We start from the raw sequence: 1,152,862 nt of genomic DNA, 5'->3' as shown, positions 1-1,152,862 counted from the left end.
CAATAGAAATCAGTTTTTTTAATCTGGGTCACCCTTCGGAAGTGATTTGGCAAACACTCCAAGTGTATTTCTGCCATAAAAAACTTGTGAATTAAAATTCATTTTCCTTGCAGATGCCGTTCGGAGTTGGCATAAAACAAGAATCTGTCATTTTAACAGAATATTGTTCAGTTGAGGACAACAGTTTATCTTCTGCTATAATAACAGTTTCTCTTCTGCCAATAATATTTAATCTCTTGACAAAAAACTGTGTTGACTTAACCATAATGCGATTATTTCACCGAATATCGGTTAATTCAAGAATAAAAGGCCCTGATATGCTGATTTGACTGGCCTCATTTCTCTCGGTTTATGAATCGAAGAAATTTTTACCTGAGGAATTGAAACCAAAAATTTTGGTTATTAATTGAGACAAACAGTATTCAGTAATATAAACTGTGATCTTTGCACCATCAAGGGTATCTTTGAGTCCCAATTCCAGTCTCTTACCGCAACATTTTCTGATTATTGTTTCAAATACTAACAGTTAGGACCTCACCTTTTGTTTTACGAGCCATCAGCAAACGGGAAGCACTCTCACACATAATTCATTTAAAACCCATTTAAATTAAGTCTTATATGGAAGTTGTAATAGTTAGTGATTTGCAAGTTTAGTTTTAGTTTTAAAAGATCTCTACAGCTTATTCAAACACGTTCGCGTTGTTGTTGTTGCAGTCGTACTTTTGACTTTGGCCACGGTTGCTTAGGAAACTTACTGTGGCAATATGAGGTTTTCCAAAAGTTTATAATAAATGTATTACAGAAAAGTACAGCGTTTCTCATTTTTATCTACAAAAATAAAAATTACAAATAAGGAAGGCTAAGTTCGGGTGTAACTGAACATTAAATACTCAGCTGAGAGCTTTGGAGGCAAAATAAGGGAGAATTACCATGTAGGAAAATGAACCTAGGGTAACCCTGGAATGTGTTTGTATGACATGGGTATCAAATGGAATGTATTAAAGAGTATTTTAAAAAGGAGTGGGCCATAGTTCTTTAGGTGGACACCTTTTCGAGATATCACCATAAAGGTGGACCAGGGGTGACTCTAGAATTTGTTTGAACGATATGGGTATCAAATGAAAGGTGTTACTGAGCATTTTAAAAGGGAGTGGGCCTTAGCTCTATAGGTGCACGCCTTTTCGAGATGTCGCCGTAAAGGTGGTCAGTGGTGGCTCTAGAATTTGTTTGTACGATATGGGTATCATATGAAAGGTGTTAATGATTGTGATCATCTGTCGGGTACCGATAATTAATTTGTATATGTAATACCTGCCAAGATTCCAAGGGCTTTTGATTTCGCCCTGCAGAACTTTTTCAATTTCTTCTACTTAATATTGTACGTGTGACACCCATTTTAAAAAGTTGTTTCCAAATTTATGTTTTGCGTCAATAAACCAATCCAATTACCATGTTTCATAATTTTTTTCATATTTGGTATAGAATTATTTAAATTTTTCGTAATTTTTGAAATCGAAAAAGTGGGAGTGGTCATAGTCGGATTTCGGCCGTATTTTATACCAAGATAAGGTGAGTTCAGATAAGTATGTGAACTAAGTTTAGTAAAGATATATCGATTTTTGCTCAAGTTATCATCTTATCGGCCGAGCGGAATGACAGACGGTCGACTGTGTATAAAAACTGGGCGTGGCTGCAACCGGTGTCGCCCTTTTTCACAGAAAACAGTTATCGTCCTAGAGTCTAAGGCCCTACCAAATTTCATATGGATTGGTAAATTTTTATTCGACTTATGGCACTAAAACTTTTCTAGACAAATTAAATGAAAAAGGGCGGCGCCACGCCCATTTTCAAATTTTCTTTTATTTTTGTATTTTGTTGCACCATACCATTACTAGAGTTGATTGTTGACATAATTTACTTATATACTGTAAAGTTATTAAATTTTTTGTTAAAATTTGAATTAAAAAAATTTTTTTTAAAAAGTGGGCTTGTTCGTGATCCGATTTTGCTAATTTTTATTTAGCACACATATAGTAATAGGGGTAACGTTCCTGCCAAATTTCATCATAATATCTTCAACGACTGCCAAATTACAGCTAGCAAAACTTTGAAATTACCTTCTTTTAAAAGTGGGCAGTGCCACCCCCATTGTCCAAAAATTTACTAATTTTCTATTTTGCTTCATAAGATCAACCTACCTACCAAGTTTCGTCGCTTTAGCAGTCTTTGGTAATGAATTATCGTACTTTTTCCGTTTTTCGAAATTTTCGATATCGAAAAAGTGGGCGTGGTTATAGTCCGATTTCGTTCATTTTAAATAGCGATCTGGGATGAGTGCCCAGGAACGCATATACCAAATTTCATCAAGATACCTCAAAATTTACTCAAGTTGTCGTGTTTACGGGCGGACGGACGGACGGACATGGCTAAATGAATTTCTTTTTTCGCCCAGATCATTTTGATATATAGAAGTCTATATCTATGTCGATTAGTTTATGCCATTACGTATTACCGTCTGCTCAGCTGAGTATAAAAATTAAATACCTACAAACAAAAAGTTACAGCTCTAAACAATTTGGACAAGTTGGTCCAACTTATTGTGGCAGAGTGACAGCAAATGCAACAGAAATGTTTGTTAATGCTAAGAAATTCAAAAAAGGGGTCATGTCACAACGGAATCACCAATATGTGAAACGACTAACTAATAATATGTATGTATGTAACCTAAATTTGAGTGCACGCATACATTTGTACATAGATGTACACTGAAGTAAAATTCATAATAGACATTTTGAAGCTACTAACAATATCTTGCGCTACATACATACATAACTAAGGACCTACATACATACGCACAAACAAAATGAATGAATTTTTAGCATGTTCACAACCTCAGGCGACTGTCATCGTCAATATGCAAATTTATACAAATTGTCATCCTCTCAACGGTAGCAGATATTGACGCAATGCAACCAATTCACAGCGACATATTGAAGATGAGTAGATGAACATATTTGTGTGTGTGTGTGTGTGTTAGTGTGACTCAATGAAGTAGGTAAGTCGAAATATGCCAATATACTAAATCACATTCTCTCTTTAGAGTAGGGGGTGTACATGAGTCTATTTTATAGTGACACACTCACGTATTGGGTTAAAAGTCATCAGTAGAACATGCATGCAATAACGCCTTGGGTTTGATCGAACTTAATTTGCTATTTTGTTTCTTATTTATTCGAATCCATATCGATATTTGGTCTACACCTCCAATCGCCTCTCACATCCATCGCAATATCTAAAAGTATCTACGTTTTACTCTCACTTCATTGTTCGACCCACTCTTTGGCTGGATAAACAAAACAAATAAACGAATACAGGATGTAACCTGATGATACACGTATTAGGATTTACATTTTTAGGTATTTTTTTGACGTAACATACCAGCAAAAGTATTGTTGAATTGAACTTTTAATTGAGAGTATTGAGCTTTACTCTGGTTTGGCAAGAAATAAAACTAGTTTTTCGGAAGAGTAGTTAAACAAAAAGATGGAGAGGGGGAGGAAAAAAGAGAGGGGGGAGTAGAGGGGATGGTGGGAGAGGAAGATTATGTAAGGAGGGAGGGAAAGAAGATAAAGAGGGAGACCGGTAGAAGGAGAGGGATAGAGCGAGTCCCCTCCCGTATGGTGGGGGCGGAGGGGGAGAAGATTAAAAAGAGAGGAATAGTGGTGGGAAAGGAAGAGGGGAGGGAGGGAGGAGGAGGGTGGCAGAAGAAGAGGTAGAATGAGAGAAAGAGTGTGAATGGGAGTGAGAGTAAAAGTAAGATGGAGTAGAAGTAGGAAGAGGGAGAATGGGACGGATAGGAAAATGAGATAAAGAAAATGGGAGATAAAGAAAAGGAAGGGACGGAGAGAAGTAAATCTTTCTCGCGAAGAGCTTTTTATGAACCAAGATGTTATTTGTATCGAAACCATACTGAATCAAAGGAAGCAAGCAGATCCCATCCAGGTGGAAAACAATTTAAAGAGAGAATAAAATATGAGATATTACAGCAGGAGCAGTACGATGAAGAAAAAGAAGGAGGGAGAAGGAAGATATTTCTATCGATACAACTTTTTATGGACTAATGACGACATTTTGCCAAGAGGACAATGTGGAAAACTATTTAAAAGAACGTAAGAGATCAGGAATATCAGAGAGCAATCATTGATGACATTCCGCCAAGAAGTTAGTCATATCTTAGCTCTCCTAAGGAAGCAGAAGAAGAGGACGAACCCTACCCCACTTGAAGGTCCAGATGAAAAACGATTTGAATTGTCTTGATGCTAGCCTGGCGCAGATCCGACAAGCGCGGCTTTTGAGGGGGCTGCTTAAACGGTTAAGAGCAAATTAAGTAAGTAAATAAGATGATGGAGAGTTCTAGAGCCAAGATTCAGCATCGGTTTCTCCGATGCATTCAAGTTACTCAACTTTAACTAATCGTTAAACGCACAGGGCAAATATCTGAAAGTGATGGTGTCTTAACGGATCAGAAAGGAATTTTAGTGTCTGTAACACTTCGAACCAATCAGGGTGTAAAGAGAGATTTGTCGATTAATGGGGTAATATTTAGTCAGTAAAGGGTGTAGTGGAGGTCTCAGGTCTCAAGAGAGCAGCAGGAGGGTCAAGGCACCACAGCTGCCTGAACAATCAGTGAACGGCGAATCGACAAAAGGAGAGCTGATGTCATATCTAATCAGTGAAATGTGTTAATGATGAACTGGTGCACGTTTACCCAGAATTAGCGCTGAAACGTGCGAGTTACGAACGACCACGATCACACTGTGGATACGAAAATGGTGAGTATGGGAGAAGTTGGCCGGAGTTTATAACTACAAGCGGTGTAAGATGATGGTGGGTATTGGGATGGTGGGTATTGAAATGATTACTCGGTGACTGGTAGGTGATTAAAGGTGAATGGTAGATGGTAGCTATTCACCTATTAATAGTGAAACGATGAGTGTTGTATCGGTTTTATGAGTCACCTGTTGATGTAGAATGGCATAGTTGGTCTTATTGTTCTTTTTTTTTAAGCGAAAAGTAGACTGCCGGAAAGTTTTGAAGAGTTCTGTCCACTTGCGCTGGCAATATCTAGGAAGCTGATGAACGTAGCCGAGGCTTGACTGGAGTTAACAATGATTGAATATGAATATTTCATTTGAAGTGCCCTTCCGGTGCCAGTGTATGGTGCAACTTCAAGTGGTTGATTAAGCCAAACGTTACCCGTTAAGGAAGATCGTTGCAGAAGAACTGGATGCGTAACACATTGGACGATGTCCAACAACTGGTGTTGGAGCGGGGGATGGTGAACAAAAGAAAGAATATTTCGATAGCCTGACTTCGTAATAAAAGCTGCAATAGAAGGAAGAAAGCTATGCGGAAGATCTACTTGTGATTTTCAGCCAAACGGAAGACGCGTGCATAAGGGCTGGGCTGGGCCGATCCAACATCAGTGAAGACATATACATATTAGGTCCTCCGTATCAACATTGATAACAGCAAACTGAATGACTTTGCAGGGAAATCCCATCTGCTCGGAGAAGCTCTGTTTCACCCTTAGTGTTCATTTATTAGGCCATCGCTCATACTTCCTCGAATAGGAAGGTGGTTTTATAAAATAAACCATGTCTAGCTGAACTTTCCCTATAAATATGAGTGAAGAAAATTATTAAGTTTTAAAAAAAAATTGCTTATATTAGGCACTCGATGATAAGTGGTCAAGAAATTTGAGACTCATGCGACTACAATGAGGATGATAAATAAAAGACTTACTTATCCTTCCAAAGGCAAAAAGGGGATTTAATTAGTTGTTAGGCTTCACTAAAAGGATTGACCACGTGAACAGACAAAGTTGTGGCGTCTTTGAGCTCCTTGCCGACGAAGGTATAGGTCCTAGAAAGTTCGAGGTGTTCATATGCAATCATTCCTGATATAGTCGGGCCATTATATTAAGGCGCTAGAGACAACAAATTCCTGGTTTAAATGGGATAAAAAGCTACCCACAAAAATAAGCCTCCTCCAATCTCTCGTGGAGAAGTTTTATCGGCACTTTGCAACAACAACAACTAAAGAAAGTATACCTTCACCTCCCTTCATTAGGCTCGTGGACGGAGATGTGTCTATTGTTAACAGCAGCTACCTACCTTAAACAAGCCATATCAAATCAAGTCTCAGCGAATAAATAAAGCCAAGAAAAACACTTCGCCAACAAAGAAGATCAAAATAAATTAATGAAAACTTCAAATTGGGTGCGTAACGTTTGCCTGTTTTAGAAAATTCTACCTCGCAACATCCTGCAAAATGTTAAAAAATCCTGCATAGGTAAAATCCTGGTTTTCTAAAATTTTGCTTTTCCGAAATCCTGGGTTTCCAAAATTCTGCTTTTGCCAAATCCGGCTTGACAAATTCTGCTTTTAGTGTACTTACCCTTTAGATAAACTTTCTGAACAACGAAATGAACCGACATAAGCAGCGAAAGTATTCAAACTCATACACAGCGATTTTAGAAATCAAATAAACAACTTTATTCGCAATATGTTTTTATATATGTATGTGTGTATTAGGGTGGGTTGATTTAAAAATCGCTCATTGCTCTGTGAAAATCGTATTCTAGGGATCAAAATAAGAAACTTTGCCGAAGGAGCCATACCTCTAAAACCAATTCTGATATCCCTCCCCCCCCCACCCCCCAAGGTAGTGGTAAATTTTGAAAAATCCCACTTTGACCCATTTAGTGCTCCAATCGAGTCCAAATATATGACCGACCCGCACTAACTTTGGAGGCCCGACCCACCGATGCCAGTGACACACTCCCTGGAACCCCCTGGGGGTAAAGTGCATGTAAAGTGCAAAACCGGCGATTTTTTTAAATGTTTGTGTGGTGAACCCCCAGGGAGGGTTCCAGGGGGTGTGTCACTGGCATCGGTGGGTTGGGCCTCCAAAGTTAGTGGCGGTCGGTCATTCATTTGGACTCGATTGGAGCACTCTAAATGGGTCAAAGTGGGATTTTTCAAAATTTACCCCTACCTGGGGGGGAGGGGCATCAGAATTCGTTTTAGAGGTATGGTTCCTTCGGCAAAGTTTCTTATTTTGATCCCCAGAATATGATTTTCACAGAGCAATGGGCGATTTTTTTGCCTCCCCACAAATCGACCCGCCCTGGTGTGTATGTATGTAAATATTTTAGTCTAGTAAATTGAAATATTGTTTGCAACTCTTTTCAAATAACTTGGTTGATTTAATTCATTCCTTTTTTAAAAACTCTTCGTAGTTGCTTGTTTTTTTTTTTTAATTATGTTTCTTTTCTTTCTTATTATTTCTCCATTTTTATTTGAGTTTTCGCATAAATAAGCTCCTTTTGTAAATTTTATACGAGTTTATAAAATTGAGAGGTACTTTCACCTACAATGACTTTTAGTCTACGATTTATAACGGTATTTCTAGTTCCAGCAATCATTGTGAATGATGACTAAGTGTGATATCTTATCTGTCAACTGTCTGACAGGATGTTCAATATGGCTACTTTTTAGCGTTTTGACAGGGTGTTCAATATGGCGGCGCCTATCTTCAGCGGGTAATAGAAAGAGATACAGAATGAGACAGCGATAATCAATTACAAATCAGGTGATCCAATCACTTTGGAATTTTGGCGTCTATGCAGAAGAAATCACACTTAGTTATCATTCACAATGCCAGCAATTGAACATGTGTACATACATAAGGTGTATTTTTTTTCAAGCGAGCTTAAAGAAAACGCTTCAACTAGCTAAACAGTTTGATTATGCCAAAACCATACAGATGGTGGAGGTTTATCAGATAATTGTTACTTTTTTTCGCTGCTATGACATTTCTACTTCTAGCGCAGTATGTTTTTGACACTCAACGAGAGAATTACAAAAACAAAATACATGAAATGCGTGTGTTTATTTGTATGTATGTCACCCTGCCGCCACGCTGTTATTTTGCTATTTTTGTTTATCTGCTCATTCGTAAGTTCATTTCATTCGCTCGTTCACAATAGTGCCCTATTTTTGAATACGCAACACTATACAACATTGTGAATGATAACTAAGTGTGACATCTTCTGCATAGACCTCAAAATTCCAAAGTGATTGGATCACCTGATTTGTAATTGACTATCGATGTCTCATTCTGTATCTCTTTCTATCACCCGCCGAAGATAGGCGCCGCCATATTGAACACCCTGTCAAAACGCTAAAAAGTAGCTATATTTAACATCCTGTCAGACAGTTGACAGATAAGATATCACACTTAGTCATCATTCACAATGCTATACAACAATATCAGTCAGGTCGACAATTACCTAAGCGGTTTCAACTGAAAGCGCTTAGCCAACTCAACTCTAGCTAGCTAGTGTTTTAATTGTACTAGTTAGCAACGAAATACAGCTATACATATGTATGTTCATATCGGTGGAATAATAAAATAAAAAATAATGTGTACACAGTGTTGTATTTAAATGTAATATAAAAAATGTTAAAGTGGACATGTCATTACACTTTTCAAAGTAATGACATGTCCACTTTAACATTTTTTATATTACATTTAAATACAGAATTTTCTAAGTCGGGATTCTGAGAAGCAGGATTTTAAAAAAGCAGGATTTTAAAAGGTCAGGATTTTAAAAAGCAGGATTTTGCTTTCGGGATTTTGCAAAAACAGGATTTCGTTACCAACCCCTTCAAATTTTATTCACTAAAACAACTGTCGTTAAAATGCTAATAGGAGCCACACCACAATACTTGGAACTTTCACCCCATGCAATTAATAGACGTTGCAAAAAAGAAAAAAACAGAATTTTACTGAATAGTTAAAAACCGTCATTTGGCAGGTGGTTGCCATATGCTAAGCTACTTTTTGGTCCCTCTTTTACTGAGTGGTACTCTCTTATTTAGTATGTTATAAAAGAAAATAAGCTTGAAATGTGCTTAGCTGGAATTAATAAAAATGGAATTACAGCGAGCTTCAACATCTTCAAAGTTCACAAATCTGAAATGAAAAGAGTGTCATTAAGTAAATTGTCAACTATTAGTTTATTTTCATTTTCATTTCCATTCTTCTGTGCTTTTTTTCGACTACTCGCAATGCCCTGTCGGTTATATTATACCAGCAGCATGAGAAAAAGTGGAAGTACTAGCATACAACTAGATTTTGTTTGACTGAAACAAACTAGTGAAAAAAATAAATAGTTAAGCAATCACAAATTCAATGTTCTCTAAGCACTTTGACAGGAGAAACGTCTGCTTGATGCATCTATCGCCCTCACTTCTATGCTATGGTCAGTAGAGCCGGTAGAAATCAATTGCTATGTTTGGTGACCTTATCTGGAAACGAAGAAAAGAACTTTATGCAGCAATGGCTCTTTGTTGAATAATTAACCCCAAACTACTTTAAATTTGGTTAGCTAGCAAACGGCGGTACCATAAAGCTAAAAATGATCAGGTCTTAAATCGTATCTTAACTCTACGGACTCAGTCTATGCAGGCTCTCACGGATCGGCCACCTCAAACTTAATCATATCTTCTGGGAGGAAGAAGTAACCAAACCTTCTTCTTGAACATTGAATAGACCGAGTAGAATAACAAGCTTATTCGCTTATCGCGTGTCAGGCAGACATAACTCAGGTTTCTATATTCAAATTAGTAGAACTATAACAAAGAATGTGTTAAGACATTTCAAGTCAACTTTCCATATGTTAATAATCACTCCAAAATATCAACAACGTCATCATACAAATATAAAACTGGCTCACTTTACTCACACGAAACCGCATACAAAAATTACTGACTCTTCAATCTTAGTCCTTACTATACCCATTAAGACGAGATGTGATATGAGGGGAAGTCATAGGAAGATTGCGAAATTTTTTTATATTACTTTTATAGGGACAAGAACCCAGTACTTTCGACAAGCGTTTAACGGCCGCGGATAGACATTTAATGGTAATCGGGCAATATATTAAATGTACAACAAACTTGCAATTGGGATAATTTCGAAGTCTCAATATCATTTCTGCTCAAACTGCACAAATATGCCATGAGGGTAAAAACGGGTTGTCAATATAGTTCGCAGACATTTCAGCCTTGGCGTATAATCACAAAAAACCTCTGAAGAAGCTGGGAGGATGTTGAAAAATAGAAGTGAACTTATTCCTTTCTTTGCCGATGAACAGGACTGTATACAAAACAACTCCGACTGCGATGCGTAGGGATTTTCTACGGAAGCTCCACTTTACTACTTTAATAAAAACTAAAAAAGGATTGTCGGGTTGGTACAATGGCGCCATGCGGGCACTTACCATCGGGCATTCACAATGCGCGAAAATGTCTCCAGGTGGAAGTGTGAGAACTCGCCATGCATGCCTCTACAACCATACCATACTTAACCTTATCTAACTGAAATTGTCCCTCATGAGTTTACAGACACCATGGGAAGCCAAATCCTATCACAGCCATGTAGCACTTATTTCCCTAAAGTTTCACACCACATCTTTCAAGTCTGGCTGTAGTGACCAAAGATACTTTGTACTGCTATCACCTTCTCACCTACCAACCTGTTTTTGAAATCCTGAGCAAACACATTTTTTGGCACATTTATTTAACCTAACCGCTAGACCACATTGCGGCAAGAGTATGGATCGCGCTAAAGAACAAATGCAGTAACATAGCATCTCACCATTTCTAAAGCCCCAATGGATTAAGATGTTTGGAATATTCCCGCGGAAGGAATGCCTGTTGCTACAGGCGAAAAATACACACAGACTTAGAAGGTTCGACTTGGTTATACCAAATCGTTCCTGAGATGATCCGGCTAGTATCTTAATGATGCTTGATTCCGGAATTTACCACACTAATGTCCAACAATGAAACATCGTCATCGACAATACTCTCTAAAACCTTCGGACAGCGTCGGCATCGCTATAAGAAGCAGGAAAAGGGTAGTGCTCACCTGAAGCGTGACTCGCAATTTTTGGTATTCGTGTTTCCGGTCTCATGACAACCCTTGCATGCCAGCCTCTAATATTTAAAGGTGTCCTTAATGTCAATTGCCAAGTCAATAGAAAGTCTTCCAAAAGAAACATTAAAAGCGGTAAGTAAGCGGTAAGCTGATCATGGTGAGATGTTCATACTATACAAAATACCATCAAAGGCTTTGCAGTACTCAGAGCTCAAACTTTACAATCTTAAGCACTGGGCGAGATATGGGGACCCATCTTATATGATGGGTAACACTTTGGTTGTGGCATCACTGTTCATTTTCTTCCTTGACCCATTTTAGATTTATACTTAAAGGCACTCAATTCTTTTCAGCATCATTTCTGTACAATTAAGGAATTCTTTCGAGTTTTTTTAGGACAATTTGATCTTCGGAACATATTGGTGATCCATTCAAAACCAATTCAGGTATATTATTAGGAATGATTTTCGGGATAACTACGGAATACTTTAAGGATAATCACGGTGTGAGAGCTTTCTAAATTTTTATGTAGACTAGTTCAGAGAAATTACTGTATTGATCTAGGGATCAATTCGGGCTATTTTAGGATAATTTTGCTACCATTGTAGGAACAATTCAAAGTTAGTATAGGATTATTACGGTATCACTTCAGATTTATTCTAAAACTTTTTCAGAATCATTTTGGGACGATATCAAGACAATTTTTTTATAACTTCGGATACATTTTTTGCCGCTGTCGTGGTAAGTTTTGTTAAATTTCGGGATTATTCATGATAATTTCGGGATCGCAAGTGGGCTTATTAGGATGGTATATAAGCGAACTTTTTACGACTATTGAACTGTTTTGGGACTGTGAATAATTTTTTGCCTATTTTGAGCTAGCATGAGACTAGATTGGTTATTACTGGTCATATCAAAGGCACCATAATGGTTCAATAAAAATACAGGTTCTTCTATATGGTTTGGATATTTACTAATTGTTGTGTAATTTTCAACTGGTCCATTTTTTTGCGGGGTATTTATACTGCTCACAATCATACAAACATTTCAGCGCCCGCGACTTCATTTATGTTGAGCTGCTTAAGCGTTTACACGAATGTATATGGGGTATTCCATCCCATTTCGACCAATTTTGAACCCGACCCCTTTAGAATTGGCTGAAAGTTTTTCTTCTTTTTCTAGCTTAGGAAAGACGTTTTTCAGAATTTTTTTAAATTTTTTCATCCAACTCAAAAAAAGTTATGAATTTTTAAAAAAACACCGTTATTGTTTTCAAAATGCTATAACTTTTTCAAAAATTGACCGTTTGGGATCTTTTTTTTTTAATTTGTTTTTAAATGTACTTCTCGGAAAAAATACAAAAAAATTTTTAAAGTTTTTTTTTGTATTTTTTCAGTTATTCGAAATTTTTCGAATTTCGCCATTTTTTTTTTCTCATAAAAAACTTCAATCAATTCTGCAATCATCCCCACTAATCCCGGAGTGGGCCGATATTTTTTTTTATTTAATTGAAAAAAAAAAAAAACTTTAAAAATTTGTTTGTATTTTTTCCGAAAAGTACATTTGAAAACAAATTTAAAAAAAAAAAAAAGATCCCAAACGGTCAATTTTTGAAAAAGTTATAGCATTTTGAAAAAAATACCGTTTTTTTTTTTTAAATTCATAACTTATTTTGTGTTGGACACTCCGGGATTAGTGGGGAGATTGCAGAATTGATTGAAGTTTTTTATGAGAAAAAAAAATGGCGAAATTCGAAAAATCTCGAAAAACTGAAAAATTACAAAAAAAAAAAAACTTTAAAAATTTTTTTGTATTTTTTCCGAAAAGTACATTTAAAAACAAATGTAAAAAAAAAAAAGATCCCAAACGGTCAATTTTTGAAAAAGTTATAGCATTTTGAAAAAAAACGGTGTTTTTTTTAAAATTCATAACTTTTTTTGGATGAAAAAATTCTGAAAAACGTCTTTCGTAAGCTAGAAAAAGAAGAAAAACTTTCAGCCATTTTAAAGGGGTCGGGTTCAAAATTGGTCGAAATGGGATGGAATACCCCATATATATGTGCATTGTAGGGTGATTCTTACAAATCAAATATACGATTTTTTCCGTCACCTCTTTTTAACGGTAGTACGTAAGTCAAAAATTAGCCTAAGACCCTTGCTGCTATGGCCTTATAGCTATATTATAATTTTAGATTTTGAATAAATTAGTAAATAAATAAAAAGTCTAAAATAGCACATACAAGTTATGGTCCCGTTTGTAGACGGTTAAGATGTGTCGCACAGGGTTCAAAGTAAAGATTGCTCAATGGAATCTCAAAAAATTTAAATTTACTCAAATCCTGAAATTGATTTTTTGATTTTCAACACCCAGTGTAAATTTCACTATAGAAAGCGATATCGCATATAAATGTTGGTTCCAATTGGAGGCGGTTAAGGCGGGCGTACGGGCATCCGAGCTAAGATTTCACTATGAAGACTTCATGTATTAAAATCTGAAATTCTGATGAGAAAGGGTGAGACTGGCAAAGGTCGTTTATCTCATTTATAAGGACCACCCCAATGTTTATGTATGTATATGCATAGCTAAATTGTAGCTTTGTGACTGCCAGTAAGAACAAATTTGTATGTATGTGCAGATATATTTTGAATGAAATGCAACAAAAAAGACAAGATGATTCGCTTTATGCACAAGGCGAAGGACCAATGCATTTAGGAAGCGGCCGAGGACAGGTGGCGCTTGAGGGGGACTTCCAAATGAAACGAAATATGTCATGTCGTCGTAGTTAACCCCACAGCATAGTGCACCCCTACGACGTCATTAGCTCACCTCAATCTACATTGCAAGTGTCTTCCACCCCCCTTAGCCAAATTAAACTGCTACTGCTTGCGCTCATCAAGCTTTACAAGCTACTCGTATAAATTGTACAGTTTTATGTACATATGTATGTTTGTAGATGTGCATGTAGTTGTATGTTTGCATGCTGAGTACTTTACGTTCAACTCCCAGGTGGATATGGATGCAATTTGCTATCAGTCGTTTTTGAGGCTGGCATTGCAGTAAGAATTGGGCAACAACAAAACACATACCATACATACATAGGAATATGTGCGAATATAAAAGAACCGGCGGAGGCATTTGCTCCAACTGAGGCGTTGGACTGCAAGTAGCAAGCGAATATGAATTTATATTAGTGATGTATTTTTGTATGCATGGGTATAGGCTGTAGGGGTGAGAGAGAAGTGGGGTTGTTGTTTTGTTTGCGCTTTAAATTAATCATGATAATATTGTTATTATAGTTACGCTTAAGTTCTGAATAGTGCTGCTCAAATCACACAACCATCATGGGAACTTGGTAACAACCAGATGGTCAGTGCAGCAAGAAAACCGACTATTCGTGCATGTCCTGCATCCGTTGGCATTATATCTTGATTTTGAAACATCTAAGACCCAAGTTGTCAGCCTCCCCAATAATGATAAGTTATAAGGAGCCGCCGGAAAAGGAATATTGAGAAGCGATCAAAGCAAGCTCTAAACACATTTACACCTACAGCAGGACCTTAGGCAAAAAGGGTAATCAATTCAAAGTTATAAAGCCTCCCGCATCTAGACTCATAGTCGCACTCATCTCAAAGATAATTAATACCCAGACAATTCATCCCAAGGATAGTTCATACAACCTTGAAAAATACCAATAAAAGCGAGTATTGGCGCTGGTTAAGCGTTGTTTTGACCCATGTGCATTGCATTGCCGCATCGAGAGGTTATTATGGAAGTAAGCTGCTAGGAGCACGAAACCATATTATATAAGAAGGGGAGTACTAAATTATATCATAATTTTCCTAGCGTCCGTGGCATTAAATTGAAAATTATGCACCTGGTGGCAATACATCCCACTGACGATTCATAGTCGCACTCATCTCAAAGATAATTAATACCCAGACAATTCATCCCAAGGATAGTTCATACAACCTTGAAAAATACCAATAAAAGCGAGTATTGGCGCTGGTTAAGCGTTGTTTTGACCCATGTGCATTGCATTGCCGCATCGAGAGGTTAACCCGACTATGGCAGATACTTATGTACGTAAACTTGAACACTTTCATTGTCAGAGAACTCATTTCCGCTGGATGAATTGTCTAGGTATGAACTGTCGCGGGACGATTTGTCCGGAAATAAATTTTCCTTTGAGAACTGCCCATTGCCTTGGTAGAAATAGTCCGCGGGTATGAATTGTTTGTGGGTATGAATTGTCTGTGGGACGAGTTGTCTGTGGCATGAATTGTCCGGTTATGACTTGTCTGAATATACATTGTCCGTGAATTGAAATGTCCATGAATAAACACTCCATGAAAAGAATTTTCCGTGGAATCAATTGTCAATAAAATGAATTGTCAAAGATGCCACATTTCCTCGCGTCGGAATATGCTGTAAGAAATCCAGATCACGTTGATTTTCTGATTTTTGTCAGTCTCTTACAAACAGGGTGCTATGCCCGAGCAAGAGTAGCTATATTAATTCAAGTGTAGAAAAGGCCCCTGTTTGAGTAAGCACTTTCGGTGAAAAAACGAGGATGATTTTAAGGTCTGAAAGTCCCGTTGGCAATGTCAGGATATTAAAGGAACGAGCTTAGATAAGGTTGAACTGGATGGTCGGTGAGAACCTTACAAAGCCTGAATGAATCCCTAGTGTAACCAGAAGTTTCTTCAACTAGCAAACTGAAACAACGACCAAACTGTTATAAAATCACTGCGTCCTCTTGGCAAATACTAAAAGCTTTCTTGAATCTATGCTACTTACTCTTTACATATCTGATAACTGTTCCACTTCTAATACCTAGAGTCTAAGTCTTGAGAGCGCAGAACCCACACACAAAATGTGCTCGATCGTTTCATGTTCTACACCGCACATCGTTCATCGACTATAACAAGGGCTAATTTAAAAGCATGTGATGCCAAAGGTCATGTCCAGTCAATGATAATCTTAGGTTGTAAGACCTGCACATGATCTTCGATATTTCTCGCGATTGATTACATGCCTTTCCTGCTTGATCTTTTATGTGCCTAATTTAAACTCGCCCAATCTGAGTGTAACGTCTACGATACAAGCGTGGAGCGATGCGCTCTGTATAGCTAGCTTTTTTCGTTCTATTCCCATATGCTCAGGGACCAAATATTGATGTATTTTTCTCTATCTACTGATTCTCTCCAGCAATTGCTTACCCTCTAATACACTTTTGGGTGTTATGTTATGTGAGATTATTGTCTTAACTGCTGCTTGGCTGTCAACGTAAATATGGTCGCGGCGGTAGTTTATGCCATTTCCCTCCAGGCTCTCTACTGCCTTAGTCACTGCTACTACTACCGCCTGAAAAACACAACAGTGTTATGGCAGCTTTAAGGAATTGTTTATTTCCTAAACTGCGCAATATACCGCAGATCCTACTGCTTCTATTATTTTTGTACCATCGGTATACTCGTGTATCACCTCGTCTGTCATTTTAGCGCCCTTGTATCAACCTGCAACCTCTAGTGTGGCTGTAAGAGACCCATCGCAGCGCAGATAGGGATCTAGAAATTTTGCTAAAGTAAAAGAGGAATATATTCGGCCCTACTTAAAACCTTACAATTTCGACAAGGGTCAAGTAGGAAATATATGCTCACTGGGATGTCCAAAATGTTACAGCAGTCTGTCATGGCAGGCTTCCTTAAAACCTCCAAGGAGCAGAAATCTCCTGCAGTCAAAGTCTGCACAGAAAGGTCGCATCGTCTTCATAAACACCCTCTATCGCCGCTTCTCGTTGCATGTAATTTTCGCACATACATACATACACACCTACATATAAAACTATCATTTGAAACTCTTTAGCCACAAGCAGGTGAAAGAAAACATGAAAGGGTCTTTGAGTACATGGAAATGGTAAGTAAATATGCGCACAAGTGGGATGGCGTTCTGCTCTAGAAGCACCATCAGCAGTAGCAGCAGCAGCGGTAGCAGCAGCGGCAGCATTAAATGTTACGCCAGCGTTCCATTTGGTGTTCACGTCGGAACAATTTAAAAGGCGAAACGTGGAAAATTGACACTTCAATGGTAGCACTGCGTTTTCGTTTGTGAAAAGCGAGAGAATTATAGCTGCATTATGCGCACAAATTGTCTGAACGTAAATTTATATCACGTAAATATTTTATTCATTGCACTTGGATTTTTTTTATTGTTTAGCTTTTTATTATTTGGTCTTTCGTTATTACCTTTTGCTGTCAACTCGCCAAAGCTCAGCCGTGTATGTATGTATGTTCATGCGCATGTATTGGTAAATATGCATATATTTTATACCTCGCACTTAACAAATAAAGCTTTGTATTAGTTCATTTGCACTTTACAAGTTTAGATATTCGCATAGCAAAAGATTTTTCATTTGTCAAGTTGGAGTATGTGCGCTCCAAAGGATTCCTTTATTATTACAGCCTAGTGCAAAAAGAATGCCAACCAACCAACTCGGTCAGAATAAGCATAATAGTCAATCAATTTGTATTACTAAAACTATCTTAATATAGCTTTTTTTCAGTAGAGCAATTTAGATCCCCATTAAAATGCAATATTTATGATAAAAAATTCTACTACATGGGCCAGAAACTGAGATAATTATCCAATTTTTGAGAATTCACGCAGAACAGAAAAATCTTATAGAAGAATCTTATAGAAATATGAAACCTTACACTTAGTTCAGAGCACCGATTCAATGCAACAATTAAGGCAGGCTAAGTTCGGGTGTAACCGAACATAACATACTCAGCTGAGAGCTTTGGTGACAAAATAAGGGAAATCACCATGTAGGAAAATGAAACTAGGGAAACCCTGGAATATGTTTGTGTAACATGGATATCAAATGGAAGGTACTAAAGAGTATTTTAAAAGGGAGTGGGCCATGGTTCTATAGGTGAACGCCATTTCGGGATATCGGCATAAAGGTGGACCAGGGGTGACTCTAGAATGTGTTTTTTTACTATATGGGAATCAAATGAAAAGTGTTAATGAGGATTTAAAAAGGGAGTGGACCTAAGTTGTATATGTGAAAGCGTTTTGGAGATATCGACCAAAATGTGATCCAGGGTGACCCAGAACATCATCTTTCGGGTACCGCTGATTTATTTATATATGTAATACGACGAATAGTATTCCTGTTAATATTCCAAGTGCTTTTGATTTCGCCCTGCAGAAAGTTTTCATTTTCTTCTACTTAAAATGTAGGTGTCACACCCATTTTACAAAGTTTTTTTTTTTAAGTTATATTTTGCGTCAATAAACCAATCCCATTACCATGTTTCATCCCTTTTTTCATATTTGGCATAGAATTATGGCATTTTTTTCATTTTTCGTAATTTTCGATAATGAAATAGTGGGCGTGGTCATAGCCGGATTTCGGCCATTTTTTATACCAAGATAAAGAGAGTTCAGATAAGTACGTGAGCTAAGTTTAGTAAGGATATATCAATTCGATCGAGCGGAGCCACGCCTATTTTGAAATTTTCTTTTATTTTTGTATTTTGTTGCACGATACCATTACTGGAGTTGAATGTTGACATAATTTACTTATATACTGTAAAGATATCAAATTTTTTGTTAAAATTTTACTTAAAATTTTTTTTTTTATAAGTGGGCTTGTGTGTCATCCGATTTTGCAAATTTTGATATAGCTCACATATAGGAATAGGAGTAACGCTCTGCCAAATTTCATCATGATATCTTCAACGACTGCCAAATTACAGCTTGCAAAACTTTCAAATTACCTTCTTTCAAAAGTGGGCGGTGTCACGCCCATTGTCCAAAATTTCTGTAATTTTCTATTCTACATCATAAAGTCAACCCACCTACCAAATTTCATCGCTTTATCCGTCTTTGGTGATGAATTATCGCACTTTTTCGGTTTTTAGAAATTTTCGATATCGAAAAAGTGGGCGTGATTATAGTCCGATTTCGTTCATTTTAAATAGCGATCTGAGACGAGTGCCCAGGAACCCACGTACCAAATTTCATCAAGATACCTCAAAAATTACCTAAGTTATCGTGTTTACGGACGGACGGACGCACGGACGGACGGACAAACGGACATGGCTAAATAAATTTCTTTTTTTCGCCCAGATCATTCTGATATACAGAAGCCTATATCTATGTCGATTAGCTTATGCCGTTACTGATTACCGAACAAAGTTAATATACTCTGTGAGCTCTGCTCAGCTGAGTATAAAAAAGTGGGCGCAAGAGTAGAGATAATAAAAAAAGTAAGGAAGTCTAAGTTCGGGTGAAACTGTACATTACATACCCAGCTGTCCACTTGAAATGCTGTTGATATTTGTTTTGTGTGCTTAATAGTGTTACAAGGCTGCGCAATAATACATATACGTATGGTTCTATTCTGAACTAATTCTTCTACGAGTTATGGCTCCCGAAACATAGAAAACTGCTCAATCATAAAAAGGGCGATGCCACGCCCATTTTTTTAAATTGAAAATTTTCCTATTTATTGTTATAAATCCACTTGGGAAATGAAATACCATTGATATAAAGCTCTTTTTTGCAAAGATAAAGCTTATTTTTTTCGTCCACGGTCTTTTATATAAAAGTGGGTGTGGTCCTTAACCGATTTCGTTAATTTTTCTGCAAAGCCTTCCCTATAGTAAAAGCAACGCCTCTGCCGAATTTTGTTACGATATATTTAACGATTTTTGATTAAAGATTAATAATATTTGTAAAATTGATTTTATCACAAGTGGGCGGCCCATTTTAAAATTGTTTTTTAATTTTTATCAAGTCTCGATATCAGTCCACGCGTCAAATTTCAATATTCTAGGAGTATTATTCACTAAATAATCAGTTTTTTTGTTTGTTTTCCAAAATGTTATATATATAACAAGTGGGCATGGTTATCAGCCGATTTCGCTCATTTTAATTGCATTTCATTTAGGTGAAGATATCTCAATATTTGCTCAAGTTATCGTGTTAACGGACAGACGGATGGACGGACATGGCTCAGTCAAATTTTTTTTTCGATACTGATGATTTTGATTATGGAAGTCTATATATATCTCGATTCCTTTATTCCTGTACAAACAACAGTTATCTAATCAAAGTTATAACACCCTGTGTACAGCTGGGTATAAAAACTACACTACATTGACGAATGTGAGATCTTTTTTATGTAGTTTCCAATTAACCTAAGGACCTGCAATTTCACAGATAGCTTAGAACTCAAAAAGAATGCAATGTTTAGGATTAATTATACTTCTAGAAGGGACAGGCGTGAAAAAATGTAGAGGTTCTTTGAATATCCATATAGATCAAGTAGAAGTTTACCATTGAGCTACAAACTTCCACTCTCCCTGAAGGAGACATCGAAAACGCAAACGATGCTCCTCACAACCACTCGATGTCTCGCTTTATAAAAGTAGACTATAATGCCTTGTGATTGTATAGCCCTGGAGCAGAAAAAGCATCTATTGTAGTCATCTGCATGAAAAACACTTTAAGGGTATAGCTGATTGACCCGCACGTACTTTGAGTACAACTCGGCTCTCTAAGCCCTCCTTTCATTACGCACTGGAAAGAAATTGAAGACTTTGTTCCTGGAAGCCAACAACTAAACTTCATCTTCGTAGTTTTGTTAGTTCGAATGAGACGTTAAGTCGGTTTAAGCACCATTTAAGCGACCTATTTCCATATAATTTAATGTAGTGGCGTGTCGCCGTCATCATCATGTAGCGGGTTAATGCATTACCGTCTAAGCTATTTGACTTCCTCATGAATACGAAAAGGCTTTCGACGTGTACCAAACTGCCCAAATGAGAAGATATGCAATATTTTGGTTGTGTGTTGAGAAAGAGACTTCGCCGCCGATTAAGCTGTGCAGCTAATAAACTTTATGGATTGACTTAGGGAAAGTGTGCCGTCCAAAAGCTACTCACAAAATAGGTGGCTGGTAACAGAAGGTTTTAAGAGCGGGTCACCCTTTAAATTATGATAATAGCAACCTGACATCTGATTTACAGAGCGTACTTTATGAAGCTAGCGTCGAAATTGACGAGCCTGATATTCCAATCCCCTGATAGGTTTCGCCATGCTATTGTGATGAAGTGAGAATGAGTGAGGATTGCAACGCACTGGCAAAGTATAACAAGGCCTCGTGAAACGAACGTTTACCTGCAATTGCGACTTTGAAATACTTGGTGGAGATAAAATGAAATGGAGATGGAATGGCCCTTGGGGTAGACGAGAAAAGAATGTGTGCAAGATTTATGGCTTTGTACGTGATGCCTGCGTTTTGTATCTAGGAAGGTTTAACGATGGGTTGCATGAACTCTACTGAGTTTCAAGCATGATGCAATGAATGTATGATCAGTGCTCCACTTGTTATCTTATGTAATTAACGTGCTATGGAGCAGACAAATTTTTTTTTTTTCAAAATCCGTCTTTGAGAGGAGAGGTTGCGCTCCTAGATGGCTTCAGCTATCACGAAACAGGAATAGATAGCATGATGGTGACAGTAGATGAGAGCTAAACTACTGCCCAAATTAATTTTTTAATAGACCAGCCAGTCTCACCGCGTATTCAGATGTCATAACTGACAAATGTCCAATTATAAATAGACCAAATATAAGTTTGAATAATGTTTGCTAGCAAGACTTCAAAATCTAAATTTTACGCATTTAATGCTAATATTTCTCACACTACTGTATATATATATTTGTTCACCTGAATTATGCATACTTTGTAGGAAGCTGTGATACGTAGCTTAGTGTTTTAAATTTTGGGATGTACTTATTGGATGCTAATGAGGTCCATTGAGAATTCGTGAAATATGCATTTTATAAAGTGTTAGACCAGCACTGTAACAAATTTTTTCGGTTGGTGTTGGGCTTTGAAAGGATGTACTTAATCACTGATTGGTTTATATTAAATTTTATACATTTTGTTGCTGGAAGCATAAATTAATATGAAATTAAGTGTGCAAGGCAATCAAGTTGGGTAATTCGGATTGAAATTGATTTATCTACACTTGGGAGAATATATTTTAATGGAAGTTTTAGTTAATTCCAGAGGAGTAGATTGAAAGGAAGAAAGAAGCCAAGAGGAACAGGAACAAAAACAGTTACAGAAAGAAGAATAGTTACAGGAAAGGGGAGTAACAGTAGCAGTAACAGTAACAGTAACAGTAACAGTAACCGTAACAGTAACAGTAACAGTAACCGTAACAGTAACAGTGACAGTAACAGTAACAGTAACAGTAACGGTAACAGAAACAGTAACAGTAAAAGTAACAGTAGCATAGTTTCAATAGTTTATTAATAAATCTGTACAGGTGAGACTATTGTCTTTTAACGTACATCAACATTCGGATCTTATACAATATTTCGCATTTCTAAATTTATTTTTAATATATATTATGTTAAATAAATAGTTTATTAAAAGTAATCGTAGAATTAAAACTTAACACTATCAACTATTATATGTGTGTATATTTGTATGAATGCACAAAAATAAAACAAAATAAGAAACAAAAATAAAAGAATGAATCTGATTGAGAAAAATTAAAAAAAAAGATATTATGCATGCATATTTTGCAAAAATTCTGATAAAGCCAATTTAAAGCTCCTGTTATTGCGTTCATTTTTAATGTCATTCGGTAGTGAGTTCCATAATTTTATAGCACTGACAAAGAATATTCTGGAAGATGTAAGATACTTACAGCGTGGAACAATAAGGTTGCCAGTTCTGTCGGATCTTGAAAAACGTAAATTTCTAAAGAGGTATTCCGGTTTCCTTTTATGGATTCAGAAAGTATCTTGGAGGAAAGCTGTGATATATGATCAAATTTCCGCCTAGAAAATATATATCGAGCGCAGCTGTTTAAAGTTAGCTGCAGCTTTTTCAGTGACTCACGATTGCCGAAAATGATCCCCCCCAAAGAATATCAGTGGAACTATAAGAGTTCTCACCAATTTCAATTTCACATTAATTGGAATTAGATCTGCTGAATGCCACAACTTTCTTAGGACGTAGTATATTTTGCTTAAGGTATAGTTTACATAGTCCTTGCATTCAAGGTATGAGTTCAACTTAAATCCAAGGCTCGTAACCACAGACTCATAATTAATATCAAGGCCTTGCAAGGATAAAGTAGGCAATGTCGTAACGAGCTTCAGGGAATACGCCAAACACATAGCCTTGGTCTTAGAAGCATTTAGATTTAATTTTTTGTCATTTGCCCATGAAGATATGTGCTGAAGGTCTTCATTCATTCTGTACACCAGATCATCAGATAGGCCAACTGTAACAGTAACAGTAACAGTAACAGTAACAGTAAGAGTAACAGTAACAGTACCAGTACCAGTACCAGTACCAGTACCAGTAACAGTAACAGTAACAGTAGCAGTAACAGTAACAGTAACAGTAACAGTAACAGTAACAGTAACCGTAACCGTAACAGCTAAAGTGAAAACAGTGATACGGCTCAAGAGAAAAAGCGTGAATTTATCCTTCGATCTTTTAAAGTCGTTTAAGAGTCAATTACAGTACGTACAAATACCATTTGAAAAACCCTTTCACAATAAACACATCATATACAATTCAAGCCATAAAACGTACAACATAAAATACAAAGTATCACCCCCCCCCCCCCCCATAATTAATGGAATTCATAATTTTTTAAATTTATATTTTAAGAATGAGCTATAAACTACATAATACAATAAAAACAAATGCGGGGTTGAACAAATGACTTTGACTCCTTTTAAAACGTCAATTTTGTACATTTTTATTGTTGTGTGTATGTTTGTGGTAGAGTTGTTTCATTAGATATTTTACTGAATGCATTAAGAATAATGAAGTTCTTGTAATTCATTAATCATTAAAACCTCAATTTCTTCACGTGCTACAAATAAACGTAATAAATCATTAATTACAAGAACTAATGGTTTAGATTGTTTCACTCTCCCTGTGCACCAACAAAATACAAACAAAAATTGTGGTAAAACGAAATAAAATCTTGTGCTTGCTTCACATTTTATATTTTCTGATAATAAAGTGACTTTTAAAGGCACTGTTAGAAATATTGTACAAGTATACTTCCGTTTATACATGTGTATGTATGTAGAATAACTACTAATTGTATATGGTTACAATTAATGTTACTGTAATATATACAGGCAGTTTAAGATAACGGTTGGGGTAATGGGTAAAATTAGGGTTATTGCTATGGTTGCAATTGCAGTTACAGTTACGGTTATTAAAAAAAAAAAATAAATGTAAGGCGCGATAACCTCCGAAGAGATCTAAGCCGAGCTTCTCTTCCAATTTGCGTCGTGCTACTCTTGTTTTTATACTCAGTTGAGCAGAGCTCACAGAGTATATTAAGTTTGATTGGATAACGGTTGGTTGTACATATATAAAGGAATCGAGATAGATATAGACTTCCATATATCAAAATAATCAGGATCGAAAAAAAATTTGATTGAGCCATGTCCGTCCGTCCGTCCGTCCGCCCGTCCGTTAACACGATAACTTGAGTAAATTTTGAGCTATCTTGATGAAATTTGGTATGTAGGTTCCTGAGAACTCATCTCAGATCGCTATTTAAAATGAACGATATCGGACTATAACCACGCCCACTTTTTCGATATCGAAAATTTCGAAAAACCGAAAAAGTGCGATAACTCATTACAAAAGACAGATAAAGCGACGAAACTTGGTAGATGGGTTGACGTTATGACGCATAATAGAAAATTAGTAAGATTTTGGACAATGGGCGTGGCACCGCCCACTTTTACAAGAAGGTAATTTAAAAGTTTTGCAAGCTGTAATTTGGCAGTCGTTGAAGATATCATGATGAAATTTGGCAGGAACGTTACTACTATTACTCTATATGTGCTAAACAAAAATTAGCAAAATTGGATGTAGAACAGGCCCACTTTTTAAAAAAAATTTTTTTAAAATTCAAATTTTAACAAAAAATTTAATATCTTTACTGTATATAAGTAAATTAAGTCAAAATTCAACTCCAGTAATGATATGATGCAACAAAATACAAAAATAAAAGAAAATTTCAAAATGGGCGTGGCTCCGCCCATTTTCATTTAGTTTGTCTAGAATACTTTTATTGCCATAAGTCGAACAAAAATTTACCAATCCTTCTCAAATTTGGTGGGAGCATAGATTCTATGACGGTAACTGTTCTCTGTGAAAATGGGCGAAATCGGTGGAAGCCACGCCCAGTTTTTATACACAGTACACCGTCTGTCTTTCCGCTCGGCCATTAACACAATAACTTGAGCAAAATCCGATATATCTTTACTAAACTTAGCCCACGTACTTACCTGAGTCCACTTTTTCTTGGTATAAAAAATGGGCGAAATCTGACCATAACCACGCCCACTTTATCGATATCGAAAATTACGAAAAATGAAAAAAATGCCATAATTCTATACCAAATACGAAAAAAGGGATGAAACATGGTAACTGAATTGGGTTATTGACGCAAAATATAACTTTGGAAAAAACTTTGTAAAATGGGTGTGACACCTACCATATTACGTAGAAGAAAATGAAAAATTTCTACAAGGCGAAATCAACAGCCCTTGGAATCTTGGCAGGAATACTGTTAGTGGTATTGCATATATAAATAAATTAGCAGTACCCGACAGATTATTTTCTGGATCACCTGGTCCACATTTTGGTCGATATCGCGAGAACGCCTTCACATATACATCTAAGGGCCACTCGCTTTTAAAACCCTCATTAATACCTTTAATTTGATATCCATATCGTACAAAAACATACCAGAGTCACCCCTGTCCCACCCTAATGGCGATATCTCGAAAAGGCGTCCACCTATAGACCTAATGCCCCCTCCCTCTTAAAATGCTCAGTAACACCTTTCGTTTGATACCCATATCGTACAAACATTCTAGAGTCACCCCTGGCCCACCCTAATGGCGATATGTCGAAAAGGCGTCCACCTATAGACCTAGTGTCCACTCCCTCTTAAAATGCTCAGTAACACCTTTCGTTTGATACCCATATCGTACAAACATTCTAGAGTCACCCCTGGCCCACCCTAATGGCGATATCTCGAAAAGGCGTCCACCTATAGACCTAATGCCCACTCCCTCTTAAAATGCTCAGCAACAGCTTTCGTTTGATACCCATATCGTACAAACATTCTAGAGTCACACCTGGCCCACCCTAATGGCGAAATTTCGAAAAGGCGTCCACCTATAGAACTAAGGATTACTCCCTTTTAAAATACTCATTACCACCTTTCATTTGATACCCATATCGTACAAACACATTCTAGAGTCACCCTGGCCCACCCTAGTGGCGATATCTCGAAAAGGCGTCCACCTATAGACCTAATGCCCACTCCCTCTTAAAATGCTCAGTAACACCTTTCGTTTGATACCCATACCGTACAAACATTCTAGAGTCACCCTTGGTCCAGCTTTATGGCGATATCTCGAAAAGGCGTCCACCTATAGAACTAAGGATTACTCCCTTTTAAAATACTCATTACCACCTTTCGTTTGATACCCATATCGTACAAACACATTCTAGAGTCACCCTGGCCCACCCTAATGGCGATATCTCGAAAAGGCGTCCACCTATAGACCTAATGTCCACTCCCTCTTAAAATGCTCAGTAACACCTTTCGTTTGATACCCATATCGTACAAACATTCTAGAGTCACCCCTGTCCCACCCTAATGGCGATATCTCGAAAAGGCGTCCACCTATAGACCTAATGCCCACTCCCTCTTAAAATGCTCAGTAAAACCCACCCTACTGGCGATATCTCGAAAAGGCGTCCACCTATAGAACTAAGGATTACTCCCTTTTAAAATACTCATTACCACCTTTCATTTGATACCCATATCGTACAAACACATTCTAGAGTCACCCTGGCCCACCCTAGTGGCGATATCTCGAAAAGGCGTCCACCTATAGACCTAATGCCCACTCCCTCTTAAAATGCTCAGTAACACCTTTCGTTTGATACCCATACCGTACAAACATTCTAGAGTCACCCTTGGTCCAGCTTTATGGCGATATCTCGAAAAGGCGTCCACCTATAGAACTAAGGATTACTCCCTTTTAAAATACTCATTACCACCTTTCGTTTGATACCCATATCGTACAAACACATTCTAGAGTCACCCTGGCCCACCCTAATGGCGATATCTCGAAAAGGCGTCCACCTATAGACCTAATGCCCACTCCCTCTTAAAATGCTCAGTAACACCTTTCGTTTGATACCCATATCGTACAAACATTCTAGAGTCACCCTTGTTCCACCTTTATGGCGATATCTCGAAAAGGCGTCCACCTATAGAACTAAGGATTACTCCCTTTTAAAATACTCCTTACCACCTTTCATTTGATACCCATATCGTACAAACACATTCTAGAGTCACCCCTGGCCCACCCTAATGGCGATATCTCGAAAAAGCGTCCACCTATAGACCTAATGCCCACTCCCTCTTAAAATGCTCAGTAACACCTTTCGTTTGATACCCATATCGTACAAACATTCTAGAGTCCCCCTGGCCCACCCTAATGGCGATATCTCGAAAGGGCGTCCACCTATAGAGCTAATGCCCACTCCCTGTTAAAATGCTCAGTAACACCTTTCGTTTGATGCACATATCGTACAAACACATTCTAGAGTCACCCCTGGCCCACCCTAATGACGATATCTCGAAAAGGCGTCCACCTATAGACCTCATGCCCACTCCCTCTTAAAATGCTCAGTAACACCTTTCGTTTGATACCCATACCGTACAAACATTCTAGAGTCACCCCTGGCCCACCCTAATGGCGATATCTCGAAAAGGCGTCCACCTATAGACCTAATGCCCACTCCCTCTTAAAATGCTCAGTAGCACCTTTCATTTGATTCCCATATCGTACAAACACATTCTAGAGACACCCCTGGTCCACATTTATGGCGATATCTCGAAACGGCGTCCACCTATGGAACTAAGGATCACTCCTTTTCAAAATACTCATTAACAGCTTTCATTTGATACCCATATCGTACAAACACATTATAGAATCACCCCTGGTCCACCTTAATGGGGACGTCTCGAAAAGGCGTCCACCGATAGACCTAAGGCCCACTCCCTCTTAAAATGCTCAGTAACACCTTTCATTTGATCCCCATATCGTACAAGCAAATTCTAGAGTCAGCCCTGGTCTACCTTTATGGCGATATCCCTAATGGCGTTCATCCATAGAACTATGGCCTACTCTCTCTTAAAATACTCTTTAATACCTTTCATTTGATACACATGTTATACAACCACATTCCAGGGTTACCCCAGATTGATTTTCCTTATTTTGTCTCCATAGCTCTCAACTGAGTATGTTATGTTCGGTTACACCCGAACTTAGCCTTCCTTACTTGTTTCCCCATAAATTGGCCGGACGGGACCTACATGTTTTATGCCGACTCCGAACGGCATCTGCAAGGCATATGAGTTTTCACTGAGAGCTTTTCATGGCAGAAATACAATCGGAGCGCTTGCCAGATACTGCCGAGGGGCGACCCCGCTTAGAAAAATTTTCTTCTAATTGAAAAATCTTATTTCTAAAATTTTGATGTTGCTTTGCCCGGGAGTTGAACCCAGGGCATACGGTGTGATAGGCGGAGCACGCTACCATCACACCACGGTGGCCGGTGGTTATTACTGCTGTTGTTTCTACGGTCAAGGTTTGGGTTAGGATATCAGTAATTTTCTCGGCTACAGTTATTGCTACTGTTAATTTTATAGTTAGTGCGATGGTTAAGGTTGTGGTTAGGGTTTCGGGTAAAGGATGATGGTTACGGTTTCGTTCAGTATTGCGAATTTTGCTACGTTTCTATTTACGATTAGTATTGCGGATTGTGTAATAATTAGGACTAGAGTTCAGGTTACGGTCATTGGCTAAGATTGAGATCAATAGTTAAGTTACAGTTACGGCTTGATTATTACAGCAGGTTAGGTCAATGACGGGCTTGCCAAAATATTGTACTCAAAACTGATGCAAAAGAGCTCAACATAAAAGAGCATAATGAAATGCTGAAGAGGCAGTATTTTTGGAATTTTCACCTGCAAGAGGGACGAACAACTCAGTTAGCATTATGCTGGTATCTGGCACCTACCCAGTCAGCCGTTCTATCCAGATAATCATAAGGAGTGATTTTGGTCCAACTTTGCCCTGGATACTGTAACAGCTTAAAGTCTTACTTTTCCAGAATAAACCCCTGCAAAAAATCCGTTATTTTTCTAGCGGGAAGTCTTTTTCAGTATATTAGTATATAAGACGTAGAATTTTGACTCAAAACTCCAATCAGCACTGAATCATAAGTCTAGTGGGGCAAAACTTTCCGGAAGACAGCCTACTGAACTCTTCACTTAGCATAAGCTAAGCTAATTCCGGAGCAGACCACAGGTTACCTACCTACAAATAGCTACATCCGGACCCGACTTTCAATTCGAGTAAATGCCCTAACCTGAGATAGTTCCCCGATGGGGATCCGACAAGAGACAATCTTTTGTCTATACTGAACTTTGGCATAAATAATAAGGCGAGCCTTCCCGGGAGAGCAGATTGGACAGACGACATATTTTGGGAGGAGGCGGTCATCTCACACAACAATGGACATGTTTTTTCGAACAGCTAAATGGCGTAATCTCTTTCCGTCTTCCAAACTCAGCCAGAGGCGTTTTAGCAGAGCTACACCTTTGAAATTAGCAAAAAAAAGTTGGCCAGACTACAACCAGAAAGAAATCAAGAATTCAATAAAAAGGTCTAGAAAAGAAATATCTACGATATCAGCCCCAATTACAGGATATTGGCCATTTGGCCTTAATTTGAAAAGAGTGGGTATTATCTTCAACGACCGGTGATAGAGCTGTGGACAGATGGAAAGGAAACACATATCCCCTGCGAATATCCAGCCTAACGTTTATTAGTCCAAGCACTTTAGGCAGCTTTGACTAAAACAAGCACAGGGTACAGCAGTTCAATAACTAATAGGTTCCAGGGAAAATATCAGAAAAATGCCGCCTCGAGCGCTACTTACGCCCGGGTTCTCCGGCCAGGCAGCCCCGCAAACCAACCAATCAACCATAATAGCACTGGATAGCAGCCCATTCTTCATATCCTTAAGTGCGGGTGCTTCCTGTTGGAGGACAGTATAATGATCGGAAAGGTAAAACTTGACCAAATCCTAACTTCCAACTTTGGACTGTTCGTGAACTAGTTAATTGGTCTAATCAAACAGGTGAGCTCCTAAGCTTATTCCTTCATCGCTGATAGAACTGGTAAAAGTTGAGCCTTATATTCATCCCATTTCCTGCAGGGTTATAAAACAAAAGTGTGGAGTGATAAAAAACTATCAACCTCATCTGAACTGTATTACGTTGAGCAGATGCCACTCCCTTAACTCATACTTAAACCACAAGTGTAATGTCAATTCATAATTAAAATTGTTGACCCTAATACCACAAACGATTTCATTTCCTAGCCTTGAATATATGATGTAGATATGTATTTAGATCAGTGCATAAATAATGAGCCAGTCAACCGCCAGAACGAACAGACAACACAAGGCAATAAGCAATAATGAAGAGTCAGCACTCTGTCGTTGAAACTACATAAACAAAGGGAAGGTACATTGAAGTCTTTCAAAAAAATGTCGTTCGATTTCCTTCCTCCGACATTTTTTGTTGCTTTAAAGCACCTTTGTTAACTAACTAGAAATTGCCTTGCATTAGTGAGCTATATTAAGCTGATTATGTGTCTGTGTTTGTGATTTTGTTCAAAGATTTTGACTAACACCAACAAAAAAATTAAAGGAAGGAAGCGTCTCCATTCTGCATACGTAAGCAATCGTTCAATAGGAGAAAGAACACACGGGTGAATGGTTCCACGCTTACATAAGAATAAAATAGTTTCCGTTATCATTGACGTCAACTGATTTTGATCAACTGATGAACAAATTTTGATAGAGTCACAATGTGTCGACTTGGCGTTAATACTTAGAAACTGCCCCTCTGGCCAAAGCAATTCCTTCTTTTGTTGGCCCATGGTAGGAGAGCGACGAAGTGGGCGTGTGTGAGTTTTATAAGCATGCGTGTACAATTTTATCTATGATATGGAAATTTTCACACAAGGATATTTATTTATTTATTTGAATTCGTATTCAAGAGATTTTATAAATTCCACGAAATTTATTAGAAAGTAGCTGTGAAATACCTAATAAAGACTTGGCACTAAAAATAGAAAGCATATCATAAATAAACAGAGAAAATAGTGGTCCTACAGCTTCCAAACATTATTAAGGCAAGGGAGGGAGTGTAAAATCGCACGAAACCAAACTCCATATACCCAGTTGTGATTCATTTGTGTATATACATAATACTATGTAGAACTATTTTTTCAATTTATTGGTGCTCAGAGAAAGTGGTTATAGAGCCTTCTTCGTTGAAAAAAATATTTACCATAATTTACCTCCAAGGAGATTAAGGCCGATTTATTTTGAGACATATATTGTTTATCGGAAAATAAGTTACGTCTTGCGGCACTGTAATTTTGCTCTGTACGTATTCGTTCTTTCGATCGATTTTTCGACTACGGGCACTCTTGTCTGTGGCCGATTGAGACGATTGCAGCCACCGTTTTTATACTCAGTTGAGCAGAGCTCACAGAGTATATTAACTTTGATTGGATAACGGTTGGTTGTACAGGTATAAAGGAATCGAGAAAGATATAGACTTCCATATATCAAAATCATCAGTATCGAAAAAAAATTTGATTGAGTTATGTGCGTCCGTCCGTCCGTCCGTCCGTTAGCACGATAACTTGAGTAAATTTTGAGGTATCTTAATAAAATTTGGTATGTAGGTTCCTGGGCACTCATCTCAGATCGCTACTTAAAATGAACGATATCGAACTATAACCACGCCCACTTTTTCGATATCGAATATTTCGAAAAATCAAATAATTCATTACCCAAGGCGGATAAAGCGATGAAACTTGGTAGGTGGGTTAACCTTATGACGCAGAATAGAAAATTAGTAAAATTTTCGATAATGGGCGTGGCACCGCCCACTTTTAAAGGAAGGTAATTTAGAAGTTATGCATGCTGTAATTTGGCAGTCGTTGAAGATATCATGATGAAATTTGGCAGGAACGTTACTCCTATTACTGTCTGTATGCTCAATAAAAATTAGCATAATCGGAGACCGAACACGCCCACCTTTAAAAAAAAAATTTTTTAAGTCAAATTTTAACAAAAAATTTTATATATTTACAGTATATAAGTAAATTATGGCAACATTCAACTCCAGTAATGATATGGTGCAACACAATACAAAAATAAAAGAAAATTTCAAAATGGGGGTGGCTCCGCCCTTTTTCACTTAATTCGCTAGAATACTTTTAAGGCCATAACTCGAACAAAAATTTACCAATCCTTGTGAAATTTGGTAGGAGCTTAGATTCTAGGACGATAACTGTTTTCTGTGAAAAAGGGCGAAATCGGTTGAAGCCACGCCCAGTTTTTATACACAGTCGACCGTCTGTCCTTCCGCTCGGCCGTTAACACGATAACTTGAACAAAAATCGATATATCTTTACTAAACTCAGTTCACGTAATTATCTCAACTCACTTTGTATTGGTACAAAAAATGGCCGAAATCCGACTATGACCACGCCCACTTTTCCGATATCGAAAATTACGAAAAATGAAAAAAATGCCATAATTCTGTACCAAATATGAAAAAAGAGATTAAACATGGTAAGTGGATTGGTTTATTGACGCAAAATATAACTTTAGAAAAAACTTTGTGAAATGGGTGTGACACCTACCATATTAAGTAGAAGAACACGAAAAAGTTCTGCAGGGCGAAAGCCAAAGCCCTTGGAATCTTGGCAGGAATACTATTCGTGGTATGACATATATAAATAAATTAGCGGTACCCGACAGAAGATGTTCTGGGTCACCCCGGTCCACAATTTGGTCGATATCTCGAAAACGCCTTCATATATACAACTAAGGGCTACTCCCTTTTAAAACCCTCATTAATACTTTTAGTTTGATACCCATATCGTACAAACACATTCCAGAGTCACCCCTGGTCCACCTTTATTGCGATATCTCGAATAGGCGTCCACCTATAGAACAAAGGCCCACTACGTTTTAAATAATCATTAAAACCTTTCATTTGATACACATGTCATACAAACACATTCCAGGGTTACCTTTCAGGGTTCATTTTGCTAAATGGTGATTTTCCCTTATTTTGTCTCCAAAGGTTTTAGAGCTTTCTTCGTTGAAAACAGTACTTGTAATAATTTACCTCCAAGGAGATTAAGGCTGAGTTAGCACTATATTTTGAGACATATATTGTTTATCGGAAAATAAGTCAGATCTTGCCGCCCAGTGATTTTACTCTATACGTATTAATACTTTTGATCGATTTTTCGACTACAATCTGACGTTATCTTCATGCACTCTTGACTGTGCTCGATTGAGTCGATACGAGCCACCGTTTTTTGTACACAGGTTCCCTATCTACCGATCTCCCGTATGTTTGGCCATCGATTCATCACCCACCGAGTATTCAGACATCGTCTCACTACTTAGCAATCAACTTTTCAGCTGGTCGCCATTTATTTTGACACCGCTTTAAGATTCATAGGATATACCAATATCGGTTCACCATTTACCGAACTACCAGGTTGAGGCATCGCTTCACCACTCATTGAATCACCTTACATCCTATCACCAATTGAATAGCCGCCAGTTGTTTATCGACTCACCAATAGTTCGGGGATATCAGGCTTCCGAGTCATCGCTCATCATTTTTGCCATTCCATCGGAAGCTCTGTAATTGTCCATAGATTTTACCTTAGCTTCGTATGCTATCGCCAAGCGGCGAATAAAATAGCTCTCCTCAACCGTTATCATTGCTTACATTCTTCCTGTAAAGGTGTGTATGACCAACCAATCAAAGGGTATTTATTTAAAGAGGAAGTTGGATATACCCAATTCTGGATTGGATGTATGCTAGCGAAGACTTCGGCGATGGCAATCTTACAAACAGTGGTTTTATCACATAATATTGGCAGCGATATTTCAAATATGGCGGATCTTTGTTTCAACATTTAATGGCTCCAAATCTAAGCCTTTGTGTCGGAACACTGCTCTGACGATAACGTTAAATTCGATAGGATTATAATCAACCTAGCCTCAAATTTTTGATTACTTAGTTTAAACTTGGCCAGAGTTTATGCTCTTTTTTTTTAACATTAGTTAAGACTAGGTCAGATAGTGTTAGGCTCCACGGTAGGATATGTCAAACCTTTCATTTATTTCATTAAAACAAAAAGAATACGATTATTTTAAATTTGCTTATGTTTAAATAAAAAATATAAGATTTGTACAGACTTTTTCAAAATTGATGTATTTTTTTAATAATATTTTTTCAGACTTAGTCATTTATTAACATTATCGAACGTATAGACTGGAAATGATAGAATTTCAATACAATAAATAATTTGATTAGATAAGAAAGCATAAGATTGGATTTAATTTGATTGCGATTAAATAAATAAAGGATTATGTTACGTAAGACTTCACTTTAATTAAATTTTATTAGTTTTGACTAGGTCAGATAATTACAGTCTCGAACGGGAAGACTGGATAGGATTATATGTCAATAAGTTAATTTATTAATTAGCTTGAAAAGACTAAGATTAGTTTAGAATTGATTAAATTTGAACAGAAAAGAAGAGAATATGTTGTGTAAGATTAGGCTAGTAATAAAAGATTTCAAAATGATTGGGATTAATTTATGTACGCAAAATTTGCATTAGATAAGATTATTAATAAACAGACAACTTTCGAATATATTAACTGAAACTTAGGCATTACATTGTATTATAAGAGATTGCTCTAAGCAGATAAGATATATTGTTTCCTTGATTAGAAAATAAAAAGTTTTTTTTTATTATATTTGAATAACTCAAATTTTATTGAACTATACAATGTTAGATTCCACTAAGATTGAATTTTGTATGAAATAAATTGCAATTAAATAAGTAAACTAAAGATTGCATTAGAATGATTTTATTTTCGTTTGACATGATAAGATTATTATTTTTTTTTACATTTAATAAGAAAAAAATGTGATTAATTGAGTTAATCAACGATTTAATTAAAATAAACTTTTTTGGAATATATATATATTTTTTTTTTAGAATAATACTTCACATTTTATAGGAAAGACAACGCCAAATCGATTTTACTGAAAACGATTAGATTTGAATATTAGTTCGTTTGATAAGAAAATAAAAAGATTTTTTATTAAAAATAAATAAATGTAAGGCACGATAACCTCCGAAGAGATCTAAGGCCGAGCTTCTCTTCCAATTTGCGTCGTGCTCCTCTTGATTTTCCCTACAAATTGGCCGGAAATCATGTAAGTCCCGATTTTATGCCGACTCCGAACGGCATCTGCAAGGCAGACGAGTTTTCACTGAGAGCTTTTCATGGCAGAAATACACCCGGAGCGCTTGCCAAACACTGCCGAGGGGCGACCCCGCTTAGAAAAATTTTCTTCAAATTGAAAAACCTTATTTCTAAAAATTTTGATGTTGCTTTGCCCGGGGTTTGAACCCAGGGCATCCGGTGTGGTAGGCGGAGCAGACTACCATCACACCACGGTGGCCGCCCGATTTTTTATTATATTATATTAAAAATAAGGTTTAATTAGATTATATTACGTTAGATTCAAATATCCTATGAAATAAGGCTTCAACAGATTATTTTATTATTTACAAAAAGTGATTAGTATTATTAATTGAAGATTAATTTAAAATAAACAGTAGTGGAATATGTTTATTTTAGAAGAAGACTTAAAATGTTATAGGAAAGACAATGACAAGTATATCTTACTGAAAAAGATTAAATTTGAATATTAGTTCGTTTGATAAGGAAATAAAAATATTTTTTATTATACTTGTATAAATAAGATTAGAAATAAGGCTTCAACAGGTAAAAAAATACATATAAATTGCCATTATTTATGTTAGTTAAAGACTGCATTATAATAGATTTATTTTCAATATACATGATTAGATTATTTTATATATGTTTGCGTAAGGCAAGTTTGTATAAGTCAAAATTAGACGCAGATTTGATAATTGAAAAAAAAAAAAACAACAAAATCTAATTACAGCAGTTAATATACATAAACACATATATAAGCAAATGTATGTTTGTATTATGTAGTAGCAATCCAAGATGCAGAATTAGCTACAACCTCAGCGGCAATATAAAAGATATGCAAATCAGCGCCATCATTTATGTACATCAGCATGCCACAACACCGAGATTTGAATCTTATGCCTAAAGTACATGCGGGGAAATGTGGGCTAAGACGATATTCAAGGAATCCTTACAATGGAAATCTACATGCTCATATATACATATGTTGATACATATAACAAACACACATACGTAAATTCATAGATATGTTCGTGACTATAGGCCACCACAAAGCTCTATATGGGGTATTCCATCCCATTTCGACCAATTTTGAACCCGACCCCTTTAGAATTGGCTGAAAGTTTTTCTTCTTTTTCTAGCTTACGTAAGACGTTTTTCAGAAGTTTTTCAAATTTTTTCATCCAACTCAAAAAAAGTTATGAATTTAAAAAAAAACATCGTTTTTGTTTTCAAAATACTATAACTTTTTCAAAAATTGACCGCTTGGGATCTTTTTTTTTTTTTAAATTTGTTTTTAAATGTACTTTTCGGAAAAAATTCAAAAAAATTTTTTAAGTTTTTTTTGTAATTTTTCAGTTTTTCGAGATTTTTCGAATTTCGCCCTTTTTTTTCTCATAAAAAACTTCAATCAATTCTGCAATCATCCCCACTTATCCCGGAGTGGGCAGAGACTTTTTTTTTATTTAATTGAAAAAAAAAACTTTAAAAATTTTTTTGAATTTTTTCCGAAAAGTACATTTAAAAACAAATTTAAAAAAAAAAGATCCCATACGGTCAATTTTTGAAAAAGTTATATCATTTTGAAAACAAAAGCGGTGTTTTTTTGAAAATTCATAACTTTTTTTGAGTTGGATGAAAAAATTTGAAAAACTTCTGAAAAACGTCTTTCGTAAGCTAGAAAAAGAAGAAAAACTTTCAGCCAATTCTAAATGGGTTGGGTTCAAAATTGGTCAAAATGGGATGGAATACCCCATATATACTTATGTATAAATTATTATGGCTCAACGAGTGCTCATGATATTGTTAACAAAAATTTCTTACTTTGTCTTGAAAAAGTTTATACGCGTAACGCTCACACATAACTGCTTGTGTAAGCTGCAAGAGAAGTAGAGACTTTTTTATTTGCCCACATACACACACACACACATACATATCCACACATTAACATTGTCTTGGTTACTTTAGCGTGAGATCACGTAATCAACTGAGATATAATGTAAATTAGGCGACAGAAGACCATCGTGGTGTGGCATATGTGAAATAAAAGAGTTTTATCTGTATGTAGGAATGGATGCTAGACATCAGCAAGTTTTGCAAACTTCTTTAAAATATATATGAATGTATAAGAGTATATTAAAAAACTGTATTTTGATTAGTACTACTAATGTTTACTTAAGTAATCGCTCGCATTTAAAAGGGGTTCGAATATACCTAACTTTCAGTCTGTGGCTCCATTAAAAATAAAAGATTGCTCCGCTTACAATATGTATCTTCGATCTCTTTGTTATCAGTCCAGGATGAGAATTGTTGCCCTTTTTGCTGCCGTTGTTGGCTTCGTTAGTCAAATCCCATGAGCACCCTTGCCCTAAGTAAACGATTACCATTACATGTAAACGTGTCTACTTATTAAAGCTTACATTGGCTTATCAAAAATTTCAAAATCAAAATACATCAAAGCACTTTTTTTTTATGGGAAAATATTGTAGTGGGTCTTAGACATTGTTTTTTTGGTAGCTCAACAACCACACCTGAATCGCTATTCAACAAGTCACTCTATTAAGCCCTCGAAGAGCTAGCGCTTTAATAATATGACTTAATTAATTTATATACAACTTTTGTATGTTCCATGCGTATTTTAAAATGCACAGTTCATGTTTAAAGGCGCACATAAAATGCGATAAAGTTGTGGTTGTATAAAACATGAGAATACTCGGTAAATCGACAGGCAAGACAAACGTGCAGAAGGCGACATAATGCGTGTAACCAAAACAAGTAATAGATGGAAGCAGCGCGTGCAAGAGTTGGTAGTAGCAGTGACTGGCAGTTTATTTAAAATTCAAGTCATCGTCGATTGAACTTAATGTTTCACTGAACCGCACATACACATATGCAGATACACACACACACATTGAAATATGAACACATACACGTTACATCACACCCCATTCTCATTTCCGGCCAATGTTACAATCTCCTGCCACCATATTGTATATCCGCACTTGAAAAAAAAAAAAAAAACACACACGCATATACTAATATACATACGCGCATACAAACATGCATAGGTTATTCACTGCGTAATGGGTGAATTCATGTTAGTGCGCGAATAACGTTGCCTTCACGGTTTTTTTAATTTAAAAGTTTTAAATTTAAACATTTTTGTTATAACGATAGCTTCTTTGCAAAAACAGCAAAAAATCTGTTGCTTGGATGCGGTACCAAGTTTTTGTTATTGCATATTATATACTATTACTGTGGAACGAAATCGAGGCTGCAAAAGTTACGAGAACAAAACGGTTTCAAGCCCTGGAACCAGCTCCAATCGGCTTTGAAATAGTCAAATATGCTAGATACTTTCAACGCAAAACGTCCTTTGTAAGAGTCAGTGTAAGCGTAAAGGTAAGTAAGTTTAAATGGAAGTGGAGGTGTGAGTGTAGGTGTAACTGTAAGTGAAATTGGAATTGGGTGTGAGTGTTAGTGTTAATGTTAGTGTTAGTGTTAGTGTTAGTGTTAGTGTTAGTGTTAGTGTTAGTGTTAGTGTTAGTGTTAGTGTTAGTGTTAGTGTTAGTGTTAGTGTGAGTGTTTGGAATGACGCCATAGTACGAGAATCGCATGCGGAAGACCAGTCGGTTCAAATCACTAAGTTGCTAGGTATGGCATGTGATGCTGCCATGCCCAGAAGTCGCGGATAAGCTCAGCGCACTCCGGTATATTGGCGGAATGACGAAATTGCGGAAGAGCGTAGAAAATGTCACAAAGCACGAAGAATAGCGCAGAGGGCACGCTCATCACCACGATATGCGGAGTTACGCAGCACCTAAGTCGCACAAAGAAAGGCACTTAAAAATGCCATAAAAAAGAGCAAGAAGTTATGCTTTAGGGAACTGCTGGATAATGTCGACCTATATCCTAGAGGATCAGCCTACAGAACTGTGATGGCCAAAGTTAAAGGACCGATATCACAGCAACCTACGTGCCCGATACTGGTGAATATTACTGTTGAAACACTTTTCCCGGCGCAAGATCGTTGGACTTATCCAAGCGAGTATCTAGAAACTACGGAAATTCCGCAAATTACAGAGCAAGAGGTGCTGGACGCTGCAAAAAAAGTTGCTGATAACAAATCCCCAGGACCCGACGAAGTTCCAAGCATAGCCCTTAAAGCCGCGATCACAAATACGGCTACATTATTTACTGATCTTTTTAATCCCTGTATGCAAGAAGAAGACTTGTCCTATTGCTGAAACGTGGTAAACAGCCGGACCAACCATCCTCATATAGGCCACTTTGTTTGCTGGATTCCCTAGGGAAAATTTTCGAGCGTATAATTAGTGAGCGCCTACAGCTGACTCTAGAAAGACCAGGTGGCTTTTCGAATAGTCAATATGGATTTCGCAAATCAAGATCCACCGTAGATGCAATACAAACAGTCGTCAATATAGCTAGAGAAGCTATCTTCTTCGGCACTCTAGCTTAATTACGCAGAATAATAGGTAGCTATCTTAAAGACAGAGTACTTCTTTTTGACACGGATCAAGGAGCAAAAGAGTACAAAATCACAGGAGGCGTCCCACAGGGATCTGTTCTCGGTCCAACGCTTTGGAATGTAATGTATGACGGGGTGCTAAGGATTGATCTACCAGAAAATACGCAAATTGTGGGATATGCTGATGATATTGCAGTGGTAGTAGTGGCCAAGGAACTGGACCTGCTTCAAGCATTATGTAATGACGCCGTAGCAAGAATAAAGGAATGGCTGACAAATACGGGACTGGAGTTGGCTAGCCAAAAGGCGGAAGTGGTATTTGTAAGCTCCAAACGGTCGGCGAACGAGTTAGTCTTAACTGTCGGGGATCACCGAATTACCTCAAAGGATTCCTTAAAATACTTAGGAGTGCACATTGACTCTAAATTAACTTTCAAAGAGCACTTCAGAGCGGCGGGGGAGAAAATTACCAAAGTTAATGGATCACTTATGCGAATAATGCCTAACATTGGTGGCCCGAGCGAAGCTACACGTCAGCTATTGTCCACAGTAACCAGCTCAATAATACTATACGCAGCACCAGTGTGGTATGGATCTAAACAGACCCATCAAAAATATATATTAGCAGCGTACCGACTTGCTTCTTTAAGAACAGCAAGTGCTTATCAGACGGTGTCCGACGACGCGATCCTGGTTCTAACCCGGAAAATCCCAGTGGACTTACTGGCAAGCGAAAAGGCCGATCTGTATAACACTAATATCGAGCGACCATCTGAAGAAGACAAGAAAAGGGCAAGGACACAAACAATAGCTAAGTGGCAAGAACGGTGGGAGGCCTCGAGTAAAGGGCGTTGGACTTTCACACTAGTTTGGAACGTAGCTCAATGGAATGAGCGGAAGCACGGCGAACTGAACTACCATCTCACGCAGATAATGAGTGGGCATGGCGGTTTCAAAGAGTATTTATGGAAGCGTAGGATAGAGGAAGATCCTCATTGCCCAATGTGTACCACGGAGTTAGAAAACGCAGAACACGTCATGTTCTACTGCCCCCGTTTCCACGATGAAAGACTCACCTTGCATGGAGTCTTTGGGGATGAACCTACCACGAGAAATTTAGTATCACATATGTGCAACAGGAAAGAGTGCTGGACTGCAGTGAGCTAAATGGAATTTATAGTAATCACACGCCTGATGGATGCTGAGAGGGAGCGCAGAGAAATGCGCATGCGAAGCAGTGGCGATTAAATGGACACTCAGAGCAAATAGCGGGAACCTGGACGCAGGGAAAACAGTAGGCTCTTAAAAAATGAGAAATATGGAACGCCACCCTGAGGTAATGCGAAAATGGTGCCGGGGTGGGCGACGTTTCCAGAACGGGGCTGTTTTTTTGTCTACGGACACACGGTTGCTGCGACGGCAGCAATGATGGTGCATTAGGCATTTTTCAGCCTCCCCGCCAAAAAAAAAAAAAAAAGTGTGAGTGTTAGAGTTAGTGTTATTGTTAGTGTTAGTGTTAGTGTTAGGGTTAGTGTTAGTGTTAGTGTTAGTGTTAGTGTAAGTGCTAGTATAAGTGTAAGTGTAAGTGTAAGTGTAAGTATAAGTGTAAGTGTAAGTGGAAGTGTAAGTGTAAATGTAAGTGCAAATGTTAATGTAAATGTAAGTATATGCGTGACTTACGGTATAAATGGAAGGATTAAGGTAAGTGTAAATGTAATGGTAAATTTAAGTTTATGGAAATGTTAGTGTAAGCGAAAGGCATGCCGCCATCGGCAACTTTTTTTAAACTCAGCTGAGTAGGGCTTACAGTGTATATTAATTTTGTTCGCATAACGGTACCCCGTAACGGCATAAACTAATAGAGATAGATATAGACTTCTATATATAAAATGATCGCGAAAAAGAAATGCATTTAGCCATGTCCGTCCGTCTGTCCGCAAACCCGAAAACTTGAGTAAATTTTGAGGTATCTTAATGCATTTTGGTGTGTAAGTTCCTGGGCACTCATCACAGATCGCTATTTAAAATTAACCAAATTGGACTAAAACCACGCCCACTTTTTCGATATCGGAAATTTCGAAAAGCTGAAAAAGTGCGATAATTCATTACCAAAGACGTATAAAGCGATGAAACTTAGTAGGTGGGTTGACCTCATGACGCAGAATAGAAAATTAGTAAAATTTTGGACAATGGACGTGGCAACGCCCACTTTTAAAAGAAGGTAATTTAAAAGTTTTGCAAGCTGTAATTTGGCAGCTAAGCATGTAATGTTCGGTTACACCCGAACTTAGCCTTCCTTAATGGTTTTTTTTTTTTTTTTTTTTTGAAATTACACATGGCAGGCGGGAAAGTGCCTAAACGCGCTGTTATTCGAGCGTGCCGTATTCAAATTTGGTAAAGGACTTCTCACATCCGCAACACCTCTGGTGAGCATTTTGACTGCAAAAAAAAAAAAAACAACCAATAAAATAATTAATAATAACATCTGACCGTAATTGAAATACGAACCGAAACTGAAACCAAAATCCGTAATAGAAAGAGGTCCGAAATACATACCAGAGCAAAAACCGGGGGTTAGAAAACCAAAACTGAAGAAGGAATCACAACCCCAGCTTAGGCCTGAAGAGAATCTTAAACTGAAATTGGGAATTATTTAGCTCTAAGCCGTAACCGAAAGGGCAAAAACCCAAAGCCAAAACCGGAACGATGTTGGAACATAAGCTGGAGCTGAAGCCTTGATTATAAACGGAACTAAAAACTGGAATCGAAAGCCGAACTAATGTGGCCAAATCTATGACAGCATACTCAAACTGAAAGTAGACCTAGACTGCAACCGAATCCAAAGCCGGAGTGAAAGTAAAGTCAATCGTGATGAAGTCGTTAAAACTGTAACGGGTTCGTACATTTGGGCATCAACGCAAGAAAGCCAACGGAGAAACGCAATTGCCATACATTTTATTTTGATATGAGAAGGCCATTGAAAAGTTAAATTCGCTATTTGGAAAATCATTATCTACAAGTCTCTCGTCATACACATCCAGAAGGACAGTTCATTGTAAGTATCGAAAGAAAATGGGATAGGTTTCAAAGTATTCAAAGGAAAACTTTTCCGAAAAGTTCATGGGTCTCCTAAATATGATAAAGAGATGCATTGTTGCAAGATTTATTATGACGTGTATGAGCCTTACGTAAGTTTGACCAAGGGACATTTATTAGTTTGTTTTATCGATTTTCGTAGACCCAATCTTCGGTGCTTGTAAAGCACAAATGGTTATTCTTTCAAGGGCTTTGTCGAGAATAATTTCCTTGGAATTATACTGAAGCTGACGTTATCTCGGAAATTTAAACTGCTTGAAAAAACTAGCAGAGCTTCGGCTTCTGCTAATTATTTCTAGTTATTTGAAAATAAGCATGTTACTAGATCTCAAACCAGGTCATTCCGGTACTTCAGCAAGACTTATAGGGTTATGTTCCCATGTGCTGTTCACCGTAGTCAGTTTTTCGATTTTTGTAAATTAGAAAAGAGTTCTTATTAGAATTTTAATTTTTTGCGCATATTGTTCCCTGGTCCTTACGCCGCTATTTCCTGGTAGGTACTTCATTATCTTACATTATTTTCTAATGTGAAATGTTGTACTTTATTTTAGAATGACACAATTTAAATGTAAAAACAAATTTGTTTAGTAACTAAAGTAACGGAAGCTGCTTTAAATCACGTAGATATGTATATCCAGGTTTTACCAAAAAAATTCAACTTTTCTTGTTTTCCTTAATTTATATGCCTTCCTCAATGTTACTTGGAAATTGCCAATGCATACGCAAAGGCTCTTTGATTGTTGAATACGTACTTATGTTAGATAATATATTCAAATACTTACATATATACCATTGCAAATACATACTAACTAACATACCTCCAATCACTACAAAAACAAAAAACATTGGGAATATTTTCTACAACGATTTATGTTAACTGAAAAAGGAAGACAACAAAACGACAAAGTGCTTTTACCAGTCTTGTCAATAAGCACTGATAATTTATTGAATTGGATACTTGATGAAGTGTTATTGTCAAAAACATAGTGCCTCTCAATGGATCTTAATAAATTTACATAAAAATGTAGGTACTACAGATTCTACACACGTACTCAATTGATTATGGCATTAGTACGGCCTTTAGCTCTTGCTGGGAGCTTTAATTGAATAAAATTAATATATTTTTTTACTCACAATTATATCGACCTTTTTTTGTGGAGAAAAAGCAAGAAGAGAAAGTGAAGAGTAAATTGGAAAAAGTTTTAATATTTACTTAGTTAAAGTTGTGCATATGTATCTTAAAGAGAAGGTAGTATGCCCATTTTAGAATAAACTCCAAGTCGCTTTATATTCGAAATCTAAAACATTAGCGAGGTATAGAAATATGAAGGTGCTGATAAGTAAGACAATCGATAAGATAAAGGAGATTAGATAAAGAAGACAAGCGATTAGGAATGGCGAAGTAAACGAAAAAAAAAGAGAGAGTGAAAGTGAACCGAAAAGCCAGAGCGAAAGGAAAAGGCCGATGAAAGAGCAGAGCGGTGGGAACAGAAATCAAAGCTGCTAAAGAGAGGGATATTGAGATATTGAGAAGGCCAATGAAAAGATAGAGAAGAGTGATGATAACAGAAATTATAACTAGTAAAAAGAGAGGGATAACAAGAAGGCAGAAAAAGAGATGGTAAAACGGATTACAAAAATAAGAGGAAGGGAAAGTAATGTGAGAAAGACAGACGCGGAGGTGTGTGGTGAAATACTGAGAGGAAGGGTGGGAGGTGCCAGAAAGTGTTTTTCAAAAAGAATGGAAAACGACGAGCGGAAAGAAGGAAAAAAGTAAGAGAAGTGGTACTCAAAGTTAATACTATGAAATAATCTATAAGAAATAGAAACCGAAGAATGTATGGTGAAAAAAAACAGAGTAGAGGTAAAGCCGAAATCGTGATGGAAGGGGATGGCTAGTGAAAGACAGAAACCAAGGCGGCGTGGAGTAAGAGGGAAGGGAAGGAGAGTAATAGCAAAAAGCAAAAGGTCTCCCCATGTCAGGTGCAAGGGAGTATTGTCACTTCTATGCAAAACATCGATGCAGCCTTAGACGTCGCTCTGACTCCTATACGCTGCAACACCTCCTAAGCCTGATACATTACCATCATATTCCAGCTTTATTTGATGTCGACTTTTTGGCATGACTTTCTCTACCCCCGTATTTTCCCTACATAAGCTGTGGTCTATACATTTTTAAATTTTATAGCTGGGTTGGTCCCCGGATAGTCTGTGCTTTGGCGAGTGCTCCTTACAATTTCCGCTAGCTGGGAGTTTCCACTTACTCGCTGTACAAACACAAAGGAACAGACGCGTGACAGTAGTTATTTTTTTTTTACCTCAGGCGGATGTTTTACGAAAAAGTCAACAGAAATACTAAACTAAAAACATTACATGATATTAAAAGGAGCGCACCAAATGAACTGGTTGAGGGCTAGGAAATCCTGTAATGGTGACTTGTGCTTGACTTCATTTTGTGATTGCATCCACGAGCTTCCGTTGAGTTACCTCACCTCTTTTCTCTTTTTCAATATTTTTTTTTCTCTCAACACGGCGGACACAACTGACTCTGACTATCTGGAGGCAGTCAAAGTATGTACAAATTTCATTTAAAATTTTACGGATGGAATAACAATTAAAGTTTGTTGTTTCACCAATCCCTATATCTGGTCGCTGAGTCTAATCTTTCACGAAAAAGTGAAACACACTAAGTCCGGAAGGGATTATAGTCGCGCTGATACTACGTCATAGAGGTTGAAAAACAAATGCTGTGGTGCGCACTTTTCGCGCCACCTCTTGAAAGAAGTCCGTTCCTTATAACTACGAGCTTACGAGTTCCTAAAACGCATTTGAATAGTGACCAGTATTTTGAGAAAAAGAGCAAAGATAGGCATCTACCTGGGTAGATTATAGGCAACCCTTGCATGGCAGCTACCAGATACCCTAAGAATTATTGCCACTCATGCAGGGCTGGTCTTTTCTTGTAAGCGAGGGACCACTTCTCAGGATCCGATTTGAATGGACCAGCGGATTTCCATATTGACAGCTTGTAATTCGGTTTTTGCGTACTCGTTTGGACCAAGATGTTTGCTTAATGTTGATCAGAGGTGCCATTCAGAGCAAGCGTAGCCGGTAACGTAGGCAATTAAGCTTTCAGGGAGCGTAATATATGCTTGGATATCAGCACCATGTTCACTGTAAGGCAGTCAGTAATTATTGATACAAATTTCTGGTTCAGAACGTGACCTTAAGTTATCAAATAAGAACTAGTTTAATATAGATAACAGAGGTAGAATTTTTCCTATTCAGAACTAAAGAAAACATTAATGGAAGGGAACAATTCCTATCGCATAAGATATCGCCATGCAAAAACTAACAGATGAAAGCCTTTTAAACAGTTAAGAGACAAACTAGTAGTGCTTCTGAATGAACTAGAAGTGCACCAATTTAGAACTAGATATTTCCTTATAGGGTTATAATATTACACACCACTCTCGTTGTAGCGCTGAAGACACTCCATTTGGGATACGCTTCAGAAACTTGCCCCACTAAGTTACTACCATAACCATCTTCAGAACGACCATGTTGAGTCTTTTAGGTCATTCTTCCTCGTACATGAGCAAGATAGAAGAAAACTATAGTGCTTTTTACACCTTTTATGAACATAAAATGGTATATTAACTTTGGTCCGATGTTTGTAACGTTGAGAAATATAGAAGATAGACTCACCATTAAGTATACCGGATTCATCTGAGCGACGAACAGAGTTGATATAGCCACGTTCGTCTGTCCGTCCGTCCGTCCGTCTGTCCGTCCGTCTGTCTGTTTGAGCGCATTTTGAGATATCTCAATAAAATTTGGCACAAGGATGTATTTCTGTATTATATTAGACATTTGTTGGATCCGGCAGGATCGGACCACTATAACATATATCTCCCATACAACCGATCGTTCAGATAAGACGATTTTGGTCATTTCTACCGCACTTTAGAAAGTATAAACGTGAAACTCGGTGATATATATTCTAATATATCATAGAAGATTTTCTGAAAAAATCACTTTGATCGGAGCTATATATAGTATATATCCCATACAACCGATCGTTCAGATAGAAAGATTTTTGGCAATTTCCCCCTTAATTTCCAATATAAAAACGTTAAACTTGGCGATATTTATTCTGATATATCATAGAATATTTCCTGTAAAAATCATTTCGATCGGAGCTATATATAATATATATCCCATATAACCGATCGTTCAGATAAGGGGGTTTTTTGCCATTTTTTTTATATTTATCTTAAAATCGTGTAGGTATGTACATCTGTTCACTATATATTTCTTATCTTATACAGCGCATTATTTGGAAATAACGAATGGGATAAGGTTATTGTTCAGCCCCATTCATGAAAGGTATGAAGTCTTCGGTACAACCAAGGACAGTCCCGTCCTTACTTGTTATAATAAAAATATGTATTTATTTAAATATAAAAAGGAAAATCAGATACAAAGGCCATAGCTACAAATGCTGATATCTCTAATTCGAAGGTCACTGCACTCCACTCTTCAGAGCAATATCGTCATGAGCTCTTAAACATTTGGCCTGCGCCTGTTACAGGAAACGTCGACGCTGCTTTTTGCCATGCTTACTGATCTATTGTACATACATGTGTATATTTATACACAGTAATGATAAGAAAAATGGCAGTGGCGTTTTTTTTTTTCTTCAGATTTCGTCATATTAGTTCTTCCTTTTTATTTCGAATAATTAAAAAAAAAAAATTCAATGAATTATGTAACTGCTGCTATGCAAACCCATCTTATAGACGTTTTGGGAAAAAATGCAAAAATCAAAAAATGTTACCAAAATATCGAATTTTTTATTTGGCGGTCATTGAGTTTTCTTGATAATGCAGTTTTGTAGCTCAAACAATTTAATCTGACAAATTACAAGCTATAAAGCTCTTAAATGTCGCATCGATTTTTGAAAATTGTTTTGTTCTTTTCAAGTTTTCTTCCATATAAAAATAATATTTTATACTTTGTATGGTGAAAAATCTTAAACAACCTTAGGAAAAAAATCGCAAAAAGAAATGCGTACTTTTGAGAGATCACCAATTGTGCTTTGTTAGACTGAAGCTGATTGGGCTACCTTCAGAAAATTCCAAACAAAAAATTCGAAATTTTCGTAAAATTTTCTCGAATAAGCAAACATTTTCAGAATCGCTTTTATGATTGGTGTGCACAGTTTTAATTACAAAATTCAAAGGGAACTTGTCTGCAATTACCGAAAATAAAGAAAACTTGATTTCATAGCAAGAATAAAAAAATTACCACTGCTACTTTTCTTTTCGCTACTGTAGGTATTTCACAACTTTTCACATACAAATTTGCGTTCATGACAAACTTTGAGTTCATTGCATTTGAGCTTCTTGTTTGCCAATGTTGCCCATGTGTTTGCTCTATTTGTATGAATTTGTTGGTGTATGCACATATTTGTATTGGTGTACTACTTGAATTTGTGATTTTTGATGTTGGCGTGTTTGTAAATTTTGTCCTCATAGCTACAAATTTTATTAGAACTGCCTAAGCATAATATCTAAAGCTTCAATGCCACCAAAAAAAAACAATAACTTTACTAACATTAACACCAACAAAAATTGCATTATTGTTGCCGCCACCACTACAACAACGTAAATAGGCGAAAACAGAAGCATCAGCAGCAGCTACTTACTAAAAAACATACAAACACACATACAAATGTACATACGAGACAATGAGTTTCTGTAATGTATAAATATGGGGCAACAACGACAGTGGCGACATAATTTAAAATTTATCAGCACCAAAACAGACACTCATACGCCCTGTTGTACCGGCAAATTTACGAGCGTTTGTGCTCACACACACCCATAAACAAATAGAGCACATTAATGTACACAGTGAAAAAATTTGGCTAGAAGCTGGAATTTTCGGATGCGTAAATATGTGTTGTTCCTGTAACAAAAGCAGTAAAGCACAACAGACACATCATTTAGCGATTTTCGCTGTTTTGTAACAAGTCACGTCAGCTATCCCTGTTTTGCTATAACTGACGCCGATTGGGAGCAACAAGATCTCCCTCCACCTGCCTCTCCCAACTCAGTGGATGTCTCTCCCTTCCTCTGCTTCAATCTGCGGTGTTAACTGAAATACTAACTTGGCCTAGCCAGCGAAGCCTTTGGGTTTTAATTCGCTTCAATATCGTCATACGGCGCATCATTATACCTCCTTCGATACTCGACGTCAGTATTACGGACAGGACCATAAACCTCCACGAGATTCTTTCTCTCGAAAACTCAAAGAACCATCTCATCAGGCCAACGGACACAACGAAACAAAAATAATAAAGGAACAAAAGGATCCAACTGAAACACAAAAACAGCAACAGTTGGAGCACCAAATAATAAAAAGAGCAACAACAAAAACAGTATGCCAAAAAGCGAAAGGAAAAAGAAAACAATGATTTCATCAAATACAACAACAAGCTAAAACAGTTAAAACAAAATTACAAAAGAAAACAACTGTGGTAATAAAAAAACCAAAAATATCAAAAATATTCCACACAAAAACAACAAAATATCAAGAAGATGAAAGAAGAAGAGAAAAGCAAGAAGAAAACAGCAAGGAAAACTAGAATCAACAGAACACAAAGAGTAACAGAATATAACAACAAAAGCAGCCCGTGAGGGCGACAACAACAACAAGAACAGCCATCACTACAACAAAAAGAGCAACATGAAACGCGTTACCAATAGGAATAAAATAATTTTAAAAAAATGTTTAAGTTAAACCGTTTTATTGAAAATATTACTTACATGAAGTAATAATAATACTAAATGCTAAAAAATAATTAGGTAGGTCCTAGATTCTAGTCATGACAGTCCTTATCAATCTATGGCGTTGATCAGACAATTAAATAAAAGCGTTGGACGCGTCAAATTTCTATTGATGGTCATAAGTAAGACCAACTGAACTTTAATAAGGTTATGCTACGCCTCACATTTTTAGAAATTTCACGCGCCAAACGCGTTTTTAGTCTTTATCTAATTCCCTATTATTTCTCATTCTATTTAGCTCCTTTAGTGACTCATTATTACAATGACTCTTTCCTAACAATTTTTTACAATCTAAGTACTCAATACAAAATCCTTCCAAAGGCTTTACTCGACTCTGCGCCACGTATGCTTGCCCCTCCTCGAACTCCAAAATATTTTGATGTCACTTCCACTGGACTGCATGTAATATTTGTTCCAAATATGAACCAAATCGGACCACAAATACGATTTTTGTGAATATCTCGATCCTTGTGCCACCTAACGGGTTCTGAACTATATTCCACGTTTCAAGCTTGTATCTAATCGGGGAGTTACTTAAATTTTTATTACAAAATTCGTTCACAACGGCAGTGCGGCCGGCCTGTCAATTGAACCTAAATAAAATCATTTAGAAGCAGTTTTTTTGAAGATCAGCAAAAACGAAAACAAGAATAACGGAGTTGTGAGCACTACAGTAGCAAGAAAAAAAAAACAACTAGAATAACCCCACCAGTAGCAACAACAGCCAAGAGAACAAAAACAGATCAACAAGCAAAAAGTTTCAACTGAATACAAAATAGTTTCATTTGCCTTGAGAGAAGTTTCATTTGAAATGATCAAAAAAGAATCATTGGTTTTGAAAAAAGTTCCATGACATTTAAAAAAATTACATTCGATTTGAAAAAGGTTCACTTGAGATGAAAGAGCTTCTCTTAACTTAAAAACATTCGTTTTAAAATAAGTTTTGTTTGGTAAAAAATTTTCATTTAATATAAAATGTTTACTCTGGCTTTCAAAAAATTTCATTTGGTTTCAAAAAAGTTTCACTTGAAATGAAAAACTTTGACTTGAAAAAAATTTCATTCGATTTAAAAAAAGTTATATTTCCTTTGAAAAATAGTTTCATTCGTTTAAAAAAAATTTTATTTTGCATATCTGAAAACATTTCATTTGAACGAAATTTAGTTTGGCTTGAAAAAAAAATTTATTCGAGTTGAAAGAAGTTTCATATGATTTGAAAAAAGTTTCATGGGACTTTAAAATATTTGATTTAGAAACGTTTTATTTGCCTTAAAACCGTTTAATTGATTTGAAAATTGTTTCATTCGACTTGAAAAATATTTGATTTTACTTGAAAAAAGTTTCATTTGATTTAATGAAAGTATCATTCGGCTTGAAAAATTTTCATTTGGTTTGAAAAAACCATTTTTCAAAAAAGTTTCATTCGACTTGAAAAAAGTTATATTTGCTTTGAAAAAAGTATTAGTTTGACTTAAAAAATTTTGCACTCGACTTAAAAAAAATTCTTTTGACTTGAAAAAATATCATTCGACTTTAAAAAATTTCATTTGATTTCAAAAAAGTTTTATTCGACTAGAAAAAAGTTCTAGTTGATATAAAAAAAGATTTATTCGATTTGAGTGAAGTTCAATTTGGCTTGCAAATGGTATATTTACAAAATTTTATAGGGAAAGCTTTGATATTATCAGCCTTACTGAAGCTTGTGGCTTTTAAAGATCCTTTTGCGGAAATTAAGAAGAAGTCCTATAACCCTTAATAGGATTCCGTGGTCGGACCACATAATAAGGCTACCCTATACTATTTTTTTTCCATGTACAAGTATACAAACATGTACTGCATACTACAAACATATACCAAAGAAGCATATGGGGGGTGGGGGGGGGGACGTTTTTTGAATATTCCAAATGCGATAGATATTAAGCAATGAAATGGTCACAGGTGCAACGAAGAAACGTAGTCGAAGTTCATATATTGCTTTTGGATATACTGTGGCTTTAATGAAACTGCAACAAAATTTAGGCTAAATATCGTGGGATGGCAGGAGCTGTGACCATTAAAGCATTAGCAATAGCGGCTATGACATTTACTGTTTGTCTCATATCCTCTCGCCCACTCTTGCGTCGATTTTTGTTAATTTTTTTCTTTTTTTTATACTCAGTTGAGCAGAGATCACAGAGTATATTAACTTTGATTGGATAACGGTTGGTTGTACAGGTATAAAGGAATCGAGATAGATATAGACTTCCATATATCAAAATCATCGGTATCGAAACAAAATTCGATTGAGCCATGTCCGTCCGTCCGTCCGTCTGCCCGTTAACACGATAACTTGAGTAAATTTTGAGGTATCTTGATGAAATTTTGTATGTAGGTTCCTGGGCACTCATCTCAGATCGCTATTTAAAATGAACGATATCGGACTATAACCACGCCCACTTTTTCGATATTTAAAATTTCGAAAAATCGAAAAAGTGCGATAATTCATTACCAAATACGGATTAAGCGATGAAACTTGATACATGAGTTCAACTTATGACGCAGAATAGAAAACTAGTAAAATTTTGGACAATGGGCGTGGCACCGCCCACTTTTAAAAGAAGGTAATTTATAATTTTTGCAAGCTGTAATTTGTCAGTCGTTGAAGATATCATGATGAAATTTAGCAGGAACGTTACTCCTATTACTATATGTCTGCTTAATAAAAATTAGCAAAATCGGAGAAGGACCACGCCCACTTCTTAAAAAAAATTTTTTTTAATTCAAATTTTAAAAGAAAAGTTAATATCTTTACAGTATATAAGTAAATTATGTCAACATTCAACCCCAGTAATGATATGTTGCAACAAAATACAAAAATAAAAGAAAATTTTAAAATGGGCGTGGCTCCGCGCTTTTTCATTTAATTTGTCTAGGATACTTTTAATGCCATAAGTCGAAAAAAATTTACCAATCTTTGTGAAATTTGGTAGAGGCTTAGATTCTAGGACGCCACACCCAGTTTTTATACACAGTCGACCGTCTGTCCTTCCGCTCGGCCGTTAACACGATAACTTGAGCAAAAATCGATATATCTTTACTAAACCCAGTTCACGTACTTACCTGAACTCACTTTGTATTGGTACAAAAAATGGCCGAAATCCGACTATGACCACGCCCACTTTTTCGATATCGAAAATTACGAAAAATGAAAAAAATTCCATAACTATATACCAAATAGGAAAAAAGGGATGAAACATGGTAATTGTATTGGTCTATTGACGCAAAATATAACTTTAGAAAAAAAACTTGATAAAATGGGTGTGACACCTACCATATTAAGTAGAAGGAAATGAAAAAGTTTTGCAGGGCGAAATCAAAAGCCTTGGAATCTTGGAAGGAATACTGATCGTGGTATTACATATATTAATAAATTAGCGGTACCCGACAGATGGTGTTCTGGATCACCCTGGTCCACATTTTTGTCGATATCTCGAAAACGCCTTCACATATACAACTAAGGGCCACTCCCTTTTAAAACCCTCATTAATACCTTTAATTTGATACCCATATCGTACAAACACATTCTAGGGTCACCCCTGGTCCACCTCTATGTCGATATCTCGAAAAGGCGTCCACATATAGAACTTAGGCCCACTCCCTTTTAAAATTATCATTAACACATTTCATTTGATACCCATATCGTACAAACAAATTCTAGAGTCAGGCCTGGTCCACCTTTATGGCGATATCCCTAAATGGCGTCCATCTATAGAACTATGGCCCACTTCCATTTGATACACATGTCATACAAACACATTCCAGGGTTACCCTAGGTTCTTTTTACAACATAGTGATTTTCCCTTACTTTGTCTCCACAGCTCCCAACTGAGTATGTAATGTTCGGTTACACCCGAACTTAGCCTTCCTTACTTGTTTTCTTTTTATGTCGTTGTCACCCGTATATAATGTTAGTTGTTGGTGTTGCTGCTCTTGTAACTGTAATTGTTCTCGCTAGTGTGTGGTCGTATCTTGTTGTTGCTTATAATATGTACGTGTTGATTGTTGGTTGTTTTACGGCTCATCGTTGTGTATTTGGTGTGTCCACTAATGGTCGCAGAATCATATCGACTACCATCTTTGCACTATCTGGTCCTTTTATTTTGGTTTGGGGAATAGTCTCACTTTCAGTTCGTCTCACGTTTCTGTTTGTGTTTTTGAATTTTTAATTCCAAACATTCTACCGTAGCGACATTCCGAAATATAAAGTAACACTTCAATAAAATACGAATGGATACTTTATAAAGAACTTTTTTGTTTTGGGTTTTTTTTGGATATTTTATAGTGGGCTGTTTTGACATTTGATACGAGAATCACCAGGTAGCTGGCTCTTGATACCGCCTTTACGAGAAGGTATCTTCATTAAGTGAGCAGGAATATTGTAGCATTTATAGATGAAATAGTAGTTGACAATTTTTTATTTTATTCTTTAATCGCCATAATGAAAAACAAGATCTTCTACACGATTACCTCAAAAATGCATATCAATACTTTACTAATTATAAGCTCAATACTATCCAACTTCAGGCTTTGCACAACAGAAGGACTTGTATCTCACTCATGCTTGTCTATAATGTAGTAAACTTGAGCATAAATTGCTCCGATTTATCTAATTTGTTCATTCCATATATTCCACTGCGTAATCTTCGGTATAATAGATTATTTATCGAAATAACTCATAAAACGAACTATGCTATGAATGAACCCATAACTAGTACTATACATCTAGCAAATCTATTCAGCTGAGTTCTTAATTTAGTAACAGCTTATATAAGTTTAAGCTTCGATTCTTTTCTAATTTTACTAGTCTGTAATAAAGCATGTACTTTTAGACTGAATGAATAGAATAAAATGAAATAAAATAAAAAATAAATAAAAAACAAGTAAGGAAAGTTAAGTTCGGGTGTAACCGAACATTACATACTCAGTTGTTGTATAGGTCGTCGCATTTCCGAGATATCGCCTTAAAGGTGGACCAGGGGTGACCCTAGAATTTGTTTGTACAATATGGGCATCAAACGAAAGGTGTTAATGAGTATTTTAAAAGGGAGTGGGCCTTAGTTCTATAAGTGGATGCCGTTTCGAGATATCGCCACAAAGGTGGACCAGGGGTGACCCTAGAATTTGTTTGTACAATATGGGCTTCAAACGAATGGTGTTAATGAGTATTTTAAAAGGGAGTGGGCCTTAGTTCTATAGGCGGATGCCGTTTCGAAATATCGCCATAAAGGTAGACCAGGGTTGACTGTAGAATGTCTTTGTACGATATGGGTATCAAATTAAAGGTATTAATGAGGGTTTTAAAAGGGAGTAATCCTTAGTTCCATAGGTGGACGCCATTTCGAGATATCGCCATAAAGGTGGTCCAGGGGTGACCTTAGAATTTGTTTGTACAATATAGGCATCAAATGAAAGGTGTTAATGAGTATTTTAAAAGGGAGTGGGCCTTAGTTCTATAGGTGGACGCCGTTTCGAAATATCGCCATAAAGGTGGACCAGAGGTGACTCTAGAATGTGTTTGTACGATATGGGTATCAAATTAAAGGTATTAATGAGGGTTTTAAAAGGGAGTGGTGGTTGTTGTATAGGTCGTCGCATTTCCGAGATATCGCCATAAAGGTGGACCAGGGGTGACCCTAGAATTTGTTTGTACAGTATGGGTATCAAAAGAAAGGTGTTAATAAGTATTTTAAAAGGGAGTAATACTTAGGCCCATAGGTGGACGCCGTTTCAGGATATCGCCATAAAGGTGGTCCAGGGGTGACCCTAGAATTTGTTTGTACAATATGGGCATCAAATGAAAGGTGTTAATGCGAATTTTAAAAGGGAGTGGGCCTTAGTTCTATAGGTGGACGCCGTTTCGAAATATCGCCATAAAGTTGGACCAGAGGTGACTCTAGAAAGTGTTTGTACGATATGGGTATCAAATTAAAGGTATTAATGAGGGTTTTAAAAGGGAGTGGTGGTTGTTGTATAGGTCGTCGCATTTCCGAGATATCGCCATAAAGGTGGACCAGGGGTGACCCTAGAATTTGTTTGTACAATATGGGTATCAAAAGAAAGGTGTTAAATAGTATTTTAAAATGGAGTAATCGTTAGTTTCATAGGTGGACGCCGTTTCGAGATATCACCATAAAGGTGGGCCAGGGGTGACTCTAGAATTCGTATTTTAAAAGGGAGTGGGCCTTAGTTCTATAGGTGGACGCCTTTTCGAGGTATCGCAATAAAGGTGGACCAGGGGTGACTCTATACTTTGTTAGTACGATATGGGTATCAAATGAAAGGTGTTAATGAGTACTTCGATAACTTTTCGATTGTTAATCAATAACTCTTCAAAATAAATCGATAACTTTTCCATTATTTCCTGATAGCAAGCCGTACACTTTTTGGTTATACATCGATAACTTTTCGTATAAATCAATAAATTTTCGATAAAAACCGATAATTTTCTGATAATAAATCGACAACAAACCTATAAATTTTTGAGAAAAAAAAACAGTAAATCACGGCCGCCGTGGTGTGGTGTTAGCGTGCTCCACCTACCACACCATAGGTGCTGGGTTCAACTCCCTGGCAAAGTAACATCAAATTATTAAAAAAGTTTTCTAATCGGGATTGCCCCTCGGAAGTCATTTGAAAAAAACATTCCGAGTGTATTTCTGCCATGAAAATATTCTCAGTGAAAATTCATCTGCCTTGCAGATGCCGCTCGCGGTCGACATAAACCTTGTAGGTCCCGCTCCGCTAATTTATGGAAAAAAATTGTGATCCTTTTAATTTAAGAGAAGCTCGTCATTAGTTTCCTCGGAGGTTAATCGCGCCAAGTATTTACTGTCTATATTTGGTCGATAACATGCCTAGAACAAATCGACAATTATCGATAAGAAACCTTTAACACTTCGATAACAAATGGATAGCACACCATTAGGTTGTAACTAGTTCCAGCTTCGGTTTTGACTACCAACATTTCCTTACTTCTACCCTCCTTTTCTTTTTTCTGTTCCTTTATTTTCAATTCCTTTGCTTTCCTTGCCTCACCATGGCTCCGTAAACGTGACGGTAACCATAGGCATCGTTATTATGGGTTCAATTTCTCCGTTATAAATATGTATATCTTGATCAAGGTGATCCTTGTTCTGACTACCATTTTTACTATCTACCTACAAGATATATCAGAGTTCTTTCAAAACAATTTATTTGTATTTCATATTTACCAGTACACATGCATTGGTGTGATACGCATACATACTAATCTAAAATACATGCTACTATTAAACCAAAATATCTTCACTTCTGCATAAAAGTATATATTGTTACGAATATTAGCAAAACTAAGGGGCTATCTCTAAGCCGATGCAAAGCAGTGACGTGAATTCACATAAATAATTCAATCATTATGTATCTATGTACATAAACGAAACAATAATTGCGTCTACACATATGTACCATGTACATATACGAGCAGCGGAGAATCAATGCACAAACACATGCATACATCTGAGATACTCCTGAAAGTATGCAATGAGAGAAACTATAAAATCGTGCAATTGTAGTTACAGCTGAGAAGTTTGAGAGCTGATGGCAATTAGTAGATTCTGGAAATGGAAGCGCCTAAAAGATGCGAACGAGCAAATAAGAGAGTATAAAAGGCAGCAAATGTGGAGGCGCTGGAATTCAGTTTAAGTTGAGTTATCAAGCAGTTATTGATTAAGCACACAATCTGTCGGGCAATAGTAGAGTTTCATTTGAGCTATCAATCAGTTTGGTTGTTAAGCAAGCTAGTTGCAGAGTATAAGTGTTGTTGTGAAGTACTTTAATAAAGGCCATTTTTCCATTATTCAATATTGGAGTTATTTATTCAACAGTTTAGTGATTCGAACTTAGCAGAAGGGCAAATAAGAAGATTTGCAACTAAATTCGTTACAATATTTTTTCACAGTGCCTATGTAAGTCTGCATGTTTGTATGTATGTACATCGTTACGCTTTTGCAATCATTTGTTCATTCACTCATTTGTTCGCTTGTTTGCTTATTTTTTGTTTTTTGCCAGCCATTTGTTTACTTATGTTAATGACTCTACAATCAAAATCAAAGCATGCAACCGCAGCTCCTCCTTTTGCTTTGATTTCCCTCCCAAAAAAACAGCAACAAATTTCGCAACGTATTATTTTTACTAGCACAACCACAATTACACCCACAATATTTTCGAACGAACATGCGTTCATACATACACACATACAGCCTTGTACAATAAATAAGTGTTAGGCCTAAATTAATATTTACCGTTTTTTGTTTTCTTTTGGTATGCACGCCTGCATGTTATCTGCCTTAATAAATTTATTTAAATGCGTAAACATGCGTGTGATAATTAGAAATGTTTACCATCTGTTATAAAATATGTAGCGCAGAACTTTTATTTGTAAAAATTAACCTGCATTTACTAAATTTGATTTCAGTGTTTGCAGTTCTATGATTGTGCACACACAATGTTTCTATAAGAAAGTAGAATTAATGTTTTTTTCAAACAACATAATCTGTATATATTAAGATACTAGCGGGGTAACCGGCGTTGCTCGGGTTGGGCAGATACTAATCTAAATAAGACGGTATATTTTAGCGCATTCCTTCCCGTTACTCAAAGTCTTTCTTACTTACGTAATTGGCGCTTAACCTTCTAAACGGTTATGGCCGTCCAACAAGGCGCTCAAATCGCTCCTTCGCTCTGCCAACCGGCGCCAATTGGTCACACCAAGGGAGTTTAAATCGTTTTCCACCTGGTCCTTCCAACGGAGTGGGGGCCGCCCTCTGCCTCTGCTTCCATAGGCGGGTTCTGATATAAACACTTTCTTGGCCGGGGCATCATCATTCATTCGCATAACATGGCCTAGCCAGCGCACCCACTGCGTTTTAATTCGCTGGATTATGTTGATGTCTGCTTATAGCTCGTACAGCTCATCATTAAATCTTCTTCGGTACTCGCCATCGCCAACGCGTAGAGGTGCATAAATCTTTCGAAGAACTTTTCTCTCGAACACTCCCAAAGCCGCTTCATCTGCTGTTGTCATGGTACATGCTTCTGCCCCATATAGCAGGACGGAAACGATAAGTGACTTGCAGAGTATGATTTTCGTTCGCCGAGAGAGGACTTTACTTTTCAATTGCCAACCTAGTCCAAAGTAGCATTTATTGGCAAGATTGATTCTTCGCTGGATTTCAGTGCTGATGTTGTTGCTAGTGTTGATGCTGGTTCCCAAATAAACGAAGTCTTTTACTATTTCGAATTTATGGCTGCCAATAGTAGCGTGGTTGCCAAAGCGCGTATGCGCTGACTCTTTACTCGATCACAGCACGTACTTCGTTTTGTCCTCATTCACCATCAAACCCATCTTTACCGCTTCTTTTTCCAGTTTGGAGTAAGCAGAACTAAGAGCGCGGGTATTTAGGCCGATGATATCAATGTCATCAGCATATGCCATTAATTGCACGCTTTTATAGAAAAGTGTTCCAGTGCGGTTGAGTTCTGCGGCTAGTATAATTTTCTCCAGCATCAAATTAAAGAAATCGCTCGATAGGGGATCACCCTGTCTGAAACCTCGTTTAGTTTCGAACGGCTCGGAGAGGTCCTTCCCAATTTTGACTGAGCTGATGGTGTTGCTCAACCGTATAAATTTTGCGGGTAGACCAAATTCAGATACAGCGGCATATAGGCAGCTCCTTTTCGTGCTGTCGAAGGCGGCTTTAAAGTCGACGAAGAGGCGATGTGTGTCGATTTTCTTTTCACGGGTTTTTTCCAAGATTTGGCGCATTGTGAAAATCTGGTCGATTGTAGATTTACCAGGTCTGAAGCCGCGCTGATAAGGTCCAATCAGCCGGTTCACGATGGGCTTCAATCTTTCGCACAATACACTTGAAAGGACTTTATATGCGATATTAAGATTCCACGATACTTGGTGCATTTTGCAGTATCCCCCTTCGTGTGGACTGGGCAAAGAACACTTAGATTCCAATCATCGGGCATGCACTCGTCCGCCCATATTTTGCTAAGAAGCTGCTGCATGCACCTTACCAACTCCTCGCCGCCGTACTTGAATAGCTCCGCAGGGAATCCATCAGCGCCCACCGCCTTGTTGTTTTTCAATCTGGTTATTGCTATTCTAAATTCGTCATAGTCGGGTGGGGGGACATATATTCCATCATCATTGATTGCGGGATCGGGTTCGTCATCTCTGCATGGTGAATCGCTACCTCCATTTAGGAGAGCAGAGAAGTGTTCCATAATCTAAGCAATCTCTGGACATCAGTCACAAGATCGCCGTTTTCTATCCTACAGGAGTTTGCCCCGGTCTTAAAACCTTCCGTCTGTCGCCGTATTTTTTGGTAAAATTTTCGGGCGTTATTCCTGGTGGCTAGCAGCTCAAGCACCTCGCACACACGCCTTTCTGCTTCTGCTTTTTTTTCCTGAAAAGGCGTCTCTCTTCCGTTTTCAACTCACGATAGCGTTCACACACTCCTCTTGTTGCGCTCGCTTTTAACGTAACCCTGTAGGCAGCGTCTTTTCTTTCGGTTACAGCGCGGCATTCTTCATGGTACCAGTTGTTTTTGTGGCCGCCGGTAACAAATTTTTTCCTCGGGGGCAATACGAAGTGCTTTGCAGATATGCTCCCTCTGCTCCTGCATTCTTTCAGGATGAGTTGTGCTCTCAGAGAGCAGGTGTGAGAGTCGAGTTGCGAAATTATTGGCAGTATTTTGTGATTGAAGCTTTTCGACATCTAGCTTTACTTGTGTTTTTTGTTCCTTGGTGTTAGCCGCGCTGAGGCGGGTGCGTATTTGGTTGCAACGAGATAATGGTCGGAGTCGATGTTAGGTCCTCGGATCGTGCGCACATCTAAAACATTGGAGGCATGCCGTCCGTCTATCACAACGTGATCGATCTGATTGCGAGTATTTCGATCAGGAGACAGCCATGTAACTTGATGTATCTTTTTATGCATGAACCTCGTGCTGGATATGAACATGTTTCGAACACCGGCAAAGTCAATCAGCCTCATTCCGTTAGGAGAAGTTTCATTGTGTAGGCTGAACTTTCCGACTGTAGAGCCAAAAACAACTTCTTTGCCCACACTCAAAGTCAAACAATCAAAATGTGTCTCCCATTTTTCGCATTCTACCTCTCTATAATTACCGTATCTCTCCCTCTTCTTTTTTTACACCCTCTACCTCTCTCCTTCTTTTTTCTTAGATCCCACATTCCTCTAATTTATTATTCTTTGCTTTATTTTTCAAATTTTATTTTGTCACACACAATTCATACTCAAAATATTATATTACTTGACAAAAATATTTTAGTTGGACAATTTTTGTTTATCATCTCATATAGACAGCTATTTTTACAAAGAAATGTTTAAATTTAATGAAAACTTTTCTTAAATCAATGCAATCGCTTTAACTTTTTGTGAATTCATTGCTATGACCAAACAAAAGTTCTCCACTTAAGTATGTACATGGCGTATGAGTAACTTTTGCTGACATTCAACATTTTTCGCACCACGTGAAATTGAAAAAAAAAATTTATTTAAAATTCTTAGTTCTGAAATATGAAAAACGTTCATCTTAATCGAATGAACCCATAGCCAAAATTTGGTGATCATTGAGGTGTGGGAAATACGTTTCCATAGGGAACACACACACACACACAGAATTTGATTATTATATATAGAGTAAGATAAAACTGTTCTGGTCAAAAAAAATGTTACTCATACGCCAAGTCACTTCCAATAAAGGTAGCCAAAACAAAGTTGTCTTTCTTGTGGCACATGCCAGGTCTAGAAATCTCCGTAAAAGCAATATCCCCAATCTTTGAAATGGGACTGGTCGAACTGGGCGATACTAGTACTTGATTCTTACTTTGTAGACCGTAAGGTTTAAACCTCTGGTACACTCTTTTATAAAAATTTGAATATTCCTCATACGACTTGTTTCAAAACGCTGGAAGTCCTAAATAAATTCACTATACCATAAAGAAAAAAAAATGGTTTGTCGCACCCTAATTTGTTTCGCGCAGAATTTTAATAGCAAATTTCTATTGCACAAAAAGTAGCCCATATTGGCTTATATCTGATTTGGCGATAGAAGCCTCACATGTTTCATACTGGCTCAGTGTCATTTACACCGCATAACATTTTTTCAAAGGAGCTTTCCATTACAGAAATGCACTCGAAATGCTTACGAAACTCTCTTCAAGGGGTGACCCCTCTTGTTAAGAATTTTGATGTTGCTTTTCTCGTGGTATGAACCCCCGATTTTTGGATGTAGTAGACATGTGCGCACCACCAAACCACGTTGTGAAAAAATTCCAAAACGAAATGTTCTAAAGTCTCAAAATGCACTCAAAGAAATTGTATCGATGAATATGTTATCGAAGTGTTATTAATTTTCGGACGATAACAAAAACTATCGTTGAGCTATATTGGTTTTCACGTGTCGTCGGTGTGGTATCGAAAATTGGTCGATTTACTATTGATTATTTATCGAAAATCGATCGATAAATTATCAACAAGTTATCTATCTGCTACCAAAAATTACCGATTTGTTATCGTAGCTTCACTAAAGTGTTATTGGCTTCTTATTGATTTGTTATCGAAAATGTGTCGATTTTTTATAGACGCGTTATAGACATGTTATCGAAAGAATATCGATTTTCTATCCAAAAGTTATCGATCATAAATATAACCGTTATCGATTTATTATCAAAAAGTTACTGATTTATTATTAAAAGATTTTCGATTTTTTAATTTTTTATAGAAAAATTATTAATATTTTATCCAAAAATGGTCGATTTTCAATTGAACATTTAGCTGTTGTTTTTTATCGATTTCTTATCAAAGTATTACCAATTTTTATCAGCGTACTACCGATTTGTTATCGACGACTTCCTTGTTTGTTTTAAAACAAATAACGATAAAATTTCACTATAAAATAAATGACACATCTATAACCCGTCGATAAGAAGCCGATAAAAAGAAAACAAATAGCTGATGACTCAGCGATAACAGACCGATAACTCGAAGATGATGACACATCTAAAACCTATCGATAACAAGCCGATAAAAGAACACACAGCTGATGGCTCAGCGATAAAAACCGATAACTCGAAGATAATTTTGCTTTCGGTAATAAGCCGATAATGAAACAAACACCTGTTAGTATCGGTTGCTAACAACGGAACGCGTTTTGCGGTCTGAACAGTTGTAGGAGTTTGTTCCAAATATTTTTTAAAAATCACACCATCTGATAACTGGTTTCAAAACCTCTCTGTGTCTCTTGTTTGATACCTATACCGTATAAATAAATTCAGAAGTAACCCTGATCTACACTGTGGACCATATCTCGAAAACTGTTTGAGTTATCACAATCTTTTCCGAAATTTAATTGTAGTGATCCCGAGATTACCTGGAAATATTTGCAAAACAACATTGAGATATTCACGAAATAGCCTCAATATAATTCCGAGATTAACCCAAAAGCTGTAACAAAAAGTCCTGAAAACATCCAAAATAAAATCTTAAACCACATTTCAAAGAAAATATTTAAAGTGATCGTCGGTGAATATAAAACAAAATATCTATGCGAAAAATAGCTATAAGCCCACAGTTGAGTATATAATTTTCGAATATGCATCCAATTAAGACTCCCTTACTGGTTTGTTTTTTTCTTTTCATATTTGTACTATAACTTCTCGGTTGCAAATTCATACAACCAATTACCCAAATGTATGTCTCAAGGCTGTTTATTGTTTCCTCCATCTGACTAATTCAACCCCCCCCCCCAATTGGATATTTACGGCCCCTTTTCATTTGTAAATTATGTCGCACTATTTTCAACTGAATACAATAAGTCTATAAGAGTAAGCTGGTAAACGAAATTGCAAAACTGATTTTATCAAAGCATCATTTACGCCCCTAATTACTCAACTTTCTATTTACACTGTCACTTAACTCAATACAAATTGTGTTAAATTAGGGTTCTAAATCGGAAAGCGATTAGGCAACTGAACCCACAAAGGAACAAAGTGAATAATTAAAATAAAGAGAGTGAAAATTAATTTGTTTGCTTGCCAGTATTTAGCCAGTCTTTAAGCTTAACTTTTTAAATGGTAACTATGAACATGTGAAAGCATATTTGTAGAAATCTTGTGCTTTTGTTTAAAGCTTCACCTTTGGGACTTGAAGAAAACATATTTCTATAATTAGTTTAAAATGGTTTAATACTTTGAACTGACATACGTAAACATTGAAATTCACAACATTGTATTACCTTTCTAAGTTCGCAATTGTTATTGTCTCATCGTTATATTATTTTTTTTTTAGAAAATTAAAATTTTATGAGAATTACTGCTATGGTAAAAAAGGATATAAGCTCTTAAGCTTCAAAGGAAAGATCTCGAAGATACAAATAAGTAAATGAATGAAAAATAAAGAAGTAGGAGATAGGAAAACAAAAATAGACCTACAGGAGAATATGAGTAAAGAGCGAAGGAGCACGGGAAGTTTGAGAGGAAGACAGTTTCGCTGATATTACTAGTGATGTATTGAAGAAGGAGCCCCAACATTTTATTTTATTTTTTTTCTGATTACTAAAAGATTTCGGAGGGAACACTCCTCTGCTCTCCTCAATGGAGGTAGCGATTCACCGCGCAGAGATGACGAACCCGATCCCGCAATCGATGATGATCGAATATATGTTCCCCCGCCCGATTATGACGAAGATAGAATAACAATAACCAGATTGAAAAACAACAAGACCGTGGGCGCTGATGGATTGCCTGCGGAGCTATTCAAGTACGGCGCAGAGGAGTTGGTAAGGCGCATGCAGCAGCTTCTTAAAAAATATGAGTGCATGCCCGATGATTGGAATCTAAGTGTTCTTTGCCCAGTCCACAAAAAGGGGGATACTGCAAAATGCACCATCTATCGTGGAATCAGCCTTCTTTATATCGCATATAAGGTTCTTTCAAGTGTATTGTGCGAAAGATTGAAGCCCACCGTGAACCGGCTGATTGGAACTTTTCAGTGCGGCTTCAGACCTGGTAAATCCATCGACCAGATTTTCACAGTGCGCCAAATCTTGGAAAAAACCCGTGAAAAGAGAATCGACACACATCACCTCTTTGTCGACTTTAAAGCCGCCTTCGACAGCACGAAAAGGAGCTGCCTATATGCCGCTATGTCTGAATTTGGTTTCCCCGCAAAACTTATACGGCTGTGCAAAATGACGTTGAGCAACACCATCAGCTCAGTCAAAATTGGGAAGGACCACTCCGAGCCGTTAGAAACTAAACGAGGTTTCAGACAGGGTGATCCCCTATCGTGCGATTTCTTTAATTTGACGGTGGAGAAAATTATACTAGCTGCACAGCTCAACCGCACTGGAACAGTATTCTATAAAAGCGTGCAATAACTAGCATATGCTGATGACCTTGATATCATCGGCCCAAACACCCGCGCTGTTAGTTCTGCTTACTCCAAACTCGAAAAAGAAGCGGTAAAGATGGGTTTGATGGTGAATGAGGACAAAACGAAGTACGTGCTGTCATCCAGCAAAGAGTCAGCGCATATGCGCATTGGCAACCACGCTACTGTTGGCAGCCATAATTTCGAAATAGTAAAAGACTTCGTTTATTTGGGAACCAGCATCAACACTAGCAACAACATCAGCACTGAAATCCAGCGAAGAAACAATCTTGCCAATAAATGCTACTTTGGACTAGGTAGGCAATTGAAAAGTAAAGTCCTCTCTCGGCGAACGAAAATCATACTCTACAAGTCACTTTTCGTACCCGTCCTGCTATATGGGGCAGAAGCATGGACCATGACAACAGCAGATGAAGCTGCTTTGGGAGTGTTCGAGAGAAAAGTTCTTCGAAAGATTTATGAACCTCTACGCTTTGGCGATGGCGAGTACCAAAGAAGATTTAATGATGAGCTGTACGAGCTATACGCAGATATCCAAATAGTCCAGGGAATTAAAACGCAGCGGCTGCGCTGGACAGGTCATCTTATCGGAACCCGCCTATGGAAGCAGAGGTAGAGTGCGGCCCCCACTCCGTTGGAAGGACCAAGTGGAAACCGATTTAAACTCCCATGATGTGACCAATTGGCGCCGATTGGCGGAGCGAAGGAGCGTCTGGCGCGCCTTGTTGGACGGCCATAACCGTTTTGACGGTTAAGCGCAAATTAAATAAATAAGTAAGTAAAAGATTTCGTTTTGTCTGAATTTCACGGAATAGTTATACTGCACAACAAAATAGTAATACTGCATCTTTGTGCTGATGCTCAAACGGCATAGATTTGAAAAATAAATCTACAAAAATACAAGCTCTTTAATGCGGTCTTTAGACGAGAGTGACCCTCGCTGAAACCTGATAAATCAGCTAACCGAAGGATGTGATATCTAACGTTATCTAGCGCTCATGGGTATTTTTCCACTCGCCTTCCTTATGGTGTCAGGTTTTGTTTCTAGATCGCAATATTAGCGGCGGTCTGAAAAACAGCTGAATTACTTATATTCCTACGGCTCATATGCCGTTAAGCAGACGCATACACTCAGTGAGCAAGTGTGGGAAACGAATTGTAAAATAATAAAGTACGGAAAGTCGATTTTTTTGTCTAACATCTCATCTCAGCGACTGAGATCTTGACTGCAACAAACAATATTTTGCGATATTTTCTCTTATAGGAACAAATTTCTAAAAAAATTAAATAGTAAAATGCTTTTTTAAAACATTTTTAAATACCATTTTGAAACGAATCCTCGATCAACCGCAATATCTTGCTTAATGTTCCGCATACCACAAATACTCACATAAAAACATATGCAAATAAATACAATAGATGCTTATTGAAAATGAAAACAAAAGCGAGAAAAGAAAAATATCATCAAAGCATCAACAGTTTATCTCCGAGTATGTAAATGAGGTTGGCGGGTTAAATGAGCGGAATTCATTCAACCAAATGCTTGCGTATTATTAATAACAAAGCATGTACCCTGTAGGAAAGAAACAAATGACATCCCTAGATCAACTGGATATTCAACAATTCTTATGTTAACAAATAATATACCATTACAATTTCTTAAGCATCTCTAGATGAACTTGATCTTCAGCAGAACAAGGCAGGCAATTGAAAATTAAGGCACTCCCTCGGCAAACGAAAATCATGTTGTATAAGTCACTGATCGTACCCGTTTTGCTATATGGTGCAGAAGCATCTCATGTTGTCATTGTTGTTGTTGAAGCGGCTCTAGAAGTAATCGAGAGAAAAGTTTTTCGAAAGAGACCTCTACGCGTTGGTGAGGGTGAGTACCGCAGAAGATTTAGTGGTGAGCTCTACGAGATTTAGTTGAGCGAATTGAAGTACAGCGGATACACTGGTCAGGCCATATTATGCGTATGAAAGACGACACGCCGGCTAAGAAAGTTGCTGGAAGGACCAGGTGAAAAACGATTGGTGCCAGTATACCCAAAAAATAAGGAACTGGACTGCCATAACCATTTAAATAAATAAGTGAGTAATGATATTTTAAAATATGCGGTCGTAGAATGAGTGAGAGATCACCACACTTCGAATGCCAATACAAAATGTCTGTATTAATAAGCAATAATCGCATAAGTTCCCTGTAAAAGCATCACACTTAGGCGATTATAACTTGTGACCACAGAATTATATACCATTAGTACACTTTATGTCGTTACTCTTTTGCAGCTGGTAACGTTCCTTGAAGCCTGTTTCTGTTTTGGAACTGTCAAATTTTCTGGAACTAGTTTCTTTTCTTGAAACCGTATTTCTTTTAACTGGCTCTTTTTGAGAACCTCGAATTTTTCATAACTGTTTACTTTTCTGGACCACGTTCAGAAAATTGCAATTCAAGTTCAGAATCTTTAATTTATGTTCAAATAATTGAAATTCAAGTTCTGAAATACCATTATAAATGCAAAAAATTAATAATCAATTCAAAAGGTTCAACAAATTAGAATTTAAGTACACCATTTCCAATCTTATTTCCGAAAATAACAATTCAAGTGCAGAAACTACAACTTAAGTTCAAAAAATTAAAATTGAAGTTCAGAATGTTACAAATCATGTTCAAAACTTCAATTTTAATTCAGAAAGTTTCAATTCAAATTCGGCAAATTAAAACTCAAGTTCAGAATTTCCAACTTATATTCAGAAAATTACACTTCAAGCTCAGAACTTTCAATTGAAATTCAAATTTTCCATTTCAAATTCATAAAAATACTACTCAAGCTCAAAATATTAAATTTATATAGAAACAAGTAAGGAAGGCTAAGTTCGGGTGTAACCGAACATTATATACTCAGTTGAGAGCTATGGAGACAAAATAAGGGAAAATCACCTCGTAGTAAAATGAACCTAGGGTAACCCTAGAATGTGTTTGTATGACATGTGTATCAAATGGAAGGTATTAAAGAGTATTTTAAGAGGGAGTGGGCTATAGTTCTATAGATGGACGCCATTTAGGGATATCGCCATAATGGTGGACCAGGGCTGACTCTAGAATTTGTTTGTACGATATGGGTATCAAATGAAAGGTGTTAATGAGTATTTTAAAAGGGCGTGGGCCTTAGTTCTATAGGTGGACGCCTTTTCGAGATATCGCCATAAAGGTGGACCAGGGGTGACTCTAGAATTTGGTTGTACGATATGGGTATAAAATGAAAGGTGTTAATGAGTATTTTAAAAGGGAGTGGGTGGTAGTTCTATAGGTGGATGCCTTTTCGGAATATCGTTATAAAGGTGGACCAGGGGTGACTCTAGAATTTGGTTGTACGATATGAGTATCAAATTAAAGTTGTTAATGATTGTTTTAAAAGGGAGTGGGTCTTAGTTCTATAGGTGGACAACTTTTCGAGATATCGCCATAAAGGTGGACCAGGGGTGACTCTAGAATTTTGTTGTACGATATGAGTATCAAATGAAAGGTGTTAATGAGTATTTTAAAAGGGAGTGGGTCTAAGTTCTATAGGTGAACGCCTTTTCGAGATAATCGCCATAAAGGTGGACCAGGGGTGACTCTATAATTTGTTTGTACGATATGGGTATCAAATGAAAGGTGTTAATGAGTATTTTAAAAGGGCGTGGGCCTTAGTTCTATAGGTGGACGCCTTTTCGAGATATCGCCATAAAGGTGGACCAGGGGTGACTCTATAATTTGTTTATACGATATGGGTATCAAATGAAAGGAGTTAATGAGTATTTTAAAAGGGAGTGGGTCCTTAGTTCTATAGGTGGACGCCTTTTCGAGATATCGCCATAAAGGTGGACCAGGGGTGACTCTAGAATTTGTTTGTACGATATGGGTATCAAATGAAAGGTGCTAATGAATATTTTAAAAGGGAGTGGGCCTTAGTTCTATGGGTGGACGCCTTTTCGAGATATCGCCATAAAGGTGGACCAGGGGTGACTCTAGAATTTGTTTGTACGATATGGGTATCTAATGAAAGGTGTTAATGAGTATTTTAAAAGGGAGAGGGTCTTAGTTCTATAGGTGGACGCCTTTTCGAGATATCGCCATAAAGGTGGACCAGGGGTGACTCTAGAATTTGTTTGTACGATATGGGTATCAATTGAAAGGTGCTAATGAGTATTTTAAAAGGGAGTGGGCCTTAGTTCTATGGGTGGACGCCTTTTCGAAATATCGCCATAAAGGTGGACCAGGGGTGACTCTAGAATTTGTTTGTACGATATGGGTATCAAATGAAAGGTGTTAATGAGTATTTTAAAAGGGCGTGGGCCTTAGTTCTATAGGTGGACGCCTTTTCGAGATATCGCCATAAAGGTGGACCAGGGGTGACTCTAGAATTTGGTTGTACGATATGGGTATAAAATGAAAGGTGTTAATGAGTACTTTAAAAGGGAGTGGGTGTTAGTTCTATAGGTGGATGCCTTTTCGAGATATCGCCATAGAGGTGGACCAGGGGTGACTCTAAAATTTGGTTGTACGATACGGGTATCAAATGAAAGGTGTTAATGGGTATTTTAAAAGGGAGTGGGTCTTAGTTCTATAGGTGGACGCCTTTTCCAGATATCGCCATAAAGGTGGACCAGGGGTGACTCTAGAATTTGTTTGTACGATATGGATATGAAATGAAAGGTGTTAATGAGTATTTTAAAAGGGAGTGGGCCTTAGTTCTATAGGTGGACGCCTTTTCGGAATATGGTTATAAAGGTGGACCAGGGTTGACTCTAGAGTAATCTTGTACAATATGGGTATCAAACGAAAGGCGTTAATAAGTATTTTAAAAGGGAGTGGTCCTTAGTTCTATGGGTGCACGCCTTTTCGAGATATCGCCATAAAGGTGGACCAGGGGTGACTCTAGCATTTGTTTGTACGATATGGGTATCAAATGAAAGGAGTTAATGAGTATTTTAAAAGGGAGTGGGTCTTAGTTCCATAGGTGGACGCCTTTTCGAGCAATCGCCATAAAGGTGGACCAGGGGTGACTATAGAATTTGTTTGTACGATATGGGTATCAAATGAAATGTGTTAATGAGTATTTTAAAAGGGCGTGGGCCTTAGTTCTACAGGTGTACGCCTTTCGAGATATTGCCATAAAGGTGGACCAAGGATGACTCTAGAATGCGTTTGTAGAATATAGATATCAAATAAAAAGTGTTAATGAGTATTTTAAAAGGGAGTGGTCCTTATTTCTATGGGTGCACGCCTTTTCGAGATATCGCCATAAAGGTGGACCAGGGGTGACTCTAGAATGCGTTTGTACAATATGGGCATCAAACGAAAGGTCTTAATAAGTGTTTTAAAGGGGAGTGGGCCTTAGTTCTATAGGTGGACGCCTTTTCGAGATATTGCCATAAAGGTGGACCAGGGGTGACTCTAGAATGCGTTTGTACAATATGGGTATCAAACCAAAGGTCTTAATAAGTGTTTTAAAGGGGAGTGGGCCTTAGTTCTATGGGTGGACGCCTTTTCGAGATATCGCCATAAAGGTGGACCAGGGGTGACTCTAGTATTTGGTTGTACGATATGGGTATCAAATGAAAGGTGTTAATGGGTATTTTAAAAGGGAGTGGGTCTTAGTTCTATAGGTGGACACCTTTTCGAGATATCGCCATAAAGGTGGACCAGGGGTGACTCTAGAATTTGTTTGTACGATATGGGTATGAAATGAAAAGTGTTAATGAGTATTTTAAAAGGGAGTGGGCCTTAGTTCTATAGGTGGACGCCTTTTCGGAATATGGTTATAAAGGTGTACCAGGGTTGACTCTAGAATGCTCTTGTACAATATGGGTATCAAACGAAAGGTGATAATAAGTATTTTAAAAGGGAGTGGGCCTTAGTTCTATAGGTGGATGCCTTTTCGAGATATCGCCATAAACGTGGACTAGGTGTGACTCTAGATTGCGTTTGTATAATATGGGTATCAAACGAAAGGTGCTGATGAGTATTTTAAAACGGAGTGGGCGGACGCCTTTTCGAGATATAGCCATAAAGGTGGACCAGGGGTGACTCTAGAATTTGTTTGTACGTTATGGGTATCAAATGAAAGGTGTTAATGAGTACTTTAAAAGGGAGTGGGGTTAGTTCTATAGGTGGATGCCTTTTCGAGATATCGCCATAGAGGTGGACCAGGGGTGACTCTAGAATTTGGTTGTACGATATGGGTATAAAATGAAAGGTGTTAATGAGTACTTTAAAAGGGAGTGGGTGTTAGTTCTATAGGTGAATGCCTTTTCGAGATATCGCCATAGAGGTGGACCAGGGGTGACTCTAGAATTTGTTTGTACGATATGGGTATCAAATGAAAGGTGTTAATGAGTATTTTAAAAGGGCGTGGGCCTTAGTTCTATAGGTGGACGCCTTTTCGAGATATCGCCATAAAGGTGGACCAGGGGTGACTCTAGAATTTGGTTGTACGATATGAGTATCAAATTAAAGTTGTTAATGATTGTTTTAAAAGGGAGTGGGTCTTAGTTCTATAGGTGGACGCCTTTTCGAGATATCGCCATAAAGGTGGACCAGGGGTGACTCTAGAATTTTGTTGTACGATATGGGTATCAAATGAAAGGTGTTAAAGAGTATTTTAAAAGGGCGTGGGCCTTAGTTCTATAGGTGGACGCCTTTTCGAGATATCGCCATAGAGGTGGACCAGGGGTGACTCTAGAATTTGTTTGTACGATATGGGTATGAAATGAAAGGTGTTAATGTGTATTTTAAAAGGGAGTGGGCCTTAGTTCTATGGGTGGACGCCTTTTCGGAATATGGCTATAAAGGTGGACCAGGGTTGACTCTAGAGTAATCTTGTACAATATGGGTATCAAACGAAAGGCGTTAATAAGTATTTTAAAAGGGAGTGGTCCTTAGTTCTATGGGTGCACGCCTTTTCGAGATATCGCCATAAAGGTGGACCAGGGGTGACTCTAGAATGCGTTTGTACAATATGAGCATCAAACGAAAGGTCTTAATAAGTGTTTTAAAGGGGAGTGGGCCTTAGTTCTATAGGTGGACGCCTTTTCGAGATATTGCCATAAAGGTGGACCAAGGGTGACTCTAGAATGCGTTTGTAGAATATGGATATCAAATAAAAAGTGTTAATGAATATTTTAAAAGGGAGTAGTCCTTAGTTCTATGGGTGCACGCCTTTTCGAGATATCGCCATAAAGGTGGACCAGGGGTGACTCTAGAATGCGTTTGTACAATATGGGCATCAAACGAAAGGTCTTAATAAGTGTTTTAAAGGGGAGTGGGCCTTAGTTCTATGGGTGGACGCCTTTTCGAGATATCGCCCTAAAGGTGGACCAGGGGTGACTCTAGTATTTGGTTGTACGATATGGGTATCAAATGAAAGGTGTTAATGGGTATTTTAAAAGGGAGTGGGTCTTAGTTCTATAGGTGGACACCTTTTCGAGATATCGCCATAAAGGTGGACCAGGGGTGACTCTAGAATTTGTTTGTACGATATGGGTATGAAATGAAAGGTGTTAATGAGTATTTTAAAAGGGAGTGGGCCTTAGTTCTATAGGTGGACGCCTTTTCGGAATATGGTTATAAAGGTGTACCAGGGTTGACTCTAGAATGCTCTTGTACAATATGGGTATCAAACGAAAGGTGATAATAAGTATTTTAAAAGTGAGTGGGCCTTAGTTCTATAGGTGGACGCCTTTTCGATATATTGCCATAAAGGTGGACCAAGGGTGACTCTAGAATGCGTTTGTAGAATATGGATATCAAATAAAAAGTGTTAATGAGTATTTTAAAAGGGAGTGGGCCTTAGTTCTATAGGTGGACGCCTTTTCGAGATATCGCCATAAACGTGGACTAGGTGTGACTCTAGATTGCGTTTGCATAATATGGGTATCAAACGAAAGGTGCTGATGAGTATTTTAAAACGGAGTGGGCGGACGCCTTTTCGAGATATCGCCATAAAGGTGGACCAGGGGTGACTTTAGAATTTGTTTGTACAATATGGGTATCAAATGAAAGGTGTTAATAAGTATTTTTAAAGGGAATGGGCCTTAGTTCTATAGGTGGCCGCCTTTTCGAGATATCGCCATAAAGGTGGACCAGGGGTGACTCTAGAATTTATTTGTACGATATGGGTATCAAACGAAAGGTATTAATGAGGGTTTTAAAAGGGAGTGGTGGTAGTTGTATATGTGAAGGCGTTTTCGATAGACCGACCAAAATGTGTACCAGGGTGACACAGAACATCATCTGTCGGGTACCGCTAATTTATTTATATATGTAATACCACGAACAGTTATACTTCCAAGATTCCAAGGGCTTTTGAATTCGCCCTGCAAAACTTTTTCATTTTCTTCTACTTAATATGGTAGGTGTCACACCCATTTTACAAAGTTTTTTTCTACAGTTATATTTTGCGTCAATAGAACAATCCAATTACCATGTTTCATCCCTTTTTTCGTATTTGGTATATTATTATGGCATTTTTTTCATTTTTAGTAATTTTCGATATCGAAAAAGTGGGCGTGGTCATAGTCGGATTTCGGCCATTTTTTACACCAAGATAAAGAGAGTTCAGTAAGGACATATCGATTTTGCTCAAATTATCGTGTTAAGGGCCGAACGGAAGGACAGACGGTCGACTGTGTATACAACTGGGCGTGGCTTCAACCGATTTCACCCTTTTTCACAGAAAACAGTTATCGTATACCTAGAGTCTAAGCCTCTACCAAATTTCACAAGGATTGGTAATGTTTTGTTCGACATATGGCATTAAAAGTATCCTAGACAAATTAAATGAAAAAGGCCGGAGCCACGCCTATTTCGAAAATTTCTTTTACTTTTGTATTTTGTTGCACCATATCATTAGTGGAGTTGAATGTTGACATAATTTACTTATATACTCTAAAGATATTAACTTTTCTTTTAAAATTTGACTTAAAAAAATTTTTTTTAAAAAAGTGGGCGTGGTCGTTCTCCGATTTTGCTAATTTTTATTAAGCATACATACAGTAATAGGAGTAACGTTCCTGCCAAATTTCATTATGATATCTTCAACGACTGCCAAATTACAGCTTGTAAAACTTCTAAATTACCTTCTTTTAAAAGTGGGCGGTGCCACGCCTATTGTCCAATATTTTACTAAATTTCTATTTTGCGTCATAAGTTCAACTCATCTACCAAGTTTCGTCGCTTTATCGGTCTTTTGTAATGAATTATCGCACTTTTTCAGTTTTTCGAAATTTTCGATATCGAAAAAGTGGGCGTGGTTATAGTCCGATATCGTTCATTTTAAATAGCAATCTGAGATGAGTGCTCAGGAACCTACGTACCAAATTTCATCAAGATATCTCAAAATTTACTGAAGTTATCGTGTTAACGGACGGACGGACGGACATGGCTCAATCGAATTTTTTTCGATACTGATGATTTTGATATATGGAAGTCTATATCTATCTCGATTTCTTTATACCTGTACAACCAACCGTTATCCAATAAAAGTTAGTATACTCTGTGAGCTCTGCTCAACTGAGTATAACTAACTTGTGCCCGTGGGTTTTACCCCACGTTTCTATAAAAATATGAAGGCTACGCGTAACTGGCCATGGGTAAAACATGAGTTGGTAAGATTGACTTCTACTACAGCTAATGACTGTTGTTGTATAATATAATCATATTCGTTACAGGATTCCCTCGCATAGGTGAGGTTGACAATTGAGTTGCAGAAGCTCTGAAGCTGTAAAAGTTTGTATTGCGCTCATCAATCCCTTCGCAGCAAATGATCGTCCTTGAGCTTCATTGATAGGGATAGGAAATTTGGGGAATTTAAAATTTAAAAGACAAATCTGTCGAGATCAATGGAATCCTTGTTTTAAACTTTTTAGTTTTCGAAATTTTCCGATAAAATTAATTGCTTCAATGAAATTCGTAAAAGGTTTGTGATGAAAAGCCTTGTCCCACTACATAATCGTGGAGAATCGAAATAACGAAGCATAAATATTATGATATTATGGGCCCTTTTTAACGACCAATCGATGAGGAGAAATTGCTCAAAAGAGCTAATAAACTCAATCGGATATGCACAGCTTGGGACTCTTCCACAACTGTGTTAATCGAGTGATAATTTGTCTTGATTCTAGTGATATTAACATCCTCATTTTAAGGTGCTTAAAATGGCTTTTCTCTAAGCCATTTATAGTTTGTAAAGATAGATTTAATATTTGGAAGAAGCATTAGCTATTAAAGCTTCAGGTGATGTCATAATTTCTCAAAAACTTGCAGGAAAAGAAATCAAATCTGTTAGTAAAGAAATAGTTATTTTTCTATAATTAATTTCAAGAAATTGTTTAGCAAAAGCTGCTGCTGAAGTGTTTCTGCCAAATTGCCTTCTCATATTTCTAAAAAGCGTACATTTTTATACGTAAAGCCGTCTACGGACGAAAAAGCATGCATTTCCTTCAACTGCGGCTGTTCCAGCAAGTAACAGGAGCACCACTTTTGGGATGGTCATTACACCTTAAATTCTTAAGCGTTTGGTCTAAAACTTGCAGCGACTGTTTATGGGTCATGGTGCACACATCGCACACCTTCACTTTGGCCTGACCGTTTGCTTATATTGCACATCGGCGTATCAGATGTTCGCAGACAGTGGTCATTTAAATGCCGAGGTGTACGTCCCCCACACAAAGGGTATCCGCGGTATCTGAGAAAGCAACTGCCATAATTATTTCTCTTTTTGCTCTTACACAATTAATATCAAATTAAAAAGAAATGTTTTTCCGGTTCCTCCAGGCGTATCCAAAAATACCAACCCTAAATATAACATAAAAGAATACTAAAGGAATAACAACCAAACCCAAATCTGCAATCAAACTTTACGTGTTGAAATAACCTAAGTTTTTTGGGGCGCCACGCCCCTTCTTACTCACCCCTTAATTTCTTAGTGGTGTTAGGGATTGATCCAATTTAACTATTTAATTGATTTCAATGTTCTTGCATGAACACTTCCAGAGTTATGCTGTATGAAATATTCCATTTGTATGGTAGGTGCCACCCCCTTTTTAATATTGAAGTTATGTTCAGCCTATGACCATCGTTGAAAGGTTTCTAGTGGGTGATTCATTCTTAGTTGTGATGGGCCGAGCCATTTAGGGTGCAACGCGATTTATACCTACATACAAACATTCATAATATGAACTTTATATATATATATATAGAAAGAATATGCGAATAGACAAAAAATTTTAACGGCGGAAGATTACTAACCATCCAAAAGGAATAACAGCCAAACAACTCTGTAGTCAAACTTTAGCTGATATAATAACCTAAGTTTGTACGGCAACCATAGTTCTGAGAAATCCCATTTTAAGAAAGTGACACGCCCCCTTTTCCTCAATTTCACATTTTACTGGAGGTGTTAAGACTTAACGTCATATAGCTGCTTACCAATTTTCACTGTCCTACCATTACTACATCCAGAGGTATGCAGTATGATATATCCCATTTGTATGGGAGGTGCCACGCCCCTTTCTTCCTCACCCCACATTTTCTTTGTGGTGTTAGGGATTGACCTCATATAACTCCTTACTGAATTGCAATGTTCTAGCATGAATAACTTCAGAGTTATGGATTATCAAATATTCCATTTGTATGGCAGGTGCCACGCACCTTTTATATATCGAAATTATTTTTAGCCTATGACCATCTCTGGAAGGTTTCTAATAGATTGCGCAAATTTGGTTGTGATCGGTCGATCCGTTTACGACGCAACTCGACCTATAACTACACACATACATACATAATTTGAGTTTTATATATATAGATTTACAACTTGAGAGGAAAAGACTTTTCCTACCGTGCATGAGCATTTGCATATATATTTACGTATGAAAGTATTTAAGCTTATAACGTTAAAAGTGAGATTCATTATTAGAAAAGTTGCAGGGTTTTTTGTTTAAGCCAAATAAATAAATTCTCACATATGAGTTTTTCATTTACCTCTTTTTTTTTTTTTTTTTGAAGTGACCTACTTTCTATACAAATGCACACTTACACATTGATATATAAAAATATATATGTGCATATAACACTTGCAATAACGCTTCCTCAGCTCCTTATACGCTTACAACAGGAAAATTTCTTTTATTAGAAAAGTGTAATTTTTTTAATAAAAGAAAAGTTAGCAACAAGCAACAACTAAAAACATCAAATTTACTGAAATTTCCCATATAACTTGCTTCCGTTGTTATTTATTTTTCAATAAAAAGAATGTTGGTTTTATTTATATTGCGCCTGTGGGTGATTGAGTTTACCGAATTTCTACCGACACACACGCACACAACCATATATACACTAGGCATCAAATGAAAGTATAAATTTCACAGTAGTTATTTCAGTGCAAATTTATTGGAATTATTAAATAAGAAATATTACAATATTATCATATTATCATAGGTGCATGGATAACAAAAACATAGGAATATGTATTTTTCCAATTATCGAATGAAAAATATGATTTTTTTAAGTCTACGATAGGAATTCTTGTACAAAACGCTGCAAATGAAAGTATGAAAGTGTAAAACAAACAAAAGGCTTTATTTTTGAACTAAATTTAGTGATCGGTATTTCCACCTTTGCTCTGAATAACTGCATGGAGACGTTTTGGCATACTTTGAACCTAATTCTCTAACACTTTTAATGGAATATTAGCCCATTGACACCTCATTTCGGAGAAAAACTACTCCAAGTTCTTACGCTGCTTTTTGGTAATTTTGAGTCCAAAATTGACCGTATATGCTCAATTGGATTTAAATCTATCGATTGAGCTGGCCAGTTGAGTTTTTCTTAGGCGCTTTCTTCAAAAAAAGCGAGTAGCAAGTCGAGAAGTGTGTTTGGGGTCGTTATCTTGTTCAAGAAAGACGACCGCAAATTCATTTTTGCCGCACTTATTGCCAAAATTTCACTGAGAATAAGAAGCCTCCGTCATATGACCGTCGATTTTGAGAAACAGGCCTAAATCATGAGAGAGCCGCCTCCATGTTTCACCATTGATTGTATACCCTGAGGCTTTAAGCGATTTGAGGTTTGCACCACACTAATTTACGTTTTTTTGAGTTTCTCAGCTCAAATTTTGACTCATCGGACCAAATCACTTTGTCTAAAAATGTGTTTGGCATGCTTACATACTTCTTTGCAAAAGCCAATCTGTTTTTCCTATTTGCAGTGCAAATCAGGGGTCTTTTTTTTGGCGACATAGTTTTTCAAGCCAGATGCACGTAATGTTGTCTGAACTGCACTGTTATAAACATTTGAATTCAAACTTTCGATTGGCTCCCTCGCTAAAAATTTCTGGGTTGCTTGCAACTTTTTTTCTCTTGAGGCGCTAAACTTGTATCGTGATTTTGGCCTTCGGACCTCCTCCATACTGAGTCTTGTATGTTTTCCGTTTCTTGAAGTTTTCAAAAATCTTTCCGGCCCCTCCGATCGAAATAGAATATTTTTCAGCAATTTTTGCATATGTCTCACCCTTTTTTCGTATCTTCTACAATTAATTTCCGAATTTCTTCAGTTTTGCGCATTTTTCTCTTGTGACAGAAAAAATCTAAATGCAGAAATTAATAGAAATTTAATAGAAATTAATTTTTGCATTTAATTTTAGTAAGTTCTGCAGCTAATCTTGGTTTTGCTATGTTAAAACACGGCACAAACTCAAATTATACTTTCATATGACGCGCGCTTTACAAGTCCGGCACTGACTACTGACCTTTACATCTCAATAAAAGATTACAATTTTGTTCGAACTGTTTATTCACCTAACGGGGAATACATACTTATATGGCATACTTTTTGAATTTAAATACAAGTATTGAAAACATAACAGGTAAACGGTTGTTAATAAGTATCGTTTATACTTTCATTTGATGCCTAGTGTATTTCCATTTATTTATAACACTTTTTGTTTGTTGTTGTGTGCAAAAGATTGGCAAGTGCCAAAGGGTGATTTGTAGGTTAAATCAAAATGACTATGCGGTCAATTGATTTCGATTAAAGGACTTCAATATGAGCGAATTTATTGTTCTTCAAAGGATTATAAAAGAACATATTCCTACCTAAAACTGAAGACGTTGCAATTTAAGATATTTAATATGTATACCTTTTTCACTTCAATGCTCGTTGATTGGATGTTGAGTAATTGACCTTGAAGTGATACGCCTTTTGGCTTGAGCGCAAAGAGCTTGAGCAGACGGAAATACGCACACCTAACGCTAGTTTTTTTTAAAAAGATAGTAAGTTCTTTTTTTTTAGAACTGAAATGGTGACCTGATACCTTAGGTTAAAAAGCTTAGATTATCGAGGGGTATTTATCTGCCTTTTACGGAAGCTTACTAATCCAAGCCCATTTTTGAAGGTAATGTAGCTACTTTCCAAAATTGCTATTGTTACCGCATTTGAAAACTAAATGTCTCTTTCGGCGACCAAATATCCTTCTTAAGTCTCTCATAATGTCTATGCTAATGAATGGCTCGTAGCTTTGGTAGTTGGCGAGAGAAGAAAGGGTGACACTTAAAGTGTCCGACAAAACTTGATCGGAATGACTATAGTCACGAATGATGTTAATTGCATTTACTTTTTTAGGTGAGCTATATCAGCTTACCGCAGCTATGAACATTGTAAGATGCTCTGGAACAGAATGTTATCAACATGCGTACATAACAACATAGGAAGAGAGAAATGCCCACTGAGTTGGAAGGGAAAGCATGAGACAGACTTAATCTTCTCTAGAGCTCACTACTGGCGTTAGTTATCAAAAAGCAGGACAGGCGGCTTTAGCTGTACAGCAAGTAGCGTCAATTGGTTGCTCCTTGATCTAGCTGGCGCCGGTGGGAAATACCAAGAAATTAAAATTGTTTCTCCATCAATGACACCTAACCAGCTAAAAATTTGTTTACTTAGCCACTTTTATCTATCCGAGGAAATTTAGGCCGAGCTTCTCTTCCAATTTTTATCGTGCTTCTTACTATTTTTTCTTATATATCTGCTGGATGTAGGCCACATATTTCATGCCGACTCTGAATGAAAGCTGCAAGGCACATTCGGTGCGTTTGCTAAACCACTGCCTAGGGGCAATCCCTCATAAAACAAAAAATATGTTCTAACTGAAAAATTTCTTTTCTTGCTCGGCAGCGGTAACGAAGCCCTCCTAGCACAAAAAGCTTCAAAGTCAGCATGTTGTTGACCTATACCTAATATGGCACCCATCCGAAATTATTATCGGAAATATTTGCAGATCATACTTGTACTGTTTCGGTATAGTTTCGAGATTGTTTTCGTCATCATTTCGAGACTAAAACAAAACCGTTTCGGGATTTTTTTCGGAATTAGTTCGGTATTTATTTGTGGATCTACTCAGAACAATTAGAGTATACTTTCAGAATTGTTTTCGGGAATAACTTATGACTATTTAAGCAATATTTCGGGTTCACTTCAGGATGGTTTTGGGAATATGTCATGACCATTTGTGGAGTTATTCCGCAAACCAATCACAAAAAATTATAAAAATAATCCTGAATAGATTCTGAAAAATTTCGTAACGGTTCTTATATACTCGCGAATTTAACCAGAAAACAATGCCGAGATGATGCAAAAGCAGAGAGTTTCCAACTTTTAGAAAATTCGAAAACATACTTACATCCAGTTCGAAATTTTTTTCAAAAAAAGTTAACATCAGTTTGCATTTGCATTTCTTTTGTCAATCCTCAAGCACTTATGAGGAAAATTAAAAAAACGGAAAGAACAACAGGTTGTTGTTTATAAAAGTGATATATATGTAGGTTTATATGGTTTTGCACGTTTCACAGCTTTATCAAATTATCACTTTATTCACTTTCGCTAAGAACAATCTATCAAAGAGTGACTAGACATAAATGCTACTTTCAAGTTATGTACATTACCTCATGAATAGGGCGTCCGAACGTATGTGTTTATGTGTTTATGTATATTAAAGCGTTTCGCGATGGGGAAAAAAGTTGCATATGTGCCCATAGGTTTCTCATCTTTTTATGCGTTCAAAAATTAACATAGCATTTTCTCAGTACCTTGTATAATCTGCGAATAGGAATTCTTATACACAGCTGAAGTTGTGCACAGCAATTGTGCAACTTTGATTGGATAACGGTTGGTTGAACAGGTATAAAGGAACCGAGATAGATATACGGGCCTCTTCTGGATTTCTATTCTGACCAATTTATTCGGAATCGAAATGGATTGGTATTCTGAATATTGATTCCTACCAGACTTGGTCGATTTGAAAAGTTTTGCCTCTGAGCAGTCGGAATCTAAAGTAATTAGCCTATTAAGCACAGCTAATTACATTATTTTTCCCACAAATAAGTTTTATTAAATTATTCATTTTATTTGGAAGATTTATAACAACTTTTTGCTGGACTATTTGTTTATTTAGTATAACAAATCTTAATTTGAAAATTCCTATCAAAAAATTTCCAAGCTAGACAAAGCGATTCTGGTCGAAAGGAAACAGACGTGTTCTCAATTTCGATCGATCGAGTTTTGCGTTTCTTATGCACAATTGCACGTCTTCTTGCCTCTGCATTTCCAAAAACCATTGGTGCTGGCATTTTGTTAAAATTTTTGCACAATTTTAATTTAACTAAAACCAAAATAAATAAAAACAACTGTTTCGCTTGATTATCGACTCGAAATGAAAACGATTTGAAATCGACTTCGAATCGATTTGTTTCAATCGGAATTGAGAACACCAAAAAGAAATCGACTCGGAATCAACGTCGTTTTACTTTTCAAAACGAGTCGGAAATCAGAACAGGCCTGATAGACTTCCATAAATCCACTCATCAGTATGGAAAAAAAATTGTCCCTTCGTCTGTCCGTCTGCTAACACGATAACTTGAGCAACTACTGAGATATCTTCATCAAATTCGGTATACGGACTTAGCTGGGCCCAGAACAGAATGGTATTGAAAATGAGCGAAATCGGATGATAACCACGCCCACTATTTTGATATCGAATATTTAGAAAAGTGGAAAAAATTAGATAATGCAAAACCAAATAACGGTAAGCTAATGAAATTTGGTTTTAAGTTGATAGTCATATATAAGACCAACTGAACCTTAATAAGGTTATGTTACGCCTCACATTTTTAGAAATTTCACGCGCCTAACGCTTTTATTTAATTGTCTGATCAACGCCCTAGGTTGATGAGGGTATGATGACTAGTACCTAGGGCCGGACCTACCTAATTATTTTCTAGCTTTTAGTATTATTATTACTTCATGTAAGTATTGTTTTCAATAAAACCGTTTAACTAAAAAAAATTTTTTTAAAATTATTTTATTACATATCCATGAAATAATTATTCGAACTCGTGAAGCACGTTTTGAACTTTTTCAGTAATATGCCCCATTGTACATATGTATGTATATATAATGTTTGTACCAACGAGAACGTACTTTCTGTTTTATAAGCCGTTCAAGCATATTCTTATCAATGCTATGAACTTCCAAAGCTATTTGTCAAAGCAAGCAATACACAAAAACAAATATACTATATTATTTCATTATTTTATTTGCATATCATGACACGCAGTGTACATAAATATGGGAAGTAGTGCAATCGCTGTTCTTTGTCGGTTGTCTTCAAAGAAGAATAAAAGAAGACAATCTACTAAACGCTCCAAATAATTTATTCTTAAAAAAACTTACTATAAAAAATAAGGAAACTTAATTTCGGCCAAAACCGAACAATATATACCCAGCTGTGGCCTCTAAATCTTCTTCTTCTTCTATATCTTCGTCAAATCAACGTTAATTTGTCGTTCTTAACGTTAATAAACGAAACGAAATGACTTCGTTTCGTTTATTAACGTTGATTATCGTAACGAAATGATATCGTTTCGTTCGTTAAGCATGCCTGCTTTATTCACTTTCGCTAAGAACAATCTATCAAAGAGTGACTAGACATAAATGCTACTTTCAAGTTATGTACATTACCTCATGAATAGGGCGTCCGAACGTATGTGTTTATGTGTTTATGTATATTAAAGCGTTTCGCGATGGGGAAAAAAGTTGCATATGTGCCCATAGGTTTCTCATCTTTTTATGCGTTCAAAAATTAACATAGCATTTTCTCAGTACCTTGTATAATCTGCGAATAGGAATTCTTATACACAGCTGAAGTTGTGCACAGCAATTGTGCAACTTTGATTGGATAACGGTTGGTTGAACAGGTATAAAGGAACCGAGATAGATATACGGGCCTCTTCTGGATTTCTATTCTGGCCAATTTATTCGGAATCGAAATGGATTGGTATTCTGAATATTGATTCCTACCAGACTTGGTCGATTTGAAAAGTTTTGCCTCTGAGCAGTCGGAATCTAAAGTAATTAGCCTATTAAGCACAGCTAATTACATTATTTTTCCCACAAATAAGTTTTATTAAATTATTCATTTTATTTGGAAGATTTATAACAACTTTTTGCTGGACTATTTGTTTATTTAGTATAACAAATCTTAATTTGAAAATTCCTATCAAAAAATTTCCAAGCTAGACAAAGCGATTCTGGTCGAAAGGAAACAGACGTGTTCTCAATTTCGATCGATCGAGTTTTGCGTTTCTTATGCACAATTGCACGTCTTCTTGCCTCTGCATTTCCGAAAATCATTGGTGCTGGCATTTTGTTAAAATTTTTGCACAATTTTAATTTAACTAAAACCAAAATAAATAAAAACAACTGTTTCGCTTGATTATCGACTCGAAATGAAAACGATTTGAAATCGACTTCGAATCGATTTGTTTCAATCGGAATTGAGAACACCAAAAAGAAATCGACTCGGAATCAACGCAGTTTTACTTTTCAAAACGAGTCGGAAATCAGAACAGGCCTGATAGACTTCCATAAATCCACTCATCAGTATGGAAAAAAAATTGTCCCTTCGTCTGTCCGTCTGCTAACACGATAACTTGAGCAACTACTGAGATATCTTCATCAAATTCGGTATACGGACTTAGCTGGGCCCAGAACAGATTGGTATTGAAAATGAGCGAAATCGGATGATAACCACGCCCACTATTTTGATATCGAATATTTAGAAAAGTGGAAAAAATTAGATAATGCAAAACCAAATAACGGTAAGCTAATGAAATTTGGTTTTAAGTTGATAGTCATATATAAGACCAACTGAACCTTAATAAGGTTATGTTACGCCTCACATTTTTAGAAATTTCACGCGCCTAACGCTTTTATTTAATTGTCCGATCAACGCCCTAGGTTGATGAGGGTATGATGACTAGTACCTAGGGCCGGACCTACCTAATTATTTTCTACCTTTTAGTATTATTATTACTTCATGTAAGTATTGTTTTCAATTAAACCGTTTAACTTAAAAAAATTTTTTTTAAATTATTTTATTACATATCCATGAAATAATTATTCGAACTCGTGAAGCACGTTTTGAACTTTTTCAATAATATGCCCCATTGTACATATGTATGTATATATAATGTTTGTACCAACGAGAACGTACTTTCTGTTTTATAAGCCGTTCAAGCATATTCTTATCAATGCTATGAACTTCCAAAGCTATTTGTCAAAGCAAGCAATACACAAAAACAAATATACTATATTATTTCATTATTTTATTTTATGTACACGCAGTGTACATAAATATGGGAAGTAGTGCAATCGCTGTTCTTTGTCGGTTGTCTTCAAAGAAGAATAAAAGAAGACAATCTACTAAACGCTCCAAATAATTTATTCTTAAAAAAACTTACTATAAAAAATAAGGAAACTTAATTTCGGCCAAAACCGAACAATATATACCCAGCTGTGGCCTCTAAATCTTCTTCTTCTGTTTCTATATCTATCTATCTATAAATGTTATAAAATAAAGTCGCTAAATGCAATGTACGCACATAACTTCACATAGAATGCTCCAATTTTAAAAAGGTTTTTTGCATTTGAAAGCTTAGCTACGTGAGATGGTGCAGTTAATATAATTTGAATGTATATATTATACGGGCATGGCAAATTGCCAAAATGTAGTGAAAAATCATAAAATTTTTGTTTACACAGCTATAACTCATAAACGGATGGATGGATTTAAAAAAATATACTTTTTAGTAAAACTTTCAAAAATTTACCTTCTATCTGCATCAAAAAAAAAATACTTGATTCCTTTCTTATATCAGCCAAATTGTTTAAATAAAACTAACATTTTTACCAAAAAATGCGTGTGTGTGGTTGTTCGCTGTCAACTGTGCGCGCTAATTGCTTTTCAGTGAGGCAATATGCGACACATACGTACTTATATAGCATTCGCTGCGTTATTTAACTTCGGGCGTAGGTTTATAGGTATGTGTGGATGTACATTACTACATAGTATAAAACAAAGTCGATTTTTCTGTCCCTATGTCCCTTTAAATGCTTAAACCTTTAAAAATACGCAAAGGATTTTGATGCGATATTTTTAATAGATAAAGAGTAATTGAAGAGGAAGGAACGGATGAACATATTTGGCTGAAAATTGGTCTAGGAGTAGCTTATAATCAGGAGACTGGCATAGGATAATTTTTATCACGTTCTGACAAGGTTCTTGAGATTAAAACGTGGACCTGGGTAATCCTGGGATATGTTTGTACAATATGGTTATCAAATTGAAGCCTTTCCTGAGTACTTTGATACGGGGTATTTTTCGTGCCCGCTGGTGACTAGGGTCACGAGATATAGGCGAAAACGTGGACGCGGGTACTCCTAGAATGTGTTTATAGGATACGGATAACAAATGAAAGCTGTTGATGAGTGCTTTAATACAGGGTAGTTTTCATACCTATTTGTGAAGGGTCTCGAGATATAGGCCATAACGTAGATCAGGGTAACACTAGGATGTATTTTGACATTATGGGTATCAAATTGAGGCTGTTGATGGGTGTTTTAGTACAGAGTAATTTTTATACCGCTGGGTGACTAGGGTCTCAAGACATAGGCCAAAATCTGGACCGTTATACCCCTGGAATGTGTCTGTAATATGGATATCAAATGAAAGCTGTTGCTGAGAGATTTAAAGTAATTTTCATTGTGATATTCGATTTAGTCGCAACAACCTGGCAAAACTGATAAATATGCATGCGAAGCCGAAATAGTCAGAGGGTCAGAGTTAGACGGAAAAAGCTCATTAAAATGTATGCAGATAAACCAAATATAGGGCAGAACAACATCTGACGAGTCTGCTAAAATATACATAAAAAATAGTTTAAAAAAATTTTATGAATATTTGATGATATGGAGGATGAAAATGTATATACAGAAAGGTAGTAGTGACAATTTTTATTAAACTTCATTAATTAAATAAATTTTTGTTTGCGATATGTAACGAAAACACGTCTATGAATTTGGTAGCTGCAGTTATGCTAGTCAATCTGAAAAACATTTTCAAAAAAAATTATGAATATTTCGCACTTTTTTATTTGTACTTTGTTGTACAAGTTCTAAGTCTCTCAAAATTTACATTGATTTTTTACAATTTTAAAATTTTTTCGAGTTTTAAAATTTTTCCGAAAATGTTTTTGAAATTGATTTGCAAAATTACAGTCACAAAACTTGTTAATTAAAATATCGTAAACAAAAAACAAGTAAGGACGGGACTGTCTTCGGCTGTGCTGAAAACTTCATACCTTTCATGAATGGGGCTGAACAATAATCTTATCCTATTCGTAATTTCCAAATAATCGGACGTATAAGACAAGAAATATATAGTGAATAGATATATATACCTAAACTATTTTTAAGATAAATATAAAAAAAAATGGCAAAAAACCCGCTTATCTGAACGATCGGTATGGGATATATATTATATAATGCTCCGATCGAAATGATTTTTAAAGGAAATCTTCTATGATATATTAGAATGAATATCACCGAGTTTCACGTTTTTATATTGGAAATTATGGGAGAAATTGCCAAAAATCTTTCTAACTGAACGATCGGTTGTATGGGATATATATTATATATAGCTCCGATCGAAATGATTTTTTCATGAAATCTTTTATGATGTATTAAAATATATATCACCAAGTTTCACGTTTATACTTTCTAAATTAAGGGAGAAATGGCCAAAAATCTTTCTATCTGAACGATCGGTTTTATGGGATATATATTATGTATAGCTCCGATCGAAATGATTTTTTCATGAAATCTTTTATGATGTATTAAAATATATATCACCAAGTTTCACGTTTATACTTTCTAAATTAAGGGAGAAATGGCCAAAAATCTTTCTATCTGAACGATCGGTTTTATGGGATATATATTATGTATAGCTCCGATCGAAATGATTTTTTCATGAAATCTTTTATGATGTATTAAAATATATATCACCAAGTTTCACGTTTATACTTTCTAAATTAAGGGAGAAATGGCCAAAAATCTTTCTATCTGAACGATCGGTTTTATGGGATATATATTATGTATAGCTCCGATCGAAATGATTTTTTCATGAAATCTTTTATGATGTATTAAAATATATATCACCAAGTTTCACGTTTATACTTTCTAAATTAAGGGAGAAATGGCCAAAAATCTTTCTATCTGAACGATCGGTTTTATGGGATATATATTATGTATAGCTCCGATCGAAATGATTTTTTCATGAAATCTTCTATGATATATTAGAATGAATATCACCAAGTTTAACGTTTTTATATTGGAAATTATGGGAGAAATTGCCAAAAATCTTTCTAACTGAACGATCGGTTGTATGGGATATAACTATATATAGCTCCGATCAAAGTGATTTTGTCAGGATATATTCTATGATATATTAGAATATATATCACCGAGTTTCATGTTTATACTTTCTAAATTGCGGCAGGAATGACCAAAATCCTCTTACTGAACGATCGGTTGTAAGGGAGATATATGTTATAGTGGTCCGATCCTACCGGATCCGACAAATGTCTAATATAATACAAAAATACATCCTTGTGCAAAATTTCATTGAGATATCTCAAAAATTTGAGGGACTAGTTTGCGTTCAAACTGACAGACCGACGGACGGACAGACGGACATGGCTATATCAACTCAGTTCGTCGCCCTGATCAATTCTGTATACTTAATGGTGAGTCTATCTTCTATATTTCTCAACGTTACAAACATCGGACCAAAGTTAATATACCATTTCATGTTCATGAAAGGTATAACAAGAATTAAATTGACAACAGCCGCCGTGGTGTGGTGGTAGCGTGCTTCGCCTATCACACCTGGGTTCAACTCCCGGGTAAAGTAACATAAAAAATGTCAGCCATGAAAAGCTTCGCAGTAAAAACTCATCTGCCTTGCATTTGCCGTTCGGAGTCCGTGTAAAAACATGTGCTCCTGCCAATTTGTAGAAAAAATTTAGAGGAGCACGGCATTTCCTTTTGTTTTAATAGAGTATGAAGTTGCATCACGTTATCGGTCTTTCGTATTTAAGTACTGCATTTTTTCATTTTTGGAAATTTCGATATCGAATTTTTGTTAAATAAATGTCGTAAGCTGGTTTTGTTGGCTTTCGAAAATTACATATGAAACAACCTTAAGCTCAAGGTTCACGGTTTCTAAAACATTAAACTTTTCTTCTTTCAAACGTGAGCGGGGCCATCTTCCAAAATTTTATTTATATATTTTTAGTCATAAAATACAGTTACGTATGGAGTTGCGTCACTTTATCCGTATTTGGTAATGAATAATTGGACCATTTATAATTTTCGAAAATATCAATTTCGAAAAATTATTTGCGGGTCCAAATAAGCCAGTGTATCAAGATTAATCAATTTTTACTCAATTTATGGATTTAACAGACGGACGGGTGGGCATGGTCAATCGAAATCTTTTTCGAAGCAGATTATTTTAGTATAAGAACGTCTATAACCATCAAATCGTCGCAAAGATCCTGAGCCAGATATGTAATTTTTCATATAAGGCATTAACAACGATTTCAGCCAGATAAATCAAAATATAAGTCTGTGAGTGAGATTATGTATTAATTTATTTTCAGTTGGGCTACGCTGCTTTTAATAAACCTACTTTACTACAACAAGAGATCTCGCTGCTTGTCTTTCAGCCGTGTGTGTTAAACTAAACACAATAGCGACATCTGTCTATCACAACTAATGTGTACAAAATTACCACGAACTCTGTTACTCAAGACTTCCAATGACCCAGAGCATAGCCGTGAGAATTGAGCGTGATACGGTGGTAGAAAGCTCTCTGGATGACGGATTACATCTACCTCGACTCCTATATTCCGTTACAAGTACACGCTGAGTATAAAAATTATCTCAGCACAATTGAACTTTATGCATTACAAAGTAGTATGAACCCACTAGTGCGAGTTAAGTTTGTTCAGGATTAACTTTTTAAGCAGTTCTTCCTTATCCTATCCGTAATTACGTATAGCATATGCGTCCTTAATTTAAAGATCGTACTTAGAATATACCCAGTGTATGTCCTGCATTTTTGATTACATTTCAAAGAAAATGAGTTTGTGTTTTTGATTATAGATGGGGTCAGTGACCCCACTCATCCACCACTATGCCTACGCCTATATAGTTAATACGCATGCCTATATAGAAATAAAATAAAAATGCTTTATAACAAACAAATCAACTGTGGCATGCAACAAAGCAGCAGCATCAGTTTTCTAATACAATTTCTACCCTTTAACTTTTAGTGCTAATACTGCATTGTGCACAGCGTAAAGTGAAAAAGTAAGATCTCGGATTTCATGACTCGTTTCATTTAAGAAAAATAAATAGTTGCCGTTTGCCTGAAACAATGTATCAACAAAGCTTGCACCATAGTAACAATGGACGAGCGAGAGGGATTGGTGCATTTGCTATAGCATTGTTATGGCTCAATGTACTTAACGTTCCAGCAATAGCATCAAATACAAGCAAAACCATAAATGCAGCAACAACAAAAACAACAACACTTTTAAATCCTAAAATCCCGTATATAGCAAATCGGAAAATAAATCGAAATATCCAGCAATGGCTAACAACACCACAAGTTGCAATGCCAATGTCCATGCTCACGTCCACGTCTGCATTTGAGCAAACATCAACACCGCCAACAGATTTAGCTCCCGTTACACTTTCAAATGTATTAATATCAACGAATCCAACCACGAGCATTGCAAATTACTTCGCTTTAGCTGGTAAATTTAATCCTGTTGGTAGTTGGCGTTCTGCGGCAATACCAGAAGCACCAGCGCCAGCTGTAAATGCAGCTGTTGCTGCCACAATGCTTGACAATAATCCTAATAGCAACAAAAACAACAGCGGCAAAAATAAAAACAGGAAGGCAAGAAGAATGAGGAAATATAAAAAATATAATAACCGTACTTTTACCACACCGTTAAATGTTAGTCAACATGCCGGTGAGCTATGCAATCGTCAGTGCACGGCTGGCGACGCTCGCATTTGCTATTTCAAATTTGCGCTCGAACATTACCAGGTCATGGGAGTGTACGTATGTATACTATTTGCTGCTTAAATAAATGCATATGTACATGGGGCATTCCATTTAAAACTGAAAAGAAGTGTTTCGTGCATTAATTTATCTACACTTCTGAAATTGGTACGCAGAAAATTAGTACTCCTAAATTTCAATACGCATCATACTTAGATGCAACTGAAATATGTCTCTTTGTTTTACCTCTACAAATGGTGTGCGTCCTCTCTTCACCGCAAGAGATTCAGTTATAGGTTATACACTATGGCCAACAGAGGTGCGTGTCTCCGCTATTCGGTACAACCCGTTTTGTAGCTAGTTATTTAACCACTGCCGCTAGAGGGGTTTCCTAAACATAATCTAAGTGATGAAAAGCGTTTTTTTTTTACCCGCAAATGTAGATGTATATACATGTAAAAAACACGTCTAATAATAATAACTTGACGCGATACCTCCGAAAAGCTTAGCGCCTAGCTTTTCTTATATTTTTTTTCTAAATATTTTTCCTATAAATTGAGGGACCCCACATGGTTTACGCCGACTCGGATATTTGTGTGCAAAGTTCAAATAAATACGTAAATTTCAGGAAAATCGACTCTCGTACTCCTGTTAATAAATATTTCATAGCGAAAAGCAAATCAAAATAATTTTTGAAATATGCCAAAATAAAGAAAGGATAAAAAATTTTAACGCCCTCAAAGTAAAATAAAATTTGTTTGCTTAAATTTTAAAACAATTAAAAAAAAATGTTGTGTATTAAAATGCAAGTTTCAAGTGTTCAAGGTCTTTCCGTTTTTAATAAATTTTTTTCTGTAATTTGTCCATAGCAATGGCGCATAGCCATAACTGCAGAGAAAAAATATTAAACATTTACAAGTGTTCTTAGCCACAGGTAACACGCACTTTATTGCACTGTAAACAATTGCTTTAAAACAAGATACATACAATTTTTCTTAATTTATAACGAAAAAAAAATTATTTTTATAAAAATTTATTTTTATAAAAATTTTATTTTTATAAAAACTTTTTTTTATATTTTTTTGCAATGTTAAATTTTTTATCAACATTTTAGTTATGGCATATCCTCACTGGTTTTCGTTATGAAATATTTATTAACAGGAGCGGGAGAGTCGATTTTCCAAAAATGTTCACATCATCTGCATTTTGCACACAAAAACTGTATAAATACAAAACAAAAACTTAAATTGGGCTGCACAGCTCTCTTCTAAATTTAAAAATTTTTCTATAACTGCGAAATTGTGATCCGCTAGGCATTATATTATCGGGCGGAGTTTATATTCAATCGCCATTGCTTCACTTGCGCATATCCTTGCACCCTTGTTCGCAAGGATTGATCCCGATATAACTACAAACACCATTTTTTTACAGCCGTCCAACGTTTCATATGTTTACAAATGAGTTTCTCGTGAAAGGTTACTCACCAAAAACTCTGTGCATAGTAAGCCTTTAGTCGTGGAAACGAGTGTGAAAACATGACATGTTCTAAGTTTTCCTGTTCGGCGGGGAAGTATGGACGATTTTATGAATACTCCTTTAAATCACCATGCCTACTCAATATCTTAATGAGATGGTCATATACCGAAGTAACGTGAAGGTTCAGACCCCTTTCCTCTATCCCTCCCTTCATTTTTGCCACTTAGCTATACCGTGATAGTGATCCTGCAATTCAATTTTTATCTGTCATTAATTTTAATTTTTTTCAGGCAGGCCTTTGAGGTATTTTGATAATTCGCTTAAGCTAGGTCTTTATCATTCACATCCCGCTTAAAGCGCTGCAACGTCACTTCTGCCTTTTTTTAGCCATCTCCATATAATTTCTTCTACGACTTCATTATATTCATATAAGTTGAAGCAGATTCATTTTCTTGACACTGCTACAGCTTCAAAGGATGTCAGCTTAAGGACGCTATCGGTGACATTGTACTTTCTTTCTTCATCTACATATTTCAAAAATTTGTATTCTGTTCTTACCATGTGCAACCAAATAGACGTGACTGCGACTATACTGTGAGTACATCTATGATATTTTAGGCTAATACGCTGTTCAAATTACGTAAAAACGCTAACACAAATTGAACTTCAGATGCTATTACGCCACTACAATTATACGCTACTACCTTACTACACGTATACGATACTATTCTGTTACGCTACTACGCTTTTACGTTAGCGTAAAAGCTTCAACATTAAAAGGGGTTCATGATAAAATTTTTTCCTATTGTGTGCCTGATGACTTCGATTAAGACTTATAGAACGTATGTATCTATGATATTATACGGTAATACGCTACTTACGATTACGCCAGATTCCTAGACCACTTTTCACAAAAAAACACGACAACGTGACTACGCTTATAATCTACTACGCAAATATGCCATAACGCGACAACGTCGTTACGTTAATACGCAACTATGCTTCTACTCTACTAGCCATATACGCTAACATGCTACAGCCGGTGTCACAATGACATTTTTCATATAGATGCATTTAACACAAACTTATGCATTCCAATAACATCGCCACAATCAACCAAGATGTTGCGTTTGTAAATATGAAGGAGCTTCAGACTTGGCAATTGAAGTTTATTACGCCTTGTCCATTCAATTTCGCGTAGCACTGTTGTAAACATTCTCCCTATACAACAAAAATACTTGCTAAAATATGTTGTGTCGTATTCGATTGTTATATTGCAGTTTTTAATTGTGAAAAATGTTAGAAAATTTACCAACCAATGGGAAAAATAATTTCACTTGCAAAGTATGCCAACACCCTTAGCCCAAGCAAATGTCAAATTCTTCTCTTTATGATTTGCTTCGAACATAATTGGAGAGTTGGCTACTTTTCAATATCAGATGGCGCTAGTGTCACTCATTCTACCATTCTCCATAAAAATACATGCAATCTACTCATAATGCATAAGCATGTGTTAAACTCATCTATATGAAAAACTGCGTATGTGTCGGAGCTGTAATATAATACACTTAAGCTGGAGACAATTGTGCTTTATCAGTAACCGTATCGGTAACCTTTTAACAGCTGATTCGACCAACCTTATGAGAATCAGTGCAAGCGATTATTGGTGCCGCTAAGGTCGTAACCGTATCGTAGCCAACCAATTGGTTTTTGGTTTAACATCGTAACGATAAACAGCTGATTACGTTAGGGATACGACTACAGCGATACGACATACGGCACCAATGACTCCCGCTTTATGCACTAATAAGCTACTACGCATAAACGCGTTTATGCTACTACTCTTGTCCGCTACTACGCTTTAGCGTGATTACGCTTTAACACACATTATAAATATATTTTATGATCTATCATAAAATAGATGAGGCAGCAAATTTTCTTTACTTTATAACTACTTATGACCTAACTTATTTTACCAGCACTAATACAAGCTGCATTTACAGCCTCGTATTTATTAAATTTTATGGTTAGTTTTAATAAATTAAAGCGCAAGTTTCGAATTTATGCGAAACAAATATCTGCTATACCAAAACGCATTGAACAATTTGAGATGGAACCTACAATACATGCATATTGAAGCTTATAAAACAGTAAAATAAGCTATCCACTTGCTGCATAATATAAGCGCAATACAAACAAACAAATAAGAAACCTATTTATTGCAAAAAAAAAGGGCAAAGTTCAAAATCCCTCTTTTGTAATGCCACAAATATTCAACAACAAAGCTCAGCCATGCGGCGAGAGCACAATAAAATATTGATTGTCGCAAAAATATCCTGACGGTATAGTTAGGTATACAAATATGTATGTATATACTAATACGTATGTATAGCTAGCTTCCTGACAACCTGCGACTTTGCCAGCAACAACTTCCTTCATGCCACCAACAACCTGCATCCTGTGACTAGCCGTCAACTATCAAAGCACTTTGGCATTTTCGCATAAGCATATTAAATTGTCTTTTTGTTTTCTCTATCCCTTCTCCTCTTTGCATTGGCCAGCAATGTGAATTAAGAACCGCCAATGTTGACCAACTGCTATTTGCCCAACCCTTAATTTGCGCCTCATCATTCACACCGCCCAGCCAACCAATCAACATTTGTAATGTTGGCATCGATGAGAGGTGTTTTGTTAACTCAATAATGCGCTGCGGCATATTTGGTCACTCGTTCAGCTTTTGTGCTACTTGGTTTCTGCACTGAATTTCCTGTTCTGTCATTTTACTTCTAGTTTTCTGATCGCCATTGCAAAGCCATTTGCAACCTTCGCCATTGAATTGACTTTGTAATTTTCTTCTTGTCGTATGTCGATTCTTCTTTTTCCATATTTGATGGTCGCAAGAGTTTATACCCAGTTGCACTAGTAGCTAGTTTGATTAGATTTTGCGTTATATACGTCAGAACTTAAAATTTTTGATATAATCTAAGACGATTTCATATGCACTAATTTATAAAAAACGTTGTTAACACGTTGACTGCCAGTGTATCACCGGTGATCACAACAAAAAAATACCCCCAGTTGCCAATGTATCACTGGTGATACACGCCTAGGCCTGTATAATTTAGGTGTTAAGGCCTTAACCGAAGGATTTTTAAGAAAGAAGCAAATTTATTTTAAAAGAAAAAATAGCTTTTTCTGATAAAATAGCTATTTCTGACGACTGAGCGTTATCTGCGAAGTGAATTAATTTTAGCAAGATCTGGAACCGGTTGCGAGTCATAATGTCTGGGACGAATTGATTTTTGAATAAGGTAGTTGCTTTCCATTAGTCCTCCATTGAAGGATATTGCACCATACCCATATACATGACTATTGCAAGAAACTCCATGACCTCCTTGCGATCAGTGTCCGTCCACTGATTCATCCTACTGTTGCTGCGAGTACTGATCCCACGTATATGATTGTTAGCATTTTTATTTACTTCTTCAACAACAATTCCAAGATTTCATCCGTTGAAAACTTTCTATAATATTGAAATGGCGACAAGCATCACGTTGCGAGGTATGGGGTAGATTGAAAATTTCTCAAAATTTATCAAAGTCTCTCCGGTGGCAGGCGAATTCCATTCTGTCGTAGCTCCAGTCTGACGTTTATCAGCGATATTATTAAAATTAGTAGCATGATTGTCTTGTTGGATATTGTCATCTCTCGATGTATCACTGCTGGTATCTGGGATGTACGATTCCTCATCTGGACTAAAATTTCCCCACCGTCACTGGGATTTTCTCAATCCAACACCTCGCGTATTTCCTCGGAATTCATAACCGCACAATTTCACTTTGATTTTTCACTGAATACTTGTAACTGCTCGCTATAAACTCTAGCCTTACACTGATTTAAATTTTCGCAATGTGATCACCGGTGATACACATTACAAAAAAAAAATTAATAGTTTAAAATAAACAGCAAGTGTTCACCGCTGATACGCGTCGGGAGCATGACTTTTATACGTGGTAAAAAAATCCCGCTCTCATTCAAAGGGAAACATATATATTTGTGCTTGGCAACGGGGAGTAGTTTTTTGTTGTGATCACCGGTGATACACTGGCAGTCAACCTGTTAATCTACACTCTCACATAAATAATGTAAGGCGCGATAACCTCCGAAGAGATCTAAGGCCGAGCTTCTCTTCCAATTTGCGTCGTGCTCCTATTTATTTTCCCTACAAATCGGCCGGACGGGACCTACATGTTTTATGCCGACTCCGAACGGCATCTGCAAGTCAGATGATTTTTCACTGAGAGCTTTTCATGGCAAAAATACAACCGGAGCGCTTGCCAAACACAGCCGAGTGGCGACCCCGCTTAGAAAAATTTTCTTCTAATTTAAAAACCTTATTTCTAAAATTTTGATGTTACTTTGCCCGGGGTGTGGACCCAGGGCATACGGTGTGGTAGGCGGAGCACGCTACCAGGCCAGCGCTATGAACTAGAATATTAGCCGGAAAAATATTGACATCTTTACTTTTTTCACAGTTGTTGTAATGAGGAAATGCCAATTAGAAGTAAAATTTTGAATTCCCAAATTCCAAACTACAAATTACAAATAACAATGTAAAAATTACAGTTTACAAATTTCAAGTTACATACTACAAATAACAAATTACAAATTGAAAATATGACAAGGTGCAAATCGCAAATTACAAGTTACAACTTACCAATTACAAATTGATAAAATTACACATTACAACTTACAATTAACAAATTGAAAAAAGTATAAATTATAAATAACAAACTTCAAATTCCAAATTTCAAATTACAAATACAGATAACAAACTACAAATTACAACTAAAAGCTACTAATTTACAACAAAAAATAACAAATTGCAAAAAAAGTTCAAATCACATATTGCAAATAAGAAATAGCAAAAAACAAATAAGAAATAACAAAAAACAAATTACAGATTTTAAATTAAAAATACCAAATTACAAATTATCAATTACAAACCCTAAATCACAACTTGAAAAAATTGCAAGTTGCCGATTGCAAATTACATTTTACAACTTAGAAATTGAAAAAATTACAAATTATAAATTACAAACAGCAAATTACTTACTTACTTACTTAATTGGCGCTTAGCCGTCTAAACGGTTATGGCTGTCCAACAAAGAGCGCCAGTCGCTCCTTCCCTCAGCCAACCGGCGCCAGTTGGTCACACCAAGGGAGTTTAAATCGTTTTCCACCTGGTCCTTCCAACGGAGTGGGGGCCGCCCTCTACCTCTGCTTCCATAGGCGGGTTCCGATAGAAACACTTTCTTGGCCGGAGCATCATCTTTCATTCGCATAACATGGCCTAGTCAGCGCAGCCGCTGCGTTTTAATTCGCTGGATTATGTTGATGTCTGCGTATAGATCGTACAGCTCATCATTAAATCTTCTTCGGTATTCGCAATCGCCAACGCGTAGAGGTCCATAAATCTTTCGAAGAACTTTTCTCTCGAACACTCCCAAAGCCAACAACAAATTAACAACTACAAATTACAAGTTGCAAACTACAAAATACAAATAACAAAATAAAAACTACAAGCACGAATCCCAAATTAAAAATATTTTTTACACTTATCGCAAGATTCTCGGTTTACAAAAATACTCGTTATGCTCGCGAGCTTCTCGACATTCAATTAAGTCGCTTTATTATCAGTATTATCGATAGGGCTAACAATTTATTTCCGACAACAAGCGAGAATTTCGAGACTCGTAAAATCGAGAGATCGGCTTGTTTTCGAGTCTCGAAACGCTCGCCTATTTTCGAGAAGAAACGTTAAATCTATATTGCCAAAGCAACGAGTATTTTTGCGAAAATTTCTTTGGAAGTGGATATTAGAAAAACCGGAAAAAAATCTAAAATGTTTGTATAGAATATTTTTTTGTCGAAAAGTAAAATTTGATTAGCATTGATCTCCTTCAACCCGAACTTAGACTCCCTTACATATATTTTTTTTTCACACTAACACTCATTTCGTAACTATCGCCATCTCTACGTGTTTCGCACTCCACTTTCATCTCATTCATCTTCGCTTTTCTACACAAACTTCCACTAATTTCATATTCTCCACCACTCACAGTGCTTGTGGTCGTTGTTCCCTTGGTGTTACCGCCGACTGTTTTGCACCTCAATGCATCTTAGCGGATGGCTATGAAAAGGGTGTTATGAGTATTAATCGTCAACTACCTGGACCTCCAATTCAAGTGTGTCGTAACGATTTGATTGTAGTCGATGTGGCTAACCAAGCGCACGGAACCGCTGCTGCTATTCATTGGCATGGTCAGCATATGGTATCAACTCCATGGTCAGATGGTGTTCCTTTCGTCACACAATGTCCCATACATTTTGCCAACTCGTTTCGTTATTATTTTTGGGCCACTGAAGTGGGTACACATTTCTACCATTCACATTCGGGTGAGTTTTATTTATTTATAGCATAAAAGAAAGAATCAATTTAAATTACTAATTAATATAATTTTATGCACTTGTGGATATCCATTCATAAATACATATACATACATAAATATAAAGATATTTATATTCGTTCTACGATTTATTATTCACTAAAGCTACAACTTTCATTAGCCGTGTTTTTTAACACGCGCGTATACGTTTCGTTTGCGCGTGTTAAAAAACGCCTATCTTCGCTTAGATAATGCTTAGGAGACCCATCTAGCGGCTGTGGTAAAACAACTAGCTACAGCAACAGGGTGTAGCGAAAAGCGGAGACGCAACGCTCTGATGGCCATAGGGTATAACATATAGCTGAATCAGTTGCGATGAATTGTGGACACACATATAATATATAGAATTAGTGTACAGGGTGAAACAAAGACACATATTTCAGTTACATCTGAGTATAATGCGTATTGAAATTTAGTAGGACAAAATTTATGCGCAGCAATTTCAGAGGTGTATTTATAGTTTGTCTCTTAGCAGTCAATATAAAGTTTAAGCGTAAACGGATATACGCGTGTTAAAAAACACGGCTATTGTTATGAAATCTCCTACTGAGACTGGCACGCTCCAGTTGCTGTATTCTCATTTCATTCTCCAGTGAAACCTTCTGGTCTGCCAATTGTTGAGATTGCTAGACAAAATGTACAGTGTGCAGCCTGAACTAGTGGCACTGTTTTGGTGGAAACAATAAAACTAAGCCAAATAATTGAACTAACTACTAATAGGCCATTTGAGAAACGGATCCAAAATGGCTTTTGAAGCTGAGTCATTGACACACACTAGCCACGTCCATATCCATGCGTCTTTCGAACGCAACAAGTGTGTTCGAAGCTTTTCTATCCAGGACAAGTCGACCTGGTCAAATCCAATCGTTTCCAGAATTATTGGGCTAGCAACGTAATGGTAATAATTTTCGAATCTATCGAATGAGTATCCGGCAACGGCCATAAACAGCGATACCATTCCCCCAAAACATTTGTGGAGTGACACAAAAAGATGAATAACAAGAAGTATCGATAAGATGATAGCAACCTTTTCCGTTAGTCAGACGGCTCTCGTGTGAGCAACGAGAACATCAAGTCTAGTTCAACTAATAGAAGTGGGTCATAGATCTGGCAATTCAACATATCGTTTCCTGAGTTGGGTGCTGGGACATCGTAACATACAGAGATGTTCGACGACGTAACATGGCGTGAATCGGTTCTTGATGTTCGCAGGAGTCAAGCAGGGCATTTAGCCACTGGAGTTCATCCCTGCACTAGCTCGGTGAGGCTAGCATATGGATGGAAGCGTTCCCAGTCCCATATAATTTCTAGTAGCATTTCACCGCATACTTACTAGTGCGAGTCTCCAGGGTACTGTCTAAGCAACATCAAGTTTCTTGGAACATTTTTGGAGAGCTTCTTTCAACTGAATGAACTGATCGAGATGGATACAGCCGCATAACTCCAATTCGGCTTTTTGGACTCAAGCTAGTTTTCTTATAATATTTTCAGTTATTTAATTCTTGAGCTGAGGTATCAGTTGGAGTCAATAGAAACTTGACAAGCAACCATAATGGGAAGGCAATTACCCAGAATGTTTCCATCCATTCAGTGGCAAGCAACGTTGTCCAGCTACATAGTGGACGTCCTCGTGATGCTATAACCACCATAGAGGAGAGTGGTTTTACAAGGCAAACTAGGATGACACATCCACATAGTGGTGGAAAGAAGAGTAACGCAAGAGGCAGCTACGGTATTGATTTCATGGTGGGACAGATATTTCACTGCCAGGTACTGGCAGGCCAGAGAAAGTAAAATTCATTTAGTTCCTCAGTCGGACAATTCACAATTTAACATCTACCAATGGCTTGAGGCTGATCTCCTTCGTTGTGGCTTGAAATAAGGTCCTATCTGGTACTAGGCTCAGGTATTAAAATATCACATATCGAGTAAGCTGGCTACATTCCTAGCAAAAAACATGATAGTCAGCGGGCATAGTACTAGTGACCTAGATGGGCGTTGTCTAGGTAAAAAAAAAGGGTCTGCAACGAATAATGACGGTTAGATTCATTTTAGTATTTGCAGCGATCACGTGGTCATTTGGGGCATCTTAAATTTCCCCTTTCCTCTCCCCAGCTTCAATCTATCTTTGTTTTGAATGTCACTATGCTCCCTAGGCTGAGTTCTCATCCAATTTTTGTCTAGTGCGTGCATCCTGCAAAAAAAGAAGTCGAAATCAGTCAAAATCCATCATCGTCCCAGCATCCCTAATACCAAAGCTTTGAAGCTTTCTACCGAGGAGAGTTTCTTTACCACAACATCATACAGTAAATGTACCATCCACGGCAAAACTCTGCAGGGCTCGCCTTTCGACGTCAGTACAAGGCAGCCAATACTTCCATCCATATAAATCTGCCATGTTTAATAGCTACAAGGAATAATCCTAAAGTAATTCATGCCGTTCAGATAGCACAAGCTCTACTCCCCTACACCCTGTGCTCATTTGGCTCTTCCTTTTTAATACATTTTCATTGTTTCTCAATAGGATCCCGGTATTTATTAAACAGAAATAAACTAATACCACATTGAACTTCAAATTCCTCACATTAATAACTTCACTCACTTCCATCTAGGTCACCACAAAGTAAACGGCCAATATGGCGCCCTCATTGTACGCGATGATCCCGCTCGTATGCCCAACACGCCAATGTACGATTTCGATTTACCCGAGCATTATATACTTATTTCCGATTGGATGCATACATATGGTGAACAATATTTCCCAGGAGAGCCAAGTTCAGCAGGAATATTTCCGGATTCAGTGCTGATAAATGGACGTGGAATCTACTATACGAAAGATGGTGTACGCGCACCGATAACTGTGCCTCCCACACGCTATTATGTAACACCTGGAAAGCGTTATCGCTTTAGATTGATAAATTCGATTAGTCATTCATGTCCATTTCAATTGCAGGTAATTATGGTAAATTATAAGACAAATTTTAAAGTCCTTGTTTGTGCTATATCACCAAATTTTGAAATCTTTGGAACTTTGAGAATTACTACTAAAGGTGTCGCAGTTCTGAAGCTTTGTCATTTTATTAAACTCATAAAATGAAATTCATAAGCATGACTTTAATTATAGACAAAAGTTAAAAAAATGACGGCTTTTTGAAAGTATGAAAACCCAAATGTTCTCTCTGATGAAATTTAGTCTTTGTTGCCCTCGAACTCGCCAAAAGGGAGGCCACAGTTTTCTAAGCAAGGTTAAAGCGTAATTTCATCACAGGCTTGAAAGAAAGTCTACAAATTGCCTAGTAGCTAGTAGGAAGATAAAATCTAGAAATCGAACATTTTTGTGACACCTTCATCGGGTCCCAATAACAAAATGCCACCATAATTGCGCCTACGAATCAAGCCTTTACCATGCAAAATGAAACTAGCTAGACTAGCGAAGTGGGTAGTAGTGGCAGTAGGTAAGTGAAAAACTTATCCCAAGTCTGATATTGTCCCGTTCATAAACTATCTAGGAAGTTCATAAATTTGATCAGGTCCATGAGGTTCATGCACAAAAAAGTTGTTACCGCCCCCAGATCATACTATATCTTGGGTAAAGACAAGTTTAGCCATTCGCCAAGTCAATCAGAGAAAAAATATTTCTTAGAATCTGCAATGGCGTATGTTCCACTATTGAAGACACCTAACGAACTTACGCCTTCTTCCTTTTTAATTTCAAGCTTTCAAAACAAATGTAAATGCTTCCACTTTCAACTGCTGTTAGTTTAGAAATTATTCATGAAAGCTCATGTAGAATTTTAAAAGGTTACTACTTGGTCATGGTGCTTACAGCTTCAAACTTTTCTGAAACTTTTGGTTAATCAATGCTTCGCAAATTGATTGGTCTCCTGAGCTGAGCAATGGAGAAACTGTCAGTTAGAGTGGCTCTAACAATAACAGTAACGATTCATCGTTAACTGTTAAGACAGCCGATTGAAGGGGTTTGTAAGCGTAATTCATAGCGTCCACAACCAATTGTGATCCTCACCTACGCATTGATGCTAAGATCAGTCGCCGACTTAGAAATATGTATGCAATATACATATATTTAGCAGGCGAGGCTATGGCGACTCCAAGTTCCCCTTCGAAGTATGGGGTGCCGGAGCGGGATTGCCTAGGAGGTTCAAGTGGTCATATTAAGTCGTTTCCAAGATGGTCAAGCTCATACCTTAAAGGTGCTTGTAGATAACACTCCCCAAAACTTTCGGGGAGTGTCCTTATTAATAAAACAACAAAAACGACAACAACAACCGATTTTCAAAGATTATTCCCACCTCAAGGTTTTCCAGCTTTTCTTTTCAGACTTAAGGCCGCACAGTTCTATATATCACCAATTCTTTTTCTTCTACAGCTAAAAAATCTAAATTGGCCGGAACAATCATAAAGTAAATCATTTCATTTATTTGAGTTGATGCAGAAACAAGAACGGGGTTATCTTTTTTATCCCTGAAAGATGCCACCCGTAGCAAAATCACCCTACTACTGCTACCCTCTCTACCTGCATAGGCACGAGTAAGCTTTTTCGCTGCAAATAAGACCCCGAGTCTGGCGAGAGTATTTGCTTGATCTACCAAGACCATTCATGAGGACCGAGACGCAGCATGGCCATTGAAATTTTACATGAATTTCCCTCGATAAGAAACTGGAGAGGTGACAGTGATTGTAAAGAGAATTCACTTAAGTAAAGGTTGTAGAAATTATTGCTTCAAACTCTTGAAAGAAACAATCACTCATTGGCGATTGAAAGAAAGCTTCTGGAACTAATTAGCTTGGATGTGTTACCATCACCTCCCGTTAAACTTCGTATGAAGACAGATCAATTTCTGCGTCGTGCCATCTTCAGTGCCATTTTTCGCTCTAAGTTTTTAATTTCATCATAATTTTTATTCAGAGTTTCAAAATCCGTACTTAGTTTGAGCATAGTGTACATAACTTAGCTGATCATACAATTTTATTTTATTTATTTATTTTTATTTTTTTTTTTTCAGATAGAGCAGCATAACATGAGTATCATCGCATCTGATTCCTATGACCTTGAACCTCACTACTTCGACACACTCATCACAAATGCAGGCGAGCGCTACGACTTCGTTTTGCTTGCCAATCATACGGCTGGAGATTTCTGGATACGTGTGCGCGGTATGGGAGTTTGCGCTATTTTACCAACAGAGTCCTTTGCTCTACTGCGTTATGTAAGCAATGACGCTACAGAAGAACCGGACGACGAACGACCTTTGCCAGAAATGCCACAATATAATGAGACATATGTGAATGGGGTGGTAAGTTGAAAGCAGACCTTTTATATAATGATTACTAATGGTAATGATTACACGTTCAATTGATTATTTTCTTTAAAAGCCATTTAATGATTACTCGCCATTATTTTCTTTTTTAATAATAATTTTCCAATTAATAAAAAAAATAATCAAAAAAAAAATTATGAATTTTTATGATTATTTTTAATTTTTTATTTTTTTGTATTATTTTTTATTTTATTATTATTTTTTATTTTATCATTATTTTTTATTTTTTTATATATGGGTATGGCAAAATATGCACATGGGTATATACATATCTGAGATTATGACGCTCATATACCATTCATCCGCCACCGTGGTGTGATGGTAGCTTGCTCCGCCTACCACACCGTATGCCCTGGGTACGCACCCCGGGCAAAGCAACATCAAAATTTTAGAAATAAGGTTTTTAAATTAAAAGAAAATTTTTCTAAGCGGGGTCGCCCCTCGGCAGTGTTTGGCAAGCGCTCCGGGTGTATTTCTGCCATGAAAATCTCTCAGTGAAAACTCATCTGCCTTGCAGATGCCGTTCGGAGTCGGCATACAAATAACACTGGTTTACAGCCAAAATGCACCAGAGACGCCATTATGAAATTCCTATGTAAACTCACCCCCTGATTTCGAAAATCAAGGTTATTTTTAATTCTATGGTAACGTTTTTGAGACATTTACTTTACGTTTTTTTCCAAAAAAAAAAAACTTGGGTCCACTTAATCATATATATCTCAAGAACGAAATGAGCAATTTCAAAACGGTTTGAAGTGCATACAACACTTTTTGCTAAGCCCTGCAGATTCAAAGATAACGAAAAATCATTACGGATTTTTTCCTTTTTTTTTGTAAAAATATAAAAAAAATTGTACTTTGCGAGGAAGGATCTCGAAAACTTTTCATTTGTTTTTTGCAGAATTGTTTTCTCCTCTCTAAGCTCTGTTTTATTACAAAAAAATAAGCTTTCCTTCAACAAAATCGATGGACTAGTACAAAAGATATAAGCATTCATGCAAATATTCCTATTTAATACTTAAGTACCCTACTGGTACATATGTGTTAGTATTCGTATATCAGTTATTTAGCGAATATTAAATCTGAAAAAAATAAAAAGTTTTCGAGATCCTTCCTCGCAAAGTACAAATGGAAGAAATCCGTAATGATTGTTCGTTATCTTTGAATCTGCAGGGCCTAGCAAAAAATGTTCCTTGCACAGCTTATAGAAAATTGTATTATCTTTTAAAAGCTTCAAACTGTTTTGGAATTGCTCAATTCGTTCTTGAGATATATATGCTTAAGTGGACCCAATTTTTATACCCAGTTGAGCAGAGCTCACAGAGTACATTAACTTTGATTGGATAACGGTTGGTTGTACAGGTATAAAGGAATCGAGATAGATATAGACTTCCATATATCAAAATCATCAGTAACGAAAAAAAATTTGATTGAGCCATGTCCGTCCGTCCGTCCGTCCGTTAACACGATAACTTGAGTAAATTTTGAGGTATCTTGATGAAATTTGGTATGTAGGTTCCTGGGCACTCATCTCAGATCGCTATTTATAATGAACGATATCGGACTATAACCACGCCCACTTTTTCGATATCGAAAATTTCGAAAAATTGAAAAAGTGCGATAATTCATTACCAAAGACGGATAATACGATAAGACTTGGTAGGTGAGTTGAACTTATGACGCAGAATAGAAAATTTGTAAAATTTTGGATAATGGACGTGGCACCGCCCACTTTTAAAAGAAGATAATTTAGAAGTTTTGCAAGCTGTAATTTGGCAATCGTTGAAGATATCATGATGAAATTTGGCAGAAACGTTACTGCTATTACTATATATGTGCCAAATAAAAATTTGAAAAATTGGATGAAGAACACGCCCACTTTTAAAAAAAAGTTTTTTTAAGTCAAATTTTAACAAAAAATTTAATATCTTTACTGTATATAAGTAAATTATGTCAACATTCAACTCCAGTAATGATATGGTGCAAACAAATACAAAAATAAAACAAATTTTCAAAATGGGCGTGGCTCCGCCCTTTTTCATTTAATTTGTCTAGGATACTTTTAATGCCATAAGTCGAACAAAAAATTACCAATCCTCTTGAAATTTGGTAGGAGATTAGATTCCAGGACGATAACGGTTTTCTGTGAAAAATGGCGAAATCGGTTGAAGCCACGCCCAGTTTTCATACACAGCCGACCATCTGTCCTTCCGATCGGCCGTTAACACGATACTTACTTACTTAATTGGCGCTTAACCGTCTAAACGGTTATGGCCGTCCAACAAGGCGCGCCAGTCGCTCCTTCGCTCCGCCAACCGGCGCCAATTGGTCACACCAAGGGAGTTTAAATCGTTTTCCACCTGGTCCTTCCAACGGAGTGGGGGCCGCCCTCTACCTCTGCTTCCATAGGCGGGTTCCGATAGAAACACTTTCTTGGCCGGAGCATCATCTTTCATTCGCATAACATGGCCTAGCCAGCGCAGCCGCTGCGTTTTAATTCGCTGGACTATGTTGATGTCTGCGTATAGCTCGTACAGCTCATCATTAAATCTTCTTCGGTACTCGCCATCGCCAACGCGTAGAGGTCCATAAATCTTTCGAAGAACTTTTCTCTCGAACACTCCCAAAACCGCTTCACCTGCTGTTGTCATGGTCCATGCTTCTGCCCCATATAGCAGGACGGGTACGATAAGTGACTTGTAGAGTATGATTTTCGTTCGCCGAGAGAGGACTTTACTTTTCAATTGCCTACCTAGTCCAAAGTAGCATTTATTGGCAAGATTGATTCTTCGCTGGATTTCAGTGCTGATGTTGATGCTAGTGTTGATGCTGGTTCCCAAATAAACGAAGTCTTTTACTATTTCGAAATTATGGCTGCCAACAGTAGCGTGGTTGCCAAGGCGTATATGCGCTGACTCTTTGCTCGATGACAGCAGGTACTTCGTTTTGTCCTCATTCACCATCAAACCCATCTTTACCGCTTCTTTTTCCAGCTTGGAGTAAGCAGAACTAACAGCGCGGGTGTTTAGGCCGATGATATCAATGTCATCAGCATATGCCAGTAATTGCACGCTTTTATAGTATATTGTTCCAGTGCGGTTAAGTTCTGCAGCTAGTATAATTTTCTCCAGCATCAAATTAAAGAAATCGCACGATAGGGGGTCACCCTGTCTGAAACCTCGTTTAGTTTCGAACGGCTCGGAGAGGTCCTTCCCAATTCTGACTGAGCTGATGGTGTTGCTCAACGTCATTTTGCACAGCCGTATAAGTTTTGCGGGGAAACCAAATTCAGACATAGCGGCATATAGGCAGCTCCTTTTCGTGCTGTCGAAGGCGGCTTTAAAGTCGACGAAGAGGTGATGTGTGTCGATTCTCTTTTCACGGGTTTTTTCCAAGATTTGGCGCATTGTGAAAATCTGGTCGATGGTAGATTTACCAGGTCTGAAGCCGCACTGATAAGGTCCAATCAGCCGGTTCACGGTGGGCTTCAATCTTTCGCACAATACACTTGAAAGGACCTTATATGCGATATTAAGAAGGCTGATTCCACGATAGTTGGTGCATTTTGCAGTATCCCCCTTCTTGTGGACTGGGCAAAGAACACTTAGATTCCAACCGTCGGGCATGCTTTCGTCCGCCCATATTTTGCTAAGAAGCTGCTGCATGCGCCTTACCAACTCCTCGCCGCCGAACTTGAATAGCTCCGCAGGCAATCCATCAGCGCCCACGGCCTTGTTGTTTTTCAATCTGGTTGTTGCTATTCTAACTTCGTCATAATCGGGCGGGGGGACATATATTCCATCATCATCGATTGCGGGATCGGGTTCTTCATCTCTGCGCGGTGAATTGCTGCCTCCATTTAGGAGAGCAGAGAAGTGTTCCCTCCATAATCTAAGCACTCTCTGGACATCAGTTACAAGGTCGCCGTTTTCATTCCTACAGGAGTTTGCCCCGGTCTTAAAACCTTCCGTCTGTCGCCGTTAACACGATAACTTGAGCAAAAATCGATATATCTTTACTAAACTCAGTTCACGGAATTATCTGAACTCACTTTGTATTGCTGTAAAAAATGACTGAAATCCGCCTATGACCACGCCCACTTTTTATATATCGAAAACTACGAAAAATGAAAAAAATGCCATAATTCTATACCAAATACGAAAAAATGGATGAAACATGGTAATTGGATTGGTTTATTGACGCAAAATATAACTTTAGAAAAAAAACTGCGTAAAATGGGTGTGGCACCTTTCATATTAAGTAAAACAAAATGAAAAAGTTCTGCAGGGCGAGATCAAAAGCCCTTGGAATCTTGGCAGGAATACTGTTCGTGGTATTACATATATAAACAAATTAGCGGTACCCGACAGATGATGGTCTGGGTCACCCTGGTCCACATTTTGGTCGATATCTCGAAAACGCCTTCACATATACAACTACCACCACTCCCTTTTAAAACCATCATTAATACCTTTAATTTTATACCCATATCGTACAAACACATTATACAGTCACCCCTGGTCCACCTTTATGGCGATATCTCGAAAAGGCGTCCACCTATAGAACTAAGGCCCACTTCCTTTTAAAACTCACATTAACACCTTTCATTTGATACCCATATCGTACAAACAAATTCTAAAGTCAACCCTGATCCACCTTTATGGCGGTATCTCTAAATGGCGTCCACCTATATAACTATGGCCCACTCCCTCATAAAATACTCTTTAATACCTTTCATTTGATACACATGTCACACACACACATTCCAGGGTTACCCTCGGTTCATTTTCCTACATGGTTATTTTCCCTTATGTTTTCACCATAGCTCTCAACTGTATGAAATGTTCGGTTACACCCGAACTTAACCTTCCTTACTTGTTTTTTTTTTTTTTTTTTTTTTTTTTTGTAAAAAAACGTTATTCGTAAATATCTCAAAAACGTTATCATAGAATTTAAAATAACCTTGATTTTCGAAATCAGGGGGTGATTTACAAAGGAATTTCATAATGGCGTCTCTGCTGCAGAAAAAAAATTGGAATTTGTGATCCAGTGTAATCGAAAAAAATCAAAAAAAAAATCAAAAATAAGCAAAAGTTTAATAATTGATTACTTTTGATTAGCTTTGTTTTTTTTTTTCAATAATCGGAAAAAATCATGATTTTGTTTTGAAATAATCATTGGCCATTAAAATAGGCATGTAATTAATTGATTATTAATGCTAATTCAAATTAAATAGGTCTGTTTGAAACAGATTAAATGGGAAGTTTTTCCTTTACATCATTACTGTCACCGCAATAAGGGATCTCATAACCGCATCTTCTTGTATTGCTTTTTCAGTTCCTCAATCATCCCAACGGTAGCTGCGGCATTCCAGATAATCATTGTATAAGCGAGCTTAAAGCTTTAGAACAGGATGAGCACTTACGCACTACTAAACCGGATCATCAATTTTTTTTAGCTTTCAATAACTTCCAAGTACCGAATAGTGAAATTTTCAAGAATGGCACTTATTATCATTTCGCAAGTGCGTTTCGTTCTTTTCGTTTAATTCTCTTAAGAATATTCTACGCTCTTAATTAATCTCAACAAATAATCTTTACAGATCTACAAAACAATATAACCATCGTTGGTGCAATAAATAATTTAAGTTTTATCTTTCCGAGTTATCCACCCTTAACGCAACCCGAAGCAATGCATGAAACACACTTTTGCACTGAACTTCAACACCCAGCTGCGTGTTTGGGTAATCGTCTCTGTCCATGTGTGCATCGCTTGCACATTCGTTTGGGTAGCATTGTGGAGTTAATATTGGTTGATCAAACGGAATGTAAGTATGTATGTGTGTGTGTGTGTGTATGTGTATACAAGTGTGTTTGTTTTTGTTTATGCACATTCAAGCACTTATGTAAATGCATGTAAGTGAAAGCTTTTAACTTCCATTTCAACTTATGCACAACACACTTCAGACTTAACGAGTTGATATTTGTTGTTGTGCTTCAATTTTATAAAAATATTTTTATCTTCATTTGCTATTTCTGTATTCTGTTAAATATTGAATTCATAAAAGTTTTTATTGTTAACTTGCATATTTCTGTTTTTCTTTATGTGCTCACTTTCTAGTAGCCGGACGTTTGCATCATCCATTTCACTTGCATGGCCATCGTTTTATCGTAACTGGCTTGGGACGTGATACATCGATATTGGCGACGATGTCGAGGACGCCTGGGAAACCGGTGTCAGCGCTGACTGCCGCCAAGCAATTGAAAGCCAATAATTTGTTACCACACAACAGCAACAACACCAGTCCACCATTCAAGGACACCGTGTCGATACCGAGCCATGGTTATGCTGTTGTACGTTTTAGAGCAGAGAATCCGGGTGAGTTGCAAATGGTTGGAAGTGAAGTGTGAAGAAATTTCTAATGAGAAAACAAATTAACCAAGTGTTGTAAATATTATTTGCAATGTTGTACGAATTCTGTAATTGGACTACATATAGCAGCGAACGCAAAAATAGCAGTGACATTTGTTTTTCAAATTTCATCAATTAAATTCTTCTTTTTTTGTTTTCAATATTTAAAAAAACTTCTTCGGGTTTTGAGTCTGAAACTATGCAAACCAATTTCAGAAAAATTTCGAAATTTTTACCAAAATTTCTTACTTTTTATTCGGAATTCTCTGGATTTTGGGTATGCAGCTTAGTAGCACAATCAACTAAGTCACTCAGAGTTCGCTTTGATTTTTGGTGATTTTTTTCGGAAGAGTGTTCCAGACTTTCCTTCATTCAAAAGAAATGTTCCGAAAAAAGAATTCTCAAAACTCAAATCAAATTTTTAGGGCCCTGTAAGCTGTACTGATCGTAAGCCCTGTAAGCTGTACCTGTCGTGAAATTCTCTTGAATATTCGAATTTTTTTCGAAAAAGTTTTTGGGATTGGCTTGCCTAGTCTATGTTACTAAATTCCAGACATTTTTTAACTTTTTTGGGCTATAAAGCTGCATACTCAAAAAATAAATTCAGAAAACTTCAAATAATAAATTCGAAATTCCCGTGAAATTTTCTCGAAATTTCGAATTTTTGGAAAACATTTTGATAATGATTTTCCTGATTTCAGTAATATATTTCATAGAGGTTTTCTCTTAAACCATCGAAAAGATAAAAAGATGATTTAAATCGACGAAATTGGTTGAATGATTTTGCTGCTGTAGGTAAGCTTCGGCTAAATGGTAGTTAGCTTGGGAGAAGAAGCTCACTTGGCCCGTATAAAGAAATAGTGCCGTAAACTATACCTGTTTGGAAAATCGTTGTGCAGCAACATAGTTTCGAAGAAGACCGATCTCAAATCTGGATGAATTCCCCCCGCGGCGTCTAGTGCGCAGATATAAGTACATGGCCTTATTATGAGTAGATGCTTGATTTCCTTTCAGCTTTTGAGAGATAGGTGTCCAGACTATCCCCAATTATCATTTTTATACGAGCTTTAATGAATAACCTCGGCGGAGTACCTGCTATCCACTCCCGCCAAGTGGCGGCTTAACTGCAAAATCCCTACAGTCGTCTATATTCAGCTCGCTTGATTTAGCCATTGTCTCAGACGATTTTCATCTTAGAATAGTTCTATACAATCACAATCGCGTAAGGTTTTCCGTACTATCTTCCGTTTGGAAGACGTTAACGTGTTTGGGAAACTTAAGCAACTTAGCAACAAGGTAATGGACAGGCAGACTACCTTGCCAAGCAGGGTGCTGTAACAGCATTATGTAGGAAAAGGAACTTTACTTTTCAATTGCCTCTTAAGTCCAATATAGCAATTTTTATATATAGTTATAGTCCGTCGGATATCTAAGCTGACATTGTTTTCGATGTTTTAAGCTGGTCTTCTTTCAAAAGAAGTTCTTCACAGTTTCGAATTTGAGTTCCTCCACTATGAAGAGGCTGGCAAGGTTCACCGATTTCTTCTGACTTGACAGCAAGTATTTGGTCTCGCCCTATGAACCCCCTTGAATATGTAAAGACAAGGCACCAGCTGTTTCTATTTTGTCTTATGAATATTTTCAAAGTCTTTTATTCAAACTCGCTCTGTTGTGATAACTGATCTGTTGGCAACCATAATCGACCAAAGCCAGGTCTTGTTGTTGTACAACTTCTTCCCCATTTACCATCTGCTGCAAGAAAGCTATGCATTTTTCTTGGCAGAGTACTTTATGAACTGGTTTTTGCATTATTTGTTGGGCCGCAATATTTGTTAGCTCAAATTCTGCAACAGATTCATGACGCGTAAGCGAAGCGCCTACATCAGAGGTCCGAATGCTACTGCCCTATTGCGTTATCATTGCATATGCGAGCCGGCAATCACTTCTACTTTAATAAAAACCACAGTGCCATAAACCAATAATGACCATTTTACAAATTCAAAATATAATATATTCCAAATTTTCAGACTTTAATTAATGATTTAAATCTAATTATGTTCCATCAATATTTCATTATTTCGTTTGACTAACAACAGCATAGTATTAGTTTTGTAATATTTTTGCTTTCCCGCCCTCCTCACTATCCCTTTTTCTCTTTCAACTTCCAACAGGTTTTTGGTTGATGCACTGTCACTATGAATGGCACTTAGCCATTGGCATGGGGCTGATATTACAAGTGGGCAACACTAGCGAAATGGTGCCAACACCAAAGCGATTTCCCGTTTGTGGTAATTACTTGCCAGAATTGGAAGTAGGTGAACCATTTTCCGGAACGAAATCGTTTATGTAATTAATTAAAACATGTATTGTACACCTATTAAATTATGAAAATTTGTTAAAATATAATCGTTATTGCATCCAACACTGAATGTTAAGATAGATCGATTTAAGTAAGTATAATAAATAAATTATCATGAAAAGCAGATTTATTTAATTCAAGAGTACATTTCGGAGCTTTAAAGGCTGATGTTTATATTACCTCTTTGAGAAGTACTTCGTCGGCTTCGTAGCGGAGACATCCGATACCGACAAGTTATTGTTACTTATATCGGCTTGGCATCGATAGCGAGGTGTTATGGTCGAAATATCGGTTTGTTATCGACTTGCTATCAACGTGTTCCATATGTTTTATCGATTTTTATACACAGCGTGCTTTGCACACAGAGTATATTAACTTTGATTTGATAACGGTTGGTTGTACAGGTATAAAGGAATCGAGATAGATATAGACTTCCATATATCAAAATCATCAGTATCGAAGAAAAATTTGATTGAGCCATGTCCGTCTTTCATTCCATTCGTTCGACAGTCCGTCCGTTAGCACGATAACTTAAGTAAATATTGAGATATCTTCACCAAATTTTGTACAGCTTATCTGGACCCAGAATAGATTGGCATTGAAAATGAGCAAAATCGGATGATAACCACGCCCACTTTCTATATATATAAAATTTTAGAAAACACAAAAAACCTGATAATTTAGTAAATATTACACCTACAATGTTGAAATTTGACGTGTGGACTGATATTGTGACTCTTGATACAAATTTGAAAAACTTTTTTAAAATGGACGTGGCACCGCCCACTTCTGATAAAATAAATTGTACAAATATTATTAATAATAAATCAAAAGTCGTTAAACATATCGTAACAAAATTCAGCAGAGAGGTTTCCTTTACTTTAAGGAATGATTTTAAGAAAAATTAACGAAATCGGTTACGGACCACGCTCACTTTTATATAAAATATTTTAAAAAGGGTCGTGGACCAATAAAATAAGCTATATCTTTGCAAAAAAAAGCTTTATATCAATGGTATTTCATTTCCTAAGTGGATTTACCACAGTAAAAAGGAAAAACTTCAAATTTAAAAAATGGGCATGGCACCGCCCCTTTTATGACTAAGCAATTTTCTGTTTCGGGAGCCATAACTCGAAGAAAAATTAATATATCGTAATGAAATTGTGTACATATATTTCCCTTATAGCAGAAAATATTTCTAGGAAAAATTGGCGAGACCGGTTAAAGACCACGCCCACTTTTATATAAAAGATTTTTGAAAGGGTCGTAGACGAAAATAAAAAGCTATATCTTAGCGAAAAAGAGCTTTGTATCAATAGAATTTTACTTTCTAAATTGAATAATGACACTAAATTGGAAAACACCAAAATTTTTGAAAATGGGTGTGGCACCGCCCCTTTTATGACTAAGCAATTTTCTATGTTTCGGGAGCCATAACTCGAAGAAAAATTAATATATAGTAATGAAACTGTGTACATATATTTCCCTTATAGCAGAAAATATTTCTAGTAAAAATTGACGGGATCGCTTAAAGACCACGGCAACTTAGATATAAAACAAGTTTAAAAGGGTCGTAGACTAGAGTAATAAGCTATAACTTAATAAAAAATAATTTTGAATCAATGATATTTGACTTATCAAGTTTTATTGTAAGAGGAAATGGGGAGAAATTTTTTTTTATACGGGTGGTGCCACGTGTTAATTAGAAAAGTAATTTATCTGAAATGAAATGCACAATTGAAACTCACGCTGAGTATATAATGTTCGGTTACACCCGAACTTAGACACCTTTGCTTGTTTTATTGAAGTTTTATCGATATCTGTTCAATAACAAAGCCATGAGTTGTCGGCAACAAATAGATAACACGGAAACACCAAATTAGAAATCGATGGCTTTTGATGACAAATCGATATTTTTTCGATAAATGGACGATAGTAAATGGATAACTTTTCGATATCATATCGACAACTTTTTGATAACAAATCCAAAATATTTTGAAAAACAAATGAATATCTTCTCGATAACAAATCGATAATTTTTTAAACATTTGTACAATTTTTCAATAACAAAGCGACACATTTTTAAAAACATGTCGATAACTTTTCCACAATAAATCGGCAAATTTTCGATGACAAAGCGATAAATTTGAAGCAAAAAATCGAAAACTTTTCAACAAACAACCGAAAACTTTTCTGTTACTCATTTGTTTTCAATAGCAAATTTGTAAAAATTCGAAAAGAAAGCGATAACCCGTCTAAACCTCATTTATAAAAAACGGTTAATATACTAATAACTCGTCGATATCAAACCACTAACTTAACAAATTAATAACACGCGGTCCGGTTTCGAGTTTCGCCTCAATTTTAGCTTCAGTTTTTTATTTCTTATTCTTCTCCTGCCTTTACTTTTTGCTTTGCTTTCATTCACGTGCTTTGCTTTAATATGCTGTCTGATTTCTCTCATACAAACTCTACCACTCTAACTACACTTACATTTACATTCTGTATTCCCCCATATAGCTTATCACCTCCAAGCACTTTGGCTGCGCTTACACTTATACTAGGACTCCCTTTTACCATAAGCAGAGATGTTTACAAATTAAAATTTCAGAGTTGGTTTCAGTTTGGGTTTCAGACACGTTCCGCGCTAGCTTTCAGTATCGTAGCCAGTTTCAATTTTAGTTCCTCGTTATGGTGTTGATTTTTCCAATCACGTTTCAGCTGCGAAAACACAAATTGATTTCTATTTTTGTTTCGGCTCCCCACTCTATTTCGGTCTTAGTCTCGCATCTAGTCTCGTTTCTGTTTAGATTATATGTTCAGTTCTAGTTTCGTTTTCGACTCCCCTTTATACATCGTAGTTGATTTCAGTCGAAGTCTCATTTGACTCTGAATCCCCTTCTTGTTCTAGTTGATATTATAAAATTTCCTGTTCAAAATTTCATCCACCTTATTTTATGTGCAAACGAGTATGTACATATGTATATACAAAAGAACATACTACATCCAAAGTACGTATGTAACAAAATTTATAAAACATCTGCAAAAAATATATATTCTAAAAAATTTGGCGTATGGATGTAATCACTCTTAATTAAACATTTTATTGGTTACCTGACAAAAACTAAATGTTTTCGAACGGTTTTTGCACTACATGTTCCGAAACATTTGCGTATAACTATAAGTTCTTTTTACTGTTGTTGGATATTTTTTAAAGTACTTCTGATTTTTCTGCACTTATGTCAACAGCCGAGTGTGGCGCGTACGTAAAAGTGCACGTAAGAGGAGGAAGCCGTAGGGTCGCTTGCGGCCTAGAACTCTGTAGTACAATCTGAGCAGTGGTTTGGGAATGATATACTGGCCAGACCTTTCTGACATAATCGGTTTAAGGGCTAGCTGGTTGGGTTTTATCGGTAGCATCTGATAACGCTAAGGTGCGTCTTCCAGCGCAAGTCTGCTTTGAATCAAACATCACGTAAAATCTCACTCTAAGGTTTATTCCAACAAAGTACCGGATAATGATATTTAAGGGCATGCACCTGAAACGTCCGTTCCCTTAATGGGTGGACAATTAAAAGTTGAACTTGCCATGCAAATAAGCGTAATTTCGGTCTAGGGCTTGTTATGGAAGAAAGACATCGTCACCCAGAACTGTCGTACGCGCATGTGGACTATTGCCTCTCCGTTATCTGTATAAAGGCGAAGTTTCATCAATCTGTCCTCATAAACTGAGGGAGGAGAAGAGCAATCCGATAAGGGACGCGCAAATGAGCGCTGCCTCCATCACCATATAAATGCCTGGGAGGGTAAAGAAGGTATTTTGAACATATTAGGCCGAATTTTTCAGTACAAGCTTAACTCAGTTTGTCAGTTAAACTACGCTAAACCTTATTCTGCTGTTTTCCAGTCTACTTTAACTGAAGTCTAAGCTGAGCTTAAGCGGCGATCTGATAGGGTTAAAATCTAGTTAACCCATCAGTTCTTTGCGTTAGTTCGCAATGGCGTCGAATATACCCAAATAGCATTTGGACTTAAGTATAATTAGAGCTCATGTTGATAACAAGCATACTTCTAGGATCTCAAAAGTTGTTTAGCAACAGTGGCTCAACTTGAAAATTATAGCGTTGTCAGCAAAAAAGACAATTTTGTAAAGCAAAAAATGATGTTACTTAAGCTGAAAGAAGATAGTTCTCAATAGAGACTCAAACATAAAATAAAATAAAATAAAATAAAAGAAAATGTGTACAGTTTATTTTTAATTAATACTCATTAACACCTTTCGTTTGATGCCCATATTGTACAAACGCATTCTAGAGTCACCCCTGGTCCACCTTTATGGCGATATTTCGAAAAGGCGAACGAACGGGATAATATTATTGTTCAGCCCCATTCATGAAAGGTATAAAGTCTTCGGCACATCCTACTGACTTGTTTTTCAAATGTTTTTGCTTTCCCGCCCTCCTCACTTTCTCTTTTTCTCTTTCAACTTCCAACAGGTTTTTGGTTGATGCATTGTCACTATGAATGGCACTTAGCCATTGGCATGGGGCTGATATTACAAGTGGGCAACACTAGCGAAATGGTGCCAACACCAAAGCGATTTCCCGTTTGTGGTAATTACTTGCCAGAATTGGATGTAGGTGAACCATTTTCCGGAACGAAATCGTTTATGTAATTAATTAAAACATGTATTGTACACCTATTAAATTATGAAAATTTGTTAAAATATAATCGATATTGCACTCAAAATTGAATGTTAAGATAGATCGATTTAAATAAGTATAATAAATAAATTATTGTAAAAAAAAAACATTAAATCATAAGTACATTATGGAGCTTCAAAGGCTACAGTTTCTATTACCCTTTGAAAAGTGCTTCGTCGGCTTTGTATCGGAGACATCCGATACCGACAAGCTAGAGTTTCTTATTATCGGCTTGGTATCGATTGCGAGATATTGTTGTCGAAATATCGGTTTGTTATCGACTTGCTATCAACCGTTACAGATATGTTATCAATTTTTTATTGCAGTTTTATCAGTATCTCTTCATTAAAAAAGCCACTAATCGTCGAGAACAAATAGATATCACGGAAATACCATATTAGAAATCGATAACTTTTCGATAAAAAATCGATATCTTTTGACGACAAATCGATATTTTTTCGATAAATGGACGATAGCGAATGGATAATTTTTCGGCATCATATCGACAACTTTTTTTTGATAACAAATCCAAAATATTTTGAAAAATAAATGAATATATTATCGAAAATAAATCTATAATTTTTAAAACGTTTGTACAACTTTTCAATAACAAAGCGATACATTTTTAAAAACATCTCGATAATCATTCAAAACTAAATCGACAACTTTTCATAAATAAATCGACAACTGTTCTACGACGCAGCGCTAAATTTTGAATAAATATCGATAACTTTTCTATAAGTAATCGAAACATTTAACAAATAACCGAAAACTTTTCAATTACTCATTTATTATATCGATAGCAAATTTGTAAAACTTCGAACAGAAAGCGATAACTCATCTAATATATCTAATAACTTAACAAATTAATAGCACGCGGTTCGGTTTCGATTGTGGCTTCAATTTTAGCTTCGGTTTTTTTGTTTCTTATCTTTCTTGACCTTCCCCGCCTTTTCTTTTTTCCTTTGCTTGCATTTTTACCTATTTATATTTTAATTTTCTGTCTGATTTCTCTCATATAAACTACAACACTCTCACTACACTTACATTTACATTCTGTATTCCCCCATATAGCTTATCACCTCCTAGCAATTTGCTTGCGCTTACACTTACACTCTGACTCCCTTTTACCATAAGCAGAGGTCTTTACAAATTAAAACTTCAGTGTTGGTTTCAGTTTCGGTTTCGGACACGCTCCGGGTTAGCTTTCAGTTTCGTAACAAGTTCAAATTTTGGTTTCAGGTTTTGGTGTTAATTTTTGTAATCATGTTTCAGCTGCAAAAACTGAAATTGATTTCTAATTTTGTTTCCGTTTCACACCTAATTTCGGACTTAGTCTCGCATCCAGTCTGAGTTCGATTTATATTATATGTTCAGTTCTAATTTCGTTTTCAATTCCCCTTTATACATCGTAGTTCATTTCAGTCGAAATCTCATTTCCACCCATTCATAGTTAGGTCCTTAACCTCAATTCCTTTCTTGTTCTAGTTGACATTATAAGATTTCCTGTTAGAAATATGACCCACTTTATTATATGCACAAACATCTGCAAAAAATATATATTCCAAAAAATTTGGCGTATGGTTGTAATCACTCCTAATTAAACATTTTAGTGGTTACCTGAAAAAAAAAAAAATAAATCGTTTCGATTAATCCATGTTTTCGAATGGTTTCTGCACTACATGGGCCGAAACATTTGCATATAACTAAATGTAAATATGCAGGTTTAGGTTAGGTTAGGTTGAACTGGCCGGTCCATGAAGACCTCACATAGACTGAATAAATCCGTAGTGTTACGAGGACTACCGTTGCGCCGTCAAGGTGCACTTCTCCTCAGCCCACGGAGCGGCCTACGGAGTTCCGGCTGGTACAACTCCGTGTCCAGCTAGCGAGCCAGCACTAACTATAACTTCATTCCTCGCAGGTCATCGATACGTCCGATCTCGCCTATACCGTCTACAACTACCCCTGAAAGAACAACTGACACTGCTAACATACATCCGCTGCTACGACGACCGTTGGCCGTTCACTACTCTGTCGCCGTTCAGCCGCCCTACCACCGTTGGGTCACCATGCTGATCCCACCACTGCTACTCCAACCTTTGGCCGTCCGCTACTCTACCACCGTTTAACCGCCCTGCCGACCCCCCTCTGCTTCGACGACCACGATGTCACGCTCCTTCCTTCTCCTCTATCTTGGCACGGAAAGCTGCTGTCCTCCTAACACCTCCTGCCGTGTGTGTGTATGTATTCGTAACACATAAATACTGTGTTTTTTTTTCATTAGTGGCTTCTGGCACCTTTACTCGACTCTGGATTGCCTGAGCGTTACCTCAGCCTTCGATAAAACCCAACTCATAAAGTTATTTTTCCCTTGTTGGGACCCTACATTCTCTTCAAAAACATCTAAAAGTTAAAGTCTCATTAACACATTGAAAAAAATCTTTATTATAATATATGTATATTAGACTGGGTTGATTTATTAATCGATATCGCGCCATCGATTTTTCGATAGGATTTCACTTCATAAAAATATATATATATTTTTTTTTTTTCCAAAATCTGTTATCGACAACTGTTTAGCGGACATTTTTGGGTCGGACAGGATATACATGAAAATTTTACAATCAAGTGAACATTTTTTTAGTAGCTCATGAAAAAAAACCTTAAAAATCAAAGTAGAAAAAGGTCAAAAAAATTAAATTCGCAGGCTCAAGCTGCGTAGTGGAACTTTTTTTCCTAAGACCAAATCCCATCGAAAAACCGACGGCGCGATATCGGTTAACTTTCGTCCATACAAATCGACCACACCCAATGTATATCTATATATATAACAATAAATGTTCGTTTGTGTGAGGCTTATAGAATCAAAAACTATACATCAATATAGCTAAACCATTATACAAACTTTTTCATCGAGTCTTGAGAATGGTTTAGGAACAGGGCCGAGACCCCTCCAGTAGGTGTCAGTAGCTGTAATTGCCAACTTCCTACATGGTACATATCTTATATATGACTAGTAAGGAAGGCCAACTTCAGGTGTAACCGAACATTACATACTCAGCTGAGAGCTATGGAGACAAAATAAGGGAAAATGTACTTAGGGTAACCCTGGAATGTGTTTGTATGACATGCGTCTCAAATGGAAGGTATTAAAGAGTACTTTAAAAGGGAGTAGGGCATAGTTCTATAAGTGGACACCATTTAGGGATATCGCCATAAAGCTAGACCAGTGGTGACTCTAGAATTTGTTTGCACAATATGGGTATCAAATGAATGAGTACTTTAAAAGGGCGTGGGCTAAGCTCTATAGGTGGACGCCTTTTCGAGATATCGCCATAAAGGTGGACCAGGGGTGACTCTAGAATTTATGTGTACGATATTGGTATTAAATGAAAGGTGTTTATGAGTATTTTGTAAGGGAGTGGGTCTTATTTTTATAGGTAAACGCCTTTTCGAGATATCGCCATAAATGTAGACCAGGGGTGAATCTAGAATTTGTTTGCACGATATGGGTATCAAACAAAAGGTGTTAATGAGTATTTTAAAAGGGAGTGGGCCTTAGTTCTATGGGTGGACGCCTTTTCAAGATATCGCCAGAAAGGTGGACCAGGGGTGACTCTAGAATTTTCTTGTACGATATGGGTATCAAATAAAAGGTGTCAATGAGGGCTTTAAAAGGGAGTGGCCCTTAGTTGAACATGTGAAAGCGTTTTCAAGTATCGACCAAAATGTGGACCAGGGTGACCCAGAACATCATCTGTCGGGTACCGCTACTTTATTTATATATGTAATACCACGAACAGGGCCCGTTTTTCGTGTTACGATCAGTGACTGAAAACCATTTTCACTCAAGCAATAAATCTGCAACTGTCAAACTTTTTTTAAAAATTATAATAAAGAATGTATCTAACGGGCACTATTTGCCGCTAGTTCAAATATGCCATTAATCCGATCCACCTTTCACGAGCTATTGTGATTTAAAAATGAGTTTCGAGCACGGATCGTAACATGTAATACGGGCCCAGTATTCCTGCCAAGATTCCAAAGGCTTTTGATTTCGTCCTGCAGAACTTTTTCATTTTCTTCTTCTTAATATGGTTGGTAGGTGTCACACCCATTTTACAAAGTTTTTTTCTAAAGTTATATTTTGCGTCAATAAACCAATCCAGTTTCATCCCTTTTTTCGTATTTGGTATATAATTATGGCATTTTTTTCATTTTTCGTAATTTTCGATATCGAAAAAGTGGGCGTGGTCATAATCGGATTTCGGCCATTTTTTATACCAATACAAAGTGAGTTCAGATAAGTACGTGAACTGAGTTTAGTAAAGATATATCGATTTTTGCTCAAGTTATCGTGTTAACGGCCGAGCGGAAGGACAGACGGTCGACTGTATATAAAAACTGGGCATAGCTTCAACCGATTTCGCCCTTCTTCATAGAAAACAGTTATCGTCGTAGAATCTAAGCCCCTACCAAATTTCACAAGGATTGGTAAATTTTTGTTCGACTTATGGGATTAAAAGTATCCTAGACAAATTAAATGAAAAAGAGCGGAGCCACGCCCATTTTGAAATTTTATTTTATTTTTGCATTTTGTTGCACCATATCATTACTGGAGTTGAATGTTGACATAATTTACTTATATACTGTAAAGATATTAAATTTTTTGTTAAAAAAAATTTTTTTAAAGTGGTCGTTCTCCGATTTTGCTAATTTTTATTAAGCATATATATATAGTAGTAGGAGTAACGTTCCTTCCAAATTTCATCATGATATCTTCAACGACTGCCAAATTACAGCTTCCAAAACTTTTAAATTACCTTCTTTCAAAAGTGGGCGGTGCCACGCCCGTTGTCTAAAATTTTACTAATTTTCTATTCTGCGCCATAAGGTCAACTCACCTACCACGTTTCATTGCTTTATCTGTCTTTGGTAATGAATTATCGCACTTTTTGTGTTTTTCGAAATTTTCGATATCGAAAAAGTGGGTGTGGTTATTGTCCGATTTCGTTCATTTTAAATAGCAATCTGACATGAGTGCCCAGGAACCTACATACCAAATTTTATCAAGATACCTCAAAATTTACTCAAGTAATCGTGTTAACGGTCGGACGGACGGACGGGCATGGCTCAATCAAATTTTTTTTTTTTTCGATACTGATGATTTTGATATATGGAAGCCTATATCTATCTCGATTCCTTTATACCTGTACAACCAACCGTTATCCAATCAAAGTTAGTATACTCTGTAAGCTCTGCTCAACTGAGTATAAAAAGAAAGGCTAAAACGTGTGTTAGTATGTAGCCGGTGTTTGAAGAGATGCGCCGGTCGATTTTGTTCAAACTTTCACATAAGTTGCGTATACCTCACATAGCTTTGGTTGCGATCGACGCACAGGTTCTCGAGATATAGGCCAAAACGTGGACCCGTGTACACCTAGAATGCGTTTATAGAATATGGATATCAAATGAAAGCTATTGATGAGTGCCTTAGTACAGGGTCGTTTTCATACCTATTGGTGACTAGGGTCTCCAGTTATAGGCCAAAACGTGGATCAGGATGTATTTTTACATTATGCGTATCGTTGTGGGCGATTTCAATATAAACCTTTACAAGAGCACAACTTATAGTAAACAGTTAGTTGACTTATTTCGATCCATTGCTATGGAGCAAAAAATAAATTTTTATACACGAAAGGGCGATAACACAGATACATTGATCGACTTGTTATTTACAGATAGTAGCTCTATATCATGTTTAAAATTCGAAGAGTTTCAGATTTCAGATCATGAAACGATTAAATTCAAAATCAAATTACATAAACTATTTCAGATGAGAACGAAGAGAACAATAATTTCCTGGGAAAATTATACAAGCGACAGCCTTTCTTATGAATTACGACAGCTTAACTACACTGATTTTGAAAATTTGAGTATCGAAAATAAGGCAAATTTCCTATATAATACGCTATCAAGCGCAAAGACAACCATGACATACTCTAAAGAAGTCAGCGTAAAACTTAAAAAAAAAGTGGTATGATTTTGAGCTGGCCAACTTAAATAAACGTAAGCTAAATCTTTACAAGATCAGCCTATCCACTGGAGAATGGAGTGAATATTATAGTAGGAAACGCCAATATAAACGGCTAATTAAGATGAAAAAAGTCAAGTACATGGAAAACAAAATCATGATGATAGTAAGGTCATGTGGAAAAACTTGAAAAATTCCATAAGCATGGCTAAAGAAAACAATGGTATTAAAAAAATTAAAATGAACGACCAACTCTACACAGAGGAACATGAAATAGCGCAGTCTTTCAATAACTATTTCATTGATAGTATATTGGAGATTAGCATGAATATTCCTACTTCTTTTAGTAATGAAGGTACTATAGATGAGCAAAATGGCCCTATTGTTTTTATGTTGCAGAAAGTATCCACATCAGAAATAGTAGATATAGTAAGTAAGTTTAAAAATAAAATTGGAGGGAAGAAACTTGTGTCGGAAGGAGTCGTTAAAGACTGCATAACGTATACAGGTTTTTTCTATTCTGAACTTGTTAATGAGAGCTTAGATAAAGGTCTCGTTCCTAGTTTATGGAAATCGTCTATAGTTGTGCCATTAGGAAAAGTTAAAAATACCGTCAAAGCTGAGGAGATAAGACCTATTAACACGTTACAATGTGATGAAAAAATTTTGGAAACAGTGGTAGAAAATCAGCTTTCAAAATATTTAGAAGATAATGTAATTATTATACCTCAACAATCTGGTTTTCGAAAGAAACATTCCTGTGAAAGTGCTTTGAATTTGGTTGTAGCCAACTGAAAAGAAGACTTAAGCAGGAGTAAACACATATTAGCTTTTGGATTTAAAACGTACATTCGAGACGATCGACCAAAAATTAATGCTGGAAAAGCTTCCTTACATTGGCGTTTCTGCTATAGCACTTAAATGGTTTCAAAACTTCCTAATTAACAGATATCAAAGAACAGTGGAACGTCCGTATCGGATAAAATGGAGGTACCTGTTGGTCTGTGCTGGCACCTATACTGTTCAATATATATATTAATGATATAACTAGCTCCATAAAGCACTGTGAAATTAAATTGTTTGCTGATGATACATTGCTGATGATAAGTGGGAACAATATTACTGAAATATATGATGCTAAGCTGCAAGAAGATCTGAACAGCGGGTTATGCGTAAACAGACTGAAACTGATTGTCAATAAAACGAAATTTATGGTTATGTTTAGACGCAATTTTCAAAACAGTGAGCTACAAAACTTAAATATAAATAACGAACTAATTGAAAAAGTCAGCACCATAAAATACTTGGGAATAAAAATAGATGATAAGCCGAATTTCAACGAGCACGTGGATTATACGGTAGGAAAAATAGCGAAAAATTTATATTTTATACAACGAACCTGCAGATATTTAAATAGAAGGTACAAAATCATATTCTACAGATCTTTAGTCGAACCTCATTTTATTTATTGCCCAACTGTATTTTTCATCTTGCGAAATAGTCAGATCTACAAGCTACAAAAGCAACAGAACCGAGCTATGAGATTCATTCTCAAAAAACGGTATGACACACCTATCAGAGGCATGCTATGCTCTCTTAATTGGCTTAGCATTAGACAGCAACTTTTTGATTATACCATGAAATTTATTAAAAACATAATAGGAGGAACTTTGCCTGCGTATTTGAGGACTAATATAAAATATGTAAAAGATATTCACTCTGTAAATACTCGTAATAAAAATGATTTTAATCTGCCGGCTTATAAAGCTGAAGCAGACAAATGTAATATGTATTATAAAGGTCTTAAATCCTATAATGCACCACCGAATGATATTAAATCATGTCATTCCAATAAATTTAAACAAAAATTGTACAATTATTGTAGAACACTACCAATTTAGTGCTGGACAGGCGGGCTTCCATAGCATCGATAGAAGTGCAGCGAAACTTTTCTGCTATATAACGCCAAGAATTTCAAGCTCTTGTACGCATACAAAAAAGGTCGCCGAAGCACATACTGAAACGCATCACTCGATTAACTCCGTGCATCGCCGTGCAGATGTTGCCTTCGCCCTTTACTAACATGCGTAAAATGCCTACATACTACACTAGCACAACACTTTGTTCGCATGATCAGTCTCCCATCCATAGTACTCCAAGGTAGGACCTTGATGTAACTATTCTAGATTGCATAGTCCAGAAGACAATTATAAACATGTAAAATAGATTTAAGTTAGGCTTAGGAAAGCCGTAATAAATAAATAAATTTAAGCTATTCATGTGTGCTTTAGTACAGAGTAAGCTTTAGTACAGAGTAAGTTTTATACCGCTAGTTGACTAGGGTCTCGAGATATAGATCAAAACGGGGACCCGGATACCCCTAGAATGTGTGTGTAATATGGATATCAAATAAAAGCTGTTGCTGAGAGCTTTAAAGTAATTTTCATTGTAATATTCGATTTAGTCGCATCAACCTGGCAAAACTGATAAAAATGCATGCGAAGCCGAAATAAAGACATGAATTATTAATACCCACATACCTATTTAGATACATCCTATTCGATTTTCCTGAAATTTGGTATATAAATTGCCAATGCGTGCAAAAATGTACTTACTTACTTAATTGGCGCTTAACCGTCTAAACGGTTATGGCCGTCCAACAAGCGCGCCAGTCGCCAACCGGCACCAATTGGTCACACCAAAGGAGTTTAAATCGTTTTCCACCTGATCCTTCCAAGGGAGTGGGGGCCGCCCTCTACCTCTGCTTCCATAGGCGGGTTCCGATAGAAACACTTTCTTGGCCGGAGCATCATCTTTCATTCGCATAACATGGCCTAGCCAGCGCAGCCGCTGCGTTTTAAAACGCTGGATTATGTTGATATCTGGCATAGTTCGTACAGCTCATCATTAAATCTTCATCGGTACTAGCCATCGCCAAGGCGTAGAGGTCCTTAAATCTTTCGAAGAATTTTTCTCTCGAACACTCCCAAAGCCGCTACATCTGATATTGTCATGGTCCATGCTTCTGCCCCATATAGCAGGAAGGGTACCATAAGTGACTTGTAGAGTATGATTTTCGTTCGCCGAGAGAGGAGTTTTCTTTTCAATTGCCTATCTAGTCCAAAGTAGCATTTATTGGCAAGATTGATTCTTCGCTGGATTTCAGTGCTGATGTTGTTGCTGGTTCTTTTGTGGGTGTTTAGGCCGATGATATCAATGTCATCAACATATGCCAGTAATTGCATGCTTTTATAGGATATTGTTCCAGTGCGGTTAAGTTCTGCAGCTAGTATAATTTTCTCCAGCATCAAATTAAAGAAATCGCACGATAGGGTGTCACCTGTTTGAAACCTCGTTTAGTTTCGAACGGCTCGGAGAAGTCCTTCCCAATTCTGACTGAGCTGATGATGTTGCTCAAAGTCATTTTGCACAGCCGTTTAAATTTTGCGGGTAGACCAAATTCAGATACAGCGGCATATAGGCAGCTCCTTTTCATGCTGTCGAAGGCGGCTTTAAAATCTACGAAGAGGTGATGTGTGTCGATTCTATTTTCGCGAGCCTTTTCCAAGATTTGGCGCATTATGAAAATCTGGTCGATGCTAGATTTACCAGGTCTGAAGACGCACTGATAAGGTCTAATCATCCGGTTCACGGTGGGCTTCAATCTTTCGCATAATACACTTGAAAGAACCTTATATGCGATATTAAGAAGGCTGATTCCACGATAGTTGGTGCATTTTCAGTATTCCCCTTCTTGTGGACTGGGCAAAGAGCACTTAGATTCCAATCATCGGGCATGCACTCGTCAGCCAATATTTTGGTAAGAAGCTGCTGCATGCGCCTTACCAACTCCTCGCCGCCGTACTTTAAAAGCTCCGCAGGCAATCCATCAGCGCCCACGGCCTTGTTGTCTTTCAATCAGGTTATTGCTATTCTAACTTCGTCATAATCGGGCGTGGGGACATATATTCCATCATCATCGATTGCGGGATCGTCATCTGTGTGCCGTGAATCGCTGCCTCCATTTAGAAGAGCAGAGAAGTGTTCCCTCCATAATCTAAGCACTCTCTGGACATCAATTAGAAGGTCTTAAAACCTTCCGTATGTCGCCGAATTTTTTGGTAAAATTTTCGGGCGTTATTCCTGGTGGCTAGCAGCTCAAGCACCTCGTACTCACGCCTTTCTGCTTCTGCTTTTTTCTTCCTGAAAAGGCGTCCCACTTCCCTTTTCAACTCACGATAGCGTTCACGCACTCCTCTTGTTGAGCTCGCTTTTAACGTAGCCCTGTAGGCAGCGTGTTTTCTTTCGATTGCAATGCGGCATTCTTCATCTTACCAGTTGTTTTTTCGTGGCCGCCGGTAACCAATTTTTTCCTCGGCGGCAGTACGAAGTGCTTTGGAGATATGCTTCCACTGCTCCTGTATTCATTCAGGCTGAGTTGTGCTCTCAGGGAGCAGGTGTGAGAGTCGAGTTGCGAAATCATTGGCAGTATGTTGTGATTGAAGTTTTTCGACGTCTAGCTTTCCTTGTGTTTTTTGTTCTTTGGTTTTAGCCGCGCTGAGGTGGGTGCGTATTTTGGCTGCAAGGAGATAATGGTCCGAGTCGATGTTAGGTCCCCGGATCGCGTGCACATCTAAAACACTGGCGGCATGCCTTCCGTCTATCACAACGTGATCGATCTGATTGCGAGTATTTCGATCAGGAGACAGCCATGTAGCTTGATGTATCTTTTAATGCATGAACCTCGTGCTTTATATGACCATGTTTCGAGCACCGGCAAAGTCAATCAGCCTCAGTCCGTTAGGAGAAGTTTCATTGCGTAGGCTTAACTTTCCGACTGTAGGGCCAAAACACCTTCTTTGTCCACCCTGGCGTTAAAGTCGCCAAGCACGACTTTTATATCACAATGGGGGCAGCGCTCGTATGTGCGTTCTAATTTTTTATAAAACGTTTCTTCCACCTCTTCGTCTTCCTCCACTGTCGGCGCATGGGCGCAAATGAATGACATGTTAAAAAATTTTGCTTTTATTCGGATAGCGGCGAGACGTTCGTCCACAGGTGTGAACACCAGCACTTGGCGACAAAGTCTCTCTCCCACCACGAATCCAACGCCGAAACTGCGCTTATTCGTATGGCCACTCCAATAGATGTCACAATTTTTGATCTTCTTTCTTCCTTGCTTCGTCCATCGCATTTCTTGGATGGCGGTGACGTCAGATTTTGCTTTGACGAGGGCATCAACCAGCCGGGCATCTGACCAATCCCATGCCATGGTCGTCATCAATAGAAAGTGTATTTATCCGAGGATTGTTGGTATATTTCATTGGAGTATGACTTTACGTGGCGGGTCCCAAGCCCAGCGCAAAACCCGCTCAGCGGGGGTGAAAATATTACTTGCACGTTTATATAGCGAGCCACTTTCTCCCAGACAGATGCCCGCTTGCAGCCGCACCTAGGGGAGTACAGACGCTGCCGATGAAATCTCCCCGGCTAGCCCTTAATCCGATTATGTCAGAGTGGCCTAGCCAGGTTGTCGCCTTCTCACATTAGCTCACCGCTAAACGGTTTAGCGGCTACCCAGAGGATAATTGGCCGCAAAACGATCGGCAGTAGTGAGCTGCTTGAACCGCATGCAAAAGAATCGCTCTGGCCATTCCCAGGTGAATGGCGGTCAGAAGCTTTCCCCAATTTCGTGGACTTCTACACACGGCTCCACCCCGCTTTTATAAAAATAAAACAAAACTTCTGAAACCTTTTGATATATATATATATATATATATATATATAATATATAATATAATCGTCCAACGCTTTTATTTAATTGTCTGATCAACGCCATAGATTGATAAGGAGTGTCATGACTAGTACCTAGGACCTACCTAATTATTTTCTAGCTTTTCGTATTATTATTACTTCATGTAAGTATTGTTTTAAATAAAACCGTTTAACTTAAAAAATTTTTTTTAATTATTTTATTTTCAAGTTTTTAGTCTTTATTTAATTGCCTATTATTTCTCATTCTATTTAGTTCATTTAGTGACTCATTATTACAAGGACTCTTTCCTGACAATTTGTTACAACCTAAGTCCTCAATACATAATCCTTCCAAAGACTTTACTCGACTCTGCGCCACGTATGCTTGTCCCTCCTCCAACTCCAAAATATTTTGATGTCACTTCTACCGGACTGTATGCAATATTTGTTCAAAATATGAGCCAAATCGGGCATCATAGGTCGCTTTCTATTCATGTATCTATGTATGTATTATGTGTTCCAAATATGGGTAAAATCGGACCACAAATATTATTTTTGTGAATATCTCGATCCTTCCGCCACCTAGCGGCGCTTTTCTTTCACAGGTCGATTTCTATTCTTGTATGTATTAAGTGTTCCAAATATGAGCCAAAGCGGTCCACAAATACGATTTTTGCGAATATCCCGATCCGTGCGCCACCTAGCGGCGATTTTTTTTCATAGGTCGCTTTCCGTTCTTATATGTATTATGTGTTCCAAATATGAGCCAAATCGGGCCACAAATACGATTTTTGCGAATATCTCGATCCATCCGCCACCTAGCGGCGATTGTTTTTCACAGGTCGATTTCTATTCTTGTATGTATTAAGTGTTCCAAATATGAGCCAAAGCGGTCCACAAATACGATTTTTGCGAATATCTCGATCCATCCGCCACCGAGCGGCAATTTTTTTTCTTATTATTGCATTGTCATCGGGTTCTGAACTATATTCCAACTTTCATGCTTGTAGCTTATCGGGAAGTTACTTAAATTTCAATTACAAGATTCGTTCACAACGGCCGTGCAGCCTTGCATGCGGCCATGCGGCCTGTCAACTCAAACTAAATAAAACCGTTTAAAAACCAAGTGTATGAATACAGCCCATACAGCAATTAAGTTTATGTCGACAAGCTTGCCAGATTTACGAGTACTTCGAGACACGAGTATCTCGCGAGAAGACGAGTTCTCGATTTCTCGGGTCTCGAAAATATCGCTTGTGTTCGAGAAGAAAGCGTATGCTCTATTTTCATGAAAGGTATAAAAATTTGGACGGGTTGCTGAAACAAGTGAAACTAATTAAGAGTAGGCTTTGTTTTTTTTCATAAAAGTACAAAGCAAATATAAAAAGAAATTTCTATAGAACTGTCATTTTAAAAACGTGTATAAATATTTTGTATTTTGCATCATTAAGGGCATTGAAATTTTAATTAGACACTTCTTACCAAAACTTTACTCAAGGTTAAATGGGTTGAGTAATGATTCAATTACTAGAGGTTTGTTCTACAATGATGGCAGAGCAAATTTAAAAATCTGGATGGGTTGCTTTTAGAAAGTAATGAAAATGGGGAATAAATCAATCCCCTTCAGCGAAAATTGTAGTAGACATGTACCTTTAGTGGTATATTAGTAGTGATAATAAATTTCTAAATGCCAACAAGTTTTGGAGGAAATAGTTTTTTTTTCTACTAAATATTTCGTGTATTGATATAGAGTTATGTTGGTTTGGTCATTCTTTCAGGATTTGGTTGAAGGATGCCGTACGTCAGAATTGTATTGAAATATACACTATCTCAAAATTTCTTTCAAGAACTCCCTATCTGAATATAAGTTCAATACATTTTCTCATTTTGACATAAGAGGGAGATAAGGCGTTCTTCAACCTAATTCTGATATAGAGCGTTTTTGTGACAAATCCTGAAATGGAAAATTTTTGAAAAGTTTTTTGAAATAGGGCGATTTCGAATTCGCAGCCGGCATGTGGTAATAATTTACTCAGCAGTCGCAATGAACTGGCAAAAACAAAGAAATTAAAGAAAATGGCTTATTGACTTAGAACTTTATATTCCGGCCTTGACTTTGGCAGAAGGGTTAAGCTTTTGTGCGGTCCTGCTACAGAGGGAGTATTTACATTTTTATTCTGAAATTTCGTAAAGCAATTTTGCGTTAGGTATCCATGGAAGTGTTCCGGATAAACCGTAAATTTAGAATATTCGGAACAAAATCTTTCGATGCTATCTCATGAGGTCCGAATATATGAAATATGTAAATATATAACATTCCAAATATAAACTACGAATGAAACTATGAATTTTGAATTGGTTTAGGTTTCGTATGTTCATAGGTTTACGAAAATGCCCGATTCCTTGGTGTCCGTACTTTTCATAAAATTACCAATGTTCAGCCACACTAATAGATCATCTAATATATAAAATTCGCCTGTCACGGTTTTAGAGGCTAAACTCCTCCGAAACGGCTGAACCGATTCTCATGAAATTTTGTGAGCATATTGGGTAGGTCTGAGAATCGGCCAACGTCTACCTTTTTTTCGCTACGTGCCTAGGGTCTTGAGATCAAAACGTGTACCCGGGTACCCCTAGAATGTGTTTATACATTATGGATTTCAAATGAAAGCTGTTGATGAGTGCTATAGTACAGGATAATTTTCATACAACTGGGAGGCTAGGGTTTCGAGATATAGCCCAAAACGTGGACCCGGGTACCCCTAGAACGTGTTTATACAATATGGATATCAAATGAAAGCTGTTGATGAGTGCTATAGTACAGGATAATTTTCATACAACTGGGAGGCTAGGGTCTCGATATATAGCCCAAAACGTGGACCCGGGTACCCCTAGAATGTGTTTATACAATATGGATATGAAATGAAAGCTGTTGATGAGTGCTATAGTACAGGATAATTTTCATACAACTGGGAGGCTAGGGTCTCGAGATATAGCCCAAAACGTGGACCCGGGTACCCCTAGAACGTGTTTATACAATATGGATATCAAATGAAAGCTGTTGTATAAACACATTCTAGGGGTACCCGGGTCCACGGTTTAGGATATATCTCGAGACCCTAGCCTCCCAGTTGTATGAAAATTATCCTGTGCTATAGTACTCTATAGTAGGGTTTCGAGATATATCCCAAAACGTGGACCCAGATACCCCTGGAATGTGATTATACAATATGGATATCAAATGAAAACTGTTGATGAGTGCTATAGCACGGGATAATTTTCATACAACTGGGAGGCTAGGGTCTCTAGATATAGCCCAAAACGTGGACCCGGGTACCCCTAGAGGGGTAGGGCAAAGTTAGACGGAAAGAGCTTATTAAAATGTATGCCGGGTCTGCTAGTCTATATATAAAAATGAATGCCATTTTTCGTTGTAATTTTATAACTCAAGAGCGGGCCCACCTATCCAAACCAAATTTTTAGGATTTGTTCTGACTATTCAGTAGATGGTTTGTGTTTTGAAATTTTAAGAATGGGATACCAGAGTCTCGATATATAGGTCAAAACGTGGACCGGGTAACCCTAGGATGTGTTTGTACAATACGGGTATCAAATGGAAGCTGTTGATGAATGCTATAGTATAGAGTTGCCATATGTACTCCATCGAATGGCAGAAAAGGGGATTGCCGCACGCACATACATATACTAATTTGGCTGGTACATAAAATAAATCCGGATCAAATCGATAACTTTATATCAGCTGAAATTCCTGATCACACTGCTGATCCTGAGTTATTTCAAGTTGTCGTTAAAAACATGATACATGGACCGTGCGGTGAACAAAATGTGAATTCACCATGTATGATTGATGAAAAGTGTTCGAAACGATACCAAAGGCAATTTACTTCAGACACAATAACGGGCAATGACGGATATCCGTTGTATCGACACAGATCACTTATAGATAATGGCAAACCGGCAACCATTAGAATGCATAACCAGGAAGTTGAAGTTGGTAATCGTTGGGTGGTTCCGTATTGTCCATTATTATCGAAAATATTCAATGCTCATATAAATTTGGAATATTGTAATTCTGTCAAATCCATTAAATATATTTGTAAGTATGTAAATAAAGGGAGCGATATGGCAATTTTCGGTGTTGCTGGTGATAATACAAATGATGAAATTACTCAGTATCAAACGGGGCGCTATATTAGTAGCAATGGAGCTGTCTGGAGGATTATGTCGTTTCCAATGCACGAAAGACATCCTGCGGTTGTTCACTTGGCTGCACATCTTGAGAATGGCCAACGTGTTTATTTTAATGTAGCAAATGTATTGGAAAGAGCAGCAAAACTACCAGCAACTACGTTAACAGCTTTTTTCAAAACGAAACTGATACATTTGCGATAACTTTGTTATATTCTGAAGTGCCTCAGTATTAGACGTGGAATGTGTCTTCGAAAAAATTTCAAAGACGTAAACAAGGAACAGCAGTTCATGGGCATCCTGGCATTTTCCAAACAGATGCAATTGGGAGAATATATACAGTACATCCAAACAATGTTGAGTGTTTTTATTTGAGATTGTTATTAGTTAACGTGAATGGCCCAAAATCATTTCAAGAATTGAGAACAGTCAACGGTCATTTGTGTCAAACATACCGTGAAGCATGCCAACTTTTGCATTTGTTGGAGGATGGTGCACATTGGGATTCAACAATTCATGATGCATCTATTTCGACTCATTCTCAACAAATACGAATGTTATTTGCCATTATATTATCAACATATATGCCAACAAATCCACTTGAGTTATGGAACAAATATAAACATTATATTGAAGAAGATATTTTAATTCGTATGCGTCATCATGCAAGAAATCCTGATTTGCTGATAACTTTGGAAATGTACAACGATGCCTTGATAATAATTGAAGATATGTGTCTAACGATTGCAAATAAAACATTAGTACAATTGGGTATGATCGCACCAAATCGTGAGATGCATGATGTGTTGGATCGTGAATTGCAACGTGAGCAGGAATTCAATTCTAATGATTTGCATTTATTTGTACAATCGAATATAACCAAAATGAATATTCAGCAAAAACATGTACATATATGACACAATCATGCAAGCCATTTCCAATAATGCAGGTGGATTGTATTTCTTGGATGCACCTGGTGGTACAGGCAAAGCGTTCTTTATATCACTGATTTTAGCGACTATTCGATCGGAACAGAAAATTGCATTGGCACTTGCATCTTCGGGAATTGCTGCTACGTCATTAAAAGGTGGTCGGACAGCACACTCTGTATTAAAATTGCCATTGATAGTACAGGTGATTGAAATTCCAACTTGCAATATTTCCAGAAATTCTGCTATGGCAAAAGTTCTGCGATTAACGTCAATTATTTTATGGGATGAGTGTGCAATGGCGAATAAAAAATTACTAGAAGCACTTAATTGAACAATGCAAGATTTACGTGGTAATCAACACCTTTTTAGTGGTGCTTTGATATTGCTATCATGGAATTTTCGACAAACATTGCCTGTCATTCCTCGATCAACTCTTGCTGATGAAATAAATGCCTGTTTGAAGTCATCAGTTCTTTGGAGATATGTACAAAAATTGTCACTGAACATTGATATGCGTATTCACCTACTAAATGATCCAGCTGCCCATGAGTTTTCAAAAGAATTGTTAGAAATTGATGATGGTAAAATAAAAATCGACAGAACCAACGGATTAATCACTGTACCGAACAATTTTTGTACAATTACGAAATCGATAGATGAAATGATTGAATGTGTTTTTCCAAATATTCTTCAGAATTACAGAAATCATGACTGGTTGAGAGAACGCGCCATTTTAGCACCGAAGCACATATAAATGCCATTAATTTTCAAATTTAAGCAAAACTCCCAGGTGTAGTCACGACATATAAATCATTTGACAGTGCTAAGAACCAAGTTGAGGCAATTAATTATCCAATTGAATTTTTAAATTCATAGAACCGGCTGGTATGCCACCGCATTGTTTGAATCTGAAAGTGGGTTCTTTGATTATATTATTGCGAAATATTAATCCACCAAAACTGTGTAATGGCGCCAGATTGGCAGTGAAATTTTTATTGCTAAAATTGATTGCAGCTACGATCTTAACTAGTAAATCAAAAGAAGAGGTTTGTTTAATACCGCGTATTCCTATGATTCCAACTGATATGCCATTTGAATTGAAACGATTACAATATCCTGTGCGTTTATCATTTGCGATGTCCATCAACAAAGCCCAAGGGCAAACACTTAACGATTGTGGTGTGAATTTGGAGGAATCATGTTTTTCACATGGCCAACTTTATGTTGCTTGTGCCAGATTCCGAAACCGCAGCCGTTTGCTTAGTCATGCTCAAAATGGAAAAAAAAATGTTTATCCAAATGTTCTGGATTATGTTTTAAAATAGCTAGCAAATAATAAAATATATTTTTTTTGTAATAAATGAGTTTGATTTAATATTTCACTTCATACGTAGCGAAGCACGTTCCGGGCCGCTAGTAGTTTATAAATTCCCCATAAAATTAAAAAAATTGTTCTACGGAATTATGCAGTTTAGTACTTATCGGTTATTTAGAAACTGATAGCTTCCTATTTCTACTACTAATATTTTTCGAAAAATCGCAAAGAAACAGCACAGCTAACGGATGTCAATTCGATTTGGGAGCAAAATGTCTGCAATTGGCAAACAATTTTTCACCTGAGCAAACCCCTTGTGATCGAATCATGGGGTTGAGTAAAAAAAAAAGTTTCCGTTCTTTATAATTGTGTTTTTATTGTTCTAATTCCTGGAATCTAGAATGAAACAGTTTTACTTATTTTTAATTAACACCACCAAATTATGTATAAATAGCGTCCACAAGATTGATCTTGGTGTAGTTTGTACTTAACGAGTAGTGGAAATAGTCTTGATAAACTAAAATGTATCTAAGAAATTATTACGCGCTATTGTTTGTCATACTTAGTTGTCGTTCGACTTACACGAATTCCGAGTATCGCATTATAGGTGGCGTGGATACCCATATAAGTGAAAGACCATATTTAGTATCAATACATTATACCGGCAATCATATATGCGCTGGTTCATTAGTCACTTGGCAGAGGGTGGTTACATCTGGAACTTGCGTTACAGGTTGGGCCTCCTTATCGGTTTCAGCTGGTGTAACGTATTCGCGTGATCTAACTTCAACTGTAAATACTCGCAGTGTGACGGATGCATTTTATCCAGATAATTTTAATGCCAGAACAAGGCATTTGGATATATCTTTATTGCTATTGGATAGCTGCTTTGATCAGAGCGCAACAATAGACGTAATACCATTTGGTCAGTGTACATTTGCAGAACCCACGCCAATGGAAGTTAGTGGATGGGGTTGGACAACTGCAGTAAACGGGAGGACTTCGGAAATGCTCCAAACTGCTGTCTTGACTTCATTACCAAATAGTGATTGTTGGGGGAATTATGAAAATGCAGGTATAACTTATACAAATTCAATGATATGCGCTGCTAGTTCGACAGCTGATGTGTGCAATAGAGATTTTGGGGCACCAGGCGTTGTGGATGGAAAAATTTGTGCGGTGGCATCATTTCAGAGAAGATGCGCGGACCCGCTTTTACCGAGTGTTTTTACAGTTATAACTAATAAAAAAATTCTAGAATTTTTAATTAATGCAATGGGGCGTAGTCGCAGGGTGCAATCGCATGGTGTTATTATAAATCGAAGGTTATAAATCGACTACTAAGTGGAAAATCATTCTAACTCGGCTGAACGCCCCATTTCAGAACTTTTTTCATACACTCTGCAGCTGACGTCAAAGCGTATAGAATTTTTTCTAAGATAGAGCTTTCTCGACATGGCAGCTGAGATATGGTGATATTCCAATCAGCAGTCGCAATGGCGATATTTCTTTCTGCGTTGTCTTCGAATAAATGTTTATATTTACGATATAAAAAAATATATTTTTGATTGTTGTTTATTTGTGAGATCAAACTTTATTCTTAGTTTTAAACTTCCCTCTGTAATGAATAGGCCACGCGATTAAAAGCAAATTGCGGAGTAAGTACATTATTACCCTGGCAATCTCCGTATATGAAGTTATAATAGTAATAATAGCTCGAAAATATTTAGGTAGGTCCTAAGTGCTAATTATTACACCCCTCATCAATCTAGGACGTTGATCAAACAACTAAATAAAAGCGTTGGGCTCGTGATATTTCCAAAAATATGAGGTGCAGCATAACCTTCTTAAGGTTCAGTTGGTCTTATATATGACTACCAATAGAAATTTCACGCGTCCAACGCTTTTATTTATTGCTGCTTCTAGATCTGACAATTGTGTCACTCCTAGTAGCTGGAGCCTTAGCCTGGCAAGCCCAGGGCACGAGCACAGAACGTGCTCGATCGTTTCCTCCCCCAGCCCGCACTTCCTACATCTGCTATCACTGATTACGCCTCATTTAAAGATATTTGACGCCAGAAGGCAGTTTCAAGTCAGAATACCAGTCATGAGTCTACATTCCTGTCTTTTTAATGACAGAACCAACTTTGTTATTCTAAGGTTGAAAGACCTACTCATAATCTTCGACACTTTACAGCCCCGCGCTTGAACCCACGCCTTTTCTGCTTGGTCGATCATGTGCACCTCTCAACTTCGCTTAATCTCGCCCAGTCTAATTGGGACGTCTACGGAGCATGATCCAAGGGATGCGCCCTTTCTAGCTAGTTCATCTGCTTTTTCATTCCCATCTAATCCCATATGCCCTGGGACCCAATATAGATGTATGCTTCTCCCTGTCCCGATTCTCTCCAGGGACTGCTTACATTCTAACATGCATTTAGATGCTGAGCTATGCGAGATTATTGCCTTAATTGCTGCTTGACTGTCAATATAAAAGTTAACACGGTTGCTGCTTAAGCTATTCTCTTCCAGGGTTTCTGCTGCTTTGGTTATGTCTACTACAGTAATCCGGCAGTCTGCAGGATCTGTTTATTTCCGAATCAGCACAGTATACCGCAGACCCTACTCCTTGCACTACTTTGGAACCATCTGTATACACATGTATCGCCTCGTCCGACATTTTAGCAACCTTGCGACAACCTTCCACCTCTATTGTGGGCTTAAGATCGCCCTCGAAGCACAGATAGAGAATCAGGTAGTCTGTTCGTCTTGTGATTGATGACGCTATACTACTATGGCCGTATAGTCGGCGCTCAAGCTGCCCCGAAGCACCGAGCCTTGTTGCAGTTGTTAATGCTATGTTCTTTGCTACCAAGTCTACAGGTGGAATGTGCAGAATGGCATATAGTGCAACCGTCGGGGTTCTTTTCAGGGCTTCCGTAATGCTAAGCATTGATAGTCTGCATACCCCTTCTAATTTTTTGAGGGAGGTTGTTTTTTGTGTAGCTTTCCACCAAACAAGAACTCCATAGTATATAATAGGGCTTACAATCGCTGTAAAAACCCAATGAGAAAGAGAGGGCGAAAATCCCCATGTACACCTCAGCATTCTTTCACATGCACAAAGTGCCACTGAAGCCTGCTTCACCCTATCCTCCACGTTGAGCTTCCATGACAGCTTACTCTCTAGGATGATTCCTAGATATTTTTTGCAAGGTTTCTGCTGTAGGGTCACTCCTCCTAACTTAGGCCTGGTCCAATTTGGGACCTTGTACCTATTTGCAAACAAGACCATATCCGTCTTCTCAGCTTTGACTTTCAACCCGACATTAAATGCCCAGGTAGGAATATCCGTGAGCGCCAGATCCATCAAGGAGCTAATTGTTGGAAGGCACTTTCCACTTATGACAATTGCAACGCCATCTGCGTAAGCCGTAAGTTTTACGGGGACCTCATCCAATCGCCGGAGCAGTTGGTTGATGACCAGCGTCCACAGCAGCGGTGATATTACCCCCCCTGCGACGAGGCCCTATCCACTGATTTCGTGGCCTCATACAATCCCCATTGTGATGTAATCTTCCTGCAATTTAACATGCAGCCGATCCATCTCGTTAAGGCTGGATGTAATTTATGTAATTAAGGCCATCCTATTTTCGCCCATTTATAAACATTACTGAAAGCCCCGGCAATGTATAAGGAGACTACTAGGGCATATTCCTTATATTCCGGGGCTTTCTCTATGCTTATTACCACCCTATGCAATGCGGTGTCTACCGACCTGACTTTGAACGTCTTCACTGCCCATTCGATCTTGATATCGGTCACCAAGCCCGGCACTACCCGCTCCGTGATGGAAGTGTTAGTACTGTCTGCTTGCTCTTTGAAACCATCTCCCAATGGGAAATGTGTATCGAGAAGCACGTCAAGGGATTCCTCACTATTACGTGACCATTCCCCGTTCTCTTTCTTTATTAGTCCCTGGGATATATTTCCCCTTGCTACGACTTTTCTCAACCGTGCTCTTTCGCTAGAGCACTCTATGTCCGTACAGAAACTTGTCTATGGGATTCTCTTCGCCCTGGAAATTTCACGCTTGTAGATCCTCAGTAGATCCCTGTACTCGCCCCGACACACTTCGCTTTCCGCGGTCTTTGCTAGCTTAAACTTTTCTTTAACCTGACTTCTTAGAAGACCCAGCTCATTACTAAACCATGGCGGCTTTGCTTTTCCTTTGAATCTTCTTAGAGAGCAAGCTTTGTTTTACGCAGTCATAAGCGTCCTTGATAGGAATTCAGAAGACTCCTCCAGTTCTTCCACATTGGCACCCTCTTTGAGTTGTCTCAGTGTCGTTTCTACCTGTTTCTGGAATTTAGTCCAGTTTGTTGACCTAGGGTTTCTAAAGGTTCCTCCCTTCTCTACCCTCTTTAGTGGGATGCTGAAGCTGATATACGCATGGTCGGAGAAGGATGGTTTATCAAGAACCATCGAATCATACCTTGATAAATCACGTTCGGAGCTCAGCGTAATATCCAAAATATTGCTGGATGTTGCACCAGTGTATGTTGGGACATTTCCCCTGTTGGCTATCTGCAAATTGGTTTGCAGGATGTAACAAATTAGAGATCCGCCTCTCTCGTTCGTATCTGTTCCTCCCCACGCATTTTGGTTCGCACTTGCATTCGCGCCTATGACCAACCGCCCTTTGCGCCCTTCGTTCTGTACTAGCCTCTTGCACTCCATTGGTGGAACCTCCGCAGTATGGGCCATGTATCAGGATGCCTGAATAAATGCGTGCTTATTCTTTTGCTCAACGGCCACCACTACGAGGTCCTCAGTAGTATAATTAGGCAGCATATATGAGTGCAGCTGTTTCCTTACCATTACTACAGCTCGCACCCGTCCTTCCATTTGGGGGCCCTAAGTCCAGGAACCTTTCCTCCCGATGAGGTCCACGGCTCATGGATCAGCGCCATGTCAAACGAAGCCTCCTCAAGTGCTAAGAGGAGTTCGCTCGACGCTACTTTACTGTGTTGGAGGTTTATCTGTAGGACTCGCAGCACCATTGGGCTGTTTGTCCCCCTCCAGCACCTTCGTCGTGACGTCGTCGTCCTCCCTTTGCCCTTTTAGTTTAGAGTATTGGAGGCCCCCTTCAGCCTCTCGTAACTGTTGTGCCGGGTGTACCTCTGTGCGACTCGCAGCACCATTTGGCTCTTCGTCCTCTTTTAACACCTTCGTGGTGACGTCTCTACCTCCACCTTTCTTTTTTCTCTGAAGCTTTTGAGGTCTTTTTCGACTTGGCCCACTTCTGGCGTGTTAGGATTTTTATCCTAACTTATTTTCCTGAGTCGCATGTAAATTTTTCCTGTACTAAAGGACATTTTTCCAAGCTGCGTGTACAATATATCCTTCGCCTGCTTATTTATTTGGAAGATGTAGAACTGACCTTCCTCCGTAAGCCGACATACAGTAAGTACCTTCCAATCCTGTGTCGGTATGTTCGGATTCTGATGCTGCAGAAGTCGCAGTGTATCCTCCGACATCATCACACATGGCATCCATACCTTAACTACTACTACCTACTACTACTTACTACCGTGGGGATTTGCGCTTTATACACCACCTAAACCGCGCGATCGTGCCTTGCCTTTGGAGGTTTGGAACCACTTCCTCCAGCCACCGCAAGCTCACGATGTTGTCGCACGCTATCATCTTCATACCATTATACCACCCCCCGAATCAAACGTTGGAAGGGGCTTACTTGGTTGTTCCCGCATCATCTTAAGCATTAAGCTAATAATCTCCCTTTCCACAGATCTCCACCTTTCAGTAGTCATTTGTCCGAACGGACTGCTACGATCAACCAGCGCCACAGTCAGTGACTGCTTTGCCACATCACTCATCTTCTCGGGAAAAGCAGGAGTCTTACTGTTTACTCCCTTTGGCACCGCCGAGAAAGCCGAAGTCTTAGCTTTAACTCCGTTTAGCACCTCCGAGAAAGCCGGAGTCTTAGCGTTATATACCTTTGGCTTATCTCCTACTTGCGTAATTGGAACTTCGCTCTGACTCGCAGCTTTCAAGGTAGTTGCTATCTCGCTATTGGAGCCCATCTGTGTTACAGCTTTGGGCCTACTTGCCTTGTCTATGCGACTACCCTGCCTCGCGGCCCTGGGACTGGGTCCTTTCTGCCTCTTGAAAGCAGGCTTGTCGTCTTCCGCCAAACGTTGCCTCTTCATCCTGCCATTCGACGCTTCTTCCTCCTCGTAGCGGTTGCAGTACCGGGGGTTTCTTGCAGCAAACCTTTTGAACTGCCTTCGACCTACTTCTACTTTGAAAGCAAAGAATCGATAACGCATACGCATACATACGCAAACGGAGTTTTAGGTACTCACCAAAATGTTTGAACCGTATGGCTTTAATTCATTTGGAAAAGCGGTCTGTAACATAGAGCCTCTTATCTGTAAGGATTATTACTTTTGTTGAATACTTTTTAAAGTACTCCTAATTTTTCTGCACTTAATTCAACAGGCGAGTGTGGAGCCGTACGTAGAAGTGCACGTAAGTGTGGGATGCCGTAGGGTCGCTTGCGGCCTAGAAGTCTGTAGTATAATCTGAGCAGTCGTTTGGTGGTGAATGAAATCCGCGCCAGGCTTTTCCGACATAACCGGTTTAAGGGCTAGCTGGTGGGTTTGTATCCGTAGTATCTGATAACTATAAGGTGCGGCTTCTAGCATGCGCCTGTTTTGAATCAAACATCACGTAAAATCACAATCTAAGGTTTATTCCAACAAAGTATCGGATAATGATATTTAAGGGCATGCACGTGGAACGTCCATTCCCTTACTGAGATTAGTGGCGATTCCTGTTTTGTTGATGAAAGTATAAGCTGACATTCAAGAGTTGCGATGGACGAAGCATGGCAAAAATACAGTTAAGAGTTGGACTTGCAATGCAAATAAGCGCAATTTTGGTGTTGGATTCGTAGTGGAGGAAAGATTTCGTTGCCAAGTATTATCGTACACGCATGTGGACGAACGTCCCTCCGCTCTCCGCCTAAAGGCAAAACTTTCATCAAACTGCGCCCATACAGCGACGGAGGAGAAGGGTAATGCTGTTCGGGACACACAAACTAGAGCGGCATCGTCATGAAATAAAAGTTGTACTTGACTACTTTAATGCCAAGGTAGGTTAAGAAAGTTTTTTGGACCCCTTATACGGAAAGTTCAACCTCCATTATAAATCCTCTCATAATGCATTAAGGCGAATCTACTTTAGACGGTGTTCGAAATATGGTCAAGTCGATCGAAATACACGCAATCAGATCTAAAACATTGTGTGTGTATATACGATGTGCGCACGATTCGAGGACCCAACGACGAATAGAATTACTAACTCGCCCGCCTCAGTCCGAATGTTCCTGCCAATTTCACCATTTGGGGACAGATTAACACTACAGTAGTCGCGCCCCTGACACTGACATAATTGGTCGCGCGGTCTACATATGTACCTAATCCATTTTAAAATTAAAAAAACAAAAGATAAATATTTAATTCTTCTATTGCTTTTGTTTTAAATATTCTTATTATTGTTTAATTTATTAATATTAATCAAAAATAACATAAATAAGTTTTCCGTTCTTACATAAAATAAATAAAAACCAAAACTTCATTTTTTCACAAAAAATTAAGATACTTCACAAAAGTATAAAATATATATAAAATAACCACAAGATAACTTAGATCAGGTCAGGTTGGGTGGTAGCTTCCCTGATGAGAGGAAGCTCACTTGGACAACATGACGGTCCGTTGTGATACCACATATAATAAACTAAACTAACGGTGACGTAGATATAACTACTTAGAGAATCGTTGGGTAGCAACGATAAAGTTCCGAATGATCCCGATCTCAACCTTGGATAGCTCCTCGGGAGATCCAAGTGAGTCACGACCAAAATACTTTCGCCTAGTTCTGGCAAAAGCTGGGCAGTCAAGCATAAAGTGATTTGGTGATTCCACCTCATCATCCTCCATACAGCTGCAGCAGGATGGAGTTTCCAATATATTGAGACGTACCGCATGGATACCCATGGGACAGTGCCCTGTCAAAACCCCAATGACCATTGATAGGTGAGCCTTAGTGAACCCAATTATTTCAGCAGACCTCCTGCCATCCACTTTCGGCCAGAAAGATCTTGATATCCTACAAGACGTAGTGTCCGCCCAACGTTTGCTGAGCTGACTCGAGGCCCAGCTATGGAAGAGCAATCCACAGGTGGCTAGCGGAATCCCGAAATCCCTACAGCCATCTTCATCCGGTTCAGTTGTACCGATTCGGGCTAAGAGATCCGCTTGACAGTTACCCGGAATATCACTATGGCCCGGGACCCAGATAATCTTAATTGTAAAATAATTCGATGCAATCGCAAGTGTGGTCAGGCACTCCCAGACCACCCTCGATCGCACTGTAGTTGAGCTCAAGGCCTTTATAGCCGCTTGGCTATCAGAGTAGATGTTAAATTCCCTAACCGTAGTAGCGCTGGATAGCATTTCATCCACCGCATCCTTAATCGCAGCAACTTCCGCTTGGAATACACTGCAGTGATCAGCCAACTTAAACTTGCGGCTTACATTTAGCTCTTGACAAAAGACCCCCCCGCCAACCTTTCCGTCCAACTTCGACCCATCCGTGAACAAGTTAACCGGTCCCATGCCCCAGATAATTCCTCTTCTCCACTCCTCCCTCGGGGGAATGACTGGGGTGAAGGTTGTATAGGGAGCGGCCACCGGCATGCAATAGTCCGTCCTGTCCGGGATAAAGTCGAAACTAGTAAGAAGGCTAGAGTGTCCGAAATCAGAAAGCATATAACCCATATCACGAAGCCTGACCAACGACCGGGCCGCGGCTGCCTTTCCCGCAATATCTACTGGATGTATATTCAGCATGACATTCAGTGCCAAGGTAGGTGTTGTTCTCATAGCGCCACTGATGCCGATAAGCGCCGTCCGTTGCACTGACACTAGCATTTTGGAGGTGCTCGCCGTGTCCAGTGCTTTCCACCAGACCAGCACCCCATATAGCAGAATCGGTTTGACAACCATCTCATAAAGCCAGTGTACTACTCCTGGCGAGTCTTAGATAACTTAGATATTTTAATTCTTTTCGAAACATGACAAACATAAAGTCTTGAAATGATCAGGACAAATGCGTTTATTGCAAGCGTTACACACTTTACGGGTGCTTTTATTACGGGCCCTCCCACAATCGTAGCAACGACCGACGAAGTTATTTTGCGTTGGACCTTGATGAGTTGCAACTTGTGGAAGATCCAGGAAGTCTTCTGTTTTAAATGTCAGTGTTCTAGGTAGCGTGGTAAGTGTTAATCCTTGGTGAGCCAGTGGTTTCATCCAAGACAAAGCTAAGTCTATGAGAAAATCACGCCTTTTTACACATTCATAGCTACTGGTTGCAGTGTAAGTGCATAATGCATTGAGAGCACTGAGGTTTACAAGATTATAGAACTTAGTCAGCGGCCATCTTTTCGAATTCCTAGATACGTCATAAAGAGAACACATCTTGTCAACCAGATCAACGCCATTTTTAGTGCGATTATAGCATGTTGTTATTTCCGGCTTTCGTTGATCTCCGGTGTCAGAATCAATCGCTGTATCGTTGTGCATTGTAGACATGACTATTACCACTTTGTTGGCTTTTGGTACATAAGAAACCAGAGTACATGCAGAGTGGAATCCAAATTTGAGGAGCATATTGGATTGCCTCTAGCTATTCTAAATTCCCCGCGAACTTCTCTTTTATCTTTGCGAACGGTAGCAACCATTGTAATTCCATTATCAAATAATTGCTTTGAAATTTTCAGAGATGAAAACCAATTGTCCATAGTAATATTGATATGTCTATCCAAATTGGTTGCACCATTCTTATCACGATATCAAATCTCTCGTTGCTTAACCGAAATGGACCTTCGGGTTGTTGGCCGGCGTAAATTTCTAAGTTATAGGTGTATGGGTAATGAACATCTACAAGTGCAAACACTTTCAGTCCATATTTAGCAGGTTTACTTGGAATATACTGCCGAAATGAACAACGCCCTCTGTAGGACAAGAGTTGTTCGTCCAAAGTCATTTCAGCACTTGGTGTATAAAACTTTTGAAAATTTCCAAGAACCAAATCAAATATTTCGCGAATAGGCGCTAGTTTATCGATGTTTGCACGATCTTGACGGTCAGTAAAATCATCAAAGCGTATAAGTCTAAGAAGGAATTTAATTCATTGTTCAGATATGGTCAAATATATTGAATCTATTCCAGTGTGTTTTTCTTTATCAACACAATATTATGCCTTCTTGTTCTACTCCTTTTAGCGGGGCATTCTTTGTCCACAAAGTATTACCACGTCTGTCTCGCTGAGGGGGCTCATTGTCGCAGTCAGATACTTCATTACAAACTTCTTGCTCTTGCTCGGATTCTGTGTCAGACCACTCCTCTCCCATAAAGTCCTATTCGTCTTCTGAACTTGATAAATCGTCATCAGATTCATCACTTTCAATTTCGTCCAACCACGCTGCAATCTGATTTTCTTTCCTATTTGCCATGATCTTCAAACCCAAAGAAATGTATATGTACGAGTAGCATACATATGTAGATATTATCAGAAAAGTTCCACAAAATTTTAAAATAAAAAAGTATGCCCAAAATCCACTTTTCTTTACAAAGTATAACTAGCTATTAGCATAAAACCTAATTTAAAATACTTACGTATTCGGTCGCGCAGCATACATACGTAGACCATAAATTTCACGAACTTCTAGCGTCTCAACTGCACGCGACAATTAACAGCGGAATACTGAGAGTGACTCTCTATTTGTTAATTACAATTAGCAAAAATCTCCGATGAAATCGATGAACGATTTTCAAGAAATTTGAAATTTAACAATGGTGGATTACATATGTACACCGCGCGACCACTGCAGGGTTAATGAATTTTCTGCAGGGTTGGTACATATATGCACATACATTCTCACACATAGGAAGGTATTTATGTATGAGTTTCTTCTCTTCTTCGATTGCATCGATAATTAATATTTTATAAATAAAGTCATTAATTTGAAATGTCCATCAGCAAAATGGGCGATAAAACTTGTTCACAAATTACATTTGAGACATCAACTGGTGGAGTGACTAAAATATTAATATGCATGATAACAGTAAAGATAATAAGGATAGTGGCATATCAAAACAAATGAAACAAAAAGAATCGAAACAAGTAAGGAAGGTTAAGTTCGGGTGTAACCGAACATTACATACTCAGTTGAGAGCTATGGTGGCAACATAAGGGAAAATAACCATGTAGGAAAATGAACCGAGGGTAACCCTGGAATGTGTTTGTATGACATGTGTATCAAACGAAAGGTACTAAAGAGTATTTTAAGAAGGAGTGGGCCATAGTTTTATAGGTGGACGCCATTTAGGGATATCGCCATAAAGGTGGATCAGGTTTGACTCTAGAATTTGTTTGTACGATATGGGTATCAAATGAAAGGCGTTAATGAACATTTTAAAAGGGAGTGGGCCTTAGTTCTATAGGTGGACGCCTTTTCGAGATATCGCCATAAAGATGGACCAGGGGTGACTCTAGAATCCGTTTGTACAATATGGGTATCAAACGAAAGGTGTTAATGAATATTTCAAAAGGGCGTGGAGTTTAGCTCTACAGGTGGACGCCTTTTCGAGATATCGCCATAAAGGTGGACCAGGGGTGACTCTAGAATGTGTTTGTACGATATGAGTATCAAATTAAAGGTATTAATGAAGGTTTTAAAAGGGAGTGGTGGTAGTTGTATAGGTGGTCGCCTTTTCGAGATATCGCCATAAAGGTGGACCAGGGGGTGACTCTAGAATGCGTTTGTACAATATGGGTATCAAACGAAAAGTGTTAATGAGTATTTTAAAAGGGAGTGGGCCTTATTTCTATAGGTGGACGCCTTTTCGAGATATCGCCATAAAGGTGGACCAGGGGTGACTCTAGAATGTGTTTGTACGATATGGGTATCTAATTAAAGGTATTAATGAGGGTTTTAAAAGGGAGTGGTGGTAGTTGTGTAGGTGGTCGCCGTTTCGAGATATTGGCATAAAGGTGGACCAGGGGTGACTCTAGAATGCGTTTGTACAATATGGGTATCAAACGAAAGGTGTTAATGAGTATTTTAAAAGGGAGTGGGCCTTAGTTCTATAGGTGGACGCCTTTTCGAGATATCGCCATAAAGGTGGACCAGGGGTGACTCTAGAATGTGTTTTTACGATATGGGTATCTAATTAAAGGTATTAATGAGAGTTTTAAAAGGGAGTGGTGGTGGTTGTGTAGTTGGTCGCCGTTTCGAGATATTGGCATAAAGGTGCACCAGGGGTGACTCTGGAATGCGTTTGTACAATATGGCTATCAAACGAAAGGTGTTAATGGTTATTTTAAAAGGGAGTCGGCCTTAGTTCTGCAGGTGGACGCCTTTTCGAGATTTCGCCATAAAGGTGGACCAGGGGGACTCTAGAATGTGTTTGTACGATATGGGTATCAAATTAAAGGTATTAATGAGGGTTTTAAAAGGGAGTGGTTGTAGTTGTATAGGTGGTCGCCTTTTCGAGATATCGCCATAAAGGTGGACCAGGGGTGACTCTAGAATGCGTTTGTACAATATGGGTATCAAACGAAAGGTGCTAATGAGTATTTTAAAAGGGCGTGGGGCTTAGTTCTATAGGTGGACGCCTTTTCGAGATATTGCCATAAAGGTGGACCAGGGGTGACTCTAGAATGCGTTTGTACAATATGGGTATCAAACGAAAGGTGTTAATGAGTATTTTAAAAGGGCGTGGGGCTTAGTTTTATAGGTGGACGCCTTTTCGAGATATCGCCATAAAGGTGGACCAGGGGTGACTCTAGAATGTGTTTTTACGATATGGGTATCTAATTAAAGGTATTAATGAGGGTTTTAAAAGGGAGTGGTGGTAGTTGTGTAGGTGGTCGCCGTTTCGAGATATTGGCATAAAGGTGGACCAGGGGTGACTCTAGAATGCGTTTGTACAATATGGCTATCAAACGAAAGGTGTTAATGAATATTTTAAAAAGGAATGTGCCTTAGTTCTGCAGGTGGTTAGGGTTATTTTCATTCCGAAGGCCGGCAGAAGCTCTCATGTATCACCTAAGGATTTCAGGCCAATCAGTCTCTCGTCGTTTCTTCTTAAGACGTTTGAGCGGTTGATTGACCTGTACCTACGGGAAAGGATACCTCGGGGGTTACTGTCGGCTTCACAACACGCGTACTGCAAGGGCAGATCGACGGAAACGGCTCTCCATTCGATTGTAAAGCAAACAGATGGGTCCCTAGAACACAAAGAGTATGCTCTGGGTGCCTTTCTAGACATCGAGGGAGCTTTTAACAATGTCTTACCGGGGTCAATCGAAAGAGCTCTGGTGGGTTTAGGAGTCGAGGCGGCTCTGGTTGAATTTATTAGCAAACTTCTATGCGGCAGAATTGTCGCAGCGGAGTGGGGAGGGGCCATAATTAAGAGGAAGGTGTGCAGGGGCACGCCACAGGGGGGTGTCCTATCTCCTCTCCTCTGGGTTGTGGTAGTCAACGAGCTTCTTGTGGAGCTGGAAGCCAATGGTTGTCGGGTGGTTGCCTATGCAGATGACCTCGCTATCCTAGTCAGAGGCAAATTTCTGGGCGCCCTGCGCGATGTTCTTCAGGGCTACCTGGAACTGTGGCTAGGTGGGCTGAATCATGTGGATTGGCGGTCAACCCGGGAAAAACGGAATTGGTCATTTTCACAAGAAGATATAAGGTGCCCGATTTCAGAACTCCCTCGATTGGAGGGGTACCGTTGGTACTTTCTGATAGGGTTAAATATTTGGGGATTGTTTTGGACAAGAAACTGTCCTGGAGACCCAATGTGGAAGATCGGGCCAGGAAGGCCGCCATTGCCTTGTACTGCTGCAGAGGAGCTATCGGAAAGAGATGGGGACTCTCGCCAAGAATAGTACACTGGCTTTATGAGATGGTGGTCAAACCGATTCTGCTATATGGGGTGCTGGTCTGGTGGAAAGCACTGGACACGGCGAGCACCTCGAAAATGTTAGTATCAGTGCAACGGACGGCGCTGATCGGTATCAGTGGCGCTCTCAGAACAACGCCTACCTTGGCACTGAACGTCATGCTGAACATATACCCAGTAGATATTGCGGGAAAGGCGGCCGCGGCAAGGTCGTTGGTCAGGCTTCGTGATATGGGATATAGACTTTCTGACCGCGGACACTCTAGCCTTCTTACCAGTTTCGACTTCATCCCGGACAGAACGGACTACTGTATGCCGATAACAGCTCCCTATACAACCTTCACCCCAGTTATTCCAGAGAGAGAGGATTGGGGTGGAGGAATTATCTGGGGCATGGGACCGGTTAACTTGTTCACGGATGGGTCAAAGCTGGATGGAAAGGTTGGTGGGGGGGTCTTTTGTCAAGAGCTAAATTTAAGCCGCAAGTTTAAGTTGGCTGATCACTGCAGTGTATTCCAAGCGGAAATTGCTGCGATTAAGGATGCGGTGGATGGAATGCTATCCAGTGCTACCACGGTTAGGGAATTTAACATCTACTCTGATAGCCAATCGGCTATCAAGGCCTTGAGCTCAACTACAGTGCGATCGAGGGTGGTCTGGGAGTGCCTGACCTCGCTTGCGATTGCAACGAATTATTTTACAATTAAGATTATCTGGGTCCCGGGCCATAGTGATATCCCGGGTAACTGTCAGGCGGATCTCTTAGCCCGCATCGGTACAACTGAACCGGATGAAGATGGCTGTAGGGACTTCGGGATCCCGCTGGCCACCTGTGGATTGCTCCTCCATAGCTGGGCCTCGAATCAGCTCAGCAAACGTTGGGCGGATACCACGTCTTGCAGGGTAGCAAGATCTTTCTGGCCGAAAGTGGATGGCAGGAGGTCTGCTGAAATAATTGGGTTCACTAAGGCTCACCTATCAATGGTCATTGGGATTTTGACAGGGCACTGTCCCATGGGTATCCATGCGGTACGTCTCAATATACTGGAAACTCCATCCTGCTGCAGCTGTATGGAGGATGATGAGGTGGAATCACCAAATCACTTTATGCTTGATTGTCCAGCTTTTGCCAGAATTAGGCGAAAGTACTTCGGTCGCGACTCACTTGGATCTCCCGAGGATATATCCAAAGTTGAGATCGGTATCATTCGGAGCTTTATCGTTGCTACCCAACGATTCTCTAAGTAGCTGGATCTAGGTCACCGTTATTTTTGGTGTATGTGGTATCACAACGGACCTTCGTGTTGTCCAAGTGAGCTATCCTTATCAGGGCAGCTACCACCTAACCTATCCTATCCTATCTGCAGGTGGTCGCCTTTTCGAGATATCGCCATAAAGGTGGACCAGGGGTGACTCTAGAATGCGTTTGTACAATATGGGTATCAAACGAAAGGTGTTAATGAGTATTTTAAAAGGGCGTGGGGCTTAGTTCTATAGGTGGACGCCTTTTCGAGATATCGCCATAAAGGTGGACCAGGGGTGACTCTAGAATGTGTTTGTACAATATGGCTATCAAACGAAAGGTGTTAATGAGTATTTTAAAAGGCCGTGGGGCTTAGTTCTATAGGTGGACGCCTTTTCGAGATATCGCCATAAAGGTGGACCAGGGGTGACTGACTCTAGAATGTGTTTTTACGATATGGGTATCTAATTAAAGGTATTAATAAGGGTTTTAAAAGGGAGTGATGGTAGTTGTGTAGGTGGTCGCCGTTTCGAGATATTGGCAAAAAGGTGGACCAGGGGTGACTCTAGAATTTGTTTGTACGATATGGGTATCAAGTGAAAGGTGTTAATAAGTATTTTTAAAGGGAGTGGGCCTTAGTTCTATAGGTGTGCGCCTTTTCGTGATATTGCCATAAAGGTGGACCAGGGGTGACCAGGGGAGTGGCCCTTAGTTGTATATGTGAAGGCGTTTTCGAGATATCGAAGAAAATGTGGACCAGGGTGACCCAGAACATCATTTGTCGGGGACCGCTATATTATTTATTTATGTAATACCACGATCAGTATTCCGGCCAAGATTCCAAAGGCTTTTGATTTCGCCCTGCAGAACATTTTAATTTTCTTCTACTTAATATGGCAGGTGTCACACCCATTTTACAAAGTTTTTTCTAAAGTTATATTTTGCGTCATTAAACCAATCCAATTACTATGTTTCATCTCTTTTTTTATATTTGGTATAGAATTATGGAATTTTTTTCATTTTTCCAAATTTTCGATATCGGAAAAGTGGGCGTGGTCATAATCGAATTTCGGCCATTTTTTATAACAAGATAAAGTGACTTCAGATAAGTACGTGAACTAAGTTTAGTTTTATATCGTTTATCGTATATCGTTTTTTTGCGCAAGTAATCGTGTTAACGGCCGAGCGGAAGGACAGACGGTCGACTGTGTATAAAACCGATTTCGCCCATTTTCACAGAAAACAGTTATCGTCATAGAATCTATGTTCCTACCAAATTTCACAAGAATTGGTAAATTTTTGTTCGACTTATGGCATTATATGTATTCTAGACGAATTAAATGAAAAAGGGCGTAACCACGCCCATTTTGAAATTTTCTTTTTTTTTTGTATTTTGTTGCACCATATCATTACTGGAGTTGAATGTTGACATAATTCACATATATACTGTAAAGATATTAAATTTTTTGTTAAAATTCGGCTTAAATTTTTTTTTTAAGTAGGCGTGGTCGTTCTACGATTTGCTAGCTTTTATTAAGCATACATACAGTAATACGAGTAACGTTCTTGCCAAATTTTATCCTGATATCTTCAACGACTTCCAAATTACAGCTTGCAAACCATTTAAATTACCTTCCTTTAAAAGTGGTCGGTGCCACGCCCATTGTCCAAAATTTTACTAACTTTCTATTCTCCGTCATAAGTTCAACGCACCTACCAAGTTTTATCGCTTTATCCGTCTTTGGTAATGAATTATCGGACTTTTCCGGTTTTTGGAAATTTTCAATATCGAAAAAGTGGGGTGGTTGTAGTCCGATTTGGAGGGGTGGGGCCGTGCGTAGAAGTCCACGAAAGTGGGGAAAGCTTCTGACCGCCATTCACCTGGGAATGGCCAGAGCGATTCTTTTGCATGCGGTTCAAGCAGCTCACTACTGGCGGTCGCTTGCGGCCAAGTATCCTCTGGGTAGCCGCTAAACACCCGTTTAGCGGTGAGCTAATGTGAGAAGGCGACAACCTGGCTAGGCCACTCTGACATAATCGGTTTAAGGGCTAGCCGGGGGAGATCTCATCGGCAGCGTCTGTACACCTCTAGGTGCGGCTGCAAGCGGGCGTCTGTGTTGGAGCAAGCGGCTCGCTATATAAACGTGCCAACGTGCGGGTTGTGCGCTGGGCTTGGGACCCGCCACGTAAAACCATACTCCAATGAAATATAACAACAAGCGTCGGATAAATACACTCTCTATTGCTGACGACCATGGCAAACTTTTGAAGGACAATGAATTGAGGGCATGCACCTGGAATGTCCGCACCCTGAATGGGATTGGTGCAGATGCCCGGCTGGTTGATGTCCTCGTCAAAGCAAAATCTGACATCACCGCCATCCAAGAAATGCGTTGGACGAAGCAAGGAAGAAAAAAGATCAAAAATTGTGACATATATTGGAGTGGCCATGCGAATAAGCGCAGTTTCAGTGTCGGATTCGTGGTGGGAGAGAGACTTTGTCGCCAAGTGCTGGCGTTCACGCCTGTGGACGAGCGTCTCGCCGCTATCCGAATAAAAGCAAAATTTTTTAATATATCATTCATTTGCGCACATGCGCCGATAGTGGAGAAATACGATGAGGTGAAAGACACTTTTTATGAACAATTAGAACGCACATACGAGCACTACCCCCGTCATGATATAAAAGTCGTGCTTGGCGACTTTAACGCCAGGGTGGGCAAAGAAGGTATTTTTGGCCCTACAGTCGGAAAGTTCAGCCTACACAATGAAACTTCTCCTAACGGACTGAGGCTAATTGACTTTGCCGGTGCTCGAAACATGGTCATATCAAGCACGAGGTTCATGCATAAAAAGATACATCAAGCTACATGGCTGTCTCCTGATCGAAATACTCGCAATCAGATCGATCACGTTGTGATAGACGGACAGCATGCCTCCAGTGTTTTAGATGTGCGCACGATCCGAGGACCTAACATCGATTCGGACCATTATCTCGTTACAGCCAAAATACGCACCCGCCTCAACGCGGCTAAAAACAAGGAACAAAAAACACAAGGAAAGCTAGACGTCGGAAAGCTTCAATCACAACAGACTGCCAATGATTTCGCAACTCGACTCTCAAACCTGCTCTCTGAGGGCATAACTCATCCTGAAGGAATACAGGAGCAGTGGGAGCATATCTCCAAAGCACTTCATACCGCCGACGAGGAAAAAATTGGTTACCGGCGGCCACGAAAAACAACTGGTATGATGAAGAATGCCGCATTGCAACCGAAAGAAAAGACGCTGCCTACAGGGCTACGTTAAAAGCGAGCGCGACAAGAGGAGTGTGTGAACGCTATCGTGAGTTGAAAATGGAAGCGAGACGCCTTTTCAGGAAGAAAAAAGCAGAAGCATAAAGGCGTGAGTGCGAGGAGCTTGAGCTGCTAGCCACCAGGAATAACGCCCGAAAATTCTACCAAAAAATACGGCGACAGACGGAAGGTTTTAAGACCGGGGCAAACTCCTGTAGGAATGAAAACGGCGACCTTGTAACTGATGTCCAGAGAGTGCTTAGATTATGGAGGGAACACCTCTCTGCTCTCCTAATTGGAGGCAGCAATTCACCGCGCAGAGATGAATAACCCGATCCCGCAATCGATGATGATGGAATATATGTCCCCCCGCCCGATTATGACGAAGTTAGAATAGCAATAACCAGATTGAAAAACAACAAGGCCGTTGGAGTTGGTAAGGCTCATGCAGCAGCTTCTTAGCAAAATATGGGCGGACGAAAGCATGCCCAACGGTTGGAATCTAAGTGTTCTTTGCCCAGTCCACAAGAAGGGGGATACTGCAAAATGCACCAACTATCGTGGAATCAGCCTTCTTAATATCGCATATAAGGTCCTTTCAAGTGTATTGTGCGAAAGATTGAAGCCCACCGTGAACCGGCTGATTGGGCCTTATCAGTGCGGCTTCAGACCTGGTAAATCTACCATCTACCAGATTTTCACAATGCGCCAAATCTTGGAAAAAACCCGTGAAAAGAGAATCGACACACATCACCTCTTCGTCGACTTTAAAGCCGCCTTCGACAGCACGAAAAGGAGCTGCCTATATGCCGCTATGTCTGAATTTGGTTTCCCCGCAAAACTTGTACGGCTGTGCAAAATGACGTTGAGCAACACCATCAGCTCAGTCAGAATTGGGAAGGACCTCTCCGAGCCGTTCGAAACTAAACGAGGTTTCAAACAGGTGACACCCTATCGTGCGATTTCTTTAATTTGACGGTGGAGAAAATTATACTAGCTGCAGAACTTAACCGCACTGGAACAATATACTATAAAAGGGTGCAATTACTGGCATATGCTGATGACATTGATATCATCGGCCTAAACACCCGCGCTGTTAGTTCTGCTTACTCCAAGCTGGAAAAAGAAGCGGTAAAGATGGGTTTGATGGTGAATGAGGACAAAACTAAGTACCTGCTGTCATCGAGCAAAGAGTCAGCGCATATGCGCCTTGGCAACCACGCTACTGTTGGCAGCCATAATTTCGAAATAGTAAAAGACTTCGTTTATTTGGGAACCAGCATCAACACTAGCAATAACATCAGCACTGAAATCCAACGAAGAATCAATCTTGCCGATAAATGCTACTTTGGACTAGGTAGGCAATTGAAAAGTAAAGTCCTCTCTCGGCGAACGAAAATCATACTGTACAAGTCACTTATCGTACCCGTCCTGCTATATGGGGCAGAAGCATGGACCATGACAACAGCAGATGAAGCGGCTTTGGGAGTGTTCGAGAGAAAAGTTCTTCGAAAGATTTATGGACCTCTACGCATTGGCGATGGCGAGTACCGAAGAAGATTTAATGATGAGCTGTACGAGCTATACGCAGGTATGCAAATAGTCCAGGTAATTAAAACGCAGCGGCTGCGCTGGCTAGGCCATGTTATGCGAATGAAAGATGATGCTCCGGCCAAGAAAGTGTTTCTATCGGAACCCGCCTATGGAAGCAGAGGTAGAGGGTGGCCCCCACTCCGTTGGAAGGACCAGGTGGAAAACGATTTAAACTCCCTTGGTGTGACCAATTGGCGCCGGTTGGCGGAGCGAAGGAGCGACTGGCGCGCCTTGTTGGACGGCCATAACCGTTTAGACGGTTAAGCGCCAATTAAGTAAGTAAGTAAGTAAGTAAGTGTAGTCCGATTTCGTTCATTTTACAAGGCGATCTGAGATGAGCACCCAAGAACCCACATGCCAAATTTCGTCAAGATAACTCAAAATTTACTCAAGTTATCGTGTTTACGGACGGACGGACATGGCTAAATGAATTCCTTTTTTCGCCCAGGTCATTTTGATATGTAGAAGTCTATATTTATCTCGATTAGATTATGCCGTTACGGATTACCGTTATGCGAACAAAGTTAATATACTCTGTGAGCTCTGCTCAGCTGAGTATAAAAAACCAAGTGTATGGATACTGCCCATACAGCAATTAAGTTTATGTCGACAAGCTCGCGAGATTTACGAGTACTTCGAGACACGAGAATCTCGCGAGAAGACGAGTTCTCGATTTCTCGGGTCTCGAAAATCTCGCTTGTGTTCGAGAAGAAAGCGTAAGCTCTAAAAAAATATGCCACGCCGGAGAACTTGAAACCAAATATGTTGCCAAGATCTAGTGCTTGAGTTTCAGTGAGCTTCTCCAAACCCAATTGTCGACCTCACTTATCCGTGCCGAATCCTATTTCATTAACAGCAGAGGCTCTTGCGACCCCGAGCTCCTCATGGATATAGTTGGTGGGAGAGCGGGATGGCCTAGAAGGTCTCATGTGGTCAGAACAAATCGTTTCCTAGATGGTAGGGCTTGGTACAGGAACGTACCGGATCTGCATCCGGAAAAGGACCATCAACATCAATAACACTCCTCAAGGCCTTCGGGGAGTATCTTTATAGCTATAACAACAACAAAAACATCGCATTAACGTTTTAACTATTGCTTAAACCACCCGATGCTTAATGATAGTACCGGGGCCTGGTATAAAAATTTGTACAGGTTGCTGAAACAAGTGAAACTAATTAAGTGTACGCTTTGTTTTCTTCATAAAAATACAAAGCAAATATAATAAGAAATTTCTATAGAAATGTCATTTTGAAAACGTGTATAAATATTTTGTATTTTGCATCATTAAGGGCATTGAAATTTTAATTAGACACTTCTTACCAAAACTTTATTCAAGGTTAAATGAGTTGAGTCATGATTCAATTACTAGAGGTTTGTTCTCCAATGATGACAGAGCAAATCTAAAAATATGGACGGGTTGCATTTAGGAAGTAAGGAAAACGGGGAATAAATCAATCCCCTTCAGCGAAATTTTGTAGTAGAAATATACCTTTAGTGGTAGTGTTAGTAGTGATAAAAATTTTTAATGCCAACAGGTTTTGGAGGAAATAATTTATTTTCTAATAAATATTTCGTGAATTGATATAGACTTATGTTGGTTTGGTCATTCTTTCAGAATTTGGTTGAAGGATGCCGTACGTCAGAATTTTATTCAAAGGGTATATTTATATATCTCAAAATTTGTTTCAAGAACTCCCTATCTGAGCATAAGTTCAATACATTTTCTCATTTTGATATAGGAGGGAGATAAGGCGTTCTTCAACCTAATTCTGATATAGAGCGTTTTTGTGACAAATCCTGAAATGGAAAATTTTTTTGTTTTTGAAAGGGCGATTTCGAATTTGCAGCCGGCATGTGGTAATAATCTACTCAGCAGCCGCAATGAACTGGCAAAAACAAAAAATTAAAGAAAATGGCTTATTGACTTAGAACTTTATATTCCGGCCTTGACTTTGGCAGAAAGGTTAAGCTTTTGTGCGGTCCTGCTACAGAGGGAGTATTTACCTTTTTATTCCGAAATTTCGTAAAGCACTTTTTCGTTAGGTATTCATGGAAGTGTTCCAGATAAACCGTTAATTTAGAATATTCGGAACACAATCGTTCGATGCTACCTCATGAGGCCCGAATATATGAAATAAGTAAATACATAACATTCCAAGTATACACCGTTTCCAAAAATTCATAAACGGAGATGAATATTCCGAACATACGGAATGAATATGTTAACATGCTCAATAAGTACATTTCGTTATGGTATCTCCATTATTTACTAATGACATTTTTACTTGAATTGATTTACTAGTCCATTTTTTGACATTGAACTATGAACTTTGAATTGGTTTAGGTTTCGTATGTTCATATGTTTACGAAAGTGCCCGATTCCTTGGTGTCCGTACTTTTCCTAAAATTACCAATGTTCAGCCCCACTAATAGATCATCTATATATATAAAAATGAATGCCATTTTCCGTTGTGATTTTATAACTCAAGAACGGGCCCACCTATCCAAACCAAATTTCTAGGCTTTGTTCTGACTATTCAGTAGATGGTTTCTGTTTTGAAATTTTAAGAATCGGATACCAGAGTCTCGAGATATAGGCCAAAACGTGGACCCGGATAACCCTAGGATGTGTTTGTACCACATGAGTATCCATTGTAAGTTGTTGATAAATGCTAATGAAAAGAGGGCTTTTCTTTTCGCTGGCTAACTAAGGACACGAGAAATAGCCCAATTGGGATCTCGCCTTCAGGTTAAGAGATTGCATTCTTATGTACTAGAACCAGTTAAAATGGTATATTCAATCACATAACAATATAATCTTTTTACCTGAAGGCGCTGAAAAGCGCTCAAGGTATGGTGAAATTATTTTGAAAAACACACCAAAAACACATTTGTTTGCTCAGATTCATCCCACTCAGCCAGCGGATTATACGTTTTCATATTAATATACATACATCAATAATAGTTTCATCATTTACTAAAACTTAGCTACGCTCTCAAAATTTATGTACTTTCATCTTAACTAGCTTACTTATTATTTTCACCTACAAACTTGCTTTTATTATATTTATATCAACACTAGCAGACCCTTCAGACGTTGTTCTGCCCTAAATTTGGTCTACCTGCATACATTTTAATAAGCTTTTTCTCTCTAACTCTGCCCTCCCCTCTTCACTTCTTCTTAATCATTTTATTCACTCCTCCCTCCGTCTTTTTCGCTTCATCTATCTCTATTTTCATCTCACTATATCTCTTTCTCAGTCTCCTTATCCTTCCCTCTTTTCTCTTCTCCCAAGTTTTTCCCATTCTTCTTCATCCCTTATTGCCAGTCCCAGAGGGTGGTATGTATTTTGTTTCATACCCATTCTGAGTTCCAGTCCCACTCCGAGTCTCAGTCCCAATCGTAGTCCTAATCGTATTCCCAGCCCGTCTCTGGTCTACTTCCCCGAAAAAAGAATCGTAAATACTAATATAGGCAAATTTATATACCAAATTTCAGACAAATCGAATAGGACGTATGTAAATAGGTATGTGGGTATTATCAATTCATGCTTTTTTTCGGCTTCGCATGCATATTTATGAGTTTTGCCAGGTTGATGCGACTAAATCGAATATCAAAATGAAAATTACTTTAAAGCTCTGAGTAACAGCTTTCATTTGATATCCATATTACACACACATTCTATGGGTATCCGGGTCCACGTTTTGTCCTATATCTCGAGACCCTAGTCACCCAGCGGTAGAAATTACTCTGTACTAAAGCACACATCAACAGCTTCAATTTTATACCCATAATGTAGAAACACATCCTAGTGTTACCCTGGTCCACGTTTTGGCCTATATCTCGAGACCCTAGTCACATATAGGTATGAAAACTACCCTGCACTAAAGCACTCATCAACAGCTTCAATTTGGTAACCATAATGTAAAAACACATCCGAGTGTTACCCTGGTCCACGCTTTGGCCTATATCTCAAGACCCTAGTCACAAACAGATATAAAAATTACCCTGTACTAAAGCACTCATCAACAGCTTTCATTTGTTATCCTTCTTGTATAAACACATTCTAGGGGTATCAGGGTCCACGTGTTGGCCTCAATCTCGAGACCCTAGTCACCAATAGGTATGAATACTACTCTGTACTAAAGCACTCATCAACAGCTTTCATTTGTTATCAATATTGCATAAACACATTCTAGGGGTTCCCGGGTCCACATTTTGGCCTATATCTTGAGACCCTAGTCACACACGGGTACGACAAATACCCCTTATCAAAGCACCCATAAGCAGCTTCCATTTGATGCCCACATTTTACAAACATATCCCAGGATTACCAAGGTCCACGTTGTGATTTCAAGACCCTATCCAGAACGGCATAAAAAGTATTCTTTGTCTGTCTCCTGGTTCTAAGCTACCCCTCCACCAATTTTCAGCCAAATCTATTCATCCGTTCTTGAGTTATAAATAGTGTAACTAACACCATTTTCTCTTATATATGTACATATATACATCACATTAGAAACATAAAAAATAACAGTATTTCTCAACTATTTAATGGATGTTATTATACAATCTACAAACTTCAATCACTCTATCTAGTAAAAAAATCGCATGAAAATCCGTTGCGTAGTTTTAAAGGTTTAAGCATTCAAAGGGACATGGGACAGAAAAAGCAACTTTGTTTTATACTATGTACTGATAGTGATAGTGATACATGCAAAAATACCAAAAAATTTAACTTTTGTTTAAGAATTTTAGGGAAATGTTCAATATTTTTAAAGAAAGAGTATTTTTCAAGATTGATGGTATGAATTCTTAACCATTTATGTTGCATTAACTTGTCAACAACGCATAAATATGTCAAGCTGATATGATATGAAAATACGTACATACATCCATACATATAAATGTACTCCCTAAGTTAAATAACGCAGCGAATTCTATGTATGTACGTATGTGTCGCGCCACGCCTCACTCAATTTGCTCGCACAGTTGACACCGAACAATCACACATACGAATTTTTTGGTAAACATGTTACTTTTGTTTAAACAATTTGGCTGATATAAGAAAAGAATCAAGTTTTTTTTTTTGATGCAGATCGAAGGTAAATATTTCAAAGTTTTATTGAAAAGTAGAATTTTTTAAATCCATCCACCCGTTAATGGGTTATAGCTGTGTAAACAAAAATTTTATGATTTTCTACTATATTTTGGCATTTGCTCGCCCCTATAATATATATCTTCAAATTATATTAACTGTACAATCTCACGCAGCTAAGCTTTCAAATGCAAAAAACCGTTTTAAAATCGGAGCATTCTGTGTGAAGTTATGTGCATACATGGCATTTAGCGACTTTATTTTATAAGATTTATAGATAGATAGAAGATGTATGTATGTATTTTATTCGTTTCCACCAAGCAAAATTATGATCTGAACAATATATTAATTCGCAAGATGCGATAGCGAATGATGCTAATATTAATGACATCGGACGTTTAAATATATTGCCATCTTCGTATATTGGTAGCCCACGGAATATGAACGAATATGCACAAGACGCAATGTGTTATGTACGAAAATATGGTCGACCGGATCTGTTCATTACATTTACATGTAATCCGCAGTGGGATGACATCAAAAACAATTTATTTGCAGGACAGTCGACAACCGATCGTCATGACATTACTGCGCGTGTTTTTCGGCACAAATTTAAAGCACTTATGTATTTAATTGTGAAATTATATGTATTTGGGGAGGTGCGTTGCCATATGTACTCCATCGAATGGCAGAAAAGGGGATTGCCGCACGCACATATACTAATTTGGCTGGTACATAAAATAACTCCGGATCAAATCGATAACTTTATATCAGCTGAAATTCCTGATCACACTGCTGATCCTGAGTTATTTCAAGTTGTCGTTAAAAACATGATACATGAACCGTGCGGTGAACTAAATGTGAATTCACCATGTATGATTGATGAAAAGTGTTCGAAACGATATCCAAGGTAATTTACTTCAGACACAATAACGGGCAATGGCGGATATCCATTGTATCGACGCAGATCACTTATAGATAATGGCAAAACGGCAACCATTATAAGTTGATAATCGTTGGGTGGTTCCGTATTGTTCATTTTTATCGATAATATTCAATGCTCATATAAATGTGGAATATTGTAATTCTGTCAAATCCATTAAATATATTTGCAAGTATGTAAATAAAGGGAGCGATATGGCAATTTTCGGTGTTGCTGGTGATAATACAAATGATGAAATTACTCAGTATCAAATGGGGCGCTATATTAGTAGCAATGGAGCTGTCTGGAGGATTATGTCGTTTCCAATGCACGAAAGACATCCTGCGGTTGTTCACTTGGCTGCACATCTTGAGAATGGCCAACGTGTTTATTTTAATGTAGCAAATGTATTGGAAAGAGCAGCAAAACTACCAGCAACTACGTTAACAGCTTTTTTCAAAACGAAACTGATACATTTGCGATAACTTTGTTATATTCTGAAGTGCCTCAGTATTAGACGTGGAATGTGTCTTCGAAAAAATTTCAAAGACGTAAACAAGGAACAGCAGTTCATGGGCATCCTGGCATTTTCCAAACAGATGCAATTGGGAGAATATATACAGTACATCCAAACAATGTTGAGTGTTTTTATTTGAGATTGTTATTAGTTAACGTGAATGGCCCAAAATCATTTCAAGAATTGAGAACAGTCAACGGTCATTTGTGTCAAACATACCGTGTAGCATGCCAACTTTTGCATTTGTTGGAGGATGATGCACATTGGAATTCAACACTTCATGATGCATTTATTTCGGCTCATCCTCAACAAATACGAATGCTATTTGCCATTATATTATCATCTTGTATGCCATCAAATCCACTTGAAATAAGGAACAAATGTAAACATTATATTGAAGAAGATATTTTAATTCGTCTGCGTCATCATGCAAGAAATCCTGATTTGCTGATAACTTTGGAAATGTACAACGATGCTTTGATAATAAATGAAGATATGTGTCTAACGATTGCAAATAAAACATTAGTACAATTGGGTATGATCGCACCAAATCGTGAGATGCATGATGTGTTGGATCGTGAATTGCAACGTGAGCAGGAATTCAATTCTAATGATTTGCATTTATTTGTACAATCGAATATAACCAAAATGAATATTCAGCAAAAACGTGTACATATATGACACAATCATGAAAGCCATTTCCAATAATGCAGGTGGATTGTATTTCTTGGATGCACCTGGTGGTACAGGCAAAGCGTTCTTTATATCACTGATTTTAGCGACTATTCGATCGGAACAGAAAATTGCGTTGGCACTTGCATCTTCGAGAATTGCTGCTACATTATTAGAAGGTGGTCGGACAGCACACTCTGCATTAAAATTGCCATTGAATGTACAGGTGATTGAAATTCCAACTTGCAATATTTCCAGAAATTCTGCTATGGCAAAAGTTCTGCGATTAACGTCAATTATTTTATGGGATGAGTGTGCAATGGCGAATAAAAAATTACTAGAAGCACTTAATTGAACAATGCAAGATTTACGTGGTAATCAACAGCTTTTTGGTGGTGCTTTGATATTGCTATCAGGGAATTTTCGACAAACATTGCCTGTCATTCCTCGACCAACTCTTGCTGATGAAATAAATGCCTGTTTGAAGTCATCAGTTCTTTGGAGATATGTACAAAAATTGTCACTGAACATTGATATGCGTATTCACCTACAAAATGATCCAGCTGCCCATGAGTTTTCAAAAGAATTGTTAGAAATTGATGATGGTAAAATAAAAATCGATAGAACCAACGGATTGATCACTGTACCGAACAATTTTTGTACAATTACGAAATCGATAGATGAATTGATTGAATGTGTTTTTCCAAATATTCTTCAGAATTACAGAAATCATGATTGGTTGAGAGAACGCGCCATTTTAGCACCGAAGAACATTCATATCAATGCCATTAATTTTCAAATTTAAGCAAAACTCCCAGGTGTAGTCACGACATATAAATCATTTGACAGTGCTAAGAACCAAGTTGGGGCAATGAATTATCCAATTGAATTTTTAAATTCATTAGAACCGGCTGGTATGCCACCGCATTGTTTGAATCTGAAAGTGGGTTCTTTGATTATATTATTGTGAAATATTAATCCACCAAAACTGTGTAATGGCACCAGATTGGCAGTGAAAAATTTATTAACAAATTTGATTAAAGCTACGATTTTAATTGGTAAACCAAAAGAAGAAGTTTGTTTAATACCGCGTATCCCTATGATTCCAACTGATATGCCATTTGAATTCAAACGATTACAATATCCTCTGCGTTTATCATTTGCGATGTCCATCAACAAAGCCCAAGGGCAAACGCTTAACGTTTGTGGTGTGAATTTGGAGGAATCATGTTTTTCACATGGCCAACTTTATGTTGCTTGTGCCAGAGTCGGTACCCGCAGCCGTTTGCTTAGTCATGCTCAAAATGGAAAAAAAAATTGTTTATCCAAATGTTTTGGATTAAGTTTTAAAATAGCTAGCAAATAATAAAATATCTTTTTTTTGTAATAAATGAGTTTGATTTAATATTTCACTTTATACGTAGTGAAGCACGTACCGAGCCGCTAGTAGTTTATAAATTCCCCATAAAATTAAAAATATTGTTCTTAGGAATTATGCAGTTTAGTACTTATCGGTTATTTAGAAACTGATAGCTTGCTATTTCTACTACTAATATTTTTCGAAAAATCGCAAAGAAACAGCACAGCTAGCGGACGTCAATTCGATTTGGGAGCAAAATGTCTGCAATTGGCAAACAATTTTTCACCTGAGCAAACCCCTTGTGATCCAATCATGGGGTTGAGTAAAAAAAAGTTTCCGTTCTTTATAATTGTGTTTTTATTGTTCCAATTCCTGGAATCTAGAAGGAAACAGTTTTGCTTATTTTTAATTAACACCACCAAATTATGTGTAAATAGCGTCCACAAGATTGATCTTGGTGTATTTTGTACTTAACAAGTGGTGGAAATAGTCTTGCTAAACTAAAATGTATCTAAGAAATTATTACGCGCTATTGTTTGTCATACTTAGTTGCCATTCGACTTACACGAATTCCGGGTATCGCATTATAGACGGCGTGGATACCCATATTAATCAAAGACCATATTTAGTATCAATACATTATACTGGCAATCATATATGCGTTGGTTCGTTAGTCAGTTTTCAGAAGGTGGTTACATCTGGAACTTGCGTTTTTGAATGGGCCTCCTTATCGGTTTCAGCTGGTGTAACGTATTCACATGAACTAGTTTCAACTGAAAATACTCGCGGTGTGACGGATATATTTTATCCAGATAATTTTAATGCCATAACAAGGCATTTGGATATAGCTATATTGCTATTGGATAGATGCTTTGAACAGAGTCAAACAATAAACATAATATCATTCGGTCGGTGTACATTTGCACAACCCACGCCAATGGAAGTTAGTGGATGGGGTTGGACAACTGCAGTAAACGGGAGGATTTCAGATATGCTCCAAACTACTGTCTTGACTTCATTATCATATCGTGATTTTAGGTCGTGTTGTAGATATGTAGGGATTACTTTTACAAATTCAATGATTTGCGCTGCTAGTTCAACAGCTGATGTGTGCATTGGAGATTTTGGGGCACCAGGCATTGTGAATGGAAAAATTTGTGCGGTGGCATCATTTCAGAGAAGATGTGCGGACCCGCTTTTTCCGAGTGTTTTTACAGTTATAGCTAATAGAAAAATTCTAGAGTTTTTAAATAATGCAATGGGGCGTAGTCGCAGGGTGCAATCGCAGGGTGTTATTATAAATCGCAGGTTATAAATCGACTACTGAGTGGAAAATCATTCTAACTCGGCTGAATGCCCCATTTCAGAAATTTTCTCATACACGCTGCAGCTCACGTCAAAGCGTATATAATTTTTTCTAAGATAGAGCTTTCTCGAAATGGCAGATGAGATATGGTGATATTCCAATCAGCAGTCGCAATGGCGATATTTCTTTTTGTGTTAACTTCGAATAAATGTTTATATATACGATATAAAAAAATGTGTTTTCGGTTGTTTTTTATTTGTGAGATCAAACTTTATTCTTAGCTTCAAACTTCCCTCGGTAATGAATAGGCCATGCGATTAAAAGCAAATTGCGGAGTAAGTACATTATTGCCCTGGCAATCTCCGTATATGAAGTTATAATAGTAATAATAGCTCGAAAATATTTAGGTAGGTCCTAAGTGCTAATCATCACACCCCTCATCAATCTAGGACGTTGATGAAATAATTAAATAAAAGCATTGGGCTCGTGATATTTCCAAAAATGTGAGGTGCAGCATAACCTTCTTAAGGTTCAGTTGGTCTTATATATGACTACCAATAGAAATTTCACGCGTCCAACGCTTTTATTTATTGCTGCTTCTAGATCTGACAGCTGTGTCACTCCTAGTAGCTGGAGCCTTAGCCTGGCAAGCCCAGGGCACGAGCACAGAACGTGCTCGATCGTTTCCTCCCCCAGCCCGCACTTCCTACATCTGCTATCACTGACCAAGCCTAATTTAAAGGCATGTGACGCCAGAAGGCAGTGTCCAGTCAGAATACCCGTCATGAGTCTACAGTCCTCTCTTTTTAATGATAGAAGCAACTGTGTTAGTCTAAGGTTGTAAGACCTACACATAATCTTCGACACTTTACAGCCCCGCGCTTGAACCCACGCCTTTTCTGCTTGGTCGATCATGTGCACCTCTCGCATTCGCTTAATCTCGCCCAATCTAATTGGGACGTCTACGGAGCAAGCTTCAAGGGATGCGCCCTTTTTAGCTAATTCGTCCGCTTTTTCATTCCCATCTATTCCCATATGCCCTGGGACCCAATATAGATGTATGCTTCTCCCTGTCCCGATTCTCTCCAGAGACTGCTTACACTCTAACACGCATTTAGATGCTGTGCTATGTGAGATTATTGCCTTAATTGCAGCTTGACTGCCAATATAAAAGTTAACACGGTTGCAGCTTAAGCTATTCTCTTACAGGGTCTCTACTGCTTTGGCTACGTCTACTACTTCCGCATGGAAAACGCTACAGTAATGCGGCGGCCTGTAGGATCTGTTTATTTCCGCATCAGCACAGTATACCGCAGACCCCACTCCTTGCACTATTTTGGAACCATCTGTATACACATGTATCACCTCATCCGCCATTTGAGCACCCTTGCGCCAACCGTCCACCTCTATTGGGGGCTTAAGGTCACCTTGAAGCGCAGATAGGGAATCAGATAGTCTGTTCGTCTTGTGTTTGATGACGCTATGGCCGTATGGTCGGCGTTCAAGCTGCTACGAGGCACCAAGCCTGGTTGCAGTTGTTAATGCTATGTTCTTTGCTACCAGGTCTACAGGTGGAATGTGCAGAATGGCATACAGTGTAGCCGTCGGGGTTGTTTTCAGGGCTCCAGTAATGCTAAGCATTCATAGTCTGTATACCCCCTCTAATATTTTGAGGTATGTTGTTTTTTGTGTGGCTTTCCATCAACCAAACAAGAACTCCATAGTATAGAATAGGGCTTACAATCGCTGTAAAAACTCAATGAGAAAGAGAGGGCGAAAAGCCCCATGTACACCTCAGCATTCTTTCACATGCACAAAGTGCCACTGAAGCCTGCTTCACCCTATCCTCCACTTTGAGCTTCCATGACAACTTACTCTCTAGGATGATTCCTAGATATTTTTTGCAAGGTTTCTGCTGTAGGGTCACTCCTCCTAACTTAGGCCTGGTCCAATTTGGGACCTTATACCTCTTTGCAAACAAGACCATATCCTTCTTCTCCGCGTTGACTCTCAACCCGACATTAAATGCCCATGTATGAATATCCCGCATCCCCCATCCGCATCCCGCTCGACGCCCTTTACTGTGTTGTAGGTTTATCTGTAAGACTCGCAGCACCATTGGGCTGTTTGTCCCCCTCCAGCACCTTCGTCGTGACTTCGTCATCCTCCCCTTGCCCTTTTAGTTTAAAGTATTCGAGGACCCTTTCAGCCTCTCGTAACTGTTGTGGCGGGTGTACCTATGTGCGGCTCGCAGCACCATTTGGCTGTTCGTCCTCTTTTAACACCTTCGTGGTGACGTCTCTACCTCCACCTTTCTTTTTTCCCTGAGGCTTTTGAGGTCTTTTTCGACTTCGCCCACTTCTGGCGTGTTAGGATTTTTATCCTCGGGACTTCTTTTTCTGAGTCGCATATAAATTTTTCCGGTACCAAGGGACATTTTTACAAGCTGCGTGTACAATATATCCTCCGCCTGCTTATTTATTTGGAAGATGTAGAACTGACCTTCCTCCGTAGGCCGAGATACAGTAAATACCTTCCAATACTGTGTCGGTATGTTCGGATTCTGATGCTGCAGAAGTCGCAGTGTATCCTCCGACATCATCACACATGGTATCCATATATTAACTTTTGGTACCGTGGGTATTTGCGCTTTATCCACCACCGCCGATCAACCGCGCGATCGTGCCTTCGTGCCTCGTGGTTTGGAACCACTTCCTCCAGCCACTGCAAGCTCGCGATGTTGTCGCACGCTATCATCTTCGTACCATTATACCACCCCCCCCAATCAAACGTTGGAGGGGGCTTACTTGGTTTTTCCCGCATCATCTTAAGCATTAAGCTAATAAGCTCCCTTTCTACAGATCTCCACCTTTCAGTAGTCATCTGTCCGAAAGGACTGCTACGATCAACCACCGCCGCAGTCAGTGTCTGCTTTGCCACATCACTTATCTTCTCGGGAAAAGCCGGCGTCTTAGTGTTTACTCCGTTTGGCACCTCCGAGAAAGCCTAAGACTTAGCTTTAACTCCGTTTAGTACCTCCGAGAAAGCCGGAGTCTTAGCGCTATCTCCCTTCGGCTTATCTCCTACTTGCGTAGTTGGAACTTCCCTCTGACTCGCAGCTTTCAAGGTAGTTGCTACCACGCTATTGGGGGCCATCTGTGTTACAGCTTTTGGCCTAATTGCCTTGTCTATGCGACTGCCCTGCCTCGCGGCTCTGGGACTGGGTTCTTCTGCCTATTGAAAGCAAGCTTGTCGCCTTCCGCCGAACGTTGCCTCTTCATTCTGCCATTCGACGCTTCTTCCTCCTCGTAGCGGTTGCAGAACCGGCGGTTTCTTGCAGCAAACCTTTTGAACTGCCTTCGACCTACTTCTACTTTGAAAGCAAAGAATCGATAACGCATACGCATACATACGCAAACGTAGTTTTAGGTACTCACCAAAATGTTTGAACCTTATGGCTTTAATTCATTTGGAAAAGCTGTCTGTAACATGGAGCCTCTTATCTGTAAGCATTATTACTTTTGTTGAATACTTTTTAAAGTACTCCTAATTTTTCTGCACTTATTTCAACAGGCGAGTGTGGAGCCGTATGTAGAAGTGCACATAAGTGTGGGATGCCGTAGGGTCGCTTGCGGCCTAGAAGTCTGTAGTATAATCTGAGCAGTCGTTTGGTGGTGAATGAAATCCGCGCCAGACTTTTCCGACATAACCGGTTTAAGGGCTAGCTGGTGGGTTTTTATCCGTAGTATCTGATAACTCTAAGGCGCGGCTTCCAGCACGCGCCTGTTTTGAATCAAACATCACGTAAAATCACAATCCAAGGTTTATTCCAACAAAGTATCGGATAACGATATTTAAAGGCATGCACGTGGAATGTGCATTCCCTTACTGAGATTAGTGGCGATTCCCGTTTTGTTGATGAAAGTATAAGCTGACATTCAAGAGTTGCGATGGACGAAGCATGGAAAAAATACAGTTAAAAGTTGGACTTGCAATGCAAATAAGAGCAATTTTGGTGTTGGATTCGTAGCGAAGGAAAGATTTCGTTGCCAAGTAGGTATTGTCGAACACGCATGTGGACGAACGTCCCTCCGCTATCCGCATAAAGGCAAAACTTGCATCAATCTGCGCCCATACAGCTACGGAGGAGAAGGGTAATGCGGCGCGGGACACGCACACAAGAGCTGAATCGTCATGAAATAAAAGTTGTACTTGACTACTTTAATGTCAAGGTAGGTTAAGAAAGTATTTTGGACCCCTTCTTCGGAATGTTCAACCTCCATTATAAATCCTCTCATAATGCATTGAGGCGAATCTACTTTACGCGGTGTTCGAAATATGGTCAAGTCGATTGAAATACGCGCAATCAGATCTACAACATTGTGTGTGTGTATATACGATGCATACGATTCGAGGACCCAACGTCGAATAGAATCACTAACTCGCCCGCCTCAGTCCGAATGTTCCTGCCAATTTCACCATTTGGGGACTGATTAACACTACAGTAGTCGCGCCCCTGACACTGACATAATTGGTCGCGCGGTCTACATATGTAATCCATTTTAAAATTAAAAAAAAAAAACAAAAGATAAATATTTAATTTCTCTATTGCTTTTGTCTTAAATATTCTTATTATTGTTTAATTTATTAATATTAATCACAAATAACATAAATAAGTTTTCCGTTCTTACATAAAATAAATAAACACCAAAACTTCATTTTTTAACAAGATACTTCACAAAAGTATAAAATATATATAAAATGACCACAAGATAACTGAGATATTTTAATTGTTTTCGAAACATGACAAACATAAAGTCTTGGAATGATCATGACAAATGCGTTTATTGCAAGTGTTACACACTTTACGGATGCTTTTATTACGGGCCCTCCCACAATCGTAGCAACGACCGACGAAGTTATTTTGCGTTGGACCTTGATGAGTTGCAACTTGTGGAAGGTCCAGGAAGTCTTCTATTTTAAATGTCAGTGTTCTAGGTAGCGTGGTAAGTGCTAATCTTTGGTGAGCCAGTGGTTTCATCCAAGACAAAGCTAAGTCTATGAGAAAATCACGCCTTTTTACACATTCATAGCTACTGTTTGCAGTGTAATTGCATAATGCATTGAGAGCACTGAGGTTTACAAGATTATAGAACTTAGTCAGCGGCCACCTTATCGAATTCCTATATACGTCATAAAGAGAACACATCTTGTCAACCAGATCAACGCTATTTTTAGTGTGATTATAGTATGTTATTATTTCCGGCTTTCGTTGATCTCCGGTATCAGAATCAATCGCTGTATCGTTGTGCATTGTAGACATGACTATTACCATTTTGTTGGCTTTTGGTACATAGGAAACCAGAGTATATGCAGAGTGGAATCCAAATTTTGAGGAGCATATTGGATTGCCTCTAGCTATTCTAAATTCCCGGGGAACTTCTCTTTTATCTTTGCGAACGGTAGCAACTATTGTAGTTCCATTATCAAATAATTGCTTTGCAATTTTCAGAGAGGAAAACCAATTTTCCATAGTAATATTGATCTGTCTATTCAAAATTGGTTGCACCATTCTCATCACGATATCAAATCTCTCGTTTCTTAAACGAAATGGACCTTCGGGTTGTTGGCCGGCGTAAATTTCTAAGTTATAGGTGTATGGGTAATGAACATCTACAAGTGCAAAAACTCAATATTATGTCTTTTGTACACAAAGTATTATCTACGCTTAAGATATATTTCTCCACGTCTGTCTCGCTGATGGGGCTCATTACCGCAGTCAGATACTTGATTACAAACGACTTGCTCTTGCTCGGATTCTGCGTCAGAACACTCCTCTCCAATAAAGTCCTATTCGCCTTCTGAACTTGATAAATCGCCATCAAATTCATCACTTTCAATTTCGTCCAACCACGCTGCAATCTGATTTTCTTTCCTACTTGCCATGATCTTCAAACCCAAAGAAATGTATATGTACGAGTAGCATACATATGTAGATATTATCAGAAAAGTTCCACAAAATTTTAAAATAAAAAAGTGTGCCCAAAATCAAATTTTCTTTACAAAGTATAACTAGCTATTAGCATAAAACCTAATTTAAAATACTTACGTATTCGGTCGCGCAGCATACATACGTAGACTATAAATTTCGCGAACTTCTAGCGACTCAACTGCACGCGACAATTAACAGCGGAATACTGAGAGTGACTCTCTATTTGTTAATTACAATTAGCAAAAATCTCCGATGAAACCGATGAACGATTTTCAAGAAATTTGAAATTTAGCAATGGTGGATTACATATGTAGACCACGCCACCACTGCAGGGTTAATAAATTTTCTGCAGGGTGCGTACATATATGCACATACATTCTCACACATAGGAAGGTATTTATGTATGAGCTTCTTCTTTTTTACGATTGCATCGATAATTAATATTTTATAAATAAATTCATTAATTTGAAATGTCCATCAGCAAAATGGGCGATAAAACTTGTTCACAAATTACATTTGAGACATCAACTGGTGGAGTGACTAAAATATTAATATGCATGATAACAGTAAAGATAATAAGGATAGTGGCATATCAAGGCAAATGAAACAAAAAGAATCGAGAACATATGCATGTGTAGATGTGGTTCTTCAAATAAGCATAAAGGTACGAGTAAGGAAATATTTATGAAATAATGTCTTTGATTGCTTTTACTGTCCTGCTGAAACACAACGAAATTTAATATTTTATTTATTCAACTATTATTATTTGAACAGCGTTCCAAGACTTGCGGTAAGCAATAAAGGGTCAAAGAGAAATCAGTGTTCTTAAAATTATACCCAAGAGGATACACGTTTCTATTTTTGATGCTTCAACATTCACTAGAAAGTTAGTGGTGCGACTAACGTGTTTGAAACTACTAATGCTAAATTACACTGTCTCTTCCTCTACCACAACCTCTTACTCGTAGGGGAAAAGACACTTCAGAGCGTTGAAAACTATGCAGAAAATTTGGTGAGAGGCGCCACAACGCCGTGTACTGCTCCACTTTACTGTGAAGTACGTTACGTACATTCAGCAGACAGTAACATTGCCTTATACAGTTATCGCAACTCAATTTAAACTATTGCAAAGCGACTAAGGACCTTTTTTCCAAACAATTTTCGACGGCCAAACATACTCAGCGGTACTCTACTGTGAACTGTATAGCAATATCTAAGAGTAATGTTGTCGCTTTGACTTAGCTGGGGAAGCTTATACGTACCGGAAAAGAAGATACCAACGGTGACTGGATTGACGTGAGCAAAATCAACGGAATATAAATTTTTAGTTGTTATGCATCCCCGAGCATAGTCACGGAGAAGTCGAGAACATGATTTTCAGAATGACCATGGAGGTACAAGATAAACTAACACTTAAAATTTGTATAGAGCTCAACACCTGGTTATGGTAGGCCAGGCGTAATAGCCAAACCAAAGATAGGAGGTAGAATTCTTATCAAACTAACTTCTAAACAACCAGAGAAATTTACGTTGGACACAGGTAATAGATGTTCCATTGTAGATATCATTTTGCAAGTAATAAAATAGAGAGACGAACTAAGTAGGTCCTCAGCAACGTCTGCGCATACAGCCACCACAAAGCTGTTGGCCTAGTGCTACGAATGGATACTTTTATAGGTGTTTTAAAGTTTAAGCTAAGCTTAAGCCGTTTGCCTTGCAGAAATGGCGTCGAATATACCCCACAAGCATTTGGGCTTGAGTACCATTAGAGCTCAAGTTGACAACTAGCATACTCCTATAATCAAAAGCGTTGTTACTTAAGTCGAAACAATTTTTTCTCAAGTTGTACTCAAGTGTGGTTCTCTAATTGGATCCAGGATCGTCGGGGTGGTAGGCGGAGCACGCTACCATCCCACCACTTCGGTCGATTACTTACCAAAAAATAGTCAATATGCTGTCGAAAAGTTATCGATTTGTTGTTGAAGGTTATCGATGTGTTATCGAAGTTTTACCAGTTTGTTATCGGCGAGTTATCGGTATTTACCGATATGTTGACAACGACTGATCGGCTTGTCATGAAATTGATGACACATCGTACTTACACTTCCGTACTTACTTACTAAATTGGCGCTTTACCGTTTAAACGATTATGATCATCTCGGGATTTGGTATGACTATATGAAACCATAGGCCATACCGCCCTACCAAACACTAGATCCATGAGGAAATTGGGGTCGCCAGAGCCTCGGTTGTTAAAAAAACCGGATTCGCCACAAGTAGGTGAGGTTGACAATTGCGTTGGAGAAGCTTTATATCGCGCTGGCAACCCCTTGAAAGGGTTGCGCTACACAACCCCTTGAATCAATTTAGTATTCTAGTCGCCTCTTACGGCAAGCATACCTGCCGCGGGTATAATTTAAGTCCTATATTCCTCTGGGGGTCTAGAAAATGTAGTAAATAGTCGCGGTAACTACGGCCTTACTCGTTTAAAATTTTATGGTAAAAGTCTAGTTGAGGGGTCGACTGCTAATACGCTACCAAAAATATCGAGAGAGGTGTCAATCGACGTGTCTTGATATCAGTATTAATAATCCGGAAGCGGAAAATAAAAACTTTCACTCGTTCAAAAGATATTAATGAAAACCCGAAGAATGGACCGCAGGTCCTCCGAAACCGGGAGTGGTATCCATAGTATTTTTGTTCAGAACACCTTTCTGCGTTGGCGGCCTTCGGCCGCGCTTATAAAATATTATCCTGGGTGGGTCCAACACCGATTTGGACACCAAAACTATATCCGCGCAAAACACTTATGTTCACAATTTTTTTTTTTTGTGGGTATAACAACATTACAACAACCACATGAAAATCGCCAACTTCAACTGCAAATATCTCCTGACAGAGATATAGTTTTTCTTTTCCGCCTTTGGATTATTGTTGTCGAGGTCACTACGCGTCTTTTGACACCTCTCTCAATATATCATAAATGCGCTATAGATAGAATTCCGAAGTTTTGATTATCTATATACATATGTTCATGCTTATATCTACATACATATGTATATAAAGTATACTTATGTTGTTGATAAGCACTGTTCCTTTGTGATTATAATAAGATAATTGTATTTTGTAGCACCTGAAGCTAAGCAATACATTTTCCTTTGAAATAACTTTGGCATGTAAGTATATTAGTAGATATGTATGTATGTTCGCAATACTATGACATATTAGATTTCCATATTTGCATTATTTAAATATTAAAAGGAGGCTAATAAGCCACATCTATTTGATAAATCACACACTTGTTATCATCATGTTCGCATCGTAAATATATATAGATGTAACCAGGTGCATAAACTTACTACGAAGGCTTAATAAACCAACTAAAAAGGATTAAGTTAGAGATTATTTAGCTGAAAAGGGTGCATCCCTTCAAGGTGGCTCAGTAGACGGCCGAAATAGACTGGGCTAAATTAAAAGAAGGCGAGAGCATGATCGACCAAGGGGGAAAGGCGTGGGTTCAAGCGCGGGGCTGTAAAGTGTCGAAGATTATGTGTAGGTCTTACAACCTTAGACTAACAAAGTTGCTTCTATCATTAAAAAGGGAGGACTGTAGACGCATTACGAATATTCTGACTGGACACTGCCTTCTGGCGTCACGGGCCTTTAAATTGGGCTTAGTCAGCGATAGCAGATGTAGGAAGTGCGGGTTGGAGGAGGAAACTATCGAGCACGTTTTGTGCTCGTGCCCTGCGTTGTCCAGGCTAAGAGTTCAGCTATTAGCAGTGATACAGCTGCCAGATCTAGAAGCAGCAAGCGACTTAAGTCCTAGAAACTTCTAGTATTTGTTAAGAGGACGGAGTTATTTTATATTTTGATAAGGTTTTGCAGTTTGGTCGTTAAAACAGACTTCTGGTAACACCACGGACTCATTCAGTTCTCGTGAGATCGTCATGGACTGGCCAGTTCAACCTAACCTAACCTAGAGATTATTTGTGAAGTGCATTTGGTTCGTATAAAAGTTACGCACCTGAGCAAATGTCTGAAGAAAAGGAACCAAGCGCTCATAAATTTCCATGTGCAAACATACGGTTTACGTTTAAAAAATCCAATGTTTTAAAGTTCACTAAAGCTCGCTCAGGAGTTGAAGTTAACCGACAACAGAGTCAACTTTACCAGAAACAAATAATTTTGGGCTTCTTATAATGAGCTTCGTCAGTTTATTATCCTTGAGAACACATACGAACAAGTTATTGTTTTATTATCGGCTTATTATCGATATCGAGGCTATAACGTCGTGTTATCGTCGTCTTATCGTCCGGTCATCGGCTTAATACTGGTCTCATATCAGATTTTTACGCCGATATGTTACGGATGTGTCACCGATTTTAAACTGAAGCGCAAACGGTATTTATTTGATAACAAACCGATGAGTCGTCGCTAACATGCCGATAAAAATCGATTCATTTTTGATAACTAATCGTTAGATTTGTGATAACAAATCGATAGCACGCCGATAAGAAATTGGGAGCACCCAAATGGCAAATTAATACTCATTCGACAACAAATCGATATCTTTTTGAAAACATATTTATAACTTTTCGATAATAATCGAAGACGATTTGGCAATTAACCAAAATATTTTCGATAACATATCGGTAAATTTTTATACCAAATTTAAAATAATTTTTTGATTACAAATAGGTAACTTTTCGAAAACAAACGCATAGCTTTTCCATAAAAAATCTAATCATTTTCACTTGCTTTCACAGGCAGTGTTACAGGCGGTGATACTTACGACCAAAGGGCAAACCTTAGCATTTTTTGTATGTCTCCTCCAACCCCACCGTTTATCGTAGAACCATGAGTTTATATGTGAACGCTGTCGTCAGCAGCGAAGCACTGACCCGACTCCTCAAATCAGCCCTGCTGGGAATCTTCCCCATAAAGTTGCTGTCCATACACGTTGTGGTTCTACATCGGTCTTGTTGCGGCACATGCTGCCACACGTATCATTTCCTTACAGCTTTTGACGATATAAGGTCATGTTCAAATCGAGATTTGAAGTTTTTACAAAAGGTAAGCGAGTACTGGATGTAGTCCGATATCCGCAACAAGAAGTTTGTTGTTTTGTCCAATACATAAAATCAATCTTAGGTAAGGTTAAGTAAAGAGAGCATGGGAACTCCCGCAAACAAACTCGAGGTTATTTTTTTTCCATTTGAAATGCCGTCGTCTAATCAGATTATATTTTTGTAATCCTCAATGGAACACTTGCTTTCTCCGATGAACTTATTTAGGAGTGAATGATCGTCCTCTTCTTGCGTCCTCTTGTTTGCAGTTCCGGATATCGACGGAAAAAGTCATGAATCGAATACTCTTCCTCCTCATCCTGACAGCATCTGCAAAGCGAGAGTGTTGGTATGCGCTTCGGAGTACTCTTTTGTTTTGCTTGTGAGGGAAGCTAGTTGCTTTCCTATTCAGCTTGGCCATAAAGAGAACTCGCAATCATCCCAGTTTCCAAACAAATCCGTTGTTGTCATCAGATTTTCCGATTTTCCTAAGGAGGTAATCCAGTGGTAGTATAGAGCTGCCTTGTGTCCATTTCGGAACCTTTCATGGCCTTGCCATCTGCAAATTCATTCCGTTCAATATCGTTGTGCCCTATGGACGCCAGTGATGTTTGAGGACTCCCCACGTTATCGGAATTTAACACGCCTTTATGGTGGCCTAAATCGCGACAAAAATCACTACGTCTGTGGTCTCAGAACATACCGTTCTAAAGCAGTCTGTATACTCTTTCTATGGCACATAATTCCACCTGGAAGACACTGAATGAGTTAGGAAGTCGGTACGACGGATTTACCTGGATATGCTTTAAGCTTCAGTTGTCTTTTCTATTCTTGAACCAACTGTGTAGATTGTAATGACCCTATCACTATCTTGGGCTTCGTCCAAATCCTCCCTAAGAGAATATACCATGCTCTGCACCTGGAAGTCAGCAACCACCGTGATAAGGTCGGTGTCGGCAATTGGTCAGTTAGGATCCCGTTTTATCGTCCCCTTCCCATGACATCTAACACCATTGCGTGCCCGTATCGACCTTCATATCATCTTCCCCTTTTTTCGACTCTACCTTCAACCTCTTGTTTATGAAAATACGTAGCACATTGGTCGTTAAGTGAATTTGTAATAGCGACACCGAGCAACGTAAGCAATCAACAGCTCAGAAATCGTAAGCCAATTTTTGACTTACCATTTGAATTCCCAAAACAGACATTTCTCATAATTTGCTGAAATCTGCACAGTTCCCAAGGCTCATTTACGCAAATGTGTAAGATATATCTATATACCTGTTTTGTAGTTCAATACTTACTTGTGTTCAAGCATATATAGGCATGACTCTAGTTGTATGTGTGTGTGTACAGGAAACAATTTAATAATGCACCTTGATAGCGCCTTCATTTTCATATTTAATGCGATGTAGGTACTTACGTGTGTTTTCATGCTTTCAAGTAATCATATTTCATAGAGCAAATTATTACTCACATACTTACTCGAAAATTTCTTCTTCTCCTTGTACGAAAATAGCACATAAGTAGGTTTAATAATTATTTCATATTTATTTTGCATACATTTTCTTGTACGCAGCACCATTTAAGAAATATATGTACATTAGGGTTGACCAAAGAAGTTTATGTATTGTTTTTCGTAAATGTGGTACAGAGAAGCTTTTTGTTAAGCACTTTGAGTATACTCATGTATTGTGGGGGCTTTTAATATGGATGGAAATGATATGCTCATCACAGTTATTATGCAGAGCTGGACTTGTACAAGCTGTATTTATAACTTTAAAATGATAATAGTGGATTGTAAAGATGTCAAGGTCATACGGTTTATATTATCAGAATTATTAGCATAACGATCTGTCCGGCATTTCGTTAACACTAACACGATATCGAAAAAGTTGGCGTGTTATCATCCGATATCATAAATTTTTCAGTTTTGTGACATATGGAAAAATTATCATACTTGCACCATTTTTCGAAATTTTCGACATCGAAAAAGTGGGCCTGGTTATCGCCCTGTTTCGTATATTTGCAAATATGAATCAATTCTTGATCCAAATAAGCCAATGCATTAAAGCTTATCTGGGCCCAGAATTGACCAATATTCAAAATGGAAATTCGAAATTCGAAAATTTCGAATAATAAAAAAAATGTGATAATTCATTTAAATTCCACAAAACTTATACAAATGTCCCAAATCGGAAAAAAATCACGCCATTTTTTCGATATCGAAAATTTCGAAAAATGGAAAGTTCACGTTAGGTCATTCATATATAATAAAAACTGAAATAGTGGGGATTAAAAGATCGATTTTATGACCAAAAAAATATATATTAAGTAAAATCCTAGAACATTGGCGTGGGACCGTCTCCATTTAAAAGAAGAAAATTTAAAAGTTTTGCAAGCCGCAAATCAAAAATTCATTTTTTTTAAGGGCATTTTGCTTGCAAATAATTACACACGACGTGACAACAAGGAGCATCAACTGACGACCACGCCCACTTAAGAAAAATAATAATTTAAATTTAGCAAAAAAATATCTTCACGTGTAGTAAATAAATAAATACATTATGCTGATAATCCATCTCATTAGTGAAATGAAGAAGCAAAATATAAGAATTTTAAGAATTTTTGTATTCATTCATTTCATAATACTTTGAATGCCATAAATCGAAAAAATCTAACAATAAGGTAGGTAGAAGCATTGCTTTCGAGACAAAAACTGATAACGCCGAAAAAGGCAAAAATCCACGCATACTTGTTATACTCAGCCATGCGTTTGTTCTTCCATAAGTTAACATAAAAGCTTGAACAAAATTGAAGATATCTTTAAAGCTGTGCAAATAGATCTCAGTAACGTTTTCGAAAAAAATACGAAAAATTCGAAATTTTTGAACTTTTTTATTTGAAGCTGTATCAATTTGTTTGGGTATACAGTTTTGTAGCTCAATGAGTTATAGTCTAGACTCTAGAGAATAGTGTTTTAGATTTTACTCCTCACAAAGCAAGATCAAAGATTTGTATTATATATAAGCCCACCTGCAACACCGTTCAGAAAGAACATTCTCAAACATCAACATGAATTTTGAGAATCTTAAGCTTAAATTTTGTAAGACGAAAATTGATTGGGATACAAAACTGCATACTCAACAAAATTCAAATTACTAAAAATAAAGAGTTAAAAATTTTCGTAAATTTTTCTTGCTCTCTCGAATTTTTTCGATAACATTATGAGGCTGTTTGGATAGTTTCATTTACAAAATTCATATCAGTTTTTTCTTATTTAAGATATCGACAATAAAAAAATTAAAATTTAACCAACGTTTTTAAGGTAGTTCTTAAAAATGAAATGAATCCTTGTGTCTTCATCCACCATCTCCAAACAAAATTAATATTTACGTGTGATATTTTGAACTAAGGCTTTATCGACTTTATGTATGTATTAGTACAAAATTTAAATTTATAAAATTTTTTTTTATCGCTATAGAGAATGAGAAATTTCAGCCCCATGGTATCCGTCTTAGCTGTATGCGGTCGTGACCAAATTTCATCTTGAGCCTGCTACAATCGTTTTTGAGAAAATTGTTTGTTTGAGGTTTTGGGGCCAACCTAGTATCCATGAAAATAAGAAGGCATAGAATTAATATCAAAAGAACATATTTAACCATAACATTCCATAATGTGGGAAAAATTTATATAACGTGACATCAGGACGGAAAAAATGATTGCTGTTTCGCTTATACCTTGTAAATCTCTTCAAATTCAAATTATAATCGAAACAGCTATCGCCTTGTCCCTCCTGATGTTACGTTGTTTCATCTTTTCCCCAAATTATTAAATAACGTAAAATTTGAAAAAAAAAATGTCATATAAATATTTTCAAAAATTTACAAAAGCATTGCTTAGACAATTGAAATTATTAAATATTAGTTTATCTTTGCCCCATTCAAGCAGATTTGTTTTTGACTCACCCTAATATACATAAATATCTATTAATAAATGAAACATGTTTGTTTAGAAAAGGTCAGCAATTTCGTTTTATTTCAAACTTTTTCATAAATATTTAATATCTCTTACAATTCACTTTTTTTGTTTTGTATTCATTAAATTTATATAACAGCTTATGCCAATTTTTAATGTTTATATACCGCCGTACGTATGTATGTAAGTATGCTTTTTTACATACATACGTACATACCCTTATTTATATTTATTTTGCTTTATGTATGTACAATAATTATTAATTTTAGTACTCAAAAATATTAAATATTTAACTAAGATTTATTTCAAATTTCATACTTACTTAAGTAATATCAATTTATCAACTGACATTTTGTTTGCTTTTGTTCAACTTTGTTTTTTTTTTTTTTGTCATTTTCAATTTCAATACTTTAACTATTTATTTAACTAAATTTTTTTTTGTCTTAATTTCATATTTTTGGTTTCGAAAATATTTGTTTAGTTCATTTATACACAATTTGGCGGGAAATAGGTAATATATAATGCACAAACAATTTTGATTGTATGTACATTTTTAGGTATGTGTATATGTAAGTATTTAAGTTTGTATGTATATGTGTGTGTGAAAGTAGCTAAAAGTGGGTTCAATTATGTTTTGGATATACATTAGGCTGATAAAAATGTGTATGGCTAAAAAGAAAAAAATTAATATTTTTAAACAAATTTTAGAAACACACATATAAAGCTGCTTCCATATTTATTTATTTATTTTTTATTTTATTTATTAATTCATTCCTAACACAAGAACCATAGGTTATATTTCAGTGCTAGAATGCTGAGTATAAATTGTATATCAGTGGAACGTATAATAGCTTAACAATATAAACTTAATATATATTTAACACAAAGAAAGAAAAAACATATCTTTATTAAAGGTTTAAAGAGGAGGAAGAATGCGAAAATAGAAAAAATACTTAGGCTTCATAGATTAAGATTAGTGTAATATGTAGAAACAGAAAGCCAAAAAAGCCATATTTTCAATTAATATAAAATCTATGTAGTGCAGTCTTAGAATGCAATCTGCTCTTTTTACTAAAGAGTTGAAATGAAGTTGGTTCCAAATGCGAACAGCAAATAACAGAAATTGATGTTCAGATATATACGTACTGTGTCTAATTTATAAAAGCTGAGGGGATCTTATCGAATGAGTAAACTGAAGCCGTTCTCTGAGATGTTTATGTCCCTCTACGGTTAAAATTGTATGTAACTTGTAAGGCACTTAAGCTTTAGTACGTTTTTGAATGAAATCGAAGATATATATCTTCAACGCTCACTCTGAAATGTGATCGTTACGTATTTTTTTTTTGATATAAATGACACTGCATTCGCAAGCGTCGTATGGCAAGGTGCTTAGAAGAGCCCTTATACTGCCAGGTTGTCAAAATTCACTTATTCAATACCGTTATTTCCAGAAATGTTAATATCTTGATTTTTTAATGGCACCACGCCAGGCACAAAATTATTATTATATATTTAAAAATCCGATTTATGGCTTTTTGCCATGTTTTTTCCATTTCGAGAATTTTCTTTCATCCCTTTCACTTCTATATAAACGTGTATTGTTCTCCATATGTGGCTAGACGCCATGTTCTTTCACTATCCCGTTATGTTTAATTTCGAGAATTTTCTTTGTATCATTGTATTCAATTTATTCGGATTTTGTTTAGTATATAAAAAAAGGTTAGGTTTTTCATGGCCCACGCCAGTTTTCAAATGTCACTGATACCTATTAGGAGTGCATAAAACCGCCCTAACTCCAGGTCAGCGAAGCATTGCATCTCCTAACTGCGCCTCAATGCCCAAGGCAAGCACAAAAGCCAACCTTGAGGCCTATTTTAGTTTTCCACTCAACGCACAAAAGCCCAAAAATTGACGTTGAGCCGAGTATGACACCGTACGACCGCTCACGCTAAAAGACAAGACCGGAATGCGTTACGTCTTTTACCAAAGACATACCGTGCGATGTTATTGTAGATTACATTGACTTTTTTATGACACAAAGCACCAGAGCTTGCATAGAGTTCGCAACTACACAACAGTGTAGGCAATAAATATGTTTTAGCCAGCAATAATCGAACATCAAGTGGAGTGAAATGCCATATAATTTGCCAATAGTATGAATGATATGATCACTCCAAGTCAGAGTTCTGTTGAATATTATCCCAAGATTTTTAACAGAGAAGACAAGGGGTATAACAAAATTATTCAGTAGTATATGGTCGCCGAAACCAAATTTTAATATGAATCTTATTACAAATTTTAAAGTTATCCACATCCAAAATTTTTCAACTATCCTTAATAACTACGAGAACGCTGCTGTTTCAATTAAAAAAAAAAAAAACATTGGAATAAATATTAGGGTGTGCCTAAAAAAATTCATTTATTTAATATTGAAGTGGTTAGCGTCGCACCTTTGAAATTTCGATACCAAAAAGCTCATTACACAATCTTTGCTACATATATAATCGAACTTAAAAAAATAGTTTACTATAAATTAGGATGCACCCAAAAAATTAATTTTTAATATGAAGCTAATTGGCATCAAACATTTAAAACTCTGATACAAAAAGCTCAGAAACAATGTATGCTATTTATTCGAACAAAAAAAAAAAAGGTAAATATTAGGGTATGCCGAAAAATTTCGAGCTATTTAGCACTTTGGTTGTTAACAACGCATTTTATAAGTTTTAAACTTCCTTATTATTTTAAGAATTCATGAGTTTAAAACTTCATAAATAAAAATAATTATACACAAGGCGCGATTACCTACGAAGAGATCTTCTCTTCACACAATCAAATAATAAGAAAGTGAACATAAAAAAAGTAGTGGGAATTTTCTTTCAAACTCCGTCACTAAGTTATAGGTCTCTCGAAACTCATATTGATTTTTGACAATTTTATTTCCGAAAGATTTTTTAGATTACCATCTATATAAAACAATTTGTTCACGCTTTTTATGAAGGAAAATCGTAAGCGCAGTTACAAAGTTCATAGAAATTTTTTCTAAACATTTAAGAAAAAAATTGATATAAAAACTAAAGTCGCGATATGGCACCTCTATTCATTCATATAAAAAACTGAAATTTGTATAGGCTATATTTTTGGAAATCCTGAACAATAATTGCACTTTACAAAAAGCTAACAAACAAAAAAATTATTTGGCCCACCCTTATATACACAGATGAACTGCATTTATTCAATTTAAACCAATGTTTATTGCTCTATTTACTAACTGAATTTGTTACAATTTGTTTATTTACATTTTGTAGAAAACTAATCCTTCGAAAACTCAATGCAAATAAAAAAAATAAATAAGTAATCCTTAGCTTAAGAACGTTAAGAATAAACTGAACTGACTTTTCAATCTCTGCATTTAAAGGGTTTCTCTATTATTTCAAATACGTAATTGAAATTGTAGAACGCACTGAGTATCGCAACCACTTTAAACCAAACTTTATATGAAGCGCCTTAAAATATGCAGCAAAATATTAAAAACTCAATAAATGAAATAAATAATTGGTTTCTAGTATTCTCCGTTTCTTTATTCAAGCTGAGTGCCTCATGTCCGCAGAAAATGATACAACCCTCTATGCCATTGCCTTAATTCCGTAACAGAAGGAGCTGTATTTTTAAATCTCTTGATCCCTGCAAGTGCAGCCAAAATTGGTTATTTATTGTAACTTGGTTATTTGAAATTCGATTGTTAGAATTGACATATCTATACTTATATTCTGAGGAGCTCTGTTATTAATTCTTATATACTTTTTAGATCTGAAGTATTTTTTTTAATCGATTTTGATGAAAGTAATAGAAAGTATATTTTAAGGCGCTACAACAGAAAGGGCTACAACTAGTTTAGTAGAGCAACTATAATTTGACTTCACTCGACTCCATAAAAACTGTTTTTTTTATGATGAGCTGTATGAGTTTGGTACAGCCATCAACATAGTCTCCGAAATTAAATATCAGCGGCTACGCTGCCTAGGCAATGTTATGCGAATTAAAGATGCTGCTCCGGTTAAAAAAGCATTTTTACCGGAACCCGCATATGGAAGCGGAGGAAGAGGGCGGCACCCACTCTGCAGGAAGTCCAGGTCGAAAACGATTTAAATTCCCTTGGTGTGATGAATTGACGACAATTAGTTTTAGCTATACTGATTAAATATTATATATTGATTAATTTAATAAAACAGAAATTAATATTTATTCAAATTAAAATAGCAGAAAATTAATTGTAAATATTTTCCAGCAGAGTAGTAATAATGCAAAATCAATCAAACAAATACCAAAAGAAATACGCTCATAATAAAAAATAATAAATCATAACTTTGCGATAATTTACAATTATTTTAGTTATTTCTTTGTTTCCTATTTGAATCAAAATCAATCAGTCAATCATAAATAATCAATTGATTTCATTAATCATGCATTTTAAACTATAAACCTTATTAGCAAATAATTATGCATTTAAAGTGAATTAACTATTATTATCAATTAAAGTCAATACAGTCAGTCATAAATAATCAATTCAATTCATAAATAATGATTCATAATTAATGCATTTTAAAAAGTTTATTTTATAAGCAACAAATCATGCTTCTAATATTGATTAACGAAAACTAGAAGGTTTCTTAAATTTCTAATTCTTTGACTTAATTAATAATCAACACCAAGGATCAATTGAATAATTTTCCGTTTAATTACGTTAGTTTTAATTGACGGTCAATAAAGACCTCACTCAGGATCAAAATGTCCTAAGCGTTACCAGTATTTGTTTGACGACCATAGAAAAAACCCCGGATTAAATACAAGGACTTATGTTATAAAATAACTCCTTCCTCTGGCTTACGTGTTTCCTCGAGATCTAACAACTCTGCTACCCCTACTAGCTGGAGACTTGACCTTGCAAGCGCAGGCCACGAACACTGAACGTGCTCAACCGCTTCTTCCTGCAGTCCACGCTTCCTACATCTACTGTTACTGATGAGGTCTAATATATAAACATGTGACGCGAGACACCAGTGTACAGTTAAACCCGTAATAAGCCTACAGTCCTCTTTCTAAAGCTGTTAGACCTGCATATGATCATCGACTTCTTTTAATTTCACCTCATCTGTTCGGGATGTTTACATTGAAAGCTTCGAGGAATATACTATTTTCAGCTGGCTCATCCGATTTTTCATTTCCGTCTACTACCATATTCGCGGAGACCCAAAATAAATGTATATTTTTCCCTATTAAAATTTTTTGTAAGGGTTGCTTACACCTCGACACACCTTTCGATGTTGTGCTATCCAGACTTCATGCCTTTATTGCTTCTTGGCTGTCAAGTTTAGCTTTTTTCCTTCATAGTTTCTACTGCGTTGCTCACAGATATTACTCCCGTCTCGTTGGATGATCGTAGAACCAATTCTATTTCAAATTTCAAGCAGACACTTTCATTTCCAACGCATTTTGTTCATCTTTATAATATACTGCTGTATGTGCTATATACAGCAGATACCCAAATTATTCCATTAATAATAAAATTCCTTCAAAAAAATTATTTTCACAATTTGTTAGTCAAAAAGAAATTATTATTATTATATTATGGTCACTCCATAATAGCTTCCTATCCAGAACTATTGAGTCGTATAAGTCCGGGTCAAAAGAATTTCTTAGGTGAAAGTTTATAGAATGACAGCGATCTCCACAGCTTTTTCATGGTGCAAGACACATCTCCTTTTATTTTTCAGATCTTTTTCAAAAAATTCGAGCAAAAAGATTTAATCCAGACTTTAATTTTATAAGTCCGAAAATAAATTTAAATCCTGACTTTTATTTTGAAGAGAGATAAAAGTCCGGCTCTATAACTATGGAACGGCTCATCTACATGAATATTTTTTTATACATACTCCTTTTTGTTCCAACAGAAAGCGGTGTATCAATTTTCAATGAAATATCTCTTTTCCGTCTACTATGGCAAAGTATAAGTATAGTACTAGTAATACGATAAAAACAAATTCTAGTATTATTTATACAAATTTTGAAGTACAATTGCAGGTTTCAAATCCAGATATTTAATAGACCCGATTATTAAAAAGAAATTGTTTCATTTGGATGAGCCATTCCATAGTTATAGGGCCGGGCTTTTATTCCACCTTAAAAATTAAAAGTTCCGATTTAACTTTTATTTTCGGACTTATAAAATAAAAGTCCAGATTAAATTTTTTGCTCGAATTTTTTGAAAAAGATCTGAAAAATAAAAGGAGATGTGTGTTGCACCATGAAAAAGCTGTGGAGATCGCTGTCATCCTATAAACTTTCACCTAAGAAATTCTTTTGACCCGGACTTATACGACTCAATAGTTCTGGATAGGAAGCTATTATGGAGTGACCATATAGTGGAGCGAAGCAAGAAGGCAGCAGCAGCGCTGTTCACCTGCAAGAGGGTAATTGGCACCTCCTGGGGATTCTCCCCCAAGGTGACATACTGGATTTATACAGCCATTGTGCGCCCGATTCTTCTTTATGGTGCCTAGGCCTGATGGCCTGCACTAGCTAAAACTACCTATCTTAAGACGCTTCAAAAGGTGCAACGGAGTTCGGAGCTCTGCATCACCGGGGCTCTCGGCTCCACTCCATCTGAAGCACTCAACACAATGCTATACCTTCCACCTCTTGACCTGGTGGCGATGACCGCCATATCGCCGCTCTACGCATAAGGGAGCTAGTGGACACGCAACAATCCTGGGCACGAGCGCCCCAGTTCCAATACCGGTGCGCACTGACTACTGCACGCCAAAAAACGTCTTCGTTAAAAATTATAGTATATATATACCATCGCGACAGGACTGGAATACCAGACAACATACGGTACCGGGTGCCATGAACATATTCACGGATGGTTCTAAGCTTGACGGGAAGGTGGGAGCAGGTCTCTTTTCGCCGGATCTGGGTCTAGAGGTTTCTTTTCGCCTACCAGATTACTGTAGTGTTTACCAAGCGGAAATGCTGGCGATACACAGGGCTGTGAACCATCTAGGGTCTATGCCTAAGGATGGTAAACGGGTGTTTATTTTCTCAGACAGCCAGGCCGCCTTAAAGGCCTGGACTCATTCGTCGACAACGCAAAGTCGGTCACTGAATGCCGCAGATCTCTTAACGAAATGGCTCAGCACTTCAGTATCAGCCTTATATGGGTACCTGCGCACTGGGATATCGAAGGCAATTGCAGAGCAGACGAGCTGGCCAGAAGAGACACCACCGACGATATCCTTCCGGGAAATGATTCGGTAGGCATACCCAAGGCCACTTTCAGGCTTCGTGTGAACACAAGCATTATAAGAATCGCAAATGGACTATGGTCAGCCATATCATCGTGTGAGACATCCAGGCAAACCTGGTTCTCATATGACAAGGGGCGCACAGAAGCGTTTCTGATTTTAAACAAATCAGTTCTATCGTACCTGATAAGGGTTCTAACAGGGCATTGCTTAATAGGCACGCATGGTGCTAGAATGGGGGTAACGACCTTCGACTATTGTTGCAACTGCAGATGTACAGAAGAGGAAGAGAGCGTCCAGCACCTTCTCTGTCACTGTCCAGCGCTTATAGGCGTAGGATGGCTATCCTTGGTAAAGCTTTTCTACATGACCTCGCTGAGGTCTCTTGCTATGAAGTAAAGGCTCTGGCAAAATTTATAATTTCCACGAGCTGGTTTGACCCGCTTTAGGCAGGGTAGGGGTCCTCTTTTGAGACCGTATAGGGTATTACAATGGGCCCATTGGTGGCCTAAGTAGTGAGCTGTTACCATAGTATTCAGCTCAGCCCTTGCAACCTAACCTAACCATATACGACTCAAAAAAACTACTATTAAAATGGATCCCTGGTTTAAAGGATATATCCGCTTCTCAATACTGTACTTGCAAACTTGTAATAGAATTTTAAAGCGTTTGACATATTTAAGCGAAAGACATATGTAAGCAAAAATAGTTTTTTTCACCAGCAGTCGTTCTCTTTACAAAAAGCATCAGTAATAAGTTGAGTTTGAGTCCGGTCAGTAGGAGAATATAAATCTGCTTTACATGTATATTGAGAACGTATATATAATGAACCGTATTAAAATGAAAAAAATCACCACAAATACTGCAACATGAAGGGTTTTTAGAAACATGTTCCGAAAAAGATCCCGGAGTAACTTTGAACATCTATCATAATATTTGTTCATCACTTGGCCCAAATTTTTTTATATTTGTTTTGATCGGTTTAAGTTTTTTTCGGCCGATGAATAGACTTCCTTGTTGAAAGCGCAGTACTGTGAAAACGCATAGGAGGATATGAAAGGATTACTTTCCTATAATAGCTTCTCAATTTATGTCTGATACCAAAACCCGATACTCTTGTCGCACGTAGACAACTTCAGTTCTAGAGCTGCATTGAAGTGTCGTGCCAATTTAAATAAGCAAAGTATTTAGCAAACATTTTATTCTGATAATTTTTTTGCATTATATTTGGAACATTCATTCATTTGGAACAGCGTTAGTCAAATTTAGGTTTTTTGATATTGTCTAATAAAGTAGTAGTTAGTATATAAAATTGCTGCAGCACAAAAAATAAAAAATTATAAAAATGAATTTATTTACTGTTTTGAAGAATACCAACTTTGCGTCTGGCATATTTGCATATGGTAGTTAAAACTATTTATGATGCCACTTTGTTCAGCGATCTGTGAGAAATGAAAAATGACTTTGTCTGAAATGTATGTATATGTTCATTTGAATTTTTTAAAGTCAAAGCTAGTTAATTATATTCTAACAAAAATGAAATATATTCAAACGTAGTCAAAATGCACTCAATTTAAATAAAAACTGTTTCTTTCATATGGAGCGTGTGGCGTTCTAATATACACATATATGCATACAAATATCTACATAATTACATAGAAAAATTATGAATTTTTCCAACATATTAATTTATCCATAGTATTTTATAGGATATGTAGTAGCTTTATACCATAATTTGTTAGATTTCATGTTTTATTATAATTTAAAAAACTTTCAGATTCATGACTTCGTGGTTATTTGCGTGCCTGTATGCTGGGTGTATGTACATTTGTTAAAGGTTTTTTTTTTGTGTTCTATGTGAACTATTAGTGAACATCATTTATAATAGACATAAGTATTCAACATCAGCTTATTTAGTAATATTTAGTTAAGTATTAAAGTACATACATTTCGTTAAAATTATCCTGTAATTCATTTGTATACATACATACATGTAAGCACATATGTACATAGTGTAAGTACAGCAGCGAACAGAAAAACAACTGCGCGATTTTTTTTTTTCGCAATTGAAGTTCTTTTGTTTTTATTTTCAATATTTTAAGAAAAAATTCAATATATTTTTTACCTGGCACTAGGTGAATCCATCTTAAAAACGTTTTCAAAAACATTTCGAAAATTGGAGTAAATCTCTAACTTCTTATTTGGATTTCTCAAATGGTATTTTAGATTTTCCTCCATACAAAATTTGGAATTTTTTTTAAATGGAAGAAAATTTGAAACAACCTACAGAAACAAACTGTTTTGAGAAACCTACTTCTATATTTTAGAATTTAATAGATTGGACTACAAAGTTGCAAACACAAAAAATTCGGAGATCACTAAATAAAAAGTCCAAAATTTTCATAAAATTTTCTCGAATCGTCGAATTTTTTTTTTTTTCAAAAACGGTTTTCAGATTGTTTTGCATATTTTCAGTTATAAAATTTATAAAGGATTTTTCTTAAAAAAGAAAGTTTCTGATTGACTATATATTATTTAAAAATCCATTGTTATTTTTCCGATCGCTACCGTATGTGTAGTTGTGGGCGCGCGATATTATTTAGTATCTATTTGCCTACAAAATATATCATCTTTACACATTTATTGAGCCTTAGTTAAAGTAAGATTAAATCAAGCTTTAAACGAGCCAAACATTGTTTTGATATAAACAGCAATTTATTTCTGTACTAATACTCTAAATTTATGTGATCTTGATTTGAACTTTTTTTGATAGATTTTTAGTCTAAGAAGTAAAAAATTTGCTAGAAGAGATTTTCTAAGTAATTACGAGATTTGTCTGAAAATAATCCCGAAATACATGAATTGGGCCCAAGAGAGCTCAAAATGTTACCAAAATAAGCCAGCAAAAGTACCGAAACGATTATTCTGAAAACAATCAGTAAATGTTTTATAAATAGATCCCAAAATAGATTCAACGGGACTCCTGAAATTATCTTGAAATTATGCAGAAATTTTAATGGAATTATATTGAAAACAATGACGAAATATTTCATAAGTTTTTCGAAAATGTGCTTCTACTGCTTTCGAAATTATTTCAAAATTATACACAACGCGATCTCAAAATAAGCTTAAAACAACCAAAAAAAGTCGTAACCGTTCGTAGGTAGATCGGATATAAAAACCTGGTCACAAAATTATTCCAAAATAGACCGAAACGTTCTAGAAAATAATACCTTAATGAACAAAACAAACTTCGAAACTATGTCGAAATCTGGATTACGCACTAAACTCGAAATTCTTCCTGAAACTATCTTAAAATAGTACTGACATTATACCGAAATTTTAGGAATATGGTCGTTAAATAATTTTTAAAGTCTTGAAATAACTTCGTAACAACGCCGAAATTACGCCATAAACAATGCTGAAATAAGGCGCAGATAGTCCCGAAATGATCCTGAAACAGGCTTCGAAATAAACCACGAAATTATTCCAAGATTGCCAAATAAAAATTCAGAGATTGCCCATTAAAGGTTTAGAGATTGGCTTAAAAATTTTCTTTAACTAAAACTGCCTCCGTACTTACCAGAATAATTAACATACTTAGTTTGTAAATAACATCAGGCATATCCTAGCGTTCATTCATTCAACAACCCAACAACCTTTGTCTTTCCTATTTACTCGTGCTTCCTCACTCTCTATATTTCCCACACCCCCAAACATTTGTCATTCTCCGCCTTCTTATTCTAGCACTCTCCGGGCATCTCTTAAACCTCTTCTTTTTACTCCTCTTGCAAATTAATCAAAGTGCATTGTCCTAGTGTACCATTAAACTTTATATACATTTACGTATAGATGGAGGCAAGAATCGGCGCTTGGTAAGTACTAGGTGACCTTTTATTATTCCAAAAATTATATCATAATTAGTACCGATAATCGTTTTTATATACTCTGTTTATAGCTCTGTTTCTTTATATTTTAATTAAAATAAAAAATATGTTTAATATCTTTAAGATAGACGAAAATTTAAATGAAATTTCATATCAAATAAAGATTTTATTGCAGTTTAGCTGACGGATACGACTATGTGCCATTGTTTTGTGTGTTTGTAATACTTAACGTTACGCTGTACATATTACAGTTTAAACAATTATAATTTTTTATTAAAAAATTTCGTAATAAATTTATCACTTTTGATTTGTATGGATAGGTTCGACTGTTAATCGATTTTCTTTTTTTTTTTCTTTTTTTATACCTTTCATGAACATGAATTGGTATATTAACTTTGGTCCGATGTTTGTAACGTTGAGAAATATAGAAGATAGACTCACCTCACTGAGTTGATATAGCCATGTCCGTCTGTCCGTCCGGCCGTCTGTCTGTTTGAACGCAAACTAATCCCTCAAATTTTGAGTTATCTCAATGAAATTTGGCAGAAGGATGTATATTTGTATTATATTAGACATTTGTCGGATCCGGTGGGATCGGACCACTAAAACATATATTTCCCATACAACCGTACTCGTTCAGATAAAACGATTTTGGTCATTCGTGTCGCAATTTATAAAGTATAAACGTGAAACTCGGTGATAAATATTCTAATATTTCATAGAAGATATCCTGAAAAAATCACTTTAATCGGAGCTATATATATTTATATCCCATACAACCGATCGTTCAGATAGAAAGATTTTTGGTCATTTCTCCCTTAATTTAGAAAGTATTAAGGGTAAACTCGGTGATATATATTTTAATATATCATAGAAGATTTTCAGAAAAAAATCACTTTGATCGGAGCTATATATAGTATATATCCCATACAACCGATCGTTCAGATAGAAAATTTTTTTGCAATTTCTCCCTTAATTTCCAATATGAACACGTTAAATTTGGTGATATTTATTCTAATATATCATAGAAGATTTCATGAAAAAATCATTTCAATCGGAGCTATATATAATATATATCCCATACAACCGATCGTTCAGATAAGGGGGTTTTTTGCAATTTTTATACTCAGCTGAGCAGAGCTTACAGAGTATATTAACTTTGTTCGCATAACGGTAATCCGTAACGGCATAAACTAATCGAGATAGATATAGACTTCTATATATCAAAATGATCTGGATGAAAAAAGAAATTCATTTAGCCATGTCCGTCCGTCCGTCTGTAAACCCGATAACTTGTGTAAATTTTGAGGTATCGTGATGAAATTTGGTAGGTAGGTTCCTGGATGCTTATTTCAGATCGCTGTTTAAAATGGACTAAATCGGACTACAACCACGCCCACTTTTTTGATATCGAAAATTTCGAAAAACCGAAAAAGTGCGATAATTCATTACCAAAGACGGATAAAGCGATGAAACTTGGTAGGTGCGTTAACCTTATGACTCAAAACAGAAAATTAGAAAAACTTTGAACAATGGGCGTGGCACCCCCCACTTTTAAAAGAAGGTAATTTAAAAGTTTTGCAAGCTGTAATTTGGCAGTCGTTGAAGCTATCATGATGAAATTTGGTAGGCACGTTACTCTTATTACTCTATGTGCGCTGAATAAAAATTAGCAAAATCGGATGCCGAACACGTCCACTTTAAAAAAAAAAATTTTTTTTAAGCCAAATTTTAACAAAAAATTTAATATATTTATAGTATAAAAGTAAATTATGTCAACATTCGACTCCAGTAATGATATGGTGCAACAAAATACATAGATAAAAGAAAATTTCAAAATGGGCGTAACTCCGCCCTTTTTCATTTAATTCGTCTAGAATAATTTTATCGCCACAATTCGAACAAAAATTCACCAATCCTTGTGAAATTTGGTAGGAACATAGATTCAATGACGATAACTGTTCTGTGTGAAAATGGGCAAAATCGGTTGAAGCCACGCCCAGTTTTTATACACAGTCGTCCGTCTGTCCTTCCGCATGGCGGTTAACACGATAACTTGAGCAAAAATCGACATATCTTTACTGAACTTAGTTCACGTACTTATCTGAACTCACCTTATATTGGTTTAAAAAATGGCCGAATTCCGATTATGACCACGTCCACTTTTTCGATATCGAAAATTACGAAAAATGAAAAAAATGCCATAATTATATACCAAATACGAAAAAAGGGATGAAACATGGTAATTGGATTGGTTTATTGACGCAAAATATAACTTTAGAAAAAAATTTTAAAATGGGTGTGATACCTACCATATTAAGTAGAAGAAAATGAAAAAGTTCTGCAGGGCGAAATCAAAAGCCCCTGGAATCTTGGCATGAACACTGTTTGTGGTTTTACATATATAAATAAATTAGCATTACCCGACAGAAGATGTTCTTGGTCACCGTGGTCCACATTTTGGTCGATATCTCGAAAATGCCTTCACATATATAACTAAGGGCTACTCCTTTTTAAAATCCTCATTAATACTTTTAATTTGATACCCATATCGTACTAACATATTCTAGAGTCACCCCTGGTCCACCCTTATTGCGATATCTCTAAAAGGCGTCCACCTATAGAACTAAGGCCCCCTACGTTTTAAATAATCATTAACACCTTTCATTTGATACACATGTCATACAAACACATTCCCGGGTTACCCTAGGTTCATTTTGCTAAATGGTGATTTTCCCTTATTTTGTCTCCAAAGCTCTCAGCTGAGCCTTCCTTACTTCTTTATTTTATATTTATGTTAAACAGCGCTTAGGTATGTACATCTGTTCAATATATATTTCTTATCTTATACATCCGATTATTTGGATATTACAAACGGGATAAGATTATTGTTGAGCCCCATTCATGAAAGGTATGAGGTCTTCGGCACAGCCGAAGACAGTCCCGTCCTTACTTGTTTTTTTTTTTTTTTTGCTTTTATTTATGCATTTACATGCATGTTTTTTTTTTTTTTTGTTTTTGTTTTTTTGTAATTTCAGCTTTCAAATTTATTTAAAAGCTAATTGCTCATTAATGCCAATCACTCAATAATATACATCACCGTGGTGTGATGGTAGCGTGCTCCGCCTACCACACCGTATGCCCTGGGTTCACACCCCGAGCAAAGCAACATCAAAATTTTAGAAATAAGGTTTTTCAATTAGAAGAAAGTTTTTCTAAGCGGGGTCGCCCCTCGGCAGTGTTTGGCAAGCGCTCCGGGTGTATTTCTGCCATTAAAAGTCCACAGTGAAAACTCATCTGCCTTCGACAATTACCTAAGCGGTTTCAACTGAAAGCGCTTAGCCAACTCAACTCGATTAATTTTTATTGTTGCTTTCCATACAATTCGGTAAGCTAGCTAGTGTTTTAATTGTACTAGTTAGCAACGAAATACAGCTAATAATAATTTTTTTTCGCGATAAATATCCGGGGAGATAGAATGTGGTGTGTTAATGGGAGCATTAATTGGTCATCCTACACGTTTTAGGCCGACTCCGTGTGCATCTGATAAGGCAGATAACAACCACAAAATCAATTTGATATTAGTCCAAAACAGGTAACAGTTTTAAGTACTCCGAACACTGGTAGCGAAACATGAGGGAAATGTATTAAATCGAAAAATTTCAAAAGCGCTACGTTATCTAACTTTTTTTTCAAATTCGATTACAAATACAACAATTCCGGAATGCGGGATATTTGCTCATTCGATTGTGGTTCTGTACCCACGTGGCTACGAGTTTTATATACCCCAGCGTATCACACCATTTCTTAAATATAAGAGAATTGTAAGAAAAATGACGCAAAAATTCATCAATATTAGAGTACCTGTGAATGCTCTGTTGATATGAGAGAGATTTCTGCGGCACTGAAGTCACAAGAACAGATTAGTGAGCACTTGATATTAAGAGTTCTTGATAATAACAGTTGTTGGCTTTTGAATTTACTACTGAAATCAGTTCGTTTAACAGAAATTGTTTGCAAATCTGATAAATCTACAGAATATTGTTGACTTAAGACCAGCATATTCTCTGCGGTTGAAAAATTCTGAACAAATTTGCTGTCTTGACATAAAGCTCTTTTGAATTAACTATAATGTGATCAATTTTACCGAATGTCTGTTAAATCAGAAACAGCAAACGCGATATGCCGATTCTACAAGCATTATTTTTTTTCGGTGTGCATATTTAAGCTCTAAATATACAAGTCAGTATATATGTGTACACGGTGATGTATTACAAATCACTTATGATTTATTAAACCAACTATTTTTTACAGTTTTCATTAGAAATTTTTTATATTTACCTATGCTTAACTGCAATTTTATATATACATATATATGCATTTATTTTTTATATACATACATGCAAATATTAAAATATGAACGTGTACCGTGTTTAGCTTAATATTTAGATAAATTTTGAAAAAATATGCTTGTTTTTTTGTGGTTGTTGTTGTTTATACATATACTTACATGCTTAATACATATTTAATTCATATATTTTGTGCTCAACAAAGTATTTTTGTTCTTTTTCATCTATTCATCGTTCAAAAATGTGTTTCAATATGTTTGCTAAACTATTCCAAATATGTATGTGGGTTTACAAATTGTAGTGTATAACGTTCGTTATACAATTTGATTTGTTTTTTTTTTTTCTTTTTTTTTTTTGTTCGTTTATTTGTAGGTTTTTGTGTGCGCAGCGAGAAAATAAGAACGAATTTATAAAATTCGTCCATTCCAAATTGTATTTATGTTTTAACTAAATTATTCATTAGCTATTTTCTGTTTTTGTATGGTTCTGGCTTATCTCTCTCCTTCATTTAGTTACCTCACACCCATTTAGGAAGGTAATCACGTTCGTGGTCCTTGATAACGACAATACGATCTTCCCATAATATCCTCGGGTGGTATGGGCTGATCTACAGGTGGAACTTTTTTGTGCTCCATTCGATCGCGTACCTTCAGGAAAATAGAAAATAAAAAAAACCGAAACAAATTTATGATTATGGCAGACATTTTTAGTACAATTTTTATTTCTAATTCGAATTTATTTTAAGTATCGTAATCTGTTTGTTTTTTTTTTTTTAATTTTTCAAATATCAAGAAGTGTATACGACCGCTGATACAGAATGACTGGTTTATGATTTCATAGTAGTTATATATGCAATATCTATAGGTACATATTTACATATATATTTATGATATGGTTGATTTTCTGCAATTTTTTTATACTTTTTGCATTTGTTTACATAAGTTTAATATTAAGCGTACTTAATTTTTATTTGAATACCTCAATTTTAGGAATTTTCATTTACAAAACTATTAGCTCCTCACTTTTAAGCACGGGGCGCAGTGTGCTTAACACAAATACAGAAATGAACAAAGAAACAATAGTGATATTTTTTGGAAATTTCGTCAATTTTTCTCTTTTCTTTATATTTTGGGTATTTAAAAAAAAACGTTCTATGATTTTTATAATTTAAACTGGGAAAACTTACTTAAAAATTTTACCAAAGTTTCAAACTTTTTATTTGGATTTTGTTATGCGCATTGATTTTTGACAATTTTTTTCCGAAGTTTGTTTTAGATTTTCTTCTAAATAAAAAAATGTTTCACATTTTCTATGGAATAAAATTTAAAACACACTTTGAAATTTTTTTTTTTCAAAATCAATGCGAACATGAAGAGACCTTAACTTGCACTTTATTAAATTAAAATTGATTGTTCTACAGATGGCCTACACAAAAAAATTCAGAGAACTTCAAATAAAAAGTTCGAAATTTTCGTAAAATTTTTTTGGAATTTGGTGATTATTTCGAAAACGCTTTTAAAATTGTTCTGCCTAGTTTCAGTTACAAAATCCATAGAGCTTTTACTTTAAATTTCGTAAATAAAAAACGGAGAATTGATTAGACGAAATTTTAAAAAAATTGCGATTGCTTATTTCCTGTTGGCTACTGTACGTACTTATATAGTTCCAATATAAGTGACAAAAAATATATTCAATTAACTTTTACAACTGCAAGTAATACTTAAGTGTTGTTAGGAGTATATATTCAGTAATCGAATGCATTGGCTAGTTTGAACAGTTGTCGCATATGGTTATGAATGCTGCCACTCCTATCGAATCATAGGTCTCGTTAACTTTTCACGCACCCCATGTGCTAGCATGAAAGCTTACAAAAATATTGACTGCCTTTCTTCGATATTTTTTCCAATTTCATGTTTGGTCTCGACTTTCCATTATTGTATTTGATCCAGAACCCTTGGTAGGAAAACGAAACAACAGCAAAAGCGTATATTTTTTTATTATAAGAGCTAACGATTCTTCCCGAACACAAGCGAGAATTTCAAGACTCGAATAATCGAGGCTCGAAGCTCCCGAGCCTTACGGTTATTTCCAGATTCGAGAATATCGCGCGAAAGTAACTCACGCAGCTTATCTCTTCCTTACTAAAAATAGAAATATTCTGATTTTTAAGATGTAACTATATATAAAATACGTTTTGGAAAAATGTGTTTAAAATTATAGATATCCAATATAAAGCAAAATGGATTGCTCAAAGGTAGTAAGAACCGGCATGGGTCAACGAAAATGGACTTATTTTGGGAGCGATGACTGTGGCTACCTTCTGTGAGAAATGGTTATCACGGGGGAATAAGTATGTTGAAAACTGCTTTTTTCAAGGACGACAATTTATTGTGAAGAAATGGTTTCATCTAGTAACGAATGAAGAAAACGAATCGTTTGTTGTACGAGTGTGTCAGCACTTCTTCTTCTTCTTTTATCGATAAATGCACTCTCCGAAAGTTTTGGGGAGTTTTCTCCATGCCGTTGATCATTTTCCGAAAGAAGGCAGCAGAAATTTCGTAACAAGCATGCCTAAGTTGATAATCGGACGGCCATAATGCAATAATCTTAGACAGTCCTTCGCCAAGAAATGTCATGGAATATATACAAGCATTGAAGAGACTTCGTTCGCGGCAGCAATTAAGCTAGGTCCTAGAAAACTTTTAGCATTGGTCATGTTATTTTATAACGTGAGTCCTGGTGCCTAATTCGAATTTAGCTGTTGTCAATCAAATTCTGGTAACACTGTGTACACAATCAGTCTACGTGAGTTGTTTATTGACCGGCCAGCTCAGCCTGAAGTTTAAAAAAAAATGTATAAGCTTTGGCGTGATATTTCAGAAATATATAAATAATTCGAAAATTTTCAGTATTTCGTATACAAACAAGAAAAACAGTATGTAATCAGCCCCACCCGCATAACAAAATGTAAAAAATTCTTTTTTGTAGTTTTAGTAAACGAAGAAACATTGTTGCGAAAAGCATATATTTTAAATTTGCAAGTAAATAGTAAACAGATTATATATTTTATATACTACAATACTTAAAAACATATTTGTATAAATGTACAGCAGCGAACAAAAAAATAGCAGTGTCAATTTTTAGCAAATTTCGTCAATTTTGTTTATTTTCGACATTTATGGACAAAACTGTCACAAATTTAAAGACTAAACTGTGCGAACAAGCTCAAAACGTTTAAGAAAAAACTCGAAAATTTGGGAAAATTTTAAGAAAATTTCGTACTTTTTATTTTCTCAGAACTTTTTTGAGTAAGCAGTTTTGTAGCACAAATTAAGTAACTTTAAATTTTTATTGAGCTTAGCGTTTTTTCTTCCGCAGTATGTTTCGTATATTCTTTCATTTAAAGAAGAAAACTATGCGCCGTTCGTTTGGATTATGGAATCATCAAACCCTAATAAGCGAAAACAAGTTTTCGAGAAAAACGCGTTTAAAGATTTGCGTGTGGCGGAAAGGTGTTTATATGTTTCCATGGCAAACGCGGTTTGAATTATCGCGTAGGGCGGTACTCAGCACCACCTACAGATGGTGTTAGGTACTTCCACATGCAATGTTGCCTTTCTAGAGAATATTACAAAAATTGCATGGACCAATAATTTCCCGTTTATGGTAATTTTTTGCTTTAAATACGAAGCTGCCGTTTGTTCCATTGGAAAGAGCGTTAAATTTCCTATAAGAATCACTCAAAAAGTGATAAACGGTATTTTCGAACAATAGGTTCGTTTGATGATTCCAGGTCTTCGCAAAAAAAAATTTCAAAAATCAGTACTAATTTTCAGAGCTTGTATTTTGTTGGACTTGAATTGATTGGACTACAAAACTGCATACTCAAAAAAATTCAGAGAAGTTGAACTGACCGGTCCATGAGCACCTCACATAGACTGAACAAATCTGCTTATTTTGAAATCTTCGCAAAGTTTCTCAAATTTTCGAATTGTTTTGAAAATGTTGTTGGGATTGATTTGCATAGTTTCAGTTGCAGAATTCAAAGAAGTTTTCTTTTTAAATCAGAATAAAAAGGAAAATTTTAGTTTAACATAGTTGAAAAAAAAATTCGCAATGCTATTATTCTGTTCGCTGCTGTACTTATGTACAAAGACTTATATAATGTTTACATGTAACTATGATTGTTGCGTAAATATTGCTGCATAATGTTGCTTACAACTACGATTTCTATATTGTTAAAATTTCTGAATGGTTTTAGATTTATGATTCATTTTTTTTTTTGTTGACATACAAACAATCAACATTTACATTATGGTTTAATTCATTACAAATTTATTTACGGTACCTAAAGCTGTTACTGCTGCTATAAACGTTCGGACATATTTTTCTACTCTAGCAAAATACTTATTTATGTTCTTAGAAAATTTTTTATTTATATTTTGCTAAAATACATCAGCAATAAATTCATTAAACTTTAACCATTGTGAATTTAAACAAGTGAAAAATCTTTCTATTCCACCATTGCTATACCAACCTGTCAAATGATAGCTGACAGGGAGAACGGCTATCGCTAATTACCAGAGAATGGAAGAAAGGTTTGTTTTTTGCGGGCAGTTAATAAATAGAAGTGCCATAAATTGCCCATTTGTGTTTCAAACCAGCTTTTCTTTTAAATGTGTCTACAGAAAATCAGATTATATATTAATATTAATTTTTAAAATCGAGTTAATTTAGAAAATATGAGCAGTAGGGTGGGTCCATTTGTATGGACGAAAGTTAACCGATATCGCGCCATTGATTTTTCGATTCATTTTTTTTTTTTTTACTTTTTTTCGACTTTGATTTTTAAGGTTTTTTTCATGAGCTATTAAAAAAAAATTTTTATTTCAAAAAACTCTTACCGCCAACGTTTTTAGCGGACATTTTTGGGTCGGACAGGGTATACACGAAAATTTTACAATAAAGTGAAAATTTTTTGAGTAGGTCATGAAGAAACCTTAAAAATCAAAGTCGACAAAAAGTAAAAAAAAAAAATCAAATTTCGCAGGCTCGAGAACTATTTTTTTGGGTATGCGTTGTGGAACTTTTTTTCCTGAGCCCAAATCCTATCGAAAATTCGATGGCGCGATATCGGTTAAAAAATCGACCCAGTCTAATGAGCAGCCAGTTAAACTAACATTTTAAAATTTGTCAAAAATGCAACATAGCGGTCCCCGAAAAAATGTTGGAAAAACATTATTGAGCAAATGATTTAAGTAATCGAACAGCGTTTTAACAGATGATCACTATTGTGAACGCTTTTTTTTGTTTCAAACATTCACCACTTGTAAAAATTCACAATGACTTTAACAATTAATGCTTCCTTGAATTTCAAATAGCAAATGGCAAACTAAATGGAACAATTAACCCAAGGCTTGATTTTTTTTTAATTAGAATTCCAATCGTGGTGGATAAGACAAGTCTGATAACTTCTGCATAGACGTCAAAACTACAAACAGAACCGATCACCTGATTTTTAATTGACTATCGTGGTCTCACTCTATATCTCTTTCTATCACCCGCTGGAGATAACCGGCCTATGTAAAGTAGCCATCTTGATCATCCTGTCAGGCAGTTGACGAATAAGATATTACACTTGTTTCATCCACAATGATTTCAATAATCAATTTCCGTAAATGCAAAATCTTACTAAGGCCGTATAGATACTGGGATTCGAGGGGATAATAAGCGCAGTTCACAGCTTCTGCAGCGCAATTGTTAACTTCATTTACCCGAGGCGATTCCTGTTACAAATATGAATGTACCATACAAATATTTAACCGGCGAGGGTCTGGCGACGGCAAGACGGGGAGAGAGCGGCATAGCCTAGAAGGTTTAATGTGGTCATATTAAATCGGTCATTAGATGGTCGGGCTAGTACCTTAAAGGCGCTTGTTACCGGAACGTAACGGCTCTACATCCGGCAAAGGACCATCAACATCGACAAACACTTCCAAAAACCTCCGAAGATTGGCGGGATGTATACCTTAACCGATATAAGACAGTGTTCCGGGTTGTTAACATAAATCTTGTCTAGTCCTAAATGAAAATCATCTGTAGGTGTGAGCGGTAACTGTAATAATAACAACCTGTAAAGCCTACATTGTAATCGTCAACTTAATAACAATCCTCAGCGTGATGCTTAATATAATCATTACCTAACGTTAACTTTTGCCAAACCTCTAGCCGAAAACGCAAGTGTAACATCAAATGTAACCGAATCTGAGGCCGGAACGGGAATCACAAAAGTCAGCCGATATCGTTATCGTTATCCTACACATAAGGATGAACGTAACCTTAAATATAGATATAAACTTGACCGCGAACAAAACCACGACCATAACCATTACCATAACCATAACCGTAGTAGTAAGCTTCATCTTAACTGTTACCGTAATTGTAAGCGTAATTATTACCATAAATATAACTGCTATAGTGTGCGAAGCCATTAGAAAAAACTACTCTCCGTTTAGGAGTTGCGGATTAATAATCATAACTGTAACCTAACTGTAACTTTATTTCTAAATGTTACGCAGCATATCCCTTTACAATATATGTAGGTCAAAAGCGTATTTTCTGAAGCCGTTACAGTAAAGACACCCGTTATTTTAACTGTGGGAACTAAAATCGAGGTTTGGTAATATGGGTTCCTGGAACATAAATTTTATGAACATGTTAACTACTTAGCCAAGTAGGGGGCTATAGCGGCATTCTATATACCAGAGGCTTTCCGTCGCACAGACTTGGAAAACTATCAGTACCATGGAAAGAAATCAGATAAACAATACTGGATTGAATGCCCAGGGCAAAGGCAGACCAAATTAGAACTTGCAAACTCTCACTGGGTACCATACGGGCCACTGTGGTCTACGATATCACCTAATTTAGCTAAATCTTTCGGATACACCAATCTGGCGCTTTTGTGAGCTGTGACAGACAAGCCGGTTCACATTAGCCATTATCCAGTGAGTTTTCTAGCTGAATTCTCACGGGAATGCTGTGGCTCATTGGGAGACTTAAGAGGCAGGGATCATGATATTTTCGTACACATGAGTTGTGATAGGCAGATGTCGCTGTTCTGTTTTATTTAACACATCGTCAAAAGGACAGGCGGCTACATCTATTTTTGAAAAAGATGGCTTATTGAAGGTAGCGTTGCCAAACTAAAGACAATATAACGGTTTCTAGACTTATCTGCTTCAAATCGTTGTTGTTGCGTTTCCATGCAAAATTGTTTATATGGCTCTGGATCATTACGAGCGAAGGATATTTTTGGAGGTTCTTGTTTGCGATTGCGTTGCTCGGGAAGGCAAAGACTCTCCCATCCAGTTTACATGCCCCTAAATCCCCTCGCGATAGGAAATTAAAAGACTGAAGAGGTACTCAAATACATTAAAAGCCTTCACATAACACAATAAGCAGATACGTATATATCTTCATCTTCTTTTTCTTCTCTTTCTTATTTGACCTTTCTTATCTTTGACTTCCTTCGCTTTCTTTTGCTTTTTCCTCGTCTTTTACTTAGACTGAATTCGAAGGATTTTCTTTAGTAGTATTGACTTTTTTTTTTTTTTTTGATCTAGAACAATCTTCGGTTTGACAGCTACCAAGTCCTTTCATACTACCAAACGCACACGAATATACAGCAGCGAACAGAAAAAAAGCATTGGGTTTTTTAGTTAAAATCCGTGAATTAATGTAATTTTTTCGTTTTTGCTAATTCAAGCAAAAACTTTTTGAAATTTGTAAATGAAACTTGCAAACCAATCTACAAAAAGGTTTTGAAAAAAGTTCGAAAATTTTAGAAACTTTTAATAATATTTTTGATTTTGAGTTCTCTAAATTTTTTTGATTATGCAGTTTTGTAGTTCAATCTCAAAATTCGCATTATTTTTACAATATTTTTCCGAATAGTGTGGAAGAGTATGGAAGAAAATCTGAAATATCTTAAGGAGAAAAATTTCTCAAAAATCAATGCAAATTTTTAGAGGCCTATAAATTCTAGTTTGTCAGACTAGAGCACTGCATATCTACTCCAAAAAATCCAGAGAGCTTTTTCGAAAATGTTTTTGAGATACATTTGTTTGCATAGTGTAATAATAAAATACATAAAAGGTATTTTATTAAAATATCGAAAATAAAAAAAATTTTAAATTTAATTGACGAAATTTTATAAAAATTTCCACTTTATTTAAGGTATGTTTGAGCCATAGGCCAATATATGCATATGTTTAATAAAAGACAGCAAATGGTTTTAAACAATATATATATATGTCGAATGGTTTTTATTGCCGATATTTCGACTTCAATCTGAAGTCATCTTCAGGACTGAGTTACACTTATGACTGCATCCGCTCGACTGACTTTAAATTTTATATTTTAACAAACAAGGGTTCTGCATAAGAGATAATAGATATTTTAGGTTCAACAATAGAATTTATGAGCAACGGTCAGGAATGCCTATGGGGTCACCAGCATCTCCTGTAATAGCGAATATTGTCATGGAAGAATTGTTACAGAAATTCGAAGAAGACTCACATCAAAACCTACGTTCATTAATGAAATATGTGGACGATTTTTTCGCCATTGTAAAAACGGATGCCATGGAAGAGATGCTTAACACTTTGAATGGATACAATAGGAGCATCAAGTTTACTGTTGAAGTCGAAACTGACGAACAGCTGCCATTTTTAGATACCTTAATAATAACAAGGAATAACCAAATTTCATTTGGTTGGCACAAGAAGCCCACTGCATCGGGTAGGGTAATCAATTATAACTCAACGATAGTCAACACGGCCAAGAATTTTGTCAAAAGAATTCTCTCCACCAGTGATGAAATCTAACACGAGGAGAATGTAAAAGCAATAAAAACATATTAGAAAATAATGAGTTTCCAAAACATCTAATAAAGAGCTATATAAGAGATTATTTCGTCAAATTAAATACAAATAAACCAACTAATGATACAAAGAAAATATATAAATCGACCATATTTATATCTGATCTGTCTAATAGAATACAATTTTCAAACATATATGACAGAGAGAGACTTAAATTAGCTTTAACATACAACAATACGTTGCAACGGAGGAGTTTTAGTAATAAGAAAAGCAGAATAGAGAAATGGGATAAATCGGACGTTATATATAAAATTAATTGTAATGCCGACGGGTCCCACGTATGCAACAAATTATATGTGGGGACAACTAAATCGCAATTGAAGACGAGGATTTCCGGACATAAATCAAATATTAAAAATCGTGACAACCCTAATGATAGCTTTAACTCTGCACTGAAGAACAGTGTTTTTGTTAATTTTTGGTGCTTTTGGAGCTATATCTAACCCTTATTTTTGCGTTTAGCTGCAAAAATTCCGGTTTAGCCCCTAGCTCTTTTTGGCCCTCTTTAAAATGTTTGCCCCTTTTTGGCTCAAAATCTATTTCAGCAATGCGTATTGTGAAATTTTAATGTGTTTTATGTTTGTCGAAATTTTATTTTATTTGTTTCGTTATGTATGATGTGGCAAGTCGGTACTCAACTGATAACAAAAACTTTAATCGGTAAACTCTCATGAGGTTGTAATTTGCCTTCCAGCTTGTGCAACAGCATAGTGTCACATTCAAAGAGTTTCGACCCTTTAACTTCAGATTATAATAAATTTTTATCACCCGTACCTTATTTTCATTATATACGATTTAAAAAGAAGAATATATACGATTTAAAAAATAAAGTAAATGTATAGACGAATTCATTGAAAGAAAGATACGTAATATATGTCGCGACTTCATAATTAAATTAATAGAGCAATTAAGGCAACGCTTGCCGCACAATATAGAAACGCTTAGAAAAATTGCTTTCTTTCCGGTTGAAAACACATTGAGGATTGTAAAACCACAAAGGTTTTCATATTTCACAAATGAAAAAAAAAAAAAAACAAATATAGCACTGATAAAATAACGAGATTACAAATGCAGTGGAAAAATATCTATCTCCAAAATTGGAAAAATGTCTCTCGAACATTCAATTCTTGGTTTGATGTAAAACAGTATAATTTTAAAAGCTGTCGATTTTGCGCTGCCACTAAATAATGCTGAAGTTGCAAGAACTTTTCAAACATAAGTTTGGTTAAAAGCAAACACAGATACAAAAGGAGTATAGTTATGTTGAATTCGCTTCTGACAATAAGAAGTGGTCTCAAACTGTTGAATAAATGCTGTAATGACTTTGAAGTAAACAACGATCTCTTAAAATTAATGAAACATAAAAAATATTTATGAGTGTAGCAAAAAAAAAATAATTCGTCTTCTGAGGATGAAATCAAAGATTTTGAAGTCTAAGACCCTTCAAATATATCTCGTCCCAACATAATCTTGAATATCGCACACGTGTATTTTAATGGTGATTCGTACACCCGTAGGACGTTAAAAATTGGAAAAAAATTAAATTAATTTTCATCGGCCAACATTTGGCAAGTCGTATTTTTGGTGAACCTATAACCATGCCGTCATTGTAATAGTGTGAAAAATAATTCTTACTTTTTAACGATACCTTACCACCAAATGGCAAAAGAAAATTAAAAAAAAACGTATTTTTGTTATTAAAAAATATAAAATGAACTACATATAAAAACAGTATTATTTCTTGTACCTTCTTTTTTGGTTGCTTATTTTACTGTACCTTTTTTATAAATTTGTTTAAGTTTGATTTGAAATAAATGCAACGGGTTTTGAATTTTCTTAAAGAAATTTAGCTTTTTCTAGCCCTTTTTTCCAGACTCTAGCCCCGAAGAAATTTTTGTATGGCAACACTCCTGTGGAACCACTGGACACTCTCCCGAATTGGAGAATGTAACAATAATGCAGCATGAGAGAAACAGCAATAAACGCTACATACTTGAAATGTTACACACAACAAATACACCAAGTGACAAACGCATAAATTTTAAATCAGATACAGACCATTGCGCCTACGCTTATAGAGAGCTTATTAACAACACCAAAAAAGGCTTATAATGTGAGTTCTACTCAGGGTTGGGTTTTTCGATACAATTGTACTTTTTTGATACAATTTGACTCAAGAAAGTACTGAAGTACTACGCTGTCATTTTTGGTACAATTTTGCATACAGCAAATATTCTAATTTAAGTAAAGCGCCAAATACACGACACGAACATTTCCGCGAACATTCCCGTTATGTTGGGTATTCTGCATTACGACGGAATCGTAGCGAGAAGAGGAAGAGCAAATGATTTTTCGAAATCAGCTGTTTGTACGGAATGTGGGAATATTGGAACGAAATAAATTAAAGAAATTTTGTAAAAAACACTTAAAAACATTTATATTTTATTATCCACGCCATTTTATACAAAAAAAGCAATAGAATATATTGCCGCAGTGTTATATCTTTTTGAGTGAAGTGCTTTCATAATTGTAAGTGTGTTTTTGTCGTTCTTTTGGCCAATTCCCTGCCGTGGCCACCAAGTTTTGTTAAAACGGATTCCTGCACGAATATAGTTGACATTTTCTGAATTTTAAGGATGCTAATTTCATTGCACTGGCCTAAAATACTTTATAAAGGTTTATTTATTCCTTCCGCAAGGATAGTTTACGTTTTCGCTTCACCTTCCTCTACGCCGGCAGCTTGTTTTGGCATACAACTGGACCTGGCGGCCACCGTGGTGTGATGGGTAGCGTGCTCCGCCTATCACCCCGTATACCCTGGGTTCAACTCCCGGGCAAAGCAACATCAAAATTTTAGAAATAAGATTTTTCAATTAGAAGAAAATTTTTCTAAGCGGGGTCGCCCCTCGGCAGTGTTTGGCAAGCACTCCGGGTGTATTTCTGCCATGAAAAGCTCTCAGTGGAATCAAAAGCCGCGGCATTATTTGTGGAGTTGGAAAGCAACGCATACGAAAATGGCCAGGCGAGAATGGAAAGGCAATTTTGCGAGATTTGTGTAATCCATTTCAGATGAGTGACGAATTGTAAGAAATTGGACTTAAAAGTGGTAAATTTCATTGACTTATTTTCTTATTTAGGTTCAAACAAAACTTTAGACTTAATAAGGATGCTTTTAAGTGTGTGTTACATATTTTTGCGGGGCAAATACGCCCAAGGTCTTCGACATCGACATGTTATTTTTGACCTGGAAACATATAAAAAACAATCTTCATCAAGCCCTTTACTTTTCTTAACAAGTTTTACTTAAATTTTTGTTAAAATTCTGTTATAAATTAATAAAAAATATAAAAACAAAATATTTTTCCGCCAACAAATTTGCAACTTAGAAAAGCGGAACTACGATCGAAATGCAGAATACACAAAATCGAACGATTCGAAGTTGGATCGAAAGAGATTGGAACACAGAATACCAAAATTGCCAAATCGAAAAAATTCCAATCCAAGTCGAAATGCAGAATAGGGCTGAATGTGTTTTGACGCTATGGCAACCTTCTTTCGAACAAACGACAACGTTCTTTTCATCTGTGTACTTGCACTAGTAGTTCGATTAGCACTGTCTCTCTTTATCACATACGACTTTTCAAGCAATAATTAGTTTGAAATAATATGTACCTACATACATATGTATGAAACCCACCTGTTTTCACTGAAATCAAAAAGAATATTTGGATAACACTACTATTTATAAAATAGATGTAAACAAAAACCATATGGATATTGATAGTATATATTGCGGCGCTGAAGTAGATCTATTCATTTGTAAAAATTTATTGGAAAAACAAGATATTCAAAATTTTAAACTAAACTACAAACTATTTTACACGGAGTTTTGTAAAAACCTACAGACGAAAATTGACTTTGGTAATGAAAATTTGAATTGGGTCGCAAAGCTTGCTCCTGAAACTGTATTATCAGGGCCGTATTACGTGTTACGATCAGTGACTGAAAACCATTTTCACTCAAGCAATAACTATGCAACTGTCAACTTGTTTTAAAAATTATAATAAAGACTGGATCTAACGAGTACTATTTTTTGCTAGTTTAAATAAGTCATTAATCCGATCCACATTTTAAGAGCTATTGTGATTTAACCCTTTCGCGCCTACTGGGACAATATGTCCCAGCTGCATTCGAAATAAAATATATTTTTTTTATGAATGAAAACTTGTATCTGAAATGTCCCAATACAAGATTTGGGTTTTGTTTATAATAAAAATCTCTCATCGTATAATAAATATATGGCATTTGGCAGTACTGGTCAAGTCTGCCACAGCATGGTTGGAAATTTCGCTGATCTGGCAGAACAAAAGTTGTCAAAAGTACGTATTTACCGTTAGCCACGTTGTGTAAAGCGAAATAGTGTGTATATTTTGGAAATTGTTGCTTGAATTTTGCCTAAAATATTTAAAAAATATTCAGAATGGTGAGTTTTATACAAACTTTCAATTCGTGGGATATATTGTCCCAATATGTGTTTAATGTGGGATTTATTTATCCCTATATTGTTTTTAATAGATGTCGAAAAGGAAGTACACAGAAAAAGAGGTGGCAGACATATTGTGCGAAAGCTCCGACGATGAAGATTTTAGCCCTTCTGAGAGCAGCTATATGCCTTCGTCTGACAATGAAAATGTGACAGAAGCAGAAGAAGAAGATGGCGGCGATGCTCCCTATTCTGAATCGGACGACGAAGAACAGCCGGAAGATAACTTAGGTGCAATTTCTCAAGAGGAAGGAGAACTATGTGAAAAAGACGCAAATGAAGCAGTTGCCGTTGCTACCTGGACCAACATAACAGAAGCGGTAAACTTTGAACCGAAATTTGAAATGCCTTTTGAAAGAGATCCGCAAGTTCTGGTAACTTTACCCCGAGGTTCTACCGAATTCAAAATATTCAGAAAGTTTTTTCCAAAAAGGGCCCTAACGGATGAATATGAAATATTGGTATTCCTAGGTGTAATTAGAGTAATGCACTATAATCATGTGCCGTCTGTACATGATTATTGGAACAAACCTGCCTCCATGGGAAATGAAATGATAAGAAATAGTATTTCTCGTGATCGCTTCACATTTCTTTCTTCGAAATTATATTTGAATGATTGCGACAAACCAAACAATGCTGCAAAAGATTACTACATTGCTGAAGTCATTGCATGCATGAAAAACAGCTTCATGCGTAACAGAAGTGACAGTTCATTTCAATCCATCGACGAATGTGTGGCCAAATTCAAAGGTCGGTCTAGTCTAAAACAATACAATGAAACCAATGAAGCACGGTGTAAAAATTTGGTTACGATGCGATGCAAAAACCGGACATACGTACGATTTTAATGTATATACCGGTAAGGAGATCACTCCATATATTGCTGGCTCACTTGGGGAAAGGGTTGTTACAAAACTAGCTGGCACTATCCGTGATAAGCTTTTGCATTCGACTGATTTTTCACATCAATTTCATTAATGAAATCTATTCCTTTTGCGTCCGTTGGAACATATATGCGCAATCGAAAAGAAACTCCGGAGTTCGAGTCGCGACTTGTACGTGGTCAAAGCAGTTCCAAATAAGCTGTGATGGAATTTTGGCTACACGCTATATGGATTCCAAGGAAGTACTAGTAGTTTCGAACTGCCACAAACCAATAATATCCACCGTAAACAGGAAACAAAAGGATGGTAAAAAGAAAGAAGTTGGTTGTCCCTTAGCTATTGTGGACTATAACCGTATAATGGGCGGCGTAGACCTGGCCGATCAAAAATCAGCTGTATACGATCTAAATCGAAAATCTCAGAGGTGGTGGAAGAAAGTATTTTTCAAAGTTCTGATGCTTTCCACTGTAAATGCTTGGACTATTTCAAAATTAGTGGTTCCTCAACTTGATATATTTTTTATTTCCAAATATTATATATAACACCTTATTGGGATAATATGTCCCAACATAAAACCTTATTGGGATAATATATCCCAGGATAACGAAAGGACATAGCGATTTTTTAAGTATGCAGAACATGTTTTTTAACGTTGTTTTCACATTTTGAAAATAAAAAGCAAAAAAAATATCCTAGGAACAGAAATAAAACTCCGGCGGTAAAGGGTTAAAAAATGAGTTTCGATCACGGATCGTAACACGTAATACAGGCCCTAGAGAAGTAACTAGCATTGTTCCACTGGTTGCTAAATTATTTCCTACATGTGAAATTGTAAAATCGAGGAAATTAATTTGGAATATCGAGCCCTGTCAGAACACGAAGAATTGCGTGCTCTTAAAAATCATTGCAATTCTGAGTTATTGAAAAATGTACTGAAAGAGCCGTTTTTTGCAAATATATACAGAATTGCACAGGGGGTTTTATCAATTTCACATTCTTCAGCGAATGTTGAAAGAATATTTTAGAAACAAAATATAATTAAAACCAGGTGTAGAAATCGTTTACTTGTTGAATCAGTTTCTTCTTTAATAAAAACAAAGGATTTTATTAAGACCAGGGCGCAATGTTGTCATAATATGCAAATTGATAAGGGAGTTAGTCGTGAACAAAGTTTAATCGTTGACGAGGATGAAAAGTTTTTTGATTAACAAACATACATACATGTTTAGGCCACCAGCCTAAATATTCGCTACCACCCTAATGCACATTTTTTGGCAATATTATTATTTACCGGTAACGGCCCACCCCTGCCGAGCGCTAACTTCAAAGGGGAAAAACTCGACGAAAGTTGGCTATCGGCAGGTGGTGTGGACCTTTTTCGTTTTTAAATCTTTCTTTTCTTTTTTGGAACGTTCACGAGCCAGCAGCTAGCCCCAGGTGAGTAGTATAAACCAACCATTTTCAACATTTTCCATTTTTACTAAGTTGCGATTTTGTCATTGTAATTAATATTCGCAAATTAATAGTTTCCATAAATGTGAATTTACCAAGAGTGAATTTTCGATTTCATTAATTTTGCTCTTTAATCAATATAACTTTTTCTGAAGCTTTATCGCGCTCATCCATGCGCATTTGGATTAATAACATTAGAATTGTACGCTTTGAGTTGCGAGTATACTGTGAAATAATTAGCTTTCCTGACGAACAGGAAGTCTGTGAGTGCTTCACCAGCCTGAACAAATATTGTGAAATATTTATCTTTTATAAATAAATTGTAACTACTCGGTATTACTTCTTCTCTTTTTATTTCTTATATTTGCGTGCGATCGCGCCCTACGACACGGGTGCCATATTCCCCCCGCAAACATACATACATATATGCAGATATTTAAAATATACCGATGTAATAACAGTATATTTTATGTATGAGAAAAGAATATTTATGTTTTTCAAAAACTCTTATTGAACTAAAAAAAATGTTTCCTTCTAAATAAAAAGAAAAATTAATTTCAAATGAATACATATGTACATTACCCGTCCTGTTCATAGATGGCTACCCGAGTATCTTTTGCATATTCAAAAACAATTTTTACATAATCTACAAATAGAAACGAGTTACAATTTTGTGTCATCCTATGGGAATAAGTTGTCTACAAAAAGGAGAGAAAATTTTTTAAATATAATTTCATACAGATGATTTTTTTAATAAATTATTTTTTATTACTATTTCTCATGGCTGAGATACCCATGTACCACTAGTAGTTCTCACGTATGAACTGCCTTGTGGTACCCGTATACCCAGCCATGCGAACTAAGAAGAAAAATTATTAATGAACAGGACGGTTAAGCACGTATTTTTATTTTGGTACAAAAAAGTAAAAAAAAAGTAAATGAATAATAGTGCAATATATGTAAATCCATACACAAAAAAATTCAGTACATTTTGAATAAAACAGTACGATTTTTGAGTGGATTTAGTATAATTCATGAAATGTCATTTCCGAAGCCTGGTGTTACTTCGTTTGCACAACTGTTCACCTGCTGCTGATTTGAGCGTCGCTTACTGTTGGAGATTTAATGTATTGTTGTTTGTATAAAAACGTATTTACGATTACTGTATTTTATTGTTAACATTTTTTAATGTTCTTCTTTTACCCTTGTTTGTTAAAATATAAAATATAAAGTTAGTCGACCAGGTGCAGTCATAAATGTAAGTTGGCACTTGTGATAATTGTATAATTATGTATGTGTGTCTCAATAAATGCTTTTCGTTTTTCAGTCCTGAAGATGACTTCAGATTGAAGTCGAAATACCGGCAATACAAACCATTCGACAAATATATATTCATATATTGTTTAAAAACATTTGCTGTCTTTTATTAAACATATGCATATACTAGCCTTTACCCGCGGCCACGTCCGCAAGGATAAATTAAAATATATGGGTTATTCGCGTTAGCCTGCTTATCAAGTTATCTGTTTAAAATTTTGTTTTCTGTCTAATGCATTTTATTTTTGTAATTGAGTAAAAAAAAAGAACTAAATGAGCTGATAACCTGATAGGATCCCAAATGATCCCGATATTATCCAGAAAAAGTTACGAAATGACCCCAACGCTATCGAGGACGGATCCCGAAAACCATCCAGAAATGCCCCGAAAGGGTCTCCAAAAGTTCCCAGAATAGTCCCAAAAAAACCCGAAATGACAACGACACGATTCTAGACGTATCCAGAGAACCACACAGAAATGATCCCTGAAGGTGTTCCAAAATGATCCCGAAAAGGTTCCGAAATGACCCTGACGGGCTCCCGGGCGGATCTCAAAAACCATCCAGAAAATATCCAGGAAGGGTCCCTAAATTATCCCCACATACTCCAGAAAAAGTTCCGAAATGGCTCCGAGGGGATCCACGACGCATCGCAAAAACCAAACAGAAATGATTCCGGAAGGATCCCAAAATGATCCCGAAATAGTCCGGAAATGACCCAGATGGGATCCCTCACAGATCCAGAAATGATCCCGGAAGGGTCCAAAAACTATCCCGGAAAAGTAACAAAAAATCCCGAAATGGCTCCTACGGCATCCCGGACGGATCCAGAAATGATCTCGACAGGTTCCCCAAATGATCCCAAAATGGTCCCGAAATGACCCTGATGGATCCGGCAAACCATCAAGAAATTATGCCGGAAGGGCCCCAAATGATCCCAAAATAATACAGAAAAAGTCACGAAACGACCCCTAGAGGATCACCAAATGATCCCGAAATAACCCTGACGGGATCCCGGACAAATCCCGAAAACCATCCAGAAATGATGCCGGAAGGGATCCCAAATGATTCCGAAAAAGTCCCGCATTGATTCCGACGGGATCCCGAACGGATACCGAAAATCATCCAGAAATGATGCTGGTAGGTACCCCAAATGATCCCGAAATAGTCCCCAAATGACCCCGACGGATACCGAAAACCATCCAGAAATGATGCCGGAAGGGATCCCAAATGATTCCGAAAAAGTCCCGCAATGATTCGACAGGATCCCGAACGGATACCGAAAATCATCCAGAAGTGATGCCGGAAAGGTCCTCAAATGATCACCTAATAATCCCAAAATTACCCTTAAGGGATCCTGGACGGATCCCGTAAACCATCCAGAAAAGATCCCGATATAGTCCCGAAGAAGTCCCGAAATGACCCTGACGGGATCTCGAACGCATCCCTAAATGACCCTGACGGGATCCCGGACAGATCCCGAAATCCATCCAGAAATGATCTTGGGAGGGACCCCAATTGATCCCGAAAAAGTCCCGCAATGATTCCGACGGGATCCTGAACGGATACCGAAAACCATCCAGAAGTGATGCCGGAAAGGTCCTCAAATGATCACCTAATAGTCCCAAAATTACCCTGACGGCATCGCTGACTGATCCCGAAATCCATCCAGAAATGATCTTGGGAAGGTCCCAAAATGATCCTGAAATAGTCTCGGAAAAGTCCAGAAATTACCCTGACGGGTCCCCGGACGAAACCTGAAAGCCATCCTTAAATGATCCCGAAAAAGTCCCGAAATGACCCTGACGGGACCCCGAAAGGATCCCGAAAACTATCCAGAAATGATGCCGGAAAGGTCCTCAAATGATCTCCTAATAGTTCCGAAAATACCCTAACGGGATCCCGACAACTATTTAGAAATGATGCCGAAAGGGCCTGCAAATGATCCCGTATTAGTAGAGAAAAAGTCCCAAAATGACCCCGACGGTATACCGGACGAATCCCAAAAACCATCCAGAAATGATGCCGGAGGACCCCAAATGATCCCGAAAAAGTCCCGACGGGATCCTGAACGGATACCGAAAACCATGCAGAAGTGATGCCGGAAAGGTCCTCAAATGATCATCTAATAGTCCCAAAATGACCCTGACGGCATCCCTGGCTGATCCCGAAGTCCATCCAGAAATGATCTTTGGAAGGTCCCAAAATGACTCCGAAATAGTCTCGGAAAAGTCCAGAAATTACCCTGACGGGTTCCCGGACGAATCCTGAAAACAAATCTTAAATGTTGCCGAAAAAGTCCCGAAATGACCCTGATGGGACCCCGAAAGGATCCCGAAAACTATCCAGAAATGATGCCGGAAAGGTTTCGAAAAGACCCTGACGGGATCCCGAACGGATCCCGAAAGCTATCCAGAAATAGTACCGAAAGGGCCCGCAAATTATCCCGTATTAGTCGAGAAAAAGTCCCGAAATAACCCCGACGGGATGCCGGACGATTCCCAAAAACCATCCAGAAATGATGCCGGAAGGGACCCCAAATGATCCCGAAAAAGTCAAGCAATTATTCCGACGGGATCCTGAACGGATACCGGAAACCATTCAGAAGTGATGCGGAAAGGTCCTCAAATGATCTCCTAATAGTTCCGAAAATACCCTAACGGGATCCCGAACGGATCCCGACAACTATTTAGAAATGATGCCGAAAGGGCCTGCAAATGATCCCGTATTAGTCGAGAAAAAGTCCCAAAATGACCCCGACGGGATGCCGGACGATTCCCAAAAACCATCCAGAAATGTTGCCGTAAGGGACCCCAAATGATCCCGAAAAAGTCAAGCAATTATTCCGACGGGATCCTGAACGGATACCGAAAACCATTCAGAAGTGATGCGGAAAGGTCCTTAAATGATCACCTAATAGTACCAAAATGACCCTGATGGGATACCGGACAGATCCCGAAATCCATCCAGAAATGATCTTAGGAAGGTCCCAAGATGATCCCGAAATAGTCTCGGAAAAGTCCAGAAATTACCCTGACGGGTTCCCGGACGAATCCTGAAAGCCATCCTTAAATGATCCCGAAATGACCCTGATGGTATCCCGAAAGGATTCTGAAAACTATCCAGAAATGATGCCGGAAAGGTCCTCAAATGATCCCCTAATAGTCCCGAAATGACCGTGACGGGATCCCGACAACTATCCAGAAATGATGGCGAAAGGGTCCGCAAATGATCCCGTATTAGTCGAGAAAAAGTCCCGAAATGACCCTGACGGGATCCTGACGAATCCCAAAAACCATCCAGAAATGATGCCGGTAGGTATCCCAAATAATCCCGAAATAGTCCCGAAATGACCTCGTCGGCATCCCGGACGGATCCCGAAAACCATCCAGAAATGATGCCGGAAGAGCCCCCAAATGATCCCGCAAAAGTCGCCAAATGACCCCGTCGAGATCCCAGACGGATCCCGAAAACCGTCCAGATATGATGTCGGAAGAGCCCCCAAGTGATCCCGCAAAAGTCCCAAAATGACCCCGACAGGATCCCGGACGGATCCCGTAAACCATCCAGAAATGATGCCGGAGGAGACCCCAAATGATCCCGCTAAAGTCCCAAAATGGCCCCGACAGGGTCCCGGACGGATACCGAAAACCATCTAGGAAAGTGGCCGGAAGATACCCCAAATGATCCCGAAAAAGTCCTGAAATGATCCAGACGGGATCCCGGACGAATCCCGAAAACTATCCATCTAGGTACCCCAAATGATCCCGAAATAGTCCCGAAATGACCCCGCCGGGATCACGGGCGGATCCCGAAAAAGTCCTGAAATTACCCCGACGGGATCCCGAACGGATCCCTAAAACTATCCAGAAATGATGTCGGAAAGGTCCCCAAATAACCCCCTAAAAGTCCCGAAATTACGCCGACGGAATCCCGGATGGATCCGGAAACCATCCAGAAATGATGCCGGAGGAGACCCCAAATGATCCCGCTAAAGTCCCAAAATGACCCCTACAGGGTACCGGACGGATCCCGTAAACCATCCAGAAATGATGCCGGTAGGTACCCCAAAGGGTCCCGATATGACCCCGTCGGGATCCCGAACGGATCACTAAAACTATCCAGAAATGATGCCGAAAGGGTCCCCAAATTATCCTGTATTAGTCGAGAAAAAGTTCCGAAATGACTCCTACGGGATCCCGGACGGATCCCTAAAACCATCTAGAATTGATACCGGAAAGTACCCCAAATGATGCCGAAATAGTCCCGAAATGACATCGACGGTATCCCGGACGGATCCCGAAAACCATCTAGAAATGATGCCGGAAGAGACCCCAAATGATCCCGCAAAGGTCCCAAAATGACCCCGACAGGATCCCGGACGGATCCCGAAAACCATCCATAAATGATGCCGGAGGAGACCCCAAATGATGCCGCTAAAGTCCCAAAATGACCCCGACAGGATCCCGGACGGATCCCGAAAACCATTCAGAAATGATGCCGGGAGAGACCCCAAATGATCCCGCAAAAGTCCCAAAATGACCCCGGCAGGATCCCGGACGGATCCCGTAAACCATCCAGAAATGATGCCGGAAGAGAACCCAAATGATCCCGCAAAAGGCCCAAAATGACCCCGACATGATCCCGGACGGATCCCGTAAACCATCCAGAAATGATGCCGGAAGAGACCCCAAATGATCCCGCAAAAGTCCCAAAATGACCCCGACAGGATCCCGGACGGATACCGAAAACCATACAGAAATGATGCCGGAAGAGACCCCAAATGATCCCGAAAAAGTCTCAAAATGACCCCGACAGGATCCCGGACGGATCCTGTAAACCATCCAGAAATGATGCCGGAAGAGACCCCAAATGATCCCGCAAAAGTCCCAAAATGACCCCGACAGGATCCCGGACGGATCCCGAAAACCATCCAGAAATGATGCCGGAAGAGACCCCAAATGATCCCGCAAAAGTCCCAAAATGACCCCGACAGGATCCCGGACAGATCCCGAAAACCATACAGAAATGATGCCGGTAGGTACCCCAAATGGTCCCGATATGACCCCGTCGGGATCCCGAACGGATCCCTAAAACTATCCAGAAATGATGCCGAAAGGGTCCCCAAATGATCCTGTATTAGTCGAGAAAAAATTCCGAAATGACTCCGACGGGATCCCGGACGGAGCCCCTAAACCATCTAGAATTGATAGCGGAAGGTACCCCAAATGATGCCGAAATAGTCCCGAAATGACATCGACGGGATCCCGGACGGACCCCGAAAACCATCCAGAAATGATGCCGGAGGAGACCCCAAATGATCCCGCTAAAGTCCCAAATTGACCCCGACAGGGTCCCGGACGGATCCCGTGAACCATCCAGAATTGATGCCGGAAGAGACCCCAAATGATCCCGCTAAAGTCCCAAAATGACCCCGACAGGGTCCCGGACGGATCCCGTAAACCATCCAGAAATGATGCCGGAAGAGACCCCAAATGATCCCGCAAAAGTCCCAAAATGACCCCGACAGGATCCCGGACGGATCCCGTAAACCATCCAGAAATGATGCCGGAAGAGACCCCAAATGATCCCGCAAAAGTCCCAAAATGACCCCGACAGGATCCCGGACGGATCCCGTAAACCATCCAGAAATGATGCCGGAGGAGACCCCAAATGATCCCGCAAAAGTCCCAAAATGACCCCGACAGGATCCCGGACGGATCCCGTAAACCATCCAGAAATGATGCCGGAAGAGACCCCAAATGATCCCGCAAAAGTCCCAAAATGACGCCGACGGGATCCCGGACGGATCCCGTAAACCATCCAGAAATGATGCCGAAAGGTTCCCCAAATGATGCTGTATTAGTCGAGAAAAAGTTCCGAAATGACCCCGACGGGATCCCGGATGGATCCCGAAAACCATCTAGAAATGATGCCGGAAGGTACCCCAAATGATGCCGTAATAGTCCCGAAATGACATCGACGGGATCCCGGACGGATCCCGAAAACCATCCAGAAATGATGCCGGAAGAGACCGCAAATGATCCCGCAAAAGTCCCAAAATGACCCCGACAGGATCCCGGAGGTATCCCGAAAACCATCCAGAAATGATGCCGGAATGGACCCCAAATGGTCCCGAAATGACACCGACGGGATCCCAGACGGATACCGAAAACCATCCAGAAATGATGCCGATAGGGTCCCCAAATGATCCTGTATTAGTCGAGAAAAAATTCCGAAATGACTCCGACGGGATCCCGGACGGAGCCCGAAAACCATCTAGAATTGATAGCGGAAGGTACCCCAAATGATGCCGAAATAGTCCCGAAATGACATCGACGGGATCCCGGACGGATCCCGTAAACCATCCAGAAATGATGCCGGAAGAGACCCCAAATGATCCCGCAAAAGTCCCAAAATGACCCCGACAGGATCCCGGACGGATCCCGAAAACCATCCAGAAATGATGCCGGGAGAGACCCCAAATGATCCCGCAAAAGTCCTAAAATGACCCCGACAGGATCCCGGACGGATCCCGTAAACCATCCAGAAATGATGCCGGAGGAGACCCCAAATGATCCCGCTAAAGTCCCAAAATGACCCCGACAGGGTCCCGGACGGATCCCGTAAACCATCCAGAAATGATGCCGGAAGAGACCCCAAATGATCCCGCAAAAGTCCCAAAATGACCCCGACAGGATCCCGGACGGATCCCGTAAACCATCCAGAAATGATGCCGGAAGAGACCCCAAATGATCCCGCAAAAGTCCCAAAATGACCCCGACAGGATCCCGGACGGATCCCGTAAACCATCCAGAAATGATGCCGGAGGAGACCCCAAATGATCCCGCAAAAGTCCCAAAATGACCCCGACAGGATCCCGGACGGATCCCGTAAACCATCCAGAAATGATGCCGGAAGAGACCCCAAATGATCCCGTAAAAGTCCCAAAATGACGCCGACGGGATCCCGGACGGATCCCGTAAACCATCCAGAAATGATGCCGAAAGGTTCCCCAAATGATGCTGTATTAGTCGAGAAAAAGTTCCGAAATGACCCCGACGGGATCCCGGATGGATCCCGAAAACCATCTAGAAATGATGCCGGAAGGTACCCCAAATGATGCCGTAATAGTCCCGAAATGACATCGACGGGATCCCGGACGGATCCCGTAAACCATCCAGAAATGATGCCGGAAGAGACCCCAAATGATCCCGCAAAAGTCCCAAAATGACCCCGACAGGATCCCGGACGGATCCCGAAAACCATCCAGAAATGATGCCGGGAGAGACCCCAAATGATCCCGCAAAAGTCCTAAAATGACCCCGACAGGATCCCGGACGGATCCCGTAAACCATCCAGAAATGATGCCGGAGGTGACCCCAAATGATCCCGCAAAAGTCCCAAAATGACCCCGACAGGATCCCGGACGGATCCCGTAAACCATCCAGAAATGATGCCGGAAGAGACCCCAAATGATCCCGCTAAAGTCCCAAAATGACCCCGACAGGGTCCCGGACGGATCCCCTAAACCATCCAGAAATGATGCCGGAAGAGACCCCAAATGATCCCGCAAAAGTCCCAAAATGACCCCGACAGGATCCCGGACGGATCCCGTAAACCATCCAGAAATGATGCCGGAAGAGACCCCAAATGATCCCGCAAAAGTCCCAAAATGACCCCGACAGGATCCCGGACGGGTCCCGAAAACCATCCAGAAATGATGCCGGAGGAGACCCCAAATGATCCCGCAAAAGTCCCAAAATGACCCCGACAGGATCCCGGACGGATCCCGAAAACCATCCAGAAATGATGCCGGAAGAGACCCCAAATGATCCCGCAAAAGTCCCAAAATGACCCCGACAGGATCCCCGACGTATCCCGAAAACCATCCAGAAATGATGCAGGAATGGACCCCAAATGGTCCCGAAATGACACCGACGGGATCCCGGACGGATACCGAAAACCATCCAGAAATGATGCAGGCAGGTACCACAAGTTATCCCGAAATAGTCCCGAAATGACCCTAACGGGATCGCGGACGGATCTCGACAACCATGCAGAAATGATGCCGGAAGATACCCCTAATGATCCCGAAATAGCCCCGAAATGGTCCCGACGGGATCCCGGACGGATCCCTAAAACCATCCAGGAATGATTACGGAAAGGACCCAAACTGACCCCGAAAAAGTCCCGTAATGATCCCGGAAACCATCAAGAATTTATCTCTCGAATGTACGCAAATAATCCCGAAAGTACCCCGACGGGATCCCGGACGGATCCCGAAAACCATCCAGAAATGATGCCGGAAGGGTCCCCAAATGATCGCGAAATAGTCCCGAAATGATTCCGGAATAGTCCCGAAAATGTTCCAAAATAACCCCGACGGGATCCCGGACGGATCCCGTAAACTATACAGAAATGATCCCGGAAGGGTCCCAAAATGATCCCGAAATAGTCCCGAAAAAGTCCCGAAATCACCCCGGCGTAATCCCGGACCGATCCCGAAAACCATCCAGAAATGGTCCCGGAAGGGTCTCTATATGACCCTTACGGGATTACAAATAAGGTGAAGCTAATTATAAAACCATGTTAATAAGGCAGCAGGCGCATTGGAGCGAATAAAAAAGATAGAAACATACAGGTAAAGCTAATAAAAGCGTGCTAATAAAAACAATTGATGGAGGGCGGATGGCGGGAGTAGAGGAGAGGACCACTGATCGTTCCTCCAAAATTGTCTAGATCTCGTTCTGTATGTACCAGATACCAAAAACTATTGATTTAGGAGAAAATTTAGATTGAGTTATAACAATTTATGGATTTTACACCAGAGGGGGAGATAAAGGGGGGTGGGCGGAGGGTGTCACTGCTTACTTTGTAAGCCCTCGACTTATTTGACCCCTTGAGTCTGTGATATTGGTGAAGGCCAGTATACGTAAAGTTATAATGTGTAAAAATTATGAAAAATAATTTCTCGAAGGGTCGTGGGACCCCCACCCCTCTTTCCATGTTCGAAAAAAATTTCGCTAGTAGACTACTGTCTGTGTCCCAAATTTCATCAAAATCCGTGTAGCCATTCTGGCGTGATTCAGTCGCAAAGACGAAAAAATATAATAATTAAATTATAACTGTTCCTAGGGGGCGGGGACCACGCCCCTTTTGAAAAATATATAGTTAGTAGATCCTTCTAGACTATTGGCTATATGTGTGCAAAATTTCATCCAAATCGGTCGAGCCGTTCTTGCGTTATTGAGTCACAAAGACAAACGTCTGGACAAACATCCAAACATCCAAACATCCAAACATCCAAACATCCAAACATCCAAACATCCAAACATCTTAACATCCAAACTTTCCCATTTATAATATATATTAGATTGGCCTAGAGCTTAAACATACCTTGAATATATTGACTAAAAGGCCGAAATACAAGAAAGTAAAATTTGCCACTGCTATTTTTCTCTGCACTGCTGTATCTGCATATCACTGGTCATGTTTCAAGTTTTTCTGCTCGTCAAGCAAGCAGATGTACTAACACAAATGTTCCATTTAAAAATTGTAATTGATGAGCAAAAAAAACATAGTAAAATTTGCAAACGAAAATGCATAAGAAAAAAAATTATGAAAAAATCTGTTTCACTTTATTTCGTTCTACATTTCTTGCAATTCGTGTTTTTAAAAAATAAAAAACAGTAAAAAACAGAAACTAATATCGTCGAATAAGGTATGCCATTTGCTGTGCAAAGAAAACTTTGAACGTTGTAAAATTTTTCATTTTCATGCGGATTAAATGACTTTTTGCTTGTTTATTTTGTGTCCTCACCCAATTACTTTGCTGCACTTTGGAGCGACTTGGTTTTTCGCTTTTTTTCTTCATTTTCTTTAGTTTGATTGTATTTTTTCTTTTTTTTGTGCTTGAAAGTATTTTTCAATTAATCTTAAATTTTTTTTTTTTATTTTGCATATTTTTTTTTGTGTGGCATAAATTAAGAAAGTTCACAAAATTACATTTCGTCTTCATTTTTGTGTATGAGCGTTTTTATGTATGTGTATGAATTGTTGTTTTTATTTTCATTATTATTCGATTTTAACGTTAATTATGTCAGTGTTTGTTTCTAAGTATATAAATTATTTATTAGCCCCGATTGTATGCAACTAAGTTTAATTGATTACATGATGATTAATTATTATTTGCTTTGAATCGCTTTAATATATTTTCTATATGTGTTTTATTTTTCTTGCTACTTATTAGATTCGATTATATGTCTATATGTATTTTAATTAATTAGCTGTTTGATTGCATGGTACGGTCGGCACGGGTGGATTTATTTCAGCTTTAGCTTCCTTCATCTTTTTACTTACCGCTTCAACTTCTTTGAATACACGTATCAAATTTCTCCCCGCCACTTTAGCTATATCCTCTTCAGACCATTTATCTGATGCAAGTAGCGCCGCAAACAAGTGGGGATATTTTGAGACATCCTCTAGACCTTTGGGCACGCTATTTAGAATCGGATTAGATTCAAGAGAAAAAAGAAAAATATAGACATAAATAAACATATCTTTTAAAAATAATTATTGATTTTTTCAAATATTTTCTACAAAAACGTAAACGAACAGTTGTGTTCACAAAAATAGTAGCAAATACACTAAAATCGCAAAAAAGCTAACTCTCAACAAAGTTAATCGCTCTAAAAAGTTAACTCATGGTTAACTTTTCCAAGATTATCAATTTTTTAAAACCCTACTATTTATTGGGAAACAAAAAAACGTATTTTCAAGAAACTGTCGTCAGCGTAGTAATACTATGTACAAACACACAACAAATTTGCAATTTATACCACTTGGGCAATTTATTACGCAACTTATCATATAATAAATTATGATAATAAATTTCCAATTAAAAAAAAAATGTGTAATAAATTGTTTCAAACTGCAAACACAACCTTGTAAAGTGTGTTTATTGAGTAGATTTAAACGTCATTACGCATGGCTCAACTATATGGTTGGCTCGTCTTATCAGCTAATTTTTTTTTTCATTTCCTGGAGTAGGGATTGTCAAAAGAAGATGGCAAACTCAAAATGAAACCAAAACGTTGAACACATTTTCTTAAAACACACCAAAAATTTCAAAGTTTTATACTAACACGCACATTTTGTCAGTCTGAACAAAGCGCTCATTTACTTCATAGTATCATAACTCCAAAAACATGACTTTTGAGTTAATAACATAGAAACGTACCCAATATCATGACCTATGTTGTAGAAAAAAATTTTTGTGATCATTTAAAAATTTACCACGTGCTATAAAAATTAAAATGTGCGTTTATATGCGCCACATATGGCAGTAAAAATCTTGGAAAATTGTGCTTTTTGAGTTATGACACTATTAAAGTAAATGAGCGAAAGGTATGTTATTGCTGTAGAGATGAGCCACCCAGCTATCAAATTACTATTGTGTAAGCTAAATTGAATTGTATGAACACCACTCAATTTAAATCGAGATTGCCTCAATTTATTTTTCTGTTTTAACATAGTATAAGAATAAGCTTACCATTTGAAATCGTGAATTTTGTATAGTTTTGTACTAAAAAAAAACGCAGAAAAACATAATGATATTCAATATCCCCAAAAGTTATGTTTATTACTGTATTTTCTTAAATTTGAGAACCGCTTGGAAAATTTAATGTTTCGGAAAGTTAAATACCCTTGATATATATTTTGTTTAATTATCCCTATTTGCTTTTGTTGTTTGAATGAATAACCTTAAGAAAATACTTTAAGAAACTAAAAACAGAAATTATGTAAACCAATTAAAAAAAAATAAAAGTAAGGAGCGATAGCCCCCGAAGAGATCTAAGGCCGAGCTTCTCTTCCAATTTGCGTCGTGCTCCTCTTGCTTTTCCCTACAAATTGGCCGGACGGGACCCACATGTTTTATACCGACTTCGAACGGCATCTGCAAGGCAGATGAGTTTTCACTGAGAGATTTTCATGGCAGAAATACACCCGGAGCGCTTGCCAAACACTGCTTTCTTCTAATTGAAAAACCTTATTTCTAAAATTTTTGATGTTGCTTTGCCCGGGGTGTGAACCCAGGGCATACGGTCTGGTAGGCGGAGCACGCTACCATCACACCACGGTGGCCGCCGGTTTGTAACTATACTTTGAAAAAAAATCAAACTCTTTTTGCAATTTTAAAAAAAATTTCGAGTATGTTGTTTTGGAGTTTAATAAATATCTATCTTAAAAAATGTCTAGTCTTTCAAATTTCACATTAATTTCTGCAAAATTTTTCCTAAAGTTTAAATTTTTACACGGTTTTTCCAAAACTTCTTATGGACATTTGCTCATATGAACTTTAAAATAGATCAGCCCTATAAACACACACTTTATTCATATAAAATTATTTCGTCGGAGAGATAAAATTTAAAGATTACTTGGCAAGCAGTTCTTAAACTTGAAAATTTTTTCACAAGAAATATTTTTAAAACTAGTTGTTATAATACTTGCATAACCGTACTAGTTGTATAATCGTAAAAACAACATCAATCTTATCCATAATCACATGTAGGCCCCAACCACGACTATTACCATGAATATAAATGCCATAACGATTTCCGTAACAATCAGAATAGCCGTCTCTGCAACTTTAATACACGCCCTTATTCAAATAGTAAAACAACAGGTAATAAAACTTATACTGAAAAACAAAACAATAACCATAACTGTTAACATAAATCTAACGCTAATCACAATCGTAGCCAGAGCCGCTATTCACAATGGCTTACGTAAATGTGCCTATAACCATAGCTATAATTGCTATCATAACCATAGCCACAACCTGAGTCGCAACTGTAACCATAAATGTTATGTTGTTGTTGCTGTAGAGATAAGCTATCGTAACCGTAGCAGTAACTATAATTATTTTCATATCAAACCGTAAATCTAAAGAGCCGAAAGGTTGTAATTTACTAGAGTTCGAAATCATAGCTCTAGTCGCACAAGTAGCTGCTGCCGTTATCCTAGCCTATTATCCACACCCGTAACCGTAAACGCAACCGTAAGTGTAACGAAGATCATAACTGAAATCATTACCATACTAATAAATGTAACCGCAGTGGAAACTACTTCCATAACCCAAGTACCAAATAAGGGCTTAACCATAACAGAAGGCGTAAACGTTACAGTAACTGCTGCCATAAGCAATATCGTGACCACATACTTTGCCATAACTTAACTTTAAAATTATTCGTAATATTAACGTAACCGATAGACTTAACGCAACATAACCCTAGCCTTACTACCGAACGCTGCAGGGTAAGCGTTAAAAATTTTAAGCGTAGCAGTAACAAGAAGCATTTCTATACATGAGTGAGCCTATAAAGATAACGGTAGGTTCACTTATTTACCTCTTCATCTTCTCTTCATATTCATTATTATTAGCAACATAATCAATATCGTTACCATAACTATCCTTCACGTTTTTTACTTATTCCTCTTCTTTTATTTCATCTTGTTTTTTTCCTTTCATTTAATTTTTAATTTTACCTTCCCTTGATTTTATGCAGTTTTTTCACTTTTCCTTTTCCTTTCACCCTCCTTTCCTCGTGGTATGTTCATGTACCTTCCTCTAGTTCTTTCCTTATTCTTATTTTTCATTTTTCGGGTCTACTAATTATTTTTAATGGTATCTAATAAATATATTATAAGTTCAACAATCAAGTTAAACGTGCCGTCCTGAGTATTTGAAATATTTTCTTGAGTGAAAGTAAGCTTCTAGTATATTTATGTATATGGGGCGTATGACTTAATTCCGACTTACACAAAGACGAAATACAAAATAATGAAACATAAAATCCAGCCATGACGAAATCTCGGCCGCCCATAACACCAAAATGTCAAAAGGCGCTCACAAAATCCGACCAAGTTTAAACATTATTTAAAAAACATTGCTTAATATCATCATATCTGGGCTGCTATATGAGAATATTTTTCAAAAACGCCCCATACCAAAACTTCATAAATGCCACAGCTATTGTCAAAATATATCGAATTTTAATTCAGAGAACCAAATTCTTCAACCAAATTTTCAGATAGAGGATTTTTAATACAAATTCCGAAGCAGGATGTTATTCAAGAGTTTTCAGAGATGGGGCGGTTTAGTAACGGTAGTGTAGATAGGGTGATATTCCTTTCAATAGTCGATATTTCTATAAAAAATTTGTTTCCATTGTTTCTCGTGGGGATTTTGTCATATCTGTATTTGAACGTGATTGGGATGTGTCTTGTTGGGATATCTTAAGTTGTCAGGATTATGTCTTATCGAAAAGATAAATGTCGGGACTATGATATATATCCACACATCAAGTCTTTTTTATTATATTTTAGAGGTAAAAACGATTGTATTACTTACGCATTCACACCATCGTAGCCCGCTCCAATGCCGACATGATCCACACCGGCCACTTCACGTATATGATTTATATGCACTGAAAATAAAAAAAATTGAACAGCAATACAAATTACATAATTTTATTAATAATAAACTTAACGGAGACCGAAAAAGTCGGATGGTAAACATGATGTCTGCACATAGTAATAGTTTTAATCTCAACGTTATTTCTCAAATTTACTTCTTTAAAATGCGAATCAGAAATTGATTGTAGTTTCATCAAAGCTCTGTAAATTGGAACTATTTTCCTATATATAAGGGAAATGAAGAATATTCCCCACTTCTAAATGAGGAGGCTAGTTTGATCCTTAAACTAAAAATTTGAAAATTTCGGAAGTATTACAACATCTCAATATATCGCCTGCAGGTAATTATCCTCAGAATTTCTTTCAAAAACCTCCTGTCCAAAGTCAATATGTATTAAAGCAAACTCCTAAATAGACTGTTTTGCAAAAATTTTCTGAATATGGCGATTTTTAAACGACAGCCGAGACAGTGTGATATTTCAATCAGCGGTCGACATCCGTTAATGATAAAATTTGTCGTTCTAGCTTTCTGGGGCTTATTATAGTGACATTAAAATTAATAGCATACGACTACTCAATTATACGGGTTTTTAATCGAGTTATTTTATTGTGACAAATATTAGCATCACTATGCTGATAGTAAATAACCACAACAAAAAAACTGCAAGTAGCGGCACTGATGTACATATACAAGTTAAAGAAAGCAGCCACACTCATGTACAAGGCAAAGAAGAATATTCCATACGTATCATCAGCAGCTTGAAGCTGAGATATTATGTAGCCGGCAGCTAAGAGCAGAAGTGGTTACTCACATATACACACGCATATGCCTAGAAGAAAAACCTAAACTATAGATATACATGTATATAGCTATGTAACCAAGCATGAGATACAACTTGATCTAGAAGGCACGTGCGTGAAACGTCTTGACCTAATGAGAAATATGCGAAGGAGGTAACAGAGAGTATAAAAGCAGCGCAATCTGAGGAATAACTAATCAGTTTGATTTGAACACGCAATTAGTGAAGTATAATTTTACTAATCCCAGGGTAGTCTAAATAAAGACCATTTTGCAATACTGAATACTGGAGTTATTTATTCGATAGTCCAGCGATTCGAACGTTAGCAGAAGGTGTATAGTTATCAGGAAATTCCTTAAGTTCGTTACAGTATTAAATATTTTCTGTCAAGTTTTTCCAACATGTTACCCACATTAACATTCACATTGCTTGGTCAATTAAAGATAAACCAAATTACTGCATAAAAAATTAATTATGACGCTTTATTATTTCAATGCACAACAAAGTCAATATTAGATTCTATTTGGCAAATAATGTGAACATATTTAGACTCATTAAAATAATAGATTCACTAAACAAATTAGCGGCATACATAATTCGTGTAAACAAATCCACAATAAATGTATGGATTTTACCTAACAAATTTATACGATGAATGGGCGAGCTACATGTATGACAAAGACAACAATTTGTTGGTTATTCAAATTCTACAATGCACAATGGTCCCAAATTGCAAGTTTATGGCATAGATCTAAAGAGATAGTTATCGTCCTCAAAATCGGCATGCATAAAGGAAATATCAATACAGACTTAAATCCCATAATGCCCATAGACGATCTAAGGCCATCGTAAACCTGAACGACCGCCGCCTCGTTGCTCCATAAAAATTCGGATGGTATTTGCGTTTTTTATATACACACATGCAGTGCTCTCAACGGATCTTTCCACTGTCAAAAACTTGACTATACAAAGTTTGAAAAATACTTACAGACCCACCAGACATTGCTCTGTACTAACTTTGTTCTTTGCAGTGTTTAGCAAACACTCCGAGTGTATTTCTCCCTAAATACTATTTTTTAGAACTTAGCGGTCTTGCGTGCAGTTCCCAATAAACTAGAAACACTTCTGGGTGTCTGTGCAGCTATCTTGGAAATTTGTGTGGAGAACATACATTTAATCTTGTCTTTACAAATCATTAAAAATACTTAGCAGAAGAGTATATTTCAAAATATGTATGCTCCTTTAATCGGTTTTGTTGTATAAATGTATATGTGAAAACAAAACGATGTGAAATGAAAATGCCTACATACTTACATACATATGTAAGCAGGCATGCTTTCGCTCGCTGGCCTTTTTCACCATTTGATCTAATTCAACATATTGTAACGAATTTACTGAAATTCCGCTTATTCCAAATTCTCTGCTAACGTTGGAATCGCTAAACTGTTGAATAAATAACTCCAATATTGAATAATGCAAAAATGGCCTTTATTAAAGTACTTCACAATAACACTTATACTTAGCAACCAATAGCTTGCTTAAACCAAACTGATTGTCGCGCCTCCACTGTTGCTGTCTTTTTATACTCTGTGATTTCTCCTTCGCATCTTTCAGGCGCTTCCATTTCCAGAATCTACTAGTTGGCCATCAGCTATAAAATTACTACGTTTTTAGCTTCTCATATGCGCGTGTATGTGTGAACACAATTATAATTGCATACATTTGGTAGCATCTCAGATAAGATATCTGCATGTGTTTGTATGTGTGAGCGGCACTTGCACAACCATTGCATACTTTCAGGAGTATCTCAGATTTATGCATGTGGTTGTGCGTTACTTCTCCGCTGCGTGTATGTACATATGTGTATAATAATGATTGAATTATTGATGTGCATGCAAGTCACTGCTTAGCATCGGCTTAGAGTTGATAGTATCCCCTAGTGCTGCTAATATTCGTTACAATATGATGTGGTGAAAAGCTCCCGCCGAACGCATGTTTTACTGGATGTTTGGCAGCGAACACACGCACAAACTGCTTTTTTTCGGAGAGAAAAAGTAATTTTTGCCTCAACAATTTTGATTTAAAAAAAATTTATCAACTTTTTTTTAAAGCAGAACGAAAGTTAATATTTCAAATTTTAGTTGCAAGTATGAACTATTTCCATTCTGTTTGTTGTTGATGTATAGCTAGGTACAAGTTTGGTTTTTTCACCATTTTTAAGTAATTTTCCATGCCAATATAGTTTAATCATTTACATTAAATCGAAGTTAACCATCTCAAACAGCTAAGTTTTGAAAAGCAAAAAACCGTTTTCAAATGAGAGCGTTTTGTGGGAAGTTATTACATTTCATCGCCATTATTTTATTTTATTTTATAAGATATATAGATTCCGCCAGTTTGTAGCAAACTTTAAACATCTATCTTCATGCGAGCCACCTACAAGTTTTTGCACTACCTAGTGCTAAACTTTTATTTTAGTTTCAAGTGGGTAGCCCCTCGAAAATTTGCTTCAAAATCGATGGCAAGATTCAAATTTCGGCTTCTCCAAATATGTCAATGCATGCGTTACCTACCGGAATTCTGCAACATATTCTATTTTAATTATACTCAGCTGAGCAGAGCTCACAGAGTATATTAACTTTGTTCGCATAACGATAATCCGTAACGGCATAAACTAATCGAGATAGATATAGACTTCTATAGGGGGACTCATGTAACCGTATAAATGCCTTATAAAGTGTGTAAACGTATAAATTTATCTAGTTTACGCACGAGCTGTCAAATTTTGTATGAAAAATCATTTACACAATCTGTATAAATTTACGCGCACATTTCATTGTGTAAACGCGGTAAACTCAAAGGAATGCAACCTTGCAGACATTACAGACGGCATTTTCATCAAAAATCTCCAACATCAGCAAGTAAAGGCGTTTTAGTTTTGATTTTTCACTTAATCTTGGTATTTTTTAATTTGTATAAAAATCAAAAAAATTTTTTTGGAAATAATACAGCTGAAAAACAATCAATTTTATCAAGAGTATTACTAGGTGCGTTCATATAACCGCGTGTGTAAATGGATATAATTTTACACCTTATAAGTTTATATGTTATCGTGAGTCCCCCTTATATATCAAAATGATCTGGGTGAAAAAAGCAATCCATTTAGCCATGTCCGTCCGTCCGTCCGTCTGTAAACACGATAACTTGAGTAAATTTTGAGGTATCTTGATGAAATTTGGTATGTAGGTTCCTGGGCGCTCATCTCAGATCGCTATTTAAAACGAACGAAATCGGACTACAACCACGCCCACTTTTTCGATATCGAAAATTTCGAAAAACCGGAAAAGTGCGATAATTCATTACCAAAGACGGATAAAGCGATGAAACTTGGTAGGTGCGTTGACCTCATGACGCAAAATAGAAAATTAGAAAAATTTTGGACAATGGTCGTGGCACCGCCCACTTTTAAGAGAAGGTAATTTAAAAGTTTTGCAAGCTGTAATTTGGCAGTCGTTGAAGATATCATGATGAAATTTGGTAGGCACGTTACTCCTATTACTATATGTGTGCTAATTAAAAATTAGCGAAAATTTTTTGAAGTCAAATTTTAACAAAAAATTTAATATCTTTAACTAAATTTTGCAACCGTCTCGTTCCTTGCGCGACCCATCGGGTTCCTCTTACGTTTACTTTTCATTGGTATTTGAAATATGTTGCAATTTTCAAGACTCTAGCTCAATGTAAAGCTACTTCAACATATATTTTATTTATACTATATTTCCACTAGCCTCAAAAGCGGACTTCGAAATAAGTGTTTTGAAAGTCTGATTCGCATTTCGCTTAACCTTCCCTGCAAGAGTCGACTGCCAACACACCAGTTCGTTGCCAGGAAACACCGACGTAATTGAAAAAAAATATCAAAAATAAAATGTTGTTCTTGGTAGAATTGTAAGATTGGATTTAAAAAACTAGCGGAAAATGCCGTTTATAAATCTGGTACAGCACCAAGATTATGAAACGTTATTTTACCATTAGGTCCCTACGGGATATCTTTAAATAAGGAAATGTCAAAAGCGTATGATGTGGATGTATGCATGCCAAATGCGATCAAATGAGTCATTACGGACAGCCATTCGTATGAGGAAATGCATTTTATGCAGTGTAAATGTAGACTTGCTTTCCCCTACCTCGTCCTTACTACTGTTAAACATTTTAGTGAAAAAGCAGCTGACTTCGATCTCTTCGCAAAAACTAAGGGTTGCCATATTTACTGCACGTTTATGGGCTTCCGATACCTTTATTTATGTTACGAACCACTTGTTGTTGTTAAAAATTCTTGAAAACGGAAACTGAGTTTATGCCATACATACTCGATTTGGGACTACTATACAATGCAGCAATTTTTAGGCAAACAAATTCGATGTAAATATGTCCCAGTGAATATAGTGCAATATGATATTTATTTTGCTCTTTATTTTATTTTTATTTATTTGTTGCTTTTAATTTTGCGCAACTCCCACGTGTTGTTGTTTTAATGTGTTTCAATAACTTTTTTATTTTGTTGAACAATTTCTTTTCTTTTTTTCTTTTAGGTTCTTGGACATTTTATTGTTTGTCATCTCTGTTGTGCAACAATGTAAATTTTTTTCTTGGTTGTGTGTGGTTTTGCATGAGCATAAGTGCATATGTGTATGTGTGTGTGTTTTTATACGTTCCCAGTTAGAACGCTACTTGTTATATAATGCATAAGCTATCCGTAGTACTACAAAAACTATGCGTGAGAAATTCAAAAAGTTTACATCAGTTTGTTAAAACAGAGTGACAAATCATCACGTATATTTTTCTATACATGTGAGCAGCCTTCTCTTTTATGTTCACTAAATTCTGCTATTACGCTTTCATATATTTTTCTCTTTTCAATATGCTATTCATATGCCATATATAACATGATTTATATAGCAACGATGTCATAAAGCTATGCTTTAGCGTTATGGCATAAATAGCATATTAGGGGGACTCATGTAACCGTATAAATGCCTTATAAAGTGTGTAAACGTATAAATTTATCTAGTGCGTAAACGAGCTGTCAAATTTTGTATGAAAAATCATTTACACAATTTGTATGAATTTACGCGCATATTTCATTGTGTAAACGCGGTAAACTCAAAGGAATGCAACCTTGCAGACATTACAGCAGGCATTTTCATCAGAAATCTCCAACATCAGCAAGTAAAGGCGGTTTGGTTTTTATTTTTCACTTAATCTTGGCATTTTTTAATTTGTATAACAATCAAAAACATTTTGTTTGGCAATAATACAGCTGATAAACAATCAAGTTTATCAAGAGTGTTACTAGGTGCGTTCATATAACCGCGTGTGTAAATTGATATAATTTTACACCTTATAAGTTTATATGCGTTCATGAGTCCCCCTATTATATTCCTAATGCATATATAATGGAATAAATAACAAATTATCTAGCGAATAAAATAACACTTAACTTTTTTTATAAATTTTTTTTAAAATGAATTATAAAATTTACAAAATTTAAATTCCACAATTTTATCTGATCATCCTATGAACAGCTAACAATGATGTGTTGTTCTGCAGCAAAATGTTGTAAGAAATGTTCGTCCGTTATGGGCGCGTTATGACCAATGAGACTTTGAGGTCCCGCCTGTTCTACAATATTCACCACAATTAATTCGGTATTAAGGCTGCCGCTCAATAATCGTATGCCCATATCATCGAAGCGTAGGACGGACACCACACTCTTATGCAATGCCAATGTGCATACAGATTGTTCGGGGGCACACAAGTCAAAAAGCTCAAAAACTTTGTCAATATGTATGCGATCGGGTGAGGCACGTAGTGCGGTATTTTCCTGCTTATCACGAAGCAGCGTCAATGCACGTTCATCCAATCTAATGTAAACGCAAAATCAGTTTCAGTTTAATTACATAAATAATTTGCAGTCCAACTCTTACCCCAAATTCCAAATAATAACATTTTCAGCAGCTGCGGCCAGTGCATATCGGCCTTCAATTTTATTATATATACAACAACATTTCCATTAGATCGGCCACTATGGATAATATTAAAACTGTCTATAGGCCTATAAGCCAAGTATTTTTTCGTCAGACCCATTTATTACACGTGCACTAAACTACTAATTAAATTAATAATATTAATATCTTTTGACGCGTGCAATCTGTCAAGAAGAAGGGTTGATGGATTCCAAACTTAGTTTCAATCTTCATATTAATGCTACAGTGAATAAAGGCAAAGGTGTTTTTGCATATGTTAAACGGTGGTCAAAAGAATTTAACGACCCTTACATAACTAAAGCACTTTTTATACTCAGTTGAGCAGAGCTCACAGAGTATATTAAGTTTGATTGGATAACGGTTGGTTGTACATATATAAAGGAATCGAGATAGATATAGACTTCCATATATCAAAATAATCAGGATCGAAAAAAAATTTGATTGAGCCATGTCCGTCCGTCCGTTAACACGATAACTTGAGTAAATTTTGAGGTATCTTGATGAAATTTGGTATGTAGGTTCCTGAGCACTCATCTCAGATCGCTATTTAAAATGAACGATATCGGACTATAACCACGCCCACTTTTTCGATATCGAAAATTTCGAAAAACCGAAAAAGTGCGATAATTCATTACAAAAGACCGATAAAGCGACGAAACTTGGTAGATGAGTTTAACTTATGACGCAGAATAGAAAATTAGTAAAATTTTGGACAATGGGTGTGGCACCGCCCACTTTTAAAAGAAGGTAATTTAAAATTTTGCAAACTGTAATTTGGCAGTCGTTGAAGATATCATGATGAAATTTGGCAGGAACGTTACTCTTATTACTATATGTACGCTTAATAAAAATTAGCAAAATCGGAGAAGGACCACGCCCACTTTTAAAAAAAAAATTTTTTTAAAGTAAAATTTTAACAAAAAATTTTATATCTTTAGAGTATATAAGTAAATTATGTCAAGATTCAACTCCAGTAATGATATGGTGCAACAAAATACAAAAATAAAAGAAAATTTAAAAATGGGCGTGGCTCCGCCCTTTTTCATTTAATTTGTCTAGGATACTTTTAACGCCATGAGTCGAACAAAAATTAACCAATCCTTTTGAAATTTGGTAGTGGCATAGATTTTATGGCGCTAACTGTTTTCTGTGAAAATGGGCGAAATCGGTTGATGCCACGCCCAGTTTTTATACACAGTCGTCCGTCTGTCCTTCCGCATGGCCGTTAACACGATAACTTGAGCAAAAATCGATATATCTTTACTAAACTCAGTTCACGTACTTATCTGAACTCACTTTATCTTGGTATGAAAAATGAACGAAATCCGACTATGACCACGCCCACTTTTTCCATATCGAAAATTACGAAAAATGAAAAAAATGCCATAATTCTATACCAAATATGAAAAAAGGGATGAAATATGGTAAGGTAATTGGTTTTTTTTATTGACGCGCAATATAACTTTAGAAAAAACTTTATAAAATGGTTGTGACACCTACCATATTAAGTAGAAGAAAATGAAAAAGTTCTGCAGGGCGAAATAAAAAACCCTTAAAATCTTGGCAGGTATTACATATATAAATAAATTAGCGGTATCCAACAGATGATGTTCTAGGTCACCCTGGTCCACATTTTGCTCGATATCTGGAAAACGCCTTCACATATACAACTACCACCACTCCCTTTTAAAACTCTCATTAATACCTTTAATTTGATACCCATATCGTACAAATTCATTCTAGAGTCACCCCTGGTCCACCTTTATGGCGATATTTCGAAAAGGCAAACACCTATAGAACGAAGGCCCACTCCCTTTTAAAAATACTCATTAACACCTTTCATTTGATACCCATATCATACAAACAAATTCTAAAGTCACCCCTGGTCCACCTTTATGGCGATATCTCGAAAAGGCGAACACCTATAAAACGAAGGCCCACTCCCTTTTAAAAATACTCATTAACACCTTTCATTTGATACCCATATCGTACAAACAAAGTCTAGAGTCACCCCTGGTCCACCTTTATTGCGATACCTCGAAAATGCGTCCACCTATAGAACTAAGGCCCACTCCCTCTTAAAATACTCATTAACACCTTTCGTTTGATGCCCATATTGTGCAAACAAATTCTAGGGTCACCCCTGGTCCACCTTTATGGCGATATCTCGAAACGGCGTCCACCTATGGAACTAAGGATTACTCCCTTTTAAAATGCTCATTAACACATTTCACTTGATACCCATATCGTACAAACGCATTCTAGAGTCAACTCTGATCCACCTTTATGGCTATATCCCTAAATGGCGTCCACCTATAGAACTATGGCCCACTCACTCATAAAATACTCTTTAAAGCCTTTCATTTGATACACGTGTCATACAAACACATTCCAGGGTTTCCCTCGGTTCATTTTCCTACATGGTTATTTTCCCTTATGTTGTCACCATAGCTCTCAACTGAGTATGTAATGTTCGGTTACACCCGAACTTAACCTTCCTTACTTGTTACAACATTAGTTAGGCCAATATTAGAATACGGCTCGATAATTTGGAATCCTCGTTATCAAGTCCATGCAGACAGTCTCGAATCAATACAAAAACAATTTTTACTATTTGCCTTAAGAAATTTCCAATGGGACTCTTTAACTAATCTTCCACCTCATACTAATCGATTAAAGCTTATCAATCTTCCAACTCTTGCTAGTCGAAGGGAAATGCTTGGTGTAATATTTATGACAACACTTTTAAATGGATCAATTTCGAGCCCATTCCTTCTGAATGAAGTGAACTTTTACGTTCCCTCTCGGACATCGAGACACTTCAAACCTCTTCTGCTGAAACAATGTAGAACGAATTTCGAACAAAATGAACCTTTTCGGCGTTTATGCCAAGATTATAACTCTCACTCAAACACATTTGATAGCTCGGACTCCCCTTTTTCTATAAAAAAGATTGTTCTCACCTCTCTAAATTAATGTATAATACGTTTGCTTCTGTTCTCTTTAAGTATTACGCTTGGCTGATGAAATTTCTTTTGTAGCTGAGCAGTCTCAGATCGTGACGCTTGACAAACCGCTGCCCATCAAAGACTCGGCAAAAAAAAAAAAAAAAAAAAAAAAAAAAAAAAAGTTATTATATATATATATAAATCGATCGCGTGAACAGGATTGGGTCACTTGAGGGCAGCGCGCTGCCACAACGTCCATTAAAAAAAAAAAAAGAACAAATGAATGGGAATGCATATAATAGACAATAAAGCAAAAATTATATCTCGCCTTCCTTCTTTGACATTCAGCCAGAACCATGTCGAAACCATACAAGGTCGTGTATATGGTGACATACCTACAAACATAAATAAAAGTTTCATGTACTTTGTTTTTGTAAATCGATGGACTAATGTCAAAATCGTAATGCGCCGGAAGTTGATGTATGAAATCGTATTAAAAAAGAACAATCAGCTGTCACCGTGCTACGACCTTGTATAGTTCCGCCATAGCAAGAACAAACTTTTTTTGTTGTAGAGGAGATGACAGCTCAAGACTTTGCATTTGTATACGTGAATGCGTTATACTATTTTCACACAGACGGCTTATTGAATAGTAAAGGCAATTTTCTACATTAAGACGCTTATTGAGCTCAATCTTCCCTACAAAATTCGAATCTATAATTATTTCATTAGTAGTTATCGAATACCTAATGAAGTCAAAAGCACAATGCAACTCTGTTGGCAGCCTTCCGCTTCTTAGTTTTTGGTGTGTTCAGTGCTTAAAAATGTCATTTGTCAAAGTAAATGTCATTGTCTACATGGCGGAACGATACAAGGTGGCCGCATCGAACAGCTGATTATAACCTTTTTTATTTGATTTAATACATCAACTACCGGCGCAGCACGATTTTGACATTTGTCCATCGAATTTACAAGTACATGGAATTTTTTTATGTTTGTAGGTATGTCACCATGCTGCCACCTTGTATCGTTCCGCCATGATTGTCTGTCATATAGCATTGTCATTTTATTCGCTTGACATTTCATCCTTCATACTAATCGAGCAGTTACTTCTGTGTGAAAGCACAAAATTTATGATTTCATTAGAAGGTGAAATGAGATCATTAAGTTTCTGTGTGAAAACAGTATTAGGCAGTTTTCGCTGGGTTGCTATTTAATATCAGCAGTCGCATCGATTTTCCATTTTACTGAATATTAATAGTTATAATATTGGATATTTGATATTTTATTACTTGTGCATATTGCCAAACCATACACCGACCATATTTGTGTGCCCACATACATACATACTTATGCATATGTGTATTGTATATTATATTTATATACCAATAACATCCTCCAGTGTCGCATGACTCGAGCAGCTAAGGAAATGTGGATAGAATGCGACCATCACCAAACCGCCATTGACCGCCTGAAACGATGCCAAAACAAACCGAAATATATATCAATATACATATGTTCATATGTATGCAAATACTAACAGGAAATATAAATATATGTACATAGAATCTAAACATTCCAATATACTTATATGAAAATGGGTTTATGATACAGAGTGCATCAGGTATTTAAAGGTTTGTACAATTGACCATACTCAAGTTCATCTTATATATTTCGAATGACGCCCGAGCAGGAACGCACTTCCATAGATTACTGCCGCAGAAACAGTTAACGCACCGGTTAACTAAGAACACAACGATATCCGATTTCCACAACTAGATATATCAACTTACTAGCCGGCGCTTTGGTGTCGAAACGTTTATTTGTCTTCTTCATTTTGTAGCTATAAATATATTCTGCGAAGATTTTGGTGAGTGTAATATATTTTGATGATCCGTGACTGGATTATGATCCGGTACGTTACGGAAGCAAGCATTCTCAACGTACTATCTCGATCATTTTAGAAACGATTTGATATTATAAAACGTGGTACACAGGTAAATCGCGAGAACTATGTTCTTCTGACTCTGCCAAAATTGCTACATGGTAAAGCATACCAGCTCGGTCTCCTACTAGGCGAATAAAATTATATAAAAGAGGAAAAATCAACACATTTGTATGCGCCATTCTGATTCAACCGGAAGGAATTTTCCTGTAACTGAGCTTGCTAAGGGAAAGCAAACTGTCATGCTTGACAGCTAACCAACTATTCGCCGCCTTCGCCAGAAGATCGTATGAACTTTATAGTCTTTGTACTCCTAAAACCAGGAATCATACAGGCGACGAAAATGTTGATATTCAGAAAATTTTTTAGCACACTACCAGAAACTTTCCACTGAGATCCCCAGGCCAAGCTACACTGCATAACACGCGATCGCCCTTAAGCACAATGGAACGCCAAAAGCTTTTAATTCGGACATTTATAAATTCTCAGCAACATGCGCACCTCATGAGAATCCTTCAGAAAGAGCACTTGATGAGCAGAGATGAATTTTGAAATCAATCTAGCGTCACCGCAGCAAGTAAGTATGCGCAACATCGCTCCCACACTGCGGCCCCAACATAATTCCGCAATGTTCCGAAGGTAGTGCCGAAACGAATCTTGAAATTAACACAAAATAATTCCAAAATAGTTCTCATAGAGTTCCTAATTTCGAAATGGACATGAAACAGATCCAAAATTGTTTAAAATAGTCCGGAAATGACAAAGAAAACAGTCCTGATTTTATAGCAATATAGTCAAAAAATCATTCTGAAATAGCTCGGAGATGACACTCCCAATACACTTTATTGGTATGAAAAGCTGTGGTCACTCTAACACAATACGAAACGAGCCAAGGCGAGTTCAAACAAAATCATAAAATAAAACTGAAACGATCCCGAAAAAGCCCTAAAGAAAAAAATCCAGATCTTGAATTATAGACGAAAAATTTTCAAAACTATCCTAATATAGTTACGGCTCTCGATATGTACACGAAATATTTTCAAAATTCCAAAACATTCCTGATATGATAACGATCGGAAAATAGTCCAGAAATCATCTCTTTAAGGTACCTAAACAATTTCAAAATATTTTCGAAATTACCCCGAAGTAGTCACGAAATGTTCGCCAAACTTACTGAAAATAGTTCAAAATGATCCCGCACACTATTTCCCAATAACACGGTGTCAATTCTGAAATAGCTGCGGTATCATCCTTAAAATGACCTTGAAACGATTCCGAAGTTGTCTCAAAATGATTCTTAAATACTGCCGAAACTTCACCGAACGCGCTTTCTCATTAGAAGGCGAGAGGGTTTAAGCCACATTTCTAAAATTACTGAAGACCTTGTTTTGAAGGACCAAAATGCCCTATACCATTGGTTAATATCAATATAGTTAGAATTATAATAAAAAAAAGCAAATGTTCTTAGGGGCGTTGGACCTCCGTTCCTTTTTTCAGGGCCAAATGTAATCTAAATCCATTGAGTTATTAGAGTGATTGAGTGACAAAGCCAAACGTTTGAAATATAAAGGCCCACATCCAAACTTTCATAGGTACCTGATGCACCCTGTATTATTGATGGTATGTTAAGTATATTAAATAAGTATTAGAATGTGTGTGTTGTTCGTTGCAATTTGCAGTACCATTCATTCGACAAACATTCAATTGCACAGCAAAGGCATTTTACGAGATATGAGCAACAGTTGCAGCAGGCATAACAACAAGTTCGAACAGCAATAACAGATGGAGGGCAATAAGCGTTAAAGTCTCTGTGCTAGCTAAATATGTCCTTTACAAAATGTAAGCGCTACTAAATTTTTAAAATACTCCTATGTGAGGCATTGGGCAACATTTAAGGGATGCTTTGAATGCCGCATACCACCGCTGACAACGCCAACAATTTGCCTTTCATGGAAACGAGCAAACAGCCAACTAGCTAACCAATTGATTGAGAAAAAGGACACTCGAGAGTAAAGTTTTGCGATGCTCACTTTTAAGTTTTTTCGCAAATATATAAACTTAAGTTCTAAATTTGTTTGCTATATACAAAATAACTATGCACATAAATACATATGTATGTGTGTATGCACTTAAAATATTTTTTCGGAATTTTTTGTCTGTGCGGCTCTACGACTGGAAAATATTTTTCGTTTTTCTTTTTTTTTTTTGCAATGCCGGTCGATTGAGGTGAATCCTCTTATGAGTGCTTATATATTGCTCGTAAATTGCTTGCAAAATGAAATCAAATGCAATGGCATGAAAATGAAATGGCAAAATGCTAAAGGTTGTAAAAACTGTGTAGAAAATGAGATAAATGTATGTATGCATGTTTAGTAGAGAAAAATATATCTAAAATGCAAAAAAAAAAAAAAACACACTTACAACTTTCTGCAGCACATGATCTGGCACATTACGCGAACTATTGCATATGGCATGTGCGGAGGAGTGCGAGAATATCACAGGCGCCTTCGATGTGCTTAACGCGTCCAACATTGTCGGCACTGAGACGTGCGACAAGTCGACAATCATACCCAGTCGATTCATTTCATGCACCACCAACTATTGAAGAAAAAATCCAAATCGTATTAAAAAATTTAAATTGCGATTTAAGAAATTTATGCAATTAGAAGCAAAAGAAAATAAACTATTAAGATTGATATTACACTCAGAAAAAAAATCGTTCTAAAACGAACGAAACAAGTTCAAAATTAAGAACATTCGTTGACAAAAGTCTGTTAAGTACGTTTTTTCTTAACTCGTGACCGATGGGCTTGTTTTAAGAACAATTTTTCCAAGCACACCGTTCGTATTTTATGACCAGTTTGGTATTGATGTGTGAAAATAAGATTTGTGCTTAAAATAAGATTTTTCGTTCTCACGCTTCGATAACGACTTGTGGTCGATTTAACAGTTTTCGTTCTCAATTCAAGAACGATTTGGGCTTGATCATTGATGGGAGGGGAAAGTATTTTTTTCAGTAGGTACCCATTTATTTTTTATTAATAATAATTTTTTGTCATAAATAAAAAATATTTATAACAAAAAATGTTTATTATAGTCCAAAAATTTAAGAAAAAATGCATAATATGCATTTTTTCTTAAGTTTCTCTTATTGAGAAATTATTCTTATTTAAAGATGTAATCTGCATATATACTTAAAACATTTCATAAAAAGTTTGAGAATTATCTGTGCATAAGTGAATGGAAAAATAATTGAACGAAAAATAAAAGTTAAAAAAGTGCTTTAAAAAATGTTATAGTTTGACGGTGATCGAACTCGCGCCAAGCGATGGCAAGCACAACATCATAACCGCTGGGCCACTACGACTGCTTAATAGTTTGTGCCAAATGTTGTATTTAGCATTGTAGTACACACGAATTTTACCGTTTCTTTTAACTTGAACTTAATTTAAGAACATTGTTCTTAATTTAAGAACATTGTTCTCATTAATAGAACATTTGTTCATATTTTAAGACCAGCCGTTATATTTTCAAGAAAATGGTTGTCAGTTCAAGAACAAGGTTGTTGTTTTGATAACAGGTCGGTCGTGTTTCAAGAACAAAAAAGTAAGAACATGAAAATCTTGAATTGAGTTCGGTGGTGCTAGATTTTAGAACGGCGTTTTTCTCTGAGTGTAGAGAACACATTTCTTATACATACATATGTATGTGCGTAATTAAACGGACACAGCTAGTTTCTGCCCAGGGCTAAAACGCGATCCTCAATACAAAAAAAAAAAAACAAGTAAGGACGGGACTGTCTTCGGCTGTGCCCAAGACTTCATACCTTTCATGAATGGGGCTGAACAATAATCTTATCCCGTTCGTAATCTCCAAATAATCGGCTGTATAAGATAAGAAATATATAGTGAACAGATAGATCTACATACCTAAACGATTTTTAAGATAAATATAAAATAAAATATGGCAAAAAACCCCCTTATCTGAACGATCGGTTGTATGGGATATATATTATATATATGATTTTACAGGAAATCTTCTATGATATATTAAAATATATGTCACCGAGTTTCACGTTTATACTTTCTGAATTAAGGGAGAATTGGCGAAAATCTTTCTATCTGCACGATCCGTTGTATGGGATATAACTATATATAGCTCCGATCAAAGTGATTTTTTCAGAAAATCTTCTATGATGTATTAGAATATATATCACCGAGTTTCACGTTTATACTTTCTAAATTAAGGGGGAATGGCCAAAAATCTTTCTATCTGAACAATCGGTTGTATGGGATATATATTATATATAGCTCCGATCGAAATAATTTTTTCATGAAATCTTCTATTATATATTAGAATAAATATCACCAAGGTTAACGTTTTTATATTGGAAACTAAGGGAGAAAATGTCAAAAATCTTTCTATCTGAACGATCGGTTGTATGGGATATATTCTATATATAGCTCCGATCAAAGTGATTTTTTCAGAAAATCTTCTATGATATATTAAAATATATATCACCGAGTTTCACGTTTATACTTTCTAAATTAAGGGGGAATGGCCAAAAATCTTTCTATCTGAACGATCGGTTGTATGGGAGATATATGTTATAGTGGTCCGATCCTACCAGATCCGACAAATGTCTAATATAATACAAAAATACATCCTTGTGCCAAATTTCATTCAGATATCTCAAAATTTGAGGGACTAGTATGCGTTCAAACAGACAGACGGACGGACGGACGGACAGACGGACGTGGCTATATCAACTCAGTTCGTCGCCCTGATCAATTCACTTTACAAATCACAAATCACTTTAACTCCCCCACTTCAATTTTCTCGCATATATATTTGGAAAGTGAAATTTTTATTGCCTGGGGCGTGTCATTTTCCAAAATTTTTTTTTGCATGCCAATCTAGAATCATAGTGAACGATACAAATAAAAATCATCGAAATCGGTCAGGCCGTTTTTGAGATTCAGTGAGACGCATAGCAATTCAATTTTATATACGTAAGTATACAGAAAATCCGTAAAAATTTTAATTAAATAAATTTTAACATAATACTAAATGGTCCCAAATAATCTCGTTGGGGCCCTTAAATGAATCTTGGTATATCTCGAAAGCCATCACGAATTTTTCTTTGGTTAGTTCATACATTATGAGCAATCGAGAAATGTCACACAAAGGTTAAAATAATTTCGAAACAATGCCAAAAGAATTTGCAACTATTCCGTAACTGTACCGAAGAAGTTCCAAATAATCACTAAAACAATCCTGAAATTTCCCTTTCCATTCCAATCCTTCAAAGGATTTACAAAGGGGCGCGTAAAAATTTCTACACATCCGCAAAATAATAGCAAAGAAAATAAGTTATCCTTAAACTCTACCGTAATAGTAGAAAATGATCACAAAAACAGTCCAAAAATTGTCCAAATCATCCTTTAAACAGTTTCGAAATTTTACATAGACGCAAAATGATAACAAAAAAAACATTCCGAAGGTAATTTCCAACTATCCAGAAGTAGTACCGGAACTGTGTTGGAAATAAACCTGAAAATGTTTGCGAATGGTACCTGAAAATTCTCGTTACGGTTCAATCAATCATCATCACAACGTTCCCCGGAAATCGGTTTGAAATGCTACTTATAGCAATTCCGAAATAGTCTCTAAAGGTTCGTTAAAATAGTTCCGTAACTATATCGAAATATTCTCAAACTACTAAAAAAATGTTACAGAAAAAAATATTTCCAAAATTATTCCAAAAATAATACCAAATTGTAGCAATCATCCATTAGACAGTTCCGAAAATATCCCAGAGGCTTCTGGAACAATTCCTAACAAAGAATCGAAACAGGATCGAAATAGTCCCGTAAACAATGTAAAATTTTCTCAAGATCTTTCCGAGCACAATCCCAAACCAGTATCCAAATAAATGCAAAATCATCCCAAAATCGTTCCGAGAGGATCCAAGTCATAATAAACAAAATTACCGAAAGGGTCACGAAATATTTTTACACAAACGCAAAATGATAAAATAAAAAAAGAAATTAACAAATAACAAAAGCTAAGTTCGGGTGTAACCGAACATTACATACTCAACTGCCAAATTACAGCTTGCAAAACTTTGAAATTACCTTCTTTGCCAATGGTGTTGGTGGGCGGTGCCACGCCCATTATCCAAAATTTAACTAATTTTCTAGTCTGCGTCATAAGATCAACCCACCTACCAACTTTAATCACTTTATCCGTCTTTGGTAATGAATTATCGCACTTTTTCGGTTTTTCAAAATTTTCGATATCGAAAAAGTGGGCGTGGTTATAGTCCGATTTCGTTCATTTTAAATAGCGATCTGATATGAGAGCCCAAAAACTGATGTACCAAATTTCATTAAGATTCCTCAAAATTTACTCAAGTTATCGTGTTTACGGGCAGACGGACGGACGGACTAAATGAATTTCTTTTTCCGCCCAGATCATTTTGATATATAGAAGTCTATATCTATCTCGATTAGTTAATGCGAACAAAATTAATATACTCTGTGAGCTCTGCTCAGCTGAGTAAAAAAATTACTGAAATAATCATAAAATGATCATGAGATGGTTCCAAATTTTTCGCGAATTATTTCTTAAATTATGCTGAAAAAGACTTAAAAATGTTTTCGAATGGTCCATATATATTCCCGCTACGGTTCTTTAAAATCCTAAAAATGCAATAAGATTATTTCTTTAGACATTCCGAAGTTATACCGAAATAGTTGTATAATGATTCGGATAAAAATTCCGAAATGGTCTTGAAATGATCGCTAAAATGTTTGCGATGCTTTATCTAAATAATCTCAAACCATCCTATACTTTTATTTAAACAATTCCAAAAACATCCCGAAAGTATCGCGAAAATTACGAAAGGCTCCTGGAACAATCCCGAACACAAGTTCAAAGAAGTCCCGAAATAATTCCGTAAGCAATCTAAAAACATTCCCGAGATAATTCCAAACACAATTTCAAAAAGGTACCGAAATAATTCCAGAAGTATCCCAAAAAAAATTCAAAACCACCTATTTCTAAATAGCTTCGTAAAATGTTTGACATGTCATCCCAAAGCTTTTTGAAGCTATTGTTACCAGTCAGCTACCATTTTCCAATTCTACTTTGATTGCAGAACTGCAACACGGATTCTCTAAAGGCAAATTTACGATTACAAATGTACTTGAATTCACAACTCATAATCACACCGATTATTTATATAAATTTTAGTAAAACTTTTGACAAAGTATCCCACTCCTTACTTATCTACAAGCTGGATTGGGTTGGCTTCCAACTTGGTCTCACCCAGTGGATATCGTCGTATCTCTGCAGCCGAACGCAAAAAGTTATTTTTAAAAATACTCTTTCAAATGTCATCGATGTTCCCTCTGGCGTCCCACAATTATAGATGCTAAACTTAATTTTAATCTTCATATTGATGCTACTGTTAATGAGGCTAGAGGTGTTCTTTCATTCGTGAAACGGTGGTTCAAAGAATTTAGTGAACCTTGTGTAACTAAAGCCCTTTCACCACATTAGTTAGATCGTTCTTTTCTACTTTTCTCTTTAAGGAATTTTCATTGGGCTCTGCCTATAATCTTCCACCTTATACTAGTCGGTTAAAGCTTATCAATCTTCCAACGTAGAGAAATGCTAGGCCTAATATTTATGGCTAAATTACTGAATGGATTGATTTCTAGCTCAATTCTTCTGACCGAAGTAAACTTTAATTTCCCATCACGAGCGTTAAGACACAAGAAACCTCTGTTTTTTTAGGCAGCGTAGAACTAATTTCGAATTTTTAACTGTTACGTATAATACTCAGCTGATGATTCTTATTCTGTAGCTTAGCAGTTTTAGATCTCGACGCTTAACAAAAAACAACCCCAACAAATCCAACCCTTGCGTCGGTTAGGCGATCTTTGGATAGTATTAGTCCGTTGGGTATTATAATTATTATAAAGAATCCAGAAATAATACAATCATAGATATTCCGAATGATTGTTAATCAATTTTCTTCGGCACTCGCTAACGACAGGAGATGCATTTTTGGGACAACTTTTTTCTAGAATATTTGCAGATAGTCTAGATGCTAAATTTGTTAAGCCGTTAAATCTAAGCATATATTATCAAGGATTTCTTATTAAATTTTTAAATTTAATTTACTGCTCTCTGTAGCCCAAAGAGAATATTACGTGCTTATTTCTATACAGAACTGATGATGTGCTAATACTTTTATGTACGTACTTAATACTTGTATGTACGTACTTCACTACTACTATCATTTTTATACTCAATGAGGAGAGCTCACAGAGCATATTAACTTTTTTCGCCTAACGGTAATCCGTAACGGCATAAATTAATCGAGATAGATATAGACTTCTATATATCAAAATGATTTGGGCGAAAAAAGAAATTTATTTAGCCATGTCCGTCCGTCCGTAAACACGATAACTTGAGTAAATTTTGAAGTATCTTTATGAAATTTGGTATGTATGTTCCTAGGCACTCATCTCAGATCGCTGTTTAAAATAAACGAAATCGGACTATAACCACGCCCACTTTTTCGATATCGAAAATTTCGAAAAACCCAAAAAGTAAGATAATTCATTACCAAATACGGATAAAGCGATAAAACTTGGTAGGTGGGTTGATCTTATGACGTAGAATATAAAACTAGTAAAATTTTGGACAATGGGCGTGGCACCGCCCACTTTTGAAAGAAGGTAATTTGAAAGTTTAGCAAGCCGTAATTTGGCAGTCGTTGAAGATATCATCATGAAATTTGGCAAGAGCGTTACTCCTATTCCTATATATTTTCTAAATAAAAATTAGCAAAATCGAATAAGCCAAATAAAAACAAAAAACTTAATATCTTTACAGTATATAAGTAAATTATGTCAACTCCAGTAATGATATGGTGCAACGAAATACAAAAATAAGTCGAACAAAAATTAACCAATCCTTGTGAAATTTGGTAGCGGCATAGATTCTACGACGATAATTGTTTTCTGTGAAAATGGGAATAATCGGTCGAAGCCACGGCCAGTTTTTATACACAGTTGGCCGTCTGTCCTGCCGCTCGGCCACGATAACTTGAGCAAAATTCGATATATCTTTACTAAACTTTGTTCACGTATTTATCTGAACTCACTTTATCTTGGTATAAAAAATGGCCGAAATCCGACTATGACCACGCCCGCCCTTTTGATATCGAAAATTACGAAAAATGAAAAAAAAAATGCCATAATTCTATACCAAATACGAAAAAAGGGATGAAACATTGTAATTGGATTGGTTTATTGACGCAAAATATAACTTTAGAAAAAACTTTGTAAAATGGGTGTGACACCTACCATATTAAGTATATTGAAATGAAAATGTTCTGCAGGGCGAAATAAAAAACCCTTGAAATCTTGGCAGGAATACTGTTCGTGGTATTACATATATAAATAAATTAGCGGTACCCGACAGATGATTTTCTGGATCACCCTGGTCCACATTTTGGTCGATATCTCGAAAACGCCTTCACATATACAACTAAGGGCCACTCCCCTGTTCACGCCTGGTCTACCTTTATGCCGATATCTCGAAAAGACGTCCACCTATAGAACTAAGGCCCACTCCCTTTAAAAATACTCATTAACACCTTTCATTTGATACCCATATCGTACAAACAAATTCTAGAGTCACCCTTGGTCCACCTTCATGGCGATATTTCGAAAAGGCGTCGACCTATAGAACTAAGGCCCACTCCCTCTTAAAATACTCATTAACATCTTTCATTTGATTCCCATATCGTAAGAACACATTCTAGAGTCAGCCCTAGTCCACCTTTATGGCGATATCCCGAAATGGCGTCCACCTATAGAACTATGGTCCACTCCCTTTTAAAATACTCATTAACTCCTTTCATTTTATTCCCATATCGTAAAAACACATTCTAGAGTCAGCCCTGGTCCACCTTTATGGCGATGTCCCGAAATGGCGTCCACCTATAGAACTATGGTCCACTCCCTTTTAAAATGCTCTATAATACCTTCCATTTGATACCCATGTCATACAAGCACTTTCCAGGGTTACCCTAGGTTAATTTTCCTACATGGTGATCTTCCCTTATTTTGTCTCCAAAGCTCTCAGCTGAGTATGTAATGTTCGGTTACACCCGAACTTAGCCTTCCTTACTTGTTCATAAAAATTTTTATCTGCACGTATTTATCTTTTAAATATTTATAATATATATGTACAGAAGTGTATCAACGTATTTTATTTTCAAAATTTATTTGCTTCAAAGCGCATAAATCAGCACCCAACCCTTCGGAATTTAAATTTAGTTTACCTTGCCAAATTTAGAGAGTCCCCCAATATCTGGATATTTTCCTGGTTCGTCAACCATGCAGCAATCCGCCCTGTAAATATAAAATAATGTAAAAAAGCAAAAACTACATTAATCTTACAAATAAATAATAAAATTTATGTTAATAAATAATTCACATTAAAAATGCGTTGTAAATAAACACAACTCTCTACAACGTTAGGGGAAGCAAAATTTTTATCATCATAATCATGTATTCTGAAGTATGCAGCTGTAGAGTAGACGGTTCCGCTATCTTGTAGACTCATGACGGGTATTCTGACTGGACACTTCCTTCTGGCGTCAAATGTCTTTAAATTAGGCGTGATCAGTGATATCAGATGTAAGAAGTGCGGGTTGGAGGAGGAAGCGATGGACGTTTTGTACTCGTGCCCTGCGCTTGCCAGTTTAAGAGTACGGCTATTTGGAGTGATACAGCTGTCATATCTAGAACCAGCAAGTGGCTTAAGTCCTAGAAAGCTTCTAGTATTTGCCAAGAGGACGGAGTTATTTTATAACATAGGTCCTGGTTTTTGATGGGGTTTTTCAATTTGGTCGTTAAAATAAACTTCTGGTAATACTACGGACACATGTGAAGTTCACATGGGCCGACCAGTTCAACCTAACCTAACCTAGAGGGTTCCGATTTGCTTTAAAAGATTAAGCTGGATTTATATACAATACAATAAAAGCTTGGTCCAAACCTTTTAACAAAATAATATGGCAAAAGTAAAGGAAGGGGAGCAAAAAAGATACTTGGCGACCTATCCTCGCACAGTCTCATCAAAGTAGTATGTTTATTAGGCTTCTGGATCACATTTTGTATGGAAAACTGAGAGCATGTCTCACCCTAAAAACTCATACTTTTGATCCAGTCTGTCCCCAGTCTGGCCTTAGGAATGGGGTCAGTTCATTATTTTCTGGCCAGTCTGGGTTGAGGCTGACCGAAGGAATGAAACCGGGTCTATATTTATCTTGAGCTGAAATTTTTACCACCTCTCAAGATCATTCAACAATTCCGCTAGGTGGCGCATACGTTTTTCGGTTTGTGTTATGGCTGATCTTCTGGTTTGTGTTCTGGCTAACTTCCGCTAGGTGGCGCATAAGAAAAAGCTTAGTGGTGTATAAGAAAAAGCTTAGAGCTTTTTACCTTTAGCAGAGCTTTGCCGTAAACATGACAGCATATAAATTATATATATATATATATATCAACAAACCGAAAAATACATACCGACACAGACACACCCATCCATATACATACATTTAAATAAGGGCTACTTGTCTCACAGAGTTGACATTTGTTTCAATTGAATCGGTATTAAATTATTAGAAAATTTGCTTAGACTATGGAAATTAGTCATATGTATTTAATTAGCGATCTTTGATCATATTGCTTTATACAATCGGTTTTGCTATTAAGACCCTAGTACCTAATTTTTCCTATCTCTTCCCCCAATACTAGTATTTTCCCAATCTTGTACTAATAATGAAGGAATTTATTAGTTTGAGAGCAAAAATGTATTCTATTCACATAGATCAAGAAGAATAAGAGATTAAATACAAGTAAGGAAGGTTAAGTTCGGGTGTAACCGAACATTATATACTCAGTTGAGAGATATGGTGACAACATAAGGGAAAATAACCATGTAGGAAAATGAACCGAGGGAAACCCTGGAATGTGTTTGTATGACATGTGTATCAAATTAAAGGCATTAAAGAGTATTTTATGAGGGAGTGGGCCATAGTTCTATAGGTGGACGCGATTTAGGGATATCTCCATAAAGGTGGATCAGGGTTGACTCTAGAATTTGTTTGTACGATATGGGTATCAAATGAAAGGTTTTAATGAGTATTTTAAAAGGAAGTAATCCTTAGTTCCATAGGTGGACGCCGTTTCGAGATATCTCCATAAAGGTGGACCAGGGGTGACCCTAGAATTTGTTTGTACAATATGGACATCAAAAGAAAGGTGCTAATGAGTATTTTAAAAGGAAGTGATCCTTAGTTCCATAGGTGGACGCCGTTTCGAGATATCGCCATAAAGGTGGACCAGGGGTGACCCTAGAATTTGTTTGTACGATATGGGTATCAAATAAAAGGTATTAATGAGGGTTTTAAAAGGGAGTGGGGCTTATTTCAATAGGTGGACGCCTTTTCGAGATATCGTCATAAAGGTGGACCAGGGGTGAGGCTAGACTTTGTTTGTACGATATGGGTATCAAATGAAAGGTGTTAATGAGTATTTTTAAAAGGGAGTGGGCCTTCGTTCTATAGGTGGTCGCCTTTTCGAGATATCGCCATAAAGGTGGATCAGGGTTGACTCTAGAATTTGTTTGTACGATATGGGTACCAAATGAAAGGTGTTAATGAGTATTTTAAAAGGGAGTAATCCTTAGTTCCATAAGTGGACGCCGTTTCGAGATATCTCCATAAAGGTGGACCAGGGGTGACTCTAGAATGTGTTTGTACGATATGGGTATCAAATTAAAGGTATTAATGAGGGTTTTAAAAGGGAGTGGTGGTAGTTGTATAGGTGGTCGCCTTTTCGAGATATCGCCATAAAGGTGGACCAGGGGTGACTCTAGAATGCGTTTGTACGATATGGGTACCAAATAAAAGGTGTTAATGAGTATTTTAAAAGGGAGTAATCCTTAGTTCCATAAGTGGACGCCGTTTCGAGATATCTCCATAAAGGTGGACCAGGGGTGACTCTAGAATGCGTTTGTACAATATGGGTATCAAATGAAAGGTGTTAATGAGTATTTTAAAAAAGAGTGGGCCTTAGTTCTATTGGTGGACGCCGTTTCGAAATATCGCCATAAAGGTGGACCAGGGGTGACTCTAGAATGTGTTTGTACGATATGGGTATCAAATTAAAGGTATTAATGAGGGTTTTCAAAGGGAGTGGTGGTAGTTGTATAGGTGGTCGCCTTTTCGAGATATCGCCATAAAGGTGGACCAGGGGTGACTCTAGAATACGTTTGTACAATATGGGTTTCAAACGAAAGGTGTTAATGAGTATTTTGAAAGGGAGTGGGCCTTAGTTCTATAGGTGGACGCCGTTTCGCAATATCGCCATAAGGGTGGACCAGGGGTGACTCTAGAATATGTTTGTACGATATGGGTATCAAATTAAAGTTATTAATGAGGGCTTTTAAAGGGCGTGGGTAATTATATAGGTGGTCGCCTTTTCGAGACATCGCCATAAAGGTGGACCAGGGGTGACTCTAGACTTTGTTTGTACGATATGGGTATCAAATGAAAGGTGTTAATGAGTATTTTTAAAAGGGAGTGGGCCTTCGTTCTATAGGTGGTCGCCTTTTCGAGATATGGCCATAAATGTGGACCAGGGGTGACTCTAGAATACGTTTGTACAATATGGGTATCAAACGAAAGGTGCTAATGGGTATTTTAAAAGGGAGTGGGCCTTAGTTCGCAATATCGCCATAAGGGTGGACCAGGGGTGACTCTAGAATGTGTTTGTACGATATTGGTATCAAATGAAAGGTGTTAATGAGTATTTTAAAAAAGAGTGGGCCTTAGTTCTATTGGTGGACGCCGTTTCGAAATATCGCCATAAAGGTGGACCAGGGGTGACTCTAGAATGTGTTTGTACGATATGGGTATCAAATTAAAGGTATTAATGAGGGTTTTCAAAGGGAGTGGTGGTAGTTGTATAGGTGGTCGCCTTTTCGAGATATCGCCATAAAGGTGGACCAGGGGTGACTCTAGAATACGTTTGTACAATATGGGTTTCAAACGAAAGGTGTTAATGAGTATTTTGAAAGGGAGTGGGCCTTAGTTCTATAGGTGGACGCCGTTTCGCAATATCGCCATAAGGGTGGACCAGGGGTGACTCTAGAATATGTTTGTACGATATGGGTATCAAATTAAAGTTATTAATGAGGGCTTTTAAAGGGCGTGGGTAATTATATAGGTGGTCGCCTTTTCGAGACATCGCCATAAAGGTGGACCAGGGGTGACTCTAGACTTTGTTTGTACGATATGGGTATCAAATGAAAGGTGTTAATGAGTATTTTTAAAAGGGAGTGGGCCTTCGTTCTATAGGTGGTCGCCTTTTCGAGATATCGCCATAAAGGTGGACCAGGGGTGACTCTAGAATACGTTTGTACAATATGGGTATCAAACGAAAAGTGTTAATGAGTATTTTAAACAGGAGTGGGCCTTCGTTCTATAGGTGGACGCCTTTTCGAGATATCGCCATAAAGGTGGACCAGGGGTGACTCTAGAATATGTTTGTACGATATGGGTATCAAATGAAAGGTGCTAATGAGTATTTTAAAAGGGCGTGGGGCTTATTTCTATAGGTGGACGCCTTTTCGAGATATCGCCATAAAGGTGGACCAGGGGTGACTCTAGAATGCGTTTGTACAATATGGGTATCAAATGAAAGGTGTTAATGAGTATTTTAAAAAAGAGTGGGCCTTAGTTCTATTGGTGGACGCCGTTTCGAAATATCGCCATAAAGGTGGACCAGGGGTGACTCTAGAATGTGTTTGTACGATATGGGTATCAAATTAAAGGTATTAATGAGGGTTTTCAAAGGGAGTGGTGGTAGTTGTATAGGTGGTCGCCTTTTCGAGATATCGCCATAAAGGTGGACCAGGGGTGAGTCCAGACTTTGTTTGTACGATATGGGTATCAAATGAAAGATGTTAATGAGTATTTTTAAAAGGGAGTGGGCCTTCGTTCTATAGGTGGACGCCTTTTCGAGATATCGCCATAAAGGTGGACCAGGGGTGACTCTAGAATATGTTTGTACGATATGGGTATCAAATGAAAGGTGCTAATGAGTATTTTAAAAGGGCGTGGGGCTTATTTCTATAGGTGGACGCCTTTTCGAGATATCGCCATAAAGGTGGACCATGGGTGACTCTAGAATGTGTTGGTACGATATTGGTATCAAATTAAAGGTATTAATGAGTATTTTTAAAAGGGAGTGGGCCTTCGTTCTCAGGTGGTCGCCTTTTCGAGATATCGCCTTAAACGTGGACTAGGGGTGACTCTAGACTTTGTTTGTACAATATGGGTATCAAATGAAAGGTGTTAATGAGTATTTTTAAAAGGGAGTGGGCCTTCGTTCTATAGGTGGTCGCCTTTTCGAGATATCGCCATAAAGGTGGACCAGGGGTGACTCTAGAATACGTTTGTACAATACGGGTATCAAACGAAAGGTGTTAATGAGTATTTTAAAAGGGAGTGGGCCTTAGTTCTATAGGTGGACGCCGTTTCGCAATATCGCCAAAGAGGTGGACCAGGTGTGGCTCTAGAATGTGTTTGTACGATATTGGTATCAAATTAAAGGTATTAGTGTGGGTTTTAAAAGGGAGTGGTGGTAGTTGTATAGGTGGTCGCCTTTTCGAGATATCGCCATAAAGGTGGACCAGGGGTGTGTCCAGACTTTGTTTGTACGATATGGGTATCAAATTAAAGGTATTAATGAGTATTTTTAAAAGGGAGTGGGCCTTCGTTCTCAGGTGGTCGCCTTTTCGAGATATCGCCTTAAAGGTGGACTAGGGGTGACTCTAGACTTTGTTTGTACAATATGGGTATCAAATGAAAGGTGTTAATGAGTATTTTTAAAAGGGAGTGGGCCTTCGTTCTATAGGTGGTCGCCTTTTCGAGATATCGCCATAAAGGTGGACCAGGGGTGACTCTAGAATACGTTTGTACAATATGGGTATCAAACGAAAAGTGTTAATGAGTATTTTAAAAAGGAGTGGGCCTTAGTTCTATAGGTGGACGCCGTTTCGCAATATCGCCATAAAGGTGGACCAGGGGTGACTATAGAATGTGTTTGTACGATATTGGTATCAAATTAAAGGTATTAATGAGGGTTTTAAAAGGGAGTGGTGGTAGTTGTATAGGTGGTCGCCTTTTCGAGATATCGCCATAAAGGTGGACCAGGGGTGAGTCCAGACTTTGTTTGTACGATATGGGTATCAAATGAAAGGTGTTAATGAGTATTTTTAAAAGGGAGTGGGCCTTCGTTCTATAGGTGGACGCCTTTTCGAGATATCGCCATAAAGGTGGACCAGCGGTGACTCTAGAATATGTTTGTACGATATGGGTATCAAATGAAAGGTGCTAATGAGTATTTTAAAAGGGCGTGGGGCTTATTTCTATAGGTGGACGCCTTTTCGAGATATCGCCATAAAGGTGGACCATGGGTGACTCTAGAATGTGTTGGTACGATATTGATATCAAATTAAAGGTATTAATGAGTATTTTTAAAAGGGAGTGGGCCTTCGTTCTCAGGTGGTCGCCTTTTCGAGATATCGCCTTAAAGGTGGACTAGGGGTGACTCTAGACTTTGTTTGTACAATATGGGTATCAAATGAAAGGTGTTAATGAGTATTTTTAAAAGGGAGTGGGCCTTCGTTCTATAGGTGGTCGCCTTTTCGAGATATCGCCATAAAGGTGGACCAGGGGTGACTCTAGAATGTGTTTGTACGATACTGGTATCAAATTAAAGGTATTAGTGAGGGTTTTAAAAGGGAGTGGTGGTAGTTGTATAGGTGGTCGCCTTTTCGTGATATCGCCATAAAGGTGGACCAGGGGTGAGTCCAGACTTTGTTTGTACGATATGGGTATCAAATGAAAGGTGTTAATGGGTATTTTTAAAAGGGAGTGGGCCTTCGTTCTATAGGTGGACGCCTTTTCGAGATATCGCCATAAAGGTGGACCATGGGTGACTCTAGAATATGTTTGTACGATATGGGTATCAAATGAAAGGTGCTAATGAGTATTTTAAAAGGGCGTGGGGCTTATTTCTATAGGTGGACGCCTTTTCGAGATATCGCCATAAAGGTGGACCATGGGTGACTCTAGAATGTGTTTGTACGATATTGGTATCAAATTAAAGGTATTAATGAGTATTTTTAAAAGGGAGTGGGCCTTCGTTCTCAGGTGGTCGCCTTTTCGAGATATCGCCTTAAAGGTGGACTAGGGGTGACTCTAGACTTTGTTTGTACAATATGGGTATCAAATGAAAGGTGTTAATGAGTATTTTTAAAAGGGAGTGGGCCTTCGTTCTATAGGTGGTCGCCTTTTCGTGATATCGCCATAAAGGTGGACCAGGGGTGAGTCCAGACTTTGTTTGTACGATATGGGTATCAAATGAAAGGTGTTAATGAGTATTTTTAAAAGGGAGTGGGCCTTCGTTCTATAGGTGGACGCCTTTTCGAGATATCGCCATAAAGGTGGACCAGGGGTGACTCTAGAATATGTTTGTACGATATGGGTATTAAATGAAAGGTGCTAATGAGTATTTTAAAAGGGCGTGGGGCTTATTTCTATAGGTGGACGCCTTTTCGAGATATCGCCATAAAGGTGGACCATGGGTGACTCTAGAATGTGTTTGTACGATATTGGTATCAAATTAAAGGTATTAATGAGTATTTTTAAAAGGGAGTGGGCCTTCGTTCTCAGGTGGTCGCCTTTTCGAGATATCGCCTTAAAGGTGGACTAGGGGTGACTCTAGACTTTGTTTGTACAATATGGGTATCAAATGAAAGGTGTTAATGAGTATTTTTAAAAGGGAGTGGGCCTTCGTTCTATAGGTGGTCGCCTTTGCGAGATATCGCCATAAAGGTGGACCAGGGGTGAGTCTAGACTTTGTTTGTACGATATGGGTATCAAATTAAAGGTATTAATGAGAGTTTTAAAAGGGAGTGGTGTTAGTTGTATATGTGAAGTCGTTTTCCAGATATCGGCCAAAATGTGGACCAGGGTGACCCAGAACATCATCTGTTGGATACCGCTAATTTATTTATATATGTAATACCTGCCAAGATTTCAAGGGTGTTTTATTTCGCCCTGCAGAACTTTTTCATTTTCTTCTACTTAATATGGTAGGTGTCACACCCATTTTACAAAGTTTTTTCTAAAGTTATATTTCGCGTCAATAAACCAATCCAATTACCATGTTTCATCCCTTTTTTCATATGTGGTATAGAATTATGGCATTTTTTTAATTTTTCGTAATAATCAAAGTCGGATTTCGTTCATTTTTTACACCAAGATAAAGTGAGTTCAAGTAAGTACGTGAACTACGTTCAGTAAAGATATGTCAATTTTTGCTCAAGTTATCGTGTTAACGGCCATGTGGAAGGACAGACGGACGACCATGTATAAAAACTGGGCGTGGCTTCAACCGATTTCACCCATTTTCACAGAAAACAGTTAACGTCATAAAATCTATTCCCCTACCAAATTTCAAAAGGATTGGTAAATTTTTTTTCGAGTTATGGCATTAAAAGTATCCTAGACAAATTAAATGAAAAAGGGCGGAGCCACGCCCATTTTAAATTTTTTTTATTTTTTGTATTTTGTTGCACCATATCATTACTAGAGTTGAATGTTGAGATAATTTACTTATATACTGTAAAGATATTAAATTTTTTGTTAAAATTTTACTTTAAAAAAAAATTTTTTTTAAAAGTGGGCGTGCTCCTTCTCCGATTTTGCTAATTTTTATTAAGCGTACATATAGTAATAGGAGTAACGTTCCTGCCAAATTTCGTCATGATATCTTCAACGACTACCAAATTACAGCTTGCAAGTTTTAAATTACCTTCTTTTAAAAGTGGGCGGTGCCACGCCCATTGTCCAAAATTTTACTAATTTTCTATTCTTCGTCATAAGTTCAACTCACCTACCAAGTTTCATCTCTTTATCTGTCTTCGGTAATGAATTATTGCGCTTTTTCGGTTTTTCGAAATTTTCGATATCGAAAAAGTGGGCGTGGTTATAGTCCGATATCGTTCATTTAATAATAACTATCTGAGACGAGTGCTCAGGAATCTACATACCAAATTTCATCAAGATACCTCAAAATTTACTCAAGTTGTCGTGTTAACGGACGGACGGACGGACGGACGGACATGGCTCAATCAAATTTTTTTTCGATCCTGATGATTTTGATATATGGAAGTCTATATCTATCTCGATTCCGTTTTACCTGTACAACCAACCGTTATCCAATCAAACTTAATATACTCTGTGAGCTCTGGTGAACTGAGTATAATTAAGGGTGTTAAACAATGTGTTACTCTCAAACTTTCTGCAAATGATTTTAAAAGATGTTTATTCGAAAAGAAATTATACTTTGACTCAATGTATATTTTTAGATCAAAATCCCATGAATTGTATACACAAGAAATAAAAAAGTAACGTTAAGTTTTAGATGATAAGAGATTTGTAAAAAATAATGGAATTAATACCTACGCTTGGGAAATGTTTGTGCAAGAGAATAAATCAAAATATGCTGATAAGAAACCTTAACTGTTCAACATTGCATATGTATATATATATGCATGTGAGAATTTCACAAAACCGCAAATAAATATGAAGACTAAACATTTTGTTTATCTTCTTATTAGTGTGTAAGTTTGTGTACCTGCATTTAGACGCATACGTTCCAGCTGATCTATAAGAAAAAGCTACGAATTGTTTGTTTTGTATTCTGACTGCAAGACAAAAAAGAGCTTAGAAGTTCATCAGTGCAGCAGAATATCGAGCTCAGATTTTAAATGGCAGGGGCTCCAAATTTTTAAAGGGTCTATATTTCTAAAGTATATAAGTGTGGGTGAAATATAAAAATTCTATTTTATACCCAACTATGCTTCACCTGTCTGTGCTTAACGTATAAAAAGCCTACCATTACAAAGATATTTCTTTATTAATTTTCATAATGTTTGCGACAGTAGATGTTCAAGGCTTTAAAGCATACGATAATAGATTTATTGTAAAGGAAATAGCTGTGGTCCTCAGCAATAAAGAATTCCATTGTTTCCACATAAAAGCTCCATTTGAATTTTCGGATCTGAGTAATCAACGACCGGGGTTTGCTAACAAAGTGACTGTAACCTTTAATAATGTTGCCGGTAATTTCCTTGTACATATTTGTTGTAAAGATCTCTTCTAGTTGAAAAAATCTGTTATCTATCAGCTGTGTATCTGACAAGAATCTGCTAAATCTGTTACCTATCAGTTGTGTATCTGATAAGAATCTGGTCTGATATCAATTTTACTTATTTTGAAATTTTATATATTAATCTTGTCTCGGGGTTTGCTAACAAGGTCACTGTAACCTTAAATAATGTTACCGGTAATTTCCTTGTACATATTTGTTGTGAAGATCTCTTCTAATTATGAATCGATTTTGTTTTTGCAGATGATAGGTTTTTATGTGTATATTAATCCACAAATTGATTAATTATATACACACCGACACACATATATACAGCAAAATAATTTCTTTGCCTACATTTTGGCGCATCCGTTCAAAACCGCAAATATATGATTGTGTGTGTGTGTGTGTGTGCGTTTTATCTTTGTAAACCCAGCAAATCGAGTGACTGATATTGATCTGATCAGATCAGATCAGTATCAGTCGCTCGATTTCTTGCTGGGTTTACAAAGTTAAAACCCACACACACACACACACACACACACACACACACACACACACACATGCATATATTTGCGGTTTTGAACGGATGCGCCTAAATGTAGGCAACGAAATTTTTTTGTTGTTTTGCGGTGTCATACGTATGCACCTAAATGATATAGATCGGTCAGAACACAAATCGAAAGAACGGATGCGCCTAAATGCAGGTACACAAACTTACAAACTAATAAGAAGATAAACAAAATGTTTAGTCTTCATATTTATTTGCGGTTTTGTGAAATTCTCACATGCATATATATATATACATATGCAATGTTGAACAGTTAAGGTTTCTTATCAGCATATTTTGATTTATTCTCTTGCACAAACATTTCCCAAGCGTAGGTATTAATTCCATTATTTTTTACAAATCTCTTATCATCTAAAACTTAACGTTACTTTTTTATTTCTTGTGTATACAATTCATGGGATTTTGATCTAAAAATATACATTGAGTCAAAGTATAATTTCTTTTCGAATAAACATCTTTTAAAATCATTTGCAGAAAGTTTGAGAGTAACACATTGTTTAACACCCTTAACTTTTAATCACTTTTTCTTCTTGATCGATGTGAATCCTTCATTATTAGTACAAGATTGGGAAAATACTAGTATGGGGGGAAGAGATATGAAAAATGAGGTACTAGGGTCTTAATAGCAAAACCAAATTTCCATAGTCTAAGCAAATTTTCTAAGAATTTAATAGCGATTCAATTGAAACAAATGTCAACTCTGTGAGACAAGTAGCCCTTATTTAAATGTATGTATATGGATGGGTGTGTCTGTGTCGGTATGTATTTTTCGGTTTGTTGATATATATATATATATATAATTTATATGCTGTCATGTTTACGGCAAAGCTCTGCTAAAGGTAAAAAGCTCTAAGCTTTTTCTTATACACCACTAAGCTTTTTCTTATGCGCCACCTAGCGGAAGTTAGCCAGAACACAAACCAGAAGATCAGCCATAACACAAACCGAAAAACGTATGCGCCACCTAGCGGAATTGTTGAATTATCTTGAGATGTGGTAAAAATTTCAGGGCAAGATAAATATAGACCTGGTTTCATTCCTTCGGTCAGACTCATCCCAGACTGGCCCGAAAATAATGAACTGGTCCCATTTCTAAGGCCAGACTTGTGACAGACTGTATCAAAAGTATGACTTTTTAGGGTGAGACATGCTCCCAGTTTTCCATACAAAATGTGATCCAGAAGCGTCATAAACATACTACTCATCAATATCGTGAATTGCGGAACAGATGGCTTATTAGGATTTAGAAGGTTAGGTCGTTTAAGGTTAGGCCTTATTGGGTTGCTATTGAATGGAGCAAGAAAGTCCTGCAATCAAAGAGTGAAGCAAAGAAACTTGGAAACTGGAAACTCCAAATAGTACATAAAACATTTCCTCCTTTCAAGAAACTCAAACAAGTTAAACTTAAGTAAAACTTTTCAGTATTTGACACAGTCTAATTTAACAGATGATAATGTCGACCATTTTGAACATTCACGTCAATGGCACTACGCTACCGACTGTCTTACACCCCAAAATCTTGGGTATGACGTTCGATCAGGATCTACATTTTGGTGAGCTTGCATCCGCAATTGTACTGAAAATCAACAACTGCAATAAAATCCCAAATCTCTTGCTGGCAGTACTCTGGGAAAAGATAAAGAAACGCTCATTACCACTTACAAAGCAATTGGCCAGCCGATTGCATGCAACGCGTTCCCGATATGGTATCCAAGCCTAAAGACTACCCACTGGAAGAAGCTACGCTACCATGGGCTGTCTTCTTATGTCTCCAAAACACCATCTACATAATGAGGCGAGAATACTCTCCATTAGGGAGAGAAATGAAATGCTATCCACACAGTTTCTGTTGAATAGCCAGAAACCAGGGCATCCCAACAGACATCTGATTGATGAGCCTATACCGCCCAGGGGCTTAAGGAGTCATCTCCGTAATCATTATGAGGAAATGCGGCAACTGAGAACACAGCCGCATGAAGCTAAAATGCACAAGCAGGTCCTCAGTGAAATTCACAAACAGGCGTCGGATCTCTATGCCGGGAATTACCCGGTGAATCATGTACTCAAACAACAATACCCAAAACTAGCAGGGAAACGCGCGCCACTCTAGCTCAACTCCGATCTGGGTACTGTAACTGGTTAAACTCTTACCTATCCAGAATCAAACCCGACATACAAAACATATGTCCTGTTGGTAACTTGTCCCCACATCTCTTTAACTGTATTGTGGAACCAACGCCTCTAACACCCCTTTCATTATGGTCCACCCCTGTTGAAACATCAAATTTCCTTGGACTCCCGTTAGAGGACTTTGATGACAATTTGTAATTGGCCGCGCTTGGGCGAAGCACTGCTACAACAACAACAACAACCTGCGACTTCTCAAACACTCTTACGCTTAACGACAACCTTGTGGCAGTGAGTATAAAGCTCCATGGGTATTCCAAGTTTATGTTTAGCTCATACGATGTACACGACCTAATTACTCTAGTTGCGCGTGCGATTCCTGTCCGTTGTATTTTGTTCAGCTTTTGATATTCTTTGAATTATATCAGCATCTCTATGTTATTTTACATCGAATCTAAAACCATTGAATAAGGAATTTAAAAACTATAGCACAAAAATGGTAAATCGAACAAAAAATTCAAATTTTCTTAAATGATGATAAGTACTTATTGTTTGGAATAATGTTGTTGGGAGGAAACAGTATTGTATTTATTCGAATCGGCCAATGACTTCTTCCACTGTGATATCAATATTTATATTGATACTTAATACGACAAGTTCATTCATCTTATATTCTCCGGTTGCGTTCCTTATCCAATTTTTCAGACGCCTCAGTGTTAAAAAACTTCGTTTACTGCTGGCAATGGTTAGAGCTAACGTGGCTCTAATCTTCAAAAACTTGGAAACGTGTGGAGAAAATTCTTCATTGCAAAGATTTAATGCGTCGAGGAAAGTCTTTGGGCGATCTTCTGCTTCAACCCGACGTAATCTCCATAGTAGGACTTCATTTTTCACCATAGATTCCGCTGTTCGAGTAAGTGCTGGCCACTGATCCATTATTAGTTCGACAGTTTCAGAAACGTTGTCACCTACTTTTCTGACCAATTTATAGGGAATGATATTTTCAATAATGGACAATGTGTTTTTATGCTTGATGAATCTATTTGACACTGAAGATATGAAGTGATCGATGAAAGGGATGAATATTAGTTTGCGAAAATATTCTTCTGCTGAGCTGTTTTCGTAGTTTTCAAGATTTTTTTACGACTCACAACCTTGGAACTTCAATCTTCTCTCCGATAGATTCCCTAATTTCTTTCAACAAAACAGCCAGATCATCAACCGCTGAAACTGCTGCAGAAAGATCAACACTTTTCTCCTGAAGATAAGAGGTTAATGCTTGAGCCAAAGAAAAAATTTCGTTAATAATAACCATTGCCACAATGAATCCTCCTGTTCTCAAAGTGTGTAGATAAGCGAAAGCATTTCTAGAACTTTCAGCGTTTCCACAGTCATGAATTTTTTCTAAACTGACATAAATGGGAGCAAACATTTCTTTGAAGCAGATCACAGCATCTAGCCTTTCCGTCCATTTTGTTTCACACAATCGCTTCAAACGTTCTTTCTTTGTTGGATAATTCAAAGTTTCGACGGCATCCTTGAGAATATCTTCGCGTTTTGCTGAAGGTCTGAAGAAAGAAAATATCCGATTTATGGACCCCAGACAGTTTCTTATGAGAGAAACGAAGCACGCTTCACTAACCGCCAAATTCAAGGAATGGCTTGCGCAATGTAGATAAAGTGCAGACGGATACTTCTCCATCACTGCAGCAGCACAACCATTCCATGCAGCTGCAACGTCGTATCCTTGAGAAACCAAAAACTCCAGGTTGATCTTCAGCTTCTTTGAAATGTTTATCAATGACGAAGCAAGTCTTCTACCAGTGAAATTTGTAGAAAATATTCTCTCAAAATTATACAATCTGCAGTTTTTTCAGTATAACTGAAATATAGTGAGTATTGTTCCACGCCACTAATGTCGGTTGCCCCATCTGCGAGTATAGTGCAGCATTCGCTTGCGTTGATTTTTGCAACAATATTTTCAAGAATTATGTGCCCGCAAATGTCTATGAGTTCATTCTGAATCTGTGGACTCGTGTAAGATGTGAAGCGATTTTTCAATGTGACAGTTTGAAGTAAATGTTGCTTCAATGTTTGGTCACCAGCATTCATCCGAAACCTTAATAAAGATCTGAAGGTGCCATCATTATGGGGAGGAGCCTCGAGGGATATAGGACCAGAGTCACGATGTTCTCTTAAACCTATTTCTTGCCTGCCGATGAAAATTATTGTTTCGACGATGGAGCGAAAGATTTATCAATTCCGTTGAAATTGAAATGTACTTTACTACGCCACTGAACGATACTGTTCCAGCTTTTCAAAGTTTTTCTTCATAAACAAATTTCAAACATCTTTTCATATTTGCCTCTATTTCGAGGAATTTATTGAGTTTTGACGGAAAACAATTATTTATTGTTGAACTGCTAGACTAGGCCCTCAGCTATGTACTTCAACCAAGAAAAAACAAATTGCTTAGCTACGGCATGGTTATCACTGAGCCGTTTTGCTATGGCATCAATAACAGAATACATTGATTTTCATAAGGTTATTCCATCCGCTTTTTAATTAAACGGTTTTATTTAGCTTGACTTGGCAGGCTGGCTGGCTGGCTAACTGGCACGAATTTTGTAATTGAAATTTAAGTAACTTCCCGATAAGCTACAAGCTTGAAACTTGGAATATAGTTCAGAACCCGATGACAATGCAATAATAAGACAAAAAGCTCCGATAGGTGGCTCATGGGTCGAAATATTTCAAAAAATCGTATTTGTGATCCGATTTGGTTCATATTTGGAACACATAACCCATACATGAATGGAAAGCGGCCTATGAAAAAAATTGCCACTAGGTGGCGCAGGTATCGAGATATTCAAAAGAATCGTATTTGTGCTCCGATTTGGCTCATATTTGGAATAAATATTACATACAGCCGTGTAGAAGTGACATCAAATTACTTTGGAGTTCGAGGAGGGACAAGCATACGTGGCGCAGAGTCGAGTCTTTGGAAGGATTAGTAAGGAGTATTGAAGACTTAGATTGTAACAAATTGTCAGGAAAGAGTCATTGTAATAATGAGTCATAATAGGCAATTAAATAAAGACTAAAAACTTGAAAATAAAATAATTTAAAAAAATTTTTAGTTAAACGGTTTTATTAAAAACAATACATACATGAAGTAATAATAATACTAAAAGCTAGAAAATAATTAGGTAGGTCCTAAGTACTAGTCCCCTCACTAGGGTAGGCACCTTGTCGTTGGTGTGAGGGCTTAGCCGAACTCCATACCGCCCGACTATGAGGCGAAGCTGTTTAGGACTGGCATCTACGCCGTTTCGCCTCATACAAGGGCGCTGGAATGTCGGTGACCAAGAACTGCCAACCCCCTAATCCAGGGTGTTATGCGGACCGTGCCTATTGGACGATTTGCAGCCAGGGAATAAATTCGGCTGTATTCGAACGGAGCCTTCCCGATACCGGGCCACCTCGGGAAGTATTTATGGCCTTTCCACAGTAAGGGGCGCTGCTGTGGCGGACGATTCTTTCCCCGTATATAATACTGGACCGCTGAGCCCGCCTTGTCGGTGGTCGTACGACCAAGATGAACGACTCATTACCTAATTGTAATAAGGACGATGATAAGAGGAGGACTGAGTCGCAAGCCAAGGAAGACAAATACGCATTAAGCGGTACGTCGGACTCGGCGAGCGAGAGTAGTGCTAATTCAATGAACTCCGTGTTGGAAAAGCACACAAATGAAAACGGAGTAGAAGATTGGAGAAAGGTACGGAGCAGAGGAAGTAAAAAAGCTCTCTCGCAATACCGTGCAGCACTAAGAATTGTCCAGCGCCTGGGAGCAGTGGTCGACCCAACAGAAGTGGAGATCGAGCGCTTAGAAAGGGCCCATGAGGAGGTAGAAGTAGGTCGAGGGCAGTTCAAAAGGTTTTCTGCGAGAAACCCTCGGTTCTGCAATCGGTACGAGAAGGAGGAAGAAGGGTCGAATGGCAGAATGAAGAGGCAACAATCGACGTAAGGCGACAAGCCTGCTTTCAAGTGGCAGAAAGGAAAGAGGCAGTCCCAGAGCTGCGAGGTTGGGCAGTCGGATAGACAAGACAAGTAGGCCCAGAGCTGTAACACAGATTGGCCCCCATAGCGAAGTAGCAAATACCTCGAAAGCTGCGAGTCGTGCGACAAAATCGCGAGCTTGCGGTGGCTGGAGGAAGTGGTTCCAAATCTCCAAAGGCAAGACACGATCGCGCGGTTTGAGGTGGTGGATAAAGTGTAAATCCCCACGGTACCAAAAGTTAAGGTATGGACACCATGTGTGATGAAGTCGGAGGATACACTGCGACTTCTGCAACATCAGAATCCGAACATACCGACACAGGATTGGAAGGTACTTACTGTATCTCGGCTTAAGGAGGAAGGTCAGTTCTACATCTTCCAAATAAATAAGCAGGCGGAAGATATATTGTACACGCAGCTTGGAAAAATGTTTGGTACAGGAAAAATTTATATGCGACTCAAGAAAAGAAGTCCCAAGGATAAAAATCCTAACACGCCAGAAGTGGGCGAAGTCGAAAAAGACCTCAAAAGCCTCAGAGAAAAAATAAAGACGGAGGTAGAGACGTAAGAAGAGGACGAACAGCCAAATGGTGCTGCGAGTCGCACAGAGGTACACCCGGCACAACAGTTACGAGAGGCTGAAGGGGGCCTCGAATACTCTAAACTAAAAGGGCAGGGGAGGACGACGTCGTCACGACAAAGGTGCTGCAGGGGGAGAAACAGCCCAATGGTGCTGCGAGTCCTAGAGATAAACCTCCAACACAGTAAAGTGGCGTCGAGCGAACTCCTCTTAGCCCTTGAGGAGGGTTCGTTTGACATGGCGTTGGTCCAGGAGCCGTAGCTCTCATCAGGAGGAAAGGTTTCTGGACTTAGCCCGCGCGGATTTGGCGTTTACTACGCGTAAACGGAAGGATGGGTGCGAGCCGTAGTAATCGTAAGGAAACAGCTGCATTCATATATGCTGCCTAATTACACTACTGAGGTCCTCGCAACGGTGACTGTTGAGCAAAGGAATAAGCAGGCATTTATCCTGGCATCCTGCTACATGGCCCATGCTGCGAAAGTTCCACCGATGGAGTGCAAGAGGCTAGTATAGGACGAAGAGCGCAAAGGGCGGTTGGTCATAGGCGCGGATGCAAATGCGCACCACAATGCGTGGGGAGAAGCAGATAAGACCGAGAGGAGTGAATCTTTATTTTGTTACATCATGCAAACCAATTTTCAGATAGCCAACAGGGAAATGTCCCTAAATATTTTGGATATTATATTGAGCTCCGAACGTGATATATTAAGGAATGATTGGATGGTTCTTGATAGACCATCCTTCTCCGACCCTGCGTATATCAGCTTCAGCATCCCTCTAAAGAGCGTAGAGCAGGCAGGAACCTTTAGAAACCCTAAGTCAACGAACCGGACTACATTCCAGAAACATGTAGAAACAAAACTGGGACAACCCAAAGACGTTGCTAATGTGGCTGAACTGGAGGAGTCTAATGAATTCCTAACAAGGGCGCTTATGACTGCGTATAACAAAGCTTTCCCTCTAAGAAGATTCAGAGGAATAGCAAAGCCGCCATGGTGGAGCAATGAGTTGAGTCTTCTAAGAAGGCAGGTATAAGAAATGTTTTAGCTAGCCAAGACCGCGGAAAGCGAAGCATGTCGGGACGAGTACAATGATCTACTGAGGATCTATAAGCGTCAAATTTCCAGGGCGCAGAGAATCTCATGGAAAATTTCTGTACGGACATAGAGTGCTGCAGCGAAACAGTCCTGTTGAGAAAAGTCCTAGCAAGGGGAAACATAGTTCAGGGACTATTAAAGAAAGAGAACGGGGAATGGTCACGTAACAGTGAGGAATCCCTTGAGGTGCTTCTCGATACACATTTCCCATCGGGATATGGTTTAGAAGAGCCAGCAGACAGCACTCACACTTCGATCACGGAGCGGGTAGTGCCGGGGTTGGTGACCGATACCAAGATCGAAGGGGCATTGAAGACGTTTTCTAAGTTTAAATCGCCGGGCCCAGATGGTATATTCCCGGCCATGCTACAAGTTTCAAGTAGAGCGGTCGTAGAATCGCTTAAAATAATACTCGGTGGGTGCGTAAGGCTGAATCATGTACCGCACTGTTGGAGAACTGCTCGTGTAGCTTTCCTACCAAAGGCGAGGAAGATCGGTCACGTGTATCCCAAAGACTATAGACCCATTAGTTTAACATCATTTCTGCTCAAAACCTTTGAGAGGCTGATAGATGTGTATATAAAGTCCAACGTGAATGAAAAGCTACCCTCCACAACACAGCATGCGTACACCAAAGGGAGGTCGGTAGACACCGCATTGTATAGGGTGGTAATAAGCATAGATAAAGTCCTGTAATATAAGGAATATGCTCTAGTAGTCTTCTTAGACATTGCCAGGGCTTTCAATAATGTTTCTAAATAGGCGATTATGGATGGTCTTAATTGCATTAAAGTACATCCAGCCTTAACTAGATGGATCGGCTGCATGTTAAATTGCAGGAAGATTACATCACAATGCGGATTGTATGAGGCCACGAAATCAGTGCACAGGGGCACGCCGCAGGGAGGGGTAATATCACCTCTGCTGTGGACGCTGGTCATCAACCAACTGCTCAGGCGATCCAATTAGGGACACGTAAAACTTACGGCTTACGCGATGACGTTGCAATTGTCATAAGTGGAAAGTGCCTTCCAATGATTAGCCCTTTGATGGATCGGGCGCTTCGGGATATTCATACCTGGGCTTTTAATGTCGGGTTGAAAGTCAACGCGGAGAAGACGGATACGGTCTTGTTTACAAAGAGGTACAATGTCCCAAATTGGACCAGGCCTAAGTTAGGAGCGGTGACCCAACAGCAGAAACCTTGCACAAAATATCTAGGAATCATCCTAGACAGTAATCTGTCATGGAACCCCAACGTGGAGGAGAAGGTGAAGAAGGTTTCAGCGGCACTTTATGCATGTAAAAGAATGCTGCGGTGTACGTGGAGCTTATCGCCCTCTCTTTCTCATTGGGTTTTTACAGTGATTGTAAGCCCTATTCTATACTATGGAGTTCTTGTTTGGTTGATGGAAAGCCACACAAAAAACAACATACCTCAAAATATTAGAGGGGTGTACAGACTATGAATGCTTATACTAGGTTCAAACACACACCAAATTGGCAATTTAAACTCTTTGGGCAATTTATTACGCAATTTGTCATATAATAAATTGTAATAATAAATTGCCAATTTAAAAAAAATTGCGTAATAAATTGTTTCAACCTGCAAATGCAACATTGTAAAGTGTGTTTATTGAGTATATTTAAACGTCACTTACCCATGGCTGAACTATATGGTTGGCTCATTTCATCAGCTGATTTTATGTCTTTCATTTCACTGGAGTAGGGACTGTCAAAAGAAGATGGCAAAATCAAAATGAAAACAAAACACTGAACACATTTTCTTACAACACACAAAAATTTCAAAGTTTTATGTTTGCATACCATTCTATTCACCTAATACCAACACGCACATTTTGACAGTCTCAACAAAGATATGTTGTTACTGTAGAGATGAGCCAACCAGCTATCAAATTACTATTGTGTAAGCTAAATAGAGTTGTATGAACACCACTCAATTTAAATCGAAATAGCCTCAATTTATTTTTCTGTTTGAACATAGTATTAGCATTACTGGAGCCCTGAAAACAACCCCGACGGCTGCACTGTATGCCATTCTGCTCAAATGGCGGATGAGGCGATACATGTGTATACAGATGGTTCCAAAGTAGTGCAAGGAGTGGGGTCTGTGGTATTCTGTGCTGATCCGGAAATAAACAGATCCTACAGGCTGCCGCATTACTGTAGCGTTTTCCAAGCGGAAATAGTAGTGTTAACTTTTATATTGACAGTGAAGCTGCACCTAAGGCAATAATCTCGCATAGCAAAGCATCTAAATGGGTGTTAGAGTGTAAGCAGCCCTGGAGAGAATCGGGACAGGGAGAAGCATACATCTATATTGGGTCCAAGGGCATATGGGAATAGATGGGAATGAAAAAGCGGATGACCTAGCCAAAAAGGGCGCATCCCTTGAATCTTGCTCCGTAGACGGCCCAATTAGACTGGGCGAGATTAAGCGAAGGTGAGGGGTGCACATGATCGATCAAACAGGAAAGGCGTGGGTTCAAACGCGGGGCTGTAAAGTGTCGAAGATTATGTGTAGGTCTTACAAATTTAGACTAACAACGTTGCTTCTATCATTAAAAAGAGAGGGCTGTAGACTCATGACGGATGTTCTGACTGGACACTGCCTTCTGGCGTCACAGGCCTTTAAATTAGACTTGGTCAGTGATAGCAGATGTAGCAAGTGCGGACTGGAGGAGGAAACGATCGAGCACGTTCTGTGCTCGTGCCCTGAGCTTGCCAGGCTAAGACTCCAGCTACTAAGAGTGATACAGCTGTCAGATCTAGAAGCAGCAAGTGGCTTAAGTCTTAGGAAGCTTCTAATATTTGCAAAGAGGACGGAGTTATTTTATAACATAGGTCGTTAAAACAAACTTCTAGTAACACTACGGATTCGTTCAGTCTATATGAGGTCCTCATGGATGGGCCAGTTCCACCTAACCTAAGTACTAGTCATCACACTCCTCATCAATCTAAGGCATTGATCAGACAATTAAATAAAAGCATTGCACGCGTGAAATTTATATTGGTAGTCATATATAAGACCAACTGAACCTTAAGAAGGTTATGCTGCACCTCATATTTTTGGAAATTTCACGCGCCCAACGCTTTTATTTAATTTTTTGATCAACGCCCTAGATTGATGAGGAGTGTGATGATTAGTATTTAGGACCTACCTAAATATTTTCGAGCTTTTAGTACTATTAGTACCCATATACGGAGATTGCCAGGGCCATAAAGTACTTACTCCGCAATTTGCTTTTTATCGCATGGCCTATTCATTACCGAGGGAAGTTTGAAGCTAAGAATAAAGTTTGATCTCACAAATAAACAACAACCGAAGATATATTTTTTTATATCGTATATATAAACATTTATTTATTCGAAGATAACACAAAAAGAAATATCGCCATTGCGACTGCTGATTGGAATATCACCATATCTCAACTGCCATTTCGAGAAAGCTCTATCTTAGAAAAAATTCTATACGCTTTGACGTGAGCTGCAGCGTATATGAAAAAAGTTCTGAAATGGAGCGTTCAGCCGAGTTAGAATGATTTTCCACTCAGTAGTCGATTTACACCCCGGGATTATCCCTGCAATCAGGCCCCACTGCTTCAATTAAAAACTCTAGAATATCTCTATTAGATATAACTGTAAAAACACTCGGAGCAAGCGAGTCCGCACATCTTCTCTGAAATGATGCCACTGCACAAATTTTTCCCTCCACAATGCCTGGTGCCCCAAAATCTCCATTGCACACATCAGCTGTCGGACTAGCAGCGCACATCATTGAACTTGTATAAGTTATCCGTGCATTTCCATAATTCCCCCAACAATCAATACTTGGTAATGAAGTCAAGACAGTAGTTTGGAGCATATCCGAAGTCCTCCCGTTTACTGTAGTTGTCCAACCCCATCCACTAACTTCCATTGGCGTGGGTTCTTCAAATGTACACTGACCAAATGGTATTACGTTTATTGTTGCGCTCCGATGAAAGCATCTATCCAACAGCAATATAGCTATATCCAAATGCCTTGTTATGGCATCAAACTTATTTGGATAAAATATATCCGTCACACCGCGAGTATTTTCAGTTGAAACTAGTTCATGTGAATACGTTACACCAGCTGAAACCGATAAGGAGGCGAAAACTCTAACGCAAGTTCCAGATGTAACCACCTTCTGCCAAGTGACTAATGATCCAACGCATATATGATTGCCGGTATAATGTATTGATACTAAATATGGTCTTTCACTTATATGGCTATTCTCACCACCTATAATGCGATAATTCGATTTCGTGTAAGTCGAACGGCAACTAAGTATGACAAACAAAAGCGCGTAATAATTTCTTAGATACATTTTAGTTTAGCAAGACTATTTCCACCACTTGTTAAGTACAAACTACACCAAGATCAATCTTGTGGACGCTATTTATACATAATTTGGTGGTGTTAATTAAAAATAAGCAAAACTGTTTCCTTCTAGATTCCAGGAATTAGAACAATAAAAACACAATTATAAAGCGCGTAAATTTTTTTTCACTCAACCCCATGATTCAATTATAAGAGGTTTGCTCAGGTGAAAAATTGTTTAACAATTGCAGCCACTTTGCTCCCAAATCGAATTGACATCCGTTAACTGTGCTGTTTCTTTGCGATTTTTCGAAAAATATTAGTAGTAGAAATAGCAAGCTATCAGTTTCTAAATAACTGATAAGTACTAAACTGCATAATTCCTAAGAACAATATTTTTAATTTTATGGAGAATTTATAAACTATACCATGATCTATTAGTATAGCTGAACATTGGTAATTTTATGAAAAGTACGGACACCAAGGAATCGGGCACTTTCGTAAATCTATGAACATACGAAACCTAAACCAATTCAAAATTCATAGTTCTATGTCAAAAACTCGACTAGTAAATCGATTCAAGTAAAAATGTCATTAGTAAATAATGGAGATGCCATAACGAAATGTACTTATTGCGCATGTTAACATATTGATTCCGTATGTTCGGAATATTCATCTCCATTTAAGAATTTTTGGAATCGGTTTATATTTGGAATGTTATGTTCATATATTCGGACCTCATGAGGTAGCATCGAACGATTGTGTTCCGAATATTGTAAATTAACGGTTTAAACGAACACTTCCATGAATACCTAACGCAAAAGAGCTTTACGAAATTTCAGAACAAAAAGGTAAATACTCCCTCTGTAGCAGGACCGCACAAAAGCTTAACCCTTCTGCCAAAGTCAAGGCCGGAATATAAAGTTGTAAGTCAATAAGCCATTTTCTTTAATTTTTTTGTTTTTGCCAGTTCATTGCGGCTGCTGAGGAGATTATTACCACATGCCGGCTGCCAATTCTAAATCGCCCTATCTCAAAATAATTTTCAAAAATATTCCATTTCAGGATTTGTCACAAAAACGCTCTATATCAGAATTAGGTTGAAAAACGCCTTATCTCCAACTTATGTCAAAATAAGAAAATTTATTGAACTTATGCTCAGATAGGGAGTTCTTGAAACAAATTTTGAGATAGTGTATATATGAATAAAATTCTGACGTACGGCATCCTTCAACCAAATTCTGAAAGAATGACCAAACCAACATAACTCTATATCAATTCACGAAATATTTAGTAGCAAATAAATTATTTCCTCCAAAACCTGTTGGCATTTACAAATCTATTATCACTACTAATAAAAGGTACATTTCTACTACAAATTTCGCTGAAAGGGATTGATTTATTCCCCGTTTTCCTTACTTCCTAAAATCAACCCGTCCAGATTTTTAAATTTGCTCTGCCATCATTGGAGAACAAACCTCTAGTAATTGAATCATGACTCAACCGATTTAACCTTGAGTAAAGTTTTGGTTAGAAGTACCTAATTAAAGTTTCAATGGCCTTAGCGATACAAAATATTTATACACGTTTTCAAAATGACATTTCTATAAAAATTTCTTATTATATTTGCTTTGTATTTTTATGAAAAAACAAAGCGTACACTTAATTAGTTTCCTCTGTTTCAGCAACCCGTCCAGATATTTATACCTTTCATGAAAATAGAGCTTACGCTTCCTTCTCGAACACAAGCGAGATTGTCGAGACCCGAGAATTCGAGATCTCGTCTTCTCGCGAGATTCTCGTGTCTCCAAGTACTCGCAAATCTCGCGAGCTTCTCGACATAAACTTAATTGCTGTATGGGCAGTAGTAGTAGTAGCAGACTTAGTTTTTTTTTACTTGTGAATTTTTAGTTGATTATATCGCTTTCCAATGACATTTATCTCAAAACATATTTATTATACATATAATTTTGTTCACAATATTTTATTTTTTTAACGAGAGATCGAGAGCAAGGCTTCTCGCGAGATTCTCGAATCTCGAAATACTCGCAATACTCGTAATACTCGCGAGCTTCTCGCTTTTAAATTCAGTCGCTGCATTGGCAGTATTCTCTGCATTTCGGTGTTTTTAGTTGTGGTTTTGAAGAAAGTTTCGCTTGTGCTCCAGAAGAAATCATAAGCTCTATATAAAACAGCCGATGAATCGATTAAACTGAATGTCGAGAAGCTCGCGAGCCTTACGCGCCTTACGAGTAATTCGAGATTCGAGAATCTCGCTAGCAATCTCTTCTCGAACAGGTTCGATAATCGGGATATATAACCGATTTTGCATAAAAAGAGGAGTCATTTATTTATTTATTTAATATTGTCTACCGAATAGTCCTATCAGACTCATTAATTAAAAAGTATAAAGAGATTATAGTCTTAAAGGTACTTATCTCTAAACTGAAATTCAAATTTTTAGCATATGTATTACATATTCGAACGCATCTTTTGAGTACCTCATTGAAACCATAATTGGTTGCATGAAAAATTACATAGAATAAACGAGTTGTCCTTAAATTAAGACTTGATGAGTAAACATGTGTTAAATTAGAAATGAGTTCGCAGTTGATTCTAGAATTCATCACATTATACACAAAAATAATAGAAAAAAATAAGCCCTTCTCTCTTCCAAACTTTGTAGACCTAGCACTTGCGTCTGCCAATATAGTTTGGAAGCCCATCATGCCATGACAGAGGACGCAAAGCCATTCTAGTGAACACCCTTTACACCTTTTCAATTATAAAAGTAAGATTTTCATAGTAAGGGTTCAAAAAGTAGGTCAACAAAATCCGCAGTTTTTCTGCGTATAAAACCAATCATAGAAAAAGACTTCGACACCACACAGTCTACATGGTCAACTTAGAGACGAAAATAACCCCTAGATCCTTAATAGTATCTTTACGGCACAATTTTTGTCCATTTAGTACATAGTCGTAAGTCGCTGTCTTAGACTTTTTAGCAAAAGTGATGACGCAACATTTACTAACATTTAGATGGAGATGATTTAATATACACCAATTAGAAAAATTATTTAGATCAGACTGAAGACTAGAACAGTCAATTGTATTTTGAATTTTTAGGAATAGTTTAATATCATCCGCAAACATAAGGCAATCCGCAGTTCAAAATTGATCAGGAAGGTCACTAATAAATAGTAAAAATAGGATAGGCCCAAGATGTGTACCTTAAGGGATACAGGACAAAGCATGTATGTAAGTTTGAGATCTAGCGGATTCCATTTGGACGAAAAGTTTTCGTCCCATAAGAAAACTTGAGAAAAAAATCTAGAAGGTTTCCGTTAATACCGAATGCTTTGAGTTTTTCCAAGAGAATGGATTTCTGTCATATTTTCCTCAATTTATAAGATTGAACCTTCAAATTTCACCATATGCTTTCGTATATTGCACATATTGTTGTCTGAAAAAATTTATGAGATCGGTCGTATATGTAGCAAATGTATGTATATTCCCCACATTCGATAGGTAGTTCAGATAAGAAGCTTACTGTCCCATTTTAACAGCTAGAAGCTTCAAATTTCACCAAATGCTTAGGTATACAGCATACATTGTTGTATGAAGAAGTCATAGAGATCGGTGATATATGTGGTATATATCTCATACAACCGTTTGTTCAGATAAGAAACTTTTCGCAATTTCTACTCCCTTTTTTACGGCTAAAAGCTTCAAATTTCATCAAATACTTACGCTTCCGTCATATATTGTTGAAATAAGTGATTCGTGGTCAGAGTTTTTACATGCAGACCATAAAAAAGGTGAAACTTTACATCCTCACACAAAGCACGACCCAATTTTACTTACTTTATATTAGGTTGAATGTTTGTCCGCTTTTCAAACAAATCTTGCAATCGATTTTTAAGTAACTTCTCATTGAGCTACAAACGTGAAACTTTACACATAGCTTAGAACACCGTGACAATGCAACAAAAAGGAAAAAATCCGTTAGATGGCGCACGGATCGAAATAATTAGATAAGAATTTGGAAATTTGTTTTTTTTAGATCGATTTTAAAGTAACATCTCATTGAACTACAAACATGAAACCTCAGAGATAGGTTAAGACACCGTGACAAAGGAACAAAAGAAGAAAAAATTCAGTTAGGTGGCGCACGGATCGAAAAAATTTGATAATAATTTGGAAATTTGAAACCGGGTTTTAAGTAACTTCTCGATGAGCTAGAGGCTAAAGATTTGGAACTTAATTCAGAGGTCGCTGACAGCCGATGACACAATACAAAAAGTTTCGCTAGAGGACGCACGAACTGAGATATTTAGAAAAATCAAACGGAAAGGAGGGAATTTTGGCATTGATTTTTATGTAAGTTCTCATTGAGCTACAAGCGTAAAACTTAACAGATAGGTTAAGACACCGAGAAAATGTAAGAAAAGGAGAAAATAAAAATAAAATAAAAAATTTTAAGCACTTCCTTTATATAAATGGACAAAAATCAACGAAAAATGCCTCCTTATATAAAGACATATTCTTGCTAAACTTTGATTTTTAAATTTTGACATAGAAATTCCAACTTTCCATATAAAAGATTTTAAAAAGGGTCGTGGACGAATAAAATAAGCTATATCTTAGCAAAAGAGAGCTTTATATCAATGGTATTTCATTTCCAAGTGGATTTATAACAATAAAGAGGAAAAGCTTCAATTTTTAAAAAGGGGCGTGGCACCGCCCCTTTTATGACTAAGCAATTTTCTATGTTTCAGGAGCCATAACTCGAAGAAAAATTAACGGATCGTAATAAAATTGGGTACGCAAATTTTCCCTATAGCAGGAAATATTTCTAGGAAAAATGGACGAGATCATTTAAAGACCACGGCAACTTAGATATAAAACAAGTTTAAAAGGGTCGTAAACTAGAATAATAAGCTATAACTTAGCAAAAAATAGTTTTGAATCAATGAAATTTCACTTACCAAGTTTTATTTTAAGAGGAAATGGGGAGACATTTTTTTTTAAACGGGCGGTGCCACATGTTATGCAGAAAAGTAATTTATCTGAAATGCAATGTACAATTGAAGCTCACTCTGAGTATATAATATTCGGTTACACCCGAACTTAGACACCTTTACTTGTTTTATTTTTATTTTTTTGTTATTTATCTTAAAAAGCGCTTAGGTATGTACATCTGTTCATTATGTATTTCTTATCTTATGCAGCCGATTATTTGGATATTACGAATGGGATAAAATTATTGTTCAGCACCATTCATGAAAGGTATGAAGTCTTCGGTACAGTCGAAGACAGTCCCGTCCTTATTTGTTAAACTTTGGTGTGTCAAAACTCTGTCTCATTGAAGAACAAACCTCTAGTAATTGAATATTGACTCAACCTATTTAACTTTAAGTCAATTTTTGGTTAGAAGTGCCTAATTAAAATTTCAATGCCCTTATGATGAAAAATACAAAATATTTATACAGGTTTTTTATTTTAATTTGCTCTGCCATCATTGGAGAACAAACCTCGAGTAATTGAATATTGACTCAACCCATTTAACCTTGAGTAAATTTTTGGCTAGAATTGCCTAACTAAAATTTCAATGCCCTTAATGATGAAAAATACAAACTATTTATAGACGTTTTTAAAATGACATTTCTATAGAAATTTCTTATTATATTTGCTTTGTATTTTTATGCAAAAAAAAAAGCGTGCACGTAATTAGTTTCACTTGTTTCAGCAACCCGTCCAGATTTTATACCTATCATGAAAATAGAACTTCCACTTTCTATTCGAACACAAGCGTGATTTTCGATTTCGATTTTTTTCTTATGTCACGGTGTTGGAGGCTTAACTCCTCCGAAACGGCCGAACCGATTCTTAGGAAATTTTTTGAGCATATTGGGTAGGTCTGAGATTCAGCCAACGTCTACCTTTTTTTTCGCTACGTGCCTAGGGTCTTGTGATCAAAACGTGGACCCGGGTACCCCTAGAATGTGTTTATACAATATGGATATCAAATGAAAGCTGTTGATGGGTGCTATAGTACAGGATAATTTTCATACCCCTCGGTGACTAGGGTCTGGAGATATAGGCCAAGACGTGGACCCGGGTACTCCTAGAATGTGTTTATACAATATGGATAACAAATGAAAGCTGCTGATGAGTGATTTAGTAGAAGAAAATTTTCATACCCCTGGGTGACTAGGGTCTGGAGATATAGGCCAAACGTGAGCCCGTGAACGCCTAGACACAATATTTTTACATTGTGGATATCAAATTGAAGCTGATGATGAGTGCTTTAGTACAGGATAGTTTTCAAACATATTTGTGACTAGGGTCTCGGTATATAGGCCAAAACGTGGATCAGAGTAACACTAGGATGTGTTTTTACATTATGGGTATCAAATTGAAGCTGCTGATGTATGCTTTAGTACAGAGTAAGTTTTACACCGCTGGGTGATTACGGTCTCGAGATATAGGACAAAACATGGACCCAGATATACCTAGAATGTGTTTTTATATTATGGGTATCAAATTGAAGCTGTTGATATGTTCTATAATACAGAGTAAGTTTTACACCGCTGAGTGACTAGGGTCTCGAGATATAGGCCAAAACATGGACCCGGATACCTTTAGAATATGTGTGTATTATGGATATCAAATGAAAGCTGTTGCTGAGAGCTCTAAAGTTCATTGTGATATTCGATTTAGCCGCATCAACCTGGCAAAACTGATAAGTATGCATGCGAATCCGAAACAAAGACAAGAATTAATAATACCCACAATCCTATTTACATACGTCCTATTCGATTTGCCTGAAATTTCGTATATACATTTGCCTATATTAGTATTTACGATGCTGGGATTAGGAATAGGACTGGGACTGAGACTGAGACTCTGAGTGGGACTGGAACTAATACTCGGAATGGGACTGGAACAAAATACATAGCACCCTCTGGGACTGGCAATAAGAGATGAAGAAGAAGGAGAAAAACTTGAGAGAAGAGAAAAGAGAGAAGGAGACTGAGAAAGAGATAGAATGAGACGAAGATGGAGATGAAGCGAAAAAGACGGAGGGAGGAGTGAATAAAAAGATTAGGAAAAAGTGTAGAGGGGTAGGGCAGAGTTAGACGGAAAAAGCTTATTAAAATGTATGCAGATAGTCCAAATTTAGGGCAGAACAACGTCTACCGGATCTGCTAGTTTCTATAGAAATTTCTTATTATATTAGCTTTGTAAATATTTTTATGAAAAGAAAAAAGCGTACAGTTAATTAGTTTCGTGTGTTTCCAAACTGCTAATATGTTCTATCGTATACTGCCACATAACCAGAGCAGTGAAATAACTTTTGAGTAACAACACTGCTTGAACTTAAGTGGGATGACATAATCAAGGACTTGTTCAAAAAGTGAATGAGACTTTTCTTTTTGATGTTTTTATAAGAGAACGTAGGGTCCCAACCACGGTAATAGTAAATTTATGAGGTGGGCTTTGTCGAAGGATCAGGTAACGCTCAGTCAATCCAGAGTTGAGTAAAGATCGCACAAACCCCTACTAACCAAGTAAGGAAAGCTAAGTTCGGGTGTAACCGAGCATTACATACTCAGCTGCCAAATTACAGCTTGCAATCCTTTTAAACTACATTCCTTTAAAAGTGGGCGGTGCCACGCCCATTGTCCAAAATTTTACTAATTTTCTATTCTCCGTCATAAGGTCAAACCACCTACAAAGTTTCATCGCTCCATCCGTGTTTGGTAATTAATTATTGCATTTTTTTCGGGTTTTCGAAATTTTCGATATCGAAAAATTGGGCGTGGTCATAGTCGGATTTCTTTCATTTTAAACAGCGATCCGAGACGAGTGCCCAGGAACTTACGTACCAAATTTCATTAAGATACCTCAAAATTTACTGAAGTTATCGTGTTTTCAGACAGACGGACGGACGGACGGACTGGCATGGCTAAATGAATTACTTTTTTCGCCCAGATCATTTTGATATATAGATACATATGTATCTATCTCGATTAGTTTATGCCGTTAAGGGGTACCGTTATGCGAACAAAATTAATCAGGCCTGTTCTGAATTCCGACTCGGAATGAAAAGTAAAGCGACATTGATTTCGACTCGGTTTCTATTTGGTGTTCTCAATTCCGAGTGTAAAAAATTGATTCGAAGTCGATTTCGATTATTTAGTTTGTTGCGTTCCTCCCACAAATTGTCATCCTCCCAGCAGTTCCTTGCAGCGGAACTGCTCCATATTGTCTTGATCCGGGAAGGTATCGAACCCAATCCGGGTCCGTTTCCTGACCCAGGTCCTGTGAAATGGTTTTGCTGCGTCTGCCGGAAAATAACCTTTTTAGGACTGTCATACTCTTGTCAGTGTATCTCGTGTAAGGGATGGTTGCATCGAACAGGTTGTTCTGGGATAGATCCCAAAACCAGACGTCCACGTTACTTCTATAAATATTTTGTGGCTCCTTGTTGTTCACACCCTAGGGCGTCCCGTAGTCTACGCCTTAGCGGCCTCCCAATACCTTCCAGCAGCCCCGCTGCTCAGTAAGCCACAACAAGTACCAGCTGCTGCTCGCGTCCCACGGCGCCATCAACTCATACGGCTGCTCCCACTCATACCTACAATATCCGTAGTAGAGTCGGGAGCAATGCCGAACATCAGCCCCTGCCCCCGTCTTCTCCCCCCCCCCCCCCCCACTTTTCCGGCAGCAATTGCGTAGGTCAGCGGAACAGACCCTTAGTCCCTGCCAGGCCCCATACCCAAATACACCGGGTACCCCAATGCTTACCCAAGGGCGTCCAATCCCAGGGACATAACATCAGTTGCGTCCTAGCCTTCCACAACCCAGGCGTAGTCACCCGTCCCTTACTCCCAGACTGACGACATCTACCCACATGCACTTCAGACTTCTGCAGTTAAGCTGTAATGGATGAACTGGGAAGATCACGGAGATAGTCGATTTCATGAAGCGGCACAACATCCGCTTGCTGTGATTCAAGAGACTAAACTCACAGCAATATCTGCTCTGCAGACCTGTTCTGGGTATAATGTCCTCAGAAAACATCGCGAGAGCGGAAATGGAGGCGGCCTCGCGTTTATCATACAGTGTCATGGACAACGTTTATCGACAATGTCTTAGAACGTCAAGTCCGGTCAGGCGATGCAAACCTAGAAATTATCAACATCTACATCCCTCCTGCCACCTGCTGCTCCAGTGGATACCGCCCTAATATCAGCGCCTTACTCACTGGCAAAAATCGCATTATCTTAGGCGATTTCAATGCCCACCACGATCTATGGCATACAAACTAGCGGGCAGATAATAGGAGTGAGATGTTGGCGGATCAAATAGAAGAAACGACGTTCTGCACAATAAACGGAGACGCCCCCAAACGTATGGTAGGAAGCTGTCTCAGTTCGCCGCATATATCAATCGTGAGCGCAGAACTCGTAAACTTGCAGCCGATTGTAACATTGGCATCCGATCACCTGCCTATACTTATTTCGCTCGAGCGTACCGCCGACTTCATCGTCACAGAAAAACGCACTTTCAGAAACTTTAAAAAAAACTTTAGGAAAGCGCGACGAATACAGACAACCGCTTTGCTGTCGGATGGGAAAAATGCGCGAGCGCTTTCTGCCGACAATATATAATGCATTCTACGGTCGACAAAAATAGACGGAAGGCCAACAGATACGCAAACATAAATTCAACGCGTCATCAATTACCATCACCGCCAAAGAGGTTGAGGATGCCATCGGTTATGCTAAACCATCCAACGCAGTGGGCTCAGACGGCATAGCCATGTCGATGCTTAAAAGCCTACGGAAAGAGGGTTTCAAATAATTAGCACATGTCTTCAACCTGTCTCTTTCAACCTTTGTCATTCCCCAAAAATGGAAAATGGCGAAGGTGGTCCCGCTACTAAAGCCTGGGAAACCAGCTAACATAGGAGAGTCATATCGCCCGATATCTCTCCTATCGCCAGTAGCCAAGACGCTTGAAGGCATTTTGCGCCCCTACTTCAAAGCAAATTTCCAGCTAGCCTGTCATCAGCATGGCTTCATAAAATTCCATAGCACCACCACCGCGCTAAATGCCATTAGCACCCAGATAAATTGCGGTTTAAATCAAAACCCCCACCATAGAACAGTACCCGTTGCGCTAGACCTATCAAAAGCTTTTGATACGGTCAACCATGGCACGTTATTGCAAGACCTGGAGGGGGTCTTTCCTTCCCCATGTCTCAAAATGTCGACCGCAAATTATGTGGGTGGTCGGAAGGCATCGTGCAATTTAGAAACGAAACACCAAAACCAAGAAGAATTAAACACGGGGTGCCACAGGGTGGTGTCCTATCCCCAATTTTGTTTAATTTATTCATATCTAAGCTACCTTCGCCATCAGAAGGAGTTACTATCCTACGCCGATGACTGCACAATAATGGCCACAGGTCCAGGCCCACAGATCGATGAGCTTTGGAACAGAATAAACAGCTACCTCCCTGATCTCTCTAGTTTTTTCGCCTCGCGAAAGCCTGGCATTATCACCGACTAAATCCGCTGCGACCTTATTTACAACATGGACGTCCCAAATGTCGACCATATTGAACATCCACGTCGATGGCACTACGCTACCGACTTTTGGTGAGCATGCAGCATGGCAGTACTTGGGGAAGAGATAAAGAAACGCTCATTACCACTTACAAAGTAATTGGCCAGCCGATTGCATGCTACGCGTCCCCTATATGGTCGCCAAGCCTAAAAACTACTCACTGGAAAAAGCTGCAGGCCTGCCAAAATACTGATCTCAGAACCGCCACAGGCTGTCTTCTTATGGCCCCAGAACACCATCTACATAATGAGGCGAGAATACTCCCATCAGGGAGAGAAATAAAATGCTAAACAAACAGTTCCTGTTGAAACGTGGGCATCCCAACAGACATCTGATGGATGAGCCAACACCGCCTAGGGGCTTAAGGAGTCATCTCCGTTAGCATTATGAGGAAATACGGCATCTGAGACTTCAGCCGTATGAAGCAAAAAAACACAAGCATGTCCTCAGTGAACTCCATAAACAGGCGTCGGACCTTTATGCCAGGAATTGCCCGGCAGGAACCTTTAGAGACCCTAAGTCAACGAACTGGACTAAATTCCAGAAACAGGTAGAAACAAACTGGGACAACCCAAAGAGGTTGCTAATGTGGCTGAACTGGAGGAGTCTAATGAATTCCTAACAAAGACGCTTATGATTGCGTATAACAAAGCTTGCCCTCTAAGAAGATTCAGAGGAAAAGCAAAGCCGCCATGGTGGAGCAATGAGCTGAGTCTTCTAAGAAGAGAGGTAAAAGAAATGTTTTAGCTAGCCAAAACCGCGGAAAGCAAAGCGCGTCGGGACGAGTACAGGAATCTACTGAGGATCTATAAGCGTCAAATTTCCAGGGCGAAGAGAATCTCATGGAAAAGTTTCTGTACAGACATATAGTGCTCCAGCGAAAGAGCATGGTTGAGAAAAGTCCTAGCAAGGGGAAACCTAGTCCAGGAACTAATAAAAAAAGAGAACGGGGAATGGTAACGTAGCAGTGAGGAATCCCTTGAGGTGCTTCTCGATACACATTTCCCATCGGGAGATGGCTTAGAACAGCCAGCAGACAGCACTCACACTTCGATCACGGAGCGGGTAGTGCCGGGCTTGGTGACCGATACCAAGATCGAATGGGCATTGAAGACGTTTTCTAAGTTTAAATCGCCGGGCCCAGATTGTATATTCCCGGCCATGCTACAAGTTTTAAGTAGAGCGGTCGTGGAATCGCTTAAAATAATACTCTGTGGGTGCGTAAGGCTGAATCATGTACCGCACTCTTGGAGAACTGCTCGTGTAGCTTTCCTACCAAAGGCGGGGAAGATCGGTCACGTGTATCCCAAAGACTATAGACTATAGACCCCTTTAGTTTAACATCATTTCTGCTCAAAACCTTTGTGAGGCTGACAGATGTGTATATAAAGTCCAACGTGGATGAAAAGCTGCTCACCACAACACAGCATACGTACACCAAAGGCAGGTCGGTAGACACCGCATTGCATAAGGTGGTGATAAGCATAGATAAAGCCCTGGAATATAAGGAATATGCTCTAGAAGTATTCTTAGACATTGCCGGGGTTTTCAATAATGTTTCTAAATGGGCGATTATGCATGGTCTTAATTACATTAAAGTACATCCAGACCTAACGAGATGGATCGGCTGCATATTAAAGTGCAGGAAGATTACATCACAATGGGAATTGTATGAGGCCACGAAATCAGTGGACAGGGGCACGCCGCAGGGAGGGGTGCTATCACCTCTGCTGTGGACGCTGGTCATCAGCCAACTGTTCAGGCGATTCGATGAGGGACCCGTAAAACTTACGGCTTACGCAGATGACGTTGCAATTGTCATAAGTGGAAAGTGCCTTCCAACGATTAACTCTTTGATGGATCGGGCTCTTCGGGATATTCATACCTGGGCATCTAATGTCGGGTTGAAAGTCAACGCGGAGAAGACGGATATGGTCTTGTGTACAAAGAGGTACAAGGCCCCAAATTGGGCCAGGTCTAAGTTAGAAGGAGTGACCCTACAGCAGAAACCTTGCACAAAATATCCAGTAATCATCTTAGACAGTAAGCTGTCATGGAAGCTCAACGTGGAGGAGAGGGTGAAGAAGGCTTCAGCGGCACTTTATGCATGTAAAAGATTCCTGGGGTGTACGTGGGGCTTATCGCCCTCTCTTTCTCATTGGGTTTTTACAGCGATTGTAGGCCCTATTCTATACTATGGAGTTCTTGTCTGGTGGAAAGCCACACAAAAAACAACCTACCTCAAAAAATTAGAGGGGCTATGCAGACTATCAGTGCTTAGCATTACGGGAGCCCTGAAAACAACCCCGACGGCTGCACTGTATGCCATTCTGCACATTCCACCACCTGCAGACCTGGTAGCAAAAAACATAGCATTAACAACTGCAACCAGGCTCGGTATCTCGGGGCAGCTTCAACGCCGACCATACGGCCATAATAGTATAGCGTCATCAATCATAAGACGAACACACTACCTGATTCCCTATCTGAGTTTCGAGAGCGATCTTAAGCCCACAATAGAGGTGGACGGTTGGCGCAAGAGTGCTCAAATGGCAGACGAGGCGACACATGTGTATACAGATGGTTCCAAAGTAGTGCAAGGAGTAGGGTCGGCTGAGCTTAGGCCAAGGGTTCACTGCCGGCAAACAGTGAACGGCCTATTAATTTAGGTTAGCTGCGAATACTCAAATAAGCAGCCCCTGACCAAGAGCGGCTGGCGGGGAGGGTTTGGCTTAAAAGGCTTCATGCACCCTGTGAACCCCCAGTGCCGGGGCGAGTAGACGCCGCCCGTAATTTAAGCATCCACAACCCACATCGAGGCTGCACCGAGGGAATACCTACCCAAGATAGGGAGGCAACTACGCAGCGAGAGATACATTTTCAGGAAGGAAAAAAAGCTCAATTCTTAATTATTAAGAAAGCTTTTATTTGATAGCATATTAAGACTGAGCCCAGTAAGATCTTAATTAACGTATGCTGGAATAACGATTTGGATATATTTGCTAAGGGCTGGCGAGTGTGACATTCGGAAATCTTAGTACACGGCTTGACACCCCGTCAAAATGACTTTCCGGCTAATGTGACATTCGTCTTCGTCCCGTTAAAACCATGGCAGGCTTTGGGGTACGTTAAAAGTCCGTCACCATTAAGTTGGTGGTGCAGGTTCGGTTGAGATTCTCCCGATTAACGCTGATCTGGCTCTGAACGCAGTTTTCATAAGGAACTACGTCAACCTTCACGTGGCCTCCCTGCCTTCGCATAGATAACCACGGGATCATTCAAGGCGACTGTACATCCGGACTAAGATAGCGGCCCCAAGTGGGGACCCAATCATGTAAATGAGTACCCAAAATAAAAATAAAAATCAAGATAGGGAAGGTACGTTCAACCCATTTATGGGACGAAAGCTACCTCTTTCCCCAGAAGGACCTGGTATATCGGACGTAGGTCAAAATGTTTCGTCGCACACGGGGACAAAACCAAAAGGAGCGGAAGCCAACGGCAGGAAAGAAGCTTCTCCGGCTGTTACTCCAAGGGCAGGACAGGATAAGGCTAAAACAGGCACTCCTTCATTAAGTGACCTCATTAAGAAGTCTGCAGAAGATCTTCAAAATTTTCAGGCCTCAGGAGGGGTCGAAAACAAGATGACCAAGCTAGGGAGATCAAGAGGGAGATAACCGAGGAAGAATTCGACAAGGGAAAATCAAGTAGCCAATCCCACGATATCAGCCAAAAACATTACGCCAAGACATGAGGGGAGTCACAAGCGAGTAAAATCGCAAGCGTCACTAAACCAGAAAAAGGTCGAAAGGACAGAAGACGCCACAACTCAAAAGTCGGAAGAGTGGCAGGTAGCCAAACCCAAGAAGGCGATTAGGAAGAAAATGATTAAAGCCAGGCCGGATGCAATCATAATTTCGAAGGCTGGAAATGCTATACAGTTTTAGATGCCCACAACGGGAAGGAAGCAACCAGATTGCCCTTTGAGATTGTTGCAACTCAATTTAAACCACTGTGAAGCGGCCCAAGACCTCTTATCCCAAACAATGTTTGAAGGAGGATTTGACTTAGGGGTACTATCTGAGCTATACAAAAATAAGCAGGAGGAAGGCTGGCTCACGGACTCGGTTGGGAAGGCCTCAATCTGGATACCAGGAAGACTTCTTCCGCAGGAAAAGACGGCACCAACAGTGGCAGGATTCACGTCGGCAAAAATCAAAGGAATATACATTTTTAATTGCTATGCACCTCCGAGCAAGAGTAGCACAGAGTTTGAGAACATGATTCTTGGGATGACCATAGAAGCACAGGGTAAACACCCGCTTATAATATGTAGAGACTTCAATGCATGGTCAACTGTATGGGGTAGTAGTAGAACAGAGGTAGAATAGAGGTAGAGTTCTCCTCGAAAGCCTTATACCCCTGAGGCTAGAACTTCTAAATGAGGCAGGGAAATATACATTCGACACTGGCAATAGACGCTCCATTATAGATCTCACGTTTGCTAGTAGCGAAATAGCGAGATGAGCAAAATGGTCCATCACTAACGTCTACACACATAGCGACCACAAAGTTATTAGCCTAGCGCTAGTGGAAACTGCAACAAGGAACGCCTCCAACCAACTGCAAATAAGAAGATGGAAACAACACCTTTTTGAACCAGAAGTATTTGATGTTGTATGGAACGATGCCGTAATACGAAGGACACATGCGGAAGATCTTTCGGTTCAAATATCTAAGTCATTAGGTATGGCGTGTGATGCTGCCATGCCCAGAAATCGCGCAAAAGTAAATCGGACTCCGGTATATTGGTGGAACGAGGAAATAGCGGAGGAGCGTAGAAAATGCTACAAGGCACGGCGAAGGACACAAAGGGCGCGCTCGTCGCTACGATATGATGAGCTACACAATACCTACATAGCCCAAAGAACGACGCTTAAAAATACTATAAAAAGAGCAAGAGAGCCTGCTTCAAGGAACTGATAGATAGTGCTGATCTTGATCCTTGGGGATTGGCCTACAGAACGGTGATGGCGAAAATTAAAGGGCGGAAATCAGAGCATATAGGCTGCCCGATACTAATGAGAAGAATCGTAGAAACTCTTTTTCCGACACAAGATTACCGGACCTATCAAAGTGAGGTTCTCGAAGGAATGGAAATCCCAGAAATAACAGAGCAGGAGGTACTAGGTGCAACACAAAGAGTTGCGGACAGTAAGTATCCAGGGCCTGATGGAGTGCCAAATATGGCTCTTAAATCAGCGATAAGGTCTAGAAACTCTGTATTTACGGATCTCTTCAACGCCTGTTTCCAAGAAGGCGTCTTCCCTCGCTCATCGAAACGTCAAAGACTGGTTCTATTGCTGAAACCTGGTAAGATGCCCGACCAGCCATCTTCATACAGGCCACTTTGTATGTTGGATTCAATAGGAAAGATTCTCGAACGTATTATTAGTGGGCGTCTGCAGCAGAGCCTGGAAAGCCCAGGTGGCTTGTCAAATAGTCAGTTTGGATTTCGAAAATCGAGATCCAAGATAGATGCAATACAAACAGTTGTCAACATAGCCCGCGGAGCCATAACCGGAGGCCAAAATAAAAGGAAGCTCTCTGCACTGATAACTTTGGATATTAGAAATGCTTTTAACACCGCTAACTAGATGCAGATAAGACAGCGCTACGAAACTTTGGAACACCTACTTACCTGCTCCGAATAATTGGTAGCTATCTAAGCGACAGAGTACTCCTTTTTGATACGGATGAGGGACCAAGAAAGCACATCATCACGGGCGGTGTCCCTCAGGGGTCTGTTCTAGGTCCAGCTCTTTGGAATGCGATGTATGACGGGTGCTACAAATCGACCTTCCCGGAGGCACGGAAATTGTCGTCTATGCAGATGATATTGTCGTAGTAGCAGTTGTCAAGAAACTTGATCTGCTCCAAGCATTATGTAATGACGCCGTGGGAAGAATAAGGGAATGGTTGACGAACATGGGCATGGAGATGGCTAGCAATAAGACAGAAGTGGTTCTGGTGAGCTCAAAGCGGACTGTGGATGAGTTGGTCCTAACCATAGGAGATTATCAAATAAATTCAAAGCCCTCCGTGAAATATCTAGGAGTAATCATTGACTCAAAACTAACTTTTAGGGAGCACTTCAGGGCGGTGGGGGAGAAAGTTTCTAGAGTTTGTGGAGCCCTAACGCGAATAATGCCCAACATCAGCGGCCCAAGCGAAGCTACCCTTCAGCTATTATCCAACGTAACCAGCTCTATAATATTATATGCAGCACCAGTATGGCACGGATCTAAAATGGTCCACCAAAAAGATATACTAGCAGCCTACCGCATTACTGCTATACGAATAGCATGTGCTTATCGGAAGGTGTCCGACGACGCGATCCATGTTTTATCCAGGAAAATCCCAGTATATCTACCCTCAGGTGAAATGGCCGATCTGTATGGCATTGCAATCAGCCGACCATCTGAAGATGCTAAGAAAAGCGCAAGGTCACGAACAATAGAGAAAAGAGCGCTGGACCTTCATGCTAGTCCGGAATATAGCGGAATGGTATGAGCGAAAACACGGTAAACTAAATTACCACCTCACACAGATATTGAGCGGGCACGGCGGCTGCAAGGAATATCTGCATAAGCGTGGGATAGAGGAGGACCCTTTCTGTCCAAGCTGTCCCTCGGAATTGGAAAGCGCAGAACATGTAATGTTTCACTGCCCTCGTTTTCACGGCGAAAGAATGTCTGTAAACAGAGTTTTTGGAGAGGAGCCTTCCATTAGGAATTTAGTTCCACGAATGTGCGCGCAAATAGATTGTTGGATTGCTGTGAGCAAGATGGCCTAGTAATAACGAAATTGATGCATGCTAAAAGAGAGCGCAGAGAAATGCGCATACGAAGTAGTGGCGACTAAATCGCCTTTCCCCCCGTCACGTTATGCCTAACGGCGGTCCCACGGGGTGCGGACACATGAACAGAATCAGCCTGGTTTCATTGGGCCACTTGAGGGTAGTGCGCTACCCCAACGTCCAATAAAAAAAGGCGAGTAGGGTCTGCGGTATACTGTGCTGATTCGGAAATAAACAGATCCTACAGGCTGCCGGATTACTGTAGCGTTTTCCAAGCGGAAATAGTAGACGTAACCAAAGCAGTAGAAACCCTGGAATAGAATAGCTTAAGATGCAACCGTGTTAACTTTTATATTGACAGTCAAGCAGCAATTAAGGCAATAATCTCGCATAGCACAGCATCCAAATGCGTGTTAGAGCCTCCTGCGATTTACAACCAGATTGACGAATTCTGTGTGTGTTAGTGCATTCGGGTGGCTTCGTGACACACGTATTTGTTGTCGGCTACACGTTGATGAAAATCAAACAATTTTGATTTTTTCATTTGACGCTAGCTTATTTGATAGTCGCGGGGTGTGATTGACAAAAGAGCAGTGTTGTATTTATTTTGTGTCGACATTCAAAATGAACAAGTGCGCGGAAGAACAGCAATTCATATTAAAATTTATTGAAAATTATCAATGTTTACCAGCTTTATGGAATGTAAAGCTTTTATTATTATTTAATAAAATTTGTATTAATTTTTTATTATTTAATAAAACTGCTGTAGTTGCAAGCAAAAAAAGTCATAATCCGATGACGATATATTCAAGACCGAACGCTACGGTTTCTCAATGCAAATGTTGACTGATGGATTTTTATTTGATAGTCGCGGGGCAAGCGTCAAATACCCCACACGCACATATACTAAAATTCAGTCAATCTGGTTGTAAATCGCAGGAGGCTCTTAGAGTGTAAAGCTGCAAGTACGCACCGACATGTGCCGTACATACGGACGTTTGTCGTACGAAACACGTTTGACCGAACCCTCAAGCCCGTAGGAATCAATGTGTGCGTCTGTGTACATGTACATAACATATTTGTGTGTGTATTGTTTACAGCAAAGCACTGTTGCCATTGACCAGTTTGCATGCACGCTTATGGAAACACTTATGGAAACTTTTTCCATTTTAATTTTTGATGTTGTAAAAGGCTGGAATTAATATTAAATAAATATAAACAGATTAAAAAAAAAAAAAAAGTAAGGCGCGATAACCTTCGAAGAATCTGCTTTTTACATAATTATTTCGGTTTTTTCCACACCTTTCCAAATTTTAATTATGTATGTGTTTTTGCATAAAACTCCAAAGGGTCAAAAATTAGCGCACAAAAGTTTACTAGGCAACTCTGTCTAGTGAGAGCGATCAGCTGACACGTTCTTACGGAAAAAATCAGAATTGTTTTGATTTCTACATTCCGGGCTACGTACGTACGTGCGTCGGCGTGCTTTCGTTTACATTGCACACTCATAAGTTAGGTCGTATCAGCTGACACTTTTTTATACGTACGTTCGTGGGTAATGCGGCAGTTACCCACCGACGTGTGCCGTACGTACGGACGTTTGTCGTACGAAGCACGTTTGACCGAATTCTCAAGCCCGTAGGAATCGATGTGTGCGTCTGTGTACATGTACATAACATATTTGTGTGTGTATTGTTTACAACAAAGCACTGTTGCCATTGGCCAGTTTGCATGCATGCTTATGGAAACATCAACTTTTTCCAATTTAATTTTTGATATTGTAAAAGGCCGGAATAAATATTAAATAAGTATACATAGATTACATATTTATAATCTGCACTTTTAAATAATTATTTCGAATTATTTTCACAATTTTTCAAACTTTAATTACGTGTTTTTGCATAAAAGTGCAAACGGTCAAAAATTAGCGCACAAAAGTTTACTAGGCAACTATGTCTAGTGAGAGAGCGATCAGCTGACACGTTCTTACGGAAAAAATCAAAATTGTTTTGATTTCTACGTTCCGGGCTACGTACGTACGGGCGTTGCAAGTCGGTGAGTTTTCGTTTACATTGCACACTCATAAGATAGGTTGTGTCAGCTGACACGTTTTTGGTACGTACGTTCGTGAGTAACTGCCGCATAACTGACGCTTAAGGGCGTGACCCACCACACCGGCACACTGGCAAGTGCAACCCTGCCACCCACTTAACACACCACACATTAATAATAACACATTCACACACATAAATTGTCACACCACACATATACATTCATATCTAAACATAAAACACAATTTGTATAACCCATCGTAGCTACATTTTGTTAAATAAATAATTTTTATACTTTTAAATAATTTTTGTAGTTTTATTAAATTTGGAATCCTTTTAATTTTTTTTGATTTATTTGCTACGGTCTGCGAGGTAAGTGGTGCAGTGGTGTGTTGAGTGGAAAAAAGGGGTAAAATTATATATGGTCCTTCAAGCCGTAAAGAAAGGCACCTATGGACAGTGAAAACAAAAAATAAAAAACAAGATTTATCAAAAAGAGACAATACAGTTCACACAAAAAAAAAAATAAATAACAAAAAATTTGCACAAAAAACGAAATGTTATTCAAAAACCCAAGTGCAAAATAGTTACAAGTGCACTAGCAAAAAAAAAATACATAAAATACATACATTAAACATAAAAAATTAATAAATCAAAATATACTGAAAAATCACATAAAATAAAACGAAACAGAACGAGCGCGAAAACTGCAATAATATAGAATAAAACATACCTACATATATATGTGCTATTGTCATACCACTACATAAGAAAAGTGATAAGAAAGATAAAAATAACTACAGACCTATTTCTCTCTTGCCATCAATCTCTAAGGTTTTTGAGAAGATTGTTAAATGCAGAGTCTTGTAATATTTGGATAAAATCAAGTTTGTTAGTCTATTGCAATATGGATTTCGGTCAGGAGTATCTACTGAAGATGCTCTTCTTAACTTATGCTCGTTTATTTATAAAACAGTGGATGTAAAAGGGACTTTTGCTAGTATTTTTGTTGATATTACAAAAATTTTTTACATGGTTGACCATAATATTCTTTTAAGTAAATTGCACTCAGCAGGTTTCCGTGGAAACGTTCTAGATTGGTTTAAATCATATCTAAATTTAAGAAGTAAAAATGTGAAAGTAAACAATAATCTAAGCCCACCTAGACTAATTAATTTGGGTGTCCCGCAGGGCTCAGTCCTAGGACCAATTTTATTTCTGATTTATATAAACTCGCTTTTTTCAATGTTCTTTGTAGGAAAAGTCACAGCATTTGCCGATGACTTGGCAATCGCATATAGATCAAACAATACTTTTAATCTTTATGTAGATACAAATCACGATGTGAGCCTCCTAAGAGAATGGTTCGCTTCTCATAAGCTTATTGTAAGCAATAAAACTAAACTAATATATTTTGGTCTCGGTGGAAAGGAAGCAACTAGTGGTGATATTATTTTTCTAGTGCTTGTATTGAAAACGAGTCTTGAGTTAATTATTTTCCTGATTTAAACTGTGACGCAATGTGTGTCAACGTCGAAGTTGTCAATAATTTTAGATATCTGGGTGTTGTAGTCGATCATAACCTAAGCTGGTCTTCGCATATCTCTGCCATGAAAGTTTACTTGCTAGCAACTGTTCGCTCTTTTTATCGCCTGCAAAAACTATGTGTAAATAGTGTACTGAAAATGATGTATTATGGACTTGTACAGTCAAACTTTAATATGGCAAAAGTTGCTGGGGCAGTGCATATTTTAGTAGAATTCGACCACTCTTAATATTGCAAAAGTGTCTTATACGAAGAATTTGTAATGCTAGCCATTTAACGCACTCGATGATTCTCTTTAGAAGATTAAATATTCTCCCTGTAAGACACTTGAACTACTTTAAAGTATTAAAAAAAATTTTTTATGAGAAGTGGTTATCTACGTAGTCCAATATACACTTCACTTATGTTAAGGAGCAATTCTAATGCAAATGTTACTGTTCCTGCCTGCACAACTCTGTATCGAAACTTCTATACCATAGTATCGTATATGATTTTCAATAAGCTTCCCGAAGATATACAAATAATTCGAAGAATAAGCGTTTTCGTAAAGCAGTTAAAACTATGGCTTCTTGGGTTGAGCCATGAAGATATTGAAGTTCTGTTACGGCCTATCACATAATTGGCTTCCAATTTAAAAACATTGCAACATATTTCATTACTACTTTTTTATTTTTATTTAATGAGTTCACTTGTAAGTTCCTTGCTATGTAATGAACCGATGTACTTTATTTCTATTTATTTTAAAAAGTTTATTTCTATTTATTTTAAAAACTTTTATTTTAATACATTTTTTATGATCAATTTGTAACCTTTATAACATTGCAACACGTTTTCTTGCTACTTTCATATTTTACTCAATATACTCACTTGTAAGTTGCTTGCTACGTAAAGAACCGATGTGCTTATTTCTATCTATATTAAATACTTTATTTTAATATTTTATTCATCATCAATGTTAAACCTTTCTAACTCCGTTTAAATGTTATTTGATTGCACCCCGCATTCTAACTTCCATTGTCAGAAATGGCGTTAACACTGTTCTCATTTTGATCACTCAACGCCATTAGCTATTATCCTATTGTATCTACTTTATTGTATGTTCACTAATGTACTAATGTTAAAATCTGTTATATTTCGTTTCATAAGATAATACTGAATAATAATAAATAAATTAAGTGAATGTACATAATTACAGGTTGAACTAAGAAATAAAATATACATTTTACTGCAAAAGTGGGTACACATTAGGGCGATACACAAACAAACAAAAAATATTTAAGAATTTCCTGCGTGCGTGAATTTCTGGCGTGCACTAAATACAATAACTAAACAACCCTACGAAGTAAAACAACAGTATAAACCAAAAGACAACAAACAGAAAATTGTTTAGCCTATACTGCTTTAATGGTTCTTTAAACCCACTCTACCCCTTGATAGATTGCGGTAAGTTGTATCTAACCAATAATAGAATTGCCTTAGTGGAAAAAAAGAAGCAAATACTTTAAAAATAAATTATTATTCCCTACCGGCTAATACATTTTTTCTTGTGCTAGCACAATAGCAAATCAAAACAAGTAAGGAAGGCTAAGTTCGGATGTAACCGAACATTACATATTTCGTTGAGAGCTATGGAGACAAAATAAGGGAAAATCACCATGTAGGAAAATGAATCTAGGGTAACCCTGGAATGTGGTTGTATGACATGTGTATCAAATGGAAGGTATTAAAGAGTATTTTAAGAGAGAGTAGGCCATAGTTCTATAGATGGGCGTCATTTAGGGATATGGCCATAAAGGTGGACCAGGCCTGACTCTAGAATTTGTTTGAACGATATAGGTATCAAATGAAAGGTGTTAATGAGTATTTTAAGAGGGAGTGTGCCTTAGTTGTATATGTGAAGGCGTTTTCGAGATATCGCCATAAAGGTGGACCAGGGGTGTCTCTAGAATGTGTTTGTACGATATGGGAATCAAATGAAAGGTGTTAATGAGTATTTTAAAAGGGAGTGATCCTTAGTTCCATAGGTGGAAGCCTTTTCAAGATATCGCCATAAAGGTGGACCAAGGGTGTCTCTAGAATGTGTTTGTACGATATGGGAATCAAATGAAAGGTGTTAATGAGTATTTTAAGATGGTGTGGGCCTTAGTTCCATAGGTGGACGTCGTTTCGAGATATCGCCATAAAGGTGGACCAGGGGTGACTCTAGAATGTGTTTGTACGATATGGGAATCAAATGAAAGGTGTTAATGAGTATTTTAAAAGGGAGTGATCCTTAGTTCCATAGGTGGACGCCGTTTCGAGATATAGCCATAAAGGTGGACAAGGGGTGACTCTAGAATACGTTTGTACGATATGGGTATCAAATGAAAGGTGTTAATGAGTATTTTAAAAGGGAGTGATCCTTAGTTCCATAGGTGGACGCCGTTTCGAGATATAGCCATAAAGGTGGACCAGGGGTGACTCTAGAATACGTTTGTACGATATGGGTATCAAATGAAAGGTGTTAATGAGTATTTTAAAAGGGAGTGATCCTTAGTTCCATAGGTGGACGCCGTTTCGAGATATAGCCATAAAGGTGGACAAGGGGTGACTCTAGAATACGTTTGTACGATATGGGTATCAAATGAAAGGTGTTAATGAGTATTTTAAAAGGGAGTGATCCTTAGTTCCATAGGTGGACGCCGTTTCGAGATATAGCCATAAAGGTGGACAAGGGGTGACTCTAGAATACGTTTGTACGATATGGGTATCAAATGAAAGGTGTTAATGAGTATTTTAAAAGGGAGTGATCCTTAGTTCCATAGGTGGAAGCCTTTTCAAGATATCGCCATAAAAGTGGACCAAGGGTGACTCTAGAATGTTTGTACGATATGGATATAAAACGAAAGGTGTTACTGAGCATTTTAAGAGGGTGTGGGCCTTAGTTCCATAGGTTCACGCCGTTTCGAGATATCGCCATTAAGGTGGGCCAGGGTGACTCTAGAATGTGTTTGTACGATACGGGTATCAAATGAAAGGTGGTAATGAGTATTTTAAAAGGGATTCCTTAGTTCTATAGGTGGACGCCTTTTCGAGATATCGCTATAAAGGTGGGCCAGGGGTGACTCTAGAATGTGCTTGTACAATATCGGTATCATATGAAAGGTGTTAATGAGTATTTTAAAAGGGTGTAATCCTTAGTTCTATAGGTGGACGCCTTTTCGAGATATCACCATAAAGGTGGACCAGGGGTGTCTCTAGAATGTGTTTGTACGATATGGGAATCAAATGAAAGGTGTCAATGAGTATTTTAAAAGGGAGTGATCCTTAGTTCCATAGGTGGAAGCCGTTTCGAGATATAGCCATAAAGGTGGACCAGGGGTGACTCTGGAATACGTTTGTACGATATGGGTATCAAATGAAAGGTATTAATGAGTATTTTAAAAGGGAGTGATCCTTAGTTCCATAGGTGGAAGCCTTTTCAAGATATCGCCATAAAGGTGGACCAAGGGTGACTCTAGAATGTTTGTACGATATGGATATAAAACGAAAGGTGCTACTGAGCATTTTAAGATGGTGTGGGCCTTAGTTCCATAGGTGGACGTCGTTTCGAGATATCGCCATAAAGGTGGACCAGGGGTGACTCTAGAATGTGTTTGTACGATATGGGAATCAAATGAAAGGTGTTAATGAGTATTTTAAAAGGGAGTGATCCTTAGTTCCATATGTGGACGCCGTTTCGAGATATAGCCATAAAGGTGGACCAGGGGTGACTCTAGAATACGTTTGTACGATATGGGTATCAAATGAAAGGTGTTAATGAGTATTTTAAAAGGGAGTGATCCTTAGTTCCATAGGTGGAAGCCTTTTCAAGATATCGCCATAAAGGTGGACCAAGGGTGACTCTAGAATGTTTGTACGATATGGATATAAAACGAACGGTGTTACTGAGCATTTTAAGAAGGTGTGGGCCTTAGTTCCATAGGTGGACGCCGTTTCGAGATATCGCCATTAAGGTGGGCCAGGGGTGACTCTAGAATGTGTTTGTACGATACGGGTATCAAATGAAAGGTGGTAATGAGTATTTTAAAAGGGATTGATCCTTAGTTCTATAGGTGGGCGCCTTTTCGAGATATCGCTATAAAGGTGGGCCAGGGGTGACTCTAGAATGTGCTTGTACATTATCGGTATCATATGAAAGGTGTTAATGAGTATTTTAAAAGGGAGTAATCCTTAGTTCTATAGGTGGACGCCTTTTCGAGATATCGCCATAAAGGTGGTCCAGGGGTGACTCTAGAATGTGTTTGTAAGATATGGGTATCAAATTAAAGGTATTAATGAGGGTTTCAGAGCGAGTGGCACTTAGATGTATATGTGAAGGCGTTTTCGAGATATCGACCAAAATGTGGACCAGGGTGACCTAGAACATCATCTGTCGGGTACCGCTAATTTATTTATATATGCAATACCACGAACAGTATTTCTGCCAAGATTCCAAGGGCTTTTGATTTCGCCCTGTAGATCTTTTTCATTTTCCTCTACTTAATATGGTAAGTGACACACCCATTTTACAAAGTTTTTTCTAAAGTTATATTTTGCGTCAATAAACCAATCAAATTACCATGTTTCATCCCTTTTTTCGTATTTGGTATAGAATTATGGCATTTTTTCATTTTTTGTAATTTTCGATATCGAAAAAGTGGGCGTGTTGTAGTCGGATTTCGGCGATTTTTTATACCAAGATAAAGTGAGTTCAGATAAGTACGTGGACTAAGTTTAGTAAAGGTATATCGGTTTTTGCTCAAGTTATCGTGTTAACGGCCGAGCGGAAGGACAGACGGTGGACTGTGTATAAAAACTGGGCGTGACTTCAACCGATTTCGAAAACAGTTACCGTCAAAGAGTCTATGCCCCTGCCAAATTTAAGAAGGATTGGTAAATTTTTGTTCGACTTATGGCATTAAAAGTATTCTAGACAAACTAAATGAAAATGGGCGGAGCCACGCCCGTTTTGAAATTTTCTTTTATTTTTGTATTTTGTTGCACCATATTATTACTGGAGTTGAATGTTGACATAATTTACTTATATACAGTAAAGATATTAAATTTTTTGTTAAAATTTGACTTTTAAAAAAAATTTTTTTAACAAGTGGGCGTGTTCTTCATCCGATTTTGCAAATTTTTATTTAGCATATATATAGTAACAGTAGTAACGTTCCTGCCAAATTTCATCATGATATCTTCAACGACTGCCAAATTACAGCTTGCAAAACTTTTAAATTACCTTCTTTTAAAAGTGGGCGGTGCCACGCCCATTGTCCAAATTCTTACTAATTTTCTATTCTGCGTCATAAGGCCAACCCATCTACCAATTTCCATCGCTTTATCCGTCTTTGGCAATGAATTATCGAATTTTTTCGGTTTTTCGAAATTTTCGATATCGAAAAAGTGGGCGTGGTTATATTCCGATATCGTTCATTTTAAATAGCGATCTGAGATGAGTGCCCAGGAACCTACATACCAAATTTCATCAAGATACCTCAAAATTTACTCAAGTTATCGTGTTAACGGACAGACGGACGGACATGGCTCAATCAAATTTTTTTTCGATACTGATGATTTTGATATATGGAAGTCTATATCTATCTCGATTCCTTTATACCTGTACAACCAACCGTTATCCAATCAAAGTTAATATACTCTGTGAGCTCTGCTCAACTGAGTATAAAGGCCGCTATAATTGCAAGTATATACTTGCCAATATTATCCCGCAATACCACTTCGCCTTTCAAAAAAAGAGCTCGAAGCAGGATTGCTTAACAAAATATATATAAATATATAAGTATACAAAATTAATTGCGGCTAAAAGTAGGATTTGTATTACATTATATACATATCACATATTTCGATATTACATATACAAATATAAATGTATCGCCCCGTTGTTTGCACCCAAAAAATAACATAATATATGTACATATTTTCTATCAACCTTATGTATAAACATACGTTAGTCCATATTAACCCTTTCGCTACTGATGTCCACTGCAGTGGACATGTCTTTGAAGTGACATTTATTTTGAATTTAAAACTTTTAAGCATTATTTTCAGTGGACACGGTCTTAGCGGTTTATTGCGAGTATAAAAATAATATTCCCGCTAATTGCTTTAAAATTTAGTCGGTCTTGTGCAGGCTTTTGTGAAGGAAGGTTGAAATATTATATTTGATATGTTTGTTGTTGAATTCTTCATCATACAAAGTTTTTATGTTTACTTGTGTCAGCGATATTTTTTAGCTCGAAGTTTTCTCTTTGAACGGTTGTAAGTGAATTCAGGTGAGTTTTCTAGAGAGAGAAAACCTTATGTCCTTTATAATGGACATGAATAGTTAAGAGTTGTGAGTTAAGGGAAGATAATATTAATTTGTTGGTAAAAGTTAAGATGGCTAGGCACAAAGTGTTGACAGAAAACGAGATGTTCGACGTTCTAAATAATTTCTCAAATTTCGACGATGAGTAGGATAATGATAAAATTGATTCCACAGCGCTAACTAGGAAACGTTATGAGAGATGAAGAGGTGGGATGTGACGATACGAGTTGTGAGGAAAGTGAAATGGAACGAGAGCTCAGTCCAGCATTTGAAAATCATCTTTTTCAACACTATCCTCAATAAGGAGAGGAGAGAATGCTCCACAAAATGAGTATTTTTCCGTGAGAGTATTGCGTTAAGTTTCAGTTTTCTACTAGAAAAATAAGTACTCCAGAAGCGGAAGCGGGAAATTAATATTTTGATTGGGCATATATAACTCAGAAATGGGACATTCAATGGAGGAACTCCCGCAATAATGATCGAATTGCTGATTTTAATTTTACCCACCTGTTCAGATGCCTAAAAGAGTCAAAAGTGAGTACGAGTATTTCCAAAACTACTTGCCGACTCAATTTTTTGAAGATGCATCCAACTTCACTAATCTTTATGGTGTGCAGAAAGAATCAAACTTTCGACCAACTCGTCCAGGGAAAATTCGGAAGTTTAGATTACCATTATTTGCTAACAATATGACACCATGTGAACACATTTGCATTTAGTGGATACAAGTCTACCCCCACAAACTCAAGATAAATTATATAGTGTAAGACCTATAATGGATTCTAGTCTGAAACGATTATTGGAGCAAGAGGTGGAGGAAATCCTTTATGTTGATGAACAGATTATACCATTTAAAGGGCACCTGGGAATAAAGCAGTATATACTGAAACAAGTAAGGAAGGCTAAGTTCGGGTGTAACCGAACATAACATACTCAGTTGAGAGCTATGGAGACAAAATAAGGAAAATCAATCTGGGGTAACCCTGGAATGTGGTTGTATAACATGTGTATCAAATGAAAGGTATTAAAGAGTATTTTAAGAGAGAGTAGGCCATAGTTCTATGGATGAACGCCATTTAGGGATATCGCCATAAAGGTAGACCAGGGCTGACTCTAGAATTTGTTTGTACGATATGGGTATCAAATGAAAGGTGTTACTGAGCATTTTAAGAGGGAGTGGGCCTTAGGTCTATCGGTGGACGCCTTTTCGAGATGTCCCCATTAAGGTGGACCAGGGGTGATTCTATAATGTGTTTGTACGATATGGGTATCAAATGAAAGCTGTTAATGAGTATTTTGAAAAGGAGTGATCCTTAGTTCCATAGGTGGACGCCGTTTCGAGATATCGCCATAAAGGTGGACGAGGGGTGTCTCTAGAATGTGTTTGTACGATATGGGAATCAAATGAAAGGTGTTACTGAGCATTTTAAGAGGGAGTGGGCATTAGGTCTATAGGTGGACGCCTTTTCGAGATATCGCCATTAGGGTGGGCCAGGGGTGACTCTAGAATGTTTGTACGGTATGGGTATCAAACGAAAGGTGTTACTGAGCATTTTAAGAGGGAGTGGGCATGAGGTCTATAGGTGGACGCCTTTTCGAGATATCGTCATTAGGGTGGGCCAGGGGTGACTCTAGAATGTGTTTGTACGATATGTGCATCAAACGAAAGGTTTTACTGAGCATTTTAAGAGGGAGTGGGCATTAGGTCTATAGGTGGACGCCCTTTCGAGATATCGCCATTAGGGTGGGCCAGGGGTGACTCTAGAATGTTTGTACGATATGGGTATCAAACGAAAGGTGTTACTGAGCATTTTAAGAGGGAGTGGGCATTAGGTCTATAGGTGGACGCCTTTTCGAGATATCGCCATTAGGGTGGGCCAGGGGTGACTCTAGAATGTGTTTGTACGATATGGGTATCAAATGAAAAGTGGTAAGGAGTATTTTAAAAGGGAGTAATCCTTAGTTCTATAGGTGGACGCCTTTTCGAGATATCGCCATAAAGGTGGACCAAGGGTGACTCTAGAATGTTTGTACGATATGGGTATCAAACGAAAGGTGTTACTGAGCATTTTAAGAGGGAGTGGGCATTAGGTCTATAGGTGGACGCCTTTTCGAGATATCGCCATTAGGGTGGGCCAGGGTGACTCTAGAATGTGTTTGTACGATATGGGTATCAAATGAAAGGTGGTAAAGAGTATTTTAAAAGGGAGTAATCCTTAGTTCTATAGGTGGACGCCTTTTCGAGATATCGCCATAAAGCTGGACCAAGGGTGACTCTAGAATGTTTGTACGGTATGGGTATCAAACGAAAGGTGTTACTGAGCATTTTAAGAGGGAGTGGGCATTAGGTCTACAGGTGGACGCCTTTTCGAGATATCGCCATTAGGGTGGGCCAGGGTGACTCTAGAATGTGTTTGTACGATATGGGTATCAAATGAAAGGTGGTAATGAGTATTTTAAAAGGGAGTAATCCTTAGTTCTATAGGTGGACGCCTTTTCGAGATATCGCCATTAGGGTGGGCCAGGTGTGACTCTAGAATGTTTGTACGATATGGGTATCAAACGAAAGGTGTTACTGAGCATTTTAAGAGGGAGTGGGCATTAGGTCTATAGGTGGACGCCTTTTGGAGATATCGCCATTAGGGTGGGACAGGGGTGACTCTAGAATGTTTGTTCGATATGGGTATCAAACGAAAAGTGTTACTGAGCATTTTAAGAGGGAGTGGACATTAGGTCTACAGGTGGACGCCTTTTCGAGATATCGCCATTAGGGTGGGCCAGGGTGACTCTAGAATGTGTTTGTACGATATGGGTATCAAACGAAAGGTGTTACTGAGCATTTTAAGAGGGAGTGGACACTAGGTCTATAGGTGGACGCCTTTTCGAGATATCGCCATTAGGGTGGGCCAGGGGTGACTCTAGAATGTTTGTACGATATGGGTATCAAACGAAAGCTGTTACTGAGCATTTTAAGAGGGAGTGGACACTAGGTCTATAGGTGGACGCCTTTTCGAGATATCGCCATTAGGGTGGGCCAGGGGTGACTCTAGAATGTTTGTACGATATGGGTATCAAACGAAAGCTGTTACTGAGCATTTTAAGAGGGAGTGGGCATTAGGTCTATAGGTGGACGCCTTTTCGAGATATCGCCATTAGGGTGGGCCAGGGGTGACTCTAGAATGTTTGTACGATATGGGTATCAAACGAAAGGTGTTACTGAGCATTTTAAGAGGGAGTGGACACTAGGTCTATAGGTGGACGCCTTTTCGAGATATCGCCATTAGGGTGGGCCAGGGGTGACTCTAGAATGTTTGTACGATATGGGTATCAAACGAAAGCTGTTACTGAGCATTTTAAGAGGGAGTGGGCATTAGGTCTACAGGTGGACGCCTTTTCGAGATATCGCCATTAGGGTGGGCCAGGGTGACTCTAGAATGTGTTTGTACGATATGGGTATCAAATGAAAGGTGGTAAAGAGTATTTTAAAAGGGAGTAATCCTTAGTTCTATAGGTGGACGCCTTTTCGAGATATCGCCATAAAGCTGGACCAAGGGTGACTCTAGAATGTTTGTACGGTATGGGTATCAAACGAAAGGTGTTACTGAGCATTTTAAGAGGGAGTGGGCATTAGGTCTACAGGTGGACGCCTTTTCGAGATATCGCCATTAGGGTGGGCCAGGGTGACTCTAGAATGTGTTTGTACGATATGGGTATCAAACGAAAGGTGTTACTGAGCATTTTAAGAGGGAGTGGACACTAGGTCTATAGGTGGACGCCTTTTCGAGATATCGCCATTAGGGTGGGCCAGGGGTGACTCTAGAATGTTTGTACGATATGGGTATCAAACGAAAGCTGTTACTGAGCATTTTAAGAGGGAGTGGGCATTAGGTCTATAGGTGGACGCCTTTTCGAGATATCGCCATTAGGGTGGGCCAGGGGTGACTCTAGAATGTTTGTACGATATGGGTATCAAACGAAAGGTGTTACTGAGCATTTTAAGAGGGAGTGGACACTAGGTCTATAGGTGGACGCCTTTTCGAGATATCGCCATTAGGGTGGGACAGGGGTGACTCTGGTATGTTTTTGTACGATATGGATATCAAATTAAAGGTATTAATGAGGGTTTTAAAAGCGAGTGGCCCTTAGATGTATATGTGAAGGCGTTCTCGCGATATCGACCAAAATGTGGACCAGGTGATCCAGAAAATCATCTGTCGGGTACTGCTAATTTATTTATACATGCAATACCACTAACAGTATTCCTGCCAAGATTCCAAGGGCTGTTGATTTCGCCTTGTAGAACTTTTTCATTTTCTTCTACTTAATATGGTAGGTGTCACACCCATTTTACAAAGTTTTTTCCAAAGTTATATTTTGCGTCAATAAACCAATCCAGTTACCATGTTTCATCACTTTTTTCGTATTTGGTATAGAATTATGGCATTTTTTTCATTTTTCGTAATTTTCGATATCGATAAAGTGGGCGTGGTTATGGTCAGATTTCGCCCATTTTTTATACCAAGAAAAAGTGAGCTCAGGTAAGTACGTGGGCTAAGCTTAGTGAAGATATATCGGATTTTGCTCAAGTTATTGTGTTAATGGCCGAGCGGAAGGACAGACGGTGGACTGTGTATAAAAACTGGGCGTGGCTTCCACAGATTTCGCCCATTTTCACATAGAACAGTTACCGTCGTAGAATCTATGCTCCTACCAAATTTGAGAAGGATTGGTAAATTTTTGTTCGACTTATGGCAATAAAAGTATTCTAGACAAACTAAATGAAAATGGGCGGAGCCACGCCCATTTTGAAATTTTCTTTTATTTTTGTATTTTGTTGCATCATATCATTACTGGAGTTGAATTTTGACTTAATTTACTTATATACAGTAAAGATATTAAATTTTTTGTTAAAATTTGAATTTAAAAAATTTTTTTTTTAAAAAGTGGGCGTGCTCTTCATCCAATTTTGCTAATTTTTATTTAGCGCATATAGAGTAATAGTGGTAACGTTCCTGCCAAATTTCATCATGATATCTTCAACGACTGCCAAATTACAGCTTGCAAAACTTTTAAATTACCTTCTTGTAAAAGTGGGCGGTGCCACGCCCGTTGTCCAAAATCTTACTAATTTTCTATTCTGCGTCATAACGTTAACCCATCTACCAAGTTTCGTCGCTTTATCTGTCTTTTGTAATGAGTTATCGCACTTTTTCGGTATTTCGAAATTTTCGATATCGAAAAAGTGGGCGTGGTTATAGTCCGATATCGTTCATTTTAAATAGCGATCTGAGATGAGTGCTCAAGAACCTACATACCAAATTTCATCAAGATACCTCAAAATTTACTCAAGTTATCGTGTTAACGGACGGACGGACGGACGGACGGACGGACGGACGGACGGACGGACGGAAATGGCTCAATCAAATTTTTTTTCGATCCTGATTATTTTGATATATGGAAGTCTATATCTATCTCGATTCCTTTATATATGTACAACCAACCGTTATCCAATCAAACTTAATATACTCTGTGAGCTCTGCTCAACTGAGTATAAAAATTGGAATGCCTTTGATTTTGTTGAGTAGCAGGGGTCATCAACTGAAATTTAATTGTAAATTAAACAAACTTGGTTTTGTTGCTTCAATCAAATGGATTTATTGGCTTTCAGAAAAAGATTGTTTTAAAAAATTTTCAAAATATCATGCACATACACTCAATGTTCTCAAAATGCAAGTAAACGACGTCGAAGCAATGCAGTTCGTTGTAAAATGAAAGGATTCAAGCAAAAAACATACTCTTATTGCACGAAATGCCCACCTTTGCATTCATTATCTAAGCGAGGATAGGCGTTTTTTTTGCACGCGCAAACGAAAGGTATACGCGAGTTAGTGCAACAGAAAATACACTACTGTACCGATAACATCATCCCATGTATGACATAGAATCAGTAGTTTACATAAAAAGTATGGTCCTCTTTAAACTTTGTCTATCTATCTATTAACCATTATCAGAAACCAAAACATTGTAAGCAAAGATAAGATTTCTATTTAAACATAAACCAAATACAAACATAAACAAAACATAAACAAAACCAAATAAAATATTATCAGCGAACAAAAGATTCCTATTCAACCATTGTAAGCATAGATCAGATTTCTACTTAAACATTATCAGCAAGATCCTTTTTTGAACATTATCAGCAGCCACTAAACAAAAGAAACCAGAGCATATAAATAGACGATTAAGCATAGAAATAAGTTAGTCTTCTATTACACTGAAGCATATGAACTTCAGTTTAGAATTCATTAAAGTACATATAGATACAAATAAAGTATATTGTTTTATTTAAAATCGAAAGTACATACTTAAGGGGGGCTCAATAAGTGAATAAGTGAATAATAAAAGGAACTCCTAAAAAATCAAATTCCACACGTCCTGAAAAAGAGGACAAGGAGAACCAGAAAATAAAACTGGACCTCTTTCGCAAAAAACGATTACAAGTGTTTGACCAAAGCAGGGGAATCATTATGGAAGCAAGGTTAGTAACCTTGGAACAAGCTCATGCCGCTATAGAAGCACAATTAGCCCAGCTGCGGCAAGCGCAAGTACCTAATATCGAAGAATTCCAACCGATAAGTCCCAGGATAAACAATGCAAATGAAATAAATCTGAGACTATTCGAACGGCTACCAGTGTTCAACGGAGACACATCCAAATACAGGACATGGAGGGCAACCATTATATCAGCAATGAGTCCCATTGAAGCCTTTATTAATACCAAACCATATTACGATGCATTGTTTATAATACGTCACACGAAGATCGAAGGAGAACCAGCAACTCTTCTACAGAATCATGGCACAGTGTTTCACTTACAAGCAATACTCAATCGCCTAGATTACAGCTACGCCGATACTAGAAGCTATAACGCCCTCATAGAGGAAATGAAAAGACAAATACAAGGAAAACAGATGCTATCCGAATTCCACAGCAAGATCTGTCAAATCTTTAATTTAGCAATGACTAAATGTGAAATTGATTACCCAGGGAATACTCACTCTCTACAGCAGGTCACAAAAGAAATTGCCATAGATTGCTTCCGCAATGGCATAAATGATGAATTTACTCAACACACATTATATGCAGCAAAACCAAGAGATTTAGAAAGTGCATACGCAATTGCCACGGAGATTCTTTATAAAAGGCAGAATAATCCGATACGACGAGAAGCGTATAACTACCCTAAACAGCCACAAAATGAAAGGAGGTATCAACCAGGAGTTCAACCTATTCCCCATATGGGAAGATCAAACCCGACACCAATGGACGTGGATACATCAATAGGAAGATTCCGGCAATCCACGAATAATCAGCATCAACAACAGCAATCGTATCAACAGAATCCTTTCAGAAACAACTATGAACGACAAAGAGCATGATATGCACCTTTTAATCCCAATAGAGGAGAACCATTTAAACGAAACCACCAACCAACGTCATCAAGATATAATATAGTACCGCAGAAACTACAAAGGATCAATCAAATAACGGATAATAATAGTGATCAGTCATTAAATGTAAATATAGATGAAAGTGAATTTGAAAATTGAGCTACTTTTTTAGACGAGTAAATAATCTGCCGTGTCTTCAGATTATTTTACATGATAATAAAAAACTTTTAGTTTTAATAGACACAGGCTCGACATTAAATTATATTAGGAAAAATATTCCAAATGGAAAGACCTTTCCAGTTAAACAATTTGTTAGTAGAACTCTGAATGGTTCAAACACAATAAACTCAGCTAAGAAGATAAGAATGCTAGGACAAGAATTAGTATTTTTTGAAATCGAAGAATTAAAAGAATTTGATATGATATTAGGAGAACAATCCTTGAGAGAAATGAAGGCTAAGATAGATCTGTTCGAATATAAAATGATGTGTGTCAGGAGAACAGAGCAGAAGAAAAAAGAAATGGATGTCAGTCAAGTAAATTTCACAATAGATGAGAGCAAATATAAAAAAGAGGTTGAAGAAATTATGAGAATTAATGAGGAAACAAATCCTATTTTACCATTTACAACAACAATTGAAGCCACGATTCGCACTAAAACTGAAGAGCCAATATGGAAGAAACAGTACCCTTACCCATTTTCAGACATTAACTTCATAAATAAAGAAATAAATAAAATGCTAGAGAATAATATAATTAAACCCAGTAAGAGTCCCTATAACTCACACGTTTGGACTGTACCAAAGAAATGAACTGACGAGTTAGGAAACCCTAAGAGAAGAATGGTCATAGACTTCCAGAAATTGAATAGCGAAACCATTACCGATAGATATCCCATACCTGATGTCAACATGACAATACAGAATTTAGGTCAAGCAACTGTTTTTACAACCCTAGATTTGGAAGCAGGTTTCCATCAGATAAAAATCAAGGAGTCAGACACCGAAAAGACAGCCTTTAGCATAAACGGAGCAAAATATGAATTCTTAAGGCTGCCGTTTGGACTAAAGAATGCACCTTCAATATTTCAAAGATGCGTAGATGACATATTAAGAAATTACATAGGAAAATTCGTACATGTATATATAGACGATGTGTTAATATGTTCATCCTCACATGATGAATATATGGAACACATAAGAATTGTTATAAATGCACTGCGTCAAGCAAATATGAAGATTTCATATGAAAAATCTCATTTTTTCAAAGACAGCACTGAATATTTAGGACATATTATTAAACATAACACAATAACTGTAGACCCACAAAAAATTGAGACCATAAAAAACTACCCTGTGCCTATGAATCTGAAAGAATTAAGATCATTTTTAGGGCTAGCAGGATATTATAGAAAATTCATCAAAGACTACGCCAAGATTACCAAACCCCTAACATTGTTTTTAAGAGGAGAAAACGGTATCGTAAAGAAAAAGCAAAGTGAAAGAATGCAAATAAAATTAGATGAGGAAGCCATAAAAGCGATGAATATATTAAAAAAGGAATTACAAGCACAAGTCGAACTCTTTCAACCCGATTTCAATAAACCCTTTGATTTAACCACGGACGCAAGTAATTTTGCCATAGGAGCTGTGTTATCCCAAGGTAGAAATCCCATTTGTTTTATATCCAGAACACTAAGCGAGACAGAACAAAAATATAGCACAAACGAAAAAGAGTTATTAGCCATAATTTGGGCACTACAAAAAATCAGAAACTATTTATATAGACGATCAGACCTTACAATCTATACGGATCATCAGTCCTTAACCTACTCTATTTCAGAGAAGAACCCTAATAATAAACTAAAAAGGTGGAAAAACCAAATAGAAGAATACGGTGCCAAATTGGTATACAAACCAGGTTCTCAAAACATCGTTGCGGATGCACTAAGTAGGCAACAAATTAATCAATTAACCGACTCAGAATCGCAGCACTCTCAACTCAGCTCACCCACTGAAACCATAAGAAGGGTAGGCACTAGCTTAAACCATTTTAATAATCAAATTATTATCCAAACTAACAATGGATTAGTAAGAATAGAAAGTAAAAATATATTCGGAAAATTTAGACATACCATATACTTCACAACTATAGAACAATTGATAAGTGATATTAAAGGCGTACTACACCCAAACAATATTAACGCCATAATCACTACCGAAGAAATTCTATACAAAATAAAAACTACACTAGTACAAACTTTCCCAACCACTACTTTTGTAATAACAAATGCATTAGTCAGAGACATCACTGACGAAAATGAACAGAATGAGATAGTTGAACAAATACACAGAAGAGCACATAGAAATTATAGAAATAATATAAAAGAACTGTCTGAGAGCTATTACTGGCCTAACATGCGAGATATGGCAAAGAAGGCAGCACAAATATGTGAGATATGTAAAAAATGTAAATACGACAGACGTCCTAATAAATTACTTTACGGAAAAACACCAATACCAAATGAAGTAGGTACACATCTGCACATGGATACATTTTTTTTGGACAACCAAATATATATAACTACAGTAGATAGATACTCAAAATTCTGCTATATAAGAAAAATACCAGATAAGAAAAACTCATACATATATTTGAATGAAATACTATCCCAAATATTCCCATACGCAACGAACCTAACAACTGATAACGACCCGACATATGTTAATGTAGTAGCAAAATCCTTATACGATCGACTACATATACAGCACACAGCAGTGCCACCACAACATTCGACAACGAACGGTCAAGTAGAGCGGACGCACAGCACAATAGTGGAGCTAACTAACTTACTAGTAAAGGAAACCAAAGGTAAACACGAAGAGGTAATATTCGAAGCAGTACGACAGTACAATAAAACCATTCACTCGGTCACAGGACATAAACCCGAGGACGTTTTTTTCAACAGGGGAGGTTACGACTATACAGTCATCAGAAACAGAATTCGTTATAAGCAAGAAAGAGATATCACCCAACAGAAGGCACCGAACAAACAAATTATTTACGAGAAAGGTGATATTATTTACGTTAAGAGAAGCCGAAGAAATAAAAAACACGATAGATTTATGAAAAAAATAATTGAACAGGATAACGGTAAAACAGTCACAACAACTGATAAAAGAATAATACACAAAGATAACATCCGTACGAACTAGACAAGGGACAATATTAAATTGGATAACAGGTACACCAGACCACGATGATGAAGTAGAGATATAGACAAGAATCAATCAACTAATTGAGGGACACAATAAACAAAAAATAGTAAATAGTAATTTCGAAAAAATGTTAAACAAATTAAACCCCAAGGATTTCTCTGAAAAATTAATACTCACAGAAGTCTACAATGAACTTAATGCTCTCCTAACTACAATTAATTTAGCAAAAAATAACAACTTCCTGTCAACTTCATTGGACTTAGAAGAAATTACAGAAATCATTGCGAAAGAAAAAACAAATGTTTTAACCATAAATATTTTAGAATATGCAGAAATTAAAATTGTTAAATTCAAACAAAACTTTGTAACAGTTTACAAATACCCAAAAATCAAAGAAAAATGTGAACAATTCTACATCCACTCATTAGCTTCAAAAAAAAGGAAAATTAGTTATGGATAAAAATATTGCTTTATGTAAAGGAAATCAATACGTAAGAATCAATAAATGTAAAGATTTTATAGATCAAACTATATGTAAGCAGAATAAAAAGGACGGATGTACAATACAAATATTAGAGAAAAATAATGCTCAATGTAAAATGATAAAAGAAAAGAATCCACCCTTTATTAATTATGGTAACGGAAACATTATTATTAGCGGATTGAATATATTAAACAACGAGATTTTAGATGGAGATTTTTCAATTTATTTCAAAACCAATATAACATTAAATAACGAAGTATATATAAACATTAGGGAAACTATGGTAAAAATACTCCATAGCATAAAGAAAATCTAGATATATTAGCATACTTAGAATCTCAATCAGAATACAAGTTCAATAATCTAGACGAAATATTATCCATATTTGTACCAATTGAACAAAATCCAATCAAGACTACATTTATAACTATATTAATTATAACCCTATTAATCACAATAACCAAACTATTATTAGAATTTAGAGTAAGGAGAAGGAATATACTTTATCAAAGAGCACTAATACAATGTCAAAAAGACCATGAAGAAAGAAAACAAAAATTACTAGAGTCCAAATTGTAAATGAGGACATTTAATTTTAAGAGGGAGGAGAGTTAGTGCAACAGAAAATACACTACTGTACCGATAACATCATCCCATGTATGATATAGAATCAGTAGTTTACATAAAAAGTATGGTCCTCTTTAAACATTGTCTATCTATCTATTAACCATTATCAGAAACCAAAACATTGTAAGCAAAGATAAGATTTCTATTTAAACATAAACCAAATACAAACATAAACAAAACATAAACAAAACCAAATAAAATATTATCAGCGAACAAAAGATTCCTATTCAACCATTGTAAGCATAGATCAGATTTCTACTTAAACATTATCAGCAAGATCCTTTTTTGAACATTATCAGCAGCCACTAAACAAAAGAAACCAGAGCATATAAATAGACGATTAAGCATAGAAATAAGTTAGTCTTCTATTACACTGAAGCATATGAACTTCAGTTTAGAATTCATTAAAATACATATAGACACAAATAAAGTATATTGTTTTATTTAAAATCGAAAGTACATACTTAACTCGCGTGTAAAAAAAAACACGGCTATTATTTCGAATAAAATCAACTAACCCGTACTACATTATTAGCGCGTTTTTTCTTAAACACCGATTAGAAAACACACTCGCGAGCAAAATAAAAGCATTAAATATATACATATCTAATCTAATCTAATCTAATCTAATCTAATCTAATCTAATATATATATTAGCCGTGTTTTTTTTTACACGCGTATACGTTTCGTTTGCGCGTGAAAAAAACGCCTATCCTCGCTTAGATAATGCTTAGGAGACCCATCTAGCGGCTGTGGTTAAACAACTAGCTACAGCAACAGGATGTACCGAAAAGCGGAGTCACAACGCTCTGATGGTCATAGGGTATAACATATAGCTGAATCAGTTGCGATGAATTGTGGACACACATAGAATACATAGAACTAGTGTAGAGGGTGAAACAAAGACACATATTTAAGTTACATCTGAGTATAATGCGTTTTGAAATTTAGTAGGACAAAATTTATGCGCAGCAATTTCAGAGGTGTATTTAAAGTTTGTCGCTTAGCAGTCCATATAAAGTTTAAGCGTAAACGGATATACGCGTGTTAAAAAACACGGCTATTATAAATGGGAAGTTTGGATCGAAATTTCTTATTATATTTGCTTTGTATTTTTATGAAAAAAACAATGCGTACTCTTAATTAGTTTCACTTGTTTCAGCAACCCGTCCAGATTTTTATACCTTTCATGAAAATAGAGCTTACACTTTCTTTTCGAACACAAGCGAGATTTTCGGGAACCGATAAATCGAGAACTCGTCTTCTCGCAAGATTCTCGTGTCTCGAAGTACTCGTAAATCTCGCGAGCTTGTCGACATAAACTTAATTGCTGTATGGGCAGTATCCATACACTTGGTTTTTTATACTCAGCTGAGCAGAGCTCACAGAGTATATTAACTTTGTTCGCATAACGGTAATCCGTAACGGTATATACTGTGGTTATATGAAAATATGTTGTTTAGACTTTCCGTGTAACAACTAGGCGTATACGCGACTTTCTCGTACTGAATATACAGATTCGACTAAATTAATAAATTTCTATTTAATATATATTATTTTATAAAATGTAATTTTTATTTTGATAGATATTTATCTTTTATTAAGTTTATATTCAACACAATTTCTTTTTGTAATGAAAATTTTTGATAATCACAAAATCAATATTGAATATTAAAAATTGGTAAAACATTTCAAAATTACAAAATTCAAAGTACCTTAAACACAAAGTTAAATGAAAATAATAAGAATCCTACATTACTCCCCCTTCCAGTGAATTAACATTAAATAAATTAAATGTGACTTTCTTTTTTGTTCTAATGTTATTGTGATGAGTGTTAGGGTTGTTAGATAACGTTTCAATAATCGCTGGTTTTAACCTGTCAATCGGGATAGTTTTGATTTCATTATCAATTTCTATTTTAAAATACTTCTTGTTTTTTTCAAGTACCTTGTATGGATCTTGTTGAAATATATTGCACGGCACACTTATATACAACGACCATATTCATGCAACACTGTTTTTATTATTCTATGTTCTTTGTACATAATTTCATCTTGTTCAAATGAAATCGACTTGACTTGCTTTTTAACTGCGTTCGAGTAAACATCTCAATAAATATATTATAATCAAAGTAACTTGTTTTTCTTCATTGGGTACCAGAAGAAAGTCTGGTATAGAAAGTGTTCTTGGAAATCCAAAGATATCTCAAGAGATATAAGCATAAATTTCAAGAGGTTATGGGACCAGGTGCAAATTCCTTGGTACCTAGAAAATAACAAGTTCGACATAGTTGCCAAAAAGAAAAATTGGTGAAACGCAATATATACGTATACAATAAGTGTGTATAGCAACGATGAGTTCGTCTCTGTTCAATATTGCGAAATTGGATGAGTCCAATTATGACTTGTGGAGCATCCAGCTCAAGAGTGTGCTAATACATCAAGAATTGTGGGCAGTAACTTCTGGTAGTGAAGCTTGTCCAGAGCCTGCGGAAAATGGCGACAATAAAGAAGTTTTAGCATGGAAAGCTAAAGATGAAAAAGCATCTGCTACAATTATTTTAAGCATTGGCGTTATGCAGATAAACCACATCAAAAATTGTACGACGGCAAACGAATCATGGAATACCCTACGCGATGTGCACAGACCAAAAGGGCCAATACGAAAAGTAACGCTATTCAAACGCTTACTTGGAATGCGTATGACCGATGGTGAGTGCGTGCAACAATATGTGTGTAACTTTGTGTCAGTGGCAGAGAAGCTTGGAGAAATTGGCGTATCGCTTCAAGATGAGTTCTTAGTGATAATGCTGCTCGCAAGTTTGCCAAAATCTTTCGAAAGTTTGGTGGTAGCATTGGAATCAAGAGATGATCTTCCAAAGTTAAGTGCTGTAAAGATTAAGCTAATTGAAGAAGGCGAGCGAAGCAAGTGTACGAAGTCTGAAAATGCAGAAGGCAACGCACAAACATTTATGGTGCGCGAAAATACATGCGCAAAATATTCAGCAAAAAATGAACAGATAAACACACGGTCGGGTACATCAAACAACAACAACAACAAAAACAATGAAAGAAACAAGCGTCAAAATTCAAAATGTTTCAGTTGCGGCAAGAAAGGCCACTTTGCAGTAGAGTTGTGCTTTTTCGTTCATTTCAGAGATTCGATTCTTTAGTTCTTTTTCTGATGAACGAACAAGTTGTTCTTTTTGTTCATCTGTTCTTTTTTGTTTTCAAGCAAATTTGTTCACTGCTGCTTGCACCCGCGAAAAAAGCCAACAAGTATAGATGAGGGTGTGTATGCAGCAATGCTTTGTGTAGGTATTTTTAAATATGTTATGAATAAATAAGTTAATATATACATATATGTTTAATTAACTTCAAAAAAAGTTACAAATTTCGGAAGATCCAGGAAATTGAAAGAGTACAGACACAAATTGTAAATATGATCTTTTCAAGTTTAATAAATGTAATTAGTTTCTTACAAAATATGTTTTTCATAATTAGTTCATACATATATTGATGTAGCAGTGCCACACACAAAGTGGCATCATCGACATTCGTGCTCAGAATTTCTGCCTATGTATGTATGAATTTACAATCAGACCAATTCTAAATATTCTCGCGGAATTTTGTTCTCGCGGATTTTTTTATTCCCGCGGAAAAATTCCTCCAATTCTTTTCTCCTAGGGAGAAGAAAAATTGGGGAATAGGAATTTCGAATTTTCGAAGTCAGCTGTTTTGTCAACTGAAATTTCGTTGCGCATTTCTTATTTTGTTTAAAAAATTGAAAAGCTTAATTATTGTTGCGAATTTGTTTGAAATTAATAAATAAGGTATAAACAATGCACACTATTGCATTTCATGTGGTATACACTGAAATGAGTAATGAATTGGTGCCACAGCAACATCAACAGAGGAGCATAAGAAGAAGACGGCGGGTTAACACAAATCCGCCGGAGTTACCTGCTTTCATTCTGCAAAGCAATTTTCTGGCGGCCACGTCGAGTTGAGTTCGCCTTTCTCCATATGCCAAAATTTAATTAAGCATTCTTTAAAAATCCTTGCGCAATTTCTGGATGGATACATCAAATATACAAAGAGCTCTTCCGTTGCTTATGATATACTTTTCGACTTAAAATAAAGAATATTGTTGCTGTTGTTGTTGCATTAACAGTGAGAATATTGTGGTAGAATGTAAATACATATTTTAGCGCAAATTTGTACAAATAAGTTTTCTTTCTTAAAAGAACCAATTTCCTTTAACTATTTTGATGCATTCCCTTCAATTTAACTAGTGAAAAAACTCCTATGAAATGGCAAAGAAATCTCCCTCTCCCTCACATTCATAATACCTACTTTTCTCCCATAACCGGTTTCCTCTTTTTCGAACATTGTTCAGAATAGGAGGAAAGGGAGAAGTGAAAAAACTCTCAAGGAATTTTTATTTAGAATACGAGGAATGGCAGAAGGGGAAAAACTCGCACGGAATTTTCGTTTAGAATTGGGCTGAATGTTCGCGAACGAGAAGTGAGAAAGAATAACATTAGATAAAACGAACTAAAGGAACAAATGAACTAAAAGAACAAATAGAACCGAAATCGAAGATCTAGTTCACTTGTTCAGTTGAGAGACCCGGTCAATTGAACAAGTTCAGAACGAAACGACCCAACTCTACTTTGCAGCCGAGTGCAGAGAGAAACAACAACAAAATCATCAGAAAGGCGACAACTACAATAACAAGAACGGATTATTTGCAACAGTAATGCCCCTATTACCGTTTACAACTCAACTCTGGTTGGGTTGAAATTTCGCAATTTGGTATTACAGATTACAACTCAACCTGTCAAAAAAAATGTCGGTTGAGTTGTCTAGTCTAACAACTTTTTGTGGCATTACCGTTTACAACCTTGTGTTGGTGTAGTTGTCAAAGACGTCAAAATCTTACAACTGATTACTAGCAGTTGTCTCATACAATTTGCAGTTGTTTTGGAAAAATGTAACGTTTTACAAGACGGTTCACCACCTATTTTTAACAAAAATGTTCAAAGTTGGTATCTAAAGACACGTTTCGACCTCCGATTTAAGAATCCGAAAACAAAAATTAACAATTTTGTTTCTAATAAAATCTAATTTCATGTGGTTGTTGTATTTTGCCAGACTTTTTGTACACACTAATGAAGAAAGGCTTTGGACCCACCCAGGATTATTTTACAAAGCGCGGCCAAAGGCCGCCAACGCAGAAAGATGTTCTGTGCAAAAAAAACTGTGGATCGGCCTCATATTTCGGAGCCTCTTGGGCCATTTTGTGGGTTTAAGTAAATGTTTTTCCACAGAAATAAAATTTTTAATTTCCGCTTTCGAATCCTAAAAACGGAGATGGAAACGCGTCTTTCGATACCACCTTTGATAAGAGTTAGATGGTGCACGGGCTCATAAAACGTTACCAAAAAAAAGAAAAATTTGAAGCGGGTAGTTAAGCCTCTTTTAATCAAACAACAATCAACAATTTTGTACACAAAAAACAACGTTTAAACGAAGGATTAAATTGAATAAATTTTTAACTTTATGGAGCGACATTCCGAAGTTGGACGAGGCTGGCCGCAGTTCGGATGCAGCCAAAATAGGTGAAATTGTGCGAACGTGAGTCCCATTGATACTAATTACTACTCCTGGGAATCCTGTTTTAGAGTAAAATACAGTTTTTGCTATTTGGGTTTTAATCCACTTCGCACAAATATGCTCCTCAATAATATCTAAAACCAGTCCAACACCAAAATCATTTCCACAGCATTTTTGATAGCTGCCATTTTATTTATTTTTATCATTAATCATCGAAAGCGTTTGTGGAAATGGTTCTTAATTTTGTTTAGTAAGGAGCAAAATGCTTCCATTCAAATCTGCAAATTAACTTCATTGAAGCTCATCACTTGTCACTTAAGCAATTTCTTACTTGGTGCTAGGTAGTTCCAAGGGATTGGAAAGATCACGCGAATGTTTTCCGTATTCGCGACATGTCAATCATCAACATTTTTGTCATTATAAAATAGATTTCATATCATATAATATCTTGTAATAACAAAATCAATTTTGCAAATGCTAAAATTTCCGCCATAAATTGATCAGCTGTTCATTTATCTGTCAAATCATCAATTTCTGAAGTTGGCAACTCAATTCAACTTCAACTGAAATAAGTTGTAATTCGTAATACCAAACGGGAGTTGAGTTGTCTGCAAGTTTAGTTGTTTTAATTACAACCCAACTAAGTTGAGTTGTACACCGTAATAGGGGCATAAATGAAAACGTATTAAATGCAGACATTTGGTGCGTTGACAGTGGCGCCTCATCACATTTATGTTGTAATCGAAATATGTTCGTTGAATTTGAGAAATATGAAGAAGAAATCATGCTAGCTGGCGACAACAAGATGTTGGCTACGGGCAGAGGAGTTGTGCGGTTGAAATCCAACAAGTTTGACGTAACATTAGTGAACGTGTTGTATGTGCAAGGATTGCAATGCAACTTTGTATCAGTTTCAAGGGCAGTCAACAGTGGATACAGCGTGGAATTTTACGGAAACACGGCAACAATCAAGAACAAGCACGGAGGCACAATTTTACGTGCAAATAAGGTCAGTGATTTGTTTATATTTGAAGCAAATAAAAACACACTGTTTTTTGCAATGAAATCTGTTGAAGAGGCAAATAAATGGCATTCTCGTTATGGCCATCTCAATTTTGCTAGCATAAAATATTTGAACGACAAACAAATGGTGCGGGGACTGAATGTGAGCATACCAAAATATATGATTTGTACGGTATGTATGCAAAGCAAGTTTACACAGAAACCATATAGCAATGCTGAAAACAGAGCAGATGTTTTGGGTTTAGTACATACAGATGTATGTGGCCCTATGAGAAATTAATCAATTGGTGGCGCAAAATATGTGTTGACTTTCATTGACGACAAGTCGCGATATGTATTTGTTTATTTTTTACGAACAAAAGATGAAGTCTTTGAAAAGTTTAAAGAATTTAAGCTTATGGCTGAGTGCCAGACTGGTAAAAAACTTAAGATTCTGCGTAGCGATAATGGTACAGAATTTATTAATAATGCTTTTGACAAATATTTAAAAGATAATGGTATAGTGAGACAGCTTACCGTGCCCTACACACCCCAGCAGAATGGGGTGGCAGAGCGGTTTAACCGAACTCTTATCGAAATGGCAAGATGTATGTTGCTGAGTTCAGGTGTAAGTGAATCGTTATGGGCAGAGGCTGTGAATACTGCAGCTTATTTACGAAACCGGTCACCAACAAGGGCGTTATATGCGCAAACCCCATTTGAAGTATGGCATAATTATAAGCCGACGGTATCTCATTTACGTATTTTTGGTTCAGTTGCAATTGCATTAGATAAGCGACAAAATAATAAGTTCAAAGCAAAGGGAAAAGAGTACATATTTGTGGGTTACTCTGATACATCGAAGGCATATCGGTTGTATGATAGTGAAGCTAGGCGATTGATTGTCAGCAGAGATGTGTTCTTTGTTGAAAGTATGACGTCAATACCACGTAATGATTATTGCTCAGTTAAAAATACAGCTGATGGTGTATAAGATGGTACACAGGTACTTGAAGTGGTCATACAGCACAACAGTGGCGATAAATGTGTAAATACGAATGTAAATACAGACGAAGATGAAATGCAACAAGCAGTATCGACAGTAAACAGCGGGGATTCAAGGGGTTGTGTAGCGCAATACATAGCTTCTCCAACCCAATTGTCAACCTCACCTTCGAGCGGCGAATCCCGTTTCACTAACAGACGAGGCTCTGGCGACCCCAAGCTCCTCATGGAACTTGGGGGTGGGGAGGGAGGGATGGCCTGAAGGTTTAATGTGGCCATATAAATCGTTCCCGAGATGGTCGGGCCAGCACCTTAATGGTGCTGTGTTACCGGAGCGTATCGGATCTGTATCCGACAAAGGACCATCACATCGATAACACTCCCCAAAGCCTTCGGGGAGTAACTAATCGCTACAACAACAACAACAACAGTAAACAGCGAAAATGAATTTGAATCAGCCGAGTCAGCTGAAGAAGAAGAAGCACATACTGTGGAAAATGTAAAGAGAGGCCGTGGTAGACCAAGTCTTTATCGTAGCGGATCAAGAGGTAGACCAAAAAAGTATATAATTATTTGAACATAATGAAGTATGAAGGCATTCAGATACCTGATACAGTACAAGAAGCTATGGCAAGTAAATACAGTAATGAATGGTATAGAGCTATTCAAAATGAATATGAATCATTGTTAAAAAATGATACATGGCAAATTTCGGAATTACCTAAGGGCCAAAAGGCGGTACGTAGCAAATGGGTATTTACTTTGAAGAAAGATAAAAATGGACATGTAGAGCGTTTCAAAGCAAGATTAGTTGCGAAAGGTTGTTCTCAAACTTATGGCGTAAATTATAATGAGACATTTTCTCCGGTGGTACGATATAGCACAATAAGAATGATTTTTGCAATAGCGGCTGAATTTGGGTTACATCTACACCAAATGCATGTATCAACCGCGTACTTGAACAGTGAGTTGCGTGACGAAATATATATGTATGTACCAGCCAGAGATGTTCGTAGATAAACGTTTCCCAAATCATTATTTAAAGTTAAAGAAAGCATGGTATGGCCTTAAACAGTCAGGGCGACAATGGAATATTAAGCTTGACAGTGTTTTAAAGAAGATAGGTTTCAAAGCATGTGAGAGTGAACCTTGTGTGTATGTAAAACACAGTGATGGTAATGTCAGCATAATAGCAATCTATGTAGATGATTTGTTGATAGCGTGCTCTGAATATAAACAGATGCAACAAATAAAGAAAAGTATTTCCGATGAAGTCGAGGTAGTCGACAAAGGACCTGTACAACATTTTTTGAGTATGGAAATAGATCGTGATGGGGAAACAGGGCCTATATGTATTGGACAAAAATCACATACATGTAAATTGTTGAGCGAATATGGAATGAATGATTGCAGGCCAATTACAGTTCCATTAGATGCAGGGCATCAAGTTAATTGTGACAAAAGTGAGTGTCAGAAGGCTGATCAAACAAAATATCAGTCGTTAGTTGGGTCATTGATGTACTTAGCCATATGTACACGACCGGATATTTTACACTCAGTATGTAAACTTGCTCAACGTAACAACGATCCACATTCAGAGCATATGGCAGCAGCGAAACGAACCTTGCGTTATCTAAACACTACGCAAGACAGACAGTTAAGATACTATAGCACCGGAAAAGACATAAAGGTTTTGTTGATGCAGATTGGGGCGGCGATGGCAGCGATCGAAAATCTTATACTGGTTACGCATTTTTCTTCGCTGGTTGCGTATTTTCGTATGAATCGAAAAAACAGGCAACAGTTGCATTGAGTAGTACCGAAGCGGAGTATATGGCTTTAACAGCTGCAGCAAAGGAGGCAATTTATTTAAAGCAGCTACTGAATGAAATGAACCTTCAATGTCCCAAAGCGATTGTAGTGAATGGTGACAACTTAAGCGCCATGAATCTTGTTAAGAACCCGGTATATCATTCAAGGAGTAAACATATTGACATCAAGTATCATTATGTTAGAAATGCTTATAGAGGAGGCGAAATTGAATTAAAATATTGTTGCAGTAGTAACATGGTAGCAGATATATTAACTAAGAATTTGGCTAGACCTAGTCACGATAAATTTACTAAATTGTTAGGTTTAAGCTAAATTATTTGTGTATTATTTTAATTGCATTTTAATGCACGAATATGACCGTTGAGGAGGCGTGTTGAAATATATTGCACGGCACACTTAAATACAACGACCATATTCATGCAACACTGTTTTTAATATTCTATGTTCTTTGTACATAATTTCATCTTGTTCAAATGAAATCGACTTGACTTGCTTTTTAACCGCGTTCGAGTAAACATCTCAATAAATATATTATAATCAAAGTAACTTGTGTTCTTGTAAATCCAAAGATATCTCAAGAGATATAAGCATAAATTTCAAGAGACCTTCATACGGTTGTTGTAAAGAACGCTTATTAATTAAACGAACAAAAACAAATTTACATGTTTGTAAATCTTTCGGAACATAAAAACCAACATAAAAGTTATGATGATTTAAACTCGAATGAACATTTCTAAATTTTTCACGTAATTTACCCAAAATTTCATTTGACGATGGATTTTCAGATGTTGGAACAATAAGTTCACCGGGTAATCGTAAATTTTATCCAAGAACCATTTCAGCCGGTGTAGCCGAAATATCTTCCTTAAATGTTGATCGCAAGCCCAACAGTATTAGAGGTAGCTCTCCATACCAATCTCTGGTTCAATTTGTAGCCATTAAAGAAGATTTCAATTGCCTATGAAATCGCTCTACCATGCCATTCGCTTGAGGATGATAAGCTGACGTTGTAGTTTGATGACTGCCTAATAACTTTGTTAATTCTGTAAACAATTTTGAAGTAAATTGAGCACCCTGATCAGTAGTTATTTCTAGAGGTACACCAAACCGAGATATATATTCACGTAAAAATTTATTTGCAATTGTTTCTGCAGAAATTTCTCTTAATCCGTATGCTTCTGGCCAACGTGTGAACCTATCGATAATAGTCAAAATATAGCGATGTCCCTTTGAAATAGGTAAAGGTCCTACAATATCTAAATGAATATGTTCGAATCTTTTGTTCGGTATTGAAATTTTACTAACTGGTGATTTCGTAGGTCGATAAACTTTAGATTTTTGACAACTAATACATTCTTTGGACCATCTATTAATTTCTTTATTCATGTTTGGCCAAAAATATTTTTTTATAATTAGACGTCGAGTGGTTTTAGTACCCGGATGTACTATTCCATGTAACTTTTCAAATACTGTTTTTCGTAAATTATTTGGAACGAACGGTCTAGGATAATCTCCAGATGATTCACACCATATATTGAAGTTTAAAACAGGAATTTTAACTAATTTTAAATTTTGAAATGAATGTTGAGATACAAGGTTGTTTAGTTCATCATCTTGTTGTTGTTCCTTTTCTAAAATTTTAAAATTAAGTTCTGAATTTTGAATTGTTTCTATTTCAAATGCCCTAGATAAAGTATCGGCTATCACATTTGCTTGTTCAGTAATATGCTGGATATCACTTGTAAATTGTGCAATAAATTCAAGATGTCTGGTTTGTCGTGGACTACGTTCAGTTTTTGAATTTAGAGCGAAAATTAAAGGCTTGTGGTCAGTAAGCACAGTGAATTCTCTTCCTTCTAATAGGTATCGAAAATGCTTAATATTAAGATAAATTGCTAATAGCTCTCTATGAAAAGTACTATATTTCATTTCAGCTGGAGAAAGTTTCTTCGAATAGAATGCGAGAGGCTCAGATTTATTGTTAAAATTTTGTTGTAGAACACCACCGACAGCCGTATTGGATGCATCTACAGTTAAAGTCAATTTTGCATCTTTGCTAAAATGATTTAACAAGATCTTAGATGCAAATTTATCTTTAATGCATTCAAACGCTTTAATAGATTTATCATCCCGAACTAGAATTTTGTCTCTTTTTTTACTTGATTTGTTAATTAAATCATATATAACTCCAGTAAATTCTGCTAATTGTGAAATATATTTATGGTAATAATTAACCATAGCAATAAACTTTTGTGTTTGTTTAATGGATTTTGGTAGTTCAAAATCTCGAATAGCTTTTATTCTATCTTCAGATGGACGTATTCCTAACTCAGAAATACTATGCCCTAGAAAATCAATTCTAGTAACACCAAAAATACATTTATTTGGTTTAACATTCAAACCATATTCAGACAAACGTTCAAAAAGTATACGTAGATCTTTAAAATGTTGCTCTTCACTCTCACTTGCAACTAAAAGATCATCAATGTACGCGAAAACAAAATCTAATTCACCTACAACTTCATTGATGAATCTTTGAAAAGTTTGTGCTGAGTTCCTCAAGCCGAAAGGCATTCGAATGAACTCGAACATACCAAAAGGAGTAGTAATCGCTGTTTTGTAAATATCTTCTTCTGCCATTGGTATTTGGTGATACGCTCTAACAAGATCCAACTTTGAAAATATCTTTTTATTTCTTAAATTCATATAAAAATCTTGAATATGTGGTAAAGGATAGCGGTCAGGAACAGTAACAGTATTAAGTCTTCTAAAATCACCACAGGGACGCCAATCATTACTCTCTTTTTTTGGTACTAAATGAAGTGGTGATGCTACAGAGGAATTTGATGGTCTACAAATTCCAGTTTTTACAAGAAAATCAAATTCAGTTTTAGCTACCTTAAATTTGATTGGGTCTAAACGTCTGGGTTTTGAGAAAGGAAGATTACCTCCTGTAACTAATCTATGAACTGTGGTATGTTTAAATGGTTTTGAATAATTTGGCTCTTCTATAAGAGAAGGAAATTCTTTCAACAATTTTGTGTATTGATTTTCTACTGAAAAAAATTTTGGAAGAGAGATGTTACAATAGTACGAAATTGTGTTAACTGATAAATTTGTTAATGGATCTATTAAACGTTCAGGACTTCTATAACTATTTCTACTTGTTGAACGTGATCTTGAATAATTCTAATTAATTTCTTTCCTAATTTCACTAATTCCAAAGCAAATTTTTTGAAAATTTTCACAAATTAAAGATGTTGTCTTAACCAAATTAGTAATAATAGCATTTTCTCCTTTAGAATTTTGAGAATTGTTTATCAAAGCAACTTCATTTTTACTGATAACTTCCCAAACGTTATCAGCTAATTTGGTTAGATCATTTATGTCATTGGAATTTGAACTTGTTAAAATTACATTCAAGTTTTTGGGTAATTTTCGCATCCAAAGTTTCTTTAAAACTTCTTGGCTAAAATTAGAACCAGAAAGTAGAACTAAAGATCGGTAAAATTCCGAAGGTTTGCGATCACCCATTTCAGAATCGGACAACACTTTATCTAATTTCGCATTCTCACTTATGGAATGCCTTTCAATCAAAATTTGTTTTAATGCAGAATATTTATTTGTTTCTGGTGGATTTTGAATAAAATCTAAAATGGTCATTATGACTTCCTGAGGTAATGCAGTAATAATATACTCATATTTAGTTGTTTCTTGAGTATTTTTTTGGTATTAAACTGCATTTCAGCATGTATTAACCATGCTTCAGGACAATTTGTCCAAAATTGAGGAAGTTTTACTGAAGTAGAAAAAATTTCATTATTGTTTTGATTCGCATACGGATTTATTAGATCATTTTGTGAAGAACCATCTTCTAAATTGATAAGCGAATCGTTAATTTGATGTGTTGATGTAGATGAATGTGTGTGGTGTGTTGGTGTATGATACATAATAAATTATATTAATTGAAATAAATTCTCAGAAATAGATGTTATTGGTGATATTTAAAAATAATATTTAAGATTTCTGGAAAAGAGCGTTTACAATTTAAAAATTTTTACCAGATAAAAATAAATAAATCTTTATTATTGACCAAAAGAAAAATTAATAGTATGTAAATTTATATCTGAGTAATTGAATTACGCAAAAGTGATATTAAATTAGAAAAATAATAACATTAATACATAAATGATATTATAAAACAATATTAAATATGACTACCAACGTTTCACTACCACCAATCTTTTACGCAAACAACGTTCAATGTTTGTGTTTATTTTTCTGTGTTATATGTATTTGCGTTATTTCGATTTAACGCTTGTCAACTACATACAATCCAAGATTCGATAATGACGTTGCAATTGTGTAAAGGGCATTATTGGTAATGTTCTGATGTTTTTATTGCTTTTTTTACACTTAAATGGAACACAAAAACGGCAAAGTAGTTCCAAAGGAAGTTCACTGCGTTAGGCTAATGTTTCCGTTTTTGTTATACAAGAACTATTTGTATTTCAACTTGTTAGAACTTTATCAGTTATGGTGTCACTATCTTTTCAGTTATGGTGTGGCAAAATGTGCTCTAGATTTTAATTGAATTGAATGTCCGTTTGTAATATTAGTACTTCTATGTTATCTTTTCAGATCTGGTGTGGCAAATCGAATTGAACATCCGTCTGTAATATTAGTTCTTCTATGTATCTGCAACTGAACTCGACAAAACGCGGGATCGCCAATTGTGGTTATATGAAAATATGTTGTTCAGACTTTCCGTGTAACCACTAGGCGTATACGCGACTTTCTCGTACTGAATATACAGATCCGACTAAATTAATAAATTTCTATTTAATATATATTATTTTATAAAATGTAATTTTTATTTTGATAGATATTTATCTTTTATTAAGTTTATATTCAACACAATTTCTTTTTGTAATGAAAATTTTTGATAATCACAAAATCAATATTGAATATTAAAAATTGGTAAAACATTTCAAAATTACAAAATTCAAAGTAACTTAAACACAAAGTTAAATGAAAATAATAAGAATCCTACATATACTAATCGAGATTTATATAGACTTCTATATATCAAAATGATCAGGGCGAAAATCAGTAATTTGGCCGAGTCCGTCCGTCCGTCTGCCCATAAACACGATAACTTGAGTAAATTTTGAGGTATCTTGAGGAAATTTGGTATGTGGGTTCCAGGGCGCTAATCTCAGATTGCTATTTAAAATTAACGAAATCGGACTACAACCACCCCACTTTTTCGATATCGAAAATTTCCAAAAACCGGAAAAGTGCGATAATTCATTACCAAAGACGGATAAAGCGATAAACTTGGTAGGTGCGTTGACCTTGTGACGGAGAATAGAAAATTAGTAAAATTTTGGACAATGGGCGTGGCGCCGCCCACTTTTAAAAGAAGGTAATTTAAAAGTTTTGCAAGCTTTAATTTGACAGTTGTTAAAGATATCATGATGACATTTGGCAAGAACGTTACTTCTATTACTGTATGTATGCTTAATAAAAACTAGCAAAATCGGAGAACGACCACGCCCACTTAAAAAAAAAAAATTTTGTCGAATTTTAACAAAAAATTTAATATCTTTACAGTATATAAGTAAATTATGTGAACCTTCAATTCCAGTAATGATGTGGTGCAACAAAATACAAAAATAAAAGAAATTTCAAAATGGGCGTGGTTACGCCCTTTTTCATTTAATTCGTCTAGAATACTTTTAATGCCATAAGTCGAACAAAAATTAACCAATCCATGCGAAATTTGGCACGGGCATAGATTCTATGACGATAACTGTTTTCTGTGACAATGGGCGAAATCGGTTGAAGCCACGCCCAGCTTTTATACACAGTCGACCGTCTGTCCTTCCGCTCGGCCGTTAAGGCGATAACTGCAGCAAAAGCCGACATATCTTTCCTGAACTTAGTTCACGTACTTACATGAAGCCACTTTATCTTGGTATAAAAAATAACCGAAATCCGACTATGACCACGCCCACTTTTTCGTTATCGAAAATTACGAAAAATGAAAAAAATGCCATAATTCTATACCAAATACGAAAAAAGGGATGAAACATGGTAATTGGATTGGTTTATTGACGCGAAATATAACTTTAGAAAAAACTTTGTAAAATGGTTGTGACACCTACCATATTAAGTTGAAGAAAATGAAAAAGTTCTACAGGGCGAAATAAAAAACCCTTGACATCTTGGCAGGTATTACATATATAAATAAATTAGCGGTATCCAACAGATGATGTTCTGGGTCACCCTGGTCCACATTTTGGTCGATATCTGGAAAACGCCTTCACATATACAACTAAGGGCCACTCGCTTTTAAAACCCTCATTAACACCTTTCGATTGATACCCATATTGTACAAACTCATTCTAAAGTCACCCCTGGTCCACCTTTATGGCGATATCTCGAAAAGGCGGACCACGTATACAACTACCACCACTCCCTTTTAAAACCCTCATTAATACCTTTCTTTTGCTACCCATATTGTACTAACCAATTCTAGGGCCACCCCTGATCCATCTTTATGGCGATATCTCGAAACGGTGTCCACCTATGGAACTAAGGATTACTCCCTTTTAAAGTACTCATTAACGCCTTTCATTTGATACCCATATCGTGCAAACAAATTCTAGAGTCAACCCTGATCCACCTTTATGGCGATATCCCTAAATGGCGTCCACCTATAGAACTATGGCCCACTCCCTCACAAAATACCCTTTGATGACTTTCATTTGATACATACGTCATACAAACACATTCCAGGGTTACCCTAGGTTCATTTTCCTACCTGGTTATTTTCCCTTATGTTGTCACCATAGCTCTCAACTGAGTATGTAATGTTCGGTTACACCCGAACTTAACCTCCCTTACTTGTTATATATATAGATGATCTATTAGTGTGGCTGAAATATGGTAATTTTATGAAAAGTACGGACACCAAGGAATCGGGCACTTTCGTAAACCTATGAACATACGAAACCCAAACCAATTCAAAATTCATAGTTCAATGTCAAAAACTCGACTAGTAAATCGATTCAAGTAAAAATGTTTAGTAAATAATGGAGATGCCATAACGAAATGTACTTATTGAGTATGTTAACATATTCATTCCGTATGTTCGGAATATTCATCTCCATTTAAGAATTTTTGGAATCGGTTTATATTTGGAATGTTATGTTCATATATTTGGACCTCATGAGGTAGCATCGAACGATTGTGTTCCGAATATTCTAAATTACGGTTTATCCGGAACACTTCCATAAATACCTAACGCAAAAGAGCTTTACGAAATTTCAGAATAAAAAGGTAAATACTCCCTCTGTAGCAGGACCGCTCAAAAGCTTAACCCTTCTGCCAAAGTCAAGGCCGAAATATAAAGTTCTAAGTCAATAAGCCATTTTCTTTAATATTTTTTGTTTTTACCAGTTCATTGCGGTTGCTGGGTAGATTATTATTACATGCCGGCTGCCAATTCGAAATCGCCCTATCTCAGAATACTTTTCAAAAATTTTCCATTTCAGGATTTGTCACAAAAACGCTCTATATCAGAATTAGGTTGAAGAACGCCTTATCCCCCTCTTATGTCAAAATGAGAAAATGTATTGAACTTATGCTCAGATAGGGAGTTATTGAAACAAATTTTGAGATAGTGTATATTTAAATAAAATTCTGACGTACGGTAGCCTTCAACCAAATTCTGAAAGAATAACCAAACCAACATAACTCTATATCAATTCACGAAATATTTAGTAGCAAATAAATTATTTCCTCCAAAACCTGTTGGCATTTACAAATCTATTATCACTACTAATAAAAGGTACATTTCTACTACAAATTTCGCTGAAGGGGATTGATTTATTCCCCGTTTTCCTTACTTCCTAAAATCAACCCGTCCAGATTTTTAAATTTGCTCTATCCTCATCGGAGAACAAACCTTTAGTAATTGAATCATGACTCAACCCATTTAACCTTGAGTAAAGTTTTGTTTAGAAGTGCCTAATTAAAATTTCAATGTCCTTAATGATGCAAAATACAAAATATTTATACACGTTTTTAAAATGACATTTCTATAGAAATTTATTTTTTTTATGCAAAAAAACAAAGCGTGCACTTAATTAGTTTCACTTATTTCAGCAACCCGTCCAGATTTTTATACCTTTCATGAAACCAGAGCTTGCGCTTTCTTCTCGAATTCAAGCGAGATTTTCGAGACCCGAGAAATCGAGAACTCGTCTTCTCGCGAGATTCTCGTGTCTCGAAGTACTCGTAAAACTTGCGAGCTTCTCGACATTCAATTTAATCGATTCATCGGCTGTTTTATATAGAGCTTATGATTTCTTCTGGAGCACAAGCGAAAATTTCCACAAAACCACAACTAAAAACACCGAAATGTGTGTTTAGAACGCGAAACTCGTTCGAGAAATCGCAAGCTCTGCATGAAAATGAAATAGTATATTAACTTCGTCACGAATCTCAAAATTGTAAGTCCATAACGGAAAATAGATAGACCCACCATTAAGTATTCCGAAATTATCAGGATGAAGAGCTGATTTGATTTAGCCATGTCCGTCTGTCCGTCTGTCTGTTTGTATGCAAACTATTCCCTCAATTTTTGAGATATCTTGATAAAATTTGGTGAGCGGGTATATTTAGGTATCCTATTAGGCATTTGTCGGAACCGGCCGGGTCGGACACCTATAGCATATCTGGGGGGAAATATAACCGATTTTGCATAAAAAGACGATTTCTTTCATTTTTTCCTCAATTTATCAGATTGAACCTTCAAATTTCACCAAATGCTTATATATAGCATATATTGTTGTCTGAAGAAGTCATAGAGATCGGTGATATATGTAGTATATATCTCATACAACCGATTGTTCAAATAAGAAACTTTTCGCAATTTCTGCCCCATTTTAACATCTAGAAGCTTCAAATTTCACCAAATGCTTACGCTTACGTCATATATTATTGAAATAAGTAATTCGCGGTCAGAGTTTTTACATTCAGACCACAAAAAACGTGAAACTTTATATCCTCACACGAAGTACCAACCTATTTTACTTACTTTATATTAGGCGGTTGAATGTTTGTCCGCTTTTCAAACAAATTTTGCAATTGATTTTTAAGTAATTTCTCATTGAGCTACAAACGTGAAACTTTACACATAGCTTAGAACACCGTGACAACGCAACAAAAAGAAAAAAAATCCGTTAGGTGGCGCACGGATCGAAATAATTAGATAAGAATTTGAAAATTCTCAAACCAGCTTTTAAGTAACTTCACGATGAGCTAGAGACTTGAAATTTCAAACTTAATTCAGAGGTCGATGACAGCCGATGACACGATAAAAAAGATTCGCTTGGGGCGCACGGGATGAGATATTTAGAAAAATCGTACGAGACGGAGGGAATTTTGGGATTTGATTTTTATGTAAGTTCTCATTGAGCTACAACTGTAAAGCTTCACAGATAGGATAAGACGCCGAGAAAATGTAAGAAAAAGAGAAAATAAAAATAAAATGAAATATTTTTAAGCACCTCCTTTAATAAATGCATAAATGGGCAAGAATCAGCGAATAATGTCTCCTTATATAAAGAAATATTCTTGCTAAACTTTGATTTTTAAATTTTGACATAGAGATTGCACAAATAGTTATGAGAAGTAAAAATATAAAATTGGAACGCAATTGATTGACTAATAATATCTCCCTTCCTACCAACTTTCCAATCCAAGTAATGTGCGCTCCACTTTTATATTTTTACTTCTTATAAACACATTTGCAATTTCTATGTCAAAATTTAAAAATCAAAGTTTAGCAAGAATATGTCTTTATATAGGGAGACACTTTTCGCTGATCTGTGTGCAGTTATATAAAGGAAGTGCTTAAAACTCTTTTATTTTATTTTTTTAATTTTATATTTATCTTAAAAAGCGCTTAGGTATGTACATCTGTTCACTATATATTTCGTACTTTATACAGCCGATTATTTGGTTATTACGAATAAAATTATTGTTCAGCTCCATTCATGAAAGGTATGAAGTCTTCGGTACAGTCGAAGACAGTCCCGTTCTTACTTGTTAAATTTGCGTGTATCAAAGCTCTGTCTCATTGGAGAATAAACCTCTAGTATTGAATATTGACTCAACCTGTTTAACTTTAAGTCAATTTTTGGCTAGAAGTGCCTAATTAAAATTTCAATGCCCTTAAAATACATATTATTTATACACGTTTTTAAAATGACATTTCTATAGAAATTTCTTATTATATTAGCTTTGTAAATATTTTTATGAAAAGAACAAAAAGTACACTTAATTAGTTTCGTGTGTTTCCAAACTTCTAATATGTTCTATCGTATACCGTCACATAACCAGAGCAGTGAAATAACTTTTGAGTAACAACACTGCTCGAACTTAAGTGGGATGACATAATCAATGACTTGTTCAAAGGGTTAATGAGACTTTAACTTTTTGATGTGTTTGCAAGAGAATGTAGGGTCCCACAGAGGGAAAAATAACTTTATGAGGTGGGTTTTGTCGAAGGATGAGGTAACGCTTAGTTTATCCAGAGTTCAGTAAAAATCGCATAAACCGCTACTGAGCAAGTAAGGAAGGCTAAGTTCGGGTGTAACCGAACATAACATACTCAGCTGCCAAATTAAAGCTAGCAAAGCTTTTAAATTACCTTCCTTTAAAAGTGGGCCGTGCCATGCCCATTGTCCAAAATTTTACTAATTTTCTAATATGCGTCATAAGGCCAACCCACCTACCAAGTTTCATAAGTTTATCCACCTTTGGTAATGAATTATCGCACTTTTTCGGTTTTTCGAAATTTTCGATTTTGAAAAAGTGGACGTGGTTATGTTCCGATTTCGTTCATTTCAAATAGCGATCTGAGATGAGTGCCCAGGAACTTGCGTACCACATTCCATTAAGATGCCTCAAAATTTACTCAAGTTATCGTGTTTACGGGCAGATGGACGGACGCACGGTGGGGAATTTGAACAATCTAGCTGGCCAAAATTAAAACAGCAGTTATTTCTGTTCAAGAAGTGATTGTCTAACTTCATTGTTATGAAAGGAAATATTTGACAGTAAATTAATGGTGTTCCGCGCAGAATTACTATGGATCGGGCCCCCGGTTTCGGATAGACCCGTAGCCATTTTTTGATATTACATGAAGTATGTCAATATGGATATCAAACGAAAAGTATTTTACTCCGCATTTCCATTGTGATTTTTTAGAAGGGTTTCCACTTAGGGTTGCCACCTCACCTTCTTTTTTATATTTATCTATATATCCACTACATCCACATAGTATTACATTCTGAGACTTTTCACCTAGGTGTTGCCACTGAGGCTATTTTCACAAGGCTGCCACCTTTCGCCAATAAGGGAATCAGTCTCTTACAAAATTGATCACTACTCAAAAAATCGCGGTTATGCGCAGCCGTTTTTGTTATTAAACTATTAAACAATCACAAGCTCATGTATTGCCGAAAAATTACTGACATAATATGTCATGAAAAAAAGATATAACTTTTTGTTTGCAAGGTTTTTAAAAAATTTAATATTGACAAGTAATAGTATTATAAATAGAATAAAACATGCGATATAAAAAATCTAACATATGAATTAAAAACACATTTACCTATCCTAAAACAAATTGTAACTAGATTTGATTAAGGCTAAACAATGGTACAAGTATTTAGATTAGAAGGCTAAATAGCTTTTTAATCAAAAATTACATCGAACTGCACACAATTTTTATACAACTTTAGATGTGCGCGGTTAGATCCGTTGACGTTGCAGATGGGTTTTGGGATATGTATACTATTCAGTGGACAACTAGGAACGCCAGGGAGTATATTTAAAAAAATTGGAATATTTTGAAAAATCGACTTTTGGCCAACTAGATTGATCAAATCACCGTCCCACGGTGGAGACGGGCGGACGGGCATGGCTAAATGAATTTCTTTTTTCGCCCAGATCATTTTGATATATTGAAATCTATATCTATCTCGATTAGTGCAGTTACGGGGTAACATTATGCGAACAAAATTTATATACTCTGTAAGCTCTGCTCAGCTGAAAACACAGTATAATATATATATACTATATTTAGTATAATAGATATATAAGTTTATATATTGGGTGGGGTTGACTTGTATGGAGGAAAGTTAACCGATATCGCGCTGTCGTTTTTTCGATAGGATTTGGGCTCAGGAAAAAAAGTTCCACTTCGCCTACCAAAAAAAAAATAACTTTCGAGCCTGCGGAATTTCATTTATTTTAACTATGTTTCGACTTTAATTTTGAAAGTTTTTTCATGACCTACTAAAAAAAATTTTCACTTGATTATAAAATTTTCATGTATATCCTGTCCGACCCAGAAATAACAGTTGTCGATAACAGTTTAAAAACAAGTAAGGAAGGTTAAGTTCGGGTGTAACCGAACATTACATACTCAGTTGAGAGCTATGGTGACAACATAAGGGAAAATAACCATGTACGAAAATGAACCGAGGGAAACCCTGGAATGTGTTTGTATGACATGTGTATCAAATGAAAGGCATTAAAGAGTATTTTATGAGGGAGTGGGCCATAGTTCCACAGGTAGACGCCGTTTCGAGATATCGCCACAAAGGTGGACCAGGTGTGACCCTAGAATTTGTTTGTACGATATGGGTATCAAAAGAAAGCTGTTAACGAGTATTTTAAAAGGGAGTAATCCTTAGTTCCATAGGTGGACGCCGTTTCGAGATATAGCCATAAAGGTGGACCAGGGGTGACCCTAGAATTTGTTTGTACGATATGGGTATCAAATTAAAGGTATTAAGGAGGGTTTTAAAAGGGAGTGGTGGTAGTTGTATAGGTGGTCGCCTTTTCGAGATATCGCCATAAAGGTGGACCAGGGGTGACTCTAGAATGCGTTTGTACGATATGGGTATCAAATGAAAGGTGTTAATGAGTATTTTAAAAGGGAGTAATCCTTAGTTCCACAGGTAGACGCCGTTTCGAGATATCGCCACAAAGGTGGACCAGGTGTGACCCTAGAATTTGTTTGTACAATATTGGTATCAAAAGAAAGGTGTTAATGAGTATTTTAAAAGGGAGTGATGCTTAGTTCCACAGGTGGACGCCGTTTCGAGATATCGCCATAAAGGTGGACCAGGTGTGACCCTAGAATGCGTTTGTAAAATATGGGTATCAAACGAAAGATGTTAATGAGTATTTTAAAAGGGAGTAAAATTAGTTCCATAGGTGGACGCCGTTTCGTGATATCGCCATAAAGGTGGACCAGGGGTGACCCTAGAATTTGTTTGTACAATATGGGTATCAAAAGAAAGGTGTTAATGAGTATTTGAAAAGGGAGTGATGCTTAGTTCCAGAGGTGGACACCGTTTCGAGATATCGCCATAAAAGTGGACCAGGTGTGACCCTAGAATTTGTTTGTACGATATGGGTATCAAATTAAAGGTATTAATGAGGGTTTTAAAAGGGAGAGGTGGTAGTTGTATAGGTGGTCGCCTTTTCGAGATATCGCCATAAAGGTGGACCAGGGGTGACTCTAGAATGCGTTTGTACGATATGGGTATCAAATGAAATGTGTTAATAAAATTTTAAAAGGGAGTTATCCTTAGTTCCATAGGTGGACGCAGTTTCGAGATATCGCCATAAAGGTGGACCAGGGGTGACCCTAGAATTTGTTTGTACAATATGGGTATCAAAAGAAAAGTGTTAATGAGTATTTGAAAAGGGAGTGATGCTTAGTTCCAGAGGTGGACACCGTTTCGAGATATCGCCATAAAAGTGGACCAGGTGTGACCCTAGAATTTGTTTGTACGATATGGGTATCAAATTAAAGGTATTAATGAGGGTTTTAAAAGGGAGAGGTGGTAGTTGTATAGGTGGTCGCCTTTTCGAGATATCGCCATAAAGGTGGACCAGGGGTGACTCTAGAATGTGTTTGTACGATATGGGTATCAAATTAAAGGTATTAATGAGGGTTTTAAAAGGGAGTGGTGGTTGTTGTATAGGTGGTCGCCTTTTCGAGAAATCTCCATAAAGGTGGACCAGGGTGACTCTAGAATGCGTTTGTACGATATGGGTATCAAATGAAAGGTGTTAAAGAGTATTTTATGAGGAAGTGGGCCATAGTTCTATAGGTGGACGCCATTTAGGGATATAGCCATAAAGGTGGATCAGGGTTGACTCTAGAATGCGTTTGTACGATATGGGTATCAAATGAAAGGTGTTAATGGGTATTTTAAAAGGGAGTAATCCTTAGTTCCATAGGTGGACGCCGTTTCGAGATACCGCCATAAAGGTGGACCAGCGGTGACCCTAGAATTTGTTTGTACAATATGGGTATCAAAAGAAAGGTGTTAATGAGTATTTTAAAAGGGAGTAATCCTTAGTTCCATAGGTGGACGCCGTTTCGAGATATCGCCATAAAGGTGGACCAGGGGTGACCCTAGAATTTGTTTGTACAATATGGGTCAAAAGAAAGGTGTTAATGAGTATTTTAAAAGGGAGTGGGCCTTAGTTCTATAGGTGGACGCCGTTTCGAAATATCGCCATAAAGGTGGACCAGGGTGACTCTAGAATGTGTTTGTACGATATGGGTATCAAATTAAAGGTATTAATGAGAGTTTTAAAAGGGAGTGGTGGTAGTTGTATATGTGAAGGCGTTTTCCAGATCGCGACCAAAATGTGGACCAGGGTGACACAGAACATCATCTGTTGGATACCGCTAATTTATTTATATATGTAATACCTGCCAAGATTTTAAGGGTTTTTTATTTCGCCCTGCGGAACTTTTCATTTTCTTCTACTTAAGATGGTAGGTGTCACAACCATTTTATAAAGTTTTTTCTAAAGTTATATTTCGTGTCAATAAACCAATCCAATTTTTTTTTTAAATTATCTTCTTTTAAAAGTGGGCGGTGCCACGCCCATTGTCCAAAATTTTACTAATTTTCTATTCTGCGTCATAAATTCAACTCATCTACCAAGTTTTGTCGCTTTATCTGTCTTTGGTAATGAATTATCGCACTTTTTCGGTTTCACGAAATTTTCGATATCGAAAAAGTGGGCGTGGTTATAGTCCGATATTGTTCATTTTAAACAGTGATCTGAGATGAGTGCTCAGGAACCTACATACCAAACTTCATCAAGTTACCTCAAAATTTACTCAAGTTATCGTGTTAACGGCCATGCGGAAGGACAGACGGACGACTGTGTATAAAAACTGGGCGTGGCATCAACCGATTTCGCCCGTTTTCACAGAAAACAGTTAGCATCATAAAATCTATGCCCCTACCAAATTTCAAAAGGATTGGTTAATTTTTGTTCGACTTATGGCGTTAAAATTATCCTAGACAAATTAAATGAAAAAGGGCGGAGCCACGCCCATTTTGAAATTTTCTTTTATTTTTGTATTTTGTTGCACCATGTCATTACTGGAGTTGAATGTTGACATAATTTACTTATATACTGTAAAGATATTAAATTTTTTGTTAAAATTTTACTTTAAAAAAAAATTTTTTTTAAAAGTGGGCGTGGTCCTTCTCCGATTTTTCTAATTTTTATTAGGCGTACATATAGTCATAGGAGTAACGTCCCTGCCAAATTTCATCATGATATCTTCAACGACTGACAAATTACAGCTTGCAAAAATTATAAATTACCTTCTTTTAAAAGTGGGCGGTGCCACGCCCATTGTCCAAAATTTTACTAATTTTCTGTTCTGCGTCATAAGTTCAACTCATCTACCAAGTTTCGTCGCTTTATCTGTCTTTGGTAATGAATTATCGCACTTTTTCGGTTTTACGAAATTTTCGATATCGAAAAAGTGGGCGTGGTTATAGTCCGATATCGTTCATTTTAAATAGCGATCTGAGATGAGTACTCAGGAACCTACGTACCGAATTTCATCAAGTTACCTCAAAATTTACTCAAGTTATCGTGTTAACGGACGGACGGACGGACGGACGGACATGGCTCAATCAAATTTTTTTTCGATCCTGATTATTTTGATATATGGAAGTCTATATCTATCTCGATTCCTTTATATATGCACAACCAACCGTTATCCAATCAAACTTAATATACTCTGTGAGCTCTGCTCAACTGAGTATAAAAACAAGTAAGAAAGGCTAAATTCGGGTGTAACCGAACATTACATACTCAGCTGAGAGCTATGGAGACAAAATAAGGGAAAATCACCATGTAGTAAAATGAACCTAGGATAACCCTGGAATGTGTTTTTATGACATGTGGAATGACAAATGGAAGGTATTAAAGAGTATTTTAAGAGGGAGTAGGCCATATTTCTATGGGTGGACGCCATTTGGGGATATCGCCATAAAGGTTGACCAGGGGTGACTCTAGAATTTATTTTGTACGATATGGGTTTCAAATGAAAGGTGTTAAAGAATATTTTAAAAGGGAGTGGGCCTTAGTTCTATAGGTGGACGCCTTTTCGAGATATTGGCGATATTATTGGCGATATTATTGGCGTCCACCGTGGTGTGATGGTAGCGTGCTCCGCCTATCACACCGTATGCCCTGGGTTCGCACCCCGGGCAAAGCAACATCAAAATTTTACAAATAAGGTTTTTCAATTAGAAGAAAATTTGTCTAAGCGGGTCACCCCTCGGCAGTGTTTGGCAAGCGCTCCGGGTGTATTTCTGCCATGAAAAGCTCTCAGTGAAAACTTATCTGCCTTGCAGATGCCGTTCGGAGTCGGCATAAAACATGTAGGTCCCGTCCGGTCAATTTGTAGGGAAAATCAGGAGGAGCACGACGCAAATTGGAAGAGAAGCTCGGCCTTAGATCTCTTCGGAGGTTACCGCGCCTTACATTTATTTTTTTATTTATAGGGGTGACTCTAGGATTTGTTTGTATGATATGGGTATCAAACAATGTAATGTGTATTTTAAACGGGAGTGAGCTTTCGTTCTATAACTGGAGGCCTTTTCGGGATATCGCCATAAAGGTGGGCCAGGGGCGGCTCTAGAATTTGTTTGTACGATATGGGTTTCAAATGAAAGGTGTTAATGAGCATTTTAGAAGGGAGTGGGCCTTAGTTCTATAGGTGGACGCCTTTTCGAGATATCACCATAAAGGTGCCTGGCACAAATCCTTGGGCTAAACCCTCCAAGAGGGTGCCGGCTGGTAATATGCACAACAGTTTCCCCCTCCAGGGTAGTGCTAGCTAAGTTTAGGAATCATCTCCATTTGTGCCCCAGCTCCTTAATAGCTCAGACATATGGAAATGATTTTTAAACGTGGCCTCAAGGTGGGAATTGGACCACGCCCAGTTGAAAAGGTGTCCACCCCTAATCCAGGGTGTTATGCGATTCCGTGCCCATTGGATGGCTTGCAGTCAGGGGCATCCGACTGTATTCTTACGGAGCCTCCCGGATGCCGGTCCACCTCCAGGAGTAAGGGCGACTTGCTGCGATATGGGGCTCTACCGCAGTCGACCGCATTGTTTCCCCTATCCCTTAACTTTCAGGCTGCCGAACGATCTCACCTTAGTAGGCAGCTGACGAACCAGATGTGATGAACAACAAAAACCTGGCCTGGGATCCCTGCACCGGTAAAGATGCCGCCCTTGGACTAGGCATTAAAAAAGTCCTCAATTCGTCGGGAACCTCACAGACGGCGCCGACCTGGCCTTCACGGCAACAAACAAATCTCGGCCACCTGTGCAAGCTAGCGGAAGGACTAAACATCTTGAGGGCAAGCCCGATTCCGCGGCAGCCGGAAAAGCTAGCCCCAAAGAGGGGGGGCACCTTTTCTCAGCAGGTGGCTGGTAACAGCACTAAATCCTCCACGGACAAAAGTACTGCCTTCCCCGCTGCAAAGCAACCACGCAAGCCGGCTGAACCCCTTGAGGGTTCCAAGGCAAATAAGCGAACCCCGATTTCGCTCCGCAACCAGCGGAACATTTGCAATGCCGTCAAAATCGTTGAGAAACTCGGCAACTCTTCTAGCGACAAGTTGACGGCAGAGCAAAAAAGTTCTCTGGTCTGGGCCAGGAAGATTATTGCTGCCAAGAAGAGCAGCAACAACAACCCCATCCCCCCTTCCTCTTCTGCCACCAAACAAACTTCTGACCCGAAGATGCCGGCCTTTAAGAGACAAAGGTCTAATAGAAATGCCTCGAGCGATTCCAAAAGGCACCGGCCTTCGACCTCTACTCCCCCTGCCCTGACCAAAACCTTCAGCGAGGCGGCTAAGGCCAACTTTACGCTGGCGGTTTTGAATCGCGGCCACCCGGATGGGAACATAATCCCGGACAACTGGAAGGATGTCCTTAACGGCCTTCTCAAGGTCTTTAAGGACATCATGACCAAGTATCCGGGGCCGGCTGCTACCAGGGTAGGGTCAAGCGTGTTTCCTGCGCCGACAAACGCCCACGCAAGCTCTACAAACTCGCCATAGCTTCGCTAGGACAGATGTGGCCTGAGGCCAGGTTGGGTTGGACGTGGTCGGTGTGGAAGAAATTCCGAACAGACCGAGAGCTTGGGCCTGGGTCGGAGACGGCATAGCGGATCCTGGCGAGATCCTGGATACCATCGCGGAGTCGAATAAGGGGCTACCTTCGAGCGATTGGAGGATAGTCCGGGTCGGCGAGACAAGGGCGAAGCAGCATTATGTTGGCTTCATCATAAACGAGGCTTCTCTCCCTTGGCTTGACGAATGTGGTGGAGCGTTAAGCTACGGTTTCTACTCCACCATGTTGAAAATTCGAAGGGATGGTGCGAAGGAGGAAACACCGGACGAGGGTGATCCTGTACCTAAGGGCGAGGGGTTAGACAGAAACACCCTGAGTGGATCTGCTGCCCATGGAACTGGGGAAGGGCCCGCCACCGCGCCGGAGGATCTGGTGATTGGGGATACCGCCTCGAGCGAACCCGCAACCGCCACAACGAATCTCAGGGACCCATGCAAACCCTTGAGTGGACATGGGGCCGATATCGAACTGGCAAGCAGCACTCCGGATGCCGCGAGCGATACACTCTCGGTATCTGAGTTTGCGGGCCAGTTCTTTACGGGCATGGACGAGCAGCTTCTGCTGGAATCCGACCCGTCGGATGCCGAATTCGACGATACTATCGTAGAGGAGGCATCCGACGATGCGGATCAGCAGGGGATGGACGTCGATGCCGCAAACGAACTTTAACGGGCGCGCAGGTACTGCAGATAAACCTGCACTACTCTAAGGCAGCCTCGGCTGCCCTAATCTTACGCCTCAGCACAACGTATGAAGACGTCGTTCTAGTCCAGGAGCCTTGGGTCCTTGGCAGCAAGGTCTGTGGACTCTTTTCTAAGGACTACCAGCTGGTGACACCGCCCGTGACAGGTGGAATCAGATCTTGTATTCTAATAATGAAAAATCTAGTATTTATTTTACTATCTCTTTTTAGCTACAGGGTCAAACAATCTGGCTGATGTCCGCCTATCTTTCGCACGATCGCCCACCTTCTATGCAGGACCGGCTCTGCAAAGCGGTACGGGAGGCCCACAGTAAAGGGTTCCCGATAATAATTGGGGCCGATGCCAATGCACATCACACTGCTTGGGGCTCTACCGATATTAACAATAGGGGTGAGTCTCTTTTTGTTTCTATTATCAATAACAATCTAAGTATATGCAACTCTGGAAACTTTCATCACCTCAAACAGGAAGGAGGTTCTAGATGTTACTCTAGTTTCTGGGACATTCTCTGACCTTGTCAAAAATTGGAGAGTTTCCAACGAAAACTCCTACTCTGATCTTATGTATATCATTTTCACTCTGCTCTTGCGTACACCGCCTAGGGTGGTTTACAGGAATAGAAGACGTACGGACTGGAACCTTTATAAAAAAGTCCTATCCTCTACTCTCCTAAAGAACGCTACGGTAGGCCGAGCCTATGAAGCGCCTCCTTTAAACACAACATTTGCATCTCTCATTGAGCTGGACTCATCGTCAAAAATAGAAGAAGCAGTAGATCTTATCACCAAATCTTGTAACGCTGCCTTCACAGTAGCCTGCCCGGAGATTAAGGTAAGGGGTAAAAAGAAACCCTATTGGTGGAACCAGGAAATCTCCGAGCAGAGGAAAAACAGCAGAAAACCCCTTAACGAGGATAACCGCACTGGAATCTGGTTCCATTATAAGGACGCCTTAAAATCTTTTAAGAAGTTAATCCAGAAAACCAAAAGGGACTCCTGGAGGAACTTCGCCAGTAACATCGAAGAATTCTCAGAGGCCAATCGCCTACGAAAGGTCATCTCCAAAAACCCCATACCTCCAAGCTGCATTCGCACAGTGAACGGAGAATGGGCCACTTCTAGTACGGAAATTCTGGAAACCCTAATCAGCACTCACTTTCCAGGCTGCAGATCTCAACCATATCTCTTAAACACGTAATCTAACCCAGGGCCGTTTCGACCCCTGATACACATTGTAAGCGAAAAAGGAGTTATCTGGGCAATCAAGTCCTTTAAACCCTTCAAATCTCCGGGAACGGATGGAATATTTCCCGCTGAATTGCAAGCTGCTAGCTAAAATGTACAAGGCTTGCCTCAACCTGGTCTTTATCCCCACGGAAAGGACCAAGGCAAATGTAGTCTGACCTCCTTCCTCCTAAAAGTTCTAGAACGATTGCTGGATGCCTATATTAGACGATAGGCAAATAAGGCACTAATCTCCAGCAACCAACACGCCTACTCTAAAGGCAAATCCGTAGAAACAGCTCTACGTGCTATCACTACTAAGATAGAGAAGGGTCTTGCCTTTAAAGAATTTACGCTGGGTATCTTTCTCGACATAGAAGGAGCCTTCAAAAACGTTCTCCCAGCAGCGGTCACAAAATATCTACGTTCACTAGGGGTGGAATAGCCTCTTGTGAAATTCGTCGAGCTCCTCCTAAACAAGAGAATCATTATCTTTGAGCTGGGCAGCTCATCGTTAATAAGGTATACCAACAGAGGAACCCCCCAGGAGCGCGTTCTTTCTCCTCTACTATGGAACCTGACGGTGAACGCTGTGTTATCTATACTACAGCCCACCGGATGCCAAGTCATTTCATATGCTGACCACATAGCCTTGACAGTTACCGGCAAACACCTTCCGGTGCTTGGCGAGTTCTTGCAAAATGCTCTTAATCTAACAACACTTGGTCTAGGGAATGCAGACTCAGCATCAGCAGTGAACTCCTGCGAAGACAGTCACCTTGTAGCGGTGCAGGGGCTTACGCCGATCGCATATGATACTAATTGGTCAGATGGGAGCGGGGAAACCGCGCTCACCTGACAGATGTGGTCGAATGCGATCGGTAACCAGGAACTGTCACCTCCTAATCCAGGGTGTCATGCGTCACCGTGCCCATTGGACTGGTTTGCAGCCAGGAGGTCCACAACACCGGCTGTATTATAACGGCGCCTCCCCAATACCGGGCCACCTTGGGGAGTAACCATGGCCTTACCGCGTCAAGGTGCTTTACCGCGGCGGACCAACCAAGTTCCCCAAATAAAAGCAGAGACAACAACGCTTGCCTTGTCAAGCAAGTTGTCGTAAGAAAAAAAATTATGAACAACAACAACAAAAAAACCAACAACAACAATAACAATAAAAGCACAACAAAAAAAAACGGGCTCCAAGAAGAGCAGCGGGCAGAGAAGCAGCAGGCCACGCACGTACTCCAGGCAATTCCTGGAAAGCCTCACGAGAGAGGAGGCAATGCTCTTCTTAGAGCATCAGAGGGATGAATCTCCCTCCACTAGCACTGGAGTATACAGAGAACCGGCTCTCAAAACCGCGAACCCCAAGGGCAACACCAAAACCCAAGGAGAGCAGCTCGGACCCGAAGAGCACTCCAACCAGGAAGCAGAGAAACCCGCGATCCCCAGTGGACCCCTATCCACTGGTGAGCAGCGCGGGCAAGTCAAATAAGGTGAGCAGAAGGCGGCGGCAGGAAACAAACCCGCGATCCATGGAGGGCCCAGTACCTCCATTGCGCAGCGCGGGCCGAAAGAGAAAACAAAAGATTTGACTGCAAGAGAGCGAGAAAAGCTGACAAAGAGAGGCTACGACGGTGCATCCAAGCACGAAAACCACCACCATAGCAGTCCCTCTAGAGGGACGAGTAAGTCTAGGCGTTCACCGCCGGAGCATGACTCAAGTAGCAGCTCACAGAGCACCTATGGAAGGTCCCAGGAAGGGAAAAATACAGAGCGGAACCCGGAGTGGAAGCGGCCTAACAGAAGGCACAACAGAGGCAGGCAACCTGCACTTCCACCACGGGGCAGTCCAGGAGCGCTGGATGACAAGAGACGCTTTGGACTAAGTGGGACTGGGGTAAAAAGATACCTCCGATATCTAGAGGAAGGCCTGTCGCCCAGGGAGGCAAGAGCCAGGGCAGATGAGCGCAGGCATGAACCAGACCACGGGCAGAGAAAAGCCAATGCTCAAAGTGGAAGCAGAGAAGGAAAGAGAGCACAGCCAGCGGCAGCTGACCAGCATGCGCCCGCTCCCGCTGAAAAGCGCAGGATCGGGCAAATTACGCCGGAGGAAACTCCGAGCTCAAAAAAGCAACGGGCCTACGCTCCCAGGAACACTGCACCCACGGTCAGGGAGATTCAAGCCAGGGCGACTGGGGTACCCGCTGGGATGGCACCAAAGCAGCAGAGCTATTCGGAAACTCCGAATAGCTGTCCTGCCCAGTAACTACCCGGCGGAGGCCCTAAGTCAAGAAGACCTGACGAATCTCCAAGAGCTCATAATGGACGGAGTGTTCAGGGGATGTGGGCACGCCCTAGTTTTTTGCGGGGTATACTTCCGAGCAGGGCTCCTCCTCGTGGACTGCGAGGACGAAAAAACAGTTAAGTGGCTCGTTGAAGTAATACCGGCGCTTGAGGGGTGGACAGGGCCACAATTATGCGCGATACGCGGGGATGAAATACCGCCAACGCATAATGTGACTATGTTCCTCCCCAGAAGTGCGGAACGCCCAAAAGAGTTTGCATTACGGCTCCTCGCCAACCAAAGTAAGGGCCTCAGGACGCAGAGATGGCGCGTCATTAATTGTAGCGCAGAGGAAACAGGCCTACGTCTCGACGTAGGCATAGACGAGGAATCGAATCAAATCATACGCAGGAACGAACTTAAGCTGCACTATAGGTACGGCCTGGTCCTAGTGAGGCCTTGGAGGCAGAGGCAACCAGGGAATAGTGAGCAGCCGGAAGACAAGGCGGAGGCAGAGGGCACCGACAGAGGCGAACTGTCGGACGAGAACATGACTGACGCGAGCACCGATACCACCAGAGCTAGTAGCAGATCACAGAGCACCTATGGAAGGTCCCAGGAAGGGAAAAATACAGAGCGGAACCCGGAGGAGTGGAAGCGGCCTAACAGAAGGCACAACAGAGGCAGGCAACCTGCACTTCCACCACGGGGCAGTCCAGGAGCGCTGGATGAAAAGAGACGCTTTGAACTAAGTGGGGCTGGGGTAAAAAGATACCTCCGATATCTAGAGGAAGGCCTGTCGCCCAGGGAGGCAAGAGCCAGGGCAGATGAGCGCAGGCATGAACCAGACCACGGGCAGAGAAAAGCCAATGCTCAAAGTGGAAGCAGAGAAGGAAGGAGAGCACAGCCAGCGGCAGCTGACCAGCATACGCCCGCTCGCGCTGAAAAGCGCAGGATCGGGCAAATTACGCCGGAGGAAACTCCGAGCTCAAAAAGGCAACGGGCCCACGCTCCCAGGAACACTGCACCTACGGTCAGGGAGATTCAAGCCAGGGCGTCTGGGGTACCCGCTGGGATGGCACCAAGGCAGCAGAGCTATTCGGAAGCTCTTAGGGGTATCCGAATAGCTGTCCTGCCCAGTAACTACCCGGCGGAGGCCCTAAGTCAAGAAGACCTGACGAATCTCCAAGAGCTCATAATGAACGGAGTGTTCAGGGGATGTGGGCATGCCCTAGTTTTTTGCGGGGTATACTTCCGAGCAGGGCTCCTCCTCGTGGACTGCGAGGACGAAGAAACAGTTAAGTGGCTCGTTGAAATAATACCGACGCTTGAGGGGTGGACAGGGCCACAATTATGCACGATACGCGGGGATGAAATACCACCAACGCATAATGTGACTATGTTCCTCCCCAGAAGTGCGGAACGCCTAAAAGAGTTTGCGTTACGGTTCCTCGCCAACCAAAATGAGGGCCTCAGGACGCAGAGATGGCGCGTCATTAATTGTAGCGCAGAGGAAACAGGCCAACGTCTCGACGTAGGCATAGACGAGGAATCGTATCAAATCATACGCAGGAACGAACTTAAGCTGCACTATAGGTACGGCCTGGTCCTAGTGAGGCCCTGGAGGCAGAGGTAACCAGGGAATAGTGAGCAGCCGGAAGACAGGGCGGAGGCAGAGGGCACCGACAGAGGCGAGCTGTGGGACGAGAACATGACGGACGCGAGCACCGATACCATCAGAGCTCGCGAGACCACAAACCCTCCCACCGCAGCAAGCAAGGACAAAATCGTGTAGCCTGGGGATGAAAAAGAAATCCCCACCACACAAGAGCTCATCGAGGGCCTCGACCTCCGGGAGCTGGAGCTGAATAGGCGGGACGAAAGCGAGAGCGGATTGTCGGATGAAGATGATCCGATGAGGCCGGCCGGGCCAAAATGACCGGCACAAGCATAAAAATAGCCCAGATCAACCCCCATCACGCCATTGCAGCCTCGGCTGTACTGGTGTGGAGGTTCGCCTCTGATGATCTGGGCATCGCCCTCATACAAGAACCTTGGGCTTACAAGGGCAGGTGAGGGGCCTTAATGTAAGTAATAACAAAGTTATTTGGGATCTCTCACAGCAGAGACCAAGAGCATGTGTAATGCTTAAGTCAAACATTAACTATTTTTGCATTACAGAATTTTTAAGCCCGGATCTGGTGGCGGTGCAGATCGAGGCAAAGGTGAATGGAGACAACACCAGCATTGTGCTGGCCGCAGCCTACTTCCCGGGGGACGACAGCACAGTCCCTCCAGTTAACGTGCAGAAGCTAGTGGAGCACTGCAGAAGAGCGAAACTTCCGTTGATCATAGGAAACGATGCTAACTCCCACAACACGGAGTGGGGCAGCAATGATACCAAACAAAGGGGTGAGTGTTTACTAGAATATATAGTCAGCAACGATTTGAATATATATAACGTCGGGAGCAAGCCGACGTTTGTCACGAGAGTCAGGGCAGAGGTCCTAGATATAACACTTGGCAACAACCTAACTGAGAATATGATCTCGAAATGGAGAGCCTCAGAAGAACCCTCCCTATCGGATCATAGGATCATAAGGTTTGAGCTGCGTGCTGTATCGGGGCAATACAGCCCTAAAAGAAATCCCAGGAAAACAGACTGGGGCAGCTACAAAAGTATCATAGAGGCTAACGCGGATAGTCTCAGAAATAAGAGCAGAAGCACTAACTGTACTGAGTTAGAGGGCAGAGTGGATAGGGCAAATCAGATAATGATAGATGCCTACAACTCCAGTTGCCGAGTCTCCTTAGTTAAGGGTAAGAGGGCAACCCCCTGGTGGTCGCATGACCTGACACTACTAAGGAAGAAAGTCAGGAAACTCTTTAACGGGGCAAGAAGAACCGGCAACTGGGAGGAATACACTCAAAATCTAACAAAGTACAATAAAGAGATAAGGAAAGCTAAGAGGGAAAGTTTCAGAAATTTCTGTGAGGGAATTTCTAGCACACCTGCAGCGGCAAGGCTCCACAAGGCCCTAGCCAAAGAGCAGAGGGAGATTAACTTAGCGATTAGGCTTCCAGACGGTACCTATACCGGAACGGTGGAGGAGCGAGCGAGGGCCCTGCTACACACGCATTTTCCGGGTGCCTCTCAGCAAGTACCGGAACCTGTGTTCCCCAGAGTGAAACAAACCCCATCAGACTGGTAACTGGCCAACTCCCTCTTCGGTGAGGCCAGAGTCAGATGGGCAGTGGAATCCTTTGAGAAATACAAATCTTCGGGGGTGGATGGCATCTACCCGGTGCTAATGCAGCAAGGGACACAGATTATCCCACATCTGGCCAGGATCATGAGAGATAGCCTGGCACTGGGACACATACCCATGATGTGGAGAAGAGCAAAAGTGGTTTTCATACCAAAAGTAGGAAAAAAGGACTATTCGCAGGCAAAGTCCTTCAGACCAATAAGTCTAACTTCCTTTGTCTTGAAGGCAATGGAAAAAATATTGGACCAAGAAATCAGGTCGAACGCCCTCAAGAGATGGCCCTTACATCATAGCCAGCATGCGTACAGAGCGGGTAGGTCCACGGACACAGCTCTGTACCAATTAACATCTGAAATACAGAGGGCGTTCGAAACAGAGGAAACAGTGATTTGCGCTTTCCTTGACATTGAGGGTGCCTTTGACAACACATCTCATGAAAGCGTTAACATAGCACTGCAGAGAAGAGGAATTCAGATGCCTATCCAGAGATGGATTGACAATCTACTCCGCACAAGAATCGCTGAAGTCCATGTAGGCAATAGTGCAGTTAAGGTTAATACCACGAGGGGGTGCCCTCAAGGAGGTGTTCTATCACCCCTTCTGTGGAGTCTAGTAGTGGACGAACTCCCGCAAAAGCTATCTGACAGTGGCATAAGATGCCAGGGATATGCTGACGACATCGTCATAATTGCAAGGGGTAAGTTCGAGAGTACGCTCTGTGACATAATACAGAGAGCACTGAATATTACGAAGGGATGGTGTGCCAGTGTGGGGCTTAACAATCAACCCATCTAAAACGACCATCATCCCTTTCACCAGAAGAAGGGCCCTACCAGCCCTGAGAGCAATTACAATAAATGGCGTGGCACTAGAACATGGAACCGCGGTGAAATACTTGGGGTCACTTTTGACACCAAGCTCCTATGGAAACAGCACTTCGACTCCATGAGAGCTAAGGCCACCAGGTCCATCATGATGCAAACGTCTAGCAGGCAAATCATAGGGCTGTAGCCCGCATGTGCTAAGATGGATGTATACCATGATAGTAAAACCTATGATAACATACGGTTCGATAGCCTGGGCATCGAAAACAACTCGGGCGACGACGAGGCAAGCGCTATCAAAACTTCAGCGACTGGCATGTGTATGCATCACGGGGGCTATGCGCACATGCCCTACAGCAGCGCTGGAGGCTATCCTTGATCTGACCCCGCTGCATATATCAATAGAGCAGTCAGCCAAGCGAACGCTCCTGAATATTGCTAAGGAGGACTCGGGCATAGGTAAAGTTATATCGTCCCGAAACATGGAGGAATTGAGAGAGAAGACCCCAATCTCTCAACTCCCGAGGGATGATATCCTCAGGCAGATAGTCTATGAGAGAAGGTACAAAGTAGAATTGGGAGACAAGGGTACGTGGGAGGAAAGCAGAATTGTGTACATTCATCAGCTAAATAGAATAGTATGGTACACAGATGGCTCTATGACGCCAGAGGGGATTGGATCTGGAGTCATTGGCCCCAGAGCCAAGATATCAACGCCTCTGGGAGCACACCCGAGCATTTTTCAAGCGGAAGTATTCGCTATAAGCCAGTGTTCTGACCTAAACCTTCAGCGCGAATACTCCAACGAGACAATTGCCATACTCAGTGACAGTCAGGCCGCCCTCAAGGCGATCTCGGCGTCTGAAATAAAATCAGCACTAGTACTTGAGTGCGTTGAAAAGCTAAATCAACTAGGAGCACACAACAAACTGTTGTTGGCCTGGGTTCCTGGCCACCGGGGAGTGGAGGGCAATGAGCAGGCGGACAGCCTGGCAAGGGAGGCAGCAACGACACGACCTATTGGTCCTGAGCCGTTCCAGCCAGTAGGCCCGCAGGAAATCAGAGGGCATCTACTATTAGAAGAAAGGGATAAGAGGGAAGAACACTGGCGCAATATGCCAGGCTTGAGGCAATCTAAGTTACTGCTGGGGGGCTACAACACAACTCGATATAGGGCATTAATGGGCCTGTCGAAAGATAACTTGAGGACCCTAACAGCTATTCTTACAGGACACTGCAGACTGAACAGCCACATGCAGAAGATGGGCATACTATCGAACAACACATGCCGATTTTGTGATCGATCAGCGGAGACGGCGGAACATATACTCCTGGAATGTGACGCAATCTCAAGACGTAGGGCTAAGTTTTTGGGCTCACCATGGCCAGAGCACTCTCACATCAAATCCCTCAAGCCAGGTGAACTGCTAGGGTTCATCAGAGAAGTCGGCTTGGATGAGGTGCTGTGAAGCAGTTGAGGGCACAATAGACCAATGGTCGCAGTGCGGAACTCAATTAGTTATCTATCTATCAGCAGTGAAAAAACTGAGATGGTGCTTTTTACCCGCAAACCAATTATACCGGTATTTACCCTCCCGTCCCTAAACGGGAGGGAAATCAAACTCTCTACCAAGGTTAAACATCTCGGAGTTATTCTAGACAGGAGGCTTGACTGGAAGCGAAATGTGATGGAACGATCCAGAAAAGCCACAAGCTACGCTTGTAAGTCGGCAATCGGAAAAAGGTGCGGTCTCCAGCCACGCATAGTCCATTGGATCTACACGGTAGTGGTGAGACCCATACTCTTCTACGCCGTCACCCTATGGTGGACGGCACACGATATCGAATCTAACAAGAGAAAAGTAACGAGAGTTCAGAGGATGGCGGCAATGCTTACCAGCGGCGCCCTTCCCTCCACTCCCACCAAAGCTCTTGAAACCATATTATTCCTTGTCCCAACTGATCTATATGGTAGATACTGTGCCTCCTGCAACGCGGCAAGGCTCAATGCTATCGAACCATGGAGGGACTGCAGGTTTGGTCACACCCGGATCCTGAAGCAAGTCCCCGAAACCTTCTTGAAATTGGACCATACAACGTCGTCCCCTTGCTGTGACAACAAATTTTCCACATGAATCCCAGAGAGGAGCGAGTGGGCAAACGGCGTGGAGCCGGGATCACACGAAATCTCCGTTTTTACAGATGGCTCTAAACTAAACAACAGAGTCGGCAGCGGAATATTCTCGGAGAAGCTCAATCTAAGCGAGAGCTTTCGCTTACCCGATCATTGCAGTGTTTTTCAGGCTGAACTCATAGCTATCTGGGAAACAGCACTCTATCTTGCTAAGCTGCAGGTGACCAATTCTATTTCAATTTTCTCTGAGAGCCAAGCTGTCATAAAATCCCTGCAATGCAGTAACACCTCGTCACTAGTGGCATTGAAGTGCAGAGAAACCCTCAACAAACTAGCTGAAAATAGCTACCTAAACATAATATGGGTTCCTGGCCACTGTGATATCTCAGGAATCTGCGCCGCGGATGAGCTAGCTAAGGAAGGCACCAACCTGCAAACAATAACCTCCGCTGGTTGGGCCAGGCCTCCTCTAAACACTTGCAAATACTACCTGCAATCTCTTTTCACGGATCAGACAAACACCAGATGGGCCAAGGATCCTACATGTATTATGTCCAGGCAAATCTGGCCTAAGCTGGATGAAAAGAGATCGCGATCGGTGATATTGTTTAACCGTATCTCTATAAGCCCACTAGTGGGCCTTCTTACAGGTCACTGTCCCATGGGCACTCACGGTGCCTATATGGGCATGCAGACAAATGACTTCTGCCGCAGCGTTAGGGACGAGGAGGAGATAGAAAGTGTTGAGCACTATCTGTGCCACTGTCCCGCACTGTCAAAAACTAGGTACCAATGCCTCTACAGACACTCTTTTGGGCGCCTTGCGGAGCTTGAATCTATAAACCCAAACGACATCTTGCGTTTCAATAGGCAAACGCGCTGATTTAGCCTCACTGGGGTTTAAACTTTCTTCTTCATCTTCGAAAGTAATGGTAACAGGAAATAGGGGCCCCCGCGTGGTAGCACAACGGGCCACAACGGCCTACGTGAGTCTCTGCTCGGACAATGGAGGCAGCCACTTTAACCTAACCTAACCTAAAGGTGGACCAGGGGTGACTCTAGAATTTGTTTGTACGATATGGGTATCAAATGAAGAGTGTTAATGAGTATTTTAAAAGGGCGTGGGCCTTAGTTCTATAGGTGGACGCCTTTTCGAGATATCGCTATAAAGGTGGACCAGAGGTGACTCTAGAATGCGTTTGTACAATATGGGTATCAAACGAAAGGTGCTAATGAGTATTTTAAAAGGGCGTGGGCCTTAGTTCTATAGGTGGACGCCTTTTCCAGATATCGCCATAAAGGTGGACCAGGGTTCCTCTGTCATCATTGGAGAACAAACATCTGATAATTGAATCATGACTGAACCCATTTAACCTTGAGTAAATGTTTGGTTAGAATTGCCTAATTAAAATTTCAATGCCCTTAATGATGCAAAATACAAAATATTTTTACACGTTTTCAAAATGACATTTCTATAGAAATTTCTTATTATATTTGCTTTGTATTTTTATGAAAAAACAAAGCGTACACTTAATTAGTTTCCTCTGTTTCAGCAACCCGTCCAGATTTTTATACCTTTCATGAAAATAGAGCTTACACTTTTTTTCGAACACAAGCGAGATTGTCGAGACCCGAGAATTCGAGATCTCGTCTTCTCGCGAGATTCTCGTGTCTCGAAGTACTCGTAAATCTTGCGAGCTTCTCGACTTAAACTTAATTGCTGTATGGGCAGTATTGATACAGTTAGTTTCTTTACTTGTGAATTTTTTGTTGATTATATTGCTTTCCAATGACATTTAACTCTAAACATATTTGTTATACATATAATTTTGTTCACAATATTTTATCTTTTTAACGAGACATCGAGAACAAGGCTTCTCGCGAGATTCTCGAATCTCGAAATACTCGCAATACTCGTAATACTCGCGAGCTTCTCGATTTTCAATTCAGTCGCTGCATTGGCAATATTCTATACATTTCGCCGTTTTTAGTTGTTGCTTTGTGGAAATTTTCGCTTGTGCTCCTGAAGAAATCATAAGCTCTATATAAAACAGCCGATGAATCGATTAAATTGAATGTCGAGAAGCTCGCGAGCCTTACGAGTAATTCGAGATTGGAGAATCTCGCTAGAACGCGAGACTCGCGAGCAATCTCTTCTCGAACAGGTTCGAGAAATCGTAAGCTCTACATGAAAATGAAATGGTATATTAACTTCGTCACGAATCTCAAAATTGTAAGTCCATAACGGAGAATAGATAGACCCACTATTAAGTATACCGAAATTATCAGGATGAAGAGCTGATTTGATTTAGCCATGTCCGTCTATCCGTCTGTCTGTTTGTATGCAAACTATTCCCTCAATTTTTGAGATGTCTTGATAAAATTTGGTGAGCGGGTATATTTAGGTGTCCTATTAGGCATTCATCGGAACCGGCCGGATCGTACATCTATAGTATATCTGGGGGGATATAAAACCGATTTTGCATAAAAAGACGAATTCTGTCATATTTTCCTCAATTTATCAGATTGAACCATCAAATTTCACCAAATGCTTACGTATATAGCATATATTGTTGTCTGAAGAAGTCATAGAGATCGGTGATATATGTAGTATATATCTCATACAACCGATTGTTCAAATACGAAACTTTTCGCAATTTCTGCCCTATTTTAACATTTAGAAGCTCCAAATTTCACCAAATGCTTACGCTTACATCATATATTATTGAAATAAGTAATTCGTGGTCATAGTTTTTACATGCAGACCACAAAAAACGTGAAACTTTACATCCTCACACGAAGTACCAACCTATTTTACTTACTTTATATTAGGCCGGTTGAATGTTTGTCCGCTTTTCAAACAAATCTTGCAATCGATTTTTAAGTAATTTCTCATTGAGCTACAAAAGTGAAACTTTACACATAGCTTAGAACACCGTGACAACGCAACAAAAAGGAAAAAAATCCGTTAGGTGGCGCACGGATCTAAATAATTAGATAAGAATTTGAAAATTCTCAAACCAGCTTTTAAGTAACTTCGCGATGAGCTAGAGACTTGAAATTTCAAACTTAATTCAGAGGTCGATGACAGACGATGACACGATACAAAAAGATTCGCTTGGGGCGCACGGGATGAGATATTTAGAAAAATCGTACGAGACGGAGGGAATTTTGGGATTTAATTTTTATGTAAGTTCTCATTGAGCTACAACTGTAAAGCTGCACAGATAGGATAAGACGCCGAGAAAATGTAAGAAAAGGAGAAAATAAAAATAAAATAAAAAAAATTTTAAGCACCTCCTTTAATAAATGCATAAATGGGCAGGAATCAGCAAAAAATGTCTCCTTATATAAAGAAATATTCTTGCTAAACTTTGATTTTTAAATTTGAGAAGTAACAAGTAAGGAAGGTTAAGTTCGGGTGTAACCGAACATTACATACTCAGTTGAGAGCTATGGTGACAACATAAGGGAAAATAACCATGTAGGAAAATGAACCGAGGGAAACCGTGGAATGTGTTTGTATGACATGTGTATCAAATGAAAGACATTAAAGAGTAGTTTATGAGGTAGTGGGTCATAGTTCTATAGGTGGACGCCATTTAGGGATACGCCATAAAGGTGGATCAGGGTTGACTCTAGAATTTGTTTGTACGATATGGGTATCAAAAAAAAGGTGGTAATGAGTATTTTAAAAGGGAGTGGTGGTAGTTGTATAGGTGGTCGCCTTTTCGAGATATCGCCATAAAGGTGGACCAGGGGTAACCCTAGAATTTGTTTGTACAATATGGGTATCAAAAAAAACGGTGCTAATGAGTATTTTAAAAGGGAGTGATCCTTAGTTACATAGGGGGACGCCGTTTCGAGATATCGCCGTAAAGATCGACCAGGGATGACCCTAGAATTTGTTTGTAAGATATTGGTATCAAATTAAAGGTATTAAAGAGGGTTTTAAAAGGGAGTGGTGGTAGTTGTATAGGTGGTCGCTTTTTCGAGATAATGCCATGAAGGTGGACCAGGGGTGACTCTAGAGTGCGTTTGTACAATATGGGTATCAAACGAAAAGTGTTAATGAGTATTTTAAAAGGCAGAGGGCCTTAGATCTACAGGTGGATGCCGTTTCGAAATATCGCCATAAAGGTGGACCAGGGGTAACCCTAGAATTTGTTTGTACAATATGGGTATCAAAAAAAACGGTGCTAATGAGTATTTTAAAAGGGAGTGATCCTTAGTTCCATAGGGGGACGCCGTTTCGAGATATCGCCGTAAAGATCGACCAGGGATGACCCTAGGATTTGTTTGTAAGATATGGGTATCAAATTAAAGGTATTAATGAGGGTTTTAAAAGGGAGTGGTGGTAGTTGTATAGGTGGTCGCCTTTTCGAGATATCGCCATAAAGGTGGACCAGGGGTGACTCTAGAATACATTTGTACAATATGGGTATCAAACTAAAGGTGTTAATGAGTATTTCAAAAGGGCGTTGGGCTTAGTTCTATAGGTGGACGCCTTTTCGAGATATCGCCAACATCATCTGTTGGATACCGCTAATTTATTTATATATGTAATACCTGCAAAGATTTCAAGGGTTTTTTATTTCGCCCTACAGAACATTTTCATTTTCTTCTACTTAATATGGTTGGTGTCACAACCATTTTACAAAGGTTTTTCCAAAGTTATATTTCGCGTCAATAAACTAATCCAATTACCATGTTTCATCCCTTTTTTCGTATTTGGTATAGAATTATGGCATTTTTTTCATTTTTCGGAATTTTCGATATCGAAAAAGTGGGCGTGGTCATAGTCGGATCTCGTTCATTTTTTACACCAAGATAAAGTGCGTTCAGATAAGTACGTGAACTGAGTTCAGTAAAGATATATCGATTTTTGCTGTATTTATCGTGTTAACGGCCATGCGGAAGGACAGACGGACGACCGTGTATAAAGACTGGGCGTAGCTTCAACCGATTTCGCCCATTTTCACAGAAAGCAGTTTACGTCATAAAATCTATGCCCCTACCAAATTTCAAAAGGATTGGTAAATTTTTGTTCGACTTATGGCATTAAAAGTATCCTAGACAAATTAAATGAAAAAGGGCGGAGCCACGCCCATTTTGAAATTTTCTTTTATTTTTGTATTTGTTTGCACCATACCATTACTGGAGTTGAATGTTGACATAATTTACTTATATACTGTAAAGATATTAAATTTTTTGTTAAAATTTTACTTTAAAAATTTTTTTTTAAAGTGGGCGTGGTCCTTCTCCGATTTTGCTAATTTTTATTGAGTGTACATATAGTAATAGGAGTAACGTTCCTGCCAAATTTCATCATGACATCTTCAACGGCTGCGAAATTACAGCTTGCAAAAGTTTTAAATTACCTTCTTTTAAAAGTGGGCGGTGCCACGCCCATTGTCGAAAAGTTATCTAATTTTCAATTCTGCGTCATAAGTTCAACTCATCTACCAAATTTCATCGCTTTATCTGTCTTTGGTAATGAATTATTGCACTTTTTCGGTTTTTCAAAATTTTCGATATCGAAAAAGTGGGCGTGGTTATAGTCCGATATCTTTCATTTTAAATAGCGATCTGAGATGAGTGCTCAGGAACCTACATACCAAATTTCATCAAGATACCTCAAAATTTACTCAAGTTATCGTGTTAACGGACGGACGGACGGACGGACGGACGGACGGACATGGCTCAATCAAATTTTTTTTCGATCCTGATTATTTTGATATATGGAAGTCTATATCTATCTCGATTCCTTTATACCTGTACAACCAACCGTTATGCAATCAAACTTAATATACTCTGTGAGCTCTGCTCAACTGAGTATAAAAACATAAAAGTGGAGCGCAATTGATTGACTAATAATATCTCCTTTCCTACCAACTTTCCAATCAATGTGCGCTCCACTTTTATATTTTTACTTCTTATAAACATATTTGCAATTTCTATGTCAAAATTTAAAAATCAAAGTTTAGCAAGAATATGTCTTTATATAAGGAGACAGTTTTTACTGATTTGTGTGCAGTTATATAAAGGAAGTGCTTACAATTTTTTTATTTTTATTTTTTTTTTTTTTTTATATTTATCTTAAAAAGCGCTTAGGTATGTACATCTGTTCACTATATATTTCTTACCTTATACAGCCGATTATTTGGATATTATGAATACAATTATTGTTCAGCTCCATTCATGAAAGGTATGAAGTCTTCGGCACAGCCGAAGACAGTCCCGTTCTTACTTGTTAAATTTGCGTGTGTCAAAGCTCTGTCTCATTGGAGAACAAACCTCTAGTATTGAATATTGACTCAACCTGTTTAACTTTAAGTCAATTTTTGGCTAGAAGTGCCTAATTAAAATTTCAATGCCCTTAATGATGAAAAATACAAATTATTTATACACGTTTTTAAAATGACATTTCTATAGAAATTTCTTATTATATAAGCTTTGTAAATATTTTTATGAAAAGAACAAAAAGTACTCTTAATTAGTTTCGTGTGTTTCCAAACTTCTAACATGTTCTATCGTATACCGTCACATAACCAGAGCAGTGAAATAACTTTTGAGTAACAACACTGCTCGAACTTAAGTGGGATGACATAATCAATGACTTGTTCAAAGGGTTAATGAGACTTTAACTTTTTTATGTGTTTGCTAGAGAATGTAGGGTCCCACAAAGGGAAAAATAACTTTATGAGGTGGGTTTTGTTGAAGGATGAGGTAACGCTTAGTCTATCCAGAGTTCAGTAAAGCTCGCATAAACCGCTACTGAGCAAGTAAGGAAGGCTAAGTTCGGGTGTAACCGAACATAACATACTCAGCTGCCAAATTAAAGCTGGCAAACCTTTTAAATGACCTTCCTTTAAAAGTGGGCCGTGCCATGCCCATTGTCCAAAATTTTACTAATTTTCTAATATGCGTCATAAGGCCAACCCACCTACCAAGTTTCATAAGTTTATCCATCTTTGGTAATGAATTATCGCACTTTTTCGGTTTTTCGAAATTTTCGATATTGAAAAAGTGGACGTGGTTATGTTCCGACTTCGTTCATTTCAAATAGCGATCTGAGATGAGTGCCCAGGAACTTACGTACCACATTCCATTAAGATGCCTCAAAATTTACTCAAGTTATCGTGTTTACGGGCAGATGGACGGACGCACGGTGGGGAATTTGAACAATCTAGCTGGCCAAAATTAAAACAGCAGTTATTTCTGTTCAAGAAGTGATTGTCTAACTTCATTGTTATGAAAGGAAATATTTGACAGTAAATTAATGGTGTTCCGCGCAGAATTACTAAGGATCGGGCCCCCGGTTTCGGATGGACCCGTAGCCATTTTTTGATATTACATGAAATATGTCGATATGGGTATCAAACGAAAAGTATTTTACTCCGCATTTCCATTGTGATTTTTTAGAAGGGTTTCCACTTAGGGTTGCCACCTCACCTTCTTTTTTATATTTATCTATATATCCACTACCATCTCGGAAACGGCTTAACCGATTTGAATCAAATTTGGTACATCCACATAGTATTACATTCTGAGACTTTCCACCTATGTGTTGCCACTGAGGCTATTTTCACAAGGCTGCCACCTTTCGCCAATAAGGGAATCAGTCTCTTACAAAATTGATCACTACTCAAAAAATCGCGGTTATGCGCAGCCGTTTTTGTTATTAAATTATTAAACAATCACAAGCTCATGTATTGCCGAAATATTACTGACATAATATGCCATGAAAAAAAGATATAACTTTTTGTTTGCAAGGTTTTTAAAAAATTTAATATTGACAAGTAATAGTATTATAAATAGAATAAAACATGCGATATAAAAAATCTAACATATGAATTAAAAACACATTTACCTATCCTAAAACAAATTGTAACTAGATTTGATTAAGGCTAAACAATGGTACAAGTATTTAGATTAGAAGGCTAAATAGCTTTTTAATCAAAAATTACATCGAACTGCACACAATTTTTATACAACTTTAGATGTGCGCGGTTAGATCCGTTGACGTTGCAGATGGGTTTTGGGATATGTATACTATTCAGTGGACAACTAGGAACGCCAGGGAGTATATTTAAAAAAATTGGAATATTTTGAAAAATCGACTTTTGGCCAGCTAGATTGATCAAATCACCGTCCCACGGTGGAGACGGCCGGACGGGCATGGCTAAATGAATTTCTTTTTTCGCCCAGATCATTTTGATATATTGAAATCTATATCTATCTCGATTAGTGGAGTTACGGGGTAACATTATGCGAACAAAATTTATATACTCTGTAAGCTCTGCTCAGCTGAAAACACAGTATAATATATATATACTATATTTAGTATAATAGATATATAAGTTTATATATTGGGTGGGGTTGATTTGTATGGAGGAAAGTTAACCGATATCGCGCTGTCGTTTTTTCGATAGGATTTGGGCTCAGGAAAAAAAGTTCCTCTACGCCTACAAAAAAAAAAAAATAACTTTCGAGCCTGCGGAATTTCATTTATTTTAACTATGTTTCGACTTTGATTTTGAAAGTTTTTTTCATGACCTACTAAAAAAAATTTTCACTTGGAGACAAAATAAGGGAAAATCACCATGTAGTAAAATGAACCTAGGATAACCCTGGAATGTGTTTTTATGACATGTGGAATGACAAATGGAAGGTATTAAAGAGTATTTTAAGAGGGAGTAGGCCATAGTTCTATGGGTGGACGCCATTTAGGGATATCGCCATAAAGGTGGACCAGGGGTGACTCTAGAATTTGGTTGTACGATATGGGTTTCAAGTGAGAGGTGCTAATGAGTATTTTAAAAGGGAGTGGGCCTTAGTTCTATAGGTGGACGCCTTTTCGAGATATCGGAATAAAGGTGGACCAGAGGTGACTCTAGAATGCGTTTGTACAATATGGGTATCAAATGAAAGGTATTAATGAGCATTTTAGAAGGGAGTGGGCCTTAGTTATATAGGTGGACGCCTTTTCGAGATATCGCCATAAAGGTGGCTGGCACAAATCCTTGGGCTAAACCCTCCAAGAGGGTGCCGGCTGGTAATATGCACAACAGTTTCCCCTTCCAGGGTAGTGCTAGCTAAGTTTAGGAATCATCTCCATTTGTGCCCCAGCTCCTTAATAGCTCAGGCATATGGAAATGATTTTTAAACGTGGCCTCAAGGTGGGAACTGGACCACGCCCAGTTGAAAAGGTGGTCCACCCCCAATACAGGGTGTTATGCGATTCCGTGCCCATTGGATGGTTTGCAGTCAGGGGCATCCGACTGTATTCTCACGGAGCCTCCCGGATGCCGGTCCACCTCCAGGAGTAACGGCGACTTGCTGCGGTATGGGGCTCTACCGCAGTCGACCGCATTGTTTCCCCTATCCCTTAACTTTCAGGCTGCCGAACGGTCTCACCTTAGTAGGCAGTTGACGAACCAGATGTGATAAACTACAAAAACCTGGCCTCGGATCCCTGCACCGGTAAAGATGCCGCCCTTGGGCTAGGCATTAAAAAATCCACAATTCGTCGGGAACCTCACAGACGGCGCCGACCTGGCCTTCACGGCAACAAACAAATCTCGGCCACCTGTGCAAGCTAGCGGAAGGACTAAACCCCTTGAGGGCAAGTCCGATTCCGCGGCAGCCGGAAAAGCTAGCCCCGAAGAGGGGGGGGCGCACCTCTTCTCAGCAGGTGGCTGGTAACAGGACTAAATCCTCCACGGACAAAAGTACTGCCTCCCCCCCTGCAAAGCTACCACGCAAACCGGCTGAACCCCTTGAGGGTTCCAAGGCAAATACGCGAACCCCGATTTCGCTCCGCAACCAGCGGAACATTCGCAATGCCGTCAAAATCGTTGAGAAACTCGGCAACTCTCCTAGCGACAAGTTGACGGCAGAGCAAAAAAGTTCTCTGGCCTGGGCCAGGATGATTATTGCTGCCAAGGAGAGCAGCAACAAGAACCCCAGCCCCCCTTCCTCTTCTGTCACCAAACAAATTTCTGACCCGAAGATGCCGGCCTTTAAGAGACCAAGGTCTATGGGAAATGCCTCGAGCGATCCCAAAAGGCACCGGCCTTCGACCTCTACTCCCCCTGCCCTGACCAAAACCTTCAGCGAGGCGGCTAAGGCCAACTTCACGCTGGCGGTTTTGAATCGCGGCCACCCGGATGGGAACATAATCCCGGATAACTGGAAGGATGTCCTTAACGGCCTTCTCAAGATCTTTAAGGACATCATGACCAAGTATCCGGGGCCGGCTCCCACTTTCCGTGATGCCGGCTGGTACCAGGGTAGGGTCAAGCGTGTTTCCTGCGCCGACGAACGCTCATGTAAGCTCTACAAACTCGCCATAGCTTCGCTAGGACAGCTGTGGCCTGGGGCCATGTTGGATGCGGTCAGTGTGGAAGAAATTCCGAACAGACCGAGAGCTTGGGCCTGGGTCCCAGACGGCATAGCGGATCCTGGCGAGATCCTGGATACCATCGCGGAGTCGAATAAGGGCTACCTTCGAGCGATTGGAGGATAGTCCGGGTCGGCGAGACAAGGGCGAAGCAGCGTTATGTTGGATTCATCATAAACGAGGCTTCTCTTCCTTGGCTTGACGAATGTGGTGGAGTGTTAAGCTACGATTTCTACTCCATCACGTTGCAAATTCGAAGGGATGGTGCGAAGGAGGAAACACCGGACGAGGGTGATCCTGTACCTCAGGGCGAGGGGTTAGGCAGAAACACCCTGAGGGGATCTGCTCCCATGGCACTAGGGAAGGGGCCGCCACAGCCCCGGAGGATCTGGTGATTGGGGATACCGCCTCGAGCGAACCCGCAACCGCCACAACGAATCTCAGGGACCCATGCAAAACCTTGAGTGGACATGGGGCCGATATCGAACTGGCACGCAGCACTCCGGATGCCGAGAACGATACACTCTCGGTATCTGAGTTTGCGGGCCAGTTCTTTACGGGCATGGGCGAGCAGCTTCTGCTGGAATCCGACCCGTCGGATGCCGAATTCGACGATACTATCGCAGAGGAGGCATCCGACGATGCGGATCAGCAGGGGATGGACGTCGATGCCGCAAACGAACTTTAACGGGCGCGAAGGTACTGCAGATAAACCTACACCACTCCTAATCTTACGCCTCAGCACAACGTATAGGACGTCGTTCTAGTCCAGGAGCCTTGGCAAGGCTCTGGACTCTTTTCTAAGGACTACCAGCTGGTGACACCGCCCGTGACTGGTAGAATCAGATCTTGTATTCTAATAATGAAAAATCTAGTGTTTATTTTACTATCTCTTTTTAGCGACGAGGACTTTACCTGTATTAGCCTCGAGCTACAGGGTCAAACAATCTGGCTGATGTCCGCCTATCTTTCGCACGATCGCCCACCTTCTATGCAGGAGCGGCTCTGCAAAGCGATACGGGAGGCCCACTGTAAAGGGTACCCGATAATAATTGGGGCCGATGCCAATGCACATCACACTGTTTGGGGCTCTACCTATATTAACAATAGGGGTGAGTCTCTTTTTGTTTCAATTATAAATAACAATGTAAGTATATGCAACTATGGAGACAAACCAACTTTCATCACCTCAAACAGGAAGGAGGTTCTAGATTTTACTCTAGTTTCTGGGACATTCTCTGACCTTATCAAAAATTGGAGAGTTTCCAACGAAAACTCCTACTCTGATATTATGTATATCATTTTCACTCTGCTCTTGCGTACACCGCCTAGGGTGGCTTACAGGAATAGGAGACGAACGGACTGGAACCTTTATAAAAAAGTCCTATCCTCTACTCTCCTAAAGAACGCTTCTCACGGTAGGCCGAGCCTATCGCTAACAACTGATAAAGCGTCTCCTTTAGACACAACATTTGCTTCTCTCGGTGAGCTGGACTCATCGTCAAAAATAGAAGAAGCAGTAGATCTTATCACCAAATCTTGTAACGCTGCCTTCACAGTAGCCTGCCCAGAGATTAAGGTAAGGGGTAAAAAGAAACCCTATTGGTGGAACGAGGAAATCTCCGAGCAGAGGAAAAACAGCAGAAAACTCTTTAACGAGGCTACCCGCACTGGAATCTGGTCCCATTATAAGGACGCCTTAATATCTTTTAAGAAGTTAATCCAGAAAGCCAAAAGGGACTCCTGGAGGAATTTCACCAGTGACATCGAATAATTCTCAGAGGCCAATCGCCTACGAAAGGTCCTCTCCAAAAACCCCATACCTCCAAGCTGCATTCGCACAGCGAACGGAGAATGGGTCAATTTTAGTACGGAGATTCTGGAAACCCTGATCAGCACTCACTTTGCAGGCTGCAGATCTCAACCATATCTCTTAAACACGTAATCTAACCCAGGGCCGTTTCGACCCCTGGACCACATTGTAAGCGAAAAAGGAGTTATCTGGGCAATCAAGTCCTTTAAACCCTTCAAATCTCCGGGAACGGATGGAATATTTCCCGCTGAATTGCAAGCTGCTAGCTAAAATGTACAAGGCTTGCCTCAACCTGGTCTTTATCCCCACGGAATGGACAAAGGCAAAGGTAGTCTTCATAACCAAAGGAGGCAGGATATCCGGCAACAGTCCAAAGGATTTCAGACCAATAAGTCTGACCTCCTTCCTCCTAAAAGTTCTAGAATGATTGCTGGACCCCTATATTAGAAGATCGGCAAATAAGGCACTCATCTCCAACAACCAACACGCCTACTCTAAGGGCAAATCCGTAGAGACAGCTCTACATGCTATCACTACTAAGATAGAGAAGGGTCTTGCCTTTAAAGAATTTACGCTGGGTATCTTTATCGACATAGAAGGAGCATTCAAAAACATTCTCCCAGCAGCGGTCACAAAATCTCTACGTTCACTAGGGGTGGAAGAGCCTCTTGTGAAATTCGTCGAGCTCCTCCTAAACATGAGAATCATTATCTCTGAGCTGGGCATCTCATCGTTAATAAGGTATACCAACAGAGGAACCCCCAGGGGGGCGTTCTTTCTCCTCTACTATGGAACCTGACAGTGAACGCTGTGTTATCTGTAATACAGCCCACCGGATGCCAAGTAATTTCATATGCCGACGACATAGCCTTGACAGTTACCGGCAAACACCAATTCAGACTCTGCATCAGCAGTGAAAAAACTTAGATGGTGCTTTTTATCCGCAAACGAATTATACCGGAATTTACCCTCCCGTCCTTAAACGGGAGGGAAATCAAACTCTCTACTGAGGTTAAACATCTCGGAGTTATTCTAGACAGGAAGCTTGACTGGAAGCGAAATGTGGTGGAACGATCCATAAAAGCCACAAGGTACGCTTGTAAGTCGGCAATCTGAAAAAGGTTAGGTCTCCAGCCACGCATAGTCCATTGGATCTACACGGTAGTGGTGAGACCCATACTCTTCTACGCCGTCACCGTATGGTGGACGGCACACGATATCGAATCTAACAAGAGCAAAGTAACGAGAGTTCAGAGGATGGCGGCAATGCTTACCAGCGACGCCCTTCCCTGCACTCCCACCAAAGCTCTTGAAACCATATTTCTATGAAACCGATTTTCCACAAGAATCCCAGAGAGGAACGAGTGGGCAAACGGCGTGGAGCCGGGATCACACGAAATCTCCGTTTTAACAGATGGCTCTAAACTAAACAACAGAGTCGGCAGCGGAATATTCTCGGAGAAGCTCAATCTAAGCGAGACCTTTCGCTTACCCGATCACTGCAGTGTTTTTCAGGCCGAACTCATAGCTATCTGGGAAGCAGCACTCTATCTTGCTAAGCTACAGGTGACCAATTCTATTTCAATTTTCTCTGACAGCCAAGCTGCCATAAAACCCTGTAATGCAGTAACACCTCGTCACTAGTGGCATTGAAGTGCAGAGAGACCCTAAACAAACTAGCTGAAAATTGCAACCTAAACATAACACGGGTTCCTGACCACTGTGATATCTCAGGAAACTGCGCCGCGGATGAGCTAGCTAGGGAAGGCACCAACCTGCAAACCATAACCTCCGCTGGTTGGGCCAGCCCTCCTCTAAACACTTGCAAATACTACCTGCGATCTCTTTTCACGGATCAGACAAACGGCAGATGGACCAAGGAACCTACATGTAGTATGTCCAGGCAAATCTGGGCTAAACTGGATGAAAAGAGATCGCGATCGGTGATATTGTTTAACCGTATCTCTATAAGCCCACTAGTGGGCCTTCTTACAGGTCACTGTCCCATTGGTACTCACGGTGCCTATATGGGCATGCAGACAAATGACTTCTGCCGCAGCTGTAGGGACGAGGAGGAGATAGAAAGCGTTGAGTACTATCTGTGCCACTGTCCCGAACTGCCAAAAACTAGGTACCAATGCCTCTACAGACACTCTTTTGGGCGCCTTGCGGAACTTGAATCTATAAACCCAAACGACATCTTGCGTTTCATTAGGCAAACGCGCTGGTTTAGCCTCACTGGGGTCTAAGCTTTCTTCTTCTTCTTCGAAAGTAGGGTAATAGGAAATATACCCCCCCCCGCGTGGTAGCACAACGGGCCACAACGGCCTACGTGAGTCTCCGCTCGGACAGCGGAGGCAGCCACTTTAACCTAACCTAACCTAAAGGTGGACCAGGGGTGACTCTAGAATTTGTTTGTACGATATGGGTATCAAATGAAAAGTGTTAATGAGTATTTTAAAAGGGCGTGGGCTTTAGTTCGATAGGTGGACGCCTTTTCGAGATATCGCCATGAAGGTGGACCAGGGGTGACTCTAGAATTTGTTTGTACGATATGGGTATGAAATGAAAAGTGTTAATGAGTATTTTAAAAGGGCGTTGGCCTTAGTTCTATAGCTGGACGCCTTTTCGAGATATCGCCATAAAGGTGGACCAGCGTGACTCTAGAATTTGTTTGTACGATATGGGTATCAAATGAAGAGTGTTAATGAGTATTTTAAAAGGGCGTGGGCCTTAGTTCTATAGGTGGACCCCTTTTCCAGATATCGCCATAAAGGTGGACCAGGGGTGACTCTAGAATTTGTTTGTACGATATGGGTATCAAATGAAGAGTGTTAATGAGTATTTTAAAAGGGCGTGGGCCTTAGTTCTATAGGTGGACCCCTTTTCCAGATATCGCCATAAAGGTGGACCAGGGGTGGCTCTAGAATTTGTTTGTACGATATGGGTATCAAATGAAAAGTGTTAATGAGTATTTTAAAAGGGCGTGGGCCTTAGTTCTATAGGTGGACCCCTTTTCCAGATATCGCCATAAAGGTGGACCAGGGGTGGCTCTAGAATTTGTTTGTACGATATGGGTATCAAATGAAAAGTGTTAATGAGTATTTTAAAAGGGCGTTGTCCTTAGTTCTATAGGTGGACGCCTTTTCAAGATATCGCCATAAAGGTAGACCAGGGTTGCTCTGTCATCATTGGAGAACAAACATCTGATAATTGAATCATGACTGAACCCACTTAACCTTGAGTAAATGTTTGGTTAGAATTGCCTAATTAAAATTTCAGTGCCCTTAATGATGCAAAATACAAAATATTTATACACGTTTTTAAAATGACATTTCTATAGAAAGTTCTTATTATATTTCCTTTGTATTTTTATGAAAAAAACAAAGCGTGCATTTAATTAGTTTCGCCAGTTTCAGCAACCCGTCCAGATTTTTATACCTTTCATGAAAATAGAGCTTACACTTTTTTTCGAACACAAGCGAGATTTTCGGGAACCGATAAATCGAGAACTCGTCTTCTCGCGAGATTCTCGTGTCTCGAAGTACTCGTAAATCTTGCGAGCTTCTCGACATAAACTTAATGGCTGTATGGGCAATATTCATACACTTAGTTTTTTTACTTGTGAATTTTTTGTTGATTATATTGCTTTCCAATGACATTTAACTCAAAACATATTTATTATACATATAATTTTGTTCACAATATTTTATTTTTTTTAACGAGACATCGAGAACAAAGCTTCTCGCGAGATTCTCGAATCTCGAAATACTCGCAATACTCGTAATACTCGCAATATTCTCGATTTTCAATTCAGTCGCTGCATTGGCAATATTCTATACATTTCGCTGTTTTTAGTTGTGGTTTTGTGGAAATTTTCACTTGTGCTCCAGAAGTAATCATAAGCTCTATATAAAACAGCAGATGAATCGATTAAATTGAATGTCGAGAAGCTCGCGAGCCTTACGAGTAATTCAAGATTGGAGAATCCCGCTAGAACGCGAGACTCGCGAGCAATTTCTTCTCGAACAGGTTCGAGAAATCGTAAGCTCTACATGAAAATGAAATGGTATATTAACTGCGTCACGAATCTCAAAATTGTAAGTCCATAACGGAGAATAGATAGACCCACCATTAAGTATACCGAAATTATCAGGATGAAGAGCTGATTTGATTTAGCCATGTCCGTCTATCCGTCTGTCTGTTTGTATGCAAACTATTCCCTCAATTTTTGAGATGTCTTGATAAAATTTGGTGAGCGGGTATATTTAGGTGTCCTATTAGGCATTCATCGGAACCGGCCGGATCGGACATCTATAGCATATCTGGGGGGATATATAACCGATTTTGCATAAAAAGACGATTTCTGTCATATTTTCCTCAATTTATCAGATTGAACCTTCAAATTTCACCAAATGCTTACGTATATAGCATATATTGTTGTCTGAAGAAGTCATAGAGATCGGTGATATATATAGTATATATCTCATACAACCGATTGTTCAAATAAGAAACTTTTCGCAATTTCTGCCCCATTTTAACATTTAGAACCTTCAAATTTCATCAAATGCTTACGCTTACATCATATATTATTGAAATAAGTAATTCGTGGTCATAGTTTTTACATGCAGACCACAAAAAACGTGAAACCTTACATCCTCACACGAAGTACCAACCTATTTTACTTACTTTATATTAGGCCGGTTGAATGTTTGTCCGCTTTTCGAACAAATCTTGCAATCGATTTTTAAGTAATTTCTCATTGAGCTACAAACGTGAAACTTTACACATAGGTTAGAACACCGTGACAACGCAACAAAAAGGAAAAAAATCCGTTAGGTGGCGCACGGTTCGAAATAATTAGATAAGAATTTGAAAATTCTCAAACCAGCTTTTAAGTAACTTCGCGATGAGCTAGAGACTTGAAATTTCAAACTTAATTCAGAGGTCGATGACAGCCGATGACACGAAACAAAAAGATTCGCTTGGGGCGCACGGGATGAGATATTTAGAAAAATCGTACGAGACGGAGGGAATCTTGGGATTTAATTTTTATGTAAGTTCTCATTGAGCTACAACTGTAAAGCTTCACAGATAGGATAAGACGCCGAGAAAATGTAAGAAAAGGAGAAAATAAAAATAAAATAAAATATTTTTAAGCACCTCATTTTATAATTGCATAAATGGGCAAGAATCAGAAAAAAATGTCTCCTTATATAAAGAAATATTCTTGCTAAACTTTAATTTTTAAATTTTGACATAGAGATTGCACAAATAGTTATGAGAAATAAAAATATAAAAGTGGAGGGCAATTGATTGACTAATAATATTTCCCTTCCTACCAACATTCCAATCCAAGTAATGTGCGCTCCACTTTTATATTTTTACTTCTTATAAACATATTTGCAATTTCTATGTCAAAATTTAAAAATCAAAGTTTAGCAAGAATATTTCTTTATATAAGGAGACATATTTCGCTGATTTGTGTGCAGTTATATAAAGGAAGTGCTTAAAATTCTTTTATTTTTTTTTTTTTTTAATTTTATATTTATCTTAAAAAGCGCTTAGGTATGTACATCTGTTCACTATATATTTCTTACTTTATACAGCCGATTATTTGGTTATTGCGAATAAAATTATTGTTCAGCTCCATTCATGAAAGGTATGAAGTCTTCGGCACAGCCGAAGACAGTCCCGCTCTTACTTGTTAAATTTGCGTGTGTCAAAGCTCTGTCTCATTGGAGAACAAACCTCAAGTAATTGAATATTGACTCAACCCATTTAACCTTGAGTAAATTTTTGGCTATAAGTGCCTAATTAAAATTTCAATGCCCTTAATGATGAAAAATACAAATTATATATATTATATTATACACGCTTTTAAAATGACATTTCTATAGAAATTTCTTATTATATTAGCTTTGTAAATATTTTTATGAAAAGAACAAAAAGTACACTTAATTAGTTTCGTGTGTTTTCAAACTTCTAATATGTTCTATCGTATACCGTCACATAACCAGAGCAGTGAAATAACTTTTGAGTAACAACACTGCTCGAACTTAAGTGGGATGACATAATCAATGACTTGTTCAAAGGGTTAATGAGACTTTAACTTTTTGATGTGTTTGCAAGAGAATATAGGGTCCCACAAAGGGAAAAACAACTTTATGAGGTGGGTTTTGTCTAAGGATGAGGTAAAGCTCAGTCTATCCAGAGTTCAGTAAAGGTCGCACAAGCCGCTACTGAGCAAGTAAGGAAGGCTAAGTTCGGGTGTAACCGAACATAACATACTCAGCTGCCAAATTAAAGCTGGTAAACCTTTTAAATTACCTTCCTTTAAAAGTGGGCCGTGCCATGCCCATTGTCCAAAATTTTACTAATTTTCTAATATGCGTTATAAGGCCAACCCACCTACCAAGTTTCATAAGTTTATCCATCTTTGGTAATGAATTATCGCACTTTTTCGGTTTTTCAAAATTTTCGATATTAAAAAAGTGGACGTGGTTATGTTCCGATTTCGTTCATTTCAAATAGCGATCTGAAATGAGTGCCCAGGAACTTACGTACCAAATTCCATTAAGATGCCTCAAAATTTACTCAAGTTATCGTGTTTACGGGCAGATGGACGGACGCACGGTGGGGAATTTGAACAATCTAGCTGGCCAAAACTAAAACAGCAGTTATTTCTGTTCAAGAAGTGATTGTCTAACTTCAATGTCATGAAAGGAAATATTTGACAGTAAATTAATGGTGTTCCGCGCAGAATTACTATGGATCGTGCCCCCGGTTTCGGATGGACCCGTAGCCATTTTTTGATATTACATGAAGTATGTCAATATGGGTATCAAACGAAAAGTATTTTACTCCGCATTTCTATTGTGATTTTTTAGAAGGGTTTCCACTTAGGGTTGCCACCTCACCTTCTTTTTTATACTCAGTTGAGCAGAGCTCACAGAGTATATTAAGTTTGATTGGATAACGGTTGGTTGTACATATATAAAGGAATCGAGATAGATATAGACTTCCATATATCAAAATAATCAGGATCGAAAAAAAATTTGATTGAGCCATGTCCGTCCGTCCGTCCGTCCGTCCGTCCGTCCGTCCGTTAACACGATAACTTGAGTAAATTTTGAGGTATCTTGATGAAATTTGGTATGTAGGTTCCTGAGCACTCATCTCAGATCGCTATTTAAAATGAACGATATCGGACTATAACCACGCCCACTTTTTCGATATCGAAAATTTCGAAAAACCGAAAAAATGCGATAATTCATTGCCAAAGGCGGTTAAAGCGATGAAACTAGGTAGATGGGTTGAAGTTATGACGCAGAATAGAAAACTAGTAAGATTTTGAACAATGGGCGTGGCACCGCCCACTTTTACAAGAAGGTATTTTAAAAGTTTTGCAAGCTGTAATTTGGCAGTCGTTGAAGATATCATGATGAAATTTGGCAGGAACGTTACTACTATTACTATATATGTGCTAAATAAAAATTAGCAAAATTGGATGAAGAACACGCCCCCTTTTTTAAAAAATTTTTTTTTAAATTCAAATTTTAACAAAAAAGTGAATATCTTTACTGTATATAAGTAAATTAAGTCAAAATTCAACTCCAGTAATGATATGATGCAACAAAATCCAAAAATAAAAGAAATTTTCAAAATGGGCGTGGCTCCGCCCATTTTCATTTAGTTTGTCTAGAATACTTTTAATGCCATAAGTCGAACAAAAATTTACCAATCCTTCTCAAATATGGTAGGAGCATAGATTCTGTGACGGTAACTGTTCTCTGTGAAAATGGGCGAAATCGGTGAAAGCCACGCCCAGTTTTTATACACAGTCCACCGTCTGTCCTTCCGATCGGCCGTTAACACAATAACTTGAGCAAAAACCGATATATCTTTACTAAACTTAGCCCACGTACTTATCTGAACTCACTTTATCTTGGTATAAAAAATGGCCGAAATCCGACCATAACCACGCCCACTTTATCGATATCGAAAATTACGAAAAATGAAAAAAATGCCATAATTCTATACCAACTACGAAAAAAGGGATGAAACATGGTAACTGGATTGGTTTATTGACGCAAAATATAACTTTGGAAAAAACTTTGTAAAATGGGTGTGACACCTACCATATTAAGTAGAAGAAAATGAAAAAGTTCTACAAGGCGAAATCAACAGCCCTTGGAATCTTGGCAGGAATACTGTTAGTGGTATTGCATATATAAATAAATTAGCAGTACCCGACAGATGATTTTCTGGATCACCTGGTCCACATTTTGGTCGATATCGCGAGAACGCCTTCACATATACATCTAAGGGCCACTCGCTTTTAAAACCCTCATTAATACTTTTAATTTGATATCCATATCGTACAAACACATTCTAGAATCACCCTGGCCCACCCTAATGGCGATATCTCGAAAAGGCGTCCACCTATAGACCTAATGCCCACTCCCTCTTAAAATGCTCAGTAACACCTTTCGTTTGATACCCATATCGTACAAACATTCTAGAGTCACCCCTGGCCCACCCTAATGGCGATACCTCGAAAAGGCGACCACCTATATACCTAATGTCCACTCCCTCTTAAAATGCTCAGTAACACCTTTCGTTTGATACCCATATCGTACAAACATTCTAGAGTCACCCCTGGCCCACCCTAATGGCGATATCTCGAAAAGGCGTCCACCTATAGACCTAATGCCCACTCCCTCTTAAATTGCTCAGTAACACCTTTCGTTTGATACCCATATCGTACAAACATTCTAGAGTCACCCCTGGCCCACCCTAATGGCGATATCTCGAAAAGGCGTCCACATATAGACCTAATGCCCACTCCCTCTTAAAATGCTCAGTAACACCTTTCGTTTGATACCCATATCGTACAAACATTGTAGAGTCACCCTTGGTCCACCTTTATAGCGATATCTCGAAAAGGCGTCCACCTATAGAACTAAGGATTACTCCCTTTTAAAATACTCATTACCACCTTTCATTTGATACCCATATCGTACAAACACATTCTAGAGTCACCCTGGCCCACCCTAATGGCGATATCTCGAAAAGGCGTCCACCTATAGACCTAATGCCCACTCCCTCTTAAAATGCTCAGTAACACCTTTCGTTTGATACCCATATCGTACAAACATTATAGAGTCACCCCTGGCCCACCCTAATGGCGATATCTCGAAAAGGCGTCCACCTATAGACCTAATGCCCACTCCCTCTTAAAATGCTTAGTAACACCTTTCGTTTGATATCCATATCCTACAAACATTCTAGAGTCACCCTTGGTCCACGTTTATGGCGATATCTCGAAAAGGCGTCCACCTATAGAACTAAGGATTACTCCCTTTTAAAATACTCATCACCACCTTTCATTTGATACCCATATCGTACAAAAACATTCTAGAGTCACCCCTTTCCCACCCTAATGGCGATATCTCGAAAAGGCGTCCACCTATAGACCTAATGCCCACTCCCTCTTAAAATGCTCAGTAACACCTTTCGTTTGATACCCATATCGTACAAACATTCTAGAGTCACCCCTGGCTCACCCTAATGGCGATATCTCGAAAAGGCGTCCACCTATAGACCTAATGCCCACTCCATCTTAAAATGATCAGTAACACCTTTCGTTTGATACCCATATCGTACAAACACATTCTAGAGTCACCCCTGGCCCACCCTAATGACGATACCTCGAAAAGGCGTCCACCTATAGACCTCATGCCCACTTCCTCTTAAAATGCTCAGTAGCACCTTTCGTTTGATACCCATATCGTACAAACATTCTAGAGTCACCATTGGTCCACCTTTATGGCGATATCTCGAGAAGGCGTCCACCTATAGAACTAAGGATTACTCCCTTTTAAAATACTCATTACCATCTTTCATTTGATACCCATATCATACAAACACATTCTAGAGTCACCCCTGGCCCACCCTAATGGCGACATTTCGAAAAGGCGTGCACCTATAGACTAATGCCCACTCCCTCTTAAAATGCTCAGTAACACCTTTCATTTGATTCCCATATCGTACAACTAGAGTCACCCCTGGCCCACCCTAATGACGATACCTCGAAAAGGCGTCCACCTATAGACCTCATGCCCACTTCCTCTTAAAATGCTCAGTAGCACCTTTCGTTTGATACCCATATCGTACAAACATTCTAGAGTCACCATTGGTCCACCTTTATGGCGATATCTCGAAAAGGCGTCCACCTATAGAACTAAGGATTACTCCCTTTTAAAATACTCATTACCATCTTTCATTTGATACCCATATCATACAAACACATTCTAGAGTCACCCCTGGTCCACCTTTATGGCGATTTCTCGAAAAGGCGTTCACCTATAGAACTAAAGCCCATTCCCTTTTAAAGTACTCATTATCACCTTTCATTTGATACCCATATCGTACAAACACATTCTAGAATCAGCCCTGGTCCACCTTTATGGCGATATCCCTAAATGGCGTCCATCCATAGAACTATGGCCTACTCTCTCTTAAAATACTCTTTAATACCTTCCATTTATACACATGTCATACAACCACATTCCAGGGTTACCCTAGGTTCATTTTCCTACATGGTGATTTTCCTTATCTTGTCTCCATAGCTCTCAACTGAGTATGTAATGTTCGGTTACACCCGAACTTAGCCTTCCTTACTTGTTATATTTATCTATATATCCACTACCACCTCGGAAACGGCTTAACCGATTTGAATCAAATTTGGTACATCCACTGTGAGGACCAAATAAATCCTCATTAATTTGGCCCACACAAAACTACCCCACAACATATTTGACACGACATTAACACAACAAGTGGCCACAAAAGGCTCTAGCAACACGATCAACCAACAAGTCTCAGCAACACAACGAGCGGTCGCAACATTTAACAGCAACACGGCCAACCAACAAATCTCAGCAACACAACGAGCGCTCGCAACATTCAACAGCAACACGGTGACCATGGCAACGCAACCATTTGAGTTAGCAACACCAAACACAACAGCCATAAAAGGAGCGACACAGCAGCACAGCAGTCAGTCAGCACGGAGCTGTGGTCGTGACCAGAGCTACTAGCGAAGTATATCCCTATTGCAGTTGACGTTCTCTATGCAATAGGAATCCACTTCATAGGAGCGAGTCGTGGAATGGTGATTGCGGTTGACCTTCTCTACGCATCACCCCCAAAGACCAAAGGCCCCGCCACAGTAACGCGCAAGCGCGACAGGTGGCACCCGCTCACCTCCATCAGTAGAAGTACGCCGGCAGAGGCCGCAACAGAGCCGCAACGCACCTAAACCAGCGCAGAGCGCGGCAGCAAAGCGCAGCAGAGGTCCGCCGACGCACAACGTAACCAGAGTCAGTCAGCACGGAGCTGTGGTCGTGACCAGAGCTACTAGTGAAGTATATCCCTATTGCAGTTGACCTTCTCTATGCAATAGCAATCCACTTCATAGGAGCGAGTCGTGGAATGGTGATTGCGGTTGACCTTCTCTACGCATCACCCCCCAAAGACCAAAGGCCCCGCCACAGTAACGCGCAACCGCGACAGGTGACACCCGCTCACCTCTGTCAGTAGAAGTACGCCGGCAGAGACCGCAACAGAGCGGCAACGCACGTAAACCAGCACAGAGCGCGGCAGCAAAGCGCAGCAGAGGTCCGCCAACGCACAACGTAACCAGGGTAAGCCAGCGCGAACCGCGGCAGCAGAGGTACGACGACAGAGGTCACGTCAACGCGTCGACGCATAGCGCAGCCAGGCTAAGCCAGCGCCAAGTGCGGCGGCAGAGCGCAGCAGAGGTACACCGACAGAGTAATACAAGTAAGCGCCGACGTAGGGCGCGACGGAGCACCGCCTCAGCAATACAAGTAAACGCCGACGTAGGGCGCGACAGAGTATCGCCCAGCAAATACGAGTAGACGCCGACGCAAGGCGTGGCAGAGAATCACCCAGCAACCAGCAATACAAATAGACGCCGACGCAAGGCGCAGCAGAGCAATACAAGTGAACGCCGACGTAAGGCGCGTCAAGGCACCGACGCCACATACTAACGGGATCCGTCTAACGGAACACGGCGACAGAGCATCGCCTCAGCAATACAAGTAGACGTCGACGTAAGGCGCGACTGAGCACCGCAGTAGAGAGGGACGCCATCATAAGGCGCGTCAAGGCACCGACGCCACATACTAATGGGACCCAGCTAACGGAATACGGCCGGACCGCTAAGGCCCGCCACCGCAATCAAGGATACCGCAAGATAATCCAAGTGAAATTGAAAATGAAGTATGCAAACAAGTTTTATTTTATATTATAGACTTTAGAACCAATAAAGAGAGTGAAGTTTTTTATATTAAATCGATTTGCAAGGTGCCCCTTTAATACAAATTTATTGTAAACGAACCCTGGGCACGGCGAGTATACCCCAGCAAATATCAAAGAAGCACCGGGGCAAGGAAAAGCTTCGTTACAATTGGCGCCCGAGCAGGGACCTTGCAAATCGTACAACGTCAGAAGGAACATTCCTGACTATAAACCTAACCGTAAAATGGCCGACCAGATTGATACCACGTGTTTAGACAACACTTCAAAGGAGCAGCTGATATCCATCGCACAGGAATTGGGTATTGAGCACACAGGCACCACCCGGGAGATCCGAAAGCGCATAGCAGCTCTGGCTTCGAAAGCAAATGTTGACGCGGAAATACAGGAAAAAATTTTATCCATAGAAGCCGCTTATAAAGGAACTACAGACACGAGTAACGTAAATGAGGTTAAGACACCGATTTCTTCAAACGGAGGGGAAACCATGAACAACACAGATAGACCAGCAGAGCGAGACCAGTTCGCGTTTCCTCCCAGGAACACAGCACCCCCACTTATCATCAGGGATAGCAGTACCATCCAACGGCACCCCCCAGACACCAATCCCTCCGGCCGCAGAAGGAACCACGACCGGGGTTCAACCACAGCAGAACCCACTGGAATTTCCTCCACGGAATACGCAACGCGCGCAACCGTACTTACCATCAGGGACAAGGGCATCAGCCATAAATTATACGTCTCAGGTAGCTCAAGCACCGACCGTTGTGTTCGCTCCCATCATCGACCAAGTGCGGAAGTGGTCAGTAAAGTACGACGGTGGACGGGATCCGTTAGCGTTCATCGAGCGGCTAGAGGAGTTAGCCGAAGTGTACGCGCTAAACGTGTATCTCCTACCAAAAACCATGCCAGAGCTACTAGGGGGCACCGCACTACAATGGTATCGGAATAACAATGCGCACTGGGAAAGGTGGACAAGCTTCAAACAGGATTTTTTATGTTTCTTCCTGCCAGTCAGGTATTTCGAGCGTCTCGAGGACGACATACGCCAACGAAGGCAGCATAACAAGGAAAAGTACAAGGATTACGTGCTAGCTATACAGAGCTTGATGAGACACGCAGGGTACACCAGCGAAGAGCGGCTGGAACGAATCTTCCGTAACAGCCACCCCGATTACCTACTTTATATCCGGCGGAGGGATTTCACCAATCTCGCAGAACTCTTAACCCTTGCTGAGGAATTCGAGACCATACATGAGGGCTATCGACGACCATCAGAGGGACATCGCCGCGAAGTTACGCGACACGTCGTAGGCGACACAACTTTGGTTCCACCACCGCAACCTATAACCCCACCACCGCAACCTGTAACCCCATCACCGCCACAACCACCGAACATACCGCACAACTCGCCTCCAGGCAATCAGAGGTTTGACCCCAACAACGTATGTAGGAGATGTGGTGAACAAGGACACTACGCGTATAGATGCCGAAACCCACGGAAAATTTTTTGCTGGGAGTGTGGCCGCAGTGATATACGCACAATCGATTGCTGCCGTCGACGTCGGGGAAACGACAGAGGGCTTCACAAAGAACAAGGCGCAGTGAGCCCAAGGAACCCAGCGCCGAATCGGCAGTAACCATGTACCAAGAGCTCGGCCGCCTTTACGCCGTAGCCAGGTTCGGCGCGGAATCAGCCGAGGCAGTCATCGATACAGGGGCATCGAGAAGTTTCGTTTCGAGCAGCCTTTCAGAACGTGTGGTAAATTCTGGGAGCGGAGAAATGGTGAGAGTGGCCATCAAATAACGATGGCAAACGGGACTAGCACCACAATCTTCGACGCCATAAGGACTGAGGTACGCCTCGGAGAAGCGTCACACCACACGGTTTTACACGTCATGCCCGGAGCAATCGACGACATAATACTGGGCCTAGATACACTAAGGGGCATGGGAGCCACAATATCCTGCGGAGGAGGTCACCTCGCGCTATCCAGGCCAGTCACACAGCATACATTGCCATCAGCCGAGCCGACACAGATCACGGAGGAGGTATCGCCACCAGTTGAGGACAGCAATAACATAGATGATAAGATCAACAGGATTAATGGGGCCTACGATGAAGACGAGGCGGAACGAGTGCACAGTTTTCTGGCAGAAGAACTCCGAAAATTTTAGAGCATGAGTGGGGTGACGACAATAGCCGAGCACAGGATTATCCTGACGGACGACCGCCCTATCAAGCAACGTTACTTCCCACGCAACCCAGCTATGCAGACCATCATCAACAACGAAATTGACGAATTACTTCAGAAAGGATGCATCGAGCCATCCTGTAGCCCACAGAACGCACCAATCGTACTAGCCAAGAAGAAAAACGGGAAGTGGAGGTTATGCGTGGACCATCGGCAGCTTAACGCCCGATCCGTACCCGACGCGTACCACTTACCCAGAATACAACATATATTGGACAAGCTACGACGGGCGAAGTATATCAGCAGTTTGGATTTGAAAAATGGCTGCTGGCAGATACCACTGGAGCCCCAGAGCCGTCACTACACAGCTTTCACGGTACCGGGACGCGGGTTATTCCAGTGGCGCGTTATGCCGTTCGGCCTACACTCCGCACCTACAGCCTTTCAAAGAGCACTAGATCAGGTTATTGGACCGGAGATGGAACCCTACGCGTTCGCTTACCTCGATGACATAATCATCATAGGATCCACCTTGGAGGAGCACATTCGCAACCTGAAAGAAATGATGCTACGACTACGGCGCGCCAACCTCAGAATAAATCCGGAGAAATGCGAGTTTTTCAAGAAAGAAATTCGATACCTAGGACACGTAGTAAGCGACAGGGGAATTCACACCGACCCCGAGAAAGTTGCAGCCATCAAAGACCTGAAACCACCAACGAACGCGAAAGAGTTGCGTCAATATCTCGGTATAGCATCTTGGTACCGACGATTCGTGCTCGACTTCGCGACGATCAGCCAGCCACTCACAACCCTGCTGAAAAAGGGCAAACACTGGAAGTGGGGAGCCGAACAACAGGAAGCCTTCGAGGTCTTAAAGCAAAAACTAACGGAAGCACCGATACTTGCCTGTCCGGGCTTCACCAAGACCTTCACCTTGCAAACGGACGCAAGCAATTTCGGGCTAGGCGCCGTATTGACACAGGATTTGGAAGGCGGGGAACGCGTGATCGCCTACGCCAGCAGGAAACTGAACAAGGCGGAAACCAACTACTCGCCTACCGGGAAGGAAAGCCTCGCGATCGTCTGGGGAATACGCAAGATGAGGCCATACTTGGAAGGGTACCGATTCAGGGTAATCACGGACCATATGTCTCTAAAGTGGCTAAACACCATCGAAAGCCCCTCCGGCCGTATAGCACGATGGGCCTTGGAACTTCAGCAGCACACCTTCGACATAGAGTACAGGAAAGGAAAGCTGAACCTGGTAGCGGATGCACTATCACGATAGCCACTGGAGACCCTACGACTGGCAACGACAACAGAGCGACCATGCAAGTGATGGCACAAGCGCGTGAATGAAGTGCGCACTAACCCCGAGAAATATTCTGACTACATGATACAAGATGGACAACTGTACCGCCATATTCCCTGCCGGTCACAAGATGAGGAAGCGGTACCTTGGAAACTTTGTGTACCCAAACCACTGCGACAACGAGTATTAGAAGAAAATCACAATATACCAAGCGCTGGACACATGGGCATCCGCCGGACAGTAGCGCGGATTGCCAACCGGTACTACTGGCCCGGCATGTATCGGGACATCAGTCGATACGTACGACAGTGCGAGTCTTGCCAGAAGTACAAGGAAACACAGCAAAAGCCGGCCGGAAAGATGCTCACACAAGTGGCCCGAGAACCATTCGCCACGGTATGCGTCGATTTCGTTGGACCACTCCCACGATCCACACACGGGAACACGATGCTACTAGTATTTTTCGACCGCTTCAGCAAATGGGTGGAACTGGTCCCCATGAGGCATGCGACAGCAGAAGGCCTACGCCGTGCGTTCAGAGAACGCATCCTCGCAAGATTTGGTGCTCCCAAGATACTGATATCGGACAACGGCGTCCAGTTCACCAGCACAATGTGGCAGCGTTACCTCAGGGAAATGGGGATACGACAACAATTCACGGCGCCCTACACCCCGCAAGAAAACCCGACGGAACGGGCAAACAGGACAATGAAGAGAATCATAGCACAACTCACCAGATCACAGCACAACAGATGGGACGACCGTCTCCCAGAAATCGAGCTGGCCATCAACACCAGTGTGACCGCGTCCACAGGATAAAGTCCAGCCTTCCTCGTACAAGGACGGGAACTGCGATTACCAGGGGCATTGTTTGACGAGGTCAACCTGGGGACGAGCACAGCTACCACAACGGCAGAAGAGAAATCTGACAGAATGCAAGAGGCATTCAGAATAGTGAGGCAGAACATGGAACGAGCGGCGGCAGATCAAGCACGGCACTACAATTTACGGCGGAGAAAATGGACCCCCGTAGTCGGCGAACTAGTGCTCGCAAAGGAACACCATCTCTCCAAGGCCGGCGAAAATTTCGCGGCAAAGTTGGCCCCCAAATATGACGGACCCTACCAGATCCTAGGATATGTATCACCAGTGATACTCAAAGTACGAAAAACCAACGTCGGGAAGGAGAAAACGGTCAATATTGGGGAGCTAAAGCCATATCATGCAGCAGAGACCATCGCGGGAAATTAAAATGAATTCAGGGAAAACAATCTAATTAATATCAAGGATGGGAGGATAAGCAAGCACCGGTCATCCTACGCAAAGCATAACCACCACATACATTCCCTACACAGTCAAACAACCAATCCCGGAAGACAACACTGAACCGGTAGCACCAGACGCCGAAACAGAGCCACAACAAACAACAGCAGGCCACCAAGAGGTGATAATCGAGGCCCACGACGTGGATGGACCAACGCTAAACCAATTCCCGAAAATTGGAGAAAACGTGCGAGACATTTTCCGACGCATCGCCGAAGGCAAAGGACTCTCCCGCGTAAGTTTTCGCACACGGGAATACACCGTCACGGTGGTAAAAGGCAGGGCCCGCATACGAATACTGGGCACCGAGGGCTAAATTTCTGAAGTGGAGGGGGGAGTGTGAGGACCAAATAAACCCTCATTAATTTGGCCCACACAAAATGACCCCACAACCTATTTGGCATGACATTAACACAACAAGTGGCCACAAAAGGCTCTAGCCACACGATCAACCAACCAGTCGCAGCAACACAACGAGCGCTCGCAACATTCAACAGCAACACGGTGACCGTGGCAACGCAACCATTTGAGCTAGCAACACCAAACACAACAGCCATAAAAGGAGCGACACAGCAGCACAGCAGTCAGTCAGCACGGAGCTGTGGTCGTGACCAGAGCTACTAGCGAAGTATATCCCTATTGCAGTTGACCTTCTCTATGCAATAGGAATCTATTTCATAGGAGCGAGTCGTGGAATGGTGATTTCGGTTGACCTTCTCTACGCATCACCCCCAAAGACCAAAGGCCCCGCCACAGTAACGCGCAACGCGACAGGTGACACCCGCTCACCTCCGTCAGTAGAAGTACACCGGCAGAGGCCGCAACAGAGCGGCAACGCACGTAAACCAGCGCATAGCGCGACAGCAAAGCGCAGCAGAGGTCCGCCGACGCACAACGTAACCAGGGTAAGCCAGCGCGAACCGCGGCAGCAGAGGTACGCCGACAGAGGTCACGTCAACGCGGCAACGCATAGCGCAGCCAGGCTAAGCCAGCGCCAAGCGCGGCGCCAGAGGTACACCGACAGAGTAATACAAGTAAGCGCCGACGTAGGGCGCGACAGAGCACCGCCTCAGCAATACAAGTAAACGCCGACGTAGGGCGCGACAGAGTATCGCCCAGCAAATACAAGTAGACGCCGACGCAAGGCGTGGCAGAGAATCACTCAGCAACCAGCAATACGAATAGACGCCGACGCAAGGCGCAGCAGAGTAATACAAGTAAACGCCGACGTAAGGCGCGTCAAGGCACCGACGCCACATACTAACGGGACCCGTCTAACGGAACACGGCGACAGAGCATCGCCTCAGCAATACAAGTAGACGCCAACGTAAGGCGCGACAGAGCACCGCAGCAGAGAGAGACGCCGCCATAAGGCGCGTCAAGGCACCGACGCCACATACTAACGGGACCCAGCTAACGGAATACGGCCGGACCGCTAAGGCCCGCCACCGCAATCAAGGATACCGCAAGATAATCCAAGTGAAATTGAAAATGAAGTACACAAACACGTTTTATTTTATATTATAGAATTTAGAACCAATAAAGAGAGTGAAGTTTTTTATATTAAATCGATTTGCAAGGTGCCCCTTTAATACAAATTTATTGTAAACGAACCCTGGGCACGGCGAGTATACCCCAGCAAATATGAAAGAAGCAACGGGGCACGAAAAAGCTTCGTTACACCACATAGTATTACATTCTGAGACTTTTCACCTAGGTGTTGCCACTGTTGCTATTTTCACAAGGCTGCCACCTTTCGCCAATAAGGGAATCAGTCTCTTACAAAATTGATCACTACTCAAAAAATCGCGGTTATGCGCAGCCGTTTTTGTTATTAAACTTTTAAACAAACACAAGCTAATGTATTGCCGAAAAATTACTGACATAATATGGCATGAAAAAAAAATATAACTTTTTGTTTGCAAGTTTTTTAAAAAATTTAATATTGACAAGTAATAGTATTATAAGTAGAATAAAACATGCGATATAAAAAATCTAACATATGAATTAAAAACACATTTACCTGTACAAGTATTTAGATTAGAAGGCTAAATTGCTTTTTAATCAAAAAATACATCGAACTGCACACAATTTTTATACAACTTTAGATGTGCGCGGTTAGATCCGTTGACGTTGCAGATGGGTTTCGGGATATGTATACTATTCAGTGGACAACTAGGAACGCCAGGGAGTATATTTAAAAAAATTTGAATATTTTGAAAAATCTACTTTTGGCCAGCTAGATGGATCAAATAACCGTCCAACGGTGGAGACGGGCGGACGGGCATGGCTAAATGAATTTCTTTTTTCGCCCAGATCATTTTGATATATTGAAATCTATATCTATCTCGATTAGTGCAGTTACGGGGTAACATTATGCGTACAAAATTTATATACTCTGTAAGCTCTGCTCAGCTGAAAACACAGTATAATATATATATACTATATCTAGTATAATAGATATATATGTTTATATATTGGGTGGGGTCGATTTGTATGGACGAAAGTTAACCGATATCGCGCTGTCGTTTTTTCGATAGGATTTGGGCTCAGGAAAAAAAGTTCCTCTACGCCTAGCAAAAAAAAAAAATAACTTTCGAGCCTGCGGAATTTCATTTATTTTAACTATGTTCCGACTTTGATTTTGAAAGTGATGCCTTAGGGTCATTTAGGGATCCGTTCGAGATCCTGTCAGGGTCATTTCGGGACTTCTTCGGGACTATTTCGGGATAATTTTTGGATGGTTTTCGGGATCCGTCCGGGAGCCCGTCTGGGTCATTTCGGAAATTTTTCAGGACTAATACGGGATCATTTGGGGACGCTTCCGGCATCACTTCTGAATGGATTTCGGGATCTGTACGGGAACCCATCAGGGTAATTTCGGGACTTTTTCGGGACTATTTCGGGATCATTTGGAGACCCTTTAGGGGTAATTTCATGACTTTTTCTGTATTATTTCGTGATCATTTGGGGACCCTTCCGGCATCAATTCTTGATGGTTTGCCGGATCCATCAGGGTAACTTCGGGACCATTTTGGGATCATTTTGCGACCCTTCCGAGGTCATTTCTAAATCCGTCCGGGATGCCGTAGGAGTCATTTCGAGATTTTTTTGTTACTTTTTCGGGATTGTTTTGGGACCTTTCCGGGATTATTTCTGGATCCGTGCGGGATCCCACCGGGTTCATTTCCGGACTATTTCGGGATCATTTTTAGACCGTTCCGGAATCATTTCTGTATGGTTTTCGCGATACGTCGTGGATCCCCTCGGGTCATTTCGGAACTTTTTCTGGGCTATGTCGGGGTAATTTAGGAACCCTTCCTGGATATTATCTGGATGGTTTTTGAGATCCGTCCGGGAGCCCGTCAGGTTCATTTCGGAACTTTTTCGGGACTATTTCGGGATCATTTTGGTACCCTGCAAGGATCATTTCTGTGTGGTTCTCTGGATAAGTCTAGAATCGTGTCGTTGTCATTTCAGGTTTTTTTGGGTCTATTCCGGGAACTCTTGAAGACACTTCGGCAGCATTTCTGGATGGTTTTAGGGATCCGTCTGCGATAGCGTCGGGGTCATTTCGTGGCTTTTTATAGATAATTTCGGGATCATTTGGGGATCCTATCAGGTTATCAGTTCATTTAATACTTTTTCTACTCAATTACAAATATAAAATGCATTACCCAGAAACAAAATTTTAAACAGATAACTTGATAAACAGGCTAACGTGAATAGCCCATTTATTTCATTTTCTCCTAGCGGACGGGGCCGCGGGTAAAGGCTAGTACATATATAAACCTATACATATTTATTGAAAACCCAATAAAAGAAACCGCGAATAATAAACAAAAAAAAAGAGGAAACCTATTGTGACGAATATTAGCAACACTAAGGGATACTATCATCTCTAAATCGATATTAAGAATCACTTGTATCTACATAAACAAATCAATCATTATGTCTACACACATGTACGTACACGCAGCGGAGAGAAACGCAGAAACACATGCATATATCTTATCTGAGATGCTCACAAAAGTAGGCAATCATTTGTGCAAGTATCACTCACATATACACGCGCATATGAGAAGCTATAAACATGCATCTGTAGTTATAGCTGGTAACTAAGTATTAAATTCTAGAAACGCCTAGAAGTATGCGAACGAGGAAATCGAAGAGTATAAAAGGGTGCAAGCTCAGCAATCATGGAATCAGTTTGGTTTAAGCAAGCTTTTAGTTACGAAGTATAAGTGTTATCGTGAAATACTTTAATAAAGGCCATTTTTGCATTATTCAACATTGGAGTTATTTATTCAACAGTTTAGCGATTCGAACGTTAGCAGAAGATTTGGAATAAGCGGAATTTCAGAAAATTCGTTACACTATTAATACATCTTTAAATTCATTTCGACAATAAATGTCAACTGACCCTAAAACGCCTCTTTTCATTCCACCAAAAATGGGTGATAAAGAAAAACCCCAAGGTACCCCTGCAGACGCTACGCGCGCAAAACAGGGTTCAAAAGCCAAAAAAGGCAAAGATTTTTCAGCTGCAAAATTCATTGCAGAAAGTGACAGTGTCATAAAATACTGCACTAGATTCTCCTCATTACCTATAGAGGTAAACACGGAATCGGTTCTCGAGGTAAAAGAAAAATCCCTTGAAAGATTTTGGACACAACTCGCATCTGCGTATGACGCAACTATCGAAACCGAGGATTTAGATTTACCTAACAATTTTAAAGACTCCGCGTATTCAAAATACGAAAACTGCTTAGACCGATACGAAGAAACAAAGGCTATGATCTCCGATCAACTCAAACTTCTAAAGCCGGTTTCTGCACCTACTGCACCTCAACGAGTAGAGCTGCCCCAGATACAAAATAACGAAGCAAGTTCAGTCATACATATATCTTAAAGTGCCAGCATGTGATACCGCAGTACCAAAGTTATCACAAGCCCAAAAATTATATCATTTAAGAAATAAAACAAAAGGTCAAGCAGCGGCTATAGTAAAACAGTTCGCACTTAATAACGACAAGTTCAATCTGGCTTGGGAAGCTTTAAAGTGTAGATATGAAAATGAACGAGTATTGGTTGATAAACAAATAACCAAATTAATGAACTTTTCAAAAATTCAAAAAGAAACAAGTGAGGAATTTCTTAAGTTACAGCAACAGTTACAAACTATTTATCGGTTCTAGCAACCCAAAATATTCCCATTGACAACAGGGACCCCATTCTGGTAAATATTTGGGAGCAATCTCTCTTATCCCGAAAGAAATGCCCAAAGTGGCAACAAATGAAAGATTTCCTCACCACCAAGTTCGAAATCGCAGAACGGGTAGATAATAAAGCAACAAAGCCGAAAAATATGCAACAAATGCAAAACAAAAACTTCTTCAAACACCAAGCCAATAATTATAATTCAAGCAATAAGAGTTTCAACAGAAACCAGTCGTTCACTTCAGAACAAAGAATATATCCGTCATGCGAACTGTGTAATGGAGGTCATGTAATAAGATCTTGCGAGAAATTTAAAAAGTTGTCAGTAAAGGAGAGAAATAATCTGGTTAGAACCAAAAACCTCTATACAAACAGCTTATCAAGTAATCATTCGCTACAGAATTGTCCGAGCAAATACAGCCGCTCACATTGCCAAAGGAGACATAATTCGTTGCTCCATAATAAAAAAATAAATAATAATCCATAATAACAATTGTAATAATAACCAAAATAGCTTTAACGCTAAAAGGAACCACAGAACTAGCTGCAACTGCTATGTCTGAAAATCCCGAAACGGGAAATCCCGAAAATTGCCAAGAACAACCATGTTGTTCAAAATCAGCCAACATTCAAACGCTTCATTCCGATAATGAAAGCAAAACCTTATTGCCTACAGCAATTGTTAACTATAGAACACCGAGGAGAATTGTTTAAATTAAGAGCCCTGTTAGATCAAGGATCACAGCGATCCTTCATAACCTCTAAGGTTCAAAGCAGGTTGAATCTGCCAACCAGACCAGCGAATTTCGAAATTTCAGGTATGGGCGGAAGAGTAGTACAGAACTCAACTAAAATCTGCCTCATTACCCTGGTTTCTCACAACGCCGATCAAAGAATAAAATCTCACGCTATAGTTCTGCCGCGTCTTACTAATATACTCCCAAGCTATAATATAAGCAGCAAGCATTGGCAAAAGTTTTCGCATCTGAAACTATCTGACCTCAATTGCCATACACCAGATCAAACCGACATCTTATTGGGAAGCGACTTAATTCCGCAAATAATACTAAAGGGTGTTGAAAAAATTTCCAACGCCCTTTTGGCCCAAAATACCATTTTCGGATGGATTTTAAGCGGCCAAGTTAAAGAGAAAATCTTCACATTCACAAAGCAAGTGGAAGATATTTCGAATGACTATCTTAACTCACAATTGAAAAAATTTTGGGAAGTGGAAGGACTCCCTCCCATACACGTACTACACCTGAAGATAAGTATTGTGAAGCTGTCTATGAATCCACAACTACAAGATCAGGTAACGGGAGGTACGTCGTTAGACTACCATTTAAACACCAATATCCAGATGCACTCGCCTTGGGTCAATCACGAACCTCAGCAATTCAGCAATTTTTAAGTATGGAAAGAAACTTTCTTAAGAAAAAAACCTCATACAATTAGATTATATGTAAGCAGTAAATTCCTATGAAAAAATTGCAAGCGGTAAATATTAATCATTTTATCTCCCACACCATGCAGTTATTAAACCTGAAAAACTTACAACAAAAGTAAGAGTGGTATTTAATGCATCTAAAAGAACGAACTCGGGCAATTCGCTAAATGATGTTATATATACGGGACCAATATTGCAACGCGACTTAATGCTACTGATTTTACAGTGGCGTACATATAAATACGTATTCAATGGTGACGTCGAAAAAATGTACAGGCAATTCCTTGTACATACAGACGACCAAGATTAAATATAAATAAATGTAAGGCGCGATAACCTTCGAAGAGATCTAAGGCCGAGCTTCTCTTCTAATTTGCGTCGTGCTCCTCTTGATTTTTCCCTACAAATTGGCCGGACGGGACCTACATGTTTTATGCCGACTCCGAACGGCATCTGCAAGGCAGATGAGTTTTCACTGAGAGCTTTTCATGGCAGAAATACAATCGAAGCGCTTGCCAGACACTGCAGAGGGGCGACCCCGCTTAGAAAAATTTTCTTCTAATTGAAAAATCTTATTTCTAAAATTTTGATGTTGCTTTGCCCGGGAGTTGAACCCAGGGCATACGGTGTGATAGGCGGAGCACGCTACCATCACACCACGGTGGCCGCCAACGACCAAGATTACCAACGTATAATATTTTGTAATTCACCTAGTAGTCCGATAAGAGACTGCAAACTGAAAACGGTGACATTTGGCGTAAACTGCGCCCCTTCCTAGCCATTCGAACATTGCAGGAACTAGCAAAAGATACCAAAGCGCAACTACCTAGACGACATCCTGTCTGGAAGCCATAGCCTTCCCCTAGCGTGCAAATCGCTGCATCAAGTCATCAAAGCTCTTGACTCAGCATGATTCCCGTTAAAAAAGATAACTGCAAACCATCCAGAAATACTGGCAAATATAAATAAAGAGCATCTATTGGATACAAATTTTTTGAAATTTGAAAAAGATAGCACCACCAAAACCTTGGGCATACAGTGGAATGCGATATCAGATCAATTCTCATACACGCTTGAGTCAAGATCTGCAATATCAGCAAAAACGAAAAGACAAATTCTGTCATCTGTGACAAAACTTTTCAACCCCGCAGGATTGCTTGCGCCAATTATGATACAAGCGAAAATCCTTATACAAGAATTATGGCAGGATGGAACAGATTGGGATGAAGTAGTCAAACCACTTCGGTTAATAAAATGGTCCCAATTTGCAAATAACTTGCATACTATATCCGAGATACAAATACCTCGGTGGGTGAACTTCTCACCCGATCATCATGTGGAACTCCACGGCTTCTGCGATGCTTCGGAAAAATCATACTGCGCAGCTATTTACATACGAACGCAACACAACGGCAGAACTACAAGCCATTTATTAGTTGCAAAAGGCAAGGTCGCACCCCTTAAAACCGTAAGCCTTCCACGGCTCGAGATATGCGGAGCACTTCTGCTCTCCAAACTAGCCTCAACCGTACAAAGCAACTTAAAGCTAAGCAATCGAAAATTATATCTGTGGTCTGATTCAGAAATTGTCTTAGCTTGGTTAGAAAACCCACCGCATACATAGAAGACATACGTGTCAAACCGCACAGCTCAAATTCTTGACCTAGTTGGGCCAGCAACTCGGCGACATGTAGCCAGTGCTGATAACCCTGCTGATCTTGACACAAGAGGCTGCAAAGAACTGCACCTAACAACCACAGCACTTTAGTGGAATGGCCCTCATTGGCTAATAGAATCACCAAAATCATGGCCGAAGTCCCCTGCACGTAATTTCATAGCCCTGGAAAGTCGAAGAATCGAAGGCTTCAATGCGCGTCTGGAGGAAAACGACATCCTCAAGCGATTTTCGTCGTTCCCCTGAGCATTAAGCGTAATAGCGTATATGTTTCAATTTGTAAATCGCTTAAAGAATAAAGTAAGAGGAATCCCAAATACCTCAAGTTATGCTCTAACGCATCAAGATATCCTTAATCGAATTCACACAAAATCGATATTACAACAGTGAAAAGGCATTGTTGACGGCATCAAAGCCGATTGACAAAAAGAGCCCACTGTTAGTTCTTACCCCCCTTTTAGACTCGAAGGGTCTGCTTCGGGCCAATGGTAGACTAGCAAACTCCAATATGAGCTACAATGAACGGCATCCTATATTAATTCCGGAAAAATCCGCATTTGCCACAATTTTTATTAACTACCTACACATATTAATGTTACACGCCGAACATCGGCTAATGCAACAAATGATCCGACAGGAATTTCATATACCACGACTAAAGCCGTTGATAAAGAAATGCATTTTCATGTCCAAAGTATGTACTTTACATAAAAAAAATGCGCGCGCAGATCATGGCAGCTCTACCACCTGAGCGCTGCAATTTCACTCTGCCCTTCACTATTACTGGTATTGATTTTGCCGGACCTTTCCAGCTAAATGCCTCGATGCTAAGATCTTCTACCATAACGAAGGGTTACGTGGCAGTCTTTGTTTGTTTTACTACAAAAGCGGTGCACCTAGAGTTGTGTTCTGATCTTACGAGGATTTCCATCAAAAATCATGAGCGACAATGGAAAGACCTTTATCGGTGCAAAAATAGCCACCGAAAAGGAGTTCAACCAATTCGCCAAGCAATTCTCGCCGGAAATCATTAAAAAATACGCACCCCAAGGCATTAATTGGCAATTTATTCACCCAGTGCACCACACATGGGCTGACTGTGGGAATCAGCAGCAAAGAGATTTAAATTATATTTTAAGAAAACAGCTGGCAATAACAGATTTACATTTGAACAGTTTACGACTCTTTTAATACGAGTGGAAGCCGTTCTAAATTCACGGCTACTCTCAGCGCTCTCGCAAGAGCCCTCAGATTTTACAGCCCTTACTCCTCGGCATTTTCTAAGAGGAGCTTCACTTCTGACTATCCTTCACGCAAATGTGGACTCACTATCCCTCATAAATCGATGGGAACGGATTAAAATTATACATCACGAATTCAGTCGCCGATGGAAGGAGGAATATCTAAAAGACCTCTTTAAACGATATCGATGGGAAAATACACAAGAAGCCCCAAAAATTGGAGAATGCGTCATAATTCATGATGAATGTCTCCCTCCAACTGAATGGCGGCTAGGTCGCATTGAAAAGGTACACTATGGCTCCGACGGTCAGATCCGAGTAGTTGACCTGCGTACGCAAAACGGTACACTCATTCGACCACTCGTAAAGCTTTGCTTTTTACGTATCGTCCCTAATGCTGATAATATTGATCACACAAATATCTAATATCATAAAAATAAACCAAATCTAAACAAATTACCGATCTAAATGAATATGCTTTAAGAACCAATCGAAAAACCGCTTAAATGATAAAAACAATATTTATATTTATATATTTACATATGTCCATAAAGTTGCTCCTAAAGTCCATTCGCTCTCCAAACAGATGAACATGTATATGGAAACCGACCAAATCGCCCCGACACTAGCTATCCGTTCAGCTGTAATCGTACCATGCCCAAAAGCGCCGCCAACCGCACAACCTCGCACCAATGCTACCAGGGCAGCAGCCCCATCGAGCGCAACGTCTCGCCGAATCACACCAGGGGCCGATACAGTGGCCGAATCTCCGGCTCCAGTTAGCGATCCAGCGGCGGCACATGGCGTGCGTTGCCCACTGCGTTGCCGTCCACACGCGCTACGCCTATGCGCAATCTTTAGGGGCATGCAACCAACGCAACGGCAGCAAGTGTCACAAGAGCATGGCTATTGCATTAATTGCTTGGCACTATGGAATGCCACCTCCATCGGCCTGTGCCAACGCTGCAACAGGCCGCACCATACTCTTTTACATCGCCCGGCGAGGCGCAACGTTCCCGTGGCACCACCTACACGACACACTCGAAACATCATGCAACAACGGCCGCACACACACCACAATACGCCGGCGCGGCGCCCACATTGGCAGCAAGACCATCGTCCAAGGCAATGGGCACATCCTGGGGCCCGATATCGCTCTCCAGCACCAGCAACTCATCGGTATCCAGCACGGCAACGCTCTCGTCACCCAACCGGGCTTAATAACGTGGTGGAAACTTTGCAGCATCTGCAGAGACTACTAGGTTGACAACTCGCCTAGGGGGGTCGGGATGGCTAAGCGCGCGTGACCCATCACACTGGCAGGTGCAACCCTGCCACCCACTTAACACACCACACACTAACACTAACACATTCACACACATAAATTGTCACACCACATATACATTCATTTATAAACATAAAACAAAATTTGTATAACTTTCATACGACTCGGTCGATTTGCGACATCGCAGCTACATTTTGTTAAAGAAATAATTTTTATACTTTTAAACATTTTTTATACTTTTATTATAGTTGGAATCCTTTTCATTTTTTCTGATTTATTTGCTACTGTCTGTAACGTGTGTGGTTCAGTGGAGAGTTGAGTGGAAAAAAGGACTAAAATTATATAGGATGAACTAGCCAAAAAGGGCCCATCCCTTAAATCTTGCTCCGTAGACGTCCCAATTAGACTCAGCTAGATTAAGCGAAGGTGAGAGGTGCACATGGTCGACCAAACAGGAAAGGCTTGGGTTCAAGCGCGGGCCTATAATGTGTCGAAGATTATGTGTAGGTCTTACAACTATAGACGAACAAAATTGCTTCTATCAATAAAAAAAAGAGGACTGCAGACTCGTGACGGGTATTCTGACTGGACACTGCCTTCTGGCGTCGCAAGCCTTTAAATTATGCTTGGTCAGTGATAGCAGATGTAGCAAGTGCAGGCTGGAGGAGAAAACGATCGAGCACCTTCTGTGATCGTGCCCTGCGTTTGCCAGGCTAAGACTCCAGCTACTAGGTGTGACACAGCTGTCAGATCTAGAAGCAGCAATAAATAAAAGCGTTGGACGCGTGAAATTTCTATTGGTAGTCATATATAAGCCTAACTGAACCTTAAGAAAGTTATGCTATACCTCACATTTATGGAAATATCACGAGCCCAACGCTTTTATTTAATTGTTTGATCAACGTCCTAGATTGATGAGGAGTGTGATTATTAGCACTTAGGACCTACCTAAATATTTTCGAGCTTTTAGTACTATTAGTACCCATATACGGAGATTGCCAGGGTCATAAAGTACTTACTCTGCAATTTGATTTTTATCGCATGGCCTATTCATTACCGAGGGAAGTTTGAAGCTAAGAATAAAGTTTGTTCTCACAAATAAACAACAACCGAAAATATATTTTTTTATATCGTATATATAAACATTTATTCGAAGTTAACACAAAAAGAAATATCGCCATTGCGACTGCTGATTGGAATATCACCATATCTCAACTGCCATTTAGAGAAAGGTCTATCTTAGAAAAAATTCTATACGCTTTGACGTGAGCTGCAGCGTATATGAAATAAGTTCTGAAATGGGGCGTTCAGCCGAGTTAGAATGATTTTCCACTCAGTAGTCGATTTACACCCCGCGATTCTCCCTGCGACCACGCCGCATTGGATTATTTAAAAACTCTACAATTTCTGAATGATCTATAGTTGTAAAAACACTCGGAGCAAGCGAGTCCGCACATCTTCTCTGAAATGATGCCACTGAACAAATTTTTCCATCCACAATGCCTGGTGCCCCAAAATCTCCATTGCACACATCAGCTGTCGCACTAGCAGCGCACATCATTGAATTTGTATAAGTTATCCGTGCATTTCCATAATTCCCCCAACAATCACCATCTGGTAATGAAGTCAAGACAGTAGTTTGGAGCATATCCGAAATCCTCCCGTTTACTGCAGTTGTCCAACCCCATCCACTAACTTCCATTGGCGTGGGTTCTAAAAATGTACACCGACCAAATGATATTACGTCTATTGTTGCGCTCCGGTCGAAGCATCTATCCAACAGCAATATAGCTATATCCAAATGCCTTGTTATGGCATTAAAATTATCTGGATAAAATATATCCGTCACAGCGCGAGTATTTTCAGTTGAAACTAGTTCATGTGAATACGTTACACCAGCTGAAACCGATAAGGAGGCCCATTCACAAACGCAAGTTCCAGATGTAACCACCATCTGAAAAGTGACTAATGACCCAACGCATATATGATTGCCGGTATAATGTATTGATACTAAATATGGTCTTTGAATTATATGGGTATTCACACCACCTATAATGCGATACTCGGAATTCGTGTAAGTCGAACGACAACTAAGTATGACAAACAATAGCGCGTAATAATTTCTTAGATACATTTTAGTTTAGCAAGACTATTTCCACCACTTGTTAAGTACAAACTACACCAAGATCAATCTTGTGGACGCTATTTATACATAATTTGGTGGTGTTAATTAAAAATAAGCAAAACTGTTTCCTTCTAGATTCCAGGAATTAGAACAATAAAAACACAATTATAAAGAATGCAAAATTTTTTTTCACTCAACCCCATGATTCAATTATAACAGGTTTGCTCAGGTGAAAAATTGTTTAACAATTGCAGCCACTTTGCTCCCAAATCGAATTGACATCCGTTAACTGTGCTGTTTCTTTGCGATTTTTCGAAAAATATTAGTAGTAGAAATAGCAAGCTATCAGTTTCTAAATAACCGATAAGTACTAAACTGCATAATTCCTTAGAACAATTTTTTTAATTTTATGGGGAATTTATAAATTACTAGCGGCCCGGTACGTGCTTCGCTACGTATAAAGTGAAATATTAAATCAAACTCATTTATTACAAAAAAAAGATATTTTATTATCTTCTAGCTATTTTAAAACTTAATCCAAAACATCTTGATAAACAATATTTTTTGTTTTCCATTTTGAGCATGACTAAACAAACGGCTGCGGGTACCGACCCTCGAACAGACAAAATAAAGTTGGCCATGTGAAAAACCTGATTCCTCTAAATTCACACCACAAACATTAAGTGTTTGCCCTTGGGCTTCGTTGATGGACATCGCAAATGATAAACGCAGAGGATATTGTAATCGTTTGAATTCAAATGGCATATCAGTTGGAATCATAGGGATACGCGGTATTAAACAAATTTCTCCTTTTGATTTAGCAATTAAGATCGTAGCTTCAATCAAATTTGGCAATAATTTTTTCACTGCCAATCTGGTGCCATTACACAGTTTTGGTGGATTAATATTTCGCAATAATATAATCAAAGAACCCACTTTCAGATTCAAACAATGCGGTGGCATACCAGCCGGTTCTAATGAATTTAAAAATTCAATTGGATAATTCATTGCCCCAACTTGGTTCTTAGCACTGTCAAATGATTTATATGTCGTGACTACACCTGGGAGTTTTGCTTAAATTTGAAAATTAATGGCATTGATATGAATGTTCTTCGGTGCTAAAATGGCGCGTTCTCTCAACCAATCATGATTTCTGTAATTCTGAAGAATATTTGGAAAAACACATTCAATCAATTCATCTATCGATTTCGTAATTGTACAAAAATTGTTCGGTACAGTGATCAATCCGTTGGTTCTGTCGATTTGCATTTTACCATCACCAATTTCTAACAATTCTTTTGAAAACTTATGGGCAGCTGGATCATTTTGTATGTGAATACGCATATTAATGTTCAGTGTCAATTTTTGTGCATATCTCCAAAGAACTGATGACTTCAAACAAGCATTTATTTCATCAGCAGGAGTTGATCGAGGAATGACAGGCAATGTTTGTCGAAAATCCCCTGATAGTAATATCAAAGTACCACCAAAAAGCCGTTGATTACCACGAAAATCTTGCATTGTTCGATTAAGTGCTTCTAGTAATTTTTTATTCGCCATTGCACACTCATCCCATAAAATAATTGACGTTAATCTCAGAACTTTTGCCATAGCAGAATTTCTGGAAATATTGCAAGTTGGAGTTTCAATCACCTGTACATTCAAAGGCAATTTTAATGCAGGGTGTGCTGTCCGACCACCTTCTAATAATGTAGCAGCAATTCTCGAAGATGCAAGTGCCAATGCAATTTTCTGTTGCGATCGAATAGTCGCTAAAATCAGTGATATAACGAACGTTTTGCCTGTACCACCAGGTGCATCCAAGAAATATAATCCATCTGCATTATTGGAAATGGCTTGCATGATTGTGTCATTTATGTACATGTTTTTGCTGAATATTTATTTTGGTTATATTCGATTGTACAAATAAACGCAAATCATTAGAATTGAATTCCTGCTCACGTTGCAATTCACGATCAAACAGATCATGCATCTCAAGATTTGGTGCGATCATACCCAATTGTACTAATGTTTTATTTGCAATCGTTAGACACATATCTTCATTTATTATCAAAGTTTCGTTGTACATTTCCAAAGTTATCAGCAAATCAGGATTTCTTGCATGATGACGCATACGAATTAAAATATCTTCTTCAATATAATGTTTATATTTGTTCCATAACTCAAGTGGATTTGTTGGCATATATGTTGATAATATAATGGCAAATAACATTCGTATTTGTTGAGAATGAGCCGAAATAGATGCATCATGAATTGTTGAATCCCAATGTGCACCTTCCTCCAACAAATGCAAAAGTTGGCATGCTTCACGGTATGTTTGACACAAATGACCGTTGACTGTTCTCAATTCTTGAAATGATTTTGGGCCATTCACGTTAACTAATAACAATCTCAAATAAAAACACTCAACATTGTTTGGATGTACTGTATATATTCTCCCAATTGCATCTGTTTGGAAAATGCCAGGATGCCCATGAACTGCTGTTCCTTGTTTACGTTGAAATTTTTTCGAACACACATTCCATGTGTAATACTGAGGCACTTCAGAATATAACAACGTTATCGCAAATGTATCAGTTTCGTTTTGAAAAAAGCTGTTAACGTAGTTGCTGGTGGTTTTGCTGCTCTTTCCAATACATTTGCTACATTAAAATAAACACGTTGGCTATTCTCAAGATGTCCAGCCAAGTGAACAACCGCAGGATGTCTTTCGTGCATTGGAAACGACATAATCCTCCAGACAGCTTCATTGCTACTAATATAGCGTCCCATCATTTGTATTATCGCCAGCAACACCGAAAATTGCCATATCGCTCCCTTTATTTACATACTTGCAAATATATTTAATTGATTTGACAGAATTACAATATTCCACATTTATATGAGCATTGAATATTTTCGATAATAATGGACAATATGGAACCACCCAACGACTATCAACTTCAACTTCCTGGATATGCATTCTAATGGTTGCCGGTTTGCCATTATCTATAAGTGATCTGTGTCGATACAACGGATATCCGTCATTGCCCGTTATTGTGTCTGAAGTAAATTGCCTTTGGTATCGTTTCGAACACTTTTCATCAATCATACATGGTGAATTCACATTTTGTTCACCGCACGGTCCATGTATCATGTTTTTAACGACAACTTGAAATAACTCAGGATCAGCAGTGTGATCAGGAATTTCAGCTGACATAAAGTTATCGATTTGATCCGGAGTTATTTTGTGTACCGGCCAAATTAGTATATGTGCGTGCGGCAATCATTTTTTTTGCCATTCGATGGAGTACATATGGCAACGCATCTCCCCAAATACATATAATTTCACAATTAAATACATAAGTGCTTTAAATTTGTGCCGAAAAACACGCGCATTAATGTCATGACGATCGGTTGTCGACTGTCCTGCAAATAAATTGTTTTTGATGCCATCCCACTACGGATTACATGTAAATGTAATGAACAGATCCGGTCGACCATATTTTCGTACATAACACATTGCGTCTTGTGCATATTCGTTCATATTCCGTAAGCTACCAATATACGAAGATGGCAATATATTTAAACGTCCGATGTCATTAATATTAGCATCATTCGTTATCGCATCTTGCAAATGAATATATTGTTCAGATCATAATTTTGCTTGGTGGAAACCAGGGATGCACCTTAACGTTAAGCTAATCGTTTATCAAAAATTTTCCACCGTTTTCGTTGAAACACTTCGAAATATTATCGATAAAGAAATTATCAAGATAAATTGTATATCGTTTTTAACCGAAACGAAAAGCTTTCGTTAACGTTAAAAACGTTAACAAAAACGTGATAATTTGTGTTTGAATTGTGCTGGCAATGCTATTGCCATGGTGAAGCCGTAAGGTGGTAACCGCGAGCGGACATACACACACAAACTCCATGTAATTTGTTTGTGTAATTCGTTGGTGGTAATGTCAAAAATACTCTGAGAAATGTTCGTACTGTCAAAATTCATGAGAAAAGTTACAATCAGCTTGGCTAATGCTTTCACCTTTAATGACTCCGCCATCAATCAGCTGTGCCAGCATAGTTTGAAATTAATAATCAACATAAACGATTTGATTTCGTTTTGATATGGCAGAAAACGAAACAAAATCATTTCGTTAATTTAACGTTCTTAACGTTAATAAACGAAACGAAATAACTTTGTTTCGTTTATTAGCGTTAATTATCGTAACGAAATGATATCGGTACGTTGCTTAAGCATGCCTGGTGGAAACGAATAAAATACATACATACATGTTGATATAAATATAATGCAAATAAGTTTGTAGGTGGGCATAATAAGTAAGCTAATTAATATGAAAGTACATAAATTTTGAGAGCGAAAGAGCGTAGCTAAGTGGGAAACAAATCGTTTAGTAAATGATTGAACTATTATTGATGAATGTATGTTAATATGAAAACGTATAATCCGCTGGTTAAGTGGGACGAATCTGACCAAACAAATGGGTTTTTGGTGTGTTTTTCAAAATAATTTCACCATACATTGAGCGCTTTTCAGCGCCTTCAGGTAAAAAAGTTATATTGTTATGTGATTGAATATACCATTTTAACTGGTTGTAGTACATAAGAATGCAATCTCTTAACCTGAAGGCGAGTTCCCAATTGGTCTATATCTCGTGTCCTTAGTTAGCCAGCGAAAAGAAAAGTCCTATTTTCATTAGCATTTATCAACAACACAATGGATAGTCATGTAGTTCAAACACATCCTAGGGTTATCTGAGTCCACGTTTTGGTCTATATCTCGGAGGGGCATGAAAAATACTCTATACTATAGCATTAATCAACAGCTTCCATTTGATACCCATATTGTACAAACACATCCTAGGGTTACCTGGGTCCACGTTTTGGCCTATATCTCTAGACCCTAGTCACGGAGCAGAATGAAAAATACTCTATATTATAGCATGCATCAACAGCTTCCATTTGATACCCATAATATAAAAACACATCCTAGGGTTACCCGGGTCCACGTTATGGCCTATATCTCGAGACCCTAGTCACGGAGCGGCATGAAAAATACTCTATATTATAGCATTCATCAACAGCTTCCATTTGATACCCATATTGTACAAACACATCCTAGGGTTACCCGGGTCCACGTTTTGGCCTATATCTCCAGACCCTAGTCACGGAGCGGCATGAAAAATACTCCATATTATAGCATTCATCAACAGCTTCCATTTGATACCCATAATATAAAAACACATCCTAGGGTTACCCGGGTCCACGTTATGGCCTATATCTCCAGACCCTAGTCACGGAGCGGCATAAAAAATACTCTATATTATAGCATTCATCAACAGCTTCCATTTGATACCCATAATATAAAAACACATCCTAGGGTCACCCGGGTCCACGTTATGGCCTATATCTCGAGACCCTAGTCACGGACGGCATGAAAAATACTCTATATTATAGCATTCATCAACAGCTTTCATTTGATACCCATATTGTACAAACACATCCTAGGGTTACCCGGGTCCACGTTTTGGCCTATATCTCCAGACCCTAGTCACGGAGCGGCATGAAAAATACTCTATAATATAGCATTCATCAACAGCTTCCATTTGATACCCATATTATAAAAACACATCCTAGGGTTACCCGGGTCCACGTTTTGGCCTATATCTCGAGACCCTAGTCACGGAGCGGCATGAAAAATACTCTATATTATAGCATTCAACAACAGCTTCCATTTGATACCCATATTGTACAAACACATCCTAGGGTTACCCGGGTCCACGTTTTGGCCTATATCTCCAGACCCTAGTCATGGAGCGGCATGAAAAATACTCTATATTATAGCATTCATCAACAGCTTCCATTTGATATCAATATTGTACAAACACATCCTAGGGTTACCCGGGTCCACGTTTTTGCCTATATCTCCAGACCCTAGTCACGGAGCGGCATGAAAAATACTCTATATTATAGCATTCATCAATAGCTTCCATTTGATACCCATATTATAAAAACACATCCTAGGGTTACCCGGTTCCACGTTATGGCCTATATATCGAGACCCTAGTCACGGAGCGGCATGAAAAATACTCTATATTATAGCATTCATCAACAGCTTCCATTTGATACCCATATTGTATAAACACATCCTAGGGTTACCCGGGTCCACGTTTTTGCCTATATCTCCAGACCCTAGTCACGGAGCGGCATGAAAAATACTCTATATTATAGCATTCATCAACAGCTTTCATTTGATACCCATATTGTACAAACACATCCTAGGGTTACCCGGGTCCACGTTTTGGCCTATATCTCCAGACCCTAGTCACGGAGCGGCATGAAAAATACTCTATAATATAGCATTCATCAACAGCTTCCATTTGATACCCATATTATAAAAACACATCCTAGGGTTACCCGGGTCCACGTTTTGGCCTATATCTCGAGACCCTAGTCACGGAGCGGCATGAAAAATACTCTATATTATAGCATTCATCAACAGCTTCCATTTGATACCCATATTGTACAAACACATCCTAGGGTTACCCGGGTCCACGTTTTGGCCTATATCTCCAGACCCTAGTCATGGAGCGGCATGAAAAATACACTATATTATAGCATTCATCAACAGCTTCCATTTGACACCCATATTGTATAAACACATCCTAGGGTTACCCGGGTCCACGTTTTTGCCTATATCTCCAGACCCTAGTCACGGAGCGGCATGAAAAATACTCTATATTATAGCATTCATCAACAGCTTCCATTTGATACCCATATTGTACAAACACATCCTAGGGTTACCCGGGTCCACGTTTTGGCCTATATCTCCAGACCCTAGTCATGGAGCGGCATGAAAAATACTCTATATTATAGCATTCATCAACAGCTTCCATTTGACACCCATATTATATAAACACATCCTAGGGTTACCCGGGTCCACGTTTTTGCCTATATCTCCAGACCCTAGTCACGGAGCGGCATGAAAAATACTCTATATTATAGCACTCATCAACGGCTTCCATTTGATACCCATATTATAAAAACACATCCTAGGGTTACCCGGGTCCACGTTTTGGCCTATATCTCCAGACCCTAGTCATGGAGCGGCATGAAAAATACTCTATATTATAGCATTCATCAATAGCTTCCATTTGATACCCATATTATAAAAACACATCCTAGGGTTACCCGGTTCCACGTTATGGCCTATATCTCGAGACCCTAGTCACGGAGCGGCATGAAAAATACTCTATATTATAGCATTCATCAACAGCTTCCATTTGACACCCATATTGTATAAACACATCCTAGGGTTACCCGGGTCCACGTTTTTGCCTATATCTCCAGACCCTAGTCACGGAGCGGCATGAAAAATACTCTATATTATAGCATTCATCAACAGCTTCCATTTGATACCCATATTATAAAAACACATCCTAGGGTTACCCGGGTCCACGTTTTGGCCTATATCTCGAGACCCTAGTCACGGAGCGGCATGAAAAATACTCTATATTATAGCATTCATCAACAGCTTCCATTTGACACCCATATGCAAACGGGCTGGTTTAGCCTCACTGGGGTCTAAGCTTTCTTCTTCTTCTTCGAAAGTAGGGTAACAGGAAATATGCCCCCCCCCCCCCCCCCGCGTGGTAGCACAACAGGCCACAACGGCCTACGTGAGTCTCCGCTCGGACAGCGGAGGCAGCCACTTTAACCTAACCTAACCTAAAGGTGGACCAGGGGTGACTCTAGAATTTGTTTGTACGATATGGGTACCAAATGAAAAGTGTTAATGAGTATTTTAAAAGGGCGTGGGCCTTAGTTCTATAGGTGGACCCCTTTTCCAGATATCGCATAAAGGTGGACCAGGGGTGACTCTAGAATTTGTTTGTACGATATGGGTATCAAATGAAAAGTGTTAATGAGTATTTTAAAAGGGCGTTGGCCTTAGTTCTATAGGTGGACGCCTTTTCCAGATATCGCCATAAAGGTGGACCAGGGTTGCTCTGTCATCATTGGAGAACAAACCTCTGACAATTGAACTGAACCCATTTAACCTTGAGTAAATGTTTGGTTAGAATTGCCTAATTAAAATTTCAGTGCCCTTAATGATGCAAAATACAAAATATTTATACACGTTTTTAAAATGACATTTCTATAGAAATTTCTTATTATATTTCCTTTGTATTTTTATGAAAAAAACAAAGCGTGCATTTAATTAGTTTCGCCAGTTTCAGCAACCCGTCCAGATTTTTATACATTTCATGAAAATAGAGCTTACACTTTTTTTCGAACACAAGCGAGATTTTCGGGAACCGATAAATCGAGAACTCGTCTTCTCGCGAGATTCTCGTGTCTCGAAGTACTCGTAAATCTTGCGAGCTTCTCGACATAAACTTAATTGCTGTATGGGCAGTATTCATACACTTTTTTTTTTTAACTTGTGAATTTTTTGTTGATTATATTGCTTTCCAATGACATTTAACTCAAAACATATTTATTATACATATAATTTTGTTCACAATATTTTATTTTTTTAACGAGACATCGAGAACAAAGCTTCTCGCGAGATTCTCGAATCTCGAAATACTCGCAATACTCGTAATACTCGCAATATTCTCGATTTTCAATTCAGTCGCTGCATTGGCAATATTCTATACATTTCGCTGTTTTTAGTTGTGGTTTTGTGGAAATTTTCACTTGTGCTCCAGAAGTAATCATAAGCTCTATATAAAACAGCAGATGAATCGATTAAATTGAATGTCGATAAGCTCGCGAGCCTTACGAGTAATTCGAGATTGGAGAATCTCTTTAGAACGCGAGACTCGCGAGCAATCTCTTCTCGAACAGGTTCGAGAAATCGTAAGCTCTACATGAAAATGAAATGGTATATTAACTTCGTCACGAATCTCAAAATTGTAAGTCCATAACGGAGAATAGATAGACCCACCATTAAGTATACCAAAATTATCAGGATGAAGAGCTGATTTGATTTAGCCATGTCCGTCTATCCGTCTGCCTGTTTGTATGCAAACTATTCCCTCAATTTTTGAGATGTCTTGATGAAATTTGGTGAGCGGGTATATTTAGGTGTTCTATTAGGCATTCGTTGGAACCGGCCGAATCGGATATCTATAGCATATCTGGGGGGATATAAAACCGATTTTGCATAAAAAGACGATTTCTGTCATATATTCCTCAATTTATCATATTTAACCTTCAAATTTCACCAAATGCTTACGTATATAGCATATATTGTTGTCTGAAGAAGTCATAGAGATCGGTGATATATGTAGTATATATCTCATACAACCGATTGTTCAAATACGAAACTTTTCGCAATTTCTGCACCATTTTAGCATCTAGAAGCTTCAAATTTCACCAAATGCTTACGCTTACGTCATATATTATTGAGATAAGTAATTCGTGGTCATAGTTTTTACATGCAGACCACAAAAAACGTGAAACTTTACATCCTCACACGAAGTACCAACCAATTTTACTTACTTTATATTAGGTCGGTTGAAGGTTTGTCCGCTTTTCAAACAAATCTTGCAATCGATTTTTAAGTAATTTCTCATTGAGCTACAAAAGTGAAACTTTACACATAGCTTAGAACACCGTGACAACGCAACAAAAAGGAAAAAATCCGTTAGGTGGCGCACGGATCGAAATAATTAGATAAGAATTTGAAAATTCTCAAACCAGTTTTTAAGTAATTCCGCGATGAGCTAGAGACTTGAAATTTCAAATTTAATTCATAGGTCGATGACAGCCGATGACACGATACACAAAGATTCGCTTGGGGCCGCACGGAATGAGATATTTAGAAAAATCGTACGAGACGGAGGGAATTTTGGATTTAATTTTTATGTAAGTTCTCATTGAGCTACAACTGTAAAGCTTCACAGATAGGATAAGACGTCGAGAAAATGTCAGAAAAGGAGAAAATAAAAATAAAATAAAATATTTTTAAGCACCTCCTTTAATAAATGCATAAATGGGCAGCATCAGCGAAAAATGTCTCCTTATATAAAGAAATATTCTTGCTAAACTTTGATTTTTAAATTTTGACATAGAGATTGCACAAATAGTTATGAGAAGTAAAAATATAAAAGTGGAGCGCAATTGATTGACTAATAATATCTCCCTTCTTACCAACTTTCCAATCCAAGTAATGTGCGCTCCACTTTTATATTTTTACTTCTTATAAACATATTTGCAATTTCTATGTCAAAATTTAAAAATCAAAGTTTAGCAAGAATATTTCTTTATATAAGGAGACATATTTCGCTGATTTGTGTGCAGTTATATAAAGGAAGTGCTTAAAATTTTTTTATTTATTTTTGTTTTTTTATTTTATATTTATCTTAAAAAGCGCTTAGGTATGTACATCTGTTCACTATATATTTCTTATCTTATACAGCCGATTATTTGGATATTATGAATAAAATTATTGTTCAGCTCCATTCATGAAAGGTATGAAGTCTTCGGCACAGCCGAAGACAGTCCCGCTCTTACTTGTTAAATTTGCGTGTATCAAAGCTCTGTCTCATTGGAGAACAAACCTCAAGTAATTGAATATTGACTCAACCCATTTAACCTTGAGTAAATTTTTGGCTAGAAGTGCCTAATTAAAATTTCAATGCCCTTAATGATGAAAAATACAAATTATTTATACACGTTTTTAAAATGACATTTCTATAGAAATTTCTTATTATATTAGCTTTGTAAATATTTTTATGAAAAGAACAAAATGTACACTTAATTAGTTTCGTGTGTTTCCAAACTTCTAATATGTTCTATCGTATACCGTCACATAACCAGAACAGTGAAATAACTTTTGAGTAACAACACTGCTCGAACTTAAGTGGGATGACATAATCAATGACTTGTTGAAAGGGTTAATGAGACTTTAACTTTTCTATGTGTTTGCAAGGGAATGTAGGGTCCGACAAAGGGAAAAATAACTTTATGAGGTGGGTTTTGTCGAAGGATGAGGTAATGCTCAGTCTATCCAGAGTTCAGTAAAGATCGCACAAACCGCTACTGAGCAAGTAAGGAAGGCTAAGTTCGGGTGTAACCGAACATAACACACTTAGCTGCCAAATTAAAGCTTGCAAACCTTTAAAATTACCTTCCTTTAAAAGTGGGCCGTGCCATGCCCATTGTCCAAAATTTTACTAATTTTCTAATATGCGTCATAAGGTCAACCCACCTACCAAGTTTCATAAGTTTATCCCTCTTTGGTAATGAATTATCGCAATTTTTCGGTTTTTCGAAATTTTCGATATTGAAGAAGTGGAGGTGGTTATGTTCCGATTTCGTTCATTTCAAATAGCGATCTGAGATGAGTGCTCAGGAACTTACGTACCAAATTGCAAAAAGATGCCTCAAAATTTACTCAAGTTATCGTGTTTACGGGCAGATGAATGGACGCACGTTGGGGTATTTGATCAATCTAGCTGGCCAAAATTAAAACAGCAGTTATTTCTGTTCAGAAGTGATTGTCTAACTTCATTGTTATGAAAGGAAATATTTGAAAGTAAATTATTGGTGTTCCGCGCAGAATTACTATGGATCGGGCCCCCGGTTTCGGATGGACCCGTAGCCATTTTTTGACATTACATGAAGTATGTCAATATGGGTATCAAACGAAAAGTATTTTACTCCGAATTTCCATTGTGATTTTTTAGAAGGGTTTCCACTTAGGGTTGCCACCTCACCTTCTTTTTTATATTTATCTATATATCCACTACCATCTCGGAAACGGCTTAACCGATTTGAATCAAATTTTGTACATCCACATAGTATTACATTCTGAGACTTTTCACCTAGGTGTTGCCACTGAGGCTATTTTCACAAGGCTGCCACCTTTCGCCAATAAGGGAATCAGTCTCTTACAAAATTGATCACTAGTCAAAAAATCGCGGTTATGCGCAGCCGTTTTTGTTATTAAACTTTTAAACAAACACAAGCTCATGTATTGCCGAAAAATTACTGACATAATATGCCATGAAAAAAAGATATAACTTTTTATTTGCCGGGTTTTTAAAAAATTTAATATTGACAAGTAATAGTATTATAAGTAGAATAAAACATGCGATATAAAAAATCTAACATATGAATTAAAAACCCATTTACCTATCCTTAAAGGAAATGTAACTAGATTTGATTAAGGCTTAACAATGGTACAAGTATTTAGATTAGAAGGCTAAATTGCTTTTTAATCAAAAAACACATCGAAGTGCACACAATTTTTATACAACTTTAGATGTGCGCGTTTAGATCCGTTGACGTTGCAGATGGGTTTTGGGATATGTATACTATTCAGTGGACAACTAGGAACGCCAGGGAGTATATTTAAAAAAATTGGAATATTTTGAAAATCGACTTTTGGCCAGCTAGATTGATCAAATACCCCACCGTGGGATGGGCGCACCGCCATGGCTAAATGAATTTCTTTTTTCGAACAGATCATTTTGATATATTGAAATCTATATCTATCTCGATTAGTGCAGTTACGGGGTAACATTATGCGAACAAAATTTATATACTCTGTAAGCTCTGCTCAGCTGAAAACACAGTATTAGTATATATATATATCTTTATATATTGGGTGGGGTCGATTTGTATGGAGGAAAGTTAACCGATATCGCGCTGTCGTTTTTTCGATAGGATTTGGGCTCAGGAAAAAAAGTTCCACTACGCCTACCAAAAAAAAAAAAAATAACTTTCGAGCCTACGAAATGTCATTTATTTTAAGTATGTTTCGACTTTGATTTTGAAAGTTTTTTTCATGACCTAGTAAAAAAAAATTTCACTTGATTATAAAATTTTCATGTATATCCTGTCCGACCCAAAAATGACAGTTGTCGATAACAGTTTAAAAAAAAAACAAATAAGAAAGGCTAAGTTCGGGTGTAACCGAACATTACATACTCAGCTGAGAGCTATGGAGCCAAATAAGGGAAAATCACCATGTAGTAAAATGAACCTAGGATAACCCTGGAATGTGTTTTTATGACATGTGGAATGACAAATGGAAGGTATTAAAGAGTATTTTAAGAGGGAGTAGGCCATATTTCTATGGGTGGACGCCATTTGGGGATATCGCCATAAAGGTTGACCAGGGGTGACTCTAGAATTTATTTTGTACGATATGGGTTTCAAATGAAAGGTGTTAAAGAATATTTTAAAAGGGAGTGGGCCTTAGTTCTATAGGTGGACGCCTTTTCGAGATATTGGCGATATTATTGGCGATATTATTGGCGATATTATTGGCGTCCACTGTGGTGTGATGGTAGCGTGCTCCGCCTATCACACCGTATGCCCTGGGTTCGCACCCCGGGCAAAGCAACATCAAAATTTTACAAATAAGGTTTTTCAATTAGAAGAAAATTTGTCTGAGCGGGTCGCCCCTCGGCAGTGTTTGGCAAGCGCTCCGGGTGTATTTCTGCCATGAAAATCTCTCAGTGAAAACTCATCTGCCATGCAGATGCCGTTCGGAGTCGGCGTAAAACATGTAGGTCCCGTCCGGCCAATTTGTAGGGAAAATCAAGAGGAACACGACGCAAATTGGAAGAGAAGCTCGGCCTTAGATCTCTTCGGAGGTTATCGCGCCTTACATTTATTTTTTATTTATAGGGGTGACTCTAGGATTTGTTTGTACGATATGGGTATCAAACAAAAGGTGTTAATGTGTATTTTAAAAGGGAGTGAGCCTTAGTTCTATAACTGGACGCCTTTTCGGGATATCGCCATAAAGGTGGACCAGGGGCGGCTCTAGAATTTGTTTGTACGATATGGGTTTCAAATGAAAGGTGTTAATGAGCATTTTAGAAGGGAGTGGGCCTTAGTTCTATAGGTGGACGCCTTTTCGAGATATCGCCATAAAGGTGCCTGGCACAAATCCTTGGGCTGAACCCTCCAAGAGGGTGCCGGCTGGTAATATGCACAACAGTTTCCCCCTCCAGGGTAGTACTAGCTAAGTTTAGGAATCATCTCCATTTGTGCCCCAGCTCCTTAATAGCTCAGGCATATGGAAATGATTTTTAAACGTGGCCTCAAGGTGGGAATTGTACCACGCCCAGTTGAAAAGTGGTCCACCCCTAATCCAGGGTGTTATGCGATTCCGTGCCCATTGGATGGCTTGCAGTCAGGGGCATCCGACTGTATTCTTACGGAGCCTCCCGGATGCCGGTCCACCTCCAAGAGTAAGGGCGACTTGCTGCGGTATTGGGCTCTACCGCAGTCGACCGCATTGTTTCCCCTATCCCTTAACTTTCAGGCTGCCGAACGATCTCACCTTAGTAGGCAGCTGACGAACCAGATGTGATGAACAACAAAAACCTGGCCTGGGATCCCTGCACCGGTAAAGATGCCGCCCTTGGACTAGGCATTAAAAAAGTCCACAATTCGTCGGGAACCTCACAGACGGCGCCGACCTGGCCTTCACGGCAACAAACAAATCTTCGGCCACCTGTGCAAGCTAGCGGAAGGACTAAACCCCTTGAGGGCAAGTCCGATTCCGCGGCAGCCGGCAAAGCTAGCCCCAAAGAGGGAAAGCAACGTCTGACTGTGAAAGCACAGCAGGCCCGTCCCAAGCCCGTACCGGGCACCTCTTCTCAGCAGGTGGCTGGCAACAGCACTAAATCCTCCACGGACAAAAGTACTGCCTCCCCCGCTGCAAAGCTACCACGCAAGCCGGCTGAACCCCTTGAGGGTTGCAAGGCAATTAAGCGAACCCCGATTTCGCTCCGCAACCAGCGGAACATTCGCCACGCCGTCAAAATCGTTGAGAAACTCGGCAACTCTCCTAGAGACAAGTTGACGGCAGAGCAAAAAAGTTCTCTGGCCTGGGCCAGGAAGATTATTGCTGCCAAGAAGAGCAGCAACAACAACCCCATCCCCCTTCCTCTTCTGCCACCAAACAAACTTCTGACCCGAAGATGCCGGCCTTTAAGAGACAAAGGCCTATGGAAATGCCTCGAGCGATCCCAAAAGGCACCGGCCTTCGACCTCTACTCCCCTTCCCTGACCAAAACCTTCAGCGAGGCGGCTAAGACCAACTTTACGCTGGCGGTTTTGAATCGCGGCCACCCGGATGGGAACATAATCCCGGATAACTGGAAGGATGTCCTTAACGGCCTTCTCAAGATCTTTAAGGACATCATGACCAAGTATTCGGGGCCGGCTCCCACTATCCGTGTTGCCGGCTGGTACCAGGGTAGGGTCAAGCTTGTTTCCTACGCCGACGAACGCTCATGCAAGCTCTACAAACTCGCCATAGCTTCGCTAGGACAGCTGTTGTCTGGGGCCAGGTAGGATGCGGTCGGTGTGGAAAAAATTCCGAACAGACCGAGGGCTTGGGCCTGGGTCCCAGACGACATAGCGGATCCTGGATACCATCGCGGAGTCGAATAAGGGGCTACCTTCGAGCGATTGGAGGATAGTCCGGGTCGGCGAGACAAGGGCGAAGCAGCGTTATGTTGGCTTCATCATAAACGAGGCTTCTCTCCCTTGGCTTGACGAATGTGGTGGAGTGTTAAGCTACGGTTTCTACTCCATCACGTTGAAAATTCGAAGGGATGGTGCGAAGGAGGAAACACCGGACGAGGGTGATCCTGTACCTAAGGGCGAGGGGTTAGACAGAAACACCCTGAGTGGATCTGCTGCCCATGGCACTGGGGAAGGGGCCGCCACCGCGCCGCGGGATCTGGTGATTGGGGATACCGCCTCGAGCGAACCCGCAACCGCCACAACGAATCTCAGGGACCCATGCAAACCCTTGAGTGGACATGGGGCCGATATCGAACTGGCACGCAGCACTCCGGATGCCGAGAGCGATACACTCTCGGTATCTGAGTTTGCGGGCCAGTTCTTTACGGGCATGGACGAGCAGCTTCTGCTGGAATCCGACCCATCGGATGCCGAATTCGACGATACTATCGTAGAGCAGGCATCCGACGATGCGGATCAGCAGGGGATGGATGTCGATGTAGCAAACGAACTTTAACGGGCGCGCAGGTACTGCAGATAAACCTCGGCTGCCCTAATCTTACGCCTCAGCACAACGTATGAGGACGTCGTTCTAGTCCAGGAGCCTTGGGTCGTTGGCAGCAAGGTCTGTGGACTCTTTTCTAAGGACTACCAGCTGGTGACACCGCCCGTGACAGGTAGAATCAGATCTTGTATTCTAATAATGAAAAATCTAGTATTTATTTTACTATCTCTTTTTAGCTACAGGGTCAAACAATCTGGCTGATGTCCGCCTATCTTTCGCACGATCGCCCACCTTCTATGCAGGACCGGCTCTGCAAAGTGGTACGGGAGGCCCACAGTAAAGGGTTCCCGATAATAATTGGGGCCGATGCCAATGCACATCACACTGCTTGGGGCTCTACCGATATTAACAATAGGGGTGAGTCTCTTTTTGTTTCTATTATCAATAACAATCTAAGTATATGCAACTCTGGAAACTTTCATCACCTCAAACAGGAAGGAGGTTCTAGATGTTACTCTAGTTTCTGGGACATTCTCTGACCTTGTCAAAAATTGGAGAGTTTCCAACGAAAACTCCTACTCTGATCTTATGTATATCATTTTCACTCTGCTCTTGCGTACACCGCCTAGGGTGGCTTACAGGAATAAGAGACGTACGGACTGGAACCTTTATAAAAAAGTCCTATCCTCTACTCTCCTAAAGAACGCTTCTCACGGTAGGCCGAGCCTATGAAGCGCCTCCTTTAAACACAACATTTGCTTCTCTCGTTGAGCTGGACTCATCGTCAAAAATAGAAGAAGCAGTAGATCTTATCACCAAATCTTGTAACGCTGCCTTCACAGTAGCCTGCCCGGATATTAAGGTAAGGGGTAAAAAGAAACCCTATTGGTGGAACCAGGAAATCTCCGAGCAGAGGAAAAACAGCAGAAAACCCCTTAACGAGGATAACCGCACTGGAATCTGGTTCCATTATAAGGACGCCTTAAAATCTTTTAAGAAGTTAATCCAGAAAACCAAAAGGGACTCCTGGAGGAACTTCGCCAGTAACATCGAAGAATTCTCAGAGGCCAATCGCCTACGAAAGGTCCTCTCCAAAAACCCCATACCTCCAAGCTGCATTCGCACAGCGAACGGAGAATGGGCCACTTCTAGTACGGAAATTCTGGAAACCCTGATCAGCACTCACTTTCCAGGCTGCAGATCTCAACCATATCTCTTAAACACGTAATCTAACCCAGGGCCGTTTCGACCCCTGATACACATTGTAAGCGAAAAAGTAATTATCTGGGCAATCAATCCTTTAAACCCTTCAAATCTCCGGGAACGGATGGAATATTTCCCGCTGAATTGCAAGCTGCTAGCTAAAATGTACAAGGCTTGCCTCAACCTGGTCTTTATCCCCACGGAAAGGACCAAGGCAAAGGTAGTCTGACCTCCTTCCTCCTAAAAGTTCTAGAACGATTGCTGGATGCCTATATTAGACGATAGGCAAATAAGGCACTAATCTCCAACAACCAACACGCCTACTCTAAAGGCAAATCCGTAGAAACAGCTCTACGTGCTATCACTACTAAGATAGAGAAGGGTCTTGCCTTTAAAGAATTTACGCTGGGTATCTTTCTCGACATAGAAGGAGCCTTCAAAAACGTTCTCCCAGCAGCGGTCACAAAATATCTACGTTCACTAGGGGTGGAATAGCCTCTTGTGAAATTCGTCGAGCTCCTCCTAAACAAGAGAATCATTATCTTTGAGCTGGGCAGCTCATCGTTAATAAGGTATACCAACAGAGGAACCCCCCAGGAGGGCGTTCTTTCTCCTCTACTATGGAACCTGACGGTGAACGCTGTGTTATCTATACTACAGCCCACCTGATGCCAAGTCATTTCATATGCTGACCACATAGCCTTGACAGTTACTGGCAAACACCTTCCGGTGCTTGGCGAGTTCTTTCAAAATGCTCTTAATCTAACAAACACTTGGTCTAGGGAATGCAGACTCAGCATCAGCAGTGAACTCCGGCGAAGACAGTCACCTTGTAGCGGTGCAGGGGCTTACGCCGATCGCATATGATACTAATTGGTCAGATGGGAGCGGGGAAACCGCGCTCACCTGACAGATGTGGTCGAATGCGATCGGTAACCAGGAACTGTCACCTCCTAATCCAGGGTGTCATGCGTCACGGTGCCCATTGGACTGGTTTGCAGCCAGGAGGTCCACAACACCGGCTGTATTATAACGGCGCCTCCCCAACACCGGGCCACCTTGGGGAGTAACCATGGCCTTACCGCGTCAAGGGGCTCTGCCGCGGCGGACCAACCAAGTTCCCCAAATTAAAGCAGAGACAACAACGCTTGCCTTGTCAAGCAAGTTGTCGTAAGAAAAAAAATGATGAACAACAACAACAAAAAAATCAACAACAACAATAACAATAAAAGCACAACAAAAAAAAACGGGCTCCAAGAAGAGCAGCGGGCAGAGAAGCAGCAGGCCACGCACGTACTCCAGGCAATTCCTGGAAAGCCTCACGAGAGAGGAGGCAATGCTCTTCTTAGAGCATCAGAGGGATCAATCTCCCTCCACTAGCACTGGAGTATACAGAGAACCGGCTCTCAAAACCGCGAACCCCAAGGGCAACACCAAAACCCAAGGGGAGCAGCGCGGGCCCGAAGAGCACTCCAACCAGGAAGCAGAGAAACCCGCGATCCCCAGTGGACCCCTATCCACTGGTGAGCAGCGCGGGCAAGTCAAATAAGGTGAGCAGAAGGCGGCGGCAGGAAACAAACCCGCGATCCATGGAGGGCCCAGTACCTCCATTGCGCAGCGCGGGCCGAAAGAGAAAACAAAAGATTTAACTGCAAGAGAGCGAGAAAAGCTGACAAAGAGAGGCTACGACGGTGCATCCAAGCACGAAAACCACCACCATAGCAGTCCCTCTAGAGGGACGAGTAAGTCTAGGCGTTCACCGCCGGAGCATGACTCAAGTAGCAGCTCACAGAGCACCTATGGAAGGTCCCAGGAAGGGAAAAATACAGAGCGGAACCCGGAGGAGTGGAAGCGGCCTAACAGAAGGCACAACAGAGGCAGGCAACCTGCACTTCCACCACGGGGCAGTCCAGGAGCGCTGGATGACAAGAGACGCTTTGGACTAAGTGGGGCTGGGGTAAAAAGATACCTCCGATATCTAGAGGAAGGCCTGTCGCCCAGGGAGGCAAGAGCCAGGGCAGATGAGCGCAGGCATGAACCAGACCACGGGCAGAGAAAAGCCAATGCTCAAAATGGAAGCAGAGAAGGAAGGAGAGCACAGCCAGCGGCAGCTGACCAGCATGCGCCCGCTCCCGCTGAAAAGCGCAGGATCGGGCAAATTACGCCGGAGGAAACTCCGAGCTCAAAAAGGCAACGGGCCCACGCTCCCAGGAACACTGCACCTACGGTCAGGGAGATTCAAGCCAGGGCAACTGGGGTACCCGCTGGGATGGCACCAAGGCAGCAGAGCTATCCGGAAGCTCTTAGGGGTATCCGAATAGCTGTTCTGCCCAGTAACTACCCGGCGGAGGCCCTAAGTCAAGAAGACCTGACGAATCTCCAAGAGCTCATAATGGACGGAGTGTTCAGGGGATGTGGGCATGCCCTAGTTTTTTGCGGGGTATACTTCCGAGCAGGGCTCCTCCTCGTGGACTGCGAGGACGAAAAAACAGTTAAGTGGCTCGTTGAAGTAATACCGACGCTTGAGGGGTGGACAGGGCCACAATTATGCACGATACGCGGGGATGAAATACCACCAACGCATAATGTGACTATGTTCCTCCCCAGAAGTGCGGAACGCCTAAAAGAGTTTGCGTTACGGTTCCTCGCCAACCAAAATGAGGGCCTCAGGACGCAGAGATGGCGCGTCATTAATTGTAGCGCAGAGGAAACAGGCCAACGTCTCGACGTAGGCATAGACGAGGAATCGTATCAAATCATACGTAGGAACGAACTTAAGCTGCACTATAGGTACGGCCTGGTCCTAGTGAGGCCCTGGAGGCAGAGGTAACCAGGGAATAGTGAGCAGCCGGAAGACAAGGCGGAGGCAGAGGGCACCGACAGAGGCGAGCTGTGGGACGAGAACATGACGGACGCGAGCACCGATACCATCAGAGCACAGACCACAAACCCTCCCACCGCAGCAAGCAAGGACAAAATCGTGTAGCCTGGGGATGAAAAAGAAATCCCCACCACCCACACAAGAGCTCATCGAGGGCCTCGACCTCCAGGAGCTGGAGCTGAATAGGCGGGACGAAAGCGAGAGCGGATTGTCGGATGAAGATGATCCGATGAGGCCGGCCGGGCCAAAATGACCGGCACAATCATAAAAATAGCCCAGATCAACCCCCATCGCGCCATTGCAGCCTCGGCTGTACTGGTGTGGAGGTTCGCCTCGGATGATCTGGGCATCGCCCTCATACAAGAACCTTGGGCTTACAAGGGCAGGTGAGGGGCCTTAATGTAAGTAATAACAAAGTTATTTGGGATCTCTCACAGCAGAGACCAAGAGCATGTGTAATGCTTAAGTCAAACATTAACTATTTTTGCATTACAGAATTTTTAAGCCCGGATCTGGTGGCGGTGCAGATCGAGGCAAAGGTGAATGGAGACAACACCAGCATTGTGCTGGCCGCAGCCTACTTCCCGGGGGACGACAGCACAGTCCCTCCAGTTAACGTGCAGAAGCTAGTGGAGCACTGCAGAAGAGCGAAACTTCCGTTGATCATAGGAAGCGATGCTAACTCCCACAACACGGAGTGGGGCAGCAATGATACCAAACAAAGGGGTGAGTGTTTACTAGAATATATAGTCAGCAACGATTTGAATATATATAACGTCGGGAGCAAGCCGACGTTTGTCACGAGAGTCAGGGCAGAGATCCTAGATATAACACTTGGCAACAACCTAACTGAGAATATGATCTCGAAATGGAGAGGCTCAGAGGAACCCTCCCTATCGGATCATAGGATCATAAGGTTTGAGCTGGATGCTGTATCGGGGCAATACAGCCCTAAAAGAAATCCCAGGAAAACAGACTGGGGCAGCTACAAAAGTATCATAGAGGCTAACGCGGATAGTCTCAGAAATAAGAGCAGAAGCACTAACTGTACTGAGTTAGAGGGCAGAGTGGATAGGGCAAATCAGATAATGATAGATGCCTACAACTCCAGTTGCCGAGTCTCCTTAGTTAAGGGTAAGAAGGCAACCCCCTGGTGGTCGCATGACCTGACACTACTAAGGAAGAAAGTCAGGAAACTCTTTAACGGGGCAAGAAGAACCGGCAACTGGGAGGAAAACACTCAAAATCTAACAAAGTACAATAAAGAGATAAGGAAAGCTAAGAGGGAAAGTTTCAGAAATTTCTGTGAGGGAATTTCTAGTACACCTGCAGCGGCAAGGCTCCACAAGGCCCTAGCCAAAGAGCAGAGGGAGATTAACTTAGCGATTAGGCTTCCAGACGGTACCTATACCGGAACGGTGGAGGAGCGAGCGAGGGCCCTGCTACACACGCATTTTCCGGGTGCCTCTCCGCAAGTACCGGAACCTGTGTTCCCCAGAGTGAAACCAACCCCATCAGACTGGTAACTGGCCAACTCCCTCTTCGGTGAGGCCAGAGTCAGATGGGCAGTGGAATCCTTTGAGAAATACAAATCTCCGGGGGTGGATGGCATCTACCCGGTGCTAATGCAGCAAGGGACACAGATCATCCCACATCCGGCCAGGATCATGAGAGATAGCCTGGCACTGGGACACATACCCATGATGTGGAGAAGAGCAAAAGTGGTTTTCATACCAAAAGTAAGAAAAAAGGACTATTCGCAGGCAAAGTCCTTCAGACCAATAAGTCTAACTTCCTTTGTCTTGAAGGCAATGGAAAAGATATTGGACCAAGAAATCAGGTCGAACGCCCTCAAGAGCTGGCCCTTACATCATAGCCAGCATGCGTACAGAGTGGGTAGGTCCACGGACACAGCTCTGTACCAATTAACATCTGAAATACAGAGGGCGTTCGAAACAGAAGAAACAGTGATTTGCGCTTTCCTTGACATTGAGGGTGCCTTTGACAAAACATCTCATGAAAGCGTAAACATAGCACTGCAGAGAAGAGGAATTCAGATGCCTATCCAGAGATGGATTGACAATCTACTCCGCACAAGAATCGCTGAAGTCCATGTAGGCAACAGCGCAGTTAAGGTTAATACCACGAGGGGGTGCCCTCAAGGAGGTGTTCTATCACCCCTTCTGTGGAGCCTAGTAGTGAACGAACTCCTGCAAAAGCTATCTGACAGTGGCATAAGATGCCAGGGATATGCTGACGACATCGTCATAATTGCCAGGGGTAAGTTCGAGAGTACGCTCTGTGACATAATACAGAGAGCACTGAATATTACGAAGGGATGGTGTGCCAGTGTGGGGCTTAACATCAACCCATCTAAAACGACCATCATCCCTTTCACCAGAAGAAGGGCCCTACCAGCCCTGAGAGCAATTACAATAAATGGCATGGCACTAGAACATGGAACCGCGGTGAAATACTTGGGGTCACTTTTGACACCAAGCTCCTATGGAAACAGCACTTCGACTCCATGAGAGCTAAGGCCACGAGGTCCATCATGATGCAAACGTCTAGCAGCCAAATCATGGGGCTGTAGCCCGCATGTGCTAAGATGGATGTATACCATGATAGTAAAACCTATGATAACATACGGTTCGATAGCCTTGGCATCGAAAACAACTCGGGCGACGACGAGGCAAGCGCTATCAAAACTTCAGCGACTGGCATGTGTATGCATCACGGGAGCTATGCGCACATGCCCTACAGCAGCGCTGGAGGCTATCCTTGATCTGACCCCGCTGCACATATCAATAGAGCAGTCAGCCAAGCGAACGCTCCTGAATATTGCTAAGGAGGGCTCGGGCATAGGTAAAGTTATATCGTCCCGAAACATGGAGGAATTGAGAGAGAAGACCCCAATCTCTCAACTCCCGAGGGATGATATCCTCAGGCAGATAGTCTATGAGAGAAGGTACAAAGTAGAATTGGGAGACAAGGGTACGTGGGAGGAAAGCAGAATTGTGTACATTCATCAGCTAAATAGAATAGTATGGTACACAGATGGATCGAAGACGCCAGAGGGGATTGGCTCTGGAGTCATTGGCCCCAGAGCCAAGATATCAACGCCTCTGGGAGCACACCCGAGCATTTTTCAAGCGGAAGTATTCGCTATAAGCCAGTGTGCTGACCTGAACCTTCAGCGCGAATACTCCAACGAGACAATTGCCATACTCAGTGACAGTCAGGCCGCCCTCAAGGCGATCTCGGCGTCTGAAATAAAATCAGCACTAGTACTTGAGTGCGTTGAAAAGCTAAATCAACTAGGAGCACATAACAAACTGTTGTTGGCCTGGGTTCCTGGCCACCGGGAAGTGGAGGGCAATGAGCAGGCGGACAGCCTGGCAAGGGAGGCAGCAACGACACGACCTATTGGTCCTGAGCCGTTCCAGCCAGTAGGCCCGCAGGAAATCAGAGGGCATCTACTATTAGAAGAAGGGGATAAGAGGGAAGAACACTGGCGCAATATGCCAGGCTTGAGGCAATCTAAGTTACTGCTGGGGGGCTACAACACAACTCGATATAGGGCATTAATGGGCCTGTCGAAAGATAACTTGAGGACCCTAACAGCTATTCTTACAGGACACTGCAGACTGAACAGCCACATGCAGAAGCTGGGCATACTATCAAACAACACATGCCGATTTTGTGATCGATCAGCGGAGACGGCGGAACATATACTCCTGGAATGTGACGCAATCTCAAGACGTAGGGCTAAGTTTTTGGGCTCACCATGGCCAGAGCACTCTCACATCAAATCCCTCAAGCCAGGTGAACTGCTAGGGTTCATCAGAGAAGTCGGCTTGGATGAGGTGCTGTGAAGCAGTTGAGGGCACAATAGACCAATGGTCGCAGTGCGATCCTCAATTAATTATCTATCTATCAGCAGTGAAAAAACTGAGATGGTGCTTTTTACCCGCAAACGAATTATACCGGTATTTACCCTCCCGTCCCTAAACGGGAGGGAAATCAAACTCTCTACCAAGGTTAAACATCTCGGAGTTATTCTAGACAGGAGGCTTGACTGGAAGCGAAATGTGATGGAACGATCCAGAAAAGCCACAAGCTACGCTTGTAAGTCGGCAATCGGAAAAAGGTGCGGTCTCCAGCCACGCATAGTGCATTGGATCTACACGGTAGTGGTGAGACCCATACTCTTCTACGCCGTCACCCTATGGTGGACGGCACACGATATCGAATCTAACAAGAGAAAAATAACGAGAGTTCAGAGGATGGCGGCAATGCTTACCAGCGGCGCCCTTCCCTCCACTCCCACCAAAGCTCTTGAAACCATATTATTCCTTCTCCCAACTGATCTATATGGTAGATACTGTGCCTCCTGCAACGCGGCAAGGCTCAATGCTATCGAACCATGGAGGGACTGCAGGTTTGGTCACACCCGGATCCTGAAGCAAGTCCCCGAAACTTTCTTGAAATTGGACCATACAACGTCGTCCCCTTGCTGTGACAACAAATTTTCCACATGAATCCCAGAGAGGAACGAGTGGGCAAACGGCGTGGAGCCGGGATCACACGAAATCTCCGTTTTTACAGATGGCTCTAAACTAAACAACAGAGTCGGCAGCGGAATATTCTCGCAGAAGCTCAATCTAAGCGAGAGCTTTCGCTTACCCGATCACTGCAGTGTTTTTCAGGCTGAACTCATAGCTATCTGGGAAACAGCACTCTATCTTGCTAAGCTGCAGGTGACCAATTCTATTTCAATTTTCTCTGAGAGCCAAGCTGCCATAAAATCCCTGCAATGCAGTAACACCTCGTCACTAGTGGCATTGAAGTGCAGAGAAACCCTCAACAAACTAGCTGAAAATAGCTACCTAAACATAATATGGGTTCCTGGCCACTGTGATATCTCAGGAAACTGCGCCGCGGATGAGCTAGCTAAAGAAGGCACCAACCTGCAAACAATAACCTCCGCTGGTTGGGCCAGGCCTCCTCTAAACACTTGCAAATACTACCTGCAATCTCTTTTCACGGATCAGACAAACACCAGATGGGCCAAGGAACCTACATGTATTATGTCCAGGCAAATCTGGCCTAAGCTGGATGAAAAGAGATCGCGATCGGTTATATTGTTTAACCGTATCTCTATAAGCCCACTAGTGGGCCTTCTTACAGGTCACTGTCCCATGGGCACTCACGGTGCCTATATGGGCATGCAGACAAATGACTTCTGCCGCAGCTGTAGGGACGAGGAGGAGATAGAAAGTGTTGAGCACTATCTGTGCCACTGTCCCGAACTGCCAAAAACTAGGTACCAATGCCTCTACAGACACTCTTTTGGGCGCCTTGCGGAACTTGAATCTATAAACCCAAACGACATCTTGCGTTTCAATAGGCAAACGCGCTGGTTTAGCCTCACTGGGGTTTAAACTTTCTTCTTCATCTTCGAAAGTAATGGTAACAGGAAATAGGGGGGGCCCCGCGTGGTAGCACAACCGGCCACAACGGCCTACGTGAGTCTCTGCTCGGACAGCGGAGGCAGCCACTTTAACCTAACCTAACCTAAAGGTGGACCAGGGGTGACTCTAGAATTTGTTTGTACGATATGGGTATCAAAGGAAAAGTGTTAATGAGTATTTTAAACGGGCGTGGGCTTTAGTTATATAGGTGGACCCCTTTTCGAGATATCGCCATAAAGGTGGACCAGGGGTGACTCTAGAATTTGTTTGTACGATATGGGTATCAAATGAAAAGTGTTATTGAGTATTTTAAAAGGGAGTGAGCCTTAGTTCTATAGCTGGACGCCTTTTCGAGATATCGCCATAAAGGGGGACCAGCGTGACTCTAGAATTTGTTTGTACGATATGGGTATCAAATGAAAAGTGTTAATGAGTATTTTAAAAGGGCGTGGGCCTTATTTCTATAGGTGGACCCCTTTTCCAGATATCGCCATAAAGGTGGACCAGGGGTGACTCTAGAATTTGTTTGTACGATATGGGTATCAAATGAAAAGTGTTAATGAGTATTTTAAAAGGGCGTTGGCCTTAGTTCTATAGGTGAACGCCTTTTCCAGATATCGCCATAAAGGTAGACCAGGGTTGCTCTGTCATCATTGGAGAACAAACACCTGATAATTGAATCATGACTGAACCCACTTAACCTTGAGTAAATGTTTGGTTAGAATTGCCTAATTAAAATTTCAGTGCCCTTAATGATGCAAAATACAAAATATTTATACACGTTTTTAAAATGACATTTCTATAGAAATTTCTTATTATATTTGCTTTGTATTTTTATGAAAAAAACAATGCGTACTCTTAATTAGTTTCACTTGTTTCAGCAACCCGTCCAGATGTTTATACCTTTCATGAAAATAGAGCTTACACTTTCTTTTCGAACACAAGCGAGATTTTCGGGAACCGATAAATCGAGAACTCGTCTTCTCGCGAGATTCTCGTGTCTCGAAGTACTCGTAAATCTTGCGAGCTTCTCGACTTAAACTTAATTGCTGTATGGGCAGTATTCATACAGTTAGTTTCTTTACTTGTGAATTTTTTGTTGATTATATTGCTTTCCAATGACATTTAACTCTAAACATATTTGTTATACATATAATTTTGTTCACAATATTTTATCTTTTTAACGAGACATCGAGAACAAGGCTTCTCGCGAGATTCTCGAGTCTCGAAATACTCGCAATACTCGTAATACTCGCGAGCTTCTCGATTTTCAATTCAGTCGCTGCATTGGCAATATTCTATACATTTCGCCGTTTTTAGTTGTTGCTTTGTGGAAATTTCGCTTGTGCTCCTGAAGAAATCATAAGCTCTATATAAAACAGCCGACGAATCGATTAAATTGAATGTCGAGAAGCTCGCGAGCCTTACGAGTAATTCGAGATTGGAGAATCTCGCTAGAACGCGAGACTCGCGAGCAATCTCTTCTCGAACAGGTTCGAGAAATCGTAAGCTCTACACGAAAATGAAATGGTATATTAACTTCGTCACGAATCTCAAAATTGTAAGTCCATAACGGAGAATAGATAGACCCACTATTAAGTATACCGAAATTATCAGGATGAAGAGCTGATTTGATTTAGCCATGTCCGTCTATCCGTCTGTCTGTTTGTATGCAAACTATTCCCTCAATTTTTGAGATGTCTTGATAAAATTTGGTGAGCGGGTATATTTAGGTGTCCTATTAGGCATTCATCGGAACCGGCCGGATCGTACATCTATAGTATATCTGGGGGGATATAAAACCGATTTTGCATAAAAAGACGAATTCTGTCATATTTTCCTCAATTTATCAGATTGAACCATCAAATTTCACCAAATGCTTACGTATATAGCATATATTGTTGTCTGAAGAAGTCATAGAGATCGGTGATATATGTAGTATATATCTCATACAACCGATTGTTCAAATACGAAACGTTTCGCAATTTCTGCCCCATTTTAACATTTAGAAGCTCCAAATTTCACCAAATGCTTACGCTTACATCATATATTATTGAAATAAGTAATTCGTGGTCATAGTTTTTACATGCAGACCACAAAAAACGTGAAACTTTACATCCTCACACGAAGTACCAACCTATTTTACTTACTTTATATTAGGCCGGTTGAATGTTTGTCCGCTTTTCAAACAAATCTTGCAATCGATTTTTAAGTAATTTCTCATTGAGCTACAAAAGTGAAACTTTACACATAGCTTAGAACACCGTGACAACGCAACAAAAAGGAAAAAAATCCGTTAGGTGGCGCACGGATCTAAATAATTAGATAAGAATTTGAAAATTCTCAAACCAGCTTTTAAGTAACTTCGCGCTGAGCTAGAGACTTGAAATTTCAAACTTAATTCAGAGGTATATGACAGCCGATGACACGATAAAAAAGATTCGCTTGGGGCGCACGGGATGAGATATTTAGAAAAATCGTACGAGACGGAGGGAATTTTGGGATTTAATTTTTATGTAAGTTCTCATTCAGCTACAACTGTAAAGCTTCACAGATAGGATAAGACGCCGGGAAAATGTAAGAAAAGGAGAAAATAAAAATAAAATAAAATATTTTTAAGCACCTCCTTTAATAAATGCATAAATGGGCAAGAATCAGCGAATAATGTCTCCTTATATAAAGAAATATTCTTGCTAAACTTTGATTTTTAAATTTTGACATAGAGATTGCACAAATAGTTATGAGAAATGAAAATATAAAAATGAAGCACAATTGATTGACTAATAATATCTCCTTTCCTACCAACTTTCCAATCCAAGTAATGTGCGCTCCACTTTTATATTTTTACTTCTTATAAACATATTTGCAATTTCTATGTCAAAATTTAAAAATCAAAGTTTAGCAAGAATATGTCTTTATATAAGGAGACAGTTTTTGCTGATTTGTGTGCAGTTATATAAAGGAAGTGCTTAAAATTTTTTTATTATTATTTTTTTTTTTAATTTTATATTTATCTTAAAAAGCGCTTAGGTATGTACATCTGTTCACTATATATTTCTTACCTTATACAGCCGATTATTTGGATATTATGAATAAAATTATTGTTCAGCTCCATTCATGAAGGGTATGACGTCTTCGGCACAGCCGAAGACAGTCCCGTTCTTACTTGTTAAATTTGCGTGTGTCAAAGCTCTGTCTCATTGGAGAACAAACCTCTAGTAATTGAATATTGACTCAACCCATTTAACCTTGAGTAAATTGTTGGCTAGAAGTGCCTAATTAAAATTTCAATGCCCTTAATGATGCAAAATACAAATTATTTATACACGGTTTTAAAATGACATTTCTATAGAAATTTCTTATTATATTAGCTTTGTAAATATTTTTATGAAAAGAACAAAAAGTACACTTAATTAGTTTCGTGTGTTTTCAAACTTCTAATATGTTCTATCTTATACCGTCACATAACCAGAGCAGTGAAATAACTTTTGAGTAACAACACTGCTCGAACTTAAGTGGGATGATATAATCAATGACTTGTTCAAAGGGTTAATGAGACTTTAACTTTTTTATGTGTTTGCTAGAGAATGTAGGGTCCCACAAAGGGAAAAATAACTTTATGAGGTGGGTTTTGTTGAAGGATGAGGTAACGCTTAGTCTATCCAGAGTTCGGTAAAGCTCGCATAAACCGCTACTGAGCAAGTAAGGAAGGCTGAGTTCGGGTGTAACCGAACATAACACACTCAGCTGCCAAATTATAGCTAGCAAAGCTTTTAAATTACCTTCCTTTAAAAGTGGGCCGTGCCATGCCCATTGTCCAAAATTTTACTAATTTTCTAATATGCGTCATAAGGCCAACCCACCTACCAAGTTTCATAAGTTTATCCATCTTTGGTAATGAATTATCGCACTTTTTCGGTTTTTCGAAATTTTCGATATTGAAAAAGTGTACGTGGTTATGTTCCGATTTCGTTCATTTCAAATAGCGATCTGAGATGAGTGCCCAGGAACTTACGTACCACATTCCATTGAGATGCCTCAAAATTTACTCAAGTTATCGTGTTTACGGGCAGATGGACGGACGCACGGTGGGGAATTTGAACAATCTAGCTGGCCAAAATTAAAACAGCAGTTATTTCTGTTCAAGAAGTGATTGTCTAACTTCATTGTTATGAAAGGAAATATTTGACAGTAAATTAATGGTGTTCCGCGCAGAATTACTATGGATCGGGCTCCCGGTTTCGGATAGACCCGTAGCCATTTTTTGATATTACATGAAGTATGTCAATATTGGTATCAAACGAAAAGTATTTTACTCCGCATTTCCATTGTGATTTTTTAGAAGGGTTTCCACTTAGGGTTGCCACCTCACCTTCTTTTTTATATTTATCTATATATCCACTACCATCTCGGAAACGGCTTAACCGATTTGAATCAAATTTGGTACATTCACATAGTATTACATTCTGAGACCTTTCACCTAGGTGTTGCCACTTAGGCTATTTTCACAAGGCTGCCACCTTTCGCCAATAAGGGAATCAGTCTCTTACAAAATTGATCACTACTCAAAAAATCGCGGTTATGCGCAGCCGTTTTTGTTATTAAACTATTAAACAATCACAAGCTCATGTAGTGCCGAAAAATTACTGACATAATATGCCATGAAAAAAAGATATAACTTTTTGTTTGCAAGGTTTTTAAAAAATTTAATATTGACAAGTAATAGTATTATAAGTAGAATAAAACATGCGATATAAAAAATCTAACATATGAATTAAAAACCCATTTACCTATCCTTAAAGAAAATGTAACTAGATTTGATTAAGGCTAAACAATGGTACAAGTATTCAGATTAGAAAGCTAAATTACTTTTTAATCAAAAAATAGATCGAACTGCACACAATTTTTATACAACAAAGATAAAGTGAGTTCAGATAAGTACGTGAACTGAGTTTAGTAAAGATATATCGATTTTTGCTCAAGTTATCGTGTTAACGGCCATGCGGAAGGACAGACGGACGACTGTGTATAAAAACTGGGCGTGACATCAACCGATTTCGCCCATTTTCACAGAAAACTGTTAACGCCATAAAATCTATGCCCCTACCAAATTTCAAAAGGATTGGTTAATTTTTGTTCGACTTATGGCGTTAAAAGTATCCTAGACAAATTAAATGAAAAAGGGCGGAGCCACGCCCATTTTTAAATTTTCTTTTATTTTTGTATTTTGTTGCACCATATCATTACTGGAGTTGAATCTTGACATAATTTACTTATATACTGTAAAGATATTAAATTTTTTGTTAAAATTTTACTTTAAAAAAAATTTTTTTTTAAAAGTGGGCGTGGTCCTTCTCCGATTTTGCTAATTTTTATTAAGCGTACATATAGTAATAAGAGTAACGTTCCTGCCAAATTTGATCATGATATCTTCAACGACTGCCAAATTACAGCTTGCAAAATTTTAAATTACCTTCTTTTAAAAGTGGGCGGTGCCACGCCCATTGTCCAAAATTTTACTAATTTTCTATTTTGCGTCATAAGTTCAACTTATCTACCAAGTTTCGTCGCTTTATCGGTCTTTTGTAATGAATTATGGCACTTTTTCGGTTTTTCGAAATTTTCGATATCGAAAAAGTGGGCGTGGTTATAGTCCGATATCGTTCATTTTAAATAGCGATCTGAGATGAGTGCTCAGGAACCCACATACCAAATTTCATCAAGATACCTCAAAATTTACTCAAGTTATCGTGTTAACGGACGGACGGACGGACGGACGGACGGACATGGCTCAATCAAATTTTTTTTCGATCCTGATTATTTTGATATACGGAAGTCTATATCTATCTCGATTCCTTTATATATGTACAACCAACCGTTATCCAATCAAACTTAATATACTCTGTGAGCTCTGCTCAACTGAGTATAAAAAATGCGCGCGCAGATCATGGCAGCTCTACCACCTGAGCGCTGCAATTTCACTCTGCCCTTCACTATTACTGGTGTTGATTTTGCCGGACCTTCCCAGCTAAATGCCTCGATGCTAAGATCTTCTACCATAACGAAGGGTTACGTGGCAGTCTTTGTTTGTTTTACTACAAAAGCGGTGCACCTAGAGTTATGTTCTGATCTTACCACTTCAGCTTTTCTCGCGGCATTTGCACGCTTTGTCGGACGGCGAGGATTTCCATCAAAAATCATGAGCGACAATGGAAAGACCTTTATCGGTGCAAAAAGAGCCACCGAAAAGGAGTTCATCCAATTCGCCAAGCAATTCTCGCCGGAAATCATTAAAAAATACGCACCCCAAGGCATTAATTGGCAATTTATTCCCCCAGTGCACCACACATGGACGGACTATGGGAATCAGCAGCAAAGAGATTTAAATTACATTTTAAGAAAACAGCTGGCAATAACAGATTTACATTTGAAGAGTTTACGACTCTTTTAATACGAGTGGAAGCCGTTCTAAATTCACGGCTACACTCAGCGCTCTCGCAAGACCCCTCCGATTTTACAGCTCTTACTCCTGGGCATTTTCTAAGAGGAGCTCCACTTCTGGCTACCCCTCACGCAAATGTGGACTCACTATCCCTCATAAATCGATGGGAACGGATTAAAATTATACATCACGAATTCAGTCGCCGATGGAAGGAGGAATATCTAAAAGACCTCTTTAAACGATATCGATGGAAAAATACACAAGAAGCCCCAAAAATTGGAGAATGCGTCCTAATTCATGACGAATGTCTCCATCCAACTGAATGGCGGCTAGGTCGCATTGAAAAGGTACACTATGGCTCCGACGGTCACATCCGAGTAGTTGACCTGCGTACGCCAAACGGTACACTCATTCGACCACTCGTAAAGCTTTGCTTTTCACGTATCGACCCTAATGCTGATAATATTGATCACACAAATATCTAATATCATAAAAATAAACCAAATCTAAACAAATTACCGATCTAAATGAATATGCTTTAATAACCAATCGAAAAACCGCTTAAATGGTAAAAACAATATTTATATTTACATATTTACATATGTACATAAAGTTGCTTCTATCAAGCACTCAATACGCCCTTGTGAGACGCTAAAGTCCATTCGTTCTCCAAACAGATGAACATGTATATGGAAACCGACCAAATCGCCCCGACACTAGCTATCCGTTCAGCTGTAATCGTACCATGCCCAAAAGCGCCGCCAACCGCACAACCTCGCACCAATGTTACCAGGGCAGCAGCCCCATCGAGCGTAACGGTTCGCCGAACCATACCAGGGGCCGATACAGTGGCCGCATCTCCGGCTCCAGTTAGCGATCCAGTGGCGGCACATGGCGTGCGTTGCCCACTGTGTTGCCGTCCACACGCGCTACGCCTATGTGCAATCTTTAGGGGCATGCAACCAACGCAACGGCAGCAAGTGGCACAAGCGCATGGATATTGCCTTAATTGCTTGGCACTATGGAATGCCACGGAAGCTTGCACCTCCATCGGCCTGTGCCAACTGTGCAACAGGCCGCACCATACTCTTTTACATCGCCCGGCGAGGCGCAACGTTCCCGTGGCACCACCTACACGACACACTCGAAACATCATGCGACAACGGCCGCACACACACCACAATACGCCGGCACGGCGTCCACATTGGCAGCAAGACCATCGTCCAAGGCAATGGGCACATCCTGGGGCCCGATATCGCTCTCCAGCACCAGCAACTCATCGGTATCCAGCACGGCAACGCTCTCTTAACCCAACCGGGCTTAAAAACGTGGTGGAAACGTTGCAGCATCTGCAGAGACTACTAGGTTGACATCTCGCCTAGGGGGGTCGGGATGGCTAAGCGCGCGTGACCCATCACACTAGCAGGTGCAACCCTGCCACCCACTTAACACACCACACACTAACACTAACACATTCACACATATAAATTGTCACACCACATATACATTCATTTATAAACATAAAACAAAATTTGTATAACTTTCATACGACTCGGTCGATTCGCGTCATCGCAGCTACATTTTGTTAAAGAAATAATTTTTATACTTTTAAATAATTTTTATACTTTTATTATAGTTGGAATCCTTTTCATTTTTTCTGATTTATTTGCTACTGTCTGTAACATGTGTGGTTCAGTGGAGTGTTGAGTGGAAAAAAGGACTAAAATTATATAGGATGAACTAGCCAAAAAGGGCGCATCCCTTGAATCTTGCTGCGTAGACATCCCAATTAGACTCAGCGAGATTAAGCGAAGGTGAGAGGTGCACACGATCGACCAAGCAGGAAAGGCTTGGGTTCAAGCGCGGGCCTGTAATGTGTCGAAGATTATGTGTAGGTCTTACAACTATAGACGAACAAAATTGCTTCTATCAATAAAAGAAAGAGGACTGTAGACTCGTGACGGGTATTCTGACTGGACACTGCCTTCTGGCGTCGCAAGCCTTTAAATTATGCTTGGTCAGTGATAGCAGATGTAGCAAGTGCGGGCTGGAGGAGAAAACGATCGAGCACCTTCTGTGCTCGTGCCCTGCGTTTGCCAGGCTAAGACTCCAGCTAATAGGATTGATACAGCTGTCAGATCTAGAAGCAGCAAGTGGCTTAAGTCCTGGGAAGCTTCTGGTATTTGCCAAGACGACGGAGTTATTTTATAACATAAGTCGTTAAAACAAACTTCTGGTAATACTACGCACCCATTCAGTCTATGTGAGGTCCTCATGGACCGGCCAGTTCAACCTAAACTAAGTACTAGTACTCACACTCCTCATCAATCTAATGCGTCGATCAGACAATTAAATAAAAGCATTGGACGCGTGAAATTTATTTTGGTAGTCATATATAAGACCAACTGAACCTTAAGAAGGTTATGCTGCACCTCACATTTTTGGAAATTTCACCCGCCCAACGCTTTTATTTAATTGCTTGATCAACGCCCTAGATTGACGAGGAGTGTGATGATTAGTACTTAGGACCTACCTAAATATTTTCGAGCTTTTAGTACTATTATTACTTCATATACGGAGATTGCCAGGGCCGTAAAGTACTTACTCCGCAATTTGCTTTTTATCGCATGGCCTATTCATTACCGAGGGAAGTTTGAAGCTAAGAATAAAGTTTGATCTCACAAATAAAAAACAACCGAAAACACATTTTTTTATATCGTATATATAAACATTTATTCGAAGTTAACACAAAAAGAAATATCGCCATTGCGACTGCTGATTGGAATATCACCATATCTCATCTGCCATTTCGAGAAAGCTCTATCTTAGAAAAAAATTCTATACGCTTTGACGTGAGCTGCAGCGTGTATGAAAAAAGTTCTGAAATGGGGCGTTCAGCCGAGTTAGAATGATTTTCCACTCAGTAGTCGATTTACACCCCGCGATTCTCCCTGCGAACACGCCTCATTGGATCATTTAAAAACTCTTGAATTTCTGAATGTATTATAATTGTAAAAACACTCGGAGCAAGCAGGTCCAGACATCTTCTCTGAAATGATGCCACCGCACAAATTTTTCCATCGACGACGCCTGGTGTCCCAAAATCTCCATTACACACATCAGCTGTCGCATTAGCAGCGCACATCATTGAATTTGTATAAGTTATCCGTGCATTTCTATAATTCCCCCAACAATCCCTATATGGTAATGAAGTCAAGACAGTAGTTTGGAGCATATCCGAAATCCTCCCGTTTACTGCAGTTGTCCAACCCCATCCACTAACTTCCATTGGCGTGGGTTCCAAAAATTCACACCGACCAAATTGTATTACGTCTATTGTTGCGCTCCGGTCGAAGCATCTATCCAACAGCAATATAGCTATATCCAAATGCCTTGTTCTGGCATTAAAATTATCTGGATAAAATATATCCGTCACACCGCGAGTATTTTCAGTTGAAACTAGTTCATGTGAATACGTTACACCAGCTGAAACCGATAAGGAGGCCCATTCACAAACGCAAGTTCCAGATGTAACCACCATCTGAAAAGTGACTAATGACCCAACGCATATATGATTGCCGGTATAATGTATTGATACTAAATATGGTCTTTGAATTATATGGGTATTCACACCACCTATAATGCGATACTCGGAATTCGTGTAAGTCGAACGACAACTAAGTATGACAAACAATAGCGCGTAATAATTTCTTAGATACATTTTAGTTTAGCAAGACTATTTCCACCACTTGTTAAGTACAAACTACACCAAGATCAATCTTGTGGACGCTATTTATACATAATTTGGTGGTGTTAATTAAAAATAAGCAAAACTGGTTCCTTCTAGATTCCAGGAAATAGAACAATAAAAACACAATTATAAAGAATGCAAAATTTTTTTTCACTCAACCCCATGATTCAATTATAACAGGTTTGCTCAGGTGAAAAATTGTTTAACAATTGCAGCCACTTTGCTCCCAAATCGAATTGACATCCGTTAACTGTGCTGTTTCTTTGCGATTTTTCGAAAAATATTAGTAGTAAAAATAGCAAGCTATCAGTTTCTAAATAACCGATAAGTACTAAACTGCATAATTCCTTAGAACAATTTTTTTAATTTTATGGGGAATTTATAAACTACTAGCGGCCCGGTACGTGCTTCGCTACGTATAAAGTGAAATATTAAATCAAACTCATTTATTACAAAAAAAAGATATTTTATTATCTTCTAGCTATTTTAAAACTTAATCCAAAACATCTTGATAAACAATATTTTTTGTTTTCCATTTTGAGCATGACTAAACAAACGGCTGCGGGTACCGACCCTCGAACAGACAAAATAAAGTTGGCCATGTGAAAAACCTGATTCCTCTAAATTCACACCACAAACATTAAGTGTTTGCCCTTGGGCTTCGTTGATGGACATCGCAAATGATAAACGCAGAGGATATTGTAATCGTTTGAATTCAAATGGCATATCAGTTGGAATCATAGGGATACGCGGTATTAAACAAATTTCTCCTTTTGATTTACCAATTAAGATCGTAGCTTCAATCAAATTTGGCAATAAATTTTTCACTGCCAATCTAGTGCCATTACACAGTTTTGGTGGATTAATATTTCACAATAATATAATCAAAGAACCCACTTTCAGATTCAAACAATGCGGTGGCATACCAGCCGGTTCTAATGAATTTAAAAATTCAATTGGATAATTCATTGCCCCAACTTGGTTCTTAGCACTGTCAAATGATTTATATGTCGTGACTACACCTGGGAGTTTTGCTTAAATTTGAAAATTAATGGCATTGATATGAATGTTCTTCGGTGCTAAAATGGCGCGTTCTCTCAACCAATCATGATTTCTGTAATTCTGAAGAATATTTGGAAAAACACATTCAATCAATTCATCTATCGATTTCGTAATTGTACAAAAATTGTTCGGTACAGTGATCAATCCGTTGGTTCTATCGATTTTTATTTTACCATCATCAATTTCTAACAATTCTTTTGAAAACTCATGGGCAGCTGGATCATTTTGTAGGTGAATACGCATATCAATGTTCAGTGACAATTTTTGTACATATCTCCAAAGAACTGATGACTTCAAACAGGCATTTATTTCATCAGCAAGAGTTGGTCGAGGAATGACAGGCAATGTTTGTCGAAAATTCCCTGATAGCAATATCAAAGCACCACCAAAAAGCTGTTGATTACCACGTAAATCTTGCATTGTTCAATTAAGTGCTTCTAGTAATTTTTTATTCGCCATTGCACACTCATCCCATAAAATAATTGACGTTAATCGCAGAACTTTTGCCATAGCAGAATTTCTGGAAATATTGCAAGTTGGAATTTCAATCACCTGTACATTCAATGGCAATTTTAATGCAGAGTGTGCTGTCCGACCACCTTCTAATAATGTAGCAGCAATTCTCGAAGATGCAAGTGCCAATGCAATTTTCTGTTCCGATCGAATAGTCGCTAAAATCAGTGATATAAAGAACGCTTTGCCTGTACCACCAGGTGCATCCAAGAAATACAATCCACCTGCATTATTGGAAATGGCTTTCATGATTGTGTCATATATGTACACGTTTTTGCTGAATATTCATTTTGGTTATATTCGATTGTACAAATAAATGCAAATCATTATAATTGAATTCCTGCTCACGTTGCAATTCACGATCCAACACATCATGCATCTCACGATTTGGTGCGATCATACCCAATTGTACTAATGTTTTATTTGCAATCGTTAGACACATATCTTCATTTATTATCAAAGCATCGTTGTACATTTCCAAAGTTATCAGCAAATCAGGATTTCTTGCATGATGACGCATACGAATTAAAATATCTTCTTCAATATAATGTTTACATTTGTTCCTTATTTCAAGTGGATTTGATGGCATACAAGATGATAATATAATGGCAAATAGCATTCGTATTTGTTGAGGATGAGCCGAAATATATGCATCATGAAGTGTTGAATTCCAATGTGCATCATCCTCCAACAAATGCAAAAGTTGGCATGCTACACGGTATGTTTGACACAAATGACCGTTGACTGTTTTCAATTCTTGAAATGATTTTGGGCCATTCACGTTAACTAATAACAATCTCAAAAAAAACACTCAACATTGTTTGGATGTACTGTATATATTCTCCCAATTGCATCTGTTTGGAAAATGCCAGGATGCCCATGAACTGCTGTTCCTTGTTTACGTCTTTGAAATTTTTTCGAAGACACATTCCATGTGTAATACTGAGGCACTTCAGAATATAACAAAGTTATCGCAAATGTATCAGTTTCGTTTTGAAAAAAGCTGTCAACGTAGTTGCTGGTGGTTGTGCTGCTCTTTCCAAAACATTTGCTAAATTAAAATAAACGCGTTGGCCATTCTCAAGATGTACAGCCATGTGAACAACCGCAGGATGTCTTTCGTGCATTGGAAATGACATAATCCTCCAGACAGCTTCATTGCTACTAATATAGCGCCCCATTTGATACTGAGTAATTTCATCATTTGTATTATCACCAGCAACACCGAAAATTGCCATATCGCTCCCTTTATTTACATACTTGCAAATATATTTAATGGATTTGATAGAATTACAATATTCCACATTTATATGAGCATTGAATATTTTCGATAATAATGGACAATACGGAACCACCCAACGATTATCAACTTCAACCTCCTGGTTATGCATTCTAATGGTTGCCGTTTTGCCACTATCTATAAGTGATCTGCGTCGATACAATAGATATCCGTCATTGCCCGTTATTGTGTCTGAAGTAAATTGCCTTTGGTATCGTTTCGAACACTTTTCATCAATCATTCATGGCGAATTCACATTTTGTTCACCGCACGGTCCATGTATCATGTTTTTAAAGACAACTTGAAATAACTCAGGATCAGCAGTGTGATCAGGAATTTCAGCTGATATAAAGTTATCGATTTGATCCGGAGTTATTTTATGTACCAGCCAAATTAGTATATGTGCGTGCGGCAATCACCTTTTCTGCCATTCGATGGAGTACATATGGCAACGCACCCCCCAAATACATATAATTTCACAATTAAATACATAAGTGCTTTAAATTTGTGCCCAAAAACACGCGCAGTAATGTCATGATGATCGGTTGTCGACTGTCCTGCAAATAAATTGTTTTTGATGTCATCCCACTGGGGATTACATGTAAATGTAATGAACAGATCCGGTCGACCATATTTTAGTACATAACACATTGCGTCTTGTGCATATTCGTTCATATTCCGTGAGCTACCAATATACGAAGATGGCAATATATTTAAACGTCCGATGTCATTAATATTAGCATCATTCGCTATCGCATCTTGCAAATGAATATATTGTTCAGATCATAACTTTGCTTGGTGGAAACCAGGGATGCACCTTAACGTTAAGCTGATCGTTTATCAAAAAATTTCCACCGTTTTCGTTGAAACACTTCGAAATATTATCGATAAAAAAATTATTAAGATAAATTGTATATCGTTTTTAACCGAAACGAAAAGCTTTCGTTAACGTTAAAAACGTTAACAAAAACGTGATAATTTGTGTTTGAATTGTGCTGGCAATGCTATAGCCATGGTGAAGCCGTAAATTGGTAACAGCGGGTGGACATACACACACAAACTCCATGTAATTTGTTTGTGTAATTCGTTGGTGGTAATGTCAAAAATACTCTGAGAAATGTTCGTACTGTCAAAATTCATGAGAAAAGTTACAATCAGCTTGGCTAATGCTTTCACCTTTAATGACTCCGCCATCAATCAGCTGTGCCAGCATAGTTTGAAATTAATAATCAACATAAACGATTTGATTTCGTTTTGATATGGCAGAAAACGAAACAAAATCATTTCGTTAATTTTACGTTCTTAACGTTAATAAACGAAACGAAATAACTTTGTTTCGTTTATTAACGTTAATTATCGTAACGAAATGATATCGGTACGTTGCTTAAGCATGCCTGGTGGAAACGAATAAAATACATACATACATGTTGATATAAATATAATGCAAATAAGTTTGTAGGTGGGCATAATAAGTAAGCTAATTAATATGAAAGTACATAAATTTTGAGAGCGAAAGAGCGTAGCTAAGTGGGAAACAAATCGTTTAGTAAATGATTGAACTATTACTGATGAATGTATGTTAATATGAAAACGTATAATCCGCTGGTTAAGTGGGACGAATCTGACAAAACAAATGGGTTTTTGGTGTGTTTTTCAAAATAATTTCACCATACATTGAGCGCTTTTCAGCGCCTTCAGGTAAAAAAGTTATATTGTTATGTGATTGAATAGACCATTTTAACTGGTTGTAGTACATAAGAATGCAATCTCTTAACCTGAAGGCGAGTTCCCAATTGGTCTATATCTCGTGTCCTTAGTTAGCCAGCGAAAAGAAAAGTCCTATTTTCATTAGCATTTATCAACAACACAATGGATAGTCATGTAGTTCAAACACATCCTAGGGTTATCTGAGTCCACGTTTTGGTATATATCTCGGAGGGGCATGAAAAATACTCTATACTATAGCATTCATCAACAGCTTCCATTTGATACCCATATTGTACAAACACATCCTAGGGTTACCCGGGTCCACGTTATGGCCTATATCTCGAGACCCTAGTCACGGAGCGGCATGAAAAATACTCTATATTATAGCATTCATCAACAGCTTCCATTTGATACCCATATTGTACAAACACATCCTAGGGTTACCTGGGTCCACGTTTTGGCCTATATCTCTAGACCCTAGTCACGGAGCAGCATGAAAAATACTCTATATTATAGCATGCATCAACAGCTTCCATTTGATACCCATAATATAAAAACACATCCTAGGGTTACCCGGGTCCACGTTATGGCCTATATCTCGAGACCCTAGTCACGGAGCGGCATGAAAAATACTCTATATTATAGCATTCATCAACAGCTTCCATTTGATACCCATATTGTACAAACACATCCTAGGGTTACCCGGGTCCACGTTTTGGCCTATATCTCCAGACCCTAGTCACGGAGCGGCATGAAAAATACTCCATATTATAGCATTCATCAACAGCTTCCATTTGATACCCATAAGATAAAAACACATCCTAGGGTTACCCGGGTCCACGTTATGGCCTATATCTCCAGACCCTAGTCACGGAGCGGCATAAAAAATACTCTATATTATAGCATTCATCAACAGCTTCCATTTGATACCCATAATATAAAAACACATCCTAGGGTCACCCGGGTCCACGTTATGGCCTATATCTCGAGACCCTAGTCACGGAGCGGCATGAAAAATACTCTATATTATAGCATTCATCAACAGCTTTCATTTGATACCCATATTGTACAAACACATCCTAGGGTTACCCGGGTCCACGTTTTGGCCTATATCTCCAGACCCTAGTCACGGAGCGGCATGAAAAATACTCTATAATATAGCATTCATCAACAGCTTCCATTTGATACCCATATTATAAAAACACATCCTAGGGTTACCCGGGTCCACGTTTTGGCCTATATACCCTAGTCACGGAGCGGCATGAAAAATACTCTATATTATAGCATTCAACAACAGCTTCCATTTGATACCCATATTGTACAAACACATCCTAGGGTTACCCGGGTCCACGTTTTGGCCTATATCTCCAGACCCTAGTCATGGAGCGGCATGAAAAATACTCTATATTATAGCATTCATCAACAGCTTCCATTTGATATCAATATTGTACAAACACTTCATAGGGTTACCCGGGTCCACGTTTTTGCCTATATCTCCAGACCCTAGTCACGGAGCGGCATGAAAAATACTCTATATTATAGCATTCATCAATAGCTTCCATTTGATACCCATATTATAAAAACACATCCTAGGGTTACCCGGTTCCACGTTATGGCCTATATATCGAGACCCTAGTCACGGAGCGGCATGAAAAATACTCTATATTATAGCATTCATCAACAGCTTCCATTTGGTACCCATATTGTATAAACACATCATAGGGTTACCCGGGTCCACGTTTTTGCCTATATCTCCAGACCCTAGTCACGGAGCGGCATGAAAAATACTCTATGTTATAGCATTCATCAACAGCTTTCATTTGATACCCATATTGTACAAACACATCCTAGGGTTACCCGGGTCCACGTTTTGGCCTATATCTCCAGACCCTAGTCACGGAGCGGCATGAAAAATACTCTATAATATAGCATTCATCAACAGCTTCCATTTGATACCCATATTGTACAACCACATCCTAGGGTTACCCGGGTCCACGTTTTGGCCTATATCTCCAGACCCTAGTCATGGAGCGGCATGAAAAATACACTATATTATAGCATTCATCAACAGCTTCCATTTGACACCCATATTGTATAAACACATCCTAGGGTTACCCGGGTCCACGTTTTTGCCTATATCTCCAGACCCTAGTCACGGAGCGGCATGAAAAATACTCTATATTATAGCATTCATCAACAGCTTCCATTTGATACCCATATTGTACAAACACATCCTAGGGTTACCCGGGTCCACGTTTTGGCCTATATCTCCAGACCCTAGTCATGGAGCGGCATGAAAAATACTCTATATTATAGCATTCATCAACAGCTTCCATTTGACACCCATATTGTATAAACACATCCTAGGGTTACCCGGGTCCACGTTTTTGCCTATATCTCCAGACCCTAGTCACGGAGCGGCATGAAAAATACTCTATATTATAGCATTCATCAACAGCTTCCATTTGATACCCATATTATAAAAACACATCCTAGGGTTACCCGGGTCCACGTTTTGGCCTATATCTCCAGACCCTAGTCATTGAGCGGCATGAAAAATACTCTATATTATAGCATTCATCAATAGCTTCCATTTGATACCCATATTATAAAAACACATCCTAGGGTTACCCGGTTCCACCTTATGGCCTATATCTCGAGACCCTAGTCACGGAGCGGCATGAAAAATACTCTATATTATAGCATTCATCAACAGCTTCCATTTGACACCCATATTGTATAAACACATCCTAGGGTTACCCGGGTCCACGTTTTTGCCTATATCTCCAGACCCTAGTCACGGAGCGGCATGAAAAATACTCTATATTATAGCATTCATCAACAGCTTCCATTTGATACCCATATTATAAAAACACATCCTAGGGTTACCCGGGTCCACGTTTTGGCCTATATCTCGAGACCCTAGTCACGGAGCGGCATGAAAAATACTCTATATTATAGCATTCATCAACAGCTTCCATTTGATACCCATATTGTACAAACACATCCTAGGGTTACCCGGGTCCACGTTATGGCCTATATCTCGAGACCCTAGTCACGGAGCGGCATGAAAAATACTCTATATTATAGCATTCATCAATAGCTTCCATTTGATACCCATATTATAAAAACATATCCTAGGGTTACTCGGGTCCACGTTTTGGCCTATATCTCGAGACCCTGGTACCCGATTCTTAAAATTTCAAAACACAAACCATCTACTGAATATTCAGAACAAAGCCTAAAAATTTGGTTTGGATAGGTGGGTCCGTTCTTGAGTTATAAAATCACAACGAAAAATGGCATTCATTTTTATGGCTGAACATTGGTAATTTTATGAAAAGTACGGACACCAAGGAATCGAGCACTTTCGCAAACCTATGAACATACGAAACCTAAACCAATTCAAAATTCATAGTTCAATGTCAAAAACTCGACTAGTAAATCGATTCAGGTAAAAATGTCATTTGTAAATAATGGAGATGCCATAACGAAATGTACTTATTGAGCATGTTAACATATTCATTCCGTATGTTCGAATATTAATCTCCATTTAAGAATTTTTGGAATCGGTTTATATTTGGAATGATATGTATTTACTTATTTCATATATTCGGACCTTATCGAACGATTGTGTTCCGAATATCCTAAATTAACGGTTTATCCGGAACACTTCCATGAATACCTAAAGCAAAAGTACTTTACAAAATTTCGGAATAAAAAGGTAAATACTCCCCCTGTAGCAGGACCGCACAAAAGCTTAACCTTTCTGCCAAAGTCAAGGCCGGAATATAAAGTTCTAAGTCAATAAGCCATTTTCTTAAATTTTTTGTTTTTGCCAGTTCATTGCGGCTGCTGAGTAGATTCTTACTACATGTCGGCTGCCAATTCGAAATCGCCCTTTCAAAAACAAAAAAAATTCACAAAAACGAATTCAATATATCAGAATTTGAAGGTTGAAGTTCTTTATCTCCCTCCTATGTCAAAATGAGAAAATGTATTGAACTTATGCTCAGATAGGGAGTTCTTGAAACAAATTTTGAGATAGTGTATATTTGAATAAAATTCGGACGTACGGCATCCTTCAACCAAATTCAACCAACATAACTCTATATCAATTCATGAAATATTTAGTAGCAAATAAATTATTTCCAACAAAACCTGTTGGCATTTAGATATTTATTATCACTACTAATAAAAGGTACATTTCTACTACAAATTTCGCTGAAGGGGATTGATTTATTCCCCGTTTTCCTTACTTCCTAAAACCAACCCATCCAGATTTTTAAATTTGCTCTATCACCATTGGAGAACAAACCTTTAGTAATTGAATCATGACTCAACCCATTTAACCTTGAGTAAAGTTTTGGTTAGAAGTGCCTAATTAAAATTTCAATGTCCTTAATGATGCAAAATACAAAATATTTATACACGTTTTTAAAATGACAGTTCTATAGAAATTTCTTATTATATTTGCTTTGTATTTTTATGAAAAAAACAATGCGTACTCTTAATTAGTTTCACTTGTTTCAGCAACCCGTCCAGATGTTTATACCTTTCATGAAAATAGAGCTTACACTTTCTTTTCGAACACAAGTGAGATTTTCGGGAACCGATAAATCGAGAACTCGTCTTCTCGCGAGATTCTCGTGTCTAGAAGTACTCGTAAATCTCGCGAGCTTGTCGACATAAACTTAATTGCTGTATGGGCAGTATCCATACACTTGGTTTTTTATACTCAGCTGAGCAGAGCTCACTGAGTATATTAACTTTGTTCGCATAACGGTAATCCGTAACGGTATATACTAATCGAGATTTATATAGACTTCTATATATCAAAATGATCAGGGCGAAAAAAAAATTCATTTGGCCGTGTCCGTCCGTCCGTCTGCCCATAAACACGATAACTTGAGTAAATTTTGAGGTATCTTGAGGAAGGTTCCTGGGCGCTCATCTCAGATTGCTATTTAAAATGAACGAAATCGGACTACAACCACCCCACTTTTTCGATATCGAAAATTTCCAAAAACCGGAAAAGTGCGATTATTCATTACCATAGACGGATAAAGCGATAAACTTGGTAGGTGCGTTAACCTTGTTACGGAGAATAGAAAATTAGTAAAACTTTGGACAATGGGCGTGGCGCCGCCCACTTTTAAAAGAAGGTAATTTAAAAGTTTTGCAAGCTTTAATTTGACAGTCGTTGAAGATATCATGATGAAATTTCGCAGGAACGTTACTCCTATTACTATATGTACGCTTAATAAAAATTAGCAAAATCGGAGAAGGCCCACGCCCACTTTTAAAAAAAAAATTTTTTTAAAGTAAAATTTTAACAAAAAAATTAATATCTTTACAGTATATAAGTAAATTATGTCAACCTTCAATTCCAGTAATGATGTGGTGCAACAAAATACAAAAATAAAAGAAAATTTCAAAATGGGCGTGGCTACGGCCTTTTTCATTTAATTCGCTTATTATCATTTAATGCTATAAGTCGAACAAAATTTAACCAATCCATGTGAAATCTGGCACGGGCATAGATTCTATGACGATAACTGTTTTCTGTGACAATGGGCGAAATCGGTTGAAGCCACGCCCAGATTTTATACACAGTCGACCGTCTGTCCTTCCGCTCGGCCGTTAAGGCGATAACTGCAGCAAAAGCCGACATATCTTTACTGAACTTAGTTCACGTACTTACCTGAAGCCACTTTATCTTGGTATAAAAAAAGGCCGAAATCCGACTATGACCACGCCCACTTTTTCGTTATCGAAAATTACGAAAAATGAAAAAAATGCCATAATTCTATACCAAATACGAAAAAAGGGATGAAACATGGTAATTGGATTGGTTTATTGACGCGAAATATAACTTTAGAAGAAACTTTGTAAAATGGTTGTGACACCTACCATATTAAGTTGAAGAAAATGAAAAAGTTCTACAGGGCGAGATAAAAAACCCTTGATATCTTGCCAGGTATTACATATATAAATAAATTAGCGGTATCCAACAGATGATTTTCTGGGTCACCCTGGTCCACATTTTGGTCGATATCTGGAAAACGCCTTCATTACCCACAAGGGCCACTCGCTTTTAAAACCCTCATTAATACTTTTAATTTGATACCCATATCGTCGAAACACATTCTAGAGTCACCCCTGGTCCACCTTTATGGCGATATTTCGAAACGGCTTCCACCTATAGAACTAAGGCCCACTCCCTTTTAAAATACTCATTAACACCTTTCGTTTGATACCCATATTGTACAAACTCATTCTAAAGTCACGCCTGGTCCACCTTTATGCCGATATCTCGAAAAGGCGGACCACGTATACAACTACCACCACTCCCTTTTAAAACCCTCATCAATACCTTTCTTTTGATAACCTTATTGTACTAACAAATTCTAGGGCCACCCCTGGTCCATCTTTATGGCGATATCTCGAAACGGCGTCCACCTATGGAACTAAGGATTACTCCCTTTTAAAGTACTCATTAACGCCTTTTATTTGATACCCATATCGTGCAAACAAATTCTAGAGTCAACCCTGATCCACCTTTATGGCGATATCCCTAAATGGCGTCCACCTATAGAACTATGGCCCACTCCCTCATAAAATACCCTTTGATGACTTTCATTTGATACACATGTCATACAAATACATTCCAGGGTTATCCTAGGTTCATTTTCCTACCTGGTTATTTTCCCTTATGTTGTCACCATAGCTCTCAACTGAGTATGTAATGTTCGGTTACACCCGAACTTAACCTTCCTTACTTGTTATATATAGATGATATATTAGTGTGGCTGAACATTGGTAATTTTATGAAAAGTATGGACACCAAGGAATCGGGCACTTTCGTAAACCTATGAACATACGAAACCCAAACCAATTCAAAATGCATAGTTCAATGTCAAAAACTCGACTAGTAAATCGATCCAAGTAAAAATGTAAAATTTGTAAATAATGGAGATGCCATAACGAAATGGACTTATTGAGCATGTTAACATATTCATTCCGTATGTTCGGAATATTCATCTCCATTTAAGAATTTTTGGAATCGGTTTATATTTGGAATGTTATGTTCATATATTTGGACCTCATGAGGTAGCATCGAACGATTGTGTTCCGAATATTCTAAATTACGGTTTATCCGGAACACTTCCATAAATACCTAACGCAAAAGAGCTTTACGAAATTTCAGAATAAAAAGGTAAATACTCCCTCTGTAGCAGGACCGCTCAAAAGCTTAACCCTTCTGCCAAAGTCAAGGCCGAAATATAAAGTTCTAAGTCAATAAGCCATTTTCTTTAATTTTTTTTCTTTTTACCAATTCATTGCGGTTGCAGAGTAGATTCTTACTACATGCCGGCTGCCAATTCGAAATCGCTCTATCTCAGAATACTTTTCAAAAATTTTCCATTTCAGGATTTGTCACAAAAACGCTCTATATCAGAATTAGGTTGAAGAACGCCTTATCCCATTCTTATGTCAAAATGGGAAAATGTATTGAACTTATGCTCAGGTAGGGAGTTCTTGAAACAAATTTTGAGATAATGTACATTTGAATAAAATTCTGACGTACGGCAGCCAAATTCTGAAAGAATAACCAAACCAACATAACTCTATATCAATTCACGAAATATTTAGTAGCAAATAAATTATTTCCTCCAAAACCTGTTGGCATTTACAAATCTATTATCACTACTAGTAAAAGGTACATTTCTACTACAAATTTCGCTGAAGGGGATTGATTTATTCCCCGTTTTCCTTACTTCCTAAAAGCAACCCCTCCAGATTTTTAAATTTGCTCTATCATCATTGGAGAACAAATCTTTAGTAATTGAATCATGACTCAACCCATTTAACCTTGAGTAAAGTTTTGGTTAGATGTGCCTAATTAAAATTTCAATGTCCTTAATGATGAAAAATTTTAATTATTTATACACGTTTTTAAAATGACATTTCTATAGAAATTTCTTATTATATTTCCTTTGTATTTTTATGACAAAAACAAAGCGTGCACTTAATTAGTTTCACCAGTTTCAGCAACCCATCCACATTTTTAAACCTTTCATAAAAATAGGGCTTACACTTTCTTTTCGAACACAAGCGAGATTTTCGGGAACCGATAAATCGAGAACTCGTCTTCTCGCGAGATTCTCGTGTCTCGAAGTATTCGTAAATCTTCCGAGCTTCTCGACATAAACTTAATTGCTGTATGGGCAGTATTCATACACTTAGAGTTTTTTAACATGTGAATTTTTTGTTGATTATATTGCTTTCCAATGACATTTAACTCTAAACATATTTATTATACATATAATTTTGTTCACAATAATTTATTTTTTTAATGAGACATAGAGAACAAGGCTTCTCGCGAAATTCTCGAATCTCGAAATACTCGCAATACTCGTAATACTCGCGAGCTTCTCGATTTTCAATTCAGTCCCTGCATTGGCAATATTCTATACATTTCGCTGTTTTTAGTTGTGGTTTTGTGGAAATTTTCGCTTGTGCTCCAGAAGAAATCATAAGCTCTATATAAAACAGCCGATGAATCGATTAAATTGAATGTCGAGAAGCTCGGGAGCCTTACGAGTAATTCGAGATTGGAGAATCTCGCTAGAACGCGAGACTCGTGAGCAATCTCTTCTCGAACAGGTTCGAGGAATCGTAAGCTCTACATAAAAATGAAATGGTATATTAACTTCGTCACGAATCTCAAAATTGTAAGCCCATAACGGAGAATAGATAGACCCACCATTAAGTATACCGAAATTATCAGGATGAAGAGCTGATTTGATTTAGCCATGTCCGTCTATCCGTCTGTATGTTTGTATGCAATCTATTCCCTCAATTTTTGAGATATCTTGATAAAATTTGGTGAGCGGGTATATTTAGGTGTCCTATAGGCATTTGTCGGAACCGACCGGATCGGACACCTATAGCAAATCTGAGGGGATATAAAACCGATTTTGCATAAAAAGACGATTTCTGTAATATTTCCTCAATTTATCAGATTGAACCTTCAAATTTCACCAAATGCTTACGTATATTTCATTTCATTTCATTTATTTATTACGACTCGAAGAGCCTAGCTTATACAAAAAAAAAATTATTGCATTAATTAACAATAGGTACATCAGTTTAAATAGATATATGTATATATATATATAAACGAGGAAATATATATAAATTAGGAATACGTATCACAAACCAGCTCAGATCTTAGTATTTATTTTATCCTCATAGATTTGACGTAAGTGTATAACCTTTTTTTAAACAAGTTATTATACAAGTTATATAGCATATATTGTTGTCTGAAGAAGTCATAGAGATCGGTGATATATGTAGTATATATCTCATACAACCGATTGTTCAAATAAGAAACTTTTCGCAATTTCTGCCCCATTTTAGCATCTAGAAGCTTCAAATTTCACCAAATGCTTACGCTTACGTCATATATTATTGAGATAAGTAATTCGTGGTCATAGTTTTTACATGCAGACCACAAAAAACGTGAAACTTTACATCCCCACACGAAGTACCAACCTATTTTACTTACTTTATATTAGGGCGGTTGAATGTTTGTCCGCTTTTCAAACAAATCTTGCAATCGATTTTTAAGTAATTTCTCATTGAGCTACAAAAGTGAAACTTTACACGTAGCTTAGAACACCGTGACAACGCAAAAAAAGGAAAAAAAAACCGTTAGGTGGCGCACGGATCGAAATAATTAGATAAGAATTTGAAAATTCTCAAACCAGTTTTTAAGTAACTTCGCGATGAGCTAGAGACTTGAAATTTCAAACTTAATTCAGAGGTCGATGACAGCCGATGACACGATAAAAAAAGATTCGCTTGGTGGCGCACGGGATGAGATATTTAGAAAAATCGTACGAGACGGAGGGAATTTTGGGATTTAATTTTTATGTAAGTTCTCATTGAGCTACAACTGTAAAGCTTCCCAGATAGGATAAGACGCCGAGAAAATGTAAGAAAAGGAGAAAATAAAAATAAAATAAAATATTTTTAAGCACCTCATTTTATAATTGCATAAATGGGCAAGAATCAGAAAAAAATGTCTCCTTATATAAAGAAATATTCTTGCTAAATTTTGATTTTTAAATTTTGACATAGAGATTGCACAAATAGTTATGAGAAGTAAAAACATAAAAGTGGAGCGCAATTTATTGACTAATAATATCTCCTTTCCTACCAACTTTCCAATCCAAGTAATGTGCGCTCCACTTTTATATTTTTACTTCTTATAAACATATTTGCAATTTCTATGTCAAAATTTAAAAATCAAAGTTTAGCAAGAATATGTCTTTATATAGGGAGACATATTTCGCTGATTTGTGTGCAGTTATATAAAGGAAGTGCTTAAAATTCTTTTATTTTTTTTTTTTTAGTTTTATATTTATCTTAAAAAGCGCTTAGGTATGTACATCTGTTCACTATATATTTCTTACTTTATACAGCCGATTATTTGGTTATTGCGAATAAAGTTATTGTTCAGCTCCATTCATGAAAGGTATGAAGTCTTCGGCACAGCCGAAGACAGTCCCGCTCTTACTTGTTAAATTTGCGTGTGTCAAAGCTCTGTCTCATTGGAGAACAAACCTCAAGTAATTGAATATTGACTCAACCCATTTAACCTTGAGTAAATTTTTGGCTAGAAGTGCCTAATTAAAATTTCAATGCCCTTAATTATGAAAAATACAAATTATTTATACACGTTTTTCTCTCGCGAAGGGCAGACATCTTGCCGCGATGCGAGGGCTTAGTCGCTGACCACGGGACTATGCCACCCAGTAGGATGCAGGTTCACATGGATCTCCATGGCTGCGGTGGCCTAGTCCTGGGGTGAGCGATGACCAAGATCTGTCCCCTCCCAATCCAGGGTGTTATGCGGCACCGTGCCCATTGGATGGTTTGCAGCCGGGAGGTTAATCTGGCTGTATTTGTACGGAGCCTCTCTGACACCGGGCCGCCTCAGAGAGTAAAAATGGTCTTACCGCGGTAAGGGGCTCTGCCGCGGCGGACGACACTTTTCCCCCTTTCAATAAGGTGACCCTAAGCTGGCCTCGTCTAGCAAGGGGTCGTACGAACAAGATGAACAACAAAAATAAAAATAAACAAGCAAATGATAATCCTTTCTCCTCCACAGGGAGAAGGACAACAGCATTGGCATCCATACGCCCTAGTGAACGAGGGAGGGCTACCAATGCTACCAACGCTAAAGTGAAGAGCGACTTGGTGGGGGGCGGCAATAGTATGGCGGCGAAGGGAGTTGCGCTGGTAACGGCGAACCCTGACGCGCCTGTTGTTGTCGGACACCGACCAAGCGCCGGAACGGCAACCTTTTTTCCCACGGCTGTGGCAGGGGTCTCTGGACCTGGCCACTCCGAGCCAAGGGAAAACGGGGCCGCAACAGCTACTTTAACCGGGGGAGCGACTGCGTTGGAAACGACGGGTCGGCTCCCCATGGACGACAAGAGGGCAACCTCAGTCAACACAGTCTTAGGTGATCGGACGGGGGCAAGCACCAGTATGGCGGCGAAGGTAGTTGCGCTGGCAACGGCGAACACTGACGCGCCTGCTGATGCTGGGCGCCCGTCTGACGCCGGTATGGCGACTGTTCTCCCCACGGCTGTGACAGGGGTCCCACGATCTGGTCACAGTGAGCCAAGGGAGAAAGGAGCCATAATGAAGACATCATCCGGGGGTACGACCGCGAGGGCAACTACGGGTCGGACCCCTTCTCAAGAAGATTCCCACAAGGGATCGTTCCACAGGAACAAAAGAAGGGCTGCAAAAGTCCTGTCAAGGTATGAGGGTGTTTCGCTGGAAACGCTGTCAGAGAGCGCCAGGAATTCGGTGGAAAGGGCGCGAGCTCTACTGCCGAATTTTCGGGGTTCTCTGCCAACAAGCGCAACCCCATATAAACGTCAAAGGTCCGATGAGGATATCAAACCACCGCCGAAAAGGCACCAGAATCACCCCGCGGTAGCCAAACCCAGCTTTGCCGAGGTAGCCAAGGGCCGGATCCTTATAGGAATCCTGGACCGAGGGAATGACCGTGGTGCAATCCCTAAAGACCAGTGGCCGTACGTCCGGAATGAAATCGGCAACGCCGTTCTCGACGTGCTGATGGAGTCTCCGGGTAGTCCGCCGCGAGGTTCTGATGCAGGATGGTACCAGGGCCAAATCAAGGTACTCGCTTGCGAGGACGCAAGGTCTGTTGCGCTGTACAAGGCAGCAGCCGCAAAGCTGGGACAAGTCTATCCCGGGGCGATTATCGAGGTCGTTGACTGGAAGGACATTCCGGCTCGGCCAAGGGCCAGGGCATGGGTTCCAGCGGTTCCAGCAGAACCTGAGAGAATTCTCAGGATGCTGCAACTGATGAACCCGGCTCTCCCAACGCAGGACTGGAGTGTCATCCAAGTCGAGGACGCTGAAGGACCTAGGAGACAGGTCGTGTTAGCCCTGAATAAGGAAGCTCTCGAGCCCCTTAGACGGAGCAAAGGAAGAGTGTTTTACGGCCTCGGGGAGGTCGTAATTCACGTATACCGTGGGGACGCACAGCGCGCATCCCTTTCGAGTGCCTCTTTGGACACGGACATTGAGGCACCCGAAGTGGAAGCGGAAATCTCCGACGCCGAAAGCCTGGTTTCCGCCACGTCAAATTGCGCAGGGGCTCTGGGCAATTTGTCGATGGAGGATGCTCTGCTGGATAGCGACGGAGAGGATCCCAACATCACGGTGATGGAGGCAGGGGAGTCTGAGCAAGCTCATGCTGAGGTTGCTCCAGATAAACCTGCACAAAAGTAAGGCAGCCTCGGCTGCTCTCATCAGTCGCCTTTCTAAAGGCGACGTCGAAGTGGTCCTTATCCAAGAACCCTGGGTGAACAACTCAAGGATTTGCGGATTGGGGGCCACTGGGTTTAAGCTCATCCGAGCTGCAGATGAAGGTAAAGTGAGAACATGCATTTTAGTAAAGTCTGAGCTAAATATCTTTCTCTTGCCTAATTATAGCAATGGTGACGTCACAGCGGCCAGTTTGTCAAGCGGAGGCACCCAATTAACGCTAGCCTCCGTTTATATGCCGTACGACGCAGAGGAACCTCCTCCGCAAAAGACGGTAAAGGATCTGGTGGCCGACTCAAGCCATCTGTTAATTGGGACAGACGCAAACGCCCACCACGTGCAGTGGGGTAGTTCCGACATAAACACTCGGGGTGAGTCACTTTTTGAGTACCTTTTAACAACTAACCTTGTAGTTTGCAATGTAGGTAATGAACCAACTTTTATTACTAAAAACCGTAGAGAGGTTATTGACCTCACTATTTGTAGCGAAAGCGTTTATGGGTGGGTTAAAAAATGGCGTGTTCTTGAGGAACATTCCTTTTCAGACCACCGCTATATTGAAGTAATGTTAGAGTTCTTCGTCGATCAGCCCATTGCGAGACGTAACCCACGTAATACAAACTGGGAACTACATAATGAGCTGTTAGCAAGAGAACTACCAGAACTACCCCCACAAAGCCTCTCATCAACGATGGAGCTAGAGGGTCTGGTAGAAACCTTCACATCGGCTTTCTCAAAAGCCTTAGAACAGGCCTGTCCATTGCCAAAACCGCGCGGTAAGCGTAAACCTCACTGGTGGTCCCATGATCTGGACCTACTTCGTAAATCCTGTAGAGAACAGTTTAACAAAGCCAAATTCCTTGATAACGGGTCACAATGGCTAGAATACAAGGACAAACTAAGAACCTACAAAAAAGTCCTGAGACAAGCGAAGAGAACTTCATGGAGAAACTTCTGCACTGGAGTCGAAAGTGTCGTGGACACATCCAGGCTACGGTGCGTGCTTTCTAAGACGCAAACAGCTATTAGCTTCCTGCGGAGACCGAATGGTACCTGGACCAGCACAGAAGGGGAAACTCTAGAGCTGCTCCTGGACACACATTTCCCGGGAAATATGACAAACGCACCGGAAGTACCTGCAGCAAACCAAGCTGTGAATATACCCATCACTGAGGAGAGAGTGAGGAGGGCAGTCAAAAGTTTTAAACCTTTTAAGGCTGCTGGACCAGACGGGATTGTACCCGCTCAACTTATCTACTCCTTGGAGGTATCAGCCAACTGGCTGCGGCACATATATACCGCTTGTTTGGCTATGAACTATATTCCGTGTGCATGGAGGAGCGCCACGGTCATATTCATTCCTAAGGCAGGCAAAGCCTCTCATTACGAGCCGAAGGACTATAGACCTATCAGTCTTTCATCCTTCGTACTCAAGACCCTAGAGAGAATAGTTAGCGATTTTCTCACTACAAGCATTGATAGGAATCTCATTTCGGACTATCAACACGCGTACACCAAAGGTAAATCTACGGAGACTGCGCTACACAGCCTAGTCTCTACTATAGAAACATCCTTGTTCCAAAAGGATTATTGTCTTGTGGCCTTCCTAGACATTGAAGGAGCATTCAACAACATAAGTCCAGACGCCGTTAACATTGCTTTAACTGATCTGGACGTAAATAGACCCCTAGTGGGACTAATTGATCAACTGCTCAGGGGAAGGAAAGTGCTCTCCTCACTGGGGAAGGTTGAGGTAACACGATTTGTCGCAAGGGGCACGCCCCAGGGTGGTGTCCTTTCCCCCTTACTATGGAACCTAACGGTAAACTCGCTATTAAGAGATACTAGTTGGGGGAGCGGGAAGGTCGTGGCATATGCTGATGACCTAGCGATTATCTACAGAGGCAAGTTTCCTCAAACTTTGTGCGACTTGATGCAGGTAGCATTGCGAGAGGTTTCCTTGTGGGCTTCCCGATGTGGACTCAGCGTCAACTCCGATAAAGTAGAGCTTGTCTTATATACCAAACGATACAAAATACCATCGTTGGACCTACCTGAACTAAATGGGGTGCGCCTAAGCCTGGCAGATAAAGCCAAATTTTTAGGCGTAGTTTTAGACAAAAAGCTGAACTGGAAGGACAACGTTATCCAGCGACAAAAGAAAGCGTACATTGCATTATATACGTGTAAAAGAGCCATTGGCAAAAAATGGGGACTCACCCCCAACATATGCAGATGGATTTATACCGCGATTATCAGACCCATACTGCTGTATGGGGTAGTCGTATGGTGGCCAGCCTTGAGCAAGGCGTCAAACCTAAACTTGTTGGGTAAAGTCCACAGATCCAGCATGATAAGCATAAGCGGGGCTCTAAGAACAACGCCTAGCGAAGCTCTTCAGGTCATTCTTGACATATTTCCACTGGATCTGGCTGGTCATCGAGCAGCGGCAACGTCAGCCCTGCGTCTAAGGGAGTTGTCGTGCTGGAACAACAGTACCACAGGACACTCAAGTATACTAAACAAATACAGTTTTCTCCCTCCTAGCACGGATCGCTGTGCGACCACAACAGTTGCGGAAACCAACTTTAAGATAAACATACCCAGCAGGGATGACTGGACGGAGTCGGACAAGTGCCTTGCTATGGGCAACAGCATTTCCATATACACGGACGGCTCCAAGCTAAACGGGAGAGTTGGGGGTGGAGTATACTCAAGGGACCTTGACCTCCAGCTCTCATTCAGACTACCCGACCACTGCAGTGTATTCCAGGCAGAAGTTGCAGCCATAATGGAAGCCGCAGCTAGGATAGGGACATACATTGTCGGCAAAGAAATTTTTATCTTCAGTGACAGCCAAGCTGCCATAAAATCTCTGGGCTCCCACTCGTTCAATTCTGAACTAGCACTAAACTGTCGCCGATCTCTTCAAGAGATGGCTCAACAGAACCGTGTACACCTCACATGGGTCCCTGGACATAGGGATATCGAGGGAAACTGTATTGCAGATGAACTCGCTAGGCAGGGTACAACCAAGCAGGTTCTTCCTGGACAAGAACGCTTAGGCATGCCCCTGTCCACATGCAAGCTAATGCTAAAAGAGCACATCTACCGTCAAGCCGACGAAAGATGGCTACAAACACCGGGATGTCGAACGTCGAAAGAAACCTGGCCTAAATGGGATCCTAAAAGGTCCCGTCACGTTTACAACCTAAGAAGGGATACAATTTCCACACTTGTAGGGGCACTAACGGGTCATTGCCTCATAGGTAGGCATGCAGAAAGGCTAGGAGCGCCTTATCGTCGTTGCTGTAGGAGTTGTAAAGAGGATGAGGAGGAGGAAACGGTGGTTCACCTCATTTGCAACTGCCCAGCGCTAAGCGGAGCACGGCAGCGCTTTCTGGGAGCTCCATTTCTTGATACTATGAGTCAGGTTGTGGAGCATGACGTCAAGGACCTGGTAGATTTCATCAGGTCCTCAAAATGGTTCGAAGAGGAGAGGTAACGGTGTTTTTCGTGGTATCACAACGGGCCTAGTACTACTGGCCTAAGTGTGCCCTCGGGCAGCCACCCCAACCTAACCTAACCTATACACGTTTTTAAAATGACATTTCTATAGAAATTTCTTATTATATTAGCTTTGTAAATATTTTTATGAAAAGAACAAAAAGTACACTTAATTAGTTTCGTGTGTTTTCAAACTTCTAATATGTTCTATCGTATACCGTCACATAACCAGAGCAGTGAAATAACTTTTGAGTAACAACACTGCTCGAACTTAAGTGGGATGACATAATCAATGACTTGTTCAAAGGGATAATGAGACTTTAACTTTTTTATGTGTTTGCAAGGGAATGTAGGGTCCCACAAAGGGAAAAATAACTTTATGAGGTGGGTTTTGTCGAAGGATGAGGTAACGCTCAGTCTATCCAGAGTTCAGTAAAGGTCGCACAAGCCGCTACTGAGCAAGTAAGGAAGGCTAAGTTCGGGTGTAACCGAACATAACATACTCAGCTGCCAAATTAAAGCTGGCAAACCTTTTAAATTACCATCCTTTAAAAGTGGGCCGTGCCATGCCCATTGTCCAAAATTTTACTAATTTTCTAATATGCGTCATAAGGCCAACCCACCTACCAAGTTTCATAAGTTTATCCATCTTTGGTAATGAATTATCACACTTTTTCGGTTTTTCGAAATTTTCGATATTGAAAAAGTGGACGTGGTTATGTTCCGATTTCGTTCATTTCAAATAGCGATCTGAAATGAGTGCCCAGGAACTTACGTACCAAATTCCATTAAGACGCCTCAAAATTTACTCCAGTTATCGTGTTTACGGGCACGGTGGGGAATTTGAACAATCTAGCTGGCCAAAATTAAAACAGCAGTTATTTCTGTTCAAGAAGTGATTGTCTAACTTCATTGTTATGAAAGGAAATATTTGACAGTAAATTAATGGTGTTCCGCGCAGAATTACTATGGATCGGGCCCCCGGTTTCGGATGGACCCGTAGCCATTTTTTGATATTACATGAAGTATGTCAATATGGATATCAAACGAAAAGTATTTTACTCCGCATTTCCATTGTGATTTTTTAGAAGGGTTTCCAGTTAGGGTTGCCACCTCACCTTCTTTTTTATATTTATCTATATATCCACTACCATCTCGGAAACGGCTTAACCGATTTGAATCAAATTTGCTACATCCACATAGTATTACAATCTGAGACTTTTCACCTAGGTGTTGCCACTGAGGCTATTTTCACAAGGCTGCCACCTTTCGCCAATAAGGGAATCAATCTCTTACAAAATTGATCACTACTCAAAAAAAAGCGGTTATGCGCAGCCGTTTTTGTTATTAAACTTTTAAACAAACACAAGCTCATGTATTGCCGAAAAATTACTGACATAATATGCCATGAAAAAAAGATATAACTTTTTATTTGCCGGGTTTTTAAAAAATTTAATATTGACAAGTAATAGTATTATAAGTAGAATAAAACATGCGATATAAAAAATCTAACATATGAATTAAAAACCCATTTACCTATCCTAAAAGGAAATGTAACTAGATTTGATTAAGGCTAAACAATGGTTCAAGTATTTAGATTAGAAGGCTAAATTGCTTTTTAATCAAAAAATACATCGAAATGCACACAATTTTTATACAACTTTAGATGTGCGCGGTTAGATCCGTTGACGTTGCAGATGGGTTTCGGGATATGTATACTATTCAGTGGACAACTAGGAACTCCAGGGAGTATATTTAAAAAAATTGGAATATTTTGAAAAATCGACTTTTGGCCAGCTAGATTGATCAAATCACCGTCCCACGGTGGAGACGGGCAGACGGGCATGGCTAAATGAATTTCTTTTTTCGCCCAGATCATTTTGATATATTGAAATCTATATCTATCTCGATTAGTGCAGTTACGGGGTAACATTATGCGTACAAAATTTATATACTCTGTAAGCTCTGCTCAGCTGAAAACACAGTATAATATATATATACTATATCTAGTATAATAGATATATAAGTTTATATATTGGGTGGGGTTGACTTGTATGGAGGAAAGTTAACCGATATCGCGCTGTCGTTTTTTCGATAGGATTTGGGCTCAGGAAAAAAAGTTCCTCTACGCCTACCAAAAAAAAAAAAATAACTTTCGAGCCTGCGGAATTTCATTTATTTTAACTATGTTTCGACTTTGATTTTGAAAGTTTTTTTCATGACCTACTAAAAAAAATTTTCACTTGGAGACAAAATAAGGGAAAATCACCATGTAGTAAAATGAACCTAGGATAACCGTGGAATGTGTTTTTATGACATGTGGAATGACAAATGGAAGGTATTAAAGAGTATTTTAAGAGGGAGTAGGCCATAGTTCTATGGGTGGACGCCATTTAGGGATATCGCCATAAAGGTGGACCAGGGGTGACTCTAGAATTTGGTTGTACGATATGGGTTTCAAGTGAAAGGTGCTAATGAGTATTTTAAAAGGGAGTGGGCCTTAGTTCTATAGGTGGACGCCTTTTCGAGATATCGGAATAAAGGTGGACCAGAGGTGACTCTAGAATGCGTTTGTACAATATGGGTATCAAATGAAAGGTATTAATGAGCATTTTAGAAGGGAGTGGGCTTTAGTTCTATAGGTTGACGCCTTTTCGAGATATCGCCATAAAGGTGGCTGGCACAAATCCTTGGGCTGAACCCTCCAAGAGGGTGCCGGCTGGTAATATGCACAACAGTTTCCCCTTCCAGGGTAGTGCTAGCTAAGTTTAGGAATCATCTCCATTTGTGCCCCAGCTCCTTAATAGCTCAGGCATATGGACATGATTTTTAAACGTGGCCTCAAGGTGGGAACTGGACCACGCCCAGTTGAAAAGGTGGTCCACCCCCAATACAGGGTGTTATGCGATTCCGTGCCCATTGGATGGCTTGCAGTCAGGGGCATCCGACTGTATTCTCACGGAGCCTCCCTGATGCCGGTCCACCTCCAGGAGTAACGGCGACTTGCTGCGGTATGGGGATCTACCGCAGTCGACCGCATTGTTTCCCCTATCTCTTAACTTTCAGGCTGCCGAACGGTCTCACCTTAGTAGGCAGTTGACGAACCAGATGTGATAAACTACAAAAACCTGGCCTCGGATCCCTGCACCGGTAAAGATGCCGCCCTTGGACTAGGCATTAAAAAATCCACAATTCGTCGGGAACCTCACAGACGGCGCCGACCTGGCCTTCACGGCAACAAACAAATCTCGGCCACCTGTGCAAACTAGCGGAAGGACTAAACCCCTTGAGGGCAAGTCCGATTCCGCGGCAGCCGGAAAAGCTAGCCCCAAAGAGGGGGGGGGGGGCACCTCTTCTCAGCAGGTGGCTGGTAACAGCACTAAATCCTCCACGGACAAAAGTACTGCCTCCCCCGCTGCAAAGCTACCACGCAAACCGGCTGAACCCCTTGAGGGTTCCAAGGCAAATAAGCGAACCCCGATTTCGCTCCGCAACTAGCGGAACATTCGCAATGCCGGCAAAATCGTTGAGAAACTCGGCAACTCTCCTAGCGACAAGTTAACGGCAGAGCAAAAAAGTTCTCTGGCCTGGGCCAGGATGATTATTGCTGCCAAGGAGAGCAGCAACAAGAACCCCATCCCCCCTTCCTCTTCTGTCACCAAACAAATTTCTGACCCGAAGATGCCGGCCTTTAAGATACAAAGGTCTATGGGAAATGCCTCGAGTGATCCCAAAAGGCACCGGCCTTCGACCTCTACTCCCCCTGCCCTGACCAAAACCTTTAGCGAGGCGGCTAAGGCCAACTTTACGCTGGCGGTTTTGAATCGCGGCCACCCGGATGGGAACATAATCCCGGATAACTAGAAGGATGTCCTTAACGGCCTTCTCAAGATCTTTCAGGACATCATGACCAAGTATCCGGGGCCGGCTCCCACTTTCCGTGATACCGGCTGGTACCAGGGTAGGGTCAAGCGTGTTTCCTGCGTCGACGAACGCTCATGCAAGCTCTACAAACTCGCCATAGCTTCGCTAGGACACCTGTGGCCTGGGGCCATGTTGGATGCGGTCAGTATGGAAGAATTTCCTAACAGACCGACAGCTTGGGCCTGGGTTCCAGACGGCATAGCGGATCCTGGCGAGATCCTGGATACCATCGCGGAGTCGAACAAGGGGCTACCTTCGAGCGATTGGAGGATAGTACGGGTCGGCGAGACAAGGGCGAAGCAGCGTTATGTTGGATTCATTATAAACGAGGCTTCTCTTCCTTGGCTTGACGAATGTGGTGGAGTGTTAAGCTACGGTTTCTACTCCATCACGTTGAAAATTCGAAGGGATGGTGCGAAGGAGGAAACACCGGACGAGGGTGATCCTGTACCTCAGGGCGAGGGGTTAGGCAGAAACACCCTGAGGGGATCTGCTCCCATGGCACTAGGGGAGGGGCCGCCACAGCGCCGGAGGATCTGGTGATTGGGGATACCGCCTCGAGCGAACCCGCAACCGCCACAACGAATCTCAGGGACCCATGCAAAACCTTGAGTGGACATGGGGCCGATATCGAACTGGCACGCAGCACTCCGGATGCCGAGAGCGATACACTCTCGGTATCTGAGTTTGCGGGCCAGTTCTTTACGGGCATGGGCGAGCAGCTTCTGCTGGAATCCGACCCGTCGGATGCCGAATTCGACGATACTATCGTAGAGGAGGCATCCGACGATGCGGATCAGAAGGGGATGGACGTCGATGCCGCAAACGAACTTTAACGGGCGCGCAGGTACTGCAGATAAACCTGCACCACTCTAAGGCAGCCTCGGCTGCCCTAATCTTACGCCTCAGCACAACGTATAGGACGTCGTTCTAGTCCAGGAGCCTTGGCAAGGCTCTGGACTCTTTTCTAAGGACTACCAGCTGGTGACACCGCCCGTGACTGGTAGAATCAGATCTTGTATTCTAATAATGAAAAATCTAGTGTTTATTTTACTATCTCTTTTTAGCGACGAGGACTTTACCTGTATTAGCCTCGAGCTACAGGGTCAAACAATCTGGCTGATGTCCGCCTATCTTTCGCACGATCGCCCACCTTCTATGCGGGAGCGGCTCTGCAAAGCGATACGGGAGGCCCACTGGAAAGGTTACCCGATAATAATTGGGGCCGATGCCAATGCACATCACACTGCTTGGGGCTCTACCGATATTAACAATAGGGGTGAGTCTCTTTTTGTTTCAATTATAAATAACAATCTAAGTATATGCAACTATGGAGACAAACCAACTTTCATCACCTCAAACAGGAAGGAGGTTCTAGATTTTACTCTAGTTTCTGGGACATTCTCTGACCTTATCGAAAATTGGAGAGTTTCCAATGAAAACTCCTACTCTGATATTATGTATATCATTTTCACTCTGCTCTTGCGTACACCGCCTAGGGTGGCTTACAGGAATAGGAGACGTACGGACTGGAACCTTTATAAAAAAGTCCTATCCTCTACTCTCCTAAAGAACGCTTCTCACGGTAGGCCGAGCCTATCGCTAACAACTGATAAAGCGTCTCCTTTAGACACAACATTTGCTTCTCTCGGTGAGCTGGACTCATCGTCAAAAATAGAAGAAGCAGTAGATCTTATCACCAAATCTTGTAACGCTGCCTTCACAGTAGCCTGCCCGGAGATTAAGGTAAGGGGTAAAAAGAAACCCTATTGGTGGAACGAGGAAATCTCCGAGCAGAGGAAAAACAGCAGAAAACTCTTTAACGAGGCTAACCGCACTGGAATCTGGTCCCATTATAAGGACGCCTTAAAATCTTTTAAGAAGTTAATCCAGAAAGCCAAAAGGGACTCCTGGAGGAATTTCACCAGTGACATCGAAGAATTCTCAGAGGCCAATCGCCTACGAAAGGTCCTCTCCAAAAACCCCATACCTCCAAGCTGCATTCGCACAGCGAACGGAGAATGGGTCACTTTTAGTACGGAAATTCTGGAAACCCTGATCAGCACTCACTTTGCAGGCTGCAGATCTCAACCATATCTCTTAAACACGTAATCTAACCCAGGGCCGTTTCGACCCCTGGACCACATTGTAAGCGAAAAAGGAGTTATCTGGGCAATCAAGTCCATTCAAGTCCTCCTAAAAGTTCTAGAATGATTGCTGGACGCCTATATTAGAAGATCGGCAAATAAGGCACTCATCTCCAACAACCAACACGCCTACTCTAAGGGGAAATCCATAGAGACAGCTCTACATGCTATCACTACTAAGATAGAGAAGGGTCTTGCCTTTAAAGAATTTACGCTGGATATCTTTATCGACATAGAAGGAGCATTCAAAAACATTCTCCCAGCAGCGGTCACAAAATCTCTACGTTCACTAGGGGTGGAAGAGCCTCTTGTGAAATTCGTCGAGCTCCTCCTAAACAAGAGAATCATTATCTCTGAGCTGGGCATCTCATCGTTAATAAGGTATACCAACAGAGGAACCCCCAGGGGGGCGTTCTTTCTCCTCTACTATGGAACCTGACAGTGAACGCTGTGTTATCTGTACTACAGCCCACCGGATGCCAAGTAATTTCATATGCCGACGACATAGCCTTGACAGTTACCGGCAAACACCAATTCAGACTCTGCATCAGCAGTGAAAAAACTTAGATGGTGCTTTTTATCCGCAAACGAATTATACCGGAATTTACCCTCCCGTCCCTAAACGGGAGGGAAATCAAACTCTCTACCGAGGTTAAACATCTCGGAGTTATTCTAGACAGGAAGCTTGACTGGAAGCGAAATGTGGTGGAACGATCCATAAAAGCCACAAGGTACGCTTGTAAGTCGGCAATCTGAAAAAGGTTAGGTCTCCAGCCACGCATAGTCCATTGGATCTACACGGTAGTGGTGAGACCCATACTCTTCTACGCCGTCACCGTATGGTGGACGGCACACGATATCGAATCTAACAAGAGCAAAGTAACGAGAGTTCAGAGGATGGCGGCAACGCTTACCAGCGACGCCCTTCCCTGCACTCCCACCAAAGCTCTTGAAACCATATTTCTATGAAACCGATTTTCCACAAGAATCCCAGAGAGGAACGAGTGGGCAAACGGCGTGGAGCCGGGATCACACGAAATCTCCGTTTTAACAGATGGCTCTAAACTAAACAACAGAGTCGGCAGCGGAATATTCTCGGAGAAGCTCAATCTAAGCGAGACCTTTCGCTTACCCGATCACTGCAGTGTTTTTCAGGCCGAACTCATAGCTATCTGGGAAGCAGCACTCTATCTTGCTAAGCTACAGGTGACCAATTCTATTTCAATTTTCTCCGACAGCCAAGCTGCCATAAAACCCTGTAATGCAGTAACACCTCGTCACTAGTGGCATTGAAGTGCAGAGAGACCCTAAACAAACTAGCTGAAAATTGCAACCTAAACATAACACGGGTTCCTGACCACTGTGATATCTCAGGAAACTGCGCCGCGGATGAGCTAGCTAGGGAAGGCACCAACCTGCAAACCATAACCTCCGCTGGTTGGGCCAGCCCTCCCCTAAACACTTGCAAATACTACCTGCGATCTCTTTTCACGGATCAGACAAACGGCAGATGGACCAAGGAACCTACATGTAGTATGTCCAGGCAAATCTGGGCTAAGCTGGATGAAAAGAGATCGCGATCGGTGATATTGTTTAACCGTATCTCTATAAGCCCACTAGTGGGCCTTCTTACAGGTCACTGTCCCATTGGTACTCACGGTGCCTATATGGGCATGCGGACAAATGACTTCTGCCGCAGCTGTAGGGACGAGGAGGAGATAGAAAGCGTTGAGTACTATCTGTGCCACTGTCCCGAACTGCCAAAAACTAGGTACCAATGCCTCTACAGACACTCTTTTGGGCGCCTTGCGGAGCTTGAATCTATAAACCCAAACGACATCTTGCGTTTCATTAGGCAAACGCGCTGGTTTAGCCTCACTGGGGTCTAAGCTTTCTTCTTCTTCTTCGAAAGTAGGGTAACAGGAAATATACCCCCCCCCCCCCCCCGCGTGGTAGCACAACGGGCCACAACGGCCTACGTGAGTCTCCGCTCGGACAGCGGAGGCAGCCACTTTAACCTAACCTAACCTAAAGGTGGACCAGGGGTGACTCTAGAATTTGTTTGTACGATATGGGTATCAAATGAAAAGTGTTAATGAGTATTTTAAAAGGGCGTGGGCTTTAGTTCGATAGGTGGACGCCTTTTCGAGATATCGCCATAAAGGTGGACCAGGGGTGACTCTAGAATTTGTTTGTACGATATGGGTATCAAATGAAAAGTGTTAATGAGTATTTTAAAAGGGCGTTGGCCTTAGTTCTATAGCTGGACGCCTTTTCGAGATATCGCCATAAAGGTGGACCAGCGTGACTCTAGAATTTGTTTGTACGATATGGGTATCAAATGAAGAGTGTTAATGAGTATTTTAAAAGGGCGTGGGCCTTAGTTCTATAGGTGGACCCCTTTTCCAGATATCGCCATAAAGGTGGACCAGGGGTGACTCTAGAATTTGTTTGTACGATATGGGTATCAAATGAAGAGTGTTAATGAGTATTTTAAAAGGGCGTGGGCCTTAGTTCTATAGGTGGACCCCTTTTCCAGATATCGCCATAAAGGTGGACCAGGGGTGGCTCTAGAATTTGTTTGTACGATATGGGTATCAAATGAAAAGTGTTAATGAGTATTTTAAAAGGGCGTGGGCCTTAGTTCTATAGGTGGACCCCTTTTCCAGATATCGCCAAAAAGGTGGACCAGGGGTGGCTCTAGAATTTGTTTGTACGATATGGGTATCAAATGAAAAGTGTTAATGAGTATTTTAAAAGGGCGTTGGCCTTAGTTCTATAGGTGGACGCCTTTTCAAGATATCGCCATAAAGGTAGACCAGGGTTGCTCTGTCATCATTGGAGAACAAACATCTGATAATTGAATCATGACTGAACCCACTTAACCTTGAGTAAATGTTTGGTTAGAATTGCCTAATTAAAATTTCAGTGCCCTTAATGATGCAAAATACAAAATATTTATACACGTTTTTAAAATGACATTTCTATAGAAATTTCTTATTATATTTCCTTTGTATTTTTTTGAAAAAAACAAAGCGTGCATTTAATTAGTTTCGCCAGTTTCAGCAACCCGTCCAGATTTTTATACCTTTCATGAAAATAGAGCTTACACTTTTTTTCGAACACAAGCGAGATTTTCGGGAACCGATAAATCGAGAACTCGTCTTCTCGCGAGATTCTCGTGTCTCGAAGTACTCGTAAATCTTGCGAGCTTCTCGACATAAACTTAATGGCTGTATGGGCAATATTCATACACTTAGTTTTTTTACTTGTGAATTTTTTGTTGATTATATTGCTTTCCAATGACATTTAACTCAAAACATATTTATTATACATATAATTTTGTTCACAATATTTTATTTTTTTAACGAGACATCGAGAACAAAGCTTCTCGCGAGATTCTCGAATCTCGAAATACTCGCAATACTCGTAATACTCGCAATATTCTCGATTTTCAATTCAGTCGCTGCATTGGCAATATTCTATACATTTCGCTGTTTTTAGTTATGGTTTTGTGGAAATTTTCACTTGTGCTCCAGAAGTAATCATAAGCTCTATATAAAACAGCAGATGAATCGATTAAATTGAATGTCGAGAAGCTCGCGAACCTTACGAGTAATTCAAGATTGGAGAATCCCGCTAGAACGCGAGACTCGCGAGCAATTTCTTCTCGAACAGGTTCGAGAAATCGTAAGCTCTACATGAAAATGAAATGGTATATTAACTGCGTCACGAATCTCAAAATTGTAAGTCCATAACGGAGAATAGATAGACCCACCATTAAGTATACCGAAATTATCAGGATGAAGAACTGATTTGATTTAGCCATGTCCGTCTATCCGTCTGTCTGTTTGTATGCAAACTATTCCCTCAATTTTTGAGATGTCTTGATAAAATTTGGTGAGCGGGTATATTTAGGTGTCCTATTAGGCATTCATCGGAACCGGCCGGATCGGACATCTATAGCATATCTGGGGGGATATATAACCGATTTTGCATAAAAAGACGATTTCTGTCATATTTTCCTCAATTTATCAGATTGAACCTTCAAATTTCACCAAATGCTTACGTATATAGCATATATTGTTGTCTGAAGAAGTCATAGAGATCGGTGATATATATAGTATATATCTCATACAACCGATTGTTCAAATAAGAAACTTTTCGCAATTTCTGCCCCATTTTAACATTTAGAACCTTCAAATTTCATCAAATGCTTACGCTTACATCATATATTATTGAAATAAGTAATTCGTGGTCATAGTTTTTACATGCAGACCACAAAAAACGTGAAACCTTACATCCTCACACGAAGTACCAACCTATTTTACTTACTTTGTATTAGGCCGGTTGAATGTTTGTCCGCTTTTCGAACAAATCTTGCAATCGATTTTTAAGTAATTTCTCATTGAGCTACAAACGTGAAACTTTACACATAGGTTAGAACACCGTGACAACGCAACAAAAAGGAAAAAAATCCGTTAGGTGGCGCACGGTTCGAAATAATTAGATAAGAATTTGAAAATTCTCAAACCAGCTTTTAAGTAACTTCGCGATGAGCTAGAGACTTGAAATTTCAAACTTAATTCAGAGGTCGATGACAGCCGATGACACGAAACAAAAAGATTCGCTTGGGGCGCACGGGATGAGATATTTAGAAAAATCGTACGAGACGGAGGGAATCTTGGGATTTAATATTTATGTAAGTTATCATTGAGCTACAACTGTAAAGCTTCACAGATAGGATAAGACGCCGAGAAAATGTAAGAAAAGGAGAAAATAAAAATAAAATAAAATATTTTTAAGCACCTCATTTTATAATTGCATAAATGGGCAAGAATCAGAAAAAAATGTCTCCTTATATAAAGAAATATTCTTGCTAAACTTTGATTTTTAAATTTTGACATAGAGATTGCACAAATAGTTATGAGAAGTAAAAATAGAAAAGTGGAGCGCAATTGATTGACTAATAATATCTCCCTTCCTACCAACATTCCAATCCAAGTAATGTGCGCTCCACTTTTATATTTTTACTTCTTATAAACACATTTGCAATTTCTATGTCAAAATTTAAAAATCAAAGTTTAGCAAGAATATTTCTTTATATAAGGAGACATATTTCGCTGATTTGTGTGCAGTTATATAAAGGAAGTGCTTAAAATTCTTTTATTTTTTTTTTTTTAATTTTATATTTATCTTAAAAAGCGCTTAGGTATGTACATCTCTTCACTATATATTTCTTACTTTATACAGCCGATTATTTGGTTATTGCGAATAAAATTATTGTTCAGCTCCATTCATGAAAGGTATGAAGTCTTCGGCACAGCCGAAGACAGTCCCGCTCTTACTTGTTAAATTTGCGTGTGTCAAAGCTCTGTCTCATTGGAGAACAAACCTCAAGTAATTGAATATTGACTCAACCCATTTAACCTTGAGTAAATTTTTGGCTAGAAGTGCCTAATTAAAATTTCAATGCCCTTAATGATGAAAAATACAAATTATTTATACACGCTTTTAAAATGGCATTTCTATAGAAATTTCTTATTATATTAGCTTTGTAAATATTTTTATGAAAAGAACAAAAAGTACACTTAATTAGTTTCGTGTGTTTTCAAACTTCTAATATGTTCTATCGTATACCGTCACATAACCAGAGCAGTGAAATAACTTTTGAGTAACAACACTGCTCGAACTTAAGTGGGATGACATAATCAATGACTTGTTCAAAGGGTTAATGAGACTTTAACTTTTTGATGTGTTTGCAAGAGAATATAGGGTCCCACAAAGGGAAAAACAACTTTATGAGGTGGGTTTTGTCTAAGGATGAGGTAAAGCTCAGTCTATCCAGAGTTCAGTAAAGGTCGCACAAGCCGCTACTGAGCAAGTAAGGAAGGCTAAGTTCGGGTGTAACCGAACATAACATACTCAGCTGCCAAATTAAAGCTGGTAAACCTTTTAAATTACCTTCCTTTAAAAGTGGGCCGTGCCATGCCCATTGTCCAAAATTTTGCTAATTTTCTAATATGCGTTATAAGGCCAACCCACCTACCAAGTTTCATAAGTTTATCCATCTTTGGTAATGAATTATCGCACTTTTTCGGTTTTTCAAAATTTTCGATATTGAAAAAGTGGACGTGGTTATGTTCCGATTTCGTTCGTTTCAAATAGCGATCTGAAATGAGTGCCCAGGAACTTACGTACCAAATTCCATTAAGATGCCTCAAAATTTACTCAAGTTATCGTGTTTACGGGCAGATGGACGGACGCACGGTGGGGAATTTGAACAATCTAGCTGGCCAAAACTAAAACAGCAGTTATTTCTGTTCAAGAAGTGATTGTCTAACTTCATTGTTATGAAAGGAAATATTTGACAGTAAATTAATGGTGTTCCGCGCAGAATTACTATGGATCGTGCCCCCGGTTTCGGATGGACCCGTAGCCATTTTTTGATATTACATGAAGTATGTCAATATGGGTATCAAACGAAAAGTATTTTACTCCGCATTTCTATTGTGATTTTTTAGAAGGGTTTCCACTTAGGGTTGCCACCTCACCTTCTTTTTTATATTTATCTATATATCCACTACCACCTCGGAAAGGGCTTAACCGATTTGAATCAAATTTGGTACATCCACTGTGAGGACCAAATAAATCCTCATTAATTTGGCCCACACAAAACGACCCCACAACATATTTGACACGACATTAACACAACAAGTGGCCACAAAAGGCTCTAGCAACACGATCAACCAACAAGTCTCAGCAACACAACGAGCGGTCGCAACATTTAACAGCAACACGGCCAACCAACAAATCTCAGCAACACAACGAGCGCTCGCAACATTCAACAGCAACACGGTGACCATGGCAACGCAACCATTTGAGTTAGCAACACCAAACACAACAGCCATAAAAGGAGCGACACAGCAGCACAGCAGTCAGTCAGCACGGAGCTGTGATCGTGACCAGAGCTACTAGCGAAGTATATCCCTATTGCAGTTGACCTTCTCTATGCAATAGGAATCCACTTCATAGGAGCGAGTCGTGGAATGGTGATTGCGGTTGACCTTCTCTACGCATCACCCCCAAAGACCAAAGGCCCCGCCACAGTAACGAGCAACCGCGACAGGTGGCACCCGCTCACCTCCATCAGTAGAAGTACGCCGGCAGAGGCCGCAACAGAGCCGCAACGCACCTAAACCAGCGCAGAGCGCGGCAGCAAAGCGCAGCAGAGGTCCGCCGACGCACAACGTAACCAGAGTCAGTCAGCACGGAGCTGTGGTCGTGACCAGAGCTACTAGGGAAGTATATCCCTATTGCAGTTGACCTTCTCTATGCAATAGCAATCCACTTCATAGGAGCGAGTCGTGGAATGGTGATTGCGGTTGACCTTCTCTACGCATCACCCCCCAAAGACCAAAGGCCCCGCCACAGTAACGCGCAACCGCGACAGGTGACACCCGCTCACCTCTGTCAGTAGAAGTACGCCGGCAGAGACCGCAACAGAGCGGCAACGCACGTAAACCAGCGCAGAGCGCGGCAGCAAAGCGCAGCAGAGGTCCGCCAACGCACAACGTAACCAGGGTAAGCCAGCGCGAACCGCGGCAGCAGAGGTACGACGACAGAGGTCACGTCAACGCGGCGACGCATAGCGCAGCCAGGCTAAGCCAGCGCCAAGTGCGGCGGCAGAGCGCAGCAGAGGTACACCGACAGTGTAATACAAGTAAGCGCCGACGTAGGGCGCGACGGAGCACCGCCTCAGCAATACAAGTAAACGCCGACGTAGGGCGCGACAGAGTATCGCCCAGCAAATACGAGTAGACGCCGACGCAAGGCGTGGCAGAGAATCACCCAGCAACCAGCAATACAAATAGACGCCGACGCAAGGCGCAGCAGAGCAATACAAGTGAACGCCGACGTAAGGCGCGTCAAGGCACCGACGCCACATACTAACGGGATCCGTCTAACGGAACACGGCGACAGAGCATCGCCTCAGCAATACAAGTAGACGCCGACGTAAGGCGCGACAGAGCACCGCAGTAGAGAGGGACGCCATCATAAGGCGCGTCAAGGCACCGACGCCACATACTAATGGGACCCAGCTAACGGAATACGGCCGGACCGCTAAGGCCCGCCACCGCAATCAAGGATACCGCAAGATAATCCAAGTGAAATTGAAAATGAAGTATGCAAACAAGTTTTATTTTATATTATAGACTTTAGAACCAATAAAGAGAGTGAAGTTTTTTATATTAAATCGATTTGCAAGGTGCCCCTTTAATACAAATTTATTGTAAACGAACCCTGGGCACGGCGAGTATACCCCAGAAAATATCAAAGAAGCACCGGGGCAAGGAAAAGCTTCGTTACAATTGGCGCCCGAGCAGGGACCTTGCAAATCGTACAACGTCAGAAGGAACATTCCTGACTAGAAACCTAACCGTAAAATGGCCGACCAGATTGATACCACGTGTTTAGACAACATTTCAAAGGAGCAGCTGATATCCATCGCACAGGAATTGGGTATTGAGCACACAGGCATCACCCGGGAGATCCGAAAGCGCATAGCAGCTCTGGCTTCGAAAGCAAATGTTGACGCGGAAATACAGGAAAAAATGTTATCCATAGAAGCCGCTTATAAGGGAACTACAGACACGAGTAACGTAAATGAGGTTAAGACACCGATTCCTTCAAACGGAGGGGAAACCATGAACAACACAGATAGACCAGCAGAGCGAGACCAGTTCGCGTTTCCTCCCAGGAACACAGCACCCCCACTTATCATCAGGGATAGCAGTACCAGCCAACGGCATCCCCCAGACACCAATCCCTCCGGCCGCAGAAGGAACCACGACCGGGGTTCAACCACAGCAGAACCCACTGGAATTTCCTCCACGGAATACGCAACGCGCGCAACCGTACTTACCATCAGGGACAAGGGCATCAGCCATAAATTATACGTCTCAGGTAGCTCAAGCACCGACCGTTGTGTTCGCTCCCATCATCGACCAAGTGCGGAAGTGGTCAGTAAAGTACGACGGTGGACGGGATCCGTTAGCGTTCATCGAGCGGCTAGAGGAGTTAGCCGAAGTGTACGCGCTAAACGTGTATCTCCTACCAAAAACCATGCCAGAGCTACTAGGGGGCACCGCACTACAATGGTATCGGAATAACAATGCGCACTGGGAAAGGTGGACAAGCTTCAAACAGGATTTTTTATGTTTCTTCCTGCCAGTCAGGTATTTCGAGCGTCTCGAGGACGACATACGCCAACGAAGGCAGCATAACAAGGAAAAGTGCAAGGATTACGTGCTAGCTATACAGAGCTTGATGAGACACGCAGGGTACACCAGCGAAGAGCGGCTGGAACGAATCTTCCGTAACAGCCACCCCGATTACCTACTTTATATCCGGCGGAGGGATTTCACCAATCTCGCAGAACTCTTAACTCTTGCTGAGGAATTCGAGACCATACATGAGGGCTATCGACGACCATCAGAGGGACATCGCCGCGAAGTTACGCGACACGTCGTAGGCGACACAACTTTGGTTCCACCACCGCAACCTATTACCCCACCACCGCAACCTGTAACCCCATCACCGCCACAACCACCGAACATACCGCACAAGTCGCCTCCAGGCAATCAGAGGTTTGACCCCAACAACGTATGTAGGAGATGTGGTGAACAAGGACACTACGCGTATAGATGCCGAAACCCACGGAAAATTTTTTGCTGGGAGTGTGGCCGCAGTGATATACGCACAATCGATTGCTGCCGTCGACGTCGGGGAAACGACAGAGGGCTTCACAAAGAACAAGGCGCAGTGAGCCCAAGGAACCCAGCGCCGAATCGGCAGTAACCATGTACCAAGAGCTCGGCCGCCTTTACGCCGTAGCCAGGCTCGGCGCGGAATCAGCCGAGGCAGTCATCGATACAGGGGCATCGAGAAGTTTCGTTTCGAGCAGCCTTTCAGAACGTGTGGTAAATTCTGGGAGCGGAGAAATGGTGAGAGTGGCCATCAAATAACGATGGCAAACGGGAATAGCACCACAATCTTCGACGCCATAAGGACTGAGGTACGCCTCGGAGAATCGTCACACCACACGGTTTTACACGTCATGCCCGGAGCAATCGACGACATAATACTGGGCCTAGATACACTAAGGGGCATGGGAGCCACAATATCCTGCGGAGGAGGTCACCTCGCGCTATCCAGGCCAGTCACACAGCATACATTGCCATCAGCCGAGCCGACACAGATCACGGAGGAGGTATCGCCACCAGGTGAGGACAGCAATAACATAGATGATAGGATCAACAGGATCAATGGGGCCTACGATGAAGACGAGGCGGAACGAGTGCACAGTTTTCTGGCAGAAGAACTCCGAAAATTTTAGAGCATGAGTGGGGTGACGACAATAGCCGAGCACAGGATTATCCTGACGGACGACCGCCCTATCAAGCAACGTTACTTCCCACGCAACCCAGCTATGCAGACCATCATCAACAACGAAATTGACGAATTACTTCAGAAAGGATGCATCGAGCCATCCTGTAGCCCACAGAGCGCACCAATCGTACTAGCCAAGAAGAAAAACGGGAAGTGGAGGTTATGCGTGGACCATCGGCAGCTTAACGCCCGATCCGTACCCGACGCGTACCCCTTACCCAGAATACAACATATATTGGACAAGCTACGACGGGCGAAGTATATCAGCAGTTTGGATTTGAAAAATGGCTACTGGCAAATACCACTGGAGCCCCAGAGCCGTCCCTACACAGCTTTCACGGTACCGGGACGCGGGTTATTCCAGTGGCGCGTTATGCCGTTCGGCCTACACTCCGCACCTGCAGCCTTTCAAAGAGCACTAGATCAGGTTATTGGACCGGAGATGGAACCCTACGCTTTCGCTTACCTCGATGACATAATCATCATAGGATCCACCTTGGAGGAGCACATTCGCAACCTGAAAGAAGTGATGCTACGACTACAGCGCGCCAACCTCAGAATAAATCCGGAGAAATGCGAGTTTTTCAAGAAAGAAATTCGATACCTAGGACACGTAGTAAGCGACAGGGGAATTCACACCGACCCCGAGAAAGTTGCAGCCATCAAAGACCTGAAACCACCAACGAACGCGAAAGAGTTGCGTCAATATCTCGGTATAGCATCTTGGCACCGACGATTCGTGCTCGACTTCGCGACGATCAGCCAGCCACTCACAACTCTGCTGAAAAAGGGCAAACACTGGAAGTGGGGAGCCGAACAACAGGAAGCCTTCGAGGTCTTAAAGCAAAAACTAACGGAAGCACCGATACTTGCCTGTCCGGGCTTCACCAAGACCTTCACCTTGCAAACGGACGCAAGCAATTTCGGGCTAGGCGCCGTATTGACACAGGATTTGGAAGGCGGGGAACGCGTGATCGCCTACGCCAGCAGGAAACTCAACAAGGCGGAAACCAACTACTCGCCTACCGAGAAGGAATGCCTCGCGATCGTCTGGGGAATACGCAAGATGAGGCCATACTTGGAAGGGTACCGATTCAGGGTAATCACGGACCATATGTCTCTAAAGTGGCTAAACACCATCGAAAGCCCCTCCGGCCGTATAGCACGATGGGCCTTGGAACTTCAGCAGCACACCTTCGACATAGAGTACAGGAAAGGAAAGCTGAACCTGGTAGCGGATGCACTATCACGATAGCCACTGGAGACCCTACGACTGGCAACGACAACAGAGCGACCATGCAAGTGATGGCACAAGCGCGTGAATGAAGTGCGCGCTAACCCCGAGAAATATTCTGACTACATGATACAAGATGGACAACTGTACCGCCATATTCCCTGCCGGTCACAAGATGAGGAAGCGGTACCTTGGAAACTTTGTGTACCCACACCACTGCGACAACGAGTATTAGAAGAAAATCACAATATACCAAGCGCTGGACACATGGGCATCCGCCGGACAGTAGCGCGGATTGCCAACCGGTACTACTGGCCCGGCATGTATCGGGACATCAGTCGATACGTACGACAGTGCGAGTCTTGCCAGAAGTACAAGGAAACACAGCAAAAGCCGGCCGGAAAGATGCTCACACAAGTGGCCCGAGAACCATTCGCCACGGTATGCGTCGATTTCGTTGGACCACTCCCACGATCCACACACGGGAACACGATGCTACTAGTATTTTTCGACCGCTTCAGCAAATGGGTGGAACTGGTCCCCATGAGGCATGCGACAGCAGAAGGCCTACGCCGTGCGTTCAGAGAACGCATCCTCGCAAGATTTGGTGCTCCCAAGATACTGATATCGGACAACGGCGTCCAGTTCACCAGCACAATGTGGCAGCGTTACCTCAGGGAAATGGGGATACGACAACAATTCACGGCGCCCTACACCCCGCAAGAAAACCCGACGGAACGGGCAAACAGGACAATGAAGAGAATCATAGCACAACTCACCAGATCACAGCACAACAGATGGGACGACCGTCTCCCAGAAATCGAGCTGGCCATCAACACCAGTGTGACCGCGTCCACAGGATAAATTCCAGCCTTCCTCGTACAAGGACGGGAACTGCGATTACCAGGGGCATTGTTTGACGAGGTCAACCTGGGGACGGGCACAGCTACCACAACGGCAGAAGAGAAATCTGACAGAATGCAAGAGGCATTCAGAATAGTGAGGCAGAACATGGAACGAGCGGCGGCAGATCAAGCACGGCACTACAATTTACGGCGGAGAAAATGGACCCCCGTAGTCGGCGAACTAGTGCTCGCAAAGGAACACCATCTCTCCAAGGCCGGCGAAAATTTCGCGGCAAAGTTGGCCCCCAAATATGACGGACCCTACCAGATCCTAGGATATGTATCACCAGTGATACTCAAAGTACGAAAAACCAACGTCGGGAAGGAGAAAACGGTCAATATTGGGGAGCTAAAGCCATATCATGCAGCAGAGACCATCGCGGGAAATTAAAATAAATTCAGGGAAAACAATCTAATTAATATCAAGGATGGGAGGATAAGCAAGCACCGGTCATCCTACGCAAAGCATAACCACCACATACATTCCCTACACAGTCAAACAACCAATCCCGGAAGACAACACTGAACCGGTAGCACCAGACGCCGAAACAGAGCCACAACAAACAACAGCAGGCCACCAAGAGGTGATAATCGAGACCCACTACGTGGATGGACCAACGCTAAACCAATTCCCGAAAATTGGAGAAAACGTGCGAGACATTTTCCGACGCATCGCCGAAGGCAAAGGGCTCTCCCGCGTAAGTTTTCGCACACGGGAATACACCGTCACGGTGGTAAAAGGCAGGGCCCGCATACGAATACTGGGCACCGAGGGCTAAATTTCTGAAGTGGAGGGCGGAGTGTGAGGACCAAATAAACCCTCATTAATTTGGCCCACACAAAATGACCCCACAACCTATTTGACATGACATTAACACAACAAGTGGCCACAAAAGGCTCTAGCCACACGATCAACCAACCAGTCGCAGCAACACAACGAGCGCTCGCAACATTCAACAGCAACACGGTGACCGTGGCAACGCAACCATTTGAGCTAGCAACACCAAACACAACAGCCATAAAAGGAGCGACACAGCAGCACAGCAGTCAGTCAGCACGGAGCTGTGGTCGTGACCAGAGCTACTAGCGAAGTATATCCCTATTGCAGTTGACCTTCTCTATGCAATAGGAATCCACTTCATAGGAGCGAGTCGTGGAATGGTGATTTCGGTTGACCTTCTCTACGCATCACCCCCAAAGACCAAAGGCCCCGCCACAGTAACGCGCAACGCGACAGGTGACACCCGCTCACCTCCGTCAGTAGAAGTACACCGGCAGAGGCCGCAACAGAGCGGCAACGCACGTAAACCAGCGCATAGCGCGGCAGCAAAGCGCAGCAGAGGTCCGCCGACGCACAACGTAACCAGGGTAAGCCAGCGCGAACCGCGGCAGCAGAGGTACGCCGACAGAGGTCACGTCAACGCGGCAACGCATAGCGCAGCCAGGCTAAGCCAGCGCCAAGCGCGGCGCCAGAGGTACACCGACAGAGTAATACAAGTAAGCGCCGACGTAGGGCGCGACAGAGCACCGCCTCAGCAATACAAGTAAACGCCGACGTAGGGCGCGACAGAGTATCGCCCAGCAAATACAAGTAGACGCCGACGCAAGGCGTGGCAGAGAATCACTCAGCAACCAGCAATACGAATAGACGCCGACGCAAGGCGCAGCAGAGTAATACAAGTAAACGCCGACGTAAGGCGCGTCAAGGCACCGACGCCACATACTAACGGGACCCGTCTAACGGAACACGGCGACAGAGCATCGCCTCAGCAATACAAGTAGACGCCAACGTAAGGCGCGACAGAGCACCGCAGCAGAGAGAGACGCCGCCATAAGGCGCGTCAAGGCACCGACGCCATATACTAACGGGACCCAGCTAACGGAATACGGCCGGACCGCTAAGGCCCGCCACCGCAATCAAGGATACCGCAAGATAATCCAAGTGAAATTGAAAATGAAGTATACAAACACGTTTTATTTTATATTATAGAATTTAGAACCAATAAAGAGAGTGAAGTTTTTTATATTAAATCGATTTGCAAGGTGCCCCTTTAATACAAATTTATTGTAAACGAACCCTGGGCACGGCGAGTATACCCCAGCAAATATGAAAGAAGCAACGGGGCACGAAAAAGCTTCGTTACACCACATAGTATTACATTCTGAGACTTTTCACCTAGGTGTTGCCACTGTTGCTATTTTCACAAGGCTGCCACCTTTCGCCAATAAGGGAATCAGTCTCTTACAAAATTGATCACTACTCAAAAAGTCGCGGTTATGCGCAGCCGTTTTTGTTATTAAACTTTTAAACAAACACAAGCTAATGTATTGCCGAAAAATTACTGACATAATATGGCATGAAAAAAAGATATAACTTTTTGTTTGCAAGTTTTTTAAAAAATTTAATATTGACAAGTAATAGTATTATAAGTAGAATAAAACATGCGATATAAAAAATCTAACATATGAATTAAAAACACATTTACCTGTCCTAAAGAAAATGTAACTAGATTTGATTAAGGCTAAACAATGGTACAAGTATTTAGATTAGAAGGCTAAATTGCTTTTTAATCAAAAAATACATCGAACTGCACACAATTTTTATACAACTTTAGATGTGCGCGGTTAGATCCGTTGACGTTGCAGATGGGTTTCGGGATATGTATACTATTCAGTGGACAACTAGGAACGCCACGGAGTATATTTAAAAAAATTGGAATATTTTGAAAAATCGACTTTTGGCCAGCTAGATGGATCAAATAACCGTCCAACGGTGGAGACGGGCGGACGGGCATGGCTAAATGAATTTCTTTTTTCGCCCAGATCATTTTGATATATTGAAATCTATATCTATCTCGATTAGTGCAGTTACGGGGTAACATTATGCGTACAAAATTTATATACTCTGTAAGCTCTGCTCAGCTGAAAACACAGTATAATATATATATACTATATCTAGTATAATAGATATATATGTTTATATATTGGGTGGGGTCGATTTGTATGGACGAAAGTTAACCGATATCGCGCTGTCGTTTTTTCGATAGGATTTGGGCTCAGGAAAAAAAGTTCCTCTACGCCTAGCAAAAAAAAAAAAAATAACTTTCGAGCCTGCGGAATTTCATTTATTTTAACTATGTTCCGACTTTGATTTTGAAAGTGATGCTTTAGGGTCATTTAGGGATCCGTTCGAGATCCTGTCAGGGTCATTTCGGGACTTCTTCAGAACTATTTCGGGATAATTTTTGGATGGTTTTCGGGATCCGTCCGGGAGCCCGTCTGGGTCATTTCGGAAATTTTTCAGGACTAATACGGGATCATTTGGGGACGCTTCCGGCATCACTTCTGAATAGATTTCGGGATCTGTACGGGAACCCATCAGGGTAATTTCGGGACTTTTTCGGGACTATTTCGGGATCATTTGGAGACCCTTTAGGGGTAATTTCATGACTTTTTCTGTATTATTTCGTGATCATTTGGGGACCCTTCCAGCATCAATTCTTGATGGTTTGCCGGATCCATCAGGGTAACTTCGGGACCATTTTGGGATCATTTTGCGACCCTTCCGAGGTCATTTCTAAATCCGTCCGGGATGCCGTAGGAGTCATTTCGAGATTTTTTTGTTACTTTTTCGGGATTGTTTTGGGACCTTTCCGGGATTATTTCTGGATCCGTGCGGGATCCCACCGGGTTCATTTCCGGACTATTTCGGGATCATTTTTGGACCGTTCCGGAATCATTTCTGTATGGTTTTCGCGATACGTCGTGGATCCCCTCGGGTCATTTCGGAACTTTTTCTGGGCTATGTCGGGGTAATTTAGGAACCCTTCCTGGATATTATCTGGATGGTTTTTGAGATCCGTCCGGGAGCCCGTCAGGTTCATTTCGGAACTTTTTCGGGACTATTTCGGGATCATTTTGGTACCCTGCAAGGATCATTTCTGTGTGGTTCTCTGGATAAGTCTAGAATCGTGTCGTTGTCATTTCAGGTTTTTTTGGGTCTATTCCGGGAACTCTTGAAGACACTTCGGCAGCATTTCTGGATGGTTTTAGGGATCCGTCTGCGATAGCGTCGGGTCATTTCGTGGCTTTTTATAGATAATTTCGGGATCATTTGGGGATCCTATCAGGTTATCAGTTCATTTAATACTTTTTCTACTCAATTACAAATATAAAATGCATTACCCAGAAACAAAATTTTAAACAGATAACTTGATAAACAGGCTAACGTGAATAGCCCATTTATTTCATTTTCTCCTAGCGGACGGGGCCGCGGGTAAAGGCTAGTACATATATAAACCTATACATATTTATTGAAAACCCAATAAAAGAAACCGCGAATAATAAACAAAAAAAAAGAGGAAACCTATTGTGACGAATATTAGCAACACTAAGGGATACTATCATCTCTAAGTCGATATTAAGAATCACTTGTATCTACATAAACAAATCAATCATTATGTCTACACACATGTACGTACACGCAGCGGAGAGAAACGCACAAACACATGCATATATCTTATCTGAGATGCTCACAAAAGTAGGCAATCATTTGTGCAAGTATCACTCACATATACACGCGCATATGAGAAGCTATAAACATGCATCTGTAGTTATAGCTGGTAACTAAGTATTAAATTCTAGAAACGCCTAGAAGTATGCGAACGAGGAAATCGAAGAGTATAAAAGGGTGCAAGCTCAGCAATCATGGAATCAGTTTGGTTTAAGCAAGCTTTTAGTTACGAAGTATAAGTGTTATTGTGAAATCCTTTAATAAAGGCCATTTTTGCATTATTCAACATTGGAGTTATTTATTCAACAGTTTAGCGATTCGAACGTTAGCAGAAGATTTGGAATAAGCGGAATTTCAGAAATTCGTTACACTATTAATACATCTTTAAATTCATTTCGACAATAAATGTCAACTGACCCTAAAACGCCTCTTTTAATTCCACCAAAAATGGGTGATGAAGGAAAACCCCAAGGTAACCCTGCAGACGCTACGCGCGCAAAACAGGGTTCACAAGCCAAAAAAGGCAAAGATTTTTAAGCTGCAAAATTCATTGCAGAAAGTGACAGTGTCATAAAATACTGCACTAGATTATCCTCATTACCTATAGAGGTAAACACGGAATCGGTTCTCGAGGTAAAAGGAAAATCCCTTGAAAGATTTTGGACACAACTCGCATCTGCGTATGACGCAACTATCGAAACCGAGGATTTAGATTTACCTAACAATTTTAAAGAATCCGCGTATTCAAAATACGAAAACTGCTTAGACCGATACGAAGAAACAAAGGCTATGATCTCTGATCAACTCAAACTTCTAAAGCCGGTTTCTGCACCTACTCCACCTCAACGAGTGGAGCTGCCCCAGATACAAAATAACGAAGCAAGTTCAGTCATACATATATCTTAAAGTGCCAGCATGTGATACCGCAGTACCAAAGTTATCACAAGCCCAAAAATTATATCATTTAAGAAATAAAACAAAAAGTCAAGCAGCGGCTATAGTAAAACAGTTCGCACTTAATAACGACAAGTTAAATCTGGCTTGGGAAGCTTTAAAGTGTAGATATGAAAATGAACGAGTATTGGTTGATAAACAAATAACCAAATTAATGAAGTTTTCAGAAATTCAAAAAGAAACAAGTAAGGAATTTCTTAAGTTACAGCAACAGTTACAAACTATTTATCGGTTCTAGCAACCCAAAATATTCCCATTGACAACTGCGACCCCATTCTGGTAAATATTTGTGCTACCACACTACCAGAAAAATCATTAATTTTATGGGAGCAATCCCTCTTATCCCGAAAGAAATTCCCAAAGTGGCAACAAATGAAAGATTTCCTCACCACCAAGTTCGAAATCGCAGAACGGGTAGATAATAAAGCAACAAAGCCGAAAAATATGCAACAAATGCAAAACAAAAACTTCTTTAAACCCCAAGCCAATAACTATAATTCAAACAATAAAAGTTTCAATAGAAACCAGTCGTTCACTTCAGAACAAAGAATATATTCGTCATGCGAACTGTGTAATGGAGGTCATGTAATAAGATCTTGCGAGAAATTTAAAAACTTGTCAGTAAAGGAGAGAAATAATCTGGTTAGAACCAAAAACCTCTATACAAACAGCTTATCAAGTACTCATTCGCTACAGAATTGTCCGAGCAAATACAGCCGCTCACATTGCCAAAGGAGACATAATTCGTTGCTCCATAATAAAAAAATAAATAATAATCCATAATAACAATTGTAATAATAACCAAAATAGCTTTAACGCTAAAAGGAACCACAGAACTAGCTGCAACTGCTATGTCTGAAAATCCCGAAACGGGAAATCCTGAAAATTGCCAAGAACAACCATGCTGTTCAAAATCAGCCAACATTCAAACGCTTCATTCCGATAATGAAAGCAAAACCTTATTGCCTACAGCAATTGTTAACTATAGAACACCGAGGAGAATTGTTTAAATTAAGAGCCCTTATAGATCAAGAATCACAGCGATCCTTCATAACCTCTAAGGTTCAAAGCAGGTTAAGTCTGCCAACCAGACCAGCCAATTTCGAAATTTCAGGTATGGGCGGAAGAGTAGTACAGAACTCAACTAAAATCTGCCTCATTACCCTGGTTTCTCACAACGCCGATCAAAGAATAAAATCTCACGCTATAGTTCTGCCGCGTCTTACTAATATACTCCCAAGCTATAATATAAGCAGCAAGCATTGGCAAAAGTTTTCGCATCTGAAACTATCTGACCTCAATTGCCATACACCAGATCAAATCGACATCTTATTGGGAAGCGACTAAATCCCGCAAATAATACCGAAGGGTGTTGAGAAAATTTCCAACACCCTTTTCGCCCAAAATATCATTTTCGGATGGATTTTAAGCGACCTAGTCAAAGAGAAAATCTTCACATTCACAACGCAAGTGGAAGATATTTCGAATGACTATCTTAACTCACAATTGAAAAAATTTTGGGAAGTGGAAGAACTCCCCCCATACACGTACTACACCTGAAGATAAGTATTGTGAAGCTGTCTATGAATCCACAACTACAAGATCAGGTAACGGGAGGTACGTCGTTCGACTACCATTTAAACACCAATATCCAGATGCACTCGCCTTGGGTCAATCACGAACCTCAGCAATTCAGCAATTTTTAATTATGGAAAGAAACTTTCTTAAGAAAGGCGATTTAAAAACCTCATATGATAACGTCCTTGAGGAATACCTACAATTAGATTATATGTAAGCAGTAAATTCCTATGAAAAAATTGCAAGCGGTAAATATCAATCATTTTATCTCCCACACCATGCAGTTATTAAACCTGAAAAACTTACAACAAAAGTAAGAGTGGTATTTAATGCATCTAAAAGAACGAACTCGGGCAATTCGCTAAATGATGTTCTATATACGGGACCAATATTGCAACGCGACTTAATGCTACTGATTTTACAGTGGCGTACATATAAATACGTATTCAATGGTGACGTCGAAAAAATGTACAGACAAATCCTTGTACATACAGACGACCAAGATTACCAACGTATAATATTTTGTAATTCACCTAGTAGTCCGATAAGAGACTGCAAACTGAAAACGGTGACATTTGGCGTAAACTGCGCCCCTTCCTAGCCATTCGAACATTGCAGGAACTAGCAAAAGATACCAAAGCGCAACTACCTCTAGCCACCCCGGTGCTTAGCTCTCAAACGTACGTAGACGACATCCTGTCTGGAAGCCATAGCCTTCCCCTAGCGTGAGAATCGCTGCATCAAGTCATCAAAGCTCTAGACTCAGCATGATTCCCGTTAAAAAAGATAACTGCAAACCATCCAGAAATACTGGCAAATATAAATAAAGAGCATCTATTGGATACAAATTTTTTGAACTTTGAAAAAGATAGCACCACCAAAACCCTGGACATACAGTGGAATGCGATATCAGATCAATTCTCATACACGCTTGAGTCAAGATCTGCAATATCAGCAAAAACGAAAAGACAAATTCTGTCATCTGTGACAAAACTTTTCAACCCCGCAGGATTGCTTGCGCCAATTATGATACAAGCGAAAATCCTTATACAAGAATTATGGCTAGATGGAACAGATTGGGATGAAGTAGTCAAACCACTTCGGTTAATAAAATGGTCCCAATTTGCAAATAACTTGCATACTATATCCGAGATACAAATACCTCGGTGGGTGAACTTCTCACCCGATCATCATGTGGAACTCCACGGCTTCTGCGATGCTTCGGAAAAAGCATACTGCGCAGCTATTTACATACGAACGCAACACAACGGCAGAACTACAAGCCATTTATTAGTTGCAAAAGGCAAGGTCGCACCCCTTAAAACCGTAAGCCTTCCACGGCTCGAGCTATGCGGAGCACTTCTAGCACAAACTAGCCTCAACCGTACAAAGCAACTTAAAGCTAAGCAATCGAAAATTATATCTGTGGTCTGATTCAGAAATTGTCTTAGCTTGGTTAGAAAAACCACCGCATACATGGAAGACATACGTGTCAAACCGCACAGCTCAAATTCTTGACTTAGTTGGGCCAGCAACTTGGCGACATGTAGCCAGTGCTGATAACCCTGCGGATCTTGGCACAAGAGGCTGCAAACCACTGTACCTAGCAACCACAACACTTTGGTGGAATGGCCTTCATTGGCTAATAGAATTACCAAAATTATGGCCGAAGTCCCCTGCACGTAATTTCATAGCCCTGGAAAGTCGAAGAATCGAAGGCTTCAATGCGCGTCTGGAGGAAAACGACATCCTCAAGCGATTTTCGTCGTTCCCCTGAGCATTAAGCGTAATAGCGTATATGTTTCAATTTGTAAATCGCTTAAAGAATAAAGTAAGAGGAATCCCAAATACCTCAAGTTATGCTCTAACGCATCAAGATATCCTTAATCGAATTCACACAAAATCGATATTACAACAGTGAAAAGGCATTGTTGACGGCATCAAAGCCGATTGACAAAAAGAGCCCACTGTTAGTTCTTACCCCCCTTTTAGACTCGAAGGGTCTGCTTCGGGCCAATGGTAGACTAGCAAGCTCCAATATGAGCTACAATGAACGGCATCCTATATTAACTCCGGGAAAATCCGCATTTGCCACACTTTTTATTAACTACCTACACATATTAATGTTACACGCCGAACATCGGCTAATGCAACAAATGATCCGACAGGAATTTCATATACCACGACTAAACCCGTTGATAAAGAAATGCATTTTCATGTGCAAAGTATGTACTTTACATAAAAAAAATGCGCGCGCAGATCATGGCAGATCTACCACCTGAGCGCTGCAATTTCACTCTGCCCTTCACTATTACTGGTGTTGATTTTGCTGGACCTTACCAGCTAAATGCCTCGATGCTAAGATCTTCTACCATAACGAAGGGTTACGTGGCAGTCTTTGTTTGTTTTACTACAAAAGCGGTGCACCTAGAGTTATGTTCTGATCTTACCACTTCAGCTTTTCTCGCGGCATTTGCACGCTTTGTCGGACGGCGAGGATTTCCATCAAAAATCATGAGCGACAATGGAAAGACCTTTATCGGTGCAAAAAGAGCCACCGAAAAGGAGTTCATCCAATTCGCCAAGCAAGTCTCGCCGGAAATCATTAAAAAATACGCACCCCAAGGCATTAATTGGCAATTTATTCCCCCAGTGCACCACACATGGGCGGACTATGGGAATCAGCAGCAAAGAGATTTAAATTACATTTTAAGAAAACAGCTGGCAATAACAGATTTACATTTGAAGAGTTTACGACTCTTTTAATACGAGTGGAAGCCGTTCTAAATTCACGGCTACTCTCAGCGCTCTCGCAAGACCCCTCCGATTTTACAGCCCTTACTCCTGGGCATTTTCTAAGAGGAGCTCCACTTCTGGCTACCCCTCACGCAAATGTGGACTCACTATCCCTCATAAATCGATGGGAACGGATTAAAATTATACATCACGAATTCAGTCGCCGATGGAAGGAGGAATATCTAAAAGACCTCTTTAAACGATATCGATGGAAAAATACACAAGAAGCCCCAAAAATTGGAGAATGCGTCCTAATTCATGACGAATGTCTCCCTCCAACTGAATGGCGGCTAGGTCGCATTGAAAAGGTACACTATGGCTCCGACGGTCACATCCGAGTAGTTGACCTGCGTTCGCAAAACGGTACACTCATTCGACCACTCGTAAAGCTTTGCTTTTAACGTATCGACCCTAATGCTGATAATATTGATCACACAAATATCTAATATCATCAAAATAAACCAAATCTAAACAAATTACCGATCTAAATGAATATGCTTTAATAACCAATCGAAAAACCGCTTAAATGATAAAAACAATCTTTATATTTACATATTTACATATGTCCATAAAGTTGCTCCTATCAAGCACTCAATACGCCCTTGTGAGACGCTAAAGTCCATTCGTTCTCCAAACAGATGAACATGTATATGGAAACCGACCAAATCGCCCCGACACTAGCTATCCGTTCAGCTGTAATCGTACCATGCCCAAAAGCGCCGCCAACCGCACAACCTCGCACCAATGCTACCAGGGCAGCAGCCCCATCGAGCGTAACGTCTCGCCGAACCATACCAGGGGCCGATACAGTGGCCGCATCTTGTCATAGAGTCGTACCTGGGCGCCTTCTTTAGTTACAATGCAATCACCCAGTTTGCTAGTAGTCGAGCTGTGCATGCTGGCTTTAGTCGGGGTAAAAGCTCGTCGGATTGGGTTGGGTTCTTGCTCACTACTTTTGTGCAAACAAACGACCGTCCAATAAAAAAATATTCATGCACAATGTACCTAAGTAAAACCAGACCAAAGAAAATGAAATGAATGTCCCCAAAAAAACAACCCTTTTTCTCTTCAACAGACGGACTCCCTAGTAAAGAAAACTCCAAGCTCAAATCCGAGAAGCAATATAGCCGCTTCTCCAATCTTCCCTACCCAACCATAGAGATACTTACTTTCCGTATCACCAATCCCAACCATATCCACAGATTTACGGCGCAATCATCCCACGAAAAAAAACAACTCTATCTTCTCATATTAAGCGCTAACAATATTTCACTTATTAATTAAAGTTAAATTTGTATACATTTTTCAAAACTTAATTACGCCTATCAGCCCTATTCTACAATTTTCCTTTAGTTAAGCAACATAAGTATATTCCGCAGTAATTTATTTCATAACATTTTATGATACCCTAATGTACCATATGTTACCTCATTCTGAGTTACATCTTATATTTTCTTTTTGAACGTAAATTTAATTATATATGTATATATGCATATTCGTGTTAAAGAGGAAAACGAGAAGAAAAACAACACGATGTCATAAGCAAAGAAGTGATTGATTTAAAAATGTAAACAAACATACATACTTATGCACATAGTTATGCACTTCTTGCAATCGCATTGCCTTTCTCTTGATACCAATATATTAGGTAAAGGTGTAAAAAATTAAAGAAAAAAAAACTTTTTTAAAAATAAGCTTTTATTATTTTGGTTAATAAAATTAACTAAAAAGTAAACAATAAATTGACTCTAAAGAAATATAACACTTTATAAGTTCATTGTAAGCTTAAACGATAATTAGGCTTTTTCGTCTGCGACAAAAAAATTCTATATTGTACATAATTATATATTTTTAACATTAAAACTTTACACCTAAATTATTAAGCCTTACAGTTTATATCACAGTTCTAATTGTATCACGAGAGTGATGACACTGAGCTGTTGACGGTAGCGCTGGTAGTTCAGATTTTGAATCAGAGAAAGAATTGATGACCCGTGTGAATTATTATGGCTTTGGCCGTGTAAATTATTATGGTGTATTTGTATATTTTAGATTTAATGCACAATTAATATTTGTGTGTTTGAGCGGCCAAATAATAACAGTAGTATTGCTAAAGTGCTGCTTAGTTGATGGAATGTCGCTAATTTCTTAGCGATGATCAGCAGATTGTCAATATTTCGTTCAACGGACGCGCGAAATTGCCACATCTGCTCAAATTTTCCAAAGATTTTCCATTCTTGATTTAACTTAAGCTGTTATGCCAATATTTTTCAGCCAGCTTTTTTCAAATAGGTAATTTTTCCAAAAGCAAAATAAATTACAGAAAAGATTACAGGGTTAAACAGCCTTAAAAATTCAGCTATGTTGGTTATACACAGAAATACAACAGAGGGTTGTGTCTCCGCTTTTCGCAAGCGATGAGATTCACCACGCGTGACACGTGATTCACCACGTCCAAATATCACAATCCACGGATAGGTATCGGCGTGTTTGTATGGGACTTAGGCTATTATGCCAAAGTAAATACAAATCTTTACCGATAACTGTGTTATCGATTAATTTATCGAACTCTAACAAAGTAATATTGCATTCTCATCGGAGTTATACATGTGTGCAAAATTTCAGCTCAATCGGACACTGGGAAGTGTATCAAATTTAACTTGCAAGATTCCATTACAGACAACAAAAGTGAAAGTAAAAAAAAAATAAAAAAAAATAAAAAAAGCTTATAAAATTAAGAGTACTTACATCGTCTCGAACGAGGTCAGCAGGCGCCTGAAGAGCTGCGTCGAAGAGCTGGAAGCTTCAAAAAAAAAAAACAAAAAGGTTTCCTACTCTACAAATATGTGTACATACATATTTACATATATGCGTGGGGGTATAAACAATAGTATTTCTTGCTATTGCTTCGTATTCTTATCTTATTTTACAAATTTTACTTCTATATGACTACCACCGCTACGAATTTACGAACGCCAGTGCTTCGTAAAATAAAATGTAAGAAAGGGGTCGCCCTTTCTTAACTGCTAAAATATAGTATGTGAAAATTCAACAAGTAAGGAAGGCTAAGTTCGGGTGTAACCGAACATTACATACTCAGTTGAGAGCTATGGAGACAAAATAAGGAAAATAAACCTGGGGTAACCCTGGAATGTGGTTGTATGACATGTGTATCAAATGAAAGGTATTAAAGAGTATTTTAAGAGAGAGTAGGCCATAGTTCTATGTATGGACGCCATTTAGGGATATCGCCATAAAGGTGGACCAGGGCTGACTCTAGAATTTGTTTGTACGATATGGGTATCAAATGAAAGGTGCTACTGAGCATTTTAAGAGGGAGTGGGCCTTAGGTCTATCGGTGGACGCCTTTTCGAGATGTCCCCACTAAGGTGGACCAGGGGTGACTCTAGAATGTGTTTGTACGATATGGGTATCAAATGAAAGGTGGTAATGAGTATTTTAAAAGGGAATGGGCTTTAGTTCTATAGGTGAACGCCTTTTCGAGAAATCGCCATAAAGGTGGACCAGGGGTGACTCTAGAATATGTTTGTAAGATATGGGTATCAAACGAAAGCTGTTAATGAGTATTTTGAAAAGGAGTGATCCTTAGTTCCATAGGTGGACGCCGTTTCGAGATATCGCCATAAAGGTGGACCAGGGGTGTCTCTAGAATGTGTTTGTACGATATGGAAATCAAATGAAAGGTGTTGCTGAGCATTTTAGAGTGGGCATTAGGTCTATAGGTGGACGCCTTTTCGAGATATCGCCATTAGGGTGGGCCAGGGGTGACTCTAGAATGTTTGTACGATATGGGTATCAAACGAAAAGTGTTACTGAGCATTTTAAGAGGGAGTGGGCATTAGGTCTATAGGTGGACGCCTTTTCGAAATGTCGCCATTAGGGTGGGCCAGGGGTGACTCTAGAATGTGTTTGTATGATATGGGTATCAAATGAAAGATGGTAATGAGTATTTTAAAAGGGAGTAATCCTTAGTTCTATAGGTGGACGCTTTTCGAGATATCGCCATAAAGGTGGACCAAGGGACACTCTAGAATGTTTGTACGATATGGATATCAAACGAAGGGTGTTACTGAGCATTTTAAGAGGGAGTGGGCATTAGGTCTATAGGTGGACGCCTTTTCGAGATATCGCCATTAGGGTGGGACAGTGGTGACTCTAGTATGTGTTTGTACGATATGGATATCAAATTAAAGGTATTAATGAGGGTTTTAAAAGCGAGTGGCCCTTAGATGTATATGTGAAGGCGTTCTCGCGATATCGACCAAATTTTGACCAGGTGATCCAGAAATACATCTGTCGGGACTCTTAATTTATTTATATATGCAATACCACTAACAGTATTCCTGCCAAGAGTCCAAGGGCTGTTGATTTCGCCTTGTAGAACTTTTTCATTTCCTTCTACTTAATATGGTAGGTGTCACACCCATTTTACAAAGTTTTTTCCAAAGTTATAATTTGCGTCAATAAACCATTCCAGTTACCATGTTTCATCCCTTTTTTCGTATTTTGTATAGAATTATGGCATTTTTTTCATTTTTCGTAATTTTCGATATCGATAAAGTGGGCGTGGTTATGGTCGGATTTCGGCCATTTTTTATACCAAGATAAAGTGAGTTCAGATAAGTACGTGGGCTAAGTTTAGTAAAGATATATCGGATTTTGCTGAAGTTATTGTGTTAACGGTCGAGCGGAAGGACAGACGGTGGACTGTGTATAAAAACTGGGCGTGGCTTCCACCGATTTCGCCCATTTTCACAGAGAACAGTTACCGTGATAGAATCTATGCTCCTACCTAATTTGAGAAGAATTGGTAAATTTTTCTTCGTCTTATGGCAATAAAAGTATTCTAGACAAACTAAATGAAAATGGGCGGAGCCACGCCCATTTTGAAATTTTCTTTTATTTTTGTATTTTGTTGCATCATATCATTACTGGAGTTGAATTTTGACTTAATTTACTTATATACAGTAAAGATATTAAATTTTTTGTTAAAATTTGAATTAAAAAAAATTTTTTTTTAAAAAGTGGGCGTGTTGTGTTCTTCATCCAATTTTGCTAATTTTTATTTAGCACATATACAGTAATAGTAGTAACGTTCCTGCCAAATTTCATCATGATATCTTCAACGACTGCCAAATTACAGCTTGCAAAACTTTTAAATTACCTTCTTGTTAAAGTGGCCGGTGCCACGCCCATTGTCCAAAATCTTACTAATTTTCTATTCTGCGTCATAACCTCAACCCATCTACCAAGTTTCGTCGCTTTATCTGTCTTTTGTAATGAATTATCGCACTTTTTCGGTTTTTCGAAATTTTCGATATCGAAAAAGTGGGCGTGGTTATAGTCCGATATCGTTCATTTTAAATAGCGATCTGAGATGAGCGCTCAGGAACCTACATACCAAATTTCATCAAAATACCTCAAAATTTACTCAAGTTATCGTGTTAACGGACGGACGGACATGGCTCAATCAAATTTTTTTTCGATCCTGATTATTTTGATATATGGAAGTCTATATCTATCTCGATTCCTTTATATATGTACAACCAACCGTTATCCAATCAAACTTAATATACTCTGTGAGCTCTGCTCAACTGAGTATAAAAAGTATGCATACTTGCATGTATCAGTATACCCAGTTGAGGATATATAGTTCGCTTATATTCCTATATGCATTAATATTAAATGCAATCTTCTTTCTAGCCAAAATTAACGTAATATGATTTATAATTTGAATTTAAAGAAAAACATTAATGGATAACAAAAGTCTAATCTACATTGCTTGGTTGCTCAGCTGACAATCAGTTGATAAAAAAATACAATATAATTAATTATTAATATTTTTATACAAAAATCCTGACAAAATTGGTAAAATTTAAAATACACGTTTATGAAATACACCTACTTGCGTAGTATGTGGGCATATGATCTTTCCGGTTATATTCCTACACAATTATGTAATTATAAGAAGACTGATAACTTCTAGTTTAATAAAGAACCATTTAGTTTCTTGAGGATTAGGGACTCTCCGTAATCTATTCCTCGGCACACATGAATTACGTAGCTGGAAAAATTCACAATTTAAAACAAATATCTTCTTTCTAGCTTTGTATGTGTGTTCTTATTTCTTCTTGTATATTTAAGTATATTGATTCGCTTCATAAACATAATTCTCTAGATTTTTTTTTCTCTGAGAATAGCTTAGTATTGAAAAAAATTCACTTCCCAACCTTCAATAAAATTTTGTTTCACAAGATATTGTTTTCTCGTGAGGGATTTAAATAAATTAGCTTGATTCGCTATATAAAAACAGTGAATTCTAGTTGATCACTATGAAACTTATGGATTTATAATCTGGCACGTGTGCAAGCTATCTGGCCGTCTTCCTATAAAAATATTAATGCCATGCAAAGCTCCCTGTAAAATGTGTATGTATTTCTAACTCCGGGCTGCGCAAGAATCTTGCTATGGCTTGCGTGATATCGCCACTAGCTTGGTTCCAAGCAAAAGTTCCATTAGGAGAGTTGCAGCTTCGCTTCCTTCCTCGAATGGGTGTTGTCTTCAGAAGATGTGACTTCAGTTAGGTGTCGGCACTCGCATGCGATGAAAAGTTAAAGTTTACGCTTTCGATCGAATATATTTACGAAATGCACTGCTTATTTCGTTTTACTTTAATTATACTTTATTATTTTTTCGCGATACCGATTTTAGCTACCGGCAACATTACACACTTATACCTTTGTGATGTTGACACCTTGGAGATCCAAATAGAAAAAGCAAAATCACTCTCCTTTTGCGGAAGTCATACCCGACATTTTCGTGATATCCGTCAGCTGATCGTTGTCTCATTTGACATAACAACTCGCCGCTTTCGGAATTATAAACTGTTCGCACTCAGTGTTGTAAGACGTATTATACTAAACAAAAAAATTTATTTGTTTATTTGAGAATCAAAGGAAACCCAAAGCGCCTCACAATCTCCGGCTCCAGTTAGCGATCCAGTGGCGGCACATGCGTGCGTTACCCACTGTGTTGCCGTCCACACGCGCTACGCCTATGCGAAATCTTTAGGGGCATGCAACCAACGCAACGGCAGCAAGTGGCACAAGCGCATGGCTATTGCCTTAATTGCTTGGCACTATGGAATGCCACGGAAGCTTGCACCTCCATCGGGCTGTGTCAACTGTGCAACAGGCCGCACCATACTCTATTACATCGCCCGGCGAGGCGCAACGTTCCCGTGGCACCACCTACACGACACACTCGAAACATCATGCGACAACGGCCGCACACACACCACAATACGCCGGCACGGCGTCCACATTGGCAACAAGACCATCGTCCAAGGCAATGGGCACATCCTGGGGCCGGATATCGCTCTCCAGCACCAGCAGCAACTCATCGGTATCCAGCACGGCAACGCTCTCGTCACGGCTTAATAACGTGGTGGAAACGTTGCAGCATCTGCAGAGACTACTAGGTTGACAACTCGCCTAGGGGGTTCGGGATGGCTAAGCGCGCGTGACCCATCACACTGGCAGGTGCAACCCTGCCACCCACTTAACACACCACACACTAACACTAACACATTCACACACATAAATTGTCACACCACATATACATTCATTTATAAACATAAAACAAAATTTGTATAACTTTCATACGACTCGGTCGATTCGCGTCATCGCAGCTACATTTTGTTAAAGAAATAATTTTTATACTTTTAAATAATTTTTATACCTTTATTATAGTTGGAATCCTTTTCATTTCTTCTGATTTATTTTCTACTGTCTGTAACGTGTGTGGTTCAGTGGAGTGTTGAGTGGAAAAAAGGACTAAAATTATATAGGATGAACTAGGCGCATCCCTTGAATCTTGCTGCGTAGACATCCCAATTAGACTCAGCGAGATTAAGCGAAGGTGAGAGGTGCACACGATCGACCAAGCAGGAAAGGCTTGGGTTCAAGCGCGGGCCTGTAATGTGTCGAAGATTATGTGTAGGTCTTACAACTATAGACGAACAAAATTGCTTCTATCAATAAAAGAAAGAGGACTGTAGACTCGCGACGGGTATTCTGACTGGACACTGCCTTCTGGCGTCGCAAGCCTTTAAATTATGCTTGGTCAGTGATAGCAGATGTAGCAAGTGCGGGCTGGAGGAGAAAACGATCGAGCACCTTCTGTGCTCGTGCCCTGCGTTTGCCAGGCTAAGACTCCAGCTAATAGGATTGATACAGCTGTCAGATCTAGAAGCAGCAAGTGGCTTAAGTCCTGGGAAGCTTCTGGTATTTGCCAAGACGACGGAGTTATTTTATAACATAAGTCGTTAAAACAAACTTCTGGTAATACTACGCACCCATTCAGTCTATGTGAGGTCCTCATGGACCGGCCAGTTCAACCTAAACTAAGTACTAGTACTCACACTCCTCATCAATCTAATGCGTCGATCAGACAATTAAATAAAAGCATTGGTCGCGTGAAATTTATTTTGGTAGTCATATATAAGACCAACTGAACCTTAAGAAGGTTATGCTGCACCTCACATTTTTGGAAATTTCACGCGCCCAACGCTTTTATTTAATTGTTTGATCAACGCCCTAGATTGACGAGGAGTGTGATGATTAGTACTTAGGACCTACCTAAATATTTTCGAGCTATTATTACTATTATAACTTCATATACGGAGATTGCCAGGGCCGTAAAGTACTTACTCCGCAATTTGCTTTTTATCGCATGGCCTATTCATTACCGAGGGAAGTTTGAAGCTAAGAATAAAGTTTGATCTCACAAATAAAAAACAACCGAAAACACATTTTTTTATATCGTATATATAAACATTTATTCGAAGTTAACACAAAAAGAAATATCGCCATTGCGACTGCTGATTGGAATATCACCATATCTCATCTGCCATTTCGAGAAAGCTCTATCTTAGAAAAAATTATATACGCTTTGACGTGAGCTGCAGCGTGTATGAGAAAATTTCTGAAATGGGGCATTCAGCCGAGTTAGAATGATTTTCCACTCAGTAGTCGATTTACACCCCGCGATTCTCCCTGCGAACACGCCTCATTGGATCATCTAAAAACTCTTGAATTTCTGAATGTATTATAATTGTAAAAACACTCGGTAAAAACGGGTCCGCACAACTGCTCTGAAATGATGCCACCGCACAAATTTTTCCATCGACGACGCCTGGTGCCCCAAAATCTCCATTACACACATCAGCTGTCGTACTACCAGCGCACATCATTGAACTTGTAAAAGTTATCCGTGCATTTCTATAACACCCCCAACAAACACGATATGATACTGAAGTCAAGACAGCAGTTTGGAGCATTTCCGAAGTCCTCCCGTCTACTACATTTGTCCAACCCCATCCACTAACTTCCATTGGCGTGGGTTCCAAAAATGCACACCGACCAAATTGTATTACGTCTATTGTTGCGCTCCGGTCGAAGCATCTATCCAACAGCAATATAGCTATATCCAAATGCCTTGTTATGGCATCAAAATTATCTGGATAAAATATATCCGTCACACCGCGAGTATTTTCAGTTGAAACTAGTTCATGTGAATACGTTACACCAGCTGAAACCGATAAGGAGGCCCAACCTGTAACGCAAGTTCCAGATGTAACCACCCTCTGAAAAGTGACTAATGAACCAACGCATAGATGATTGCCGGTATAATGTATTGATACTAAATATGGTCTTTGATTAATATAGGTATCCACGCCACCTATAATGCGATACTCGGAGTTCGTCTAAGTCGAACGGCAACTAAGTATGACAAACAATAGCGCGTAATAATTTCTTAGATACATTTTAGTTTAGCAAGACTATTTTCACCACTTGTTAAGTACAAACTACACCAAGATCAATCTTGTGGACGCTATTTATACATAATTTGGTGGTGTTAATTAAAAATAAGCAAAACTGTTTCCTTCTAGATTCCAGGAATTAGAACAATAAAAACACAATTATAAAGAACGGAAAATTTTTTTTCACTCAACCCCATGATTCAATCATAAGAGGTTTGCTCAGGTGAAAAATTGTATAACAATTGCAGCCATTTTGCTCCCAAATCGAATTGACATCCGTTAACTGTGCTGTTTCTTTGCGATTTTTCGAAAAATATTAGTAGTAGAAATAGGAAGCTATCAGTTTCTAAATAACCGATAAGTACAACACTGCATAATTCCTTAGAACAATTTTTTTTAATTTTATGGGGAATTTATAAACTACTAGCGGCCCGGTACGTGCTTTGCTACGTATAAAGTGAAATATTAAATCAAACTCATTTATTACAAATAAAAGATATTTTATTATTTGCTAGCTATTTTAAAACTTAATCGAAAACATTTGGATAAACAATATTTTTTGTTTTTCCATTTTGAGCATGACTAAACAAACGGCTGCGGGTACCGACCCTCGAACAGACAAAATAAATTTGGCCATGTGAAAAACCTGATTCCTCCAAATTCACACCACAAACATTAACTGTTTGCCCTTGGGCTTCGTTGATGGACATCGCAAATGATAAACGCAGAGGATATTGTAATCGTTTGAATTCAAATGGCATATCAGTTGGAATCATAGGGATACGCGGTATTAAACAAATTTCTCCTTTCGTCTTTGATTAATATAGGTATCCACGCCACCTATAATGCGATACTCGGAGTTCGTCTAAGTCGAACGGCAACTAAGTATGACAAACAATAGCGCGTAATAATTTCTTAGATACATTTTAGTTTAGCAAGAGTATTTTCACCACTTGTTAAGTACAAACTACACCAAGATCAATCTTGTGGACGCTATTTATACATAATTTGGTGGTGTTAATTAAAAATAAGCAAAACTGTTTCCTTCTAGATTCCAGGAATTAGAACAATAAAAACACAATTATAAAGAACGGAAAATTTTTTTTCACTCAACCCCATGATTCAATCATAAGAGGTTTGCTCAGGTGAAAAATTGTATAACAATTGCAGCCATTTTGCTCCCAAATCGAATTGACATCCGTTAACTGTGCTGTTTCTTTGCGATTTTTCGAAAAATATTAGTAGTAGAAATAGGAAGCTATCAGTTTCTAAATAACCGATAAGTACAACACTGCATAATTCCTTAGAACAATTTTTTTTAATTTTATGGGGAATTTATAAACTACTAGCGGCCCGGTACGTGCTTTGCTACGTATAAAGTGAAATATTAAATCAAACTCATTTATTACAAATAAAAGATATTTTATTATTTGCTAGCTATTTTAAAACTTAATCGAAAACATTTGGATAAACAATATTTTTTGTTTTTCCATTTTGAGCATGACTAAACAAACGGCTGCGGGTACCGACCCTCGAACAGACAAAATAAATTTGGCCATGTGAAAAACCTGATTCCTCCAAATTCACACCACAGACATTAACTGTTTGCCCTTGGGCTTCGTTGATGGACATCGCAAATGATAAACGCAGAGGATATTGTAATCGTTTGAATTCAAATGGCATATCAGTTGGAATCATAGGGATACGCGGTATTAAACAAATTTCTCCTTTTGATTTAGCAATTAAGATCGTAGCTTCAATCAAATTTGGCAATAATTTTTTCACTGCCAATCTGGTGCCATTACACAGTTTTGGTGGATTAATATTTCGCAATAATATAATCAAAGAACCCACTTTCAGATTCAAACAATGCGGTGGCATACCAGCCGGTTCTAATGAATTTAAAAATTCAATTGGATAATTCATTGCCTCATCTTTATCCATAGCACTGTCAAATGATTTATATGTCGTGACTACACCTGGGAGTTTTGCTTGAATTTGAAAATTAATGGCATTGATATGAATGTTCTTCGGTGCTAAAATGGCGCGTTCTCTCAACCAATCAAGATTTCTGTAATTCTGAAAAATATTTGGAAAACACATTCAATCAATTCATCTATCGATTTCGTAATTGTACAAAAATTGTTCTGTACAGTGATCAATCCGTTGGTTCTGTCGATTTGCATTTTACCATCACCAATTTCTAACAATTCTTTTGAAAACTTATGGGCAGCTGGATCATTTTGTATGTGAATACGCATATTAATGTTCAGTGTAAATTTTTGTGCATATCTCCAAAGAACTGATGACTTCAAACAAGCATTTATTTCATCAGCAGGAGTTGATCGAGGAATGACAGGCAATGTTTGTCGAAAATCCCCTGATAGTAATATCAAAGTACCACCAAAAAGCCGTTGATTACCACGAAAATCTTGCATTGTTCGATTAAGTGCTTCTAGTAATTTTTTATTCGCCATTGCACACTCATCCCATAAAATAATTGACGTTAATCTCAGAACTTTTGCCATAGCAGAATTTCTGGAAATATTGCAAGTTGGAGTTTCAATCACCTGTACATTCAAAGGCAATTTTAATGCAGGGTGTGCTGTCCGACCACCTTCTAATAATGTAGCAGCAATTCTCGAAGATGCAAGTGCCAATGCAATTTTCTGTTGCGATCGAATAGTCGCTAAAATCAGTGATATAACGAACGTTTTGCCTGTACCACCAGGTGCATCCAAGAAATATAATCCATCTGCATTATTGGAAATGGCTTGCATGATTGTGTTATATACATGTTTTTGCTGAATATTTATTTCGGTTATATCCGATTGTACAAATAAACCCAAATCATTAGAATTGAATTCCTGCTCACGTTGCAATTCACGATCAAACAGATCATGCATCTCAAGATTTGGTGCGATCATACCCAATTGTACTAATGTTTTATTTGCAATCGTTAGACACATATCTTCATTTATTATCAAAGCATCGCTGTACATTGCCAAAGTTATCAGCAAATCAGGATTTCTTGCATGATGACGCATACGAATTAAAATATCTTCTTCAATATAATGTTTATATTTGTTCCATAATTCAAGTGGATTTGATGGCATACATGTTGATAATATAATGGCAAATAGCATTCGTATTTGTTGAGAATGAGCCGAAATAGATGCATCATGAATTGTTGAATCCCAATGTGCATCATCTTCCAACAAAAGCAAAAGTTGGCTTGCTACACGGTATGTTTGACACAAATGACCGTTGACTGTTCTCAATTCTTGAAATGATTTTGGGCCATTCACGTTAACTAATAACAATCTCAAATAAAAACACTCAACATTGTTTGGATGTACTGTATATATTCTCCCAATTGCATCTGTTTGGAAAATGCCAGGATGCCCATGAACTGCTGTGCCTTGTTTACGTTGAAATTTTTTCGAACACACATTCCATGTGTAATACTGAGGCACTTCAGAATATAACAACGTTATCGCAAATGTATCAGTTTCGTTTTGAAAAAAGCTGTTAACGTAGTTGCTGGTGGTTTTGCTGCTCTTTCCAATACATTTGCTACATTAAAATAAACACGTTGGCCATTCTCAAGATGTCCAGCCAAGTGAACAACCGCAGGATGTCTTTCGTGCATTGGAAACGACATAATCCTCCAGACAGCTTCATTGCTACTAATATAGCGTCCCATTTTATACTGAGTAATTTCATCATTTGTATTATCACCAGCAACACCGAAAATTGCCATATCGCTCCCTTTATTTACATACTTGCAAATATATTTAATGGATTTGACAGAATTACAATATTCCACATTTATATGAGCATTGAATATTTTCGATAATAATGGACAATACGGAACCACCCAACGATTATCAACTTCAACCTCCTGGTTATGCATTCTAATGGTTGCCGTTTTGCCATTATCTATAAGTGATCTGCGTTGATAAAATAGATATCCGTCATTGCCCGTTATTGTGTCTAAAGTAAATTGCCTTTGGTATCGTTTCGAACACTTTTCATCAATCATACATGGTGAATTCACATTTTGTTCACCGCACGGTCCATGTATCATGTTTTTAACGACAACTTGAAATAACTCAGGATCAGCAGTGTGATCAGGAATTTCAGCTGACATAAAGTTATCGATTTGATCCGGAGTTATTTTGTGTACCGGCCAAATTAGTATATGTGCGTGCGGCAATCATTTTTTTTGCCATTCGATGGAGTACATATGGCAACGCATCTCCCCAAATACATATAATTTCACAATTAAATACATAAGTGCTTTAAATTTTTGCCCAAAAACACGCGCAGTAATGTCATGACGATCGGTTGTCGACTGTCCTGCAAATAAATTGTTTTTGATGTCATCCCACTGCGGATTACATGTAAATGTAATGAACAGATCCGGTCGACCATATTTTCGTTCATATTCCGTGAGCTACCAACATACGAAGATGGCAATATATTTAAACGTCCGATGTCATTAATATTAGCATCATTCGTTATCGCATCTTGCAAATGAATATATTGTTCAGATCATAATTTTGCTTGGTGGAAACCAGGGATGCACCTTAACGTTAAGCTAATCGTTTATCAAAAATTTTCCACCGTTTTCGTTGAAACACTTCGAAATATTATCGATAAAGAAATTATCAAGATAAATTGTATATCGCTTTTAACCGAAACGAAAAGCTTTCGTTAACGTTAAAAACGTTAACAAAAACGTGATACTTTGTGTTTGAATTGTGCTGGCAATGCTATTGCCATGGTGAAGCCGTAAGGCGGTAACAGCGGGTGGACATGCACACACAAACTCCATGTAATTGGTTTGTGTAATTCGTTGGTGGTAATGTCAAAAATACTCTGAGAAATGTTCGTACTGTCAAAATTCATGAGAAAAGTTACAATCAGCTTGGCTAATGCTTTCACCTTTAATGACTCCGCCATCAATCAGCTGTGCCAGCATAGTTTGAAATTAATAATCAACATAAACGATTTGATTTCGTTTTGATATGGCAGAAAACGAAACAAAATCATTTCGTTAATTTAACGTTCTTAACGTTAATAAACGAAACGAAATGACTTTGTTTCGTTTATTAGCGTTAATTATCGTAACGAAATGATATCGGTTCGTTGGTTCAGCATGCCTGGTGGAAACGAATAAAATACATACATACATGTTGATATAAATATAATGCAAATAAGTTTGTAGGTGGGCAGAATAAGTAAGCTAATTAATATGAAAGTACATAAATTTTGAGAGCGAAAGAGCGTAGCTAAGTGGGAAACAAATCGTTTAGTAAATGATTGAACTATTACTGATGAATGTATGTTAATATGAAAACGTATAATCCGCTGGTTAAGTGGGACGAATCTGACCAAACAAATGGGTTTTTGGTGTGTTTTTCAAAATAATTTCACCATACATTGAGCGCTTTTCAGCGCCTTCAGGTAAAAAAGTTATATTGTTATGTGATTGAATATACCATTTTAACTGGTTGTAGTACATAAGAATGCAATCTCTTAACCTGAAGGCGAGTTCCCAATTGGTCTATATCTCGTGTTCTTAGTTAGCCAGCGAAAAGAAAAGTCCTATTTTCATTAGCATTTATCAACAACACAATGGATAGTCATGTAGTTCAAACACATCCTAGGGTTATTTGAGTCCACGTTTTGGTCTATATCTCGGAGGGGCATGAAAAATACTCTATACTATAGCATTCATCAACAGCTTCCATTTGATACCCATATTATAAAAACACATCCTAGGGTTACCTGGGTCCACGTTATGGCCTATATCTCGAGACCCTAGTCTCGGAGCGGCATGAAAAATACTCTATATTATAGCATTCATCAACAGCTTTCATTTGATACCCATATTGTACAAACACATCCTAGGGTTACCCGGGTCCACGTTTTGGCCTATATCTCCAGACCCTAGTCACGGAGCGGCATGAAAAATACTCTATAATATAGCATTCATCAACAGCTTCCATTTGATACCCATATTATAAAAACACATCCTAGGGTTACCCGGGTCCACGTTATGGCCTATATCTCGAGACCCTAGTCACGGAGAGGCATGAAAGATACTCTATATTATAGCATTCATCAACAGCTTCCATTTGATACCCATATTGTACAAACACATCCTAGGGTTACCAGGGTCCACGTTTTGGCCTATATCTCCAGACCCTAGTCACGGAGCGGCATGAAAAATACTCTTTATTATAGCATTCATCAACAGCTTCCATTTGATACCCATATTGTACAAACACATCCTAGGGTTACCAGGGTCCACGTTTTGGCCTATATCTCCAGACCCTAGTCACGGAGCGGCATGAAAAATACTCTATATTATAGCATTCATCAACAGCTTCCATTTGATACCCATATTGTACAAACACATCCTAGGGTTACCCGGGTCCACGTTTTTGACTATATCTCCAGACCCTAGTCACGGAGCGGCATGAAAAATACTCTGTAATATAGCATTCATCAACAGCTTCCATTTGATACCCATATTATAAAAACACATCCTAGGGTTACCCGGGTCCACGTTATGGCCTATATCTCGAGACCCTAGTCACGGAGTGGCATGAAAATACTCTATATTATAGCATTCATCAACAGCTTCCATTTGATACCCATATTGTACAAACATATCCTAGGGTTACTCGGGTCCACGTTTTGGCCTATATCTCGAGACCCTGGTACCCGCTTCTTAAAATTTCAAAACACAAACCATCTACTGAATAGTCAGAACAAAGCCTAAAAATTTGGTTTGGATAGGTGGGCCCGTTCTTGAGTTATAAAATCACAACGAAAAATGGCATTCATTTTTATGGCTGAACATTGGTAATTTTATGAAAAGTACGGACACCAAGGAATCGAGCACTTTCGCAAACCTATGAACATACGAAACCTAAACCAATTCAAAATTCATAGTTCAATGTCAAAAACTCGACTAGTAAATCGATTCAGGTAAAAATGTCATTTGTAAATAATGGAGATGCCATAACGAAATGTACTTATTGAGCATGTTAACATATTCATTCCGTATGTTCGGAATATTAATCTCGATTTAAGAATTTTTGGAATCGGTTTATATTTGGAATGATATGTATTTACATATTTCATATATTCGGACCTTATGAGGTAGCATCGAACGATTGTGTTCCGAATATCCTAAATTAACGGTTTATCCGGAACACTTCCATGAATACCTAACGCAAAAGTACTTTACAAAATTTCGGAATAAAAAGGTAAATACTCCCCCTGTAGCAGGACCGCACAAAAGCTTAACCTTTCTGCCAAAGTCAAGGCCGGAATATAAAGTTCTAAGTCAATAAGCCATTTTCTTAAATTTTTTGTTTTTGCCAGTTCATTGCGGCTGCTGAGTAGATTATTACCACATGCCGGCTGCCAATTCGAAATCGCCCTTTCAAAAACAAAAAAAATTCACAAAAACGAATTCAATATATCAGAATTTGAAGGTTGAAGTTCTTTATCTCCCTCCTATGTCAAAATGAGAAAATGTATTGAACTTATGCTCAGATAGGGAGTTCTTGAAACAAATTTTGAGATAGTGTATATTTGAATAAAATTCGGACGTACGGCATCCTTCAACCAAATTCAACCAACATAACTCTATATCAATTCACGAAATATTTAGTAGCAAATAAATTATTTCCAACAAAACCTGTTGGCATTTAGATATTTATTATCACTACTAATAAAAGGTACATTTCTACTACAAATTTCGCTGAAGGGGATTGATTTATTCCCCGTTTTCCTTACTTCCTAAAAGCAACCCATCCAGATTTTTAAATTTGCTCTATCACCATTGGAGAACAAACCTTTAGTAATTGAATCATGACTCAACCCATTTAACCTTGAGTAAAGTTTTGGTTAGAAGTGCCTAATTAAAATTTCAATGTCCTTAATGATGCAAAATACAAAATATTTATACACGTTTTTAAAATGACAGTTCTATAGAAATTTCTTATTATATTTGCTTTGTATTTTTATGAAAAAAACAATGCGTACTCTTAATTAGTTTCACTTGTTTCAGCAACCCGTCCAGATGTTTATACCTTTCATGAAAATAGAGCTTACACTTTCTTTTCGAACACAAGTGAGATTTTCGGGAACCGATAAATCGAGAACTCGTCTTCTCGCGAGATTCTCGTGTCTAGAAGTACTCGTAAATCTCGCGAGCTTGTCGACATAAACTTAATTGCTGTATGGGCAGTATCCATACACTTGGTTTTTTATACTCAGCTGAGCAGAGCTCACTGAGTATATTAACTTTGTTCGCATAACGGTAATCCGTAACGGTATATACTAATCGAGATTTATATAGACTTCTATATATCAAAATGATCAGGGCGAAAAAAAAATTCATTTGGCCGTGTCCGTCCGTCCGTCTGCCCATAAACACGATAACTTGAGTAAATTTTGAGGTATCTTGAGGAAGGTTCCTGGGCGCTCATCTCAGATTGCTATTTAAAATGAACGAAATCGGACTACAACCACCCCACTTTTTCGATATCGAAAATTTCCAAAAACCGGAAAAGTGCGATTATTCATTACCATAGACGGATAAAGCGATAAACTTGGTAGGTGCGTTAACCTTGTTACGGAGAATAGAAAATTAGTAAAACTTTGGACAATGGGCGTGGCGCCGCCCACTTTTAAAAGAAGGTAATTTAAAAGTTTTGCAAGCTTTAATTTGACAGTCGTTGAAGATATCATGATGAAATTTCGCAGGAACGTTACTCCTATTACTATATGTACGCTTAATAAAAATTAGCAAAATCGGAGAAGGCCCACGCCCACTTTTAAAAAAAAAATTTTTTTAAAGTAAAATTTTAACAAAAAAATTAATATCTTTACAGTATATAAGTAAATTATGTCAACCTTCAATTCCAGTAATGATGTGGTGCAACAAAATACAAAAATAAAAGAAAATTTCAAAATGGGCGTGGCTACGGCCTTTTTCATTTAATTCGCTTATTATCATTTAATGCTATAAGTCGAACAAAATTTAACCAATCCATGTGAAATCTGGCACGGGCATAGATTCTATGACGATAACTGTTTTCTGTGACAATGGGCGAAATCGGTTGAAGCCACGCCCAGATTTTATACACAGTCGACCGTCTGTCCTTCCGCTCGGCCGTTAAGGCGATAACTGCAGCAAAAGCCGACATATCTTTACTGAACTTAGTTCACGTACTTACCTGAAGCCACTTTATCTTGGTATAAAAAAAGGCCGAAATCCGACTATGACCACGCCCACTTTTTCGTTATCGAAAATTACGAAAAATGAAAAAATGCCATAATTCTATACCAAATACGAAAAAAGGGATGAAACATGGTAATTGGATTGGTTTATTGACGCGAAATATAACTTTAGAAGAAACTTTGTAAAATGGTTGTGACACCTACCATATTAAGTTGAAGAAAATGAAAAAGTTCTACAGGGCGAGATAAAAAACCCTTGATATCTTGCCAGGTATTACATATATAAATAAATTAGCGGTATCCAACAGATGATTTTCTGGGTCACCCTGGTCCACATTTTGGTCGATATCTGGAAAACGCCTTCATTACCCACAAGGGCCACTCGCTTTTAAAACCCTCATTAATACTTTTAATTTGATACCCATATCGTCGAAACACATTCTAGAGTCACCCCTGGTCCACCTTTATGGCGATATTTCGAAACGGCTTCCACCTATAGAACTAAGGCCCACTCCCTTTTAAAATACTCATTAACACCTTTCGTTTGATACCCATATTGTACAAACTCATTCTAAAGTCACGCCTGGTCCACCTTTATGCCGATATCTCGAAAAGGCGGACCACGTATACAACTACCACCACTCCCTTTTAAAACCCTCATCAATACCTTTCTTTTGATAACCTTATTGTACTAACAAATTCTAGGGCCACCCCTGGTCCATCTTTATGGCGATATCTCGAAACGGCGTCCACCTATGGAACTAAGGATTACTCCCTTTTAAAGTACTCATTAACGCCTTTTATTTGATACCCATATCGTGCAAACAAATTCTAGAGTCAACCCTGATCCACCTTTATGGCGATATCCCTAAATGGCGTCCACCTATAGAACTATGGCCCACTCCCTCATAAAATACCCTTTGATGACTTTCATTTGATACACATGTCATACAAATACATTCCAGGGTTATCCTAGGTTCATTTTCCTACCTGGTTATTTTCCCTTATGTTGTCACCATAGCTCTCAACTGAGTATGTAATGTTCGGTTACACCCGAACTTAACCTTCCTTACTTGTTATATATAGATGATATATTAGTGTGGCTGAACATTGGTAATTTTATGAAAAGTATGGACACCAAGGAATCGGGCACTTTCGTAAACCTATGAACATACGAAACCCAAACCAATTCAAAATGCATAGTTCAATGTCAAAAACTCGACTAGTAAATCGATCCAAGTAAAAATGTAAAATTTGTAAATAATGGAGATGCCATAACGAAATGGACTTATTGAGCATGTTAACATATTCATTCCGTATGTTCGGAATATTCATCTCCATTTAAGAATTTTTGGAATCGGTTTATATTTGGAATGTTATGTTCATATATTTGGACCTCATGAGGTAGCATCGAACGATTGTGTTCCGAATATTCTAAATTACGGTTTATCCGGAACACTTCCATAAATACCTAACGCAAAAGAGCTTTACGAAATTTCAGAATAAAAAGGTAAATACTCCCTCTGTAGCAGGACCGCTCAAAAGCTTAACCCTTCTGCCAAAGTCAAGGCCGAAATATAAAGTTCTAAGTCAATAAGCCATTTTCTTTAATTTTTTTTCTTTTTACCAATTCATTGCGGTTGCAGAGTAGATTCTTACTACATGCCGGCTGCCAATTCGAAATCGCTCTATCTCAGAATACTTTTCAAAAATTTTCCATTTCAGGATTTGTCACAAAAACGCTCTATATCAGAATTAGGTTGAAGAACGCCTTATCCCATTCTTATGTCAAAATGGGAAAATGTATTGAACTTATGCTCAGGTAGGGAGTTCTTGAAACAAATTTTGAGATAATGTACATTTGAATAAAATTCTGACGTACGGCAGCCAAATTCTGAAAGAATAACCAAACCAACATAACTCTATATCAATTCACGAAATATTTAGTAGCAAATAAATTATTTCCTCCAAAACCTGTTGGCATTTACAAATCTATTATCACTACTAGTAAAAGGTACATTTCTACTACAAATTTCGCTGAAGGGGATTGATTTATTCCCCGTTTTCCTTACTTCCTAAAAGCAACCCCTCCAGATTTTTAAATTTGCTCTATCATCATTGGAGAACAAATCTTTAGTAATTGAATCATGACTCAACCCATTTAACCTTGAGTAAAGTTTTGGTTAGATGTGCCTAATTAAAATTTCAATGTCCTTAATGATGAAAAATTTAAATTATTTATACACGTTTTTAAAATGACATTTCTATAGAAATTTCTTATTATATTTCCTTTGTATTTTTATGACAAAAACAAAGCGTGCACTTAATTAGTTTCACCAGTTTCAGCAACCCATCCACATTTTTAAACCTTTCATAAAAATAGGGCTTACACTTTCTTTTCGAACACAAGCGAGATTTTCGGGAACCGATAAATCGAGAACTCGTCTTCTCGCGAGATTCTCGTGTCTCGAAGTATTCGTAAATCTTCCGAGCTTCTCGACATAAACTTAATTGCTGTATGGGCAGTATTCATACACTTAGAGTTTTTTAACATGTGAATTTTTTGTTGATTATATTGCTTTCCAATGACATTTAACTCTAAACATATTTATTATACATATAATTTTGTTCACAATAATTTATTTTTTTAATGAGACATAGAGAACAAGGCTTCTCGCGAAATTCTCGAATCTCGAAATACTCGCAATACTCGTAATACTCGCGAGCTTCTCGATTTTCAATTCAGTCGCTGCATTGGCAATATTCTATACATTTCGCCGTTTTTAGTTGTTGCTTTGTGGAAATTTTCGCTTGTGCTCCTGAAGAAATCATAAGCTCTATATAAAACAGCCGATGAATCGATTAAATTGAATGTCGAGAAGCTCGGGAGCCTTACGAGTAATTCGAGATTGGAGAATCTCGCTAGAACGCGAGACTCGTGAGCAATCTCTTCTCGAACAGGTTCGAGGAATCGTAAGCTCTACATAAAAATGAAATGGTATATTAACTTCGTCACGAATCTCAAAATTGTAAGCCCATAACGGAGAATAGATAGACCCACCATTAAGTATACCGAAATTATCAGGATGAAGAGCTGATTTGATTTAGCCATGTCCGTCTATCCGTCTGTATGTTTGTATGCAATCTATTCCCTCAATTTTTGAGATATCTTGATAAAATTTGGTGAGCGGGTATATTTAGGTGTCCTATAGGCATTTGTCGGAACCGACCGGATCGGACACCTATAGCAAATCTGAGGGGATATAAAACCGATTTTGCATAAAAAGACGATTTCTGTAATATTTCCTCAATTTATCAGATTGAACCTTCAAATTTCACCAAATGCTTACGTATATTTCATTTCATTTCATTTATTTATTACGACTCGAAGAGCCTAGCTTATACAAAAAAAAAATTATTGCATTAATTAACAATAGGTACATCAGTTTAAATAGATATATGTATATATATATATAAACGAGGAAATATATATAAATTAGGAATACGTATCACAAACCAGCTCAGATCTTAGTATTTATTTTATCCTCATAGATTTGACGTAAGAGTATAACCTTTTTTTAAACAAGTTATTATACAAGTTATATAGCATATATTGTTGTCTGAAGAAGTCATAGAGATCGGTGATATATGTAGTATATATCTCATACAACCGATTGTTCAAATAAGAAACTTTTCGCAATTTCTGCCCCATTTTAGCATCTAGAAGCTTCAAATTTCACCAAATGCTTACGCTTACGTCATATATTATTGAGATAAGTAATTCGTGGTCATAGTTTTTACATGCAGACCACAAAAAACGTGAAACTTTACATCCCCACACGAAGTACCAACCTATTTTACTTACTTTATATTAGGGCGGTTGAATGTTTGTCCGCTTTTCAAACAAATCTTGCAATCGATTTTTAAGTAATTTCTCATTGAGCTACAAAAGTGAAACTTTACACGTAGCTTAGAACACCGTGACAACGCAAAAAAAGGAAAAAAAACCGTTAGGTGGCGCACGGATCGAAATAATTAGATAAGAATTTGAAAATTCTCAAACCAGTTTTTAAGTAACTTCGCGATGAGCTAGAGACTTGAAATTTCAAACTTAATTCAGAGGTCGATGACAGCCGATGACACGATAAAAAAAGATTCGCTTGGTGGCGCACGGGATGAGATATTTAGAAAAATCGTACGAGACGGAGGGAATTTTGGGATTTAATTTTTATGTAAGTTCTCATTGAGCTACAACTGTAAAGCTTCCCAGATAGGATAAGACGCCGAGAAAATGTAAGAAAAGGAGAAAATAAAAATAAAATAAAATATTTTTAAGCACCTCATTTTATAATTGCATAAATGGGCAAGAATCAGAAAAAAATGTCTCCTTATATAAAGAAATATTCTTGCTAAATTTTGATTTTTAAATTTTGACATAGAGATTGCACAAATAGTTATGAGAAGTAAAAACATAAAAGTGGAGCGCAATTTATTGACTAATAATATCTCCTTTCCTACCAACTTTCCAATCCAAGTAATGTGCGCTCCACTTTTATATTTTTACTTCTTATAAACATATTTGCAATTTCTATGTCAAAATTTAAAAATCAAAGTTTAGCAAGAATATGTCTTTATATAGGGAGACATATTTCGCTGATTTGTGTGCAGTTATATAAAGGAAGTGCTTAAAATTCTTTTATTTTTTTTTTTTTAGTTTTATATTTATCTTAAAAAGCGCTTAGGTATGTACATCTGTTCACTATATATTTCTTACTTTATACAGCCGATTATTTGGTTATTGCGAATAAAGTTATTGTTCAGCTCCATTCATGAAAGGTATGAAGTCTTCGGCACAGCCGAAGACAGTCCCGCTCTTACTTGTTAAATTTGCGTGTGTCAAAGCTCTGTCTCATTGGAGAACAAACCTCAAGTAATTGAATATTGACTCAACCCATTTAACCTTGAGTAAATTTTTGGCTAGAAGTGCCTAATTAAAATTTCAATGCCCTTAATTATGAAAAATACAAATTATTTATACACGTTTTTCTCTCGCGAAGGGCAGACATCTTGCCGCGATGCGAGGGCTTAGTCGCTGACCACGGGACTATGCCACCCAGTAGGATGCAGGTTCACATGGATCTCCATGGCTGCGGTGGCCTAGTCCTGGGGTGAGCGATGACCAAGATCTGTCCCCTCCCAATCCAGGGTGTTATGCGGCACCGTGCCCATTGGATGGTTTGCAGCCGGGAGGTTAATCTGGCTGTATTTGTACGGAGCCTCTCTGACACCGGGCCGCCTCAGAGAGTAAAAATGGTCTTACCGCGGTAAGGGGCTCTGCCGCGGCGGACGACACTTTTCCCCCTTTCAATAAGGTGACCCTAAGCTGGCCTCGTCTAGCAAGGGGTCGTACGAACAAGATGAACAACAAAAATAAAAATAAACAAGCAAATGATAATCCTTTCTCCTCCACAGGGAGAAGGACAACAGCATTGGCATCCATACGCCCTAGTGAACGAGGGAGGGCTACCAATGCTACCAACGCTAAAGTGAAGAGCGACTTGGTGGGGGGCGGCAATAGTATGGCGGCGAAGGGAGTTGCGCTGGTAACGGCGAACCCTGACGCGCCTGTTGTTGTCGGACACCGACCAAGCGCCGGAACGGCAACCTTTTTTCCCACGGCTGTGGCAGGGGTCTCTGGACCTGGCCACTCCGAGCCAAGGGAAAACGGGGCCGCAACAGCTACTTTAACCGGGGGAGCGACTGCGTTGGAAACGACGGGTCGGCTCCCCATGGACGACAAGAGGGCAACCTCAGTCAACACAGTCTTAGGTGATCGGACGGGGGCAAGCACCAGTATGGCGGCGAAGGTAGTTGCGCTGGCAACGGCGAACACTGACGCGCCTGCTGATGCTGGGCGCCCGTCTGACGCCGGTATGGCGACTGTTCTCCCCACGGCTGTGACAGGGGTCCCACGATCTGGTCACAGTGAGCCAAAGGAGAAAGGAGCCATAATGAAGACATCATCCGGGGGTACGACCGCGAGGGCAACTACGGGTCGGACCCCTTCTCAAGAAGATTCCCACAAGGGATCGTTCCACAGGAACAAAAGAAGGGCTGCAAAAGTCCTGTCAAGGTATGAGGGTGTTTCGCTGGAAACGCTGTCAGAGAGCGCCAGGAATTCGGTGGAAAGGGCGCGAGCTCTACTGCCGAATTTTCGGGGTTCTCTGCCAACAAGCGCAACCCCATATAAACGTCAAAGGTCCGATGAGGATATCAAACCACCGCCGAAAAGGCACCAGAATCACCCCGCGGTAGCCAAACCCAGCTTTGCCGAGGTAGCCAAGGGCCGGATCCTTATAGGAATCCTGGACCGAGGGAATGACCGTGGTGCAATCCCTAAAGACCAGTGGCCGTACGTCCGGAATGAAATCGGCAACGCCGTTCTCGACGTGCTGATGGAGTCTCCGGGTAGTCCGCCGCGAGGTTCTGATGCAGGATGGTACCAGGGCCAAATCAAGGTACTCGCTTGCGAGGACGCAAGGTCTGTTGCGCTGTACAAGGCAGCAGCCGCAAAGCTGGGACAAGTCTATCCCGGGGCGATTATCGAGGTCGTTGACTGGAAGGACATTCCGGCTCGGCCAAGGGCCAGGGCATGGGTTCCAGCGGTTCCAGCAGAACCTGAGAGAATTCTCAGGATGCTGCAACTGATGAACCCGGCTCTCCCAACGCAGGACTGGAGTGTCATCCAAGTCGAGGACGCTGAAGGACCTAGGAGACAGGTCGTGTTAGCCCTGAATAAGGAAGCTCTCGAGCCCCTTAGACGGAGCAAAGGAAGAGTGTTTTACGGCCTCGGGGAGGTCGTAATTCACGTATACCGTGGGGACGCACAGCGCGCATCCCTTTCGAGTGCCTCTTTGGACACGGACATTGAGGCACCCGAAGTGGAAGCGGAAATCTCCGACGCCGAAAGCCTGGTTTCCGCCACGTCAAATTGCGCAGGGGCTCTGGGCAATTTGTCGATGGAGGATGCTCTGCTGGATAGCGACGGAGAGGATCCCAACATCACGGTGATGGAGGCAGGGGAGTCTGAGCAAGCTCATGCTGAGGTTGCTCCAGATAAACCTGCACAAAAGTAAGGCAGCCTCGGCTGCTCTCATCAGTCGCCTTTCTAAAGGCGACGTCGAAGTGGTCCTTATCCAAGAACCCTGGGTGAACAACTCAAGGATTTGCGGATTGGGGGCCACTGGGTTTAAGCTCATCCGAGCTGCAGATGAAGGTAAAGTGAGAACATGCATTTTAGTAAAGTCTGAGCTAAATATCTTTCTCTTGCCTAATTATAGCAATGGTGACGTCACAGCGGCCAGTTTGTCAAGCGGAGGCACCCAATTAACGCTAGCCTCCGTTTATATGCCGTACGACGCAGAGGAACCTCCTCCGCAAAAGACGGTAAAGGATCTGGTGGCCGACTCAAGCCATCTGTTAATTGGGACAGACGCAAACGCCCACCACGTGCAGTGGGGTAGTTCCGACATAAACACTCGGGGTGAGTCACTTTTTGAGTACCTTTTAACAACTAACCTTGTAGTTTGCAATGTAGGTAATGAACCAACTTTTATTACTAAAAACCGTAGAGAGGTTATTGACCTCACTATTTGTAGCGAAAGCGTTTATGGGTGGGTTAAAAAATGGCGTGTTCTTGAGGAACATTCCTTTTCAGACCACCGCTATATTGAAGTAATGTTAGAGTTCTTCGTCGATCAGCCCATTGCGAGACGTAACCCACGTAATACAAACTGGGAACTACATAATGAGCTGTTAGCAAGAGAACTACCAGAACTACCCCCACAAAGCCTCTCATCAACGATGGAGCTAGAGGGTCTGGTAGAAACCTTCACATCGGCTTTCTCAAAAGCCTTAGAACAGGCCTGTCCATTGCCAAAACCGCGCGGTAAGCGTAAACCTCACTGGTGGTCCCATGATCTGGACCTACTTCGTAAATCCTGTAGAGAACAGTTTAACAAAGCCAAATTCCTTGATAACGGGTCACAATGGCTAGAATACAAGGACAAACTAAGAACCTACAAAAAAGTCCTGAGACAAGCGAAGAGAACTTCATGGAGAAACTTCTGCACTGGAGTCGAAAGTGTCGTGGACACATCCAGGCTACGGTGCGTGCTTTCTAAGACGCAAACAGCTATTAGCTTCCTGCGGAGACCGAATGGTACCTGGACCAGCACAGAAGGGGAAACTCTAGAGCTGCTCCTGGACACACATTTCCCGGGAAATATGACAAACGCACCGGAAGTACCTGCAGCAAACCAAGCTGTGAATATACCCATCACTGAGGAGAGAGTGAGGAGGGCAGTCAAAAGTTTTAAACCTTTTAAGGCTGCTGGACCAGACGGGATTGTACCCGCTCAACTTATCTACTCCTTGGAGGTATCAGCCAACTGGCTGCGGCACATATATACCGCTTGTTTGGCTATGAACTATATTCCGTGTGCATGGAGGAGCGCCACGGTCATATTCATTCCTAAGGCAGGCAAAGCCTCTCATTACGAGCCGAAGGACTATAGACCTATCAGTCTTTCATCCTTCGTACTCAAGACCCTAGAGAGAATAGTTAGCGATTTTCTCACTACAAGCATTGATAGGAATCTCATTTCGGACTATCAACACGCGTACACCAAAGGTAAATCTACGGAGACTGCGCTACACAGCCTAGTCTCTACTATAGAAACATCCTTGTTCCAAAAGGATTATTGTCTTGTGGCCTTCCTAGACATTGAAGGAGCATTCAACAACATAAGTCCAGACGCCGTTAACATTGCTTTAACTGATCTGGACGTAAATAGACCCCTAGTGGGACTAATTGATCAACTGCTCAGGGGAAGGAAAGTGCTCTCCTCACTGGGGAAGGTTGAGGTAACACGATTTGTCGCAAGGGGCACGCCCCAGGGTGGTGTCCTTTCCCCCTTACTATGGAACCTAACGGTAAACTCGCTATTAAGAGATACTAGTTGGGGGAGCGGGAAGGTCGTGGCATATGCTGATGACCTAGCGATTATCTACAGAGGCAAGTTTCCTCAAACTTTGTGCGACTTGATGCAGGTAGCATTGCGAGAGGTTTCCTTGTGGGCTTCCCGATGTGGACTCAGCGTCAACTCCGATAAAGTAGAGCTTGTCTTATATACCAAACGATACAAAATACCATCGTTGGACCTACCTGAACTAAATGGGGTGCGCCTAAGCCTGGCAGATAAAGCCAAATTTTTAGGCGTAGTTTTAGACAAAAAGCTGAACTGGAAGGACAACGTTATCCAGCGACAAAAGAAAGCGTACATTGCATTATATACGTGTAAAAGAGCCATTGGCAAAAAATGGGGACTCACCCCCAACATATGCAGATGGATTTATACCGCGATTATCAGACCCATACTGCTGTATGGGGTAGTCGTATGGTGGCCAGCCTTGAGCAAGGCGTCAAACCTAAACTTGTTGGGTAAAGTCCACAGATCCAGCATGATAAGCATAAGCGGGGCTCTAAGAACAACGCCTAGCGAAGCTCTTCAGGTCATTCTTGACATATTTCCACTGGATCTGGCTGGTCATCGAGCAGCGGCAACGTCAGCCCTGCGTCTAAGGGAGTTGTCGTGCTGGAACAACAGTACCACAGGACACTCAAGTATACTAAACAAATACAGTTTTCTCCCTCCTAGCACGGATCGCTGTGCGACCACAACAGTTGCGGAAACCAACTTTAAGATAAACATACCCAGCAGGGATGACTGGACGGAGTCGGACAAGTGCCTTGCTATGGGCAACAGCATTTCCATATACACGGACGGCTCCAAGCTAAACGGGAGAGTTGGGGGTGGAGTATACTCAAGGGACCTTGACCTCCAGCTCTCATTCAGACTACCCGACCACTGCAGTGTATTCCAGGCAGAAGTTGCAGCCATAATGGAAGCCGCAGCTAGGATAGGGACATACATTGTCGGCAAAGAAATTTTTATCTTCAGTGACAGCCAAGCTGCCATAAAATCTCTGGGCTCCCACTCGTTCAATTCTGAACTAGCACTAAACTGTCGCCGATCTCTTCAAGAGATGGCTCAACAGAACCGTGTACACCTCACATGGGTCCCTGGACATAGGGATATCGAGGGAAACTGTATTGCAGATGAACTCGCTAGGCAGGGTACAACCAAGCAGGTTCTTCCTGGACAAGAACGCTTAGGCATGCCCCTGTCCACATGCAAGCTAATGCTAAAAGAGCACATCTACCGTCAAGCCGACGAAAGATGGCTACAAACACCGGGATGTCGAACGTCGAAAGAAACCTGGCCTAAATGGGATCCTAAAAGGTCCCGTCACGTTTACAACCTAAGAAGGGATACAATTTCCACACTTGTAGGGGCACTAACGGGTCATTGCCTCATAGGTAGGCATGCAGAAAGGCTAGGAGCGCCTTATCGTCGTTGCTGTAGGAGTTGTAAAGAGGATGAGGAGGAGGAAACGGTGGTTCACCTCATTTGCAACTGCCCAGCGCTAAGCGGAGCACGGCAGCGCTTTCTGGGAGCTCCATTTCTTGATACTATGAGTCAGGTTGTGGAGCATGACGTCAAGGACCTGGTAGATTTCATCAGGTCCTCAAAATGGTTCGAAGAGGAGAGGTAACGGTGTTTTTCGTGGTATCACAACGGGCCTAGTACTACTGGCCTAAGTGTGCCCTCGGGCAGCCACCCCAACCTAACCTAACCTATACACGTTTTTAAAATGACATTTCTATAGAAATTTCTTATTATATTAGCTTTGTAAATATTTTTATGAAAAGAACAAAAAGTACACTTAATTAGTTTCGTGTGTTTTCAAACTTCTAATATGTTCTATCGTATACCGTCACATAACCAGAGCAGTGAAATAACTTTTGAGTAACAACACTGCTCGAACTTAAGTGGGATGACATAATCAATGACTTGTTCAAAGGGATAATGAGACTTTAACTTTTTTATGTGTTTGCAAGGGAATGTAGGGTCCCACAAAGGGAAAAATAACTTTATGAGGTGGGTTTTGTCGAAGGATGAGGTAACGCTCAGTCTATCCAGAGTTCAGTAAAGGTCGCACAAGCCGCTACTGAGCAAGTAAGGAAGGCTAAGTTCGGGTGTAACCGAACATAACATACTCAGCTGCCAAATTAAAGCTGGTAAACCTTTTAAATTACCTTCCTTTAAAAGTGGGCCGTGCCATGCCCATTGTCCAAAATTTTGCTAATTTTCTAATATGCGTTATAAGGCCAACCCACCTACCAAGTTTCATAAGTTTATCCATCTTTGGTAATGAATTATCGCACTTTTTCGGTTTTTCAAAATTTTCGATATTGAAAAAGTGGACGTGGTTATGTTCCGATTTCGTTCGTTTCAAATAGCGATCTGAAATGAGTGCCCAGGAACTTACGTACCAAATTCCATTAAGATGCCTCAAAATTTACTCAAGTTATCGTGTTTACGGGCAGATGGACGGACGCACGGTGGGGAATTTGAACAATCTAGCTGGCCAAAACTAAAACAGCAGTTATTTCTGTTCAAGAAGTGATTGTCTAACTTCATTGTTATGAAAGGAAATATTTGACAGTAAATTAATGGTGTTCCGCGCAGAATTACTATGGATCGGGCCCCCGGTTTCGGATGGACCCGTAGCCATTTTTTGATATTACATGAAGTATGTCAATATGGATATCAAACGAAAAGTATTTTACTCCGCATTTCCATTGTGATTTTTTAGAAGGGTTTCCAGTTAGGGTTGCCACCTCACCTTCTTTTTTATATTTATCTATATATCCACTACCATCTCGGAAACGGCTTAACCGATTTGAATCAAATTTGCTACATCCACATAGTATTACAATCTGAGACTTTTCACCTAGGTGTTGCCACTGAGGCTATTTTCACAAGGCTGCCACCTTTCGCCAATAAGGGAATCAATCTCTTACAAAATTGATCACTACTCAAAAAAAAGCGGTTATGCGCAGCCGTTTTTGTTATTAAACTTTTAAACAAACACAAGCTCATGTATTGCCGAAAAATTACTGACATAATATGCCATGAAAAAAAGATATAACTTTTTATTTGCCGGGTTTTTAAAAAATTTAATATTGACAAGTAATAGTATTATAAGTAGAATAAAACATGCGATATAAAAAATCTAACATATGAATTAAAAACCCATTTACCTATCCTAAAAGGAAATGTAACTAGATTTGATTAAGGCTAAACAATGGTTCAAGTATTTAGATTAGAAGGCTAAATTGCTTTTTAATCAAAAAATACATCGAAATCCACACAATTTTTATACAACTTTAGATGTGCGCGGTTAGATCCGTTGACGTTGCAGATGGGTTTCGGGATATGTATACTATTCAGTGGACAACTAGGAACTCCAGGGAGTATATTTAAAAAAATTGGAATATTTTGAAAAATCGACTTTTGGCCAGCTAGATTGATCAAATCACCGTCCCACGGTGGAGACGGGCAGACGGGCATGGCTAAATGAATTTCTTTTTTCGCCCAGATCATTTTGATATATTGAAATCTATATCTATCTCGATTAGTGCAGTTACGGGGTAACATTATGCGTACAAAATTTATATACTCTGTAAGCTCTGCTCAGCTGAAAACACAGTATAATATATATATACTATATCTAGTATAATAGATATATAAGTTTATATATTGGGTGGGGTTGACTTGTATGGAGGAAAGTTAACCGATATCGCGCTGTCGTTTTTTCGATAGGATTTGGGCTCAGGAAAAAAAGTTCCTCTACGCCTACCAAAAAAAAAAAAAAATAACTTTCGAGCCTGCGGAATTTCATTTATTTTAACTATGTTTCGACTTTGATTTTGAAAGTTTTTTTCATGACCTACTAAAAAAAATTTTCACTTGGAGACAAAATAAGGGAAAATCACCATGTAGTAAAATGAACCTAGGATAACCGTGGAATGTGTTTTTATGACATGTGGAATGACAAATGGAAGGTATTAAAGAGTATTTTAAGAGGGAGTAGGCCATAGTTCTATGGGTGGACGCCATTTAGGGATATCGCCATAAAGGTGGACCAGGGGTGACTCTAGAATTTGGTTGTACGATATGGGTTTCAAGTGAAAGGTGCTAATGAGTATTTTAAAAGGGAGTGGGCCTTAGTTCTATAGGTGGACGCCTTTTCGAGATATCGGAATAAAGGTGGACCAGAGGTGACTCTAGAATGCGTTTGTACAATATGGGTATCAAATGAAAGGTATTAATGAGCATTTTAGAAGGGAGTGGGCTTTAGTTCTATAGGTTGACGCCTTTTCGAGATATCGCCATAAAGGTGGCTGGCACAAATCCTTGGGCTGAACCCTCCAAGAGGGTGCCGGCTGGTAATATGCACAACAGTTTCCCCTTCCAGGGTAGTGCTAGCTAAGTTTAGGAATCATCTCCATTTGTGCCCCAGCTCCTTAATAGCTCAGGCATATGGACATGATTTTTAAACGTGGCCTCAAGGTGGGAACTGGACCACGCCCAGTTGAAAAGGTGGTCCACCCCCAATACAGGGTGTTATGCGATTCCGTGCCCATTGGATGGCTTGCAGTCAGGGGCATCCGACTGTATTCTCACGGAGCCTCCCTGATGCCGGTCCACCTCCAGGAGTAACGGCGACTTGCTGCGGTATGGGGATCTACCGCAGTCGACCGCATTGTTTCCCCTATCTCTTAACTTTCAGGCTGCCGAACGGTCTCACCTTAGTAGGCAGTTGACGAACCAGATGTGATAAACTACAAAAACCTGGCCTCGGATCCCTGCACCGGTAAAGATGCCGCCCTTGGACTAGGCATTAAAAAATCCACAATTCGTCGGGAACCTCACAGACGGCGCCGACCTGGCCTTCACGGCAACAAACAAATCTCGGCCACCTGTGCAAGCTAGCGGAAGGACTAAACCCCTTGAGGGCAAGTCCGATTCCGCGGCAGCCGGAAAAGCTAGCCCCAAAGAGGGGGGGGGGGGGGCACCTCTTCTCAGCAGGTGGCTGGTAACAGCACTAAATCCTCCACGGACAAAAGTACTGCCTCCCCCGCTGCAAAGCTACCACGCAAACCGGCTGAACCCCTTGAGGGTTCCAAGGCAAATAAGCGAACCCCGATTTCGCTCCGCAACTAGCGGAACATTCGCAATGCCGGCAAAATCGTTGAGAAACTCGGCAACTCTCCTAGCGACAAGTTAACGGCAGAGCAAAAAAGTTCTCTGGCCTGGGCCAGGATGATTATTGCTGCCAAGGAGAGCAGCAACAAGAACCCCATCCCCCCTTCCTCTTCTGTCACCAAACAAATTTCTGACCCGAAGATGCCGGCCTTTAAGATACAAAGGTCTATGGGAAATGCCTCGAGTGATCCCAAAAGGCACCGGCCTTCGACCTCTACTCCCCCTGCCCTGACCAAAACCTTTAGCGAGGCGGCTAAGGCCAACTTTACGCTGGCGGTTTTGAATCGCGGCCACCCGGATGGGAACATAATCCCGGATAACTAGAAGGATGTCCTTAACGGCCTTCTCAAGATCTTTCAGGACATCATGACCAAGTATCCGGGGCCGGCTCCCACTTTCCGTGATACCGGCTGGTACCAGGGTAGGGTCAAGCGTGTTTCCTGCGTCGACGAACGCTCATGCAAGCTCTACAAACTCGCCATAGCTTCGCTAGGACACCTGTGGCCTGGGGCCATGTTGGATGCGGTCAGTATGGAAGAATTTCCTAACAGACCGACAGCTTGGGCCTGGGTTCCAGACGGCATAGCGGATCCTGGCGAGATCCTGGATACCATCGCGGAGTCGAACAAGGGGCTACCTTCGAGCGATTGGAGGATAGTACGGGTCGGCGAGACAAGGGCGAAGCAGCGTTATGTTGGATTCATTATAAACGAGGCTTCTCTTCCTTGGCTTGACGAATGTGGTGGAGTGTTAAGCTACGGTTTCTACTCCATCACGTTGAAAATTCGAAGGGATGGTGCGAAGGAGGAAACACCGGACGAGGGTGATCCTGTACCTCAGGGCGAGGGGTTAGGCAGAAACACCCTGAGGGGATCTGCTCCCATGGCACTAGGGGAGGGGCCGCCACAGCGCCGGAGGATCTGGTGATTGGGGATACCGCCTCGAGCGAACCCGCAACCGCCACAACGAATCTCAGGGACCCATGCAAAACCTTGAGTGGACATGGGGCCGATATCGAACTGGCACGCAGCACTCCGGATGCCGAGAGCGATACACTCTCGGTATCTGAGTTTGCGGGCCAGTTCTTTACGGGCATGGGCGAGCAGCTTCTGCTGGAATCCGACCCGTCGGATGCCAAATTCGACGATACTATCGTAGAGGAGGCATCCGACGATGCGGATCAGAAGGGGATGGACGTCGATGCCGCAAACGAACTTTAACGGGCGCACAGGTACTGCAGATAAACCTGCACCACTCTAAGGCAGCCTCGGCTGCCCTAATCTTACGCCTCAGCACAACGTATAGGACGTCGTTCTAGTCCAGGAGCCTTGGCAAGGCTCTGGACTCTTTTCTAAGGACTACCAGCTGGTGACACCGCCCGTGACTGGTAGAATCAGATCTTGTATTCTAATAATGAAAAATCTAGTGTTTATTTTACTATCTCTTTTTAGCGACGAGGACTTTACCTGTATTAGCCTCGAGCTACAGGGTCAAACAATCTGGCTGATGTCCGCCTATCTTTCGCACGATCGCCCACCTTCTATGCGGGAGCGGCTCTGCAAAGCGATACGGGAGGCCCACTGGAAAGGGTACCCGATAATAATTGGGGCCGATGCCAATGCACATCACACTGCTTGGGGCTCTACCGATATTAACAATAGGGGTGAGTCTCTTTTTGTTTCAATTATAAATAACAATCTAAGTATATGCAACTATGGAGACAAACCAACTTTCATCACCTCAAACAGGAAGGAGGTTCTAGATTTTACTCTAGTTTCTGGGACATTCTCTGACCTTATCGAAAATTGGAGAGTTTCCAATGAAAACTCCTACTCTGATATTATGTATATCATTTTCACTCTGCTCTTGCGTACACCGCCTAGGGTGGCTTACAGGAATAGGAGACGTACGGACTGGAACCTTTATAAAAAAGTCCTATCCTCTACTCTCCTAAAGAACGCTTCTCACGGTAGGCCGAGCCTATCGCTAACAACTGATAAAGCGTCTCCTTTAGACACAACATTTGCTTCTCTCGGTGAGCTGGACTCATCGTCAAAAATAGAAGAAGCAGTAGATCTTATCACCAAATCTTGTAACGCTGCCTTCACAGTAGCCTGCCCGGAGATTAAGGTAAGGGGTAAAAAGAAACCCTATTGGTGGAACGAGGAAATCTCCGAGCAGAGGAAAAACAGCAGAAAACTCTTTAACGAGGCTAACCGCACTGGAATCTGGTCCCATTATAAGGACGCCTTAAAATCTTTTAAGAAGTTAATCCAGAAAGCCAAAAGGGACTCCTGGAGGAATTTCACCAGTGACATCGAAGAATTCTCAGAGGCCAATCGCCTACGAAAGGTCCTCTCCAAAAACCCCATACCTCCAAGCTGCATTCGCACAGCGAACGGAGAATGGGTCACTTTTAGTACGGAAATTCTGGAAACCCTGATCAGCACTCACTTTGCAGGCTGCAGATCTCAACCATATCTCTTAAACACGTAATCTAACCCAGGGCCGTTTCGACCCCTGGACCACATTGTAAGCGAAAAAGGAGTTATCTGGGCAATCAAGTCCATTCAAGTCCTCCTAAAAGTTCTAGAATGATTGCTGGACGCCTATATTAGAAGATCGGCAAATAAGGCACTCATCTCCAACAACCAACACGCCTACTCTAAGGGGAAATCCATAGAGACAGCTCTACATGCTATCACTACTAAGATAGAGAAGGGTCTTGCCTTTAAAGAATTTACGCTGGATATCTTTATCGACATAGAAGGAGCATTCAAAAACATTCTCCCAGCAGCGGTCACAAAATCTCTACGTTCACTAGGGGTGGAAGAGCCTCTTGTGAAATTCGTCGAGCTCCTCCTAAACAAGAGAATCATTATCTCTGAGCTGGGCATCTCATCGTTAATAAGGTATACCAACAGAGGAACCCCCAGGGGGGCGTTCTTTCTCCTCTACTATGGAACCTGACAGTGAACGCTGTGTTATCTGTACTACAGCCCACCGGATGCCAAGTAATTTCATATGCCGACGACATAGCCTTGACAGTTACCGGCAAACACCAATTCAGACTCTGCATCAGCAGTGAAAAAACTTAGATGGTGCTTTTTATCCGCAAACGAATTATACCGGAATTTACCCTCCCGTCCCTAAACGGGAGGGAAATCAAACTCTCTACCGAGGTTAAACATCTCGGAGTTATTCTAGACAGGAAGCTTGACTGGAAGCGAAATGTGGTGGAACGATCCATAAAAGCCACAAGGTACGCTTGTAAGTCGGCAATCTGAAAAAGGTTAGGTCTCCAGCCACGCATAGTCCATTGGATCTACACGGTAGTGGTGAGACCCATACTCTTCTACGCCGTCACCGTATGGTGGACGGCACACGATATCGAATCTAACAAGAGCAAAGTAACGAGAGTTCAGAGGATGGCGGCAACGCTTACCAGCGACGCCCTTCCCTGCACTCCCACCAAAGCTCTTGAAACCATATTTCTATGAAACCGATTTTCCACAAGAATCCCAGAGAGGAACGAGTGGGCAAACGGCGTGGAGCCGGGATCACACGAAATCTCCGTTTTAACAGATGGCTCTAAACTAAACAACAGAGTCGGCAGCGGAATATTCTCGGAGAAGCTCAATCTAAGCGAGACCTTTCGCTTACCCGATCACTGCAGTGTTTTTCAGGCCGAACTCATAGCTATCTGGGAAGCAGCACTCTATCTTGCTAAGCTACAGGTGACCAATTCTATTTCAATTTTCTCTGACAGCCAAGCTGCCATAAAACCCTGTAATGCAGTAACACCTCGTCACTAGTGGCATTGAAGTGCAGAGAGACCCTAAACAAACTAGCTGAAAATTGCAACCTAAACATAACACGGGTTCCTGACCACTGTGATATCTCAGGAAACTGCGCCGCGGATGAGCTAGCTAGGGAAGGCACCAACCTGCAAACCATAACCTCCGCTGGTTGGGCCAGCCCTCCCCTAAACACTTGCAAATACTACCTGCGATCTCTTTTCACGGATCAGACAAACGGCAGATGGACCAAGGAACCTACATGTAGTATGTCCAGGCAAATCTGGGCTAAGCTGGATGAAAAGAGATCGCGATCGGTGATATTGTTTAACCGTATCTCTATAAGCCCACTAGTGGGCCTTCTTACAGGTCACTGTCCCATTGGTACTCACGGTGCCTATATGGGCATGCGGACAAATGACTTCTGCCGCACCTGTAGGGACGAGGAGGAGATAGAAAGCGTTGAGTACTATCTGTGCCACTGTCCCGAACTGCCAAAAACTAGGTACCAATGCCTCTACAGACACTCTTTTGGGCGCCTTGCGGAGCTTGAATCTATAAACCCAAACGACATCTTGCGTTTCATTAGGCAAACGCGCTGGTTTAGCCTCACTGGGGTCTAAGCTTTCTTCTTCTTCTTCGAAAGTAGGGTAACAGGAAATATACCCCCCCCCCCCCCGCGTGGTAGCACAACGGGCCACAACGGCCTACGTGAGTCTCCGCTCGGACAGCGGAGGCAGCCACTTTAACCTAACCTAACCTAAAGGTGGACCAGGGGTGACTCTAGAATTTGTTTGTACGATATGGGTATCAAATGAAAAGTGTTAATGAGTATTTTAAAAGGGCGTGGGCTTTAGTTCGATAGGTGGACGCCTTTTCGAGATATCGCCATAAAGGTGGACCAGGGGTGACTCTAGAATTTGTTTGTACGATATGGGTATCAAATGAAAAGTGTTAATGAGTATTTTAAAAGGGCGTTGGCCTTAGTTCTATAGCTGGACGCCTTTTCGAGATATCGCCATAAAGGTGGACCAGCGTGACTCTAGAATTTGTTTGTACGATATGGGTATCAAATGAAGAGTGTTAATGAGTATTTTAAAAGGGCGTGGGCCTTAGTTCTATAGGTGGACCCCTTTTCCAGATATCGCCATAAAGGTGGACCAGGGGTGACTCTAGAATTTGTTTGTACGATATGGGTATCAAATGAAGAGTGTTAATGAGTATTTTAAAAGGGCGTGGGCCTTAGTTCTATAGGTGGACCCCTTTTCCAGATATCGCCATAAAGGTGGACCAGGGGTGGCTCTAGAATTTGTTTGTACGATATGGGTATCAAATGAAAAGTGTTAATGAGTATTTTAAAAGGGCGTGGGCCTTAGTTCTATAGGTGGACCCCTTTTCCAGATATCGCCAAAAAGGTGGACCAGGGGTGGCTCTAGAATTTGTTTGTACGATATGGGTATCAAATGAAAAGTGTTAATGAGTATTTTAAAAGGGCGTTGGCCTTAGTTCTATAGGTGGACGCCTTTTCAAGATATCGCCATAAAGGTAGACCAGGGTTGCTCTGTCATCATTGGAGAACAAACATCTGATAATTGAATCATGACTGAACCCACTTAACCTTGAGTAAATGTTTGGTTAGAATTGCCTAATTAAAATTTCAGTGCCCTTAATGATGCAAAATACAAAATATTTATACACGTTTTTAAAATGACATTTCTATAGAAATTTCTTATTATATTTCCTTTGTATTTTTTTGAAAAAAACAAAGCGTGCATTTAATTAGTTTCGCCAGTTTCAGCAACCCGTCCAGATTTTTATACCTTTCATGAAAATAGAGCTTACACTTTTTTTCGAACACAAGCGAGATTTTCGGGAACCGATAAATCGAGAACTCGTCTTCTCGCGAGATTCTCGTGTCTCGAAGTACTCGTAAATCTTGCGAGCTTCTCGACATAAACTTAATGGCTGTATGGGCAATATTCATACACTTAGTTTTTTTACTTGTGAATTTTTTGTTGATTATATTGCTTTCCAATGACATTTAACTCAAAACATATTTATTATACATATAATTTTGTTCACAATATTTTATTTTTTTAACGAGACATCGAGAACAAAGCTTCTCGCGAGATTCTCGAATCTCGAAATACTCGCAATACTCGTAATACTCGCAATATTCTCGATTTTCAATTCAGTCGCTGCATTGGCAATATTCTATACATTTCGCTGTTTTTAGTTATGGTTTTGTGGAAATTTTCACTTGTGCTCCAGAAGTAATCATAAGCTCTATATAAAACAGCAGATGAATCGATTAAATTGAATGTCGAGAAGCTCGCGAGCCTTACGAGTAATTCAAGATTGGAGAATCCCGCTAGAACGCGAGACTCGCGAGCAATTTCTTCTCGAACAGGTTCGAGAAATCGTAAGCTCTACATGAAAATGAAATGGTATATTAACTGCGTCACGAATCTCAAAATTGTAAGTCCATAACGGAGAATAGATAGACCCACCATTAAGTATACCGAAATTATCAGGATGAAGAACTGATTTGATTTAGCCATGTCCGTCTATCCGTCTGTCTGTTTGTATGCAAACTATTCCCTCAATTTTTGAGATGTCTTGATAAAATTTGGTGAGCGGGTATATTTAGGTGTCCTATTAGGCATTCATCGGAACCGGCCGGATCGGACATCTATAGCATATCTGGGGGGATATATAACCGATTTTGCATAAAAAGACGATTTCTGTCATATTTTCCTCAATTTATCAGATTGAACCTTCAAATTTCACCAAATGCTTACGTATATAGCATATATTGTTGTCTGAAGAAGTCATAGAGATCGGTGATATATATAGTATATATCTCATACAACCGATTGTTCAAATAAGAAACTTTTCGCAATTTCTGCCCCATTTTAACATTTAGAACCTTCAAATTTCATCAAATGCTTACGCTTACATCATATATTATTGAAATAAGTAATTCGTGGTCATAGTTTTTACATGCAGACCACAAAAAACGTGAAACCTTACATCCTCACACGAAGTACCAACCTATTTTACTTACTTTGTATTAGGCCGGTTGAATGTTTGTCCGCTTTTCGAACAAATCTTGCAATCGATTTTTAAGTAATTTCTCATTGAGCTACAAACGTGAAACTTTACACATAGGTTAGAACACCGTGACAACGCAACAAAAAGGAAAAAAATCCGTTAGGTGGCGCACGGTTCGAAATAATTAGATAAGAATTTGAAAATTCTCAAACCAGCTTTTAAGTAACTTCGCGATGAGCTAGAGACTTGAAATTTCAAACTTAATTCAGAGGTCGATGACAGCCGATGACACGAAACAAAAAGATTCGCTTGGGGCGCACGGGATGAGATATTTAGAAAAATCGTACGAGACGGAGGGAATCTTGGGATTTAATATTTATGTAAGTTATCATTGAGCTACAACTGTAAAGCTTCACAGATAGGATAAGACGCCGAGAAAATGTAAGAAAAGGAGAAAATAAAAATAAAATAAAATATTTTTAAGCACCTCATTTTATAATTGCATAAATGGGCAAGAATCAGAAAAAAATGTCTCCTTATATAAAGAAATATTCTTGCTAAACTTTGATTTTTAAATTTTGACATAGAGATTGCACAAATAGTTATGAGAAGTAAAAATAGAAAAGTGGAGCGCAATTGATTGACTAATAATATCTCCCTTCCTACCAACATTCCAATCCAAGTAATGTGCGCTCCACTTTTATATTTTTACTTCTTATAAACACATTTGCAATTTCTATGTCAAAATTTAAAAATCAAAGTTTAGCAAGAATATTTCTTTATATAAGGAGACATATTTCGCTGATTTGTGTGCAGTTATATAAAGGAAGTGCTTAAAATTCTTTTATTTTTTTTTTTTTAATTTTATATTTATCTTAAAAAGCGCTTAGGTATGTACATCTCTTCACTATATATTTCTTACTTTATACAGCCGATTATTTGGTTATTGCGAATAAAATTATTGTTCAGCTCCATTCATGAAAGGTATGAAGTCTTCGGCACAGCCGAAGACAGTCCCGCTCTTACTTGTTAAATTTGCGTGTGTCAAAGCTCTGTCTCATTGGAGAACAAACCTCAAGTAATTGAATATTGACTCAACCCATTTAACCTTGAGTAAATTTTTGGCTAGAAGTGCCTAATTAAAATTTCAATGCCCTTAATGATGAAAAATACAAATTATTTATACACGCTTTTAAAATGGCATTTCTATAGAAATTTCTTATTATATTAGCTTTGTAAATATTTTTATGAAAAGAACAAAAAGTACACTTAATTAGTTTCGTGTGTTTTCAAACTTCTAATATGTTCTATCGTATACCGTCACATAACCAGAGCAGTGAAATAACTTTTGAGTAACAACACTGCTCGAACTTAAGTGGGATGACATAATCAATGACTTGTTCAAAGGGTTAATGAGACTTTAACTTTTTGATGTGTTTGCAAGAGAATATAGGGTCCCACAAAGGGAAAAACAACTTTATGAGGTGGGTTTTGTCTAAGGATGAGGTAAAGCTCAGTCTATCCAGAGTTCAGTAAAGGTCGCACAAGCCGCTACTGAGCAAGTAAGGAAGGCTAAGTTCGGGTGTAACCGAACATAACATACTCAGCTGCCAAATTAAAGCTGGTAAACCTTTTAAATTACCTTCCTTTAAAAGTGGGCCGTGCCATGCCCATTGTCCAAAATTTTGCTAATTTTCTAATATGCGTTATAAGGCCAACCCACCTACCAAGTTTCATAAGTTTATCCATCTTTGGTAATGAATTATCGCACTTTTTCGGTTTTTCAAAATTTTCGATATTGAAAAAGTGGACGTGGTTATGTTCCGATTTCGTTCGTTTCAAATAGCGATCTGAAATGAGTGCCCAGGAACTTACGTACCAAATTCCATTAAGATGCCTCAAAATTTACTCAAGTTATCGTGTTTACGGGCAGATGGACGGACGCACGGTGGGGAATTTGAACAATCTAGCTGGCCAAAACTAAAACAGCAGTTATTTCTGTTCAAGAAGTGATTGTCTAACTTCATTGTTATGAAAGGAAATATTTGACAGTAAATTAATGGTGTTCCGCGCAGAATTACTATGGATCGTGCCCCCGGTTTCGGATGGACCCGTAGCCATTTTTTGATATTACATGAAGTATGTCAATATGGGTATCAAACGAAAAGTATTTTACTCCGCATTTCTATTGTGATTTTTTAGAAGGGTTTCCACTTAGGGTTGCCACCTCACCTTCTTTTTTATATTTATCTATATATCCACTACCACCTCGGAAAGGGCTTAACCGATTTGAATCAAATTTGGTACATCCACTGTGAGGACCAAATAAATCCTCATTAATTTGGCCCACACAAAACGACCCCACAACATATTTGACACGACATTAACACAACAAGTGGCCACAAAAGGCTCTAGCAACACGATCAACCAACAAGTCTCAGCAACACAACGAGCGGTCGCAACATTTAACAGCAACACGGCCAACCAACAAATCTCAGCAACACAACGAGCGCTCGCAACATTCAACAGCAACACGGTGACCATGGCAACGCAACCATTTGAGTTAGCAACACCAAACACAACAGCCATAAAAGGAGCGACACAGCAGCACAGCAGTCAGTCAGCACGGAGCTGTGATCGTGACCAGAGCTACTAGCGAAGTATATCCCTATTGCAGTTGACCTTCTCTATGCAATAGGAATCCACTTCATAGGAGCGAGTCGTGGAATGGTGATTGCGGTTGACCTTCTCTACGCATCACCCCCAAAGACCAAAGGCCCCGCCACAGTAACGAGCAACCGCGACAGGTGGCACCCGCTCACCTCCATCAGTAGAAGTACGCCGGCAGAGGCCGCAACAGAGCCGCAACGCACCTAAACCAGCGCAGAGCGCGGCAGCAAAGCGCAGCAGAGGTCCGCCGACGCACAACGTAACCAGAGTCAGTCAGCACGGAGCTGTGGTCGTGACCAGAGCTACTAGGGAAGTATATCCCTATTGCAGTTGACCTTCTCTATGCAATAGCAATCCACTTCATAGGAGCGAGTCGTGGAATGGTGATTGCGGTTGACCTTCTCTACGCATCACCCCCCAAAGACCAAAGGCCCCGCCACAGTAACGCGCAACCGCGACAGGTGACACCCGCTCACCTCTGTCAGTAGAAGTACGCCGGCAGAGACCGCAACAGAGCGGCAACGCACGTAAACCAGCGCAGAGCGCGGCAGCAAAGCGCAGCAGAGGTCCGCCAACGCACAACGTAACCAGGGTAAGCCAGCGCGAACCGCGGCAGCAGAGGTACGACGACAGAGGTCACGTCAACGCGGCGACGCATAGCGCAGCCAGGCTAAGCCAGCGCCAAGTGCGGCGGCAGAGCGCAGCAGAGGTACACCGACAGTGTAATACAAGTAAGCGCCGACGTAGGGCGCGACGGAGCACCGCCTCAGCAATACAAGTAAACGCCGACGTAGGGCGCGACAGAGTATCGCCCAGCAAATACGAGTAGACGCCGACGCAAGGCGTGGCAGAGAATCACCCAGCAACCAGCAATACAAATAGACGCCGACGCAAGGCGCAGCAGAGCAATACAAGTGAACGCCGACGTAAGGCGCGTCAAGGCACCGACGCCACATACTAACGGGATCCGTCTAACGGAACACGGCGACAGAGCATCGCCTCAGCAATACAAGTAGACGCCGACGTAAGGCGCGACAGAGCACCGCAGTAGAGAGGGACGCCATCATAAGGCGCGTCAAGGCACCGACGCCACATACTAATGGGACCCAGCTAACGGAATACGGCCGGACCGCTAAGGCCCGCCACCGCAATCAAGGATACCGCAAGATAATCCAAGTGAAATTGAAAATGAAGTATGCAAACAAGTTTTATTTTATATTATAGACTTTAGAACCAATAAAGAGAGTGAAGTTTTTTATATTAAATCGATTTGCAAGGTGCCCCTTTAATACAAATTTATTGTAAACGAACCCTGGGCACGGCGAGTATACCCCAGAAAATATCAAAGAAGCACCGGGGCAAGGAAAAGCTTCGTTATAATTGGCGCCCGAGCAGGGACCTTGCAAATCGTACAACGTCAGAAGGAACATTCCTGACTAGAAACCTAACCGTAAAATGGCCGACCAGATTGATACCACGTGTTTAGACAACATTTCAAAGGAGCAGCTGATATCCATCGCACAGGAATTGGGTATTGAGCACACAGGCATCACCCGGGAGATCCGAAAGCGCATAGCAGCTCTGGCTTCGAAAGCAAATGTTGACGCGGAAATACAGGAAAAAATGTTATCCATAGAAGCCGCTTATAAGGGAACTACAGACACGAGTAACGTAAATGAGGTTAAGACACCGATTCCTTCAAACGGAGGGGAAACCATGAACAACACAGATAGACCAGCAGAGCGAGACCAGTTCGCGTTTCCTCCCAGGAACACAGCACCCCCACTTATCATCAGGGATAGCAGTACCAGCCAACGGCATCCCCCAGACACCAATCCCTCCGGCCGCAGAAGGAACCACGACCGGGGTTCAACCACAGCAGAACCCACTGGAATTTCCTCCACGGAATACGCAACGCGCGCAACCGTACTTACCATCAGGGACAAGGGCATCAGCCATAAATTATACGTCTCAGGTAGCTCAAGCACCGACCGTTGTGTTCGCTCCCATCATCGACCAAGTGCGGAAGTGGTCAGTAAAGTACGACGGTGGACGGGATCCGTTAGCGTTCATCGAGCGGCTAGAGGAGTTAGCCGAAGTGTACGCGCTAAACGTGTATCTCCTACCAAAAACCATGCCAGAGCTACTAGGGGGCACCGCACTACAATGGTATCGGAATAACAATGCGCACTGGGAAAGGTGGACAAGCTTCAAACAGGATTTTTTATGTTTCTTCCTGCCAGTCAGGTATTTCGAGCGTCTCGAGGACGACATACGCCAACGAAGGCAGCATAACAAGGAAAAGTGCAAGGATTACGTGCTAGCTATACAGAGCTTGATGAGACACGCAGGGTACACCAGCGAAGAGCGGCTGGAACGAATCTTCCGTAACAGCCACCCCGATTACCTACTTTATATCCGGCGGAGGGATTTCACCAATCTCGCAGAACTCTTAACTCTTGCTGAGGAATTCGAGACCATACATGAGGGCTATCGACGACCATCAGAGGGACATCGCCGCGAAGTTACGCGACACGTCGTAGGCGACACAACTTTGGTTCCACCACCGCAACCTATTACCCCACCACCGCAACCTGTAACCCCATCACCGCCACAACCACCGAACATACCGCACAAGTCGCCTCCAGGCAATCAGAGGTTTGACCCCAACAACGTATGTAGGAGATGTGGTGAACAAGGACACTACGCGTATAGATGCCGAAACCCACGGAAAATTTTTTGCTGGGAGTGTGGCCGCAGTGATATACGCACAATCGATTGCTGCCGTCGACGTCGGGGAAACGACAGAGGGCTTCACAAAGAACAAGGCGCAGTGAGCCCAAGGAACCCAGCGCCGAATCGGCAGTAACCATGTACCAAGAGCTCGGCCGCCTTTACGCCGTAGCCAGGCTCGGCGCGGAATCAGCCGAGGCAGTCATCGATACAGGGGCATCGAGAAGTTTCGTTTCGAGCAGCCTTTCAGAACGTGTGGTAAATTCTGGGAGCGGAGAAATGGTGAGAGTGGCCATCAAATAACGATGGCAAACGGGACTAGCACCACAATCTTCGACGCCATAAGGACTGAGGTACGCCTCGGAGAATCGTCACACCACACGGTTTTACACGTCATGCCCGGAGCAATCGACGACATAATACTGGGCCTAGATACACTAAGGGGCATGGGAGCCACAATATCCTGCGGAGGAGGTCACCTCGCGCTATCCAGGCCAGTCACACAGCATACATTGCCATCAGCCGAGCCGACACAGATCACGGAGGAGGTATCGCCACCAGGTGAGGACAGCAATAACATAGATGATAGGATCAACAGGATCAATGGGGCCTACGATGAAGACGAGGCGGAACGAGTGCACAGTTTTCTGGCAGAAGAACTCCGAAAATTTTAGAGCATGAGTGGGGTGACGACAATAGCCGAGCACAGGATTATCCTGACGGACGACCGCCCTATCAAGCAACGTTACTTCCCACGCAACCCAGCTATGCAGACCATCATCAACAACGAAATTGACGAATTACTTCAGAAAGGATGCATCGAGCCATCCTGTAGCCCACAGAGCGCACCAATCGTACTAGCCAAGAAGAAAAACGGGAAGTGGAGGTTATGCGTGGACCATCGGCAGCTTAACGCCCGATCCGTACCCGACGCGTACCCCTTACCCAGAATACAACATATATTGGACAAGCTACGACGGGCGAAGTATATCAGCAGTTTGGATTTGAAAAATGGCTACTGGCAAATACCACTGGAGCCCCAGAGCCGTCCCTACACAGCTTTCACGGTACCGGGACGCGGGTTATTCCAGTGGCGCGTTATGCCGTTCGGCCTACACTCCGCACCTGCAGCCTTTCAAAGAGCACTAGATCAGGTTATTGGACCGGAGATGGAACCCTACGCTTTCGCTTACCTCGATGACATAATCATCATAGGATCCACCTTGGAGGAGCACATTCGCAACCTGAAAGAAGTGATGCTACGACTACAGCGCGCCAACCTCAGAATAAATCCGGAGAAATGCGAGTTTTTCAAGAAAGAAATTCGATACCTAGGACACGTAGTAAGCGACAGGGGAATTCACACCGACCCCGAGAAAGTTGCAGCCATCAAAGACCTGAAACCACCAACGAACGCGAAAGAGTTGCGTCAATATCTCGGTATAGCATCTTGGCACCGACGATTCGTGCTCGACTTCGCGACGATCAGCCAGCCACTCACAACTCTGCTGAAAAAGGGCAAACACTGGAAGTGGGGAGCCGAACAACAGGAAGCCTTCGAGGTCTTAAAGCAAAAACTAACGGAAGCACCGATACTTGCCTGTCCGGGCTTCACCAAGACCTTCACCTTGCAAACGGACGCAAGCAATTTCGGGCTAGGCGCCGTATTGACACAGGATTTGGAAGGCGGGGAACGCGTGATCGCCTACGCCAGCAGGAAACTCAACAAGGCGGAAACCAACTACTCGCCTACCGAGAAGGAATGCCTCGCGATCGTCTGGGGAATACGCAAGATGAGGCCATACTTGGAAGGGTACCGATTCAGGGTAATCACGGACCATATGTCTCTAAAGTGGCTAAACACCATCGAAAGCCCCTCCGGCCGTATAGCACGATGGGCCTTGGAACTTCAGCAGCACACCTTCGACATAGAGTACAGGAAAGGAAAGCTGAACCTGGTAGCGGATGCACTATCACGATAGCCACTGGAGACCCTACGACTGGCAACGACAACAGAGCGACCATGCAAGTGATGGCACAAGCGCGTGAATGAAGTGCGCGCTAACCCCGAGAAATATTCTGACTACATGATACAAGATGGACAACTGTACCGCCATATTCCCTGCCGGTCACAAGATGAGGAAGCGGTACCTTGGAAACTTTGTGTACCCACACCACTGCGACAACGAGTATTAGAAGAAAATCACAATATACCAAGCGCTGGACACATGGGCATCCGCCGGACAGTAGCGCGGATTGCCAACCGGTACTACTGGCCCGGCATGTATCGGGACATCAGTCGATACGTACGACAGTGCGAGTCTTGCCAGAAGTACAAGGAAACACAGCAAAAGCCGGCCGGAAAGATGCTCACACAAGTGGCCCGAGAACCATTCGCCACGGTATGCGTCGATTTCGTTGGACCACTCCCACGATCCACACACGGGAACACGATGCTACTAGTATTTTTCGACCGCTTCAGCAAATGGGTGGAACTGGTCCCCATGAGGCATGCGACAGCAGAAGGCCTACGCCGTGCGTTCAGAGAACGCATCCTCGCAAGATTTGGTGCTCCCAAGATACTGATATCGGACAACGGCGTCCAGTTCACCAGCACAATGTGGCAGCGTTACCTCAGGGAAATGGGGATACGACAACAATTCACGGCGCCCTACACCCCGCAAGAAAACCCGACGGAACGGGCAAACAGGACAATGAAGAGAATCATAGCACAACTCACCAGATCACAGCACAACAGATGGGACGACCGTCTCCCAGAAATCGAGCTGGCCATCAACACCAGTGTGACCGCGTCCACAGGATAAATTCCAGCCTTCCTCGTACAAGGACGGGAACTGCGATTACCAGGGGCATTGTTTGACGAGGTCAACCTGGGGACGGGCACAGCTACCACAACGGCAGAAGAGAAATCTGACAGAATGCAAGAGGCATTCAGAATAGTGAGGCAGAACATGGAACGAGCGGCGGCAGATCAAGCACGGCACTACAATTTACGGCGGAGAAAATGGACCCCCGTAGTCGGCGAACTAGTGCTCGCAAAGGAACACCATCTCTCCAAGGCCGGCGAAAATTTCGCGGCAAAGTTGGCCCCCAAATATGACGGACCCTACCAGATCCTAGGATATGTATCACCAGTGATACTCAAAGTACGAAAAACCAACGTCGGGAAGGAGAAAACGGTCAATATTGGGGAGCTAAAGCCATATCATGCAGCAGAGACCATCGCGGGAAATTAAAATAAATTCAGGGAAAACAATCTAATTAATATCAAGGATGGGAGGATAAGCAAGCACCGGTCATCCTACGCAAAGCATAACCACCACATACATTCCCTACACAGTCAAACAACCAATCCCGGAAGACAACACTGAACCGGTAGCACCAGACGCCGAAACAGAGCCACAACAAACAACAGCAGGCCACCAAGAGGTGATAATCGAGACCCACGACGTGGATGGACCAACGCTAAACCAATTCCCGAAAATTGGAGAAAACGTGCGAGACATTTTCCGACGCATCGCCGAAGGCAAAGGGCTCTCCCGCGTAAGTTTTCGCACACGGGAATACACCGTCACGGTGGTAAAAGGCAGGGCCCGCATACGAATACTGGGCACCGAGGGCTAAATTTCTGAAGTGGAGGGCGGAGTGTGAGGACCAAATAAACCCTCATTAATTTGGCCCACACAAAATGACCCCACAACCTATTTGACATGACATTAACACAACAAGTGGCCACAAAAGGCTCTAGCCACACGATCAACCAACCAGTCGCAGCAACACAACGAGCGCTCGCAACATTCAACAGCAACACGGTGACCGTGGCAACGCAACCATTTGAGCTAGCAACACCAAACACAACAGCCATAAAAGGAGCGACACAGCAGCACAGCAGTCAGTCAGCACGGAGCTGTGGTCGTGACCAGAGCTACTAGCGAAGTATATCCCTATTGCAGTTGACCTTCTCTATGCAATAGGAATCCACTTCATAGGAGCGAGTCGTGGAATGGTGATTTCGGTTGACCTTCTCTACGCATCACCCCCAAAGACCAAAGGCCCCGCCACAGTAACGCGCAACGCGACAGGTGACACCCGCTCACCTCCGTCAGTAGAAGTACACCGGCAGAGGCCGCAACAGAGCGGCAACGCACGTAAACCAGCGCATAGCGCGGCAGCAAAGCGCAGCAGAGGTCCGCCGACGCACAACGTAACCAGGGTAAGCCAGCGCGAACCGCGGCAGCAGAGGTACGCCGACAGAGGTCACGTCAACGCGGCAACGCATAGCGCAGCCAGGCTAAGCCAGCGCCAAGCGCGGCGCCAGAGGTACACCGACAGAGTAATACAAGTAAGCGCCGACGTAGGGCGCGACAGAGCACCGCCTCAGCAATACAAGTAAACGCCGACGTAGGGCGCGACAGAGTATCGCCCAGCAAATACAAGTAGACGCCGACGCAAGGCGTGGCAGAGAATCACTCAGCAACCAGCAATACGAATAGACGCCGACGCAAGGCGCAGCAGAGTAATACAAGTAAACGCCGACGTAAGGCGCGTCAAGGCACCGACGCCACATACTAACGGGACCCGTCTAACGGAACACGGCGACAGAGCATCGCCTCAGCAATACAAGTAGACGCCAACGTAAGGCGCGACAGAGCACCGCAGCAGAGAGAGACGCCGCCATAAGGCGCGTCAAGGCACCGACGCCATATACTAACGGGACCCAGCTAACGGAATACGGCCGGACCGCTAAGGCCCGCCACCGCAATCAAGGATACCGCAAGATAATCCAAGTGAAATTGAAAATGAAGTATACAAACACGTTTTATTTTATATTATAGAATTTAGAACCAATAAAGAGAGTGAAGTTTTTTATATTAAATCGATTTGCAAGGTGCCCCTTTAATACAAATTTATTGTAAACGAACCCTGGGCACGGCGAGTATACCCCAGCAAATATGAAAGAAGCAACGGGGCACGAAAAAGCTTCGTTACACCACATAGTATTACATTATGAGACTTTTCACCTAGGTGTTGCCACTGTTGCTATTTTCACAAGGCTGCCACCTTTCGCCAATAAGGGAATCAGTCTCTTACAAAATTGATCACTACTCAAAAAGTCGCGGTTATGCGCAGCCGTTTTTGTTATTAAACTTTTAAACAAACACAAGCTAATGTATTGCCGAAAAATTACTGACATAATATGGCATGAAAAAAAGATATAACTTTTTGTTTGCAAGTTTTTTAAAAAATTTAATATTGACAAGTAATAGTATTATAAGTAGAATAAAACATGCGATATAAAAAATCTAACATATGAATTAAAAACACATTTACCTGTCCTAAAGAAAATGTAACTAGATTTGATTAAGGCTAAACAATGGTACAAGTATTTAGATTAGAAGGCTAAATTGCTTTTTAATCAAAAAATACATCGAACTGCACACAATTTTTATACAACTTTAGATGTGCGCGGTTAGATCCGTTGACGTTGCAGATGGGTTTCGGGATATGTATACTATTCAGTGGACAACTAGGAACGCCACGGAGTATATTTAAAAAAATTGGAATATTTTGAAAAATCGACTTTTGGCCAGCTAGATGGATCAAATAACCGTCCAACGGTGGAGACGGGCGGACGGGCATGGCTAAATGAATTTCTTTTTTCGCCCAGATCATTTTGATATATTGAAATCTATATCTATCTCGATTAGTGCAGTTACGGGGTAACATTATGCGTACAAAATTTATATACTCTGTAAGCTCTGCTCAGCTGAAAACACAGTATAATATATATATACTATATCTAGTATAATAGATATATATGTTTATATATTGGGTGGGGTCGATTTGTATGGACGAAAGTTAACCGATATCGCGCTGTCGTTTTTTCGATAGGATTTGGGCTCAGGAAAAAAAGTTCCTCTACGCCTAGCAAAAAAAAAAAAAATAACTTTCGAGCCTGCGGAATTTCATTTATTTTAACTATGTTCCGACTTTGATTTTGAAAGTGATGCTTTAGGGTCATTTAGGGATCCGTTCGAGATCCTGTCAGGGTCATTTCGGGACTTCTTCAGAACTATTTCGGGATAATTTTTGGATGGTTTTCGGGATCCGTCCGGGAGCCCGTCTGGGTCATTTCGGAAATTTTTCAGGACTAATACGGGATCATTTGGGGACGCTTCCGGCATCACTTCTGAATAGATTTCGGGATCTGTACGGGAACCCATCAGGGTAATTTCGGGACTTTTTCGGGACTATTTCGGGATCATTTGGAGACCCTTTAGGGGTAATTTCATGACTTTTTCTGTATTATTTCGTGATCATTTGGGGACCCTTCCAGCATCAATTCTTGATGGTTTGCCGGATCCATCAGGGTAACTTCGGGACCATTTTGGGATCATTTTGCGACCCTTCCGAGGTCATTTCTAAATCCGTCCGGGATGCCGTAGGAGTCATTTCGAGATTTTTTTGTTACTTTTTCGGGATTGTTTTGGGACCTTTCCGGGATTATTTCTGGATCCGTGCGGGATCCCACCGGGTTCATTTCCGGACTATTTCGGGATCATTTTTGGACCGTTCCGGAATCATTTCTGTATGGTTTTCGCGATACGTCGTGGATCCCCTCGGGTCATTTCGGAACTTTTTCTGGGCTATGTCGGGGTAATTTAGGAACCCTTCCTGGATATTATCTGGATGGTTTTTGAGATCCGTCCGGGAGCCCGTCAGGTTCATTTCGGAACTTTTTCGGGACTATTTCGGGATCATTTTGGTACCCTGCAAGGATCATTTCTGTGTGGTTCTCTGGATAAGTCTAGAATCGTGTCGTTGTCATTTCAGGTTTTTTTGGGTCTATTCCGGGAACTCTTGAAGACACTTCGGCAGCATTTCTGGATGGTTTTAGGGATCCGTCTGCGATAGCGTCGGGGTCATTTCGTGGCTTTTTATAGATAATTTCGGGATCATTTGGGGATCCTATCAGGTTATCAGTTCATTTAATACTTTTTCTACTCAATTACAAATATAAAATGCATTACCCAGAAACAAAATTTTAAACAGATAACTTGATAAACAGGCTAACGTAAATAGCCCATTTATTTCATTTTCTCCTAGCGGACGGGGCCGCGGGTAAAGGCTAGTACATATATAAACCTATACATATTTATTGAAAACCCAATAAAAGAAACCGCGAATAATAAACAAAAAAAAAGAGGAAACCTATTGTGACGAATATTAGCAACACTAAGGGATACTATCATCTCTAAGTCGATATTAAGAATCACTTGTATCTACATAAACAAATCAATCATTATGTCTACACACATGTACGTACACGCAGCGGAGAGAAACGCACAAACACATGCATATATCTTATCTGAGATGCTCACAAAAAAATAGGCAATCATTTGTGCAAGTATCACTCACATATACACGCGCATATGAGAAGCTATAAACATGCATCTGTAGTTATAGCTGGTAACTAAGTATTAAATTCTAGAAACGCCTAGAAGTATGCGAACGAGGAAATCGAAGAGTATAAAAGGGTGCAAGCTCAGCAATCATGGAATCAGTTTGGTTTAAGCAAGCTTTTAGTTACGAAGTATAAGTGTTATTGTGAAATCCTTTAATAAAGGCCATTTTTGCATTATTCAACATTGGAGTTATTTATTCAACAGTTTAGCGATTCGAACGTTAGCAGAAGATTTGGAATAAGCGGAATTTCAGAAAATTCGTTACACTATTAATACATCTTTAAATTCATTTCGACAATAAATGTCAACTGACCCTAAAACGCCTCTTTTAATTCCACCAAAAATGGGTGATGAAGAAAAACCCCAAGGTACCCCTGCAGACGCTACGCGCGCAAAACAGGGTTCAAAAGCCAAAAAAGGCAAAGATTTTTCAGCTGCAAAATTCATTGCAGAAAGTGACAGTGTCATAAAATACTGCACTAGATTCTCCTCATTACCTATAGAGGTAAACACGGAATCGGTTCTCGAGGTAAAAGAAAAATCCCTTGAAAGATTTTGGACACAACTCGCATCTGCGTATGACGCAACTATCGAAACCGAGGATTTAAATTTACCTAACAATTTTAAAGACTCCGCGTATTCAAAATACGAAAACTGCTTAGACCGATACGAAGAAACAAAGGCTATGATCTCCGATCAACTCAAACTTCTAAAGCCGGTTTCTGCACCTACTCCACCTCAACGAGTAGAGCTGCCCCAGATACAAAATAACGAAGCAAGTTCAGTCATACATATATCTTAAAGTGCCAGCATGTGATACCGCAGTACCAAAGTTATCACAAGCCCAAAAATTATATCATTTAAGAAATAAAACAAAAGGTCAAGCAGCGGCTATAGTAAAACAGTTCGCACTTAATAACGACAATTTCAATCTGGCTTGGGAAGCTTTAAAGTGTAGATATGAAAATGAACGAGTATTGGTTGATTAACAAATAACCAAATTAATGAACTTTTCAAAAATTCAAAAAGAAACAAGTGAGGAATTTCTTAAGTTACAGCAACAGTTACAAACTATTTATCGGTTCTAGCAACCCAAAATATTCCCATTGACAACTGGGACCCCATTCTGGTAAATATTTGTGCTGCCACACTACCAGAAAAATCATTAATTTTATGGGAGCAATCTCTCTTATCCCGAAAGAAATGCCCAAAGTGGCAACAAATGAAAGATTTCCTCACCACCAAGTTCGAAATCGCAGAAGGGGTAGATAATAAAGCAACAAAGCCGAAAAATATGCAACAAATGCAAAACAAAAACTTCTTTAAACACCAAGCCAATAATTATAATTCAAGCAATAAGAGTTTCAACAGAAACCAGTCGTTCACTTCAGAACAAAGAATATATCCGTCATGCGAACTGTGTAATTGAGGTCATGTAATAAGATCTTGCGAGAAATTTAAAAACTTGTCAGTAAAGGAGAGAAATAATCTGGTTAGAACCAAAAACCTCTATACAAACAGCTTATCAAGTACTCATTCGCTACAGAATTGTCCGAGCAAATACAGCCGCTCACATTGCCAAAGGAGACACAATTCGTTGCTCCATAATAAAAAAATAAATAATAATCCATAATAACAATTGTAATAATAACCAAAATAGCTTCAACGCTAAAAGGAACCACAGAACTAGCTGCAACTGCTATGTCTGAAAATCCCGAAACGGGAAATCCCGAAAATTGCCAAGAACAACCATGTTGTTCAAAATGAGCCAACATTCAAACGCTTCATTCCGATAATGAAAGCAAAACCTTATTTCCTACAGCAATTGTTAACTATAGAACACCGAGGAGAATTGTTTAAATTAAGAGCCCTTATAGATCAAGAATCACAGCGATCCTTCATAACATCTAAGGTTCAAAGCAGGTTAAGTCTGCCAACCAGACCAGCCAATTTCGAAATTTCAGGTATGGGCGGAAGAGTAGTACAGAACTCAACTAAAATCTGCCTCATTACCCTGGTTTCTCACAACGCCGATCAAAGAATAAAATCTCACGCTATGTTCTGCCGCGTCTTACTAATATACTCCCAAGCTATAATATAAGCAGCAAGCATTGGCAAAAGTTTTCGCATCTGAAACTATCTGACCTCAATTGCCATACACCAGATCAAATCGACATCTTATTGGGAAGCGACTAAATCCCGCAAATAATACCAAAGGGTGTTGAGAAAATTTCCAACACCCTTTTCGCCCAAAATACCATTTTCGGATGGATTTTAAGCGATCTAGTCAAAGAGAAAATCTTCACATTCACAACGCAAGTGGAAGATATTTCGAATGACTATCTTAACTCACAATTGAAAAAATTTTGGGAAGTGGAAGGACTCCCTCCCATACCGTACTACACCTGAAGATAAGTATTGTGAAGCTGTCTATGAATCCACAACCACAAGATCAGGTAACGGGAGGTACGTCGTTCGACTACCATTTAAACACCAATATCCAGATGCACTCGCCTTGGGTCAATCACGAATCTCAGCAATTCAGCAATTTTTAATTATGGAAAGAAACTTTCTTAAGAAAGGCGATTTAAAAACCTCATATGATAACGTCCTTGAGGAATATCTACAATTAGATTATATGTAAGCAGTAAATTCCTATGAAAAAATTGCAAGCGGTAAATATCAATCATTTTATCTCCCACACCATGCAGTTATTAAACATGAAAAACTTACAACAAAAGTAAGAGTGGTATTTAATGCATCTAAAAGAACGAACTCGGGCAATTCGCTAAATGATGTTCTATATACAGGACCAATATTGCAACGCGACTTAATGCTACTGATTTTACAGTGGCGTACGTATAAATACGTATTCAATGGTGACGTCGAAAAAATATACAGACAAATCCTTGTACATACAAACGACCAAGATTACCAACGTATAATATTTCGTAATTCACCTAGTAGTCCGATAAGAGACTGCAAACTGAAAACGATGACATTTGGCGTAAACTGCGCCCCCTTCCTAGCCATTCGAACATTGCAGGAACTAGCAAAAGATACCAAAGCGCAACTACCTCTAGCCACCCCGGTGCTTAGCTCTCAAACGTACGTAGACGACATCCTGTCTGGAAGCCATAGCCTTCCCCTAGCGTGTGAATCGCTGCATCAAGTCATCAAAGCTCTAGACTCAGCATGATTCCCGTTAAAAAAGATAACTGCAAACCATCCAGAAATACTGGCAAATATAAATAAAGAGCATCTATTGGATACAAATTTTTTGAACTTTGAAAAAGATAGCACCACCAAAACCCTGGACATACAGTGGAATGCGATATCAGATCAATTCTCATACACGCTTGAGTCAAGATCTGCAATATCAGCAAAAACGAAAAGACAAATTCTGTCATCTGTGACAAAACTTTTCAACCCCGCAGGATTGCTTGCGCCAATTATGATACAAGCGAAAATCCTTATACAAGAATTATGGCTAGATGGAACAGATTGGGATGAAGTAGTCAAACCACTTCGGTTAATAAAATGGTCCCAATTTGCAAATAACTTGCATACTATATCCGAGATACAAATACCTCGGTGGGTGAACTTCTCACCCGATCATCATGTGGAACTCCACGGCTTCTGCGATGCTTCGGAAAAATCATACTGCGCAGCTATTTACATACGAACGCAACATAACGGCAGAACTACAAGCCATTTATTAGTTGCAAAAGGCAAGGTCGCACCCCTTAAAACCGTAAGCCTTCCACGGCTCGAGCTATGCGGAGCACTTCTGCTCTCCAAACTAGCCTCAACCGTACAAAGCGACTTAAAGCTAAGCAATCGAAAATTATATCTGTGGTCTGATTCAGAAATTGTCTTAGCTTGGTTAGAAAAACCACCGCATACATGGAAGACATACGTGTCAAACCGCACAGCTCAAATTCTTGACCTAGTTGGGCCAGCAACTCGGCGACATGTAGCCAGTGCTGATAACCCTGCGGATCTTGGCACAAGAGGCTGCAAACCACTGCACCTAACAACCACAGCACTTTAGTGGAATGGCCCTCATTGGCTAATAGAATCACCAAAATCATGGCCGAAGTCCCCTGCACGTAATTTCATAGCCCCGGAAAGTCGAAGAATCGAAGGCTTCAATGCGCGTCTGGAGGAAAACGACATCCTTAAGCGATTTTCGTCGTTCCCCCGAGCATTAAGGGTAATAGCGTATATGTTTCAATTTGTAAATCGCTTAAAGAATAAAGTAAGAGGAATCCCAAATACCTCAAGTTATGCTCTAACGCATCAAGATATCCTTAATCGAATTCACACAAAATCAATATTACAACAGTGAAAAGGCATTGTTGACGGCATCAAAGCCGATTGACAAAAAGAGCCCACTGTTATTTCTTACCCCCCTTTTAGACTCGAAGGGTCTGCTTCGGGCCAATGGTAGACTAGCAAACTCCAATATGAGCTACAATGAACGGCATCCTATATTAATTCCGGAAAAATCCGCATTTGCCACACTTTTTATTAACTACCTACACATATTAATGTTACACGCCGAACATCGGCTAATGCAACAAATGATCCGACAGGAATTTCATATTTTTCATGTGCAAAGTATGTACAAAGTATATATGTATGCGCGCGCAGATCATGGCAGCTCTACCACCTGAGCGCTGCAATTTCACTCTGCCCTTCACTATTACTGGTGTTGATTTTGCCGGACCTTTCCAGCTAAATGCCTCGATTCTAAGATCTTCTACCATAACGAAGGGTTACGTGGCAGTCTTTGTTTGTTTTACTACAAAAGCGGTGCACCTAGAGTTGTGTTCTGATCTTACGAGGATTTCCATCAAAAATCATGAGCGACAATGGAAAGACCTTTATCGGTGCAAAAATAGCCACCGAAAAGGAGTTCATCCAATTCGCCAAGCAAGTCTCGCCGGAAATCATTAAAAAATACGCACCCCAAGGCATTAATTGGCAATTTATTCCCCCAGTGCACCACACATGGGCTGACTGTGGGAATCAGCAGCAAAGAGATTTAAATTATATTTTAAGAAAACAGCTGGCAATAACAGATTTACATTTGAACAGTTTACGACTCTTTTAATACGAGTGGAAGCCGTTCTAAATTCACGGCTACTCTCAGCGCTCTCGCAAGACCCCTCAGATTTTACAGCCCTTACTCCTCGGCATTTTCTAAGAGGAGATTCACTTCTGACTATCCCTCACGCAAATGTGGACTCACTATCCCTCATAAATCGATGGGAACGGATTAAAATTATACATCACGAATTCAGTCGCCGATGGAAGGAGGAATATCTAAAAGACCTCTTTAAACGATATCGATGGAAAAATACACAAGAAGCCCCAAAAATTGGAGAATGCGTCATAATTCATGATGAATGTCTCCCTCCAACTGAATGGCGGCTAGGTCGCATTGAAAAGGTACACTATGGCTCCGACGGTCAGATCCGAGTAGTTGACCTGCGTACGCAAAACGCTACACTCATTCGACCACTCGTAAAGCTTTGCTTTTTACGTATCGTCCCTAATGCTGATAATATTGATCACACAAATATCTAATATCATAAAAATAAACCAAATCTAAACAAATTACCGATCTAAATGAATATGCTTTAATAACCAATCGAAAAACCGCTTAAATGATAAAAACAATATTTATATTTACATATTTACATATGTCCATAAAGTTGCTCCTAAAGTCCATTCGTTCTCCAAACAGATGAACATGTATATGGAAACCGACCAAATCGCCCCGACACTAGCTATCCGTTCAGCTGTAATCGTACCATGCCCAAAAGCGCCGCCAACCGCACAACCTCGCACCAATGCTACCAGGGCAGCAGCCCCATCGAGCGCAACGTCTCGCCGAATCACACCAGGGGCCGATACAGTGGCCGAATCTCCGGCTCCAGTTAGCGATCCAGTGACGGCACATGGCGCGCGTTGCCCACTGTGTTGCCGTCCACACGCGTTACGCGTTACGCCTATGCGCAATCTTTAGGGGCATGCAACCAACGCAACGGCAGCAAGTGTCACAAGCGCATGGCTATTGCATTAATTGCTTGGCACTATGGAATGCCACCTCCATCGGCCTGTGCCAACGGTGCAACAGGCCGCACCATACTCTTTTACATCGCCCGGCGAGGCGCAACGTTCCCGTGGCACCACCTACACGACACACTCGAAACATCATGCAACAACGGCCGCACACACACCACAATACGCCGGCACGGCGTCCACATTGGCAGCAAGACCATCGTCCAAGGCAATGGGCACATCCTGGGGCCCGATATCGCTCTCCAGCACCAGCAACTCATCGGTATCCAGCACGGCAACGCTCTCGTCACCCAACCGGGCTTAATAACGTGGTGGAAACGTTGCAGCATCTGCAGAGACTACTAGGTTGACAACTCGCCTAGGGGGGTCGGGATGGCTAAGCGCGCGTGACCCATCACACTGGCAGGTGCGACCCTGCCACCCACTTAACACACCACACACTAACACTAACACATTCACACACATAAATTGTCACACCACATATACATTCATTTATAAACATAAAACACAATTTGTATAACTTTCATACGACTCGGTCGATTCGCGTCATCGCAGCTACATTTTGTTAAAGAAATAATTTTTGTACGTTTAAATAATTTTTATACTTTTATTATAGTTGGAATCCTTTTCATTTTTTCTGATTTATTTGCTACTGTCTGTAACGTGTATGGTTCAGTGGAGTGTTGAGTGGAAAAAAGGACTAAAATTATATAGGATGAACTAGCCAAAAAGGGCCCATCCCTTAAATCTTGCTCCGTAGACGTCCCAATTAGACTCAGCTAGATTAAGCGAAGGTGAGAGGTGCACATGATCGACCAAACAGGAAAGGCTTGGGTTCAAGCGCGGGCCTATAATGTGTCGAAGATTATGTGTAGGTCTTACAACTATAGACGAACAAAATTGCTTCTATCAATAAAAAAAAGAGGACTGCAGACTCGTGACAGGTATTCTGACTGGACACTGCCTTCTGGCGTCGCAAGCCTTTAAATTATGCTTGGTCAGTGATAGCAGATGTAGCAAGTGCAGGCTGGAGGAGAAAACGATCGAGCACCTTCTGTGATCGTGCCCTGCGTTTGGCAGGCTAAGACTCCAGCTATTAGGAGTGACACAGCTGTCAGATCTAGAAGCAGCAATAAATAAAAGCGTTGGACGCGTGAAATTTCTATTGGTAGTCATATATAAGCCCAACTGAACCTTAAGAAGGTTATGCTATACCTCACATTTATGGAAATATCACGAGCCCAACGCTTTTATTTAATTGTTTGATCAACGTCCTAGATTGATGAGAAGTGTGATTATTAGCACTTAGGACCTACCTAAATATTTTCGAGCTTTTAGTACTATTAGTACCCATATACGGAGATTGCCAGGGCCATAAAGTACTTACTCTGCAATTTGATTTTTATCGCATGGCCTATTCATTACCGAGGGAAGTTTGAAGCTAAGAATAAAGTTTGATCTCACAAATAAACAACAACCGAAAATATATTTTTTTATATCGTATATATAAACATTTATTCGAAGTTAACACAAAAAGAAATATCGCCATTGCGACTGCTGATTGGAATATCACCATATCTCATCTGCCATTTCGAGAAAGCTCTATCTTAGAAAAAAATTCTATACGCTTTGACGTGAGCTGCAGCGTGTATGAAAAAAGTTCTGAAATGGGGCGTTCAGCCGAGTTAGAATGATTTTCCACTCAGTAGTCGATTTACACCCCGCGATTCTCTCTGCGACCACGCCGCATTGGATTATTTAAAAACTCTACAATTTCTGAATGATCTATATTTGTAAAAACACTCGGAGCAAGCGGGTCCGCACATTTTCTTTGAAATGATGCCACCGCACAAATTTTTCCATCCACAATGCCTGGTGCCCCAAAATCTCCATTGCACACATCAGCTGTCGCACTAGCAGCGCACATCATTGAATTTGTATAAGTTATCCATGCATTTCCATAATTCCCCCAACAATCACTATCTGGTAATGAAGTCAAGACAGTAGTTTGGAGCATATCCGAAATCCTCCCGTTTACTGCAGTTGTCCAACCCCATCCACTAACTTCCAATGGCGTGGGTTCTAAAAATGTACACCGACCAAATGATATTACGTCTATTGTTGCGCTCCGGTCGAAGCATCTATCCAACATCAATATAGCTATATCCAAATGCCTTGTTCTGGCATTAAAATTATCTGGATAAAATATATCCGTCACACCGCGAGTATTTTCAGTTGAAACTAGTTCATGTGAATACGTTACACCAGCTGAAACCGATAAGGAGCCCCATTCACAAACGCAAGTTCCAGATGTAACCACCATCTGAAAAGTGACTAATGAACCGACGCATATATGATTGCCGGTATAATGTATTGATACTAAATATGGTCTTTGAATTATATGGGTATTCACACCACCAATAATGCGATACTCGGAATTCGTGTAAGTCGAACGACAACTAAGTATGACAAACAATAGCGCGTAATAATTTCTTAGATACATTTTAGTTTATCAAGACTATTTCCACTACTCGTTAAGTACAAACTACACCAAGATCAATCTTGTGGACGCTATTTATACATAATTTGGTGGTGTTAATTAAAAATAAGCAAAACTGTTTCCTTCTAGATTCCAGGAATTAGAACAATAAAAACACAATTATAAAGAACGGAAAATTTTTTTTCACTCAACCCCATGATTCAATCATAAGAGGTTTGCTCAGGTGAAAATTTGTTTAACAATTGCAGCCACTTTGCTCTCAAATCGAATTGACATCCGTTAACTGTGCTGTTTCTTTGCGATTTTTCGAAAAATATTAGTAGTAGAAATAGAAAGCTATCAGTTTCTAAATAACCGATAAGTACTAAACTGCATAATTCCTTAGAACAATTTTTTTAATTTTATGGGGAATTTATAAACTACTAGCGGCCCGGTACGTGCTTCACTACGTATAAAGTGAAATATTAAATCAAACTCATTTATTACAAATAAAAGATATTTTATTATTTGCTAGCTATTTTAAAACTTAATCGAAAACATTTGGATAAACAATATTTTTTGTTTTTCCATTTTGAGCATGACTAAACAAACGGCTGCGGGTACCGACCCTCGAACAGACAAAATAAAGTTGGCCATGTGAAAAACTTGATTCCTCCAAATTCACACCACAAACATTAAGTGTTTGCCCTTGGGCTTCGTTGATGGACATCGCAAATGATAAACGCACAGGATATTGTAATCGTTTGAATTAAAATGGCATATCAGTTGGAATCATAGGGATACGCGGTATTAAACAAATTTCTCCTTTTGATTTAGCAATTAAGATCGTAGCTTCAATCAAATTTGGCAATAATTTTTTCACTGCCAATCTGGTGCCATTACACAGTTTTGGTGGATTAATATTTCGCAATAATATAATCAAAGAACCCACTTTCAGATTCAAACAATGCGGTGGCATACCAGCCGGTTCTAATGAATTTAAAAATTCAATTGGATAATTCATTGCCTCATCTTTATCCATAGCACTGTCAAATGATTTATATGTCGTGACTACACCTGGGAGTTTTGCTTGAATTTGAAAATTAATGGCATTGATATGAATGTTCTTCGGTGCTAAAATGGCGCGTTCTCTCAACCAATCAAGATTTCTGTAATTCTGAAAAATATTTGGAAAAGACATTCAATCAATTCATCTATCGATTTCGTAATTGTACAAAAATTGTTCTGTACAGTGATCAATCCGTTGGTTCTGTCGATTTGCATTTTACCATCACCAATTTCTAACAATTCTTTTGAAAACTTATGGGCAGCTGGATCATTTTGTATGTGAATACGCATATTAATGTTCAGTGTCAATTTTTGTGCATATCTCCAAAGAACTGATGACTTCAAACAAGCATTTATTTCATCAGCAGGAGTTGATCGAGGAATGACAGGCAATGTTTGTCGAAAATCCCCTGATAGTAATATCAAAGCACCACCAAAAAGCTGTTGATTACCACGTAAATCTTGCATTGTTCAATTAAGTGCTTCTAGTAATTTTTTATTCGCCATTGTACACTCATCCCATAAAATAATTGACGTTAATCGCAGAACTTTTGCCATAGCAGAATTTCTGGAAATATTGCAAGTTGGAGTTTCAATCACCTGTACATTCAATGGCAATTTTAATGCAGAGTGTGCTGTCCGACCACCTTCTAATAATGTAGCAGCAATTCCCGAAGATGCAAGTGCCAATGCAATTTTCTGTTCCGAAATAGTCGCTAAAATCAGTGATATAACGAACGTTTTGCCTGTACCACCAGGTGCATCCAAGAAATATAATCCATCTGCATTATTGGAAATGGCTTGCATGATTGTGTTATATACATGTTTTTGCTGAATATTTATTTCGGTTATATTCGATTGTACAAATAAACCCAAATCATTAGAATTGAATTCCTGCTCACGTTGCAATTCACGATCAAACAGATCATGCATCTCAAGATTTGGTGCGATCATACCCAATTGTACTAATGTTTTATTTGCAATCGTTAGACACATATCTTCATTTATTATCAAAGCATCGCTGTACATTGCCAAAGTTATCAGCAAATCAGGATTTCTTGCATGATGACGCATACGAATTAAAATATCTTCTTCAATATAATGTTTATATTTGTTCCATAATTCAAGTGGATTTGATGGCATACATGTTGATAATATAATGGCAAATAGCATTCGTATTTGTTGAGAATGAGCCGAAATAGATGCATCATGAATTGTTGAATCCCAATGTGCATCATCTTCCAACAAAAGCAAAAGTTGGCATGCTTCACGGTATGTTTGACACAAATGACCGTTGACTGTTCTCAATTCTTGAAATGATTTTGGGCCATTCACGTTAACTAATAACAATCTCAAATAAAAACACTCAACATTGTTTGGATGTACTGTATATATTCTCCCAATTGCATCTGTTTGGAAAATGCCAGGATGCCCATGAACTGCTGTGCCTTGTTTACGTTGAAATTTTTTCGAACACACATTCCATGTGTAATACTGAGGCACTTCAGAATATAACAACGTTATCGCAAATGTATCAGTTTCGTTTTGAAAAAAGCTGTTAACGTAGTTGCTGGTGGTTTTGCTGCTCTTTCCAATACATTTGCTACATTAAAATAAACACGTTGGCCATTCTCAAGATGTCCAGCCAAGTGAACAACCGCAGGATGTCTTTCGTGCATTGGAAACGACATAATCCTCCAGACAGCTTCATTGCTACTAATATAGCGTCCCATTTTATACTGAGTAATTTCATCATTTGTATTATCACCAGCAACACCGAAAATTGCCATATCGCTCCCTTTATTTACATACTTGCAAATATATTTAATGGATTTGACAGAATTACAATATTCCACATTTATATGAGCATTGAATATTTTCGATAATAATGGACAATACGGAACCACCCAACGATTATCAACTTCAACCTCCTGGTTATGCATTCTAATGGTTGCCGTTTTGCCATTATCTATAAGTGATCTGCGTTGATAAAATAGATATCCGTCATTGCCCGTTATTGTGTCTAAAGTAAATTGCCTTTGGTATCGTTTCGAACACTTTTCATCAATCATACATGGTGAATTCACATTTTGTTCACCGCACGGTCCATGTATCATGTTTTTAACGACAACTTGAAATAACTCAGGATCAGCAGTGTGATCAGGAATTTCAGCTGACATAAAGTTATCGATTTGATCCGGAGTTATTTTGTGTACCGGCCAAATTAGTATATGTGCGTGCGGCAATCATTTTTTTTGCCATTCGATGGAGTACATATGGCAACGCATCTCCCCAAATACATATAATTTCACAATTAAATACATAAGTGCTTTAAATTTTTGCCCAAAAACACGCGCAGTAATGTCATGACGATCGGTTGTCGACTGTCCTGCAAATAAATTGTTTTTGATGTCATCCCACTGCGGATTACATGTAAATGTAATGAACAGATCCGGTCGACCATATTTTCGTTCATATTCCGTGAGCTACCAATATACGAAGATGGCAATATATTTAAACGTCCGATGTCATTAATATTAGCATCATTCGTTATCGCATCTTGCAAATGAATATATTGTTCAGATCATAATTTTGCTTGGTGGAAACCAGGGATGCACCTTAACGTTAAGCTAATCGTTTATCAAAAATTTTCCACCGTTTTCGTTGAAACACTTCGAAATATTATCGATAAAGAAATTATCAAGATAAATTGTATATCGCTTTTAACCGAAACGAAAAGCTTTCGTTAACGTTAAAAACGTTAACAAAAACGTGATACTTTGTGTTTGAATTGTGCTGGCAATGCTATTGCCATGGTGAAGCCGTAAGGCGGTAACAGCGGGTGGACATGCACACACAAACTCCATGTAATTGGTTTGTGTAATTCGTTGGTGGTAATGTCAAAAATACTCTGAGAAATGTTCGTACTGTCAAAATTCATGAGAAAAGTTACAATCAGCTTGGCTAATGCTTTCACCTTTAATGACTCCGCCATCAATCAGCTGTGCCAGCATAGTTTGAAATTAATAATCAACATAAACGATTTGATTTCGTTTTGATATGGCAGAAAACGAAACAAAATCATTTCGTTAATTTAACGTTCTTAACGTTAATAAACGAAACGAAATGACTTTGTTTCGTTTATTAGCGTTAATTATCGTAACGAAATGATATCGGTTCGTTGGTTAAGCATGCCTGGTGGAAACGAATAAAATACATACATACATGTTGATATAAATATAATGCAAATAAGTTTGTAGGTGGGCAGAATAAGTAAGCTAATTAATATGAAAGTACATAAATTTTGAGAGCGAAAGAGCGTAGCTAAGTGGGAAACAAATCGTTTAGTAAATGATTGAACTATTACTGATGAATGTATGTTAATATGAAAACGTATAATCCGCTGGTTAAGTGGGACGAATCTGACCAAACAAATGGGTTTTTGGTGTGTTTTTCAAAATAATTTCACCATACATTGAGCGCTTTTCAGCGCCTTCAGGTAAAAAAGTTATATTGTTATGTGATTGAATATACCATTTTAACTGGTTGTAGTACATAAGAATGCAATCTCTTAACCTGAAGGCGAGTTCCCAATTGGTCTATATCTCGTGTTCTTAGTTAGCCAGCGAAAAGAAAAGTCCTATTTTCATTAGCATTTATCAACAACACAATGGATAGTCATGTAGTTCAAACACATCCTAGGGTTATTTGAGTCCACGTTTTGGTCTATATCTCGGAGGGGCATGAAAAATACTCTATACTATAGCATTCATCAACAGCTTCCATTTGATACCCATATTATAAAAACACATCCTAGGGTTACCTGGGTCCACGTTATGGCCTATATCTCGAGACCCTAGTCTCGGAGCGGCATGAAAAATACTCTATATTATAGCATTCATCAACAGCTTCCATTTGATACCCATATTGTACAAACACATCCTAGGGTTACCAGGGTCCACGTTTTGGCCTATATCTCCAGACCCTAGTCACGGAGCGGCATGAAAAATACTCTTTATTATAGCATTCATCAACAGCTTCCATTTGATACCCATATTGTACAAACACATCCTAGGGTTACCAGGGTCCACGTTTTGGCCTATATCTCCAGACCCTAGTCACGGAGCGGCATGAAAAATACTCTATATTATAGCATTCATCAACAGCTTCCATTTGATACCCATATTGTACAAACACATCCTAGGGTTACCCGGGTCCACGTTTTTGACTATATCTCCAGACCCTAGTCACGGAGCGGCATGAAAAATACTCTGTAATATAGCATTCATCAACAGCTTCCATTTGATACCCATATTATAAAAACACATCCTAGGGTTACCCGGGTCCACGTTATGGCCTATATCTCGAGACCCTAGTCACGGAGTGGCATGAAAATACTCTATATTATAGCATTCATCAACAGCTTCCATTTGATACCCATATTGTACAAACATATCCTAGGGTTACTCGGGTCTCGAGACCCTGGTACCCGCTTCTTAAAATTTCAAAACACAAACCATCTACTGAATAGTCAGAACAAAGCCTAAAAATTTGGTTTGGATAGGTGGGCCCGTTCTTGAGTTATAAAATCACAACGAAAAATGGCATTCATTTTTATGGCTGAACATTGGTAATTTTATGAAAAGTACGGACACCAAGGAATCGAGCACTTTCGCAAACCTATGAACATACGAAACCTAAACCAATTCAAAATTCATAGTTCAATGTCAAAAACTCGACTAGTAAATCGATTCAGGTAAAAATGTCATTTGTAAATAATGGAGATGCCATAACGAAATGTACTTATTGAGCATGTTAACATATTCATTCCGTATGTTCGGAATATTAATCTCCATTTAAGAATTTTTGGAATCGGTTTATATTTGGAATGATATGTATTTACATATTTCATATATTCGGACCTTATGAGGTAGCATCGAACGATTGTGTTCCGAATATCCTAAATTAACGGTTTATCCGGAACACTTCCATGAATACCTAACGCAAAAGTACTTTACAAAATTTCGGAATAAAAAGGTAAATACTCCCCCTGTAGCAGGACCGCACAAAAGCTTAACCTTTCTGCCAAAGTCAAGGCCGGAATATAAAGTTCTAAGTCAATAAGCCATTTTCTTAAATTTTTTGTTTTTGCCAGTTCATTGCGGCTGCTGAGTAGATTATTACCACATGCCGGCTGCCAATTCGAAATCGCCCTTTCAAAAACAAAAAAAATTCACAAAAACGAATTCAATATATCAGAATTTGAAGGTTGAAGTTCTTTATCTCCCTCCTATGTCAAAATGAGAAAATGTATTGAACTTATGCTCAGATAGGGAGTTCTTGAAACAAATTTTGAGATAGTGTATATTTGAATAAAATTCGGACGTACGGCATCCTTCAACCAAATTCAACCAACATAACTCTATATCAATTCACGAAATATTTAGTAGCAAATAAATTATTTCCAACAAAACCTGTTGGCATTTAGATATTTATTATCACTACTAATAAAAGGTACATTTCTACTACAAATTTCGCTGAAGGGGATTGATTTATTCCCCGTTTTCCTTACTTCCTAAAAGCAACCCATCCAGATTTTTAAATTTGCTCTATCACCATTGGAGAACAAACCTTTAGTAATTGAATCATGACTCAACCCATTTAACCTTGAGTAAAGTTTTGGTTAGAAGTGCCTAATTAAAATTTCAATGCCCTTAATGATGCAAAATACAAAATATTTATACACGTTTTTAAAATGACAGTTCTATAGAAATTTCTTATTATATTTGCTTTGTATTTTTATGAAAAAAACAATGCGTACTCTTAATTAGTTTCACTTGTTTCAGCAACCCGTCCAGATGTTTATACCTTTCATGAAAATAGAGCTTACACTTTCTTTTCGAACACAAGTGAGATTTTCGGGAACCGATAAATCGAGAACTCGTCTTCTCGCGAGATTCTCGTGTCTAGAAGTACTCGTAAATCTCGCGAGCTTGTCGACATAAACTTAATTGCTGTATGGGCAGTATCCATACACTTGGTTTTTTATACTCAGCTGAGCAGAGCTCACTGAGTATATTAACTTTGTTCGCATAACGGTAATCCGTAACGGTATATACTAATCGAGATTTATATAGACTTCTATATATCAAAATGATCAGGGCGAAAAAAAAATTCATTTGGCCGTGTCCGTCCGTCCGTCTGCCCATAAACACGATAACTTGAGTAAATTTTGAGGTATCTTGAGGAAGGTTCCTGGGCGCTCATCTCAGATTGCTATTTAAAATGAACGAAATCGGACTACAACCACCCCACTTTTTCGATATCGAAAATTTCCAAAAACCGGAAAAGTGCGATAATTCATTACCATAGACGGATAAAGCGATAAACTTGGTAGGTGCGTTAACCTTGTTACGGAGAATAGAAAATTAGTAAAACTTTGGACAATGGGCGTGGCGCCGCCCACTTTTAAAAGAAGGTAATTTAAAAGTTTTGCAAGCTTTAATTTGACAGTCGTTGAAGATATCATGATGAAATTTCGCAGGAACGTTACTCCTATTACTCTATGTACGCTTAATAAAAATTAGCAAAATCGGAGAAGGCCCACGCCCACTTTTAAAAAAAAAATTTTTTTAAAGTAAAATTTTAACAAAAAAATTAATATCTTTACAGTATATAAGTAAATTATGTCAACCTTCAATTCCAGTAATGATGTGGTGCAACAAAATACAAAAATAAAAGAAAATTTCAAAATGGGCGTGGCTACGGCCTTTTTCATTTAATTCGCTTATTATCATTTAATGCTATAAGTCGAACAAAATTTAACCAATCCATGTGAAATCTGGCACGGGCATAGATTCTATGACGATAACTGTTTTCTGTGACAATGGGCGAAATCGGTTGAAGCCACGCCCAGATTTTATACACAGTCGACCGTCTGTCCTTCCGCTCGGCCGTTAAGGCGATAACTGCAGCAAAAGCCGACATATCTTTACTGAACTTAGTTCACGTACTTACCTGAAGCCACTTTATCTTGGTATAAAAAAAGGCCGAAATCCGACTATGACCACGCCCACTTTTTCGTTATCGAAAATTACGAAAAATGAAAAAAATGCCATAATTCTATACCAAATACGAAAAAAGGGATGAAACATGGTAATTGGATTGGTTTATTGACGCGAAATATAACTTTAGAAGAAACTTTGTAAAATGGTTGTGACACCTACCATATTAAGTTGAAGAAAATGAAAAAGTTCTACAGGGCGAGATAAAAAACCCTTGATATCTTGCCAGGTATTACATATATAAATAAATTAGCGGTATCCAACAGATGATTTTCTGGGTCACCCTGGTCCACATTTTGGTCGATATCTGGAAAACGCCTTCATTACCCACAAGGGCCACTCGCTTTTAAAACCCTCATTAATACTTTTAATTTGATACTCATATCGTCGAAACACATTCTAGAGTCACCCCTGGTCCACCTTTATGGCGATATTTCGAAACGGCTTCCACCTATAGAACTAAGGCCCACTCCCTTTTAAAATACTCATTAACACCTTTCGTTTGATACCCATATTGTACAAACTCATTCTAAAGTCACGCCTGGTCCACCTTTATGCCGATATCTCGAAAAGGCGGACCACGTATACAACTACCACCACTCCCTTTTAAAACCCTCATCAATACCTTTCTTTTGATAACCTTATTGTACTAACAAATTCTAGGGCCACCCCTGGTCCATCTTTATGGCGATATCTCGAAACGGCGTCCACCTATGGAACTAAGGATTACTCCCTTTTAAAGTACTCATTAACGCCTTTTATTTGATACCCATATCGTGCAAACAAATTCTAGAGTCAACCCTGATCCACCTTTATGGCGATATCCCTAAATGGCGTCCACCTATAGAACTATGGCCCACTCCCTCATAAAATACCCTTTGATGACTTTCATTTGATACACATGTCATACAAATACATTCCAGGGTTATCCTAGGTTCATTTTCCTACCTGGTTATTTTCCCTTATGTTGTCACCATAGCTCTCAACTGAGTATGTAATGTTCGGTTACACCCGAACTTAACCTTCCTTACTTGTTATATATAGATGATATATTAGTGTGGCTGAACATTGGTAATTTTATGAAAAGTATGGACACCAAGGAATCGGGCACTTTCGTAAACCTATGAACATACGAAACCCAAACCAATTCAAAATGCATAGTTCAATGTCAAAAACTCGACTAGTAAATCGATCCAAGTAAAAATGTCATTTGTAAATAATGGAGATGCCATAACGAAATGTACTTATTGAGCATGTTAACATATTCATTCCGTATGTTCGGAATATTCATCTCCATTTAAGAATTTTTGGAATCGGTTTATATTTGGAATGTTATGTTCATATATTTGGACCTCATGAGGTAGCATCGAACGATTGTGTTCCGAATATTCTAAATTACAGTTTATCTGGAACACTTCCATAAATACCTAACGCAAAAGAGCTTTACGAAATTTTAGAATAAAAAGTAAATACTCCCTCTGTAGCAGGACCGCTCAAAAGCTTAACCCTTCTGCCAAAGTCAAGGCCGAAATATAAAGTTCTAAGTCAATAAGCCATTTTCTTTAATTTTTTTTCTTTTTACCAATTCATTGCGGTTGCTGAGTAGATTCTTACTACATGCCGGCTGCCAATTCGAAATCGCTCTATCTCAGAATACTTTTCAAAAATTTTCCATTTCATGATTTGTCACAAAAACGCTCTATATCAGAATTAGGTTGAAGAACGCCTTATCCCCCTCTTATGTCAAAATGGGAAAATGTATTGAACTTATGCTCAGGTAGGGAGTTCTTGAAACAAATTTTGAGATAATGTACATTTGAATAAAATTCTGACGTACGGCAGCCAAATTCTGAAAGAATAACCAAACCAACATAACTCTATATCAATTCACGAAATATTTAGTAGCAAATAAATTATTTCCTCCAAAACCTGTTGGCATTTACAAATCTATTATCACTACTAATAAAAGGTACATTTCTACTACAAGTTTCGCTGAAGGGGATTGATTTATTCCCCGTTTTCCTTACTTCCTAAAAGCAACCCATCCAGATTTTTAAATTTGCTCTATCATCATTGGAGAACAAATCTTTAGTAATTGAATCATGACTCAACCCATTTAACCTTGAGTAAAGTTTTGGTTAGATGTGCCTAATTAAAATTTCAATGTCCTTAATGATGAAAAATTTAAATTATTTATACACGTTTTTAAAATGACATTTCTATAGAAATTTCTTATTATATTTCCTTTGTGTTTTTATGACAAAAAAAAGCGTGCACTTAATTAGTTTCACCAGTTTCAGCAACCCGTCCAGATTTTTAAACCTTTCATAAAAATAGGGCTTACACTTTCTTTTCGAACACAAGCGAGATTTTCGGGAACCGATAAATCGAGAACTCGTCTTCTGGCGAGATTCTCGTGTCTCGAAGTACTCGTAAATCTTCCGAGCTTCTCGACATAAACTTAATTGCTGTATGGGCAGTATCCATACACTTAGTTTTTTTTACTTGTGAATTTTTTGTTGATTATATTGCTTTCCAATGATATTTAACTCAAAACGTATTTATTATACATATAATTTTGTTCACAATAATTTATTTTTTTAATGAGACATAGAGAACAAGGCTTCTCGCGAAATTCTCGAATCTCGAAATGCTCGCAACACTCGCGAGCTTCTCGATTTTCAATTCAGTCGCTGCATTGGCAATATTCTATACATTTCGCTGTTTTTAGTTGTGGTTTTGTGGAAATTTTCGCTTGTGCTCCAGAAGAAATCATAAGCTCTATATAAAACAGCCGATGAATCGATTAAATTGAATGTCGAGAAGCTCCCTTACGAGTAATTCGAGATTGGAGAATCTCGCTAGAACGCGAGACCCGTGAGCAATCTCTTCTCGAACAGGTTCGAGGAATCGTAAGCTCTACATAAAAATGAAATGGTATATTAACTTCGTCACGAATCTCAAAATTGTAAGTCCATAACGGAGAATAGATAGACCCACCATTAAGTGTACCGAAATTATCAGGATGAAGAGCTGATTTGATTTAGCCATGTCCGTCTATCCGTCTGTATGTTCCTATGCAATCTATTCCCTCAATTTTTGAGATATCTTGATAAAATTTGGTGAGCGGGTATATTTAGGTGTCCTATTAGGCATTTGTCGGAACCGGCCGGATCGGACACCTATAGCAAATCTGAGGGGATATAAAACCGATTTTGCATAAAAAGACGATTTCTGTCATATTTCCTCAATTTATCAGATTGAACCTTCAAATTTCACCAAATGCTTACGTATATAGCATATATTGTTGTCTGAAGAAGTCATAGAGATCGGTGATATATGTAGTATATATCTCATACAACCGATTGTTCAAATAAGAAACTTTTCGCAATTTCTGCCCCATTTTAACATTTAGAAGCTTCAAATTTCACAAAATTCTTACGCTTACATCATATATTATTGAAATAAGTAATTCGTGGTCATAGTTTTTACATGCAGACCACAAAAAACGTGAAACTTTACATCCTCTCACGAAGACCAACCTATTTTACTTACTTTATATTAGGCCGGTTGAATGTTTGTCCGCTTTTCAAACAAATCTTGCAATCGATTTTTAAGTAATTTCTCATTGAGCTACAAACGTGAAACTTTACACGTAGCTTAGAACACCGTGACAACGCAAAAAAAGGAAAAAAAACCGTTAGGTGGCGCACGGATCGAAATAATTAGATAAGAATTTGAAAATTCTCAAACCAGCTTTTAAGTAACTTCACGATGAGCTAGAGACTTGAAATTTCAAACTTAATTCAGAGGTCGATGACAGCCGATGACACGATACAAAAAGATTCGCTTGGGGGCGCACGGGATGAGATATTTACAAAAATCGTACGAGACGGAGGGAATTTTGGGATTTAATTTTTATGTAAGTTCTCATTGAGCTACAACTGTAAAGCTTCACAGATAGGATAAGACGCCGAGAAAATGTAAGAAAAGGAGAAAATAAAAATAAAATAAAATATTGCTAAGCACCTCATTTAATAAATGCATAAATGGGCAAGAATCAGCGAATAATGTCTCCTTATATAAAGAAATATTCTTGCTAAACTTTGATTTTTAAATTTTGACATAGAGATTGCACAAATAGTTATGAGAAGTAAAAATATAAAAGTGGAGCGCAATTGATTGACTAATAATATCTCCCTTCCTACCAACATTCCAATCCAAGTAATGTGCGCTCCACTTTTATATTTTTACTTCTTATAAACACATTTGCAATTTCTATGTCAAAATTTAAAAATCAAAGTTTAGCAAGAATATTTCGTTATATAAGGAGACAGTTTTTGCTGATTTGTGTGCAGCTATATAAAGGAAGTGCTTAAAATTCTTTTATTTTTTTTTTAATTTTATATTTATCTTAAAAAGCGCTTAGGTATGTACATCTGTTCACTACATATTTCTTACCTTATACAGCCGATTATTTGGATATTATGAATACAATTATTGTTCAGCTCCATTCATGAAAGGAATGAAGTCTTCGGCCCAGCCGAAGACAGTCCCACTCTTACTTGTTAAATTTGCGTGTGTCAAAGCTCTGTCTCATTGGAGAACAAACCTCAAGTAATTGAATATTAACTCAACCCATTTAACCTTGAGTAAATTTTTGGCTAGAAGTGCCTAATTAAAATTTCAATGCCCTTAATGATGAAAAATACAAATTATTTATACACGTTTTTAAAATGACATTTCTATAGAAATTTCTTATTATATTAGCTTTGTAAATATTTTTATGAAAAGAACAAAAAGTACACTTAATTAGTATCGTGTGTTTCCAAACTTCTAATATGTTCTATCGTATACCGTCACATAACCAGAACAGTGAAATAACTTTTGAGTAACAACACTGCTCGAACTTAAGTGGAATGACATAATCAATGACTTGTTGAAAGGGTTAATGAGACTTTAACTTTTTTATGTGTTTGCAAGGGAATGTAGGGTCCCACAAAGGGAAAAATAACTTTATGAGGTGGGTTTTGTCGAAGGATGAGGTAACGCTCAGTCTATCCAGAGTTCAGTAAAGATCGCACAAACCGCTACTGAGCAAGTAAGGAAGGCTAAGTTCGGGTGTAACCGAACATAACACACTCAGCTGCCAAATTAAAGCTTGCAAACCTTTTAAATTACCTTCCTTTAAAAGTGGGCCGTGCCATGCCCATTGTCCAAAGTTTTACTAATTTTCTAATATGCGTCATAAGGTCAACCCACCTACCAAGTTTCATAAGTTTATCCATCTTTGGTAATGAATTATCGCAATTTTTCGGTTTTTCGAAATTTTCGATATTGAAGAAGTGGAGGTGGTTATGTTCCGATTTCGTTCATTTCAAATAGCGATCTGAGATGAGTGCACAGGAACTTACGTACCAAATTGCAAAAAGATGCCTCAAAATTTACTCAAGTTATCGTGTTTACGGGCAGATGAATGGACGCACGTTGGGGTATTTGATCAATCTAGCTGGCCAAAATTAAAACAGCAGTTATTTCTGTTCAAGAAGTGATTGTCTAACTTCATTGTTATGAAAGGAAATATTTGACAGTAAATTATTGGTGTTCCGCGCAGAATTACTATGGATCGGGCCCCCGGTTTCGGATGGACCCGTAGCCATTTTTTGACATTACATGAAGTATGTCAATATGGGTATCAAACGAAAAGTATTTTACTCCGAATTTCCATTGTGATTTTTTGGAAGGGTTTCCGCTTAGGGTTGCCACTTCACCTTCTTTTTTATACTCAGTTGAGCAGAGCTCACAGAGTATATTAAGTTTGATTGGATAACGGTTGGTTGTACATATATAAAGGAATCGAGATAGATATAGACTTCCATATATCAAAATAATCAGGATCGAAAAAAGATTTGATTCAGCCATGTCCGTCCGTCCGTCCGTCCGTCCGTCCGCCCGTTAACACGATAAGACTTGAGTAAATTTTGAGGTATCTTGATGAAATTTGGTATGTAGATTCCTGGGCACTCATCTCAGATCGCTATTTAAAATGAACGATATCGGACTATAACCACGCCCACTTTTTCGATATCGAAAATTTCGAAAAACCGAAAAAATGCGATAATTCATTGCCAAAGGCGGTTAAAGCGATGAAACTTGGTAGATGGGTTGACGTTATGACGCAGAATAGAAAATTAGTAAGATTTTGGACAACGGGCGTGGCACCGCCCACTTTTACAAGAAGGTAATTTAAAAGTTTTGCAAGCTGTAATTTGGCAGTCGTTGAAGATATCATGATGAAATTTGGCAGAAAAGCTACTACTATTACTATATATGTGCTAAATAAAAATTAGCAAAATTGGATGAAGAACACGGCCACTTTTTAAAAAAAAATTTTTTAAATTCAAATTTTAACAAAAAATTTAATACCTTTACTGTATATAAGCAAATTAAGTCAAAATTCAACTCCTGTAATGATATGATGCAACAAAATACAAAAATAAAATAAAATTTCAAAATGGGCGTGGCTCCGCCCATTTTCATTTAGTATGTCTAGAATACTTTTAATGCCATAAGTCGAACAAAAATTTACCAATCCTTCTCAAATATGGTAGGAGCATAGATTCTGTGACGGTAACTGTTCTCTGTGAAAATGGGCGAAATCGGTGGAAGCCACGCCCAGTTTTTATACACAGTCCACCGTCTGTCCATCCGCTCGGCCGTTAACACAATAACTTGAGCAAAAACCGATATATCTTTACTAAACTTAGCCCACCTACTTATCTTAACTCACTTTATCTTGGTACAAAAAATGGCCGAAATCCGACCATAACCACGCCCACTTTATCGATATCGAAAATTACGAAAAATGAAAAAAATGCCATAATTCTATATCAAATACGAAAAAAGGGATGAAACATGGTGTTTAGGCCCAATGCCTAACTTTTACCTGATTGACGGCGCCCCTCCCTAATGTTTTAATAATATTTCCAGCCACCCACACTCACGCCTACATTTGTGTGCATGCATGCACATGCATGCGTTTCATACACATGCACGTGTGTGTGTGCAGGTTGTCAGCACCCATGCACGTATATGTGGGGGTGGTTGTATGTGTGGCCTTTCCCCTCCTTAACACCAGAGGACTTTTTCGCGGCTTAGCGGTTGTCCTCAACGGGATAACCGGTCTCTTTTTCGATCGACCGCCAACCAGCACACATCTCAAGGATCACCATCGTCACTTAAAGCGCCAAGGTAATATTGTATCAACACTGTATATCTTATATTGCATCACTCTAAATTAAAGTATTATTTTATAACGAGGAATTCCTCCTGTGTTTTTATTTATTTCTTTTGAGCGAACCATCCACTCCAAGATCGACCCGTGTGCGCCTACCCACTGCCGGTTCCAGACGCACCCAGGCCGAACATTGGTCCTCCTCACCAGGAACTAAAAGCGCCTCTTTGTTATACAGTCCACAACACAGCACAATTTATCAACCTCAAAAACTTTTGCCGAAGGATTTTGCCTACTACAAAACTTGCGAATTGCCACAAAAACTCATCAAAGGATTTATTTGCCAAACACAACAGCGAGAAAAGTGGGATTATATTATATTATACAAATACCGGAGCCACAGCACAAAGAGAAGTAAGTGTTATATTTCTTGCCATTTTTTTTTAAGTGTTATTGAAGAAAAATAAAGAAAACACCTGTGTTGTGCGCGAAATATTGAAATCGAGAAGAAGTGTAAAAAGTGAAATTACTTAGTGGGCACCACTTGATTTGTTAATTTATTTCAGTCCTTGTGATTATCTGGTCTATCCCCCCACCAGTGGTAAGGTTTTCCAGACACAACACAAGGAAGAGGGTAACCTAACCTCACTTTCCGCACCATACTAAATAGGTTTTTGTTGTTGTTTATTTGCACATCACAAACACGAAATCAAGTTCAATTTAATTTAATTAATCCGGTGCTCACTTCACTTTTTAAACACTTTTTACACTTTTTTCTTGCGCTTAGTTTCGTATATTGCACGCATTTTTTCACTTTCTCAAAAATACACCCATTATTTGTGGAGGTGGCGAGTGGTCCCTTTTTTTGTTGTCGCTGCTGTGACAAAAAGTCCATAAAATAAACCCTTTTTGTTGTCGCTACCAAGACAAAAAGTCTGCAATAAACAAAGTAAATAATAAACTCGAAGTTCAATAGTTTTTATTTAGGGCTGGGCAGGCATATTAACTCAGAAGAGTTCTATTTTTCTAATCGGAAATTTTCTCGTTAATAAACGTAAATAAAACAATGGAAACCTACATCCGTTTAGCAGAATCAATCGCAGAGTTTGATAAAGATTACAGCCTTATTCCGGAGAGCGACCATAGCAAACACACCCTTGCAATACAGCAGGAAGAGTTGCGGCTCTTGTGGAAGAAGGTAAAGTCTGCGTTTGATTCGCTATTGGGATCTGATGAGGTGTCAGCGGATGACGTTATGGCGATCAGAAAGAAGCAAAAGGCAGCATACGCAATCTACGTGCGATGTTCAGCGTCTATATCTGCTGAGGCAGAAAAATATAAGAAGGATGAAAAGAACGTCAACCCTGAGCAAGAACCTCATGGGCATAAAATTCGCCTCCCTGCTTGCGATACGGAAGTTTTTAAAGGGGATTATCTGTCTTGGCCAACTTTTCGCGACCTTTTCACGGCAATATATATAAACAATTCTAGTTTGAAAGGGGTGGAAAAGTTATTCCATCTCAACAACAAAACGCAGGGCGAAGCAAAAGATATCGTTAAAAAATGCCCTCTCACAAATGAAGGTTTCGAGATGGCCTGGAAAAACTTGTGTGAAAGATACGAAAACAAACGTATCTTAGTTAACACACAACTACAAATTTTATTTAACTTAAAAAAGGTAGAAAGTGAGTGTGGCAGTTCAATAAAAAAGCTGCAAAATGATATAAATAATTGTATTTCGTCCCTCAAATGCCACAAAATTGACACTTCCAATTGGGATGCAATCCTGACCTATCTATGCTCAACCAAGTTACCAGAGAGCACGCTGGCTCTTTGGGAGCAAAGTATAGACCATAAAATGGACATATCCAAGTGGGAGGATATGGATAAATTCCTGTCTAATCGGTTTCAGACACTTGAAACAGTGTCTGGTTTTACAGGGCATGCCACTTCGAAAGTGCAAAAACCAAACGCGTCGCGACAATCGTCAGAAACCCCTACGAAAAGACTTGGTGCTTTTCAAACGAAAGTATCCAAGCAAACAATAAAATCAATTTGTAAAATGTGTAAATCCCCTGAACACAGATTACGCAACTGTTCACGCTTTTGCGAGTTAACCCCTCCTGAAAGGATTAAATTCATAAAATCTACGAGTGGTTGTCTGAATTGTCTATCCCCAGGACACACAGTGACCAGATGCACCAGTTCCTACAACTGCAATACGTGCCACTCTCGTCACCATACGCTCCTGCATGCGGATACCCTACAGAAAAACACCACCTACAACCCGCCCCAACACTCCTACGATAATAGGCCCTCTACTTCTAGACAGGCATTAGCGAGACAGGAATCAGAAAAACCAGGTTCAAACGGGAACAAAAATGTGACATCCTGTCATACGAATTCCAGCACAGGTGTGCTATTAGGAACTGCTCGCGTACACATTCGCCATAATGGTACCGACTTCTCCGCACGGGCATTAATTGATTCAGGGTCTGAATGTTCCTTTATAACTGAAAGACTGAAACGCAGAATCAATTTGCCAGCGAGAAAAATGCATGCCCAAGTTTCAGGCATCACAAATGCGGTGTCAGCTCAGGTGAAAGAGGCATCCAAAATTGAATTACGTTCACCAGTGGATGCCTGCTTCAGCCTGACTACACCCGTTCTAGTCCTAGCCAAACTCACTGGGAATCTTCCATCCTGCCATATCAACGCCATGACTATGCAGGCATTCCCAGACTTGGTTTTGGCAGATAAAAGGTTCTACATCAACGAAGACGTAGACCTCATACTTGGAGGAGACATATATCCCCAAATTATACTGAGCGGTCTGAAAAAGAATGTACTAAATACACTTTTGGCCCAAGAGACAGTGTTCGGTTGGATACTAACCGGTCGCATCGAAGCACCGAGTCCAACGAAGAGCATCATGTCATTCTACAACGAGGTTGCGTTGGACAACCAATTAAAAGCTTTCTGGGAGGTAGAAAATGTTCCCAAAAACAAAATGCTGAATGAAGAAGAAAGGTATTGTGAACAATTATTTAAGGACACAACAAAACGTGATGAAAGTGGAAGATATACAGTTTCGCTACCATTCAGGCAGGATTACCCTGAGAATATTAAATTAGGACCGTCCCTAAAGCGTGCATGTTCACAATTCTTCAGAAATGAGGGGCGATTACTGAAAAACCAAGATTTAGGAAAAGAGTATGTTCGGGTGTTGTCAGAATACGAAACACTTGGACATATGAGAAAAATTAAGAATAATATACCATCCGACGATTCGGATAATTATTTCCTGCCCCACCACGCCGTTGTAAAGGCGGAAAGTACCACTACCAAGGTGCGCGTCGTCTTCAACGCGTCAAGTCCGACGGCAAATGGAATTAGTCTAAACGACATACTCCACCCAGGTCCAGTGCTCCAAGCAGACTTGCCTATTTTAATTTTACGTTGGCGACTGTATCGCTTCGTCTTTAATAGCGACATCGAAAAGATGTATAGGCAAATTTGGGTGAACGAAAATCACACCAAATTTCAACGGATTGTCCATCGAACATCCCCCAACGAACCCATCAGTCTTTACGAACTAAAGACTGTCACCTTCGGTGTAAACTGCGCCCCCTACCTCGCGATACGGTCACTTCTACAATTGGCTGATGATGTAGAAAATACCCACCCAATAGCATCGGGTATACTACGCGAAAGTATGTATGTCGACGACGTTTTATCGGGAGGGCATACAATAGCGTCAACTATCAAAGCAAGAAACGAGATTCGCGATGCATTACACTCAGCTGGCTTTCCATTGCGCAAGTGGACATCAAATTGTGAGGAAATCCTTCAGGACATCCCCAAAACGGATCTACTCAGCGAGGACTTCCTAGCGTTCGAAGAGGCTAGCTCGGTGAAGGCACTCGGAATACGATGGAACGCGCATTCAGACATGTTTTACTTCACCGCAGGAGTTTTAAGGAATGGCGAGATCATCACCAAACGCGCAATCCTATCCGCTATAGCCAAACTTTTCGACCCTTTAGGCTGGCTTGCACCAATGGTCATAGTAGCAAAAATACTAATGCAGAACATCTGGTTAGAGGGCACCGGGTGGGATGAACCTGTCTCCCCAACTACCTTAGAACGGTGGGAAAATTTCACCCAACACTATAGCGAAATAGATAACATTAGGATACCGCGGTGGGTAAATTTTTCACCGGAAGACGACATAGAAATCCACGGCTTCTGTGACGCTTCCGAGAAAGCATATGCGGCAGCGGTATACATGCGCGTAAAAAGAGACGATCAGTTTTTCATTCACTTACTCTTAGCAAAAACCAGAGTAGCTCCCGTGAAAACCATCTCGCTACCACGTTTAGAACTCTGCGGCGCCGTGCTTCTCGCAGAAATGATGGAATCAATATTCCGAAATATTCATTTGGGACCCGTAAAAGTTCACCTCTGGACGGATTCAACCATCGTACTCGCATGGATAAGAAAGCCGCCCTGTTCCTGGTCAACCTTCGTCGCACACCGAATCACTAAGATCATCGATATGGTCGGTAGCAAGGACTGGCTTCACGTGGACTCGGAATCTAATCCAGCGGATCTAGGAAGCAGAGGACTACTTGCATCAGAGTTGACCAACAATTCGTTGTGGTGGCAGGGACCTTCTTGGCTGCAAGAAGACAATTCCCACTGGCCAGCACAAGAGACCGAATACAAAACGTCCGTTGAGGAGAAGAGGGCACAAACATATGCCACGACAAGGGTAGATCATGTAGATATTCTCGACCGTTTTTCAAATTTACCCAGGGCTTTAAAGGTTCTTTCCTATGTTAGGAGATTTTATAAACGAACTCACCCAAAAACTAAAGCAATGTTCCACGAAAGGTCGTGCATAATCTCAGCCGATGAGATTAAGGCAACGACTCAAGCATTAATACGAGTCTGCCAGAAACAATTTTACGGGACAGAATATTTAAAATTGAAAAATAGGGAACCTATCGATCGAAAGAGTGAAATACTGTCACTCAACCCATATATCGACAAAGATGATATTATTAGAACAGGGGGGCGGCTAGGGGCTTCAAAGGACATGTCATACAATGAGCGTCATCCGATCATCTTGCCGTACAATTGTAGGCTGTCTCGCCTTACAGTTATGATGGCTCATCATGACTCCCTTCATGGCGAGAACCAGCTCATGCTCCGTCTTATCCGAACCCAATACTGGATACCGAATGTCAAGACAATGATCAGAGCCATCATCCACAAGTGCAAAACCTGCATTATTCACCGAAAGCAGGTACAGTCCCAACTTATGGGGACCCTTCCCTGCGAACGGACTACTTTTACCCGCGCGTTCACCAATACCGGGGTAGACTTTGCAGGGCCTTTCGACATCAAAAGCTACCGCGCTAGGGGATGTCGACTGTCAAAAGGCTACGTATGCCTTTTTGTCTGCTTTTCCACTAAGGCCATCCATTTAGAAGCCACTAGTGACCTTAGTACCCCAGGCTTCCTCGCGGCCTTTTCGCGTTTTATCGCGAGAAGAGGATGTCCGAAGAACATCTACTCCGACAATGGTACGAACTTTGTCGGAGCTTCCAGATCTCTACGATCGGAATTCAAAGCCTTCCTGGCAGAAAGCCGAGACAAAACAGTCTCCAAGTATAGCCATCAAGCATTAACTTGGCATTTTATTCCCGCTGGCGCTCCACATATGGGCGGCTTGTGGGAAGCGGGAGTGAAGAGCTTCAAAAGCCACTTCAAAAAGATCGCTTCTCCCCACAAATATACTATGGAGGAGTTCCAAACACTTTTGTGCCGGATTGAGGCGTGCCTCAACTCGCGCCCTCTCAGTCCGGGGTCGAATGACCCAACGGACCTGGAACCACTAACCCCAGGACATTTCCTAACGGGCAGCCATCTTCTGGCGCCGCCAGAACCGATTGTGAACGAAAGCCCGGCCTCCATAGTAAACAGATGGCAGAAGCTCAAGGCCCTCCATCAAACCTTCTGCCTTCGTTGGAAAACTGAATACCTTTCCGAACTTCAAAAACGAGTGAAGTGGAAACAGTCAAAGCAAAATCTTAAAGTGGATGATCTAGTTGTCATCAAAGAGGACAACTTATCTCCCAACGAATGGAGGTTAGGCAGAGTCGTCAACGTACACCCCGGCGAAGATAACCGAGTACGTGTAGTCGACCTCATAACCGAGAAGGGTCAAGTCAGACGACCTTTGGTCAAACTGATCCTTCTTCCCACGGAGATAGATTGTGCGAGGACCAAAAGCTTCGCTTAACAATCCCCCCCGTTCCTCCACATCCCTCCGTTCAAAAAAAAAAAAAAAATTCTATTTTTTCATTTAAAAAAAAAAACCATCCCACTTACTCGTTATTCCATAACGAGTATACCAGAGAAGCCTTTACGCAGACCCTCGGTCTGCCACAGAAAACAAGGGCACTCGGCCCATAATCCTTTTAAATTTTTAAAATTTCAAAACCCAGCGCTCGTTCACCGAAACAAGGCCAATCAACCACCCTAATGCAGATCTCCATCTGTCACCAAACACTTATTGTTAATTTTCAAAATCAAACCCCAATTCACTCGCTCACCCCGAGCGAGGACAACAGAAAAGCCTACCGCAGAAGGGCGAACCGATCTGCCACAGAACACAGCTGCACTCGTTGCCGCGCAACGAGACACATCGCAAGCCTACCACTGATGAGAAAAATCATCTGCCCCAGATATTAGCAGAGTTAAATTCCTTATATGGTTAGAAATTCTAATTAAGTCCATCCATACATACATATGTTCGCTGCCCACTTAAATCTGTTGGCTTACGCCGCCTGGTCACGCTTAAAATGCGTCGTGAACACAAAGATAATCTTTACATATCATCGCCACACAACATAATTGAGCAACGTCACAATGGTGTAAATTGCGCAACCGCCTTGAACAATAACAACGCACAGAAAAATAGTAGAACCCATAAATCCATAAAAGTAGGTGTTTAAAAAACACCCGAGCATGTTTAAGCTGTTAAATATGCGAAAGAAGAGATAGAATCAGACAAATTCTAAATATTCTCGCGGAAAAATTCCTCCAATTCTTTTCTCCTAGGGAGAAGAATAATTGGGGAATAGGAATTTCGAATTTTCAACGTCAGCTGGTTTGTGAATTGAAATTTCGTTGCGCATTTCTTATTTCTTTAAAAAAAAAAAAAAAAAAAAAAAAAAAAAATTGAAAAGTTTAATTATTTTTGCGAATTTGGTTGAAACTAAGAAATAAAGTATAAACAATGCACAGTATTGCATTTCATGTGTTATTCACTGAAATGAGTAATGAATTTGTGCCAAAGCAACATCAACAGAGGAGCATAAGAAGGAGGCAGCAGGGGGTTGCATGCTTTCGTCCAGCAAAACAATTTTCCAGGGCCAAGTCGAGTTGAGTTCGCCTTTCGCCATATGCCGAAATCTATTTAAGCCTTCTTAAAAATCCCTGCGGAATTTCTGGATGGTTGCATCAAATACACCAAGAGCTCTTACGATGCTTATGATATACTTTTCTACTTAAAATAGAGAATATTGTGGTAGAATGTACATACATATTTTAGCACAAATTTGTACAAATAAGTGTTCTTTCTTAAAAGAACCGATTTCCTTTAACTATTTGGATGCATTCCCTTTAATTTAACAAGTGAGAAGAAAAACAAACTATGAAATGGCAACGAAATCTCCCTCACATTCATAATACCTACTTTTCTCCCATAACCGGTCTCCGCCTTTTCGAACATTGTTCAGAATAGGAGGAAAGAGAGAAGTGGAAAAAAAACTCACGAGGAATTTTTATTTAGAATACGAGGAATGGGCGAAAGAAAAGGTCGCACGGTTTTTTGTTCAGAATTGGGCTGAATATGAAATGTAAAACCACTTACCAAATACGTATCCCAAATCCAATGCAACCGCCAAAGCCACCGGAGTGCGACTTGCTCCATGGAGTGAATGCCCTACGATCACAGCAGCGCCACATTGGACAACGAAAGCATTGGGTGCATGATAGTCTAGCAGTCAGGAACAACACTAAAGTCAAAGGGTTTTATATAGGTTAAGCAATAGTAGCTAAAGAATATTCCATGCTCACCATAATGAGATCAACCGTAGCCCGTTTTTCCCGGTGTGCCACCAACAGATATGCTTTCACCCCAAAAACCAACGTACTCTATACTTAGCACGCAGCGCCACCAAATCGGGAGTTCACCATCAGCAGTTCCCTTCCCCCCAAATCTGTGTAAGACACGTCCATCAGCAGCAAAGGCCTGCACACTGTCATTGCGTCGTCGCAGGGAATACTTCAATTTCACCCCCACTTTGAGACCCCTCACCATCCCAAGTTACTTTGACGGCATAATTTTGAATATCGGTTACCCCAAACTCGCGAACACGTACTGCCGGTGATATTATTGCACATTGCAGTGCTGCACCACGTGATACTGATTCATCTTGATTCAAATGGTACTAGCCGGTTTACCGAACACCTGCTCAATAAGCTGTTTTATCGCCGGAATACGGGTAGTTCCACCAACAACTTCTACGGAGTGTATGTCATCCAGCGACAGTTTGGAATCCTGCAACAACTTTATGAATGTCATCTCTACTCGTTTAGACAAGTGCGCACACAACTCTTCCATTTGTGTGCGTTGCAGTGATGAAGAAACATCAACGTCATCCATAAAACATTCTATATTTATTGGCAGTTTAGTACTATTTGCTGACATCTGTTTTTTCAGCTTTTCTATTTCCGTCAGCAAACGCAAATAAGCACGAGGATTAGTTTTAGCGTTCAGCTTGTAGCGGTCATAGAATTCTTTAGAGCAATATTCCCCTAAAACACTGTCAAAGCCGCGACCTCCAATCTGATCCCAAGCACTTGCAATCATCTTCAATTTACCCTTGGTAAAAGAACACACGCTGACTTGTAAAGACGAATGGCCACAATCAACGAAAACTACGTTACGCGGCTTTATTCTCATCTGGTAAGTCCTGCTTGTAGAAACCATATGATAGTGCCGTTGCCGTAGGTTCGTTCATAAGGCGCAAAACATTCAGTCCAGCAGTTTTGAGCAGCGTCCAACAATGAGTTACGTTCAGAGTTTGTAAAATATGCTGGACACGCGATTACACAGTCCTTCACCTGGGCTTGCAGAGCAGAAGTCGATGTTTCCTTAAGTTTGGTGAATAGCATAGCAGTCACCTGTTCAGGGGAAAAATGTTGCTCCTGATCCAAGTAGTCTACTTTGAAGCCTATGCCACCATCTGGGCGTTGCTCTACCTTCGTTGGAATGCTAACAAGTTCACGTTGTACGTGTGGATCATTGAATTTGCGTCCCAGTAAACGTTTGAAACCACTTTATCACATTTTATATTTACATATTGGGCCTGATTTTTTTTTACAATAACTTAATTAGATATTGATATAAAAATATGCGCCCATTATTACGCTACATAGTCGATTTTTATACCAATTTTCTAAAGGCCGATAAGCAGCTGGGTTACATACATACACCTATCAGAGATTTCACCCATTGCTTATTTATTTACATCGTGATAATAAATGAAATCAAGTGTTGAAACAGCGCACTTACAAGTCGAGAGGATAGAAGAATAGTGCTAAATATTTTCCGCGAAAGTCGGCGAGTTTGATTTCTTGAAAGTCATTGCCAACAACCGCCAAGCCCTTGAAGTCTGGCGCAGGGTGTCGAACTTTCACAGCTAATAGCTGTGCACTTTGATGGAAAAGTCTCCCCACACTCATCTGCTCACGCGCCGACACATTGTTGGAACACTTCGGAAGAGTGCCCTTGCAAAAAAAAAGACATGTTGGTGTTGCACGCAAAATATAGTCATTTGCTAGTGTTTGGTTTCCTCCAGTTTTTGCTGCAGCTACCTAGTAAGACTCATTGCCGAAATCGATTCCAATCACAGACATTTTTCACTGTCTTATGTTATTGATGCCGCAATGAAAGGAAGTTTTTCAGCGTTGAGTACTTGAATCAGTATCGACGATATAAAATACTATAAGAGAGCTATTATTCCACGTTTTTTCCAGACCTTATAACCAGGTTTAATTTACGCACAACGAGTCATAAATTGGTTTTTGACCGCTAAAGAAAATTGCGAATGATTGTACTACGGCCACGCGCCGTAGTAAAAAGAATGAAACAACGGAAAAAATCTTTCGATTAGTCCCGTTTGTTTCAATTCTGAGAAATTTACATTCTATACACGGGCGTGTATGAATGTTCGCAATTTTTTTTTGTCTTTGTTGCCAGCAAATATCTACCAGTACGCGGACTTTTTAAGAGGAAAATGTTGGTAGACAAAAAAATTAAAATAGTAGTAGTTGGTAGATTTTTTTACCAAGAAAACAACCGCTATAGTTCTTATTTGTCCCAAACACTTAATAAGTTATTGTAAAACAAATAACGCGCATTTCAGAAGATGACACTTTAAAACTCGTAAACAAGACAAAATTACATGTACATTTGTATAGATATATGTACATTGCTTATGCCTATACGACACTCACTTTTTTCCTGTATCGTGCGTGTGAAATACCGACAAACATGTACCAAAACGTCTAATCACAACAACAATATTCCAAGGTACCAAAAGTACTGCCACAAAATAACCGATCTCGAAAGGAAATCGTTTACGTAGAACCCTTTATTTTCGTACAAATTAAAAAAAAAAAACGGAAAAAATAGCGCAGAAAATATTCGCGTACTCAGTTACTATATTTCTCTACTCAAAAACTTTTTTTCTGGTTTAAGTTCTTCAGAAAATTTTCAAAATTGACTGATTTGGTCAGTATCGCCTCCTAATGTTAGTCGGGTGGGCTCGGCAATTCAACTCTTTAAAATTATCACAGTATACGTTTACAGTGCGAAAATACTGAAATATTGGTAGATTTTGGGCCTCGATGGTAGTAGTAGTAGAAAATGAAAATGGGCCAGAAAAGCTAGTAAACCTACCAATGCGGTAAAGTCCGTGCACTGACGGTCCATATACTTATACCAACGTATGTACATATACATGCCGAGTTTAAATGTGCATTATATTAGGGATGCATAAAAAGATGCAAACGGGTACCCACAAACCCGAGTCTGAGAAACCGGTAACGGAGCCAAATACCCTTCGGGAACCACGCCTTTTGATAAAGGCCATCAATAAAACATGACTACAAGCGTACTTGGGGAAAAGTTGAAGAAATAAGTGAAGGTCAATACAAAAAAAAAAAATGATTCATTCTACAAATTTTTCTCTTCGTCCAAAACGAAGATTTTTTTATTTTTTCTTTACATCGCATACAATTTGCTGTCCAAACATTTTTTTGTGGGGCGGGCAGGGAAGTTGTTGAGTTTTAGCACCAACAACACAAATAACAGCGAATCAAAAGAACCCACGCTATACACTTTCTACCCGGTTCGGTACCAGAATGTGCGAACCGAAAATCGTAAATGCTAATTTTTCTGCAGCATTAGTGTGCCCGTGGCTAACTAAAACGCTACCGGGTGACACAAAATAAACAAAATAAGGCACTAAAGACCCAGGCACATAACGTGCGGGGAAGGAGGCCATGCACATAATGCGCGCCACATATGAATATTTTTTTTTATGCAGCGACAGATGTTTCCCCTTATGCGCGCGCTACTAAAATTTCCCAAATCTCAACAATACAATTAGGGACCACTCGCCCCTGCACTCCGACAAGGACCCGACCTACTCAAACCCATTGCATTCCTTTCAGAAAATGGGTCGTTTTGCCGCCTTGAAACGGAATGCCGCCGCGCACGCAGTGCGTTATTCATCTGAATGCCGAGTGTGTCTTGGGCGACACCCTATCCGCTTATGCCCCATCTTTCGGGCAAAAAAGCCAGAAGAGCGCCTCTATGTGGCGATACGCGGAAGCTACTGCGGAAATTGTCTGGCCCCTGATCACCGCTCTAACGCGTGCCCAAGCCAAGGGCGATGCAAACGGTGCGGCGAGAAGCACCACACGATGCTACACATCGCCTCGATCGACGAGGAGGAGCAGCTACTCCGAGAAGCCCGCTCCAAGCCATGGAGCGTCCAAGTGGAAGAGGAGCTAGATTCACCCCGAGAGCGGATAGACGACTCGATCTCTTTATATGCGTCGGACGTTGGAACGGAGACTGGACCTCTTCGTCCACCCCGAAACCACGATGCCAGTCGGACCGGAGCGGAGACGCGGTCTCTTCGCCCGACCATACCACCAACAGCCAAGTCATTTCGACCTCGATTGCAGCATGAGATGAAGCGGCTCCAACAAGGGACAGCGACAGCACAGCGCCAAACATATAACGGCCGAGCGGAGACCCAGTCTCTTCGCCGGCAACCCAGGAACCTCCAACGGAGACGATCTTCGCGCGACCGCAGAGCGGAGACAAGGCCTCTTCGCCTGCAACAACGACTTCACACTCATCATCAGCCGCAGGACCGCCGCAACGGATCTGGATCGTTACAACTCACCACAGTGTCCGCCTTCCGGGCAGGGCTCCTAGCCCCGCATTCAGCTGCCACCGCCACCATGATACCGACGGTAGCGATCACCCCCACCGCGGTCGTGAAAATAGAAGCAGGGGGGCGGCTACACCTCGTCCGCGCCTTAATCGATGGATGCTCCCCCACCACAATGATTGCGGATGAGCTCGCCCAGGAGCTCCAACTTCCTACCAGCAACATTGGCGGGCAAGCAGGATGTCTGCTGCGTATCCGAGGAAGACACGGACAAAACAAAAGAATTGCGACCCATGCTGCGGTCGTATCAAACTTTCGGCGCATGACACCCACAACCAGCATCGACAGTGCCATCGCAGCCGCGTACGCACATCTCCGTCTGGCGGATCCGCAGTTCCATGCATCCGCGCCGATCCGCCTCATCCTAGGAACAGATGTATATGCGGAAATAATATTACCAGGGATTCTGCCCACCACGTTTGGCCCTTTGCTGGCTCAGAGTACCATCTTCGGTTGGGTACTCTCGGGCACAACCAAGGCCTAACATCAAAATATTCGGTAACGACCGAAACAAATGAATTTTTTATACTTTGTTATTTTTATTGAATTTTGGTGTACACAGTTGCAACAGACTTGCATTGTGAATTCGTACCAGCGAAAAATCGTTCGATTCCTCCATTGCCATACCTACGTGTCAAATAATAGCTGACAGGGAGAACGGCAGTCGCGAATGGCCAGATAAGGGAATAAAGGTTTGTTTTCTTTTGCTCGCCGTTATTAAATTGAAGTGCCATGAATTGTACATTTGTTTCAAATCAGCTTTCTTTTAAATTTGTCTACCGAAAATCAGACTACATATTAATATTCATTTCTAAAATCAAGTTTATAGATTAAATTCAAGCCACCAGCTACGCAGGCATTTTAAAATATGTAAATAAAGCAATATACCACTGGTGAGCTAATGATTTAGGTAATCGGACAACGATTGAACAGGTGCTCGAAGCTGTTTACTATTGTGAACATTTCTATCAAACCTTCGCCACTTGTATGAATTCACAATGGAGGTATGCGTTTAAAATCTTGTATCATTATAATAAGCTATTTTTTATTAAATTTTCTTCTTACAAAATTCACAAGCATAGAATTTCCAATGAATTTGTAATTAACGGCAAGAAATATGAACACGTATATCTTCTTACTTCTTTTCGCTATCCCTAGCTCTAGGCAAGCCTGGCTTAGGCCTTGAATCATAACGGGAAAAGTGCCGAATGACAGAGGCATCAGCAACCAAGCTCACCCATTGCGCAAACCATCTTGCGTGCCGCCAAGCCGGCGGACTAAACAGCGTTTATGTTAAGTTAGATATAATTAGCTATAAGTTTTTATTTTTTCTTCTCTTCTTCACGGTCGGTGATCCTTGGCGGACTGTGACGTTGCGTACCGCAAGGGGGGCGGCATGTTTAGGCCCAATGCCTAACTTTTACCTGATTGACGGCGCCCCTCCCTAATGTTTTAATAATATTTCCAGCCACCCACACTCACGCCTACATTTGTGTGCATGCATGCACATGCATGCGTTTCATACACATGCACGTGTGTGTGTGCAGGTTGTCAGCACCCATGCACGTATATGTGGGGGTGGTTGTATGTGTGGCCTTTCCCCTCCTTAACACCAGAGGACTTTTTCGCGGCTTAGCGGTTGTCCTCAACGGGATAACCGGTCTCTTTTTTCGATCGACCGCCAACCAGCACACATCGCCGAGTATCACCGTCATCAGTTTTACACTCAAAGGTAATATTGTATCCTCTTTATATTTCCTTACACTCTAATTAAATATTATTTTCTAACGAGGGAATCCTCTTTGTGTTCTTATTTATTTCTTTGAGTGACCCATCCATTTCGAGATCGACCCGTGTGCGCCTACCCACTGCCGGTTTCAGACGCACCCAGGCCGAACACATGGTAACTGGATTGGTTTATTGACGCAAAATATAACTTTGGAAAAAACTTTGTAAAATGGGTGTGACACCTACCATATTAAATAGAAGAAAATGAAAAAGTTCTACAAGGCGAAATCAACAGCCCTTGGAATCTTGGCAGGAATACTGTTAGTGGTATTGCATATATAAATAAATTAGCAGTACCCGACAGATCATGTTCTGGATCACCCTGGTCCACATTTTGGTCGATATCGTGAGAACGCCTTCACATATACATCTAAGGGCCACTCGCTTTTAAAACCCTCATTAATACCTTTAATTTGATATCCATATCGTACAAACACATTCTAGAGTCACCCCTGGCCCACCCTAATGGCGATATCTCGAAAAGGCGTCCACCTATAGACCTAATGCCCACTCCCTATTAAAATGCTCAGTAACACCTTTCGTTTGATACCCATATCGTACAACCATTCTAGAGTCACCTCTGGCCCACCCTAATGGCGATATCTCGAAAAGGCGTCCACCTATACCCCTAATGTCCACTCCCTCTTAAAATGCTCAGTAACACATTTCGTTTGATACCCATATCGTACAAACATTCTAGAGTCACCCCTGGCCCACCCTATTGGCGGTATCTCGAAAAGGCGTCCACCTATAGATCTCATGCCCACTCCCTCTTAAAATGCTCAGTAACACCTTTCGTTTGATACCCATATCGTACAAACATTCTAGAGTCACCCTTGGTCCACCTTTATGGCGATATCTCGAAAAGGCGTCCACCCATGGAACTAAGGATCACTCCTTTTCAAAATACTTATTAACAGCTTTCATTTGATACCCATATCGTACAAACATATTCACCCCTGGTCCACCTTTATGGCGACTTCTCGAAAAGGTGTTCACCTATAGAACTTAAGCCCATTCCCTTTTAAAATACTCATTACCACCGTTCATTTGATACCCATATCGTACAAACACATTCTAGAGTCACCCCTGGTCCACCTTAATGGCGATATCTCGAAAAGGCGTCCACCGATAGACCTAAGGCCCACTCCCTCTTAAAATACTCATTACCACCTTTCATTTGATACCCATATCGTACAAACAAATTCTAGAGTCAGCCCTGGTCCACCTTTATGGCGATATCCCTAAATGGCGTTCATCCATAGAACTATGGCCTACTCTCTCTTAAAATACTCTTTAATACCTTCCATTTGATACACATGTCATACAACCACATTCCAGGGTTACCCTAGGTTCATTTTCCTACATGGTGATTTTCCTTATTTTGTCTCCATAGCTCTCAACTGAGTATGTAATGTTCAGTTACACCCGAACTTAGCCTTCCTTACTTGTTATATTTATCTATATATCCACTACCATCTCGGAAACGGCTTAACCCATTTGAATCAAATTTGGTACATCCACATAGTATTACATTCTGAGACTTTTCACCTAGGTGTTGCCACTGAGGCTTTTTTCATAAGGCTGCCACCTTTCGCCAATAAGGGAATCAGTCTCTTACAAAATTGATCACTAGTCAAAAAATCGCGGTTATGCGCAGACGTTTTTATACTCAGTTGAGCAGAGCTCACAGAGTATATTAAGTTTGATTGGATAACGGTTGGTTGTACATATATAAAGGAATCGAGATAGATATAGACTTCCATATATCAAAATAATCAGGATCGAAAAAAAATTTGATTGAGCCATGTCCGTCCGTCCGTCCGTCCGTCCGTCCGTTAACACGATAACTTGAGTAAATTTTGAGGTATCTTGATGAAATTTGGTATGTAGGTTCCTGAGCACTCATCTCAGATCGCTATTTAAAATGAACGATATCGGACTATAACCACGCCCACTTTTTCGATATCGAAAAAAAATACGATAATTCATTGCCAAAGGCGGCTAAAGCGATGAAACTTGGTAGATGGGTTGACGTTATGACGCAGAATAGAAAATTAGTAAGATTTTGGACAACGGGCGTGGCACCGCCCACTTTTACAAGAAGGTTATTTAAAAGTTTTGCAAGCTGTAATTTGGCAGTCGTTGAAGATATCATGATGAAATTTGGCAGAAAAGCTACTACTATTACTATATATGTGCTAAATAAAAACTAGCAAAATTGGATGAAGAACACGCCCACTTTTTAAAAAAAAATTTTTTTAATTCAAATTTTAACAAAAAATTTAATACCTTTACTGTATATAAGCACATTAAGTCAAAATTCAACTCCTGTAATGATATGATGCAACAAAATACAAAAATAAAATAAAATTTCAAAATGGGCGTGGCTCCGCCCATTTTCATTTAGTATGTCTAGAATAATTTTAATGCCATAAGTCGAACAAAAATTTACCAATCCTTCTCAAATTTGGCAGTGGCATAGATTCTATGACGGTAACTGTTTTCTGTGAAAATGGGCGAAATCGGTGGAAGCCACGCCCAGTTTTTATACACAGTACACCGTCTGTCCATCCGCTCGGCCGTTAACACAATAACTTGAGCAAAAACCGATATATCTTTACTAAACTTAGCCCACCTACTTATCTTAACTCACTTTATCTCGGTACAAAAAAATGGCCGAAATCCGACCATAACCACGCCCACTTTATCGATATCGAAAATTACGAAAAATGAAAAAAATGCCATAATTCTATATCAAATACGAAAAAAGGGATGAAACATGGTAACTGGATTGGTTTATTGACGCAAAATATAACTTTGGAAAAAACTTTGTAAAATGGGTGTGACACCTACCATATTAAGTAGAAGAAAATGAAAAAGTTCTACAAGGCGAAATCAACAGCCCTTGGAATCTTGGCAGGAATACTGTTAGTGGTATTGCATATATAAATAAATTAGCAGTACCCGACAGATCATGTTCTGGATCACCCTGGTCCACATTTTGGTCGATATCGTGAGAACGCCTTCACATATACATCTAAGGGCCACTCGCTTTTAAAACCCTCATTAATACCTTTAATTTGATATCCATATCGTACAAACACATTCTAGAGTCACCCCTGGCCCACCCTAATGGCGATATCTCGAAAAGGCGTCCACCTATAGACCTAATGCCCACTCCCTATTAAAATGCTCAGTAACACCTTTCGTTTGATACCCATATCGTACAACCATTCTAGAGTCACCTCTGGCCCACCCTAATGGCGATATCTCGAAAAGGCGTCCACCTATACCCCTAATGTCCACTCCCTCTTAAAATGCTCAGTAACACCTTTCGTTTGATACCCATATCGTACAAACATTCTAGAGTCACCCCTGGCCCACCCTAATGACGATATCTCGAAAAGGCGTCCACCTATAGACCTATTGCCCACTCCCTCTTAAAATGCTCAGTAACACTTTTCGTTTGATACCCATATCGTACAAACATTCTAGAGTCACCCATGGCCCACCCTAATGGCGATATCTCGAAAAGGCGTCCACCTATAGACCTAATGCCCACTCCCTCTTAAAATGCTCAGTAACACCTTTCATTTGATCCCCATTTCGTACAAACACATTCTAGAGACACCCCTGGTCCACCTTTATGGCGATATCTCGAAACGGCGTCCACCTATGGAACTAAGGATCACTCCTTTTCAAAATACTTATTAACAGCTTTCATTTGATACCCATATCGTACAAACATATTCACCCCTGGTCCACCTTTATGGCGATTTCTCGAAAAGGTGTTCACCTATAGAACTTAAGCCCATTCCCTTTTAAAATACTGATTACCACCTTTCATTTGATACCCATATCGTACAAACACATTCTAGAGTCACCCCTGGTCCACCTTAATGGCGATATATCGAAAAGGCGTCCACCTATAGACCTAATGCCCACTCCCTCTTAAAATGCTCAGTAACACCTTTCATTTGATTCCCATTTCGTACAAGCAAATTCTAGAGACACCCCTGGCCCACCCTAATGGCGATATCTCGAAAAGGCGTCCACCTATAGACCTAGTGCCCACTCCCTCTTAAAATGCTCAGTAACACCTTTCGTTTGATACCCTTATCGTACAAACACATTCTAGAGTCACCCCTGGCCCACCCTAATGAAGATATCTCGAAAAGGCGTCCACCTATAGACCTCACGCCCACTCCCTCTTAAAATGCTCAGTAACACCTTTCGTTTGATACCCATATCGTACAAACATTCTAGAGTCACCCTTGGTCCACCTTTATGGCGATATCTCGAAAAGGCGTCCACCTATAGAACTAAGGATTACTCCCTTTTAAAATACTCATTACCATCTTTCATTTGATACCCATATCATACAAACACATTCTAGAGTCACCCCTGGCCCACCCTAATGGCGATATTTCGAAAAGGCGTCCACCTATAGACCTATTGCCCACTCCCTCTTAAAATGCTTAGTAACACTTTTCGTTTGATACCCATATCGTACAAACATTCTAGAGTCACCCCTGGCCCACCCTAATGACGATATCTCAAAAAGGCGTCCACCTATAGACCTCATGCCCACTCCCTCTTAAAATGCTCAGTAACACCTTTCGTTTGATACCCATATCGTACAAACATTCTAGAGTCACCCTTGGTCCACCTTTATGGCGATGTCTCGAAGAGGCGTCCACCTATGGAACTAAGGATCACTCCCTTTCAAAATACTTATTAACAGCTTTCATTTGATACCCATATCGTACAAACATATTCACCCCTGGTCCACCTTTATGGCGATTTCTCGAAAAGGTGTTCACCTATAGAACTTAAGCCCATTCCCTTTTAAAATACTCATTACCACCTTTCATTTGATACACATATCGTACAAACAAATTCTAGAGTAAGCCCTGGTCCACCACTATGGCCTACTCTCTCTTAGAATACTCTTTAATACCTTCCATTTGATACACATGTCATACAACCACATTCCAGGGTTACCCTAAGTTCATTTTCCTACATGGTGATTTTCCTTATTTTGTCTCCATAGCTCTCAACTGAGTATGTAATGTTCAGTTACACCCGAACTTAGCCTTCCTTACTTGTTATATTTATCTATATATCCACTACCATCTCGGAAACGGCTTAACCGATTTGAATCAAATTTGGTACATCCACATAGTATTACATTCTGAGACTTTTCACCTAGGTGTTGCCACTGAGGCTCTTTTCATAAGGCTGCCACCTTTCGCCAATAAGGGAATCAGTCTCTTACAAAATTGATCACTAGTCAAAAAATCGCGGTTATGCGCAGCCGTTTTTATACTCAGTTGAGCAGAGCTCACAGAGTATATTAAGTTTGATTGGATAACGGTTGGTTGTACATATATAAAGGAATCGAGATAGATATAGACTTCCATATATCAAAATAATCAGGATCGAAAAAAAATTTGATTGAGCCATGTCCGTCCGTCCGTCCGTCCGTCCGTCCGTCCGTTAACACGATAACTTGAGTAAATTTTGAGGTATCTTGATGAAATTTGGTATTTAGGTTCCTGAGCACTCATCTCAGATCGCTATTTAAAATGAACGATATCGGACTATAACCACGCCCACTTTTTAGAATACTCATTAACACCTTTCATTTGATACCCATATCGTTCAAACGCATTCTAGAGTCACCCCTGGTCCACCTTTATGGCGATATCTCGAAAAGGCGACCACCTATACAACAACCACAACTCCCTTTTAAAACCCTTTTTTTTTATTTATCCACCTATAGAACTAAGGATTACTCCCTTTTAAAATACTCATTAACACCTTTCATTTGATACCCATATCGTTCAAACACATTCTAGAGTCACCCCTGGTCCACCTTTATGGCGATATTTCGAAACGGCATCCACCTATAGAACTAAGGCCCACTCCCTTTTAAAATACTCATTAACACCATTCGTTTGATGCCCATATTGTACAAACAAATTCTAGGGTCACCCCTGGTCCACCTTTGTGGCAATATCTCGAAACGGTGTCCACCTATTGAACTAAGGATTACTCCCTTTTGAAATACTCATTGAAACCTTTCATTTGATACCCATATCGTACAAACGCATTCTAGAGTCAACCCTGATCTACCTTTATGGCTATAGCCCTAAATGGCGTCCACCTATAGAACTATGGCCCACTCCCTTTTAAAATACTCCTTAATACCTTCCATTTGATACACATGTCATGTAAACACATTCCAGGGTTTCCCTCGGTTCATTTTCCTACATGGTTATTTTCCCTTATGTTGTCACCATAGCTCTCAACTGAGTATGTAATGTTCGGTTACACCCGAACTTAACCTTCCTTACTTGTTGTTATTAAACTTTTAAACAAACATAAGCTCATGTATTGCCGACAAATTTCTGACATAATATGCCATGAAAAAAAGATATAACTTTTATTTGCCGGGTTTTTAAAAAATTTAATATTGACAAGTAATAGTATTATAAGTAGAATAAAACATGCGATATAAAAAATCTAACATATGAATTAAAAACCCATTTACCTATCCTTAAAGAAAATGTAACTAGATTTGATTAAGGCTAAACAATGGTACAAGTATTTAGATTAGGAAGCTAAATTGTTTTTTAATCAAAAAATACATCGAACTGCACACAATTTTTATACAACTTTAGATGTGCGCGGTTAGATCCGTTGACGTTGCAGATGGGTTTTGGGATATGTATACTATTCAGTGGACAACTAGGAACGCGAGGGAGTATATTTAAAAAAATTGGAATATTTTGAAAAATCGACTTTTGGCCAGCTAGATTGATCAAATACCCCACAGTGGGATGGGCGCACCGCCATGGCTAAATGAATTTCTTTTTTCGAACAGATCATTTTGATATATTGAAATCTATATCTATCTCGATTAGTGCAGTTACGGGGTAACATTATGCGAACAAAATTTATATACTCTGCTCTGCTCAGCTGAAAACACAGTATTAATATATATATATATCTTTATATATTGGGTGGGGTCGATTTGTATGGAGGAAAGTTAACCGATTTCGCGCTGTCGTTTTTTCGATAGGATTTGGGCTCAGGAAAAAAAGTTCCACTACGCCTACCAAAAAAAAAAAAAAATAACTTTCGAGCCTACGAAATTTCATTTATTTTAACTATGTTTCGACTTTGATTTTGAAAGTTTTTTTCATGACCTAGTAAAAAAAAATTTCACTTGATTATAAAATTTTCATGTATATCCTGTCCGACCCAAAAATGACAGTTGTCGATAACAGTTTAAAAAAAAACAAATAAGAAAGGCTAAGTTCGGGTGTAACCGAACATTACATACTCAGCTGAGAGCTATGGAGACAAAATAAGGGAAAATCACCATGTAGTAAAATGAACCTAGGATAACCCTGGAATGTGTTTTTATGACATGTGGAATGACAAATGGAAGGTATTAAAGAGTATTTTAAGAGGGAGTAGGCCATATTTCTATCGGTGGACGCCATTTAGGGATATCGCCATAAAGGAGGACCAGGGGTGACTCTAGAATTTGTTTGTACGATATGGGTTTCAAATGAAAGGTGTTAATGAGCATTTTAGAAGGGAGTGGGCCTTAGTTCTATAGGTGGACGCCTTTTCGAGATATCGCCATAAAGGTGCCTGGCACAAATCCTTGGGCTGAACCCTCCAAGAGGGTGCCGGCTGGTAATATGCATAACAGTTTCCCCCTCCAGGGTAGTACTAGCTAAGTTTAGGAATCATCTCCATTTGTGCCCCAGCTCCTTAATAGCTCAGGCATATGGAAATGATTTTTAAACGTGGCCTCAAGGTGGGAATTGGACCACGCCCAGTTGAAAAGTGGTCCACCCCTAATACAGGGTCTTATGCGATTCCGTGCCAATTGGATGGCTTGCAGTCCGGGGCATCCGACTGTATTCTTACGGAGCCTCCCGGATGCCGGTCCACCTCCAGGAGTAAGGGCGACTTGCTGCGGTATGGGGCTCTACCGCAGTCGACCGCATTGTTTCCCCTATCCCTTAACTTTCAGGCTGCCGAGCGATTTCACCTTAGTAGGCAGCTGACGAACCAGATGTGATGAACAACAAAAACCTGGCCTGGGAACCCTGCACCGGTAAAGATGCCGCCCTTGGACTAGGCATTAAAAAAGTCCACAATTCGTCGGGAACCTCACAGACGGCGCCGACCTGGCCTTCACGGCAACAAACAAATCTTCGGCCACCTGTGCAAGCTAGCGGAAGGACTAAACCCCTTGAGGGCAAGTCCGATTCCGCGGCAGCCGGCAAAGCTAGCCCCAAAGAGGGAAAGCAACGTCTGACTGTGAAAGCACAGCAGGCCCGTCCCAAGCCCGTACCGGGCACCTCTTCTCAGCAGGTGGCTGGCAACAGCACTAGATCCTCCACGGACAAAAGTACTGCCTCCCCCGCTGCAAAGCTACCACGCAAGCCGGCTGAACCCCTTGAGGGTTCCAAGGCAAATAAGCGAACCCCGATTTTGCTCCGCAACCAGCGGAACATTCGCCACGCCGTCAAAATCGTTGAGAAACTCGGCAACTCTCCTAGCGACAAGTTGACGGCAGAGCAAAAAAGTTCTCTGGCCTGGGCCAGGAAGATTATTGCTGCTAAGAAGAGCAGCAACAACAACCCCATCCCCCTTCCTCTTCTGCCACCAAACAAACTTCTGACCCGAAGATGCCGGCCTTTAAGAGACAAAGGCCTATGGGAAATGCCTCGAGCGATCCCAAAAAACACCGGCCTTCGACCTCTACTCCCCCTGCCCTGACCAAAACCTTCAGCGAGGCGGCTAAGGCCAACTTTACGCTGGCCGTTTTGAATCGCGGCCACCCGGATGGGAATATAATCTCGGATAACTGGAAGGATGTCCTTAACGGCCTTCTCAAGATCTTTAAGGACATCATGACCAAGTATCCGGGGCCGGCTCCCACTATCCGTGATGCCGGCTGGTACCAGGGTAGGGTCAAGCTTGTTTCCTGCGCCGACGAACGCTCATGCAAGCTCTACAAACTCGCTATAGCTTCGCTAGGACATCTGTGGTCTGGGGCCAGGTAGGATGCGGTCGGTGTGGAAAAAATTCCGAACAGACCGAGGGCTTGGGCCTGGATCCCAGACGACATAACGGATCCTGGCGAGATCCCGGATACCATCGCGGAGTCGAATAAGGGGCTACCTTCGAGCGATTGGAGGATATTCCGGGTCAGCGAGACAAGGGCGAAGCAGCGTTATGTTGGCTTCATCATAAACGAGGCTTCTCTCCCTTGGCTTGACGAATGTGGTGAAGTGTTAAGCTACGGTTTCTACTCCATCACGTTGAAAATTCCAAGGGATGGTGCGAAGGAGGAAACACCGGACGAGGGTGAGCCTGTACCTCAGGGCGAGGGGTTAGACAGAAACACCCCGAGTGGACTGGGGAAGGGGCCGCCCCCAGCCGGAGGATCTGGTGATTGGGGATACCGCCTCGAGCGAACCCGCAACCGCCACAACGAATCTCAGGGACCCATGCAACACCTTGAGTGGACATGGGACCGATATCGAACTGGCACGCAACACTCCGGATACCGCGAGCGATACACTCTCGGTATCTGAGTTTGCGGGCCAGTTCTTTACGGGCATGGACGAGCAGCTTCTGCTGGAATCCGACCCGTGGGGTGCCGAAGTCGACGATACTATCGTAGAGGGGGCATCCGACGATGCGGATCAGCAGGGGATGGACGTCGATGCCGCAAACGAACTTTAACGGGCGCACAGGTACTGCAGATAAACCTGCACCACTCTAAGGCAGCCTTGGCTGCCCTAATCTTACGCCTCAGCACAACGTATGAGGACGTCGTTCTAGTCCAGGAGCCTTGGGTCGTTGGCAGCAAGGTCTGTGGACTCTTTTCTAAGGACTACCAGCTGGTGACACCGCCCGTGACAGGTAGAATCAGATCTTGTATTCTAATAATGAAAAATCTAGTATTTATTTTAATATCTCTTTTTAGCGACGAGGACTTTACCTGTATTAGCCTCGAACTACAGGGTCAAACAATCTGGCTGATGTCCGCCTATCTTTAGCACGATCGCCCACCTTCTATGCAGGACCGGCTCTGCAAAGCGGTACGGGAGGCCCACAGTAAAGGGTTCCCAATAATAATTGGGGCCGATGCCAATGCACATCACACTGCTTGGGGCTCTACCGATATTAACAATAGGGGTGAGTCTCTTTTTGTTTCTATTATCAATAACAATCTAAGTATATGCAACTCTGGAGACAAACCAACTTTCATCACCTCAAACAGGAAGGAGGTTCTAGATGTTACTCTAGTTTCTGGGACATTCTCTGACCTTGTCAAAAATTGGAGAGTTTCCAACGAAAACTTCTACTCTGATCTTATGTATATCATTTTCACTCTGCTCTTGCGTACACCGCCTAGGGTGGCTTACAGGAATAGGAGACGTACGGACTGGAACCTTTATAAAAAAGTCCTATCCTCTACTCTCCTAAAGAACGCTTCTCACGGTAGGACGAGCCTATGAAGCGCCTCCTTTAAACACAACATTTGCTTCCCTCGTTGAGCTGGACTCATCGTCAAAAATAGAAGAAGCATTAGATCTTATCACCAAATCTTGTAACGCTGCCTTCACAGTAGCCTGCCCGGAGATTAAGGTAAGGGGTAAAAAGAAACCCTATTGGTGGAACCACGAAATCTCCGAGCAGAGGAAAAACAGCAGAAAACCCCTTAACGAGGCTAACCGCACTGGAATCTGGTTCCATTATAAGGACGCCTTAAAATCTTTTAACAAGTTAATCCAGAAAGCCAAAAGGGACCCCTGGAGGAACTTCGCCAGTGACATCGAAGAATTCTCAGAGGCCAATCGCCTACGAAAGGTCCTCTCCAAAAACCCCATACCTCCAAGCTGCATTCGCACAGCGAACGGAGAATGGGCCACTTCTAGTACGGAAATTCTGGAAACCCTGATCAGCACTCATTTTCCAGGCTGCAGATCTCAACCATATCTCTTAAACACGTAATCTAACCCAGGGCCGTTTCGACCCCTGGACCACATTGTAAGCGAAAAAGGAGTTATCTGGGCAATCAAGTCCTTTAAACCCTTCAAATCTCCGGGAACGGATGGAATATTTCCGGCTGAATTGCAAGCTGCAAGCGATCTTATAAGCCCGCTGCTAGCTAAAATCTACAAGGCCTGCCTCAACGTGGTCTTTATCCCCACGGAATGGACCAAGGCAAAGGTAGTCTTCATACCCAAAGGACGCAGGATATCGGGCAACAGTCCAAAGGATTTCAGACCAATAAGTCTGACCTCCTTCCTCCTAAAAGTTCCAGAACGACTGCTGGATGCCTATATTAGACGATAGGCAAATAAGGCACTAATCTCCAACAACCAACACGCCTACTCTAAGGGCAAATCCGCTCTACATGCTATCACTACTAAGATAGAGAAGGGTCTTGCCTTTAAAGAATTTATGCTGGGTATCTTTCTCGACATAGAAGGAGCCTTCAAAAACGTTCTCCCAGCAGCGGTCACAAAATCTCTACGTTCACTAGGGGTGGAATAGCCTCTTGTGAAATTCTTCGAGCTCCTCCCAAACAAGAGAATCGTTATCTTTGAGCTGGGCAGCTCATCGTTAATAAGGTATACCAACAGAGGAACCCCCAGGAGGGCGTTCTTTCTCCTCTAATATGGAACCTGACGGTGAACGCTGTGTTATCTATACTACAGCCCACCGGATGCCAAGTCATTTCATATGCTGACGACATAGCCTTGACAGTTACCGGCAAACACCTTCCGGTGCTTGGCGAACTCTTGCAAAATGCTCTTAATCTAACAAACACTTGGTCTAGGGAATGCAGACTCAGCATCAGCAGTGAAAAAACTGAAATGGTGCTTTTTACCCGCAGACGAATTATACCGGAATTTACCCTCCCGTACCTAAACGGGAGGGAAATCAAACTCTCTACCGAGGTTAAACATCTCGGAGTTATTCTAGACAGGAGGCTTGACTGGAAGCGAAATGTGATGGAACGATCCAGAAAAGCCACAAGCTACGTTCGTAAGTCGGCAATCGGAAAAAGGTGCGGTCTCCAGCCACGCATAGTCCATTGGATCTACACGGTAGTGGTGAGACCCATACTCTTCTACGCCGTCACCGTATGGTGGACGGCACACGATATCGAATCTAACAAGAGCAAAGTAACGAGAGTTCAGAGGATGGCGGCAATGCTTACCAGCGGCGTCCTTCCCTCCACTCCCACCAAAGCTCTTGAAACCATATTATTCCTTCTCCCAACTGACCTATATGGTAGATACTGTGCCTCCTGCAACGCGGCAAGGCTCAACGCTATCGAACCATGGAACGCGGATCCTGAAGCAAGTCCCCGAAACCTTCTTGAAATTGGACCATACAACGTCGTCCCCTTGCTGTGACAACAATTTTTCCACAAGAATCCCAGAGAGGAACGAGTGGGCAAAAGGCGTGGAGCCGGGATCACACGAAATCTCCGTTTTTACAGATGGCTCTAAACTAAACAACAGAGTCGGCAGCGGAATATTTTCGGAGAAGTTCAATCTAAGCGAGAGCTTTCGCTTACCTGATCACTGCAGTGTTTTTGAACTCATAGCTATCTGGGAAGCAGCACTCTATCTTGCTAAGCTGCAGGTGATCAATTCTATTTCAATTTTCTCTGACAGCCAAGCTGCCATAAAATCCCTGCAACACCTCGTCACTAGTGGCATTGAAGTGCAGAGGAACACTCAACAAACTAGCTGCAAATTGCAACCTAAACATAATTGGGTACCTGGCCACTGTGACATCTCAGGAAACTGCGCCACTGATGAGCTAGCTAAGGAAGGCACCAACCTGCAAACAATAACCTCCGCTGGTTGGGCCAGCCCTCCTCTAAACACTTGCAAATACTACCTGCGATCTCTTTTCACGGATCAGACAAACGCCAGATGGGCCAAGGAACCTACATGTAGTATGTCCAGGCAAATCTAGCCTAAGCTGGATGAAAAGAGATCGCGATCGGTGATATTGTTTAATCGTATCTCTATAAGCCCACTAGTGGGCCTTCTTACAGGTCACCGACCCATGGGCACTCACGGTGCCTATATGGGCATGCAGACAAATGACTTCTGCCGCAGCTGTAGGGACGAGGAGGAGATAGAAAGCGTTGAGCACTATCTGTGCCACTGTCCCGCACTGTCAAAAACCAGGAACCAATGCCTCTACAGACACTCTTTTGGGTGCCTTGCGGAGCTTGAATCTATAAACACAAACGACATCTTGCGTTTCATTAGGCAAACGCGCTGGTTTAGCCTCACTGGGGTCTAAACTTTCTTCTTCTTCTTCGAAAGTAGGGTAACAGGAAATAGGGGCCACCCCTGGTAGCACAACGGGCCACAACGGCCTACGTGAGTCTCCGCTCGGACAGCGGAGGCAGCCAATTTAACCTAACCTAACCTAAGGGTGGACCAGGGGTGACTCTAGAATTTGTTTGAACGATATGGGTATCAAATGAAAAGTGTTAATGAGTATTTTAAACGGGCGTGGGCTTTAGTTCTATAGGTGGACGCCTCTTCGAGATATCGCCATAAAGGTGGACCAGGGTCGATCTGTCATCATTGGAGAACAAACCTCTGATAATTGAATCATGACTGAACCCATTTAACCTTGAGTAAATTTTTGGTTAGAATTGCCTAATTAAAATTTCAATGCCCTTAATGATGCAAAATACAAAATATTTATAAACGTTTTTAAAATGACATTTCTATAGAAATTTCTTATTATATTTCCTTTGTATTTTTATGAAAAAAACAAAGCGTACACTTAATTAGTTTCCTCTGTTTCAGCAACCCGTCCAGATTTTTATAGCTTTAATGAAAATAGGGCTTACACTTTCTTTTCGAACACAAGCGAGATTTTCGGGAACCAATAAATCGAGAACTCGTCTTCTCGCGAGATTCTCGTGTCTCGAAGTACTCGTAAATCTTGCGTGCTTCTCGACATAAACTTAATGGCTGTATGGGCAGTATTCATACACTTAGTTTTTTTTTAACTTGTGAATTTTTTGTTGATTATATCGCTTTCCAATGACATTTAACTCTAAACATATTTATTATACATATAATTTTGTTCACAATAATTTATTTTTTTAACGAGACATCGAGAAGAAGGCTTCTCGCGAGATTCTCGAATCTCGAAATACTCGCAATAATCGTAATACTCGCGAGCTTCTCGATTTTCAATTCAGTCGATGCTTTGGCAATATTCTATACATTTCGCTCTTTTTAGTTGTTGTTTTGTGGAAGTTTTCGCTTGTGCTCCAGAAGAAATCATAAGCTCTATATAAAACAGCCGATGAATCGATTAAATTGAATGTCGAGAAGCTCGCGAGCCTTACGAGTAATTCGAAATTGGAGAATCTCGCTAGAACGCGAGACTCGCGAGCAATCTCTTCTCAAACAGGTTCGAGAAATCGTAAGCTCTACATGAAAATGAAATGGTATATTAACTCCGTCACGAATCTCAAAATTGTAAGTCCATAACGGAGAATAGATAGACCCACCATTAAGTATACCGAAATTATCAGGATGAAGAGCTGATTTGATTTAGCCATGTCCGTCTATCCGTCTGTCTGTTTGTATGCAAAATATTCCCTCAATTTTTGATATGTCTTGATAAAATTTGGTGAGCGGGTATATTTAGGTGTCCTATTAGGCATTTGTCGGAACCGGCCGAATCGGACACCTATAGCATATCTGGGGGGATATAAAACCGATTTTGCATAAAAAGACGATTTCTGTCATATTTCCTCAATTTATCAGATTGAACCTTCAAATTTCACCAAATGCTTACGTATATAGCATATATTGTTGTCTGAAGAAGTCATAGAGATCGGTGATATATGTAGTATATATCTCATACAACCGATTGTTCAAATAAGAAACTTTTCGCAATTTCTGCCCCATTTTAACATCTAGAAGCTTCAAATTTCACAAAATTCTTACGCTTACATCATATATTATTGAAATAAGTAATTCATGGTCATAGTTTTTACATGCAGACCACAAAAAACGTGAAACTTTACATCCTCACACGAAGTACCAACCAATTTTACGTACTTTATATTAGGCCGGTTGAATGTTTGTCCGCTTTTCAAACAAATCTTGCAATCGATTTTTGAGTAATTTCTCATTGAGCTACAAACGTGAAACTCTACACATAGGTTAGAACACCGTGACAACGCAACAAAAAGGAAAAAAATCCGTTAGGTGGCGCACGGATCGAAATAATTAGATAAGAATTTGAAAATTCTCAAACCAGCTTTTAAGTAACTTCGCGATGAGATAGAGACTAGAAATTTGAAACATAATTCAGAGGTCGATGACAGCCGATGACACGATACAAAAGATTCGCTTGGGGGCGCACGGGATGAGATATTTAGAAAAATCGTACGAGACGGAGGGAATTTTGGGATTTAATTTTTATGTAAGTTCTCATTGAGCTACAACTGTAAAGCTTCACAGATAGGATAAGACGCCGAGAAAATGTAAGAAAAGGAGAAAATAAAAATAAAATAAAATATTGCTAAGCACCTCATTTAATAAATGCATAAATGGGCAAGAATCAGCGAATAATGTCTCCTTATATAAAGAAATATTCTTGCTAAACTTTGATTTTTAAATTTTGACATAGAGATTGCACAAATAGTTATGAGAAGTAAAAATATAAAAGTGGAGCGCAATTGATTGACTAATAATATCTCCTTTCCTACCAACTTTCCAATCCAAGTAATGTGCGCTCCACTTTTATATTTTTACTTCTTATAAACATATTTGCAATTTCTACGTCGAAATTAAAAAATCAAAGTTTAGCAAGAATATTTCGTTATATAAGGAGACAGTTTTTGCTGATTTGTGTGCAGCTATATAAAGGAAGTGCTTAAAATTCTTTTATTTTTTTTTTAATTTTATATTTATCTTAAAAAGCGCTTAGGTATGTACATCTGTTCACTACATATTTCTTACCTTATACAGCCGATTATTTGGATATTATGAATACAATTATTGTTCAGCTCCATTCATGAAAGGAATGAAGTCTTCGGCCCAGCCGAAGACAGTCCCACTCTTACTTGTTAAATTTGCGTGTGTCAAAGCTCTGTCTCATTGGAGAACAAACCTCAAGTAATTGAATATTGACTCAACCCATTTAACCTTGAGTAAATTTTTGGCTAGAAGTGCCTAATTAAAATTTCAATGCCCTTAATGATGAAAAATACAAATTATTTATACACGTTTTTAAAATGACATTTCTATAGAAATTTCTTATTATATTAGCTTTGTAAATATTTTTATGAAAAGAACAAAAAGTACACTTAATTAGTTTCGTGTGTTTCCAAACTTCTAATATGTTCTGTCGTATACCGTCACATAACCAGAGCAGTGAAATAACTTTTGAGTAACAACACTGCTCGAACTTAAGTGGGATGATATAATTAATGACTTGTTCAAAGGGTTAATGAGACTTTAACTTTTTGATGTGTTTGCAAGGGAATGTAGGGTCCCACAAAGGGAAAAAAAACTTTATGAGGTGGGTTTTGTCGAAGGATGAGGGAACGCTCAGTCTATCCAGAGTTCAGTAAAGATCGCACAAACCGCTACTGAGCAAGTAAGGAAGGCTAAGTTCGGGTGTAACCGAACATAACATACTCAGCTGCCAAATTAAAGCTGGCAAACCTTTTAAATTACCTTCCTTTAAAAGTGGGCCGTTGCATGCCCATTGTCCAAAATTTTACTAATTTTCTAATATGCGTCATAAGGCCAACCCACCTACCAAGTTTCATAAGTTTATCCATCTTTGGTAATGAATTATCGCACTTTTTCGGTTTTTCGAAATTTTCGATATTGAAAAAGTGGACGTGGTTATGTTCCGATTTCGTTCATTTCAAATAGCGATCTGAAATTAGTGTCCAGGAACTTACGTACCAAATTCCATTAAGATGCCTCAAAATTTACTCAAGTTATCGTGTTTACGGGCAGATGGACGGACGCACGGTGGGGAATTTGAACAATCTAGCTGGCCAAAATTAAAACAGCAGTTATTTCTGTTCAAGAAGTGATTGTCTAACTTCATTGTTATGAAAGGAAATATTTGACAGTAAATTATTGGTGTTCCGCGCAGAATTACTATGAATCGGGCCCCCGGTTTCGGATGGACCCGTAGCCATTTTTTGACATTACATGAAGTATGTCAATATGGGTATCAAAAGAAAGGTATTTTACTCCAAATTTCCATTGTGATTTTTTAGAAGGGTTTCCACTTAGGGTTGCCACTTCACTTTCTTTTTTATATTTATCTATATATCCACTACCATCTCGGAAACGGCTTAACCGATTTGAATCAAATTTGGTACATCCATATAGTATTACATTCTGAGACTTTTCACCTAGGTGTTGCCACTGAGGCTATTTTCACAAGGCTGCCACCTTTCGCCAATAAGGGAATCAGTCTCTTACAAAATTGATCACTAGTCAAAAAATCGCGGTTATGCGCAGCCGTTTTTGTTATTAAACTTTTAAACAAACACAAGCTCATGTATTGCCGAAAAATTACTGACATAATATGCCATGAAAAAAAGATATAACTTTTTATTTGCCGGGTTTTTAAAAAATTTAATATTGACAAGTAATAGTATTATAAGTAGAATAAAACATGCGATATAAAAAATCTAACATATGAATTAAAAACCCATTTACCTATCCTTAAAGAAAATGTAACTAGATTTGATTAAGGCTAAACAATGGTACAAGTATTCAGATTAGAAAGCTAAATTACTTTTTAATCAAAAAATAGATCGAACTGCACACAATTTTTATACAACTTTAGATGTGCGCGGTTAGATCAGTTGACGTTGCAGATGGGTTTCGGGATATGTATACTATTCAGTGGACAACTAGGAACTCCAGGGAGTATATTTAAAAAAAATTGGAATATTTTGAAAAATCGACTTTTGGCCAGCTAGATTGATCAAATACCCCACCGTGGAATGGGCGCACCGCCATGGCTAAATGAATTTCTTTTTTCGCTCAGATCATTTTGATATATTGAATCTATATATATCTCGATTAGTGCAGTTACGGGGTAACATTATGCGAACAAAATTTACAGAGTATATAAATTTTGTTCGCATATACATATATATATATATATAATATATAAAATTCTTCTGTCACGGTTTTAGAGGCTGAACTCCTCCGAAACGGCTGAACCGATTCTCATGAAATTTTGTGAGCATATTGGGTAGGTCTGAGAATGGGCCAGCGTTTACCTTTTTTTCACTACGTGTCTAGGGTCTTGAGATCAAAACGTGGACCCGGGTACCCCTAGAATGTGTTTATACAATATGGATATCAAAAGAAAGCTGTTGATGAGTGCTATATTACAGGATAATTTTCATACAACTGGGAGGCTAGGGTCTCGAGATATAGCCCAAAACGTGGACCCGGGTTCCCCTAGAATGTATTTATACAATACAGATATCAAATGAAAGCTGTTGATGAGTGCTATAGTACAGAATAATTTTCATACTCCTGGGTGACTAGGGTCTCGAGATATAGGCCAAAACGTGGACCCGGATACCCCTAGAATGTGTTTATACAATATGGATGTCACATGAAAGCTGTAGATGAGTGCTATAGTACAGGATAATTTTCATACAACTGGGAGGCTAGGGTCTCGAGATATAGCCCAAAACGTGGACCCGGGTACCCCTAGAATGTGTTTATACAATATGGATATAAAATGAAATCTGTTGATGTATGCTATAGTACAGGATAATTTTCATACAACTGGGAGGTTAGGGTCTCGAGATACAGCCCAAAACGTGGACCCGGTACCCCTAGAATGTGTTTATACAATATGGATATCAAATGAAAGCTGTTGATGTATGCTATAGTACAGGATAATTTTCATACAACTGGGAGGCTAGGGTCTCGAGATATAGCCCAAAACGTGGACCCGGGTACCCCTAGAATGTGTTTATACAATATGGATATAAAATGAAATCTGTTGATGTATGCTATAGTACAGGATAATTTTCATACAACTGTGAGGCTAGGGTCTCGAGATACAGCCCAAAACGTGGACCCGGTACCCCTAGAATGTGTTTATACAATATGGATATCAAATGAAAGCTGTTGATGTATGCTATAGTACAGGATAATTTTCATACAACTGGGAGGCTAGGGTCTCGAGATATAGCCCAAAACGTGGTCCCGGGTACCCTAGAATGTGTTATACAATATGGATATCAAATGAAAACTGTTGATGAGTGCTATAGTACAGGATAATTTTCATACAACTGGGAGGCTAGGGTCTCGAGATATAGCCCAAAACGTGGACCCGGTACCCCTAGAATGTGTTTATACAATATGGATATCAAATGAAAGCTGTTGATGTATGCTATAGTACAGGATAATTTTCATACAACTGGGAGGCTAGGGTCTCGAGATACAGCCCAAAACGTGGACCCGGTACCCCTAGAATGTGTTTATACAATATGGATATCAAATGAAAGCTGTTGATGTATGCTATAGTACAGGATAATTTTCATACAACTGGGAGGCTAGGGTCTCGAGATATAGCCCAAAACGTGGTCCCGGGTACCCTAGAATGTGTTATACAATATGGATATCAAATGAAAGCTGTTGATGAGTGCTATAGTACAGGATAATTTTCATACTCCTGGGTGACTAGGGTCTCGAGATATAGGCCAAAACGTGGACCCGGATACCCCTAGAATGTGTTTATACAATATGGATGTCACATGAAAGCTGTAGATGAGTGCTATAGTACAGGATAATTTTCATACAACTGGGAGGCTAGGGTCTCGAGATATAGCCCAAAACGTGGACCCGGTACCCCTAGAATGTGTTTATACAATATGGATATCAAATGAAAGCTGTTGATGTATGCTATAGTACAGGATAATTTTCATACAACTGGGAGGCTAGGGTCTCGAGATACAGCCCAAAACGTGGACCCGGTACCCCTAGAATGTGTTTATACAATATGGATATCAAATGAAAGCTGTTGATGTATGCTATAGTACAGGATAATTTTCATACAACTGGGAGGCTAGGGTCTCGAGATATAGCCCAAAACGTGGACCCGGGTACCCCTAGAATGTGTTTATACAATATGGATATAAAATGAAATCTGTTGATGTATGCTATAGTACAGGATAATTTTCATACAACTGGGAGGCTAGGGTCTCGAGATACAGCCCAAAACGTGGACCCGGTACCCCTAGAATGTGTTTATACAATATGGATATCAAATGAAAGCTGTTGATGTATGCTATAGTACAGGATAATTTTCATACAACTGGGAGGCTAGGGTCTCGAGATATAGCCCAAAACGTGGTCCCGGGTACCCTAGAATGTGTTATACAATATGGATATCAAATGAAAACTGTTGATGAGTGCTATAGTACAGGATAATTTTCATACAACTGGGAGGCTAGGGTCTCGAGATATAGCCCAAAACGTGGACCCGGATACACGTAGAATGTGTTTTTACATTATGTGTATCAAATTGAAGCTGTTGATGTGTGCTTTAGCACAGAGTAAGTTTTACACCGCTGGATGACTACGGTCTCGGGATATAGGCCAAAACATGGACCCGGATACACCTAGAATGTGTTTTTATATTATTGGTATCAAATTGAAGCTGTTGATGTGTGCTATAATACAAAGTAAGTTTTACACCGCTGAGTGACTAGGGCCTCGAGATATAGGCCAAAATATAGACCCGGATACCCTTATAATATGTGTGTATTATGGATATCAAATGAAAGCTGTTGCTGAGAGCTCTAAAGTTCATTGCGATATTCGATTTAGTCGCATTAACCTGGCAAAACTGATAAATGTGCACGCGAAGCCGAAATAAAGAAAGAATTAATAATACCCACATACCTATTTACATACGTCCTATTCGATTTGCCTGAAATTTCGTATATAAATTTGCCTATATTAGTATTTACGATGCTTTTTTCGGGGAAGTGTACCAGAGACGGGCTGGGACTGGGATTAGGACTAGGACTGGGACTAAGACTGAGACTTGGAGTGGGACTGGAACTAAATACATACCAACCTCTGGGACTGGCAATAAGAGATGCAAAAGAAGGAGAAAAACTTGAGAGAAGAAAAAATAGAGAAGGAGACTGAGAAAGAGATAGAATGAGACAAAGATAGAGATGAAGCGAAAAAGACGGAGGGAGGAGTGAATAAAAAGATTAGGAAAAAGTGTATAGGGGTAGGGCAGAGTTAGACGGAAAAAGCTTATTAAAATGTATGTAGATAGGCCAAATTTAGGGCAGAACAACGTCTGCCGGGTTTGCTAGTATATATATACATAGTTATATATGTTTATATATTGGGTGGGGTCGATTTGTATGGACGAAAGTTAACCGATATCGCGCTGTCGTTTTTTCGATAGGATTTGGGCTCAGGAAAAAAGTTCCACTACGCTTACCAAAAAGCCTGCGAAATTTCATTTCTTCAAAAAGCCTGCGAAATTTCATTTCTTTTTACTATGTTTCGAATTTGATTTTGAAAGTTTTTTTCATGACCTACTAAAAAAAATTTTCACTTGATTATAAAATTTTCATGTATATCCTGTCCGACCCAAAAATGACAGTTGTCGATAACAGTTTAAAAAAAACAAGTAAGAAAGGCTAAGTTCGGGTGTAACCGAACATTACATACTCAGCTGAGAGCTATGGAGACAAATTAAGTGAAAATCACCATGTAGTAAAATGAACCTAGGATAACCCTGGAATGTATTTTTATGACATGTGGAATGACAAATGGAAGGTATTAAAGAGTATTTTAAGAGGGAGTAGGCCATAGTTCTATGGGTGGACGCCATTTAGTGATATCGCCATAAAGGTGGACCAGGAGTGACTCTAGAATTTGTTCGTACGATATGGGTTTTAAATGAAAGGTGTTAATGAGTATTTTAAAAGGGAGTGGGTTTAGTTCTATAGGTGGACGCCTTTTCGAGATATCGCCATAAAGGTGGACCAGATGTGACTCTAGAATACGTTTGTACAATATGGGTATCAAATGAAAGGTGTTAATGATCATTTTAGAAGGGAGTGGGCCTTAGTTCTATAGGTGGACGCCTTTTCGAGATATCGCCATAAAGGTGGCTGTCACAAATCCTTGGGCTGAACCCTCCAAGAGGGTGCCGGCTGGTAATATGCACAACAGTTTCCCCTTCCAGGGTAGTGCCCGCTAAGTTTAGGAATCATCTCCATTTGTGCCCCAGCTCCTTAATAGCTCAGGCATATGGAAATGATTTTTAAACGTGGCCTCAAGGTGGGAACTGGACCACGACCATTTGAAAAGGTGGTCCACCCCTAATCCAGGGTGTTATGCGATTCCGTGCCAATTGGATGGTTTACAGTCAGGGGCATCCGACTGTATTCTTACGGAGGCTCCCGGATGCCGTTCCACCTCCAGCAGTAACGGCGACTTGCTGAGGTATGGGGCTCTACCGCAGTCGAACGCATTGTTTCCCTATCCCTTAACTTTCAGGCTGCCGAACGGTCTCACTTCAGTAGGCAGCTGACGAACCAGATGTGATGAACAACAAAAACCTGGCCTCGGATCCCTGCACCTGTAAAGATTCCGACCTTGGACTAGGCATAAAAAAGTCCACAATTCGTCGGGAACCTCACAGACGGCGCCGACCTGGCCTTCACGGCAACAAACAAATCTTCGGCCACCTGTGCAAGCTAGCGGAAGGACTAAACCCCTTGAGGACAAGTCCGATTCCGCGGCAGCCGGCAAAGCTAGCCCCAAAGAGGGAAAGCAACGTCTGACTGCGAAAGCACAGCAGGCCCGTCCCAAGCCCGTACCGGGCACCTCTTCTCAGCAGGTGGCTGGCAACAGCACTAAATCCTCCACGGACAAAAGTTCTGCCTCCCCCGCTGCAAAGCTACCACGCAAGCCGGCTGAACCCCTTTAGGGTTCCAAAGCAAAAAACCGAACCCCGATTTCGCTCCGCAACCAGCGGAGCATTCGCAATGCCGTCAAAATCGTTGAGAAGCTCGGCAACTCTCCTAGCGACAAGTTGACGGCAGAGCAAAAAAGTTCTCTGGCCTGGGCCAGGAAGATTATTGCTGCCAAGAAGAGCAGCAACAACAACCCCATCCCCCCTTCCTCTTCTGCCACCAAACAAACTTCTGACCCAAAGATGCCGGCTTTTAAGAGACAAAGGCCTATGGGAAATGCCTCGAGCGATCCCAAAAGGCACCGACCTTCGACCTCTACTCCCCCTGCCCTGACCAAAACCTTCAGCGAGGTGGCTAAGGCCAACTTTACGCTGGCGGTTTTGAATCGCGGCCACCCGGATGGGAACATAATCCCGGATAACTGGAAGGATGTCCTTAACGGCCTTCTCAAGATCTTTAAGGACATCATGACCAATTATCCGGGACCGGCTCCCACTATCCGTGATGCCGGCTGGTACCAGTGTGGGTCAAGCTTGTTTCCTGCGCCGATGAACGCTCATGCAAGCTCTACAAACTCGCCATAGCTTCGCTAGGACAGCTGTGGCCTGGGGCCAGGTTGGATGCGGTCGTTGTGGAAGAAATTTCGAACAGACCGAGAGCTTGGGCCTGGGTCCCAGACGGCATAGCGGATCCTGGCGAGATCCTGGATACCATCGCGGAGTCGAATAAGTGGCTACCTTCGAGCGATTGGAGGATAGTCCTAGTCGGCGAGACAAGGGCGAAGCAGCATTATGTTGGCTTCATCATAAACGAGGCTTCTCTTCCTTGGCTTGACGAATGTGGTGGAGTGTTAAGCTACGGCTTCTACTCCATCACGTTGAAAATTCGAAGGGATGGTGCGAAGGAGGAAAGACCGGACGAGGGTGAGCCTGTACCTCAGGGCGAGGGGTTAGACAGAAACACCCCGAGTGGATCTGCTGTCCATGGCACTGGGGAAGGGGCCGCCACCTCGCCGGAGGATCTGGTGATTGGGGATACCGCCTCGAGCGAACCCGCAACCGCCACAACGAATCTCAGGGACCCATGCAATACCTTGAGTAGACACGGGGCCGATATCGAACTGGCACGCAGCACTTCGGATGCCGAGAACGATACACTCTCGGTGTCTGAGTTTGCGGGACAGTTCTTTACGGGCATGGACGAGCAGCTTCTGCTGGAATCCGACCCGTCGGATGCCGAATTCGACGATACTATCGTAGAGCAGGCATCCGACGATGCGGATCACCAGGGGATGGACGTCGATGCCGCAAACGAACTTTAACGAGCGCGCAGGTGCTGCAGATAAACCTGCACCACTCTAAGGCAGCCTCGGCTGCCCTAATCTTACGCCTCAGCACAACGTATGAGGACGTCGTTCTAGTCCAGGAGCCTTGGGTCGTTGGCAGCAAGGTCTGTCGACTCTTTTCTAAGGACTACCAGCTGGTGACACCGCCCGTGACAGGTAGAATCAGATCTTGTATTCTAATAAAGAAAAATCTAGTATTTATTTTACTATCTCTTTTTAGCGACGAGGACTTTACCTGTATTAGCCTCGAGCTACAGGGTCAAACAATCTGGCTGATGTCCGCTTATCTTTCGCATGATCGCCCACCTTCTATGCAGGACCGGCTCTGCAAAGCGGTACGGGAGGCCCACAGTAAAGGGTTCCCGATAATAATTGGGGCCGATGCCAATGCACATCACACTGCTTGGGGCTCTACCGACATTAACAATAGGGGTGAGTCTCTTTTTGCTTCTATTATAAATAACAATCTAAGCATATGCAACTCTGGAGACAAACCAACTTTCATCACCTCAAACAGGAAGGAGGTTCTAGATTTTACACTAGTTTCTGGGACATTCTCTGACCTTGTCAAAAATTGGAGAGTTTCCAACGAAAACTCCTACTCTGATCTTATGTATATCATTTTCATTCTGCTCTTGCGTACACCGCCTATGGTGGCCTACAGGAATAGGAGACGTACGGACTAGAACCTTTATAAAAAATTCCTATCCTCTACTCTCCTAAAGAACGCTTCTCACGGTAGGCCGAGCCTATCGCTAGCAACTGATGAAGCGCCTCCTTTAAACACAACATTTGCTTCTCTCGGTGAGCTGGACTCATCGTCAAAAATAGAAAAAGCAGTAGATCTTATCACAAAATCTTGTAACGCTGCCTTCACAGTAGCCTGCCCGGAGATTAAGGTAAGGGGTAAAAAGAAACCCTATTGGTGGAACCAGGAAGTCTCCGAGCAGAGGAAAAACAGCAGAAAACTCTTTAACGAGGCTAACCGCACTGGAATCTGGTCCCATTATAAGGACGCCTTAAAACGTTTAAGAAGTTTATCCAAGTTCACCAGTGACATCGAAGAATTCTCAGAGGCCAATCGCCTACGAAAGGGCCTCTCCAAAAATCACATACCTCCAAGCTGCATTCGTACAGCGAACGGAGAATTGGCCACTTCTAGTACGGAAATTCTGGAAACCCTGATCAGCACTCACTTTCCAGGCTGCAGACCTCAACCATATCTCTTAAACACGCAATCTAACCCAGGGCCGTTTCGACCCCTGGACCACATTGTAAGCGAAAAGGGAGTTATCTGGGCAATCAAGTCCTTTAAACCCTTCAAATCTACGGGAACGGATGGAATATTTCCCGCTGAATTGCAAGCTGCAAGCGATCTTATAAGCCCTCTGCTAGCTAAAATCTACAAGGCTTGCCTCAACCTGTCCTATATCCCCACGGAATGGACCAAGGCAAAGGTAGTCTTCATACCCAAAGGAAGCAGGATATCGGGCAACTGTCCAAAGGATTTCATACCAATAAGTCTGACCTCCTTCCTCCTAAAAGTTCTAGAACGATTTCTGGACGCCAATATTAGACGATCGGCAAATAAGGCACAAATCTCCAACAACCAACACGCCTACTCTAAGGGCAAATCCGTAGAGACAGCTCTACATGCTATCACTTCTAATATAGAGAAAGGTCTTGTCTTTAAAGAATTTACGCTGGGTATCTTTCTCGACATAGAAGGAGCCTTCAAAAACGTTCTCCCAGCAGCGGTCACAAAATCTCTACGTTCACTAGGGGTGGAAGAGCCTCTTGTGAGCTCCTCCTACACAAGAGAATCATTATCTCTGAGCTGGGCAGCTCATCGTTAATAAGGTATACCAACAGAGGAACCCACCAGGGGCGTTCTTTCTCCTCTACTATGGAACCTGACGGTGAACGCTGTGTTATCTATACTACAGCCGCCCACCGGATGCCAAGTCATTTCATATGCCGACGACATAGCCTTGACAGTTACTGGCAAACACCTTCCGGTGCTTGGCGAACTCTTGCAAAATGCTCTTAATCTAACAAACACTTGGTCAGGGAATGCAGACTCAGTATCAGCAGTGAAAAAACTGAGATGGTGCTTTTTACCCGCAAACGAATTATACCGGAATTTACCCTCCGGTTCCTAAACGGGAGGGAAATCAAACTCCGGCGTGGAGCCGTGATCACACGAAATCTCCGTTTTTACAGATGGCTCTAAACTAAACAACAGAGTCGGCAGTGGAATATTCTCGGAGTAGCTCAATCTAAGCGAGATCTTTCGCTTACCCGATCACTGCAGTGTTTTTCAGGCTGAACTCATACCTATCTGGGAAGCAGCACTCTATCTTGCCAAGCTGCAGGTGACCAATTCTATTTAAATTTTCTCTGACAGCCAAGCTGCCATAAAATCCCTGCAATGCAGTAACACCTCGTCACTAGTGGCATTGAAGTGCAGAGAAACCCTCAACAAACTAGCTGAAAATTGCAACCTAAACATAATATGGATTCCTGGCCACTGTGATATCTCAGGAAACTGCGCCGCGGATGAGCTAGTTAGGGAAAGCACCAACCTGCAAACAATAACCTCCGCTGCTTGGGCCAGCCTTCCTCTAAACACTTGCAAATACTACCTGCGATCTCTTTTCACGGATCAGACAAACGCCAGATGGGCCAAGGAACCTACATGTAGTATGTCCAGGCAAATCTGGCCTAAGCTGGATGAAACAATATCGCGATCGGTGATATTGTTTAACCGTATCTCCATAAGCCCACTAGTGGGCCTTCTTACAGGTCACTGCCCATGGGCACTCACCGTGCCTATATGGGCATGCAGACAAATGACTTCTGCCACAGCTGTAGGGTTGAGGAGGAGATAGAAAGCGTTGAGCACTATCTGTGCCACTGTCCCGCACTGTCAAAAACTAGGTACCAACGCCTCTACAGACACTCTTTTGAGCGCCTTACGGAGCTTGAATCTATAAACCAAAACGACATCTTGCGTTTTATTAGGCAAACGCGCTGGTTTAGCCTCACTGGGGTCTAAACTTTCTTCTTCTTCTTCGAAAGGTAACAGGAAATAGGGGCCCCCGCGTGGTAGCACAACGGGCCACAACGGCCTACGTGAGTATCCACTCGGACAGCGGAGGCAGCCACTTTAACCTAACCTAACCTAAAGGTGGACCAGGGGTGACTCTAGAATTTGTTTGTACGATATGGGTATCAAATGAAAAGTGTTAATGAGTATTTTAAAAGGGCGTGGGCTTTAGTTCTATAGGTGGACGCTTTCCGAGATATCACCATAAAGGTGGACCAGGGGTGACTCTAGAATTTGTTTGTACGATATGGGTATCAAATGAAAAGTGTTAATGAGTATTTTAAAAAGGAGTGAGCCTTAGTTCTATAGCTGAACGCCTTTTCGAGATATCGCCATAAAGGTGGACCAGCGTGACTCTAGAATTTGTTTGTACGATATGGGTATCAAATGAAAGGTGTTAATGAGTATTTTAAAAGGGCGTGGGCCTTAGTTCTATAGGTGGACGCCTTTTCCAGATATTGCCATAAAGGTGGACCAGGGTTGCTCTGTCATCATTGGAGAACAAACATCTGATAATTGAATCATGACTGAACCCATTTAACCTTGAGTAAATTTTTGGTTAGAATTGCCTAATTAAAATTTCAATGCCCTTAATGATGCAAAATACAAAATATTTATACACGTTTTTAAAATGACATTTGTATAGAAATTTCTTATTATATTTCCTTTGTATTTTTGTGAAAAAAACAAAGCGTGCACTTAATTAGTTTCACCAGTTTCTGCAACCCGTCCAGATTTTTATACCTTTCATGAAAATAGGGCTTACACTTTGTTTTCGAACACAAGCGAGATTTTCTGGAACCGATAAATCGAGAACTCGTCTTCTCGCGAGATTCTCGTGTCTCCAAGTACTCGTAAATCTTGCGATATTCTCGACATAAACTTAATGGCTGTATGGGCAGTATTCATACACTTAGTTTTTTTTTAACTTGTGAATTTTTTGTTGATTATATTGCTTTCCAATGACATTTAACTCTAAACATATTTATTATACAAATAATTTTGTTCACAATAATTTATTTTTTTAACGAGACATCGAGAAGAAGGCTTCTCGCGAGATTCTCGAATCTCGAAATACTCGCAATACTCGTAATACTCGCGAGCTTCTCGATTTTCAATTCAGTCGATGCATTGGCAATATTCTATACATTTCGCTCTTTTTAGTTGTGGTTTTGTGGAAGTTTTCGCTTGTGCTCCAGCAGAAATCATAAGCTCTATATAAAACAGCCGATGAAATTATCAGGATGAAGAGCTGATTTGATTTAGCCATGTCCGTCTATCCGTCTGTCTGTTTGTATGCAAACTATTCCCTCAATTTTTGAGATATCTTGATAAAATTTGGTGGGCGGGTATATTTAGGTGTCCTATTAGGCATTCGTCGGAACCGGCCGAATCGGACATCTATAGCATATCTGGGGGGACCATATAACCAATTTTGTATAAAAAGACGATTTCTGTCATATTTTCCTCAATTTATCAGATTGAACCTTCAAATTTCACCAAATGCTTACATACGTATATAGCATATATTGTTGTCTGAAGAAGTCATAGAGATCGGTGATATATGTAGTATATATCTCATACAACCGATTGTTCAAATAAGAAACTTTTCGCAATTTCTGCCCCATTTTAACATCTAGAAACTTCAAATTTCACCAAATGCTTACGCTGATATCATATATTATTGAAATAAGTAATTCGTGGTCATAGTTTTTACATGCAGACCACAAAAAACGTGAAACTTTACATCCTCACACGAAGTACCAACCTATTTTACTTACTTTATATTAGGCCGGTTGAATGTTTGTCCGCTTTTCAAACAAATCTTGCAATCGATTTTTAAGTAATTTCTCATTGAGCTACAAACGCGAAACTTTACGCATAGGTTAGAACACCGTGGACAACGCAACAAAAAGGAAAAAAATCCGTTAGGTGGCGCACGGTTCGAAATAATTAGATAAGAATTTGAAAATTCTCAAACCAGCTTTTAAGTAACTTCGCGATGAGCTAGAGACTAGAAATTTCAAACTTAATTCAGAGGTCGATGACAGCCGATGACACGATACAAAAAGATTCGCTTGGGGGCGCACGGGATGAGATATTTAGAAAAATCGTACGAGACGGAGGGAATTTTGGGATTTAATTTTTATGTAAGTTCTCATTGAGCTACAACTGTAAAGCTTCACAGATAGGATAAGACGCCGAGAAAATTTAAGAAAAGGAGAAAATAAAAATATAATAAAATATATTTAAGCACCTCATTTAATAAATGCATAAATGGGCAAGAATCAGCGAAAAATGTCTCCTTATATAAAGAAATATTCTTGCTAAACTTTGATTTTTAAATTTTGACATAGAGATTGCACAAATAGTTATGAGAAGTAAAAATATAAAAGTGGAGCGCAATTGATTGACTAATAATATCTCCTTTCCTACCAACTTTCCAATCCAAGTAATGTGCGATCCACTTTTATATTTTTACTTCTTATAAACATATTTGCAATTTCTATGTCAAAATTTAAAAATCAAAGTTTAGCAAGAATATGTCTTTATATAGGGAGACACTTTTCGTTGATTTGTGTGCAGTTATATAAAGGAAGTGCTTAAAATTCTTTTATTTTATTTTTTTAATTCTATATTTATCTTAAAAAGCGCTTAGGTATGTACATCTGTTCACTATATATTTCTTACCTTATACAGCCGATTATTTGGATATTATTAATACAATTATTGTTCAGCTCCATTCATGAAAGGTATGAAGTCTTCGGCACAGCCGAAGACAGTCCCGTTCTTACTTGTTAAATTTGCGTGTGTTAAAGCTCTGTCTCATTGGAGAACAAACTTCTAGTATTGAATATTGACTCAACCTATTTTACTTTAAGTCAATTTTTGGCTAGAAGTGCCTAATTAAAATTTCAATGCCCTTAATGATGAAAAATTTAAATTATTTATACACGTTTTTAAAATGACATTTCTATATAAATTTCTTATTATATTAGCTTTGTAAATATTTTTATGAAAAGAACAAAAAGTACACTCAATTAGTTTCGTGTGTTTCCAAACTCCTAATATGTTCTATCGTATACCGTCACATAACCAAAGCAGTGAAATAACTTTTGAGTAACAACACTGCTCGAACTTAAGTGGGATGACATAATCAATGACTTGTTCAAAGGGATAATTAGACTAACTTTTGTATGTGTTTGCAAGAGAATGTAGGGTCCCACAAAGGGAAAAATAACTTTATGAGGTGGGTTTTTTCGAAGGATGAGGTGACGCTCAGTCTATCCAGAGTTCAGTAAAGATCGCATAAAGCTGGCAAACCTTTTAAATTACCTTCCTTTAAAAGTGGGCCGTGCCATGCCCATTGTCCAAAATTTTACTAATTTTGTAATGTGCGTCATAAGGTCAACCCACCTACCAAGTTTCACAAGTTTATCCATTTTTGGTAATGAATTATCGCACTTTTTCGGTTTTTCGAAATTTTCGATATTGAAAAAGTGGACGTGGTTATGTTCCGATTTCGTTCATTTCAAATAGCGATCTGAAATGAGTGCCCAGGAACTTACGTACCAAATTCCATTAAGATGCCTCAAAATTTACTCAAGTTATCGTGTTTACGGGCAGATGGACGGACGCACGGTGGGGAATTTGAACAATCTAAAAACTAAGGACATATATATCAAATACATAAATAAGTATGTAGATGATATATTCGCAATAATAAAAACCAAGGACGCTGAAGAAATACTAAAAACTCTAAACAGACAACATAATAAAATCCAATTTACAATAGAAAAAAAGAAAGAAAAAAAAAGCCTTCCTAGACGTTGAAATAATAAAATCAAACAATAAAATTTAAACTAATTGGTACTCCAAGGCCGTGGCATCATCAAGGATGATAAACTATCACTCCAACCACCCATGGGGTCAGAAGAAAAATACGACAATTAACTTTATTAAGAAAGTTCTAAACTTAAGCGAACAGGAGTTCATGAAAGAAAACGAACGACGAATTAAAAACATTTTATACAAAAATGCGTACCCTAATAAACTAATAGACGCATCGATCTCAACAACCAAGGCAAACATACCTAACAATGCGCGAAATAATGTAAGCTTAAGAACTGAAAACGAAAAGAAAATATACACAGGCGTCAAATACATACCAGGCCTAACAGACAACAAATCAATGCAAAGCTTAACAAAGAACAACAACATAAAAATTGCACACAAACCAAACCAAACACTTAGCACAATATTTACACAAACAATGGACAAGATAAGCAAATATCAACAACACGACGTAGTGTATGAAATAAAATGCAATGGAGCAATAGGAGAAGAATGTGATAAAATATATATTGGAACCACGAAGAGATCTTTAAACATAAGAATAAATGAGCATAAAACCGAATCGAAAAACAAAAAACCACTACAGCTCGTGCTGAGCACCTGACTAGCACAGGCCATACAGCAGATTTTGAGAACACGAAAATTATAGATATTGAGAGAAGGGAGAAAACGAGATTAACATTAGAAGGGCTGCGCATACAACAAAAAGTAAACAATACGATGAATTTCAAAGAAGATGTGGATAACATAAACAGCGCCTACCGACTGCAATCAATTACAATGTACGAGGCAATGGACACAGTGACTCTTTTTAAATGTGCAGAATGTTGTGTTATTTATTATTATTGTTATTGTTGTAGTCACAATTAAATTATATTTTAATGTGTGTAATTATACAAATTAATGTAAGTGAAATATTGATGAATGTTGGTTGTTGTGAAAATATTAATAATTTTCATTTTTGTTTTATGTTTTATGTTACATAAACCAGGCTCCCTGAAGAAGATGTAAAAACATCGAAACGCGTAGGAAAACAAGGAAAAACTTAGTTTTTGTCTTTAATTAACGGCCTTAAAGCTCTGAAAATCAAGATATAACTTTTTGTTTGCAAGGTTTTTAAAAAATTTAATATTGACAAGTAATATTATTATAAGTAGAATAAAACATGCGATATAAAAAATCTAACATATGAATTAAAAACACATTTACCTATCCTAAAAGAAAATGTAACTAGATTTGATTAAGGCTAAACAATGGTACAAGTATTTAGATTAGAAGGCTAAATTGCTTTTTAATCAAAAAATACATCGAACTGCACACAATTTTTATACAACTTTAGATGTGCGCGGTTAGATCCGTTGACGTTGCAGATGGGTTTTGGGATATGTATACTATTCAGTGGACAACTAGGAACGCCAGGATAGGATAGGTTAGGTGGTAGCTGCCCTGATAAGGATAGCTCACTTGGACAACACGAAGGTCCGTTGTGATACCACATACACCAAAAATAACGGTGACCTAGATCCAGCTACTTAGAGAATCGTTGGGTAGCAACGATAAAGCTCCGAATGATACCGATCTCAACTTTGGATATATCCTCGGGAGATCCAAGTGAGTCGCGACCGAAGTACTTTCGCCTAATTCTGGCAAAAGCTGGACAATCAAGCATAAAGTGATTTGGTGATTCCACCTCATCATCCTCCATACAGCTGCAGCAGGATGGAGTTTCCAGTATATTGAGACGTACCGCATGGATACCCATGGGACAGTGCCCTGTCAAAACCCCAATGACCATTGATAGGTGAGCCTTAGTGAACCCAATTATTTCAGCAGACCTCCTGCCATCCACTTTCGGCCAGAAAGATCTTGCTACCCTGCAAGACGTGGTATCCGCCCAACGTTTGCTGAGCTGATTCGAGGCCCAGCTATGGAGGAGCAATCCACAGGTGGCCAGCGGGATCCCGAAGTCCCTACAGCCATCTTCATCCGGTTCAGTTGTACCGATGCGGGCTAAGAGATCCGCTTGACAGTTACCCTGGATATCACTATGGCCCGGGACCCAGATAATCTTAATTGTAAAATAATTCGATGCAATCGCAAGCGAGGTCAGGCACTCCCAGACCACCCTCGATCGCACTGTAGTTGAGCTCAAGGCCTTGATAGCCGATTGGCTATCAGAGTAGATGTTAAATTCCCTAACCGTGGTAGCACTGGATAGCATTCCATCCACCGCATCCTTAATCGCAGCAATTTCCGCTTGGAATACACTGCAGTGATCAGCCAACTTAAACTTGCGGCTTAAATTTAGCTCTTGACAAAAGACCCCCCCACCAACCTTTCCATCCAGCTTTGACCCATCCGTGAACAAGTTAACCGGTCCCATGCCCCAGATAATTCCTCTTCCCCAATCCTCTCTCTCTGGAATAACTGGGGTGAAGGTTGTATAGGGAGCTGTTATCGGCATACAGTAGTCCGTTCTGTCCGGGATGAAGTCGAAACTGGTAAGAAGGCTAGAGTGTCCGCGGTCAGAAAGTCTATATCCCATATCACGAAGCCTGACCAACGACCTTGCCGCGGCCGCCTTTCCCGCAATATCTACTGGGTATATGTTCAGCATGACGTTCAGTGCCAAGGTAGGCGTTGTTCTGAGAGCGCCACTGATACCGATCAGCGCCGTCCGTTGCACTGACACTAACATTTTGGAGGTGCTCGCCGTGTCCAGTGCTTTCCACCAGACCAGCACCCCATATAGCAGAATCGGTTTGACCACCATCTCATAAAGCCAGTGTACTATTCTTGGCGAGAGTTCCCATCTCTTTCCGATAGCTCCTCTGCAGCAGTACAAGGCAATGGCGGACTTCCTGGCCCGATCTTCCACATTGGGTCTCCAGGACAGTTTCTTGTCCAAAACAATCCCCAAATATTTAACCCTATCAGAAAGTACCAACGGTACCCCTCCAATCGAGGGAGTTCTGAAATCGGGCACCTTATATCTTCTTGTGAAAAGGACCAATTCCGTTTTTCCCGGGTTGACCGCCAATCCACATGATTCAGCCCACCTAGCCACAGTATCCAGGTAGCCCTGAAGAACATCGCGCAGGGCGCCCAGAAATTTGCCTCTGACTAGGATAGCGAGGTCATCTGCATAGGCAACCACCCGACAACCATTGGCTTCCAGCTCCACAAGAAGCTCGTTGACTACCACAACCCAGAGGAGAGGAGATAGGACACCCCCCTGTGGCGTGCCCCTGCACACCTTCCTCTTAATTATGGCCCCTCCCCACTCCGCTGCGACAATTCTGCCGCATAGAAGTTTGCTAATAAATTCAACCAGAGCCGCCTCGACTCCTAAACCCACCAGAGCTCTTTCGATTGACCCCGGTAAGACATTGTTAAAAGCTCCCTCGATGTCTAGAAAGGCACCCAGAGCATACTCTTTGTGTTCTAGGGACCCCTCTATTTGCTTTACAATCGAATGGAGAGCCGTTTCCGTCGATCTGCCCTTGCAGTACGCATGTTGTGAAGCCGACAGTAACCCCCGAGGTATCCTTTCCCGTAGGTACAGGTCAATCAACCGCTCAAACGTCTTAAGAAGAAACGACGAGAGACTGATTGGCCTGAAATCCTTAGGTGGGAACGCCAGGGAGTATATTTAAAAAAATTGGAATATTTTGAAAAATCGACTTTTGGCCAGCTAGATTGATCACCGTGAGACGGGCGGACGGGCATGGCTAAATGAATTTCTTTTTTCGAACAGATCATTTTGATATATTGAAATCTATATCTATCTCGATTAGTGCAGTTACGGGGTAGCATTATGCGAACAAAATTTATATACTCTGTAAGCTCTGCTCAGCTGAAAACACAGTATTAATATATATATATATATATATATGTTTATATATTGGGTGGGGTCGATTTGTATGGACGAAAGTTAACCGATATCGCGCTGTCGTTTTTTCGATAGGATTTGGGCTCAGGAAAAAAAGTTCTACTACGCCTACAAAAAAAAATAACTTTCGAGCCTGCGAAATTTCATTTATTTTAACTATGTTTCGACTTTGATTTTGAAAGTTTTTTTCATGACCTACTAAAAAAAATTTTCACTTGATTGTAAAATTTTCATGTATATCCTGTCCGACCCAAAAATGACAGTTGTCGATAACAGTTAAAAAAAAACAAGTAAGAAAGGCTAAGTTCGGGTATAACCGAACATTACATACTCAGCTGAGAGCTATGGAGACAAAATAAAGGAAAATCACCACGTAGAAAAATAAACCTAGGGTAACCCTGGAATGTGTTTGTATGACATGTGGAATGACAAATGGAAGGTATTAAAGAGTATTTTAAGAGGGAGTAGGCCATAGTTCTATGGGTGGACGCCATTTAGTGATATCGACATAAAGGTGGACCAGGGGTGACTCTAGAATTTGTTTGTACGATATGGGTATCAAATGAAAAGTGTTAATAAGTATTTTAAAAGGGGTGGACCTTAGTTCAATAGGTGGTAGCCTTTTCGAAATATCGCCATAAAGGTGGACCAGGGGTGACTCTAGAATTTGTTTGTACGATATGGGTATCAGATGAAAAGTGTTAATGAGTATTTTGAAAGGGCGTGGACCTTAGTTCTATAGGTGGTAGCCTTTTCCAGATATCGCCATAAAGGTGGACCAGGGGTGACTCTAGAATTTGTTTGTACGATATGGGTATCAAATGAAAAGTGTTAATGAGTATTTTAAAAGGGCGTGGGCCTTAGTTCTATAGGTGGTAGCCTTTTCGAAATATCGCCATAAAGGTGGACCAGGGGTGACTCTAGAATTTGTTTGTACGATATGGGTATCAAATGAAAAGTGTTAATGAGTATTTTGAAAGGGCGTGGGCCTTAGTTCTGTAGGTGGACGCCTTTTCCAGATATCGCCATAAAGGTGGACCAGGGGTGACTCTAGAATTTGTTTGTACGATATGAGTATCAAATGAAAAGTGTTAATGAGTATTTTAAAAGGGCGTGGTGGACGCCTTTTCCAGATATCGCCATAAAGGTGGACCATGGGTGACTCTAGAATTTGTTTGTAAGATATGGGTATCAAATGAAAGGTGTTAATGAGTATTTTAAAAGGGCGTGGGCCTTAGTTCTATAGGTGGTAGGCTTTTCGAAATATCGCCATAAAGTTGGACCAGGGGTGACTCTAGAATTTGTTTGTACGATATGGGTATCAAATGAAAAGTGTTAATAAGTATTTTAAAAGGGGTGGACCTTAGTTCAATAGGTAGACGCCTTTTCGATCTAATCTAATCTAATCTAATCTAATCTAATATATATCTAATATATATTATAAATGGCAAAGTTTGGATGTTAAGATGTTTGGATGTTTGGATGTTTGGATGTTTAGATGTTTGGATGTTTGGATGTTTGGATGTTTGGATGTTTGGATGTTTGGATGTTTGGATGTTTGTCCAGACGTTTGTCTTTGTGACTCAATAACGCAAGAACGGCTGGACCGATTTGGATGAAATTTTGCACACATATAGCCAATAGTCTAGAAGGATCTACTAGCTATATATTTTTCAAAAGGGGCGTGGTCCCCGCCCCCTAGGAACAGTTATAATTTAATTATTATATTTTTTCGTCTTTGCGACTGAATCACGCCAGAATGGCTACACGGATTTTGATGAAATTTGGGACACAGACAGTAGTCTACTAGCGAAATTTTTTTCGAACATGGAAAGAGGGGTGGGGGTCCCACGACCCTTCGAGAAATTATTTTTCATAATTTTTACACATTATAACTTTACGTATACTGGCCTTCACCAATATCACAGACTCAAGGGGTCAAATAAGTCGAGGGCTTACAAAGTAAGCAGTGACACCCTCCGCCCGCCCCCCTTTATCTCCCCCTCTGGTGTAAAATCCATAAATTGTTATAACTGAATCTAAATTTTCTCCTAAATCAATAGTTTTTGGTATCTGGTACATACAGAACGAGATCTAGACAATTTTGGAGGAACGATCAGTGGTCCTCTCCTCTACTCCCGCCATCCGCCCTCCATCAATTGTTTTTATTAGCACGCTTTTATTAGCTTTACCTGTATGTTTCTATCTAACTTTTTATTCGCTCCAATGCGACTGCTGCCTTATTAACATGGTTTTATAATTAGCTTCACTTTATTTGTAATCCCGTAAGGGTCATATCGAGACCCTTCCGGGATCATTTCTGGATGGTTTTCGGGATCGGTCCGGGATTACGCCGGGGTAATTTCGGGACTTTTTCGGGACTATTTCGGGATCATTTTGGGACCCTTCCGGGATCATTTCTGTATAGTTTACGGGATCCGTCCGGGATCCCGTCGGGGTTATTTTGGAACATTTTCGGGACTATTCCGGAATCATTTCGGGACTATTTCGCGATCATTTGGGGACCCTTCCGGCATCATTTCTGGATGGTTTTCGGGATCCGTGCGGAATCTCGTCGGGGTCATATGGGGACTTTTTCGGGATCATTTGAGGGCTCTTCCGGCATCATTTCTGGATGGTTTTCGGGATCCGTCCGGGATATCGTCGGCGTCATTTGGGGACTTTTTCGGGATCATTTGGGGGCTCTTCCGGCATCATTTCTGAATGGTTTTCGGGATCCGTCCGGGATCTCGTCGGGGTCATTTGGGGACTTTTTCGGGATCATTTTGGGGCTCATCCGGCATCATTTCTAGATGGTTTTCGGGATCCGTCCGGGATCCCGTCGGGGTCATTTCGGGACTTTTTCGCGACTAATACGGGATCATTTGGGAACCCTTTCGGCATCATTTCTGGATGGTTTTCGGGATCCGTCCGGGATCCCGTCGGGGTCATTTCGGGACTTTTTCGCGACTAATACGGGATCATTTGGGAACCCTTTCGGCATCATTTCTGAATGGTTTTCGGGATCCGTCCGGGATCCCATTAGGGTAATTTCGGGACTATTAGGGGATCATTTGGGAACCTTTCCGGCATCATTTCTGGATAATTTTCGGGATCCGTCCGGGATGCCGACGAGGTCATTTCGGGACTATTTCGGGATCATTTGGGATACCTACCGGCATCATTTCTGGATGGTTTTTGGGATTCGTCCGGGATCCCGTCGTAGTCCTTTCGGGACTTTTTTTCGACTAATACGGGATCATTTGCGGACCCTTTCGGCATCATTTCTGGATAGTTGTCGGGATCCCGTCACGGTCATTTCGGGACTATTAGGGGATCATTTGAGGACCTTTCCGGCATCATTTCTGTATTGTTTTCGGAATCCTTTCGGGATCCCGTCAGGGTCATTTTGGGACTTTTTTGGGGCTAATACGGGATCATTTGGGGATCCTCTAGAGGTCGTTTCGTGACTTTTTCTGTTTTATTTCGGGATCATTTGGGGACCCTTCCGGCATAATTTCTTGATGGTTTGCCGGATCCATCAGGGTCATTTCGGGACCATTTTGGGATCATTTGGGGACCCTTCCGAGATCATTTCTGGATCCGTCCGGGATGCCGTAGGAGCCATTTCGGGATTTTTTGTTACTTTTCCGGGATAGTTTTTGGACCCTTCCGGGATCATTTCTGGATCTGTGCGGGATCCCATCTGGGTCATTTCCGGACTATTTCGGGATCATTTTGGGATCCTTCCGGAATCATTTCTGTATGGTTTTCGCGATCCGTCGTTGATTCCCTCGGAGCCATTTCGGAACCTTTTCTGGAGTATGTCGGGGTCATTTGGGGACTTTTTCGGGATCATTTGGGGCTCTTCCGGCATCATTTCTGGATGGTTTTCGGGATCCGTGCGGGATCTCGTCGGGGTCATTTGGGGACTTTTTCGGGATCATTTGGGGGCTCTTCCGGCATCATTTCTGGATGGTTTTCGGGATCCGTCCGGGATCCCATCAGGGTAATTTCGGGACTATTAGGGGATAATTTGTGGACCTTTCCGGCATCATTTCTGGATAATTTTCGGTATCCATCCGGGATGCCGACGAGGTCATTTCGGGATTATTTCGGGATCATTTGGGATACCTACCGGCATCATTTCTGGATGGTTTTTGGGATTCGTCCGGGTCATTTCGGAACTATTAGGGGATCATTTGAGGACCTTTCCGGCATCATTTCTGGATAGTTTTTGGAATCCTTTCGGGATCCCGTCAGGGTCATTTCGGGGCTTTTTCGGGATCATTTAAGGATGGCTTTCAGGATTCGTCCGGGAACCCGTCAGGGTAATTTCTGGACTTTTCCGAGACTATTTCGGGATCATTTTGGGACCTTCCCAAGATCATTTCTGGATGGATTTCGGGATTTGTCCGGGATGCCCTCAGGGTCATTTTGGGACTATTAGGTGAGCATTTGAGGACCGTTCCGGCATCACTTCTGGATGGTTTTCGGTATCCGTTCAGATTCCCGTCGGAATAATTGCGGGACTTTTTCGGGATCATTGGGGTCCCTTCCAAAATCATTTCTGGATGGTTTTTGGGATTCGTCCGGCATCCCGTCGGGGTCATCTCGGGACTTTTTCTCGACTAATACGGGATCATTTGCGGGCCCTTTCGGTATCATTTCTGGATAGTTGTCGGGATCCGTTCGGGATCCCGTCAGGGTCTTTTCGGAACTATTGGGAGATCATTTGAGGACCTTTTCGGCATCATTTCTGGTTAGTTTTCGGGATCTTTTCCGGGTCCCATCAGGGTCATTTCGGGACTTTTTCGGCATCATTTAAGATTGGTTTTCAGGATTCGTCCGGTATCCGTCAGGGTAATTTCTGGACTTTTCCCAGACTATTTCGGGATAATTTTGGGACCCTCCCAAGATCATTTCTGGATGGATTTCGGGATCTGTCCGGGATGCCGTCAGGGTCATTTTGGGACTATTAGGTGATCATTTGAGGACCTTTTCGGAATCACTTCTGGATGGTTTTCGGTATCCGCTCAGGATCCCGTCGGAATTATTGCGGGACTTTTTCGGGATCATTTGGTGTCCCTTCCGGCATCATTTCTGGCTGGTTTTTGGGATTCGTCCGGCATCCCGTCGGGTTCATTTCGGGACTTTTTCTCGACTAATACGGTATCATTTGCGGGCCCTTTCGGCATCATTTCTAGATAGTTGTCGGGATCCGTTCGGGATCCCGTCAGGGTCTTTTCGGAACTATTAGGTGATCATTTGAGGACATTTCCGGCATCAATTCTGGATAGTTTTCGGGATCCTTTCGGGGTCCAGTCAGGGTCATTTCGGGACTTTTTCGGGATCATTTAGAGTTGGCTTTCAGGATTCGTCCGGGAACCCGTCAGGGTAATTTCTGAACTTTTCCGAGACTATTTCGGGATAATTTTGGGACCTTCCCAAGATCATTTCTGGATGGATTTTGGGATCAGTCCGGGATGCCGTCAGGGTCATTTTGGTATTAGGTGATCATTTGAGGACCTTTCCGGCATCACTTCTGGATGGTTATCGGTATCCGATCAGGATCCCCTCGGAATCATTGCGGGACTTTTTCGGGATCATTTGGGGTCCCTCCCAAGATCATTTCTGGATGGATTTCGGGATCTGTCCGGGATCCCGTCAGGGTCATTTAGGGGTGCGTTCGAGATCCCGTCAGGGTCATTTCGGGACTTCTTCGGGAATATATCGGGATCATTTCTGGAGGGTTTATGGGATCCGTCCATTACCCCTTAAGGGTCATTTCGGGACTATTAGGTGATCATTTGAGGACCTTTCCGGCATCACTTCTAGATGATTTTCGGTATCCGTTCGGGATCCCGTCGGAATCAATGCGGGACTTTTACGGAATCATTTGGGATTCCTTCCGGCATCATTTCTGGATGGTTTTCGGGATTTGTCCAGGATCCCGTCGGGGTTATTTCGGGACCTTTTCGGGGCTAATACGGGATCATTTGGGGATCCTCTAGGGGTCGTTTCGTGACTTTTTCTGTATTATTTTGGGATCATTTTGGGACCCTTTCGGCATAATTTCTTGATGGTTTGCCGGATCCATCAGGGTCATTTCGGGACCATTTTGGGATCATTTGGAGACCCTTCCGAGGTCATTTCTGGATCCGTCCGGGATGCCGTAGGAGCCATTTCGGGATTTTTTGTTACTTTTCCGGGATAGTTTTTGCACCCTTCCGGGATCATTTCTGGATCTGTGCGGGATCCCATCTGGGTCAATTCCGGACTATTTCGGGATCATTTTGGAATCCTTCCGGAATCATTTCTGTATGGTTTTCGCGATCTATCGTGGATCCCCTCGGAGCCATTTCGGAACTTTTTCTGGACTTAGTCGGGATAATTTAGGGACCTTTCCTGGATATTTTCTGGATGGTTTCTGAGTTCCGTCCGGAAGCCCGTCAGGGTAATTTCGGAACTTTTTCGGGACTATTTCGGGATCAATTTGGTACCCTTCAGGCATCATGTCTGTGTGGTTATCTGGATAAGTCTAGAATCGTGTCGTTGTCATTTCGGGTTTTTTTGGGACTACTTCGGGAACCACTCCGGGGCGTTTCTGGATGGTTTTTGGGATCCGTCCGCGATAGCGTCGGGGTCATTTCGTGGCTTTTTCTGGATAATTTCGTTATCATTTTGGGATCCTATCAGGTTATCAGCTCATAAAGTTCTTTTTTTTACTCAATTACAAAAATAAAATGCATTAGACAGAAAAAAATTTTAAACAGATAACTTTATAAGCAGGCTAACGTGAATAGCCCACATATTTCATTTTCTCCTTGCGGACGGGGCCGCGGGTAAAGGCTAGTATATTATAAATGGGAAAGTTTGGATGTGAAGATGTTTGGATGTTTGGATGTTTGGATGTTTGGATGTTTGTCCAGATGTTTGTCATTGTGACTCAATAACGCAAGAACGGCTGGACCGATTTGGATGAAATTTTGCACACATATAGCCAATAGTCTAGAAGGATCTACTAGCTATATATTTTTCAAAAGGGGCGTGGTCCCCGCCCCCTAGGAACAGTTATAATTTAATTATTATATGTTTTCGTATTTTCGAGTGAATCACGCCAGAATGGCTACACGGATTTTGATGAAATTTGGGACACAGACAGTAGTCTACTAGCGAAATTTTTTTCGAACATGGAAAGAGGGGTGGGGGTCCCATGACCCTTTCGAGCAATTACTTTTTAATAATTTTTACACATTATAACTTTACGTATACTGGCCTTCACCAATATCACAGACTCAAGGGGTCAAATAAGTCGAGGGCTTACAAAGTAAGCAGTGAAACACTCCGCCGTCCCCTCCCCCCTTTATCCCCCTCTGGTGTAAAATCTATAAATTGTTATAACTCAATATAAATTTTCTCCTACTTCAATAGTTTTTGGTATCTGGCACATACAGTTCGAGATCTAGACAATTTTGGAGGAACGATCAGTAGTCCTATCCTTCTACACCCGCCATCCGCCCTCCTTCAATTGTTTTTATTAGCACGCTTTTATTAGCTTTACCTGTATGTTTCTATGTAACTTTTCATTCGCTCCAATGCGCCTGCTGCCTTATTAACATGGTTTTATAATTAGCTTCACCTTATTTGTAATCCCGTAAGGGTCATATCGAGGCCCTTCCGGGATCATTTCTGGATGGATTCGGGATCGGTCCGGGATCCCGCCGGGGTAATTTCGGGACTTTTTCGGGATCATTTTGGGACCCTTCCGGGATCATTTCTGTATAGTTTTCGGGATCCGTCCGGGATCCCGTCGGGGTTATTTTGAGACATTTTCGGGACTATTCCGGAATCATTTCGGGACTATTTCGCGATCATTTGGGGACCCTTCCGGCATAATTTCTGGATGGTTTTCGGGATCCGTCCGGGATCCCGTCGGGGTACTTTCGGGATTATTTGCGTACCTTCGAGAGATAAATTCTTGATTGTTTCCGGGATCATTACGGGACTTTTTCGTGGTTATTTGGAGTCCCTTTAGGCATCATTTCTGGATGGTCTTCGGGATTCGTCTGGCATCCCGTCGGGGTCATTTCGGGACTTTTTCGCGACTAATACGGGATCATTTGGGGACCCTTTCGGCATCATTTCTGGATGGTTTTCGGGATCCGTCCGGGATCTCGTCAGGGTAATTTGGGGACTTTTTCAGGATCATTTGGGGGTTCTTCCGGCATCATTTCTGGATGGTTTTCGGGATCCGTCCGGGATCCTCTCGGGGTCATTTTGAGACTTTTGCGGGATCATTTGGGGTCTCTTCCGGCATCATTTCTGTATGGTTTTCGGGATCCGTCCGGGATCCTGTCGGGGTCATTTTGGGACTTTTGCGGGATCATTTGGGGTCTCTTCCGGCATCATTTCTGGATGGTTTACGGGATCCATCCGGGATCCTGTCGGGGTCATTTTGGCCTTTTGCGGGATCATTTGGGTTCTCTTCCGGCAGCATTTCTGGATGGTTTACGGGATCCGTCCGGGATCCTGTCGGGGTCATTTTGGGACTTTTGCGGGATCATTTGTGGTCTCTTCCGGCATCATTTCTGGATGGTTTACGAGATCCGTCCGGGATCCTGTCGGGGTCATTTTGGGACTTTTGCGAGATCATTTGGGGTCTCTTCCGGCATCATTTCTGGATGGTTTACGGGATCCGTCCGGGACCCTGTCGGGGTCATTTTGGGACTTTAGCGGGATCATTTGGGGTCTCCTCCGGCATCATTTCTGGATGGTTTTCGGGATCCGTCCGGGATCCTGTCGGCGTCATTTTGGGACATTTGCGGGATCATTTGGGGTCTCTTCCGGCATTATTTCTAGATGTTTTTCGGGATCCATCCGGGATCCCGTCGGAGTCATTTCGGAACTTTTTCTCGACTAATACAGGATCATTTGGGGACCCTTTCGGCATCATTTCTGGATAGTTTTAGGGATCCGTTCGGGATCCCGACGGGGTCATATCGGGACCATTTGGGGTACCTACCGGCATCATTTCTGGATGGTTTACGGGATCCGTCCGGGAACCTGTCGGGGTCATTTTGGGACTTTAGCGGGATCATTTGGGGTCTCCTCCGGCATCATATCTGGATGGTTTCCGGATCCGTCCGGGATTCCGTCGGCGTAATTTCGGGACTATTAGGGGGTTATTTGGGGACCTTTCCGGCATCATTTCTGGATAATTTTAGGGATCCGTGCGGGATCCCGACGTGGTCATATCGGGACCATTTGGGGTACCTACCGGCATCATTTCTGGTTGGTTTTCGGGATCCGTCCGGGATCCCGTCGGGATCATTTCGGGACTATTTCGGGATCATTTGGGTACCTACCTTCATCATTTCTGGATGATTTTCGGGATCCGTACGGGATCCCGTCGGGGTCATTTCAGGACTTTTTCAGGATCCGCCCGTGATCCCGGCGGGGTCATTTCGGGACTATTTCGGGATCATTTGGGGTACCTAGATGGATAGTTTTGGGGATTCGTCCGGGATCCCGTCTGGATCATTTCAGGACTTTTTCGGGATCATTTGGGGTATCTTCCGGCCACTTTTCTAGATGGTTTTCGGTATCCGTCCGGGATACCGTCAGGGTAATTTCGGGTCTATTTGGGGATAACTTGGGAACCTTTCCGGCATCATTTCTGGATAGTTTCCGGGATCCTTCGGGGATCCCGTCAGGGTCATTTCGGAACCCGCGACTAATGCGGGATCATTTGGGGACCCTTTCGCCATCATTTCCGGATGGTTTTCGTGATCCGTCCGGGATACCGTCAGGGTAATTTCGGGACTATTTGGGGATAACTTGGGAACCTTTCCGGCATCATTTCTGGATAGTTTCCGGGATCCGTCGGGAATCCCGTTAGGATCATTTCGGAACTATAAGGGGATCATTTCATTTTTCATCTTTCTTTAAGGGGATCATTTCACCTTCCAGCATCATTTCTGTATACTTTTGGGAATCCGTCCGGGATCCCGACGGGGTCATTTCTGGCCTATTTCGGGATCATTTTGGGGTACCAGCCGGCATCATTTCTGGATGGTCCGGGATCCGTCCGGGATCCCATTGGGGGAATTTCGGGAATTTTTCGGGATCATTTGGGGTCCCTTCCGGCATCATTTCTGGATCGTTTTCGGGATCCGTCGGATATCCCGTCGGGTTTATTTTTTTACTTTTTCGGGAAAATTTCAGGGAGTTTCGAGACTGTTCTTGGATCATTTGGGGATCCTTCAGGGATAATTTCTGGATGGTTTTCGGGATCCCGTCGGGGTAATTTCGGGACTTTTTCACGACTATTTCGGGGTCAGTTGCCCTTAAAGATCATTTCTGGGTGGTTTTCGGGATCCGTCCGGGATCCCGTCAGGGTTATTTCGCGCCTTTTCTGGACTATTTCGGGATCATTTTGGGACCCTTCCGGGATAATTTCTCTATGATTTTCGGGATCTGTTCGGGATCCCTTCATAGTTTTTTCGCGACTTTATCTGGGATAAATTGCGGACCCCTTAGAGATCAATTCTGGATGGTTTTCGGTATCGGTCTGGGATCCCCTCAAGGTCATTTCGGGACTTTTTCGTGACTATTTCGGAATCATTTTGGGACCCCTCCGGCATAATTTCTGGGTGATTTTCGGGATCTGTCCGGGATCCCGACGGAGTTTTTTCGGGACTTTTTCCGGACTATTTCTGGATTATTTGGGGACGTTTCAGAGCTCAGTTCTGGATGATTTTCGGGATCTGTCCGGGATCCCGTCAGAGTTATTTCGGGGTAATTTTGGGACCCTTCCAGGATAATTTCTTCATGATTTTCGGGATGGGTCTGAGTTTTTCGTGACTTTCGGGACTATTTCGGGATCATTTCGGGATCATTTGCGGAACCTTCAGAGATCAATTCTGGATGGTTTGTGGACGTTTCCGGGATTATTTGGGGATCCCTCCAGAGTCATTTCTGGATGGTTTTCGGGATCGCGTCAGGGTCATTTCGGGCCTTTTTCGTGACTACTATTTCGGAATCATTTTGGGACTCCTCCGGGATAATTTCTGGGCGATTTTCGGGATTTGTCCGGGATCCCGTCAGAGTTTTTTCGGGACTTTTTCGGACTATATCGGGATCATTTGCGGACCGTTCAGGAATCAAATCTGGATGGTTTTCGGGATCCGTCCGGGATCTCGTCAGGGTCATTTCGGGACTTTTCGTGACTACTTCGGGATTATTTTGGGACCCTTCCGGCATCATTTCTGGATAGTTTTCGAGATTTGTCCAGGATCCCGTCGGCATCATTTCGTGACTATTTGGTGTCATTTAGGGACACTTCCGGGATCATTTTAGGTCTCTTCGAAACCGGTAATGCAGCACACATGGCCGTGGATTTACTGCAAATTATTCGTAATTAAAATTCGGTATGTTTTATCTTTAATATACCACAGCTTTTTGGTTCTATTTTTAAATGAATCCTGTAACGAACAACTATAATTAAAATTTTTGTAATATTTTAACCAACTAAATACCCGAAAAAGCAACACTACTTTCATTTAAAAACTTCTTTTTGGTTTTAGCTAATTGTAGTTTCACTCTTTGTTCTATGAGTAGTAATTCTTTCACCCCTGTCATATCAATTAATTTAACTTAGAAACAAAATGTATTTTTTTTAATTCGAAAAAAGTGTATTGTACTATTCATGTAAGCGTGCCCATCAGCTCAGTTAGTTCTTTTTTTTTACTGTATTAAAAAATAAAATACATTAACAGAAACAATTTTTAAACAGACAACTTGATAAGCAGGCTAACGTAAATAGCACATATATTTTATTTTCTCCTTGCGGACGGGGCCGCGGGCAAAGGCTAGTATATATTATAAATGGGAAAGTTTGGATGTTAAGATGTTTGGATGTTTGGATGTTTAGATGTTTGGATGTTTGGATGTTTGGATGTTTGGGTGTTTGTCCAGACGTTTGTCTTTGTGACTCAATAACGCAAGAACGGCTGGACCGATTTGGATGAAATTTTGCACACATATAGCCAATAGTCTAGAAGGATCTACTAGCTATATATTTTTCAAAAGGGGCGTGGTCCCCGCCCCCTAGGAACAGTTATAATTTAATTATTATATTTTTTCGTCTTTGCGACTGAATCACGCCAGAATGGCTACACGGATTTTGATGAAATTTGGGACACAGACAGTAGTCTACTAGCGAAATTTTTTTCGAACATGGAAAGAGGGGTGGGGGTCCCACGACCCCTTCGAGAAATTATTTTTCATAATTTTTACACATTATAACTTTACGTATACTGGCCTTCACCAATATCACAGACTCAAGGGGTCAAATAAGTCGAGGGATTACAAAGTAAGCAGTGACACCCTCCGCCCGCCCCCCTTTATCTCCCCCTCTGGTGTAAAATCCATAAATTGTTATAACTCAATCTAAATTTTCTCCTAAATCAATAGTTTTTGGTATCTGGTACATACAGAACGAGATCTAGACAATTTTGGAGGAACGATCAGTGGTCCTCTCCTCTACTCCCGCCATCCGTCCTCCAACAATTGTTTTTATTAGCACGCTTTTATTAGCTTTACCTGTATGTTTCTATGTAACTTTTATTCGCTCCAATGCGCCTGCTGCCTTATTAACATGGTTTTATAATAATTAACCTTATTTGTAATCCCGTAAGGGTCATATCGAGACCCTTCCGTGATCATTTCTGGATGGTTTTCGGGATCGGTCCGGGATTACGCCGGGGTAATTTCGGGACTTTTTCAGGAGTATTTCGGGATCATTTTGGGACCCTTTCGGGATCATTTCTGTATAGTTTTCGGTATCCGTCCGGGATCCCGTCGGGGTTATTTTGGGACATTTTCGGGGCTATTCCGGAATCATTTCGGGACTATTTCGCGATCATTTGGGGACCCTTCCGGCATCATTTCTGGATGGTTTTCGGGATCCCGTCGGGGTACTTTCGGGATCATTTGCATACCTTCGAGAGATAAATTCTTGATGGTTTCCGGGATCATTACGGGACTTTTTCGGGGTTATTTTGGGTCCCTTTAGGCATCATTTCTGGATGGTTTTCGGGATCCGTCCGGGATCTCGTCGGGGTCACTTGGGAACTTTTTCGGGATCATTTTGGGGCTCTTGCGGCATTATTTCTGGATGGTTTTCGGGATCATTTGGGGGCTCTTCCCGCATCATTTCTGGATGGTTTTCGGGATCCGTCCGGGATCTCGTCGGGGTCATTTGGGGACTTTTTCGGGATCATCTGGGGGCTCTTCCGGCATCATTTCTGGATGGTTTTCGGGATCCGTCCGGGATCTCGTCGGGGTCACTTGGGGACTTTTTCGGGATCATTTTGGGGCTCTTCCGGCATTATTTCTGGATGGTCCTCGGGATTCGTCCGGCATCCCGTCGGGGTCATTTCGGGACTTTTTCGCGACTAATACGGGATCATTCGGCATCATTTCTGGATGGTTTTCGGGATCCGTCCGGGATCTCGTCGGGGTCATTTGGGGACTTTTTCGGGATCATTTGGGGGCTCTTCCGGCATCATTTCTGGATGGTTTTCGGGATCCGTCCTTGATCTCGTCGGGGCCATTTGGGGACTTTTTCGGGATCATTTGGGGGCTCTTCCCGCATCATTTCTGGATGGTTTTCGGGATCCGTCCGGGATCTCGTCGGGGTCATTTGTGGACTTTTTCGGGATCATCTGGGGGCTCTTCCGGCATCATTTCTGGATGGTTTTCGGGATCCGTCCGGGATCTCGTCGGGGTCACTTGGGCACTTTTTCGGGATCATTTTGGGGCTCTTCCGGCATTATTTCTGGATGGTTTTCGGGATCCGTCCGGGATCCCGTCGGGGTCATTTCGGGACTTTTTCGCGACTAATACGGGATCATTTGGGAACCCTCTCGGCATCATTTCTGGATGGTTTTCTTTATCCGTCCGGGATCCCGTCGGGGTCATTTCGGGACTTTTTCGCGACTAATACGGGATCATTTGGGAACCCTTTCGGCATCATTTCTGGATAGTTGTCGGGATCCCGTCACGGTAATTTCGGGACTATTAGGGGATCCTTTGAGGACCTTTCCGGCATTATTTCTGGATTGTTTTCGGAATCCTTTCGGGATCACGTCAGGGTCATTTTGGGACTTTTTCGGGGCTAATACGGGATCATTTGGGGATCCTCTAGGGGTCGTTTCGTGACTTTTTCTGTTTTATAATTTCTTGATGGTTTGCCGGATCCACCAGGGTCATTTCGGGACCATTTTGGGATCATTTGGGGACCCTTCCGAGATCATTTCTGGATCCGTCCGGGATGCCGTAGGAGCCATTTCGGGATTTTTTGTTACTTTTCCGGGATAGTTTTGGACCCTTCCGGGATCATTCCTGGATCTGTGCGGGATCCCATCTGGGTCATTTCCGGACTATTTCGGGATCATTATGGGATCCTTCCGGAATGATTTGTGTATGGTTTTCGCGATCCGTCGTTGATTCCCTCGGAGCCATTTCGGAACTTTTTCTGGAGTATGTCGGGGTCATTTGGGGACTTTTTCGGGATCATTTGGGGGCTCTTCCGGCATAATTTCTTTATGGTTTTCGGGATCCGTTCGGGATCCTGTCACGGTCATTTCGGGACTATTAAGGGATCATTTGAGGACCTTTCCGGCATCATTTCTGGATAGTTTTCGGAATCCTTTCGGGATCCCGTCAGGGTCTTTTCGGAACTATTGGGAGATCATTTGAGGACCTTTCCGGCATCATTTCTGTATGGTTTTCGGTATCCGTTCAGGATCCCGTCGGAATAATTGCGGGACTTTTTCGGGACCATTTGGTGTCCCTTCCGGCATCATTTCTGGATTGTTTTTGGGATTCGTCCGGCATCCCGTCGGGGTCATTTCGTAACTATTAGGAGATCATTTGAGGACCTTTCCGGCATCATTTCTGGATAGTTTTCGGGATCCTTTCGGGGTCCAGTCAGGGTCATTTCGGGACTTTTTCGGGATCATTTAGAGATGGCTTTCAGGATTCGTCCGGGAACCCGTCAGGGTAATTTCTGAACTTTTCCGAGACTATTTCGGGATAATTTTGGGACTTTCTCAAGATCATTTCTGGATGGATTTCGGGACCAGTCCGTGATGCCGTCAGGGTAATTTTGGTATTAGGTGATCATTTGAGGACCTTTCCGGCATCACTTCGGGATGGTTTTCGGTATCCGATCAGGATCCCGTCGGAATCATTGCGGGACTTTTTCGGGATCATTTGGGGTCCCTCCCAAGATCATTTCTGGATGGATTTCGGGATCTGTCCGGGATCCCGTCGGGAACATTTAGGGGTGCGTTCTAGATCCCGTCAGGGTCATTTCGGGACTTCTTCGGGAATATATCGGGATCATTTCCGGATGGTTTATGGGATCCGTCCATGACCCCTTAAGGGTCATTTCGGGACTATTAGGTGATCATTTGAGGACCTTTCCGGCATCACTTCTGGATGATTTTCGGTATCCGTTCGGGATCCCGTCGGAATCAATGCGGGACTTTTTCGGAATAATTTGGGATTCTTTCCGGCATCATTTCTGGATGGTTTTCGGGATTTGTCCAGGATCCCGTCGGGGTTATTTCGGGACCTTTTCGGTTCTAATACGGGATCATTTGGGGATCCTCTAGGGGTCGTTTCGTGACTTTTTCTGTGTTATTTCGGGATCATTTTGGGAACCTTTCGGCATAATTTCTTGATGGTTTGCCGGATCCATCAGGGTCATTTCGGGACCATTTTGGGATCATTTGGGGACCCTTTCGAGATCATTTCTGGATCCGTCCGGGATGCCGTAGGATCCATTTCGGGATTTTTTGTTACTTTTCCGGAATAGTTTTTGCACCTTTCCGGGATCATTTCTGGATCTGTGTGGGATCCCATCTGGGTCATTTACAGACTATTTTGGGATCATTTTGGGATCCTTCCGGAATCATTTCTGTATGGTTTTCGCGATCCGTCGTGGATCCCCTCGGAGCCATTTCGGAACTTTTTCTGGAGTATGTCGGGATAATTTAGGGAGGGTCCTGGATATTTTCTGGATGGTTTTTGAGATCCGCCCAGGAGCCCGTCAGGGTCATTTCGGAACCTTTTCGGGATCATTTTGGAACACCTTCAGGGATCATTTCTGTGTGGTTCTCTGGATACGTCTAGAGTCGGTTTTTTTGGGACTATTCGGGGAACTTTTGGAGACCCTTTCGGGGATAGCGTGGGGGTCATTTCGTATCTTTTTCTGGATAATTTCGGGATCATTTGGGATCCTATCAGGTTATCAGCTCATTTAGTTATTTTTTTTACTCAATTACAAAAATAAAATGCATTAGACAGAAAACAAAATTTTAAACAGATAATAAGCAGGCTAACGCGAATAGCCCATATATTTAAATTTCTCCTTGCGGACGGGGCCGCGGGTAAAGGCTAGTATATATTATAAATGGGAAAGTTTGGATGTTTGGATGTTTGTCCAGACGTTTGTCTTTGTGACTCAATCACGCAAGAACGGCTGGACCGATTTGGATGAAATTTTGCACGCATATAGCCAATAGTCTAGAAGGATATACTAGCTATATATTTTTGAAAGGGGCGTGGTCCCCGCCCCCTAGGAACAGTTATAATTTAATTATTATATTTTTTCGTCTTTGCGACTGAATCACGCCAGAATGGCTACACGGATTTTGATGAAATTTGGGACACAGAGAGTAGTCTACTAGCGAAATTTTTTTCGAACATGGAAAGAGGGGTGGGGTCCCACGACCTCTTCGAGCAATTACTTTTTAATAATTTTTACACATTATAACTTTACGTATACTGGCCTTCACCATTATCACAAACTCAAGGGGTCAAATAAGTCGAGGGCTTACAAAGTAAGCAGTGACACCCTCCGCCCCCCCCCCCCCCTTTATCTTCCTCTCTGGTGTAAAATCTATAAATTGTTATTGTTGCCAATATTTACCGTAAGAAATATATTTTGTTGTCCAATTGAAAATAAAAGTCCACAATTCATATACTTAATTCACAAACTTTAATGTTCAATTCAAATAGCATATATGTACATGTAGGTAGCAATGTATGACTAATGTAATAATGATAAATGTTAACGCATGCGGTTAGAAGCGAGCGATTATGTAGACTAAAAAATAACTGCAAAGTTTAATAACGATCTAGTCCAATGCCCTAAAAAGTGCATAGCATAACAGAAAAAGAGACGACAAAAATATTTAACCTTTTTGTTGATCGCCTGCATTAACCCTTATACAAAATTAAAATAAGAAGTTTAGAAAATGATTATATGAACGCAACAGTTATAACTCAATATAAATTTTCTCCTAAATCAATAGTTTTTGGTATCTGGCACATACAGATCGAGATCTAGACAATTTTGGAGGAACGATCAGTGGTCCTCTCCTTTTACTCCCGCCATCCGCCCTCCTTCAATTGTTTTTATTGGCACGCTTTTATTAGCTTTACCTGCATGTTTCTATGTAACTTTTCATTCGCTCCACTGCGCCTGCTGCCTTATTAACATGGTTTTATAATTAGCTTCACCATATTTGTAATCTCGTAAGGGTCATATGGAGATCCTTCCGAGATCATTTCTGGATGGTTTTCGGGATCGGTCCGGGATCCCGCCGGTGAAATTTCGGGACTATTTCGGGATCATTTTGGGACCCTTTCGGGATCATTTCTGTATAGTTTTCGGGATCCGTCCGGGATCCCGTCGGGGTTATTTTGGGACATTTTCGGGACTATTCCGGAATCATTTCGGGATTATTTCGCGATTATTTGGGGACCCTTCCGGCATCATTTCTGGATGGTTTTCGGGATCATTTGCGTACCTTCGAGAGATAAATTCTTGATGGTTGCCGGGATCATTACGGGACTTTTTCGGGGTTATTTTGGGTCCCTTTAGGCATCATTTCTGTATGGTCTTTGGGATTCGTCCGGCATCCCGTCGGGGTCATTTCGGGACTTTTTCGCGACTAATACGGGATCATTTGGGGACCCCTTCGGCATCATTTCTGGATGGTTTTCGGGATCCGTCTGGGATCTCGTCGGGGTAATTTGGGGACTTTTTCGGGATCATTTGGGGGCTCTTCCGGCATCATTTCTGGGTGGTTTTCGGGATCCGTCCGGGATCTCGGCGGGGTCATTTGGGCAATTTTTCGGGATCATTTGGGGGCTCTTGCGGCATCATTTCTGGATGGTTTTCGGGATCTGTCCGGGATCCCGTCGGGGTCATTTCGGGACTTTTTCGCGCCTAATACGGGATCATTTGGGAACCCTTTCGGCATCATTTCTGGATGGTTTTCGGGATCCGTCCCGGATCTCGTGGGGTCATTTGGGGACTTTTTCGGGATCGTTTGGGGGATCTTCCGGCATCTTTTCTGGATGGTTTTCGGGATCCGTCCGGGATCTCATCGGGGTCAGTTGGGGACTTTTTCGGGATCATTTGGGGGCTCTTCCGGCATCATTTCTGGATGGTTTTCGGGATCCGTCCGGGATCCCGTCGGGGTAATTTCGGGACTTTTTCGTGACTAATACGGGATCATTTGGGAACCCTTTCGGCATCCTTTCTGGATGGTTTTCGGGATCCGTCCGGGATCCCGTCGGGGTGATTTCTGGACTTTTTCGCGACTAATACGGGATCATTTGGGAACCCTTTCGGCATCATTTCTGGATGGTTTTCGGGATCCCATCAGGGTAATTTCAGGGCTATTAGGGGATCCTTTGGGGACCTTTCCGGCATCATTTCTGGATAATTTTCGGGATCTTGTGGTCCCTCCCAAGATCATTTCTGGATGGATTTCGGGATCCGCCCGGGAGCTCGTCAGGGTCATTTCGGAACCTTTTCGGGATCATTTTAGAACGTCAGGGATCATTTATGTGTGGTTCTCTGGATACGTCTAGAGTCGGTTTTTTTGGGACTATTCGGGGAACTTTTGGAGACCCTTTCGGGGCATTTCTGGATGGTTTTCGGGATCCGTCCGCGATAGCGTGGAGTTCATTTCGTCGCTCTTTCTGGATAATTTCGGGATCATTTGGGATCCTATCAAGTTATCAGCTCATTTAGTTCTTTTTTTTACTCAATTACAAAAATAAAATGCATTAGACAGAAAACAAAATTTTAAATAGAAAACTTGATAAGCAGGCTAACGCGAATAGCCCATATATTTAAATTTCTCCTTGCGGACGGGGCCGCGGGTAAAGGCTAGTCTAAGCTAATATATATTATAAATGGCAAAGTTTGGATGTTTGGATGTTTGTCCAGACGTTTGTTTTGTGAATCAATCACGCAAGGACGGCTGGACGGATTTGGATGAAATTTGGCACACATATAGCAAATAGTCTAGAAGGATCTACTAGCAATATATTTTTCAAAAGGGGCGTGGCCCCGGCCCTTAGGAACAGTTATAATTTATTTATTATATTTTTTAATTTTTGCGACTGAATCACGCCAGAACGGCTACACGGATTTTGATGAAATTTGGGACACAGACAGTAGTCTACTAGCGAAATTTTTTCCGAACAAGTAAAGAGGGGGGGTTCCACGACCCCTTCGAGCAATTATTTTTTAATCATTTTTAAACATTATAACTTTACGTATACTGGCCTTCACCAATATCACAGACTCGATGGGTCAAATAAGTCGAGGGCTTACAAAGTGAGCAGTGACACCCTCCGTCCCCCCCCCCTTTTCCCTCCCCCTCTGGTGTAAAATCTATAAATTGTTATAACTCAATATAAATTTTCTCCTAAATAAATAGTTTTTGGTATCTGGCACATACAGATCGAGATCTAAACAATTGTGGAAAAACGAGTAGCGGTGCTTCTCCTCCCGCCATCCGCCCTCCTTCAGTTGTTTTTATTAGCACGCTTTTATTAGCTTTACCTGTATGTTTCTTTGTAATTCTTCATTCGCTCCAACGCGCCTGCTGCCTTATTAAATGGTTCTACAATTAGCTTCGTCTTATTTGTAATCCCGTTGGGGTCATATCGATACCCTTCCGGGAACATTTTTGGATGGTTTTCGCGATCCGTCCGGGATCCCGCTGAGGTCATTTCGGGACTTTTTCGGTACTATTTCGGGATCATTTTGGGACCCTTCCGGAATCATTTCTGTATAGTTTTCGGGGTTATTTTGGGATATTTTCGGGACTATTCCGGGATCATTTCGGAACTATTTCCCGATCATTTAGGGACCTTTCGGGCATCATTTCTGGATGAGTTTCGGCATCCGTTCGGCATCCCGTCGGGGTATTTTCGGGATCATTTGCGTACCTTTGAGAGATAAATTCCTGATGGTTTCCGGGATCATTACGGGACTTTTTCGGGGTCATTTTGGGTCCCTCTGCCATCATTTCTGGATGGTTTTCGGGATCCGTCGGGATCCCGTAGGGGTAATTTCGAGACTTTTTCGGGATCATTTGGGGTCCCTTCCGGCATCATTTCCGGATGGTTTTCGGGATCCGTCCGGGATCATTTCGGGACTATTAGGGGATCATTTGAAGACCTTTCCGGCATCATTTCTGCATAGTTTCCGGGATCCGTCGGGGATATCGTCGGGGTAATTTCGAGACTTTTTCTCGACTAATACGGGATCATTTGGGACACCCTTTCGGCACCATTTCTGGATGGGTTTCGGGATCCGTCCGGGATCTCGTCAGGGTCATTTCGGCACTTTTGTCCGACTAATACGGGATTATTTGGGGACCCTTTCGCCATCATTTCTGGATGGTTTTCGGGATCCGTCCAGGATCATTTCGGGACTATTAGGGGATCATTTGAAGACTTTTCCGGCATCATTTCTGCATATTTTCCGGGATCCGTCGGGGATATCGACGGGGTCATTTCGGGACTATTTCGGGATCATTTCTGCATAGCTTCCGGAGTTCGTCTGGCATCCCGTCGGAGCCATTTCGGGACTTTTTCTCGACTAATACGGGATCATTTGGGACACCCTTTCGGAATCATTTCTGGATGGGTTTCGGGATCCGTCCGGGATCTCGTCAGGGTCATTTCGACACTTTTGTCCGACTAATACGGGATTATTTGCGGACCCTTTCGGCATCATTTCTGAATGGTTTTCGGGATCCGTCCAGGATCATTTCGGGACTATTAGGGGATCATTTGAAGACCTTTCCGGCATCATTTCTGCATATTTTCCGGGGTCAGTCGGGGATATCGACGGGGTCATTTCGGTACTATTTCGGGATCATTTCTGCATAGCTTCCGGAGTTCGTCCGGGATCCCGTCCGGGTCATTTCGGGACTTTTTCTCTACTAATACGGGATCACTTCTGGATGGTTTTCGGGATCCGTCCGGGATCATTTCGGGACTATTAGCCGATCATTTGAAGACCTTTCTTTCATCATTTCTGCATAGTTTCCGAGATCCGTCGTGGATCTCGACGGGGTCATTTCGGAACTATTTCGGGATTATTTGGGGTACCTACCGGGATCACATATGGATGATTTTTGGTATCCGTCCGGGATACCGTCGGGATCTTTTTCGGGATCATTTGGGGTCCCTTCCAGCATCATTTCTGAATGGATTTCGGGATCCGTCCAGGAGTCGGGGTCATTTTGGGACTTTTTCGAGATCATTTGGGTCCCTTCCAGCATCATTTCTGGATGGTTTTCGGGATCCGTCCGGGATCCCGTCAGTGTCATTTCGGTACTTTTTTGGGACTATTTCGGAATCATTTTGGGACCCCTCCTTACTAATTTCTGCATGATTTTCGGGATCTGTCCGGGATCCCGTCGGAGTTATTTCGGGACTTTTTTCGGGATCATTTGGAGGGTCCCCCATCCGGCATCGTTTCTGGAATTATTTCGAGATTCCGTCCGGTATCACGTCAGGGTAAATTCGGAACTTTTTCGGGACTATTTCGGAATCATTTTGGGATCCCTCCGGGATAATTTCTGGATGATCTTCCGGAGCTGTCCGGGATCCCGTCGGAGCTTTTCGGGACTATTCCGGACAATTTCGGGATCATTTGCCGACCCTTCAGAGATCAATTCTGGTTGATTTTCGGGATCCGTCCGGGATCCCGTCAGTGTCATTTCGGGACTTTTTCGGGACTATTTCGGAATCATTTTGGGACCCCTCCTTGATAATTTCTGCATGATTTTCGGGATCTGTCCGGGATTCCGTCGGAGTTTTTTCGGGACTATTTCGCAATCTTTTGCGGACCCTTCAGAGATCAATTCTGGATGGTTTTCTGGATGCCGTCAGGGTCATTTCACGAATTTTTCGGGACTATTTCGGAAACATTTTGGGACCCCTCCTGGTTAATTTCTGGATGATTTTCGGGATCTTTCCGGGAATTTTATTATCATCTTGGGACCCTTCCGGGATCATTTTAGGTCTCTTCGCAACCGGTAGTTCAGCACACATGCCTTTTTAAATTATGAGCTTTTATGGCCGTGAATTTGCTGCTAATTATTCGTAATTAAAATTCAATATGTTTTATCTTCAATCTAACAAAGCTTTTTGGATCTATTTTTGAGTTTTTTAAATTAATCGTGTAACGAACTGTTATAACTAAAATTACACTTTTTGTAATATTTTAACCAACTAAATACCCGAAAAAGCAACACTATTTTCATCTAAAAAATTCTCTTTGATTTTAGCTTATTGTAGTTTCACTCCTTTGTTCTGTGAGTAGTAATTCTTTCACCCCTCTCATATCAGTTAATTTAATTTAAAAACAAAGCGTGCCTTTCAGCTTATCTTCTCATTTAGTTCTTTTTTTTTTACTAAATTTCAAAAATAAAATACATTAGACAAAAATAATTTTTAAACAGATAACTTGATAAGCAGGCTAACGTGAACAGCACATATATTTTATTTTCTACTTGCGGACGGGGCCGCGGGTAAAGGCTAGTATCTCCATAAAGATGGACCAGCGTGACTCTAGAATTTTTTTGTACAATATGGGTATCAAGTGAAAGGTGTTAATGAGTATTTTAAAAGGGAGTGGTGGTAGTTTTATATGTGAAGACATGTTCGAGGTATTGACCAAAATGTGGACCAGGGTGACCCAGAACATCATCTTTCGGGTAACGCTAATTTATTTATATATGTAATACCACGAACAGTATTCCTGCCAAGATTCCAAGGGCTTTTGATTTCGCCCTGCAGAACTTTTTCATTTTCTTCTACTTAATATGGTAGGTGTCACACTCATTTTGCAAAGTTTTTTTCTAAAGTTATATTTTGCGTCAATAAACCAATCCAATTACCATGTTTCATCCCTCTTTTCGTATTTAGTATAGAATTATGACATTTTTTTCATTTTTCGCAACTTTCGATATCGAAAAAGTGGTCGTGTTCATAGTCGGATTTTGGCCATTTTTTACACCAATACAAAGTGAGTTCAGATAAGTATGTGAACTGAGTTTAGTAAAGTTATATCGATTTTTGCTCAAGTTATCGTGTTAACGACCGAGCGGAAGGACAGACGGTCGACTGTGTATAAAAACTGGGCGTGGCTTCAACCGATTTCGCCCTTTTTCACAGAAAACCGTTATCGTCCTAGAATCTAAGCCCCTACCAAATTTCACAGGGATTGGTGAGTTTTTGCTCGACATATGGCATTAAAGGTATCATAGACAAATTAAATGAAAAAGGGCGGGCACCATATCATACTGGAGTCGAATGTTGACATAATTTACTTATATACTGTAAAATATTAAATTTTTTGTTAAAATTTTACTTAAACATTTTTTTTTTAAGTGGGCGTGGTCGTTATCCGATTTTGCTAATTTTTATTAAGCATACATACAGTAATAAGAGTAACGTCCCTGCCAAATTTCATTATGATATCTTCAACGACTGCCAAATTACAGCTTGCAAAGCTTGTAAATTACCTTCTTTTAAAAGCGGGCGGTGCCATGCCCATTGTCCAAAATTTTACTAATTTTCTATTCTGCGTCATAAGTTCAACTCACGTACCAAGTTTCATCGCTTTATCTGTCTTTTGTAATGAATTATCGCACTTTTTCGGTTTTTCGAAATTTTCGATATCGAAAAATTGGGCGTGGTTATACTCCGATATCGTTCATTTTAAATAGCGATCTGAGACGAGTGCCCAGGAACCTACATACCAAATTTCATCAACATACCTCAAAATTTACTCAAATTATCGTGTTAACTGACAGACGGACGGACGGACGGACATGGCTCAATCAAGTTTTTCTTCGATACTGATGATTTTGGTATATGGAACTCTATTATCTATCTCGAATCCTTTATACCTATACAACCAACCGTTATCCAATCAAAGTTAATATACTCTGCGAGCTCTGCTCAACTGAGTATAAAAAAAACACATTTATGAGCCCAAAATCCTATAGAAAAATCGAATGCGCGATATTGATTAATAAATCGACCCAGTCTAATATATATATATTATAATCAAGATCTTGTTCAAAGTTTTAATGAGACTTTAACTTTTAGTTGTTCTTGAAGAGAATGCAGGGCCCCAAAAAGGGAAAAATAACATTATGAGGGGGGTTTTGTCGAAGGCTACGGTAACGCTCAGTCAATCCAGAGTCGAGGAAAGGTCCCAGAAACCGCTACTGAAAAAAGCACAGAATTTATGTGTTACGAACACACACACACACACACGCACGCGGCAAGAGGTGTTAGGAGGACAGCATCTTTCCGTGCCAAGATGTTGGGGAAGGTAGGAGCGCGGCATCTAACGGTCGTCGGCAGGGCGATTAAACGGTGGTAGAGTAGCAGGCGGCTAAGGGTTGTCGTAACAGTAGTGGTATCAGCATGGCGGCTCAACGATGGTAGGGTAGCGGACAGCCAACGATCGTCGTAGCAGCAGGGCGGTGTGGTAGCAATGGCGGGGTCAGCACGGTGGCGGAACGGCGGCAGAATAGTGAACGGCCAACGGTCGTCGTAGCAGCAGAGGTATGTTAGCAGTGGCGATTATTCTTTCATGGGTAGTTGTCGGTGGTATAGGCGGTATTGGATGGAACGGTGACCTGCGAGGAATGAAGTGATAGTTAGTGCTGGCTCGCTAACTGGACACCACCGCCAGTTGTACTAGCCGGAACTCCGTAGGCCGCTCCTTCTCTTAGCTTGGGCAAGGACGTGATAGCCTTAGAGGCGGCGTCCATTGCCACGCAAGCGTTGGGTGCTCAGTGCCATGACGGCACCCACTTACACTCCGGCTCGCCGAAGGCACCAACGCTACGCAGCTGTAGAATGGGGTCGGCTTGAACCATGGCTGAGGGAAAGGGTTGCCAATCATGCGGCGACACCCCGCTTCCTTAGCCTGTCAGCTGCCAGATCGAAATCGTCCTATCCCAAATATTTTTCAAGCATTTCCCATTTCAGGATTTGTCACTGTCAATGCTTTTCATTAACTCCGTCTTATGTCAAAATGCATTGTACTTATGCTTAGATAGGGAGTTTTTGAAACAAATTTTGTATTTTTGAATAACATTTTGTCGTACGGCATTCTTCAAAGAAATTTGGAAAGAATTGCCAATTGACGAAAAATTTAGTAGAAAATTAATTATTTCCTCCAAAACCTGTTGGCATTTAGAAATTTATTATCACTACTAATATACCACTAAAGGCACTTTTCTACTACAATTTTCGCTGAAGGGGATTGATGTATTCCCCGTTTTCCTTACTTCGTAAAAACAACTAATCCAGATTTTTAAATTTGCTCTGTCATCATTGGAGCACAAACCTCTAGTAATTGAATCATGACTCAACCTATTCAACTTTAAAAAATGTTTGGCGTTTTTTTTTTTCTAAACATATTGTCGCCCTGTTGATTTTTGTTAGCTCTATAGTGGGGTTTTGTGTTCCTTTTAAACAATATTTTCCACTAAATGAGGAAAGGGATACCATTACCTACATATAGAGCCATTTGGCAACAAGCCACGTGACCTAGCTCAAACTTTAGAATTTAAGAGTGCAAAAAGAAGGTAACACTTTTTCCTGAAAATCTGAAAATGAAACGCCGTTAATATTTATTTTTTGATGCGCTACTCGCCAAAAATCAACCTCCCAATTTTTTGCACCTGAAACCGCTTTTAGTAATACTTCAATATTTCAAAAACCGAAGTGCGCCAAGTGAACTCCACCTATCCGCACATACATATGTGCTGACCGTATTTAACTGTCATAGCTGCACCGTCTCATACACCGGTTTGGTAATACGATCCTCCATGTCTCTTCATACAGCAGTGTTTGACAGCGATCTTTGGTTTAGAACTAGAGTCGCGTATCCGAAGTCCGGCCTTGGATATGCCGGGGACATATAAGTGTTGAGTTCGGCCAAACCGAGCCTGGATATTTTCTAAGGCCTAATTTTCACGGTTTGTTTGTGGCGTTCCCTTTCCGACAGCTTTTGCGTTTAAGTCTTTAGAAATGATTACGTTAAACCCCTCAGATGTGGTGGTATTTAAAGCAGTTAGATGTCCAGCAACATCACACACAACAGTGGCATAAGGGTAGAGGATGCAGATTGCGGTCGTGCCGGTATTGTCCATAAGCCATTAGCTTTCTGTCCTTTCCGTATTACTACAAATTTATAGCGAAAGCTTTATCGGAAAGTAAGTAACCTGGCTTAGTAACTAAATTTTACTTATTTAGCTGACTTAAGTCTACTTAACCAAAATTAACTTAGCTCAATTTCAATTTACGTCGAAAAATCACTAATTCAAGAGTTTTAAACATCTAAATATAAAAATTGCATAAACTTTAACAAAAGCTCATTCAAAAACATTAAGAAAACTCACATACTTGTTAGGCAATAAATAAACTTAAATGGAATTATGTTTAAATATTTGTTGCCAGAATAAGCTTAACGGTTTAATTTTCCTTTTGAAATTCATAGAGACAGCATAGAATTTTCTACAATTCACCGGCCCCATAAATTCGAAAGCTTTTTCTTCACCAAACTTTGATCACTTCCAAAGCAAAAACTTTGCAGCTTTACACGTACATAGACACCGTCACTTAGCCACCACAAACACCAAGCAATCACTGCATTAAAATCCAAATATGCACTTAAAAGTGTGACTGACTGGAGCTTGTTGGGCATAAGTCTCCAAAAAGTTCATTTAATGAGCTTATGACAAAGCATTTGAACAACTTTAATATGTAGCGCTAAGAGGAAGAGCTCAAAGATTTCAAATGGGAATTTCGCTTTATTCAAATAAATTTTTTTTTTTTTAATTTGCTTTATTTTAGAAAATTTTATGTTTCCTTTCTCTTTTTTATTGTTGCTACTGCAGAAGTAAGAACATATTTCAGCATCGAATACCATTTGTTTGCTTTCAATTTTATTGAAACTCTTCAGCATTCTTTTGTCCTCACTCCTACGATATAAGTAGAAAAAGGTGCTTTTAAATATCACAGCAAACTAATGAAGTAATGTTTCGAGTCCATCATTAAAAACGACTCCAATAAGATTGCAAAAAATTACAACTATGAGTCCAAAAAGACTCATATATGAATGTGTGCTTCGAAGTAAAAACTTAAAAGTCTTTGAATTCGGCTTTTTCTTGGATCGCAAAAATTAACTCCAATAAGACTCGAAAATTTTACATCTACGTGTCCATCAATTATATACAAATGCTGAAAGGGATTATAAATGCAATCAAATGACTCTAAAAAGCTTGCGTTAAGCAAGTTTTTACACATTTAGGGTTCCTGAAAAGGTAAGTGTTTTATGGCTCTAACAACCAAAACACCACGAAGCAAAAATTAAAGGAGCCTTCTTTGGAGCCTGATTTAGATATATAACAACACACGTTCAATTTTTAAGGGTCTGCTTCGAGAGGCAGTGAACGTTATGAAGGGGATGAATACTCTCTTTGCAAAATTCTATAAAAATTTAGACGAAAAACGGCTCGAATAAGACTCATTATGCTACTTCTAAGCTTTATAGTATATAAATATGAGCTTGATAAAAGCAAAAACTCAAACGATATTATAAAGAGATCCCAATATGACTCCAAGTAGCATCAGAACTCACTTGAGTCATAAGACTATCGAAATTCGTCGGAATCGGACACATTTTGTATTCATTTTTGTGACTTTTTCTTCGTACAGCTTTTTTTGGCTTCAAAAAGTTCTCACAATAATGGATATGATCAAAAATTTTCTTTTCCATGTCTTCCATTGAAGAGTGGAAATGAAAATAAAAAAGCTACGAAGTTGCTCCAAAATTGTATTTGTTTGAGTCCGAAATTATTAAAACAAACAAAATGAAAAAGTCGTACAAGAAGTGCACAAAACCTGTAAATTTTTTTTTAAAAGATAAGTTTTTATAATTTCTTCCACCGCAACAGTAAAACAATTGTGTTTTTTTTTTTGTTTTTGCCTTTTGAAGCTCCAAAATTGGAAATTACTGCGAGTCGTAAAAGACTCCAACAAAGGTAAAGAAAAGAAAAAAAATTACTCCAAAGAACCGCTAAGATATATTTTTTACAGTACAAAGCGCTACCAAATCATCGTTTTCGGAAACATTTCGTACTCAATTTTATGGCTCGCATCTGTAATTGCCCCAAAAAACTTAAATGTTTGAGTCCAAAAAGACCCAAATAAAGATTAAATATAAAACAAAAAAACGTGGTAATATGACACGGAAGAGCTCCTTAAATTTACTCAAAAAGAGTCAAAAAGTTCCCCTTACTCATTTCAGCTTTATGGCCCCTTTCAGTGCGCTCGCTTAGATTTTTTGGCTAAATTAGGGCTCAATAGAGTTTTGTATTTGAGTTCGCAAATACTCCAGGAGAGATTCAGAAAATATAAAAAGCTCCAATATGGCTTCTTTTCATATCATCTTATGCTCATTCAGATTCCAACAAGTTAAGTTTGTGAGTCTGAAAATACTCCTGTAAAGATTCAGAAAATAGAAAAGGCTCCAGTATGCCTTATTTTCATATTAACTTCAGTGCGCTGTTATAGAACTTTTGCTCATTTAGAGCTCCATAAAGTTAGGTTTGTGAGTCCGAAAAGATCAAAATAAAGATTCAGAAACTGAGAAAGCTCAAATATGACTCGCAAATTCACTAAAAAGTGTGATATAATGAGTAATTTAGGATTCAGTTACATGGCTCATGCACCCGCGTAGACTGTTCATAACTAGTCATTTCGGATTCAGTTGTATGGCCATTCTACTAAGTGCACTCTAGTCGAAACTTTGCTAATTAAGGTCTGGAAACACTTAAGTATATGAGTCTAAAAAACCTCCAACAAAGATTCAGAAAAAAGGAAAGACTTCAATATGACTCTCAATCTTTTTAAAAAGTATCATATTACTAGTAGGTTTTCAAAAGATAAATATGTGAGTACGATCCAACAAATATCAAGAAAATAAAAAAAGTTCCATTATGATTTCGAATGTCATTATCATAAGACGAGTCATCTGGGATTCAATTTTATGGCTCACGCACAAAGCTAGAATTTTCGTTCATTTATTTAAACTTATGAGTAAAAAAGTATTCAAAAATTTATTAAGTGCCATGTAACGAGTCATTTTCGACTCAGCTTATGGCTCCTCCGCCCGCGTAGATATTTTTTTCGTTTAGCCGTTCAAAAACTTTAATCTGTGAGACTAATTCCATAACACAAAAAAAATTTATTGAAAATTATGACGCCTTTTGGTTCACGCTCGTAGAATGCCTTTTTGATAACTTAGCGCTAGAAAAATTCTGTCGCAGAGAGTAAAAATTAAACAACTGTTAATGGAGCACCTTCCTAATACGATTAAGTGGCTCCGCTCAATTAAGTTAGCTGGGTTATCTCTCATAGGTATATTATATACATACGTAGCCATACGTATTGTATATTTGTTTTATATTTTTTAACAAACTCAATGTGAGTACTGTTGCTAAATATCACAGCTGCAATTTTCACAGAGCACAGGTCATTGTTATGGGATTTCGAATGTTTTGTTTATTCTTTTGTTTATTTCAACTTGCGTAAATTTTCATAAAATTCCGCAGATGTTTGTATATTTATATACATACATTTGTATATTCACACACACATACCATGGCGTATTACAGGTGTGCGTTAATGTCAAATAGCGAGCACCAAGCTGATAGAACATTCGCAAAACACTAAGGCTCGTTCCAATCGAATGACCACCCTCCACACCAATTAGACTTGCAATTTTTCTTGTTTTATGTACCGCCTCAATGCCTGAAATGAGAAAAATTTAATAAAAGTTAGTAAGGAAAATAAAATATATATATGATGGAAGACTTGAGTTTTATTCGATTCGTTGAAAGGACTCAAGCTGTGCCGATTTCTTTGTTTTATTCATAATTGCTTTTGTTTTATTTGTAATTCCCAGCCAGCTTATAAAATACTAGCGTACCCTCGCCCGCTTCGCTAGGCGATAAATTCAGTGATTTGCTGAAAGAGAATAAAATTAATAGGAAACAAAGCATTCATTCATTCGAACTTTATTGTAACACTTTTTGGTAGGCAAGGTTTTTAATTTTTCCATCTTTTGCGTAAATGAATAATGACGATGGTTTGCCTACTCGTGAACAAGCTACATACAATTGTCCATGAGAAAAAATTAGGTATTCTTAATTAATACTGCACATTTGTAGAGACTGCCCTTGCACCTTATTAATTGTCATAGCGAAGGAAAGACGAATAGGGAACTGCAAACGTTTGAAATCGAATGGTAAATCCGTCGGAATCAGTGGAATTCTGGGTATCAAAACGTCTTCTCGTTTGTACTTCCCTTTCAAAATTGTTGCTTCGATAACGTTACCCATTAGCTTCTTCACAGCGTGTCTGGTACCGTTGCAAAGTCGTGGCACATTAATATTGCGCAACATAATAATCGGTGCTCCAAATTTTAATCGTAAATTATGAGGTGGTAGGCCTGGCAAATCGAGCGAGTTTAAGAATTCAGTTGGATAATTTACAACATCATCTTGATCAGTAATAGTGTCCATTGACTTATATGCAACTATGACACCAGGTATTTGATCCAGAATAGCTGTATTTATATTATTGACGTCCTTATTTTTCCCAGCTAAAATTGCTCTTTCGCTGAGCCAATCATAGTTTTTGTAATGTTGAACTATGTTTGGAAATACACTGTATCAATGCCTCTTTAGACTGTGCAAAAGTGCAGAAATTGTTAGGCAATGTAATCATTACTGTTGGATTGACAGACATTTGGCCATTTCCGATTTTCAGTAATTGCTGTGAAAATTCAGCTCCTGACGGATCGTTTTTTAGTTAAACACATACGTTTGTAGTAAGTGTAACCGTGTTTGCCTGTTCCCCCAGGAGCATTCAAGAAAAACAATCCACCAGTCCTATGGCTAACGTTATTCATGATTGTATCATAAGCATATTGCGTCTTCTAATCACAGTTGAAGAACTCCTGATGATCAATTCAGACTGAATTTGAAATATTGAGTAAAAATAAATTAAAACAATAACATCTTTAATTGTTTTATTTAAAACCGGCCTTGAGCTCAATAAAATTTTAAAATATTTTATATTAACGGCCAAAAACATTCTACTACAATTTCGTTAAATTTGATGTTACAAATGTGTTTAGTTCATTAAAATCATAATGCTATTCACGCTCCAGTTCTCGATTGAACATATCATGCATTGGACGATTTGCTGCTGGCATGCCCAATTGTACTAACGATTTGTTTGACATCGACAAACAAATGTCGTCATTCCTTATCAATGCTTCATTGTAAATTTCCAAAGTGAATTGCAACTCATTATTTGCAGTATTTCGATGCATTTGGTTTAAAATATCATCTGCCATATAATCTTTGAAATTATTCCATAATTCCAATGGATTAGATGAGGAGCACATTGCAATTATTATCGAAAATAATGTTCGTATTTGATGTGGACTGGCTATTACAGCTGAAACGGCAGGCGTATCTTCCCAATGCTTGTCATCCTCCAAAAAATTTAATTGTTGACATGCTTCGCGAAATGTAGCGCACAATTCACCATTAATTGTTCTCAAAGCTTGGAATGATATTGGGCCAGGAACATTAATTAACAACACGCGCAAGTAAAAATACTCAGCATTATTTGGATGAACTGCATAAATGCGTCCGAATGCATCTGTTGAGAACACATTAGGATGACCTTGAACTGGTTTTCCTTGTTTTCGCCTTTGAAATGTTTTTCTGGATTTATCCCATGTGAAATATTGTGGCACTTCTGCATATAGCACAGTTCTTGCAAAATCCGATTGACATAACGATCCGATTGACATAAATGAAAAAAGGCAGTCAAAGTTGTAAACGGTGCACTTGTTGCTCTAAGCGCTCCATTTTCAGGAGTAAAATAAACGCGTTGGCCATTTTCAAGGTGAACCGCTAAATGAACGACTGTTGGATGTCTTTCGTGTATTGGGAATGAAAAAAATCGCCATATCGCTTCGTTACTGCTTATATAACGCCCCATTTGATATTTTTTAATCTCATCGTTGTCATTTTGGACTGCACCGAATACAGCCATATCGCTTCTTTAATTTACATATTTGCAAATGTATTTAATTGATGTATATTGGAAGGATTTTCCGTCATCCCTAGAAAATCGTTCCAATATACATCATTTATCCACCCTGTCGGAAAATCAACCAAACAAGATAAGTATTTAATTGATTTAACGGAATTACAGTATTCCACGTTAATATGCGCTTTGAATGTTTTGGACAACAATGGACAATATGGAACAATCCAACGATTGTCAACTTCAACATTTGGATTTCCCATCTTCAATATCATTGATTTACCATTGTCATCAGTGGATCGACGACGATATGCCGGATATCCATCGTCACCTGTGACCGTATCCGAAATTAATGCTCGGGGGTATCGCTTCGAACATTTTCCATCAATCACGCATGGTCAGTTCACATTCAATGCACAACGCGCAAGGTCCATGTATCATATTTTTTGTGACGACTTCGAACAAATCTGGATCAATCGTTTGATCCGGTATTTCAGCTGAAATCACACTATTAATTTGATCCGGTGTAATTTTATCAACCAACCAAATCAAAATAGCTTTTGCCATTAAACGGAATACATATAACAACGCACCTCTCCAAACACTCTATGTTTGACAATAAAGTCCATAAGTGATTTTAGTTTTAGTTTGAAAATACGTGCAGTTATGTCGTGTCGGTCAATTGGGGATTGGCCAGGTAACAAAGGGTCTTTGATTTCACCCCATTGCGGATTGCATGTTAAAGTAATAAGCAGATCCGGCCGTCCATAAGCGCGAACATACGCCATGGCATCCTGTGCATATTCATGCATGTGTCGCGGGCTACCAATATATGTTGCTGGTAATATGATAATTCTACCGATGTCCTTCACATTTCCATCGTTATTCACTGCATCCCGTAAGTGAATGTATTTCTCGGACCGTAACTTAGTCTGGTTGAATTTTATATAGTACCCATAATGTAAAAACACATTCTAAGGTTATTCTGATCAACATTTTGGGCCATATCTCGAGACCCAATTCACCCAGATGTATGAAAATTACCCTCTGCTAAAGAAATCATCAACAGCTTTCATTTGATATCCATATTGTATAAACACATTCTAGGGGTATCTGGGTCCACGTTTTAGCCTATATCTCGAGACCCTATTCACCCAGGGGTACGCAAAATTATCATATACTAAAGCAGTCATCACCAGCTTTCATTTTATATCCATATTGTATAAACACATTCTTGGGGTACCCGGGTCCACACTTTGGCCTATATCGGGAGACCTTAGTCACCAAGGGGTACGAAAAGTACCCCATATTAAAGTACTCATCAGAAGCTTCCAGTTGATGCCCATATTATGCAAACCCATCGTAGGGTTATCCGGGTCCACGTTTTGACCTAGATCTCAAGACCCTAGAAATTTTTTTAAATTTTTGTTTGCTAAAAACCTTCCTCTATTTGATCCCTATAATATGAAAAAATAACGAATAAAATTGGCCCCGTATCGGCCCCAAAACATGGACAGGAACGAACATCATTTCATTTTTATATATATAGATTTTAAAGATATAGTTCGTGGATGTCTACATGGTCCTTGAAGCAGATCTCATTGGATAAGAAAGCTGGGCTCAGAAGTTTTATTTCGCGGGCAATTTATCAATTCAAAACGATATTGTTACCCGAGGGCTTAACATAAGAGCTACATCGCTCACATATAATAAAGAAATATGCTCGAAAAAGCCATTTTTATACTCAGTTGAGCAGAGCTCACAGAGTATATTAACTTTGATTGGATAACGGTTGGTTGTACAGGTATAAAGGAATCGAGATAGATATAGACTTCCATATATCAAAATCATCAGTATCGAAAAAAAATTCGATTGAGCCATGTCCGTCCGTCTGTCCGTTAACACGATAACTTGAGTAAATTTTGAGGTATCTTAATGAAATTTGGTATGTAGTTTCCTGGGCACTCATCTCAGATCGCTATTTAAACTGAACGATCTCGGACAATAACCACGCCCACTTTTTCGATATCGAAAATTTCGAAAAATCGAAAAAGTGCGATAATTCATTACCAAAGGCAGTTAAAGCGATGAAACTTGGTAGGTGAGTTGAGCTTATGACGCAAAAGAGAAAACTAGTAAAATTTTGGCCATTGGGCGTGGCACCGCCCACTTTTAAAAGAAGGTAATTTAGAAGTTTTGCAAGCTGTAATTTGGCAGTCGTTGAAGATATCATAATGAAATTTGGCGGGAACGTTACTTTTATTACTATATGTCTGCTTAATAAAAATTAGCAAAATCGCAGAAAGACCACGCCCACTTTTTAAAAAAAATTTTTTTTTAATTCAAATTTTAAAAGAAAAGTTAATATCTTTACAGTATATAAGTAAAGTATGTCAACATTTAACTCCAGTAATGATATGTTGCAACCAAATACAAAAATAAAAGAAAATTTCAAAATGGGCGTGGCTCCGCCCTTTTTCATTTAATTTGTCTAAGATACTTTTAATGCCATAAGTCTAACAAAAATTTACCAATCCTTGTGAAATTTGGTAGAGGCTTAGATTCTAGGACGATAACTTTTTTCTGTGAAAAAGTGCGAAATCAGTTGAAGCCGCGCCCAGTTTTTATACACAGTCGACCGTCTGTCCTTCCGCTCGGCCGTTAAGACGATAACTTGAGCAAAAATCGATATATCTTTACTAAACTCAGTTCACGTACTTATCTGAACTCACTTTGTATTGGTGTAAAAAATGGCCGAAATCCGACTATGACCACGCCCACCTTTTCGATATCGAAAATTACGAAAAATGAAATAAATGCAATAATTATATACCAAATACGTAAAAAGGGGTGAAACATGGTAATTGTATTGGTCTATTGACGCAAAATATAGCTTTAGAAAAAAACTTGGTAAAATGGTGTGACACCTACCATATTAAGTAGAAGAAAATGAAAAAGTTTTGCAGGGCGAAATCAAAATCCCTTGGAATCTTGGAAGGAATACTGTTCGTAGTACTACATATATAAATAAATTAGCGGTACCCGACAGATGGTGTTCTGGATCACCCTGGTCCACATTTTGGTCGATATCTCGAAAACGCCTTCACATATACAACTAAGGGCCACTCCCTTTTAAAACCCTCATTAATACCTTTAATTTGATACCCATATCGTACAAACACATTCTAGAGTCACCCCTGGTCCACGTTTATGGCGATATCTCGAAAAGGCGTCCACCTATAGAACTAAGGCCTACTCCCTTTTAAAATACTCTTTAACACCATTTATTTCATACCCATATCGTATAAACACATTCTAGAGTCACCCCTCTGGTCCACCTTTATGGCGATGTCTCGAAAAGGCGTCCATCTATAGAACTAAGGCCAACTCCCTTTTAAATAATCATTAAACCTTTTCATTTGATACCCATATAGTACAGACGCATTCTAGAGTCACCACTGGTTTTATGGCGATATCTGGAAAAGGCGTCCACCGATAGAACTAAGGCCCACTCCATTTTAAAATACTCATTAACACCATTTACTTCATACCCATATCGTACAAAAAAATTCTAGAGTCACCCCTGGTCCACCTTTATGGCGATATCCCGAAAGGGCGTCCACCCATAAAACTAAGGCCCACTTCCTTTTAAAACACTTATTAACACCTTTCGTTTGATACCCATATTGTACAAACGCATTCTAGAGTCAACCCTTGTCCACTTTTATAACGATATTCCGAAAAGACGTCCACCTATAGAACTAAGGCCCACTCCCTTTCTGTCCAGCGCCGTTACTTTTGCCATCAAAAGCGGCACCTCGTGCTCTAAACTCATCTCATTTAATGAATAGCTATTACCTTCTCGGAGGAAAAATATTTAAATTCAAGGAAGGAATGCGGTGCGGAATTTGATACATATGTACATATGTTACAATTGTCATACTGTTGGCAACCCTTAATTGTAGATTAAATTCCGAAAATGTTCACTTGTCAAATGTATTTGTATAAGTATCTACTATTGTATTGTGCCGTTCATTTAAATATGTATGTGACATCGCTAATGTATAAATAAGTGTCAAAGGACACAACGTTACATATTCCTTTTCTGTCTGCCGAACATCCAACAACTGGTAATTAAATACGCGATTGAGCTACGGCTAATACCCGACAAACATAAAAAAATAAAAACTTCTTTCATCAGATCTCTTACTAACACACTACGATCCCAAACTGCCAATCAAGGACGCTTCTAACGTGGGTCTAGGTGCATATATTTGTCACTTGTACGCAGATGGTAGTGTAAAAGCAATCGCGCATACTGTTAGAGCTCTGACACAACCTGAGAAGAATTATTCGCAAATTGAAAAAGAAGGCTTGGCTTTGGTATTTGCAGTGGTAAAGTTTCATAAGTACCTGTATGGAAGAAAATTTTATTTACATACAGATCATAAGCCATGTCTTGCCATATTTGGTAATAAGAAGGGGATTCCTGCACACTCTGCAAACCGCCTTCAGCGATGGGCCTTAACGTTGATGTCATATGATTTTATCTTAGAATACGTACCTACCAATGAATTAGGTGCAGCTGATGTACATTCACGTCTTATTAGAAGCACATCAAAACCTAATGAAGAAACAGTCATAGCAAGTTGCCAGCTGGAACGTGATATTAAGCAAATTACAATTGATGCCATAGAATTTCTGCCAATTACTTTTCAGATGGTACAAAAAGCGACAATGCAAGACGCATTTTTACAAGATGTTACAAAACACGTGAAGACTGGTAAGTGCCCGAACACAATCAGCAACGATTTACGTATTTCTATACACATCGTGATAGTCTGAGTATGGTTGAACATTGCATCATGCTAAAAGATCGTCTAGTTATTCCCAAGTGTTTTCACAATCGAATCCTAAAGCAACTGCATAAAGGTCATCAAGGAATTAAACGCACAAAAGCGCTAGCACGAAGTTATGTATACTGGCCGGGTATAGATGAGGATATAAAGCAGTATATTCAATCATGTGAAAAATGTGCAACTGTTGCTAAAACATTACCAAAAACAACTCTTTCTTCATGGCGTAATGCAGAGCATCCGATGCAACGCATTCATATTGATATTGCAGGTCCGGTTAATCAAATTTACTATTTGGTAATAATCGACGCATACTCGAAATGGCCTCAAATATATCAAATTAAGTCGATCACATCATTAAAGATTTTAGAGTGCATTTCAGATTTACATCACAGTTTTGAAATCCTGAGCTAATTGTCAGCGATAATGGTACACAATTTTCCAGTAAAATGTTTGCGGATTTTTGCAAAAGTCATGGTATCGCTAATACATTCACAGCGCCGTATCACCCGCAGTCGAACGGTCAAGCGGAACGGTTTGTGGACACTTAAGCGAGCTTTAAATAAATTGGAGGACGCGGGAACGCCAACCCAAATTTTACAAACGTTTTTGCAAACATATCGCACCACACCCAATCGCAATGCACCGCAAGGGAAATCGCCAGCTGAATTATTCGTTGGGAGAAGACTACGTACAGAGTTCGACATGCTTAAAATTTCTAAGTCATCCAATGAGTCACGTAACGAACACATGGAACAACAGTTTAATAAGCGACATGAAGCTAAAGAAAGAAATTATGAAGTTGGAGATCTAGTTTACGCAAAGTTATATAAACTTAACCAATCTTATTGGGCACCCGGAACAATCATAAAGGTTCTAGGCAAAGTTAACTACTAGGTTAAAATCGAAAACTCTGACATATTTAGAGCGGTAAAATCTCATTCAAACCAGCTTCGACCAAGATTCGTAAAAACACCAAACAACACATTGGATATTTTATATGATTATTTTGAGCTTCCACCTAAGCCAACAACTTCGAATTCCGATTCAACCAATTCAAGAGTTCAAGAAAGTGACATTGCCACAGGGCAAAAGTCAACGCTAAGTAATCCAGTCGAGGAACAGACACAGTATCCGAATATAGAAATTTCTGTTAACGAATCATTAACAGCAGTTAGCAATGATACACCTACAGATGCTCGAGAGTCAACTACTGAACCACCTGCTGTTTCTCAAGAGTTAAGAAGATCAACGAGACGCAAGAGACCTCCAGCTTGGACTCCAGATTACCATCTAACTAAAAGAAAAAGGGATGTTGGCAACCCTTAATTGGAGATTAAATTCCGAAAATGTTCACTTGTCAAATGTATTTGTATAAGTATCTACTATTGTATTGTGCCGTTCATTTAAATATGTATGTGACATCGCTAATGTATAAATAAGTGTCAAAAGACATAACGTTACATATTCCTTTTCTGTCTGCCGAACATCCAACAACTGGTAATTAAATACGCGATTGAGCTACGGCTAACACCCGACAAACATAACACATACTCATCATTTTTTAAACGGTTTTATTTAGCTTGACTTGACAGGCTGGCTGGGTGGCTAACTGACACGAATTTTGTAATTGAATTTAAGTAACTTCCCGATAAGCTGCCACCTTGAAACTTGGAATACAGTTCAGCACCCGATGACAATGCAATAATAAGAACAAAAAACACCGATAAGTGGCGCATGGGTCGAAATATTCCAAAAAATCGTATTTGTTAATATTTGGAACACATAATACAAATATGAATAGAAAGCGACATATGAAAAAAATTGCCGCCAGGTGGCGCAAGGATTGAAATATTAAAAATACTCGTATTTGTGGTCCGATTTGGCTCATATTTGGAACAAATATTACATACAGTCCTGTAGAAATGACATCAAAATAATTTACAGTTCGAGGAGGGACAAGCATATGCAGAGTCGAGTAAAGGCTTTGGTAGGATTATATATTGAGGACTTAGATTGTAACAAATTGTCAGGAAAGAGTCCTTGTAATAATGAGTCACTAAATGAACTAAATAGAATGTAAATAGGCAATGAAATAAAGAGTAAAAACTTGAAATAAAATAATTAAAAAAGATTTTTGAGTTAAACGGTTTTATTGAAAACAATACTTACATACATGAAGTAATAATAATACTAAAAGCTAGAAAATAATTAGGTAGGTACTAGTCATAACAACTCGTCATCAATCTAGAGCGTTTATCATGTAGTTAAAAACCACATGGTCACAAAACTCTTATCTTAACATGTTGCATATATAATTTTTGTTTCCACTGTAGATTTCCCAGAGAGATCACTAATTAGCGTTTTTCATTCATAATTCCAAGTTTCTCATCTTTCTCAATGTTTCGAACGAATTTTATTCTTCCTTTTTCTCTCGAAATCTCTCTGGGCTTCTAACCGATATCTACAATGAAGTCAATAAAATTAGCACAATTTCATTTTTTTGCGAAATTACAATTTTTTATTGATTAAAAATCAATCATAATTGAAAATATGAGTGCGTAGGATAAATTATAATCTCAACCATAGCCTTTATCATAACAACAACATACACCATCAGCTGCAGAACACTAGCGAGAAGACCTTCAACGCTGCGTGGGATTTCATTGCTGACATCTTGGCTGAGTACTAACATAAAAGTTGTACCCTTAATTGTTCTACGCCACTGCATTTTTATTTTGCAGTTAAAACATACTTGCCTACATACATACGTGTGTACTAAGTAATTTGTTATTTTTTTTTTTGTCTTTCTTAAAATCTTTTTGGAAGTAATTACAAACGTACATGTACATATGTATGTACGCAAATATCGCTCATTTACTTCAATAGTGTCATAACTCAAAAACACAATTTTCCAGGAGAGCCATTCAAAGATTTTAACTGCCATATGTTGCGCATATAAAGGCATATTTTCATTTTTATAGCACGTGATAAATTTTTAACTGATCACAAAGGTTTTTTATACAACATAGATCGTGATATTGGGTAGGTTTATATGTTATTAACTCAAAAGTAATGTTTTTTGAGTTATGACACTATTGCAGTAAATGAGCGATATGTTCATTGATCTTTTTTCTTTCGTTTGATTTCTTTGCGTTTGACTTTTTTTAACTCTCTCGGAGTTTAAATTTTGTTTGCAATTTTTTTTTTCCACACATAAATTTACTATAATATACATATATTAGAGCGGGTCAAATTAACATCATTAATCATTAATTAACTGAAACAGCACCATTTGAAATTGCTTTGGCCATTTGATATAAATATTAAACATCTGTAGGTAATTCTCGTTCTTGTTCATCACTGATCATACAAATGGAGAGCAAAAAAGATTTTAAAAATTAATAACATAATTTTGAATTATTTTGAAAAATACGTTAAAATGGTCAATTCTAAGTAAAAATAATAATTTTTTAAGTTTGTATGAGTTAATCGGGGATTGCCCGTATTGCTTTAAATGTATGAAAACATTTATTTCAAGCAATTTTTAATTTTATAATTTATTTAATAATTTTGAAAAAATTTAAACAACGTGACATCAGGATGGACAAGGCGACAGCTGTTTCGATTATACCTTGTAAATCTCTTCAAAGCCTTTTCTCCCGGGAGTGGGATTCGAACCCGCACTCCTACGATAGTTGAAATGGTTACAAACGCATTCAGCTACGTAATTATTTAAATAAATTACATTACAATTATAAAAATTGTGTGTGTTTGCTTATTACTTGAAAATATAGGTTTTTTTTTTGAAAATTGCTTTCTACTAAAACGAATTTGAAAAAAAGACAAACTGTTCGAATCATAGTTGTTGGAAATGTTCTGAACTTATTTTAGCTGTAAAGAAAAAAATTGTCCATATGAAATTTGTTAAAAATTATAATATAGTAATTAAAAGTTCATTTTAAGGCTATATTCTCATAATTTAAGTCTGATATCTCTACTAAAATTCAAAACACTGCAGATATTAATACAGATTCTGAAATGTACGTAAAATACCTTTAAAGTAAGCCCAATATGATATGTTTCCTATAGTTCTATCAGAAGCTATGAAGATTTTTTGGCGAAACCCTACATTCATATGGCAAAATGTCTATTTTGCAACAGGCTGGGACTCGAAATCGGACTTAGAGCTGTAGTGTTTTCAGCAATTTTTCTTAGAATCATCTGTAGATTACGTTTTTGCTATACTCCTGATGAAAAAAAATCCATCCATACAATTTGACCCGCTCTAACGTCATATAAATGTGTGTCTTGAATAAAATTTCAAGGTCAAGGCCAAATAACATATGTTGAGGTAGGTTGGGAAAAATTATTAAGTGGCCATCAAGAAATGATGTTAGTACATTTAAAATAAAAAGAAAGAATTAATGCGCATACATACATTTATTGTTAAATTCCATTACCATTGTAAAATGCATTTTCTAAAATTGAATTAACCAAAAAGAAATTATTAATATTCAATTTATTACTTGTTTCGTCAGCAATCTCCTTTTTCATTATATAATGGATTGAACATACATTTTGTTTGTAATAAAATTATTATTATGATTGGCTAAAGAAATCCTTTTGGTCTGAATTCTGATGGGATGTAGGTAGTTTAACGGGGCATGGTAGGGTGGGTCGTGAGCAGCATTAAATCATATACGGAAGCGCTGTAGTTGTGGTGATAGTTGGATATGTTCGTATTTGGTACTTTAGGGTCTAAGATTTATGTGTTTCCTCATTGCACAAATACAAAATTTTATTTTTCTAGGACGTTAGGTTTGGAAGGGGTTGTTTGATAGCGCGATTGCGTCTACAACCGACGAAACTGAAGCTCCAGGTGGAGCCAGTGCACACGCCGCAGTTGCGATTTCATAACAACTAAGTACTGACTCTAGCACAGCAATCGTCTTTATTTCACCGATGTGAATGCGAGGAAACGCTAGTGCAGTAGAGGCTGTGGAGGGTGCCGTGATGTGGTGGTAGCGCATGCGCCTACCACACCGAGGGTCCTGAATTCAACTCTCTGGCAACTCAGTATTTCTGCCATGAAAAGTTCTCAGTGAAAACTCATCTGACTTGCAGATGCCGGTCGGAGTCGGAGTAAAAACATGTAGGTCCCGTCCCGCCAATTTGTAGGAAACATTAAAAAGGAGCACGACGCGAATTGGAAGAGAAGCTCAGCCTAAAATCTCTTCGGAGGTTATGTCGCCTTGCATTTATTTATTTATTATTCAGAGACTGTGTGTGCGTGTACAATACGAATAGCAAAATGCTCAGCAAGCTAATTTAACTGCGTCCACTGGTCTTCATCACTGGTATAAAAGAAGTGAAATCATCAATTTTAGAAACGATATAAACCATAATTAAGAAACGAAACGTTTTGCAATGTGTAGATTTGGGAAAACCATATACTTGCGAAGTTCACGGACGCCTTCGGCACACAAAATGGCAGCAGACCAATTATACCCGACCCTCAAAGGAAGACGTCTACTGCACTGGAATAGTTTCGGACCATCTTAAACGGGACTAGTAGAGTAGGGCTTCGTCGGCTTGTTATCGACGGGTTTCAGAAATGTCAACGATTAAGTTGTCGATAAAAAATCGATAATGTTTAACATTCCAATAGTACCTTGTTACCTTTTAGATTGCTAACCGACAACTAAAGGACAATAAGTCGATAACTTATTGATAAACATCGATAACTTCTTTGAGAAATCGGTAACTTTATTGATAAAATATCGATAACTTTGAAAAACAACTCGATAACTTTTAGACAAGAAATTGACAAATTTTCGATAAGATCGATAGTAGATTATCGAGAAACCGTCTGCCCAAGAATCTGAATCATCATATCTGCAGCCCCGGTTATTAGGAAAGCGCGCAGTCAAACAATTTCTTCTCCTACAAGCTAGAACAGTTTCTCTAGAGGAAACTTCTTGACATACGCTAACATTGAGATATCATGTCGAAAGCAATGCCGAGCGTAAGTCGAATCACAGAAAATGAGTTCAAGCATGATCATAAATACCTTGAGACTTCACAATCGTCCCACTTCGAATAAAGCAAGCTGTTTTCCCTTGTCCATAATTCATCATTTATTTTAGTAGGTAACACAGTGGTGGTCGTACAGAGATATTCGAAACTTCATTAAGTTAGCTTCTTATATCTTTAGGGCAGCCTGCCTGTCGGCAAAGAGTGTTACATTAGTTTCTGAGACTGCACTGTCCTTAGGCAGTCTCACTACTCTCTCTTCAAAGAAAGTGAAACAGACTGCATCAGTCAGGAAATCGGCAAGACTGACTAACTTTTAGATACTTTGAGTATAGCTAAGGTCCAGCTCCCTTCTTCTAATTTTAAGTCATATGTGTAGACTGAAATACGGACTTCCTTCTGGGTTCTTTCGCAACGAAAGTAAAGGAAAGTAAAGTACTGATCTGAGCCTCATGACCGCTAAATAAACGATGGGTGGACATTACCACTTGTCGGCAATGGAAACAAAGATGTCTGCTGAAATTATAGAGTCCAGCAAGGCTAATCTATCAATTGTGATTGAGGTTTTGACGGGTCATGTTCCATGGAAGGTAATGAGGTACGTGTCAACATACTGGAAAATACCTCTTACTGCAGCTGCATTGAGTATGATGAGGTAGAATTATCGAGTAACTTTATTCTTTATTGTCTCCGCAGGACTTGTTCAGTGTGGAGATTGATCTTATTTGAAACTACATATATTGTTGCCATAAAAGAACTCTCTTAGTAACTATATGTTACGTCATATTGTTGTTGTTGTTGTTGTTGTAGCGAGAAGGACACTTCCCGAAGGCTTTGGGGAGTGTTATCGATGTCTATGGTCATTTGCCGGATGCCCGACCATATCGCGAACGATTTGTTATGACCACATGCGACCTTCTAGGCCATCCCGCCCTACCACCCCTTAAATCTATGAGGAGTTCGGGGTCGCCAGCGCCTTGGCTGTTAACAAAACAGGATTCGCCACGGATAGGTGAGGTTGACAATTGGGTTGGAGAAGCTATATATTGCTCTGGTAATCCCTTGAAAGGGTTGCTCTACACAACCCTTTGGATCTATTTGGTATTTTAATCGCCCCTTACGACAAGCATACCTACCGCGGGTATATTCTAACCCCCCAACCCGCTGCGTTACGTCATCATTCCCTTTTGTGCTGTTACGAAGGAGGAGGCTATCACTCAACCTAAACTAAGATATACCATTCCCGCATTAGGTTCCATAACATTTTTCTCACATGAAGTATTTGCAATTCTACCATGCTAATCTAATTTAGCCTCAATATGTAAATGAATCATTCCTACATGAAGTCAAAATTCGTAGTTCAAACTACTAAAATGCAGCTCGACGTCATTACATTTCTTTACAATTTCCATTTATGCTATTATTTTCTCTGTTGGCATTTTAAAAGATTTCTCAAGCAAATGTCAGCAAACCGACTCTTTTATATTCTGAACGTAAGTTCATAGAAATTCTGAAAATGCATTTATTTGCACATTTTTACTTAAGAAAGTGACATTTTATATTGACGCATTTGCTAAGGTATTACCTAAAGCTGGCAGTGCACAGTGTCGACTCCTTAAGCATCAATCTTGGTTGGTGGATGAGTGGCTCCGTTTATATAACTACCTTGGTTACGACAGTAAGGCAGAAAAGTAAGCTTCGCTCTGGTCAATAGGAAACGAATTTCGGGGTGTGGAGTCTTTGCTGAGCACTTTTTCCCTGACCACCGCTATATTTAGTTCGCTATTAATGGGACGTCATATAAGAATATCTTTTCGATGCCCTAGAAGCAATAACAGGAACCTGTTGTTTCGAAAGTTATAGGAACTAGATCCGGAGGCCGTAAAAAACTTCAAAAAGTTGTGTGACATTTCACTTCTTTCAGCAAATGCGACTTTCAAGAAACCTGCCCTTGAATTGATGATTTTGGGAAGTCAGGAAGTTTTCTCAAGGAATCCTGTCGTTTGAAAACGTAGGGAGGGAAAATAAGCCTCCTTGTAGGACAGAATCTCTTGATGACCCCAGAGCTTTCAGTAGATAGCTATAAAGCACTTGGATTTGATAAGTTTGGGAAATCGGAAAATTTGGCATTGTGGCAGTGGTTAACTGGTTCCTGGATGTGTCGAAGGTGAAGGAAAGGTTTGTCAGGAATTAAATGTTATCTGCAAATTTAAGTTACTCCATCACTGTAGTATCTTCCAAGCGGAAGTTACGGTGATTAAGGCTGTGCCTGCCCTGGTTTTCGATTGCCTTGAATCATATTCGGACCAAGATCATCTGATTTCCGGCGCATATTACTATCCCGGGACAACCGTCAGAAGATTTTTTTTAGCTCGCATGTTTAAAATTTAACCAAACTTGGAGACCTTTATGAAATTCGAAATTCCAGTGGCAGCTTGTATAAACATAGCAAGCACTGTATTTTAGCTGGGGCTTTGCCGAAGTCGCGCGCAAAACAATATCAAGAAAGTTATAAAAACGTTTTCACCCCAGCAGATTAGGGGGTTTAGAATATGCCTGTCGTAAAAGGCGACTAAAATACCAAATTGATACAAGGGGTTGCCACCGCAATATATAACTTCTCCAACCCAATTTTCAACCTCACCTTCCAGTGGCGAATACTGTTTCCTGAACAACCGAGGGTCTGACGACCCCAAGTACTCATGGATCTAGCGGGAGGGCGGGATGGCTTAGAAGGTTTCATGTGGTCATACTAAATAATTCCCGAGATGGTCGTGCTATTACCTTAATGGTGCTTGTTATCGGAACGTGCCGGATCTCCATCCGCCAAAGCACCATCAACATCGATTACACTCCCAATGCCATTCATTTAGAAAAGAGTTTTTCTCTGCAGTGGTTTGGTAAACACTCAAATTGTATTTCTGCCATGAAAAGCTTCTCAATGCAAATGCATGTGCCTTGAACCAGCCGTTCGGAGTTTTACATAAAATAAAAACTTTCCGATTGGTATGCTGTGGTAGTTCGCAATATACTAGAAGCGCCTTCCTCCGGCTAAATGGAGCATTATGAGATGTAATTGTCGGCTTCATGTTGTCTCAATTCATTCAGATCTCCGGCGGACTGATCCAAGATCGACATCAATCATAATTAGAACTACATCGTCGCTACATAGCAGCTATAGCTAACGTCACTTTCATTTTATGTGGTAAACCAATGGGTCTATTTATCGCCCAAGTGATTTTTAGGCACCGTTCCTACAAAGAAATTGGTCCCCGGCTCCAGTTCCACGACTGATCCAAGATCGACATCAATCATAATTAGAACTACATCGTCGCTACATAGCAGCTATAGCTAACGTCACTTTCATTTTATGTGGTAAACCAATGGGTCTTTTTATAGCCCAAGTGATTTTTAGGCACCGTTCCTACAAAGAAATCGGTCCCCGGCTCCAGTTCCACGATTCTGCACATCATTAGCTTATCAAAAGTATATAAAGTATAAAGTTGATATAATCCTTACCTGCTGCATCTGTGACGAACGTCATTTGATTTGGATATAAATTTACAAGACGTCGTATTAAGTCTATTTGTTCCAGCGTCAATTGTACGGCATCCAAATGTTGCGAGGAGCAGGGCACATATGCCGACCAAAACTGTTGATCATGGTTGAGAACATAGATGAAAGAAAGTAAAGAAATAGAAATAGAGAAAAATGCTTAGAAATTTAAATATGTTGAAAGCAACTTATGCGTTAATATGTGTACATATATATGTGTATATGTATGAAAATGTGTAAACAGGCAGCTGCAGCTTTTTGAGTATATGACTCGCTTCATAAAACTTAAGCTGGGGATACAGTGTTTTCTGTAAGCTGGATCACAAAATCCGTCCATGTCAAATTCCAATATCTTCCTCTTCCTTTTAAGCTAAAAACGACCGTATCTCATGTTATCGTCCTCCATGTTTCCACCAAAAGGCCTTACTAAACGTTATGAAATCAATATTTAATGGGACATTTCGCTAGATGGCGCACGAATCGCAGTATTTTTTAAATTCTACAAGAATTGATATCACTCTCACTCAAGCTAAAAACCATTGTGAATCTCCGTAAATTTCTTGGGAATACCTATTTATTATAGTGCAGAAAGAATCCATCAGTAGCAGTAAGAGACCCAGGAGACTTCTTCACATATTTGAGAAGCTGTTTTTGTAGCAATCGCCGGTGCCACTGCTATCTTCCATCCATATGATCAGGGGTGATAAGCCATTTTCTTCCAAAAATCTTTGCAAAGCACTTTTGGCACAATAGTTTTTCAGATCAGCGTGCAGGCCCGAAGATCGTCAAATATTACCGCATATCTATCCTAAAAATTGTGTTTACCAACTCTCACGTTTTCCCTCGGCCGCTTGAGCTACCATACTCAGAATCACACGAGGTTGTATGCTTCTCAACAACTAGAAAACTACGTATTCAAAATTAGATTTGATGAATATGAATAAAATATTTCGGTGAATAAGTTCAAACCAGGTTTTATAGTTGTTGTTGTTGTTGTAGCGATGAGGTAAATCTTCTAACGCTTTGGGGAGTGTTATCGATGTGATGGTACTTTGCCGGATACAGATCTGGTACGCTACGGTGACACAGTACCATTAAGGTGCTAGCCCGACCATCTCGGGAACGATTTATATGGCCACATTAAACCTTCCGGCCATCCCTCCCTCCCCACCGCCAAGTTCCATGAGGAGCTTGGGTTCGCCATAGCCTCGTCTGTTAGTGAAACAGGATTCGCCGCGGATAAGTGAGGTTGACAATTGGGTTTGAGGAAGGGTTGTGCTACGCAGCCCCTTGAATCTGGTATTTTATTCGCCTCTTACGACAGGCATACCTACCGCGGGTATATTCAAACCCCCTAACCCGCTGGCGTTTTATAGTCTTAGAAAATTATATGAGCTTTAAAAATGCAGAGGCTTACGAAAATAGCTCAACAACAACCTGCGGACAGGGTACGCGTTAGTTCAACAGCAAGCTGGTTTTACGGATACGGGGTAATCGTGATGAATTTTAGCATCAATTACTTGCAAACCAAAAACGGCCTCTCGTTTGCGAAAAAATTTGCAAAGTTTTCTTCATCTTATCTTTCTTTTTCTGGAAATCGCCAAACATTAGGGCCGGTATCGAGAACTTCGGATAGCTCTTCGCTCTACTCAATCATGAGACTATGGATATATACATATTGTAACGAATATTAGCATCACTAAGTTGCTACTAAATAAATGCACAACAACAATAAAACAGCCACTCTTATGTAGAAGGCGACGAAGGATACATATTTCACACACACAAATATGTAGTCATCAGCCAAAATAGTTACTCACACATACACCCGCATATGGCTATAACAAAAACATAAACTACAAATATACATGTATATAGATGGTAACCAAGCAGGAGATACAAAAGTTGTAGATGGTGAAACGTCCAGACCTTAGGAACAATATGCGAACGAAACAACGGAGAGTATAAACACGCTATTAATTGTGAAGTGAAGTATAATCGTGAAGTATTCCCAAAGTAATCTAAATAAAGACCAGTTTGCAATACTGAACATTGGAGTGATTTATGCAACAGTTTGGCGATTCGAACGATAGCAGAAACAGCATTACAATATCGCCCGTTCCAAAGTAAACAGATGTAACTATAAATTTTCGCAGCTAAACTGTTAATTGTAAACTGATTAAATTCAGCGTTACTACGGCTATGCTCCTTGAATATGCATTGATTTTTTAATGTAAAGTGAATCAAGTCGAAATAAATCTTTAGTTTTCGATAATTTATGGTATAATAAAGTAAACTTTTTCAACATTCATAGCTAAATACTAAGAAACTCAAAACTTAACAAACATCAAGAATTATTTAAATCCGTATCCAGCTGTTTTACATTGGGAATAGGTAAGTACAGACAAATCCATAATTTTTAAATAATTATGGTGCTTTATTTCAATTAATTAATTTTATTTATTATAGTTTTATAACTGAAATAATAGAAGTTGAAGTAATGGACGCTCAGCATATTAAAAGCTTGGTTCCTCAATATGAGGTTGATAGTAGTTTATCAGGAAACAATGAAGACCCTAAAGAAATCACAGAAGTTTTTAATATCCCTTCTTTATCTAGTACCGCATCTTCTGAAATTATTACTCCGCAGAAAATTAATTATAGAAATGATAACGTAAGTACTTTTATATGATTTACATAATGCTGTTTCTATTCTACAACAGCGTACTTTAAGAACTCAAATACTCGACCTACACGTCAAAAAAGGTCGATTTTAAAATTCCAAACGTCTCCTGTATACACAGATTAAAGTGATGCTGATCTCAGCGATGCAGATCCAAATTTTCAATGCGCGTTTCGTAGAATAACTATCTGTTTTATCAATCTTCTTCTTCAGTGAGTTCAGATGAAGAGTCATTTGCTTCAACTAAAAAAAAAACCAAACGTATATCTCAGCCCTTAAATTGGAAACAGAATAAAATGAAAAGCTATCGTAACAGAGGTAAATCTTATGTATCCAGAGCTCAAAAAATCAAAAATTAGCATCCAAAATAGGTACGAAATTTTCCGGAAATTTTGGGATTTGGGTCACTTATTGAAGCAAGGGACTTATTTGCGTTAGCCCAAAATATAAGTATTCAAACGCCAAGCGGCCAATACAAAACAATAAAGCATTTTATTTCCTAGTAGATAATAAGAACATAAGAGTATGCAAAATATTCCTTAAAGCAACTTTAGATATTTCAGAAGGTATGATTTATACAGTTCAAGCAAAGTTGAAGGAGCACGTCTTGGATCTACAAGATATGAGAGGAAAATCTTGCAGTTCCAAGAACCTTCAACTGACTGAGGATATAAAGGCGCATATAAATTAAATTCCTCGGATTGAAGCGCATTACGTCAGAACCACCTTGTCTAAAGAGTACATAGATAGTAGTAAAATTATACGAGATTTATTTAATGCTTTTAGAAGCCAGCAATACGATAATTTAAAAGATCCTGAATCATATCAAAAATACTATGATATATTTAAAACCAAATTCAGTATTGGCCTTCATCACCCCAAAAAGAACCAGTGTGACGATTGCGTGTCTCGAAATAATAGGAAACTTGATTTAAATGACGAGCTGGAGGAAAAATATAACACTCATTTAGAGGAAAAAGATAAAGTCAACAATAACTTTAAAGTAGCTGTGTATGATTTAGAGGCAGTATTGCAATGTCCGAGAGGACAAACTTCTTCATTTTACTACAAATCAAAATTAAATTGTTACAACTTGACTGTGACAGAACTAACAAGAAATGAATCCAAAGCAGCATATGAATACGTACATTGTTATTTTTGGTCAGAAAATGATGCAAAGCGAGGAGCTGTTGAGATAGGCTTATGTGTATTGCATTACTTGAAAGATTTAAGTGATCAAAACGAAGACCAAATTGATGTGGTATTTTACTCGGATAATTTTGTTGCGGTCAAAATAAAAAGAAATTTATAGCTTCTTTGTATTTCTTTGCTGTACAAAATTTAAAAATTAATAGTATTACACATAAGTTCTTAATCAGAGGTCATACACAAAATGAGACCGATAGCGTGCAAAGCATTATTGAAAGAGAGGTAAAAAAGAACTTAAATTCTGGTCGTCTGTATATGAGCCAAATCGGGCCACAAATACGATTTTTGTGAATATCTCGATCCATGCGCCACCTAGCGGCAATTTTTTGCATAGGTCGATTTCTATTCTTGTATGTATTATGTGTTCCAAATATGAGCCAAATCGGACCACAAATCAAAAAAGATCCAAAAAGTTAGTACTGATTTTTTGCTATTTTCAAAATTTAAATCAAATTTTCTCAAAAACGGCTCAGTAGAAAAAGCTTAAATTTTGGCTTCTGACTTAATTTGGTCCATAAAATAAGAATCCACGAGAAAAGCGGTTGTGCTTTGACCCCTCAATTAAACTTGCTTCAGGCACACCGTGAATTACAAAACTTTTTTTTTTTATTTCCTAAAAAATTAAAATTTTGAATTACATCTCTTTACTTTGGAACGAGCGATATGTATATGTATATGTACGTGTACTTTTACTATAAGGTTATCAGAAAATTCCAGCCATATCATCTCACTTATAATATTATGACGAGATCGATTATCTGTTGATTATTCCTTGCCTTTCGTTACCGCGTCGTCCTACTGAACAGTCGAATAAATGAACTTAATCTTTTTGTACAACAAAGTGCTATTAGTTCCAGCACTACAATTGTCTTTCAACTTCACAGTTAAAAGTGTTCACGTACTTCGTGTGAAAATGAAACTGATGAATGATACCTTAGATTGCGCTGCTTATATACCACCTAGTTGCTGCGTTATTGGTCATATTTAGTGTTTCAAATGCAGTATATGAGGCAACTCCCTTTCATGCTGTAGAATGCGGCTTTAAAATCGACGAAGAGGTTATGTGTGGTCTGAAGCTGTACTGATAGGGATCAATAAGATGATTCACGATGGTCATCAATCTTTCGCCCAATGCACTTGACGTGGATATTAAGAAGGCTGATTCTGCGATAGTTGTGGCAGATGCTGATCCATGCACCTTACCAATTCTTCGCCGCCATATTTTATAAGCAATCCTTCAGCGCCCGCGGCCTCGTTAATCTATTCATTGCTTTTCATAGATTTGGTTTTTTGGTGAGTGCCAATTAATCGGCACTGCTATTGTATTTAATCGATGCCGACATTCAGCGTCAAGAAAATGAATTGCCTTTATTTCAAATATTTTCGGTCTATTTATACAAAAATATTACAAACAAATTCTTATGTATAATTTATTTACTATGTTATATATTTACTTCTGATTCTAAGCCTAACAACAGAATGCATCCAAACGTACTCATGCACATTCACATACACATGCATATAGTTGCATAGCGTGAGAACTTGCTGCTGCCTATGAATACGCAAACTCAGCATAATTTTAGTTGGTTGCGTTTTGTTTACGCTATCAGTGAGCAACCCAGAAGCCACGCGTACTAAGTGTTTTGTAAGTATACATGTATGTATGAATGTGTCTACTTTGGCTACACTACACTTCGTCATAATCGAGTGTAGCGACATTAATACCATCATCATCGATTGCGAAATCTAGTTCATCATCGATGTGCGGTTTATTGCTGTCGCCATTTAGAAGCGCAGAGAATTGATCCTTCCATAATCTACATAAGTACCCTCTGGAAATCGGTTCGTTCTTCGGGTGTTTTCCCCGGACTTAAAACATTTCGTCTATTGCCAAATTGTCTGGTAAAATTTGCGGGAGTCATTACTGGTGGTTCCCCGCACTGAAGCCTTTCTGCCCCTCCTTTTTTTCTCCTGAAAAGGCGTCTAGCATCCCTTTTTAAAGAAATCAGCTTGACTGACTTGCTGTAACAGCTCGGGCTTTTTCGCACTCACGCTTATTAAATCGCGTGATATAAACCAATGATGCTATAACACTGGATCACAAATCCCAACTTTTTTTCTGCACCAGAGACGCCATTACGAAATTCCTATGTAAAATCACCCCGTGATTCCGAAAATCAAGGTTATTCTATGGTAAAGTTTTTGAGGTATTTACGAATTACCGTTTTTCAAAAACAAAAAAAATTGCGTCCAGTTAATCACATATATCTCAAGAACGAATTGAGCAATTCCAAAACACACACTAACACATATGTACCAGTAGAGTACTTAAGTATTCAACGAATATATTTACTTGAATGCTTATAACTTTTGTATTAGTCCCTCGATTTTGTTGAATGAAAGCTTATTTTTTTTTAATAAAATCGAGCTTCGAGAGAAAACAAAATCTGCAAAAATATAAAAAGTTTTCGATATCCTTCCTCGCAAATTACAAATTTTTCTATATTTTTACAAAAAAAATTTAAAAAAGTCGTAATGATTGTTCGTTATGTTTGAATCCGCAGGGCCTAGCAAGAAGTGTTGTATGCGCAGTTTATGGCAAATTTTATTACCTTTTAAAAGCTTCAAACCGTTTTAGAATTGCGCACTTCTTTCTTGAGATATATATGATTAAGTGGAACCAACTTTTTTTTTTTTTTTTTTTTTAAAAAACGGTTATTCGTAAATATCTCAAAAACGTTACCATAGAATTAAAAATAACCTTGATTTTCGGAATCAGGGGGTGATTTTACATAGGAATTTCATAATGGCGTCTCTGTTGCATTTTGGCTATAAACCAGTGTATTTGTCGTAATCGCAGTTTACTGCGCCATCTAGTGCTATACAGTTGCAGCACAAATTACGCTTTAATAGCAGCTGCTGACACACCACGCGTTCCAATGAACAGTGATCCAGATCCTGATAAAAACTTTACATGCAAATGCAACAATAAACTGATCCATATGGATCGTTTTGTTGTTGCACTTGCGTGTTATATTTTTATTTTTATACGACTCACTGTCCATTGGAACACAAGGACAGTAGCATCTAGCGATGGTATTGGCATAGTCGACTAAAGCGCCAAATACACGACACGAACATTTCCGCGAACATTCCCGTTATGTCATGTTTCTGCGACCTTTTCTGTCGTGTATGGCGAAATAGCTAATAATCGTAGTAATTTCTGAACGGAACAGACGTGCGCGGAAAAGTAAAATGGACAATAAAAAATTTCTCAGTGAATTTATTGAATCTTCTCTATTTTTTTTACGCTTAATTGCCACAGCGAGAAATATTGCTGCACCACAATTGTCCGTATTCATCGCTGTCTGAAAGAGAACTAATGTTCGGCCAAAAGTTCGTATGGTGTATGGCCAAAGCTGCGAACAAGATTGCGGAATGTTCGCGGAAATGTTCGTGTCGTGTATTTGGCGCTTAAGTAGCAGTAGAAGACGCGCTAAACAGCGACTAATACAAATTGCAATTTCCGTTATTGAAATCAGGTGACGATATATTCCATTTTTTTTTTTTTTCACATTACACATTCAATAAGAAAAATTACGCAACTACGAATTTTACTTCAAAATAATTGAATATTTGTATGAGTACATATCTAATGCAACCTGTAACATGGAAATCTGAAAGTATGAAAGTAAAAGAGATCACAAAAAATAAGTCCTGTTTGGCTTAAAAAACAATTTTTCGCTCTTCGGAAGGCTCAATTTATGGCACCCCTTTTGCGCGCTTTTGAAATTTATGAAATTTCACGTATGCAATTGCGCGTCAACCTGTTGAGCTCTTCAAACGATGCATACAAAGTTATAGACTTAAGTACAATATGTTGTTGTTTTTTTTTTTTTTTCGTTACGGAGGAGAATGAAAGTGTGCATATTTGTATGTGTTTTTGGAATTGTAAATATATTTATCTTTTTTATACTCAGTTGAGCAGAGCTCACAGAGTATATTAAGTTTGATTGGATAACGGTTGGTTGTATATATATAAAGGAATCGAGATAGATATAGACTTCCATATATCAAAATAATCAGGATCGAAAAAAAATTTGATTGAGCCATGTCCGTCCGTCCGTCCGTTAACACGATAACTTGAGTAAATTTTGAGGTATCTTGATGAAATTTGGTATGTAGGTTCCTGAGCACTCATCTCAGATCGCTATTTAAAATGAACGATATCGGACTATAACCACGCCCACTTTTTCGATATCGAAAATTTCGAAAAACCGAAAAAGTGCGATAACTCATTACAAAAGACAGATAAAGCGACGAAACTTGGTAGATGGGTTGACGTTATGACGCAGAATAGAAAATTAGTAAGATTTTGGACAATGGGCGTGGCACCGCCCACTTTTACAAGAAGGTAATTTAAAAGTTTTGCAAGCTGTAATTTGGCAGTCGTTGAAGATATCATGATGAAATTTGGCAGGAACGTTACTACTATTACTCTATATGTGCTAAATAAAAATTAGCAAAATTGGATGAAGAACACGCCCACTTCTTAAAAAAAAAATTTTTTAATTCAAATTTTAACATAAAATTTAATATCTTTACTGTATATAAGTAAATTAAGTCAAAATTCAACTCCAGTAATGATATGATGCAACAAAATACAAAAATAAAAGAAATTTTCAAAATGGGCGTGGCTCCGCCCATTTTCATTTAGTTTGTCTAGAATACTTTTATTGCCATAAGTCGAACAAAAATTTACCAATCCTTCTCAAATTTGGTAGGAGCATAGATTCTATGACGGTAACTGTTTTCTGTGAAAATGGGCGAAATCGGTGGAAGCCACGCCCAGTTTTTATTCACAGTCCACCGTCTGTCCTTCCGCTCGGCCATTAACACAATAACTTGAGCAAAATCCGATATATCTTTACTAAACTTAGCCCACGTACTTACCAGAGCTCACTTTTTCTTGGTATAAAAAATGGGCGAAATCTGACCATAACCACGCCCACTTTATCGATATCGAAAATTACGAAAAATGAAAAAAATGCCATAATTCTATACCAAATACGAAAAAAGTGATGAAACATGGTAACTGGATTGGTTTATTGACGCAAAATATAACTTTGGAAAAAACTTTGTAAAATGGGTGTGACACCTACCATATTAAGTAGAAGAAAATGAAAAAGTTCTACAAGGCGAAATCAACAACCCTTGGAATCTTGGCAGGAATACTGTTAGTGGTATTGCATATATAAATAAATTAGCAGTACCCGACAGATGATTTTCTGGATCACCTGGTCCACATTTTGGTCGATATCGCGAGAACGCCTTCACATATACATCTAAGGGCCACTCGCTTTTAAAACCCTCATTAATACCTTTAATTTGATATCCATATCGTACAAAAACATACCAGAGTCACCCCTGTCCCACCCTAATGGCGATATCTCGAAAAGGCGTCCACCTATAGACCTAATGCCCCCTCCCTCTTAAAATGCTCAGTAACACCTTTCGTTTGATACCCATATCGTACAAACATTCTAGAGTCACCCCTGGCCCACCCTAATGGCGATATCTCGAAAAGGCGTCCACCTATAGACCCAGTGTCCACTCCCTCTTAAAATGCTCAGTAACACCTTTCGTTTGATACCCATATCGTACAAACATTCTAGAGTCACCCCTGGCCCACCCTAATGGCGATATCTCGAAAAGGCGTCCACCTATAGACCTAATGCCCACTCCCTCTTAAAATGCTCAGTAACAGCTTTCGTTTGATACCCATATCGTACAAACATTCTAGAGTCACACCTGGCCCACCCTAATGGCGATATTTCGAAAAGGCGTCCACCTATAGAACTAAGGATTACTCCCTTTTAAAATACTCATTACCACCTTTCATTTGATACCCATATCGTACAAACACATTCTAGAGTCACCCTGGCCCACCCTAATGGCGATATCTCGAAAAGGCGTCCACCTATAGACCTAATGTCCACTCCCTCTTAAAATGCTCAGTAACACCTTTCGTTTGATACCCATATCGTACAAACATTCTAGAGTCACCCCTGGCCCACCCTAATGGCGATATCTCGAAAAGGCGTCCACCTATAGACCTAATGTCCACTCCCTCTTAAAATGCTCAGTAACACCTTTCGTTTGATACCCATATCGTACAAACATTCTAGAGTCACCCCTGTCCCACCCTAATGGCGATATCTCGAAAAGGCGTCCACCTATAGACCTAATGCCCACTCCCTCTAAAATGCTCAGTAACACCTTTCGTTTGATACCCATATCGTACAAACATTCTAGAGTCACACCTGGCCCACCCTAATGGCGATATCTCGAAAAGGCGTCCACCTATAGAACTAAGGATTACTCCCTTTTAAAATACTCATTACCACCTTTCATTTGATACCCATATCGTACAAACACATTCTAGAGTCACCCTGGCCCACCCTAATGGCGATATCTCGAAAAGGCGTCCACCTATAGACCTAATGCCCACTCCCTCTTAAAATGCTCAGTAACACCTTTCGTTTGATACCCATACCGTACAAACATTCTAGAGTCACCCTTGGTCCAGCTTTATGGCGATATCTCGAAAAGGCGTCCACCTATAGAACTAAGGATTACTCCCTTTTAAAATACTCATTACCACCTTTCATTTGATACCCATATCGTACAAACACATTCTAGAGTCCCCTGGCCCACCCTAATGGCGATATCTCGAAAAGGCGTCCACCTATAGACCTAATGCCCACTCCCTCTTAAAATGCTCAGTAACACCTTTCGTTTGATACCCATATCGTACAAAGATTCTAGAGTCACCCTGGGTCCACCTTTATGGCGATATCTCGAAAAGGCGTCCACCTATAGAACTAAGGATTACTCCCTTTTAAAATACTCCTTACCACCTTTCATTTGATACCCATATCGTACAAACACATTCTAGAGTCACCCCTGGCCCACCCTAATGGCGATATATCGAAAAGGCGTCCACCTATAGACCTAATGCCCACTCCCTCTTAAAATGCTCAGTAACACCTTTCGTTTGATACCCATATCGTACAAACATTCTAGAGTCACCCCTGGCCCACCCTAATGGCGATATCTCGAAAGGGCGTCCACCTATAGACCTAATGCCCACTCCCTCTTAAAATGCTCAGTAACACCTTTCGTTTGATGCACATATCGTACAAACACATTCTAGAGTCACCCCTGGCCCACCCTAATGACGATATCTCGAAAAGGCGTCCACCTATAGACCTCATGCCAACTCACTCTTAAAATGCTCAGTAACACCTTTCGTTTGATACCCATACCGTACAAACATTCTAGAGTCACCCCTGGCCCACCCTAATGGCGATATATCGAAAAGGCGTCCACCTATAGACCTAATGCCCACTCCCTCTTAAAATGCTCAGTAACACCTTTCATTTGATTCCCATATCGTACAAACACATTCTAGAGACACCCCTGGTCCACCTTTATGGCGATATCTCGAAACGGCGTCCACCTATGGAACTAAGGATCACTCCTTTTCAAAATACTCATTAACAGCTTTCATTTGATACCCATATCGTACAAACACATTATAGAATCACCCCTGGTCCACCTTAATGGGGACATCTCGAAAAGGCGTCCACCAATAGACCTAAGGCCCACTCCCTCTTAAAATGCTCAGTAACACCTTTCATTTGATACCCATATCGTACAAACAAATTCTAGAGTCAGCCCTGGTCTACCTTTATGGCGATATCCCTAAATGGCGTTCATCCATAGAACCAGGGATGCACCTTAACGTTAAGCTAATCGTTTATCAAAAAATTTCCACCGTTTCCGTTGAAACACTTCGAAATATTATCGATAAAGAAATTATCAAGATAAATTGTATCTCGTTTTTAACCGAAACGAAAAGCTTTCGTTAACGTTAAAAACGTTAACAAAAACGTGATACTTTATGTTTGAATTGTGCTAGCAATGCTATAGCCATGGTGAAGCCGTAAGGTGGCAACAACGAGCGCACATACACACACAAACTCTATGTAATTTGTTTGTGTAATTCGTTGGTGGTAATGTCAAAAATGCTCTGAGAAATGTTTGTACTGTCAAAATTCATGAGAAAAGTTGCAATCAGCTTGGCTAATGCTTTCACCTTTAATGACTCCGCCATCAATCAGCTTTGCCAGCATAGTTTGAAATTAATAATCAACATAAACGATTTGATTTCGTTTGGATATGGCAGAAAACGAAACGAAATCATTTCGTTAATTTGACGATCTTAACGTTAATAAACGAAACGAAATGACTTCGTTTCGTTTATTAACGTTGATTATCGTAACGAAATGATATCGTTTCGTTGGTTAAGCATGCCTGCATAGAACTATGGCCTACCCTCTCTTAAAATACTCTTTAATACCTTTCATTTGATACACATGTTATACAACCACATTCCAGGGTTACCCCAGATTGATTTCCTTATTTTTTCTCCATAGCTCTCAACTGAGTATGTTATGTTCGGTTACACCCGAACTTAGCCTTCCTTACTTGTTATATTTATTATTCTCATACCTGTGCCGACACCATGCCTTCCTGCATTCGCGGTAAATCGGTGTGACTCCAAACGCTTGTCGACCATGGCGCCACCTCACGCAAATCGCCGGCAAATGGGAAATCTTGCAGACGATTTTTCAAAAATTTTCGTATATTCCATGCTAAATCGTTGTGGCTGCATTGCATGGGTGTGTGTGTGTGAGTGCATTGTGTGTCGAGCCGTTGGTGATGTTGAAAATAGAAGAAAAACAAGAAATATATTTGGGATTATATTCGTGCACATACAATGTAGTCTATTGGGATTACAATTTTCTTTGTATTTATATTTTTTTTTTGTTTTAGTAAGAGCATATGTTGGCATAAGTTCATTTTTCTTACGTAGACAACATACAACAGTTGCAGCAAAAAAGTTGTAAATTTACCTGTTCATATCAATTTAGAGGAAATAGATAGCACGGTGAGTCTGTTTGCGAGTTTTGAATAAATTGTTTTCAGGAGCATGAACTTCGCATACTAGAGTGGGTAGTTCTTATTTCAACAACGTTCCAAGTAAGATTCGACTTATTTGAAAAAATATTAATTCAACTAATGCCCTAAAGCTAAAGTTGCCACTTAAGAGACCATCTAACCTGTCCACTTCCCCATATTAATTCCTTTCCTCGCTCGTCTATCGAGGGATGACTTCTCTGTACACGAGCAGCTGTTGACACACAGGATGAGACACACCTAGATGAGATATCCCATATCCCTTATCATAAGGTCTGATCAGTGACCGGGCCGCAGCCATCTTGTTAGCAACACTAATACTGCGGTTACACTGGCCATGTTAATTGCGTCCCTTCAAACCAGTACCATATAGTGCAAGATCGACTTTGCTGCAATTTCATAAAGCCAGTGCTTTACCCTTGGCGAAAGTTCTCAGCAGTACAAGGCAGTCGAGGTCTTTCTACCCTATCCTCCACACTTGTATCTCCGCGTGAGAAGGGCCAGATCAGTTTTTTGAGGATTGTTTGCCAGTCCGCATGATTCAGCACACCTAGACAACAAGTCCAGGTAGCCCTTCAAAATATGGCTCAGGGTGTCCAGAAATGTACCTCTGACCATGATTTCTAGGTTATCGGTAAAGGCCACCACATGGAAGCCATTGATCTCTAGCTTCACCGGAAAGTGAATTGTCTAGTAATTGAAAAAACTTGTTTCTAAAGTTTTTGATGCTGCTTTTTTCAGGGAGTGAACCCAAGATCTTCGGCGGAGTACGCTACCACCACACCACGGCAGCCGCCGGAGTTGGGGAGATAAAAAACACCACTTCTTTTGGCGTGCCTCTGCATACCTTTCTCTCGATGATGGCCCCTCCCTATTGCGCTGCGACAATTCTGTTGCATAGAAGTTTGTTGATGATTTTAACGAGAGCCCCAGGCCGTTTTCAATGGACTACCAGTGCGTTTTCAATGGACTCAGGTAGGTTGTTGTTAAACGCTCCCTTTATGTCATTAAAGGTACGAAGATCAAATTAGATTTGTTAGGAGCCCTTCTATTAGCTTGAAAATCGAATGGATAGCCGTTTCCCTTTACCTGCCCTTACACTAAGCCTGCTGCGACGCCGGTAATAGCTCCCGAGGAGCCTTGTCCCTAGTATACAGACGAATAAGCCACTCAAGCGTTTTTATGGGGAACGAAGAGGGGCTGATCGGTATTAAATCCTTAGGTGATACGTGAGAGCTCTTATTTGCCTATGTAAAACTAATGGCATTTTAAAATTTACTAACCGAACATATTAGCCCTATTTTATTTATTTATTTATTTAATCAACAAAAAAGGTATTTGCACACTGTTATTGTACAAAACTTCAAGTTTACATAGCTTATATAAAAGGTAAAGTTAACTTTATGACAAGTGTTCAATGATCAGGTCCTTAAATGTAAATTTACTACAACTAAAATCAAACGCCAAGGAATACGAATAAGCATTACATTGAGAAAGTGTCCTCCTAAGGGGACCATTCATTGCATAAACCGTTCTAGCAATACCCATATAAAACAAATCGTTACAACGAAGGATACGAGAGGGTACATTAAAACGAATTTTCATGAGGTAAGAACGGTCAATTGAGCCCGAAACGATATCAAAGACAACCCACATTTACAACAGAGTTCGCCTGGAGTCTAGTGACATAAGGTTTATCAGTAAACAGTGATAGTGATATAATGGTACAGGGTCTACAAAATTTATCGACAGCAACTACGATCTTATTTCCTCAGTTCTATGCTTTGCGTATTTCCGGAGCGGATCAACGCAGAAGTGCTAAATAACAGACAAAGCAATAAGCAAGATTAACCACCGCTGCTTCTCACCGTTTTCCTCTGCCGACTACTTTCTCCTCCCGGCCTCTCCCTAATTCTTTCTAAACTATTTTCTAATTTCTTGAGATATCTTGTTGAAATTTGGTGAGCTGGTATATTTGAGTAGTGTCGGATTGATCATTTTTCAGAACCGACCGGATCTGACCACTATAGCATATATTCCCAAAAAAACCGACTTTTCGAAAGATGGGTTTTGTTATTATACTCAGCGTGCTTTGCACACAGAGTATATTAACTTTGATTGGGTAACGGTAGGTTGTACAGGTATAAAGGAGTCGAGATGCATAGCGACTTCCATATTTCAAAATCATCAGTATCGAAAAAAAATTTGATTGAGACATGTCCGTCCGTCTGTCCGTTAACACGATAACTTCAGTAAATATTGAGATATCTTCACCAAATTTAGTACACAAGGTTATCTGGACGCAGAATAGATTGGTATTGAACATGAGCGAAATCGGATGATAACCACGCCCACTTTTTAACCTGATTATTTAGTAAATAATACACCTAGAATGTTGAAATTTGACGTGTGGACTGATATTGAGACTTTTGATAAAAATTTGAAAAAAAATTTTAAAATGGGCGTGACACCGCCCAGTGTGATAAAATCAATTTTACAAACGTTATTAATCATAAATCAAAAATCGTTAAACCTATCGTAACAAAATTCGACAGAGAGGTGGCCTTTACTATAAGGAATGCTTTGAAGAAAAATTAACGAAATCAGTTAAGGACCACGCCCATTTTTATATAAAAGATTTTTAAAAGAGTCGTCGACGAATAAAATAAGCTATATCTTTGCAAAATAGAGCTTATCAATGGCATTTCATGTCCCAAGTGGATTTATAACTATAAATAGGAAAAACCTCAAATTTTAAAAAATGGGCGTGGCACCGCCCCTTTTATGACTAAACAATTTTCTATGTTTCGGGAGCCATAACTTGAAGAAAAATTAACAGCTCGTAATAAAATTAGGCACACGAAATTTCCCTATAGAAAAAATGGACGAGATCCGTTAAAGACCACGCCTACTTTTATATAAAAGATTTTTAAAATGGTCGTAGACGAAAATAATAAGCTATATCTTAGCGAAAAAGAGCTTTGTATCAATAGAATTTTACTTTCTAAATTGAATTATAACATTAAATTGGAAAACACTAAAATTTTTGAAAATGGGTGTGGCACCGCCCCTTTTATGACTAAGCAATTTTCGAGAGACATAACTCGAAGAAAAATTAACGGATCGTAATAGGATCGTAATAAAATTGGGTACACATATTTTCCTTATAGCAGAAAATATTTCTTATAAAAATGTACGGGATCGGTTAAAGACCACGGCAACTTAGATATAAAACAAGTTTAAAAGGGTCGTAGACTAGAATAATAAGATATAACTTAGCAAAAAATAATTTTGAATCAATGATATTTCACCTATCAAGTTTTATTGTAAGAGGAAATGGGAAGACATTTTTTTTAAACGGGCGGTGCCACGTGTTATGTAGAAAAGTGATTTATCTGAAATGGAATGTACAATTGAAGTTCACGCTGAGTATATAATGTTCGTTTGCACCCGAACTTTGACACCTTTACTTGTTTATTCTTAATTTTAACAGCGAGAAGATTGAAATATTACAAAATGATTACATGCAAGGTATACATTGTTGTCTAAAAAAATTTTCAATATCGGTCATATATGTAATATATATTGCATACAACCGTCTGTTCTGATAAGAGGTTTAAAGTAATTCCTTCCTCGTTTTAACACCTAGAAATTTCAGAAGATGCTTTAATTTATGTTGTACGTTATTGTTTGAATAAATAGTTAAAATCGGTAGTATATATAATATATATCCCATACAACTGATTGTTCAGATTTTATGAATATTTGAAACTTATATTCATATATATATTCTTATTTATTGAGTCAATGGCAGAAACCTTACTGACTAGATTTACAAGTTTGCAAATTAACTTAAAACTAAGCAACTAAAATTAATTAATTCAAAGATGAGATAAATTTTCTCGATAGTAAGACTCAATCCGTAACTTAAACAAAGGCCTGGGCATTGCAAAGTCAAGATTTAGCATTCTGGAAATTTTATTAAACTCTTCGAGACCTCTTGTGAGAGGGGCAAAGCTAAGGTAATTGGTTCTCAGAACTTCACCGTAGAATATATTATGAGAGCGTAGAGATCTACTAGGAACTAGAAAATTTAACTGCTCCAACAGAGCTGAGCAATCAATAGTACCAGGGATAATATCGTAAATAAACATTAAATGTTGTACTGAGCGTCTGACATGCAGTGGCATAACATTTATAAGCATGCACCTGTTTATATAAGGTGGTAGGGGATTAACAAAATGAAGGGGTAGGAGGGCGAATCGAATGAATTTACGTTGAACCCTTTCAATTCTAGCAGAGTATGTGCTGTAAATGGGATTCCATATGATAGAGGCGTACTCTAATTTAGATCGCACTAATGAATTATACAATATACTCCTAGTGTATGGGTCCTTAAAATCCTTCGCATAACGTCGTAAAAAAGCTAAATTAGCATACGCTTTTGGTATAAGATAGTTAACATGGTTAACGAAAGTGAACGAAGAGTCGAAAATGACACCAAGATCACGAAATTCTTTGACCGAGGCAAGATATGTATTAGCGATATAGTATGTTGACGTAAGCGCACTTGTAGATCTAGAAAACGTGATATGCCAACATTTGCTACTGTTAAGTCTCAGATGATTATTAAAAGCCCACACATTAAGAGCATCCAAATCTCTCTGTAGGAGCAATGCATCAGATACAGTGGTGATACGCCTAAACAGTTTTAAATCATCAGCATAAATGAAATAATTTGAATGCTTTAAATATAAGCCGACGTCATTAATGAAGATAACAAATAAGATTGGACCGAGAATACTACCTTGTGGCACCCCAGAGGTTGCCAAGAACTCATACGACCTCATATTCTCGATTTCAACAAATAAAATTCGGTTTGTCAGGTATGACTTTAACCATGACAGAAAAGCTGAATGGAAACCAATGTACTCAAGTTTCTGAAGAAGTATCTTGTGGGACACTGTATCAAACGCCTTAGACTTCAACATATTGTTGTTTATCTAAATTCATGACACGGATGAGGTCTTCAACACAAACGAAGACGGTCCCGTCCTTACTTGTTTCTTCTTACTGTTTCTTTCTAAATATCACTTTCTCTTTCGTCTCTTTTCCCTACCCCTTTAACTCACCTTTGCTCTCTGAACACTTTTTCTCCCCCTGTTCTCGCCCATTCCCTCTAAATTTCACTCTCCCTAACTTTTCATATATTTACCATATATTTTCGAAACATTTTTCCATCCATCCTCAAAATTTGAATTTTAATGAAAAATTTATATATTTTCCAATCAACAGTTTATCGCAGTGTAAAAATCTCGTTTCACTCACTAAACCATTGTATGTGTGTATCTCCAGCAAACATTTCGATAGAAGAATCATGTAACTCATCTAAAGGAAAAGGAGAAAAATTTTGGCTCAACACAGCAAATTATTATTATTTTTTTTTTTTAAAGGAACTGAAGTGGAGCCAATTATTTTAAGGAAAATAAAATTTTTAAATATATATTTTTATGTAGTACATGCACTTATTCTTTTCACTTGGCAACAACATATTTATTTAAATGAAAATAATAAACTGAGACATTTTATTTAGCCAATTCTCTGTCAATAAGTGAACATTTGACCATGTCACAGAGGACAGCAAATAGGAAGTGTGCATATTATGTAAAAACCAGTAAGGAAGGCTAAGTTCGGGTGTAACCGAACATTACATACTCAGCTGAGAGGTTTGGAGACAAAATAAGGGAAAATCACCATGTAGGAAAATGAACCTAAGGTAACCCTGGAATGTGTTTGTATGGCATGGGTATCAAATGGAAGGGATTATAGAGCATTTTAAAAGGGAGTGGGCCATACTTCTATAGGTGGACGCCATTTCGGGATATCGCCATAAAGGTGGACCAGGGGTGACTATAATGAGTTTGTGCGATATGATTATGAAGTAAATGGTGTTAATGAGTATTTTAAAATGGAGTGGGCCTTAGTTCTATCGGTGGACGCCTTTTCCAGATATCGCCATAACGGTGGACCAGGGGTGACTCTAGAATTTGTTTGTACGATATGGGTATCATACGAAAGGCATTAGTGAGGATTTTAAAAGGGAGTGGGCCTTAGTTCTATAGGTGGACGCCTTTTCGAGAGATCGCCATAAAGGTGGACCAGAGGGGTAACTCTAGAATTTTTTTGTGCGATATGGGTATGAAATAAATGGTATTAATGAGTATTTTAAAAGGTAGTGGGCCTTAGTTCTATAGGTGGACGCCTTTTTGAGATATCGCCATAATGGTGGACCAGGGGTGATTCTAGAATGTGTTTGTACGATATGGGTATCAAATGAAAGGTATTAGTGAGTATTTTAAAAGGGAGTGGGCCTTAGTTCTATAGGTGGATGCCTTTTCGAGATATCGCCATAAAAGTGGACCAGAGGGGTGACTCTAGAATGTGTTTGTGCGATATGGGTATGAAATAAATGGTGTTAATGAGTATTTTAAAAGGTAGTGGGCCTTAGTTCTATAGGTGGACGCCTTTTTGAGATATCGCCACAATGGTGGACCAGGAGTGATTCTAGAATGTGTTTGTACGATATGGGTATCAAATGAAAGGTATTAGTGAGTATTTTAAAAGGTAGTGGGCCTTAGTTCTATAGGTGGACGCCTTTTTGAGATATCGCCATAATGCTGGACCAGAGGTGATTCTAGAATGTGTTTGTGCGATATGGGTATGAAATAAATGGTGTTAATGAGTATTTTAAAAGGGAGTGGGCCTTAGTTCTATAGGTGGACGCCTTTAGAATTGCGTTTGTACGATATGGGTATCAAATGAAAGGGTTTAATGATTATTTATAAGGGAGTGGCCTTAGTTCTATAGGTGGACGCCTTTTCGAGATATCACTATAAAGGTGGACCAGAGGGGTGACTCTCGAATGCGTTTGCACGATATGGGTATCAAATTAAAGGTATTAATGAGGGTTTTAAAAGGGAGTGGCCCTTACTTGTATATGTGATGGCGTTTTCGAGATATCGACCAAAATGTGGACCAGGGTGACCCAGAACATCATCTGTCGGGTACCGCTAATTTATTTGTATATGTAATACCACGAACAGTATTCCTGCGAAGATTCCAAGGGCTTTTGATTTCGCTCTGCAGAACTTTTAATTTTCTTCTACTTAATATGGTAGGTGTCACACCTATTTTACAAAGTTTTTTCTAAAGTTATTATTTGCGTCAAGTCAATAAATCAATCCAATTACCATGTTTCATCCCTTTTTTCGTTTTTAGTATAGAATTATCATAATTCAATTATGGCATTTTTTCATTTTTTGTAGTTTTCGATACCTCATGGCTTTATCCGTCTTTGGTAATGAATTATCGCATTTTTTCGGTTTTTCGAAATTTTCGATATCGAAAAAGTGGGCGTGGTTATAGTCCGATATCGTTCATTTTAAATATCGATTTAAGATGAGTGCGCAGGAACCTACGTACCAAATTTCATCAAGATACCTAAAAATTTACTCAAGCTATCGTGTTAACGGGCAGACGGACGGACGGACAGACGGACGAACGGACATGGCTCAATCAAATTTTTTTTCGATACTGATGATTTTCATATATGAAAGTCTATATCTATCTCGATTCCTTTATACCTGTACAACCAAACGTTATCCAATCAAAGTTAATATACTATGTGTGCAAAGCACGCTGAGTATAAAAAAACTGGACATACAAATATAAGTAAATGTCGAAATATACACATGCATATAAAACGCCCAGCCAATAAGTATTTGGTTTGGTATGCTGCCAATTTCCTCAATGTAAGACAATATTTGCCGAAAAGAGCCAGATTCACCAGAACCACAAAAGTTTTGAAGAATTGACATACAATTTGGAAATATTAAAATAATTAACTGCAGCGGAATACCCGCCGAGGCAATTAGACTAGCTGCAAATAATTGTCCAGAACAGTTGTTGCACATTTATACGAAATGTTTCGAAAGATGAATTCGAAGGCTGATTCTTATTTCAAAAGGTAAAGGAGATGCCAACTCTTCATCATATTCTAGCCTAATGTGTATGGTAGACACCACATACAAATTAATAGACACCTCCTGAAGCAACGCCGCATGGGAGAAGCAGAGGAGGTGGCAAAGTGGGAGGACTATCTCACCGACAGCATAGTTTCCGTAGAGGGCGCCTCCAGATTAGATGAAAAAGCAGAGGTAAGAGACACAGTCATGAAATTCGTGTGCCATCAAGCAAGACCGATAGTCTTCTTGATCATGCTGGACGTCAAAAACGCGTTTAACGCTATTTCAAAGTAGCCAAATAGTTAAGGGACTACTTGAAAAACAGGTATCTAGCAGAAACCACTCGGTCGAAGAAAGGTAAAAGTAACAGGCATAGCTGCCCAAGAACAGAAGTAAGTAGAGATGATTTTACCAGACAGGCGCAAAAAGAATCGATGCGCCGCTTGCATCAACAATGGAGCAGCACCACCACAGGGATATGGACCAGGGAACTTGTTCCCAAACTAAATTCTTGGTTGAAGCGACAACACAGAGAGGCCGATTTCAAATTTAAAGCTGTCACGGCTACTTCCATAAATACCTCCAACTTACATAATGGCGTAGGTTGGAAATCCGAAATGTCTGTACCGCGGTAATATAGACGATATTCGCCTTTCCTTCTATGTTCCTTGTAACAACGAAGAAGGGTAGAGCTGACACTTGGTGACTATAAATAGCATGACCTGCTAAAGAGACAGCTGGAGAATGGTCAGCAGATATGTAAGGCATAATCTTTTTAGCAAACGCGAAGTGGCTTAGGCCATTAGCGTGAAAGTAGCCATGGTGCTCACTTAGCGCGAACGCGCACCCGAAAGAAGTCCTTCACTCGGAGAATTTCGCAGGGAGGCTTAAAGTATTCCGATCACTGCATACAACATTTCCTCCTACCACGAAACTCAAAAAAAATTTTCCACTATGTAATTTTATTGGATGTTATGTTATTTTATTCTATGTTATGTTTCGTTATGTTATGTTATGGTATTTTATGGTATGTTATGTTATTTTATGTTATGTTATGTTTTGTTAAGTTATGTTATGTTATGTTTAATTGACTTTTGTTATGCTATTTTACGTTATTTTATGTTATGTTCAGTTATGTTATGCTATGCTATGTTCTGTTAAGTTTTGTAATGTTATATAATGTTATTTGATGTTATTGCATGATTGTTTTATTTTATTTGAATTGTTAATAAATTTAATTTATTTGTTCTATGAAATTAGAAGAAATATGCTCACTCAGAAACATCAATTTTCAAATGAAAATAAATACATTTTCAAATTTTGTTCAGTTCAAGATCGTCGAACAAAATGGCATGGAAAGAGGCACAAATTGTGTGGAAACTTTTGATGTACCAAATATACACGATGTATTAAATATGAATATATTGAAAGTCGGGATTGGTTTTGTAATTTATGATCTGTGACTTAGAATTGTTTCAAACGTCTCCCCTCTAGACAGTTGTTAACCACTCCCGCACGATGCAAATCCTGTTACGAATTTGAATGTATACGGAATTCAAGCGACCTCCGATTAACTGGCATGTCAATAAAGACTTCACATAGACTTCAAGACCCCTTATTTTGGAGCCTATCGCATATTTATCCGGCACCGAATTTATGGTAAAAAAAAAAAAAAAACAATCACGAACACCTCAAATTTAATCATAAACTCGCTACAAATATTATCATTATTTTCGTCTACATACATTAAGCAAATTGTCGACATTGTTGCACATCAATTCTAATATATTTTTACAGATGAATTACCAATTATTATGCAGCCATTTTACACAATGTATTTTGAGGCCTTTGTTAACACCATTAGCTACGTTTGTGTGCGTGTTCGAATAGAGCCACGCGTAAAGAATGTAAGTCAATTTAACAATTTTGAATAATTTCGATAGAATGAAATTGATAAAACATATACATTACGGTGAGTCGATTTGTATGGACGAAAGTTAACCCATATCGCGCCATCGATTTTTCGATAGGATTTGGGCTCAGGAAAAAAAGTTCCACTACGCATACCCAAAAAAAATAATTTTTGAGCCTGCATATTTCAGTTTTTTACTTTTTTCTACTTTGAAAAATCGATGGCGCAATATCGGTTAATAAACGGACCCAGTCTAATATACATACATATTATACAATTGCCCATTGTCGAAAAGTATTGGTTATATTAAGTTTATGTGAACAATTATATAAAACCTGCCTACGGAGTTGCATTATGTTATGCTATGTGTGTGAGGCTTTTTTACTGTTATGTTATTTTGTGTCATTTCATGTTGTGTTATATTATATGTAATATGTTATGTTATGTTAGGTTATCTTAGGTTATGTTATGTAATTTTATACATACATATTATACAATTGCCCATTGTCGAAAAGTATTGGTTATATTAAGTTTATGTGAACAATTATATAAAACCTGCCTACGGAGTTGCATTATGTTATGCTATGTGTGTGAGGCTTTTTTACTGTTATGTTATTTTGTGTCATTTCATGTTGTGTTATATTATATGTAATATGTTATGTTATGTTAGGTTATCTTAGGTTATGTTATGTAATTTTATATAATATTATAATGTTGTATGTTATGTTATGTTAAGTTTTGTTACGTTAAGTTATATTTGTTATGCTTTGTTATGTTATGTTAGGATAGGTTATATTAGATTATGTTGTGTTATGTTATGGTATGGTATGATTTATAATGTTAAGTCATGTTGTGTTATATTAAATTATGTTATATTTTGCTATGTTATGTTTTGTAATATTACGGAGTTGCATTATGTTATGCTATGTGTGCGAGGCTTTTTTCCTATGTTATGTTATTTTGTGTCATTTAATGTTGTGTTATATCATATGTAATATGTTATGTTAGGTTACCTTAGGTTATGTTATGTAATTTTATATATTATAATGTGTTATGTTATGTTATGTTAAGTTTTGTTACGTTAAGTTATATTTGTTATGCTTTGTTATGTTATGTTAGGATAGGTTATATTAATTTATGTTATGTAACTTTATGTTGTGTTATGTTATGCTATGTCATGTCATGTTATATTATGTTATGGTATGTTATGTTATGGTATGGTATGGTATGATTTATAATGTTAAGTCATGTTGTGTTATATTAAATAATGTTATATTTTGCTATGTTATGTTATGTAATGTTATATTAATTTATGTTGTGATTTGTTATCTTATATCATTTTAGGTTTTTTGAAGTTTTAGAACCCGGATATTTTCAGACTTCGTGTATACTCCTAAATTCGTATATTGCTTTGGAAACGGACTCCCAAAACCATCATAGGGGTACAGTGACTTATTTACAAATTGACATCAAACTTTAATAATACATAATACTTAAAAAAAAACTAGCTTAGACGCTGTATAATTTCCAGTTACTGTTAACAATACTCGATCAGAGGCCACGAATTGATATATGTATATTTATTGCATTTGAGTCTGACTACTCATTTGCATATTCGCTTGCCTGCATTTTGAGTAGCATCAATTCGGAAAGCTTCTCAATCCTGATCCGGGCGGTTGTCATCAAAAAAAAATTGATTTAAATAATTTAATTGTATTTGACTGCTTCGGGTCAGCTTGAAAATTTATCTACTTTTGTAGTTCGCTTAAGCGCCAAATACACGACAGGAACATTTCCGCGAACATTCCCGTTATGTCATGTTTCTGCGACCTTTTCTGTCGTGTATGGTGGTGTTTGCCAGTTCGCGCAAATGTTCGCCAAAAATCAAAATATTTTAATTTTTGGCGAACATTTGCGCGAACTGTTCGTGTGTGTATGGCGAAATAGCTCATAATCGTAGTAATTTCTGAACTGAACAGACGTGCACGGAAAAGTAAAATGGACAATAAAAAATTTCTGAGTGAATTTATTGAAATGTATAAATCTTTGCCATCATTGTGGCAAGTAAAAAGCAAAGATTATTGTAATAGAATTAAAAAGAATAAGGATTATGCGACTTTTTTTTACGCTTAATTGTCACAGCGAGCAATATTGCTGCAGCACAATTGTTGTCCGTATTCATCGCTGTCTGAAAGAGAACTAATGTTCGGCCAAAAGTTCGTATGGTGTATGGCCAAAGCTGCGAACAAGATTGCGGAATGTTCGCGGAAATGTTCGTGTCGTATATTTGACGCTTTACTCAAAATGCATTGGGAGAATTCGCTTTGTCTTGCAAACGGCACGCGGATTACACGGATTTTAAAGTCACAACAACAAAGTTGAAAACATCATTACGCGGCTAGTAAATAAATGGCACTCCACGACAACAATATAAGCAAACAAAAGACTAAGAAAATTTTGCACATTAGCAATTTAATGAAATGAAATATTAAAAGCGCAACACACATGGCCAAGATGTGCGTAATACACAACAACTACCAGCGTAGTCAGCTTAAGACAATGGCCGCCAAAATTCAAACTGTGGCTGTGTGGGTAAAACTAAAATCATCTTATTGGTAGTGTTTTAAGCGGCAGTTACCCACCGACGTGTGTAACGTACGTATACGTATGCCGTACGTACACACATTTGAGCGAAATTTATGCCCGTAGTGGCAACGAAAAAAATGTTGCCATTGACCTGTTTGAATACATGCTTATGGAACATCAACTTCTTCTATTTTAATTTTTGATGTTGTAAAAGGCTGGAATTAATATTAAATAAGTGTAAACAAATTACATATTTATAATCTGCTCTTTTACATAATTATTTCGGTTTTTTTCACACTTTTTCAAATTTTAATTAGGTGTTTTTGCATAAAACTGGAAACGGTCAAAAATTAGCGCACAAAAGTTTACTAGGCAACTCTGTCTAGTGAGAGAGCGATCAGCTGACTCGTTCTTACGGAAAAAATCAAGATTGTTTTGGTTTCTACGTTCCGGGCTACGTGCGTTGCACGTCGGAGAATTTTCGTTTACATTGCACATTCATAAGATAGTTCGTGTCAGCTGACACGTTTTTTTGTACATACGTTCATGGGTAACTGCGGCTTTAGTTGTTGATGAAAAATCAATGAAGTAAGAAGTATGCACGCATGTTTGTTAACACACAAAAAGTAATTCGTAAATATGCCATATAAATACTACTTTATTGCTTGAGTCTAAGGCTGCAGACATTGGTGCTTTATCGGTAACCGTATCGGTAACCTTATAACAGCTGATTCGACCAACCTTATGAGAATCAATGCAATCGATTATTGGTGCCGCTAAGGTTGTAACCGTATCGTAGCCAACCAATTGGTTTTTGGTTTACCGTCGTAACGATAAACAGCTGATTACGTTAGGGATACGACTACAGCGATACGCAATACGGCACCAATAACTCCCGCTTAAGGAAAAATGTAAACAAAATAAATTGCTAACATTAAACCATGGAAACATTCTGCGCATGAGCGTTTGTTTGCAAAATAACTTTTCGCAAATGGGTAAATAATCAATAGCTTCACCTAATGTTGCTACTCTTCTTGTTCAGCGACAACTAAAACCGAATAAAGACGAAAGAGAATAATAATACCTGTGAAGTGGCGCCAATAATTATTCAACTAAATGGTGACCATTGGCTTAACACGACCTTACATATACATTACACATACACGTACATATATATCCACAGCGAATACATGCAAATAATCGGAAAGGTTGTTTGCGAAAAGTCCAAACCCTGGGAAAAATAAAGACGAACCAACTGAGTGGTATATCAGCAGCGCAATGCAAGGAATGATCAATCAGTTTGATTTTAAATCGTAAGTGAAGCACCCGATGACACGAAGTGATTTATTCATTCGACAGTTCAGTGAGCGAACCGATAACAGATAAATCAGAAAATAATCCAGAGTTCCTAAAATTCTGCGCAACATGCAATACCTACAAGTTTTGTATGTTTTCGTGCAACGAATAGCAGGAAATGAAAATGTAACCCTGTAACATGGGTATTCCTATAAATCCTCCCATTTCGCCCACGAAAATATTAAGCAGTTATTTTTCATGTTATTTTGCTGTATTTTGTTATCTTGTATGCCAAACTTTTGACGCTTCATGCTGCAGCAAGCCCTAACTCTGCAATGGGGTCTATTGTTAAGTTGAACTTGCCGGTCCATGACGACATCACATAGTTTAGAGTCCGTAGTGTTGGGGGGTGCTAGTGTAGTAATGCATATTTTGTAGGAGCATATAAATAATCCATGCATTTCGCACTAATTGTAGGAAGAAGCAAGCCCCCCTACTTAGTTGTATAGTGTGTTCTTCCACTATTGTCCACCTTCCTAAAATAGCTGACAACACATTTCCAACTGAGTATATTGGCAAGTAACATTAACGGTTAGAACGCACCTTTCTATGATGCAGCTTCAAATAATTTTATTCACTACTGTATCAGAGAAATTACGCAACTCACTCATCAATATTTTTAAACTCTTCCCATTGAAATTTTGCAAACCAACTCCATTCCCACTAACTGGTCACTGGACGCAAAAAGCTGCAAAAAGTTTGTCATTTATTTCGTTGGTCTTTCGTACGTCAACCACGTTGCGGCGAGGTCAAATGATAAGATCAAATGCAAAAAATGTTTTTGTTTTTGATAAAAAATGTTTCTGCAATTTCCACATTTATTGCATATATTTGTGGAAGACATCAGAAATGGCAAAACCGCAAATTGACAGTGGCTCTACTGGCGCATTGCATTTTATATTATTACAGTGGATCATGGCACAAAAAAGTTAAATCAGTATTCGGAACAAATTTTGAAATAATAAATGTGGCATACAAAAGTTAAGAAGAAAGCGTCTTTATGTTAATAAAATTTATTAAACGATCACTGACCGTTCATTCTTCTGCAAGAATTGTGGGTTTGATTTTTATTAAGCTTAGTATACAGATATGTATGGTAGACTGGGCCGATTTATAAACCGATATCTCACCATCGATTTTTCGGTGGGATTTGAGCTCAGGAAAAAAAGTTCCACTACGCATACCCAAAAAAATAATTTTCGAGCCTGCGAAACAAAATGGCGAAACGGTCAATTTTTCGACCAAAACACTCCCCAAAACCCAAAAAAAGTATTTTTTTTTTTCAAAAAACTGTTATTGCCAACGTTTTTATAACATTTTTTTGAAAAAAAAATATTTTTTGGGTTTTGGGGAGTGTTTTGGTCGAAAAATTGACCCTTTCGCCATTTTTATCGCAGGCTCGAAAATTATTTTTTGGGTATGCGTAGTGGAACTTTTTTTTCCTGAGCCGAAATCCTATCAAAAATCGATGACATGATATCAGGTAACTTTCGTCCATAAAAATGGACCAAAGTTAATGTATGTATCTAATCAAGACTTTTCGTTAATTCAATTTTTTATGCAGTTTATTAAACAATAGTGATATATTTGTACGGGCGCATTGGCATAAGGACAATGGTCATAAAGTCAATTCACTTAAAATGGTCACAAGGTCAATTGAGCTTACAGCCATATGAAATGAAATTAAACGTCAAAATTTTAAATGGTTCCAATGTTCACTACGTTGTTATTATGACTATTACGCTTTACTGAAATGGTCATAAAATCAACTCATACCTTCTCAAGTGACCATATCATTAATTCTTTTTAGAATGTATTAAGGTCTAACGAAAATTTTCTTAATAGTCATAAATTCAAATTTCAAAAGGTCATCAAGTAAATTGACCTATTACGCATCATTTGTATTTTCACAAATTTGAGTCGAGATTCCAAAACCTTTAACGTTTTCACCGCAGGATGGTTAATTTACGGTTTTAAACATAGGAGAGATTGCACCTCATAAGTCCGGCTCTTGGCAGTAGTCTGGTACATTTAAATCTTTCCGAGGGGACCAACACATTGTTTGAATACGGATTTCTTTATAACGTTTTCTATAAGACTGCAGTCTGATTTCGAAATTATTTGAGAGGGCATAGTTCTTTCGCAATTTAATATTTTGTAAATGTAGATTGGGTATTTTGGGCATCTATATGCAATACGACGGGCGCTGGCCGCCACATAAATAAACTTTTATAAATATTGTGACGAATATTAGCAACACTAAGGGATACTATCATCTGTAAGCTAATACTAAGCAGTGACTTCTATGCACATCAATAAATCAATCATTATGTCTATACATATGTCCATACAAGCAGCGGAGAGCAACGCACAAACACATGCATATATCTGAGATACTCCCAAAAGTAAGCAATAATTTGTGCAAGTATCACTCACATATACACCCGCATATGAGAAGCTATAAACGTAGTTATACCTCGTAATTTTATAGCTGGTAACTAACTAGTAAACTCTAGAAATAGAAAAGCCTAGAAATATGCAATGAGGAAACCAAACAGTATAAAAGCAGCAACAGTTGAGGCACGACCAATCAGTTTGATTTAAGTACGCTATCTATTGAGCAGTATAAGTGTTAATAATAAAGGCTATTTTGCATAGTGGAGTTATATATTCAACAGTTTAGTGATTCGAACGATAGTAGAAAGTTGCAAATAAGCAGAATTACACTAAATTCGTTAAAATATATATCTTTAGTTAAGTTCACAAGGGTCCTAACCAACAGAAACTGAATTTTTCACAGATTTTGATATGATATATTAAAGTACGCCATTAGTAAGGTTTGTAAAACTTTAGAACCAATAACTACGGATTTGTGTAACTTTGAAAATTGTTTGACTAGGGCCTTTGTAAATAAGATAATGGTAAAGAGATAAACAAAAACAGAGTAAGAATAGAGTCGGTTAAAATCATACAAAAGGGCATAATTTCTCTCTTAACATATAAACTGTTTGCTTCTCTTGAGCGCTGAATACTAGACATTACGTTAATTTATTGTACCACTGTTCACTACAACTTGTATAAGGTCAATTCCCTTAAAATGGTCACAAGGTCAATTGAGTTTACAGCCATATGAAATGAAATTAAACGTCAATATTTTAAATGGTTCCAATGTCCACTACGTTGTTATTATGACTATTACGCTTTACTGAAATGGTCATAAAATCAACTCATACCTTCTCAAGTGACCATAACATTAATTCTTTTTAGAACGTATTAAGGTCTAACGAAAATTTTCTTAATAGTCATAAATTCAAATTTCAAAAGGTCATCAAGTAAATTAACCTCGTGGCCATTTGAAATCATCATAAGGTCATTTGGCATTGTGACCATATAAAGTGATCACAAGGTCAATTCACGTTATCGGCGTTGAGCTTATGTGAACTCATCATTTGCATTTTCACAAATTTGAGTCGAAATTAACAAAACCTTTAACGTTTTCACCGCACGATGGTTAATTTACGGTTTTAAACATAGGAGAGATTGCATCTCATAAGTCCGGCTCTTGGCAGTAGTTTGGTATATTTAAATCTTTCCGAGGGGACCAACACATTGTTTGAATACGGATTTCTTTATAACGTTTCCTATAAGACTGCAGTCTGATTTCGAAATTATTTGAGAGAGCATAGTTCTTTCGCAATTTAATATTTCGTAAATATAGATTGGGTATTTTGGGCATTTATATGCAATACGACGGCCGCTGACCGCCTATTGTGACGAATATTAGCAACACTAAGGGATACTATCATCTCTAAGCCAATACTAAGCAGTGACTTGTATGCACATCAATAAATCAATCATTATGTCTATACATATGTGCATACAAGCAGCGGAAAGCAACGCACAAACTCTTGCATATATCTGAGATACTCCCAAAAGTAGGCAATAATTTGTGCAAATAATACTCACATATACACCCGCATATGAGAAGCTATAAACGTAGTTATACCTCGTAATTTTATAGCTGGTAACTAACTAGTAAACTCTAGAAATAGAAAAGCCTAGAAATATGCAATGAGGAAACCAAACAGTATAAAAGCAGCAACAGTTGAGGCACGACCAATCAGTTTGATTTAAGCACGCTATCTATTGAGCAGTATAAGTGTTAATAATAAAGGCTATTTTGCATAGTGGAGTTATATATTCAACAGTTTAGTGATTCGAACGATAGTAGAAAGTTGCAAATAAGCAGAATTACACTAAATTCGTTACAATATATATCTTTAGTTAAGTTCACAATGGTCCTAACCAACAGAAACTGAATTTTTCACAGATTTTGGTATGATATATTAAAGTACACCATTAGTAAAGTTTGTAAAATTTTAGAACCAATAACTACGGAGTTGTGAAACTTTGAAAATTTTTTGACTAGGGCCTTTGTAAATAAGCTAATGATAAAGAGATTAACAAAAGCAGAGTAAGAATAGAGTCGGTTAAAATCATACAAAAAACAGGCATAGTTTCTCTCTTAACTATAAACTGTTTGCTTCTCTTGAGCGCTGAATACTAGATATTACGTTAATTTATTGTACCACTGTTCACTAAAACTTGTATAACTGTGTGCCAGTGACAAAACCATAAAGAAACCATATTTAAATTTGCTTCTGTTTAAACTATGGTAGTTTACTTTGCTAGCCTAAATTTATTTAAGTACATATACATATGTACACAAACATTAGAGTGTGCATACGAGAATGTCATGCGTAATCAATGCTGATGATCACATAAGCACGCTAGTAAGGAAACTCTTGCAGACAGCAAAGCTGTATTAGCGCCATTGAACCAACGCATGACGATAAGTTTTACTGGATTCACGGATTTGTGTAGCACAACCTTAAGACGGGGTTATCAGCGCATTTCATAACTTCTTCAATATAATTTTCATCTCAACTTTCGTGGCGAGTCGTGGTCATTTAGCAAGCGAGGCTGTGGCGAGCCCTAGTTCGTCACCAAAGTAGGGGGTTGGATGACCTAGAATATTACACGTGGTCATGTCAACTCGTTCCTGAGATGGTCGTGCTAGTACCTCAATAGTGATATTTTTCTAAAAATACTGAATCATTATTCCTCCAAACACCCCAAAATCTTCTGGGCGGTTCCGTTAACTACGGTAATGTGCAGTCAATTTTGATTTTGCACTAACATTTCAAGTGGTGCATAAAGTCACAATATGTACATATGTAGCTTTGGATATACGAACCAAATATTCTGTCATCACCTCCTACCATTTCTGAGATTCGTAATGGGTTGATTTGTCTGCACTCAACTCGTTTTTTGCACGTCATTGTATTTAACAACTTTTGCTGTTAACTTTTCAATATACAAATTAATATTTCAAGTTTTTTAGAAATTGCGTTCTTGAAGCATTTTACATCGAAAGAAATAAGTTTTATTAAATCAACAAATCAACTTCGTTATTCTTGAGTTAACTGAAATTCAGTTTTTTGTCAAGAGATCACATTTGCTTAGACTTTTCCACAGTAGAGAAACTTAACGGCTCCAGTTCCCGTTCCTCTGTTAAAATTACAGATTCTCAACCAATGTAGCTGATATTTCTGCTACAATATGTAGTTTTATTGGTTGTTTTTCTTGTAGCTGATCTAGCTCCCCATCCACAAGGTGCACACACTCACTAATTGTCATCAATATCCTCTAACGGATGTCTGAGGAAACTTGCAGTCTCAATAGTGTTAGATCACAGAGAATAAGGCGTTAGAGGCCTTGGTATTATGTTATAACTGAAAAGATGGTTTGTGTCATGTAGGAACACATTACAGGCTGGACATATGTACGTACATCGGGGTTGATTCTGGATATGTAAGAGGTTAACCTATTACAGTATTCAGGTTGCTTTCCTCAACTACTTGTTTAGGGCACTCCCTGGCACAGTTGTCTGGCGCCTTTTTCTGGATGTCTCTGAGAGCCTTTTTAAGCTATTTTCATTCATGCGCCTGAACTCCTTCAGCTATGAGGGGCACCAGAGTTTCCAGATCTCGAGGCAGCAATTAAATTAGGTCCTAGAAAACTCTAGTATTTGTCAAGAGAGCGTTGTTATTCTATAATAAAAGTCCTGGCACCTGATTGCGGTTCTTCCATTTCGTCGTCGCATAAATTCTGTTAGCTCTGAGTACATAGTCAGTCTATTTGAGATCTTTATTGACTGGCCAGTTCAACTCAACCTACGCTTAAGGCTCTCACTTACTACTTTTTTATGATCATGGTGCCACACAAATCTTCGCGATATCAATTTCATTATTATTCAAATGTTGACGGATATCTGTTATTTTAACAGTTTTCATTCGTATACTAAGGGTGAGAGTAATAAAATTTAAGTTAACATATTGCATACCTATGATTAAAGATTTTTTTGATGGTTGAAGCGATCCATTGTTTGAATGAACAATTTGTGGGAAGTTGATTGCACGAGTTTTTTTACATATCTATAGATTCTACGCGATACTTTTGTATAAATTTCTTTGCAATCCAAAATGGAATTATATCTATCACTTTTGTACGACTTTAAAACTATTTTTTCTTCTTTCTCACTACTTTGTTAGCAATTTTATTAGTACGTGTATTCTTTTTTTCGTTATCTTCTTTATCATTACTTAATATAAAATTAAAGATCCTGTTCTCTTTCGATCAAAACAGCCGAACTAGTTACTTGGCCGATTTTCCTAAGTAAAATCTTAATATGAATTATGTGTGGCTTATATTTACATAGGGGTATTTTTTAAGGAAATTTTAATAAAAATGTTTCAACAAATTGTTTTATTTTACATACGGGCCAAGCATTACCTAAACTGCTTTCCTTGCAACTGTTTATGCTTTGCTTTAAGGGGAAACTAAGAAACTCTGAGATGGTCACCCTAGTACATACAAATATCATCCTATACCCTTAGACTAACGTTGATACATATTTCTTTATTTATAATGTTCGATATCTGTGATCTCGATATCAAGCCATTATACTTGTTATTATTGTTTTTTTTTTTTGTGCCTGTCGTTAGTTGCTGCAATTTGAGAAATTTTGCATCTGTAGAGATTTGTTTATTGAACGCCTTTTCATCCTCCACCATTCGATTTTCGTTTCTGTTCCTTTCATGTTTTTGCTAGCTCCTGATAGCTTTGGAAGTTTTTACAGTTACTTTTTTAAATTTAAATTGCATATATTTGTATGCCATACTGCGCTAAATAAGTATTTTATTAAGGTAAAAAAGTACCCAATAAACAATTTTGTTTATATGATCCTGATATCAATTTCATATTAAATGCATTTCTACGATCTCATGCCTTAAATCTATCAATAAAACTAGAGGTGTTCTATCATTCATGAAGCGATGGTCTAAAGAATTTAGTGACCCGTATGTTACCAAAGCCGTTTTCACCACATTAGTTAGCCCGATAGTTGAATACGGATCAATAGTCTGAAATCCGCGATATTAAGTTCATGCAGATAGGCTTGGTAAATACAGAAGCAATTTTTACTTTTCTCTTTAAGGAATTTTCATTGGGACTATGCGTATAATCTTCCACCTTATACTAGTCGGTTAAAGCTTATCAATCTTCCAACTCTCACAAGTTGTAGAGAAATGCTAGGCGTATTATTTATGGCTAAACTACTGAATGGACTAATTTCAAGCCCCATTTCTTTTGAACGAAATAAACTGCAATGTCCCGTCACGAGCGTCAAGACATTACAAATCTCTTCTTATGAGGCAGTGCAGAACTAATTTCGAATTAAATGAACCTCATGATTCTCTTATTCGAATTCATTTGATACAACCGATTCACTTTTTACTATAAAGAGAACTGTCCTATCCTATCTTAACTCGTAACAAAATAAAAAAAATTTAAAAAAGCCTGTATATGCTAAAAGCATTAACTTATTTATGTATAATTTGCAGCTGTTATGTATAATACTCAGTGATGATTTTTATTCTTTAGCTGAGCAGTTTTAGATCTCGAGGCTTAACAAACCTCCGCCTATCAACAACTCGGCAAAACAAAATCCGTGCGCCATGCAGATGCATCCCACGTGTCGGTTGGGCGGGCTTTGGAGGGTATTAATCCGTTGGGTTTATTATTATTAAAAAAAATATTTTCAACAAATCATCAAAACGAAAATAGAATTTAGAAAAGTTTAGAACTCAAGCTAGCGCTCATATTGTTTATATTTTAGTGGCACTGCATACAAAACATATTTTGTGTCGTGGTCATTTGTTATATTGCAGTTTTCAATTGCGAAAAATGTTAGAAAAGTTACCAACGAGTGTGAAAAATAATTTCACTTGCAAAGTGTGCCAGCACCCTTAGCCAAAGCAAATGTCAAATTCTTCTTCTTATGCTTTGCATGCAACAATAGTTGCAAGTTGGCTACTTTTTCATGTCAGATGGCGCCAATGTCGCTCAATCTACCGTGACGGGGCGTTGGGGCTTCTGCTTCATAAATATACACAAGTGTTGTAATAAACCTTCTGAAAATTTCGCCAATAAATTTCTGCGCAACAAGAGGAATGAGCATAAAACAAACGTTAATTTAAGATAATATGTCACACTAAAATTTAACTTGCGAATTAAAGTATTAAATATAAAACCTTGGAGAATATTGTGCTTATTAGGTATCCACATGCTAGATGTAACGCATGAGAGAAGGTAAGTTTGTATGTACAAATGTATGTAGAAGCATCTGCAGTTATATACATACATTTTATTTCATCCATATCATGTTATAAGTTACAAAAGGTTTTCATTTCTCGCTGCGTATACGTTTTTGCAAAAATAAATATTTGGTAAAGTTAAGATACATTTTGGGAGTACATATATACTTGAGTGTATACATTATAGTTGGCCTTATTAATACGGCAAATATATAAATTTAATTGTTACGAGTTGTGTCGCGTAATGCTCAAATTTTCTATTATATACTATTGTTACGAATATTTCCTGATGATTATGCACCTTCTACTATCGTTCGAATCACTCAACTGTTGAATAAATAACTTCAATAGTCAGTATTTGCGAAATGGTCTTTATTTAGACTACTTTGGGAGTAGTACTTCACAATTATACTTCACAACTAATAGCGTGTTTAAATTAAACTGATTAGTTATTCCTTGGCTTGCGCTGCTTTTATACCCTCCGTTGCCTCGTTCGCATATTTCTCCTAAGGTCTAGAACATGGAACAATTGTATCGCATACTTGGTTATTTAGCTATATACGTGTGTATGTGCGAGTAAAAAATTCGGCTCTTAGCTGATGACTACATGTGTGTATGTGAGATTTCTCTTCAGTGCGAACTGCTGGTTATGTGTGTGGAATATTCTTCGTCGCCTTGTACATAAGCGTGGCTGCTTGCTGTTTTTTTTTTTTTTTTGTGCATTTATTTATTTTACAGCATAGTGATGCTAACATTCACCACTCTACTATTAGGTAATTTCAAATTTTGATTAAAAATGTATACAATTTATTTCATCCATTCCATGCCTTAAGTGAGTTTAGCAGGTATGTTTGCGACATCTTAGAATTTGTTATCTAATTTTTATGAAGTTTATTTTAAGGATAGTGTCATAGGTCCCTGGTTAATCTATATAGTTTAAGTGACATCCGATCGTATAAAGTAGGCCAGGCTCACCCATTTGTATTGCTTCATCTACTTAAGCCCATGACTGATACAACTGGGAGCGCTCGTTAACTTATTCACTGGTCCTTGACAGGTTTACAAGCATTAAATATAATCTAATGTATAAAGGAGGCTATCTTTGATCTTTGCTCCTATCAAATTATCACATTTTCATTGGTTTTTGATAAGTTCGCGCATTTTAACCAAAACTTTGGATTCTAAAATGGGAAAATAACTTCCCTCACCACTTACTTTTTTTGTGTACTTTATCTCTGTTCTCGGTACGGAGAGGGTAGTTTTTTCAAATGGTGTTCTTAATGGGGAATATAGAAAAGGAAAGTAAGGAACCGGTAATTATAGGAAAGGTAATAAAAAAAGCAGAGGAAGGAAAGATTAGAATAGAAATGAAAACCGAAGCCGAAATCGAGTCCGGATCCGAAACCGAAGTGTTAATGGGTTGGTATCGCTGACTTATCGACGTTATGTGGGCGTTATGTGGATACCACACACTTCCTATCGACAAGTTTGGATTTGGAGGAGTTATCGATTTCTTACAGAAGTGTTGAAAGCTTGCTATCAATAACGAAGATTGTTCCTGAGTTATCGGTTTGTTATCGACTAGTTATCGGTTCTGTTGTTTATTTATCAAAAAGTTCGATATATCAATAATTCGATTTCTTACCGACAAGCTATCGATTTTGTCGATTATATATCGATTCTTTATCGTAGAGCTATAGATTTTTTGTGGTGAAGCTAGCGCTTTAATATCTAAACGTTATCGATATGTTATCAAAGATTTATCGATTTTTTTTGAAAATGGATGGGTTTTTTATCGGAAAACTATCGCTATGTAATCAAAATGTTATCATTATTTATTGAAAGTGATATGTCATCAAAGAGTTATCGATTTTTTTTTTTTGAAAATTTACGGTTTGGTTATCGGAAATATATCGGTATGTAACCGAAAAGTTTACATTATTTACTGAAAATGTATGAATTATTTAAAAGGAATGTTATCAAAAGTTTTCAGTTTGTTAACGGATTATCAAAATGTATGCGAAATAAATCATTTTGTTATAAAATTTTCGATTTGTTATCGAAAAGTTGGTTTGTTATCTGAGTGTTACAAATTTGTTGTCGGCGCGTTATCGAAAATTTACCGATTTTTTATTGAAAAGTTAGCGAGTATTTATCGGAAAATTATCGATAAAATTTTGGATTTGTTATATTAAGAGTTTACCTATTATCTGAGGTTTACATATTTTTTATAAGTGTGTTATCGATTCTGAGTGTTGCCAAATTATCGATAGTAAATAAATAACGAAAAGTTATAGATTTTTCTCCGCGTGTTATCGATTTGTCATCGAAAAGTGAACGGATAACCATCAATTTGTAGTAAAAAGTATTACGATTAGTTATCGAAAACTTGTGGATTCGTTATCGGAGTGTTACTAGCTTGTTAGCGACGACTAATCGGTTATGAAACAGCTAGATACCTCTAATGCATCTGCACCCCGCCGATAACAAATTTGAGAAGTCTTGTAAACCAACTTTGCAAAACTGGGCGCATCTTAATGTATGTACGATTTACGAACATAAATATACATATGTATCACTACATTGACAGCTATCACATGGGACATTTGTGCATATGTAAGTAGATATACCATATGTAAATGCTTTTAAATTTGGCTTTGATTTAAGCTTTTTATGTGCGCGCCCTTACTTGTGTATGTGTGTGTGTGCAGCCATTTTTCCTGTTGCTTTAAATCCTTATTTCAAAGATTTGTCGTAAAGCAATAAAATCCCTTAAGTATAAGAGTTAAAAGCAGTCGATGCACATACACACACATAAACCGAACTTTCATCAGGCTTTTCCCACAAATGCAAGCATACAAGCGGCCAAATGAAAAATTCTTGCACACATTCCAACATTCCTTCTTCTATGGTAATGCATGCATACACACACACATATATATGTCTATCAAAGCATGTGTATATGGGGTATTCCATCCCATTTCGACCAATTTTGAACCCGACCTCTTTAGAATTGGCTGAAAGTTTTTCTTCTTTTTCTAGCTTACGAAAGACGTTTTTCAGAAGTTTTTCAAATTTTTTCATCCAACTCAAAAAAAGTTATGAATTTTAAAAAAAACACCGTTTTTTTTTTAAATGCTATAACTTTTTCAAAAATTGACCGTTTGGGATCTTTTTTTTTTAAATTTGTTTTAAATGTACTTTTCGGAAAAAATTCAAAAAAATTTTTAAAGTTTTTTTTTGTCATTTTTTTTGAGATTTTTCGAATTTCGCCCTTTTTTTTCTCATAAAAAACTTCAATCAATTCTGCAATCATCCCCACTAATCCCGGATTGGGCCGAGAATTTTTTTTTTTTATATAATTGAAAAAAAACTTTAAAAACACGGTTTTTTTCAAAATATTTAAAACTTATTTTGAGTTGGAAAACGGTGTTTTGTTTTCAAAATGCTAAATGTACTTTTCGGAAAAAATACAAAAAAATTTTAAAAAATTGTTTCAATTAAATAAAAAAAAAAAAATTCTCGGCCCACTCCGGGATTAGTGGGGATGATTGCAGAATTGATTGAAATTTTTTATGAGAAAAAAAAAGGCGAAATTCGATAAATCTCGAAAAACTGAAAAATTACAAAAAAAAAACTTTAAACATTTTTTTGATTTTTTTCCGAGAAGTACATTTAAAAACAAATTAAAAAAAAAAAGATCCCAAACGGTCAATTTTTGAAAAAGTTATAGCATTTTGAAAACAAAAACGGTGTTTTTTTTTAAATTCATAACTTTTTTTGAGTTGGATGAAAAAATTTGAAAAACTTCTGGAAAACGTCTTTCGTAAGCTAGAAAAAGAAGAAAAACTTTCAGCCAATTCTAAAAGGGTCGGGTTCAAAATTGGTCGAAATGGGACGGAATACCCCATATGTATGTTTGTACACCACACAACCAAGCCTAATTGCCTTCTTGAGAGGCTGTGTCATTCATTAATTGCGCTTTTCAGTTTCAAGTTTTATTATGTTTGTTGTATGGTTGAATTGTTGTTGTCGTGCTGATAGTGATGGTGGTAAATTACGGTAAAATATGCAAAATGTGGCTAATATCCACTAACATAGCACAACATATCTGCATACAAATATTTCGAAATTATTTCTAGGCCCATATTATCATCATGTTCGGAGTGCATTGTGTTGTTGTGCTTCAATGCATTGGAACAAGCAAACTGTATTTAGTATAATATTCATTCGTTCATTAGTAAACCACTTCTCCACCCATTGACCTGTTAATGATGCTCTCTTGGTTGCATTCAACGCCTTTGTGCTGTCGTATAGTAGCTAGATGAAGATACCACTTAAAGATACTCCTGGGACACATCCACACTGCATGCCATACATAAGTAAATATATACAGATTTTAATCATGTCGAGCAGTTTGTTAATTTATATATTATATAATAGCATTTTGTTGTTTGTGTATAAATCTTTATTGTTTTTTGCTAGAAAATTTGTTCATGCAAATGCTGCAATTTTATCTTTAATTAAGACAAAAAGGAAATTAGCATTGTTTGCTGTTTTTATTTCCGGCTCTCATACAGTAAAATATTTGATGGGTTTCTTATGAATTTTAATGTGCTTTTATTTATTTTTATTTTATATTCGTGCAATAATGATTTATTCGTTTGCGGCATCTTGCTGTTATTTAAAAATCTACTTTAAATTACAGAAATTTAAGAAGTTTTTGAGGCAAACATGAATTTCGCCATGACTAGAGTCATGGAAGAGATACGATTACAATTACAATTGCTATTACAGACAATTGTGTTAACAGTTGTGTTATTTTTTTACAGCTATAAGTAAGGAGCTTTTCAAGGTGATCCTCATAATCTCAGAGTATAAGCTAAACAGGCAGGATGTGGTGCGTCTTTTTCTTTCTTTCCAGGGGAGAGCACAAACCCTCTCTGAAGCCAGTACTGAAAGTATGGCTATGACATATCGAATTAAGATCTAGCGTTGACAATAACAAAAAGTGTAAGAGATTCCCCAACAGGATCATATAGAGACAAGTATTCACGGATATTCGTTCAATCACCCATTATTTTAAACATTGCTCAAAGTTTTAACACTATTTCAGTCTATGGTCCTTTTCTCTACTACTTTTGTGGTAGAAAAAAGGGTGTGGCAACCATGGTAATGCACACATCACTATTTTTATGTAGCATACTTTTAGATGCACGCAACATTCTTTCGAAGATTTTGTGCGACGGAGCTTATTCATTGTTGGACTTGACGATTTTACATCACTCTAGCTTACACCCAAGATAAGAATTTCTACATAAATTTCATTAAAACGTATCATTCCTAAAAAAAGATTCAACAATATGCTTTTATTTGTGTGTTACTTCTATTATATCACTTTTAGTTGTTGTTAAATTATATAGGTATTCCTTTTAGTAAACTATTTCCAAAGAAAAAACTAAAAGCAACCACAGCTGATGCATTAATTTACGACTTTGAACGTCACACATTTGACAGATACATACAAAAATACTTAAACAAATGCATATCCATATACATATGTACATCTACATCCATGTTCATATACCCTGTAGGAAAAATAGTGACAGTGTCATATTATTTGATAGGCATGAACTGACGACACGTTTCTACTCTACTTCTGGATTGGTTCTTCGGGAGTTTCTGAAAAGAAGCCGACTAACTGCTTTGATAAAGGACTGCTTTGAGTAGGCACTATTGAACCATCAATTTATTCTAGCACTCCCTTCTGCGGCCAACAAAACCATGTTCAGAAATTCAATGTTTATTTCGAAGAGTCAAAACTGAAAAACAGAAATTATGATGCCCCAAACTTAAAAAATTGTCTCTGTCGGCTGGGCATTTTAAAACGTCTGCTTTGCTTTTAATGTTAAGTATCCTTTAGTCGGATGGTAGGTGTTTATTCAGAGTTCTGCTTCTGACCCGCATTGTTGAGTTATATGCCAAATCCGTTCCATTTTCAACAGGCGACTTCAGTTCTGTCTTTAGAAGCATGTAGAACCATCTTAGCCCACTCTTAGTCTGAGAGAGGCTCATTTTAATCTTCCGTGGCCTAGGAGTCTTATTGCTATTGCGGCTTACAACGAGCGTCTAACGCCTAGTATATATAAACATTAGGCCGGGTCGATTTGTGGGGAGGCAAAAAAATCGCCAATTGCTCTGTGAAAATCATATTCTAGGGATCAAAATAAGAAACTGCCGAAGGAACCATACCTCTAAAACGAATTCTGATGTCCCTCAATTTGGGTAGGGGCAAATTTTGAAAAATCCCACTTTGACCCATTTAGAGTGCTCCAATCGAGTCCAAATGTATGACCGACCCCGACTAACTTTGGAGGCCCGACCCACCGATGCCAGTGGCACACCCCCTGGAACTACCCTGGGGGTTCACCATACAAACATTTCAAAAAATCGCCGGTTTTGCACTTTACATGAAAAAATTTGCGAAATGGCTATGTTTTTTCTTTATTTATTTATAATAATATCTATTTTCTTATTTTGATCCCTAGAATACGATTTTCACAGAGCAATGAGCGATTTTTAAATCAACCCGCCCTAATAAACATATAATTCCAAGTTACTATGAATGTGACTACTAGTTACATCTAGCTACTACACGTTGAGGTGCGACGTCTTAAGGAAATAGGTGAGGTAGCCATCTGCGAAATTATCCTAAGTAGGTATCCGCCCCTTTTTCAAAGCAAATACAAGTATGAATAAGATGAGTGGGAGAAAGACCGTGGAAGAAATATATAAGGGGTCTGGTTGAGACAGGGGTGATAGGTAGAAGATGTAGAGGAAATAAAGACATAAGGAAGGGGTGAAATATTAAAGTTATTGGTCAATATTTGGAATGTTGGGAAAGTAGGAAGTGATACGGCCTTGTTAAGAATATATCCAATACTTAGGTGATCAAATGAGAAATTACGGTGACTATGAGGGAAGAGGAGAAAATGGAAAATAGACATAAAAAATTCAGTAGCGATATAGAGAAGTTAAATAGGGTTGGATAAACGATAGGGAAATGAGAAGAAAGAACAAGGATCAGAACGGTAAGGGAATACGATAGTGGGATGTACGCAAAAAAATAGAAGGGGATCGGAAAACGGAGAGATGAAGAAAGGGGAGAAAGGAAAGGATGTGTGAAACGAAAGTAACGATTGATTACGAATAGAAAAGAGAGAAGGAATTAGAAGGCGGAAATGAGGGGATTGCGGAAAATGCAGAACGTTGGAGACATAGAGGACGAGTAACGGGAAGAGAAACAATTTTTAAGAGAAGGAAAATGGTAAAGGAGGCCCAGAGGAATCGACCTAAGCAAAAGTTAAAAGAAAGGGATGATAGGGGGATATGGCGCAATTGATTAAGCGGTGCAGGAAGATAGAAAATGAAAAGGAAAATCGAGGAAAGGAAAGGCGGAAAGCAAGGCGAGGAAGCAGGAATGTTATGGGTGGACAAGTGTTAAAGGGAGAAAGGAGAAAAAAGTGGAAAATTAAGAAGGCATTTGCATATTTATATAAATGGAGAAATCGCGGAAATGGAAGAAAGGAAAAACAAGGAGATGAGGCGAAGAGCAGAAGTGGGCTAGCGTGGAAAAGGCAGGCGGATGGGGAGACGGAAGGTAAAAGAAGACGAATAGTTAGGGTAAGAGTAGAAGTAAAACTATAAAATTTAGGAAAAAAGAAGACGGAGGGAAGGAAGTGATGGTTCCCGAGATGGTCCAGCTAGAACCTTAACAGCGTTTGTTACTGGAACGTATCGGATTTATAGCCCACATCCCACAGGACTCCCCAAAACCTTCGGGGATGTTTTATCGCTACAAGAAGAAGATCATCTAGCAATTATTTTTATATGTATTTTCGGCGCCAAATCCAAAAAGACAAAAGTTATTCATAACTCTGGCCCATACAAATTTCCCTTGAGGTAATAACAAAGCTGCAGTTAAGATTTCCACTAAAAATACGTATGACTTACCAAGTAATAACTTGTAATCTATATCTGCCAAAGCAAAAAGCTAGCTGCCTGCAACATAATAAAGGAAAGAGTTGAAAATGAAGGATGCGCTGTTTTGGTATAAGCTCATATGTGGTTGTACGTATGAATGTATGTGTGTGTCAGTAAAGGAATGAATGAGAAATTTACTTCATTAATGTTTTTGGCTAGGTTGACATGCGAACATTAATTACAGCGAAGTAATGCAAATATTTGGTGGTATATGATACATATATATATTTTATACTTATATGCATATATGTGTGTAATTATGTGTGTATGGGTTATCGTATATGTGTAAGATACGTTCACGGGGTTTAAAGGGATACACGCGAACGAATCGATAAATAGAAAAGGTTTAAGGTTTTGTTATATATTTCTTATATAACTTTTTAATTATTTAACTTTTATTTAAACTTATATTTTTCACATTTGAACATTAACACAACAATGACCATGAGACGATGGTATAGCACGATGAATACTAACTATGAATATTAACTAACTTAGAGTTTTACTTATGATCTCTTTATAGCCTCTTTAATGAGACCGCTAAGCATTCGGTCAAATAGATAAAATGTTTTGGAAGTAAATAGAGAGTACTTATGAGTACATATTGAGTGCATAATGAGTGCATAATGAGGAGTTTGAGTTAGGTAATTAGTTTATGGTGAGAGTGATAATGAACATACATAACTTGTATGTATCAGTGTATGTGTGCAAATAATAAGCTGCTAGCTATTTAACACTAATACTTGTAAACATGAATTAATTTAAAATTTAGTGTACTTATTAGGGTGGGAAAAAAATTGTTTTTTGTCCCCTTTTTGTATAGTGAAAATATTGCTGCCGGAAAGAATATTTTCCATAGAAGTTATATGGAGAATTTTTAGATATTTTTAAAAGTTTACCGAAACTCCAACCCTTAACTGTCCAACAAAAAGTTTTTTTAAGTTAATTTCTATGAGTTTGCTTGTACGATTTGTATCTAAAAAGTTACATTAAGACACTGAACATTTTTCAGGCTACCTTTTTGATTGTCCTGAACAATATTTTCTTAAAGCCAAACGGAAATAAAAAGAAATGTTTTGGTCCACCCTAACAAATATATTTAACTTTAGAGTAATTCATGTTCCGAAAAATATTTTCACTACACTAAAAAGAAAGATATGTATTGGTCTACCTACTCATATCTATCAAAGTTACAAAGTTATCTTACAAGAAATTATGCTATAACCCAAAAGATATCAAGTAAATAAAATTCGCCATAAAATTCACATTCCCTGAAATACTTGTTACCTAAACTCGGTAGAAAAATTCATGCCGGAAATTTTATTCATGTGTCTAAAAATTTACCTAAATTCGTGTAGAAAAATCGAACAAGAAAAGTTCATTCGCTCAAAATTCTGCTCTAAAGTATAGCAACAAATGTACTACCTAAAATCTCAGAGAAATATTTCACGAAATATTCTAGAGAAATTCGCCTAAAAATATGGCAGTAAATATTCATTTGTCCAAAAATTTACCTAAAATCCGGTCTGAAAAATTTCATTCGCCCAAGAGTTCGCTCCCAAAAACGGCACCAAATTTTCTATCTAAAATTGGGTAGTGAAATATATCACGGAAATTTCACTCGATCAAGAATTCGCCTAAAAATACGAAATGAATTTTCATTTGTTAAAAAATTTACCTAAACTTCGGTAGCAAAATTCGACTGTAACGAAATTCGTCAGGAAATTTTTATTCGTCCAAGAGCTCTCCATACAATATGTGGCCATCTTTTTTATGGCCAAAACTTTACCTAAATAACAGCAGAAAAAACTTCAGCAGCGAAGTTTCATTCGCTCCAGAGTGTGCCTAAAATTACGCAGCGAATTTTCTTTCTAGTCAAATTTGGCTAAAACCAAGGCGAATTCAATACCAGGTGTTGTTATCCAAATAGCTGATTGCTTCTTCTTGATTATTTTCCTTACAAAGCCTTGTACCACAATATGTCGATTAAGCGAAATCAATGAAAATTTTCTTTTGACTTCTTCTGCACGGCGAATTGGTTGAATTCGCTTTGTCACCACCTGGTGATTTGCCTTGGCTAAAACTAAAACATCGTGCTCGCTTTAAAACACAGCAGCGAATTGAGAGCGAGTATGATTTCTTCTTAATTTTTGGGAGCAAGCATTCGATTTAAAAATATTCAGAGGATGTCCTTTAAAAAGTTCAAAATTTCCGTTGAAATCCTTAGACTTTTCGAAATTTTTCGAGACGTTTCTCAGACTGCATAGTTTCAGCTACAAATTCATAGGAGTAAATTAAAAATTTAATTGACGAAATTTAATGAAAACTGACACTGCTATTTTTCTGTTCGCCGCTTTAGATAACACACTTCAGTTAAACTCTCTTACTTCGGCGTTGCTACTCTGAATGTTTTGGCAGAGCTGCCACTTATTTGAAAACAACTATATATAAAAATATGGTTATCTTAGAAGAGGCATATTTTTAGGCTGGTTTCCTACAAAGGGTTACCACTTATTCTCATTATATATATTTCTTTATAGATCGACTACCGCTCGAACATGACTTGAGTTATTTGGATGCAAGATTTTTTGAAGGTTACATGCTACATTCATAGCTCTTTTATTTTGATGTTCATACATAGGATATTTTGACAAGGTTGCCACCTGTTATATTTTTTGGAAAAAAAGGATACATGCCAACATGACTATTATCCCCCCCAGCGGGTTAGGGGGTCAGAATATACCCGCGGTAGGTATGCCTGTCGTAAGAGTGGACTAAAATACCAGATTCAAGGGGCTGTGTAGCACAACCCTTCAGATTGCCAACGCAATATATAGCTTTTCCAAACCCAATTGTCAACCTCACCTATCCGCGGCGAATCCTGTTTCACTAACAGACGAGGCTCTGGCGACCCCAAGCTCCTCATAGAACTTGGGGGTGGGGAGGGAGGGATGTCCTGAAGGTTTAATGTGGCCATATAAATCGTTCGCGAGATGGTCGGGCTAGCACCTTAATGGTGCTGTGTTACCGGAGCGTACCGGATCTGTATCCGGCAAAGGACCATCACATCGATAATATTCCCCAAAGCCTTCGGGGAGCAACCTTATCGCTACAACAACAACAAAAACTATTAAATGAGAAATATTTAATATAGTTTTTTCACATTTTAGAATAAGTTAGGTTTACAATATTGACGTTCATACAAAACCCACAGCTGGGTATATGGTTAAAAGGAATACATACATTATATCGCTATGCCAACATATTGGATGCTCTCACATACAAAAAAATTATTAATATCTCTGACGACCACAACTTACCCATCAATGAGCGGTGACTGGCGCAACACATATTTCGCTCTTTGTAAACGGTAATCGAAATCATTCGCTAGACGCGTCTGTTCCGGCATAGCCAGCATGAGTGGTAAATATAGAAAAATCAAGAAACTGAAGCCACATAAAACGTAACAGCCGTCAAGTAACTGCTTCACTAAGTTCATTGCCTTGTGCGCGTTTAGACAACTTTTGGCTACACTATGGAGAATTGCTGTGTTCTTCTAACTCGTTCTTGTAGTATTTGAAGAGCCTAATGTTCAGGAAGTGGCAGCGTTTATGGTTAAGTGCACGCACCAAACGTTACATCACTCATGCACAAATACCAATGCAGCAGCGTACTGACGTGTTGGCTGACTATTATTTTGACTGAGTCTTCCGATTTGCTGAATGATGACTTTCACACACACAAACTGACAGAGTCACTACTAAAATGTCTCTGTAGCTAAATACTCGTGGATAGTACTTGGCTGAGTCCCTCCACTGACTTGGCTAACTCCTTAACTCACTTTGCACGCTGGCGTCTCACTATTTCTTTTGTGATAATTCGCATTTTTTTAGATTTGGTAACAGCATAGTTCGTTTCACTTTGTTGCATCATTCTTTTTTATTTGTTGTTAATTTTCCACAGTTCCTGAAGCTCAATGTGTTCACTGGAAATAAATATGAAGCGGAAGAATAGAGTTAAGTGAAAATTTATGTGTGATTGGCTACATAAAGTGCGCATTTATATTTTTTCGCATACATATATAAAATAAGATATATACAAGTTAATAAAAAATAATAAATTTTCTGAGCAAAATTAATCCCAAAATATAGATATGGCAATTCTACTAAAACATTAAGCGGTCCAATAATACCAGTACACTGCCCTCTATTACCTAAAAACAAAAGTTGCGTATATCCCATAAATTAAAATAAGGAAAGGCTTCAAGTCTTCTTATTGACCAACCATCAGCTGGCATAAGTGTGCCCCTCTGCTTCACTGTGAGGCAACCGCTATGTCCTTACCTAACCTAACATGTTTGGTGAGACTATAGGATCTGCCTCTTTTAGTTAATCTCTCCCCACGCTATTCGGTTAAGTCATGGACTGCATGCCGACTTATGGCAACTTCGCTGCCCACCCCGCGCCCATCTATTTAACCAGCAACTAACGATAGCGCTCAGTTGGAGATAACTTCAAACCCGTCCTCTTAGTTTTGGGTGCCACCGTAGGAGAATCGCGAAAACCAGCAGATTGCCATATACAAGAGCATACAAAAAATAAATCAAAAAAAGTTGAAAAAGACGGCAATTATATTTGAAGTTTATTTTAAGAGGATCTCCGGGCACAATTTGATTTTTTTCATTCCAATTGCGGCCGAAATTGTTTTTATTGTAACTTGGTTATAATTAAATTTAATAAGTCGACGTCACAAAGTTCTATAACTTTTTTAAGGTCCTTGTAAGGTCTGCAACCGTTTTCACGTAGTCGTGTTTCCATAGTTTATTGCAACGGGAAGCATAATTTTGGGGGCTGCAACTGGATTAGCAGAAAAAAACTATGATTCAAAGCTGAAAAGGATATTCGAATGAAATAAAAGCGCTTGGCAAGCCCAAAATAATAAGATTTGAATTTTTAAAATTGTTACAGTCTAGTGGGTGAAAGTAAAAAAAGACAGCCTTTCAATTTGAATTTTTTTAACATTTGTTTCTTTGACGCCCGATTTTTAAATATGGTTTGTCACTGTTTTGGTTTTGAGAAGCTCTGTATTATCTTATAATGCCTTTACGAGCTTTAAAATCGGTCTCACAATGTTATGTTCTTAAAACCACATTTTGCCCCTTAAAGTATGCTTCTTGTTTGAAAAAGAGCCATGAAAAAACTAAAACAGCGAAGATAAAACTTCTATGCATTTCGTAACCGAAACTATGCAAATCATATGAACCCGTTTTCGAAATACTTAAAAATTTGAGAAAATTTTACAAATATTTCGAATTTTTTATTTGCAGTTCTTTGAATTTTTTTGAGTATAGTTTTTTCTTCCATCAATTTTAGTCTAACAAGGTACGAAATCGCGTTGATATTTGACTGGTTTCTTTTTAAGGGTTTTTAATAATTTCTCCACAGAAGTGTGATTAAATTTTTTTATATGGAAGAAACACCTTCAATAATTTTCGGAAAAAAAATTTGATAAAGCAATGCAAATTGTGAGTGAGCTAAAACTTGCATTTTGTTAGACTACAGTTCATTGGGCTACAGGACTGAGTGATAAAAAAATTCAGAGAACGAAAAATACAAGTTCGAAATTTTCGTAAAATTTTCTCGAACCTTAGATTCTTTTTTTAAATGGTTCTGAGATTTTGTTTAAGATCGCATACTCAAAAAAATTCAAAATGTGAAGTTCAAATTTTTCGAAATTGATGTTGGGATTTGTTTAAGATTGCATACTCTAAAATATTCAGAGATATTAAAAATAACAACTTCAAAGCTATCGTAAATTTTTTTCGAGCTTTCTTCGATACTGCATACTCAAAAAAAAGTTCAGAGAAATTCTTAAAATTTTTTAGATTTTTCGAGCGTTTTCAAAAATGGATTTGAAATTAATTTGCATAGTTTTAGGTACAAAATTCAGTTTGTTACTAAAATATCGAAAATAAAAATATAACAAGAAGTTCAAAACTTTTGTGCAATTTTCTCGAATTTTCGAATTTTTCTATTTTTTTTTTTAAATATTTATTTCAATTAAAAAATTCTGAAAATATGTCAAATGAAAGAAAAACAATTTAATTAATGAAATTTTAAAAAAATTGCCACTGCTATTTTTCTGCTCGCTGCTGTACGGAAAACGGCCACATATCCTAAAGGTACTTCATAAAGAATTGGTTTGCCTATCAAGTTTAAATTTTAAAAAGCGGATGTCAACTATACCCATTTTCCATTAAAGGACACTTTCGGCGGTATTTACAAGGATCAAAAAAAAATTTAAGTCCCCAGAATCTCTTAATATAAGCTTCAAATTTGAATGCGGTCTTTTGCATTTTTTTCATTTTTGTTGATGAGCGACCCAGTCTAGTGACTACTCAACTTAGGAATCGAGCAACGCAACTTTACTATTTAGAGCCAGCTTTGTTTCGCCCTCATCACTTTGGCTTAGTTTGGCAAAAATAAAAATCCTTTTTAACTGTGAGTTGAATGCATTTTCTGTTTTTCGCTTTTGTTCGATAAACTAAAGTTATGACTTAATAATACAGTTAGTTTTTTGCCGGAAGTCTTCATTTCTTGTTATATCAACTTGAAGCGCTTCACTGTCTAACTTTTAAAGTACTCACTCATATGAATTCTTTCAATGTTGACATAAATACACATACGAAAACACATATACATTTAACACATGTTTTTCTTAAATTTGAACTTTTTTCAGAAAATTTCTCTCCCCCCACAGAAAAAAAATGTCCCAGTAACAATTCAAATATTCCTTACTGCGATTAAAAACATTAAGGGTATATAGACGAAGCTAGGGAAAGATATACAAGAAATACATTGATAATCACACACACACACACACGCTTACAACGTTTATGTATGTAAGTCGTCTCGCATTGCAGCAAAACTGCCACAAGCAGTATGTCACATCGTAACAACGTTGCGCTTGTCTTAGCACTCAAAAGTCAGCATGCATGAGACAGTGATAGTAAATGTAGTAAGTATGCAAGTATGTAACTAAGTGTGTAACGCCCTAACGGCCCGTTGCTTAACTGACAAAAAAATACTTCCACCTCGGCTTGCTGCACCAAGAGCACCCGCACCCCCTTCATTTCGAACAACTTCGTCCCAATTGCGTTTGATTTTGCAAATTACCAGCAATAAATTGGCGAAAATATAGTGTAACTTACATAAATATGCAAATACAAACACACACACACACACATATATATATGTGTTGTTGTTCCTTAAAAACAAACGAACAAAGTTACAAAGTTACTTATACGCTACCCTATGCATATTTACTTAAAGGCAAACTAATTCAAACAATAAGTAGTTGTAAGTATGTATGTGAGTATGTATGTAAGTATGCTTTTGAGACCAACATTTGAGAGCGATAAGCGAAATGGCTCTGGGTAATATACATACATACATACACACACACACCTACAAATATAAAACAAATAAAATGCATTTAAGGAGGGCACATTGATGATGGGCGAGTTGCTGATGGTATCACTGTGGCATCGAAACGTTAGTTGTGGCGTGGGCGTAGCACCAACAACAAATTTGGCAATGCTGTCTGTGTGTTTGTGTCGCGTTGTGCTCTGTGAAAAAGTTTGCCACAACTTGCTTGCGGCATTCTTAATTTCGCCCATTTCCCTATTTCAACTTGGTTGGCGCTGCTTCCTCGGCTGCTGGGCTGTCTCTTTGACTATTTAGCTGTCTTGGCCCCTTAGCTGCTCGCACTCTCTCGGCACCCGCTTCGGATGTGTGCAAGTATTATTACTTTAGTGACTTTGACTTAAACGAGTCAAAATTTTATTTGGCTTTATCTTTTAGCTTTAATTTTTTGGATCAAATTTTTTTTTATTTCTTCATTCATTTCATATTAGAATTTATTTTGTGATGCAATGCATTTCACATTTTTCTATTAAGCTTTGCACATTTAAGCATTCCCAGTATATATGGAGCGAAATCCAAAGGCCGTTTATTACCTTGGTACGCAATTTAAAGCCTCTGGCCAAGCCTCACAATAAAAAAACACTATCATAGACGTAAGGTATTTGCTTCTAATCAGTATCCTGAGGTTTGGGTAAAAATATCTCTGTTAGGATAACTTTCGCTGATGATCCTTTCAAACAGGAAACCACTTAGAAAAAGTATCAAAATTTATTTTGTTTTGTAGATTTTCCAAAATTGTGGAGTACCGTGATTTATCATAAGAAGAACCGAAGAGGAAGGCATAGGTAAATTAGTTATACCTGACTTATGCAATGTTTTCTGGGTGGAAGTCTATGCCATAAATAGGGCAGTCAGACTTCTCCAGGATAGTACGATCTCAGTCACTGAAGTAACGATCTCTGTTGATGGTTAAGCTGGCCTGAAGGCATTAGACCCTAAAGCTAGCTGCCTTTCATAAGATATCCTAATATCTCCCTTTTCTTGGTCGCTGGGAAAACCAATATTTTAGAAAATGGACATAAGCGAGGCGGACGTATGACCACCATCGATAAATTTAGGCAACGAACTTGCAGTGTAACACCTGAAATGATTACTTAGTCTCAAGATCCTTATTAATATGTTTGCATATTAAAGGAACTAAAGGAGCTAAACAAATCTGCAGCGAGAGCACTTGCGCATATCATCACAGGTCATTGCATTATTGAACCGATAACTTGTCGGTGGCGCATAGCAGAAGCTTTCAGCAAGAGGATTCGTTTCGTCGGTTTTTCTTCCGATATATGGGAATACAAACGAAATAATTGCAATTTCTTGGCGCATGGATTTTCCTTAGTCTAACGGAATTTGGAAGAAAGGACCTTGCGCTCCTATCTTAGTTTATCAGAGAAAGCAAGTGGTTCGTTGAAGACAATGAACAAATATGTCTCCGAGTGAAAGTGTGTGAAGTTCTAATGCACACCTTCCTAACCTTATCCAACCCAACTTTCTTAATGTACTCTGTATTCAGGCATCCATAAGAACAGTTTTTACACTAGTCTTACTATTTCCCACACATTTTCAATCACCTAATGCTTTCTTAATCTTCATTTTCTTCACATTTATCATCATCTTCATCTTCACCTTTATCTTAATTGCAGTTCTTCATCTTCGACTTAGTTCTTATCTTTTTTTACCTTCATTATCAACACTTTCAACAACATCTTCATATTTATTTTCGTCTTTGTCCCTTTTTCAACCTTCATCTTCACCTACATATTCATTTTCATTTTCATCCTCATCACCGTGTTCTTATGTATCTTCATCTTCATAAAGATCCTTATTCTTATCCTAATTTTCATCTGCATCCACTTCATCTTCATTACCCGCGCTCGCTCTCTGCATCTTCTTCAACTACCTTCCTCTTTCCTTGTCCCTCTACATCTCCCACTCCTTCTCGATATCCTTCTCCCATCGCTTTTCCCATCCTTCTCCCTCCCGAAATCACTTTGAATTGCTTCCTTGTACCCTTTACACCTTTGCATATCTCTATCCTTTTCCTTTATCATTTCCTTTTCCTCTTCTTACCTGCATTACCTTTTCCAATACAGCTAACTTTCCATACATATCTTCATGCTCTCAGCACCACATTACCTCATGCGTTCTCGCGTCATCTTATCGATCACAATTTCTCTCTTCCTCTTCTTATGAGCAAAGTTGACTCAACCCTTCACAGTTCTTTACTTGTGCAGTGAGATTTATATTCGCATATCTTGCTAAATTTAAATAAGGTGGCAGCCTTATTGATGCGTCCTTAAAGAATATATCGTGAAAAGTTATCAAAGAAATGGGATAAGAAGTTAAAATGCCTTGTCCACAACTGTGTATAGCATACGCGTTAGCAATCGAATTTTTTTCGTATGATTTATTTTTGTGTCCCATTTTATATGTTGAATGTCTTGCTGAGTGAATAGCGTCAGTAAGCTAGCAAAGTAATATTGAGCACAGCGCAGCAACAAAAGCAATAACAACCACAAAAATAGAAATGATAATATTATCTAGACTACGAGCCATTTCGTATCAAAGTCTTTATAACCCAATTTTTATTTGCCGGAAATTACTTTCCTTTTTTCAATATTCCTTTTGGTTTTTTTTATACCTTTCATGAACATGAAATGGTATATTAACTTTGGTCCGATGTTTGTAACGTTGAGAAATATAGAAGATAGACTCACCATTAAGTATACCGAATTGATCAGGGCGACGAACTGAGTTGATATAGCCATGCCCGTCTGTCCGTCCGTCTGTCTGTTTGAACGCAAACTAGTCCCTCAAATTTTGAGATATCTCAATGAAATTTGGCACAAGGATGTATTTTTGTATTATATTAGACATTTGTCGGATCCGGTAGGATCGGACCACTATAACATATATCTCCCATACAACTGATAGTTCAGATAAGATGATTTTGGTCATTCCTGCCGCAATTTAGAAAGTATAAAGTATATAGTATTTTTGGCAATTTCCCCCTTAATTTCCAATATAAAAACGTTAAACTTGGTGATATTTATTCTAATATATCATAAAGGATTTCATGAAAAAATCATTCCGATTCAAGCTATATATAATATATATCCCATATAACCCATCGTTCAGATAGAAAGGTTTTCGGCCATTTCTCCCTTAGTTTCGAATATAAAAACGTGAAACTTGGCAATATTTATTGCAGTATATCATAGAAGATTTCCTGTAAAAATCATTTCGATCGGAGCTATATATAATATATATCCCATACAACCGATCGTTCAGATAAGGGGGGTTTTTGCCATTTTTTATTTTATATTTATCTTAAAAATCGTTTAGGTATGTACATCTGTTCTCTATATATTTCTCATCTTATACATCCCATTATTTGGAGATTACGAACGGTATAAGATTATTGTTCAGCCCCATTCATGAAAGGTATGAAGTCTTCGCCACAGCCGAAGACAGTCCCTTCCTTATTTATTTTTATTTTTTTTTTTTTGTCATATACTCTGTTTAGCATATCTTGCAAACTCAGCGCACAGTCCTTACTTTAGCAATTATTGCTCATCTGTATCTTGCCTTTTGGCTAAAAAATGCCAGCTTCTTTCTGTTTTAATTTTTTTGCCATTTATTATTATTATATATAATATATTTTTTTCTTCTTGGCCAAGAACAATTCGGGGTTTGCTTTTAGCGCGCATATAACAATAATAATAATAATTCTTTGCATTATTTTTCAAATATTTTTACCACACAAAAGAGACACTCTACACACACACACATACATATATATAAATACACATCCTCAAATGAAACAAAAACCTACTCCAACTATAGCAATATTCAAGTGAAAAAAAACTAAGCCAAGAAATGGGAAATATGTGGTATAACGGTAGACAATGGCAGCAGCAATGACGATTGAGGTAACGAAGGGAAGGCCGGGAGAGCAAAGGAAGCAAACAAAACCTTTTATGTAATTTCCTTTTGGTTAAACTTTATCACAATAGAACTCCCACACTCTCTTGACGTCTATGGATGAAAGTGCTGTGCCGTAGCTATGACACACACATACACATACAAACTTACGCATACATATGGGGTATTCCATCCCATTTCGACCAATTTTGAACCCGACCCCTTTCGAATTAGCTGAAAGTTTTTCTTCTTTTTCCAGCTTACGAAGGACGTTTTTCAGAAGTTTTTAAAATTTTTTCATCCAACTCAAAAAAAGTTATGAATTTTTAAAAAAAACGCTGTTTTTGTTTTCAAAATGCTATAACTTTTTCAAAAATTGACCGTTTGGTATCTTTTTTTTTTAATTTTTTTTAAATGTACTTTTCGGAAAAAATACAAAAAAAATTTTAAAGTTCTTTTTTTTAATTTTTCAGTTTTTCGAGATTTTTCGAATTTCGCCATTTTTTTTTTCTCATAAAAAACTTCTATCAATTCTGCAATCATCCCCACTAATCCCGGAGTGGGCCGATTTTTTTTATTTAATTGAAAAAAAAAATTTCAAAAATAAAATTTTTTTTATCAATTTTATTTATATAACAAAAAAATGTAAGAAAATGATTTTTAAGTATTCTTTTCTTTATATATTATGGTAATCTACGATTAAAATGATACATTACGATTAAAATGATACATTACCATAATATATAAAGAAAAGAATACTCAAAACTCATTTTCTTACATTTGTTTGTTATATAAATAAAATTGATAAAAAAAAACTTTTATTTTTGAAAAATTTTTTTCAATAAAATAAAAAAAAATACAAAAAAAATCGGCCCACTCGGGGATTAGTGGGCATGATTGCAGAATTGATTGAAGTTTTTTATGAGCAAAAAAAAATGGCAAAATTCGAAAAATTTCGAAAAACTGAAAAATAAAAAAAAAAACTTTAAAAATTTTTTTGTATTTTTTCCGAAAAGTATATTTAAAAACAAATTTTAAAAAAAAAAAAAAAATCCCAAACGGTCAATTTTTGAAAATTTTTGAGTTGGATGAAAAAATTTGAAAAAATTCTGAGAAACGTCTTTCGTAAGCTAGAAAAAGAAGAAAAACTTTCAGCCAATTCTAAAGGGGTTGGGTTCAAAATTGGTCGAAATGGGATGGAATACCCCATATATATATAGGTACACATACATGCATGCAAACACAATTGCAAACAAAGTGCAAACTTTGAAGTAGAATATTTTTGTTTACTTTTCTACTGTCACCAAGCAGTGTGTATATGTACGTGTATGTGTGTGAGTGCATGTGAAACTTAGTAGTTATATATATGTTTTCCGAAGAAACTAGTGCTATTTTATACTAGGCGACTTTACACGAAGTACACTAAATCTAAAATTTCGTTGAATTAAAAAATAAATTTATATTTTTCCCATTTTTTAAATTTCTTCAACTTCCATTTACTTCTGTATAAGACACACACCAAACAAGCTCAAAACGATAAGTGGTTCCGAAATGATCACGAAAGCAAATTCCAAACTATTCAATGATAATTACGGAATTATCGCTAAATGTTTTCATAAAGGCCTAGAAATAATCCGAAGTCATCCCTTAGCGGTCCACAAGTGATTCTTTAATAGTTTTGAAAATGATTTCTAAATGATCTGGTTTCTTTTCGCCGACTCATCGGCTTTTTTTCGTTTATTCTTCGCCTTGTCAAAGGACGTGATTTGCTATCGATTTTGTATGGGTATCTGTTTCATAACAAGGCGATGAATTGGTGCTAACAAGGCGATAACACGCCTACAACAAGTTGGTGGCACTCATATAAAATATCGATAACATTTCGATATCAAATCGAAAAATTTTTATAGCAAGTCGCAAATTTTTCATATGCATGTCTATGACTTTTTGAAAAAATCGGTAATTTTTCTATAACAAATCCAACACTTTTCGATAACACACCATGAAATTTTTTATAACAAATCGATAACTTTTTATAACATATATATAACTTTTCGATAACATATATATGGCTTTTTGAAAAAATCGATAACTTCACTATAAAAAATGTATAACATTTCTATGAAAAGTTCACAACTTTGCGATAACGCATCGATTACTTTTTGATAATAAATCGAAAAATTTTTTGGTAACCTATTTATAACTTTTCGATAGTAAATCGGTAACTTATATATGAACTTTGCCATCGACAGCAAATTTATAAGAATTCGATAATAAATCGATAGCTTTTCCATACCTCCCCAATAACACGTATTCGTATTAATAACAAACCGATAACTCATCAATGAGAAATATAACAAATTTGTTACACGCCTTACCTTGTCTTAACTTGCTGTCTGATTGCGCTCATATCAACTTCATCCCGTAGATTTTTCCTACATGCATTTTCCAGGCAAAGATTTTCGCAGTGCTCAAGAAGATATAACCACTTCCCCAGGATGGGTTCTGAGCAGGCAATCACTTAAGATGCTCTCTAGCTATGGTATCTCACAAAGTCGAGACTGACAAGCATCGTTGATAGGGTTGGCTCATACGACGATTTTTGGCCAACAACGCTACCTGTGACTGTGTATTCTCCCCCCTCCCCCCAGTTATCATGCTTACCGAAAATCACAATCACAAACTAAATCACAACTGTTATTACAGAAGATTATTAGCTGCTATAATATGAATAATTAAGTCCGAGATTCAATACCTAGTGATATGGATGACAAACCTGGAGCTAAAGTCGTCAAGTATGACCTTACGTTCACGAAAAGCAGTAACTAACTGTATTTTCTAGCTTCCCTTGTACTCGTGCATCGTATTTTCTGAATGACGCTCAAGTCAGCTTTTGCTCTACTATCGTTTGAAAAGGACCGTACAGACTCAGGTGTGCAAAAGCAGATTACAAGTGGCCCTCAGAACACCCGCATCTGTGCAGCTCGATACGTTCAATTCAACTGTACTCATTTGGTCTAAAAAATCCGAGCCCAGATGATAGAATGGGGAAAGGGCCCCAGTTCACCCGTTATCAGACCACCGTCAATCTCAAAACTTTAGCTGCCACTTAGCTGTCCGAATGTGTAGATGGTGAATTCTCTGACCGTAGATAGACTGGATGGTATCCCATCACTCGCCTACTTGATCGCAGCAACTTTCTGGCGTGGATACAGTGATCAGCCTGTTTAAGTTTTGCGGCACACATCAACCCTTTGAGAAAAGACCGCTTCACCGTGCTTCGCTTCAGTTTAGGCCCCTTCCCCCCCTTTCCTCAATCGTGGAAATTAAGACGCTCAATCCGGCACAGAGCGCAGTTATAATCACACAACAAACCGCTTTGCTTGGAATAACTTCGGTGCAAAGTTTGGTGATTTTCGATTTCGCTCAGTAAAATCTGGTTTCAAGCTGGTGCATTTCCGTCTAGTTTTATGCCTGACTGGGGGCGAGTATGTGTGCTTGTTGCAACTCTGTTTATGTGTGTGTTCGTGTTTTTTGTACAAAAAACGCCTGGACTCCTTTGCGTCGACAGCCACTTTGTGGTGCCTCTGTGTCACACGGTGCAGCTGGCGCTATTATTTCGGGGACACACACGCACAATGTATTACATGCATAAACATATGTGTATGTATGCGTGTGAGCTTCTTTTAATGTGCAAAAAAATTTGTCGATTTGCTTTTGTTTTTGTTATTTTTGTCGTGTGCACACTTCACTCTACACATTGTATTTGCGCGCACCCATCAAACGCTCAACTTTGAAGTCAAATGCGCTTCACACTCACACCAACTCTTCAACCCACCAAACCTTTTCTCGTCCATGCACCTGTCTTTGCCACGCTTGCCCTATATATTTTCTATGCTGGACAAAATTGCAAATTCTGATTATGCGCTTTAACATACACACACACACATATATATACTCATATTTAGTTTGTTGCGTTGCGCCAGCATATTGATTAGAATGCATTGATAAAGACAGTCGAGGTTCCGCTCCGCTTCTTGCTCGTCGTTCTGTTTGCGTAGCCCACTTATTTGAGTGAATACAAGCGCACACATTCGCACATAAAATACGCTAGTGAGAGCCAGCGATTTGAATGCCTTTTCATAGCGCCCATTGCAAGCTTCCCCCTTTCCGTCTATCCCACCATCGCTCACTCATTTCTCTTGTCACGCCAATTTATCGCACGCCTCCAGCTCCCGTTTGTGACAAGCGCTTGCTGTTGATCTGTTATTTCTGACACACATGCACATACATTGTTGCTTTGCCACCCTTTTTACCTCTATCCCAGTATGTCCTTTCTATCTGCTAGCGCATCTGTTCGCTTACTCACCTACTAGCATACTTGCATACATTGGCTTGCTTTCAGTTGGCACAACATGGCTATGAGTAATTAACATTTGCTGTAGGCCATTGTGAAAATTTATGCTATTGTATTGCACCATGAGTGGGGCAAGAAGGGAAAGTTGCAAAAGGCCGACCCCAAAATTTCAAGCATTTGTTGAAAGGGTCCCGGCAAATTTTTTTTTATTCGGCTTTTTTATAGTCTGCTCGAGAAAAAAAAACGTTAAGTAGAGTTAATACCAAATCGGTACTATTTTGGAATTTTTTCAGGCATTTACAAACTATTTAGTTATCATTTCGGTATAATTTTGGGATGATTACCAGATTGGTCTGGATCACTTCCGACTGTTTCGGCATAATTTCAAAAGTATTTTGGGACTGTCTTCGCCGGCATTAAGAAAGTATTTTATGGGACCATTTCCCGAGTGATTGGGGCTCAATTCGGGACCATTTCCAGATTATTTCGAGATGATTTTAAAAGCATTTCGGGATTATTTTTGTGGGAATTCGGGAACTATTTGTTATCATTTCATTATTAATCAGGGATCATTTCCAGATTGGTTCAGAACAATGATGGGATCATTTCAAACATGTTTCGGGAGCATTTCAGGATTATTTTAGTTATCAATTCAGGACCAATTTAGTGCCATTTAGGAATCGATTCGGAACTATTACAGATTCATTCCGGACCTATTTTCGGGAACGATTAAAACTATATTTTTAAGATCAACACAAATAAATAATACTACAAATTTTATCAAAATAATTTGGAGAAGTAACCGTATTGATGCCAAACTAATCCCAAAATTATACTGAAATAGTCGCAAAATGATTTCGGAATAGCTTCGAAATTATCCTGAAAATAATTACGTTATTACCTTGAAATAGTGATCCTGAAAACAGTCTCAAAATTATCCTTATGATTCTGAAATGGTCTCGATTAAGTGGCAACCCTAACTATTATTATGGAAGCAGTCATTGTCAAAGTTGGGTGTAGCTTACACCCAATCCAAAGTTGACTTGGTCCTACTTCCTTTGTTAATGTGTACACCTTACTTTTTTGGTGATAACTGAATCAGAAACACACACACACACTGAGTCGCAGAGTGGCACTTAGTCGTGATGATGCAAAGCGAAGCGGTGGCTAGGGAATTCATCGGTTGATGATGGAGTGTGAAGCAGACTTACAATCATTGGGCTGAACTTAAGCTGCCAATAGAACCGGTAAATGTGTGGCAGATACTGTACAGCATGCAAACGAGTGAGCGACAAAACGGTTAATAGATAGCTCAGACTCAGAGGTCAGGTTTACGTATGGATCAAAATTTGATGACGCAAAAATTGGAGCTGGCATCCATGCTGCAAGCTTCAACATATCGATACCAAATGGATTTAGCCCCATTATTTTTCAGGCATTAATCCATACAATAAAAATTGTAGTAGATAATGTCTATGAAGATGATTATCCTCGAGGTGCCTTGCAGTCTTAAATAATCACCTTAACGCCAGCGGATGAATGCACTGGAGTCCTAAATATTGTCGGAGCCAAAAACAAGGTTTTGTTAGTATCGTAGGCGCATCGTATCAGCATCAAAGACATGATGGTAATGAGTAGGAACACTTCCTAGCCACGCACGGTGCTTTAGCAGCATTCTATCTCTCCAGAGTCCTTCTATGGACTTACAAAGGCACACACTAGGTAAACTATAAGTAATTGAAAAACAAAGCAGCTCAGACAAATCTGGATTCAATGCAAAGGACAAAGGCAAGTCACTAACAGCAACGAGAGTATTAGCCAAACTCATTTCACATTTGAGCAGAGAGGACCTACGTATACTCACTGAATACTATAAGGGGCACTGTATTCTACGATATCACCTACGTTAGTTAAATCTATACGATATCTGTTGCTTTTTGAGCTGGACGACATTCTCTGCGAATGTGTCGCTTTGAAAAGGCAGATATTTTGTCCGCTAGGTGGCGGAGTCAAAAGCCTGAAGAGACACTTAAATACTTTAAACGCCTCCACATACAATTAAAGGCTGAAAAGACGCGCACAATATATTCAAATAAAAGTCGCACTGCAACCAGGCCTAGTAATAATAATAATAACTAATAATTTTTATTTATAATAAAAGTCACCTTTTAAATATTAAGATTGACTTTTGTGGTAAAAGTAAAAAATTATTGTCAAATTATGACTTTTATTTTTGCTGTCAAATTTCAACTTTTATTGTAAAAATTCATACATAACCCTTTCGATCCCTGCATACTTTCAACCTTTCCAACTTTTTTCTACTTCTTGTTGTAGCAGCAATTAATTTGTTTGTCTACCTTTGTCCATCTATGCATGAGTTCAACTCTGTATATTTGTATGTCTGTATGTATTTTTATTTTTATTGTATGCATGCGCGCCCGCTTCACTATTTGTATGCTTTGTCTGTGAAGCATTGTTTTTGTTAGATGGTCAGCTTGGGTAAGTGCAAGCAACAATATTTCAGGTTTGCCTCTGTGTGTGTATGTGAAATTGTAGATGTTGGCAAAATCTTACCAAATGCATAGACACAAAGTCATAACAAAACAAAATATATAGAGCAATGCTGCACTACAATAGCAACAAATTTTACTTATTTTTGTCGCACTCATAATTATTTACTTGCATAAAAAGGATAACAGTACACTCAGAGAAAAACGCCGTTCTAAAATCCAGCACCACCGGACTCAATTCAAGCTTTTCATGTTCTTACTTTTAAGCTGTTGCATAGATTTTATCGCGGGCTTGGCGACTAAATCAAAAAAAACCGTAACGGATATTTGTCAAAAAAGATCCGAAAAGGCTGGACAAGTTTCGAAAAGGTTCGTAAAGGTTCGGTGTTAGCAACAGGCCAAATACATAAAATTGGTTCTCTATCATAAACAGCGGTGGGCATCACTACATTTACACGGTTACCAAATTGAGAATGTGTTAGTAAACACGAACGCGTAGCCAGCACGAAAGCAAAATCAATTATTTATTTAGTTTGATTTCAATGCTTGAACGGTGAATACGTGTCACACGCACTCTTTGGTACTCTGTTTTAAGCGCGCGTGCGACACTTCCTCACCGTACGACCATCGAAATCAAACTAAAAGAGCTGTCGTTGATTTTCACGAAGTAGCCATTGTGCTATCGCGTATCGTATACATATATGGTCGCTTACAAGCCAACCTAATAAAACCGCACCGCGTTTTTTTAGCGCACGCAAACAACCGGCGTTTTTTGCCCTGACCCAAATAAGCATGCGTTGCGACAATGTAAAGCATGTGTGCAAACGTCAAATGTCACGCAGAACAAAAATTGGAAATCGAGTTAGGTTTTCACGCAGCAAATTCAATTTGAGTTGCTCTCATACAAGTTGTATGTGCATGAGACATTTTTTATAGAAAATGACTTGCGTGCGTTTATATTAGGTTGGCTTGTTAGCAGGTGCTAAGCTCACGCCCACCCCGGATCATAAAGTTAAAGTTAAAAATAAAGTTAAAGTTAAAGTGAAAGTTAAAGTTAAAGTTAAAGTTGAAGTTAAGGTTAAAGTTAAAGTTAAAGTTAAAGTGAATGTTAAAGTTAAAGTGAAAGTTAAAGTTAAAAATAAAGTTAAAGTTAAAGTGAAAGTTAAATATTAACTTCTCATTTATTCAATAAAAATAAAAAAATTTGTTTTCTTATCGGTCACCACGCTTAAAGAGGTTAACTTGAATTAATATCAAAGAAAACAAAATGTTGCATAAATATTGTAATTGCATAAGTTGATAATATGCAATAGCTTTACCGCGGCAGTCCCCGAGTGCCACACGTCCTTTTTTTTTGTTCTTGAAAAACGAATGACCTGTTCTTAAAACAACAACCTTGTTCTTGAACTGACACCATTTTCTTGAACAGAGAACGGCTGGTCTTAAAATATGAACAAATATTCTATTAATGAGAACGATGTTCTTAAATTAAGCCCAAGAACAAAAAACGGTACAATTCGTGTGCACCACAACATTAAATACAACATTTGGCACCAGCTATCAAGCATTTGTAGTGGCCCAGCGGCTATGATGTTGCGCTTGCGATCCTGTGGCGCGAGTTCGATCACCGTCAAACTCTGAACTTTTTTAAAACAATTTTTTTATGTTCTATTTTATTAGCTCTAAGTTTTCGTTCAGTTCCATTCACATATGCACAGGTAATTCTCAAACTTGTTATGAAATGTTTTAAGTATATATGCAGATTACATCTTCAAATAAGAATAATTTCTCAATAAGAGAAATGTATGAGAAAATGCTTATTATGCATTTTTTCTTAAACTCTTGAATTTTAACAACAACTCTTTTGTTATAAATATTTTTTATTTATAAGAAAAAATTTTTATTAATAAAAAATAAATAAATATATTTAAACAAATATTTTCCCCTCCCACCAAATATCAAGCACGAACAAACAGTTCCTAAATTGAGACCGTAAACTGTTATATCGACCACAAATCGTTCTCGAAGCGTGAGAACGAAAAATCTTAAATCAAGCCCAAGTAGCATAGTGTACAAGTACAAGTGTGTTGACTTCTTTCTGACAGGCACTCGCTTAAGTGAGCATAACGGGAAAATCTGGGTTACCATTGTTGTTTCGGTTGAAAACAGTCAATTAGGGTTCTGTGCAGAGAGGTAAAAGATTGAAACAGGGCTTATGTAGTCACGAAAGTGTTGCTCCTATTCCACAGCATTTTAATTTTATATCACGGCGAAAAGTGTTTAGTTCAGAGTTATTGATTTTCATTAAAAGATTAATTTATTACGGAGGGTTACTCCTTTAAGTGTAAAAAGCAGAGAAAACGTAGAGTTTTTCAAATTATTGTGAAAAACTTTTTAATTTGAATTTCTGTACCCAAGTTCACTATATTTGTGTAACACAAGAATCTGGAGGTCAATTCCTTAACTATGAAAAACTGAAAAATTTACACTTATTGAAAACTCATTTGCACACACAATTTACACTTTGAATTTAGTTGTGTTTTATGCACAAAATTTTGAAACTAAAAACAAAATTTTCATTTGTCAAAAAAAAAAGATAAAACGGCCTTATGTTAAAAAACAATATCGAAATACGAACAGGCTTGTTTGTTTTTAATTAACTACGTTGTATTTTTCTTGTATTTCGTTAGTTTTTTTTAAATATATGATTTTAATAATCGGGGATTGCCCATATTGCTTTTTTAAATGTATGAAAACATTTATTTGAAGCAATTTTTTAATTTTATAATTTATTTAATAATTTGGGAAAAATTTAAACAAATATAGTTCACACACTTACGCCAGTACTGAAACCTTATTGGCTCCCCCGACAAAAAATATAAGAGAAAATACAAGAAAAATACATGGAAAATAAAGTAGTGTCATATAGGAGTTTGATTTGTTTGCACATACAGCACCATTTTATTTGCAGGGGACTTTCACAGCTACAAAAATTAAGGCGGAATTACACAGACGCGTTGGTTGTGTTGCAGTCATTAATTCATCTGTCAGGCGAAGTATCGAAAAATTTACATAAATGCTATGGTTGCGTGCCTATGCTTTGACAACGCTATTCGAAAAAAAAGAAACGCCGTACGTTATCTTTGCTTTGAAGCGACCTAAGCGTTTATATAATTTTGCCCTTATGCATTTGTGTAAATAGCCTTAGAAGTGAAATTTTTCCATGTTACAAGTGTGGCGCTTTATATTTTGACTCTAAATAATTTGCTTTCCGTATGTTTCCGCATTGTTGCAGGCTACAAATCGTCTAGTATTCTTATTTCCGCGGAAATATATGTTACTATTTCATCTGTAAATCCTACAGAGTTTATGTATGTATGTTTAATGGTGTGTTCAGTTTATACTTATATTTAAGAATTCATGAGCTTGACACCGGCTTATAATAATTGAATTTCAATTATGTTTTCTAAGAGAAACTGAAAAGAATGAAACATTTACTGGCATATTGCTATGGAACCATTTCGAAAACCGCCAACGTAATCATCATCAGGCAATTTTGTAATGTTGTCAAAGGTTTCGCCGGGATTCGAACCGTTAATCAAATGGTGAAACTGCAGTAGCCTTTAACCACTAGGCCATCCTGCTGGTACTTGTTTTCATGCTTAATTCAGTTTTTCTCATTTCTACACTAACAACACAATTGAGACATTTTGTCCCTACAAAGTTTTATTAAACTATCAAATGCAACTCAGCTTGAAGTACTCGTACGTACCAAAAATGTAACCCTAGACCTGAGATTTGCATCAGGTGAGCGTGGCTGTTTGTAGTTTTGACGTTTATCGCTTAGTCGACACACTTGTATAAGTACACTATGCCAAGTAGTGCTTGAGATGAGCACAGAAGTTTCACACATCAATACCAAACTGGTCATAAAATACGAACGGTGTGCTTGGAAAAACTGTTCTTAAAACAAGCCCAACGGTCACGAGTTAAGAAAAAACGTACTTAACAGACTTTTGTCAACGGATGTTCTTAATTTTGAACTTGTTTCGTTCGCTTTAGAATGGTTTTTTCTCTGAATGTATATCTACGAATACATACATACTGATATGCATACAAGCATAGCTTCATTCAAATACATATTTATAAAAAAACTCACCTCAGTCAAAAGCGTATTGACAAATGCGAAATGTTCCTATTTTGTATGAAGGAGTGCACAAATTTTCGTTGTTATTTTTTTTTTTGTTGCCTTTTTTATTTATTTGTTATTTAGTTTCCTTTATGTTTTTTTATAATTTTTTTTTTTAAATTTTTTTTTTAACTTTTTTTCTTCAATGATTATTTATGTATATTTGTCTATTTGCTTAGATGCATAGCCTTCACTATGAACACACATAATTCATTATATTTATACATGTAAATTATAATGTTTTGTTGATATTCATAATCATGCACTTGTACATATACACATACATACATACACACTTGCATATGTTGGCGCCTACTTCATCATCATTTCCGTTCCAGATGCATTTTGCCTATTTGCATGCATGCTTTGCCCCAATAACACGTTCACACATACACACACTCTAACATTTGTATATACATTAGGGCAAGTCGATTTAAAAATCGCTCATTGTTCTGTGAAAATCGTATTCTAGGGATCAAAATAAGAAACTTTGGCAAAGGAACCATACCTCTAAAACGAATTCTAATGTCCCCCACTTTGGGTCGAACTTTTGGGTAGGGGCAATTTCAATTCTACCTGCTGTGTCTTGTGGTGGCTTAAAAAAACAACACAAGCAATTTTACGATCTGCAATTGTGTCGCAGTCATACCTTTATTTTTTAAAACGGTTGAATAAAAAACCCACACAACTATGTTTACGACATGCAAATGCATCACAATGATGCCTTGGTTTTAAAAGGGGGTTGTAAAAAAGCTAATTTCTAATAATTTGTTTTAATTTCTTTTCTATTACTAAGTTAAATTCATTTTTTCATTTACATATGTTCTGACTAAATAAATTTCTAAAGAGAAAAATGAACTCCAAAAAGAAAAAACATAGGCATTTCAAAGTGGGATTTTTCAAAATTTGCCCCTACGACCCAAAGGGGGGGACATCAGAATTCGTTTTAGAGGTATGGTACCTTCGGCAAAGTTTCTTATTTTGATTCCTAGAATATGATTTTAACAGAGCAATGGGCGATTTTTTTGCCTCCCCACAAATCGACCCGGCCTAATATACATACATAAGTATCAATGCATGTATGTAAGCAATTTTCATTGGCATAGATAAAGGTCTGAGCATTATTTGGCTTAAAGACAAGTTATAATTCAGTTATTTATGTTGTTATAAATCGTTTGCATAGCATTTGATTAAACAAGAATTTGTTGTATTTGCCAATGTGGGTATGAGCGCTGCTGGCCATAGAAAGCGACAACAAGACGAGTGTATTATGTGGGTTAGTAGAAATATTTTTTTGAAATTACTTAAGTATATAAGAAAGGAACACATGTGCTTAAGCAAATTTGTTTTGAAGAAAATCAACCTAACTGATACGTCCCAATGATTGGGCGAGATTAAGATAAGGCGAGTGGTGTACATGATCGTTTAAGCAGGAAAGGCGTGGGTCCAAGCTCGGGGCTGTAAAGTGTCGAAAATTATGTGTAGGTCCTACAATCACAGACCAAGAAAGTTGCTTCTACCAATTAAAAGAAAGGACTGTAGACTCATGACGGGTATTCTGACTAGGCAGTGCCTTTTGGCGCCACATGCCGTTAAATTATGCTTGGTCAGTGATAGCAGATGTAGGAAGCGTGGGTTGGAGGAGCAAACGATAGAACACGGTTTGTGTTCGTGTCCTGCGCTTGTCAGATCTAGAAGCAGCAAATGGCATAAGTCTTAGAAAGCTTCTAATATTTGCCAAGAGGTTGGGGTTATTTGATAACATATGTCCTAGTTTTTGATAGGGTTTTTCAGTATGGTCGTTAAGTAATCTTCTGGTAATACTACGGACTCATTCAGTCTATGTGAGGTCCTCATGGACCAGCCAGTTCAACCTAACCTAACCTTACCTAACTGATGTGTCATCTTCAATGTCATTTTACATATACTAAGAAATTTACAATGATGATGGGACAGCGTAGAAACCTGTTTGTCTCCAAACTAAGTTTAAAAAGAAATGAAAAATTATTGGAAATTCAAAACTAATCGAAAAATAGTTATTTAAATAACTGTCAATTATGGCCCAGATCTCTTTCGAAGCTCAGGCACTTAACATTAGTTTTACATATAAATACTTGCGCCTAAAAGTATGTACCACTACACCTTTAAGTGACTTCTTTGACAAGTTTACAGGTACACGGAGTACATATTGAGGTCCAATATCTCTGTCACCTGATAGGATTTTGTTATTTGTTTGAATGAAGTTACCAGAAATATTTAATAGCAAAATATTTTGAAAATTAAAATAAATTGAAAAAAATTTAAATTAAAAATTACAAGGAAATTCAGGCCGAGCTTTTGTTCCAATTTGCGTCGTGCTACTTTTTAATTTTTATTACAAATTGGAGAGACAGAGCCCACATGTCAACTCCTAGCGTCATCTGCAAGCAGCTTAGTTTTTGTTGGCGTGGCTTCAGGTCAACGAACATAACGTCAAAGACCATAACGACCACTACAAATAGCTCTATAACATTTTTAATTTCGACTATATGGAAATTTAGCAAAAATTTATTTGATCTTGTGACCATTTCGAGAAAAGGATATCGCGACCATACGAAACAAAAAACGTCGCGTTGAACGCTTGGCTCAATATGTTCTTATTTCAAAGGTATTCTTACCAGTTCTTAATCCATTTTCACTACATGAAACCAGACCAAGTTTTTAATCAGATTTCTAAGAATACAGGAAACAAGAGTAGCAGGCGGAAGTTTGGTATACAGTATCGCATGGTTTTTTTCTTCTAAATACATTTTATTCTAAATACTCCCTAAGCTTTATTTCAAATAGTTTTTAATTCAATTATTCCATGAAATGAAAGGAGAATAAAAAACAAAAAATAAATTGTGAACTTTAACCACTGCACGACACCCCTCAACCGTTTCCTAAAGGGACCAAAATATTTATGTAATATCGCAAACTATAGTGTTTTGATCTTAGGTATCAGAAATCTTTAACAGTCTCCAATCGGGACCGAATCAGATTTTTAATTTTGTTCCTTGTTTTCGAGATATTCTAACATAAAGGAATAAAATTCAGGTTTTCCGACTGAATTCAGTAAGTAACTTTGCCGCGATAAAGACACTTCCCTAAGGTTTTGGGCTGTGCTATCGATGCTGATGGTCCTTTGCTGGATGTAGATGCGGTACGTTCCGGTTACAAGTACCATGAAGGTAAAATCCCGACCATCTTGTAAAACCCCGACGATCTTGGGAAGAATTTAGTATGACCAAATAGAACATTCTAAGCCATCCCGCCTAGTTCCACGAAGAACTTGGGTTCCTCAGAGCCTTGAATGCTCAAGGAACAGGCTCCGCTATAGGTAGGTGAGGGTGCAAATTTAATTGGAGGTTCTATAAATTGCGCTGGCGACCCCTTAAGAGGATTGCGCTACACCCTTTGAATCAATTCGGTATCTTAGTCGCATTTTACGACAGGCATACCTGGTGCGAGTAGATTGTAAGCCCCCTAACACGCCGGGGTGTTCGATGTATTGATAACTATATACGATTTTTTATTTCACGTCTTTGGTCACTGCGAAAAAAAGCAATATGCATAGCATACTTTCAGGCAGACTTACCTATTTTGGGTTTGGACTTGTGTACCATTTGCAGAAGTCGATATAGTTTATTTTATATAAAATTTTGGTTTTATGGGTTTAATATAATTTTATTTATAACATTCAGGATTTTTTGGACCCTTCCTGCAAGCAGTTATCTATAAAACAATGTATATGAAGGAAATACCAGAAATTCTACGTTTAAAAAACAGAAACTTAAATAGCAGAATGGAGCGTTCCAAAACATAAAACCAGATTAAAAAAAAAAATGCACTCTCAAGCTTTATAAAAAAATGTTGGGGCATATTACGTATAAAGCAGCGATTCATATTTTCTTGCGTAAACCAAAATTCGTATGATATAGGAGCATTTATTCACCAACTTGAAAGTTAGACTGATTGCTTTTGTGAAATTTTAAGTATTATGTAGTGGTGAATGTGAATGACAGTGACTGCGACACAAAGTGTTACAGCAGCATTCATAATCTGGCCCTTAGTTATGAAAATTCGTGGCATACTTCAACGTATAATATGCTGTGTTAGTGATCTTCCATGTTTGTTTTACTAAGAGTTTGACTGAGATCACCCACACTAAGATTTTTCTGCAATATAACATTTTAATCCTCTGGCTGCATCTTAAACTCTATTTTTTCAGTTTTTTTTTTTTAAGAACAAAGAGCCTTCATTAGGGAGGTAAGATGTTAGGGTAAGGCTAGGTTTAACTGGCCTCATATAGACTAAATGTGACCATAGTGTTACTGGAATACTTTTGACGACCAAACGGAAAACCCCCAATTAGGAACCAGAATTTATGTTATAGCATAGATCCGCCCTAAGTTACCTGATCTTAAAAATTTCTCTTGGGGTGGTCTCAGAAAAATAAAAAAAAAAACCTAGAGCTAATTTGCCGCCTTTAAGTATACAACAATTTTTCATTCACTATTTTAATATATATTTACATTTTCCGTGCAAACGAAGATTGTTTGTATGTTCGTTTAGTGCATATGGACGATCTATGATCATGGTGAATTCTGATTTACAATCAACGATTGCCCTGCTTCTTTGTAAAATTTACAATCTTCAATCAATTTACAACCAAATATTGCAATTAAAGTTTGTACCGTTGGACGGCCATAACCTTGTTGGACGGCTATAACCGTTTAAACGGTTAAGCGCTAATTAAGTAAGTAAGCAATTTATAAAAATATATTTTACATAAACAAAAAAAATGATTATTTTGGGATTTATTTCAATTATAGTTTTTATACAATCCATCGTCGTAGCCGGGGCATGCTTGCAATCAATAGTTGTAGCAGAGAATCGATTGCAAACACATACATACAAATGTTTGTTGATTGCAATTGTTATATAATCAACGATTATAAGCAAAACGTGATTTCAATGAAATACTCAGAACTGATTGAAGGTTGTGACTTTAACAATCATAAAAATGCAATCACATATGATTAAAATCTAATGCGATTGTAATATTCGTTGTACTTTGAGATTGCAATGAAATTTGATTGCAATATTTTGCAACTCTGTCAGTGATATATGCAATTTTAGAATAAAAAGTTCAAAGCGAGGATTATGAGAAAATAAGTTGCATATTTTTGGCGCGGGTTTCCTTTATTATGCTCTCTGTCTTTTTACGTTCGTTGTTAATTCACCATTTTTTAATAATTTTATATATAATAAGCTGGTCTGATCTATTTACGTGGGTCGCGAATAAGACAAAGCTTTTTTCACCTTACAGCTCAACGTTTCGCTAAGATTTTCTTAGCATCTTCAGGAGCGTAACCGTAAGTTTATTTAGAAATCCATAAAAATTTTTTTGTTGAATATTTCAAGCTCTAAAACATTTACTTTTAATAGTTGAATCTAAAATACAAAGAGTAGAACTATCCAATCAAATAAAACTAAAAAATATTATTTATCAACGTGCGAAATTAAAAATTGAAAAAAAACAACTTTTTCCAGAGAGAATTAAAAAACTCAATAAAAACTCGGGCTCGTATAGGGTTATAGATTCCGTGATCGAAATCAATGTTTTATATCACAATAGCTCTAAAATGGATAATGGGATTAGGAAAATATGTTAAATGGTGGCTACCGGGACACATTAGATTCATAACCCATTATCAGTTTTACGAATATTTTGACAGTTTCTGACTTATCGTATGAGTTGAAATTGTGATCGTATAACACGATACGGCCTCCGATTAATTTCGATTTTTATACTCAAGAAAATAAAAATCAATACCACAAACTATTCATCGGCTAGAGTACTTCTTGCAAAGATTTCCTTACTTCCTCAATAAAGTTCTCTTGGTTTGAGCGTAAACCAAAAACAATTATTAGCCATCTTTGCATATAACCCTCTCATAACCCCGTTTTAGTATGCCTGGTGCCCTATAAATTCCTTTCCATTCTCCTATCTGTAGTTTTTTCTTGCATTCGCATTATCTTCCCACGCCCCATTTTCTTTACAGCAATCAAAGAACTGCCATAATTCTCGCGCCATCATTTTTTATTACTTTTGACAGTCGACTGTCACTTCCGGCCTACTTATGTCTCCCAACATCTAATTTAGCTATTGTGCGCTTGCTATGTATTATCTCGTGTTCTGTAGCGCTGCCTTTCTTTGTCTTGCCATTTTTTTTTTTCTTATCGCTTTTGCCTACGAACGTTACGAGCTATCGTTAAAGTTAGTTCATAATCTTCGACAACGCCTGACAGTCGTCGTCTGATTGCCTTGTCGCTGGGGGGCTGTTTGGAAGGGGCCATTATTCACACGCACACTGCCGTTTGTAAATACTATTCAAAAGAAAATCAGGATAAAGACTTAAATAAGTAGTAGCAGCAACAAAATACTTCAGTTTAAGTGGCGAACTATGTACATACATACATTTGTACATTTATCTCTTTTGTGGGCGTATAGACGTTGGTATGCATGTATGTACTTAGCTACTCCAAAAGCCACGTCGATAAAATATTCAATCTGCAAATCAGTTTGCGCTATTCCACCCCCACCACGCTAATTGTTTTGTTTTTCCACTCTTTCGTGCTAAGTTTTTAATCTACTTTTAGGCGTTTACCAGCCCATTTACTCAAGCACACCACAAATACTTATTCATTTTCGTACTTTCTTTTATCTTGTGTAAATATATAATGATAGCACTTATATTTGTATGTGTTTAAACGCATTTAATGTATGCGTCTGTATATATGTGCGTATGTTTGTATGTATTTTGAACGCGTGCTGCGCTTAAATTACACATTAATGAGCGATATTATCTAACTACAATTAATTAGGTTAAACGTTTCGAAAATAATACAACTATTCAGCTGTTATTGTTGTTGTACAATACAAACAAACATGCGTACAGATTTGTTTGTGGTTGTTTTCTATTTCCTCTCATTCGCGTCACGGTCGTTCATAATTTTTATGTTTTTTTTTTTCTTTCCGATAACTTTTTTCACATTCGTCCTTCTTTTCTTCGTTTCGGTATATCGTTTTCAGAATTCACAAAAAAATATATTTCAAATCATTTTACCGTAAATGCAACAGCGCCGTTTCACGTTTCAAAACCGACTAAACATTTTTATGTTGCGTCGCTAAACTACGCCAGCATGACCAACGATAACGACGAGGACGACAACAGGATAAAAGCCAGTCGTGCTAATATTTCCCTAAAAATTATATGCGAGTATGCTTCCATGTTTGTTTGTATGTGTGCATGTGTGTGTTTCGGCAAGTTTTCAATAGCAAACGAATCATAGAAGCGTAAAAACATAATGCACTATTAACTCATAAAAGCTCAAACGCGCATCGTTTGATGACAAAAACAAAACAAAAACAATACATTTTAGGAGTAGAAGGAAAGCTTGAACTCATCTTAAGTAGGCTCAGGGAGATGATATTAGTACAACATACGAGAGCAACAAAGGGATGCTAGTACTATGAGAGAACGAGAGACCTGCAATGAGAGCAAACAAACAATTTACTACGAAATTAGAATAGAAAGTGGAATGTTTTGTTGGAGCGCAAAGCTCTGGCAATGTTTTTGTTTTGGATAAACAAATGGCATTCTATACAATGCATGTGGGGGGCCTAATTGATGATATTTAAAATTTTGTTTCTTTATTTTTGTTATTTTGAATTTTTTGTTTAAGTGATTCGACATTCTTTTAAATATTTTCCGAGGGCTTAAGCTCTATAGTGCTTTTCTGGTTTTAAGTAAATACTAATTAAGTTGTTTTACGATTTTTTGATAAATTATCTATATAAATAATTTAAGGTCGCTTTTGGGTAAAAAAATGTAAGCGAATTATTTTTCGATATTTCATGTGTTTCTGAAAAATCTTTTAATTTGAAGGGCTAAGGATTCCGTTTTTGAGGTAATAATAATGAAAATTTTTGGGGTCGCTTAAGGGTTAATATTTAGTATATGTACTAAATATTCGAAAAATTGTGTATTATGTATTTGATCTTTGTATATACAACGAATGTGCGAGGCCTAACTGATGATATTTCAAATGTTTTTTATAAATTTTGGAGTTTTTTTTTTAGCGTATTGAGAAATTTTCTTTAAGATCTCTAGAGGGCTGTAACGCTTCATATTGGCTTTGCCGTTTTAAGTTATCAGCAACTATGTGGCTTAACGATTTTATTTTTTAATTAGTTTTACAAAATAAATTTACATATCTATGGTTAAAATATTTAAGGGAGTTATTTTCGAATGTTTTATTTGTTTTAAAATAAAAGTTTTGCGGATTAGAAACTTTCGTTTTGAAGCATTTTTAAAGTAAGGACCGAGGCAATAGAAATAAGGTTGAATTGACAACAATATTTTTTTTTTCGTAGGTGTACTTACTTCAAAAAGGTATTAACCCTTAATGGGCTTAATATATATTTGGGTTGCATAAAAATGGTTTGTTAAAGCCGGAAAAAGGTTAAATAAATATTATCTGAACTTCTTTTGGGTGAGAACCAGCGTTATCAGAGAGAATAGTTTTAGCAAAAATTGTAACATAAATCACTTTTGTTAACAAATATAACTTTGAACTGATAGGAAATGAAACTAAGTTCTTATCCGGCGAAAAATACCGATTTTGGAATATTCGAGGGAGAGTTCAAATCTTTGCATCCGGTAAAAGCGAATGGAAATTTATTAAAATTTCCGCTCAAAGAGTAGACTTCTCAATGATCCCTAACATGTCTGTCGTCAGATGCGACGAAAATCAACTGTCCCATGGGTTACAGGGGTCAAGTAAAATTGTTCGCGCTCGAGTCGAGCTAGTCCCAGAAGGTTCTAGTACCGCAGCTCATCAGGCTCAATAGTATCGGACACTGCCCAGGTATGTTTTTGCAGTTAGAACACTCACAACTGTTTACGCTGACGATTGATCCTACCACCAGAATAGTGCAAAACTGCAACAGAGATTCAGCACACTTATCAGCGAACAACAGTAACAGAAACAGCTTAATTAATACTAAAGCCCTGAAAGGTCAAGTTACGGCGGCTCTATAAAGTTTATCGTTCTTCTTTTACGATGCATGCGAGAACTTTTATAGATGCAAATCCATTCCACTCTCCTAAATTAAATAAATATTTGTTATACATTTTTGTTGTAAACGGTTTAAAAATTTTTTCATTTGATGCAAGAAGTGCTACACAAAAAAGAAAACTTTAAAGTTCACTACGACTTTTATTAATATTTTTCGATAGGTATTGGCATTTTTTTTTTTTTCTTTACAAAGCGTTAAAAACTTCATAATATTATTTGTCGTAAGAATAAACCTTTTCGGCCTCTTGCCGAAAAATTAAAATTTTTCTGAAATTCAAAGGTCACTGTAGGGTTAAAATATTAAAGAAAAATATTTGAAGATATTTGTATAGCACAGTCGAACTTTCATCATTCTCTCCCCACGCTTGTGAACATTCACATGCGATTAAAAAAAACCTGCACACCAGTAAAGAGTGCTAATTAGAAAGAGCGCAAGAGAGCGAGAATATATATGGAAATATAACGAACGACTGTTGCTTTAAGAAGTTATTGGGATAGGCAAGAAGCGAAAAGATGAAAACACTTCCATCCACGCAAGACCTTGACAGCCAGCATACTTGCGCTCAAGCGTGAATGTATCGCTTTATTATAATTTTCAATACTTTTATACCGTATTTTTTTTAATTATATGAAAGTAAATTGTTCCCACTGTAAAGCTGTGGCATTTTGTTTAAGAAACAATTTGCTTTCTGGTAAATTATTTCCAAAATACGACCACGTTATAGCTCACTCGAATTTTTCACGTAAGAACTTCTGCTTTAGCAAATTTTGCAAACAGCAATCGTGCCATTTCACATATGTACTGAAATTGTTTTTAAATAATTTACTTGTGTCAATTTTGGTGCTGCTAATGCTGCCGCACGAGACCTTCCGAAGAGCTTTCATGCTGAGAAAGCTTGCGCATTATTCATAAATACTCGCTCTTTCTCTAGATCTCTTGTTATGCTCTTCGTACTCGCAATTAAGATAGTGTATTGAACTTTTCATCATATTTTCCATTTACACTATATCTCTTCCTTGTTCTCTCTCTCCCCCTCTCACTTTCTCTCGCTCTCTCTTTACTCTCAAAAGCTCCTCAGAACAGGTACGCTCATTTCGTAAAATATTATAATACTGGGATTTTTTTCTTTTTTTTTTTTATTTTGTCAATTTTTTATCACATGTTGCTCTACTTGACATTCCTCAACAAACGCATCGAAGTGAGTTAACTGGATATGTAGCTTAGTGTATTTGTAGGGCATCAGGCGAGTGAATTCATCGCAGTCCTTCAAATACTGGTAAATAATCAATTCGCACCATTGAAAGTGCCTTAATGTTGATGCCACAGCGGACGCCTTCACTGCTGCCGCTGCATCTCCCGCTGCTATTTTGACTGTGTGTGGCGCAAAACAAAGTTTTATACTTTTTGTTAGATGCCAGCTGAGGCCAATGTTACAGTTTCAATTAATTAAAAACACTTTTTTGTTTTTACTCTGTGTTTTTTGTTGTTGTTACATTTACTTATCCTTTGCTTCAAGCTTCGCAGCTGTTGGTGCCCTCGCATCCAATTTGTTCGTAATCGCGCAAAACATTGGCATATAATGCTGCCTGCCTCAACAACGCCAAGCGCACGGCTAAGGGCAAGGATATAGAGGTGTGTATGTATGTATTTATGTATATTTGCTTGTATGCATGTTGGGGTTGGATGGGGTCTGTGTTCTCGCCATTGTGGCCATGTGCTATTTTCAGTTGCTGATACCGTTTCTGCTGCTGCTGTTGACTGCTATTCAGTGACACTTCGTCAAAGGAAAGTTTTGCTCTCCACGCCTCCCGCCCACACTTGCTGTGAAAATATTATAACTAGTTATGTGTGTGTCGGTAATTTATGTTCCTCAGCGAAGTGGTGGCTTATTAATTCTTGCAATAATTATTGTCTCGGAGAAAACTTTTTGACAATTTATTTTTAGTTACTTTCTAAATGGGATTCTGCAAAGGTGTACGAATATAAAGTTTGAAGTATGTAATTAAAGCGAGAAATTGGAAGAGTTCAATTGAACTAATCTTTTAAATTATAAGCAAGTTTGATTTGTTAGAATGATTGCTTTATATGCACTAGAAATTCTACAGTTTTTTTTGTAGGCTGATAATTTCTTAACATCTTTGCTTAGGAATGTGAGCTTAAGCGTAAGCGTGGTCTTTGGAAGTGGTATTCTATATAGGAGAATATAGAATGTAAGGGTGCCGCTATACTGCATTACAATTTGGGAATGTTAACCAAGGTTATCGGACAGTTATCGATTGTTCATCGACGATTTATCGGTTTGTTATCGATTTCTTAATGGAGTGTTACAAATTTGTTATCGGCGTGTTATACATTTTCTATGGAAGAGTTAGCGATGTATTATCTGAGAGTTATTGATTAATTTTCGAAGTCATTGATTATGGATAAAAAATTTATCAACTTTCCATCAATGAATAAAGGCATTTTTTCAAAAGTTATGGTTTTTATTAGCAGCGTGTTATTTGCTATCGAAAATATATCGATTTGTTTCGAAAGTCATCGATTTGCTTTTAAAAAGATTTTGATTTGTTATTGATCTGTCGTCTACGTGTTATCGAATTTTTTACTTCAAAATGTTCTCGATTGGTTATCGATGACTTATTGGTTGGTTAAGTCCCATACATATACCAATAAGAGTTCAATTTCAATTCGATGAATGTATGTAATCCCCCGATAGGATATCGATAATTATAATATTTCAAGTTGGATTTGAGAAGGTATCAATCTAATTTTAGAAAGAATACACTTTATTTTACAATAGTCATTTGGATTTTCGCAAGCATTAATATCATTTGAGAACTTTTAACTATTTTTTTGACACTGGCGCGGTAATGTGTTTACGGAAGCCGTGTGTATGATTGGCTAGTGATAGGTTTCCAGTAAAGGAAAGCAGGAAAATTGATTTAAACGTTTTCGCTGCTGGCGAAAAGAGTGATATCGATCGAGATGACTCTCCCTAGTAGGCTGGTCTTCCAGGCTTGAGTAGCGGTACCAACCTTGGATATTTCCATATTTCAGGAATGACAAAGAAGCACAGTGGCAGCATGAGGGCATACATATCTTGGATATCTTCCACTCATCGCGAAGGCGTTTTAACATCGCTATGGCTATGCCGTCTGGGCCTACTTTTTTTGATGACTTCTTTGACCTCTGCCTTTGACAAGGACTTTACCGTAAGCCGCTACTCACCATCACAGGTAGAGAAGTTGCAGTTCTTGCTGTTCATATTGAAGTTCATTATTTAGGGCTATCCTTGGCTGGTCTATCTACCGCTTTATCGCTAAGGCTACAAAATTGGCAGGGAAATTACCTTGCCAACGGTTACCCTACGCAGGCTCTTCCGGACAATATTCGAAATGTGAAGGGCAGCGGAAAATCGGGGGTTCAATAATTTTAAGACATCTTAGTTAGTCTTTAAGCTACTCTAGAGAGGAGTACGGGTTTGGTGGTTAACCTAATATTAATATATTTATTTTTTAAAAATATTATTTAATTTATTTGATATTTAAAATATTATAATCAAAAAAAAATTTTTTTTGAAGTATTCAAAAATTTTCATTTACCAAAAAGTAATTCGATAACAAATATTTAAAATTCAAAGTATAAAATACAAAGTTAGTAATTTAACAAAAAATAAGAAACACTATATTTACCCCCCCCCCCTCCAAGAAAATTGAAAACAAATAAATAATTAATTAATATTAAATGTAACTTTTTTTTTTTTGTTTTTTGGTATTTAATGTATTTGTATTTAAATTAGTATTAATACGTATGTTTGCCGGTTTAAGTAAATCAATTGAAAAATTTTTAATAGTATTTTTGTATTGAATTGTAAATGTTTTATGTTTCTTAGGGATAACTTTAAAAGGACCTTCATAAGGTGATTCTAAATTAGATTTATGAAGAACTTTAACAAATACATACTCACAATTTTCTATTTTTTAGGAACGAAAAAGTTGTCTTTGTTATGATGAAAAACTTTAGAACTAACAAGTGAAAAATATTCTCTTATTTTTTGAAGAGCGTCATTAGAAAATCATGTTCTTTATTACTATTTGAAACAATTAATTCACCAGGTATTCTAAGTGTTTGGCCATAAACAAGTTCAGCTGATGAACATTTCAAATCTTCTTTAATAGAAGTTCGTAAACCAAGTACATTGAATGGTAAAATGTCAGACCAATGAACCGAGTCGTTTGATGCTATAATTGCTGCTTTTACAGTTCGATGAAATCTCTCTATCATGCCATTTGCTTGGGGATGGTAAAGAGATGTATGAATTTTATGAGAACCTAAAAGTTTAGTTAGTTCCGTAAAAAATTTTGATGTGAATTGTGAACCTTGATCTACTGTAATATTTAATGGTATACCAAATCGTGATATATAATTTTGAATAAAAGTTTTTACTATAGTATTTGTTGAAATCTCTTTGAGTGGATAAGCTTCAGGCCATCGTGAAAATCTATCAATAATTGTTAAAATATAACAATTTTCATTTGAAACTGGAAGAGGTCCAACAATATCCATATGAATATGTTCAAAACGACCTGATGGTATTTGAATTTTTTGAACACAAGATGTAGTATGTCTTGAAACTTTGGATTTTTGACAATTGGTACAAGATGAATTCCAATCGCTAATTTCTTTACGCATGTTAGGCCAATAATATTTATTTTGAATTAATTTTCTAGTTGTTCTTATACTTGGATGAGATCATGATTGAATTTTGTCAAATATAATTCTTCTCATAGAATGTGCAACATAACGTCTAAAAGGTTGTAGAGAAACATTACATCATATATTTAAATTAATAACTGGAATATGAATTTCTTTTAAATTATTTTTAGAATTTTGATCAGAAATGGTTTTTTGTAAAAATATATCAGCTTGTTGTTCTTTATGTAAAGTTTCTAAATTTATATCTTCAGTTGAAATTGCATTTGTTTCTGGAATACGGGAAAGTGTGTCGGCAACTATGTTATCTTTTCCACGTATATATTGGATATCATTTGTAAATTGAGCAATATATTCAAGATTACGTAGTTGACGAGGAGATCTATCTACTTTAGAATTTAGAACATGAATTAAAGGTTTATGATCAATATAAATTGTAAAAGTTCTATCTTCAAGAAAATGGTTAAATTGTTTAATTGAATTATAAATTGCCAAAAGTTCACGATTAAATGTTGAATATTTAGATTCTGCTGTAGTTAATTTTCTTGAAAAATAAGCTAAGGGTTCCAGTATATTATTGCTCGTTTGTTGAAGAACTGCTCCAATAGCAATATTTGATGCATCTACTGCTAATGATAAAGTACCATTTTTGTCGCAATGTGTAAGTAAAGTATTATTGTTTTTTAACATTTTCGAAAGCTGTTGTGGTTTCATTTGTCCAATTTAATTGTTTGAGTTTGTTTTTAATTGCATGTGTTAACATTTCGTGCAGAGGACTAAGTTCTGTTGCTAACATTTTATTATTACATTACATTACTTAAAAATGTTTGTATCTTATTTATAGAAATTGGTTTTTCAAAATTTGTTATGATTTCAATTCGATCTAAAGATGGTTTAATGCCTTCGCCTGAAATTTCGTAACTTAAGAAATTTAATGTATTTACACCGAGAGTACATTTTGAAGGTTTGATATTTAAATTATATTCTTCAAGTCTTTCGAAAAATGATTTTAAATGATTTCTATGTTGATCTTCATTATCACTGGCAATAAGAATATCGTCAATGTATGTAAATACAAAATCGAAATCCGAAAATACTTCATTAATAAAACGTTTGAAAGTTTGAGCACTGTTTCTTAACCGAAAGGCATTCTTACGAATTCAAACATTCCAAAAGGGGTAGTTATTGAAGTTTTATGAATGTCTTCTTCTGCCATTTGAATTTGGTGGTAAGCACGCACAAGATCAATTTTGGAAAAAAATGGTTTTTTTTTTTAATCAATTGTTAAATCGTGGATATGTGGTAAGGGATACCGATCTGGTGTAGTAATAAAATTAAGTCTTCGATAGTCTCCGCAAGGTCTCCAATCATTTGGTTCTTTTTAGGAAAGAGATGAAGTGGAGATGCAATAGGAGAATTTGAGGGTCTGCATATACCCGTTTTAACTAAAAATTCAAATTCAGCTTTAGCAATTTTAAGTTTGATTGAATCAAGACGTCTGGGTTTCGAAAATAGTAAAATACCTTTTGTTTCTATCCTGTGAACCCTATGGTGTTTAACTTTTTTAGTATAATCTGGTTCACAGGTAATAGACGGAAATTCATTAAGTAATTTTGAAAACTTATTTTCGACAATAGGAATTTTGAGTGAGAAAATATTAGAAAATCCAGAAGATCCAGCAACTTTAATTTTTGTAGTAGAATCCATTATTTCTTTATTTTTAATATTGACAATAATTCCGAATTTTTCTAAAAAGTTTGCTCCTAAAATTGGTGTATCAATGTTCGCAATAATGAATGGAAATTCAAAATATCTTCGTAAACCTAAATCAATTTTAAGTAGTTTTGTACCGAAAGTTTCAATTGAAGAACCGTTTGCTGCAGTCAAAGTAAGATCCGAATTTCTTTTATAAATTTTAGATTTAGAAAATGGAATAACTGATACGACTGCGCCGGTATCGATAAGAAAATTAAGTTTATTGAATTTATTAAATATGAATAGGCGACGAGTAGGTTTAATAATAGTTCCATTATCCGTCACCGTCATAATGGATTGTTTCAGTTTAAATTTTGTTCGGAATTTGAATTGTGATTTTGATTAAAATTGCATGGCGGTATACATTTAACCCTTTCGCCCCTACTGGGACAATACGTCCCAGCAAACTTCAAATATGTTTATAACTTTTAGTTTTTATCCAATTACGCATAGAAATGTGCCCAATAAAACCTTGAAGCATTCTTTGATGATCAGTAAATTTCCCGTTACCCAATATTTTGCACAGACATGTCGCGAAATTTCATCAATAACGCGTTGTATTTCAGTGTGAAACGTCTATCTGGTACCGTTTTTATTCGTAATATACCGCTTGCTGTAAAGTTTAGGTGTGAATAAATATTATTCCTTCGAAATTGGAAAGAAATTATAATGAAAAAAGTAAGTTTTTTATATTTATAACTGCATTGGGACATATAAATCCCAATAATGCATTTGTGTGGGATAATAATATTCCAATAATTGTTTATACAGTTAGATGTGTACAAATTTTTGGCCCTTTTGGTATTATAGGGATTTATTCGTCCCACCTATAAATGTTAATAAATGTTATTGGGATTATATATCCCAGGATAACGGTATGCCAAACATCTTATATTTTAGTCATATTACAGGATAAGCTGTCGCAATGATGAAAACACCGCCTGATTTCGAAAAAAAACTCAGGGGTGAAAGGGTTAAGAGCGTTTTTCTTAAATTTTTTGTGATACCAACAAATAGTTGGTGTGAATTAAAATAACGATTGTTTGAAAAATTTCTGTATCTTGAAAAATTTCGAGATTTAGATCTATTTCTATCTTTAGATCTTGACTGGATTTGTAATTGATTAATATCATTAGAAATTTTATTTAAATTTTGATAAATAGCCGTAGTTAATTCAGTTAAATTTTTAACGCATTGTTCTAAAATATTATTATTTATACTCGAAACTATAGGAGGTTTGGAAGAATGAGGTTTGTTGATTAGATCAAAAAGTTTGTCAGCTTAAATAATTACTTCATCTTTATTTTGATTGTTACTAGAAGTTAAATGGATTTGTATTTCTTGTGGCAATTTACGAATCCATAATTTGAAAAGTAATTCTTGACTTAAAATGGAGTCAGTACCTTTAAGTGATTTCATAAATCTGAATAATTCAGATGGTGAACGATCACCAAGTTCAGGTTTTGAAAATAATTGTTCTAATCGTTTCTCTTCACTAAGAGAAAATCTTTCACATAAAATTTTTTTGATTGTATCATATTTATTGAAAAGAGGAAGAGGGTTAATAACGTCTAAAATTTTAGATATAGTATCTCGTTGAAAAGTAACTAAAACATTTTGAAATTTTAAATTATCATCATTGATATTGTTAATTTCAAATTGTCCTTCAACAAGTAAAAACCAGGCACCGGGAAATTCTTGCCAAAATTGCTGTAATTTAATAGATTTAGTAGAAGAAACATTTGTAAAGTTATCTTGTGTTGAAGTATCTTGCGTTATATTATAGATGTTGTTTTGTGTTGTATTAATGTTAGAATTTTGAGTTGTATTGTGAGCCATTGTGTTATTTGTATAGTTGTTATTTTGATTATCAGAATTTGTAAACTTACGGGTTCGTATTGGTGAACGTAGGACCATATAAAAAAAAAAAAATTAAATGAATAATTTGAAAATTTGAAAATATTTAAGAATTTTTTCGAAAGTGAGTTAACAATTTAAATACAATATTTAATTTTATATAAAAAATAAGTAAATTTAAATAATTTATATTAAAATTGTTAAAGTATAAAAATAATCTTAAAATAAATTTGAAAATTTAAAATGTGTAAAATTTTAATTTAAATTATAATTGAAAAATTTTTAATTTAATAGTAAAATAAAAATTATACTTACATAAAATTAAATTTAATAAAAAAATATTAAAATTAATAAGTAGTTGATTGATGATTGTTGAAAAATTTCTTGAAATTAATATCTGTATTGTTTGATGTCGCAATGGTTTTAAAATATGCAATGGCTTTTTTGTTTTCTTTATAAATCTCTTCATTTTCATCGTGATGTCTTCATTTTAAATCTGTTCTTGTGTGTATTGTATGCAAAATTGTTGTAATAGCTCTTGTTGTTGTGGCTTGGAAAACCCAATCGTTGCTTTTAAGAGTATTATGTTGTAAAGGTTTTTTTTATTTTATTTACACACACATTTTTAGAGTTCTTTATTAATTAAGAAATCGTAGACGAATTTTATTTTGTATTTTTGTTTATGTTGCATAAAATAAATTCGTCTATGATCCAAGTTGACTTTGGTTTTAAAGTTCGGTTTAAATTTCGTTCTAAAGTTGTAGGATCATTGGTAGGATCGCCAATATATTTGGTAATAAACCAAATATTTATTTTATTTTTAAAAATTTATTATTATTTATTTTTGAGTTTAAATATTTTCATACTAATAAGAATTTTCTTTTTTTTGAAGTTATTCAAAAATTTTAAGATAACACGAAAACTCAATTAAAAATTATTTTAAAAATTAAAGTAAAGAGTACAAAGTAGTTAACACTATAGCATGTTTGCACGTATGGTTGGCAGCGAACACACACACAAACTGCTTTATTTCGATTAGTACAAACATAGATATTTCAAGGTTTAATTTCTAGTAAATAATATTTCATTGGGTGACTCATTGCTGAGTTATATCTGTGTAAACTACAGTTTTTAGATTCTTACTCCATTTTAGGAATTTTCCAGCTACTTTTGTACCATTAGTCGCATTATGCCAAAATTAACCATTTCACTTAGCTAAGCTTTAAAAAGCAAAAACCCGTTTTGAAATTGGAGCTTTCTTTGCGAAGTTACTACATCACATCCATTGGCGCTTAACCGCCTAAGCGATTTTGGCCGCTTCGTAACAAGCCACGCCAGCAGTTCCTGTTTCGAGATTACTGACGCTAATTCGGAGAACCAAGGGAGGTCAAGTGGAGGTCTCCCCCTTCCTCAGCTTCCAAACTGTAGTGTCAACCGAAATAGTTCCTTGGACGGAGAGTCTTTCTTCATTCACATAACATGAGCTAGCCAGAGAAGTCTTTGCACTATCGCTATATATGCGTAAAGTTCATGAAGATCATCATCCTTCGACACTCGTCCTAGGCATCAGGGACAAGACCATATATCTTTCGGAGAACTTTTCTCTCGAACACTCCAAGAACCCTCTCATCTTTTCTCGAAACCGTCCATGTTCCCGAGTTATCCATCAGCACATGTATGATGATCGACTTATAAATATATATGTATAGCTAACGTCATTAAAAATGAATCGTAGATACCTGACCAAAAGTCTTTGAGAATAGCCAAACAGCGAAATCCTCGAGCTACTTAAATCTCTTATGCACTACAAAAGTTTACAAAACAAACAAATTTAAATTAGAATTTTCAAGTTATCAGAATTTAAAATACTTCCTTATATTTTTCTTGCGAGATATGTACAATATGTATAAAATCAATGTGTACTCGTGTTTTAAAGGTTTATCAATGCTAGCAAAGCTCAAACGAGCTATCTGCTTTTGTAATTTGGTCTGTAAAGGTTTAACCGTCACCTTAGCTCTTAAGAGCATATCACCTGGCAACAATGTAAGTGTACGATTTTATCATTTTGAAACTGGTTTCACCATCCAGACGCAATGCCGAAAAAAATTGCATTGCACGTAAGACACAGATGGATCAGCAAATACATATGTTTGTGCCTTTGTATGTAGATTTGTACACTAATTTAGGATTCATAAGCAAAACGCAATATAAGCATACAAAAATACGCATACTTACATACATTTGTTGGTATGTAACAGGGATGGGCTAGCGTTAAAGAATTAGTCCCGAATCTGCATAGCAACACATTCCATTTTTAGGCATTGAAATCGCTGAACTTCATATTCCTTATTAAAGAGGTGGATCTTAATATCTATCGCTTCCTTGAACTTATGAGGTTCCCAAGTACTACCCATTCTGGAACGTAAGCGTATGTAGTATTATCTGAAAGGTTTTCCAAGGTGATCAGCTGAATTATACAAGAAGCACTAATGTGGTTCAATGGGTGTGATGTCAACGTGACCTCTCAACCGAAAATCGCAAACCTATAAGACTTTTTAACAACTTAGTTGAACTTTGTAGAGACTACGTACAGAACATACAACCAAAGGGTGTGACACAACCGAAAACAGTGTTATGCGGTACATGGTTGGATTAGGTTAAGAAGCCAGCCACCGGGGAGGAGAAGCTCACTTGTACAGCATGAAGATCCATTGTAATGCTACATAAAATAACGACGATGTAAGCTGTAGTTACTTACAGACCGATCTCGGTTTTAGATGGATCATCGGCAGATTAAATTGAGTCAAAAACGAAATACTCTGGCTTGGTTCTGGCAAAAACCGCACATTCCAAGACGAGGCGCATCGATGATTCCACCTCAGCAACCTAAATTCAGCTATACTTGCAAGGGTTTTACAGCATATTAAGACGTAATGCACGGGCTCCTTTTGTTTGTTAAGTGACGCGTCAAAGCCACAATCACCATTTATAAATAATAATACGTCGTCAACAAAACAATTTCAGTAGACTGTAGACCAGAGTGGAGTTCCGAATCCCCTATAGCCATCTACATATGGTACAGTTGTATCCACCAAGGCTAAGAAGTGTAGCATTTCTTGTTAGCATCCCATTCACTGCATCCTTAAACGCGGCAGCACCCGCTTAGGAGAAGCTACAGTGATCAAAAAGCTTGAATGTACGAGGTACATGTAAAAGCTAACAGAACACCACATCCTCCAACCTCTGCGTTCAACTTCGACCCATCTGCGAACCAGTTAACCAACCCGCTGCACCAGATAAATATATATCTCCAGTCCGTTCTCGAGGGAATAGCAACTCCTGGCGCGTAATAGGCAGTCCGATCTGGAGTAGTGTTAAGGTTGCTAAGAAGGTTGGAGTTCCCAAATTAAGAAAGCCCATAGCTCAGCGATCGACTGGACCACAGATTCCTTGCCCGCAATCTTCACATCACATTTGTTTAGCAGAACATTTAATGTCAGCGCTGTTTTTTGCACTTCTACCAAACAGCCGACCCTTACAGCAGAAGTTACAGTTCATTTCGATTATGGTCTTTCACTATTCAACTGCGACTATTGTACAGAAGTTTGTTTCTAAGTTCAACCATAAACCTCTCGTTCCATAAGCCAACGAGGACTTTTCCGATAACCACTTGCCATTGTTTAACGTCTCATCGATGGCTAGAAATGCATCAAGACAAATACATATTGTAACGAATTTAAGGGAAATTCCGCTTATTCCAAACCTTATGCTAACGTTCGAATCTCTAAACTGTTGAATAAATAACTCCAATATACAATAATGCAAAATGGTCTTTATTAGACTAGTTTGAGAGAACTTCACAATAGCACTTATACTTCACAACCAATAGGGTGCTTAAATCAAACTGATTAGTCATTCCTCAACTTGCGCTGCTTTTATACTCTCGGTTTTCTCGTTCACCCATTTTTCCTAAGGTCTAGTAATTTCGCGAACTTCACGCTTGGTTATCAGCCATATACATGTATATTTGTAGTTTGTAGCCATATGCGTGTGTATGTGTGAGTACTACTTCGGCTGATGATTACATGCGATTGTGAGTATCTCTCCGTTGCTTTGTGTTTGTGTATGTGTTTAAATGTTGATTGATTTGTTTACGTACACAAGAGGGGCAGCTTGTTTTATTGTTGTTGTGCCGCTATTTAATAACAACTTAGTGATGTTAAAATTCACCGCAATATGTTATACTTTAGGGACGCCTCTGTTTGCTTAACAATGGAGTTCAGCCGGTTTTCGTTGACCTCATTTATTCCAAAGTAGCAGTTTTCCTTCAGAGTGGGGTCACGCTTTCGCGAAAGCTTCTAAATTAATCCCGCTTGTCTATCGTTTTTATATTCTTTCATTTTATTTCATTTAGTTTAATTATATTTGAAATGATTTTATTTCATTTTATTTTATTTTATTTCATTTTATTTTGTTTTATTTTATTTTATTTTATTTTATTTTGTTTTATTTTATTTTATTTTAGTTTATTTTGTTTTATTTTATTTTATTTCATTTTATTTTGTTTTATTTTATTTTATTTTATTTTATTTTATTTTACTTTATTTTGTTTTATTTTATTTTATTTTATTATATTACATTTTCTTTTCTTTTTTTTCTTTTATTTTATTTTGTTTTCTTTTCTTTTATTTTATCTTAACTTATTTTATTTACTTTATTTTATTTCATTTTATTTTGTTTTGTTTTATATTTTTTTTATTATATGCACATGCCGCGTTGGTTTCTTTCTTCCAAACAAGGAATTGGGGGTGTTTTTTAACCTGAAAATTTCATAATAAAGATTGGTTTTTACTGTGTAATAATTGATATTTTACTAATTTCTAATATTAAACCTAATATTAAATGTCAAGCAATAGAAAGTTGGAAGCTCGGAAAATGAGCCTGTTGTAAAGAGGCCTCTTAAGTAAAGTGTTAAGGAGTCCAGTGTATTTTGTTAAGCCTGTAAAAATTGTATCGTTAAATTTTTTTATGATGATAATTTTTTGGTATTTAGTGAACATTTCTTAAACGCTTCTATTACTGCAAAACTCATTCCACAAATATTTCTAAACCACGAAATTAGGGACACACTTTTTTTGTGATATAATATAATAATACTTTATGTTTTTCATATTTTCTTTAACATTTCATAAGAACCCCTATTTGTTTAGTATTTTAATTATTAAATAAACCCCCGAGGAAGATTTTGATGTAATTTCGTGGTACACTTTTATAAATCTATTCGTCAATAAAAAGCTTTGCGAAGCATAACATTTAACGAAATAATGACATTATAGAACTTTTGTTTATTCATAGTTTTTTATTAAATTTAAAAAAATGTATCAAGATTTCAACTTCTTTACTATTGTTTTGAATGAATATTGATAACAGCAAAAAAAGTTTGAATATAAACCTCAAATTACCGCTTAAAGCGATACCACGAATTTATGTACGTACACCAAATTTGTGCATGCCCCTAATTTCGTGGCATACTGCGCATTTACATTTCAGCAGTGAAACGGAAAGCACGTATTTTTGGTGTGGAGTTATTTATGCGCATATTTTTTTAAACAAATTTAAGAAAACTGCCTCAAACTTAATTCGATCGCCATTCGCTGATTATTGGGTTAATAACTTATTTTATATAAGATTTGACAGTAGCGCTTAATGGTGTCACTAATGAAAACAATAAAAAACAAAAATGGAAAAATAATAAATAAAAGTAATTTTTAGAAAAGTAACAAGTTACATCAATTGAATAATTTTTTTTTTTTTTTATTGTTTATTTTTGTTTTAAACCTTTTTCATTTAATGTTACTTATTTCATATCAATAATGTCTAAAGTTCTAAGAAATCTTAGATTTAATGAAAATATACAATACTATTTTGGTCTTAAATCTCTTTCTTTTCATAAATAAAATACCAATAAAAAAAAATAGTTTAAATTTAAAATTTCTGAATATGAATTTCAGTAAATCAATTTGTGTACCTTTAAAATTTGAGTTTAAAATCAATTATAAATATTTTTCCCAAAAATTATAGATTAACTAAGTACACCGAAATTAGGGACGCTTTACCACGGAATTAGGTACATCAGAAAATTGTTGCCAAGAAATTAGGTACATTTGAGGTACTCACACATTTTCATTTATATAAATTTAAACATTTATTAGTTTTGTTTGAAAGTAGGTGGAAACTTATCTTAATTGATCAGCTAAATGGGAAAAATTTACTTTTTTAGTTTTCATTCATTTGTTTTAACACAAGAGAGGCAGAAAATCAGAAACCTCCTTAGTACCACGAAATTAGTGAAACTTACCTTAAAAAATGCAGTTATCGAACTATCTAACATTATGCAATAAATACCGTGAGTGTGGTTGATCCCGATATCTCGCTCTCGCTCACCTCTATTTTATGCTCCCGTAAGTGTATTGGTTTATTTGATACTATTTATTTCTTGCAAAATACGTACAACCAAAATAAATTGATTTATCTCACCTCAATATCAGACTATATTTCTCCAGTCAGGTACCATATGATGGGTATGAACTTCTCTTTGAACCGCCAATGATCTTCTTCGAATTTTCATTTATGCATTTGCCTTCAACCAAATAGAGCACTAATTGAATGTCAAGGGAAAGAAGCAATAACAAAAAAAGTAAAATAAATATCGATGATGATGAGAGAAGCTTCTCATATCAATTCAACGATCCAATTCGAACAGTTCAATTTCATCTGCGTTGGCGCGTACTTCGAATTCTGGGAGCGAATATTTTTACGGCAAAATAAGAAGTGCGCGGTATAACAACTGTTCAATGATAGTTTTGGAAAAAATTTAAGGTAATGAAAGTGAAAAAAAATATAGATAGATTTATCAAATTGATGCAATACAAACTGCCAATGGCATTGTAATTATTATTCATTAACGCCAACGGGCGCTCTTGTAACTACATATGAATCTACATATTGGACGTTAGTTGACATTTCTAGGCAGCGAGGTCAAATTTTTAATTTAATTAAATACTACATTCGAGTGCAAAAATGTATACATAGCAAAGTGAATAATATTGAAAACAAAAACTTAATACCGGCAATCGACTTTTTTTTGCATACTTACGAGGGCTGTTTCGAATATTTTGCGATTTGTAAGGGAACAGAGAAAATTGTGGATATCATTATCCTGTTTTTATTTTGCAGTATTTTCCAATATAAGAAAAATCAATTTTATTAAGGCGTGTTTTTTGGAGTAATAATTATAATGGGTCTTCTCCTCTTTACCTTGTTCGACACTCGCTTTTGCCTTCGTTCCTGTACACACACGTGTTGTAGCTTTCGTTATTTAGTGCTTACCTTGTCTTTGATATTGTAACGAATTTACTGAAATTCCTCTTATTTGCAACCTTCTGCTAACGTTCGAATCACTAAACTGTTGAATAAATAACTCCAATATTCGATAATGCAAATTGGTCTTTATTAGACTACTTTCAAAATAACACTACTACTTCTCGGCAAATAGCGTGCTTAAATCAAACTGACTTGTCATGCCTCAACTGTTGCTGCTTTTATACTGTTTGATTTTCTCGTTTCTAGAATTTACTAGTTAGTTAGCAGCTATAAATTTCTCAGCTATAACTACAGATGCACGATTTTATAGCTTCTCTCATAGCCCCTGCGCGTGTATATGTGAGTGATACTTGCACAAATGATTGCATACTTTTGGGAGTATCTCAGATATATGCATGTATTTGTGCTTTACTCTCCGCTGCTTGTATGGACATATGGGTAGACATAACGATTGATTTGTTGATGTGCATACAAGTCACTGCTCAGTATCGGCTTAGAGTTAATAGTATCCCTTAGTGTTGCTAATATTCGTCACACTGCCCTCCACCTACGTCTGAACGTCCCCATCAGACAAATATCTCGATCTAAACGCTTCCAACCTTTCCAAATGAACCACTTTCATTTTGGTTCGTGGTTTGCCAATGGTTTGTATACGGTACACTACATCGTTGATCCGTTTTACAACTTTATATGGGCCTTACCCAATTACACTGCAATTTCGGGGACAAACCTTTTTTTCGTTGTGGGTTGTATAACAGCACCAAATCTCCTTCCTGGAAACCTTCCGAATTAATTGCTTTATCGGATCTGGCTTTCATCTTTTTACTCATAATCTTTGTTCGTTGCCTTACAAGATCGTGTATCTCTCTCAGCTCTTCTTCCAAGACTCCAGTGGATTTCTTGACATTTCTCTCCGCATCGACATCTATCCCAAACTTCAAATCAGGTGGCAGTCGAAGGTCATTGCCAAACATTACCTTTGCGGGAGTTTGGCCCGTTGCCTCATGCACTGCCGATCGGTAAGCCATCAAGAATAATGATATGTGTGTATCCCATTCCTTATGGTACTTGTCTACTTCTTTCCTTAAATGCTCCTCCAAGGTTCTATTGAAACGTTCCACCATACCATCGGACTGAGGATGCAATGCAGTTATCCGTGTTTTTCGAATGCCCAACTTCTAACAAATTTCTTGGAACACAGCTGATTCAAAATTCCTGCCTTGGTCAGAATGTAACTCCATTGGTACACCATACCTGGCAACCCAATCGTTTGTAACCACTTCTGCTACTGTTTCCGCTTCTTGGTTTGGGATTGGATATACCTCTGGCCATTTACTGAAATAATCCATAACCACCAGTACGCATTTGTTTCCGCGGTTGCGAACATCCATTGCGATCCTTTCAAATGGTGCATTTCAAATATACTGCTTCATCTGGCCATACCTTCGTGTTTTGGGCCCTTTCGCTCTATTGAAAACCTCGCAGTTGCCAATCCACTCGGTGACCGACTGACGGCAACTAACCCAATAGAATCTCTGCTTAATTTTCTCGAGCGTCTTCGTGATTTCAAGATGACCTCCACTTGGACCGTTATGTAGTTCACTGAGAACGTCGGCAATCGTTTTCCTTGGAACAACTATCAGTTTCCTCTTACTTTGACCATTCTCACTCTCCCATACTCTATGCAAGCAACCGGATATCAACTCTAAACTGTTCCACTGTACCCAGTATGGGTCTACCACGTTATCCCCAAAACAAAATCCTCAAATCAAAATCCCCAAAATCAAAATCCCCAACACAAAATCCCCATTTTATGTGTGAAATAAATTCAAATTAGGTTTAAAATCGCCGCGACCAAAAAAGGCTAAAAATCCATACCAACTTTCTGCATAGGCGGCCTTCGGCCGCGCTTATAAAACATAACCCTGGGCTACGCCATGCCAAGTCCGGGTGTGTGGTATAACCGTGGCTACCGCCTCGGTGTTGTCCTTCTGCGTATTACACGCTTCTGTTCGAATTAGAGCGTCTAGCAGTCCTATATATGGATAAGTAAAAATATTGTCACGGATATTAGCATCCCTAAGCTATACCATCACTAAGGCGATGCTAAGCGATGTTCACGTCAATAATCAAATCATGTATACACATATATAAGGCAGCCGAGAGATGTCACACACAGATGCATTTACTTATACGCCTATGTGTGTGCGAGAGACTGTAAACTACAAACTCACATACATCTGAGAGACGCTGAAAAGTAGAAAATTGTAAACAAGTAGAAACTATATGAGAACTATAAACACTCGAAATAGTTGGTAAGTTCTGGAAATAGAAGAGCCTAGATGTATGCAGCGTAAACTATAAAAGCGGCACAAGCGAGTAAAATGGAATTCAGTTTGATTTGAATTGTCAAGCAGCTACGAGTAAGACGATATCTAGCGAGCAATAGCATTATTATTTTGAAAGTCAGTTTCCTTTAAGATATCAGTTTGGTTATTAAGCTATTCGTTGCACAGTTTGAGTGTTATTGTGAAGTATTTTAATAAAGGCCATTTTTCCGTTATTCAATATTGGAGTTATTTATTCAACAGTTTAGCGATACGATCCTAGCAAAAGGGCAAATAAGAGGATTTGCAAGTAAAATTCGTTACAATTGGTGTCAGAAGAGGAATTGTTGAATAAATTCCGAAGATTGGGAATACAACTTGGGCATGGCAAAGTTCAGTGAATTGAAGATCCAGCAACTGAAAAAGGAGTTGGAGAACCGTGGATTAAATACAACCGGCAATAAGATCGAACTTCAAGCACGGCTACGAGAGGTAATGGAGTCGCAAGGAATTGATGTGGACGAGTTTGTCTTTTATCCTGATGGGGACGAAACAACAACAAAAATTGAAGAGAAAAACGAAACATCGCAGACGGTTACCAGCACAGACTTGAACATGATATTGGCTGCAATAACTGCTCAAACATCGACAGTAACATCCAAGATGGAAGCGCAAGAGGCACGTATAACAGAAATGTCATCACAAATATCCACCAACATGTCATCTCAGCTGGAATCGCAGGAGACACGCATAACATCCAAGATTGAAGCACAAGAAACGCGTATGTCAGAAATGTCGACACAGATTACATCGAAGATTGAAGCACAAGAAACGCGTATGGCAGAAATGTCGACACAGATTACATCAAAAATGGAGACACAACTGAAAGCACAGGAGGCACGCATAACAGTACAACTCGAAGCACAAGAGGCGCGTATATCATCAAAACTCGAAGCACGTATGGACGAGAAAATAACGCAGTTTGAGGAAAAAATCGAAGCCGAGGTGGATGCTTTGAGAGGTCGTATACAAGAGTTGCAATTAAACCGCCCAGCTGTTTCAGCAAGCAATACAAAGGTAAAAACACAATCCTTTGACGGTTCTGTTCCTTTTCAGGTCTTTAAGCTACAGTTTGAGAAGACCGCAGCAGTGAACCAATGGAATGCTGAAGATAAAGTTGCAGCTCTGTTCGTGGCACTGAAAGGGCCTGCCGCGGAAATCTTACAGACCATCCCAGAGTACGAGCGGAACCACTACGAAACATTGATGAGCGCTTTAGAGAGACGTTACGGAAGCGAGCATAGGAAACAGATATTCCAAATTGAGTTGCAAAACCGCTACCAAAAAGCAAATGAGACATTGCAGGAGTTTGCTTCAGATATTGAAAGATTGGCTCATCTTGCAAATGCGGACGCACCCGTGGAATACACTGAAAGGGTAAAAATCCAGAGTTTCATAAATGGCATACGGGACGTGGAAACGAAGCGAGCTACATACGCAAACCCAAAGCCAACATTCGCAGAAACGGTGTCACAAGCTCTGATTCAGGAAACGGCGTCGCTTCTGTGTAAGCCAGTTTTCAAAGCACGCCGTGTGGAAGTAGAAAGGCCAGAGTGGGTAGACGCAATATTGGAGGCACTGAAAGGATCGCAAAAGCGAAGTGAAAAAGTTATCAAATGCTTCAAATGCGGGAAGTCCGGTCACATAGCACGTCATTGCGATCTTGGTCTTAATAGTTCCAACAATGTGGGTGGCCGTAAACGCAAAGCTGGAGGAGATGAGCAAGAGCGAGTAAGAGGTAGAGAGCTAGATCCAGCTATTGAATGCCCTGTGATATCTGTGTCGCAAAATGGAAGGAAATCAAGCAGTCTTACCGTCAGAGGGAATGTGGATGGCAAAGAACGAGTACTGACTGTAGATACGGGCGCATCTCATTCCTTGATCCGATCTGACTTGGTCAACAGGAGAGTAAAACCGTTACCTGGAGCAAAGTTGCGTACGGTCACTGGCGACTATAACCAAGTTCAGGGAGAAGTGATATGTGAAGTATTGATTGGGAAGGTCATGGTTCTACACAAATTTGTTGTGGTGGAGATTGTTGATGAAGTTATATTGGGAGTGGATTTCTTGGTTGACCATGACATCAAGATCGATATGCAGAGAAGGGTGATGTGTTATGAGAACCAAGATGTGCCACTTAACTTTAGTTTGGAAAAAGGGTTCAGCAGTAATCGGGTACTGGTGGAGAAGACTCGACGAAGGCCACGAAATTCAAAGGTAAAGGTTGATGGAACAAATGGGCCAAACAAATCAAAACCGAAGGTACCTGTGAGAGAAACACTGGCATTGAAAAGCCCTAACGGACGTACTGAAACGAAGAAAGAATGCAAGGGTGGTTTCAAGCCAAGGCACTCAACTGTTGTGAAGCGTCGGAACGATACTGATTATGCAAAGGAAATCCGTCCAGCGCAAGCTCTGCGAAGTAGTTCTTCATTGGTCAAGCAACAGAGTGCTAGGGAACGATCCAGGATAATGAGTAGTAAGATGAAACACAGGTACGACAAGGAAAATAATTCGAAAGGTTTCTTGGCGGGAGATTTGGTACTGTTATACAACCCTCACCGGCGGAAAGGTGTTCCATCCAAATTTCGGTGCAGTTGGGAAGGCCCGTACAAGGTTGTGAAGAAGATCAGTGATACCATCTACCGCATACAAAGCATTGAGAAACCACGGAGTAGAAGAGTGGTACATTTGGCGATGCTAGCACCGTTTAGATCGAGAGATTTGTCTGATCGGGACGATCAGACTTAGGTGGAGGGCAGTGTCACGGATATTAGCATCCCTAAGCTATACCATCACTAAGGCGATGCTAAGCGATGTTCACGTCAATAATCAAATCATGTATACACATATATAAGGCAGCCGAGAGATGTCACACACAGATGCATTTACTTATACGCCTATGTGTGTGCGAGAGACTGTAAACTACAAACTCACATACATCTGAGAGACGCTGAAAAGTAGAAAATTGTAAACAAGTAGAAACTATATGAGAACTATAAACACTCGAAATAGTTGGTAAGTTCTGGAAATAGAAGAGCCTAGATGTATGCAGCGTAAACTATAAAAGCGGCACAAGCGAGTAAAATGGAATTCAGTTTGATTTGAATTGTCAAGCAGCTACGAGTAAGACGATATCTAGCGAGCAATAGCATTATTATTTTGAAAGTCAGTTTCCTTTAAGATATCAGTTTGGTTATTAAGCTATTCGTTGCACAGTTTGAGTGTTATTGTGAAGTATTTTAATAAAGGCCATTTTTCCGTTATTCAATATTGGAGTTATTTATTCAACAGTTTAGCGATACGATCCTAGCAAAAGGGCAAATAAGAGGATTTGCAAGTAAAATTCGTTACAATATGTATTGCCAAAACATGAATATATAGTTATACATACATAAATATGAATGAAAGAGGAAAGAGATATTGCTATTTTTTACACGGTCATGATGTTTATCATAGCACTGCGATTTTGTGTTTGGGGATTTTGATTTTGGGGATTTTGAATTTGGGGATTATATGTTTGGGTATTTTTTTTTTCTTTGGGGATTTTGTGTTTGGGTATTTTTTTTTTTTTGGGATTTCGTGGCACTCCCGCCCAATATGACTTCGCAATGGGACTCTCTGCTGACATCTCCTCTCTATTTGGTCTTTCGTTTCTTTCGAGCCCTTGCATAACATGTGACAGATCTGTATCTTATAGCTGACACTTCCTTAGTTGTTCCTTGTCCCATTCATGCGTACACGTTATAGTCATTACCCGGACATATATAATGTCTTCTTTAGCCTCGGCCTTTGAACAGTGCTTGCATTCCAAACTACATGATCTTCGTGACATTGCATTGGCATTCCCATGGGTACTACCTTTCCGATGCTCAATGGAAAAGTCATAGCTTTGTAGCCGCTCAATCCACCGTGCCAATTGTCGTTCCACATTACGGAACTGCAGAAGCCATTTCAACGCTGCGTGATCTGGCCTGACGCGGAATCGCTGGCCGTAGAGGTATTTGTGAAAATGTTTAATACGCTCTACCAATGCCAACAGCTCTCTCCGTGTAACGCAGTAGTTCCTCTCTGCTTTCCCAATTGAACGGATGTTATATGCGACTACCTTCTCGTGTCCATCAACCAGTTGTGACAAAACGCCTCCTATAGCATATCCGCTCGCATCTGTATCTAGAATAAACGTTGCTCCTGGAATCGGATATGCCAACATTGAGGCAGTGCACAAACGCTCTTTCAATGTTTGGAAAGCCACTTCTTGCTCCTTCTTCCATTCAAAAGCTTTATTTTTTCTTGTAAGCTCGTGGAGGCTATGGGCTACGCTGGTAAAATTTGGTACAAATCGGCGGTAATATGTGCACAGCCCAAGGAAACTTCTCAATTCATGTAGATTCTGTGGTCTTGGCCAATCTTTTACAGCCTCTATATTTTCGTTCGCAGTGCAGATGTCCTCTGTCGTTACCTTGTGACCCAAATAATTGACTTCCTTTTTAAACAGCGCACACTTTTTGGGACTTGGTTTCAGACCAGAGCCAGCTATTCTTTGGAAAACTTGCTGAGATGTTTTTAAGATGTTCATCAAAGTTCTTGCCCAATACGATGATGTCGTCCAGGTACACCAAGCATGTTTTCCAATGTAGTCCTTTCAATACCTGATCCATGAGTCTCTCAAAAGTATCTGGTGCATTACAAAGTCCAAAATGCATTACTGTAAATTGCCAAAGACCATCTGAAGGCTGTTTTCTCTTTGTCTTCCTGCTTGGCGTCCACTTGCCAGTAGCCACTTTTCAAGTCCAGTGTGGAAAACCATTTCATACCAGAGAGCGAGTCCAGAGTGTCGTCAATTCTTGGCAATGGGTAGCTATCCTTTTTCGTAACGTCATTCAACTTCCGGTAGTCCACGAAAAACCTCATTTTTCTATCCTTCTTTTTACAAGTACTACCGGTGAGCTCCATGGACTAGCTTATGGTTCGATGACGCCGCTGTCGCTCATTTCTTGTATGATTTGACTCACAACTTCCCGCTTCGCCAGTGGAACACTACGTGGAGCTTGAGTGATCGGCCTCGCATCTCCAGTGCCAATTTGATGTTTCACAACGTTGGTGCGGCCTGGTTTGGAGCCATCTTGGTCAAATATGTTCGCGTACTTTAGGTGCAGTTATCTTGCCTTGCTCTGATGGGCTTCCTCTAGCCCCTACGTCCATGCCGTGATGTCATTTGAAAAGTGTTGCTGGTTGAAACGTGTTCCTGGAGCTGTACACTGTTAATAAAGCCTCTTGGCATCTTCCCAATATAGTTCCTTTGGTCAGTTTGATTAGTGACTTGAACTCATTGAGTACTCTTACCGGAATACGTCCATCTTGTTTTGTCATAGCCAGGGTTTTTCCTACAAGTATGTTCGGTGTTGATTTGTTTGCTGCCTCGACAACCCACAATTTGTTTATCCCACAGTCTCCATCAACCTTTGCCCAGATGACTGCTTCTGATTTTGGTGGCATTTGCTGACTGTCTTCCACCAGCACTCGTTTACTGCTGTAGCCTCTCTCGTAGCCGAAATTAAGTGGCACATCCATGTTCCTATATCGCATCGTCTTGCTTTGCGTATCGATCTTGATGATTTGGTCGATTAAGAAGTCCACTCCAATTATGATTTCATCAACAATCTCTGCCACTATAAAATTGTGTAGTACCATGACGTTCCCACGTGCTACTTCTCCAATTACCTGTGTGTCCTCTCCCGTGGCTGTACGTAATCTAGCTCCAAGCAATGGTCTTATCTTCTTGTTGACTAAATCTGATCGAATGATGGAATGAGATGCACCCGTATCTACAGTCAGTAAACGTTCCTTTCAATCCACGTGTCCTCCGACAGTAAGATTGTTTGACCTTCTTCCAATTTGCGAGATATAGATTATGGGGCAATCAATTGAGGGAGCCAGCTGTCGCACCTTGCGGCTGACTCGCTTTAGTTTAACGATTGAGTGGACTTGAAGACTTGCTCATCTCCTTCAGCTCTACGTTTACGGCTACCCACATTGTTGGAACTATTGGGACCGGTGCTGCAATGTCGTGCAATGTGACCTGCGTTGCCGCACTTGAAACATTTCATAACTCCGGCATTTTTCTCTTTTGATCCCTTCAGTGCTTCCAAAATTGTGTCTACTCAATCTGGTCGTTCCACTTTTACACGATGAGCTTTGTACGCGGGCTTACTCAAAAGTGACACTGTTTCCTGAGTCAGTACATAGTATACCGTTTCAGCAAATGTTAGCTTTGGGTTTGCGAATGTAGCTCGCCTCGTTTCCACGTCCCTTATGCCATTTATAAAACTCTGGATTTTTACACTCTCGGTGCATTCCACGGGTGCGTCGGCATTTGCTAAATGGGCCAGCCTTTCGACATCCGATGCGAACTCCTGCAAAGTTTCATTCGATTTTTGGTAACGGTTTTGCAACTCAATTTGGTATATCTATTTCCTGTGTTCGCTTCCGTATCGCCTCTCTAGAGCGCTCATCAATGTTTCATAGTTGTTCCGTTCGTACTCTGGAATCGTCTGCAAGATTTCAGCTGCAGACCCTGTCAATGCCACGAACAGTGCGGCAACTTTATCTTCAGAATTCCAGTTGTTCACTGATGCAGTCTTTCCAGCTGAAGCTTAAACACCTGGAAAGGAACAGAACCGTCAAAGGATGGTGTCTTTACCATTGGATTACTCCCTGAAACTGCTTGAGGGAGCCAGCTGTCGCCCCTTGCGGCTGACTCGCTTTAGTTTAACGATTGAGTGGAATTGGAGATTTGCTTATCTCCTTCAGCTCTACGTTTACGGCCACCCACATTGTTGGAACTATTGGGACCGGTGCTGCAATGTCGTGCAATGTGACCTGCGTTGCCGCACTTGAAACATTTCATAACTCCGGCATTTTTCTGTTGTGATCCCTTCAGTGCTTCCAAAATTGTGTCTACTCAATCTGGTCTTTCCACTTCTACACGATGAGCTTTGTACGCGGGCTTACTCAAAAGTGACGCTGTTTCCTGAGTCAGTGCATAGTACACCATTTCAACAAATGTTAGCTTTGGGTTTGCGTATGTAGCTCGCTTCGTTTCCACGTCCCTTATGCCATTTATAAAGCTCTGGATTTTTAAACTCTCGGTGTATTCAACGGGTGCGTTGGCATTTGCTAACTGGGCCAGCTTTCCACATCCGATGCGAACTCCTGCAAAGTCCCATTACATTTTTGGTAACGGTTTTGCAACTCAATTTGGTATATCTGTTTCCTGTGTTCGCTTCCGTATCGCCTCTCTAAAGCGCTCATCAATGTTTCATAGTTGTTCCGTTCGTACTCTGGAATCGTCTGCAAGATTTCAGCTGCAGGATCTGTCAATGCCACGAACAGTGCAGCAACTTTATCTTCAGCATTCCAGTTGTTCACTGATGCAGTCTTCTCAAGCTGAAGCTTAAACAACTGGAAAGGAACAGAACCGTCAAAGGATGGTGTTTTTACCATTGGATTACTCGCTGAAACTGCTGGGCGATTTAGTTGCAACTCCTGTATACGACCTCTCAATGTTTCAATCTCGGCATCGATTTTGTCCTCTAGTTGTAAAATTTTTGTATCCTGCGCCTCCAACTTCGAGGAAATACGTCCTTATTGCTCTTCCAGTTGCGCAGAGATCTGTGATGATATCTGCTCTGAAATTTGCGTCGATATATCGGATATTCGTGCCTCTTGTGCTTCAATCTTGGAGTTTATGTGTGTCTCCTGCGATATATGTTTTCTCTTCGGCCAGTTGAGATGTTACATTTGTCTTTTGTTCTTCCAGTTGAGATGACATTTCGATTGATATTTGTGACGACATTTGCTTCAACACTGCTAGTATCACGTTATTATCAACACTCGCCAATGGATTCGGAGTCTCTATCTTCTCCTCCATTTTAGTCGCTGGGTCCTCCACATGAGGATAAAAGACATACTCGTCCACATCAATTCCTTGCGACTCCATTACCTTTCGTAGCCGTGCTTGAAGTTCGATCTTATTGCCGGTTGTATTCAATCCACGGTTCTCCAACTCCTTTTTCAGTTGCTGGATCTTTAATTCACTCAACTTTACCATGTCCAAGTTGTATTCAAAATCTTCGGAGTTTATTCAACAACCCCCTTTTGACACCAATTGTAACGAATTTACTGAAATTCCTCTTATTTGCAACCTTCTGCTAATGTTCGAATCACTAAACTGTTGAATAAATAACTCTAATATTCGATAATGCAAATTGGTTTTTATTAGACTACTTTCAAAATAACACTACTACTGTTCGACAGATAGCATGCTTAAATCAAACTGACTTGTCGTGCCTCAACTGATGCTGCTTTTATACTGTTTGATTTCCTCGTTGACATATTTCTAGGCGCTCCTATTTCTAGAATTTACTAGTTAGTTAGCAGCTATAAATTTCTCAGCTATATATACAGATGCACGATTCTTATAGCTTCTCTCATAGCCCCTGTGCGTGTATATGTGAGTGATACTTGCACAAATGATTGCATACTTTTGGGAGTATCTCAGATATATGCACTGCTCAGTATCGGCTCAGAGATGATAGTTTCCCTTAGTGTTGCTAATATTCGTCACAATATTTATTTGAAAGCTGTGCCAATTCTCGTAGCTAAAACTTTGATATGACGTGCGCTGTACTCGAGCACAACTTATGTTTAACAGTTTCGTCCTGCAGCGATATGGTAAGAAGAACGCCAACCATGAGTCTACAGAACCTAGTTTTAAGTAATAAGATTCATTTTAACTAGTAAGACTACGATTAGATTGGACATCTATACCTTCACTACTATCTTCTTCTATATGACCAGCGACAGTATTAGACGGAGGGGATTCTTTTCTCTGCATTCAGTGCTATTCAGCCTTTATTAACTGTATCCTCCACGCGGAGCTTCCATAACAATTTGCGGTCTAGCACGAATTCAAGATATTTTGCACTGTATTGCTTCTAAAACTTCTTTAAACCTCGGTGGTTTGTTCTACGTTAGAATACGCTGTGTTTATACGGAGACCATTTTACGATTGCCATATAAAGAGGCTAGAAAGGGTACAAAAGACCTTCATAAAATTTGCCCTGCGCAGATCACTCAGAGAAAAACGCCGTTCTAAAATCCAGCACCACCGGACTCAATTCAAGTTTTTCATGTTCTTACTTTTTTGTTCTTGAAAAACGAACGACCTGTTCTTAAAACAACAACCTTGTTCTTGAACTGACACCATTTTCTTGAAAAGAGAACGGCTGGTCTTAAAATAAAACAAATGTTCTATTAGTGAGAGCGATGTTCTTAAATTAAACCCAAGAACAAAAAACGGTACAATTCGTGTGCACCACAACATTAAATACAACATTTGGCACCAGCTATCAAGCATTCGTAGTGGCCCAGAGGCTATGATGTTGCGCTTGCGATCCTGTGGCGCGAGTTCGATCACCGTCAAACTCTGAACTTTTTTAAAACAATTTTTTTATGTTCTATTTTATTAACTCTAAGTTTTCGTTCAGTTCCATTCACATATGCACAGGTAATTCTCAAACTTGTTATGAAATGTTTTAAGTATATATGCAGATTACATCTTCAAATAAGAATAATTTCTCAATAAGAGAAATGTATGAGAAAATGCTTATTATGCATTTTTTCTTAAACTTTTGAATTTTAGTAACAATTCTTTTGTTATAAATATTTTTTATTTATGACAAAAAAATTATTATTAATAAAAAATAAATAAATATATTTAAAAAAATATTTTCCCCTCCCGCCAAAGATCAAGCACGAATCGTTCTTGAATTGAGACCGAAAAATGTTTTATCGACCCCAAATCGTTCTCGAAGCGTGAGAACGAAAATTCTTAAATCAAGCCAAAGTAGTGCTTGAAATGAGCACAGAAGTTTCACACATCAATACCAAACTGGTCATAAAATACGAACGGTGTGCTTGGAAAAACTGTTCTTAAAACAAGCCCATCGGTCACAAGTTAAGAAAAAACGTACTTAACAGACTTTTGTCAACGGATGTTCTTAATTTTGAACTTGTTTCGTTCATTTTAGAACGATTTTTTCTCTGAGTGATTAAACTTTTAAGAGCCTATTCCCGTCTTATAATTATAGATGTCTTCTTATTAACCTTAAGACGTTGGATAACAGAAGAATCTTGCTTTGGCTTAACTTTATGTTTGACATAATTCACGGCAAAGTAGACGCTCCGACTCTTTTATAACGAATTAACTTCTTGGTTCCACAGAGGAACCTAAGAAGTAATGAATTGTTTTTTATTGAATGCGTGGGCATTAGCTATGCATATTATGCTCCTCTCATCCTTCTCAAATTCTTTGAATATAGATCTCTTAATTGAAAAATCTAAATTCAATTTACAATTAAATGAATTTTTCAGGGGCTGAAACTGTTATTCCTTTTATAATATAAATCCTTTCAAAACTATTAATTTTGGACTTTAAATATATTTGGATCAATATAAAAATTATTTTCGGATTTTTATTTTTTGAGTCCGATAGAACTAGTTAAACTCAGACTTTTAAAAATAAAAGTCCCGAAATAAAAGTCAAATTAAGACTTTTATTTTTTAAGGCCGAAATAAAAGTCCCGCTTGATAACAAAGAAATAAATTTCTTTTTTAATTCGGATACGCCGTTTCTTTGTTATCAAGCGGGACTTTTATTTTTAAAAAGTCCGAGTGTAACTAGTTTTATCGGAGGATGCATGATTCGACATGATATTGCTATAGGGATACCTGGAACCTCAAACATTTTCACCTAGGACAATTTTTTGATAATAAAAAAGTATAATCTTACTAGTTAGCGTATATCCCTATTCGAAACCTTAAATCTCTTAATATATCTGATCATAACCACTTTATTTGTGTTGCTGCTAAGCCCAACGTCAGCTGCACAAAAATGGTTGTATATTCCGAAGCCTCCGATTCAGTTGCACCGCGGGTTTCTTCGAACAAAGCGATCTGCTTTCGGTCGACTTCTACGGCCGCATGGGCCTATGCCAAGCGTTCACGCTCCTGGTTGGTTGGATCGACCACGGCTTTCTGGTGCTGACAGCCATTAATGCTGTCTTGTTATGCGACCTATGACCTTATTCTCCTTATCTTCGTGCATTTTTGAGTGATCCATCTTGGTTGCAGTGGGGGCGGTGGTAGCATGCTCATCTACCATAAGGGAGGCACTGGGTTAAAGTCCTGGTAAAATTAGTATGAAATACTTTAAAAAACATTTTCTAAGCGGGGTCGCTTCTCGCTGATGATTTGGCAAACCCTCCGCGTGGTTTTCTGTCATGAAAAGCTGTTCAGTGAAAACTCATCTACCTTACAGATGCCTTTCGCAGTCGATATAAAAGATGTAGGTTCCCTCTCGGCAATTGGAAAGAAAAATTAAAAACTAGCACGACGAATTGGAAGAGAAGGTCGGCCTAAATCGTTTCGGACTTATATTCTCACCTTCCCGTTAAGACAGGCTCAACAGTTTATTATTGAATACGAGGAAGAAAAACCACCCGCTGTAGAAGCGTCTCTTGGTGTAGTCAGATCCAAGTAAAAATCGGGAAGGCTTCGCTAAAATACAGCCGAATAAACCCTGCGATTCATACAAAAGGCTGGGTTCGCATAACACTTACGATGGTATTTATCTCTTCGTGGAGCTTTAGTATCGGCTGTCTCGCTAGATTCTCGGATCTCTAAATACTCGTAGAGCTCTTCTGAAACACAACCGAAAATTTTCACAAAACCACAAGTAAAAAATAAGGGAGTGGATTTAATACTGCCAATGCGGCGGCTAAATTAAAGTTTGATAAGCTCGTGAGCTTTAAGAGCATTTTAGGAGACGAGAATCTCGCGAAAAGCCAAGGTCTCGATCAGCGTTGCCAGATTGACGACGCCGTCGTCATTTTGACGATATTCAACTAGAATGACGCTTGGACGATTTTGTAATGAAAAATGACGATTTAAGCCAACATTCCAAATCCGTTTTCTATTCTACATAGTTGCGCCGGTAAAGACTGGCTTAATGCTTTCTGTAAACGCCACAAGGACAAGTTAGGTATCCATTCTCCTACTGGAACTTCGTTTGACAGATCAAAAGATATCAATAAATAAAATGTTAATTTGTCTTTTGATTTGCTTGAGGAAGAGTTTGAGAAGCATACATTTTCAACCACTCACATTTATAATGTTGATGAGACGGGGCTTACCGCTGTGCAAAGCAAATTTTCAAAATTTTAGAAATAAGGTTTTTCAATTAGATGAAAATTTTTCTAAGCTGGGTGGCCCCTCTGCTTTGCAGATGCCGTTCGGAGTCGGCATAAATCATGTAGGTCCCGTCCGGCCAATTCGTAGGGAATATCAAGAGGAGCACGACGCAAAGAAGCCTTAGATCTCGGCCTTAGATCTCTTCGGAGGTTATCGCGCCTTACATTTATTTTTTTTATTTATTTATTATAAGGGTCAGACTGGGCAGGTTGCAGTTAACGGTTTCAGATGTACTGGTATATAACCATTCGATCGAAATATTTTTACTGATGCAGACTATATTGCTGCAAATGATATGTATGAGCACGTAAATGCCGAAAACTCTGAAGTTTCCGAGCAAAATAATGCAACTTCGGAGACTGGACGTACTCTTACTTCACCGACATCTAATACAAATCGAGTAACTTCTCCAGAACCTGTGGTATCAACCAGTAAAGGAGTCGTTTCACCATGGCAGATTTTACCATTGCCAAAGATTAGAAAGCCAGTTGCTACCGGAAGAGGAAGAAAGTCAAAAGCTACAGTATTAACAAAATCACAATATAAGAATCAGTTGGAAGAAAGCTTTCGGAAGATCTGGGAAAAAGTGAAGCCAAAATTAAAAAGAAAAGGAACCTTCAAAAAACCAGCAGCGAAAGCTAGAAACGATGAATGTGAAGAATTAACCAGTGACTCCGAAGTAAGCGTCATCTACTCAGAATCGAACCAAGGGGATTTTGTTGAAATGCCTCCAGACGGAGCAATTTGCTCCTTTTGAAAAGAATCCGATTTTTAGAATCCAATTTTTAATTTATTATTAATAGTTTTTAAGCAATTTTGATATTTCCAATAACTTATTCATTTTTAGTATCAACGAGCCAAGGAGGAATTTTATTTTATCTTTTGAGAAGCTATTTATCTTTTATTAATAAAATTGGTAAATTTTAAAAGAAGTTATTTAATATTTTCTTTAGTAAAACTGATCTGGCTATTATTCGGGTTAAATGGTATATTATACCAAATTAGCATACGTTTGCGTACCACATTACCCGCCAATTTTTGGGGGAAGCGGCATTTCGGGCTCACCCGAATTTCGTCTTATAAATCGTAAACTGTTGGTGGTATACAACTTTTGATAAAGTACGCTATAGATGATATTTTACCAAACAAAATGTGATGAAAAAGAGGTGAATTGGACTTTTGGTTACGCCAAAATTACCCAAAAACTAAACGCTATACCACAAATGCCGCAGTTCCTCTATTTTGAAGATATTTCTAAGGTTCCTCCAGAAGTTTTTTTGAAATCTACTTCTACTATCAAAAGAGCTGACCCTACATACGCATTTTCTAATTTATGTGCAATCGTTGCAGATCTAATGTGCTTGCCACACTCTTCAGCGAATGTAGAACGAATCTTTTCTAAAATAAATTTAAACAAAACAAAAATCCGAAACCGTCTGGAAACTGATACATTAAAAGGAACCATGATTCAGTTACTAGAGGTTTGTTCTTCAATGACGGCAGAACTTTGACACTCCCAAATTGAAAAATCTGGACGGGTTGCTCTTTCGAAGTAAGGAAAACGGGTAATAATTCAATCCCCTTTAGCGAAAATTGTAGTACAAAAGTACCTTTAGTAGTATATTAGTAGTGATAAAAAATTTGTAAATGGCAACAGGTTTTGGAGGAAATAATTAATTTTCTACTAAATATTTCATGAATTTATAAAGAGCTATGTTGGTTTAGAATTTTATTCAAAAATACACTATCACAATTTGTTTCAAAAACTCCCTATATGAGCATAAGTTCAATGCATTTTAACGTAAGGGGGAGTTAATGAAAATCATTCTGAGGCGTTCTTCAATCTAATTCTAAAATAGGGCGTTTTTGTGACAAATCATGAAATGGGAAGTTTTTGAAAAATGTTTTGAGATAGGACTATATTTAAAAGGCAGCCGACATGGTCTGCCAAAAAAAATGTAAAAGAAAATGGCTTATTGTCTTAGAACTTTAAATTCCGGTCTTGACTTTGACAGAAGAGTTCAGCTTTTATGCGGTCCTGCTACACAGGGAGTATTCACCTTTTTACTCTGAAATTTCGGAAAGCTCCTTTACGTTGAGTATTCATGGAAGTCTTCCGTTAATTTAGAATATTCGGAACACGTTCGTTTCATACTACCTCACGAAGTCCGAATATATCAAATAAGTATATACTACATAATATTCCAAATATAAACCGATTCCCCAAATTCTTAAATGGTGACGAATTTTCCGAACGTACGGAATGAATAAGTTAACATGCTCAATGAGTACATTTCGTTATGGCATCTCCGATATTTACTAATTACATTTTTACGTAAATCGATTTACTAGTCGAGTTTTTGACGTTGAACGATGAATTTTGAAGTGGTTTAGGCTTCGTCTGTTCATAGGTTTACGAAAGTGCACGATTCCTTGATGTCCGTACTTTTCAAAAAATTACCTATGTTCAGCCACACTAATAGATCATGGCATAGTTAATAAATTCATCATAAAATTAAAATAAATGTTCTAAGGAATTATGCACTTCAGTACTTATCGGGGATTTGTAAACTGATTGCTTCCTATTTCTACTACTAATATTTTTCGAAAAATTGCAAAGAAACAACACTGTTAACGGATGTCAATTCGTTTTGGGAGCAAAATGGCTGCAATTGTCAAAAAATTCGTCTGTCGAGCAAACCTCTTCTGATTGAATCATGAAAATGAACATTGATAGCACAACATTATTTAAAATTGAATAACTTTTCCTGTCATAATATTGAACCGCAAATAAATATGCTACAAAAATTAACGCGAAAATGTATAACTAAGAAACTAAATTGATATAGAAGGTTCAATTCGGGCTCAAAGAAAAAAAAAAAAAAAAATTATTGCTAAAATGACTGAAAACAAGTACCTTTTGTATGTAATACAAAATTTATCTTTTAAGACATTTTTGTTATTTAAAAAATAAAACGAAATGAATTGAAAACGATTTTATATGTTGATTGTGGCAACAAAAAATAAAAATCAAAAACAATTTTCAGAAAATTGCTTATAAAGTTAATATTGTTGAATGAAATCCGGCGATCTCATTTTGGTTTCCGGCGAATACAATCGTACTTCCCCTGGTAATAACCCAACTACGTCCTAACTCAACTTTGGTTGTTATTGGTTGTTGCCATAGATATGACGATTTTTGACGATTTTTTGGGCGGCGTCTGACGACTTGGAAAAAAAATATATGGCAACGCTGGTCTCGATTTTTAGAGTGTGTGTCCAAGAAGAAATCATAAGCCCCTATAAGGCGGAATAGCGTAAAGGCAGGGTCCTAAGTCAAATAGTAACAGTCAATAGTAGTTAACAAATAGTAAAAATTGCTTGGCCTTTCAAAAGCTTTTGACATACTATAACCCACCTGGACTCGAATCCACCACTGCTTTCACCAATTTCCACTAGCATTTACCGACTTGCAAAATTTACAAAGCATCCCTCGTAATAATCATTTCAGGTGTCTCTTGATATGAGTAAAGCGCCCACTTAAGTGAAACGATCCAAGAAACTATGGAAACTCGTCTAACGGTCCAACGCCACATGTTCCTTCTTCTGCTATGGGCGCTTATCCTACAGGTGGCGTTCAAACATGTCGCCGCTAGCTCATTCGACGAGACAACAAACGCAGCAGCCCGTAAAATAACGGTTAAAAACAAAGTACCAGCTTCACCGGTACCAGCTCGCGTATGTAAGTCCATTGAAGTGCGTACAATGGGTGATTTACAGTCATTACGAAATTGTGTGCGCGTAGTGGGCTATGTCAGATTTGCTTACTTACCTGCGACAATAACTGGCAACGAAACGCCCAATATTACAACTGCGGTTGAAGAGATTACCGATTATCTTTTGGTATATCGTTCGCATGGCCTACAAAGTTTAGCGCAAATATTTCCGAAACTTCAAATCATACGAGGACGTGAATTGCTATTCAATGAATTTGCATTGGCCATTTATGAGAATCGCGAACTGAGCAATTTGGGTTTGGGGTCGTTGTTACGCATACAGGCGGGTAATATACGCATCGAAAGTAATCCATCTTTATGTTATGTGGAGACGGTTAATTGGGTGCAATTATTGGGCAATAGCATGCAGCAGCATTTCTTTCATAAGGTTTGAATTATTTTCTTTATTAAGCAGATGCCCTTATATTTTGGCTCATCCCCTTTGTGTCTTCTTTTTTGCAGAACAACAGACCTAACAATCATTGCACTTTATGTGCTCGCACGGGCAATGATATTGTTATGGAGGATGAGCTACCGGAAAATTTGCGTAGTCATTGTTGGAGTTTAAATATGAGACAGCGTCGTCCTGCTACGAGCAGTCTCGTTAATTGTAGTTCTGATTGCGGTCTACGCGGCTGTGACGATATGGGAAAATGTTGTGATCATAATTGCTTAAGCGGCTGTGATGGAATGCATTGCAACTTCTGTGCGAACTTAAGTCTGGATGGACAATGTGTGGACGCTTGTCCACAGAACTATGTTTTGGTATGTTTGCTTTAAAGTACTTTTATTATTTACTATTTATGTACACAGTACTTCATCAAGAAGTGTTCTGGAATGCAAAGAAGCATTGAAAAAACTTTGCTCAAGCCGGATCATGCATTTATACTGGGTTCCGGTCACAAAGGGATAGAAGGTAACGAAAAGGCCGATGAGTTGGCAAAGGACTAGATATACGTCGCCATCTTTTTGGGAGAAATCAAAAGGAGAAAGCAGCTTCATATGATCCATCAAGCAGGAAAGGCGCGGACAAAAGCCCGGGACTGTGCAATTTCTTGAAATCACGTGCAAAGCTTACGATATTAGACTCAACAAAGTAGCTCATATATCTGAGAGGAATAGAATTAGCGATCACGATGGGCATACTAGCTGGACACTGCCTTCTGTCGTTATATGCTTATATTATGTAACAGCAGGTGTAGGAAATGTGAGCTGCAGAAAGAAACGGTTGAGCACATTCTGTTGAATTGAGAAATGGGGTGGTTTTCACGGATCATTGTTTTTTTTTTTTTTTTTTTGTGAACGCACGCAGGTCCCTGACCTTTCTGTATGCTGATGGGATTATAGTTTCTACAAGAAGCATACCACCACATGAAATATCTATACTTCAGCACCGCCTCGGTGGCCCAAACTTTTGCAAGATGTAATTTGGTAGTCGTTGAAGATATCATGATGAAATTTGTCAGGAACATTACTACTATTACTATATGTACGCTTAATAAAAATTAGCAAAATCGGGGAAGGACCACGCCCACTTTTAAAAAAAAATTTTTTTTAAAGTAAAATTTTTACAAAAAATTTAATATCCTTACAGTATATAAGTAAATTATGTCAACATTCAACTCCAGTAATGATATAGTGCAACAAAATACAAAAATAAAAGAAAATTTCAAAATGGGTGTGGCTCCGCCCTTTTTCATTTAATTTGTCTAGGATACTTTTAACGCCATAAGTCGAACAAAAATTAACCAATCCTTTTGAAATTTGGTAGGGGAGTAGATTTTACGACGTTAACTGTTTTCTGTGAAAATGGGCGAAATCGGTTGATGCCACGCCCAGTTTTTATACACAGTCGTCCGTCCGTCCGTCCGTCTGTCCGTTAACACGATAACTTGAGTAAATTTTGAGGTATCTTCATGAAATTTGGTATACATGTTCCTGGGCACTCATCTCAGATCGCTATTTAAAATGAACGATATCGGACGATAACCACGCCCAATTTTTCGATATCGAAAATTTCGAAAAATCAAAAAAGTGCGATAATTCATTACCAAATACGCGTTAAGCGATGAAACTTGGTAGGTGAGTTGAGCTTATGACGCAAAAGAGAAAACTAGTAAAATTTTGGCCATTGGGCGTGGCACCGCCCACTTTTAAATGAAGGTAATTTAGAAGTTTTGCAAGCTGTAATTTGGCAGTCGTTAAAGATATCATGATGAAATTTGGCAGGAACATAAACCTTATTACTTTATGTCTGCTTAATAAAAATTAGCAAAATCGGAGAACGACCACGCCCCCTTTTTAAAAAAATTTTTTTTTAAATTCAAATTTTAAAAGAAGAGTTAATATCTTTACAGCATATAAGTAAATTATGCCAACATTCAACTCCAGTAATGATGTGCTGCAACAAATTACAAAAATAAAAGAAAATTTCAAAATGGGCGTGGCTCCGCCCTTTTTCATTTAATTTGTCTAGGATGCTTTTAATTCCATAATTCGAACAAAAATTAACCAATCCTTGTGAAATTTGGTAGAGGCTTGGCTCCTAGGACGATAACTGTTTGTTCTGTGAAAAAGGGCGAAATCGGTTGAAGCCACGCCCAGTTTTTATACACAGTCCACCGTCTGTCCTTCCGCTCGGCCGTTAACACAATAACTTGAGCAAAAATCGATATATCTTTACTAAACTTAGCACACGTACTTATCTGAACTCACTTTATCTCGATATAAAAAATGGCCGAAATCCGACCATAACCACGCCCACTTTATCGATATCGAAAATTACGAAAAATAAAAAAATGCCATAATTCTATACCAAATACGAAAAAAGGGATGAAACATTGAAACTGGATTGGTTTATTGACGCAAAATATAACTTTGGAAAAAACTTTGTAAAATGGGTGTGACACCTACCATATTAAGTAGAAGAAAATGAAAAAGTTCTACAAGGCGAAATCAACAGCCCTTGGAATCTTGGCAGGAATACTGTTAGTGGTATTCCATATATAAATAAATTAGCAGTACGCGACAGATGATTTTCTGGATCACCTGGTCCACATTTTGGTCGATATCCCGAGAACGCCTTCACATATACATCTAAGGGCCACTCGCTTTTAAAACCCTCATTAATACCTTTAATTTGATATCCATATCGTACAAACACATTCTAGAGTCACCCCTGGCCCACCCTAATGGCGATATCTCGAAAAGGCGTCCACCCATAGACCTAATGTCCACTCCCTCTTAAAATGCTCAGTAACACCTTTCGTTTCATACCCATATCGTACAAACATTCTAGAGTCACCCCTGGCCCACCCTAATCGCGATATCTCGAAAAGGCGTCCACGTATAGACCTAATGCCCACTCCCTATTAAAATGCTCAGTAACACCTTTCGTTTGATACCCATATCGTACAAACATTCTAGAGTCACCCCTGGCCCACCCTAATGGCGGTATCTCGAAAAGGCGTCCACCTATAGACCTAATGTCCACTCCCTCTTAAAATGCTCAGTAACACCTTTCGTTTGATACCCATATCGTACAAACATTCTAGAGTCACCCCTGGCCCACCCTAATGGCGATATCTCGAAAAGGCGTCCACCTATAGACCTAATGTCCACTCCCTCTTAAAATGCTCAGTAACACCTTTCGTTTCATACCCATATCGTACAAACATTCTAGAGTCACCCCTGGCCCACCCTAATCGCGATATCTCGAAAAGGCGTCCACCTATAGACCTAATGCCCACTCTCTCTTGAAATGCTCAGTAACACCTTTCGTTTGATACCCATATCGTACAAACATTCTAGAGTCACCCTTGGTCCACCTTTATGGCGATATCTCGAAAAGGCGTCCACCTATTGAACTAAGGATTACTCCCTTTTAAAATACTCATTGCCACCTTTCGTTTGATACCCATATCGTACAAACACATTCTAGAGTTACCTCTGGCCCACCCTAATGGCGATATCTCGAAAAGGCGTCCACCTATAGACCTAATGCCTACTCCCTCTTAAAATGCTCAGTAACACCTTTCGTTTGATACCCATATCGTACAAACATTCTAGAGTCACCCCTGGCCCACCCTAATGGCGATTTCTCGAAAAGGCGTCCACCTATAGACCTAATGCCCACTCCCTCTTAAAATGCTCAGTAACACCTTTCGTTTGATACCCATATCGTACAAACACATTCTAGAGTCACCCCTGCCCACCCTAATGACGATATCTCGAAAAGGCGTCCACCTATAGACCTCATGCCCACTCCCTCTTAAAATGCTCAGTAACACCTTTCGTTTGATACCCATATCGTACACACATTCTAGAGTCGCCCTTGGTCCACCTTTATGGCGATATCTCGAAAAGGCGTCCACCTATAGAACTAATGATTACTCCCTTTTAAAATACTCATTACCATCTTTCATTTGATACCCATATCATACAAACACATTCTAGAGTCACCCCTGGCCCACCCTAATGGCGACATTTCGAAAAGGCGTCCACCTATAGACCTAATGCCCACTCCCTCTTAAAATGCTCAGTAACACTTTTCGTTTGATACCCATATCGTACAAACATTCTAGAGTCACCCCTGGCCCACCCTAATGGCGATATCTCGAAAAGACGTCCACCTATAGACCTAATGCCCACTCCCTCTTAAAATGCTCAGTAACACCATTCATTTGACTCCCATATCGTACAAACACATTCTAGAGACACCCCTGGTCCACCTTTATGGCGATATCTCGAAACGGCGTCGACCTATGGAACTAAGGATCACTCCTTTTCAAAATACTCATTAACAGCTTTCATTCGATACCCATATCGTACAAACATATTCTAGAGTCACCCCTGGTCCACCTTTATGGCGATTTCTCGAAAAGGCGTTCACCTATAGAACTAAAGCCCATTCCCTTTTAAAATACTCATTACCACCTTTCATTTGATACCCATATCGTACAAACACATTCTAGAGTCACCCCTAGTCCACCTTAATGGCGATATCTCGAAAAGGCGTCCACCGATAGACCTAAGGCCCACTCCCTCTTAAAATGCTCAGTAACACCTTTCATTTGATACCCATATCGTACAAACAAATTCTAGAGTCAGCCCTGGTCCACCTTTATGGCGATATCCCTAAATGGCGTCCATCAATAGAACTATGACCTACTCTCTCTTAAAATACTCTTTAATACCTTCCATTTGATACACATGTCATACAACCACATTCCAGGGTTACCCTAGGTCCATTTTCCTACATGGTGATTTCCCTTATTTTGTCTCCATAGCTCTCAACTGAGTATGTAATGTTCGGTTACACCCGAACTTAGCCTTCCTTACTTGTTTTTATTTACTTTTCCGTTCAAACGACTTTCTGATTCTATTGAGATTGTCAGAACTGTTTGGTCGCTTTATTTCTGGAAAAACTTTGTCATCTTTGGGGCTTTAGATTTCAAGAGGGGCCTTGTAGCCAAGCAGAAAAAAAATGCGGTGAGATAACTTGTTAGCCCAATGCTTGGTTTTCAGTTGGTCAAATTTGACCACAAACTTGCCCATATCAACGAAAACGGCTTGCCATACAACGGCAAATACTTTTGCAGTCCGTTTTGACTACCAAGTACCAAGTGATAATAAAATTGACCAATAAATGAAAATGGCTTTTGCCAAATGGTGTGGCAAATTTTACATTCCAATATCATTTGCTAAGACGTTAGCAATCTACTTTCGTTTGCCAATAGGCGTCTCATTAATAATAATATCACAGCATGTGCAGGGCCGCCTCAAGAGAATTTAGGGCCCTAGGCGAGTTATTATTTGCGGCACCGTTCTCCAGTATTTATAGAAAGAAATGGGAGATCAGAAATATTATATTCAAACTTAGTGTCAATAAAACAAAAAAATATTTCTTTTGCATATTAAATATATTGTTTTTGTTTAACAAAAGAACGAAAATATAACACACAAAAGTATTTTTAATTATCTTCGAGTTTACTAAAACTTCATTTTCCGCGCCTTCAGCTCAGAGAAAATTTATATATTTTTACTTAAGTCTAGTTTTTGCGCAATTTCCTGCTCCATTGAGAGCAATGCTAAACCGACAAGCCTTTCTTGAGTCAAGACCGAACGCAAGTACGTTTTGATTAATTTCAGTTTCGAAAAGCTGCCCTCGCCACTCGCAACCGACATTGGTATCGTCAACAAAATACTAAATTGGGCATGAGACCAGATTAGTTGTATTGTAAAATATAACTAAGGTGAAAATTAAATTTTTTTAATGAAACTAAATATAGGGCCCCTACAAAATTTCTTTTTTTTTTTTTTGCAAAAAAGATTTTTAATACAAAAGTGTTTATCGAATTTGGTGCCCCCTAGAACTTGGTGCCCTAGGCGGTCGCGTAGTTCGCGTATATGGTAGAGCCGGCCCTGAGCATCTGAAACAACGTGAAATGATAAAACAGGTTGTGAAATAAATGAATGCAAAATTTTAGCTATGGTTTGACTGCACAAATCACACACAAGATTGCGCAATACACATGTAAACAAAAGATCAGCTGTTTTTTATGGGCAATTTTTACGTCATTTTCCTTTAGCTTTTGTTTTTTTCTCTCTTTCTTTCATTCGCTCAAGCAGTCAAGTGTGACGTATTTGCGCAGAACGAAGCAATTTTGAACTCGTGAATGCACAATCTTCTGTGTGTGATTTGTGGTTTGACTGCGGCCTGCTTTATCGACTGTGTGTCAGTTATGTGCAAGGCGAATCTATACAGGTGGTGGCAAAACGAATTCAATCAAATCGCCGTGCAGATGAATGTCAAGTCAAAAGAAAATTTTCATAGAATTCGATTAACTGACATTTTGTTGTACAAGGCTTTGTATGGAAAATTATCAAGAGGAAGCAATCAGCTGATGGGATAACACCACCTGTAATGAATTTGCCTTGGTTATGTGTGAAAACGTGTTTGATCCCAACTGATCAGTGGGTCAGTTTGAGGTAATTTTTAATGTTGTTCACTTTGACATAATAAAAACCAAGCATAAGATAGCAGCAGCAAATGAATCATCACTAATACTGAATTTTGAACTTAAATTTTTTTTTTGTGAATTCCTACAAGTGAAAAATCTTTTCATTCTTCCATTATCTCAAGTACCTGTCAAATAAGTTGACAGGGAGAACGGTTGTCGCAAGTGGTCCGTGAGCGGAACAAAGGTTGGTGTGTTTGCTCGCAGTAAATGAATTTAGGTTAGGTTAGGTTGAACTGGCCGGTCCATGAGGACCTCACATAGACTGATTAAGTCCGTAGTGTTACCAGAAGTTTGTTTTAACGACAAAACTGAAAAGCCCTATCAAAAACCAGGACCTATGTTATAAAATAACTCCGTCCTCTTGGCAAATACTAGAAGCTTCCTAGGACTTAAGCCACTTGCTGCTCTAGATCTGACAGCTGTATCACTCCTAATAGCTGGGGTCTTAGCCTGGCAAGTGCAGGGCACGAGCACAGAACGTGCTCGATCGTTTCCTTTTCCAACCCGCACTTCCCACATATGCTATCACTGGCCAAGCCTAATTTAAAGGCATGTGACGCCAGAAGGCAGTGTCCAGTCAGAATACCCGTTATCAGTCTACAGTCCTCTTTTTTTAATGATAGAAGCAACTTTGTTAGTCTAAGGTTGTAAGACCTACACATAATCTTCAACACTTTACAGCCCCGCGCTTGAACCCACGCCTTTCCCGCTTGGTGGATCATGTGCACCTCTCGCCTTCGTTTAATCTCGCCCAGTCTAATTGGGACGTCTATAGAGCAAGCTTCAAGGGATGCGCCCTTTTTAGCTAGTTCATCCGCTTTTTCACTCCCATCTATTCCCATATGACCTGGGACCCAATATAGATGTATGCTTTTCGCTGTCCCGATTCTCTCCAGAGACTGCTTACACTCTAACACGCATTTAGATGCTGTGCTATGCGACATTATTGCCTTAATTTGCTTGAATCTCAATATAAAATTTAACACGGTTGCAGCTTAAGCTATAAATGAATTTAATTAACAGTGATTTAACAGAGGACCGAGGCTTTTTGCTATTCGCCACTTGTATTCACAATGATATATGGCTTATGTGCTATATGAGTTCATGCTTCTTTTTTAATATGTTTGTCATTCAGCATCAAAAACGTCACTGCATAACCTCAACAAAGTGTCACCAAACGGCTGGGATACCACATGCTGGAGTGTGTGTGGAAAGCTGTCCAAAATATCACTTGATCACACGTACAAACGGAGAACTTTATTGTAGATTGGTTTGCAGTGGACATTTTGTAATTCATACAGCGCTCGACGTTGAAAGCTTAACAGGATGTGCTACCATAAACGGTACACTAACCATTGAATTAACCGATATCAAGGGTAAGTAGCCCGTTAAATATATAAAAATTGCATTTTGATTTTTTAAATAAGTCATTATTGATGTTCTATACAAACTCATTTGTTTTCAGTCAAAATTACGGACTTGGAAAATGCTTTCAAAAAAGTCACCGAAATCACTGGTTATCTTAAGGTGGTTAATTCACCACAATTGGTTACTTTGCACTTTCTACCCAATTTAATTTCCATATGTGGTCAGCGATTGGTTGATGATTTGTAAGTTTTTTGCTAAAAAAGGAATTGTGATTGATTTTGATTACGTCGAATTTTTATGTCAAAGGCTATAATTTCGAAGCATCAATAAATAAATAAATAAATACAAGATGGAATAACATCCGAAGAGAAGAGAGAGGGGGGCGCGGGAGTTTCATAAATTTTGCTTTACTTTTATAAAAGCGGTATTCATGTATAAATTGCCGTGTATCGTGAATTGCCAAAATTAAGTATTGAAAATATGAATATTTGTTTTCTTTGGATATTTCATTTTTCTTCTGTAAAGTATTTGAAAAATAAAATTTCTCGAGGGTGGCCCTTATTTCCCCTCCCCCCCGTAGATTCGCGCCTGCCCCAAACCCCATCTCCAACGTCAACGGAGCTAACCGCGCACATCTAAAGTTGTATAAAAATTGTGTGCAGTTCGATGTATTTTTGGATTAAAAAGCGATATACCCTTCTAAATACTTCTGCACTTGTTTGGCCTTAATAAAATCTAGTTACAGGTAAATGTGTTTTTAATTCAAATGTTAGATTTTTTATGCCGCATGTTTTATTCTACTTATAATACTACTACTTTTCAATATTAAATTTTTTAAAAAGCTTGCAAACGAAAAGATATATCATTTTTTCATGGCGTATCGCGTCAGAAATTTTTTAGCAATATATAAGGTTGTGTTTTTGTCAAAGTTTAATAACAAAAACAGCTGCGCATACCCGCGATTTTTTGAGTGGTGATCAATTTTGTAAGAGACTGATACGCCTATTGACAAAAGGTGGCAACCTTGTGAAAACATCCTCAGTGGCAACACCTAGGTGAAAAGTATTGTATAATATGTAAGATATGTAATATTATATCGATGTACCCAATTTGATTCAAATCGGTTAAGCCGTTTCCGAGATGGTAGTCGATATACAAAGAAATATAAAAAAGAAGGTGAGGTGGAACCCCTAAGTGGCAACCATACTTAAAAGCATCAATAAAAATGCGGAGCAAAATACCTTTCCTTTGTTACCCATATTGACATACATATCTCACGCAATGCCAAAAAATAACCCCGGGTCCCTCCGAAACCGGGGGCTCGATCCATAGCAATTCTGCGCGGAACATCGTGAATTTACTGTCAAATATTTCCTTTCATAACAATGAAGTGTGACAACTACTTTTTTTTAACAGAAATAACTGCTGTTTTAGTTTTGGCCAGCTAGATTGATCAAATACCCCACCGTGCGGCATCTGCAAGGATGTTGAGTATCCACTGAGAAGCTTTTCATGTCTGAAATACACTCGGAGTGCTTGGCAAATCCATGCCTAGGCGGGACCCGCTTAGAAAATTGTTTTCTTATTAAAACAACATGTTCCTAGTTTTTTGATCATGAAATCATGGTCATTTGGTGTCAAATGTGTTTCGATTACGTCACATAACTTAATCGAAATAAAAAAGCAATGTGTGATGAAAACCCAAGCAAAATTCTTGTGTTCATTTCTTTTACAACCCGTTTAAATATTTCCTCATGTTTTACACGCTGGGGTATTATTTGTTTAACGTACGACAATTGGCAAACGAAAATAAATTGCCGACATGTTAGCGAATAAAATTTGAATGTAAAATTTGCCAAAACGTTAGACAATCGCCCCTTTAACCAATTTAATAGCCAAAACGAATCTGACATTGTACGACAAGCCTTTTTCATTGATATGACGAAATTTGCGGTCAACCAAACCAAGCATAATTGTGGTGCTATTGGTCGGCGCACACTGCTTTATCGACTACTAAGTCTGTTATTTTATATGATACGAACGCATTTACCATCAAATGACTATCGTGTCAATTTAGGACATTTTTTATGTCAGTCTGTTTGCCCTAATCACAATCACAATTGTTTCTACTATATACTATTCCCCTCATTCGCATATTTATTGTTTTTTAATTTATTTTTCAGGTACGCATTATATGTTGTCAATAACTATTATTTAACGGAACTGTGGACTCCGAATCAAAAAGTTGCCATTCGGAATGGTAGCATTTATTTTCATCTTAATCCACGTTTGTGTTTAAATAAAATTCATGCTCTTCAAGATTCCATAAAAGAAGCGAAGCCGCTGAATAACATAAATATTTCACCACACTCCAATGGTGAACGGGTGGTTTGTAAGTATACCAATAGATCTTATTTTGTATTATATGTAGCTTTTAACTATGGTGAGATATCTGTTTCCAATTGTAAACTATAGCAACGTCAAATTATACTCATACCATATATGCCAAAAATGTCTTTTGCATGACTTTTTGCATGCAAAATCGCACACAAATGGGTAATCTAAAGAAGATACGAAGGAAGGAAGCACCAAATCTAAACATCGTCCAGCATGTTAAGGGCTTAAGAATATTAACCCTGTAAAAATGCCTGTCGTATGAGGCGACTAAACCCCAAATCCCATATGCGGGTTTTACGGAAATCTTGGGATCCACCACGCTAAAACCCCTACAAATGACAAAACCTATCATCAAGCCATGCCCCTTTGTGAACGTTTTACCTACTTACTTACTTACTTACTTAATTGGCGTTTAACCGTCTAAACGGTTATGGCCGTCCAACAAGGCGCGCCAGTCGCTCCTTCGCTCCGCCAACCGGCGCCAATTGGTCACACCAAGGGAGTTTAAATCGTTTTCCACCTGGTTCTTCCAACGGAGTGGGGGCCGCCCTCTACCTCTGCTTCCATAGGCGGGTTCCGATAGAAACACTTTCTTGGCCGGAGCATCATCTTTCATTCGCATAACATGGCCTAGCCAGCGCAGCCGCTGCGTTTTAATTCGCTGGACTATGTTGATGTCTGCGTATAGCTCGTACAGCTCATCATTAAATCTTCTTCGGTACTCGCCATCGCCAACGCGTAGAGGTCCATAAATCTTTCGAAGAACTTTTCTCTCGAACACTCCCAAAGCCGCTTCATCTGCTGTTGTCATGGTCCATGCTTCTGCCCCATATAGCAGGACGGGTACGATAAGTGACTTGTAGAGTATGATTTTCGTTCGGCGAGAGAGGACTTTACTTTTCAATTGCCTACCTAGCCCAAAGTAGCATTTATTGGCAAGATTGATTCTTCCCGGATTTCAGTGCTGATGTTGTTGCTAGTGTTGATGCTGGTTCCCAAATAAACGAAGTCTTTTACTATTTCGAAATTATGGCTGCCAACAGTAGCGTGGTTGTCAAGGCGCATATGCGATGACTCTTTGCTCGATGACAGCAGGTACTTCGTTTTGTCCTCATTCACCATCAAACCCATCTTTACCGCTTCTTTTTCCAGTTTGGAGTAAGGAGAACTAACAGCGCGGGTGTTTAGGCCGATGATATCAATGTCATCAGCATATGCCAGTAATTGCACGCTTTTATAGTATATTGTTCCAGTGCGGTTAAGTTCTGCAGCTAGTATAATTTTCTCCAGCATCAAATTAAAGAAATCGCACGATAGGGGGTCACCCTGTCTGAAACCTCGTTTAGTTTCGAACGGCTCGGAGAGGTCCTTCCCAATTCTGACTGAGCTGATGGTGTTGCTCAACGTCATTTTGCACAGCCGTATAAGTTTTGCGGGGAAACCAAATTCAGACATAGCGGCATATAGGCAGCTCCTTTTCGTGCTGTCGAAGGCGGCTTTAAAGTCGACGAAGAGGTGATGTGTGTCGATTCTCTTTTCATGGGTTTTTTCCAAGACTTGGAGCATTGTGAAAATGAAAATCTGGTCGATGGTAGATTTACCAGGTCTGAAGCCGCACTGATAAGGTCCAATCAGCTGGTTCACGGTGGGCTTCAATCTTTCGCACAATACACTTGAAAGGACCTTATATGCGATATTAAGAAGGCTGATTCCACGATAGTTGGTGCATTTTGCAGTATCCCCCTTCTTGTGGACTGGGCAAAGAACACTTAGATTCCAACCGTCGGGCATGCTTTCGTCCGCCCATATTTTGCTAAGAAGCTGCTGCATGCGCCTTACCAACTCCTCGCCGCCGAACTTGAATAGCTCCGCAGGCAATCCATCAGCGCCCACGGCCTTGTTGTTTTTCAATCTGGTTATTGCTATTCTAACTTCGTCATAATGGGGTGGGGGGACATATATTCCATCATCATCGATTGCGGAATCGGGTTCTTCATCTCTGCGCGGTGAATTGCTGCCTCCATTTAGGAGAGCAGAGAAGTTTTACGGACTACAATTTGATTCCATGTATGTTCCTGATATCTCTTGAAATTAAAAAAAAAAAATAGCCCACGCCGGCTGATTAATATGCTCGTCATCAGTGCCATACAGGAAATGTAAATGCCGCGCCAGAAAAGGAGGGCAATAGAGCTTTGCGCCGTCTAAAACAGTGGCCAGGTCAGCGCCATGGTGTTGGTTTCGTGCTGGAAAGGACACTACTCTGTGAAGTATTGGCGTTCACGTTTTTCACCCCTGGGCTCGATCTCTATATTTTTATTCATAACGTTAACTGAAATAAAATTACACAACCGTGCGTTTCAAAAAAATGTTAGGAATAAAGAATTAAAAATCTGCGTACAATTTTTTGAGAAATTGTCTGCGAAGTAACCTTGGCGCAGCCAATATCCCTTGATTAGAATTGTTCTAGTCTTTTTTGCCTGGAAACAGTGTACTGGCCTTTATTTGAGTATTTTTAAAAACAAATTTCTTACATGCGACTTTCAGGTGACAGCTTTCTCCAGGAACTCAATGCAACAGTTGAAGATAAGAATTCAACAGCAGCGCGCATTAAGATAGATGTTTTCACCAAGGAAAATATTCATATAATACTTGGTTATGTCTATTTCTTTAAGGAATCGCCAATACAAAATGCTTCACTCTACGATGGACGGCATGGATGCGGACATGATAAGTAAATACACACTTTAAATGTGCTTGATTAAGAAGAGGGAGGGAGGTTGGGAGGGATAAGGAAATGAAAAGGGACTTGATGAGAAGAAGGAAGGAAAACCACAAACCTTTAATAATATAAATGGTTCACTATTTCTAAAAGCATATGAATATGCATTCACTAAATTTATTGAATATTTGCTGGAGTGATCCCATACATAAGGGAAACGAATATGAATAGGAAAATAAGATGGGATCTTTTTTAAAATAGACGTATACTGGACAGAATTAGGCACATGAGTCTTATGGAAGAAGTAATAGTCAACTATTGCAAAGTGCATAGTGCCACTCCCCTTCCAAGAAGAAATTCAAAACCGTAATATCTTTGTAGATATATATGAGGATTATGAGATTAGCAGGAGCAGGGAGCAAAACGGATTGAAAAAGAGATAGTGGAAGGGGAAAAAAAGTAGATGGGAAAAAATGAAAGAAAATCGTTAAGGAGAAAGAATGTGGGAGGAATATGTAATATAAAACGGAATAAAGAAGAGAAGGAAGAATAGGGATCAAGAACAATGCTACCTTATAGCACTCAGATTACATATATCCCTCGAACAAGGAAGCAAAAGATGACGTTTGGAAAATCATTAACCAAGTACTTATACATTGTTTATTCATCTTTTTCTAGCTGGCGCATGGAAGTCAACCCAACACAAAATATTCGTTTCATCATCACAAAGCTAAAGCCCTATACACAATATGCTTACTTCGTGAAAACCCTAACCATGGCCGATTATCATATACGAGCGGATGCCTATTCTAAAATTCAATATTTTACTACGCTACCCAGAAAGCCGGGCCCAGTAAGAAAAGTCTATTATACGCCTATTGACGCTGAAACATTAGTAAGTGCATATAAAATATGTATGTATAATTCTTGTTTTTCTCTAGGTCAAATTTGACCACAAACTGGGTCATATCAATAAAACCGCTTGTCATCAAAGGAGAAATACAATACCATGCGTGACAATAAAATTGAAAACGAGAATTGCCCAACGATATTGCAAATTTGGCCTTAAAACTCATATGCCAACATGTTCAAATTTTTTTTTTCGTTTGACAACTGGCGTCACATTAATTTATAATGCCACAGCAATGAAAACAACAGGAAACAATGAAATGTGTTGTGAGATAAATAAGCACACATTTTGGCTTGGGTTTCGACCACACACTACGTTAGCCTCTTTGACCTCTAATGACATGAGGGTCAGTTTAAGGCAGTTTTTTTTGCTAGTCATTTTGACCTCATGAAAACAAAGCATACAATTATTTAGAGTTTTATTATACTCAGTTGAGCAGAGCTCACAGAGTATATTAAGTTTGATTGGATAACGGTTGGTTGTACATATATAAAGGAATCGAGATAGATATAGACTTCCATATATCAAAATAATCAAGATCGAAAAAAAATTTGATTGAGCCATGTCCGTCCGTCCGTCCGTTAAACGATAACTTGAGTAAATTTTGAGGTATCTTGATGAAATTTGGTATGTAGGTTCCTGAGCACTCATCTCAGATCGCTATTTAAAAAGAACGATATCGGACTATAACCACGCCCACTTTTTCGATATCGAAAATTTCGAGAAACCGAAAAAGTGCGATAATTCATTACCAAATACAGATAAAGCGACGAAACTTGGTAAATGAGTTGAATTTATGACGCAGAATAGAAAATTAGTAAAATTTTGGACAATCGGCGTGGCACCGCCCACTTTTAAAAGAAGGTAATTTAAAATTTTGCAAGCTGTAATTTGTTAGTCGTTGAAGATATCATGATGAAATTTGGCAGGGATGTTACTCCTATTACTATATGTACGCCTAATAAAAATTAGCAAAATCGGAGAAGGACCACGCCCACTTTTAAAAAAAAAATTTTTTTAAAGTAAAATTTTAACAAAAAATTTAATTTATTTACAGTATATAAGTAAATTATGTCAACATTCAACTCCAGTAATGATATGGTGCAACAAAATACAAAAATAAAAGAAATTTTCAAAATGGGCGTGGCTCCGCCCTTTTTCATTTAATTTGTCTACGATACTTTTAACGCCATAAGTCGAACAAAAATTAACCAATCCTTTTGAAATTTGGTAGGGGCATAGATTTTATGATGTTAACTGTTTTCTGTGAAAAGGGGCGAAATCGGTTGATGCCACGCCCAGTTTTTATACACAGTCGTTCGTCTGTCCTTCCGCATGGCCGTTAACACGATAACTTGAGCAAAAATCGACATATCTTTAATGAACTTAGTTCACGTACTTACTTGAACTCACTTTATCTTGGTATGAAAAATGAACGAAATCCGACAATGACCACGCCCACTTTTTCGATATCGAAAATTACGAAAAATGAAAAAAATGCCATAATTCTATACCAAATACGAAAAAAGGGATGAAACATGGTGAGGTAATTGGATTGGTTTATTGACGCGAAATATAACTTTAGAAAAAACTATATAAAATGGTTGTGACACCTACCATATTAAGTAGAAGAAAATGAAAAAGTTCTGCAGGGCGAAATAAAAACCCTTAAAGTCTTTACAGGTATTACATATATAAAAAAATTAGCGGTATCCAACAGATGATGTTCTGGGTCACCCCGGTCCACATTTTGGTCGATATCTGGAAAACGCCTTCACATATACAACTACCACCACTCCCTTTTAAAACTCTCATTAATACCTTTAATTTGATACCCATATCGTACAAACACATTCTAGAGTCACCCCTGGTCCACCTTTATGGCGATATCTCGAAAAGGCGTCCACCTATAGAACTAAGGCCCCCTCCCTTTTAAAATACTCATTAACACCTTTCGTTTGCACAAACGAATTCTAGAGTCACCCCTGGTCCACCTTTATGGCGATATCTCGAAAAGGCGACCACCTATACAACAACCACCACTCCCTTTTAAAACTCTCATTAATACCTTTAATTTGATACCCATATTGTACAAACAAATTCTAGGGTCACCCCTGGTCCACCTTTATGCCGATATCTCGAAACGGCGTCCACCTATGGAACTAAGGATTACTCCCTTTTAAAACTCTCATTAATACCTTTAATTTGATACCCATATTGTACAAAGAAATTCTAGGGTCACCCCTGGTCCACCTTTATGCCGATATCTCGAAACGGCGTCCACCTATGGAACTAAGAATTACTCGCTTTTAAAATACTCATTAACACCTTTCATTTGATACCCATATCGTACAAACGCATTCTAGAGTCACCCCTGGTCCACCTTTATGGCGATATCTCGAAAAGGCGACCACCTATACAACTACCACCACTCCCTTTTAAAACTCTCATTAATACCTTTAATTTGATACCCATATTGTACAAACAAATTCTAGGGTCACCCCTGGTCCACCTTTATGCCGATATCTCGAAACGGCGTCCACCTATGGAACTAAGAATTACTCGCTTTTAAAATACTCATTAACACCTTTCATTTGATACCGATATCGTACAAACGCATTCTAGAGTCACCCCTGGTCCACCTTTATGGCGATATCTCGAAAAGGCGACCACCTATACAACAACCACCACTCCCTTTTAAAACCCTCATTAATACATTTAATTTGATACCCATATCGTACAAACTCATCTAGAGTCACCCCTGGTCCACCTTTATGGCGATATTTCAAAACGGCGTCCACCTATAGAACTAAGGCCCACTCCCTTTTAAAATACTCATTAACACCATTCGTTTGTTGCCCATATTGTACGGACAAATTCTAGGGTCACCCCTGCTCCACCTTTATGGCGATATCTCGAAACGGCGTCCACCTATGGAACTAAGGATTACTCCCTTTTAAAATACTTATTAACACCTTTCATTTGATACCCATATTGTACAAACGCATTCTAGAGTCACCCCTGGTCCACCTTTATGGCGATATTTCAAAACGGCGTCCACCTATAGAACTAAGGCCCACTCCCTTTTAAAATACTCATTAACACCATTCGTTTGATGCCCATATTGTACAGACAAATTCTAGGGTCACCCCTGGTCCACCTTTGTGGCGATATCTCGAAACGGCGTCCACCTATGGAACTAAGGAGTACTCCCTTTTAAAATACTCATTAACACCTTTCATTTGATACCCATATTGCACAAACGCATTCTAGAGTCAACCCTTGTCCACCTTTATGGCTATATCCCTAAATGGCGTCCACCTATAGAACTATGGCCCACTCCCTCATAAAATACTCTTTAATGACTTTCATTTGATACACATGTCATACAAACACATTCCAGGGTTTCCCTCGGTTCATTTTCCTACATGGTTATTTTCCCTTATGTTGTCACCAAAGCTCTCAACTGAGTATGTAATGTTCGGTTACACCCGAACTTAACCTTCCTTACTTGTTTTTCTAATGCAATCAAATTTTAACATAATTTTATTAGATCTTACACTGGTGGCCACCACGAAGACCTAATGGAGATATAGAAAAATATTTAATCAGATACGAAAAAGTGAATCTTCATAATCAGAGTAAGTCAATCATTGGTGTCACAGTTGACGAGTGAATACCGAAATGATTTTCGACCTCTTTGCTTAAGCGACTTTAAACAGTTATTGTGCCAAATATCAGTAAGCACAATCCACTCTCTACACCTTTTAATGAGGGACAGCTGAAGCTTGACAAATTGACCGTTTAGAGCCGACTTTGCACGAAGGTCGCCATACAAATTTGCGTAACTCTTCAATCATGAGGGGGTCTAATATTATGAAGTATTTTCAAAAGCATTACAATTTTTTTTTCAGCAAACGTTACTTTAAGTGACCATCCCGACATTTCAAGAAACTCCATGGATTGTGATTGCGAAGATAAGAATCCAGAAAATAGTGGACCTCTGCCCCAAGATGAAAATTTCTATAATCGAGAAAAGTTAATTTATGATGAATCTTTGCCGGATTTAATATATGTGTAAGTATATCGAAAAATCTAAGGTCTATCCCATCACCCCCGATACCTTCCAAGATTGTGAGCAATTCATAGGAATTGGTACGGTAAAGAACTTATACCTGACCCTGGCGGATCAATGTGGATGAGCCTCATGGCCTCCTCTTGCTTTGTTTAGATCAAGCGGTAGAGTTTGTAAATGGCGGATATCATATCTAGTGCTTCAGAGTGGTCGGCTGGGCTGCATCATCAGGTGTTTGCTGGGATGTCCCGATTCGTGACAATGCGGCAAGAAATGTGTGCTCGGCATTTTATTTTCCTCCTATGCTTATTGTATGTGATGTTTAGGGATCATAAGGAGACATCCCGTGTCAGTTCTGAGTGCGGTGTTTTTATCCTTTCCCTATGTATGTGCTGCCGCCAAGTTACTCGACTTTTTCTGCGGCTTTGTACTTTAAATACACTTTATAGAAATCGCAAGATAGGTAGTTGCCTGGTAAGAAACCTCGTTTGGTTGATGCTGTGACTCAACGATATTTACAAGTTCAGATACGAGACCATAAAGCCAACTCTTTTCGGGCTCTCAAGTGCTGCTTTGAAGTCTATAAAGAGATGGTAAGAGTCGTTCTTGGGACTTCTCCAGTATTTAGTGTATCGAGAAAATTACCAGAGAGATTTACCAGGTTTCAAGCCGCACTGATAGGGGCCAGTCGATCCATAGATTTTGCGGTTCAGTTTGTCGCACATTAAGCTAAAAGAAAACTTATGCGTAATAATAATCGGACAACGGGATAGCGTTCTCTATCGTAAGAGATACACCGAGAGTTCAAGGGGTTAAAAAAAATTGTTATTATTTTTAATGCATATCCGGCAATTCCCCTAAATCTTCGTGGAGTTCTTTTACGATTACAACAACAAAATCGTATTACCCCCGGCGGGTTGGGGGGCTTTGAATATACTCGCGGTAGGTATGCCTATCGTAAGAGGTGAGTAATGTACCAAATTGATTCAAGGGGTTGTGTAGCGCAACCCTCTCAAGAGGTTGCCAGCGCAATATATAGCTTCTCCAACCCAATTGTCAACCTCACCCACCCGAGGCGAATCCTGTTTCATTAACAGCCGGGGCTGTGGCGACGCCGAATTCCTCATGGATCTAGGGGGTGGGAGGGCGGTATGGCCTAGAAAGTTTCATTTGGTCACACCAAATCGTTCCCGATATGGTAGGGCTAGTACCTTCATGGTGCTTGTTACCGGAACGTACTGCATTTGCATCCGGCAAGGACCATCAACACCGATAACACTCCCCACGGCCTTCGAGGAGTGTCCTTATCGCTACAACAACAATAATAAAATCGTATTAGGGTAGAGCACTCTTACACTCCAATCTGGCCAATATATTGTTGAAGAGCAGGTGCGTGCTCTTTATCAACTCTTCGCTTCCGTCTTTGAACAGCTCGGAAGATCATCCGTCATTTCCCGGCGCTTTGTTATTTTTTTTTTTTTTTTTTTTTTTTGTTGCAGATAACTGCTTTTACATATCATCTTGTCGTATGAAGGAACGTATTTTTTGCACTCCTTAATATGTGTTTCATACGTCATCTCCCTTACTATATAGGCAAAAGAAAAAATTTTCCCTCCTTCAAGGTGGAACCTTCGGGCATACTTCCTATCAGCTAGCACTAAACCGTTTTATAAGACTACTTACACACTCTAATTGTGAGACAAACTTTATTTCGATTTCAGTAAAATCGACGACAAAAGGCGCATTCAACGCAATGTTAGCTTGCGAGATTTTGATTCAAACTGTGCTCGTCAAAGGGCAACAACTCCCAATACGATCAATGCTTTCTTGGATACAACTAAAAAAAATACGCAAAATACGCAAAATAACTGATAGTGAAGGCAAACCGCAAGCAGACACCGAAGGAAGAGCAAAAAGCGCAAAAAAGAAAATCGAAACTAAAGACGAGGATGATGATCACGATCTTGAAGGTGATCCAAATTTATATGCGGCAATGCGTAATTTGCACTTATTTAATAAGCGACAAGAAGAAATTGCACTGAGAACACAAGATACTGGACCTGATAACTTTACAATAATAAAACCACGACCCGTATGTTCGTTTCCTAATCCCTCTGTTCAGTATCCATTGCAGCACAATTGTCAACAAATGGAAATATATGAGGGCATAGAAGTCAAAGGTCATATACATTTTTACAAGTTAAGCACACTCGAAAAGAATCAAAGTTATCGCATTTCGGTACGTGCTTGTGTAGCAAACTTGGAGAATGCCTGCGGACCCGAGACAAATGTTCTTGCACAAACGATGAGTATGCAACAATATATCCTCAATGATGCAAATACAAATTGAAATGTTTAAAAGACAGAAATCGGCTTAAAGCTATTGTGAGAAGTAAACATTAAAATAAATACAGCTATTTAAATAAACTAGATGTAATGTACATTGGAACAAATTTTTTAATTGCAGCAATCACTTCCGGCTTCGGTTTAATATATGTCGATAAAGTAGGGCGCGAGGATTGATAATACAGTGCCATACCAACTTAGCTGCCGCCCGTCTATGCGGCTCGAGAATAATAAAATCAAACAGTCGTCAAATACATTTTTGCTCCTTCTGAGGGGAACATTCTTGTAATGTGAAATAATGAAGTGAGAAAAATAATCAAACAAAAAAGCTCAAATTTATTTAAAACAAGTAAGGGTGTCTAAGTTCGGGTGTAACCGAACATTATATACTCAGCGTGAGCTTCAATTGTACATTTCATTTCAGATAAATTACTTTTCTACATAACACGTGGCACGGCCCGTTTAAAAAAAAATGTCTCCCCACTTCCTCTTACAATAAAACTTGATAAGTGAAATATCATTGATTCAAATTTATTTTTTGCTAAGTTATAGCTTGTTATTCTAGTCTACGACTAAGTTGCCGTGGTCTTTAACCGATCCCGTCCATCTTTTTAGAAATATTTTCTGATATAAGGAAAATATGTGTACACAATTTCATTACTATATGTTAATTTTTCTACGAGTTTTGGCTACCGAAATATATAAAATTGCTTAGTCATAAAAGGGGCGGTGCCACACCCATTTTCAAAAATTTTAGTGTTTTCCAATTTAATGTTATAATTCAATTTAGAAAGTAAAATTCTATTGATACAAAGCTCTTTTTCGTAAGATATAGCTTATTATTTTCGTCTACGACCCTTTTAAAAATCTTTTATATAAAAGTGGACGTGGTCTTTAACCGATTTCGTCCATTTTTCTAGAAATATTTCCTTCCATAGGGAAAATTTTTTTACCCAATTTTATTACGATCCGTAATTTTTTCTTCGAGTTATGGCTCCCGAAACATAGGTAATTGCTTAATCATAAAAGGGCGGTGACACGCCCAATTTTTTAAATTTTAAGTTTTTCCTACTTACTGTTATAAATCCACTTGGGGAATGAAATACCATTGATATAAATCTCTTTTTTGAAAAGATATAGCTTATTTTATTCGTCCACTACCCTTTAAAAAATATTTTATATAAAAGTGGGTGTGGTCCTAAACCGATTTCGTAAATTTTTCTTCCAAGCATTCCTTATAGTAAAGGCAAACTCTCTGCCTAATTTTGTTATGATAGGTTTAACAATTTTTGATTTATGATTAATAATATTTGTAAAATTGATTTTATCACAAGTGGGCAGTGCCGCGCCCATTTAAAAAATTTTTTTTTTTCAAATTTTTATCAAGTGTAGGCACACAATTGTTTGTGTGATATCAAAAATTAAGTTTATTGATTAAGGTTTTGAAATTTACATGAATATATGTATAAGTTTAATAAAATGAAATAAATGTATTGAAGGCGTGGTGTATGACACGTTCGTTGTCTAAGTCATTGTGAATGATGACAAAGTGTGATCTCTTCTGCATAAACTTCAAAATTCCAAAATGATTGCATCACCTGATTCGTATTTGACTATCGCTGTCTCATTCTGTATCTCTTTCTATCACCCGCTGAAGATAGGCGCCGCCAATATTGAACAGCCTGTCAAAACGCTGAAAAGTAGCCATATTGAACAGCCTATCAAGCTGTTGACAGATAAGAGATCACACTTTGTCATCGTTCACAATGGTCTAAGTATATCTTTCTTCTTCTTCTTTCGTTTATGTATCCATCTGTTTGACAATTGGGGTAGCGTTGCCAGTTGGTGTGGTATTGGCAAAGTTGCCGTCGCTCACACAAGAGTCTCAATATCAGTCCACATGTCAAATTTCAACAACCTAGGTGTATTATTTACTAAATAATCAGGTTTTTTGTTGTTCCAAAATGTTATATATATAAAAAGTGGGCGTGGTTATCATCCGATTTCGCTCATTTTCAATACCAATCTATTCTTGGTCCAGATAAGCTCGTGTTTGGTGAAGATATCTCAATATTTACTCAAGTTATCGTGTTAACGGACGGACGGACGGACATGGCTCAATGAAAATTCTTTTCGGTACTGATGATTTTGATATATGGAAATCTATATCTATCTCGATTCCTTTATACCTGTACAACCAACCGTTATCCAATCAAAGTTAATATACTCTGTGTGCAAAGCACGCTGAGGAAAAAATATTTTCACTTCGCGACGCGATCATAGCGTTTTTGAGAATCCCTCTTTATGTCGGATATACATAGAATGCTTTGTAACGTGGCGAAAAGATTGGATGAGGGATGCTCAACAAACTACTACGGAACCACTTCAATTCATTAACGAGCAAAATTAGCTTTAAGAAATTATTTCATGTCATTTCGCCGGCAAACGAAACGAATTCGTTATTATATAAAAACATTGTGAAAAATCTTTAACGTTAATTTTAAATACATACAGCCGAAGGTTTCCTATGGGCTATTGGAATTACAGATTGGCAACGCATAGAAAAACTTACGTTTTTTAGTTAAACATTTTTTTTTTGTATTGTTTTGGCGTTACCTGTTTATTGAGTGCACATCTATAATTGTGTATAAAATAAGTGAATTGCCGTCTTCCAGTGAGTTTTACAGCTCCGGCTCACGCTCAATTCTCACGGGAATGCTCTGGATCATTGAGAGACTTGAGAAGCAAACCCTTCAAAAAACGCGAGTACTCTATATGTAAATAATGTAAGGAATACTCCTTTGAGAGTATAGGACTGCTCCAAATCTAATATGTATTCATACAAAAAATGTGATCCAATTAACATTGCGATGTCCTAGGAGAGGAGTAGGTGATCCCACTCTCGCTTTGTGAGTAATCCATAGAGTACATACGTGAGAGTACTTTCCAAAGTACTTTCACTGTTGTACTCCATGGAGCACCCACAGAGGATCATATGCCAAAGTACTAAAGAGGAATTGTGTAGGAAAGAATTATCGAAGTGAATTTAATTTAAAATGACAGTAAATGAAGAGGGGCAATACAACTTTTATATTTTATACTACGAATATTCTTATGTTATTTAGCATTTGCGTGAATAAAGAAACTAATATAATACGCATACGTGAATAAAAAAACTAATATAATATGTATACATAAAACCAGTGCGCTGTTGCATTTTATCAGAGTTGCCAAAGTAAAATTTTATTATTAGTTATTTGCATGCAATATTTTACTTTTGGCAACTCTGTTCGATCGTCATCGAGTCGTGATCACTGTCGTTAAAAAACGAGCAATGATCGGCTGATGGTGGTCCGCAAACGTATTGCAAAGGAGAATACTCCAACATGAAGAAAATGGAACACGTAATACAACAATTTTTGCAGGGGATGTCATGAAATTTTCGCACACGTGAAATATGATAGGCAGATGCCGCCGCTGTTTTTCATTTAACTCATACGGCGAAAGGCTAAGCAACGACATCTATTTTTGAAAAAGTAGGTTCATTAAAGGCAGCGTTACCAAACTAAAAAGAAGTAATTAACAAATTATCTGGCTCACAAATTGAACCAGACTTCTATCTGGATTTATCTGGCTCAAATCGTTGTTGTTACATTTACGTGCAAAATTATTTATCTGGCTCAGTATTTTGCCACCGGATGATGGCAAATATCTTATCCGTCAACCGTCTGACAGGTTGCCAATATAGTATACTCTTAAAAATCCTGGCAGAGTTTTCACAGAATGTTCAATATGGCGGAGCATAGAAGAAATAAATAAATAAGTAAATAAATCCCCCACGAATGTTCTCAAATGAGAACCCAATAGCAGCTTTCTGAATATATCCCACTTGTGCTATTCACAATGTTTATTATGAAATTTAATAATTAAAGCACTCTGAACAGAGCTTTTGTTGTGATGGCAACCACAAGTTGACCACTGTCACATCTGACAGCTGTTAGCTTGCATACGCTTATGTTGGCAACGCTAAAATTGGCAATCTTTCAGTAGAAGAAAAAGTCAAAGTAAGTGCAAGTGTAAAATGAAGCAAATTGTAATAAATTATTAAATAGTTAATTACATTAAGCTCTAAGAAACTAACAGTTATTCAGGAAGTCTCTTAAAACCACTTCATCGTGAAGTTTTCAAAGAAAGATCTACAGAAAAAGTTTTATGTGTATATCAATATTTGTGATTGTGTATGATCGCGGGCAATTTACGTCAGAAAACCAAAAGCCAATTTATTTAATTTGTGCTGGGCCACCTCCCGCTTCACCAAAGAATATACACACTGCTAAGTTTCTCTGCCATCAAGACAAACCTATACTCGTACAAAATTTTTTTTATTTAAAATTAAATCAGCGTCATCCTAATTTTTGGACGCGTATTAGCAGTGTCATGCTGTCGTATAAAATTACCGTGAATGCCAAGAAACCCCATGAAACGCCATTGAATGTGGTGAAGAGTATGAGGTTCGCGCAATATATTCATCAAATAGTCCCCAGAACACCATCTGCATAATGAGGCGAGAATACTCCCCATCAGGAAGAGAAATGAGATGCTGACCAAACAGTTCCTGTTGAATACCCAGAAACCTGGGCATCCCAACAGACATCTGATTGATGAACCAGCACCGCCTGGGGGCTTAAGGAGTCATCTCCGTAAGCATTTTGAGGAAATACTGCACCTGAGAACCCAGCCGTATGAAGTGAAAAAACAAGCAGGTCCTTGGTGAACTCCATAAACAGGCGTCGGACCTTTATGCCGGGAATTGCCCGGTGAATCCAGTACTTAAAGAAAATTATCCAAAACTCGCGGAAGAGGAACGCATACTCCCCAGGGAAACGCGTGTCACTCTTGCTCAACTTCATTCTGGATACTGTAACAGGTTAAACTCTTACCTATCCAGAATCAACCCCGACATACAAAATGTATGCCCCTCTTGCAATGTGTCCCCACATGACACCAACCATCTCTTTAATTGTAATGTGGAACCAACGCCTCTAACACCCCTTTCCTTATGGTCCACCCCTGTTGAAACGGCAAATTTCCTTGGACTCCCGTTATAGGATATTGATGACAATTTGTGATGGGTCGCGACATCAAATTTATTAATTCTGGCTTGACAGTTGTGCTTTGGGAAAGTAAAATCCAATTCTTGTAAAAATCAATACTTTTAGCCAAAGATGACTTTTAGCTACATGGATAATTGCAGCAGAACCTTATCTACCGTTTAGAGAGAGCCTGAAATAGTTTATTGCGATAAATCTATGAATTATGTATGGAACAGCTTTTTAAAAATTGTCTCTACCCATGCGTCTGTACCATGGCTGTTTCACATGGGCACTCTATTGTATCAATGGGCATATTTGTATGTGTATAAAACAACTAGGCAAATATAAATTGGTCAACAAAATCGAATTTTGAATTTGCTATTAATAATGTGAAGGCAAGAACATTGAGTGAGAAGTTTGTTTACATTCAGGTAGGAGCAGAGAGAATTTATTTAGAAAATAAACCATTTTATTTATTATGTGTTAAGTATTAGCGGCCAAAATTGACTAGTAAACATAAAGGTATATACACTTACTAGAGAAACTTAATTTGAAACGCTTTCTGAAGGTTATAATAAGTAATATGAAATACATAATTAAGTTCAAGGTAGCAAATCATAAAAGAAAGGTGGTCGACTTATAACATGCGTACAATCAAAAGTGTGTTATATACAAATTGCTAGAAAATAGGGTCCATTAAAATTACAAAGGATTAAAGGGCCAATTAAACATCCTTAACCCTAACGCATAGTTGCAACCATACCCATATCCATAACCATCTCCAATGTAATCGATTAATGGTGCCTTAACCTAGATAATCGTGAAAATTTCATAAAAATGAAGAAAACGCCAAAAATTACAAACATATTCCACAAAAAATAAGTCTCTTAGTCATAACGTATCCAAAACAATGAATAAAAAATTAAATTCACCAACTCATATATTTTTAGGTTATGGATATGGCGAGAAACCAAAAACCAATTGGTTGGCTATGGTATGGTTATGGCGTTACCGTTATGGTATGGCACCATTAATCGATTACATTGATTCCCATAAGGTAGGTGCGATCAGCTGTTTTGTCTGGTTATGGTTATAAGTCACCATTAATGGCCCTTAAATTATTACCACATTTCCATACACGGCAGGCCTTGCCATGTCCGATAAAGGCACTTTCGAAGATTTTGGGGAGTGTTATCGATGTTGATGAAACCTTGTCGGATATTGATCCCATACGTTTAAGTAACTAGCCCGCTGATCTCGGGAACGATTAATATTACTACCATATTAAACTTTCAAAATAGTACCGTTTACTGCAGCTGTCCCGAAACGATACCTAAAACACCCCGGAAGCGGTATTGAAATCGTTTCGAATTGGTTCCGATATAGTATAGAAATGGTTACGAAAAGGTGCCGTAGTAGTTCCAAAAAGGACAAAGAATATATAAACAACTGTAACGTTTAAATTTCCTGTTATTTTAATAATTTTTGAGAACTCTTTTCTCAATTAAATGGCTTTCATTTCCTGAAGACGTTATTAATTATATTTTAACCGGGCTTTGGTCCAGTACATTATGCTGGTGTCACCTAAATGAGGTTGGAAGATATCAACGTACATTTTATCTTGAGTTGAGGCTAGTTGAGCGATATAGTGCTCTAATGAAAGATAAACTTTTGAAACCCCAGCGGGTTAGGGGATCAGAATATACCCGCGGTAGGTATGCCTGTCGTAAGAGGCGACTAAACTACCAGATTCAAGGGGCTGTGTAGCGCAACCTTTCAGGTTGCCAGCGCAATATATAGCTTCTCCAAACCCAATTGTTAACCTCACCTATCCGCGGCGAATCCTGTTTCACTAACAGATGAGGCTCTGGCGACCCCAAGCTCCTCATGGAACTTTGGGGTAGAGAGGGAGGGAATGGCCTGAAGGTTTAATGTGGCCACATAAATCGTTCCCGAGATGGTCGGGCTAGCACCTTAATGGTGCTATGGTACCGGAGCGTACCGGATTTGTATCCGGCAAAGGACCAGCACATCGATAACACTCCCCAAAGCCTTCGGGGAGCAACCTTATCGCTACAACAACAACAACAACAACATAAACTTTTGAAAATAGGAAAACCAACCAAACCCGTTACTGAAGTAAAATGTGTCGAACAGTGTCGCGAGTAGTGGATGATAATGTTGTTTAAAGCTTGATGTCGAACTCTCCGACAAGGCAGTCGGTTCTATGTACCGGAGCGACTCGGGATTTTTCCCGACCAAGGACTGTCATTTCAGTGTGACCCCATTTAATTTGTTTCGTCCCTCCCACAAATTGTCATCCTCCCAGCAGCTCCTTGCAGCAGGACTGCTACATATTCTCTTACTCCGGGAAGGTATCGAACCCAATCCGGGTCCGTCTCCTTACCCCGGTCCCGAGAAATGGTTTTGCTGCATTTGCCAGAAAAGAATCTTTTTAGGACGGTCATACTCTGTTCAGTGTGTCTCGTGCAAGGGATGGTTGCATCGGACAGGTTGTTCTGGGCTTGATCCAAAAAACCCGACGTCCACGTAACTTTTATAAATCTTTTGTGGCTCCTTGCTGCTCACGCCCAAGGGCGTCCCGTAGTCTACGCCTAAGCGTATCCCCACTACCTTCCAGTAGCTTCGCTGCTCAGCAAGCCACAACAAGTACCCGCTGCTGCTCGCGCCCCACGGCGCCAACAACTCAAACAGCTGATACCACTCATAACTACTACCTTCGTAGTAGAGGTGGTAGCAATGCTGAGCATCAGCCCCTGCCCCCGTCTTCTTCTCCTCCCCGCTTTTCTGGCAGCAATCGTGCAGGTCAGGGAAACAGACTCTTAGTCCCTGCCTCCGTTTGCACCGTCTGCCAGCACAGAATATATAGGTTTGCGACATCCGCTCAATGCAGCTCCTGCCTTGGGTGGTGCCACTTTCCTAGATGTTCTGGTCTCCGCGACGGCAACCCCTCGACGGGTTTCATCGCGCCATGTTGCCAGGTCGCAAACCCAAATCATCCGGGTACCCCAATGCTTGCCCAAGGGCGCCCAGTCCCAAGGCCACAACAGCAATTGCGTCCTGGCCTTCCACAACCTAGGCGTAGTCACCCCTCACTTACCCCTAGAGTGGCGGCGTCACCCCTCATGCACTTCAGAATTCTGCAGTTCAACTGTAATGGACTAACTGGGAAGATTACGGAGATAGTCGATTTCATGAAGCGGCACAACATCCGCATTGCTGCGATTCAAGAGACTAAACTCACAGCAAGATCTGCATTGCAGACCTGCTCTGTTTATAATGTCCACAGGAAAGACCGCGAGAGCGGAAATGGAGGCGGCCTCGCGTTTATTATACACCAATCTGTGCAATATCATATATTTGATCCTGGCATCGACCGCAGTGACAATGTCTTAGAACGTCAAGGCCTATCTGTCCGGTCAGGCGATGCAAATCTAGAAATCATCAACATCTACATCCCTCCTGTCACCTGTTGCCCCAGTGGATACCGCCCTAATATCGAGGCCTTACTCACTGGCAACAATCGCATTATCTTAGGCGATTTCAATGCCCATCACGACCTATGGCATTCAAACTTGCGGGCGGACAGTAGGGGTGAGATGTTGGCGGATCAAATAGACGAAACGACGTTCTGCACAATTAACGGAGACGCCCCCACACGTATGGTAGGAAGCTGTCATAGCTCGCCAGATATCTCAATCGTGAGCGCAGAACTCGTAAACTGCGTCAACTGGCAGCCGATGGTAACATTGGCATCCGACCACCTGCCCATACTTATTTCGTTCGAGCGTACCGCCGACTTCATCGTCACCGAAAAACGCACTTTCATAAACTTCAAAAAAGGAAAGTGGGAAGAATATAAATCTGCAACAGACAGCAGCTTTGCTGCCCTCCCTATCCCGACTGATGCCCGCCAAGGGGAGCGTGCCTTCCGTAAGGTCATTGAATCCGCCTCGGCACATTTCATTCCCGCCGGGAGAATTCCCGAAATCCGGCCCCACTTCCCGGCGGAGGCCGCGAGCTTAGCGAGGGAACGCGACCTTATAAGACAGCTTGATCCAGGCGACCCCCAAATAAGGGATATAAACCAACGCATCAGATTGCTTGTGGACGAACACAAGCGGGCGAAATGGGAAGAGCACCTAAGAGGTTGTAACCTCTCTACCGGTGTAGGTAAACTTTGGTCCACCGTAAAGTCCCTATCGAATCCGTCTAAGCACAAAGACAAAGTTTCCATCGCCTTTGGCGATAAGGTGCTGTCGGATGCGAAAAAATGCGCGAGCGCTTTCTGCCGACAATATATAATGCATCCTACGGTCGACAAAGATAGACGGAGAGCCAATAGACGTGCACATAAACACAAACTCAGCGCGTCACCAATTACCATCACCGCTAGAGAGGTTGAGGACGCCATTGGTCGCGCTAAACCATCCAAAGCAGTGGGCCCAGACGGCATAGCCATGCCGATGTTTAAAAACCTAGGGAAAGAGGGTTTCAAATATTTAGCGCATGTCTTCAACCTGTCTCTTTCCACCTTTGTCATACCCGAGAAATGGAAAATGGCCAAGGTGGTCCCGCTACTAAAGCCTGGGAAACCAGCTAACGTAGGTGAGTCATATCGTCCGATATCTCTCCTATCACCAGTGGCAAAAACGCTTGAAGCCATTTTGCTCCCTCATTTCCAAGCACATTTGCAGCTAGCCCCTCATCAGCATGGCTTCAGAAAACTCCATAGCACTACCTCCGCGCTAAATGTCATTAGCACCCAGATAAATTGCGGTTTGAATCAATATCCCCACCATAGAACAGTACTCGTAGCGTTAGACCTATCAAAAGCTTTTGATACGGTCAACCATGGCTCGTTACTGGAAGACCTGGAAGGGTCTACCCTTCCCCCATGTCTTAAAAGGTGGACCGCAAATTATCTGGGTGGTCGGCAGGCATCGGTGCAATTCAGAATCGAAACATCAAAACAAAGGAGAATTAAACAAGGGGTGCCACAGGGTGGTGTCCTATCCCCGCTTTTGTTTAATTTCTACATATCTATGCTACCTTCACCACCGGAAGGAGTCACAATCGTTTCCTACGCCGATGACTGCACAATAATGGCCACAGGCCCAGGCCCAAAGATCGATGAGCTATGCAATAAAATAAAAGGCTATCTCCCTGATCTCTCCAGTTTTTTCGCCTCGCGAAACCTGTCATTGTCACCGACTAAATCTTCCGCGACCTTATTTACAACATGGACGCCCCAAATGTCGACCATATTGAACATCCACGTCGATGGCACTACGCTACCGACTGTCCTACACCCCAAAATCTTGGGTGTGACGTTTGATCAGGATCTACATTTTGGTGCGCACGCAACCGCAATTGTTCCAAGAATTCAGAGCCGTAATAAAATCCTCAAATCCCTTGCTGGCAGTACCTGGGGAAAAGATAAAGAAACGCTCTTGACCACATACAAAGCAATTAGCCAGCCGATTACGTGCTACGCGTCACCCATATGGTCGCCAAGCCTAAAAACCACCCACTGGAAGAAACTACAGGCCTGCCAAAATACTGCTCTCAGAATCGCCACGGGCTGTCTTCTTATGTCCCCAGAACACCATCTGCATAATGAGGCGAGAATACTCCCCATCAGGGAGAGAAATGAGATGCTGACCAAACAGTTTCTGTTGAATACCCAGAAACCTGGGCATCCCAACAGACATCTGATTGACGAACCAGCACCGCCTAGGGGCCTAAGGAGTCATCTCCGTAAGCATTTTGAGGAAATACGGCACCTGAGAACCCAGCCGTATGAAGCGGAAAAACACAAGCAGGTCCTTGGTGAACTCCATAGACAGGCGTCGGACCTTTATGTCGGGAATTGCCCGGTGAATCCAGTACTTGAAGAAAAATATCCAGAACTCGCAGAAGAGGAACGCATACTCCCCAGGGAAACGCGTGTCACTCTTGCTCAACTTCGTTCTGGATACTGTAACAGGTTAAACTCTTACCTATCCAGAATCAACCCCGACATACAAAATGTATGCCCTGCTTGCAATGTGTCCCCACATGACACCAACCATCTCTTTAATTGTAATGTGGAACCAACGCCTCTAACACCCCTTTCCTTATGGTCCACCCCTGTTGAAACGGCACGTTTCCTTGGACTCCCGTTAGAGGATATTGATGACAATTTGTGATCGGTCGCGGCTATTAGGTGGGGCGAGCATTGCTACAACAACAACAACAACAACAACTCTCCGACAGCAACGAATAAAACCACCATGTTAGGGGGCTTAGAATATACCCGCGGTAGACACGCCTGTCGTAAGAGGCGACTAAAATACCAAATTGATTCAAGGGGTTGTGTAACGCAACCCTCTCAAGGGGTTGCCAGCGCAATATATAGCTTCTCCATCCCAATTGTCAACCTCACCTATCCGGGGCGATTCCTGTCTCATTAACAACCGAAGCTCTGGCGACCCCAAGTTCCTCATGGGGGCGGGATGGCCAAGAAGGTTTAATATGGTTATATAAATCGTTGCCGAGATTGTTGGGCTAGTATCTTTATGGTGCTTTGTTACCGGAACTTACCGGATCTATGTATGTATGTATATTAGGGCGGGTCGATTTAAAAATCGCTCATTGCTCTGTGAAAATCGTATTTTAGAGATCAAAATAAGAAACTAGGAACTGCCGAAGGAACCATACCTCTAAAACGAACTCTGTTGTCCCCCTTTTGGGTCGAACTTTTGGGTAGGGGCAGTTTCAATTCTACCTGCTGTGTCTTGTGGTGGCTTAAAAAAAAACAACACAAGCAATTTTACGATCTGCAATTGTGTCACAGTGATACCTTCATTTTTTAAAACGGTTGAATATAAAACCCACACAACTATGTTTACGACATGCAAATGCAGCACAGTGATGCCTTGGTTTTAAAAGGGGGTTGTAAAAACGCTAATTTCTAAAAATTTTTTTAATTTCTTTTCTATTACTAAGTTAAATTCATTTTTTCATTTACATATGTTCTGACACTAAATAAATTTCTAAGAGAAAAATAAACTCCAAAAAGAAACAAGTAAGGAAGGTTAAGTTCGGGTGTAACCGAACATTACATACTCAGTTGAGAGCTATGGTGACAACATAAGGGAAAATAACCATGTAGGAAAATGAACCGAGGGAAACCCTGGAATGTGTATGTATGACAATGAAAGGCATTAAAGAGTATTTTATGAGGGAGTGGGCCATAGTTCTATAGGTGGACGCCATTTAGGGATATAGCCATAAAGGTGGACCAGGGGTGACCCTAGAATTTGTTTGTACAATATGGGTATCAAAAGAAAGGTGTTAATGAGTATTTTAAAAGGGAGTGGGCCTTAGTTCTATAGGTGGACGCCTTTTCGAGGTATCGCAATAAAGGTGGACCAGGGGTGACCCTAGACTTTGTACGATATGGGTATCAAATGAAAGGTGTTAATAAGTATTTTTAAAAGGGAGTGGGCCTTCGTTCTATAGGTGTTCGCCTTTTCGAGATATCGCCATAAAGGTGGACCAGGGGTGACTTTAGAATATCAAATGAATAAAAGGGCGTGGGGCTTAGTTCTATAGGCGGACGTAAATGGTAAAAGGTGGACCAGGGGTGACTCTAGAATGAGTTTGTACGATATGGGTATCAAATTAAAGGTATTAATGAGTTTTAAAAGGGAGTGGTGGTAGTTGTATATGTGAAGGCGTTTTCCAGATATCGACAAAAATGTGGACCAGGGTGACCCAGAACATCATCTGTTGGATACCGATAATTTATTTATATATGTAATACCTGCCAAGATTTTAAGGGTTTTTTATTTCGCCATGCAGAACTTTTTCATCTACTTAATATGGTAGGTGTCACAACCATTTTATAAAGTTCTTTCTAAAGTTATATTTCGCGTCAATAAAACAATCCAATTACCTTACCATGTTTCATCCCTTTTTTCGTATTTGGTATAGAATTATGGCATTTTTCGTAATTTTCGATATCGAAAAAGTGGGAGTGGTCATAGTCGGATTTCGTTCATTTTTCATACCAAGATAAAGTGAGTTCAAGTTAGCACGTGAACTAAGTTCATTAAAGATATGTCGATTTTTGCTCAAGTTATCGTGTTAACTGCCATGCAGAAGGACAGACGGACGACTGTGTATAAAAACTGGGCGTGGCATCAACCGATTTCGCCCATTTTCACAGAAAACAGTTAATGTCATAAAATCTATGCCCTAACGCCTATACCCCTCAAAAGGATTGGCTAATTTTTGTTCGACTTATGGCGTTAAAAGTATCCTAGACAAATTGAATGAAGAAGGGCGGAGCCACGCCCATTTTGAAATTTTCTTTTATTTTTGTATTTTGTTGCACCATATCATTACTGGAGTTGAATGTTGACATAATTTACTTATATACTGTAAAGATATTAAATTTTTTGTTAAAATTTTACTTTAAAAAAATTTTTTTTTTAAAGTGGGCGTGGTCTTTCTCCGATTTTGCTAATTTTTATTAAGCGTACATATAGTAATAGGAGTAACGCTCCTGCCAAATTTCGTCATGATATCTTCAACGACTGCCAAAATACAGCTTGCAAAATTTTAAATTACCTTCTTTTAAAAGTGGGCGGCGCCACGCCCATTATCCAAAATTTTACTAATTTTCTATTCTGCGTCATAAGTTCAACTCATCTACCAAGTTTCGTCGCTTTATCTGTCTTTTGTAATGAATTATCGCACTTTTTCTGTTTTTCGAAATTTTCGATATCGAAAAGTGGGCGTGGTTATAGTCCGATATCGTTAATTTTAAATAGCGATCTGAGATGAGTGCTCAGGAACCTACATACCAAATTTCATCAAGATACCTCAAAATTTACTCAAGTTATCGTGTTAACGGACGGACGGACGGACGGACATGGCTCAATAAAATTTTTTTTCGATCCTGATTATTTTGATATATGGAAGTCTATATCTATCTCGATTCCTTTATATATGTACAACCAACCGTTATCCAATCAAACTTAATATACTCTAGGAGCTCTGCTCAACTGAGTATAAAAACATAGGCATTTCAAAGTGGGATTTTTCAAAATTTGCGCCTACGACCCAAAGGGGGGACATCAGAATTCGTTTTAGAGGTATGGTTCCTTCGGCAAAGTTTCTTATTTTGATCCCTAGAATATGATTTTCACAGAGCAATGGGCGATTTTTTTGCCTCACCACAAATCGACCCGGCCTAATGTATATCCTGCAAAGGACCATCAACATCGATAACACTCCCCAAACAAAACAAGTTGCGAACAAAGTAAGTCATCAGCAATTGTGCAGAACTCTTTAACCAGTTTTTAATGATGTTCCTATTCCAAAAATAGAATGTCAAATAACCATGTTAATTATAATATGAACGACTCTCTAGTTATATGTAAGCTTTAAATTTAGGGGCGGTTTTTTGCAACTTTTTTATTTTGTATTATGACCGACCCAGTCTAATACATACATACCTACATTGTTTTGATAATAGTAAACTTGTAAATACTCCAATTTCGTAGTATAAAGTTTCTTAAGTAATTTTTATTGTTTAGAAGTAGGAACTTGTAATTGGAGCAGTTATGTAATTTTGCAGTAGAATATGCAATGTATGCAAGGTACTCTGTTTTCGTATGTAAGCTATTTCCTCACAAGTATTGAATAGCGGAAACAGAAATCATAAACATACACACGTATAAATATTATTATTTGCAAAAGTCTCTAAAGAATGAATGAATGAGTTGTTTGATCAAAAGAACCACTTATAGTGGGAAACTTTTTATAACCAAAATGCACTCGAAATTGAAGATTTCCCACCCACACACAAAGTCACGTTCTGTAAGCTTTTCTAAGCTCAAAACTTTAAGGTCTTTGTGGTCCTCTTTTTGTTTTTACCCATTTTTTTTTATTAATTTTGATTACTAAGTTATCAATTATTAAAGAAATACAAGGAAAAGTGGAAGTCAACCAGACATAACCAATTCATTTACATTACGCTTCTGCTTGCGGTGGCCGCCGTGGTGTGATGGTAGCGTGCTCCACCTACCACACCGAGGATCCTTGGTTCACACCTCGGGAAAAGCACTATCAAAATTTTAGAAACAACTTTTTTCAATTAGAAGAGAATGTTTCTAAGCGGGGTCGCCCTTCGGCAGTGTTTGGCATGCACTCCGAGTGTGTTTCTTCCATGAAAAGCTTCTCAGTGAAAACTCATGACTTTCAGAGTCGGCATTAAACAAGTAGGTCCCGTGGGAGGGATTCAACAAATTAAATGGGGTTACACTGAAATGACAGTCCTTGGTCGGGAAAAATCCCGAGTCGCTCCGGTACATAGAACCGATTGCTTTGGGAAGTAGGTCCCGTCCCACCAATTTGCAGGAAGATGATAGATAGATAGATAGATTGATATTTATTATTAATATGTTTACATATTTTTTGATTTCACAATAAATTTTAAATATCACAAATTCATTTTCAATTCACAGACGTGTATGATATATATATATATTAAGTAATAAAAAGTAAAAAGTAAGAAAAAGTATTTTAGCCTCGAATAAGATCTATACATAGCCGTTTACAATTCATAATATTATTCTCTCCTTTGATATAATCAGGTAACGAGTTAAATATGTTAAGGCCCTGATATAATAATGTGTTTTGGGCTGCAGTAGTCCGCTGTAATCCTAGTCGAAAGTCATTCGCATTCCGCACAGCATATTGGTGTGTATCTCTAACATACTGAATGCAACTTGTTAAATACATCGGCGCCCTGTTCTGTTTAATTTTAAAAATCATTATTAGTGTATTGAGCATCAGTTTTTGCTCAATATTTAGCCAATTCATTGTTTCAAGCATGTGACTTATTGGGGTGTATTTGTGGCATTTTATTATTGATCTCATACATTTGTTTTGTAATTTCTGTATTCTTCCTATTTGTGATTGGTTACAAGATGTGTAAAGAATTGTGAAATGTGGCTTTATGATTGTATTGTATATTTTTATTGCTGTTAAAGTGTCTAATTTATTTCGTATTCTTCTAAAGAAGTAAAATTTTTTTGCAGCTTTTTTACACAAATAGTCCACGTGATTGTTAAATTTGAGCTCATTGTCTATTATTACACCTAAGTATTTCATATTGGTTACTTGCTCAATACTAGTATTATTTATCACTAAATTTATTTCGCTATTTGTATTCATCACCATTACTTTTGTTTTCTGTTCATTCAATTTGAGCCTATTCATTTTAAGCCATTTCATAATTTCATCTATATCACATTCTAACTTTCGTTTACATTCTTCCACTGTTTCTGCTTCTGTATATACCAATGTATCGTCTGCATACATTACCACTTTGGATTTTGATATCACTTTCTATATCATTTATGTAAATTATAAACAGAATTGCTCCCAGAAGAGATCCTTGGGGCACCCCCGTATTCACATATGAAAAACTTGATTTTGTGGATTTTATTTTTGTTTGCTGTCTACGATTTGTAAGGTAGTCTTTAAACCAAAGTAGCTCTTTTCCTCTTATTCCATACATATACAGCTTTTTTATTAGAATACCTCTGTCTATTGTTTCAAATGCTCTTTTAAAATCAAGAAATAGCGCTGCTATTATTGTTTTTCGTGGACGCTTCTTCCACTCACTTACGACGAAGTTTATTGCACTTTCACATGAATGATTCTTACGAAATCCGGACTGCTGCTTTCTCACTGCTATAATTTCCGATCGAAAAACGCTACAGTAATCTGGTAGGATCTACTTATTTCTGGGTCAACGCAGTAAACAGCAAACCCAACCCCTTCCATTAATTTAGAACCAACCGTATACACGTGTGTAGCATGTTCTGCCATTTCTGCACCCCGGCACCAACCCTCCGGCTCAATTGTGGCCCCAATATCTCTTTCGAAGCTCAGGAACGGGACCATATATTCCATTTGCCCGATATTAGATGACGCTATAAGGCATGCACTCAAGCTGCCCCGAGGCGTCGTTCCTAACGCGATGTTTTTGGCCGTTAGGTCTACAGGCGGGATGTGTAGAATGGCATGCAATTCTGCTTTCGGGGTAGTTTTTAAGGTTCCCGAGGTAAAACATGTACTGTTTTTTCAGAAAAATCTGTTTGCGCGATGTCACCTTTCAGAAAAATACTTTGGTTACTTTGTGAAAAATTGCTGTTGTTCAGTGTAATTAATTTTGTAATTTCGTTAAATTGAGATTCTTATATAGAGAAAATTTCCGCAAACAAATAATTATTAATATAACTTGAAATTTTTATATTTTAAATCAAACAGCTAAGCTATACAAGCAAATACCAATTTGCACAAAAATGTATCTTAATATTGCGTGCGCGGAAATAATAAGTTCCACTACGCATACCCAAAAATATAATTTTCGAGCCTGCAAAAAAAAAAAAATGTCGGAAGGGTCAAATTTTCGACCAAAACACTCCCCAAAACCCAAAAAATATATTTTTTTCAAAACCTGTTATCGCCAACGTTTTTACAACAGTTTTTTGAAAAAAAAAAATTTTTTTTTGGGTTTTGGGAAGTGTTTTGGTCGAAAAATTGACCCTTTCGCCATTTTTTTTTTCACAGGCTCGAAATTTATTTTTTTGGGTATGTGTATTGGAATCTTTTTTTTCTGAGCCCAAATCCTATCGAAAAATCGATGGCGCGATATCGGTTAATTTTCGTCCATACAAATCGACCCAGGTTATTGTATATATTAAAATTGCCAAAGGCAAAGAGAACGCACGCATTTCCAATATATTTTGAATATAACAAACACTTGCAATGAATTTGGTTCGTGGGAGCAAATTGAGTCAAATTCTTGGCCAATAAGTTTTCCAGTTACACTCAGTGGTAAAGTGAGAAATTTTCCGGAAATTCGGGCGGCATAAAAAACTTGACGAAATTTCTTTTTTGAAATCGTAGTAAGAAAGTACCAGGTTTCTTTTTGCAAACTTTTTCCGAACCCTGAAACCAACTCTTGTGAAAGGTACAGTTTTCTTTAACGCAGACGTAGGGGCTTAGCATATGCTCACAGTCGACACGCCTGAGGTAAGGAGGAACTAAAATACAGATTCGACGTGCTCATATCAAATTTTTCCTGATTTGTTCGGGCTTTTAACTTAATATGCCAGTTTCCAGAAAGTACCGCATCAACATCAGGCAAAGGAGTATCGTCATCGATAATACCCCTCAAACAACCGATGACGACATTTTTTTATTATCAGCTGATTATCAATAGCTTGTTATTGTCATCGACTTCTTTTTACTTTATTATATGTTGAAGTGTTATCGGTATCTGTTTCATAACTAACCAATGAGTCACTCATAACACACCGATTACAAACTGGTAATATTTCTATACGAAATCGATAACTTTTCGATATAAAATTGATAAGTGTCCAATAAAAAGCAGATTGTTTTTAGATAATATTGGCAACACTTCGAAGCAAGTCGATAACTTTTTGTTGATTTGTTATCAATAACTTTTTGTAGCACATCGATAACTGTTCGATGAAAAATCTATTATATTTCAATAATGTATCGTTAATTATATTAATTGTTTGGGAAAAAATGTAAACAACTCGACATCAGGACAGATAAAGCGATAAATGTTTCGATTAAACCTTCTCTTCAAAGCCTTTTCTCTCGGGAGTAGGATTTGAACACGCAATCCTGCGATGATCGGATGGTTTACAAACGCATCCGACCATCACTACGTTGTGCTGTTATACAACTTTCTTCCAATTGCCTTCTGCTTCATTTATTTATGCTTCCCGCTTTGCAATAACAACAAACTATCATAGCTGGTTGTTGTTGCTCCAACTCAATAAATCGGTAACTTATCGATAACAAACCGAATAAGTACTTACAATGTTTTTACATAAATATCAAAAAAACATTAAACTTGAATATACTAAAAATGTGAAAATTCAACCCGAATTAGTTATCAAACAAGCATTCCCGCCCTCTAAGCGAGGCAATCTTTGACTGATGACCTAAACTATTGTGTCTTGGTTTTTACTATGATTTTTTTAGGGTTACCGTTGATGCTTGAAGTGGAGTGCAAACAAATTTATCGCAAATTATTTTTTTGTATACCAATCCTAGAAAAAATTATTTCGAAGTCAGTGAATCTATAAGCGTAGGAAATGGCGAAAACACTTTTATCTGAAAACCCCCTTAAATATTGTGACGAATATTACCATCTCTAAGGTTATTAAATAAAGGCACAACAACATAAATATTAAGCAAGCTACATAAGCACATTAATCATCATTTACCCACATACATACAAGGCAACGAAGAGTTAACTCACATACAGATGTAGTCATCGGTGGAAGTAGTACTTACATATACACGCGCATATTGTTATGCGAGAGTCTATAAACGTGTATCTGTAGTTTATAGCTGGTAGCGTATAGCTGGTAACCAAGTAGAAAATTCTAGCAGAAGAAATGTCTACACATTTTGGCACAGAGTATAAAAGCAGCGAAAGCTGAGTCATCTGTAATCAGTTTGATTTAAGCACGCTATCAGTTGCGATGTGAAGTTTAATTGCGAAGTAGTTTCAAAGTAGTCTAATAAAGACCATTTTGTAATACAGAATATTGGAGTATTTTATTCAACAGTTTAGCGATACGAACATAAGCAGAAGGTTGCATATAAGCGGAATTTCCCTAAATTCGTTACAATTGGTGTCAGAAGAGGAATTACTGAATAAATTCGGAAGATTTCGAATACAACTTGGACATGGCAAAGTTAAGTGAATTAAGGATCCAGCAACTGAAAAAGGAGTTGGAGAACCGTGGATTGAATACAAACGGCAATAAGATCGAACTTCAAGCACGGCTACGAGAGGTAATGGAGTTGGAAGGAAACAATGTGGACGAGTATGTCTTTTATCCTGATGTGGAAGAGTCACCGACTAAAATGGAGGAGAAGATAGACTCCGAATCCATTGGCAAGTGTTGACACTAACGCGATACTAGCAGTGTTGAAGCAAATGTCGTCACAAATATCAAACGAAATGTCATCTCAATTGGAAAACCAGAAGACAAGTATAGCATCCCAACTGGAATGACAGGAGACACGTATCTCAGAGATGTCGTCAGACATAACATCTAAAATTGGAGCTTAAGACGCACGAATATCCGAAATGTCAGCACAAATTTCAGCACAGGGATCATCGCAGGTCTCTGCACAACTGGAAGAGCGTATGGACGAGAAAATAATGCAGTTTGAGGAAAAAATCGAGGCCGAGGTGGATGCTTTGAGAGGACGTATCCAGGAGTTGCAACTTAGTCGTACGGCTGCTTCAGCGAGTAATACGAAGGTAAAAACTCCATCTTTTGACGGTTCTGTTCCTTTCCAGGTCTTTAAGTTCGAGAAGACCGCAGCAGTGAACAACTGGAATGCTGTACCAGAGTACGAACGGAACAGCTATGAAACATTGATGAGCGCTCTAGAGAGGCGATACGGAAGCGAACACAGGAAACAGATATACCAAATTGAGTTGCAAAACCGTTACCAAAAATCGAATGAGACTTTGCAGAAGTTCGAATCGGACGTCGAAGGGCCGGCCCACTAGCAAATGCCGACGCACCCGTGGAATACACAGAGAGGGTAAAAATCCAGAGTTTTATAAACGGCATCCGAGACGTGGAAGCGAAACGAGCTACATATGCGAATCCAAAACTAACATTTGCAGAAACGGTATCCCGAGCATGACCTCAGGAAACTGTCTCACTTTTGAGTAAGCCCGCATACAAAACTCATCGTTCCACGCGAAGGCCAGACTGGGTAGACACAATTTTGGAAGTATTAAAAGGAACGCGGCAGAAAAACGACGGTGCCGTCAAATGCTTTATGTGTGGAAAGCCAAGGCACATTGCACGTTACTGCAGTAACAACCCTAATAGTTCCAATAATGTGGGTGGCCGTAAACGCAGAGCTGAAGGAGATGAGCAAATCTCGAAATCTACTCAATCGTTAAACTAACGACGCAAATTGGAAGGGAATATAGGCCTAAAATCTCTTTGGAAGTTATCACGCCTTACATTATTGTATTGTTCTGCTTGCCTATTTCAGTAGGTAAACAGTTTATAATTGATATTAGAGAAAACAAAGCACAATGGTTATTGGTAAAACACAATCACAAAAGAAATAAACCACACCAATGAAGGGGAAGCCTTAAAAGCCACCATGTGTTACTTAAAACATTTGTGAAAATAACAACGTTCGACTTGTTAACGTTTATAGAAACTTGTTTCGTTGAATTTACTTTAATAATCGCAAATTAAATCGTTTTTACTTCGGCCTCACGTAAAACGGTCAAAATTTGTTCTTTATTCAACAAATTCTATAACTACACGAGTAAATATGTAGTTGTTTTTAGAAGGTATGGAATATGCACACATATATAAGTATTAGACTGGGTCGATTTATTAACGAATGGGCCCAGGAAAAAAAAATATACTACGCATACCCAAAAAAATAATTTTCGAGCCTGCGAAATTTCATTTTTTTTTTTACTTTTTTTCGACTTTGATTTTTAAGGTTTTTTTCATGACCTACTAAACAAATTTTCATTTGATTGTAAAATTTTCATGTATACCCTGTCCTACACAAAAATGTCCTTTCAAAAAACTGTTATCGCCAACGTTTTTAGCAGACGGTCGCACAGGGTATACATATGAAAAATTTTTTAGTAGGTCATGAAAAAATCTTAAAAATCAAAATCGAAAAAAAGTTAAGAAATGAAATTTCGCAGGCCCGAAAATTATTTTTTTGGGTATGCGTAGTGGAACTTCTTTTCCTGGGCCCAAATCTTATCGAAAAATCGATGGCGCGATATCGGTTAACTTCCCTCCATACAAATCTACCCACCCTAATGAATATATTTACAGGTACAGGGTGCGTACCGAATTCGGTTGCACACACATACTTAGACTAACTAGTTTTTTTTTTTTTTTTTTCATAGAATATTATAGCATTCGTAAAAGTTGTGCTCTGCAATCCGCTATGCGCAATTGCAGAAGTAACAGACTTTAACAGATGCCCATGTGTGTTTTGAGCATAAAGTGACCTGAAAGTATTAGTTTAGTCTAGTGCTAGCTTCATGAATATATACATTTTTTGCTGAGCTCAGCCCTTCATTGTAAGATTTCCTATAGCTTTGAAAGCATCAGGTCCTTTTGGCCTTGCAGTACTTGGCTTCCAAACCAATGGTTTGCTAGTTGCTAGGCGATTCGGTTGCTCCACACAGTCAGCGGCAAATGACGGTTTTATTTCAGCCGAGTAAATTGCCTCAATTTCTGCTGGACAATCGATAAGAATCGCCATGCCTTCATTTGAGTCGCCACTTTATAAGTTTTCTCAGTGCTTATAGCGAATACTGTTCAGCAACCATCCCAGTGGTACGGAAAAGGTGGTTCTGAGGCCGAAGGCTCCTGCTTCGATATCCTGTGATGGTTGCAAGCCGTCTGTGAACCATAATCTATAGTATAATCCTTATAAGGTTCAGCCTTAGCTTGTTCCTCTGCTGCAGAAAGGTCGGATGGATTCCTTCAACTCCCGGAGATGTGAATTTCTCAAGTGACCCTATTGCTGACTTCACCGCACCCTCAATGAAGATGCTTTAGAAATGTGGCAGTCTGAGTGTGTTGGTCTGACAGTCTGAGCCACGACTTCCGTATAAATGAGGTCGCATCCGAAAAATGGGCTGCTAGGTGGAAGGTGCCTTCCCTTTATACCTCGGTTCCGATGTATGTGCTCAGTGCCTGGGGCTTTTCGAAGTTTTGCTGCCTCCTCGATAAACAAAATCCTTCACAGAAGCTGTTGAAGTTATCTCTTTTGACTTTTCTAAGCTCTTTGACACTCTCGGAAACGATTTAATATGACCACCTGCATCTTTATAGGCCATAACGACCTTCACCCCCTCGTGCTGTGAGGAACAGTTATAAACATTGTATTTGTTGTTGTTGTAGCAGTCAACACAGACACAAAGCGGTCGACTACTGGATATAAGATACAATACAAATAACAAGGAAAAAAACATAGGTGTAAAAACAAAATTTAAAGTAAAAACTTAAATAATAAACAATCAAATTAAATAAATAAATAAATGTAAGGCACGATAACCTCCGAAGAGATCTAAGGCCGAGCTTCTCTTCCAATTTGCGTCGTGCTCCTCTTGAATTTCCCTACAAATTGGCCGGACGGGACCTACATGATTTTATGCCGACTCCGAACGGCATCTGCAAGGCTGATGAGTTTTCACTGAGAGCTTTTCATGGCAGAAATACACCCGGAGCGCTTGCCACACGCTGCCGAGGGGCGACCCCGCTTAGAAAAATGTTCTTCTAATTGAAAAACCTTATTTCTAAAATTTTTGATGTTGCTTTGCCCGGGGTTTGAACCCAGGGCATCCGGTGTGGTAGGCGGAGCACGCTACCATCACACCACGGTGGCCGCCACAACAACAATCAAATTAATTAAGTTAAATTTTAATTAATAGATAAATCAAATCAAAAACCAAAATTAGTTAAAATTAATATTGAAATAAAATTGACATCTTACTTAAAATCTTTGAAAAATATCATGCCAGACGTGAGAGTATTTCCTTACGGATAGCAGCAATCGAATACTCAAAACTAATACAGTTGTACAGTTCATTATAGCGCGAGCACCAATTGCGAAGAGGGCTATATTTGGCAAAATTACGCCGGAGAATGGGTAAATGAAAGAGTACATAGTGAAATTACCCCGAGTAATGTTCTTCTATTCTCTAAAGTTGGCAAACTAATGAGAAGAAGTCTAATTCTATAAGGCGGAAGATAATGATTTGATTCCCAGTTAAGACCACGTAATGCGAAGATTAGAAACTGCTTCTGTACCGATTCAATTCGATCTGTATGATTTTTATATCCCGGAGACCAAATACAGGAGCAATACTCTAGTATTGGGCGTACCAATGATGTGTAAAGGGTCTTGGTTAGATAAGGATCGTCGAATTCTTTAGCCCATCTTTTAATAAATCCAAGTACATCCGATGCTTTGTTTATGATAGATGAAATATGCATGTTAAAGCTCAGTTTCTCATCAAAAAGAACACCTAGGTCACATACTACAGATATACGCTCCAAGGGAGCACCATCTATCATATAGGATTTTAGAACTGGGTTGACTCTGTGAAATGTCATTAGCTGACAATTGCAGCAGTTCAAAACTAGTAAATTTACTGTACACCATAATTGAAATGAGTCCAAATCGGTCTGAAGTAGATCCAAACGAGGAGAGTCAGAAGGCAAGTATGTATAGCATAGTTTGACATCATCTGCATCAGGCATGCTTAACCAACGAACCGATATCATTTCGTTACGATAATTAACGTTAATAAACGAAACAAAGTCATTTCGTTAAATTGACGTTCTTAACGTTAATAAACGAAACGAAATGACTTTGGTTCGTTGGTTAAGCATGCCTGATCTGCATACATTAGAGTACGGGAATACGAGATAACCATAGGTAAGTCATTTATAAAGAGGTTAAAAGGTAATGAACCCAAATGGCTACCCTGAGGCACCCCAGAAGTTATTTCTATCAACTCTGAGAGACTGTTTTTGAACATAACTCGCTGAGTTCTATTTAAGATATAGCTGCGAAGCCAAAGTAATAAATTCTTCGGAAAATCCAGTAGGTCAAGTTTATGAGTTAAAAGCTCATGATTAACAGAATGAAATGCTTTGCTGAAGTCCGTATAAATAAAATCGGTTTACTAATTGGATAAAAATCCATCCATGACTAGAGAGGTGAACTCAAACAAGTTGGTTGTGGTTGATCTTCTACGCACAAAACCATGTTGGCTGGGCGATAATAAAGAACTACATATATATTGAATTTGATCTTTTCAAACATTTTGGGAATAGCCGAAAGTTTAGCTATGTCCCTGTAGTTCTCGATATTGGACCTACTACCTTTCTTATGTAAGGGAATAATAAATGAAGGGAATACAGAAGATTCAATAGATAGTGTAAATAATTTAAGGATCGGCTTAGATAAATTGGCGGCGCAGAACTTTAGAACACAACTAGGTACACCATCTGGACCCGGAGAAGAAATTGGTTTCAACTCTAGAAGACTCTTCAGAACAGTATCTATATCTATGATAGGATCTAGAATACAATTAGAACTTTCTAAGGTATACGGATGGAGATCTGATTGAAAAAGCTCAGATGAATAGGTCGACTTAAAGTATTCAGTGTATAAACATAGTCTAGTAAATCAAGGCCCAATAACTTCGATTGCTCAGTAAAGGTAAGCGTATGAATAAAGATGTTCCAGCGTAGAAGGCTTCCCAACTTTGGTTTGGAAGAAAACGGCAGGATAAGAAAAGAAGAAGGATAAACGGGCCTTCCTAGCTGATTAAGCGCCATTTAATGAATAAATGGAAAAAAGAGCCGATATTTCTTTTGTTTAAAGAGGGAGGCAGTCTAATGTAATGCGTGTATGCATTCTTATTTATTTTCCTTGTTAAGCTAATGACCCAGGTTTGAGCAAATATCTTAACATGTTGCTGTAACTGTCTTTAAGAATTCAGAAGTCGTTTTTATTGTGTGGAACAATGAGTTTATTTGGGAAAGTTGATCGGTTGATCGAACATTTGAAGTAATAACAGAGCAGATTTGTTCCGATTGAACGATACGATAGCAGTATGTTACGAACTACATTACATTGCAATACTTATAATACGTTCACTTTTTTTACGCGTATATTTGTACTCACAGTTTATATCAGTCATGATTTGTACTTCTCAGTATATGAGTAACAGTCATAAATGTCATAACTTTATAGTGTGTTATTCATAATGAATTAATATTAATATTGTGGTTGGGATACAAATTCAAAGCAGATAAGGTTTTTGCATGTTAGGGAGAGTTGAAAAATCGAAAAAACAAAGTGACTTAAAAAGGGCGTAACAGTTTGCGATCTAATGACGTCATTGTCGCTCTAGTGACTTGTAAAGTTGCGGAAGATCAACAATTGACACAGAATCTATCTTCTAACGTGCTAGAATTTCCCGACTGTATAGAGAATTTAAAGTATGTATTTCAGTTACAAGAAAGAAGTGGCTATGCGGAAGAAAGAACCACAGGAAAAAAGAAAATAATAAGAAGCAAAATCGAAACGAGTAGCAGTATTTATAAAAATTTCCAAATGAATGGGAAAGATTATTTTTTAAGATCAACTAAGCGAATTTTTTAATCCCTTCCTATATGCCTAGATATTAGCGACGTAACTCCAACAAAATCATGAAATGCTGGTAACTTCATAAATTTTCAATACATTTTGAAATGCAGAATGTTAAGTTTTTCGTTCGTCGACGATATTCACGTACTCACTGTTAGTGATGGAGCTTTTAGAAAAAGTATCGATATCGGTACTCATATAAAATACTCGGAGCAAGGTATCGATGCTAGTACTCATACCCAGTAAAATGTATCGAGTATACTCGATCTAAGTGAGTACTTCGGAATTTTTAGCAAAAGTGAAGATGTTTTTTTTTTGTTTTAAATGAGATCGTATGGTTTGATTTTAATATAAAACAAGTAAGGAAGTTTAAGTTTGGACGAAAGCGAACATTTTATACCAATTTGTGTGCTCTTACATATATTTTAAGGATACGTTTAAAAAAAATGTCTCGAACATTATTTAAAAGAGTTTTGATCGACTTATGGCGTTTAAAAATAAAAAAGTTTTTCAGTTAGAAAAAAGTTTTCCCAAACTGGGTCGTCCCTCGGCAGTGGTTTGGCAAACACTCAGAGCGTATTTCTCCCATGAAAAGCTTCCCAGTGAAAATTCATCTGCTTAGCAGATGCCGCTCGGAATCACCATAAAATATGTAGCACGACGCAAATTGGAAGAGAGGCTGGGTCTAAATCTCCTCGGAGGTAAATCTCGTCAAGTATTTTTTTATGGCATTAAACCTTTTGTGGAAAGATTAACTAAATAGAACTTAACTACTTTGCACTGCCAAATCTATACTGGTTGTTGTTGTTGTAACAGTGCCCCGCCCCATCCAAAACCAATATCCAATATACCCTCTAACGGGAGTCCAAGGAAACCTGCATTTCAACAGTAGTGGACCACAGATAAAGGGCTGTTAGAGGTGTTGGTGCCACATAGCAATTGAAAATATGGTTGGTGTCATGTAGGGACACTTTGCAAGCAGGACATATGTACATTGTGTATGTCCGGGTTGATTCTGGAGCTTAACCTGTTAGGCCTCTTTAATGAAATGATGGGATGCTCAGGTTTCTGTGTATTCAAGTTTCTGTGTGTCAGAAACTGTTTGTTAACCATAACATATCATTCCCTAATGGGGAGTACTCTCGCCTCACTATATAGGTGGTAGTCTGGGGCATAAGAAGACAGCCGTTATCGGTTCTGATAGCGGTGTTTTAACAGGCCTATATTTTCTTCCAGTGACTAACATTTAGGTTTGGCGACCATATCGGGGACGCGTAGCATGCAAGCGGCCGGCCAATTATTTTGTAAGAGGTATTGAGCGCCTCTTTATCTTTAACCCAAGTGCTGCCGGCAAGAGATCTGACGATTTTGGATTCTAGGTACAATTTCGGATGCATGCTCGCCAAAACGTAGATCCTGATCGAACGTCAGATGACATTTGTGTTGTGTATGTTGTAAATAAAGCCGCTTATGATTTGGGCGGTGACAATGTCACGTTTCGCGAGGGGAAACAGCGGGATAAATAAGGTAGATAGTTGTTCATTTGATTACATAGTTCATTGATGGGTGAGCCGGGAGCTGTAGCCATTATCATGTAGTCATCGACGTAGGAAACAATGGCAAATCCTTCTGGTAGCGAAGGGAGATGCGATATGGTGAAGTTAAACAAAAACGGGCATAGAACACCACCTTGTTTAATTTTTCTGGGTTTATGTGTTATGTTCCTTAATTGCACCGATGTCTGCGTACCAGACAGATTATTTTCGGTCCACCTTTTGAGCCTAGGAATAAGAGGGGACCCTTACAAGTCTTGCAGTAACGTACCGTTGTAATAAATTTATATTGGCGGCCGCCGTGGTGTAATGGTAGTGTTCTCCGCCTACCATTCTGAAGATTCTGGGTTCAAGTTTCAGACAAAGCAACATCAAACATTTAGAAACAAGTTTTTGCAGTTTGAAAAAAAAAAGTTTTCGAGCGTGGCCGCCCGTCGGCAGTGATTCGCAGACCCTCCGAGTGTATATCTGCCATGTAAAGCTTCTCGGAGAAAACTCATCTGCCTTGTAGATGCCCTTCGGAGTCGTTGTAAAGCATGTTGGCCCGTGCCGCCAATTTGTAGAAAAAATTAAAAGGAGTCTGACGCAAATTAGAAGGGAAGCTTGGCCTAAAATCTCTTCGGATTTTATATTGTGCATCGTAACTTTTTTCCACTCTTCAAGTTTCACCACTTCATCAGTATTTGTTGAAGCATTATCGACGTCGCTGTAAAAGCTATATTGCATGACAAGTTAAAATATATTTAAATTTTATGGAGTTAGCAGCTTTTTATAATTGCGTTGTAGTTAGTGACACATACTTTTCTTTTACACCATATGCAGAAATCGTCTCCCATTCCACCATTATCAAAAAGTTGATTTAATTTAAATGGGGAACTTTTACCACATCGTTCACGATCTCAATTTATGCTCAAGTTGTGGTGTTAATGGACGGAACTTTGTTGATCTTGAACATTTAGTTAGGCCATCGGCACTTGGTAAAGTGTCGGGGAAAAGTATCGACGTAAAGTGTTGATATATTTCTCAGTACTTGGAAAATAGCATCAAGTACGTAATACTCGAGTATTTTTTGGAAAAGTATCGATGCTACTCACTCAATACTCGTATCGTTCTATCACTACTCACTGTAAATATGCTTTCAAAATAGTACCCCATGTTTATCCAGTACCGACGTGACTGATTTCTTTTGCCAAACACGCGTTTGATAACAACATCACCCATACTTGCAAAAGTACAATGCAACGTAAAGCGTAGGACTTAAATTAACTTGAGCTAAAAGTTATCTTTATGCTGATGTTATCACTAGACAAGTACAGTGATGTTCACATAAATAGCCTTTTTTATGTATATACACTTGCTCATGGTATATGGAAATCCAATTAAACAAAGAAAGAACGGGCGGAACAGTGATGAAAAACGTCATGAAAAATCTAGTTTCGAAAATTTCATTTTACATTTTACATTGCCAAACTTCGAAATTAAATCTAAAAAAAAAATCAACTTTCGAAAATTTTCGAAGTTGGCTTTTGATTCTTCATTTCTACCAAATCCTGTGTCATTGGAAAATCTTTGTTTTCTTTAACTTTGAAAAGATGAAATTGAGTTTCGAAGATTTCCCTTTATTTGCGCTTTCTGAACATTGCTGTTTTTTTAGCTGATCGCTGTTTTGATCTAGGTGTGCGCTATGGTAATCGTACAAAAAAATGTTGCTTCGAAGATTTTAGAAATATTTAATTTTAATCAAATAAAAACGTATGAAATTTTTTTTTTCGAAAGTTTCGAAAGCAGTTAGAGTTTTGACGGTTTCGAAAAGCCTCGAATCATTAACTATGTGCAATTGCTAATAAAAAATAAATGTAAGGCGCGATAACCTCCGAAGAGATCTAAGGCCGAGCTTCTCTTCCAATTTGCGTCGTGCTCCTCTTGATTTTCCCTACAAATTGGCCGGACGGGACCTACATGTTTTATGCCGACTACGAACGGCATCTGCAAGGCAGATGAGTTTTCACTGAGAGCTTTTCATGGCAGAAATACACCCGGAGCGCTTGCGAAACACTGGCGAGGGGCGACCCTGCTTAGAAAAATTTTCTTCTAATTGAAAAACCTTATTTCTAAAATTTTGATGTTGCTTTGCCCGGGGTGTGAACCCAGGGCATGCGGTGTGGTAGGCGGTGCACGCTACCATCACACCACGGTGGCCGCCAATGCTATACACATATGCTAATACACATATGATATTTGAGATGAGTTTTGAAAACCTCAAATATAACACTATGTATAAAAAAATCACAGTTACGAAATTTTTTGAAAGCAGTTAGAGTTTTGACGGTTTCCAAAAGCCTCGAATCATTAACTATGTGCAAATGCTAATACATATATGATAGCTGAGATGAGTTTCGAAAACCTCAAATATAACACTACGTATAAAAAAGTTAGAGTTTCAAAAACTTTTGTAACTATTTTTTATTTTTCATTGCTATAAAATAAATTTTGATGAATGTAACTCAGTAAAAAAAATAATTCGCTGATTTTTATTTATTTTATTTATTTATTTACTCATTTTGAAATTGTTACATTTCTTACAGACTAATGACATATATAAAGACTTACGCAGTAATTTAACATTTGGTTAAGGTACAATTTAAAAATATTTTCAGAGTAGGAAAAATCCAAAACTGACGACTTTGAGAGCAAGTTAAACTCTTTAAGAGCTCTGGAAAGAGGAGCATTTGCAGCATAATTAGTTCTTGCCAATCCAACAAAAAAATACGCATTATTTCTTAGACATATATGTGGAATAGCAAGGAAAATACGTTCTAAAAGGTAGGGACAGTCAACAGCCCCACGTATTAAATTAAAAATAAATATTAGAGAGAGAAATGTTCTCCTGCAGTTCAGAGTCTTAAGATTGATAAGCAAACATCTAGATTCATAGGAAGGAAAAGGAAGATCAAAATGAAGGGGGCGTAGAGCGTACTTAATAACTACTTCTTGAATTCTTTCAAGACGATAAATATGACAAGCATAAAACGGCCGCCAACGACCGCATATTCCAATCTCGAACGTACGAAAGTAGTATATGTGACCCGGTCTATGAAAAGGGGCTTATGACTCAAAAAAAATTACTACTACTAAGAAACTGAAGAAATGCATTGTTTATCTTTAACAGCTGTTTCTCGCAATTCCTTTTTTGAGTCATAAGCCACCTTTTCATATACCGGGTCACATATAGTGATTTTAAAGTATATGGGTCAGTGAAATCAGAACTGAATCGTCGAACAAACGCCAACATCTAGTAGGTCTTAGCCATTGTAAAGTTTAAATGACTATGAAAAGAAAACTTGCAATCAAAGACCACCCCAAGATCAGTGACCTCGGAAACAGCGCTTAGTTGTGCGCATTTTTTAATATTTAACGCAAGTTTACTATTTTTGCACCAAGTAACTACATTATCTAGGTCCTTCTGAAGTTGAATTGCATCGGAGGGGCAAATAATCTTGTTGAAAATCTTCGTATTGTGACGAATATTAGCAACACTAAGGGATACTATCATCTCTAAGCCAATACTAAGGAGTGACTTGTATGCACATCAACAAATCAATCATTATGTCTATACATATGTCCATACAAGAAGCGGAGAGCAACGCACAAACACATGCATATATCTGAGATACTCCCAAAAGTAGGCAATCATCTGTGGAAATATCACTCACACATACATGGGCATGGACTATGCGAGAAGCTATAATAATCGTGCATCTGTAGTTATAGCTGAGAAATTGAGAGCTGGCAAACGAGTAGTAAATTCTAGAAATAGAAACGCCTAGAAGTATGCGAACGAGAAATCACAGAGTATAAAAGGAGTTAAAGCGGAGTAATTAGTTTCAGTTTGATTTAAGCACGCTATCTGTTGAGAAGTAGAAGTGTTATTGTGAAGCACTTTAATAAAGGCCATTTTGCATTATCGAATAGTAATAAGCGGAATTATCCTAAATTCGTTACAATATCATCTGCATATAGCAGAAGGAAGCGAAGAAGATTCAAAACAGCTAGCAATATCATTAATGAAAATCACAAAAAGGATAGGGCCCAGTATGCTTCCCTGAGGAACGCCTGAAGAAGCTATGAAGGGATATGAGGTCACACCATCAACTACCACCGTACAACTACGGTTGGAAATGTATGATTTAATCCATTTCAAAAAAACTGAATGAAAACCAAAACAACATGTAATTTCGATAGTAGAGTACTATGATTAACTTTATCGAAGACTTTCGAAAAGTCGGTATAAACGGTATCTACTTGGGCTCAATAAGTAAAAGCGTCGATGCAGTATTCCGAAAACACTGCCAAGTTAGACGAGGTTGATCTTGCCGACATGAAACCACGCTGATCTACAGAGATTAGACGATTTATTGAGAAAATAATTTTTTCTTTTATAATACATTCGAAAATTTTTGAGACTGTAGATAATTTAGAGATCGGTCTGTAATTAACAATATTGTTTTTATTGCCAGTTTTGAAAATGTGAGTGATCAACGTAATTTCCCATGCATCAATGAACTCCCTTGCGCGAGGGATTTATTTAAAAACAGCCATAGAGGGTAGGCGATAGCAGAACTGTTTTTGAAAAGGAGATACGACAAGCCATCAACATCAGTCTGTGATGACAATTTTACTTGCTGAATCCCCCTTTCAACATCGTCTAAAGTGAGCTCGAGACCACCAAAATTTAACATAGAATCAGCAGGAGGAATACAATTATCACTCACGCCCGAGTCTGGGTCAAAATTTGAACTAAAAAATCAGCGAAAATATTCGCAGCATCTGATGAAGAGTCTGCTTGCTTATCATTGAAGAACACAACGGAGGGAATACTTGAACAGGATTTTATAGACTTAACATAACGCCAGAAAGCTTTGGGATTCAAGTTTATATCTGCCTCAAAGTTACGCACATATTTCTTCTTCAAATCCTTGCTCAATGACTTAAACTCTTTTAAGTACTGCAAATACTTTTCTTTATGAGAAGGAAAGTTTGATTTTTAAAATTTTTTATAAAACTTGTTCCTTAAAACGAATAAAACTGTACAATTCATGTGAACTCCACTGCACATGATTGTGATAAAGTCGTTTGTGAGTGTCTTATCTTAGCCCTTGTCTTGTATCTACATAATGTACATATTTTAAATAAGTAAAATTAAATCTTTTATGACAATTTTTAATTCAAACGTATTTAATGAATGCCCACGTTTTTCATTTCTTTACAGTTGCTCAACGCAATCGGACTTACAACGCAAGTGTTTAATAATTTTTTAACAAAATATTAGTAAAATTGCTTATTTTAAACTGTGATAAACTATTACATACAAAATCACACAAAAACCACAATCCCACCCTCTTCAAGCTAAACATAGGCAAACCAGCCCAAAACCATGTCACAAAATCAGTCATATTTTTGGCAAACCACCAAACATAATGTCTATCTCAAACGTTCAGCCAGATTACAGATGCTTATTGCATTAATGGCAGTGCTAACATTCTCCACCATATGTCAAGCGGAGGTAGCACGTAATGCAATTGATGACAATGATGCCACATTAAGTGCACCAAGCGTGAGTATTTGAACTTAATACGTACATACTAGATATTGCTTCATTAAAGAAAAAATGCTATATTTTACAGATTTTCCCTGATGATAAGAAATATTTGAAAGATGCCATGAAAGTGAATGCAGCAAATGAATTAAATGAAAGTGAAGCAACAAAGGAAACAAAAGCGAATACCGGTTTTATCGATGCATTCTCTGCATCGATATCAGTAATATTATTTACTGAATTAGGTGATAAGACTTTTTTCATTGCTGCCATAATGGCGATGCGCCATCCGCGTCTAATCGTCTTTGCTGGCGCCATATCAGCGCTGGCGCTGATGACCGTTCTATCGGTGGTGTTTGGCATGGCAGCAACTATTATTCCTAAGGTTTATACGTACTATATTTCAACGGCGTTGTTTGCCATATTCGGTTTAAAAATGATCTACGAAGGTTATTTCATGAAGGATAGTGATGCACAAGAGGAATTGGAGGAGGTGCAATCGACTTTACGTAAACGTGAAGATGAGGTGAGTTATAAAACAAAAAATATGTAAAAAAAAAGAAAAATCGATGAAATTGTAGAACAACCCATATTTATGCGTTTCCCCGCAGTTGGTTAATTTATTTAATTTTTACATGAATCCTATTAGCTTTGTTTGTATACTCTTGGAATTCCATTAATTAATTGCATTATTTAGTTGCCTTGTAAAATTTTCTATACATTGTACTTCTTTATTATATTATTTGTATAATTTAATACATAAGTTTGTAGTTACTATGTTAAAATGAAAAACAAATATAAAAATACTGTAAACTTTTTGTAAATTTATGAAACTGCGATCACTTCATACAGCGCATAAAACATACCATAAAAACAGACAGTACTCCAGCCCTCGCATTTATGTACCAAAACAAATTGCTTAGCATGTGCCTTATGTTGCAACAACACAAAAAAATAAACAATTATGTTTTGACACATGAAATATAAAATACAGAATCATACATACATATATACTTTGAGAAACGATATCGCGGGCAACAATTGCATATATGTATATTTTGAACTACTGGATTTTGTTTCATTATTTAATTCTCTTACTTACTCAAGCTGTCAACTGTCACTAATTTGAATTTCCTTCATCTATATATAACAAGCTGTAAATAATGTAGCTTAATGCCTTTTATCACAACAGTCATTTCAGCTTATGGCAAGAACGCTTTGACTTGTTTTCGAAAGCAGCAAAAACACATATTTACATGATACTTCTTTCGAATACGAAACTATTTTGTTTGCCTGAGGTCTGTTGTGTTTCAAGGTATTATAAAATGTAAAAAAGTATGTTTCGAAGTTCGACTTTTTCTAAATTAAATTTTTTTTGGATTTAAGTTCTTGGAGGCTCGAGTGAAAATCCATTATATTTGCTCAAAAATTTTAATTTTTTCGATTTTGATTTGAACATCCTTAAAGTAATATATTGAGTGTAATGTAAAGATTCCAGTGTGACTTTTTCATAGAAAGGAAATAAATAAATTCTATAACGTAAATTTATTATAAAAAGCAAATATTTGAGACCAACATGATAGCCAAGGGATGTAAGAATAATACTACTTTGCTACTAAAAAGTATAGTTTAAAGAAAATCACAAAAATTAATTAGGTAATTATATATACAATTGAAAAATTGGATGTGCTTAAAATTTTTTTATATTATTTTTATTTTCTCCTTTTCTTACATTTTCTCGGTGTCTTAACCTATCTGTTAAGTTTTACGATTGTAGCTCAATGAGAACTTACATAAAAATCAATCCCAAAGTTCCCTTCGTTCCGTTTGATTTTCCTAAATATCTCAGTCCGCGCGCCCCCTAGCGAAACTTTTTGTATTGTGTCATCGGCTGTCATCGACCTCTGAATTAAGTTCTAAATTTTTAGCCTCTAGCTCATCGAGAAGTTACTTAAAACCCGGTTTCAAATTACCAAGTTATTATCTAATTTTTTTCTCCTTTTGTTCCTTTGTCCCGGGTTTTAACCTATCTCGGAGGTTTCATGTTTGTAGCTCAATGAGAAGTTACTTTAAAATCAATCTCAAAACACCAAATCTAAATATTTCGATTCGTGCGCAACCTAACGGATTTTTTTCTCGTTTTCTTAAATTTTCTCGGCGTTTTATCCCATCTGTGAAGTTGTACAGTTGTGGTTCAATGAGAACTTACATAAATATCAATCCCAAAATTCTCTCCGTTTCGTACGATTTTTCTAAATATCTCATCCCGTACGCTCCCTAGCGAGTCTTTTTGTATCTTGTCATCGGCTGTCATCGACCTCTGAATTAAGTTTGAAATTTCAAGTCTCTAGCTCATCGAGAAGTTACTTAAAAGCTGGTTTGAAAATTTTCAAATTCTTATCTAATTATTTCGATCCGTGCGCCACCTAACGGATTTTTTTCCTTTTGTTGCATTTTCACGGTGTTCTAACCTATGTGTAAAGTGTCACGTTTGTAGCTCAATGAGAAGTTACTTAAAAATCGATTGCAAGATTTGTATGAAAAGCGGACAAAGATTCAACCGACCTAATATAAAGGAAGTAAAAAGGAGTTCCAAAACTTTCGAAATTAAACAGCGCAGCCAGTACTTACAATCCAAATACAATAAAGGACCTACCTTGACAATGTTGATGTTGCTTTTTCGATGTGGGCCAAAGAAAAAGGAATAGATTTTCGCAAATTCCACAGTTAAATTTTTAAAATTTTGTGCGAAACTGAATAAGTCAAAACTTTGTAGGTATAACCTCTACTGCTTGTTCCAAGAAACATCGAGCTTCAAATAATTTTCTTTTTTTGAATCCTTTTGAAAACAATATACGAACTTAATTATATCACTTGAAATATTTCTCTTGACTCAAACTGCAAATTTGTTCTGAAGATTGACGAAAGCATATGCGTGATTATTTACAACTTCGTAAAAATTTAGTTTCGACAATCTTCGTTGCTGTGTAAATATAAATATGGGGCATTACAAAAAGCAATTAAAATTTCGAAAATTTTCGAAATTGTATGCAAATGACATAACAGACATAAAAATAGTTTCAAACATTTTCGAAAATCTCGAATAATAAATTGCATGCAAAAAAGACATATGACATTGCATAAAAAAAATTGAGTTTCGAAATTTTAGAAATTTTTTCATTAAAATTCTATACGTTCAGAAATCTTTTGAAAAATTTCAATTGTTTTATAAAACGATTATTGGCCACTTGGACTTCGAAAGTTTGAGTTTTGAAGATTTACAAAGTAATTTTTTATTTTTCATTGTGAGCACTAAATACTACTAAGGTCAGGTCAGGTTGGGTGGTAGCTTCCCTGATGAGAGGAAGCTCACTTGGACAACATGACGGTCCGTTGTGATACCACATATAATAAACTAAACTAACGGTGACGTAGATATAACTACTTAGAGAATCGTTGGGTAGCAACGATAAAGTTCCGAATGATCCCGATCTCAACCTTGGATAGCTCCTCGGGAGATCCAAGTGAGTCACGACCAAAATACTTTCGCCTAGTTCTGGCAAAAGCTGGGCAGTCAAGCATAAAGTGATTTGGTGATTCCACCTCATCATCCTCCATACAGCTGCAGCAGGATGGAGTTTCCAATATATTGAGACGTACCGCATGGATACCCATGGGACAGTGCCCTGTCAAAACCCCAATGACCATTGATAGGTGAGCCTTAGTGAACCCAATTATTTCAGCAGACCTCCTGCCATCCACTTTCGGCCAGAAAGATCTTAATATCCTACAAGACGTAGTGTCCGCCCAACGTTTGCTGAGCTGACTCGAGGCCCAGCTATGGAAGAGCAATCCACAGGTGGCTAGCGGAATCCCGAAATCCCTACAGCCATCTTCATCCGGTTCAGTTGTACCGATTCGGGCTAAGAGATCCGCTTGACAGTTACCCGGAATATCACTATGGCCCGGGACCCAGATAATCTTAATTGTAAAATAATTCGATGCAATCGCAAGTGTGGTCAGGCACTCCCAGACCACCCTCGATCGCACTGTAGTTGAGCTCAAGGCCTTTATAGCCGCTTGGCTATCAGAGTAGATGTTAAATTCCCTAACCGTAGTAGCGCTGGATAGCATTTCATCCACCGCATCCTTAATCGCAGCAACTTCCGCTTGGAATACACTGCAGTGATCAGCCAACTTAAACTTGCGGCTTACATTTAGCTCTTGACAAAAGACCCCCCCGCCAACCTTTCCGTCCAACTTCGACCCATCCGTGAACAAGTTAACCGGTCCCATGCCCCAGATAATTCCTCTTCTCCACTCCTCCCTCGGGGAAATGACTGGGGTGAAGGTTGTATAGGGAGCGGCCACCGGCATGCAATAGTCCGTCCTGTCCGGGATAAAGTCGAAACTAGTAAGAAGGCTAGAGTGTCCGAAATCAGAAAGCATATAACCCATATCACGAAGCCTGACCAACGACCGGGCCGCGGCTGCCTTTCCCGCAATATCTACTGGATGTATATTCAGCATGACATTCAGTGCCAAGGTAGGTGTTGTTCTCATAGCGCCACTGATGCCGATAAGCGCCGTCCGTTGCACTGACACTAGCATTTTGGAGGTGCTCGCCGTGTCCAGTGCTTTCCACCAGACCAGCACCCCATATAGCAGAATCGGTTTGACAACCATCTCATAAAGCCAGTGTACTACTCCTGGCGAGAGCCCCCATCTCTTTCCGATAGCCCCCCTGCAGCAGTACAAGGCAACCGCGGCCTTCCTGGCCCTATCTTCCACATTGGGCCTCCAGGACAGCTTCTTGTCCAGAACAATTCCCAAATATTTAACCCTGTCAGTAAGTACCAACGGTACCCCTCCAATCGAAGGAGTTCTGAAGTCGGGTATCTTATATCTCCTTGTAAAAAGAACCAATTCTGTTTTTCCCGGGTTGACCGCCACTCCACATGATTCAGCCCACCTAGCCACAGTATCCAGGTATCCCTGCAGAACATCGCGCAGGGTGCCCAGAAATTTGCCCCTGACTAGGATAGCGAGGTCATCTGCATAGGCAACCACCCGACAGCCATTGGCTTCCAGCTCCACAAGAAGCTCGTTGACTACCACAACCCAGAGCAGAGGAGATAGGACACCTCCCTGTGGCGTGCCCCTGCACACCTTCCTCCTTATTATGGCTCCTCCCCACTCCGCTGCGACAATTCTGCCGCATAGAAGTTTGCTAATAAATTCAACCAGAGCCGCTTCGACTCCTAAACCCACCAGAGCTCTTTCGATTGCCCCCGGTAGAACATTGTTAAAAGCCCCCTCGATGTCTAGAAAGGCACCCAGAGCATATTCTTTATGTTCTAGAGACCCCTCTATTTGCTTTACAATCGAATGGAGAGCCGTTTCCGTCGATCTGCCTTTGCAGTACGCATGCTGTGAAGCCGACAGTAACCCCCCAGGTATCCTTTCTCGTAGGTACAGGTCAATCAGCCGCTCAAGTGTCTTAAGAAGAAACGACGAGAGACTGATTGGCCTGAAATCCTTAGGTGTTACATGAGAGCCCCTGCCGGCCTTCGGAATGAAGATGACCCTAACCGTGTGCCACGACCTAGGGATATAGTTAAGCCTGAGGCAGTTAGTGTAGATGATGGCCAACCAGCGGCAGGAAATCCCTAAAGACCTTTGAAGTTGCGCAGGAATGATGCCATCCGGACCGGCTGACTTATAGGGCTTGAACGAATTTATAGCCCAGGATATTTGACTTTCCCGTAGTGGGATGGCAGGCATTTCTGCATGGCCAGCAACCGTCGACCACGCAAGCGAAGATCCCTGCGCAACTGGGACATCGGGAAAATGATTGTCCAGTAAAAGTCTCAGGGACTCCTCGCTACTCATCGACCAGTCCCCACCATCATCTCTCAGATACCCCCGAGGGGCGGGATTCCTAGAGAGTATTTTTCTAAGCCTCGCGGATTCATTGCAGCCCTCCACGTTTTCACAGAAGCTTCGCCATGAATCCCGCTTGGCTAACCTTATTTCATATTTATAAATCCCCAGACTCACCTTATAGAGCTCCCAGTCCGAGGGTAGTCTACTCCTCCTGGCTCTATTAAAGAGCCGCCTACTGGACGCTCTTAGGTCGTCAAGGGAATCAGACCACCAGGGCGGCTTGCCCTTCCCCCTGTAAGTTTTTAGTGGGCAGGACTGTTGAAAGGCGCTATTGCCTGCCAAGGTGAAGTTTTCCACCAGATCGTCTATTTCAGATTCGGACAGGTCCGAACCAGCGACAGGCGCCTCAGGCAATAGCTCTCCCAACTTCCTACAATACAAGTCCCAGTTGGTACTTTTAGGGTTCCTAAAAGATATTTTACCGGGACGTTCTTCATTCACCGAGAACTGAATATATCGGTGATCAGAGAAAGAGTGCTCGTTGAGAACCCTCCATCCAGATATCCGATCTTCCAGTTCTCTGCTAACCAGGGTGAGGTCCAAGACCTCCTCCCTTACCGCAGTAATAAAAGTCGGGTCATTCCCCCTATTACATATACAAAGTCCCTCATCTACAATAAAAGTAAATAAAGACTCACCTCTGGTGTTCGTATCCGAGCTCCCCCATATGCTATGGTGTGCATTAGCATCGGCACCTATGATTACGCCAACACCTCTCCGCCTTGCTTCAGCGGTGATTTCGCCCAGTATCACAGGCGGTGGTCCCGTTACGTCCCCATGGGGCATATACGCTGAGACCACCCACAATTCGCTACTGCCTCGCTCGAGGCAGACCGTGGTTACGTCAGCATTGCTGAAATTAGAGAGAATAAAAGCTTTAAATTCCTTTTTAATAAGCACACAGGATCTAGGCCTACCTGCCTCCCCATGCACCAAGGTGTTGAATTTTCCCGTCCTTAATCCAGAAATTTTTCCGCCGTTACTACTCAGCCACGGCTCCTGGACAAGGACAATATCCACTCCGCCTTTCTCAAGACAGAGCAACAAGTTTGCGGAAGCCGCCTTAGAATGCTGAAGATTGATTTGACGGATTTCCATCAACACCACTCTTCTTCTTCTGCACCCCATCCTTGGCGGCTTCGCCCTCGGAGACTAGGAGGTCCTCCTCCTCCCCCAACAGACGACTTACACTGATGACGGATCCCGCCATCGATGATTCGCCCTCGGAGGCCAGGAGCTCCTCCTCGGCCCTATCATCCAGACGACTAGCACTGATGCCAGATCCCGCTATTGACGGGACGTCGACAGTGCTTTCGCTGTCCAAATTAGCGGAGTCAGCATCCACAACCATGGGTACTGGCTCCCCTGCGGACGCCTCCACCTCCCGAACAGTCTCTGTGGGAGAGGAACCATCCCCCCTGGAATCGGCGTGGTAGATTTTAAGAACCACACGCTCGAGGCCATAGGAGATAACTCCCCTCGTGTCAGAGAGAGGACCGGTGGACTCTGCGTTTAGCAGAATCAGCACTTGCCGACGTGGCCCAACAGCCTCCTCTACTCTGAGGACCCTCCAGTTATGCGTCGGAAGGTTCGGGTTGCAGTAACGCATTAGTTCGAGTATTTTCTCCGGCTTAGATGGCCCGGCAGGCAACCACACCCGAGCCCTCGGTCGAAGGGGGAGATCCCTCCGTTCCACGGCCTCGAGTCTGGCCCCCCTCCAGACCTCCCCTACCAAAGAAATTATTTTCTTAAAGATACAGGCCGACCGCTCGTCAGCACAAGTAATCAGTCTAAAACCATGATACCACCCCGAGTATTCGAAGCATGGCCGCGTACCTGGGCTCTCCATAATAGCGGTCATATAGGCCGCTGATATGGCGCTGGCGACCCACGGCCACTCCTCTCGGGAGATGGCACCATCCTCCCTACTCCTATCCAGGACCCCGAGGGTGATGGAGCCTGCACGTTTAGCGATTTCGCTAAACGAAATTGCGTCCCCACCTCCTCGGGCCCTTTTTGTCGTTGAGGCATTCCGCTCATCCGACCTTTGCCGCTTCATAGCCCCCAAACCCTGCTGCTCACCCGCATCGTTCGACACCGGTGTGTGGTCGTCGCAAGCTACGACGCTCCTGGCCCACTCCAGCGTCCGGGAATGCTTCTCAGACATCTGAGCTGCATCCCTTCCGCCGTAGCGCTCCAAGATCTTCTCAGCTAAGCGCCGATCACCCAGAGCTTTCCTACGCGGCGTCGATCGCCTACCTTTCCCGGCAGGCTCCGACCCCAGGGCTCCCGTTGGGAAAGCTCCTCGCGACAGGGCTTCCTTACTAGTACTGGGCTGCTCCGTCGCATTCGTCGGACCTCTGCCTTTCCCTGTCACAGCCCCATATGGGCCTACATTGGGTGTCGGTTTCGACACCCCTCCACTAACCGAACTACCCGTACCTACGGGGTTTGAAACCAAACCCCTGCGCTGATCCGTCTGATCAGCCCTTTTGACCCGCCGGGAGCTTTCCCGGCTGGCGGCGACCTGCTTCGGAGCACTCTCCGCACCTGTCGCGTCCCCCGCACCATGACGACTTTCGCCGTCACTCCTACCCTCCTTTTTCTTCGTCTTCGTGTCCATTTTAAGAAGTCCCCCCTCAAGGCCGCTATCCGGAGCCGATTGTGTAGTCGCCCTTCAACGGTCCCGTGGTTATCTATGCTGCGCAGGGAGGCCACGCGAGGGTTGACGCATTACCTTATGAGCAATGCGTTCAGAGCCAGACCGGACGCAAAGCGGGAAAATCTTCAACCGCACCTACACCACCAACTTAACGGCGACGGAGCCGGAACGTACCTTGAGGCCCGCCACGGTTTTAACGGGACGTGGGCAGGTGCAGCATTAGCCTACCAGCCATTTCGATAGGGTTTCACCCCGACCTACTAAGGTGGCAGAATACTGCACCTACCAGCCCAAAGTCATCAATTCCTATCCATAGTCAAAATCAAGTCCCTAACAATCCGGTTCGTCACCATTGAGTACCGATCTTGACCCTTAACAGGGTCCTCCCTCCCCTGAGCTCGGCACAATGACTCAGGGGTGCGGGTTTTATCGAGTTGTCCTCTCTAAACTACTAAACAAAAGAATAAATTTTGTAATCTTCGATATCAGCCACCAAAACATAAGTATAGGCTTTCGTTGTTCGGAATAAGAACCTTCTAAATATATACGGCGCGATAACCTCCGCAGAGATCTAAGGCCGAGCTTTTCTTCCAATTTGCGTCGTGCTCCTCTTGATTTTCCCTACAAATTGGGCGGATGGGACCTACATGTTTTATGCCGACTCCGAACGGCATCTGCAAGGCAGATGAGTTTTCACTGAGAGCCTTTCATGGCAGAAATACACCCGGAGCGCTTGCCAAACACTGCCGAGGGGCGACCCTGCTTAGAAAAATTTTCTTCTAATTTAAACACCTTATTTCTAAAATTTTGTGTTGGGGTGCGAACCCAGGGCATACGATGTGGTAGGCGGAGCACGCTACCATCACACCACGGTTTTTATATTTTGTTTAAAAAATAATGTAAACGATCGGTGAGCTCCATATGATAATTGAGAAAAAATAAAAAAACATATGGCTTTTAAGTTTTTCGAAGACTCGACTTCCGGATTGATAAACACATGAATTTGTATAGGAAAAATTATACAATTAAAATGAGGAAAGCTCCTGGTAATAAATTAATTAAAACAAAAGCACAATCTCGAAATTCGAAAACTCATACCTATGTTTCGGAGGCTAACTTCGAAAAATAGAGAAATGCTAACTAATGACTCAATATTATGAAAGGACATGCGTTTCCAATACTCAGTCGGGTACTGTAGAGTGTTACCACTATGACTTGAAAAAAAGCCATTTTCGAATAGTTCGAAATTTTATTTTTTAATTGATTATATGTTTGTTGTAGAAATCGCACACCTAGCTCTATATAGCGATCAACTCAGTAACACTTTCACTTATACATGAAATTTTTTTTTACTTAATTATAATGGGCTATGGGTATTCATAATAAAAACCCGGTAGTATGCATAATTTCGAAATTTATAATATTTTGACTTAGCGCCGTTTAAATTCAGGTGTGCGATTTGTAAAAATCGCAGTCTGAAAAATCGTGGCACTTTTCCCAGGATTACGTACAATTTTCTTCCTTTCATTCCTATTTTTTGATAATAAAGAATTTCGCATTAAAAAACAGCGGATTTTTGAACAGAAATTTATATAATTTGGCTAAAATTCCTAACAAATTACAACCAGCCTCGATATTCATACAATATTATTTTATTTACTCTAATTGTGTATATTGGAACAATTTTCCGTCATCCCTTGTCAAATTTGGTTTTGAGACAAACCGGTTTCGGCGTTGTGCCATCGTCAGTGTCGATTTTCGTTCGTCGATTTTCGTTCGTCGACACTGACGATGGCACAACGCCGAAACCGGTTTGTCTCAAAACCAAATTTGACAAGGGATGACGGAAAATCGTTCCAATATACATACATCATTTATCCACCCTGTCGGAAAATCAACCAAACAAGATAAGTACTCTAATTGTGTTTAACTTCTGTGACTAATCGCACGCATATTGGGCACCATTTATTTGCCTTAGGTTTTCGTATAAATATTTTAATTTATTTTAATTTTTCTTTTGTACTGGAACAAAATTTTTGCAGCTGACAGTAAAAAGCAAAATCAAACAAACAAAATGCACAAAAGAAAACACCAAAAATTGTATCTTACTAACGAAACGCATAAGCTTAATACAGCCTTTACATATGATATTTAAATAATAGAAAAAGAAGCACAAGGAACTGTTTTAATATATAATTTTTTGGTATTTTTCTCTCTTTTTCGATGCGGATGCATTTGTTGCACGTTTACCCCCATAACAAAAAAAAATAATAAAAATAATTCAAATGTGTATATTAAAACAAAATTTCCAAATAAAAAAAAAAAATAAAAATTGCGTACAAAACAATGCAAATGCAAACATTTTCGCACATTTCACGCATGCGCACAGTTGATGCGTTCGAAGCGCGACAAATACGATGATGTCGATACCAAACGTAAGAACAGCAACTCGGACAAGGAAGATGAGGAATTGGAAAGTGGTGCTGGCGCCACTACAACCATCGCCAACAACGGCATCACCACCACCACTATCATCACACACAATACAAATCCCGAAATGTCGCATCGCCAACGAAAACAGAACAACAATAATAACTTAAATAAAGTTCATAAAAATACAAATAAAAGTGGCTGTGATGTCAATAAGGATAATGCCGATTCGGACAATAGCAGTTGCCATGAGAATGAAATCTTCCTGAATGGCATAAATGGTGGTGTTGTTGTTGGTGCTAATGTTGGTGACAACATGAAAATAACAAACTGCCACAGTAGTCCTGCATTATCAGCTTCCGTGCTTTCAAATAAAACCGAACAAACTAATTGTGATGAATTTACGAATAGTCCAAATAAAATTAATTTTAAGGCTAATAAAAGTAATAATGATAGCAATGATAATGATGTTAATGCAACTGATAATGATGACGTTTTAACTGTGGATAGTGGACATGGTGGTACCCCAATACATGGTAAACGTGTAATATTATCATCCAAACAACAACAACAACAACCAAATACAGGTAGTGTTGATTTAACAACAACAATAGTGCATTCCGCATCTGCTTCAGCTGTTCTTATGTTGCATAATGAAGAAAACAAAAACAATATGCATGAAATCATTGCAGGTACCAGTACAAATAGTTTAAATAGTTTGAACCTCAATTCAAACAGCAGCGGTGTAGAAGTGAATGGGGTAGTAAGCGTTGGCGTCGTTGGAGTACAACCGAATGGTGAATTGAAACAACTTGGCGGCAGCATGAAGCGGGTTAGCAATCATTATCAAGCCATTACTAAACAAAAAAAAAAAAAAATACGAAACCAAATATATCGTGCAACCAACAAATATTTATAAAATCACCAAATACCCACGCACACATTAAAACACCAACAAACGCATTTATATACATTCACATGTGAATTTATGTATTTGTAAAATTTAATCATTAAACAATAATCACTAATGTCATGAATTTCATTTGTTTCGTTGGACATTTGCTTTTTTTAATGTCTTTGTTAGTCATCAATCAGCTAATGTTAAATATTGTTTCATACATTTTTTGCTATGTCTGTTTTGTTTTTGCACAAATTGGTTTTGGTCTGTTTAACCTTCATTTTCCTTTCAAATCAAGATACTATGCTGTTTTCATGTATACAAATTTATTTTTCTATTGCTGTTTGGCAATGTACGTGAAGGCGTAACGATCATTGAACTCGTTGAGATTTTTTTGATACACAAAATTTTTGTACACAAAAAATGTTCTGCACACATACCTAAATTTGTATGCATGCAAAAGAAGATTCACTTCCCTTAGAAGTAAAATGGGTACTAAGTACTTTGCCATCGTTTTTATGAAGCTCTAAAGATCTAGCTATGCGCTATGACCTCTTTTTTCGAAGTTATGTTTATTACAATTTCCTTAAGTTAAACTAAGTCAATACAGGTCCAATTACTATCTTTGGCAGGCGGTTTTCTAAATTTGTTGTTTAAACTATGCCTATAGTCATTTATTGAAAGTAATATTCTTAAACACAGCAATAATAATAAATAATATTGAATTGAGCTACGAAAACTCCGAAGATGGATTTTAAACTCATCCTTTTTATAACCAGCTGTACTTGTACACAGGGTACTTTAACTTTGATTGGACAATGGTTGGTTGTACAAGTATAAAGAAATCGAGATAGGTCTATATCTATCATATATCAAAATCATAGACAAAAAAATGTGATTAAGCCATGTCCGTCCGTCCGTCCGCACGACAACTTAAGCAAATATTGAGATATCTTAACCCAATTCGGTATACGGGCTTATCTGGACCCGAATAGAGGTTGGTAGGTGGATTTACTTTATGACGGAACACATATATTCAAAAATAGTTCGAATATGGGCGTGGCACCACCCACATTTAGAAGAAGAAAATTTGGAAGTTTAACAAGCCATTACATTGAAATTTGCCAAATTATATACACTGATTGAAGATAATCAAAATCGGTTAAGGACCACGCCCACTTTTCTTAATGGTCCAACCTTAGCAAAGTTTGCAATAACTCTATGGTATTTAACTACGTTTGACTGATATTCTACCTCAGTAGTGGTATGATTGAACTAAGAACAAAACTTAAACAAATTTTGAAAGGTTCGAAAATTCTTTTAATGCCATAAGTCGAACAAAAATCTCACAATCCGAACGAAATTTGACATGAACATTTTTTTCATAGCTACAACCCGAACTTAGATTTTCTTACTTGTTAACTCCAACTTCGTAGTTATGTCTTTAAATGCTTGTATCAAGGAAAAAAACTAGTTTCGAAAATTTTTCCAAATTGAATTTTTTTTATTCATTTTTATAAAAAAAAAAAACCCTTTTAAAATGTATTTCTCAGATTTACAAAGTGTGAGAAGGCTTTTCTTATAAAAAATTTATCAATTTTATCTCGAGAACGATTAATTTTTCAATTCATGCCTCTTCAAGTGTTCGTACAAATAGTTCCGAAAAACATATCAGTATTCGAAAAATTTTCATGAAATTTTAAACATCTTTAGTCTGAATTTTTGAAATATTTTTGATAATGTGGATTTGTTATCCTTTAAATTTATGTAGGTATAGTGTCGATTAAAAATATCTCAATTTTAGTTCTGCACTATGTAAAAACTTTCAACAAAATTAAAGAAACATACTCGAATTTTACCGAAAACATTTTCGAAGTTCTTTTACAAATTTTTAGTTCAATAATTCAATTAAATTTTGAGCCTATACGACTATCCAGTGTACGGAAACCCTTATGCTAAGCTTCAAATTATTTCCGACCCAGTCTAATGTTTTCAATACGCACAGCACGTATCAACTGCTGAGTGGAATATCATCCTATCTCCGCTGTCATTTCGAAACGGCCTATTTCAGAAAACTTTTGAACTGTTTCAAAAATATGCGATAGGGCATTATTTCATTTTTAACACGCTCTATTTAAATTTATTTTCGAAAACGCCCTATCTAAACTCAAATTCAATACATTTTGATTTTAGCTGGGGCGTTCAAAAAAAAAAAAGATTGTGAGATAGGGCGTTTTTCAGCCGAATTCTGATATAGGGCATTTTTAAAACAAAATTTCAAAAGCTTTCTGAGATAGGGCGTTTTCGAAATGGCAGCCGAGATAGGGTGGTAATCCAATCACCCGTTGATATAGTTTTAAAAAGCTTTTCAAGAAAGCTAACATAAATAAGAATAGTGTTATTTATTTTATTTTATTTGAATTTCAATAAACAAATTTACATATAATTTGTGCAGGTCCTCACAAAAATGAAATATTGGTAGTTTAGACAAACTTGGCAACGTTTATTTTACCACTGATTTTTACCAAACAAAGGCTGGTTTTTTATATGGAGTAAGTTTGCCTTAATAAGCATAAAACGAAGGGATTACTTATATTTTAAATTAATATGTTCCTTTAGCCATTATAAGCATTAAAAAATGTAAATGAGTCGTTTTGATATCTCCATACAAAAAGGAAAAAATTTAATTTTTGCAAAAATTTTATAACCTCCACATTATCGACATTGGTGGTTGGGTGATTAATATCTTAGTAAACAAGTTGTTTAAATGTATACTTTAAGTGGAAACTAGTGAGAAATAGTCCTACTTGATGGTTCAAATCAACGTAATGAAGACTTGGTTACATTTTTAAATTCGCCATTTTAAATTTCGATAGAAATCTCCAGGTGGAAACGATCAGCATTAAAAGATCAATTTTTGGACCCCCACATTAATTAAAAGATCTACCGTCACACATTGCCTCTTTTACATATCTCTACATTTGCACATATTGTCAGCTCCTTTTTTGTGTATCTTTAATTGCTTTTGTTGATTTTATTGCACTTACTACGTTGTCTTGATAATAATAGAAAAAGTCCCGAAACCCTAATCAATCAGCATCAAATTTTTTTTTTATATAAAAACCTGAATTCGTCTCATGACTTGCCTCCTTATTCGCTACGTCCAATCAGCATTTGCGCCAGCGCTTTAGAACGTCTATGAAGTGATCGTTTTTAGTTATATACATATTTAAATGTTATACTTCTTTTAAACATTTTTTCCATTAATCATATTAACATTTTTATTTTAGTGTTTAACTTTTTTTAACTTGTTTACTTAAGTTATTTATTTATTTGGTTGTTATTAGTTTTTTATCTGTACATAAAATGCAAAGCATTGAATTTATCAATTTTCGTCATACAAATTCTTCTTTCTTTTATTTTCGATATTTAAAGAAAACACTTTTATTATATTACTTACTAAAACGACGTAAACCGATCTCAAACACTTTTTCGAAAAAATTGCAAACTTTTAATGCGGAGTTCTCTAAATTTTTTGGTCTAACAATGGGTGTTTTTTAAAGCTTCAAAATTTTTTTCAGTTACTAGCTTCATAGAAGTTATGAATTATTTTTTGACGGAATTTGATAAAAATTGTCATTGCTGCATTATTAACGTTAACGTGCATTAAAACGTTAACAGGTTTTAAAAAAGGAAGATGTTGTAAAAAAGTAATCTGTGGAAAAAATAAAGTTGTTCTAAATAAGCGTCCGGTTCTAAAAAAGTAAGCTGTCGGTTGTAAATAGGAACATTTTTCCAAAAAAGTATCCGGTTCTAAAGAATTAAGCCGTTCTAAAAACGAAGCGGTTCTAAAAAAGTAAGCAGGTTCTAAAAAAGTGAACGGTTCTAAAAAGTAACCTGTTCTAAAAAACTAACCTGTTATAAAAAAGTTAACGGTTCAAAAAAAGTTACCGGTTCTAAAAATGTAACCGCTTCTAGAAAATATCCGCTTCCAAAAAAGTAACCTTTTTTTAAGTAACCGGTCATAGAAGAAATAGGCTTAAAAAGTATTCGGTTCCTATTAAGAAAAAGGTACAGACGAAGTAAACGGATCTATAGAATAAATAGGTTATACAAAATTTACCAATACCATTTCTAAAGAAGTAATCGGTTGCAAAAAAGTAACGAGCATTAAAAAATAACCGGTTAAAAGAAATTAGTGGGCTCCTTAATAGTAACTGGTTGTAGAAACGTCATAGTAACCGTTCAAAAAATAACCGGTGCCAATAAAGGAGCCGGTTCCAAATAATCGAATTTTTTCAAAAAGCAACTGAAAAACTAAGCAGTACAAAATAAGTACCTGGTTCTTAAACAGAAAGCGGCTGAAAGTAAGTAACCGGTTCCAGAAAAAAGCTGGCAATAAAGTACCTCGTTCCAAAATATTTCAAAGTGGAAGGATTACAATTTGCGGCTAAGGTCTATTATACGAACATAGCTTTCAATACTCTTACCTTAAGTTTGGAACGCAGCTATACACAAACCCATCAATAGAGCCGTCGCAGTTTTAGGATAACCTTGAACTGAGTGACACTGATTATTATTTTCTATTCTTTTTCAATTTGGCAATATTTTCAAAAAAATTGATTTACTTATTTCATCTACTACATCTACTTTAAATGCGCTTCGTAGAATACAGGAATTCAGAATTGTTGATGATGTTGGGATGGATGGGGTCCCGAGCACGATAGTAGAAGTTTGTTGATAGGATAGAAATGGTTAGTTACATAATCAATTTTATAGTGGTTTTGTGTATTATTGAATATGTTGTCGGAATGGACGCGCTTTGAGAAGCAGATGCACACATTCTTAACATAAATAGAAGTTTCCTTTCTATGTCAGTTTTTTAAAAGGGCCTGCACTTCTCCAGTAAGGGAAAAATTTATTTTACTTCTCAATTAACAGTCTCTGTCATGGTGTTATCGGTTGTTTTTATAGCTGCAAACAACACCCCAATTGTTGGAAAGTACCTTCGCCCAGATGTGAATTCTGATTATTCGATTCTCAGACCCAACTGTCGTGTGAACAAAAACGACGGTTCTTACAAAGGTTGACGTTTTCGAAAAAAAATTACCAACCCTAAGAAAGTTTTCCCAAAAGTTGGCAGTTTGAAAAAAAATGTCCCAATTCCAAAATGTTACTCAGTTCTATAAAAGTAACCGGTTACTAAAAATTAAAGGGTGGAAAAATGCAACAAATAGTCGGTTCCATAGGAGAAGAATGGTCTTAAAAGTATTCGGTTCTATAGAAGTAATGGGCTCTTAAAAAAAAAACAGCTAAAAAAAAGTAATCGACTCCAAAAAACCAATTAAAGAAAGTAATCGGCTTGAAATTTTTGTTTCCATTTATTTGAGAATTTTTTCTAGCACAACAATTTGACAAATTATTTTACAGTGGTAGTCAGGAATTGCATGAGCTATATAAATTTAACATTAATAATTATATATAAGTAAAGAGATTCAAAAAAACAAGTAAGGAAGGCTAAGTTCGGGTGTAACCGAACATTACATACTCAGTTGAGAGCTATGGAGACAAAATAAGGGAAAATCACCTCGTAGTAAAATGAGCCTAGGGTAACTCTGGAATGTCTTTGTATGACATGTGTATCAAATGGAAGGTATTAAAGAGTATTTTAAGAGGGAGTGGGCCATAGTTCTATAGATGGACGCCATTTAGGGATATCGCCATAACGGTGGACCAGGGCTGACTCTAGAATTTGTTTGTACGATATGGGTATCAAATGAAAGGTGTTAATAAGTATTTCAAAAGGGAGTGGGTCTTAGTTCTATAGGTAGACGCTTTTCGAGATATCGCCATAAAGGTGGACCAGGGGTGACTCTAGAATTTGTTTGTACGATATGGGTACCAAATGAAAGCTGCTAATAAGTATTTTAAAAGGGCGTGGGCCTTAGTTCTATAGGTGGACGCCTTTTCGAGATATCAACAAAAAGGTGGACCAGGGGTGACTCTAGAATTTGTTTGTACGATATAGGTATCAAATGAAAGCTGCTAATGAGTATTTTAAAAGGGAGTGGGCCTTAGTTCTATAGGTGGACGCCTTTTTGGAATATCGTTATAAAGGTGGACCAGGGTTGACTCTAGAATGCTTTTGTACAATATGGGTATAAAACTAAAGGTGTTAATAAGTATTTTAAAAAGGAATGGGCCTTAGTTCTATGGGTGGACGCCTTTTCGGGATATCGCCATAAACGTGGACCAGGGGTGACTCTAGAATGCGTTTGTACAATATGGATATCAAATGAAAGGTGTTAATGAGTATTTTGAAATGGCGTGGGCCTTAGTTCTATAGGTGGACGCCTTTTCGAGATATTGCCATAAAGGTGGATCAGGGGTGACTCTAGAATGCTTTTGTACAATATGGGTATCAAACGAAAGGTGTTAATAAGTATTTTAAAAGGGAATGTGCCTTAGTTCTATTCGTGGACGCCTTTTCGGGTTATCAGCATAAACGTGGACCAGGGGGACTCTAGAATGCGTTTGTACAATATGGATATCAAATGAAAAGTGTTAATGAGTATTTGAAAAGGGAGTGGGCCTTAGTTCTATAGGTGCACGCCTTTTCGAGATATCGCCATAAAGGTGGACCAGGGGTGACTCTAGAATTTTTTTGTACGATATGGGTATCAAATGAAAGGTGTTAATGAGTATTTTAAAAGGGAGTGGGCCTTAAATCTATAAGTGGACGCCTTTTCGAGATATCGCCATAAACGTGGGCCAAGGGTGACTCTATAATGTGTTTGTACGATATGGGTATCAAATTAAAGGTATTAATGAGGGTTTTAAAAGGGAGTGGTGGTAGTTGTATATGTGAAGGCGTTTTCGAGATATCGACCAAAATGTGAGAGATATCGGACCAAATGTGGACCCAGAACATCATCTGTCGGGTACCGCTAATTTATTTCAAGGGCTCTTGATTTCGCCCTGCAAAACTTTTTAATTTTCTTCTACTTAATATGGTAGGGTTCACACCCATTTTACAAAGTTTTTTTCTAAAGTTATATTTTGCGTCAATAGAACAATCCAATTACCATGTTTCCTCCCTTTTTTCGTATTATTTTTTATTATATTATTATGGCATTTTTTCATTTTTAGTAATTTTCGATATCGAAAAAGTGGGCGTATTCGGCCATTTTTTACACCAATATAAAGTGATTTCAGATAAGTACGTGAACTGAGTTTAGTAAAGATATATCGATTTTTGCTCAAGTTATTGTGTTAACGGCCGAGCGGAAGGACAGACGGTCGACTGTGTATAAAAACTCGGCGTGGCTTCAGCCGATTTCGCCCTTTTTCACAGAAAACAGTTATCGTCCTAGATCTAAGCCTCTACCAAATTTCACAAGGATTGGTAATGTTTTGTTCGACATATGGCATTAAAAGTATCCCAGTCAAATTAAATGAAAAAGGAAACGGATCTATAGAATAAATAGGTTATACAAAATTTACCAATACCATTTCTAAAGAAGTAATCGGTTGCAAAAAAGTAATGAGCATTAAAAAATAACCGGTTAAAAGAAATTAGTGGGCTCCTTAATAGTAATTGGTTGTAGAAACGTCATAGTAACCGTTCAAAAAATGACCGGTGCCAATAAAGGAGCCGGTTCCAAACAATCGAATTTTTTCAAAAAACAACTGAAAAACTAAGCAGTTCAAAATAATATTTCTTAAACAGAAAGCGGCTGAAAGTAAGTAACCGGTTCCAGAAAAAAGCTGGCAATGAAGTACCTCGTTCCAAAATATTTCAAAGTGGTGGGATTAGAAAAGTAAATGCTTTTAAAAAAGTAGCCGCTTCGAATAAATCAACCGGTTCGGCGTTTCTAAAATGAGTAAAAACTTACTATGATTAAAAAATTCGACTGATTCAAAAAAATAAGTAGCTAGCCATTTGTTCTAAAAATAGAGTATCGAAATTATTTGTGTCCGTTTTTGATTTATGTAGAGCTTAAAAACGAAACGCCCGATATTAAACAATTCTTCTTACTTAATTGACGTTTAAACAACTGTTTTGACCGGACAACAACAATTCGCGCCAGTCGCTTCCTAGTTGCGCTAAGTGGCGCCAATTAGTAAGAAAAAGGGAATCAAATTGTTTTCCACCTGGCCCTTCCAGCGGCATAGGGGCCGCCCTCTTCCACTGCTTCCGATACCGATAATAATATCTTTATGGTCGGAGCACTATCTTTCATTCGCATAACAGGGTCTACCTGCCAGCGTAGCCGCTGTGTTTTAATTCGCTGGACTATGTTGATGTCTATGTCTATGTCTTGAACAAACTGTCTATTTATAAATTAAGGATAATAAGACTAAACAATTGGTTTAATGGTTGTTATCGCTATTTCTATTTTTAACAAAAAAATATTTGGCGGGTTTAACTGATACGAGGGTTGCCTTTTATATTTTGCGCCTAATAATGAAAACAGAGTCAAATATTAAGGAAAATAGTTTCATTGTTTTTCAAAATATTCTCCATCCAAGTCAATACACTTTGGGTTCTCTCCAACCAATTTTCAAAGCACTTTTGCCACTCAGAAGAGGCCACCTCTAAAACCAGCGTTGAAAAACGTTGACCTTGCATTTTTTTTATCTTCGGCAATAAACAGAAATCATTAGGTGCCAAATCAGGGCTGTAAGGATGACCCATCAATTCGACCTTTTGAGTCCTGAAAAACTTTTGTGTGAATCGATACGTGAGAGCTCGCATTGTCTTGGTGTATAATGATTTTCCGGCCCATATGCATAGATCCAAGATTCTTCACCTGTTATGATGTCATAGACGTGCTTTGATCCACCACGGCTAAATTTCTTCAACATTTCTTTACACCAATCGACACGAGTTCTTTTTTGGGCAATTGTCAAATTTGCGATATCCAACGACACATCTTCTTTACAACCAAATGTTCATGCATGCTGGTTCCACTAATGGCCAAGGATGCCTCTATCTCGCTATATGTCACATGACGATCTTGTATTATCAATTGACGCACAGCATCTGCTGTTTCTGGCACAACTACCATTTTTGGACGACCTTCACGAAATTCGTCCTGCAAAGTTTGGCGGTCACGTAGGAACTCGTTGCACCATCGTTTCACAGTGGCTAAGTGTGGTGATTCAACACCAAAGGTAGAAGTAAGTTGATTGATGCACTCCTATCTCGACGTAGATTAGAAAATTGTAGTAAATCATCGCACGAAAATGTTCATGGGTTAATTCCATTTTTAGACAATATGAATTTTAAACTCCCTATAAATAGACACAAATACAACTCGTAAGTGAAAACGTTATATGCGAGTTTATACCAAAAAATACCAAACTTTACGATAAAAATATCTAATTACAGCTAATCACATGGAGTGTTGTCAAGGCGCGAAATATAAAATGCTACCCTCGCATGATCCGACTGAAAAAATAAAAGTCAAGGGCTTACTGTAACTTTATAACCAAAAAAAACTTAACAACTGGAAGAAACTTTTTCGTAATATATTTAACTTTCTTAGTAGAGATCATTTTTTTTTCTTTACAAATTATGTTGAAATTCATTAAATTCATCAAAATGTAAAACTTTCTGTTCGTACACCTCGTTTTTCTTTGTTAGTCCACTTTTTGAAGCTCACTTGTACAAATCTCACACTATGTACCTACCTGTACCCGTTTATTTTGTTTATTCAATTTTTCATTTCCAAATTTATTTATTTGTAAATATGAACGCAGTAAATTTAAGTAAAAAATCACTTAACACAACTATATACAAATTATGAAAAGAAAATTACTTTCAATCAGCACACTTTGCCCAAATTTGTATATGCATTCTAATTTGCCATTAAAAAATAGCTGGAACGTACTGCTAGCTTAGTGCAGGATCCTGAAAGTGGTGTTGTACGTAAAATTCCAAAGAAGAGCGCTACACATTTATCTATGCGCATATTGATGCAGGCATTCACAATGACCTTCTTGGCTGAATGGGGTGATCGTTCACAACTTACCACCATTATATTGGCTGCTAGCAAGGTGAGTGAGATTGTTTACATTTGTATAATAATATAATAAATTTTTTCCTATTTTAGAATGTCTATGGCGTAATTACTGGCGGTATTATTGGTCATTCAATTTGCACTGGTTTGGCTGTGATTGGTGGACGTATGGTGGCTGCTAAAATTTCTTTACGCACTGTTACCATAATTGGTGGCATTGTTTTTGTTGGATTTGCAGTTTATGCTTTGGTCGTGAAACCAGATGATATATAAAATGCAACTTACTTGAAGAAAACTAAAATGAAAAATTATGCATGGAACAACACAGCAACAAAGCAAATAATTAACCATAGTTACGCAAATATAAACGTTTTATTATTATACTATTTTTTACAAAGTGCTCAAAGATATGTTTTCTCCATTTTTTTTTAAATTGTCAAAAATTTCTACTTAGTACATTTTTAAAATTTTCTGGATATTAGTGGCTTTTTTTTGCAATTTTTTACATTTCAAAAATTGTGCTTAAAAACATAAAAATTACACTTGTGCAATATACAACAGTATCGTATTTGTAATCGAGTCTTAAGCTCTAAGTTGTTTTCATGGTTTCCAATAGAAAATTTTATTGAAACATAGCACAATCGTGAATTGCCTAATGGGTTGTTGTTGAATTTTTATGAGCCATAAGTAAATAAGATTTAATTAATTTTTTTTTCATTTTTCGAAGCTAGTTTGCAAAATGTAGATGTAGGCTTTCGAAGTTCGAAATCAAGATCTTCTCCACACATTTTTATTAATTTTTTTATGGTTATTCTGATCAATTTGGTAAATATTTTAAAGTTGAAAAGGCTTCTTACGTTTTCTGATGCGAATAACATAAGTCTTCGTTCGATAAAAGTGGAAAATTTATGCTAACAGAAGTAGGCTAAACTTGTTTAGCGGGAACTAGAAGCCCTTTTACATGTATGGGTTTTACAAAAATAAAAAGTAAATATAATAGGGGTGTATTGAAGTTTTTTTTCTTATTTGATGGGTATGCTTGTTTTTATATTCATGTTGATGTGTTCAGAAATATTTAAATATAAATTTCTTCGAAGATCTCACATCGACCCCTCATTATGCCAATATTTTTAGGGTTCTAGTTTTGTAATACGTTAATTTAAAAATAAAACTTCGAAAGTATATTGCTATGTTTTAAAGGCTAAGTTCGATAAACGGAGAAACATTTTGTGCGCATAAAAGTTCATAAAAGTATAATCCTCAAAATGTTGCCTTATCTTCTTCTGAGTAGAATATCGCTCTGTATTAGAAACCGTTTCGAAAACGTCTTATATCCAAAAAGATTTGAAAAACTTCAGAATTCAGTTGAACAACGCCCCATCTCAAGATTTGTTTCAAAAACGTTCGATCTGAGTATAAATTCAAAACATTTTGACGTGAGAATGGGCGTTTCTGAAAATAATTCTAAGATAGCAAATTTTTGAAAAATATATTGAGAAATGGTCTTTTCGAACTGGTTAACGAGAGAGTGATTTTCCACCCAGCAGCGGATATACTCCTAGCTCATATGAAGGGCAATATTCATACAAACTCCATGCGCATATTCCACAAGTAAATTCCACATTTTTTAAATGTGTAAAAGGCCACAAAACATATTTTTTTTTTATATAGTATAAAGCACTTCAAAGAATTTTTTTCGTTGAGTCGCCAGAACTACTTAATATATTCCAAAGTAAGCCGCAGTGTGTTTAAAAAACTTTAGCTTTTGTACAACAATCAATACCAAGTTGTAGCTACGGCTGTCAACATAAAAATACGAACACAAATTATTAACAGATATTATCTCCGTTGTTGTATGCTTTGATTTTCGTTATTTTAGAAAAAATCTTATCGAATTTGTTAACAAAAATTATGCAAAGCGACTTAAAAAAGGTTTTCGAAAACTTTCAAAAGTGAAAGTGTTCAACAAAATGTTTAATATGATGTTTGAAGTCACAAAACTCGCATTGATTTTTGATAATTTTTTCCTGCGAAGAATGCTTCGTTTTCTGCCAAACAAAAGCGTATGATTTTATTTTTTATTTGAGGAGTTTTTAGATTACTAATGAAATTTTGATCAATAAATTTGATAGTAATTGATAAATAAACTATAAAAATTTCGCAATTTTTACTGAGAATATCTAGAAAGCTTTTGAATATTCGAATTTTTTCGAAAACATTTTTTAAATCGGCTCGAAATGTTGGTCAAGGTTTTAAAACTTCAAAGGAATGTCAAGAAAGGTTTTGAAACTTGATCAAAGTTTCGGAAATTTTACTGGCGATTTCCAGAAAACTTGAGTTTTCATCTTTTTAAGAAAGCGTTTTTGAAATCTGAAATTTTTACTGGCAGTTAGAAAATTTTTCTTGGAATTTCCAGAAATGTTTTTTAACTTCATCAATGTTTCCAAACTTTTTTCTGGTGATTTCCAAAATACTGCGGTTTGCATAGTTAAAATTCACTAAAGCTTTTTCTAAAATCAACGTTGTTAATAATTTTGGCTGATATTTTCGTGCTCACAAATGTAATTCAAATCAAAGAAGTAACCATTTCTACCAAAAGTAAATTTGTTATTGTATTGTGTTTAGTAAAATATGTAGTACGTATAAAGTCGAATGAAAAAAATTAAAAATTTGTTAAAAAAATGAAACAAATGACAAAAAAAAAAACAAATATTCGAGCAAAATAAAAAGATATTTTCTTTAAAATTTTATATAGTTTTTTTTTTTATTTAAAACGTATTTTATAATTTTCGCTTTTTTAGCAACTTAACTATTAATTGAAAATAATAAAAAGTAAATAATTTTTTGTTTTATTAAATACAGTTTTTTTTTTGTTTATCGTTAATATAGAAAAAATATTTAGTTTTTAATGTCAACTTAGCACTCAGTAATTTACATCTGCGTCATTGGATCACGATAGATGCCAGTAAATAATATCGCCTTGGCATTATAGTCAAAGATAAGGAACATAAATGGATGATTACATTCGAATTTGGTTGGTTCAAGCGGACGTGCCGAACGGAAGCTGAATAAAACTGTAGCCGCTGCTGCTGTACTACCCTCTTCATCCACCTTTATTTTGGCTACATGCTTAGCATCACCGAATTGTATGCTATTCGCAGAAAAGTCACTTAGGTCAGCTTCTTTTTCGAATAATGAATTAATGCCAACATCGCGGAGGATCTGTGGAGAATAAGACGAATGCGCGTTAAATCTTAAGATTATCTGTCTTAAACTTTTTGATATTAGTATTATTTATTTTTTATTATGTAACAGCTAATCGCATTCCGAAGGGCAAAGGAGACCCAAACTATCCGTCGATTTTTGCCCACTGTGCTGTTGGACATTGCAAGTAAAATGAATAATCAATGCAGCTACAGAGATTACTCCCCATTAGGGAGAAAATTAAATGCTGAACAAACAGTTTCTGTTGAATACCCAGAAGTCTGCGTATACCAACAGACATCTCATTGAGCCACACCTTCCAGGGGCTTAAGAGGTCATCTCCGTAAGCATTATGGGGAAATACGGCACCTGAGAACACAGCCGTATGAAGCAAAAAAGCTTCGCAATGCAGTCGGTTCTATGTACCGGAGCGACTCGGGATTTTTCCCGACCAAGGATTGTCATTTCAGTATCCTCCCAGCAGCTCCTTGCAGGACTGCTCCATATTCTCTCGCTCCGGGAAGGTATCGAACCCAATCCGGGTCCGTCTCCTGACCCCGGTTTTTGCTGTTGTTCTTGTAGCGATAAGGTTGCTCCCCGAAGGCTTTGGGGAGTGTTATCGATGTGATGGTCCTTTGCCGGATACTGATCCGGTACGCTCCGGTAACACAGCACCATTAAGGTGCTAGCCCGACCATCTCGGTAGCGATTTATATGGCCACATTAAACCTTCAGGCCATCCCTCCCTCGCCAGAGCCTCGTCTGTTAGTGAAACAGGATTCGCCGCGGATAGGTGAGGTTGACAATTGGCTTTGGAGAAGCTATATATTGCGCTGGCAACCTGAAGGGTTGCGCTACACAGCCCCTTGAATCTGGTATTTTAGTCGCCTCTTACGACAGGCATATCTACCGCGGGTATATTCTGACCGCCTAACCCGCTGGGGTCCCTGACCCAGGTCTTGAGAAATGGTTTTGCTGCGTCTGCCGGAAAAAAATCTTTTTAGGACGGTCATACGCTTGTCAGTGTGTCTCGTGCAAGGGATGGTTGCATCGGACAGGTTGGTCTGGGCTAGATACCAAAACCAGACGTCCACGTAACTTTTAAAAATCTTTTGTGGCACCTTGCACAATAAATGGAGACGCCCCCACAAGTATGGTAGGAAGCTGTCACAGTTCCCGGATATATCAATCGTGAGCGCAGGACTCGTAAACTGCGGCAACTGGCAGCCGATGGTAACATTGGCATCCGACCACCTGCCTATATTTATTTCGCTGCAAGGGGAGCGTGCTTTCCGCAAGGTCATTGAATCCGCCTCGGCTCGCTTCATTCCCGCGGGTAGAATTCCCGAAATTCGGCCTCACTTTCCGGCGGAGACCGCAAATTTAGGGAGAGAACGTGACCTTATAAGACAGCTCGATCCCGGCGACCCCCAAATAAGGGATATAAACCAACGCATCAGATTGCTCGTGGATGAACACAAGCGGGCGAAATGGGAGGAGCACCTAAGCGGTTGTAACCTCTCTGGCGGTGTAGGTAAACTTTGGTCCACCGTAAAGTCCCTATCGAATCCGTCTAAGCACAATAACAAAATTTCCATGGCCTTTGCAGATGAAGTGCTGTCGGATGCGAAAAATGCGCGAACGCTCTCTGCCGACAATATATAATGCATTCTACGGTCGAGAAAGAGACGGAGGGTCAACAGACACGCATATAAATATAAATTCAGCGCGTCTGCAATTACCATCACCGCAAAAGAGGTTGAGGACGCCATCGATCATGCTAAACCAAACAAAGCAGTGGGCTCAGATGGCATAGCCTTGCCGATGCTTCAAAGCCTGGGAAAGAGGGTTTTAAATATTTAGCACATGTCTTCAACCTGTCTCTTTCCACCTTTTTCATTCCCGAAAAATGGAAAATGGCCAAGGTGGTCCCGCCACTAAAGCCTGGGAAACCAGCTAACATGGAGTCATATCGCCCGATATCTCTCCTATCCAAGACGCTTGAAGCCACTTTGATCCCCTACTTCAAAACAAATTTGCAGGTGGTCTGTCATCAGCATGGCTTTAGAAAACTCCACAGCACCACCACCGCGCTAAATGCCATTAGCACCCAGATAAACTGCGGTTTAAATCAAAACCCCTACCATAGAACAGTACTCGTTGCGCTAGACCTATCAAAAGCTTTTGATACGGTCAACCATGGCACGTTATTGCAACACCTGGAAGGGTCTACCCTTCCCCCATGTCTTAAAAGGTGGACCGCAAATTATCTGGGTGGTCGGCAGGCATCGGTGCAATTTAGAAACCAAACATCAAAACCAAGAAGAATTAAACAAGGGGTGCCACAGGGTGGTGTCCTATCCCCACTTTTGTTTACCTTCTACATATCAAAGCTACCTTCGCCACCAGAAGGAGTTACTATCGTTTCCTACGCCGATAAGCTTTGCAAGAGAACGGCTACCTCCCTAATCTCTCCAGTTTTTTCGCCTCGCGAAACCTGGCAATATCACCGACTAAGTCCTTCGCGACCTTATTTACAACATGGACGCCCCAAATGTCGACCATTTTGAACATCCACGTCGATGGCACTACGCTACCGCCTGTCCTACACCCCAAAATCTTGGGTGTGACGTTTGATCAGGATCTACATTTTGGTGAGCATGCAACCGCAAATGTACCGAAAATCTTGCTGGCAGTACTTGGGGAAAAGACAAAGAAACGGTCATTACCACTTACAAAGCAATTGGCCAGCCGATTGCATGCTACGCGTCCCCTATATGGTCGCCAAGCCTAAAAACTACTCAATGGAAGAAGCTACAGGCCTGCCAAGTAACTCCCTCAGAACCGCCACGGGCTGTCTTCTTATGTCCCCAGCACACCACCTACATAATGAGGCGAGAATACTCCCCATCAGGGAGATAAATGAGATGCTAACCAAACAGTTCCTGTTGAATACCCAGAAACCTGGGCATCCCAACAGACATCTGATTGATGAGCCAGGGGCTTAAGGAGTCATCTCCGTAAGCATTATGAAGAAATACGGCACCTGAGAACTTAGCCGTATGAAGCTAAAAAACACAAGCAGGTCCTCAGTGAACTCCACAAACAGGCATCGGACCTTTATGCCAGGAATAGCCCGGTGAATCCAGTACTATGGGAACAGTACCCAAAACTTGTGAAAAAGGAACGCATACTCCCCAGGGAAACGCGAGTCACTCTAGCTCAAATTCGATCTGGATACTGTAACAGGTTAAACTCTTACCTATCCAGAATCAACCCCGACATACAAAATGTATGCCCCGCTTGCAATGTGTCCCCACATGACACCAACCATCTCTTTAATTGTAATGTGTAATTGTAACGCCTCTAACACCCCTCTCATTATGGCTCACCCCTGTTGAAACTGCAAGTTTCCTTGGACTCCCGTTAGAGGATATTGATGAAAATTTGTGATCGGTCGCACCTATTGTATGGGGCGAAGCACTGCTACAACAACACACAAGCTTTTCGTGTAGCTACAAGCCAGTGGCTGCCGATTGATTGAAGATTTCTGGACGTCATGTGCGATATTTTGCAGTGCCATCTAATGAGAGTCCCTGCGATAGGTCCCAATTCACTGAAAAACCTTTCCTGATTCACCTGCGTTGAGGATTAGGAAATACACCCATTGAGCTACTGTTCAGCTTTGGCCACAACTAGTTGGCAGTGTTTTGGTCTCGGACCACTTGGATTGCGCGAGGATTTATTTACACAACAGTTATATATATCTAGCTATAGCTTAAATTTCCGGTATTTTGTGTTATAACTACAGGCCATGCAGCCCAAGTTCGGCCCACCGGCGTAGCTACCCCGTACTCTAACCTAACATTTGATAGTACAAAAAAACCCATTTTTACTTACTGGTACCAATTCCAAGTTTTGCTCAAAATCGAACTTCGGAAATGAGACGTCCACTTCGCGCGCCATACCTCCCTTCAATGCATCGTCCAATGAATCGGGCGTTAATTTAGCCAACACACCATCTAAATCGTGGAAAGGCGGCAAAATAACAACCATTGACACATCCGATTCCTTTTCATTCTCGAATGATGTCACATAAGGCATCTCCAGAATGTACGCTCCCAAATATTCATCCAATGCCAAATTGTAGGTACCGCGCTTGTGCATCATATCCACAAATGAATGTTTACTCTCTGATGTATAGAAAATATCTTTCTTTGTATTTTTTGCATCAAATTTATTTGACCATTGACCCTTAAAGTATGCAGCATTTGCCAGCACCAATTGCGTCTGCGCATCAACATCACCAACATTCAACATTTCGGGTATCTCATTTTGTGTTACATTACTTATCCAATTATTGATTTCAACACGAACTTCCTCGGCATTATTCTGAAAATCGACTGTAGCCAACTCTTCGGGGAAAACATCCTTGACGCAGTCAGTTAATGCGATATTCTTATCAAAGTAAATGCGATCAGCTGCTGCAAATTGTAACGGCATTTTCTTAGCGCGCTTTAAGCGACTGCTTTTCTCCAAATTATAACCGCTAAGGACATGATTTTTATTTTTAGCCCATTGCAAGGATAACGCCTGTGTTAGTTCGACTTCAGTTTGACCGCCCGCACCAAAATAGGCTAATAATAGCGCATGAAAAGTGCTGTAGGGTGAGAAGAAGACGTTCTCGTTGGGTGTTGCTTTATTGATGGCTTGCAACATGGATACGGTGAAGTTTTGTTGACCACGATAAAGATCGGAGCGTATGGTACGTGGTACGTCGCTGATATCTTGCCCGATTTGGCAGGTGTGTTGCGCGAGCAGGCATGGTGCGAGCAAGCAAACGATTAACGGTAAAATTTGCCAACTTAAATGCGTCATTGTGTTATTTTTTTATTGGCGGAGTGTCTGTTATGAAACGAGAAATTTTGACAAAGTGATTAGAAATATTTTTTATATATGTATATCTTTTTTTTTTCAATAAACCAATTTTTAACAGGGATTGTAACGTTTAAAAGTTTTATTGCAAAAATTGCTTTTTAATAATTATTTTTGGAGTTTTATTTTGCGTGATTAATTTTTTAAATTTTTTATTCTCCTTGGATAAACAAGTTATTTTTAGATTTTTTTCTTTTCACTCAGAAACTTTTATATTTAAAAACTATTTTTTGTCGAGCGAAATAAGAAATTGCTTATATTTCGAGTGATATAAATAACTAAAAAAAATCGGGGATATAACACGTCGGCTTCGTGAGCAAATGTGCTAAGTCCACTTTTTATGAAAACTGAGATTTTAATGCAGGATGATTGTACAGCTAAAAATACATCGTCTACCAAAAAAAAGTTACCAAAATGTCCATGTTGAAATGGAATGTTACGCAAATGCGCTAAGTCCACAAAAAATCAAAAAACAAAGAAAAATCATGTGTTAAGTCCAAGTGAAAACAAATTATTATTCGTTTTATTCAATTTTTTTTATAGAATTATATACAATTGTTACTATATTGCTGTAATAAGCTTGACTTGTGGCTATTAACGTCTATACTTTGCCGAAACAGCTACCTTTCCTACTTGTTTAATGTGCAGACTCTTTTAGAATACTTCTAACATTTTTATTAAAACTACTTTAGCAAGCAACCACTCAAAGTTAATAAAATTGCAAAATAAAAACTCAAGCAGCCCATGATTCTCGAAAATTCTCGAAATGAGTCACACTCAAATGGTGGCAGATAGCGTACACTACACCATTGAAAGATATATAAAAAACAGAAATATCGATGTCTCCGCAGAATACATTGGTATATGTAAAGCAGGCCGAAAGAAAACAAAACCCTACGATGTCACTTATTTGGATTATTCGTTTTCTTTTTTTATTTTAACTCTGTTAAATTTTATAAAAGTATTCGGCCAGGACGTGAAAAAGGAGACTATAAAGTAACAGATATACGTGCTTTAAAATACACTGCAAATGGAGAAATATTCTTCAAACTACGATTCCCTGAAGCATGGAAAGTTTTACCGCAAAAAATCAACAAAAGCATTGATGCTATGGAGTTTTCCAACTTGCAACAGCTTCACACAGAAAAAAGAAAAATTCCTGCCGAAAAATATGAAGATTTGCAATGCATCAAATCAACATTACCCAAGAACCACCATAAATTTTATGATGATTTACCTCACCACTGATTTATTTTACGAATTAGAAAAGTATTTTTGTTAACATTAATGAAATAAGAATGTTATTATTTGGTTTAAAATAATAAAATATACCAAATGAAATTAATACTCTTAAAAATAAATCTTTTTTGTGAAAATGTGCTAAGTCCAAAAAAAAATTATAGAAAGAAAATGTGCAAAGGAGTCCAAAAGGAGCTCATAACTCTGCTATGGCTTTATTTAAAACTGCTCTGATAACTGGTATTTAAATAAGACGAACTCCGAAGGGAAACCGTTTCAGGTATTAAAAATATTTAGAACATAAAAAGCTAGACGGGTTTTTCCCTCCTGAAAAGTTACGAAAAATGGACTTAGCACATTTGCTCACGAAGCCGACGTAATTTTTGAATGAAAATTGAAATTTTTTTTTCAATAATAGTTTTTCATCAACGTTTAGTTTGAATTTTTCCTTCAATGTTCATTTCGAGCCATAACCGCACAAAGGGCGTAACCGACATTATATTTGATTTTTTGTATTTGATGGAAACCGAAAGGCCATTACCATATGCACCAGCTCCAAAAAAATCAAAGTCCTACGAAATACCGATACGAAGTTATAGATAAGCCAACTTTAGCTCAAGTGCACAAAACACTTTGTTTATATTTTTTTTGGGCTCGCAATGTGTAGTAGAGGTTTACGCCGATCACTTTATCGGCGGCGGCGGCGTGAGCGGCGCCCCGACGTACGCCGGTGTTCTTACTTTTCTTGATTAAAAAAAATACGTAGGAAAGGTTTTGTTTGTATGTATTTAAGGAAATTCACGTTTTGGCCATTTCGGAAAGATCCTAGGTTTTTGCCCCAAATTCTCGCAGATCGTTCAAAAATTTTCAGGAGTAGCTCTTTGCGGAAGGATTGTCCCTCGTTCACTTACTCCAGAGAGGCTTCGAACCTAACCCCGGTTGTTGTTGTTGTAGCAGTGCTTCGTTGTTGTTGTTGTAGCAGTGCTTCGCCCCACCTAAGAGCCGCGACCGATCGCAAATTGTCATCAATATCCTCTAACGGGAGTCCAAAGAACCTTGCTGTTTCAACAGGGGTGGATCATAATGAAAGGAGTGTTAGAGGCGTTGGTTGGGGTGTAACCCCTAACCCCGGTCTTTGGAATTGGTACTACTGCGTCTGCTAAAGAGAAATGGATATACATAAAATGGTCACACTTTTGTCTATATATCTGGTGCAAAGCGTAGTTTCACCTGGGGTTAACTCCTAATAATCATCGCAAACACAATTTCTTTAAATCATTTGTGGCTCCTTGGCGGTCACGCACAAAGGCGACTTACGGTTGCTATTAATGGTCTAATACTCAGGACTCTCGTGGCACATGGCGACTCCAGTTTTTTCGGCTGTGTTTAAGAGCTACAATTCCCGATGTGCGAACAGTAGCAATCCCGACCACCAGTCGCTACCACTCCTCCTGCCCTCACACCATATGCCAGCACAGAAGCTATAGGACTCCGACTTCGAACTCATACCTTCGTCGACGTCACTTTCCTGGAAGCTCTAGGTATAGCTCCGAAGACTTTATAAGGGATGTTTTTGTCCCGCTATGCTGCCTAGCTACAACAGAGAAACACCTTAGGGAGTGACTATTCGGCCATGGATGCCGCCCTCGAAATCATAAGCAGTCTAAGTGGATGTCATTGCGTAACTCATGGGTGAAAATCGTATAATCCTCGGCACATCTATATAATTAAAATTTTACAAGGACCCTGGATAAAATTTCTAAAATGTAGACCAAAGTTTGCAGACGTTTGTTTTCACAACATTAATTTCGATAGTCTTCGTTAAATCAAAACAATATTTAAGAATGAAAGTCGACCGATTTTAAGTTGAAAGATGTTAACTGCTGTTTTCCGGCCTTATGATATAAAAGCTCATTATGGATGACTAGTTCGACTGTCCACTATGTTAGGGTAGTAGCACACACGGTCATTAGTTCGACTGTCTTGGAAAAGCTTTTTTTCACCCCTTTGAGTGTTCTTGCGAAGAACAAAGCCTCACCTGGTAAATATATGTATGTGCCTACGTATTCACATTTGTAAAAGGAGCCGTAACGTGTAGGTCATATTTAAACTTGGTTGATAGGCCATAATCAATGTGATTTACTCCAAGGGACTAGTGTTGGATAGGGATTTTGCCTCACTGATTTAGCTTATTCTTTCAGCCTATCGCAATATAAAATTCTTTAAAAAATCGGCACCTTTTTGGGTAATTTGTTTTTTTAACAGCCTGAGAACAATTTGAACACATGTTCGCCTTACGTCATTTTATTTGAATTTATTATTCATTATTAATTTTTTGAAAAAAAAAAATATGCAAACTGAGCATATATGTAAATGTATTATATAACGTTTTTTTTGGTGTTTTGTTTTAATAACTTGGTGAATTGGGTGATGCAAAGGCGGTGTTAAGCTGACATCGAAAGCGCCTGTTTTTTTTTTTTAATAACTTTCGAGCAGTTAGAAAGAGTTAAATTTCGCAATTAGTTTGGCAGTGATGTGCATCCCTTGATACCATTTTCGACCATACCCGACAAATTTTCGACATGAACAATAAATGGCCTAAACAGTCTTAAACGAGTAGAAAATATAGTAACGCGCCGGACGCCGCCGCCGCCGCCGCCGCGCCGATTTTTGACATTCGGCGGCGGAGTGCGAAAAACGACCAAAATCGGCGGCGTATATCTCTAATGTGTAGGTTAAGCCTTTTTTTCCGAGAAAATTTTGTAATTTCAATACAAAGTGTTTACATTTTGGTATGCATATTTCGTAATTTTTGTTAATTTAAATATGAACTTCTTGCAAACACAGGTGATTATTTTTTAGATTAAGATTTTTCTTAATAAGGATTATAATGAATATAGCCAAATTATTGTTGCAGATTTCAATTAAAGTTGCACTAGTTCCATATACCGACACCGATTCTTCAGAGGAAATAGTTGAAGAAGATACTTGTGTTGGGAAACGAGCTAGGAGGATCCCGAAACCACTACCCAAAAGACTTCTACGAAAGTAGGGACCTTTTACTTCAGTTAATACAGGAGCTTACAGAGAATTTCATCTTTAAATTGTTAAGATTTGAAATCACTTTGTGATAAAAATATAATTCCCGAAATTTTCCACAGAGAGTACCTCAACTTAAAACACAACTCTTTTATCACAGATACATTACCAGTTACTGATGTAGAAGACGGCAATGTGAAATGAATATATTGTACCTTAATTATATAGTTTTTATTTAGAAAAACTGAGTTTAGTTGTAAATTTTAAATATTTGTTAACCAGTCAGCATCTTGAAATATGAATTCCGTCTTGAAATCTGAATAAAAACATTGATCTGCATCACCAACCACTGTTTTTATTGTTTTCAAATTTGAATTTTTTAATATTCTAGTTTTGGCTTAACCGACACTTTCAAGTAATGATGTCTTTTTTTGGAAAGCAAAAGGGGTGTAAGCGACAAATGCGTCATTTTAATTAAAGAAATGCAAAAAAAGCCCACATTAGTATACGTCAATTATATAGTCTTATATACACACCAACTTTCATGTTACTATCTAAAGCAATCGCAACATAAATACAAAAAAAGCGTCTACTGAACAATTTTGTTTATGCCGGTTAAGCCCTTTCTGCGGTTATGGCTCGAGTTGTCAACGTTTCTTTTTTACGTTGTTTGATAATTATTATGTTCAATAAATATGTTTTTTCGTTGGCATTAAAAGCTGTAACTTTAATAGAATTTAAATTAGATATTTTTTTTTATTTTTTTGCTTTATAGCTTTTAGTCCACTATGCTGGTAGAGACGACTTTGTCCGTCCCCAACAAAGCACGTCAGCAATATCTTCTTAGAAATTGCTAAGACTCGTTGAATGGCATGGAAACCAAAGTTTTAGCAAACTGTTGATCACAATGCAGTGGAGGCTTCTACCGCAGTGTACCAAGATCACATATCCAGTATTCGAACTCACATGTACAATTTAAGGTATACCGGCTTATAAAAAGCTCGTTTTTGGTATTTTAAAAGTTATTTGGCAAAGATGGTAGAGCTTTCAAAGACTAAGAGTTTGATGAAAATGTAACCGAATTTATGGTTGGGTTCAGCCTTTACAATAAGCTATGCTATCTGAGATAAGGCATACGTAATTTAAAGTCATTATGCGAAGGGGCATTGAAATCTGATCTTAAATGTTAAAGGACTTTATCTGGGAACTGGATTAAGTGTGCAATTGAAAAGTAAGTTCCTTCTCAACGATCAAAAATAAAGCTCTACAGGTCACTGACAACATGAGATGAGAGGCTCTTGTGCTATTCGAGAGAACAGCTCCATGAAAGATTTATGGACCTCTACTTGTTGGCGACGACAAGAATCGAGAAAAAATTAATACTGGGCTTTATGTGGTATTACTAGACAGTTATATACCAATTTTTCTTGGCGCCGTTCTGTTTTCAAATTTTCCTAGCACAACAATTTGGCAAAATTATTTGATAGTGCTAGTCAGAACAGTGACAGAACACAAAAACGAAAATTCAATAACGTAGATAAACTATAAATAACACTACTCAACAAATTTGAGCAGAGCTCACAGAGTATATTAAGTTTGATTGGATAACGGTTGGTTGTACAGGTATAAATGAATCGAGATAGATATAGACTTCCATATATCAAAATCATCAGGATCGAAAAAAAATTTGATTGAGCCATGTCCGTCCGTCCGTCCGTCCGTTAACACGATAACTTGAGTCAATTTTGAGGTATCTTGATGAAATTTGGTATGTAGGTTCCTGAGCACTCATCTCAGATCGCTATTTAAAATGAACGATATCGGACTATAACCACGCCCACTTTTTCGATATCGAAAATTTCGAAAAACCGAAAAAGTGCAATAATTCATTACCAAAGACAGATAAAGCGATGAAACTTGGTAGGTGAGTTGAACTTATGACGAAGAATAGAAAATTAGTAAAATTTTGGACAATGGGCGTGGCACCGCCCACTTTTAAAAGAAGGTAATTTAAAAGTTTTGCAAGCTGTAATTTGGCAGTCGAAAATTTCAAAATGGGCGTGGCTCCGCCCTTTTTCATTTAGTTTGTCTAGGATACTTTTAATGCCATAAGTCGAACAAAAATTTCCCAATCCTTTTGAAATTTGGTAGGGGCATAGATTTTATGACGCTAACTGTTTTCTGTGAAAATGGGCGAAATCGGTTGAAGCCACGCCCAATTTTTATACGCAGTCGTCCGTCTGTCCTTCCGCATGGCCGGTAACACGATAACTTAAGCAAAAATCGACATATCTTTACTGAATTTAGCTCACGTACTTATCTGAACTCACTTTATCTTGGTATAAAAAATGAACGAAATCCGACTATGACCACGCCCACTTTTTCGATACCGAAAATTACGAAAAATGAAAAAAATGCAATAATTCTATACCAAATACGAAAAAAGGGATGAAACATGGTAATTGGATTGGTTTATTGACGCGAAATATAACTTTAGAAAAAACTTTGTAAAATGGTTGTGACACCTACCATATTAAGTAGAAGAAAATGAAAAAGTTCTGCAGAGCGAAATAAAACACCCTTGAAATCTTGGCAGATATTACATATATGAATAAATTAGCGGTATCCAACAGATGATGTTCTGGGCCACCATGGTCCACATTTTGGTCGATATCTGGAAAACGACTTCACATATACAACTACCACTACTCCCTTTTAAAACTCTGATTAATACCTTTAATTTGATACCAATATCGTACAAACACATTCTAGAGTCACCCCTGGTCCACCTTTATGGCGATATCTCAAAAAGGCGTCCACCTATAGAAATAAGCCCCACGCCCTTTTAAAATACTCATTAACACCTTTCATTTGATACCCATATTGTACAAACGCATTCTAGAGTCACACCTGGCCCACCTTTATGGCGATATCTCGAAAATGCGACCATCTATAGAACGAAGGCCCACTCCCTTTTAAAAATACTCATTAACACCTTTCATTTGATACCCATATCGTACAAACAAAGTCTAGAGTCACCCCTGGTCCACCTTTATGGCGATATCTCGAAAAGGTGACCACCTATACAACTACCACCACTCCCTTTTAAAACTCTCATTAATACCTTTAATTTGATACCCATATCGTACAAACACATTCTAGAGTCACCCCTGGTCTACCTTTATGGCGATATTTCGAAACGGCGTCCACCTATAGAACTAAGGCCCACTCCCTTTTAAAATACTAATTAACACCTTTCGTTTGATACCCATATTGTACAAACGTATTCTAGAGTCACCCCTGGTCCACCTTTATGGCGATATCTCGAAAAGGCGACCACCTATACACCTACCACCACTCCGTTTTAAAACCCTCATTAATACCTTTAATTTGATACCCATATCGTACAAACACATTCTAGAGTCACCCATGGTCCACCTTTATGGCGATATTTCGAAACGGCATCCACCAATAGAACTAAGGCCCACTCCCTTTTAAAATACTCATTAACACCTTTCATTTGATACCCATATTGTACAAACGCATTCTAGAGTCACCCCTGCTCCACCTTTATGGCGATATCTCGAAAAGGCGACCACCTATACAATTACCACCACTCCCTTTTAAAACCCTCATTAATACCTTTAATTTGATACCCATATCGTACAAACAAATTCTAGGGTCACCCCTGGTCCACATTTATGGCGATATCTCGAAACGGCGTCCACCTATGGAACTAAGGATCACTCCCTTTTAAAATACTCATTAACACCTTTCATTTGATACCCATATCGTACAAACAAATTCTAGGGTCACCCCTTGTCCACCTTTATGGAGATATCTCGAAACGGCGTCCTCCTATGGAACTAAGGATCACTCCCTTTTAAAATACTCATTAACACCTTTCATTTGATACCCATATCGTACAAACAAATTCTAGAGTCAACCCTGATCCACCTTTATGGCGATATCCCTAAATGGCGTCCACCTATAGAACTATGGCCCACTCCCTCATAAAATATTCTTTAATGCCTTTCATTTGATACACATGTCATACAAACACATTCCAGAGTTTCCCTCGGATCATTTTCCTACTTGGTTATTTTCCCTTATGTTGTCACCATAGCTCTCAACTGAGTATGTAATGTTCGGTTACACCCGAACTTAACCTTCCTTACTTGCTCGTTTTAAACTGTTGAATTATGCATTATACTAATTCCCATAAAAATTTCTTGCCTTCACCTCCCTTAAGTATCTTCAGTAGTTTCGCCACTATGCCAAAAAACGTTCAAAAAATGTTGAAAAAAAAGAAATTTTTTACAAAATTTCAGATTTAGCCACGTTAAAATCGGAAAAATTCTATTGACGAAAAAACGTTAGCCCTCCTATGTTGTAGGTAATTTATCTACGAAAATTTTAAGCATACCAGTACAACAATCAGACGTGCCGTTCAGACTATAGCCCCGTTAACTTGCAAGCGTCTATCCTACAATTTTTTATAGAGACAATTTTTATTCAAACTACGTTTTTATTTTTTTTATAACGTTCTATTATAGACATATTTTTGCACGTTAAACTGTATTTAGTTGAGTAATATGAGTATAAATCAGCAATTCAGTAAAAAAAACAACAACGACAACAACATTAAATACATACATACATCTAAAAAAAGTCAAATTTAGCGATTTACCGTGGTGGTCAATAGTGGGTACTTTTAACTACCGTGGGTACTTTTAACTACCCATTTATAATTTTCTGGGTTTGTCTCCCATATTATTGTCCAGTAATAATCTCCCACCATTTCTTCATTCCAAAAACCTTGATAACGCTTTTCAAAAATCATGAGGTCTTGGTGAAACCTTTCACCCTGTTCATCACTTTCAGCACCTAGGTTTGCGGGAAAATTATCCAAATGGTAATGCAAAAAATGCATTTTGAGGGACATGTTTCATTTCATAGCACTGTAGTTTTTCAACAAGGCTTTGACCATCTTTCTATAGTTGGGATCTTTGTTGTTGCCAAGAAATCCACTAACGACTTGCTTAAAGCTGTCCCAAGCTGCTGCTTCTACTGATGATAAATGATTCGCAAATTTTCGTCTTTCAGCAACTTTGTAATTTGCGGACCAACAAATATACCTTCTTTTAATTTGGCTTGAGTTATTTTAGGGAAAATTTCGTTAAGTACTGGAAGGATGGCGCGTCCTTACTTAAAATCTTTACAAAATTTTTCATTAATCCTAATTTGATGTGAAGTGCTGGCAAAATAACTCGTTCGGGATTTACTAAAGGCGGGTTTGCGATATTGAAGGCACCTGGTTCGTACTTAGCTCTTGGTGGCCAGTTTTCCTGAATATAATGGGTTTCTCTAGCACGGCTGTCCCAAAGACAGAGAAAACAGCAATATTTAGTGAAACCTCCTTGAAGTCCGAGAATTATAGCTACAACCTGGGATGTATTTCATATACTGTTTATTTTATATTGTACCACCGAAACTGCTTACCTTTAAGTCCGCACAAATTTTCCAATTAAATTGTTTATATTGAATGAGCTCAAGTAAATTGGATATGCTTAAATAAGTTTCTTTCGTATTTTCAGAATGTGCCACTGGTATTGACGGTAAAGAATTTCCTTTATGGAGTAATGATGTTTTTAAACTATGCTTTGAACTGTCTATAAACAAGCGCCAATTATCCACTTTATTTTCTTATTTTAGTGCTTCAAGTAAACCTTGAACATCATTGCAGTAGCAAATATTTTCACTTTTAGTAAAAAAGAAGAGAAAGTCTTGTGTCTATTTCGAAATTTGGAAGTACTTGTCGAAGGGCCCAGGCTGCCCCCATTGCTGCAAACCTAGAACTTCGCTATCAAATTTCGATAATTTCAAATCTCTGGCCAAGTCATTAAGTTCGGCTTGTGAGACTCGATGTGGGACCTCTCCTTCTTGTTCACTGTATGAATTATCTGCTTGGGAGTTACTTTCGCTTGAGGCTTCAAAACTTATAAGCGGCCTAGGTATGGGTAAGGTATGGTCATGTAGTTTTCGTTTTTTAGCTGATGCCACATTTGCATAACTTATTAATTTCCTCTTTTTTCTCGTTTTACCTTTAAGGTCTATCACGCAAAAATAGCACTGATCGTGGTTAAAGGGTTCAGTCCACATCATTGGAACACCAAACTTCATGTTATGACCTTTACCCGATACCCATCTCATTAAAGTTAATCTACAGGAGGCGCAAATAAAATGAGGTGTCCAAGATTTATCGAGATTTTTTACACGGAAACCGAAATAATGAAAGTATGCATCTTTGACAGAATTAGTTATTTTCCGAGCTGAGTTTCCAAAAATATAATGTCCGCAAATAAAGCAAAAATCATCCGGATTATTTTTACATTTAAAATCTCTTTTGCAACAAGCCATTTCGTAAACACATTAACGATATAGTATGTATAAATTTGCACTACAATTTGCAAAATAAAATTTACAACAAACAGTAGTGACAATTAAATACTTGATGTCTTTTTAAATTTACTAGACCCTAAGGTAGAGTGACCAAATGAAATGTCTCGCCAATTTTATCAAAGTAATACTAAAATTTTAGGATAAACTCTTGCAAGTTAACGGTGCTGTAGTCTCAACGGCACGTCCGATTGTTGTACTGTTATGCTTAAAATTTTCGTAGTTAAATTACCTACAACATAGGAGGGCTTACATTTTTTCGTCCGTAGAATTTTTCCGATTTTAAAGTGATTAAATCTGAAATTTTGTAAAAAATTTCTTCTTTTTCTCAAAATTGTTTCAAGGTTTTTTGGCATAGTGGCCCAACTACTGAAGATACTGAAAGGAGGTGAAGGCAAGAAATGTTTATGGGAATTAGTATAATGTACAATTAAACAGTTTAAAACGAAAAAATGAAAACTACACATTTTTGCCCTACCTATATGAAATAGTATTCTGCAAAATGGGAATTTTCATATTTTCGCCGATATTTCGGAAACCAGATCTGCCACAAGAAAATGGAAGTCATATTCGGAATCAGGAGAAATTTTTACTTTAGGAAAGGCCTATTTTATTTTTGTAGATTTTTTTGTCGAGTAGTGTAATTTGTAAACTAAGACATAATGGTTACATTATAAATTTAGAGAGGTTAGCCTAGGGACGCAGAAACAGAAATAAGAATAAAGAAGACTTTGTAATGGTAGTACGGGAATAATTATTAGGTTCTAACCTTAGAGAAAATAGGAAGGTGGCGAAAGTCGACAATAAGCTTTTTTAAAATGTCTTAGTTGCCTAAGTAAGCGCTGCAATTCCCATTTATATGCCCTTTTAGTGGGAATAGAATACGTTTTATACCAAATTTTATCACGAAACCTTTATTTAAATGAAAGTTATTGCAAAAGTACATGTGACGATGACTCGTATGAAGTAAGAGGCTGACGGGTCGCCCGAAGGGTGGTCAAGGTATTTGGTATTCAGAAAACTCAGCCTCCACGTTTTAATACTTCCAATTTGAGGAGGTTAATTGCTCTCCCCGCGCATTGATCTGTCTGATATCATGTAGCAGATCGACAAAAAACCCATACAGCTACTTGGCTAACTCCTGATCAGATATCCTGGATCCCAGTCTATGGCTCAATGATCAATCAATCCTAACATGATCGATGTCGGGCATAGCTCCGAAGACCGCTTTTACGGACTCTGCAATGTCCAAATATCGACAGGGACCATCATCTTGGGCATCAAGAACTCAAAACCCATTATTTCGCATGAGCATATTTTGGCGGCTGGCCGGATAAAAATGGTAATATTTCGGTTGAGAAATAACAGCCAAGGAAATTAAGCACTACCTGCCAATGTGCCCAAACAGATTAAAAGTTGGTTAAAAGCAAACCACAGGTCAGTATGCTTAGATCTTGCAAAATATTTATGCCCCAAAAAACATTCAAATTGTTTTCCAATTGCCAGCGAAAAAAATTCTTATCATTGTGGATAAGACAAGTGTGATAACTTCTGCATAGACGTCAAAATTACAAATAGAACCGATCACCTTATTTTTAATTGACTATCGTGGTCTAATTCTATATCTCTTTCTATCACCCGCTGAAGATAGCCGGCCCTATTATTACAAAGAAACGTTTTTCTTAATTTTTTGAATTCGGGCAACGTTTTCAATTTCAAATCTGAAATAATAATTAAATTGGGTCTCTGAAAAAAATTAATCCAACTATCGATAGTTTTTGTAAAATCTAAATAACATATTGCAACACCTCACTTCGTGTTCAAGACCGGCGGATTTTTTTTTTTTTTCACGACTAAATCTCTTTCTTCTTTCTGTGCTTAACTATGTATTTGAAACTCCCACTTTCACTCACATTTCTTCTCCTAATACTATCTTTATACCTCGGCTGCCCTTTCGCATACGCCATATCTCAGCAGACTATTAAAAAAGTCCTACATCAGAATTTGTAGAGCGGCCTATTTCAGAATTTTCTCCGAAAACGGCCTATCTTAGCATAAATTAAAATCATATTGAGCTGAGATAGTGCGATAATGAAAAAAAAATATTCTGACATAAGGTGTTTTTGAACCCAATTCTTAGGAGGTTGTTTTTGAGACCAATTCTAAGATTGGGCGTCCTTTTTTAAAATCTGAAATAGGACATTTTCGAACTGGCTGTCGAGATAAGGTGATATTCCACTCAGATGTATATATGGCTTTCAGATTTTTACCATGAATATTTCCAGACATGCGATATCGTTTAAAAAAAAAACTGAGGAGAGTATAGACCTTATAGGAGCTACATAAGGTTTGATGTTTTTCGCATCAAGCCATCTCAGCAACTTATATTTGCTTTGAGTATTTTTAAACTGCCAACAATATTATGCAGCTAACAAATGTCAACGATTATAGCAGTGTCAAACATTTGAAATCCCCTTACGAATCAACATTATTCATGGCATACGCGACCTTACCGATGAGACATCGAACTGCATTTCAAATCGCTGACGCATTCGGTTTTCAGAATGTTAGGTAAAAAATCCAAACAAAATTCGCAACTACATACATTTGCGTAATTAATGTGTCACAACTGTGACAGTATACATTTTTTAATATGTTTCATAATTTTACCACCGTGGTGTGGCGGCCACCGTGGTGTGATGGTAGCGTGCTCCGCCTACCACACCGTATGCCCTGGGTTCACACCCCGGGCAAAGCAACATCAAAATTTTAGAAATAAGGTTTTTCAATTAGAAGACAATTTTTCTAAGCGGGGTCGCCCCTCGGCAGTGTTTGGCAAGCGCTCCGAGAGTATTTCTGCCATGAAAAGCTCTCAGTGAAAACTCGTCTTCCTTGCAGATGCCGTTCGGAGTTGGCATAAAACATGTAGGTCCCGTTGTTGTTGTTGTTGTAGCAATGCTCGCCCCACCCAATAGCCGATCACAAATTGTCATCAATATCCTCTAACGGGAGTCCAAGGAAACTTGCCGTTTCAACAGGGGTGGACCATAAGGAAAGGGGTGTTAGAGGCGTTGGTTCCACATTACAATTAAAGAGATGGTTGGTGTCATGTGGGACACATTGCAAGCGGGGCATACATTTTGTACGTCGGGGTTGATTCTGGATAGGTAAGAGTTTAACCTGTTACAGTATCCAGAACGAAGTTGAGCAAGAGTGACACGCGTTTCCCTGGGGAGTATGCGTTCCTCTTCCGCAAGTTCTGGATATTTTTCTTCAAGTACTGGATTCACCGGGCAATTCCCGACATAAAGGTCCGACGCCTGTCTATGGAGTTCACCAAGGACCTGCTTGTGTTTTTTCGCTTCATACGGCTGGGTTCTCAGGTGCCATATTTCCTCAAAATGCTTACGGAGATGACTCCTTAGGCCCCTAGGCGGTGCTGGTTCGTCAATCAGATGTCTGTTGGGATGCCCAGGTTTCTGGGTATTCAACAGAAACTGTTTGGTCAGCATCTCATTTCTCTCCCTGATGGGGAGTATTCTCGCCTCATTATGCAGATGGTGTTCTGGGGACATAAGAAGACAGCCCGAGGCGATTCTGAGAGCAGTATTTTGGCAGGCCTGTAGTTTCTTCCAGTGGGTAGTTTTTAGGCTTGGCGACCATATGGGTGACGCGTAGCACGTAATCGGCTGGCTAATTGCTTTGTATGTGGTCATGAGCGTTTCTTTATCTTTTCCCCAGGTACTGCCAGCAAGGGATTTGAGGATTTTATTACGGCTCTGAATTCTCGGAACAATTGCGGTTGCGTGCGCACCAAAATGTAGATCCTGATAAAACGTCACACCCAAGATTTTGGGGTGTAGGACAGTCGGTAGCGTAGTGCCATCGACGTGGATGTTCAATATTGGGGCGTCCATGTTGTAAATAAGGTCGCGGAAGATTTAGTCGGTGACAATGCCAGGTTTCGCGAGGCGAAAAAACTGGAGAGATCAGGGAGATAGCCGTTTATTTTATTGCAAAGCTCATCGATCTCTGGGCCTGGGCCTGTGGCCATTATTGTGCAGTCATCGGCGTAGGAAACGATTGTGACTCCTTCCGGTGGTGAAGGTAGCTTAGATATGTAGAAATTAAACAAAAGCGGGGATAGGACACCACCCTGTGGCACCCCTTGTTTAATTCTCCTTTGTTTTGATGTTTCGTTTCTGAATTGCACCGATGCCTGCCGACCACCCAGATAATTTGCGGTCCACTTTTTAAGACATGGGGGAAGGGTAGACCCTTCCAGGTCTTGCAGTAACGAGCCATGGTTGACCGTATCAAAAGCTTTTGATAGGTCTAACGCTACGAGTACTGTTCTATGGTGGGGATATTGATTCAAACCGCAATTTATCTGGGTGCTAATGACATTTAGCGCGGAGGTAGTGCTATGGAGTTTTCTGAAGCCATGCTGATGAGGGGTAGCTGCAAATGTGCTTGGAAATAAGGGAGCAAAATGGCTTCAAGCGTCTTTGCCACTGGCGATAGGAGAGATATCGGACGATATGACTCACCTACGTTAGCTGGTTTCCCAGGCTTTAGTAGCGGGACCACCTTGGCCATTTTCCATTTCTCGGGTATGACAAAGGTGGAAAGAGACAGGTTGAAGACATGCGCTAAATATTTGAAACCCTCTTTCCCTAGGTTTTTAAGCATCGGCATGGCTATGCCGTTTGGGCCCACTGCTTTGGATGGTTTAGCACGACCAATGGCGTCCTCAACCTCTCTAGGTGTGATGGTAATTGGTGACGCGCTGAGTTTGTGTTTATGTGCGTGTCTATTGGCTCTCCGTCTATCTTTGTCGACCGTAGGATGCATTATATATTGTCGGCAGAAAGCGCCCGCGCATTTTTTCGCATCCGACAGCACCTTATCGCCAAAGGCGATGGAAACTTTATTTTTGTGCTTAGTCGGATTCGATAGGGACTTTACGGTGGACCAAAGTTTACCTACACCGGTAGAGAGGTTACAACCTCTTAGGTGCTCTTCCCTCGCCCGCTTGTGTTCGTCCACAAGCAATCTGATGCGTTGGTTTATGTCCCTTATTTGGGGGTCGCCTGGATCAAGCTGTCTTATAAGGTCGCGTTCCCTCGCTAAGCTCGCGGCCTCCGCCGGGAAGTGGGGCCGGATTTCGGGAATTCTCCCGGCGGGAATGAAATGTGCCGAGGCGGATTCAATGACCTTACGGAAGGCACGCTCCCCTTGGCGGGCATCAGTCGGGATAGGGAGGGCAGCAAAGCTGCTGTCTGTTGCAGATTTATATTCTTCCCACTTTCCTTTTTTGAAGTTTATGAAAGTGCGTTTTTCGGTGACGATGAAGTCGGCGGTACGCTCGAACGAAATAAGTATGGGCAGGTGGTCGGATGCCAATGTTACCATCGGCTGCCAGTTGACGCAGTTTACGAGTTCTGCGCTCACGATTGAGATATCTGGCGAGCTATGACAGCTTCCTACCATACGTGTGGGGGCGTCTCCGTTTATTGTGCAGAACGTCGTTTCGTCTATTTGATCCGCCAACATCTCACCCCTACTGTCCGCCCGCAAGTTTGAATGTCATAGGTCGTGATGGGCATTGAAATCGCCTAAGATAATGCGATTGTTGCCAGTGAGTAAGGCCTCGATATTAGGGCGGTATCCACTGGGGCAACAGGTGACAGGAGGGATGTAGATGTTGATGATTTCTAGATTTGCATCGCCTGACCGGACAGATAGGCCTTGACGTTCTAAGACATTGTCCCTGCGGTCGATGCCAGGATCAAATATATAATATTGCACAGAGTGGTGTATAATAAACGAGAGGCCGCCTCCATTTCCGCTCTCGCGGTCTTTCCTGTGGACATTATAACCAGAGCAGGTCTGCAATGCAGATCTTGCTGTGAGTTTAGTCTCTTGAATCGCAGCAATGCGGATGTTGTGCCGCTTCATGAAATCGACTATCTCCGTAATCTTCCCAGTTAGTCCATTACAGTTGAACTGCAGAATTCTGAAGTGCATGAGGGGTGACGCCGCCACTCTAGGGGTAAGTGACGGGTGACTACGCCTAGGTTGTGGAAGGCCAGGACGCAATTGCTGTTGTGGCCTTGGGACTGGGCGCCCTTGGGCAAGCATTGGGGTACCCGGATGATTTGGGTTTGCGACCTGGCAACATGGCGCGATGAAACCCGTCGAGGGGTTGCCGTCGCGGAGACCAGAACATCTAGGAAAGTGGCACCACCCAAGGCAGGAGCTGCATTGAGCGGATGTCGCAAACCTATATATTCTGTGCTGGCAGACGGTGCAAACGGAGGCAGGGACTAAGAGTCTGTTTCCCTGACCTGCACGATTGCTGCCAGAAAAGAGGGGGAGAAGAAGACGGGGGCAGGGTCTGATGCTCAGCATTGCTACCAGCTCTACTACGAAGGTAGTACTTATGAGTGGTATCAGCTGTTTGAGTTGTTGGCGCCGTGGGGCGCGAGCAGCAGCGGGTACTTGTTGTGGCTTGCTGAGCAGCGAAGCTGCTGGAAGGTAGTGGGGATACGCTTAGGCGTAGACTACGGGACGCCCTTGGGCGTGAGCAGCAAGGAGCCACAAAAGATTTATAAAAGTTACGTGGACGTCGGGTTTTGGGATCAAACCCAGAACAACCTGTCCGATGCAACCATCCCTTGCAGGAGACACACTGAACAGAGTATGACCGTCCTAAAAAGATTCTTTTCTGGCAAATGCAGCAAAACCATTTCTCAGGACCGGGGTCAGGAGACGGCCCCGGATTGGGTTCGATACCTTCACGGAGTAAGAGAATATGTAGCAGTCCTGCTGCAAGGAGCTGCTGGGAGGATGACAATTTGTGGGAGGGACGAAACAAATTAAATGGGGTCACACTGAAATGACAGTCCTTGGTCGGGAAAAATCCCGAGTCGCTCCGGTACATAGAACCAACTGCCTTGGGAAGCGATGTAGGTCCCGTCCGACCAATTTGTAGGGAAAATAAAGAGGAGCACGACGCAAATTGGAAGAGAAGCTCGGCCTTAGATCTCTTCGGAGGTTATCGCGCCTTACATTTATTTTATTTATTTATATGCTTTGTATATGTATTAGACTGTTTCAAAAAAAAAAAATTTTTCGGTTTTTAAATGTATAAAATGTCTTTCCCGAGTATAATAAAAAAAGGGTGCTCACATCGCATTTTCCAATTTTTCAAATATAAAAAATATAAGAAAACGAATTATTCGTTCGAAAATTTGAGAAATGTTTAAAAATCTTCATTCACATTTCGAAAATTTTACTTAAAAATTTCTAAAACTTTTTGAATATGCATTTTTGTTAAGTCTACAATGTAGACCAATCACTTTAACAAAGTATAAGTTTGAAGTCACTCGAAATTCACTTTGTTTTTGAACATTTTTTTAAATGTATTTAAGTTTTTTTTTTTGTTTTATATAAAGTGTGTTTAAATATATCTCTCTAGTATTGATTGACTTTTTCATGGGCATGTCCATGCCCTACAGCAAGTTGAAACCTCATACTTTGGAGAAATAAATTTCACAATCAAATGCTCAAATTGGTTGAGAAGCGAAAGTGTTTTTTTTAACAGTCTAATGTGCATTTCAATTAAAACGTGACCTGACTGCGAGGCGAGTGGCCGATCTTCAACTTGACTTATACGTTTATATATTTCTATTGGAAATTCCACAGATTTGATTCTGCGTGTTTAGTAGTAAAACATCGTAGTGGCATTGAAATACCTCAAAGCGATTTATGAAAAAAACTTTGCATCTACTGATGAACGCACTTTTCTAAGCAATCGCTTAGTTTTTTTTCGAGATTGCTTCGCAGCTACAAGGATAAGTGATCGGTTTAATTTCCAGTTAATATTTCCACTTCACTAGTTTTCGTATATTTTCCTGACTTTGGAGATGATCTCTCGATAATTTCGAGATTCCATTTGGGATCATTTGGGGAATATGTAGGGATTTATTCGTGGTCATTTCGGAAATGTTTTCGGGATCTTTTCCGGTTTCGGGTAGCTTTAAGGATCATATCGGGACTATTTATTCCCACTCCCTTTGGAAATAGATTTTTAAGACATACCAATTCTGAGTCTATTCAAATCAAACAAATCATATTTGGTATGTGGTTCAGATCCAGGTTCAAACACAATAGCGTAATGCCCAATCTAAACGCAAAGGATGTTTTTGTATTGCACAGATATAAATTACCAAGTTAAAATAACTGTAGTGCCAGCACTAGAGAAATATTTAGTTTAAGTTGCTTTTGGTACTCACTTTTGCTTCAGCGTATATACTTATGAATGTCTCAAAGTAACACCGAGGGGCATACTAGTCAGCAACTACCCTGCAGAGAAGGCTATACTAGTTGTTAATATTGTGACGAATATTAGCAACACTAAGGGATACTATCATCTCTAAGCCGATACTAAGCAGTCACTTGTATCTACATAAACAAATCAATCATTATGTCTACACATATGTACATACAGCAGCGGAGAGATACTCACAAAAGTATGCAATTACCAGTGTAGTTCTCACACATACACATGCATATATCTGAAATACTCACAAAATAAGGCAATCATTGGTGGAAGTATCACTCACATATAGACGCGCATATTGCTATGCGAGAAGCTATAAACGTTTATAGCTGGTAAGTTTATAGCTGGTAACTAAGTAGTAAATTCTAGAAGAAGAAACGCCTAGAAGTATGCGAACGAGGAAACCGAAGAGTTTGATTTAAGCACGCTATTGGTTGCGAAGTATAAGAGTTATTGTGAAGTACTCTAATAAAGACCATTTTGCATTATTGATTTTGGAGTTATTTATTCAGCAGTTTAGCGATACGAACGTTAGTAGAAGGTTGCAAATAAGCGGAATTTCAGTAAATTCGTTACAATATATAACCCTTCCGAAACTATCACTTTGAGTGGCTGTCTCCCATATTTTCTGAGGGTTTAAACGGTCGTCAGTATATTCAAAGTGAGTAAAAGCGGAACTTAAACAGATCCGAAAAAGCGGGACTTATCGTCTTTCTTTCCATTAAAATGAGGATGCATTGATTTGTACAATAAAACGGGAATACATATATCATTCAATTGAAGCTGAACACATTTTGCTATTCAGTAAAGGGAGGATAGGCATGCATATCAACTAATATGGAGCTAAGTGCTACCTTTGTTCAGGCGTAACGGACTTCGCTCAAAGTATAAAGAAGATGGAATTGTATTGTATATTCTTAGATCATTTTGGGAGTACTTCGCTACTGTTTCGCGAACGTTTCGGGATGACTTTAGGAACACACCGGTCTTATTTTAAAAATCATTTCGAGACTACTTTTGTTCTCTGTGTTTGCTGGGGTTAAGCTCTAGTAAATTTTAACTTATTTATCGTTCAGACTATTGACAGACTGATAGGATAGTCCTTTTAGCTCTGACTTATCATAGGTACATTTGTGAGCTTTCTACAATGTATTAATTCAACTTATTGATAAATCACCACAATGCTTTAAAAGTCACAATCGTCGCGTGTTTACACAATTCTCAGTGCAATTATTGTGAAGTATTTTATTGATATCTGTTGATTACGGTGAAAAAATTATTTGTAATGATGGTTGTTTACATGACACTATGTAGACCAACCTTCAACTTTTATATAGAAAATATGCCGGTAGGGATTTCACAAAACAGCATATCACATATATGTAGATATGTATGTGTATAGAAAAAATATTTCCAGTTTCTAGATGTTGAAGTACGCAAGATCCCGAACGTGTCGATTGTGTCCGACTTTTGCCATGTTAAATCACTAACTCTGACGTCATAATTGCACGGTCGTGTGTACGAAATACCATTTACACTTGAATAAACAATGATTCATAAGAGTAGTACTTAAAATCTACATGTTCAAGCTTTCATATATCTACATAAATGTAGTGATGCGAAATATTGATGCGTCAAAAGTGTGAAGCGCAATTCCAAAACAATAAAGATGCACAAATATTGTGCAACTTCAGTTACATATAAAAAATATGTTAACACAATGAGTATAAGAAACAATAGCTTTCAAGTCATTATTTACTAGGCTAACAGCATTTTTCAACAAGTTGTAAACAAAATACAAAAAGTACTCGAGATGGATTTGTTGTGATGGTCTTAAATGTTTTAAGCTTCTCTTTCTCCTCCTCTCCAATTAGTACTCCTATTTCTTTTTCATTTTTACTCTTTCTGCACATGACTTTTCGTATAACTCTCTCTTTCCATATCGCTCTTCTTCTAAGCCACCGCCCCTTGTTCAAACCCTCACTAACAAATCCTATTTGATATCCACATTGTGAAAACACATTCTGGGATCACCCTTGTCCTCTTTTTAGGCTATATCTCTCAGAAATGGGTCTACTTATAAGACCAAAACCCACAAACCATCTGCGAAATCTTACAAAACTATTTTAGCTATAATTTTTAAAATTGACTCATCCGATCTTGAGTTATAAAGTTACCAATAAATTTTTTTATTTATTTATTTTAAATTTTTAAAGATTAATCACTTCGAAATGATGCGTTAATACAAATAAACAAACAAATCATACCATCGTGGTTCACTTTCCGGAAACTTCCCGGAAAGAAATGTTTCTCAATCATTTACTTGACCAAAGATGTACCCCTGTGCCAAATTTCAAGCAAATTGCGCCATAAATACGATTTTTTAGAATAGGTATCCCATGGTGCACTTCTCGGAAAGAAAGTTTCTCAAATAATAAGCAACTCAAGGAAGTACCGCAGCCGACGTGGTGTGCTCCGCCTACCACACCCAAGGTCCTGGGTTGAACTCCGGGGCAAAGTAACATCAAGAAATTAGAAAGTTTTCGGCATAAAATAAAGTTGTAGGGAAAATTAAAAGAAGCAGGAAGAAAATTGGAAGAGAATCTCAGCCCGATTATCCTAAATCGCGCCAAGTATTTATTAGTTTTTGTTTAAAGAAATCAACCCTGTACCTTATTTCAGGCAAATCGCTCCATAAAAAAGAAGACGGACCAGATGTAAAGCATCCTAAATTCCTCTTGAATAAATAAATAAATAAAATAAATGCAAGGCGCGATAACCTCCGAAGAGATGTTCTCCTCCAAATAGCATCGCTTTGCTTTTTTTAATTTTTCCTACAAATTGGCGGGACGAAACCTACAAGTTTTATGCCGACTCCGAACGGCATCTGCAAGGCAGATGAATTTTCACTGACAAGCTTTTCATGGCAGAAATACACCCGGAGTGTTTGCCAAATCACTGCCGAGGGGCGATACAAAATTTCATCAAAATCGGTCCAGCGGTTGGGAGGAGTACAGTCACAAACACACGTACATCAGAAATACATGTATGTGGATGGAACGGAAGAATCGAAATTTGAAATTTTACCACATATTTACATTTTTTTTTTGCTCATCTAAAGTAAATATGAGTAAATATGTATGTTTTCTAATCGTAACAACATGTTTGTTCGAATTTTTCTTTTAATAAATAAAATGATTCCATTAATTATTTCTTTTCTGCAGAATTATAGATATATATGGCAGAGCAAATCATTGTACGGTTTACCGCATGACAATCAAGATAGAAATAAGGAACACCCTAACTAAATCGAGCTACATATATATATTGGTCTCAAATTAATTGTAATTGTTTTTAAAGTCACCTTGGAGTTGGGTATTTACAAATATTGAGTAGGTATGTTTTATTAGAACTTCTTTTTGCCATTTTTTTTCTACGATATATTTGTAGCCATCTTCAGGGATATTAAATTTTCGCGCCCGAAACTCCTTAACAAGTAGATGTTAAGTGCTATTGTCGAGGAGGCTATAATAAATTAACTTCTTTACTACATGCAAAGTATTTATGCAAGAAAATTTTTTTTAATGAAACAAATCATAATTGGGGGAATTCCTACCGATTGATAGCTTTTAACTTTATTTACAGAGCAATTTACTTCAGTTTTTACACCGGGAAAATCTCATTCGTGCTCATAATCTACTAAATGCAAAGTCATTATGAAGTGACTGATCCATTTGTACATATACGGCTCGTAAAAATGACTACTTGTATGTACGTGTCCACAATTATCCGGCATATTGCTTTTATGTACATAGGTATGCACATTAGGGTGGGTCGATTTGTATGGACGAAAGTTAACCGATATCGCGCCATCCATTTTTCAATAGGATTTGGGGTTAGGAAAAAAGTTCCACTACGTATACCCAAAAAAAAATTTTCGAGCCTGCGAGATTTCATTTTTTTCACTTTTTTTCTACTTTGATTTTTAAGGTTTTTTCATGAAATTTTTCATATTTTTTTTTCAAAAAACTGTTGTCGCCAACGTTTTTAGCGGACATTTTTGGGTCGGACAGGGTATGCATGAAAATTTTACAATCAACATAAAATTTTTTTAGTAGGTAATTAAAAAAAAACCTTAAAAATCAAAGTCGAAAAAAGTAAAAAAAAAACGAAATTTCGCAGGCTCGAAAATTATTTTTTTGGGTATGCGTAGTGGAACTTTTTTTCCTGAGCTCAAATCCTATCGAAAAATCGATGGCGCGATACCGGTTAATAAATCTACCCAGTCTAATGTACATACATATAATATTAGACATACACATAATTATTTACTATGGAGTGTATATATTTACAAGTATATTCACAGGGTCGTATCTACCATAGAATCAATCACGACAAGGCCCTACCATAATCTTTGATTGAAAATGTTTTAGAAACATAAAAGAATCGTCACGCGCCATCTATTTGCCGACTTTAAAGCAGACTTTAAGTTCCCTGCCAAAGTGATTAAAGCTCTGCCAAATGATGTTAAGCAACACCACCAGTTTCATAAGCATTAAGAAGGAACTCTGCAAGCCATTCAAAACCAAACGAGGCTTCAGACAAGGCGACTCCCTTTTGAGCGATTTCTTTAACTCAATGCTGGAGAAGATAATTCTAGCAGTAGGACTAAATCGTAATGGGACAATCCATTCCTGGCGTATGCTGATGATATTGATATATTATTGGCCTTAAAAAACGCGTTATGAGTTCTTCATTCTCCGGATTAGATAAAGAAGAAAAAAGTGGGTCTTGCAGTGGATGAGGACAAGATGAAGTATTTGCTGTCATCGAAGAAAGAATCAGGGCATTCCCGACTTGGCAGCCAGGTCACTGTTGACGCATATAAATTCGAGAATGTGAAAGACTTAATCTATCTGGGAAGCTTCCATTGGGAACCAGCATTAACAGCGAAAACATTTTCAGCTTAGAAATTAAACGGATAGTAACTCTTGAAAACGAGTGCTACTTTGGACTGAGCAGGTGGTATCACAACGGAACTTCGTGTGGTCCAAGTGAGCTTTCCTTATCACGGCAGCTATCACCTAACCTAACCTAACCTTGGACCGAGTAGGCAATTAAAAAGTAACGTCCTCTCTCTACCAAAAAAAAATCACGCTCTAAAAGTCGATCATCATACCTGTCCTGATATATTGCTCGGAACCGTAAAGGGTGTCAAGAGAAAATGTGATGGCTCTTGAGGTGTTGAGAGAAAAGTTCTTCGGAAAATAAAGTGCTATCCGCGATGCCGACGGCGAGTACCAAGAGGGGAAAAATTATGAACTGTATAAGCTTTACGCAGATGTGAAGATAGTATAGCGAATAAAATCCCATCGGCTTCGCTGGCTAGGTCATGTTATGCGAATGGACAAAGACGCTCCAGCCAAAAATGTATTTCAGTCGACACCGCATTTTGAAAGCAAAGGAATGGGCAGACCTCCACTGAGTTGAGAGAGGCAGGTGGAGCCTGACTTGACTTTGGCGTTAGTTATCGCGCAACAGGGAAAGCTGGTGTGTCAATTGAGTTAAGCGCCAATTGATGATGATGGTATTGAGTTATCTTAGCGATATCCGGAATACGGTGAAAAACACTGTAACAAAATAAGTTTCTTCACAGAGAGAGGATGAAAGCGTGTTAATAGAAGAAATGCTCTCTGTTCAAATTTTGATAAAAGAAATGTTTAATTCTAACATAGATCTATAGGATACGTATCCAGTATTAATAATTTGTAGATATTCTAAAATCTTAAATTCAATTAATTTTATTTTTTCCAATTTGAAATTACAAGGCAAAAGTAATTTGATCAAATTATAAAATTATTAAAAGAGAATAACAAGTTAAAAACTAACAGGTATCGCTACAGTATTCCCCCGCCAGACTATCAATAAATAAAATGTTTGAAAGTCGAAATGTTTGATAATTTTCTTGCAGACTTCCAGATTTTTCCATTGTAATGAAAGCAGGCTTCAATCTGTCAATAGAGATATTCAAACTTCGATCTCCAACCAAAATAGTATAGAACTTGGGAAAACGTTTTTTAATTTCAAATGGTCCGTCGTATGGTGGTGTGAGTGATGAACGTATTTTATCCACACGAATAAACACATGCGTCACATCATTTAATTTTCCATTAACAAACGGTTTTGTAGTCGAATGATGAGCTGCGTCTGCAGGTCGGATGGTTTTGATTAGCTGAGTAAATTCCTTAACAAACTCTTCCTGTGGTTTGAAATGACTATCGATAAACATTTCGCCAGGTAATTTAAGTACAGTCCCGTAAACCATTTGTGATGGACTTGATCCGATGTCTGGCTTGAATGTTGATCTTAATCCCAGCAGGACAATCGGTAAATGCTCAGTCCATTTTAACCTATTAAAACACATTAACGACGCTTTCAAAGTTCTATGCCATCGTTCAATAATTCCGTTAGACTGAGGATGGTAAGCGGTAGTACGAAGATGATCAATGCCGAGAATCCGAGAAAGTTCACTAAAAAGATTTGAACTGAACTGTCTTCCTTGATCGGTAGTTAAACGAACCGGTACTCCAAAACGAGAAATCCAACCATCAATTAATGCTTTTGCAACAGTTCTTGCGCTAATATCTGTGATAGGAATTGATTCAGGCCACCTGGTATAGCGATCAATGATTGTAAGGCAATATTGAAAACCATTTGATGGTGGCAGTGGACCAATAAGATCGATGTTGATATGTTCAAATCTTTGTGATGGAAGACAATATTTTCCAAACGGTGATGCAGAATGCCTACTAACCTTAGACCGTTGACATTGAATGCAGCCTTTTACGAACCTTGTTATTTCTGATTGCATATGTGGCCATACAAAACGTTGTCGAATAGTGTTGAAAGTGGATCTGGCGCTGGTATGTGCAATATTGTGAAATTTCAATATAACCTTCTCCCTGAACGACTTCGGAACAAAAGGCCGCGCGGACTGTATAGAAAAATCGCATACAATTGGTTTTGAACAATTTGGCAGCTGAATAGATTTAAGTTTTAGAGAAGTGGTAGAGGAGTTAAGAAAATTCTGTAATTCTGGACAATTTCGCTGAGCATCTGCCATATGTTCTAAATTAATAACGTCGCGATCTGATTTTAAAGACTCGATGCGAGATAACGTATCCGCAGTTATATTTTCTTCGCCTGGTACATATACGATACGAGTAGAAAACTGTCCAATGAAATCGAGATGCCTAATTTGACGTGGAGAAGAAGAATCATGTTTTTTAGTGAAAGCAAATGAAAGGGGCTTATGATCAGTCCATATTTCAAAATCTCTGCCTTCCAATGCAAACCGAAAGTACTTAATACCCAGATAAATGGCAAGCAGTTCGCGGTCATAAGTGCTATATTTTTTTTGGGCATTCGAAAGTTTCTTGGAGAAAAAACCAAGAGGCTGAGTTAGCCCAGCATTAATCTGATGTAGAACAGCCCCGACAGCTGTTTCACTTGCATCTGTGCATAAAACAATCTCCGCATTCAACTTCGGATGTGCTAAAAGCGTTGCATTAATTAGTGCCTGTTTGCACGCATCAAAGTTTTGAAGAGTTTTCGAGTCCCATTTAATTGGAGTCTTGTCCTTTTTTTTGTTACCCTTTATTAAATCAATAAGAGGTTGTTGATGTTCAATAGCGCGAGGAATAAATCTTCTATAAAAGTTTATCATATTTAAAAATCTTTTTAGCTCCATAGCAACTGTAGGAAGTGGATAATTTTTGATTACATCAATTTTTTTTGGACAGGGACGAATCCCTTCCGATGAGATGAGATGCCCTAAAAAAATTAGTTCACTTCTTCCAAACTCACACTTAGATGGATTAAGTGTTAACTGAAATTTTTGAAGTCGTTCAAAAACTTGTTGAAGATGGTTGATATGTTCGGAACGTGATTCAGATGCGATGCAGATATCATCAAGATATGAAAATGTGAAGTCTAAATCTCTCAAAACTTCGTTCATAAATCGCTGGAAAGTTTGAGCAGCATTACAGAGACCGAATGTCATATGCGTAAACTCAAAAAGACCAAACGGAGTAATTATCGCTGTCTTCGGAATATCTTGTTCACGGATGGGTATTTGATTATATGCCCTATTCAAATCTATTTTGCTAAAAATAGACTTACCGTACATTATGTTGCTAAAATCCTGGATATGGGGAAGTGGATACTTATCTGGAACAGTTTGTGCATTAAGTGCACGGTAGTCTCCGCAAGGACGCCATGTACCATTAGATTTACGAACCATATGCAAGGGTGATGCATAAGGACTTTTTGATGGTCTGCAAATGCCAACCTTCGTGAGAAAGGCAAATTCTTCCTTTGCCGCTTTGAGCTTTTCATCCGTGAGTCTTCGAGGTTTGGCGGTTACAGGTGCTCCGCGAGTTTCAATCACATGCGTTGTTGAAAACTCAACTGGTAGTGCAGCAATCTTATTGAGTTGAGTAATATCAGGAAATTTCGATAAAAGAACGGAATACCTGCACGATGAATCAAATGATTTTATTGATATTGTTCCAATGCCACAAGCATGAAGACATCTTGTTTTTAATTTGGTGCGATTGTCAATCAAAAGAGAATTTTTGACATCAATTAGTAAACCAAAATAATTGAGAAAGTCTGCACCAATGATGTTGTGATTGGTTTGTGCGATGACAAATTTCCACTGGAAAGACCGTCCCAAACCCAAGTCAATTGATAAATGAGCGGTTCCAAAAGTAGAAATAGCTGTGTTATTCGCTGCGTAAAGTTGAGATGAGAATGTTTTTGAATGTGAGATCTGAAACGAAGATGCACTGACTACGGAAACGTCTGCTCCAGTATCAATTAAAAACTTTCGTTCCGAGGATTGATCTTTAACGAAGAGGCGAATAGATGAAGTGAGATGATTATTGTTATTGACTAAATGTTGTGTTTTTTCATCCTTGGCGATGTTTGAAGAATACATCGCCAACCTATTCAGTTTTTTGAGCTGAAAGAGCACGGTGCTTTGCATTGTGTTGCACTTTCCCCGAATTTGTTGTGGTACCAGCAAACTTTAGATTCAGTTTCCTGAGAAAATGATTTTGATTGTCGTCGAGCGTTAGGCTGAGCTTGATCGCTGTTGAACATCTTTTCCAAACGAGTTAACGAATTTTCAATTTTTGCCATGCGTTCGGATAAGGATCTGCTGTTGTCTCGAATGGCACTAACGTTCGAAGAGGAAGATTGAAAATCGATTTCAGTTATTTCATTCTTCTTAATGTTATCATTGATTTCGTCGGCTACAAGAGCAAGATCTTCAATGGACATCATTGGACTGCTCTTAGCAACGCCAGCGATGACCGCACGCGCAGCAGTTGGCAGACGCTGCATCCAAAAATCCTTGATTAATTGTTGGTCTCTTGTTACGTTTGTACGTTGCAGCTGGGTTAGCATGTGGCTGGGTTTGTTATCTCCGAGCTGAATACCTGATACCAATTGCTCTAAACGTGCGACGGACGATGAAGAAAACTTGGCTAAAATTGTATCTTTAAGCGTCCTAAATTTTTCGTTTGTAGGAGGATTTGTAATCACATCATATGCTTGATCATATAACCGCTCATCCAAATTGATGATTGTCACGTGAAACTTTTCATCATCTTGTTGTGATGATGGCAAAGAATTGATTCCTTGAAGGATAAAAAATGATTCTAAGCGACGAAACCATGATTCCACGTTATTGAGTTCATAGCCTTGTAATTTTGGAACGAGAACACGAGTTGCGAATCCGTTTGCTTGATGTGAATCTGCATTCACAACGTTGCTTGCATCAGAAAATTCCTCTTCTTGATCTGCATTCTGATCTCTTGGAGCGTTCAGTGCTCGTGCAACGCTGCGGGTCATTGGAGGAGATGTGAACATCGCGTTGAACAAAGGAAAACGGAGATGAAATAATTAAAAGTTGATGACAATTCTCTTAAGGATCTTTGAATTGCCGAGGAAAGTTGTGTAGCTGGAAAAAGCGTTCGGGGTCACCAATTTATAGGATACGTATCCAGTATTAATAATTTGTAGATATTCTGAAATCTTAAATTCAATTAATTTTATTTTTTCCAATTTGAAATTACAAAGCAAAAGTAATTTGATCAAATTATAAAATTATTAAAAGAGAATAACAAGTTAAAAACTAACAGGTATCGCTACAGATCCTACATCATTACGTTAAATGAAGACCCCTATTGTATATACTAGGAGTGCGTAGTTAATACCCCTCTTTTTGTGTTTTTTCGCTTTCTTATTGCCAAAAAAATTATATCAATCTGTCCATAATAATTTTAAGCCGGATCTGCGGCTGATGAATACATACACGGTTGGTTAAATATGTGCATAAGTAAGTAGTTAGGAAGTAAAAAGCTGAACCGCCAAAAGCATGTATTTTCGATTTTAACAATGCCTTACTTTATATAGCACATGTACGTATGTATGAACATTAGGCCGTTAAAAAAATTTTGTTTTGTAAAAGTACTAGCTTTACCAGGCGCACGTTGTAACGCCCGAGATCGGATGGATGTTGCGTTATTTTTTCTGTTTTGTTTGTTGATAATTTAATTTATTGTTCTGTAAATTGAATTGAATTTTGTACGCATATTTGCTCAAATTTTCTGTTAAAACATTTTATTCTTGTATCTTATTTTATATTATTGTATTGCTTTTACCGCAGATGATTGTTGCTTTGATTACATTCCGAAGAAGCATGACTGGTGAGCCAATTTTCAAAGTTGATATATGCGCAGGCATTCCTTTTGGTTCTAAGGAGTATAGAAATTCATTTGGATAATTCACAATTTTATCTTCATCTGTAACTGTGTCAATCGATTTATATTTCGTCACTTCACCAGGAAATTGATTTTGAAAGCGATCATTGATTTTGTTAACATGATCATTTTTGGGAGCTAAGATAGTTCTTTCGCATAGCCAAAAAACAAAAACATTTAAATTTAAAATTCTTACTTCTGAAATATGAAAAACTTTCGTCTTGATCGAAGGAACCTAGAGGCAAAATTTGGTGATGATCGAAGTATAGCAAACACGTTTTCATAGGGAACACACACACAGAATTTGATTTTTATAGAAGATGTAGATAGACTGAAGCTAAACAATTTTTTTAACAGCGGCAGATTACTAAACGTCCAAAAGGCATAACAGCTAAACTCAACGATGCAGTCAAACTTTAGGTGTTAAAATAACTTAAGTTTGTACGGCAGCCATAGTTTTTCCCCATTCCATATTTTACTGGAGGTTTTAGGACTTAACGTCACATAGCTCCTTACCAATTTTAATTATCCTATCATTACGACATCCAGATATATGCAGTATAATATATTCCAAATGCATGGGAGGTGCCACGCCCCCTTTTTCCCAATTCCATATTTTCTTGGTGGTGTTAAGGATTGACCTCAAGTAACTCCTTACTGAATTTCAATGTTCTGGCATGTATACCTTCAAAGTTATGCAGTAAATAAAACCTTCCCGTTGATCGAAGGAACCCAAAACCAAAATTTGGTGATGATTGATGTGTGGGAAAGACGTTTCCATAGCGAACACACACACACACGGAATTTGATTTTTATATACATATATATATGGCTAATCCGATTTGGGATTTCAAAATCAAGTAACCATCATCTCTCCTTCATGTATCTTTCCTAAAAATTTCATGGCAATCTGTCGAGTCGTTCTCGAGTTATGGAGTGACAATCAAAATGTACACTTCTTTTTATATACATATATAGAAGAAGATAGGGAAACCAAGTTCTAACCTATGTATCAAACGCGTTACTGGAGAAAAAATCTGTTCACATATTTTTGTAGCTTTCGTAAAATTTAATCTTATGATTTTTTTTGCTAAAATATGGATCAATTTCGCAATCAGCTTCAGTTATATGAGAAAAATGTATTCACACTTTTCCATTGATCATGTTTTTTGCATTCCAATTTCAGACAAACTATATCTGACAATATCTTTTCAAAATTTGCTGTGCCAAATGAGAAACTATGCACGAGTTTCAAAATAAAGAATTTGGTGTATGTATACTTATATACCTGACTATATATGTATACACAGACAATTGCAATTAAACTACTAAGAACTATAAAAAACGACAAACTAATGACTGATAGCTTAAAGATGTTTAAATAATAGTTTAATATCGAAGTCTGGTTTGTATTTGAAAAACAAACAAACGAAAGAAATATCGTTATACTAAAAGCGCAAGAGAAGTACAAGATCGTTTTTTTGGGGGTTTTCTCATTCTGGCTGTAGTTAAACAAAAATTGCGGGATAGTACGCTGAATGACGTTATTGAATAATAAATAACGATTACTATAAAATGGAAGAAAATAGTGGAATGCTAAAAAATTTAAAAATTTGGTTTTTTAAATGGTTTTATTGATGGTATAAATATTACAAGGTAAAACCGGTGAGAGCCGAAATGACGTTTCAAAAAATTTTAAAATTCTCACTGCTCTCACATTTTCATTTTTTTATTTTGGTGTTGTTTTCATAACAAAAATATAACAAACTTTAATAGATTTGGTAATTCTATACACTCACACAGCATGACACTCTTAATACACGCCCAATATCAAGAGGGGTATCAAAAGACTCGTTTTGGATCCAGGATCGCGAATCCGGAAGCGTAGGTAAACAATTTTGGGTCTGTCAAGAGATATTTGTAAAAGAAATTTTGAAAATTTTCATGTGGTTGTTGTGGTACCCAAAAAAAAAAATTGTGAACATAAGTGTTTTCCGCGGATATAGTTTTGGTCTCCAAACCGGTGCTGGACCCACTCAAGGTAATTTTTTATAAGCGCGGCGACAGGCCGCCAATGCGGAAAGGTGTTCTGCGCAAAAATACTATGGATCCCACCCTCGTTTTCGGAGCACTCCGGGGTCATTTTTCGGTTTTTCGTTAATATATTTTGAACGATCTAAAATTTTTGGTAATAGTCTAGTTGAGGGGTCGACAGCTAATACGCTACCAAAAATATCGAGAGAGGTGTCAAACGACGCGTCTTGACATCAGTATTGATAATCCGAAGGCCGAGAATAAAAATTTTAACTCGTTCAAAAGATATTAACGAAAAACCGGAAAAAGACCCGTGGGTACCTCCGAAACCGGGGGTGGGATCCATAGTATTTTTGCGCAGAACACCTTTCTGCGTTGGCGGCCTTCGGCCGCGCTTATAAAAAATAACCATGGGCTACGCCATGCCAAGTCCGGGTGTGTGGTATAACCGTGGCTACCGCCACGGTGATGCACAATTTTTTTGGTGGGTACACACAACAACAGCCACATGAAAATCGCCAACTTCAACTGCAAATATCTCCGGACAGAGATACAATTTTTCTTTTCCGCCTTTGGATTATTGTTCTCGAGATTAATACGCGTCTTTTGGCACCACCTAGCGTATTAAGCCGGAGTCATTGGTGCCGTATGTCGTATCGCTGTAGTCGTATCCCTAACGTAATCAGCTGTTTATCGTTACGACGGTAAACCAAAACCCAATTGGTTGGCTACGATACGGTTACGACCTTAGCGGTACCAATAATCGATTGCATTGATTCTCATAAGGTTGGTCGAATCAGCTGTTATAAGGTTACCGATACGGTTACAGATAAAGCACCAATGTCTTCAGCTTTAGCAGTCGACCCCTCAACTAGACTATTACCAAATTTTTATTTTCCGCATTCGGATTATTGTTGTCGAAGTCAATACGAGTCTTTTGACATCTCTCTCGGTATTTTTAGACGCGCATTACCAGTTTCCTGCTGTCGTATAGAATTACCATATATTTTTGCGTTCTAAATTTAATATTATGATATTTTATCCAAAACCGAATTTTTTTATTAGTGGAAATAACCAGAAAATAAGAACAACGGTCAACCACATTCCGGAATTTTCAATTCAAGAATTGTATTGTGGCTTCCCGCAAAAGGAAGCATTAGGCCACGATCGTCTTCTGAGGAATTTTCTTCAACAAATTGTTTAGAAATGTATCAGCGTCTGCGCGACGAGAAGAAAGACCCGACTTACCGCCAAGGTGTACGGAAGAGATACATATCTACTAATAATAACAATTTGGTGTGATATATATCTGAGGAGATTAAGGTCTAGCTTTCCATCCAATTCGAAGACTACTTATCGTGTATTCGTTTTTCTACGAACTGGCTCACCTAAATACATGTTTTGCGCCGACCCAAAAATTTATCTGCTAATTCGGACGAACTTTTGGTGCGAAGGTAATACCGAGGGGCAATCAATACCATTTATACAAATTCTCTTAAATATTTTTGATGGATAGGCAAACACACTAGCTCTACACTATGGCAGCAGACTTTGACCGTTCAGCCGGTAAATGCAGCCTCCACGAACAATCATACTCCAACTGGACGATGATGTTTAGCTAAGCTGCGAAGAGCTACAGCGTTTTTGCTGACGTGGGCAAATTATGGGAAGATCTCCAATGGGTTCGTAGAAGCAGGTCTGATCTCTCTTGGTGGCCCCCTATTGGCGTCAGTTATCGCGAAACAGGGTTAGCTGGAGTGACTTGTTACGCAACGACCAGCATCACCTAAACGGTTAAGCGCCAATTAAAAAATGTATCTTCCAACCGCGAGGAAAAGGACTAAACCAAACCAAAGAATATCTCCAAGATCATTTTTTTTCCGCAGTAGCGGGGACACTTGAGACTGGTGATCTCTTATAAAGTGAAGTTTCAACATATTTAAGGGTTAAAGATGTATCAACCAAGTGAAGAAGGATGAATGAAAAATCAATAGGGGTGGCCTCCAACATTCGTTCTTCTTTCCCTTTGCAAAAATAGCACGTGTTGAGGCATCCATTATATTGGTAACTCATTTTTTTTCCATATATATAAAAATCGGTTTCAAAACTTTTCGAAATATTTTTTTACTTATTTCATAAGCATTTTATTTTTTTGGTATTAAAAAAAATGAAAATGTCAAACCAACAATTTTTTTTTGTGTTTACTTCGGTTTGGCATTTCCACAAAGTTTAAGAGAGTGATTTATAATTTTTTTTTAAAAATCAAAAAACCATTATGGCCGCCAAGAAGAGTAAATGGTTTTACCTGGTAATATTTATACCATGGTTTTATTTAGCTTGACTTGACAGGCTGGCTGGTTTGGTTGGCTGGTTGGATGGCACGAATTTTGTAATTGAAATTTAAGTAACTTCCCCATAAGCTACAAGCTTGAAACTTGGAATATAGTTCAGAACCCGATGACAAAGCAATAATAAGAAAAAAACTTCGATAGGTGGCACAAGGATCGAGATATTCAAAAAAATCGTATTTGTGGTCCGATGTGGCTCATAATTGGAACACATAATACATACATGAATAGAAAGCGACCTATGAAAAAAATCGCCGCTAGGTGGCGCAAGGATCGAGATAGTCAAAATTTGTATTTGTGGTCCGATTTGGTCCATATTTGGAACATATAATACATACATGAATAGAAAGCGACATATGATGTCCGATATTTGGAACAAATATTACATATAATCCGGTAGAAGTAACATCAAAATATTTTGAAGTTCGAGGAAGAACAAGCATACGTGGCGCAGAGTCGAGTAAAGTCTTTGGAAGGATTATGTATTGAGGACTTATATTGTAATAACAAATTGTCAGGAAAGAGTCCGTGTAATAATTAGTCACTAAATGAACTAAATAGAATGATAAATAATAGGCAATTAAATAAAGACTAAAAACTTGAAAATAAAATAATAATAAAAAAATGTTTAAGTTAAACGGTTTTATTGAAAATAATACTTACATGAAGTAATAATAATACTAAAAGCTAGAAAATAATTAGGTAGGTCCTAGGTACTAGTCATCACACTCCTCATCAATGTAGGGCGTTGCTCCGACAATTAAATAAAAGCGTTGCACGCGTCAAATTTCTATTGATAGTCATATATAAGACCAACTGAACCTTAGTAAGATTATGCTATGCCTCACATTTTTAGAAATTTCTTCATGTAAGTATTTTTTTAAATAAAACCGCTAAGCTTAAATTTTTTTTAAATTATCTTATTTAAGCTTAAATATTCCACTTTTTTAAATATATCTATTTTTACTAATATGTAGTAAAGGAACTTGTAAAAAAGAAGTTGTAAACGGGTAATTACAACATACGAGTATTGGGGATTTTAACTTTAATGTACCTCTTAAAAGCTTTAATAGAATATGGTTATGTAGAACGTAGTATTATTCCGTCTACCCATTGCCTTAATAACCTAGTCGCATAATCGCATTATTAACTTTTGAATAGTTCAAAATCAATACAAACCTTGTCAAAAACTTTCGTATATCAACGAAATTTTACTCAAATGGCTCAAGCCGCAATCCTCAGTGACAACTCCTAGGTGAAAAGTCCTAGGATCTAACACAATACCAATGTGCCAAATTTCATCCAAATCGATTGGTCCGTTTCCGAGATCGTAGTGGATATACAAAGAAATTTAATTAATAAGTTGAGGTGGCAAGCTACTTAAAAATGTCTCTATTGAAATACGGAGTGAAATGCCTTTCGTTTGATACCAATATTGGCATGTAATTTTTTTTTCATTTCAAATAGGTGGCAACCCTGTGAAAATACCCTCAGTGGCAACACCTAGGTAGAAAGTTGTTGTTGTTGTAGCGATAAGGACGCTCCCCGAAGGCCTTGGGGGTTGTTATCGATGTTGATGGTCCTTTGCCGGATGCGGAACCGGTAAGTTCCGGTAACAAGCACCATTACGGTACTAGCCAGACCATCTCGGGAACGATTTGGTATGACCACATGAAACCTTCTAGGCCATAACGCCCTCCTATCCCCTGAGTAACATACATATATAGTTAGGTAATGGCTCAACTGTAAGTGGCAATTTTTCCTGTTTACCCTAATCCGCCCACTAAATTTTCCTATCCTTGATTTCTTCCGTAAATCTTCCCCATTTTCCTCTTACTCTTCTCGCTCTTTATCTTATCCCAATGACGTTACTGGCAACTTTAGACAAAAATAACTTTAAAATGAAAAAACCAAAGATATAAACGAAATTATTCACTTTTAAATGTTTTGGAAAAGTACTAAAATTGACATACCCGCGAGAAATTAACTCGTCGTTTTCGGTGCTAATTTACTCGAAAGCGTGGCTTTGAGCGGGCCTACGTAAACATACGAGATAATATGCTTCCATGTTCCAGCCTTTAGAGGATGACTGGGAACTTGTAGTCTAGAAACCGAAAAAATTTACGTATGGTAACGCATCTTGGGCTACTTCGCAGAAAAAGAGTTCTTTATACTGATGACTGACTGCAAAGCGCTCTATCTCGGATGTCCGATGGAAAACGAGATATTTGAGATTTGCTGAAAGAAAGCCCGGAGCACAGCGAATAAGACCAAACAAAGCGAACAGTGGATCACTTGTCGGTTCTACTTGAAACAGTAACTCATTCATACGTAACCTCTATGCTCAAATTTCGTTGTACATCACGCTCTGCTGGCGTTGTCCACTTCTGAACTAGAAATAAATAGAGCTTTTTTTTGAGACAATTCATGAGCCATAGACCACTTATTACTGTAGGAAGTTTGCGAATTTCCATCCGAGATTTTGAATATTTTGCACTTACGTATACATACATATGCATGTACATTAAACTGGGTCGATTTATTAACCAATATCGCGCCATCGATTTTTCGATAGGATTTGGGCTTAGGAAAAAAAGTTCCACTACGCAGGCCCGCCGAGAGAAAATCCGGGCCCGGGGGCAAAAAAAATACGGGCCCCGATAATAAAATGGAGGAATTCTCAAAATCAAAATTACCATCTGTTACATATTTATATGCATTTGTATAAATAAAAAAAATAATAACTGTAAGGCGCGATAACCTCCGAAAAGATATTCGGCCGAGCCTCTCTTCCAATTTGCGTCGTGCCCCTCTTGATTTTCCCTTCAAATTGGCCGGAGGGGACCTACATGTTTTATGCTGACTCCGAACGGCATCTGCAAGGCAGATGAGTTTTCACTGAGAGCTTTTCATGGCAGAAATACACCCGGAGCGCTTGCCAAACACTGCCGAGGGGCGACCCCGTTTAGAAAAATTTTCTTCTAATTGAAAAACCTTATTTCTAAAATTTTGATGTTGCTTTGCCCGGGTGTGAACCCAGGGCATACTGTGTGGTAGGCGGAGCACGCTACCATCACACCACGGTGGCCGCCGCATTTGTCCTATACATGTATATTTAAGCGTATACATGCATACATATTAGGCTGGGTCGATTTATTAACCGATATCGCGCCATCGATTTTTCGATAGGACTTGGGCTCAGGAAGAAAAAGTTCTACTACGCATACCCAAAATAATAATTTTCGAGCCTGGGGAAAAAAATGGCGAAAGGGTTAATTTTTCGACCAAAACACTCCCCAAAACCCAAAAAACTGTTGTACAAATTTTGGCGATAACAGTTTTTTGGGGGAAAAAAAAACATATTTTTTAGGTTTTGGGGAGTGTTTTGGTCGAAAAATTTACCCTTTCGCCATTATTTTTTCGCAGGCTCGAAAATTATTTTTTTGAGTATGCGTAGTGGAACTTTTTTTCCTGAGCCCAAATCCTACCGAAAAATCGATGGCGCGATATCGGTTAACTTTCGTCCATACAAATCGACCCAGGTATAGTAATATTCAATGAATTTATAGTTACGAACTTTAATTTATCTACACATTCATCCAGATCAACATATGAGTAAATATGTTTACATAGAAAAATACATATTCTTCATAAAGTATTAATATATTAGTAGAAAAACACTACCCCAAAACCCAAAAAATATTTTTTTTTGTTTTAAAACTGTTATCGTCAACGTTTTTCCAACATTTAAAAAAAATAATATTGTTTGGGTTTTGGGGAGTGTTTTGGTCGAAAAATTGGCCCTTTCGCCATTTTTTTCGCAGGCTCGAAAATTATTATTTTTTGGGTATGTGTAGTGGAACTTTTTTTCCTGAGCTAAAATTCTATCTTTCGTCCATACAAGTCGACCCAGGTCAATGTACATGTTTGGGGATTTATATGCACAGCGGACGAACAAAATCCACCGTATTATTTAAAGCCACGACTTTGTGATTTCCTAGCTTTCTTACCATTACATACCCCTACATTACTGTCCACAGTAGGCGCATCGAATGACAGTTAATATTATATAAATACTTCGAGGTTACTTATATGAGTTTGCCGGGGATTGCCCGTATCGCTCTAAATGTATGAAAACATTTATTTCAAGCAATTTTTAATTTTATAATTTAATACTTTAGAGCATTTTTATAAAAAGTTACTTTGGTAAATGCACGGGAAATGGTAGCCATGAAACGCAAACACGAAACATTCCAGCAACAATGGATAAAAAAAAAAAAATATTGTGGTAAAATGTAAAATTAACAAAACGATAATAATCGCACTTACGTGCATATGGTACGTGTATGTGTGTGTATGTATGAACATAAGGGTACATCACGTTTAGCTATTAAAAAATCAACTCCGCGAAAAAAGTAGCTTTCCGTGCCGCAAGTAGGCCCAATGCCAAGATTTCTAGATTAAAGTCCAAATTGAACTCAATCTTCCATACAGAATTCAAATTCTAAATTATATCATTATTGCTCTATTGAATGCCATTGGAGTCAGAAACCTGGTCGAGTTTGCTTGTTTCGGATTTTATTGTTATTGTAACTAATGGCAATCAAAAATAAGTTATCTTCAATAATTTACAAAAAAATAGAAAAACACCTAAAAATTGTTTTAGCTAGGTCCAACATCTGTGAATAGTTGTGCAATGGGCTGCTATTTTAACTATTTAAAGCGTAGAATTTTTTCCGGGCTGCTGACAGATGTTAATGAAGCAAGTGGCCCCAGGTGAAAAAGAAAAATAAAATATTTCATAACAAAAAATTGTGATTGTAGTAAGCTTCTGTGTGAAATTTGAATAAAATTATTACATTTATTTTATATTGTCATTTTTAGCTTTTTTGAGTTAGTGAGTTGTTGTTGTAGCGATAAGGTTGCTCCCCGAAGGCTTTGGGGAGTGCTATCGATGTGATGGTCCTTTGCCGTATATAGATCCGGTACGTTCCGGTACCACAGCACCATTAAGGTGCTAGCCCGACCATCTCGGGAACGATTTATGTGGCCACATTAAACCTTCAGAAATTTGTTATCAATTATTTAAAACAAAATTATTCACGATCTTAAAAATAATCTATTGACGTCATGATCTTAAAAATATAGTTAGCGGACATTATTTTCGGTGAAAAAAAATTTACTTTCCATTCAAGGAAAAAACAAAAATATTTTTAGTTTTTTAAATTTTTAAATAAATAATTTCCGACTCCAAGCCCAATCTGGATGTCTAATAGAGCAGATGAATTTTTCTACTGAGAAGCTTTTAATGACCGAAACAGACTCGAATAGTGTGCCAGCCGCGATTGTTAGTCGACCTTTTTATACTCAGCTGAGCAGAGCTCACAGAGTATATTAACTTTGTTCGCATACCGGCAATCCGTTACGGCATAAACTAATCGAGATAGATATAGACTTCTATATACCAAAATTATCTGGACGAAAAAAAGAAATTTATTTAGCCATGTCCGTCCGTCCGTCCGTAAACACGATAACTTGAGTAAATTTTGAGATATCTTGATGAAATTTGGTATGTAGGTTCCTGGGCCCTCATCTCAGATCGCTATTTAAAATGAACGAAGTCGGACTATAACCACTCCCACTTTTTCTATATCGAAAATTTCGAAAAATCCATAATTCATTACCAAAGACGGATAGGGTGATGAAATTTGGTAGGTGGGTTGAGCTTATGATGTAGAATAGAAAACTATTAAAGATTTGGACAATGGGCGTGGCACCGCCCACTTTTGAAAGAAGGTAATTTGAAAGTTTTGCAAGCCGTAATTAGGCAGTCGTTGAAGATAACATGATAAAATTTGGCAAGAACGTTACTACTATTACTGTATATGTGCTAAATAAAAATTAGCAAAATCAAATGAAGAACACGCCCACTTTAAAAAAAAAAATTTTAAGTCAAATTTTAACAAAAAATTGATTATCTTTACAGTATATATGTAAGTAAATTATGTCAACATTCATCTCCAGTAATTATATGGCAAAACAAAATACAAAAATAAAAGAAAATTTCAAAATGGGCGTGGCTCCGCCCTTTTTCATTTAATTTGTCTAGAATACGTTTAATGCCATATGTCGAACAAAAATTAACCAATCCTTGTGAAATTTGGTAAGAGCATAGACCCTATAACGATAATTGTTTCCTGTGAAAATGGGCGAAATCGGTTGAAGTCACGCCCAGTTTTTATACACAGTCGACCGTCTGTCCTTCCTCTTGGCCCTTAACACGATAACTTGAGCAAAAATCGATATATCTTTACTAAACTTAGTTCACGTACTTATCTGAACTCACTTTGTCTTGGCATAAAAAATGGCCGAAATCCGACTATGACCACGCCCACTTTTTCGATATCGAAAATTACGAAAAATGAAAAAAATGCCATAATTCTATACCAAATATGAAAAAAGGGATGAAACATTGTAATTCGATTGGTTTCTTGACGCAAAATATAACTTTAGAAAAAACTTTGTAAAATGGGTGTGACACCTCCCATATTAAGTAGAATAAAATGAAAAAGTTCTGCAGGGCGAAATCAGTGGGACCATTTTTATTGCTTTTTTAAATTTTTATTTATCAATTTTAGTAAAAATAAGCAATTTTTGCTACGAATTAAAAAGGGAAGAGTATAGAAAGCTGGGAAATTAAAGTCTGAAACAATTTTTTCAATGTTTTGTCTCGAATAAACAAAACCGAAAAGCAAATTGGGACCTAAAATTTTCTCCAACCTTTATAGAATTTTCTTTCGTTTTTTATTGGAAAACTAAACAAAGTTTTTACTTTTGGCGATCGGGTTATATTTTCCGAGTAATGATCGAAATGTTTTTCTCAAATGATTCTCAAACAATAAAAAAAAGTTGAAAATTAACGCTTGATATAATGTTTAGTCTCAAGTGATAAACAAAATTGAACATTAAATTGGCATTAATATTTTCACCATTTGAGGATTTTCCTTCCATTGTTTGTTGGGTTGTAAATCGGATTAAAAATCGACAGTTTTTTTAGGAGCCACCCTAATACACAAATATGTAAACACTAATGTCGAAACATATGGCTGCGTGTAAGCACATACTTAAATACACATGCATGTTTGGTTATTGAGCGGCTTGAGGTTTTTCCCAAAATATTACAAAATCACCGCGAATCGCATAAAAGACGGAGCACAAAGTCTCTCATGAGCGCCTGTGAGTGGGTGGAGAGGCACATAATTTGTATTAAAATTTTTTAAGCGTTTGGGTGGAATAATAAAATTGTTAAATACCTAAAAGGCATTTGCGAATTGCAAAATGTTTTTTCTTTTGTTTCCATGTTTTAATTTTTTGTAGTGAACACGTATTTATATATGTACTATATGTACTAGAGTACCAGGCAGACTTTGCTCTGACTGAAATTTAGTTTGCATACATCTAAATAATGAGCCTAGCTTCCCCTGTTGCTGTTGTAGGGATAAGGACACTCCCCGAAGTTCTTGGGAGTGTTATCGATGTTGATGGTCCTTTGCCGGTTGCAGATCCGGTACATTCTGGTAAAAAGTACCATAAAGGTACTAGCCCGACCCTAACGGGAACGATTTGGTATGACCACATGCAACCTTCTAGGCCCTACCGCCCTCCCACCCTCTAGATGCATCAGGAGTTCGGGGTCGCCAGAGCCGCGAGTGTTAATGAAACAGGACTCGCCACGGATAGGTGAGGTTGACAATTGTGTCGGAAAAGCTATATATTGCGCTGGCAACCCTTTGAGAGGATTGCGGTACACAACCCATTGAATCAATCTACCTATCTCACCTCAATTTCCTCATATATGGAATCTCTATACCAGATTTTAAATACCTACTTCACTTCACCTAACGATATCAATATTTGTACATATTTGGGTTCTTAAACCAACATATTCAACTAATGCCGGCACAATTTTCAAAATTGCATTCATTATTATGTATAAGATATAGATATATAACTGAGACGTTCTGCTATCCGATAGACCTCTCCCTGCTATGTATCTACTCTCCCAGTAATGAAAGCATTTCTCATATTAATCTGAAAATAAAAATTTTGTGTATTCTGGCTTCTTTCTCCTCATCTTCGTTTTTGATCCTTGTCTTTCCCTCGTATCTTTCCCCTTTTACTTCTCGGATCTTCTCTCTTTTACTCCCATTTTATTTCCTCTCCCTCAACCTCCCTCTATTTTTCTTTGTCTCCTTCCGTTCACTTGCTTCCTCTCATTATTTTTCTCCATGTTGATCTCCATCATGTTAATCTCCAGTTCCTACTCCCCTGTACAACTCCAACTCCTTCCTCTCTTATTTTCCTTTCGGTAATAGTCTAGTTGAGGGGTCGACTGCTAATACTCTATCAAAAATATCGAAAGAGGTGTCAAACGACGCGTCTTGACATCAGTATTAATAATCCGAAGGCGGAGAATAAAAATTTTAACTCGTTCAAAAGATATTAACGGAAAACCGGAAAAAGACCCGCGGGTACCTCCGAAACCGTGGGTGGGATCCATAGTATTTTTGCGCAGAACACCTTCATGCGTTGGCGGCCTTCGGCCGCGCTTATAAAAAATAACCCTGGGCTACGCCATGCCAAGTCCGGGTGTGTGGTATAACCGTGGCTACCGCCACGGTGATGCACAATTTTTTTGTGGGAACTAACACAACAACATCCACATGAAAATCACCAACTTCAACTGCAAATATCTCCGGACAGAGATAAAATTTTTCTTTTCCGCCATCGGATTGTTGTTCTCGAGATTAATACGCGTCTTTTGACACCTCTCTCGATATTTTTGGTAGCGTATTAGTAGTCGACCCCTCAACTAGACTATTACCTTCCTTTCTCCTTTTTTTAGCGTATGGATTTTCGTATAATTTACCTTAATCCTCTCGCTCTTCTTCTTTAGCACGCCCCCCCCCCCCCCCCCCCGTCCTTGTTAAAAAATGCATTAACACATCCTATATTTGAATACATTGTGGGATCATAATGATCCACATTTTGGCCAAAATCTCAGAAAAAGAATCAAAATTGTATTTTAAAGCAAAAACATTGGCGCATCATGCTTAAGAAATTTTGGCAAACTCAACCAATCGGCTGTTTATGGTTTTCGGCGATTTTTTTTTTTATTGATACGGTCTAATGTATTGTCTATCTAATATATGTAACTATGACTGCAGCTTGCAAAAATCTTTTACATATATCTTGGTTTTTTCTTTGGTCAGTGAACTTTTTTTGGTTATTAATATATTTTGTTTAATTAAATATATGCATAAATATATATATTACGATTGATTTCTTTTCGCTCGGTGTGAATTTTGCAATTTGTATTATTTTCTTACTTTTGGATTGTTGTCTATATACTATTTGTTACTGTGATGATATAAGATTGGCCCGTTGAACCGGTCAGTCGTCGGCCTCGCGCTGCTACAATAACAATTTGCAATTTATGTGTAGTTGTAACAAAATACAAAAGCAACAACTTTTATGTATAACAACAAATTAAGAGCAAAACTAAAAAGTTCAAATGAAATTGTGTTTTTCTTTTTATTTCCTTCGCACGTCAAGCTTGGCTTTGGTCACCTTTCTATTAGATACTCAAAAGCTAAGCTTAATTGTATTTTTTTTTTTTACTTTCACTTTTTTTTTTCTTGCTTAACCAAAACACGTCTTCATTTCACAAACGCTTATGTTCAACTGAAATTTTTTACTGGCGAATGTTTTGTTCATACTTCGCTTGTGCTATTGTATCGGGCGGCTGATATGGAGCAAGTTGAGCTTCGAGCTTTCATGACGAGATTCACAACAACTAGCAGAATTTGTTTCAAAAAACCTCTCTTTTAGGATTACATCCCAGTGGGTTTTACCGTAGAGATAATGAGTTAATAACGTCAAAGTATAAGCTTACGTAAGTGGTGCTTACTTCGAAACCAACAAAGAAATGTAGGCAGGTATTTAGTAAATTAAAATTATAAAATTTACGAATTAACCGACCTATCCTAATAGAACGTAACTTAAAACTTTTGTAAAAAAGGCCGTCGTGGTGTGATGGTAGCGTGCTCCGCCATCCACCCCGATGATCCTGAGTTCACGCCTCGGGAAAAGAAACATCAAAATTTTAGAAATAAGGTTTTTCAATTAGAAGAAAATTCTTCTAAGCGGGGTCGCCCCTCGGCAGTGTTTGGCAAGCACTCCGAGTGTATTTATGCCATAAAAAGCTCTCTGCCGTTCGGAGTCGGCAGAAATCAAGTAGGTCCCGTCCCCAGATTTGTAGCAAAAATCAAGAGGAGCACGACGCAAATAGGAGGAGAAAATCTCTTCGGAGGTTATCGCGCCTTACATTTATTTATTTAAAAAAAGGCTGTATCTCAACGAATCGTGTCTCAGAAGGCCAGCGAAAAAGGTTGTAATTGAAATAAAAAAATTTTGGACAGAAGAGAAATGAACTAAATTTAGTTCAATTTCTTTTCACAATTCGTTAACGCCTTAAAATGCTAAACTTTACTACAGAAGACACGGTAATCTATATTCTGGTTTACCAATTTATGCCTTTTGCGAATTTTGAATAGATAATAAATTAAGTTTTTTTCGAAGCTTTTCAGACAAAAAATTAATTTTACAATTACAACCAGTTTCCTGAGATACGACTTTATTAACAACGTCGCTTAGATATGGCCTTATTATTAGAATGTTTGAGATACATACATACGTCCTTCTTAACAAACCTTTTAAGTTACAACCTTTCTATTAGGATAGGTCTAACCATATGCAAGCAATCACTACGACCCATTGGTTAAGGGAGCTTAGAACATACCACGGGTATACCTGGAATAAGAGGTGTCTACGTGAAAACCACTATGATCGTATAAGATCTCTTTTTTCTGATGGCCACCACAGCAAACGTTAAAGGGATTTTCATGGCATGTATTTGGAATTGCACTCTTACAGGAGAAGGAACGATTGACCGACTGGTTGATGTCCTAGTGAAGGCAAGGTAAGGTTGAACTGACTGGTACGTGAGGACCTCACATAGACTGCATGAGTCCATAGTATTTAAGTGAAGGCAAGGGCTGACATTTCCGCCATACAGCAAGGACGAGAAACGGGCAAGGCAGAGGAATAATAGTTTATGGGCAAACAAAAAACTTAAACAGATTCACGGATGTGAAGGATAGTCATGCCGCGATTCGCATCAAGGCGAGGTTTTTCCATAAACATTCATTTGAGCCTACGCAATGATGGGATCAACGAGTACTACGACTATTTTTTGAGAAACTAGAGAACACATCAAGTTAGTCAGCATATCACCAGCACTCTAAAAGTGTGGAAGCTACGAGGTCTGAGTTTCGATTTATTCTTCTTCTTGTAGCGCCCTATCCAATAGGCGTGATCACTCACAAAGTGCCATCAATATCCTCCAACGGAAATCCAAAGTAACTTGCAACTTTAATAGGATTGGACCAAAGAGATAAAGGTGTTAGAGGCGTTAGCACCGGATTAAAATTCAAAAGATAGTTGGTGTCATGGGGGCCACACTACATATATTGAGTATTCCGTATTCTGGATAAGTAAGAGTTTAACCGATTACAGTATCCAGATCAGAGTTGTGCCCGAATGACGCACCTCCTACTAGGAACGCAACTTTCCTCTACTGCGAGTTTCGGGTATTGAAACGGGATTAACCGGGCATTAATCAGGATAAGGATTTCCCTAATCTTTGTGGATGAGACTGAGGGCCTTTTTATGATCACCTGGTTCAAACAGTTGAGCTCTTGTAGGCTGAATCTCTCTATAGTGTCGCTATTTGCTTCATCCACTTCGTAAATAAAGTTGTCTCGGACTTAGGACTACACCATTTCCAGTTGTAAATGCGAAAGCGTCATATGGAAATGAGAATAGTCACTTGTAAATGAGAAAGCATGAAATGAAAATGCGAAAGTGTCATTGGTAATTGAGAATACTTCCTCAATTATAAATAAGGAAGTATCACTTGAAAATGCGAAAGCGTCATATAGAAATGAGAATAGTCACTTGCAAATGAGAAATCAGATCCAAACTAATTGTTTAATTAACTTGAAACCGTGGTTAGCTTTTAGGATTGCATTTAACCACTATTTATTTCACTAAAATAACACTAGCTATTAATAAAGATTTGTTGATTAACCCCATTGTGTCCCTCGGACTTCGGATTCCTTATACATATTTTTTAGAGAAGTCCAAGTTGTTGTTGTAGCGATAAGGACACCCCCCGAAGTCCTTGGGGAGTGTTATCGATGTGGATGGTCTTTTGCCGGATGCAGATCCGGTACGTTCTCCAAGCGCCAAAAAGTTACTAGCCATCTCGGGAACTAGCTCGACCATCTCGGGAAAGATTTGGTATTACCACATGCAAGATTCGAGGCTATGCCGCCCTACCATATCCTAGATCCATCAGAAGTTCGGGGTCGCCAGAGCCTCGGCTGTTAATGAAACAGTATTCGCCACGGGTAGGTGAGGTTGATAATTGGGTTGGAGAAGCAATATATTGCACTGGCAACCCCTTGAAAGGCTTGTGCTACACAACCCCTTGAATCAATTTGGAATTTTAGTCGCCTCTTACGACAGGCATACCTACCGCGAGTATATTCTAAGCCCCCTAACCCGATGGGGAGAGAAGTCCAAGTTCTTGTACAGTGGTAGGAAATGGGTAATGTGAGGGAACCATTACATTATACTTTTACATAAAATTTACAAATTTTATTCTTAATAACAAATAAGTCTTCCGAATTTTCATTTAATGCTTTCCCATTCAAAATTTACTTACTTTCCTCATTTCTATATAACGCTTTCGCATTTAATATTAACTATTTTCATTTCTATATGACCCTTTCGTATTTTTAAGAGATACTTTCTTATTTATAATACTGTAACGAATTTGCTGCAAATCTTCTTATTTGCAATCCTCTGCTAAGTTCGAATCACTAAACTGTTGAATAAATAACTCCAATATTGAATAATGGAAAAATGGCATTTATTAAAGTACTTCACAATACACTTATACTTTGCTACTCGCTGGCTTAATAACCAAACTGATTGATAACTCAAATGAAACTCTACTATTGACCGCCAGATCGTGTGCTTAATCAAACTGATTGATAGCTCAACTCAAACTGAATTACTTTTTACTCGCTTGCCCCGCTTTTATAGTTTACGCTGCATACTTCTAGGCTCTTCGATTTCCAGAACTTACTAGTTGTTTCAGCTACAAAATCGCCAGCCACAACTACGTGCACAAATTATTGCTCTCTCTTGTGACAACTCAGATAAGATATATGCATGTGTTTGTGCATTGCCGCTCCGCTGCTCGTATACGTACATATGTGTAGACGCATTTATTTATTCGTTTATGTAGATACATAAAGATTGAATTATTGATGTGAATGTTTGTAGTTTACAGTCTCTCGCGCGCACATAGGCATATAAGTAAATGCATCTGTGTGTGACATCTCTCTGGGCTGCCTTATATATGTGTATACTTGATTTAATTATTAACGTAAATACTGCTTGGCATGGCCTTAGCATCGCCTTAGTGATGGGATAATTTAGTGATGCTAATATCCGTGACACTGCCCTCCACCTAAGTCTGATCGTCCCGATCAGACAAATCTCTCGATCTAAACGTTGCTAGCCTTTCCAAATGGACCACCTTCATTTTGGTTCGTGGTTTACCGATGGTTTGTATGCAGTACACTACATCGTTGATCCGTTTTACAACTTTGTATGGGCCTTCCCAATTACACTGCAGTTTCGGGGACAAACCTTTTTTACGTTGTGGGTTGTATAACAGCACCAAATCTCCTTCCTGAAAACCTTCTGAATTAATTGCTTTATCATATCTGCCTTTCATCTTGTCACTCATAATCTTTATACGTTGCCTTATCAGATCATGTATTTCTCTTAGCTCTTCTTCCAAATCACTAGTGGATTTCCTAACATTTCTCTCCGCATTGGCATCTATCCCTAACTTCAAATCAGCTGGCAGTCTAAGGTCATTGCCAAAAATTACTTTTGCAGGGGTTTGGCCCGTTGTCTCATGCACTGCTGATCGGTAAGCCATCAAGAATAATGGTATGCGGGTATCCCATTCTTTATGGTACTTGTCCACTACTTTCCTTAAGTGCTCCTCCAATGTTCTATTGAATCGTTCTACCATACCATCGGATTGAGGATGCAATGCAGTTGTCCGTGTTTTTCGAATGCCCAATGACTTACACATTTCCTGGAACACAGCTGATTCGAAATTCCTGCCTTGGTCAGAATGTAACTCCATTGGTACACCATACCTTGCAACCCAATTGTTTATAAACACTTCTGCTACCGTTTCCGCTTCTTGATTTGGGATTGGGTATACCTCTGGCCATTTGCTGAAATAATCCATAACTACCAGTACATATTTGTTTCCGTCGTTGCTAGTAGGAAATGGACCGGCGACATCCATAGCGATCCTTTCAAATGGCGCACCTGAGTTATATTGCTTCATCTGGCCATGACTTCGTGTTCTGGGCCCTTTCGCTCTGCTGCAAACCTCGCAGTTCGCATCCACTCAGTGACCGACTGACGGCAACCAACCCAATAGAATCTCTGTTTAATCTTCTCGAGCGTCTTCGTGATTCCAAGATGACCTCCGCTTGGACCATTATGCAGCTCGCTGAGCACATCAGGAATCCTCTTTCTGGGAACAACTATCAGTTTATTCTTGTATTTACCATCCTCACTCTCCCATACTCGATGAAGGCAACCGGATATCAATTCTAAACTGTTCCACTGTGCCCAATATGACTTCGCAATGGGACTCTCTGCTGACATCTCTTCTCTGTTTGGTCTTTCATTTCGTTCGAGCCCTTGCATAACACGTGACAGATCTGCATCTTCTAGCTGGCACTTCCTTAGCTGTTCCTTGTCCCATTCATCTGTACATGTTATAGTCATTAGCCGGACATCTATAATGTCTTCTTTAGCCTCGGCTTTTGAACAGTGATTGCATTCCAAACTACATGGTCTTCGTGACATTGCATCGGCATTTCCATGGGTACTACCTTTTCGATGCTCAATGGAAAAGTCATAGCTTTGTAGTCGCTCGATCCACCGTGCCAATTGTCCTTCCGGATTACGGAACTGCAGTAGCCATTTTAAAGCTGCGTGATCTGTCCTGACACGGAATCGCTGGCCGTAGAGGTATTTGTGAAAATGTTTAACGCACTCTACCAATGCCAACAGCTCTCTCCGCGTAACGCAGTAGTTCCTCTCTGGTTTTCCAATCGAACGGCTGTAATATGCAACTACCTTCTCCTGTCCATCGACCAGTTGTGATAAAACGCCTCCTATAGCATATCCACTCGCATCTGTATCTAGAATAAATGTTGCTCCTGGAATCGGATATGCTAATATTGGGGCAGTGCACAAACGCTCCTTCAATGTTTGGAAAGCCACCTCTTGCTCCTTCTTCCATTCAAAAGCTTTATTTTTTCTTGTAAGCTCATGGAGGCTATGGACTACGCTGGAAAAATTTTGTACAAATCGGCGGTAATATGTGCACTGCCCAAGGAAACTTCTTAATTCATGTAGGTTCTGTGGTCTTGGCCAATCCTTTACAGCCTCTATCTTTTCGTTCGCAGTGCAGATGCCCTCTGTCATTACCTTGTAACCCAAATAATTTACTTCCTTTTTAAACAGCGCACACTTTTTGGGACTTAACTTCAGACCAGCGCCAGCTATTCTTTGGAAAACTTCCTCCAAGTTCTTAAGATGTTCATCGAAATTCTTGCCCAATACGATGATGTCGTCCAGGTACACCAAGCATGTTTTCCAATGTAGTCCTTTCAATACCTGATCCATGAGTCTCTCGAAAGTAGCTGGTGCATTACATAGTCCAAAGGGCATTACTGTAAATTGCCAAAGACCATCTCCGACGCTGAAGGCTGTTTTCTCTTTGTCTTCCTCCTTTACCTCCACTTGCCAGTAGCCGCTTTTCAAGTCCAGTGTGGAAAACCATTTCGTACCAGAGAGCGAGTCCAGAGTGTCGTCAATTCTTGGCAATGGGTAGCTATCCTTTTTCGTAACGTCATTCAACTTCCGGTAGTCCACGCAAAACCTCATTTTTCCATCCTTCTTCTTTACAAGTACTACCGGGGAGCTCCAGGGACTAGCTGATGGTTCGATGACGCCGCTGTCGCTCATTTCTTGTATAATTTGACTCACAACTTGCCGCTTCGCCAGTGGAACACTACGTGGAGCTTGACGGATCGGCCTCGCATCTCCAGTGTCAATTTGATGTTTCACAACGTTGGTGCGGCCTGGTTTAGAACCATCCTGGTCAAATATGTTCGCGTACTTTAGGAGCAGTTGTTTTGCCTTACTCTGATATGCTTCCTCTAGCCCCTGCGTCCATGCCATGATGTCATTTGAAAGATTAGTATTACTAGCTGAAACGTGTTCCTGGAGCTGTTCACAGTTAATAACTACTTCAGCCTCTTGGCATCTTCCCAAAATAGCTCCTTTAGTCAGTTTGAGTGGTGAATTGAACTCATTGAGTACTCTTACCGGAACACGTCCATCTTGTTTTGTCATAGCCAGGGTTTTTCCTACAAGTATCTTCAGTGCTGATTTGTTTGCTGCTTCGACAACCCACAATTTGTTTGTTCCACAATCTCCATCAACCTTTGCCCAGATAACTGCTTCGGATTTTGGTGGTATTCGCTGACTCTCTTCCATCAGCACTCGTTTACTGCTGTAGCCTCTCTCGTAGCCGAAATTAAGTGGTACATCCATGTTCTTATATCGCATCGTCTTGCTTTGCATGTCGATCTTGATGCCCTGGTCGATTAAGAAGTCCACTCCAATTATGATTTCATCAACAATCTCTGCCACTATAAAATTGTGTACTACCGTGACGTTCCCAATTGCGACTTCACATGATACTTCTCCTAGAACCGTGCTGTCTTCTCCAGTGGCTGTACGCAATCTTGCTCCATGCAATGGTGTTATCTTCTTGTTGACTAAATCCGCTCGAATGATGGAATGAGATGCACCCGTATCTACAGACAGTAAACGTTCCTTTCCATCCACATGTCCTCCGACAGTAAGATTGCTTGACCTTCTTCCAATTTGCGAGATAGAGATTATGGGGCATTCAATTGAGGGAGCCAGCTGTTGCCCCTTGCGGCTGACTCGCTTTAGTTTAACGATTGAGTGGATTTGGAGATTTGCTCGTCTCCTTCAGCTCTGCGTTTACGGCCACCCACATTGTTGGAACTATTGGAATTGCTACTGCAATGACGTGCAATGTGACCTGGGTTACCGCACTTGAAACATTTCATAACTCCACCATTTTTCTGTTGTGATCCCTTCAGAGCTTCCAAAATTGTATCTACCCACTCTGGCCTTTCTACTTCCACACGATGAGCTTTGTATGATGGTTTACTCAATAATGACGCCGTTTCCTGAGTCAATGCATGGGATACCGTTTCAGAAAATGTTTGCTTTTGGTTCGCGTATGTGGCTCGCTTCGTTTCGGCGTCCCGTATGCCATTTATAAAGCTCTGAATCTTCACTCTTTCCGTGTATTCCACGGGTGCATCCGCATTTGCAAGATGAGCCAATCTTTCAATGTCCGAAGCAAACTCCTGCAAAGTCTCGTTAGCTTTTTGGTAGCGGTTTTGCAATTCTATTTGAAATATCTGTTTCCTGTGTTCGCTTCCGTATCGCCGTTCTACAGCAGCCATCAATGCATCATAACTGTTCCGTTCGTACTCTGGAATAGTCTGTAAGATTTCGGCAGCTGGTCCTTTCAATGCTACGAAGAGTGCGGCAACTTTATCTTCCACATTCCAGTTGTTCACTGCTGCGGTCTTCTCAAACTGTAGCTTAAAGACCTGGAAAGGAACAGAACCGTCAAAGGATGGTGTTTTTACCTTTGAATTACTAGTTAAAACTGCTGGGCGATTTAGTTGCAACTGCTCGATACGTCCTCTCAAAGCATCCACCTCGGCCTCGATTTTTTCTTCAAACTGTAAAATTTTTGTATCTTGCGCCTCCAACTTCGAGGAAATACGTTCTTCTTGCTCTTCCAGTTGAGCAGAGATCTGCGATGATATCTGTGCTGAAATTTGCGCCGACATTTCGGATATCCGTGCCTCTTGTGCTTCAATCTTCGCTGTTATACGGTTCTCCTGCGATTCCAGCTGAGTTTCCATCTTGGATGTTATGCGTGTCTCTTGCGATTTCAATTGTGATGACATGTTGGTAGATATTTGTGATGACATTTCGGACATTTGTGCCGATATTGCAGCCAACATCATGTTCAGGGCTGTGTTCGTCATTGTCTGCGGTGTTTCATTTTTCTCTTCAATTTTTGCTGTTGTCTCGTCCTCATCAGGATAAAAGACATACTCGTCCACATCAATTCCTTCTGCTTCCATTGCCTCTCGTAGCCGTGCCTGAAGTTCGAGTTTAACGCCACTTGTATTCAATCCACGGCTCTCCAACTCCTTCTTTAGTTGCTGGATCTTCAATTCACTGAACTTTGCCATGTCCTTGTTGTCTTCTGGAATTTATTCTACAATTCCTCTTCTGACACCAATTGTAACGAATTTGCTGCAAATCCTCTTATTTGCAATCCTCTGCTAAGTTCGAATCACTAAACTGTTGAATAAATAACTCCAATATTGAATAATGGAAAAATGGCCTTTATTAAAGTACTTCACAATACACTTATACTTTGCTACTCGCTGGCTTAATAACCAAACTGATTGATAACTCAAATGAAACTCTACTATTGACCGCCAGATCGCGTGCTTAATCAAACTGATTGATAGCTCAACTCAAACTGAATCACTTCTTACTCGCTTGCCCCGCTTTTATAGTTTACGCTGCATACTTCTAGGCTCTTCGATTTCCAGAACTTACTAGTTGTTTCGGCTACAAAATCGCCAGCCACAACTACGTGCACAAATTATTGCTCTCTCTTGTGACAACTCAGATAAGATATATGCATGTGTTTGTGCATTGCCGCTCCGCTGCTCGTATACGTACATATGTGTAGACGCAATTACTTATTCGTTTATGTAGATACATAAAGATTGAATTATTGATGTGAATGTTTGTAGTTTACAGTCTCTCGCGCGCACATAGGCATATAAGTAAATGCATCTGTGTGTGACATCTCTCTGGGCTGCCTTATATATGTGTATACTTGATTTAATTATTAACGTAAATACTGCTTGGCATGGCCTTAGCATCGCCTTAGTGATGGGATAATTTAGTGATGCTAATATCCGTGGCAATTCGTATTCTCAATTACAAATGACGCTTTCGCATTTTCATTTAATGCCTTGTCATTTACAAGTGACTCTTCTCATTTACATATGACGCTTTCGCATTTACAATAGACTATTCTCATTTACAAGTGACTATTCTCAACTACAATTGACGCTTTCTAATTTTGAAATGACGCTTTCTCATTTACAAGCGACTGTTCTCATTTCAATGTGACGCTTTCGCATTTGCAATTGACTAATCTCATTTCCAAATTACGCTTCCGCATTTAGAGTTCACTATTCTCATTTACAACTCACTATTCTCAATAACAAATAATGCTTTCGTATTTACAATTGAAAATTCTTATGTACAAGTGATTATTCTCATATCGAAGTGATGCTTTCGAATTTACAATTGACTATTCTCAATTCCATATAGCGCTTTCGAATTTACATTTGACGCTTTCTAATTTACAACTGATTGAGATTAATCAATTTACAATTCTTATTTTCAAACTACGCTTTCTCATTTTCAAGTAACTATTCTCATTTTCAAATGACGCTTTCTCCTTTTAAAGTAACTATTCTCATTTCCAAATGACGCTTTCTCATTTATAACTGGAAATACTACTTGTTACTTTTTAAGAGTAGCCCATCAGAGCACCCAGGACCTGTTTCTATTATCGTGCAATCGTGGATGTAGGGAAGAAAGGTAATTCCTTCTGGTTGGGAAGGGAGCTTGGATAAGTAAAAGTGAAACAGAAGTGGGAATAGGACACCATACTAGTTTAGTTATTCTTGCTTTAGTTGTTACGTTCTTAAACGAGATCAATGCCTGACGACCACTCAAATAAATAGCGATACACCTTTTGAGACTAGATGCGCCGTTTAGCATGTTAAGCATGTTTGATAGCTTCTTCAACCTCTTTGGAGGTGATGCTAATGGGAGACACACTATGGTTATGCATATGTGCACGCCTTTGGTATGATGTGTGAATTTCTCAACCGAGGAATGCATTCCGAATCTCCGGCAGAGAGCGATCGCTCATTTCTTCACATCCGACAGCACTATATCACCAAAGACGATGGATATTTTGCATTATGCTTCGTCGGATTTGCGACGGGAAACTCAGCTGGGATACCACAATTCTTAAAGCGGCAATAAAGCAATCCTACGAGGTGGGTGATGGCCTACACACAGTATTTTTGCTGCCCTCCCAAACGCGAATTATGTCCACCAAAGGCTTTTCATCAGCCTTAAATCTGTAATGTGACTCTCGGGCTAGTACCGAACGACAAGCACGGTTTGTCCAGCCCCAACAGCAGTAATGACAGTACAACGCTTCAATTTTCACTGATCTCCTTGAAGTAATCTTCCTGCAACAAAATCTTATCCATCTTTTCAAGGCGGATGGATGTACTTCAATAATATTCAGACCATCCACAGCAGCAATTATCTTCATATTGTTGATAGTCCCGGAAATATTTGGAAAAATGAGGCATTTATATTCCATGACTTAATCCACGTTTCTGTAATAGTCTAGTTGGTGGGTCGACTGCTAATACGCTACCAAAAATACCGAAAGACGTGTCAAACGACGCGTATTAATCTCGAGAACAACAATCCGATGGCGGAAAAGAAAAATTTTATCTCTGTCCGGAGATATTTGCAGTTAAAGTTGGTGATTTTCATGTGGTTGTTGTTGTGTTAGTTCCCACAAAAAAATTGTGCATCACCGTGGCGGTAGCCACGGTTATACCACACACCCGAACTTGGCATGGCGTAGCCCAGGGTTATTTTTTATAAGCGCGGCCGAAGGCCGCCAACGCATGAAGGTGTTCTGCGCAAAAATACTAATGATTCCACCCCCGGTTTCGGAGGTACCCGCGGGTCTTTTTTCGGTTTTTCGTTAATATCTTTTGAACGAGTTAATATTTTTATTTTCCGCCTTCGCATTATTAATACTGATGTCAAGACGCGTCGTTTGACATGTCTTTCGATATTTTTGGTAGCGTATTAGCAGTCGACCCCCCAACTACCCTACAAGAAACGCTGATAGTTTTACTAATACACTCACACTTGTAATTGACAATGCTGATCCTGCGATGATGTCAACATTGATACTCAAATTTATGTATGTTCTTTTGTTCGCTCACGCATGTCCGCATGTTTCCAACGACAGCCTATAAACATGAAAAAGTACTCAAACTGGGAAAGCTTCGGACACCTGGTACAGAACAAAAGAACATACAGCAGATACCATTATGCATGTGAGACAGATACATAATTCTCAACGGAATTTTATGTATGCGAGAACAGTTTATCCGATTTAATCATGGTGTCACTACTGACTGTCATATGACAATCAAATTATTAACACGGTGGTTTTGTTATTTTTTAGATTCCGCCATTTTCAACCGACGAAAACCATATAAAAAATAAGTTTAAAAAATGAAAAAGGGAGCATTTCAAAGCTCCATGCTAAAAGAAAAAAAATCGAAAATAATATTAAAAAATACCAAAAGCTGTCAGAATGTATGGGGCGCACTCAAAAAATTGATACGCGAAAAATAATAGTGGTTAGTGGTGATTCATTTTTAAATGTGTTTTCGCATGAATTTCTGAATTTAAATTGAACATTCTGAACTCGAATTGTTATAAAACTATTTATTTTCAACAAATAAAAAACACGTATGCTTTTATCACGTACAAAATTAAAAACGTAATGAAATAAAGTAAATAAAAAGCAAAAAGCATTGTTTCATTTTTGGCGGAATATAACAATGGTCATTTATGATAGTATAACAGTCAAACCTGATATCTACAGTAAACTATCATTTATGACACTTTTTGATAGTTAGAGTGTCAGCACTGATCCAGGAAAAGGAATGAGAGTGAGCAGTACGGCTATATACTTAATCAGTAGGCCATGTTGGTGTATAAGAAGGAGACAAAAACTCACACGTACACAGTTGTTTACATCACATTTGCGCAAGTCCCCTTAAGTTTGTGATAGAAAGTTTGTATGAGGCGCTGATCGTTAGGTTGACATTGCTGATAATCAGATGATAGTCATATGATAGTCAGTGTTCTTGTAGGGTAGACTATTACCGAAACGTGGATTAAGTCATGGAATATAAATGCCTCATTTTTCCAAATATTTCGGGGAATATCAACAATATGAAGATAATTGCTGCTGTGGATGGCCTGAATATTATTGAAGTACATCCAACCGCCTTGAAAAGATGGATAAGATTTTGTTGCAGGAAGATTACTTCAAGGAGATCAGTGAAAATTGAAGCGCTGTACTGTCACTACTGCTGTTGGTGCTTGTCGTTCGGTACTAGCCCGAGAGTCACATTACAGATTTAAGGCTGATGAAAAGCCTTTGGTGGACATAAAAATACTGTGTGTAGGCCATCACCCATCCTCGTAGGATTGCTTTGTTGCCGCTTTAAGAATTCTGGTATCCCAGCTGAGTTTCCCGTAGCAAATCCGACGAAGCATAATGCAAAATATTCATCGTCCTTGGTGATAAAGTGCTGTCGGATGTGAAGAAATGCGCGATCGCTCTCTGCCGGAAATTCGGAATGCATTCCTCGGTTGAGAAATTCACACATCATACCAAAGGCGTGCACATATGCATAACTACAGTGTGTCTCCCATTAGCATCACCTCCAAAGAGGTTGAAGAAGACCACGTGAAAATTGCCAACTTCAACTGCAAATATCTCCGGACATAGATAAAACTTTTCTTTTCCGTCATCGGATTATTGTTCTCGAGATTAATACGCGTCTTTTGACACCTCTCTCGATATTTTTGGTAGCGTATTAGCAGTCGACCCCTCAACTAGACTATTACCCACGTTTCTTACGATTTTTAATTGCTATTGGAGTACCTTTTTTTTGGTATCAGCCTACAACCCTGGCTTTACTCGCATTTGACTCTCTACCACCTCAACTGATTAATCTCCCTTTTTAAAACGTGCGCAAATAAATATCTCCAATGACGCTTTACTAATTAGTGATTATTATCCAATCTCTTTCGTTATCACTGCGTGAACCGCTAGATAAAAGAAAGAAGAAACAAATAAGAAAGTCTAAGTTCAAGTGAAACCGAACATTACATACCCAGCTGTACACTTAAATGTTGTTGTTGCTTGTTTTGTGTGCTTAATAGTGTTACAAGGCTGCGCAATAATACACATACATATGTTTCTATTCTGAACTAATTTTTCTTCGAGTTATGAATCCCGAAACATAGAAAATTGCTTTGTCATAAAAGGGGTGGTGGCACGCCGATTTTTCAAAATCGAAGTTTTTTCCTTATGAGGTGGGTTTTGTCTAAGGCTGGGGTAATGCTCAGTCAATCCAGAGTCGAGTAAAGGTCCCACAAACCCATACTGAATAAATACACGATATTGATGTGTTACGAATACACGCACACACGGCTGGAGATATTAGGCGGGCAGCAGCTTTCCTTCGCAAGATGGCGAGGGGCGGAGCGGCAGCTAACTGTCGTTGGAGTAGAGGAGGTTCAGTAGGCTGGTTGAACGGTCGGGTAACGGACGGACTGGCACGGCGGTACGGAAGCAGCGGCGAGATAGAAACAGCGGCTTAACGGCGGTAGGATGGCAAGCGGCCAGTGGCTGGCGTAGCAGCGGCGGGACGGATGCCGCGGCTTAACGGCGGTAGGATGGCAGACGGCCAACGGTCGTCGTAGCAGCGGCGGCTGAATGGCGATAGGACGGCGAACGGCCAGTGGTTGGTGTGGCAGCGGCGGCACCAGCAAGGCGGGATGGGCACGGCGTTAGTATGGCGGACGGCCAACGGTCGGCGTAGCACCCGCGGAATGGAAGCAGCGGCGGTGGGCTACGGAGCGCGTACCAGGGCTGTGGTGAGAGGGAAGTAGGCTAGCGATGGTGTTTGCCTGGACAGCGGCGGCTCGTTCCGGGCGGGGTCGGTTGACGGTATCGGATTGATCGGTAGTCTTCGGCCGGATCGGTAGTCCGCGAGGTCGGTCACCTGGGGAAGAGACTGCGAGGACTCGTTAGTGCTGGTTTCACCGCTGGACACCCCCGCCTCCCTACTTGCACACTAGTAGAAGGTGCGTAAGGGGGCGGGGTTGTACCAGCCGATACACCGTGGGTCGACCCGTGGGCGGAGGGGAAGTGCACCTTAACGGCACAGTGGTAGCCCCTGTGCGCACGCATCGGCTCACGGCCGAAACCAGTGCTGAGGGAAGGGGTGGAATGGTCATGAAGGCGTCGGGCCACTTAACGCCTAGGAGGGCGCGGGGGGCAAAGTAGCACAAGGCATCCTCCCCGTCGTCTTTACCTAAGTGAAGGGTGACCCGCGCCATGAGGGCGCCACTGCCACTCAGCCAGACGAAGCTAGGACTGAGGGGGAGAGGTTGTATGGTCATTAAGGCGTCGGGTTACTAAACACCTAATAGAAAAATAAGTACAGGGAGGTCCAGGTTTAAGTGAATAAGGAAATACGTTACGTTAGGTTACGTTATTGTAACGCTACGTTACATGCTATTTATTGTTATAAATCCACTTGGGAAATGAAATACGATTTTGTTACGGTAGGTTTAACGATTTATGTTTAATAATATTTGTAAAATTGATTTTATCACAAAAGGGCGGTGCCACACCCATTTCAAAAATTTTTTTTTAATTTTTATCAAGAGTCTCAATATCAAGAGTTTCAACGTTCCAGGTGTATTATTTACTAAATAATCAGGTTTTTTGTGTTTTCCAAAATGTTATATAGGTAAAAAGTGGGAGTGGTTATCATCCGATTCCATCATTTTTAAGTCCAATCTATTCGGGGTCCGGATAAACTTGCGTAACAAATTTGGGGAAGATTTCTCAGTATTTACTCAAGTTATCGTTTTACCGAACAGACGGACGGACGGACGGACATGGCTCAATAAAGTTTTTTCGATACCAATGATTTCGATATCTTTATCGGTTCCTTTATACCTGTACAACCAACGGTTATCCAATCAAAGTTATAATACCCTGTGTATAAATACAGCTAGGTATAAAAAATTACTTCTTTCATTCCTCGACATTTGCCAGAATTCATATTGTTACTGCGTTATACGCATTTATATAAGTCATGCCGGCGTTTTCACAGTCAGCAGTAGGAAATACTTTAAGTTTGTGAACCTGTTGGATATAATTTTCAACTTACTGCTTATGTTAAGGAATAAACTGTCTTCATAACTACATGCCTAGGATATGACTTTATTGTATACTTTCTTAGGTTGCACAAGGTTCCTTTGTGAATCATTTTCTCCATTCTTTTCTCTGGGATTTCGAGAAATATCCTCAAACTCTCCTTGAACAAATCGGATTTTTTCCAGTCAATCGTTTTGATTTTGATTCTTGTAGCCTTTAAAAGTGTTACGGAAAAACATAACGCATGGTAATCCAGACTACGTCAAATGAATTTCCTCACGCAATCGCAGCCAACTTCACAATGTGAAAAACTGTGTAGCTAAAAGTTGTGTAAAAATTGTGTAGATCTAGTAATTAGAGTGAAAAATGCAATAAAAAGTGAAAATTAATTATCAAAATTATTTACAAATGGCAATTCAAAAGCCTGGCGAGTGGGCGAACTCGCTTCTGGCCCGTTTTGAAGACCAGGTGAGAGGAAAATAAGAATTTTCATTTGGTTTCTGGGACTCTTGCATCGCAATGCAAAAAAGCTGTCAGACAGAAAAATTCCCTATCGATTAAAAAATGTCCCATTGTGCAAGTGCAACAGCTATAGTGTGCGTGTGCGACAGCCAACATTTGTTTATATTTTGGGAAATATATTTGTTTACGTTTTGTTTATACCGGCTGGTGTAGTAGGAGGACGTGTTTATGAATGAAATTGGATGGTATGAATGAATTTGTGTTATAATCACGAGCTACGGCGAAAAGTGAAAGTTGGGAAATTTTAGCGTAACAAGTTTAATGTGGGATGAATGAATCAATGGCGAAGAGCAACAAATGTGATTGTCAATTAACCGCCGCTGAATGGCATCTGTATTTTTTTTTTTTTTGGGTTCAAAGTTCTATGGCCGCCAGGATCAATTGAATCTCTAATAGGCCAGGTTGTATTCCAAATGTGTTGTGATTCCAGTAGTGTTGTTGATTCCAGGTTTGCGTTTTAGTTTTAAGGTTCCAGGTTATATTCGACTCGTGTGAGGTTTTGTAGTTTATTACAAAAAGTTTTTGTATGTACAAATGTGTTGAATGAAACTAAATGACATTTGGTCAATTGACGTTTGTTTAGCGAGCGCATTTCATATGACATGTTGAAGTCATAATGACCGAGTAACCGACGTGCATTGGTTTATGCTTGGTGGATGGCATACAGGATTACAAACAAAATTTTGTTGTATCCTTTATACAAAAAATTATAATATACATATACGGTACAAAACATGTTATTACATGAAATTTATTAAGCATTGATAGCTAGTCAAGTTAATTAAAATTTAAAAGTGGCTTTTTGGAAAAAATATATGAGCTCAGTGATTTTGGCTAAATTGTTATCACATAGAATATCTTTAAAATTATGATGATTTTTAAAAAGATTGAAGGTGTCACGGGTGTTGCTGAGAATTCTACATACGAAAGTTTGATGAATGTAGTCATCAATATGGCCGCATCTACATCTTTCGGATCTGTTGGCGCCAATTTTAAATAAATAGGACTTGTCATATGTGTGGCCTGCCAAGATTCTGTTTAGTCTCTTCAGTTCCGTTGTCGGAAATTTTAATTTCCTGAACCAGCAGTGATTTTTCCTAGTTCTATGTATGTCTGCATATAAATTTGGATGTTCAATTGAAAATTCCAAAAATTCGTTGTACCAAGTGTCGTATATTTCATTTCGAATGAGTCTAAGACCCTCTTGTATGGTAAGTTTAAAAGCTTTGAAGATGTCAGTTTCGGTTGCTTTCTTGGCAATTGTATCGGCTCTCATTTCCTGGTATACCCATATGACTGGGTGTCCAGATTATGTGTACTTGATTGAAATTGTGGTTTTGAATAGTACGAAAAATATTTTGAGCTATATAGTTGTTGGTTCGACGGTCTTTTAAAATGTGACAAACCGCTGGACTATCTGTGAAGATAGCTATACTTTCACTTTCGTTTGTAATGGCCAAATTAATGGCTTCCTCTATGGCTAAGATTTCACCAAAGGCAGAAGAGGATTTGAAGGGCAAACAAAAAGAGTGTTCGCTGTTGGTGTTTAAATAAAAGATACCACAACCAGTTTTGTTTTCGCCAAGAGAAGCGTCTGTAAATATAATGTCGAAAGCTAAATTTTTGTAATTGTCAATTATTTCATGATAGTTTGCAACAGCATATTCATTTGTCATATTGGTTTTTTTTAAGTTTAAAATTTTGTCTCGGATGATGATCTTGGGGTAAGGGAAAGAAAAATCCACCGTACCAAGATTGTCGAAAATCCATTTGAATTGGTTGTAAATTGTTGTGTAATTAGTGTTTAAATGAGAATACTCGGTTATAGAAGATCTTATTGGATCATTTGTAGTGAATATCGTAACCATTTCTTTTGCCATAAGCCACTTACATCTTCCTTGGGGTGGAAGTTCGTTTGCGATAGCATAAAGTAGGGGTACCGGCGTAGACGGAGTGAGACCTAAAGCTCTACGTAAGAATTTGTTTTGCAGTGATCGAACTTTGTTGTGTGAAGATTGAGCAGCATTTACACAGGTTGTGCTACAGTACTCAATTTTGGACCTTACTAAGGACTTATATAAATTTAAACCAGTTTGCGGATGAAGTCCTGATTTGATATTTGTTAGACATTTGAATAAGTTGATATTGGATTTTGATTTTTCCATGACGTTTGAGAAATGTTTCTTCGCACTAAGGGATGAATTTATGTACCGCCCTAAGACTTTAATGTTACGGACTTGAGCTATATTGATGCCATTTACTTCAACTCTCAATTCTTTCTTACTGCTTTGGTTGATGTACATGGCTTTAGTTTTGTTTGGATTGAAACTGAGGTTAAGTAGATTGCATTTTTCCATTAGAATGTCTAATTTTGATTGAAGATTGAAATTTGCTTCAATGAAATTGTTTCCTGATGAGATTATAAACAAATCATCAGCAAATTGGTAAATATGTGTGTTGTCATCACTGAGATTGTGTAAGGAGGCTGTATATAAATTAAATAGAAGAGGCGACAGACAGCTGCCTTGAGGAAGGCCATTAAAAACTTCAGCTTCGTCATTACCTAGCCTTAATTTCCTATATGATAAGAAATTACAAATCCATTCTATGTATGCTTCATTGATTTGCATGTCCAAGAGAATGTTTTTAAGAATATGTATATCTACACAGTTGTAAGCGTTACTGAAATCGACTGTACATAGAATGGAGTGAGCTTTATTACTTTTCAGGACTTTAAGTTGATGCAATATGTGATTTACACATGAGGTTGCCGATCTATTTTTCCTATAGGCAAACGTTGATAAAGGTAACTTGTTCTGTTTTTCTAAGAAGTTATATAATCTGTCTTTAATGCATGTATTTAATAATTTGAGAGGGACAGATATTAATGAGATAGGTCTAAAATTTTCGAAATTATTTAGGTCTTTCTCCTTTTTTGGGACTGGAACAATTTTTATTGTTCTCCAGCTGTCTGGTATTTTATTGGAAAGGAAAATGTCATTTAGTGCTGCTCGGAAATTATTTAAGATAACATCAGGGAGTGACTTTATCATGCTGTATGAAATTTTATCCGCTCCAGTAGCTGTGTCCTTTTTCTTTTTCTTGAGAGCATTTTGCAGATCTTCGTATGTTACGATTAAGTTTGGGTCTGTGTCTGTGGCAATGTTAATTTCTAGTGATTTTGTAACATGGTCAGGAAATTTAAGTTATTATCACTGTTCCATGCATTTTTACTATCGGAACTATAATCCCCCCTGATGGCTTTAACGAACTTCCACCCATTTTTATCAATACCGGAGTTCAGTTCTTTAATTTTATTATCAAAATTGGCTTTTTTGGCTCGCTTTATTTCTTTTTTCCAACGTTTCCTCGCTTCTGTTAGAGCATGGTAGTTTTCGGGATTTGGATATCGTTTGGCTTTTTTGAAAGCAACAATGAGAAACCTATAAAATTTTTCAGTATTGTCATCCCACCAGCTTTTTAGTACTTTTGAATCACTTTTTGTGACAGTAGCATTATTAATTTCTTCCTGGAATTTGTTTTCAAACATTTCTAAATTTGATTCGCATTCAAGATTGCTTAAGTTTTTTAATAACTTTTTTTTGGACAAAAAGGTGGTAATGTTTGTTTTGATGTTGTTTATGTCAATAGTTATAGGATAGTGGTGACTACTCCCAATTCTGATTTTATCCAATGACCATTTAAAAGGGGCATTGAAATTGGAAAAAGCGAGATCAAGTACAGATCCACCTGGTGATCTGATATCTTTTTGGAACGTGTAGTCTCCATTATTAAGTATTTGGAAAGTAGATTCCTGAATCAAATTGAAGAAATGCTTTCCTTTGCTGGAGCGTAATGTGGCACCCCAGTTGCTATGCCTGGCATTAAAATCTCCAATGAATAGAGTATTTGGAAGCGAGTCAAGAAAATTTAGAGTTCTTTGGATTTCAATGCCGAATTCGGAGGTATTTACGCTGGGTGGAAGGTATGCTGTGCATACAGTTAGGTTTGGTTTAAGATTTGTTGTTTGTATAACTAAAATGTCAAAGTTGGTAGCAAAATTTATTTTTTTGAATTTTATGGTATTTTTGAGGGCTATTGCGACAACCCCATAACCATCTTCTCTATATTTTTTGATTAAATTGAATCCTATAAGTTTTCTATGAGTACTAACTCTAGTTAAAAAAATTTCATTAAAGCAAGCTATATCAAAGTTGTATTTAGATAAATAAAATTCAATGGCATCTAAATTTGCTTTAAATGATTGGCAGTTTAGTTGTAAAATTAACATTAAGGTTTTTTGGAATGTGACAAGGCATTAATTTTTTCCTCGTCCAATTTTATCATTAGTCTGTCATATTTGGATTTAACTTGGAAAAAACCTTCCAAGACTTCCTTGTTATTAATTTGGAGGGATATTGTTTGGGTGACTTTCATGAGGTCAGTCATGACTTTTTCAAATTCTTTTACAATACCTTTTTGGTATTCATCGGTTTCAAATGCAGGTTTAGTTGATAGTTTCTTTTCTCGTTTTTCAGCAGATTTTGGAGTTATTTGTCTCCTGACAGCTATTTCATCACCTTTACTGGCTATTTCGCTATATAACTTTCTTGTTAAGCGTTTGTTTACTACTACTTCCCTGTCATGAAAATCATCAGAATTGTGTGGAATTGTTGGAAAATGTGTTTCCTCATCCAGATCAAATATGTCGAACCTGTTTTTGGTAGGGAAATACGTATTTAAAACGTCCTTCCTGCTGAGACTCTTGACTGTCTTGATACGGTTTATTGTAATTTCCCTCTCCCACATTGCACATTTGTTTTTTTCTTTGGCACTGTGGCCAGTTTTACCGCATAGAATGCAATTGTTACTTTGGCAATTTGCGTTTTGGCATTCATTACTGCCGCAGTTTATGCATCTTTCCTTGGCTTTGCATCCTAACATGGTGTGGCGAATACGACCACATTTTGAACATTGCCGTAAGGGCGGGATGTAGTAATCTACATCAAGTTTAGTATATTCGAAGAAAATTGATGTTGGCAGTTCTCTTCCAGTAAACCCAATTTTTATTGAATTTAATGGAGTTTGTTCACCAGTTGTGGGATCTTTTCTGATAAATCTGCGTACAGACACTATTGGTACACTCGACTCAGCTTCTTTTAAAATATGTTGTTCCGAGTAGCATGTGGGAACACCTCTAACTACCCCATATATTTCTAAGGCTGTTCTGGGAACAAATTGCCTTAATCCTCTTTTGGCTAGGCGTTCGTCCATTATGAAGGAGTTTGCCGAATAGGTATTCTTGAAAATTACTTTATAGAGCGTTCTTCCTAAGGCCTTGACATGATCAATGTCACGAAAACGTAAGTCTTTTATTTGGCTACATAAAGTAAGCCCAGTTGTATATTTTTCGTTTTTTAAGCTGGGGCATTGGGAGCTATCTACTAATACAAAAATTTCACCAGTAAATCTGGGAGGATATGAAATTTTTATTGAGTCATGGTTGTTGTTTTTTGGTACATCACTGTGCTGTTGTGTGTTGGCAACACTGCTTTCTGCAGTAGTTTTGTCATTTGTTATGTCCGTTGTTTTTTGTGTTAATGTTTCGTTTGTCTTTGTTCCTGTAGCTAACGGAGTCTGAGAAGACGCAACAGAATCCCCGTTACCTACATTTTTTTCTTTTATTCTGACGATGCCGTTATTCGACATTTCAAAGAATCTCGTGACATTTTCATCGTTTAAAATTTTTGGCTTTTTTGTAGGCCCACGTTCACCATCTTTACTTAAGTACGATGAAGATGCCATTTTGGTGTTTCTTTTTCGTGTCCCAACGGACACTCTTATCTTTAAATTTACCCAGGAGTGAGCTTTGGAGCTGCACTCTAGGGTTGAAATTTATTAATCTTTTCTAGAATTTAACAATTTAGCCACTTCACTTACCCAGAGTTTTTATTATGCTTGTCAGCGTTTAAAAATTGTCCTTTTAGTTTGTAGCACTAACGCGCAGTTTATTTATAAAACATATTAAAGCACTTTCGTGCATATAAACGCAGTACATACGTTTTCAAGACTTTATTTTATCTATTTTGTTTCAATTTGCGACACATAAAACAATTGCGAATACAAGAACAATAAAATTTATCACTTAGTGTGCAAAGAAGAACTGTACTTCACAATTTATAAGTTTCACTTTAAAATTTAGTTAAACCATCCACACTCGCTAAAGGTTGCACTCGGAATGGGCATCTGTATTTGGGAAATTTTCATTGAACTTTTGTTTTGGTATTTAGCTCTCGGTTTTTTGCAATTTCACTTTAAATTTTGAAGGTGTATAAAAAAAAAAAATCATTCGCGTTTTCAATCTCGTTGTGAACGGTTCGCTGAAATTCCTTGCAGCTCAACCATATGAAAAATTGGTGGTTGAGTACAAATCCAGACCGCAAGGAATTTCACAGCGTTACGCGTAAGTAAAACGTGTTTCGCGTTAAATAACTAAAAAAGTGAAACATTTTCAACAAATAACATGTAAACCACTCACGGGAAGTGTTAAAATATATGTATAAAACCTTCGTTTTATACGCAATTTCAGTTGCAAAATCATACAAGTGCTATCGGGCTAATAACCGTAAAAATTAATTTCAAACATTACTATAATGTTAAAAAAAAAAATAAATCCCGACGATCTCGAGAACGATTTGTTATGACCACATCTAACCTTCTGGTCATACCGGCCTCCCACCCCCTAGATTCATGAGGAGACCGGGGTCGCCAGAGCCTCGGCTGTTAATAAAACAGGATTCGCCACGGATAGGTGAGGTTGACAATTGGGTTTGGAGAAGCTATGTATTACGCTAGCAACCTGAAAGGGTTGCGCTACACAACCCATTGAATCTGGTATTATAGGCGCCTCTTATGACAGGCATACCTACCCCGGGTATATTCTGTTCCCCTAACCCGCTGGGGGATTGCTACAGTGTGCACTTCTACTCATTTTGTATTTTTAATTTTTCTTGGTTTCTCGTAAAAAAAATATCTAACTAATAATGGTGAATGTTTTGCAGCTACCCAACAAATTCGGACCACATGGCACACAAGCGCGTATCAGCCAAGATCAGTTGAGCGCATGTCTCATACATATATCTCGATATCGTTTTTCATTGGTTATATCTGGACTTACAAAAATGTTGCAACGCGTTAACGAAGCAGTAAGTGTTGTTATTACCTAAAATATATATATATTTTAAAATATTAATATTATTTTATTTTTAAATTACTGTAACAGTCTATACAAAATCGTCATGATTCCGAGCGTTGTTGTTTTGAATCTCTTGTCATCATACTTACAACACTGGAACGTTGTCTGACAAACCAAACAAAGGACACCGCACGTTTCGAGGAGGCAATGAATGTTAAACTTTTACTACGTGAAATTTCACAATTCATTGATGTACAAAGTGACAACAACTCGAACGCTGCCCAATTGAAAGCTATAGCATCAAAAGTCCTATTTGCACTTTCGCAAAATCATTTTTCTGCGGTATTCAATCGCATTTCAGCGCGCATTCAAGAACTGACTACATGCTCGGATGAGAATCCTGATTATTGTGATATTGAACTAATACAACATATCGATATGGACATAAATAAATTGACAAAATTGTTACAAGGTAAATGCAGATAAGAAATTGAGAAATGGAAGCAACTTATAAAAAGTTTTCCATATCTTTCAATTTCAGTGTTTAAATCAAGATCAAAGAAGGCACCACCGCTAATACTCCTGCATTCGCTGGAGAAAGCCATTTGGAACTGGATTGAATATCATCCACATGAGTTCCAAGATTTACAACGTGGTATTACAACTAAGGACATTTCTGGGTTAGTAGGCTGTAGAAAAAATTGTCCGCTAAATTTGTTAACATATCCATATTTCTTTCTTTGTTTCAGTTGTTGGGAATCCTTGTTGGACTTTGTTGAAGCATACAAATCAGAGAACAAAAAGAACAAAACCACCGTATGGCCATTGCAAATGTTATTGCTCATACTAACACCCGTAAGTCAGTGATGTTTTTTTTTTTACTTTCTGTTAATGAATCCTGTTTTATAGAGTTGTTTAGAGGCCACCGTAAACGAGCTACAATCTGAAAAGGAGAAGGATAAAGAAAAAACGAAATCATCATCTGCGCAATCGTCTGCACAAGCAACACGCGATAAAGAACAATCAGCGAAACAGTTTATTGAAGGCGTTAAGCGTGGTTTAGGGCCACATTCACCTTCTAAACAAGTAACCGAATATGCGGCTATAGCTGGCGTAAAACTTTGCAAAGCCTCCACCTATGTTAATATTAATGATTCAAATAATGTTATATTCAAACTGGTGCAATACATGATTAATGATTTGAAAGCGCTACTCTTCAATCCGGCTAAACCATTTTCACGTGGACAAGCATACAATTATGCCGATATCGAATTAATGATTGACTGTTGGGTTTCTTTGTTTCGCATCAATCCGCACAATATTGATACACTAAAAGTTTGTCTTAATCTATCATCACCACAGGCATATCATTTTGTAATTGTATGCTCGTTGTTAAGGTACTTGATATACTATATGAGTTCCGCATGATTTTCTTACTTCTTCGTTTTTCAGATTGACTCAGATTCATGTGGATTTTCGTTTACAAAATAAAAATCCTTTTCGCACTATTAATACTCCATCACTGCCGTGGTGGCCTGAAACGAATGTTGTTCATAATCGTTCAGCGGAATTGCGTGCACTTTTCACTGACACCTTGAATAAGGCCACGCAAGGTTACATTGCGCACACGCCATTGCGTATGATCACTTCGTTAACGCTGAAATCAAAAGATACGCAAAAAGGTCTGGCACGCTCAGAAGAGGGACCTGCACACAAAATGTTGCTGCTGCTCATGGTGCGACTTATACATGCTGATCCGACATTGCTTTTAAATGTAAATATTATATAAAAACGTATTTTACAAATTTATTTCACAATATTGTACTTGCAGACTCAAGGCAAAGTAGCACATGAAATGCAAAGCTCTTCGCTGGAACTCATTAATGGTCTTGTGAGTCTTGTACACCAACCCACCATGCCAGATGTAGCCCAAGAAGCTATGGAGGCTCTACTGGCTTTACATTCTTTCGACAAAATAGAATTATGGAATCCACAAGCGCCAATGAATTGTTTTTGGGATGTTAGCTCCCAAGTTTTGTTCTCTATTTCACAAAAGCTCATACAACATCAAATAGCCAACTATACTGATGTACTAAAATGGATGCGAGAAATTTTGATTTGTCGCAATTGTTATCTGCAGCGTCATAAAAAATATGCTTTGGTTGGACATGAATTGCAAATTTGTCGGCAGGCTCGCATTAAGTTAGAAGTAGTATTTTTTATGTACCTGTGGTCAGTTGACTTGGATGCTGTACTAACTTCACTTTCTTGTTTTGGACTGTTGTGTCAAGAGTCAGATATTTTACTAACGGCGGATGATGCTGCCACAGTGCTGCTGGTAGCGAACTATCAGATATATCAGGATCTAACGCAATTGGCCAATTGTGAGTAATAAAATACTAGTCGTTGCTTAAATGTGAAGTATTTGGTGGCTTAACATTATTTATTTTCAGCTGCAACTGATACTCGCATTTGTTTCTACGAGACTACTCATGGAAACGCGTTTAGTAAGTACTCTTACATAAAATTTTAAAATGTTCATTCGCTTGAACCACTTTTTTTTGAAGGCCGACTAACGCTGCAACGACGCATGATGAATTTGCTGCGCAAAATTGAGCATTGTGTTGGTGTTCAAACTGCATGGGAAGAAACTTTCAGGTATTTATTGCTCAAATGAAAAGATGGCTTATGACTAAAAAAAATGTTTCCACTTTTTTTCTGGTTTCGATAGTTTTTGAGACGCTCTTTCACGTGGTGAAAACTAGAAAGTCTTAACTTGCTTAGAAGTGTACTAAAAATATAGAGAAAGAAGAGCAGAAATGAAAGACGATGAAGCCTTTGGTTCCTTCGATGCTGGTTGCTGGTGAAGCAGCCTCAGATTTTTTGATAGCATTTTTTTCGATAGCAATTGAGCCAAAATATCGGTCAGAAACTGGTTTGTGCTTTGCCTTTTGGGCATGACTGGAAAAGAAAAACTACTAAGAAACTGAAGAAATGCATTGTTTATCTTTAACAGCTGTTTCTCGCAATTTCTTTTTTGAGTCATAAGCCACCTTTTCATAGACCTGGTCACATATTTTGAACTCACTTCTTTGCAATTGTTAGCTATTTTAATCTCATATCTTCACTTTAGAAACTGGGAGCTTTCCTGCAAAGTTCTACAATCTTATCCGAAATGCAAAACAGACGATGCTCAAGCTGAGCTATTTCACCGTGGCGTTGGCAAACGTCGCGCTAGTCATCAAAGTTCTGAGCATGATTTGGAAGAACACATTACTGAATGGGCAAATATGACTTGGTTTCTGTTAACGCTTGGTGGTGTTTGTTTGCAAAAACGATTGGCTGCGCGTTGGAAACAAATGCAACAACAAAATAATGCTACCACTGTTGGCTCAAGTAGTGGTGTGTCGGGGCCAAGTAATATTTTACCAGGTCCCAATAGTTTGGCACAATCGCAAAATACGCTAGCAGCATCTGGCAGCATGACTTCTATTTCATCTATACCCGCCATTTCCTTGTACTCACTCTACTCATGTTCCACTAGCTCCGGACGTGGTTCACTAATGCATCCAAGCACGGTTTCATTAACAACAATTGTGCCAGTGCCACCGCAGGATTTACAATACTGTCCAGTGACACAGTAAGTTTCGTAGCTAATCCTATGCGGACATATCAATTACTTCTTTTCCTTTTTTTCACAGATTTATTAGCCAACTTCTACGATTGCTAGTTTGTGTTAATGATAAAATTGGTTTGAACATACAGAAAAATGTTAAAGAGTTGATTGCTGAAGAAATGACTCCTCAACTTTATCCTATACTCTTTGATCAGATCCGTGCGATTACCGAGAAATTTTTCGATCAACAGGGACAAGTTAATGTCTCTGATGTAAATACACAATTCATCGAACATGTAATTTATATAATGAAGGCCATATTGGATCCTAAATCTGCCAAAGATCCGAACAACGAACAAGCAGCTGCATCTGAGTACCTGAGCGTGACCAGTATTGAAGGCATGATGTTGAGCATTGTGCGTTACGTACGTCATCTGGATATGACAACTTCATCGGCACGCACCAAAACGAGACTTTGTCAGTTGGTAGAGATAATGATGAAACGCAGGGACGATTTGGCATTTCGGCAGGAAATGAAATTTCGCAACAAATTAGTGGAGTACCTGACAGATTGGGTTATGGGCACAACACATCAAATAACACCTTCAACTACATCTGATACGCCGCCTGCTAAGTGAGTTGATTCATTTTTTTTAAATTTGAAATAGCTTTCCCCCTTGTTGTTGTTGTTGTTGTTGTTGTTGGTGTTGTTGTAGCGATAAGGTTGCTCCCCGAAGGGGATACAGATCCGGTACGCTCCGGTATCATAGCACCATTAAGGTGCTAGCCCGACCATCTCGGGCACGATTTATGTGGCCACATTAAACGTTCAGGCCATTCCCTCCCTCCCCACCCCCAAGTTCCATGAGGAGCTTGGGGTCGCCAGAGCCTCGTCTGTTAGTGAAACAGGATTCGCCGTGGATAGGTGAAGTTGACAATTGGGTTTGGAGAATCTATATATTGCGCTGGCAACCTGAAGCGTGCGCGCTATACAGCACCTTGAATCTGGTATTTTAGTCGTCTCTTACGACAGGTATACCTACCGCGGGTATATTCTGATCCCTAACCGGCTGGGAGATAGGTTTCCCCTGTTGTTGTTGTTGTAGCAATGCTCGCCCCACTTAATAGCCGCGACCGATCACAAATTGTCATCAATATCCTCTAACGGGAGTCCAAGGAAACTTGCCGTTTCAACAGGGGTGGACCATAGGGAAAGAGGTGTTAGAGGCGTTGGTTCCACATTACAGTTGAAGAGATGGTTGGTGTCATGTGGGGACACATTGCAAGCGGGGCATACATTTTGTATGTCGGGGTTGATTCTGGATAGGTAAGAGTTTAACCTGTTACAGTATCCAGAACGAAGTTGAGCAAGAGTGACACGCGTTTCCCTGGGGAGTATACGTTCCTCTTTCGCAAGTTTTGGATAATTTTCGTTAAGTACTGGATTCACCGGGCAATTCCCGGCATAAAGGTCCGACGCCTGTTTATGGAGTTCACCAAGGACCTGCTTGTGTTTTTTCACTTCATACGGCTGGGTTCTCAGGTGCCGTATTTCCTCAAAATGCTTACGGAGATGACTCCTTAAGCCCCTAGGCGGTGCTGGTTCATCAATCAGATGTCTGTTGGGATGCCCAGGTTTCTGGGTATTCAACAGGAACTGTTTGGTCATAGGTTTCCCCTCGTAGGGGGCCATACAAACTTTTACTCTCTTTTAACTTATTGCTGTTAAGACTCACAAAAAATTTTCATTATAGCACAACGCAAGTATTTCGTGATCTCGATCAAGCTTGCATGGAAGCCGTAGCAGCATTACTACGTGGTCTACCTTTACAGCCCGAGGAATCTGATCGCGGCGATTTGATGGATGCCAAGAGCGCACTATTTCTCAAGTAAGTCCATTCTCGCATACAACACATTTAACCATAGCATAAAAATGTGCATACTTTTATTAAATTTACAGATACTTTACACTTTTTATGAATCTCCTAAACGACTGCATTGACAGCTCCGAGGCTGAAAATAAAGAGATAAATAATCCACCTTTACTCCCACCGCGCCATCCTGCAGCTGGCAAACTTACTGCATTACGAAATTTTACTATACAAGCTATGTCCAATTTGCTGGGTGCCAATATAGACTCAGGTCTTATGCATTCAATTGATTTGGGTTATAATCCTGATGTACAAACACGTGCAGCTTTTATGGAAGTCCTAACACAAGTATTACAGCAGGGCACTGAATTTGATACCCTAGCTGAAACGGTATTAGCAGATCGTTTTGAGCAACTAGTACAACTGGTAACAATGATAAGCGACAAAGGCGAACTACCGATTGCTATGGCACTAGCTAATGTAGTAACTACTTCGCAAATGGATGAATTGGCACGTGTGCTGGTCACACTGTTTGATGCCAAACATTTGCTTTCCCCACTCTTATGGAATATGTTCTATCGTGAAGTGGAGATATCGGAATGCATGTCAACATTATTTCGTGGCAATTCATTGGGCAGTAAAATAATGGCATTTTGTTTTAAAATTTATGGCGCAAGTTATTTGCAGAATTTACTGGAGCCATTGATACGGCCACTGCTTGATGATCCGAGTACCAGTTATGAGGTGGATCCCGCACGGTATGTAAAAACAAAATCGTATTTATTAATATTTAAATTTTACCCAAATCTTTATATATAAAAATCACGTGTCACATTGTTTGTCCGCGATGGACTCCTTAATTACTGAACCGATTTTGAATTTGTTTTGCACCCCGTGTATAGTTTGATCTAACTTGAAATATAGGATAGCAGTTTATAGTTTAGTTTTAGTTTATAGTCGTAATATTATTTTATTGCACATATGTAATAAAATGTTACGTATACGCACCGGCACTCATATCTTCAGGTGGTGCCGATATACTGGTGTTTAATTAAACAACGTGCTTATCAATAAAAAATATTATAGCGAATGATATCAAGTATAGCACATCGCCAGGCCCGTCGAGAGGGGGGGCGGTGGGGGGGGGGGGGGGGGATTACCCCGGACCCGGGGTTTTTGAGGGGCCCGCGATTTAGAAGTACTAAGACATTTTTTTTTAATTCAGGAGAGTCTTTAGTTGTTCCATGTGCAATTTTTAAGCCGAATTTCAAAAGCAACGAATATCTGCATTTCGTTTTAATATTATAGGGAAGTGTGAAAAATAAAAATCTATATATATAAAAGGAAATGCTAAAATGTGTGTTGGTTGGTCGCCGGTGTTTGAAGAGATGCGTCGGCCGATTTTGTTCAAACGTGGACCCGGGTACCCCTAGAATGTGTTTATATAATATTGGTATCAAATGAAAGCTGTTGATGAGTGCTTTAGTACAGAGTAATATACTGTAACGAATTTAGAGAAATCCCGCTTATTTGCACCCTTCTACTAACGTTGGAATCACTAAACTGTTGAATAAATAACTCCACTATTCAATAATTCAAAATGGCCTTTATTAAAGTACTTCACAATAAACACTTATACTTCGCAACTGATTGATAGCTTGCTTAAATCAAACTGATTGTCGTGCCTCTGCTCTTGCCGCCTTTTATACTCTGTGATTTCTCGTTTGCATACATCTAGGCTCTTCCAGAATTTACTTAGTTACTGCTATCAAATTATAACTACAGATGCACGTGTATAACTTCTCATATGCGGGTGTATAGTGAGTGACATTTCCACAATTATAATTGCCTACTTTTGGGAGCATCTCAGATAAGATATATGCATGTGTTTGTGCGTCTGTTCTCCGCTGCGTGTACGTACATATGTGTAGACATAATGATTGATTCGTGTACGTACATACAAGTGTAGCAGCTTGCTTTATTGTTGTTGTGGCTTTATTTACCTAGTATCAGATTAGTGATGGGAGTATCACTTAGTGTCACTAATATTCGTCACAATATTATACGACTTGGTGATTAGGGTCTCAAGATATAGGCTAAGACTTGGACCCGGATACCCCTAGAATGTGTGTGTAATATGGATATGAAATGAAAGCTGGTCCTGAGAGCTCTAAAGTAATTTTCATTGTGATATTCGATTTAGTCGCTTCAACCTGGCAAAACTGATAAATATGCATACGAAGCCGAAATAGAGACATGAATTAATAATACCCACATACCTATTTACATACGTCCTATTCGATTTGCCTGAAATTTGGTATACAAATTTGCCTATATTAGTATTTACGCTCCTTTTTTACGGGAAGTAGACCAGAGATGGACTGGGATTGGGATTAGGACTAGGACTGGTACTGAGACTCGGAGTGGGACTGGGACTGGAATAAAATACATACCACCCTCTGGAACAGGCAATAAGGAATGAAGAAGAATGAGAAGAACGCGAGAGAAGAGAAAAGAGAGAAGGAGACTGAGAAAGAAATATAATGAGACGAATATGGATATAGATGAAGCAAAAAAGACAGAGGGTGGAGTGAAAAAGTGAAGAGTGGTGGGGGAAGGGGAGAGTTAGACGGAAAAAGCTTATTAATATGTATGCAGATAGGCCAAATTTAGGGCAGAACAACGTCTGCCGGGTCTGCTAGTTATTAAATAAATTATAAATTAAAAATTGTTTCAAATAAAAGTTTTCACACATTTGAAATCAGTGAGGGCAATCCCCGCTTAATGCATAGAAAACCATTTATGCCTACTACTAATTAATTATATATTCGAATACGCATTTCATTTTCTAGGCTTTTGCCCGGTGAAGATTTGGAGCGTAACAAGGAGAATTTAATGGAGTTAACTAAACGTTTCTTTGATGCAATACTCAATTCCGTAGATCGTTTTCCTTCACAGTTGCGTTCGATGTGCCATTGTCTTTATCAGGTGTTGAGCAAACGCTTTCCCACAGTACTGCAAACTAATATTGGTGCAGTGGGCACTGTAATATTTTTACGCTTTATTAATCCAGCTATTGGTACGTAAACTTAACTATAGAAAATATTGATTTGTCGTGCATTATCTATTAACATATTCACTTGCGCAGTGTCACCACAAGAACTCGGCATTGTCGGTCGGCAGGTTCCAGCTTCAGTGAAACGCGGTCTCATGTTAATGTCAAAAATTTTGCAAAATATTGCAAATCATGTCGAATTCTCAAAAGAACAGCATATGGTTTCATTCAATGATTTCTTGCGCACACGTTTCGAACAAGGACGCCACTTTTTCGTACAAATTGCTTCAGATTGTGAGACTGTTGATCAGACTTCGCATAGCATGAGTTTTATATCAGATGCTAATGTGTTGGCATTGCATCGTCTACTTTGGACGCATCAAGAACGTATTGGCGACTATTTATCTAGTAGTCGTGATCACAAAGCTGTTGGAAGACGTCCATTTGATAAGATGGCTACCCTCCTTGCTTATTTGGGACCACCTGAACATAAACCTGTGGATTCACAGTAACTCGAATTATACATACTGTGCTTAATGCTCTCTTGTTACCCTAATATTTTTTGTATATTTCAGTATGATGTTTTCGACGTATGCGCGCTGGAGCTCTATTGATATGTCTTCTACTAATTTCGAGGAAATTATGCTAAAACATCAGATGCACGAAAAAGAGGAATTCAAAACTTTAAAAACTATGAATATATTTTATCAAGCGGGCACTAGTAAACAGGGATATCCGGTATTTTACTACATTGCAAGACGTTACAAGTAAGTGTTCAGAAATTCTAAAAACTGGTTATGGACAATTACTTGCAAACATCAGACACCGCAACTAGATTTTAATGGCAGAGGAACGCTCTGCATGATAGAGCTTGACCAGTGAATCGCTTACAGAGAATTATATTCCATATATTATTAGTGATGACGTGGTTAGCTCTCTTCACGGACTTCACTTATGTAGGAAAAATAGTCCTGAACATATTGCTTTTGTAATGGTGGCAGGTATGCTCCTCATTCCTTATCCTTATCGGGTGACTCAACCTGCAGCAAAAACCTTAGAGTCACAAGTGTTATCCCCTAACTGAATGAATTTCAAGGGGTAGCTGGTGATCAGCATCCCCCGTTCTACTCTGAACAAATAATAAAATTAACTCGAAAAGACCTAAACGTTCCCCAACCCTTTAAAGCTTAGATATAGCGGAATCCTGTCAGATAATTATGTAATTTCCCCAATTGATTTCAAAGAAGTTCCATATATAATCCCGAAGTGTATGCTTCTTTCCATTAACTTTAAAAACTCTGGAAGAAAACATTTGCAAAACCTTTTGGGGTCTTAAACATAAAATGTTGGTATTTGGGATTTTATTACACACAAAAGTGAAATGAATTTGCTAACCGACTTTTTTATTTTCAGAATTGGTGAAACAAATGGAGATTTACTTATTTATCATGTCATACTAACACTGAAACCATTCTGTCATTCACCATTCGAAGTTGTGATTGATTTTACGCATACCTGTTCGGATAATCGCTTTCGCACCGAATTCTTACAAAAATGGTTTTACGTACTGCCAACTGTTGCTTACGAAAATATTATGGCTGTTTATATATACAACTGTAATTCATGGGTGCGAGAATATACCAAATTTCATGATCGCGTGCTAGCACCATTGAAAGTAATAAACGCTCATAATCTTATTTGTACGCATACTTACTACTCAATTTTATATTCTTTTTAGGGCAATCGAAAGATAGTGTTCCTTGATGTACCCAACAAATTAAATGAATTCATCGATACCGAACAACAGAAACTGCCAGGTGCTACATTATCGCTAGATGAAGATTTAAAAGTTTTCAGCAATGCACTGAAACTCAGTCATAAAGATACAAAAGTCGCAATAAAAGTTGGTCCCACTGCATTACAAATAACTTCATCTGAAAAAACAAAGGTATTATCACACACCGTCTTGCTCAACGATGTATACTATGCTTCCGAAATAGAGGAAGTTTGTCTAGTAGATGATAATCAATTCACGCTATCTATTGCTAACGAAAGTGGTCAGTTAAGTTTCATACACAACGATTGTGATACCATTGTACAAGCTATTATTCACATACGTAACCGCTGGGAATTAAGTCAACCTGAAACGGTAACAGTGCATCAGAAAATACGTCCTAAGGATGTACCGGGTACGCTATTAAATATGGCACTGCTAAATTTGGGTTCCTCTGATCCCACATTACGTTTAGCTGCATACAATTTACTCTGTGCGCTGACAGCATCTTTTGATTTAAAAATTGAAGGTCAACTATTGGAGACACAAGGTCTATGCATACCTTCCAATAATACAATATTTATAAAATCTGTTAGTGAAAAATTAGCAAACAATGAACCGCATTTAACAGTTGAATTTTTGGAGGAATGTATACAAGGTTTCCAGCGTAGCACAATTGAATTGAAACATTTATGTTTAGAATATATGACGCCATGGTTAAAGAATTTAATGAAATTTTGCAAATCTAACGATGATGCTAAGAAAGCAAAAGTTGCGCATATTTTAGATAAATTAATACATTTAACAATTGAACAAAAGGAAATGTATCCATCGGTGCAAGCGAAAATTTGGGGCTCTGTTGGACAAATTCCGGAACTAATTGAAATGGTTCTCGATAATTTTCTGCACAAGTCGGTAGCTTATGGTTTGGGTTCAACACAGGTGGAGATTATGGCAGATACGTCAGTAGCACTTGCTTCGGAAAATGTACAATTGGTTTCGAAGAAGATTATAACGCGTATATGTCGCGTTATGGATAAGACTTGTACAAATCCTACACAGTACCTGGAACAGCATATGATGTGGGATGATATTGCTGTATTGTCACGTTATTTACTTATGTTGTCGTTTAATAATTGTCTCGACGTCGCCATACATTTACCGTACCTTTTTCATATTATCACATTTGTGGTGAGTTTGCAAAGAGTTTCTACTTATTTTTAAACCCAGCTTTTGCTAAGATATAACACTGAATAGTACTAAGTCAGTGCCTGTAGGCTGCTGGAACGCTGCAAGTTTGGATTATAGTAGAATGGGAAAAAATCTGATACTTTAGTAATATCATCCCTTATAGAATTACGAAGATTATTTTTTAACAAAAATAACGCCACTGAATCTTTTTCTGAATTTTTTCGTAAAATAAACACTCCGAATCAATTCGGGACTGTTTTTAGATTATTTCGAAACTGTTTTAGGATCATTTCCGAAAAGTGGATTTTGTTCGAAGTAATTTCCGGATTCTTGGGACCTCTTAGGGACTGATTTCGGAATCAATTCTGGAATATTTTTTCTTGATCGATTATGATTTTTTTTGGATCGATTCGGGACTATCCCTTGATCCATTCGAGATTGTTTTTGGATAATTTCGGTACTGTTATCGTATCGTTTATCCAGATCATGCCAGCTTAATTTATATATAATTGCGTGACTATTTGGGAATCAGTCGGGGATCATTTAGATATTGTTTTCGAAATCATTATGGTACTATATTCGAATAATTTCCGCATTATTTTCGGCACAATTTTGGGATTATTCTTAGAATAGTTCGGGAGTATTTCAGGATAATTCCCTTTCTAGTACCGGCCGTTGTGGTGTGATGGTAGCGTACCACGCCACCTACCACACCGAAGATCCCGGGTTCACGCCCCGGAATCGGAGTCGGCATTAAACAAGTAGGTCCCGTCCCGCCAATTTGTAGGTAAAATTAAAAGAAGTACGACGCAAATTTTAAGAGAAGTTCGGCCTAAAATCTCTTCGGAGGTTATCGCGCCCTACATTTATTTTATTTTTTATTTTGTGACAGCTCTGGGTGGCTTTAAGGAATTCTACAGTTCACTGCGACTCCATACATCAATTCGGTATCGAACGTTCGACGAGATAATTTTTGGTTTCCATATCTTGATATGAATGTTTTTGTTTTCAAAATTTTAAAAAGTGTTTCGCCAGTGATTTGAAGATATTAAAATAGTTTATATTTTGAACAGAGCTTGGTTTCTTAATAAAAAAGCATTAACTAATAGGCAATGCGAAAGTACAATTTGACATTTCCACATACTCTCGTTTTAGGTCTGTACTGGCTCTTTGTCTATGCGGGCCTCTAGCCATGGACTTGTCATCAATACCATCCATTCTTTATGTACCTGTACTAAACCGACCTTCTCAGAGGAAGCACAACGTGTCCTCCGCCTATCACTTGATGAATTCTCTTTGTCCAAATTTTATTTACTCTTCGGCATAAGCAAAGTAAAATCGGCCGCTGTAACTGCTTTTCGCTCGAGTTGTCGACATCAATCCGACAAATGGTTGGGTAATGAACGCGTATCTCAACCGCTACCCGCAGATCGTGAACGTTTGTCGCTACCCTCACTTGAAGTAATTGCTGATGCATTATTGGAAATTATGGAAGCGTGCATGCCTGATGTACCGGATAGTCAATGGCTTCAGACATGGACATCGTTGGCACGTAGTTTTGCATTTTGTTATAATCCAGCGCTACAACCACGCGCGCTTATTGTTTACGGTTGTATAAGCAAAAGTGTTACCGATCAGGAGGTTAAACAATTGTTGCGTTTGCTTGTAAAAGCGTTGGAGTCTTTTAACGATATTGTACTGATAGAGGCATTGGTGATGTGCTTGACACGTATACAACCGCTCTTGAGACCTGTAAGTTGTAACATAATTTATAAAATTATATGTTTTGCAGATTTTAAAATAATATCCCATCTGCCTTTGCAGGAATCTCCCATACATTGCGCATTATTTTGGGTCGCAATATCTGTTTTGCAACTGGACGAAGTTACATTGTACGGTGTTGGTCTTGCATTGCTTGAACAAAATTTGCATACCCTTAAGTCGCAAGGTTGTTTCGAATCTGAAAGTATTAGCGATGTTATGATGAATACACGTGAAAAATTGGAGTGGCATTTCAAGCAACTGGATCATGCGGTTGGCCTATCATTTCGTAGTAATTTCCACTTTGCGCTCGTCGGCCATTTGCTAAAAGTTTGATTAATAAGATTCGTTTGTCCCGAAATCGCGTCTAAAATTTGTGTTTCCTTTTAGGGTTTCCGTCATCCTACACCAACAACTGTATCACGTACAGCGCGCGTACTCTCCATGCTTTTGGGTATTGTCGCCAAACCACTAAGACGTGACAAATTTGAAGTTACTCCAGATAGCGTCGCTTATTTAACGGCACTAGTTGCTGTGTCTGAGGAAGTGCGTTCACGTTGTCATGTTAAGCATGCTATACCGCGTTGGCCTGCAGATTCGAGTATAATAGAAAATGGCGAAACGGCTTTGAATGGCAATCAGAATGTAAGTTATGATAAACAAATCTATGATTTTCATTACGCATTTAAAACACTTTTTACAATTATAGACATTTGGCATGCCTTTATCGCGTCGTCAAAAGTCCTGGGATATTCTTGATCAATCAGCGCTTCAGTTAGCTCGTCACCATAAAGGACCTACACATCAGGTACGTTTATTTGTACTGCTGCGCATGACTTTACTAATATATGTATCGGCTTATTTAAATATCAAAGTTATTTGTTGAAAATTAAAAACTTAAAATACTATTTGGATACCACATATTCGCCTATTTCTCTATTAATATACGTAGCAATTTTATGTTCAAGATAAACGCATTAATTTTAGACTGATTTATGTTTCTCTTAAATTGGGTTTTTTAAGTCATATTTTATGTTCTTGATTGTTTTGTTTATATTCATTTACTTAATATTAGACCGGTATTCCTAGCTGTTGGCATCGTTCGAAAATAAAATTTTGAATGCGAAAAAGCCTACGTATGTGTAAAAAAAAAGATTACATAATATTCTCTATTAACCCAAATGTATATAATAATGCAAAAATATTAGGGTATTCCCAGAGGATGTGTTTTGAAGCAGCTCACTTTGTTTGCTTATTTACGACTGATTAATTGATAACACAAAGGCTGCCTTCACCGCCATCCAAGAGATGTGATGGGCAGGGCAAAGAAATATTTAAATTTTGGTATTGATATATATTGGAACGATTCTCCGTCATCATTTAACAAATTTGGTTTGAAAACAACCGGTTTCGACGTTTTGCCATCTTCAGTGTAATTGTTCGTTCTCAGAACGATCAATTACCTACCCTGTCGGAAAATCAATCAACAAAATGAATTTAAGTATTCGTTGAAGCAAAGATTCGGTGACGGATTTATGGTGGAAAGTAAGCCTCTCAGACAATGTGAAAAAATCCCTTTGATAAACGATTGAATTGCACTTTCGAACGCTTTCGCAGTCATAATATTAAATTTGTACATGACATAAAAGTCAGGGTGAGAAGGCAAGTTGCCTTTGGCTTCGCAGTCGTACGTTCAGTCGCCTTAACGAGACCGCATCTATATAGATAGGCAAGATACGCAAGCGCCTGAGCTGGGACGTCGAAAAACAGCAATCGCAAACATATCGGCAATGAAGCTACGTTATGATCAAGCGTATGTGTCTGGGAACGGCACTGTGGTTTGACAAACGATTTAAGACGCTCTTTCCGGAGGTAACAAAGAGAGACAGAAAAGCGCAAATTTCATGAGATTGAGCTAATGACCAACAGCAGCATACAAGTCCGTTGTCATACCTTATAAAATAAAAATAACAACAACATTAATAGGGGAGATTGCTCTGCAAAGATTTAATATCGGATAAAACCTTGGTTTTGGACAAGTTCTTCAAAGATCAGAAGGAACGGTTTTGTGTGCTCGCTATTCCTTATAACTAAACTCTATAAACGATGTCAATTGATTTCTCGTTATTCTCCTCCGATTAAAAGAATCTTGCATTCCTAAAGACTACGACCAGTTAGCGAAACTCTGAATGTTCTACGCCATGCTACACCCAATCCAATTAGATATAAAAAATATCGATTACACTGTGTGACACCGAAAAATTTCTGGGAAGAGATGCAATTTTTCTAGCAGATCGTGAAGATCGTGAGTTACGGGAAAAACCGGAATTTGGGCACTTTCGAGGCTATAACTTTGATCATTTTCAACCTATTTTCAGTTTCCTTTCTTATAAGAAGATATTTAGAGCTTTTTTGGCATTCCACCTTTCTTCGAGCTTTGTCAACTTTGGTGATTTGGAATTTTTATTATTTTTTATACTCAGCTAAGCAGAGCTCACAGAGTATATTAATTTTGTTCGCATAACGGTACCTCGTAACGGCATAAACTAATCGAGATATATATATACTTCTTTCTATATATCAAAATGATCTGGGCAAAAAAAGAAATTCATTTAGCCATGTCCGTCCGTCCGTCCGTACGTCCGTCTGTCCGTAAACATGAAACTTGGTAGGTGGGTTGACCTTATGACGCAGAATAGAAAATTAGTAAAATTGTGGACAATGTGCGTGGCACCGACCACTTTTAGAAGAAGGTAATTTAAAAGTTTTGCAAGCTGTAATTTGGCAGTCGTTGAAGATATCATAATGAAATTTGGCAGGAACATTACTCCTACTACTATATGTGTGCTCAATAAAAATTAGCTAAATCGGACAACGAACACGCCCACTTAAAAAAAATGTTTAAAGTCAAATTTTGACAAAAAATTGAATATCTTTACAGTATATAAGTAAATATATCAACATTCAACTCCAGTAATGATATTGTGCAACGAAATACAAAAATAAAAGAAAATTTCAAAATGGGTGTGGCTCCGCCCTTTTTCATTTAATTTGTCTAGAATCCTTTTAATGCCATAAGTCGAACAAAACCGTACCAATCCTTGTGAAATTTGGTAAGGGCATAGCTTCTATGACTATAACTGTTTTCTGTGAAAATGGGCGAAATCGGTTGAAGCCACGCCCAGTTTTTATACACAGTCGACCGGCTGTCCTTCCGCTCGGCCGTTAACACGATAACTTGAGCAAAAATCGATATATCTTTACTAAACTTATTTCACGTACTTATCTGAACTCACTTTATCTTGGTATAAAAAATGGCCGAAATCCGACCATGACCACGCCCACTTTTTCGATATCGAAAATTACGAAAAATTAAAAAAGTGCCATAATTCTATACCAAATACGAAAAGAGGTATGAAACATGGTGATTGGATTAGTTTTTTGACGCAAAATATAACTTTAGAAAAAGCTTTGTAAAATTAGTGTGACACCTACCATATTAAGTAGAAGAAAATGAACAAGTTCTGCAAGGCGAAATCAAAAGCCCTTGGAATCATGGCAGGAATATTGTTCGTGGTATTACATATATAAATAAATTAGCGGTATCCGACCGATTTTAAAATACTCTTTAATACCTTCCATTTGATTGTCGTACAAACACATTTCAGGGTTACCCTAGGTTCATTTTGCTACATGGTGATTTTCCTTTATATTGTCTCAAAACCTCTCAGCTGAGTATGTAATGTTCGGTTACACCCGAACTTAGCCTTCCTTACTTGTTTTCATTTAGCCACTTGTTAAAAAGTATTTTTTAACAATTTTAATGCGTTTATCTAGCAAAACTATCACTTTATTTTAAATATTGTAATTTTAAATTGTATATTAAACTCGTTGGGTAATTGATTGAAATTTCTATTTTCTCTATTTTTATGTTGGAAATTTATCAAAAATTAAAAAAAAAAAAAACAATACTAAATGTAAAAAACATATTCATTGGCTGTTCTGATTGAGTGGTGCTTGCATTTCGTAATCATAATAATTATATACTGAAATCTATAATGTTAACTAAACAAATAAAACAACGCAAACAACAATTATTACAAATAATATTGATTCGTAACTATTAAAAAAAAAAATATTTTTAATTTTCTTCTCATTTTTATATATTTTGAATTTTACTTCTACTATCAACTATTCACAACATCAACATCCAAACGATCAACAATCAAATAAAACCAATAAACTATTTACAACTGCATGCTACTATCCACCAAAAAACTTATTGACATGCCATATTTGCTCATAACAACAACGCTATTGATTTTCGCTTTTTGATTTTAAAAATTATAATTGTAAACTTAAATGGTGGCTGCCTGCATTTGGATAAATATTTTTTTTTATGTCGTTGGAGTATTGCTACTATTTACAACAAAAAAAAAAACTAAAACCTAAAAATGAAATATGAATTCATACTCAAGAATGCAAAGGTTTTGTTTAAGACACAACGCTCATTTTCGGTGCCGACCACCAAAGAACCGAACAGTTCGAGCGCTATCGAAGAACATCAGGTATTGCTAAATGTCGCCTAATGTACTGTTTTCCACTAGATCTTCAACTATTAGCTTTCTCTACAAAACCTGCTGTTTTATTTATTTAAAATATATATTCTTATTTTAGTTTTACTTCTTGGCTTTCGATTTGTCTGATTGTCTGTTGACTGTCTCAATGAGTCACGTCAAATGCACTGCATTTTACTTTAATCACTTAAAAATAATGTTTCTTTAATAAATTTTGGTTTAAGTAAATAAATATGAAAATCTTAATTTAAATATCGACGATTGAGTAGAGGGACGCCCTGTTAAAGAATTTTGGTAATCTGTAAATCAGCTAAAAATGTGTAAAATTTATATTTTTTGCTGGCTAAGAACTACTAAGGCTGTGTGGGAAAGAAAAAAAAACGAAGATCTTCACATTTTGTTTCTGCGAGTTACAAGTGATCCGCGTCTTCCTCAGCGAGTCTTCAAATTCCGTTTAAGTTGTTTGCTGGGTAAGAACTACTTAGCAGGTTTGAGAAAGAAATAAAAAGCAAATATTTTCATATTTTGCGTTTAAGCGTTTCTGAGTTCTTCAAGTCTTCATCAGGGAGTCTTGTATCTTATTTTTTGTTGCTTTCTGGGTAAGACGGTTTAGGTCGTATTAGGAAGCAAAAAAACATAATATTTTAAAATAAAATTACTAGATCTAATCCAGCCTACAATTTAATAAATATTTTACGCAATTAAAAGCTAACATATATATACATATGGGGCAGCGCTTCACTCAACCGTCAGGGTATGCAAAAAGTCAAACTTAAAAAAGAAAATATAAGTAATGTATTTAAGATTTAGTGGGCTTGCATGTCAGTTATTTTTTGTAAATCACAAAGCTTTTTCATTTACAAAGCCTTCATTTTAAATCTCGTTTCACTATTCCATATACCAAGTCCAAAACGTAGGATACCATCAAAACCGAGCGATTTATAGCGTTGTCACAGCATTCTTGTAACAAACCAGTTTTACCTTGAATTTGTGATGCTCAAGTTTTCGTTTCCTTATTTTAGGGGCAGGTGAATGCGTAATCATCACTCGATTGCCCGGGAAGGAAGGATATAAAATGAATTAAAATATCTCCTTTTCGTGAAATATCCCGAATGCCTCTTAATAAATCCATTTCGCTTCGAAGACTTTTTCACAGATTGTATGGATGCTAGACCATTTCAAAATTAATGTCGACAATTCGACCCGGATTAAGTCTTTGTTTCACCAGGATGGGTTTGGCAAATGCTGAGCTAGCACTAAGTCATTCCCGGCCTAGTACAATATTAAAAATACTTAGATTGATTACACAACCCCGACTTGAGGTGTTAAAAATGCAGAGGGTAGTGGAGATTGTCGCCAACAGCTGGGCCAACGATTGCGAAAGTTACCGGACCAACAGCCGGACAAGTATCATAGTAAGCAATGAGGAGGATAGGGACGATGGCAGGTAGCCGGCCGTGTAATAGTGGGCGGAAAATGTTTGTGAAAGCAGCGAGGAGTATCTGGCGGCGGTGACAGCGAGCGAAATTCAATTCAATTCAATTCAATTCAATTTTATTTCTAAAATATTAGTACAGTAAGATTTACATCTCTTTTTGCACAACAGAAAAATAACATTCAGATCCAGAAATAAGTTAAAAATAGTTTACGATAAATTAACCATAAATTAAATTAAGTCAATCAATAAGTATATTAAAACACGTAACAAAAAATAAGTACACAGTACATTATGTAAATGGTTCAATTTGTGAAAAAGTATTTATATAGGACATCCGTGAAGTTACTTCCGTTCAATTTGCTTTTTATGCCAGCAGGTATTGAATTCCAAATTCTAACAGCATTGATGAAAAACATTGTAGTAGAGTTCTTAAGGTTAAAATATGGCAACATGAGGTTAAGGCAGCGCTCTGATTGTGGAAAGATAAGTTTTTCATAAAGATAATTTGGAGTCTTCGTATACATTAAACGAAATAGAAATAAACAGTTTCTGGCTTTTAAATAAGCAGCAATGTCACATCCCAGTAGCAATGTTCTCCATGCAGATATGTGGTCAAACCTACGTATTCCATATATTCCATATACATAACGCGTAATTTCATTAAATGCAATATCAACTTTATGCGCCGACTGAGAGTCAAGCTTGCTATATACTAGTTCAGAGTAGGTTAGGGTAGGCAAAATAATTTGACGGGCAAGCCTCTTTCGAATATGAATTGGAGTAAATGGTGCTGACTGCCTCAGGTTACGTAGAGTACCATACACTTTGCCTACAGCTGAACTTATGTGGTTTACACAAGTTAAATTTGTGTTAATAATGAAGCGCATTGGTGATTTTTTCAACTATTTCAAGAGAGTTGTTGTTTAAATTAATATTAGGAATACTAGTAAGATTTATTTTATTTTTGAAAACTGGTAGGACATACGACTTACTTGAGTTAAGTTGAAGGCCATTTCGTGTAGACCATCGTGATATAGCTAGTAAATCCTCATTCAGCTTTACCGCTATTGCATTAATAGTATCAAAACGACCAGATAGGTACAGCTGAACGTCATCAGCATATGCATGCATACTTACATGCCGACAGGCTAAAAATATATCATTTATAAATACACTAAAAAGTAGTGGACCTAGAATGGACCCTTGAGGAACGCCACAAGTTATGGTTTTGATCGCTGATGACACTTCGCCAATCTTGACTCTTTGACACCTATCCGTTGTAACTCCTCATTAGACAAATAGCAGCCCTACCAAATCCATAATAATACGTAAGCTTAGAGCAAAGTAATATATGATCAACAGAGTCGAACGCTTTAGAGAAGTCAAGTAAACATAGGGATATTTCACCTTTGTCATAAGCCATACGCAAGTCGTCCATAATTTTAACCATAACTGTTGAACAACCATGACCCGCCCTAAACCCAGATTGATAAGGGGAAAGTAGATTTTTTGCTGTAATATGAGACGTAATTTGTTCAGCCATTATTGACTCAAAAACTTTCGACAAGACGGGAAGAACACTAATTGGACGAAAGTCACCCGGAGAACAGGCGCGCCTATTTTTTGCAATGGGACATACGTAGGCAATTTTCCACGAATTAGGGAAGCAAGATGTCGTAACACAATGTTTAATAATGTGCGTCAGCGTGCTAACGATATAGGGCATAATCAACTTCAAAAATCTAATAGGTAAGCCATCTTCGCCAACAGCTCCGATACAGTTGAGAATTCGAAAGGTACGTCAGAGTATTTGCTAGAAGGATATGGAACAAACTGCGGTGTGGAGCTATTATTCGAAGCACTAGATAGAAACACCTCATTCAAACTATCAGCATTTAACGTACATTCTTTTGTATCCTTACATCTTATTCGAAGACTCTTAATATTGCGCCACAGCAAGCCTGAAGGAAGGGAGGGATCAAGTTTACACTCAAAATAACGTTGTTTTTCTTTCCTAACTATTAGAGTGGATTAGTTTCTCGCTGCACGAAATAAGTCCCAATTAGGTTGAGTACGGTACCTCTTACAAGTTTTATATGCTTTTGTACGAGCGTTCATGGCTTCCTTGACTCTGGAGTTAAACCATGGACATGGGTTTAACTTCTTGCAGCGGGTTGGAACGTGCTTGTCATAAGCTGATAAAAGTGTGCCATTCAAAAATGCTAGCTTATCATTAACATCCTGGTAGTACCAACAATTATGCCAGTCTGTATTTGCCATTTCGAGGTACAATGCATTTAAATCAATCGAGCGATAGTCTCTGTACATAAAGCAACTTTCTACATAAGGGTCATTAAGGTGAATATCTAGCGTGCAGAAAATTAGATCGTGATCTGAAATGAAAGATATTTGGTCGAAAAGCAAAACGAGGGAGGGATCAGAAACAATAAAATAATCAAGAAGGTTAGAAACACAATTGTTACCGTGCCGAGTTGGTTCTACGGTGTTAACTATAGAAAGACCAGAGCTAGCTACTTTATCCAGAAACATACCACGTACTGAATCAAGCACAAGAAGGTTAATATTAAAGTCGCCGCAAAGAATTATGTTATCATAGTCAACAAGCAATGAAGACAACTTTTCAAAGAACGGGCTTACAGAAACCGACTTATTAGGGTTATATACACACGCTAAAAGAACTTTGCTCAAGCGATCAGACAGATCCACACAGAGAAATTCCACACCTTCATTGTTTGACTCACAGATGTGTTTCATATTAATGTGGTTCTTACAGTAGATCCCTACACCCCCACCTTTTTTACCAATCCGGTCGTTTCGAATAAGTCTATAATTATTTATGTTGAATTTAGCATCGCTTACACTGTTATGAAACCAAGTTTCAGACACACAAATAACATCAACAAAGGAGGATTCAAAAACGTACCTACAATAATAGTCCATCTTTAAGCTGTTTAAACTTCTCGCGTTAAAATGAACAATTTTAAGACCGCTCTGTTGCTTACATAAAATTTTAACTAGAGCTAAAGCCGGAGTCATTGGTGCCGTATGTCGTATCGCTGTATCCGTATCCCTAACGTAATCAGCTGTTTATCGTTACGACGGTAAACCAAAACCCAATTGGTTGGCTACGATACGGTTACGACCTTAGCGGCACCAATAATCGATTGCATTGATTCTCATAAGATTGGTCGAACCAGCTGTTATAAGGTTACCGATACGGTTACCGATAAAGCACCAATGTCTCCAGCTTAAGGTGTTTTCATCGATGCTGTCAGTCACTCTGTCACGAACTAACATATGGCAAATAAACAAAAGCAACTTCAGTAGAAAGCGCGTGACATATGAATAGGGTAAACAAACGAACCACCTTAACAAAAGATAATGTATCATAAAACATACATATGTAAGTCTAAAAGTAAACTTAGAACACAAAAGAAGAATAAACAAAATAAAATAAAAGAGAGCGAACACATCATATCAACAAAAAGTTAGTAAATGGTTTTGATCAACAACCTTTACAGCAGGCGCACCTTTCTCTGCCCTAATATGTACTGCACTTCTCAGAGTAAATACAGATGTCAGTTTTCCTTCTCTGCGCAATTTGATGGCTTCTTGTAAAATTTGTCGTTGCTCCGCTGGCAAACTTTCAAAAATTTAAAATTTTCCCTCAAGTCCCACATTATCATCATCATCATCATCCTCCTCAACTCCTATTGGAGCATAGGGTCTCGACCACCGACTTAAATCTTATTCTGTTAGGTGCAGTTCTTGTGATGTCATTCCACGTATATCCTGCGTCTTCGAGTTCTTTATCCACAGTTCTGCGCCAAGTTTTCGCAGGTGCACCAGGTCGTCGGCTTCCTTGTGGATTCCATCGCAATGCTTGTCTGGCTATATTTACTGGAGGTCTTCTGAGAGTGTGACCAATCCACGACCATTTACGCTTGGTTATTTCTGTGGCAGCCTTAGGTTGATTTGATCTAGACCATAAGTCGTCATTTGAAATTCTTTCCGGCCATCGAATTTTCAGGATTCGGCACAGACATTTATTAATAAAAACTTTTAGACGTTTCTGAATTGAAGTTGAGCTTTTCCACGTCTCGCAAGCATAAAACAGTACTGATTTAACATTCGAATTAAACAGTCGAAGCTTCGTTTTTAAAGATATTTGGGTAGACCTCCACACGTTTGCCAGTTGCCCAAAAACCATTCTTGCTTTGTTTATGCGAGACTGAACGTCCTCATCTGCACCGCTCTTATTTGAGACAATACTACCAAGATAAACAATGGACTCTACACCTTCGATTTCATCTTCGTCAACCGTAAGCATCAATGGCCTTGATGAAATACTACAGCCGCATCTTATGACTTTGGTTTTCGCTGTATTGATGCTTAGTCCGGCCTCCTTTGCATGTGTGTTGACAGCTTCTAAATTGTGTTGAAGGTCAGTACTTCTGTGGCTTAGCAGACAGACATCGTCTGCATATTCTAAATCCCCTAGCTGAGTGAAAGGCGTCCACTGTACACCGTGTCCACCATTTTCTGCGTTCCTCATAATCTCGTCTAATGCCAAGATAAACAAGAGCGGCGAAAGTATGCATCCCTGTCGCACCCCGCTTTTAATTTCGAAGGGTTCTGAGAGGCACCCATCGTGACTGACCCGGCACTTAAATTCGGCATACATTGCCTTTATAATGTTGATTAGTTTATTGGGCATCCCTCGTTTTCGTAGTATTTCCCAAATATATTTCCCGTCGAGACTATCAAAAGCCTTTTTAAAGTCGATAAAAAGTAAATAAGCTGTTGTTCTGTATTCACAGCATTGTTCAACAATGATTCGGACGGTATTTATTAGATCAACACAGGATCGGTTTTGTCAAAAGCCAAACTGATTTTCTCTTAGAGTTCCGTGCACCGTCTATTGAATTCGGGACAGTAAGATCGTGGAGAACACTTTGCTAGGAATCGAGGATCCCACATAAGCAAGAGAAACTGTTGACTTATTTCGCCTTCTATAGTCACTGAAGGCTTTAAGTGTGCGATTACGATCAAGCGGACAGTGAAACTTAACAATAACACCGCTTCTAGTATTGTTGGTGGTGGGCTTAGTGCGAAATATATCTCTTATATGTGGTGGTTGAAACTCAACGAAATTACACAAGAGATTGAGAATGCTCTTTAAATTCTCGCCTTCCGTGTACGGTATGCCAATTACCACAGCGTCAGAGTCAAATCCGAGAAAATGTTTTTTCTTTTCCTCTTTTATCTTTTCTATGTCCGCTCGAAGCTGCTGCATTTCACAATCATACCTCTGCTGTTTGGCCTCTAATGCTGCAATTCGCTCAGCAGACTCAGACAGTTTATTAGAAAGCAGAGCTACTTCAGTGTCTATCTTCTTTGTGAGTGTTTTCTCGACGTTCGTTATTTTTGTGGAGAGACTATCAAAAAGAGACTGTAGTTTTTCAGTTTGGCACTCTATTTTCTCTTCAAGCCAGTTGAGTTTTGGGCGGACCAAAAGCGTAAGTGGGGGACGGAGTGCGTTTCAGAAACGAAACGGCGGGTATGGGAATGTTGGTGATTGCGCAAGGGCTATAGAATTTTACCTTTGGCGGTAGAGTTTTCCTCGGAGGTGTTCTTCTGAGGTAGAGACTTTTTCAGTGATATATACATTTCTAATTGGGTAGTCGTCTGTAACTAAGTAAACTGTAATAAGATACGATTCATTAGCATTTGCGTCATGTTCCACTTCAATGAAATGCTATTTATTCCTTATTGCTCAGCTGGGCTATGTTTGCTCTGCTGCTTTAGTGTATTATGATTTTTAGTGAAGTGGGTACGCTATGTTGCAAACTAAAGGAAGGCTGAGTAGGGAAAGCCTTACTCAAACTGGATACATCTGGCAGTTGTTGAACGAATTGCAGTCTCATCATAATCCTGAGTGGATGGTATGGGGGTGAGATAGAGCTAGGTCTGGTGCTTTCAACATTCTGAGTGTATAGAATAAGTTATTTAAAAAAGGAAATAGCCCAGTTTTGCCAACCGTTCTTGCTTTGAAGCACAATATCACAGCGGCCAGATCCTGACACCAGAACTTTCGACCAGAATTCGGCCTCTGTGGAGCGAGTCACAAGACAAAACTACGGTCCAAGAGAGGTTTTTATCGAATAGAACTACATTGCATACAAGTTTGTCCAAGGCTTGTTTACAGTTGGGGTAATACCAACTGTGGGCTTTACCCTAAATGTGTATGTCCCTTTCTTCGTCTTTCTTAAACGGTTTGTTTTTCGTCTCTTTTGTTTTCCACAAATTATTAAATTAAAAATTCTCCATAAATTAATTTATATCACATATTTAAGTTTCATTTTAGGCTTCATTTTCTTTTTTCCTTAGAATAATTCTTAATCCTAAACTAACACATTTTGCACGCCTGCACTTTTGCCTGAAAACACTCCACGCAATATGTATAATTTGAAATTTCTTAAAATAGTTATACGATATGTTGTTGTTATTTCTTGCTTGTTGCCCTTATTAAACGCAAATCAGTACAAAATTTCCTTTCTATTTAATAGGAGCGTGGTTCGCGTTCATCCGTGTCTAATGAGTCAAATGTACTACTCGACCCTGAAGTGCTCTCCGATTTGTCCACACAAGCATTAGTACTTACTGTTTTGGCAACATTAGTAAAATATTCTACAGATGAAAATGAGACACGTGTGCTTTATCAGTACCTAGCTGAGGGTTCAGTGGTATTTCCGAAAGTTTTTCCAGTCATGTAAGTTATTTAATTACTTCAGAACATCAATGAATAAAAGTTAATACATAGAACTTAATTTGTTTTTGCTATTTTTACAGCCATTCATTGCTCGATCAAAAAATCAATAATATACTTTCCGTGTCACATGATCAAGTCGTTTTGACTTCAGTACAAAGTATTATACAGAATATGCTTGCTAGCGAGGATCCATCACAACAACAACTACATTTTCTGCAAAGTTGCGGTTTTGGTGGTCTCTGGCGTTTTGCAGGACCATTTACAAAGGTGCGATCATAAATAATATTTGCAGTTAAAATACACAGTCAGTAGATTTGAGAATTTTTGTAAATTTGGACGCTAAAGCAGTGAGTTTTACTTGTTGCAAATTTGGGTCCTTTCGCGCTAGTTTGATAAAAGTCATCAAATTTTTGCTGTAAACTGGTATTTTTTGGGGTATTTTTTGACTAGAATATTCATGCATTTTAAGTTCATTATTAACTATTTTTCAGCAAACTAAGAGTTTTCACAGGGTTGCCCTATAGTGAGGTTGTTGTAAGACGAGTTAGTCCCGTACGCTGGGTTAAGTTGGGTTGAACGTGCCGGTCCGTGAGGACCTCACATCAATGAGTCGATGGTGTTACCAGGAGTTTTTGGTCCCGTAGGACAATTGAATATATTGTATCGTCTTATCTCAGAGTTAGCATCATATGTATTGTTAAAAGCATGCAATTTTGAGTTGTGCTCCTTTTTAATTTTTCCCACAAATTGGTGGGACGGGACCTACATGTGTGTTTGCCAAATCCATGCCGAGGGGGACCCCACTTAGGTCCTTAAAAGCTCATAGTATTTGCCAAGAATATGAATTTCAACATTTCTACTGCAGAGTGAAGTATCAAATGTCTTCTATACACTTTCGTGGGGTATTTGTGTTTATTTTTATACTTAGCGTGCTTTGCACACAGAGTATATTAACTTTGATTGTATAACGGTTGGTTGTACATTCCATATATCAAAATCATCAGTATCGAAATAAAATTTGATTGAGCCATGTCCGTCCGTCCGTCCGTCAGTCCGTTAATACGATAACTTGAGTAAATTTTGAGGTATCTTGATGAGATTTGGTATGTAGATTCCTGGGCACTCATCTCAGATCGCTTTTTAAAATGAACGATATCGGACTATACCACGCCCACTTTATCGATATCGAAAATTACGAAAAATGAAAAAAATGCCATAATTCTATAGCAAATACGAAAAAAGGGATGAAACATGGTAATTGGATTGATTTATTGACGCAAAATATAACTTTAGAAAAAACTTTGTAAAATAGATATCTCGAAAAGGCGTTCCACCTATAGAACTAAGGCCCACTCCCTTTTAAAGTACTCATTAACACCATTCATTTCATATCCATATCGTACAAACACATTCTAGAGTCACCCCTGGTCCACCTTTATGGCGATATCCCGAAATGGCGTCCACCTATAGAACTATGGCCCACTCTCCTTTAAAATACTCTTTAATACCTTCCATGTGATACCCATTTCATACAAACACATTCCAAGGTTACCCTAAGTTCATTTTCCTACAGGGTGATTTTCCCTTATTTTATCTCCAAAGCTCTCAGCTGAGTATGTAATGTTCGGTTACACCCGAACTTAGCCTTCCTTACTTGTTTTCTTGTAATCTGTGCGAAAATTTTAACATTTTCTAGACTAATACGAGATTAATAAATAAATAATAATTCCTTACGTACATAAGTTTTACTTTATACGAGCCTTACACACAACGGGGTCTTTCAAAAAATATTATGCCTCTTGAGATAACTACAGAAAAACAAGGAGTTATCCCATTCGTGTGGATGCGATTTGCACACAGTCGAAACGAAAATGATATTAGGTTGATGTTGCCTTAATAAAGTTACTACGCCTCGATTTCTGCCTACAATAATGCCAACGTTATCTGTTCCTTAGCCTCTCAAATTGTTTAAATCTAGCCCATATTCATTCAATGTTCTTAAAATTTAATCTACATAAAACTGTTTATTTAGATTTTCTAACATTTTGAAAAAAGCTTTAAGCAAATCGCAACTTTTGAAGCTAAACGGAGAAAGAAAAGCTAAATCTAGTTCGAAAAAAGCTAATATGGCAATACTGGTGAATACAAGAAAACTGTAAAGCTTAAGAGAAGGGGAACAAAAAACACGAGATACCAATTTAACTATTTCTGCTCGTGCTGCTGTCGTCTTCGATCGGCCGTCGCGATCTTCCTCTCGTTCTCGCTGTCTCTGGATTTTAATTCGTTTTTCCTTTCCAAATTTTCCAAAATTGAAGGTAGGGTAAGTGGCCAATATACCGGTGGCCGCAAATTTTTTTTGGAATATCTCAGGGTATCTTAGAAATACCCAAATTAAGAACTTACCTCGGATGCGGGCACTCCTGGTCGCGCAATCAAGAATCGTAGGGTATCGGTATGTGCACCTTTTTTCACTAATCACTTTTAATATTATATACTTAACACCGAAAACACCTAACTGCATAGATTAGAAAACACAACTAAATTCTTTTTGCGTTCGTTTGCTTTCAGAAGACTATGGCTATCGGCGATCGCACCACCTGATACCGCGATGTAGTTCACTCAAACCTTCAGCTAATATGGTAACTACGCCTGTGCGTAGAGCTAACAACCCACACTTACACATACACATATCCACACGCTTTCACTCGGACCATTGATTTGGGGATACCTTACACTCACACACATACATATCTATTCACCCACTACTGATGATAGGGCAGGCGTTACAGGCTCGCATTTGCCGATGATGCCTGCACCATTGAGCGAGTGCGAAAAAAATTCTAACGCAGCCTTTTTCGGTTGTGCCGCCCAACGTGTCGCTTCGTCCCTCGACCCTAAGTCAGGCCTATACTTTTATCATACCCAGGGGTTATGGCCAAGTATAAAAAAAAAAACAAAAATATAAATAAACAAGTAAGGAAGGGTAAGGAAGGCTAAGTTCGGGTGTAACCGAACATTACATACTCAGTTGAGAGCTATTGAGACAAAATAAGGAAAATCACCAAGTAGGAAAATGAACCTAGGGTACCCCTGGAATGTGGTTGTATGACATGTGTATCAAATGGAAGGTATTAAAGAGTATTTTAAGAGAGAGTAGGCCATAGTTCTATGGATGGACGCCATTTAGGGATATCGCCATAAAGGTGGACCAGGGTTGACTCTAGAATTTGTTTGTACGATATGGGTATCAAATGAAAGGTGTTACTGAGCATTTTAAGAGGGAGTGGGCCTTAGGTCTATCGGTGGGCGCCTTTTCGAGATATCGCCATTAAGGTGGACCAGGGGTGACTCTAGAATGTGTTTGTACGATATGGGTATCAAATGAAAGGTGGTAATGAGTATTTTAAAAGGGAATGGGCTTTAGTTCTATAGGTGAACGCCTTTTCGAGAAATCGCCATAAAGGTGGACCAGAGGTGACTTTAGAATATGTTTGTACGATATGGATATCAAATGAAAGCTGTTAATGAGTATTTTGAAAAGGAGTGATCCTTAGTTCCATAGGTGGGCACAATAGACCAATAGGTCGCAGTGCTTAACCTCACAACATCTATCTATCTAGTTCCATAGTTGGACGACGTTTCGAGATATCGCCATAAAGGTGGACCAGGGGTGTCTCTAGAATGTGTTTGTACGATATGGGAATCAAATGAAAGGTGTTACTGCGCATTTTAAGAGGCAGTGGGCATAAGTTCTATAGGTGGACGCCTTTTCGAGATATCGCCATTAGGGTGGGCCAGGGGTGACTCTAGAATGTTTGTACGATATGGGTATCAAACGAAAAGTGTTACTGAGCATTTTAAGAGGGAGTGGGCATTAGGTCTATAGGTGGACGCCTTTTCGAAATGTCGCCATTAGGGTGGGCCAGGGGTGACTCTAGAATGTGTTTGTATGATATGGGTATCAAATGAAAGATGGTAATGAGTATTTTAAAAGGGAGTAATCCTTAGTTCTATAGGTGGGCGCCTTTTGGAGATATCGCCATAAAGGTGGACCAAGTGTGACTCTAGAATGTTTGTACGATATGGGTATCAAACGAAAGGTGTTACTGAGCATTTTAAGAGGGAGTGGGCATGAGGTCTATAGGTGGACGCCTTTTCGAGATATCATTAGGGTGGGCCAGGGGTGACTCTAGAATGTGTTTGTACGATATGGGTATCAAACGAAAGGTGTTACTGAGCATTTTAAGAGGGAGTGGGCATTAGGTCTATAGGTGGACGCCTTTTCGAGATATCGCCATTAGGGTGGGCCAGGGGTGACTCTAGAATGTTTGTACGATATGGATATCAAACGAAAGGTGTTACTGAGCATTTTAAGAGGGATTGGGCATTAGGTCTATAGGTGGACGCCTTTTCGAGATATCGCACTTAGGGTGGGCCAGGGGTGACTTTAGAATGTTTGTACGACATGGGTATCAAACGAAAGGTGTTACTGAGCATTTTAAGAGGGAGTGGACATTAGGTCTATAGGTGGACGCCTTTTTGGGATATCGCCATTAGGGTGGGCCAGGGGTGGCTCTAGAATGTTTGTACGATATGGGTATCAAACGAAAGGTGTTACTGAGCATTTTAAGAGGGAGTGGGCATTAGGTCTATAGGTGGACGCCTTTTCGAGATATCGCCATTAGGTTGGGCCAGGGGTGACTCTAGAATGTGTTTGTACGATATGGATATCAAATTAAAGGTATTAATGAGGGTTTTAAAAGCGAGTGGCCCTTAGATGTATATGTGAAGGCGTTCTCGCGATATCGACCAAAATGTGGACCAGGTGATCCAGAAAATCATCTGTCGGGTACTGCTAATTTATTTATATATGCAATACCACTAACAGTATTCCTGCCAATTTTCCAAGGGCTGTTGATTTCGCCTTGTAGAACTTTTTCATTTTCTTCTACTTAATATGGTAGGTGTCACACCCATTTTACAAAGTTTTTTCCAAAGTTATATTTTGCGTCAATAAACCAATCCAGTTACCATGTTTCATCCATTTTTTCGTATTTGGTATAGAATTATGGCATTTTTTTCATTTTTCGTAATTTTCGCTATCGATAAAGTGGGCGTGGTTATGGTCGGTATGGCGGAGCCACGCCCATTTTGAAATTTTCTTTTATTTTTGTATTTTGTTGCATCATATCATTACTGGAGTTGAATTTTGACTTAATTTACTTATATACAGTAAAGATATTACATTTTTTGTTAAAATTTGAATTAAAAAAAATTTTTTTTAAAAGTGGGCGTGTTCTTCATTCAATTTTGCTAATTTTTATTTAGCACATATGTATATAGTAATAGTAGTAACGTTCATGCCAAATTTCTTCAACGACTGCCAAATTACAGCTTGCAAAACTTTTAAATTACCTTCTTGTAAAAGTGGGCGGTGCCACGCCCATTGTCCAACATCTTACTAATTTTCTATTCTGCGTCATAACGTCAACCCATCTACCAAGTTTCATCGCTTTAACCGCCTTTGGCGATGAATTATCGCATTTTTTCGGTATTTCGAAATTTTCGATATCGAAAAAGTGGGCGTGGTTATAGTCCGATATCGTTCATTTTAAATAGCAATCTGAGATGAGTGCCCAGGAATCTACATACCAAATTTCATCAAGATACCTCAAAATTTACTCAAGTTATCGTGTTAACGGACAGACGGACGGACGGACATGGCTCAATCAAATTTTTTTTCGATACTGATGATTTTGATACATGGAAGTCTATATCTATCTCGATTCCTTTATGCCTGTACAACCAACCGTTATCCAATCAAAGTTAATATACTCTGTGAGCTCTGCTCAACTGAGTATGAAAACAACAAGTAAGGAAGGTTAAGTTCGGGTGTAACCGAACATTATATACTCAGTTGAGAGCTATGGTGACAACATAAGGGAAAATAACCATGTAGGAAAATGAACCGAGGGAAACCATGGAATGTGTTTGTATGACATGTGTATCAAATGAAAGGCATTAAAGAGTATTTTATGAGGGAGTGGGCCATAGTTCTATAGGTGGACGCCATTTAGGGATGTAGCCATAAAGGTGGATCAGGTTGACTCTAGAATGCGTTTGTACGATATGGGTAGCAAATGAAAGGTCTTAATGAGTATTTTAAAAGGGAGTAATCCTTAGTTCCATAGGTGGACGCCGTTTCGAGATACCGCCATAAAGGTGGACCAGGGTTGACCCTAGAATTTGTTTGTACAATATGGGTATCAAAAGAAAGGTGTTAACGAGTATTTTAAAAGGGAGTAATCCTTAGTTCCATAGGTGGACGCCGTTTCGAGATATCGCCATAAAGGTGGACCAGGGGTGACCCTAGAATTTGTTTGTACAATATGGGTATCAAAAGAAAGGTGTTAATGAGTATTTTAAAAGCGAGTGATGCTTAGTTCCACAGGTGGACGCCGTTTCGAGATATCGCCATAAAGGTGGACCAGGTGTGACCCTAGAATTTGTTTGTACGATATGGGTATCAAATTAAAGGTATTAAGGAGGGTTTTAAAAGGGAGTGGTGGTAGTTGTATAGGTGGTCGCCTTTTCGAGATATCGCCATAAAGGTGGACCAGGGGTGACTCTAGAATGCGTTTGTACGATATGGGTATCAAATGAAAGGTGTTAATAAAATTTTAAAAGGGAGTAATCCTTAGTTCCACAGGTAGACGCCGTTTCGAGATATCGCCACAAAGGTGGACCAGGTGTGACCCTAGAATTTGTTTGTACAATATTGGAATCAAAAGAAAGGTGTTAATGAGTATTTTAAAAGGGAGTGATGCTTAGTTCCACAGGTGGACGCCGTTTCGAGATATCGCCATAAAGGTGGACCAGGTGTGACCCTAGAATTTGTTTGTACAATATGGGTATCAAAAGAAAGGTGTTAATGAGTATTTTAAAAGGGAGTGATGCCTAGTTCCAGAGGTGGACACCGTTTCGAGATATCGCCATAAAGGTGGACCTGGTGTGACCCTAGAATTTGTTTGTACAATATGGGTATCAAAAGAAAGGTGTTAATGAGTATTTTAAAAGGGAGTGATGCCTAGTTCCAGAGGTGGACACCGTTTCGAGATATCGCCATAAAGGTGGACCAGGTGTGACCCTAGAATTTGTTTGTACAATATGGGTATCAAAAGAAAGGTGTTAATGAGTATTTTAAAAGGGAGTGATGCCTAGTTCCAGAGGTGGACACCGTTTCAAGATATCGCCATAAAGGTGGACCAGGTGTGACCCTAGAATTTGTTTGTACAATATGGGTATCAAAAGAAAGGTGTTAATGAGTATTTTAAAAGGGAGTGATGCCTAGTTCCAGAGGTGGACACCGTTTCGAGATATCGCCATAAAGGTGGACCAGGTGTGACCCTAGAATTTGTTTGTACAATATGGGTATCAAAAGAAAGGTGTTAATGAGTATTTTAAAAGGGAGTGATGCCTAGTTCCAGAGGTGGACGCCGTTTCGAGATATCGCCATAAAGGTGGACCAGGTGTGACCCTAGAATTTGTTTGTACAATATGGGTATCAAAAGAAAGGTGTTAACGAGTATTTTAAAAGGGAGTAATCCTTAGTTCCATAGGTGGACGCCGTTTCGAGATATCGCCATAAAGGTGGACCAGGGGTGACCCTAGAATTTGTTTGTACAATATGGGTATCAAAAGAAAGGTGTTAATGAGTATTTTAAAAGCGAGTGATGCTTAGTTCCACAGGTGGACGCCGTTTCGAGATATCGCCATAAAGGTGGACCAGGTGTGACCCTAGAATTTGTTTGTACGATATGGGTATCAAATTAAAGGTATTAAGGAGGGTTTTAAAAGGGAGTGGTGGTAGTTGTATAGGTGGTCGCCTTTTCGAGATATCGCCATAAAGGTGGACCAGGGGTGACTCTAGAATTTGTTTGTACAATATTGGAATCAAAAGAAAGGTGTTAATGAGTATTTTAAAAGGGAGTGATGCTTAGTTCCACAGGTGGACGCCGTTTCGAGATATCGCCATAAAGGTGGACCAGGTGTGACCCTAGAATTTGTTTGTACAATATGGGTATCAAAAGAAAGGTGTTAATGAGTATTTTAAAAGGGAGTGATGCCTAGTTCCAGAGGTGGACACCGTTTCGAGATATCGCCATAAAGGTGGACCAGGGTGACTCTAGAATGTGTTTGTACGATATGGGTATCAAATTAAAGGTATTAATGAGAGTTTTAAAAGGGAAAGGTGGTAGTTGTATATGTGAAGGCGTTTTCCAGATCGCGACCAAAATGTGGACCAGGGTGACACAGAACATCATCTGTTGGATACCGCTAATTTATTTATATATGTAATACCTGCCAAGATTTTAAGGGTTTTTTATTTCGCCCTGCGGAACTTTTTCATTTTCTTCTACATAATATGATAGGTGTCACAACCATTTTATATAGTTTTTTCTAAAGTTATATTTCGTGTCAATAAACCAATCCAATTACCTCACCATGTTTCATCCCTTTTTTCGTATTTGGTATAGAATTATGGCATTTTTTTCATTTTTCGTAATTTTCGATATCGAAAAAGTGGGCGTGGTCATTGTCGGATTTCGTTCATTTTTCATACCAAAATAAAGAGAGTTCAAGTAAGTACGTGAACTAAGTTCATTAAAGATATGTCGATTTTTGCTCAAGTTATCGTGTTAACGGCCATGCGGAAGGACAGACGAACGACTGTGTATAAAAACTGGGCGTGGCATAAACCGATTTCGCCCGTTTTCACAGAAAACAGTTAACATTATAAAATCTATGCCCCTACCAAATTTCAAAAGGATTGGTTAATTTTTGTTCGACTTATGGCGTTAAAAGTATCCTAGACAAATTAAATGAAAAAGGGCGGAGCCACGCCCATTTTGAAATTTTCTTTTATTTTTGTATTTTGTTGCACCATGTTAATACTGGAGTTGAATGTTGACATAATTTACTTATATACTGTAAAGATATTAAATTTTTTGTTAAAATTTTACTTTAAAAAAAATTTTTTTTTAAAGTGGTCGTGGTCCTTCTCCGATTTTGCAAATTTTTATTAGGCGTACATATAGTAATAGGAGTAACGTCCCTGCCAAATTTCATCATGATATCTTCAATGACTGACAAATTACAGCTTGCAAAACTTTTAAATTACCTTCTTTTAAAAGTGGGCGGTGCCACGCCCATTGTCCAAAATTTTACTAATTTTCTATTCTGCGTCATAAATTCCACTCATCTACCAAGTTTCGTCGCTTTATCTGTCTTTGGTAATGAATTATCGCACTTTTTCGGTTTTACGAAATTTTCGATATCGAAAAAGTGGGCGTGGTTATAGTCCGATATTGTTCATTTTTAATAGTGATCTGAGATGAGTGCTCAGGAACCTACATACCAAATTTCATCAAGTTACCTCAAAATTTACTCAAGTTATCGTGTTAACGGCCATGCGGAAGGACAGACGGACGACTGTGTATAAAAACTGGGCGTGGCATCAGCCGATTTCGCCCGTTTTCACAGAAAACAGTTAGCATCATAAAATCTATGCCCCTACCAAATTTCAAAAGGATTGGTTAATTTTTGTTCGACTTATGGCGTTAAAAGTATCCTAGACAAATTAAATGAAAAAGGGCGGAGCCACGCCCATTTTGAAATTTTCTTTTATTTTTGTATTTTGTTGCACCATGTTAATACTGGAGTTGAATGTTGACATAATTTACTTATATACTGTAAAGATATTAAATTTTTTGTTAAAATTTTACTTTAAACAAATTTTTTTTTTAAAGTGGGCGTGGTCTTTCTCCGATTTTGCTAATTTTTATTAGGCGTACATATAGTAATAGGAGTAGCGTCCCTGCCAAATTACATCATGATATCTTCAACGACTGACAAATTACAGCTTGCAAAAATTATAAATTACCTTCTTTTAAAAGTGGGCGGTGCCACGCCCATTGTCCAAAATTTTACTAATTTTCTATTCTGCGTCATAAATTCAACTTATCTACCAAGTTTCGTGGCTTTATCTGTCTTTGGTAATGAATTGTCGGACTTTTTCGGTTTTACGAAATTTTCGATATCGAAAAAGTGGGCGTGGTTATAGTCCGATATCGTTCATTTTAAATAGCGATCTGAGATGAGTGCTCAGGAACCTACGTACCAAATTTCATCAAGTTACCTCAAAATTTACTCAAGTTATCGTGTTAACGGACGGACGGACGGACGGACGGACATGGCTCAATCAAATTTTTTTTCGATCCTGATTATTTTGATATATAGAAGTCTATATCTATCTCGATTCCTTTATATATGTACAACCAACCGTTATCCAATCAAACTTAATATACTCTGTGAGCTGTGCTCAACTGAGTATAAAAATGAAAATATTGCAAGAAAAATAAATAATTACATAAATAAATTAGTGAAGAAAATTAATAAACAACCCACAACATAAATAAGGTCAAGTATGGTAAAAATGCAAATAGTTTGGTAGTCAGATTTACTGACGTTCACGACTACATACTGACACAGATACATTAAGAAACGTATGCGAAAACCATATCCTTCGCATGGTATACCCCTACTCTTTTACCAGAGCTGTCCCCCCGTTCATCCAGTGAAATGCCTATCGTCCTTAGGACAACACACTGAACATGTTTCGTTCCCAGCTGGCGTTGGAGTTTTCAACGCCGTCACATTATTTGTACCAGACTTTTCTAAACAAAAAAACATTTCCATCCTTGGTAGGTGGATATGGCCCCATGAAACCGACGTAAAGACGTTGGAAAGGTCGTTCGGTAATTTGTTGTTTGTCGATTGGTGGCTTTCGAAAACTATCTTATGTCTTTCTTTGCATACGACACTATCATTGACACACTGTTGCACATCGGACACCATGCCGGTCCAAAAGAACTTTTCTCTTATACGAGCAAGGGTTTTATGGATTCCTCCATGACCCGAAGAAGGAGAAAGGTGCGCGGCTTCCACCAAACCTTCCCGCAGCTCCGACCGTACCCAGAGCTTCCAGGTGTGGTGCACTTGAAGTTCTCCCCCTCTATTAAGTTGTGTGCGTTTGTAAATATACCCGTCCGAAACGCCAGGATCAGGTAGTTTGTCTTTGTATATCGTTATGTTGCCTTTCAGTCCGCCGTATTCGTCGGTATAAAAGAATAGAGAGTCAAGGCTATTGTCTAAGACTCTGTCCAGTAGCATTACTTCGTACATGGCCATGCGCGATATTGTTTCAGGCACAACATTTTGCGCTATGTCAAAGTTGAAGGCTTGCAGCATCAGGCTCCACCTAGCCAATCTACCACTGCGCTCCTTCTGACACATTAGCCATTTAAGTCTTACGTGGTCCATGAATATTGTGAAGGGGAGACCCTCGACATAAGGGCGCAATCGCTTCACACTCAACACTGCTGCATAGCACTCCAACTCCGTCACGCTGTGCCTTATTCAATTTCGCCGACATCTACGCGATAGGTCGTTCGTTTCCATCCTCGTCTTTTTGGAATAAAATTCGACCCACCCCTTTTGTCGAAGCGTCGCACTGTATAAAAAGTCTTTATTAAAATCCGGGTGAACTAGCACAGGCGCTGTTGTTAGAGTTTGCTCAAAGGCTTGCTCGCTTTGTCGGTCGTTACTAATTTCTTTCATCTGTCCTTAGCGAGGCAGTCGTGAAGCGGCGCGATGGTTGCGTGATCCCTAATGGCACGACGGTACCACCCTATATGCCCAGGAATCGACGAAGCTGTTTTGGGCTTTTTGTTTGAGGGAAATCCCGCACTGCGGCTATTTTGTTGGCATCCCTCCGTATGCAAACGTCATCTACCACATACCATAAATGTCGTACTTCCTTGAAGCAAAACTAGGTGTTTGCAACGTTAATGATCCATTAAATACCTCGCGTTTTTTTCAAATAATGACATATGTGACCCTTAAATTCGCAATAAGTTCTAGATTTTAGTCTAGTATTTACGGAACGTCTGCATCCAGGAGGGCTTCTTTCGCCGCTTATGGAAACATCAAAGACCGGTTCTTCTTCTGAAACCTGGTATAATGCCCGACCAGCCATCCTCATACAGGCCACTTTGTATATTGAATCCAATAGGAAAGATTTTCGAGCGTATTATCAGTGAGTGTTTTCAGCGCACCCTAGAAAGCCCAGGTGGCTTGTCAAACAGTCATAAACAGTTGCCCATATAGCACGTGAAGCCACAACCGGAGGTCAAAATGAGAGGAAAATGTGTGCACCGCTTACTTTGGATATAAAAAATCCTTTTATCACGGCGAAGTGGATGCAGACTTTGGCACACCTGCTTACCTATTTAGAATAATCGATGGTTTTTTTTGCGACAGGGGTTGGAAATGGCTAGCAATAAGGCAGAAGTGGTGTTGGAGACCTCAAAGCTAACTGTGGATGGCTTATTCCTAACCATAGGAGACTACGAAATATAGTAAATATAGTCAAAGTCTTTCTTGAAATATTTAGGAGTGGACGTTGACTAAAAACTGACCTTTAAGCAGCACTTCAGGGCGGTGGGAGGGAAAGTATCTAAAGCCCTAACGGGAATAATGCCCAGCATCAGCGGCCCAGGCGAAGCTACCCGCCAGCTATTATCTGACGTAACCAGATCGACAATATTTTATGCAGCATCTGTAATAATCCATCAAAGAGCTATACTAGCAGCCTACCGTATTACTGCTATACGAATAGCATGTACCTATCGGACGGAAAAGTCCCAGTAGATTTAATGTGAAGTCAAATGGCCTATCTGTATGGCATTGAAATCGGGCAGCCATCTGAAGATAGTTGGCAAGAAAGGTGGAAAGAATCGAGGAAAGGCCGCTGGAATTTCATGTTAATTCTTGAAGCATGAGAAGAAGTACGGCGAACTAAACTACTATCTCACGTAGATATTGTGTGGGCACGGCGGTTTAAAGGAGTATCTACATATGCGTCGGATATAGGAGGATCCTTTCTGTCCACGCTGTCCCACCAGATTGGAAAACGCAGAGAACGTAATGGTTCATTGCCCTCTTTTCCAATGCGATAGACTCTCTGTACACAGAGTTTTTGGAGCCTTGCATTAGGAGTTTAGTTCCCGTAATGTGCAGAGACATACACGGTTGGACTTCGGTGAGTAAGGTGGCGTTTCTATTGATGACGCGATTGATGCATGCTGAAGGGGGCGCAGAGGAATGCGCATGAAAAGCATGCCTTTCGCAGAAGTGAGCGAAAAGATGGATAGGAATAAGGAACAAAATAAATGCGGAGTAAATAAATGGATAAGAAAATGGGAGGGAGAGTTAGAGGTAAAAACTTCTTAAAACTTATGCAGAAAGACCAAAGTTAGGGCGGAAGTACATTTATAAACAAACAATTATTAGGAAATTTTCAGTTGAAAAAGAATACCAACAATTATACTGAAGAAGATCAACAATTATACTGAATTTGTTATTTTGGTAAAGAGAAGCTGTTTGTTCAAGTGGTTTAAAATTCTCATTATTCTTCACAAAACATTAGATATCCTATCATATATTAAGCTCCTATTATGTTTAAATTTACATGGAATTGTTATTTCACAATGCTTTATAAACCTTTTGTTGTTCTAATCTAGAATGTTAGCAGGCACTTTTATCCAGAAATTTCTGGAATTTTTCCTCAAGCTATAAAGGCGGTCGCCGTGGTGTGGTGGTAGCGTGCTCCGCCTACCACACCAAAGATTCTAGGCTCGAGCCCCGGGCAAAGCAACACCAAAAAAATTTAGAAACAAGGTTTCTGTGTTAAAACTCGTCTGCGTTGCAGATGCCGCTCAGAGTCGACGTAAAAAGTGTAGGTCCCATCCCGCCAAGTTGTAGAAAAAAATGCCACAACCTTAAAAAAGAAGGCTAGATTTACAAAAATAAAAAGCTAAAAAAGGCTAAATACAAATTTTTAAGGCTAAGAAAACAAAGCTAAAAGTTTAAGGCAACTTTCAATGCGTTTTATTAATTTCTTTCATAAAAGACGTAACAGAAAAAAAATTTAAATTAGTTTTATTTTGACATACAGAGTATATTAACTTTGATTGGATAACGGTTGGTTGTACAGGTATATAATACACTTCCACCTTGCGCACTTGTGTGTATTGAGCTTAGTATGCAATTGAAAATATTTGGATTTTTCAAATGCATAGTAGGCGAGGTGAAAAAATAATTTAGTTTGAGTTTTGGTAATTTGAATTGAAGGTGATCGAATGTGAAGTATCGTTGTTCATCTTATATGTAAATTAATAATCAAATTTTAAAAAAATACATTTTAATTATTAAATAAAATATTAATATAAATAATTATAAAATATACGTGTATGTGTGTTTTAATTAAAGCGTATTTGTGTGTAATGGTGCATAATTGCACGTAAGAAGACATTCCATTTATGGAGTCTTTATATGGCGACCGTGGGCCGGAGCCTTACAATAAGGAAAAACAAAACGAAAAGCGGAACGAAGAGAAATACTAATATTAATATATTAAGTGAACGAAAAAAGGAACATAGAGAAATACTAATATTAACATATTAAGTGAACGAAAGAGGAACATAGAGAAATACTAATATTAATATATTAAGTGAACGAAAAGCAGAACTGAGAGAAATACTAATATTAACAATGGTATAAAAAGAATGGAACAAGTCAGCACTGAATATTAGCAATAATGAAACAATATATTACGAAACAATATATTACGAGCGGAAATCATACACTATTACAACAACAACAGCAACTAATAATGATTGCAGAATTGGGTATGGCGCACAGTGTACGAAACATGTAGTTTAGCAAATATAAAATAAATTTTTTTTTTTTCTTGAACTAAAATTTTCTTAATTTATATTATTTACACTTTTGCACATTTATTATAGTACCACCACACACATGTACTCATTACATATTTACATACAAACTATTACTAATATAATTTATCTAAATATTTAACAATAAAAAAAATTTAAAAAAAAAGAAATAAAATTTAAATAATAATAATAATAATTAACATTTTACTAAACTTTATTTTAAATATATTAAAATATATTAACATATGTATGTACAAGTGTACATGTTAATGACAGTGGGCTGGTGTTGATGAAAATTTTAAAATATTTCTTTTTGTTTTTATTTGTTTTTGAAGACAAAATTAAAACAAAATAATTGAAATAAATAATTGAATTCAAATTATTTAATTTTTCTTTTTGAAAATTTACTTTTGCCCTACTGTCCTATATTCACATGTGGTAAAATTTACTTTAATTTAATACAAGTTTTTTATATAAGGCGGTGTGTGCGTAAAATGAATATGTTACTTTTGAAATAAAGCGATACAATTCTCAAAGATGTGGCTTGAAAGCGATGCGTCAGTAATATAAAAAAATTTATTTTTCCCAAATTTTGTAAGCTCAGCGGAAATTTCATTTTATTACGATAAATTACACGGTAATTCTTTTACTATTACATATTCAATATTCAATTTAGTTTGCTTTTGTTTTGTTTTTTTTTTTATATGTGCGATTCTAATAGTCCACATACATTTTCAAATACTAGAATAGAATTTAGTGCAGATAGAGATTCATTATTTGAAGACTTTTTAGGGTTTGATAACACAAATCATTCTACGCAAACTTCATCTTCTAGTTCGATTTCTAATTTTGACCTAACTTCAAATTCTAATTCTTATTTTACTTCTGATACTATTTCAAATTTTAACGATTTAAACATGGCTACTCTTGAGCAAAAGAGGTCATTCATTAGTACTTGTGCCTCGATTATTCGAGAAAACTATAGCGGTGATCCGTTATCACTGGCCTCGTTTATAGATAAAATTGATTTAATAGAAGATTTAACTGATGTATCTTTAACTACTACATTTATATCATTTTTAAAGTCGAAACTCGAAGGCAAAGCTCGCGAAGCTCTACCAACGCAAATAGATTCTATTAGTCAGATTAAAGATGCTTTACGTAGCAGAATTAGGCCAGATAACTCGAAGGTTGTTGCGGGTAAAATTGCGGCCTTAAGGGTAAACAATAATAATTTTACTGATTTTTCAAAACAAGTAGAAGATCTTTCTGATTCGCTAGAACGCTCTTTGATCATCGAAGGTATGACACAGGCAAAAGCTCATGAGATGGCGGTTGAGCAAACTGTTACTGTTTGTAGGTTGAACAGTCGTTCAGATATGGTGAAGTCTATCCTTGCATCAACAACTTTTAAGGATTCAAAGGATGTTGTTGCTAAAATGATTATTGAGCGTGAACAGGAGGTAAAAGAGCGGCAGGTGTTAGCGTATCGCTCACGTCCGATAAGATCTAATAGTTTTCGCGGGAATTTTAGAGGTAATAATAATTTCGGATACAATAACAATTTTAGATTCAATGGTAATGCAACTAGACCTAACAATAATTTACATTTTCGAAATACTAATTACAATGGAGGTAACAATAGGTATAATAATTACAACAACAATTACAATAGAAATAACAATCGGTCTGTAAATAACAGTAATTCAAATAATCAACGTGTAAATAACAGGAATTCAGTCAATGTTCGTCCTTTAAATGCCGAAGCCCCTCAGGAGCGAACACTGAGGGAGCAGGTGCTATTGGGTTAAATTCTTTTAAATCAATATATTGTCTAAATTTAAATTATTCTGACTTCATCGAAGTCAACTGTAGTGATTCTTATAAAATATGTTCTTTTCTTGTAGATTCTCAGGCAGATATTTCACTTATAAAAATTTCTAGTTTAGCAAGTGACGTAATAGTAAATAACAGTAATGTAATAAATATAACAGGTGTAACAACAGACACAGTAACAACTTTAGGCACAGTTAGTACGAACATAGTAGTTTCAAATATATTATTTCCTCTGACTATTCATGTTGTTGATGACAACTTTAATATTCCTTCGGATGGTATAATAGGAAAAGACTTTTTAAAAGCAAACAAATGTATAATCAATTATTCGAATGATACAATAACGATAGGACTAGGGAGAGAAAGAGTTAATATTTCAATTTTGCATTGCACTTCAACAGATACTCTTGTAATTCCACCAAGATGTGAAGTTTTTCGTGTTTTTAGTTTGAATAAATCGGAAAATCCAGTTTTTGTCGATTCTCATGAACTTTGTAGTGGTGTTTTTACCGCAAAATGTGTCATTGATACGGAACATCCTATTTTAAAAATTATTAATACTACTGATGAAGTGAAGTATGTTAAAAACTTCAATATTCAAACTGAGGACATAGAAAATTTTGATATCTATCGCATAAATGAAACATCTGTTGATTCAAAACGCATAGAAGAGCTTAAGTCAGTTTTAGTAAAACAAATACCTTCGTATGCAAAAGATAAATTACTTGACTTATGTTTGAAATATTCAGATATTTTTGCTCTAAAAACAGACTTAATGACGATTAATAATTTTTACGAACAAAAATTAAGACTAACGGACAAGACACCAGTGTACATAAAAAATTATAGATTGCCATATTCACAGCGTGCTGAAATAAATAAACAGGTTGATAATTTGTTAAAAAATGATTTAATTGAAGGAAGTTGTTCAAATTATAACAGCCCATTGATTTTAGTACCGAAAAACGACCCAAATGGACAAAAAGCATATCGAATGTGTGTAGACTTTAGAGCAGTCAATAAAAAACTTGTTGCAGATAAATTTCCTTTGGCACGTGTTGATGATATTTTGGATAACCTTGGTCGAGCTAAATATTTTTCGACTTTGGATCTTTTTTCGGGTTTCCATCAAATTCCATTACATAAAGATTCGAGAGATATAACATCATTTAGTACAGATCGTGGATCTTTTCGTTGGAAAGTTTTACCATTTGGACTAAATGTTGCTCCTAACTCATTTTCAAGAATGATGTCAATAGCATTTTCCGGTATTGCACCTAATCAAGCCTTTATGTATATAGACGATATTATAGTCATTGGATGTAGTGAGACCCATCATTTAAAAAATTTGGAGAAAGTTTTTGAGACATGCAGAAAGTTTAATTTGCGGCTTAATCCTAATAAATGTAATTTTCTTAGATCTGAGGTAACATTTTTGGGGCATAAATGTTCAGCAAAGGGTTTGTTACCTGATGATTCAAAAATAGAGGCAATTAAAAAGTATCCTAAGCCGCGTGACAAAGACGCAGTTAGAAGATTTGTTGCATTTGCAAACTATTATAGGAGATTTATACCTAATTTTGCTTGTTTAGCGGCACCTTTGAATCGTTTGAGTCGGAAAAATGTTGAATTTAATTGGGATACCTCGTGCGAGCTGGCATTTGAGAAACTAAGAAAAAGTTTAATGTCTCCAAAACTTTTGCAATATCCAGATTTCACTAAAGAATTTCTAATAACAGTTGATGCTTCGAAAATTGGGTGTGGTGCGATATTGAGTCAAGATCATAATGGTAACGATTTACCAATTTGTTTCGCTTCAAAAGCATTTAGCAAGTCTGAACAAAATAAAGCAATTATCGAATTAGAACTTTTGGCAATATATTTTGCAGTTAAGCAGTTTCGGCCATACGTTTATGGTACACACTTTATAGTGAGATCAGATCATCGGCCGTTAGTTTATTTATTTAATATGAAAGATCCTACGTCAAAACTGTCTAGAATACGTTTAGAGTTATCTGAGTATAATTTTACTATAGAGTATATAAAAGGTAAAGCGAATGTAGGTGCAGATGCTCTTTCTCGTATAACTATAGATGAGTTAAAAAATTCGACTAAACATATATTGGCAGTACAAACAAGGTCAATGACAAAGCAAAAAGAGGAAATACAGATACAAAACGATAACCGACAAATACAGACAGAAACATTACAAGTTTACGACAAATTTGCTTATAATTTTTCAAATAAAATCCCGAGAATAAAGTCGAATATAAATTATGATAAGAATGGTGATATTAGTAATATAGAAATATGTGCGCACTTAAAACATAAAAAGCTCGAGCTACTTAATTTTGAGATTGTTAACAAAATAGTGAATTTAGATGAGCTACTTTTGAGGCTGGAACATAATGCCGGCAATCACAATATTAAGAATATTGAATGGCAGAAAGATGATAATATTTTTCATCATTTTACTATTGCAAATTTTAAAGAAACCGGGAATAAAATTTTAAAACATTTAATAATTATATTGACAGAGCCAGTAGAGACGGTAACTGATGAAGACACGAAATTAAAACTTATGACAGTTTATCATAATGATCCAATATCAGGTGGTCATTGTGGATATAAGAAGTTATACGCGAAAATACGTACAAAACATTTTTGGAAAAATATGACGCGCGATATTGCTAAATTTGTGAAAAATTGTGAAAAATGCCTGTTAAACAAAGTTAAGCCCAAAACAAAAGAAAATATGGTGCTTACACCAACACCTTGCAAGCCTTTTGATATAGTAGTTATAGACACGATAGGACCTTTGCCTGAGTCGAATAATGGGAATAAGTTCGCAGTTACCATTATGTGCGATTTGAGCAAATATTTAGTTACAATAGCTATTCCAGATAAGAGTGCAAAAACAGTTGCATCTGCAATTTTTGAAAGTTTTATTTTAATTTATGGAATAATGAAATCTATTAAATCAGATTTAGGTACAGAATTTAAAAATGAAATTTTTGCGGAATTGACTAAACTTTTGAAAATTGAGCATAATTTTTCAACACCTTATCATCATGAAACTGTTGGTACTATTGAAAGGAATCATCGTGTATTTAACGAATATTTAAGAGCTTACCTTGACGATTCATTTCCCGAATGGGACGTTTATTTAAAATATTTTACATTTTTGCATAATACAACAACAAGTACTGTTTTTGATAATCTATTTACACCTTTTGAATTAGTATTTGGTAGAAAAGTTACTTTGCCAAATGAGTTAAAGAAGGAAAATATAGATCCAATTTATAATGTTGAAAATTATGCAAAAGAGGTAAAATATCGTATGCAAAAGTCACATCTACTTGCAAAAGAATTAATTAATAAACATAAAATTAGAAATAAAAATGTTTACGATAAAACAACAAAACCTTTGACTATTAATATAAATGATCGAGTTCTAATAAAAAAAGAACCTAGAGATAAACATGCAAACATATATCAGGGCCCCTACACTATAACAAAAATTGATGGAGTTAATGTAACAATTTTTGATAACAAAATTAAAAAGAAAAAATTAGTACATAAAAATAGAATACATAAGATAAAATAAATATTCTTATATTTTAGTTTTAGCATAGACTAAAATTTAGTTGTTGGATTAATGAAAATTAAAAAAAAAAAAAATTCAAAAAAAAAAAAAATACTAAATGAATAAATTGTTTAATAATACAAATTGAATTTAATATTTGAATTATTAACATAATGTTTAGAATATAAGTTAGTAATTATTTGTAAATTACTTAATGTAGTATTAACCTAATATAGTATTAACATAGTAGTAATAATAATAATTAATAAATAAGTTAGTCTGGTTTTTTTTTCTAAATAATGCATATTCGTTCATTCAAAACAATTAATCTTGCAGCTGAATAAGCAAGAAGGACGTGACAAAACTGATCAATTTGTCACATCCTTCTTTTCGAAAGGAGGGTGATATAATACACTTCCACCTTGCGCACTTGTGTGTATTGAGCTTAGTATGCAATTGAAAATATTTGGATTTTTCAAATGCATAGTAGGCGAGGTGAAAAAATAATTTAGTTTGAGTTTTGGTAATTTGAATTGAAGGTGATCGAATGTGAAGTATCGTTGTTCATCTTATATGTAAATTAATAATCAAATTTTAAAAAAATACATTTTAATTATTAAATAAAATATTAATATAAATAATTATAAAATATACGTGTATGTGTGTTTTAATTAAAGCGTATTTGTGTGTAATGGTGCATAATTGCACGTAAGAAGACATTCCATTTATGGAGTCTTTATAGGTATAAAGGAATCGAAATAGATATAGACTTCCGTATATCAAACTCATCAGTATCGAAAAAAAATTTGATTGAGTCATGTCATTCCGTCGAGATATCTTCACCAAATTTGGTACACGAGCTTATCTGGACCCAGAATAGATTTGTATTGAAAATGAGCGAAATGGGATGATAACCACTTTTTTAAACGGTTTTATTTAGGTTGACTTGACAGGCTGGCCGGTTTGATGGCTGGCACGAATTTTGTAATTGAAATTTAAGTAACTTCCCGATAAGCTACAAGCTTGAAACTTGGAATATAGTTCAGAACCGGATGACAATGCAATAATAAGAAAAAAAAAAATCGCCGCTATGTGGCGCAAGGATCGAGATATTCACAAAAATCGTATTTGTGGTCCGATTTGGCTCATATTTGGAACACATAATAAATACGAGAATAGAAAGTTACCTATGAAAAAATCGTCGCTAGGTGGCGTAAAGATCGAGATATTGAAAAAGTTGTATTTGTGGTCCGTTTTGGTCCATATTTGGAACACATAATACATACATGAATAGAAAGCGACCTATGATGTCCGATTTGGCTCATATTTGGAACAAATATTACATACAGTCCGGTAGAAATGACATCAAAATATCTTGGAGTTGGAGGAGGGACAAGCATACGTGGCGCAGAGTCGAGTAAAGTCTTTGGAAGGATTATGTATTGAGGAATTAGATTGTAACAAATTGTCAGGAAAGTCCTTGCAGTAAAGAGTCACTAAATGAACTAAATAGATTGAGAAATAATAGGCAATTAAATAAAGACTAAAAACTTAAAAATAAAATAATCAAAAAAAAATTTTAAGGTAAACGGTTTTATTGAAAACAATACTTACATGAAGAAATAATAATACTAAAAGCTAGAAAATAATTAGGTAGGTTCTTTCTATTGATAGTCATATATAAGACCAACTGAACCTTAATCAGGTCATGCCACGCCTCACATTTTTAGAAATTTAACGCATCCAACGCTTTTATTTAATTGTCTTATCAACGCCCTAGATTGATGAGGAGAGTGATGACTAGTACCCAGGACCGCAGAGAGCCGAGCCGGGCCCCTGGGACAGTTCAAGTTTACGGTCCCCCTAAAAAATAAACTCAATCCAGTAAAAAAATTAACATAACATACATAAATTTTTCAATTCACATTGTCAGTTTTATTTCATATAAAATAAGATTTACTGGAACACTTACATAAATGAAATGTTAGATTTCATTGCTTGATTTGCTTACATTAACCTTTTCTAAATATGTACATTTTAAAAGCTTGAATCAGCCAAGGAAAACCTTACCTGCTTTTTGGTCTGCGAATATGGAAATTAACGATTCAAAACTAATACTGGAATTTGGCTCATAGTAGAACGTAAAAAATTTTTTACGCGAGAAAATAGCCTAAAAGAACGCTCCCCTTCAGTGTGCAAAATATTCTTAATGCTATGCAGATGTTCGGAAATAATACTTCCATCTTCAAGTCATGAAATTTGTTCAGAAGTTGAAATGGTGGCAGCGAATCACATCCCAAATTTGCTAAGTGGATATCGATACCCAAAATCGTGCAGAATGCCGCTGCCTTTTCTCTGAGCTCTTCATCACACTCAGGTGATTCGCCAGGTAATTCATAGAACTGGCACTTTCCTATCTTCCTTCTTTTCTCTGCGAAAGTATTCACAACTCCTATACTCCCTGCCAGAACCCTACATTCTTGAAGTATGATCGACCATTGATCCCTGAACTTCTTCAACTCATCAATCAGGCTACGTATATTTTCTGTTTCCACGTCCAGTGTGGCATTCTAGCTTGCAGTACCAGATTTCGGTTGTTGATTACCGTCAACACTTTGAGCCAAATGGAGGCTAAGAGGATACACTCAAATTTCCCCATATATGCTTCAATACCTTTCAAATCCGTTACTGTTTCTGAACTCAGATTGAAAAGCTTGATTTCATCAATAGCTTTCAATATTTGGGGAATGTGAGTTACGAAAGGTTTCACACTATCAGACGAGCAGACTATCGTGTTTGTAACATGCTGTGCAAGGAGAAATTAGTTTTTTCCTTGAGAATCTCCCATCTCTGAGGGCTTGCGGTAAAGATATTATACAATTTCTGCATAATACCGTAAAATGTGATGACTTCTGCACAACATTCAGCAGCTTGCACTCCACATAACTTTAAATTATGACAAGCACAAGGTGCAAATATTGCCAGGGAGTTATCTCTCAGGATATGACTCTGCGCTCCTTTGTAATGACCGCTCATATTACTGCCATTATCATACCCTTGCCCACGGCAGTCATCCAGTGGAATATTGTGCTTTGTTAGAGTGCTGTGAATCAGCTCAGCGATAGCTTCTCCAGTTTTTGCGATACAATCGACAAACTCTAAGAAGCGTTCTTGGATTTTCCATTTTCCGGAGTACCTGTCTAATAAAACGTAACGCAATATAAAAACAGTCTGCTCAATATGCGCCGAATCAGGGGTTGCTTCCACTATTACTGTGTAATACTTGACGGACTTTCTCTCCTTCTATCTTTCTAATTACTTGACTTGCACAGATTTCTATGAACTCATTTTGTATTCCATCAGACAGATAATGTGCTTGGAGACGATTCTTTTTCGTTTGAGATTCCCTCACCTTCTCCAAATGTTCATGCAATAGGGGGTCATAATTGCTGATCAGTTCCAAAATACCAAGAAAGTTCCCATTTTTTGGATTTCCGATCAATGAATTATCCCCTCTAAATGTCAATCATTTTTCTCCAAGAAATAAAACAACAACAAGAATTCTGCGAAGTATCTCTCTCCAGCGAGCTGCTTCATTTTTAAGGGTTTCCGCAAAGAGAAAATCTACTGAACTTGCATTTCGAATTCTCATTTCATATTGGCGCCACTCTATATAGCAAGTTTTATGATTTTGACTATTTTCATGTTCAGGAATTTTGTCGTCTAACCTCTTCCAACCTTTTTCTTTAGAATAACCTGAAAATTTTGTCAAAGCTGATCGGGTATTTTCGGAAATTTTGCTGAAAAGCTGGCATGAAAAACAAAAAAGCGGTTCTTTTGTTGCACTCCAAACGATCCAATCATGCTTTACTTTTTCTCCATTTTTTTAGAGTAGTATAGAGTATGATTTGGAGGAAATGGCGACCACTTAAGTCGTTGGGAAGTCGAAATAAAATGTGATTTTAAGTTAGTTGAAGCATTTTTGACAGATAGCGCTTATAAAATTGCGCCAAAAACGTTTATCTAACTTAAAATCACATTTTATTTCGACTATGACTATGGCCCATAGTATTTGATCGGATGCTTATGATTTTAGTTAAGTGATTTTCAATTTTGAAACCATTTTTGTAGCAACATAATACTGTATGTATCTATGAAATCCTAGTTAGAGTACTGTCAATACTACTTTGCCTTGCCGGGCCCCAAAAACCTTCCGGGTCCCCGGGCAATTGCCCTGGCGGGCGGCGCCACGTTTATGTAGAAAAGTAATTTATCTGAAATGAAATGTACAATTAAAGTTCACGCTGAGATTATATACTCGGTTCGGTTACACAATAACTTAGCCTTCCTTACTTGTTGCGACTGTATTTAATAATTTAATTAATTCTCTTTCCAAAAATCACATTTGCATAAAATGCCTACACGGCATGGACAAATGGGAGATAATTGAAAATGTCTCTCTTGGAAAACATTAGGCATACATTTTTTTAATTTCCAGCGAGTTAAGCACTTTTTGGAAAAGTCGCTCTATATCAGACTTTGTTTGAAGAACGCCCTGCTGCACAATTTTTTCAAAATTTTGTTAAATAACGCTATATTAAAAAATTTTCTTTTCGCTATGCCGACTATAAGCCTCGACTGAGTATTTATCAAACACACTTATACATGTATAAGTATATACAAAATTGTTTCCGCTTCTTCGTCATTTCAGTACAACATGATGGGCGAATCATCTGAGTTATTCGTCAACTGCTTGGAGGCTATGGTGGAGACATGCCTACCTGGTGATGAGACAGTACCAGTGCCACCATCACCACGTCCATATAATTTAAGCTCGAGTTTAAGCAGTTTAACTTTGGGGTCACCCACCGATAAAGGTAAATCAAATTGTTTACATGCAGCTATATTACAATTATACACACATTGTTACTGCTTTTTAATTTATTTTTGAAAGTTTTGTAAAAGTTGATTTTTTTGTTTGTTTGAAATATGTCAGTTAAAATTACACGTATTTATTTCTGCTATACTCTTCTTCGTTGCATACATACATACATAATAACTTAGATGAGTTTCGGAAATTAACGCCGTAGTGATTGCAAACCCCATTTGCTGTGTGCACAGATTTAACGCTTTAGAAAATCCAATTTGAATTTATTGTACTTCGTACTAGTTAAATTGTATTAAACAATAGTTCAGATGGAAGCACCATAATACTACACACGCACACATATAGATATTGCTTAAACTCATGCAAACAAAATCACTGAAATTACGGAAGCAACAACTACACATCTAAAATGGTATTATCAATAATTTAACATTATTCAAGCGCATAAAATAATGACCGAACATTTAAAAACAACAACACTACACTTAGCAGCAGCAACATACAACATTTGAGGCATATGCAAGTCAACGTTGAGGTTTGATATTTCAGTCAGATATAATTTACATTTTTCAAAAAAATATTTATCCAATACATTTCCCGTACAACTATAAAAAAAACTGATCTGGCAGACTAGTAGGAGAGTAGTTCTTAACTGGCGATTTTATTTCAAATAATGCATTAAATTGCGATTAAACTTCTCATGGATGATTTAAGCCGACAGCCAATTAGCGTGCTTAGTAATCTCTCCTCTGCGATAACTGGTACCAATTAGAATCAAGGGGTTGATAATCGCAATTTAAAGCTTCCGCAACCCAATTGACAACCTCACATACGCGAGGCAAATCAAAGCTCCTCATGGAATTAGGGGGTGGGAGTATGGTCTAGAAGGTTCAATGTCGTCATCAACATTGATAAAACCGCGAACCCTCCACGGTTAATTCAGTATGCTAGCACAATGCACTACCTGGGAGATTAAGGCTTCTTCTTTACGCTAATTCCAAAAGGCGAATGTAGTTTTGCAGACACACGTTTTATGGCAAAATTATACTCTGAAGGTCAGTCAAAGCTCTAAACGTTTAGGCTGAAGTGTTTGATGCAAGATTACACCTGGAGTAATTGAGTAGTTAGCCCCACTGCTCAAATGTATCATTTGGCTGAAAATTGTTCTTATAGAGCAGGACTGAAAGTAAGTTAATTTACGGAGGGTAGACATAAGGTCAGCGGCAATAACGCCAATTTACTTTATGATCACTTTTATAGGCCACAAAGTCAATTGTAGGTATGATCATATGAAATGGTCATATCGTCAAATTTCAAATGATTGGATTACAGTAACGTTTTATTATATTTGGTAAATATTTGTTCAGTTCTTTCCTATATTTTGATCCCATTCTGTTGAAAGGTGAGGATACCTTTCAAATAAGAACATACTCAACTAAGCGTCTCACCATTCTGCGTCAGTTTTTTGTTTTTGTAATGTTCATTGTCATGTAATGGTCATAAAGTCAAACGCAAATTGCTTAAATGGCCATAAAGTCATATTAAAAAAGGCCATTAAGTCAATTGGCCTCATGAGCATTTGAAGTTCTCATAAGACCAATTGAGCTTATGACGATTTGAAATGGTCATAACGTCAATTGACCTTTTGGCCATTTGAAGTAGTCATTTGAAGTGGTCGTTCACTTTATGTCACCCCACCTAATTTGCATAGGATAGGGAATAACATTTTTGCTTCAGCCGTTTTTTTTTTTGCTTTGAGATACTTTTCTTCTGCATGTTATTGCAGCTATAAACACACTCCCCAAAGGTTTTGAGGAGAATTAACAATGATGATTGTCATTTGCTGGATATTTGTCCAACCATTCTCGGGAACGATTCGGTATGACCACGTCGAACCTTCTACGTTTGTGGATTTGAGTTGCCTCTTACGACAGGCATGCCTATGACAGGAATATTCTAAGCCTCTTAAACCTCTGGGGGATTTGAGATACTATAATCTTTTGCTAGTTTGCCAGGTTATTAGTTTCTTTTGACAAAGAACTATTATGAAATTGTACACATTCGATTACACCCGTCCTAACAGTCCCTTATACCTGTACCTAAAAAATTCTAAAATGGCGGCCTTCCTTGTTCGCGAAGTCAGTTTTCCACACTGCGCTTTATTTATTCATTTCACATTCGTTTGGCAGTATTTAATTAAAAAAAATGGCTCCTTTACAGCTGCAATAGTTTTCTTGGCCCCATTGCAACTCTTTCATATATTTTGCTATACTCAATGGCATTATTAAATCGTTCTTTTCCTGAAAACTTTTGTCGTTTACCCAGCGCCGGGGTTTTTCTCTAAGACTCCCTTAATTGCTGCTTCTAGATCCCAAAATTTGGTTATTCCCTGTAGCTAAAAATCTCCACTTTATCCACTATATGCTTAATTTTGACAGCAGTTTTTATTTAAACACTTCAATATTCCTATTTTGCCCAATTTGTACATATGAGTCGTTTATTTTGAAAGTGGTTTAAGTCCATTTAAAAAAAAAAATGGAATTAATGATAACACTAATCACAATCCTATATAATCTTTTTTTTCATAAACAATTTACGTCTAGTATCATTAAAATCGCTGTGATTTTTGGGACTTGAAAATTGCTTCGCTAACAAAATCCAAAAAAAATATTTTGAAACTGGTTTAATTAAGTCCATTGAAATAAAACTTATTATTTAATATTTATTAAAATTTATTATTATTAATTATTATCTGGAAGAAGCAATTTATAAAAGATTAAAAAACTCCAGTGACGGGCTAAGGATACTTTGGATGCGATTTATAAAAAATGCTTTATAAAGAATCTATGGAAGTGGACAAAGCGGTCAAAATACTTGATTTATTGCCTTGTTGGGGAAGACCAAGGAACTTCAACAATATAAAATTAACACCATTTCAACTCCTAAGTATAAGGATATGATGGAGATACCTTAGTAACGGCCTATGCACCATGAATATTTTAACAACCTCATACATAATCTAAATGAGGAGAAATAATATGGCAAAATCTTCAATATTATCCTTAATAAATAAATGAATGTAAATAAAATTTTTTAATAAATGAATTAATATTTATTTTTAAAAACATTTCGTTTTTGGAATAGTAAGTGGAAAATTTTTCAGACAACCTGCCATAGCTGCGCAGATAGATCCATTTCGAAGGGTGCTAAGCCTTCATCATCAGTACGCTTTAGGCATGCTGCGCTAAGCACAGCGTACTGATGATGAAGGCTTAGCATCCTTCGAAATGGATCTATCTGCGCAGCTATGGCAGGTTGTCTGAAAAATTTTCTACTTACTATTCCAAAAACAAAATACAATTTTTCAAATTTAGAAAAATTAAAAAATAACAATAATTATCATTTGAAAAAAAAAAATTATTGTTCTGGCCTTGAGCTCGAATCGAACCCTGAATCATTTATCAATAGGCCGATAAAAAAAAAACAACAATTCTTAAAAACATTTCTTTTAATTACATAAATAAAAATCTGTATCTAACTTGAAAACTTCCCTATTTATTGTATCTACATCAAAGACAAAATATTTACAATTTCTATTATTTAATTTCAAAAAGTCATCTTATTAATTTTGAAAGCGGTTTAAGTCCATTTTTATAGTAAAGTTTACAAAACATATTACGCTATATATTCTAACATGTTTAAGGTCACAAAGCCATAAAAACTTAATACTACTTAACAATATTTTTGAAATAAATCAAACACAAACCCTTAAATATCTCAATATACGAAAAAATGGACTTAAACCACTTTCAAAATAAACGACTCATATAATTTTTACATCTTCAATATATAATTTTTTTTTTTAAACATCATTGCTAAGTCAAATCTCATGCCATCACGAGCACACAATCTCTTTAGTCAACCCACAACTCATTCATAAATTTTATCCAAATTATTGCAGATGCTTATGCATTTTTTTTTTTGTCTTCCTCTGTTTTGTATATTGTCTTTAAATATTCATAGCTTTCTCAGCGGAATCATTAGATCATGATAATTTCGGCGGCAGTGTTAGCTCCCTGCGTCGGGCTTCATGCAGCAAAGCACGCGTCAAACATCGAATAAACGATAGCCCATCACATTAGTTTGTTCTTGTTGTAGCAGGGCACCACTACTTACATACTACATACTAATTTAAAAAAAAATTAAATAACACATTTAGCAAAGAAATATATAAATATAAAATTTCATAAAAGATATACACAATCTCTGCATACATATACACATATATATAAACATTCATATAAAATTATGATAAACAGCTAAAAACAAAACACTTTGAAGTATAAAAACAAAACCAAAGAATAAAAAAAAATTATAAACCTTTCGAGAAATTAAAAAAAATATTGCAAATGCATTTACGATTCACGTATACTACTACGTAATAATAACAAATTTTAAAGCTTATAAATATTTTAATTTGCCAACAAATTTAATAAAGCTTAATATTTTATTATTTAAATTAACACAATTTTGCAGATTTAGTAATTCAAATTTGTCGTTAATTATTGTTGTAAAATAAAATATGTGCATAAATGTTTCAGACGTTACATACGTAACGTTTATAAAACAAGTCAAGATATAAAAATATACAAAATCACATTTAGGGTCGTTTTCTAATGTAAAGTTTAAGGTTTATCTGTTAGATAAAAATAGGTTTTGTGAACAAAACCTTATTTATAAGACAGATAAACGGCCAATAGTTCCTCCTGAGTACTGAGTAAAAAATGATTCGTAAATTTTAACAGTTATTTTCTTACTCACACAACAAATAAAGTGCAGTATTAAAATTTTTCGGTGTAATATCAAAACTAATTTTAGAATCAACGCTCTTGCTAGTTGTGTTGAGTAATGTGATGTGAACAGCAAGCCGATGTGGTTTGGTGGTAGCGTGATTCGTTTTTCACACCGAACGCCTGGGTTCAAGTCCATCATCTACATTTTTTTGTATTATTATTATAATTTAAATTCCCTTTTTAAATAGTTTTTTTTCAGCACTTTTTGGGGATGATATAGAACAACGTGACAAAGTTTGATTGGATAACGGTTGATATAGATATAGACTTCCATATATCAAAATCATCAGTGTCGAAAAAAATTTGATTGAGCCATGTCCGTCCGTCCGTCTGTCCGTTAACACGATAACTTGAGTAAATATTGAGATATCTTCACCAAATTTGATTGATACTCTTGATAAAAATTTGAAAAAAAAAATTCTAAAATGGGTTGGCACCGCCCACTTTTGATAAAATCAATTTTACAAATATTATTAATCATAAATTAAAAATCGTTAAACGTATCGTAATAAAATTCGATAGAGAGGTTGCCTTTACTATAAGGAATGCTTTGAAGAAAAATTAACGAAATCGGTTAAGGACCACGCCCACTTTTATATAAAAGATTTTTAAAAGGGTCCTGGACGAATAAAATAAACTATATCTTTGCAAAAAAGAGCTTTATATCAATGGTATTTCATTTCCCTAGTGGATTTATAACAATAAATAGGAAAAACTTCAAATTTTAAAAAATGGGCGTGACACCGCCCCTTTTATGACTAAGCAATTTTCTGTTTCGGGAGCCATACCTCGAGAAAAAATTGTCGGATCGTAATAAAATTAGGTACACAGATTTTCCCTGTAGTAGGAAATATTTCTAAAAAAAATGGACGAAATCGGTTAAAGACCACGCCCACTTTTATATAAAAGATTTTTAAAAGGGTCGTAGTCTAGAATAATAAGCTATAACTTGGCAAAAATAGTTTTGAATCAATGATATCTCACTTATAAATTTGTATTGTAAGATGAAATGGGGAGAAATTTTTTTTAAATGGGCGGTGCCACGTGTTATGTAGAAAAGTAATTTATCTGAAATGAAATGTGCAATTGAAGCTCACGGTGAGTATATAATGTTCGCTTACATCCGAACTTAGACACCTTTACTTGTTTTTATTGTGTTTTTCGTTTTTGTCAATTTTAGAAAAAAAAGTTTAAACCGTTGTATATTCAAAGTTTGAATTTCAAACCAATTGAGCAAAAAACAAATATTAAAATTCAGTCAAGAAAAGCTAAAGAATTTCCATAAAAATTTCAAAATCAGATTTTATTCGTTACAAAGTGTCTATAATTTGTTTTTTTTTCACATGGAGCAAAATCTCAAACACTCTTCGGAAAAAAAATTTTTCAAAACTCATAGCGAATTTTGAGAATACTCACTTGCACTAAAAAGAATTACACTAAAAAACTGAATACTCGAAAGTTTTTCAAATCTAAATAAAAATTTGGAAGCCTTATGCAGATTTTTAAATAATTTACGAATTTTAGTGTTTTTTTAAGTTGGTTTACAAAGTAATTTTCAGCAATTCATTGAAGTTCTTTCTTTTAACTAACAAAAATAAAAAATTAAATAGCTGAAACTGTTTACTTATAATTTTTGCTGAAATTTTTTACTCCAGTATTTAATCCGATAATAGCAGCAAAAATTATTAACAATTTTATCAGTTAAATTCTTTTATTTCTATTTGTCATTAGTTTTAGAACCAGCTTTAATGTAATGGAGAAAACCATGCAAACGGATTTCCAAAAAAATCCAAAAATATTCCAGAAATGTTAATGATCTTCTTGAAACTTTTAAGCGCAAAGCCTCGACGCATCCTCGTGCGTCGTTTCGACTATTATGCTTCGGCAACGCTATCTAAACTTAGCTCATGTCCGTTTGTCAACGTTTTATGTTCTTACTCTATGAAGTCCGTGGTATCCTCACCTAACATCGTCGCATTTATGCCCAACGTTGGGCGCCATTCTTGTATGACTAGTTGTTGGTGTAAAAGGCGGTAATGTGGTGATTACTAGTCTTACCTACACTCATAGAAACAAAATTGGTTGAAGTCAAATGGAAAAAATAGAAATCCTTATCAAACAGCTGTGTAACTATCATAACATATTCAGAATTTCGTAAAATTAGATTTATGTTGGAATTGGAATGAGAAGCTAAGCAAATTTACTTTAAAATATAATTTTATTTTATAATCTCATTAATGTAGTGAGACATATTTTATCAAATAACTTATTTGTTATCGGTTCGTTTCACTGAGTTGTTAAATGAATATACTCGAATACCGCATTCCAATAACACTGGTTTACAGCCAAAATGCACCAGAGACGTCATTATGAAATTCGTATGTAAAATCACCCCCTGATTCCGAAAAGCAAGGTTATTTTTAATTTTATGGTAACGTTTTTGAGATATTTACGAATTACGAATTCTTACAAAAAAAAAAAATTTAAAATATCCGTAATGATTGTTCGTTTTCTTTGAATCTGCAGGGTCTAGTAAAAAGTGTTGTATGCACAGTTTATAGCAGATTTTATTATCTTTTAAAAGCTTCAAACCGTTTTGGAATTTCTCAATTCGTTCTTGAGATATATATGATTAAGTGGAACCAATTTTTTTTTTTTTTTTTTTTTTGAAAAACGGTAATTCGTAAATATCTCAAAAACGTTACCATAGAATTAAAAATTGATTTTTGGAGCCAGGGGTGATTTTACATAGGAATTTCATAATGGCGTCTCTGGTGCAGAAAAAAAGTTGGAATTTGTAATCCAGTGTAATCAGCTTTATTTACCATTAACAATAGTAGTACAGTTTCACGTACTTTTTGTTGTATCTCTTCTTATATATTTTCACAGCCATCGCTGTGTCGATTGCCTTGCTTGCTTTCTTATTCGTGTCGACTATTCCTTTCATGTTGAGCTTGATAAATAAATTTATAAGACCTTTATAAGGTTTACTGCTTTCAAAAGTTATTGCACACAGAACTTTTGTAAGTGAATAACACTGACGTAAAATTGCGAACCAGTTCCAAATATATACAATCCTAGAGTAACACATTTCTTATCTTGTTTCTTACTAACCACAAAGAAAATACCAACAAGACACTTCGAAGTATCGGCTGTCAAGAAGTAGCTGTCCGAAATGAAACAGATTCAAAACTTACCAAAGTGAGAGTATCTAAAAAACTGTTTGCAACCACTTCCGCAAAGTTTGTACTGGGCGATAATTGCCACCGTCAGTAACAATGCCGTGTAAAAGTGGACGGTTGACTGGAAATAGAACTAGTCCTGATGTCAAGTAGGCTAGATCTATGCTAATCTTTCTGTAGTATGTGACCTGTGACAAGCTTTCAATTCCGATTTCTACACAAATTGAATTTTACACCATCCCTGCAAATATGCGGTAGTAGCGAACACAAAAATGGCACTGGCTAATTTTTTCAAATTTCTTTAATTAAACTTTTCTTTTTGTATTTTCGATATCTTAAGGAAAATCTTTTCGAAAATTCAAGAAATTTTTACGAAAAATTGAAACTTTTCATTTGGGGCTTTGAATTTGTTTGAGTGTGCAGTTTTCAGTCTAACAAAGTACAAGGTATGGGTCTCTCAACATTCGCATTGATTTTTGACATTTTTTTTTTTTTTTGAAGGGTGGTTCAGATTTTCATACATAAAAAAGGTCACACTTTGTGTGGAGTAAAAACCCTCTGGAAAAAATTTTTTCAAAAATCAATGCGTTTCCTGAGAGAACCTTTAACTTGAATTGATTGCGCCACAAAACTACGTACTGAATGAAATTCAGAGAACTCCAAATAAACTCGAATTTTTCATAAAACTTTCCCGAATTTTTCTGAAATTGTTATACTCAGTTGAGCAGAGCTCACAGAGTATATTAAGTTTGATTGGATAACGGTTGGTTGTACATATATAAAGGAATCGAGATAGATATAGACTTCCATATATCAAAATAATCAGGATCGAAAAAAAATTTGATTGAGCCATGTCCGTCCGTCCGTCCGTCCGTCCGTCCGTTAACACGATAACTTGAGTAAATTTTGAGGTATATTGATGAAATTTGGTATGTAGGTTCCTGAGCACTCATCTCAGATCGCTATTTAAAATGAACGATATCGGACTATAACCACGCCCACTTTTTCGATATCGAAAATTTCGAAAAACAGAAAAAGTGCGATAATTCATTACAAAAGACAGATAAAGCGACGAAACTTGGTAGTTGAGTTGAACTTATGTCGCAGAATAGAAAATTAGTGAAATTTTGGACAATGGGCGTGGCACCGCCCACTTTTAAAAGAAGGTAATTTAAAAGTTTTTCAAGCTGTAATTTCGCAGTCGTTGAAGATATCATGATGAAATTTGGCAGGAACGTTACTCCTATTACTATATGTACGCTTAATAAAAATTAGCAAAATCGGAGAACGACCACGCCCACTTTAAAAAAAAATTTTTTTTAAAGTAAAATTTTAACAAAAAATTTAATATCTTTACAGTATATAAGTAAATTATGTCAACATTCAACTCCAGTAATGATGTGGTGCAACAAAATACAAAAATAAAAGAAAATTTCAAAATGGGCGTGGCTCCGCCCTTTGTCATTTAATTTGTCTAGGATACTTTTAACGCCATAAGTCGAACAAAAATTAACCAATTCTTTTGAAATTTGGCAGGGGCATAGATTTTATGACGTTAACTGTTTTCTGTGAAAATGGGCGGAATCGGTTGATGCCACGCCCAGTTTTTATACACAGTCGTCCGTCTGTCCTTCCGCATGGCCGTTAACACGATAACTTGAGCAAAAATCGACATATCTTTAATGAACTTAGTTCACGTGCTTACTTGAACTCACTTTATCTTGGTATGAAAAATGAACGAAATCCGACTATGACCACGCCCACTTTTTCGATATCGAAAATTACGAAAAATGAAAAAAATGCCATAATTCTATACCAAATACGAAAAAAGGGATGAAACATGGTAAGGTAATTGGATTGTTTTATTGACGCGAAATATAACTTTAGAAAAAACTTTATAAAATGGTTGTGACACCTACCATATTAAGTAGAAGAAAATGAAAAAGTTCTGCAGGGCGAAATAAAAAACCCTTAAAATCTTGGCAGGTATTACATATATAAATAAATTAGCGGTATCCAACAGATAATGTTCTGGGTCACCCTGGTTCACATTTTGGTCGATATCTGGAAAACGCCTACACATATACAACTGCCACCACTCCCTTTTAATACTCTCATTAATACCTTTAATTTGATACCCATATCGTACAAACTCATTCTAGAGTCACCCCTGGTCCACCTTTATGGCGATATCTCGAAAAGGCGTCCACCTGTAGAACTAAGCCCCACGCCCTTTTAAAATACTCATTAACACCTTTCATTTGATACCCATATCGTACAAACATATTCTAAAATCACCCCTGGCCCACCTTTATGGCGATATCTCGAAAAGGCGAACACCTATAAAACGAAGGCCCACTCCCTTTTAAAAATACTCATTAACACCTTTCATTTGATACCCATATCGCACAAACAAAGTCTAGAGTGACCCCTGGTCCACCCTTATTGCGATACCTCGAAAAGGCGTCCACCTATAGAACGAAGGCCCACTCCCTTTTAAAATACTCATTAACTCCTGTCGTTTGATACCCATATTGCACAAACGAATTCTAGAGTCACCCCTGGCCCACCTTTATGGCGATATCTCGAAACGGCGTCCACCTATGGAACTAAGGATTACTCCCTTTTAAAAAACTCATTAACACCTTTCTTTTGATACCCATATTGTACAAACAAATTCTAGTGTCACCCCTGGTCCACCTTTATGGCGATATCTCGAAAATGCGACCACCTATACAACAACCAGCACTCCCTTTTAAAACCCTCATTAATACCTTTATTTTGATACCCATATCGTACAAACACATTCTTTAGTCACCCCTGGTCCACCTTTGTGGCGATATTTCGAAACGGCGTCCACCTATAGAACTAAGGCCCACTCCCTTTTAAAATACTCATTAACACCTTTCGTTTGATGTCCATATTGTACAATCAAATTCTAGGGTCACCCCTGGTCCACCTTTATGGCGATATCTCGAAACGGCGTCCACCTATAGAACGAAGGCCCACTCCCTTTTAAAATACTCATTAACTCCTGTCGTTTGATACCCATATTGCACAAACGAATTCTAGAGTCACCCCTGGCCCACCTTTATGGCGATATCTCGAAACGGCGTCCACCTATGGAACTAAGGATTACTCCCTTTTAAAATACTCATTAACGCCTTTCATTTGATACCCATATCGTACAAACGCATTCTAGAGTCAACCATGATCCACCTTTATGGCTATATCCCTAAATGGCGTCCACCTATAGAACTATGGCCCAATCTCTCATAAAATACTCTTTAATGCCTTTCATTTGATACGCATGTCATACAAACACATTCCAGGGTTTCCCTCGGTTCATTTTCCTACTTGGTTATTTTCCCTTATGTTGTCACCATAGCTCTCAACTGAGTATGTAATGTTCGGTTACACCCGAACTTAACCTTCCTTACTTGTTTTTGAGATTGGTTTGCATGATTTCAGTTACAAAACTCATGTAAGTTTTTTCTTAAAATATCGAAAGTAAAAAAAAGAGTTTAATTTGCGAAATTTGAAAAAAAAAAAATTGACATAGCTATTTTTCTCTTTGTACTTAAATCTGCTCTGAAAAATTGCATTGGTTAAAAAAAAAATGCATGCATAATAACTTCTTATTTAGATTTTTTTCTATACATGCGTCAACGTACATACGTAGCGTAACGTGGGCCCATTTGAAACCAACTTTTTTTGAAACCACAGTTTATTATTGGCGATCTTAAAACAAAAAACTACTCCCAGGTGCCAACCATAAGTGGGGTTGGTTTTGTTCAGCGAATTAATGTGCTATTATTTATATACCAGCAATATTTGCTATGTTGAGAAATGGTTGGAGTGAACCTGAAAGCGCCCAATAATAATTATAACCCTTTTTTCCGTATTTAATCTCGTTTTTTGGCAGTATACAATAGATCACGTAATTAGTTTGCGAACAAATATAACTTAATTAGTGGGGCATGTGTGCTTTTCCGTATTTAATCTGGTTTTATGGCTTATGGCAGTATACAATAGATCACGTAATTAGTTTGCGAACAAATATAACTTAATTAGTGGGGCATGTGTGCTTTTCCGTATTTAATCTGGTTTTATGGCTTATGGCAGTATACAATAGATCACATAATTAGTTTGGGAACAAATACAACTTAATTAGTGAGGTACGCGTGCATTTCCGTATTTAATCTGGTTTTATGGCAGTATGCAATAGATCACATAATTAGTTTGCGAACAAATATAACTTAATTAGTGGGGTATGTGTGCTTTTCCGTATTTAATCTGGTTTTATAGCAGTATACAATAGATCGCTTAATTAGTTTGCGAACAAATATAACTTAATTAGTGGGGTATGTGTGATTTTCCGTATTTAATCTGGTTTTATGGCAGTATACAATAGATCACATAATTAGTTTGCGAACAAATATAACTTAATTAGTGGGGTATGTGTGCTTTTCCGTATTTAATCTGGTTTTATGGCAGTATACAATAGATCCCATAATTAGTTTGCGAACAAATATAACTTTATTAGTGGGGTATGTGTGCTTTTCCGTATTTAATCTGGTTTTATGGCTTATGGGAGTATACAATAGATCACATAATTAGTTTGGGAACAAATACAACTTAATTAGTGAGGTACGCGTGCATTTCCGTATTTAATCTGGTTTTATGGCAGTATGCAATAGATCACATAATTAGTTTGCGAACAAATATAACTTAATTAGTGGGGCATGTGTGCTTTTCCGTATTTAATCTGGTTTTATGGCAGTATACAATAGACCACATAATTAGTTTGCGAACAAGTATAACTTAATTAGTGGGATATGTTGCTTTTCCGTATTTAATCTGGTTTTATGGCAGTATGCAATAGATCACATAATTAGTTTGCGAACAAATATAACTCAATTAGTGGGGCATGTGTGCTTTTCCGTATTTAATCTGGTTTTATGGCAGTATACAATAGATCACATAATTAGTTTGCGAACAAATATAACTTAATTAGTGGGGTGTGTGTGCTTTTCCGTATTTAATCTGGTTTTATAGCAGTATACAATAGATCGCTTAATTAGTTTGCGAACAAATATAACTTAATTAGTGGGGTATGTGTGATTTTCCGTATTTAATCTGGTTTTATGGCAGTATACAATAGACCACATAATTAGTTTGCGAACAAGTATAACTTAATTAGTGGGATATGTGGCTTTTCCGTATTTAATCTGGTTTTATGGCAGTATGCAATAGATCACATAATTAGTTTGCGAACAAATATAACTTAATTAGTGGGGCATGTGTGCTTTTCCGTATTTAATCTGGTTTTACGGCTTATGGCAGTATACAATAGGTCACATACAAATTTTAGCGAACAAATATAACTCAATTAGTGGGGCATGTGTGCTTTTCCGTATTTAATCTGGTTTTATGGCAGTATACAATAGATCACATAATTAGTTTGCGAACAAATATAACTTAATTAGTGGGGTGTGTGTGCTTTTCCGTATTTAATCTGGTTTTATAGCAGTATACAATAGATCGCTTAATTAGTTTGCGAACAAATATAACTTAATTAGTGGGGTATGTGTGATTTTCCGTATTTAATCTGGTTTTATGGCAGTATACAATAGATCACATAATTAGGTTGCGAACAAATATAACTTAATTAGTGGGGTATGTGTGCTTTTCCGTATTTAATCTGGTTTTATGGCTTATGGCAGTATACAATAGGTCACATACAAATTTTAGCGAACAAATATAACTCAATTAGTGGGGCATGTGTGCTTTTCCGTATTTAATCTGGTTTTATGGCAGTATACAATAGATCACATAATTAGTTTGCGAACAAATATAACTTAATTAGTGGGGTGTGTGTGCTTTTCCGTATTTAATCTGGTTTTATAGCAGTATACAATAGATCGCTTAATTAGTTTGCGAACAAATATAACTTAATTAGTGGGATATGTGGCTTTTCCGTATTTAATCTGGTTTTATGGCAGTATGCAATAGATCACATAATTAGTTTGCGAACAAATATAACTTAATTAGTGGGGCATGTGTGCTTTTCCGTATTTAATCTGGTTTTATGGCAGTATACAATAGATCACATAATTAGTTTGCGAACAAATATAACTTAATTAGTGGGGTGTGTGTGCTTTTCCGTATTTAATCTGGTTTTATAGCAGTATACAATAGATCGCTTAATTAGTTTGCGAACAAATATAACTTAATTAGTGGGATATGTGGCTTTTCCGTATTTAATCTGGTTTTATGGCAGTATGCAATAGATCACATAATTAGTTTGCGAACAAATATAACTTAATTAGTGGGGTGTGTGTGCTTTTCCGTATTTAATCTGGTTTTATAGCAGTATACAATAGATCGCTTAATTAGTTTGCGAACAAATATAACTTAATTAGTGGGGCATGTGTGCTTTTCCGTATTTAATCTAGTTTTATGGCAGTATACAATAGATCACATAATTAGTTTGCGAACAAATATAACTTAATTAGTGGGGTGTGTGTGCTTTTCCGTATTTAATCTGGTTTTATAGCAGTATACAATAGATCGCTTAATTAGTTTGCGAACAAATATAACTTAATTAGTGGGGCATGTGTGCTTTTCCGTATTTAATCTGGTTTTATGGCAGTATACAATAGATCACATAATTAGTTTGCGAACAAATATAACTTAATTAGTGGGGGTGTGTGTGCTTTTCCGTATTTAATCTGGTTTTATAGCAGTATACAATAGATCGCTTAATTAGTTTGCGAACAAATATAACTTAATTAGTGGGGCATGTGTGCTTTTCCGTATTTAATCTGGTTTTATGGCAGTATACAATAGATCACATAATTAGTTTGCGAACAAATATAACTTAATTAGTGGGGTGTGTGTGCTTTTCCGTATTTAATCTGGTTTTATAGCAGTATACAATAGATCGCTTAATTAGTTTGCGAACAAATATAACTTAATTAGTGGGATATGTGGCTTTTCCGTATTTAATCTGGTTTTATGGCAGTATGCAATAGATCACATAATTAGTTTGCGAACAAATATAACTTAATTAGTGGGGCATGTGTGCTTTTCCGTATTTAATCTGGTTTTATGGCTTATGGCAGTATACAATAGGTCACATACAAATTTTAGCGAACAAATATAACTCAATTAGTGGGGCATGTGTGCTTTTCCGTATTTAATCTGGTTTTATGGCAGTATACAATAGATCACATAATTAGTTTGCGAACAAATATAACTTAATTAGTGGGGTGTGTGTGCTTTTCCGTATTTAATCTGGTTTTATAGCAGTATACAATAGATCGCTTAATTAGTTTGCGAACAAATATAACTTAATTAGTGGGGCATGTGTGCTTTTCCGTATTTAATCTGGTTTTATGGCAGTATACAATAGATCACATAATTAGTTTGCGAACAAATATAACTTAATTAGTGGGGTGTGTGTGCTTTTCCGTATTTAATCTGGTTTTATAGCAGTATACAATAGATCGCTTAATTAGTTTGCGAACAAATATAACTTAATTAGTGGGATATGTGGCTTTTCCGTATTTAATCTGGTTTTATGGCAGTATGCAATAGATCACATAATTAGTTTGCGAACAAATATAACTTAATTAGTGGGGTGTGTGTGCTTTTCCGTATTTAATCTGGTTTTATAGCAGTATACAATAGATCGCTTAATTAGTTTGCGAACAAATATAACTTAATTAGTGGGGTATGTGTGATTTTCCGTATTTAATCTGGTTTTATGGCAGTATACAATAGATCACATAATTAGGTTGCGAACAAATATAACTTAATTAGTGGGGTATGTGTGCTTTTCCGTATTTAGTCTGGTTTTATGGCAGTATACAATAGATCACTTAATTAGTTTGCGAACAAATATAACTTAATTAGTGGGGTGTGTGTGCTTTTCCGTATTTAATCTGGTTTTATAGCAGTATACAATAGATCGCTTAATTAGTTTGCGAACAAATATAACTTAATTAGTGGGATATGTGGCTTTTCCGTATTTAATCTGGTTTTATGGCAGTATGCAATAGATCACATAATTAGTTTGCGAACAAATATAACTTAATTAGTGGGGTGTGTGTGCTTTTCCGTATTTAATCTGGTTTTATAGCAGTATACAATAGATCGCTTAATTAGTTTGCGAACAAATATAACTTAATTAGTGGGGTATGTGTGATTTTCCGTATTTAATCTGGTTTTATGGCAGTATACAATAGATCACATAATTAGGTTGCGAACAAATATAACTTAATTAGTGGGGTATGTGTGCTTTTCCGTATTTAATCTGGTTTTATGGCAGTATACAATAGATCACATAATTAGTTTGCGAACAAATATAACTTAATTAGTGGGGTGTGTGTGCTTTTCCGTATTTAATCTGGTTTTATAGCAGTATACAATAGATCGCTTAATTAGTTTGCGAATAAATATAACTTAATTAGTGGGATATGTGGCTTTTCCGTATTTAATCTGGTTTTATGGCAGTATGCAATAGATCACATAACTAGTTTGCGAACAAATATAACTTAATTAGTGGGGCATGTGTGCTTTTCCGTATTTAATCTGGTTTTATGGCTTATGGCAGTATACAATAGGTCACATACAAATTTTAGCGCACAAATATAACTCAATTAGTGGGGCATGTGTGCTTTTCCGTATTTAATCTGGTTTTATGGCAGTATACAATAGATCACATAATTAGTTTGCGAACAAATATAACTTAATTAGTGGGGTGTGTGTGCTTTTCCGTATTTAATCTGGTTTTATAGCAGTATACAATAGATCGCTTAATTAGTTTGCGAACAAATATAACTTAATTAGTGGGGTATGTGTGATTTTCCGTATTTAATCTGGTTTTATGGCAGTATACAATAGATCACATAATTAGGTTGCGAACAAATATAACTTAATTAGTGGGGTATGTGTGCTTTTCCGTATTTAATCTGGTTTTATGGCAGTATACAATAGATCACTTAATTAGTTTGCGAACAAATATAACTTAATTAGTGGGGTATGTGTGCTTTTCCGTTTTTAATCTGGTCGGAGACATTCAGAATGTCGAAAATCAAGATCCAGACACACCAAAATACAGACAAAATTCAAAATTTCTGACAAGTCAAAATACAGACAAATCAAAATACAGACAAACCAAAATTAAGACAAATCGAAAAATAGACACATCAAAATGCAGACAAATTAATTATTTGACAAACCAAAATACAGACAAATCTTAATTTAGACAAATCAAAATACAGACGAATGTAAATTCAGAAAAATCAAAATACAGACTAATCATAATACGGAAATTACTAGACTCTTCGATCAAAAATAAATGTGATTTCTTGAATAAGTACATATTTTAAAGAACTATGGATTTTTATTTCAAGAAATATTTTGTATCTTCATAAATGAAGATAAACGTATGTATATTTAAATAAGCTCAGCGAGGGGAGACATTCGCAATGTCGAAAATCAAGACCCAGACACACCAAAATACAGACAAAATTCAAAATTTCCGACAAGTCAAAATACAGACAAATCAAAATACAGACAAACCAAAATTTAGACAAATCGAAAAATAGAAAAATCAAAATACAAACTAATAATAATACGGAAATTCCTACTCTTCGATCAAAAATAAATGTGATTTCTTGAATAAGTACGTACATTAAAGGGTAATTCTTTACGACAGCATGACACTGCTAATACGCGTAAAAAAATACCGCGAGAGGTGTCAAAAGACGCGTATTAATCTCGAGAACAGTAAACCGAAGGCGGAAAAGAAAAATTGTATCTCTGTCCGGAGATATTTGCAGTTGAAGTTGGCGATTTTCATGTGGTTGTTGTAATTTGTACCCATAAAAAAAATTGTGAACGCAGGACATCACCGTGGCGGTAGCCACGGTTATACCACACACCCGGACTTGGCATGGCGTAGCCCAGGGTAATTTTTTATAAGCGCGGCCGAAGGCCTCCAACGCAGACTTTTTTCGGTTTTTCGTTAATATCTGATGTCAAGACGCGTCGTTTGATACCTCTCTCGATATTTTTGGGCGCGTATTAGCAGTGTCATGCTGTCGTAAAGAATTACCTATTAAGGGACTATGGATTTTTATTTCAATTAATATTTTGTATCTTCATAAATGAAGATAAACCTATGTATGTTTAAATATGCTCAGCGAGGGGATCGCGTAGCCGGTGTTAGATCGGCTAAGGATTATTTTTTTGACGAGCGGCCGAAGGCCTTCGCGAAAAGGTGTTCTGGGCAGAAATACTGGGGATCGCGTAGCCGGTGTTGGATCGGTTAAAGGTTATTTTTTTGAAGCGCGGCCGAAGACCGCCTACGCGGAAAGGTGTTCTGGGCAGAAATACTGGGGATCGCGTAGCCGGTGTTGGGGTTATTTTTTTGAAGCGCGCCTATCCAGAAAGGTATTCTTAATAGAAGAATCAGATTTTGGGACCAACAAGATACCATTTTTTGGTTTGTCTGTATTTGTCTGTATTTTGATTTGTCTGCATTTGGATTTGCCCGTATTTATATTTGTCTGAATTTTGGTTTGTCCGTATTTTGATTTGCTATATTTTGACTTGTCTGTATTTTAAATTATCTTTATTTTGATTTGTCTGCATTTCGATTTGTCTGTATTTTGATTTGTCTGCATTTTGAATGTCGACATTTTGAATTTCGGGATTTTGATTTTCTGTATTATGTTATACACCCGTTCTGTACTGTCTGTTAGTAAATGTTTTTACAAGTGAACGCAATTTACTGTGTCCGTTTTGTAGTTTAGTCTGATGTTAGTTGGTGTGTGTCTAATTTTTGTCAACAGTCGCCCTGAAGACGGTTACCGTTGAATAACCGAAATATATCGGTGAACAAGAAAAATACTCACGTGTTTTTATTAAAATTTGACCTAGACCCGGCAAAAAACAAATTTATTCGAACTTTTCATTTGGGGCTCTGAATTTTTTTGAGTGTGCAGTGTTCAGTCTAACAAAGTACAAGTTATGGGTCCCTCAACATTCGCATTGATTTTTGAAATTTTTGTTTTTTTTTTTTGAAGGGTGGTTTGGATTTTCATACATAAAAAAGTTCACACTTTGTATGGAGTAAAACCCTCTGGAAAAAAATTTTCAAAAATCAATGCGTGTCTTGAGAGATCCTTTAACTTAAATTTACTGGTCCACAAAACTACGTACTGAATGAAATTCAGAGAACTCCGAATAACAAACTCGACTTTTTCGTAAAACTTTCTCGAATTTTTCCGAAAACATTTTTGAGATTGGTTTGCATAATTTCAGTTACAAAACTCATGTAAGTTTTTTCTTAAAATATCGAAAGTAAAAAAAAAGAGTTTAATTTGCGAAATTTGAAAAAAAAAAATTGACATAGCTATTTTTCTCTTCGTACTTAAATCTGCTCTGAAAAATTGCATTGGTTAAAAAAAAATGCATGCATAATAACTTCTTATTTAGATTTTTTCCTATACATGCGCCAACGTACTACATAGCGTAACGTGGGGTCCATTTGAAACCAACTTTTTTTAGACAGCAGTTTATTATTGGCGATCTTAAAACAAAAAACTACTCCCAGGTGCCAACTATAAGTGGGGTTGGTTTTGTTCAGCGAATTAATGTGCTATTATGTATATACCAGAAGTATTTGCTATGTTGAGAAATGGTTGGGGTGATCCTGAAAGCACCCAATAATAAGCATAACCCTTATACAGAAGTACCCGGGACGATTTATTTTATGATCGTCACGTCAGAAGCAAATATGCCCCAATTTACCTGATATTTGTTTATAATTTATTAAAATTATTCCTTAAGCATGATTTGTTGCATGGATTGTTTGTATTTAAGCTTTTACATCTTTTATGTATTTTACATACATACAAAAATAACGAAAAGTTTTTTTAGTAGTCAGTTTGACGTCGCCACTAAAGGAATGTACAGAATTTTTCATTAAAGCGCGTTAAAGATCATAACTCAGTTTTATGTTTCTCGTGAGATTCCTTGGCATCCCTACAATCGACTTATTATATTTTTACCAGAGCTAGCTTACAATTTTAATTTATATTTTCTATTAATTATAAACAAATAGAGCAATACTTGTTAACACAAATAGGCTGTTTCATACTAGGGTGATCGACCCGGTTTAAAGTCGGCTGTTTCTTAATTTTTTGGCTGCTTTTATTTTTATCCTAAAATTTCGAATATCGAATAACCTGGTTTTTTTCTTCGGTTAACCGGTTTTTCAGAAGGACTATAAAGATCTTTGAAAGTTTATCGAAATACGATAACATGTTCCTCAGACGAGAAATCAGAATGAGAGTTTGAAGGGAAACACGATAGATCTTGTTGATCGTATTAGGAAAGCTAGTCCATTATGTTAAACATAGATGGAACTCAATGTCAAAAATGATCACACAGTTTTTGAAGCTTTATAAATGAGTTAACCGGGGATTGCCCGTATCGCTTTAAATGTATGAAAACATTTATTTCAAGCAATTTTTAATTTTATAATTTATTTAATAATTTGGGAAAAATTTAAACAACGTGACATCAGGACTCTTTTGTATTTAAATGTTAAACCCTTCAGTGAACATAATATTGAAATGCTAACAGATATCAATAATCTTCTAAAGCCTTTGGAAGTTGCCATTTTAGAATTGTCAAAAGGATCCGTAACATTAGTAGAAGCAGAAGGGATATTTAAATTTTTGTATACCAACATTTAAAAATCGCAAGTCACGTTGTTTGTAGATTTGGTAAAATGCTTATAAAAGCGATTAATGGAACGCCGAGTTGAAGTTCTCCAAACATTGATTTTGTACTTAAACACTGGCCAATTTCCCTTTCATGACTCTTTTTTAGATTACGCTTCCCACAAAAAATATAAATTGTTTGGGAAGGATCAAGTTGATACATCTCATTCCAGTACAGAGCAAAGTGTTTCGGATTCAGAAAATTATTTAAGGAGTGAGTTCGATAAGACCATTCGCGATATTCAAAACCCAAATCATTTAGCGAAAAAGTGCGGCAAAGGTATTTTGGACAATTTAGTACATTTTGCTAAATATCAGAAACGGGCAGAAAATCTTGAAAAATTGTATAACGCATTACTGACAATAAGTCCTACTAGCACATTGAGTGAAGGAGCATTTTCTGTCTGAAGTTTCCTAAAGACTATAAAAAAAAAGGATGGAGTGAGTCAGACATTTTTAAACTGTATTTTATTTTTAAAAGACTACTTTTTTGGTAATTTTTATACTCAGTTGAGCAGAGCTCACAGAGTATATTAACTTTGATTGGATAACGGTTGGTTGTACAGGTATAAAGGAATCGAGATAGATATAGACTTCCATATATCAAAATCATCAGTATCGAAAAAAAATTTGATTGAGCCATGTCCGTCCGTCCGTCTGTCCGTTAACACGATAACTTGAGTAAATTTTGAGGTATCTTGATGAAATTTGGTATGTAGATTCCTGGGCACTCATCTCAGATCGCTATTTAAAATGAACGATATCGGACTATAACCACGCCCACTTTTTCGATATCGAAAATTTCGAAAAACCGAAAAAATGCGATAATTCATTGCCAAAGGCGGTTAAAGCGATAAAACTTGGTAGATGGGTTGACGTTATGACGCAGAATAGAAAATTTGTAAGATTTTGGACAATGGGCGTGGCACCGCCCACTTTTACAAGAAGGTAATTTAAAAGTTTTGCAAGCTGTAATTTGGCAGTCGTTGAAGATATCATGATGAAATTTGGCAGGAACGTTACTACTATTACTATATATGTGCTAAATAAAAATTAGCAAAATTGAATGAAGAACACGCCCACTTTTTAAAAAAAATTTTTTTTTAATTCAAATTTTAACAAAAAATTTAATATCTTTACTGTATATAAGTAAATTAAGTCAAAATTCAACTCCAGTAATGATATGATGCAACAAAATACAAAAATAAAAGAAAATTTCAAAATGGGCGTGGCTCCGCCCATTTTCATTTATTTTGTCTAGAATACTTTTAATGCCATAAGTCGAACAAAAATTTACCAATCCTTCTCAAATTTGGTAGGGGCATAGATTCTATGACGTAACTGTTCTCTGTGAAAATGGGCGAAATCGGTGGAAGCCACGCCCAGTTTTTAAACACAGTCCTGAGTCTGTCCTTCCTACTATCCACCTATAGACCTAATGTCCACTCCCTCTTAAAATGCTCAGTAACACCTTTCGTTTGATACCCATATCGTACAAACATTCTAGAGTCACCCCTGGCCCACCCTAATGGCGATATCTGGAAAAGGCGTCCATCTATAGACCTAATGCCCACTCCCTCTTAAAATGCTCAGTAACACCTTTCGTTTGATACCCATATCGTACAAACATTCTAGAGTCACCCCTGGCCCACCCTAATGGCGATATCTCGAAAAGGCGTCCACCTATAGACCTAATGTCCACTCCCTCTTAAAATGCTCAGTAACACCTTTCGTTTGATACCCATATCGTACAAATATTCTAGAGTCACCCTTGGTCCACCTTTATGGCGATATCTCGAAAAGGCGTCCACCTATAGAACTAAGGATTACTCCCTTTTAAAATACTCATTACCACCTTTCATTTGATACCCATATTGTACAAACAAATTCTAGTGTCACCCCTGGTCCACCTTTATGGCGATATCTCGAAAATGCGACCACCTATACAACAACCACCACTCCCTTTTAAAACCCTCATTAATACCTTTAATTTGATACCCATATCGTACAAACACATTCTAGAGTCACCCCTGGCCCACCCTAATGGCGATATCTCGAAAAGGCGTCCACCTATAGACCTAATGCCCACTCTCTCTTAAAATGCTCAGTAACACCTTTCGTTTGATACCCATATCGTACAAACATTCTAGAGTCACCCCTGGTCCACCTTTATGGCGATATCCCTAAATGGCGTCCATCCATAGAACTATGGCCTACTCTCTCTTAAAATACTCTTTAATACCTTCCATTTGATACACATGTCATACAACCACATTCCAGGGTTACCCTAGGTTCATTTTCCTACTTGGTGATTTTCCTTATTTTGCCTCCATAGCTCTCAACTGAGTATGTAATGTTCGGTTACACCCGAACTTAGCCTTCCTTACTTTTTATAACCTTATACGTTTATCTTTTGTTAATTTTATGAGCTTAAGGGCCGCGACCACTGTGGTGTGATGGTAGCGTGCTCCGCCTACCACACCGAATGCCCTGGGTTCACACCCCCGGGCAAAGCAACATCAAACATTTTAGAAATAAGGTTTTTCAATTAGAAGAAAATTTTTCAAAGCGGGGTCGCGCCTCGGCAGTGTTTGGCAAGCACTCCGACTGTATTTCTGCCATGAAAAGCTCTCAGTGAGTCGGCATAAAACAGTAGGTCCCGTCCCGCCAATTTGTAGGAAAAATTAAAAAAAAAAAAGGAGCACGACGCAAATTGGAATAGAAGCTCGTCTAAAATCTCTTCGGAAGTTATCGCGCGTTACATTTATTTTTTTTTTGAAGGGCCGTAGATAAAATAAAACACAATGTTTAGTTTTGCATTGGGTTTTGATTTGTCGATATTTCGGCTTCAATCTGAAACCATCTTCAGGAACATGTGGTAATGCTTGAACACATATGATCAATTTAAAAGATTACGGTAATCGCACTAAGTAAAGTTTTCACATATGATCATGTTTCCATAAATGAATATTATACTGTGATGTGAAATAAGACTTTATATTCTTTTGTTTATAATTGTATTAAATGCACATTGAATTTGTTTTGTTTTTAATAAACGATTTACCTATTGGTATGTTAACCTTTTATTTTTAGCTGAATGCAAGTTTTATTAGTTTGGGGCAAGTACTAAAACCCGGTTTATCCGGTTTTCCCCGGGTTTGAGAACTTAAAATCGGTTTTTTTCTAATTAACATTTTTCGAATAATCGGAAAACAGGTTTTTGAAAAAAGTCGAATAATCGAACACCCTAATTTTTACGAATCGATTTATATAAATTTTATATGATTTTACATATGCTAAGCACGCAAAACAGTATGGCAATTGATTGTATGGACAATTTGTTAGCGTATTAATAGTATTAGTAATAGTAGTATATATTTATTTTTTCCAAAAAAATCAGATACAGAGTATGACTTATACTTTTGCGTACATCGAAACACTTAAATAAATAAATTAAGGTAGATACTAGCGACAATAACAGAGTATGTTGTGTTTGGCACCACGTGTTAAATAAAATACTATCGAGCTACAAAAATTCATTTAATAATAAGTCTCTGGTTTTAAAGCTATCAGCGAGAAACTTGGCCATAGTCTCGAAGCTAAATCCATTTAAACTGGCAACCACCTTGGCCATATCTAAAGTTCTTTCACCAAAGTAAAGGGAAAGATTGTTGTTATATATCGGACATGTGCCAATAAGGTGAAAAACGTCTTCTGGCTCCTGCAAGTTACATACTGTGCAAAGTGGAGACGATATGTTTTTATAGATTCTTCGTTTAGGCCCGACTGGCTGCATATGCACTGTAATATTCAGTGAAATACAAACTCTCCAACGGCACTAGGGCCGGATAAAGGTCGTGGGTAGCAGCCTTCTGATCCATTACGAGGGACCTATTTGTATTATACTCAGCTAAGCGTTCTAAGAACGAATCAGTGAAGGTCTGTATATTAGCTGATGGAAATTGCGTAATGAAAGGTAGATTAAACGGTGTTAGCAAGTTCTTTCCAAGTGTTTATCCAAGAAATCCCCAGGTTAGCAGTCTCCTCTACTAGATTACGCGGAAGTCTGTCATGTGATAGGCTAAAGCAACGAGCGATATAGAGCATGTGCAGGCGAAGCGTATGTAAATATAAGCGCTACAAGCGTGTTTCCAGATGCAACATGTAGTTTGACGTATTAGAGGGAAAGAAGATCAGTTTCTTTACGAAAAATCTAAGAAGTTTCTCAACTGGGTCGAATTCGTTAACCCCCCACACCTGCGCGCCATAAAAAATAATTGACCTGGAAGCAGCCTCGAAGAATTTTATTTTCTGCGACAAACAGATGCGAGGGTTATTATTATAACTCAGCCATGTTGCGTTAATAGCGTTTTTAGCATCCACTAGCTTTAAGACCAAATGTTTGTTAAAAGATAGTTGACAAGTGAGAAGCGCACCTAAGTATTTGTATTCGTTAACTACTTCAATAACCTCGCTACGGCAGATCCATTTCCATGAGCCGGGGGCTCTACCACCTCTCCTAAATACCATGAATAGTGTCCATTGACTGCAATAGTTGTAAAGGGAGTTTATCATATCAGGTGATTCCGCAAGTAAGACCAGATCATCTGCGTACATAAGCACCTTCACATTAATGTTATTAACCCTGACTCCCCCGCACAAATAGTCATTTAAGTCATTGAAGTACGAAGAGAATAGAACCGGGCTTAAGAGGCAGCCTTGTATTATTATGAGTTGAAAGACCATAGGAGGCTAGTTTATAAAAGAGCATGTTGCGGGGAATCGTATCAAAAGCACATGAGAAATTTACGAAAAAGACAAAAGTTCTTTTATTGAGTTAGTTGGGCAATGCTTGATAAGACAAAGATATTGTCTATCGGCGAATAGCCTCTGCGAAAACCGGACTGAGACTCACTTAAAATATTGTTACAATCGATCCAAGCATTTATGCGACCAAGTAAACGCCCTGAAAAGATTTTATAAATAGTGTGTAGCAGAGACAGACCTATGTAATTTGTAATAGCGTTAGGGTCACCTTTCTTAAAGAGGACAATCAAGATGGAGGAACTGAAAGAGGAAGGAATCTGCTTTCTCAAATACGTAAAATTTAGAAGCGCCCGCAGTTCATTGAGGAAACATTTGGACCCAAACTTATAAAATTCATAACATACGCCATCCTGCCCAGGGGCTTTTTTGTCTTTGGTACCATCAATAACCAATTGGAGTTTCCTGCAATCAAACGGAGCATCAAGTGCACGCACGAATCAATATCATTTCTGTATAGGAGATCTTTGAAATGAAGATAGAAGTCACGGATCTTAAGGTTACAACTTACTTTACAACGGACCTTTTTAAGTGAGTTTGCAAGCCGCCACCAGTCACTTGAATTCCTAACGCTATTAAGCTGTTCAATTTCCTTACATCGCCACTCTAATTTCTTCCTGTTACAGAGCTTGGCATCAATGAAATTAATAACATTAGGCATATGGTCGGAGAAGCATTTAGATTTTACATAAAATATTAAACCAAGCAAATCAAAAGAGCAGATAGCATAATCAATCCCTGTGCGACCAACTCCACCGCAAAAAGTAAATTCACCACTCAGATCACCATCAACCCTTCCGTTTAAAATAACCCCACCCAAGTCTTCAGCCAAACTAAGTATTCGTCTGCCTTTATTATCTACTACCGAATCTTGTGATGCGTGTGTGTCACGTTAGCCTATTAATATATTGATTATTATGACTCCAGTAACTTCACAATCTGATTTTCGATGGCCATATTTGATTATAAAATGCCCTTTGTTGAAGTTTTCTCCGCTTGTATTTTTTGCCACAAAAATGCACCGTTTTCGTCTCAGCCGTATGGATTTCTGCCGTATACTCAAACAGGCCATGCAATAATTTCTCAAAATTTTGAGAGCGGTTAAAGCGCCCGGCGGTATGAAGTCCGTCGGTATTGAAATATATCATTCTTGCCGCATCCAAATGGTAGATGAGGTGAAACACGCGTACACCAATGGTTCCTGTTGGGAAAAAATCAATACTATATGTTTGATAGCAATTTTTATTTAAATTATTTTAGCGCTTCAAAAAATTATAGTTTAAACAAGAAAATTTTCCCAATGAATTAAAAATCAAAGGCAAAACTGCTTTCTCAATATTATTGACATGGATTGCTATGAAATATAAAAATTACAGTTTGAACAACAAGTATCTGTAACAGCAAGTGTCTGTAACATCCTCTCCCCCGTTAAAATTTCACAGATTTTAACCAGCCACATCTAACTTTGCTAATTTGGTTACAGGCCGCTTAAATATTCCATATTTTGCTTTTACGGTAGCACATCTAACATTTCCATATACTGCTTGCATTACAGATTGAACGATCCCCTTAGGCCAATTATTTCGAGGCAAATTAGGATCTACTATAATGACATCATCAATTTTAATTGGGTCAACCCTTTGAAACCATTTACTTCGACGTGTTAAAGTTGGTAAATATTCTTGAATCCAACGCTTCCAGAAAATATTAGCAAAGTATTGTACCTTTCGCCAGTTCTTTCACAAGTTTCAATCGGTCTCAGAAAACTTACCCAATGGTTTACTACCGCTGGAAGATCCAAGCAAGAAATGATTTGGAGTTAAGACTTCATCTTCTGTGTTTTCCAAATCTACGTAAGTCAGTGGTCTGGAATTTATAATACGCTCACATTCCAAAAGCGCAGAATACAAAGTATCGTCTCTAAAAATATGATTTGGCATGATGTTGTAAAGTACTTTCTTCACGGATTGTATTAAACGCTCCCAACTTCCACCCATATGTGGTGCTGCTGGTGGATTAAAATGCCATGTTGATGAAGTAACAGTTCAAAATCCAATTCACAAACTGCTTTCTTTAATTCAGTTTCAGCGCCATAAAAGTTTGTACCATTGTCGCAATAAATCTCGATCGGTATACCTCTTCTCGCAATGAAATTCTGAATTATCATTATGCAGGTGCTTTTTGTCATATCTCTTGCGTTCTCGATGTGAATTGCCCTCACAGTGAGGCCAGTGAATAAGACACCCCATCGTTTTTCTTGATGGCGAGCCACTTTGACTTGCATCGGTCCAAAGTACTCAACACCAACATAAGAGAATGGTCGTGCGAATGTGGATAGTCGGGACCGTGGTAGTGTAGCCATTTCGGGAACCGCTGGCTGTATTTCTGCAAAACTGACAAAGCCTACGTACTCTTTTAAGTTCCACTCGTAAACGAGGTTTGTAGAATTTTTGTCGGATTTCATTTAAGCAGGTATCATGGTGCATATGACGCAGCTCTTCATGAAAATGGCGAATTATAAGAGTCGTTCCATAATTTTTTTTTGGCGAAATAATAGGTCGCTTCGTGTTTTCGGGTATAGTCAGCGCTAAATCGATTCTACCTTTTATACGAAGTACATTATTTTCATCTAAATATGGCGAACACTTGAAAATAGGACTAGCTTTTTGAATATTGCGTTTTTGTTTCAGAGTAGCAATTTCATCCTTAAAAGTACTAAATTGTATTTTTCGATATATGTAATTTTCTGTCATTGCCAATATTAAACTTTTTTTGGCATGTCGTAATCCATGTTCATCTTTAGGGATATCCTCTTCTTTAGCTTAAGACTAAACATGAAAATAGTAGCAGTAACTCGTAAATGGCGATTCCTGCTTGAAAATTTGTTCAAGTCCAGACAATTATCGTCGAAATTTTCCATAACGTGAACAAATGCTATATGTGGTCTTAATTCTTCCTTGGTTTCCATACTGTTCGTGATTCTTTGAGCCCATGCAAATTCCGGTTGCCACAAGAAATCTGGTCCTGCAAACCACCTACTTTTCAAATCAAACTGGAAAGATTTCTTCCATTTTGTAGCATCGTCTGCAACGTTAAGCTTAGTAGGCACATATCGCCATTCTGAAAGCTTACTTCCTTCGAGGATTTTACCAATACGGTACATTACAAATTGTTTGATGTTTCGAGGATATGATCGTAGCCAAGAAAGGACGGTATTGGAGTCTGACCAAAAAGTTCTGCTGTTTACCTGCAGATTGTGATGCTTGCAAATCGTATCACCTATTCGAACTCCTAGTACTGCTCAAGACGAGGGATGGAAACTGGTTGTTTTGGAGCGACCTTTGTTTTAGCAAACACAAGGCATACATTCAGTCCAGAGGATGAGTTTATACGAAAAAATCCTACAGCTGCATATGCCAATTCACTGGCATCAACGAATATGTGCAGTTGAATATCTGAGTCTGAGGTTGTTAGGTACCATCTTGGAATTTTAACTTTTTCTATGTCGGGTAGTAGCTTCAACCAAATAAGCCACTTCTTAAACACTTCTTCGCTAATTTCATTTTAACCAACCTTCAGTTGTTCTCCAGACTTCTTGTAATATAATCTTAAGTTAAATAACGTAGTGTGAGAGGAAACCTAGAGGATCGAATAAAGACATCAGAGTACGTAAGACATCTGTCTTTGTCGGTTTTTTATGCCCATTGAGAATATCCTCATCCACTCGATACAATTTTAAGCAATAAGTGAATACATCACTCTCAGTAGACCACCACATACCCAGGATTTTTTCGTTTCCCATTTCAGATGACGGATCCTTGATGGGCACAGGAGTTTCTTCTTCTATCTCTCCAAGACTTTTTAATACAGCTCTAGAGTTGGATTTCCAATTTCGTATGAAGAAACCGCCTTCTTTATGGATAAACCTCAGTATCCACGCCGTCTAATAAATCATCTACGTAATGATGGTGCGTGATCGTGTCTGCGGCTCTCGGAAACTCACCTGCAAACTCTAATGCGTTTTTGTTTTTAACATATTGTGCTGATGTTGGAGAGCAGGCTGCGCCAAACGTCATCACTTGCATTACATATACGTCAGGCTTTCTTTGAACCTCGTTGTTTCTCCAAATGAATCGTTGTGCGTTTTGGTCAGATTTTAGAACCCGCACCTGGTGAAACATTTCTTTTATGTCAGCACTTATGACGAATTTAAAAGTTCGAGTCCGGAGTCAACAAGTCTGGACCCTTAAGCAGCATGGAATTCAGAGAAGTTCCACGAAATTTAGCAGCTGCATCCCAAACAAGTCGAACTTTCCCAGGTTTGTTCGGATTAATTACTGTGAAAATAGGCAGATACCATATAATTCCACTATTTTCAAAAACTTCATCTGGAGAAAGTTTTCGGGCATATCCCTTTTCAACTAAAGAAAGTATTTGCTGATTTATAATAGGTATATGCTCCGGACCAGACTTTCTCTCTAGACAAGTTAAGCGTTTCAAAGCCGCAGGATAGCTGTTTGGAACTGTAGGTATATTATCTCGCCATAACAAACCTGTCTCAAAACGATTTCCTATTCTCCTTGTCGTTGATTGTAAAATTTTATTTGCACGTTCATCTTCGGGTGACTTGAGATCGACTGTTTTGCCTATATTTTGGAGTGAAAGGTAACTGGAAACAATTTCATGTAACTTTTTAACTCGGATTCACAATCGCATGCTTCGATTTTATGGAAACCCATGGTGTTGTTTGTGGTTTCATTTCCTCCATGAATTACCCAACCAAGTCGAGTTTTAGATGCAAACGGCTTATATGGAAATCCTTCCCTAGTCTTCAAACTGTTGCATAAATATCCATTGTTGAGCCCAATAAGAATTTGTGGCACGGCATTTTCGTAAAACTCCAAAGGTATATCCCTCAAATGGAAATAGCATGACAAATCTTCCTTTGTAACACTTTGTACTGGAAGTGCTAAGTTTTTGACAGTGTGGGCGTTTAAAATATCATACTTCTTGGCATTCGGATGTCGCTGTGAAATTTGCAGGTTTACTTTATTTAGAACCATCTTCATTGCGTGTAGTATCCGATGTCCATTTCAGGCATAAATTTTTCGGTTCCCCTTTAAGATCTAATTTTTCGCATAAATTTCTCTCCAGGAGAGTAACGTTAGATCCGTCGTCTAGAAAGGCAAAAGTATCAACCTTTCGGTTGATATTATATAGTGTAACCGGAACTATTTTAAAATATGTTTTATTTCTACTTAACTGATTGGAATGAGCGGTAACAACTATAGAGTTGGGTGCAAAATTATGCAGGAGCTTGTGATGCCTTGCTTCGCAGCCATTAATACTGCATTTTATCTCAGAGCAGCGAAAATTTCCATGCTTCTGCAAACAAATTCCACACAACTTCTTCTGCTTCACTTGGTCCCACCTCTCTGAAAGCATAATTGCGTTGAACTTCACACAATTCGTTGCTATATGGTTCCCATTACAAATACTGCAGGTTGGCTTCAAATTCTCCCTTTCGTGGGTATGCAGACTTCCGTTAACTTTAAAAATACCTGGACTAACTTTAACAACAGCTTCCAAGACGTCTAGTAGCCATTTTGAGAATGAACAAATATCGGCTTCTACGTTTATACTGTACAATGCCCAATTCATCTTTATTTGAGGAGGCAGCTTATCAACCATATCCTGAAGGAACTAGGGGATTTTTCATGTGGGATTCTAATCCAGATGCTTCAATTGTTGAACACAGGTTTCGGACAGTAACTGCGTAAGATACAAGCGTGTATAATTTGTCAGCTCTTGGTGGTACTTCGGACTGAAGTTTACTCAACAAACATCAAACATCATTTTCAAAGTTCGTATTACCTCGGAGACATTTTTTGGGATTAATAGAAAAGAGCTTACCACTTCCAACGCTTTTCCCTTGAGACATTTCTGGAGTCGTAAAAGATTTTCAGCATCACTAAAATTACATAACTTATTGCTTTCTTGATACGAGCTGTAGAAAAGCGGCCATTCTTCCGGTTTTCCTGTGAAGATTGGAAGCTCCTTTGCAAAGCTTTGGCGTATAGCAAGTTGTACTTTGGTAAAAGGTTGGAGTGGCTGTGGTGCTTCTTTTTGAGATTGAACTTGCGCAACCCATGCCTTTGTTCTCGATGCGGGTTCACTGCAGCTGCCTTTTCCTTCTGAAACTTCAACTTCTGTTAGCAATTGCATTCTCTTCTCGTGATATTGTTTTTCATGTTCCGCGCGCTCTAACTCCAAGCGTTGTATCTCTAAACTTATTTTCCGTCGATTCGAACTTGATTTTGAGTTCTCTACAGCCGTTTTTGTTGTCCTTACACTTCGGGCTGATCTTACTTCCTCACTCTCCCTGCATTTAATGCACTTCCAAGGATGGGTTTCGACTTCAGAAGTCACTCCGGCGCAGTTTTAGTGATTCCAGGCATCACATACGTTGCATTGGACCATCTCGTCAGTATCGCCATGATTGCAAAGAGTACAGCTTTGGCCATTTGTTTTCGGAGGTGTACGAAATTTTTTTAAGATTCACAATTTGCACGGCGTATATTGAAATTAATAAAACGATATAATTAATAATATATAATTTTTTTGAAGAATGTTGGGAAAAAATCAATACTATATGTTTGATAGCAATTTTTATTTAAATTATTTTAGCGCTTCAAAAAATTATAGTTTAAATAAGAAAATTTTCCCAATGAATTAAAAATCAAAGGCAAAACTGCTTTTTCAATATTATTGACATGGATTGCTATGAAATATAAAAATTACAGTTTGAACAGCAAGTATCTGTAAAAGCAAGTGTCTGTAACAGTTCCAAAGAAATGGAAGGAATAGGATCTACGATATACTTTGCTTACCCGGTAAAAAACAGATCCTGCAAGCTGCCACACCACTATAGTGTTTTCAGGCGGTCCTTTTTTCCCTTGACTATAACAGCAGAAATCCTGGAGGAATATAGCTTAAGCCACAGCCGCGTCAACTGTTATATTGACAGCCAAGTAGCAATTAAGGCCATAATCTCGCATGGCATAATATCTAAAAGTGTGTTAGACTATAAGCAATCCCTGGGAAGAATCAGCAAGTGATAAAGGTATTAGAAAACTTCTATTAGTTTGCTCGTTTAACAAACTTCTAGTAACACTATGGACTCATTCAGTCTATGTGAGGACATCATGGCCAGTTCAACCTAACCCACATAATCTAGCACGGCATTCCTCATTGTACATTTTTTATTTTACCTTTGCATAACGGCAGCATTTCAAATTTCTCTGCTATGACTTTTGCCAAAAAAAGTAGCAAATGTAAAAAGTGGAATCCGACGGCACTGATACTAAATTTCCTTATGGGTCTTTGTTATCAAACCGAGAATAAGAATTTAAAGGCGCGTCATAAAATCCATCCTTTGCCTGACTGGACTAGTCTTGTTGTTGTTGTTGTTGTTATTGTAGCGATAAGGATACTCCCAGAAGGCCTTGGGCAGCGTTATCGATGTTGATGGTCCCTTGCCGGCTGCAGATCCGGTACGTTTCGGCAACAAGTACCATTAAGGTACTAGCCCGAATATCTCGGGAACGATTTGGTATGACCACATACCGGGCCATACCGCCCTCCCACCCCTAGGTCCATAAGGAACTTGGGGTCGTCAGAGCCTCGGCTGTTAAAGAAACAGTATTCGCCACGGGTAGGTGAGGTTGACAATTGGGAGAGCTATATGTTGCGCTGCACAATCCCTTGAATCAATTTAGTCGCCTTTTACGACAGGCATACCTGCCGCGGGTATATTCTAAGCTCCTTAACCCGCTGGGGTGAAGTGGGGAGACTAGTATTAGGATCATTGAGTTGCACTTATTATATAGGGTAAAAATGCTATACTCAAAAACTTTATTGCATGATAAAATTGAGACACATAAATCATTTAGACGACCACAGGTTTGTATTTCGGGTCTAGTCAGTTGATACATCCTGAAGCAATCCTAGTAGAACCAGAGTAAAAGAAATTTTGGATTTAATTATGTTGAGATGTTCAAAATCGATATATAGAACGTGAATATTCATAATAAAAATTTATCGCGTACGGTATGTAACCATTGTAAATTGCCAATGATACGAAAACTTCTATTTGACTTATGCTTTCATCTTGGTTGATTCTGCGCCATGCATCCAAAAGGAACAGAGAGATAACCTGCAAACAGAAAAGAGTTGTATTACACAAAAGAGGCTAGCTGTATTTTATGGCATTATTCGTATGCGTTAATGTGTATAATTCATTTTATTTAAAACTATTAAGAGCATTTCTCATACCTTCGATGGAAATTAAATGAAGTGTGCTCTACAAGTTATTTTTACGTCAAAATTAGGCTGGGTAAGGGTTCACATAATACATTATACAAGCTTTAGGCTGGCCGTCTCAGCTGTTCAACGGCAATCATATAAAAACTTTACTAGTAGAGGGTAAAGTTGATCTCACAGACAGACATCCAACGAACTAAGGCTAACTTGGAAGACCAGAAACTGACGCATCTCTGCCTTATCCTACCGAAATATAGTACATTGAAGGTGCAGCTAGCGATAATATTGGATAGTCGAACATAAATTGAGTTCAAATTAATTATAGATATTTCATCCATATCTATTGAACTTTTCAAGAAAACTCAAAAATACTCATGTCACAGCACATGACTTAGTTAAGAACTTGAACGTGGCTCTATTTTATGTCACAGCTACAATATGATGCACTATTCAATATTGAATTCTCGTGATTACGGCTTAACTTTTATAGATTCACTTACGTATCAATGTTCAACCCATAAATGTACCTTGCCTACCTATTCAAATTTCAATTTTTTCATTTAAATGATTTTGAATGTGCTTGGCTCTATTTCATTGGACATCACTGTATGTAGCAAATATAATAAGTGTAGTATAATTTCCGTTTAAAAATGTATGCATTATCATAACATGCCTTATCTCTTGAGTGTTTTCAAAATATTATGTGGTTTAAAATTTATAAATAATTATCCAAATTTGAAAAAAAAATGTCCGTCTTTTTTTACAGCTGCATGAATAACATCCAGCCAACGTCAGCGCGCCAGACGTACAACACTATTTGAACGAGTATTTCGTTTTATAAATTTTTTCAAAAAATGTTTTTAAGAGAAAAAACATTTTTATGAAAATCAAAAAAGCGAAAAAATCTGAAACAAAAAAACAGGTCCATTGTTGGAAATAATTTTGTGAGAAGAAGAACGAATATAATATTTCGCCGTACCGTAGGGCGAAGTGCCATAAATGTGCCAAGGAATAAAAACGTAGAATGCATCTTACTGTGTGTGAATGCATCTTCATTCAAGATTACCGTTAAGTAGAAAAGTTTTAAATGTAAATAAAATAAATAAGAATGTGACACCAGCAAACAAAGAAACTAAAAAACCAACCACCAGCATCGAATTTAGATGTAATATATCAAAATAAAAAATAAAAGTGTAAAATATATAAATGTTAAAAACCTAAAAGGAACAAAAGCAAATGTAAACGTAAATCTAGAATATAGACCAAAACAAAAAAGAACAAAAGCAAACTTATAAATCAAGTATTACATTTATGTACTTGTTGCTGCATATAAAAAAAAACGCAGCCCATGGCGGAATCAGAGGTGAAGTAGATAGAAAAAGACAGAATATGTACGCTATCTGAAATGGTAGGGATGTATTTAAAGAGGGAAAAACTGGGCAAAATGGCGTTCAGTTTTTACCCTTTTTGGTGGAAAGGGGGAAATAATTAAGTTTTGCGAATTGCTGTATATCATTTAAAAACCACAAGTCAAGCAATGTTTGTTTAATTTATAAATCTATGAACAGCAGGCAAATTAATTATACATAAATATAATTTCCATATACAAATTTTAACATAATTTCGATATTGTGATACACACAACAAATTGTCTTGAGGGATATTTAATGCTCAATAAGACAATGAAAGTAAGTACGATGCATTTATTAATGTGTACGATTGTAAACTCGAGCTATTTTTGAGGATGAACATTAGACTTGGTCGATTTATTAACCGATATCGCGCCATCGATTTTTCGATAGGATTTGGGCTCAGGAAAAAAAGTTCCACTACGCATACCCAAAAATTTAATTTTCGAGCCTGCCAACTTTGATTTTTTTGGATTCTGAAAAAAACCTTAAAAATCAAAGTCGAAAAAAAGTAAAAAAAAAATTTAATTTCGCAGGCTCGAAATTTATTTTTTTTTGGGTATGCGTAGTGGAACTTTTTTTCCTGAGCCCAAATCCTATCGAAAAATCGATGGCGCGATATCGGTTAACTTTCGTCCATACAAATCGACCCACCCTAATGAACATGCATGCACATGATGACGGCCGATTAGATTTTTCAGTAGTAGAAACCCTGTTTAGAATGAAAAGCATAAGTATGACTTCTTGAATTATGATTTCTAACCGACTCACGAACTATATATGGGCGATTATCCGCGAGCTCTCAGTTTTACTAACCCAAAATTTTTGAAAAAAAAATATTCGATATTCAAATATTTTCAATCATTTTTCTATGAGTTTTTATAGCTAAAAAAACATTCCCAAAGTGGACGAGCTACAGCTATTAATTTCTGTTCTTGATACTGAAACCTGCCACGGTTGTGACATTTTGACAATAAATTGCTCATTAAAAAAAGCTAGTATGCTCGCAAGATTTTCCGTAAAATTTTAAGGTTATGTCAGCAAACTTTAAAGAAAAATGGTACAATAGACGGTACTTAACTTAAAACTGCAAAGATACAAGTACCACGGTTGTGACCCGATTTTTTGATACGTACCGTTTTTCCAGTTCTTCAGTGTTTAAAAATGGATATTAGTTATTTTAAGACTGCATACATTAACATGGAAATATGCGGGGACACTTGCTGATCAAAATTCACACTCACATGTCACAAATGTGCAATAAAGCAGTACCAACCTAACGAGTTGAATAACATTTTTTATTCAAAAACTCATGCACACTTTTCAAAATCAAATTACAAAGCGAAAACAGAAATATTATCTTTTTTTGTTTTTTTGCATAGACAAAAATTTATTGTTTTTTTTTTCATACCTACGCGTTTCGACGCGACAGCGCCATCCTCAGGGTATTCTGTTTTTATTAGCAATAAGCATGAAAACATCTATTAGTTATAAACACACTTAATAATTTTCTCTCAATATAATATTTTTTCATTGCGTGTTGACTCACCATGTAATGGTATTTGCAAAAATATATAACTAAATCCGTAAGTTTCTCCTTACTTTGTATATGATTTTCTAACATCACAAAAACATTAATACATATAAAATTTCTAACACCAGTACATTAAACATTAATTTAAAAATATATCACAGTTCTTTTCCATTTTGATTGCCAAGTTTATTAATTTTATTTTATTACCGCAGTATATGCACTATTTGTGTTGTTTATATCTTTTTTGAAGTTTATGACATTTCTTAGCTGTTGTTGTATACGTAAGGTTTCCAGTGTTAGTCGACGTTTTTCTTTTCGCTCTACGTCCAATATTTTAGCGTTGGTGAAATCAGCTGTGTGATTATTGCTTGTCAGGTGTTTTGCAAGTGCTGTTGTATCCTCTTTATTTTTGGCGTCCATTTCATGTTCATGTAGTCTTATACCCAACACTCTTTTTGTAGTGCCAACATAGTTCTTGTTGCATTCATCATTTTCATTGCCTTTACACTTTATTTCATATGCCACATTATTCTGATCTTCTTTTTGAATTCTATCTTTAGTTTTGGTAAATATTTTGTTTAGCGTGCTATGTGGTTTGAGAGCATAACTTATGCTTTCCTTTTCTACAATTCTTTTTAGTGTTTGATTGTTTGTCACCCCTGGTACGTATGGAACGCCAATATATTTTTTTGTTGTTGAATTCTCTTGCTGTGTATTTTCGTTGGTATTCGAACTTTTAATATTATTTATTGTCGTTCCCATGAGCCGTTTTGCAAGTGCTGCCGGGTAGCTATTTTTGAAAATAATATTTCTTATTTTTTCATTATTTTCTGCTGTAAATTCATTGTCGTTTAGAATCTTCATTTTCCGAATTAGGCTAATTGCAGTATTTGTGGTTTATTATTCTACCCGATGCATTAGTTTTTTCATACCACTTCAATGCAACATTTCTATTTCTCCGATGTATCTCTACGTCTAGGAAGGCAATCTTGCCATTGTTCTCTTCTTCTTTCGTAAACTGTAGTTTGGTATGCTGCGCGTTTAGAGTATTTAGTATGTCTTCCACGTCCTTTATCTTTACTATTGCAAATATGTCGTCTACATATTTTTTTATGTATTTGGCATGTATGTTTGTGCCTTTCAATTCAGCTAAGCTGTCGTCCAAAATTTTGTCAAGTACGATATCAGCTATAGTTGGGGATAATGGGTTACCCATGGGCATACCATAAATTTGATGGTAAAAAGTATTATTGTATGTAAAATAGTTGTTGTCCTGAAGACAAAATTCAAGAATCTTCTGGAATTGTTTTCTTTCAATATTTGTATGCTCTTTTAATTTATTCCATTTTTGTATGATGGTGCGTATGGCTAGGTGTATTGGAATGTTGGTGAATAAGGATATAACGTAAAAAGAGATTAGCATTTCGTCGTCTAGAATTTGAATGTTCTCTATTAGATTTCTAAGTTGGAAAGAGTTTTTTAGGTTGTAATCTTCCGATACTATATTTTTTAAAATATTTCCAATATATTTAGATAAACTGAAACAAGGTACGTTCGTGGACGTGGAAATTGGTCTAAGAGGTAAGTTTGGTTTATGCGTCTTAGGAAGTCCGTACAATCTCGGTGCGTTGGCGGCTGATGATGTCAATTTCTATTTCCTTTTACGCTGATTTTTTTCTGTTTAAACAGGTCATTTATAAATAAATTATTTTTCCGCAGTAACTTTTGTGTGGGATCACTTCTTATAGTTTTGTAAGTTTGCTTGCCATTTAACAACTGCCCCATTTTCTGTTCATAGTCTTTTTTATACATTAATACAGTTTTGTTGCCTTTGTCTGCCTTTGTTACTATTATGTCATGTTTGTGTTGGTTAATGAATTTTTGGGTGTCTGTGTATATCTTTAGTAAAAATTTTTCCTTTGCACTGTTTCTGAGTTTGTTTTGGTATGTATTGATTTTTGCAGCGAGATTACTCCTAGCCATATCTGTTTCTCTTTCATCGTCAATTTCTTGTATCCCTTGTTCTAAATCGGCAACGATATGTATCGGGGAAAAAGTCTTCCTTGATATGGGCAGTGCGAACTTGTTTCCAAGAGACAGTAACAAACGTGACTCCTGTGGTACATCAATGTTAGTTTTATTTATGAACCACTCCTCATTGTATCTGATGCCAAATTTACTAATATTTTTCCAAACTTTTCAGCTTGTTCTCATGTGTCTTTTGAGTATTAGCGGCAATTGTTTTGGAAAATTTATTATGATTTTTCAATATTTTTTCAAAATCTGTTTCTCCCAGTCTATTACGTAATATTTTCTCTGCCTGTAATAATTTTGATGCTTATATTTGCTTCTTTAATTTCTAAATTGACGATTTTCGAAAGGAAATATTCTTCCATTTTTTCTAATTCACGCCGAGTGGTGTCTAACTTAAAGCAATGTTTGAGCTTTCTCGTCTTGCCCTGTAGGTGTGGGGGCACAATGCCATACTCCTTACATCGTAGTAAGAACTTGAGTCTCTCTTTTTGCTTCGAGAGTGTTTTTAAACTTTTGTTGTGTTGTTTTATATATCTTTAAAACAACATTTAATATTGCAGATTAAGTCAAGTATTTAATATAATGACAGTTTATTACGCGTGTAATTAAAGATTAAAACAGTTACGACCTAAAATCTTATGAAAAATGTGGTTGTGACATTTGTAGGGTATTATGAACTATAACTTCATAAAACTGATGACCAGTCCAAAAAATTCAACATGAAACTTGAAAATGAACATAATTTGAACTCAATTACATAATTTAATTCACAGAAATTGCTATAATATACATATTTAAAATTTCGAAAAGACACAAAACTGCAAGCTCGCGGAGAATCACCCATATATAAAAAACGCCATATTTTTTTAAGACATTAACATAAGAATTCGTTAAAACTTTAGTCCCGAAGACCGCAATATTATTGTATAAAAGTTGAAAAGTCAAAAGGAAGTTATACGCTGATATTTATAGGGGGGCAAAAGATACTTCTTGAAATCGGGATCATATTATTTTCCAACGAATAAAAGTAAATAAGTAAATACTTCTCTGCTTAAAAAGTACAAGTTTACCTTCAGGACTTCAAGCACTTATTGAGATATTTAGTACGTATGTGCATTAGACCTGGCGCAGCTTATATGAGATTTTGTTTTTTTTGGAATTTTGAGTACGGGGATTGGTCAAATATGCGATTCGACGTAATAATTCATGTGGTAAATTTTTAACTCGATCAGAGTGTGCCAACCTGTGCCATAATGAGGTCAAAGGTCAAAATATAGAAAAACACTTGGTTTTTTTACTGTTATCTGTTTATTTATTATATATAGAATGTAATGACCTCCTTTTTCCTCAATATTTTGCACAGTAATTTTTTCTATATGTCCAATAATGATAAGAAAATTTATAAATATTAGAAAAGAGTAAATTAGTAAAAATTCCATTGAACTAAGGCGGGCCACTGACTACACAAATTATCTGCACAAGACTGTTGTTGGAATTGAGTGGAATTGCGTTCACTGAGTTCACAACAACAAATTACTCGAATTTGCGCAGATAATGTAGTCAGTGGCCCGCCTAACGGTAAATTCATACATTACGGTTCACATACGCCAATGTTGATAATTAGACAGACTGAGACGTGCAAATAGAGCTTTTAATATTTTGTCATTGCGAAATTGACTGTGGTTAAGAAAGGGTCTTTATTAAAATAATTAAAAATAGTAAAAGTTATACTGGAATATCGTGATGGCTGTAAATAATTTTGTTACACTTAGATCTGCTGACACAAACGTATATTTGATAGGAAAATGTGAAAAAATATACTTGTAAGCAAGTTACCGTCAAAACTACAAGTGCTGAAATGTTTTTTTTACTATGTGCGGTGTGAAAAGAAAACAATTAAGGAAAGTGCTAAATTGGCTTCGAAGGAAATATTGCCTTTTTGGGAAAGAGCACGTGTTCCAACGTTAAACAAAAAAACATGTGACGATAAATTGGCGAAATTATATGATGAGTGGAGAACAGTACAGAAATTTTGTACATCTTCGTTTCCTAGTTCTCGTAAAAAGGAAAATGATTTCAATGATAATTTGAACAATTTATTCGATATTGCACATGCTGATGCTTTAGAAATGATAGCTATTCCTGAGGACCGAGACTTTTTAATTAAACAAAGAGAGCCAGGTCGTGTTGGTAGCATGATTTCTATAGATCAATGTCTCGCAAATAAGAAAAACGGAAGGCGCAAAGGTTAGAAGAAGAAAATCGACGCAGAGCAAAGTATCAAAGATTGGAAAGCACTCAAAGTATTTAGTTAATTCTGCTGAAACAAATAATATGTAAGTTTCTCTTTCAACTAATTTTTTTTAGAGTTGAGTGTAGACTATGATGTAAGTGATGAAAGTGAGTGTGAGTCTGAAAAATCTGTAGAGCAGTTGATGATCGTATCAAACACCAACGAGCTGAAAAAAAACGTGGTAAAAAAAGCTTCATAGATGATAGAATGCTTGCTTGCATGGATGCTGGCAATATGTCAACCCCACTCGCAATTCATTTTATTATTGCAACAGCTAAAGCTTTGGGTCACAATATTGAAGATCTGGTTATTAATTGTACAAGTTTGAGAAAACAGCGCAAGGAATATCGTCGGCGTCATGGTGAGAATTTCAAGGTATAAAAATTTATTTTGGATTTGTTATGAATACTTCTCAGAGCGAAAATTTTTCAGATCCCTGATACATTTGTGTTACACTGGGACGGTAAACTACTTCCTGCAATGACTGGAAAGGAAAAAGTAGAACGCCTAGCTATTGTTTTAACGGCAGATAATATAGAAAAATTAATTTCCATTCCAATTATTGAATGTGGAACTGGTGAAGCAATCGCCCAGTCCATATATAATTACTTAGAAAAAATGAATATGATAAATTCGGTGGAAATGGTATGCTTTGACACGAAAGCTACAAACACTGGTAAACGTAACGGTGCTGGAATGTTGCTGGAACAAAAATTGAAACGTAGCTTGTTGTGGTTGCCATGCAGGCATCATATTGCAGAAATCATACTACGAGCTGTATTTGAAATATATTTTGGAAAATCTTGTGGCCCGGAAGTTGCCATATTTGAACGTTTTTCGCGGGAATGGAAAACTTTCAATTTAAAAGATCTTTCAATTGGAATCATGGATGAAGAAGTGCGACGTGCTATAAATGCAGAGGAATGTGAAGCCAATAAAGAATTTTGCATCAAAAATATAGCAAAAGAACACATTCGCCATGATTACAAAGAGATATTGCAACTCATGTTTGGTTTCTTAGGTGGCAGCATCCCGAACTTTTCCTTTCGTGCACCTGGCGCGACGTCACATGCCAGGTTTATGTCAAAAGCGATATATGCCTTAAAAATGTTTGCTTTGCAAAAACAATTTAAAATGTCTTCCAGCCATTTGAATGGATTCCGCAATGTGTGTATTTTCCTGGTGCGTCTTTATATTCCGTATTGGTTTCGAACTACTAATGCATTCGAAGCACCAAATTTGGATTTGCAGCTGGTAAAAAACATTGCCGGTTATTACGACCCAAAAATATCTCTAGCCTTATTAGATAAAATGAAAAACCACTTATGGTATCTGTCCGAGGAAGCCGTTGGTCTCGCCTTTTTCGATTCTAATGTGGACTTAAATGTGAAAATAAAGATGGTTGAAGCACTAGCATTAGAAAAAGAGTTTGAAAGCAATGACGACAATGGCGTTTATCTGCATAAAAATGTAAATGCCAGCATTGAAGAAATGAAAGCATTCATAAGTAAAGATTTAAGTTGTTTTGTAATGCAAAGAACTAGAAATATCTTTTCACGATTGGAAATAGACGTAAAATTTTTCAACTTAGATCCCTCAAACTGGTGCGAAAATGCAGAATATTTAAAAGGTGTTCAAATCCTCAAAAACGTCACTGCTGTTAATGATTCTGCTGAGAGGAAAGTAAAACTAATAACAGATTTTAACCGGTCTTTAACTCATAGCGAAGAAGATAAACAATACTTGCTTCATATTGTCGAGAACTACAGGCAAAAGTTCCCTTCATATACTAAAACTTCGCTTTTGTAATATTCTTGAGACATATATTAATGATTGAAATGCAAATTGTGGAAAAATTGCGTCATTTTATTTTTTCTTTAATAAATAAACAGATAACAGTAAAAAAAAACCAAGTGTTTTTCTATATTTTGACCTTTGACCTCATTATGGCACAGGTTGGCACACTCTGATTGAGTTAAAAATTTACCACATGAATTATTACATCGAATCGCATATTTGACCAATCCCCGTACTCAAAATTCCAAAAAAAAAAAAAAATAACGCCAGGTATAATGTGCATTCTACTTCTGAAGAAGAGTTTCTTTACTTCTAATGTAAGGTCTATTCCCTGGCTAAGGTTAATTAGCTTGTCGAAAAAATTTTCCATTCTGAAAACTGATTCTCCATTAAACCTTTGAAATAATTTATTAATTTTTGTTTTAAACAATTCTGACGGTTTTTTAAGCCCTCCATGCGATAACTCGTCTATCCATGTAAATGTACTATTGTGCGATTCATTATCTGACAAATTTAAGCTCTTTGCAATATATCCGGCCAAATATTCAATAACGTCCTCCGCCAACTCATCCAAAACATCATCCCCGAAAACACGAACAGGCTCGATTTAGGACTAGTCCTGTTGATCTTCTTCAAAATTGTGTGAATTGACTTGAATATCACCCAATTCTAGCCATTCAGTATCGTCACGCTCAACGTTACCCCTTCCTCTTCCCAAAATTTCAGTACTTCGTGCTATAAAAGTACGGAAATAAATTGCTATTGGAGCGTTACAAAAGGGTGATGGAGCAGTCCCATTTTGCTGCTCATCGCACTGAAAAATTTTTCAACAATATCTTGGTTGAGCATGTTCGTTACCACATATTGCATTTTAGCAAAATGCAGCTCACACACTTTGGAGCTGTGCTTCGGCGTAACACCGCTACTTTCGCTCCATAATTTCAGCCTATTCTCCTCCACAGGAGCACTAAATATGCTAAAACCCTACACCGTCCACGTAGTTTTAAAAAATACACAGCTCGATTTTGGCATATTCAATGTCAAAGAACTATTAAATGTTGCAACATACAACTTTTTTTTTTCATATTTACCGAAAATTCCCCAAACTCCCATGAACAATTCTAATAAAAGCAACACCTTCAATGAAAAACCACACTTTTCGGGGGTAAAACATTGTTCAGCAATTTTCAGATAGACGAATGACAGCGCCAAGAAGAATTTAGAGCGAGACAATTAATTGATGGCTTACTTCACCTGGTTATTCCACCATGAACGCAGCCAAAATGTTTTTATATGTTTCACAGCAAACTTATGGATGTATTGTGTAAGCAAACAGGGATTGGATATACAGCAGCGAACAGTGACAACTTTTATGAAATTTTGTCAGTAAATTTTTTTTTTTTAATAATGTAAGAAAAATGTTCCAACAATTTTGTAACTGAAACTATGCAAATGAATCTGAAAGACGTTTTCGAAAAACTTCGAAAATACAAAAAAAAAATTTTAGGAAAGTTTCGAATTTTTTATTGAGAATTTTCTGAATTTTTTTAAGTATGCATTTTGTAACCTAATCAATTGTATTCTAATAGAGTACAAGTCCTTGTGTTGAAAACAAGTGTAATATCTTATCTGTCAACTGCCTATGGGGATATGGCAATTTTTGACATCCACAACAAATTGACGCCTTATTAATACTTAACGAAAGATATTCACTTTTATCGGGAAATTCACCGGAAAAGTGTTCGCCTTCACTTCTTTTTTCGGGTGAACCTTTCCGCTCTATTGTGAATTAGCAGTGAACAAATAAATTATTTATTTATGTATTTATTTATTTAGTATATGATATACAGAGAATCCTACATACTAGATTACATCAGAATTCATATACCTATATATAATAAAGAACCACTAAACTTAAGGCAGAAAAGAGCATATTTTTAAAGCATTACCGCGATAAAGAAATATCAATACAATGTTTATGATTAATTGAGTTGATTATAATTAGAGCGCGTGTGATTGGTCCATTCAGCTCATAATTAGACTTAAAATTCTCAAGAGCAAACATATAATGTTGACGCAAATTACGTTGTGGAACATGGAAGTTCAAAGATTCAAGAATTATTGGACAATCGATTACGCCATTAACAATATCATAAAGGAACATAATTGTGGATATTACCCTTCTACTTTCCAGGGAATGAAGGTTAATTAACTTACACCTTGAAGAATAAGGAGGAAGGGGCTGGTCGAATTTTAAATCAGATAAGCAGTACTTCATAAAAGTTTTCTGAACACGTTCAATCCTCATATTATGAACCTCATAGTGAGGACTCCATATGATGGAAGCATATTCAAGCCTAGATCTAACGAACGCATTATACAACAGCTTCTTAGTATATGGGTCCTTAAATTCGGAGCCATTTATCTTAATAAATACCAATAAGGCTTAAGCTTTGGGAATTATGAAATTTAGATGTTCAGTAAATGTGAATGTTGAATCAAACACAACACCTAAATCCCTTATTTTACTTACCCCAACTAGAGCTGTATCAGAAACAAGATAAGTCGAAGTCACTGTATTTCTTAATTTAGAATACGTAACACTGTAACATTTATTGACATTGAGCGCGAGCTTATTTCTACAGCACCAAGCATTAAAATCATTGAGTTCAGTTTGAAGAATGGAAACATCAAACTCTTTTTTAATTTTCAAAAATATTTTTAAATCATCAGCATACATGACGTGACGATATTGTTTAAAACAAGCACTTACGTCATTGAAAAACATAATGAAAAAGAGTGGACCAAGGATGCTTCCCTGAGGTACGCCCGATGTAGCCACATAAGGTGCTGACTCCACACCGTCAATAACGACGAAATTCGACTCTATTGGATAAGTATGAACTTATCCATTGTAGAAATGAGGAATGAAATCCCCATCTTTCTAGCTTACCCAATAGTACTATTTGGTGGCATATAGGAAGCACTAACATAGATAAACCCAGTTTTACCTCTAATGTAAATGATTCATTGATCCGCAACAAGATTATCAATATTAAGAGGAACTATGGAAGTAATAAATTTCTTCTTAGCAGCTATTAGGACTCCGCCACCTCTGGATAGACCAGTGCTTAAACTATCACGATCCTTGCGATAGACATTATATAAGTTTTTATCAAAAAACTCACTGTCAGAAAAATCCGCAGTTAACCACGTTTCTACCAGAACTATTAAGTCATAGTCAGAATTAGAAGTAGCCGCGTAAACATCCGAGGCTTTTGTTCTCATGCCTGACATATTTTGGAAATAAATACTTAAGCGGAAATTATTATTTGAGCATGATGTAGATGCTTGAACAATGGAAGTCGCATTAACACTCACGACGTGCTCTGCTGAATCACAGCCCTTTGAAAAAAACGGAACGGCCTTACTTTTACTCCGTATGGCCAAATTGATGCATCAATAATCTTATTGTAATTAGAAGCGGCGATACCAAACTTGAAAGTGACATTAGTTAGCTTTTGTGTATCTGCATCTCTTTTAACAAGCTTTTGACACCGCACAAGGGAAGGAGATATGTTAGCAACTTTTGAAACATAATCAATAATTGCATCTGCATCCACCGAAGAGGTAAACGATGATAAATTTAGCCATTTATACCGCACCCTAACATCCAAATCAGCATTAGAGTTACTCCCCCATTACTGATACTTAGCATAGACTTGACTTGACTTGGCGTAAACTTGGCAACTTAGCCACGATTATACTCCACTTGGCGCATAAAATCTGGCATCATAATCAGCGTTGAAATTTATTTTTAAATAAACTTCAATTTGTATAACAAAATGTCAAAATGAAATGGAAACAAACAAATGGCATCTCAAAATGTAAACGTCACTTAGAACTTACATAGAAAATCAAAATTCAACAGACTTCTAAGTCAAGTTAAGTTTTGAGTAATCAGTAACATGCAATGTTCATTTAACAGAACTGTAAGTGACAGTTGGCAAGCCAAGTCAAGTCTATGCTAAGTATCATAGATTAGATTGATACGAATCTTTTGTTTACGCTCTCATATTTTCGCTCTCACGAGGGATTTATCTTCTAGTTGTTGCTGGCAACAATCACAGATAAATCCCTTGCGCCACCCTACAAGAAACGCTGATAGTTTTACTAATACACTCACACTTATAATTGACAATGCTGATCCTGCGATGACGTAAACATTGATACTCAAATTTATGTATGTTCCTTTGTTCGCTCACGCATGTCCGCATGTTTCCAACGACAGCCTATAATCATGAAAAAGGACTCAAACTGGGAAAGCTTCGGACACCTGGTACAGAACAAAAGAACATGCAGCAGATACATGCATGCAGCATGTGAGACAGATACATAATTCTCAACGGAATTTTATGTATGCGAGAACAGTTTATCCCATTTAATCATGTTGTCACTACTGACTGTCATATGACAATCAAATGATTATCACGGTTGTTTTGTTATTTTTTAAATTCCGCCATTTTCAACCGACGAAAACCATATAAAAATAAGTTTAAAAAATGAAAATGAAAGAGCATTTCAAAGCTCCATGCTAAAAGAAAAAAAATCGAAAATAATATTAAAAAATACCAAAAGCTGTCGGAATGTATGGGGCGCACTCAAAAAATTGATACGCGAAAAATAATAGTGGTTAGTGGTGATTCATTTTTAAATGTGTTTCCGCATGAGCAAAGTGCTCTTCTGTTGTTTTGTTATTTTCTGAATTTAAATTGAACATTCTGAACTCGAATTCTTATAAAACTATTTATTTTAAACAAATAAAAAACACGTATGCTTTTATCACGTACAAAATTAAAAACGTAATGAAATAAAGTAAATAAAAAGCAAAAAGCATTGTTTCATTTTTGGCGGAATATAACAATGGTCATTTATGATAGTATAACAGTCAAACCTGATATCTACAGTAAACTATCATTTATGACACTTTTTAATAGTTAGAGTGTCAGCACTGATCCAGGAAAAGGAATGAGAGTGAGCAGTACGGCTATATACTTAATCAGTAGGCCATGTTGGTGTATAAGAAGGAGACGAAAACTCACACGTACACAGTTGTTTACATCACATTTGCGCAAGTCCCCTTAAGTTTGTGATAGAAAGTTTGTATGAGGCGCTGATCGTTAGGTTGACATTGCTGACAATCAGATGATAGTCATATGATAGTCAGTATTCTTGTACGGCAGCTGAAGCGGGTGCCAGAACAAAAAATGTGCCAGCCAAAACGAAAAACGTGCCAAAAATTTTGGTAAAATTTAGTTTGACCTACAACTGTAGAATAGCGTTCAAAAATTATGGGAAAAAGGATAAAAATACTTGTTTTAGTGTAAGTATTATTAGTTCGAAGGCGGAGGGTAAATATTTTTTCCCATTCAAAAGTTATCACTAAAAACAGGTTTTGTAAATATGAACTCCCGATGCAACCAGTCCATTTTGATCACAGAACCTGGAACGCCAGACATGTAGGATAAGCCCTATCCATTAAATAATGTTTACTATTATATCATAGGTCCGATTTACTGAAATTTCAAAAGAATATATGGTTTTCACTGCGAGTTAAATGCGTTACAATATTTGACTAATTAATTTAATCGAAATGTTAGTTTTACTTAGATTTGTTTATATTTAACTCTAACTAGTCGTATTATTGTAAAATAACTTTAAGGAAATAAATATTTTACGACTATCATTTTATTAAATGATTGAAACTATAATCGCCGAAATGTATGTCAAAAATCCCCATTTTCAGATCTATTCATTTTTGTTTGGTGTGGCATCATTGATAAATGTTATAAAAAAATGCGCATTTTGACAGCGCTCTCTCGAAACAAAGAGTTAGTTGCAAATCCATTCATCTATGCTAAGTATCAGTAATGGAGCCTTTACTCCCAAAAACAATTGCACGCGCCTTTTGATTAGTTTTCATGTTGTTTTGTTTTGCTTTCGTATTTGCACTACTTGAGTTAGCAGAACTGAGCGGAGCGCCGGGTTCAGCAACGTCAGGAACAGTAACAGCATTATTATACTCAGTTGAGCAGAGCTCACAGAGTATATTAACTTTGATTGGATAACGGTTGGTTGTACAGGTATAAAGGAATCGAGATAGATATAGACTTCCATATATCAAAATCATCAGTATCGAAAAAAAATTCGATTTAGCCATGTCCGTCCGTCCGTCCGTCTGTCCGTTAACACGATAACTTGAGTAAATTTTGAGGTATCTTGATGAAATTTGATATGTAGGTTCCTGGGCACTCATCTCAGATCGCTACTTAAAATGAACGATATCGGACAATAACCACGCCCACTTTTTCGATATCGAAAATTTCGAAAAATCGAAAAAGTGCGATAATTCATTACCAAATACGGAAGCGATGAAACTTGGTAGGTGAGTTGAACTTGTGACGCAGAATAGAAAAATGGTAAAATTTTGGACAATGGGCGTGGTACCGCCCACTTTTAAAAGAAGATAATTTAGAAGTTTTGCAAGCTGTTATTTGGCAGTCGTTGAAGATATCATGATGAAATTTGGCAGGAACGTTACTCTTATTACTATATGTCTGCTTACTAAAAATTAGCAAAATCGGAGAACGACCACGCCCACTTTAAACAATTTTTTGTTTAATTCAAATTTTAAAAGAAAAGTTAATATCTTTACAGTATATAAGTAAATTATGCCAACATTCAACTCCAGTAATGATATGGTGCAACAAAATACAAAAATAAAAGAAAATTTCAAAATGGGCGTGGATCCGCCCTTTTTCATTTAATTTGTCTAGGATACTTTTAATGCCATAAGTCGAACAAAAATTTACCAATCCTTGTGAAATTTGGTAGAGGCTTAGATTCTAGGACGGTAACTGTTTTCTGTGAAAAAGGGCGAAATTGGTTAAAGCCGCGCCCAGTTTTTATACACAGTCGACCGTCGGTCCTTCCGCTCGGCCTTTAACACGATAACTTGAGCAAAAATCGATATATCTTTACTAAACTCAGTTCACGTACTTATCTGAACTCACTTCGTATTGGTGTAAAAAATGGCCGAAATCCGACTATGACCACGCCCAATTTTTCGATATCGAAAATTACGAAAAATGAAAAAAATGCCATAATTATATACCAAATACGAAAAAAGGGATGAAACATGGTAATTGTATTGGTTTGTTGACGCAAAATATAACTTTAGAAAAACTTGGTAAAATGGGTGTGACACCTACCATATTAAGTAGAAGAAAATGAAAAAGTTTTGCAGGGCGAAATCAAAAGCCCTTGGAATCTTGGAAGGAATACTGTTCGTGGGATTACATATATAAATAAATTAGCGGTACCCGACAGATGAATCACCCTGGTCCACATTTTGGTCGATATCTCGAAAACGCCTTCACGTATACAACTAAGGGCCACTCCCTTTTAAAACCCTCATTAATACCTTTAATTTGATACCCATATCGTACAAACACATTCTAGAGTCACCCCTGGTCCACGTTTATGGCGATATCTCGAAAAGGCGTCCACATATAGAACTAAGGCCCACTCCTTTTTAAAATACTCATTAACACCTTTCATTTGATACCCATATCGTACAAAAAAATTCTAGAGTCACCCCTGGCCCACCTTTATGGCGATATCTCGAAAAGGCATCCACCTATGGAACTAAGGCCCACTCACTTTTAAAATACTCATTAACACCTTTCATTTGATACCCATATCGTACAAACGAATTCTAGAGTCACCCCTGGTCCACCTTTATTGCGATATCTCGAAAAGGCGTCCACCTATAGAACTAAGGCCCACGCCCTTTTAAAATACTCATTAACACCTTTCATTTGATACCCATATTGTACAAACGCATTCTAGAGTCACCCCTGGTCCACTTTTATAACGATATTCCGAAAAGGCGTCCACCTATAGAGCTAAGGCTCAGCCCCTTTTAAAATACTCATTAACACCTTTCATTTGATACCCATATAGTACAAACAAATTCTAGAGTCACCCCTGGTGCACCTTTATGGCGATATCTCGAAAAGGCGTCCACATATAGAACTAAGGCCCACACCCTCTTAAAATACTCATTAGCACCTTTCATTTGATACCCATATAGTACAAACGCATTCTAGAGTCACCCCTGGTCCCCTTTATGGCGATATCACGAAAAGGTGTCCACCTATGGAAATAGGGATCACTCCCTTTTAAAATACCCATTAACACCTTTCATTTGATACCCATATCGTACAAACAAATTCTAGAGTCAACCCTGATCCACCTTTATGGCGATATCCCTAAATGGCGTCCACCTATAGAACTATGGCCCACTCCCTCTTAAAATACTCTTTAATACCTTTCATTTGATACACATGTCATACAAACACATTCCAGGGTTACCTTCGGTTCATTTTCCTACATGGTTATTTTCCCTTATGTTGTCACCATAGCTCTCAACTGAGTATGTAATGTTCGGTTACACCCGAACTTAACCTCCCTTACTTGTTTTTTATTTACAATTGTGTAAGTTTTGTAAGCAAGCATATATTTCCTTAAAATACAACAAAAATAGAAATACAAAATTTATAAAATAATGTTTATTATTGCACTTAGGTTGGTATTGATTGAGCGCGGGGAGAATACAAATGTGAAAGCGATTTGGAGGCAATAAAGGGACAGTTCTAACCCTTTGGAACTAAATGATTCACTCTAAGCTAAAAATTACTATTGTCAGCACTTTTGAATAACAAGTTAATTTTTTTCAATTAGCTTTCGCCAATATTACAGGCTAAAGAAGCCGGCATTCTAATATTTGCTAGATATTCTTTCCAACTCCTTGTCACCATTGAAGCAAGAATTTGGAGTTCCACCAATTGTAAAGTTGGGTACATGTCTTCGTTTTTTCGCATAAGGAAAAGGCGTTGGAAAGGACCATGAAGTGGGTCTTAGCCAATCTTGTTTCAGTGAGGTACTCAACATTTTGGAACCGTCGCTTTGTCCACAATGGATAACTTGGCCGACTGATACGTTGTCATAAAAAATAGAATTTACATACTTAGCAAAACAGGAATTTCACTTTTTTCCACTCGATCGTGCCTTATTTATTGATTTATTTCTAATAATAAAAGTACATATAAATAAGAGTATCAAATTTCAAAACAAAAAATTACTTACATTTTCTTTGCCTCTCGTTCGACTGTAAATTATAAGTGAACAAATTTGGGTTTCCCCGCTGTTCATTTCACCCGAACAAAGAGTTGCCGATAAGGGGAAATCTTTTTGGAACACGAAACATTTTTTCGCCACCCTCTGCGATAGGGTGAACAAAAACTGTGAATATTTTCGGGTGAAAAAAACTCGAGATAAGGGTGATTGATTATGTGAACCCATTTAAATTCGATCAGTGTTGTTGCTTTGTGGCATTATACATTAGAAACTATTAGCAGTTCATTTAATAATTTGACATCAGGACGGACAAGGCGACTGCTGTTTCGATTATACCTTGTAAATCTCTTTAAAGCCTTTTCTCCCGGGAGTGGGATTTGAACCCGCACTCCTACGATGGTTGAAGTGTTACAAACGCATTCAGCCACGTCATGCCTTTAGCAGTTTAGAAACAGATACAACTAATTAAGTGTACCCATCGCACGTTTCTGTATTTATTCACTAAATATACGGTCATTGATAACAAATCATTTAATAACACAATTCAACTGTGCAAATATATGTACATACATATATACAAACAAACAATTACAAGGAAATATTCTTATGAAAAAGTATAACAACATGTTTTGACAAAGTCCCGTTCGTTTCCTTTTGCTGGATTATGCGTAATATGAATCTGTTTGTTTAACTAATTAAAAATTTCCATTATAGTTATTAATTAAATAGGCTTATTAGGCTCCTATAACGGAAACTTTTTAAGACAATGTCATAATAAACGCTTAATGAGACTTTTGTATTTGCCATAAATAAAATTTAAATTTTAGCAGGCACGTTTACCCAAAAATTTACACAAGCTATATTTTATCAAAGCGGCCGCCGTGGTATTGTGATAGCATGCTCCGCCTACCACATCGAGGGTCCTGGGTTCAACTCCCGGGCAGAGTAACATCAAAAATGAAGAAAAAAGTGTTTTCAATCAGAACAAATTTCTCTCATTGGCTTTTCCTCTCGGAAGTGCTTAGCATACACTCCGAGTGTTTTCTGCCATGAAAAGTTCCTCAGTGAAAACTCATCAGCCCAGTACGGGGTCGGCGTAAAAACATGTAAGTGTCGTCGCGCCAATTTGTAGGAAAAATTATAAGAAGCTCGTCGGAAATTGGAAGATAAGCTCGGCCTAAAATCTCTTCGGAGGTTATCGCGCCTCGCATTTATTTATTTATTTTATTTATAATGGATCGAGTGAAAACTAACAAGATTTTTTTTAATGTATGGCCTTGAATTTAATTAAGATTAAGAGTATTGTTGTTATTTAAAATTCTTGAAATTTTGACTGAAAAGTGTTTGCTTATTTTTTAATCACATGACTCTCAATTAGGTATAAATAGCGCCCACAAAATTGATCTCGCTGTACTTTATATTTAAAAAGTGGTGTTAAAGTGTTTAAACTAAAATAAAATGAACTCGCGTATTTATTTGGTGATCCTGTTTGTCGTTCTAAGCTGCAGTTTATCCTACACAAATACGCCATTTCGCATTGTAAATGGCGTGGATATAAGAATGCAGGACAGTCCTTCTTCCGTAGCAATATTCATTTCTAAAGGGTATAGTTGCGTTGGTAGCTTAGTCACTTTCAAATCGGTGGTAACATCTGCGAATTGCGTATTCGGTGTAGAACCGGACAATATCATCGTTCTAGCTGGTATGGTCGATACAAATCAATTCTACGGAAAAAAGGGGTACAAACACAAAGGGCTGAGTGTATTTATTGATCCTGCTTTTCATCAAGGATCACTATTGATGGACATAGCTGTCGTTATAGTTAGTAGACGTTTTAAAAAGAGTGACACAATACAAACGGTAGACCTTTGCGATTCCGCATTATTTCCGGACATGACTATGCGTGTTAGTGGATGGGGTAGCAAAACTTTAGGTGGAAAGGATTATTATCCTCTTCTCCGAAGTACTTCAATGACCACAATGGAAAAGAATCAATGTCAGAGCTATTTACCGAATTCTGTACCAGACACAATCATTTGTGGTGAAGGTATAGGTAATATGGGTTTTGGAGATTCTGGAGCAGGAGCAATTGTGGGTACCAAACTTTGTGCGGTGGCACACAGTGGTTGTAAGGCAAACAATATTGTGAATTTATTTACAAATGTAACAAATGAAAGAGTTTTAAGGTTTTTAAACTGCCACATAGTAAAATGAAAGGTGTTGTTATAAATTCACTGTTAAGTGGAATATCATCCTTCCTCGACAGAAACATTTTTAATAAGATGATTATCAAAAAATATTAATTTCTTTAATATTATTTTACAATAATACGACTATATAGTTCAAGTTAAGGATAAACAAGTTAAAAAAATTACATTTTATTTAAATTAATTAGTCAGATATTGTAAAGCATTTAACTCACAGTAAAAACCAAAGTTTATTTTGAAATCTGAATAAATCGGACCTGGGGTATAATAGTTTAAATCATGTAGTGGATAGGGCTTGTCTTACATGTCAGGTTCTGGAATCGGAATCGACTGTTGCATCTAAGCTCCATAATTATAAAAACTTTTTTTAGGGATTTTGAACGCGAAATAAATTTTCGCCTTCGACCTAAGTATCATTGTGAATGATAACTAAGTGTGATATCTTATCTGTCAACTGCCTGACAGGTTGTTCAATATGGCTACGTTTTAGCGTTTTGACAGGGTGTTCAATATGGCGGCGCATATTTTCAGCGGGTGATAGAAAGAGATGCAGAATGAGATAGCGATAGTCAATTACAAATCAGGTGATCCAATCATTTTGGAATTTTAACGTCTATGCAGAAGATATCACACTTAGTTATCATTCACAATGCTAAGCATATTTACACTAAAACATTGTGATTGTTGCCAACACAAATTTGAGACAAATCCCTCGTGAGAGCGAAAAAAATTAGTGCCTAAACAAATTATTCGTATCTACTCATCTCTGGTTTGACAGCCTTTTGACAGCGTGTTCATCATTCAATAAGACGCCGAATACGGCCGAATATGTTCAGTGGGTGATAGAAAGAGACGCAGAATGAGACTACGATGGTATTTTAGAAATCAGGTGATCATTTCTATTTATTTTTGACGTCTCTGCTTAAGATATCACACTTGTCTTATCCACAATGGTACAAGTTAGTAGGTCTGTCAAAATTCGTATTGATTTTTGATATTTGTTTTTCCGCAGAGTGTTTTATCAAAAATCAATGTTTTTACTTTATCGAGGTAAAATTTATTGGGTTACAAAACTGTAAATTCAACAACATCCAGCAAATTCTTAATCAAAAGCTCGTAATCTTCGTAAATTTTCTCTATTTTTCGAAAACGTCTTTGAGATTGGTTTACATAGTTTCTGTTACACAATTCATGGAAGTTTTTTGCATTAATTATCGAAAAAAAAATCGTGAATTTAATTGACGAAATTTGTTAAGAATTGCCACTGCTGTTTTCGTGTTCCATGCATAGAAGGGCATTCAAAAATTGTTCAGGAAAGTCAACAGCTAAGCACGAAAGTAGCTAAAAAAATTATTTATCAATTAAAAATTTGATTTCTTTCATTTATTTTTGCTAGCTTGGGAAAATATTTTAAAGAATTTGTGTAACTAAAACATGCATACCACTTTCAGAAATGTAAATTTCGAACATTTTATTTAGGGATTTCCAAATCTGTTTGAGTATGCATTTTTGTAGTCCAATCAAGTTTAGTCTGACAAAATACAAGTTATGGGTCTCTCTAAATTTGCACTAATTTTTCATAATTTTTTTGTGTTTTACATTTTCTTTCATACGAAGGTCCTAGCATATTTTTGATATGCTAGAAAATCGTAAACACTCTTCGAAACAAAAAATCGTCAAAAATCCATGCGAACTTTGAGAGACCTATAATTTGTACTAGATTGGGTTACAAAAATGCATCATTAAAAAAAAAAATCAGAAAACTAAATAACAAGTTCGAAATTTACGTACAACTTTTATAATTTTTTTCGAAAACCACTTCGAGTTTGGTTTCCATAATTTCAATTACAGAACTAATGAAAGTTTTTTTCTCAAATTTGTGAAAGTAAAAAAATAAAGTGCAGCAAGTTTTGAAATGCATTGAATAAAATTTTTTTTTTATGAATTTTCAATGATATTGGAAAATGCCCATCTAATGTAATATGCGAGATGGAAAAATTCCCATCAAAACACATTTTATTGTTATTGTAACAGCAATTGCTGCTGTCAGGTTAGCATTCTTTGGCAGAATTGGAAACCGGCTCGTTTTGGTGTCTAATCTTAATTGATGTGGAAATGTTTCACTGAATTTAGTTGAATAACACACTTTCTGATTATAAACGCCCAAACTCAGCTGATGACGAAATACTAAATCGGCACGATAGTAGCTCGGCTACCTTAGTGGGTATAGCATGAGGGCGCCCTTATTCGCTTGTTATAACAGTCCAGCTGAGATACAAACTTCCGGTAACCTGTCTTTATAATATTTTAGCTGGCTTTTCAATAATATTCTAATTGCTTAAAAGCTTAAAAAAATTATTCCATAATTAGAAAAATGTTTGCAGGTACAATCCTATTTTGAAGTTTTTGGTCATGTCTTTGTATGCGTGTATTAAACGTTACATAATGCAAAAAAAACAGAAAAAAATTGTACTAGCACAAGTTGCATAAGAAATTCTTACTCGCATCAATAAAACAATTTTACTACACATATGTACTATATGTTAAGTTCCGGCATTGTATCTGTGTCTACACGTATTACCTACTTACAATTTATGAAGTCTATGTATTACCAAGTACTAACGTACTTCTCTAGCTAAATGTTAACAAAATATATATTTAAACTTTTTCATTGACTTATTTTATTGAATTTAGTATTTTTGCGCAATTCTAAGTTATGGCTACAGTAAATTTTATTGTGTGCCACCCTAATATAAATTAATTTATTTATATCTTGCTTAAAAATACCAAATTTCTTGCGCTAAGTTTAGTTTAATAGATAAAAAATAACTTTAATAATTTTTTTGACAAAAAAATAATATTTTTTATGCTTCGTATTCCAGAATGTATTATTTTAGTAAAAACAGTTTTTTAATATTTATGAATACAAAAAAGATATATTTATACATGTTTGTTTAAAATTTTTTTTTATGAAAATGTAAAACGACAAAGTTAGAGAAGCGTTAATAAAACAAAGTTCAAGTAAATCGCATTTTAAAAAAATGTTTAGCGAAACAACCAAACACCAAAACTAATTGTAGTAAATAAAACAAAAAAGAGTAACCTTTGTCCAATTTTACATAGCTAAATTTAAGAATCATTAACTGTTTAAACTTAAAAATTTTAGCATTAATTGTTAAAAGTATATATGTATATAGTTTATTTATGTATGTATGTACTATTATTGATAATGAAAAAAATGTATATGTACATATGTCTCATTTACTAGATAAAACAAAAATAAAATAATTAACAAAATCAAAAAAAAAAAAAACTGCAGCTTTAAACCTTAATCTCATTAATATTATAAATGCGAAAGTTTGTATGTTTGGATGTCCAGACGCTTGTTTTTGTGAATCAATCACGCAAGAACGGCTGGACGGATTTGCATGAAATTGGGGACACAGATAGATAATAATCTAGAAGGATCTACTAGCCAGTGGCGGATCCAGGGGGGAGGCGAGAGAGCGATCGCCCGCCTCCCCCGTTCTGATCTGGAACTTATGAAAGTTATAAAAGTTTGTGTTAATTACATATAAAATGTTAACATTTTAAACTTTTATTTACCTTATTCATAAATGATATATTTTTAGCCTGTCGTTAACATGCATGCGTATGCTGACGATATTCAGCTTTATTTATCCGGGGACTTTGGCAGTATCTCCGAAGTAACGAATAAGTTGAACGAGGACTTACTATCTATTTCCCGATTGGCTACACTAAACGGCCTTCGTTTTAGAGCTGCAAAAGTATCGATATTCGGCATACTCGATATTTTCGATATTTAAGAGGGAGGGTGCAAAGTTGTCCACGATGGTAGCTTATACAGCGAAGCGAGGGTATATACAAAGTTACGACAACCTTTGCCATCCACTCTGGGAAAAGGTCGAACGCCTGCGGTGTCTAAACCCCAGTAGGATGCTGGCAAAAGCCTTTTACGTGATGATGGATCTTCATATATTTTTTTATATAAAAATTTATCTTATTTGGCAAGCTATGTGAATCTAAATTTGCAGTTGTATGCGATCGTTCTAGATGGTGAAACAAATTGGACGTATTACCACTAGTTGTATAACATTTTTTGCAATAGTATTACTGATTTTGTCAAAATGGGTCCAAATGCTTGACTTTGTACTTCGTAGCTTTTTGGCAACACAATATTCGCATTCAAACTCAATGATGTCTTCTGTTGCGTGTATATCTGCATATACGAATACATGTATATATGTGTATATAATATGAAAAATATATAATAATATAACGTAACTTCCACATTGAACCTTTGTAAGAATTTTTCAATATTCAGAGCCACCAACTTGCTAGCTATTCATCTAAAATAAACACAAATTTGACATAATGTATGTAATTTTATTTATTCATGTTTTATTTGTCTTGGCAAAGTTTTAGACGCTGGTAATTCCGCCGCTAGAAAAAGGAGTAAGAAATGGGAATAAAGTACTCGATATTTAGAAAAAAACATCGATAATCGCAACAACGAACCTGGTATCGATGTATCGATATTTATATCGATACTTTTGCAGCTATACTTCGTCTTAACTCCAACAAGTCGTATGTTTTACCAGTTTATAAAAAGTAAATTAGTCTCACTAACATTCTTAATATTAATCTAAACAACAACTCTTCAGATCGTCGAAAAAATAACCAACCTTGGTTTTGTAATTAATACAACTCTGAGCTGCGTAGATCATAGCAATTCAACTGGGGGTAAAGTATACGTTACCTTACGTAACCTAAGGCAATCAGCGCAGTTTGCTCCGATACATGTTAGGTGGAGGCTTGCCCGCCAACTAATTTTGCCTATTCTTACCTACTCCGAGCTGGTATATAGCAAGCCCGACTCCTGGTCGGCTCACAAAATTGATATGGTGTTCAACCAAATTACTCGTTATGTTTATGGAATACGTAAGTTTGATCACATATCTATCTGGAGAAAATCGCTATTGGGTTGTGATCAGCGCCGTAGAGAGAAAATCCGGGCCAGGGACTAAACAATTTACGGGCCCCCTATAAAAAATCCACTAATACATTTGATTAATTTGAATTAATGACGTCTCATTCATGAATCATTATTGATGGATTACATCAAAAAAAATTTTTGCAACATCAACTAAATGATTTTTGGACTAAGAGCTGAAAATAAAATTCACACAGAATATTTACCATTTATACTGTTTTATTGTAACGTAGAAATAAAATTCTCTTTTAACAGCCACATATTGTTTTAAATAATCTTTTCTAGTTATTTGGTAACATTTTAATAGATTTCTGATAAATATAATGATGATTATAAATGTTAATTATTCTATATAGAAGGTTCGGATATCAAAGCGCGGCTTTTCTTGCTTTTTTCGGTGCAAATTTTTTTATAATAATATCAAAATTTAACAGTCTTGCCAAAACGGATTCAACACAAAGCGTGGCAAGTCCTGAAACTCGCTATTGAGATGAACACGTTCTATGAAAGTTTACTGATTCTTGCATAGACGCTGAAAGAACGTTCTGCCCTAGCTACAGTGACTGGTATAGTGCAAAAGATACGTAAAGTAACACAAATGTTGGGGAAAATTGTATACAGATTTTGAACATAGACGGCATTTAGCAATTCCAATGGTGACAGACCTTTTTCAAAATTTGCTTCGTAAATGTGTTTCAAGTGAATTATTTCGCATTCTTAGCTTTGAGAAACGTCCGACTTGTATTTTTCGACAAATTTTGCTGCACTCGCCCGAACCGTAGTTTCATCCATGTCTTCAAATTGCCACAAAAAGGAAAAAGTCTCGTTCAAATTTCTCATAGCTGCAAATCGTTCAGTAATGCCAATGATTACCGAATCGACGATCACCAAGAATGTATTGTTTTTAAAATCAGACTCTGGATCATCCGTAATCATCTCATTTCCATTATCTTCAAAACGTCTTTTGGGTTTTCTCATTCGAATTTCTTATGGCGAGATGTTCAATTGAATAGCAACTGTTTTGCATTCGTTTAAAATTGTTTCCCATTGGTTCCGGATTAACTTCAAATCGGCTAATAAGGCATCTAGATGTCGGATCTCAACATCTATGGTGGCGTCTCTAGCTTGGAGTACGATGTTCCTTTCATTAATGATAGTCAGTATTTTGGACCAAATTGAGGACTTGTTGATGTACTTGAGAATGCCGGTACTGAGATGTTACCGCTTGTGCAGTCAAATTTAGCTTAAGTAATGCGTTTAGTGCTTATGTTAATCCTGGAACATGGTTTGCGAATGGTCTGATTGCCTCAATTCTAGCCGACCACCTAGTGTCTGAAAAACTGTGAAAAGAGCTCGGTGCATTTTTTTTTTTTGAGGATGTCCCATCGTTGTGGACTGCTGCTGAAAATAGTAAAACATTTTTGTACAACTCCGAAAGAAAGTAATTGCAGCCGTACAACATTCTGCAGCATCAACACCACATAAATTGAGACTGTGGGTTGCACAAGGCGAGTAATCAGCATTCGAGTTTTTGTCGAGAATGTGACGTTGTGCTCCGTTGTAAGCTCCTTTCCTATTTGCGCCGTTATCGTACCCTTGTGCATGACAATCTTTTAATGGGATTTCATGTTTACCTAGAATATGGCAAATTAAATCAGCGATTTCCTGATCAGTTTTTTGGTTACAATTCACGAATGCCAAAAACCGTTGTTGATTTGTAAAATTTGTTGCTTTCGAATTGAAATGGAGTTAGCGCAAAATGAACGTAGTCAATGTGACTAGCATCAGGCATAGTATCAACGATAATAGCAAAAATAACTGGGCTTTCATGCTTTGATCTAATATAGTTCCCTCACGTGCTTTGCACAAATTTCTATAAACTCGTTCTGAATGTCTGTGGAAAGATAGTTAACTTGTAAACGTTTGTGCTGCTGTTGTGAAATCCTAACTTTCTCCAAATGATCTCTAAGTATCGGATCATAATGGCTTATGAGATCTTAGATGCCCAAAAAATTTCCATTGTTTCGTTCGCCAAGATATATACTTTTTCATCTGAAAGCTAGGCCTCTTTCACACAAAAATAAAATAGTGTCCAAAATTCTATATAAAATTTCTTTCCACTTTTGAGTTTCAGTGATTAGCTGTTCATTGATAAGTGTATCAATTGTAGACTCCTTTTGAATTAGATTTTGTAAAGATCGCCATTGAATATAACATTTAATGTGATCTTGAGTATTTTCGTGTGCTGGAAGTTTATCGTATAGCTTCTTCCACACCTGGAATTTCGAATATCCGCCAGGACAACAAATTTTATGTCGATTTAAAGTATTGGTGCTTAACAGACGATATGGTAGGCAATAAAAAGCATTGCTACTGGCACTCCACACCAACCAGTCACGCTCCACTCTCTCTCCATTTGGCAAGATTCTGTTTAACAACGAGGTAGGAAATGGCTCGTCATGACGATCACGTGGAAAAATAACAGGACATTTTTGATCACCTCGACGAATTGTTTCGATGACTTCTTCAGATCACTCATTATTCACGGTACCGATATCGAAGTCGTTTAAATAATCTGGACTTTGATATAGAGTTGGTGGTATTGTTGGAAGACTTTTTCAAGATGAACCTTCATCATTGTCCCCACGAAACTTTACGATTTCGGATTCATTATCAGTTTTCATTGTCCCCTCACTGTTCGAAGGCCCAGGCAAAAGATCATTATCAATATTCGTTGCTTTTCAAATTCGGCTTAAAAATTGCACATGGAACAACTAAAAACTCCCCTGAATTAAAAAAAAAAAATTCTTAGTACATCTAAATCGCGGGCCCCCTCAGTAACCCCGGGCCCGGGGGGAATCCCCCCATTACCCCTCCCCTCTCGTCTGGCCTGGATATGATATCACTGATTATCTAAAAGCAAGAAACTGTATTTTTCCCTTCCGATTAATGAGTAGTAAGACTCCAAAGTATCTTTATGAAAGGCTTATCATTCCAAGATCAGAACGTTCTTATGACCTTATTGTACCACAATTTAATTTTAAAAACTCTACGAGAATGTTTTTCATCAATGCTATACGTATTTGGAATTCAATTCCTGCTACTATAAGGAGCAAATTGAACAAAGGTAACTACAAGAATGTCTTATATAAATACTTTTCTTAGAATTTGTACTACTTAGTAAGATTGTTCAGAATATTTATATTTATATTTATATCTTTCACAAACCAATATTTTATTTAATAAATTGTTTACATTACATCTTATAAGCTAACTTAGTATAAACGATATTTTGTATTTTGTATGTTGTACTATAAAAGATTCGCATCTTACTGGACTAATGCTTACCAACTATAAATAAATAAAATATAAATAATCTATAAGATCGTCCTAATCGCCCCCCCCCCCCCCCCCCCCCCTCACAAGATCACCAATTTATGATACTTCAGTTGAAATATTTTATGAAATGAATAGTTTAGCTATATATTCATTTCCAATTACCATTTGTTTCGCTGTGGGTAAAATCAGCAGAAAAAATTTACCATTCTGGTATTTGAAGAAAGAATTGTGTACTTTTCGCTGAAATTTGGCAGCCTTGGTCACTATTTCATGATCACGATTGCCACACCTTTTCAAGAAACAAAAGAAGGACCAAAATTTTTAAAATGTCACAAAAAAATTATTTATATAGGCCTTCGCGAATTTCAGTCCCTACATCGCGTTAGTGTGTTACTATTTGGCAGCAGTAATACATTCACGCTGCCAGGAAATCTCCATTATTTTGGGAATTGTGGCACGCTCTGACTAATACTATACATAATTCTACATAAAGATAAGAAAATATTGTAACGAATTTACTTGCAAATCCTCTTATTTGCAATCCTCTGCTAAGTTCGAATCACTAAACTGTTGAATAAATAACTCCAATTTGTAATAATGCAAAATGGCCTTTATTAAAGTACTTGACAATAACACTCAAACTGTGCAACGAATAGCTTGCTTAATAACCAAACTGATTGATAGCTCAAATGAAACTCTACATTCAAAATAATACTGCTCTTGCTCGCTAGATAGCGTCTTAGTCGAAACTGCTTGACAACTCAAATCAAACTGAATTCCAGCGCCTCTACAATTGTCGCCTTTTATACTCTTTGATTTCAACCTTCGCATCTTCTAGGCGCTTCCAGAATCTACTAGTCCCGCAGCTCTCAAACTTCTCAGCTGTAACTACAATTGCACAATTTTATAGTTTTTCTCATTGCATAATTATAGGAGTATCTCAGATATATGCATGTGTTTGTGCATTTAATCTCCGCTGCTCGTATACGTACATGGTACATATGTGTAGACGCAATTATTGTTTCGTGTATGTAGATACATAATGCTTGAATTATTGATGTGAACTCACGTCACTGCTTAGCATCGGCTAAGAGATAGCAGCACCCCTTAGTTTTGCTAATATTCGTAACACTGCCCTCCACCTAAGTCTGATCGTCCCGATCAGACAAATCTCTCGATCTAAACGCTGCTAGCATCGCCAAATGTACCACTCTTTTATTTCGTGATTTCCCAATTGCTTGTATGCGGTAGATGACATCAATGATCGTCTTCACAACTCTGTACGGGCCTTCCCAACTGCACCGAAATTTGGCTACAACATCTTTCCGCCGGTGAGGGTTGTTTAACAGTACCAAATCTCCGTCCAAGAAACCTTCCGAATGATCTCACTACTCATTACCCTAGACCGTTCCCTCACACTCTGTTGTTTGGCCAATGAACTACTTCGTAGAGCTTGCGCTCAACGGATTGGCTTCTCATAATCAGTACCGTTCTCACGTTTCACGTTTTAGGGTTTGTCAATGCCGGTGTTTTTCTCGCAGGTACTTTTAATTTTGCTTTATTTGGCCCATTCGATCCATCAACCTTTGCCTTTGACTTCCGTGGTTTTTGTCGAGTCTTCTCCACCAGTACTCGTTTACTACTGAATCCTTTCTGCAAACTGAAGTTAAGTGGTATATCCTGGTTCTTATAACGCATCACCCTATTCTGCATATCGATCTTGATGTCATAGTCAACTAAGAAATCCACTCCCAATATAACTTCATCAACGATCTCTGCCACTATAAAATTGTGTACTACAGTGACGTTCCCGATTGCGACTTCACATGATACTTCTCCTAGAACCGTGCTGTCTTCTCCAGTGGCTGAACGCAATCTTGCTCCAGGTAACGGGTTTATTCTCCTGTTGACCAAGTCAGATCGGATCAAGGAATGAGATGCGCCCGTATCTACAGTCAGTACACGCTCTTTACCATCCACATTCCCTCTGACGGTAAGACTGCTTGATTTCCTTCCAATTTGCGACACAGATATCACAGGACATTCAATAGCCGGGGCAAGTTTTCGTTCTTTACATCCGACACGCTCTTGCTCATTTCCGCCAGCTTTGCGTTTACGGCCACCCACATTGTTGGAACTATTAGGCCCAAGCTCGCAATGACATGCAATGTGACCTGGGTTGCCGCACTTGGAACATTTAATAAATCCGGCATTCTTCTGTTGAGATCCCTTCAGTGCTTCCAAAATTGTGTCTACCCACTCTGGTCTTTCTACTTCCACACGATGAGCTTTGTATGCGGGCTTACTCAAAAGCGACGCTGTTTCTTGAGTCAGTGCATAGGATACCGTTTCAGAAAATGTTAGTTTTGGATCTGCATATGTAGCCGGCTTCGTTTCGACGTCCCGTATGCCATTTATAAAGCTCTGAATCTTTACCCTTTCAGTGTACTCCACGGGTGCGTCCGCATTCGCTAAATGTGCTAGCCTTTCAATATCCGACGCAAACTCTTGCAATGTTTCACCAGGCCTCTGGAATTTATTCAACAATTCCTCTTCTGACACCAATTGTAACGAATTTACTTGCAAATCCTCTTATTTGCAATCCTCTGCTAAGTTCGAATCACTAAACTGTTGAATAAATAACTCCAATTTGTAATAATGCAAAATGGCCTTTATTAAAGTACTTCACAATAACACTCAAACTGTGCAACGAATAGCTTGCTTAATAACCAAACTGATTGATAGCTCAAATGAAACTCTACTATTCAAAATAATACTGCTCTTGCTCGCTAGATAGCGTCTTAGTCGAAATTGCTTGACAACTCAAATCAAACTGAATTCCAGCGCCTCTACAATTGTCGCCTTTTATACTCTTTGATTTCAACCTTCGCATCTTCTAGGCGCTTCCAGAATCTACTAGTCCAGCAGATCTCAAACTTCTCAGCTGTGACTACAATTGCACAATTTTATAGTTTTTCTCATTGCATATTTATAGGAGTATCTCAGATATATGCATGTGTTTGTGCATTGACTCTCCGCGGCTCGTATACGTACATGGTACATATGTGTAGACGCAATTATTGTTTCGTGTATGTAGATACATAATGATTGAATTATTGATGTGAACTCACGTCACTGCTTAGCATCGGCTTAGAGATAGCAGCACCCCTTAGTTTTGCTAATATTCGTAACAATATGTAAAATTAAGTCAACCTATAGTTCTTTCGGCAGCTCTTAGTAGTTGATGGAACCTATCTTCCTCCGGTCCGAGATTCGGTTAATGCAGCAGAAATTGTTTGAAAGTAGAGGGCTCGTACTTTATGAACAATGTGGAGAGTTGCTTAAATGTGGATAAACTTTTAGTAATTTTCAGCTAAGATAACTAATAAAAATAGTCGTGAATTAGCCACATTTATAATGTTTCAAAACCTGTATAAGAGTTTTCAATGCACGACCTGAAAAAACGGAATAATAAGATATCCTTTCCAACAGGTTGTTTAGGGTTCACAATAAGCGTAAATTTTTCATGAAACATAAACTTTCTCATCAAGATCAATAAAAAATGAGGATTTTCTCAAAACACTTGTTATTTTCATCTTATAATTATTTAACCGGAATTTAAGCTTAACTTATTGCTTTTGCTGGTTCAAGAATCTGGTGGTGCCGTGGGTAGTGGTAGCGTAATCCGCCTATCACACCGAGGGTGCTGGGTTCAAGACCCGCGAAAAAGCAACATAAAAATTTAAGAAAAAAGTTCATTCAAATACAAAAAAGCATTTCTAAGCGAGTTCGCCCTCGACAGTGGTTTGGAAAACACTCCGAAAAGTTTCTGCCATTAAAAGCCTTCTCAGTGAAAATTCATCTGCCTTCCAGGTGCCGTTCGGAGTCGGCATAACAAATTCGAGCCCCGTCCCGTATATTTGTAGGAAAAACTAAAAAGAGGCAAGATGCAAACTTCAAGCGAAGCTCAGCCTAAATATTTTCTGAGATAAATCGCGCCAAGTATACATTTGTTATACTCAGTTGAGCAGAGCTCACAGAGTATATTAACTTTGATTGGATAACGGTTGGTTGTACAGGTATAAAGGAATCGAGATAGATATAGACTTCCATATATGAAAATCATCAGTATCGAAAAAAAATTCGATTGAGCCATGTCCGTCCGTCCGTCTGTCCGTTAACACGATAACTTGAGGTATCTTGATGAAATTTGGTTTGTATGTTCCTGGGCACTCATCTCAGATCGGTATTTAAAATGAACGATATCGGACAATAACCACGCCCACTTTTTCGATATCGAAAATTTCGAAAAATCGAAAAAGTGCGATAATTCATTACCAACTACGGATTAAGCGATGAAATTTGGTAGGTGAGTTTAGCTTATGACGCAAAATTGAAAACTAGTAAAATTTTGGACAATGGGCGTGGCACCGCCCATTTTTAAAAGAAGGTAATTTAGAAGTTTTGTAAGCTGTAATTTGGCAGTCGTTGAAGATATCATGATGAAATTTGGCAGGAACGTTACTCTTATTACTATATGTATGCTGAATAAAAATTAGCAAAATCGGAGAATGACCACGCCCGCTTTTTAAAAAAAAATTTTTTTAAGTCAAATTTTAAAAGAAAAGTTAATACTTTTACAGTATATAAGTAAATTATGTCAATATTTAACTCCAGTAATGATATGGTGCAACAAAATACAAAAATAAAAAAATAAAATAAAAGAAAAATTCAAAATGGGCGTGGCTCCGCCCTTTTTCATTTAATTTGTCTAGGATACTTTTAATGCCATAAGTCGAACAAAAATTTACCAATCCTTGTGAAATTTGGTAGAGGCTTAGATTCTAGGACGATAACTGTTTTCTGTGAAAAATGGCGAAATCGGTTGAAGCCACGCCCAGTTTTTATACACTGTCGACCGTCTTCCTTCCGCTCGGCCCTTAACACGATAATTTGTGCAAAAATCGATATATCTTTACTAAACTCAGTTCACGTATTTATCTGAACTCACTTTGTATCGGCGTAAAAAATGGCCGAAATCAAACTATGACCACGCCCACTTTTTGGATATCGAAAATTATGAAAAATGAAAAAAATGCCATAATTATATACCAAATACGAAAAAAGGGATGAAACGTGGTAATTGTATTGGTCTGTTGACGCAAAATATAACTTTAGAAAAAAACTTTCTAAAATGGGTGTGACACCTACCATATTAAGTAGAAGAAAATGAAATAGTTTTGCAGGGCGAAATCAAAAGCCCTTGGAATCTTAGAAAGAATACTGTTCTTGGTACTACATCTATAAATAAATTAGTGGTACCCGACAGATGATGTTCTGGGTCACACTGGTCCACATTTTGGTCGATATCTCGAAAATGCCTTCAGATATACAACTAAGGGTTACTCCCTTTTAAAACCCTCATTAATACCTTTAATTTGATACCCATATCGTAAAAACACATTGTAGAGTCACCCCTGGTCCACGTTTATGGCGATATCCCGAAAAGGCGTCCACCTATAGAACTAAGGCCCACTCCCTTTTAAAATGCTCATTAACACCTTTCATTTTATACCCATATAGTACAAACAAATTCTGGAGCCACCCCTGGTCCACCTTTATGGCGATATCTCGAAAAGGCGTGCACCTATAGAACTAAGGCCCACGCCCTTTTAAAATACTCATTAACACCTTTCATTTGATACCCATATCGTACAAACAAATTCTAGAGTCACCCCTGATCCATCTTTATGGCGATATCTCGAAAAGGCGTCCACCTATAGAACTAAGGCTCACGCCCTTTTAAAATACTCATTAACATTTTTCATTTGATACCCATATCGTACAAACAAATTCTAGAGTCACCCCTGATCCATCTTTATGGCGATATCTCGAAAAGGCGTCCACCTATAGAACTAAGGCTCACGCCCTTTTAAAATACTCATTAACATTTTTCATTTGATACCCATATCGTACAAACAAATTCTAGAGTCACCCCTGGCCCATCTTTATGGCGATATCTCGAAAAGGCGTCCACCTATAGAACTAAGGCCCACGCCCTTTTAAAATACTCATTAACACCTTTCATTTGATACCCATATAGTACAAACACATTGTAGAGTCACCCCTGGTCCACGTTTATGGCGATATCCCGAAAAGGCGTCCACCTATAGAACTTAGGCCCACGCCCTTTTAAAATACTCATTAACACCTTTCATTTGATACCCATATCGTACAAACAAATTCTAGAGTCACCCCTGATCCATCTTTATGGCGATATCTCGAAAAGGCGTCCACCTATAGAACTAAGGCTCACGCCCTTTTAAAATACTCATTAACATTTTTCATTTGATACCCATATCGTACAAACAAATTCTAGAGTCACCCCTGGCCCATCTTTATGGCGATATCTCGAAAAGGCGTCCACCTATAGAACTAAGGCCCACGCCCTTTTAAAATACTCATTAACACCTTTCATTTCATACCCATATCGTACAAACAAATTCTAGAGTCACCCCTGATCCATCTTTATGGCGATATCTCGAAAAGGCGTCCACCTATAGAACTAAGGCTCACGCCCTTTTAAAATACTCATTAACATTTTTCATTTGATACCCATATCGTACAGACAAATTCTAGAGTCAGCCCTGGTCCACCTTTATGGCGATATCTCTTAATGGCGTCCATCTATAGAACTATGGCCCACTCCGACTTAAAATACTCTTTAATACCTTCCATTTCCTTCATACAAACATTTTCCAGGGTTACCCCAGGTTCTTTTTACTACATGGTGACTTTCCCTTATTTTGTCTCCACAGCTCTCAACTGAGTATGTAATGTTCGGTTATACCCGAACTTAGCCTTCCTTACTTGTTTTTATATATCTTTTATCACGGTTCAGGCCTGCTTATTCAGTCGTTTATTTGTCAATTTAGCAATGTCTGGCTCCGTCTTAAAATGCTGTGATAATTATTTCTTGGTGCTAAAAAATCTGAGAACGTGTGTTAAGTGATCCTATTGCCCTACTATGAAAAAAGATATACACACATAAAAATAAATCTTTTATTTCATAGTTTTGATATCGGCTCACACTTCGGTCAAAAAGCCGCCTGAATAAGCATTGCAATGCGATATCTTGGAGAAAAATCTATAATTTTGTTAATCGGTCTTGGTTTTAGTATATATTTTAGTGGCGCAAACAAATCTATTTTTTTTATCACTTTTGCTCTCGCTTCCGTACAAAGAACCAGACTGGAGGAAAAGTGGCCATTAGACCAAACCTAAACAAAAAGCACCACTTTTTTTTAAATGGATCGAAGTGGTTACCGTAGCCGCTGACAGTAAAGATATCAAGCGAGCTGCTACAACGGCGGCCGCTGTGGTCTGCTGGTAGCTTACTCCGCCTACCACACCGGAGATCCTGGGAGAAGTTTGAAAACAAGTTTTTTCAATTAGAAAAAAGTTGTGCTAAACGGGGTCGCCCCTCTGCAGTGAATTAGCAGATACTCCGAGTGTATTTCTGCAATGGAAAGCTTCTCCGTGAAAAGTCAACTGCCTTGCAGCTGCTGTTCGGAGTCGACATAGAAAAAAAATTGAAGGTGTCGTCCTGCCTAATTGTAGGAAAAATTAAATAGGAATACAGCGCAAATTAGTGGAGAAGCGTTGTGATAACTATTACTACGTCTACTTTATATAGCGAAATTTGTTGTTGTTTTGATGATAAAAACATTCCCCGAAGGTTTTGGGGAATACTATCCTTTTCAGGATGTAGTTCCGGTACATTTGGGTAACTAGTACCATTAAGGTACTAGTACCATTATGGTACTAGTACCACCACCTCGGGAACGATTTGATATGAGCAAGTTGACCCTTATAGGTCATACCACCCCCACAAAAGTAGAAAAGCTTCACCTGGAAAATACCACCATGGGCGGCTGACTTATAAATCAATCGGATCCCTATACAAAGGTATAATGTACTGGGCTTGGGGCCCGCCACATAAGAGAACATTAAAATAACAAAAGAAAAGCTACTTGGCTTAGAGAGGGCGTTTAATATCCTATGAGATTATCATATATGCATATCTCACGCATATATTTGGATAGCCGTCGTAAGAGGGCGGTACCCGAAGCAGACAATTTTACACCTATTACACTCACTGGGTTACTCGGTCACAGGAACATTGACGGCAATGAAAAAGTGGATGGACTGGAAATGGGCGATGTTTCGTTAGGCATTTCTGAGGCAGAAACGGCGCACGAAGTAAACTTGGCCCTTCAATGCGAGGTGTAGGAGCTGTAGTGAGGAAAGTCACCAATTTCCTCTGCGAGAGTCCAGTCCTAGGATAAAGTAGGTCCCGAACTTTAGGCAGTATGTGCTACCTGATTATAGGGTGGAATCAAAATGCCACATAAAGAACATCAACAGGTATATTGACCTAACCAAACAGTTTGAGAGTAAAACAGTAACAAAGTATATTAAGCATGGTTGCTTAAACCGCCACAGAAGCCCCGGCTACGGCCACTTTTGAATAAGAAGGAATGTGCTGGCATTTCGATTAGGTCATGATTAGTTCGTGATTGAGGCGACAGTACGGTGTTTAGTGCTTTCGCTACAGACAAAGGTAGCAATATCTATCGATTTGATTTAGCTGAACAGAAACAGGTAGGAAATATTCGTTGATAACTTCCTCAGAGCCAAGAAGGTTGATGAGCCATATGGCACATAAATTTCTGCGAGAGCATATCGCGGTGTTGATCTCAATGTAGAGTTTCTTATTTTGAAGATCACGTTGGCTGAAGTGGGGAAGGCAGCGAATATGATCTTCATAGATTTTAGGAAGCTATCTCAGGGGACAAATACGGTTAGCCGATCACTTTAGAAAGCCCGATGCAAGATAATGCATTTGTAGTCAGTAAATGCAATTCGCATTCGTTGTATGGGTCCACTCCCGATATTTTTGGACGACTTTTAATAGTTGTAGCTAAACTAAAGAATTACCGCAAAACCTAAAAGGAAACCTGCAAAAATATATTTAAAACAGCGGGGTTGAATCGAGCTCAAGGCCTAACAATAATTATTTAATCATTATTATTGTTATGATACAAATCCGCGATCTTACAAATCATTAGGCCGATATAACAATAAAAATTATATTTAAAACATTAATCGGTTTTATATTAATATTGCAACGTCCTACCATCATTTAATGCAGAAAATATCCGAGTTTTAATAATTTTGTTCAAATAAACTAAATTAGTATCTGGGCGACCAGGCTTTGCTCGGCAACGTTTCGTTGTGCTGGCAACGTTTCTTTATTTTAATTTCGAATAGGTGGCAAACTTAAATGGCAACCCTACTTAAAAATGTCCCTATTATAATGCGGAGTGAAATACCTTTCGTTTGATACCCATATTGGCATATCTCATGCAATTTTTTTTTAATTTCGAATAGGTGGCAACCCTAAATGGCAACCCTAATAAAAAATGTCCCTGTTGTAATGCGGAGTGAAATACCTTTCGTTTGATACCCATATCGGCATATCCCATGCAATTTTTTTTTAATTTCGAATAGGTGGCAACCCTAAATGGCAACCCTACTCAAAAAGACCCTTTTGTAATTCGGAGTGAAATACCTTTCGTTTGATACCCATATCGGCATATCCCATGCAATTTTTTTTAATTTCGAATAGGTGGCAACCCTAAATGGCAACCCTAATAAAAAATGTCCCTATTGTAATGCGGAGTGAAATACCTTTCGTTTGATACCCATATCGGCATATCCCATGCAATTTTTTTTAATTTCGAATAGGTGGCAACCCTAAATGGCAACCCTACTCAAAAAGACCCCTTTGTAATTCGGAGTGAAATACCTTTCGTTTGATACCCATATCGGCATATCCCATGCAATTTTTTTTTAATTTCGAATAGGTGGCAACCCCAAATGGCAACCCTACTCAAAAATGTCCCTATTGTAATGCGGAGTGAAATACCTTTCGTTTGATACCCATATCGGCATATCCCATGCAATTTTTTTTTAATTTCGAATAGGTGGCAACCCTAAATGGCAACCCTACTCAAAAAGACCCTTTTGTAATGCGGAGTGAAATACCTTTCGTTTGATACCCATATCGGCATATCCCATGCAATTTTTTTTTAATTTCGAATAGGTGGCAACCCTAAATGGCAACCCTAATAAAAATGTCCCTGTTGTAATGCGGAGTGAAATACCTTTCGTTTGATACCCATATCGGCATATCCCATGCAATATTTTTTTTTAATTTCGAATAGATGGCAACCCTACTCAAAAAAGTCCCTATTGTAATGCGGAGTGAAATACCTTTCGTTTGATACCCATATCGGCATATCCCATGCAATTTTTTTTTTTAATTTCGAATAGATGGCAACCCTAAATGGCAACCCTACTCAAAAAAATCCCTATTGTAATGCGGAGTGAAATACCTTTCGTTTGATACCCATATCGGCATAGCTCATGCAATTTTTTTTTTATTTCGACTAGGTGGCAGCCTTGTGAAACATTCCGAGTGGCAACACCTAGGTAGAAAGTCTTAGAAGGTGATACATTATCTCTGTGCCAAATTTCATTTAAATCGGTTGAGCCGTTCCCGAGATCGTTCTGCTATACAAACAAACAAGAATTGCTCGTTAAAGTTATAAGATTAAATACGAATTGTCACACGTTTGAATCATATAAAAGTCAACACAAAACGGAACTTGAGAAAAAAAGTGATGCCTTTGTATATTTTTTCAGAAAAAAACCATTTGTATAGTTTTACATACATTTTTTCCCCTGAATAAAAAAGGAGTTTTGTAAAGCGACTACATTCTTATTTCTAAGGGCGTACAAGATGGCGGCGTTAGAGAGAGAAACTGCTTACATCCGCCACCTTCTATAATTCGATCATGTGCTTACTTCACCTGGTTATTCCACCATGAATGCAGCCAAAATTTTATTATTGTTACTACTATTATTATTATTAAGAAAAATGTTCCAACAATTTTGTAACTGAAACTATGCAAATGAATCCGACAGACGTTTTCGAAAAATTTCGAAAATTCAAGAAAAATTTTAGGAAAATTTTGAAATTTTTATACTCGGTTGAGCAGAGCTCACAGAGTATATTAACTTTGATTGGATAACGGTTGGTTGTACAGGTATAAAGGAATCGAGATAGATATAGAATTCCATATATCAAAATCATCAGTATCGAAAAAAAATTTGATTGAGCCATGTCCGTCCGTCCGTCTGTCCCTTAACACGATAACTTGAGTAAATTTTGAGGTATTTTGATGAAATTTGGTTTGTAGGTTCCTGGGCACTCATCTCAGATCGCTATTTAAAATGACGGACTATAACCACGCCCACTTCTTCGATATCGAAAATTTCGAAAAACCGAAAAAATGCGATAATTCATTGCCAAAGATGGATAAAGCGATGAAACTTGGTAGGTAGGTTGACCTTATGACGCAAAATAGAAAATTAGTAAAATTTTGGACAATGGGCGTGGCATCGCCCACTTTTAAAAGAAAGTAATTTCAAAGTTTTGCAAGCTGTAATTTGGCAGTCATTGAAGATATCATGACGAAATTGGCAGAAACGTTATTACTATTACTATATATGTGATAAATAAAAATTAGAAAAATCGGATGAAGAACACGCCCACTTGTAAAAAAAATTTTTTTAAAAGTCAAATTTTAACAAAAATTTGAAAATCTTTATTGTATATAAGTAAATTATGTCAACACTCAACTCCAATAATGATATGGTGAAACAAAATACAAAAATAAAAGAAAATTTCACAATGGGCGTGGCTCCGCCCTTTTTCATTTAGTTTGTCTAGAATACTTTTAAAGCCATAAGTCGAACAAAAACGGTAACTGTTTTCTGTGAAAATGGGCGAAATCGGTTGAAGCCACGCCCTGTTTTTATATACAGTCGATCGTCTGTCCTTTCCCTCGGCCGTTAACACGATTACTTGAGCAAAAACCGATAAATCTTTACTAAACTTAGTCCACGTACTTATCTGAACTCACTTTATCTTGGTACAAAAAATGGCCGAAATCCGACTATAACCGCGCCCACTTTTTCGAAATCGAAAATTACGAAAAATGAAAAAAATGCCATAATTCTATACCAAATACGAAAAAAGGTATGAAACATGGTAATTTGATTGGTTTATTGACACAAAAAATAACTTTAGAAAAAACTATGTAAAATGGGTGTGACACCTACCATATTAGGTAGAAGAAAATGAAAAAGTTCTGCAAGGCGAAATCAAAAGCTCTTGGAATCTTGGCAGGAATATTGTTTGAGGTATTACATATATAAATAAATTAGCGGTACCCGACAGATGATGTTCTGGGTCACACTGGTCCACATTTTGGTCGATATCTCGAAAACGCCTTCACATATACAATTAAGGGCCACTCCCTTTTAAAACCCTCATTAATACCTTTAATTTGATACCCATATCGTACAAACATATTATAGAGTCACCCCTGGTCCACCATTACGGCGTTATCTCGACAAGGCGTTCACCTATAGAACTAAGGCCTTCTCCCTTTTAACACCTTTCATTTGATACCTATATCATACACACGCTTTCTAGAGTCACCCCTGGTCCACCTATATGGCCGTGTCTCGAAACGGCACTGGAACTAAGGATCACTCCCTTTTAAAATACTCATTAACACCTTTCATTTGATACCCATATCGTACAAACACATTCTAGAGTCACCCCTGGTCCACCTTTATGGCGATATCTCGAAAAGGCGTCCACCTATAGAACTAAGGATCACTCGCTTTTAAAATACTGATGACCACCTTCCATTTGATACCCATGTCATACAAACACATTCCAGGGTTACCCTAGGTTCATTTTCCTACATGGTGATTTTCCCTCATTATGTCTCCAAAGCTATCAGCTGAGTATGTAATGTTCGGTTACACCCGAACTTAGCCTTTCTTACTTGTTAATTTAGATTTTCTGAATTTTTTTATGTATGCAGTTTTGTAACTCAATCAATTGTAGTCTAATAAAGTACAAGTACAAAACAAGTGTAGTATCTTATCTGTCAACTGCCTATGGTAATATGTGGATTTTTGATATCCACAACAAATTAACGCCTTATTAACACTAACGAAAGATATTGATTATGTGAACCCATTTAACTAAATTTGATCAGTGTTGTTGCTTTGTGGCAGTATATATTAGAAACTATTAGAAGTTTATTTAATAATTTGGGGAACATTTAACCAACGTGACATCAGGACGGACAAGGCAACAGCTGTTTCGATTATACCTTGTAAATCTCCTCAAAGCCCTTTCTCCCGGGAGTGGGATTTGAACCCGCACTCCTACGATGGTTGAAGTGTTACAAACGCATTCAGCCACGTCATGTCCTTAGCAGTTTGGAAACAGATAAAACTAATTAAGTGTACCCTTCGCACGTTTCTGTATTTATTCACTAAATATACGGTCATTGATAACAAATCATTTAATAACACAATTCAACTGTGCAAATATACATACATATATACAAACAAACAGTAGGAAATATTCTTATGAAAAAGTATAACAGCATGTTTTGGCAAAGTCGCGTTCGTTTCATTTTGCTGGATTATGCGAAATATGAATCTGTTTGTTTAACTAATTAAAAATTTTCATTATAGTTATTATGCCATAAATAAAATTTAAATTTTAGCAGGCACGTTTATCCAAAAATTTACACAAGCTATAATTTATCAAAGCGGCCGCCGTGGTATTGTGGTAGCATGTTCCGCTTACCACACCGAGGTTCCTGGGTTCAACTCCCGGGAAGAGTAACATCAAAAATGAAGAAAAAAGTTCTTTCAATTGGAAACAAATTTTTCTAATCGGCGTTGCCTCTTGGAAGGGCTTAGCATACACTCCGAGTGTTTTCTGCCCCGTTGGGGTCGGCTTAAAAACATGTAGGTGTCAACGCGCCAATTTGTAGGAAAAATTGTAAGAAGTACGACGCAAATTGGAAGATAAGCTCGGCCCAAAATCTCTTCGGAGGTTATCGCGCTTGCATTTATTTGTTTATTTCATTTGTAATGAACCGAGTGAAAACAAACAAGATTTTTTTATTGTGTAGCCTTGAACTTAATTAAGAGGTATTGTTGTTATTTAAAATTCCTGAAATTTTGACTGAAAAGTTTTTGCTTATTATACTCAGCGTGCTTTGCACACAGAGTATATTAACTTTGATTGGATAACGGTTGGTCGTACAGATATAAAGGAATCGAAATAGATATAGACTTCCATATATCAAAATCATCAGTGTGGAAAAAAAATTTGATTCAGCCATGTCCGTCCGTCTGTCTGCCCGGTAACACGATAACTTGAGTAACTATTGAGATATCACCACCAAACTTGGTACACGAGTTTATCGAGACCCAGAATAGATTGGTATTGAAAATGAGCGAAATCGGATGATAACCACGCCCACTTTTTATATATATAACATTTTGGAAAACACAAAAAACCTGATTATTTAGTAAATAATACACCTAGATTGCTGAAATTTGACATGTGGACTGATATTGAGACTCTTGACAAAAATTTGAAAAAAATGTTTAAAATGGGCGTGGCACCGCCCACTTGTGATAAAATCAATTTTACAAATATTATTAATCATAAATCAAAAATGGTTAATTAAACCTATCGTAGCAAACTTCGGCAGAGAGGTTGCCTTTACTATAAGGAATGCTTCGTAGAAAAATTTGCGAAATCTGTTAAGGACCACGCTAACTTTTATATAAAGATTTTTAAAAGGGTCGTGGACGAATAAAATAAGATATATCATTGCAAAAAAATGGGCGTGGCACCGCCCTCTTTATGACTTTGCAATTTTCTATGTTTCGGAAGCCATAACTCGAAGAAAAATTTACATATCGTAACAAAATTGGGCACACATATTTTCCTTATAGCAGAAAATATTTCTAGTAAAAATGGACGGGATCGCTTAAAGATCACAGCAACTTAGATACAAAACAAGTTTAAAAGGGTCGTAGACTAGAATAATAACCTATAACTTAGCAAAAAATAGTTTTGAATCTATGATATTTCACTTATCAAGTTTTATTGTAAGAGGAAATGGGGAGACATTTTTTATACGGGCGGTGCCACGTGTTATTTAGAAAAGTAACTTATCTGAAATGAAATGTGCAATTGAAGCTCACGCTGAGTATATAATGTTCGGTTACATCCGAACTTATACACCTTTACTTGTTTTTTAATCACGTGACTCTCAATTAGGTATAAATAGCGCCCACAATTGATCTCGGTGTACTTTATACTTAAAAAGTGGTGTGAAAGTTTTAAAACTAAAATGAATTCGCGCATTTATTTGGTGATCCTGTTTGTCGTTCTAAGCTGCAGTTTATCCTACACAAATACGCCATTTCGCATTGTAAATGGCGCGGATATAACAATGCAGGAAAGTCCTTCTTCGGTAGCAATATTCATTTCTAAAAGGTATCGTTGCGTTGGCACCTTAGTCACTTTCAAATCGGTGGTTACAGCTGCGAATTGCGTATTCGGAGTAGAACCGAAAGATCTCACCGTTCTAGCTGGTATGGTCGATATGAGTGACTTCTACAGAAAAAAGGGGCAACAACACAAAGCGCAGAGTATAAATATTGATCCTGCTTATCTTCAAGGATCACTATTGATGGATATAGCAGTGGTTAAACTGCATAGAGCTTTGAAATCGAGTACGACAGTAACACCAGTAGAACTTTGCGATTCCGCATTATTACCGGACATTGATATGCAAGTTAGTGGATGGGGTGATAAAATTTTAGGTGGAAAGGATCCTTATAATATTCTCCAAACTACTACAATGACCACAATAGAAAAGGATCAATGCCAGAGCTATTTATTGAATTCGATACCAAACACAATCATTTGTGGTGAAGCTATAAGTATGTATTTGGGTTTCGGAGATTCTGGAGCAGGGGCAATTGTGGATAAGAAACTTTGTGCGGTGGCACACAGCGGTTGTAAGGCAAATAATATTGTGAATTTATTTACAAATGTAACAAATGAACGTGTTTTAGGTTTTTTAAACTTCTACATAGAAAAATGAAAGGTGTTGTTATAAGTACACTGTTAAGTGGAATATCATCCTTCCTCGACAGAAACATTTTTAATAAGATGATTATCAAAAAATATTAATTTCTTTAATCTTATTTTACAATAATACGACTATGTAGTTCAAGTTAAGAATAAACAAGTAAAAGAAATTTACATTTTATTAAAATTAATTAGTCATATATTGTAAAGCATTTAACTCACATTAAAAATCAAAGTTTTTTTGAAATCTGAGCAAATCGGACCTGGGGTATAATAGTTTATATCATGCAGTGAATAGGGCTTGTGTACATGTCTGACGTGTCTGGTTCTGGGATCAGAATCGACTGGTTGCATCTAAACTTCATAATTAAAAACACTTTTTTTAGGGATAGCTTTTGAACGCGAAATAATATTTACCCTCCGCCTTCGAGCTAAGTATATTTACACTAAACCATTGTGATTGTTGCCAGCACAAATTTGAGATATATTCCTCGTGAGAGCGAAAAAAATGAGTGCGCAAACAAATTATTCGTATCAAGTCATCTCTGGTTTGACAGCCTTTTGACAGCATGTTCATTCAATAAGACGCCGAATACGGCCGAATATGTTCAGTGGGTGATAGAAAGAGACGCAGGATGAGACTACGATGGTATCATGGTTCAACTATATACAGGTTGGCTCATCTGTAAAGCAACAAAATATGTCTGTTCAAATTGTCAAAATCTGTGTATTGGTGTTGGTGCGAATGGTATGGAATGGAAACATAAAACTTAAGCTGGAGACATTGGTGCTTTATCGGTAACCGTATCGGTAACCTTATAACAGCTGATTCGACCAATCTTATGAGAATCAATGCAATCGATTATTGGTGCCGCTAAGGTCGTAACCGTATCGTAGCCAACCAATTGGGTTTTGGTTTACCGTCGTAACGATAAACAGCTGATTACGTTAGGGATACGGATACAGCGATACGACATACGGCACCAATGACTCCGGCTTTAGCAGTTGTTGTATGTGTAAGTAAAATGTTGCCAATGTGTTGGTTTCATTTTTAGTTTGCCATCTCCTTTTGACAATCCCTTCGACCATGCAATGACATAAAAAAAATCAGCTGATGAGATGAGCCAACCTGTACATAATTGAACCATGGATGGTATTTTAGAAATCAGGTGATCATTTCTATTTATTTTTGACGTCTCTGCTTAAGATATCACACTTGTCTTATCCACAATGGTACAAGTTAGTAGGTCTGTCAAAATTCGTATTGTTTTTTGATATTTATTTTTCCGCAGAGTTTTTTATCAAAGATCAATGCTTTTTTTATCGAGGTAAAATTTATTGGGTTACGAAACTGTAAATTCAACAACATCCAGCAAATTCTTAATCAAAAGCTCGTAATTTTCGTAAATTTTAATTTCAATTTTTCGAAAGCGTCTTTGAGATTGATTTGCATAGTTTCTGTTACACAATTCATGGAAGTTTTTTGCATTAATTATCGAAAAAAAAAACATGAATTTAATTGACGAAATTTGTTACGAATTGCCACTGCTATTTTCGTGTTCCATGCATAGAAGGGCATTCAAAAATTGTTCAGGAAAGTCAACAGCTAAGCACGAAAATAGCTGTAAAAATTATTTATCAATTAAAAATTTGATTTCTTTCATTTATTTTTGCTAGCTTGGGAAAATATTTTAAATAATTTTTGTAACTAAAACATGCATACCACTTAAAAAAATGTAAATCTCGAACATTTTATTTAGGGATTTCCAAAGTTTTTTTGAATATGCAGTTTTGTAGTCCCATCAAGTTTATTCTGACAAAGTACAAGTTATGAGCCTCTCAAAATTTGCATTAATTTTTCATAATTTTTGGTGTTTACATTTTCTTTCATACGAAGGGCCTAGCATATTTTTGATATGCTAGAAAATCGGAAATACTCTTCGAAACAAAAAATCGTCGTAGTTTGTACTTTGTTGGACTAAAATAGATTGGGTTACAAAAATGCATCATTAAAAAAAATCAGAAATATAAATAACAAGTTCGAAATTTACGTATAATTTTTTTCGAAAACCACTTCGACTTTGGTTTCCATAATTTCAATTACAGAACAAATGGAAGTTTTTTTCTCAAATCATTGAAACTAAAAAACAAGAATTTATTATTTTTTTTCGCTGCTGCTATGTGAAAACAGTTAAACCTTAACTAAACTTATTTTAAAGTGCAGCAAGTTTTGAAATGCATTAAATAAAATTTTTTTCATGCATTTTCAATGACATTGGAAAATGCCTATCGAATGTAATATACGGGTTCGAAAAATTCCCATCAAAAACACTATATTATATTGTTATTGTAACAGCAATTGCTGCCGCCAGGTTAGCATTCTTTGGCGGAATTGGAAACCGGCTCGTTTTGGTGTCTAATCTTAATTGATGTGGCAATGTCCCACTGAATTTAGTTGAATAACACACTTTCTTATTATAAACGCACAAAATCACCTGATGACTAAATATAAAATCGGCACGAGAGTAGCTCGGCTAGCTCAGTGGGTATAGCATGAGAGAGTTCATCACAGGGTCGTGGATTTTTGCCCCAAATTGGGCGCCCTTTTTCGCTTGTTATAACAGCCCAGCTGAGATACAAACTTCCGGTAACCTGTCTTTATATTATTTTAGCTGGCTTTTCAATAATATTGTAATTTCCTAAAAGCTTAAAAAATTATTCCACGAGTACAAAAATGTTTGCAGGTACAATCCTATTTTGAAGTCTTTGGCCCTGCATATTACTTCCAGTTGGAAAATCATGTTGATTTCGCAAAAATCATGTCTTTGTATACGTATATTAAATGTTACATAATGCGCAAAAAAAAAACCAAAAAATTGTACTAGCACAAGTTGCATAAGAAATTCTTACTCGCACCAATAAAACAATTTTACTACACATATGTACTATATGTTAAGTTCCGGCATTGTATCTGTGTCTACACGTATTACCTACTTACAATTTATGAAGTCTATGTATTACCAAGTACTAACGTACTTCTCTAGCTAAATGTTAACAAAATATATATATATATATTATTTTATTGAATTTAGTATTTTTGCGCAATTCTAAGGTATGACTACAGAAATTTTATTGTGTGCCACCCTAATATAATTTTTTTTATTTATTTCTTGCTTAAAAATAACAAATTCCTTGCGCTAAGTTTAGTTTAATAGATAAAAAATAACTTTAATAATTTTATTGACAAAAAAATAATATTTTTTATGCTTCGTATTCCAGCATTTATTATTTTAGTAAAAACAGTTTTTTAATATTTATAAATACAAAAAAATATATATATATATAAATATGTAAATGTTTTCTTAATAATTGAAACTGTAAAACGACAAAGTCAGAGAAGCGTTAATAAAAGAAAGTTCAAGTCAATCGCATTTAAAAAAAAATGTTTAGCGAAACAACCAAACACAAAAACTAATTGTAGTAAATAAAACAAAAAAGAGTAACCTTTGTCCAATTTTACATAACTAAATTTAAGAACCAATAACTGTTTAAACTTAAAATTCTTAGCATTAATTGTTAAAAGAAAATAAAAAAAAATATTTGTATATACTTTATTTATGTATGTATGTACTATTATTGATAAAGAAAAAGATGTGTATGTATGTCTCATTTACTAGATAAAACAAAAATAAAATAAATAACAAAGTAAAAAAAATGCAGCTTTAAATAACCAATTCATGGGAAATTGAGAAAACTTGAGTTTGGTTGTGTTGTTGTAAAAATGCGCCTGATTTTTGAAATTGAGATGATATCATTATTTTGGTCTTAAAAGGGAAATTAGCCCGAGGGCCCACATTGGAATAAAACTGAGTCATAAAACAAAATATGATAAAACAATGAATCAAAATAACAAAAAAAAACTTAATTAAAATAAAAAATAAAATAAATAAAAGGTGAAATAAAATAAAGTTAAATAAAATAAACTATAATAAAAAAATTATATAAATTGGAATAAAATAAAACACAATAAATAAACAAAACGAAATAAAATAAAAAGTAAAATAAAATCAAATTAAATTAAATAAACAATAATAATATAAAATAGAATAAAATAAAATGAACAAAAAGAAACAAAATAAAAATAAAACAAAATAATTTAAATTGGAATAAAATGAAATAAATAAAATAAAATTTAAATTAAATTAAGTTGAAATAAAGTAAATAAGAAAAAAAAAATCAAATTAAATGGATGAAGACTTAAAAAAAATGTTATTAACTTAAATTTAAAAAAAATATATATAATCAAATAAGAATAAAATAAAACAACAAGCATTGTACGCTACCCTCTTAATAAAAGCTTCAACTTTTGGTGGCCGACTTTTACAACTTTCTTGTGAGCTCGGGCGGACTTTTCAGGTGAGCTCGGGCGTTGCAAATAATAATAGCATTCGGTTTTCGTCTTTTCGGCTGTGTGGATGTGCAGTGTCATCCTCGGTTCAACTGCAATATTTTTGGAATTTTTTGATTGAGCTGAAAATTGAAATAGGCCTAAGGGTTCGCTTCTGTGCTCCATTCTGGCGTTTTGGCGGAGTTGGGAAGTGCAATGCTTCCCTGACCCAATGGCGGATACAGGGGGGGGGCGATAGGGCGATCGCCCCCCCAGACCTACCTGAATAAATATTGGGCGTGCTTAGTTTGCCAGAAATTGAAATGCATTTTTTAGATTTCCGTAAAATTGAGATTGAATGAAATATTTCTTATCTTCTTTTGTCTGCTTGTCTAGCGAAAAAAGGTAAATAATAAATAAGTGAGTTTTGCTTTTTCCGCTTATTGCCGCAGATATGCCATGGTTTGTGAATAAAATAGTTGAAACATGGTGACCTTGCAAAACATAAAAAAATTTTTCATATCACCAACCAACTTCATTTTTTTTATAAAAGTTCCGGAACACACCTAATATGTCGTTTCATTTATGCAATATGAGAGCCACTGATGACCTGATACGAAACTTTTATTCTCTCTCAATTCGTTTCCAGGAATGGGGCTCGAAATCAGCTGTCTGTTCATTCAATTGTAAACAAAAGTTCATTCGTTTCCAAGAATGGGGTCTGAAGTCAAATTATTCATCTCTTTTTTTCTTTTTTTAATTGCTGCAATAATATAGATTCAAAATAACTCCACTTAGTTAAAGCCACAAGTGAAACTCTCTTATCAGAAAGAACTAGCTTCTACCTTTGAGCTGTATAAAATCATTTCTTGATTGTTTTTTGTTCGAATTCTTTCAATTAGTTGAGCTAATTTGAGTGCTTAAAGATAAATTCGATACGTTTATTTGTAATTATGTCAAAATGGTGTTCTGAAGTTAATCATTAATTTTTATTACTGATTTTCATGGCAAAAATGGATTTTGAGCTTTCGGCCATGATCGCCCCCCCTCATCTGGAGACCTGTATCCGCCCCTGCCCTGACCTGGAGTTAGGGTATTTTTTTGCACTCCTAACAGGAATCAGTGAAAATTAAAATCTGGCGTGGTGCCATTTAAAGACCAAACGCTTTTTATATAAGTAACGTAACATATGGGAATAGTGAAAAAAAACACGGCTACAAGCCACATATCGGATTCTGAAATACATATTATTGATTTTGAGCCTGGCGTTGTGCCAATAAAAAACCAAAAAATTAACATTTCAGGAATAACGGAATTGAATAACGAAGCTACTGTGAATAACGGAGGAACATGTGAAATGAAACGACAAATTGACTTTGAATAAAATTAAGACAACCTGCGGAGTCGCCCCTCGGCAGTGTTTGTCAAGCACTCCGAGTGTATTTCTGCCATGAAAAGCTCTCAGTGAAAACTAATCTGCCTTGCAGATGCCGTTCGGAGTCGGCATAAAACGAGTAGGTCCCGTCCAGCCAATTTGCAGGAAAAATTAAAAAGGAGCACGACGCAATTTGTAAGAGAATCTTGGCCTAAGATCTCTTCGGAGGTTATCGCGCCTTACATTTGGAGACTTTGGCGTGGTTTCTAATGGAGATTTGAACTGCAAGTAGTATCAGTCGCGTAACCTAGTCAATTCAGTTTCAGGAAGCATCGGACTAGGGTGATAAAGGGCTCATTGATTCTGGCAGCGCCTATTCTTCATGAAGTGTGGCTACAAGTCAGAGTCTATATATCAAGGCCGTTAAACATAAAGCGTATATGCACCTAAGTACATCCAGTAGATTTTGATAACAACGCTTCTCCTTACCATGACACCCATAACGAAGTAAAAATGTCAATATCCCGATTTGAAAAAAAATTACAGACCCAATTAGATAGATAGTTATGTTTTTAGATCATTCACCGATTCACCGGTTTTTTGGACATCGGTTCACCGGCTTCCACGCAATGATCAACTGATACAAATCAGCCACACATAGTTTCTCCATCCACCATTCATCATTAACCACCCATCTGTTCATTATTCAACGGCTCTGCTGTTCTTTATGTACTGTTAAGCTTGGCATCAGTTCCCAATCAGCGCTCCACCATTCATCGGCCGATCATACACTATCCATTATTCATTTTTAAACATCTATCAATCAACGCTTCATCATTCACCATTAACCATTTAAGTTCTCACAATTACCTTACTTCACTGATCGGTCGGGACACTAGCCAACTGCTAACCGATCCACAGGTATTTTTGGATAGCCGTCAACAGATTGACGGTTAATACAATAGGTTATTCGGTTTTGGCATGCATCCATCCACCGACTTTATTCTTATCCGACTTAGTCATCTGCCGATCATCTCCCAATAATCCCGACAAGTTAGAACTCTCTGTTATGGTGTGTGTCCCCACTCTAATACCAATAATTAGCGTATGTATATTCATTAGTTAAGGAAGTGGTTCCTTTACTCGGCTACCTCGGCCTTGAACGAAACCCACCTTCCATTTTTTCTCGAATACTTCAAAGTACATATTAACCTACTTATATAATATGGTACCTGATTATTAAGAAGGTAGCTTAATGTGTAACACCTTTGGAAATACATACATATTTCATTCATGACACTGTGGGAAGTGAAAATTATTATAACGTTCTTCGAAAAAAAGTAACAATAAAAAAATAAACCATCTGCTTTAAAATCACAGACTGTGTAGTAGATACAACCAACTTTAATATAATTTAATTAATACTCGCAGGAACTTTTAAGACCATTCAACAGTAACTTTTGAATGAAGTACTTGGCGCTTTAGCCGTACACTCGTAGTGAAGTGGTAAAGACATACTTACAACAAAGTTAGTAACAACGCGCCAACTTAAGGCTCAACTTGCCCAGTAATAAACTCAATGGCCAATGGCGAATAAACGCATCAAAACAAAAATCAATCAAGTCAGAGAAATACTAGTAGTAAACAACAAAACGTAAACGCGACAGCTGTTGACTAACAAAATGAAAACAGTTTTTCAGAACAAGAAAAGAAACAACAACAAACCACGCTGAGAACCTGTACACACGCAAGGGTATTTCAAGAACCTGCCAGCACCAACACTACCACCATTATCGACATCAGAATAATACACAAGAAATCTAAACGGGATTAAAAATCTGTGAATCTGCATGCGCTAGCTGACGCCAATTCTGAACCAGATCGAGCCACAAACACATACATATACATACAAATTAAATAGTTTAGCTGTAAGTAAAGCGCGCGTTTGCCGAGTGGCAGGTGACTTCTGTGTAGGGGGCAATTGATTCAGTACGAGTGTGATCATTGTGTGTACGGTGGGAAAGCAGGGAGAAAAGTTTCTCACGATCCTAGCACACATATACCTCTACACAAATAGATCTCCCCTAACCAAATGACAGCAGTGTTGAACAAAGCGTACAAAAAAAAAACATAGTGATCGGACACATGTGCGAACCCAACAAAAATCGTGTGCCTTGTAAACGGCTTAAAATTAAAGAGCCTGACTTACTTAGAGCAAAACAACCGATCTACAGAATCGATCTTTCTTTCTGATCTAGATTTACATAAGGGTATTTTTGAATAGTAATTTCAATAAGAAAATGTTTGATTAATATTTTACAATTTATAACAGCTCCAAGCATTGTTCGATCTCCGCGCCATGCAATCGTTTATGTCTGGAGAAAATAAAGAAACGTCATAGCGCTCTCCAAACTTTTTTATACTCAGCTGAGCAGAGCTCACAGAGTATATTAACTTTGTTCGCATAACGGTAATCCGTAACGGCATAAACTAATCGAGATAGATATAGACTTCCATATATCAAAATCATCAGTATCGAAAAAAAATTCGATTGAGCCATGTCCGTCCGTCCGTCCGTCCGTCTGTCCGTTAACACGATAACTTGAGTAAATTTTGAGGTATCTTGATGAAATTTGGTATGAAGGTTCCTGGGCACTCATCTCAGATCGCTATTTAAAATGAACGATATCGGACAATAACCACGCCCACTTTTTCGATAATTCATTACCAAAGACGGACAAAACGGTGAAACTTGGTAGGTGGGTTGACCTTATGACGCAAAATAGAAAATTAGTATCAACTGAAGGTGATAATCATGATTTTAGGACGCGAAAAGGACCCCATCAGAAATCCATGGGGTAGGCTAGCCGCATAGGCAAGACATTAGCTTTCATAGCTGCAAAACAGAGGGACCTCAATAGCGATTAAACAACTGGAATGTGTAAGCCGGGAAAATAGTGGCGGCATGCCAACAACGGGAAGGTCGCATGAAGTGGATCCTAAGCCAAAAGACTCCAAATTTCTCCGAGAGACTGAAGAAAGGTATAGCTATGACTCTGGCTGTCCCCGAGAGGATGAATTACGTGGCGATGCAGTCCATTACTGTGGAGCAAGCCCTTTTGACAGAAGTCTTTCGAAATAAGGCGTCCTAGCTTCATGATCAGTGCTTTGGAGGATGAACCAAGTAAATCGCTTACATATTTCGATTTAACGGGATGGTATAATGGTGACAAGTTGATGGCCTGCAGAAATAACTCATCCTGGCAATGGCTGTAGAGCGCTGTTCTAGATCTATAAAGGCAAACACAAATACACGTGTTGAGACGATACCAAAAGCAAAGATACCATATGTAGTTAAGCCAGACTCACCAAACTTGTTGTACTGTGGAAACGCGAATATACCAAACTGTGATGGGCGGGTAATTTTCGTATCTCAAACCACGGATGAGGGCAATTCAAACAAACCAGAAGGTAGAAAATATGTTTTACCCATAGCTTCAGCAAATGTGTTCGTGCGCGTCTCCAGTATGTATATACGCTTCAGTAAGAGAAGTACTAAAGACAACAACCATAATACGATAGAGGTATGGAGATAGAAAAGAACGTGGAGAAACTAAAATTAGCTTTGAAAAAATTATGCAGGAGTAGTGGTGAAGATATTTTAACGGCAAACACAGCTCAACTGCGAGAATTACAAATAATCCCCCAAAACAGTATTAAAATAGCATTGAGCAAACTCTTCCAAACTTTTGAGAAGAGGTCGCTCGGTATGGTGCTGATAGAAGAAAGGAGTAAACGATTTGTATTCGTGAGCTGCGCCCGTGGGCTCAAGGGTCCGACTACTAGGGGTGTTAGGGGTATTAGATCTCGACGTTTCTGTCGAGTTTTTTCCGTTTGGTCGCCAAACAAGTTCTGGTGACACTATGCACTTTCCATCTGAGGTCTTTATTGGCCGATTAGTTGATCATAATCTAACCTTGCTCTAGACAGTCAATCCAGTGTTGCTTTAACCTGTTTGTCAAGGTGGTCCGCCTGTTCATTACTACCACTTGTCTCATGACCGAGAACTCGTCCTTACAAAACCAAAGTTATTAAGGACTCCAACGCAGTTTTCTTTTAACTTAAAAGTAGTTTTGTAAGACTGCAAGGCACGTAAGACTTCCTGGCTGACTAAGGTAATGTAGAAGCGCCTCGCAAGCAGAAACCCCATTTGTAGACATTTGTACTTGAAAGACAGCGTGCATCCCATTTTTACTGAATTCTTGAAGTTCAGCTCTTAGATACCAGCAAATGCCGTTTGGAGTCAGCATGAAACCCTTAGATGCCGTCTTCCAATAGAAGATGAGTAGAGGAATCCCAGCGAGTAAAGTTTAAAATAATACTGTGGTAAAGCATGAATGTCGTAAGAGACGACTAAACTCCGCAGATCCGTAGGTTCGAGAAATTATAAAAAAATAGTCCCGAGGAGTTGGGGCTAGTACCAGCAAGTGGGGCAGTACCAGATAGTACTGGATTCATATCCGGGAAAGGACTGCTCATATCCTTAAGTTACACCAACAAGAACAAAAAGAGGATAGCAACAGCCCGCTTGGATTTGGTATTACGTAGGTATCTTACTTTGCTGCCTTAAATCTAGTAAGAACGTCCTTGTTACCGCCTTAAGTGCATTTGGCAAATCTGAAGCCGCTCTTATGCTTTTCCTCTTGTAGACACTCCCCGAAGGTTTTGAGGAGTATCATCGAGATGATGGTCCTTTGCCGGGTATTGGTTCCCCTGCTTGGTCCTTGGCGGCTGCAATACGTGGTACGTAACATATATTTTATAACTACGTACAGAATTTTTTGGTGTTTAATAAATGGGTGATGCACGTATATACATATTTTGTTGTTATAATTATTTGTCGAAAAAGATCACTATGATGATCGTGATCGTGTTCATCATTATTACAACAATACGACACCCATTGCTTGTTTGCTGATTGTTGGTTTTGTCTTATTTTTGTTGTTTTTGTTGTCATTCTTATTGCATGTATAGCAATTTCTTTAGCCACTGGTTGCAGGAAATGAAATATAACGACAAAAAAGCCATCGCCAGTAAACAACCACCATACGATGCAGACTTTTGTGCGCTCCCGTGCACACACAAGCAGCTATGAACTGAAATTACCCCAGACACTGTCGACATTGCCGTCAATTTAAGATCCCTTTCGACGCGCGATCGCACGCAATCAAGCCGTGCGCACGTAGTCCAACAAAATCTTGAGTTTCGAGAGCACAATGTCTTTTGAACTTAGTGAGCACAATACTGATCGAATGAGGGTACGAAGAGTGGTATTTACTTGTGTGGCAAAGGTCGTCTACGACCTCGCACGAGCTTTGTTGCTCTTGGCTGGTTCTTGGGTGATTTGTGATCTACTTTTGTCTAACGTTCGGCGTATTGATGAAGAAAATTACACTGCAAGAAATCCATATAAGGTATAATTTAGTTATGTGTCGCTAAAATTCGAAACTCGGAATTGATGGATTTGAATGGGGCTTCTGGGATCAGTATTATAGCCGAATAGCTTAACGCCCTTGAACCGCTAGGGGTCAGTCTGATGGAAGTATATGGTTACAACCTTGAAGCACCAACAAATGCCTGGAGAAAAAACTGTATGAAGACTTCCTCTCCCGATGCTCAAGATAACAAGCGCTCCTATGACTATTTAGCGGAGAATGCTCTACTGGAACTGATGATGTACATTAGACGGGAAATGGATTTTACTTTAAAATATCTAAAGGAGGAAAAGCTCTAACTCATTGCAGAAGTAGGATAGCGGGTCAGATGTTATACCTGACATGATTTATGACTCGGTTCAATGAACGGTCTGAGAGATGTGTTCAAGTTTAAGGACCCTAAAGGTATAAAAATCTTACTTTTCTTCCTTTTTTAATCATTATTTGATATATGTTCACTTGTTTTAAATGTTTTTTAAAGAAAAATATGGTTTTGTTAATATAATAAAAATTAGGGTTGACTTGTCTTGAACTTGTCCTTACAAAAATCAGTATTTTTCGAGGGACCTCAGTTTATAGCATAAAAATTAAAATAATATAAATTTTTTTGTACTTAGATTGAATGAATTAACTGTTTAAAACTATACTTAAAAAATATTAGCTAAAATTACCATTTTAGGCAAAAATTACATATAAAATTTGTCGTCACGTAAAAGATAACGATACGTCCCTTACACGTATTTAAAAAAAAAACAATCGTATATATTTCAGCGAACAAAAAAGTTACTACTGAAAAATACCCCCACTGATATTACCAACTTAGCTGAGAAAACTGAGAATGAAAATGTTCTCTCTTTACGATTGTGGAAGACTGGGAGCAAAATTAAAACGACGTACGTGATCTCAAGGGGGTTAAGAAAAGTGATCAATCGATGGCACCCTCGTTCTCGTTCTGCCAACTTCTACAGAGGGAGCTTATTGGTATGCGGTACTGTCTTAGTATCGATTCAATAGCGTAACGATATGCAATGACACTCGTAAGAACTCTCACTGTAGATTTGTTTAGCTTGGAAGGATGACAAGTCCTTTTCCTGTTCAAACATGTCCAAACAAGGTCCTTGAAGCCTTGCAATACTCCCGTTTGGCCCACAGCAAGCCCCTTGCCTTTATCTTTTATTCCTCGATTTTCCCCAGGCGATATCCCAGCGAGCGTCGTTCGTAGCTGTCCGTCTCGCTTAGCCAGAAGGATATGGTCAGAAAATAACACTCAGAAACTAACACAACGCACCACACTGAGATCTCTTTGCATCAGTTATCTTGAAGCTGAGATAACTGGCGCGACTTGCTATGCAACGGCCAAGATCGCTTAGGTGATTAACCGCTATTAAATGGTGGCGAACCCACCGGCTTAAAGAGCGTTAGTTTTGTTAGTTGAGAGAAGACTATAAGCTCTACTTTGTATTCTAAGTTTTAAGATGCTCTCATTGGCAAGAATGGTAAGTATTTTGATTTACATTCTTCTAGCAAAAATTAAATATTTTTACCGTGTATTTTCCTCAAACAATCAAACTTAGCACACACGTGGAGGGCTTGCTCTATCTTGCCTTAGCGCAGCGTTGCAACACGCGCAACAAAGAAAGTAACGCACGAGAGCATGAAAAGGGAACGATCAACCACCACCAAACCAAACACACACAGAACCGTTGATGCGCGCTACACTTGAAGGCGCTGAAGACGTACGTCTGGCGTTCGCACCCCGAGCAAAACGAGGAGAACGATCCAAATTGAGCAAGTGTCAAACGAAGGAATTTTCAAGGCAGCAAGGGAGCCGAAACAACAAACAACAACAGGTTGCAGACAGAGAATTAAATATCCGAAGCTGGTGTTGTTTTAGGGGTGGCACATGCGCAGTGCAACGCACACGAGTAAATTTCTGCTATCAAAAGTACTTTGTACTGGTCGAGCGCAAGGCTACAAAAGGATCGTACTACCTTGCGTTCGCTTCATTTCTCAAACAGCTACCGTGCGGTAAACACTTGACACACTTGCCGAAATTAACCGGCCGACAAACGCGTCTGTCGGTAAAAAAAATAAAACTAAAGACTTTTGAAAATTAAACGCAAAAAAACTTGTTCTCCCAAACAAAGCTGCTGGCGCACAACGAAGGCGCCGCGCTTAACGATACACAACTTTAACTCACTTCTTCGCTGCATTTACGCGATCTCATACAATTAAACTAGGCGCTCGTGCTTGCAAATAACAACAACTTGAACATGGCTGTGGATGGGCAACGCTTCATGACCAAAACACAACATTACCGTAAAGTTACAAAACCGCTGCTTGAACGTAAGCGACGCGCGCGCATGAATCTATATTTGGATGAATTGAAAGATCTAATTGTCGATACAATGGAGGCGCAAGGCGAACATATTGCCAAATTAGAAAAGGCCGATATACTCGAATTAACTGTAAATTATTTGCGTACACATAAGCATGAGATTGCCGCAAGCGTTGCACAACAACAAATATTGGGATGTGGTGGTGGTGGTCTTAATGTGGAAAAATTTCGTGCCGGCTATACACAAGCAGCATATGAAGTGTCGCGCATGTTTGCTACCGTTCCTGGTTTGGACATGAAATTTGGTGCAAAGTTAATGAAACATTTGGGTTATCAATTAAAAGATTTGCAACAAACTTTGCCAGCGCCAATCACACAACAGCGCGCAGCAAGCGAGAAGGCGCTTAATTTGGAAGTTGTCAAGCGTTGCGCGTCGACAACACCGCCAGCGCAACCTTTAAATGCTGCCGCCGAACAAATGAGACGCGCTTACTTACGACAACAGCAGGCGCAACAACATAACATATATGCTAAAAATCAAGGCGGAAAAGGCATGCAGGAGGAGGAGGAGGCGGAAGATGAGGAGCAAAGTAGCGAGTGTTTGTGGCGTCCATGGTAGCGCCCGCTTTAGTGCTTTTCACAGCAAAACGTGTTTTAAAAAGTTTTTTTTTTTTTCAACCAGCGTGTGGCTTTAATAGTTTTTAAGTGTGCGCGTAGTTTTAAGTTTTGATAGAAAACATTTTGTGCTTACTTTTCTCTTTTACATTAATTAATTTTTTGCGTTTAAAAAATTGACATTCATTTTACCAGCTTTATTGTTGTAAGTACAAATAGCTCATAGGATTAGTAAATGATTTTGTATAGGTATATTGTTGTTGTATTTATGTGATTTGCCTGTGATAGCCACCAACTCCACTCAACGTTTGGTAAATTCGTAAATCGGATCTCCATAGCTTCCCCTCCCCCCTAGTACTTCCAAGTGTTTTTATTAAGTGAGCTCTTAATTTAATATATATAATTAAGTGACTAAATACTTCGAATTGCGCCTTTTTAAAAAATTTATTTTTGTTTTTCACCACATTAGGGTTGAGCTTCCAATCTTTAAATTTAGTTTTGTATATTTTGGTAAAATCACGGTTTTATTGCTTTAAATATTTTCCATAAAAAAAATAGCTTTATAAAATGTATGTATACCTCATAAGCATCGTTTATATTACTATTTAAGTTTATAATTTAATAAATAAACATTAATAATTTAACATTAAAAAAGTGTTTTGAAAGTTTTGATGTCGAAAGGAAAGCATCTGTTCCTCTAAAACTTTTCTGGTGCGCTCTTTATTACGAGCCCGAAATGAGTTCGAAACATCTTAGAAATTTGAGCCTCTAAAATATATCGTAATATATGAGTCTTTTATGGCTCCGATGCAGGGTTGTTTGATTTTGATTTGCATGAATCACAAATCCATAAATAAAATGGATTTTTTTATTTGATAATTGTTTAAAATCAAAGATATTTTTTATTTGTCATTTGATTCGGCATCCAAATCAAATATATGTATGTATGTAATTTTTATTATTTTAGATGGCTTTGATGGGGATGTCTCGCATTGCACAAACCGGCGCACATTTTCAAGTATTTTTATTATTTTGTTTTTTTTTGAAATTGGAATACAGTTTTTTTTAAATGTCCACAGTATATAACGAGAATTATCATTCCTTATAATTATTGTTCTTCATTGAATAATTTGCTGTCGAACTGTGAGTTGTTGATGACGCGCTAAGTAGTACAATTTACAGAAGTGAAATAACGCGTGGTTTAAAATTAAATAAAACTTTGTGGTGAAACAAAAGCTAAAATATTTTTTAGTTATTTAAAATATACACGTAATTATATTATTTTGCAAGTGTTCAAACGTTTTTTGGTTGAGTATTTTTTACGAAATTATGAGTTCTTTAATGTGTATTATTTTTGTGCTGAAAATATATAAATCCGTGAAAAGAAAAGCCTGCCAAAAGTTTGAACCACGCTGTACCACAATAATTTTTGAATTTTTACAATAATTCAATATTATTGCATATAACTCAAATGATTCTTCATCCCCGTAGGCCCGCCTTTTGATATAATGACGATCACAAAGAGGGATTTGTATGAGGTGTGAGCTGCAGAACGTGGCCAAAAGCAAAAGGATAAAACCGTTTTAGACCACGTGTGTACTGTTTTAGGGAGGGAGTACATAGAGACCAGGGATTGTATGATGCATTTTTTTATCAAACTTTCTATGAGATAGATTCAAGTGAATTACACCAAAATTAATTTTCTTGGAAAGTTTGCTTCAAGGTTTGAAGAAGATAAGAAATTTAAATATAGGTATGTTCAATTGTGAACAAAAGAACAATAAAAGGATATAAGAAAGTTTTTGTTTGGGGTAAATTCAAAATTCTTGGAAGGGGTCAACATTCCAACCCCCCACCCTCACCGCCATACGCTTATCCTCATTGAAGGGGGGGGGGGGGGGGGGGGGGGGTAAGGCAAACAAACATATACACTTGGTTTGAATGAAATATATCCATTTTTCAGTGAGTTATTAATTTTTCGCGTCTAAATCATGCAAAACTGCAGAAATTGTTTCACTTCCTTTATCCTTATAAATACCGTTGAAATTGGCTTTTTTATTGTAACTTGATCATTATTTAGGTCATAAGAACCTATGTACAAATTTTCATCATATGAGCATTCAGCTCTGAAGTAAGTTTCGCACAGTATTGTGCACTTGATGTGCCTTAAACGAAATGAAAATAGCTCTCGACTGGGATTAGTATGTGATGATGTGCACACGACCAGTACTGAAGATGTCATGTCTGTCCAAATCCTGCAGTTGTCTACTATTGTAGTGTAAATCGCTATTCAGCAAACTTGTTCATCCTTCGAAGGAGGTCGGATACTAATTCTATAGCAATTTGTACTCTATGTTCACGACCTACATTTTTCTTTTGATAAGCGTTAAATGAGTTTTTTCGAGAATATTTTTGTGCAATAATCATCATCATCATCACTAATTGGCGTTGAATGCCCTAAGACTATACCAGTCCAGTGAAATCAATCCTTCCTTCTCCTTTCCCTCACAGCTCCGTGGAGGTCTTTCCCTTCCCCTTTTTCAAATGCAGGTGTTACTTTCTGCGGGAGCGTCTTCGTCCATTCGCACATTATTAGGGGCTTTCACTCTTTGCACTATCCTCATATCAGCGTAAATACGCAGATCTTTTCTCTCTCTCTCCCTGGACATTGTCTATAAATTCGAACCATACAAAAGGCAAAGTATTATAGAGCATGATTTTTGTTCATCTGGAAAGGGCTTTACTACTCAAGTAGCTACTCAGTACAAAAGGAACACGTTTGATTTCCAGGCATACATCAGCATTTGCAGACTGGGTTCCCTGGACTTGCCTGCACATGCGCACCATTGACGCTTTTTTGTCTTAAGATGTTTGTTCTTGGCAATTAACTTCGGTTGCAGTATCCCACATCACCCCGTAGAGAGGTTTTGATTTATATAAGCAATGCTTTTTATGTTAAGGCCAATTTTTGCACATTGCACTTTTCGTTTGACGCGATGCAATAATGACGTTGTCATTCGCAAAGCCTTAGTAACGGACTCCATTCTCCAATAAGAGTTGTTAGGGATCATGTACCAGAAGAATATAAAAGATTGGGACTAGCACTCCCCCTCACGGACAAGCCTTTATAGATTTCAGTGTACTGTGTCATCCCCTACTCCCCCTTCAGCAACTCTTTTTCGGAGCAGATATTCTATCCAACCTCTCCGCAGTCGAGGGCACTGTGAACTTCTAATGTCAGTGGGTAATTTTTTTGTCAACCATCGTTTCCCATTGATTCGAACACAAAGGTTGTTAGACTAAGTTATTTTTTTTTCCAAATTTTTGTATAACACAGACGCTTTAATATCATATTTTAGGTATATAAGTCAGCTCTATGCTATCCGGCTTTATTCTTGTTGCAAAAAAAGTCGGACAAATGCAATGGCTTTATTTACCGAGACACCATCCTTTTCGGTATTCTATTACATATGCCCCACGCACTTGGTACAAATCGACTGTTGGCCAACGGGGTCGACGCCTTTTACCTCAGTCTATAAATCCCCTGCATTTCCTTTACATAACGATTTGTACTAACATATATGGGGCCACAATATAAAAAAAGATGCGATAACCTTGAAGGTTCGGTTTTATCGATTCAAATATTTCGCATGACCTAATACTAGCATAAGCTAGACCCATATTCACCCAGAGAAGATCGATCAAAACATGACGCAGGTTGTATTCAGTACAACAACAACAATATCACGTGATAGAGCGACTTGCAGTTCAATCAGCTATTTATTGCGTGTACAGCTTCCCGATCTTAAACTTTACTGCGCACAATACCCACGTCATGCCATGATCCAATTTTTTTGTTGAGAGAAGTTGGTACATCGTTTTGTACCCTCTTCTTATTGGCAGCATTTTCCGCCTTGAATACCAAAGAAATATGTCCTGTTCACGTTAGCATTGACGTCGCCATTTGTCGTAATTGATGTCTTAGCGGCGGCCGTACTAGCACACACATCTTTAAGGATTGACTTTGGAAAGGATTTTTGGGAGTTGCGACTACCGCTTTCTCTTTGCATGAAAACTGATGCTGAATTTTGCATTCGCTAGGATTGCAGCATGGGACCTCTTATTCCAAAAGTAGAATTAGACTAGTGTCGTGTCTTCAGGAGATAGCTTTGTGTTAGGTCAAAACTAGTGTCACTGGCTGCTGGCGGCGCTGTTAATACCTAATGTGGACACTTATATAACGGGCATCTTTTAAAAGGCGGCTGCTTATCGTCGCACTTCTTGCTGGCCACAAGCTTACAGCATCGTAGGCGCGCGTTGTTATGCTGCTGTGACCTTAGACCAGTGGTCACTAAAGTCGAAGAGAATTATAATTTGTCTGAAGTATGTGCGAATAAGTATTTTGACGACCTCTGATCTAGACTCAACATGGCTTGGTTACATTATCATGAACCTGCGCTTCTAATGTTGTATACATCCATGCAACCACGTACTACTTCAGCCCGTTCTTCTGCCGCCCAATTCACCCTGCCTTTTAAGTTCGAAAAAGTGATACTTAACTAAACACATTCCCACAATAAACTTCTTGTGGCCAACTTTACGCCACACACGCGCTCCCAAATACACGAGTATATACATACATAAAGCAAAACTTCAAAGTTCCGAAGCACTGTAAAAACACAAGCTGAAGCGCAAACCCAAACGAAATTACAGTTTAATTGAAAATCTTTTCAATACACAAAATACACGAAAGAGTTTAAACATCAATACAAAATCAGCCGCCGCGCATGCGCAACACACACGTCTATTATATATACAGAAAAACAAGTGCGCTCGCGTGCACGCATTGTCAAAAAAAAAAAAAGAAGAAATTTGTATAAGAAAAGCGCCAAAAAGGCAGTACAAGAAAATGAGTGAGAATAAATGCAGTGAGCGCACTGGGGATGAAACAAAAAGCGCGTCCATCAATTGCCACAGGAAGTCGTTATGATACCCGTACTACTATTTCCCTTACCACTACCACAAAGAGCACATTGAGCTCTATAAGAAGTCACGACATTACAATAACAAAATATGCGCTACCTTTTCACTTTCTTAGCCAACGCTTCGCATATGCTTTAATGCTAACGACCCGTTGTTGTCTTGATGCGACCGTGGGAATGTTTTACCATTTCACGATTGATTTCAAAGCGCTGAGAAAATGAAGAAACTAAAATTACAACGACTGCAGCAGTTGTGCGCTTTAAAGGAATTCCCTTGCAGCGCCTGATATCATTACAATTAAAAGTATTTCTCCGGTTTTTTTTTATTGTCTCTACTTACGAGGCTACAGGATACAACGATTAAGGATTATTACACACACATACACAAAAAGCAGCGCAACGAATTCGAAATCATCGATATAATCAAAGAAACAGTAACGACAGTAGCAGTACACACAGCTGCGTTAAATTACAACAACAAGCAAATACTTTTTTATGCGTTGTATGCCAGGCGCGCTTTACTCACAATCTTTTGCGCCTCATAACGGACGACCAGATTGCAAAATTCCCATGCTTTGCTCAACAACAATATCTCCGAGCCACGATGACTCGGTTGACTGCGCGTCAATATGCCAACGTCTGCGTCCTTAAGCAGGGATACGTACACATGTAGTTTATCGCTATGTATGCAAGTCCTTATCCTCCTTATTCACCTTTTGGCTGACTGACATATTGCCCGGCTGTCGCTTGGCTGTATGCGCAGGTGAGCTTATGTGATGTGTGTGAGAAACCTACAAGGCACATAGTTCCCACGGTTTGGAGCGTTGCAAAGATCCTGCAACCTTTACGTGCATTGAAATTTGATTTCCTCCCCTATCAAAAGGAGCGCGCAGCATTATACACAAGGGGTGACTGGTTGAGATAGCAGTCAAATGCAAAGGAATGGGCAGCCAAAGGTAAATAATGCCGTAGAAGAACATGCGAAGGGTAAGCGCAAAGTAAACAAAGGCGAGCGCAAGCACTGAGGGTTGTTCTCAAAATTATTGAGCGCAGCACGCACAAACAATATAAGACGTAAACGGTAAGGACTAGCGTGGCGCTCTCTGACAAGAATTTTGTTTACAATGCTCTTTTCGACTTGCTCTACCTTGTGTGCGCATAGCAAACGAGCACGCAACTGACATCCCTATAGACAACGCTCCTGTTAACATTGCTATACGAAAGCCTTGTAGAGGGTTGCTCGCACGCTCATTCCCACATTCCTTGAGACAGCATTTGAGTATAAAAGAGTACGAACACGTGAAGGCAGCAAGCATTCCCATACAAACCCTGGCTAGTGCAACACACACGTTCGTTCTATCGTCATAAAATAAACGATACAAAATAAAACACGCAATCAAAATGTCCATACAAGTATCAGAGATGTCTAAGACTTATCAATATCGTAAAGTAATGAAACCAATGTTGGAACGTAAGCGACGCGCACGCATAAACAAATGTTTGGATGAGTTAAAAGATTTAATGGTGGTCACATTGGAGTCAGAGGGTGAGCATGTTACACGTCTGGAGAAGGCCGACATACTCGAGCTGACCGTCGCTCACTTACAAAAGTTAAAGCAACAACGCAAGCTTGCAGCTTCCAAAGGTGGCGCAATGTCTCAAGCAGAGGGTTTTCGTTCGGGCTACATACACGCTGTCAATGAGGTGTCACGTTCGCTATCGCAGCTACCCGGCGTTAATGTCAATCTCGGCACGCAATTAATGACACATTTGGGTCAACGTCTTAATCAAATTCAACCTGCTGTACAACCTCCCACCCCACTCACATCGCCTTTATCCGTACATATTAGTGGCGCCACACGCGCACACTACTCTGTGCCCATATCGCCTGTGTCCAGCTACAATGGTAGTCCCAATTCGAGTGCTTGCAGCGAGCAAACTAACATCAGCAGTAGTCGTCATAGTTTGCTAACCACTTTTACTGGTCATTCGCCCATTGATGCTACTATGGCTGCGTCAAAACAAGCGCAAGCAGCAGAAGAGGAGGAGGATGTTTGGCGTCCATGGTAACTGGAGGAGCGCATAAGTTAGAGTAGAAAGTTCTCTAGTACACACAAACAAAAGCAAACAATGCTCAGTGAAAAAGTCTTCCAGACGTGCAGGCGCTGTGTGATCGTCGAGTGCCGTCAAATAATTCACCCATACACAAAAGCTTTAAAGTAGAGGAGCGGAATCTGCGCGCTTCATCTATGTGATTCTATATAATTGTTAAACATAATTTTTAAGTTTATTAACTGCACTTTTAGTTTAGTTAGAGAGAATTTCAAAAATTATAATATTACGAAAATATAAAAAAATTTGTTTTTAATTTTGTATGGAAAATATCTTAAGAGTCAAGAACAGCTGGATAGGTTGTTAGACTGATAAATACCAATTTCATTTGCCTTGTCGCGATGTGGATACAAATTGCAAACTTTGTTTCAGCTTTGATATCCTTTATAGTCTGAGACTTGACTTCAAGAAAATAGATACAGGACATTCTTTTGGCGTGTTGAGATGAAAAATGCCTAAGGCACCATCGCAGCAATCGGAAGCCAAGGACTTAAAACCACCCCTTTCGTAACCGTCGTTCACCCTGGGACCGCATTCACATAACTTTAGGGTGGCGTTCGATATTTCTCGTTTTTAAGAGAATTATTTTGTTTCTGCGTTCATGTCCTGCTTTTTACTCTGAGTGTCATTTCAATGAGGCTGCTGATTTGCTGCCACTCTTCTGGGCACTTAGCGTTTTTGCTGTAAGACTATCGACTGTGATTTAGCATACTCTTCAGTCGAGCATTTGTTGGTTCTTGCTCCATCGCTAGCATAGAAGAAAGTGTGTTCAGCATCGTTCTTGTCTGCATCGCAGGAAACGGACTTATTCGCATATTTTATTCAGTGCAGGTATTTTTAAAGTACCGATTTCCAGAGAGCATCTGGGTAATGTAGTAATTTACCTCACCAAAGCTTCTGCTGCTCTTTGCTGTAAGTTTCTCTCCCTGTTCTGTTTGTTAAGAACTTTCATGCGCTCTTGATCATTCTGTTTTTCTCTTCTTATAGCCTTCCTGTTTCCAGCGCTAATATATCGATAGGGTTGTTCCAATAATCACATATACGGCTGGTCCTAATAAAGGACGATACTCTCCGAGCTGATGTTCGCTGCAGAGCTTACAGCGATTTTTCGTCTGAAGAGTGTTTGCTCACGGTGCCGTACAGTAACGTGGGTAGGGTGATGTCCATGAGTAGCTTCCATTTGCTTTCTTTTGGTCCCCCGATGTTTTGAATGTTGTTGTGGTTGTTGTAGCGATAAGCACACTCCCCGAAAGCCTTGGGGAGTGTTATCGATGTTTATGGTCCTTTGCCGGATGCAGATCCGGTACATTCCGGTAACAAGCACCGACTGCACCGACTAGCCCAACCATCTCGGGAACGATTTGGTATGACCACATGAAAACCGATGTTTTCCATCAACCTGCTTAGTAAAGATACCTGCTTAGATGCCTCCTCAGTCGCATATTAAATTTGTGCCCAGTTCGTTAGTACTGGTCATAAGATCCAAAACTTTTGCGAGAGGCCAACGTTGCGTATACGCAATCTGAAATATTCCTCGCGTTCCAATTAGCAGTGATCCAGATATCGATGCAAATTTAACATGCAAATGCAACAACAATGTGATCCATGTGGATCAATTTGTTCATTAGAACGCAACAATTGACGAATTTTTTTTCATATTTGCAAATTCTTCTGATTTTGGCTAATATGAGCGTGCTGTAATACTGACGTCTTCCGCACCAGAGTCAAGTGCTCTAGCCATGAAATTGCAAAGCAAAAAATATTCTCTTCATATTTGAAAAGTTCAAGCGCTAGCGTTTACTTTTTGGCTTAGTTTAAGAATCATTTTGAGTAATGGAATGTCTTGAAGCTCAATACAAATTTTGTTACCTCATATATGGCAGGTAGGCTATACCTGTCTTCATCAAATTTCTATTATTTATTGGAATAAAGAAATCACTACCAAAGCCATTCCTACCATTTCCGGCACGTCAATCAGACAATCAAATCCTTTTATACTTGCACAACGCCGAGTAGTGACCCTCAAATTGTCTACCAAACTACGCATTTCACTTTCTTTAGTGGAACGAGTTTTATTGTTCTGCTTGCACCTCTTTTCACTTTTATCTTTGTGTTTATCTTTTACATTTTTTTCATTTTGGGGATCTTTTTTTTCTAATCAAGAAGAATATTTTTTTGTAACTTTTTTATCGGCTTTTTATTGTTTGGTCAGCATCAATGCTTCAGGGAGTCTTCATGCATGCACATTAGGTTGTGTCGTATTTTGGGCAAGCAGGCATTTATTATTCGCCCATCACTAAGAGCTTCGGCTAATCGATTGACCACAGTACTTAATCAGAAGGATCTGACTATCTGCAAGGTCTTGCCTAGCGCGACAAGAGAGTAGCAGCCTTTTTTGAATGGTGGAAAACCGCATAGACAGAACTGTTATTTTATCGTGGATTTAAGTATTTCGCCGTTTATAGCGAGCTACTCTAGAAAAAAACGCTACTACTCTCCCAGGATTGCAAGTCAAATTTCAGCTAAATATTTCATTCCTTTTCAAGAGACCACCGCAACTTCCAAATCCGTTTGGATTACTGACAAAGCAACCGCCGCATTCTTGGGTATGGTCTCTATAGTAAGTTGCCAGGCGAGTTTTCTACCCGATACTAAATCGAGCACCTTAGACTTGAGACGAATCTCGAATCACCTAGTGTATAGAAAAAGTTCTTAAAAGGGTTATCAAGCCATGAACTACATATATGAAATAAGATTATTTACTTAATTGTTTTATTGCTAAACCGAAATAACATCAGAAAACGCAACGCTGTCGAAATATATTTTGAAAAAAGGAACAAAACTGAAAGGGAAATGGCGAAATAGGAAAATTTAGAAAACCCGAAACTAGAATGAAATCAAAATTAATGTTGAAGAACGCGATCAAAATTTGTTTTGTGGAACTAAGCACAACCCGGAAAAGAAATCCTTCACAATATGGAAAAAATTTGAGATATCGGAAACGAAACATTTGGCAAGACTGAAACCGGAAGGCTGCCAACACCAAAAGTAATTTTCAAGGATGAAATCTAACCAAACTGAACGAAACGCAAATTAAATTTGAAGAACGAAACCAAATCTGAAACCGGAACGAAGCCGAAACTCATTCGTAAGAGCTTAATCAAAAGACTTGATTTGAAAATGATTTTAAAAGAAAAAGCAAAACCGGAAATGGAAATTGAAAAAAACAAAATAATTTTTTGTGTAATCAAAACCAAAACAGGGACCGAAATTAATTTTGCAAATATATATTTTTTTTGTAAAAGGGCGCGCGTAAAGGGAATGGAATCAATACGAAAATAGAAATTATGTTTGAAGAAAATAGCCAACACCGAAACTAAAACTCATTGTAATACCGAAATCGAAATTAAATTTAGAGTTCCGTACCGAAACTGAATGCTTGGTAAAATCGCAACCGATTTTGAAGCACCAAGCGAAACCGAATATTTTTTTTACACAACCGAAGCCGAAATGTGTTTTGAAGAAAGAACCCATTCAAACAAAACCTTGGTTTTGACTCCAGATCATTTAGGACTCCACTGCATTCCTTCACTAGCATTGAAGTAATTGTGTAGCACTGCAAGGCGCGTAAGGCCGCCTGGCTGTCTGACAAATGGCGATACTTCTCGAGGATAAGCCTCTTCGTAGACGTTCTTTAAGCCAAACTTCTATTGCATGGATTTTTGTCTAAAAAATAGTGATGCAGTATCCCACTCTTTTACGATTTCTTCAGGATCGGCTCATAGATACCAGCTCCCGTTTTCAAGAGTCAGGGTCAGTATATGGATTCCCAGTTTCCCAAAGAGTTCTATCCACAATGCACACCTTAAAATTCCTTGAGATTTTGCGCTTCTCTGCATCACTTAGATGCCATACGTGAGTTTATATGAATTTGCTCATTACTCTCACATGCCCTGTCATATTTCCGATCTTTAACTCAAAAATATTTTGAAATAATAGCAAGTGTTGCCTCTTTCTCTATTAGAATAGTGGAGGGAGGTGTTAACAATAAGACACTAAGTGAACACTACGGATGCATTCGGGGACTCAGCAGGGAATGTTCTCATCGCACCCAGACAGCCTTCTGTTTTACCATAGAGTCGAATGCAGCCGAATACAGCTTGCGTTGGCTTGTTTATGGTAATATCAAGCGAACATTTTCAGGATCAATCTTTGCATGTAGCTCAATTAATATTTATCGCCGTACATATAAGGCTCAGCCTAATGTATATATCTTCGCTAGTATCAAAATATATACACATCCTATACAATTTCAACGTCTTTTTTTGTTCTCATTTTTCTTCAACGTCGAATAACTGACAAAAGGACGAACCTTAATCACAATTCATTGCCATGATTAATAGAGGTGGTGCATGTAGAATTGAAAATTTGGGGCTTTAGGCCAGCGAGCCACTTTTTGGAACAAAAAAAAAAAACAAAACTTATTAAAACCAGTAAATCTAAGCAGTGACCAGCAAAAGAAAAATAGCCGAAATCCTGTTGATAATTCGAACACGTGTGCGCACAATAAAAAATAATTTTTTTTTCTTCAGATTTTATTTTATTTTTGGAATGCTGGTGTTTTGTTGTTTTTTTTTAGACTTTTTTATATAATTTTTTTCTAAGGTTACAAAATTGTAACACAACCAATAACAAAGCGCCTTCATTAAATACACCAGGGATGCACCTTAACGTTAAGCTAATCGTTTATCAAAAAATTTCCACCGTTTCCGTTGAAACACTTCGAAATATTATCGATAAAGAAATTATCAAGATAAATTGTATCTCGTTTTTAACCGAAACAAAAAGCTTTCGTTAACGTTAAAAACGTTAACGAAAACGTGATACTTTATGTTTGAATTGTGCTGGCAATGCTATAGCCATGGTGAAGCCGTAAGGTGGCAACAACGAGCGCACATACACACACAAACTCTATGTAATTTGTTTGTGTAATTCGTTGGTGGTAATGTCAAAAATACTCTGAGAAATGTTCGTACTGTCAAAATTCATGAGAAAAGTTGCAATCAGCTTGGATAATGCTTTCACCTTTAATGACTCCGCCATCAATCAGCTTTGCCAGCATAGTTTGAAATTAATAATCAACATAAACGATTTGATTTCGTTTTGATATGGCAGAAAACGAAACGTAATCATTTCGTTAATTTGACGATCTTAACGTTAATAAACGAAACGAAATGACTTCGTTTCGTTTATTAACGTTGATTATCGTAACGAAATGATATCGCTTCGTTGGTTAAGCATGCCTGAAATACACACAGTTCAGGAATTGTGCAAAGGGAATAATCAAACAGGACGTCATTGTCACAATTGAAGAGCCCAGTATATGGGACGTAAAACAAAGCCATCATGAGGGCACAAGATATAAAAGAACATGAGCCAAGGGAGATCAAGCAATGCTTTGTATTACGTACATATATTTGTTATGTGAGTTTGTACGTAAAATGCATAAGATAAGATCAGCGCGTCTAATCAGTTTATTATGGTTGATTGGTTGTGTTGGAGTGTGTATTGTGATCTTCGGGTGGACGTGGCTATGGACGGTGGATGTGGACTTGAAGGGATAGCCAAGAATAAGCAGCCAAGTGAGGACTAAATACACAGCCATACAATATAAATAATACCAATACAACAGTAACAAAAAAAAAAAAACAATAGCCATAATGAAATAAGAGCACTAAATGACGGCATAGAAGGAAGAAGAAACAGCAGAAGCAACTGTAGAAAAAAAATGTAAATAAGTAAAATAAACTAAAAATATAATAAAATCACAAAGTACTAATGAAAACAACGTTGTTGAAGAATATGCCCCCATGTGGGCAGCCGCACACAAAGGATACCAACATCACAGTTTGAGCGTTGAATAGCTGGCTGACTGATCGTACGCTATGGTTAGCCAGTAAGCCCGATCCATAAGACAAGCGAGTGTTAGGGATTGTGTGATGACTGTGCACTAATAGGCTCATCATTATCATGGACATACACACAATCACACAAACGCTAAGATACAACAACGCAGGCTATTTTAAGAGGAGGGCAGACAAGCGTGTGCTCAACTGTTGCCGCCTTTAAGCAACTTCTTTTTTTTTTTTTTGTAACCCATCCACGAGTTCTTTGTTTGATCACGTATGATAAAATTTAAAAGAATACAAGTGAAAAAAATCTTAAGCAACACACACACACACAACCACTCTTTAAATTGTATACAGGCAGGTTACAACGGACTGAGTATCTAAACAGTTTCCAACAAGTTATAAATAAAAGTTTTAATACAAAACAAGTAAAATGTTAAGATTTGCGTGAGTACCAATGTTATATAACTAAATGTTAAACTGTTGAAATTTTCCAAGCTGTGGCCATAACGGTTTGAAACCGGTACGAAAACCGTTTGAAGCGGTTTAAATGTTCGATTTCAACATAATTTTAAACGTTTAAAATTTCGATTACAATTTGATTTAGAGCAAGTTTTTTTTTTTGAAAATCGAATAACCGTTTCACCCGGTTAAAATTTTCAAAGTCAACATTTTAATTAATGGGTAAATTTTAAAAACCGAGACCGATTATATTTTTCAATAACCGTTTAAAATCCGATACCGGTTTTCACGATAGCAGCTAAAAAAAAATTTTATTTTAAAACCCTCAACCGATATAATAACCGTTTGACCCGGTTTAAATTTTCAAAATAAATATTATGTCAAACAGTCAAATTTTGAAAACCAAGGTTGATGTTTACAATTTCGTCCACAACAATTTTATTTTTCAAATCGTAACCATAAACTTGAAACGGTCCAAATTTTCAAAAACAATACCGTTTCAAACGGTTAAATTTTTCAAAACCAAATCGTAATCTTAATAATTTAAAAACAATGTATTCTCACATTTTTCAAAACTGAAAGTTATCATCTGTTGAAACAGATTCAATTTTCCAAGTCGAAACCGCAGCAGTTTGAAAAGGTAACGTTTTCCACAAGTGATAATAAAACGGTAGAACACTGTTTTAAAACGACACATTTTTTTAATTTTTTTTTTTTAATTTCTTTAACTTAACAGTTTGAAACGGATTTTGTCCTAAAATAGAATCTTTTTGAAACGATTTGGATTTCGAAAGTGGAGAATCGAAAATGGAGCAACAAAAAACGTTAGTACTTTACACGAATACTCTTATCTCATGTATTCCGTTCGATTAGTCTAGTTCCTCGGGTGAATAAAAGCTGTATTTTGGGTTCTTCTTCTTCTTGTATCGATAAAGATACTCCCGGAAGGTTTTGACCTTTGCCGCATATAGGTCCGGTACGTTCCGGTAACAAGAACCATTAAATTACTCATTAAAGTACTGGTCCGACCATCTCGTAAACTACTTGATATGGCCACATAGAATCTTCTTTGCCATTTACTCCGCGTACCGCACAAAATATCCTGGGTTCAATCACCGGAAAAAGTAACATCGAAAATTTAGAAAGTTTTTTTTCAACTAAAAAAAATGTTTTTCTAAGCTGCAGGTCCCGTCCCGTCAATTTGTAGGAAAACCAGGAGCGCGATGCAAATTCAAAGAGTTCTCTTCTGCGCCTAAATCTCATTGGAGGTAAATTGCACACAGTAATTATTTAAGAATCTGCAATACCAGCCGGAGAAAGAAATCTTGAATTGGCGATTGGAGAGTTTCTCCAAACACGAAGTAGAAAGAACTTTAGTTCGTTATCATAGGCTACCTACCTCTCCGGTTCATGCCATTGCAAATCGTCTCTAAGCGAAGAGATTATAATACCTTCCGTACTTATCACAGCTAGCTATATACAAATCACTTTTCACATAACGCGTTAAACTATTGCTTAGGCAATATTTGGGCATGCGCAGCAACCAGACACCTTAAACTACCATTGCATAATAGCCATGGTGTCACATTTCATCAACAGCGTGCTTGCTTGCTTTGTAGTTTTATGCAATGAATGAATACATATTCCTAAAAAATGCTTATGTAGATGAAATAAATTGGATTTATTATCCTTACATTTATTTTGTTTAGTCTTATTAGTCAGCATTTATGTATATCTTGTGTTTACTTGAAAATATTTTTTATGTGCCTACCCTTTTTTTTAATTTTGAAATGATTCTTGCACTTGTCACGTACTTGACGGTGACAGTATTGCTGATAAACTCATATTGGACTATTTTAAGACACAAAAAAAAGCTGAAACAAAACATCGGTGGCACTCCTTGAAATAGTGATCTTAAGAAAGAAATAAACAAAATTAAAAGTTTATAATATCAAAAAAAAAAAAAAAATACTTAGTTTGAGCTACCGACATTTAATCTAGGACAGGTGTCTGCATTCCATAGCACAATGATGCTTACATTCCGTATGCGGAATGGCATTTACTTTCAATATGACCATAGTAAACTCAGTGCCCGAGCTTAACTTGTAAAGACTTAACTTTGCTCTAAAATTCATATAATAAGTTTATATTTCTTTAATTAAGGTTAGCTGGCAGCTCACTCAAAAAGATTGACATTGAAAGAACATATGAAATATCTGTCGTTCGATACCCACATTTGCATATTTGATTCCTTTTTTAATTTGAAACATTTGGCAATCTTGTAAAAAATGGCTTGCGGCTAGAATGGTCGTAAATTGTAATACACCAAACTTCAGGAACATAGGTGGAGCTGTTTTCGAGATAGTAGAGCATATACAAACGAACATATATAATACTGTTAGGTGATAACGCTAGGTGGCAACTCTATTCAAAATATTTTTAGTTATATACAATCGAATATATTTAATAAGGTGAGATAATAACCCTAGGTGGCAACCCCATTTAATTTTTTTGATATGGCTTAAAACACATTGCGTTTGATTCACATACTGGCATCTCTTATTTAATTTTTAAAAACATTAAAATATATGGCAACCTTGTGAAAACATTCTCAATACTCTATCACAAATCACACAAGAAGATTGCGCAATGCGCATGTAAACATTTGATCGGCTCTTTTATGAATTGACCCTTTTCCTTTAGCTTTTCTTTTTTCTCGCTCTTTTTTTCATTCGCTGAAGGGTCAACTGTGACGTAGATGCACAGAACGAAGCAATTTTGAACTCGTGAATGCGTAATGTGATTTGTGATACTATATCATTAAAGTGTTCATCCAAATCGGTTGAGTCGTTTCCGTGACTGGTACGGTATTTAAGGAAATTAGTATGTTAGGACTATACCCAAACCGGTTTCGGTGTTGTGCCATCTTTAGTGCAATTCTCGGAATAAAAATTCCACCAAAACTAGCTCAATGCTAAAACCGGTTTATTTCAAAATCAAATTCGAACGGAAAATCGGGTAATAATCATCAATACGTTGTAACGTAGCTTCTGTTCCTATTTCGAAATATTTTAACTTCCGGTTGCCTAAGACTTCAATTTCGGTTCAAACAAAATCTTAATCGGATAAAGCACACAAGTGATAAGCAGAAAATGACGATCGGTATGGAAGACCCTTTCTCTACAGTTCTATGATTTCGCTTCCAGTTAAGCAAATTTGAAAAATCCGGTACTCAGTTACGACCGCAGTAACAGCAGATAAGGCTACGTTATTGAATTATGATAAGGTTGGTAGATAGTTATAGTTACTGATTTGGCACAAAAATGTTGTTGTATATGGCTTCATATTTATTATGATATAAATAATTATGGAGAATTTTTCGACCCACGTGACACCTTTTCTTTAATCGTTATACCACTGAGTCTATTGAACCTAGTGATATTTGGTTTTTGATTCCTATCGGTTAAGAGCTTCTCACACCCAGATACAGATAGTGAAACTTTGGGACTTATAGTATGAACTTTTTCGATATCTATCTCTTGCTCACTTCAGCACTTTCTTAAGTATTTTCTTGAGTCATTTTGGGACCATCTGAAAATCATTTCAGCATAGTTCTGGAATTTTTTTACAGATAAGTTCGTTAGCATTTCGGGATTATTTCGGACTAGTTAGGGTGAGGTTAGATTGGTCCGTTCTATTACCACATACCCTAACGGTGGAAATAGCTTCCAGGTATTTAGCGAATCGCTGCGTGGCAAAGATAAAGCTACGAATAAGGCACATCTCACTGTGACAGAGCTTAGTGCTTTAATAGCCGCCTAACTATTTGAGTAGATGTTAAATTCCCTAACAGTTACAGCGGTGGATAGCATCCCATCTACCGCATGCTTTATAGCAGTAACATCCGCTTGGAATACGCTGCAGTAATTGGACAAGTCAAATTTTCAGCTCACACCGAGATCATGGCAGAATCCACCATCCTTAGCCCCCTACGGCCTGGATCCATCCAGGAACTAGCATTATTTTATGGATTAATGCGTTAGTACTTTGGGATCTCATCGGGATAATTTCGGGATTACTGTTGGGATAGTGATCATATCTGGGCTATATTGATCTCCATTTCGACACTATCACGGGATTATATCGTTGACTTTTTCGAACAATTATTTGGGATAATTTTGGAACTTTTAGCAGATATTTTTCGGATCACTTGGCAAGAGTCTCACTTTAGGATTTTTTAAAGATAAATTCATAAGTGTTTTGGGATTATATGGGCATTATTTCCGTACAATTTCTGGGTTACTTTCGGAGTCATATCGGGAGTGGGCGCGAGACTATCTTCAGATTAATTCGATACTTTTTCATAACCATTTCGGGGCTATCTGGATAATTTTCGGAATGATTTTAGAACTATTTCTGTTGGATTTTTTTGTTTTGAGGTTTATTTCAGGTTATTTTGAAAAGGTTCGAATTTGTTTTTGGATCTTTTCGGGACTATTTCGGGAACATTTTCGAGATCATTTCCGAACTTAGGCTCATTTCGGGATTATCTCCAAATTAGACCGAAACTATTTGTGTAATTATTTTGGAACTAGTCGGTATAGTTTTCGGGCCTAATACGCATTGTTTTGGGGTAATTTCAGCATTGTTTCAAGGATCATTTCGGGACTATATCGGGATTATTATCAAAGCATTCTTTTCAATCATTTGAACTCTGACCAAGACAAATATTATTTGGTATGTGTGATAGATAAATTGTCGGAAAAGTTGGCAATGAAAAATTTAGCTAAAATTTTAAATTTAACGAAATTCTAAGTTAATATATTGTGTTAGCATGGATGGAGCGGAGGGCAAAGTACACATATAGTACATATGAACAAATAAATGTTGGCTCATGTGAAGTTGTAAGTGACATCAAGTAAATCAACTGACCCACGAGATTTCCCTTTCTATATAAGTATAAAAACAACAAAATCCACTATAGCCATCAGCTACCACTGCACACAAGCAAACGTCAATTTGGTTATCACCGGAAGCTGGAAATTAACATCAACAGTAATCAACGATGCAGACAAGCAACTTCAACTTCAATGAACTGGGAATGCCATTAACGGCTTGAAAAGAAGTTTAGCGCGCGGCCTATTATTATTATCTACCTCTAAGAAGGAGCCGAGTAGAGACACGCAATAATAATAGGGTAGGCACAAAGAGGAGACAGGAAATATAAACAAAAAGAAAATCTCAATAAAACGCTACCACAGTTTTATTGCCGTCCACGAACTGTGACTGACGACTGTTATCTGTGCTGAGGTTGATGGTGAAGGTTGTAGGAAAGTGCCGCCTCAGACGTGTGGCCAACAAATAAACGCTCGTGAATCTCTAGCTGGGAGTGATATGAGTTGAGTCAGATTGTGGCAGGCCAATGGTCAATGTAAAGGCTCGGCAATGAAATTCGAATATTCTCCGCATTGCTGCAAGTCAAAGGCTTTTGGCATGTGGCCGGCGGGGACATTTAGATCTTATATGAATCTCGCAACATCCATTCAGAGACACAACAATGATTTTTCGACGCGTACAACAACAATATCAATACAAACAATGACAGTAGCAAGAATATTAACAGCAAATGTGACGATACCTATTAAACATAATAATTTTGTATGAATATAGCTTTGTGTATACAAGGGTGGCTCGTTAAGTCCTTGATTATAAAGAGTAGGAGGTAGGCTCTGGTAAAAAATTGTTTGTTATATTTTGTCCAAAGCATTTTCCCATACTAAGAGAGTAGGGAGCAAGAAAGCGATTAAGCCTTGTTTATTAGAGCGCTGCGGACGGAGTTACTGAGGGCGGATGGTGCCGGTCATTACTTCAAAGTTGGGATTAGCGATGATCGGCAAGAGTTTTTAAAGCGGTATCGGCACCAACTGAACAACTGTGACGGCGAAAGGACCGTAGTAAACACCCCTTAAGTCATACCCCTATGACCATACCAAAATATGTCAAAGGACAGCCACCCCTACCAACACTAAGGATACTACCTTCCTTCCCGGGAATATAAAGAAAAATCTGTATTGAGTCTACATAGCCTACTACTGGAGAAAAATAGTTTCAAACAAGTGCCGTGCTTTAAGCGACAATCATAAGACCCAGACTAGGTTATGAGGCGATACCATTTAGAGTAAGGGCTTGCATCACTAAAGTCATGCCTAACTAGCACTTTAACGTAATCCTACCACGTACGGGAAACTGCTACCTATTCGATAATACGACTCCGTGAGTACGACTGTTGGGACTTGAGACTGTAGAGTACCAATGATCTCGATTCACCTGTGCTATTTTCTGACTCGGTTAGTAATTTTAAGTAGCAGTAGTGAGTGCCAAGAGAGATTTTAGGATTTTGCAAGGTGACTCAATGAGACGACGCGAAGTACACATACTCATAGCATTAATGGCGCTAAGTTCCTTATTACATCGTCCAAGACTTTCAGTAACTACAAGAAGATTCTAGTCACTGCAACATTGAGGGAAACGAAAAGAAGGACGAACTTGCAGCAGAGGCAGCTGTGATGGCCAATGAGGCAGTCATGATGCGTTTAATAGTCTCAACAATTTAAGGGGATGTACATAACAGTTGCACCCATTAGGACTGCAAAGAAACAGTCAGCCACAGTGCCCGTGTGAAAGTGTTCATGTCCAATATGGTATATTATTTTAAGGATCCTAATATACTCGGTCGCAACCTGTGCAGTAGAAGATTAGTCGGGCGCTACTTGGACCGAGTTTTCTGACTTCTCTAGCAGCACAGTACCCAGCCATGTTTTTGGAGCAACAAGAGTACTGGATGCTTGCTGTTTTGGTGAAAATCATTTGAATATTATAATATGAGAAGAAGGCTTAGAAAATATATTAAGATAGAGTAGATTGAGTAGTGCCCGTATATTATATTGTTAAATTTGTGACCTACTTCCCAAACAATAAAATAATGGCGCCGAGCATCCTCCATGACATTTTTCTTTTAACCGGCTAAGTTCAGTACAAATATCCTTACGGCTAATATTTTAAAAAATGTCTTACCTTCTTTGCTTATATAAAAAATTGGCAACACGGCCTTTTTCTATTAACGCGTTTAATTAAAGCATACGCTTTTGTCTTACTAATATTTTGAACAAATTGAACCATCCTCGTATAACTCAAAATATACATTCTCATTAGTGCCCATATATAGTTATGAAAATATCATAGGCGAGTGCTGATGAGCTGCCACCCTGACTCTTAATTATGTAGCTGCCGAGCTATGCTTGATGAACGAAAAAAAGAATTTAATCCTATAAAATGCATAAGGAAATGTAAGTTCAACAACGACAATATAAAAGTAGCAGCAAATAATAAGAACAACAACAAAGACATGAGGGTTTATATTAAAAGTATATCCCTATAACAATAGCAACAAGCACAGCTACTAAATATGCTGCCAACCGCCAAACCAACAGACGAAGCACCAAAGAAAGAGTCAACACCAAAGCAATACCAACCCGCGGGAAGTCAACCCAAACCAAACCAAGATACAATTGCACATCAAGGCATTTTATCCCCTTCTTGTTGTAAGGCAAAAGCCAAAGATCACGCCGTGCTGCTGCCAAGGTGAGGCAACCATCGTTGTGTCGAGTGCAGAGTTGCCGTACGGCAGTATTTGTTTCCGAAATGAAGTGTTTTTTAGCTGTTAATTTGAGCGACTCTTTCAGTTTAGATTTATTAAATGTTCAAAAATTTGCAGTAATGGAATTTTCAAATTTAAGATTTTGGTAACCTTTCGTTTTCGACTAAAAAGGGGTCTTGGTGGTAATCATTTAAAGACAAACTTTTTGCTTTTCAGCACTAAACCGAAAATCCCTAGCTTTTCCTATCTTCGTCAATGGCCAAAAGCTGAGTCCCTCTGATAGTGCCAAATACCTAGCGTTGCTTCTGACACCAAAGCCGAGCTGGAGGCTTAACACAGACTATCAAGTTGAACGATTTTACGATACTACGTATGTATGCAAAAAGGTGTTCTGAGAAATCGTGGTATGGATAAACATGGCACGGATTCGACTAATCTTTACATACGGAGAATTGGTTTTGTGGATGACGGATCACGTGAACTAAATAAATAACATGCTTTGAAGGGTTCACAGATGAATTGGCTTTATAATATCAAAGGCAATTAGTTTGCAAATGATAAGCACGGCGGAGATAGACGCTTGATGTCGGATCAGCGAAGGAGATACTTGCACCGCTGGGACGCGTCAAGATCCCACACTCACAGCTTCATGTCGCAACCTGGTTTGCTACTTAAATATATAAACTCAGCTGCATGGTATAGTGGAAAGGAGTATCCAGCAGAGCTTTCGTATATTTTAAGTCTTCATAAAAAGTTTTTATTTAGTAAACGCAAAAGCTGTATCAAAATATTGTATAAAAGATAATGGAAGCTAAAAGGAACTTGACGCACCAACCAACTAAAAGGTTCCATAACTTTAGGCGCACCTTTGCCATATGACATTTTTTTGAGAATTGTTCAAACACTGTTTTGATACATACAGTTACTCACAAAAGTGAGTACACACTTGGTTTATGCAGAAGCAAACTCAAATGCAGTGGCGCACAGCTTAATTGATAATTTTCATTTAAAATATCGCAAATTCCCTAACAGAAACCACATTCAAAAAAAATGTCAAAGGTTATTCAAAGGTCAGGGGAATTAATCAAAATTTCAAAAATGACCATCAAAATTTTCAATTTTTTTTTCAGAATTTCTGGAAAATTTTTGAGCATGCAGTTTTGTAGCCCAATATATTTTAGTATAATAATATGCAAGTTAGAAATAGCTCAAAATTTTTCCAGAATTTTCAGAATTTTTTTCGGCGAGGGTGTTGAGCAATTTCCCACATACATCGCATGGACACAAATGTATTTTGCATTACTGCATTTGAGTTTTTTTCAGCATAAACTAAGTGTGTACTTACTTTTGTGAGTAACCGTATGTCTTTTTGCAGCTATTCGAATCTACTAAATTACTGGTTATGAGTAACGTTAGTGATCCCAACGTTGGGCGCCACTATGTAAATTTTCAATTGTATAGAAGTAAGGAATCAACAATGAAAATCGTTGGCATACTAAAAACTTTTTAAACATCGCTATATATCTGAGAAACAGTTTTGAATAAAACGAAAAGAGATAAATGTAATTAGACATACCTAGCGACTTTCGGGTTCAAATAATAAAATCTTCATTTGAATATACTGGCACAAAAAACTTAAACATTTGTACTAATTGATCTGGCAACGCAGTTTAAATGCACTCTGTGTGATGGCATGCGGCGACAATACACTGACAGCGATGACGACGACTTCGACTGCACGCTCACTTCGACCTTATAACTGCTGTTGCTGCAGCCTGCCCGTAATTGTTGTTAGGTTGATGCATTGCGACGTCTTTGGTGTTATTACCGTTTTTCTTATATTTTTTTGTGTTGTTGTTGATTCCGATAGCTGCTTGTATGTTTTTGTTGTATGACGTATCTGAAACGACGATCGTGAGAAAATGGTTTGGAACGTGGTTCTCACACGATCGACACACCTGCCCTTTTTTATTTCTGTTGAAATTTTTTTGTTGCCTTTTACTCAGATTTGCAGTATTTTTGTTGGTGAATTTTTTTTTGTTTTCGTGTTTCTTTGTGTACTATTTTTTGGTTGCTTTGTTTTTCATTATTATAATTTTTCCTGCGATACGTAAGAGATTCGAGACTACTTAAAAGTGACGATCACGATATTGTAGTGGAGCAGTCAGACAAAAAAAAAAAAAAAACAAAAAAAAAAGTGGCAACGGTAGACATGTCTTGGTTATTGTTATCGTTGAAAGAGGTGCCAATTTTGTGGACAATAGTCCGAAAGGATTATATTGGAATAAATTTTTCAAAGGTTTGCATCAGAAAGATACTAAGTTAATAGGGATTATATTTAACGTCTTGAAATTTAAGCTCTTATCTTGCACAATAGGTTTTCGATCCTTGTTGGCTCACGCCTCGTATTTTGATGAGAGTAATTTCATTAACTGGACACTGTTTACCTACAATCAAATTTCTGGAAAAAGTATGGCATCAAATCGGAAGTGTCGGCATGGATATACAAATTAATGATGCTGCCTTGGAAGCTCTAAGGAATTCCTAAAATGTAAACACACGGGCGATTAAAACATGATCTACTAAGCTTTTATGCTATGCAACATTCCAAAGGACGCACTTCATAATGAGGAAAAGACATCAGGTTGCTTTTAATGGGATGTTGGAACTTCAAACAAAAACGTATCAAACACGTAAATCAGATTTGCTGATGAAGAAAGACAAATAAATAAATACTTGGCGCGATTTACATCCCAAAAGATTTAGCTTAAGCTTCTTTTCCAATTTGTGTCGTCCTCTTTAAATTTTTCCTACAAATTGGAGGGTCGGGGTCCACATTTTTATACGCCTACTCCGAAGGCACTAATTAACCACCACGACTTGCATCCAACGAATTAAAGGATTTATTATAAAACCACGGACGGGATGCCTTATCGGTATTGTAAGATGCAGTCGGACTAGCACCTGAAGCCGTCAATACCGGAGCGTATTTCATTTATATCCCACATCGAGTTACAATTACAGCGAAGAGTTTTGTAAGAACGGTATATCTTAAATTATGCTGTTTAAATATAAAAAGCAAGGAAGGCTAAGTTCGGGTGTAACTGAACATTACATACTAAGCTGAGAGCTTTGGAGACAAAATAAGGGAAAGTCTCCATGTAGGAAAATGAACTTAGGGTAACCCTGGAATGTGTTTGTATGACATATGTATCAAATGAAAGGCATTAAAGAGTATTTTATGAAGGAGTGGGCCATAGTTCTATAGGTGGACGCCATTTAGGGATATCGCCATAGAGGTGGATCAGGGTTGACTCTAGAATGTGTTTGTACGATATGGGTATCACGTTAAAGGTATTAATGAGTACAGCTAATTTATTTATATATGTAATACCACTAACAGTATTCCTGCCATGATTGCAAGGGCTTTTAATTTCGCCCTGCAGAACTTTTTCATTTTCTTCTACTTAAACCAATCCAATTACCATGTTTCATCCCTTTTTTCGTATTTGGTATAGAATTACGGAATTTTTTTTTTTTTTTCATTTTTCGAAATTTTCGATATCGAAAAAGTAGGCGTGGTCATATTTGGAGTTTGCCCATTTTTAATACCAAGATTAAGTGAGTTCAGATAAGTACGTGAACTAAGTTTAGTAAAGAAATATCGATTTTTGCTGAAGTTATCGTGTTAACGGCCGAGCGGAAGGACAGACGGTCGCCTGTGTATAAAAACTGGGCGTGGCTTCAACAGATTTCGTTCATTTTCACAGCAAACAGTTATCGTCATAGAAGGTATTCGCTTACCAAATTTCACAAGGATTGGTAAATTTTTGTTCGACTTATGGTATTGAAAGTATTCTAGACAAATTAAATGAAAAAGGGCGGAGTTACGCCCATTTTGAAATTTTCTTTTATTTTTGTATTTTGTTGTACTATATCATTACTGGAGTTGAGTGTTGACATAATTTACTTATTACTGTAAAGATATTCAGTTTTTTGTTAAAATTTGACTTAAAAAAAATTTTTTTTAAAAAGTGAACACGCCCACGACCGTCATCCGATTTTGCTAATTTTTATTTAACACAGATATAGTAATAGGAGTAACGTTCCTACCAAATTTCATCATGATATCTTCAACGACTGCCAAATTACAGTTTGCAAAACTTTTAAATTACCTTCTTTTACAAGTAGGCGGTGCCACACCCATTTGCCAAAATTTTACTAATTTTCTATTCTGTATCATAAGGTCAACCCACCTACAAAGTTTCGTCGCTTTATCCGTCTTTGGTAAAGAATTATAGCACTTTTTCGATTTTCCGAAATTTTCGTTATCGAAAAAGTGGGCGTGGTTATAGTCCGATTTCGTTCATTTCAAATAACGATCTGAGATGAGTGCCCAGCAACTTACATACCAAATTTCAGTAAGATACCTCAACATATACTCAAGTTATTGTGTTTGGGGACGGACGAAAGTACGGAGGGATGGACGGACGGACATAGCTAATTGAATTTCTTTTTTCGCACAGATCATTTTGATATATAGAAGTCTATATCTATCTCGATTAGTTTATACCGTTACGGGGTACCGTTATGCGAACAAAATTAATATACTCTGTGAGCTCTGCTTAGCTGAGTGTAAAAACAGATCTCCTTGAGAAAGGGAGAAAGTGTTCCGAAAATCGTGGAAAATAAAGGAAAACTTTGTTTTAACTTAACCGTCACCGGCCTAATACCTCATTGAAAAAACTAAAATATTCTTAAATTGTCTCAGCATCTTTCTATACGCAACGGTTTCATTTATGCATTCTTTTACCTGACGATTGGTGTTTTTGCAGGAGCACGCGGAATCCTGTGGTGTAACTTAATAGGCTCCACAGTCCTCCCTTTGACAGTAAGACAATGTGATTTAATCACTTTAAGCTCAGCCTTCAAAGCTTTTTCAAGAAAAAGGCGGAAATACTGCGAATCGGATGTCATCAATACTAGGTGAGACTTATCCACCGAGCTACTGTTATCTATTAGATACCCTATACCTACTTCGTGGCTACGCTAATCTGTCACCTTAAGAGTATGCAATATCAGACAGGTGCATCATGATGGCTAACTGAGTTTTCCCATATGCGGCGCAGCTACCGTTCATCCTAACAAGTACCTGGCTGCTGGATTAGATGCTTCGAAGCCTCCCAAGCCCAACACCGAGCTGAGGGTTAGGAACAAACAGTAGAAGTATTGTGTCTCTGTGTTCCAGTAATAAATTTGTTACCCCCAACCAAGGTTTGGCTCTCTAGCAGGTAATAAACACAATCAGTTGTAGACAATCATAGACTTACCAGTTTTCTCCGAGGGAAATTCGGAAGAAACTAAAACTGACATTACAGCTTTTGGTTGAAAACAAATCTACGAGGATCTGATTGTTCTAGGGAGGCCTAAACATTCAGATGCCGAAAGCGACGTATTATTTTAAAGACGATCTCTGTCCCCAATCTTCATCTCAACGCCTATAAAAACCTTCCATCACGACTTCAGGCGAGTGAAAAAACTGTTTATATTCTACCAATATTTCTGCCCACTGTGCAATGACGCACCGACATCGCACAACTATAAACCATCTTCACGAAACTACATACATAAAACAGCCACACAGCACCACCGACAAATGGAAGAGGTGATGGCGATCACCATAATGATTGTGGACACAAATCGTTAAGTCCAGCAGCAGGAGTCGATGCTGTTTCTGTCACTTTTTGCTGCTCAGCAATTGCAAACGAGCCAAAACATGAAGCTAGCTGAAAACGCAATCTCACAGCGCGCCTACAGCAAAGATTGTACAACAACAAGTTACTTCATTCAACAAGCCAAGACAAGCAAAATATGGCCATGAATGTGCGAAGGAGCGCAACGGCGGTGTTGATGGTGGCGGTGGCGATGATGGTAATACGGTCACACGGTCACAACGGATCTCGATGTGTGTTGATTGCTTTATGTACTAGTTAGTATTGCTGTTTGAAAGTATTGAATATGTAATGTTTGTAATATGGGAGGTTGTTATACAACTTTGGCACACGCTCACTGTGCCACTGGCACTGACTCGCCTTAGTTGGTTGGCTGGTTGGCTGGCTGCCGAAGCGATGCACGTCTGTGAATATCTGACTGAGGCCGATAGGCTGAGACTTTTAACTGCATTTATGGTTGTTGATAGCTGCCTACAATTTTTTATTGTTGCATTTTAATATTGTTTCACAAAACAAAATATTGGTGTTTACTTAGACTGCTTATGGATGGCACTGTTATGAGGGGGGTGCTATGCGATAATGGGCATTGAGGCGAAGTATGGTGGAGCTGATATTGTTTTTTTTATTGCTACTGCCTTTACGCGTTGTTGTTGTATTGATATACCCAGCAGCGTAAACTTAAACAATTCGTGTCCAGAAATCGTCTGATTAAGACTCCAATTATATGGGGTGACTCAGCTCTCAGAACTCGAAGCAGCAAGTGGGTTGGGTCTAGAAAACTTCTGGCACTTACTCGAAGGAAAATGGTCGACTGGCCCACTTTGTAAGATTTAATTGAAAAGTTTGAACGGTTAGTCATCATCATCGAACATATTTCACATAAACGATGGAGACCATCGGTCTTTAAAAATTGATAGTGATTGTATTGGCAGTGAGAGCACAATTCTGCTTTGGAAAGCAGACTCCTCATAAAGGCTAATCAGGGATGGATGGCAATGCAATTATTTCATAAGATCATGAGCGTAGGCAGAATTTGAGATATAGCAACAAGTTTGGTTTTATTAGAGTTGATAGTCCCCTTCACCACTTCGAATCTTATCAATCATCATATTTCTTCCTTTCGTGAAAAATTGTTTAATCCCCCAGAAACATATTGGAATGAATTTAGGGAAATTCCGCTTATTTGAACCCTTCTAATAACGTTCGAATCGCTGAACTGTTGAATAAATCAATCAACATATTCAGCAATGTAAAATGGTGTTTATTAGACTACAATTATATCATAGCGTGTTGAAATCAAACTGATAACTGATTGTTCAGCTTGCGCTGTTTTTGTACTCTCTGTTGCTTCGTTCGCATATTTCTGCAAAGGTCTAGAACTCTTGTATCTCTTGCTTGGTAATTAGTTATATGAGTACATGCATATTTGTAATTTATAGCCATATGCATGTGTATGTGTGGGTAACTACTTCGGCTGATGGCCACATCTGTGTGTGTGAGATAGCTCTTCGTCGTCTTCTACATAAGTGTTGCTAGCTTTAGTGTATACATAAGAGTGGCTGCTTCATGTTTTTGTTGTTGTGTGACTATTTACTAACAGCTTAGCAATGCTAATATTCGTCACAATATCTTTGCCTTCTTCCCAAATGCCACTAATGGGGCAACATTAGTTTGTTTTGCATTTGCTTCTTTCGTGCTATTGGCTCACGAAACAACAACAAAGCTCACATCCATGCCAAAAAACAATTTTACAGTGGCTACAAAACCGAGACATTTTGGAAAGGGGTTATTCCAACTCGACTGCGAGCAACCAGTCCTAAATCAACGAAAACATTTTTTTTGATCTTTATATAAGTTTTATTTGTTTCTTTTTCTGTCGTAAAATTGATCTTGATGTACAGTTTGTGGCTGCGGTCACACGAATACACCAAACCCAAAAACTTAAAATTTTACCTCCGTTTTCTTTTGAGGCCACAGAGGCCTGGCTCCCAAGAAATACCTATTATTACCAAATAGAGCTCTGTTAGGTAGGTCGTAGGATTCTGGGTGTAAGGAAATCAATCACATTACTGCTTCGATTGAGCAATATAGAGGTTTGGTCCTTTGTGTGACAGAAGGTCCAATAACTAATAGGGAACAATTGTATGTTATATATGTGTTTTACTTATTTACGTAACCTTTTTATTATTTACAAAAAAAAAAGAAATCAATATATATTATATAAGCCAAAGTGGCACTTCCGGTTTTTTTGAAATTCTGTCCTTTTTACTGTGGTTAAAAGAAAATATATATATATATATGTTGAGTTGAGCTAAAGCTCTATGAATATGGTTGGCTAAATTTGATTGGGAGGGGAGTGAAGGATGACAAAAGGGTACGTACTGTGGAATCATTCGGAGTAAAGGTAGGAAGGGGACTCGCTGAAGTAGCAAAGAAATCGAGCGGTCCAAGGATGGGCGGGCTTCCGGTGAATGTAGGTAGATGAACGAGGACGATTGTAACATCCACCCCCCGTCAACATGGATCAGGGTTGAGGACCACGCCTTATGTCCGGAGCTAGCTGGGGCATTCCATGTTGACGGCGACAAAAGGGTGGATGCACTGGTACGTGCACGTTACAATATAATAATTATTACCAGAAACTTACAAAGGACAATCGTATAAAGTCTGGAGACAATACTGAAGATACCGTCAATTTCGCATGAAGATTTAAGCTACCAAAAATACAAACAACTTAAAGAAGAAACTTAGTCCAAAAACATCGCTGATTGGTTAGGTCAGGTTGGGTGGCAGCTACCCAGTTAAAGGAAAACTTATTAGGACACTTGTTGATAAAGTTACGAATAAGGCGGAAATCGGTGTTCGATATATATACAAATATATCCCGACCGCCATATTGATGTTTACCATCATATTATTTAGTCAAAGTGCTTGGCGAGGACCTCCAGCATTTGCCGATTTATCCTAATGATCCTGAAGTAAGTCTTTTACAACCCATGGAACGAACTTACTTTTGTGGCCTACCCCTTCCCACCTTTATGTGCTTCTCAGAAATCTGTTGACAAATTCTACCAGAGTTAATTGGACTGAGAGCGCTGGTAGAACATTTTAAAATTGCCCTTTTAAGGAAATTATTGAAAGATGTCAAGAAAGGCTCGCAGCAAAATTCTTTACTCTCCAGTGGCCCATCAATCAGTTTGGCAGCCGAATGACAAGCCGTTTCTGTAGAGCAGTCCTGAGAAAAGACGTGTTGAGAAGCTGAAATCCTGCTCACTGCCACGTAAGGTTAGGTTGAATTGTAGCCAACCCTGTAGGGAAAGTTCACTTGCACCTAGTTCAGGAAAAATCTGGGCAGTCTAGCATGAAGTATATCGATGATTCCACCTCATCGTGCTCGATGAAGCTGCAGCGAGAGTTCGTTTTCGAGTATGTTGGTACGCACTGCATGGACTCCCATCAGACAATGAAATGTCAAAACCCCTGCTCACAGTTATATTGTGCAGGATTGTTATCGAACTCTCTGGTGGTTATATAATGTGTAGCTCGACGCTTAAAGTCAAACATTCTTACTTGTGTTTGTTGCTGCCGTTACACTGTGCTTTTATCGTCGATGTTTCTTGTTGCTTCGCTACATTTATAGTCCAAAATTGCGGTGATCGCTGTGCTACCTTTTGTTTTTAAGCTCATACCATTGATTGTTTTTATACTCAGTTGAGCAGAGCTCATAGAGTATATTAACTTTGATTGGATAACGGTTGGTTGTATAGGTAAAAAGGAATCGAGATAGATATAGACTTCCATATAAGTATCAAAATCATCAGTATCGAAAAAAAATTTGATTGAGCCATGTTCGTCCGTCCGTCTGTCCGTTAACACGATAACTTGAGTAAATTTTGAAGTATCTTGATGAAATTTGGTATGTACGTTCCTGGGCACTCATCTGAGATCGCTATTAAAAATGAACGATATCGGACTATAACCACGCCCACTTTTTCGATATCGAAAATTTCGAAAAACCGAAAAAGTGCGATAATTCCTTACCAAAGACGGATAAAGCGATGAAACTTGGTATGTGAGTTGAACTTATGACGCAAAATAGAAAATTAGTAAAATTTTGGACAATGGGCGTGGCACCGCCCACTTTTAAAAGAAGGTAATTTAAAAGTTTTGCAAGCTGTAATTTGGCAGGCGTTGCAGACATCATGATGAAATTTGGCAGAAACGTTACTCCTATTACTATATATATGCTTAATAAAAATTAGCAAAATCGGAGAACGACCACACCCACGTAAAAAAAAAATTTGTTTAAGTCAAATTTTAACAAAAAATGTTATATCCTTACAGTATATAAGTAAATTATGTCAACATTCGACTCCAGTAATGATATGGTGCAATAAAATGCTAAAATAAAAGAAAATTTCAACATGAGTGTGGCTCCGCCCTTTTTCATTTAGATTGTATAGGATACTTTTAATGCCATAAGCCGAACAAAAATTTACCAATCTTTGTGAAATTTGGTAGGGGCTTAGATTCTAGGACGATAACAGTTTTCTGTGAAAAAGGGCGAAATCTGTTGAAGCCACGCCCAGTTTTTATACACAGTCGACAGTCTGTCCTTCCGCTCGGCCGTTAACACGATAACTTGAGCCAAAATCGATATATTTTTCAGTTCACGTATTTACCTGATCTCACTTTGTATTGGTGTAAAAAATGGCGGAAATCCGACTTGACCACGCGATATCGAAAGTTACGAAAAATGAAAAAAATTCCATAATTCTATACTAAATACGAAAAAAGGGATGAAACATGGTAATTAGATTAGTTAATGCGCAAAATATAACTGCTCGTGGTATTACATATATAAAAATTAGCGGTACCCGACCGATGATGTTCTGGGTCACCCTGGTCCACATTTTGGTCAATATCTCGAAAACGCCTTCACATATACAACTACCACCACTCCCTTTTAAAATACTCATTAATACCTTTCATTTGATGTCCATATCGAACAAACAAATTCTAGAGTCACCCCTGGTCCACCTTTATGGCGATATCTCGAAAAGGCGTCCACCTATAGAACTATGGCCCACTCCCTTTTAAAATACTCATTGACACCTTTCATTTGATACCCATATCGTATGAGCACATTCTAGAGTCACTCCTGGTCCACCTTTCTGGCGATATCCCGAAATGGCGTCCACTTATAGAACTATGGCCTACTCCCTTTTAAAATACTCTTTAATACCTTCCATTTGATACCCATGCCATACAAACACATTCCAGGGTTGCCCTAGTTTCATTTTCCTACATGGTGATTTTCCCTTATTTTGTCTCTATAACTCTCAGCTGAGTATGTAATGTTCAGTTACACCCGAACTTAGCCTTCCTTACTTGTTGTTCTTCAAATTGCACCTTCTACATATATACCCAAATACCTTTCGCTTGTATTGATCGAGAATCGTGAACTCGAGGCGAGCGGCCGCGCCAATCATGAAGATCTCCTGCAAACAATAATCTTAGGTTGTGTTTTAGCACACGCTGCAGCAATTAGGGAATTTAGCATCAGCAGCGGTGATGATGTTGCTCGTGATGATGTTGGTGGTGCTTGGGTGCTGGTCTCACATTAAACGCCGATCATTCTTCTGGCGCTATTTCATGCCATTGCTGAAATTGTTTTGATGCAAAAGGATGCAACTAAAAAAGGTATTGGTCAATGTTCAAATTTGGTATTGCACACGACAATAACGAATTGATTTTATGGGCGAGTACCAAGAAATGGGAGTAGTGAAAAGTGAAACGAAGCGAAACACAGGCCCAAGTCGTTTTGCACTGCAGTTTGCAGCATCGTCCTTAATACCAACTTTGTAGATACACAGCACACCAACTTCGCTTTTGATTATTCTACTTCTCATAATTTGTGTGATTTCTGTTTGACTAATCGAATGGAATTGGGAATTTCTGGAAAATATTTTATGAGTGCGCGCTACGGCGCTATGACGCTAATGAAGCGTAGTGCTGAAGTATTGAAGCGTTGAGGTGATATGTTAGGATATATATTAGACTGGGTCGATTTATTAACCGATATTGTGCCATCGATTTTTCGATAGGATTTGGGCTCAGGAAAAAAATTTTTCACTACGCATATTCAAAAAAATTATTTTCGAGCCTGCGAAATTTCATTTTTTTTACTTTTTTTGACTTTGATTTTTAAGGTTTTTTTCATGACCTACTACAAAAATTTTCATTTGATTGTAAAATTTTCATGTATATATATATATATATATATATATATATATATATATATATATAAATTTTTTTTTTTTTTTTTTTTTTTTTCAAAAAACTGTTATCGACAGCATTTTTAGCGGATTTTTATTTTAGTAGTATATAGACCCTTCGCCCTATCTACTACTTTGCTGGGACGTCTACAGTCACCGCGCTGAACGTTTATCATCTGTTTGTTCTACAAGGTCCAATCTCGTGCTATTGGCTGTAAAATTGCCAGGGTTGCGGTAAGGATTTTTTGCTCATTATTTTCAAATAGATTTTACTGAATGGTGGGATGTGTAACAAGGGAAAGACCACCCCTCTTTCACGATCTCTCCTATGTAGCGCCAATGCTACCTTCTGTTCGAACTACGAATACAATAGCTGTGAGAGCAACCGTACAAGTTGAAGCTACCGTGTGTAGTTAGCAATATTGAGAATTTTGTGTGCTTTCTTACCTCGTTTTTCTACCGGTTGTTAAGATTGTGCCACGGTATGCATAGTGGAACTTTTTTTTCCTGAGCCCAAATCCTATCGAAAAATCGATGGCGCGATATCGGTTAACTTTCGTCCATACAAATTGACCCAGGTTAATATATATGTAGCTCTAAGGTGGTCATGTGTTATGTGTCACGCGTTTAGTCTAAGGAATGTTGTGAAATTTCCCAATTAGTTTTAAGAATCGCCATAATTTCGTAGTAAGAAAATATTAGTATTGAAATATGATGTCATGCTTTTAGTATGATTTCTTGTTAACTAGAAAACCCTGCCTCGTTTTGCTACGGTTTGGTGTAATGTAAAAATAGTTCAAATGTCATCCAAACCGCAGTTATTTATTACTTTCTGCTCATCTCTCTCCACCTGCTTCTTCCTTTGCATTGTAGTATCACTCTTTACTCTTAACTGCTCCTCTTTCTTTTGCGCTCCTACTTCCTCTCCCACGATCTCTGCCTCGATCTTCACCATTGAAGCGGACTTAGTCTTTTTTCGATTCGCTATCATTATTTAAACAATTTTTTTTAATATCTCTCTTATCTTTACAATCCCATTTCGCAAATTTTTCTCTCCAATTCTTCTTTCCTTTCTCGTCATTTATGTCTTCCTCGGTGTACTGACATGCGCCTTTTCCTCTCCAACCCAACAACTTTCCGTTTTCCTGCCTGGCTGCCTCTCCCTCTCTCTTGTTCCTTCGCACTCTTCTTGTAGCGATAACGACACTCCCCGAAGATTTTGGGAAATGTTGTCGATGTGGATGGTCCTTTGGAGAATATAAATTCGGTGTGTTCCAAAAACAAGCACCATTAAGGTGCTAGTCCGAACATCTCGGCTTAATATGATCACATTGAACTTTTTAGGTCATACCTTCTTCCTTTTCTTCCTTTTAACCTCCCTTTCCTTTCACCTTACTTCATTTTTCGTTGCCTCACACCTTTTTTTAGACTCCACTCTGGTTCCTTCATCTCTTTCGTTTTCCTTGTTCTTCTTTTTGCTCTCCATTTACTCCCAACCCTGTTTCTATCTTTATCTTTCCTTTTTTCGGCTTTCAGCCATTATTTCGCTTATTTTTATATTTTTCTCCCCTTTTTCTACTCTCTATCCTCCCTATCTCGCAAACTCTTCTTTCATTATTGCTTTAGTTTATGAGTTGTACTTCTCCCATTTGTTTAACATTAGACCCACAAACAAAATATTCATGTCTTAAGCTAAATGGACTCCAGAGTTGTAACCATTTTAAAGTAACTTTCCCAAAGCGGAGGGGGGACTGATGACAACATGCTGACAATATTATAGGAGTTGTCAAAGAACAATGCCGAAAATAATGCCTACGCATCAAAATGATAACCTACTCATACCTAAAACAACAACAAAATAGTCCAACAATGCCGAATTGATATAAAGATGGTTCCGAACTATCCCGAAATAGTTCCGAAAGGAACCAATCTCGAAACTATAGCGAAAATGTGTTGAAATATTCTCGAAATTATCCCTAAAGAATTTAGATATAGTCTCTAAGTGATCCCAAAATAGTCCTGAAAACAATTTTCCATAGCTTTTCCAAAACGATCCCGAAACTGTTCGGAAATATCCCCGAAATGATCCAGTAGAGCTTGAGATATTTTTGCCACTATTCATCGCAGTTCTCATAAGTACCTTATGTTTCGTATCCACATTATAAAAACCGATTTGGGGCCTACTTTTGTTGACAATTAGGCCGCTTTGAAGGCGTTAGAGTCCAAGATTGTGCGCCTTGCTGGCGCCCATTAGGTATCGCAATATCTCCATTTCTTTTGTCCCTGAGCACTGCGATATTGAAGGCAATAAATGATGATGATTCAGAGTTCCGGACGCACGATTTTCCACCGGTTCGGTAGAGATTGGGAAGGTGGATCTTTCGCTCCTACTTAAGTTCATGAGAGAAAGTTCGTTGAGGTCTGCTGGGAAGTAAACTAGCACTCACTGAGGGCATTCACATTGGACACAAATGTCTCTGAGTGAAAAAGTGCAAAGGTTCCATGCACTTAGGGGCTATCAACAGTTTGGAGGATATCTCTAAAATTGTTTCCCTATTTGGATCATATTTGTTTTCATATCTCCATAACGAATAAATTATTGAAACTTTACATATGTCCTTTTCTGAGTTGCAGAAATTTGTGTACAAATTTCATGAAGATAAGTTCAGTTTTTTAAGCAAGTATACTGACTGACTAATACAAGTAGGATAAGAAGTAAGATAAGTTTGGTCATTTTGTTTGCGAATTCAAATATTTTCTTTGAAGGAATATTTGTGGATTGGAATTTCCCTGTTTTTAAGAATGTCGTTGCGATTAAAAATGAGCAAATATAAATTCTGCAATTCGTTGGAACTGTGGGTCATAACTGAATTCCTTCCAACCACTTCATACTTCAAAAGAAAAACTGAACAGGCACCAAGTTCCAATGAAAGCCACCGCAATTCGTACTTGGCGATTAGTTTTGTTGAGTTCATACTAATTAATAAATTCACGTTAAGACATCGTGACAAAGCAACAAAAGGAGAAAAAAATTCCATTAGGTAGCGCACGGATCGAAAAATTAGATAATAATTTGGAAATTTGAAACCGGGTTGTAAGTAACTTCTCGATGAGCTAGAGGCTAAACATTTAGAGCTTAATTCAGGGGTCGATGACAGCCTATGACACAATACAAAAAGTTTCGGTAGGAACGCACGGACTGATCATCGAACGGAACGGAGGGAATTTTGGGATTGATTTTTATGTAAGTTGTCATTGAGCTACAAGCGTAAAACTTAACAGATAGATTAAGACACCGAGAAACTATAAGAAAAGGAGAAAATAAAAATAAAATACAAACATTTTAAGCACTTCCTTTATATAAATGGACGAAATCAGCGAAAATTTTCTACTTATATAAAGACATATTCTTGCTAAACTTTGATTTTTAAATTTTGACATAGAAATTGCAAAAATATTTATAAGAAGTAAAAATATAAAAGTGGAGCGCACATTACTTGGATTGGAATGTTGGTAGGAAAGGAGATATTATTAGTCAATGAATTGCGCTCCACCTTTATATTTTTACTTCTCATAAATATTTTTGCAATTTCTATGTCAAAATTTAAAAATCAAAGTTTAGCAAGAATATGTCTTTATATAAGGTGACATTTTTCGCTGATTTTTGTCCATATATATAAAGGAAGTGCTTAACATTTTTATACTCAGTTGAGCAGAGCTCACAGAGTATATTAACTTTGATTGGATAACGGTTGGTTGTAGAGGTATAAAGGAATCGCGATAGATATAGACTTCGATATACCAAAATCATCAGTATCGAAAAAAAATTCGATTGAGCCATGTCCGTCCGTCCATTTGTCCGTTAACACGATAACTTGAGTAAATTTTGAGGTATCTTGATGAAATTTGGTATGTAGGTTCCTGGGCACTCATCTCAGATCGCTATTTAAAATGAACGATATCGGACTATAACCACGCCCACTTTTTCGATATCGAAAATTTCAAAAAACCGAAAAAATGCGATAATTCATTACCAAAGACAGATAAAGCGATGAAACTTGGTAGGTGAGTTGAACTTATGACGGAGAATAGAAAGTTAGTAAAATTTTGGACAATGTGCGTGGCACCGCCCACTTTTAAAAGAAGGTAATTTAAAAGTTTTGCAAGCTGTAATTTGGCAGTCGTTGCAGATATCATGATGAAATTTGGCAGAAACGTTACTCCTATTACTATATATATGCTTAATAAAAATTAGCAAAATCGGAGAACGACCACACCCACGTAAAAAAAAATTTTTTTTAAGTCAAATTTTAACAAAAAATTTAATATCTTTACTGTATATAAGTAAATTATGTCAACATTCGACTCCAATAATGATATGGTGCAACAAAATACAAAAATAAATGAAAATTTCAAAATGGGCGTGGCTACGCCTTTTTTCATTTAATTTGTCTAGGATACTTTTAGTGCCATAAGTCGAACAAAAATTTACCAATCCTTGTGAAATTTGGTAGAGGCTTAGATTCTAGGACGATAACTATTTTCTGCGAAATCGGTTGAAGCCACGCCCAGTTTTTATACACAGTCGACCGTTTGTTCTTCCGATAGGCCGTTAACACGATAACTTGAGCAAAAATCGATATATCTTTACTAAACTCAGTTCACGTACTTATCTGAACTCACTTTGTATTGGTGTAAGAAATGGCCGAAATCCCACTATGACTACGCCCACTTTTTCGATATCGAAAATTACGTAAAATTAATAAAATGCCATAATTCTATACCAAATACGGAAAAAGGGATGAAACATGGTAATTGGATTGGTTTATTGACGCAAAATATAACTTTAGAAAAAATTTTGTAAAATGGGTGTGAACCTACCATATTAAGAAGAAGAAAATGTAAAAGTTCTGCCGGGCGAAATCAAATCATGGCAGGAATATAGTATAAATATAAATAAATTATCGGCACCCGACAGATGATGTTCTGGATCACCCTAGTCCACATTTTGGTTGATATCTCGAAAACGCCTTCACATATGCAACTACGGGCCATTCCCTTTTAAAATACTCTTTAATACCTTCCATTTGATACCCATGTCATATAAACACATTCCAGGTTTACCCTAGGCTCATTTTCCCTTATTTGGAAAAGGATGAAGTAAAATCGGTCCAAAAAACGCCACCCTTGGTCTACAGTTTGGTCGATATTTCTCAAACGTATGTGATATGGAATGACAAACCACTTATAAACCATCTACGAAACCCTATGAAACCAACGCAGCTAAGCTCTCAGCTGAGTATGTAATGTTCGGTTGCACCCGAACTTAGCCTTCTTTCCTTGTTTATAATAGGTTTTTTATGGAACAGGTGTCTGTAAAATTTCATTTCAAAATCCGTGACATATCTGTAACTCGTCGATAACAAGACGATAAGCAACCACTGAGAAGCCAATAACAATAAGCCGTTAATAAAACAATTACTTTTCCGTATCGGTTGTTGCCCATAAAAAGCGGATGAAGTTCTTCTCGAATTTCCCTAAGATACATGTTTCTGGTAAAGTTACCTCTGTTGTGATTTAACTTCAACCCTTGGGCGAGATCTATTTAATTTGAAAATATAAGTTTTCTGGACATACACCTGTATGTTTTTCTTTCACTATCCTGTAGGAACTTAAATGTCCCTTAGAGGAGTATCACCAAAATTATAAGGTAGGTTAAGTTGAGAGTACATGTCAACACTTCCACTCGGAGGCGTTTTCGTCCATTGTGAATTCTGACGGCGGGACTTCTTCTTGTAATTCTCAACGAACCAATCGCATTATCTGATGAACTTTAGAAGGAGCGAAAGATCTACCTACCTAACTCCTACCAGAAATCTTAGTCGTCTTATTTGCCGGCCCGGACATCTGCAGAGAAAATAATGACTCTTCTTCCTCCTCACTGCAACAGCTTCTGCATAGAGAGCTTGTTGGTATGCAAACATGCCATAAGGGCCTAAGACCTCGCAATCAGTGAAGGAAGATATTGAGAATTCCTGTAGGCATGTCTATCGTAAAAGGCAACTTGGGTCTACAGCCAAGGGGTTCGAAGAGTCAGAAACAATTAAAAACATCGTTTCCGAGGCATTCGGGCTAGTATCAGAAGGTGTTAGTAAAGAGGCCGCAACTCTGTGAGAGCAAAAATCAACCATGTGGATTGCACGATCCGTTGGGGCCTTTCTTTGTACAACAGTTTCAGCTTACGCCGAGCAAAAAATTGGAATTGAAGCATTTGGTAAGGTAAGGAATGACAACAAAGGACGCTGTCTACAGACCGCGCTGAGATCGAATGCAAAGAGAAGACTGCTTGAGTGCTACCGCAAGATGTAGATAAAAACCTCCGTCCTAAAAAAACTCGGTCATCTTGGCCAATACTAGAAGCTTTCTAGGACATATGCCACTTGCTGCTTCTAGGTCGGACAGATGTATCGCTCCGCTAATAGCGGGAGTCGTAGGCTGACAAGCACAGGGCACGATCAAGCCTTATTTAAAGACATGTGACGTTAGAATGCAGTGTCCAGTCAGAACACCCGTCATGAGTCTCTAGTCCTCTCTTTTTATAGATAGAAGCAACTTTGTTAGTCTAAGGTTGTATGACCAACACATGATCTTCGTCACTATAGAGCTCCGCGGTTGGGTCCACGCCTTTCCCGCTTGATCGATCATGTAAACCTCCCGCGTTTTCTTAGCTCGCCCAAACTAATTGGGATGTCTACAAATCAAGCTTCGGAGGATGCGCTGTTTTTAGCTAGTTCATCCGCTTTTTCATTCCCATCCCTTCCCATATGCCCTGGGACCAAATATAGATGTATGCCTCTTTCTTTCTATGTCTAGAGATTACTTACATTATGAAGGACACACTTTCTGCCTTTTTGGACATAACGAGCAACACCTAGGATAGATGCTGATCCCGAGCCCATAATTTAGTAATGCCTTGCCTGTGGCACTTGGTAAACTGTACTAACTGTCATCAATCAGCCCCCCAACGGATTGGAAATTTCAGTGCGGTTGAGATCGGCCCGGGGAAGAAGTGAGACGCATAGATATTGCAGATTTCAGCTCCAGCAAGCTGACCAGCAACTAAGTAGATCTCAAAATGTATATACTCAGAAATCATGCAACTTTTTTGAACGGTAAGCAGATTTAAATAACCTTCAAGGCAACAAATACGGCTGCCGTGGTTCGGAATAGCTTAAACATCTTGTGCTTGTCCCTTTGAGCAGAGAACTAATGAGTTCCGCAAATTGTCTTACGAGGCGCGTACCATACCTTTACCTTGTTTACGAGACCACACCCCGAGACTGCCAAAAACGTCATAGATGTGAAGAGGTTCTTTATATGGCACTTACTTGTTTTACGTGCGCCGTCCTAGTCGTCCAACATCCTATATAGGTGTTTTCTTTGGTCAACGTAAATGGAACTTGGAGGCTAAGCTGAATGGATTATAAAAAGGTTTTAGCAAGAGTAGCAGATTTGAAAGGGCGCCTTAGCGCGTTCTCCCACAACAGTTGGATTTAAGCCCAATCCCAAGTAAGCTCCGCTACCCCGGCTAGCAATCAGCTAAGCGATATAGAAATAACCGAACAATGGTGCTTTCCCCTTATAATGACAGCGACGCGCTATCAGTAATACAAAATATGATTGCATTGCTTGCCCACCACTGATTTAAAACTTTATGTGCCTCTCTCCACTGGACCACCACTACCAGCAAAATTGTGGGCTAGTTTGAGCACGAGCTTATGCACTGCCCCTTTGCTACTTCACTAGCACTGGAGTGGCGCACAATCTAATAAATACAGAGCATTCACACACACATATATTAGAGTACTCCCAGCAAGCATTTTTAGGTTTTGGGGATTGTTATCGATGTTGATGGTTCTTTGCCAGATATAGATTCGGTACGTCTCGTAACAAGCACCATTGAAGTATAAGCCCGACCATCTCGGGAACGATTTAATATAACCACATTGAATTTTCTAGACCATCCCGCCTCCGCCACTCCCTAGTTCTATGAGGAACTTGCGATCGTCAGAGCCTCGGTTGCTTAACAAACATGATTCGCCACGGGAAGGTCATGTTGACAATTAGCTTGGAGAAGCTTGTCCCCTTGAAAGGGTTGCACTACATAACCCCTTAAATCAATTGAGTATTTTAGTCGTCTCTTGCGGCAGGCATACCTGCCGTGGGCATATTCTAAGCCCTCTAGCACGCAGAGGTCTTGAGGATTGTGTCATGAGTATCGCTGCGCTAGATGGGCTTTCGAGTTTAAACATCGATCTAATTATTACCTGAGCGTTCATTGTAACAATTTGCGCTCACAGATAGGTAACGCCGTACACATGTTTTGCTTTCCTTTGCTGTGCTCGAGCGAGACTTCGATTTAAGTTTTTCTATTATTTTTCAAACTGCTGGCTGGGTATATAAATTTACAGCGATAAACCAAGTAGCGTCGCCGCGTCGTGTTTATCGTTTAAATTTTTTTGTGTTGCTATGTTCTTGGAAAGTCATTAAGTCGGTGGCGCGTCGACGTTAGCAGCGGCTCGCACATTGAGCGCAACCGCATAAAAGTGTGGGAAAATTTGTCTATGAATGGCTCGCGCTTCCGGTTGTGGCATGCGCATACATATGTATGTACATTGTAAACATTCTTTTCGTTTTTTTGTTTCTTTAATTTTGCAGCGTAATGTGGTTATTATTATTAACGTTTTTATTATGTTGAGCGTGAATGCGTTTGTCTGTGTGTTGTTACTATTGCTGCTATATGATAACTGGTTAGCTGTTGTAGGTTGTTAACATAGATTAATTTAAGAAGGCATAGACATGTGTATTTATAGATATATTTTCTTTTTTGGTTATCTATATACCCTAGCATGCGCTTTATCAACGCGTCGCTCTTGCCCCTACTTCCTTCGACCGCACATACTATCGCGGTCAACGTGGCACAGCGCGTGTCCTTATCGCGCGCTTGTATGATTTGCAAAACGCTTTTCAATTTCTATTGGCGCACTAAACTATGACTCAACTTTGGCATCTATTAAAATGATAAACATCTACATGCATACAAAGAAGCTGCGAAATTTAACATATCACTTGAATAACTTTTGCTGCGCTCGTGATATTCTTATTTTTTTTACATACCGCCGGGCATTGCGCTGATTGTGAAATTCAATTCACAACTGGATTTTAAGATTGTGGAAAATTTTTTTTTCTCAAATCGAATAATTTATTAAGCGCGTGCGTCAGTTTGCGCCAGGTCATGTAGCGCATTGACGTGTGTATTCTTCTGCTCTCGCCAGCGCGCATCGAACCCCAGCAAACAATTTAGTTTGATATCAAGTTGAGATGTATTTTATATGAACTAACTTTCTGAAATATCTAGCCTTAATTCTGAACATCATCTCAATCGAAGCGTCAAAGTGTTTTCAACTTAAAAGGTACTTTTTAGTATGGCCATTTTCATTGGTGAGTTAAGAAATCACCACGTTGGAGCCATACAAGGTGGCGGTGGGGCGATGGAAATTGGAGTGTCAAATAATATTGAAAAAGTAGCAATTAGCTGATTTCCGGTCGTCAACTGTTTAGATGCTCAATTTGATTTCAAATCCGCTGCTAACACCTGAAGACAAATTGCTGGCAAAAAATAGATTTTCTATCGATTCACAATGTTCATACATGGAAATAGATCTCCTTCCGTGTATGGGGAAAGGGAATGGTGGGTGAGAGGGCCGACGACGAATAAAGACGCGTTTGAGCGAAGCCTTGACATTTGGCCTGTTTCATATAGCTGCGCATGGTGACGAGGTCGGCGCTCGTGCCTATGCAAAGACGCTCGCCCGACGATGACGCCGCCCAGCCCTGCTCTGATGCTAGATAATCACTTTCGTTGAAAGAAAGGTGTTAACGATTTCTTAAATACCTTTCAGATTCTTAGCAACTAGAAGAACAAGCAGAGAAGAAAAGAAGAAATGCTAAGCTAAAAAGGGGAAAAAATTATCAAACCTTAAAACCTTAGTGCATATTGGGTTGATACTAACAAAAAGATCAAAACCTTAGACAAGATAGGATGGCAATGAATGAGCAACCTGTGATATGATCTGCTGAAATATAAATCTGCTTTGACATACATACATTAAATAAATAAACATGTTTTTGTGTTTTTCTTTTATTTTGGTTTAAGTTTTTTTTGCTTAATGCTGAATAAATTCATTTTTTCCTGCCTTTACATTTTTGTTTAAACAAATTTGTTGTTTTTTTTTACACAAAAAGCGAGTTTTAGAGTTTACAATGTACTTAATATTCCACTGGCTAGCGAAAAGAACTTCAGCGACCTTAAATTTGCCTTGGCCTGTAAGATGCCGAGTTGCATTCCCAATCCAATCCCATTGAGTGCGATTAACGCTGTGCAGGAGCTGCTGACCACTAAATTGGCATACTCTGAGAAGCAGAAATGTTTTACGAGCTTGTTGGCTTGTCACCCAGCGATTAAGCTAAACAGCTGCATTTCACTTTCATTCAGGATGCACTGAATATATACCCATTTCCGGATCCTCTTGCCTGAGGATCGGAGATTTTAAATTTGTCTTCACTTGCTTTGTTCATTGTTCACCAAGGACGCCAAACGTTACCATAACCGTCACTAGGCGCTGGACTACAACTACCACTTTCACTGCTGCCACACTCTGAAGGTGGTGGCGTTATAACTACAGGACTGCTTGTGGTACTACGTTCGCTGCTGCTGCTGCTGCTGCTGCTCACCGAGCTATAGAAATGTGCTGCTGTTGGCGTAGTTTGCGTTGTAGGCACAAAATGATTGAGTGGCTGTGGTACGCCCGACAACGGCATACTTGGTACCACGACTTGCAAATAGTTTAAACGATGTCCCAATTGACCCATTAATTGTGTACCCAAATCCACATTGACACCTGGCAGCGCAGCTAATGTCTTGGATACTTCATTAGCTGCATGCACATAGCCGGCACGAAAACTTTCCGCAATAGTTAATTTGGGATCATGTACAGCACCAACACCGCTAACGCCTAAACGTAACTGCTTTTGAGCGCGTAGTTTTTTCATATGTTCCACAGTAAGCTCGAGGATGTCTGCCTTCTCGAGACGTGTTATGTGTTCACCTTCTTGCGTCAGACACTCGACCATAATGTCTTTCAGTTCATCCAAACACTTGTTGATGCGTGCGCGTCTCTTGCGCTCCAGCATTGGTTTCATCACTTTACGATATTGATAGGTTTTGGACATTTCAATTTCGAGTACCATGGTTTTTGAGATCAATTGAGTTGATGAGGTTTAGGTATTTTTGTATTTAATTATTTATATTATTTTCACTTTTAATTTCTGTACGTTTTTAATTCAATTACTGCTTTTTATAGCGTAGCTCTGCGCACATTTGTTTGCCTCAATTACTTTGCAATGAATGCTCTGCTCCATTGCTGGTAGCGGCCTTTTAAAGCCTCAGTGCTAGCGCACTGAAGTGAGCATAATACAACGCGCCTAGCAACGATCGAGCTTATCGGAGAGCGCATAGCACAACGAAATATCGACACAATAATAACCAAACACGTCACTACCATTTTCGTCGCTGAGCTCAGTGTCAGCCAATGAGAAAAAATACCTAAACTCTCTTTCGCTCACAACAATCTTGTCTTGACAACCCCCCTGTCGTTTCGTTGAGCACCTTCATTATAATTTTAAATATGCAGTTCAAGTATCACTTCTCAGCTGACGTCTCGTTTAACGTCTTCAAAACTATGTGCCTCGTGTCCCTTTATTCCAATCCGCCTTTACACAAGCATAACCCTCAAAGCATGGCATTCCTTTACTCGCCGTACCTACATACACTCATTTGTGCAAGAGTCACATCACTTCTGTATATGCTCTTTCTAGTGTTTGTGGTGGTGGTGGCTAAGCCGGCAGCGGCATTAATGTGGAACGAGTCAGCGCGCGACTGCTTAGCGTCTCCGTTTTCACCTCCGTCAACTTCGCCTTAATAACCGTTCGCAACTTATGTATATATATGTTGTGATTGTTATACCGTGGGAAAGTCGAGTGTAGTCGATTTCTCACGACAGCTTAGCTACCCGTCTAGCCCGCCAGCTGGCCCCTTGCATTCCTAGCAATGGCCCCTATACGACCGCAACTTGCAAACAATCAACGATACTTCTACTTTTTTCGTCCGGGTGTGTCTGTCCATGGCTGGTTGTTTCGCCTGCTGCTTGAATGACTGATGCCAGCATGACTGCCTGATTGGGGTCTCTTAAGTGGTGCGCGGCATACGTATGCACGTGTGTGTGTGAATGTAATCTCTTGTCGTCCGTCTTTGGGCTGTTTTGGATCGTTGTTGATTTTGTTTGCGGGATGGTTGGGTTGGTGCGGTGGTGGCAGTGGCGCACATGCCTGCCATCCATAACGAGCTGTTTGTGTTTCAGTTTTATTTTGGTTGATTGTTGTTGTATGCTCTAAACGCGACGGCGCGTTTTACCCGCACTCACTTCATTTAAGATTTGTTGCTTTATTGCTTTAGCTTCTGGGGCTCTTAGTTTGTTCGTGGCTTTATGGTTTTTAAGTGTCGTTTTTGTGTTTATTTTAGTTTTAGTTTTCTTGGCTTGTGCTGTTTTACTGCTGCCGGTATTGTGTGCCTCGTGCGCCGCGTCTTCGTTCCGTCAAACCGCTTTCCCTTAGACGCGAGCTTCCTTTTGTTTTGTACGATGCTCGAGAGCTTGATTTGGTTGGTTGTCTTATGACGGCAGCAATGGGTCGCTGTGGCACACCGATAATTGTGGAATAGTCATCGCAATTTTTAACGCTTTATGGATTATTGCCAGTTCGTGCTGCTTTGTTGGCCGGCTTGTCTGACTTTTCAACTGGTTGGTTTGGTTGCCCGCGCGCCTGTCTTAACTTCACACTTTTAAGCGCGCGCGCCTGCTTCCTTGTTACTTCTAGCTCCATACGAGCGCATTCGGCCGTTTTAGACTTTTATTATTACTCTTGCTTACTATACTATGCCGCATGTTGCCGTACCTTTTTCCCAACATTCAGTTTCATTCCAACCCTTTTTCTACCTGCCTCGGTGTTCCTTGCTTGGATTTTGGTTGCCGCTGCAGTGTGACTCTAACTCATGTTTGCTCTGGTGTAAAAGTGGGTTTTGCATGCCACTCGGCACCGCTGCCTTTAGCACACGCTAAAATTACAACAACAACTAAAGCTATCTACGGCACATGCGCTCAGATTATCTATCGCGCCTTAACCGTCAGTTGGCAATTCCTTAGCGCAGCTGCTTTGGCGTAACATATGCCCGCGTTGATTGTTGGCTGCGACCTTTCTTAGCCGAACACGAGTCTTTGATGCAACTGCAAATATATTTACCGCACATACATACAACAATTGCTACAAAATTACAATTTAGCCAAGAACACAGACATTCGGAAAATCTGCACGCGTGCGCAGCCATTGCTGTTGCCATTTGCTGTTTGACTCTTTGTATTTGCATTTATAGAATGTAAATGACATGCGCTACTGCTAAACAACAATAAAATCAACTATGCAGCATAACAATTTTGTAGTTAGCAACAAGTACAAAAACATTTATATTACATCAGTGAAAAGAATATGCGCATGTCATATCCCAGAGTATGAGCTGTGGGCGTTAGAGTTGGCAAATATTGCAGTCGTTCAGAGAAAACTATGTCAGTGACTGTGCTTTTTGTTAGTCACAGTGATTTTTAAACGTTAATTTTACTGAACGGTAAAATAAGAGCAGTATAATTTCACGCATACGCTTGGTAACAATCGTAATCAAATACGCAACCGCTTGTGCTTACTGCGACATCTGGTAGTAGGTAGATTGTAACAAAAATCACGACCTTCTCGACTCATATTGACGCAGCTAGCGTAAGGTAGGCGAGCCTTGCCCACGACACGTCGTGGCAGGATTACAATAAACTGGAAGTGACTAGGCTTGAATAATATAAAGTTTCTAGAGAATAAAATTCCTGAGTAAAAATCAATCAATACTCCATTATTATACTCAGCTGAGCAGAGCTCACAGAGTATATTAATTTTTTTCGCATACCCCGTAACGGCATCAACTAATCGAGATAGATATAGACTTCTATATATCAAAATGATCTGGGCGAAAAAAGAAATTCATTTATCCATGTCCGTCCCTCCGTCCGTCTGTCCGTAAACACGATAACTTGAGTAAATTTTGAGGCATCTTAATGAAATTTGATATGTAAGTTCCTGGGAAATCATCTCAGATCGCTATTTAAAATGAACGATATCGGATTATAACCACACCCACTTTTTCGATATCGAAAATTTCAAAAAACCGAGTGTGATTATTCATTACTAAAGACTGATAAAGCGATTAAACTTGGTAGGTGGGTTGACCTTATGACGCGAAATATAAAATTAGTAAAATTTTGGACAATGGGCGTGGCACCGCCCACTTTTAAAAGAAGGTAATTTAAAAGTTTTGCAAGCTGTAATTTCTCAGTCGTTGAAGATATCATGATGAAATTTGGCAGGAACGTTACTCCTATTACTGTATGTGTGCTCAATAAAAATTTGCGAAATCGGATGGCGAACATGCGCCCACTTAAAAAAAAAATTTTAAGTCAAATTTTAACAAAAAATGTAATATCTTTACAGTATATAAGTAAATTATGTCAACGTTCAACTCCAGTAATGATATGATGCAACAAAATACATAAAAAAAAAAAAAAATTTCAAAATGGGCGTGGCTCCGCCCTTTTTCATTTAATTTGTCTAGAATAATTTTAATGCCATAAGTGGAAAAAAGTGTTCCAACCTTTGTGAAATTTGGTAAGGGCATAGCTTCTAGGACGATAACTGTTTTCTGTGAAATGGGCGAAATCGTTTGAAGCCACGCCCAGTTTTTATACACAGTCGACGTCTGTCCTTCTGCTCGGCCGTTAACACGATAACTTGAGCAAAAATCGATATATCTTTAATAAACTTAGTTCACGTACTTATCTGAACTCACTTTATCTTGGTGTTAAAAATGGGTGAAATTCGACTTTGACCACGAAAAATATGCCATAATTCTATACCAAATACGAAAAAAGGTATGAAACATGGTGATTGGATTGGTTTTTGGCGCAAAATTTAACTTTTGAAAAACTTCTGCAGGGCGAAATCAAAAGCCCTTGGAATCATGGCAGGAATACTGTTCGTGGTATTACATATATAAATAAATTAGCGGTACCCGAGAGATGATGTTCTAGGTCACCCTGGTCCACATTTTGGTCGATATATCGAAAACGCCTTCCCATATACAACTAAGGGCCAATCCCTTTTAAAACCCTCATTAATATCTTTTATTTGATACCCATATCGTACAAACACATTCTAGAGTCACCCCAGGTCCACCTTTATGACGATTTCTCGACAAGGCGTCCACCTGTAGAACTATGGCCCACTCCCTTTTAAAATACTCTTTAATACCTTCCATTTGATATCCATGTCATACAAACACATTCCAGGGAAAATTAACCTACATGGTGATTTTCCCTTATTTTGTCTCCAAAGCTCTCAGCTGAATATGTAATGTTCGGTTACATCCGAGCTTAACCTTCCTTACTTGTTTTTCATTAATTGTGAGCTTGCACAAAGTAATTGGTCTGGCATAAAAACTTTTGACATATTCAAATTAGCATTTTGACACTTAATTCATTACAGGCACCCCAAACCAGTCAAAGGTCTTGTATCCTTATATTAGCTAGTGAAAAACTCTCGTACTGGAGGTGAGTGGCCGTATCTTTGCAGAAGTAGCTCCTATTCCCCTAAGGGCATCTCCCACGCTTTGCGCGTGTTGGCCTAGTTCCCAATGCGCTTTAATTGTGGCTATGATTCTGAAGATTATTCCCTCTCTTTCTTAACAGCGTCTCAGTTATATTCATTTTGCAAACGTGATATGGTTGTTTGGTAATCTTTTGTAATCTTACAGCTGTCCGAAGAGAAGGAATTCCGTATGCGAGTTACCCAGTACTTGTTATGCTGTTGTTACCTTTGCAAGCTCATCCGCCTTCTCTGCGCTATCTATATTTTTGTGATTAGGAGCCCTGACAAGTGTGATGAATGCGAAATTTGTTGTTGACTGTAACATCATCAATACCACTACTTGGGATGGTACCTGAGTGTGGGAGACAAATGGACAACCTGTACATACTGTGGGAAAATTGCTACTTGAATTGATTTATTAGCGATTAGGAAACTTTCTGAAGGTTTTGGTGAGTGTAGTTGATGCTGATTGTCCTTTGCCGGCTATAGATCCGGTACACTCGGCAATTAGCTTTATTAAGGTACCAATCCTGACAATGTTGTTGTTGTTGTTGTTGTAGCGATAAGGTTGCTCCCCGAAGGCTTTGGGGAGTGTTATCGATGTGATGGTCCTTTGCCGGATACAGCTAAGGTGCTAGCCCGACCATCTCGAGAACGATTTATATGCCCACATTAAACCTTCAGGCCATCCCTCCCTCCTCACCCCAAGTTCCATGAGGAGCTGATCATGTCGGGAATTACTGTGACCATAGAGGGGAGTGAGAAACATTTTATTCAAATATCAGACAAAGTTCAGGCAGAAAATAGTCGGCCGGATTTGTTAACGTTAATAAACATAGAATTAAAAACCCCAACTTTCTTAGAACAAAATTGCTGACTTATCCGGACGATTTTGCTAAATAAGATCTCAAAAACCTACATATCTGTCTCAAACTTACATAGGGGTAGTTTTTTAATAGTAATTTTAAAAGAAACATGTTTAGTGATATGAGATCCCTCAAATACAAATTTTGTTCGCACCAAAGAATTTCGGACGGATAAGCCTTAAAGATTACTTGAGAAAACGGCCCTTGAACGAAGAAAATTTCAAGGGAAAGTTTATCCGAATTTTCGCTTAAGCCCTGGTTGCTTTAGGCATAGCTTCTCAATGGTTTATCCTACACTTTTTTAGTTAAATTATCAGATGTGAATGGAAACTTGAACATTTGGTCGCTATGTGGTTCTCGCAGTCAAATTTTGCACTTGACTGTATATTTTTAGACCGGGTCATATTGTATGGATGGATTTTTTTTCATCAGGAGTATAGCAAACACGTAATCTACAGATGATTCTAAGAAAAATTGCTGACGACACCATAGCTCTATGTCCGATTTCGAGTCCCCGCCTTTTGCAAAATAGACATTTTGCCATTTAGGGTTTGGGCAAAAAATCGTCATAGCTTCTGATAGAATTATGGTAAAAATATCATATTAGGCTTACTTTAAAGGTATTTTACATACATTTCAGAATCTATTAATACCTATAGTGTTTTTGAATTTTAGTAGAGATATCAGGCTTAAATTATGAGAAATTAGCCTAAGTTAACTATCCACTACTATATTATCATCTTAATATACAAAAATCACGTGTCACTATGTTTGGGGCCAATGGACTCCTAAACTACTCAACCGATTTTGAATTTGTTTTGCATCCCGTGTGTAGTTTGATCTAACTTGAAATATAGGATGGGTTATATCTCAGTTTATATTCGCAACATTATTTTATTGCAAATTTCTTTATTTGTTTATACGTAATAAAAAAATGTTACGTATACGCACCGGCAGTCACATTTTCAGGGGTGCGGATATACTTCCGAGTAATTGGTTGGTGTTTAATTAAACAACGTGCTTATCAATAAAAAATATTATAGCGAATGGTATCAAGTATAACACATCACAAGGCCAACCGACAAGGTGGGGGGGGGGGGGGGGGCGTTTCTGAGGGGGCCCGCGATTTAGAGGTACTATGACATTTTTTTTTTAATTAAGGAGAGTCTTTAGTTGTTCCATGTGCAATTTTTAAGCCGAATTTCAAAAGCAACGAAAATCTGCATTTCGTTTTAATATTATAGTTAAGTGTAAAAAATAAAAATCTATATATATAAAAAGAAAGGCTAAAATGCGTGTTAGTTGGTCGCCGGTGTTTGAAGAGATGCGTCGGTCGATTTTGTTCAAACTTTCACACAAATTGCGTAAACCTCACGCGGTGGTTACTACATAGGTTTGGTTGCGATCGACGCACAGGGTCTCGAGATATAGGCCAAAACGTGGACCCGAGTACCCCTAGAATGTGTTTATAGAATACGGATGATTGATGAGTGCTTTAGTACAGTGAAATAACTCCCAAATGAAATAACTCCCAACTTTAATAAATGAAATAACTCCCAAAGAAGGAAATGAAATAACTCCCAATATTTGCCAATTATTTCATAATGAAACCACAAGTCACAAAAAAAATGAACTCCCAAATGAAATAAGTGCCAAAAAATGAAATAAATCGCAAATCAAAATTTGAAATGGTATCTTTATACTATATAATCAGTTACAATGAGAATTGAAAAATACAGCAAACTATTATGTACATATGTAAAAGTTACAATTACAAGAAAACTTGAATAGTGTCGTCGAAGTAAACGTAATTTATTTTAAAAAATCGCATTTTTTTTATGAAATTAAAATAATTTATTAAAAGTAAAAAATAAAAGGAACAAGTCTGCGTAGAACACCTTTCTGCATAAGCGGCCTTCGGGGTGTTCTACGCAGAATTACTGTGCATCGCGCGATTTTTTATTCCAAATTTTCTATTTTTTTGTAAAATAAATAAATAGAATTGAATGAAAAAGGTCCATTTTCCTCGTTGGTACTATTTAAAAATGTTTCATTCGTTGGAACAATTTAAAGCATCTGGTACCACCAAGCAAGCAGTGAATTAGATAAAATGGCTGTATGCTTGTGTTCGCGCAAAGTAAACAAATAAATCATTCAATTTTACAATAATACGTAAATTTAAACAAATGAAAATAGTTGATTGTGGTTTTATAAACATTATAAAGTGTACTTATGTATAAAATTCTTGTGAAAGTGTTCGTATGTAGATAAAAAGTGATAGTTATACCATTGTAACTTTAACTACTAATTACTAGTAAATTGTTAATAACAATTAAAAATTACTTACTGATTCTCGTTGGGGAATTCCCTGAGAACCTATGTGCAAAATTTCAAAGTTCAAACTCCTTTGGTTTACGAATAAAACCAATTGGTCCCTTAATGTATAGCCTACCCATAGAAACTGTTAGAAGAACGTCAAAGTTTGATAAAATTGTATTTTTAAGAAAATGAAATAACTCCCAATGCCTGAATTACAAACAATGAAGTAAGTCCCAATAAAAATGAAATAACTCCCACTCTCAAAAAATTATGAAATAACTCCTAAAGAAATTTTATTGGGGATTATTTCACTTGGGAGTTATTTCATTATGAAATAATTACCAGCAAAAATTATGAAATAAGTCCCAATAAATTGGGAGCTATTTCACAATAAAATAAGTCCCAATTTGTATGGAAAATATTTGGAAGTTGTTTAATTTTTTTGTTGGGAGTTATTGCATTTGGGAGTTATTTCACTGCACCTAATTTTCAATGGGTGACTAGGGTCTCGAGATATAGGCCAAAACGTGGGCCAGTTAATGCCTAGACAGTGTTTATACAATACGGATATCAAATTAAAGCTGTTTTGAATGCTTTGGTACAGAGTAATATATTATGCAGAGACGGACTGGGACTGGGATTAGGACTAGGACTGGGACTGAGACTCGGAGTGGGACTGGGACTGGGACTGGAATAAAATACATACCACCCTCTGGGACAGGCAATAAGGGATGCAGAAGAATCAGAAGAAATTGAGTGAAGAGAAAAGAGAGAAGGAGATTGAGAAAGAGATAGAATGAGACGAAGATGGAGATAGATGAAGCGAAAAAGACGGAGGGAGGAGTGCATAAAAGGATTAGGAAAAAGTGAGAGGGGGGGGGGGGAGGCCAGAGTCAGACGGAAAAAGCTTGTTAAAATGTATGCAGATAGGCCTATTTAAGGGCAGGACAACTTCTGCCGGGTCTTCTAGTTTTTAATAAATTTCTTATAGAAAACTTTTTTTTTTACAGCTAAAATAAGTTCAGAACATTTCCAACATCTTTTATGCAGACAGTTTTTCTTTTCGAATTCGTTTTAGTAGAAAAAATTTTCAAAAAAAAACTAAATTTTCAAGTAATAAGCAAAAAAAACACAATTTTTATAATTGTTTTTGTTTTTATCGGCCTATTGATAAATGATTCAAGGTTCGATTCGAGCTCAAGGCCAGAACAATAATTTTTTTTTTTTTCTAATGATAATTATTGTTATTTTTGAGCGCGAATCGAATCTTGAATCATTTATCAATAGGCCGATAAAAACAAAAACAATTGTTAATAAACCATGAGCACTTGGGAATGTCAAACAAAGTAATTGACAATAAACAAAAATTCAGCATTATCAATGATTTGCACCAGATGGCGCAACACTGAATAAATACAGTTGGTAAAAGGAATAGAAGTAGCAAATTTGCCAGTCAAACAAACCACCGCTGTATAGCTAAATGGTTAGCGCAGCGTGCCTAAAGCGTACTGATGATGAAGGCTTAGCACCCTTCGAAATGGATCTATCTACGCAGCTATGGCAGGTTGTCTGAAAAATTTTCTACTTACTATTCCAAAAACAAAATACAATTTTTCAAATTTAGAAAAATTAAAAAATAACAATAATTATTTATCATTAGAAAAAAAATTATTGTTCTGGCCTTGAGCTCGAATCGAACCTTGAATAAATTTTTATAATTTTAAAGTAATTTATTTAAAAAATTATTTTTTTACTTAGATTTGACCATTTTAACATATTTTTCAAAATAAAAGTATAATTTTTATCAGAAGCTATGAAGATTTTTTGGCAAAATGTTTATTTTGCAAAAGGCGGGGACTCGAAATCGGACTTGGAGCTATGGTGTCTTCAGCAAATTTTCCTTAGAATCCTCCGTAGATTAGTTTTTTGCTATACTCCTGATAGAAAAAAAAATTTACCCGCTCTACTGTATATATATATAAGTTTCGTCTTACGTGTCTTTAAACTTTATCGACAATAATTAACAAATCAAACTACAGTGGAAAAATATTAAAAAATATGTTATTTACTTACTTTGTTGTTTTTAGTGAAGGGCGCGGCCGAGAACTTTCATCTAGGTAGGTATAACGTAGAGCTAACAACCAGAATTTTCCATAATTTTAAGTATATTCATTTATTAGAAACAGCTGTGAAAATATTTGTTAATTCGTTTCACAGTCAGCGCGAGCTAAAAAAAAAGCTATAAAATAGCGCTAGACCAACAAATCGCATAAAAAGTAAAGCAAAAGTGGGGTCAAATAAACAACAAAGAAAAAAAAGTTGATATTTTAATGAATGTGTTTATGGGAATGTTTATAGGCATGAATACATCTGTAATATGTCGATGTATATCGAAACGAACATAAAACTTTACATAGTTATGCTAAATGATTTTTGTAACATCAAAACAACAAATTTCGTATACAAAAAAAAGAAGAAAATGTATTCATTAATTTGTGGAATTAAATTTTTTATGAGCGGCATTGTTTTGAATTGATTTTCGTTATTGTAAGATTTGATATGCGCGTACATAAATTGAATGCAATCTTATGAGTATGAGCGCGTCAATATCCAGAATCGATACTTTGATGTGTAGCGCAGCAGTGCGCCGAGTAACGCGTTTGCATGGTAATTGAAAGCATGCGCACGCGCGCTTACCATAACTGGAGAGTTTTCATACATGCGCTGCTAAGCCAGGACCTATGTTATGAAATACATCCCTCCTTATCTGGCAAGCGCAGTACACGAACATAATAGCTGCGTTTTTGTTTACATGTATATACATCTAAAATAGCCGCGTTTTGGTTTACATGTATATACATCTATAATATTCCTGCAAAAAATCATGCGATTATTTTGTTTTGTTGATTTTCCGACAGGGTGTATAAATGATGTATATTGGAACTATTTTCCGCCATCCCTTGTCAAATTTGGTTTCAAGACAAACCGGTTTCGGCGTTGTGCCATCAATAGTGTCGATTTTCGTTCTGATCTGTTTTCTCTTGCCTTATATTTATAGTTCGTAGGTGCATGAGCAGGGATTTTCAAAATTGATGTTTGTGTATATTTATGTATATGTGCTGTGTGTTCATTCAGAACCGCGGGTGGTTTTTACTGATCGATTTGTGTGGCTGACTGATGCAGGTAAAAGTCAGTAATTCTAGTTGTTTGACCTTCTTTGTGGGTTTGTTGCTTTGATCTGCGATTGATCTCTCTTGTCTTAATTTTCGTAGAAATGATCGCCTCTAGTCCTTTTTGGGTTCAGTTGGGATAAGTCAGTTTGAAATTTATGTAGCAAATTTTAAGAAACAATCAAACAAAAAATGGAACGAAATAGGTAAAATAAAAAAAATAAAAAATTACCGAGCCTAATATACCAGTATCTTAGGTTCCATTTTTGTACAATGCCAATACGAAAAAGTAAATAAAAATATTGTAATGTAGATAAATTTATTATATTACTGTCTTTCCATATACTTGTCTTGTTATATTTCTACGAATTATGTTGACCTTGAATATTATTTAATTTGAAATTCGATTTGTCATTGATGAAAATTTTTAAGATTTAGACATGACGCAACGATACAAGGTGGCAGCATGGAACAGCTGATTATAAACCTTTTTTATTTGATTGGATACATCAACTTCCGGTGCAGTACGATTTTGACATTTGTCCATCGAATTTACAAAAACAAAGTACATTGAATTTTTATTTATGTTTGTAGGTATGTCACCATGCTGCCACCTTGTATCATTCCGCTATGGATTTAGATTCCTTGAAGCAATCAAATTGTACACATCGCACACGTTTAATTTGGTACCAATAAAGAAATTCATTCTTTATTTTAAAGTCTGGTATTACATTTAAAAAAAATATATAAAATCGGTCACCGTAGGGGTACAAATAGGACCTGACCGACACAGCCCATAGGGGTACAAAGAGATTCCTGTTCGACACTGCCCGCTCAGGTTTTCTGCGCCAATTTATTGTTAAAATTTCTTTAGCGGCGTTCGTGAACTATGGTCAACTGTGGTCTGGTAAAGGTCTTATCAAGCCCGACAAAACGACAACGGAAAAATGAGCAATAATCGCTTTTAGCGATAAAGTTTTGTCAGAACCGAAAGCATTTTGTCGACAATTCATATGAAACTTGGCCTTCCGCTGGCAATGCCAAAGTAAGCAATAAGGCGAGCGCACAAACCCATGTAACCCCAGACGTGTATGAAGCCATCACAGAGGAGCACTCCAAAGCAGAAGGCTCAGTAGCCATGTCGACGGCTATCGCAGAAATTGTAAAAATGAAAGAGGAATCCTCATTATCAAGTTTTGTAGTTTTATAATGTTCCCTCACTATCTCTGCTTCATTAACATTTTACGACGGTTCGTTAACACATGCTTTAGGGTTCTTTTTTTTTTTTTGGAGATGTTTTCATTTTCAAATGAATTTCAAATTAGAATTTGATACAAAGGGTATTGGTCCTATCGATACCTTATGGGTATAAATGGATACAATTAGTCTCTTCAAAGTACATGCTCAAACAAAAGGGTACAGTTCAACTCATACAAAGAGATTAAAACTGGCATTGATCGCATACTCTTTTGCCACTCATCCCGGATTAATCCCAAACTAATCGCATTTTTTGCAGGGATATTCTTAACGACAGTCAACAAGAAACTATTATTTTGCCAGCTTCTGTTTTCAGATCCCCTAAATGCATATCATTCTTATCTCGATTGAAATGGCCACGTATGGCAGGATGTTGCGCTAGCTGATCTCGTCGCGTATGCCGTTGTCCGTTCTTAAGATGGCCTACGAGTTTGTTCCCTCCGTGCACTCTATTGCACTATTCCATCTCATATTCCCGAGACATCTCCGCGGTTGGACTAGTCTGTTTTATCTATTTTTATGGCCACGTTGGCGCAAACCGTAGTGATTTTGGATAAAAGGTAGTATCTAAGGATTTCAAACGCGCTTGTTTCAACGCTTACATGCCTCTATTTTAGGAAGATCTTTACGGAATTCAGTGGCAGGCCGTTGAGACGTGTCCGGTTTATACAGCACGAGTCGCAAAAGCAAATTTAATTGCCAGATCGGTGGAAGCTAGAGGCTCTTTTCTTTACCTTTTCAAATTCTCCACGGTGCCCTCGTTATACTAGGCCACACAATGGGTTAGCCTACAAATGATGCGCTTGACATCTCCTGGCTCGGCAAATTTGGTAGGCCTTATTGGATCCAAAACTCTGGCGCCGATAAGAATCATGACCTGCATAATTTCATTTTGTTTTTTTTTTCTGGTGCCTTGCACATATCGGTCAAATAGTTTGCGCGATCGTTCGAGCAGTGAGCTAGATCTTGCTTTTGCTTGACAAATATTTCGCCATGTGATGACACCGCAGGGCTGATCATGGCGTAGTCATTCGATTTCAGTATTTTAAATACGGACAGGTTGGAATTGTATTGAGAATTGTGTGTTTGCCGAGTCATTTGAGCTTGGGCATTTATGTAGGTGAGCTCAATGATTTCGCTGACCTTTTCCACAGGTTTATGTGTGTGTGGGGGAGTTTACAGCTGTTTATAGACGTGTCATCATACCGTCGTAGTACAACGTACAACGCTCCGAAAAACGAATAAAGCGATCCGTCTTCTGGATGACAGAGTAGGTCCGCATGACAGAGTGCCCGATCGCTTAGCATGTCTATAACCTTCTTCCTGATCAATGGTTGTACTAAATATACATTACTCTACGTGGAGGGATCCCCACGGTCGAATACATTCGGCCAGCCCTGCTCGGCTTCTCCAGCCGACGACAGCGAGCGAAAGTGCTAATACGTTTCCTTCAAAATTATAATAAAGCCAGAATTTAATCACAGCTTTTAATTTTAAGTTCATTACTGGGCAACAGCTCATAGCGTCGCGCTCTGCATACATTTCAATGCGTTAAATGTTAGCGCGTTGGGATGCGCAGCGCGGTGCGGGGTAACATGGTTCTCATAACGCTATTTGGCATTTGAAATCGGTGGCAATGAGGCTGGCATGTGCTGTTTATTAACAAAGCGATTGTTGTTGTTTTTAGTGTTATTAAATGCTGAACTAATTTATTACAGCAATGCGTCTCACATTGCATTGCAGCAACGCCTCACTGACCCACCTCCACGAATGGGGAGCGCAGCGCGGCAGCAACGCAGATGCGAGTAAATGCGCTCATATGAGCACACGCCAGCTACGACAAAAATAACAAAAGAGAAATAAAAATGTATTAAAACTAAAAAACATTAAACAATGTTAATGAAAGCCAATAAAAATAACAGCATGGAAACAACAAAAAAATAATACAATGTAAAGCTGTGCTAAAAAATAAAACAAATAACCGCATCAATTCCAAGTAATAACAATAGCCAACAACAAGAGCAAAGAAACCAGAGCGCTTTGTTAAGAGACAACGCAACGCTTGACGACGATCGTGCGCGCTCACTCAATTTCAACTTACACCATGAAATGCCCAAGACAATACAAAACAGCCGACAACGCGCTACAATAATGTGAGAAAACAAAAAGAAGAAAAAAAAAAACAAAAAAAAACCAATAAAATTATAAAACAAGAAACAAAGGACAAGATAAAATAAAATTAAAAAAAAAACACGCGCTGTTCAGACCGTGGGAACCGAGCTCGTGCCAGTCGCTTCATTGCTGTCAAATTTTATCTTGATGGAGAACGAGTGGCAGCAGCGCGGCATTAATATGGACAAGCCTGCGATCTCGCACGGCATGCCGTCATACCATGTCTGTGTGATACGAGCCCTACCCTCCTCCTTTGCTCTGATCGGATCTGTACTTTGAGCTGCTGCCCTGTTTTATCTTAGCAGCTTGTTGTATGGATTGTATGCACACTTATTAAGCTGGATGGTCATGGTGTGGTGTGGTGTGGTTTGGGGAGGTCGTCGTTGACGTACTTGGGCAAGTAGCAAATCGAGCGTGTTACTGCAAGCTGAGGCTGTGGCCAGTAACTAAACTTAGTAAGAGTGACGTTATTCATCGAACCGCTTACTTAGCTTGTGGCGTAGTGTATTTTTTTAATCGCTGGTTCGTTCGTCTATCCGTCTGTTCAAACTAAGCGTTTCCACGGCTCGTACATTTGTATTGAACTTGCTCAAAACTACTCCTTCAATGTTGGTTGGAAAACTAAGAGTAAAGTCCCATATTTCCCACAGTTACGGGAGGTGTATTCATTGGAGCGGATAACCCATGTTGTGTGAGATGTGTGGAACGCCACACCAACACTACCCTAAGCCAAAGTGTAGCGGAGCCCGTCCCGTTCGCTGAATGTTCATTGGGCGGTTATTGAATAGTTGATCGCAAATGGTCCCCTGCGATGCCCGAAAAAGGTCGGTTGTATGAGTGCCCTACCCCGGATTGCTGGCTCTGCTGGGGTGGGTGAACAGCTTGTAGTCTAATTCGGAAGATCTTTATGCACAAAAAAAAAATTTAAAAAAGGAAGAAGAAACGGATGAGTAGGAAAGCGTCTTGGAGACGCTTTCGGAGGATGGTCTTCTAAGAAGATGTCAGGAGAGCGTCATCAAGTTAGAGGGTTCCAGCCATAGTGCTCTCGTCGTTCCAAGCCAACCGGTATCGCGCATCAGAGCGATGTCAAGAAGGGAAGGTTCAGGCAGAATGAGCGCCCTTTCACTAGTGCCTCAGCATTAGTAAGGCACGCCTATAGCGACGCGGTCAGAAATCACCTATTTGTTGCTGTTGTCCATGCTGGCAGCTATAATGAGAGATAGTTTCTGGATGTGTGATTGAAGCCAAACATCCGTTTGATACCACATTCTTTGGTGGACAGATGCCCTCTCAAGTCATGTCGACATCTTGCTCTCCATCTGCCGTGACCATTGGTCCATCACAGTTATATCGTCGTGCTTCTAGGTTTCTTAATATGCCTGAAAAACACGAACGAGGAGGCAAGAGCCGGTAGTGGGCATATACGTGCCGTTGTGGCTTCTGATCTAGCAATACAAACATACTTCGTTACGCACATAAGCCAATAATTATTTGTTAGCCAATTGTTGGCATGTGGCGCGCATACAAAGCTGTCACGCGCATCGAAGCTGTCACGCCAGATCAACAAATTATTAAAAATAATCTCAGTGGAAGTCATCGCGGGCGGCTGAAACAAAGCAAACTCTGTAATCTACAGATGAGATGATTACTAATTTGATAGCCGAGTGTGACGCTTTTTTTGTTATTTACGTGCGTAGCATTGGCGCACCACCAGTACCTACATATGGAAAAACACAAAGCAACAAAACAGACCATAAATTCTCTATGACGAATGGCGATGACGAGGATGGGCAATTTGCTCTATAAGAAACTAGAAGATCAGGCAGACGTTGTCCTGCCTTAAATTTGGCCAATCTGCTTCTTCCGTCTGACTCTGCCCTCCCCCTCTTCATTTATTCCTAATCCTTTTATTCACTCCTCCCTACATATTTTTCGCTTCATCTATCTCCATCTTCGTCTTATTCTATCTCTTTCTCAATGTCCTTCTCTCTTTTCTCTTTTCTCTTCTCTCAATTTCTTCTCATTCTTCTGCATCCCTTATTGCCTGTCCCAGAAGGTGGTATGTATTTTATTCCAGTCCCAGTCCGTCTCTGGATAATATATTACTCTGTACTAAAGCACTCATCAACAGCTTTCATTTGATATCCATATTCTATAAACACATTCTAGGGGTACCCGGGTCCACGTTTTGGCCTATATCTCGAGACCCTAGTCACCCAGGGGTATGAAAATTACCCTTTACTAAAGCACTCATCCACAGCTTTTATTTGATATCCATATTCTATAAACACATTCTAGGGGTACCCGGGTCCACGTTTTGGCCTATATCTCGAGACCCTAGTCACCCAGGGGTATGAAAATTACCCTCTACTAAAGCACTCATCAACAGCTTTCATTTGTTATCAATATTCTATAAACACATTCTAGGGGTACCCGGGTCCACGTTTTGGCCTATATCTCGAGACCGTAGTCACCCAGTGGTATGAAAATTACCCTCTACTAAAGCACTCATCAACAGCTTTCATTTGATATCCACATTCTATAAACACATTCTAGGGATACCCGGGTTCACGTTTTGGCCTATATATCGAGACCCGAGTCACCCAAGGGTATGAAAATTACCCACTACTAAAGCACTCATCAACAGCCTTCATTTGATATCCATATTCTATAAACACACTCTAGGGGTAGCCGGGTCCACGTTTTGGCCTATATATCGAGACCCTAGTCACCCAGGGGTATGAAAATTACCCTCTAATAAAGCACTCATTAAAAGCTTGCATTTGATATCCACATTCTATAAACACATTCTAGGGGTACCCGGGTCCACGTTTTGGCCTATATCTCGAGACCCTAGTCACCCAGGGGTATGAAAATTACCCTCTATTAAAGCACTCATCAAAAGCTTGCATTTGATATCCACATTCTATAAACACATTCTAGGGGTACCCGGGTCAACGTTTTGGCCTATATCTCGAGACCGTAATCACCCAGGGGTATGAAAATTACCCTCTAATAAAGCACTCATCAACAGCCTTCATTTGATATCCATATTCTATAAACACATTCTAGGGGTACCCGGGTCCACGTTTTGGCCTATATCTCGAGACCCTAGTCACCCAGGGGTATGAAAATTACCCTCTACTAAATCACTCATCCACAGCTTTCATTTGATATCCATATTCTATAAACACATTCTAGGGGTACCCGGGTCCACGTTTTGGCCTATATCTCGAGACCCTAGTCACCCAGGGGTATGAAAATTACCCTCTAATAAAGCACTCATCAAAAGCTTGCATTTGATATCCACATTCTATAAACACATTCTAGAGGTACCCGGGTCAACGTTTTGGCCTATATCTCGAGACCCTAGTCACCCAGGGGTATGAAAATTATCCTCTACTAAAGCACTCATCCACAGATTTCATTTGATACCCATATTCTATAAACACATTCTAGGGGTATCCGGGTCCAGGTTTTGGCCTATATATCGAGACCCGAGTCACCCAAGGGTATGAAAATTACCCACTACTAAAGCACTCATCAACAGCCTTCATTTGATATCCATATTCTATAAACACACTCTAGGGGTAGCCGGGTCCACGTTTTGGCCTATATATCGAGACCCTAGTCACCCAGGGGTATGAAAATTACCCTCTACTAAAGCACTCATCAACAGCTTTCATTTGATATCCATATTCTATAAACACACTCTAGGGGTACCCGGGTCCACGTTTTGGCCTATATCTCGAGACCCTAGTCACCCAGTCATCTATCCCATATTTCAAGTTAGATCAAACTACACACGGGGTGCAAAAAAAATTCAAAATTGGTTCAGTAGTTTAGGAGTCCATTGGCCTCAATTGTGTGACACGTGTTTTTTATATATTATGATAATAAAAATTAATAAGCAATAAAATCATCGGCCTAAACACCCGCGCTGTTAGTTCTGCTTACTCCAAGCTGGAAAAAGAAGCGGTAAAGATGGGTTTGATGGTGAATGAGGACAAAACGAAGTACCTGCTGTCATCGAGCAAAGAGTCAGCGCATATGCGCCTTGGCAACCACGCTACTGTTGGCAGCCATAATTTCGAAATAGTAAAAGACTTCGTTTATTTGGGAACCAGCATCAACACTAGCAACAACATCAGCACTGAAATCCAGCGAAGAATCAATCTTGCCAATAAATGCTACTTTGGACTAGGTAGGCAATTGAAAAGTAAAGTCCTCTCTCGGCGAACGAAAATCATACTCTACAAGTCACTTGTCGTACCCGCTATATGGGGCAGAAGCATGGACCATGACAACAGCAGATGAAGCGGCTTTGGGAGTGTTCGAGAGAAAAGTTCTTCGAAAGATTTATGGACCTCTACGCGTTGGCGATGGCGAGTACCGAAGAAGATTTAATGATGAGCTGTACGAGCTATACGCAGACATCAACATAGTCCAGCGAATTAAAACGCAGCGGCTGCGCTGGCTAGGCCATGTTATGCGAATGAAAGATGATGCTCCGGCCAAGAAAGTGTTTCTATCGGAACCCGGCAATGGAAGCAGAGGTAGAGGGCGGCCCCCACTCCGTTGGAAGGACCAGGTGGAAAACGATTTAAACTCCCTTGGTGTGACCAATTGGCGCCGGTTGGCGGAGTGGAGGAGCGACTGGCGCGCCTTGTTGGGCGGCCATAACCGTTTAGACGGTTAAGCGCCAATTAAGTAAGTAAGTAAGTAATAAAAGACGGCAATAGAATTTGGGAAAGAAAGTTTTAGGATGATCTATTTATTTTTAATAAGGAGAGAAGCTTCCATTGAAGAATATTTGGAAATTCATGTGCTCAAGACTCAAGGGTGCCCCTTGCTATCTGAGAGATGTCTATTCAACTTCCTATGTGCATTGAGTTCTCAAGACAAATAAAGAAGGGCGGGTTAGGTTGGGCTGTGGGAGCGTGCACAGGAGGAATCCACGCTTCCGCTCAAAGGTATTGTTGTGTTCGTTTCCTTTCCAAATACCTAAACAAGGCTATAAGAACCTTAAGACCGCGCAATTATCTCATCTTGCACCTTAAAAATGAAAACATTAAGGCTGGGCTTGAGACCTCGACACAGTATCCGAATAAGTTGTATTCTAATGCATTTAAGGCAGACTCCTTGTCGACAAAGATGGTTACATTGGTCTATGAGACTGTACATACTTTCCTGAAACAGTCTGGCTCTTCCCTTTTTTGGACTGTCTGTGTCCATTCATCTGTGCACATGTCTTAGCTCTCCTTCCACACATAGTGAAACTCGTCATCCAAGTTTCGTCTAATCTTATCCAAGAGAAAATCAGCAGTACTCTATTGCGGATTGGCCTAGCAGCTCCTTACGGTAAATTGAAATCTTGAGAAGCAGATGTTTTGAGAGAGCTATCATTGCAAATTAGTTTAGGATGTGAAAGAAGCTAGCTCCTTTCCTTTCCAAATATCCAAACAAGGCTATATAAACCTCAAGACTGCACAATTATCTTGATTGGTCCCAGTGTTGGACGTATTGAAATGCCCGTCTCATTTACATTAAGATCCTAACCTTTTCTAGCCATCTCATCAGCAACTTCTTTCACTTCTAAAAATGGTAACATTAAGCCTGGGCTTGAAGGCCTCGGCACAGTATCCGAGTAAATCGAGTTGTATTCTAATGCATTTAAGATAGACCATTTGTCGACAAGGATGGTTACATTGGTTTATTAGATTGTACATACTCTCCTGAAACAGTCTAGTTGTTCTATTTTCTGAGCTCTGACTAACTCTTGAAGGCACATACCAAACCATCTCCAATGAAGACCAAAGTGGTACAAGTTATACCTCCATTCCATTATTCAATTAAAAGTAATCTTCAGCGCGTAATCTGAACTGTGCAATACTCCTTAGGTCTCCAAAAGAGACCGAAGTTTATACTTAATAGCTTTGGCCGTGGTATTACACTTTGAACGAATAATTCAAATGTTAGTTACAAAAAGATGGCGAAAGTCCTAGAATTATCCAGATGCACAGTTAAAGAATAATCCCTAATTCAGAAAACCCGATCCATGTCAACAGGAAATGTTGCCAAATAGCCAAAACCATACATGTACCAGTCACACGAATTCAGCGGGGAAGTGGTATTAAAACGTACAAAAAAAAGTTCCAAAACGTAGTGAAAAATAGACGCCAAAAAGCATTTTCCTACACGTAAGCTCTATTATGAAACCAAATATGTTCGTTTGATTGTGGACGGCGGAAAGTATTTGAAAATGGACCTAAGAACGTAGTCAAAATCCCAGTCTCCGTGCTCGGTACGTATTTTAGCGAGAAATTCGCTTCGTTCCAAAATATCGCCTGGCGCGAGAGAGGGGAGAGACGTCTTTAAAACTTTCGATTCATATTAAAAACTTATCGCACTAGTTCACCATATGTGCAACGTTTCACTTTAGTAATGTCCTTCAGATTTGCCGATAGTAGCAAGCAGGTGATGCACAACCCCAAAATATTTATCCTAGTACCTATGCTTTCCAGAATTTGTAGTTAATAATAATATTTAATTGGCAGTTATAAAATATTCAATACAATTTAATGACAGATTGCATGACAAGCTCGAAAAGCTCCATCACTTTAACGGAGCTATGTAATTAGGCAGCAAATGTACATACAATTTAGATTGAGAATGCATTAAAGGGTGGATCGAAGCGATAAACTATTCAGATAAGCATATGTATGAAATATGTGATTAACAACAACAAAAAAACATAAAATTAAAAATGTGTTTATAATGAACTTGAATAAAATGCGTAGCACGGGAAGCTGCAGAAGTAATATCCTCTTAACTTGACAGGTGGTTTGGAATGAGATAAATAAATTTTGCGTGATTGGATGTGGATGAGGATTATAGCTATGAACATTTAGATGTTATTCAATACATACACATACACACAAATGAGTGTGTGCTAAGGTATGTAAATAAGAATGATCGCGCTCAAGAGGCAAATTAATGGGTAGGAAGCGAATAAATGAAATAATATGAATGATTGGCGTGTCCATAAAAGCAATGAAGCTCAAGTTACTGCTTAATTTTTTTGTCAAGTAGATAAGCAGATTTCGAATTATGCAACTGTGAGCTCGCTAATGATTGTGATGTTCTTATAGGTGTGTGGTCAGAAAGGTTGTTCTAAAGGAATAGGTTAAGGATAAAGATAATGATAAAGGTAAGGATAAGGATAAGAATAATGATAAGGATAAGGATGAGGGTAAGGATAAGGAGGGGATAAAGATAAGGATAAGGATAAGGGTAAGGATAAGAATAAGGATAACGATAACGATAAGGATAAGGATAAGAATAAGGATAAGGATAAGAATAAGGATAAGGGTAAGGATAAAGGTAAGGGTAAGGATAGGGATAAGGATAAGGATTTTTTTTCCTTAGGTCTCTGCACGCTAGCCGCGCTTCGAGAAAATGTATTATTTCTTTTCTTGTATCTTTTCATGTACATAATTTGAATTTAAAATTATTATAACTTAATATATACATAAGGATAAGGATAAGGATAAGGATAAGGTTATGGATACGTCTAAGGATTAAGATAGGGATTACGATTAGAATAAGGATAAGATTAAGAATAAAGATAATAATATGTATGAGGATGAAGAAATGATAAGGAGAAGTGTAATTATAAAGATATGGATTATGATAAGGATAAGGATAGGATTAAGGATAAGGATAAGGATAAGTATAAGTATAAGTATAAGTATAAGTATAAGTATAAGTATAAGTATAAGTATAAGTATACGTGTAAGTATAAGTATAAGTATAAGTATAGGTATAAGTATAAGTCATCGAGTCGGCCCTAGAGGTAAAGAATTTAGAACATAAATTGCGTGCAAGCGAATGCGCCAAGGATAGAAGTCCATCACCCCAGGAAAGCGACCGAGGAATAATTCGTACTCGACCAAGGAGAACAACGTGGTAAAACCCACTACTACACTAAAAGATGTCTTACCAGGGCACGTGGGTGGTCACAAACGACGGCAAGAAACGCAAGAGAAGACGGAGCGGAAAGAGGAAACTGCAGCCCAAAAGACGGGAGAGTGGCAGTTAGCCAAAAAGAAGAGCAAGAAAAAATCACTTAAGGCTAGGCCGGATGCAATCATCATTTCCAAGGCGGGGGATGCGACGTACGCCGACATATTGCGTAAAGTGAGAAGATGCGACGAATTAAAACCCCTGGGCGATGACGTCAAAACGATTAGAAGAACGGCGAAAGGAGAGCTGTTACTAGAGCTGAAAAAATCGCAAGATGGGAAAACAAGCGCGTACCAAGCAGAAATTGAAGCGGTACTAAAGGACTCGCCTAAGTTATAACAAAGTCCCAAATGGTCACGCTACAGTGCAGAGATCTCGATGAGATTACTACGCCCGAGGAGATTTGCAACGCCCTCCACCAGCAATGCAACCTCAAACTTCCAGATGTGGCTGCCATAAAAAGCATACGCACAGGGTACAGTGGCACGAAGTCGGCACTTATAAGCCTTACAGCGGATGATGCCAAGGCGGTTCTTAATATGCAAAGAATCCGGGTAGGATGGCTTTCCTGCCGAATTAGAGAGCTCAAGCTAGAAAAACGCTGTTATAGGTGCTGGGGCTACGGGCATATAGCTCAGAAATGTAAGGAGACTGTAGATAGGTCTAGCCTATGCAGGAAATGCGGCCAGGAAGGTCATAAGGCTGCAAGTTGCGAAAATGAACCAAAATGCGCGCTATGTGGGGGACAACATTCAGCAGGCAGTTTTAAATGCCCACAACGAGAGGGCAGCAAAATGACTGTCTCATGAGGGTATTGCAGCTCAATTTAAACCATTGCGAGGCAGCCCAAGAGCTATTATCCCAAACAGTCTATGAAGGAGGATATGTCATAGTGGTACTTTCTGAACAATACAAAAATCGCCAGGAGCAGGGTTGGCACTCAGTTTCAGCAGGGAAAGCCTCAATTTGGGCACCAGGGAAATTTCTCCCACAGGAATATATGACGCCAACGGTAGCAGGATTCACGTGGGCAAAAATCAACGGTATATACGTCTTCAGTTGCTATGCCCCTCCGAGCATGACCATCGCCGAGTTCGAAGACATGATATACGGGATCACCATTGAAGCACGAGGTAAACAGCCGCTTTTAGTGTGTGGAGACTTCAATGCATGGTCATCTGTGTGGGGAAGTAGACGAACCAACGAAAGAGGGAGAGTTCTTCTCGAAAGCCTTACTTCTTTGAGGCTAAAACTCCTAAATGAACTAGGGATATATACCTTCGATACAGGTACCAGACGATCCATTATAGATCTCACCTTCGCTAGCAGCGAAATAGCAAGACGAGCAAAATCGTCCATTAGCAACGTCTACACACACAGCGACCATAAAGCTATTAGCGTAGAGCTGCTCGAAACTCCACGAACGGTAGCAGCAAGACATCGACAAAGTAGGAAATGGAAACAGCATCTTTTCGACCCACAAATATTTGACATTATCTGGAAGGATGCCATAGTACGAGAATCGCATGCGGAAGACCAGTCGGTTCAAATCACTAAGTTGCTATGTATGGCATGTGATGCTGCCATGCCCAGAAGTCGCGGAAAAGCACAGCGCACTCCGGTATATTGGTGGAATGACGAAATTGCGGAAGAGCGTAGAAAATGTCACAAAGCACGAAGAATAGCGCAGAGGGCACGCTTATCACCACGATATGCGGAGTTCCACAGCACCTACGTCGCACAAAGAAAGGCACTTAAAAATGCGATAAAAAAGAGCAAGAAGTTATGCTTTAGGGAACTGCTGGATAATGTCGACCTAGATCCTTGGAGATCAGCCTACAGAACTGTGATGGCCAAAGTTAAAGGATCGATATCACAGCAACCTACGTGCCCGATACTGATGAATATTATTGTTGAAACACTTTTCCCGGCGCAAGATCGCTGGACTTATCCAAGCGAGGATCTAGAAAGTACGGAAATTCCGCAAATTACAGAGCAAGAGGTGCTGGACGCTGCAAAAAGAGTTGCTGATAACAAATCCCCAGGACCCGACGAAGTACCAAACATAGTCCTTAAAGCCGCGTTCACAACTAGGGCTACATTATTTACTGATCTTTTTAATGCCTATATGCAAAAAGGCGTGTTCCCTCGCCCGTGGAAACGAAAAAGACTTGTCCTATTGCTGAAACGTGGTAAACAGCCGGACCAACCATCCTCATATAGGCCACTTTGTGTGCTGAATTCCCTTCGGAAGATTTTCGAGCGTATAATTAGTGAGCGTCTACAGCTGACTCTAGAAAGACCAGGTGGCTTATCGAATAGTCAATATGGATTTCGCCAATCAAGATCCACCGTAGATGCAATACAAACAGTCGTCAATATAGCTAGAGAAGCTATCTCTGGAGGCCAAAATAAAAGGAAGTTCTGTGCACTGATTATGTTGGACATCAGGAATGCTTTTAACACTGCGAACTGGATGCAGATAATGGCAGCGCTGCAAAGCTTCGGCACTCCAGCTTACTTACGCAGAATAATAGGTAGCTATCTTAAAGAGAGAGTACTTCTTTTTGACACGGATCAAGGAGCAAAAGAGTACAAAATCACAGGAGGCGTCCCACAGGGATCTGTTCTCGGTCCAACGCTTTGGAATGTAATGTATGACGGGGTGCTAGATTGATCTACCAGAAAACACGCAAATTGTGGGATATGCTGATGATATTGCAGTGGTAGTAGTGGCCAAGAAACTGGATCTGCTTCAAGCATTATGTAATGACGCCGTAGCAAGAATAAAGGAATGGCTGACCAATACGGGACTGGAGTTGGCTAGCCAAAAGACGGAAGTGGTATTAGTAAGCTCCAAACGGTCGGCGAACGAGTTAGTCTTAACTGTCGGGGATCATCATATCACCTCAAAGGATTCCTTAAAATACTTAGGAGTGCGCATTGACTCTAAGTTAACTTTCAAAGAGCACTTCAGAGCGGTGGGGGAGAAAATTACCAAAGTTAATAGATCACTTATGCGAATAATGCCTAACATCGGTAGTCCGAGCGAAGCTACACGTCAGCTATTGTCCACAGTAACCAGCTCAATAATACTATACGCAGCACCAGTGTGGTATGGATCTAAACATACCCATCAAAAATATATATTAGCAGCGTACCGACTTGCTTCTTTAAGAATAGCAAGTGCTTATCGGACGGTCTCCGACCACGCGAAATGGCCGATCTGTATAACACTAATATCGAGCGACCATCTGAAGAAGACAAGAAAAGAGCAAGGACACAAACAATAGCTAAGTGGCAAGAACGGTGGGAGCCCTCGAATAAAGGGCGTTGGACTTTCACACTAGTTTGGAACGTAGCTCAATGGAATGAGCGGAAGCACGGCGAACTGAACTACCATCTCACGCAGATAATGAGTGGACATGGCGGTTTCAAAGAGTATTTATGGAAGCGTAGGATAGAGGAAGATCCTCATTGCCCAATGTGTACCACGGAGTTAGAAAACGCAGAACACGTCATGTTCCACTGCCCCCGTTTCCACGAAGAAAGACTCACCTTGCATGGAGTCTTTGGGGAGGAACCTACCACGAGAAATTTAGTATCACATATGTGCAACAGGAAAGAGTGCTGGACTGCAGTGAGCAAAATGGCATTTATAGTAATGACACATCTGATGGTCTGATGATCTGAAGATTAAGAATAAGGATAATAATAAGTATGAGGATGAAGAAATGATAAGGATAAAGATAGGGATTAGGATAGGGATAAGGATAGGAATAAAGATGAGGCTTAGGATAAGAATAAGGATCAGGATCATGATAAGAATAAGGATAAGGATAAGGATAACGATAAGGTTAAGGATAAGGAAAGGATAAGGATAGGGATAAGGATGAGGATAGGGAGAAGGAGAAGGATAAGGACAAGGATAATGATAATTGCAAGGATAACGATAAGGATAAGGCACGGTTAAGGTTAAGGAAAAGGATAAGGATAAGATGAAGAACAAGAATAAAAATAAGAATAAGGATAAGGATAATGACAAGGATTAGAATATGCAAATTGGGGAAAGCTTCAAATGGCCCAACTCCTTACAGTTTGGATACAGTGCAGAATATAACAGCGAGGCATCACCGGTACTCGTATACTGGCTGCAAGAGTTTAGAAAGCAGTGGCGCTTGCTGAACGTATGTTTAACTAATTAAAGAAGCTCGACTGTATTTCCTAGTCCAGCGCATACAGAGCGGCACATCGGCCAAACTTGTCGCGCCAGTGAGGCTAAAGCTTCTTTCAAAACTGCATCGAAACAGGTTTGTTAACAAGGTACTGTATCAATTGATCCAAGACCATCAGTGTCTGGCATATTAATTGCGATAAACTTTAATGTAAGAGTGGTGCAATGTGCTTAACCTGAGTGGGTGGAGTAGCTTAGAATATTTCCTCGGTTAGGCTTTCCTGACGTATGAGGTGTCTGAAATTCACTGACCCGAATGTTTGAGGGGTCAAAAACCCATGGAGAAGCCAATAATCGCCTAGGTAGCACTAGGCACATCCTCCACTCTCCACAGGAGGTACAGAGTATAGCAGATGCTAGTGTTCAATTCGCACCTGGGTGATATTGTGGGAATATGGCCGCAACCGCCATGCATCATTAAGTGATCGAGACAAGGAATTTTACCTTCTGAATTAAGGGAACTCCAGAATTCTGATTGCCTCCGATTTCACTCATTGTGGCATGTTTATGGCTGCGACTCAGGTAGTCGAAATAGCTAATGAAAGCCGTCTTAGAAATGTTTTAATTAGAAGCAGGCACTTACACAGAAAATGCTCATTAGTTTCCTTTGTTGTTACGTCTTTACCAACTCTGCAGTGGTCAGTATGCGGTGTACCCACTTTTTCGCATGTGTTACTAAAGCTCAATGACCGGTGCAGACCTCTTTAATTTTGTCCGTGTTTCGCCTAGATCCTCTCAGAAGACTCCCTATCCTTCTTCATTGTAGTCGGTTCGTGTAGCTCTTACTATTGCCCAGCTTGTAGTGCCCTTCCATTTTTGTTGAGCTTTGTTCACGTAAAATTTTTCAAATTCCCCCTTGGCTGCTTCTATGGGTATGCCTGCTCTGACGCTTATTTTCTTCCGCTAAACTTTTACGTTCCAGGCCATCAGCCATCTCATTTATTTCGATTCTTCTCTGCCACGGAACCCATATAGTAGATATTTCTAGAGTATCGGTTAACGCAGCTTAAATTTGCTTGCATGCCTCTACTCGCTTTGAGCAAGTATGTGCATATATGGTGCAGGTAGCTCCTTTAGTGCTGCCTGGCTGTCAGGAAAGATAGATGCCCTGCCAGTTATGTTCCACTTGAAACACATTTCAGTATGGCGGCAGTTTGTATGACGTAGAAACTTGAGTCCATACCTGCAGATTTGTATGCTGCTATTAGCTGGTTCACCTCTTCAAATCTTCTTGGAAGGATAATGTTCGCAGTGAGCGGGGATACAAGTTGTAGGCGTTGAATGTTCCCACGTAACGTACTACGTAATGCGCTTACCGAGTATCCTTACATTACCCATATTTCCTTAGCCACAGTGCGGTTTGTGTAGAGATTCACAGTACGCGCAATCTCTCGGAAGCAGGCAGGTGCGAACAATGCTCCTCATGGAACTTGGGGTTGGGGAGGGAAGGATGGCCTGAAGGTTAAATGTGGCCATATAAATCGTTCCCGAGATGGTCGGGCTAGCACCTTAATGGTGCTGTGTTACCGGAGCGTACCGGATCTGTATCCAGCAAAGGACCATCACATCGATAACACTCCCCAAAGCCTTCGGGGAGTAACCTTATCGCTACAACAAAAACAGCAACAACAACCTGCTGAGATTGTAGTTCTTACTAAGAACTTCCCACCACACTATAGAGCCATACGTCAGCACTGGTCACACAGCTGCCTCATACAGTTGTAGCACCATCTTTGGTATAGGACACCATTTCTTACGGAATCGACTTACAGCGTGGAAAGGGGTGCAGGCTTTCCGTACACGCTCTTCGATGCACGTCTAATAGAGTTTACAAACGATTGTTAGCCCTAGATACTTGGTACTATTTGACAGGGTTTACAACCGCCTTGATAATTCAAGGGCAGGTGGTCTGTACTTCGTCGTGAAGAGCAGCAGATTCATTAATCTAAATAACTTTTAATAAAAATTTTCTGGATTTCAGGGCGCACGGATATATCTGGCAATTGCTTCATGGATCTCTTGGACTGAGCAGATAGATACTTGCGAGCTATCCGTGGCTGCCAGTGAAGGTCTTGGACTTCAGTAAAGTGCAACGAAGAGCTCGGAGCTTGAACTACTAGGAGGCTAGCTTTCATCAGATGTGAAAATGACCTTCAAATTATTACACCCACTAAAAACAATATCAACGTCCTGCAAATTATAAAAAATTATAGGTGAAACAATAAATTACCTAAACGCCCAGCAAAGACGGTCTTTCCTTTAATATTTAGCTGTCTAATATAGTTACGTTTACTACGTATGCACCCTTGACTACTGTGCGTGTTGCGCATGCGTAAGCGCGCAGCCATAAATGATGGCCTAAAACATACAAATAATTAATACTCATTCGTTGGTTAATATCACACATCATATTACTACTACCAATAACTGTTACGAAGAAAAAAAATCAACAACAACAAAATTTGTTTTTATTGATAAAACGACATTTTGACATGGCATGAAGTGGCAGAGGAAGAAGAAGCACACGAGCAAAACGTAACACACGAGCACTTAAAAGCAGTCGATTGCATTTGTTAGCTGCTAAGTAATATTTTTGTTGTTGCCTCAAGTAATAACAGTAGCAGTGAAGCAAACAATTTTTTTTTATTTCCAACATGAAACATCAACCTTAAGTCTGGCAAGCGAACGTCGAACGACTCAACGCTACAAAAACATTAACAACAACGAGGCAACACCAAACAATCATGCAACCTGTCAGACACAGAGCACAACTTGCAATCCTGCAAAAGCCTGGGAAAATATTTTTCGTATACTTGCTTATCTTTGAGGGAAAAAAACGTGAAGCGTACGAGCAAAACAAAAACCACAAAATTCAATAATAAACCCTCATCACAACCAAATTACGCCAAATAATTGGTGCAAGGACTCAACGCATTCATTGTGCACCAGAATATTGTTGTTGTTGTTGCTACCGCTGTTGATTTTGCTTCACACGACAGCTCCATGCCAATAAACGTTCTTCATGCCTGCTCATTTTACAATTAACTATAAAAACCTTAAAGGATAATTTGCTTACACTCTACAATTCGCTAACGTCACGCATCCTTTTGTGATAAAAAAAAATATAAAAATAAAAAAAGGATACACCAAAGCAGCAGCAGCAACAACACTACTCCAACTTCGACAGCTCCAGCAGCAATAAAAATAAGAAATTAATAAACACAAAAAGAAGACAAAAAGCAGTCTACAAGGAAATATCATCACAATCAGAATAAAAACTACAAGCAGAAAGGAAGGAGAAGAAGCAGCCGCAACAAAAACAACACCGGCCGCCAGGATAACAAAAAACACCTTAACTGCGTGGGAATGCCAACTGAATTCGTTTTCCCACGGAAATGAAATTGAAATTTATAGAGGCAGACGCTTGTTTTGTATGGAAACGTAAATCCTGCAAGCCGATACATTTAGCAAACCTCGCATACAACCCCTATTGCATGCCATCATACAACAACGATACAACAATTTTAGTGAAATAATAAAAACATTCGCCAAAAATTATACAAAAACCTTAAAGTAATCAAATAACCGAAAATAAAGTACCAAAAAAAAAAAACTTTCCTACTTATGTGATACAGTATAAAATACACCAGCGCTGTATGCATGTAAATACACATACACACACACACAAATTTGACTCAACCTACTTAAGAAACTCCTTATCGTCAGTTAAGTGTACGAAAACCATGAGAAAATTTTATGTCGAACACCTGCCATTTTTTTCATATGGTTTTTTTGCGGCAAGCAATTCAAATATGAAGGAACTCCTGCACACATACACACATTTTTACATGCACGCAACACATACATATATACAAAGTTGGCCTGTAGTGCAGCAACACAGCGGTGTATAGCAGTTTCTAACTTAAATTTACTTCGAACTAGTTCGAAGTGGACCAAACTTGTACGAACTGGAAAAGAGAACTTGAAAAGTGACTGAAAGCATCAAAATTCTGTTCCGAAAATCAAATATTTTTAAGGTTAGCACCAGCTAGACAAAATGGATAAAATCAGGGAACGTTATTATTAGTTACGAGCCGGACCCGTGCGCACCTTGCGCAACCAATATAAAAGTCTCCTATCATATATCAACAGAAATGAGTTGTTCTATCAAGCATTTACAACTTACAGCTTGCGCTGTCATCTAGCGTATGGTAGCAACTGCCGGCAATGCAGTGCAAATATTCACAATAGTGCCATAGTACAAATAGATTTCTTTGTGTGCTCACAATCGTTTGTTTTTAACAAATTATTTTAATAAAATATAGCTAAACAAAAGCACTACGATAAAATTGCCCAAAGCTCGCTAATAGCCCGAATCTTCATCTTTACAACCAAGACTTTATTTATAGATTTAGATTTCAAATAAGAGCGAAAAAGGGACCCGTACATAAAAACAGCAATTAGTAATAATATATATGATGATGATTTTTATTTTAAAAGATTTATTTTTGATTTTTATAAAAAAAAGTTAGAGATAACTTTTAAAAGTTGACTTCTTATATAAAACTAAAATATAAAAGTTAAAAGTTGGTATTTATAAAAAAAATCAAAAATTAAATTTGAAAATTGACTCTTATTAGAAAAATCAAAAATAATAATAAAGAAAAACTTGTTTAGATTTTTGCCTATAATAAGAGACAAATAAATAACCAAAAAACGCAAGATGACGAAATACAGCACCCACCCAACATACTCGCGGTGAGAGAGTCACGCAAAATGAAAAACGGAAGGCGCCATAACCTCTGAAGAGATTTAGGGACGAGCTTCTCTTCCAAATTGCGTCGTGCTCCTTTTTAATTTTTCCTACAAATTGGCTGGAAGTAACCTACTCGTTTTATGCCAACTCGGAACGGCATCTTCAAGGCAGATGAGTTTTCACTGAGAGCTTTTCATGGCAGAAATACATTCGGAGTACTTGCCAAACACTGCCGAGAAGCGACACCGGTAATTTTTCTTCTAATTGAAACAACTTGTTTCTAAAACTTTTTGATATTGCTATGAACATGTTAAAAATTCAGCATGAAAAACCTTTCGACATCCCTAAACTCCTTAAAAAGCCCAAAGTGATCCAGAAAAAGTGCAAAATCGATCCCGAAATGGTCCTGAAATCATCCCAAATTGACCACAACATGGCCTGAAAAAAGTCATGCATTAATTCCGAAATAGTCGCAAATATAATACCGAAATGATACTTGTATAGTCCCAAAACGGTCCTGGTGTGACCTCGAAGTAATCCTTAATTAATTACCGAATTGATGGCGGAAGAATACTTGAATATTTTTGAATAGATCCCCAAATAGTAGCATAAATAGTCCTAAACTATCTGCAACAGTGCCGAACTGATCACGAAAACAATCCCAAAGTGATCCGGAATCATAATCAATAATCCTTAAATAAACACGAATTGATCCTGAAAGGATACTGGAAGAGTCCTAAATATATTCTCGCTCACACAGATACCGCAATAATCCCGAAAAAGTTCTAGTTTTCCATAAGCAGTAGCCAATCGGTCCCGAAATGGTAATGCAGTAGTCCCAAAATCACGATTCCTAAAACCATCTGGAGACTATCGTGGAAAACTCACGAAGTCATCCCGCCAAAGTTCCGAAATGATCCAGAAATCGGGGTCGTTGTCCATACGCAGACTTTTTTTTTTTACTCCAAACAATGTTGTTCTGACCATGCCTGGAACTGAAAGTTGTGCTCCCTACCCGGCATTGAAGCCGTCATTGCCCACGTTTCTTCTTACTGTTGTACGAACACTTTTTATCGACTAATTGGAGCAGCTCCTCGATCATACTAAGCTCGGTACTCTTAACGAAAAGTCGGTACTCCACGCTTAGGTCAACGTTGTTTCAATCATGATGGTAGTTGTTGTTGTTGTTGTAGCGATAAGGACACTCCCCGAAGGCCTTGGGGGTGTTATAGATGTTGATGGTCCTTTGCCGGTACGTTCCGGTACCAAGCCCGACCATCTCAGGAACGACCTTCTTGGCCATAACGCCCTCCCACCCCCTAGTTCTATGAGGAGTTCAGGGTCGCCAGAGCCTCGACTGTTAATGAAACAGTATTCGCCACGGATAGGTGAGGTTGACAATTGGGTTTGGAGAAGCTATATATTACGCTGGCAACCTGAAAGGGTTGCGCTACAGAATCCCTTGAATCCCATATTTTAGTCGCCTCTTACGACAGGCATACCTACCGCGTGTATATTCTGACCCTCTAACCCGCTGGGGGATGGTGATGGTCGTCCTTGCATTATACGATGGTTGTCCCCAGATGGCTTTACTGTGTAGACGTGCCATCATAAAAGTACTTCTTATTTGCAGAGAAGATCGACTGCATGACTAGTCACGACTAGGAAACATACTAGTTGAAAGGTAGTTTAACACTATTTAATTAGATTTCAAGGCACATGCACCCCAATACTCATTCATGAATCCTTGCAAACAACACTTGAGCGGTGTGCGTCTTATTTCAACCTCCACTATCGTATTCGATCTTCCTTGGCTACACCAAACTATACGGTTGTTGATATTTTGTTGTTATTTTTGGATAGTATTTTGTTTTTGTTTTTTCATATCCCCACTACTGTATTTTTTCCGTTTTTAAAAATTTTCCCACACTCAGTAAAAGGGGTTCCATACGATCATACTGTTTGGTTTTACAATGGGGGAGAGTGCACTAAATGGCTCTGAGCTAACCGATATCGTGCTGCCTTATATTGCGCCTTCACCCTCGGTCCTTATTAGTATGCCAATGCAAGTAGTATATCATAAAAAGAAAGGCAAAAAATATCACCACAAAGCAAGCCAAACCAACAAGAAAGACGAAGTATCAATCGACACCAGCGACAGCAGAAACCACCACCAACTTGATTGGTAGCAAAGATCACTGACTCGATCCTGCACACGCACAGTGTGATTTTCAGTTTAATTAGTTGGGCAGAATAAACTGTTAAGAGTCACACTGGTTGGGTGAAATATCATTTATAATGTAATCCAGCAAAGTTGGTAGATGTAAATGGGGCAAGCCTAAAGCCTAGTTTAAAGCTTGCTAGATTTTTGCGGAAAATCTAACAGAGCTCACGAGCTCATTTGGTGAAGGGCTCATAGTTACTTGGTAAGAGTAACTGGCCATCAATCAAACATAGACATGACGCGAGTTGAGCTCATGCCCTTTTACGCTAAGTTTGTCCAAGATTAGCGGTGATATTACCAAAGCTTCTCACAGGCTGAAAGTATCTACAGTTTTATGGCTGGTAAAGAGGTTGCGGTGACCGGCGAAATCCATTCAGTTTGTTTCAAAAAAATAAGTCCTCTGTTATTTGGACTAGATTCGGAGCGTGACGCCTGCTTAAGACTTCGGAGGGAGTTTGTGACGTCACAGCAAAAACAAGCGGACTGTTCCTAATGACCGCCTTAGTAAACCGTCGCTCCTGTAGTGGTAGAAAAGTCGTACGTCAATCTTGGTTTACCGCTTAGATAAAACGGTAGAGAGTCGAGGCAGAAGGCAGAGGTTCTTCATAAGGCTGGTCGCATCAGCGTACTATTGCAATGAGTCTGTAAACATTATAAAGCGCCAGAAGTTTATTATACAGGCCTTCTAGAGGGAGACTTATTGCTAACTTCCAGAGTGTTTGGGGGAGTTCAATACTTCGAATTCTCCGCAGCCCTTGCCGAGTGACTCAAAAATACTTAGGAAGGATAAGAGATTAGATTAACTCAGATAATACTTGTCTAGACACTCTTCCTTCATTTCCTTGTTCTTGTAGCGATTATGAGACTCCCCGGAAATTTTGGGGAGCTTTATCGATATTGATGGTTCTTGCCGGGATACTGATCCCGCACGTTCCAGAAAATATCATCATTAAGGATAAGTATCGCTGCCGCTACATGTCTTAGCCTTATGCGTGGCTTGGTTAAACGAGTAAATGCAAAGTCCCTTCCACACCCATCCTTAAAAAGGACGACCTCCGGTTGAAAGACACTACACTGCTCAGTCAGACAAGTTCTTGTTTTGCTATCGGACTTTTAACGGTTTTTAGGGTATCGGATTGTTATCACGAAATCATCGGCTTCTAATTGATTTCTTATCAACTTGTTATCGAAGTTTTACAAATGTGTCATCGACTTTATATTGAAGTTTAATCGGTATATGTTTCAGTACATACCGATACGACGTCGATAGCAAATCGATAAGACTCGGATAATAAATTGGTAATACTCCGATAAAAAATCTATAGCTTTTCTAAATAAAGTCGATAATACTTCGATATTAAATCGATAACTTTTCGATATTAATTCGATACAATTTTGATAAAAAACCATAGCAAGTCGATAGCTTTTCTCTAACAAATGGCTAACTTTTTCGCAATAAAAGTATGCTGATAGAAAATTCGTAACACTCCGATAACGAATCGATATTGTGACGAATATTATCATCACTAAGCTGACTAAATAACTAATCAACCAACAACAAAAAAATTAAAGCGAGCCACACTGGTTGAAGACATAAGATACAAGGCAACGAAGAGATACTCACAAACGCATGTAATCATCAACCGAAATCGTTACTCACACATACACACGCATATATGTATCTCAATTACCAAGCAGGAGATACAGCAGTTCTAGAAGGCGAAACGTCTAGACTTTAGTAGAAATATGCGAATGAAGCAACGGAGAGTATAAAAGCAGCGCAAGCTGAATAGTCAGTAATCAGTTTTGGTTTAAGCACGCTATTGGTTGTGAAGTATAAGTGTTATTGTGAATTACTCTCAAAGTAGTCTAATAAAGCCCATTTTGCATTATTGAATATTGGAGTTATTTATGCAACAGTTTAGCGATTCGAACGTTAGCAGAAGGTTTGGAATAAGAGGGATTTCCCAAAATTCGTTACAATATGTATAACCCTACGATAGGTTGTCCATAACTTTTTGGCAAGCTTTCAACAAACATCACATTTTATGATGGTGCATCGATAAACTTTTCGAAAACAAATCGACAATATGCCAATAACAAATCGATTGTAAATCGATAAGTTTCGACAAAGAATGGATAGCTTTTTGATAATAAATGGTTTACTTTTCGAAAACAAACCCATAGACGCTTCACCTTCTCCTGTAGACATATGTCATCGATCTGTTGTTCTGCATTCGATAATTTCAATTAACTAAGTGTGGGCCAATGTGGTGAATTCAACACTATTCAAAGTATACTAGTTTTCCATTCTATTCTACCGTAATCGATTGGTTTGCCAAAACGATGTTGTCGAAAACTTAATAAAGCTTTTAGAGCCATTGCATGGGTATCCAATTTAGCACATTTTTCTAAAAATTTCTGCATTTTGTACCACTGTATTATCAGCAACACGACTCGTACATTTGTGGCTTGCTCACCACTACCTGCCACTTGTTTATAGCCACCTCGACAATTCTTATCGGAATCCGAGTTGTTGTTAGTTGTGTGTGCAGTGACCCTCTCTTATGATATTTCCTTAATACGCATTAGCTCTTTCCCTTTTCTTCGACGACTGTGCCCCACTTGAGCTCAAGTCACAAACAACAACACTTACCACTTTACGTAGAGGGTAGATATTAGCTGGTGTTGTTGTTCCTATTTACTTTCGGTGCTGTGCGTCCGTTTATCGCTCTGCACTCTGAGTTTGTTTGTGCGAAGCGTATTGCATATCCGTAATGTACAGGCACGCATGCCCAATGCTTGGAGTTCATTGCAGCACACAAAACTGAGTTGAGCTGCTACTTGGGTTCTTCTGCGCACGTGTACTCGTATTTCTCTCGCTGTTGGTTTTGCTTGTATTTCCTTTGCTTTGACTGTACTACACACTCCCTTTCCTGAAGGAAATGTACATACGAATAGTTTTTAGTACGTCGCAACAGATTTTGCCACGGAGCTATAAAAGGTCGTTGCATTTTGTGTTAAAATCATTCTAAAATTGTACGTCAAACGTGCCACATGCACTGAGAAATATACAATAATATTATTTGAGAGTATATCAAGAAAATTAGAATTGTTTCGAAATGTGCCAACAACAAGAACAAATTGCTACAACAAAGCACGCAAGCATAAACAACACACAAATAGCTCAAAGTTCAAAACACAAATCCAGCTATAGTATTAAACGCGTCTTGCAGACACTCTTTCGCAATAAGGCACAACAACAAATGAAAAAATTGCAACGCCGTCAAAAAGTACAACAACAATGTCAACGTTTATGGAATTCCTTGGAATCGCTAGAATCACTTGAAAATTTACGCAATGCCCAAATGGAGGAACAACATTTCTATGAAGAGATTGAAGATAATTCAGCTAATGAGAAATTAGCTGAGTTGGTGTATGACGCAGCGCAAGAACAAGATATTTATGTACCGGTACGTTTTGCGCGCACCGAGGCGGGCACTTTCTTTTGGACGACCAATTTACAACCGGTGTTGAGCAGCTTTACGCCCATTGCCGCCGATGAGGATCTATTACAGCCCAGCTATTGCTATAGTAATGCACAATATCCACAAATACAATATCCGCACGCATACGAGCAGGATCGTTGGGCTCAAGCTTGAACTGGGAGTCTATGCAGCAGTGCGTTTACTTTGAAGGAAGCTTTAGAAATTTCTTTGTGATACTCGTTTGTAGCGGCTGAAGTACTCATACATATCAATGTCTAATTGTCTTAAGTAGTTGTAATTGTGTAATTTACACGTGTTAATTGTAACAAAATGCTTCCATTTTTAGTTTGTAAACAAAATACTCGAATTGTGCCTTAAGCGTGTTGTATAATTTTTTTTTTTTTTTTTTTTTTTTGTCAACTAAAACTTTTTTTTTTTCAATTTAGTTACTAAGCGAATTTGTGATAATGAATGGCTTTAATTTTTATTACTTTTATAATTTAGTTATGTATTTAAGGTAATTATGTACTTAGAAATCAAAAATACTTGTAATGTAAACACATATTTCTCTATGATTTTGATACATGAAAAAATTAAAAAAAAAAAAAACAAATTTAACTAAAAGTGTTTAAATTTACAATAGTTTGATATTTTCCTCTTTCTATATATTTTGTTTAGCTCTGGTTGTCAAGCATTTTATTGTTATCTCTCTGGGAGCTCTTGTGTTTTGCTCGAGGTTATCCGCTTATCTTATTTGTGTTGTTCGAAGTGGCTTGGATTATTTTCAATGAGATGATGTGCTTCATTATCGGATTTTGATTTAACTTATAATAACCGATAACTAATTTAAGACTCCAAATGAAGTCATACCCTAAATCAGTGAAATGAACAATTTTTTATTTTTATACTCAGTTGAGCAGAGCTCACAGAGTATATTAAGTTTGATTGGATAACGGTTGGTTGTACAGGTATAAAGGAATCGAGATAGATATAGACTTCCATATATCAAAATAATCAGGATCGAAAAAAAATTTGATTGAGCCATGTCCGTCCGTCCGTTAAACGATAACTTGAGTAAATTTTGAGGTAAATTGATGAAATTTGGTATGTAGGTTCCTGACCACTCATCTCAGAACGCTATTTAAAATGAACGAAATCGGACCATAACCACGCCCACTTTTTCGATATCGAAAATTTCGAAAAACCGAAAAAGTGCGATAATTCATTACCAAAGAAAGCTAAAACGATGAAACTTGGTAGATGGGTTTACCATATGACACAGAATAGAAAACTAGTAAAATTTTGGATAATGGGCGTGGCACCGCCCACTTTTAAAAGAAGGTAATTTAAAAATGTTGCAAGCTGTAATTTGGCAGTCGTTGAAGATATCATGATGAAATTTGGCAGGAACGTTACTCCTATTACTATATATACGCTTAATAAAAATTAGCAAAATCGGAGAAGGACCACGCCCACTTAAAAAAAAAATTTTTTTTAAGTAAAATTTTAACAAAAAATTTAATATCTTTACAGTATATAAGTAAATTATAACAACATTCAACTCCAGTAATGATATGGTGCAACAAAATACAAAAATAAAAGAAAATTTCAAAATGGGCGTGGCTCCGCCCTTTTTCATTTCATTTGTCTAGGATACTTTTAATGCCATAAGTCGAACAAAAATTTACCAATCCTTTTGAAATTTGGTAGGGCATATATATTATGACGTTAACTGTTTTCTGTGAAAATATGCGAAATCGGTTGAAGCCACGCCCAGTTTTTATACACAGTCGTCCGTCTGTCCTTCCGCATGGCCGTTAACATGATAACTTGAGCAAAAATCGACATATCCTTACTAAACTTAGTTCACGTACTTATCTGAACTCACTTTATCTTGGTATAAAAAATGAACGAAATCCGACAATGACCACGGCCACTTTTTCGATATCGAAAATTACGAAAAATGAAAAAAATGCCATAATTCTATACCAAATACGAAAAGAGGGATGAAACATGGTAATTGGATTGGTTTATTGACGCGAAATATAACTTTAGAAAAAACTTTGTAAAATGGTTGTGACACCTACCATATTAAGTAGAAGAAAATGAAAAAGCTCCGCAGGGCGAAATAAAGAACCCTTGAAATCTTGGCAGGTATTACATATATAAATAAATTAGCGGTGCCCGACGGATGATGTTCTGGGTCACCCTGGTCCACATTTTGGTCGATATCTGGAAAACGCCTTCACATATACAATTGCGATACCTCGAAAAGGCGTCCACCTATAGAACTAAGGCCCACTCCCTTTTAAAATACTCATTAACACCTTTCGTTTGATAACCATATTGTACAAACAAATTCTAGGGTCACCCCTGGTCCACCTTTATGGAGATATCTCGAAACGGCGTCCACCTATAGAACTAAGCCCCCCCCCCCCCCCCCACGACCTTTTAAAATACTCATTAACACCTTTCGTTTGATACCCATATCGTTCAAACAAATTCTAGAGTCAACCCTGATCCACCTTTATGGCGATATCCCTAAACGGCGTCCACCTATATAACTATGGCCCACTCCCTCATAAAATACTCTTTAATGCCTTTCACTTGATACGCATGTCATACAAACACATTCCAGGGTTTCCCTCGGTTCATTTGCCTACATGGTTATTTTCCCTTATGTTGTCACCATAGCTCTCAACTAAGTATGTAATGTTCGGGTACACCCGAACTTAACCTTCCTTACTTGTTATTATTACCTTTATATTAAGTCCCTTTCATGACACTTGATACTTGATACTTAGAACATAGTGGAGATCTGGGGGACATTACAATGCAAGTGAAAAAAATCCGCTAGGTGGCGCACGGATATACGAGATATACAGAAAATTAATTTTAAAATGGAAATTTTGCGATCGACTTTTAACTAACTTCTCGGTGTTCCAGAAACTTGAAACTTAGCACATAGTTTTCAAGTCAATGGCACTACAATATGTGGAAAACAAAATGCCACCAGGTGGCAGATGAATCGAGATAAACGAATATCCCTGAAAATCCCTGAAAAACGCAGGGAATCTTGCGATCGATTTTTAAGTAACTTCCCGGTGAGCTAGAGTCTTGAAAATTGGGCCGTGGGTCAGAACCCGGTGACAATGCAATATTTGATAAAAAAAAATTCGCTGGTGGCGCATGGATAGAGATATTAAGAAATTTAGTTTTGATTTGGGAATTTTTGCATCCATTTTTAACTAACTTCCCGGTGATCTAGAGATTTGAAACTTGGCGCACAGTTCGAGGCGTGGTGACAATACAATTTACAAGAAACAAAGTTCCGCTAGGTGGCGCGCTAAGTGAGATAACTACAAATCCTTGAAAAACGAGGGGAATTTTCCAATCGATTTTTGAGTAACTTCACGGTGAGCTGGAGATATGAAACTTGAGCCGTAAGTCAGAATCCGGTGACAATGCAATATTTTATCAAACAAATCCGCTAGGTGGCACATAAATCGAGATATTAAGAAAATTAATTTTAATTTGGGAATTTTGCAATCGATTTTTATCTAACTTCCTGGATATCTAGAGACTTGAAAGCTGAAATATAGTTTAAAACTCGGTGACAGTGCAATGCTTGATCAAAAAATGTGTGCTACGTAACGCACAAGTGGAACTATTTAGAAGATTAGGCCATACCTTCAATGCTAGCCTCCTGAGTATTGCAGGCGTTGTAGAATTCCACCTCGTTGAAGGCCCAACTCAATGCACGTCCTTGCATACTTTTAGGCGTACGCGGCTTTCAACACAATTCTTTTAGACTTTCAGGCGTATGCGAATTTCACCACGATTTTCAGCTGTGCAAATTAAGTAGCTGACAAACGAGGTGGAATTCTCTTGTTATGATGCGAGGTGGAATTCTGTTGTTTTCGCCAGTGTTGTCAGCGAAAATTCCACTAATTCTCTTAAATCTTGCCATTTTGAACAAATAAATAAAGATAAAAATTTTCACTTAGGAATTACTTAAATTACTAATCAAAGTTGCAATTGCCTTTTTGTAGGCAGTACTAAAAAATTGAAAAAAAAAATCGTAAAAATTTCAAGGACTACCTTTATATAAATGGACCCAAAAATAAAAGGCAATTTTTCCTTTAATACAAACATAGTCCTGTTGAGTTTTGACTAAAAAACTTTAACAATAGCTCTTGTAAAAGAATTTTGGGAATTAAAAATATATAGGTAGAGCGCGTGTTTAAATTTTATATAATCAATTAGTTAATCAGAAGTACATGGTTTGCCTTAAATTGAAAAACTGCGCTCCACCTTTATAGTTTTAAATCCCAAAATTCTTTTACAAGAGCTATTGTTAAAGTTTTTTAGTCAAAATTCAACAAGACTATGTCTGTATTAAACGAAAAATTGCCTCTATTTTTTGGCGCATTTATATAAAAGTAGTCCTTAAAATTTTTTTATGATCTTTTTATTTATTTTGCTGTGCTGTGCTTTCTCTCTGCAATTTCAAACAGTACAGTTTACGGAGAATGCACTGATACTTAGGGCTAGCAAGTTGCCGCGGACCAACCCTAATGATTGTGAAGTCTCAAGGCCAGGTTGGCACAGGGTAGGCATGGTCGGTGTTCAGCTACGGTAACATCGAGTCTGGTAAGGCGTTGTAGGGATAGACCATAAAGTTATCCAGTTCATATCTCGTTTCGTTAATACTCTAGCTCGGCATGGACTCGCTCTAGATGTCGCAAGGGTAGTAGCATTACCTACGGGATGTAGCACTGTCTTGACGAGAGATAATAACAGTCCCTCCTGGAAGGTTTTGGGAAATTTTATCGATGTTGTTGGTCCTTTGCCGAATTCAGATCTGGTACGTTCCGGTAACACGCACCATTGAGTTAGTAGCCCGCCCACATGAAATCTTCTAGGCCATCCTGCCTTCCCACTTCCTAAATCAATGAAGAACTTGGGATCGCCATAGCCTCGGCTGCTAAAGAAACAGGATTTGCGCCACGGGAAGCTGAGGTGGACAATTGGGTTGGAGAAGATATAAATTACGCTGGCAACCCCTTGAAAGGAATGCGCTACACAACCTATTGAATCAATTTTGTATTTTAGTCGCCTCCAACCATCTCGAGGGTTTATAGTGAAGTCTTATCGGTTTCTGTTCTATAACAAACTGGGTTGTCTTTTCGATTGCACGCCGATAATAAACTAGTAAGACCCTTGAAAGAACGTCGATAACTTTTTGATAGGAAATCGCTAACAAATCGATAACACGCCGACATCGAATTGGTAACACCCTGATACATTTTGAATAGAAAAACAATAGCTCTTTCGATACATTTTCGATAAACAACCGACAACTTTTCAATAAAAAAGCGAAAGCTTTACAATGACATATCGATAGCTTTTTGATAGCAAATCGATAACTTTTTTGTTAACATATCCATAGATGTTTCATAGTAAATCGACACATTTTCGATAGCAAACCGACAACTCGTCGCTAAAAAACCAACCACTCAAACTTATAAAACTTTGATAACAATTCAATAATTCCTCAATATTTCTTTGATAATACCCCAATAATTACTTACTTACTTAATTGGCGCTTAACCGTCTAAACGGTTATGGACGTCCAACAAGGCGCGCCAGTCGCTCCTTCGCTCCGCCAACCGGAGCCAATTGGTCACACCAAGGTATTTGAAATCGTTTTCCACCTGGTCCCTCCAACGGAGTGGGGCCGCCCTCTACCTCTGCTTCCATAGGCGGGTTCCGATAGAAACACCTTATTGGCCGGAGCATCATCTTTCATTCGCCTACCCAGCTCAGCCGCTGCGTTTTAATTCGCTGGACTATGTTGATGTCTGCGTATAGCTCGTACAGCTCATCATTGAATCTTCTTCGGTACTCGCCATCGCCAACGCGTAGAGGTCCATAAATCTTTCGAAGAACTTTTCTCTCGAACACTCCCAAAGACGCTTCATCTGCTGTTGTCATGGTCCATGCTTCCGCCCCATATAGCAGGATGGGATTTCAGTGCTGATGTTGTTGCTAGTGTTGATGCTGGTTCTCAAATAAACGAAGTCTTTTACTATTTCCAAATTATGGCTGTCAACAGTAGCGTGGTTGCCAAGACGCATATGCGCTGACTCTTTGCTCGATGACAGCAGGTACTTCGTTTTGTCCTCATTCACCATCAAACCATCTTTACTGCTTCTTTTTCCTGTTTGGAGTAAGCAGAACTAACATCGCGGGTGTATAGGCCGATGATATCAGTGTCATCAGCATATGCCAGTAATTGCACGCTTTTATAGAATACATATTGTTCCAGTGCGGTTAAGCTTGCAGCTAGTATAATTTTCTCCAGCATCAAATTAAAGAAATCGCACGATAGGGGGTCATCCTGCCTGAAACCTCGTTTAGTTTGGAACGGCTCGGAGAGCTCCTTCTGACGGAGCTGATGGTGTTGCTCAACGTCATTTTGCACAGCCGTATAAGTTTTGCGGGGAAACCAAATTCAGACATAGCGGCATATAGGCAGCTCCTTTTCTTGCTGTCGAAGGCGGCTTTAAAGTCGACGAAGAGGTGATGCGTGTCGATTCTCTTTTCACGGGTTTTTTCCAAGATTTGGGGCATTGTGAAAATCTGGTCGATTATAGATTTACCAGGTCTGAAGCCGCACTGATAAGGTGCAATCAGCTACTTGAAAGGACCTTATATGCGATATTAAGAAGGCTGATTCCACGATATTTGGTGCATTTTGCAGTATCCCCCTTCTTGTGGACTGGGCAAAGAACACTTAGATTCCAACCGTCGGGCATGCACTCGTCCGCCCATATTTTGCTAAGAAGCTGCTGCATGCGCCTTACCAACTCCTCGCATCCGTACTTGAATAGCTCCGCAGGCAATCCATCAGCGCCCACGGCCTTGTTGTTTTTCAATCTGGTTATTGCTATTCTAACTTCGTCATAATAGGGCGGGGGACATATATTCCGTCATCATCGATTGCGGGATCGGGTTCTTCATCTCTGCGCGGTGAATTGCTGCCTCCATTTAGGAGAGCAGAGAAGTATACCCTCCAAAATCTAAGCACTCTCTGGACACCCCAATAACGAATTGATAATTAACAGTTAGCACCGCCCTCCGCCTACCACACCGAAGATCCTGGGTTCACAACCCTGGAAAAGCAACATCAATATTTAGAAGAAAATTTATCTAAGCGGGGTCGGACCTCGGCTGTTTTTGGCAAGCACTCCGAGTGTATTTCTGCCATGAAAAGCTGTCAGTGAAAACTCATCTGCCTTCCAGATGCCGTTCGGAGTCGGCATAAAACAAATAGGTCCCGTCCCGCTTATTTGTAAGAAAAATTAAAAGGAGCACGACGCAAATTGGAAGAGAAGCTCGGCCTTGTTTATTTTTTTACTTAAAAGTAAATTAATGACATGCCTTCTTTTTCGGTTCTGGCTTCCGACTTCGGTTTTGATTTCAAATATTTGCATTCGTGTTGCCCTCTTTTCTTTTGTATTTTCCTTTCCTTTGCTTTATTATCAAGCTTTTAACACTTCGATAACAAATAGATAACTCGTCGATACCTCGTATTTTCTTTTATTTTTTCGGTTCTTTTATTTTATTTTATTTTCCATCTTTTCTTTTCTCTTCTTTTCTTTTCTTTTCTTTTCATTTCTTTTATTTTCTTTTAATTTTTTTTATTTTATTTTATTTTATTTTATTTATTTTATTTTATTCCCTTTCCTTTCCTTTCCTTTCCTTTCCTTTCCCTTCCTTTCCGTTCTTTCCTTTTATGTCCTGTGCCTTTCTGTCTTTTTCGTTCCTTCCTTTTCTTTTTCTTTCTGCAAAAAAAAGAGTTTTTGGAAAGACTTTTTCACATCTTACATGCGGTCTCCTGGCCTATAAAAAGGTGCTGACCGCGAATGTCCCGTTGCTCAGCAGTCTGCCCATGAAATTCTTGTTTTATATTACATTTCCTCGGGCTATGCCAATGCTCAGAAAAACTCTCATTTTGCTGCTAATTTTGCAACTTCTCAGGAGTCTTTGAGATAACTGTAAGGGAACTGAGGCTGCGGATCTTAACCAAAGCTTCCTGTAATTTTTATTTTGTTAAAGTTAAGGGCCTTTAACTGAAATTGTCTTCATAAAGTTTAACCGGTTTTTCCGGAGCCTTCAACGAGTACAAATATAATCAGTTACAATTTATTTTTGATACTAGGTGCTCGAGGGTAGTTCAGTGGTGTCTAGTCCTTTGTGTTGCCTAACCTATGAGTAACACTTGTGAATACACTCAACCATAATGAAAACAAATTTTTAATGTATTATTTTATTATCGATACGCCCTTTCTCGAGTGTAATATTTGCCACTTAACTGAGATTTTTAAAGTAAACAAAATTTAGAAACGTGCTAATATTGAAAGGTACTTAGTTTATAGTGTTTGAATGAAGCGCAAGTTAGGTCGCTTTTCTTATATATGCACATTCTTGAAAAGGAACGAAAACTGATGCAAGCATATTTCCCAGTTTTTCTAGATCAAACTATACTTAATTACTTACTCAATTGGCGCTTAACCGTTTAAACAGTTTTCGCCGTCCAACAAGGCGCGCCAAACTCTTCTTCGCTCTACCAACTTGAGCCAAATGGTCCCACCAAGGGAGTTTAAATCGTTTTCCTTTAAGCGGAGAACCAAACTATAATTAAATAAAGCTGGAAAGGTCACAAATGTTACTCATACGCCCTGTTTTACGAAATATATTTAACAAAAATTTAAGGAACTTTCAGACTTAGCGACTTAGGCCCACTTGCAGGCTAGCAAATTATCTTTTAAACTCATATTTAGTTCCTCAAAAGGCGTTAAACTCATAAAATTTGGGCAAATTCTCAAATTAACTTGAGCTAAAAAGGGTTCTCAATTGAGCATAAGACCACGTTTACACATGTACTAACGTACAATAAATTCTTAGCAGTTAGTTTAGGCGACCACTTTTGTCCCATTCCCAGGCACTTTGTAATGGGCTACCAAACTTTTTCGTTTCTCTTATCTTTCGTGTTTCCATACACCCTAGATATAATTCTTTGTAAGAAAAAAAAATTGTCTCTGGCAAGGCAACATCAAAAATTTTGAAACAAATTGTTTCACTTAGTTTCAAGCAGGGTCGCCCCTGAGCATTGATTTAGCAAGCACTCAAAGTGTATTTCTGCCATGAAAAGCTTCTCAGTGCTGTTCGGAGTCGTCATAAAACATGCTGGTCCCGCCCGCCAATATGTATGAAAAATTAAAAAAGGAGCACGACGACAATTGGACGAGAAGCTTGGCCTAAAACCTCTTCGGAGTTTATCGCGTCTTCCATTTTAAGCTAAGCTAGAAACTCTAACAGTCATATATGGAAAAGTTGTGTCAAAACGTTTTCAACCGTCGTTTGGGTGTATTTCGTGTTTCACAATAGAGAATTTCGATTCTTAATTGGCGAAAACTTATACTGATGATGCCATAATACCAAAACAGGTTCTTACTTACTTACTTAATTGGCGCTTAACCGTTTAAACGATTATGACCGTCCAACAAGGCGCGCCAATCGCTTCTTCTCACTGCCAACTGGTGCCAATTGGTCACACTAAGGGAGTTTAAATCGTTTTTCACCTGGTCCTGCCAGCGGAGTGGGGGCCGCCCTCTCTCTCTGCTTCCATAGACTGGTTCCGATAGAAACACTTTCTTGACCGGAGCGTCATCTTTCATTCGCATAACATGGCCCAGTCAGCACAGCCGCTGCGTTTTAATTCGCTGGGCTATGTTGATGTCTGCGCAAAGCTCGTACGGCTCATCGTTAAATCTTCTTCGGTACTCGCCATCGCCAATGCGTAGAGGTTCATAAATCTTTTGAAGAACTTTTCGCCCGAACACTCCCAGAGTCGCTTCATCTGCTGTTGTCATGGTACATGCCTCTGTACCATATAACAGGACGGGTAAGATAAGTGACTTGTAGAGTATGATTTTCGTTTGCCAAGAGAGGACTTTACTTTTCAGTCACCTACCTAGTCCAAAGTAGCATTTATTGGCAAGAGTTTAGCACTTGGAAAATTTGATATCTCTAACAATACCAACGGGCTTCCCAACTGCAAAAAAACGTCTGGCCTCTTTTTGTGCAAACCTTGAGAACTTAAAGATATTTAAAAAGCAGAAAGAAAGAACTAAAAATTTCAATAATAAAATAAAAGTGTTTATGACCAATTTAAGCTATTTAATATTTTCATCAACATTTTGACTCATAATTTATTTATGCTGATGACTTTTTTAATTGCGTTCTTAAATTTTTTATTTTTTATGCACAATTCGTTCCCCACCCATAATTTGCGCTTACCTTCAGGCAGCCTTGCTGTGCGCGTTTTTAATAATAGCTAAATTCTGAGAACTTAGATAACCCCATTTGACAAAAAGCAAAACAATTCCAAGAACTCGAGGCCCACAGCTCGTAAGAAGCATGCAAATATGCACAAGACGGGGCACCCATTTAAAAGAACAAAACTCTGTCAGCTCCTCGATAACAAACTCATCAGCACACGCCGCGTTCACTTGAGCTAGCGGAAAGTGGTGCGGGTGAAGAAGGCACAATAAAAAGAAGGTATAATTCAAATGGCATTGCATTTTATTACTTGCCCCGCCGCATGGTCAAGTGTTGTGTTTGGACAGCGTGAAGTGCTTGTGGTTTGCTATCGCACGCAGCTGTGTACGGCCATGTTTGTACGTTCAGTTTTTCATCATAAAATGTTGTTATTTATTGAGTTAATAAATTAAAATGCAAGTTGTGTACAGCGTGTGTCAACACTCCAAACGCGGACATTCCAACTCGTTTCATGGCGGGCGGATGCGCGTTGCACTTGCGGCAGGCAGCACTCGCTCGCTGGCAGTCAGTCGCCAAGCACAGTTTTGGTCATTTTTTGTATTCTTTCATTTATTTGTTCTACGCTCTTTAGTACACCAATTGACCAATTAAGCAGCTACGGAATGCGTGAAGCGCCAAAGAAGAGGCCAAAAGTGTGGCTTTGAAAGAGAAGATAGCAATAGGAGGGGCGGAGAAAACTTATGCGCATGCGTTGGCTCATTATGCAAGCATAAGTGGGCATATTGCATATAGTGTAGTTTTTAAAAAGGGGAGTCCAAATAGTGCCGATAGTTATGCCAAAGGTACATACCTATTCAAATTGATATAGGAGATAACAAGGTTTCAGCATGGTGCCATCTTCAGTTCACTTGCTTCGCATTTGGTGTCATCTTCAGTTCACTGGTTCATCCTGCCAGCAAAACTGAACGAAATATGACGTTGAAGTTGGAGCCATGCCGAAACTGGTTTCTCACTAAACCGAATTTTACAAAAGACGACAGATAGCGCAATAGTATCTACAGCAGCGAACAGAAAAATAGCAGTGGAAATTTGTATCAAATATCGTCAATTAAACATATATTATTTTATTTTCGATATTTTGAGAAAAACCTTCTTCGAATTTTATAACTGAAACTACACAAAAAAATCCTAAAAATGTACGAAAAATTTCGAAATTTTTTGAAAATTTTTCGAAAATTTTCAACTTTTTTCAACTTATTAGATTTGAAGCTCTCTAAAACTGTTTGAGTAGCACAATCAATTGACAATTTTAAAGCTTTCTCCATACAAAGTGTGAAATATATATTTCACTTGGAAAAAAAGTCTGCAAACCCCTCTGAAAAAAATTGCCCAAACTTTCGTAAAATTTTCTCCAATTTTCAAATTTTTTCGAAAACGTTTTTAAGATTCCTTTTGCCAGCTCCGTGAATTGTTTTTCCAAAAACTATAGAAAATAAAAAAGTAAAAACGTAGTTTGATAAAAATTCACTGTGTTCTCATTAGATAACTTTTTCGAAATAATCTTAAAATTATAGTGGGAAAATTCCAAAATTGAACAGAATGAACATGTATTTATCAATAGAGCTTTGAAATAGCTTCAAAACGGTCCAAAATGATCATTCTAAAAATAAAAAAAATAATAATAATGTAATGCTTTCAAAGACAATCGTAAAATGATCAAGAGAGGTTCCTGATTAATCTCTAAACATTCTATAACAATCCCGAAAGTTATTCATAATTACGAATTATTAGTTTTTATACCATTTCCAATAAGTTATACAAATCATCTAGAAAATTTCCGGAACAAATACGTATATGGACGTTATGTCCAATTCGGTATTATTTTAAGAAAATTTCGGCAACATTTCGTTCTTTGCCCTTCAAGCAAATTTCTTAGTAGTCAAAAAATTGTGGCAGACTAATACGGAAAGAATTTTTCAAATAATACCGAAATTATCCCGAAAATGTATGAACTGCGGTACCGAAACATCAAAACCGATCCTAAATGGTTCAGTAAGGGAATGAATACGAGAGTTTTTTTGTAATTTTTTTGGCATTTGGGGAGTAGTACTTTCTCAACCACCAAAGAAATTGTGCTATAATATCCTGAATGAATTTCGCAATAAATTTTTCCCAAACAGTACCAATAGCATACTGTAAACTTTGTAGAAATTACAATCAATAATAATGCAAATTAAATTGGATTACCAAAAACATTTCATTGCTTATTTCAATAATTAGTGCCCAAATACTGGATTCGACGGTCTGCATAACGAGCAGCCAATAGATTTCTACTAATAATGCAAATTAAATTGCATTACCATTAAACTTTTACTATTTATTGCATGTTTCTGATAAGTTCTAAAGAAAGGGTACCTGAAAAAATTTTAAGTGTAATGCAAATTCTTGGAAAAATAGCTTCACCAAGTATTTTTAATACAGTACACTTTTTCACTGATAATGCAAATCAAATTGTATTACCAAAATATGTTATTAAATGCAAACTTAATTACATTACCTTAAAAATTGTTCCTGATTACTGAAAAAATACAATAAAATCTGTTAAAATTGATTTATTGTTACAATTATTTCAATAAGCTGTAATACACAACAAGTAATGCAACTGAAATCGTAATATCAGAAAAAGTAATTATCAAAGCCGTTTTAAGGGCAATGTAAAGTGCACCTCTGTGGTTTTAACGAACAAACCTACAAGCCAAGAATATTTTTTTTTTGTATGCAGCGCCAGCAGAACATTAATTAAAAGAACGGAAGGGGAAAGCAAGTACTTAAACAAAAAATTCTATATATAAACATGGAAGATACGCAAGTAAACTTGGATAACCATTTGACCACTTTACAACAAAATCTTTTCAAAATTTATTTTTTAAAGCATTGACGTTATTGTCTGCTTATCCGCATGCCAGCTCGTATGATAAACGTCGCGACTAGTACGATGGGTC

General features: G+C 38.6%; 10 protein-coding genes and 1 pseudogene across 46 annotated transcripts; 7 read left to right on the top strand and 4 right to left on the bottom strand.

Moving 5' to 3' along the window:
* The first annotated feature begins 90,291 nt into the window (after window positions 1-90,291).
* LOC137238893 (uncharacterized) lies at window positions 90,292-113,151 on the top strand. Its single transcript, XM_067763919.1, has 8 exons — window positions 90,292-91,058; window positions 98,603-98,937; window positions 101,600-101,940; window positions 104,012-104,302; window positions 109,664-109,850; window positions 109,929-110,153; window positions 110,447-110,704; window positions 112,909-113,151. Exons 1-8 carry the CDS (start codon window positions 90,367-90,369, stop codon window positions 113,085-113,087), a joined length of 2,508 nt encoding a protein of 835 aa, XP_067620020.1. The 5' UTR covers window positions 90,292-90,366; the 3' UTR covers window positions 113,088-113,151.
* Window positions 113,152-185,724: 72,573 nt separating this feature from the next.
* Window positions 185,725-889,905, bottom strand: LOC137249585 (dipeptidase 1). Of its 16 annotated transcripts, none has more exons than XM_067781306.1 (12): window positions 728,127-728,755; window positions 718,202-718,424; window positions 699,094-699,758; window positions 664,668-664,824; window positions 652,163-652,295; window positions 635,285-635,435; window positions 250,418-250,487; window positions 242,473-242,649; window positions 239,493-239,577; window positions 228,247-228,322; window positions 224,193-224,331; window positions 185,725-197,338 (listed from the first exon to the last, which is right to left on the bottom strand). In XM_067781306.1, the coding sequence occupies exons 3-12, from the start codon at window positions 699,270-699,272 to the stop codon at window positions 197,231-197,233; spliced, it is 1,275 nt and encodes a 424-aa protein (XP_067637407.1). In that variant the 5' UTR covers window positions 699,273-699,758; window positions 718,202-718,424; window positions 728,127-728,755; the 3' UTR covers window positions 185,725-197,230. The 16 variants fall into 16 exon arrangements, with proteins under 16 accessions (XP_067637407.1, XP_067637380.1, XP_067637416.1 ...); XM_067781279.1 differs by lacking the exon at window positions 728,127-728,755 and adding an exon at window positions 728,007-728,114; XM_067781315.1 differs by lacking the exon at window positions 728,127-728,755 and adding an exon at window positions 728,046-728,062.
* LOC137249654 (heat shock 70 kDa protein 4L-like) lies at window positions 563,688-564,956 on the bottom strand (annotated as a pseudogene).
* Sdr (Secreted decoy of InR) lies at window positions 742,455-782,522 on the top strand. Its single transcript, XM_067781123.1, is given in 13 exon segments — window positions 742,455-742,601; window positions 761,319-761,971; window positions 762,046-762,348; window positions 769,741-769,981; window positions 770,071-770,215; window positions 772,157-772,365; window positions 774,915-775,101; window positions 775,768-775,984; window positions 779,553-779,640; window positions 779,914-780,074; window positions 780,736-780,761; window positions 781,814-781,912; window positions 781,914-782,522. Coding segments are annotated over 12 exon segments (2,787 nt in total). The 5' UTR covers window positions 742,455-742,601; window positions 761,319-761,371; the 3' UTR covers window positions 782,425-782,522.
* Window positions 786,402-841,018, top strand: LOC137249530 (putative divalent cation/proton antiporter TMEM165). Of its 11 annotated transcripts, XM_067781202.1 has the most exons (7): window positions 787,652-787,944; window positions 815,657-816,001; window positions 816,072-816,509; window positions 826,981-827,608; window positions 827,714-827,853; window positions 837,805-837,981; window positions 838,038-841,018. In XM_067781202.1, the coding sequence occupies exons 2-7, from the start codon at window positions 815,822-815,824 to the stop codon at window positions 838,215-838,217; spliced, it is 1,743 nt and encodes a 580-aa protein (XP_067637303.1). In that variant the 5' UTR covers window positions 787,652-787,944; window positions 815,657-815,821; the 3' UTR covers window positions 838,218-841,018. The 11 variants fall into 11 exon arrangements, with proteins under 11 accessions (XP_067637241.1, XP_067637248.1, XP_067637270.1 ...); XM_067781140.1 differs by lacking the exon at window positions 787,652-787,944 and adding an exon at window positions 786,402-786,484 and having other exon boundaries at window positions 826,981-827,853; XM_067781147.1 differs by lacking the exon at window positions 787,652-787,944 and adding an exon at window positions 786,464-786,513 and having other exon boundaries at window positions 826,981-827,853.
* LOC137249644 (serine protease inhibitor 88Ea-like) lies at window positions 840,678-889,909 on the bottom strand. 2 transcript variants are annotated; one of them, XM_067781345.1, is made up of 3 exons: window positions 889,768-889,909; window positions 845,049-846,053; window positions 840,678-841,166 (listed from the first exon to the last, which is right to left on the bottom strand). In XM_067781345.1, exons 2-3 carry the CDS (start codon window positions 846,024-846,026, stop codon window positions 840,876-840,878), a joined length of 1,269 nt encoding a protein of 422 aa, XP_067637446.1. In that variant the 5' UTR covers window positions 846,027-846,053; window positions 889,768-889,909; the 3' UTR covers window positions 840,678-840,875. The 2 variants fall into 2 exon arrangements, with proteins under 2 accessions (XP_067637446.1, XP_067637453.1); XM_067781352.1 differs by lacking the exon at window positions 889,768-889,909 and adding an exon at window positions 881,558-881,650.
* Window positions 889,910-906,234: 16,325 nt separating this feature from the next.
* On the top strand, window positions 906,235-1,132,353 carry Nf1 (neurofibromin 1). 11 transcript variants are annotated; one of them, XR_010952398.1, is made up of 30 exons: window positions 906,235-906,377; window positions 913,493-913,636; window positions 913,714-914,098; window positions 914,168-914,306; window positions 914,376-914,481; window positions 914,536-915,023; window positions 915,079-915,400; window positions 915,458-916,010; window positions 916,080-916,133; window positions 916,194-916,284; window positions 916,760-917,266; window positions 917,328-917,876; window positions 918,997-919,131; window positions 919,203-919,871; window positions 921,966-922,192; window positions 922,262-922,676; window positions 922,744-922,935; window positions 923,582-923,843; window positions 923,907-925,133; window positions 926,289-926,885; window positions 926,958-927,224; window positions 927,285-927,539; window positions 927,604-927,702; window positions 931,373-931,462; window positions 939,500-939,702; window positions 939,783-939,969; window positions 964,694-964,859; window positions 965,047-965,282; window positions 965,360-965,405; window positions 968,894-968,944. XR_010952398.1 is itself a non-coding variant. In XM_067781054.1 (28 exons), exons 1-28 carry the CDS (start codon window positions 906,318-906,320, stop codon window positions 1,131,068-1,131,070), a joined length of 8,436 nt encoding a protein of 2,811 aa, XP_067637155.1. In that variant the 5' UTR covers window positions 906,235-906,317; the 3' UTR covers window positions 1,131,071-1,132,353. The 11 variants fall into 11 exon arrangements, 6 of the variants coding, with proteins under 6 accessions (XP_067637155.1, XP_067637188.1, XP_067637147.1 ...); XR_010952395.1 differs by lacking the exon at window positions 968,894-968,944 and adding an exon at window positions 999,621-1,001,633 and having other exon boundaries at window positions 965,047-965,405; XR_010952396.1 differs by having other exon boundaries at window positions 965,047-965,405; window positions 968,894-968,987.
* Window positions 1,057,096-1,058,016, top strand: E(spl)mdelta-HLH (Enhancer of split mdelta, helix-loop-helix). The gene has a single exon (XM_067763757.1). It carries the CDS (start codon window positions 1,057,333-1,057,335, stop codon window positions 1,058,014-1,058,016), a length of 684 nt encoding a protein of 227 aa, XP_067619858.1. The 5' UTR covers window positions 1,057,096-1,057,332.
* On the top strand, window positions 1,064,396-1,065,064 carry E(spl)mgamma-HLH (Enhancer of split mgamma, helix-loop-helix). Its single transcript, XM_067763918.1, has one exon. The coding sequence runs from the start codon at window positions 1,064,396-1,064,398 to the stop codon at window positions 1,065,062-1,065,064; it is 669 nt and encodes a 222-aa protein (XP_067620019.1).
* On the bottom strand, window positions 1,101,349-1,103,324 carry E(spl)mbeta-HLH (Enhancer of split mbeta, helix-loop-helix). The gene has a single exon (XM_067763917.1). It carries the CDS (start codon window positions 1,102,452-1,102,454, stop codon window positions 1,101,786-1,101,788), a length of 669 nt encoding a protein of 222 aa, XP_067620018.1. The 5' UTR covers window positions 1,102,455-1,103,324; the 3' UTR covers window positions 1,101,349-1,101,785.
* A 6,791-nt stretch (window positions 1,132,354-1,139,144) lies between the features above and the next one.
* On the top strand, window positions 1,139,145-1,139,812 carry E(spl)malpha-BFM (Enhancer of split malpha, Bearded family member). Its single transcript, XM_067763916.1, has one exon. It carries the CDS (start codon window positions 1,139,145-1,139,147, stop codon window positions 1,139,682-1,139,684), a length of 540 nt encoding a protein of 179 aa, XP_067620017.1. The 3' UTR covers window positions 1,139,685-1,139,812.
* Window positions 1,139,813-1,152,862: the final 13,050 nt, after the last annotated feature.

The sequence above is a fragment of the Eurosta solidaginis genome, chromosome 1 (genome assembly GCF_040869045.1).
Source record: "Eurosta solidaginis isolate ZX-2024a chromosome 1, ASM4086904v1, whole genome shotgun sequence".
In the NCBI taxonomy this organism is placed as follows: domain Eukaryota; kingdom Metazoa; phylum Arthropoda; class Insecta; order Diptera; family Tephritidae; genus Eurosta; species Eurosta solidaginis.
This window is presented reverse-complemented; position numbering and strand designations above follow the sequence as displayed.

Bases quoted from the DNA above. Each gene is read 5' to 3' on its own strand.
- LOC137238893 (XM_067763919.1), top strand. From the start codon at position 90,367: ATGTATCAACAAAGCTTGCACCATAGTAACAATGGACGAGCGAGAGGG. The intron at 104,303-109,663 runs GTAAGTTGAAAG...TTGCTTTTTCAG, and splicing joins AGACATATGTGAATGGGGTG to TTCCTCAATCATCCCAACGG. The intron at 110,154-110,446 runs GTAAGTATGTAT...CTCACTTTCTAG, and splicing joins ATTGGTTGATCAAACGGAAT to TAGCCGGACGTTTGCATCAT.
- LOC137249585 (XM_067781335.1), bottom strand. From the start codon at position 699,272: ATGAACTTAGTGAAGCAGTTACTTGACGGCTGTTACGTTTTATGTGGC. The intron at 635,436-652,162 runs GTAAGGATTATA...TTCTCATTTCAG, and splicing joins GTTCGTCACAGATGCAGCAG to GCATTGAGGCGGTACATAAA. The intron at 239,578-242,472 runs GTAAGTGTGTTT...GCATCGTTTCAG, and splicing joins ATCATGTGCTGCAGAAAGTT to GCGGTCAATGGCGGTTTGGT.
- LOC137249530 (XM_067781140.1), top strand. From the start codon at position 815,822: ATGTCACAAAATCAGTCATATTTTTGGCAAACCACCAAACATAATGTC. The intron at 816,002-816,071 runs GTGAGTATTTGA...TATATTTTACAG, and splicing joins CCACATTAAGTGCACCAAGC to ATTTTCCCTGATGATAAGAA. The intron at 816,510-826,980 runs GTGAGTTATAAA...GCATGCGCACAG, and splicing joins TACGTAAACGTGAAGATGAG to TTGATGCGTTCGAAGCGCGA.
- LOC137249644 (XM_067781345.1), bottom strand. From the start codon at position 846,026: ATGACGCATTTAAGTTGGCAAATTTTACCGTTAATCGTTTGCTTGCTC. The intron at 841,167-845,048 runs GTAAGTAAAAAT...TATTCTCCACAG, and splicing joins AAAACTTGGAATTGGTACCA to ATCCTCCGCGATGTTGGCAT.
- Nf1 (XM_067781046.1), top strand. From the start codon at position 906,318: ATGGCAATTCAAAAGCCTGGCGAGTGGGCGAACTCGCTTCTGGCCCGT. The intron at 906,378-913,492 runs GTGAGAGGAAAA...AATGTTTTGCAG, and splicing joins TGGCCCGTTTTGAAGACCAG to CTACCCAACAAATTCGGACC. The intron at 919,132-919,202 runs GTAAGTCCATTC...TTAAATTTACAG, and splicing joins AAGAGCGCACTATTTCTCAA to ATACTTTACACTTTTTATGA.